Below are 987,722 nucleotides of genomic sequence, written 5' to 3' on the forward strand. Positions count from 1 at the left end.
CTTTTCTAAGCAATGCATTGTGTAAAAGATATTGAATTTTTAAAACACTAATATAGATTTTTGGACCCTTGATTTGTCATTAAAGGTTTTCTCCAAAATACATTGTTTTAATTGTCGTATGGTTAGGAGCTCTCATTTTTGCTCCAGAACAGGCTATAAAGGACAAAATGTGGGATGAGAAATCCTCTCCTCTTTGTGAAATGGGAGCACTGCTATGAACTCACTAGGGAAAAGAATACATGAAGGTTGAGGATGCAGAAACCATGCCCCTGGGAAGATTTCTGTGTAGCTCCAGGGGTTCACGCATCCCATTTTAAAGACCATTTACTTTAAAATACTCTGAGCGTACTGAGAATAAAAATACAGAGAATACAAAGAATACTGAGTATTCTCAGAGGACTGAGAGTTTTTCTTTGATTGAGGAAGGAAATAGCTGAATGAAATTATTGCACACTCAAAAGTAAATAAAGCAATTACATAAGCCTGTGTTTGGAAATCTCAGTGTCTATCAAAAAAGTTTGCTGGAATGCAAATGGCAACTGGATTGGTTTTAAAAATATATTTCACAGAACAGCTCTCAAGCAGAAGCAATGTGGGGATGTTATGAATATCAGGAAAGAGAAGTTTTGTTTTATTTTTCTTAAAAGAAAGGTTATAATCTTACAGGACAAGCCCCACGTGAGGTAAGCAATATCAGAGATATGCCTGAGTCTACTGCCAGTAACATGTGATAAGAAAAGGGGGGAGTTATTTTAGGTGTTATTATGTATGAAAAAAATGCATGGGGATCAATATTATAAAACCGAAAAAGAAAGGCAGGCCTCAGTGAGGAGACTCAAGTGAGAGTATAGCCCAGGGTACACATGCACAGAACCAACAGGAAAATGGACATGAAGAGATTTTCAGTATGTTAGGTAGAAAGGAGATTATGTCAAGTGATCCTGATAACTATGGTTGCCAAACTACAACTGTTTTAATTTTGTGGAAAGTCAGAAATGTCTCCGCATCTATATGCAGAGAGCAGGTACCATATACAAAGGTGAGCTTTCCCCCAAGGAAACTTCAAATAAGATGAATGTTGTGTCATTGTCTCAATTGGAGAGAGAATTAGAATAAAGGACATAGTTTTGGTCTTGGAGTTAATTATATTAATGTCATTTTATGACCTAATTTAAAACTTTCTTGTGATGAGAGGTAAACTGAACACTAGTGTCCCCCACCAGAAAATACAGAAAAAAACAAACAAACAAAGGAACAGCACTGGGTATGGTGGGGAAGCCCACCAAACTGCTCGTCTCTACCCCTGTTCAGACCAGCCATGTTCCCAACTGTCTACAAATCTAATTGCTAAGTGTAGTGAGAGACAGGAAAGTACTACTACTAGTACAAGTACTATTATAGCACTAATAATTATTTATAATTGGCTTAGACTAGTGGTTTCAAATTGTATTCCCTGAACCAGCAGTATCAGCACCATTTAGGAACTAGTTAAAAATGCAAATTCTTGGGTCCCATCTCAGAACAACTGAATTAGGAAAATTTGAGGGTGGGAGCCAGCAATTTGTATTTTAACAGGTTCCCCGGGTGAATGAATATATGGCATGCTAAAGTTTAAAAACTTTGGATTTAGCTGAAACATGATCCCTAACCGAAAATGCATAGTCATCAAATAAATACTTGAATTAGGTATTTATTAGAGCCAAGTACTATAAAACTAGGACTAATTTTCTAATTGGAAAAAAGAAATGGAGGGAGCAGATATTGGACAGGAAACCAACGATGATTTGGTCATATTCACCCTTTCCTTTGTATCTTTAAAAAATATGTTCCCATCCCCACTTTTAAAATAATATTATCGAAATGGGAGCATGCACTGAGAAATCCAGAAAAGTTGTAAATGGTGGTCACAGAACACATACATTAAAGTGGAAAATTGATACAGCATTGTTGTTAGTTATATCGTATTTGCTATAAAAAAAAAACTTGTATTGAAAATAATCATACAGGGGCGCCTGGGTGGCGCAGTCGGTTAAGCGTCCGACTTCAGCCAGGTCACAATCTCGCGGTCCGTGAGTTCGAGCCCCGCGTCAGGCTCTGGGCTGATGGCTCAGAGCCTGGAGCCTGTTTCTGATTCTGTGTCTCCCTCTCTCTCTGCCCCTCCCCCCGTTCATGCTCTGTCTCTCTCTGTCTCAAAAATAAATAAACGTTAAAAACAAAAAAAAAGAAAATAATCATACAAAGACATGGCTCTTTTTCTTGTGATGATTATGTTAAGCTAAAATATGCTAGAGATATTTCAAACAGAAGTGAGTTGATAAATTATCTGATCCTACCAGTAATTATTGAGCACCTGTTATATGCCTGACTCTATGGTATATACTATTTATGTTGCACGTATTGTTAAACCAGTTCAAAAGATCTGTTCAATGTACATGAGTAGGAGAGCAGTTTTATGGTGAGGGAATCTCTTAGGTCCAAAATTATTTGATTCTTTGGGCCCAAGGCTTCTTCTTTGAAGAGAGTTATTGCCTCATCATTGATTTATTATGAAACAAAACAACATTGATAATCTTAGTATGGAATGTTTTAATGTTGAGCACATGTACAGATAACGAATAATATTTTACTAATCTATAATCCCTTCCGTGGTTTCTGTCACCTTTTATGAACTACCAGGAGGGAGTCACTTGTGATAATGTTTCCAGGGTGAGAAACATTTTTAGAAGTTCAGATTTGCACTTCATTGACAATTTCCCTACAGAGATAGGAGGATCACAGTTATTTTCTTTAAAAGAGATGTAAGTTAAAGGAAAAAGGCAAATTTTAAAGCTTTCAGGACATCAAACAGAATAATCAAATATTTTATGAAATATATATCTTGATATGTCAGCCAATATGTGTTTTCAACAGAAGAAAAAAGTTGTAAAAATCCTCAAACAACAATGATTTTCATGCATGCAAATTTAAATGTTAACTTTGGGCTTATTTTAATTCTACTGAAATATTTAAACTAGTTTTATCATATTTCTTCTTATTTCCCAAGCTCTTTGACAAATAGTCTTAACACAAAAAGTGAGACATTTGCAAGTTGATGAATCATTATCAATTCATGAGGTATGAATATGCAGTGAAATTTACAACTAAAGGATATTAATAACTTGCAGTTTTGCAATTATTTGTTATATTTCTTGTACCCAGCAGGTAATAGTGCTTGGAACATTTTGGATTTGACATATATTAATATTAGAATTTACCAGAATTAAACTCAAAATTTCTGGATTAAGAGTTGGGTTAAAAATGTCATTTTTACTTATATGTTTCTCCCTCATGTAGTCTTATTCCCATGCTCGATTTTAAGAATTCGATGTTTTGATTCAATTTTTGTGTTTCTGTTAAATTATCTAATTATCTAATATTTTAAAAGTATAAGTCTTTCTAAAGTTTTAGCTAGCACACTTGAATAGCATACAATTATTCTATTTGCAAAAATGTAAGAAATCAGACTTGCAGAGGTATTAAATGGACTCTCTCTAGCCAAACCTCAGAGGCTACACTTGAGTGAAAATTTTGCTCCTGATTGTAGATGCTACATACATCAAAGTTACTCACTGTATATAGCAACTCCACTAAATGGGAGAGAATGTGTTATTTTATATCTTGCCAAAAAAAAGAAATGAAATCTGCAATTAAAGTTGTAAATTGACATTGATTATAAGACATCCTAATTTTAGAGACATTAAAATGTGTAAATAAGTTGGCTCTAAACTGATGAAATAAACTACATCATATATGTTTCCCTTCCTCTTGGCATTTTTATCAGAAGTAAGAAAGGCTCATGCAATTAAGAGTGCACTACTACTAGAAAGAATATTATGTTGCATGCAGCACGTGGGTAGCTCAGTTAGTTAAGTGTCAGACTCGATTTCAGCTCAGGTCATGATGTCACGGTTCATCAGTTTGAGCCCCAAATAACTCTGCACCATCAGTGCAGAGCCTGCTTGGGATTCTCTTTCTCCTTCTCTCCCTGCCCCTCCCCAGCTCGTGCACACACTCTCTCTCTGTGGCTCTCTCAAAATAAATAAAAAACAATACAAGAAAGAAAGCATATTATGTGTTTGGAAAATATTTTATTAGAACAATATCAAACTATACATTTCAGATTGTGAATTTAATTCATTACTTTATATCGTTAAAACCAATACTAACTATAAAAATGCTTTGTCAAAGAGAGTTATTTTAAGGTTCAGACCTGAAAACACCACAATAGCTCATCAACAACTTAGAATCTGGGACTAAATCAGAGGTCTAAATAAGGAAGGTCTTGATTAATGCTTATCAATGGCTCTCTATTGCCTACAGGAGGAAGTGCAAACCCTCAGCACGATCTACATGCAGGTTAGAGCCATGTACATACCTCCCCTATAACATCTCTCTGCTGCACTCGATATTGCGAGCATACACAATGACAACTAGTGTCCTCAACCTAGCTCATCTGTGGTTTCACGGATGCTCTTCCATTGTAGGCTCCATATAATATTCCTCCTCATTCTTCTCCTGTCCATGTGGCTCTTCCCCTCTAAAGAATTTCCTAACCTATTTATAAAAGAGTGTGCCTTTAGCCACTGCTGTTTCTAGCACTGCTGTTTCTACACTATAAGATTATAGTGTACGTCTTTCTGTCTGCCTATCAGTCTGTCAGTTCTTAAGGGTAGGATTATATCCTTCATCTCTGTTTCTCCCATAACCATCACAAGGAGATGTATAAAACTGACATTCAATGAAACTATTGAATCAATAATTATTTAATTAAATCAATCTACAGAAGCATTTATACTTCCATCAAACAGATTCAAGTTCCTTTTTGTCTTCATTGCTTTATTGTAAGAATGATGAAGCATGAGCATTCTTTCTTTTCTACTTGAGAAGGGACTTTAGTGATCCTTTTTTATATGAAGTGAGACCCTTACTTAGGACTTGATTTTGAAAAGAAAGTGAGATGCTTTGTTATTAAATTTTCTTTCTTTTATTTATATAGTATATATGGATGGTAAAGAAATAATTTTTTAGTGAGATTTTTAAGAGAAGGGACAGAAAGTTCTAAGAAATGTCTTAACAAATATAAACAAAAATAACTCCACAAGATTTCTCTTAGGTTGAATTGAAGTTCAGATTTTATTTTCTCCTCCCTTTTAAAAATAGAAATTCAGGGACCCCTGGGTGACTTAGTCAGTTAAGCCTCCGACTCTTGATTTCAGCTAAGGTCATGATCTCACACTTCGTGAGACTGAGCCCAGAGTCAGGCTCGGTGCTGCCAGCACGGACCCTGCTTGGGATTCTCTCCCTCCCTCTCTCTCTCCTCCTCCCTACCCACCTGCCCACCTCTATTTGTTAAAAAAAAAATAGAAATGCAGTTAACCCAGAAAGCCAGGTAGGACTCTCCATTCAATACAGATGTTACCTATTCACAAAACAACAACAAAACATGCTTGGCTTGATTGCTTTCCATTGGTGATTGCATTTCTTGTAACTAATGGTCCCAATCAAACATATATCCTCAATCATTGTATAAAAAACACCAACTGTTTATTCACACCAGCTCTCTTTTCTTACATTTTTTCCCTCCCACAAAGAGAATAAGACTTTGAAAATACTTTGACTTCCTTACTTCCCCATTAAGAGATGAAACTTTGGGAAGTACTTTATTTCTCTACTCCATTCCCATTCAGTAAGGTTTGCTGTGATTGTTTAGTACTTTCAGTGTCTTATAGAAGTTTGTTTCTTCTACTTTAAGAAACCACAACTAGAACTGATCATATATTTTTAGTTACCATATCCTAGCCATCACTCACCACCGCATTATTTTATCTTCCTCCCATTGAGATCAGTGATCCGATTCATGTATTATTTGCTAAGAGCTTTGCTTGAATACTAAATATGGGGATAACTATGAAGGCTTATATATTCTCCCAACATTACATTGCCATGTGAAAGCTGTCTTACCTAGGTAGAAGATTCTTGGGTTGAAGTCCATTTGTCTCAAGAAACTATATTATCTTGTAATACCTAAGGTCACTGATGAGAAATTATGTTCCTTTGTTTATAACTTCAGTCTTCTTTGTGGCAGACTATAAGATTTTTTTTTACCTTAGAGTTCAAAAATTTTTCCAAGATATAGCTAGGTCTGTGTTCCACCAATCTTGTCTGGAAGTCAGTGAACTATTTTAATTTGCAGACTCAAATATTTCTTCACACCAGGGAAATTTTCTTCTTTATTAGTTGAATTACTGTCTCTTTTCCATCTGTTTCTTTTTCTCCTTCTGAAACCTCTATTATTCATATCTTATGTCTTTTGTATCTGTTTTCTTTGCCTCTTTTCTTCCACTTCATGATTTTCGTCTCTTTATATTTTCGCTCTGTGTTTTGAGGTATTCTTCTATTTGATTTCCCAGACTACTAATTTAAATCTGAACAGTGATAATTTTTCCTGTTTATTCATTCTTTGAAATGTTTGTTTAGAAGCATATTCTCTTACTTCTAGTAAGTTATTATTTTGTGTTGTGTTGATTCTCCAGTGATAGGTAGATAGACAGATATATAGATATATACACAGATAGATGATAGACCCATAGATATGTAATAAATAGATATAAAAATATAAGTATAGATATAAATGTATGATGCCAGGGGTATAATATGCACTTATTTTCTGGATTTCCCCATAGCATTAAATATAGTTAAAAATATCTTTTTAATGATTGTTTGTTTTTATTAACTAACTCTTTAGTAAAGAGTACTAAAGTTTTGTTACCTATTAGGAATGTCCTGCTGTTTTGCTGTCATAATCTTGCAAGTTGTGCATATTCTAGAAATCAATATACATGACTTAGTATCTTAGAGTTTAGTAAGATATGGGTGATTTTTTCCTTTGTTTCATCATCTCCTTTATGAAAAATTTATTCAATAAATGCATATTACTTTATAATAGAAAAACTTAAAGGTTAATTTAAAAGCTTAAAAAACAAGTCTGTTTATGGAACAAATTTAGCTACTTCAATATTTACTTATTTCTCAACTCACTTCTGACCTGCCGCCCTTCTTCTTTGATTACTGTCCTCTATTATTTGTATACACTTATATGATCTCTTTAGAATGGAAATCTCTTCCAGGGGAAGGACGATTTTATTCATTTGCACAGATCTCACAGTGTTAAAACATTGCCTTGAAAAATTGCAGATAAACAAAAAAAAAAGGTGAATTAATAGACAAAAGTTATAAAAGATAAATGAATATCTGAAAAGTATTATTATAAGTTTCATTGTTAATACTGTGTTCAGTTTCTATGCAAATGTTTGTCATTCAACATAGGTGACATTCAATGCTTAGATATTTCTTTTAGCTGAGCATACAAGAAAAGTACATTCATACATGCATTTTTTTTTTACATTTCTCACTTGTTCATTCATTCAACAAACATTTATTTAGTGCTAATTATTTACCGGACACAGCTTAAGTTCTGTTCTTTTAAAATGAGAAATATTCCAAGGGCATTCTTGGTCTCCCTTCTGCACCTCACTGGCCTGGTCTCCACTAATGATTTCCACATCCCATTCTTCTCATCTAATCCATCTCTCAATTAGCAATTCTCCCACCAATTGTTGAAATACCATTCCATCATCTATTGCATGTGCAGATATAACAATTTTGTTGATCTAAAAAGGGGGAGGGTTCTTAACCTGCTACATATTATGCTTGACATTTATTAAGTTGGAAAAAAAATAAAAAATCTTACCCTTTACCCACTCTTGCCTTCGCCAACCTTTTAAAAAAGATTGATGCTTTTGGGTAATATTAAGTGTTGTGAAATCAGTAGAAAGTTTTGAAAAAAAAATCGTTTAGCATCAGAGTTAGAGGCTCTAATCAATTTGGGTGGACTTGATGAGTGTAAAAAATGGAAAACAGCCTAATTCCTGCCTTCAGTTGTGAGCTGCAATGATATTCTGGTGTGCAAACAAACTGAACAAATGCCACAGGGCTGTGAATTGCCTCGAGCATTATAGCAGTGATGCCATCTAATGAGAAGCAATTGTTGCCTTCAGATTATAGGAAAGCAAAAACACACAGATAACTATATTTTAATACTCAATAGTGTTTCACCATTTGCAAGTATATTGCTTTGTATCCTAGTTTTTGGTATTTTCCTGATTAAGAAACAATGAATCAGACCTATGGACAAAATTTCTCTCTAAGGCTGGCTATCAAGTCATCAGCTTAAACCTTGGTTTCTTAAAAGTGAAGGCAGGAAAAGTTTACATACGTAGTATTAAGCAATCAATAGGAATAAATTCTAATGATGACTCCTCTCTAAGGGCACTTATTGCTATATCTGCCTTTCTAGGACCAGCAGTCTAAAGGGAAATTCTATGTTGATTTCACCTACACAACTCTCATTTTTCTTGGATGCATTTGAAAAAAAAAATAAACAAAAGAAGGAAAGCCTCATATATAAAAACATAAAATAATTCTATGACAAAAACTATCTCCTTGCTATAGATTATCAATCATGTAGTTAACAACTCAAATTATGAAATACTACTAATCCTGTGCAGTGTAATACCAGAAGTGATATGTAATTATGTTTCACTAAAAAGTAAGTAAAATTCTTAACCAGGCTGAAGAAATTTTCTCTGATGGCTCAGTCTGGATTATCTGTTTGATTAGCTCAACATCTCATATTTTTCTAGAGCCAGTGGGTTCTTTTCTTGGAATGGCAGGTGGTGCATTGTATCAGTGCACTATATTATATATATTCTATATATAATTGAAAATAAGTCTTAGACTCTGGGTTGCTCAGAATGTACATTCTAAATGCTGTTATAACTCAATTTAAATATAATAAAGTCCTTTGCTTTCTTTTCACTTTGTAGAATGTTAACTGCCTTTTAGATTTAGGAATTGTGTCCTTGTGTACCACTGTGAGCCTCAGGTATGTCTCTCCTAAGTGTGTGTCTGTGGGCAATTACTTCCATGTTTCATTACCACCTGCTGAAGACGAAAAGTTCTAAAGCCCTTTGCTTTGTTATTCAGACTGAAATTTTTTCCAAATCAAACAGAAGTTATGATGATATTAATATAAATGTAACTCTATTAAATTATCTCCCTTTAACTCTGCATTTTCCCCCCACCCCCATTTCATATCCATGGCAGCATGTCTGGGCTAAGTTTCTTTGGTTTTCAAGTCACCAGAACCCACTAAAGTAGCTTTACAAAAAATAGGAAATGTAGGATAAAACTAAAGCTGTAGCTCAGGAACCTCAGGAAAAGTTTGAGTTGTCAGCCTCAGGGGGAGAGAGCTGAAAAGGCATCAGGAATTAAGGCACTTTCTCTGTAGTCCCTCTGGTTGTTTTTGTTCATTTTATCCCCCTCCTTCTCTCCCTCCTCCCTCACTGTTTAGGGCCACAGAGTCTTTCAGATCTGAATCCTTCTGAGTATCTTAAATTCCAGTCTCTCTCTGTGAAGTCTTTCTCTGCTCCTCTTTTATATGGGAAAAATATTTGCCCAACTGCTTTGCAGTTTGGAAGTTTCAGTTCAGAAGAGAGCCAAAATTGACTAGTATCTCTGAATTCCCAATTCAAAATTTTTGCTTGATCCAGGTGTCTAAATCAATTGCACATAGCTATGTCCAGGAAAATGAAGTCACTCCCAGCAATCACAGCTGCCAGGACCCCCACTGATAGCTTAGCAGACAATCTAAAAGGTCTGTATTACACCATCCAAAAACAAACCAAAATTTTTTTTTCACAATGTATCAAAAAATAAGCAGTCCTAGGTCGTAATGAAAAAAAAAAAAAGAAAAAGAAAAAGAAGAAAAAGAAATAGTTTCTAGAACAACTACAGTCAAAAATATTGATGCACATGTTTTCAGACACTGAATTTATATTAGGGCAAGTTTGTAGCTTCTTCAGGAAAAGTTCCCAACTAAGCAGCCTAAGGAAATAAAGGGCTAATATGTAAGCTTAGGAATCTTGCAGCTCCTCCCATAGAGAAATAGATGCAGAAGCAGTAGGAAAGCGGGCAATAGTGTCTTCTTTTCAAAGATGCTTTCACCATAGTTAGAGTATGACACATTTGATATATCAAGAGAGCCATATTTGCCAGTTTGAAGTCAAATGCTAGGTAGTATGACATGAATTAAGACTACTAGAAACCAGGACACCAATTATTAAGTTAGGTGGTAAGAATAAGAACAGTGCTGTGTTGAAAACTAGACTTTATCCAGGACTTTCATTTAGATATAGGATTGGCAATGCCAATTTACCTCAGCTATTACCCCCAGTTTACCTCAGAAAGGGAAAAGAGGTAAAGAAAAACAAGATCAGGATTATAAGGGCAGGAATGAGAATCCTGGGGACAATGACTAAAAGAGATAATTTTCCTTGTCAGGGAAAATGTTGACAGGGCAAGACTCTTGTCAGATATACTGATCACACAATTGTTAATTGTTTTTTTTCTCTAAAACAGTCAGAAAAAAAAGTAAGTTTTTCTTATCAAGGTTAATGCGACAACTGGTTTTGACATCAAAATGTTATAATCTCATACATAAAATGTTACCGATATTATTTCAGTTATTACCAACAGAAGACTGGGAGTGGCTAAATGTTTTCGTAATTTTCAGAATGGGTCAGTGATATATTAAAGATACGAAAATGGATTCTGTTTTATTATAATCTCCAGAAAAATTATAGGTGTATATATTTATTAAACAGTGGGTTGGTAAACACTTAGAAAATAGTGACGTTCTCATGGAACAAACTAAATTTAACCTCATGTTTCATAAGATTACTGAAAAAGAAGACAAGTGACATAACGTAATACATCTTGATCACAGCGCAATATTCCATAGCAGCATAACGTTCTTCAGATGAGTATGTCAGTCTTAAGTGTAAATGACAAAATCGAATTCTGGCTGATCAAACAACAAAAACAAAACCATTATAAAGTTTACCCTAAAAATAGCTGATTAGAAAGAAACCACTTGTTCCGAAAGGCTAAGCATAAATCACAATTATTGGGAGAGAGGAACAATCAGGCTTGAAAATCAGGTGTGAGGAAGCTTGCCTAAAGCCAAGGCACAGGTGTAGTCTTTGGAAGAAATCACTGTCACCAGCAGTACCTATCTGACCCCACTGATCATGTGATAGGGTCCCCAGCATTTTACTTTAGGAATGCAATTTCGTCTAGTAGCTAAGCATATGAGGTTGAAATGAGATAGCTCAGCCTTTCTGTCTCCTTGGTAGCTATGGAACCTTGAGCAAACATTGGTTTTCTTGTCTGGATCACATAAATAAAAATAGCTGACTAAGCTGATTGCTATATAAATAAACCAAACTGCTTAACATAGTACCTGACACAAAATAACTGTGGAGGAAGAGGAGGAATGTAGTTGTTAATTTACTCAATTTTGATCAGCAGAGTTGCATGGCTGGGGAACATTGATCTAATATATATTCCTAATCCTTAGAAAATAATAATTCCATTATGTATTGCACTTGTTAGGTAATAACAGAGTAATGTGTTCAGTTCTGTCTGTTATATTTTAGAAAGAATTTTGAAATATGATATTTACTATTTGACATTTGGAGGAATAGAATAAAATTGTATCTGTATAGTTCCATGCATGAGATAGGAATGAATAAATTGGAATTACAGGGAGATAGACTTCAGATCAATATAGGGAAAAACTCCCTAAAAATTAAGGAAATTTAGGTAATTTTTCATATCCAAAAAAGGACAGTGGCTTTCTCGGAAGTAATGAAGACCACAGACATCTTCAAGCAAAAGTTAAATGAGTATTTTTAACAATATTATGGAAGTTCTTACAGTTTATAGGATTTTAAAAGCCCCTAAGATCATTTCCCATGATGAGTGAATTGGTTTAAAAATATTCACCTACCCTTGTGAAACATATTATTCAGGTTCATTTTGAAAAGAATGCGGAGATTGTGCAGCAAATTACCAATAACCCACACACATACTTATACAATATGCAAAAATGTACTTTGTAACACATCAAATACCCTTTCTTTTACTTAGGAATTTCTATTAGTGCTGCAGGAAAAAGAACGACAAAATAAAGTTACCCTAAAAGTCTTTTTACTTTGGTGGCCAGCTTTGGAGTTTTTGTGTTAACAGGAGCTAAAGAAATTTTAGTAATATTTTACACGTAGAAAAAGATTGATGAATACTTAGTTGCCTCATAAAAACAGAAAATAATGTCAGAAATTGAATGAAAATGCTTGAAGCTTTCAAAAATTAGGAACAATTTATATAAGTTTCTATTCATACTAAATTTTACTATTCTCAAATAGCAGCATACCTTAAAGAATTTTTAAAAAGTGACTAATAAAGCGGGGGGCGGGGGGTGCACCTGGGTGGCTCAGTCGGTTAAGCATCTGACTTATTTCGGCTCAGGTCATGAACTCGCAGTGGGTGGGATGGAGCCTGCACTGGGCTCTGCATTTACAGTGTAAAGCCTGCTTGGGATTCTCTCCCTCTATTTCTTCCCCTCCCCTGCTTGTTCCCTCTCTCCCTCTGTCAAAATAAGTGAATTGAAACATTTTTTTTAATAAGATAAGACAAATCATTCTTCTCATATGGAAAATAATTCTGGTTTCAAAAAAGTGCTGTAAATACTGTTCCCTACTGAAAATATAGGCAAGCTATGGCTAATATGAAATTAGCACTCTAATGATTTTCAAACAATTTTCCTTTCTGTGGAGAAAGCACACATGAAGTTGTTTCAGTGTAGATGATGTCTCATTTTCTTCTAACAGATTTGTAAGGGAATGTGCTGAGATCTAAGAATATTTGACCTTTTTTAAAAATATAATTTATTGTCAAATTGGCTAACATACAGTGTATAAAGTGTGCTCTTGGTTTTTGAGGTGGATTCCCATGGTTCATCACTTACATATAACACCCAGTGCTCAAATTCTAGAAATAAACATATAAGATTTATTCTACCAACCTACTAATCCAGGAGAAGTTACTTATCTACAAACAGAATTACAGGAGTCCATAAAGAAAGTCATGCAGTAAAGAAAAAAACTAATGAAGTATGGAGTTTGTGTCTTCATTCTCTACTCAAAAACCCTGTGACCATAAATGATTTGTCCTTTCCTCCACCTTTTATCCCCCCAAAAACTATGGATAAGATACCTTCTGATCACACTATATCTCTACAAAGATGTGGGCATATTATGAATCACTATGCAAGAATGAGGGTACTATTTTTTATTGTAGCCCTAAAAATAAAGTCTCCGATGTACATATTGGTTTAGTGGAAAAATTTTCTGAAACTGCTTTCCATGTTAGGACTCAGACACTCAGAATTTTAGGCATACAAATAGTTTAAAGTAAAAAAAAAAAAAATCAAACTTGCCAAAGTTAAAGAAGACGGGTTAAATAGGTGATGGGGACTAAGGAATGCACTTGTTGTGATGAATACCTGACTTTGTATGGAAGTGTTGCATCACTGTATTGTACACCTGAAACCAATATTATGCTGTTGTGTTAACTAAACAAAAATTTTTTTTAAAAAGAAGATAAAAAGAAACCTAGCAGTAACTTTTCTGATGTTATTATGTTAGTACATCCAGCATATATTGAGAACATGAAAGAATAAGCATAAACATAAAAATAAGCATCTGACATTCATCAGAGGTATCACACTACTGTCCTTTATCTCGTTTATGTTCTTATCAATAACTATGTGTGGTAAATTATGAAAATAAATGAAGGAATTATTTTGATCCTATGATAGATTCCTCATATGCATTATTTCCTGCTCCTCAACCATCTTAAGGAATTGTACCATTATGTTCATTTTGGGGAGGAGGACACAGGTTTATAGTAGTCAGTAAAGAAAAGGAATGAGCTTTATTTCAGGCCTATGTTACTAGTTTTTTTTTTTTTCCTTACTCCAAGTTTTTTTCAAGATACTATGGTCTCTTCATATCCAGTATATGGATCCTCTTCTCATGACTATATAAAAACCACTGTGGAAAATATTATTTGCTTCTCTGGTCTTTTATGTTCCACGTCTTTCTATTCCTGAAGATACTCTTATTCAGCCTTGGATAAAGCTGCCTGTTTTCCATTCTTTTCCTGATTGCCCAACAGAAAATAGAATGATAAATTTTATTCTAAGACAATATCTACAGTCCCAAATGTTGAGACAGTGAATGTTTTAGTCCCAAAGACAGGTATTAATCGCTAAAAATGTCTATGGATGTGTCTGTCAGGACATTAAGGAAAATAAATTTAAAGAGTAAAGAAAGGGAATATAATCATACAACACGATTATGAGAAGAAAGCCAGAGATATAAAGAGGATATAGACAGTCTGCCTAAGAGAAAAGCAATTTTGGAATGTAGGCCAATAAAAGGGAGAGGAACAGAAAATAAAGAGAGGCATATAGCAAGTAAGTGCCATTAAAGCTTGTTTTAGTGCCATAAATAGCACCACAGATTGCCCTCTCTGTACTGGAATGCACTAAGGATTATATGCAAGGATAGCTGCTTTGTTGTATATTGTATTACATTCCCTAATTGGATTAGGGAGGCTTTTTCTGAACTTAACATGGTTATTATTGCTGTCATGTAACAATTCAAATTGTGTTTGTACGTGAGCTATACATCTATCTCCTTTTCTCTATCTATCTATATTTAAAATTGATATATTTAATTTGGAAATGGATTAATTTTTAACAGTTGCTTTGGCTTAAAGGTAAAAAAAATATTACTTATAAAAATAAGATACATGAGCAGGGAAACATTTTTTTGTTTGTTTTTTTAGAAATGTGACCTTTGTTCTATAATAAGCAAATATCACTGAGTCCAAGTTAAGTCAGTTTTCCTTCCATCATCACATAAGTTACAAAGACAACCAGAAGCATCTTTCTTTTCTATATTTGGTATCATCAAGATGCTCCAATTGACTGAATATATTATGTCAGCACCAAATCTTATTGGCAAGAGCTTTATCCGACAACCTCCACATTCCTCATCCAGCCATCTGTTTTTCTTGGTCCTTAGTCATAAGGAAAAACTTCTAATTTTTTGCAACACCCATATCAAGCTAACCTAATAACAGATTTCCATTGACTTCAGAGAACACTCAGCACTTGCATTCTTACCCATGGTGTGTGAAGAGAGATGTGAAATGATTCAGAGAGTTATGTAAATGGAATAGTGTTGCCATTGGGAGCAGACACAGATGCCTTCACTCTTTTACACTCTGGATACCATGAAATAAGGCTAAGCAGTCTCATGTATTGAAACACACTGCAAAATAAGTTATTTTTAGGAAAGGGTTGAAAGTGCAGGCTGGTTCTCAATGATGTACTCCAGTAAATATGTTTTCACATATCATCCATTTGATTTGATAGTAGACACATACTGCAAAATAAGTTTGCCCTTGTAAATCCATCAATCATTAAAATTATTACTGGCCTAGATATCCATGATGTAATTACACAGCATATTGGCCCTCATTCACACCTAATAGCTTCTTTCCGCTAAATCTTTCTAACATTTTCATTCTCTAAATATATCTTTAATTCTTATATATTCAGTGTTTATGAACCCAGGCTATACAACATGAATAATAAAGTCTCATACAGCTTTTATAATTATTTTAGGTTCATTCAGTCACCAGCCAATTAATGAAGACCTACTATGTCCTCTGGCTATGCTTAGTCTAAGATGTAGCCATGTCACTTAAGCAACTTCTAACCCCTTTAGGGATTATATATAGTGTGTCTATACGTTTTTCTGTTCAAATAAGCTAAGATGTCCTCTTCAACAATAGCAGTTGGTGTGTATCAATAAATAGTTTGTTTAGAAACTCAGGCACAATCCCTATGATAATGGTGAAAAGTATAAACTGGCCATGTGAATGGCTGTGTAAAAACATCTTCTTTTTAGCCAAACTTATGTTATTGTATTCTTGCTTGTCTACCATGAACTCTCTCCATATTTGAAGTAATTTGAAAATAGCAACCAAATCTATTCATCTTTACTTTCCTCTAGCATCTGATGCAGTGTGTGGCATATAGAACAACATATTCAATAAATGTATTTTCTTGGCTATGAAGGAGAGATATTAACTCAATTAAGCCTCTAAATGGCTGCTCCTTAATCATCCATAGTCTACACTAAATCAGTTTTGTGATTCTGTCATATTTCTATGTCATTACATTGTTCTGCATAGCAACAGCTTTCCTTTTGTTGTTTTTCCTCCTGAGTAGAAGCATTTGATCAAGAGATCTACAATTATAAACAAATATTTATCATCTTGACAAAGAACATTATTATTCCATTCAGACAACAACCTTTGTAACTGAGAGTTACAATAGAGATCTGCAGAAATAGTCCATGTAAGTTCCAGTCAGGGCATTTGTGGATTTATTGGAAATACTTTCAAAATGGCTCCAGTGGTATATGAGATAGTGATAATTGTTGGACAAAGCATTTATGGTTTTCTGCAGTCTCAACTACTTTAGAGAACTTAGTAATCATCCAAAGTTACTCCTTATGAATGATTACAGCTTTCTTTCAGGCATTCAGTGCAAGCCTCATTGATTCTCTTCATGATTTATTAAGCCAGGGCACTTTTGTGGTTAAGCGACAGAATTCAGATTTCACTGTAATATCTTTTGTAATGTTTTTTTTTTAACTTTATGGAAAAATGTGAAGATGTATATTGCCTAAATTAGGTATAGACTTATTCAAACAAATGTGACTTGTTTTCAAACAGTTTCAAAACTGCTCATAGTTAATGCTTACATCAGATATAGAATTATTTAACTTTAAAGTATGATTAAAATATTTATGCAAATGGATTGCCTATAATATATATTATTTTAACTGTGACTTGGTTGGAAAAAGAATGGTCCCATCAGTAATGACCAAGACCTGGGAAACAAGTGGTTAGAATATTCAGGAAGACCATGGAAAATAAGCATTTATCCTCTAAGAGGATACTGTTTAAGGAATTTGCTAGGAAATTGGCCTCACAGTGAGCTGAAAGCCAGTAGTGAAGACTCTAGCATGGAAAGGAGGAACAAGAAAGAATATATTTCTCTGGAAAAATAAAGGACAAGAGAATGAAGGATTTTGGTTCAACAGAGCTTTAATATTACCCAAAGGACTGATAAACAGTCCCGCTGTATGCTAATACAAAAGTGTTGCACAATTAAAAATGTACTGTAATGCAAAATCATGGTCATAGTCAATGAAAAGTCCTGTTCTTAGTCTTGGTTTGTAACATTCAAGTAAGATCAGAAGCCTGGCTGACTTGATCCTAAGAAAAATAAATAGTAGCCCAGAGATTTTTTTTAACCTACACTAGGGGCTAAGGACAGGCTGCCCCAAGATGGGCCACTTTGGCATGAAGAGAATATTGACTTAAAAAGCAATCAAACCCCCCCCAGATTCAGGAAAAGCTCTTTACCCCCATAACTGCTTAAAAGAATTTAGATAGAGGACCTGTTCCAAGAAGAGAGCTCTCACCATAGGTAAATACATTATGATATGAATTAGGTAGGATAGACAAGGAGGAACCTAGCAAGGCCTGTTTGATCAAAATCTTCTATGTCCCAATTTTTCTCAGTGGCCTAGCAAATATTTGTTTACCAAACATTTATTTCTTTTCATCTTCCTCTGTATTACATTTCTTCTCTTAGAAGTCCTAGAGCCCTGCCCTATTCGTTTTAGTTCAGAATGACATATATACTTCATGTTGCCTGATAGTTTTTGGAATTTCCATGTCTGTGTGGCTTCCCCATATGTATGAAATTAAATTTGATTTTCTCCTATTAATCTGTCTCATGTCAACTTGATTCTTATTCCACCTAGAAGGACCTTATAAAAGCAAAAAACTCTTGCTCCCCAACACCTACTCAAGAATTTAGATTCTATAGAAGATCTAAATTTACTTAACTAACTTAAATGACACCAACAGCAAGGGTCAGAGGGCTTCAGGAGCTGAAAGCCTGCCAGACTCTCCATGCATTTTATTTACTGCCTCCATGAAGATTATGAAAAGCTAAAGGGATTTAAAACAGAGGAGAAAAAGATTGTAAGACTTTAGTGGCATTCTTGCATTCCTTGTGTGGAAGTGTGCAAAAAAGAATATACCTTTAGTTTGCAATGTATTTTGTGAGTTTTAGTTTTTTGTTTTTTTAGAAACCATACAAAGGAATCATGAATTTTCTGGCCTTTCCAGCAAGATAGAGTGTTGGATAGGGGAGAGATTTATACTTGAAGTAGAATAATAATGGAAGTGGCATTTTCACTGTCTTGAAATTATCAAGGAAATGAACTCACTATCTGGAGGAAGGACCTGAAGGAAAGAGAGAGGGAGAGACAGAGAGTGACAGAGACCCTTGTGGACTCTTTCCTTCCCCTTTAAATACATATCACTATATACCTTGATTACTGTATCATTGTGGGCACTCCTTCATTTACTGTGATTTTTTTTCTTTTAAAGTGTCATTTTTTAGGGGCACCTGGATGGCTCAGTCGGTTAAGCGTTCAACTTCAGCTCAGGTCATGGTCTCACAGTCCGTGGATTCAATCCCCATTTCTGTGCTGACAGCTCAGAGCCTGGAGCCAGCTTCCCATTCTGTAGCTCCCTCTTTCTCTGCCCCTCCCCCACTCATGCTCTGTCTCTCAAAAATAAACGCTAAAAAATTTTTTTTGAATGTAATTTTTTAGAATGAAGGGAACAATAAAAAAGATAAAGTAGAAAATAATGCCTTGAAAAGAAGTATCAACACCTTTATTAATGAGATGACTCCGCTTTTCCTTCTTCATCTTTCCCCACCTCCCTTAACTGTTTAAACCTATAAGATAAATCCACGACTGCACATTGGTTTCCCCCCTCACCCAGGTATGAAGGAATCAGTGTGTGGTATGAACACATAATTCAGAAATAAGATTTCTGAATGAGATCACTGCTTCTATGAAAAGGTTAATGAAACTAGGGCCTGCTGTGAAGAGCACATTACTTTATTCACAATAGATGTAGGGATGCTTCATAATAAATTATAATTAGCCTTTTCATAATGCATTTCACAAATACCATTGATTTTGATAACTGGCTTCTTTGAGATACTCATTATGTTTCACACCTCAAAATATCTAAAACATATAAATAAACAGAATAAATCTGAATTGACCATCAGATCTAGCCTTTGTAAGAAACCATATGTAGAAACAGTAAGAGAAGAACCAGACTGGGAACTCCTGAAATTTTGGGGGAGTTTATAAACATTTTATACACTGATTAATTTGCTTGTCCTTCTTGCCAGCTGCCATGAGCTTTCTCTCTCCTCTGCAGTCAGAAAGGTGCAAATATAGTAGCCTTATTCTGGATGCAAAAAGATGAATCTAGGTCATTAAATAATTTATGCTGTTGGGGCAGATTTACACCCTTCTGAACTCTGTGGGAAGAAACTCAAATCACTGCTTAGGATTTTGACTTCAGTGTGTGACCCTTTAGCCAGTGTCTTAAACTGCATAAGTCTATTATATATTCTGTAAAAGAAGAATCAACAAAACCTATTTTGCTACTCTCATGGATGCTGCTGCAAATAACAAGGGTGTATGTAGTATAAGGGTGTAAATATGAAATTTTATAAAAATACAAGATAATGGGATTAATCTTGGCATTCCAAATCCCTTACTTCTCAATCATGGAGACCACTTGAGTCTATTCCTGAAATATTATGAGCATTCAGAGGATATGGGTTTCCCCTGCCATCCTAGAAAAGGATCTTAATTATAACAATAAGAATGAAATCTTTATTCATTCAATAATTATTTATTGAGTACCTACTATTAGGTACCAGGCATTGTATTAGTTGCTAAGTACAATGGTGAGTGAAATAGACATCATCATTACCCTATTAGAGATTATATCTAATGGTGATGCAAATAATTTTACAAAGATTTCACTTAAATGATCCCCTCATGAGAAATTAGTTTCCCTATGAAAAGCAATTGCATTTTTAATTTAGGCTTATGAACAACTCATAAAACCATAGGAAATTTAGAGTCATTCAATTCTGTTCTTTGGATTAGATCTTTGATGACAATATTTAGAATAGAAATCATAACACTATATATATATGTATATATGTATATATATGTAAGTATGTATATATATATGTATGTGTATGTGTATATATATATGTATATATATGTATACAATTTATTCTTTTTTGGAATTATTTGAATCTATATTTGGACAACATTTCACAGTTAACTTATTTCTACAGTCTACCAAGACAGATTTAAGGGGACAAAAAGACATCAAGACTGATTTATAGCTCATCAAAATCATCTCACTAGTAGAGATTCATCAAGATCAACTGAGTAATGGTCTGACCGAGTTAGTGAAAGTCAACGTAGTGCTGACATGGCACATCTTAAACTCAAGAATGATAGCTTTGAATTGGTGGCTAAGAGAATTGATACTACATTTGCCTTAACAAAACCTCAATTCACTAGACATTAAAGGAAAGAAAGCTATGGCAATGTCAGTTCTTCTGATTAGTGAAAAGCTAAGCAGAAAACTTCTAGCAGAAAATTTTCCATTTTCCCTTTTTATGTCAGTATATAAATGATTTAATCTTTCTTGACCCAGGTTCTTGTTTTGCTCCAAGTTCCTCAGTTTATCTCTGAAGGGTCATTGAAGAAGCCACTTTATATTAAAGGCAAAAATAATATTTAGGGGTATGTTATACTTTGTGAAAAATATAGTTGATAATTTTAAAACAAAATGTAGATGTGAGAGGTAACATGAATAGTGATTAAGCAAGTACTATGAGGCTTTTGAGTTCAGTCTAACTCCCTAAATTCTTAAATGTGTAATATTGGGCAATACTTAAGTTTCCTTATTGATAAAATTAGGATTATTGTATTACCTGCTTTATGAGGTTGGTATAAGTTTCAGGTAAATTAACATTTTAAAAGGACATTGTCTTAGGACAATGCCTGAATCATTTTAGCATATATAAGTGTTTATTAAATGAATAATACACACAGAGAAACAATTTTCTTAGGTGACTCATAAATGGGTTCTGAGGCTGAATGAAAACAAAACAAAACAAAAAAGGCTTTAAACATATTTTGAATAATAACACTGTCATTAGAATAAGTAACTCACCCCTCCAAAGGTGGCCACTTAGAGTAAAACATTAATTTGAATGTATAAATAGAAGCATACTTCTTAAAAGCTACTTGATTTCTCTTGAATTCCATCCTACATAATGGCCTAGATCTGTCCGCTAATCATATCAAAAATTTGTCGTTGTTGTTCAACTTCCTCTGGAACAGGAAGGGAGCTTTGAAATCTGATGACAAAAGTGAGATCCAGTACATTAGACACAATAAAGAATTCTCCTTTTTTCAAATTAACAAAATGTCATTTGCTTTGTACCTACAATCAAAAATGATTTATTAGGAATCAGAGCTGGAATTCATGAAAAATAAATGGAAATATAAGAAGACTAGAATTACTTAGCTCTTGTAGGGGGGTTTGGTTAATATTCCTCAGAAGGCTTTCTTGTTGAAAACAACATTGTATGTCACAACTCATATGAGTTAGAAAATAGTGGAACTTTTAGTGTCAAGTTGAAGAATTGCAATTTTGGAAGCTTAACTGTAATACTCAGTTCTGAAGAACTGGCAAATTTAGAAATATTTTGCATTTTAATTTCTTACGATATATTTTCCCACTGCCAAGAAGCAACAGGGAAAATAAAAATTTATTGTAATAATTGTCAGGGGGAGCAGAGAAGTGGTGTTAGAGACTTTATTATAAAATACAAGGTAATCAATTTTATTTTACTTTATTTTTATTTTATTTGACATATTAGTCTGTGGTTTTATCATTGTCAGAGCCACATTTAATTGGAGACTCAAAATGTAGAAATGATAGGTATACCTTATCATGTAAAGATATCAACACATGAAGACTATTTAGAATAGTAACAATACAGAGCTAGGAGGATTGAAACTGTTAGTGAATTTAATTATTGTCAGTTTGCTGAATGACCCACCTCCACCCTACAAATAAAAATCTCTGTGAGGCAAAGCTAATAAGGCTGACATATTCTCCCCCTCACTCCCTCTGCCCAAACCACTTGGATTTCATTGCTGTTTTTTTAATTTACCAAATATATATATATATATATATGTATATATATATATGTGTGTGTGTGTGTGTATATGTATATATTTGCATATATTTGTATGTATGTATGTATGTATGTGTATATACGTTGTAAGGAATTAGCTCACAGCTGTGGAGGTGCAAGTCAAAAAAATCTCCCAGGTAGACGAGCAGGCTGGAGACCCAGGGAAGAGTTTCAGTTTAAGTTCAAAGGAAATCTGCTGGCAGAATTCCTTCTTTCTGGGGAGGTCAGTCTTTGTTCTATTAAGGCTTTCAACTGATTGGCTGAGGTCAACCCACATCATAGGGGACAATATGTTTTACTCAAAGTCCACTGATTTAAATGTTACTCTCATCCAAAAAGATCTTCACAGATACATCTAGAGTAATGTTTGATCAAATATTGGGGCACCATTACCAGACCAAGTTGACATACAGTTAACCATTACATCAGTCATAGCCAACTCATGACCTTTGCTATGCTATTCCCCATAACCATAATATTCCTTCCCCAGCCATCTGTGTGACACCCTCCTCTCTCCTCTTCTGGTCTCCTCTATCCTCTACTTGCTCCATGGTGTTTATCAGTACTTCGCTGATGATACAGTCACTTTCATTTTGCTTTTTTGTACATTGGTTCTTGTATAGGACCCATATTCTCCTATTAAAATGAAACCAGAGTATTGTCTTTTGTTCACTGTTGTTGATTGCTCACATATTGGCACTCAAGCATTCCTTAAAAAATAATAATAATGAATGAACATGTGGACCGTATTGTCTCCACTTAACTCATTTATTACAGGAAAATACCTAATTGCTTCATTAAATAGAACAGTTGTATTTCATACAAATGTTGAGGGATAAATCAGGCAACTGTCTTCAGTCTACCACAATGTCACCCTGTGCCACTAGGTCCATGGTTTAAGCTATGCAAACAGTGTCTCCCAAGGTGAACCCTATTAGAAGCTCTATACTCCCCTGACAATTCTATGCTTTATCTCAAATACATTATATCAGTTAGAATTAGAGAAATTGGTTGCCAGGGTCACAACTTGAACTGGCTTAAGCAAAAGGAGGATCATACTGGCTCATATAAATGGAAAAGAACAAAAGTTATACTTGATTTAAAAATTACTAGAGCCAGGAACTCAGAAAACGTGGCTAAAATAAGCATTACACTCTGCAAATCTCAGCTCATTTTCTCATTCTGTCCTAAGTCAGTTGCTGCCTTTGTGGTGGCAGGGTGGCTCCAGGACCACATGCACACAGCTCATCTGGCAGAAGAGGAAAAAAACAAAAACAAAAACAACACCTCTTTTTTTTAGTCCATTCACAAAACACTTCAGGATTTGCTCTGACTGAAGTAATATGGATTATATGTCCATCTTGGAAACTATCTGTGTGTTTATGTAAGAGGTAATGCTCAACTGAGCCAGGCCTGCTTCACATTCTCTACTGGGGTTCAGCATCAAGCCAGCTGTACTGAAATGGCAATATCTCAGAATGAACAAGTAAATTTTTTAAAATAAACTTTCTATTTTAGAACAATTCTAGATTTTTTTTTTAATTTTTTTTTCAACATTTATTTATTTTAGGGACAGAGAGAGACAGAGCATGAACGGGGGAGGGGCAGAGAGAGAGAGGGAGACACAGAATCGGAAACAGGCTCCAGGCTCTGAGCCATCAGCCCAGAGCCCAATGCGGGGCTCGAACCCACGGACCGTGAGATCGTGACCTGGCTGAAGTCGGATGCTCAACCGACTGCGCCACCCAGGCGCCCCAGAACAATTCTAGATTTAAAGAAAAATTTCAAATAGTAGTAAAGAGACTTCCCATATATCCTGTACCCAGTTTCCCCTATTATTAACATCTTGTATTACTCTGGTACACTTGTTACAATTAATGTGCCAATATTGATACATGATTAACTAGGGTCCAGTTTTATCCAATGTTCGTAAATCCATTCCAGAATCCCATCCAAGATACTACGTTACATTTAGTCATCATGTCTCCTCAGGTTCCTCTTAACTGAGACATTTCCTCAGACTTTGTTTTTAAGCACCTTGACAGAATACTGGTAAGATGTTTCATAAAATATTTCTCAACTGGGATTTATCCCAGTTTATCTGATATTTTCTTGTGATTAGAATGGGGATATGGGTTACTGGGAGGAAGACTACAGAGGTGAATTGCCATTTCAATATATTATATCAAGGGTACATAATATCAACACAGCTTATGATTATTGATATTAACCTGATCACCCGGCTGAGATAGTGTTAGGTTTCTCCACTATAAAGTTATCATTCCTCCATTTCCATACTGTGCTCTTTGTTTTTTTTTTTGTTTTTTTTTTTTTATATATATGAAATTTATTGACAAATTGGTTTCCATACAACACCCAGTGCTCATCCCAAAAGGTGCCCTCCTCAATACCCATCACCCACCCTCCCCTCCCTCCCACCCCCCATCAACCCTCAGTTTGTTCTCAGTTTTTAACAGTCTCTTATGCTTTGGCTCTCTCCCACTCTAACCTCTTTTTTTTTTTTTTCCTTCCCCTCCCCCATGGGTTCCTGTTTAGTTTCTCAGGATCCACATAAGAGTGAAACCATGTGGTATCTGTCTTTCTCTGTATGGCTTATTTCACTTAGCATTACACTCTCTAGTTCCATCCACGTTGCTACAAAAGGCCATATTTCATTTTTTCTCATTGCCACATAGTACTCCATTGTGTATATATACCACAATTTCTTTATCCATTCATCAGTTGATGGACATTTAGGCTCTTTCCATAATTTGGCTATTGTTGAGAGTGCTGCTATAAACATTGGGGTACAAGTGCCCCTATGCATCAGTACTCCTGTATCCCTTGGATAAATTCCTAGCAGTGCTATTGCTGGGTCATAGGGTAGGTCTATTTTTAATTTTCTGAGGAACCTCCACACTGCTTTCCAGAGCGGCTGCACCAATTTGCATTCCCACCAACAGTGCAAAAGGGTTCCCGTTTCTCCACATCCTCTCCAGCATCTATAGTCTCCTGATTTGTTCATTTTGGCCACTCTGACTGGCGTGAGGTGATACCTGAGTGTGGTTTTGATTTGTATTTCCCTGATAAGGAGCGACGCTGAACATCTTTTCATGTGCCTGTTGGCCATCTGGATGTCTTCTTTAGAGAAGTGTCTATTCATGTTTTCTGCCCATTTCTTCACTGGGTTATTTGTTTTTCGGGTGTGGAGTTTGGTGAGCTCTTTATAGATTTTAGATACTAGCCCTTTGTCTGATATGTCATTTGCAAATATCTTTTCCCATTCCGTTGGTTGCCTTTTAGTTTTGTTGGTTGTTTCCTTTGCTGTGCAGAAGCTTTTTATCTTCATAAGGTCCCAGTAATTCACTTTTGCTTTTAATTCCCTTGCCTTTGGGGATGTGTCGAGTAAGAGATTGCTACGGCTGAGGTCAGAGAGGTCTTTTCCTGCTTTCTCCTCTAAGGTTTTGATGGTTTCCTGTCTCACATTTAGGTCCTTTATCCATTTTGAGTTTATTTTTGTAAATGGTGTGAGAAAGTGGTCTAGTTTCAACCTTCTGCATGTTGCTGTCCAGTTCTCCCAGCACCATTTGTTAAAGAGGCTGTCTTTTTTCCATTGGATGTTCTTTCCTGCTTTGTCAAAGATGAGTTGGCCATACGTTTGTGGGTCTAGTTCTGGGGTTTCTATTCTATTCCATTGGTCTATGTGTCTGTTTTTGTGCCAATACCATGCTGTCTTGATGATGACAGCTTTGTAGTAGAGGCTAAAGTCTGGGATTGTGATGCCTCCTGCTTTGGTCTTCTTCTTCAAAATTCCTTTGGCTATTCGGGGCCTTTTGTGGTTCCATATGAATTTTAGGATTGCTTGTTCTAATTTCGAGAAGAATGCTGGTGCAATTTTGATTGGGATTGCATTGAATGTGTAGATAGCTTTGGGTAGTATTGACATTTTGACAATATTTATTTTTCCAATCCATGAGCAGGGAATGTCTTTCCATTTCTTTAAATCTTCTTCAATTACCTTCATAAGCTTTCTATAGTTTTCAGCATACAGATCCTTTACATCTTTGGTTAGATTTATTCCTAGGTATTTTATGCTTCTTGGTGCAATTGTGAATGGGATCAGTTTCTTTATTTGTCTTTCTGTTGCTTCATTGTTAGTGTATAAGAATGCAACTGATTTCTGTACATTGATTTTGTATCCTGCAATTTTGCTGAATTCATGTATCAGTTCTAGCAGACTTTTGGTGGAGTCTATCGGATTTTCCATGTATAATATCATGTCATCTGCAAAAAGCGAAAGCTTGACTTCATCTTTGCCAATTTTGATGCCTTTGATTTCCTTTTGTTGTCTGATTGCTGATGCTAGAACTTCCAGCACTATGTTAAACAACAGCGGTGAGAGTGGGCATCCCTGTCGTGTTCCTGATCTCAGGGAAAAAGCTCTCAGTTTTTCCCCGTTGAGGATGATGTTAGCTGTGGGCTTTTCATAAATGGCTTTTATGATCTTTAAATATGTTCCTTCTATCCCGACTTTCTCAAGGGTTTTTATTAAGAAAGGGTGCTGGATTTTGTCAAAGGCCTTTTCTGCATCGATTGATAGGATCATATGGTTCTTCTCTTTTTTTTTGTTAATGTGATGTATCACGTTGATTGATTTGCGAATGTTGAACCAGCCCTGCATCCCAGGAATGAATCCCACTTGATCATGGTGAATAATTCTTTTTATATGCTGTTGAATTCGATTTGCTAGTATCTTATTGAGAATTTTGGCATCCATATTCATCAGGGATATTGGCCTGTAGTTCTCTTTTTTTACTGGGTCTCTGTCTGGTTTAGGAATCAAAGTAATACTGGCTTCATAGAAGGAGTCTGGAAGTTTTCCTTCCCTTTCTATTTCTTGGAATAGCTTGAGAAGGATAGGTATTATCTCTGCTTTAAATGTCTGGTAGAACTCCCCTGGGAAGCCATCTGGTCCTGGACTCTTATTTGTTGGGAGATTTTTGATAACCGATTCAATTTCTTCGCTGGTTATGGGTTTGTTCAAGCTTTCTATTTCCTCCTGATTGAGTTTTGAAAGAGTGTGGGTGTTCAGGAATTTGTCCATTTCTTCCAGGTTGTCCAATTTGTTGGCATATAATTTTTCATAGTATTCCCTGATAATTGTTTGTATCTCTGAGGGATTGGTTGTAATAATTCCATTTTCATTCATGATTTTATCTATTTGGGTCATCTCCCTTTTCTTTTTGAGAAGCCTGGCTAGAGGTTTGTCAATTTTGTTTATTTTTTCAAAAAACCAACTCTTGGTTTCGTTGATCTGCTCTACAGTTTTTTTAGATTCTATATTGTTTATTTCTGCTCTGATCTTTATTATTTCTCTTCTTCTGCTGGGTTTAGGCTGCCTTTGCTGTTCTGCTTCTATTTCCTTTAGGTGTGCTGTTAGATTTTGTATTTGGGATTTTTCTTGTTTCTTGAGATAGGCCTGGATTGCAATGTATTTTCCTCTCAGGACTGCCTTTGCTGCGTCCCAAAGCGTTTGGATTGTTGTATTTTCATTTTCGTTTGTTTCCATATATTTTTTGATTTCTTCTCTAATTGCCTGGTTGACCCACTCATTCGTTAGTAGGGTGTTCTTTAACCTCCATGCTTTTGGAGGTTTTCCAGACTTTTTCCTGTGGTTGATTTCAAGCTTCATAGCATTGTGGTCTGAAAGTATGCATGGTATAATTTCAATTCTTGTAAACTTATGAAGGGCTGTTTTGTGACCCAGTATATGATCTATCTTGGAGAATGTTCCATGTGCACTCGAGAAGAAAGTATATTCTGTTGCTTTGGGATGCAGAGTTCTAAATATATCTGTCAAGTCCATCTGATGCAATGTCTCATTCAGGGCCCTTGTTTCTTTATTGACCGTGTGTCTAGATGATCTATCCATTTCTGTAAGTGGGGTGTTAAAGTCCCCAGCAATTACCACATTCTTATCAATAAGGTTGCTTCTGTTTATGAGTAATTGTTTTATATATTTGGGGGCTCCGATATTCGGCGCATAGACATTTATAATTGTTAGCTCTTCCTGATGGATAGACCCTGTAACTATTATATAATGTCCTTCTTCATCTCTTGTTACAGCCTTTAATTTAAAGTCTAGTTTGTCTGATATAAGTATGGCTACTCCAGCTTTCTTTTGGCTTCCAGTAGCATGATAAATAGTTCTCCATCCCCTCACTCTGAATCTAAAGGTGTCCTCAGGTCTAAAATGAGTCTCTTGTAGACAGCAAATAGATGGGTCTTGTTTTTTTATCCATTCTGATACCCTGTGTCTTTTGGTTGGCGCATTTAATCCATTTACATTCAGTGTTATTATAGAAAGATACGGGTTTAGAGTCATTGTGATGTCTGTATGTTTTATGCTTGTAGTGATGTCTCTGGTACTTTGTCTCACAGGGTCCCCCTTAGGATCTCTTGTAGGGCTGGTTTAGTGGTGACAAATTCCTTCAGTTTTTGTTTGTTTGGGAAGACCTTTATCTCTCCTTCTATTCTAAATGACAGACTTGCTGGATAAAGGATTCTCGGCTGCATATTTTTGCTGTCTAGCACCCTGAAAATCTCGTGCCAATTCTTTCTGGCCTGCCAAGTTTCAAAAGAGAGATCAGTCACGAGTCTTATAGGTCTCCCTTTATATGTGAGGGCACGTTTACCCCTTGCTGCTTTCAGAATTTTCTCTTTATCCTTGTATTTTGCCAGTTTCACTATGATATGTCGTGCAGAAGATCGATTCAAGTTACGTCTGAAGGGAGTTCTCTGTGCCTCTTGGATTTCAATGTCTTTTTCCTTCCCCAGTTCAGGGAAGTTCTCAGCTATAATTTCTTCAAGTACCCCTTCAGCACCTTTCCCTCTCTCTTCCTCCTCTGGGATACCAATTATGCGTATATTATTTCTTTTTAGTGTATCACTTAGTTCTCTAATTTTCCCCTCATACTCCTGGATTTTTTTATCTCTCTTTTTCTCAGCTTCCTCTTTTTCCATAACTTTATCTTCTAGTTCACCTATTCTCTCCTCTGCCTCTTCCATCCGAGCCGTGGTGGTTTGCATTTTGTTTTGCATTTCCTTTAAAGCGTTTTTCAGCTCCTCGTGACTGTTCCTTAGTCCCTTGATCTCTGTAGCAAGAGATTCTCTGCTGTCCTGTATACTGTTTTCCAGCCCAGCGATTAATTTTATGACTATTATTCTAAATTCACTTTCTGTTATATTGTTTAAATCCTTTTTGATCAGCTCATTAGCTGTTGTTATTTCCTGGAGATTCTTCTGAGGGGAATTCTTCCGCTTGGTCATTTTGGATAGTCCCTGGTGTGGTGAGGACCTGCAGGGCACTTCCCCTGTGCTGTGGTGTATAACTGGAGTTATACACCTGTGCTGTGGTGTATAACTGGGCGGGGCCGCAGTCCGTCCTGATGTCTGCCCCCAGCCCACCGCTGGGGCCACAGTCAGACTGGTGTGTGCCTTCTCTTCCCCTCTCCTAGGGGCGGGATTCACTGTGGGGTGGCGTGGCCCGTCTGGGCTACTTGCACACTGCCAGGCTTGTGATGCTGGGGATCTGGCGTATTAGCTGGGGTGGGAAGGCAAGGTGCACGGCGGCGGGGGGGGGGGGGGGCAGGCTTAGCTCGCTTCTCCTTAGGTGATCCACTTCAGGAGGGGCCCTGTGGCAGCCGGAGGGAGTCAGATCCGCTGCCGGAGGTTTGGCTCCGCAGAAGCACAGAGTTGGGTGTTTGCGCGGAGCGAGCAATTTCCCTGGCCGGAACCGGTTCCCTTTGGGATTTTGGCTGGGGGATGGGCGGGGGAGATGGCGCTGGCGAGCGCCTTTGTTCCCCGCCAAACTGAGCTCTGTCGTCCGGGGGCTCCGCAGCTCACCCTCCCTTTGTCCTCCAGCCTTCCCGCTTCCCAAGCAGAGCTGTTAACTTATGACCTCCCAGACGCTAAGTCGCGCTTGCTGTCGGAACACAGTCCGTCAGGCCCCTCCGCTTTTGCAAGCCGGACTCGGGGGCTCTGCTTGGCTGGCGAGCCGCCCCTCCGCCCCGGCTCCCTCCCGCCAGTCCGTGGAGCGCGCACCGCCCCGCCGCCCTTCCTACCCTCTTCCGTGGGCCTCTCGTCGGCACTTGGGTCCGGTGACTCCGTTCTGCTAATCCTCTGGCGGTTTTCTGGGTTATTTAGGCAGGTGTAGGTGGAATCTAAGTGATCAGCAGGACGCGCGGTGAGCCCAGCGTCCTCCTACGCCGCCATCTTCCGATCGACCTCCATACTGTGCTCTTTGGAAGAAAGTCAACATGGTCAGCCCAGACTTTAGGAGTAGGAAGTTATGCTCTACCTTTTTGAAGGCAGTGTATCTGTACAAATTATTTGGTATTCTTCTGCATGGGATATTTGTCTATCCCTCCCTCCCCCCCATTCATTTATTTATTCAATTATTTATTCGTATCAGTATAAACTCATGGATATTTATTTTATACTTGGGCTATAGTCCAATGATACTTATTTATTTATTTTTTCAAATTCTTCCAGCTGTCCCCATCTAGAACTCTTTTCAGGGGCGCCTGGGTGGCTCTGTAGGTTAAGCGTCTGACTTTGGCTCAGGTCATGATCTTGCGGTTCATGGATTCGAGCCCCACGTCAGGCTCTGTGCTGACAGCTCAGAGCCTGGAGCCTGTTTCAGATTCTGTGTCTCCCTCCCTCTCTGACCTTCCCCCGTTCATGCTCTGTCTCAAAAATAAATAAACGTTAAAAAAAAAAAAAAGACTCTTTTCATTGGGTCCTATGTCCTTTTGTCGTAATTCCAACATTGTGTGATTTTTTTTTTTACTTTTAGTATTTTCTTATTTTATGACACTACCTAATGTTGTAGAAGTCGATTGCTAAGGACAGTCTGGGAGTAATGATCAGAGAAATGGTGAATTCATACATGCCCCCTAAAACTGAGTTGTTGTATCAGATCCTATATGTAATATTAGACTAAGAGAATTTTTATGAAATAAGTTCAGATTCTGTTCTATGATTACAATATTTTGTTTTTATTCCAGAAAATTCTGAGACTTTCAGCTTATATATGCCAGTGACTAGTACACAAAAATTGTTTAAGAAATGTCTTTACATAATTAACATTGAGAGTGACATTCTAGCTCACGTGCTAAAGTCCATATTGATTGGATTTCTTTCAGCTCACATATCCATATTTCAGTATTTCATGTAAATGTTAAAAAAAGCTTGATTTTTTAAACCAGTAGACAAAAAATTCTTTCCTATTCATCTTTGCATTTTCCTATACTTCAAAGTGCTCATTTTTTAGAAAATATTTTATTTCATCACAGATCCACAAATTATGCATTATCGCAATTAGATAGCAAAATGCCCATTTTATTGCATCAATGCTGATACTATTGTTTCAGTTCTGGATCTTAGACTGGAACCCAGTCTTCTGTTGTGTTTCTCCATCCAGTCATGCTCTGATTCCTACCAATGATTCAGGCTTTAATATGACTATTTATCCTGCCTTCAGTCCCTCAGTCTGAAGTCACTTTCTCTCATGAGCATATATTTACAGTTTCTGAGCCAAAGACTATTGTCTTTTAGAAAACTTCTATCACCTACAAACAAAATACTTTCCAGCATAGTGCTATTGGAATGCATTTTTTATGTATTAAAATTGTAATTATTGATTATTATAATTTCCTATTGGTTTCAGAAAGGTCTTAATATTATTTATTACTTTGAAGTCACTTGAAAGAGAAAACAAGGTGCATCTCTGGATTCCTGGCCAGCGGAGCTGTTTTCATAGAAATCTGTATGTTCTAAAAGGGGTGTTAAAAGTTCTGTATATAGTATTCCCACAACTACATGATTCTCCAGGGTTGTGTTTTCCCATATCAACAACCTGTGGGCTCATAGCCACATCACAAACTTCATCTCTGTGCCTTTTATTAAAAAAATTTTAATGTTTATTTTTGAGAGAGACAGACAGAAAATGAGCAGGGGAGGGGCCGAGAGAGAGGGAGACACAGAATCCGAAGCAGGCTCCAGGTTCTGAGCTGTCAGCCCAGAGCCTGACACGGGGTTCAAACTCATGAACCAAGAGATCATGAACTGAGTCGAAGTCGGACACTTAACCGACTGAACCACCCAGGCGCCCCATCATCTCTGTGCCTTTCCTGTTTTGTGTGTTTCTCTTTCTGAGTATCTTCACATGAATTCCTGGTTGATACTTTATATAGCACTTCATTCCCTGTTTGGGGGATCTGTTGACAACATCCCATGGATGACTGACCTTACGTGCTCATCATCTTTAGCCAACAGTAAAGATACTTCTGTTCCTTAAGGCCAGCTTCTTCAAAGAAGTTTACCAGGGTAAGGCAGTTAAAAAACAGCGATTAAAGAATAGTGTGTGTGTGTGTGTGTGTGTGTGTGTGTGTGTGTGTGTGATAATTTTGAACAAGATAGTTATCATATTATGAGATCAGAAAAAAAAATCTCCTATTTTCACTTAAAAATTGCCCCAACAGCACCAATTTTGGAGGTGGGGAGGGGATGGCTACACTTGCCACAGCCTTGAATAAAGGATCAGAAACAATCCCATGATTTCTGCCATCCCTGAAGGGTGCCTATAGGACACTGAATCTCACAAACACAATGTTAAGTAAGTATTTCCAGTTACAAAGCCCCATGTAGTAATCAAATCTTCACAATTTACTCTGGTGGATAGTCAACAACAGGGTGAGAGTAGTGGTTGACGAACTCATCAACACTGTTAGAAATATTCTCCCCAAATTCAGAAGCAACACAAAATAACACCTAAAATTAGAATGTGCAAACCTAAAAGTTAATAGACAACAATAATCTAATTTATAGAAATCTGAAGCAAGTGAAAAAATCGAAATACCAGTTGAATCATTTTATCATATCTTCCTCAACCAGCTTAAAACCCTTCAGTGAGTCTTTAGTATCAAAAGAATTATAGTCAGCTTGCATAGGAGGCTATAGAAGATTGGTGTGATTGGCTCTTAAATTCCTTCCTATCTTCACTTCTCACCAAACCTTCCTTGTATTGCTTTGTCTCATAGAACTGCTTGCTGTTCTCAAAACTCACCATGCTATTTCAAAGCTGTCATTTTCTCTCATGCTGTTTCCTCTACTTGGAAAGTATCACTTCTAATATAGCCATTAAAAATCTCCACTTATGATTGCTGCATATTTAGAAACTTCATTATCCCATTATGTTCTGTTTTTTTCATCTATTATGTTTTATTCATTGTTATATCCTAAGTGTCTAGCAAAGTGTATAGCACCTTCCAGACACAAAATAAATGCTTGTTGAATGGGTAATTGAATCCAATCCATAACTGAAAATAAAATAAACTAAGACCAAGCATATGAATATAGGAGATAATTATAATAAAATAAAAAATAAAATAAAATAAAATAATAAAATAAAATAAAATAAAATAAAATAAATAAAATAACAAAAGCAGTACAGCAAATGTAATACTCTGCATACTTAGCTACTGATACAAATATAACACTTGTATCCACAATAGGTTGAATGTTGTCCCTCAAAGCTGTATACCCACCTGAAACCTCAGCATATGACCTTATTTGCAGATGTGACTAAACTAAAATGAGATCATACTGGATTAGGTTGGACCCTAGATCCAATGTGCAGTGTCCTGTAGTAGGACAATGACAGCAAAATAGAGGGAAGAAGCCCATTTGAAGATGAAGGCAGAGATTGGAATGATGCAGCTGTAAGGCATGGAATGCCTCCAGAAAGTAGAAATAAGAAATTGAAGGATTCTTCCCTACAACTTTCAAAGGGAGTATGGACTAGCTAATATCTTGATTTTGGACTTATAGGCTCCAAGTGTGAGAGAATAAATTTCTGAGTTTTTTTAAGGTACCCAGTTTGTGGTAAATTTGTGTGGCATCCCTACTAAAACTAATAAAATACCTAATAAGTAATTTAAAGAAATGATTATATCTAATATAGATTTTCATTATTAAACTGAATTTTCTCACAGTTTTGTTCCTACTGGTATAAATAGCATTGCATGATAATTTCCTTGGAAATATGTACAGTTTAGTCCTCAACTCTCATCTGAACCCTGACTTATAAATTCCTTACAAGTGAGACATTTCAGTTCTTCTTCCTAAAAGCCATAATTCCTGAATCCTATGCCTAATCCCACCCATTCCTAATGCCTAGAGAGCCTTATATTTCTCAAATATCTTTATATTTCTTTCCATAGATCCTCAATCCATTCCCTCCTAGGACTCCCCCTCTGGAAAGTCTTTAAAGGCGCTATATGCTTTGTAATTTTTCTCTGAGGTAGCTTACTTTGCAAACTTATTTTTCCTTTCTAAACTTTCTTATTCCCTTTCCTTCCTCCCTTTCCTTCCTCCTTCCTTCCTGACATTGCAGTTAAAACAATTCTATTACCTTTTAACCAATAATACCATGCTGTTCTACACTTGAAAGCTAAAATGCCACCAATGGAAGAAGCAGAGAATAAGAAAAGAAAAAGAAAAAAAAGAGAAATGATTAGAAACTGAAAGTTTGATAAAAACTTTGCTGAAAATCACAAGTTTGAAGAGGCCTGCTCTCTTTATTATCAATGTGCTGTGACAAACACAAATGGCTAGAGTGGAAGTATTGGGGGGTATTGTTACTCTTCAAATATAAAGCTCAGAGAGGGCATGCGAGTGTGAGGAGGCACTCAGTGGAGGGCTTGAAAATTGCAGGACCAGACTTCAACTCTGCGAATGGCTGATTAGGATCCAGACCAATGTTCCTGCTTAGGACCTCTTAGAAGATAGGGAAACATAATAAAGATCATCAGACAAACATTAAAGAGTTAATAAGGAAGTGAAGAATTAGAAATCTGAAAACTGAGAGGCAAAAATCACAGAGATGAGCCTAGCATTTGAGGATGCTTAGGGCTGCATCTGGTACTTTGTAAGAAATTGCAGAGGTAGGTCTTTATTGTTACTAGTTCAAAGCTTGGAGCTGCCACCTTTTCTTAACCATGTACTTCCAAGTACATGGCTAGGCTATGGAAAACAAAAGGCTGAGTGGAGGTCCTTTCTATGCATGGAAATGGCAACATTTTTGCCTTGCAATCTAAAAGCTGTGTATAACCTCATAGAATAAAGACACACACGCGCACACACACACACACACACACACACACACACGAAAGTAGGAATAAACATCTGAAAAATAAAATACAGATTAATAGATTATGTTAAAATTCACTGTCTCATTATTAACTCAAGATACAGAAAGGCCAAATTATGTCTAGTGCTCTTACTTTGATGCAGGTACGAAAATGTGGAATATATTTCTATAAAACCACTCCTACCTAAATGTACTGAATGAATAAAAGAAATACTGTGAATGTATCTGTTGTTTTAGAGCAAACACACCCAAACATAGCACCAACCTCCACTCATACCAAATAAATATCCATTAAATAGAAAGTAAAATTACATTTTAATGTTTGCAATTATTTTATAAACCACCAAAAGATGGCATGGATATCATCAAATGCGTAGGCCAAGTAGTCTGGGCCCTTTCTCAGAGCCACTTTTGGGGCTCCAATTGGGGCCCTGTGATGACTTGATGACACTATTTCAAAAATGAACATGGACTCATCAGGAATCCAATTTGTTGAAGGTTAATAACATTTAGCACTAGCCTGCAGAGGCGTGTTAGCATAGGATTTAGAAAATGTGGATAATTTAGACACTGATGAAAGGGAAGCTAAAGAATGCCAAATTCAGGTGTTGCTTCTTCGATGAGCAATTTCTATTCAGAAAAGACTGTAAAGAGGCTCTGAGTATAGTTATTAGGAAAAGGATGAGACCCTGGAACCACCACACCTTCCTATACTGGGAAACTAGACATGGTACATTATTAACATTTTCACATTTTTGAAATGGGGTTTTTATCTATTTCCTGACATTCTATTGAAAATTGAAGTTTATGTCTTCAATTTTCTCTCCTGTATTATAAACAAAAGGGTACTTTGCACATGCAAAAGAGAAGTTGAAATGGGTAAGATTCAGTATTTGTATCTTAACATTGAAGAATTAGCAAGACAGAATACCCCCCGGGGAAACCTGTTGAGAGAATTTATATCATTCTAAGTTGTTCTAAATAAAATACAGGGGAATATATTTATTTCTATAACTACTCAGATTACTTAATTGCAATTATACAATGATACTGGAAAAAGACATACTAATGCTGTCCTGTATTATTAATGTTTGCAAATTGACGAAGAAAGAGATACAGAGTTTGACATAGTCACTCTCTTAAATTATTATTCAACACATTGACCAACCACTACCAAAATTTTGCTAAGCAAACGTTATTGAATATCTGTCTTAAAAAATGCTGAAATCAATAAGAAAGACAACGTTTATTTGACTTGTAGTCAGATTCTAATTCTACTTTCACTTTTTCTACAGGCTAAATAATTACAATTAACCACTGATTAATGATGTAGTTAATGAGAAATTAAAGCATTCTTCAATTTTCTCCCTAAATCGAAAGCAACACTTGGCTCAAATATATCTCATTGTTGACAGAGAAAGCAGAATAGTGAGCAAATATTTGTTTAAAGTTAAATTTTAACTTCAATCACTTTTTTTAGTACAAAAATATTTTTTAAGCTCTTAATATGTTTCCAGGAATATGAATATTTTAAAAATGCATTTCAATTTGTGTTTTTCTAAAAAAGAAAGTGATTAATTTTTTTGAATTATTCGAGATGTTATTTTTTTCCAAATAAAAATCCATTTTAATCAAAACAAAATCCTTGAAGAAACTGACACAATCTTTAAAATAACATATTTACCTTCTACTTTATTTTCTTACTTAAACAACTGATTTAGTTGCATTTTTGCTGAAAAAACATTTTAACTATTATAAAATTGAGGAAGAAAATGTGGGAGATTTTGAAGATCAAGTTTATCTATAAAAACCATTTTTATTATCACAAGAGGCTTTTGAGTGCTACCTCAATTACTTGGAGAAAGATCATGATCTTGAGAAAGCCTCTTCATTGTAACTTGTATTAACTTTGACTGAATTAACTGTTTTCCATGCAAATTAATTATCTAATTTCAGTGACAGGATTAGATGAATGAATAGCTTACAAAACCCATTCTTTAGCACCAAATTCTCTTGTCACTATTAATTCCACTATACCACCTATTTTAACAGAGATCCTATTCATTACGTGGGTTGGGAGAAGAGTTAAAAATAATGTGAGAGGAATAAATTGATCATGTTTTCTTTCCAGTTTCTTTGTTCCCTTTTGAGTTTTCACTACAAGGTGAACAAGGTTGAGGAATGGTGGTATACTTTTAATCTTACATATTTACATTTACTTTCCAATTTCAGTGGATTATCCAGCCCAAAGCTGCCTGGTTTTGATGTGGGAAAGATTCACATTTGACGTCCTTTCATATTCTGATGTCATCTTTATTTCCTATGGTTTATTATCTTATCAAGTGCCTGAGACCTTCATTCTGCTCTGTGACACCCCAGAATTCCCCATTATAACACCCAAGTAGCATTTCCTCTTAAGGTAGAGCTATGCTTTTTAAAAATTGCATACTTCGCCATTATTCTTACAGAAGATAAAATTTGGGTCCCAGAGATGTTAAACATCTTGGCAGAGATCACCCTAGAGGGAAACTTTTCATGGATTAGTAGATCCCATACTCTGTGTACTTTCTAGTCTTTTACATTCTGTTCTTTGATTAGAAAAAAAAGGACAGGTTAGAGAAATGCTTTTAGGAGATGATCCTACACACCTGTTCCGGGTGCCATTCCAAGTATAGATATGTGAATGGAAGCCCTGGAATTGTGCTGTTCATGGTGAGCAGTCATGCATGATGGCTCTGATGTTAATAACAACAAAAAAGATTTTATGGATTTCAAACAATAGTAATTAATGACTTAATGCAGAAGACTAGAAAGGAGACATTGAGAATGATTCTAAAACTTTAGTTCTGAAAGACAGTTTTAATTCTAATAACATAAAGGGACATGGGAAAAGTGACAACTGTGGAAAGGACAATTATGCGTTCATTCTTAGATTCTTTGGATTTGAAGTACACAGAATACCTGTAGCTAGAGGTATCCAAAATATAGTTGGAATTACGGTGCTGGGTCTTGAGAGAGAGAATCACTGAAGATTCAGATAATACCCACTGACAGAGAAGTAAAAATTGAAGTCATGATATTGCCTGGAAATATATTAGAGAAAATAGGAGAGGCTCAAGAATGGAACACTGAGAAAAAGATGGTTTGCTGTTCAGAGAAGTGAAAAGGCTGGACTGTAAAGCATTAAAAAATAAGACAGAATCAAAAACTTGGCAATGATACAGAAGTCAAGGCATGAAAGATCTTTAAAGTAGATGCAAAACCTCTATGAAATGATACCACAAAGAAATAGAGGATAAAATCAAAAAAAATAAATTCTGAAAAAGGAGCTCAATTGTGGAAATAATAAAATAAATAAAATAAAATAAAATAAAATAGATTAAAACTACACTGAAATGTGCATACAATCTGCTACACTCACTGATTTAGCTAAGGGATTTCTCTTTGCTATAGTCTCAAAATATACCACCCGTTAGCCTGTGCCTCAAACATCATGCAGATTAGATGTATCCATTTAATAAGGATGTTCAAGTTAGTTTGAGTTTGCCAAAATCTAGAAATCAAAAGATCTGTTATATCTAATACTATATAGTTCCAGAGTTGAAAATGACTTGGATTTGACAGGAGGCAGAGAGAAGGAAAGAAAGACACAGTTTCCTTTATTCACCCTCTTGCCCTTTCCTCAGTTATAGGGAAAGCTGAAAAGCAAAGATAATTAAAAAATGCTTTGTTTTTTCTCTTTAACACATCATTATAGAAAATACATAAAATTTATTTATCATATTTATTGCCTGTGTCACACGTTAAAATGTAAGCTTCCTGAGGTTAGGAGTTTTTGCTGTTTTGTATTTCCAAATCTTGAATTGTACCTGACACCAAGCATAAGTGTTAAATAAGTCTTTGTTCAAAAGTGAGGGTTTTTTTCTGTTTTGTTTTGTTTTGTTTTACTTGAACCTTCCAAAGGTCAAAGTCCTAGACATTTAAGGGTGGTTTATTTGATCAAATGTGATTTTTTATCTTATTCACTGTCTATAGAATTTAATCCCTACATAAGCCAGGGCACCATCATTTTGGACAACTGCTTATGTTCAAAATTTGTGTGTATACTCACCTAATATGATGATAGGCATCCATATGATGATGACAATAATTTGCCATCATATGTGTGGAGTGTGAAAGTTGAAACTTTCAACAAACAAAAGCTAAAGGCTAATTAGAAATATCAAAAAAGAAAAAAAAAGGAAAAAAGCTAGTATGAGATTTAACTTCTTTAAATACATGAAAATATGGCCCCAATACTTTTGAGATTTTAGTATTTTTGTGGCTTCACTAAGATTTTTGGTATTTGATGTATTCCATGAAGCCCAGAGTTATCCCATTATGGGCTATCCTCTTAAAACTGCATCTAAAATGTACAGATTTTTCACATAGAAATTGCATATTTTCTGTTTTCCATGAAACAAATCCATAGATTCTCTCAGATTTCAAAAAATAAAGTTAAGACCTCATTGATTAATGAGGATTTTTAAAAATCATGCTTTGTTTTTACTTATACTCAGTCATTTTCATTTATTTAACAAGCACGTATATGCTAGGAATACATGTTAGGTTCATGTTATGTGCTCCAAGTAGGCTCTTGAGATAAATATAAACAGCAAATAGATATAAACTATCCATGCCCCTTTAAGTAGAGTCTATTAATTAACATCTGTTAAGTGTTAAAAAGTTTCTAGTTTTGGACCAAATAGTGTTATAAGTGTTTTCATTATTTTTTTTCTATTTTACTTTACTAAATTCAAATCAAATAACCTTCCAATGAATTCAAAAATTTTTAGCACAGAGATAAAAGGTATTCAATTTCATGTTTTTGAAAATGTATTTAAAGAACATGAAAACATTCATTTCTTATTATGTGGCGTAATATCATAAACTATTGATAGTTCTCTTTTTACTTGTTAAAATATGCAGCATTTGATTCTGATATTTTAAGTGCTTTACACATTTATAAAAATAAAATAGTCAGCACTTAAGAGTTGTTATAATCTCCAACCTAATCCTGATTCAAATGTGTAAGTTTCTTTCTTGCAAATTAATAAGAAAAAGGCATAAAAATAAATTAATTTGAAATCTCTCTTACCCTCTTTGCCTATTCATAGGTCTTCTGTATACTTCTATGAGTGTGTTAGGAATGTTAGCTCTCTTCATACACTTAATGTGTTAGGCTTCTTATTCCTCTGTTTACAGAATATTAGTCTTGTGACATAAGACAATTTTACTCTTGTAGACAGTTTTAAATTTCATCATTGTTTTTCTGATGTATGAATAATCAGGTCAAAGATCTGTCTAAAGTCCTTATGAGATAATGGCTATGGTTTCAGATTTATTTTTTCTCCTTTCCACATTTCTTAATTTCACACAACATGATAGAGATAGGAGTAAATTGTGATTCCATTCCTGTTTTTCCTTTTTTTTTTTTTTTTTTTTTTTTTTTAAATAACTTTTCTACCTAGTTGGGTCCTACATGTCCCATGGTGATAGTGAGCAGTGAAACTCTGTTTTAATGGAAAGAAAGATCTTTATTTGGCTTTTTCAATGGACTCATGTAACTCTTTTTTTTTTTTTTCCATGATAATATTGAAGTAAGTGCTGGTCACTTTCATGTAGTTAAAACCAACGTTGAAACCTGCATTGCATTTATCACCGAATTTGTATTGTTCCGTTCTCACACCAAATCATTTAACTGGTAGACCTCCAGCTAAATGAGTTTCATTAAATGTATTTGTTATTTCAAATAACATTAAACTAACGGGTGGCTCAGTCAGTTGAGCGTCCGACTTCAGCCCAGGTCATAATCCCATGCTTCGTGGGTTTGAACCCCACATTGGGCTCTGTGCTGACAGCTCAGAGCCTGGAGCCTGCCTCAGTCTCTGTGTCTCCCTCTCTCTCTGCCCGCCCCCGCCCCACTCTGTCTCTTTGTCTCCCAAAATAAATAAACATTAAAAAAAATTATTTAAATACTGCCTTAATCTGCCTTGTAAGCACCAAGACTGCACTTTTCTGCACACATTTATCCTCTTCTTGCACTACGGGTGTACTTTAGCACATTGTAAATCCATTTATTGACTTCTTAACTAACATTTCATAGATCTTAATATTACATACTTTAAATCCCAGAATATTTTTATAATTGCTCTATATCATCAGGGTTCATTTAAGTTTATTCCCAAATTCAAATTATTTGCCTTTTTTTTTCCTTGCTTCATCTCCTACCCAAAGAAGAGTTCTTGTAGTTTCCTTTTGTGTTCGTGTACAGGTAGTGGATTCTTTACTCTTTGTATGCAAATGATTTTATATTTCCTTCATTTTTAAAAATATCCACAGTGGAGAAGTTAAGCTTGTCAGTTGTATCCTTTAGCGACTTGAGGATGTTATACCATCCTCTGGCCACTAATGTTATTCTTTTGAGGTTAATCTCTGGCTACTTTTAATATTTATGCTTTATTTTCTTCATCAGTTATGGGAAGTTCTCAGCGATTACCTCATGAAAAATCTCTCTGTGGCCCATTTTTTTCTCTTCTTTTTTTCTAAAATTTCAGATAAAGGGGATTAGACCTTCTCCTTGTATCCTCTTGCTCCTCTTCTTTACTTCTATATTTTGTCTTTCTTTGCTTCTTTCCAGCTCAGCTGTATTTAACTTGCTATTAAAATCATTCATTGTCTTCTTGGTTTTAGTTATTATATTTTTCAGTGCCATAATTTCCAGTTGATTCCTATTCATATATGCAGTATCACTATTTATAGTTTCCAGTTCCTTTCTCTAAATTTCAAATTCATTTTTATTTCCCTGAACACAGTGGGCATGTGTTACAATTTATATCTAACAATTCCCATAACCAGACTTTGTCTTCACCAACTTCTGTTCAATGTTGTTCTACTAATTCTAGTTTGTGTATTTTCATTCTGCGATTTGCTTTACTGTCTCTGATTGTTCCTTTATTTTTTTTAATATTTTATTTATTTTTAAGACAGAGAGAGACAGAGCATGAGTGGGCAGAGAGAGAGGGAGACACAGAATCTGAAACAGGCTCCAGGCTCCAAGCTGTCAGCACAGAGCCCGATGCGGGGCTTGAACTCACAAACTGTGAGATTATGACCTGAGCCGAAGTCGGACGCTCAACTGACTGAGCCACCCAGGCGCCCCTCTGATTGTTCCTTTAAACAATTACATTCAGAAATAATTTGAGTCCTAAGATGTTTCTATATTCATTCGAAGGTGACTTTTTTTTCTTTTGCCAGGCAGAAGCATGTGCTAGCCAACCAAACTCAGAGCAAGGGATGTTGCACTAGAGTAACTATCTTTAGCAATCACTTAATATTAACTTTCATCTTTCCAACTCAATGACTTTCCTGAGTGATAGATTTTTCTCTCATGTCTTCTCAGGACTGGCAGAATTTTTAAGTACAAAGGTGGTAGTGGTGTTTCAGTTCTTAGAGACGGTCCCTGCTCCTGGTGGTCACTGACTCTGATCCCTGTTGTCTGCTGCCTCTCACCTGTGTGGTAGGATTGAAAATGTCCCTAAGGAAGAAGTAGCTCATTCTGTCCCTGATTATTATAGGAGGACCTCAGCAGTGTATTAGGATGCTTTCAGGTCAAACTTATTAGGTGAATTTGGCAAGAGGTGCTCTGAATCACCTAGTTCACCCTTTACTGGAAATGGATTTCCTTCAAATGTTAGTTTTTCATAGACTTTATTCATATACACATATTTGGAATTTAACAATTTATAAATCTGTCTTGACATATTAAAAATATTAATAACCTCTGTGCTAACAATTCTACCCAGCAGTTTATTTTAAGGAGATACAACCCCTTTTCCCTTGCCCACCACTGATTCCCCCTCCACAATAAATTATGGGGTGGGAACACTTTATAAAAAAGGATACTGATTATAACATTTTTTAAACTCTAGGAAAAAATGGAAACACATCACATATTAAATAAAAGGACTAGATGTGATAATTATGATTTATCTCTAAAGTGAATTAGTATTTAGCAACTAAAAATAGTATTTGCTATAATCATGCTACCTAATATCAGTATATAAAATTTCATAGATCTTGTGATTAAAATTTTATAAATAGAAGAACCAGGACTATAAATCAAAACACTAAGAGACAAATCACCAGAAACCTGTACAGTTATTCTGAATGCTGATTTATATTTTCATTTATATTTTTATGTATTTTTCTATTTATAAAACCATGTGACTTTTAAAATCAGAAAAATATTATTCTAAGTCCCTCTGAAAGGAAATCTAGCAAAATATAATCAGCAATTTTATTTGAGTAATGGGAATTTCAGTAACCCCCTCCATCAAATTTCTTTGTATGTCATAAATTCTCCTAGATTGGTATGCATAACTCTTTAATGATCAAAATAAGATATAGTCTATTCTTAAACTAAATGTTTAAAAATATCAGAAAAATATCAGCCTTTATTCTTTACTGAAATTAATGTTGTATAAGCTTTTTTTTTTTACATTACATAAAGCTGTCCCTAAAATAAGTTTAAAATCTATTCAGAAGGATAAGGACAAGTAGTCAAGTTCTGCAAAAGATGTTCTAGGCAAATGGCTGTCTGTTAGTGTTTATAATAGTAGTTCACAAGGGAAATTAACATGAAATGGCAGAAATTTATTTTCAAGTTCCTTTTCTTTTTAAAAAACAATTTGGCTATAAAAAAATGCACTTCTGTTTAAGTAAGCAGTTTAAATAGGCCTAAAATAAAGAAAAAATTTACATGGCATTTTTCAGTCACTTCCTCAACATAAAACATAGAAGAAAGGACAGAAGTCTCTGAAGGCTTTACATTAGAAGTAAAATACTACCTGCTATTTTGAAAGCAAACGTTCTAGAGCATATATTTTGTGTAATAAATACCATAATATGAAAGAGTAATATTAATTGATTGCAAAAAGATACGGCCTTGTGGCCCACATCATGTGTTTTTTTCTTTTCCAGAATGGAATTTCTTCTTGCAAAGTATCCTTAAGTACTTTATCCCATTGTGGATGGTGAAAGAAAAAGGATTTCTAATTCTTCTCATTATTGTCCTGGTGTCCAAATCTGATGTCCTAATCAATCAACTCCCATTAATTCTAGCTTTGCTCCTTAGGCACTCTTGGCAATTACCCATGAAACTGTTTCTGATGCTTCAATTGCTGTTATGTAATATTCATCTTGCATAGTCTTTATAAAACTACAGATGTTAGGTTGTTTGCAATAGTCTTTAGTTACCAAAATAAAACAAACTGTATTACGCCTTGAATTGTTTCTTGAATGTTCTGCAGGTTAATTGTGACCTCAGTATGAGAAAATAAAGGCTAACTAATAACTAGGTTACTAGTTTGGAAAACAGAATGTGACTTTTTGCAAAATAATCTGGTAAAATTACTTACTACATTTTTACTTCATAAATCAATGACTTTCAAACACATGTTTGGTCACTCCTGATATTTATATAAACAAATCAATAAATATTTTTATATCCTAAATTTATCAAGATTTTTAAATCCCGTATTCCTCACAAAGTTTGCTGACCAAATGGACCTATGACAAAACTGAATATGAAAGTTTTAAGCACAAATGCCTTTTTTGATGATTTAATATATTTTATGAAATCAGTCTTTATTTATATCCTTTCATTTATTTGTACCTCATCTTGTCTGAAAGATTTTAAGATACATGTGTATATGTATGTAGCTGGATAAAAATACGAACAAAATTAATGAATAAGAAAAATAAGACAAAAGGAAATAACACAAGGAAAAGTGAGGTCGAATAAACATGGCTGTAATGTATGAAAAACTCACCAACGTGTTCTATGTATTTGTTGGCTGAAGAATACAAATTTGATCCCAAATTAATTAATTCATATGGGTTAAGTCCAGGAACTCAGAAGAAATAAGAAATATGATGAATAACATAATTCAGCAGGAAGAAACAAAGAATTGTTTAAAAGAAGTATCATTCTCTCTGGTACTAATATCAGAGAAAAATTACTTCTGTGAATTCTCAAGAAAAGGATGTCATGTTATCCAAACAATATTTTTTTAGCAACAAAGCATCTTGTTCATTGGCACTCTTTCCTATGAACAGATTTCTGGATGAATGAAAAAAAAAGACCACCATTCAATTCGGGACAAACAAGTAGATAAGGGGACTTGAGGGAGACCAAGTATATATGACTTGAGTGAGACCAAGTGTGTAGCTCTACTCTGATCTAGTTTACTTCATCTCCTCCAATATTCTTTTCTTTAAATAAAAGTTCTCTTTGCAGAGCCTTTCATTCATATTAAAGAACAGTGATTCCAAGATTTTAATCCTTGACTAGTAGCTATTTTATGTTTCATGTTAAGCAAAAAGCCATAGGCAGCATCAGTCAGTGGAGCTGACATACACATGGCACGTGCTTTTGAGGATAGGGCACCCTAGCAAGGATATACATAAAGAGAAGGCCACCGACCCCTGCCCACTGCACAGAAATGAAGGAATACTAATAGAATGGAAATGATGTCTCTTAGTAAGTAGTTATGAATACAGTCACATCAGGTTCTGTACCTTCCAGCTATGTAGGTGGCGCTCTGCTCTTTGCTAGCATATTGCCTGGCAGGATAGCATCTATAGAGATTTGATGGCACCTTCTCTAATTCACATAAAGTATCCCTAGAACTTAGCACTGGCCAAGGTAAGATGTTTTAATGGATTACTACAGGCAGTCCTTGCATGATTCTGAATGCATAAAATTCAGTAACAATGATTTAGTTAAGTAACCCCAGTCTCCCAATAAGACAGTTTAACTTTCAGTTATGGTATATGACTTGTGGGTAATTACATACAAGTACAAACTTCACTATTAGCTCTTCAGCCCACAGATCACTAAATAAATAATCTATGTGCACCATAATCAGTGACCAACTGTGCCACTTGCTTCAAAGTCTGTTGGTGATTGATTCCTGAGCATCTGTTAACAAGTCTGCATGCAAACAGGAAGGTATGTAATTATATTGATTTCTTGTCTCCCTGTGGTAAATCCAGATGATATTTTACAAAATGGATAATTGGAAGGAAAGACATGGTTAACAAAGATGAAAGTGCAGGAGAAAGGAGGGAAAGGAAGGAAGGAAGGAAGGAAGGAAGGAAGGAAGGAAGGAAGGAAAGGAAAGAGAAAAGAAAAAGAAAGAAAAGGGATAACATTGGAAGTTAAATTCGAATTAAATGTAAATAGAGTTACAGAAGAAATAGCTGAATGTAGGAATGTTGACACTGGCACCATTCAGAGGGTGAATTTGTTAACGTAAATGAGTAAAGCAGTGGTTATAGAAAGGATGAAGACATCTCAGGGGAAGTGATGCCAGCAAGAACTTCACATTAAAGGAACTCTCAGAGATATTTCATAGCATTGAAAGTACAAAGAGTAAAATGTTGAAAACGGATCCAAATTTTGAAAGGAATAAGATAATTCTGAGAGCACAGAAAAGATGTTCACTTCATATGGTAACATGAAGAGACAAAAGTGCTGCTCAAACTACTCATGATAAACTTTTTTATAAACAAATAAAACGTTATAATTTTCAAGGTCTCTAATGTTCTAGTTACAGTGTTTCATTAATTTTTCATATATCCAAACATTTGTAACCAATAATAAGACAATTTTTAGTGTTTGACAACAAATTTTAAAGCCCCCAACAATCCCATTGATTATTGAAATTGCTTTACACAGTTACAGCTTTCATAGTCATGTACATAGTCACACACTACTATGCAAAGAGAGGATTGCTTGTGTTCAATACTACAAGTATGCCAGTAAGCCAATAGGAAAGCATATAGTATTGGTAAAATACAAATGCATGTTATGTATGGAAAAGCATCTTTAAGTATTATAAGAAAGGCAGAGAAGATAGAAAGTGTATTCATTTTAACAATGTTGATAACTTCTTCAAAAATGACATAAAATTAAAACAACACACTTCAAATACATATGTATAACAATATATGGAATAAAAGTCTTAATAGCTAAGGATAAGGAATTCAAACCAAAAAAAAAAAAAAAAATTGACAAATGCCCAAAGAGATAATAGAATATCAGAGAAGAAAATAAGCTCTAGAAAAGAAGATTTGGTTGCAAGGAACAAAAATGCACTTAAGCTTGCACAAAGCAAAAGGAAGGAAGTAAAGAGCAAGAATTTCATTGAGTCTTCATGAGGATTAAAGCCTGGAGACAGAAAGCCAAGAATGCAGGCTATTTTGTTTTTCTTCTCAAGAATCCTCTAACGTTCTCTGTGTTTTTAAGCCACTCAAAATGTCCACCTCCAGTGAAACCTCATCACCTTTTCACTCAAGGGGCTACTACGTTGATTTTATTTTCTATTATTCAGACATCTATGTTCTCAGTTAGGATTCTTATCAACCATGAATTATTTGACTGGTCTCAGGGCAGGTTTAGTATCAGGAGATAGTTATGCAATTTGTCGGCTATTTACAGGGACTCTGAGCAGGGCAGATACACTTACTGACATGTGCAATTCAGTTAGTTAACAAAAAAAGGAAATTACAAAAACTAATGAACATTTGAAGATACTTAAAATTGCATTCAAAGACTCAATTGATAAAACAGTGTGACATCAGATTTTAAATGTTTTACCTGCTTATTCATATATAACAAAATATGAGTAGCCAGGAAAAAGCAGACAAGTAAGAGAGAAAAGTGACACACCTATGAGGCACTGCTCGAGAGAGTATAAACTTGTACAGTTGTTTCAGGGAGAAATATCTGGATTCCCAAAGACCTAATTTTGCTTTTAGAAATTTACTTCTAAGAAACAAGTATGGATTTGTGAAAAAGATTATATCCAGGGATGTTAACTTTTTTGTATTTATAATAAAGAATGAAATGAAGAAGTTCAATACTCAATAAGGAAGAATTACTAAGTAGTAATGTTTCCATACAATGACATGTCATTCACTCATTACAATTCATAAAAGTCCCCAAATCCACTTTTGTAGACATCAATGTTCATATGCAATAACAGGGAGAAAAGTGTAAGTTCTGTATTTACAGAATGTTGTGTAATTTAATTTGTAATGTTGTATGTATTTGGAAGAATCTGATAAAACTTTCATAAGACAAAAGAATAACTACAGATCAGTGCTTCTTAAACTATATGCAGTAAAAGGCCAGTGTTTTCTTTTTAATCCTAAATCACTGTAGACCAATTCTTGAAAATAATAATAATAATAAAATAAATCAATAGAAAAATGAAATAATATGACATGTAAAATGTAAGTGATATTTTTATTAGATTATGTTATATTGCTATACAAGGTTCTAAATGCTTTAAATTTCTGTACTTATCACAGATTGATGACAACCAATTTGCAGACCAACACAACTTGAATAGCACAACTTGAGTAGCAATGCAATTGACCTTTCTGCTGTCTCCTAAAAAGGGCGGGATTACTAACTGCAAAGCTTTTGGTTTGTTAAATGAGATGCAAGTTTATTATTTAAATGAGTAATTATTGTAACTAACATATATGGAAGACTTTCTATGTCAGGCACTATTTTCTATGCAAAAAAATGACTCAAACCTCAAAACAACAATGTAAGACAAGTAAAATTACTCCATTCACTTTACAGACACACTGAAGTTAAGTAATTTTACCAGGGACACACAACTAGTCAGTAGCAGACCTGAGATTTGAACTGAGGCAATGTGACTGTACTGCACACTTTCTAAAGCACTATCCTGACTACTCCCCCTCTGCCACCCATCTTTGCTGCCTCCCCATTCCCTCTTTACTCCCTCTACCCCCATACCACATTGCCTCTTTGCCAGAAGCTGAACTGCTTGGAACCATGGAATAGAGGTTGAGCACTAAATCTGGGCTATGGAAAGATGGAGGTCTTCTTTTGGCAGGAAAAAATTCACAGACACAACTTAAGAGGAGAATTAACAGTTTAAGTGAGATGTGTTCTTGGAACTCCTTTATCTATTCTAGCGGTTGCTGATAAATTTGTGTCCCCAGACCCCATAAAATATTGAGTATAATTGCATTTCTGAGAAAAATATAAAAGGGGCTGAGGTGTGTTTCAATGTTGCAGTTGCCACTATTTGCAAAAATTGTGCCATAGATAATGCACCAAAGTTAACTGTGTGAAAGTTTACATTTTTGTTTTAAATTAGGGACTTACTGTTTCACTTATTTATTTTTTTATGTATTTGTCTTTCTGGACCTGAGAAACAGAGAGTTATGTTAATTATATACCTAATTTTTTGACTTGCTTCAATCTGGGTGTCTCCTCTTTTGTTTTATTTTAATTTTGATTCTCTTTTGTCCCAATTCCCTACTCTCATTTCTCTACCCACCAAGAAAGGCAACCATTTTAACATGTTATAGACAGGTAGTTGGTAAGGTAAATAGATAGATTAGATAGATAGACTGATAGATAGATATATAGTAAAACAGCTATAGTATCACTATTTTTAAAATACATATTTTTATTTATATACATTCTTATAAAATACATATTTTTGTGCATTTTTAATTTTTTTCTCTCAGTACCATGTTTTTAAGGTGTACCTACATCACTACCTGTACATCTCGATCACTGTTTCTGAACATGCTACCACGTGCATTCAGAATGCATTTTAACTTCAAATACTATTTTCCCCTTGAGGCACTGAACCAAAAAACCCATAATCCACTCACATAAAATAAGTCAACAAAACAAAAAACCCTTTTTTGTAAAGTTAAACAAACAAAGCTCTTTTGTGGTCTTCAGCTTCATTATTTAACTGCTAAAATAAGAAATAAAAGTTAAGATTTATTAGTTCTGGCGAATTAAAACAATGTTCAGGTGGTTTTGCACTTTAGTACCTAGGTTTATAAAACATTATTTTTCTATATGCAAAGTTCTGGGAGGAAAAGACCCTTACATGTGTAATTTTAAGGATGTTTGTGGCATTTCTAGGGAGTTACTTAGAGACTTAAATATGCCAGTTATGACCTGTCTAAACATGCTTAGGATTCTGGGGCAAACAATATAAAAATAGATGTTATGAACTGACTCCATTTGACAATCAGGTCTCGGTGAGAAAAAATTGGATGATTAAATCCACCCTGTACATGTTTGATATGGAAATGAAAGAGCCATTAAATTAGTCAAAATTCAAAACAACTTAAAGGAATTTAATTTCACTTGAGTTTCATGTTCAACATGGTTTTTATAATAACTTTTAATAATAGTATGACAAATAATGTATGGCTAAGAATGCATTCTATGTTTTTGTTTTTGTTTTTGTTTTCTATTACAAAAAGAAACCTTTAGTGAAATTCACTGTGGATAAATTGAAAATAAGCAGTAATGTCAGGACTAGTTATTGAACCCACTACAGATGGTCCCTGGTTTATGATGCTTTGACTTAGGATTTTTTGATGATGGTGTGAAAGCTATATGCATTCAGTAGAGATCGTACTTCGAATTCTGAATTTTGATCTCTTCCCAGATGGTGATACCCATTCCAATGCTTTCTCATGTTGTCGAGCAGGGCAGCGAGCCACAGCTCCCAGTCAGCCACCAGATCATGAGGGTGAACAACCGATACAATTGCAGCCATTCTGTACCCAGAAAATCATTCTGTTTTTTACTTTCATTACAGTACTCGATAAACCATTTGAGAGAAGTAACATATTATTATAAAACAGACTTTGTGGTAGATGGTTTTTTCCAACTGTAGGCTAATGCAAGTTTTCTGAGCACATTTAAGGTAGGCTGGGCTAAGCTACGGTATTCAGTAAGTTAGGTGTAGTAAGTGCATTTTTGACTTACAATAGCATGAACTTATGAGGGTTTATCAGGATGTAATCCCATTATTGGTCAAGAAAAACCTGTAGACCATGAGTTCTTAAGAGGATAAAGATACTTGTCTTTGTCCACCTAGCATCTAGCACCTGGTCAGGCACACTGGGCATACCCAATGAGGTTTGATAATCAAAGAATAATTTAGCCTAGTTAGTAATATTTGTCCATTAGGTTTTTAGGTTTTACAAAGGAAGAAAAATGTACAGAACTTGGGGAAAAGAAAGTATGTGATCATTGGGGGTGTAATGTTTAGTGGTAGAGATAACATAAATCAACATACAGAGGTGGCTCACAGGTTTGCAGACCAGGAAATTTGAGGAATTTGGGTGGCAAGGTAATTTGTGCTAATCAATCATCTTAACTGAGTTTTCTCAAGTAAGGTTCCACATTTGAACAACAGAACGTAGGAAATGTTTTGAGTGACTGTTTTCTTGTTTCAGTGCATACCATTTAAATGCAGAAGTGAAAAGATAAAGTCATAACCTTCAGGGGATGCCTTAGGGCAACAGGACCTAAATCTCTCATGATACTCCAGTTGAGAAAGACCTGGAGACTGATATATATGTTTATTTGTGGATATATCTATATTTATCTATATATTTATGTCCATATCTATACAATTCACTATATACATATCTATATCTATCTACATCCTATATGTTTGTGTATCTCTAAAATGTATCCAGCTATCTATCTTTTTCTCTTGAGAGAAAGAGAGAGAAAGAGAAGCTATCTATTTATAATGAGAGATATGACCACTCAGTTTGTCACATACTGATCAGCATTTTCAATCGCTTCAGGCAGACCTTACATATAAAGGCTGATTATTATCAGAAAGATCGTTGTTGCAGTATAAAGTAATAGTACCATTGAGCCATAAGGACCTGATTTATATCTCTTCCAAGTAAGACAGACTTGCTGCAAAGACTCTGTGATTACTTGTGGCCCAGAGCACATTCCCTCTTCCCTGAGGCTTAGGCACACTGCCACTGTTTGTTTTTCTAACTGGCTGCCTTTTTACTGCTTTCCTGAAAACCTCTCTTCCAATTGAAGCGTCCTCTTTTTAGATATCTCTTGTATTAGTATGCTGAAAATGTGTTTGGTTTAACTTTCTAAGTCATATGGCTTGCATGTTTTAAAGAAGGGGAGCCCTTCCCAGAAGCTTAAAATATAAAATCTCTAATTGCATATCACATTTTAGATGTGATCTTTCCTGCTATATTTCAAGCATTTCATACATTTCTTACTTTGTTCTTGCTCTTCACAACTAAACACACAGTTGACAGGCTTAAGTCTAATGAACATGTATTTGGCTCAAAATATTCTCCACTTTCAATTCTCCTAATGAATTTCAACTTTCACCCCAAGTGTACCTAGGTTATAAAAGCTGTAGTCCTCATCATTAAAACCAATACTTTCATTTGCTGTTTTTAACTCATTCAATAAGATTTAAAAAATGCAAAAAAACAGTGTAGTTAAGTTTTTCCTTTTTTCTTTAAAGTTTATTTATTTATTTTGAGAGAGAAAGAGAGAGCAAGCAGTGCAGGAGAGAGAAAGAGGGAACCTCAAGCAGACCAGCACAGAGCCCGACATGGGGCTTGAACTCATGAACCCATGAGATCATGACCTGAGCAGAAATCAAGAGTCAGGCATTTGACTGACTGAGCCACCTAGGCACCCCTAAGTTTTTCCCATTTAAAATGTGTTTATTTAAATTCAAGTTAGTTAACATACAATGTAGTATTGGTTTCATGAGTAGAACCTAATGATTTATCACTTACCTATAACACCCAGTGCTCATCCCAACAAGTGCCCTCCTTAATGCCCATAACCCATTTACCCATTACCCCCACCCACCATCCCTCCAGCAACCCTCAGTTTGTTGTCTATATTTAAGAGTCTCTTATAGTTTGCCTCCCTCTCTGTTTAGGTATTTATTCAAAGGATATAAAAATGCTGATTCAAAGGGGTACATGTACCCAATGTTTATAGCAGCACTATCAATATTAGCCAAATTATGGAAAGAGCCCAAATATCCATCAACTGCTGAACGGAGAAGGAAGATGTGATATATGGGGCACCGGGGTGGCTTAGTTGGTTGAGCATCTGACTTCGACTCAGGTCATGATCTCACAGCTCGTGAGTCCAAGCCCCACATTGAGCTCTGTGCTGACAGCTCACAGCCTGGAGCCTGCTTTGGATTCTATGTCTCCCTCTCTCTCTGCCTCTCCCCTGCTTGCATTCTGTCTCTGTCTCTGTCTCTCTCTGTCTCAAAAATAAATAAACATTAAAAAGATGTGGCATATATACACACACACACACACACACACACACACACACACAATGGAAAATTACTTGGCAATCAAAAAGAATGAATCTTGCCATTTGCAACAATGTGGACGGAACTAGAGTGTATCACACTAAGCAAAATAAGTCAGTTAGAGAAAGACAAATTCACATGATTTCATTCGTGTGTGGAATTTAAGAAACAAAATAGATGAACATAGGAGAAGGGAAGGAAAAATAAGTTTTTAGAATTTTCTTGACCAGAATGGTCCATTATTCAAATTATGTAGAAAAGGAGAAGGACTGCTTTTGAAATGCAGTGAGCACCTGAAGGGCCAATTGCTTGCCCCCTCCTTTCCTTCAAGGAATGTTTGAAGCACAAATGTGATGCCATACTGTGAGGTTTCAAAACCACTGCAAGATAGGTGATGGATAGATGATAGATACACATATTTAGATAGAGGGATGAGATAGGTAGATGTCTGGTCTGTAGAGCAGTGTAAGAGTTTCCTTTCACTACTGTATCAAACTGCAACAAAGTGACTTAATAGAACTTTATCGTTTTTCAGTTCTGCAGGCTAGAAGTCCACATGGAACTCACAAAACTAAAATCAAGGTGACAGCAGGAATCTTTCTTTCTGGAGACATCAGGTTTTGAGTCCATTTCTTTGATCATTTGGGTCTTGGCACAATTCAAATTCTTGCAATTGTAATACTGAGATCCCAGTTTGCTTGCTGGCTGTCAACTGACAGCTGTCCCAGCTTCTAGATTCCACCTGGATTCCTTGGCTGGTGGCCCCTTCTTCCATCTTCAAATCCATCAGCTGTGGTCCAGTCCTGTCCATGCTAAAAATCTGTCATTCTTTCCTTTTCATCTTCTAACCCAGCCAGGATAGGTCTCCACTTTTAAAGATTCATGATATGATTGGACCAACTGAATAATACAAAATAATCCCCCATCTCAGGATAATGTCGAGGTCTGCATTCATAATCAAATCTTAAAACTATGTTTGCCATGGAAAAATAACAGATTCACAGGTGCCAGGGATTAGAGTGTGAACATCTTTGTGAAGCAAGGGTCACTATTCTACTTACCACCTATCGTGTTTGTGTAGTTATTTGCATTTGTTTCTAAAGTGGAGATCATGAGCAATAGGCAAGGCTATTATTATGAAATGTACTGATCATTTTGTACCTAAACAGCTTCTTTAGTCAGTTCTTATGTCTTGGATATTATTTTGACTTTGAAGCTTTGCACACCACAGTTTGGTTAATTATGCACTGCTTTTCTGTTAATTCCTACAGGAGAATCTCAGATCTCTATTTCCCATATTTTAACTGAATGTAAGTGTGGGGAACTCACAGTTATGTGATATAGCATCAGCATAACTGATTATAGGCTGTCAAGTTGGTCCATAACAGACTGTTATTCTTTCTGTCAGCAATTCATCCTTAAAACACACACTCACACACACATACATGCATACAGGAATACACACATGCGCACATATGCACACACACACACACACACACACACACACCATGGAGAGTTACTAAAATGATAGAATTGACCCAGAGCCAGGCTGACCACAGTTTTCAATACACTGATGGACCAAATTTTGTCATGCTTATCTGAATCTAATTGGAAATTCAGATCTCTATACAGTCATTTACGCTTAAGTTCTAAGCCATTGCATTTCATCTGTTATTTATGATCTCATTTAGATTTCAGAAAAATTCCAATACTTCATGACACATCTTAATTTATACTTTACCTTTACGACCTGGTTACTCTTTGAACCAAGAGCACAACATTTATTCATGTGCACAGAAGTTATGAACCACCAGCAAAGGTGAATGAATGCACTTCTACAATAAATACAGAGTCATTGGTTCAACCTTGGTTAGAAAGGTGATGAGAATCACACCACTTTTTCTGATAGGTTTCAGGCAGAATCTTGCCATGCGATTATGATTTTTGGCCTGCCACTTCCTAGCATGAGTAGCAGAGGAAGGCAGGATCCTGACAGCCATCCTGGGGTTCCTTTTGTTAGTTCTAGTCACTGGAGGCAGATGTGTGGATTCAGGAGACAGCTACAAAACCCAGCAGCAGAACACTGAACATACGTAATGTGCTAATAAGAGAGAAAATCTTAGTTTCTTTTTCTCTCACTTGGGACACTAAAGGGCAATAGGGCAGCTACCAGCAAAAAGTCCAGTGGCATAAATCTAGCAACACAGAAATCATTCAAAAGGTGAATTTTCACAAATGGTAAACACATGAGATGCTTTCGTTGCATTCTCTAGGGGTAAGCTATTTCTTAAAAGCCAATTCCCACTACGACTGGCACCTTTGGCATTTATGAAATACTCAGTGTTTTGCACTCACCTAAGGAATTTGCGTGTTCAGGAAACAATCACTGAAAGAATGCAAGTGTCCTGGTCAGCTGCTGCCAATCACCGTTTCTCACTCCACAGGGATTTATTCAATGGAGTATACAGCTTCGGGTCTCCCTTTAGGGAAGTTTCCTTGTCATTACCAGAATATGTCCAGGTAGATTCTTGACTGTCCTCTGAAATCCCAACAAACAATGTGGAAGGAAAAGAATAGCACATTTCTGAAAATGGAAAGTGTGCATAAATAATAGCATTATATGGGGTAAAGATCACAGAACTTATTGAATATAAAATATGAACACTACATGTGTTTGGAAATATCACCGTTGGGATTTTAATGAATCTCACAAATACAATGAATACATGTACATCACATGCACCATTGCCTTCAAAGAGGTTGATCCATTTCTGAACAACGAGAATGACAAAACAACTTCCCAGCCCCAAAGAGTCAAATTCAGGAACATTTTACCAAATCTCTTTCAGATTCATCTCAGACAATTGCATTCTAGGGATGATTAAATCAAAGTGTCATGATGCAAAGAGAAGTAATAACAAGCTCACTGGTAAACCTGTCAGACCTGAGGGAAGAATGAGATGATCTTCTTTGAAACTAAAAAATCTTTTTCACACATTATGGAGGCTACCATCGGCACAGGTTGAGAGTGAGGGAGTAATTATCAAAATTCAACCAGCTCTTCATTTCCATTCACTGGGCAAAAAGTATTTCTCACATTCTTAGGTGGGAAAGCACAATGATTTATTTTTTAAAGATTAGGTGATGAAAGAGGAATTATAAACAGTAGACACCATCAACACTTGGGTCAGTAGATTCTTTTTCTTCCTTTAAGACATGGGACCAAGCACTAGCTATAATACTGTTGAGACAGGAACCTGGGCATGACCATACAAATACTACTCAATTTTATGAGCAGCTGTTAGGCCTGAAATTTCTGTATCTTTGTATTTTTGAATAGACATAACTGCTTACTTTAGTGCACAACCATAGGAAAAAAATGAGACTCTCTTTACTTGTGAAAATGTATCCTGGCTTGTTTGTGAAACCCCAAACTATCCCATACTGAAATAGTTTTAGAAGATCCTTATATCTCTAGAAAATCTATTTGGCTTATAAAATTCAGATGAACCTTGAATACAAATTCTGTATATTTCCATTGCTTCCACAACCTTTTCTCTTCTTCCATTACATTATAGATTAAGAGGACATAGGGACGCCTGGGTGGCTCAGTCGGTTAAGCGGCCAACTTGGGCTCAGGTCATGATCTCACGATCCGTGAGTTCGAGCCCCACATCGGGCTCTGTGCTGACAGCTCAGAGCCTGGAGCCCATCTCAGATTCTGTATCTCCCTCTCTCTCTGCCCCTCCCCTGTTCATGCTCTGTCTCTCTCTGTCCCAAAAATAAATAAACGTTAAAAAAAAAAAAAAAGAGGACATAAGTATGTGTTGGAAGTAAACACTTTCAGCATAATATGTGTGAGCATTCCCTCACAAATAAATATTCCCCTGAAGAGCTAAACGGGGTAGAAAGGACAAGCAGAGTGCATTACACTTATTTAGTTTCATTGCATCATTTTATTTAGAGTCCTAAGATAATCCCCTGAGCATGGCTATAATTTCTTTTGGTCTTACATAGTGTACATTGGGCTACTTAGGTCATCTTGATCTCTATAAGGTATCCTAAACCACTGCCACCTCTTAATTAAACATAACTTTCTGGAGACCAGAGGTAAATAGAGAGTGAATTTATATAAATCAGACTGAAATCTGGGGGCATTCTAGATTTTTCCCTTTTCCTCATGCCCCATATTTAATTTGATAATAAAAATCTCTCTCAGATTGGCTCTGTCTGCTGTGTCTTTTAATGCCCTAGCTTTAGTTCAAGCTATCATTATTTCTCTCCAGGATTATGACAATAATCCACCGATCACTCTGCCTCCAGTCTTTCTCTATATTTATTTTGTTGTATACACTGATACTATAGTGATGTTTAAATCTTTTAATTGTGTGGCTAATTCCTTGCTTGTTCACAAAGATAGCAACTCTGTTAGTGGTATTAAATATCCCTTGGGCAAGCAACACCTGAGCACACAAACAGGAGTCAATTCACATACCCCGAGATACTGGGACATAGAGCCTTTACGGGAAAGAACTTGAACATGGACCCTGGTAGAAATCCATATCTATGCATACATGTCTGATGGAGAAGAAGAACATAGTAACCTGATTTTAGGAAGTACAAACTGAGGCCCTGAGAGAAAATCTCCAAGAAAATGGGGAGCTTAGGTGGCTCAGTAGGTTGAGCATCTGACTCTTGGTTTCAGCTCAGGTCATGATCTCACAGTTTGTAGGTTTGAGCCCCACGTCGGGCTCTACACTGACAGTGCAGAGCCTGTTTTGGATTCTCTCTCTCTCCCTTTCTCTCTACCTTCCCCTACTTGAGCACCCTCTTTTTCTCCCCCTCACAAATAAATAAATAAACTTAAAAAAGGAGAAAAAAAAGAAAAGAAAATATCCAAGAAATGAATGAAGTTATCAATGTAGACTACATCCAACAATAGGGACAAGAGTTGGCTAATAACTCTTAGCTATTTGTTGAGATGCATGCTGAAGCCAAGCCTGAGTCCACTAAATCTAGCTGAGTGCCCCACCCTCAAAGTATCTATGCAATCTGTAAGGATGAGTGCCATGTAGTAAAACCCTATATAATTATGTCAGTATGAATCTCAGAGTTTCTAAACCTAGGCACTTTTTTTTATTAGTCAAGCACTTAAAGAAATAAGCCTTTTCAAACTCCCAGTTTTATACTAAATGTTATGGGGATGTAATGTACAGCATGGTGAGTGAAGTTAATAATGCTGTATTGTATATTTGAAAGTTGCTAAAGCAGTTGATCTTAAAAGCTCTCATCATAAGACAGAAAATTATAAGTCTGAATGGTGATTGATATAGCCAGAGATAAATGCATGGGATCACTAGCAGACATATTAATGCCCTGGGATTTATAGGTAAAGAAAGACAAAACCAAAAATTCACAGTCACTTTGGAAACATGTTTATGTCAGCTTTGGCCATTTTTGAGGATTTCTGAAGACACAACAAAAAGGATGAGGTTCCGGTAGAAATTATTGAGATAGTGACCTGATCTTACATCAGTGAGAATTTTTATTAGTTAGGATGATTTGGCTGAAAGTGGTAAAAAAAACATTTTGGTAAGAGACAATATGGCTTAAACAGTGAAGGTATCTGTTATCTCATACCAGGAGTCTAGGAATAGTTTGGCTCTAAGATTATTAATTCAGTGGCTCAGCAATATCATCAAGGACACAGATTCTGTGAAACTTTCTGCTCCTCCAACTTCAGAATGTCACCTTGATCCTTTGGCTCACACCTTTTATGGGCAAAGCTGTTGCAGACATCACCTTGTCATCTAAAAGTAGAAAAAGTGCTTCTTTAAGATCAGGAAAATTTTTCTCATATATACCCAGTACATCCTTCACATCTCATTGGCTAGACTAGGTTATATGCTTACCTTAAATTACTTAGTAGCAAAGGGAATGAGAACATCAGGGTATACACATACAAATTTTGACTTTACCTGAAGGAAACTGGGCTCTCATTAGCCAGAGCGATAGGGCAGAAATTATGGTTAGGTAGGCACAAATAGTGTCTGCAAAATCTAGGAGTCACAAATCATTGTGGCACATTTGATGAACACTAGGTGTTATATGTAAGTGATGATCACTAAGTTCTACACCTGAAACCTATTTTACCCTATATGTTAACTAACTAGAATTTAAATAAAAACCTGACATAAAAAAAAGAAAGAAAAGAAGATGAGGCTACACCCTTAAAAAACAACAAAATAAACAAACAAAATACCAGATTTTCTCACTACTGATTGAATCTGCGTTGTCTATGAAACATCCAAACGAATTGTTCATTCAGGCAGAGTACAGAGGCATGGATGGACGCAGTAATGGTAGTTTCTTGTCAGACAGAGCATGGATTAAATCCCACTTTTCCCATGTACTAGCTGTGTAATTTGGACCAAATTACTTTAGTGTTTCTAATCTGAGATTCTTTATCTTTATAATGGCCAAGAGTATCACTGTTGAAAGAAGTCATTCAATTAAATAAGATAATGAACATAAAATGTTTAGAACAGTGCCTGAAACACAGTGTGTGATTATTAAAAGAGCTTTATTTACAGTCAAATTGAATTCCCTTTAATGGCCATGATTTTTTTTTAATCTCATAAATTACATATTTTTATTCAACTATGGCATAAAATGAAACCACATCTTGAATTTAATGGCCCTTAAAGCAAATCTACTGAAAGATGACCATCTCATGAGGTTTCTGTTGAAGAAATACCACCATGTGGGGCACATTTGTTAACATTTTTAGGACAGTGTTTTCATGGAGTCATACAATTCCTTGCCATCAATACCAGGTTTCTACTCAGAGTTCAGAAACATAACTTTCAGATTTTATAGTAACAGACAAGCCTGGCAGGAGATCAACAATACAATAATTTACTAAAAATTCTTAGATCATTCATTGGAATAAATCATATAGAATATATGAAGCCAGCATACTTCAGTTATACTTATCTTGTATAAGAGGGAGCTGACAACTTGAAGAACTTCAATTTGTATATGGATTCATGTCTTTTCAGTGAAAATATAGCCTGAGCTTAAGTAAGTCATCTAATGTAAGAAAAGGAACCTAATTAAATTTTAAAAAAGGAAAAAGAAAGGGAGTCACTTTAAGACAGTGTCGTTCTGGCAAGAATACTGGGTAGCCTCTGACATTCAATGTCTATAAGACCATGGATAAATCATGTACTAATTCTAAGCCTATTTTTTCTTTTTTAAATAAATGTTTTCAAATAATATCAAACAAGCAATTCCATAAAATATACTCTCTCTTACATAATCACAGTACAATTATAAAATGCAGTGTATTTTTAAATCTCAGACACTTTCATTTTCATCCCAAACATTTCTCTAGAAGTTTGATTTGGGTCAATTTTACTTCTACTCATTCTCTATTTAGCTTTTTAAACTTATAAAATATTGTTTTAATACCTTTTATGTGACCTTTGCTGCTAATTCAAATATCTTTGTCAGTCTTTGGTCAATTTTGCAAATTAACTTTTCATTTTGAAAGAATTGGACTCACAAGGAGTTGCAAAAAGAGTGCAGAAATTCCCCATGTACTTTCCTCTAACTTCTTCAATGATAATAACTTACATAAACACAGTACATTGTCAAAATAAGAGAACTGATGTTGGGACAATACTATTTAATTCAGTTACAAACCTTTATTGAAAAGTCTTCTGTTTTGCATGTACGTGCATGTGTGTGTGCGTGCGCGCGCTCACTGAGTAGGGACAATGGTTCTAAGAAAGTTTGTCACATTCATGTATTTGAGTAACAAAACCACATTCAGGATACAGACTGTTCCATTACCATACACAAACAAAACCTCCTTCATATTACCATCTTATTCCTTAAGAATAGAATACCATCTTATTCTAACTCCGATGTTTGGCACTCACTATTATGTTTTCCATCACTGTAACTTTGTCGCTTCAAACTTGTCATGGAAATGAAATTGGTTAGTGTAATTCTCTGAGGTTAGATACACACAAATTCACATATAATATGTGTATGTGTAAATATATATATATATATATATATTTATCTGTCTATATAGATATATTTCTGTGTCTGTCTACCATCTATATCTATACAGAGCCTATATTTTAAAACATCAAATCTTTCCAAATGACTTAGCTTAAGAATGGCATTATTCATACTTACAGGTTTGGAGAATATCATGATATTACTGCTTATTTATTTACATATTTATTATTCTAGATGGTTATTTACCCAGTGATATTTTTGTCTTGTTTTGTTCTAATTGTTGCCTAGTTTGGTTGCTTGGTTGGTTAGTTTTGGGAGAAGGCAATTGGAGTTTAACCTAAGGATAGCTTAAGTGCAGCAGTTTGGAGAAGCTCTCTTATTGTCCAAAAGATCAATTGTTAATTGTGTTTGCATAAGATATATCAAATATGAAAGAGGAGACTATTATTTTCATACACTATAGCAATAAAAAAGCCAAAATATTTTCTGTTTAACAGGAAACCCCCTGCTATCTGAATATTATTGAATGATTGACAGAAAGCTGATAAATTCTTTCACAGATATGATTTAGATGAACTAATATATTTCATAATTCACATAGTTTAAATACTTAACTATTAAACTATTATATTTGTAATAGTTTATATTTATAGCAGCCAAACATTTACAAACACCTTTAGGGGACTTAAATAGTTAAATTTTTGCATTTGAAAGAGTGGCAGTCGGCCTGTTAAATTTTTGGAGATTCTTTTTACTTGTAATTAACCATTAATAATTCTCAGAAGATCTGTAGCCAAGGTAACAAAGAATAGAAAATGAATAGTGTAATTATAAGAAACCTTGCCCTATCTGGCCCTGTTTACCACAGTATACTGTGTCCATTGTGCTTCTGTGGGCTCCAGAATATAAACATCCTTTGACCTTCTTTTCTTTATCTTGTTGAGAAATCTAATTTCAATAGAACATTTAAATTCTCTGAGAACAGTTTCACAAATATAGTTGTTAAGTTATGTTTCTACAACTCTGGTCAGTCAAATAATACATAATCCCTGACTTATTTCTCTGGACAGTCACTTTAAAGCAAAGATAAATGTAGAGTTGATATCAAGAGAGTTGAAACTATAAGAACATTTTTTTTGTGGTATTCCAAAGCTTCTACTGAATCTATTGTGTTGATAAGATTTATGTGATTCAGGAATATTTTTGTAATGTTTATTCAGAAGGTGTATGCAGATACTATTATTAATTCATTTTGAAGTGCAGTATACAAGTAACATAACAGTGTATTTAAATTGCTTCTATTATTACAGAATTATTTCTTAGAAAATAGACACATAACTGTAAGCACTTTTGCACTGTAGATTTTAACCTGTATGCCATTCTGCAATTCTAAGGGGAACTCTTGCCAAAGCAAATCTATTCGATCAACTATATATGACACAACAATATTGGGAAATGATAGCAGATTTGATTTTCTTTCCATGGTTATTTTCTTGCCACCTTGATCTACCCATTAACTTAGTGGCATCCATTGCCTGTTTAAATGGGGATTGGGAGGTGGGGGACACAAGTGAAAGCAAAGTAACCAACCAAGTTTCTTAGGACACTGTTTTAAATACTCATAGTTCATCGTATAGTCCTTTTAATTTGGTTTATCAAACTTTTTATTTATTTTTTTCCGAAAAAATGAGAACATGTGCAAGTGTGTGAGTGGGAGAGGGACAGAGGAAGAAGGAGAGAGAGAATCTTAAGCAGGTTCCAAGTCCAGCGCAGACCCCCACGTGGAGCTTGATCTCGTAACCGTCAAAATCAGTAGCCATTTGCTTAACCGCAGAGCCGCCCAAGCGCCCCAGTTTATCAAACTTTTTAATCTAGGCACTTGGCACAAAATAAAACCACGGCGAATCCTGGCTGACATGAGTTAATAATTAGTTGATCATACCATACAACAAATAAAAAGTGGAGGTTAATTCTATAGTAACCAAAGTCATCCTATAGTCTTAAATAAGGCACTTTTGAATTTGAATAGCCTGCCTGTTTGAAAAAAAAGTTTTGATATTTTAATACAGTTTTTTACTTTTGTTTTTTCTCCAAAAATCAAAGCACACAGTTAATACCATAAACAAACATGAAAAAATAGATGATACAATAAGAGTAATTACTTGTTACAAACTAAACAAAGATACATGGTTTGGAATGAAAAGAGAATTGTGAAAGGAAATGAGATAACTTTGAAGTCCACAAAGGAGGACCTGACCCTTCCCCACTGGTCTTCACTTCCCAAGCTAATGTCAGGAGTAGTTGACCAAAGACCAATACTTTGTGAGGAACTAATTGCAGAAGGACTGACATCTTACTTTCTTATACTGGAGCCTGTAAGGCGCAAGTTCCAAGAATGAATGTCAGAGGATGAACTGGCAGAAAGAGATCCCTACTGCCCCCAAACTTTCTTGTACCCAGAGAATCACAAGAATTTTAATGTTCCTCCACCTCCACCCCAAGAAGAGCACAGAGACATCTAAGGGCCATACACCTGAGGTGAGGAATGATCAGGAAGCCTAAATATTCACAATGGTAGAAGGCACAGGACCCAGAACTTGAACAGTGGAGGTAAAAGTCCATGATTAAAAATCAGGGATGCCTGGGTGGCTCAGCGGGTTGGGCGTCTGACTTCAGCTCAGGTCATGATCTCACGGTTCATAGGTTTGAGCCCCCATCAGGCTCTGTGCTGACAGCTTGGAGCCTGGAGCCTGTTTCCGATTCTGCCCCTCCCCTACTCACACTCCGTCTCTCTGTCTCTCTCAAAAATAAATAAACACTTTAAAAAATCAGTGGGAACTATACACCACAGTAGAAACCAAGAAGACCCTTGTTGATGCAAGGATGAGATATTTTTCCTCAATATGAGAATGATATGTGAGCTTTTGATTGATAGTTCACATTTTTCTCTCCAGATCTATTCGTTTCAGTGTTGCTTTGGACCTAGAGGCTTTCTCGTATAGACTCCCTCATTTGGGTAGGCTCTCTTGCCTTTTGGATTATGATTGGATTAGGACAATAAGAAGCACTGGCAAGAGATAAGAGAGAGAGAGGATAAATACATCAAGATATTGACTTATATTCTCCACCCACTCCCTCCATACCTTACCTCACTCCATCTGTTCCTAACAAGACAAATTTTGGCAGTTGACTGCCTCCTTCTCCATGATCTGTGACTGTTCATTTTCACCGGGTTCCAGGTATTTCCTCTCCTGTTGTTCCTTTAGGTATAGGGATAGTGACAACTTCCCCCTCTCTGAATCCCTGAGTGATTCATCATCTCTTATTGATGCCCCTTAACCTTACCCACATCTCTGTAAATATTCCCATATTCTCTTCCTTCACTCCTTTCAGTGTGCCATTTATTACCTGATCTTGAGTTTTTTTTTTTTTTTAATTTTTTTTTTCAACGTTTATTTATTTTGGGACAGAGAGAGACAGAGCATGAATGGGGGAGGGGCAGAGAGAGGGAGACACAGAATCGGAAACAGGCTCCAGGCTCTGAGCCATCAGCCCAGAGCCCGACGCGGGGCTCGAACTCACGGACCGCGAGATCGTGACCTGGCTAAAGTCGGACGCTTAACCGACTGCGCCACCCAGGCGCCCCTGATCTTGAGTTTAGACTACCATCTGGCAAGAATAGGAGGAAAGGTGGAGGTCGAAATTACTGAACTGATTAAATATTTATACAGAAAACAGTAGAAGCCATGAGTTAAGAATAAAATTATTTTTGGGGCGCCTGGGTGGCGCAGTCGGTTAAGCGTCTGACTTCAGCCAGGTCACGATCTCGCGGTCCGGGAGTTCGAGCCCCGCGTCAGGCTCTGGGCTGATGGCTCAGAGCCTGGAGCCTGTTTCCGATTCTGTGTCTCCCTCTCTCTCTGCCCCTCCCCCGTTCATGCTCTGTCTCTCTCTGTCCGAAAAATAAATAAACGTTGAAAAAAAAAATTTAAAAAAAAAAAAGAATAAAATTATTTTTAAAAGATAATTTTAAAATATTTTAAAATATTTAAAATATTTTAAAAGACTATTTTTAAAAGTCTCAAAATTGAACATTAGTCTCAAATAAAATAGTCAGTCACAGGTTAATTTTCTCGACTTCTCTATAACTTATTTGTGAAATCAATATTAGAGCATAACTGTATGTTTAGAGTCGTTTGTGATCCAGAAGTAGTACAGAGGCAATTGTTATTTTCACCTTGTACTAGTTTTAAATTTAAAGGCCATTAATTTACTAGAGTTTGTTCAACTGTGTAATTTACAAAGATTGAAAATTAAACCCACAGTGTCTTCAAACTCAATATTCTTGATATATGTTCTTCCTTTTCAAGGAGGTATATGAGTACACATACATGTATACATGTGTTTGATCTCTGTGTGTAGTGTGTTGAGCAAACCCTGAATAGGATAAACCCAAAGAAATCCATGACAAGACACACCATAATCTAACTTCTGAAAACTAAAAGACAAGAAAAAAAATCTTGAAAGCAACAGAGAGAAATGATGCATTGCTTATTTGAGAACACCAATTCGAATGACAGAGGATTTCTCATCCGAAACCATAAAGGCCAGAAAAAAGCGGCACAACATTTTTCAAATGCTGAACAAAAATAACTGCAAATTCTACATCTGATGAAAATATCCGTCAGGATAAAGTCATTTACAGATGAAGGAAAACTAAGAGGATTTTTCACTGGCAAATCTATCATTAAAAAATAGGTAAAGGAATATCTATAAACAGTATGGAAGTCATCATAGAAGAAGGTTTACTATTAAAGAAAAGAAGAAAAAAAACCCACTTTGGAATGGGTGAAAATAAGGCTGAATATACCAGACTATCCTTCTCATGAGTCTTACTACATATTTGATGATTAAAAGAAAATTTATATCATCTGATGTGGTGTTTAATATATGTAGAAAAAATAAGTCTATATATTGTACACGTAGGGAATTTAAAGGATTCTAAGGGGAAGTAAAATTTCTACACTTCACTTGCAGTGATAAAGCATCAATACCAGTAGACTCTAAGTCACATAATGTGTTAATATACACTTGAGTGACCACTAAGAAAATATGCAACTACACAACTATGTACTGAAAACATCAGAAATAAATCAAAACAAGCTTTTTTTTTCTTTTTCAGGGGTTAAAATACACCAAAAGGGTGACATAAAAGGAGGGGTATTTCAATGTTTCCCTGACAAGCAATGAATACAGAGTCTGAGATACCAACTAGGGAGCTGCCCATGAGTTTAGGGTTAGATTTGGGACCCACAGGGACAAATTAAAAATGAAAGAAACAGGAAGTTCCCCCCAGGAATCCCATGGGGTGATATACAGTCACTGTAAATTCAATTATGAAAAGTCAGCAAATAAAAAATGGTCACCCAAAAAAGTCAAAATACCAAGGTCAGCAGAAGTACAGAGTCAAACCAAATGAGATCGCAATGAAAGGAGGTCTGCAGAAAGTAGAGAGGTTGGAGGAGGGAAGGCTGGTTCATGACTTGCTGCTTGGGCTGACAATTGTGTGGTGCATTATGGTGAAGGCATCTGACTCATTTGAGGTACAGGGAGCAGGAAGTACAAGGTCCCAGGGGACACATACTAGCAATTAATGGGCTTCTATACCTTTTAGGAGATTTTCCTATAATGTCTTATTCAATCTTCTAAAAAAATTTTTTTTAATGTTTATTCATTATTTTTGAGAGAGAGAGAGGGAGAGAGAGCACGAGCAGGGGAGGGGCAGAGAGAGAGAGGAAGACATAGAATTTGAAGCAAGCTCCAGGCTGTAAGCTATCAGCACAGAGCCCGACACAGGGCTGGAACTCACAGACTATGAGATCATGACCTGAGCTAAAGTCGGACGTTTAACCAAACTGAGCCACCCAGGCACCCCTGTCTTCTTCAATCTTCTGTGTGACAAGAAATTTTAGCCTCATTTAACAAATGACACACCAAAGGCTAAGCAAGTGTAATAACTTGGATAAAATTATTTAGCCACATATGAGTAAACTAAGATACACATCGGGTCTATCTTTTATCTATGTGCCTTGTTTGTGGGCACATACTACAGCTGGTCTGAGCAAATGATCTGGGTTGGTAAGAATGGAATAATCTTTTCACCACATTTTCCCTCCAATATCATGTAGCATGCACTTGTTTAGTTCAAGGCTAAGAAATTGTTTTTTAAAACTTTTTATTTTATTTTAATTTTTAAAATTTTATTTTAGAGAGAGAGAGAGCATGTGCAAGTAGGGGACAGGGGCAGAGAAGGGGTGAGAAGGAGAATCTTAACCGGAGTCAGACATTGGACTCAATCCCACAACCCTGGGATCATGACCTAAGCTGAGATCAAGAGTTAGACACTCAACTGACACATCCAGGCACCCCTAAAACTTTTTCTTTATTATAAAAGAGAAAATTTCTTAAAATAAACAAAACAGGGCTTTGGGTGACTAAAATCACAAAGTTTTAAAATAAAAGTCAAGATGAAAAAAAGAAAAAGAAAGTTATACAATGGAATCTTTTTTTTTCTTTTTTGGTTAAAATATTAGTGTGTGTTGTTTGCCTTTATCATTTTTTACATAATGAATCTTATAGAAAAGTGATCCAACTTCACTCTCCATATTTACTCTTCTGAGGAATCAGTGTTGCCCAGCATTTAAAAATACAGGCTCAAAGTCAACTGACACAGATGAATCCAGAATCTGCTACTTCGTAACTATGCAAACTTGGGGTGATATTAACCTCTTTAAGGTTTAGTATGCTCATCTTTAAATTGGTGATAATCAGTGAGGTACTTATAGATTAAATCAATGATATGTATAAAATAATCCAGTATCCTCTTGGCAAAGTATGTTTTGAAAAGCTGTCAACTTTTTAATAAATATCTGCAAACAATGCTTACCTAAAAATATTGATAGAGGGGCGCCTGGGTGGCTCAGTGGATTAAGTATCCAACTTCAGCTCAGGTCAAGATCTCATGGTCCGTGAGTTCAAGCCCCATGTCAGGCTCTGTGCTGTCAATTCAGAGCTTGGAGCCTGCATCGGATTCTGTCTCCCTCTCTCTCTCTGCCACTCCCCCACTGGCATTCTGTCTCTCAAAAATGAATAAACGTTAAACCTTTAAAAAAAATATATTGATAGAAATAATGACAAGGTCAAAGTCTTGACACCTTTGGATATTTACCTCCATTTCTATGTACACTTTGAATCCAGAACAGAAGAACCAGTAAATGACTCATCATCATCTCTTGGAACCTTGGTAAAACAGTATAGCAGGAACAAAGAAAATGCAGGCCTGCTTTTGAAAGAGTAACTCAAAGTGTGTCCCCTACCTAAACTGAGTCAAACCTGCCATTGAACAAAGAGTAGCATATAGGAAATGAGCATATTATATGACCTTAAAAAAAAAATGTAGCAAAACATAAAATAGTCTGAAAAATACAGTAGAAATATAATGCTTACTCAGTATTAGGGAGATAAGGAAAAAGGATTACTTAGAAGGAAATGATTGCAAAGAAAAACAAGCAGCAGCTTTTCTCACAGCTGAAGACCATAGAATAAAAGACAAAAGCTAAGCCTCTTAGGTGGAATAGTATGAATTCCAACTGTGTACAGTGAAGGAGTTGACAGAAGACTCATTCTCAGAAGAAAATGTTTTAAAAATTAAGCACCTGAATCAATATGTCATTCTGGTTTAAAAGGAAAAAAAGTGGCATCTGGGAGTGGATTTTTTTTTTAATCAAATGTAAATATAAAAACAAGATCCTTTACAAGTTTATTTTAAGTGATCGATGTTACCATGAGTGATTACTGTAATTTTATTTTTGTAAGGCACACATCAATGAAAGAATTAACTCTCTGTTTCTGGTAGTTTTATCAACAATATGATTATTTTTATAGAATATTCTAAAACCATAGAAACATTTGCCATTGCAGGAAAATCCTATTCATTTCAAGTAACTTACTAAGTATTAACTCTATAATCAGGGCCTAATTTTATACCTCATTATATAATATATATTATGTATGTATGTAATATATGTGTATATATATGTATAGCTCATTATATATATATATATGTATGTATTTTTTTTGCCTGACATAAAATGATGTCAAACTTTCAAATATAAGTAAAAAAAAAAAGGAATTTCTATAAGACGTTCTGAAGTCAAATATAAAATGACTCGAATTGGGTCCTAGGTTGTTTCAGGAATTAGAATCCTGCCTTGAAAATTCATGAAGATGAGCTAGCAAAAGGAACATTGATGATCTCATTCTTTTTTTTTTTTTCAACGTTTTTTATTTATTTGTGGGACAGAGAGAGACAGAGCATGAACAGGGGAGGGGCAGAGAGAGAGGGAGACACAGAATCGGAAACAGGCTCCAGGCTCTGAGCCATCAGCCCAGAGCCCGACTCGGGGCTCGAACTCACGGACCGCAAGATCGTGACCTGGCTGAAGTCGGACGCTCAACCGACTGCGCCACACAGGCGCCCCGATGATCTCATTCTTAATCCCGCCTACTGCAAACCTCTCTCCCCAACAACTAAGTGACCATCTCCCACTATGCTATGTTCTATAACTGGAAAACATGAAAAAAACATGCCTAGTTCTCCAAGGCAGAGCAATAATAAGGCTAACACTAAATTTATAAGTTAATAAAACTTATTTAAGATTTTGGAGATGAGGTGGGAAGTTGGTGACAGCAGCCATAGCATGAAATAGAAAACAACCAAATAGTAGATTCTACCCGAAGAGTAATGCACTATGAACAGATAGAACCACATAGATGAACTCCAAATGCATGATGTCAAGTAAGATAAGCCAGACTCAAAATTTCCTATATTATAGGAAAACTCAATAGAGATAGAAAAGACAGAACTATAGGGACAGGAACAGATCAGTGGTTACCAGGGTGGGATAAAGGAATAGGCCATAAAGGGAAATGAAAATTTATGGAGTGAAGTGCCAGGCACATTGTGGTGATGTTTACTTGACTGTAGACATTCATCACAATCCATACAACTATACTGCTAAGGGGGTAGTTTGCTAAATTATACCTCAATAAACCTCACTTTACAAAACTGAATGTTGTGCTATCTTTTTTTTCCTATCCCTTACATACATCTTCAAAGGGCTTCTTAGAAGTCCTCTTTCCACATGGCCCCAGATTACTGATTGACTCTCAAACCAGAAATTCTGGCTCCCCTTACTCTCATTTCCCATTTCCAGGATCCCCAAACTCTTGTCTTCCTAATCCCTCCAAAATATCCAAATGAATCAATTTATTTAAAAAAAAAATCGCTAGCAGGCATTGACTTTTTGCCACTCATTGATTTGAACCAATTCATAATTTGTTTCTGTTTATAACCAAAGACATTTGAAGTGTTTCTTCTCTTTCTTTCTTTCTCTTTCTTTCTTTCTTTCCTTCTTTCTCTCTCTCTCTCTCTTTTTTTTTTTTTTTTACAAATACAAGAACCACCAATCTCAGCAGGGGATTTACTGTCCATCTTTGACATCTCAAAGGACCGTGGAAGCTTTACAGTTAGAGTTTTCCTCACCAGTCTCCTCAGTCCCAGATGTACTTTTTTTCAGATGTAAAAAAACAAAAGTCCTTTTTAACAAGGACTCTGCTGCCAATACCCACGTTTTCCTTCCCTGACCAGCACTTTCCAGAAAAATAAAGGATTGAGTGCTAGAAAACTCATCTCCTACTTGAATTTCTTTACAAAGTCATTTTTGATTGCCCAATCTCTTCAGTTACAATACTAGGCATATTTAATTGTTCAAAGGGCAAAAAGAACACACTGTATTAATTTATCCATTTATTTGCTCACTTACCTCCATAGATTACTGTTTAGATTTATTTTATATTTTATATTCAGAACTGATTCTATGTTAGAGGAAGAAAAATTAGTGTTAATCCAAAGAGATGAAAAATTTAAAAACTGCTTTGCATAGCTGCCTTTATAAGTATTAGATAGTAGTCTTCAGCTTATGGATACAAATGAGAGCGTACTAATATCCTCAGCCCTTCCTGACCCTAACTCAGCCAGTCTTGATGTGTCGTGCCTTTTGAGAGACAATTCTCCATGGTGCATGTCTTTGGAGCAAAAGGCCTTGACATCTATGCTGTCAAATTCTTATCAAGGATATTTGTATAGCAAAGGGAATTGGAGATAAAGATAGTGTCTCCTTCTAGGGCAGTTGCAAATTTGTTTCCTGATCAGGATAATCAAGATAATGTCTCCCTTCAGTTAAAAGGTTGGAAAGGTTGGCTAGGGGCCCCCTTGAAGAGATCAGGTTGCTAAGCCAGGAGTATTCAGCTGTGACATGAAGCCACCACCTTCACCTCCACACCTGGGCCACTTCAACCTGTGGGATTTAGGGAGCAAAGGGAAACGATGTGACCACAAAGATCATGATGACTGCTGTGGCAGGAGTAACCAAGCCTTTTGTTTTGGGCCAAGTCCCAGGTCTTCTGCAGCATTCATGAAATTGTAGCCACTTAACTTCTTAACTGAGAAGCAGTATCAGCTTTCAGACCTTTTAATGGTTCTTGATAATACTATACCCACCAATCAATTCAGTTCACATCTGTGTGACTTTCAGTAGGCTCACATCATCTGCAAACTACTGGGCCAAAAATATTACCCAAGCTACCTGCCTGCTGCTGTGCCAGGACTGCTGTCACAGCTACTTTCATGCAGCTACTCTTTTTGCTATCCTTTCCCAAGACATTCTCACCTTGATTTTTGAAGACTGCTACCCAAAACATTGATGTCATCACCTGTGAGTGCCCAGTTCAAGACTGTCTGAGATGCCCTACACACTGGTAGAGACATAACTTCTCTTTCCCTACATGGGCTCCTCTGTACATGTTTCACAGTAAGAGCAGTTTGCCGTGGAGCTGTTAAAGTTCGTTTGATTTTACAAATACATTGGCTTCTTTCTCCAGGATACATGCCCAGGGCTAGCTGTTAGCTAATCGAGGTGAGTGAATGAAGCCAACATTGTATAACCAGGATGACTCATCCTCTCCAACTCTCCAATCCCATTACTGAGTGAAGCCTAATTTGATGCACACTCTCTCCCTTGGCATAGATTCTTTACCAGAGTGCCTACAGTCATTGCTAAGTCACAGTAATTTGGATGCTATTATGGACTGAATTGTGTTCCCCCAATATTCATAAGTTGAAGCCCTAACCACTAATTTGACAGTATTTGGAGTGGAGATGAGGCCTCTAATGAGGTAATTAATAAATGAAGTCGTAAGAGTGGGGCCCTAATCCAATAGGACTGATGTTTTTAGACAAGAAGCACCAAAGAATCTCTCTCCCCTCCCCTCTCTCTCTCAGTCTCTCTGACTACATGCATGATTTATTTTTCCTCAGTGAAGGCAGTCTATAGATACTAGGTAAAATATGGAGGGAACTCCTTATGGCATATATCAAATGTCAGGGACCTTTTTTTCATTGTTATTGGTTTTCTTCTATGTAAGACACCAATGCAAAAAGAATAATTCCTAGAAATATTGAAGGGGTTATTTATCAAATGGTTGAGACAGTTTGTGTATGTACACCCAATACTCTTCCCTCTGGTAAGAGTTCTTCCCCTCCCACTTTGTATTGAGGAAGTACATTTCCCCCATTTCATGTGACTCTAGTGGAACTGCCCTCACATCCATTCCTTGCCCTTCTTGACTTCACAGGTCAAGACTTGCAGGCTGCATTTCCTAGGATTCACTGGCTTCCATTAATGGAAGATCAGGAGAGGCCAGAGTATATCTCCACTCCCCCTGCCTAAATACTCCAATAGCTCCCTTCTGCCCCATGGCTCCAGCTCCCACCAGAAAGGCCCAATGGATTGAAGTCTCTGTCAGACAGTATTGGCCTCTATACTCTAACATTGCCCTCCTCCCTTTGTCTCAACAGCCTACAGGTGGTAACGACTTCCTACTATTGCTGGTATCTGTTACCTCATCATTCTATCTGCATCCCCACGACCCATACAACCAATTCCTTAGATTAAATCCTCTCTGTTGTAATTTTTTTTTTAATTGAAGTCCAGTTGATGCACAGTGTTACATTAGTTTCAGGCCTACAAATGTGATTCAATAACTCTATACCTCATGCTATGCTCACTGCAAATGTAGTTAGCGTTTGTCACTATGTAACACTATCACAATACTATTAACTATATTTCTTATGTTGTACTTTTCATCTCATGACATATTCATTCTATAGATGGTAGCCTGTAATTTTAAAGTAGTTTTAAATTTTCTTATTATATCATAATTGGATTATTTATGTTTGTTTATTTTTTGTTTAATTATGCTCTGCTTTATTCCAAACAAGGCTTAAGACAGTTTTGGGGAAAGTGATGTGAGAAGATATCAGAATTTTGAAGTGGATTTTTTTTATAAATCTGGGAGGGAAGATATTCTAAAATAATTAGATAAAATAATGTCAAAAATAAGTGAAAATAATGCACAAAAGTGACCTATATATTGGCAGTAAATGACCCATAAATTTAGTTCTGTCATTGTAAAACAAAACATAGTTAAAAAATTTAAAGCCTGAGTGGCTCAGTCAGTTGGGCGGCTGACCAGCTCAGGTCTTGATCTTGTGGTTCCCGAGTTTGAACCCCCCATTGGGCTTGCTGCTGTCAAGGTCAAGTCAAGCCTGTTTCAGATCCTCTGTTTCCCCCCACCGCCCCACCGCCCTGTCTCTGCCCCTCCCCTACTCACTTTCTTCCTCTCTCAAAAAAAAAAAAAAAACACAAAGAAAAAAAACGAATAAAATATTTTTTAAAAGTTCAAAGGTAGGTGGAGAGGAAAAGTATCTATGGCTTATTTAATTACTAGGATCTGCTGTTATTTGCAACATCTGCTTAAGGTATACGAAAGTGTTTATCTTTTTTTAAATTTTATTTTCAAAAAATGAAAAAATGCAAGCATTACTGTGCCCTGTAGTATTGGTTGGTGTACTCAAACCCAACCATTCTTCAATATTCCTAGAGTTGATTCAGTCCAAGATCCTCCAGGATGCATCTTGGCCACTGCAGAGATTATAACCTTGTTAGTCAAGTTGGATTTTCACTCCTTCAGTGTAAAATCCCGCCAAGGTTGCTTCATATTTGTACTCCTAGTGGAGCTTCAGATTTTAATTGCACAGGAATGTTTATCCATTTTTTTCAAAGCAAAGAGAGGACTCAATAAAATTAGCCCTTATCCAGTGGTAAAAATATCCAGTGATAAAAAGTAACTCCATATTCAGTGTCTATCACATTTAAGCACAGCTATACCAGACTACTGGATCATCTTCACCCCCTTTACTTGTGAAGAGGCTTCCTCTTTGGGAGTTCATAAGTCTTTCCCTAACAGGGACCTCAGTCAAGGCAACTCTGGCTATCAAAATGTCCTAAAAGCATTGGATATTGTATGCATAACTTTTGTTGTTTTTCACTAATATATAATATTTCGTAGGGCCCATAATAACATCTTATTTATTCATTTTCCCTACATTATTTTCAACAAGGGCACTTCTGTGTACTATACAATAATTTCTTTAGAATATATACTTACAGCTTATTCCAGGGGCATGAGAAAACACATATCTAGGCTCATTAAGTACAGGCAGATTACTGTTCAAAATTGTTGCACCAACTTATGTTCCCATCATAATAATTTAAAAGATTTATAAAACTTCTCATTTACTCATACCTTTGTCAATGTTGTTTTTTTTTAATTTTTCTAGTTTTTACCTATTAAGAATGTAAAGAGATGTTTCATTAATGTTTGGCTTTCTCTGACTAATTGTGAGTTTGAGGGCATTATCATATTCTTTTAAGTCAATGGCAATTCTTTGTGAATCATCTGTTCATCTTCTTTACCAGACCTCCAATCAAGTTTACCTTTTCCCCTTGTTTACACAATACATATTTTCATTGTGTTCTATTCTAAGTATAAGATGATATCAGTTCCAATTTCTTCTCTTGCCCACGGGTATTCAGTAATTTTTTTCAATTCCAGTGAATGGCTTTTTAAACCTTTTTAAAGTTAATTATAAGCATACACACACATAAACCCACACACAAATTAAGTGTGTGTGTGTGTGCATTTAAAATTGACTTATTTGACCTCAGACATCCTACAAGATAAGGCTATTGAATATTCCTGCTTTAGAGATGAGGAAACTGAGGCATAGAGAAGTTAAATAACTTGCTCAGGGTATAAAGCCAGGAGGTGACAAAGTCAAGATTTGAGCCCAATGTTTGAATCTAGAGCTCAAGCTTTTCACTATGATATCCTAACACAAAGTATTGAACAAAATGCATAGAGTTTCTCAAAATGAAACTATGGTAAAACGATAAATAGGTTAACAATAGAGATGAAATGTGATTTCTGAGGGAAATAAAAATATCTTAGACATCTCAAATATAAAACATATAAGCATCCATTTCCAGACTTTTCACAGATACAAAATTAGAAGTTGTGTGAATTTTTTAATGAAAATAAGCACCCAGGTGTAATAGACACATTTAATAACCTATAATCAGAAGTCATGTTGACTATTTTTGTGAAGACAAATTTCCAGTAAAATACCCAACAAAGTTGCCATCTAAATGGTAATGCTAATAATTACATTCCGGGTTCACACTTCACTGAATGGCATAATTTATTTATTGCACATTTCCCCTGTGGTTAAAAGAAAATGCTTTTGTTCCTATGAGGGCTATTGATTATCGCTTTCAAAATCTTGCTTAATAACCAGTTTGAATGGAACAACTACCGTCATTTTTTATAGGGGATTTCTGAAGCAAAATATATTTTTTCTATTATGCAGCTATCTATCCTGGGAAGCAATGCATCTTCTAAGTAATACTGTCAGTTAAAAGCACACAATTCCCAGGGAAGAAGAAATAGAGTGTCATGAGTAACCGTGAAGTATTCTTTCATTGGTGGCTAGACTTCAGTACCTGTGATCCTCACCTAATCTGTCATCTCTGAGGTAAATAAATAAATTTAATGTAAAATTTTATTTGTTGTAGTTTAAAATCCTAAGTATAAAGACCAGAATACACTTGTCCTTGGCAAATGTCAAGAGATTTCAATTTATTTAGGTTCATCACTATGCAAATAAATGAAAAAAACTGCAAAAATATCATATGTAATGGATACAAATTTTATTATAAGATAAGAAGTGTAATTTTTTTATGTGAATCCAAGATAGCAACATATGAAAATCGAAAGTCAGAAGGTCACAAGCTGCAAGCATTAAACATAATCAAGAGTTGTCAACACAGAATTTGAAAGACAGCCTTGAAAAGATATCCAATCTCCTAAACAAATAAAAAAGTATTTACTAATTTCTCTAAAAAATGTTTAGCATGGCTCCTCTTTAGCACCCATGATTGTATGCTTGCTGAGGGAAAAAATTATTGGGTAGTTCATTTCACCATGCTTAAAGACCTTTCACTGAGCCAGCCCTCCATAAATAAGCCAGACTGAAAGAAAATATTCATAATAAATATATCTGACCAATAGTTTTTACACAGAATATGTGAAGAACTTTTACAAATCTATACCAATAAGAAAACAACCAAATAAAAAAATGGTGAAATTTATAAAGATACACTGTATAAAAGATTTACAAATGCCAGTAGACTCCACAGACATCTGGAAAATGCACATTTAGCCACAAAGATATGACATTTGTTAACCACTAAAATAGTTAGCATATAAAATACTGATACTACTAAATGCTTGCAAACATATGGAGTAACTGAGCATCCCATACATTGCTCATGGGAGTGTAAAATCATACTACTGCTTTAGAGACCTGTTTGAGAGCTTATTATAAATGTAAACATGTATCTACCCTATGTCTGAACAATTCAACTACCAGATTTTTATCAAAGAAAATATATATATATATATATATATATATATATATATGCTTACCAAAAGAAGATACAATAGTGTTATAGAGGCCTTCTGCATTATAGTAAGAAACATAAACAGCCCATATGTCCATCAGCAAGAGGAATGGATATATGTACTGAAGTATATTCACACAATGCAGGGTCAGGACTAGGGCGAGGCAAAGCAGGTATACACACACACACACACACACACACACACACACATATATATATACACACACACCTCATAGTGTGTGCACACTATGTACTATATAGTAATATATATTACATTCATGTATATTGAATTTTATTTATTACAATTTTAATTAAGTACCTTATTTATATTATAACATATATACAAACACACACATGACATACTTTTATCATTTCCAGGTACATATTTGTAAGGTCTAGTGCAAAATGGAAATGTGGGGATTCATTCAAAAAGCAAGGAAAACAGCGCCATTACTGTTCATCTTTGTGTTGCACAAAGCCAGTTTTAAATCCAAATAGCAACATTTAATGTATTTGTGGAATCACTGAAATTACATAGTTCATATTTCATGCATTTGTGTTTTGTTCTTACCAGAATGGTGGAAAGGTCACACACTAACTCAATTGGCTTTATTTTACTTCTTGATACAAGTATATGCAACCAATGCTCTCTAAATTCAGTTTATTGATTAATAAGGCACTGTTAAAAGGAAAAAAAAATTATGTATTGCCCAATCCTTTCAATTCTTTCCCATTCAGTGTCATCATTTTCATAAGTGGTTGGCTAATAGAAGGAAGTAACAAGACAAAAGATACGTTAGGATTCTTTAGTTGTCTGTATTTCTTAGAACACTATTACCTTCGTTCTGTAGTAAAAATAAATTCTAGTTTAAATGAAAGCATGGCCTCTCAAGGCTATTAGCACTCCCACTTGTTATAAGTTTAACATGCTTCCCTTACACTTAAAGTCTTCCCTTGTACTTTAAGTCTTAACTGAACTTCCATGCATTGTGATTCCTTCCACCAGAATTCTATGCCCATGGGACATCAAAAAAACTGTTTTAAATGGAGTGACAAGGAATAGCAGCAAACACACATCTAGTGCTTGTCTCCTCTCCTGATACATATGTTTCATTTTCCCACTGGGCTTCATTTACAAAACACAAGTTCAAAGATAAAATTTTGAAGAATTTCAATATCATGGCAGCAGAACATTAAAACAAAAACAGGTCCTTCTGAACTTGGGACCATTTGAAATTGTACAGGTCACATATGCAGGAAGCCAACCCTGATTACATAGGTAGATGAGAGATGATAGTTGATAGGTAGATAGATATATGATAGATAGGTAGGTAGATAGGTAGATAGATCAATTGACCCTAGGGAATCCCTCTTTAAAAAGGAAAAAAAAAAATCTCAGAGAAAAAAGTCATGTAGAAGTGTTCAAAATCTGGATACATTTTGAGACAAAGGAGTGTGGATATGGGCTTTACGAAAAAAAGAAATCAAAAGCTACTCAAAGTTTCTGGGCTGAAAAAAGAGAAAGCTGGAGTTACTATTTAATCAAATAGAGACAGACGGAGGTGGTTTGAGAGATGAGAGATATCGGAAGTTCAATTCTGAATATATTAAGTTTAAGTGCCTGTTATACACCCAAGTGTAAATGTCATTTAGGCAGTTGGATACGTGAGTATGGAGTGTAGAGAAGACAGTAGTTAGCACAGTGGTGGCATGATATTTAAATCCAGGAGAAGTGAGAAAGGCTGACGTAAGGAGTAAGTATAAATGGAGAAGAGAGAGGTGGAGGACTCAGCTTTGAAGCATTCCAGTATTTAGAAATCAAAGAAATGGCATGGGACTTACACTGGGAGCTTGAAATTAACTTTGGCAAATGACTTAATCTCTCCAAACTTGTTCACTCATCTGTAAAGTAAGGGTGTTGATACCTACTTCTTGAGATGGCTGGGAATGAAGATAAAAATAGTACTACCTAAACGGTCTGTGGAGTACCCAGCAAAACTACCTCCTTTTTCCAACTGGTAGGTCTCATTCCTCTGGTTTCCTTCTCTTCTTCATTCCCCATAGAACTAAAAAGAACAGAACAAAAGAAACAAAAACAAGAACCCTTAATCCTTTCATTTATTCACTGTTGGCTTCTTAATACTTTCAATTACTGGTCAATTGCTCAGGATAAGAAACATGTCTTACTCATTTTTATGACTTTACCATTGAACACACTGTAGAAATAAAAGACAAAAAATAAAAATTATTTGTTTTCAAAGAATGAATATACTCTTTTTTAAAATGTTTATTTATATTTGAGAGAGGGAGAGACAGAGAGACAGCATGAGTGGGGGAGGAGCAAAGAGAGAGGGAGACACAGAATCCGAAGCAGGCTCCAGGCTCTGAGCTGTCAGCACAGAGCCTGACATGGGGCTCGAACTCACAAGCCATGAGATCATGGCCTGAACCAAAGTCGGACACTTAACCGACTGTGCCACCCAAGCACCCCAACAATGAATATACTCTTAGCAAAGGAGGTCATTTGATTGCCCTAAAGAAGTCTTCACTATAGGTCCTACTCCTTCTCAGGACAATCAGGAATGTAACCTATAAATAATAATGTTTTACATTTCTCACAGTATGTTCGCTTTAACTTGATGAACTAAAGATGATCTGAGAATAATTTTTCATATTTTTTCCTCCCTCAGTTAAAGAAATAACCGTAAAATCTTTAAACATGATAACACTTACGGGAAATAAGTAACTCTCCCAACCTACTCTGAGATCTAACTTGAAAACTAAATGTTCTTTGACATTCTGTAGGATTTATGAAATGTCAAGATAGCCTCCACTTTGATTAGTTATTCATGACTTTGAAATGTTTCCATTTATCATTCATGTTCATGAAGTACCTCTCTCATTTTCAATGGAAAACAGAGCCTTCTACATCAGTGATAACTTATATAATTATGTTAAAGAGCTAGACGCTGAACCTAAAGGAAAAATGTTACATCTACCCCTGTTGAAAGCTGCAAATCTCTGATTTGGGTTGTATACCGCCAAGTCAAAAAGCCACATTGAATTTTGGCTTTATCTTTTTCTTTCTTGCATAGCTTTGTTCAGTGGCTAACAATTAAAAAACTATACAGAACTTTCTAGAAGCCTAAAGTTAAAAATTGACCCTAATGCTTCTTTTACTCAAGCAAATATCTTGTTGATTAAAAAGAGGTCAAATGCCTGTGACTTCTGGGAACACTGGTCATCCTCCAGGTAGTGTCAAGACACAAACAGGAAAAAATAAAACCATTCTGAATATATAAACCAGAAGGACTGAAATGCAAGCAATTGGCTACACAAATGATGAAATACTCCAAAACAACAACAATAACAACAACCAGGCGACAGGGAGTCCAGATATTCACAGTAAGAAGCCACCACATTTTCCACCACCAGACTTTAGGGACAAAGTGAGGAGGTGGTTTTACTAGGGTTCAGGGACAAACATTATTTGATAGAAGCTAGGGTATATCACACTGACTGGTCAGCACATTCTCTCTATATAAGGCAGTACTTCTCAAATTTCATGTGCATAAAACTTATATTGCTTAAAATGCAGACTCCTAGAACTCACGTCCAGAGATCATCATGATTCAGTAGAATCTGATTCAGTGGTATTAGGCATAGGAATATGTATTTTTATTAAATAATCTTGGTGATTCTAATATAAGTAGTCCATGAGCCACATTTGTAAATATATCGTTAAGGAGAAATGTTCACATGAGGTCCAACTGTAACAAAACTACTTGTTGAGAAAGAAGTATTGGGTGGAAGTGATGGAGTTAGAGATGTTCAGTAGGTATTAATTCATGCATCCATTAAAGCCTGGATCTTCCATCTCCTTGTCTTAGACCCCTTGCTAACCCCACTCCACCTATCTCAATTTAAACATTTGTATATAAAGGTATATACTAAGGGATTTCTTAGATCACAAGTAATAGAGATAACCTCAGATCACCTCAAAATTAGTATCAAGTGACTGGGGAGGATTAAAGCCAAGAAAAACATTTCAATGGCTGCACAGCTGCTATTGAAAATTGAAATTGCAAATCATTTTTTAGGACGTCATGTCTAACATCAGTGTGGTGATCTAATAGAAGATCTGGTGACCTAGTTTTTTAATCCTCTCATGTATAGGGGTCTGCACCTCATTTCCTTTGCCATTCTTAGGACTCAGCTTTTCCTATTACCTCCTTTCCATGGGTGTTTGTCTCTTTCTTTCCATGTCTGCATCTTCCTTAAATGATTTATTCACTGCTAACTCTTAATCTAAAGTTATTTACCTAACTTTATATTCAAAGCCTTGCAAAATGCTGTAATCCAGTAAATTAGGTAGCACCCTATATGGAGGCTATATTGAGCAGAGGTCTCAGATTTGTTTAGATTCTTTAGTAAGAATCACATTACATTCCTGCTTTGATTAAGACTGTGTGTCCCCATATTTCTTCATATAATATTAAAGGACAGTTGCTCATGCAATTTTAACAGATAACTACTGTATCATTTTCATTTTCATTTTTTTCAAAATTTCCTTTCAAAATTACAGATACTGTCAAACCCATGTGCTAACCAAACATTCAATACAGACAGTAAGTTAGCTGCTACTCAAAGCCTACAAATGAAGGTGATCTTACTATGTAATCTGTCTGCCTAGTCTATCATTGCAGATCATTCATTGTTCCAAGGATCTTCCTTTGTAAGAAGTTGTAACTGCTTCCCTAAAACTTTAATGAATGGATATCAATGATGTCTGAAAGATAAATAAAATACATAAAATTTATTCTTTCTCCAATAGAATAGCTACTCAAATATTTAAAAGCATTTATTGTGGTTCCCTTAAGGCTTTTTTTTTTCTTATCCCTAGACTAAAATCCTCCAGTTCCTTTCATCTTCCTTAATGTGTCAGAGATTCCAGACACCTCACTGTTCTGAACATATGCTAATTCACCAAACTCTGTTTTACATTGTGATGTACACTATTAGAGAAATTATTCCAAGTATAAACTCCATAGTAGATGGGATGAATAACTTTATCTAGAGATGAGATTTTGATTAACACAATTTAATACTATGTTATGATAATATTTTCAGTGACGTGATCAGAGTATTGAGGCATGCTGAGCTTATCATTATCAACAAAAACACAAGAATTTTCTATTCAAAGATGCTATATATCAATTTTTCCTGATCTTTATCCTATCTGTTAAAGACAGATACTAGCATTTTTTCCTTTTAAACTTCACAATATTGATTTGATTCTCTTACTGGTTTTTATAACAATAATTTGAAATATTGAGATCCTTAAATCTTACAACTGAAAAATGGTTTGGTTTTTTTTTTTTTTTTTTTTTTTTTTCAACGTTTATTTATTTTTTGGGACAGAGAGAGACAGAGCATGAACGGGGGAGGGGCAGAGAGAGAGGGAGACACAGCATCGGAAACAGGCTCCAGGCTCCGAGCCATCAGCCCAGAGCCTGACACGGGGCTCGAACTCACAGACTTGCGAGATCGTGACCTGGCTGAAGTCGGACGCTTAACCGACTGCGCCACCCAGGCGCCCCTAGTTTTATCTATAGTATCAAAAGAAAGCAGAATGGACAAGGTAATCTGTATAGTCCAGAGTTAACAGACCTTCACTATACAACAATTCTGTAATTCCCTAATTCTAAATCCCATCCATGTATACGCCGTCTGAATATTTGACAATAACAATTAGTGAGGGTTCCCAGTTATCAAGAGATTAAAATAGAAATAATATCGCCTCATCTGATGTTTACAGTATCTCTGATGCTAGTCTAATCCACAGCAGAAAATAGACAGAACTGATGGTTGGACAAAAAGCAGACCTGGAGGGGCGCCTGGGTGGCGCAGTCGGTTAAGCGTCCCACTTCAGCCAGGTCACGATCTCGCGGTCTGTGAGTTCGAGCCCCGCGTCGGGCTCTGGGCTGATGGCTCAGAGCCTGGAGCCTGTTTCCGATTCTGTGTCTCCCTCTCTGTCTGCCCCTCACCCGTTCATGCTCTGTCTCTCTCTGTCCCAAAAATAAATAAACATTGAAAAAAAAAAATTTAATAAAAAAAAAAAAAAAAAAAAAAGCAGACCTGGAAAGGGATGAAAGGATTACCAAGGGGCATGAGGAGTCTTTTATGATGATGGATATGTGTATTATCTTAACTGTGGTGATGGATTCATATGTGTATTCTCATGTCAGATTCCTCAAATTGTACTTATTTATATGGGCAGATCATTATATACCAGTAATACCTCCATACAGCTGTTAAAATAAGTTAAGAGACTCAAGACCTTTGTTTGTGTTGATTGTATCTATCAGTATTACTGAATAGGTCATGAAAACTGAAAAAAAATTAAAAATATTTGTTTATTCATTTAAAAACAATGATAATTTCACTATATGCTAACATAACATTTTTTATGAAAACAACTATTTTCCAAGATACAAAAAAAGTTAGTGAAAATAGAGATAGCATTTAACATTTTTTGCAACTCTCTTTTTACATCTGATAATAGAAGACAACTGGACTTGCCTATGTTTTGACTCTCAATCTATTACTAAATGTTGTATTGATCGAAAATACTGTCTCACACAGATGCATAATCAGAAACGAGAGGAGTATTTTAGTAGCCTTTTCGGATAACTGTGGATTTCTTTGATGGTACACCAAAACTCAACAAGTGGTAATTTCTTAAAGGTGAGTTGCGTTGTCAAATTTCAAATTTTATCAATAATTTTATAGTTCTGTTACTTTAAAATTTATTGGACTACATTGCATATTGAATAGATTTTACCCATGCATGAATGTGTGTCATATAGTATAAATTTGAAAATTATTGATTATTTGAGCTCTGCAGTTCTTTCCAAATTATGACCCATTTTGTTTTATAATATCAAAATGACAAATTCCAGTTTCATCTTGAAAACAGAGATTTCTTCTCAGCGTCACTATTGCTTTCTTTCTCTTTTTGGTGATAATTCAGATTCAGTAAGTTAAAAAAAGTAAGGTCATGCCCTTTATGAGTAAATGACCTAACTTACGGTATGGTTATCTATCCTTTCGTGGATAGAGATATTTCAGTATAAAATGTACACTCATAACATTCTAGCTGTGGGCCATGAGGCCTTCAAGGTATGATTTCCTGCATATATTTGCAACCTTTTCAAATCTGTATCTTATACTCAGTTTCCTGAATTCACCTTGCTTGTGCACATTTTATTGACTTCCCACATATATATGTATTATTCTGGAAAGCTCTTTATCCTTTTGACAAAAGAACTCTGTCTGCAAAGATGAGATTCTTAACCATTACTTGAGGTAAACCACCTTGACCATCCCGAACAAGATAGGGGTTCCTTTCATGTGCTGATATGCCAAGGATCCTATCACTTTCTTGGTCTTTTTATGAATTAAGGAAAGGCATTTCTTCCAGTGGAATACAGGCAGGCACAATATGGCTTGGCAACATCTTTCTAACAGGCATGTCTTCCTTTGATTAGACACAGCCTCCATGGACAGCTGGGAGGGAAAAATTGGCTTCGATTTTACCTACTGCTCAATGCTCCACCAGGAGCCACTGTAAGAGCACATATATAAAAATTTTTCTAGATGTTCTGACCCTTCATAGTGCCATTCATTTGAACAGTAAAAAGGCATGTCCCGGGGCGCCTGGGTGGCGCAGTCGGTTAAGCGTCCGACTTCAGCCAGGTCACGATCTCGCGGTCCGTGAGTTCGAGCCCCGCGTCGGGCTCTGGGCTGATGGCTCAGAGCCTGGAGCCTGTTTCCGATTCTGTGTCTCCCTCTCTGTCTGCCCCTCACCCGTTCATGCTCTGTCTCTCTCTGTCCCAAAAATAAATAAAAACGTCGAAAAAAAAAATTAAAAAATAAATAAATAAATAAATAAAAGGCATGTCCCAAGGTAAACTATAAGCACCTTAAGGGAGGAGTCTCTGCTTTATGTGTATCCCTAGGATGCAGCACAACATCTGACACATTACCAGTGCTCACCAAATAGGCATAGCATGAGGGAATATTTGGTAAAACATGTCAAGGTGGAAATCTATATCATAGAAGAAATGGCACTCGCCAGAGACTTCTCTTTGAGCTTTATGTCGTGATATGTATTTTCCCTCTACTGCTACATTCATCCCACCATCAATCTTCATAGGATAGATTAGTGTGGGAAGCTAACACACTAAAATATAATTATGTATGGAAAAATGTGGGGTTTTTTTCCTTTTCAAAATGAGAGTGTAAAGCATAAAAAACAGACAAGTAAGTATATATTAAAAGAGTATTTTGGCTACTGGCAGAAATAGAGGAAAACAGCAATTTTCAAAACTGTTCAGTTTCAAAACCAAATGAACAAGATTCAGAGGGAGTGGGAATGCCATAGGAAGAACAAGGACTATCCTTCACAATCGTGAGTAGAAATCCAGCCTGTCATTTTCTGGCCACATGAATTTAGGCAGATTGCTTAACCACTCTGATCCCAATTTGTCATTTGTAAAATAAATGTATATTTACCTCCATTGTAGAGTTGTTGTGAAGAGGCAAAAAAAAAACAAATAATGCATGTAAAAAAACCTAGGACACTACTTTGTATATTGTAGATAGTAAATATAGTAGTTGTTTATAATTATATATATATATATATATGTATTACTGAAAGTAAAAGACTCCAAGAAAAGAGAAAATAATTTTTATACATGAAGTATAAAAGATGGAGATCTTGCTTTTATTCATGTGTCATTTCTGTTTCAGAGATTTCTTCAAATTTGCAATTTCATATCAGTGACAAATGCATGAAAAAGGATACATTTTAAAATATTTAAATCACTATATATTATTAAAAAATACATAGTAGCACTTACTATTCCATAGGGCATTATATAGGACAAAAACATGACAAAGAACATTTGTAAAATTAGAGATTGTTTCACATAACATGAAATTTTAGGAGGCAGCTTAGAGCCGGAGAAGCTTAATATGCCAGGATTGATGTGGATCCTCTCTTCCCCACACTTCCTCTGCTTTGTGGCACTCATCTTCATGCTAGTGAATTCAGCACAGGCATAGCTTGTCTATTCCGAGGTAGTGGACAGGAAATTTAATTTTTAGTTTCCCAACATTTACAGTAAATGAGGACAAGTCAAAAGTGGATTAGATAGGTCTCTTAACTGAGACCAATTATGATGTAGGCTATAGCACCTAATCCAACCATATTTACATGTTTTCATATAAATTTTTGTGATTAAATTTAAATGAATTTACCAATATTCTACATTACACCTTCTGCTCACATTGCTTTTGTACCTTAACAGTGAAAAATGACAATTGTGAAAAATACATCCATTATGTCAACAAATAAGCCATTAGAATATTGTGGATTCAACAAATATTTGTCATAAGACTCTCATATATAGTTTGTTGAAATGGATACTAGCTTTATTTTGTTAGATCTAATAATTCAAAGATTTTAGTCTTCTTGAGTTATTTTAGTCATTTCAAAAAATTTATGGCAATTACAAAAGATTTTAGACTTAAACACATTAAATATTTTTTAAAAATCATATAAATGTTTGCTAACCAATTGTTAGCTTATGAGTAATAATACACAGATAATTTCTTTTGCTGTAACCATCAATGTCTGTAACAATATGACCGTTTTTCAAATAGTTGCAGATAAGAGTAGGCAATACATATATTGTGATAAGAAATTAGGTTACAATAGAATTTCATGCCACTAGGAATGGAGTAGATCACTAAATTTCTGAAAGAGTTGTCAGTAGATCAGAGAGCTTTATAAGTGGGTGGTCTTTTGTATTGACATCAAACACTTTGATAACAATTTACAATATTTATGTGTCTTGCATGTGCTTGTGAAAGTGATTTTTGATCACTGTCATATTTGTTGAAACTAATACACCCTGCATGTTGCAATTATAGGAGACAACCAGTTTTGAAATATGACATAACCTTACAAACCTTCAACAGTGTCATATCCTTTATTTAATCAGTTTTTTTCCTCTCTAATATCCTTAGTATTTGCCTGTTCTCATCACCCATTAATTTAATCCTTATTTTAGTAGAAATCATTATGAAAATATCATAATTACTTTCCCTTTTTTAATTTTAGGGGAAAACTAAACATTTCAAATAGTTTAATTTATCCAACAATTTCTTAAAAACATGTTACATTCACACAATTTCCCTTGTTTCTTTTTTCTTCCTTTTTCTTCTATGCTACATTTTGAGACTATCTTCTTTTAGTTGTTTATATTAATTTGTAAAATATTTATCCTATTTCTGAGCAATTGTATTCCAAGACAGAAAAAGAAACATAAAATTGTAGTTTTGTGTACATGTCAGGTGGTGACATTGGTGGGGGTCGTGGAATCAAAGGAAGTTGTGCAGAGAAGTGGAAGGGCAAAAAAAATGATGGGCTTATTGAGAAAGTATTATAACAGGTAAGTAATATCTAGAGATACAAGACTAACGGATTGACTAGTACATACTTTTTGAAAATTTATTGAAGTATAACTGATAAATAAAATTGTTAGATATTTAAAGTATATATCATGGTGATTTGATATACACACACATCGCAAAAGCATTCCTCACTTTTAGTTAATTAACATATCTGTCACCTCACATATTTTACTTATTTTTTTATTTGGGGACACTTAAGCTCTACTTTCTAACAAGATTTCAGTGATGCAATACACAAATGGAAAATTATTTATCCATGAGAAAGAAGTAAATACTGCTGCTTGTAACAGCAGGAATGGAACTTGGGGCAGTTATGCTAAGTGGAATAAACCAGACAAAGACAAATACTTCATGGTATCACTTTTACATGGAAATAAAAAACAAAAAACAAAAAACCCAAAATCCTGATTATAATTTTGAGAGAAAAAAAAATCACGGTCAACCCAAATATGTCACCAAATACACTCCCATTAACATGAAACATAAATTTGTGAGACTGATGACCCCACCACAGCCTCGCCCTCACGGTTAGTGTCAGGAGAACTTGTTTCTGGAAAGACAGCTTTTAACGTGAACGTTTCTTTTTGGCCTCTTCCCAAGAAAATGTTAGTACACTGTTGAACTCCATGTGCCCCTCTCTGATAGGCAAGCAAAGCCTGTTTTCCTCAAGATCTTCGGAAGAACTGGTGTGTTTTCATACCAGTGTGCTGCCACAGAGTCTTTCTTTACCCTTTAGGATTTTGTTTTTGTTGTCTGGTTTTAATTCAGAGTTCACTGTTGCCCCTTAATTCTTGCTGAGTGTGCCTAGGCCGTGGTGCTCCATCTGCACTGTAAAAATAAAACACCTTATTGCCACGTTAAGCGCATGTGCATGCCCTGAGTTTTCATCGTTCTTGGAATGGCACCTTTGCTGGGAGTGTGAGGCTCCTTCTTGACACCCCTTACATCTCAGGCATTCACAGGGCCAGTAGACTACAGAGCTCGGTTTTTTCAGCTTTAAGCACCCTAGGTTGTATTATGACTTTATTTTCCCTTAAATGATATTGACCATGTGATTCCATCAAGTTTATACTTTGCTTCTTGTTTTTGTTTTTTGCTGTATGTTGCAGCAAAAAAAAATTGTGAAGTTCTTTTTTTGTTTTTTTGTTTTCTTGGTGTAAAACTTTACCTCAGGGCTGGTGCAGCTAGAAAACTGTCTGGAAGGCTTGAAATGGTGTATTACTTATGGTGAAATTTGCCCGATTTCTTACAGGGGGTGTTTTTGTACAGTTGTTTTATACTTATACATCCATCACGTAAAGACACGAACTGGAACAAAAGTTGTATTTGTTTCATAAGCATCTTCCTGTAATCTATGATAAAGTTAAAATTAAATGTAAATATTGTTCTAACAATTACAAAAAAACAAAAAAAATAATATCTAATTATGTTTAAGACTACTTCATGGAGTCAACACATTGCACTTCACAAGTATGAGTACTTTACAAATTATCATAGAAAATATATTTCTAAATCGTTCCCAATAAATATGATGTGTTCAATTTATGTGACCTCTCTTGCGTGACTTCTCATATACAAGTCATTAAAATGCTAAATAAAAAATAATACATATTTTTTCAAAGCTTTCTCAAAGTTATAACAAATCACACTATATTTTTCTTCAAGATGTGCAATTTGAATGAGTTTGTTAATCTTTGAAAAATAACAGTAAGAAGAGGAAAATGCTCTTTCTAGTTATCTGTTTTTTTTTCAATTAATTAAAAATTGGTTACATCAAATGGAGGCTGGTTTCAAACTTATAGACTACAGAAGATATTAGCAAAAGAAGTCAGAAGAGCAATTAATTAATGGAAATATTTTAAGAAAACAAGTGTGTTTAAATTTCTTTAAAATATTAATAAATGTAATCTTGTCATTATTACCCTTATTTTATTTTTCTTTGTCTTTTAACAACTTTACTGAGATAATTCATATACCAAGAATTTGATGTATTAAAAGTGTATAACAAAGTAGCATTTAGTATATTCAAAGTTGTGTGATATATAGCACAATCTAATTTTAAAACACTTTTTTTTAACCCAAAAAGAAAATCAGTACCCATTAGTGGTAACTCCCTATTCAACAACTCTCCCCTTGGGCTCCAACCCACACACAAGAACATAGCCCTACCTTCTTTTCTATAGACTTGTCTATTCTGCAGTTGTGAAAGATATGGAATCATATAATTTCATTGTTTGTTGCCATATAAACGAAAGCTAATGTTTTCAAGGTTCAACAATACTGTTGCACAAACTAGTGCTTCATTTTTTTTAAGATAGATGAGTAATATTCCTTTGTGTGAATATACCATGTTTATTTTTATTTTTTTAATTTATTTTTTTGAAGTTTATTTATTTGACAGAGAGGTAGCACATGAAAGCAGAGGAGGGGCAGAGATAGAAAGGGAGAGAGAGAATCTCAAACAGGTTCCTTCCATGATGTCAATGCAGAGCCCAGCTCGGGGCTGTATCCCATGAACTGTTAGATAACCTGAATCAAGATCAAGAGTCAGACTCTTAAGCAACTGAGTCCCCTAGGGCTCAATTTGTTTTAAATCAGATTTGTCAGTTGATAGGCATTCAGGTTGCTACTACTTTTTGTTATTATGAATAATTTGGATATGGACATTTGTGTACAGTTTCTTGTTTGAACACCTGTTTTTAATTCTTTTGGGAATATATCCAGGAGTGGAATTGCTGAGTCATACACTAACTTTATGCTTAACATTTCAGCAAATTCCCAAACTGTTTTCCAAAGAGGCTGTAACATTTTAAAATACAGTCAGCAATGTATGAGTTTTCCTATTTCTCCACATTGCTTATCTATCTTATTTTAGCCATCTTAGTGTTGTGAATAGGTATCTTATTGTGGTTTTGATCTTATTCCCCTAGAACTAATGATGTTTGATATCTTTCACTAACTTATTCGCCATTTGTGTATGTTCTTTGGAGGAATATCTATTCAAATCTTTTGCTTATATTTAAAATTGAGACCTAGCACAATATTGCAAATAGTACATACTCAATAAATATACATAGAATAAATAGGAATGACTTTCCCTTTTATAATTATTTTTTGCGAATTAATGGATATTAAATTATAAGTGTTTAATAACACTTTTAATAACAGGTGGTATGAAAGTTCCATTAAATATTAAAATAAATATTATGGAATGATAGGACGATTATTCATTTTGAAAATCATATAGTGTGTAAAAACAAATGAATAAATAATGCTTGATAACATCCCAAATATGATGAGAAACACAAACCCTCAGAATCTTAACAAAACACAAGCAGAAAAAAAAAAAGAAAAAAATAACACATCTAGGCATATCATAATCAAACTACTGACCAAATACAAAGGTGAAGCCTTAAATCAGCAACGATTACTAATCTAAATAAAAGTAAGATGGGGGAAAAACATTTGGGCAAATAGAAAACATAGTATGTTTGTACATGTAAACCTGAATTTATCAGAATTGCATTGCATGTCAACAGTCTAAATACTCAATGAAAAACTGAGTATCAACCTAAATGAAAAAAAAAAAAAAACACATAAAACTAACTCAGTACTGTTTATAAGAGATAAATTAAAGACACAGGAAAATTGAATATAAAAAGATATAAACATATATTAAAACATTAGCCAAAAGTTGGGGCACCTGAGTGGCTCAGCTGGTTGGGCATCTGACTTTAGCTCAGGTCATGATCTCGGGTCTGTGAGTTTGAGCCCAGCACCGGGATCTCGGAGCCTGGAGCCTGGAGCCTGCTTCAGATTCTGTGTCCCCCTCTCTCTGCCCCTCCCCGGCTCACGCCTGTCTCTCTCTCTCTCTCTCTCTCTCTCTCTCTCTCGTGTCTCAAAAAAAAAGTTAGCCAAAAGTAAACTAATAGTTAATATCATACAAAGTACATTTTATTTTATTTTTTTTTTAACGTTTATTTTATTTTTGGGACAGAGAGAGACAGAGCATGAATGGGGGAGGGGCAGAGAGAGAGGGAGACACAGAATCGGAAACAGGCTCCAGGCTCTGAGCTGTCAGCACATGGCCCGACGCGGGGCTCGAACTCCTGGACCGCGAGATCGTGACCTGGCTGAAGTCGGACACTTAACCGACTGCGCCACCCAGGCGCCCCCAAAGTACATTTTAAGTCATCATCCAAGTAAATATTAAAGATCAAATTGACTTTATTCAATGATTCATGAATTGATCAGCATCCCATCCAGCAAATAGAAAGCTCAGTTGAACTGCCGGGAAGAAAAAGTTTTGAAAGGCAGGGAGGGAATGGAAAGAAGGAACTTGTTAGCAAAGAATGCACTGTTTTAGGCAAGGTTGCCCTCTTAAGGAGAAAGGATGGGGTCTATCACTAGGTTACCTTCTAGTGCTAACCAGGAAACTCCAGTCTGGTTAAAGGTCACATTCCTAGAGGGGTTAAAACTTCAGTGAGGTTAGGTATTAAGTCTTGGTTTGCTGCTGTGGGGCCTTTACATAAGTGATTACATCTGGGATTTTCTTTTTAACAATTATTAGGAAAAAAGTACATGCCACAATGAAAATAAATCTCAAGAAGATATAACATTCTGGGGTGCCTGGGTGGCGCAGTCGGTTAAGCGTCCGACTTCAGCCAGGTCACGATCTCGCGGTCTGTGAGTTCGAGCCCCGCGTCGGGCTCTGGGCTGATGGCTCGGAGCCTGGAGCCTGTTTCCAATTCTGTGTCTCCCTCTCTCTCTGCCCCTCCCCCGTTCATGCTCTGTCTCTCTCTGTCCCAAAAATAAATAAACGTTGAAAAAAAAAATTAAAAAAAAAAAATAAATAAAAAAAAAGAAGATATAACATTCTAAATTATTGCATATATAATCAGAGTCACAAAGTAAGAGACGAAATAACAAAACCACAAACATAGTGCAACAATTTATCAAACTTCTATTCAATGATAGAATAAAACCAAAAATCTCTAAGTATATAGAATATTTTAAAACTATGAATAATAGCCAGATCTAATGTGCATATGTATATACACATTTCATATATGTGTGTGTATATATATATATATATATATATATAATATCTCCAAAATATCCTCAGATTTAACATGTTCCCAAATTCCCAGTTAGTCTTTTTGGTTTTTTTTTTTTTGTTTGTTTGTGTGTTTAGTATCAACAAGTTGATTTGAAAATTCATATAGAATTAGGAAGGGCCACAAACAGGCAAAATAAAATCTGAAAAAGAAAGAAAAAATGTTGGACTTACACTATCACAAATCAAAAATATTGTATAAGAACTAAGAGACTTTAATAGGATTGATAAATAATAGACCAGTGGAATAGAACAGGGTCAAGAAAAACACCCACACATATATAGCTACAAAAATATGACTGTAATCCACTTAGGACAGGTGCACTATCCAAAATATAGTGCTGGGTTGATTGAATCTCCATATATAAAAAATCCCTTCTAGATGTATTATAAATTTTGCACTGAATTTTTTAAAATAAATAAACTGTGTTATTCATTAGAATAACCACTAGCCAAATGTGGTTATTTAAATTTTAATTAAAAATTCAGTTTAAGACTAGTAATAACTACATTTTAGGAGCTGGATATTCACATGTGGTTAGGAACTACTGTATTAGCACAGATCTAGAACATTTCTATCATCATGGAAAGCTCTGTTTGTTAGCTTGGTTCTAAAAGATAACATAAAATAATACCCTCATAACTTGGGATAACATAGAGCTCTCAAATGCAAATACAAAATGGTAACTATAAAGGCAATTACAATGATACCTTGAAAAGCCTTAAAATTAAGAACTTCTATTGATCAAAAGATGTCCTTAAGAGAGAGAAAAAGGGAATTCACCAAGCATGAGAAGATATTTTAAATGTATCTGACAATTAAGTTATATTTAAAGAGTATATATGTAAAGAATCCTATAAATCAATATGAAAAAGACAGTCAATCAAATGGAAAAATAAGAAAGACTTTAAAGGACACCTCTCAAAAAAATATCAAATGCCCAATCAACATAAAAATATTTCCATCATTAATCATCAGAGAAATTAAAGGATCCACTATTCTCTTTTTCTCTTCCTCTCTCTCTGTATCTCTCTCTTTCACACACACACACACACACACACCAGAATGAATACCAATTAAACGACTGACAGTACCAACTGTTGATGAGAGCAAAGAGTAATAGTAACTCTCATAGTCCGTTAGTAGGACATAAATTCATACTACTACTACAAAAAACTGAAAGTACTAAAGCTGAATATGTTTATTCTATGACCCAGTAGTTTGGGCTATATATATATATATATATATATATGGGGGGGCGGTATACACACATATACATACATATGTGTATATATACATATATATGTATTTCATATATATGTATACATATATAGATATTTCATATATATTTCACATATATATATTTCATATACATGTTTCATATACATGTTTCATATGCATATTTCATATATATATATGACCAATTGAAATGCTTACATATATGCACCAAAGGAAATATACTAAAATATTCATAGCAGGACTATTCATTACAGCCCCCAACCTAAAATGGGTCAAATGTCTGGTAATAGTAAAATAAATAAATGAAGTGTACTATAGTTGTACAATGAAAGGATAAGCATTAATGAGAATCAATGAACCACTGCTACATGTAACTAAATGGGTGAATTTTAACCAATATATGTTGAATGAAATGTGGAAACAAAAAACATACTATATAATTCTGTTATACAAATTTTTAAAACAGGCAAAGCTAATTTATGGTGTTAGAAGTCGAAGAAGTTAGTTCCCTTTCAACACTGTAATGACTAGGAAGAGTGGCACAAGGCGACCTTCTTTGTTCCAGTTATGTTTGGTCTTTAATTGTGTGTGTATGTGTATGTGGTTAAATGGAATTTATTTAGCTCTGTATTCATGGCTTGGTCAGTTTTCTGTATGTATATTATATTACAACTATTTGTTTTTAAAGCTACATTATGTGTTTGGCTGCTAGTTCCATGTAAAAAATGTTTTGTTTTGTTTTGTTTTGTTTTCTTCCAAGATTTCACTTAAATTCAAGTTAGTTAACATATAGTGTAGTATTTGTTTCAGGAGTAGAATTTAGTGATTCATCACTTACATATAACACCCAGTGCTCATCACAATAAGTGCCCTTCTTAATACCCATCATCCATCCCTGAACCCCATGTAGAAAATGTTTTACTAAAGAAGTTCCACTTGAAGTGAATCTTCAGAATCATACAGAACTAATTTATAACAAAGACCACCAAACTTCCCAATGATGTGACCTGTAGGAAATTAAGAAAGCCCTGTTGGTGGATTTTGGACATATGTTTTTTTTTTTTTTTCCAGTGATAACTAGTGACATAAATGTTCCTACACACCACTGTGACCAGATGGATAAATAGGTAAACAAAATATATACATCACAATACCATATTTATATCTATACGATATTTGACATATATAGGACATATCAATATACTATTGTGATATATATATAGGACATTATAGTTACATGTGGTATTATAAATATATATGACATTATATGTAATAATACTAATTTCATTGTATTAGGTACAGCAATATACACAAAAAATACTGGTGATTTTGAAGATTATCCAAGAGATTATTAAAAACCATTGTGTACTTTTAAAAAAATCAATTGTTTCAGGGGCGCCTGGGTGGCGCAGTCGGTTAAGTGTCCGACTTCAGCCAGGTCACGATCTCGTGGTCCGTGAGTTCGAGCCCCGCATCAGGCTCTGGGCTGATGGCTCGGAGCCTGGAGCCTGTTTCCGATTCTGTGTCTCCCTCTCTCTCTGCCCCTCGCCCGTTCGTGCTCTGTCTCTCTCTGTCCCAAAAATAAATAAACATTGAAAAAAAAAATTTAAAAAAAAAATCAATTGTTTTAATGAGCATTACAGTACAAAGTTTAATTTCTGAAAAAGCAAAAAGTTTATAATGACAAGTAAGTCTTTCTTCTACTTTTTCCTTCTAGACTCCCTCCTGGGAAGTAATTTCTGTGAATACTTTCTTATTTATTTTTCCATTTTTTGTATTTATTATTCCCTGTACGGTATTCTACACCTTACTTATTTCCCCCCCAAATGAGTAAATCTAGCAGTCAGTACATTTTGTACATACAGACCTGTTTCTTTCATTTTAATGGCTACATAAATTCCATTGCATTAATGTAACAAAATTGATTTAACTAGTCCTTTACTGACAGATATTTAGCTTTTCCCAAATCTTTTCTGCCTCTACTGAATTCAATGTATATTTTTATGCATTCATCATTTTACATGGGTGAATGTAGCTATAAGATGAATTCTTAAAAGTGAAATTGCTTAGTTAAGTGATATGTGGATTTTTAATTTTGATTGATATTGCTTCATAGTTGTCCATTAAGTGCAAGCAATTTACGTTCTCATCAGCCATATATGACTTTAAGCATTTGTGTTTTAGGAAAATAATTCCGTGTTAAGTTGGACCATGGGAAGGAACAGTGATATGTGGGATGCTAATTCAGAAGCTAATAGAGTAATAGTCTATGCAAGTAAGTAGTCAGGGCAAAGGCAATAAGAAGTGAAAGGAAGTAACAATTTCAAAAAGTATTGAAGTAGTTGAGTTAAGAGGATTGAAATAATGACACCGTTGAGTGCTCTATCCATAATGGCCTTAAGTATATCTTTTACTAAATCATCCAAACTGAAGTCCCAATAATTCAAGAGACATCCAGTCCATTACCACCTCAACCTTTGACTTGTCAGCCTTTCAGTTCATTTTGCCAGATTCTCACTTCATTAAAGTGCTACTAAAACGAATTCCTTTTTGTCAGATGTCTCCACTGTTCTCCATTAAGCCATTAATATGGGCTCTTCTCTCTCAAGACCTTTGATCTTAAAGGTTAGCAAACTTGAAGTTCAAGTATTTGGCCTTTATCATTAAAAGCCTGAAAAAAAGCTATTCTTAAACTGTCTCCATGTTTAACCTCCAAATTATATCAGGTCCAGCATTAACAACTCTATATTCCCTAGAGGAATGCTGTCCTCAGAATTTACATGTGGAGAAACATTTGAATTTCCTCTAGAGAAACTGAAGTTTATCACCGAGTACAAGCAGCAACTCTTGATTGTCTGTATAAATCCTTCACCATAGACCAACCAGTTTCCAAAATCCTTTTGAAATGCATGAGATACTCTTTCTTCCTGATTATAAGAATGCCATAATCCTTGTCACTCTTTCAAATGTCTTTAACCTATAAATTTGGAAGAAGGTAATGAAAGCTAAAACTATGATGCTGTTTATCCTATTGAAGAAAAGGAAGACTGATTCTGTGATTTTGTAAAACTTTTATTAAACGGTTTTGCTTAGGGGCGCCTGGGTGGCTTAGTCGGTTGAGTGTCTGCCTTTGGCTCAGGTCATGATCTCACAGTTTGTGGGTTTGAGCCCCGCGGCAGGCTCTGTGCTGACAGCTTGGAGCCTGGAGCCTGCTTCAGATTCTGTGTCTCCCTCTCTCTGCCCCTCCTCTGCTAGCACTCTGTCTCTCTCTCTCTCCCTCAAATAAACAAATAAATAAATATTTTAAAAAATTAAACGGTTTTGCTCGGACCTGTATTATATTTGAGAATCTCACTTTGGCATGATAGTGCCAAAGATAGTGGTCTTCCCACACTCCCTCTTCAGGTGTCATAACTAGCTGATTACAACATAAGAACAGTTTAGGGGATAGAAAAGGCAGTGTGATCCCTGGAAAGGCTTAACAAGTGCTGAGGTAGATCTTCTCCTGGTAGAGATGTCTGTGGAGATTGGGCGGACCAGCTATTTCGCTCCAGCTTAGATGGAAACTTCATGCTAGTATCTTTTGAAATCTGAAGCTGGCATATATAAAGTTGAGAGACCCGAGGAGCAAACAGATTAAAAAAGAAAACAAAAAAAACAAAAACTAAGCTAAACAAAAATCTGCTTTTGAAGCAGTCAGGATATTTTCTGCTTTCCAATTGTTAGAGACTTATATTCTACTTTCAGAGAGGCTGTTATATTGTCCCAGGAAAATCATGCACTGAAAATGTGCTTTATAATTTTGAAGATGTAAACCAGGGATGTGACTCCAAGGGATTCAATTGCTCTGTAAGAAAATGTAGAGGTTGGCTATGTTGCAAGTAGACTTGCATATCTGCAGATTATGCTTCCCTTAGAGGATTTTTTTTTTCCAAGTATGGATTTAGAATGTGCTGTCTCTGACAATTATAGCAAGTCTTTGGGGGAAATCCTTATGAAAACAATGGCCACAAGACATGAGCAATAGAGACCACAGAAGACTTAAAGACAGGAAAGCCCAATTAACTTGGGCTATATGTTGGAAATGAATTGGGCTAGGCTAAACAATGGACTATTGCACTGAACTGCTGATGCCCCACACTATAATTACTCAAGACAAATAATTTGAGAGGAAAGAGGCTGATGCACAACTGTTGTTTCCAATAAAATATTCTTTTGAAGGCATCCAGCTAGACTACACCTCTGTGGTTGGAGGTAAAATCTTCCTTAAAGAATGTGGAGGGGGCACCTGGGGGGTTCAGTCAGTTAAGGGTCCGGCTTCAGCTCAGGTTATGATCTCCAGGTTCGTGAGTTCGAGCCCTGCTTAAGCTCTGTGCTGACAGCTTGGAGCCTGGAGTTGGCTTTGGATTCTGTGTCTCCTTCTCTCTCTGGCCCTCTCCTACTCACTCTCTGTCTCTCTCTCTCTCTCTCTCAAAAATAAATAAACATTAAAAAAAAATTGAAGGATGTAGAAATGTTCATGATAACCACTGTGGGAAGAGGTGAAACTGGGAACAGAAATTCAACTTGGTAGATTTTAGATTAGAAAAAAATAAAAGACATTGTTTGTCCTACTCTGGGTAGTAGGATCATCATGCTCAAGAACATTCCTTTAAGTGTATGGGGAACAGAGGAATTGGGAAGGAAGGAAATTGGCCATCACCACAAAGATTCAGGCTAGAAGGTAAACAGAAGCCATTTTGTTAGGAAGGTCTTAACAGTAAGGATGGCTAGTTTAGGTCATACTTTGAGCTAACATATCTAATGGCAATTATGAATTACATGTAAGCTTTGTTTCTATTTTAACTTTCAGCATCTTCAGTGGAAGATTAAGGGAAAGTTCATACTCTTGCTTGAGATAAAGGACAAGAAAGAAAAAAAACACATTCAGAGACAACATACTTAATTGCTCATTCTGCATATGTTGGTCATACCTGCTATATACCAGAAACTATTCTGGATGCAGGGAATGAATTGGTGAGCAAAACAGTCTTGATGAATGAGACAATGTCTCTCATAATATTCAGATTCCAATGTGAAAAGATCAATAAAATATAGAATCATCAGTTTAAAAGTAAACACACAAGTAATATCAACAATTAAATATTAAATAAAACAATAAAATAAAAAAATAAACATTAATGTTCAGAATTATAGAATATGTACATATTCGATTATACCTATATGTGTATATATATATATATATGTATATATAGGTATAATCGAATATGTACATATTCTAGATTATGTACATTCTATATTCTATATTCTAATATATTCTATATTATGTATATTCTATATATATACATAATAGAATATGTATATATTCTATATACATATATATTTTTTTTTCCACTTCAAAAGTTGAAATCAACCTTCACAACAGGCCCTGATTTCTAATTGGGGATCTATGTTTCCCATGATCTATGACACCATGGTGCTGGGGTAAAACATGTGACCTACTTTAAGACAGTCAGTACATTCTATTCACTAAGATAATAGGATTGGGGATTGCCACTTACTCCAAGATGATTCAATAAAATTGAATCCCTGGAGTTTCCCAAGAATTTTAAGGCTAAGATATGAAGAAGGAAGCATACAATCCTTTGAGCTGTGAGAAGACTTTACATCAGGAAGAGGAAAAAATCTTAAGATAACTGCCATAGCATTAAAGGCTTGTATTATCTGAAAACAATGCTACATCAAGTTTTCTAATTGTGCAAGTCAGAAAATTCCTTCTATTGAAGCCAGGTTTTCCATGCTTATTCATTGTTACTTCCAACAGCTGCAAAAAATGATACCCCAAATTTGCCTATAGAATGGAGACTAGCTTATAGTTAACCATAATGCAGTGACTGGCAATGTTTGTTAAATGACCTGGAATTCTTATGGGAAAAAGAGATAGACAAAATCTTTAAATCAGATTAGAAGTATATAGAGTTTAAGATGATAATAATCTAACAATATCACATCTTTTATGCCACAATTGATGCTCAACTATTTTTATATTACCCAAATGTATGTGAAGTTTTTGTTCCAAGAAGCTTGGAACCCCTTGCAAGCAACTCATCAATTTTCCTCATAATATCTTTCTAAAGTATTCAGATTATAAGGAGCATTATTCATATTTTACATAAGGCAAGAGCAATTTAAAATTCGTACAATCTCATTTATCTAAAAATATGAAACTATTCACCCCGAATAGACTAAATATAGCTTGGCAGGGAGACACCTTGGTCCTGAGCTGCTTTAAAGTTCAAATCAAAGAGCAACTAAATGCTTAAGTCTTTAGGCACTTTTTTTTTAATTCTGCAGTGCTAAATCTGAGAAGGAAAAAACTTATGTGCTAACATATATTTATATTTATGTATTCTTGTTAACCTGTTTTCAAACCATATTATCATCCTGCTAAGATTTAATTAATTAACGGGGGCACCCGGGTGGCTCATTAAGTTGAGCATCCGACATTGATTCAGGTCATGGTCTCACAATTTGTGAGTTTGAGCCCTGCATCCAGCTGTCTGCTGTCAGCACAGAGCCCACTTTAGATCCTCTGTCCCCCTCTCTCTGCCTTTCCCTGAGTTTTGCTCTCTCAAAAGTAAATAAATATTTAAAAAAAGAAAATTAATGACATTTTCCATTAGAAAAAAAAGACAACATAATGTCATCAAATAGAACAAAGTTTTGAGATACTGTTTTAATAATGATATTAATAATAGGGAATTATAGATTTAATATTGATTTATTAAGTTTATCCACCCATTCCAGCTTAGTATTTCTTTGGAGTAATAATGCATACTTTGATATCAGTTTTCTGAGTCGGCAATAGTCTGTGAAAAGAAATTATCTATGTTAACCAGTTGAGACAATTCATCAATTAATGGATTGACAATCACCGCTCTGCTAAAAATGAGCAGATGATTACCAGGACTTCTCATGGTAATTTATGAGTGTTTGTCTCATTTTGTAATATTAAACACTGAACACACATTGGGATTACAGCTAGTAAATTTACACTAGGAACAGTATCATCATTGAATTAGTGTATCCTGGTTGTGTAGATTACCACTAAATCAGGTGCTATGGTTTAATGAGCTTAATTTTCAACTATTTCATGACTACTGTCCAAATAGTCAAGTAGTCCTTAAATATCTTTTAAACAAAAAAGAGAAATGGTATATTTTCCATAGACTATTCAAGAAACTAAACACACTTTCAAATTTACTTTTTATAAAATACCATTAAAATGAAGTAGTAATGAATTTTTGTAAAGGTAGATTCTTAATTTTACCAGAAAATGAATCAACTTTAACTCTTACATGCATTCTAGATTAATATATATTACTAGGAAATTCATTTTGGTATGCACATATATCACTTTAAGCTCCTAATTGAAATGTCCTGGCCACAAAGAGTCACCTTAGATACTGCAGGGTCATGACACAGAAAAGTTAAATACTATTTCCAGTAAATTTTTCCCCTGAAATTAATGAAGTCTCAATAATTAGAAGTTTTTGTGATTGGGTAAAAGTCATATTCAATTAAGAGTGGTTTTAATAGAAAGTGAAAGTTAGTATAACTGCTTTTAAAAAATTATGAGCTGATTTTAAAATTAAACATTTTCAAATCCACACCAGTTCCTTTCTGAAGTTGCCAAAAATGTTAAGGCAATGATTTATATAGTAGTTTCTTTGGCAAAGGTGTAAAATCTAATTTCTAAAGTTAGACAATGTAGAAAATTGACCAAATATTGAAAAGAGCACTATTACCTTAATCTGGATGACACTTAATTAGTGAATTATCTAAAAAATAAAATGTCACTGTCTTTCAATTAATGGCATTAATAGTGTTCATCCTCAAGCTCACTCAGGATTTTTAATTTGAATTTGTGTGTTAGCAGCACTAAGTAGTTGAACACACACAGTGAGTTTGTTAACACATAGTTCAATGGAAACATTCCTAAAGTTGACTTCATAAGGGCATTTCACCATTATGTGCCTAATTTATGCCGCATATGTGATATGCATAAGTCACACACATTTAACAAAGTAATTTTCATGACAGAGCGCCTTGTTGCATCTTTGACCATGAGGTATAGTGCTGAAATGAGAGTCAGGTTTGGGTAGGGATTTGAGGGAACTGTTATTTAGCAGATATAAAGTAAGGCTCAGGTATGGAATATGAATTCAAGGATGAAGTGGGGAATAAGGCAGTTTCAGTAAAATTGTTATAGTAGCCTGTAAAATTTAAGGAAAGTAAATTGATAGAATTTTAGAACAAAATTCATCAACTTTAAGCTCAGCTGAAGTTACATCATTGCACTCATCTCATTATTGAGAATTGATTCTTACGGAAAATATATAAAAATCATAAGGGATGGGAGATCAACTGTACAGGATGAAGGTGCTCTTTGCAGTGACAATATTTATATAGGCAGATGTTAGAAACCATCTAAAATTCCAGTATTGTGCAATCAGCCTGCTTATTTCAGATGCACCTACTTGATGAAATTTTTGCATTAATTTATGCATTTAGCAAGCATTTATTGGGTGCTTACTCTATTCAAGAAACTCCTAAGTATTGGAGATAGAGTGGGAAAAAAAATTGCTCATGATTCCTGGCTTGTTGAAATTAACTACTATCAATCATCATAAATTATAATATTCTTCAGTGTTGTACAAGTACATGGAACAATGATTATGAATTATTTAATTATTGACTTTTTAAATAAATTATTTACATAAAATTTTCAAATATAATGTATAGTATTCTCTTGTGTCCTTCGCCCAGCTGCCTTCAAGTATAATATTTTACATAACCAAAGTATAATTGTAAAAACCACAGATTTGAATAAAATACCCAGGAATAAATTTTACCAAAGAGGTGAAAGACCTATACCCTAAAAATTATAAGACAGTGATGTAAGAAACTGAAATAGACACAAATAAATGGAAAGATATTTAGTGTTCATGGATTGGAAGAATAAATATTATTAAAATATCCATACTATCCAAGCAATCTATAGTTTCAATGAAATCTTTATCAAAATTTCAACGGCATTTTTTGCAGAAATAGAACAAACAATCCTAAAATTTGTATGGAATCACAAAAATATCTGAATACCTAAAGCAATCTTATGAAAGAGAAACAAAGCTGGAGGCATCATGCGCCCTGATTTCAAACTATATTACAAAGCTGTAGTAATCAAAACAGTATGGTACTGGGATAAAAACAGACACATAAATCAGTGGAACAGAATAGACAGCCCAGAAATAAGTCCACACATATATTGTCAATTAACTTATAAAAAAGCAGCCAAAAATATATAATGAAGAAAGGACAGTCTCTTCAACACATAATTGGTTGGGAAAAATGGACAGCCACATGCAAAAGAATGAAACTGGACTGCTATCTTACACTATACACAAAAATTTATTCAAAATAAAAACTTGAATATACGACTTGAAACCATAAATCTCATAAAAAATAGGTGAAAATCTCTTTGACATCAGTCTTGACACTGATTTTTTTTTACCTGACAACCAAAAACAAAGTCAACAAATGCAAAATTCAACAAATGGGACTATAACAAACTAAAAAGCTTGTGCAGAGCAAAGGAAACCGTTAACAGAATGAAAAGGCAACCTACAGAATTGGAGAAAATATTGCAAATCATGTATCTGACAAAGGGTTAACATCCAAAATATATAAAAAGCTCATACAACTCTACAAAAATTAAACAATATCATTAAAAATGAGTAGAGATTCTGAATAGACATTTCTCCAAAGAAGACATAGAAATGGACAACAGGACATAAAAAAGTGCCCAGCATCACTAATCATCAGGGAAATGCAAATCAAAACCACAATGAGATATGACCTCATACCTGTTGGAATCTCTATTATCAAACACAAGAGATAACAAGTGCTGGCAAGGATGTGGAGAAAAGGGAGCTCTTGTGCAGTGTTGGTGGGAATGTAAATTGGTATGACCACTATGGAAGACAGTATGGGGGATCCACAAAAAAATTAAAATAGAAATATATTATCCAGCAATTCCACTTCTGGGTGTTTTTCTGAAGAAAATAAAAACACTAACTTGAAAAGATATATGCAGCCTCCCAGCTTATTGCAGCGTCGTTTACAATAGCTAAGAAATGAAAACAACCTAAGTGCCCATCAATGGATAAATGGATAAAGAAAATGGATATATGACATATATGATATATGCATGTATATATATACATATATATGTATGTATGTATATATGTATATATACATATATATGTATGTATATATGTATATATACATATATATGTATGTATATATGTATATATATTTATGTATATATCATAAATATAATATTCCTTTGTGTGTATACATAAACATACACCTCACAGTGGAATATTATTCAGACATAAGAAAGGATGAAATCTTGTCATTTGCAACAACATGGATGGATTTTGAGATCGTTATGTTAAATAGAGAAAGACAAATACCGTATGATCTCAAAGCCAACAAAACAGCAACTACAAAAAAGCTCATAGATGCAGAGAAGAGAATGGTGGTTCTCAGAGATGAGGGGTAGGGGAGGGGAGCAAAATGAGTAAAGGGTTCAAAAGGTACAAACTTCCAGGTATAAAATAAATAAGTCATGGAGACATAATATGTAGTGCAGCAACTACAGATAATGATATTGCATAGTTGAAGGTTGATAAAAGAATGGGCTTTAAAAATTCTCATCACACACCAAAAATTGTAACTTTGTATGGTGACACATGCTAACTAGATTGCGGTGATCACTTCCCAATACAGTATGTACAAATAGTGAATCATTATTCAATACACCTGAAACTAATACAATGCTATGTATCAATCATACCTCAATAAAAAAAAAACACAGGAAATTGACATTGGCATGACACTATTAACTAAACTACAGACCTTATTTAGATTTCTTTAGGTTTTATACTCATTGTGTGTGTGTGTGTGTGTGTGTGTGTGTAGCTCTATACAATTTTATCACGTTTAGATCCATAACCAACACAATCAGAATGCCACAGCATTCTCTCACTCCACACAAAATTCCTCTTGCTGTACTCCTAATGTCACATCTTCCCCACAACTTAACTCTTGACGATCACTGATCTGTTCCTCATCAATATAATTTTATGATTTTCAGAATATTATAGGAGTGGGGTCATGCAACATGTAACCTTTTGAAATTGGCTTTTCTTACTCAGCAACAAGTTGTTGCACATCCCAATACTTTTTTTTTTTATTGCTGAGTAGTATTCTCTTGTATGGATGCATCACAACTTGTGTATACTTTCCATCAGAAGAATATTTAATAATTGACATTTGACAATAATAAAGTGACATACAAGTTATGTGTATATGTTTCAAAATTATAAGATTACATGTGCTCCCTTAAAGCATCACTTTTTAGCAGGATGACTAGGCCCATTAGGTTATTAATAAATATGTTCTGGTTGAGTAGATATCCAGAAAAGAAAAATGGAAAAATTATATCAGTTCATTTCAAGAAATGATGTATAATGACTGTCGTCATAATTTTGTTTTTACAAAGCTCTATTTTGAAAGGAGCATGGGCCATGCAACCTAATAATTAAACTTCCAATTCTGTCTCTTTTTGTTTAAAATTTTTAATGTTTATTTATTTTTGAGGGAGATAAAGAGAGACAGAGTGCAAGCAGGGGAGGGGCAGAGAGAGAGTGAGACACAGAATCTGAAGCAGGCTCCAGGCTCTGAGTTGTCAGCACAGAGCCCGACACAGGGCTCGAACTCATAAGTCACAAGATCGTGACCTGAGCTGAAGTCAGAAGCTTAACCAACTCAGCCACCCAGGCACCCCCCTATCTCTTTTTAACTACAGTACCTTTAAAATTCTACTAATAATTTTATCCACACTGTAGCTTATATTATCCCATTTAATTATCACAATAAAAAATTCTATGAAGTATTATCTTTCCCATATCCCAGATAAGAAAACTGAGGCTTAGGAAACAATGAACTCATGCAAATTAATAAAAAAAAGAGAGAGAGAGAGACTAATTCCAACAGAAAAATTAAGAAAAAATTAACAAAATGCCTAATAACTATTTTAAATACTTAACTATCCTAGTAAGCAAATGCATACTTACTGAAAGATCAGTATTATTTTTTAAATATGAATTATCAAAGATTTTCTAAAAAGTGGCAAATATATAATACTTGTGATTTACTATTTATGGGATCAAAAGTTGGCACAAAGTTGCAGAGGACAAATGACTGCAAATGTTTTCACTAAGAGGATGGTAAATTTACTTCAAGTATTTTCTTAAAGAAATAATTATGTGTGTAGTCTGTGTGTATGCACACACATATATGCGCACACACACATACACACATATGTACTTGTTTACAGTTATTTATGCTAATAACAAAAAAGATGTTATTTACATATCTAGAAAAAGAATTATTATATAAAAATGAAATAATATTTAAAGAATTTGTAGATGTTTTTCATAGTAATCCCTATAATTTTTATATGTCTTAGGTTTTATATTATATTGTAATATTAATATATACAGTGATTGTATATTTTACAGTAAGGATATACATGTAAAAATATATAGACTTTACATTGTTAAGCCATTTTCTTAAAATTTTTTTAATGTTTATTTATTATTGAGAGACAGAGAGACACAGAGGGTGAGCAGGGAGGGTAAAGAGAAGGGGGAGACACAGAATCCGAAGGAGGCTCCAGGCTCTGAGCTGTCAGCACAGAGCCCAACGCGGGGCTCCAGCTCATGAGCTGCGAGATCATGACCTGAGCTGAAGTCGGTCACCTAACCAACTGAGCCACCCAGGTGCCCCTGTTAAGCCATTTTCTATGCTTAAAAATCACTTCTCACTTACGTCTTATTTGACTTTCACAATAACCATTTAAGAACGTCATTTTTGTTCCCATTTTCTTAATAGAATACTGAGACCCAAACTAATGAAGTGACTTACCAATATCTCACATATAACAAATGTCAAATTTAGTTCTAACAATCATGTTTTCTTTCTCACAGTGTAGTATTTTTTGTATTATATTATGCTGACAGTACATGAAAAATTACTGTTCATAGGTAATAAGTATATCTCACCGTATTTATGCACTTTAAAACTTACATTTGCATAAGCAGTAGTTTTAAGCACACAGGCTTGAAATGATTATAGCAGGTTTTTAAATTATTCAGTACTTGACAAATGCAAACTGTGACAAACACATTTCCTATCGAAAGAGAGATTGTCAAATAGCTAAACATTGAATGGAATACCACCATCGATATTTCCAATATTTGGTTGTTATAAAGGACATTGAATTTCCCTGTAATACAAGGATAGCCCAAGGGTGCTATATTTAAAACTATATAGGCATTTCTATGAAAATTCCAGCTTTTCAAGGGTTTATGCCAAAGCCATAAAAATTCTATTTGATAGAAAGGCAGAATTGAAAGTCTCTGTGGAGATTGTTTTCTTCCCTTTTCATATAAGATAAGCCTACCTGTTTGTTTTCTTCATGGAATCCAAACACTTTAGTAAAACATGAATATTGGATAGCTATTAAGCTCTTAATGTATACCAGCACTCTACCAATCTGAGAAAATGTGAGCTGGTTATTCTGTCTCAAGATTTGCCTATTCCAAATCTGTACTTATAAATCTAAAAAAGCTTTTTGTTAATGTTAATGGGCTTCAAACTCAGAATATTTTGAGACACTGCACCAAAACTTTATATTGAACAGAGAAATGAAATGTTAAGTTTTGCATGTTATTGAGAAAACTCTAAATGATGTATATTTTTATTTTTGGCAGGGTGACACAACTATCACCTGTCAGCTATCAACTAGAAGCATATGAATTTAAAACTTGCTTTTGTAATTCTTCTTCTATTACCCAATTAAATATGCCTTTATTGAGTCCTAGAATTCTTTGCTTTGAATCATGTTATTGCTGTAGGAGATAAAGATAATTATTGGAGATGGTTCTTTCCTCAAAGAGCTAACAACTTCATTAGGGAGATAAGATAAACCCAGGAAGGAGCGTGGTTCAAATACATTATTATAATCATTGTGAAACATTTGCTAAGAGCACAGATGAAAAATCTTGTGTGGTTGAATACAATTTAACCAACTATCGCCTCAGTTCTTAAGGACTTTGTGACTGAAAACAATATGATGCAACTATGTGGGTAAGGAGCGTTAGGAAATTGGTAGTGTTATCCATCAAACTGAGTCTGAGTTTTCTTAACTAAAAGGTGATAATTAAATATGATCAGTGTCTTTCAAACTTTAAAGGGACTGTTCTACCCCCATTAGTAGTCACAAAATCAGTTAAATGGATCACAGCCAGCACTGTTTTATATATTGAAATAGTATTAAATAGATAAATAGAAAATATCAAAGTGTATTACATAGGGTAAGTGTTGTTTTGTGACACTTTATTTATGTTGTGTGTGTGTATTTGTGTATATATAATCCACCATAAAATATGTTTCCATTTGTGGGTCATAATAAATAAAGTTTAGAATAAATGCACTAGTTTCATTCCATTTCTTAAAGTTTGTAGTTTTGTAAATTGTCTCTGATTTCATCAGGCTATAGCAACACTATATACCACATTAAGTATTAATCCCATTGTCTTTAAACTTTCATCAATTTAAGCAAGAAGTTCATCCCTTCTAAAATCCCTGTTTTCTCAATCTGTTACCGTAGAGAAGATAAAGTTTGCTGTTATTTTGCTTGGGTCATGACTTTTCTAGTGTAATTTTTTCTGCTCTGGCACTCTTTTCTAGGTGTTGAGCCATATCTATCCTGGGACTCATTGCCAGAGTTTGAAATCTCTGTAAGTGCTGTATTTCATGCACAGTATGATGTGGCCCCTGAAACTCCAAAGCTCATTCTTGGGGTCTCATAGTGCACTGCATGAACTGAATTCTTTCAACTTCTAGCTTAAGGCAGCATTTTTTATTTGTTTTGTGTTTTTAAACAGAAATCACATCTTGTCCAGCTGACTGGTAGGGCAACAAATGTTGTCCCATCATTTTCCTATTTTTTTCACTTCTCCCTCCTCTCCTGAAGTTCCAGAGAAATGTTCCATTTTCCTCCAAACAAAAGGGAACAGTCTCCAAATTCCATCCTTCTTGGATCTGCTATATATTTTAGGGATCCGGAGGTCAGCACATTATGTTTCTCAGGTCCTTTTGACATCTAGCTTTTTGGGGCATCCTTATCACTGGGAGCTCAAACAGGAAATCAGAAAGTGGGAGAAAGCTTCTTGCTTCTGGCACTTTTGATTTAGTAGATGTTGAAAATTGCTAGACACATAGAGAAGAGCTGTGATATTGGACTTAAGCAATCTGGCAAAGGCAGCTGCCTCTTCAGTGTCAGTCTTGGTCTAGTTGAAACTTTGGTAGGTAAGACAACTACAACAGGTTCTAGCTGAACAGCAGGCATAGCTTATGGACTCCAGCACAAGGACTTTTGTGTTTTTGATCTTTGAGTATCATACCTTTTTTAAAAAAAACTTCTCAATATAAAACTACCCTGTGTCTCTTTTATGTTTCATAACCTTCCAATGCTTGTATAATAAATGCTCCAGATTAAATTCTCTTCTGAATAACTGCAATCGATCTATATCCCTAACTGAATCCTGACTAATATAGTCTTATACATGTTAATTGTGTAATGTAACTGGTGATGGAGACATCACTGAACAACACTTCCCAGAAGAATCTGGGTTCCAGCTCTGGTTTAGTCTGTGACACAAGTAACAGCATTGAAGTAGTGAGCCTAGGCCTTGTGGGGCATCCACACATTTCCATCGGCCCATTGGGGAGCTTCTGACTACTACCAGAAAAGCGTCATGCCCCAGTTGGCTTCTGCTTCTCTGGTCACAGAATGAACATGCATGGAGCAGAACCATGCCAACACACGTGGACCTGTAGCATGAGGTTATGTCTTTGTGAACCCACAGGACTGTGAGCATGAGAGTAAAAGCTGTCATTTGCCAGTGAGATTTTGTAATTGATTGATATTTGCAGACAGTGCTGTTAATGCCATAGATTTCCACTATATATATATATATATATATATTTAATTTTTTTAGTGTTTACTTATTTTTGAGAGAGAGAGAGAGGCAGAGTGTGAGTGGGGGGAGGGCAGAAAGAGTGGGATACATGGAATCCAAAGCAGGCTCCAGGCTCCCAGCTGCCAGCACAGAGCCCAACGTGGGACTCTAACCCACAAGCTCTGAGATCATGACATGAGCCAAAATCAGACACTTAACAGATTGAACCACCCAGGCACCCCTCTACCATATTTTAGCTTGTCCTACCTTGTTGACTTCTATCTAATTGCTGACATAGATAATCCCTGCAATCAATATCTGTGTAACCCTGACCTGACCATTCTGACCTGTTATGACCTGCTGTATAACATCTGGTGGTTTCACATAAAGCCCTGAGAAAATGAAAATGTGATTAATTTTTCAGGACTTGAATAACACTAAAAACAACTAATGGCCTTAGCCAACATTTTTAAGGTAACATTTCTTTAAAAAAAAGATAATATACTGTGCCTAAACTAAAAATTTGTTATCCTTTATTTATTCACTCATTCATTTATAACTGCTTCAGGTATGGGTAATATGTCAGCAAACCAAATCAAAGTCCTTGTTGTCTTTCTAAAGGTAAAGACAGACTCCAAAATATGAACAAACAAATTTATAATATACTGCCATGAGCTGTTTTAGGTAGGGTGTCCTGTGAAGACATTTGGTCTTCTGACAACTATAAGTAAACACTGGTAGAGATTATGCCTGCTTTACTAGTGTGTGTGTGTGTGTGTGTGTGTGTGTGTGTGTGTATACATATATATATATATATGTATATATATATATACATATATATATATATAAATTGTGTACATAATTTTATTTATAAGACTAATCCAGAAAAGTCATAAGTTAGAACACACAAAAAACATACTTTTAATTTTTTTTCTCATATGGATCAGTTTCAAGGACATAGAAAAAGTTTTATTTATATATAGCTTCTCATAAAAAGCAGAGCATTTGAATTTCTTCTAGATTGAGTTTTGGATTTTAAAATAGTATAAATATTGTTTTTAGGGCAGTTTGATGGCTAAATAACTCCATAGGAATTCTAACACAGTATAGTTCATAAATATTGGATAAAGCTATTTGACATTCATAAAGTCTTTTCTCTGACACCCTTACATGCTGTTAGTATTAAATTCATAAAGGAAGCAATGAGATTTAAAAGCATTACTTGTTCAGACTATTTTCCAGTAAAAGTATGAATAGACGCCTTTGTATTTGGGTACCTCACAATAGAAGGAGAGGAGAAAATTCCGGTGACTTAATAACCACTATTTACTCTGAAGTGGTAGGAATCAAAGAAAATTTTCACCACCATAATGTTGTCCCAGGCACTGAACAAAGAAAACTACAAGATCTGCCCTTTGTCCTTCAAGAGATTACAGTCTGAGAACATTTATTTTTCCTTAAAGAAACTGATTTAAGTGACCTAGGGCAAAGCAGAAGTCACACATACAGTTCCCAGGCAGTTACTATGGGGATAAAACAGAAATGGGAGAGACAAGACTCATTTTATGTCAATGGAAATGCAAAGATTCTAAGGGTGGGAACAATTGATCTTTTCACCTGTGTTAAATACTCATAAGGCACAAAATAACTTACTTGATTCCTGTTCAAAATCTTTTCACTGCAGTTTACTTACCTTTGTTTCTCTGTTATTTTTTTTTCTCAACTATCAACTGCTAAAAGAAATCATAGGAAGCGAGACAAAAATATTTTTTTTTCTGTGAAAAATAGAGGCAAATAAAACACATTACTGCCAGTGTTGCGCAGAAGGCAACAAAGAGATAAGAATGTTCTCATAGTAGAGACAGGAATAAAAATATCAAGAAGACCTTTGACATTATCTTAATGCTGGCGTTAAGGTACATAAAGAAAACAGTGAGAATTAGAAGGCACTTGAAAAACTGAAAACTGAAATGAAGTGCAAGAGTGTCAAGACAGTGAGTTTTTTTAAAAATACTATATAATGTTTAATACACACACACAGAACATGCATTAAGAATCAACTCCTGATTCCATCAAGATAATAACTAGAACATTTAAAAATTTTTTTAATGTTTATTTATTTTTGAGAGACAGAGAGAGACAGAGCATGAGTGGGGAGGGGCAGAGAAAGAGTAAGAGAGACACAGAATCTGAAGCAGGCTCCAGGGTCTGGGCTGTGGGCATAGAGCCCAATGTGGGGATCAAACTCACAAGCCATGAGATCATGACCTGAGCTGAAGTCAGATGCTTAACCAACTGAGCCACCCAGGCACGCCAGAACATTTTATACCCAGGTGTTCCCTACTTGATTTTATGCCTATCCTGACTTTTTATCATAATTTATTGCATTATAAACTAGGTTTAACCACATATGCATGCGCCAAAACACTAAAAATATAACATCAGAATTCAAATGTTTTGATTTAAAAATGGTGGAAAAATAATCCTGAAAAATACACCATAGAGGATGAAGCATATTATCTATATATAATTGATAAAACATGAAAATAAAAGTGAAATGCAAAATCAGAAAAGAATATGAATAATCAGTGTGCAGAAGAGGAAAGTAAAATGACATATATATAAATATATTAATTCTCAGTTGTAATCATAGCAATTTAAATTTACAGAATAATTATTTTATTACTCATCAGATTAGGAAAAATGAAAAAATACTATTAACATGCTAATAATGCATTGAAAAGTTGTGAGGAAGTAGTGTTGTTTTCATTCCTGATGGGAGAGTGAAGCAGTAAAGCAAATTTGGAGAAGAATTTGGCAATATCTGCTAACACTGAAAACATACTTACACTGTGACTCAGCAATTCTAATTTTAAATATCTCAGAAAAAGCAAATTCACATATGCATATGGAGATGAACTAAAGTGCTTTATGAAGAACTGTTTCCCCAAATTAAAACCTAAAATAACTACAGTTCCCCAAATAGGAAAATAGTTAGGTCTAGTTTGTTCATTTGATGGAATAATATATAGCAGCTGTAAGGACTCAACTAGACATACATGAGTTAGCACAGACAAGCTGAAAACATATTTGAATGACAAAAGCAAATTGCAAAATGTGTACACTGTGGTATTGTTCATGTAAAACTAAAAACCTACACGAAAAATTTTATATGTTTTTTTCTAATGTATTTGAATGTATAAACAGTCTTTTAAGTTTCTGCTGGAAGGATACACCAAATTCCAGTAAGGAGGGAGAGAAAGAAGGATGGTGATCAAAAGAGATTTAAGCTTGGGGCACCTGGGTGGCTTAGTCAGTTAAGTGTCCAACTCTTGATTTTGGCTCAGGTCATGATCTCACAGTTTGTGAGTTTGAGCTCTGCACTGACAGTGTGGAGCCTGCTTGAGATTCTCTCTCTCTCTCTCTCTCTCTCTCTCTCTCTCTGTCTCTTTCACTCTCCCCTCCCCCCTCTCAAGATAAGTAAGTAAACTTAAAAAAAGAGATTAAAGCTTCAAATGGAATATTTATACACTCATATGAAGAGACTAATGCAATAATATGTTACTTGCATAATTAAAATTTTTTAAGCAAAAATGAAATTAAATAAGATAAAAGACGTACTTTCAGGGAAGTGGAAGTCTGAATAACACACTCAACCTGGACTCTAAATATAATACATATTATATCTCCGTGGAAATCGTAACATGAAACATTCAAATAATTGTTCTTCCTTTGAGTCTGTATTCACCTAGTACCTTACGGTTTTGATAATTATCTCAAAGCAAAGAATATACTTCACTTGACAATAAATTCCTTTGTTCACTGAGTTTTGGATGTCTACCATGCACTAGTCATTGTTCTGCATAACGGTCCATAACGGTCAACAAAATAAGCCACAATCCTTGCGCTGTGGAGTTTATTTAGTAGTGTTACATACAAACATGTTAGATGGCAGTAAATTATGTGGAGAAAAATAAAGCAAAGAGTAAGCCACAAAATTTGAGGAGGGATTAATTGGGAATGAGAGGTGGGCAATAGGATCATTAAGTTGCTGTAGGTTATCCTCAAGATTTTGAATCTCACTCTGTTAGAAAAAGTTGGTGAGTTTTAACCAAAGGAGATTTTATTAGGATCTGTCTTGGTGCTGTGTTAAGAATACACTAGCAGACAGCAAGGGGTGAAATAATAAGACTTTTTAGTAGGTTACTACAATAATCCAGGCAAGAGAAGATGGTGATCTGGACTGGTGTGGTAACAGGGAAATGGAAAGAAATGGCCAAATGGTAGATTAGTTTTGAATATAAAGTCTACAGGATTTGTTATAGGATGGTTGTAAAGGCTTACAGAATGAGGAAGTCAGAGACGAGTCCAAAGTTTTTGGTTTAAGTTATAAAAATCCAGTGACAATTAAGTTGGTGGTTCTGTAGAAGGAGCAAATTTGGATGGATAAAAAGGAGCTATGTTGAACATGATAAAACTGAGTTATACATATCTTAATATATGACTACTTCTCCTTGTAAATTAATAACAAAAAATCTGGTTATTATATCTTTGCTTCTGAGTGTGGTTGGTATCTCTTTCGCTGTAAGATTGCACAACTATCAATGCACAGGTATGATCATGAATGTAAATTATAATGAAGAGAAAAAGACTGGATTCTGAGGAGAATCTCTTGGCAGCCAGAAAGCCAGTCTACCATGTAACGTTTTCTAGAGGCACCTATGCTTCAGTATCTACCTGCTTTCAAACATCAAGACAATGACGAGGGAAAAACAAAACAAAATGTGTAACTGTGACTTGACACACCTAATCTACTATTTAGCTTGGAAGAGAAAGGGGGGTGGGCAGGGGAAGGCATGGACTGTACCTTTCAAAGATATTTATTTAGATGTACTAAGCAGGAAGAGGCAAGTAGCAAAAAAGGAACTGTGTGTTTGAACTTGGATTTGACTGTGGTTAACCACTTTTCACATACATCTCCCTAAGGGTTGAAGCACAAGGGAGTAGTTTAATCAAATTCTGTTGCCTTCAGTTTAATTTCCATTCACCCTAGAACACTTCTTTATCTTTTCCTGCTTCAAAAGCTTTAAGCAAAAAACAAGCTAGACAAAGTTTATTTTTCCAAGGAAGCTCATCTCAGATTGAAATGTAGTTAGCTATCACAGTTGCTACTGAGAATTTTGTTTTCTAGAGCTTTCACAGATCTTGCAAAAAAGAAAAAAAGGATAGGGAAGATGTAGATTTCACAAGTTGAGTTTATTCAGGGAATGTGAGTGTATTAGGGCAAATCAACAATTTGCTATTTTAGAGATAAGCATTAGGTTAATTTAACTTATGAAACGAGGGAAAACGAGCATACTGAAATTTTTACTTTGTTCCTTTTCAACCAGTGATACTTGAATACGCTCACTAGACTACTCTGTTTCATCAGTCACGACACACTGATATTCCCCCCACATGTTAACATCTTTAATGGATGTGTATTGAAATAAATAATGTCTCAAAGCAGCCATCACCCTGGCTGCAGCTTTGGCATCATTGCCATTAGCTGTGCATGGACAACCATCACAATACCAGAGGAAAAATTGCAGGAAGGTGGCAGTAGCTTGTATGAGAGTCCAGAGGTAATACAGAAAGTGTTTTTCGGAAACTCTTCGACACCATCAGAAAAGACACCGTTTAACAAAAATTCCTGACGTGGTTTTCTAAATTAAGCCAGATTTTCATAATGTGAAGTTGGCTCGGAGCCCATTACTAAAGAAGTTTAATTATTCTGTGTAAGATTTTAAGGAATGCTATCTCCTCAGTACCTTTGAAGATGATATTAATGGCTGAATTGAAAAATTTCTCAGAAAACTTGTAGTCTGTGTAAAGTTTTCAGAAACAATTTACTTTGAATGTTCTTTCTTTATATGAATGCATTAGATTGATAATAGATAAAACTCTTTGTCTACTTAAGTCTAAAAGAGCTCTTTCAGGTTAAAGTAAAAATATGAGTCTAAGTGACCATAACCATTAGTTATAGTTTAATTGACATTTTCTTTTTCAAGATAACAGTGCATCTTATTGCACTCAATGATACCTTAAAGTCAAGGAAATACAGTGATGGCTTTTTATGAGAAGTAAGATCAAGTTAGCTTTAGAAACTATGATATAGTAGGAAATCAAGAGGTCTAGTCATGACACTAACTTGCTGGAGACATAAGGTGGTAAATATAAAATTTTGCTTTATTTTACCAGTTACTATGGCAAAAATGGAAGCAATTGGTTAGGAAATAAAGGATCTCTTAAAAGTAATTGTGCCAATTCACTTAGAACCTCAAAAGTTTTTTTAATTTTTTTTTTGGCCTGGCTCCTTGTATACAAAACAGTAATCCACATGTCACATATTTATAGTAATCCTTTTACCAAAAATATGTCAGTGTAGCTCAATAACAGCTTCCAACTTATGTATCTATAAAAGCTCAAATATAGCATCAACTGTTAAGTTGGTGAAGTTACCTCTTCAGGGACCAGAACTTAGATGATCCTTTTAGAAAAAAAAAAATGTGTCCATTTGTTTCTTTGATGATAGAAAAATAAAAATTATTACAGTTAAATAGACACTGCATGTCAAGTTGTTTCTCTGACTACCACATGTAAAATAGCATCCTAGTCACTCTCTGTCACCTGCTTCTGCATTATTACATTAGCATTTTATATTATTACTGTATTTTTTATGGTCCTTCTCAAAAGTATAATCTCTAATAAGGGCAAAATACTGGTCAGGCTTCTTTACTGCTATGCCTTTGTCTCCTAGGAAGTGTCTGAAATACAGGAAGTTTTCAATAAATATTTGTGGAATGAAAGGAAATAGTAGATATTTGGAAAGATCTCTGAGCAAAATAACAAGTACTGTGAAAACACAATGTATCATTGAGAATGAGAATAAAGATAGAATGATCCTTAACCTGTATTCTCATAGACAGGTGTTCAACAGTTGTGTTTATTTGGGGGTGAGTCTGTGACACCAGGGAGAGGTGTTTTCAATCTAAAGGATAAGGCAAGGGTTAAGAAAATCAAACTTGATCTTTTCTTTATTCTCTGGTTTCCCTTGTTTCCCATCACATCCTGACATAGTTTAAGAGAAATTTTAATGTCATATGTTCTATGACATGGAACAATTTGGTGATGGCTTTAGAAGAATTTTGAAAGTAATTTTTATATCATACTTACTGAAACTTAAATTACTCTGTTTTCTTTTGAATTGCTATGGTTATATGTTTCTATTATAATCTCTCAGAGTTTTTTACTGCTTTACAGTTTTGCCTTTTGCTTAAATTTGGGTTATGTGTTTTAGTTATTAAATTATGAAAATTAGTAATCTATTTTCTAAAAAATTTAATTTGACCAAATTGCTGTTTAACTTTTTTATTTAGATTTAGATCTCTGTATCATCCATTTATGGAATAATTGTTAATAATTTTATATGTTTTTTGTGTTTTTAGTACACATTTGACCTTAAGCTAAATGATTTTGCAAAAATCGGTTAGTGAGTAAATAATATGCACATATGGAGATTTAGAGAAATTTAGTCTTTGAAGTTTGTTTTTCTTGTTTTTTTTTTTAATACAATAAATACTGGATATATTTCACTTGTGGATATGAACCTAATCACAGTTATAGAATTGATCACATTTTTAAATTGTCAACCAACTATTTCTCATAATTTTGTTCCTGATTGAACAATCTAATGCAGAGGAAACATTAAAGAAGGCCTAAGTTAATCTCTGGAATTTTCAAAATCTAGCATCATCTCAAGATCTAAGATCACTTCTTCTGAGATGAATATTAATAGTCTAAGCATCATCTAAATGATTTAACAAAAGTTAAATGCTCTCTTTCCTGTCTCTCTCTAGATCTAAACTATTCTGGCCATAATAATAATACTAACAACAACTAACATTTTTATGTCCTATTTGTTACTAAGCACTAGCGTGACTATGCATAATTAAAGCACTCAGTAGTCTACACATATTACCTCATTTAATCTCAAAACAAGCCCACAAAGTAGGTAATATTTTAGAGTCTAGGAAAGACAATATGGAGAGGTGAATTGTAAAAACCTGCAGTTCTTATCCTGTGTGTTTCTCCTTTACTTTTACACAGAACACTTTACTACTGACACTTCTTGTCACCAAATGTGTGTTTTTCCACACACCAAACAATTCTCCATGACACTCACTGGGTCTCCTACAATTTAATGTAGGTCTGACACTATGGATCTGGAGATAGCATAAGACCCATAAAACTGATCCCCACACTCTTCAGATGCCAATTGCAAGTAGTAGTTCCCAGTTCTGTCAGATTTGGCTACAAGTTAGATGTTCCTATGACCCCCCTCCTTGGGTTCAAATAATTTGCTAACACTGCTCACAAGAGATACTTCTAGTGTTCATATTATCATTTATTATATATCTTCTATTATCTCACAAGAGATAAAGAGACTCACCTCGTATTAAAGAGCTTTAAATACAGGTCGTTCAAATTCTAGTTCCCAGGTCTTGACATGGGAGTATAAAGAACTACTATGTAATAATTAATTGTCTTACATGATACAGCTTTGTCAGTTATAAAAAACTTTTTATTACGATGGAATGTGGCTGATAAAAACTAATAGTCCTAAGCCTCAAACATCTGACTTGAGAAGATTTAAACTGATCTAGAATTGAGAAAATACCAAGATATACTAGCTACTACAATAAACAGATCTCCAAGTTGAATAAGGAGACTGTCAATATATCTCCCTTTGTTATTCTAAGTAAAATAGCACATCGTATCTTTAATACAACATATTTTGGCTCAAAACTTTTAGTATAGGTGATTTCTTTGACCCAGATGGGTTGTTTTATAAATTACTATCCATCTGTCTTACAACCTTTCATACTAGCCAAACATATTTGAGTGTAAGTTTATTCAAAGAAGCTGCCGAACATATTCATATTTTTACCTTTATATTATAACATTTGCCTGTAATAAATACTAAGTAAATATTTTTGATAAATAAACAGCAGTATTAACATAAGTATCAGAAAAATAATTAATCAGAAAAAATAGAAGGCATATGTGCCTATAAAATATTCACTTAATAGCTCTGTAGTTGTCTTAAAACAAATTTGATATGTGTGGTAAACTGAATAATGGCCCCTCAAGGATGCCCTTGTCTTTAATTCCTGCAATCTGTAAATGTGTTTCCTTATAGTGAGACTGACGTAGATCCTATAGAGGGCAGCCTAGAAAGTAATGGAGTGGAGCAGAGGGAAACTAAAGAATAGGTATTGAAGGTCTTCATATTAATCTGCATGGAGACGCAGTCACCCATATCAAAGGAGATTACATGATTCTCAGAAAAAAGACACAAACACATTAAGAAGAGTAAGGCAGTGTTAAATATATGCAAGTCTCAGAAAGTGAGATGCCACTTATAAGAGTATTGAGTAGTAAGAACTTCCCTGCTTCCCTTTTCTCCATTCCGTCCACAGTCCACATATGTCTTCCTCCCCTCGGTGCTCCCTCAAGCATCAGAAACCACTTTTAGCCAGCTCAGGAAGGGAGGATGTGAAAGGGCCAGATGGTGAAGCTAGCCACACCCTCTTTCCTATTGTGTCTTTCTGCTGAAATAGATCTCAGCCAGGATGGTGGGAAAAGATCTTATGTAATTAAAGTCAGTTTCCATTGTTAAATAGAATTGGACTACTTTCTTAGTTGAGATGGTGTTGTTTTCATTCAAAGAAGCCAACAAACTATTTATATTGTATGGAAACATATTGAAACTGGCCAAAATCTCGGATTGATGATCTATCACCTATGGAATATATATGGAGATGGTGGAAGATGAATTTCTTTATGATTGTACAACATTAATCATCACTTATAAAATATTATGATTCATTTAATAAACAAGAGCTTGCTGATAAATCATTCAAGACACTTAAATTACTTACTTTTTGACATAGAATTTCAGAAATAGCAATATGAATAAGGTCAAGTAGTATACAATTCATCAATTCCATATTTTTATAATCCTTGTAAAAGAGCTTTCAAAATGTTCCCTTGAACATGAAGTCACTGATAATAGAGCTCCTGGTGATAATGGGACTGTGAATGCATTTCTGTGTTTAACCAAGAACCTTGTGTCAGAATGACCTTTGAATATTATGAATATTTATAATAGGAAATGTTATACTTCTTCATAAGTATAATTGAAAAGACTTCAGTTCTTTCCATCTGCAAATAAACACCATGTCGCTGTTAGCAGATTTATTAGTATTACTCAAGTGATGTTTTTTTTTTAATTTTTTTTTCAACGTTTTTTATTTATTTTTGGGACAGAGAGAGACAGAGCATGAACGGGGGAGGGGCAGAGAGAGAGGGAGACACAGAATCGGAAACAGGCTCCAGGCTCCGAGCCATCAGCCCAGAGCCTGACGCGGGGCTCGAACTCACGGACCGCGAGATCGTGACCTGGCTGAAGTCGGACGCTTAACCGACTGCGCCACCCAGGCGCCCCTCAAGTGATGTTTTTATAAGTGCCCCCCATGAGAACCCTCGACTGGGTACCAGCAACTCTGGATTCTTTTTGGCCCTGTTGCTAGCTTAACACATTACTCCAGAAATAGCATCTAACTTCTCCATCCTCTTGTTCCACATTAAGACAACAACAACAACAATAGCCACGACAACATTATAGCTACTTCAGAAAATGATTTTCAAGTACCAGGCATGTATATAAGACATGGTTTTCTCAGTATCTGCAACTGGGCTTTACCTTGTGCACAGTTGAGGCTTATTTGAAGATTTAAAATTGCCTAGAAATAAGCAATCAAAAATGAAGTTTAAAAAATTCCATTTACAATACCTTCAGAGAACAAAAATAAAAAATACATTTAGTGAGAAATGTGCATATTCTCTACATCTATGCAAAAATGCAAAAATTTACAGAGAAAAATTAGAGACGACCTCGGTAAGAGATTTACCCTGTTTATAGATTGGAAGTCTCAATGCTTTTCAATTATCCTCTATAGATTCAATGCTATTTCAGCCAAAAATCCCAACAGGCACCTTTTAGTAAAAATTGGCAAGGTGGAAGGTGCTCAAATAACTATTCATATGGGAAAAAAAACCAAACCCTGTCTTCTATGTCACATCATACATAAAACATAATTCAATAGGTAAATTCTTAGAGACAGAAAATAGGACAGTGGTTACCAAGGAAAAAGGAATGATGAGTTATTATTTAATGGGTATGGACTTTCCGTTTGGGGTGATGAAAAATTCTGGAGATGGTTAGTAGTGATTGCACAACAGTGTGAATGTAGTTAATGCCAATAAACTGTTCCCTTAAAAATGGTCACAGTGAATGATCCATTTTATGTTGTGTGTGTGTGTGTGTGTGTGTGTGTGTGTGTGTGTTTTAAAACCACAATTATAAAGAAAAAGTAATAGAATCTTTGAAAAGCAGTGTGGCCCTCATAGCAACCTCTGGTCCTAACTTATTTGTGGCTTAATAAGTAGAATGGGATGAAACCACTTTGCCTCACTCATAGGCTTTGGATAAAAGACCACATAAAATGATGCTTTAAGACTTGAAAGTATACATCATACTGGTGGGATTAAAAAAGGGCATGGCAGGTACATGTTGAAAATGTGTGCTTAGAACTCTGAGAAAATGAAATAACATAAATTCCATTAGACTGAAGTGTTAGACTCCCTTGAGATGCCATACCTGGCTTCATCCATGATATGTGCAGTTAATGTATGCCAATTATGCTTCAATAAAGCTCTGAAGAAAATAGTGCAGGGTGAATGATGGAAAGAAATGTAAAAGTTACAAATATTAAACTTGTAGCATAAAAGAGAAGAACATCTTTGTAATGTGGGGTAAACAAATATTTCTACAGACCACAGAACACAGAGTTCTAACAATAACAGAAAAGAATCAGTAAGACCAACAGTGAGAAAATAATGTCTGCTCATCAAAAGGGATCATTAAGAAAATGAAAAAAGTAAACCACAAACTTGGATATTTGTATTTACAATGCATATATATGATGAACAACTTGTTTCTAGAATATAGATTTTAAAAATTCCTAACTCAGTAATATAAAGACAAATACACAAAAAAATGGGCAAAAAGAATATCAAATTATAAACACATAAAAGGTGTTCAATGTTATTATTCATCATGGAAATGCAAGTAAAACCACATCAAGAAATCATTTAACTAGGGTCACCTGCATCCCTCAGTGGGTTAAGCGTCTGCCTCTTGATTTCTGCTCAGGTCATGATCTCACGGTTTGTGAGTTTGAGCCAGTGGCACAGGGCTCTGCGCTGGCAGAGTGAGCACACATTCTCTCCCTGTCAAAATAAATAAATAAACTTAAATAAAAAAAAAAATTACTTCACTAGAATGACAAAAACTAAAAAGAATGAGGATACCAAGTATCAGCAGGCATGTGGTACCACTGGAACTTCCGTATATTGCTGGAAAAAGGGAACTGGTACCATCACTTGAAAAATCTGTTTGGCATGGGACACCTTGGTGACTCAGTCAGTTAAGCGTCCCACTGATCTCTCCATTCCTGAGTTGAAGCCCCGAGTCAGGCTCTGTGCTGTGACAGCTCAGAGCCTGGAGCCTGCTTTGGATTCTGTGTGTGTTTCTCTCTCTTACCCTTTCCCACTCACACTCTATGTCTGTCTCTCTCTCAAAAATAAATAAACATCTTTAAAAATTTTTAAAGAAAAGAAAAACTATTTGGCAGTTCACTATAAAGTGTAGTGATCCAGCAAATTCACTCTTAAATATCTTCCCAAGAAAAATCAAAAGCTATGCTCCCCAAAATACTCATACAAGAATGCTTTATACAGTTTAATTTCTAATTCTAAAAATTGGAAACAAAGTAAAATATGAATGAACACTGTGGATATTTATATAGGGAACCCTGCTCAGAAATTTAAATAAAAGCACAATCAAGGCATGCAAGAGCATGAAGGAGTCTCACAGAAATCATGTTGGGGCAAAAAACAAAAAACAAAAAACAAACAAAAAACCACCCAGTTATTTAAAGTTCTATTTACATAGAGCTACAGACCAGGAAAAACTGGTAATAGAACTCAGATCAATGATGCCTGGCATGGGAAGAGATTGAATGGAGGGTGCATGAGAAAACATTCCTGTGGTGATGGAAATACTTTCAATGGTGGTGTGATTACCCAGGAGCATATACTTGTCAAAATTCATTGCATTAAACACTTAACATCTTTGCATTTTATTCATATTATACCTTGTGATGGTTAATTTTGTGTCAACATGGAGGGTATTTTGAGATGAGATTAACATTCAACTTGGTGAATTTTGAGTAAAGCTAATTGCTCTCCATAATGTGGGTAGGCCTCATTCAGTCAAGTGAAGGTCTGAATAGAACAAAAAGATTGCCCTCCCCAGCAAGAGAGAATTCTGCAGCTGACTATCCTCAGACTTACCTGCTGCATCACCTTTCCTGGGGCTCCAGACTGCTGGCCTATACAGTAGTTTTGGCCTTGTCAGCTTCCATAACCATGTAAGCCAGGTCTTTATAATAAATCTTCTGTACATACACATTCTATTGGTTTTGTTTCTCTGGTAAACACTAACTAATACATACCTCACATTCAGAAAACAGTATTGAGTAAATTCATTAAGAACAATATACTAGTTCTTCAAGGAAATCCTTCCAAGATTTCATCCCAAGATTCAGAGTACAAACTTCAGAGATAGATAAAAATACTGTGTTTTTGTTTTTGTTTTTGTTTTTGTTTTTGTTTTAATGAAACCTGAATGTTCCTACTATTAGGAAAATCAAATTTGAGATTTGATTCAGTCAATCCCATCAATTTCCTCAATCCAACTTCCTCCTTCTTGAAGGTTCTAAGTCACTATCATCCATGAAAACTATTTCTAAGATGCTATTTAAATTTGTCCCTAATCTTAGACCATAGTCCTATGGCTATACCACTGCCACAGGGTCTTACTGTTAGGTCTCAGCTGCAGTGCTTAGAGTTTAACAAGGCCCCTCCATCTTGGGAGAATCTAAATGTCACCCTGGAATCAATGATCCAAATGAGCACTTATTAGAACCTGAGGCCATTCTTTACCAAAGTTTGTTTTGTTTTTCACTTAATATTATATTGCAAGCCAGTTTCCAAAGCAATAAATACACACTAATACTGTGATGTTTAGAGGCTGCATTTAACCATCCCATATGGAGGACATTCCAGGTTGGTTCTAAAATATGACTACTATGACTAAGGGTTCTTGAACACCTGAGAGAGGCATTTTGTGCATTCCTCTGATTATTTTTTGAAGACTTGATTCTCAGAAATTGAAATTTCTGATTTAAAGAATATGTACATTTTTGAGATGCCTGTGTGCCTCAGTCAGTTAAGCGTCTGACTTTGGCTCAGGTCATGATCTCACAGTTTGTGTGTTCGAGCCCTGCACTGGGCTCTGTGCTGACAGCTCAAAGCCTGGAGCCTGCTTCAGATTCTGTGTCTCCTTCTCTCTCTGCCCCTCCCCCGTTCATGCTCTATCTCTCCCTCTCAAAAATAAACATTTAAAAAAACATGTTAAAGAATATGTACGTTTTTAAGGTTTAATATTCTTATTGTCAAGATACATGTTTATGCATGTAAGAATATATGAATATTTATTAACTCAGTGCATCACACACACTGATACACACGCATGCACACACATACCTGTATCTAGGCATTTTGCCCTGCTTCATTGATATATCCATTAACTTTTATAATAGTACTTCTTATTTGTTAAAATACATATTGTATTGGTCATTAAATTTTCACTTGCTATTCGCTTAGTAACCAAATGAAATAATTCACTGTAGTGTATAACATCTCAACTTTACATATCTATTGTAGTATAAGACAAAGCACTATTCATTATTTTTGCTTTCAAAAGTTATTTAATGTTTTAGTTTATTTTTTAAATGGTAAAATAATAAATGATTTTCTCTAACCACATTACAAAAATAATCACATTTGATGCAAGAAGAGAGTCATCTAGAGATTGGAATAAATATAGACAGAAAATGTTTTCTATAGAACTGGGATAAAACTAGATTCCAAGGATTTGCTCAACCCTATTATCATTCATCCAGTGCCTTACTGAGTATACAGAAACCTTTCAGTAAATATTTATTGATTGACTGAAAAACACATTCGAAGGCATTTGAAATGTGAACTATTTGTCCAAGCTGTATAAATAAAATTACACAAATAAAAAATTCCCCTTTATACTTTTATGAGACATGAGTTTGAATCAACAATTAATATGGGTTTATTGGCTAGTTGTAAAAATCTCAATTGTTTTATAGTATATACAACGAAGTAGAAGATGCAATGAGTCTCAAAGAGTTTGCAGTAAAATCAGATGTAATGTGCATTTAATCATTAGGAGGAAATTAAGGATTCTGAGAAGGAAGTTCATAAGGTCTGGAATCTCACAGGTTCCCCTAACAAAGGCTAAAGAATGATGGCCTTTCTCCTGAGGTCCATAACAGTAGGCAGGGAAAATGTCAGCACTGCAGAGAATCTCCCCTCCTATACTCAGGTCTCCTAAGGAGAGAGCTTTGATGACCTATTCCATAGAAGCTACTAGACTCCTAACGTCTATAATAGTTATTGTAGATGGGATCCTTTTTGAAAATATTGACTGGGTTAATATTTTTAATTAATGTGGGTGTGTGCATTTCCTACCTCCCCCACACCGCCTGCCTTTTAAGATTTTTTTTTGCTTTCTCCTCTTTTTAAAATTTCATTTCCAGATAGGAAACTTAGGTTCATGATAGAGGATATCAACATAAGTATTCATTTCTGTAGTCCACAGTTCTTAGCACTGCCCAGCTGTTAAGTTATCTATTTTCTACATATTTATTTTCCTTAAACATAGTAACACTAAAAGCACAGCATATGCTAACAAAAAAAATAAGGAATAACCTATGAAACATATTTAAGCTCACTGTGTGTTATGCTTGTAGATGTGATGCCAGGATCTTCATGGGAATATAGAGTTGGACCTTGAATAGGTTTGGCTTTCGGGGCTCAGGACACCTGAGAGAAAAAAACAGAACAGTGAACAACCTGATGAAAAAAGTCTATCAAGATTAAAACCTAAAATTTGATGCAACTTGGTGGTGTTGTTCTCAATGTGCATGTATCATATATCCTTAAAAATCTCCATAATATTTTATATTTGTTTAGAGAATTGAGTTCAAAATAAAATGCTTCATAACAGATATGTCAACTTGAGCCTTGCATTTCATATTTTATCCTGGGATACTTATGAATTCTCTGCTCCATTTAGTCTTCACTCCAATAACCTTAGAAGGTCCATTGAGATTCCAATTTTAGTGCCTGCTGGTTGATAGTTATACCTTTCAGAAACAAATACTTTTATTTTGAAATTACTTATGAAGGGGTTAAAGTAGTTCACCACAAGCAGAAAATAAACACATTTTTTCCTCATAAAATACCAAGAAAATGAAAATAAATAGATGGATTTATGGATGTATACCAAAACATCACTAAAGCTTAGTGGATTTTGTATACAAAGCCACCTTAATAATCAGTAGAGATCACTGCCAAATCCATCGACAATAACAATTGAAGTCAATAGTAAAGGCAGAATCATGCCTCCAACTCCATTGTATCCTAGCTCAGTTATCTAGCCCCAGCAGTCATGGTTCCAGATACTGAACCTTTTGTGTCACTATCATTCTCTTTCATTCTTCCTCTTTTATCTACAAATATTCTGTAGAAAATAAATTTATGTGACCCAGTTTTAACACTAGAGTTTCAGCATAAAAGTGAAATATTCTCTCCCTCCTTCTTTCTTAAACCAATTGAAAAAAGAAAAGGGGATACAGAGGAACACCTGAAGCTCAAGTGTCCTCAGTAACTTCTTTTTGGTTTTGATATGTGGTAGTGACTGAAAATGGCATAACCAGTGAATCTAGCCCCTATTTCCTCTTAGACTCAGGATGAATTGATCAGCAAGGTACATACTTCCCAGGAAGGCCTTGTGCACTAATAGATACTAATTTGCTGGTGCAAATAATTTCACAATAATTTAATTATTGTTATTAGTTGTGCATTGATAATTCTTTTTCTGAGCATTTCACAAAGAAGCTCCTGGGAGAATGGGAGGTACAGAGTATTTTGCAACTAATACTGGGTTGTAAAGTCTTAGTTGTAAGACTAAGTTAACCCTTTGAAAAACTGATATTCTAATCCAAGTAGATAATTCACAAGACTTAGTATTGATAGCAGCTCTTTCCATGATTTTCTTTTCCAGTCTACCCTTGCCTGTAAGCTCTCCTAAAGAATGCTCACCAATAGGAAGTGTGGTGATCATGATCAACTAATGAGAATTAACTTAATTGTGTTTTATCTATTAATAATGAGTGATGACTCAGCCACAGTTAGAGTGGCAACTGCTCTGGTGTTTTTCCCTCTCCAGTCATGATTGGCATGTTAATAACAGTACTAGTTCATAGTACTGGGGTCATTAAATGAATTGGTACATTATATTAGAGTAAACAGTCAATAGACATTAATAGTTTTACTCTTTTGCTTTTTGCTATGGCTGCCATTGCTGTGATTAGCAGTGTTGGACACCAGCCTACATGACTGCCTCACCCTTCTGCTCCCTCTCCAGGATCCCCTGTACTTCAGCCCATTGCAGCTATGAACTTGAAAGCATGTGGGATGCTTTCCTCAGGAAGGCTCAGACCTCACTTTACCATTTCGGTACCAGAGGTAAATAGGTCCTACCCTAAATTTCCTTCTACAGGAATCACAACTTTTAAAAAGATTTAACTGAAGGTCCATAGTTAACAAGGGAGTTGCAACCAGCAATTATTTACAACTGCTAATCCATGTAGTTTATTTCAAAGCTCACTGGCCCAAGATTACCCTCAAGTATTCCCTAACAGTGTAACACTCTAGCTGACAATTTGCTTACAAATGAGCAAAGTCAGTTTACCGCTCATCATCAGAAAACCCGTGGAGCAGTCTCTTCTAGGTTCAATTATTATGAGGCCCACAGAGAAAAACTCTCCCAACCAAGGCTCTTCAATTCTCTTTTTTTTTTTTTTTTTTTTTGTCCCATAATCTGCCTTTTCCTCTGAGTCCTTTACAATAAAAATTCTGATCTCCGCAATATAACAATACAGTTTAATGTAGTCTAATCTGTTCTAAGTATTCTAAAGACAAGAAACATTTCTACCATCTGTCTCTTTCTGCCTTCTCATCCAGTCAAAAAATAACAACAAAGTCAGCATACATAGAAAGTTCAGCCTCCATCAAATGTACACAATTTTATATTGCAAAGCTGAATATTTAGTTTCTTTATCTAAATCATCTGCATTTAGGTTAATGGACACTTTAGTTCCTCTATAGTACAATGGTTAGGTACATTATAATAGCACATTACAACATTTACAGATGCACTCATTAATTTTTTTTTCAAAAACTGCTTAATTGCCCATGATAATGCTTGGCACTGGTAAATAAAAACAAATAAGCAAATTTAAAAAAAATGAACCTGTTTTCTGAAACTAAAAATATGCTTTTAGAGAAAAAAGTAGTTAAAAACAGAATATTCTGATGGCTTGCTATGTTTTATGACAGACACAGGGAACAGCACAGAATAACAATAGATGACAGTATTGGTGGTGTGGTAGGCATCCTTTTGGTAACTGTGTTGTTTGTCCAGTGATGGTATGTTTTCTGGGTATGATCTTGTTTTTGAGGATATCATTGTCTCCATTATGTTTGAAAAGTGAAGAAGGTAGGTAAGTATTGATAATACTAGCCAAAAAAAATTTCACTACAACAAAACTGAAGTGGTAGTAATAAAAAGAATTAAATACGTAAAGAAAATGGCAAATTTGGCACATGAGTATGGGATGAACCTTTTGAAAATAGTACTGATTTCGAGCAGCATGTAGCAAAGTACACATCATGTGACCAATACTGTGCTTACACAATAGTCAATAATTAGCAAGAGTAGCCTTCTGGCCTCTCTGATCCTCTGTCTGCTGTGTTTCTCTAGAGTTTTACCCAACTTCTGCATTTCTGGATATATTTTTTATTTACCACATTTATTTTTCTTTTTTTTTTTAATTTTTTTTTTAATCCTTATTTATTTTTGAGAGAGAGAGACAGAGTGTGAGCAGGGGAGGGGCAGGGAGAGAGGAAGACACAGAAGCTAAAGCAGGCTCCAGGCTCTGAGCTGTCAGCACAGAGCCCGATGCAGGGCTTGAACTCACGGACTCTGAGATCATGACCTGAGCCGAAGTCGCACGCTCAACTGACTGAGCCACCCAGGCGCCCCTATTTACCACGTTAATTTTTCATTCCCACTAAACCCTAAGTTCTACAGGATCAGGGTTTATTCTTGTCTGAACAATCTTAAGCACTGTAAATAGTACCTTATAATAGCAGGGGCTCACCAAATATTTGTTAAATAAAGGAATATATAAGTAAAAGAGTGAGCAAAAGCACAGAAAAAAAGTCTGATCATTTCAACATGAATAATATTACATGAATTCTAAAAATAACTCACATCTGTGTTTTTTATTTTATTTATTTTTTTTAATGTTTATTTTTGAGACAGAGAGAGACAGAGCATGAACGGGGGAGGGTCAGAGAGAGAGGGAGACACAGAATCTGAAGCAGGCTCCAGGCTCTGAGCTGTCAGCACAGAGCCCCACACAGGGCTCGTACTCACGGACCACCGTGAGATCATGACCTGAGGGGAATTGGACCCTTTACTGACTGAGCCATGCAGGCGCCCCACATCTGTGTTTTTTAAAGCACTCTTAAGAAGACCCATTTAATCTTCCCTCTGCTTCCTTCTCATATAGAAGCCTGGTGCGATTTCTACATATAAGCAGTTTTGATTGATTTTTTTTATATTTTTTATTGAGGTATGAGAAAGTAATGTGAAAAAAACCTGAATGAATAATTAATGTGAGCAAATGTAGGTATTTTAAAAATACTCTCACTCATGATCAACATTCATCGGTCAACTCAGCGAATATTTATTGAGCATCTGTTATGTGTCAGGCTTTGAAAAAGAAAGACAATATTACTGACTTCATCATAACACTTGTAAACAAATAAACAAACAGAATCATTTCAGAAGGAGCTAATCCAATGAAAATTTAGGGTCAGGGAGACATTGGGATCTTGCTTTTGGTCAAGGCAAACAGGGAGATAACTGAAATGGAGACCAGAATGGAGAGATTACACACACTATGAGAAGACTAGAAAGAAAAGTTTTGTGGGCAGAGAGAACAGCAAGTCTTAAAGGTGAGCAAAATGAGCAGGTCTGCAGAATGGAATGAAGGTCAAGAGATGGCTTCAGATCACTGAGAAAAGAAGACTATGATATGAGTTGAAGTCAGAAAGGTATCCAGGACTAAACCATGTACTTCTGTGTTTATCATGGGAAGAGTTTCGCGTTCGTTTCTTGTGGACCTGTACGTCTCTGGAAGTTTTTCGTGTTTGTAACACAATTTGATTTGCTTTGTACTTTTAAAAATCTCCCAGATATGAATAGAAAAAGGCCTGCACTAGTGGGAAAAACTATTTTTATCACGAGTAGTTTTCTTTTTCCTATTAAACTTTCAGTGAGAAATTGTAATAAAAAGATAGTATATTGAATTACTATTCTACACGTACATCTTGCCTTTCATGCTTTTAAAAGTTAAAATTTTATTCATGGACATTGCAAGTACAGTTTTTTAAAAAATTTTTTCATTAATTTTTTTCTAAAATGCATCCATTTCTTCAAAACTAAACTAAGTTATTCAGGGTGTAGAGGGAAAAAATGACAGTTACTCCAGTCCAAGGATATCACTTTCTGTAGAAATCCTAAATATTGGTTTACTTCAGTCCTTTTCAGTGAAATTGCACATTAACCCTGGTTGATTGCAATGGATGAAAATCATCAATATTTCACTTCTTACTTCTTCTAAAAAAAAACCTAAAACCTGTTGGGCTAGAGTAAACTTAAAATTTAAACCATGATGTTGTATTAAATTCAGTTTTGGCAGTTAGTAGATATTGTTTATCCTACAACAACAAGCGTAACTAAAAGAATTGATCTTGTTGACATGGTTACCCTTGTATGGATAGAAATCGATATTAACAATATCATCTACCATTGCACATTCTGGCAAGGAAATTTTTACCATTCATAAAGTCAGGTTGAGCTCGTTTTCCATTGTAGTGTCACAGCCTACTTCTGATGGAAAACATTTTTATCTGCTTTTGGCCAAGTCATTTATCTTAGTGAGACAGCATGTGCAGCAGACAGAGCATCAGCAAGTAGGTTATAAGAAAACTGCCATCATTAATTATACTGAGGGCTGAAATTGGGGTCCCTCAGCTTCCAGTAGCCAACTCACAAAGAGGGTAATAAAACTTGTGATTCAAACATAATTAAGTGCAATATATTGTTAATGTCTTTTTAGTCACCCCTTTAAATGCAAGATCGACTCAAACTCTACGTGAAGCTGATTAGAATTCAACCAAATTTTGTGGTGTTTAGTGTGGATTTACTACTGGCATTGCATTTGAGCTTCCTGATAAGTTTCATGACAATCATTCATGTGTTATGGGTAACCGTAGCCAGAATCTACACAAACCAGTAAATTTTCAAGACAAAATTTCAGAGAAAAACCAAGTTTCCATTTAAAAGGATTTTTTCCTGTAAAGGTCATTTAAAATGCAATTATCCATTAGTACCATCATTTTGACAAATAGGACATAATTTCAGAACATCTAATTGAATAAATAAGATCATATGAAAACTTGCTGCACCATTGTCCCTGGTCAAAGATACACAAATCTTGCGGACCCATGTGACTATTAACATTAATTTAGCATTTGTGCATTTAGTTATTGATCCTTATTTTCTGTTGTAGAATTTTTAATTTCTAAATGCATTTCTGCATATGCTTTTTTGCCTTTAATGCAGTACATTTCTGACTGGACTCTGGTTAGTCTATTTGATGACTTCTACAGCATTTTGCTATGTTATCCTTTGTATTTACACTCATTCATCTCTTTAATATGTTCAGTCTGTTTAGCATTGAACTTTAATTTGGCTGATTATCTATTTTTCTTCTTTTGCACCAGCATGTCTATTAAAATTTACCAGAACATTCAAAAATCGGTTCATCCATTTTCATCTTTCTTAAATTGGAAAAAAAAAATGCCCTTATGCTATGAATTTCTTCCCCATGACCCATTCAGAGAATTTCCTAACTACATAAATCAGTGATCAAAAAGCACATACCTGTTACAAATGCTTCCCACACACATACTCCATTGGATTAAATTTAAAATATTTTGTAATATGTAAGTTTGCTTAAATTTAAGGTTAAAAAGGTGAAATTTATAAACCATTCAGACATGTATATGATTTATAGAAACACTATTTCTGTGTCACCTATCAGTATTCACATTTATAAGTGTATGTGTGTGTGTATGCATGTGTGTGTGTTGAGTGGTCAGTGGATCTGGGGGAATTTGTTGGGCTGGCATGATCATGTAAAAGTCATGTTTCACTGAGGAAAATAATGAAAAATGTTCTATGTATCTTTGGTTTCTATTTCTTTCCCTCATTTTGCCATTGACCTAAAAACACAGAGTAGTTTTGAGGTGGTAACATTGTTTACCAATTTTAGCAAAGGTGTTGATGTTTGTTTGCCTTTTTCTGTAAAGTGTACATACCAGTATGTAGAGATGCACAGTGACTTGAGCACATTGAACTCTTCTTCTGGCTGTGAGTAGTGTGTGTGTGTGTGTGTGTGTGTGTGTGTGCGCACTATTTAGGTTTCATACATAATTGAAAAGGCAAGCAGTACAGAAGCACTGGATAAATTGAAGTGCAAGACAGAGAATGAAGGAGGATACCTTTAAAGAGGCTTCTCCATTTTACGAATTCGCCTATATTTGACCTTGCTCATAAATCAAGCGATTATACAAGTTAGAAATAAATAGCATCATAAATGTCTTAAAATGTACTAATAACAAGTCCATGCAGGTTTTCAAGGGAGACAGTGGTGGTTTGGGAGCTTTTTTTTTTCTTTTTTGACATTTGAGGTCAGCATCAAGTACAACCATGTGTCCCCATAACAATTCTTTGGTGTCCTACTAAGTGACAGGATTCTGATAAGGGCAGCACCCAACTGACTCAGTGTAGCAGATATCATACTTTTGACTCACACACATGGCCTCTACTTTTACAATGCCATCTGCAGAGAAATAAATCATCATAAAGTTGACTGAGTGTGTCCTATATTCATCTGCTTGACTGTGTTTGATGTAACTGACTGATGATAATAAAAGAGAATTCGAGAAAAGAGGCATCAGTACTGTCAAGTGGGTGTCATCTGACCCACAACTTCCAAATGATGGTCAAGATATGGATGGCGTGAGAGGAAAGAAGCCATCCAAGGAGAACAGAAACAGTACAGAAAGAACATGACAGTGTGGCATCTGTGTCTATTCTGGGAGGGGGTTGCATGTGGAAAAAAAAAAGAGGAGGGATATTTTACACACTTGAAAGGTTAGCCTGATTGAAATATAGTTCAGTTGTTAACTAACAGGAAATAATTTTGAAACTGTAGATTCACTGAAGTTACTGGATACCATTATTTGGGTTTATTTTTCTATCACATTTGACATCTCAGCACAGTAGCACTTACAGCACCCTGAGGAAAAACTAAGTATCTTTAAGAAAGCGTTCTGTGTAGTCTGTGGCTTTCATGTTTTTTCCTCCTCTGCTTACCAGAACATGAACCTAATGGAGAGTCAGTATCTGGTCAGAGCAGGACACTCTATATATAGCAAAAACCTGAGGTGTTTTTAAAACACTGTATAAAGAGAAATAAAGAAAATGTAGAAAATAGCTGAACCCACATCTGCTAAGAAGGTTAAGTACATATTACTCTAAATATTTACACACCATGAGCTATAACATCCACACATTTTTTTATTAGTAAAGAACTAATGGAAATCATTGGCCAGAGTTTTTCTGATGGTCTGATTGGATGTGTTGCCTGCACATCTCGCTCTTGACTCACGATACTTATTATACCTTGTCATAGACTCTGGGGTCTGGAGTTCTGTCTTGTCCAGCAAGAAAGTGGGATGCAGGATTAAAAATGAGAGAGAGGCTGATGTCCGGGAGAAGACAAGTGCCCCAAGTAAGGTCCTTGTTCCATTTTTTATTAGGATCAGAAGGCTTACAAATGTGGTGATGTGTGTGCACATATAGACAATGAAATTGTGAACATTAACTCATGGGCATGAGGGAAAGGGGGTTTTGAAGATATGCAGTGTTACGGGTTTGGGTTGATACAAAACAGTTTACCTAAACTGGCCTACGGGACAAGAAAGACAGAACATGCTACCTCAGGGTCAACAAGGCACCTTTCTTTGGCTAATTCGTTCCATTTTGGGCAATTTCGCCCCTCAGCAGTCTTTAGCCCTATTTATCTGTTTACCTAATTTGGTCCTTCCTTGCTGTGAAAGCAGCTTTCTGCTACAGTACCAAGTTGGGGAGCACTTCCACCCTGAATACCTAATCTTGTTTACTTCATCTTGGGGGTTTTCATCCTGACATTCCCTATTCCTATACCTTTGTCCTAGACTGGGACCTTTGCCCCACTTTACCTAATCTTGTTTACCCAAACTCGGGCGTGTACAGCCTATGGGTTTCTAATTCCTTATGCCTTGTTAACCAATCGGTGCTGGCTCAGGGAATTCCTAAGCTTATTCCCCACACACCTCAAATAGTTCCTAACATTTGCTTGCTAATTCCTCCAATTGCTTTTGAAGTTTTAGTCCCTGATGTTCCAACTTGAGTGCTCTGGGTGTGTGATCTTGTCCTTTGGCTAGCAGCCTTCTGAAATGAGAGAAAGGATTTTTTTAAACTTCTCTTGGAGGATTTTGAGTAGAGTCAATCTAAACTGGGGGGGGGGGGAGCCTATATGCCACTTATCTATGCTCACGTGTTTATTTCTCACCTTTGAATTATCCCAGTGTTAGAATCTTGGATACTTTGACCTTTGTATTGCAGGTAGGTGCTCCAGGCACAGTATTCAGTCAGTGTAGGCTGGCAGAACATGCCACTGCAAAATACACCACTTTAGCCTGAGGATTATTTTGAGCTGAAGGCAATTGAGAAGGAGCAGAAACTAGAAAAGAACCCCGCCCCTCAAATACCCATTTGCCTAAAAGCAAGACATAAATTTACAGAGGCGTCCCTCCTCCCCTCTCTACCAGGAAGGACAAAAGTTAATCAGTGGAGACAACTTGAGATGCTATCAGCTTGGAGACAGCACCAGAGGAATCTTCAAAACAAGCTTTACTAACTAGCCTTGATCTACCATTAATTTCCCATATATTTGCCTTTCCACAATTTGCTGCCCCTAGAGACTCAAGGTTATTTTCCTTCATTTTGTCACTTTTCTAAAAATGTATGATTCCTTTGTTAAGATACCACATAAGCCCAGTTCTAACCAAATCCTTGAGTTACCTATCTCTGGGTACTCCCAAGTGTCACATGGACTTCTATACATATTAATAGACTTCGGTTTCTTTTTCTCTTGTTACTCTGTCTTTGGCCAGTCTAATTTATGAGAAAAGCTAAGATTGGTAGAGCAAGAGATTTTTTTCCTCCCCTACATCACTTAATTCCAAAATCCTGTGGATTTCTCAGCAAATCTTTATGGCTGTATCATTTTGTTCCGTGCCTAGACATAATGTCCCATAGAAGAATCTTGAGTGCCAGCTATGTAATGCTGAGAAAATCCTCTGTGCATTCAGCCTCACCATATGGTATAGCTCTGAAGATGGATAGCAGCAACAAACCTAGTGAGCCCCTGTGTAGGGAGTGAAATGGGAATGACAGATAGCATGACAAATAGAAGAAACAGTCAATTAATCAGTCAACTTTGATGCATGGTGCTCCTACAAGAGTCCATGCCAGGCATTAAAGGAGGGATGACGTAGGCCTTGCCTTAGAAGGTCTGATTTGGAGATCAAATATTTATTCCAATATTTCTAAACATTTACCTCTATATTCCAAAATTCCAATACTTATTAAATCATTAATTTTTAAGAGGAAATGGTGACATTAAAAAGAGTTAAGTATTAATATTTTTTGGAATCGTTAGTACTGACATGTTTAGGGGAAATTGTTTTTGGTAGGACTTCCATAACAAGATTTCACAAACAAACATGAAAGCCATTGCATGAAGTGGGAACCAATGTAGCAGAGAAGCTGAAGCCAGACTAAAGGTCTGAGTTAGTGAGGAGATTTCACTTAAGAGAAGCTTTCACCAAGGTAGAGCCTGAAGTAACAGAAAGACCATCTGTTCAGCAATCTTAAATGTAGTGATTACTCAGTATTAGGGCCACAATTCAATGGACAAAGAACAAAATGTGTCGGAAAAAAAGTTCAGCAATTAAAACAGCTTTAAAATCATGTTTCTTACTGATGGTCTGTTGACATTTTGCACATAATAAGTGTCCAAAGAATGACAGGGAATTATTGTCTGGGCAGAATAAAATATGTCACTTTAAAAGCTAAATTAAGGCTTTTATCTCCTGAATATGTTCTGACTTTGGAGATTTAGAATGATCAATTTCTATCACTGGTAGAGAGCCATACTCTGAATATTGAGTTTAAGATCTATCATTTGCTTGAGCTATATTATAGTAGTTTAATTTTTAAAACAACACTGCTGAAATAGTTTTCATACAGGAGCTAGATAATAGATTGTAGTACAGATTAGAAGAAAATGCGGTACATTTCTTCAGGGTACAAAGCAGGTGCGGTTATGTCTCTGCATGTGCATCTGATGCTTATGTATTTTAAATGTAAATTGTTTTCTTTTAAGAGAAAATACTATATTGAATATTGATGCAAAGGGATTATATATTTGTGTTTTATTTTCCTGAGTTGTAAAACTCATTTTCTACCTCTAATGAGAGTCCATGAAATATTCCACAATGTTTGCAACAAATCTGGCTTTCAGTGAAACAGATTTATATAAACTATAGCTGGGATTTTTCTGTATCTATAGGCAATTTCTTTCTTTGTAATATTTTATGCAGGCTTATTATAATTTTATCTATTTACGTGTTTAAGTATGTTTTGAGTAGTATGGAAAAAAAATCAAAATTGAAGTTGAACAAAGAATTCAAAATGAGTTATCAAGACAAAGAATTCTCAAATAACGAGTTTGGAAGTAAGATAAAATTCTCCTGAAAAGGCTTCACTATACAAAGCCTATATCTGAACAACTTCGAATTGTGACCTAGTAATCAAGACTTTTCTATAGCACTGCCCACAATTATCATCATTAAGAATAATATGAATGTTATATATAATAAACACTGAAAAGGTCTTATTTGAAACTAATGGCCAATGTAACATTTACATGAGCAGTTACGTGAACAACTTTGCAATAAAGAGGAAGCCCGGTAGTATAAGAACATGTTGATTTCAATCTCAATTTGAAGTTAAAGCACAAATTAGGACCACAGTGAGTGTCTGTAATTGCAGAGATGTGCTGTAGAATGGCGTGTGTTCTTTTTCTGAAGCTATTCCTGAAGAAGATAAATGAGGCATGATGGTGTATTTCTTCATTGGTTGGATTTTCAATATATCATTTGTAATGAACCTAAGGTGGCTTGAGATATGAAAGACTGATACATCTGAAAATGGAGATACCAAAATGGTCTCTCTATGCAATGATAAACAAAAGTAGTTGAATTCATCAGGATAGCATAACTATGAGAAATAGAAAGACCATATAATAATACTGTTGTAAAAGAGCTAGAACTCCACAAAAATCAAGTAAAAATGTGATAACTCAAAAGAGACTCTGAAAAACAAGATACCTGAATGCACATTCCTACCATCCTACCTTCTCAATCCCACTCATATCCTCAACTACTGCTCCTGAATGAAGCATTACTGAGTAGATTGTTAAGGTCTCAGACTGCTGGGTAGGGAGGCAATGAGGGTACAATTAAGTATAGTACTATATCAACTCTAAGTTAAGAACAGTTGCTCTAGTACTCTTACTCTAGTAAGGTTTTTTTTTTTTTAATGTTTTTTTTTTTTTTCAATGTTTATTTATTTTTGGGACAGAGAGAGACAGAGCATGAACGGGGGAGGGGCAGAGAGAGAGGGAGACACAGAATCGGAAACAGGCTCCAGGCTCTGAGCCATCAGCCCAGAGCCCGACGCGGGGCTCGAACTCACAGACCGCGAGATCGTGACCTGGCTGAAGTCGGACGCTTAACCGACTGCGCCACCCAGGCGGCCCTTAATGTTTTTATTTATATTTGAGAGGGTGGGAGGCAGAGTGCAAGCAGGGGCAGGGCAGAGAGAAAGGGAGACACAGAATCTGAGGTGGGCTCCAGGCTCTGAGATATCAGCACAGAGCTGGACACTGGGCTTGAATCCACGAACCATGAGATCATGACCTGAGCCAAAGTCCAACGCTTAACCGACTGAGATACCCAGGCACCCCCAAAGCTGTGCCAATTTGCTTCTATCCCTCTGTAATGCATCACACCTTTTCGCCTAATAAAATCATAAGCCTTTGCCCTTTTTGAGGCAGACCCTGTCCTGATAAGCTTACCACATGGGCTAGCCAAACGGAATGCACTGTTTCCACAGATAAGTAGTTCTTAAATAGAGAACACTCAGAAGTAGTTGAAGCAAAACTAACTCAGGCTGAAGTTTTTCCACACGAAAGCTTGAGGCCAGAATAACAGAATCCCTTCTCCCCAAACCCAACTGTAACCTGGAATCTGGGGAAAAAAAGAAAGAAAGAGAAAGAAAGAAAGAAAGAAAGAAAGAAAGAAAGAAAGAAAGAAAGAAGAAAGAGGAAGGAAGGAAGGAAGGAAGGAAGGAAGGAAGGAAGGAAGGAGAAAGAAAGAAAGAGAAAGAAAGAAAGAAAGAAAGAAAGAAAGAAAGAAAAGAAAAGAAAAGAAAAGAAAGAGACAGAGGAAGGAAGGAAGGAAGGAAGGAAGGAAGGAAGGAAGGAAGGAAGAACATGTACGCAGAAAGTTTACCTTCTTTTAGCCAGATGGATGTTTGGGGACTAAGTGTGGAGAGTCCTGGGATGCAAATTAAATACTGAGGTTCCTGGAGAAAGCTCCATCTGCACAAATCCATGAACTGCTGACAAGGGTGGCATCTGTACAAGTGTCTGTTCCTAGGAGCACCCTGGCATTGGGAGAAATGTTGGAACATTGTACCAGTAGACACACCTTAATCTGAGTTTGGGAGAATAACAGATTTTTCAATAAAAGGGACTATGGAGTAAGCATTTTTCATGGAACTTCAACAGAGGGCAAACATTGCCAGTTCTTACATCACCAACACCCAGCTGTGGATGCCACAGCACATCCTGGCACTTGTATCCCTCAAGTTATCACTATAATAGTGATGTAAGTTATAAGGGCTAAAAAAGCCAAGAGTAGGTGTGTGCTTAAGGAAATTTAGCACATAACAACAGTGAAAAAATTCCAAACAGGTAGATTCTTTTAGTGAATTTGAATTTGGATTTGAACTTTGAATCTAGCTTTGAAATTGAATCTCGAGGAAACCATGACAACTGTTTTTACAGAAACAAAAAGGGACCCTGAGATTAATTCATATCTTTAACAATAGGCTTTCAGGTACTAAAATATATAATTCTCAAATTTAAGAATTAGAAGAAATAAAGAAGTAGGTGGTGATTGTAAAGAATTAGATTAATACCCCATAATCTTGAAGTGGTAAAAATGCAAAGAAATTGACAAGGGATTTGTAATGCATACCCAGGAAATCTGCCATGTGAAAAATAGAAGTTGAAGAAAATGAAAGTGGTTGGGGAGAGACAATAACTGCTGAAATGGTAGGTAAGAATTTTCTGCACCTATGAACAGGTGTATGCTATATGTGTGTGCACTTGCTCTGGAAGAACTTCTGTATTCTAATTTTTTTTTTTAACTTAACAAGCTTCCTTGTTAACAAAAATAACAAGTTAATTGCAAAAGAAAACCAATTAGACCGGTGTTGAACTTCTCCTTTATAATATCAAAGGAAAGAAATATATGGAGTAACATCTACAGGGTACTAAAAAAATAATAATAAAGGATTGGAATCTACATCTATGCACAACTCAGAATCATTCACCTAATGGAAATGAAGCTTTTGCATTGATATGCAAAAATGCAAAACCATATTATCCTACCCATCAGAGGAAGTATTTAAATGGAATTAATACCAAACAACAAACTAATAGAACGGATTTCTTAGGTACCATGATGGAGGACTGTGAGGGAAGAAAGATCCTCCCAGGAAGAAAAGTGAGTTTTGTTATCCTTGTCCTGCAATATTTGTGCATGTTTTACATCAGGAGCATGTTCTCACTTTATGTACATTTGTACTGTCGCTATTGGAATTTTCTTTCACTATTTTAAAATGGGAATGTATGTCTGAGTTAAGTTTTATTATTAATCATAAATTTTAGAATAGTGAGAAACCATATTCATAATGATAAGAAGGCACACGTACTGAAGTTTCCGCTTTTACATATGGACCTTTAATTTGGGTGGATTTCAAATGATCTCTTTTGGAAATAGGGTGATTGTGTTTCAAATGTACATAAAATAGTTGAATTGAGTCCATCAGGCACAGGTTTTGAATTATGTATTTGTTGGAAAAGATTGTTTTGGGAATGCCAGAAATCAAATTGTGAACTATAGTGAGTACATTGTTTGGTCAGCTTATCTCCTTTCATTAGGGAGCAACCAAAGTCCTGCTCTATATAATTCTCTATTCAATTGTGTTCAGCCTGGTGTTATTCTATTTATGGATTTTTTTAGTACCTACTTATTTTATTATCAAGACTTTGAATGATCTTTCCTTTAAATTCATATCATATTGTTTCAATCTGCATATTTTTTTAAATTTTTTTTAACATTTTATTTATTTTTGAGACAGGGAGAGACAGAGCATGAACAGGGGAGGTTCAGAGAGAGGGAGACACAGAATCTGAAACAGGCTCCAGGCTCTGAGCTGTCAGCACAGAGCCCGACGCGGGGCTGGAACTCACGGACTGCGAGATCATGACCTGAGCCAAAGTCAGATGCTCAACCAACTGAGCCACCCAGGCGTCCCTTAATCTGCATATTTTTTTAAAAATTTCTTGGGGCGCCTGGGTGGCGCGGTCGGTTAAGCGTCCGACTTCAGCCAGGTCACGATCTCGCGGTCCGTGAGTTCGAGCCCCGCGTCGGGCTCTGGGCTGATGGCTCAGAGCCTGGAGCCTGTTTCCGATTCTGTGTCTCCCTCTCTTTCTGCCCCTCCCCCGTTCATGCTCTGTCTCTCTCTGTCCCAAAAATAAATAAACGTTGAAAAAAAAATTTTTTTTTAATTTCTTAAATGATCTAAAACACATTCCTACTATAATTTTATGCGGAGTGAATTTATCATGAGTGGCTAATCAATGTATGTATCTTTCTTAGTGCTATACTAAATATAATTTGGAACTTTAGTTTGTAGACATTTTGAGAAAGAAAATCTCGTTATTATTCATATTTGCGTTCTCTCCTTACTTTAATTGCTTATCTTAAACATACCCACCCCTTCACCCCGCCATTTCCCAAAGCAACAATCATAGTTCTGCTAGTCCAACTTGTTAGGCACAGTTTTGTCACCTCCAGGACCCAAACATGTTAGTCTTTCTTTTTTTCCACCCAGGTCCAGAGCTTTGTAGGTCTATAATGTCAGCCCTACTCACTGTTTCTTTTGTTTTATCTATTTCTTATCCACAGAAATATTTGTCATCTTTTATTTTTGATACCAGCTATGATTATTTTGTTTTCCTCTATTATTAATCTATTATTAATTTGGGGGTCTGTATTACATGGAAATCTTCTCTTGTTATGCCCAGAATTCGTGATCCCCAAAGACCACCAGGGAGCCGAGTCCAATGCAAAAGCAAAGAACCTTTATTTGAGCTAGCTCGAGCTCAATCCCCTACCTGCACTGACGCAGCGGTGAGATACCGGGGAGAGAGAGCGAGTTTCAAAAGCACAAAGGTTTTATTGGGGTCTAGGGGCAGTTGGTGAGGTAATGGCTGTGGCCTCAGCCGATTGGCTGGGGAAGTGTCGGAGTCCTGTTACGCAGGTCGCTGGGCGTGTTTTGATCCGGAAGTTTGAAAGGGTAAGCGGGAGGTTACTCAAGGGGAGGAGGCGTGGTCAAGGTGGAGGACAGAACAAGATGGAGTCACCAGCGTAGGTCCGCCCTTTCACTCTCTTTTATACAGATAGACACTTTATTTTATTCCTGTTAACAGATTCCTAATCCCAGTTCCCTCCCCCTGTAAGCATCTATTCTTTTGTTCATAATTTGTATTCTTCTCAAAGGACTATCCATGACTTATTTACATCACTGTGTATCTTTGAATAATATATAGCATATTTTGATGTGTTTTATGCTCGTAAATTGCATTATGCAATACATCTTGTTATGTGATCTATCTCAAGAAAATGTTATGATTCTGATTTTTACCGAACATTTTACTTTTGATATCTATCTCTGCTGATATAGGTAAATCTTGTTCTTTCCACCGTTATATAATATTCCTTTGTGTGCATATCACATATTTTCCTTAATTTCTTTTCCTTGACAACATTCTTAAATCTTTGTTCTGCAAAGCATGCTGAAGATGGACATCATCACACATTTATTTCCGTAAGTGTGGGAGTACTTCTGTAAGAGATAATAGGCATGATTTCCAGCTGGACAGGGAGAGCTGGATCTTTACCCCTGGGGATGCTTGGATGTCTGGTTTTTGACTTCCCCAAGGTAAGGGTAGTGGAATTTCTAATGTTTGTTTAGAGTTTGAAATCCCCCTGACAACATGCAAGATGAGCTTCTTTACTGATAGTTTGCAATTGAATGAGCCTCACTTAACTACTTAACAAGCCCCTGAGAGGTTTTGGAAGGAGCTCTCCCAAAGACAAATTCCTCATGCAGATTTTGGCAGTTCAGGTCTGGGAATCAGACTACTCCCACGGCACAGAGATTGGGCCCAGAAGGAGTTTCTACTGTGGATACCTCTGAGATCTCTGATGCTTGCTTGTATTCACTAAATAAAAGCCTCAAGTGGGTATATTTTTGGGTCTGGTTAGTTCAAATATCTGAACTGGGAAAAACAATACAGACCTATCCCCAGGAGTAAAATTGCTGAGTCATAGAGTATGCTTCTGTTAAATTTCAATCAATTGCAGAAAATTCTCCTTAATGACTGTGCTAGACCAAAATGTCCAGGACTTTCCACTTTTCTTCATTCTCACAAACTCTAGACGTCACCTGAAATTTTTTAATTTCTATCAACATGATTGATGTACAAAGGTATGTTAGCATGCCTTTAATGTACACTTCCCTGATTCCTAAGGTGTTCACATATCTCTTCGAAAGTATATTGAATGTTCAGGTTTTCCCTTTGTAAATTGCATATTTTAATCCCTTACCCATTTTTATTGTGTTTTCTGTCATTTTTCTTGAGGAATTCCTTAAATATCCTTGATATTAATCTTTATCTAATTTGCCACTTTTCTGTTAGCTAAATCTATTATAACTCTACTTCAATTCCCTCTTTTATAAAGTAGAAACCGTAATAGTACTTATAACTCTTTTTTTCCTCTAAAGATTAAACAAGATGATACATGTGAAACACTAGGACGACATTTGATACTTAGTGAGAATTCAGTGTATACTAGCTATCTCTTAAGCTTTTTCAAATTGAACTACTACTTTTGTTGGACCTAAATATGCACATAAACTTAGATTTAAATTGAATTTTAATCTATATTTATACTGAATGATTTCTTCTGTACTATATTTAATCCAGGATCAAAGTCTCAGGCTAGACACAGGAAGTTTAGAATATACGCAATAGTGACAGATGGAGAAGATATGGCTGGGAAATCTGAAGCCATTACGCTGTACTTGAACTCACATTAGCCTGGCACTCCAGTCTGTGTGGGAAGCTGACTCTGCCCTTAAAGCTGACCTGCCTTTCTTCAGCAAGCACCTGACCTGCTGATGATGGAGGGATTGCATATCTTCATCTGGGCACATTTTTATCCATTGAATCTGTATATTTGTATTTTCAAAACTGCAACACTTTCATCACCATTACTCTTGCCCCTAGTGTGTGATTTATCATCCAACATGTCAAAATATTTTGAAAAAGTTATCATGAAAGACGGAGTCTAAGTTGAATCTGATTTCTTTACTGGAGAAGAACAAACCTAGAAGGGAAAGAATAAAATACACTAGAAAGTCTTGATAGGGAATAGAATCACTCATAAAGTCATGAGGCAAAATGTATTTTCTAAAATGTATAATTGGCAAAGAGAGATAGATTTGAAAAACAATGGGTCAATTGGAATGTGCATGGAGTTTTCTCTTAGTAGAAACTTTTCCTTTTAGTTGCTAAACAAATTCTCTAAATATTGAAAATATTTCAGAAGTTCTCAGGAAATGATCATTAAAGTAAACTGCTAGTGTTTGATAAATTCCCACCCTAGTGTCCTTTCTTGGCTCTTTCAATCAATACCTCTGTTCTTGGCCAGATTTTTTACCAGCAACGAGTTCTGGGGAGCATATTATATTCATTTATCTAAATCAGATCAGTCTAAAATGCACACTGTCCTAAATTGTGTATGTTCAATCTAGATTGATAAAGATATTCCATCTCCTAAAAGTAGTTTCTGAAGTACTCTGTTAAGCAGATGAAAGATCACATGTAGGCACAGAGGAAAAGAATATGATGTGAGTTCCATTATCAGAGACCTCCACAGGCAAAGGAGAAAGGGAGTAGTTTCATGTGTGTATAGACTCTTCTCTGATGCCTGCTTTGACTTCCCTAAGCAAAATCATCATTACCTCTTCCCAATACCAGGGGGATATACTTTCAGAATACCATGAATAATTTAATTATAATTATGTTCTCTGGAGACCTAATAGATTACATGTAAATATGAAATAACTACTTTCCTTGGAAGCTTTTAGATCACCCATCTATTGGCCTTTATTACATTAATCAATAAATTTCAATTAACTAATCAAGTAGATTACAAAATATTATAGATTTAAGGATTGTGCATATGCTCAAACTTTCCAAACTGAGCTAACCCTCTTATGTAATTAAATGAGCAATATAGGTGTGCTCTGATGTTTGGATTATTAAGAAGCTCTTACTAGATAACACACTGTTCCATAAACCATATGCAAATACACTCAAGTCTTACAAACATAATGAGGAATGTTCTTTTTATTATATTGTTACAATTGTATCTTAATCAAGATGTAGAACCCAAGAAACAATAGTAATAGACACACTAGTCATATCTCATAAATCATGAATGGGACTCATTAAATAAGCAAAGACTTGGGTCAATTCTTAGGCTAAGAGGCAGAGTTGCAAAGAATAAGCTTTTCATAAAATCTTAGCTGAAAATAGAAGAATAATCTTTTGTGAGCTTAAAATGGTAAGGTGTGTGTGTGTGTGTGTACGCGCGCGTGCGTGTGTGTGTGCGTGTGAGTGTATGTGTGCGTTTCTCCAACCATTCCTACAATTCTTCATAATAGAAGCAATTTCCTATTTTAAAGAGTTGACTATGGGTGTATGCGATAATGAAGAAAGTAGATCTGATAAAGCATATTCCTCTTCCTAGTGCTTCCACAGCTAGAGTTTAATACCTGGTGGGTATTTTTTAATCTGATGGTTTCTCAAATGATATGTTTGCCTTATTGGTATTTTTCCTTTATTTTAATTAAAATTGCGTACCTTTGCCATGTTTTACTTATAAACTTTTGCAATGGTATGAAAATATTGACTAAAATAGTCTTTTCAGATCAGTGGCTAAAAACATGGTAGTATTTTAACATACTTTCCTATTTGAAAACCAAAAGTAGATCTTTGAATATAAGAGGAATTTAAATATTAGCTTTTAAAAAATAAACACATGTTATTTATATGGAATAACTTTTTCTTTATTGGTTAGTACCTTCTCATCCTAAAACCCCATGTTCATTTCCAAAAATGCTGAGTCTAAACTGTAAACAGATCCTCAAGCTCAAGTTTTAGAGTTTTGTTTTCTTTTACTTTTCTATTCCATTTCATATTTTTTGTTCCTGATTACAATTGATGATGCTTTAATATATTGAATTTATCAATGTAACTGGTTAATAGATTCTGGTAAAGAGACACAATGCAGAGGCAATAGAATTAATTAAATAATCTAACAACCTGAGTTCCAGAAACATTTAATTGCCTATGTAACAGGTAGTAGAGAAAGATAAACCTCATGCTCAAGAAACAAACACTCTAGAAAGGGAGGTAATCATGCCTACAAATAAAGTAAGAATTCAGCCTGTGCTAAGGACTATTAAAGAACAGTACAAAAAGTGCTACAAGAACAAAAATGAAGAGATATATTTTTATGAATAACAAAAGGAAAGGCTGTGAGACCAGAAGAGAAGAGGTAAAGGAGAATGAGAATAAATTAAATCAAGATTTACACTGTAGAAAAAGTGATAGGCGCAAGAGTGTGGGGAATAAGTTTAGGAATTCCCTGAGCCTGAACCGATGGTGAACAAGGCATAAAGAATTAGAAAGCCATAGGATCAACACATCCAAGTTTGGGTAAACAAGATTAGATAAGTAAGATTAGGTAAACAGGGCAAAGGCCCCCAGTATAGGACAAAGATATATATAGGGGATGAAAGCATCAAAAGTGAGGTAAACAAAACTAGGTATTCAGGGCAGAAAAGCTCCCCAGGGCAAAGTTGCCCAGAGTGGAGCTAACTAACAAAAGAAAGGTGCCTTGTTGATCCTGAGGTAGCATGTTCTGTCCTTCTTGTCCCCTAGGCAAGTTTAGGTAAACAGGTGGCCCTCATGTCTGCTGTAAACAACCATCTGCCTTGCACCAGGAATTGGCACCAGAACTTTGTTTTATATTGACCCAACCCCTAACACCACATATCTTCACCGCATATCTTCGAACCCTCTCCCTCATGCCAGTGAATTAATGTTCACGCTTTTATTGTCTCTTTATGCACGCCCATCACGCTTGTAAGCCTTCTGGTCCTAATAAAAACGGAGCAAGGACACTTATTCAGGGTTCTTGACTCCTCCTGGACATTAGTGTTTCTCGCATTTTCAATCCTGCATCTGCTCTCTTGCCAGACAAGAGAGAACTCTAGACCCAGAGTCTACAACAGATGGTGACCCCGACGTGATTGGACGCAAGAGGACTATAGGCTGATGTGGACTGAAATCCATGTGGCCAGTAGGAGGTGCGACACAAGGACTGTAGGGTGCTGCGGAAAGACTAAAGAGCTCCAAGAAAAATGCACTGGGTTACAGTCTCTTCCTGAAGAGGTAAGAGATAAAGCAAAACTATATTAGGATTCACTGCTGCAGAACTTTTGAGAGATTTATTATGGGAGACTCCCTGCCTTCATAACAGTAACAATACATTCGTAATTTACAATCATTGGAAAAGATGGCCTACACTATCCAAAATCAGAAAGCACTCCTTAAATTATTAATGATTACCCAGGAACACTGCCCTTGGTTCCCAAAACAAGGAACTTATGGTCTTGATATTTGGGAACAAGTAGGGGAAATATTTAAAGCTCAGCATTCTAAGGAGGCTAACATCCTCCCTGAGGTAATCCTCACTTGGTCCATTGTCCATACTGCCCTTCTCCTCTTGAGTTCAGACAATGTATATAAAGATTAAAATTACCCAAAGTAGAGGAAAAATCTGAGCTTTTTTATAGTCAGCCTGTGCCTTTGGTGCCTTTATAGCCAAGAGATTCTCCTCCTCCCTGAAAAAGTTGGGATAATATCGAGCCTCTAAAAACCTCACTGACCAGTTCCGATAAAGTCCTCATCCCAGTTCAAAAGTACATTAAGAAAGCCCATAAGGCTGGTAAATTCCAGCTGTTTCCCGTTGTCAGGCAAAATAGGCAATACATCCATGAAGTCCTGCTCTTTCCAATAGTAAAAGAATTGCAAAACTCAGTTCAGCTATTTGTCCCTCACATCCCTTTTAGAACTGGCATTTTAGAAAATATTTGTGGCACGTTTCTATGTGTGCCTGGGACTGAGGTTCTCCTATGAACATCCTTCTGACCTTGTTATGGAACCACGCTGGAACGCTGGTGGAAAAACCAAGCAGCACTCAGAGATCTTGGTGGAGTGGAGATTTATTTAACATCGGCGGGCTCAGAGGGAACCATTTCTCCAAAGATCTGAGCGCCGAATGCAAGTGGGAAAGGTAATTTATAGTTGCCCGCCTCCATATTTGTGTGGGAGTTTTCATGCGGGTGGCAAACAGGGCAAGAAGAACCCGGAAGAGGGGTTTCTAAGCCAGAGACCAGAGTTTGTTTTAGTCTCGTCAGCCATCTTATAGTGTAAAACTTTATTCATTCTCCCAACATTCCCCCCCTTGATACCATTTTAAAAATTTTTATTAGGCATCACTCTTTAGTTCTAGGGGTTGGTACCCTTGGAGGGTTAAGATACGTGCTGCAGTTTGGCGGACAACAGTGTTTTCAGTAAAACGTACCAGAGTATTTAGTATATAGGGGCCAATGGTCACAATTAAAATTATGGAAAGGAGGGGCCCTTCCAGGGCAGGGAGCCAGGATGCCCAGTCTGTGAGATCCCATTCTCTCCATTGACTGATATTTTCCTGTTGTCTACATTCAATTCTTTCCTTGAGTCCCTTAGTCTTAGTTGTAACTATCTCTAACTGGTTTATGAAATAGCAACATTCCTCCCCCAGAAAGATACAAGTCCTTCCTTTTTCTGAAGTGAGGAGGTCGAGGGCTCGCCTATTTTGGAGGGACACTGCTGCCAGGGAGTTTATTTGGCTTTGTAAGGTTACCAGGGAGTCTGCCATCTGTTCCATGTCCTAGTTTGTTGGTGCAGTCTCTATTAGCCCAACAGAAAGGATCAAGATCAGGGCTATGACACCAGTAAGGGGCAAGGGCTGGCAGAGTTGCATCCGAACCCCTGGGCTCAGCCCACATGTTGATTCCTCAAGCTTCAGTGATATGCAGGCCAGCCAGCTTCTGGGGTGTGGCTGGAGCAGGGCTGGAGATCTGAGGGGCCAGTGTCTTTTTGAGGGTCAGTTTAAGCAGATTGACTGGATCTGGATCACTTTGCCAGCTTGAGCGTTCCTTTGAATTGGTCTTCTTAACTCTGGAGTGATGGACCTGTGGGGTGATACCTGAAACTGAATCCTCTATTTGGTTGTATATCTGTAAAGTCCATCTCCAAGTCTTCGAAAGAGGTAGGTTTCTGGTAACCGTCAGATCAGGTTTAGGGAAGATATGATTTGCATGTTTAGAGATCCATCCTGTTTTCCAGTTGTTTAAATAATCATATGCCCATGGGGTCTTATTATTATCCCCATAGAATAACAAGCACAGAAGATTGCCTATACATGAAATACTGTGACAATTTTCTGAAGTTTACCTCAAGTTTAGTTTAGGCAAACAACAAACATTTAAAGGCAATCATAACTAGAATTTAACATCCAAAACGGTGCATTGTTGAAACATAGTTGCTCTCTCTAAACCCCCCCACCCCTTTCCAGAGATAGCCAAATTGAGACCAATGCATTTGTAGAACAAATCCAGTCTTAACAAATCTGGCTTAATTGTTTACATAAGCACAGCAAGAACAGTGATTGATCATGAGGATCCTTTAAAGTTTGCTTTGCTGAAACCTTTTATAAGGAATTTCCAGGTTGAACTTTTAGTAGCATCTCCAGGCCAAAAGCCAAGCCAAATACTTACCATCAGACAGGCCTGCAATACCTGTAGAATTGGACGGATTCCTCTTCATGAGGTCCCCAAGATATCCTGAGGTTCCTGCGCCTGCCAGGAAGTGACCTTCTTTACTCACCTGGTGAGGCTGCTGGGAACTCTGTAAGCAAGGCACCAGGCCAACATTTCCAAGAGGCTTTAGGGCTCCATGTTTTATAAAGCCAACCCTAGTTCCTTAAAGCTGTCTGGTCATATCTGAGTCTATGAATGTCATCATCAAATATGACATTCCAGTCAAAGCCTTGGTAAAATAACCAGTATTTCCAATGGTGACCTGTTACAAGATGAAGAGATTCTTATTGAACTTATGCAAACAATGGTAATTTCCATGAAAGAAAGAATACTCATTGGGAGTTTTTGAATTTCAGGGGAATTATGTAGAGAGAAAAGATAAATGCTTCAGTTTACAAATGAATACTTTATGAAATTTTTGTATATCATAGATATCTTAAGAGAAAGTTTCCTTTTTTTTTTGAAGCTTATGTTGTTTTATTTTTTATTTTTTTTCAATATATGAAATTTATTGTCAAATTGGTTTCCATACAACAGCCAGTGCTCATCCCAAAAGGTGCCCTCCTCAGTACCCATCACCCACCCTCTCCTCCCTCCCACCCCCCATCAACCCTCAGTTTGTTCTCAGTTTTCAACAGTCTCTTATGCTTTGGCTCTCTCCCACTCTAACCTCTTTTTTTTTTTTTTTCCTTCCCCTCCCCCATGGGTTTCTGTTAAGTTTCTCAGGATCCACATAAGAGTGAAAACATATGGTATCTGTCTTAAGAGAAAGTTTCTTTAATCTGGAAGAGGAAACATTAGAGAACCAGCAATATTTTCAACAAGAATCACAAAACTATAATCTTCCGCAGTTCATTTAATCCCATGTTGCTAATTCTTGTTCAATTTGAATGCAGCTTTTTAGTTCTGGAAATTCTTACCCATTTTAGTATTAATCTTAAAGATGTAGAATACCTGTATTTGTCCTCAAAGTCCTTTTTGTAAATCTCCTTGAAGAAGAAACATGTTTTGTGAGAGAATAAGAATGATTATAAATGACAAAATCTCAGAAATAGACATTGTTAAAGATCTGATGAGAGTTCATTATGATGCAATTGACAAAGAAATTTGGTTATTTCTGTGGCACATAACATTTCATGTAATCAGAATATTAGGTGATGACCTTATATCAAAACATTAAAACTTTAGGAATTGCATATATTTGGGCAGTTACAGCATTTACCTGTGCAATACAACCTAAGGTTTACCCTTGTATGACAGTGATTTTCCAAGTAACTTAGCATCCCAAATAAAAGGGCCTAATTGGTCAAGAAGACTTCATTTATCATTTAAATCCTGAGAAATTTGTTAAAACCCCAGGAAGTCATAAGTGCATCCTACATTACAGATCATTACAAATCTTAAAATTTTATTTATTCAACTAAAGTGGCAATAAAAGATCCCACAGGTGAATGTATAGCATTATATAGTTGTTATCAAAACCTAGCTCCTTAAACATTGAGAAGTTTTAACTAAGTAATCAAAGACCTGATAAAGATGAAACTTAAAACTTTGATTTTCCCAGAGGACAGACCTTTGCACTGTCTTATCAAGAGCAGATCAACAGTTCAAGAAAACTTTGTCATTTGAGCAGAGAGAAAAGCAGAATTTCAACCTTACACTAGTGTACCTTTAAAATTCCATTCATCTCAACCTTCTACAACTTTCTTTTTCTTTCAGATTTTGCCCCAAAGCCATTTCTTTTCAAATAACCAGTCTCATTTAGGACAAAATTATTTTCATCTACCCTCAACAAAATTGTATTTCCACTCCTTATATCTTTCTTATATACCTCCTATTTTCCTACATACAGGGTTTCTTTCCTTATTTTCATCAGTCTTAAGTACACTTAGCAGAATTTTAACTCTTAGGAAACCTTAGTCTCCAATTGAGGACTTAGTAACCAACTGAGAGGTGTTTACACCAGAATTTTTTTAGATGGTAAATTTATGAACCAATTAAGTACAAAACATGTTTTCCAATAGGTCCGAATAGCCTTAATTTCTCAGCAATAAGAAGTTAAAAACACAAACCTATGTTCAATAAGTTTGGAAAGTTTCAGGTTACCAAGGATCTTGAAAGTTATCTTAACAATTACCCATGAAAACTTTGAGACAGACAAAATTAACTATCATTAACAAATTGCAACAGAGATAACATGAGCTTATTTGACCTTTGCCGATAATTTAAAGACAGGTCCAATAAACTTAAATTAGTTTAAACATCGAATATGTTTCACCTGCATCCACCCAAAAGTCAATCAATTTTTCCCCATTGTCAATTTTCATTTGGGGCACCAGTGGAGATATCTGAAATGGGTGGTCCAAGGGGGTGTGCACTTTGCTTCTGGACTTGGAGGGTGGGAGGAAGAACCAATGGTGCCTGAGACACTGAAGATGGTATATGACCACACCCAAGTTGGTGCAGAAACATGAGGGGGACTGGAAGGCAGAAGCAGCAACTGCTTGGGAATATTCCTTAAAGTCCCTGTGGCAAGGTAGACTAACCACAGTTGGCTCCAATTATAGCTGTTAACCTGGGAAATGAGGGATAATCCCTCACATCTGTTAGCAGAGGAACAGGGAGAGAGAGTCAGTGTCCTGAGTCAGTGTCCTGAGAGTCAGTGCCCTTTTAGTCTGATTCTATCTTGGCTAGACTATTAGGGTCCCCTTCTCGAGGTTCCTCCTGATATCAGCTGGGTTTTGGGACTTTCCCTGGTTGGAACACTTATTCTTTTTAATGTCCTTTCTCCTTACAGTAGGTTCACTGACCCCTTGCTAAGGAGGTTCTGGGCCTCCCCCCTCTTGGTGGCTAGACCTTCCCTGTCCTTTTGTCGTGCCTCTGGAGCGAACAGAGTGTAAGCCTCACATAGTCTCGTATAATAATCCCTGAGAGGGGGGGATCCCCTTGCTGCTGGGCATATTTATGGCCTTCTCAGCCCCCTGTTCTGGTCCCCAGGAGGAGAGCCTCTTGATATCGGCACATGTGGACCAGCATCTGGAGAGCACCTGTGCCTGACCAAGGGAGCCTGTGCCTGGCCAAGTGTGCAATCTGGCCATTGGTCCTTGTGGGGGAGGGTTCTCTGGGCCTGGAAGGGGAGGAGAAATGGGCAGCATACGGGGGAGGAGTTTCAAGCTCAGGGGAGTGGGGAGGGAGCCTAATGAGTCATGAGGAGGTGGAACACTAGGGGAGCAGTGGGTTGCTTCTTTAGTCCCCTGGGTGAGTTTCCGGATAAAGTGGCTAAAACCTTTGCCTGGCTCTGCTTACTATGGATGAATCGCATCCAAGGCAGAGGATTTGGGGCAATTTCAAGCCAGGAGTCGATGCATGGGAATTGGTCAGTGTGACCTGGGTCTCTAGAGACAATATGCCAGATGCAGTGGACCACTGGGACATCCAAGGTTCCCCCAGAAGGCCCACACACACCAAAAGTGGGCCATTCCAAATCACATAGGGTCCCCAATGTGCCAGGGGCTATCCCAATTCCACAGCCTCCCAAAAACCCCCTCCTTGCTCCATCCCAACCCCACAATGCTCCCATGAGGCGAAGTCGCAAAGACAGACAGAGGGACAGGGGTGCCCCCTCCAATGAGTAGACCAGCAGATGCCTGACTGGCCATGTCCTGAAGGAACCCAGGCGACACTCAGCCACAGCGGTCTCAGCCCTGCAAGCCATGATCAGAAACCACTTGATGCCGCCACAGACCACACATCATTCATCATGGAATCGCAGATGGGCCCATTCAGACTCTGTGGACCCCTGGGGACCCCAAGGGCGCCCGCCCCTGGAGCCACAGAATTGAACTCAGCAGGCAAGCTAGACAGAGTTGCACATTCACATTCACATACACACCAGAGGTAATTACATTCCCTTCCATAGAATTCCTACCTGTGAGACTTCTGAAGTCTCAGGGAGTGATCAGGTCCCCCGTCCGCTCTTGCAAGTGGGCCTGATTAGATTGGGCCCCACTCTTACCGGTTCTGACATCAGGTCCAGGTCCTCACCTGCCAAGTCTCCTCGAGTCTGGCAGGAACGGTGGAGTGGGTCCAGCCTGAGGTGACTGAGTAGAAGACTGCTGAAATTCAGGCAGGGCACACCTTCTCCCTTGTGATCCCTCATTCCTTCACCGCCTCACCATTCTCCCAAACTGGTGGCAACAATGGGCCAGCGTGGTTGGGTTTCCCAGTCAGGGAACCAAATATGTTACAGAACCAGGCTGGAACGCTGGCAGAAAAACTAAGCGGCACCCGGAGATCTTGGTGGATCAGAGATTTATTTAACATCGGCAGGCTCAGAGGAGACCATTTCTCCAAAGATCTGAGCGCCAAATGCAAGCGGGAAGGGTAATTTATAGTTGTCCATCTTCATATTTGTGTATGTGTGTGTGTGTGGGGGGGTTCCGCGTGGCAAACAAAGCAAGAAAAACCCAGAAGAGGGGTTTCTAAGCCAGAGACCAGAGCTTGTTTTAGTCCCATCAGCCATCTTATGGTGTAAAACTTTATTCATTTTCCCAACAACCTCAGCCCAATATGCTTTCTGTGCCCAAGAGTTTCATAATGCTTGTGCAACTCATGATGTGCAAAACTTGGATGCTGCTATTCCAGTGTCTTTTGAACAACTATCTGGCACAGGGCAATATTCCCAACCAAGGCAGCAAACCCAGCTTCCAATCACTGTCAGTAAAATAATGCACTAAACTGGTGTGATGTATTTTATATAGCGCATCACTAATATAGGGGACTCTTAACTCTTTCTCTGACTGTTTCTCCCAATACACTCTGGTTACTTCAACATATGTGGGGGCTTCTCCCTCACTCATTTTCTGGGTTAATAACTATGATGATTACAGCCAATTGTCCCTGGCTAGTCTACCTCAGGATGAAGATTTTAAGAAATATTCCCAAGCAGCTGCTGAAACTCCTTTTGTTTTGGGGAACTTCCCTGTCTTCTCTGGCCCTGACATGGGCTGCCTAATTCCACTAGTGGAAAACAAAACAAAACAAAACAAAAACAAAAATCTGTATCTGCTCATCTATCTGAGTTGACATGCTTTAGGACTGTGAGAACTCTTCCTCTGCCTTCTGCGCCTTTATCTGCCTTGAGGCCTCTTGGTGACACCTCACCTTTTCTGCCTTCCCTTCCCCCTCCTCCTGTTTCTGCACCACCTGGGGTGCAGTCTGCACCTCTGGCTCTTCAACGCCTCAGGCAACATCAGCTCCTCCTCCCCACGCTGTCAAAAGGTAAAAACATCCCCTTAGACTTTCACCACCCACTTCAGATTTCCTCACTGGTTCCACGGGAAAACATTGACTGTGGTAAACTTTTAAGGGCACACAGATAAAATGTAATTAAGATAGACATGTTTTTTAAATTATCAAAATTGAATAATAAAACTATTCTACTCAGGTTTACTGAAGGTAAAATAAGCTCATGTTATCCCTGTTCCAATTTGTTAGCAAAAGGATGACTTAAAGTAATGCTTAACTTTGTCTGTCTCATAGTTTTCATGGGTAATTGTCAAAATAGCTTTCAGGGTCTTTGGTAACCTAAAACTTGAACATTTTGCTTAAATGATAAATTAAATTAAGTTCATTGGACATGTAGGCCTCTTCCAAATCAAATGGAATGCTGAAGCATTGCTTACTAAACATAGGTTTATGCTTCTGAATTCTATGGCAAAAAAACCTAGGGATACTTAAATCCATTAAAAAAAATGCTTTATCCTTAATGGATTCATAAGTCTGCCACCTAGAAACTTTCTGAGGTAACAGACAGTTCACAATTGGCTACTACTTTTCACTGGAGACTAAGCTTTCTAAGAGTTAAAATTCTGCTAAATGTAGCCAGTAAGGCTAATGGAAATAAGTAACTCTGTATACAAAAAAAAAAAGATAAATAAATAAGAGATATGTAAGAAAGATATAAAAAATGAGAATACATTTTTATTAAAGGAAATGAATAAATAAAGTTTTAACAAAAAGTGTAAAACAACAAGACAACACACCCTTTTAAGTTGTTTTACTCAAGCCTTGGTTGGAATTACCCATTCCTTATAATCCACAAGTCCAAGCAATTGTAAAATGAGCACATAATATGCTCAAAAACATGTTAAAAAAAAAAACAAAAAGGGGGAGATACCCCTGGCTGTCTGCACAACCTCGGCTCCTTCTTGATTGTGCTATGATTACTCTTAACTTTTAAAATATTATTCCTCAAGGACTAACTGCAACTGAGTGACATTCTTCAAAATCAGATAAAAAACCACCGAAGGGGGCCCACATGGACTGTGCCCACTAAACTTCTTACCTGGGGTCAAGGATATGCTTGTGTTCTTTCAGATTCTGGACCTCTGTGGATTCCCTCTTGGTTGGTGAAGCCATGGCATGATGGAGACACCCAGGATATCTTCCAATGAACCAGAACTTCCAGAGAATCGCTCTGATTGAGCAGCCACCACCCCCCTTTTTCCAGACGGAGGAAGCCTCTTCATTGACTCCTCATCCTGAAGCCAGTCTACAAACGCAGGTCTTTTCCCCTGATATAACATGGGGAAGCCTTAAACCACTGTCTAACCAGGCCAGCATCCTCTTACAGCACAATGATATTGCATATACCCCTAATTCGCATCTGATGGCCATGATCTCCATCATTAATTGGAATTTGATATATGTAACCCTGATTCTTCTCCTTGCCCTCATTTGTCCAGGTCAAGCTCAATATTCATATTGGGCTCATATCTTTAACCCACCTATATTTGATAGTTTAACACTCCTAGCCTGGGATATTCCTATTAGCAATAATGACAGAGTTAGTGGGAGGAGCCAATCTTAACCCACCCTTCCAAACTGAACAAGAGAATTGGCTTTATATGCCAAGATCTCAAAGATGGCTTACTTCAGCACTTCTTATGTGTGTTACCAAACTTAGCAATTTATCTGCTGGTCTCAAACTAAACATCGGCTGGCTTTTTGTGTCTACAGACCAAAGCCTCTACAAGGCCAGACAATTTTACCTTTTTCTCGGCCACAAGCTTTGATACACCTCAACAAAACAAAACAAAACAAAACAAACAAACAAAAAAAACCCCCATATATCTCACACTCCTAACGTTACAGTTTAGTCTCAAATATTCAAACAACCCCTGGAATAATATTCCTTGGACAACCTGTTATGGAGAGACTAGGCATAATATTCACTGGGACAATTGGGCTATTATTGACAAAGGTCCTGGAGGACATCTTGAAACAAAATAACATAGACCATATCCTTTGACCAGTCTAGTAGGGAGAATATTTTTTTTGGAAAGACGGAGACTTGTCTGGCCCTATAGTTTCTGCACATAAAGGGAAATTAAAGGACCTTGGCTTGTTAGTCTTTGGAAGGTAGGCCTTCCCTTCTGCACCAGTACTGTTAGCCATGGTGAAATTTATGTGAATCCACATATCAACATAACTTGGGGGAACTGTGGGGAATAAGCTTAGGAAATCCCTGAGCTTGCACTGATGGGTTAACAATAAAGAATTAGAAAGCAATAGGATGAACACACCCAAGTTTGGGTAAACAAGATTAGGTAAATAAGATTAGGTAAACAGGGCAAAGGCCCCCAGTATAGGACAAAGATATAGGAATAGAAAAGCCTCAGGATGAAAGCATCAAAAATTAGGTAAACAAGGTTAGGTATTCAGGGTGGAAACACCCCCCAACTTAGTAAAATAGCAGAAAGCTGCTTTCACAGGAAGGAAACCAAAATAGGTAAACAAGGCAACAGGACTTTAGACCAAAGCAGGGCGAAGTTGCCCAGAGTGGAGCTAATTAGCAAAAGAAAGATGCCTTGTTGACCCTGGGTAGCATGCTCTGTCTTTCTTTTCCCGTAGGCAAGTTTAGGTAAACAGAGGTGGGGCCTCATGTCTGCTGTAAACAGTCATCTGCCTTGCACCAGGACTTTGACACCAGGACTTTGTTTTGTATTGACCCAAACCCCTAACCTCATATCTTCAAACCCTGCTTTCTCTCACGCCCTTGAGTTAAAAGTCATGGTTTCATTGTCTCTTTGTGCAAGCCCATCAAGCTTGTAAGCCTTGTGATCCTAATAACAACGGAGCAAGGACCCTTATTCCGGGCTCTTGTCTCCTCCCAGACATTAGCCTCTCTTGCATTTTAAATCCTGCATCCACTCTCTTGCTGGACAAGAGAGAACTCCAGACCCAGAGTCTGTGACATAAGAGTAGTCAATGTAGAGGCTGTCAGCAGAGAAGGAAGTTTGTATTTTCCTAATTGGCAAATTATTAGAACTTTGCCTCTGAAGAGGTTCATTAATTCAGTAGAAGTAGAAGTAAGTCTTAAGGGTAGCTTGCAGTTAAAGAGGCAAATTAAAGCCACTACTACTCTGCTCTTTTCTTTGAGGTCAAGAGAAAACGTTTTAGTAAATGGAGAAGAAAATTTTCTCTTTAATAAAACAGGTAATAGCTATAATTCCAAACCAGAACTTATGAAGAATAGCTGCTGAATATAGTAATGTTTCAGACCTAAGAAGTCTCAGTGCAGAAAGTACACTCATAGCTCATGTAACCCTGGAAGGAGTTCTTCTGAGACAGGTGTCCAGTCCTATGGGACACAATAAAGATTATCTTATCAGAGCAATAATTCTGGACAACTGGATAGACTGAGGAGCAACCTCTAAACTCAATTGCACTCTAAATATTGGAAGGAAACATAAGAAGTTATAAGAAGTCACAGCCATTATGGTAGTGTGGAGGAAAGTGCAACAACAATTGGCTTTACACACAATAGAATTAGATAAATCATCTCACAACACAAAAATCTTTGTCTCCTGGTTCTGCACTCTAAGCCGCGCTGATTTATTTCTTCAACAATAACTAAAAGGATTGGACCGCACTGAGCAGATAAATCCCCTACACCTCCTGGCTACCTTAGTCATGCTTCTGAGTTACAGAACATGTTAAACTTTCTTGGAACATAATCAGTCAGTTAAATAAAATATCATGGGAAGAATTTAAAGTAGACAATAAAGTCTTACTGGAGTATAAAGGAAGGCCACAGAGTTAAGATGAAAACCTAGGTTGAAATTTGGAAAAGTTCAATCAAAAGAGAAAAGAAGAAAAGTAACTATATAAGGGAAAATACAGAGGTAGATGAGAACTGGGGTGTCAAATTCTCAGAGTCAGTTTAGCATAACTAGCGTAAAACAGCTGTGGAGAAAAAGGGCTAAAATGAAAATCCCAGGTAGACACAGACCAAATTATAAAAAACCCTTTGTAAATCATGACAGGCAGTGATAGTGGAAGTGGGATGGAAGGAATGAATACACAGTATTTGTTCAAAGTGAGGGCTTCATGCTTTCTGTAAAGCACCAATAGGATGATGATTCTGTGATTTTCATAAAGAGTCACACGGATAAAAGGAAATAATTCTTTCTGCATTTTTCTTCCTGGTGATGATTTTTGTTTTGTATTAGTGTCTTTTTATTTAAATTTTAGGGCCTCTTACTTAACTATCTGTTGGCATTAGAAAAACATTAACCTGGGGCACCTAGATGACTCAGTTGGTTAAGCATCCAACTTTGGCTCAGGTCATGATCTCGTGGTTAGTGAGTTTGAGCCCCTCATTGGACTATTTGCTGTTAGCACAGAACTTGCTTTGGATCCCTGTCCCCTTCTCTCTCTGCCCCTCCCTCGCTTGTGTGTGCGCACTCTCTCTCCAAAAATAAATAAGTAAATAAACATTTCACAAAGGAAAGAAAGAAAGAAAGAAAGAAAGAAAGAAAGAAAGAAAGACATTAACCCAGTATTACATCCATCCTGTGTCAGGGCAGTGAGTCCAAAAGTCCATTCTTGCAAGCATGATAAAGATACAGGGGTCTCATAAGGAGTGAATAATTACAAGAAATTATCTTTGTTCTGGGTCAGATAATTGAAAGTTAGAACTCAGACAATATATATACTCTCCTATTGAAAGTAGGTCCTCTGTAAACTGGATAAGAGACATAGCTACTCTACAAATTACTCCCTGGCTGGCTTGGATGCCACAACAAACATCCAGACCATAAAGCCCTCTCATCATGCAAAATACTTTGCAGAGGCTTTGATCAACACAGTGAAGGGTATGGAGATCTGACTTTTCAAAAGCTTCCTGTAATGAAGGGTCATGAGGGTGAATATTTTAAACAAATGTTCTGGAGAATACAATATGGAGTCAACAGGTAAGCAGTAAGTAGCTAACAGAACAGCATATAAGGGCCAGAGTTGAGAGATGAAGAATTTGTATGGGAGCAAGAATCGGAATTGTATATATGTTTATTTATTTGTTTGTTTGTTTATCCGTTACTAATTAAGCAGGGGGAGGAATTTATAATATATATTAAAATGCAATAGGCCACATATAGATTGAAAAATAAATAAGTAAATTCATTGATGCAGTGGATAAATTATTGTACAGTAAATACAGAAAGAAGTTAGAACCCAATGATGTAAACCAAAGGTACCACAAGGACAACTAAAGGTAGAGCAAAAAGTTGATTTTAGGGGTGCCTGGGTGGCACAGTCGGTTAAGCGTCCGACTTCAGCCAGGTCACGATCTCGCGGTCCGTGAGTTCGAGCCCCGCGTCGGGCTCTGGGCTGATGGCTCAGAGCCTGGAGCCTGCTTCCGATTCTGTGTCTCCCTCTCTCTCTGCCCCTCCCCCGTTCATGCTCTGTCTCTCTCTGTCTCTCAAAAAATGAATAAACGTTAAAAAAAATTGTTAAAAAAAAAGTTGATTTTAACATCTCTTGTACCCAAAGCAAAGAGTAGCACAATTCTGCAGAATTTTCCGAAAGCTAAGGCCTGAATATATTTTCTATGATTTCTCAATGCAGAATCATGTTTTGAGGTAGAATATATATAAAGTAAAATCCATGCTTCTGCTTTTTTTTAACCCCTCCCCAATTCACACCAAAGCAGAAAGTCAAGTTGGAGTTCTACAAGAGTGAAATTCATTAACAGCCCAAAGAAGTGGGGTTCAAGTGTGCATCTAATGATCCTGAAAAGTCACCAAGTGCCAGTTGATTTGACCATGTTCCTTTAAATGTGATATCTGAAGAGATCCATCCTTTCTCCAAGGGTATGTATGTGTGAGTGTGGTGGAGGATATACTTATCACCTCTATCCTGAGTTCTTACTTCTACAAATTTATTTATTTATTTATTTATTTATTTATTTATTTATAGAAGTGTAATGTGGACAAAAGACTTTTGGTTGGAATTTTAGTTGGAAAATGTTTACAGTGTAGGACAGTACCAGAAACAATCACCAGACTTTGTCTCTCTCACTGTTTTTCCTACTTACCCACCACTTTCCATCTATAAGAATCTTAACATAGATTCCATTTTAAAATGATAAACAAATTTTGCTTTCTGTCTGTTCCATCTCAACTTAGCTATATGAACTTTAAAGAATGAACTGTTTAAGAGTAAGTTTGAAATGTTTGTTTGACCTTTTTCCCTTGTGTTCAAAGTATTGAGGGGACAAAAAATTTTGCCTTCTTCTCTTAAAGATGCTAAATTATTTTCCAGTTACTAAATAGTTTTCCTGCCCATCCAGAGGGAAATGATAGGGTCCAGTTGAAAGACTTAGAGTATCTGTCCTTTAAAAAAATGGGTAGATCACTCCATATTTAAGGAATAAGGTATTATCATTCTCTTGTGTTGAATATTTACATGTATATGTATGTACTTAAATACATACAGTTATATATATAAACATATACACATGTTTATTTATTATATATACATTTATGCATGTAAATATATTTATCTGTATTTAAGGAATAAAGTATTCTTTGTGTTGAATATTTACATGTATATGTATGTACTTAAATACATATATTTATATATATAAACATATACACGTTTATTTATTATATATGCATTTGTGCATGTAAATATATTTATGTGTATATATTCATATATTTTAAATATTAAAATACTGTTTTAGTTTTAATTGTGAGATTAATATTAAATATTAAAATGTTAAAAATAATATTTTAAACTTTATTAAAAATTAAAATTAAATCAATAAGAGTTGGGAAAATCCTAAAATTAAATATAAACCAAAACAATAAACTGAACTGTATTTTAATAATATAATAAAACCACCCTGAATGGGATAAAGCTGGAACTAATCTAAATAACTTTCAGTACTATGTGCCTGGAGGCATTGATACCTGGTAGCAATAGGCTTATCTAGAGACCAGATTTGGGTTCTAAATTGTCCCCTCTAAAAAGAACCAAAGCTTCTTGGAGGAATGGCTGATTACAGTGCTGATGCTAGAAAAATCCAGGATTAGCCTGGAACATCTTGTGTTAAAAAGTAAGCAAATGTTCAAAAATAACATGATGGTGACATGTCAAAAAGACATAGGAACTAGGTTGAAAGCGCTCCCACTAGCTAATGTGGGACAATTGGAACACAAAAATTATCATTCCCAACAATGGGAAAAACTGACATCGTGTGCTTCCTAAAGAGATTCACTTAGAAAGTCATAATGTCATTAATGAAGCATTCTTGCCAAAAATTCAGAACATAGGTCAAATCATATGGAAATATCAGATAATCTTAAAATGAGGAATATTCTATAACATAACTATTTTGTGCACTTTAAAAATATAAGTTTTTTTTAACATTTATTTATTTCTTGTTGAGACAGAGAGAGAGAGAGCACACAGAGGATAGCAGAGAGAGAGGGAAACAGAGAATTGCAAGCAGGCTCTGCGCTGTCAGTGCAGAACCTGATGCAGGGCTCAGTCTCACGAACAATGATACCATAACCTGAGTCAAAATCAAGAGTCAGACACTTAACCAACTGAGCTGCTGAGGTGCTCCAGAAATATTAGTGTTTTAAATTACAAAAACAACCAACATGCATATGGAAAAATGTTTAACATCACTAATCATTAGAGAATGCACATTAAAATGGATGTTTCTGAGAATTTAGAAACAGAACTACCACATGATCCATCAAACCCATTCCTGGGTGTATAACCAAAAGAATTAAAAACAGGGTTTGAAGAGATATTTGCACACCATGTTTATAATAACATATTCGCAAAGATCAGAGTCAACATGGTGGAGAAGTAGCAGGACCCGAAGTTCTCTCGTCCCTCAAACACAGCAGCATTGAGGCCAGAAGACTTGGAATTCCAGGAATCTGGGTTATAGAGTGATAGAAACATCTCCAGGGGCCCATGGGGACAACGTGGTGGGCCATGGGTGTGTGACTGTGAATTGGAAGAGATAAAATAGGCAGCACAGGCATGGAGGGGAGGGATTCCTTTCTGTGGACAGAAAAAAAAAAAAAAAAAAAGAGAGAAAGAGAGGCTGCTGAAGCGTAGGATTGTATTTGGACAAGAGAAAAACCATGGACTGGAGAATGGAAAAAAATGGAAAAAGAATCAATTTCTAACTCATTCTGGGGTTGTGAGGCTTTCTCCAGACTGGGGCCTGCTATCCTGTTTGCACAACTAAGGAGGAGGGGGAGCCAGGCCCAGGGTCCCTAGTGAGCTCAGGGGCTTAGTGGAGATAGCAGTCCCCTCCCTTGGGTGATATGGGAAGAAAGCATATAGCCACTCCAAGGACAAAAGACCCTGTGGGCACTGGCCAGCCAGAGGCCCTTTGTCAGTGGGTATGGAGTGACACTACCTGGAACCAGGGCATGTGGAGCCAGATCCATAAGATATCAGGGTTTGGATCCCAACCAAGTGCCTGAGAGGCACGGGAGATTGTGGAGCAGAACAAACCGGCCTGTTTGTGCCTATGTGGCACTGTGAGGATGACCTGAACAGAATGGTTTGGGTACCTGGTCTGGGGAGGAGAGACTGGGGTGTTGCAATTTTTCTCTCAATCACCAACAAGGTGGGGCTTCAGGGAACAGACAACAGGCCCACAGTGAAGGCAGGACCCGCCTATACCAAAACACACCCCTCCATGCCTGGTACTGCATAGCCAACAGAGCAAGATTGACACTGACTGAACCAGACAGCCCCTCCTCCAGACCAGTACAGCCACTGGTTCCAAGGCAGCATCAGATATGAGTCCAGCATTTTTGCATTTTCAGACTTGATTTTTGATCTATTCTTATATATATGTATGTATGTATATATATGTGTATATATATGTATATGTATGTATATATATATATTTTTTTTTTCTTTCTTTCTTTCTTTCTTTCTTTCTTTCTTTCTTTCTTTCTTCTTTCTTTCTTTCTTCTTTTCTTCCTCTTATTTCTTCCTTTCTCTATTCTGGTTATTCTAGTTATTGGTTTATTTAAGCAGACATTTTTAATCTATTCTTTTTATACCTCTTCTGTATCTCCTTCTTTATTTTCCTCTCTTTCTCACTCTATGGATTAAGCCGTATAGTTTCTCAGATGCTCTGCCTGGTCTGATTTTTTCTTCTTTTCTTTTCCCCTGCCCCTGTCTTTTCTCTTTTTGTATGGGATAAGGCTTCTTCCAACACCACCCCCTTTTTAAAAATGTTTCCAAGGTTACTTCAATGAACAAATCAAAGCGCACCTGGCAGAAGGTCCAAACCACCACCATGAGTAGGGACATAAAGCAACTAGGGTCACAACAATAGAAAGCATGCAACAAACTCCAAAAATAGTCTTGAAGGCCAGGTCCTGGACAGGGTATGACCCCTTATTAGTATAGTAGTGCTCTCAGGTGCAAGACACATAACAAGTTATTAAAACATGTAAGGGACAGAAAACTAGCCAAAAATATGAAATGGAAGATTTCTCCTCAAAAGAAATTCCAGGAAGAAACAACAGCTAGAGTTTAGTTTTGCTCAAAACAAAAGTAAACAATATATCTGATCAAGATTTTAAGATAATAGTCATAAGATTAATAGCTGGGCTTGAATAAAGCATAGAAGACAGCAGAGAATCTATTGCTAAAAAGATCAAGGAACTAAGTAATAGGATGAATTAAGAAATGTTGTAAATGAGGTGCAAAATAAACTAGATGCAGTGACAGCAAGGATGGAGGAAGCAGAGGGGAGAATAAGTGAAATAGAACATAAAATTATGGAAAATGAAGCTGAGAAAAAGAGAAATTAGAAAAGACTAGACCATGAGGGGAGAGTTAGAGAACTAAGTGATTCAATGAAACGTAATAATACCCATATCATTGGACTTCCAGAAGAAGAGAGAGAGAAAGTGGAAGGTTTACTCAAACAAATCATAGCTGAGAACTTTCCTAATCTGGAGAAGGAAGCATACATCCAAATCCAGGAGGCACAGAGAACTCCCTTCAGATTCAACAAGAATAGGTCTTCACCATGGCATATTATAGTGAAACTGGCAAAATACAAAGATTAAGAGAGAATTCTGAAAGCAGCTAGGGAAAAAAGGGCCTTAACCTACAAGGATAGACACATAAGGGCAGTAGCAGACCTGTCCACTGAAACTTGGCAGGCCAGAAGGGAGTGGCAGGAAATAATCAATGTACTGAATAGGAAAAATATGCAACCAAGAATCTTTATCCAGCAAAGCTGTTATTCAGAGTAGAAGGAGAGATAAAGGCTTTCCCCGACAAACAAAAACTGAAGGAGTTCATGACCACTAAACCAGTCCTGCAAGAGATCTGGAGGGACACTCTGAATGGAATGCTGCAAAGACTACAAAGGACCAGAGACCATCACAACAAACATGAAACCTACAGATAACAGAATAACACTAAATCCATATCTTTCCATAATAATTCCGAATGTAAATGGATTAAGTGCCCCATTCAAAAGACATAGGGATTCAGAATGGATAAAACAAACAAACAAACAAAAAAACATAACCAAGATCCATCTATATGCTGTCTACAAGAGACTTGTTTTAGACCTGAGGACACCTTCAGATTGAAAGTGAGGGGACTGACAACCATCTATCATGCTACTAGAAGTCAAAAAACAAAAACAAAAACAAAAACAAAAAAAAAGCTGGAGCAGCCATACTTAGATAAGCTAGATTTTAAACTAAAGGCTGTAAAAAGAGATGAAAAAGGACAATATATCATAGTTACGGGGTCTATCCATCAAGAAGAGTTAACAATTGTAAATATTTAGGCACCCAAATTGGGATGGCCAAATGTATAAATCAATTAATCATAAACATAAGCAATTTTATTTATAAGAACATGGTAATTGCAGGGGACTTTAATACTCCACTTACAGTAATGGACAGATCATCTAGGCAGAAAATCAAAAGAAACAAAGGCCTTGTATGATACACTGGATCAGATGGACTTGACAGATATATTCAGAACTTTTCATCCAAAAGCAGCAGAATACACTTTCTTCTCGAGTGCACATGGAACATTCTCCAAGATAGATCACATGCTGGGTCACAAAACAGCCCTCAATCAATATAAAAGAATTGAGATTATATCATGCATATTTTCAGATCACAATGCTATTAAACTTGAAATCAGCCACACACAAAAATTTGGAAAGCCTCCAAATGCATGGAGGTTAAAGAACATACTACTAAAGAATGAATGGGTCAACCAGGCAATTAAAGAAGAAGTTAAAAAATACATGGAAGCAAATGAAAATGAAAACACAACAGTCCAAACACTTTGGGATGCAGCAAAGGCAGTCCTAAGAGGAAAATACATTTCAATCCATGCCTATCTCAAGAAACTAGAAAAATCCCAAATACAAAACTAGAAGCAGAACAGCAAAGAAACCCCAAGTCAGCAGAAGAGAAATAATAAAGATTAGAGTATAAATTAACAATATGGAATCAAACAAAAACAAAAACATAAACAGTGGAAATGTCAATGAATCTAAGAGCTGTTTTTTTTTAAATACACCAAATTGATAAACCCCTAGCCAGACTTCTCAAAAAGAAAATAGAGAGAACCCAAATAGATTAAATCACGAACGAAAAAGGAAAAATCACAACCAACACCACAGAAATAAAATTATTAGAGATTACTATGAAAAATTATATGCCAACAAACTGGACACTACCTGGAAGAAATGGGCAAGTTTCTAGACACACACACACTATAAAACTCAAATAGGAAGAAATAGAAAATTTGAACAGACCCATTGCCAGTGAAGAAATTGAATCAGTTATCAAAAATCTCCCAACAATTAAGAGTCTTTGGTCAGATGGCTTCCAGGGGAATTCTACCAGACATTTAAAGGATAGTTAACACCTATCCCTCTCAAGCTGTTCCAAAAAATAGAAATGGAAGGAAGCTTCTGGGCTCATTCTATGAAGCCTGCATTACCTTGATTCCCAAACCAGAAAAAGGCCCCACTAAAAAGGAATTACAGGCCAATATCCCTGATGAACATGGATGAAAACATTTTCAACAATATACTAGCAAATTAAATTCAACAGTATATTAAAAGAATTATTCACCATGATCAAATGGGATTCATTCCTGGGCTGCAGGGTTGGTTCAATATTTGTAAATCAATCAATGTGATACATCACATTAATAAAAGAAAGGATAAGAACCATATGATCCTATCAATAGATGCAGAAAAAGCATTTGACAAAATACAGCATGCTTTGTTAATAAAAACCCTCAAGAAAGTTGGGATAGAAGGAACATGCCTTAACATCATAAAAGCCATATATGAAAAAGCCCACAGCTAATATCATCCTCAATGAAGAAAAACTGACAGCTTTCCCCCTGAGATCAGGAACACGACAGGGATGTCCACTCTCACCACTATTTTTAACATAGTGTCAGAAGTCCTAGCCTTAGCAATCAGACAACAAAAGGAAATCAAAGGCATTCAAATTGGTAAAGAAGTTAAACTTTCACTTTTCACAGATGACATGATACTCTACATGAAAAACCCCAAGGACTCCACCAAAAAGCTACTAGAACTGATACATGAATTTAGCAAAGTCACAGGATATGAAATCAATGTACAGAAATTGGTTTGCATTTCTATACACCAATAACGAAACAACAGAAAGAGAAATCAAGAAATCAATCCCATTTACAGTTGCACAAAGAACCATAAAATACCCAGGAATAAACCTAACCAAAGATGTAAAAGATTTGTATGATGAAAACTATTGAAAACTTATGAAAGAAATTGAAGAAGACACGAAGAAATGGAAAAACATTCCATGCTCATGGATTGGAAGAACAAGTATTGTTAAAATGTCAATACTACCCAAAGCAATCTATATTCAATGCAATCCGACTCAAAGTTGCACTGGCATTCTTCCCAAAGCTAGAACAAATAATCCTAAAATTTGTATGGAACCACAGAAGACCCCAAATAGCCAAAGTAATGTTGAAGAAGAAAACCAAAGCAGAAAGAATCACAATCCCAGGCTTTAGCCTCTACTACAAAGCTGTAATCATCAAAACAGTATGGTATTGGCACAAATACAGATACATAGACCAATGGAATAGAATAGAGAACCCAGAATTGGACCCATAAATGCATGGCCAATTCATCTTTGACAAAGCATGAAAAAGTATCCAATGGAAAAAAGTCTCTTCAGCAAATGATGGTCGAAGAACTAGATAGTAACATGCAGAAGAATAGAACCAGACCACTTTCTTACACCACACACAAAAATAAACTCAAAATGGATGAAAGACCTAAATTTTGAGACAGTAAATCATCAAAACCCTAGAGGACAAAACAGGCAACCACCACTTTGACCTCAGCCACAGAAACTTCTTACTTGACATGTCTCCAAAGGCAAGGAAATTAAAAGCAAAAATAAATTATTGGGACCTCATCAAGATAAAAAGCTTCTGCACTGCAAAGGAAAGAATCAACAAAACTAAAAGGCAACCCACAGAATGAGAGAAGATACTTGCAAATGACTTATGAGATAAAGGGTTAGTATCCAAAATCTATAATTACCAAACTCAACACCCAAAAAACAAATAATCCAGTGAAGAAATGGGCAGAAGACATGAATAGACACTTTTCCAAAGAAGACATCCAGATGGCTAACAGATATGACAAGATGTTCAACATCACTCATAATCAGGGAAATATAAAATCAAAACCACACTGAGATCCCACCTCACACCAGTCAGAGTGGCTAAAATTAACAACTCAGGAAACAACAGATGTTGGCGAGAATGTGGAGAAATGGGAACCCTCTTGCACTTTGGTGGGAATTCAAACTGGTACAACCACTCTGGAAAACAGTGTGAAGTTTCCTCACAAAATTAAAAATAGAATTATGCTATGATCCAGTAATAGCAAGCACTATTAGGAATTCACCCATAGGTAAAGGGGTGCTGATCTATAGGGGCACATGTACCCCAATGTTTATAGCAGCACTTTCAACAGTAGCCAAATTAGGGAAACAGCCCAAATATCCATCAACTGATGAATGGATAAAGATGTGGTTTATATATACAATGGAATACTACTTGGCAATGAGTAAGAATTAAATCCTGCCATTTGCAACGACATGGATGGAACTGGAGGGTTTATGGGAAATGAAATAAGTCAGAGAAGGCAGTTATCATATGTTTTCACTCATAGGTGGAACTTGAGAAACTTAACAGAAGACCATGAGGGAAGGGAAAGGGAAAAAATAGTTTCAAACAGAGAGGGAGGCAAACCATAAGAGGCTCTTCAATAAGAGAACAAACAAGGTTGATGGGGGTGGGCAGGGGAGAGGGGAAATGGGTGATGGGCATTGAGGAGGGCATTTGTTGGGATGAGTGAGCACTATGTGTTGTATGCAAGTGATAAATCCTGGGAGTCTACCCCAGAACCCAGAGCACACTGTATACACTGTATGTTAGCTAACTTGACAATAAATTATATTAAAAAAAAAAAAGAGTAATGCACATGACAGACCGTGCTAAAATCTAGACTTATTGAATCTAAATTCCACTGGGACAGGGGCAATACTTTTTGTATTTCTTGAAAAAAAATGTTTTCAATGAATGGGCAATATATAACATACAATGGTTAAAATCTGGACATGTATCTTTCAAAACATATTTTGACAAATCAAACTACTTTTGTCATCATTAAAACTACATTCTTCACAAAAAAAATAATAATATATTCACAAAGTCAAAAGGTGGATACAACCCCATATCCATCAGTAGATGAATGGATAAACAAAATGTGATGTATACATACAATAGAATATTGTTCAGCCATAGAAAGAAAGGAAATTGTCCCATGTTACAACATAGATGGACCTTGTGGACATTATCCTGGGTAAAATAAGCCAGTCAAAAAAAAAGGATACTATATGATCCAACTTTTATGAGGTACCTAAAGTAGTCAGATTCATAACAGGAAGTAGAATAGTGGTGGTCAGGTGTTGGGGGAGGTGGAAAAGGGGAGTTGGTCAAGTAGTATGGAGTTTAAAGATTGCAAGATGAAAAAGTTTTGGAGAATTGTTCAACAACAATATGAATATGCTTAACACTGCTGAGCTCTACACTTAAAATTGATTAAGATGGTAAATTTTCTGTTATGTGTTTTCACCACACAAACACAAGTAAAAAATGAAAAAGAATAAAAGATACAAAGACAGGCTAAAAAACTGTTTCAGATTAAGGTAGACAAGGCAGTTAAATTCAATGCATAATCTTGGATTTGAGGCTGCATTAAAAAGAAGATATCTATAAAGGACACTATTATGCCAATTGGAAAAATTTGAATGAAGTTTTTTTTTATTAGCTAATACTATTATATTAATACGGGATATCCTGATATTGATAGCTATAGTGAGGTTATGTAAGTGAATATCCTCATTCTTTGGAAGCACACTTAGGAAGCTTTAGGAATAAGGGAATATGACATTTCAACTTAGTCTTAAATGGTTCAAGAAAGGACACACAGATGTGTCTTGAGGAGTATATGGCTATGTTTATGAGAGAAAAAAGCAAATATATCAAAATGCTAAAATTGGTAAGTCTTGGTGAAGAATATACATTTTTTTTTCTTTTTTTAGTGTTTATTTTTGAGAGAGAGACAGAGCATCATCAGGGGAGGGGCAGAGAGAGAGAGGGAGACACAGAATCCGAAACAGGATCCAGGCTCTGACCTGTCAGAACAGAGCCCAATGCAGAGCTTATACCTTTGAATAATGAGATCATTACCTGAGCCAAAGTCAGACACTCAACCAAGTAAGCCACCCAGCCACCCTCACATAAAATTCTTTGTAGTATTTTTGCAACTTTTCTACAGGAATGAAATTATTTCAAAATAAAAATGAAATCAATAAAATGTGATAAAGTGATAAATCTTCAAAGTTTTAAAATTAACATATTTCACATGTCAACAAAGCAAATAGACCTAATTAATTAGCTACATAGAATATCAAATAACTCAACTAGCAAGACTGTATATATGGATTGTGTGAAAACCCTTTGTATCTAGCTCAGATTCTTTTATCTGCTCATTACTTAAATACAGAGAAAAATATAATTTGTTAATTCCAGTTCTTAAGGTAAACAATCAGACATTTGGGCAAATTGACATCTGAACACACATAAAAGAGAACTATTAAAATTCCCCTGCCAGAACACCACATATAGATTGCCTTAAATATCTCTGTGAATTTAATAATGAGGGAGAAATTCTGATTTAGGGAAAAGTGAATGGGTTACAGGAATTTTAGTTTCTAAATGAATTTTAATCATCAACTGGCAAAATGATATTTGCTTATAATGAGCTCTTATATGTTTCTCAGAAAAACTGAAAATACTATGTACAGAGGATAGGAAACTCCCTGTCCATTACTGGAAAATTTTTCTAATAACCAGAATATATACCTCACAGGAAGGAGAGAAGAGCTTATTTAAATACAACCTAGTGATTTACTGGCACATTAATTTGTTTTGCTTTCCTTGCTACAGAAGCACAGGAAGAGGAGAAAGGGGGAGAAAGGAGGAGGGAGGAAGAAGAGGTGAGGAGAAGGAGGGAGGCAAGGGGAGAGACACTGGGGAGAGAAGGGGAGGAGGAATGAGAAAGGGGAGATAGGGGAAATAAAGACAAAGGGAAGGGGGAGAGAAGGAGAGAGTGAAGATAGGAAAAGGAGGAGGAGGGGGAAAAAGAAAGGGGAAGGGAAAGAGTGGAGAAAGAATTTTTTGTGTGTGTACTGTTCTTTATTTATATTTTTCTCTACCCATATAAAGAAGATTCTGCATTTCTTGGCTTCAGGATAGAAATTGCTTAGTGAGAACATCCTGACCTGACTTTTAAGAAAGCTCATGTTATATTGGTTCACCCTCAGAAGAGAGGAAAAGAGTGTTTGGGAGTGCAGGGTGATGGTATGGGGAAAAGAGAGAGGCAGAAGGGAAGAGACTCAAGGAAGCTAATAGGCTCATCTTAGAGTATTTTGTTGTGCTCAAAACATGTGGGAAAGGAGATTCCCAGTAATGACTCAAGACTAATTCTCCCTTTACAGAAGTGATAATTGAGATCCTAAAATGTTGTTTAATTTATATAATAGAATAATGAGGGATTTTCTATATACTGTAGGGAAGGAAATTTTAATTCTTCCTCAACCCTTCTGAGTTCTTAGGTGGTACCCCTATAATAAAATATTAACAAGAGGAAAAACAAGTTTATTATCATGAATGTCTCATGTATACATGGGAGATACCCAGGGAAAAATGGGTGACTCCCATTAGATTAGAAGGGGAGGGGAGATGTAGGCCTCTTAAGGGAGAGTAAATGCTTATTAGGAAAGATGAATGGGCCCTGAGAAGTATAGGTAAAAGATATGATAGTTAGTGACAAAGTTGGTCAGGGTGTGGACTTCTAGTCCCCTCTCCTATGATAAGAGTCAATCTTCCCTGGTTGAAGAAACTCCCAGGGAGGGGATTGATAACAACTGACTTCTTTTGGGGGATCTGTTTTCAGGCAGATAAGAGAGATCAGAGACAGCCTCTCCCCCATTTGCTGTTTTTTAAGTGCCTCCAGCTCAAGACAATCAATATACCACAGAGACATATTTTGTGGTGGCAATTTCTGAACACCTGCAGTCATATTTTTGGGTGACACATTCTGCTATCCTTCAACACCCAAGTTTGAGACTGCAGTTTATCAGTTCTTCCCCAACTGGTCCCTATGGTTGAGGTTTTTCTTCACTTCTACAGAACACTTGTATTAATAGTAGGACCTGAATTAGCTGCTGAGCAGCAGCTCTGTGTTCAATCTCATTACCCATTTCTACTAATGGAACATTTAACACCGGAGTGTCATAGTTGGGTGTGTAGCCTTGGATACTTGCAGACACAATTTGCTGCACTGAATTTAATTTGGTAAATAATACAGCAAGCACCCAGTGAAGTCTACTATTTGCCTGGCACTGGCTTAGCCATGGTGAATAAGCCCTGAAGAATAGGATAATAATCATCATTATATCCCCTTCATCTATTTTGATAGAAGAAACTGAACCTTTTCTGAAAAAAGTAACTAATTTAACATATTTATTTAGCTCCATTTTAAGGGCAAGGTGCTCAGGAAGGTATAATCAAGTCTTTTACCTTTTAGAGATTTATCATGTTGTAGGCAAGATGATATATATGGAAATTAATAGACAACTGAATTGATAACAACAGTTTATCCTGGCAGCGTGTTTCTTCTTCCTTTTTCCAAAAAAGAAGAAATAGAAGCTCAATCTCTTCTTTGTTTTCCTTCCAGAGCTGATCCTGCAGTGGGCCCTGTTTCCACCACTCCCTCCATGGCTTGATATTTCACAGTTCCTTTATAACTTTAGGGACTTATGTTAATATTATAAAGATTTTCCTCATCATTAATATCCCTGGCATATAATCGTGCCTGATGCAAAGAAAACACTTGATACTTTTTTTTTTAAGTGAATGAAGAATTAAAAACAAGATAACAGACCCATAAGGGAGTCACTTATGCTAAGCTCCACATCACCAAACTGAGACTTAATTATAGTTTTGGCTTTCCTAGAAATGACATCTTAAACCAGGAATCAGGAATTACCTGATTAACAGTAATTAGATAATGCACTTGAAAACCCCTGTCATGCCCTAAAGGAAAGTGACTTTGCCATAACCAATCTATCTTTTTTGTCTAATATAACATCTTTGTTCTCTCTTCCTTCTTTCTATGAAAATCTTTCATTTTGTATAGCTCCTAGGAGCGGCTTTCTATCTGCTAAATTGAGCGCTTCCCAATTTATGAAGTATTGAATAAAGCCAGTGAGATTAAATTTTGAATTTTTGCATTTTAGTAGAAGGTAACAAACTTTTAAAAAGAGATTTACAAAACATAAGAAATAAGATGTAGCTGGGGTGCCTGGGTAGCTCAGTGTATTGAGTATCCGACTTTGGCTCAGGTCATAATCTCAAGGCTGGTGAGTTCTATGCTCACCAGAGTCCTTGAACTCTGTGCTGACAGTGCAGAGCCTGCTTGGGATTCTTTCTCCTTTTGTCTCTGCCCCTCCCTTGCTTCTGCTCTCTCTCTCCCTTCCTCTTTCTCTCTCTCAAAAAAAAAAAAAAAAAAATAGATAAACATTAAAAAATAGAGATTTTATAGGGAGGCAAGAAAATTACTGGCAAAAGAGAAGATTGTTTCAGACAAGACCACCTTCGGGGCGCCTGGGTGGCGCAGTTGGTTAAGCGTCCGACTTCAGCCAGGTCATGATCTCGCGGTCCGTGAGTTCGAGCCCCGCGTCGGGCTCTGGGCTGATGGCTCAGGGCCTGGAGCCTGTTTCCGATTCTGTGTCTCCCTCTCTCTCTCTGCCCCTCCCCCGTTCATGCTCTGTCTCTCTGTCCCAAAGATAAATAAACGTTGAAAAAAAAAATTAAAAAAAAAAAAAAAAAAAAAAACCACCTTCCTTTATGGGGAAAGAAGATCTTATTATAGGGCAGATTAATATTTTGATGGGATGGTTTCTAACACTACTATCAAAAGACTTTAGAAGAAGCAATGTGAAAGTAAGTCCTGACCTATAAACCTGTAGCTCTATTTCTATTTCAATATCCATAGTCAGTAGTTAAAGGATTATGATTCTTTACCAAAAATGACACAGACTCCAGCCCAGGCTCACTTCCTGGATATTAAAACCGGTCAAATCTTCCAAAGTTCTTACATCCCAAGAAATAAACAAAATAGGAAAAAAAATGCAAATTTTGAGATACCCAGACTGGATTCAAAGGTTTACTCTTTCAACTAAATAGTGTAAGGATACAGTACTCACATTATAGGATTATTGTAAGGGTAGGAGAGATGAAATGAAATATATTTTATTTTCACTGTTCATTACTTGTATTAAATTCATTTCATGTGTTTTATCGTCCTCTTTTGGACACTGGAGGGCAATACTTTTTGATTAATTCAGAAAAAAAAGAATGTGTCATTTGCTGACTTATGTGTCTTGGTGTGCTGGCTTTCCACATGCATTGTTTTGTATTTTACTAATCTTGTGAGAAGGTAATTTGGTGTCCATTTGATAGATGGATACTGAGTTTCAGGGCGCATTAGGTAAATTGTCCTGAGTTATATAGTGAACACATGGCAGAGATGATTGAATCAAATAATGTTTTACCTGTTGTGTGTGGGTGCTCAAAAAGGCATCGACATACATACAAAAAGGCCCAGTCCCTATCTTTAGTATTCACGCTAAAACTCTTTACTCTTTGATTTTATGCCTAAAAGTATATTCACCCACTAGACCCAAGCTCAGGGATCAGCATGAAGAGATAACAGAGGTAGAACAATAGACAGACCATAGACTTAAAGGAAGAATTTGCATTTATGAAGATTTTGAGGCTAAATTTCCACTTTATCTTCAAACTCTCTTCCTTGATTGTTTTGTTAACTAAACTGAAAATCTAGAAGTTGTGTGTGTGTGTGTGTGTGTGTGTGTGTGTGTGTGTGTGTGTTTTAATGCACCTATTGGGCAATAAAGTATATTCTAGAATTGAGAACCTATTTTAAACTTGTGACTAAAAATGTTAATCTGTTAAATGTCAAACTCTGCCTTCAGACTAGAAACTCACAATGCATTTGATCACCGGGCGTGGCCTCAAAAGCCAAGTTTCCTTTATTTTGAGACTAGGGAAAGAATTTCTCTCCCGTCCTTATTAGTGTATTCCAGAGCCCAAACCAAGAAGAAATGTGAATTGTGGAATTTAGCTCCAGAGCAAACTCATTGGTATGACTTACACACCAACAAGGTTACTCTATTTACTCAGTAGGATCATTATAGGATATAGTTTTTTTGCCCAAAGTTCTAAGGAGTTGGAAGGCAAAGAAGTGTTTAGAGTTTAGTGTTTAGAGCGGCTTAGAGGACAAAGTCCTAAATAAGCCCCTCCTGTTTGAAAGAGAGAGCAAGAGCCACCTGTTGCTTAGGTGTTTGTCAGTGACTGGAGATTTACTATCAGTTTAGAAAAAGGGGGAGGAACTAAAGTTAGCTCACAAATTCCCCACAGGTTTTTGTCTATGCAGAAGTGCCCGGAGTTTCTCACCCTGAGTTCTGACCTGTAAATCTGCAAGGAAATCTTGAGAGTTTTTCTTTTTCCTTTTCTTTCTTTCTTTCTTTTTTTTTAAAGGAGGCAGGGAGCTGTGGATCCATCCCATCATCGGAATCCTAGCTGGTAAGCACAGAGACACAGATAATACACTCTACACAAATATATAGTCAGTGATTTTTTTCTAAAGGAAAGTTCTTTCTGCTAGAATCCTTGCTACACTGTGTTAGTGGTTTCTTCTGCCAGGCTCTTTCTTCTCTTTTTATTTCTCCAAATTATCTTTATAAAAATGAAACAGTCCCCTAATGCCCTCCCCTCCTTTAAAATTTTCGCTTAAATAAAGAGATCTTTACCAATGTAGTGAAAAAGAACTGTTGTCAATAGTACTGTGCAATTCATTTACTAAAAGATAATTACATTTGACTAATTAAAGTACTTCTGCAGTTACTTGAGTTGAAGTGGTAAGATTAGATAAAAATTCACATCTTTAAAGAAGCATGAAGTCCTCTGTTTTCTGGTAATTCTAGTTGTCTTGTGGTGCCATTAGTCATATTAAATATTTATTTGGGGAAGTGAAAACGTCTATTTCATGAGCAGGGTTTCTTCCCCTTTCATTTTATGAAATAATTTCCTAAGAATGGAGAGTTGGTACACTTTTTTTTTTTAATAGGTAAGAAAGTTTTGTTTTGTTTCTTTCCTGCTTTTCTTTTGAGAGGGGTGGGGTATTTGAGAGGGGTGGTATTTTTATTTTGAGAGGGGTGGTATTTTTTAGGTAATAGCATTGGAACAAATGCATTGATCTTATTAATGTGAAATTCAGCATGTAACTCATATAATCCTTGATATGAAACATGCAGTTGTGACAATGATGTCACTCATTTCTCAAACAATGATGTGTTTAAAGAACGTTGCTCTGTGCACATATGTTAAGTAATACTTTATTTCTTTCTCAATGAAACACTATGCACTTTCTTTATAATTTGCTTTGTCAGCTTCTAAACTTTGAACTCATGTGTTTAATTGGCTCATTTCAGGCATGAAACCTGAAGTTGTATAAAGATTAACCACTGAGTATTCAATGGTCATTTATTTAACTATTTAACCTTAGTCCCATGGGTGACTGGAGGATCCTGAATTCCATGATTCCTTAAAAGCAGTCCATTTTTTTTTATTTAAAAAATTTTTAAATGTTTTATTTATTCTTGAAAGCAGAGAGAGACAGAGCATGAGTGGGGAGGGGCAGAGAGAGACCCAGAATTGGAAGCAGGCTCCAGGCTCTGAGCTGTCAGCACAGAGCCCAACGCATGGCTCGAACCCACGGACTTTGAGATCATGACCTGAGCTAAAGTCAGACACCTAGCCGACTGAGCCACCGAGAATCCCCAAAACAATCATTTTTTATAAAAGTTTTAGCCTTAAAGTTGTAGCTGTCCAAATAAAATTGGCAAAATGCAATTTTCAAAATTTCAGAAGCTAAAGTGAGGGTAAAATGGCAATTTTCATCACAGGGTATTAATACTTAAGGATACCATGAGCACATCTTTTATCTCTTTATAAAGAAATTTACCTACTTAATTTCATTCACTCTTAATCATGATCTTCTGAAGAAAGTAGAACTTAAATTAGTTTTATATAGCATTGCAGAACAGAAAAGTTAGGTGACTTGCCCAAGACCAAATGCATAAACATCTCCACTTTCTTAATAACATTATTAAAAATGTGACATATACAATTGGGGGTTTTTAACTTGGATTGAATTTTTTTATTTCACAATAAGGGCATGTTAGTTTATTTGAAAATGATAAACCTACACAAGGCATAAAATTATGGCTTGTGAAGCACTAATTGTCTTAGATGGCAGGATGAGTGCAGAATGAAGCAGCAACTGTTATGAGTTAATAAACTGCTTCCTTGGAGTGAGGGCACTGTGGTATTGTGGGCACTGAGGACTGTATTAGCTTCTGGTGGTAGCTGTGCCTGTTGGCAGGGTGAGACCAGGTGTGTTCTCCCAGAAAGATTATTTTGCCAGCAGGTATCTCACTGTCAGTGCAGGTGGGGTTGTGACATTTGGGCTGTGACAGGCCCAGAAGAGGAACCAGCTGCTTTAACCTCTGCCTGGCTGGGACTGGACTGGAAGGACTGATTAAAAAGAGTAGATAGATTCATTGCCTGCAGTATTTTGCAGACTGAGTACAAAGCTGAAAAAAATAATGAAGGGGGGAAAAAAGAATGAGCAAAAGAAACATTTTTTAAAAGTCATAAAACAAGATGAAAGGAAAAATAAATTTAGAGGGCCAGGAATCCTGCTCTGTACATTCTACCTGCATGCCATCCCAAAGACCAGCACGACTGACTAAGTTCCTCAAGTGAAGTACAGTTCCAAACAGTGAACTAGAGAGTCCTCATACCTTTTTCTTTCTTTATTGATTCCAGAGTTTGGTCTGGAAATGGGAGAGTTATTCTGATCCCTCAGGATTGTTACAAGGATTAAATAAGAAACAAATATAAACTAGCTAATGAATGAATATGAATATCTTTTTTGTTTTAAACAAAGAAAGTTGGATTTTACTGGGAATATAATGGTAGCAAACTAATCTGTCAATTTATTTAGGTAACCCAGTTAGAGTTTACAGTCAACTCCAATGAACCATCAAAGCGTTGACTTACGGAACCTGGGTGGCTCAGTCGATTAAGCATCCGACTTCGGCTCAGGTCATGGTCTCACAGCTCGAGAGTTTGAACCCTGTGTGGGACTCTGTGCTGACAGCTCAGAGCCTGGAGCCTGCTTTAGATTCTGTGTCTCCCTCTCTCTCTGCCCCTCCCCCACTCATGCTCAGTCTCTCTGTCTCTCAAAAAATAAAAAAATAAAAAAAAATTTAAAATAAATAAAAATAAGAGTGCTCACTCTCCAAAGACATTCTTAAATGTAAGACAAGCTCTCTTGATTCTTAGTCTCATTGAAAATGTTTTTAGGGGCGCCTGGGTGGCGCAGTCGGTTAAGCGTCCGACTTCAGCCAGGTCACGATCTCGCGGTCCATGAGTTCCAGCCCCGCGTCGGGCTCTGGGCTGATGGCTCAGAGCCTGGAGCCTGTTTCCGGTTCTGTGTCTCCCTCTCTCTCTGCCCCTCCCCCGTTCATGCTCTGTCTCTCTGTGTCCCAAAAATAAATAAACGTTGAAAAAAAAAAAATTAAAAAAAAAAAAAAAAAGAAAATGTTTTTAATTTCCATGTGATTGTAATAAGAATGGTATCCTCTGTGAACAGTCATTAATCATGTGAAATAATTCAAGCTATTTTGTGCATCTTTGTTCAACTGTCATTTTAGGGGAACACTATCTAAAAGCCACTGCTCAGGAATGGAATGGATGCAAAGATGAGCAAGATTCAGGCCCCTAGGTAGAATACAGTTCAGTAGTGGAGACTAGCAACTCAATCAAGCCACTGTAAGTAATAGGTTTATAGTAAAGACACCCTTGATAGGCAGAAAGTAGCTCATGGGATTCTCAGAACAGCCAAGTAGTCAACACATAATTTGCTGCATGGAAGGATTCAGTGACTCTCCAGACTGGTTTTTCTTGGACCTTTCAGGAGACATAGCTATTCCATCACCTGCTGTTGCATAATTAAGTTGATTCTTACTTGCTGCTGAAATCACTTCATGCTTTAGCAACCAGTGTCTCTGTTTAACTTTGAAAAAATGAGTCACTCATGACAAGACTCCTACACCCAACCATTTTATCATTGCTTTCTATGGTTTTTTAAAGTTTTTGCTCCTGTTTCTAACTGAATAAATGACTGTATGTCATAGCTATGATTCCTGAAAGAATTTGATTCGATGCTCAGCTAAACACAATCATGAATGACTGTTTGGCAAAGGCATTCACAAGTCTCTTGCAGATCATTGATATAACAGGTGATTGTCTCAAGTGGGTCGTGTCCATTAGGGGTCTAATCAAGTGTGACCAAGCAGTTGATACTGTCAAGTGGTAGAGGCGCAGTCATCTCCATTCAAAAGGCAGGTTATTTCATCAGAAGGTAATAGGTAGGAACCCACGCAGAATCAAGTTGTAGGCACGGCAACTTGTTTAAGCTTTCCCAAACATATATGCATCTAAATAAATATAGTATCTGACAAGATGCATTATTTATCAATTAGGATGTGCTTCTAAGTGTTACAGGTATCCAGATGAGGAAAACTTACTTTTAGCTGAGGACTTATAGGATAAAACAAGTAACATTTGAGCTAGGGCTTTGAAGGTGACTAGGATGTGAATGTGTATAAAGGGAAATAGGACATTTTAGGCAAAGGGAATGACGTGAGAATGACATGAAAAATCACATAGAAAACTTCATGAAAAAGACAATAATTTAGTATGGTCACATACTGAAAGAACAATCAACACCAATGTTGAAATCATTGACTTTTGTACAAGCATGGATTGGAGCAATTGGTAATCATTATTGGCATCAAAGCTAAAAACATATTCAGATCAAGATCAGTATCTTTCTTTGAGAATATACAGAACAGCTTATCAAGGAGACCACTGGCAATTGACAAAAGAAGAGCTCAAATAAACAAGCAGAAGAATTTAAGTTTAGAGAATAAGAAGTATGCTTGTTTTACTGGTATTGTACAATATTCAGACATGCAACTGTTTATTGCCTAATACTGGATGTGTTGGTTGGGGTGGGAGAAGTAAGGGTGGTGAATTAAAGACAGATGATTGAATTGAGATTTGAGAGCTTCCTCTCTGTTAGTTTTAGTTAGTTCTTAGGATTTCTAGGCTTTAAGTATAGTCTATGAGTTGAAAAATATCAAGCTTCTATCTTGTGATCTAATTTTCTTCTAAGCTATAGAACGCAACATCCAATGGCCAGTTTGATATTTCTACCTCAAACTTTATGTGTCCTACATAGAACTTTGATTTTCCTTCTCAAAATTTTTCTTCCCCGGGTATTTCTTATTTCACCACTTCCAACATATTTGCCCAGATCCCACACCAGAGAAAATCTATTTGCTTTTCCTCCAAAATATATAATGAATTCACACTTTTCTCTATTTTTCTCTTTTTCACATTTAATCCACCATCACTTTTTCTCTGAACTACTAAAATAGCCTTAATTTGCTTCTCTTTTTCAACTCTTCTAATTCATCAGAGAGCAGAAAAAGTGATTTTTATTTCATGCAAAATTACATCATGTCATTTTCCTACTCAAGATTCTCTGACAATTTCCCATTAAACTTAGAAAAATACCCAAACTCCTTTCTAGCTTCAGAGTTCTTCATAATTAACTTCTGCCTCTGCCTCTGCCTCTTTTATCTCATAGTCTCTCCTTCTGACTACTTCCCTTAGTGCATTAGCTGAACAGGCCAAGACCATCTCCATCCACCACAGGATCTGTGTACTTGTTGTCATCTTCTCTGGTTCTTGGTCCTCACATATTTGACTCCATAAAATGTTCCACATATGCACATGTGTCCCTGCCTCAGAGAGATGCACTTACCTGACCCTCTCCCTGAGAAGCCATTCCATACCCCAGTGACTCTCTATCCCATTACTCTGTTCTGTTTACTCGTAGCTGTTGAAACGATCTCAAATTACATTTTTTAAAATTATTTTTTCATTGTCCACTAATTAATTACTTATACACCATCTTTTACACTGTTATTCTATCAGTGCTTGGAACTACATGGCTGGTATTCAACAAGTACTTTTTGGAAAGTAAATAAATGGAGGAATGTATACATGGAGCCACAAAAGTATAAAATGTAAATCAAGCTAGCCTGAGAAAATGTTTTTTCTCTAATACCATAGTTGCTCAATTTCAAAAAAAACTAAAACTTTGTGAAATATGAATAAATAAATACAAAGAAAACTTGGGTAAAGTTTAAGAATACGTAGTTAAATTTCCACTGTTATTTTTTCCCTTCCAGAAAATTGAGCTTTTTTTCCACAATTGTGTGAAATTTAAATGATGATTACATAGAGCAGGATATAGTTTCATAAAATACCACAGGGCCCTGTTTCATTCTAAGATGGAACATATAATTGTGAGAGGAAAGTTTCTCATTATGGCAGCATAAACAGCTCTTTGGTCTTCCTATGGCAAAAGTCAACATTTCTTAAGGTAAACTTACCTTTTTCATTCACAATAAAGACTTTGTTAAGATTTTATTGTATATATGTCCCTAATTTTAAAATTATGATCCAAGGGGCACCTGGGTGGCTCAGTCAGTTGAATGTCTGACTTCAGCTCAGGTCATGATCCTACAGTTTGTGAGTTTGAGCCCCATGTCGGGCACTGTGCTGACAACTCGGAGCCTGGAGCCTGCTTTGGGTTCTGTGTCTCCATCTTTCTCTGCCCTTCCCCCTTAACTCATGCTCTGTCTCTCTTTCTCTCACAAATAAGTAAATATTTTAAAAAGGTAAAACAAAAATTTTTTTAATGTCTATTTATTTATTTTGAGAGAGAAGGAGACAGAGTGTGTGCAGGGGAGGGACAGAGAGAGAGAAGGAGAGAGAGAATCCCAAACAGGCTCTGAGCTGCCAGCACAAAGCCCAATGCAGGGCTTAGTCTTACCAACCATGAGATCATGACCTGACTCCTAATCAAGAGTCCATTGCTTAACCGACTGAGCCACCTTGTTGCCCCACAAAAGCATCTTTACTGTTACCCCCAGTAAGACATCTAGAGGAAAAGGTGATAAAATTATGTATGTTTGAAAGCCACTAATTTGGACCATTATCCAGAAAATAAAAATGGAAAGAGCTAACATTTATTGAGAGCATACTCTGTCCTGACCACCTTTACCTAATTTATTCTTTTCAACATCCCTAAGTTATTATCATTTTCTTTATTTCATACATGAGAAAAACTCAAGCATGAGGTTTAATGCTATTTGGTTAATAAAGTTATTCTAAGGTTGGAAAAATAAGAATCTTATTTAAGACAAGATTCTTGGGATGCCTGGGTGGCTCAGATGGTTAAGTGACTGACTCTAGATTTCTGCTCAGGTCATGATCTCATGGTTTTGTGGTTTTATGAGTTTGAGCCCAGCATGGGGCTCTGCATGCTGACCATGCTTGGGACCTGCCTGGGATTCTCTCTCTCCCTCTCTGCCCCATCCCTGCTTACACTCTCTCTGTCTCAAAAGAAATACACTTAAAAGAAAAAAAAAAGACATGGGGTGCCTGGGTGGCTCAGTTGGTTAAGCATCTGATTTCGGCTCAGGTCATGATCTCATGGTTTGTGGGTTTGAGCCCCACATCGGGCTCTGTGCTGACAGTTCAGAGCCTGGAGCCTCCTTTGGATTCTGTGTCTCCCTCTCTCTATGCCTCTCCCCTGCTCATGCTCTGTCTCTCTCTCTCTCTCTCTCTCTCTCTCTCTCTCTCAAAAATAAATAAACATTAGGGGTGCCTGGGTGGCTCAGTCGGTTGAGCGTCCAACTTGGGCTCAGGTCATGATCTCACAGTTTGTGAGTTTGAGCCCCACGTTGGGCTCTGTGCTGACAGCTCAGAGCCTGGAGCCTGCTTCGGATTCTGTGTCTCCCCCTCTTTCTGCCCCTTCCCTGCTCATGCTCTGTCTCTTTCTCTGTCAAAAATAAATAAACATTAAAAAAATTAAAGTAAATAAATAAACATTAAAATTTTTTTAAAAAAGGGAAGACACAACATTCTTTACCTAAAAGGCTCATTTTCTACAGAAAAAAAATGATGGTGGCTAAATTATTTTTAATTATTTTTCTTCACTTTTAGAGAAACAACTTGTAATGGAGGCTTCACCTCTTGAGTTACCAGCTGACACACTTCAACGCATCGCATCTGAACTTAGATGTCACCTGACAGATGAGAGGGTTGCCCTCCACCTTGATAAGGAAGATAAGCTGAGGCACTTCAGAGAGTATTTTCATATCCCCAAAATGCAGGATCTACCTGCAGGTAAGAACACTGAAAAGAATTCTATTTTTCTTAATTAATTTATTAATTTATTTTTGCTACTACATGAGTTTGTCATAAACCTTTGAAATCGTTGTTCTCTTACATAATAGAGCCATTGTAATTATGTCTGAAAAACAGAAAGTTCCTGGTGCTACTAAATCAGCCTGTCAGCCAACCTTAGCCTCAGATTCTTTATGTTCCTTTTCTTCTTCTGAATAAAATACTTGCAGCGTTTTTATACTGTCATCTATTTCTCTGAACAATAGAGTGACTGATTGAAAATTATAGGCAGACGCATTTACTTGTTCTCTAAGCACTTAGAGCTCAAAACAATTTCTTTTCAATACAGTATTAGAATATCTCTTATTTGTGGCACCTAGTTAATGATAGCATGATATTTCTCTTAGAGGAAATGTTATTTTGTGATATGGGCATATTAAGAAGATATTATGTGAATAACCATCTTTGTATGCTGTGAGTAAAGATGGCATGTATAAGAATTACCAAAAATAAGGAAACAATCAGTGACTAAGAAATACATATTGCATTTTTTTTTTCTTTTAAATAATATGGTAAGCTGATTCTGTTCTTGGTTTGGGGATGTCCTATTTTAAAAAAAATAGGTAGCACAAGTATAAAAATATGAAATTTTTAAAATATTTGACTTTGCTCCATTTTACATCAATGAAAAAAGATTTGTCAAAATAAATATAGGTTTTATTTTCCTTTTCCTAGATGGTTTTTGAGACATTGTTAGAGAAAAGGGTCAAAATTATTTTTACTTAGCTGATGTTGCACTTAATGTTCAATGTTGTTCTAAAGACCATACCCCCAAAATAACACATGCACACATGCATGCACACACACACTCATGCACAAACATATGCACCAAGAAAAAGGAAGAAAGCAAGCAAGGAAGGCATGCAAGACATAAATATTGGAAAGACCTGTCTAAATCTCTCTAAATTATTCCTCTTTGGAACATAATTGTTCCTGAATCTCTGAGAGGATACTGGATAGTTCCATAAGATATATTGGTTTTTCAGAGATAAAAGACAAAGTTTTTATGACCTATCTATCAAAGTACCAAAATGACTTCCACATTTACGTTTGTATTTCCTCCAGAAACAAAAGCACTTGTGTCATGGACATCTTTGCTTATTTGATAATCAAAAATTGTTCCTTCCTTGTTTGAATTTGCAAATCTTGGAACAGTGTTTGAAATTTGTATAAACTCCTTGGCCATTTGCTTTTCTTAAAAAGTTGTAATTTTCTCTTCATGTATAAAGTTTGTTGCTTCTAGATATTTTATTTTTCAATTGATTTTAATTTTTTAGGTCTTAGTTATATTAACAACTTGTTCTAAGGAGTTTTAAATTAAAAATTTTTTTTAATGTTTATTTATTTTTGAAAGAGAGAGAGTGTGAGCGGTGTGGAGGGGGGTAAGGCAGAGAGAGAGGGAGACAGCGATCTGAGGCAGGCTCTCAGCTATCCACACAGAGCCCAATGAGGGGCTCCAACTCACGAACTATGACATCATGACCTGAGCTGAAGTTGGACGGTTAACTGACTAGGCCACCCAGGCACCCCTGTAAGGAATTTTAAATGAATTTGCCTAGTCCATGTAGTTGGACGATATAACCAGAAATGGATTCCAAATTTTGGGACTCCTTCTCCAGTTGTCTTGACTCAAAGCTATTACTTTTTCAAAGATTACTCTAAGGGAACCTGACTGGCTCAGTCAGTAGAGCATGGGACTTTTGATCTCAGGGTCATGAGCTCAACCTTCATGTTGGGCATAGAGCTTACTTAAAAAAGAAACTACTCTATTGAGTTGGAATTTATATACCATAGAATCCACTTTGTTTTATGCTCTGCAAGATACCCCCAGGATTTGCTTATCTTATAACTGAGAGTTGGTACCTTTTGACTATTTTTACCTATTTTGCCTACCCCACACCTGTCGCCTTTGGCAACCACCACCAATCTGTCTCTGTATCTATCAGTTCATTTATATTTATTTATTTATTTATTCATTCATTCATTCAATTCTTCATATCAGTGATATCATACAATATTTTCTTTCTTTGTCTGACTTATATCATTTAGTATTTTAAGTGCACAGTTTGGGGCACCTGGGTGGTTCAGTCGGTTAAGTGTCTGCCTTTGGCTCAGGTCATGATCTCATGGTCCATGGGTTCAAGTCCCACATCAGTCTCTATATGCTGACAGCTCAAAGCCTGGAGCCTGCTTCAGATTCTGTATCTCCCTCTCTCTCTCTGCCCCTCCTTTGCTTCTGTCTCTCTCTCTCATTCTCTCTCTCAAAAAGTAAATAAACATTAAAAAAATGTTTTTAAGTGCATCGTTCAATAGGTGCTTATAGTTTGATGATCATCACCACAACCTGAGTCTTTACTCCCTTTTTACATCCCCAGCTCCAAGTGGCCAGTAATCTACCAAACCTGTTACTATTTTGCTCTATATAGATCATTAAATCAGACAATGCCCTTGCAAGTAACTTGTGTTTGAGAGTAGTTTTACACAAAGAGTTGCTTAAAAATGATAAGGAAGACAATTTAGATGATACAGACTTTATTTAACACTTCCTGAAACTCACAATTTCCATTCCCTAGGGTCCAGGGAACTGCAAAATGGGGTGGGAGGCAGGAAGCTTTTATAGGACAAAGAATAAAGAACAAGGAAGAGAAAAATAGAAAATGTCTGATTTGGTGGGGCCACATAGTGAAACTTGTTTGGGGCAAGAAAGAATAAGGAAATAAGTATAGAGTCCAGAGTTGGCTTGGCATTAGGATTGGCTGACAGTATGTACTACCTTCCTGGTCAAGCAGAACATTAATAGGGACCAGGAAAGTCACCTAAGTTTCCATGCTGATGTATCATCCTGGGCAGAAGCAGCTCCGTCTTGGACCTAGAAAGTTATTTCAATGGTATTCCTATCACTGTTTCTTTCATCCTCAAATATTCCCCTCTTTCAATTTTATCATATGTTCAGGAAAGATGAGAAAATTGTCATTCAACTTTAATAAGTTAAATTGAATGCTCTCCAAACAAGATCTACCATTACTATGACTTTGTGATATTATCCTGTTAGATACAATTGGCATAGAAAACTGCCATGCTTGAGTTTGTCTCCAGGGGTTCCATGTAATATAATAGAGCCTCTTCAGTTCAACTATTGTTAGGCTCAGAAGTTAGTGACAAGTATGAGGTATCAGTGAATGAAATATGGGAAAGTATGCTTTTTATTTTATAGTAGCTAACATGTTAAATAAAGGTTTTCTCCAGCTATATTTATGACTATAGGATTCTAATGATTTATATATCTAATTTCTATAAGAAAAAAAGTAAGAATATTTCTTAGTTAAAAATTTGATTTCGTAGACTTTTTGAATTTCTCATTGCACTTGCATTATGCAATTTTGTGGACTTGTAATCTTTTTAAAAATTTTTTGTAAATGTTTGTTTATTTTTACCAGAGAGAGAGAGAGAGAATCAGAACATGAGCAGGGGAGGGGCAGAGAGAGAGGGAGACACAAAATCCTAAGCATGGTCCAGACTCTGAGCTGTCAGCACAGAGCCCAATGCAGGGCTCAAACTCACCAACCACAAGATCATGACCTGAGCGGAAACCAAGAGTCGATGCTTTACTGGCTGAGCCACCGAGGCACCCCATGGACCTACTTGTAATTTTGTCTTTCCTTTTGTATTAGACTAATTGTTCCCTGAAAGCAAGGGCTATGTTATTTCTCTTTGTATGAATGGGAGTCATCTAGGCAGACCCTAAGGTGGAGGTGGCCAGTGAGGTCTTATCCCTCAGAAAGAACAGCATTTGTAAACACACAAGCAAGAGAAAGCATAGTTGCTGAAGAATTAGAAAATTTGCGTGTGTGTGTGTGTGTGTGTGTGTGTGTGTGTTCGCATGTGGGTCTTTCTTTCTTTCTTTCTTTCTTTCTTTCTTTCTTTCTTTCTTTCTTTCTTTCTTTCTTTTTAACTGCCCAGTAATGTTTGAATTTCTGCTGAGTTTATTCATAGCTGTGGAAAATGTTTAAGCTTGGAACCACAAAATTGTATATTAATGTTACTAATATCATTTCATCAAGACTGCAGACTCATACTGAAGAAGGCAAAAGTAGAATTAAGGAAATGATGTAGAATATTTTTTCAGAAATCCAAAAGGAACTGTAAAAATCAAAGTAAATGCATTGGAGGTGAAAAAAGGGAAGAGATTCAAGAAATATTTTAAATACTGATTGAACAAACCTGAGTTAATTATTCAATGAATAAACTGTTAACTGGGAGAAATAACTCTGGTGTTAGATGCATTCACATTTGAGATTGTTATATCTTATTGAATTGATACATTATCATTATGTAATGTTCTACTTTATCCCTGGTAATTTCTTTACTCTGTAGTCTTCCTTGTCTGATATTAATATACTAATCTAGGTTCATTTTGATCAGTGTTTCCTTAGCATATCTTTTTCCACATATCATTGCAATTGAAAAATAGACTGTCTACTTATAGATAGAACAGAGTTGGGTCTCTTTTTAAATTCACTCTGGCAATGAATTTTCATTGGCATATTCAGACTCTTTATGTGTAATGTAATTATTGACAGGTGTAGATTTAGATCTACCATTTTATTATTTGTTTTGTGTCAATTTTCCTTTGTTTCTTTCCCCCTTTCTTGCCTTTGCTTTGATGATGTCTATATTTTTTTGGTATCACATTAAGTTACATATTAAGTTTTGTATTATATCTTTTTGTGTAGTTTTTGTTGGTTTGATTTACTGGTTGCTCTAGAGATTAAAAATATATAATATAAAATATACATTATACATAATATATTAATTAATAGTTATTAATGTATATTAAATATCTATTTAAACTCATTACTTGATTTAGAAACAATATTTTATCACTTCAAACAGGATGTAGAAAATTAAAATTATATAATTAGCTCTCTTTCTCATCTTTTTATGTCATAGTTGTTATATATATCTTACATCTACAAACTCTGAAAACCCAAACAGATACCGTTTTCATTTTTCCTTTTCAATGTGTATAACTGTATATCATGTATGTTTAAAAATATTAAAGAAGAGTCTTTTACATTTACCTAGATATCTACTACTTATGTTGCTCTTCCTTCATTCCTAACGTCCAAACTTCCCTCTAGTATTATTTCTTCTCACCCAAAAGAACTTCCCTTAGTATTTCTTTTAGACAGATCTACAGCCAAAGGTTTTTCTTCATTTTCCTTCCCCTGAAAATGTCTTTATTATGCCTCCATTTCCGAAGAATATTTTTGCCAGACATAGAATTCTGTGCTGACAATTATTTTCTTTCAGTCACTTCTTAAAAATTTCGGTCCATTGGTTTCTGTCCTCCACGTTATTTGATGAGAAATTGTCATCATTAGAATTATCGGTCCCCAATAGACATAGGACCGATGTCTGTGGTTGCTTTAAAGATTTTTCTTTGTCTTAAATTATCAGCGGTTTGATTATAGTGTGTCTGGGCATGCATTTATTTGCTATTTTTTTTTAATATATGAAATTTATTGTCAAATTCGTTTCCATACAACACCCAGTGCTCATCCCAAAAGATGCCCTCTTCAATACCCATCACCTACCCTCCCCTCCCTCCCACCCCCCATCAACCCTCGGTTTGTTCTCAGTTTTTAAGAGTCTCTTATTCTAACCTCTAACCTTTTTGGGGCATGCATTTATTTGAGTTTATCCTCCTTGGAGTTCACTGAGATTTTTAAGTATGCAAGTTTAAATTTTTGACCAATTTGAGGAATTTTTAACCATTATTTCTTAAAACATTTTTGCATCCCATTCTTCTTCCTTTTCTTCTGATATTCCAATAATACAAATATTATACCTTTTGGTATTGGCTTACATATTCTTGAGATTGTATTCATTTTCTTACAATTTCTTTTTTTCCCCCCTCTGATGTACAAATTGGATAATTTCTTTGATCTGTCTACAAGTTCAAGGACTCTTTCCTTTGTCATGTTCATTCTGCTCTCGAGTCCATTTTGGAATTTCTCAAAAATTTCGTTTATTGTATTTTGCAGTTCTAAAGTTTCAGTTGGTTTCTTTTTAAAATATTTTACTTCTCTGCTGAAACTTTTTATTTTTTTATATTCATTTCAAAAGTGCTTTCCCTTACATCTTGGAGTATAGTTATAATAGCTACCTTATGGTCTTTGTCTGATAATTCCAATATCTGTATTGTTTTGGGTTTGATGTCCATTGATTTTCTTTTCCATTAAGATATGTTGAGACGGTTCTGGTTCATCTTGTGTTGAGTAAGTTTATATTGTGTTCTAGACATTTTGGTCATACCCTATAAGTCTTTGTCATTTTAAATCCTATCAAGAATGTTGATATTGTTCATTTCCTTTGGTTTGCTTTAGCAAGCAATCTACTCAGATAAGTTGTTTGCAAGTTCCTACTCACCTTCTGTGTATGGTAGTTCCAATGGTAATTCAGTTTTCAAAGCCTTTGCAGTATTATTTGGATCTTTCCTGTATATATGACACTCAAACACCAATTTGGAATCTAGGTTCAATTCTCAAATTTTGTTGAATCACTTAGACTTAGATCCATTCAGGCACAGTACATGGGTGAGCTCAAAAGTTCATGTACAAAGGTATATGATCATTTTCTTAAGCTCTCTCTTTGCAATAGGCCTAACAATTTCTTGCTTCCCAGGGTCCATCTTCATTTTCCTCTGGCTAGAAAATGGGCATTTTAATTGATCCTTTTTGTTATGCATATGACTATGCTTGCTTCTGGGCACCAGAAGCAAGAGGACAGGGAGAAAACAAAACAACTAGAGTTATCCCACATTCTTAGAACCATCCTTCCTCTAGTTAGAGGGAAGGGTTTCCTTTCTCAGTGATTTGGGTTCCTGTGCAACTACTGTTATTATAACTGCTGCCACTGTCACAGAATTGACTAGTGGTTACTGTGGAAGAGAACAGAAATAAATGAAAGAAAAATGGAAAAGCCAATGTTATGCCCAGAATTCGTGATCCCCAAAGACCACCAGGGAGCCGAGTCTGATGCAAAAGCAAAAGAGCCTTTATTCTAGCTAGCTCGAGCTCAATCCCCTACCTGCACGGACGCAGAGGTGAGATACCAGGGAGAGAGCGAGTTTCAAAAGGACAAAGGTTTTATTGGGGCCTAGGGGCAGTTGGTGAGGTAATGGCTATGGCCTCAGCCGATTGGCTGGGGAAGGGTCTGAGTCCTGTTAGGCAGGTGGGGGGGGGGGGTTACTCAAGAGGAGGAGGTGTGGTCAAGGTGAAGGGCACAGAACAAGATGGAGTCGGCCGGCGTAGGCCCGCCCTTTCACCAACAAGATTTCTACCACTCTCACTCTCTCTGTCTCTCTGGCCCTTAGTGATTCTCTTTGTAACTCTTCAGAAATAGGGATAGTGGGCTTCTCTTGGAGTTCTTATAGTTCACACTCACTACAAAACTTGGAGTTTCTGGCTCTCTTTGAAAGCAAACCCTGAGAGATTCCTCAGAAGTAGAAAGAAAATGAGAAACTCAATGTCAATTTGGTGGCATTTCAAATTCTGGTTTTCTTCCCCAGTATACTTACTATCATTTATTTTTCAAACTCCTCAGATTCTAAAATGCTACTCAATGTATTTTACTTAAATTCAGTGTGTCAGGATGTACTTTCCCATGTCAAATTGTGTCTTAGATTTTTCTAAAATATAGAAGGCCAGAAGTATTTTTCTGTAGTACAAGAAAAAAAAACATATTAAATCTAAACTATACTTTGAGGAAAAAACATTTATTCTAAAACTTTTTTGAAGATTATGTTAGCAAACTAGTTTTTTTAATGTTTTTTTTTATTTTATTTTATTTTAGAAAGGCAGAGAATGAGTGGGGGAGGGGCAGAGAGAGAGAGGGAGATAACAGAATCTGAAGCAGGTTCCATGCTCCAAGCTGTCAGCACAGAGCCGGATGTGGGACTGGAACCCATGAACCATGAGATCATGACCTGAGCCGAAGTCCAAAGCTCAACAAACTGCGCCACCCAGGCACCCAGAGCAAGCTAGTTTTTCATTCTGATGACTGGTCCTTGGGAATTTTGAGATGCAGTACCCTAGGTGTCATGTAATAAGAGGGATCGGTCTTGGCCCCCCATTGGTTTTCATCTGGAGATTATTTGTTTTTTGATAAAGTTTTGATCTAGTTTCCTCAGAGGGACTATTTGTTTTTTGATAAAGTTTTGATCTAGTTCCTCAGAGGACTATCGTCTCAGAGACTTATAGACTTAAGCATCAATTTCAGTTCAGCAGTATTCCAAACTGTCAAGATTGGATTCAGTACTGCCAACAACTATAACAACCCGAACCCAGTCATATTAGTACCAGAAGTATTTAGACTGAGACAATTTTACAATTAGATAGTTCTTATCCAATAAATTCATATCCTCTGCTTACAATCTTATCGGTATTACCAGGGTTCCAAATAATCAAAACACGAATGAAACAAACACAGCTTGAATCCCTATGCTTTCCATTAATGATTATAATACAATCAGCAATAATTTCGTGTTCACTAATCTGCAAAAACATTGTATCTCTTTAAGGAGGGTCTTTAAAAATTGTTCTTTCTTTCCTTTTTTCTTTTCTTTTTCTTCCTGAATTTGAGAACAGAATTCCTTCTTTAAAATAAATAAAAACTTAGCTCAGATTTGTCAAATAAACAGTCATAGTAGGTTAAAGTTTTAGCCTAGGATTTCTAATCAGCACAGCACTGCAGTAATGCCCATAAACCTACCTATCTAATGTCCCTTTGCTGGGTAAAGGGTTTCATTTTTTTCATACACATATGGAGGAAACAAACTCTTAAATATAAAGTCTTTCAAAACAAATAAACAAATATATTTCTGGTGGGGGTTAACTTTCACAGAGATGTTTCTTTCTTTTTTTTCCCATTACTGCAGACAAAAAGAAAAATTTATGATGAAAATCTATCAGTCACAGGAGCCAACCCAGGAGTTCAAGAGAAAAGCATCAGTTAAAACTAGCTATATTTAAAAAGAGTGAAATTTATTATTTGAAAAATTTAGAGCAGAATATGTTACCAAACTAGTATTTTATTCCAATCAATAAGTATCTAATAATATTCTGATAATAAACATTAAAATTATACAGAATTAACTAAACAAAATTTGCAATGCTGAAAGGAAATATTTAGATTTACTTCACACACTGACACTCTCAGTTTATGTCGGTTTACGTGCATATAGTATCCCCTGGCATACATAACAAAGATACACACTGTCACCTTAGAAACAAAACCATTAACGCTTGACTTCCTTTTTATATAAAATTTACTTTAGAAAATATTCTTTACATAAACTAGTCATTTTTTAAATCTTTGGAATTTATTTCTGTTTTTCAGTTACTTCTAGGTTTCCTCTTTAATTTATAATAAGGAAAATATTAAAATTACTTTATAATTAACTAACCTTGCTTTAGAATGATTTCACATGTATTTTACTATAAGTGGACTAATAAAATTGTAAATTATAATAATGACATACTACATTAAGTTAAAAGTTAGGTATCTTCTGTGACCTGAAGAAATCAGTTAAACTTGGGAAAGTGGTGAAATCTCAGTTTTGGTTTTGTTTTGTTTTTAATATGGGGGCTAATGCCAGGACTTTTGAAATGTGGCCATATAATGAATTATTTGGAAAGATTTTAAAATAGTGTCTACCTCCAGGCCCCATACCGACCAATTAAATTGGAGTCTCTGTATCAAGCTTAGGCACTGTATTTTTGTAAAGTTCCTGATGTGATAAATTAGTACATAAATCCAAATAAAATATATAAAGATCATAAATGTCTAGTTTTATATTTGTCTTTTTAAAATTATCATTTCATGAATAGATTATCTTAACTAGTTTAAAAAGTATTATACCTATGTATATATGGTTGTAAGATAATAATACTTCATTTCTTTTTTTTTTTTTTCAACGTTTATTTATTTTTGGGACAGAGAGACACAGAGCATGAACGGGGGAGGGGCAGAGAGAGAGGGAGACACAGAATCGGAAACAGGCTCCAGGCTCCGAGCCATCAGCCCAGAGCCTGACGCGGGGCTCGAACTCACGGACCAGCGAGATGGTGACCTGGCTGAAGTCGGACGCTTAACCGACTGCGCCACCCAGGCGCCCCTATAATACTTCATTTCTTTTGAAGAGAACAGCTAATACTGTTATCCGACAGTATATTTGCAATTAGATCAATATTTGGCCAACTTTGATAACATTAACTGGATGCTCCAAACATACTGAGTATTTGTTGAAAGGCATTGCAATAGGAAATTCATTTATGAATTTCTCCTCTCCAATGCATCCCCCCTCTCTGACCTACCATAGCTACTGTTTCTCATAGTTGGTTACAAGCTAGTGAACAGGGGAGGGCCATGGTTGTACAGTACATATGTATGAAGGTGGGAGGTGGTTCTTCCCAAACTTAGGTCCTAATAGTCCTTCTCACATTGCTAGCTTTATTCTCCCTTTTCTCCAAGAATACAAACCATTATGGCAGTGCTGAGAGAAAGAGAGAGAGAGAGAGAGAGAGAGAAGAAAATGCATCTGTAATACCTACAAGTGTGAGACCTGTAGGAGATATCACACAGGGAGATGAATGCATCTTAAGTAAAACTTGTTTGAAGGGTAGTGGTGTGAGAAAAATAAAGTGAGTTTATAATTATTCTACAGAATCCAACTAGGAAAATAAGCTAGTTCCCAAGGTTCATTAGACTTAAGAGGAATGAGAGATCACTATGAGAAGGAGGATCTTTTATTTGGTGCAATTAAAAAGTCATTCTAGGGGGCGCCTGGGTGGCTTAGTCAGTTAAGTGTCCGACTTCAGCTCAGGCCATGATCTCACAGTCCGTGAGTTCAAGCCCCTCACCAAGCTCTGTGCTGACAGCTCCGAGCCTGGAGCCTGCTTCTGATTCTGTATCTCCCTCTCTTTGCCCCTCCCCTGCTCGCACTCTGTCTTTGTCTCTCTCTCTCTCTCTCTCAAAAATAAACAAACATTAAAATTTTTTTTTTAAAAAAAGTCATTCTTGGAGCACTTAGCTGGTTCAGTCAGTTAAGTGTCCAGCTTGTGATTTCGGCTCATGGTTCACGAGATTGGAATTCGCTCTCTCCCTCTCTCTCTGCCCCTCTTCTGCTTGTACTTTCTCTCTTTCTCTTTGTCTCTCTCTCTCTGTCTTTCTCTAAATAAGTAAATACATATTTTTTCCCTAAAAAAAGTCATCCTTATTAATATCCTACCAATGGTCTGGATTACTGTACTTATTTGAATACTTAGTTGAAATTTGAGCCATGGTACATCAATTAAAATATATAGCAAGGGATATAATTTGCAGTCTCACACTGGAGGTACAAAAATGGCATAGGTTTTCATTTTTGAAAATGGTATAGTTTTTCATTTTTCACTTTTTGAAAATGGAATCAAATTTGACACCTACAAGATTTGATGGAAAATCTTGGTTCCTTTAGTTGCGAATTTGCCTTCGCTCTTCCTAGGGGTCCAGAAATTTGTGGAGGCCTCTTGCTATCCCTAGGAACAGGTCTGTGGTGAACTGTCTTCATCCCCCTTGCCCCGCATCTATGGCCATTTGAGAGCAAGTGGTTTCACTGGCAGCAGCCTCTCCTTTCCATCAATCTGGGGACACCTGGGGACTAGACCAGGTTTCTTTCATGCCTGGGATCTTTAGTGGAGCCACTTGCAGAGGATACATTCCTTCCTTCTCTCAGTCTTATGGAAAGCAGTTTCACCAAGTTGGTTCACCTGCTTTTCCTTCAACCCTTGGAGGCCTTGTCCTTTTTCTGTTAGCACCCTATGCTGCTGTAGGGAAGGAAGAATGTCTTTTTTTTCCACCCTTTTAAGTTCGAGGCCAAAGCCCTGTAACAAAAGACAAATTAACACAATAAAAGCATACATTTTTTTTAATTACAAGTTTTACATGACAGAGGAGACTTCAACAGGAAATGCAGATCTGAAGAAGCAGTTAAACCTGAGTTTTTAATGCTAGGTTTGATGAAGACTGAAAGGTCATGGGGGAATGTGACAAGATAATGAAGGGTATGAGCTAAGAGTAGTAAACTGGGGGCACAGTAAGGCCTATTTCTTTCAATTCCTCTCAGTGTCTTGGAGATAAAGATATATAGGGAAGGCACCTCTCACAGGAGGGTTTTATGACCTCCTTAGGGGAAAGTCAGAAGGTCTTTCCATTTCTCAAATTCTCTCAGCTGAAAATATTTAGTATGCCCAGGTGCCATATTTTGGTGTAAAATGCGCAGTTTTGAATCCCATCACTGCCAAGAACACCAGTGTTTAATAACAAACATATTTAACATTTTTCTGGCACAAGAGAAGCCTAGGCCCCAAGGATTAAAGTTCTGCTTGTCTTTCATGTTGCACAGATCCAATGCGACTCAGGTGGAGAGTGGTAGGCAATCTATTCTCGTGGGTTTTTATAAAATATATTTCCTGGATATTCTATTCTGCCATATTACACAATGCCAATTGAATTCTCAAAGCCATTTGATGTGTTTTGAGACTTTTTAAACAACCAACTCAACAAAGATGGGGAAAGGAGATGGGGAAGCATACTTTTGTCTGACATGGGACAAGATAATTTCGTTTATAATTCTGTTTTTCTCTCACATTGAGCACACTAAACATGACTGTCTAGATATGAGCAGCCCACTATTTATTTGTGTGTAAAAGCATCAGCAATGAAAGAACAAGACAAGACAATGGGAACAGAGATATGCGTGATTGGCTACTCATGCTGGGTCATTGCTGAGGCCGACCTGCATGGAACACGTTGAGTCTTCAGACATGAATTGGTTTGCTAGTGAAACTGCATTTGTTGCAGTCAAAGGAGAGTTGTAAGATAGACAAATCACTAAAATTCTGATTTATTTGAATGAGACATAGATACAGAGAACAATCTTTGCATATGTATATATTAATATATGCATATAGATATATAGAGTGACAAAATGTATAAATCTAATATATCTACTTCAGATATGTAAGTACTCCTTTAATTTTTTTTTATTTGCCTTATCTACAACACCAGTTATTGAAGAGGGTGAGTACTTGCTTAGCCTCTGGTAAATTTCTAGTATGACTAGATGGGCTGATATACTTCCTATAAAAATTCTGCTTCTAACATTTTTTCTTTGCCTTCGTCCGTTTATGATCGGGTATAGTTGCTAATTTAGACTTCCTTGTGGCGCACAATAAATATGAGAGCTCTCAATAAAAGTCTATACGTTTAAATTATATTTTAAAATATAAATGTAAAAGAATAATTATTTTCCTGAGAATGTGATATTATCTTTGGGAAGAATTATAAGTTATTTATTATCCTTATTGGAGTTAATTACATTAATTATTTGTACTGGATTAACAGTGCCAAATGGAAGAAAGTTAATTAATTGAATACGCATTTTTTTCCATTTCTTTCTGTTTCAGTTGATTTATCTTTAGTGAATAAGGATGAAAATGCCATCTATTTCTTGGGCAATTCTCTTGGCCTGCAACCAAAAATGGTTAAAGCATATCTGGAAGAAGAACTAGATAAGTGGGCCAAAATGTAAGTATTATTTCAAAAGCTATCATTTGACATCTCACACAAGGACTTTATTTTTTTTTTCTACAAATTTTTATTTAAATTTCAGTTGGTTACCATGCAGTGTAATACGGGTTTCTGGTGTAGAATTTAGTGATTCATCACTTACATATATATAACACCCAGTGCTCATCACAAGTGCCCTCCTTAATCCCCATCACCTATTTAACCCACTCCCCTGTCCCCCTCCCCTCCAGTAACCGGCAGTTTGTTCTCTACAGTCAAGAGTTTGTTTCTTGGCTTGCCTCTTTTTTCCTCCCTACTATGTTTATCTATTTTATTTCTTTTTTTTAAGATTTTTTTTTATGGTTTATTTATTTTTGAGACAGAGAGAGACAGATCATGAACGGGGGAGGGTCAGAGAGAGAGAGGGAGACACAGAATCGAAACAGGCTCCAGGCTCTGAGCTGTCAGCACAGAGCCCGACGCGGGGCTTGAACTCACGAACCGCGAGATCATGACCTGAGCCGAAGTCAGACGCTTAACTGACTGAGCCACCCAGGCGCCCCTCTATTTTATTTCTTAAATTCTACATATGAGTGAAATCATATGGAATTCTTCTTTGACTGACTTACTTCGTTTAGCATAATATATTCAAGTTCCATCCACATTGTTGCAAATGACAAAAATTCCTCCTTTTTATAAACGAGTAGATTTCCATTGCATCTATATCCTCTTCATTATAGATGGACAGTTGGGTTGTTTCCATAATTTGGCTATCGTTGATAATGCTGCTATAAACATCAGGGTGCATGTATCTCTTCGAATTAGGAAGAACTTTAAAAATCACACTAGGTTATCTAATATTTAGGAATGTATACAATAGACTCCAGGAAGTTTAGGATACAGAGGGACCTTAGGAATCATGTCATTCAATACTCTTATTTTATTAATGACATAACTAAGGATCAGTAAATAAGGTCAGATGACAAGTTAGTGGCAGAGTCAAGAATAACACTTTTACAATATTAGAAAAAAGTCCCTCTCCCAAGTTGATATATCTAAATCATATGTAATCATTTTATTTTATTTTGTGACTAATTAAAGGAGTTAATATTTAGAATTCAATTCAGTATTTTCATGAGTCATTCCAGCTAAATTCTATCACACTGATTTTTATAAATAAGAAAGTAAAAATTATCGAGAGAGAGAAAATAGTGGAGCAGAAGGTACTGCTATCCCCAAACTGAGCGTGCTTACTAAGAAGATACTCTGGGCTTAGCTAAGTAGGTTTGCTCCAACCATGTGGGAATCTGAAATCATATCTGTTTTTTTTTTTTTTCCCCTCCATCTCTTCTGTTCTATTTTTACTCTTCTGCCTATGAAACCCTTCATACCTTCTGCTTCCCTGGATGCTTACCTTTCTTAATCTCAACCTTCTCAATCATGCAGATGATCTCTTCTCCCCAACTGCCCATTGCATTAATAATCACTGCTCTGGGATAAGTAGTTTAGAGGTATCTATTTTCATTGGCTTCATATTCTCAGCCATATTATAAATTCCTTTAGGGAAATAACTTAATCCTATGTGCTTCTTATCCTTCCTCAGTAGTTACTGATAAAGCTGAAACTAAAAATACTTTAAAAATACTTTTAGCTATAAAAAATGTAACATTCTTTTTACAGCTTATTTATTTAGTTTTGAGAGAGAGAGAGCACAAGTGGGGCAGGGACAGAGAAAGGGAGAGAGAGAGAATCCCAAATGGGCTCCACACTGTCAGTGCGGAGCTGATGCGGGGCTTGAACCCATGTACCATATCATGACCTGAGCTAAAGTTGGACACTTAACTAACTGAGCCACCCAGGAGCCCCCCAAAATTTAATATTATTTTTAAATTGTTTAATATTTACACTATTAAAAACAAGACCTGTGAAAAGGTGCTCAATATCACTCATTGTCAGGGAAATGCAAATTAAAACCACAGTGAGATATCACCTCTTACCTGTCAGAATGGCTTGAATAAAAACATAAGAAAAACAAGTGTTGGCAAGGATGTGGAGAAAAAGGACCCTTCACGCACTGCTAGTGGGAATGCAAACTGTTGCAGCCACTGTGGAAAACAGTGCAAGGGTTCCTCAAAAAATTTAAACTAGAATTACTGTATGATCCAGTAATTAATTCCACTATTGAATATTTGCCCAAACAAAACAAAAACACTAGTTTGAAAAGATGTGTGCATCCCTATGTTTATTGCAGCGTTGAGTACAATAGCCAAGATACGGAAGCAACTCATGTGTCCATCCATAGATAAATGGATAAAGATAAAGATGATGTTTTATATATATATATATATATATATATATATATATATATAGTCCATTTTTAATATTTTTCTTCATTTTAAAAAAAATTCAAGTATAAATAACATATGGAGTTCATTAGTTTCAGGTATACAATATAGTGATTCAACAATTCTATATTTTAGTCAGTGCTCATCACTATAAATGTGCTCTTAATCCTCCTCACGTATTTCAGTCATCCCCCCACCATCTCCCTCTGGTAACCATCAGTTTTTTTCTCTTTAGTTAAGAGTTTGGTTTTTTGGGTCTCTTTTATTTTCCTTTGTTCATTTGTTTCTTAAATTCCACAACTGATTGAAATTGTATGGTATTTGTCTTTCTCTGACTGACTTATTTTACTCAGCATTGTACTGTCTAGAGCCACCCACATTGTTGTAAAGGACAAGATTTCATTCTTTTTAGGATGATGAATCATCCTAAGCGATTCAGTGAATCGCTTTTTTGTTGAGTACTTTTGCGTGCCCATGAAAGAAACTTTTCCTGTTAATCTATCTCATATCAATCAAATCAATCAACCTGCAGGCCCTCAACCAAAAGGATGTAAACTAATAGAGGAAAAGTTTTCCTCCCAACAGAAACTTAGCTGGAAAAGTCCAGAGTAAAATTTTAAGCTAAACATTTAGGACCAAAGAAATAATGAACACTTTTGAGATCAAAGATGGGCAGTGAGATAGGATAGAACACGATTTTGATCATGGCCCTCAAACACCACTGACATCCACAGGGCAACAGGGACCCTGATGTTGACTGGGCCACCACAATTTAAAGCAAAAAGACTAGGACCACCTGGATGGCTCAGTCGCTTGAGCGTCTGACTCTTGGATTTGGCTCAAGTCATGATCTTGCAGTTTGTGGGTTTGAGCTCCACAACAGGCTCTGCACTGATAGCATGCAGCCTGCTTGGGCTTTTCTCTGCCCCTCCCCTGCTCCTTCTCTCTCTCTCACTCTCTCAAAATAAACAAAATAAAAAATAATAAAGCAAGAAGGCTAAATAAAACAAAACAAAGACAAAATAAAACAAACTAGCTACCTCATCTTTTACTCAGAAGTCTTTTTAAAATTTAGTTGACATTGCTTGAAGCATTAATAATGCACCTCCTTTCTGAATCATCTAATGAAAAATAGGTAGAAGGGCTTAAGAGTATGTAATTTTCCATTGTCACAAGGTAAAATATAAAATTTAAAATCAACAACAATAGAAGGGTGTTATGACATAAAGACACTTCCCTGGAATACAACTTTAAAGTCTTGAAAACAATCAACCAGTCTCCTAGTAAAGTACGGTAATCATAGCAGATGAACAGGACAGCAGGGCAGAATCTTTTTTAAATTCCTAAAGGATAAAAATGCACAGCCTTGCTGAACGAATATCCAGGGGGCAAGGACACTCTAAAGTTCAAATCCAATCTAATTCTCTGCTCTCTTTTATATTAGGGCCAAAAATGAATATTAACCATTTTTATTAACTATGACCCTCATTTTTTAAATACTAAACCCTGCTAGTGCAAAATGCTTCCAAATGTGGTGATATTTACTTTTCAATTTATGCATACAAGTTATGCAGATAAAGTTATACAGGCTTAATAAATTATGTAAGCCTCTATGATTTTTGCTTTGAGTTGTGAATTTATATTCTTAACCACTGAAATTAAGAACTTTGCAATGTTACGGGGTGCCTGGGTGGCTCAGTAGGTTAAGCGTCTGACTCTTGGTTTCAGCTCAGATAGTGATCTCTTGGGTTTGTGAGTTCGAGCCCCACATTGGGCTCTGTGCTGGCAGCACGGAACCTGTTTGGGATTCTCTCTCTCTACCTGTCTCTCTGCCCCTTATGCACTCACACTGTCTCTGTCTCTATCAAAATAAATAAATAAACTTAAAAAAAAAAAAGAACTTTGCAGTGTTATCTAATGCCTGTGGTACTAGCACAGGCAGTGTTAAAATAAACTTGAAACAGAGGCACTGTTACCAATATGAAGGACCAGTGGCATGAAACTGAAGAAAGAAGAAGACAGAGTTTCCATGAGAGCCAAATGTCTTGCTCAGAATTCTTATCTGATTTGGTTTCATTTTCCTGCATTTTTTTCCTGACTTTCAGGTTTGGCTTCCCTTCATATCTATTTTGAGATTCTAATAATCAGAATATATTTTTAAAATATTTCTAATCATTTTCAGGATGTTCTCCCTAAGTCTAGTGTTTCTTAGGCTGCTGTTTGTTCACATGCTTTTAATTTAAGTAATCTTCTTGCCACTATGGTGGGCTGTTGGTCTATTCACTTGTCTGGCTTCTGCTTGTGTTTTTGTACTAAATACCCCCACATATGTTTGGTTTGCCTCTAGGTCCAGGGCCTCCCATTATTGTGGTGAGTTTTTCTGATTATCTGTTTCTCTTCACCTTCTCCAACCCCACTTCAGCCCTACTTCTTAGCTGATAACCAAATCAGGCCAGTGCCTTCTTCTCTTCTTGACCAGTGGAAGACTTCAAGAAGGACTGAGTCAAAGAGAACTACACAGTTCCTAAATAATGCAAAGTGAAATTAGTTTCTTAACAGGAAAAAATATATTAAAAAATTATAATCTTAGCAGTAACTAAAAATTACAGTACTTAGCCTAAGTGAGATATTGCTCTGGGATATTGATACCAAGTCTGACTGGCCATTTATGACATATAAGGTAGGAAATGCCACTTGGCTTATGGCTATTATTGTCCGTATCTCTATCTTTTACATCCTATCACAGACTTAGTACCTACCTATCTACAAAATAAACCATCACTGGCGATAAGGCAGCCTGATTTTTATAATTCATAGGGCTACCATCTTTGATTAATTCTGCTAAAGGAAAGTCAAGAATAGAGGCACACTTAGAAATATTTTTGGACCAGGGTGCCTGGGTGGCTCAGTTGGTTAAGCGTCTGACTTCAGCTCAGGTCATGATCTTGCGGTCCGTGGGTTCAAGCCCCGCTTCGGTCTCTGTGCTGACAGCTCAGAACCTGGATCCTGTTTCAGATTCTGTGTCTCCCTCTTTCTCTGACCCTCCCCTGTTTGTGCTCTCTCTCTGTCTCAAAAATAAATAAATGTTAAAAAAATTTTTTTTAAAAAGAAATATTTTTGGACCTAACTGATTTCTTCTAAAATTTTAAGTTATTCAAGACAAAACAATGAAAATAATGCACTTACCTCTGTGGATTTTGTTTAACTTCTAATTATGGCTGCATGCGATTTTTAAAGTAGATTAATAACACTTTACTTGGGAGAATTATTTCTGCTTTGTGAAATGACAGCATTTAGATATTTTCAACATTCTGAAATAGAAAATTTTTATGATTATTTGTCTCATTTCACATATGATAATTTATTATCAGAAATGGGGCTATAACCATAAGAAACAGCATTAATATGCTTGAATACTGTGGATTGGCCAGAATTTTTTTAGAAATTTAAAATTACATATTTATGTATTATGGATTTACTAATGGCCCAGATTAAAGGAGAATAACATGGGTTAATAATCATAGTGGGAAAGTTTGGCTAGACGAAAAAGATATATCCATCCCAAAGAGCACACTGTAAGTTGAGAAATGTATATTAGGTCTCTAAGATATAATCACAATACTTTAGGTTTTTTTTCATTGTCATATCTACTAGGTATATGGTTTTCTTTCTTTTTCATAGGGGCAAAGACTTGACCCAGTTTGTGTCTTTATGGGGATTCTTCTAAGACCTGTGACATTTTAGGTCGACTTATTTAAGAAAATAGCCCACTGAATTTCACATTAGGAACAAACCGCCTAGCGTTCAGACAATGCCTGACTTGACATGGCAATGTGTACAGGGAGGGTGCTGGTGACACACGTGGGAGAGGCATGCTCCTGCCGACACTACAGTTTCATTCAATTCAAGTGTTTCTGTAAAAAAAAAAAAAAAAAAGTGTATTCTAGGAGAGAAAAATGCTCTCCCCCTACATTCAACAACTGATCTATAAAATAAACTGACAACACACAGATTAATAAGAAATAATAATTAATATTTATTAATTGTTAATATTATCATGAGAGCATGGCAGGAAAAAAAGTGAAAACCAAAAAAAAAAATCGGTGACATTTGAGAGCTTATATCATTTTAAGAGGGGAAGAGGAGGAAAATGTAGGCCACATAGAGGAGAATAAATTATTTTTAGGAAGGATGTAAAGCACTTAGAAGGATAGATGGGAGACCTGAGAGTTTGTGACAAAGTCATCTGGGTGTGGTGTTGACTTGTAGGCTCCTCTCTGGAAAAAGAGTCAAGCTTCCCTGGTTGATGAAATTCCTGGGGAAGGATTGATGATAGTTGAGTTCCCTTGGAGGACCTGTCTTTAGGCAGATGGGGGAGTTCAGAGGAATCTAGTCCCTACACCTGCTGTTCATCAGGTGCCTTCAGCTCAAGGTATTCTTTATGCCAAAGAGGCAAATTTTAGTGTGGCATAGTCTGCCAGCCTTTAGCATGAATAAGAAAGTACATGGAATTACATGTTACAAAGATTTTCCTGACATCTGTGTTGGCCAATCATTAATGTCTTATTTATTTACTCATGGGCGGGGCTGGGAGGAGCTTTAAAAATCTGGGCTAATTTTTACTTTGTAGGATGGTTAAAGCATGGTCCTATTTCAAAGAGGATCCACTATTAACTTCCTAATAGGCTTTTATGTCCTGAGATCTAATTTCGTGAGCAGATAGCACTCCATAGACATCTCAGAGAGCACCTCACTCAGGGGGAATGATTTATGCCTCAATGGGGAGTGAACTGTTTGCCACGCTCTTTTCCTTTCCAGCACTTGTAAAAGAACATTCCAACTGTGCTGCAAGTATTTTAGGCAGTTTTGAATGAGAGCAATACCATCGTTTTCTCTGATACATATGTTTAAACTTGCACTGTAATCTACATCAACTCTTTATAAAGACAGGCCACTTTAGTTGGAGTTTATTGGGGTAACAAATTCCTAAATACATTTCACTACCCCAGGCTAGTAGACTGACAAAATGAAGAAGCAGACTCTGTGTGTGATATTTTAAAGGGGGAGAGATGGCAAATGCATTGCAAGAAGAAACATACTCTTAAAGATTATTGCCACGGTGTCTACCAGAGTGAGAAGTAGGTGGCATAATATTCTGAGATATAAATTCTCTGAGGCAGAACATAGAATTTTACTACCTAAATGTAATAAGATGTATTGTGCTATCAGCAAGGCCACGGAGCTCTGTGTGATTAAAATAAAAAAGGATCCAAGTATCTGCCTTTAACTACCATTTAATGATAATGATTTTTGTCTTTAGCATTTATATTGGAAGTCAAGAGAGGCAAGCTGCAGGCTATGTATATAATATGAATAATAGCTAGCAATTGCCCTTCTCTTCCTCCTCAGTTCTTACAGTCTCTGTTTATCCTCAAAGAAAGTCCTCTTCCCTCATGTCAGTTTATACGGTAATCAAAATATTAGTTTAAAAACTGCATTGTAACCCACATGCCCAAGAAGGGAGTTGTAGCATTAGATTTACGTTAGGGAATAGTCAGAAAAAGGGTGTTACATGTTATTCCATTGCAAGCCTTTAAGGTACATATTGCCACCCATTTACTTTTGCTTTTACAGGCCTTATCAGCTTCTAATACATATAGTGTTATAACCAGTGGTGACCTGGAATTGGCTGTGACCAGGCAATGAAAACCAGTCATTAGATATTCAGGAATTTTGTGGATGCCAAGAAATGGACCACAGGGAATATTCACACCGTCAAATCAACAAAAGCTAAAAACAGGTGTCCTTTCCTCTTGTTATCTCCCTCCTCTCTCAGGGAGAAAAAAAAAATTCCCCATATCCTTCTGAATTCTTAGCTGAGACCCCTATAATAAAAGATCAGCAAGAGAAAAAAAACCCCACATTTATTAGCATGTATACCTTACGTACACATGGGAGACACTTGCGGGGGAAAAGAACTCCTCGCAATGACTTAGAATTCAGGCTTAAATCCTATCTTAATAGGGAAAGAGGAGGAGGATAAGAGGAGAGGCCACAGAGGAGAGAGTAAGTGATTTTCGGGAAAGATGAAAGAGCCCTTAGGAGAATAGATAAAAGATAGAATAGATTGTGACAAAGCCCAACTGGATGTGGTGTTGACTTCTAGTCCCCTTTCCTGTGACAAGAGTCAATCTTTTCTGGTTGATGAAACTCCCAGGGAGGGGATTGATGACAGCTGAATTCCTTTTGGGGATCTGTCTTCAGGCAGATAAGGGAGTTCAGGGAAAACCTCTCCCTGTATTGGCAGTTTTTGTTTGTTTGTTTGTTTTTTAAGCCTGCAGCTCAAGATAATCAATACACCACAGCGACATGTTTTGGGGGGACATATTCTGCCCCCTTCACCTCTGACAGCATGTTTACCACGTCACCACTGCCAGCTCACTGGATTTCAAGCATAGATCTGATATGCCCCGATTCGAGAGACCCCCCGAAAACAAACCACCAGAGTCCGGAGCCAAAGCCAAGCGGCAAGGGTCGTTTATTGCAGGTTCGAACCCGGTCCTCGCGCACTCGTCGCCGTGACGCAAGAGGCCCCGAGCAAGGATCTTACAGCTTCTTTTATAGACAGGCACAAACAAGTTAGGGATTTTTTTGAGGTTACAGAGTTGTTTTAGGCTGACATTTAAATTTGAACGCTCAGCAGAACTTGATTGGTTCCCGCCTTTATTTCAAACCATTCAGCAGAACTTGATTGGTTCCCGCCTTTATGTCAGACTACCACCGGGCACGCCCTGGCTGGTTTCGGGAACCGCGGGGGAAGGGAAAGATTTTTCTTTGCAGTTGTGAGTACACCTGGTAACTTTTCTCTTAGCCTCTCAGATCCAGGCACAGACCGCACTACACAAAACATACATGCCTTTCCTACAACTTTATGCAGTCTTTAGATTCCTAAAGAATTAAGGACAGTCTAATTCAGAGTTCCCTAAGGCACAAGTTTGAAACAGCACATGAAGTCACTCCCTACCTTGATTCTTTGTTTCAATTCCTTTCTGCGTATTTCAAAAGTATTTGCCTTCCTCATGTGATGGAAACTTCTTGAAAGTTAAAGTTCTCTTAGGCATTTTGTGTTTTGTCATTATGCCTAACGGGGATATTTACTTACTAGAAGAATAAAATTGAGCTATAATATGGTAGATGTAATTGGTAGAAAACAGGTCAAGATACAGTGTTTGCTTTGATTATTGCCAAGTTTATTTATCTACTTAAAATGTCATCATGAGTGTAGTCATGTTATATACACTCTTATTTAGTTTACAGATTGTAGCTGTATTTAAAAACTGAATTCGTAATCATTTTAATCTTTAGCCTCAAAAAATAGTAGCTATGTTTTAGCGTAGAAACTACTTACTATATGCTTACAGGTATACAAGTAGAATGTTCAAATAGTCTTGAAATTTTCAAATAAAGAAGAAAAGGAACATCTTAGATGCTAAAATAGAGAAAAAAATGGAATAGTACATGGGCAGTCTCAAGTACCCTCCAAGAAACTAATAATGTTTATATCCCTTTCCAATTTCAGGGGAGCCTATGGTCATGAAATAGGGAAACGTCCTTGGATTACAGGAGATGAGACTATTTTAGGCCTTATGAATGACATTGTAGGTAAGTACAAAATGGATTTTTCCCAAAAGAATCATAAAGGCATTACCATTTAGATATAAACCTAGATTATAAAGTAAAAATCTTATTGAAGAACATCCTGATTTTCTATTTTAACCCAATAACGTAAAGAGTGAGGATACCTTTGAGACCTGGTGGCTATAGAGAACATAACTGGGTTATTTAGTACAGAAGTAAAATAGTTTATTATTTTTTCTTGTGTATTTTAACAGTAACATTTACTCTCCAATAAAAAACACATGCATTGTATTTATTTGTAATTAAATAAATCTCATAAAAATCAACTTAAATTTTCTAATACTTCATTATACATGATAAAGTAAACACTAACCTTTACATGCTAAAATCCTAAAATGCCAAGCAGGGTTTGGCTTGTTTCAGTTTGATCCATGGTGATAAATTTCAAGTTAAGCTGAGAATTATTAGAAATAATACGGTTGATGCTGTTCTTTGGTTTATGTGTTTCCTAAAATGAGTTGTATGTACTCTAGGTAATATTCAAGGAAAGTTTTAGATGGTGAATATGTTAACATTTTGAAAAAGGTTATTTAATTGCGGGGGGGGGGTGGTGCCTGGGTGGGTCTGTCAGCTGAGCATCTGACTTTAGCTCAGGTCATCTCCTGATTCACAAGTTTGAGCCCCTCATCAGGCTCTGTGCTGACAGCTCAGAGCCTGGAGCCTGCTTCAGATTCTGTGTCTCCCTCTCTCTCTGCCCTTACCCTGTTCATGCTCTGTCTCTTTCTCTCTCAAAAATAAATAAAATTTTAAAAAATTTAAAAAATATTTAATTGGGTTAAATATTCAGCATTGCTTGAAATCTTGTATGATATTTACGGCATTGAACAAAAAATTAATGATATTTAAACAATTGGAGTGCTATTATTTGGAACTATTTGGAGGAAACCTCAAACTTCCATAATGCCTTTTCAAACCTCACTCCTCTACAGACAAGTATAAAAATATCTTTATTGCCTCATTCCAATTGTATCTTGGTCAGTGATCAGAAAACCAAAGCAATGTGAGCTGGGACAAAGTAGAATTAGAGTGAAGAAAGTAAGACTTACACCTGAAAGAATTATGGCAATTGGCACACCATGTAAACCTGAGGAATAGTTTGTTCAAAAAATAATTATTGAGCCTCTGCTGTGTGTGTGTCAGGATTTGTGATAGGCACTGAGGACAAATGGTGAGTAAGTAAAAGAGTGAGTAAGAATACTCAACACCCTTATCCCATGAGATATCCTCATGGGACTCCCATTAAAGGAATACCAAAAAAAAAAAAGTAAAATTAATATATATACATGATCTATACATAACACAAAGAAATACAAAACAAAACAAAACAAACATTGGGACTAGTGCTTCAAAACAGAAGTAATTTCCAGTTAAAGACAGAGGACTGAACATGCATTTAAGTGTTCTTTTTACTGAATTCTCACTAAACAACTTGTAATGAAATTAAAAAAATAATAATAATAAAGTGTAAACCCTGAAGAACAAATAGAATAGCAAAGGAGATTATAGCAACATTTTGGGAGTTGGATAGCAGGTGGACAAATGGTAACTGCTTTTGCAAAATGAAATTAAATTAACCAAATCTTAATCTCTCAATGACAAAAAATGGAAAGCCACCTGCTTTACACTGCAGAGCCTTCAAAAGTTTGGGAATTACAATAAGCATCTCTAAAAGTGTGAGTAAAATAGGATGAAAACAGAGAGATGTGTTGTAAGTCTGTTTAAAATTCAGTTAGAGTGCCAGCTCCCTTTGCACCCCCCCCCACCCCCGGGACTGCTGGGTGAGTCTCTGGCGAAGGGAAAAGCAGGTTCCAAAGGGAGGATATGTATACTATATTACTCTGCTCAGGCTGCCATAACAAAATACCATAGACTGGGTGGTTTAAACAACAGACATTTCCTCACAGTTCAAGACAGAGGCCAGAAGTCCAAGATCCAAGCATTGGTTTCTGGTTGGACTCTCTTCCTGGCTTGTGTGTGGCTGCCTTTTGTGTCCTCCTCAGTTGGCCTTTCCTCTGTGCACACTCATTGAGAAAGAGATCTCTGGTGTCTCTCTTCTTGTAGGGACATCAGTCCTGTTGGATTAAGACCTCACCTTTATGACTTCATTTAAACTTTATTACCTCCTTTAGGCCCTGTCTCCAAATACAGTCACACTGGAGGTTAAGGCCTGAACATAGGAATTTCAGCAGGACACAGTTTAGTCTATAACAAATTCCTTGGTGAAAACAAAAGAGTTAAATAAATGTTTACCTGCCTCTGTTCTAACTTAGCATCCAGTATCTATGCAGGAAACTACTAACGTCTTCTCTGTGATATTTGGGCAACCTAAAGATTCTGACATGAGTTTTCCCAATACAGTGGCTCAGTAGGGCCCATCACATGCACATGCACATGCACATGGGGTTTACAGCAAACCCCATCACATGCACAGTGGAAAAGAAACTCATGTGTGATGTAGCCCAAATTACCAGACTTCTAAGGAAAATCTATTTTTAGTTTTGTGTTAAATAGTGTTACATATTCATAAAGTTGAAAACAAATAGAAGGGTTGCAAGCAAAAGCAAGTGCTATTTCCTACTAGCCATTGTTGAGTAATCATTATACCATATACATTTCTGTTTTATGTGGTTATATTATAGGATCAGAATATTGACTTCTCATTTAAAATAACAGATTTAAGTACAAACTGAAAGGGATCCCTTCTATTCCTAACACATAGAAATGATAGGAAAAACATTAGATTTACAGACTTATAGCAGCACTAAAAAAAAAAAAAAATCAATAGAAATCTCTATAGACCAGAAATACCTCCGCTGCTCAACAAAGTAGCAGTTGGAAGCCTGGAAACACAGTTTGGAGGCAGCACAAGGAGACAGGCTGAGCGTGCAGGGCTTGAATCCAGACCTTTGCAAGGAGCCCTGGGGTGAATCTGCATAGCTCTCAATGCCTGAGGCTGGGACCCATGGGCAGAATATTGGTCAGCCAGGGCAGGTATGAAAACCTAACATCTCCTACCAGACCAATCAGGTCCTTGAGAACACAGAGCACTTGATCAGGTGTCAGCATTATCCAGAGGAGTGTATATTCTGATGGAGGAAAGTCCTTGATCATATTTAAGGATGTGTTAAATCGTTGTTCAATAATGCTTCCATATGGGTTCATTTTTTTTAGAAGCTAATTATATTCATTCAAATGTCTAACATAGAAATAAAAAAAAAACCTGAAGAAATCCTGGATTAATTTGACCTGAGCATATATGTTTTCTTTAGCTGTGGATTGTTTTTTTCTTTACGAGGTTTGCTTTCAGAACATAAACTGCATTCTAATCCTGTTGTTTTGTGCTTAATATTTATCATCCTCTAAAGACAAGTTAGGATATTTATATACAGGCCAGGCAAGTGGGAAGGTAATATTATTTTGTGAGATTTATTTATGAAGCCAATAAACCCTGCAAAAAGATTTCCTTTGACCATTTAAAAGTTTATAGGTCTGTTGAAACTTATTAAATATGCAAGTATTTTGTTGCCCAGCAAATGCATCACAGCAATCACTGAAATTTTAAACAAGCCACCTCTCATTATAATTACTAAGGAAAATGAAAAAAAAAAAAAAAGCCCACTAACTAGTCAGATTTATTTAGACAAGTAAAAGGATTGAATGTATTAAAAATTAAATATATATATTTATCAACTCTACTTTTATGGATTTTTCTGTGTCTTTGAAATACCATACAAAGTTATCACACATATGGGACAAACTTCTTTGTTTTTTGTGGTTTTGTCCTTAATGTTGTATTAACTGAGTTATAGACAGTTGATCCTAATGATATGGGTTGTAAAAGATAACAATTACTTCTTGAAATGAGCACAGTCACATTTGTAGACATGGAGCTCAAGAAACATTATGTATTTTGTTTATATATGATTGTTAGTATATATCATAAGTAACTATTATATATAGTATATATAATAAATGATTTACATAAGGTAGATAGTCTTATTGAAGTCTCAAGCCTCATATGACAAATACGTTGTAAAATTTCTTTTGAAATGTCAGTGAATGAAGGTGATCTTTAGTTTAATTGTGATTTTATTACATGTCTGTTTTGTTCTCTACAATTTGTGTTTTTCAGGAGAAATATTTCTACTATTTCTTATTGACCAAAGGAATATGAATTGACTGTGTCTACAAATGTGTATTATGATATTTTTTAAAACTTGGTACTTTTTTAAAAAAAGTTTTAGTCACTATTATCCTTCAATTTTCTTTACTTTTTTCAATTGTGTATATTAGAGAAATGGTTCTTTTTTTTTTTTTAATTTTTTTTTTCAACGTTTATTTATTTTTGGGACAGAGAGAGACAGAGCATGAACGGGGGAGGGGCAGAGAGAGAGGGAGACACAGAATCCGAAGCAGGCTCCAGGCTCTGAGCCATCAGCCCAGAGCCCGACGCGGGGCTCGAACTCACGGAGCGCGAGATCGTGACCTGGCTGAAGTCGGACGCTTAACCGACTGCGCCACCCAGGCGCCCCTAGAGAAATGGTTCTTAAGACAAGTTGAAAAATGAATAAGTTCACACTGTTTGTTTTATTAGGAATAGATCGTTTTAGAAAATGTTTTTACATATATTTGTATTTATCTTGTTTGTTGCAAATCCCACCCAGGTTCCCTTTTTGCCTGGATTCCTAGGAAATTCTGAGAAAATTTGACTGAATTGGAAGTAACAAAAACATTTAACAGTTTTTGTTTGTTCTCATCTGCATATATTGTACTCTAATGCTATTTTTTATGCTCCCTCACTTTGTAACCAAAGAAACCTCAAATCCTGGTTGGAAGTAGATGTTGTATAAATCATGAAATAATTAAAATAATTATATGGTAAGCACAGTAAAGAGCAGCGGAAGTCAAATTTATTTTTGCTAGTTGCCCAGCTACCTAAATGTGTCATGAGCAAACAGACAAGTTGTATAGTTGGGGCAATGATAGAATCTTCCAGGTTCTTAAAACCACAGCCTTTATTTCACCATAAAATTTCCCTAAAAGAAGTAGCAGGAGGGTAATAAAAATTATTACGTGTACAAATTGATAGAGTAGTTGGAGAGGAGGAGGAGACAATTAGCACCTATATTTTTTCATAGACATAGAAAAGAATTCCAATTTTAGATGAGCAGAAAAACTATTAATAAAACATTTTATATGGAGCCAACAATTTTGCAAAACATGGAGTAAATTCCCCTTATAATTAATGTCACATTATCAAGATGCTAGAAATAGAATTGCTGAAGAATATTATTAGTATTATTATTAAGCCTATTCTTCCCTGGGTGCATAAAAATCACAAAGGGCTAGATACATGCATTTCAGCTTATAAAAATGTTGTAATGTGGACATAAATTTGCTTTATGAAACTCATGGTTGACCCTCTGAGAAGCAATAATCCCTGGAAGCTGTCTCCAGTTACAAATCCTTAACCATGCACTAGCTACCTACAGAGGCGGCAGGAATTTACTACTTGAAACACAGAATGGAAAGTTCTGAGAGTTAGCCTAACTACAAACCTTATAAATAAGCAAATCCACAATAACATTTGCATCTGCTTAATAAATTATACAGAACATGGATGGCAGGTAGGAGATCCATCATGAATCCTCTTATTAAACACTAACCAGCTGGGGGCCCTATCATCTTCTCTTGGCAAAATATTTGAAATTAAACTAAAATTAGAAACATGCAGGGAAATGCTAGTAATGAACATCAGCCTCCTATATTTGACTTACAGGGAGTTGATAATGTATGTAGACAATGCTTCCCAATGTAATCTTGAAACTTTCTTTTTTTCTAAGAGTGATCTTCTAAAGTAAAGATTTTCAAATCTTGATAAGCTTTCAGGAAGTTTAAAAATGTTTTTACCCTGCAATGCGGATAGTTCTTGATGTGTCAACATTAATTCAAAAAAAGCTCTTAGGAAAAAGAAAAAGAACAAGGAAAACCATCTTGAAAGAATTTCAGTTTGTTTAATTTTTAAAATTTTCTTATGGCATGATGATGATACTGAAATATCTTAGAAGAACAACTGTTGGTTTCAGAAATGCAATTTTAATCAAAAGATAGGTCAAATAGGTAAATTTTCCTTTAAAAACATGCTTAAAAAAAAGTCTGATTTGTGGTCCTTTGATGTTAAGAACCCTTGATTCTTCAGTGCTTTTAGGTTATATTTGAAATAAACATTTCCATTAATGTTCTGAAACTTTAATATTTGCACCATCCTCACATATACCTGCATACATATGCACACACATTAAATAGACTGTCTCCTTCACAAAGTTCACTAGCAGGTGAGGAGATCTTTTTTGTGGAGTACTTGGTTGAATTTGGAGTGTTCTAAGATGAGATAATTTTTGTGCATCCTGACAGATAAATTATTCAAGACAGTGAGGGATTATTTACAAAGAATTGATCCAACCATTAGTATCATTGAAAGTGGGGGCTGGGGTGGGCTGGAAGCAGGGTCAAGTGTATGTCTACATTAATTGTGCCTAGCACAAACGGTTCATTACATTCTTTACAAAAAAAAAATTGGGTTATCCACAATGAACACTATATTGTTTAGAGGACTAAAATTTTCAAGAAATCTACAGTCATTTTAATCAGAGTGTAATTGTTAAGCAAAAATAGGATGTCTAAACTTCATCAGAAAGTCTCCCTCCCTTCCTGCCTCTTCTATTTCTTTGTTTTCATTTTGTGGTAACTAACTTATTGAATTCTTTTTTCTTCTCATTACATTCTTTCAGATGCTTCTGTATCTATGAAATCTCCTCTCTCTTTATATTACTTTTCCTTCCTTTTCTCCTTTCACTTTTCCTGCCAAAATATTTTTTGAAATAAATGGTTTTCAGAAATGATGCATGTAATTAGCTTCAGAGAATTAAAGATAATATCACGTTAGATATCTTAGATAATGTTTTGTTTTAGAAATAACAGTAAAAAATCATACCATAATGCAAAGAAACAAATATAGTAAAGCTGGCAGCATTTATCTTACATATTTCCAAAGGATTTTCATATTGTAGGAGAAGACATATGCCACTATATGCAACATAAGGTTATCATATTCATATCTATCTTGTATGTCTAGGACAAATTTTATTTAGTGCTAGGAATGTAGAATGAGATTGGTCTCACTGACTCTTGACTTCAGACGCTGTTCACCTTAAATGACCAGGGATATTTCTCTAACCAATTGTTTACCAACCTTGCACATCAAATGATCAAATGGAGAAATCTATCTGCTAAATGCAACATAAAGTTTTTCTTGACTAGATGACTGTGTTGAAATATAAATTTCTAAGTTATAAACTTATTTCTAGTGGCCTCTCCTCAAGTGAATTTATCCTAAAATCTATCTATAAATTAGATTAATTATTGTACTTATTGTCTCTTCTTTTAAAATGGAACTCTAACAGAAATATCTCTTTGGATATGAAATATGGGATTTGTATTGTACATGTTCTCTAACACCTGATACAGCTTTACAAACATTAAGGCACCCATTTTTGTCAGTGGTGGTTAAATAGATTTTTCCTATTCCACAGGTCTAATTGCTTTTAAGAGACATCATAAGAACTAAAAATAAGGAAGTATTATTATTGTTGTTGTATTACTCTGAGTTCTTCAGGATCCAATATATGTTTTGTCTCTAGGTCTATTTCTAGCACTCAAACCCTCCTTACTAAGAATGAGATCAGATTATGATTGTGTAGTGGATATATTAATTTTGCATGTGTTCTCCACCAGATGATACCTATCTATATTAATTATCTTGTATCTCGGTGTGTATGAATAAATCCCAGAGCTATTTAGGTCTTTGTATTTTGCTTCCTAGCTCTTTTGTCTTATAAACTACTATATGTCTCACTGCAATAACAGTGAATTATGTTTGGCAAACTAGCTGTCTTTATTAAAGGTGCGTTTTAATTGGACATTTGAAACAACCAGCTTTAAACCTGTGATTGGCCTTGATTTCTTTCGAGATACACTTACCACAAAAATGTACTCTGTGGGAATTTGGTAAACTACCTGATAATAGGATAAATCATTTTTAGTTTACAGGAAAAAGCAAATGCTTCATTATTTTGTTGCTATTATTTACTATATCAAAAAGTAAATATAATTTTAGCTAGCTATGTGCATGTGAGTCCAGATATCATTTGGCAAAATGAGTCAAGCGGGAAAACTTCCATTTCTTTGTGATGACACATCAAATATGTCCTTATCTCTAAAAGCATTAAGCATGAAGGAGCAAAGCCTTCCTACTTTGTTTTTCCAAGTAACTTTAGCATGAATACAAAAATCTAAATTATGATATGTTTACTCTGCAGGAGCCAATGAGAAAGAAATAGCCCTAATGAATGGTTTGACTGTTAATTTACATCTTCTACTGGTAAGTTTCCTTTCCCACCAATGTTTAGTATACACTCATTTGTAGAATCTGACATTTTTCTATCTTTAATTCATGAGCATCTGGTGGTTTACTTATTTAAAAATAAGTTGTGAGGTTATTTTCATTTTTACCAGGAAATGCTGGACTGTGATAGAAAGGCTTCTTCATAATCATGGGAGGGTTGACTCTTGCTAAGAGCTTTAAAATGATGAACAGTTCTTATCTCAGAACATAAGGAATAAAAGTCACAGTGGGTTAAAAGCAAAACTGCTTGCAAGCACACAAAACAATGATGTGCAAATGCCAGCAAACACTGAGGTTTTCAGAAAGAGTTTTCCAGTATGCTGGACGTTAGCAGGGTGGGATTATGGATCAGTTATGTTTTTGTATATTAATTTTGGAGGAGTAGGTTAAAAAAGAATTAAAAAAATAAACTAGCTTGGAGAAAAGGGATCTAATACCTTAAATGAGTTACTGTATTTAAAGTGTTTCATACTGCCTAAGTACTTAATAAATATGTATACCTTAAGATGTCAATATATTCTTGATTTGGAATATGGTGCCTATAGTAACTGCTTGATGCTTTGAAAAATATTTTCATTTTTAAGCAAGTTTTTGGAAACGTGTCTATGTAACCAAGGTGCACAATGACTATATTAATATTTTATTTTAATGAAATGAAGAAATGATTATGAAATATCCCCAGAGGGACATGTTCATGAATTATGTTAAACATGATGGTAAATAGCATAGTTTTAAGTCAGACGCCCTGGGGTTTGATTCTTAGCTAAGTAACTTAATGTCTGTTTGACCTTGGACAAGATTTTAGTGATTTCTAAATCTTCATTTTCTCCTTTGTGAAAATGAGAACAAGAGTACCTACCTTGCAGGTATACACGAGGGTGAAATGTGATATGTGAAAATTGCTTTAGCACTTGGCCAATGATGAACACTGAGTTAACAGCAGCAATCATTCCATTGCTATTGTTGTTATTGTTATCTTCTAGGAACTGTGGGGGGGAAAGAAAGGCCCCCTGAACAAATAAGCCACTTCTCCCTGGTGCCTCTAAAATGCCAAATGTCTCATGTCAGGCCTGAGGTACTTTTAGTTGGACCTAAAATAAAATCTTATAAAATCATAAAGCAGTGGAAATATTATGTACCAGAAACCAAATCAACAGCCTAAGATAAATCAATATAAATAAGATTTATATAGAACATGATATTTCAGCCTCATGATAGAGAAATCACCATTAAAAGCACTAGGAAGATAATTTATCAATTAAAATTTAAGTAAAGTTTGAGAATTTGTTTTTATCTGATTCACATTGTCTCCCAAATTTGCTTTTCCATTGATAAATGTAATGAACCAATACCTTTATATTTTTTGTAATTCATTGGAAATAAGGCTAATTGGCAGAGGTACCCTTGATAGACATGCAGACGTGTAATTAAGTAATGCTGGAGATGTGTAATTAAGTAATGTGGTATACAATGAACACAGGTATAAATTGTGCATTAATGCTTTTCTCAATAAATCCATTTCATTGCAGCTATCATTTTTTAAGCCTACACCAAAACGGTATAAGATTCTTTTGGAAGCCAAAGCCTTCCCTTCAGATCATGTAAGGATTCTTCAAATTATATTTATATTCTTTCTACTCTTCCTAGAGGAGCACACCATTTGCCTGTTTTGAATGTTTATTCACTAATCTCTTCCAAGTAATCTTACAATAAAAACATCTGTCAAGTGCTTTTGATTAGGCATTTTTAAAATATAGAATGTAGCTTTTTTTTTTCCTCCTGTTCAAGTAAAACATGTGTTAGGGGAGGAAAGGATTGAATAGGAACATTGATTTATTAGTCTTTTTGAAAACATTGAGTGAACTGCTGGTTTAAATCAAGTGCAGTTATAAATGTTTTATTAACTCTTGTTGCTGTTTTATTTTATGAAATCAAATCAATACATACCCCAGTGCTTAACCCTTCAGCTACATAGAATAAGGATATAAACTTTTATTTGTCGATAGCATGCTAGCATAATTATTGCTGCTTTATTATTGAAAAAAATATTTATTAAAGATTAAAAATTTTTTTTGTTGTTCATTAAATCTTGCTACTTTAAGAAATTTGATTGTTCCAGACAGAGACACAACTAAAAGTGTATTGCGTGTTTCAGATTTAGTGCTAGACAAATTTGATTTCTGTCTTTCTGTTATCACTGCTAACTATTCTAACCCACATCTTGTAATTTTAAGTCATTTAATCATATTAATAGCCATTACTTCACTAAAAAGGATGAAAACCCTAATATTGAGAAAAATTCAGGATCCCTGTAATTTCCTGTTCCCATTCATATCCTGTAGGCTCAGGGAAGGGAAATTTCTGATCTTCTTTCCTTTTATTAGTTACTCTTTTTAGGGTAAAGCCTTTCTTTTTAGGGTAAGTACTCTAGTTCAAACATAGCAAGTCCACAGTACTCACTTTTTATACTCTAGTTCAAACATAGCAAGTCCACAGTACTCACTCTGGTTATTTTGTAAGCTCCATTTTTGACTTGTTAGGTGACAAAACATCTTCTAAAAATCACTTGGAACACCCTAAAGTCTAGATGAAAAATGTAGTGCTTCAAGGAATGTTCATATTCCTGTGTATAAACTATATTAAGCAGTTCTTCTCTGATGTGTTCTGTTTAGTCACTTTTAACCTTGACCTTAAAGTTAATATAATAGTGTGCTTTTATTGTCATTTTATTATCTCTTTTTGGAGTTATTTTAATGTATTTCTGTGCATTGGACTTGATTTAATAAATCATTCTTCTTTTCCAGTATGCTGTTGAGTCACAGCTTCAACTACATGGACTTAACATTGAGAAGAGTATGCGGATTGTAAAGCCAAGAGAAGTATGAGAGAAAGATAAATAAATATTCATTATGCTTCTATTTGGGATTGATTTTTTTTCTTCAGTTTCCTCAAAAGTTTGTTATCTTCATTACTTTAATAGAACTTTCAAGAAAATATAAAAGACCTATACTTCTGTTACTGTTAGCTAATTTGGCTTACAATGGAGAATTAACTAAGAGGTGTATTTATTTTCATGTTTCAAGGGATAGTCATGTTACAAGCAAACTATTTTCCTTTGAATACCACTAGAGTCTCTCATATTCTTCAGTGAGATGGAAAGGATGGCAAATTACATATTTCATTTTCAGTTTCAAGCGCCATAGCTTATGGATGCCTTTAAAATGATATTGTTGAAATATCTCTTTTTACTCTAAGTATCAGATGTTGTCCTTTGTGCTTGACTCAAAGCAGGTGTAGAGAGGGATATGGTTTAGTGGAAAGGACTTGGGCTTTTCAGCCTGGCTAATACACTCCACAGAAATCCCAGACCCATCAACTTATCGGGCAAGGGACTTTGAGATAGTTACTTTATCTCTCTGCAATACCTTCATATTTAAACAGGTAACAAAGGAAATACCTAATCAGGTTTGACATATGTTTACGATCTAAAATACTGTGTACTTTACATTAATAGAGATGTATGTAAGGCTAAGTTGCACAGAATTTGACATATGAACCTTGTAGCTTGTGTAATTTGGCATCAAGAGATCTACACAGAATAAATTGTAGGTCTCACAAATGATGCTCCCAGGCTATTAAGCCAATGTTGAACAATTATTTCTTTCAATTCAGAATACTTTGAGAAATTAAAATCTACTCCATTTAGTTCTATTTGCCAACATGCAATAAATTAATGGAATGGAAAGTTCTCATACCTGTGACAGCATATCTATTTCATACCTCATATAAAAATTGCTAATTTCTACTAAAAATGAATATAGCCACTAATTTACCAGACGTTTTAATGTTAAGAGAGACAAGTGTTGTGGAACCTCATGAGTTAATCATAATCTTGGGAGCATTCTTTAGCATTACGAGATTAGAGAAATTCAACATCAGAGAGAACCACATTCTGCCATTAAAAAATATATTTCTTATTTGCTTTATACTGAATCCTCAAATATGTAGATTGTTAATATATAATACTTCTATTAATCTTCTTTTTGAAATTATGGTGGACAAATATATTAGATTCTTCCCAGAAAAAGGTTTTGGATTACCATGCTATTAATTTTACTTAGAATTTTTCTTACAATTACTGAAATCATTCTTTTTACATATAAAGTATACATCAGTTAACAATTTAGAGATTTCAGCATCGATACCATTTTTATAGATTTCAATTTTGTAAACAAGTTCCAAGCTTCTAGTAGAAATTAAAGTGTGTGCTGTATTTGTGATATATATGCCTAACATGGGACATAGTAATGGACAAATAGCAACAGTTACCAAAAATTAAAATAACTGAAGGAAAATTTATGAATACCTTAAGGAGTTTCCCTCAGATATTAATGGAGTTAATTATACTTTGACTTCAAAACTATGTCAGATTTAGCACAGTAGAAAATTCATAAAAACTTTATGAATGATTAAGAATGATTAGGACAAGTAGATACTTTGTATTTATTTAGCTGATTTCTTTTTGCTCAAGTTGTTTGCAAGACCAAATCTAAATTAATTAGCCATTTTCTCTAAGTAAGCAATAATTAGTCTTAGCTGGGGATAAGTAGGGAAAACTAACCTTGATAATATTGACTTTTATTGATATTTCCCTTCATTTTTGGATCTTGATCCTTAGATCAATGTGGAGGAGAGTTTCTCCTTAAAGTAACAGAAAATATTGATTAGGTTATATTCAGATGAAAGATCTATAAGGATTTTTTATCCTGGAAAAAATATTGTGATAGGTTGATAAATGAAATAATAATTTTCAAGAAATTTTCGCCATTTAATATTTCATGGACTTCTAGTACTTTCTGATACTTTACTGGATGGGAAGGAGGAGAAAACAATTCGTAGGTATGGAGATACTGAAGATTAATTGAAAAACTGAAGAAAAAACTCAAGTGAGTAGGGTTTTGCAAAGACTTTTTATAAACATTTTTTTTACTATTTTATTATCATTTCTTATAACAAAAACCATACCAAAATTGTGCTCTCTTGTCAGATTTTTGAAGACCATTAATCTGAAAAAAAATTGTCTTTGATTGTTCTTAGGTGGGAAAAGTTCAAGGTGAATTTTATTTTTTTTATGTTTATTTGTTTTGAGAAAGAGCCTGCATACTCACACATGTAGGAGAGGGAGAGGAGAGAGAATTTGAAGAATGCTCCACACTCAGTGCGAGCCTATCATGGGCTTGATCCCAGGACCATGAGATCATGACCTGAGCCAAAGTCAAGAGTCTGACGCTTAACTGATTGAGCCACCAGGTGCTCCATCAAAGTGAATTTTAGATTGGAAAATTTGAAGTGATAAATTTATTATTGTGGATTTGGTGTAATTTGTGTCTAACTTGACTTTAGGGGAAGAAACATTGAGAACAGAGGATATCCTTGAAGTAATTGAGAAGGAAGGAGACTCAATTGCAGTGATCCTGTTCAGTGGGGTACATTTTTACACTGGACAGCTCTTTAATATACCTGCCATCACAAAAGCTGGACAAGCAAAGGTAGCACATCATTTTCTCCTTCCCACATTGCCCAAAAAAATCACCTCTACTGAGAAGTATGCTAACTGCACATTGTAGTGAAATCTTTTTGTTTGCACCATGTAAAATTATTTCAACAGTTAAAAGCAAAACAAACAACACAGTAAGTCTTACATTAAAAAAAAAATCTGTAGTCTTTTGCTTGAGGCATCTCTTTTTAAACTCTTTTGTCACTCTATGGCCTCACCTTCCTTACTACCTTCTGTCTCCTAAAGTTTGCCTCTAATCCAGTAAGACAGGTGAGGTTTCTGCATTGCAGGTGATGTCATTTGTACTGAGTTATGCCACTCACCAGCACCAGACAGAATACTTCAGAAACTAACTGCATATGCCAGGATTGTCGAAAACACAACGCTACTACTTTGTCATGCTATAACTCATTCTAAGTATAACTCAGTTCTCACTTAACCCTAGGTGCTCAAAGAAAGGGAGTGCAGAATAAAAATTAACAGTCTTTTTTACACAGTGTACTTTTAAAAGCCACTTTGTTCTTAAGAATGTTGAGGAAATTATTATCCTGCCAATAACGAGAATTTTCCATACGTATTACTAAAATCACACTTAAATTGCTTACTATTTGAAACTGCATCTTTTTATATAAGTGTTTATAAAAAAGTGTTTTTAGTGTTTGTGCCTGAAAAGGAATCAGAGGATTCAATGTTCAACAGTTACAATTTGTATTTAAAATCCTTACATAACAGTTCTATGTGATTCAACGATGAATTATGCATTTAAAAAGGGGACAATCGAATTTTCTTCTGAACATTAACAAGTTATGGGATTAATATATGTGTGAGGTCTAGTTATATATTCAGTTATTGAAGCTAATGAATAGAACTAATGAAAGAAATTTAGCACCGTTATCCGCCGTCTTTAGGAATTTCCAACCACGGCTTCCAACCTGGTTTGATGGATAACTGTGAAGGTGGTGCATTACGAAAGATATAAAGATAATGTCTTCTTAATTTAGGCTTTAAATGTTAAACACCAAAATAAAGAGAGGTCAATAAAAAATTATATTTTCAGTGCTATGCGAGTAACCAGCAGTCCCTGATCCCCTTAGTGTACATGCATGTCTCATTAACCTTCATTGAAATGAGCAGGAAGATAGAGAAGAAAGACCACGGGCCTTGAATCAACAGTCTGAGCTTTAAACCTTAACTAGGTCATTTAATTGTTATATGATCTCAGGCAAATCACTTGACTTTTCTGAGCCTCTTTCACAAGTGTTAATTTGGGACAACAGGACCCACTTCATAAATCCAGTGTTGAGAGGAAGAATGTAAAGTATCCACTGTATTGCACACATTCCACTGTTTAGTAGGGAACCCTCGCACCTTCTACTGACCTCAACAAATACAAAGCTATGGAGGGTGGCTCAGATATCTATTTTCTTTATTTCCCATTTAAAAGCAAAATAAATTTGTTTGCCTAGGTGCCACAGGTAATTCTCATTCTTAACTACTTTGGTTGCTAAAACCGTTCTCTTGGTATTTTTTCAGGCTTTCTTTTACTTAAAAAGTATAATAAATGCCTGCCACATGAAATTCTCATTGAGCTTTCAGTCAAATGAAGGTAGAATGAGCAGTTCCATCTAAATGTAACTGCACAGAAGAGACAGAGACTATGCGAGTGAAATGGTGACAGAGTAGACTTCAATTATCCATTATCAAAATTATTCTAACACTCATTTATACCTCTTTCTTGCTAGACAATTTCCCACATTCCCAATGGATGTTGAGAAAAGTTATTTGAAATGTACACTTACATAGCTCTCTTGGGTGGTCTATGAAGATAAAACTGAAGACAAAGGCAGAGAGAAAATTAAAGGTGTCAGTCAAAAACGAGTTAGGAAATCCTGGGGAGAAAATGGCATAAAGAGTCACTGTGAGAAATGGCTAAATAAGATTTAAAAAAGAAGAAAGTTTCCAGAAATGAAGTATGGCAGAAACCAAAATGATCTTGGGATGGAACAATGAAAGTCAATAAGAATAGTTTTTATTTCAAAATCATGTGAAAGGAAAGTGGGGACAGGAATTGCACATATACCAAAATGAGCACACATCATAAATAAGTGGCTTGTTGAGTTATTCTGAACCCTTATAATCATCATCCACTTTAAGAAACTTCTAGAACATTTATGCCACTCAGAATTCTTAGTTGTGCCTTTTTTCCAAAGGTACCACCAAAGGTACCACTCCTGACTTGTAGCCATTTATATTAACTTTGTCCATCTATAAACATGTTAATATGTCCTCTTTTGTATCTGTCTTATTTGCTCACTATTATGTTTTCTGAAATTCACATCGTGTTGTATGTAACAGTAATTTTGTGGAGATTTTTGGTACCAGTAGTTTTGTTTTTCTTTTCATTTCAGTATATTGTTATAGTGTATGAAATAGATCACGATATTTTTGTTTTCCATTCCTTTTTTTAAAAAACTTTTTTTAATGTTTATTCATTTTGAAAGACCGAGAGAGAGCACAAACAGGGTTGGGATTGGAGAGAGAGGGGGACACAGAATCTGAAGCAGGCTCCAGGCTCCCAGCTGTCAGCACAGAGCCCAACACAGGGCTCTGACTCACAAACTGTGAGATCATGACCTGAGCCAAAGTCGGACCGCTTAACCAACTGAGCCACCCAGGCGCCCCTGTTTTCCATTCTAATCAAGACAGATATTTGCAGTTTATTTCTACTTGAGGGCTATTGCAATAAATGCTATACTGAACATTCTCGTATATTTTTTAGGTAATCATTCACACCGATTTCTGTTAAGTATATATACTTAGAATTGAAAATCTTGGAAATAAGGTATACATATGTTCCATCCTAATCAATAAAACCAACTTTCCAAAGGGTTGTATCAATTTGGTATATATGCCTATCAGTAGGTATGAGAGTGTCTGCTGCTTTATATCCTCACCAATAGCCAATCTGATTAGTTTGTAATGGTAATGCATTGTAGTGTTAATTTGCACTTCCCTGACTATTGATGAGGTTGGGATCTTTCAAATGTGTTTTTGCATGAGTACTGTCTTTTATGAAATACTTGTTCAAGTGTCTTGCCCAATTTTATATTTGGTTATGTCTTTTTTATTTGGTTGTAGGTGGTATAGAAATTGATTTTGAAGCATAGAAAAAACAAGATTTCTAGTGATCATCTAAAAATTAAAAATAATTAATGAATCAAAAGAACAGTTGATACTATAGTTTTGATTCATGTAACAAATTTCAGATGCTGAGGCTTTTCTTAAATGAGAAGGCCTGAGGTGGTGACAAGTGGGGCAGGCCAAGGAAAATTAAACATAGCATCAGGTTAGAGAATCACATTATAAGGGAAGGTCAGCATACAAAAATAGATCTTAATTTGAAGATACATTTTTATTTTTTCTTTGAAGCCATCTACTTTATTTCATATTATTGGCCAACCTGCTATTTTGGAGCTCTGCCTTACGTCTCTATTTCTAAATTTTCATATCTGTTACTTGTTTCTACTAATCATTTCTTCTTTTCTACACCCACTGAATGTAATTGTTCCCCATTGTCCTTTGAATTACTATCCCTAGAGATTTTAACCACTGCCAAGATTCCATTCTCACTGCCAAGTGAAACTACAGGGTACTCCCACACTCAAAAATGGTTATTTATGCTCATCTGTGTCTTAAACCTGGAAATCCTACATGCACTTTGAAGTCAGCATGCTCTAGTTTGTATTCCCCTAAAATGTCCCTACTATTTCATGCCACCACCCTTCTGGACCTTTACAGGCAACTCTAACATGCTCCTCTTCTGTGCCTTTTCAACCAATCACTTCTTAATTCCATCCTCTCAGGTTTGGTATTTTCTTTTTTTTCCAGTTTTTTTTTTTTTATGTTTATTTATTTCTGAGACAGAGAGAGACAGAGCATGAGTGGGAAAGGGGCAGAGAGAGAGGGAGACAGAATCAGAAGCAGGCTCCAGGCTCTGAGCTGTCAGCACAGAGCCCAACCCGGGGCTTGAACTCACACACTGTGAGATCATGACCTGAGCCAAAGTCGGTCGCTCAACCGACAGCCACCCAGATGCCCCTGGTTTTTCTTTAATATTCCTAAATCAATTATGAAGTTTTTAAACTTTAAGAAACAAAATGCCCGTGGGAAATTAGCCAAAAATTAGGAACTTCTTTTTCCCATCATTAAAGATTTGAATTAGAAGCCTTCTGGGATGCAGTAAGCAATTGAGTAACGTCTAAATGGCATCTCCGGGGCTCTCTTGTTTTTCTTCTTAGGCTTCTCACATCACGGTCACAAGACAGTTGTCCCAAATCCAGATATCACAATTCTATTTAAGGCAGAGAGAAGGAAGGAAGGAGAGCAGTGCAGCTTAATCTATCCCTTTCATCCAAAGTGCAAAATTATTCCCAGAAAAAGCTAGCAGATTTCTGCTTATGATTCATTGCCTTCTGAAGTGGTAGCTTCAAAAGAGCATGAGTAAAGAAATTTTTAACCTTTATGGTCTTATGGTAGAAAGAAGTTAAGGAAAAGGGGTTGGGAAAGAGTTTGAGTTACCAACCCACAGTATTTCCCATTTTGACCCTCATGGGGCATTTTTTTTTTAAACTTATTTCCTCTTTCCTCTTCCATCCCTTCCTAATTTTTCATTTTTTGCTTCCTTTCTTTTATTTCTTTCTTACTTTATTTTCTACCTCATTTCACAAAGCATTTGAAAATGATTCACAGGAAACTGATTAGGCAACTAATGAAATATAAAGAGAGAATAAAGGGAGAATCTCTGGATCATCTGGAGAAATGAATGGACTCCCCATAAATTGTAATTTCTTAATTTGGATTAGGATAAAAAAAAAGGTAACAAATAGAGGTTATTTTCAATGGAAATTCTTGGTATATTAGGTAGACTGGGTCTTGATAACAAATAAATAAAGCCACAAATGCTTTCACTGTGATAGATGTCCTTTTATTGTCATGCAGCGGCCAGGAATTCACTTTCTCTCATGAAGTGATCCAGGTTTCCAATGACTCAAGTTTGTGTCTGAAGTGGTAGCTTGAAAAGAGCATGAGTAAAGAAATTTTTAACTTTTATGGTCTTATAGTAGAGACTTGTATACCCTGGAGCCTCCGTCTGGATTCAGCCAAAGGAATGGTATAAAAGGATGTGAATGGAGCATACGAACTTCTTAAAAGCACTAGCCATGACAAAATTTATTTCCTCTTATATTACATTGGCTAGCACATGGACATTTCTGGGAAATGAGCTATATTTGTGCACTCAAGAATAAGAGCTATTAGTTTTGCCACACCTGGAACTGGGGTGTTTTGTCTTGCCGATGGAGTAGGATACTTATTCTGAGGTGCAGGGTAGCATTTGCATTAATAAAAAGTTTAGATAGTGGAGACAGAGTCAGACCTGGTCTTGCGTTTATGTCTCTCCCTTAGTTTATCATAGTTTGGCTGTCTTAATGAACTTACCAATGTCACTTCACTTCTCCATTAATAACTGGGGAAGGTAAGAGTGCCTGTTTCCCAAGATAATTAAACAAGTTACTATTCTCACAGCACTTAGTATTTAGTGCTTAGTAAGTACTCAAGTAAATGTTAGCAATTACCAATATGAGAAAAGTCATATTGGAATATCCAATCTACCAGAAAAAGAAATAATGGATCCTTAGACAGAAAGTGAAATATTCAGAATTTTAAACTAAAGACTCTTACTGGACACTTCCATACTGGAATACAAAACAGTAATCTAAACAACATGGCTAAAACTCAAGAGATTAGATTGAAATTTTATAAGGTTAGGTAATGGAATAATAGAAATTGTAATAATCGTATCCCTAAAAAAACTCAATGCTAACTGGTTATACTCCACCTTCTCTCTTCCATGCCATATAAAATGGCCTACAACATACTGGAACTCATGGTGCCGGGCAGACAGTGGGTGCCAATAAATATTTGTTCAATCAGTGAATGATTGATCCCCTTATTTATCACATTTTTACACTATATTTCACTATACTTCTATGCATTCTAGCATGTTAGTTTTCTTTTAGCCTACTGAAAATTGAAATGCAAATGATGGCTAAAAAAATCTAAATCTTGCAAACCTGCACTTTAATTTATTAGCTTCTACCTTGTCCTGTGTCACTTTCCACTGAGGATGAGTACAAACATCTCTTAGACCTAATCATAAGCTGCTTAAATTATTAATAATAATAATCACTAGTAGAGCCCAAACAATTTGAATAAAAAGGAATTAATTTTGGATCCAGAATAATGTAAGACAAAAGCCGGAATATAAGTGAAAACACCATTCCTAAAAAAAAGACATAGTCTAGCTTTAACATCACTTAGTAAAATCTGAAACATCTAAACAACACTCACATATAAATGATCACCTTATCAAACTATCCATTTATCTTTAAGGAAGGGCTAAATCCTTTTTTTTTTTTTTAACGTTTATTTTTGAGACAGAGAGAGACAGAGCATGAACGGGGGAGGGTCGAGAGAGAGGGAGACACAGAATCTGAAACAGGCTCCAGGCTCTGAGCGGTCAGCACAGAGCCCCACGAGGGGCTCGAACTCACGGACCGCGAGATCATGACCTGAGCCGAAGCTGGCCGCCCAACCGACTGAGCCACCCAGGCGCCCCAGGAAGGGCTAAATTCTTATTAAAAACAATTTTCAGGAGACAAATGATTGACCAAGCCTCAAAATTCTGCAGAAAGCTTGGCTGAGATGCTTCTATTATTAGAGATTGGGCATCAACTCTGTAAAGGACAATTATGATAGAATAATATCAACAATACTTGCATGGGATTTGAGCAATGGATCAGCTAGGAAAAATTAGTACCAAATATGTTTGTATATATAACTATAATATAAGTTGGCATGTTGTATGAATTTTTATGCATAAAAATTAACCTTTTCCAAAATGGTTTAATATTAGAATGTTGAATATTAATTAATCTTTACTAGAAATGGTAATGAATACAACTATTCTATTAAAGTCACTGTGAGCTAAGTCACTAATATGATCCTCATTAGTGCATAAGGAGAATCATGTCTTTATACTCTCTACAGTAGAATGACATGCATTTGGTTCTTGTATTCATTCTTTTTATCAGTAAATTTAGTAGTAACTTATAGTAATGGAGGTCCAAATAGAAACACCTAATTTAGCCTGGAGTGTCAAAGTGATGACCTTCTGGGAGAAGATGAGACCCGAGCCAATTCTAGAATTATGGATAGGAATTAACCAGGTAAAATCCCCTCCAGGTACCTAGCTTTGTGTCAGGGCCATTCCAGACAACTAAACAAAAAAAAAGAAAAAAGAAAAAAATTGATTAGATTGCCAGAAAGCATATACTTTAGTATAATTTGTACAAAAGATTGGACAGTTAGAAAGGGTATGATAAGAAAGGCATCTATAAGACAGACAAAGGTAAAGAAGGGCTTACTGAGCTTTATTATACATCTTGAGCTTCTCCCTGAAGACCCACAGAGAGCCACTGAAAGCTTCTAGACAGTAAAGAAACTAGAATTTGTTTTAATTTTAAAAAGAAATTTCCTGCCTACAGGAATCGGTAGGAATGCGATAACCATGGACAGAAGTTAAGAGGCAATTGCAGTTGCTTATACAAGAATTTGAAAAATCTCTATCATGATACAGTTCAACACGGGGGTACCAGATACCAGACTTATTTCATGCTACATGAAATATTTTTCAGATCTCTCATAGAAATCATTTTTATTTAACTTTATTCTCTCAGTCATGTTAAAAACAGGTTTTTATAAATATCAGAAATCAAGCGTCTGTACTGAGCTCCTGCTGTTTCACCCAGATTTGGTTCTATTCACAGAATCCAAGGATAAAAGAAAGACGATAGTGTAGATATACACATAGAAATAGAGAAAAGGGGAAAAAGGCCAGAGATGAGATGAAATGTCCCATTAACTAAACATCCATTACTTTGGGAATAATGAAGGATTATTCTACTTAGAAATACATAGTAAACTGTATCTGTAGTCTTAAATTCATCCAGGTTGGATCCTGCAAACAATAAGTCAAAATATATTGATGAGGATCAGGACCCAAGAATCTAAAAATTTTGAGTTCTTTCTAAGAAGTTTTCATCAGAGGTTTTAAGTTTTTCATTAGATGGATCGTGTGAGAAAGACAGATTAATTCTTAAAAAAAAAAAGAGGGGGTTTTGGATTCAAGACATTATTTTAGAATTACAGATCTGGGAAAAAGCAAACCTCCTCATTGCCAATCAGGATTGTTGCCTTTGTGGCCACTCCCATCAAAGCCATGGTAGATAACTATTTCTCTGGATCTAGCTTTATTCAAACATTTTGCCCCCTCCCCCCCCAACTCCAAATGAGATACTACACTTAGGGTTTTGTTTTTTCTTTTTTGTAGATGATATGCATTTTATAAAATACTTCAGTTGTCTAAAACCTAGGCTATTTTCTCCAATATCCCATTGTTCACACCACTTGATTAATCAAAGGAAGTAATGTAAGTCTTTGTTAAACTGGAAAATGGAAGTGTTTCAACATGAATATATACACTAGTTCTAATTTATTCACTGACCACTGTAAGAATGGAAAGGCAATTTTGTGCCTCACAGCAAGGCAAGTGCAATTTCAAAATACCTTTAAGCAGAAAAAGAAAAAAAAGTCCTCAACAAAATATGAGAGATTTCCCTTAATGTCCTCTTCACTGTTCCCTCCTTTAATCACTTAAATTATTTATGCAAACAAGATTAAAAATATCTAGCCTCAAGGCCCCTGGGTGGCTCAGTCGGTTGAGCATCGGACTTCAGCTCAGGTCATGATCTCGCAGTTTGTGGGTTTGAACCCTGATTCTGGCCCTGTGCTGGCAGCTCAGAGCCTGGAGCCTGCTTTGGATTATGTGTCTCCCTCTTTCTCTGCCCCACTCATGCTCACACTCTGTCTCTGTCTCTCTCAAGAGTAAATAAACATTAAAAAAAAAAAAAAGAATATCAAACCTCAGTTGAGTGAAGACAAAATGTTCATTTTCTTAGCAAATAATCTATCTTAAGTAAGGTGGTGAACAAAGAATATTACTATCATATCGTCCGTAAAAATAAGCTTCAAGGGAAGAAATTAAGGATGATATCTTCAAGAATTATCCTATGGACTCCTCTGAAATTTATCAAGTTCAGTATATAAGTAAATTTACATATATAAGTAAATCTAGTTGAGAAATTTGCCATGTAAATTGACATAGCAATCACTGGAAAATACCTTATGAAAAATCGTATTTTCATTTCACATCTAAATGGGGCTCTAATATAGGTATTATTACCTTGTGATGGATAAATTAAAGAGTTGCTTCAAATCCACTTTGTAACAGGATGGGTAGATAAAGAGAAAAGTAAATGTTAAAAGTCACCATGCCTTTGAAAAGACAACTGCCTGTGTTTGGGAATGCTGTGATTAGATCCATGTGTCTGATAGATCTATATATCTATTAGATGCCCTGCCTCATGTTTGTCCCACATGATGGCCACCACACTTCTGCCATTTGTGGAATAAAATCCAAATCACTTGAGCCTTTTATGATTTTGCATATACCTAAATTATCAATATCACATTTGCCTCTGTTCTCCTTCATGTAACTTTTTTCAGCTAAACCAAATGTTTCATAGGTTTCTTGCCCAGTTGTCGTACTTTCTGTTTCCATGCCTTTATTCTTAGCTTTTCCTCCACTTAGAATTCCCACATGTGAATTCTGTTCTTCCAGCTTAACCACTACTTGCTTTACAGGTTACAACCTGTCCTAAAGATTTGTGTTGTTTAGCCTTTATACATGCATTCATGGTGTATCTATTTTTTCAATGTTTATTTATTTTTGAGAGAGAGAGAAAGACAGACCATGAGTAGGGAAGGGGCAGAGAGAGAGGGAGACATAGAATCAGAAGCAAACTCCAACTTCTGAGCTGTCAGCACAGAGCCCTATGCGGGTCTTGAACCCATGAACTCTGAAGTCATGACCTGGGCTGAAGTCAGATACTTACCTAACTGAGCCACCCAGGTGTCCCACAAACATGGTATATTTAAAAAAAAAAAAATCATCACATGTTAACAATAAAAAGTCAAGAGGTTTTATATAAAAATTCCTAGTTTCAAATATCTCCTGAGAAATAAAAAGGTTGGCAATACTGGATCATCATTTGTGTAGAATAAGTGGGAAGGCTGGGTAATAGCTCTGCCCATTAAATGGGATTTGAGCTCTTCAGCACAACTCTTATCTGTAGCTATTGACCCTGGCACTGAAGCCATGACAGCTGGCATATGTATTTATGCTTATATTACAAGAAAGGGTAAAGTGAAATATTTCTTATAGGCCCAACTCATATACTTCTTGACTACCTCCTATAGAAAAATGAGTGTGCAATCCTTTACCTCCATCATCAAAATTTTCTTGCTTCCCTGTGTCAGGCTAGATCTGTCTTTATATTGTATTTTCATAGCATGATGGAAAATGTATTAGTGACCACCTTTTGCACTATCTTGTAATTATTTCTATGCTTATCTTAAGTCTCAAATTTAGGAAGCTTATGTCAGCAGAGTGTTCAATGACTGATTGAAAGTGGGCCCTATAAACTTCACAGACACATGCTAGTGCTTTGCACATAATCTCTTATCTTTCTTTAAATACATACCTGTTTGGCCAGTGGATGAATAAGTGTGTACACATCAGCAAGGGTGGGTCAAGCTAATTTTATGGATCACATGCTGTATAAAAAGCACAACTGTGCCCTCATTTAAGTAGAATCAGAAAATTTGGAAGAATTATTTATAATGGGCAACTATCCTAAAAATCAAAATATATTTTGTAAATTTTGAGCTCTTTTTCAAATTCTATTTCTATTCTTTGACACACTTAGGACATGCAGACTGCTCCATTAACTCATTAAATATTAAATGAACTAAATTAAGCTTGAAAAATTACCTTGAGCTATTTTTCTCATCTTGGGTGTCTGAAATAAATCAAACAAAGTATTTTGTGTGAGGTCCTTGCCAGCTGGAGAAAGACTCTAAAAGAGAACACTGCCACTCAATTTGTTTTATTTTTTTCCCTTCAGTTTTATACTTACTTCCAACAATATAGAGACAACAATCACTGCTTTTTTTCTGGTAAAAGAAATAGCAGAAATTTACTCTTGAAAGCACACTCTTTGTTAGAGTAAGACATTTTTACCTGCAAATTACACAACACTTAGGAGTCTCAAGATTTTTTTTTTTTTTTTTTTTTTTTTTGCCTTTTCTGTCTCCTAAATCCCTTTTTCTCTCCATAAGCTGTTGGCTCTGCCTCATACCTTCTTAACTGACACATTTCTCTTAAATTTCAGTAGCAAATTGACTCCATGCTCCCCACCTCTGACTACTCATCTATGGATTTGTCAGTGTCATCAATATGTACTTTAAGCAAGTCCAACTAAAAGGATTAATTTAAGTTTCTACAATAGCACTTTATACAAATGTGAATATTAATAGGCACTGTTGAGGAGGAAAATTTTCCTCTACCCTCAAAGATTGTTCTGGGTGGTCTAACAAGTTGACCTGAGACAGGTTAGCAGGAGAAAATAAAATTTGATTTTGTACATATGAGAACCCTATATACATAAGCGATTCAAAGATAGAAAAGTAAACTGAGGTATATATCCCATCCACAGCTAAGGAATTGGATAGAGGCCTGGAGTTCAATGGGGAGGTGGGCAATTCACCTGGCAACAGGAAGAACAGATGTTTGGTATTTAAATGTCTGAACTGCCACAGAGTTGGGCCATTCAGATAAAATTTATCTCTGCTAATAACTCTTATTCTGAGAAAAACTAATTTAGATTCTCTTAGGTAGTAACTAGGGTAAATATTTCTCTTAAGTTTGCAGAGTCTTGATTGCCTTCAGCTCAAAATATTCCACATGCCAAAGTGGCACGTTTTGGGGACACTTGCTCTAAACTCTTTCATAGTAGAATAAATGAAAAGAAATTGGAGAACATAATAAACTCAGGCTGGATGAAAGACTTTCAGAATAAAAATTGACTCTGAAATGAGATAGTAACAGAGATGATAGAGGCACCTTTTACAGAGATCTTTATTGAGTATTATAATTATTATTATTTTTAGCATTTGTGTATGCTTTTGAATCATAGGATTTGAATCCATTTTGGAAAATTAAGTGCTTCAAGACTATGGCAGAGGGGCACCTGAGTGGCTTAGTTGGTTAAGCATCCAACTCTTGATTTAGGCTCAGGTCATGATCTCACAGCTCATGAGTTTGAGTCCCATGTCAAGCTCTGCGCTGACACTGTGGAACCTGCTTGGAATTCTCTCTGTCTCTCTCTGTCTCTCTCTTTCTCTTTCTGTCTCTCTCTGTCTCTCTCAAAATAAATAAATAAACTTAAAAAAAATAAAAGACTATGGCAAGAAGACTTACTAGCTTTCATCTTCTTCCCCTTCATTCCTACCTTCCTCCAATACTATCCAATCACTCCCTAATTATGAACTTCTTTGGAGAATCCCAAGATCAGAGATAACTGGTTAACCTATTACTGTTAATCCACCATTTATTTTTACCATCTATATAGAGTTGACCAACATGCACACACACACACACACACACGAACTCACTCACATATACTATAACTTTTTCTTTTTTTGTTGTTCACTTTCCTCAAAGTTTGCCATCAGTTTTTCTTTTTAAGGTAATATTGTCCTATTTATAACACTGCAGTTCTTTGATTGTTTCCTATGATTTTTTACCAAACCAGGAATGATATTCACAATATTTAAAGACCTGATTGATATGGTGTGAAAGCTGTAGTTCCCCCCAACAGCCATGGAAATGTCACATTTTCATTACTAGTACTCTTTACTAGCCTTGAAGGGACTTATAGGCATCTGTAATTTACCCACCATGATGTTAGTGCCACTGCCTTGGGCATCCACTGGTGTTTGGACATGCACTATGGAGGGAACATGAAGAGACTGGTATGTATGAATGGCCACAAGCTAGCTGGAAAGCATCCCTGCAGTTATCTCCTAGGGATCATGGGACCTACCACTATGGGTGATTACTCAAGTGGATCAGGACAAACATTTCAAGTGTTTTATTACTTTAGCAATTATATGAGCATCCCAATGCATACCAGCTGACTATCAGCTCTGTGTATACCCACTAATATCTTGTATAATTACCTTTTCACACTAAAATCTGTGCTTATTGATTGTCTTAATAATTTATAGGGGTTTTTTTTTTGATGAAGACGAAACAAAATAGTTTTCAGTCTAAAGTCAATTTGTCTGAATCAAAAAACTTATCAGGAAAAAAAATTAAGTTGTACTATCACATATTTTACTTTAATAAATAGACAAATAATGAATCAAACTTGAGAGACAGTGAGCTACCCCTTCACCTGGAAATCTCAGAACAGCCCTTGTGCGTATTAGTCCACTGGTTAGAAAAAGTTCTTATGAGCTAGTGAAGATGGCAAGGAAAAAAACATAATATTCCTTGTTTTAGCGGAGGGATTTTGAATGTATTTTTAACTACTATTAATTGCCCAAGAAACTTCATTTTAAAAGATGTAGGTTCTGATTAAATTGCTGTGACATAAAATTGCCACAAGAACAAAGGGCTTCAAATAATATTGGTTTTTTTTTGTTTGTTTTTTTTTTTCAACGTTTTTTATTTATTTTTTTGGGACAGAGAGAGACAGAGCATGAACGGGGGAGGGGCAGAGAGAGAGGGAGACACAGAATCGGAAACAGGCTCCAGGCTCCGAGCCATCAGCCCAGAGCGGACGCGGGGCTCGAACTCACGGACCGCGAGATCGTGACCTGGCTGAAATCGGACGCTTAACCGACTGCGCCACCCAGGCGCCCCCAAATAATATTGTTTTAAAATTTAGTATCAGTTTAGAGAACATCTACTGACAATTGTATGACTTTTTATTCATTTATTTATTCAACAATTATTTAAGTTCATGCATATTGTGTAAAAGTAGAAGACAATATGATTGGAAATTTACTGCAAGAGAGCTATGCAAACAGGGCTGTCAGATGGATAGAAGAGAGAGTGTGGCAAAATAATCTTTCACAGAAGTTACCTTGTCATCAAAACCTGAGCTACCCATGCAAAGTGAGACTGAGAAAGGTTTTTGCAAATAGAGGGAGGTAGGTAAAGGGCACAGGATACGTGAAGACTGAACCAGATGACAAAGGTCTTTAAAAGCCATACCGAGCAAAGTGAGTTATATTCTGAAACCAATGGGGGTTCTTTGAAGTGACACAGGGAATCTTGCACTCAAAACTGTGATTTAGCAAGCTTAATGCATGTGGCTGTCAATATCAGTGTGAGCTCTTTGGATAATTTTATAGAAATCTGTTGAAAAATATTTTATTTTTATTTAAAAAATTGCATTAAGTAGGCACTCAAATGAGCAGTTTCTGTTTTCACCTATTCATATTGTTTTTCTACCTACTCTTAAGAGGTAAAATAATGAAAATATTAACTGGATGAGTATGGAGAGGGTTTGGAGAACTATGTGTTTTTTCTTTATTTTAAGATGCTGCCATCTAGTGAAACTTTTGAAAGATCACTTTTTGGTGGTCTCATTCAAGTTTGTATCTTTTGGCCCTTTCCTCAAAACAGTTACATGTTAATAATTTATGTTTCTGCCATCCATGGGGAAAGAATTGTACATACATTAAAACATATTGTAAGAGCCTCAAGTGATTTTTTAATGTGGTACCACAGATGTGACTACAGGGCTTTTAATAATGGGATATGGTAGGTGAAGTTTCATTGTTTCTTCATTGTGACATTCTTTATAAATAATTGATAATAAAATAAAAATGCTGCCTTTCCTGTTTCTTAAGTTTTCAAAGAAAAGTTGAGTTTTAAAAATATATATATAAAAAACTGAGTTGTAAATACTGTTTCACAAAAAAAGAAAAAAAAAACCTGGTTTTAATTAGAAATGTTGGCAAGAAAAAAGAGGATGTCAAGTTCAGACCTTTTTTTTTTTCTAAATTTAATTTCAATATTAAAATGTATCTTAAAATACAAACAAAAAATCTCTGTGTGTGTGTGTGTGTACTGAATTTAAACATTAGTCTGCAAACCCAGATTTTGACCATCTTTAAATCTTGATAGAGATTAATTGTGTTTCTTTTCTATCATTCTCTAAATTTATGACAGAATTGCCTTTTTTTTTTTCTGAGAGAAACAAAGTACAATCCATCCCCTCCCCCACAACAAACAAAACAAAACAAAATCAGATATATAATACTGGTAAAAAACTTTTTCTTCTATGAGATACCAGTTCTGGCCACTTTATAATGAGTTAAAGTTTCTAATTGACTCTTCAATATATTGAGTTTTTCTTTATGAACTAATTCTATATGTTAGGGGTCAGCAAATCTTTTCTTTAATGGGCAAGATAGTAATATTTGAGATTTGTGACCCATATGGTCTCTGTTTGAAACCACTCAATTCTGCTTGCAAAAGTAGTCATAGACAAAATTTAAACACTGAGGGGCGCCTGGGTGGCTCAGTTGATTAAGTATCTGACTTTGGCTCAAGTCACCATCTCATGTGAGTTTGAGCCTGTGTCGGGCTCTGTGCTCACAGGTCAGAACCTGGAGCCTACTTTGAATTCTGTGTCTCCTTCTCTCTCTGCTCCTCCCCAACTCGTGCTGTCTCTCTCAAAAATAAATAACATTTAAAATAATAAAAAAATAAATGAATAAACAAATGAAACTAATTGTGTTCAAATACAAGGTTACCTTCAAAAACAGGTCATAGTTTGCATCCCTCTGTTCAGGGTAAGTACCTGTAATAGCAGTTTGCGGTATTCTTTTTTTAAAAAAAATTAATTTATTTATTTTGAGAAAGAGAGAGACCAGAAGAGGGGCAGAAAGAAAGGGACAGAGAGCGTCCCAAGCAGGTTCTGCACTGTCAACAGGGAGCCAGACGCAGGACTCTCAATCTCATGAACTGTGGTATCATGACCTCAGCTGAAACCAAGAGTCAGACACTTAACCGACTGAGCCACCCAGGCTCCTGAACATAGTTATTTTTAAAAGGTGTTAGAAAAATCTAAAATTGGCCCCTCTGAAATTATTTACTGCAATAATTCTATAGATAGATGTGTTTCTTCAAAGTTGCAGGAAATCTAAAGTTTTGAAACATAATTATTATATGTACTTAGTAAGCTAAAATAGAAAAACTCACAGGTAAAACATTTTTGCAAAGTGAACTATTACCCCCATTTAATGATCAGGGATTTTTTTTTAAAATTCATGTTTATGTACAAAATTGTCTTAATGTGGAAAGAATCACTATATTCTCAAAGTAAAACTTTTAACATTTTGATTATAGGACAGTTAAAGGTTTTGATGTTAAGCCATTAAAATGAACTTATTGTTTGGGTACAGTCTGGGTAATATAATTCATTGCTTCAGATTTTCCTTCTGGGAACTCAGTAGAAACAGAGGGTTAGTTTCTAAACAGTGAATTCTGCTAGGCAGACATACAGAAACACTTGGACCATGTAAACAAGTAACAAGGCAAAGTCAAATAGTAAGAGGCTATTAGGGTCTCAAGTAAATGTATAGGGAGAACACAGTGTTTGAGTCATACTAAAAACAGCAATCATTTTTATTGGTCATCTTGTGTCAAACTGATCTAGGCATTACTTAGTCATAGAGATCCTGCCTAAGTCTCAACTGAACTCACTCATGCATCTCTTGGCCTACTAAGGAGAGGTGGGGAGAGTAGCTGATCCAAGCTGAGCTCAGGTGAGGAAGACTCTGAGCCAGCAGGTTGGCTAAGCAGGGTCCTTGTTACAGAGATGGCAGAGAACAAGAGGAAAACAAGCCTAATCTAATCACTCTAGTGCTTTGGACTCTCCTGTATTACAGTGATAACATTCCATTGGTCAAAATATGTAACTTGTCTAATCCCAGTGCAGAGAATTACATTCTGCCCACAGTGAGAAGAACTGAAAAATTACATGGCAAAGAAGATGGATACAAGGATGGACAAGAATGAAAGCCATTAAGGCAATTTATCATATCATATATATACTTGAATTAATTAAATTAAATGTGGGCATGATGTGGGATTCAGTGACAAACTGAAAACTACTATTAACTCCATCAGGTTAGAGGATATACTAAAGCAGAGGTTCTCAAACTTTAAAAATTTTTTAAATGTTTATTTTGAGAGAGAGAGAGCAAGCATGCAAGCGGAGGTGGAGGGGCAGAGAAAGAGGGAGACACAGAATCTGAAGCAGGCTCCAAGCTCCAAGCTGTTAGCACAGAGCCTGATGCAGAGCTTGAACTCACAAACCAGGAGATCGTGACCTGAGCTGAAATCAAGAGTCAGACACTCAATAGACTGAGCCACCCAGGTGCCTCTCAAACTTTTTTAGTAATGCACACCATTTTACACTCTAAAATCATTGAAGACCGCAAAGAGGTTTTGATATTGTGTTCCTATCTATATTTACTCTATTTAATTAAATACAATTATTCATTCATTTATTTTAGAGTAATAATAACAAATAGATTACATATATTTTTTTAATTTTTTAATTTGAGAGAGAGAGAGAGAAGAGGAAACTGAGAGGGGGATGAGGGGCAGAGGCAGAGAAGAGGGCGAGAGAGAGAGAGTGAATTCTAAGCATCTCTCCATGCTGAGCATGTATCCTGACATGGAACCTGATCTCACGACCCCTGGGATCATGACATGAGCCAAGTCAAGAGTTCAGTGCTCGATGGACTGAGCCCCCTGGTATCCCAAACACATTACATAATAACATAAATAATGCCGTTAGGGAAACAAACTATGTTTCTAAAAACAAAATAAGAATGTTGTACACTGGCAAATCTCTTTAATTTGGCTTAATAGAAGACAGCTAGTTTTTTATATCTGCTTCTGCATCAATCTCTTGCTTTTTTTCCTTCATGAAGCATAGTAAGAAAATCAGTCCTCATGCAGATAGTTGGAAAAGGCGAAGTATTTTAATAGTCTTTTCTCAGTTAGTTATGACTATTCTTTGATACTGTACCAGAATTTGACAAGTTGTGGTATGCAATGTGAAACCAAATTACTAACTTTCTCTGCTTTGTTACATTAAATCCATGTATGGTTTTGTACTTTGAAGAGGTCTTTATTCATGCTTGATATGTAATATCAAACATTGGTGTTTGAAAAATATTGGTTTCATATTTTCCAAACACCTACATATTTCATTATATTATTTTAAAAAGCATATGTTACTACTAAACTCGTTAGAAATATCTTAAATATTGGGAAGTGGTCATATTCATAGAAGTGGATACAAGTTTTCAAAATCCTAATTTCTCTTAGAAACTTTTTTTCATTGGCAGCAAATACTATGACTTGTTTTCCTTGATTTGACACTCATTTCATTCATTTCCAAAAGAATGTCTATCAAATGCCCAAGTATGAATTACTGGTTTTTGTCTCTCAGTTGCTTTCTCATTAAAAAAATGTTCTCTGTGGAGTAAAGGTGGCTAGTTCAGCTTGCAACTCAATAATTGCATAAGTGCATTACTTTGAGGTAACCCTCTTACTTCAGAATGTGGTCAAATGTTTTATGCATACTTCTCATGTTAAACCCTAAAAATATGAGAACTAAGGCATTGAGATTTAAAATAACTTTATCATTTTTACAGATGTCTCAAGGAGTTTTTTTAATGTTTATTTATTTATTTTGAGAGAGAGAGAGCATGAGCAGGGGAGAGGCAGAGAGAGAGAGGGAGAGCCCGACACGGGGCTCGATCTCAAGATTGAAAATCACAACCTGAGCCTCAAGAGTCAGACACTTTACCAACTAAGCCACCCAGGCATCCCTTTCAAGGAGATTTTTAAGCAAAATTATCTTCTTATTTCCCCCTGCAACTAAATGGTTTCAGCCTGCAGTGACTGCTAGTATAATCTGGTTGCCACTGACTTGATTGTGCTAACATGCCAGCAATTTTCCCATAAATGTTTTTAAAGTATCATTGCAAATGTCAAACACAGTGAAGAAGGCAAAATGTCTTCATATTTTGAAAACAATTTTGGACCTAGAAGGATCTTGGGAATGCCCAGTGTTTTGTGGTTTACATGTTGGAACCACTGTAGCAAAGGATAAACCATATTTATAGTACAGCCGTTTGTCAAAGATTTTTTAGAGATATTTGTACTTATATTTCTAATCATTAAGCAAATTCAAAAGTTGTTATATGTTCTTCCCCAGGGTTGTTTTGTTGGCTTTGATCTAGCACATGCAGTTGGAAATGTTGAACTCCGGCTTACATGACTGGGGGGTGATTTTGCCTGCTGGTGCTCCTACAAGGTACAAATTAGTTAATATGTTCATATCCTTTTATTACACATTGATTGTTATCTAATGAACAACTTGATTGGTGGCCAGTTTTAACTATTTGATTTACTTTCCTCCATTTCTTTTGTTACTGTTTTTTTCTGACTTTAGTTAATTATAAAAGTCATATGATAGAATAGTATAATAAATAATTAAAATTGGGTATTTCCATCCACTATAGAGTACTAATTCCTTAATTGCCTGGCTACTATAGAAAATCATGAGGTTTAGGAAAAAGCTCCACCCTTAGAACTTAATTCAAATGATTAGGTTCTTAGGTTTTGGTGATATGCTGTGTCATTTCTACATACATGAAGATAATTCTTATGGAATCAACTTGATATTGACAGGGATTATTTTAATGTAGGTGTTTTAAAATAGATGCTTTATTATTATGGAAATATTTTTGTAACAAAATAATTGAAATGAATAGGGTTTAAAATTAGATAGACTTCATTGGAACTGTTACCTATTTAGTTGATGCAAAATTTGGCCAAAAATGTAATAGGTATTTAGTCTCAATTAATAATGCTTATGTTTATTTTTTTTTCTTTGAGTTAGGTAATGTAAAATTATGTTTTATTATAAAAGCTCAAATAATCACATTTTGAGCTGGTCAAAGTTGGTTCAATAACAAAAAAGTCAAGTGATTTTATTGTTCATTTTTATCATATGCTCATACATTTTATATTTCTTTTCTATCCAGTATTTAAACTCAGGAGCGCGGAGGTCTTGCTGGTGCCTTTGTCCATGAAAAACATGCTCATACAATTAAACCTGCGTGAGTACATCTTCAGATTCTTCTCTGGTGATGAATAAATTAATTTGCATTAATGATATGCTAAATTTAAATGAGCTCTTTAAGGTGCTATCCAATAAGAATCTGGATTGATTATAATTATATTACCATTCTATTAACAATGATGCACTTTATTAGAAATAAATGCTTTTTGAAGAGTTCAGTTGGTTGAACATGAATCACAAAAGGGGAAGCTCAATGCTAAAAATGAGTCACTATAATCATGTAGAGCAGATGGTTTAATGCAAAGAGATGACTTATTTTTTTCAAAATTAGACTTCAGAAAATTTCAGATTCCTCACATTGATGAATAAATCAAAGGCAACCAGAGCTGTGCCTAATAGAGCCTTAAATGTGGTATGTTATTATTAAAATTACATCTACCTTTAAAGCTAGAAACATTATATGATGGTTTTTGTAAGGATTATCTTCTGTCCTAAAAGATTTTATAATCCATGAAAACTGAAGAAGCTGAACACTGAACAAACACAGACTGCATAAAAAGCAATACTTTTCTACTTATATAACTTTCTCATTTTTTAGAGCAAGTATAAATGCAAATGTGATACATTAACAAATTTATACATTTTTATTTGACTAGGGAACTTGTAAGTTTGTTTTTATCTGTATGGAGATAAAGAAATAATATTCTGAAAAAAACTCCTTTCAGAGTTTTGTATCAAAGTATGTGTGATGAGGAGACTGTCTAGACCCATAATAGGTAATATAATAATGTTTGATTAGTTTTCTGAATCCTCTCAGCCAGTAGCTGAGTGGTGTAATCTTACAAGAATTGAAGCTGAATTAGTAATAAACTTGGAGCACCTCACATTTCTGAGGTTCTATGCATATAAATCCAAGAAATTTAAGATGATTTTCTACAGTTCATTTAATCATGTCTAAAATTTCTTCAAGATTTTAAAGTTTTTAAAATTAAATAGAGCGTTTTCTTTAGACAGGTATTTTGTCAGGCAGATGTCTTCCCCAAATATATTGTCAGTCTATTAGATTTCTCCCCATGTCCCAAATTCTCTGAAAAGAATATAAAGCATTATTATGTTACAGGAATACTATGCATATTTAAATGGTCTCTTTTTCATTTTTAGCAAAACCCATTGATAGTGTTTTACCTAACATAATTGGTTTCCCTGTAGACAGTATATAAGATACTGCTTGCTTTTGTGTGGAGACTCACTACTCTGATCATTCCCCACTCTCCACTTATTTAAATTGTAATAGAGGATCTAGTGTATCATACCAATCCAAAGACAAGCTGGTGGGATGGTGAGGGATATGTTAAGTAATCTACACAAATTTTCAAGAATTTAAGCGTTAGCAGCTAAGCTCTGATCTTACAGCACATGTCTGTTTGCACTTGAAATTTCTTTTGTCACTATTTGTCCTTCATGGATGAGAAACAGGAGGGGGTGAAGCCGTCATAGGGTGCTCACATGCACTTCGTCTTGTAGAATCCCAACATCCTCTAGACCACTCTAATTGTTACATCTTTGGTTCCCAGGAGAAAGACTGTATAGACAGGCCAAATTCAAATTCCAGCATGATCACTCGCTGGTCCATAACCTAAAGAATGTTCCTTGACCTCTCAGTGTTCTAGCCTCTATATAAAGATAATATCAGCATCTACCTCATAAGCAATGATTCTGAGAATAAAATGGGATGGTGCATGTAAAGCACTAAGCACAACTGTGAAAGAATTACATGTTGTCTATACATCTAGGCTAATACTTTGTCGCTTCACTGTGAAGTTGTATGTCACCTCTTAGACTTCTGACTAGCAGAGATCATTTCTCTCAAATAGAAAACCTAACCTCAGAGGCTGTGGCTTGTAATTTGTTAGAACATGACACAGTTTTGTGTCTGTTACCAAGTTCGTTCAGCAGGCCTTTGAAAAGCTGTGTAAGTTTCCATTCCTTGAATGCTCTTTACATGGCCTTACATTCCTTACCGTCTGACTGGTTCCTCGCTAATTAATGAGTTGAATGAGATCTTTATTGATCTTCACTTCATACTTATAGGAGAGACCTGCTTTTAACATTTTGAAAATTATATGTTATTATCTCTTGTGGCATTTTAACCATCCGGCTTTGGTCTCCAAAGACTCAAATCAGGCTGACTCATGAAGCCCTCTTTACAGGAACCCTGTTTGTTGTTAAGCTTCTTTTCACATCATGTCAGAATGACTAATTCCAACGGTGCCAACTTCCACCCAATAGTGGAATGTAACAGCAGTTGATGTAGCAACGGTGGGAAGTAAACTCTGTTGCTTTTTTAAAGGGTGACATCTAGTGGCTAAGCGTGTTATTTCAAACAAGTAGTATACAAGTGATATTTTCTTTTATGTCATTTATTCTTTCTTAAGAATTTTAAAGTATATATATTTAAATGGTTTTTCTTGTACTATTTGACTGTATTATAATGTTATACTTGTGTAGTCAAAACCTTCAAAAAAAAAGTAAAACAGGATGAAGGTCAGAGTTAAATTAGGGGCATTCTAAGTGTGTGGTTGAACAGAATGCATAAAGGGTGGGAAAAAAGGGCATTATGGGAGTGACTGACCCACCTGGTGTGGACAGTGGATACCAGAATATGTAACCTGAATTCTAAAGTTTAATATTCAGTATATAACTTGAAATATATTTTATATGTTTCCATTAGCAACTGGTAAATTACATCTGTACCAAGAAGTTGCACTTCTTTTTTTTTTGTTTAAATAGGCATTTTGGCCATTTTTCAGAACATATGACCTAAGACTTTTTCCAAAACCTTTTGCCAATAAAGAGAAAGAGTACAGACTATCGTCAATCCACTGCATTAAGCATCATAACTCAAGCTGTTATTCTCAAGTAAAACTTGACCTTGTCCTAGTTTATCATCACCTTTTCTCATTCCAGTGTCATATTCTAAACTTTGTCTATAGCTAAGAATTATTCTAAATTAGAACTGGTTTTGAGTAAATGCATCTTGTTGTTTTTTTTTTTTCCTTCAAGGATGACTTCAACTCAGTCTATAAATTAATAATTATTGCTCTGAGATATAAAGGGAAATACTTTTAGCTATAAGAATTTGAAGATCAGAAATGCATCACTAAAAAAGGACTTAAATACATTGAATTTTTTTAAACTTTATAATGTTGACTTTTTTGGTACACTTTAGATCAGTAATTAACCTTTTGATTTTATGGGATTCAAAATATCTGAAGCTCATAAAATGATTCTTCTGTAGGAGGCCATAGACTGCAATTCAACACCCCCAGCCACACATACATACACATATATATGTGCATGTGTATATATACTTTTTTTTTTTTTTGAGAAAGAGACTCTAGCATGAAAACAGAACAAGCCTGGATCATATGAGCTCTTTTTTTTAAATGTGTTTTATTTATTTTGAGAGAGAGAGGAAGGAGAGAGAAAGATATGGGGAGGGCAGAGACAGAGGGAAAGAGAGAATCCTAAGCAGGCTCTGCACAGATGCTTAACTGACTAAGCCACCCAGGAGCCCCATATTAAGCTTCCTTCTGTCACTTGCTTTTTTACCCCATCCAGTAAGCCATTCATACTAGAAAATTGCTGTTCCTCACTTTCATAATAAAGCTTTATTATTTCCATAATAAAGGACATAAAGCTCCAAATGCTCCAATGTATTCGATTTATTGAAATGTTCATTTCCCTTAGGTTTTTTAAGTTTTTTTTGAGTGACCAGAATGAGACCTACTGATAATTTTGATGAAAATGCTAGAATTTCAAATCGTGTTAGCACATTCCCATAATCAGCTAGAAGTGTTGTGATGAAGCCTAGAAATAGAGATGACATTTTTAAGGCTTTTTAAAGGGATGAGTCATCTTCTTTATTATAATAAGTAATTTCCAGGTTAAGAAGAACCAGCTGAAGAGACTGGCCAACTTCAGTGCATGGTTAGGGCAAATTTTAGAACTCAGCAATGTAGGTTATATTATTTTTATTTGGGAAAATAAAAAAAAAAAGAAGACAAGCCAACAATATTCAGGAAAGTCTAAAAAAGGATAAAAGAAGGCATAAAGAAATTTAGCAAAACGACTCTAAGAAAAGTCATGCCATGCTTGGCCCAACTGTACAATTAATGTTATATGGGAAGACCATCTAATACACATTTGTTCCAGGGAATGCTGACTTGACACATGATTCTATATACTTCTCCAGGCAATGCTGGAGAATGCCATCATCTAAAACTTATCTATAATTTAAACCTGGTTTTAGTTTCTTAGTGATCCTTTTGGACTTAGGTATCGTATTCTTGTCTACTACCTGCATAAGTTCTCCTGGTTAAAGGCTAGAGAACGAGGAAGTGTAGGGGACACCAGCAAGGTGTGTAAATTCATAAAACTCCAGGTCCTTTGAATGCAGTAGGCCAATATCAATAGATTTCTCCGTTTTCAGAGAATCTTAAGTTGAAATGTGACCTCACTTCCTAGGTCATCTCATGTTTCTCATGTTCAGTATTTACTATTAACTTGGACGACTTCTCAGCCACAACTTTTGACTTCTCAGTTATATTAGATATCCTTCACCATCCCCTTTGTCATTGATGTTTCCCTCCCACAGCCCTAGGCTTCAGGGCGCCATTTTCTCTTGGTTCAGCTCCAGTTTATGTGATGACTCTTCTAAATTTTACAAAGTTTACTCTTTCACCTTTTCACTCTCAGTGCCTCAACTTTGGTCCCTGAGTCCAGAAATATCCACAGTCTTGGTTTCAATAATAGACATTTGTAGAGGATACCAATTGCATTTCTAGCTTTATCACTTGCTTAATTTTTAGCCCTTCTTTTAATCTGATTGTAAATTACAAGAGTTTCTGATTACCAAGGCATTATCCCAGTTCCCAAAGACACATAGTAATGTTAGAAAGCAAAGATTGCCATAATAGAAAATATTCCCTAATGGACTACTCACAAAATTAGCCTTTACTGAACACCCTTTCCCAATTAGTATTAGCATCTATCTCTACAACTTATAAAATGTCTTGGTCTCTTGTTGGTTATAAAATTTACAACTGTCAGGTAACACAATAAAAACATAATGAAAATGGATCGTAAAGTAAAATTTTTCAAGAGATTCAAGATTTCCTGATGCAAGTGATACTGAAGAATTGCTGAATCACAAAATTATGGGCAGTGAGAATCTGTCAGAGTTAGAACCAATAACAGATGAAGTAGAAGAAATTAGACACGGTACTTCAAAAGCAAATGACTTGAATATCAAGGATTGAAAGGAATGATGAATGCTTCAAAAATTTTTATAGAAATGATCATTTCTATGGTCATGCTGAAAAAGTTAAATGTAATATGAAAGAGATTGTATTTTTCTATCCCAACATTTTTTAAAATACACCAAAAAATCAACACTCGATTTATTATTTACTCCTTTTAATAATTAGCACATTATACTTCTAACTTGTTTTATCAAATTTTGTGTACATTTTTATATAATTTTAAACTTTACCTTTTAAAAGCATCTCAATCAATTTTAAAAACTTCCATTAATTACTATAAAAATATGGTTATTTCTTTAAAATGGATTTTTATTTTAAATGACCTTTTTCCCCGGTATTCCGTTGGTCATCAAATAATGAAGAATTCCATTACGTCCATATTTCTTTCTAATCTCAGGATGTAAAAAGAGTGAAACTTCCATTTATCTTACTTCAGCAGAAGTATCCTTTTTAAGGTACTCATCTTTGTCATGTAAAGAAAATGATCCTGGGACGCCTGGGTGTCTCAGTCGGTTAAGCATTCGACTTCGGCCCAGGTCATGATCTCATGGCTCCTGAGTTTAAGCCCAGGTCAGGCTCTGTTCTGACAGCTCAGAGCCTAGAGCCTGCTTCAGTTTCTGTGTCTCCCTATCTTCCTGCCCCTCCCCCACTCATGCTCTGTCTCTGTCTCTCTCTCAAAAATAAATAAACATTAAAAAATTTTATTAAAAAAAAAAAGAGGAGGAACGATCCTGAGTCAATTAAGAAGACATGAACAAATATAACCAATACATATTTTTGTACAAGTAACTTTCACAGATGAAAATAAATATAAGATACTGCCTATGATTTTAACTTATAATCCACTATAGAGATAATATTTTAATAACTGAATAGATGATTTAGATGACAGGTAACACAAGGTTAGAATATGTGTTTTATATGTTTTATATGTTTATATGTTTTTATGTTTTATAGTTGCTAAGTGAATTCTCAGACCTTGCCATAGGAGCTGTGGATAGATATCTTTAACTCAGGTGCTTTGGAAAAGCTTGGTGAGGAAATTTACAGTTACAAATCCTCTGCTGAATGGAATGCTACATTAACTAAGTGAATAATTTACTCTTTGTTACTTTGAGAGCTGAAATTGTTGCCTATGAGAAAGATTTCACTTGGTTAGTTTCACACATTTGAGAAAGTATAAAGAAGAAGAAAGAATTACTTAAATGACATTCTTAAAGGGATATGTCAAGTGATCATTTTCTTTTAATACTTTTCACTAGAATTTTTATGGAACCTGAGTTATTGACTTAACATTTAAAATTCTGCCTATTATCATGAAATTGCTCGTTATCCCTATTCTACAATATTTTAGGAATTATAAACACTGGTGAAATCAAGTTTGCTTCATGCTCACACTTAATTTCAGAGCCAAACTCATGGAGGGCATTAAACTTGTTCTAAGTTTAGTCCCTAAACCCTCACTGTAAGGAGCCCAAAAGATGGCACATTGATTGAAGAAAATCAATGGAATCATGACGTATAACCTATACCTATCTTCATTCGGAACCATGTTAGATCAGTAACTCTAAAAGGATCCCTTATCTTCTTGGCTTGAAATAATTTTAACTATGCATAATCATCTAGATGATTTTTTGTGTGTTGTGAATTTAAGCAGTAATCATAAAAATAACATTTGTACTCTGGGGTGTGATCACAATTAGAAATAAGTTCAGTAAATAATCTGATTTTTTCAACGCAGGAGATAAAGCAATCCTGGCTCTTAAAGGGAAGCCAAATAGTAATTATCAGTATAAAAAGATATATTAAAGCCATTGTTACTTGCAAATCACTACTCTCAGATAATGGTGACATAATCATTAATTCGGGAAAATTGTGGAGTCCTTTGAAATCTCAAATTTATTTTTTCTTCTAACGTTGCAGTTAAGTGTCTCTGAAGATATATGAGGTCAGTGAACCTTTCAGACACCAAAAGTAAAACTTGTCAAAGCGCTTCAGCTCTTGTTTTAATTACTTCAAGTTTTGCCCCTAAAGTGACCTTTGGAATCTGCAGGGTAGTTTTATATACATGTATATGAAGAACCAGTGCTGAAACTTTTACTTGTTAGTATTGAGAAAAATACATGTATGTATTTGGCTCCTTATGATGGCCAAACAGCCATGGTGCAGTGATACCTGTGTGTGGGCCACACACAGACCCACTGGATCCTGGTGCTTTCAAAAGACTGGGCTGGGCTAACTTCACCAACCACAAGAACATTTGGAATAAGATACATGTTCAGAACAAAGTCTGAACTCATGTGATCTGTTTTTCTTTTTTTTTTTTTCTTTGCATACTTGTTTTTACTCAACTACAAAGGAGAAGATTTGATTGGGTGGAAATGATCTTTTTTTCTCTAGTGTTGAGGTCTGCCTGGTCATGACTAGTTCATGTATAGATGTTTTGCTTTGGTTCCCATATCAATCTCTGCTCTAATCAGCTTTGGACAAGATTTTAGAAGATTTGGTAGAAGTCATAGAAATTTAGGCTGAAAATGGTCTTTTTTTTTTTTTTTTTAAGGGGCCTGTGATACTTGTGAGAAATCATCTTTACATGTTCAATATGATTGTTTTGAATATTGGTTATAAATTCATTCTACCTTTCTTGAGTACAAGGACATGTCTTGTGATATTTCTTTCTTTCATAATCTGCAGTGTCCCAAAAAAAATACTTTTTAAAAATTTTTGTTGTTGAATATATGGTTTTCTTTACTTCAGCATAATAGACAAACCATCTTCTAGCATATGAAAGCATTTCTACTTTGCAAGTTATTCTGAAGGGGCATGATTTGCAAATACTGTCAAATTAAATATGCATTTCCATATGCTTCTACAAAGGACCACATATATCCAGGAAAACTAGCTAGACAACTTAAAAAAATCCTTCATGAGTATTTTAATCAACATTGCAGCAAGTCCTTTAGAAAGTCCTAAATTCAGACATCTCTTTTTGTGCTTTTAACATCAATATTACCTCAAAGGATTATACATCAATTTCAAAATAATAATATAATTCAAGAAAGCATATATAGAAAATTTTTCAAAGGGTTTATTTGTTAACAAAGCTTTCACACCAGGAAATATTGACTTAGTTCTTTTAAGACACCATATTATTCTGAAACTTCAGGAAATAATTGTCATTAATCAAAAGTCATCATATCAGGAAGTGCTTTTTTATAACTACACTTGTCACACTGTCAGACTCCTGGACATACTGAACAAACCACCCCTTGAATAAGATTGAAGATGTAATTGGGGTGCCTGGGTGGCTCAGTTGGTTAAATGTCAGACTTCAGCTCAGGTCATGAACTCTCCGTTTATGGGTTCGTGCCCTGCGTCGGTCTCTGTGCTGACAGCTCAGAGCCTGGAGCCTGCATGGGATTCTGTGTCTCCCTCTCTGCTTCTGTTCCTCCCCCACTCACACTCGGTCTCTCTGTCTCTCTCAAAATAAATAAGCATTAAAAAATTTTTTTAAAAGAAGATTTGAAGATGTAGTGAATATGTAACAGAACCAGGTGGAGTACTCTAAACAATATTTATAGGTGAGTGAGCAAATGAGAGGAGGAAAAGGAGTGAGTTTCGTCATACCTTCTCACACTGTTTTCCAGAGCAGTGTTAAATTGGTAGACTTAGAATAGAGAAGAGCAATGGGAAGAGATGAATATATATGTATATGTATATATATATATATATATATATATATTTTTAGAAAATAAGATTTGATAGAGATTTTCTTTACTAACTAGGAGTGAGTTGGTAATATCTTACCTGTCCAGGGTCATGGAGATGTCAAGCCTTATCACTAGTCCTGCTTGGGGACTATTTGTTGGCATCACGGGATGAATGTACAATTTATAAGCTAATGCAACCTGTTTTGTCAGTTTTCAAGATTTTTTTTGTTTGTCATTGACACTTTTGAATCTTCTGCTGTCACTTAGCCATGATTTTACTTTTCCTGCAAATTTGCTGGTCTCCAACTGCCTAGAATTAGACTCTCCTTGCTTTTTCTCTTTTATTTTTTTTAACTTCTTATTATAGTTTATATCTACTGCTTTCCTTATCCTATACACTAACTAGTTCCACCTTCTTTATACACTGATATACTGTTATTTCTGGATTCCAATGTCTCCTTAAATGATAGCAATAGTGTTTCTGTTTCCAAGTCTCTCTTCTTAGTTTGCAAAGTGGTTTAGCAGAGTTAGTGGGATGCTGTGAGGAATGGCCTAAGAATGGGACTAGGAGTCTTAGGTACCCATGAGACCATGCCCAAATCCTACCAAACATATCTTCCCTGAGGGCAGAGTTCTAGTATGCTTTAAACCCTTCCTTATTTGCATTTGGTCTTTCAAACTGGATTGATTGGCTAGAAGAGACAGTCAGTGGAGGCTGGAAGAAAACACTTTGGCTAATGATAGATGAATAGAGCTTGGAACAACTAAAATGAAGAGCCCAAAAGTCTATAATTGTTCATGAAAAGAAGTTTAATATATTCACTGAACACTGTGGAAAACATTTGACTTCTAGTTGTGTAATGTCTGTGTAATACATTTGTAGTCATTGAATAAATATTTAGTGAGCATCATATACATATATATATTCCAGGCAGTTTTTTAAAGTGTTTGGATGTATGTACAAACAAAGCAAAAATCCCTGTCCTCAAAGAGTTTGCATTCAGCCAGAGAAGACAAACTATACATATAAGTAGCAAATTATATAATGCATTTGAAGTTGATCAGTCCTATGGACAATTGGAAAAGTAGGACAGGAAAAGGAGATATAAAAATACTGTATGGGATCCTTGGCAATGTGCAGTATTTTAAAAGACATTCAGAAAAGCCCACATTGAGAAAATAAGATGTGGATGAAGAAGTGAAGGAGACAGAGGGTGGGCCAAGCAGTTATCTGGTCAAGAAAATTCCAGGCAGAGGGAGTATCTAAATGTAAGACAGGAACGTGTCTTGAATATTTGAGGAATAGTTAGGAGGCTAGCCTGGCTGGAATAGAATGAGCCAACAGGAGATGAGTAGATGAAATTTAGAGAGCTAGAAAGGTCCATAACATGTAGACCCTTAGAAAACTATATAAAGACATGGCATCCATTCCCATTTTGCCAGAAATGCAACATGGCATAGCAATTTTCAAAATGATCCCTCTGGTGGCTTTGTTGGGAATAGACTATAGGAAGGTAAGGATGGTCTTCAGAAGACCTGCTGGGGAACCGTTAGAAAAAGCAGGCAAGAGGTGGTCACAATTGAAAGCAGAGGAGTAGCAGAGGAGGGTGATGAGAAATTGTAGGATTAGGGATCTATTATAAAAGATAGGTGGCAGCATTCTGAAAGAGGTCAAGACTAGAAACGTGGATTCCAGTTAAGGAATGTTTGCAATCATACAGAAGTGAGCTGCTCACTGTCTAAAATATGGTCACAGATAATAGGATGACAAAAACAGGATAGGGTTAAAAGTTATTAGAAATTGAATCAATAGGATAGGGAAAAGTTTGGATAGACAGGAAAGATTAATTTGATGTTTGGGCAAAAGAATGCTAAATCATTAATCGAATGTCACGTGGTTATTTCATTTATCAACTGAAAAATATTTCTTGATATCTATTATAGGCAAAGCAGTATGCAGGGCATAGGGGATACAGACGTGAATGAGCCCCATTGTCCCAATGTGAGCAGAGAAAGGAAAGAGGGAGGTTGGAGAAACCTTTGTTGAGGAGGTGATATTTGAGCTGACTGGAGAAATTCTCCTAACTGGTACTGAGGCTGGAGAGGAACAGGCAGTGGAGGGGTGTTCCAGGCAGGGTGTTTTTACACGCATCCCAGTCAGGGACCAGAATATTGAGGTCCTTGAATTCCAAGTAAGTAATTTTCATCTTTAGCTTAGAAACAGTGGGGAGCCATCGACTGTTTGATTACAAATTCAGGTCTCTTCACCTCTCCAGGTATGGTTTGCTCAGGAGAAAAATAAATAGTTAGGCCTGGGGGATTGCTAAGATTTCTTCCAGCTTTTAAACTCTGCTTGTAAGCAATAAAAATGAACCATCAGAATAAGGTGAACCACCTTTATGGGTAGTTGAGAAACTAAAACCAGCTTGATGGAAATCTGTGTGTCATCAACTATATTGATGGTTTTGGTGACCCTCTTCCCCTCTACTTGTTTGTAGTAGGTGAATGCAATCAAGCAGACTTAGGTTCAGACAAATTTGTAACAAACTTTACTATAACCTTCCCATCTTTTTCCTTTTCTCAAGTATAAAAGAGTACTATATGCATATTTCTGAAAGTTCATCTGCCAGAATTTTATTATGAAAATTAAGAATATATAAAAGCTATTTGAATGAATAAATTTCTCATTACTTTCTGAATAAAACAACCTTTGTGGAACTTTTTGATTCTGTGAAACATGATTATTTCATGAGGAATTTAAGTAATATACTTTTACTTGAGGTGGTTTATAGAGGATATAAGATGGCAGGCATTCAAACTTATCCCCAGTTGCTATTACAGATTTTTAAGAATAAATAATTATGCTGTACCCCAAATGTTCCACATTTTTTTGCAACGTTGTAACAATTTTTCTGATTCAACACATTTTTTGAAGCCATGAAAGAAGTAAGACAATTGTATTTAGTTCTCAGTTGTGACCTTAAGACAAAGAGAGAGAGAGGTCGGGAGGAGAGGGTGTGGTGTGGAGGGAAGAAAATGGGGGAGAGGATGAGGAAAAGGAAAAGAAACAAAAAACTTATTCTGGTGAGGTTCGTATTTCTAAACACAGATGAAAATTATTAAATGTATGGTAATAAATTGTCAAATTAAAGGACATTATGTAAACAATCTTTTATGCAAATATACTTTCTTAGAGCAGATTGTGATCTGATCTCTTTATTTGTTGAATTTTGCTCCAGCGATGAACTGCATTTTTAACACAGACTAATAAAACTGGGAAAAGTTGTTTTGTTTTGTCTTGTTTTGGTGTGATATGGGATAGGAGAGATAAGGGGTTTGCAGAACAAGTTAAATTAATTCAGTGCATGAAATATTCAGGGATTCATAGTAGAGATTCTGCCATTAAAGGCTTGCTAAGGGGATCAAGGAGAGTTTGGGTTTTTCATTTCATAGCTCTTAGCATCCAAAATCATATTCAGGGGATCCCTGGTGGCTTTCTCTTACTGAATCTGAATATCATGCCTCAAAGATGTCTTTGTAATAAGTGATACTTTCCATTTGATAATACTTACTTGAAACTCCTTTCAGGAAATTTATGATGTTCAAAGAACACAAAGCATATTAAAATCTTTACTTTTTATTATTTATCAGATCTCTTCCAACAACTTCTCTCAAAATTCTATTAATATCTTCATTCTAAGTGAATGAACTCCCTGCTTGAGTTTTAATTTTTGGTGGGAAAAGATTCAAATTTCTGGCCCAAGTGAGATGAAATTGCATCTTAATTGTTATTGTTCATATTCAGTTTGTAAAAATGATTTATGAGCTTGTTGTGATAGTAGCTACTTATAAACTAATTTAATGGTTTTTAACTTTTCTTCATTAGCTTTAGAATATTTGCTTTTAGAATTCATGCCAGGATTCCATTTAGATTACATTTCTTTTGTATTTTATTTTGTCTTTCCTATGCTCCAAGTGGTAGAGCCTTAAAATGAATTTACCTTTCCCTTAGGTTTTTTTGTGATGTATTTTGTGTTTTAATGAAAATTTTTTTTAAATGATCATTCTTTATTTGACTTTAAACAACCCCCATTCCATCTGTAAAGGCTTCAAGGTGTGATGTATGAGCAATATGAACATATGTTTATCCAAGTTTACTAAATTAGATGCTTCAGTCAGTGCCCTAGAAGAAGAGGAATTGATTACAGAGATTATAAAAGAACAGAGAAAGTAAAAAAAAGGTTTTCAAGGAAAAAATTGTATATTTCTGCCAGCTCAGAACTCTAAGTGCATTTTTAAGTAATCTGGGGAATATTACTTTTACAGAATCTTTGATTCATTTTTTTTAAAAATCTGCCTCAGGTGATTGTGCATTATGCTAGAGAAAGAGAGAGGGAGAGAGAGAGAGAGAGAGAGATGAGAGAGAGAGAGAGAGAGAGAGACCGGAGAGGTGAATGAGGGGGATGGGGCAGAGGATATGGGAAAGAAAGAGAATCACAAGCTGACTCCATGCCCAGTATGGAACCCAGCGCAGGGCTTGACTTGGGGCTCGATCTCAGGAATAAGATCAAGACTTGAGCCTAAATCAAGAGTTGGATGGTTAGCTGACTGTGCCACCCAGGCACCCTGTTTGTGACTATGCTTGATCATAATGGTCTATATCTACATTTAGGCTTCAACAAATAACACTTGTGTTATTGTAGACTATTGAGAGTCTCGGAACCTCAATTTTTTCATCTGTATAGTGAGCATAATAATAGCATCTAGGTTATAAGATTATTTTAAAGATATTGCTTAGAACTGTGGCTCATAGGGGCATCTGGGTGGCTCAGTCAATTGAGTGTCCAACTTCAGCTGGGGTCATGATCTCGCGGTTTGAGTTCAAGCCCCACACTGGGCTCGCTGCTGTCACCCTGTCAGCGCAGAGCCTGCTTCGGGTCTTCTGTCCCCCTCTCTCGGCCCCGCCCCTGCTTGCTTTGCCCTCCCCAAAATAAATAAATAAGTAAAAAAAAAAAAAAAAAAGAACCTTGGCTCATAATGAAAGCTCGATTAACATTTGTTTCTGTTGCTTCCAAAACTATTAAACAATTACATGAACCTAAATCAGGATAAACACATGCATCCCTAAATTAAACTTGTTGGACAGTTTTTACAAGACCTTTGCTAAATGGTTGAGGCATCAATCACCTGAGTTCATGTTGTTCAACTTGAAGATAATATGGGGAAAAGACTTTGTCTCTCTTACATATTATTTTACTAAATAGAATTCTTTTTTTCTTTATTATCTTATTTAAATTAACAATGTTTTATTCAAAACTTTAATCTGGTTAGTAGGGTAGAGTTATAGTAGCATAGGCTCTTATATTAAAAACATATTTATGTTGTTTTTCCTGAAAATATCCAGAATAACCTGAAAAATGTCAAACATTATAGAAGAGATCTTAGTACTTTTTTACTTCACAAAGAGTTACGGGTAAAAATAAATTTTAATAAGATAAAAATGTCATTTTCCTGTTATACAATCCCATTTAAATGATTAAATTTCTTTTTATCAAGTGAAAGTGTAGAGCAATTAATTTTAGACATTTGAATCATTTCCCTAAGAAATAACATTTAGAATGTCATTAAGATTGAAGATGGATACCCTCACCCCACCCAGCAATTAAAAGAACATGGTAATTACTAATGCTTTATATCAGAATGAAGATGCAAAGGGAAAAAAAAAAACATCATATGAACAATCAGTGACAGTGTGAAACAATTCACAACTACTGGACCCAGAACTTAGAAGCACGTACAACATGGAACGTCTCCTCCTGCCATTTTTTTTATGGCTATGTGGCATAAAACTAAGAGAGTTTGTATTTATGTTTTTTGAGTTGTTTTGATGAATATTTTCATCAAGTAATCACTTTGATAACTGAAATTGATCATGTTATCAATGTGATTACTGTCACATCCATATATCAGTCATTTTATGTAGATAATATTTATATTATCTTCCTGCTCTGGTGTACTCTTATCCCATTTACTACTACTTGTTGGGGAATGATGGTGTAAATAGCCTTTATGAAGAGCTCTATCCTTCTTCTGTTTCTCTTGTTCTACTTTCCTTCTCTTAATAACTTCAATATTCATATTGATGAAACTGAACTTAATCTTCAATTCTTTAGGTTTCAATATACTTGATATCTCACTTCTAATGGGATATGTCAATGGCTCTATCTTCCATAGGCGCTGTTCGTTTGTTTGTTTATTTATTTTTAATGTTTATTTTTGAGAGAGAGAGAGAGAGAGCAGGTGTACATGTGCGCACAAGCAGAGGAGGGGTGGAGAGAGAGGGGGACAGAGGGTCTGAAGTGGGCTCTGTGCTGACAGCAGAGAGATACAGAGCTCAAACTCACACTGGCCAAGCCACCCAGGCACCCCACTTAGCAGTTGTTTAATATCAAACATTTAGGCTCCAGTCCATTTGCCTTCTCTCAATTCTTCCCACCTCACTACATCCCCTGGATTCTTGCTTCTTGATGAAGACTCACAGGTCCACCCATTGTTATAAGGGAAGGGGTGACCCAAAGGCATGAATACCAAGAGGCAGGGATGGGGGGGTCACCTACCCACCCCTTTGTTGAATTAATATCTATTTAATTAGTTCCTGGCCCCAGCCTACCCAAGAGACTTTAAACCTGTGTGCAGGGACCATTTCTGTTCTAGCTCACTGTACTGTTTCTATCCATAGCTTCCAGCAAAGTGTCTCATTAACTACTTCTGAGGAATTGATGAATGAAATATGGAAAAAGTCTAATAAGCCTCAAAAAGAAAGGTAATTTAATTAGGAGCATAAGTGATAGAAATGAACTCACTAATAACAAGTGTCAACTTCAACTTATATTAAACTATTTTACTTTACCCATGTCTATTTTAGCTACTACTCTTCCACTCAGCTTCTAGGGATTGTGCATCTCAGCTTCTACTTGCTTATTGGTTTGTTAAGACAGTTGCTCTGAACCCTGATCTTCAACTTCCTTCTGATGATGCCATCTCAACCATAGCTTCTTACTTTGGGTCAGTGTTCCTGCTTATAAGTAGGATATGGGCTTACTTAGTTAGGTTCCTTTGGGTAATCACTCAGTCTCTTTAAGCCTTACTTTTCTCAAATCCAAAATGGTGGAAACAATACCTCCTGAGAGTGTTATTGTAAAGATTAAGTAAAATGACATGAAACTGTCTTGTCCATTTCCTAGCAAACGTGTTTTGGTTTTGCTCCTTTTCTCCTTAGCACTTTGCTTGTGAAAGATTTGCTCAGCCATGCCTTTTGAATAAGATTTCCTATTGGCATAAGAAGCAATAGTTTGATTAGCTAGACCACTCTTAAATGTACTGTGGGATTATATAACTTCCACCCAGGCACAATGTGGGTGTAGTGTCAGAAGATGATGACTGGCAAACAATTAGAATCTCCAATGGGGTCTGGGGGTTGGTTCCCTTCGTACTAAGCCCTTGGATAACAAAATACGATTTCTTCAGTAAACTAATGCAAAAGAGGCATGTTATCAAATAATGAGGTAGACCATTCAGAAACAATCAGAATACCATATTTGTACTTTCTCAGATATAAAGTTAAAGTACTTTTTATAGATTCAGTAAATAAAGCATAAAAAATGATGCCTTGACCTCAGTTATGGAATCAGTTCTCAATTTTTGTTTCTCTAGGAAGAACACATTTTTCCCTTCATGTAGTCACTTGTTTCTTTCACATTTAGGTTATGAACATGTCAGTACTTTCAAGCACACACTATTATTCGTCCTCTGATACCATGTTCGCACACTTGGTCTTTGATGTTTCTGTCAGATATTCCCAGCAACCATCATAACTCATGCTCTTGAATTTTTAATATCACTCCACCAACAGAAATGACAAATACCTAGTCTTTTAGCAAATACACAAGAATGAAAGAAAAGTTCCTAAGTAAGAAAAACATATTGAAATACTCTCCCAATTTTTATTTTGATCCTATTGAAAAGTAATGGAAAAAAAAACATGTTGCCATTATTTTCATGACCTCTCTCACAGACACTATATTTTCTTTAGATATTTTAAAATGAAAATGCCAAGAGGTAAATTTGGAATGTTTCTGTAGAAAGCATTATGTGCAATATATTATTTTTCAATATGTAACTACAGAAGAAATAATTCTCTTTAACAAACTGTAGTATTTTTCTTCTCTTTCATAAAATAAAAAATAATAGTCAATGCCTTTGTTCTAATGGCTGATAAATAGAGCTAATTCATGAGACTAGAACTCCTTTTCTAATCCCTCCTTTTTATTGAAATCTAATCCAAGCTTCAATGACAGTGAGTCCCCTCAGTATTTACCTCGGAAAGGATGGACTTTCAATAAATATACATCAAAATAAACATAAGGAAGGACTTCAAATAAACAACTACTTTGTATAGTGGTTTTGCTTTCCCACTCACTTTAACTCATTGATACAACCCAGTTATATGTTCCAATTAACTTAAGTTAGGTTCTGATTCTGATATTTAGTGTAAAAACATTTCAGAACTTTGATAAATATACTTTTAATTTATTATTAATTATAGTTATAAGGTATTTGATAATTTTTAAAGTTATATATGTAAATATCATCAGGTGATAAACTGTGGTGGGTAAATAATTTTATTTTTTAAATTTTTATCAACTGAGTTGATGCAGGAAATTCAGTTTTGTTTCTTCTAGTAAACTTAGTGCCCTTTGTGATATTTTTCAATAACTCTGGAGATTAAGTTCTGTCAGTTCAGACTTTTTTTCTTGTTCTCTTCTTAAGATGGCATCTGAGATTGTTGGGGTGGGTGATGTACAGAACACTCAGCTATAGTTAAGGGAGGAGCATCTGGCCCACCGCCATCTCTAGGAATCCACTAAAATGCACCTGACACCCCCTTGGTCAACTGTTCCTCTTACTGCTGCATCCTCCAAGCTCTCTGTGGAACCACCATGGTCCCATGCCCTTTATTCCAACCCTTTATTTTTTTTTTAATGTTTATTTATTTATTTTGAGAGATGGGGGCAGAGACAGAGGGAGTGAGATAATCCCAAACAGGTTCCACACTGTCAGCACGATGCAGGGCTCAATCCCACGAACCGTGAGATCATGCTCTGAGCCAAAATCAAGAGTCAGACACTCAACCGACTGAGCCACCCAGGCACCCCTGTCCCAACCCTTTAGATCCACTGGGGATGCTGAACCTCTCAGTCATTTCTATTCTCTTCTCTGGAGGCTCAGGAATTTCAGGATTCTCTCTTGGGTCTCTCAGGTTAGAATAATCTTTGTTGGATGTGTTATTATTGTTTCATTCTGATAATATTTTTACACTAAGACTATGGCACCAAGCTGCCGTGGAGGGATTCAATACAAACCCTCTGGATTGCCTTCAAGGGCTAAGGGAAGATGGTTTAGGCATTTTTTATCATCAGTTCCTCCCAAACATATCTGGAGTTCCCAGTGACGTCACAACCATATCAACACCCATCCCCTTGAACTTAACGAAGGGTAGGGAGTCCAGCAGGGCTCAGTATTAGGAATCTGAATCCAATCTTTCTCTTCCCTTTCTGAAGTTTCTCCTTCCTTAGCATGATAAAACTTTGTGAGTTAAGTTCATTTTGTCCTCTATTCTCTTTTTCAATTTTCTGTTTACAGTGTTAACTTTACATTAGGCTGTATGAGACACATGATGATTAGAATTCTAAAATGTGTATCTATTGCAAACCAGAAGCCGTGACTTTTAAAGACTACTGTCTTTGTTATAAATTTCAAAAAGCTCATTATGGAACTCAAAATCAAAAGAGTTTTGATACTATATACATCCTTTAGTGCTTTCCACTTAACAAGTAAACCCTGAAACATAAAATTTACTGATTCACCATGGAGAAGAAAGTTGTAGGTAACTGAAAATTATGGGACAAATTCTTAATTAATTTCTTCAGAGTTTTACCACTTCAAACATTTTTTTCCAAACAACAATGTATTGGTAGCTGTTCCTTAATCCATAAATTTTCCATGTTGGGAAAATTGGCAATTAATCTGTGATTGAAAATAACACTGGTAGTGGGAATAGAACCCAAACTGGACCATCAGTTTTTTAATCAGATTTAGTATTTTATTCTGGAAAAATCATCTGACAATACTGAAGCTGAATTAGTGTACACCTAGAATTTAGTAAACTTAATTTAAAAAAATCAGAATTCTTTTAAGATTAAATAGCATTAAAAAGACTGGACAAGGGAGGTGGAGGGAAATGGGCCCACATAGCCTATGTGTGTGTTAGAGGTGGAGGACACATCAGGGACATCATGAAAAATGCTCAATGAGCCAAACAGAATGAATTGGTGTGTAATGATTATTCACAGTGTCAATGTATGCAACTGAAAATCTCACCAGTTTTCAAATGCTAGAGATTTCATGACCAGTGGCTGGATAAAGAACAAACAGTAGCCTCCTAACATTCAAACTCTCTCATGTTCCCCAGAGGCAAAATGACATGCTAAATGTAAACTTAGATATTTGTTCATTTACTTACGTGTGGAATATTCCTTCCTCTTAGCTTTTTTCCCCACTATGGTTTTTTTTTTTTTATTTTGTTTTGTTTGTGGAGATGAAAACTGGCAATATGTAAGATTACTGAAGTATAATGATAGATTTTTGAGCACAGAAATGAGACCATTTAAAATATTTCCCTGCATATTTTTTGTTTTTTTGGGATGGACAAGAATATGTCATATAAAATTGGAAACTCAGATTTTACTAGCAGTGAATAGTGTCGTTTAGATGGAATGTCAACTTCAAACAATGAGAAATTCATGTATGGGCTCTTTGAATTAAACTCAGTGGCTTGAGCTGAATTTAGAGTAATGCCAAATAAATGGTTTTGTGAAAACTGAGGAATTGCCTTTCCTATTTTCTACATTAAAATATCCTGTACCTTTTGCTTTTTCCCTTCAGACTATGCCAAATTTATCATTTAGCTATCTATATGATATCAACTTATTCTGGAATATATTTTGCTCCCAAAGTTTACTCTGTTGAAATTTTTTGGCAAGTTAACTTTCAAAATAAAGCTTGCCCTAAGACCTTTAAAAGCAAAAGTGGGCATCTATGTGGATAAAGTATTAAGTACATTACTATCATGTAAAATTTCATAGTTAATGATTATTTCATTTGAAATGAGATGACATGGTCTTCACATCTGAGGCAAGACCTCAGATGCAACCATAATTAAAATTCTATTTTCTCATAGATACATCTTTCAATATGTGAGTATGTCATTTAGAAAAATATCTGCTTATATTTACTAGGATTATTAAATTCTTCCTTTTATACAATATAAGTTGAAAATTCTTCCTTTTATAACAATATAGGTTGAAAATTTTCTCAAATATTTCTGTTCCAAATTTTCTGGATTTTATAAATCATTTCCAGAAGTCTCAGGTATTTTGTTGCAGCTGTCTTTTGAATCATTTCTTAATGCTTTTTGAATTTTTTTAAACGTTTATTCATTTGTTGATAAAGACAGACTGAGCGTGAGCGGGGGGGGGGGGGGGCAGAGAGAGAAGGAGACAAAATACGAAGCAAGCTCCAGGCTCTGAACTGACAGCACAGAGCCCCATGCGGGACTCGAACTCACGGACATGAGATCATGACTTGAGCTGAAGTCGGATGCTTAACCGACTGAGCCACCCAGGCACCCCTAATGCTTTTTGAAGTAAATATCCATTATGATAAGCTTCAGAATCTCATGTGACCAGTTGTATCATAAAATTTATTTTCTCTCAGTTTATCCCACAGATGGAGTTAAAATTGTTATATGAACTCATATTTACATTAGATTTGAGAAACTTCTGCCTTGTATTCTAACCATTAAAAAATAACTTCTGCTAATTATATATTTTTTCAGTTTGGTTCTAGTTTAAATGAGCGATTTTAAAAGTTGAAAGAAAAGTAGGTTTTTAAAATGTTGTATAAGTTTCAGATAATACCTCTTCATTACATATTGGTTACATCTCAAATAGTTGATATAATTGTCATTTGGACAACATAGAGTTGTCTGCCTTGGGAAAGTCACTCAACTCCCCAAAAAATCTTGCCCTGTCTTAGCTCTGGTCTTTGCACGTGCGGCTCTGACCATGTGGAACAGTCTTTCCTTCCTCTTTTGCCAGAATATACTAATTCTGCTCAACTTCCTCTTCAGAGCCTCCCCTGACCATCCCCATACTGGTTCAGCTGCCTTATGCAATGCTTCACTGATTAACTGCTTATCACACATCACATCCCCCACATTACAAACATTCCTCTACAAACTGTAAGAGGCAAGGCCCTCATTTTATCAGCTTATGTGCCAGTTGGGGGCAAAAACAAAACTAAGCAAGTAATTATTTAGTACGTACAAAATATACTCAACATTCTGTTCTTCATCTTTTGTTTGTTTGTTTCATGTCTCTTATAATCTTCCCCTTTGCAGGACATGGAAGTCTTCCTCAACTACTTTTAATTTGACAATTATATGGCATTTTATTGTACAGGTTTCCCATGGTTTTAAAACCAACTTCCTATTGAAGGGATTTTAGGTTCTTTTCAATCTTAAACTATTACCAAAGAGGATGCAATGACTATTACATAATTCACTCCATAGTTGTACAGGTTCTGGTGGGTAAATTCCCAGAAGTGAATTTGTTAGGTCTAAGGGTATATGTATTTAAAACTTTGTAGCTGTTATTCAATTGTTTTCCAGAAGGGTGCATCAATTTACACTCCCACAATAATACATGAGTTACTCATCACCCATGTTAATACCAAGAGAATGTATAATCTAAGTTTTGAATTTTTGCCAATCTAAGAGGTGAACAGTGGTATCTCAGTGTAGTTTTTATTTACATTTTTCTTATCTTTAGTGAGTGGTGGAGAGGTGTTCTTCTTAACATTGAAGAGGCATTTTCCTTTTCTATATGATCAATTCACATCTTTTGGTCATTTTGGGGGGGTCATTTTTATATTATTGATCTCTAGATATTTTTATACTAGGAGGATTAACTAATCTCTTGTAACATGAGTTACAAATAAATATTTTTAAATAGATTGTTGTTTGATAGAACTTTCTCTTATGATTCATTAGTCTGTGGAGATGATGTTATGACTTTTTCTTTAGCATTATAAATATAGCAAATTTATATTAATTGACTTGTTAACACAGCACCACATTTTTTTTCATTCTGAAATTTTGTGATACAGTAATATTTTATAGAAATATTCTATATTTCTAGAAATACAGAATATTCTATATTTCAATGAAGTAGAAATACTTCATTGCTCTTTTTTTTAGTATGATTTATTTTTCTATATAGCATTAGAACCATCGTGGCATATACCCAATTAAAAAAAAATCGTCAGGGTGCCTGAGTCACCTCTGACTCTTGATTTTGGCTTAGGTCATGACCCCAAGGTCATGGCATTGAGCCCCACATGGAGCTCTGTATTGAGCTTGGAGCCTGTTTAAGATTCTCTCTCTCTCTGCCCCGCTCGCACTCTCTTTCTCTAAAACAAAAAAATAAACATGAAAATAAATCCTTCATATTTTTTGCTGGGATCATACTAAATTTGAACATTAATTTGAGGAGAATTAGTTTTTTTCTTCATGTTGAATATTATTCAAATATTTTTATTGTTGTTCAGGTTCAGGAGAGTTTTAAATTTTTCTTTATGTAGGTCTAGAACATTTCTTGGTAATAGATTTATTTGTTGTAATTTCATTTTTTAGATATTTATTTTTCATATTAACTTTTTGCCAGACTTCCATATTAAATAAGGTTTTTTGTCCATACCAGATACAAAATCGTAGAGTTTGAAAGGAGTGATAATTTACTTTCTCTTTTCCAATTTTTATAACTGAAAAATCTTAGTGTTAGTTGAAAGCATGTTTAGTGTTCTCCATTAAATGCAAGTTTGACTTTTAGTATTACAAAGATATTCTAATACGTATTATAATCATTGTAATACATATCTTCTTGTTACTATTTTGTTTCTTTAGATTTTCTTTCAATTAACTATAGTTGCAGAAGGTTGCAAATATCTCTACAGGGTCTATAGAGATGGTCCAATGATTGTCTTTTTAGCTTTATTACTATAATAAATTGCATATTATTAAATTTGCTAACATGAAGCCATTTTTGCATTCCTTAAATAAACTCTACTGTTCATAACATACTATTATTTTAATGTGCTATTTGAATCTCTATGATTTTAGTATTAAATATTCTTAAATCAGATTGGCTTCTGCTTTTATGTGTGCAGTTCTAATCTGGTTTGATATTAATGTTATATTTGTTCCCCCCCCAAAAGTGGAAATCTCTTTCATCCTCCCTTCCTTCCTTCCTTCCTTCCTTCCTTCCTTCCTTCCTTCTTCTTTCTTTCTTTTCTTTCTTTCTTTTTTTTTCTTTCTTTCTTTCTTTCTTTCTTTCTTTCTTTCTTGGTATTAATTTTGGTTTTTATGCTTTTGAATAGTTTAAATAATCTTAGAATTATCTACTCTGAGTAGTGTGGCAAAATTTCCTCATGAGATCACTTTCTCTTAGGAATTTTAGGTGTTTGAGATGTTTATTTCTTCTATTAAAATCTGTAGATTTAGATATTTTTTCTTTTCTGGAATTACTTTGGATAAATAAATTGTCTTGGAAAATTATCCATTTTAATATAGGTTTTAAAACTAATTTTAGCAATCTGTCTCTTATGATGCACTTACTTTTCCCACTTTGTGATTATTCCTTCCCATAATGTTTTTATAGCTACACTTGTCTTGTGTTTACTCAGTTCATTGATGTCTCGCACCCTCACCAAAATTGATCTTTTATTTATGTATCATTGTAACTTATGTTTTCTAACCATTAATTCCATATTTTATCTTTATTAATTTTACATTACAGCTTTATTTCAGTTTATTTTCTTGTTCTCTATGATTTTTTTAGTATTATTATTGACTTATTTGCTTCATTTAAAAATGTTTCTATTGATCTGAATTTGAAGCTATGAATTTTTCTCTATGCATTATTCTATCAATATCCAAAAGATATTGATCTATAGTGTTTTCATTATTTTTTAAAGAAATTCTACCATTTCAATTTGATCATAAAAATAACTTGAGATAAATTTTATTTTAATTTCCCAAGTAATTGAGTCTTCTGGTTTTTTGAATTTCTTATTAATTGCTATTTTTATTGGATTGTAACCAGAAGATATAGTCAGCAATATAACCACTTTGGAAATACTACATTTTGCGTAGTTAATTTTAGTCAATATTTTATAAGCACTTCTTAGAAAGCTATAATCTTTATTTCAGAGCAAAGCATTAAATATTTATAGATAAGATTTACCTCTTCATTGATATTTTGTTTACTTGGTCTGTCATAGACTCAAAGAGGTCAATAAAATGTTACTGAAACCACAAGATATTTCTATTTCTGTAATGTTGCTGTCCTGTTGTATGATGTCTAGAAATTCATAACTGTTTTGTCTTTATTGTGAATATTTTAATTCATAAGCATTATAAAATGTCCTTTTCCAAAACATTTAACTCTTTTGGTCTGAATTTCATCTTGTCTAATATAAAGATTGCATCCACCCTTGCTTCATTTGTGCATTTTCTATTTATACCTGTGCTCATCCTTTTACTCTATTTTTTTCTGAATCACTCATTTTAATTGATTCTCTTTGATTTATGGTACAATCTTTGTATGATACAATCTGATAACGTTGCCTTTCAGTACTTAAATCAAACCCATTGACTTTCATTGCCTTGATGGCTATGTCTAGTCTTAATTCAATGCCACTTAATGTCATATTTTCTGTTTCTAGATTTTTTTAATGTTTATTTATTTAAAGAGAGAGAGAGTGGAGGTGAAGAGGGGTGAAGAGAGAGGGAGAGAGAGAATCCCAAGCAGGCACCATGCTGTTAGCACAGAGCCCCATGCTGGGCATGAACTCATAAACCATGAAATTGACCTAAGCTGAAATCAAGAGTCAGATGCTTAACCAACTGAGCCATCCAAGCACCCCTGTTTCTAGATCTTTTTAGTCTTTCAACATGATATATGTTTTCCTTTTTGGTTCTTTATTTTTCAGCTAATACTTCTGATATTTCAGATTTTAATTTAAAATTCTAATCTTTCTTGTTTTCTTCTATTAGTTATCTTCCATGAACAATGAAAGATTTAGCAGATGTCCTTTTCCTTCTGCCCAAACACTCATCACCCCATGACTTAGTCAATTTTTACTTTCTTGGTGTTTAATGTGTGTTCTTAGATCTAATTATACTTCTATTACTTCATTTATCAAGTTTAAATATGGATGATCAGTGAAATTTATTTTCCCTCATTTTGCCAGTTGTCCATTTTCACATTGTCATATAGCATTCTCTTTCATTATGTTCTGTCACCTTCATCCCCACATTTGTTTAATCTTAGTCCTATAATTAAATACACTCAATAACCACCACATATCTTTTTGTCATAATGCCCTCAGGCATCTCTTGGCTGACTAAATTCACCTTCAGGTAGATTTTCATGAAGAATTCACGGGGAAAATATTAGCTGATCTCTTGCTTAATCAACGTCAGTAATCTTTATACAATTTGGCTTATCCACACATAATATTCATGCATTACATTTTCTTTCTATTTGGAGGATATTATATAGATATTTCTACATTATTTTCTTCATTGAAGTGTGGCATTTGATGAATTTGAAACAAATCTAATATTTTTTCCTTTATTCTGTCTTACCACTTTTGCCTGAAATCTCAGTATTTTTCTTCACCCCCCAAATTCAGTAACTAATAAAGTTTAAATAAAATTGACCAATCTTGAATAATTCTCCCCAATTCAATGTTGCATTTTTTCAGTATGGTTGATTCAATGCATTTTTTAATTTAATATAGTTGTCTTGAATTATAACTTTTTAAAAAGTTTTTTCTTTTTTTTATTGCTTTTTGTCTTCAGAAATTTACTTTGGTTATGATAGAGATCATTTGCTAATTACATTTATTACTTTCTTTCTTGGCTATTTCAAATTTTTCTTATTTTCTTTTTTGTTTTGTTCATTTTCTCTCACAGCTTTCCTCTGACACTTGCTGTCTTTTCCTTAGTTTCCTAACTTCCTTGCATTCTTTCCTTTTTTTTTTCAAAATTTCTTTTACATGTTTTTTTTTTTTTTGAATTTTTCTTGATTTCTGCAAGCTATGCCTCCTATTGTCAAGCTATATCAATCCTATTCTTGCATTTCTACTTGGTAGCTTTCCATCATATGGAAAATTTCCTCATTCAGTTTCTATTGTTTTATTAATTTACTCACTTGCTTTACATTTTCATCAGCTTTCTGGCAACCTTTTCCTGGTGCATGTTTTATATCTGTGGGTAGATTTTTCTCCTTTTACATTTTTCATGTAAAATCTTTGTGACAGTGCAATATGCAGTTCCTTTTCACACTGCTCATCAGTGAATGAGTTGAATTTTCCTGGGTCAGCAATCTGGGGAGATGACTAAACCGGAGGTTAGGTCAGGCGACAGGATAGCCTTTCAGGTATCTTCTTCTCTGACTACTTCCAACTATTAGAGCTCCTCTTGTTTCTTTATATATAAATGCTCTCTCTTCTTTTCTTTTTTAGTATAGCAGCTATTCTGAAAATAATCCTGCTCACCCCTGTACTTTACCTATGGTTTTACGAAGGGTGTAGCTTTTGAAATTAAAATAAGAAAACCTTGCCTCCACTTCAGAAAATAGGTTTTTACTGGAGTTTCCTCAGGTACTATATCACTTCGGCTTTCACTGCTCTGCCCTGATTCTTTTCTTTCATTGCTCCTACACAGCTTCTACCCATGTAAGCATTTTCAGGAAGAAAACCTGTGGTGTTCAGGTGAGGTGGGGAGAGGTGTTTGATAGGTTTTGAGAATGAATTATTTGAAATGAGAAAAGAAATATTATATATAAGGTTTGAAAGTTATGCTTGGGCTAATAGACTGTGAATTTTTCCCTTCAACTAAAGGGAAGCCATATGATATTTTTAAGTGGTAGGATAAAAGCATTAGTTATCTTACATAATTAATCTTTGTTGACTAATTCTACATAAGTATATGTTATATATACATAGAAAAATATATGTATGTATATACAAAATTATGTATATACATGATTTTTAAAATTAAAAAATTTTGAACTAATGAATATGGATTAAAATGATAATTATAGTTTTTCTCTGATGCAATAACAATACATGCTCTTTAGAAAATTCTGGAAAACAGAGGTACAAATAAATCAGAAATTAAAAAATTTAAAATTTTGACCAGAATTACAAATGAATGCATACGTTATATTTTTTTATTGTTGTTGTTTTTAATATATGATTATTCTAAAATTGGAGTAATATTCTAAATATTGTGATCTCCACTTTATTCTTTTTGCATACATATTCTTTTAAATAAGATCTTTATAATGGATTCAATAGTATTCCATTGTATGAAAGTAGTATAATTCATGTTATTAACTCTCTATTCTGAGATAGGTGTTTTGACCCTGTAAATAGTATTGTACTCATTGTACGAGCGCATAAATTTTAGCATACTTCAAGTAGTACGATCTAAATAGTACTTTTAATGGTTTGGAAAGAACAAAAGTCCTGGGACAGGAAATTCTACATATTTGTCCCATATATTCTCAAACTGTACTCTATAAAGGTTTTATTACTTACTATTCTCATGATTAGACAAACTACTAATTTCTTTTTCTTTGAATCCTTGGTGAAAATAGGATTCGTACTTTTTGACTGACTTGCCAGTTTGGTATATGGAGTTTGTAGAATATATGTAGAATAAAAAAAATTATTAATGTTTATTTACTTTTGAGAGAGAGGGACAGAGACAGAGAGCATGAGCATAAGCAGGGGAGGGGGCAGAGAGAAAGGGAGACAGAATCTGAAGCAGGCTTCAGGCTCCAGGCTCCAAGCTGTCAGTCAACACAGAGCCCGATGTAGGGCTTGAACTCATGAACAGGGAGATCATGACCTGAGCCTAAGTCAGATGCTTAACCAACTGAACCACCCAAGCATCCCTCATATGGTCTCATCTTAATGTTATTTCACATTTTAAAAATTATTACAGAGATTAAGGGTTTTTTCCCCCTGAATTTGTGGTACATTTGCATTTCTGCTTTTATAATGCCCTGTTCATGCTCTATGGTTGGGTAGCTTTGGGCGCATTGCCCTTTTCTGCCAAAAAACCAAAAACAAAAACAAAAAACTTGATGAAAACTCATACATGGCAAGTAGCAGCCTTTTCCACATCATTGGTTTGCCTTTTAATTTTATTTGTCATTTCAGTATAGAATTTTAAGTGTTTATAAACATATTGATATTTCCTTCTATATTTTCTTTTGTTTTTAAAGTCAAAAAGAAATTTTTCTTTTGAAAACTATAAAAATGTGGATATCTTTTATTCATCCTTGCATTTTTTTGAAATGTGACAATTATCACTTCTTTTATTTTATATTTATTTACTTATTTATTTATTTTTAAATATAATTTATTAAGTTAGCTAACATACAGTATATACAGTGTGCTCTTGGCTTAGGGAGTAGATTCCCATGATTCAATGCTTACATACGACACCCAGTGCTCATGCCAACAAGTGCCCTACTCAATGCCCATCACCCATTTTCTCCTCTCTCCCTGCCGCCAATCAACCCTTAGTTTTTTCTCTTATTTAAGAGTCTTTGATGGTTTGCCTTCCTCTCTGTTTGAACTTATTCTTTCCCCTTCCTTCCCCCATGGTCTTCTGTTAAGTTTCTCAAATTCCACATATGAGTGACAACATATGACATCTGTCTTTGACTGACTTATTTCACTTAGCATAATGCCCTCCAGTTCCATCCACATTGTTGCAAATGGCCAGACTTCATTTTTTTCTCATTGCCAGGTAACATTCCATTGTATATATAAACCACATCTTCTTTACCTATTCATCAGTTGATGGACATTTGGGCTCTTTCTATAATTTGGCTATTGTTGAAAGTGTTGCTATAAACATTGGGTCTTTTGTGGTTCCATTCAAATTTTAGGATTGTTTGTTCTAGTTCTGAGAAGAATGCTTGTGCAATTTTGATTGGGATTGCATTGAATGTGCAGATTGCTTTGGGTAGTATTGACATTTTAACAATGTTAGTTCTTCCAATCCATGAACATGGAATATTTTTCTATTTCTTTGTGCCTTCTTCAATTTCTTTCATGAGTTTTCTATAGTTTTCAGCATACAGATCTTTTACATCTTCAGTTAGATTTATTCCTAGGTATTTTATGGTTCTTGGTGCAATTGTAAATGGGATCGATTTCTTGATTTCTCTTTCTGTTGCTTCATTATTGGTGTATAGAACTACAAATGATTTCCGTACATTGATTTTTTTATCCAGCAACTTTGCTGAATTCATGTGTCAGTTCTAGCAGCTTTTTGGTGGAGTCTTTCAGGTTTTCCATTTAGAGCATCATGTCATCTGCGAAAAGTAAAGTTTGACTTCTTTGCCAATTTGGATGCTTTTATTTCATTTGTTGTCTGATTGCTGAGGCTAGGACTTCCAGCAATATGTTAAACAACAGTGGTAAGAGTGGACATCCCTGTCGTGTTCCTGATCTCAGGGGGCAAGCTCTCAGTTTTTCCCCATTGAGGATGATATTAGTTGTGGGCTTTTCATATATTGCTCTTATGATGTTTAAGCATGTTCCTTCTATCCTGACTTTCTTGAGGGTTTAATTAAGAAGGGATGCTGTATTTTGCCCAGTGCTTTTTTTGCATCTATTAACAGGATCATATGGCTCTTATCCTTTCTCCTAGTAATATGATGCATTGCACTGATTGATTCGCAAATATTGACCAGCTCTGCAGCCCAGGAATGAATCCCACTTGATCATGGTGAATAATTCTTTTAATATACAGTGGATTGCCTTATGCTAGTATCTTGTTGGGAATTTTTGCATCCATGTTCATCGGGGATATTGGCCTATAATTCTCCTTTTTAGTGGGATCTCTGTCTGGTTTGGGAACCAAAGTAATGCTGGCTTCATAGAATGAGTCTGGAAGTTGTCCTTCCATTTCTATTTTTTTAAACCGCTTGAGAAGGATAGGTATTAACTCTACTTTAAATGTCTGGTAGAATTCCCCTGGGAAGCCATCTGGTCCAGGACTCTTATTTGTTGGGAAATTTTTGATAATTGATTCAATTTCTTCACTGGTTATGGGTCTGTTCAAAATTTCTATGTCTTTCTGTTTGAGATTTGGTAGTGTGTGGGTGTCTAGGAATTTGTCTATTTCTTCCAGATTGTCCAGTTTGTTGGCATATAATTTTTCATAGTATTTTTAAATTTTTTTGTATTTCTGTGGTGTTGGTTGTGATCTCTCCTCTTTCATTCGTGATTTTATCTATTTGGGCTCTCTCTCTTTTCTTTTTGAGAAATCTGGCTAGGCGTTTATCAATTTTGTTTATTTTTTCAAAAAAAAAACAGCTCTTAGATTCATTGATCTGTCCTATTTTTTTTAGATTCTATATTATTTATTTCTGCTCTAATCTTTATTATATCTCTTCTTCTGCTGACTTTGGGCTTTCTTTGCTGTTCTGCTTCTAGTTCCTTTAGGTGTGTGGTTAGGTTTTGTTTTTGGGATTTTTCTTGTTTCTTGAGGTACGCCTGGATTACAGTGTATTTTCCTATTCAGACTGCCTTTGCTGCATCCCAAAGGGTTTGGACTGTCATGTTTTCATTTTCAGTTGCTTCCATATATTCTTCAATTTCTTCTTTAATTTCCTGGTTGACCCATTCATTCTTTAGTAGTATGTTATTTAACCTCCATGCATTTGGAGGCTTTCCAAATTTTTTTGTAGTTGATTTCAAAGTTTCATAGTGTTGTGATCTGAAAATATGCATGGTATGATCTCAATTCTTTTATATTTATTGAGGGCTTTTTTTTGACTCAATGTGTGATCTATCTTGGAGAATGTTCCATGTGCACTTGAGAAGAATGGGTGTTCTGCTGCTTTTGAATGAAAAGTTCTGAATATATCTGTCAAGTATTTCTGGTCCAGTGTATCATTCAGGGCCATTGTTTCTTCATTGATTTTCTGCCTAGATAATCTGTCCATTGTTGTAAGTGAAGTATTAAAATCCCTGAAATTACTGTATTCTTTTTTTTTTCAATATATGAAACTTATTGTCAAATTGGTTTCCATACAACACCCAGTGCTCATCCCAAAAGGTGCCCTCCTCAATACCCATCACCCATCCTCCCCTCCCTCCCACCCCCCATCAACCCTCAGTTTGTTCTCAGTTTTTAACAGTCTCTTATGCTTTGGCTCTCTCCCATTCTAACATCTTTTTGAAATTACTGTATTCTTATCAATAAGATTTGCTTATGTTTGTGATTACTTGATTTATATATTTGGGTATTTCAAGTTGGGGGGCCTAAACATTTATAATTGTTAGCTTTTCTTGATGGATAGACCCTGTAATTATGATATAATGCCCTTCTTCATCTCTTGTTATAGACTTTAGTTTAAAATCTAGTTTGTCTGATATAAGTATGGCTACTCCAGCTTTCTTTTGATTTCCAGTAGCATGATAGATGGTTCTCCATCCCCTCACTTTCAATCTGAAGGTGTCCTCAGGTCTAAAATGAGTCTCTTGTAAACTGCATATAGATGGATCATGTTTTTTTACCCATTCTGATACTGAATGTCTTTGGATTGGAGCATTTAGTCCATTTACATTCAGAGTTATTATTGAAAGATATGGATTTAGTGTCATTGTGTTATCTCTAGGTTTCATGCTTGTGGTGATGTCTCTGGTCCTTTGTAGTCCTTGCAGCATTCTACTCACAGAGTCCCTCTTAGGATCTCTTGTAGGGCTGGTTTAGTGCCCATGAACGCCTTCAGTTTTCATTTGTCTGGGAAAACTTATATCTTTTACTATTCTGAATGACACCCTTGCTGGTTAAAGGAATCTTGGTTGTACATCTTTTGTATTCAGCACATTGATTATTTCTTGCCACTCCCTTCTGGCCTACCAAGTTTCAGTAGACAGGTCTGCTACTACCCTTATGCATCTATCCTTGTAGGTTAAGGCTTGTTTGTCCCTAGCTGCTTTCAGAATTCTCTCTTAATCTTTGTATTTTGTCAGTTTCACTATGCTATGCCATGGTGAAGACCTATTCTTACTGAATATGAAGGCAGTTCTCTGTGCCTCCTGGATTTGGATGTCTGCTTCCTTCTCCAGATTAGGAATGTTCTCAGCTATAATTTATTCAAGGAAACCTTCTGCTCTTTTCTCTCTCTTATTCTTATGGAACTCCTATGATACAGATATTATTACATTTAACTGAATCACTTAGTTCTCTAATTCTCCCCGTGTGGTCCAGTATTTTCTTATCTCTCTTTCTCAGCTTCATCATTTTCCATAATTTTATCTTCTATTTCACCTATTCTCCTCTCTGCTTCCTCTATGCTTGCTGTAACTGGATCTAGTTTATTTTGCACCTCACTTACAACATTTCTTCATTCATCATGACTTATTTATTTGTTCCTTGATAGGAACAATTAAACATTGTAGTCTTATATTTCAAAATTTACTATATTCACTCACATATTTTCTGTAAACTTAAAAATATTTTGCCCAGTTCTAACAAAATGCCGTGGAATTTTTTATTTTGGCAGCATTAAAACTAAATATTTATTGGGGCACCTGTGGTTCAGTCAGTTAAGTGTCTGACTCAATCTAGGCTTAGGTCATGATCTCACCATTAATGAGACTGATCTCTACATCCGGCTCTGCATTGACAGTGAGGAGCCTGCTTGGGATTATCTCCCTCCCTCGCTCTCTACCCCTCCCCTGCTCACTTGCATGTGCTTGCAGCTTGCTCTTTTTCTCTCTCTCTGTCTCAAAATAAATAAACTTAAAAAAAAAAAACTAAAAATTTATTTAGGTAGAACAGATTATCAGAAATATTGAATTCATATTTCCCAAATTGTATACTTTTCTTTAAATTATTTTATAATTATTTTCCTCTACTATGCACACACAAATGCATGTATATGATTTTTCTAATTTCTTTATCTCACTAAAAAAAAAGCAGTCAATTTCCTTAGGAAATTATTCAAAAATTTTCAACAATTATATCGGTTATTTTTACACCATTTTTCTTTAGGGAGCTTGTTGTGAAAAATATATTATTGTATTAATTGTTTTTTTCTTTTTGAGCTTTTACTTTTGTTTCAAAATCTAAAAAAAATTTAAAAACTCAACATTTTTTGTTCATTTTATTTTAAACAATAAAATATCATTAAATATAGATTTTCAGATGGCTTAACTTTACAAAAATTATACAGTTATATGAATAAATTGATTTTATCCTTTTCTTGATAAGGTTATAAATATTAATTGCCTTATGATATCATATAACATATATATGCCTGTGTATTTGATGAATCACAACACAAATGACTTTCATATATAGGGCCCAGATTCCTATATTAATTGCAGTTATTTTTGTAGAGCAAAGTATCTAATGTTGTTATTTATGTTTTAGGTTAGTGGGATGGTTTGGCCATGAAATCAGCACCAGATTTAAGATGGATAACAGTAAGTGTATTCAGTTTCACTTCACAAGTCATTTTATTTTACCTTTATTTCAATTTTCATCTGTCTTTGTATGGCATGTAATATACATGCCTCATGGAGAGTGCACTTTGAAAATGCCACTGAGAATTCTTAAAATAAGAAATGACATTTCCAGAGTGTAAGACTAAGTGTTTGTAGATTTTAGCATCATTTCGAGTCTATCCCTCTGTAGGGAAGTAAGTGGAAATGAGCTGTAATGTATAGGATTCATATCTCATCAATATTGAGTACCCAGAACATCAGGAAGTGAGGGCAGGAAAGAATTTTTGGCTTGTAGTCAGGCCCAGAGAGACTTGGATGTCAATTCTACTTTGCTGCTTAATAATTTTGTGATGCTGCACAAATTATAACTTCTTGGGATTTTTTTGTTTTTTGTTTTATTTTCCTTCTTGCATATCTAATGTGAATAATAATATCCAATTCAGGGGTTGGTTTGAGGGTAAGACAAGTTCAAAGCTGTAAACCAAGCAGCACATAGCAGTGCTATTTAATAAATGTTCACTTTATGTCTCTCTTTTTCCAATTTTTCTTCCTTCTGTGGCTTTTGCCACACACGAAACAATGGCAGTTGAACCCCAGCAGGTAGAAATGGAATTTCAACACGTGCAGGGTTCTCCCAAACTGCCCTGCTTCTTTTTCCTGAGTGACTCCCATCTTCAATCATGTGGGATACAGAAAGCTTCATAAGTGTTTTGAGAGTCTTCAGTTCAACTTGATCCTTCAGACTACTACTAACCTGAGTTACTATTTTAAATATATTCATATTTGCAAAAACCAAGATGCACAAGATCAAGATGGGCTCTTCCAGTCAAATCAAGAAACCTGCATTTTATCTTGGCTGCTGGAATAGTTAGCTCTGTTATGCCTGTTGCCTACACTCTTTGTGTTGGCTTTTCTTATCTGTAAATGGGAGAATTGGACTAGATCGAAAGTGGGGAAAGTTTCTCTGTGAAGGGCCAGAGAGGAGACATTTTAAGTTTTGGGGGCTATACTGTCTCTGTGGCAAATGTTCAGTTCTGCCATTGTAGTGCTAAAGCAGTCATAGACATACATAAATGAATGAATGTGGCTACATGTTCCAATGAAACTTTATTTACAAAAACAAGTCAAGGGCCACATTTGGTCCTCAGTACATAGCTTGCTGAGCCCTGGATTAGATGCATCTCTAAAGATCTAGAATATTCTAATGCTCTTTTAGTCAGTTTTAGCTTTAATTTGATCTCCAATGAGCAGTCTTAACGCTATTGGACTTAACTTGCTACTATTCAATCTAATTGATTCTAATTAGGATAATACCTGCTATTAAATTACCTTTTAAATGTATCATACTTAGGCAGATCATTTTTTTAAAAGCCTTTTTATTATTATTATTTTTTCCCTAGGAGAAGCCACTTGACCTAATAATACTAGTGCTAGAAGTCACCTTCATAGGTCATTTAATTTATATTCCTGCCTTTGGATGACATTACAATTACAAACTATTAAAATTTTGATTTTTTTTCTCTCACTGATATGGTTTCATAGTAGAAAAGCAAAGCATGGGGCAGGTTAAGGAATGCTGGCTTGGGAGTGTGGAAGGACAGAGAATGAGGTACAGAAAATCTTCTTTAAGAGGTCATTTTTATATCTCTAAGGGCTCTAGTATTTGGTAGGCTGCTAAGAAAGTGGGGCAGGGGAGAGAGACATTGCAAGTGAAGGGGAACTATGCCAGTATTCTAGGTCCACAGAATTTCTCTTAAATATCTCAGAAATCTTAGAAATAAAAGTTTTTAAATCTTATTCTTCTCTCTACTATAGTGTCATAAAAAATCCATGAAGGACACTTTTCAAGGTACATTCTATAAAAATGACATGATGTTAATTTTTCAGAACTGCAATTAATCCCTGGGGTTAGTGGATTTCGAATTTCAAATCCTCCCATTTTGTTGGTCTGTTCCTTACATGCTAGTTTAGAGGTAAGTGAACTATGCTTTACCCTTCTCATATCTTCACCTTTTTCTTTACCTGTGACATGTTGTAGGACCTTCTCTGCTAAAGAGCAAGATTAATGTTCATTATGTATAAACAATGGTCAAAAGCTGGTATTCTCCTTTAGGACAATGACTCTGTGCTAATTGACATCTCTTATCTAGGTGTCCAGCCCCAGCACTGTGCTTGGCACATAATAAATGTTGTTGGCACTTAATAAATGTTAACTGGAACTGATTTGGGGATACATATTTTTAGTTCCTCTTAGAATTTGTGTGACCTTAAAGAAGTTGCTTAATCTTCTCTTGGTGTCTCTGTGACAAAATAAGCATGCAATATTTAGTTCTTGATTATTTCACTCATTCAACATTTACTTATTAGGAAAGTATTATGTGCCAGATATTGTTGTGATTACTGGAGACTCTGTTTCTTCTGGTTCTGTGAGTCAACGAACTCACCAAGTGCCATATGATAGAACTATAGGAAGACATACTTTAAGGAAAAAAATACAAATAATCAGAGTAAACCAAAGAATGAGAAAGGCTGTCTCATAAGTTAAATGGATTTCTTTTTTTTTTACTGGAGTGTCTATTCCATCATATTCTTGTATAATCTCTCTACTGTTAGTGGCTCAATATATATTTTTTAGTAAATGAATGTTTTTAGTTAAAATAACATTAGTTTCACCCTAAATAATAATATCCAAAGAATCAATTTGGTTTCCAATATTTATATCTACCTTTCCATCTATTTATATAGATATATAGATACCTACTTTGTCCTTTTATATCTATATTATATTCATATCCATATCAATATAGCTTAATTATTTGATATTAATTAATTTCAGAATGAGACTAACTTGGGACACCTGGGTGGTTCAGTTGATTAAGCATCTGACTTCGGCTCATCTGATCTCACAGCTGGTTCTTTTGAACCCCGTGTCGGCCTCTGGCTGACAGCTCAGTGCCTGGAGCCTGCTACGGATTCTGTGTCTCCCTCTCTCTGCCTCTCCCCTGCTTATGCTCTGTCTGTCTCTCTCTCTCTCTAAAAAATAAATAAAACATTTTAAAAAATTAAATAAAAAGAATGAGACTAAATTTATTTAAGGAAATATATATTGTAAATAATTATATCCTATATAATTAATAATAACATCAATACACATATTAAGTAAATATACTTATATACATACATTAAAGTAAAATATATTTTAGCTAAATGTGTTTTTTTTCTAACAGAGATTTTAAATCTATAGGTATTCAAAAAAGAATTTGACTTTTTAAATTTAAAGTCTTTTAAAATCATCTGGTTTTTGATATTTTATGAAATTCTATTGTGGAGTGTTCCAGGATGAATGACTAGATAAAGACTTCCAAAATCTCTAAACCTAAATTTTAGGATTCTGTGAACACATATAGCAGTTTCTCACTTTGGCCACTGGATGGCAATGTAAAGTACTTTTTTTTTTAATAGAACCTCACCACTGATAGTGGTAATCAACTCATTTCACTTCATCTCAATTTAAAGACCATCTACTCAATGTGGCCACTAGATGGAGCTTGTGTTGTTTTCACTTTTTGGCAAATTTTTTTTTTTTTTTTTTTTAACTGAAAATAGACCCAGTAACAAGATTTTTCAGCCAGTGGGAAAAAAAGTTTTTAAAAATTTTTGGGGGGTGAGGAGGGATAGAATCTGCTTAGCAAGTCAGATAATGGTATTTGAATTATTTTTATAATATCTATTCAGAGAAAACTTCTGTTAAACCTTTTAAAATGATACACAGTTTTTCTCACTTTGCAAGTTTGTCTCAGGGAGAAGGTGAGTTACCATAGGAAAAGCACCGAGGTGTACCTTAGGAAGAACTGGTACTTGACGTTTTGTCCTCTGATTTTCCTTACCTTTGCAAATGAGTTCTCAGCCAGATCTGGAAATTTTCTTTTAGACACTCTAACTTTGGTATGTTTTCGCAGTGGGTGGTGTCAAGTACTTACCCCTTCTGCCATGAAAAAGAAGTCACATTCTCAATTTTCCTGCCACTAGTCCCCTAGGCTAGGCTTGAATGATAAAAAGCTTGGAAGTATTTATCACCGTATTACGCTGTATTGTAGCCACCTAGACAAGGTTTTTATTTTCAGCTGGAATCTGAAGATTGATTGATTTTTTTTTCTTTAACATCTAAACAAATAACAAAAGGATCCCAAAGGCCACAAGTGTGGATATGTACTTCTCTTACCGCTTAAGTATTTTTCTGGAGCTTCTTAGAAATATCTTAAGTAAATGGTGCTTGGTGGCTCAGTTGGTTAAAGCGTCTGACTCTTGATTTCAGCTCAGGTCATGATCTCAGGTTGGTGGGATGGAGCCCAGTGCCAGGCTCTGCACTGTCAGCCTGGAGCCTGCTTGGGATTTTTTCTCTCCCTCTCTCTCTGCCCCTCCCCTGCTCATGCTCTCTCTGTTGCTCAAAATAAATAAATAAAAACTAAAAAAGAAAAAAGAAAGAAATACTGTACTTAAGCTATTCACTGCTAAGCCTACATTCTAACCAAAATTATCATTAGGTAAGCAAAAGTTGTGTTGAAGAAAGTGTTGAAATTCTTCCTCCCCATCATAAGTTGCAAAATTCTGAAATTACAAAACAATGCATGTCATTCTTCTTATTCTTTACCTAACTGTTAAAATGTTCTACTCCCTCGATGCCAAGTGGGTAAGCATCGGTGTGGCAATCATATTGCTACTGTGCTTAAGTTATTGCATTGAAAGAGATAGGTGATTGAAAAAGTTTGAATCAATGAGAGAAATATGCATGAATCACAGTGCCTGTCTTTGTTGTAGCTACTTCTCTTTCAAAAAATATTCTGCATAGTCAAATACCAATTAGAGGAGAGATTCTAAACTTAAGAATCAGTGTACATGGATGGATATGATCTCAGTTTTGCAACACAGTGATTTTTTACAAGTATTAATATGGTTTTGTTTATAATGACATGTGCCTCCAGTTGATTGATAACATGAAAAATAGCACCTTGTAATCAATTTCAAACTGTCCTTTGTTTATATTAGTGGCTCTTAATCATTTGTATTATATATTTATATGGTACAAATGCATATGATAAAATATGGTACAAATTTTACATATAAAAATATGTGGATCAATAGAAACTAAGGTAAGAACCAGGAGGCATACACTGTATCCCTCACTGAGGCACCAAGTATGACCTTAGACAGGTGACAACTTTCCCTTTACTATATATATATACTCTTGAGTTCATTTGTCTCATTTTTAAGATGAAGATGTTTAGACCAGAGTATTTCAGAAGTCTCCTCAATCTTTTCAATTGCTAGCTTGAAATTAAAAATACATCTATTTTATTTTGTAGGGTCATACTTGCATGCAATGATAAGTAGACAATTTTTAGAACATTTCAGTATATGAATTTATAATGAAGTAAATAGCTCCAAAATACAAAATTAGAGTGTTCAATTAAAATACACATCAAGTAGGGCACGTGGGTGGCTCAATCACTTAAGCGTTCAACTTTGGCTCAGGTCATGATCTCACATTTCATGAGTTTGAGCCCCACGTTGGGCTCTGTGCTGATAGCTCAGAGCCTGGAGCCTGTTTCAGATTCTGTGTCTCCCTATCTCTCCGCCCCTCCCTCCCTCATGTGCATACAGGTTCTCTCTCTCTCTCCCTCTCTCTCTCCCTCTCAAAAAATGAATAAACATTAAAAAAATTTTAAATACAAATCAAATAAGGAGAAATGTACTATGTGTTTCCTTAGAAAGTTATTAGGCAGCCAATTTTAAGAACTGAAGTGAAAAAAATGCAACAATTGAAAATGTCATGCTATACTTCTTTTTCCTGTTTAAACTTACCTAACTTATCTAGCTTTGTATTCTTTTTGCTCAGTAAGAAAAATAACCCGAGTAGTTGAAACTCTGCCAAGAATTGTTATAAGCTGAATATTTTTAACCTACAGTTTTCATTTTTTTATTTAAAAAAATCGTCCTTTCTCAATACTGAAAGCATAGAAATAATGAGAAGCTAAAAAGAAAAGAAGATATTTATTCTATTCTCCAGGTAACTCCTATTATCCCCTCTTAATATTTTTATGTGATGCCTCAAAAGAGACCTTTACACCCTCTGACAGGATTTTAAGAGTGCCTAACCATGCAGCTGCCCTTACTGTGGTTTAATGATGGAAAATGGTTTCATATTTTAAAGTTATTTCATTATCAAAGAGTAACAGTATGTCAAAATTGAAACTGTCATAAAAAAATTTAACTTTAATTTCTAGTTATCAGAGAAATCTGCAAGAACAAAATCTCCTTAAAAAAAAAAAACAACAATAAAGTTAAATAATATTCCCCCAAGTCTTACTAACCTATAAACACAAATGAAATATCATTAAAGGTAGTACTTCGCACATTGCTCTTACCTGTCTCTTATGGGGCTTATAGTAGAACCAGAAAGTTTTTCAGAATTATTTATAAATGAAATTTACCTTGAATTACTATTAATGTCCAAAGAGAAGATTGGAAAAATTCCTCTCCTATTCTTTTATTCCTATCCTGGCAACCAAACCACATGTGGGTGGTGCCTTGCCTGTCCCTGCTCCTGCCCTTTACGAGATTTGGTTCTAGACCCAGGCCCTCTTGATCCAAACAGGCTTCTGTCTTCTGAAGAATGTCTTCTGAAACAGACATCAAACGCTACTTGTAGCAAACTCTCTTCCATAGTCTGCAACATCTGGCTGCAGAGAGACAGATACCATTCCATCCTGTTTCTCTTCTTTTCCTTGGGTACTGTTACCATCAATACAACTCCCTTGGTCTCCTTCAGCCAAATCCATACCTTTCATGCAATATAGGTCATTTGCCCAAATGGTTTGAGTTCTATTAGAATGCCTGCTCACACATGCCACATGTATATACCAAAATAACTATTTTCACAAGCTTCATAAAGTCTAGATGTCACTGAGTGACCCTATCTTAGCTCTGTGGCATAACATGATACAGAAAAGGGATATTAAGTGACATGCCAGTGCATCACGCTCTGTTTGCAGTTCATTCAGTTCTTATATGTAGGATATATTTTTAAACTCTACTTGACCTTAAGAGATAAGCTAGAAAAGCGTGTCTGTTCTGACCTCTAATGTTCCAATACCAGTTATTGTGTGCACTTGTCACTCATCTTAATATAAGAAACTTCAGGCAGCAAATGGCAGTATTTTCACACCAGTGCTAGAGTTTAGCAGGGGGAAAAATGATGAAAGAAGGAAAGATAAAAAGGAAGAGAGAGGGAGGAAAAGAGAGACAGAAAGACACAGAGAGAGAGAGAAGCAAACCTAACTGCCTCAGTACTAACATATGTATTATCTAACAGAAAAAAAATGGTTTCATCATAATCAATTGGGACATGTTTTCACTAGTTTTTAGTGGTGAAAGCCCAAATAGATATGTTCATTGAATAACTATGGTTTCATGGTTTGTTTCCCTGACTGACAAAACTTAGCTTTATTATTTAACTGTTTGTTTGCTTACTGTTATGCTGGGGAGATTTAGGAATGAGTAAAAACAATTATAAATAATGTTGATAACACTTCCTTCCATATATACATGAGTGTTTAACTCTTACACTTTGGTGTGAACCAAAATACTTTGTATCAGAATAAAAAAAAAAGTCTTCTTGATTATGATTGTGTAAAATGGCTTTGGGGAAAAGGTTTGACTTTCATGATCTTTAAATGCATTTATTAAGGTATGTTTTACTTGTACTAATTATACTGAGCTAATGTAAAGTAACTGTATAGGAACACTATAGTACCTTACTTTTCCTTCTTCTTTAGCAAGTATTGTTTAAATGACATTTATACAGGTTTTCTGTCACGGAAACCTTTCCATTTGGCTTTTAACGGCCAAGCATTTAACAGAGGATATGTTTTTACAAAGGATAGTCTAAAACGGGATGTTTTTGGAAAGGTCAAAAGTGCGCATTTCCTTTTTTTTTTTTTTTTTTCAGTTAATTTTTGCTTCTTTGCAGATCAACAAGACACTGTTAATCTGATTGTTTCTCATTCTGTAGATCTTTAAGCAAGCGACTATGAAAGCATTGAGGAGAAAATCTGTTTTGCTAACTGGTTATCTGGAATACATGATCAAGCATTACTGTAACAAAGATAAAGCAGATACCAAGAGACCATTTGTGAACATAATTACTCCATCCTGCATAGAGGATCGTGGCTGCCAGCTAACACTAACCTTTTCTATACCAATAAAATATGTATTCCAAGAACTAGAAAAACGAGGAGTGGTTGTAAGTATATCTCTTGCTTTGCTACCAGGTTTTCTCTCTGGGTGGCACGTTGGGGTTCTTTGGTTAATTCACTGTTGCATGTTATTTCATGAGTCAGTTTGAGAGGATAGATTATGTGTCAGCTAAGCATGTGTCACTGTGTTAATTGAAGGGCATAGAGATCTGTCATTTCTGATAAAAGGGATAAAAGGGAAGAAACCACAAATTTTGGATGAGGAACCAGCCTTCCATAATTTATTCATTCTTTTTATTACAGTTTGAGCAGGAAAAAAAAAATGGTTTCATCATAATCAATCAGGACATGTTTTCCCTAGTTTTTAGTAGTGAAAGCCCAAATAATATATGTTTGTTGAATAACTAGAATTACAGAACATAATATGGTGGAAGAGGAGGAAAAAAATCAGTCTTATTTAGTTGTTTGATTGAGCCAAGTCATTTTCAAACCTGTCATTTTAGTAAGAAGAGAGCTGTAAACACATCTCAGGGATGTTAACATTGTATGAAATAATTTTTTTTTAAACGCTTGGACCTAAGTGGTCATTCTATTCTCTTGAAGAAAATAAATGTTAATAGGGTGATTTCAGGAAAAATGGTGGTTGTGTATCTATTTCCAGTAACCATGTAATTTAGGAATTGCTCCACTCATGTCGTCCTCTCTCTCTCTCTCTCTCTCTCTTTTTTTAAAAAAAGAGCATGAGTTGGGGCAGAGGGAGAGAGAGAATCTTAAGCAAGCTCCATGTTCAACATGGGGCCTAGCCTGATGCAGGGTTTGATACCATGACCCTGGGATCATGACCTGAGCTGAAATCAAGAGTCAGACACTCAACTGACTGAGAAACCCAGGTGTCCTGGTCCACAAACTCTTGAGGAGAGGTTATCTCAGATTCCAGAGGCACAAATCCATATGTTAGTGTTCCAAGTCAATTTCTACCATTTGTAAGCTGTGTGCTCCTAGAAAGTTTGCTCACATCTACTGGCTTGAGTTTTCTCATCTGGATTTTGGGTGCAAATTACTTGTCTCCAAAATTTGTTATGGGAATTAAATAGTCCAGCACAAATAAACAATTTATTGTATTGTCTAACCCATAGTGAGGGTTTCTTAAAGATTAATAATAGTGATCTTCAGGCTAGACCAAATTATCTGGGTCCATTTCATGACATTTCAGGGATACAGCCAATTCTTTACCTGTGAGATTAAGGATTAGAGGATTATGTAAAAATAATTGACTAAAACTCTCTAGGTGTCAAAGAGGTTATCATTCATTTCTTTTTTTCATTTTTATTTATGTATTTTTTATTTTAAAGAGAAAGTGAGAGAGAGCACAAGTTGGGGAGGGAGGCAGAGGGAGGGGGGGGTGGGAATTGAATGTTAAGCAGGGTCCATGCTCAGCAGGGAGCACAATGAGGGGCTCAATCCCAAAACCCTAGGATCGTGACCTGAGCCAAAATCAAGAGTCAGATGCTCAACTGACTGAGCCGCCTAGCACCCCATTTTATTTATCTACTTTTATTTTTAAGGTTCTCATTTATTCTTTTATTTTTTTTTATTTTTTAAGTTTTTTATTTATTTTGAGAGAGAGTGAGAGCACAAGGGGAAAGGGCAGAGAGGAGAAACAGAATCCTAAGAGCCTGCACAGAGCCCAATGTGGGGCTGGAACTCACGAACCGTGAGATCATGACCCAAGCCAAGATCAAGAGTAGGACACTTAGCCGACTGTGCCACCCAAGTGCCCCTAAAGTTCTCATTCATTTAAATGTGCTCAAGGGTTCCAGGCTCTTAGAGTCTCCCCACAGATAAATTGCATACATGACTTACTGGATGCTTCAAGAGGATGAATGCTGAAGGAATGCACTTTGGTGGATCCTCATGATTTTCACTCATATTTTAACTATTATTAAGAGGAGAGTTCAAATAACACAGAAACATTGTATTTTACTAAAATTAACAAAAGGCTTATATATCAAGTTTTAGGGAAATCGGCATGATTGCTTTATGCAGTTTTATCTTGAATGTAGATTTTCATTATGTGAAAAGTGCTAACATTCCTGTGGCTTTATTTTCTCCACCACAGTGTGACAAACGGGATCCAGATGGCCTCCGAGTGGCTCCAGTTCCTCTCTACAACTCTTTTCATGATGTTTATAAGTTCATCAATCTACTTGCTTCTGCACTTGACTCTGCAGAAACCAAAAATACCAGTGTTCTCTAGAACAACTTAAGTAGTACTAAGAGCTACTATATTTTATTATTTTTGTTCTCATTTTAATAATTGGAAATTTTTTCAAAACCAATTGCACATAACTGGCAATGAATCATTTAGTTTGCAGAAAGATCTGATATATTTTCTCTAAATGTCTGGGGTCTGAGGTATCCACATGTCTGTTCAATTTCTCCATGCATGGTGGATCAAAGTTTTCATTGGTCCAAGTATTATGTATACAGTCTTAGCTAGCTGTCACATTTCATGGTCAGTGAATGTTTTATGTTGATTTAATTTATAATTTGACTGACAACTTCATAATATATGTGCAATTTTTTGTGTCAATTTTAGAAATGTCGCTTTAGTTTTAATTTACCAAAGAGGTTCTTATAGTCACTGTAATTTCACAGTCTGATATATGTATGATTTTGCAGTATTCCATCCAACTCTAATCTAAAGAACAGAAAATACATTTTCTAGGGTAGTAGCTTTCAAATATTTTGACCACAGTCCACACTAAGAAATATGTTTAATATCAGATACCAGTATTTATATGTGTTTATGTCTTATTTTATTGATTCTAATATACAAACTTTTATCATATTTCAACATCTGTGAAAGAAGAATTTTTTTTCAATTTTCAATCAATGATTCTTACATTGCTACTGACCATTCTTTCATGTTACCATCCTTGACATTAGCACGCTTCTCACAATGAATAGATAGCATCTTAGATATGATATTTTTTAATGGTATATATACCAAAAGCAAAAGTTTCATAAATCAGTAGTGCTCTGCTATTTATTATTCATTTTATCTCATCACATCAAATTCTGGTTGAAACTCATTGAACCTATTTGCCCACCGACTCTTGGATCCTAATCCATTTTTCAAGGTTGTCCCTTTTTTTAATGTTATCACTATTGCTTTTTTGTTTGTTTGTTTGTTTTAATGGGAACCTCTCTTAATAGAAGGCTATTTTTTAAAGAGTTTATTTATTTTGAGAGAAAGAGATAGTGTGAGTGGAGGAGGGGCAGAGAGAGAGAGCAAGGGAGAGAATCCCAAGCAGGCTCCACACTGTCAGCTCAGCTCCTGATGTGGGGATCGATCTCCCAAACAAGGAGATCATGACCTGAGCCAAAATCAAGAGTCAGTACACTTAATGGACTAAGCCACCCAGGTCAACCCTCCACCCCCCATAGAAAATGTTACTCTGTCTCTGAAACAGTGAAATAAATCACCCCAAGATATTGGCAATTGAGAATTAGAATTAGCAAATGAGAGCTTCATCTCTCAACCTCTAACCCAAATCTATGGCCCTTTCTTTCCTCCAGGAAAACTACAGTTACACTCAGCCCTGTTGGACTTCCCTGGTTTTCAGTTGTTGATACTGCAACCACTACTCATGAATTGGCAAAACAGTCTACATTTATATACACGGGCAGCAGGAAAGAGTGACTGCAATGTAATCATTGTCCCTGATGAACAAATTTGAATGGAAATAACTTACACAACCGCTAGAGTTAAATAAAAAGATGCAGGACAGACACCAATGCCAGCAACTATTGATATTTATTGAATAGTCACCACGTACCATGTATTGTGCTAATCTAGTTATATATTATCTTGCTTATTTGAGTGGTTGCATAACTGCTTTAGCAAAGCTGCCGCCTCCAACTTTTGGCAAAACTCATCTTTGTGGATGGAAAAGTTCTCAAAACCCTAAAATTTGACTATATACAACTTCATGTAGGAGAAATCGTTTTGAAGCTCACAGATGTAAGCAAAACAGACATGGTTTCAGCTCTCAGGGAGCATGTAGCTTAGTGGGAGAAATGGGTAGTAAATATATAAACACCCAAATAAACATATGAGTACAAACTGTAAGTTTTATGAAAGAAAAACAGATGATACTGTAAGAAAAAATCTCAAGGGTATTAATTAGATGGTCAAGTAAGGGGAGGTATATGGTAGTGCTTATAACTTTAAATTCTAAAATATCAGGCTAATCACATTAAAATTGCATCAAGTTATACATACAAACCATTTAAAGCATACTCAGCACTATGTCATGCGGGTTAAGAAACAAAGCATTAGAAATTCCCTTTCTCCCTGCTTGCATTCCCATTTCTCCCCAAATCCAGACATAACCATCAAATCATATTTTGTGTTAACCATTTCCTTACTTCCATTGAAGTATTACACCTATGTATGCACCATAAAATATATATTAGCTGATTTTGCCCGTGTGTGAACTTCATGTAAATTTAATTGTGTTGTTTATATTCTGCCTCCTTTGCTCAGTGTCAGGTTTTTGAGATTTATCCATTTTCATCCATTTTCATTGCTGCTCAGTGTTCTCGTATATATTTGGGGTTATTAGTTTATTCTACTACTAGTGAACATTTGAATTCTTCCCAATATCTTTAATATTGCAACAATGCCGCTACTAACATTCTTGGTACACAGATTCAAAAGTTTGCCCAGGACATAATAACTGTGAAAACGTCAGGTCAAAGGACCCACACATGTTCAACTTCACTAAGAAGTAGCAAACTCTTTTCCAAACTAGTTGTACCAGTTTCCATTGCAACCAATAGGAAATGGGAGATCTCTTCTCTCAATCCTTGCCGATAGTAGCTGTTGATTGATTGTCTTTGTTACATATGCAGACTTACATAGCCAGGGTGATTACTAAAATAACAGAAAGAATGTTATTCAGTAGAACAGAATGAATGTTCTACTTCAACACAAGTAGAAGGAGAAACAGAATGAGGAGATACACATACACTGCTGTTTATGCTTCAGAAACCATCCTTAATCTATGGATTGAGACAAGACTAGAGTATTACCTGATTTTTACCCTTGCTCAGCCCTTTCCCTCCCCACATTCCCTCTTTCATAGTTTTTTTCTGATGAGCATTGTTTCAAAAAAAACATATTAATTCAAACATTGCTCTTTATTTCTAGGAAACCCAATTTAACAAAGCATTGCCTTCATCTAGTGCTAATAACCATAAGCCTTTTATAGTCCTATATTCAATGTCTGATAAATTTCAGTTCTGTTTCTGTTGTTTTTCACAAATAATACTTGTTTAATCGCTTCTTGGCCTTTTGGCTAAGATCAAGTGTAGTATCTGTTCTTATCAGTTTAACAAATAATACTTGTTTCCTTGTGTATATTGTGCTTGTTGACTTTAAACTACTCATTTATATTGACTCTTTTGGAATTCTTTGAGAACTGTGTTAAAAGTCTTTCCAAAGATATTCATTTTTGGTTCTGCCAATTTCTCAGGGTCATTTCTGACACCAAAACACTTAAAATTTTTGTTTTCAGGTTTTTCAGATCACATGGATAGTATGAAATTGGATGTATTAATCCTTTTGAGGGCCGATTTATAGTTACAAACTCTCTGAAGATACTAATTTTTCTTGCTGACCTTTTACATGTTGTTTGGTTGCCAGCATTTTAGAGGGCTCTTCCGTCAGTTTATTTATGTGGTCGGTTCTAAACTTGTTCAATGTCCCATTTAGTTATCAGCACTGAAGCTCAATCACTCTAGGATGTGGCAGACACTTTTAGGATGCAACACATACTTTTACTTTCTAGGTTTCTGCTTTTATTTTATTTTGAGGTTTTTAAATTTTCTTACTTTCATGCCATCTCATTTTAAAAGGCTTTTTTTTTTGCCATTGATTTTTATTTGTGTTTTCAATAATTTAATCCCCCACGATATGCTCTAAACTGTCATGAAATGTTTTATGACCAAAAAGGAAAAATATTATGCACTTTCTGTTTTCTCCATAGAAAGTGAATTGTGCTTCTTAATAACTCATGCACATTTATATAAATACAATTCTTTTACAGTGATGCCCTTGGGAGTTATTGTACTACATAGAACTGTTTGTGTAGCACTAAATTATACTTATTATACAAAACTGACTGTGGAAAAGGCTGGGTGTGAGGTCAACAACTAAATTTCAAATTAAAGAAGTAAACTTTTTCTACTGTTATTTTTTTCTCAGTAACTTCCTACTTACTGTTGTGTTCAAAATTATGTGAGTTTATATTCAAATTGTGCTATGCGTTTTTTCCATAAATTGAAATTGCTAGAGCATTGATTTTGAAGTAAATGGGTTTTTGCATCATCTAAAGAAGGAAACCTGCAAACACCCTGAAAGCATCATATTATAAAGCACAACATTGGAAATCACTGGATTAAGGCATCCTGTAATTATTTTTTTTTTTATGAAATTTATTGACAAATTGGTTTCCATACAACACCCAGTGCTCATCCCAAAAGGTGCCCTCCTCAATACCCATCACCCACCCTCCCCTCCCTCCCACCCCCCATCAACCCTCAGTTTGTTCTCAGTTTTTAACAGTCTCTTATGCTTTGGCTCTCTCCCACTCTAACCTCTTTTTTTTTTTTTTTCCTTCCCCTCCCCCATGGGTTCCTGTTAAGTTTCTCAGGATCCACATAAGAGTGAAACCATATGGTATCTGTCTTTCTCTGTATGGCTTATTTCACTTAGCATTACACTCTCCAGTTCCATCCACGTTGCTACAAAGGGCCATATTTCATTTTTTCTCATTGCCACGTAGTACTCCATTGTGTATATATACCACAATTTCTTTATCCATTCATCAGTTGATGGACATTTAGGCTCTTTCCATAATTTGGCTATTGTTGAGAGTGCTGCTATGAACATTGGGGTACAAGTGCCCCTATGCATCAGTACTCCTGTATCCCTTGGATAAATTCCTAGCAGTGCTATTGCTGGGTCATAGGGTAGGTCTATTTTTAATTTTCTGAGGAACCTCCACACTGCTTTCCAGAGCGGCTGCACCAATTTGCATTCCCACCAACAGTGCAAGAGGGTTCCCGTTTCTCCACATCCTCTCCAGCATCTATAGTCTCCTGATTTGTTCATTTTGGCCACTCTGACTGGCGTGAGGTGATACCTGAGTGTGGTTTTGATTTGTATTTCCCTGATAAGGAGCGACGCTGAACATCTTTTCATGTGCCTGTTGGCCATCTGGATGTCTTCTTTAGAGAAGTGTCTATTCATGTTTTCTGCCCATTTCTTCACTGGGTTATTTGTTTTTCGGGTGTGGAGTTTGGTGAGCTCTTTATAGATTTTAGATACTAGCCCTTTGTCCGATATGTCATTTGCAAATATCTTTTCCCATTCCGTTGGTTGCCTTTTAGTTTTGTTGGTTGTTTCCTTTGCTGTGCAGAAGCTTTTTATCTTCATAAGGTCCCAGTAATTCACTTTTGCTTTTAATTCCCTTGCCTTTGGGGATGTGTCGAGTAAGAGATTGCTACGGCTGAGGTCAGAGAGATCTTTTCCTGCTTTCTCCTCTAAGGTTTTGATGGTTTCCTGTCTCACATTTAGGTCCTTTATCCATTTTGAGTTTATTTTTGTAAATGGTGTGAGAAAGTGGTCTAGTTTCAACCTTCTGCATGTTGCTGTCCAGTTCTCCCAGCACCATTTGTTAAAGAGGCTGTCTTTTTTCCATTGGATGTTCTTTCCTGCTTTGTCAAAGATGAGTTGGCCATACGTTTGTGGGTCTAGTTCTGGGGTTTCTATTCTATTCCATTGGTCTGTGTGTCTGTTTTTGTGCCAATACCATGCTGTCTTGATGATTACAGCTTTGTAGTAGAGGCTAAAGTCTGGGATTGTGATGCCTCCTGCTTTGGTCTTCTTCTTCAAAATTCCTTTGGCTATTCGGGGTCTTTTGTGGTTCCATATGAATTTTAGGATTGCTTGTTCTAATTTCGAGAAGAATGCTGGTGCAATTTTGATTGGGATTGCATTGAATGTGTAGATAGCTTTGGGTAGTATTGACATTTTGACAATATTTATTTTTCCAATCCATGAGCAGGGAATGTCTTTCCATTTCTTTAAGTCTTCTTCAATTACCTTCATAAGCTTTCTATAGTTTTCAGCATACAGATCCTTTACATCTTTGGTTAGATTTATTCCTAGGTATTTATGCTTCTTGGTGCAATTGTGAATGGGATCAGTTTCTTTATTTGTCTTTCTGTTGCTTCATTGTTAGTGTATAAGAATGCAACTGATTTCTGGACATTGATTTTGTATCCTGCAACTTTGCTGAATTCATGTATCAGTTCTAGCAGACTTTTGGTGGAGTCTATCGGATTTTCCATGTATAATATCATGTCATCTGCAAAGAGCGAAAGCTTGACTTCATCTTTGCCAATTTTGATGCCTTTGATTTCCTTTTGTTGTCTGATTGCTGATGCTAGAACTTCCAGCACTATGTTAAACAACAGCGGTGAGAGTGGGCATCCCTGTCGTGTTCCTGATCTCAGGGAAAAAGCTCTCAGTTTTTCCCTGTTGAGGATGATGTTAGCTGTGGGCTTTTCATAAATGGCTTTTATGATCTTTAAGTATGTTCCTTCTATCCCGACTTTCTCAAGGGTTTTTATTAAGAAAGGGTGCTGGATTTTGTCAAAGGCCTTTTCTGCATCGATTGACAGGATCATATGGTTCTTCTCTTTTTTTTTGTTAATGTGGTGTATCACGTTGATTGATTTGCGAATGTTGAACCAGCCCTGCATCCCAGGGATGAATCCCACTTGATCATGGTGAATAATTCTTTTTATATGCTGTTGAATTCGATTTGCTAGTATCTTATTGAGAATTTTTGCATCCATATTCATCAGGGATATTGGCCTGTAGTTCTCTTTTTTTACTGGGTCTCTGTCTGGTTTAGGAATCAAAGTAATACTGGCTTCATAGAAGGAGTCTGGAAGTTTTCCTTCCCTTTCTATTTCTTGGAATAGCTTGAGAAGGATAGGTATTATCTCTGCTTTAAATGTCTGGTAGAACTCCCCTGGGAAGCCATCTGGTCCTGGACTCTTATTTGTTGGGAGATTTTTGATAACCGATTCAATTTCTTCGCTGGTTATGGGTCTGTTCAAGCTTTCTATTTCCTCCTGATTGAGTTTTGGAAGAGTGTGGGTGTTCAGGAATGTGTCCATTTCTTCCAGGTTGTCCAATTTGTTGGCATATAATTTTTCATAGTATTCCCTGATAATTGTTTGTATCTCTGAGGGATTGGTTGTAATCATTCCATTTTCATTCATGATTTTATCTATTTGGGTCATCTCCCTTTTCTTTTTGAGAAGCCTGGCTAGAGGTTTGTCAATTTTGTTTATTTTTTCAAAAACCAACTCTTGGTTTCGTTGATCTGCTCTACAGTTTTTTTAGATTCTATATTGTTTATTTCTGCTCTGATCTTTATTATTTCTCTTCTTCTGCTGGGTTTAGGCTGCCTTTGCTGTTCTGCTTCTATTTCCTTTAGGTGTGCTGTTAGATTTTGTATTTGGGATTTTTCTTGTTTCTTGAGATAGGCCTGGATTGCAATGTATTTTCCTCTCAGGACTGCCTTCGCTGCGTCCCAAAGCGTTTGGATTGTTGTATTTTCATTTTCGTTTGTTTCCATATATTTTTTGATTTCTTCTCTAATTGCCTGGTTGACCCACTCATTCGTTAGTAGGGTGTTCTTTAACCTCCACGCTTTTGGAGGTTTTCCAGACTTTTTCCTGTGGTTGATTTCAAGCTTCATAGCATTGTGGTCTGAAAGTATGCATGGTATAATTTCAATTCTTGTAAACTTATGAAGGGCTGTTTTGTGACCCAGTATATGATCTATCTTGGAGAATGTTCCATGTGCACTCGAGAAGGAAGTATATTCTGTTGCTTTGGGATGCAGAGTTCTAAATATATCTGTCAAGTCCATCTGATCCAATGTCTCATTCAGGGCCCTTGTTTCTTTATTGACTGTGTGTCTAGATGATCTATCCATTTCTGTAAGTGGGGTGTTAAAGTCCCCTGCAATTACCACATTCTTATCAATAAGGTTGCTTCTGTTTATGAGTAATTGTTTTATATACTTGGGGGCTCCGGTATTCGGCGCATAGACATTTATAATTGTTAGCTCTTCCTGATGGATAGACCCTGTAACTATTATATAATGTCCTTCTTCATCTCTTGTTACAGCCTTTAATTTAAAGTCTAGTTTGTCTGATATAAGTATGGCTACTCCAGCTTTCTTTTGGCTTCCAGTAGCATGATAAATAGTTCTCCATCCCCTCACTCTGAATCTAAAGGTGTCCTCAGGTCTAAAATGAGTCTCTTGTAGACAGCAAATAGATGGGTCTTGTTTTTTATCCATTCTGATACCCTATGTCTTTTGGTTGGCGCATTTAATCCATTTACATTCAGTGTTATTATAGAAAGATACGGGTTTAGAGTCATTGTGATGTCTGTATGTTTTATGCTTGTAGTGATGTCTCTGGTACTTTGTCTCACAGGGTCCCCCTTAGGATCTCTTGTAGGGCTGGTTTAGTGGTGACAAATTCCTTCAGTTTTTGTTTGTTTGGGAAGACCTTTATCTCTCCTTCTATTCTAAATGACAGACTTGCTGGATAAAGGATTCTCGGCTGCATATTTTTGCTGTCTAGCACCCTGAAAATCTCGTGCCAATTCTTTCTGGCCTGCCAAGTTTCAAAAGAGAGATCAGTCACGAGTCTTATAGGTCTCCCTTTATATGTGAGGGCACGTTTACCCCTTGCTGCTTTCAGAATTTTCTCTTTATCCTTGTATTTTGCCAGTTTCACTATGATATGTCGTGCAGAAGATCGATTCAAGTTACGTCTGAAGGGAGTTCTCTGTGCCTCTTGGATTTCAATGCCTTTTTCCTTCCCCAGTTCAGGGAAGTTCTCAGCTATTATTTCTTCAAGTACCCCTTCAGCACCTTTCCCTCTCTCTTCCTCCTCTGGAATACCAATTATGCGTATATTATTTCTTTTAGTGTATCACTTAGTTCTCTAATTTTCCCCTCATACTCCTGGATTTTTTATCTCTCTTTTTCTCAGCTTCCTCTTTTTCCATAACTTTATCTTCTAGTTCACCTATTCTCTCCTCTGCCTCTTCCATCCGAGCTGTGGTGGTTTGCATTTTGTTTTGCATTTCCTTTAAAGCGTTTTTCAGCTCCTCGTGACTGTTCCTTAGTCCCTTGATCTCTGTAGCAAGAGATTCTCTGCTGTCCTGTATACTGTTTTCCAGCCCAGCGATTAATTTTATGACTATTATTCTAAATTCACTTTCTGTTATATTATTTAAATCCTTTTTGATCAGCTCATTAGCTGTTGTTATTTCCTGGAGATTCTTCTGAGGGGAATTCTTCCGCTTGGTCATTTTGGATAGTCCCTGGTGTGGTGAGGACCTGCAGGCACTTCCCCTGTGCTGTGGTGTATAACTGGAGTTGGTGGGCGGGGCCGCAGTCCGACCTGATGTCTGCCCCCAGCCCACCGCTGGGGCCACAGTCAGACTGGTGTGTGCCTTCTCTTCCCCTCTCCTAGGGGTGGGATTCACTGTGGGGTGGCGTGGCCCGTCTGGGCTACTTGCACACTGCCAGGCTTGTGATGCTGGGGATCTGGCGTATTAGCTGGGGTGGGAAGGCAAGGTGCACGGCGGCGGGGGGGGGGGGGGCAGGCTTAGCTCGCTTCTCCTTAGGTGATCCACTTCAGGAGGGGCCCTGTGGCAGCCGGAGGGAGTCAGATCCGCTGCCGGAGGTTTGGCTCCGCAGAAGCACAGAGTTGGGTGTTTGCGCGGAGCGAGCAATTTCCCTGGCTGGAACCGGTTCCCTTTGGGATTTTGGCTGGGGGATGGGCGGGGGAGATGGCGCTGGCGAGCGCCTTTGTTCCCCGCCAAACTGAGCTCTGTCGTCCGGGGGCTCCGCAGCTCACCCTCCCTTTGTCCTCCAGCCTTCCCGCTTTCCGAGCAGAGCTGTTAACTTATGACCTCCCAGACACTAAGTCGCGCTTGCTGTCAGAACATAGTCTGTCAGGCCCCTCCGCTTTTGCAAGCCGGACTCGAGGGCTCTGCTTGGCTGGCGAGCCGCCCCTCCGCCCCGGCTCCCTCCCGCCAGTCCGTGGAGTGCGCACCGCCTCGCCGCCCTTCCTACCCTCTTCCATGGGCCTCTCCTCTGCACTTGGGTCCGGTGACTCCGTTCTGCTAATCCTCTGGCGGTTTTCTGGGTTATTTAGGCAGGTGTAGGTGGAATCTAAGTGATCAGCAGGACGCGCGGTGAGCCCAGCGTCCTCCTACGCCGCCATCTTCCTGCGCCTCCCGGCATCCTGTAATTAAACTGATGGTTTTGATGCTTATGTGGGTCATTAGCATCTGTATTCCGTGTTTTCAAATGTCAAATTGTTTCCTGCCCTCTAGTAGCATTGTATTTTAATCTCAGCAAGATGTATTTTCTTATTTTTTTTTTTAACATTTTAATTCATTTTTGAGAGACAGAGAGAGAACACTAGCGGAGTAAGGGCACAGACAGAGGGAGACACAGAATCTGATTCAGGCTCCAGGCTCTGAGCTGTCAGCACAGAGCCTGACATGGGGGCTAGAACTCATGAACCGCAATATTATGACCTGAGCTGAAGTTGGACGCTTAACCGACTGGGTCACCCAGGTGTACCAAGATGTATTTCAAAGGACAAAATAATAAAGAGGATTATTATGAACAAATTAATTTAAACATTTATGATGTGTTTTGATTTATTGCAATAATTTTCTTATTAATGCTCTTGTTTTCCAATTTTTGACTAATCAATATGACTCCTGAGTTCTTTTGATATTACCTTAATTGTTTTTTTGATATTTTTATGCTTTTGGTGTGCAAGATTCAGGCTTACCTTGTATATTTCCTACCTCAACCTTGACATCACTTATTTCTCTAAGAATATCCAGTTCCTTTGGAGGAAATGGTATTTAGTAGCCATAATCTTAACAGTTAGAGTGCTCATTATAGTCTAGTTAATCATAGTTTCCAGGATTTTCAGTTGACAGAGTTACATAGCTTTAAGAGAAATTATATCTTTATTTCATATTCATATTTTACATTCAATATAAGAAAAATATTTTTTATTTAACTTAAATTTATATTTTTATCTCTTAATGTAGAAAATTTTGGTTCTATAATATTAATTACTAGTGTTATCATATGTAATATATACTATAATTATCATATGTATATGTACATAGTCTTAGAATTAATAATAACAAATTATGAACATTATTAAAGCATTTTAAGTACTTTGAAGCTTTTTTTTTTAAAATATCTTAGCCTACATCTCACCAGGAATAGTAATTCAAATTCCTGTGTTTTAAATGTGTATTATTTTTTGAGACAGAGAGCATGAGCATGGGAGGGGCAGAAAGAAAGGAGGACAGAGAATCTGAAACGGGTTCCGTGCTGACCGCAGCAAGCCTGATGTTGGGCTCAAACTCACAAACCGCGAGGTCATGACCTGAGCTGAAGTCAGACATTCAATCAACTGAGCCACCCAGGTGCCCAACAAATTACTGTGTTTTAGAAACAATGTAATAACTTCTCTGTATATGGTTATAGCACCAATTGCGTTATATAGTTAGGTTCAGTACTTGGGAATTTTTTTTCCGTTTTCTTACATTTTCTTTAAATTTTAAAGTGTAGTTCAAAGTTGTGTAAAATACTTAGATAATTTAAACTTCAACTATTCAAAGCAAGATATACTCAGAAAGGCCTGGATTCTGTCCCTAGTCCTCTCACTTTACTCCCTCCCACTATCCATAGTATTTTTTCATGTTTTGATTTATCCTTCTATTACTTTGCATAGGCAATAGAAGTCATACTTATATGTAGAATCTAGGTAAATATATGTGTGTATTGCCTATACATAATATATGCCTATAATATGTACATATATTATGTATATGTGTATATAACTATATATGATAAATAAGTATAATAACCAAGTATAATATATAAATAATACCTATATATAATCTCTAGGTATATATACTATAATATTATAATTATAACACACACATTTCTTTCTTAGATAAAAGAAATATAGTAGCATAAATATGATCTAGTTTTGAAAAACATTTCTTTATAGAAAATTACAGTTAATACTTAAGAGGAATAATATAATCAGAAAATAATTATTTTCAACTCTTAATATAATAAGTGATTCAGTCAAAGATCAAACATTAAAGGAAAATTTAACGAAAAAATACGTAGTGGGGCATCAGATTGTCACCATTTGAATTCACTGATTAAAATTGGTACCACTATACTAGACTGTCACTGTATCCCAGGTGTGGTACAATGTGAAGCAGACAGCATCACTTACAAGTTTTCTCAGGGGTTTATAAGCCTGAATCCAATCAAACTTTTAGGGCTATTTTCAAGTCTATAAAAATTGTAGAGCATAGAGAAACAAGTTAAGTGATCCCACAAAGAAGCAAATATGGGGCTTTCCACCTGACAGCAAATTGGGTTTCCTCAATAAGTCAGTGGCATGAACTGGGGACAGGTGAAGGCGGACCGGTCTCTTAATTGTGAGACTAAAGTGACATAAGCAAATGTAACTTGTGGACTTTCTTTGGATCTTGACTCAGAGACCAACTACAAAAACACATTGCTGAGTGAATTGACAACATTTTAATTGGGAAAAGAATTTTTATTCAACTTGTTAGTTGTGATAACTGTACTTTGAGTGTAAGAAGATATTAATATTTCTAATTATATACCCAGTACATGAGAATAAAATGATAATACAAAGTCTGGAGTTTGCCTTGAAATTCCTCTGCCTCTCCTCCCCCCCTCCCCCCCCCAAAAAAATAGAACACTGACAAATAAGTTACCACAAACTTAGTGGCTTAAATCAATAACACATTCATTATCTTACAATTCTGTAGGTTACAGAACTATTTGGTTCACTGGACCAAAGTTGAGGTTTTGGCAGGTTTCCTTCCTGGATGCTCTCGGGGAATTTCCTTGCCTTTTTCAGCTCCTAGAAATTTCCCGTATTCCTTGGCTCTGGTCTCCTTCCTCCATCTTCAAAGCCAGCAGGGTTGCATCTTTCTGATACATTTTTTAATAGTCACACAGGTGCTGACTCTACTTTTCTGTCTCCCTCTTCTGTTTTCAAGGGCTTTACTCTTCTGTGTCTTCCACTTTCAAAGTTTTTTTGTTATCACAGTGGGCCCAACTGGATAATCCAGGATTATCCCTCTCTTACAGTCAATAGGTTATAATCTTAATTCCACCTGCATCATATTCTCCCTCTGCCATATAATTGAAATATTTCATATGTTCTGGGTATTAAGACCTGAACATTTTTGAGGATCATTATTCTTTGCACCACAGGAAGAAAGGATGGATGGAAAGAAGGAAGGAAGGAAAGAAGGAAGAGAAAAATGTATGACAAAATCTTGATAATTCTGAAGAATTTTAAGATTGTATCTATTTTGTTAATATTTGAATAATAAGAAGAAACAGTAAGTTGTGATGACTTAGGTAAGAATCCAGGACACCTGCCTCAAAATTCATGATTTTAATAGTCATGTATGTAATCTTTTCGACCCTTATTCTTATGATGGAAACAATCTCTTGTGTCTCCACATGTCAAAAAATTCATCCTTAATTTCCTCATGATGGATTTTGAAAGGAACTTTATATCTTACATCGCATTTGTATATGTCTTTTCTCTCTTCCTTAATATAACTTGGTTAATTTTTTTGTATGCCCCTCAGTACTTACCACTGTAGGCTGAACACATAATTAGACTTTTTTAAGGTGTCATTTAAAAATTTCATTTATTTATTTTTTTAATTTTGAGGGAGAGAGAGCATGAGTGAGGGAGCAGCAGAGAGATGGGGACAGAGGATCCAAAGTGGCTCTGCACTGACAGCACTGAGCCATATGCAGGGCTCTGACTCAGAAACCCTGAGATCATGACCTGAGCTCAAGTCTGACCCTCAACTGACTGAGTTGCCCTGCTGCCCCAGTTATTATTTATTTATTTTGAGATCGAGTGAGAGCGAGCATGGGCATGAGCTGGGGAGGGGCAGAGAGAGAGAGGGAGAGAGAATCCCAAGCAGGCTCCACACTCATCACGGGAGCTCCATGCAGGGACTCCATCTCACAACTACAAGATCACGACATGAGCCGATATCAACAGTTGGTCTCTTAATCAACAGAGCCACCCAGGCACCCCGACTTAGGATCTTGTAAGCAGATTAATTAATGAGAAATGTGCAATTATAACAAGTCAAATATGCTATTCCATCTTTACCTTGAGGCCGCCACTGGTTATGTCCAGTTTACTATCACATTGCATATCCTCCTTTGTCTTTAAAGGGCCTCAAAAGCCGTCCTCCATTGCCCCACCCAGAACCAAAGTTGAGAACGATTTCATTGTCATAAATCATATGAGAATAATACGTTAAAGCATGACTTCTCTCAGAAGACAAACTAACAATGAATTCCTGGGTCTCAGTTGAAATTTCAATTGCATGTAGTCACAATATTATTTTAGGTGAAAAGTAACTGCATTTTTTTGTGCCAATATTTACTAACAGAGGTCTTAATTTTCTCTTTCCCAGTATGTGGGAGCTTCACTTTATGCAGCTCTCCTTGCATTCTATTGTGTTAAAACAGCAAACTTGTCAAGAATGGAGACATTGCAGTGATTATAGCAGAGTCTATGGGAGACATTTTCTCTATGGGTTAAAGTAAGTAGTTGGATCAAAGTCAGGACATAGATGCTACAGCTGGTCTAGGAAAAAATGGCAATTAAGAGGAAAAAAAAAAAGAACAGAAAGAGAGAATCACAGACAGTCTTTTTTTAGGAGGCAACAACAGAACCAGACTGTTTGAAACTGGTAACTGACTCAAATGTCACATTTTTCACTGAATTCTAAATAATATTGCTATTTTTATAACTGTTACTTGGTTGTATTGATGGCCATATTAACTTATTTCATAACAAACTTGCTACATATATTTTTATACACTATATATATTTGTTATCTTTTTCTCATATCCTCTTCTCTCAACAATACTTAGATTAAAAAAAAGTATGTTAAGGTTAAAGAATATTTCTTTGAATGGCTTTCAGTTCACCCAAGCTGACGCATGCATTGTGATCAGCTATGCACTTCTGCTAGTACTTGTGTGATTACTTACATTAGAAAATCTTGTTCTTTAAAGATAAAATGTAAAAATATAAAAATAAGACAAGAAAACTGAATGTTTTCAAATACTTCCTCTGGGAAAGTTGAGTAAGTTACAATCATTTTATTCTTTTTTAATGTTTATCTATTTATTTTTGAGAGGGAGACATAGAAAGCAGGGGAAGGGCAGAGAGAGGAGATAGGGCAGAGTCCAACGTGGGGCTCGAACTCACAAACTGTAAGATCATGACCTGAGCCAAAACCAAGTCAGATGCTTAACCGACTGAGCCACCCAGGTGCCCTACAATCATTTTATAAGGAAACAAGATTACTGTACACAAATCTGTATTTCTGGGTAATATTACACATCTATCTCACTAAAAATAATAGTAAATGAATAAAAGTGGCATAAACATAGACCCCCTAAATGATAAGGGACAAGAGTGCATGAAAGTGTCAACACAGTTTTGAAGCTGGAAAGCAGAGGAAAACTGGCAGCAGAAACCTCAAATATGATTCCTTGTGTGACAGAGAGGGATATTAAAGAGTGGCAGTCTGACTCAGGTCAAGAACCATTGAAATGGTAGGAACTGGAGGTACCAGTTATTTTGGAAAGCCAGGTGCATGTGGGATGGGAAACGGGTCGTTGAAAGTCTGTAAAATTCTCAGTTGGACCCCGGATTACTTCCTCCAGCTTGTGCAGTCAGAATATTGGATCTTTCCTGCACCCACAAGGCAAAGTTTACTTCTAGAGAGGACAAGCTACTGTATTTCTGGGCTTAGGGACATGAGGACAGCTGAGGAGATGGATGAACCATTTAACTGAATATGGAGTGATTCAGTGAAATTTTGCATCCTAAATAGTAAAAGTCCCAATTCACTCCCCCTACTGGCTCCCAAGAAATCACACATGCACCCCAGATCATATCCTCCATCCCTCCAGCCCGCCTGAGGAATACGATTATAGATATCTCTCTGGGAAAACTGTCCAGTCCACTTGGTAAGAGCTACAAATCCTTATATCGGGTATCATTGTGGTACAATGTGCCCACCAATCAAAAAGTTCTGCCCCTACACAAAATGCTTGCACCTGGTTTTAGAGTTCCAGTTTTAAAAATGAATGAACACAAAGTAGCACCACACGTTCGACAATAACATTTAAAATGCAGGATAGAATCCAAAAGAACAAACAGAAAACAAATAATACAATGGAAAACAAAAAGAAAGGGGAAAAAGTGGGGAAAGTTATCGTTAATATCTTCCAAGAGAAAAGAAAAGCCATGCATGGAACAAGAAACCTATGTACTAATGAAGACAGAATGCAAGGAAAAGCTCTGGATCAGAAATTAAATATTCAAGGGAAATTTTGGAATAAAATTTTGAAGCATTATCTCAAAAGTAGAACAAACAACTTATACAATTGTAAGATTACAAAGGTCAACACCTAAGGATAGTTAAAAATGAGAGAACAGATAAAATAGAAAAGGGAAAATTATTTAAAAAAAAAAAGAAACTCTTCAAGAACTCATCCTAAAATAAAGATATACTTTCAGAATAAAGAGGCTCATGAGTGATAAACATAATAAATTAATTTTTTAGTGTAAATCACAGGGAGCCTGGGTGGCTCAGAGCATCCAACTCTTGGTTTCAGCTTAGGTCATGATCTCACAGCTAATGACATGGAGTGTCGTCAGCATAGAGCCTGCTTGGGATTCTCTCTCTCTCTCTCTCCTCTCTCTCTCCTCCCTTCCCCCATTTGCACTCCCTCTCTCTCTCAAATACATTAATAAACTTTTCGGAAATGTAAATCACATCATAAGAAAAAGTAAGGCATTGGGTATAATAAGATTCTAAAACTTTACAGAGAAAATTAAATTACACTAAAAATATCAATAATCATAACGATATAGGGAATTCTCATCACCAAATTTGGATGGTAGAGAACCTGAAGGATGCTTTTGAAATTCTGAAGAAAAAGTATTTGCACTTTCCGAGCCAAACCATCAATTAAATGTAAAGGTAGAATAAAAATATTTTCAGGTGGGCAAGGTCTTAGGATGTTTTCTTTCCATTTATATTTCTGAGTATTTACTGAAAAAGATTTGAGCCACAAAAAGGAGAAAAAAAATGGCAAGATCCCAAAATGAGCATGAAGAGAAGTCCCAGGACACAGCTGTCCATCAGCCATAAAGAGGAACCACATCAGACTAGAGCAAATGCTCAGAAGGTTCCACTCTGTGGGATGGATGCCTTCTCTCTCTCTCTCTCTCTCTTTCACTTTCCCTCACTCACTCCCCACCCCACACAGTGATGAAATACCTAATGCTTGTTATAGTTCACTATTCTGAGAAGAGTTTTAAATTCTGTCAGAACTAATTTAAAGATCCAAATTAGTATACAGACCCTACTGAGCAAATTTTTAAAAAGGCAATTATTAATAAAAATAAGGTGTACACTAAAAGAAACATCATCAGAATAAACAGTATAGACAATATCCCTCTATGTCTCAATGCGGTATTACGAAAAAATGCTATGTTCTCAATATGTTTGAACATATGTTCCTATCTTTATATATGCACAATACTAGCTGTAAATAATATTTATGCAATTATAAACATGCAAACAATGAGTATTGCTGTAATCTAAATCATGACTGTACCATATTTGGAAGATGAGTGAAGAGAAAGTAAGTTTTGTGTATATATGTTTGTGGGCATGGGAGAAAGAGATCTATAATAACTAAATCCTCAATGTCTGCAGTAGAAAAAAATAATGTTGCAAATATGAAGATACAGAAAATTAATCAATTCCTATTATTTAAAATATGGAGCTAAAAATAAGTAGAAACAGCTAAAATCATTGAGAGCCATCAGGTCTTCGTTCGCAGAAATTAAAGGTAGGTGTGGATGGGTCAGAAGACTACTGTTTTGGGCATGAAATTTGAAACATGCAAAGAGTATGCTGTAAGAGTGAGGTTCAGAGACTCTGAAATCAAGCTACAGGGTTCAAATATTGGCTCTATCCCTACCATTCACGTGATCCTGTGACTTAAATGCTCAGTGCTTTCATTTCTGCTCATAAAATCGATAATAATAGTTAATACTACCTCATAAGGTTGTCCTACAGATTAACTGATAAACACGTGAAATCACTTAAACAGTAGGTGGCACACATTACTAGTACTGGCAGTACTCTATAACTGTAACTACTGACATAAATTACTTTAATAAAATTACTTTAAAAAATGAATTACTTAAAAAATAAAATAAAGCATAATACATTGTGTGATACATAGAAAGCAGTCAAGAAAGAAGAATCATTATATTTAAAAGCTAAAGATTGATGAATAGTCATCAATGAAATAAAGTTGTCTTTAACTACGACAGTATGTTTCTTGTTATCTAATATCTAAACAAGAGCATTCCATTAATTATACTTAATCATGAAAGATTAATAGTGTCCATTGTAACCACCATGATATAAACATAATGCTTAAGATATGAAGTAAAATAGACTCCTAGAAATCAGAATCTCATTCACTGAAAGGAATGAACACAAGTAAAATTGATTTCAAACTGATAATTGATTGTCTGAAGACTAATTAATACTTAGACTAATATTCTTCTGTTCTGCTGAACATTAGCCCTCCATCTGCTTTTGATATGTTCACACGGCAGTAGGTACACTCTCTATGTTTGAACTTAATATTAAGAAAATCTTAAATTCTGAACACATTTTAACATGTCTCTACTGTTCAATATGCAGTGAATCCAAAGTTTTAACAAAACTGAGACTGAATTTCTTCCTCCCTAGAAGAGTATAAGGATACAGATTTTTTTAAAAAAATCAACTGTGTTTAAAGAGATGCCGTCACGTGGGGGGGAAAAACAGGTAATGTTTGGATTGTGGTGGTTTATTAATTGTAACATGCCGTAAACCATGCTTGTGTTTTTATTTATATTTTCGACATACAATATAAATAAGAGCACCTCCAGATATTCCTTTGGCAAGCACAAAAGCTGTTATTTGACAGATGATATAGACAATAATGTATGGCTCATAATTAGGGAGAAAGCTGTAACTTAAGAAGTTCTGATGGCATTCAAACAGTTTGTGTGTAACTAAACTAAGGCTGTTAGTGAATGGCAGCTTTTAAAACATTTTTTAACATGTGGACAAAAAATTGAATTTTTATTATTGTAAATGAAAAAGGAAGATTTCTGGAGAAGCTAGACAACATACTGTAATCCAGGCTGAGCAAGTCGAGGAAGAATGGTGTCATATAAATAGAAACCTGCTCTTCTCTCGATGTATTTAACATACATAATCTGAAAAAGAAGAGAGTTTCAGATGACAATGTACAACACCATACATCTAGTGCAGACATAGAAGTGTTTTTATTCTCAATATCAGAAACTCAAGAAAGAATCACAATGGGATATATTTATCTTTGCAAATCTAGGTATATCCTGGAAAATTTGAATTTTATGAGAAAAATTAAAGCCAGTGAGTTTGTGTAGATGTATGTGTTATGACTGAAAGAGGAGAATAAGTTATCCAAAGGACAAAGCTTAACCCAGTCATTGCCACCAGACATATGGACAATATTTTAAGACATTTCTAGTAAGGGCAGAGTTTGGATATAGGGAAACTATATAATAAGGAGACAATTATCTTCATAGACCTCTTTCATCCAACTCATTGTAGTTAGCTATTTGCTATGTACAGCTTAGAAAATATTTTAAATCATATACATAGTTTCTTTACAAGAGAGAAAGTGAATAAAGACAAATAATCCAAGAAACAAGGAAGGAAGAATGGATTAGTTGGACTAAGAAGGTAAATAACTGCTTTTTCCTTTGAAACATTTGCCATAAATAAAATTCAATTCATTTTATTTACATTTTTTAGGACTTTAGAAAAGAATCATTTCTTGTTTTTTTTCATGTTATTTGAGAGAAAGATGAGAGCGTGCAAATGAGGGGGCAGGGGTGGGGTGGGGCAGAGAGAGAGAGAGACAGAATCCCCAAGCAGGCTCCACAGCTGTCAGCACAGAAACCCAACCTGGGACTTGAACCCAAAAACCATAAGATCATGACCTGAGTTGAAACCCAAGGGTCAGCCGCCTAACTGACTGAGCCACCCAGGCACCCTGAAGAAGCATTTCTTAATATAGAATCCTCAGGGTTGGCCTCAGTTGGTTAAGCTTCTGTCTCTTGATCTCAGCTCAAGTCTTGATCTCAGGGTCATGAGTTCAGGCCCGTGTTGGGCTCCATGCTGGGTGTGAGCTTAGTTAAAAAAAAAAAAAAAGAATCCTGCATACTTTAAAAATATACTAAATATTTAGTGACTAGGCTGAGTCACCTATATAATGCAAAATATGTATAGAATGACACAAATAAAAATAGAGATAATACCAAATTCTGGTAAGAATGCAGAGAAAACTGGATCACCTATACATTTCTGGTTATGATGTAAAATGGTATATCGACTCTGCAAAATAGCTTAGCAGTTTCTTCTAAAACCAAAAATATGCTTATAATACAACCCAATAAAGGTACTTTGGGAATTTATACCAGAGAAATGAAAATCTACTTAATGCAAAAACATGTATACAAATATTCATAATATCTTTACTAAGATAAAAACTGTAACACTCAAATGTCTTTAAATGGATGAGTGGTTAAGCAAATTGTGGTACATTCATACCGTGCAATATTACTCTTAAATATATATATAAAAAAAACTAGTGATATTTGCAGCAACTTGGTGGACCTCAAGGGAATGAATTAGATTGAGTGAAAAAAAGTCTATCTTAAAAAGTTACATACTATAAGTTTCAATTTATATAACATTCTTAACATTCTTGAAATAACAAATGTATAGATATAGAGAACAGATTAGTGGCTGTCAGAGTTTAAAGACAATCTGTCTGGATTGTTGTGAGAGTCACGTGATGTCACATGTGATAAACTTGGATAGAACTGCACACACACACACACACACACACACACATGCACACAGAGGAGTATGCATATTACTAACTGGTGAAATGTGAATAAGCTCTGTGGATTGTATCACTGTCAGTTTTCTAGTTTATTACTGTACTGCAATTATGCAAAATTTCAGCATTGGAGGTAGGTGTATGAAACTTGCACCAGACCTTGCTTTTGCCTCTTGGCAATTCCTGTATTATTCCAAAATAAAAAGTTTTAGAAATACGGTAACAAACATTCAAAACTTATTACTTTCTATTCATTTTATTATTATCTATATTTTTGAGTTTATTTATGTCTATTATATGTGAATAGTAGAAATATTATGTAATAGATAGGTGTGTTTCTTTCCAATTCTTCATGCATAAATATTACATTAGTAGGTTGAAATCACCCATGGTGGCAGTATTGATACCATGGGAATTGGCAAACACTGCAAATCAGGCTTTGATTTTATTATATTTTTTCTGGACTTGACAAAATAATAATAATACAAATATAGTGTATCATATCTGTAGCTTCTACACTGTGAATATCAAAAAATTGAGGAATGTTCTTTCAAATATTCAAAAACTTTGATGTTTTAGCAAAACGACACACATCATTGAGGAATAGGTTCATTGTATCTTTGTTTTTCCCACTTTCAGTTTACACATTATTGTAAATAAATAATCAACTACATTCATACTTGAAGCATATTCAGGTTGCTGGCTGTTGAACATTTGTCAGCACATCATTGCTTAGAATGATCTCACCCCCTTCTATCCATACTTCACACTTACATTTCTATGTGAGCTGGATTCCACAGATGTCCACTGATGAACTATGCCACCTGGCATTTGGGATCTTGTGAAGTCTCTTCCCACACAGAAAAATGGCTTTGTCTTGAACTTGCTTTGGTCAATATGTAGCAAAAGTATCATGTAACCTCCAAAGTTTCATTTTAAGAGATCTTCAGCTTCCACTTTTGCCACTTTGAATGTTTCTCTTTGAAGCCAGCCACCATGCTGTATGAAAACTCAAGCAACCCTATGAAGAGTTCTACATGGAGGTGAACTGAGACCCAACCAATAGCTTAAACTGAGTTCTAGCATATAGCCAGCAGCAATTACCGGCCATAGAAGTAAGACCATTTTGGACTTTTACCCTGTCCCAGTACGTCAACTCATACCATATTGGGCAGAAGAATCATCCAGCCAACTCAGAGAGTTGTGAGAAATAATAAATTGTTGCTGTTTTAAACCACTAACTCTGAGGTACGTCATTACACAGTTATAGACAATTGAAACAATAATCGTTACCTAGAATTGAGGTGCTAATGTAACAAAAACTTAAAACATCTGGCATTGGCTTTAAGACCAGAAGTAAGCAAAGCCAGAAGGATTTTAAAAGACGCTTTTTAGGGGCGCCTGGGTGGCGCAGTCGGTTAGACGTCCGACTTCAGCCAGGTCACGATCTCGCGGTCCGTGAGTTCGAGCCCGCGTCGGGCTCTGGGCTGATGGCTCAGAGCCTGGAGCCTGTTTCCGATTCTGTGTCTCCCTCTCTCTCTGCCCCTCCCCCGTTCATGCTCTCTGTCTCTCTCTGTCCCAAAAAAATAAACGTTGAAAAAATAAAAAAAAAGACGCTTTTTAAAAACTTGTTTTTTTTAATGTTTATTTACTTTTTAGAGAGAGAGAGAGAGAGAGAAAGAACAGGGGGGGGGGGCAGAGAGAGAAAGGGGGGCACAGAATCCGAAGCAGTCTCCAGGCTCCAAGCTGTAAAAGACTCTTAATGGAAGCAGGAAAGATAGTTGAGTACATTGACACCAGAGGCTTGAAAAAAGTTAACCCGTGTTAGTTACAGGTAGAACATTTGGCAAAGTGGTTGCCATGAGGTAACATGAAAAGTAGAAAAAAATTAATTATCTATATTTAGCTGAGGTGTCTTGACAGAATGTTAGAAGTGTTAACAGTTTTGTTTTATTTTTTTGTTTTTTTATGTGCTAAGACCAGATATAGAGACATGGATTAAAGAAAGAATACTGTTCAATTTTCAGTCAGAATATAGGATATAGAACATTTTTAACCCAGGACTTCCAAGGTGGGGAAATGAAATTGTTTCTCAGTTACAGACTTCTCCATTTTGAAAAAAGATTCTCAAATTGAAATAAAACCTGGTGGTAAATATCAAATTTTTCCATTAAACATGATCTCAGGCTCAAGATCAGATGACAGCTATAGCTGTAAAACCTTTTGTTGAGATTTTGCAAACCTCTCAGCTAGACAAAATTGCTTCTAAGATCTTAACAGTGTTTTTCACAGCATTATAACTCTTAGCCCAATATGGAATGCAATCTCTCTGGGTGCTTTAAATAATGGAGTGGTTTATATGATTCCATTTACTGCAGTGGATTATAACTTGATACAAAAAAGAATCTACAATTTCTAAAAAACCATATCAATCAGACTTAAAAACCAAAACAAAGACAATTGAACGTGAAAATAGGTTCACTGTGTCCCCAAATGTTGTGTATAGTGTGCAGGTGGCTCATAAGACATCTCCCAATGATCCCTTTATACAATTTCCTCCTCTTGGGTATTGAGTAAACTTAGTGACTTGCTTTTAATGAGTAGATTATGGCAAAAGTGATCAGATGTCACTAGAAGACAAGATTGCAGAAAAACTCTGCTTCTGTTTTGCTTACCCCCTCTTGCTCTCTCTCTTGCTCAGTTCGGTGGAAGTTAGATGCTATGTCATTACATGCCCTAAGGAGAACCATGTGTCAGGGAGCTGAAAGATCTCTGTCCAAAAGCCAACAAAGAATGAAGACTTTCAGTCCAATGACTCATGAGGAATTGAAACAACCCTTGAGTGTGGTTGGAAGAGAATCCGCCCCTGTTTGAAACTTGAGGTAACTGCGGCCTCGGCATACACATTGATCACCATTGCGTAAGCTCCTTTGGTTCAGAGGATCCAGCTAAGCTGTTACTGAATTTCTAAGCCACAAATATTGTAAGATGATAAACATTTAGTTTCAAGCCACTAATTTTTTAGGTAATTTATAACACAGCCATAGATATACAAGCAGGAAGCAGGTTGAGAAAGCTACTCAGCTTCAAACAGGGTCTATTTCTCATGGAAAAGAAGTGAAGACTCAGAATGTGGAATCAAGAGAACAGAAAGTGAAGCCAAGAACTATAGATGACCACTTCATGGGAATAGAGTTGCACCCTAATATAGGACTGGTGGTTTATTGGTATGGACCAGTGATTGCCTCCATCATTTTCTCTCTCCCTTTTTGAATGAGCATATCTGCTGTGACTTTTCTGGACCTGGCTCACCATATTGTGTTGGGTATGTGGGATTGAATATGTGTCTCTTTTTTATTCACAGGTTTTTAAATGAAGAAGAGCCATATTTGAGGAGCCTCAACCAAACAAGGACATGATTTGGATAATGACACCCTGAATTTTAGCCTAAGGCCATGATGTAGTGAGTTAGAACTCTTATAAGTGAGTGTATTTTGCATTGGAAGAGAATTGTCTGTAATACCTAGTCTCAAGATGATATCCTGGGTCGCCCGGGTGGCTCAGTCGGTTGAGTGTCTGACTGCAGCTCAGGTTGTGATCTCAAGGTTCATGAGTTCAAGCCCCACATCAGGTTCTGTGCTGACAGCTCAGAGATGTTTGGAACCTGCTTTGGATTCTGTGTCTCCCTCCTTCTCTGCTCCTGCTCAGCTTGTGCTCTGCTTCTCTCTCTCAAAAATAAATAAACATAAAAAGATTTTTTTAAAGATGATATATCCTGATGTGGACGCCCTTGTGTGATCCATCTCCATATTAAATCTGGGCTTGGCCTAGACTTTCTTTAATCTATAAAATGCAGCAGAGATATCAGTCTGCATCTCTCAAGGTGGAGCCTTAAAAGATTATCAGCTCTACTTTTGCCATTTGGAATCCTTTTTGAATTAGACCAACATAGTCTAAGGAGGCCTAATCATGCATGTGGAACTGCCCAAGGCAACTAAGAATATAGCAATACCCACGGTTGAGCTCCTAGACAAAAGTCAGCATAAACCTGGCAAACATATGGGTGAGGCCATATTGAATCTTGTAATCAGTCTAGCGTCTTAGTCACCCCCCATGTGAAGTGGAAGAACCATTCAGTCAACCTACAGAATCATGGAAGTCATAAATTATTGTTTGAAGCCACTGAGTTTGGGATAGGGTATTATGTAGAAATAGACAACTGAAATACTTTTTTTTTTAAATGTTTATTTTTTGAGAGAGAGACAGAGTGTGAGCAGGGGAGGAGCAGAGAGAGAGGGAGACACAGAATCCGAAGCAGGCTCCAGGAACCAAGCTGTAAAAGTTTCTTAATGGAAGTAGGAAGGATAATGAGTGCGTTGACAGCAGAGGCTTGAAAAACGTTAACCCACGTTAGTTAGAGGTAGAACATTTGGCAAAGTGGTTGCCATGAGGAAACATGAAAAGTAGAAAAAAAATTAATTAATCTATATATTTAGCTAAGGTGTCTTGACAGAATGTTAAAAGTGTTAACAGTTTTGTTTTAACTTTTTTGTTTTTTCATGTAATAAGAATCAGATATAGAGACATGAAGAAAAGAAAAAATACTGTTCAATTTTCAGTCAGAATATAGGCAAAACATTTTTCATCCAGGACTTCTGGCGAGACACAGAATCCGAAGCAGGCTCCAGGCTCTGAGCTGTCAGCACAGAGCCCAATGTGGGGCTCGAACCCATGAGACATAAGATCATGACCTGAGCCGAAGTCGGATGCTTAACTAAGTGAGCCACCCAGGCATCCCTGCAAGTGAAATACTTCTAAAATACAAGCCTATAAATTAATTTTTACTTTAAAACTTCCTTCAGTAAATCTGTATTCAGAAAAATATCCAATTCCTTGACATGAAATTCAAAGCTCTTCTAGATATGGTTTTCTGCACATGAGCATTAACCCAACCCCAAACCCCTCTTTGCACTACATGTATCTAACACTATTCTTGTTTCCATGAAATGCTCTTTACCTTTGTTTCTTTTAGTTCATTTCAGTTAACATTCACAAATCAATAGAGACTTGACTTTGCCTACAAGATTCTATGACCTGCTAGTCAAGCTGAGTATCTTCCACAATGTATTTATACACTTGGGAATACCTTTATTGATGCTTTTATTACACTCTATTGTAATTTGATTCCTGTAACTACTGAATCATGGTTGATTCATCTTCATATCCTTAAAGTTTAACATGCTGCTTAATATATTACATGAATGAATTAATGATTTTAGGACTGATGACCAAACTCTGAGATATAGAGAACATTTGAAACACTTGAAATATTAAAATTCCACGAGTGAAAAAAAAGTCTTGTGTAACCAAGAATTACTTTTGGTGCTTTTTAATTATTTCAACTGAGTTCTTAGAGGTTAAAAATTTCAAGTATTTCTCTCACAGGTATAATGATAAATACTAGCTCAATAATGATTATAGTTAATTGTTTGCTTAATGTGTGCCAGACATTGTCTAAACATTTTGTATTTAATCCCTATTATAACCCTATGAGATAAATACTTTACTGTGGTCATATTATAAATAAAGCCGGGGAAGGACACCTGGGTGGCTCAGTTGGTTAAGAGCCCAGCTCTTGGGGTTAAGCATCTGACTTTGGCTCAGGTCATGATCTCACAGTCTGTGAGTTCAAGCCCCGCGTTGGGCTCTATGCTCACAGTTCAGAGCCTGGAGACTGCTTCAGATCCTGGGTCTCTCTCTCTCTCTCTCCCCCTCCCTCTCAAAAATAAAATAAACATTAAAAAATCAATAAGTAAATAAAAGAGTCCAACTCTTGGTTTTGGATCAGGTCATTATCTCACAGATTTGTGAATTCAAGACCCACATCAGGCTCTGTGCTGAGTGTCCTGCTTGGGATTCTCTGTCTCTCTCTCTGCCCCTCCCTACTCATGCTGTCTCTGTCTCTCTCAAAATAAATAAATAAACTTAAAAAAATTAAAAATAGTTTAAAATGTTTATTTATTTTTGAGAGAGAGAGAGAGACAAAGTGGGAGAGGGCAGAAAGAGGGAGACACAGAATTGAAGCAGGCTCCACGCTCTGAGCTGTTAGCACAGAACTCAATGCGGGACTTGAACTCATGAACCAAGAGATCATGATCTGAGCTGAAGTCAGACACTTAACTGACTGGTCCACTGAGGCACCCCCTGCCCCACAAAAAACAAAAACAAACACAAACAAACAACAAAAAACTTTAAATAAAGCAAAGGAGATTAAGTAATATGTCCAAGATCAAAAAGCTAGAAAATGGGAGAGTTGGGATCCAAAACTGTCAGTCTGGCTCTGGAGGTCACATATTTAACAAATGTCATCTCCTCTCTTGGAGCACACAGATAATTTAGTTTATTTTAATTATTTACCTTTCACAATGTGCATCGTAAACTCATAAAATACTAACTTTGTACATGCATCTTCTCAAATGTAAAATAAGATAAAATGCATCTTCTCAAATGTAACATAAGATAAAATGATGACTGAGCTCATTCACTTCTCAGAAAAATAAACAAAGAAGTGTTTTGTAAACTCCAGAGTTCTGTCATGAGGTCTTCTGTCACAGGTCAGTGATATCTGGTAGTTTATTTTCTGTCTTAAAGTCATCTTGCTACTTTCCTGCCTTCTATCTTTCAACTGTCATTTTCATACTATTTATTACAGCCCGAATTATACTAAGTTTTCCAGACAGTACCTCCCTAAAAGGAAAAGCAAATCTATTATTTAAGGGTATTTAACTACCTGAATACTGGATTTTGAATTATTGCACTTTAGTCTCTCATCTTTTATTTTACTTTAAAAAAAATTGTTTAAAATTTATTTTTTATTTTGAGGGGAGGAGGAGGGACAGAGAGAGAGAGAGAGAGAGAGAGAGAGAATCCCAAGTAGGCTCTGCATTGCCACCGAGGAGACCAGACGGACACGGGGCTCAAACTCACAAACACTGTGAGCCAACACCAAGAGTGGGACACTTAAGCGACTGAGCCACCCAGGCACACCTAGCTAGTCTTCTCATCTTAAAATTAGTTCTGCAGTTTCCTTAAAAGCATTAAAGGATAGCAACCAGAGCAGATGAAGGTGCAGGAGCCTGGTCACTGCACTTCAACCAAAGATTATCTGATTTCATCTGATTTGCATACTCAACCTTCAGGAATATTCACAGAGTCTCAGGGGAGATAGGCATAATGTAAACACAATGCAGATATTAAATGCGTTGGTAAGGGCTGGAAAGTGAAAGAACAGAGTGATAGAGGGAGACTGACCAGGGGAAAAGAAAGACCCATTGAGGTGATGACAGTTAAATGAGACCTGGAGGGTGAGAAAATAGGCAGCAGAGGGTCTGGGAAACAGTATTCTAAACAAAGGGAAGAGTCTGTGTGGTATAAAAGGGTTTCATGTGGAAATGAGCTTTGTCTTTAGAGAAAAGTATTAACAGACAAGATTTCCTACTTAAAAGTTCAAAAACGTTTTCTAAGTGTTCTAAGGTCCTTTCCAGTTTGAAAATGATAGAGTTTGATGAAACAAAAGAAGACATTAATGGGCAAGCATTGTTTTAAAACTTAGTTTTAGTGTTTCTCTAGATAGTTCAGTTAATATAAAACAGCCTATTGGCCAACATAGGTCTGAGGTGAGTTGTAATCAAATGATCAGAAACGTCTCTTTGATCTTTGAATGTTCCTTTTATTTAATCTGTTCTCATCCCAAAGGGAGAGAACTGTTTCTCCTTTTTGCCTTACATTGACCCTTCAACTAAAAGTCATGACAGCAGGGGCAGCGGATGTTGGCCTGTGGGCTGAATCGAGGCCAGCATCTCTTGTTGTTCATTCTGCAAACTAACAACGGTATTTATACTTCCAAATGGTTAAAGATAATATTTAATGACATTTGATAAATATATGAAAATCAAATTTCATTGCCAACTTGTTTTTGGGAACTCAGCCATGCTCACTTTTTCACATAGTATCTATGACTTCTTTCACACTGTAAGGTCAGAGCTGTATGGTTGTGACAGAGGCCTTATCATCTTCAAAGTCTAAAATATTTACTCTCTAGTCCTTTATGGGAAAAGTTTCACTGACCCCTGCATGAAAGCATTTGTTTACTGAGGCACCATCATTAACACACTCTTGCCACTAATCTGATTCTGTTGTATGCCCATGGCTTTGTTGTAAGAAGTCCTGCCTGTAAACGAGCTGCTCTTTCTACCTTTAATTTTCAGGAATAATATCCCATTAACACACCAGACTATCAAATAACTTTATTTCATAAAACAGTATGATTTTTTTGTTGTTGTTTAACTTTAATTCATTAGTAACCTCCTAAATTTTATTTTGGAATATTGAAAAAATTTTCTGAAATTATAATACAAAAAGTTAACATTAGGTGTCAGTATTTTACATATTATTTAGTAAGTGTGTGACAATGAAAAAAATGTATTGGATTATTACACAGAGGATTTTCACTAGAAAATTTTACCTCTTGTTCAAATGCTTTCTTTCTTTCTTTCTTTCTTTCTTTCTCTTCTTTCTTTCTTCTTTCTTTCTTTTCTTTCTCTTTCTTTCTTCTTCTTCTTTCTCTTCTTTCCCCCTTAATTGTTTTTTATGATGCCTGCAAACCAAAATTTTGAAACTCCTCATTTTTAGGTATCTGCTGCTACATTTTTGTCATATGTCTGTGTGTGGGAATAGATATTAGCATGGTCCTAACAAGTATCTTTTAAATGTCCTGTATGATAATCTGAATGAGATTTCAAAATAGAGACCATTTGGAGGCAGCATGGTTTTGCAGGGAAAATACCAGGGAAGCATTATAGGGAAGTGGAAAGGATACTAAGTTGAATTCCTACATTAACTTTATCATTGATAACATTGTGACTCTTATTCCTTAACCCTCTAATTTATAATATTGTAGGTAAGAAGAGTAAATCATCTAGTTTCTACTCTGCAGTGTTGCAGTGAAGATCAAACGCCTTAACACTTATCCAGAGGCCAATTGTCAAAGTGGCTGTCTCCATGGACAACCCACAAATGTTAATACTTCCCTGTCACCATCTCCTATGTTTCTCTTACCTTTAAATTATTTTGAGTAAATAGATTAATATATGAAAGAGACCTAGCACATGGCGTTCAAGAAATAGAAATTTTCTCATCTCTAAATCATTTAATCATGCAGTCTTATCACACTGTGTGTCTTGTGTGTGTCCACATGCCGTTTATTTGTGTTCAGATCACTAAGCTTCAAATAATTTCCCAAAGAATCAGAGATTAAATAAGATCAAATCTATTCCATAACTTCAAATATCTCTGAAAATGATTTAGTCTGAGTTCCTTTTAGTGCATCCATATCTCTATGCAACATATAAGCATAAAAGATTCCTAAAGATATCAAAACTATATTGAACCCTTATAAATCAGTAAGGGAAAAATCAATACTCAATAAATGGCAAAGAATGCCTAAATAATACACACACACACACACTATTACAATGATCAATAATATTTCATGTAATATTCAGCCCCAGTAATAAAGAATAAAGTAAAAATAAAAACATTAAATTTGATAACTAACTGCTAAAAAATGACCATATGTTTTTCCTTTACTTAAACAACTATAATAGATTAAAGATGGCTAAGAGTTCTTGGTTGCTATTCCAATTGAGAAGTGGAATTCTTTTCTTCTTGAATCTGAGCTGACTTTAGTGATTTGCTTTATGAATAAGGTGTGTACCTTTTGTGACTGTCACAGAAGTCTTGTTATTTATACTCATCCCTTGGAACACCCAGCTCAGGTCATGATCTCATGGCTTATGGGTTCAAGCCCTGCATTGGGCTCTGTGCTGACAGCTCAGAGCCTGGAGCCTGCTTCGGAATCTGTGTCTTCCTCTGTCTCTGCTCCTCCCCTGCTCACGCTCTGTTTCTCTCTCTCTCAAAAATAAATAAACATTAAAAAATTTTTCTTTACGATGAAAAATAAAGAATAGTGTAAATTGTGTGGGTGAGAAATGCAGCTTTCCATGCCACCAAATGAGTAGAGGGCCCCGGTGAGTATGACAAGGTTAACAAAAATTCCTATGCTTTTGTCAGATGCCTCTCAGGACACAAGCGTGTCTCACATTGCATAGAATTCTAGTGTTCAAAGATGAGATCTATTTTTTAATAATATTGTTTCCAAAGTACAAACTAGATGCTTTATCCAGAAATCAACCAAAACCCTGTTTTCCAATAATAGAGGAAAACTCACACTGGACTTATTTCAAGAGGATAGGTCTTCAAGTGTCCTTTGTAGTTTTGATTTGCTTGGGGTCACTGGAACCCTTAAATCGTATATCCCCACAACTTACAGAGGTAGAAACTCAGAACCAACACAGTCGAGCTCTAGATCCCTTATGTTCTCACTCTCTGCCTGTCACTTTTCCCTCCCTGTTCTCCACCGTGATAGTGTGAGGATCCCACAATTCTCAACTGCTATGCCATCCCTCTCGGTGGGAATTGCTTATGATTGTTAGCTGCTTCAGCAGCCTCGTAAATCTGCTTCTCTCCTGTCAGAAAACAGAATAGTACCTCAGAAGATGCTCTGGCTTCAGTCAACACACACTTATTTTAAATATGGGAGATGTAGCATTGAAAGCAGGATCTAGTCATTGATTGCAAGAAGTTCGTGAGCATCCTTTTCCATAGACTAACCTCCATCTCAACAGGGTGGTCCCACCTGTGGAGCACTCACTTTGTTCTCTTCCCAGATGTGTTTCCACTGTTCTCATGCTAACTTTGAAAAGGAACAATAACTGAAGATTTCTGCCATCCAAGATACTTGATATTAACCCAGTCCCAACCTCCTGCATCCTGTGGCGACAGGGAGATGCTGAGTACCAGGACCCCCCTGACCCTTAGTTCTCTGAGTCAAAGCCCCCTCAATCAGATAGCTTTGTTTTGTTTTGTGTTGTTTTGTGTTTCTGCTGCTACCCCAGCAAGTTTTGAAGCAAACGTAGGGCAGGAAATTAGGGGAAAGAGAGCAATCTCACCCTACCCACAAACTTTCATCCAATCTATTGATAGATTATTAATTAATGTAATTCATTCTTTGTATTAAACAAATACAATGCCTTATCCCTTACCACTCCTACCTGGCATTCTCACAGGACCAGTTTGTCTTCTTTAACTGCAAGATCACTTCCTCCTTAATATCTACATACTTTTTATATTTTGTGAGTAATAATATTGAAAATAAATTTGTTAAAAGCCATCTATTTCCTGGCCCTGAAATACCTATTCCTCCTTCAAGAGCAAGGCTAGACTAGAGTCACTGGGTTCTAAGGCCTCATTTTGGCCTGTGCACATTACCTAGCCTCTTTGGGGGACATGCTTGCCTATTATATCCCAGACATAACTCTTTCTACTAACTGTAGAATCAGTAGAATCAGGTACCCACCACATATTTTAATAATCTGTCAGCACCAGAAATGTGAGTCTTCTCAGATCTTTTGTAACCAGCCAGCCAAGGGAAAAAAAAATGATTACCTGATGTCAGCCACTATTCTCCAGTCTCTGCTCTGGCACTTACATGAGAACTGACATGAGTTCCTTCCCCAAACTGTCCTTCCTTCCTCCAAGCTGCTATCAGTTTCTGTAAGTGTTATTCACCACCTTCTCAATAAGCTTTTGTGTTCTTCAAGTTGATACTTAGGCTGGTGGTTTTTTGTTTTCTATTGCTGCTGTAACAAATCACTACAAATGTAGCAGTTTGAAACAACACTCACTTATTATCTTACAGTTCTGAAAGTTAGAAGTCCAATACAAGTCTCATTGGGCTCATACCAAGGTGTTGGTAAGGTTGTATTCATTTTTGGAGAATTTATTTATTTGCTTCTTCCACTTTCTAGAGGCTGGTTACATTCCTTGGCTCATGGACCCTTCTTCCATTGTCAAAGCCAAAAACTTTGCATCTCTCCAATCAATGCTCCAGATCTCTGACCATAGCCAGCCAAGGCTCACAGCTTTTAAAAAGCCATGTGATTGGGTGCACCTGGATATCTAGGATATCTAGGATATGTAGGATAATTTCTCCATCTTCAGGTTTTGACCTTAGTCACACCTGCAAAGTCCCTTTTTGCCATGGAAGGTAACATTTATAGGGATTAGGGCATGGACATTTTAGGGGGTCATTATGAACTGGAAGCAAAAGGTCAAGAAAGAAACCTTTACACATTTTGATGCAAAAAGTGTTTTTATTAAAGCAGGGTGACAGGACCAGTGGGCAGAAAGAACTGCATTAGGATTGTGAGGAGCAACTGATGATATACTTTTAGGTTGGTGGAATAGAAATAAAGGAAGTTTCCAGAAGGATTTTCATATGTAAAGGATTTACAGGATCCTGGAGGTCTGGCTATTGCCAAGCTAACATTGCTTTTTGCCTCTAGGAAAGCATCAACATTAAGGCAGTTGTAAGTTCCTTGAGGAATATCATACTCTGCCTGTCGCAGGTATTTATCAATGGGCCACAAATTGTAAGGAAATTTAATTTTATCACATTTCTTCTGCCTTTTGTCTCCTCACCAAATAGATTGTCTATCCTATTTGGTTTCTGATCATTCCCTTTTCTCTCCTCCTACTTTTACTTTGCTGCCTTGTTGAATTCTTGGTCCCTTTAACCCTGAAACACTTTGCCTCCATCTTCTACTACCTGTCAGTAATCAAAGACAGATTTTTCTTTGGAAGGTAGGCTTCCAGATCATTCTTCCACACTCTCTTTGAAGTTCATAGTTGCAGGAAGCAGACTCAAATGGGGATTTGTATAAAGGAGGTTTATTGGAAAATGCACTGGAGATAATATGTATCTGTGTGGAGGGGATGGTGAAGGAAGCAGGACTGCACTGATGAAAGGTGATGAACATTAATGAAGTCTCAACAAAGTTCCCCCAATCCTGAGAACTTTGTTCTCAGGATACATGGTGTATCCTGGCTGAGAAAGTCCTTCCGATTGCCCTCCAATTGAAATCTTTTATATGGGGCTCCAACAAGCTCTCCATGGATGCAAGAGGCTGGGGTGATGGCAGGGGCGTGGGGGCAGCAGGCATGACCTCATGGTAGGCAGTCCTCAACACTCCTGGCAATGTGTTTTGAGGAATTGGTTATTTTAGGGCTGGAGAGTAAGAAATGGGCATTGAAGTCAGTGAACAAAGGCAAAAGACTCAGTTGAAGAAAAGAAGATCAAAGTTTAGGGAACAAATGGAGATAGGATAGCCTAGTATTTCTTATACCAATCACTTCTACTTGCTGTTGTTTGTATATACAGGTCTATATGAGATGTCAGGCTTAACTATCAGAAGGAAACGGATAATGGTCTTATTCCTGCTACTTGCCACCTTAATCCCCCTTTTGCTGAATGGTTTCTTATCTTTTATCGTTAATCTAATGAGCCTGGGTACATATATGCCTATATTTTATGACAAGCCATCACAAGTCCACATTTAATGAAGAAATGTTATAAAATATAAATGAATCATGATATATATGTGCGAATATACCTATACAAATATATATTATATATACACACACATATTCAGAAATACGTGTAAATAACTAATCTTGCTTGTAAATGTGTGTTGTTTTTGGGATGGGTGGTCCTTGCAAGGTGGTTTTAGGGCTAACTAGAAGTCTGATCTGAATTTGTTTTTGTTGAAAAACAAAAGGAAAAGAAAAAAATCTCAGTTCTTTTGTAACTACTAGATCAGCTCACAGAATTTATTTTTGTATATATAAGTCCACAAAATTTAATAAGCTTAATAATTTTAAAGATTTATTAAGAAAAAAATTGTTCCTAACCTGGTCTGGGACAGACCTTTTAATTCACAACAGCCTTCTGGGAAAAATTAGCATTCCTGATAAACTGCTTAAGCGATTTTCAGATAAACTTTTAATGGTATTAAGACCTCTTCTGGGAAACCAGTTGTCATCCCACTCAGCTGAATGATAGCTAAGAGTTCAATGATCTTTCACTAGACATCTTTTTTTGTTGTTGTTCCTGTTTGCTTTTAGTCTAAAAAAAATTCTTACCAGTCTTTTGTATATGTGTGTGTGTGTGTGTGTGTGTGTGTGTGAGAGAGAGAGAGAGAGAGAGAGAGAGAGAGGGAGAAAGCTTAAAATTGTCCAATTTAGGATAATACAGCAATTTGGAAATAAAATTTGATCAGTGCATATAACTAAATTTTCTAGACAAAAACCTCTTTCAGATATAAGGTATTTTATTGGTATTTCATCAGATTTAGAAACAAGATTCTCTAAACATTTTTAAACTACAATTATGAATTTAACACTTAATTTTATTAATATTTGTCTGAAAATGTTTCCAACTACTTACATAACTATTGTAAAATTTAGTAAGTTAAATTTAAAAATAGAATAAACCTAAGCCTATTAATATTCTAATACATATATAACCTAGTTGAGTTTGCAAGTTAAGATTTCTAGTTGGAATTGATTTCATAATGACATGTTTTACACTGGAGTTACAAACCTCACCTATTATTCTAATATGCTAAATTATTCTAATATTCTATTATTATCATTATATTATACTATTATTATTATTATTCTAATATGCTAAATTCTGCAAAAAATTTCAGATATTTAAAATACCAAGTATGCATATTTGGTTTAACAACTAATATACTAATATGATAGATGTGATTCTATAAAATATTATAATATGTAATTCTAAATCTTTGCTGTTTTTTTTTTAATGCTATACATAGAGAAGCAATTATGACAGTCAACAAAATTTGGGGGATTATCTTCCCATGAAATTTTGGAATTGACTTTCACTTTTCTGGTTCTTAGAGACCAGAATATATTGACAAAGTAGCAATGGGTCTTTATCTGGGATTCTGATGGTCTTCCCAAGTGTATAAGTAGTATCCAAAGAACCCTCTTAAAATGGTAGACATTTGAACCATTTTCTTAGAATTGAGTCATATAATTAATTTTGAAATGAAACAAGAGTCTATAGTCCTCAATGAGGAATTAATTTAGATTAGATTTTGTATTTCTTTCAATAGAAATGGTGTCTCCATTCCAGGTCTGAAGACCCGTGAGCTTGAAAGATTTTCACATTATCTTAGTATTAAATAACGTTAGCAGATATGAAAATGATATCAATCATGTATTATTATTCAGTCATAAATTCCAAGGTCATCTATGAACACTGTCCTTTCTCCTAAGGTCTTGAGCCTCTCAGCTCTGAAAACAATGCCGTCAGGTCTTATTTTCCTCATTACAAAAATAATGATGCAGGCTGGCTGAGTCTGAGGGTCCAGAGCATGGTCCCACTGGATCATCCAAGAGGGTCTTGGCTTTGTGCAGGATAGAAATCAAACCTGAGCCTAGAGGAAGTGAGAGCAGAGTTAACTGAAGACAGAGAGCTAGTACAGATATAGACAGAGCTCTAGGAGACTTGAAAGGAAAGAAGAGTGAGTCTTGTCTTAGTTTGGGGTCCAGGGTTTTCATGGAGGATTGTGGTCTGTGCATGTGTCTGTCTTCTCAGGCATCCAGGAACACAGATGAGGGTTTAAGCATTCTCCATGAATCACATGCCCTGGAGTTGGGGTCTTGATAAGTCAGTGGTCTTGGAAACTGTTCACATCCACCGGTCCAGTCCCTCCTTAGATGTTATCTGTGGTGCTGGAAGACTCCAAAGAAATCATTGACTCCTTGACCTTTACAAGAAGGACATGTATCAGTTGTTCTATAAGGTGTGTATAAGGTGAAAGTGTAGGTCCTAGCAAGAATAGAAGCAGGAAAAGGAGCAAAAAGAGTAGTTTTTCATGGGGTCTCTGTAGTTTCTCTGTATCAATAATTATAATATTATCCAACTCACAGGTTTGTTGTGAATACTAAATTAGGTATTTGGAAACTTCTTTGTAACAGAATTAGTGTTCCTGTCTTTTTACCACAACTACTAACTACCCTTTAATGAGTTTTCACTATAGGTCAGATACAATAGGACAATAGGAGCTTTGAATTATCCATTTAAACCTCTAAACAATGCTAGGTTATAACCTATGGTTATGGCTATAGTTATGCTGCTCATATTGGTGAAACCAGAATTAAAGCCATATCTGACGGCCTACAAGGGCAGCTCTTTTAAGTTTTTTTAATGTTTATTTATTTTTGAGAGAGAGAGAGAGAGAGAGAGAGAGCACACAAGCAGGGAGGGGCAGAGAGAGACAGAGAGAGACAGAGAGAGAGAGAGAGAATCTGATGCAGGCCCCAGGTCTGAGCTGTCAGCACAGAGCTGGATGCGGGGCTCAAAATCATGGACCTTGAGATCATGACCAGAGACGAAATTGGAGACAACCAACTGAGCCACCCAGGCGCCTTCAAAGGGCAGCTCTTGCAGCTCTTTCAACCTCTGTTCTCTATGAGCACTGGCGTCTGAGGGTGCTAAGTGCTCTAGGAAACCAGGAAAGGATAATCAGTGTAAACCGGACCATCCAGACCTTGGTACACAGGCGGTCCACTATTTTACACCATTCTTTTTTCTTTTACCTCCACCAATGACCTTTCATTGCTGTTTTTCTCTTTCTTCTTTGCTGGAATTCCATTACTGAATATATATTAAGCTGTGCCAAGACAAGGAATATGTTTTCCATTGTTTGGAATTCCTTGGTGTCGTGCAGCATTACTCCATACATGTGGTAGGTACTATAAAATCAATTGTAGAATGCATGAAGCAAATAGTTAAAAAACAACAACAAAAGGAACACAGATGTATGTTATTTAGTATTGAACCCACAAGAGATACTTAACTGGGCAGGGGGAGGGGAAATGAACCCTCTAAAATGTATATTTTTAAATTTTTTTAAAGTTTTTTTTAAAATGTTTATTTTTGAGAGAGACAGAGTGCAAGTGGCGGAAGGTCAGAGACAGAAGGAGACATAGAATCCGAAGAAGGCTCCAGGCTCTGAGCTGTCAGAGCAGAGCTCAAGGAGGGTCTTGAACCCACAGGCTGTGAGACCATGACTTGAGCTGAAATCAGATACTTAACCAACTGTGCTACACAGTCACCCCAAAAATGTATACACTTTTTAGTTTTTCTCTACACTAGGCATTTACAAATACTTTATTTCTTTTAAGCCTTTCAACAACCCCCCAAGATAGGTTGTATTACTGCTATTACCATTGCTGTAGAGACACTAAAGAAATTAAGACACTTGTCGAAGGATAAAAATCAAGTAAGCATCAGGGCCAGACTTTGGGGCCTACTGTGTCTGATTACAGCAACAAAAGGAGAGAACTTTTCTTTTGATCATAAAGTGAGTACTGAAGCTGCTTATTGTTGAAAGTATTTCCTACTACAATGCTGGACATTCTTAGTAGAACACTTTTAACAAAGTTCCTGTGTTCTTCAACAAAAATTGATTTAAATGTAATACCCTTCAGACTGGGGTAGTTATTTGAGAAAATGAAAAAATATGCCAAATTGATCTCAGTACCTCCACCCACATCCCTCTTTTATGTACTCTTTACCCTCTAAGCTCCTAAAGGCTTTTTGTCACTGAGGGGGTCTTCAGAGCTGTCCTGTGACACCTTCCCTATCCTTCTTTAAAAGTTTACTGTGGAACTTGGCAGACATCTCATTCTCAACATGGTTGAAATTAAACTCCCTGTTTAACTGCCCCATATAAACCTTGTTCCCTGCTCTTCCTCCTATCCTACATCCTGTGATGCTTTAATAACTTTCATCATATCATGTGCCCATTAATCGTCATTTTGTTACCCCCCTTCCCCTGCTCAAGCGTCCCATGTATAATCAACACCAAATTTATTGACACTACTTCCTACCACCCTATATTTTGTTCTTTTTTTTTTTTTCCACTGTCAGGATCATAATTCAGTCATATCTTTTTTTCTTTTTTTTGTCTTGGATTAATGAAAATGGACCATTACATATTTCTCTGTTTTGGATCATAACGACCCTTTGAGTTCTCTAGTCTACAGACAAAATATCTTTTAACAAAATATGTTCTGGTTGGATCCCTTTTTTAACTGTCACTATTTCCGGAATCTGGGGACAGAATACATATATGGCTCTGATAACCTTTCAAGCGTCATATTTCTCCAAACTGCTCTTCAGTCAGAGGTAGCCAAGTTTTCTCTTGCTTTGTGATATTTGCAGTTCTCTGCTTAGAAGACATTTCTCATGCCTGATCCCCTGTCACATTCCATTCCTTCTTCAATTCTCCGTTAAGGCTTAACTTTAAATCGTTGCTAATCCTAAGGGTCACGTGAGCTATCTAAATATTCTCATGGCAAGGATGGCTTGGTGGCTTAGTCAGTTGATGTCGGCTCTTGGTTTTGCCTTTGGTCATGATCTCATGGTTCGGGGATTGAGCCTGGTGTCGGGCTCCATGCTGACAGCACAGAGCCTGCCTGGCATTCTCTCTCTCTCTCTCTCTCTCTCTCGCTCTCTCTCCGCCCCTCCCCTGCTTGTGTGCCTGTGCACACACATGCTCTTTCTCTAACTCAAATAAATGAATAAAACTTTAAAAAAATAACTTATAAAATTCTCTACTATTCTATCTCTACTATTCCTACTAGTGCAAAAGTAGTACTCTTTTTTCCCATGTGTTTCCATGGATGTTTCGTACATCTCTGTTTTTATCCCCATTGTATTGGTCCTCATGTACTAAGTATTGGACAGAGATCTAGGTAGCATAGGCATTCATGGAAAGCTAGTTTACCTGAAATATTAAACTTATTCACCATATTTTATTATATTTAATGTAAGAAACTTCAGGTAACTGACATACAAATTTTTATTTCTTTATATTTTAGAAATTATATATGTAAGGCAAAAATATAAGGCAAAAATAAATCATGCCAACTAAAAGTAGAATATAATGCTTGTATGAGTTTGAATAGCATAAGAACTTCATATTAATGGGGAAATGTTTTTAATAAATGTGTACTAAATTAATGGAAGGAAAGTTAATGAGAAACATATTGATATATATACTTATCTGACATAATGCTGAATATTTACTTCTAAGTCTTTTTACCATCGCAGCTCAGTATTCAGTTGGATGGATTAATGTAATTAATTTAAACAAATGGGACACTCAAATTTAGATTTAAAAAACCAAAATCTTGAAGATAAGATGACAGAAAAAGAGTCATACCAGAGTGAAGTTGGTACAAGGGAAGAAATGTAAAATGTAAATACTAAAAAGTTCATTTGTTTGATATTGTGGCATGTGTCTTTCACTGCATTTAACATCTTTCTTAAAAATCACAGTTACATAAAGTCATTGAATTTTATATTGACTGGGTTGGATACAATTATTAAAAACGTAAGTATTCTACGAGAATCTGGTGGGTAGCATAGATTTAGACACTGTTTGGACCAGTTAAGTATTAGGTGGTTTTTGTTTTGTTTTGTTTTGTTTTGTTTGCTTTTTGCTTTTGTTTGCTTTTGCTTTTATCATGCCCCAAACTTTCACTCAGTATTGGTGACACTTTTTATTTACATGCCCTGGAAACTCCACAAATGACTCAGTTATAGATCAGTAATTCATGCTTTTTTATTCTTCAATTTTATTACCTAAACTTACTCTTCTAAGCATCATTTTATGTTTCTAGTTAAATATAAGTGAAAATTGATTGGAGTATTTCTCAATGGAATTTTATCTTTATTTCATCATAATTGCTTCATATTTGAATAATGACAGATGAACTGCCTCATTCAATTGCAGTTTTAAGGCTTTGAAGTCACAATAACAGCACAGGATTTAAATCCTCAAGCCATTATTATAGCAGAAAAGACATTGGAGAAAATGAAAACTTATGGTGCTATAATTTGCTGGGGGGAAAAAAAGACTCCAGTGGTTAAAACATATTATTTCTTGGCCATTTCTAACCTAAGACATGATGACATAGGAGGTGAACTGGACAGTTACATTGTGGTCCCACCTTCCTAAATTACTTCTGGAGCAATATTTTATAACTATTGAGCCAAAATTCACATCAAGTACATGACACTACAATTATTTTGCTTCAGGATGAAGCATTATCTCAGTGGCATTTATAATTCTATTCAGCAACAATTCAGTATTTCACCAATAGAGATTTCATCAGATCTTTTTCTTTTTTCTCTGACATTTACATCAAGAGCTGAGTACTTGTTAATACTCCGAGGTATGCATTTCAAAGTTCTTTTTTTTTTTTTTTTTTTTCTTTTGTATTCAGCTTTAAGTAATGAATCAAACAATAGGCAAAGCCTAAAAGTACAAAACAGATCTTGCATTTAAAATTTCATTAACATGGCTAATGTATTTTGCAGTGGCTGATGTATACATACAACACTTTCATTTCTTGACTAAGAGACTATATTTCTACCAATGTGGCATCAAAAGTTTTTCAAGACCTCAATATACAGCGGCATGAGACACAAAGTAAACGGAATAAATGAAAACACGAAACACTAGCATAATTCAGAGCATATAAATAACACATAAAAGGAAAATTTATAAAGGATTATAATGGATAACATGAATGAGAAGACAGCTCCCATTTGAAATTATAGAAAGACACATTTTTACCAGGGATTTTCTGTAGCCATTCACCAAAGCATGTTGATAACCCTGATAAGTCAATAACTTTCTTTAAGAATGAAATTATATGACATACAATTAATTACATATTATAAAAATTGTATTTTGTATGAACACTAAGTTTGGGTGAAGTTGGAAAACCCAGTGATAACAGTTTCTAGTTTCATAGAAAGAACATCATTAGATATTTCTTCTTGAAAGGATCATTGAACACTATGAATGAAGCGCTGAGTCAAGCAAAACACCTGATATTTCCATGCTAGTGGAATCTGTTTAAATTCTAAAACCTTGTTTGTTTACATCCTGATGCTGTTCAATTATTCAGATGTCCTGTGCCATTTGGGCTGTAGGGGGAAAGTGAGACGGAGTGAGTGCTCAATTTATGTGCTCAGTCAATGTCTCCTTATGTTGTGTGGTATAGCAGAAATCACCAATGTCTTTTGGATCTTGAAGATGAATTTACAATTAAGAAAAAAGATTTCTATAACATACCATGACAAAACTTATATGCATATAAACTTAATTGATTAGTAGTTATTTTTAGAAATTTTGTTTTGCTTTGTTTCATCTGGTCCTGTCTGATTCTCTTTAATAGTTTTAGATTTCTGTCTGAGTTAAGGAGAGCTTTGTTTGGTGTATTTTATCTCTGAATTGAATTTGGTCAACTTCATCAAATTGACTGATTAATTGTAATTGTGGTCTCAATTTATTGTGATTCAAATCTCCATTTCCAACTTCTTTTTCTTGAGGTTCTTTCTCTAAAAGAGAAGGTCAAGCATTTAGAGAAGCTGGCAGCAATGGGTATGGGTCTAGGATGACGTTAAGAAGGAAGGCAAGAAGGCAAGAAGGAAGATGAAGAACTGTATGAAAATGTATGAAAGCATTTGCCTTTCTTTGCCCAAATGCACAAGGTGATATCTGGTACCTCAGATCTAGGAAAATGTTAAAAAGATACCTGTCTGTGTGATATGTTCACATCTTACTTTCTGCACCAAACTGGTAGGTTCTGGATACTCTCTCTCCCCTGTTTGATAATTGTAGTACTTGATGAGGGAGCATAAGGCCCACTGACACCCTGCAAACAACCTCCCCATCCCCCCCCCCATCAGGTGGGGTATGTGTCATATTCTTAGGCACTCCTGGCTGACCAAGAATAAAGGAAAGGAGAAAACAAATGGTTAACTGATAGAGATCACAGTCATGCAGGACATGAGTCTCAAAAAGTTTACAAATATCTTAGTAAATTGCAAGAAAAAAGTGAATCTTATCAATAGCCTAATCTCCAGAACCTATAGATTCAGTTTCCTGGAGCCCCAATATCACCCTCCCCTTCATAGTGATGTGAGGAACAAAGGCAAGAAAGAAATGGCAGGTAAAATTAAATATCCTTATAACCTGAAGTCCATTGACAAATACTTGAGGCAAATACAGATTGTAACATTTCTCCGGGAACCCCCAACTGTCCTAATGTTAATGCTTTACTAGAGGGAAAACACCTTAGCAAGGCCTCTGGAACCTTATGAATCCTCCTAAGCACATGAAACTCCTCCTGGAGGCCCCCCTTTTGCATTTACCTCCCCCAACTCCATAGTGTATAACCAGTCACTCTTCACAATCCTAGTGCAGCTCTTTCTACCCACGGGTCCTATTTCTGTGCTTTAATGGAATCACCTTTTTTTGCACTCAAAGACATCTCAAGAATTCTTTCTTGGTCATCGGCTCCAGAATTACACCACTCCAAAACCCCATCAGTGCACAGGCCTTTATATTTCTAATCCTTCCACTGAAATACCTCCCAGACCTCGGTGTTACAGCACCAAAATAATACTTTTTTCCTTATTCTCTCCTAGATCCACTCATAATGTTTGCAGAGCCCAGAGCAGGAGTATAAATAGAGATCTCCATATGTATATCTATCTATCTATCTATCTATCTATTACTAAATACTTAAAAGTTATAAATCAAATGATTAATAAACTATTAAATAATACCAAGTTCTATCATCCTACATTGATACATATTCCTTTATAGTGACCTGGAAAACCAGAATCAATGTTTGAATTTTTGTGCTCCTTGGAGACCACTCTGAAATGAGGGTACAGGGGTGCCAACCCCTGCCCTTGGTCTTCAATTTGAGCCAAGCTCTCTCTTCCTACTCTAGGCTCCACCCCTCAGCTTAGAGGGACCTCACTGGCATGCGTGTCTAGCTTCATCCAACTTTTCCCCCCAAATGGCCCTTCCTTAGGCCTGCCCAAGAGCTGGTGGTGCACATACCTGGCAGTGTGGCCCAACCTTGGAAAGATAGAAGCAGGGGAGACATTTTAATAAGACCTAGAAGAAGGGGCACCTGGGTGGCTCATTTGGTTAAGCATTAAACCCTTGATCTCAGCTCAGGTCATGATCTCACTGTTCATGAGTTCAAGCCCCAGGTTGGGCTCTGGCAGCGTGAAGCCTACTTGGGATTCTGCCCCTCCCTCACTCTCTAAATAAATAAATACATAAATAAACAAACAAACTTAAAGTGGGAGAGACAGAGAGAGAGAGTGAGAGAGAGAGAGAGCGAGAGAGAGAGAGAGCAAGAGAGGAGGCTAAGGACTGTTTGGACAGGAAGTTTCCAAATCTTCAGTATCCGTAGATGTCTAGATGTCCAGAGACAGGATTTCCAGTTGGGTACATGTAACTGGTCTGTGTATTCCTCACTCATGGAGAAGAGCATTCTGGAAGGGAGCCTGAGCACAGATCTTTAAACTGTAGGTCTCATCAAGTGGGACTCTTCTAGTCTCAATCGTATTTAGAGAAGAAGCAACCTAGGGTCATTCATATTAATATGTGAATGATGAATGACACTAATTCTTCAGTAGGATTGAAATGATTCCCTAACTTCTAAAATAAATGAGGTCGCCAACTTTTCATATTAAAGATCTACTTGTAATGTGGTTGTTTGAATTTTGTCAGATGGGTCAGCAAAAGCACACTTAGTTTACAATATAGTTGAAATTCTATTGAAAAGAAAATGAGAGACCACACTGGTTTTGCAACAGTAGTTAATTAAATTACATATAAAAAAAAAAACAAAGGAAAATAAACCCAGAAATCTTTAATTTCCTGTAATTCTTTATAAAATTTGAAATTTCCTAGTAATAATTTTTGATTATGACTATAGCTGCTAATACTCTGGGACCATTCAGATCAGACTCTCCTTAACTCAAGGGGCATTGAAATTCAAGAAGAGGGTTTGAAGAGCAAGGTGTTGACCCTATGTTGATCTGCAAGTTTGAATCTGGGGCATTGCCTTTGAGCATGGCTGATACCCAGCGAGTGTAACAAGGCTATATCTGCTATTTATGGGCAGTATCTACTACTGCCAGTAGTCACCTGGTCAATATGTATGCCTTACGACTATCTAAATATTTTTAATATCCTTGTTTGTTGGATCTCTTCATTGTCTCTGGGGCAATTTAAGAAGTAAATTACCTGAAACATAATCTCAAACAAGCTGTGTACCAGAAAATGAGACATATATTTTAAATATGGTAAACTATTGCAATAAATCAGAATCAGACAGAAAAAGAATGACGTTGGTCCTCCACTAGTCAACTTTTCAGTAGGAAGTGAGCTTGCATTCATCTTTTGGGGAGAGTGGGCTGAGGGCAAGCAGAGGCAACCCTGATTCAGGAGACAAGATGTGTTCTACATTTCCAGTAATTTTCTGCCCAAATCTCATCAGATTTGGCTGATGAAACTAACCCAGCCTAACTAGCTATAAAACTATGTAACTGAGATTTCTGAACTTACTATCTCTGTTGAGGAAACCCCAGGCAGCCACAAAACCCAGAATAGTCCCCATCTATGTTTAAGTTAAAGGGCACACGTTCCATGAGGTGGCACCACATCACTGATGAACCTGACAGTAATTTGGGTCTTGTGGGTAAATGGGTCTCTCAGGACTTTTAGCTGGCTGGATTGAGAGGATAGCCATTTTGTTAACCTCACAATAATACAGTTCTAGATTTTGTGTGATTTATTATTTTTTGGATCCCATTTATCTTGATTTAGAGGGAGAAGAGATGGAGACACCAGTCAATCAGTAAAGCCAAATAAGAAAGTTCTGCATGATAAGCGTTGGAAGTTACTCAGCAACTTTGACTTTGGACAGCAAGATGTCTACTAATGGTGAAGGATGCCTGTGTGTAATTCTACAGGAGGACTCAGTTATGTCTTCTCATATTGGAAGCATTTCCTGACATTTCCCTGCATAAACCAATGTCTCAAGGAGTATTTTCCTGAATTAAGTGGAATAATAAAAGGAGCTACAATCCATTCACCAGAATGATATTTGTTAACAAAAATAGTGCAATAAACCTTTGATAGCTCCCCTTTGATTTCAGAATAAAGGAAGAACATTTAGAATAACATGCTCTCAAACTAACCCCTGGCCTAATTGCAGGACTTACCTGTAGACCACTCATATTAATATGCTACTTCCTTTGATTCCTTGATATGTGCAGGTATCCTTGTGTGTCTATACACACACACACACACACACATAAGCTCTAGACACATACTACTATTTTTCATTAATTATGTGAGATTAACTTCACTATGTATAGGTAAATATAGAGTATCTTGCTAGATTTTTGTCTTACTAGATTTTGTGATCTGTACAGTAAAAAATAAAAACAATCATATTAGTTATTTTAAATTATCTTTGGCTCAATTCTGATTTTAGAGACAAGAAACAATGATTTATCCAATCACCATTTCCCTCTTCCTAAGAAGCAGAACACCAATTTTCTTTTTGGCTCACAATGTGCCCCGCTAAAAGCTTGCATTTATAAACCTTTTTTCTTCCCAGTAGTGGCCAATAAGATATAAGAAAATTGTTCATTTGTAACTTATGATTTGCTGACAATACTCTCCCTACTATGAACTAAAATGTAATAACTAGGTAACATTAGAAGAACTCGTTTATACTACTGATAGTTTCTTAAGTTTGTAATCTTTTTCGGAGTTCAACTCAACTTTTGAGTACTCTTAACATTAACTTATTAGAATGTTCACAAAACTTATAAGAATCTACCAGTGAGATTAAAAGGAATTGGAGTAAAAGAAGTAATCAAGTTATTTTTCAATATTTCCTTCATTTTGCTCTATGCATGGTCATGTCTTGTTAGATACTAAAAGGGTTTTAAATAAAGTTTGTTGAAGAGGGTAGGGGAACTTTCCTGAGAAGCCAAGGAGTCAACCTTCATTTTGATATTATCTACTTATATTTTATCAGGATATATACAGGGCAAATTTTTCTAAATATTTGTATAATCCAATATTTGAGGTTGAAAATGAATACAATCTTTCATCTAAAATAAAGTTACTCCTAATTTTTGGGAAATTGTTTTACTTGTAGGTTTTTAATTATTCTAATACTTTTAGTTTACCCAAGATTTATATGAACTTGAGGAGAAAAAATAATCTAATTTGAGTGAGGCACTTATTAATTCATCTTTTGTGTATTACTGATATATAGTTTATTTCATAATACTGCAGAATGTTTTTGAATATGTAAGACAATTAATATATATCTCAAGCATTATAATGTGCATTACTACATTCAATGGATAAGAATGTGCTGAGATAAAATCTCTTTTAAAAATGAAGATTTTCTATGTCCATGCCCAGAAACACTCTAATTCAGTAGGTCATTGGATGGACATTGACATTTTTTACAAAACACACACAAACTCCTAATCATTATGGTATAAAAGTTTTGACTAGATTGGGGAAAATAAGCAAACAAACAAGCACTTCCTTCAATTTTCTAGTTATCCAGTAAAGGTTTTCCAAAGAGTTAATCATAGGAAGTAGACAGTACTTTTTCCCAAGAGCAACAGAATACGTTTTGTTCATTGTGTGTAAGGATAAATAAATGTTTTCAATTTTAATAACTGAGCATATCTTGAGAGTGAAAATGTAACCTAGCTGAAGAGTCATTATAGGATTTTTTTCTTAACTGGAAACTTTTCCCCCCAGCTGTCTGCAGAAATAGATTATTTCTCCTAATTTCCTGATTTAGTTATAGTCATAGTGTACATAAAAACAGATTTGATTTTCTTGGAATCAAACATAAAATGAAAGCCAAGGCCTTATCACTGAAACAAGACAGCAGTTTTGCAGAGCTGTGTACATCCTTTGAACTCAGATGACATTGTCTCAGAGGAAAAGATGTTTGATGAGTTTTTTACACTTTAAAGCTCTTGCTAAGGAAAATGAGCTGGGGAATCTCTTTTGGTAGAATTGAAGGGAGGGGGGTGGATCATTTCGTCTTCAAAAGATGAGGGAAAAAGTGTCATTTTCTATTTCCCTTAAGTATCATTCTTTCAAATACTTGTGTGACAAGAGGTTCAACAGGCTTAGATTTGGGGTTTTAGTTTTCCAGAAATGCATGGAGGACTTAAATGGCCCTGCACATCAAAAGGAAGAGAGAGAGAGAAAAAATCCCCTAGAAAGTAGGAAATGGTGCAGCAAACTCTTAAAAAATAAAATATATTTCTTAAAATTGCTATGATGATTCAATATCCCACAATTTAAAAGGAAATTAACAGTTGAAACTCAAAACTAAATTAACTAACATTATGCACATCTAATGCAAGTTGTCAATGATAAACCAAGGGGAAAAAATGCTCTTTAGAGATGGAAACTTTTAAATGTATGGGTTCACTCAACACATCTATTATGTGCTACGTTCTGTACTAGATGTTGTGTTTATATAGAGAGAATAACTATATAGAGGATAATAAAGAACAATGAAAATAAGGTGATATAAAATAGAAATAGGGAAGGAAGAATAAAGTAATGAGAGAGTGAAGTAATAAACAGTGCAAGGAAGAAAAGTCAAAATTAGAAGGGTTGGATGTGTCTAGAACTGTGGAGTCTGAGATTCTATACTACTTACAACTTACTGTGCTGCCGTTTTGTAAATGGTAGCAGAAGACAAGAGATTCCTGGGTCAGAGACAAAGGACTTCTACTCACAGCACAGCAGATATTGTGAGTTTCATGTCTACATCAGTTTCCCTTGCTCCACAGGTCCCATGGAGGCAATGTGGAGATGGGCTCAAGTGTACACGGTGGGTTTATATTAAAGAGACCTTGAAATTAGAAAACCCCAATTATGTATAAGGGCAACCTACCCAACCAAACTTTGCTCCAAAGGGAGACAAATCTTCATTATTCTTTGCAATGAACAAAACTCCTCTCTGCTCCAGAAGATGACACTACATGTTCTAAGACTGTTTGCTATGCAAAATCCTTGAAAAGCTACTCCAGAACAAAGCCATTGATGCCTCTGGCTCAAAAAAGGCCAGAAACCAAAGACACCCATAGAGGATATAGAAAGTATAGCAGTTTCCACGAGCATTCCTGCAACATTTTGCCACCTTGTGTCTTAATAGGCATTTTCTTTTTTTCTCTTTTTTTTGAAAAAAAGATTAATTTTTAAGAGAGAGAGAGGGAGAGAGAGAATCCCAAGGAGGTTCCACACTATCAGCACAGAGCCTGATGCAGGGCTTGATCTCACAAATGACCTGAGCCAAAACCAAGAGTCAAATGCTTAACTGATGGAGCCAACCAGGCACCCCCTCTTTTTTTTGAGTTTACATATTTATTTTGAGAGAGAGAGCAAGCGCACCCATACAAGTGGGGGAGGGACAGGGAGAGGGAGAGAGAGAATCCCAAGCAGGCTCTGCACTTCAGCACAGAGCCCAATGCCTGGCTTGATCTCATGAACTATCAGATCATGACCTGAGACAAGATCAAGAGTCGGATGCTTAATGGACTGAGCCACCCAGGTGTTCCAGCAGGCCTTTCTTTAGACCAAAATATTATTGGCACAAATCATTCTTCCACATGATCTTTTTAAACTCTGCTCGGCTGAGTCATTCTTAAGCAAAGAAGGCAGACATATCTTGGCCACTTTATAAGACACAGGTTAATAAGATCCATGAAAACTTGTAAAGACATAGCTTTTGGGGGAAATTTTTAGGTATTTTCATCATACATGTTTCAAAAGTGATTTTAAATGATTCTAATTAATTATTTTTGTTTCTTCTTCTTGTTATTGTTTTAGAGGAAAATGTATCATTGTGGTGTTTTCCAAGTCTAGCAGGTTTAAGCTACTATTTATAGTTTTCTCCATGTCCTAATCATTCTCATTTCTTGTGGTGAACAAAAACAAGGCTCTTCAGCCTCATTATTATGTTCTTTCCAGAGTCTGTAACAATGCAGAATCTAACAGGATAGAAATGCTTCCATTATGTTTCAGCATGAATTGTAGTGGTGATTAATTACAATCTGAAATCTTGAAATAATAATCCATACTCTATTTCTGATAAGTTATGTAACTTTTTTTTGTTTTCTTTAATTTCATTCTAGTTAGGGAAATAATATTTTAAGTACAAACTTTGTATTGTTGCTTTGAGATTTGTTGCTTCATTCCACCAGTAGAGATTTGCTTCAGTGACATGTGATAGATTATTTAATAACCAATTCTCTGGAAACTAAAGCCCCAAGTTGTAGCACTTGCCAGTTTTCATGGTGTAAGTAATTCTGTCACAGACAAATGTTACTGAACATAGGATTGAGAAGATAACGTGCACATGTGGCTTTTGCAAGTTGGTTTGAGCCTGCTCCAGCTCATCACTTATTGGACCATTTCATCAATTGTTTATATTTTCTATCTATAATATGGCTCATTGGACAATAGGAGGCCATACTTTAATTTATAGTTGGCCAAATCAAAGGTATACACTGGTATGATGACAGCCATATAGTCACAGAGAGAATAATTATAGTCCTTTGCTATTGGTGAATGTGGGATTCTTTAGTTACCATATTTACCAGAATAGAGGGCACACCTCCATCAGCCAATACCTTCCTGCATGTACACACATGTTCACACTGATAACTCAGCAGCTGGTTTCTATAAAACTCAGCTCAGAAAAGTCTCAGTTTGTGAAAGTCATTCCTGAATCTGCCTTTCATCCCGGTCCACCATCTTCTATTCTATGTGTTCTTCAAATCTTTTTATCAAGTTAAGGAAATTCTCAGGTTTTATCCCTTTATATTTTGCTCTCCCCCATCTTCTCTATTCCCTTCCCCTGGAACTCCTTAAAGATGTATTCTAATCTTTGTGTCTCTTATTCATTCTTTCATCTTTTGCATCTTTTCAGCACTCTTGCCACCTTCTAGTTTTCTTGAATTCTATCTTCAAGTTTACTAATTCTTTCTTCACCTGTCATTGATTTTAATATTTCTTTTGAATTTTTAATATTACTATCTTTTTGTCTCAGTACCAAATTTTACTTGAGAAGAAGTAAGTGGAAAACCCCATTTTTTGACTAAGATAAGAGTTCAGAATAATTGGTATTTATTAGAACACAGTTGGCATAAAGTGTGATGTGTAGTTGTTAGACATTTTACGTGTGCATTACTTTTAGAAATTAAAAGAAAAAAATTTCATCTAGATACACATTTTCAGGCTATTTCAGTTTTAATGATATTAAATATAAGTGGCTGATATATTCTATAAGACATAATTTTTTCATAAGTGTAAAGAAGTAATCTTTGGTTTTTCGTTCATATCCACAGAAAGGAAATAATGCAAAGAAGAACAATAAAAATTACAACCCCACTAATTCACAGTATTGGTTATTGTTTAACTAGAAAAATAAACCGCCTTCTATCTGTGATGATGCAAATGATCCTTCTAAAACATTTCAAGAGTGACAAATTTATTTGAAGTAAATAATTTCTTAGGTTATGTTTTTCATTAAGACCTCAGAATATCCAATGCTTGGTAAAACATAATATCTAATATTTATATACAGAAAAGAATTATGTGAATGACAGAACCTTTGATTTATAATGATATGCTCAGATATTATCAAGAAAAAACATATAATGGTAAAATATTTCAGTTAGAAGGCATTACGGTACAGGAATTGTATTCTAATTCATGGCCCAATATAGGTATATTCATTATGGTGCAATTAGAATGGGGTCATCTACCTACTGCCAGAAAAATCTCTGGTAATCAAGAACATAAGTCCTTAATATGTATTTTAAAAATTTTGTATTTTATTCTCATAAAAATCTGACATTTTTTATGGACCTCTGGTGTTTTTTATGGACTCTACTTCTAATCTTTGTATACAGCTTCAATATGCTCATTTTGTAGATTATTTTCTCATCTCTGTAATTTCCAATTATGAAGACTGTGTTTATCCTGTTTTTTTTTAATGCTGACTTCTGCCTAAAAATTGATCATTTCTTCATATGCAGTGCCAGTTTCATTGTGAAAGCACCTTAGACAGTGAGTGAAAATGTTTGGATGCAGTTAGACTTCTTCTGGATTGAGGAAGTATTTGCTACATGGCAGTTTTGCATTTGCTTTTTCCAAGGCCACCTGGTTTTACTGGTCTAAAAGTAGTTTTACATGGATTTATAGACTTAGAATTCTCAGTACTGGAGAAGATATTATGCATCTGGATCCTCAATATGAATCAATTTTCAATTTCTCACAAAAGACTTTCTTTCCCCACATAGAACCCTAGTGTTGACAAGTTTTCTTGTTTTGTTTTGTTTTGTTTTTTTAATCTATTTTAGTGCCTCTTTTGTGGCAGTCATAACAATTCTACAGTGTTCTCTTTAGCAAGAATCAGTTCTAACTCTTGGCTTTGGAGTACCAAAGCCCAGTACCGTCTCTTCATTTCCTCAATGGGCATGAAAATCTCTGACTCAAAGGATTACATGCCTCCTCAATTTGCCATAGGAGCAGTCTTCAGTTTTACTCCTTTAGCTTTGGGCCCCGATGCAGCAAAACCAGCTCTTCTAAAGTTTTTTTTTTCACCTCATTTAATAGCAGCTACATTTTTCAGTAGTTTGGACTATAATCTCGATTTATCTGTGGTTGCTCAAGAGGAAACCCTGTTGGACCCACTTTCAAAGCACATCCAGAATTTGATGGTGAAATCTCCTTTATACCTGCTTCCACCACCTTGGTCTAATTCCCAATCATCTCTGCCTTGAATTATTGCAATAGCTTGATAATTGGTGTCCCTGGTTCTATTCCTACCTCCTTCAGTAAATTCTTCATATGATAGTGATCTTGTACACCTGTGAGACAAATTATCTTAATGTTTCGCTTTCTCCCTCAGATTTTCCAAAAGGGCAGGGGGACCCAAATAGTCTAGGCCTTTATTACTTCTCTGACATTATCCTCATACTCCTTCCTTTCTTGGTCCTCTGCAGTCACACTGATCTCCACACAGTGTGGAGAATGTTTTTAAACATTCTAGACATGATCCTCATCTAGAGTTTCTGTACTTCCTATTCCCTCTGTCTGGAATACCCACCTCCCACCCCTCAACCCACATGGCTCACTCCCTCAATTTCTTTAGGTCTTTCTTTACTTTCCTTCATATGATCCCTCTGCTTATAGACTTCAAATTTTACCTCCTCAACATTTCATGTGCCATTTCACCGCTTTTATATTTTTCTCCTTATCAGTGATTACTGTCTAATATATTCTATATTTCAATTATTTATCTTTTTTTCCCTAATAGTATGCCCAAAGCCTACCGTAGTGTGCTGTGCCTGACACGTAGTAAGTACTCATTAAGTGAATAGATGTTACCTCCAGATTAAATCACTCACTAGTGCTGGGCAGCTGCCTGAGGGTAGAGCACGACTCTCCTCAGTGAGGGAAGCTCACCCCTCTCTCATTCTAGTCTCAGGGAATCTAACTCATTCTCAGTCTGTCAAGCCTTTCCTCCCTTTGCTATTCCCCTCTCGTGTCCAGCTCACAACATCTGTTCAGAGGGTCTAGGAACTTTTGGTTTTCCCCGTGATACACAAACACACAAACACAATACAAGTAAGTGTTACCTGAACCACAAGAACTGAGGCCAAAATCAGTTAACTCGGTGTGATAAAGGAAAGAAGCGACTCTGTCAGGAATTTATCTGTACCATAGATTTACACCAGAATTGGTTTGCTGGAACATAATGCATACATATTCTATTTTCCTAACTTTTGCTAGATTCCTTGTCAGTATAGCTTCAGTGTAAATTCAACTAGCGATATATGAGAGTTCTTCTCTCCATAAATTCTCATCCAGATTTTTGCCATTTCAACAGAAGCTAACTTAACCTGTTTTTAGAGTGATCACTAGAGAGTTTGTGTATCTCTTGACATATTGGTCAGGTATTTTCATGAGTTATTTATTTAAATTATGTTCTTATTTCCAGTCAGTTTGCCTATTGTTTTCTTATTGATTTGCACAAATCTTTTGTCAATCTAGGTATTTTCCACTGGTTTGTTATTTTTCTGTTACTCTGTCAATAGTGTTTAATAATTAACAGAAATTCTTAATTATTGTACAGTCAAATCCATATATTTTTGCTCTTTTATTTTTAATTTAGGGATGCTGCTTAAGAAATTTCCTTGGGGCGCCTGGATGGCTCAGTCGGTTAAGCGCTGACTTCGGCTCAGGTCATATCTCACAGTTCGTGGGTTTGAGCCCTGCATCAGACACTGTGCTGACAGCCCGGAGCCTGGAGCCTGCTTCGGATTCTGTGTCTCCCTCTGTCTGCTTCTTCCCCCCTCGTGCTCTTTGTCTCTCAAAAATAAATAAACATTAAAAAAATTAAAAAAAAAGAAATTTCCTTTAGGGGTGCCTGGCTGGCTCAGTCAGGAAAGAATGCGACTCTTGGTCTCAGGGTCATGAGTTTGAACCCCACATTGGGTGTGGAGATTACTTAAATAAGTAAATAAATTAATTAAAAACAAAAAACAAAAAACAAAAAAAAAAAAGAAAGGAAAGTTCCTTTATTCCAAAAATATTTTCTGTCATTTTACTGTATCAGCATTGTGGTTTTACCTTTCAAATGTAGATTTTAACGCATCTAGGGTCCTCCTTTGCATGTGGTGAAAGGTAGGGGGCCTAACTCTATTTTTCTTGATTTAGAGATTATGCCTTGCCAACACCATCTACTAATCAATTTGTTCTTCATGTTTACCTTATGATGCTGTCTTTGTTATATATCAAGTTCTCAAATAAATTCAGTCTTTTCTGAACTGTTTCTGGGCTAGCACTGAAATGTTTTTTAATCCTATGGCTTGGGACTATGTCAATATCTGACAGGGGAGTCATCTTCTGTTTCAAAATGGACTTAGGTATTTCTAAACACTTATTTTTCTATGAAAATTTGGGGGAAAAAACAAAAACTGTTGTGTTCTTTAAAACATTAGCTGCAATAATAATTGGGATTTTACTGAATCTACTTGTTGATTGAATTAGGCAGATTGATGCATTTACATGGTTAGGATTCTTATCTATGAACATAATACATTTCCATTTATCCAGCCATTCTTTCAGTCTCTTCAACAATGATTTAAAATGCAGAGAGCTTTTTAGAGAAATCTGATTTTAGTGTGATTCGCAAGAATGATTTTTACCTGTTAAGTCTATTAATCCTGTCAGTGAAGAAGCAAAAAGAAATACCAGGGGTGAAACTTTTCCTCAGTATTATTCACTTTCAGTTGTGCTGCACAGCAAGTAGTTAGCAGATAACCTAGTAATTTAGAAGAAGGGCTATGGAGTCAGAGCTTCTAAATTTGAATCCTGGCTCTACTCCTTACTAATTGGGGCAGCAATTTAACCTTAGTTTCTTCGTTTAAAAAAAAAAAAAAGAGTATAATAACATTGCTGACTTCATAAAGTTGTTGTGAGGAGTAAATGATAGAAAAAAATGTAAAGTGCTTGATACCATTCTTGATCTATAGCAAGCAGTCAATAAATATTAGATTAGAAAGAGTGAACATGGTGGGGCGCCTGGGTGGCGCAGTCGGTTAAGCGTCCGACTTCAGCCAGGTCACGATCTCGCGGTCCGTGAGTTCGAGCCCCGCGTCAGGCTCTGGGCTGATGGCTCGGAGCCTGGAGCCTGTTTCCGATTCTGTGTCTCCCTCTCTCTCTGCCCCTCCCCCGTTCATGCTCTGTCTCTCTCTGTCCCAAAAATAAATAAACGTTGAAAAAAAAAAAAAAAAAAAAAAAAAAAAAAAAAAAAAAAAAAGAGTGAACATGGTAAGCCACAAATGTCAAAGTCCTAAATAGAACCTTAATCACAATCATAGTAAGTACGTCTCCTTCTAGAGATCAAAACCAAGTATATCACTGCCTAAGTTGTCGGCCTCCCATTTTATACCAAAAAAAAAAAAAAAAAAAGATGTTTTTGTCTCCATTTCATGTCTACTTGTTCTTAATCAAAACTACTACTGAGAATTGAACAAGTGAACCACGTAATGTTTCCCCTCACCACCTCCATTCTGCTGTGCTCACCATTGCCACCACCTTAAATACCTTGGACATGGTTCTGGAATTATTCCATGTTGTGCTGGACTTAGCACACTCTTTTTCAGTACATTCCTGGATGCTGAGTCACAAGATTAATTTGCTTTCACATGGGAGGGTCGAAAAGAGACCTTTCACGTCCTTCCCCAAGGCTACCTACAGCTCACATTATGTCATGATGATAACAGACCTGTTACTGTCCTTCCCCATCTCAGTAAAATGGGCCCATTACATTAATCATATAACATTAACTTGTGAAGACTTACCTCTCTTACAGGACACTTTGCAGATTTTGTTGGAACATCTATGAGGGACAGTGTAGGTAGTGAACCAACAGAAAATTCAAGGCATGGGCACTACCATAACATTTCTGGAAATCATTTGGGAATTATTCCTCCTTGGGATCAGAACTACAAGTTGCCTTTGCTGAGACAAAAATACTAGAGAAGTGGATTAAAACTTTGGGCAGGGCTACCCATGCTGAGCATGGAGCCTGTTTAAGACTTTCTGTCTCTGTGCCCCTCTCCCCTGCTCTCACAAACACTCTCTCTCTAAAAATAAAATAAAAAAAATAAAATAAATAAATAAAATAAAATAAAATAAAATATAAAAAGATTAACCCCATGACTTGAACAATGGGAAGTCAAGGAATGGGTGATCATGAATAAACCCTTGTGGAGTCAATATATATGGAAAGGCATTTGAGTTCACCTGCAAGAGCCTAAAGGAGCTGTGGGATCATAAGATACTAATAACCCCTGACAACCAAGAAGCTGATGTCCTAGTTTGAGCACAAGACCTAACAATTCAGTAGATAAAATAGATTGGACTTGTGGGAAGGCAACTGCTGAAGGAGTCTGGGACCACTTGACAGAGTTCCCAACTGGCTAAGGAGGCAAATCAATAATAATATTGGTCTCTGCCCTTAGAGTGAGGGTTCTAATATGTCTTGGTTTATATGGACACTGAATCTGAACTAACCCAAGCTTTCCCCTGTCGTGCAAACTGGGCTGGCACCATTAGGGAACTAGAGAAGCTGAGTACTACGTATGGATATCCTCATCAAATAAACAGTGATCAAGGTCATATTTTAATGGTCATGATATGCAATACTGGTCAAAACACCATGACATTGAATGGAAGTTTTATCCCCTATAACCAGCAAGCATCAGGGTTGATAGGAAAAATGAAATTTTAAAGCAATAGATTAAATTACTAACAAATAAAACTGCCTTGGCCAAGTGGACTAACATACTGTCCCAGATTTAATATATTTAAGTGATTAACCAGTAAGGCCTGTTGCCCCATATACCAGACTAGGGACCCCTGCTGAGACACTCAATCCTATAGGTATGGAAGTCACAGGAGACAGCTATCGCCCTGACCCTCACCATATATTAATGTATTATGTTGCTGAGAACGCTAAGCCCCATCACACCTGGAAAAGGCATTTTCTCTTGGAATTTACGATGGGACATCCTATTGGTATAGGTGAGTTACATCAAATCCCTGGGTGAAGGGTAACTACTTAATCTCCACCAAGATCCCATCATCCTGCTATAAGCCAGACCTAGAAAAATGCATTATACTTGAGTTGGAATATGCACCATTAAAGGAGGGGAGAAGATGGGGGTTGTGGTCTTGCATATCCAGCCTCCAGTCCATCTCATGCCTGACAGTGCTACATGCCCAGGCTAACATGTATGTTCTGTACAACAAGCTCAAATTCCTAAAGCTGCAGCCACATTAACAGCTAAGGATCAGGCCACAAGTATACTTTGTATAGAAGGGGACGACCTTCCCATACACATTCTTAGGAAATTTGTCTTTTCAACCTTGGATTCTCCTGCTCCTATGGAGTCTAGTTATGATATAGGCACCTGAAAGAAATACCTTTGTACAGTGGTCCCACTTACATGTCTGACAAAGGAATCAATCTAGCTGTTGGGTATGTGGGCAGCTGTCCCTCTCTGGTTTGTCAGGATTGCCATGGTGGGTATCACCATTCCAGGGAGAGGATTGAAAAGCCCTAAAGTGGAGCTCCAGAGTGGCTCAGTGGGTTAAGCATCTGACTCTTGGTTTCAGCCCAGGTCATGATCTCATGGTTCGTAGGTTCAAGCCCCATATCGGGCTCTGTGCTGACAGCGTGGAGCCTGCTTAGGATTCTCTCCTCCCCTCTCTATGCCCCTCCCCCAATGACTCTCTCTGCCTTTCTCTCTCTCAAAACAAGTAAACTTAAAAAGAAAAGAAAAGCCCTAATTAATACATGAAGGAAGAACAAACTAGAACTAGAACTGATCTTACCAATACTGATCCAAAAATCTTGCCTATGGCACACACTATCGATAATGTTGGGTGGGTATTCCTTTTTTGTTAATCCAACTGCAGGCAGCCCATCAAACGGCTGACCAAAAGGGCCCTGAAAATGCCACTATCAGAGCCGTGGGCGGCTGTGTTCTGATTGGGACAGGTGGGTGTAGCTCACCCTGGGTTACGGGCATTTGAACGCCAAGGAACTCTTATGCTGGGAACAGAAAAATCGCTCTAAATAAAACCAACCCAGACACACTAGGGATATGGGATAAAGATCATGAGAACAATATAGTCATTCTGTCATATCAGAGGATAGTGGCTGGTTTGGCACTGACTGATATGGCCTGATATGGTTCATCGGCTATCCCCAAATGAAACCCAGTGGTTATATGGCACAAACCTTTGGCCATGGCTTTCACCTGGGTGTTTGGGTCACTACACTCTGGGTTTTCCCTGGACAAAGGGGAGAATCCCCCCACAGTAACAAAAACTGCCAACTTTCCTCTCAAGGCACTTCTAGTTTTCCATTGGTACAATTACTTGGCCACCATTTGTCCCCTGCATGGGCCTATAGGAGGCTGTAGCACACATAGAAGCCCCTACTAAATTCACCCAACAAGCCTTAAATGATAGCCATCAAAAAAAACCTGTCTTTACTGAACCCTAAAATGTCTCCAATGAGAAAAGCTGTCCTCCCAAATGAGATGACCTGGAACATCATTACTGCCTCACAAGGAGGCATTTCTCCATTCTCCAAACAAAATGAGTGCTGATGTTATTAATTCACATGAAAATACAAACACACTCTGAACCCCAGCCTAGGGGACTTAAATCAAGGGTTTTAAAGCATGCAGCTCTCATTAAAAAAAAAATTGTTACTTATTTTTAAAAGCATCATCTTAATCTGTTTTTTCTCTGTATGTTTCTATATTGTTGCTGTGGTATCTGCCCCCTATGCGGCCACACAGCCTTGAGACTAGCCACCTCCCAGCTAATAAAACCTCTTGTTAACTCTCAGCACACATTATAAGGGGGGGCGGGCATGAAAGATGTTAAGAGACAGTCAGGAGAGAGATCGTCAGAGGAGGTCATCAAGAGGACTTGACCCCAGGTTGACCCAGGAACCACACCTGGGCAGTCAGGCTCCTCAGCCCCTCCTCTGTCCTTGAAATGTACATTCTGCCCACAGTTCCCACAGTGGGAATCTTTTTAAGGATGCAGCTTTGAAAGAGAATGCGTGGCTAAGGCTGCCTGGAGGGAATATGAGATGAACTCAGTTAAGGCCTCTAAATAAACTTTTAAGATTCTGGTGCGGAGATCTACTTGTCATGTGGCCTCCTAAGACCAGCTTCGCACGTGAGTTCCCTTGCTTATTAAACCTGCAACCTACCCATCTGGAGGGGCTCCCTCTCTCTTCCGTCTCTCCTTGGCCTCTCTGAATGGAAGCCAGTTTCAGATTTCACCGGGAAGCCGCCAGGTTTGTGAACCAGAACTTCACTTTTACCCTGGCAGATAGACGGTTTTTATTTGTGTGTTCTGGTATATCAAAAATAACCCGAATCTCAGAGAACTGAAGTGACTTGGCCAAGGTTAAACAAATAGCAGTGTCAGAATTGAGGCCTGAATTCTGATTTCCTCCCTTCCAATATCATGTTCTTTCCAGTTTTTCCTCAGTCTTAAGGAGAATATTGAGTACAAACTTCACGGCTCTAAACACTTAAAAAGGTGCATCCCAGAATGACAATTGATAGTAAGATCTAGAGTCAGTCTGAAATATAATTTTGAAAAGGAGGTCTTGGAGAAATTAGACCAATTTGTAGGGACATGCCATCCTTCACTTGGGCCACATGTAACAAATATGTGTGTGTGTGTGTGTGTGTGTGTATATATATATATATATATATATATATATTGATTGTCTTTATGTGTGCCAAACATTCCACACCACTGAGAGCTATTACACAGATTTCCAGGCTAATTGGTTTGTATGACAAGAGGTTGTGATTTAACTTTCTCATATATTTGGAAGGGGAGCTTTTCCCTTTGTGAGTATCCTGCAAATCTCACAAAACCAGCCAAGCCTGGACATCCAGGAACTTATTTTTTGAACTCCATGGTTCAATAAAGATGCCCATCCTATAGTTATTGTTGAGAGCCGCCCCCCCCCAAAAAAAAATATGTCTGAGATTGGTTGAAGTTTGACACAAATGAGCACATAGCAGCTTGCCAAAAATGACACCCTTTTTATCCTTTATTTTTCTTCTTAAATCAGGCCACACAAAAAATCATTCGGCTAGAGCAAAATCTCATCAGCAGATTTCAGAACTGCTTAGGAAACTGCCAGAGAGGACACACCAGTGTGTGAGCCACCACCAAAGCGAGTGTCACAGCACGTGCTAGATAAGCACGCTTCTTTCCTCCAGGTGGCACTGGGGCCCCGGGCTGTGTTCTCTGAAGTTCGTTAGCAACCTGTCCGAGACATTGTATTTAGTAACTGGACCACCTCTTTGTTGGTCCGTCCACGAGACGGAATTAGCAGCTCGTGAACTGGAAGTGGCTTCTCGGCTTCCCCGTCAATAAGCGGGGCCTCTTGGTGCTATGTGAATATACTCACGCCAACAGAGGATAGCAGAGACTTAGGTTTGAAGCTCTTGCTAGAAGGAGAGAAAGAGGAAGTTCCCTCCTTGCTTACCCTCCTGCTCCTCCCCCTGCTACATTTTTAACCACACATTTTCCCCATTAAACCAGAATTGATGAAACCTGTAGAAATGTAGTAGTGTTTGAAAATTGAAAAGCACATTGAAAAATAAAAATATTGTTGACTATACAAGGCAATTTCTTCAAATCGAGTAATGATGTGTATGTGGTTAACCGTCTCTACGCAGGAAGTGGTTTTATTTTAAAGTTTTTGTGCTCGCCCCAACCCCCCCGTTTTTTTTTTTTTTCTCCAGTACTGAAATTAAGCAGCATCCAACATCCTACTCTTATGACATGTGACTTTACTGTTTTCCGTTTTTGTTGAAAGAGTCATTAACAGTTGGAAGTTGATGGCAGTTTCAATAACAAGTGATCACCGAGAAAAGGTAAGCAAATTTTAACTTTACAGTGAATATGAAATTTAAACATGAAAATGTTTGGCGGTGTCCTACGCTCTGGTGTGAATATACAAATATTTCTATGAAAATGTGTTTTCACCTGTGATTAAAACATCTGTTTGTTTCCTTGGTGTAGAAAAGAATATTCTTTTTATATTTGCAACTGCCAAGTTCAAAAGTCCCTTAGAAGATATTACAATAGAATCATTTGCTAAGATTTTGTACTAAACTGTTAAAGACAGAGTAAGGTATACTTTTAGTTTGAAAGTGCTTTTAAAATTAACTACTAGAGAAAATAAGGGACTTTGCATCTTCAACTGATCGTTTTACAAAATATGTACTATTCAGGATCCAGATAAGGAAAGAGAAAAAGGCACTTTGTAACAATAAGAAATAACCTCTGAGTTGCAGCACGGAAGTTATCCAGTATGCAGTGTTGGGTTAAAGTTAACATTAGAAGCCTTTGCAAAGTTGTAGTTTATCAAATGTGTAGTTTTTTAAATAACTATTAAAAAAACAGGAAAGTTTTAAAATGCAAAACAAAGCTCTTTGTTATGACACTTGAATATTTTATATTATTTTCCTAAATTTTATTTAAGATATAGGGTGAAATGAGGGCAAGTTTCTATTTCACTAGCAAATTCTCTGTTTAAAAAAGAACCTTTATTGAAGGTTACTTTTGGGAAAAGGGGCAAATTAGGATATATTTTTGTTATTCATATAATTATGTAATTTTCTTTCTTTGAAGTTTTCCAAAATAATAACCTTAGAAATGAAAAGGATTTGTTAATCTTAAAGTGACAAGAACTTATCTTTTATACTAACTTCTTCCTTTTACAAAATGTCTTTGTGTTCTGTAACATATGTACAAAAATATAAAGTGCTGCTAATCTCAGAGACAAATACCTAAAATAAATCCGAGTGTCAATTTTTGAAAGAATTTTAATAAAAGCATGAGATATGATATACTCTTCCCTAATATTATTTTTATTGTGCTGTTGAATGGGGGAAGTGATGGCCCCACAACACCTATTTTTTGTGTGTTATTAAAAATGGTTACGCAGTTGATAAGTGGCAACAATTCTTTTCCTTTATTATCTTTTATTGAAAGACACATATAATGTTTTTGATATGGTCAATTTAGTAGGAAATTATTAGGCATATTAGTACACTCTATTGTAAGACCTCTTCAGTTGTCAATACTGAGGCTAGTTACTTGTTGACTATTAAAAGGATCACAGAAAAATGGAGATTAGGACTTGGTGTTCAATACATCTTTTATTGTTATAGTGAAAGGAAAAAGGGAGACCCTGGTAATATATATTGCTTTGATATTCTGATTAGCTTTTCAATTTGTTACATTTCCACACAATGGAAAGCATTATTTAAATCTGTCTTCAATATTGTGGTTCTGAACCTCTGCATCTACAAAAGCTGTGTAATTCAGATAGTTTTGGTTGATATGTTATTACTTTATTTCATTTTATTATAAAAGAACATCACATGAATAAATATATGTAGTACTTACATATTAGCAAGAGTGAATCCACAGAAGTGTTTGGCACTGAAAAAATGTCCACTGCAGTTTTTTAAACCATTTCATATTTATAAAAGCCAAATTCTTTGTAAGATGATTGTTTCTTGCAGAAACGGTCAAATTAAAATATAAGTATCTTATGAAGAATTTATAAAACTAAGAATGAAATAAATGCAGCTTAGTATGGAGTTATAAAGAGCAACAATTAGAGATGATAGACATAAACTAAGATACTCTCAGAATTATTTGTAAAAACAAGTAATGCATTATCTCTTGAATATACAAAATCTTAAATAGAGTCACTTAAAAATGAGGTACTATAGGTTACTATACCTTTATACATTTTAAGTGAATAAATAAACACATTTTGGTGAAATGAAACAACGCAGAGAATCTCATTTGGAGAGTAATTTCAAAACTGATTTATTAAAAGTATATCATGCTTTTCCACTTGGGGCCAGTATTCTGCAAAATTCAGAAAAGAGGCTTTTTTCTGTGGTATTTCCTCCTTTTATTCCCTTTCTATGCTTTGTTTTGGAGTAGCCTGATCTGTCCCTAATTTAGGGTCTCCCAGCCTTGGTACCTAGAAGGACAGACCACACTTGGCTCCTTCCATCCCATTCCCATTGTCCTTAAAACCTACTCATCTTCTTTCTTAGCACCTAGGGCATATGATAAAGATATCATGCTCCCAGGAGAGCTTTGTTTCTTTTTACTTCTTAGGCCTCCCCTACCCTGTCTGGTATAATTTTATTTACTTTTTCTTTAATATTTTTTAATGTTTGCTTATTTTTGAAAGGGATAGAGACACAGAGGGTGAACAGAGGAGGGGCAGAGGGAGAGGGAGACACAGAATCTGAAACAGGCTCCAGACTCTGAGCTGTCAGCACAGAGCCTGATGCAGGGCTTAAACTCATGAACGATGAGATCATGACCTGATCTAAAGCCAAACGCTTAACCGACTGAGCCACTCAGGTGCCCCTGGTATAATTTTAATAAGGTCTCTCAACAGATAGGATCCAAAGAACAGCTACATGTTGAGGACTTCAGTCAAGTGAAAAGAATTATACTGTAGCAAATAGTTGGGGGGGGGGGAATTTTGGCAGAAATGTATCCATTTCTATAATGTATTCCTATGCAAATATATACCATCTTGTAGTGGCTGAAAATTAATTTTACTATGTCTTAAGATTATTTTGATATCCCCATACACTTAGAAAATATTTAACATAATCAGTTATGTGTATTTTTTAAACCATTTAATACTCTGAATTTAAAGCTTTGGGTACCAGAAACATATTTTTTTTTGCACTGCACAATAAATATTATATAGCTAGACTTGAAAATATACTTATAAGTATTCTACATTTCAGGTTAGAGTTGGCAAAATGCCTTTGCTTTCAAATGATAGATTTGAATTAATATTAGCTTAGGCACCAGAGATAGGCATTGATTTGTAGAACTGAAAAATCCAAGGAAAGAGAAGTCAGGCATGGTGGGATCCAGGAGCTCACACAGCATAATTAAGATTGGTTTTTTTCTTTATTTCTTAGTTTTTTGTTTGCTTGTTTTTTGTTTTTCAATTTTTCCGCACTGTGCTATAAGCCCTCTCTGACAGAATCTTACAGAGTTGACAAGAAAGCTTTAGGTTTACATTTGACCTTTCAGACCCTGTTGCAGAAAATTGGCTTTCCCCTATCACCACAGTAAAGGTCTCAGATTGGGATCTGACTGGACTGAATTTTGCCACATGACCATAGTGGAGCTAATCATGGACTCTAAGACACAAACACCATAAGTGACTGGACTAGGTCACCGGCCTTCTTTTGCATTGAGGAGCCGCCTGACCCGGCAACACGTGTACTCTTAGCTGAATGGAGGGGTCTTCACACATAAAAACGAAAATGCTTTCCTCAGAAGAAAGGGTGACTCTACTACACAGCCACTTATGGTCACACTTAAAAATGCTGCTTATTCGAATTCTCCACACTTCATAATCAGACAGATATACAGTATCAGTTTAAAGATAGATCCGAATGAAGTGTTTCAATTAAACTGAATTTTAAAGTATTTTTCAAGAGGTACCTCATATATGAACACCTGTCTTGAACAGGTGAACACAATGTTTTTCTTCTAAAAGTCTATAATCTAGTGGGATCATTATGTTAACAGTTATAATACAAGTGAAATGTGTCAAGTACCATAAAAAAGATGTAAAGAATGTTCTATTAGGATTCAGAAATCCAGGAAACATTTGTTTCTGTAATGTGCCAGGAAATTAAGTAGAGAATTTCCAGTTGTGACATCATTTGATTATGTCCTATCAGAGAAATCAGGACAGTTTGGGAGGAAAGATTTGTAGTAGTTTTCAGAGAGAGTTAGGATTCAGAGTTTGAGGACAGGAAGGGAATGTACCCGGGCACAGAATGTAGAGGAAGAGTCTAGTTTTGTTTTTGTTTTTGTCTAGTTTTGTTAGCTACAAGTATAGTAGTAGGAGGTGAGGCCAGAAAGACAGTTTGAGATCCTGATAGGGTTGGCCTGCTGAGCAGATTATGACTAAGGGTTATAAAGAACAATAGTATCGTTAAGCAGGGAAATACATAAATTGAATGTCTACATTTTGCATGTAGATGGGCTGTCCAGCATCACGGTTTATTTACTTTTCCCATGTATCTCCCTGTTGGTGACATACTCTTCAGGGTAGTTTACAGAAATGGTTACAGTCTGTGAAGGTAGATATTCTTGTAACATCAGGGCTAGCTCCCCTCCCCAGGTGCCTTGAGGTTCTTATATGGGCTGTGGTTATAAAGATTGTTTTTTTTCTTTTTCAGTTTATGACAGCATTTTTGATTTTTGTTTTGTTTTGTTTGTTTTGAATTTAAGAAAAGATGATGGAGCAAGATGGTTCAAAACCAGAATAAAACCCAAATATAAAAATTTTAGAAAAAAAATCTTTATTATGTTCCCATTTCTATATACTGCTATTCACCTCTACTATAACCCAATAGGCAACCACTTTTCATAGTTATTTTTTTTAATTTTTCACAGTTTTTTAATGCAAAAAGCCTATATTCACATATGACTATATATAATGTACGTGCATATACTCTCATTTATTACATTAAGGGAAACATTATACATACACTTCCACTTTGCTTTTCTTTTAGTAATATCTTAGACGTGTTTCCATAGTAAAAATAAGAAACTGTTTCTCTTTCTCTCTCTCTCAATATTCTCTCAGTATTTATTAAGAGTCATGGGTGTCTTCAATTAGCTAAAAAAGGGATGACACATGAATGTTGAAATGAAGGGGAAGAGAAAAGGAATGGAAACAAAGGAAACAAAGGAAATATGTATATCCAGAAACCCAACAAGTTCTCAGAGGCTAAGACAGATGGGTGTAATCAGTAGCTCAAGTAGATAGATTAACCTGAAAAAGAAGGAAGAGCATTTTAATGAGTGTATATGCGGATGATGGGACATAAAAATGCAGTGATTAGAGGAAGTTGAGGAAATACATGCTTCATGGTTTCCATTTCCTCTGAAATTGTAGGAAAGCTCATCTGATGAGAGGAAATGTATACAGAATGCTAAAGAATAAGCAGAATATCTTATTTTAAAAATTAGCCTTGTGATTACACACAATATTATGGTAGGTTTTAAAACTGATTTTCTCTTTTGGTGGCCATCAGCCCACTTAGATTCAATTCCGTAAATAATTTTTAACTCTAAGTATGTTGTGTTGGGCAAGGAATTACTGGGGACACAAAGAATCAATATGCTATCTAGCCAATGAAAACTTTTTAGGTAGTTTAGTGTACAAACACAAGAATTTAAGTATAGATCTATGTGTATAAATGCAATACTATAGAAATATCAAAGGACATTTTATTGTCAGAGTCCCAGATGAAATTTGCCAAACCCAGTGGTCATTTACATGTCCTCATATTATTATTTTCTGAGATACCTGAGATGCAATTGAACATTCCTTCCCTCTTGAACCTCTCTCTTCATTTGACTTCTGGTATGTTTCATTCTTTCAGGTTTTCTACACCCTCACTGGATGCTCTTTTCTGTCTCGTTTGATAAATCTTCCTCATCATTCAGCTCTCTAAATATTGGAATGCCTTGCACTCAGTCTTCAGATTTCTACCTTTTTAGTCTTAGCTCTTGTCTTCTAAGTTTATTCCTCCCGGGTGAATTTCTTTTGGTACCATGAGTTTAAATATTATCTATATTTTAATTAGGTCTCAAAATCAAAATGTTTTTCTTAGCACTAAAACTACTAATGCAACTGGCTACTCATCATCTTAGCTTGAATGTCTCATAGAGGTTTCAAAATGAGGATGTTCAGAATTAACCTTTTAATTACTCCCTGCTTGCCCCCAACTCAACTTGCTTCTTCCCTATTTTCATCCATCTCAGTCAATGGCACCACCATTCATCTATCTGTTTGGGACAATAAACTAGAATTATTGTCAGTTATACTCTTTCCCACACATTTCCTACCCCAAACCACATTCAATTCAGCAATCAGCAGAGGCTATAAAATATTGATTTAGCTCCCATTATCTTGTTTACTTAACTTTTCTCAATAGTGACTCTTGAAAAGTTATATATATATATTTTCACACTAATTGTTCTTTATTTTTTGTGTTTTGGTTGGTATAATGACTTTTCCCCCCAAAAAGAAAAAAAAAAACTTCTAAAGGTGTACACTACAATGTGTGACATGTAGTAATATCACAATTTTAGATAAAACCACACTCATCAATTCACTTTCTGATTTCAAGTGAGAGAAAAACCATGCAAAACATATGGAGCAATTTTGATTTGCACATTGTGAATGAACTCAAGAAGGTTGAAGAGGTAGCAACTTCTAGAATGTTCCAGTCAGGTTTTTTTCCAGCCCAAAATATGTTTTTCTGTGCTGTAATTGATTGATTAAGTATCCTCTGGGCAAGAAAACCTTTTTTTTTTTTTTTTACATTTTATGTACAATTCATTTTTATCAAATTGTTGCTATTACTTACATAAACCATTTTTAAAATCTATTAGTATTTTTGTGTTTATAAATGTTGATCGTGTATCTTGGGCTTTTATTTAACAGCTTTTGTTTTAGCAGGAATTAATTAGACATTAAGCAAGGGATTAATGTGTGTTGAAATATCCCAAGTTCGGTCACCTCTTACCACTTCTACCACTGTTACTACAGAATCTTCTTGACTTATCTCCCTGCTTCTACTTTTCATACCATAGTCATTTTCCAAGAAATAGCCAAAGTGGCCTTCTTAAGACTTAAATCCTACAATTTTTCCCAGTAAAAGAATTCCAAATGACTTTCTATTATATTTCAAATTAATTCAAGCTCCTTTCATCACTTGCAAGGCCCTCTCTTTCTCATTACTTTGCTTTCATTTCTCTAAATAGCATTTTGGATATGGGGAATTATTCTTTTTTCGACTTGTTTAGTGGCTGGACTCCACCTAAATAATCATTTAAGCATATTGACCTTGTCTGTTAATTTGCTACTTGATATACAGAACCTAGAACAGCTGTCGGCATATAATAACCACTCAGTGAGTATTTGATTAGTAAAAGAATAAATGATACAAAAATTGACCCTGAACTGTAGAATCAGGAAAGGCTTTCTGTTTCTTTGAACTTCTGGGTCTGAAAAAATAGGATCAATTTAGGGGAAGAGAAGCTGAAACATATTTCAGACAAATGACACTTGATGGGTATGTTTTGAGTAACCTTGCAGTGGTGAAAGTTTGTATTGAAATCCTGGATTCATTATATACTGTAGTGCTTTTTGAAACTTAGAAGAAATAACTCACCATTTGAAAACATACTTCCATAAACAGATGGAAAGCACCAATCACTTCTAAGCATTTAAATTTTAAGCTATTTTAATAAAACTATGGTATTACAATTGAATAATTTTATGTCGATTTAAACTCATTTCTTAAAAACTTAGAGAACTTTTTGTTCTTGTCTTTACTGATGTATGACCAAACTTAGGGTCAAGCAAGGTATCTGTTGAAAAGAGCTCTGAAAGGTAGAATGCTCAGGAAATTGGATGCTGACTCAAGGGGAAATTTTGTTTCTGCTAATTTATTTTCTGCATTAGTTAATTTTATACTAGAATTTAAAAGGCTAGAATCTGAGCTATGGAACACTTATTCATCTTTCTTCTAAAGGCACTAGGAAACCAAATAACCTGAGTCTCCATATAATATCTATTCATACCAGGATGCTTGTCTTAAGAGATGTGGGAGATAGGAGGGAAAATGAGTGTTGATTACGCCAGTAGTGTCTCCACACTGCAGTAGGTACTCTGCTGTTACAAAATACAGACAATATTCTCTCATTCTTAAGATGCTTTCAATAACATGTGACATTCATCAATGTAAAATTAGAGTGGGATTGTTAATAGGAATCATGACTATGATTACAATATTATGTATAATGCATTATGTATCAGGTGTTGTACATATCTAATAGCATTTGATATCCCCAAAAATCATGTAAAGTTGGCATTCCCATTTTAAAGATAAGAAAGTTAAGGGTAAGTGCCCGAATTTATAGAGCTATTTGGTAGAGTGTGTTGTGATTTATAGGCACATCTGGGTTAAATCCATGACTAGGCAAAATCCCTGTTATTTTTACTATGCCATGCTGTGATTTCTAAGCCTAGTAAGTGTCAATAGTTAAACAATGCTGGGCTTCATTCAGGAGGCCCTAAAGTCTAAAAGGGTCTGAAAGGACCCCGCTTTGTTTGCTGTCTAGAACAATGCCATCTGTGGAAAACCTGTTTCTTGTTGGCTGCATACATAGCCTTCTGTAGAGATGTTATACAACATGTGAGGAAGAAAACATTTTCTGCCTTAGTTTCTGTCATACTACAGGTGCCTTTTTTAGTTCTTTTTTCCTTCTCCTATAGACCCTATGTTTCCCCTCAGCCTGTAAATCCCCCAAATTCTTTCCTAGACCATGCTGGCAGTTATGATAGCAACTAACCACAAATGGTTATTCAGTATTTGAAATGTACCTTGTCTAAATTGAATGAAAAATAACCAGATTTTGAAGACTTAGTACAAAAAAAAGATGTAAGGTATCTTGTTAATATTTTTACATTGATTACTATACTGAAATTATAAAATTTTAACATGTCGAGTTAAATAAAATATTATTAAAATTAATTTCACCCACTTCAGGGGCACCTGGGTGGCTCAATCGGTTAAGCAGCCAACTTCGGCTCAGGTCATGATCTCGCGGTCCGTGAGTTCGAGCCCCGCGTCGGGCTCTGTGCTGACAGCTCAGAGCCTGGAGCCTGTTTCAGATTCTGTGTCTCCCTCTCTTCATCCTCCCCGTTCATGCTCTGTGTCTCTCTGTCTCAAAAATAAATAAACGTTAAAAAATTTAAAAAAATAACATTAATTTCACCCACTTCATTTGTTTCATCTGATGTGGTTGCCAGAACATTTAAATTTTTTCTAGTTACCTGGCTTGAAAACAAACAAATAAATGAATAAATAAAATCCCTCAGATATGGTCCTTAAATTTCTATCTTTGCCCTTAGCCTTTCTCCCAATACTACTTCTCATTTTCTTTTTTTCTTTTTTTTAAAGAGGCTCCACGCCCAGCGTGGAGTCCAATGTGGAACTTGAACTCACAACCCTGAGATCAAGATGTCAGCTGAGATCAAGAGTCGGATGCTTAACTGACTGAGCCACTCAGGAACTCCCCATTTTTTTTATGTTCCTCATTTTTGATTATTACTTGATACTACCCCACGAAGCCCCAACAGTAGTTGAATGAAACTGAGTATGTCCCAAGTTAAGCCTATAATATGCCCCCAGAATCCTTCTCTTTCCTCCTGCTAATATTCAGGTCAGATGTCTTTATTCCTGAAACCATCTGAACAAATCAGCCTTGGAATCTCTATGCCCTCGTATACGCTTATTCCATACATCTAAATCAGGTTGCCATGTTTTAGGGCCACCATTTCCTTTCTTCACATTTCACTATTGTCATAGTTACTAATTGGGCCATCCACTAAAATCTGTCTAGACTATGGCCAAAGGGGCTTACTTGCTTTCATACTACTGTTTTTCTTACTCCTTTACTTTGCCTATTTCAGATTCACTTTGTGTCTTCAGGGTGATGGTTGAGTTCCAGTTAAGTAACACAAGTAAAGTATCTATTATCCATTATATTCTATTTAAAGTTTAAAAGTGGTTTTACATACATTATTTTATGTGATCATTCAGTAAGCATTCTATGAAAAGCTCCTGCTTTTGAAGTTTTTCAGGACATGTTAAGAACATAGTTTTGCTAAGTGTCTTCTGATTTCTTAGCCTGTTCTCTTAATATTTTATACTGTAAGGAATTACAAAAAAAAGTTCTGGAACAACATTTGATTAACTGATTGGATGTAGAGAAGGGAAGGAATACCCTAAAATGTGGAAGTTGGGCCTGTCTGAAATCTCTGGGCTCCACCACTGCTAGATATTGTATATAGTATTTGTGCAAGTTACTTAATCTCTTGAATCCTGAGTTCTCTCACCTACAAAGTGGGGAGTTTCCTCACAAGATGAAAAGAAAATGATGTACATAAAGAACTTTGCCTAGTTTGTGGCACATAGTAATTGCGTTTAAAAAGGTTAATGTAGTGTGAATTGTAGCAGTAGTAGTAACTTTTATCAGGTTGTCTAGACTCAAATGATGACCATATTTTTCCCTTCATTATGATATAAAAATCATGGTGGGATAATTTTGGTTTATTTCAATTCTAAGTATTATAATCAGATTATGAAACTCATCAAGAGAAATTTTCTTGCTATTAGTTTCATTTCCTCAATACAGTGTGTGTGGGAATATAGTATAGCCATGTGGGGCAGAAGAAAGGAGGCTCTTTTCTTATTTATTTACCAATTTGGTTAATATGAACATTTCCTTCAAGCAGCTTCAAGATGTGTCCTTACCAAAAATAACCTTCACTTTTTTGAAGAAATTAATGTCCATACAGAAAGCAATTTAAAAAGTAGTAGGCAACCATTGACTCTTGGACTTCAAGTTAAATTGAAGCAAAGAAAAGCTATGGAGACAAGGATGAGAGAAAAAAAGTACAATTCTCCTCACCAACTTTTATATCTAATTCTTCCTGGGGTGATTAGGTGGTGACATAAATGGTTCATAAAACAGGTATGCTGGGGTCCTAGCAAAATGATTCCAAAAGAAAAAAATAAGAAAGAAATTTGGTAGGTCCAGAGTGTAGGTACTGGTCAGTTAGAGAAATATTTAGAGTTTTATTTTGTTTTTTTCCCTGGGAAATCTGCTCAGGATTCTGTGTATGGAGGTTGAGTGAATATATCGATTTCAATCCTAATTTTGAGAGCAGTCAGTGTTAGGGCATCAGATTAATGAGACCAGGTGTGGCGGTAGGAGGTGACTGACCCAAGTTTCAGCTGGTGGGTGCTGTCCTTGAAGAACTGGCTGTATGCTACAGGACAGAGGACTTTACGTTAGAAGTCTGTCTCTAAGAAAGGGGATTAGCAAGTGGGCCATAGTTTCAGGGTGAGAAATCAGCTCGGAAGGAAGACTAGAGAATGGTCAGCACGGCAGATCGGTATAGGGAGTATGATTTGAGGCTGAGAAGGTGAGGAAGGTGAGACAACAGTGATTGCTCTGACTTCCTCTGACTGTGATGCATTGTATCCCAGGTACTCATGGCATCTTTTGATGTGGAGAACTAGGAAAGAAAAATAAGAATCAATGACATGGGGCACCTGGGTGGCTCAGTAAATTAAGTATTCTACTTGAGCTAAGTCATGATCTGGAAGTTTGTGAGTTTGAGCTCCACATCGGGGTGTGTGCTGTCAGCACAGAAGTGGTCAGAAGAGATATACAACTCAAATAGAGAACAGAAAACAATAGAAGTCAGGATATAATTATCTGCCAAAATATAATATCGAACAATAAAGGAGGTCAGAGCAGAGAGAGGGGGAAAGGGGAACTCGCTTAGCAATAGCAATGAGCGCAACACTGTATCTGACTTTTGGTAATTTGAGATCATGCAGAGAAAGTTACACAAATAAAGAAAAATAATCTTAATCTCTGATGAATCTCTTTCTAAACCAGTGGGTACAGACTCATCTCTTGGTTTTGTTCTCCATTTTCTAATCCTACCAGCTTGGGTTTAAAATCATAAAATATAGGAAATGATGTTGATTTCACATGCAGCAGAAACTGCTCTATCCATACATCAGAGGAGCAATCCTAATAGAGGTGACTGGCACCGTGGGTCATAGTCACAAATGCATCAGGCCGGTCAGTATTTTGATGCAAATAAAGTGGAAAGGGAGAGAGCCTCTGGATTAGAAAGAACTTGCCCTGTTTCCAGGATGTGGAAGCTGCACGCCCCCAGCTGACGGTTACCCCATCCTTAACCACTTGTCCATATCTTCTGATTTTTCAAGGGAAGACACACCGATCTGCACCTTTTTTTTTTTAATAAAAAATCCTCATTTTTCCATCGCAAACTGATTCAAACATTCTAAAACAATGTTCAGGCCCACAACATATGTCTGTGGTGTTGAATTTGGTTGGCAGTTCTGCCGATTTTCACACCTCTTCGTGATTTATAGCTGCTCCTAAGAAAGAGAGCAGAATGTCTATGATTAGAAACAACTGGAGTCCTCCATATACAAATAAATCCTAATAGGGGTACCTGGGTGGCTCAGTCAGTTGAGCGCCGACTTCAGCTCGGGTCATGATCTTGCGGTCTGTGAGTTCCAACCTCACGTCGGGGTCTGGGCGACAGCTCAGAGCCTGGAGCCTGCTTCAGATTCTGTGTCTCCTCTCTCTCTGCCCCTCCCCCCGCTCATGCTCTGTCTCTCTCTCTCTCTCTCTCTCTCTCTCTATCAAAAATAACTAACATTAAAAAAATTCAAAATAAATCCTAATAAAGGCTTAGAGACTCAGTAGCACATTCAATTATTCTATGAAAAAGCATCCATTTTGTATAGATTTTTTCACTGACGTCTTTGTTTTGTTTGTCTAACTTTCCAGGAGTGGGTCCGTTTTCCTAACTTGAAAAACTGACCTTGTTCTGTTGCTCATGTTCCTCAAAACATTTTTTAACCATTAAAAGATGTCCCCAAAAGGTTAACTTTTCTTAGTAATAGCAAATATAGTCATTCTTAATTTGCCTGGTATTTCAGAGTCACGTGAACAGCACATGACCAGCACACGTACACTTGTATGGATGCATTGCTGTAGGGGGAGATAAAAGATTTGTATACCTGGGTGGTGATAATAGTAACAAAAATTTAAACACATGCACGTACACGCATGTGAAATCCACGTTGTACTAGAGGGGAAATGTAGCATGGGTGTGGTTGTATAACCCATTTCATCATACATACTGTCTATAATAGATCAGCATCACTAAGTCTCAGAAATAGTTATGACAAAAATTAGTGTTCAATGAGTTTTTAAGCAAAATAGATAATCCTGATAGCCATTTTCAAACTTTAGATGTTTTATGCAGTCCCTTTTGACTTCAATGCAGCCAAGCCAAAATTCTATACGTTTCTTTGTGAGGAGCCCAAATTAAGATAGAAATTTGACTCTACTACTTGGAATTATAGTAGCACTCAGTTAACTGGAGCCTAATCACATAGACAGTGTATCTAACCATCTCCCCTACCTCCCACCTCCTAGAGTGAGGCCCCTGAATTCTACTTTGAGGAAAGAAAAGCAAAGCACAAGTTTTGCTTAAATGTGGGATCTATCCCTCAAAAACTCCTAGATGGAGGTTCTGCTAATGCAGCTGAAGCTTTTCAAGACATTAAGGCATCAAAACCGCCTTTTAGTTAATCAGCCTAGAAAAGAAAAAGATATACCACATACTTGGCATATTGAAGGATATTCAAAGGCAAGAATTGAAAAGCTCGGTCAAAAACTTTCAATTTAAAATAATGTGAACTAGTAAATATTTTTTTGCCATTTTGATATTTTTGGCTTCATGAAAGGAAGCCTCACTGCTCCAAATTTCAGATTAAATTTGAGTGAAAACAGCAATATATTGTGGAATTTGGTTGTTCTCACACCAAACATCCTTTGATATCTAAGAAGCAAGAGAATGTTTCCAAGTGTTTACGTTGATGTGTTTTACTCCCACTACCAAGTTCATGATATAAACATTAAAAAAAAAAAGTGTTCATGCTGAAACACTCACATAGACCCAGATTGCTTGGAGTATGATCCTGTTGAGTTTTTCCTTTATGTAAAAGAATTCATTTCACAGTACCTACCTACTTAGCTACTAGTCACTTCTCTTCTCATTTTTCCCAACTATGATTGATCCCACTTCCCCGACGACTAACATATTTCAAAGTGAAATGTAATCCCAGAAAGTGTTTAGAACAACAATGTTAACAAATATGAACTGAGCAGCAGTGGGATTAAAGATAGAAGGATACTATAGCAATTAATAATCATTTTAGAACAATGCAGATTTAAAATAAAGAAGAACTTTATGTAAGACTTGTTTCTCATCAACGTTCAGTGTGGCATCTTAATCAGCAGGGGCGAAGCCTCAATGTGTAGTTTCCCAGGCCTCCTCTTCAGTCTTGCTGAATGGGACTCTTCAGAATGTGCAGTGAAATATGTGTTGTTTATGACACTTCCTATACTGACTGGAGAATCATTGCTCTATAGCTTTTCTAACCCTACTAAAGCCATTTGTTCCTTTCAACTGAGGTTATTCTGACCTTAACTCCTAGAAGCAATCGTAGCTTAATGCACGTAATCTTTAGCTAATTCCAGTGGAATGGAGTTCTGTGAGTTCATATTAAATTATAACAAGTGATTATGGCTTTGGTTTGTACTTGTGATGCATACATCAGGTGCGTTTCCCCCTTATTTACAAGTCTCGGTCCTTCAACAAGTCATACCTTCCTCATTAGGCGTTTGCTTTGTCCTCAACACAACTTCTGCTGGTAACATGGTCATTCATTGCCTCATTCCTTTGCTAAGATTGAGGTCTCTCTACTGCCAGTGTCCCTTCTGGATAATTGAGTTGGGTGTGAAAAAATACCCAGTAATTGGAACTGTGACACTTAGTAACAAACCTCCTAATCCATAATGGTCTACAAATGTGAACTTCTGTGTATGCCCTGCTCAGATTATGAATGGTTGTTTTTCCCACCTGTTGGGTAAATCTTTCTATTCAACTTAGATCCCCAGGTGCCAATGTTTCCTGATGTATGTAAAAATTGGACACAGCTGCATCTCTCGTGAACATTTGTGGTTTGGAGCGCTCTCCAATAACTGTTTACTTCAGATGAAGAGCCAGATCCTGGTCTTTTCTTACCTCAATAAATCATGAGAGATGACCGGTCCTTCTAATTAAAAGATTTATATATATACGATATAATATCTATTATTATATCTTATAACCTTAATATATATCTTATAATCTTAATATATTTAATCTTATATAGATCTTAATATATCATTTTTTATTATATATATATATATATATATATAATCTTTACAGAAAGATACCCCTATCTCACATTAAACACAGAAATTATTTTCAGAAGGATCACAGCTCTAAAAATAAAAGTTGGAACAATATATTAAAAAAATTTTTTTAATCTTTATTTTGAGAGACAGAGACCTGGCACGAGTGGGGGAGGGACAGAGAGAGAGGGAGACACAGAATCCAAAGGAGGCTCCAGGCTCTGAGCTGTCAGCACAGAGCTCCACAAGGGCTCAAACTCATGAGCTGTGAGATCATGACCTGAGCTGAAGTCAGGATGCTCAGCTGACTGAGCCACCCGGGCGCCCTGGAACAATATATATTTTAGAAGATAATACAGTAATAGTCTTTGTGGCCTTGGTCAAGTAAGGATTTCCGAAGAGAACAAAAAAAATCACTAATCATAAAAGGAAATGAATGATAAATTGGATAATACTCAAATAAGAATATCTATTAATGAAAAAAATTATACTAAAAGAATAAAAAGTAACCCACAGGTGGGAAAAGATCATTATTGCAACATATGTATTGAAAAATGGCTTGTATCCAGAATACACAAATAACTCCTCCAAATCAGTAAGAAAAGGACAAAGAACCTAACGGAAGTTTTTCATAAGCACTTTACCGAAGAATATTATGTGCAATCAGCCACATAATAGACATTTGAGTGAAATAATCTCAGCAACAAAAAGTGCATACTCCCAGGTTTTCCATTTATATTAATTTAAAAAATAGGCAAAACTAAGACAGAATATGATTATTTTTGGTGGAGGTTGACAGATAGTGACTGCTTCAGGGTTTCTGGAGTGCTGATACTGTCAAGCGTGTGGTGTGGTTACATGAATGTGTTCAGTTTGTGGCAATTCATTGTACTTTATATACAAACATGGGCATACACACAAACTACCAAAATGCATTTTATGCACATATAATTGAGTGGAAAACTAATGTTTAAGTGCATTAAAGGAAATATACTGAAATATTTTAATAGTGTTGTCATTGTCACAACAATGTCCTATTTCAGACATGTCCCCTTGGCACTGAAATCCAATCCAATCAGTTCAGAGTTTGAAGACATGAGCATTAGGGAAAGACTAATCGGATACAATAACAAATTTGCTAAATAAAACAAATGTCAGCCATATTTGACTACTGTCAATTACTGACTCCTGCTAATTACTGTCAAACACTAATTATGCAATATGCAGCTTCCCCATATTTTAACCTGGGCAGGCCAAGATAGAGATAGAGGGATCCTGGTGTACTGCAATCAATGTGTGATTAGATTATTCGGCTTGATAAAAGGGCTTTGCAACTAAGTCACATCCATTAGGAAGCAAATGCTACGGAACATGAAATCCCAGGAAACAAGCAACCACAGGTTGAAATGTATTTTTTGCACTTGATACTCTTCCAACAAATATCAGAGAACCGGTCCTGTCCCAGAGAGTGTCTGCTTGTTTTGTCAGTGTTTCCTAATACTGTGGCTGCTGATGCTTTCTCCTTAAGTGACATTTCATCATCCAGTGCCCTAAGATAGTCACCTTGTTTTCCCTTAATTGATACTTGTATGCAAGAGGCGGAAATGGCTCAGCATTTCTTGCTAGATTAGGTCAAAGCTGACAGAGGAACAGGGAAGATTGCATTACTTATGCCCCTTATGGTTCTCCTGTGTATCTAAGGAGATTGTCATTTCATAAAATTTCTTAGTGCTGGCTAAACGTAATTACAATAGCACAGGCATTTTGTTCCTATTAGTTTGTCAATTTTTTTACTACTTACCTGATCACCGGAGGAAAATCCAAAAGCAGTTCTTCTGATCTTAACTTTATTTTCTCCTATGTCCTTAGTAAGATATAATTGTACCTTTTGATCTCTCTTCCTTAAGTGCTTCATTTTGCCCTTCCAGTGGTCCTTTAATTCTTTTCTCTTCATTCATTTAGTGAACTGAAGCATTACAATGTACCTGGAAGCTCAAAGTAAGTTCCTAAAGTTCTGGAGTATTTTTTTCCCAGATCACTTATCAGGTGCTCTTATCATAAGATCAGTGTTTACAAATAGATGCTATGATTTACTCTGATTTGAAGTTAATTAAGAAGCATCTTGAGAGAATGTTACTGTTCTTCTGTGGCTGGAGATCTATTCTTCTGGGAGGCTTTTTACCAAATCTTTGGGGAGGGGATTATGCCTTAAACGGATCATCAAAGTTTCCCAGGATCTATAAGACAAAACCCAAATGCTTTACTGGAAATGGCAAGATTCTCCCCATTCAGTCCTAATCATTTAACTTCCCACCTCCCATACTTTACTGTTTGTTGTGGATGTTCACTCCTGTTTTCCTTAAATCTTGTGATCTCAGCCTGTGCTGCCCTTGACATTCCTTCTCTGCCTGTTGGGTCTTATTTTTATACAACATCAAGGTCAAATGTCACCTTCGCCTTGAGATTGTCCTCAGTCCCATCCTCCATTGCACTCTTACCAGACTCCATGGTAGGCAAGCATGCTTATGTCTGCCCCCAGGTTCTCAACAATTTTTGTAGAAACTGTGGGACCTAGTAAGTTTATTTTTCAGGGCAAAAGCTCAAGGAATACTTGAAATGTAAAATGAGATGCTTTGCTCCCAATAAGATGGGGACTAAAAGGCTAAGGTCCCCAGGGGATGAGAGATGGCAACCCAGATACCACAATCTAAAAAAAGATTGAGGTTGCCTGTCACACAATTTTGTCTTGGACTTATTCTACTTAAAAACTATATTTTACTTGTCATTTTCACCATTTAGAATGCCCATGGGTAATGACAATAACTGTATTACAATTTATCCATGCAGATGACTTGCCAGACTTTGTCAGTAAATGCAGCATATCACCCTGATTCCCTGATTAGGTTAAGTTAAGTAAATGCAAAGCCTTATTATCACATTTCCTATATATAACACCTGCCCAGTCAAAGACAATGTTACCCGATGGGTGGCTATGGTCAAATTCCTTTACTATGATGTTCTTTTCTCATTATATTGACATTTTTGAAACTGAGTTTTATTGTACTCTCTCCGCTTATGGAAGTGGTCTGGGGAAATTAGACTTAATAGAGATGTAGAAGCCACAGGGAAAAAAAGAAAAGGAAAGTGAACTGGAAGGAAACTGAAATTAAAATGTTATTTTAGTAAATGGCTGCAGTGGTGGAGACGACAAACAATTGCAATGCAAGTTAATTACTGACCTGTCAGGAAAGTGTAGCACGAAGGTTGTGCCACACATTACTGGGGCTGCCATAGCCACAAGTCATTTCCACAGGGGAACAAACAGACCGTGCGCTACCACAGATCAACATAAGATCTTTCCAGGGGATAGAAATGAATTTCTCAGAGCAGTAACATTTGTCTGTGGAGTTTCTTTGAGCTCCTTAGCCCACACATTCTGGGAAAGGAATGGAGTCATATTGCCATAGAGGATTCCTGTTTGGGGGACCGTAGCTCTTGGTGGCTGGGGTGACCAGACAGCTCACTTGCCATGCACTGAAAAACCTAGGCTGACACCCATGGAATGGGGATTCCCTGGGGACTCTCAGGGCTTGCCTCTGAGACAGGTCTCCTCACAATATCTTCTATGGTGTCTCTGCCAGGGAAGAGAGTCCTTCTCTGTGGAGAATGACTGTAAGAACCTAAAGAAATTTGGAACTCAACGGAGACTTCCTCTATTGTCAAAACAAATGACCCTGCTAAGTTCTAAGACATCATTAAACATGGTCATTTAATTATAAGAAGAAAAAGGGTTATTCTGAAATGAAAATATGGTATTCTTCTTATTTTTAAAAATGCATATTATTCTCCAAGTATTGGCCTCAGAAGGTATGAAAAGCATTGCTTTTTTTTTCCTGCCCCAACTTGTCATGCAATAGTCATAGTTCAGTGGACCTTAGAAACATTGGCCAGAGGGAGTTATACATTTTTTTTTTAAATAAGGAATAGACTTTATCAAAGGCGTTTTCCAACTGGTAATGTTTTGCTAGGCTATGTACGCAGGCATTGACTAGTTTCTACATGTGTTTTCCACTTATATATTCAGTAAACATTTATTAAATCTCTATTGTTTTGTAAGGAAGCACAGGAACATTTATAAACATTTAAATTGAAAGATGTATATGATATATACCTAACATGGCTGTACTATGATCATATTACCTCTCTGATCTCAGACTTCCTTTGGAAATCTTGTTACCTTATTTTTCCACACATGGTTTCCAGTTGACTTGGGGGGTCTGTGACTAAAGCAACGATGTTTGGAGATGCAGGACATGAGTTCTGTCCTGGGTCTACTTTGAAACGAGCTGTGGCACCGTGGGGAAGACACTCAGTACACCTGAACTTCAATTTTCTCTGCTCTGCAGCACAGAGATGATATCATAGTGCCTACTCATTTTCTCCTAGCTCAAAATAAGTCTTAATACACTTTTATTTTTAATGCTGCTGATGGGAAAGAGATGTCAAAAACACACTTTCTAACTCAAAAGGGCAAGCTGCTGAGCCTTAGTGTAATTAACAGAGTGCAACAAATAATTGACAGAGCAGCTATGAAATTTATGATTAGATGAATTATCACATTCACTCCTATCTGGGTATTTGCAGTGTGAGTAGGAGAATCTGGCCCAGAATACCACTGAACCTAGTCTGTTGAGAAGAGCCAGTTTGTGTGGCTCTTACAAAGTGCATTCTCATCACAGTTTCCTGTTTTTAAAGCAATATTGAAAGTGGAACTAATGCAATATCACAAACTTTTCTTGCTCTTCACTTGGTACATACAAAATCAGGAAGTCTAGAGAAATTGTGAAGCCAGTCTTAAGTGATTCACATTTCAATTTCTAACTCAGGGATAGGATATTTATTTGGAGAGTTTTATGAAATCAATGGATATTTTAGACACATGCAAAATGAACTAATTCTTCAATATTTCATTAGTCATCTGCAGCCTCATGTAAGAATATAAATGCATAAGCCAAGAGTGTTCTCTCTAACAAATTTTGATAATAATGATGATTATAATAATCATAATGAGTAGATGATATGTTATAAGAAGAACAAGTGGAATACTGAATAAGCCTCTAGATCACATGAATCTTAATATAACTTATAGTTAACAAACTTTTTGATGCCACTAAGTTGAATGTAAGTCAGCATGGACAAATATTATTGATTTACAATCTACTCTATGAAATATAGAAAGTTGGGGGTCAATGAGGGAAGAAAACGAGGGTGGAACAAAAGAATAATTTCAACTCCTTGTGAGTGTTCCTGGAATAATACAGGAAGACTCACAAATTGGAGGTCTTCCTTGCCTTTCTGAGTAGCACATCATGAAATTGATATGTATGTTCCTGGAAACATACATATCATACACTCTCTGATTCTGGGAGCCATGTCATACTAGATCCTGGGGTGCAAGGGTTTCATTTGACATTAGGTTGGGCCGGTTTCAGGATGGAGTTTGTTCACTAGGAACTTGTTTCATAAACACTCAAAAATAAGAACACCATGGCAGGGCCATCACATCACATAACTCCAGCAGACCCTATTTGCCAGAATGCAATGCTAGTATCTTGTCCCAAGCCACAAATACTACCTCCCCCTAAATTCACTTAAGATCTTACGTGGAGTAGACTGGTCAAGGCTATTCTACTGCAAGATATTTCTCCCACATAGCTAGAAGAGTTTCCAGTTTGAGATTCAGACAAATGCCTCCCTGAGGTTAAGGGGAAGTCTGATCATCCATTTGTAGCATTATGTTAATTGGTTTAATTCTTTCCCTCCCATCTATGTCTTAGTGATTGACTGAAAGGACGGATGTTCACAGGAGATAGGTAAGGAAAAATAGATGGTGCAATTTCAGAACTGTTGACTCTGTGGTTGAGATGTGCCTAAGTAGGTGCCTCAGTGGGGGGCTTGGCGCCTAAACTACGAAAAGGATAATAGGATGTCTGGTAAGGGAACAGAAGAGTATTTGGATGTAGGCAAGGAGAAGATGAGAAGTTGGAAGGGGGTAAAGAAAAAGGGCTATGAAGTGAAATTCAAATACAACTTGAAAAATTTGGCTTAGAACAGCCTTATCCTCTTGTTAGGAGGGTCCTAACAGGATCAATGAAAATAAGTCATCTCTGACTTATTTTGTGCAACAGTGACAAGTGTCACAGTCATTAGCACAGCTGTCATTTCAGTCTATCAGATTTCCTTCCTCCTCTGTCCTCTCTCCTTCCTCTTGCACACCCCTGGGCCCTATGGGGGGTGGGGGTGGTGGTCCTGCTTACCTCTGCCTTGCACTCAATTAATCTATACAACACATTTGTGTATTATGCCAAGGAAAGCCCTCTTCCTTCATCACTCCCTCAGAGTGTCTTGAATACCAGCCCCTCGCTGCACCTGCTGGTTTAGAAGGGAGGGACTCTCAATCCTTCAGCCCCATGAGAGGCTAGCAAGATGACAGACTTAAGCACACTGAAGTTAACTGCCATTTTCTTCATGAAATCTATCATTTCCCTTTTCTTTGAACTTCTTTGGTAACTATGATTTTGCTTCATGGAATATTTCAATATTTACCTTATAACCTCACAGCTGTTTGCATACTTTTGCAGTTCTGAGTCCTTTGCCTGCAAGGCCTAACCTGCCCTGACTTAGCACCAGCACCAACTAGTCTCCTTTTGCAGACTTCCTCTCTCTCCACCTCCAAGTTCCACCCTGAGTTTGATGCCATTGCTCCTCTCCCAAACTGGGCACCACTCAATTTTTGTCATTTAATTATTGATTTGTTTCTCTATCACCTTCACCAATCTGTAAGGCCCTCGATGTTTAGTACATACATACATGCATACATACAGAGAATCTCCAGACTCTGATATAGTGCATGCCACTTGGGAGACTTTCCATAAATGTAAATGGATCATTTATTTTCTTCTGGTGGAAATCTTTAAGAGGAGGTTTTTGTGTCATTTTGTGTATTCTTCTCAGAGCGATGTAGTGTTCTGCAAAGTTAGAAACTATCAAATATTTGCAAATATGAGAACAGTTATGAAATAGTATCAAATGAATGCCATTGTAGAACACAAAATACTAGGGAAGCTGAATAAAGAGAAAAACTAGGGTGCCTTTGGTATCAACAAATTTTGTTGATGTGAGGCTGGGGTCAGATGGGAAAGGAGGTGTTAGCTAGAGGAGAGAAAGTGTGAAGAGAGAGAAATCACCTTAATACTATGGTAGAAGAGTTGTCAGCCCAATAGAAATGCCTGAAGAAGGAAGATTCTGAAAATGTTTTCTGCAGCCTGTCCACAAGAAAATAGGTGGGGAAGCCAGATAAGAGGCCTTTTAAGTAATCCAGGCTTTTGACAGTAACACATCAGTAGGCAAATAATGAGTTGACTGTGCAATCAATACAAGAATGCAAATGTTGATTTGACATTGAAATTTGTGCAGATTCTGAGGAAGCAACATGTTCTATAAATGGCACACGGCAAAGCTATGTAAATACAGTGGCTTCATGCTCTTGGTCATAAGATAGTGGCTTTAGCCTAAGTGAATTCCCTCACCATTATTACAAACATGCCATCCTTTGAGTCTGAATCTGAGTAACATCAAAGATCAAGGCTCAAATGCACTCAGAAGAGAACGCAGATTTTTTCTATAAGACTTATATGTTTAATCATGGATCCCCCTCAACCCATACCCAAATTCCTTAGGGATCAAGTCATAGCAGAGCATTTACATTGGTGGTTATCTGCCTAAAATTATTGAGCTCTGTAAAGATGTAGGGTCTTCCAGACTTTGAGTGCATCAGTATCAGAAGTAGGAAGGATCCTACAGAGCACAGCAATCCTCATGGCTGACCCTGTCCCCTCACTACCATTTTTTTTTTCCAGCGATGAAAAATATCTATAGACCTTTTCCCAGAGGTCTATAGATTTGTACAAGATCACAAAGGTGACCAGTAGAGACAGTGCTGCCACTAGAAGTCATCATGGCCCTTTTGATAAAACCAGTCCAATTACTGTTTATCCAAAGCCACCCTTAGAAACTCAGTCCTTAGATTTTCCTTCCTGCATTTATCCTACTTTATTCACTAAAACGTACCCTGTAAAATCCTGTGCTTTACTTTTAAATTTTCTTTAAATTTGAGTATAGTTGACACATAATGTTGCATTAGTTTCAGGAGTACAGTATAGTGATTTGACAAGTTTGTGTGTTATGCTATGATGACCACTATACCAACTGTCACGTACAAAGCTATTACAATATTATTGGCTCTATTCCTTATGTTGTGCCTCTTATTCCTGTGACTTATTCATTCCATAACTGGATGCCTGGATCTCCCACTTTCCTTTATCCATTTTTCCCAGGCCACCGCTATCATTCCCTCTGGCAACCATCAATTTGTTCTCTACATTTATAGCCCTGATTCCACCTTTTGTTGTTTAGCCATTTATTTGTGCTTTTTTTTTTTTTTTTTTTTTTAGATTCTATGTATGAGTAAAAACATGATATTTGTCTTTCTCAGTTTGACTTGTTTCACTTAGCATGATACCCTCTAGGTCCATCCATGTTGTTGCAAATGCCATGATCTCAGCCTTTTTGTGTCTGCATAATATTCCATTGCATATGTATACCACATCTTTCTTATCTATTCATCTATCAATGGACACTTAGGTTGGCTCCATATCTTGGCTATTATAAATAATGATACAGTAAATATTTGAATTAGTGTTTTTGTTTTCTTTGGGTAAATACCCAGTAGTGGAATTTTTGGATCATATGGTATTTCTATTTTTAAATTTTTGAGGAAATTCTGTACTGTTTATTACAGTGTCTGTACGAATGTACCTTCCTACCAACACTGAGTGGGGACAAGGGTTCCTTTTTCTCTACATCCTCACCAAGACTTACTACTTCTTATGTTTTTGACTTTAGCCATTCTAACAGATGTGAAGTGATATCTCATTGTGGCTTTGATTTCCATTTCCCTGATGATTAGTGATGTTGAGCATCTTTTCATGTGTCTGTTGGCCACCTATATGTCTTTTTTGGAAACAATGTTTATTTGGGTTCCGTGCCCAGTTTTTAATTGGATTGTTTGTGGGGTTTTTTGATGTTAAGTTGAATATGTTCTTTATACATTTTGGATGCTAACCCTTTATCAAGTATGTCATTTGCAAATATCTTCTCCCATTCAATGAGTTGTATTTTTGTTGTGTTGATGGTTTCTTTTTCTGTGCAAAACCTTTTTATTTTGATGTAGTTCCACTAGTTTGTTTTTGCTTTTGTTTCCCTTGCTTGAAGAGACATATCTAGGAAAATGTTGCTACAGTCGATGTCAAAGAAATTACTGCCTGTGTACTCTTCTAGGGTTCCATGGTTTCAGGTCTCACATATAGGTCTTTAATCTATTTTGAGTTTATTTTTGTCTATGATGTTAGAAAGTGGTACAATTTTATTCTTTTACATGGAGCTGTCCAATTTTCCCAGCACCATTTACTGAAGAAACTGTCCTTTCCCCATAGTATATTCTCACCTCCTTTGTCATAGATTAACTGACCATATAATTGTGGGTCTATTCCTAAGCTTTGTATCCTATTCTATTGATACATGTGTCTATTTTTGTGCCAGTATCATACTGTTTTGATTACTACAGCTTTGTAGTATATCTTAAAATCTGGAATTGTAATACCTCCAGATTTGGTTGGTTTGCCTAGTCAGGGTCTTTTGTAGTTCCATACAAATTTTAGTATTATTTATTCTAGAAAAACTCATGCTTCTCATAGTAGCATCCTCATAAATATCAAAGATTCATAGATTTGCTTTGTTATTTTGAAATAATTTCTGATTGGCTGTGAAAAATTAATAGCTTCAGTGATAAATAATACACAAAATAAAACCCAAACCCCATAATCTTGTACTGGGGTATATGGAGAATGCATTTACTTTTTAAAAAAAGTTACATATAGGGGCACCTGGGTGGCTCAGTTGGTTAAGCATCTCACTTCCACTCAGGTCATGATCTCACAGTTTGTGGGTTCAAGCCCCATGTTGGGCTCTGTGCTGAGAGCCCAGAGCCTGGAGCCTGCTTCAAATTCTGTGTCACCCTCTCTCTCTGCTCCTCCCCTGCTCTCACTCTGTCACTGTGTCTCTCAAAAATAAATAAACATTAAAAAAAAGTTGTATATAATACTCTATATCTTATTCTAGTTAGATGTAGAAGTAAGATTCCCCATGTATACATTAATGGCCAGATTTGATACATTTTAAAACCCTTCTCATCAAAGCATTTGTTATTATATTTCTACGGAATAGTGGAGATAAGGGTTTTTTAATTCAAATTTTTATTTCAAATCTTGTTGAAATAGCTTTTATTCTCAGCTAGATACATTTTTTATCACTCACATAGAAACATAAAAATGAAAGTATGAACAAAATAATTAAGAAATTTAATTTAATTAATTTAGTTAGAGTTTTTTTTAAGTTTATTTACTTTGAGCGGGGGAGGGGTAGAGAAACAGAGAGAGAGAAAGAGAGAGAGAGAGAGAGGAAGAGAGAATCCCAAGCAGGCTCTCTGCTGTCAGCACAGAGGCCGACATGGGACTCAGTCCCACGAACCGTGGGGTCATGACCTGAGACCAAATCGAAAGTCAGATGCTTAACTGACTGAGCCACCCAGGTGGCCTTTAAGGATTTTTTTAAATCAAAAAACATTTTTTTAATGTTTTATTTTATTTTTGAGAGAGAAACAGAGAGAGAGAGAGAGAGAGATGGATTGCAAGCAGGGGAGGGGCAGAGAGAGAGAGAGAGAGAGCGAGAGAGAGAGGGAGACACAGAATCTGAAGCAGGCTCCAGGCTCTGAGCTGTCAGCACAGAAACTGATGCAGGGCTCGAACTCACAAACCATGAGATCATGACCCGGGCTGAAGTCAGACGCTTAACCAACTGAAGTCGGAGCCACCCAGGCACACCTAGTTAAGGAATTTTTAAACCAACTTTCATGTAAACATCTTTATGAGGTATAACTGAAATACAGTAGTGAAAGTACTTAATACATACAATTTGATCATTTTTAATATATGCATACAATTGTTAAACCATCTCCACAATCAAGCTAGCAAACGTATCTATCATCCCCAAAAGTTTCTTTGTGTTCACTATAGTCCAGTTTTCCCTTCATCTCATCTTTAGTCAATCACTGATGAGCTTTCTTATTTAAATATTAGCTTGCATTTTCTAGAATATTATGTAAATGAAGTAATAAGTACTCCATAGATATATATATATATTTTTTAAATGTCCTGGCTTCTTTCACTCAGCTCAAAGAATTTGCAATTCATCCATGTGGTCCTATGCATCAGCAGTCCATTCTTTTTATTGTTGAATAATATTTCATAGTGTAGATTAACTAGAATTTGTCGATTCACCTGTATGAATCTTTTTTTTTCTTTTGGAATAAAATATAGGCCTTTTACTTTTTCTATCCATTGTTTTTGGGGAAAATTATTAGTTTCTCTGATCTTTATTTTTCTCTTCTAGAAAAATATGAGTTTAATGTTTATCTCATGGGAGTTTTGTGAGAATTGAATCACTGAGTGCATTGCCTGGCACATAGTAAATACTCTACAAATATTAACTTCCTTTCTAAGTTATCACTCAATTGCCTTATTGGTATCAATTGTAAGGTAACACTTTGCTCCTATTAAAATGTTTTCATCCTTTTCTAATCACTTTAGTGTTGACTTAGCTTGAACACTACCATGATGCTAGCTAGCCCCTTTGTCTCTGTCCAACAGATATAGGAGTACCAATACAGTTAGCTCCCTAAAATATAATCATTCTTTCGGATTATACTGGGTTCAGTAACTGATGACACTTGATTCTAATACTGGACACATGTGCCAGACTAGCTATGGGATGTCTATAGGTGAGACACAGAGACAATAATCAGGCTAGAAGGAGGTCTGTTTCTACAAGCTTAGAAGCTGTGTTTGCATTGCAAATCTTCTCTTTTAAATGAGATGATATGTTCATTTGAGGGGCTTGTGGACAGGGGAGATTGAAAAGGATTATGGATTTGAGGAAGCAACTAAAGCCCTCCTAGTCCACCCACTGATGTTGCCACAGTTCAGTTCTCTTCATTTTCTTTTCCAAATTATTGTTTCCTCACTGCCACTCCTTTACAATTTTCCTCCCTAATCACTTTAATCTTCCATTAAAGTAAATATAAATAAATAAATGGTTTTGATTTTCTCTTTCTTCATGTTCTTCATAAATACTATGTCCAACAGAGCTACTGAACAGCAGACACTGGCAGATGGCAGAGGACAAAGGAACTTTAATTTCCTTTCTTAGGTATTGTGAGTGGGGGTAGCGGCTAGGACTGAACACCATGCAAATAAGTCAAGGCCAACATATTAGTCAATGGGACCAGCTTAGTTTGCCCAAAGCTAATTCTAGTCACTTAAATATGACCTTATCCACATAGGTTTTTGTTCACCAAAAAAGGCTGCTGATATTAGCGTGTAGTGGTGGGATGGGGTGGGGTGGGTAAGAGATCAGTGATGTTGTGAATGAAAACAGCATATACATTAAAGATGTTCTGTTGGCAACATCATTTCTACATAAGGAAGACTGTATCATATTGCCATTAAGAGTTCCTTAATGGACTTAGGAACTACAGAAGTATGAGTGTGCTGCCCATGAACTTTTAAGTCCTCTGACATGCATAGTACTGTCCACATGCAGAGGCCCCAGTTGATAAAAACAATTAGAAACTAACTACCTTCTTCTTTACTATTCAGAGAGGTGGAAATTATTTGTTCCATTTCTGGACCTTAGTGATTAATAGGAATGTGCACTCCATCAAATTTTTCTTGGAAAAGATATATTTGGAATAATACAACACTTTTATATTTTATCAGGATAACGCTATAATATGCAGAAATCTACAAATTCTGATACCTCTGTGGATACCCTGAATTCCACCCGTCAAGGCACCGGAGCTGTGCAAATGAGGATCAAAAATGCCAACAGCCACCATGACAGGCTGAGCCAAAGTAAATCCATGATCCTCACCGATGTTGGGAAGGTCATTGAACCCGTAAGTCAAATACCCCAAAACCCCCATGTTTCCTGATACAGAATTCTGTTAAAAAAGCTAATTAGCTTTGTTTTATTTGTTTTCGTAATGTCTACGAGAAAACTGTTTTTGTAATGCATTTTATCTTGCCTACTTATAGTCATAATAATATCCCCAGTTGTGAGAGAAGAGCTGGGCTTAATCCAGAGTGATAAAGTGGATTTGGAGTAGACTGAAGAGCACCTTTGACTCATTTTAAGGGCCTCCACTATCATGCTTCAGTGTTATAAAAATAATGAGGTTATGCTAGCATGTGGTGTTTGTACTTCCAAATACAGTACATCACTTTGAAAAGCCAGAGGCTAAAATTAGCTAAGAATGAACTGGGGGCGGGGGGGGGAGGGAATCTTTAAAAAAAAAAAAAAAAGGAAAATCTCTTCTTTAAAATCTCCCAACAATATATAATATTGGAATTATGATTTGATTTGGAATGAGCCTAAATGATTGAAATGGTGTGGCGATTGAAGGTTTGGAGAGGAAGCCATTTTGTCTCGATAATGTGTCATTAGGAAGATTTGAAATAAAATAGTTAGAGATGAACTCTACTGCCAATTGTGTCCCTGCCCCTGCACGCATCCTGAGCCACTAAACACACTGATTGCGATGAGTCTCCTCTGGTTAATTTTCTTCCATAATGGTGGTAACTTGCAGCTGAGGCCATAGGATGTTACAAAATTATTTATGCAATGTTAGCCACTCTTTTGGACCCCAGATCTATTTTGTTTCTCACAGTGAGAGCAAGAGCGGGAAATAGGTTAGCTGGGGAAGGGCTGTGAGTCCCAGTCACTTTGCAGAAACATGTGAGCTATTAATTGAGTGTTCTGTTAATATCGTAGGGGCCTATGAAATATTCAGCGCCCTAACTGAGTTATTAAATGGGATAAACTTGCTAAGTGGCATGTTACTGATTATATTTATTCTCTGTTTTCACTCGAATTTCAAGTGCGAAATTAACCCACAACCATCTCAGGAGCCAGGATTTTAATCATTCTTTCTTCAGGTATTATAGACAAATTTAGTGTGAGGGAAGCCAGTGATTCTATTTTGGGAGTGGGAGATACATCCTGAGATAAGGTACCAAGAGATGCGGAGAGATGCGTTTCTCTTTATTGACTTTCTCATTTAAAAGGATTGTCTGCTGGGAGGCACAACGCTGCTGGTGTTTAAACCAGCTAAAATGTTCCTCAACTATGAACTTGAGACATGGTTAGAGTAAATTATTGGAATCTCTACAATGTATTGTCAGTAAGAACTGTACCTTTGAAAAAGTTTAAAAGTTAAGTATATTTAATGATGCCTAACATATTTTATTGGCTGTGTTTAACAAAAGGCACTATGCCACAGTTGTTTTTGACAAGCATGAAAACATCACAGCATGAGACTGCAAAAGGAATTATGGAGAGAAATTACAAGTGATCCATCTCTCAATGAATTATCCACCTCAATAGCCCGCAGAACTCAGCTACCAATTAACACCTACTTTATTACATGTTGGGATGTACTTAATAACTTTCATGTGTTTATGCACTATTACCTTGACTGATGCCTCTTGTACAATTAGGCATAATTGGCATATCAATATGCAAAAGTTAAAAGGATTAACCCTCTTAAAACTAATGAGCATTTCTGTATCCAGCTGCTAAATGAGACAAAATTAGCATTTTTCACTTTTGGGCAGGATTTTATCATGCAGTTTCTCATTGTTGATATTACCTTGTTACATAACTTTAGTTTGGGGGGTTATATGCTGGACTGCTAGAGAAGAGTTTTCCAAAGTTAAATTAGCTATAATTATCCCAGCTTTTGTTTCCGCATTCTTAGCCTGGGCAATATGTATTCCTCGATAAGGAACAAAAATAAAAGTTACTTTTGGTTATGTGTGCTCAGTGCATAATTATATAAAAGGGGTATTTTAGTGAGGATATGTCATTTCACCGAGAAAACTTGGCGCAGAGATACTGTATTGAAAGCTTGCCATGGCACTAATTTTCTTTCTGTCTCGGTTCTTTTCATCTCTTTTTTCCATGCACAATTTTCTGACTAGATACTGACAGAATGTAAAGTATTTTGGCATATTTATTCAAACAAGCCTGTTAAAGATATCTGCTGAAGCTAAACTAAGAACTTGATTTTTCAGAAGTTGGAGGTTGGGGTGAGGTCAAGGGGGGCAGATCTTGAACTTCGGAGAGGTGGGAGGAGATATATTCTAAAAACGTGTGCACATGTCACATTCAGCATGGTTTGTTGTAACAGAGACACATACGTTTAATCTGCACAGAAAAAAATTAGGACTACTTTAGAGTAGCCCTATGTATGTTATGCTCCCTGTTTCATATATATGGCACATCTATACTACATGTTCCCTGGCATAACAATTATGCAAATCTAATATGGACTTATTGGAGTATATAACACGAGAATCTGATGTTACATTCATAACGATTTAACTTATTACAGAAAGTGATGAAAAGATTCTAGGGTCAAATCAATTATATAATTTTGTCATTAATTCGTAAAATCCTCTTTTTTCATTGTGTTCAATTAAAAATATGTTTAATATGACTGTGAACTCAGAACACCACATAAAATTCTCCCATATACGTCATAAGAGCCTAGCTTCTTGGTATCCTAAGCAGAAGAACAGTGTGAAATGCCAATATAAACATTTATTTGACCTCGTGCTATGCAAACACAGGTGATTTACTTATTAAGTTAAAGTTTTCATTACCTAAGTGCTGCAGGGAAGCATTTCCATAAAACAGGCATTAATCCTCCATTAGTACTTCATTGGCGGTGTGCATCATTTTCTTTAAAGACCGAAGAATCATTTTTATGTAGTTGTTGGTAAGATCAGTGCCTTCAAGGTTTAAAGAGGCCACTCTGCTACCTGGGAAATGTTGAAGAGGTGGGAAGTTTGGACACGGGAGGACGTGGTTAGCAGAAAATTGCCTCTCTGTAAGAGAGATTGGAGACCTCCACTTGGTGGGAAAGGAACGCTCCTTGGTCTCAGTGATTTGTTGTCTCATTCTGATCACCGGAGTGAGACCTCTTAAAGGTGGACTGCTTATTTACTCGAATGTGCTAAACACAGAAGCAGACGGCTTAGTGAGCGTAAATGGGGGGCAAGTGAAGTGTGCCTCTTTAAGGGCTGAAAGGCTAATGTGCAATCCAGCAAATAGCTAATGCAAAAGGTTTAATGTGGCTTTGCTGTTATTTATAAGAGGGAAGCTCCAGCGTACTAGACAGTTTAGAATAGATATTAATGAAGAGTTTAAATAGCCCAAATCAAGAAAATTGCAGACATAGGATTTGCAGACAGGAGCAGTTTCGGCATTTAATGCTGGTGTCTTAAGCAGCAACATATATGAATATTCACCATTTCCATCCTGTAAACTCCACGGAAATGCAATACTTTATTCATGGCCATCATGGACAGGGAGATATCTTTTTATTAGTGCTAGGATGAGGACTTAAGTCGAGCCCTTCCTAAACGCTAACTCACAAGACTCCTTTTGCTTCCATTAACAGACTGTGCTTGTTCATTTTTCTTTTTTAATATATTATAAAGAAAAAGAGGAAACAATTTTCTTTTGTTTCTTACTTCTGTGATTATAGGATACTTGCCAAAGTTGTGGCTAGCCAAAAAGGCAGACATAAAAATTGCTACTAAAAATATAAGCCTTCTGTTTCGCAGAGTTTTTGAGAAATATTATGAGACTGTAGGACTTGTCCGTGTTTACTTCGAATCAAGCTTATAGTTAGGTTTGAGGCTTTGTTTGTATAAATTGTCCTGAAGTGGATTCTGATATTTAATTAAAATGACACTAAATCACATTGAATTGATAAGACTTGGCATCTCAAACAAAGGTAATTGCCCGTATTGGTTTTCTGCAAAAATAGCGCTGCTTGGAAAATGTGCAGCCAACACAGACTGTCAACTCCATTTATAGATCAATATGTGAAAACCATTGATCAGGCAGGCATGTATAACAGTAACACTTTGCATTTATTTGTTGTTTTTATACCACATTAAGGCTTACAGGATTATAGGCTTCCTAAATATTTTGACTTCCTCATAAATATATGATCTGTTGCATGTTAATTAAATGAGAGTCTGCAGCCATTTCTAAAATTGTTTTTAGTTTGATGATTTCCTTTTATTGCTGTGGATCGTATGATCTGAAAATGGATTAGTTTCCTTCTGTATAAAGATTATTAAAGCTTATTTTAATGTGTCCTATTTAGTGTAAGATGTGGCTGCCTTTTTGCTTTGAAAAATATAGATACAGACAATTATTTTCTCTTAGCGAGTGGCTGATCTTTTTTTATTAACTGAACATTCTCAGTGCTCAGGGTAGAATTATTTCCTGACATATTTTGCACACTCTGTAGATAACGGGTCTTCTTGATTTCTCCTGATAGAATTTTTTTTCTTTTCTTTTTATCTAGGCCTATAGTACAGGCATCTGATCAAACGTTACGTGGAAAATAAACTGATCATCTCAATTAAATTCTAGACACACACAAATATAATTTGAATTCTATTTTTCTCATTCGAGAACAAGCCTTATGAACTGTTCTTGTACACTGCATTCTGCAGTTAAATCTTTCTTATCTCATCAATGTAAGGACAGTGTTTTGTTCCTAATCTTTATTGGACTATTGTGGATGACATTTGTAAGCCATTTTGGTTTATAAGGGAAAGCTAGAGGACAGTGGAGTGAGACTCTCCATAGATCCAAGCCTCAGATATGACTACGCAATAATGTGTCTTCCACTGCAATTTTCTTTGCCATAGAGAGGTCAATTTTGTTGAGAAATCTTTTTATATCCTCTATATACATTAGGAGTGCTGCTTTCGAGACAATACTTGGCTTTGTATACAATATTAAAGCAGCAATAAAAGAAACAAGATTTCAGAAATAGAAAAAAAAAAATCATGAGATCCAAGGGTTACCTAAGGTAACTACTGTGCTGTACAACAGACTCAAAAGTTTATTAGCCAGAATTTTGACTTTTACATAATATGCTCTGGGGTGGGGTGGTGGAGAATCCAAAACCACCAGAGATTTCTTTCCTTGTCCTTGCTATCCCATGTCATCTCCTGAAGTGAGCATTTTTAACTCTCGTTTCCAGGCACAGACTGGACGTGCCAAAGGTTCAGAAAGTTTACAATGACAGTGTAGAGTCCGTGCTTCAAAGAATGAGCAGAAGCTCTTGAATTCACGTCCATGGCTGCCTCGTTTTCATTTTAACTTGAGCATAGCTAAATTTGTTTATAATCTCCTACTGATTGAACATGGCGCTGAATGTACATGAGATACATTTTTTTAAAAGTTAGTCCTCTGATTACTAATTTGAATCCAAAACTCTAACCTTGTTAGCATCTGGACTTATTTCCATAATAACAACCCCTTCAGAACCTACAAAGTAATGAATAATTGACAACAAATGAAATGTTTTGATAGTTGTCGGCACAAAGCATGTTTAATGTTTTGTGTTGCTTCCTAGCTAATTATGTAGATGACACATTTGTCAGACCTTGACTGCCATTAGAAACGTGTTTCCAGAGGGGAGAAAAACAGGCTATTCATAGAGTAATTAACTAGAATGCTCAATGACCTGTGAGAGATTCAAATCGCTGCCAGTTCAGACATTGTTTTGTTACAGAAGCAGAGGGGTAATTAAAATTCCAAATTACAGTCCTATGATGGAGCATTTGTTTGTTGACAGTATACTCTTACTCTAGTTTGTTAATTCTTTTTTAAATTGCTTCTAATCCATTTTATAGCTTTAGGAGTTCCGTCTTTGAATTTACTGACAACTAATATTATGGTAAATTGTACTTCAATGGAGTACTGCGGTGCCTCACAGTTTCAAGGGAGCACAAGGTGGGTGGGATAAAACAGCTCCTTCCCTAAACTGACGTATCAGGTGCTGTCAGTAGGAATGCCACTAACGTGGAACATCTTGTTAAATACTGCATTTCCATTTCTGCATTAGGGGTAATGTCCTAGCAGAAAATGCAGAGATAAACAGGAAGCAGTGATGAACACCTAAAAGAGAGAAAGAAACCTAATCTCTCAACACAAAATGATTGATTAAGGGGTTCTGTTACCGAGGAAGAGAGAGGAGCTGGGGCTGAGGATGATTTGGGGAAAGGTGTTGAGTTTAATGCAGGAGACACAACAGTCTGAGGAAAGCTCTCATAGATCACTCGAAAAGGAGAGCATATTTTACAAAAGTACCCTTCCATCTCAGCTCAATAACAAAGCTCAGGATAAGAGGTATTACCCGTGAATTTTTTTCAAGGAATTATTGGCATAGTTTACAAATCCAGAAGGCTAACATAGTCTAAAAGATTCAGCTCAAGTGAAATATTTATTTAGGTTGCTGAAAGTGAGAATATAGTTTTATTAAAAAGATCTGACAGAAGTCACATGGTGTTTGATGCAGGCGAGCTGACAGAGGCATCCAGTGAGCGTTGATTATCCCGAAGTCACTGTCAGCTAGGATTGATTTTCACTTTCTCCGTTTATGTAACGGTTCCTGTAATACAGCTGACCCCGAATCACGTTACCTTGTCATTTCTCTGCATGGATCAAGAAGAGATGAGCTGAAAATAGCTAGACACTGACCTTGAACTTGCCAGAAAAGTGAGAAGTGACAGTGGGGTTTTTCTGTAGTAGTTCATGTACAAAGATTAAGGCAAACTGTTCCTCTGTTGAGTTCACTGTAGCAGCACAAGGGGGCAGAGCAGTACTAGAGATTACAGGTAAAACAGCTTCTGCACCAGCATGGAAAGGCTCTGAAATACTAAGTTAGAGCCAGAGGTCTCATTTTTACATCTTAGTGTAGACATAAAGGAGAATTACTGATGAATCAAAATCTCGGGTCCCCTGATGTTCATAATCAGTAATCTGAAAGTGTACATTCTAATTAAAAAAAGGTTACCTAATACTCTGTGTGGCGGCAACTATGCTTTTCACTAAATTATTTGCAGCACCTCTTATTTAATTCATATTATACTCTTCACTCTTAAAATAACTTTAGTTATTATTGAAACTATAGTCAATATTCTCAGGAGAGTTTTATGGCAAATTCCTAAAGTGATATGTGTCATTTTAGGTATAAAGGAATCAGAAGATGGGAAACAGTCTTTTTATACTTATTAAGTATCAAAACCCCAAGATTAATATTGGACAGTGTTATATAGGAATGTGCAGCCACAAAGAGGTAACATGCAAACTGGAAAATGATGTTTGTCATGTGATTTACACTCATCTCTACTTTGTAAAATTTCCCATTTTATCATCTGCCTTGGTTTTCAAAAATGCTCTTTAATAGATCATCATTATAACCTTGGCTAATCTAAAACACCGTATGTTGGACATTGTCCTTTGCTTGCTAGCACTTAGTCAAGCTAAATCGTTGTTGCACTGATGCTGAATGTTTCTCATAAATGACACCCAGACAAACCGAGAACTGAAGCAGGTTGAGAAACAGAAGAAGAACAAACACTGACTTGATTATCTCCTAGGTTGTAAATGCCGTACGTAATGGCAAAATAGCATCTTTGCATGTGTGATGATGCCACAATAACATTGTAAACCTCCACAGCAACAAGATCCATTCTTGCATATAATGGATACTTTCTATATGTGTGTGTGTGTGTGTGTGTATGTGTGTATACACACACACACATATATATACACACATATACATCTATTATGCATATACATGTATATATACATCTCTCTATCTCTAAAGGTATAGATATACAGAGAGATGTATAAAATATTTATATATTTAAGCTTATTTTTGTATTCTGAAAAATAACTGCATGCATACATTTACAAGTTGAAATATCAAATTGCTTCAATACTCCTGTAAATTTATCTCAGGACACACTGACAATATGAAAATCTGAAATAAGTAGAATTCCAATATGTTTCAAGGATGGAATAAAGAGAACATTCTGTTGCCAAGAATGAGGTTGAAAATATTCAGAATACCTGTGTCATCACAGAAGTCTATAAAACCTCATTTTTTGCCTCGCAGAGAAGAAAATAGCCTTGTGTTTCAAGCATAAATTATCCAACTTGGAAAGTTTTGGTGTGTGTGTGTGTGTGCGTGCGCGCGTGTGTGTGTAGGAGTGGAGGTGGGAGAGAGGTATATGGTGGATTTACAGTTATGATTTGGGTATGTCTAAAACTGACATCTTTGAAGGCAATCCTGAAGCCCACTGCATTCCTTTGGAGTCCCTTGCATTCCTGCCTCCCGGAGTATGCAGAAGACCCCCTGTGTGCCTTCTCTCATGTGGTGGGACACCCATCCCTAAATGGTTCATTAGCTTCTGCTTCTGAGGTCAAGGCAGATATAAAGGTGTTGGCTGCTAAAATACTTCCCCCAGAGTTGCTTCCCCCACCCCCTTCAGTGTGTAAGGCTTCTAATAAGGGACTCCAGTCCCCGATGTGTTCAGATTAGGTTTATTGTTACCATCTGGTTAATTACCCTCTCAGGTTTGTGTTGAGAGGCATGAAAGTATTTTATCCAGCCTTTGAATCCCTGTGTTCCTAAAGAGATATGGGTAAAGTACATGTCAGTTTTCAAAGAGCATATTAAAAACTGATAAGCAGAACCATCTCCAAACAATACCATATAAGGAAAATGCATTACTTTTTACATGAATGCGTGTTACAAGTAATTAGCAAATGTATGGTGATGTGGCACCCTCTCCCAGCAATGATGCCTTCTTCTTTACATGTAATCTCATATGCTTCTCCTTTGAGGTGATGGATTTTTATGATTCCCATTCACTTCCAATGGACTGGCAATAGGTTTATTGGGGAAGAGATAGGGTTTGAGCTGTAACAGGATGTATGTTTGTCATTTGTCAAACCAGTTTAAGGATATACAAAAGTGAAAGAGAAATCATATACTAAAAAAGTGAGAATACATTCTTTGGGGAAAGGTGGGGAAAAAGACCCAGGAAATTCAGAGTTATTTTATTCTTTTTCCTCTTCCTGTTACTACTACTACTACTACTACTACTACATTCTACATTTTTTCCCTAGAGAAGCATCAGCATGTTGTTTCTAGTGGCCACTGTAGTTACTATGATATGGTACATTTTCCACATTCAAGTGCCTTTGATAACTAGAATTACACCGGCTAACCCTCTCAACCCAATTGTGTTCCAGTTATTTTAGATACCAGCATTTGGGTGAAAACAAAACAATAGCAGAAAATGAAACATAACCACATTCAAGTGTTTAAACATCAAATGGTCTGATTCTGAAAACCAAAGGGAAATAGATCAGATGGTTTTACTTCCTAAGTCAAACCAGAAACCAAATGATTTATCCCTTAGGAAGTGATTTCAATAACCGAACATTTCCCTCAAGATTCCAAGGTGATATTAGATTAAGAATGTGTTTGAAAGCATTCACAAATGGTAGTCTTGTTTTTGTGTGAGTGCCCTTCCACAATACCAAAGACATAAACAACCAGCAGACTGTGTTCTTTCTATTCCTTCATGAAGAAATCAGTGCTATTCTGGCCTCATGATTTCATCTTATTTCTGTGGAGGAAGAAGAATAGTGATGACGCTAACTTTCCTCCATGACTTTCAGTCACCTGACTTGCTTTCTTTCCCACAGGGTAAAAGGAAGCTGTAGTTTTAGTATTTCCAATGAGAAGGGACATGTGTCTCCTTGCATTGAATTGTCTTAGATCATATCATGTAGCACAAAGTGACCCAATATAGGAATACAGGAAAACAAAGTGACAGTTTTGTTTGCTCCAATATAAACACCATCGTCAAAACATAGGGGCAAATTCTGGAGGCCCACAGCCAGATTGAAGGAATTAAATAGCAAGAATGATATTCTGTGCTTAAATAAAATGTATTCAAGGCATAGTCTATAGTTAGCAGTGAAAAGATAACGAACAAATGAGCTTAGCTCAGGTTAGCCAAACTGACTGCAACTACTACTCTTTTTAAAATCCATGATAAAGTGAATTGGCTGATGCTTGATAATACATCACCCACTGTGGTCTTACCTATTGATCATAGCCTGACAATGGGTAACCTTTCATGGCAACTTCCTCTTTTACCATGAATTATTGACAGTGTTAATGCCAATAACACATGATCAAATAGACAGGAAAGAAGTTTACATTCCTGGATGTGCTATCCTTAACCTCCATGCTTTTAATATCATAGTTTTAAAAAAAAAGGAAAAAGGAAAAGAAAGAAGACATTTTCTTTCTTGTCTTGAAAATACCGATGAATTAGCTTTTACTTTCACACAGAATATTAGTGTGACATCCTTATAATTCTCATCTATAACACATTTTGGAGAATAAAGCCCAAATTTTAAGGGAATATTGTAATTGTCATTTTTACACCAGTGTCCTCTACCTTGTATAACAAAAATCCTAGGGATAATGTTGTGTCCTAAGGTCCCTGAATTAATAATTTCCTGCTCACTGAGTCGCCATCCTCCCAACCCTGCCTTTAAAAGTCCCTCAAGTAGGAAGTGAGCAAGCAGGTCAACTACTTTCATTCATTAATTCATTCATTCATTAGTCCTTTCCTTTATTCATCTGACAGCAATTTATTGGTACCTCCTATATGTCAGAGACTTCTTTGCATGCTGGGGATACAAAACAGAAAGAGTCTCCGTGTCTTGGAGGTTATATTCAAGTGAGATATGGTCTTTTCCTGGGTAACCTCGGCTCAGCCCACTGGCCTCCTCATTTTGTCCCCGCAGCACCACCTCACCCTTAACACTAGTGTCAGCATCATGCACCTTACATTTTGTCGCAAAGATTGTACACAGGATTTAAAACACGGCCTGTGACATTAGAGACCTTCATTATCACTTCCAGGGGATGTATTCCTGTGGATTGTAAATCTCAAATGAGATGTCTTTTAAAATTTTGATTTAATTTAAATTCCCACCTGATTCCCACTCCCACCTGATTCTAACCTACTTTACACTCTATTTTTGCACATGTTGACCGATTTGCTGTGTCTCATCTCCTTTGACATATATGAGTCATTAAGGTACTTTCTTTGGTAACAAGTCAAGGTGCAAGTATTTTTATCTGGTTAAATTGATAATACCTCTTTTATTTATTCTTTGTTCTTACTCCGCCTTCCATGTCTTAATGAATTTTAATGATAAACTTTTTATTGGAGTCAAAGTAATAATTCTTATGAATAAAAATTAAAATGTTAGTATGTTTACTTGACATCTATGACTGTTTATGCTTTCAACATGAAAATTGAACACATACCCAATTTAGGCTTTTATAGAACTTTCAAAATGTTCACCATGTTTTTGACTTTTAAAAAGATTTTATTGTGATCTTTGCTGTTGGGTTCTGGCTGAACATTTTCCTCCAAGTAGCCATGATGTGTGGAATTTTGTGGGGTTACTCATGGAAGGAATGATCTAATTTACAAACCTACTTAAGCAGTCCATCATTAGTTCTGTTCTTGTCTATGAGGAGTTTGCCATTATAGCTCTTAAAACTCATTGCCAGACATGACACGACTGTGTACTTGTACTAAAACAAAGGTTGATAATGCTAACCATGAAACAAAGATTGGAGAACATAGGCTCTGTTGAAATATGAATTATTTTTGAGGCTTGCTTCATTTGGAAGAAAGAAAGAGAAAGAAAGAAAGAAAGAAAGAAAGAAAGAAAGAAAGAAAGAAAAAGAGAGAAAGGGAGGGAAGGAAGGAAGGAAGGAAGGAAAGTAGGAAGAAATGCTTTGAAGAGTAATTTCTTCAAACTAGGGACAAATACAGTGACATCCATGTAGTGAAATGAACTCATCAGTTAACCAGCTTAAAGATTTAGCTTCCCTAAAACAAGATGATTCTTAGATATTTCTGATTATTTGCTCATTCACAAAATAGGCTCTATTAGACCTCACAATTCCTTATTTCTCATATGTAGTTTAAGTAGATAGCGGTCTTGCTATGAGAATGAGAAAGGAAACCCAAATTAAATTCTGGATGCCTTGAAGAGAACAGTTTTGCACCTTTTGACTATGACACTGAGCTTTTCTCCACTCATACTGCCCTTTCTATATCTGAGTTCCTCATCTCCTGCCTGACTGCTTAGCTAAAACCAGTCTCAGAAGATCCATGCTTTCCAAGGTCACCCACATGTCCCTAGAACTCTGATAGCTTCCTTTCACCTATGCTTCAAGGACCTGCTTAAGGACAATATTGACTTCATATATATTATTTACATTCTGTAGTAAGGCTATCGGGTTGAATGCAGGTGTTAACAAACAAGCAGCTGACCGAATTTTGCCCACAGGCAGTTTATTTTGTTTGGCTAGGATGATTTAAAAATTTTTGAATTTAAAAGCCTTTTGTTAGAGTTGTGTCTTCACTAATTTATGTTACCTGCTTGGGCCTGAATGCTTGCTTGGCATTTCAATTTGCAATCTTAAAGTTATTTCATTGATTGGCCTATTCAGGAGTGAGAGCATACTGAGGCAAGTCAGAAGATGACAATTGCTAGTTATAAATTTGGAAATTCAGAAGATGACAATTGTTAGTCATACATTTGGAAATGTAGTCCCTACCACATTTCACTGACAGTGTAAAAACATTCTGTTATATAGCTAAATATGAATTTTCTTATTCAGATTTTCTCATTTGGGTTTAATTTCAATTTTAGACACTTACATTATTATAAATTAACAAACATCTTGCTGCCTTTTATACAACACTAAAAAATAACTGTGATTATCTATGGAAATGGCGTTCTCTTGTCACCAAGTTATAAATATTCTGTTTATTCTGGGTTATCTATGATTTAACTTTTGTGGGTTTTGTTAAATAGTTCTGAAAACTTGATGAAAAGCTACTTTGTATTTAAGTGAAGCAGTGCACTTCTAAATCTTATAAAAAAAAAAGAATCATACCAGGACTTTAAAAATGAGAAATGATGCTATTTAACAGTTCACAATATTATGCAAAATTTAAATCAACTTAGATTTGACTAGTCATCTTATTACTTACCATTTACTTTACATTCCTACTAATTAAACTTAATTTGAAGGCTTTTAAACTTTGTTAGAATTTGTATTTCTTTTTCAGTGGACATGTGACATCCCATAAGAAATGAAACACACATAAAAATGAGTTCCACAGTCTCAACTCTGCTCCCTATAGCCAAACATTCTTTTTTCTGAAGCCTCCACTTTACCAACTCAGAAGCTGTGTGCGTTTATGGAGAGAGATTAGGTTCACATGAGGAAGGAAAAATACCTTTGAAAGAAAGATCAAAGAGCTCTCAGAGATCTCTAGATTTGCATGTTGCATCCTTAATTCGACCTAAAGACCTGTTTTATTTGGCCCACATAGTGTTTTTACCTTCTTTCTTTTTAATTGAGCTGAAATGTGAACATTGTGAACTTTTGCATAAAAATTTGTATATGTGACATCTCTCAAAAAATCAGAAATTCTGGCATTACTAGGCTGGTTTCCCAAAGGGCAGGCAATAACAGCAGAAAGTGAGTAGCTGTTGATGCATCTAGATGGGACAGGTGCCCCCTAGTTCGCAGTAGTTGAACTAGAATCCTCTCACTGGGCCATGTCACATAGCTGACATCTGAAGGGGCGATGCCAACTGCAGCATATGCACTCCAGCCTTCTTTACTTGCCCGCGAAGGACAAAAAGAAGCTGAGTTGTCATTCAGATAACTGTAAACTCATGTCTCCTTTGAGTGTAACTTTCCAAGTTGCCTCTTCGAGATGGGAATAAGGTTCTGAAATAGGAAGAAATGGGCTCTTTCATATATTCAGGTGGTTATTTACAGAAACAAAACTTTGGAAAACTTTATCCTTTGCTGATTTCCAGAGACACTAATTAGTGCCCCTGTGGCACACATATCTCCCACGACAAATCAAAGACTCTGTCATGGGGAAATGTGGCAAGTTTCTGTTCCTGAAGTGGCCCCTCCAGGTTCAATCAGAGCTGTCAGTGGCAAGCATCATAAAGAGGTTGTAATGCCCCCGTTGGTTAGTTATGAGTTTGGTCCATGTTCAGTATTTTGACCAGTAACATTTGACTCTAGCCAGGATTAGAATTATTTTTTAGGTAATGTAAGCCAGGCATGAATCATACTCTCAAGTAAATCTACACGATGGTTACCTTTGAAGTGCTTTGCCACCCTATGGCAGCAAATAGGAGTCTGATTGTGAACATGAAGTAATGCTGGGCACACCTCGAAGACTATCCTGACTCTGCCTCTTCCTGACTATGTTACTTTGGGAAAATTTATTTTTGGACATTCTTATACATATGTTCAAATGAAGAAAACAACACCAGTTACCTATAGAGTAACAAAGATGAAAGGAAATAACATATATAAAGTGCTAGGAATGATCCCTGGGCACAAAGGAAGTATTCAAAAATTGTAGAAAATCGCTGTTATATTTATGTTCCTCATTTGTATGAAGTCATTTTAGCAGGTCTGGTATTGTAGCTTTGGGCTACTCTGTGCCTCTCTGCCACTGGATCACCATCTTTCAGTAAACAAGCTCTCAGTACTCACCTGTATTCTGAACCATTTTGATTCAAGCTAGGGCTCTTCTTACTCAACCTATTCTTGATTTATTGCAGCTTCTGATTCTTAGGCAAATCTTCTCTGGTATCTGATACTGTTTGCATAATAATCCCTGCTGGGGCCCATCCTCAGCTATGACTCTAGTTAGCTCTTACATTACAATAATACCAATAGTACAAGTTACATTGCAATAATACCAATGTTTATCATTTGGGAGCATCTATTATGTAGTCGACACAGTGCTACATGCTGTAACAATGAAGATTGGATTAAACCTCATACCAACCAATAAATGATGAAACTGAGATGTGATTCCAAAAACACCAGATACCAAAGCACAACCTTTGGTCATTCTGAGGCACAGTCTGTATAGATCCTAAGCCCTGAAATCCTCCCCTGTTGTAGACCCCATATTGAGATTCTGGTATATTCAGCCTGGCCCAGAGAACAAGTGGGAATCAGATGTATATTCTCTTTTATGCCAATTAAAGTTCTACTCAGCTTTAAAAAGCCAATTAAGTCTCAATCTCCTACCCCATGTTTTATCCGGCTGGCCTTTCCCTCATCCAAAATCATATAGCAATTATTCATTTGATTAATTATGTAATTATTTATTATGCACAGCTTAGTGTATTTCTTTGTAATTTACTTTGAAAACTTACTAACCTTTATTACTATTGTTCAACTTTTTATATTTTTATATTGTATGTCCCCAATAAAGTGAAAAGTCCTTAAAATCAGACATTGCATCTAACCTCAAAAGAACCTGGTGGAAAATAAGCCATATAAGCCATATATGTATATATAGTTAAAATATTATGTGATTAATAGCATCTAATGATATATTTTCTAATTTCTGAGCAGAACATCTTTGAAGACACAGAAGGGGCAAAAACACAAGAGTAAGAAGTAAAATCTAGGGATATCAAAAGTATAAGAATAAAGGGATGGAATTGAGGGGAGGAAACCGTATTAGTCCATCTATGCTTTGTCTCAGGATCACCATTGCATCCATTAAGGATCAAAAAGATGGCTCATGTCTTCAACTGCCTGTCTTATAATGCAGAGATTATGGCATGTGTGCCAACCAAAAATTAAGCAAGAATTCCTCTCCTGCACAGCTGTTGTTTTCTGAAACGGCCAAAATTCTATTGCTCTTTATCCTTCTCCATCATATTAGAACCACACAGAAGTGAAAACTCCCAGAAAACTACACAGTAGGGATAGTAGGGGACTGGCTATAGGATAAGGCCTCCTGGGAATTACAGTAACCACAAGTATACTGTGAAAGATGGAGTTGGAGTTACCACCAGGAGCACCAGTAGAAGAGCAGTCTGGGCACTTAGTTTTATATACATAAATCTAATTAGTCCATTGCACCAGAGAATAAGACAAGGAAAGCTGGAGATGATCCCACCTGTATTTAGCAAAACCAATTAAGTAGTTGGTTGACTGAAAACCTGATGGAGAATGGTGGCTATCAAACTGCTCTCAAGCTGAATCTTACTCCAAGAAGAGAATTCAGCCACCCCTCTGGATAATGAATTCAGTTGAGAAATTGTCACGTGAACTTTTGTAACCAATGGAGATTGTATTTGGCCCCATGTAACAAAAAAGTGGACATATAAGTAAGTAAATGGGTACATAAATAATGGGCTTACTTTTTTGTGTAACAATAATCCAGAATGAGTAACTCCCCAACAGCTGTAGTGCTTGGCTAAACAAAGTATCAAAGACATGGGCTTCTTTTCCGTTTTCCTCACCATCTTTAGAATGTGGTTTATTTCCTATTGCTAATCTTCTCATGGCCAGCAGATGGCTGCTTTACCTTTAGCAATTCAACTGCATTCCAGGCAGGAAAGAAGACAAGCAAAGGGCAAAGTCCTGTGCAAGCTGAACCTACACTCTTTTAAATAGCTTTCATGGAAGGCCGATTCAGTGATTTCTACTTACATCTCATTTTTCAAAACTATATCACATTTGCTTCAAGGAAGACTGGGAAATGTAATTTTTAATCAGGATAGTTCACTGCTGCAAACACAATAATATCAGATAGAGATAGGGCTAGCTAGTAAGAGATCAGAGTTAAATGATAGAGTGGATTAAGAGTGAGGCCGGAGCGAGGACATTCCTTAGATCATATAGGGTTTTGCAGTCTATGATAAGGAGTTTAGATTTTATTACTTGATGCACAACTATAGGCCACCAAAGGATTCTAAGCAGATGAGTCTGGTAGAGAATAAGTTAGGAGAGGAAGGTGGAATAAGAAGGGAACACTATTAAGGAGTCCAAACTATTCTTGGCCCAATAAATCATGGTAGCTTGTGCTAGATAGATTGAGTAAAGATATATGGAAGGAAACAAATTAAAGAATATTTTGAGTATAAGACTGAAAAGGCTTACAGATGGATTGAACATAGGTGGCAAAGAAGTGGAAAGGCATCTGGGTGGAAGAAGACTTTCTTCCTGGATGGAGAGACTGGATTGATGATAGTGCCAGTCACTGAGATGGGAAGAACCAAGAATGGTATGGATTTTAAAAAGTGATCAGTTTTGGTCAAGTAGATTTGGTTGTGGAAAGTTTGAGATTTCAATGATGTATCAAAGTGTCAATGGGACAATCAATTATGTGAGTTTGGAGCTCAGGAAATAGGTATGCCCCAGAGATACAGAATTTTGATGCCAACTACCAGCAGGTGATATTTAATGCCACAGATATAGTCAAGATCCCATTAGGACAAAGTGTAGACATAAAAGAAGGCTCACTGCAGGGTAAGTCTGCAAAGAAGTTGAAGGAGTGACTAGAAAGGTGGGGATGAACCAAGGGATATCCATGAGTTTCAAGAAGAAAGTGGTGCCTGAGAACATTTAAATAAATATATATGTCACTTACGTGCCTATAGATTCAGTCTCTTCAAAAACAAAAACATTTCATAGGAATGGAAATTAGGCAAAACTGGTGGATCCAAATGTTGGTATTATGACCTAAAGATATAATAAAAACAAGCATGCTGTTTGTTTCATGTATAGGTATTTTACACATAATTTCTAGTCATATATGAATATGCATGCATTTATAAGTAATGTTTATCCACATGCATTTGAACAAAATCTAAGAAATAGTAGTTATCTTTATACGTTTTAAATGTTATCTTTCTGCTCCTGGTAAAGGAAAACTCAAAATTTATTTTGCACTTTTAACTTTCCCATAAAAGGTATCAGATTCTGGTTCAAGAGAAGCAAACTCTCATTACAACATCACAAGGAATAAGAAAAAGTCAAAATGTCTGGAAAATGATAACTGGCTTCAACATGCAAAATAAATGTTCAAAGATAGAATCAAAGGGCAAACATCAAGGTAAAGATAAAGAAATAAACTACATACAGATAACAAAGATAATCCACAAAACTAAGGGGAAAAAAGCTTTAATTTTATCTTGAGCAAATTGCGTAGATATATTTTTGAACTTTATTTTTCATTTACAGTTTGCCCCAGGATAAAATGATAAGCTCTATTAATCAGAAAAGGTTAATGGCATATTATTTCTGTGGTAGATTGGTAACAGTCTCAGAACCAAGTTGTTTGTAACTTCTATCCAAGTGTACTATTGTACCTCAGCAGCAAATCACATGAAAATGTCAACCGTATGTTTGATTTTACCCACTTAAAGAAAAAAAAAAAATCCCACAAGGAACATTATAAGATAATGGAATGTGTAAAATTAATCGTTTTTCAAGGGGTCTTTTCCAGTTTTATTTTCCTTGGTTGAATTCCTTTCTCAATTTGGCCCTCAAGATATGCATTCTGTTATTGGAAGATGTGTTTGTGGTGACTGTACTGGAGCCCACTTTGAGTCAACTCACATTTATCAAACAATTCCCTCTCACCCAGATATTCCCAGTGTAGCCACTACCAGCGAGTCTTCTTTATTTGTACTCTCCATTTGTACCTGGTGGATTCTGTATTATATTAATTCATAAAACCAACTCTGCCAGACTCCCTACGGTTACAATATTAAGGCTGTAACTGAAGCGCTATCTCTCATATTGATCTTCAACCAGAAGTTCTTTGTCCCGAAGCTTTTGTTTCACATTAAGACACTAATGATCATCTCCAGCAAATGAGAAGCTTTAATAGTCACAAAAAGCTGAATGAAAAGACTTTGATCATCACCTTTGAAAGTGCTGTATTCCAACATCTTCCCCGTCCATAACTAGCAAACAGTAACAGAGCTTGTTTTCTTTTTAAAGTAAACAAAATGCTTTAAAGAGACTTAATTTTTTTTTGTAAAAATTATCTCCTTTTTTGTTTGTTTTTGTCAAGTAGTTTTAGCCTTACACACTCTATTTGTTTTCTAGGTCATACAAAGACTGTTTTCCTGTGGGTTATTTTTAGTATTCTGATTTTTAACAATTTAAAAGTCTTTCTATAAGAACTGAAGTGTTATAAATTCAGCTGAAATTATAGAAAGTAGGAAGCATTTTAGAGTGCCTATTTGATTTATCTGTTAAAAGAATTGGTACAGATTAATCAGTGTAGGCTCCCCCATGTCTGGAGGGACAGAGAAACTACTTGACGGTTCTTTCATATTCACATCTCCTCCTGGAGAAAGTAGAATAATGATTCTATAATGAATCCCCTATATAAACACAATGTATCCTAAATATTAACGATATTTTTGTAATTGATCAAAAGGGAAAAAAATCTCTTTAGGTATTAATTAGACATATTAACGTTATTCACTCCACTGCTAAAAAAGTAACAACACTATGGAGACTTTTCATATCCAAGTTTTAAATCAACTTCATATTGTAGACTATTCATTTTCCCTGGGAACCGGCAGATGCACAATTTGAAAATGGACACTCTATAGTGGTAGACTTATGCATATACAGAAAGAAAACCAGAGAGGGTTAAAAAACATCGAGACTGAATTTTTATGGGTCATTAGCTCTTTAATGCATCTCAAGGGCTCCTAAACCAATGAACTGAGAGCCTTGGGAAACCTCTAGTCTGACCTGAGTGGAAGAAATAAGGAAGAGCGCAAGTATTACCAGTGCTCAACGCTATTAAAATATTCACAGAAGACTAATTTGAAAACATATTAACCACATAGTAAGTTAAGGCCTATCACAGATCAAAAGCTAAGTTTTGGGACAGGAAACAATTGGCGGAAGTAATTGGCAGATATTCAGGGAGGAAAGACTGGAAGAAAGAAGGCTAGGACGGAAAATGACCTGATAGCCATTTAAGGCCTGTGGTTGGCAAAGATCCTTATGATAATGATCTGCTTGCATTGGTGTTTCTTCCCTGAGGAGACAGATGCCTGAAAAACAGAAACTCTGATGTCTCCATGGATGCGGAGCAAGCTTCTGCATAGACAGGCAGAATAAAAACTTTCCCCAACACAGTTTCTTACAACTACAGATCTTGGGGGTGAATAATGCTCTTTAAAGTCATCTTCACAAGCCCCTACAACTCTCTTGCTCTTAAGGCTTCTTCCTTGAACTTAGAAATTAGTGTAATATTTTCAGCGAACTTTTCTAACTACCGTAAAACCTTGGTTTACGAGCATAATTCATTATGGAAGCATGCTTGTAATTCAAACACTCGTGTACCAAGGCAAATTTCAAGAACCGTTGGCTCCGTTGTGATCATGTGATAGCCTCACATACTACTCATATTAAGACATCAGTCGTTTATTAAGTTAAAATGTATTAGAAGTGTTTGCTCATCTTGAGGAACACTCAAAGAACAAGTTACTTACAATCCAAGGTTTTACTGTACTGTAAACGCCCAGTATTCCCAGGGCTATAAGTGGGCTATAACTGATCATCTTGAAAACCCAACCAAATGCTAGATGTAGTTTCAAAGGAAAAAGAAAGAGTCAAATTCCATCATAGAATCAGAAAAGATAACAATTGGAACAATAACAATAATAAAATTGAATAATATATATACCTTAAAGAAATTGATATTTTTTGATGCATTAAAAATAAAATATATATTACTGTATAAAGAAAACTTTTTAAATGTTGAGAAATTTCAAGGCAATCACTGCACTGTCAAACTTGCACAGTTAGGCTTCTATACTCTTGAAAGGTTCTCCCACATCACCAACTGACCATGTGAGAAAGAGAGATAACTTTATTCCCTTAAGCAAAATACTTCAGGATGATTTTGTCACACAGTTACAAGGATCCACAAAGATTATTTTGATGGAAAATGTTATGTAGGTAATGATATGGGAAAATTTTCTGTAATTCACCTATACAATAATACATTTTCTCCTCAAAGTTTTGGTTGTAATTTTCACAAACAATTAAGAAAATTACTCAATAAGAAAACAGATCGAATGCTTTGTTAATTTAGGAAATCCATTCACATTATTAAAAATGAGGTGGAATTAATGTTTACATGCAGGATGCAAGCTATTAATAAATTAATCATTATATATCCAAACCAAGTCTGGGGTTTGGGCAGCTGGTTAAAATTATTAGATGATAGCAGAGAAATCTCCTTTCTCCTGTCTTCTCTATCACTTAATATTAGATAGTGAAAAGCAGCTAACAAATAGGAAAATCTATATAAAAATCATCTTGTGCTGGTCATTAGTTCCAATCTGAACTAATTTAACTACAAAAGAAAAAAAGGGTTGGCTCCCACAGCATGTATAAGTTATGTGTGGTTGCATAACAGACCCTCCCCAAATGTTTATTTAGTTCACAACTCTTTACTTTGGGCAGAACTCAACAGGGAAACCTCATCTCATTGACTGGGGCAGCTCTGCTCAGACCTGGAGGATTTACCTCCAAGATGGCTTACTCACATAACTGGAAAGCCAATGCTGTATCTCTTGGAAGCCCAACTGGAGCTGAGGGTTAAGAGTGGGAGACTCTATTTTATGTCCTTCTACATGGGCCTTCTATGACTTCATTCAGTGTCTTCGTGGCATAGTGCTGGATTCAAAGACCTAGTATCTCAAGAAGACTAGATAGAGGTTGTATGACCTTTTATGTACTGGTTTTAGAAGTCACATGCTGTCACTTTTGTGGTAGTTATAGGCTTGCTAAATTTAACAGAAGGGAATATAGATTCTTAATGGGAAGGGTGTCAATGTCCTGTTGTAAGAAGAACATGTGGAATAGTAGATCTCGTGGACACCCGAGAGAACAAAATTTGCCACATAATTGACATTTAGAAGTGTTCTGTCTTCTGCCTCTGCCAAATTACTGGTTTCTTTTCCTGCGCTACACCTAGTCTTACTCAATAAAGTGGGTAAGATGAGAGTTGGCAGTTCATATGCTTAGAGTGGTCTACTGTAGAAGAAAAAGTTCTTCCCATGAGTTTGAGACAGAAAAATTCTAGGTAAAGAATAATTGACTTTGTTTGGTAATGAAGCTGTTCTTAGACGAATGATCAAGTTGGGTGACAGATAAGGACTTAAAAGACAAGGTTATGATTTGGACAGTACCCATCAAGATCATTTCATTGAATTAGGAATGGCTGTCCTCTCTCTGATCAAAGAGGGATTATATTCAGGACACACAACATAAAGAATATCTGCTATAAAATTTGATAAAATAAAAGGACTTTTGCATTTTCTACCTTTTATTTTCTACTGTACGTTCATTTGTTCATTTATGCATTTGTGCGTGTAGATTTGATAGGCAAAGTTCTCCATCAGTGGTTCTCAAAGGGTCATCTAGGGATCCTTGGGGGTTCCTTGTCTTTCAGGGGGTACCAGAAGTCAAAACCATTTCCATAATATTTCTAAAATATTATTTGTTTTTTTAACTCTTATTCTTACATGAATATATAGTGAAGTCTTCTAGAGGCTACATGACATGTGATATCACAATAGGTTAAACAAAGAAGCAGATGTGATATTCATGCTCTCTTCTATTAAACCAGACATTAAAGACATTTGCAAAAATATAAAGTAATGCCTCTCATGTCACTACATTTTTCTCTGTTTTAGAAACTAGTTATTTTAATAAATACATATTATTTATGTTACTAAGCAATGGATTTATTATTGTTGTGTTCTTAGCCAGTACCCTACACTATCCTTAGGACTTCTTACAACTATCTTCACTTTCTCCCATGGGCATGAATCTGTTGATGGTGGATGCTAGGTATGGTTTCTGTGATTGTCTCTATTGCTGTAGAAAGGATTTCCTTTGAGGAGTAGGGAAGAAGAGACAAAGATAACATCAACTGAGCTAGGCATCAGTGCTTTATGTACATAGTCTCATTTAATCTGTGTGCCTGTACTGTGGATTTTAGTAACATGGTAACTAACTTAAGGTTACAGAGCAATGATGTGGCCTTGAATAAGGATGCACATGTGTGAATGATGCTGTCATTCAGAAGTGTTTCCTGCCTTTTAAACTATTTGAGGTTTATCTTTATTTATAGTCAACTAGGTGTGTGCAATGGATTCATCAGCTTTAGTTTAATCTCACCAGTATATCCTTTTTATTAGATTTGGCATTACCAGTTGCCTTTCCTGATATTCCCCATATTATCTTCACATGCTTTTATCTTAATCATTTTTTAAGGACAAGACAAGCCCAGACAGTTATTCAGGACTGAAAACAAGGATACCTCCTTTCTCCTGGCCTTTTTTCCTTTCAGTCTGAAAAATATGTTGTAGCCATGGTATTATTCAGCATTATTTTTCATTCCTAATCTGAGACTGCTGGTTTATAATTTATTTATTTTGACAATGACTTTAGAGTGTCCAGAGGCTGATACCAAAATCCTAGAAGTAGGCTCTTGGGCTTACTTGAAATGGAAAATATCTTCTGATACCATGTGAGGGTGCATGTAGTTATGTAGGATACCCAGCGAAATGATCACCATTCCCTAGTGCAGTGGTTACAAAATTTGGCTGATCACAAGAATCACTTGGGGAGCTTTTTAAAAATACAGATTCTTTAACTTTTTTTGTTTGTTTATTTTTGAGAGAGAGAGATAGACAGAGACAGAGTGTGAGTTGGGAAGGGGCAAAGAGAGAGGGAGACACAAAATCTGAAGCAGGATCCAGGCTTCGAGCTGTCAGGGCAGAGCCCAATGTGGAGCTTGAACTCATGAACCATGAGCTTATGACCCAAGCTGAAGTCAGACACTTAACTGACTGAGCCACCCGGGCACCCCAGATTCTTGATTGAACCCAATGATGATCTTCTGAATAAAAATCTGGCTTCTACTGTTCATTGGGTACCAAATATAAGCTAAAGTAACAACAACGACTACAAACATAACAATAATTAAAACTAAGAGTGACCTTTTTTGCCCAGCCTCTGTTTTGAAACTCAGCCTATGAAACCAATAGCCCAACACCATGCAATGTAAGCTTGTATTAAGAAGATTGAGATGTCCACCCTCTATTCTGTCTGTAAAGCTCCAGATCCCTCTATATCTTAGAAAATCTAGACGTCGTTCATCTAGGTCTTGGAAAATGTGTACTTTTTAAATACTTTCTCTAATAAACATTTCCCTATGCAGGGTGTGTGTATGTGTGTGTGTGTGTGTGTGTGTGTGTGTGTGTGTGTCTGTGTGTGTCTGTCTGTGTGTGTGAGGGAGAGAGAGAGAGAGAGAGAGAGAGAGAGAGAGAGATATTGAGAGAAGAGAATTTCAAGTTATTGCAGAACCAACATGATGTCTTCCACATGGCTTCATAAACTTTGTAGGGGTTTCCTTTCTGTCTTGCTGCCATTCACTAGAAAAATCAATTTCTACTGGGGTGAAAATTAATACATTTTCAGGTACTTGTTCTGATAAGACAAGTGTTTAAGAGTAAAAGAAACTCAAAGACATTTTTTTCTAATTTTTAATTTGAATTTTTTATTTTAGAGAGAGAGCATGAGCAAGGGAGAGGGCAGAGGTAGAGAGAGAGAGAGAGAGAGAGAGAGAGAGAGAGAGAGAAAGAGAATTTTAAGCAGGCTCCACACTCAGGGTGGGGCCTGGTGTGGGGCTTGATCCTACCACCCTGGGATCATGATCTGAGCCAAAATAAAGAGTCACATGCTCAATGGACTGAGCCACCCAGGCACCTCCAAAGACGTTTTAAGCAACCGTGTTTACCAGCTGGTTCAAACACTTGACAAGAACAAGGTCACAAAGGATTTGGGTGAGATGGTATTCTGTGCTAAGAGATCTGTCCATAGATAGAAGGGCCTCCACTAGGTTCTAGGGATCCTAGGAATATAATCTAGTCCCAGGAAAGAGAATGAGCAAGATCTCAGGGGAGGCAGCCATACAGAAACCAAGTGTGGTTCTGAGATGGCACTCTCCCTTATAGGGGAGGATCAGGGTAGCAAAGACTACCTGTCATAGATGGGTAATCAATCATAGATTAAGTCAACACTAGAGGCACGTATGGAACACAGGGAAGGGTCACAAGAGGTCTCAGGTTTAGATCCAACACTTAGGTCTAAGAGCAGAGATTTAGGGTGGTTGCTCCCCAACTCTGAGTCTCAAGACAGTGGGACTGACATATACTTGCTCCTGTGTGGCTGGCTCTAGAGATGAATAAGTTTGTTAGAAGAGCTGGTCTTCAGAATCTAGGATCAACAAATGTAAGATAAAGTCAGTAGACCTATTGGGTATTGTCAGATACTGTAATTCATTCATAAGGAATGAATTATTTATTCATAACCAGTGATTAATTACTATCAGCTTAAAGGGGTCCATGTTACTGGAATTACAAAGATTTAAGTTCTTTTTCCGGGTTAAACCATGTTTCCTCTGTGTAAAGGGAACAATGATCAATGAGGAAATGGAAATGACTTCAGTGGGCACCATCAAGGACTACTATTTTTGTTTGTACTGATAATAAACATATCTTTGAAAAAAAAATCAAGTATATTAAGTATCTAAAAAGGACCAGATAAGAAATAGGAGCACACGAATGGGAGATAAGTGTAAAGCAACTGAAAGGGTCACTCATTTCCAGTGTGACTGTGGGAATAGGACTCTCTAAAACATTTTGTAGATTTCTCTGTTTTAGATTGTATTCCCCCCTTTTCAAAGCTAAAGATAAAATGCTGTCATGGTACAAGTTTGTTTACTTGAAGCAAAATTTACCAAAAGAAAAAGACACTGTCCTTAAATTGAAGTGTAAAGTTGGAATCACATAAAAAGGAGGTCTTTTATAAATCCTCAAGTTGGCACGGCAGGGTAAGAGACAGGAATGTAAGATGAGGCAAACCAGAAGTTTCTCTGCTATGACTGTCCTTGCTCTTCAGCGCTCTTTCTTTTCTTTGACTAGTAGCCCATGGCAGTGGACTGAACTAGGGAGGTCAGCGTTCCAGCAGTGCAGTGTCATAAAGGACAGAAACATGTAACCCAAAATGACATGGCCGCTGATGCAGCTTGTTGCTCTCGTTGCTTGTATTTTGAAGTATATCATGTGAGCTGAGTTGCAAAGAATAGCATTCGACAGGGTGAAGGGTTGTATACACTCAAGAGAAGGCAAGATGTTTGGTGAGGAAAACATCTGAAGGACAAGTGCCTTTAGCATCAACTGAAAGTCTATCTGTATAAATATGACCTCAAAATATTGGACAGCACCGCGTGGCCAATAAAGGGATAGCAAACTGGACAAACTTACTTAGCTATGTAGCTTACTTGAATATTCTCTCTGGTGACTTTGGATTGAATAAAGCAGGACTGTTTTCTTGATCCAAAGACCCATCCATTCATCACCCTGACATTCTGGGATTCAATAGTCCAATGGAAAAAGAGGCAGATCCTGCTGTCTGTGGCCTCGAGGAAACATTGTGCATTGGTATAGGATCAGATGACTAACTAGCTAGTATGTAGTTACTTAAAATCTTTGTGCCTCAGTTTAGTAATCAATGATACCTGTTCAAGAGGTTGATTTTGTAGATCAAATGATATTTTGGATGTAAGTAAAAAAGAAATATATTTATTATAATAGTAATTCTACCTGGTCTACGTAGGACTCAACACAATGGTTTGCTTATGGAAATCACCCCAGAGAGGGGTGCCTGGGTGGCTCAATTGGTTGGGTGCCTGACTTCAGCTCAGGTCATGATCTCATGGTTTGTGGGTTCGAGCCCCGCATAGGGCTCTGTGCTGACAGCTCAGAGCCTGGAGCCTGCTTCAGATTCTGTGTCTCCTCTCTCTGCCCCTCACCTGCTCTCTCTCTCTCAAAAATGAATAAACATTAAAAAAAATCACTCCAGAGATACTCGTTTAAACTGTAGCTTGATTTCCTTATCTTTCAAGTGGATATAACCGTTTCCTTCATATTGCATAATACTACTCTTTTTAAAATTTGTTTATTTTGAGAGAGAGAGAGAGAGAGAGAGAGAACAGGAGAGGGGCAGAAAGAGAGGGAGACAGAGAATTCTAAGAAGGATCTGCATTGTCGAGTACAGAGCCTGAGGCAGGACTTGATCTCACAAACCATGAGATCTTGACCTGAGCTGAAGTTAAGAGTCACACGCTTAACCAACCAAGCCACTGAGGCACCCCTGTGAAATGGGATGATATATATGAAACTGTTTTGAGACATAAAGTGGAACGTTTTTATTGATACTTTAATACTCAACAACATCTCTCTCATGCCTACTAGATACCAAGCATTGTGCTGTTTTGTGGGGTTACTAACCTGAGCTCCATATAGTCTCTACCTTAAAATAAAAACACTTTCTTCTCTTCTTATTACTTTATCCTTATTGGAACTTTCTTTGCTCCATTGTTTTTTAACTACTAAGGCAGATTGAAGCTTAAAAAGCTTCAATGTACTCATTGTACTTTGAGTACAATGCTCAAAGTATTGTACTTTGAGCTCATGTACTTTGAACTTTTTTGGGTATTTTTCATTGCTTTAAACTTTTGGTTCTTTCTTTAATCAAGGAAAAGGATGGGAGCAGGTCATAATTACATGGAAGGCGTTTTTTCAAAATACACTCTCCTTTAGATTATGTAATATCTTCTAGGAGTGCTGCCAGAGCCTGTAATCACTGCAAATTAGCAGTTGTCACTTATAGGTGTGTTTCTTCAGCTATGTTTGGAGTTCCAGAAAGAATTGAGATTCTTTCTTGAAAATACCCTTGTTTTATGATTTGGATGAATTTTGCCTTCTTCCCCGTGCACTGCAACCCTCCATTACCAATTGCTATTGTAGGAAATCTATTTAGCCTTTATTAGTATCATAAGGGTTTTATAAATCATGAAGCAGAAATTTTAAGTGATATTTCATTATGTTAGAAGAAAATGTATTCTCTCCCCAAATTAGAAGAAATGTATGAAATCTATATTTAAAAAAATTTCCAACTCCAAATTCATTCGCTTCACCAACACTTTCCAATCCCCACCTTATTCCTTTTCTTCTTTCAACAGAGACTCCTAAATTAATGTCCCCTAGGTCCCTGCAATGTGTCTAATAGCTCACAACCAAACTCCTATAAAGGATATTTAATTTTTTTTAATGTTTATTTATTTTTGAGAGAGAGAGGGAGAGGAAAGGACAGAGAGAGAGAAGGAGACAGAATCTCAAGCAGGCTCTGGGCCCTGAGCTGTCAGCACAGAGCCCGGCGGGGCTTGAACTCAGGAACTGCGAGATCATGACCTGAGCTGAAGTTGTACACTCAACCGACTGAGCCACCCAGGCACTCCATAGGATATTTAATAAATACTTTTTACATTCCTTCAGGAAATTTGTCATTAAGTTTCTATAGAGCTTGAGGCCAAAATTTCAAAAATAACTCTCAACTTTTCTTTTTCTTGTTTCTTGACTTGGGTGTGTCTTTCACTGTGGCTAGATGAGGAAAATCAAATCAGCAGTAATGCCACAAATTACCAGAGAAACTTGAGAATATGAATTACGAACAAAAACATATTTTCTTTGTTTAATGATTAAAACTTAGCAATTCCTATTTAAATCGTCTCTATTTCTAAGGAGCAAGAATTTGCCTTTTGCTCTATGAAAAATCTTATTTGAACAATTATTAAGTTAAAGTGTTCTGTTTTAAAGTTTATCTATATATAGTTTTCATTTTAAGAGTTATATTACAAAATTTGTGTGTATTGTAAAATTTTCCTTTTAGCATATGACCTAAATCATCAATTCCTAGGTTTATTTTGCACCTGTTTTATTCATGATGATTTACATTTCTTATTTCTCATTTTTGAACTGCCACTGATTTCAGATCCCTGTCCCCAAATCAATATAATGACCATTCTATGTCCCTTTATCTTCAAACCATTCCCACTTGGTCCTATATTTTATTAGCCTTCACATTTCCCTTAAAATATCTCCCAAATGAACCACAGAGGACTCTCCTCTAAATGCTCAGGATCACAGTTTGGGAACTATTACTCTATGTGACTGATTTCTCCCCAAACAAACACTTTGATCATTTAAAAATGATGGCCCTTGCCGAGAGCACTAATGAGCTAACTTGTACATTGTGGTGTGTACACAATGGAGGATAAAAAATGGGCTCGGAATTAGACTCTCTCTTTATTCATCCAAGGGGAGCATTACTGAGAGAGTTATTTTTTAAAAATTAATACAATTTTGGCAGCTTCCCTTGATTTGAAAATGAAAAGGTTTTGAGTAGGTGGCTAGTGAAAGGGGCTTTCTCTTTTTCTTTGCAGATTTCTATAAAAGGCACAAACATGAAAAGCTTTCTGTGGACGTCACAGAATCAGGGAGATGATTTCCCAATTCCTTCCACTTAATGTCCAGAAAGATAAACATCTGGTTAAATGATAGCACAAATGTTTCTTTCTAACATGGTACTAAGTGCACACCTAAGCATTTTATTCCTTGGTTATTGGTTTGGGAAGACTCATTTGTCTGCATAAAATGTTTTCACAGGACAAGAGGAAGCCAAGCTAGAGGGAATAGGAGAGGGGCTAGGGTCCCCATTTCCTCTTGCCTTCTCCTTTGACCCTGATTGTTTCACTGCCCTTAGTGAGTGCATAAGAGGGTAAATTGTCAACTGGAAACCCTAGAAGGCTCAAAGGGTGATGCCTTTACTTTTAAAGGACTTATGTTAGCATGCAAAATTCAGGAGTTCTTTTGATAATAACACTTAACTTTTACGGAGCATTTACTATGTACCAGGTGCTCTTATAAGCATGTTAGCAGCATTAGCCCATTGAATCATCCCCTGACTCCATGAGGTACAAGATATAGTCTGCATTTTGTAGATGAAGAAACTTAGATGCAGAAAGTTTAAATGACTTGCCCTAATTCACACAGTTCAGTGGTGAACACAGGGCTTGAATCCACCGGTTATTACCATTGTGATTCTGTAACAATTATTCCCTGCTGAATCAGACTTATAACTGCTTTTGTATTTAACTTGCGTTTAGGATCTGATAGGCAAGTGGGACTTCTTTGTGGTGTAGATTGATTGCTGAGGGTCCTGGTTGAGCATTTATCCAATTAGGTGTAATTGCCTGCTCCCTTTCTCTCTCTCTCTCTCTCTCTCTCTCTCTCTCTCTCTCTCAAGACTATTTGAAGAAAATTTTACTTATTTTTTTATTAATATTTTTATGTTTGTTTATTTTTGAGAGTGAGAGAAACAGAATGCGAACAGGGAAGGGGCAGAGAGAGAGGGAGACAGAATCCGAAGCAGGCTTCAGCCTCCAAGCTGTCAACGCAGCTCAACCCCACAGACCACGACCCATGGTCTCAACGCAGCTCAACCCCACAGACCCAACCCCATGTCAACGCATGGGCTCAAACCAACAGACCACGATATCAAGACCTGAGCCAAAGTCAAACACTCAACCAACTGAGCCACCCAGCAGCCCTAAGAAAATTTTAATTTAAGACATTAGTCTACAAAACTTGTCACTAAACATAGCATTCTTTTGGCTTCTCTTTTACTCATTAATCTCACTTCGTAGAGGCAACCACCTTCAACAGTTTTGGTTTTTTTGTTATGGTTATTGATTCTTTTTTATATTAACTTTCATATTTTTCGACACTATATATATACTGATTTTTCCTGATTTATCTATTTTAGGTATTATGCATTGATTTTCTGTTATGATAGTTTAATATTAGCTCTCTTACACTCTAACTTCCCTTCCTTCAATTTTTTCCATTATAGCTCTATCACATTTTTTTTCAATTGCTAGTTTTCATTATTGTGTTTTTCTAAATATGTGCAGTTGAACCAAGAATTATTGTATAACCATCATTCCTTTGGATTCAACTTTCCTTTGTGGAGTTAATGATTGCCTTCATTTAATTTACTTGTATTTTGTCACATCTATAGCTAATTTTCCCAAAGATGCCAGCAATATGTCAAACTCTTATCAATCTTTTTCTAAACACTGAAACATAAAATAATATTGCCCCTTTTTACTTTTCTTTTCTTTTCTTAAATCTTCTTTCCATTTATTTCCATCTTCTTGCTTCAATTTGGGCTGAAGTCTCTGCTGGCCCGACACACATCTGTGAACACACAACTTCTCATTTTGTCTCTTTGTTCCTGTGTATATACATCTTATTTTTGAAGGCTTGTTTCCCTTGGTCAAATCCTTCACTTTGCTAAAGTATTTTCCTCAGTAGTTTCCCAAAAAGAATGTGGTGGAAACAAATGTTCTGAGTCTTTCCATATCTGGAGATGTTCTTACTCAATTCTGTTGATTGATAGTTTAACAGGCTACCTGATTCTGGGTTGATAATATTTTCTCCTTAAGTTTTGAAAGCATACTTCTAGACTCCAGTCAGTTTTAGAAAATTCCATCACCATTGTGATTCCCATCCTTTTCCATGGGATCTGTGATCTTTCTCTCATTCTTTCTACTTCTATAAAGTTGCATGAGCTACTTCTTAATTTATTACACTAGATACTTAGTAGGCTCTTTCAATCAAAAAGCTCATATCATAAAATTCTGGGACATTCTCTTGTACTTTATTTTAAAAGTTCTTACCATGCATTTATTTTTTTTTTCCTTTTTGGATTTTTCCATATGGCAGATGTTGGACATCCTAGATTATTTTCTTATTTCTTCTTTTTCATAATTCATCTCTGTTTTTAACACTATTTCCTGACACATTTATCATCTGTATCCTCCAAAAATTATGTTAAGTATACTCATTTATATTTTTAAATTTTCCAGTGCCTTTCTTTATTATTATTACTGTTTTTATGAATCCTATATATTTTCTTATCTCTTGAGGATATTACAATAATACTAAAAAAATTTTTTTGGTATTATTTCTGTTTATTTTGAGTTCCTTTTTATGTGTGCTTATTTTGATATTTCTCTTCCATTTTGGGACTTTAATCAAAAACTTTAAATCAGAGGTTATTTTATTCACCACTTAGAAAATGCTGTTTACATATATGGTGCTCAATAAAGAAGTATATAATATAGTAATTATAACTTATTATATATAATATAATTGTATAGTATTATATAATATACTCTATATGATACAATTATTATTTGTAAATACAGTATATAAATATTGTGTTTTATATCAGATAGTAATTAATTTCTTGTGACCCATGACTGCATATACATATTTTAAAGAGAGGCACGAAAATGCTCTGTGTATGCTTGGAGTTGAGGTGCTGGGCTTGTTGACTGCCAAGCTTCTCTGTAGAATATGTAGAATGCACACAAAGAGGCTTTTCACTGAGGATATTCAAGTTTCAGGATCTGAAGGACTTTGAAGCCATTTGCTCTTCCAGAGAAGATTCCTCAAGTCTTCTAGATGAAGGGATACATTTTTTTTCTCTGGCATTTCTGGGACAATGGTTGACCATGGGAGCTGAGGGTCCCATTGCTTAGTAGGTAAACTTTAATCCCCTTGTTCACAGTCACTCAGTCCTGTCTGCCCTCTGTAATGACCCTGACTCAAGACTCTGGAAGATTCTTGGTTCAAAGTCTGTCTGATGCAGCTCTGGAACAGCCATGCAATGAACAAGTGAGCCTTAGAGTCCAACTTTCCTGGGTGGTGGCTGTTGTAGGCAATCTTTACTTTGTCTTTCAGGTTACCTGGTGCTTCTGAGTGATGAGCCTCTTGGAGGTTCTGTGGGGAGAGAGAGGGCTGTGAAAATTTTGTCATTAACACCCATCTTCCAAGCTGCAAACACTGAGGTTGCAGCTTCTTTCGTTTTACAAAGTAATTACCTTTTCATATACATTTTATCTTCCAAAACCTTTTTGAGATCTGTCATCCACTTTTGCTCACACTCTCGTGTTCCATACATAAATTTTTATTCTTTTACTCTGATTTTAGTAAATAGGGGAGATCAGGTATGTGACCAATCTACCACTTGCAACTAGAAATGCATTCTAAAATCTTTATGGTGTGGTATGGTATGGTATCTAGAACAGAAAGGCATTTTCCAGTTCCAGGATTCACCAAATACAAATCTGTAGCACTATTTTTGAGTGGATATTGTGGTAAATTTTATGTCTTTAGTCTATTCATCTTCCTCATTTCTAAAACATTGCTATTATTATTTCGTCTCAGCTAATGTTTAAGATGACTATAAAGATTCCTTCTATGAAATATGATGAAAATAGAAAATAGGAACTTAGGTGTAAAATAACTGAGGGAAAGTATGATAAACATTATTGCATACTTTAATCTGCAAGCAGTGCAGTGTGATGGTCAGGCAACCAGCATTTGTTGAGTATCCACTTTGAGGGCCAGTAGCTTCAGCATTTAAAAGATTTGGAGTCAGAATGTATGAGGTTTTGAGTCGCATGACTCTAGTTTAACCAACAGCCTCTGATTCTTACTAACTTATAGTCTTTTCTCACTGTTCTTGGATTTATTGTCTATGCAGCGAGGGCAATAATCATAACTACTTCATAGCATGGATAGCACACCACTAGTTATAGAAACAAACTATTTGATTCCCATCTTTACTACTAAATGGCTGATCTCAGTGAAGCTCAACCTCTTTCAAAACTGGATTTAGGTACGTATGTTTTAGTCTTTGAGCCAATGAGAGAGTGGGATTTTGATTATATAATGAGACTTTAGACTTAGAGGAGATGCTGTAATAGGATGACACTCTTTGGAATCATGGGAGGATATGATATGTTTTGCTTGTGGGAGGGACATGATTTACTGAGGGCTAGAGGTGGGATTGTGGGAGGCAAATTCTAAAATTACACCAAGTCTTTCACCTCCTGGAGGGCATGCCCAATGAAACCCCTTCTCCTTGAGTGTTTAAAGGTTTTTCTAACAAAATATTTTCAAAATATCCTAACTGGAAATGATTGGGATTTCTTAAAGTAAAGAGACAAATCATTTTAAAAGAGTTCTAGAATCATTGAAGATTTTATTTTTTATTTTAGACATATAAATAGAGAGCATAAGTGTGTGTGTGTGTGTGTGTGTGTGTGTGTGTGTGTGTGTGAGAGAGAGAGAGAGAGTGAGAGAGAGAGAGAGAGAGAGAGAGAGAGAATCTTAAGCAGGCTCCACACTCCACACTCAACCAACTGAGCCACTCAGGTACCCTAGAATCGTTGAAGATTTATGAATATATCGGCTTAATATTAATTGCCTACTTACTAGAATATATTTGTTAGAAGGACTACTGGAAAAGGAATGATACAATTGATACAGGGGAATTTATAACGATGAAGACTTACCATGTGGCCGAATCTGTATATGTATTAATGTTTTCATTCCTAATGTAATCCTATAAGGAATAAGTACTATGCTATGCCATATTTTACATTTGAGGGAATACAGGTGTCAAGAGATAAAGTGATAGCAGAACACAGAATTGTTCAGAATAATAATCTACATGATTATGTAATGCTATTTAAAAGCAGAAATATATCTATCTACCTATATCCACACTTATCTATATCTATATATAACTTATCAGTTTTTCCCTCTAGAAGAGGAACTTGAGCCCCAAGTATCATATATACTACAAAGATCAATGAGCTATCATCCACCAGTATTGGTTATTTCAACTGTCGACTAATGAAGGGATCATTTTGAAAATTTGAACTTATTTCAGTAAGAAAAGACAGCAAATCTCCTATGAGAAATTATAAGAGTTTATCTGGAAAATATCACTGACTTTTGAAGAGAATGATGAATATGTTTCCAATGAGATACTTTAAAGAAGACATTATAGGCTATTGAAAGTTTTGGTTAATGGAATGAAATAATAGGTCACATGTATAAAGAGGTTCAATATAAAGTTTGGAATGACCAATCCTGTAATATACATTCCTCACTATGCTAAATTCGGTGGATTTAAAGATGAGTAAAACATAATTCTTACCCTCAAGATTCCTTAGAGAGGACATCTGCTTTTCTTCATTTTCAATAAATTGGTAGTATGTAATTCTTACTGTTTTACCCTCAAGGCATGATAAATCATGAGGAAAATGATTTGCTCTGGGAACACTGACAATCACAGCCTAGTAATATGATTGAGGAGTTTTAGGTGATTATACCTATTGTCTATTTTTACCAGAAACTCCCCCACATAATTCCAAGCTGAGTTTCACATAAATATTATTTTTCCAAGTATTCCAACTTACTCTTCTTTGTTTAGTTCTTTTTAAAGTATATACATCTAAGCAAGTGGTGCTAACTTGAAGGTCAATGAGGAAAACAGGATGAGGGATTTGTCTTTTATGAAAATGTGCTGCCTTTGAGAATTTTTTGATGCAAAAAAATGGCAGATTTTCTCTTATAAACCGTATGTTCTTGCATTTCTGATATCTGGAATCAGTAGCTTGCCAGAAACATTCTCGCTCAAAAGCCAGACTAACCCATGAAGGTGTCCAAAGAAGTCTGTTCTGATTACTGAAGATGTTGAACTAGTCTTGACTTCAAACGCTAGATATTTCCACACTTTAGTGGTATATGACAGCTCTATTCATTCCACAATGTCAAATTCTTTGGTTTTGGCCATTGGGTATTTATGCATTTCTGGCTAGGGAAGCAGAGAAGCCTAATTTGATTCTGGAGCCAAAAGTTTTTAGGCCCTGTTCCTTTGGAACTTGGACTGGAGGATTTTGGCACTGTATAAAGACTAGGACAGAGCAAGTAGTCACACATAACTAACTCACTCAACAGAGCACATTCAGGGAGAAAGATCATGCCTACACATTGGATAACCATTCTCCAAGGCAGACTGACAACACCCTGAATTCAATCACCCTTAAATAAACACACAAGGAAAGCGTGGCTTGAACATACCTTCGGGCACTGCTCTCCAATGCCGCCTGATTGGTTTGAGTGCCGTAGGCCAGGATGCAGATGTAGCCATTACTGTTGTTCTTACTTATGTCTGTCTGCTGTCTGCTAACAAGCATTCATATGCTTTGGATCATTAAAGTCACAACCTCCTATGCCAATCTATTCCTCTCTATGGGTTTGCTGTAGATTGGAAAGAGAGATGCTATTTTTGTTTCTTTTTCTTTCCATTAGGACCTCCGGTCAGGGTTATTTCTGAGGTCTGAGTATCATAGCTTGCACCCTTGCCCCTCCCCCCCGCCCCAGCATATAAATCGTGTTCCCGTTAGGCTTGTTCTTTTTGCGTGATTTATTTCATTTACTGTTGTATGTGCCTTTTCAGTACAAGGCAAGTAATTTGTGCTGGGGCTGTGACAGGCAAAAAGTGCTCTAACTTAAACTATTTACTGGTGCCATTGCTATCTGTGAGAGGTCTGCTGCACTTACACCCATGCTAAATTTCTTCTGACAGACTCCAGGTGGTCGGGATTTTCACAATCCAACCCATTTCAGTGTTAGAACTTGTCATCTGGGGCTCTGTGGATCCTTTCCTCTCTTTCATCTTACTAGTGGTGGCAGGTTGGGTACGTTTGCACATCTACCTGAGGACGGCTATGAGTGTTCACAGGTACAATCAAAGGTGGAAAAACACGAGTTTCCCTTTCAGAGAAGGCACAGAGGACAGATATTGTAGAGACAGAAAGAAAAAAATTGTCACTTGTAGTATTATGCAGGCTGCCCATCTAAACCCATCATTGCCTGGCATCTACACACTAAGGGCAAGGATCCAGCCAACTTGTGAGTGGGCACCATGCCATTTGAGCAGATGGGCACGGAAGTCGGCAGCCAGTAGACCATGTATGTGCATCAACGGTGGGTGTTGAGGGCACGATTCCCAGAGGAGAATGTCCTAACAGCTGTCTGGCCTGAGCCAACATACTTACGACCAAGGAAAAGTGCCATCCTTCAATCCTGCTGAGTTGGATTAACCTTCAGAACTAAATCTGCTTTTTCGGCAGCAGAAGGTGAGTTTGGGGTCTCTGAAAACCTCAAAGAATACATAAAGAAAGGAAACTGGAAAGATACAATTAATAGATATTGCCTGAAGCTGCCGAGAGTCTTCATGTGCATATTTTAGATATTTGACCAAAAACCTGTTAAATCTTGAAAGAATGGTACAGCTATGAAAAGCTTTGCCTCCCGCAATGCTTGTAGAAGTGACCTTTACACACAGGCAGAGCATTTTCAGTGAGTTAGTACATGTCCAAGCTTTACATTAAGAAATAATGATGTATGAGGAAAGGTGTCAGCAGACTATAGAAATCTCAGTATGAGTAAATATCTTTGTCACACTTTACTTTTCATGGATCAAACGACATATTATGGATTACTTTCCAAATGATAGAACCTCTTCTTTAGTGATTGAACATATACCTGAAAAAGTATGGCGTAAACTCAATATTTCAACTTAAGCACTTTAGGTCAATGAAAGAGACTTTATATTTGAGACTGAAAATAAAACTTGATTCTAATTTGTTCAGAGTTTTTGGACCATTAAACATTATAAAATTAGGTATATGTTGTTTCTGTCCAACATAGTCAAATGGTGATTTGTTTATAATTTGGCTAAACTAGGTAGTCCATTTTAACAATCTGGGGCCTCAATAATTGTTTGTGTAACATTTTCCTTTGTTTTGAGGTGTTTATGAGATAGTTTTCTTGGTATTGTTTTCTGCTGTCTTGAATCTTTTTATTTCAAAGATAACATGACTTGCAGTTGTGGAGAGAATGTCAGTTTGGCCCAGGTATTCTATTATTTTTGTTTTTTATCAATGGAGTAATAGCTCTGTTATGAAGAATAAAGGAGGTTTTAAGTAAGCTATATTATGTGCTAACAATAGTAATTTTATAGCTGTGGCTCTAACGAAGTATGCAATGCCTTACATTTAATACCAATGATAGTATTATGAGTAGAATAAAATGTTTATGTGTCTATTTTAGCACATAGTTTGCCCTATCAATTTGGAATTCATGCCTAAATACGAATGAACCTACAGAGAAAAAAGTAAACTAAAAACTAAAAAGACAACACATAAATGTACTCTGCAGGAAAAAAATGTAGGAAATTGTATTATTCAGGTATAGCTGTGTTTCTGGCTCTGGCACTTTTTATTTCAAGAGCATGTTTTAAAAGCCTAAAATACTAGTGTGTCCAAGGTCCGTGTGAATGACACTTCTCAATCTGAAAAAAATTCTTGGAGAGAAACATTCTATTGAAAGCGTGAAAAAAGGAATGAGAGAACTAAAGGAAACAGTATTTAGCAACAAATAAGGCTGTGTGCACTTTATATAACTACTTTTTATTTCAACAGGAAGGTGTAAGGTAGTTTGATTTTCTTCTTGGAGGAACATGTGTTTGGGACTAAATAAATCAAGGGAGAAATATTAAGAAGTTAAATCATTCCAGCAGGTGCTTCTCTTTGGCTATCTGGGAGATAATAAAGTGTGGTTGAAGCTGAACTTAACTCACCTAGACCTGGCCCAGGATTGAAAGGCTGGTGAACACCACAGATGGCCCAGATGCTGACCAAAGAATAGTCAACAAACTGAAAAAATAAAAAACGAACAACAAACCTGAAAAACTTTAATATGTCCTCCAGAGTGTTTTTGAATCTTTCCCTTTTATTTCCTGCAGGGAAATAAAGAGTGTCAGATTTCTGACTGACAAGATAGAGCAAAAGAGGCTTATGGAAGAGACAAACAAACAAAAAGGGGAGCATTTGCTTATGAGTGCCCACTATGAGAATTGAATGATATCACGGGCAGAGGGAGGAGGCGATCTTAAATGTGAAGTAATATACATGTGGTACATTAAAAAGGAACAAGACAGAAGAAATTGGTTTCTCTATGGTTAATGTCATTACTTCCTATTAAGAATATGAAAAATACATATAGTTAGTGGATGAGTAATTATGATTTTACATGTGTGAACTGGCATGTCTCCACCAACGGGCAAAATTAGAAGATTAAATGCATGATAGGATAATATCTTCATATATTATCTTTTTTTTCCATCCAAAGCAGTTATCTCCCACATACACATGATTTAAAAAATGCAGCCATCATTTAGGTTGATGTTTATTATATTGTAACAACTAAATGAACTTTTCTTAATTTCTGGTTGTAACAGCTTAAAACAAAAAGAATTTGGCCAAACAAATGAAGATTTGAACATAAGAATTGGGATATATTGAAGGAGTTGGGGGGAGCTTTTGAGAAACTGTGAAGATAACAACTACACTTGACCACAAATTTATTTCTGTTTTTAAATCCAAGTATCCAGGGAGGTTGCTAATGGGTGGTATGCCTCAGAAAATGTACGTGTCTGGGAAAATGCTGGAGCAAACTAATGCTTTTATTCAAGCGATTTTTATTTCAACTCTAAGCCACAAGATATAAACGTTCATCAAAAATGGTAATCTATTTAAAATCAGAGCTATGTGGAATGTTTCATGTTTATGTATAACTTTCATAGGAGACCTTCCTATACCAGGAAAATAATATGCCCAAATTCTGTTATTTTTACTTCATACCAAGTACTAGTCCCACCCATCAGTTTCATATTCTTTAAATAGATTAGAATGAAGAAGAAATGGAAGGGAAAAAAAGAAGACACTTCCAAAAAATGACTTTTTAATTTTTCTTTTTGGTGGAAAACGTATCTAGAAAACTTAATTATGATGTATATAGTAAGAACAAAAAGGAATTTAAAGAAAACTATGCATTGCACACCCTCAGTACTACATTCTTCCACTTTGTTTTGCACAATTATGAAGCTAACATACCTGAGAAGGGGCCAAGAAGGAGTGGGGAGACTAGTAGGTGGAAACAAAGAAGGAGAAACTCATCTGATCTAAAAGTAGTTCAGTGATATATTCATCTGATATGGGGTCCCAAAAATCCATGTCAGAAGTCATTTGTATTTCAAGATTTTTTTTCCCAATGGTAGCTACAAATCATCCCTATTTACTGAGCATTATAAATCAATAGGAAGATGGCATCATTGCAGAAAGATAAGGCCTCACTTTTTCTTCTCTTCAGAGGAGGGACTGCCAACAACTCAGGTATTTATTGGTAAAGCTCAGTTGTTTAAGATGCAGAATACCGTGACAGAAAATAGTTAAGACATATGGAGTCCACTCTGAAACAAACTGTGAAGTAACATTCTTTTAAAGTTTATTTGTTTACTTTTGAGAGACACAGAGACAGAGAGAAAGAGAGAGAGAGAGAGAGAGAGAGAGAGAGAGAGAACATAAGTGGGGGAGGGGCAGAGATAGACACAGAATCTGAAACAGGCTCCAGCCTCTGAGCTGTCAGCACAGAGCCTGACATGGGGCTCAAATTCACCTGAGCTGAAGTTGGATATTTAACCCACGGAGCCTCCCAGGAGCCCCTGAAGTAACATTCTCAGTACATAGGCCAGATATACTTTAAATGGTTAAGGTTTCTTTTTACAAAATACTGGAAATAAATTGAAAAGTAGCAATTCATAAAATTCTCAAATGGGAATTGGAAAATAATATTGAAACCAACATTTCATAATGTAAGAGTGTAAAAACTAGTAAAAAAAATCAGGCTGTGGGAGTTGGAAAATAGTATTGAAACCAACATTTCATAATGCAAGAGTGTAAAAACTAGGAAAAAAAATCAGGCTGTGGACACTTAGATAAATATGTGGTAGACATACATATATGTCCACTTATGTTTAGAGGAAGGATCTATATACTATTTCAGAACATTTGGAAACAAGAAAGAACAAACATACATAAAAGCCATATTTTAAGCCTTCCTCAGAAGAAATGCTTCTGTAACTCACAGAGAAAATAATGTATTAAAGTATCAAGCTACTGATATTATTATTGCTCTTCAAGTTTTCCAAATTTAATGGTTACTTAGGAATTCCCACAGGGATGCCTGGGTGGCTCAGGTGGTTAAGTGTCTGACTTCAGCTCAGGCCATGATCTCATGGTCCTGTGACTTTGAGCCCCACATCGGGCTCTGTGCTGACAGCTCAGGTTCTGATTCTGTCTCTCTTTCTCTTTCTCTCTCTCTCTCTCTGCCCCTTTCCCCCTCATGCTCTGTCTCTCTCCGTCTCTGAAAAATGAATAAACCCTAAAAAAAAGAAAAATTAAAAGAATTCCTGCAAAAGTAAGAAGGATCTAAGATTGAAAAATGGAGCCCACCATTGCTAATACTCTGAAATGTTTCCAGAAGTAATTCACAGAGCAAAACATAGGTTTTTGGTATCAGATACATTTAAAAAGTCCTGAAGTTCATGAGAAAAAATTAGGACTGTCCAAAATGAAGTACTCTTTTTTGCAATACTAGCATTAGCTGTATTTCATAACATCGACAAACAAGTATGTTTTGAGCATCTACTATTAGAAACTACTAGGTACTAAACAAGAAATGTTTACTGGCTAAATGAATGGTTAATAAGAACATCTGATGTCCTAGGCAGAAATGTTTTTCAAGAAAGTGTCCTGTAAAAATTAGCAAAATTTTCAGATACTAATAATAAGCTATTGATAGATAAACATGTACAAATCTATAAGATTTTCTGTTATTTTATACTACATATGGCTTAGGAGAGCCTTTGTTTCCTTCAAACTTACCTCATAAAGTTTTGATTGACCTCAAGTGTTCTTTAAATTATTATTTCAATTAAGTAAATTACATAACAACAGCTGTCTTAGAATATCTTAACTTTTTGTCATATCTGTGTATAACAACTAGGCAGGTTTGGATCCAGATTTCCTAAATCATAAGTCTCAGTCAGAGTAATCTGATTTGGGATGATAACACATTTCTGTGCCTAATGCTTAACCGAGAAGAGCATTAAAGCAAAAGACAGGTGATGAAAGTTCTCTTTTTCCTCTGCATCTCCATAACTTGGTTGAACATGATAGATTGGCTAGCTTATTGATTTAGGAATGATAAGCAATATTACTTTCCCTAAAGGAAAATTAAGATGATTCATACCAGATTTGAAACTTGATTCTAGCTTCCTGTGTAAACATGTACAAATTTGTAAGTTTGACTCAAATTTGTACCTTGGAAATATCCCCTTATGCATGCAGGAAATCTCAACTTTGTAGTTCCCCAAGAATGTAATGACTGCCTTTATGCGTATACATTATATCCCTGGCAAAGCAATAAAGTACAATATTTAAAGGCTTAGATACTGGTTAAACAACACCCTTGCCTTTGACTAGCTCTGGATTTTTAAAGTTACTGAAACTGTCTGTGTCTGCGTTTCTACATTTATGAAAAAGGAGTGACAATTAAGTATGTTAATTTATGTAAAATACTTAGAACAGTGCCTGACAAATAATAAGCACTGAATACATGTTTACAGACAATAATACTGTACCATTTTTCAATTCGAGTTCTTGTCTATACCATGGACCCAACAGTTCCCTTCAAGGGTGAACTAAAGATGTGCTCAGTAACTGGTCATTTCTGTTCTGAATTCTCATTAAAACTTCTTTCCCAAATTTCAGTCATTCACTTACTACGTTTGTAGGTTTTTTTTTTCCATGTTCATGTTGCATACTACATATTACTTGTTTAACTGTATCATTTATACTCTATTTTAATGGAAAATATATTCATACCAGTTAAATGTCTTTATGTGATAGGTTTTTCTGCTAAACCTTAAGACTGTGTAAATGATAACTAAAATTAAAACATTCATCAGCTAAAATCATCTCTTGTGCCTCTCGCAATACATACACGACACATCTTAAAGCATTGTCTTATAGGAAAACTTTCTATAGCAACTGGAAGAGAATATGGAGAGGATGATGGGCCAGTACACCCATCAAAATCTAGTAGTGGTAGGACAAAGGAAGGCATGGGTTAGCCATAGAAGAAATGGTAAGGCTGATATAAGAGAATGCCCAGTGCTTATTCATCAGTATTGTAGAGACATTTGCTTGATACTACTTTCTCTAACATTTAAAGCTTGAGATGTTTTATATGCAAAGAGAATGATTTTTAGCCGAAGACAGGACTAAAGACTGGAAATCCAACAGGTTTCGAAGAAATGGAACAACAACAACAAAAATCCCAGAACTCTTCCACCATTGTAAATTGAATGTAAGACATATAAAATTTTCAGTGAAGGTAATAAATCTTAATATAATGACTAAGAGTTAAGAGAAGTAAGTTCCAAATGTATAGCAGTATAAAATAAGTGCCTGGTTCCTTAAAAAAGCTTAAATACCAAATTTATATGAATATCATATATAATAATATGTAATATAATGTATAACATATACTATATAATATACACTAAATAATGTGTATAATTATACTATATACTATATAATATATATTCATTTCAAAATGAATTTAGATCAACTATCGTGGTTTTATTTAGGGTAATGCTAGCAGCTGTAAAATTCTCTGAAATACACAATGGCTCCAAGAAATAGAAGTTTATTTCTCACTACATTGCAGTTAGAATTCTACAGGAGCTCTCTTGCTACAGCTTTTCTCTAAGTATAAAATTATTCCAAAATAACAAGTTTATTAACTAATACAAAATGAGTTTCCTGGCCTATGTTTGGCTTTTCTCCACATGGTGATTCAGTCTTCGTCCATCTTGCACCTTCATCGTCCTGCAGGGCCTCTCTCCATGTTTACTCCCAGCCAGCATATGAAGAAAGAAGGAACACAGAGGGAAAGCACTCACTGCTTAGTAGCCTTCAACTGAGAGAGCTTCGCATTGTTTCTGCTCACATCCCATTGGTCCGAATTAGTTTTGTGGCCACTCCTAACTGCAAGGCAGGCTGAGAAATGCAGTCTAGGTATGTGCCCTAGAAAAAGGACAGAATTTTGGTGAGGAAGCATCAGGGTTTGTCACAGTCCTCCCTCCCCTTCACCGTATATCAATTCACATCTGCCTTCCAATATCTTTCCGCCTCCCCAAAGAAGACAACCAAAACTCTAATGCAGTTGCCACATCAAACTCCAATATCAGCATAGCTGGTGATAAACATAACTCTCTCCATCAGGTCAATTTTTCTCCAGGGGGTTAAGGGTTTAGAACTTGAAAAATAAGTTCTTTGTTCTGTTTTTCCCATCACATCCAACAGGCAATGGTGGAGCAAGAACTCCATAACAGGAAACAAGCAAACAAAAGACTCTCATTTGTAAAGGAAATAAATGGTAAACAGCCAACAGTCACTTGAAGGAATGATCATTAAAGCCTGCTGGGCAGGCCCTGTGAGACCCTTGCCCTGGCCGCAGAGTCAGTTCCTGGCTCTCCTGGCTCTCCTTTCTGGGATAATTCCCAATGTCCATTGTTCTCCAAGGTTTCTGGCGCTGCTCTCCACAAGGCTCTTCCTTCTCTGCTATCCCCCACTGGCCGCATCTAAAGTGAGCTTTGAAGAGAATGGTTTCCTTGGAGGTTGTACTGCCTTCATAATGCAGTTTTGTGGGGCAAACATGGGGATCAAGGGTTGTATGGAGTCACAGGTTTTTTTAGGTCAGGCTTCTGTTTTCTTTGGTAATACAATTCTCTCAAAATCTTAACAGACATTGATTTAATTCCTTCAGTCAGTTACATGTGCCAGTAACCAGATTCAAAGACACCCAAAGTTCTTTTCTAGGCACTTGGCAGACCCACTTTATTTCTTTAATACCTCACACTCATCCCCCAGTCTCTCTCTTTCTCTTTCTCTCTCATTCTTTCTTTTCCTACTTCCCTGTCCTGTCCCCCTTTCCCTACCCTCCTCTCTCTTGTTCATGTAAAATACTGGAAAATTCCTATCTAGTAAAATAGTATTATTAATTATAGCTTCTGTTGAAGTTATAAAACAATACAGGATTTCATTATAAATTCCTTCTTTTTCTCTTTTTGTTTTATTATAGAATCTGCCTTTGATGCTTTGGTAGAAACAACAATAAGGCATTTTTAAAATGCTGTTCCTAAAACACTTAGCTATTTATTATTGTGTGTTTAAATACATCTGTAGAAGAAGACATGAAAATTAATAGAACATTGGCTCCGAAAAAGCTGAGCTCATATAATAAACACAAAGTGTTTCAATATTAAATATTTTGTTCCAGTTACTATTACAGCATTGCAACTCACCCTGAAATATAGAGGTATAAAACACTGATTTTTTTTTTTATGCTGACAGAACTTGGTCAAAAATTCAGATAAGACATATCGGGAACAGCCTATTTTACTACACAGTGTTTGAGGCTTCTACTAGGTCTTGAAACATGGTGGTGGTGGGGGGTGACTCAATAGCTGGCAGAGGGAAACATCAGAAAATACTATATTCCTATGACTGGCGGTTGGTAGCTCAAACTTCAGCTAGCCTCTTAGCCAGAAAACCTTAAGCCTCTCCTTGTGCTTTCTCTGTGTGAGATGATTTGTGCTTCATCACAACATGGTGAATATTTTCCAAATGAGAGGGTTCTAAAAGAACATGACATTATTATGCTCTAATATTTTAAATCATGTAGTGTCACTTACTTCTGCCATACTTTTTTAATTGAAACAGCCATAAAGCTCTTCCCAGTTTCAAAATGAAAGAACATAGACCCACCACTTGCGAGGAAGGGTATCAAGGTTACATGGTAAAAAGAGTATGTGGAACAGGAGATATTGTTGCAGCCAGCCGTCTTTGAGTACACATTTAATTCAAATTAGTTAACGTCCAAAACATTTACTTTTCGTTTTATATCTACTTTGACTTCTTGAATGAATCTGAATATGGTTATGTATCTCTGTACTTTTACTAAAATATGCTCTTTTAAATCATTTAAAGCTTGTTTTGAGAAAAATAATATAATAATATCTAACGTCAATATTTTTGCAGATATCCCGACACAGGAGGAATCATTCACAACATGTCTTGAAAGATGTCATTCCTCCATTGGAACAATTGGTAAGTGATGATTTCCCTGCAATACTGTATTATTTATCTACTGCTGCAGAATAAATGATTCCCAGCTCACCAACTTGAAACCGTACACATTATTATCTCCTGTTTATGTGGGTGAGGAATCTGGGTGTGGCTTAGCAGAGTCCTTTAGTTCAGAGTCTTTCAAAAGATTGCAATCACACGTTAAGTCAGAATTGGGGGTCACATCTGAAGGTTTGACTGGGGAAGCCATTGGCTTTCCTGTTCATGCACATGGCTGTTGGCAGGGTTCAGCTCCTTCAGGGATGTGGTCCAGGGGCTGCTCTTAGTTTCTTGCCACATAGACTTTGCCAGTATGGCAGCTTCCTTCTTCAAAGCATGCAAACTGAGAAGGCAAGGGATTCTGTTAGCAAGATAGAAGGCAAAATCTCTTGTAACCTAGTCATGGTAGTGATATCCTGTCAACTTTTCCATATTCTCTTGGTCAGAATTAAGTCACTAAATCCAGTCCACACTCAAGGAGAAAGGACTACACTGGGCTGTGAATAACAGGAAGCAGAGATTATTTGGGGCTTACTGAAAATTTTGGCAATTTTTTTAAGAAAAAAATTAATCCCTTACCAGCAGATTATAAATCTGTGAAAGCAGGAATTTTTTGTTTCCATTTTTTTTTATTGTTGTATCCTAATGACTAGAAGAATGCCCGAAACATTGTAAGTAAAATGAATGAAGTTCATTTTTTGGGCTTTCTCATCCTCAGCACCAAAAATGTTTATTTATCTAGCTCAGTTCTCTTATGTTCTTTAATTTTGCATGTTCTAGATCTCCCATCTCCACTGTATTACTTTCTTTGCCTTAGAATAAAAATTCCTTACAAGAATTGCCTACCTCTATTGTTGTCAATTTCTCTCCTCCTTTATCTGTTGAACCAACTCAATTTAGGCTTCTTAAAAAAATTTTTTTTAATGTTTATTTATTTATTGATTGATTTTTGAGAGACAGGAGACAGACAGACAGAGTGCAAGCAGGGGGAGGGGCATAGAAAGAGGGAAGCACAGAATCTGAAGCAGGCTCCAGGCTCTGAGCTGTCAGCATGGAGCCTGATGCAGGGCTTGTACCCCCGAGGAGCAAGATCATGATGTGAGCCCAAGTCGGATGCTCTACTGACTGAGCCACCCAGGCGCCCCTTTTTAGGCTTTTATCCCAACCACCAATCTCCTGTCAAGGTCATCAATTTTGTCCATAGTACTAAATCCATTGGTAAAGTCTCATTTCTTTCATTAGATCTGAGAATTTAACCCATCTGATGTCTCTTTGAAGTATTTTCCTTATATAAGTACCAGTAAACTACTTTCTCACGGGTCTCCAATTAATTAAATAGGCATCCATTTTCCATTTCCTTTGCTGGTTCATCTTCGTCTTAGAGCTCAACCTAACTTCTTTTTCTTTATATTTCTTCCCTACAGTGTATCATTCAGTGCTATGGTTTTATGTACTGTGTTACACTAACCACTTCTCCAGCATGGACCACTGCTCTAAACTCTAGTACTATATATTGTGGCATATTCATTTATATATCGGACATACATCTCAAACTTAACATATCCTAACCTGATCCTGATGTTCTCCCAAACTTGCTACTTTCAATCTGCTCCATTTTACTAGATGGAGTAAACTAACTCCATTCTTCCAGGTTCTTCAGTCAAAACTTTTAAAGTCATCTTTGTCTCCTTTGTTTTTCTCATGAAATAAACTTAAACGTCTGTTAGGCTGTTTGCTCTACCTTCAGAATATATCCAGAATCAGCTCTCTTCTCACTATGTCATCTCTCACCTGATTGAACGCAATCGGCTCCAACTAACATGCCACTTCTACCCCTGCTTTCTACGTTTTATTTTCAACATAACAGCCAGAGTGATCTTGTTAAAATGTAAGTTAGGTGATGCCACTGCTTACTTCAAATTCCTTCTGGCCTCCAGCATCTTCCAGGGAAAACACCAAAAATCATCCTGGGTTCACCAGATTCTACAGGTGTCAGCTATGGCTCTGGCCTCACCTTTCTCCTTCTTCTCCTCGTTCATTCTGCTCCAGCCAAGCCGACCTCCTTACTTCTCTCACAGGACCCTTATACCAGCTCTTTCCTCTGCCTGGTACAAAATCATTTATTTTGGGCCCAGAAACTTGCAAGGCTTATTCTTCATTTGCTTGGAATCTCTATTCAAATATCATCTTTTAAGATGGGTCTTTCCAGGGAATGTGGGTGGCTCAGTTGGTTAAGCATCTGACTCTAGATTTCAGCTCAAGTAATGATCTCACAGGTTTGTGAGTTTCAGCCCCTCATCAGGCTCTGCACTGGCAGCATGGAGCCCACTTGAGATCCTTTCTGTCTCTTTCTCTGCCCCTCCCTGGTGCTCTCTCACACTCTCTCTCTCTCAACATAAATAAGTAAACTTAAAAAAAGATGGATCTTTCATAATATTCCTTAAAAACAAATAAACAAACAAGAAAATCCACTATTTCCATCACACTTTTTTCTCTTACCCTAAATTATTTTCTCCATAGAACTTGCTACCATGTGGCATATTATACAATTTCTTTTTATTTGTTTGCTACCTCATTGAAATGTTCTGTGAGAGCAGAGGTATTGTCTCCTATGTCCATAACGCCATTTCCATGATTGTAGCACTTGCTAGAACATGCTAAGAACTCAGTAAATGTGTGTTAAATTAATCCGCAAATGAAGCTGTTAATGGCTTTTGTTTTTACTTTCAAGTTTATAATACACAGATCTATACTTTTTTCTTTTCATTATCTCATTCTATATATTTTTTTGTTTATTTGTTTTATTTTAAGAGAGAAAGAGTGAGTGGGGAAGGGGAAGAGAGCGAGGGGAACAGAAGATGCAAAGTGGGCTCCACACTGAAAGCAGCAAGCCTGATTCGAGGCTTGAACTCATGAGCCATGAGATCATCACCTGAGCTGAAGTTGGATGCTCAACTAACTGAGCCATCCAGGCGTGCCTCTTATCCTCTATCTTAAAGTGTTAACTAGTCATTTATTCTACTGTGTCTCCTTGTCATCTCAGAAGTGAAATCTCCCAGATTGAACCCATCAGGACCTTCTTCCAAAACTGGTTTCCCTTTCTATCAAGCCTATCGTTATGAGTAGCAAACATGCATCCAGGCTTAGAAGAAATTTTCTTGGATCCTCTTTTTTTGTCTATGGCCCATCAAATAAGTCACCATTTTCCAAACCAGTTTCTCTGCAATGTGTGTGGTACCCACATTTTTCTTTATGGTTACACACACACATCCTTGCCCAGGCCTTCAATTCTTCTGATCTCACCGCCCCTCCACCAACCCTCCCATGTACTCTACTGTGCCCCTTCTAATGATCCTGTGTAGCAATTCTACACCAATCTTCTTTAAACAGTACCTTCATTACTTCATTTTCCTTGTCCAGGCATTTAAGAGCTTCCTATTTTCTATAACATCAAGTCTATAGACTTCTCTCATGATCTCTGATTTATCTTATTTATTATCTGTTCTCAAATAACATACCCTCAGGCTAGGAGTGGTAACATGATTAAGACAGGGCTCTTACCCTGAAGGAGCTTGGATTTTCTGTGACAATTATTTCCTTTATCTCAGCACTCTTCTGTGTTGTTCACCCCTAGTTCATGGGTAATAGACTTGCTCCACAGCTAGATTGTAAATGCTTTGAAGTTAGGGGTCATGACTTGTATTTTCTTTATTATATCATACATACCTTTACATTGCTTTTGAGACTAGGGTTTGTTCAGAAAAGACGTGTCTGTCAATTGATTTAATACTAAGATATTAAAGTTGTGTTAAAATTATATTATTGATTCAGATGTTAACAAATATATGTATGTTTGTTGTTTATAGAGAAAGACGATTTTTTCAATTTAATTAGATGTAACAATAACTTGTTTTCAAAATTAATTACTTGGGTCTCAACTTAGCATTTTCTCTGTGAAGTATTTCTCTGATTCCTCAAATTTGAATCAGGTTAATCCTTTATTGTGTGTCCCTAGTAGCTTGACCTTGCCTCTATCTCTAAATTGCCTCTTTCAATAATCATACTAAAGTTGCCTGTTGCCTTTTCTCTCCCTCTTATTGAACTGTAAGCTATTTGAAGGGAAGGCTATGTCTCACTCACTGTTTTATTAGGATTTCATATAAGGCCTGGCAAAGTGTAGTTGTCTAGTGAAATGGAAAGCAATTGTATTTATTTTCCATAAATTTGTATTATGGAACAAACAAAGTACATATAAATAATTAAAAGAGATGAATATTTGGGGTGCCTGGGTGGCTCAGGGGGTTAAGTGCCCGACTCTTGACTTTAGCTCAGGTCATGATCTCACGGTTTGTGAGTTTGAACCCTGCATTGGGCTCTATGCTGACAGAGTGGATCCTGCTTGGGATTCTCTTTCCCTCTCTCTCTGTCCCTCCCCTGCTCATGCATGCTCTCTCCTCTTTCTTTCAAAATCAATTAATTAATTAATTAAAAAAAAGAGCTGTGTATTTGCGATATAGCAAATGCAAATGTTTTCTCTGAAGTATTTGATGAAACATGGCAGAAGTTGGGCTGAAAATGGAGCTATGTGAGTGTGTGTTTAATATCAATATAGACATGCAATTAGATATGTGATCATATATGTGCAAATATATACATAATTATATTTGATCAATGCCTTAAGGTGTCTTAAAATTTTTCCATAAAATATATATTAATTGTGAATTTTAAAAAGTTGAATTATGATTATTCAAATTGAATCAATAATAACATATTTGTGCTATGCCTATATTTCAGACACATTAGACTATTCAGAATTAGTTTTGTCAACTTACTTTCCTAACATTAAGATTAGTTGGTTGGTTCACTGGTCTATATTTGGCTGTCTTGACTCTGAAATAGTTTTGTCAATTTAGTTTCCTAACATTAAGATTATTTGTTGGTTTACTGGTGTATAGTTGGCTGTCTTGACTCTGAATCTTCAGTTGTTCAAGAATAAATGAAACTGATTTTGAATATCCCAAATGATGGATAGTATCTTAATAGATAGTACATATATGTGCTTAATATTCTATTCTAGGTCAGACGACTTTGGAAAGGTGGCATTGGGAAGCATGGCTAAATAGAAGGAATGAAACCACAATTTTTTAAGCTCTTTGGTTTTCAATCTCTCTCAATCCTTCTCTCTCTCTCTGTCTGTGTTACACACACACACACACACACACACACACACACAACTAACTCTATAAACACTTTTGGAACTGTCAGCCAATTTACTACCTATTCCTGACATCAGTTTCCCGAGATTCTGTCTGAGTTCTGCTCATCTTACTCTGTCTTGTGAACACAGGTTATATTCAACTTTTATCAATCAATCTCCATTTAAATTAAATTACTTATTTAATGTTATTTTAAAGGCAGAAATGCTTCTTTTCCCCACATCTCTTGCTTATGAATAACCCCATTATGATGGGCAATGACAAAATAATCACCAATTTCCTCAAACAACACATTTGGACCAACTTTTAACTATCCATTAGGATTCATGCCAAGATTTCAGTTATCTTCCAGAACCTCTAAAGTTCTCTTTCTATCTGACTAACTTAACTTTATATTATTTTTACCTGGACACACTTATTTTTCCCCATAAACCTTGTATGTTCCTCATTTCCATCTCCACTACACTCCTTCCTTCCTACTATTGCTTCTGGAGTCAGCTAGAGGCTCTCACAGTACTTTCTCTTAGCAGTACCAACCAGGATGAACTACTATATAATAATATACATTACTATGCAATAATATACATTAAAACATTTTAGAAAATAATACAGTTCTTTAAGTTGGTGCTGTTATTATTTTTACCAAATGGATTTTTTCAGCTTATTTATGTCTAACATTTTTTGCTGTACAAATCTCATCGTTTTTATTTCTTATATTCAGGACTCCCCTGAACATTTTCTAGAAATCATGAGAAGCCTTGGCTTTAAGTATAACTGGCAAAGGTATCTCATTAGATCCACACTCTTGGAGAAAAATGATTCACTTTACAAAAGTGGAATCTGCCATGGTGGGTCCACCAATAGACACTATCACCCTCTGGTAGCCATGCCTCACCTCTCAGTGTTCCCTTTAATGAAGTAGATTATGATCAACAGGGTTAAACAGAAGCATAATGCATTTGTTTTGAATATTGGCAAAAATACATTTCTGGTTGGAGTCTAAAATCTCTAAAACTACCCAGTTCACTGACAGGTGACGTCATTCATGCCACATGTTATACAAATCCATATGCTGTCAATGCAAGAAACCTACATTATTTTCTGAGAATCCGTATGGTGGCTTAACAAGTGCTGTAATGCAGCAAAGATTTTAAACATGAAATGTCAAATATACTAATAGGCATTTGTTTCTTGATCTTGTATATTCCCTGTTTTAACTGTTCATGATATCTAATTATTTTCAGGGCATTTTTCCTTTTTCCCTTAGAAAATTGCTTGACAAAAATAACCATGTTTATAACATGCTAAATTTTTATCATCTTTATTTTTATCAAAAGAGTATGAGACAGTGTATGGATAACCCTGCAGGAGTCAAAAGCCTGTGGCAGGTTTTAGAGAATCATCTGCTGCCTCCTGAGCTGGGAGGATTTGTAGGATGGAACTCAGGAAGTTGCCATGGCTTGGGGGCAAAGCAGGCTTTTGCAGATAAACCTTAAGTCTCAGATTCTACCTTTTGGAGCCAGATATCATTTTGTGGATTAATTAATACTTGTGAGGGCTTTGAGGATGAAAAACATTGTAAGCATACAGTGTTTTCTTATTTTAAAACAAAAGACAGCCACTTTGGGGGAATAATTCTATTGATCAGACTGTGCTTTCTTTAAATTGCAAAAAATTTCCAAAAGCTCTCTAGGCTTTCAAAATATTACTTCAGTAAGATAAAATTAGGTTTTCTGAAATAACATCCTCCCAGATCTTCAAGTTAGTAGTGTGTTGATAATATGTGATATAATTTAATAACTCTAATAGAAACCATCCCCTGGTTGTCATTGTTTTATGTGCCCTTCCTTTTCTCCGATGGAAATGTCTATTAATTCCTGGATTTGTTGAGGCCGTCCCTGCGCTAGGTGCCGTGCTAAGTTTGGGGTAAGTAATCATATGCTAAGTATTCATGTCCTTTACTCAAGGAGCCTGAAATCCAGGAATGGAGAGAAGTATTAAACAAGTAAAGGAAGGCATCATTCTTTAAATACAAATTACAAAACATACCATGGAGGAAGAAAAATAAGCTTCTATGAGAGGGGGCTAACCTACCCTGGATTAAGTAGTCATAAAAGCACTCTTTGAAAGGGGCATTTAAATTGAGATTGCAGGATACATAGAGTTTGTCAAGCAAAGAACTTGAAGAAGGTTGTGAATAGGAGAAACAGCAAGTGTGAAGGTCTGGAGGTCAGAACAAAGTTAAGCCCCTTTGAAAAACTACAAGAACACCACACTGACTAGAATATGGTGAACAAGGGAAATGGGTCAGGGGGTGTAGGGAAAGGGAGGCAGTGCTCAGATGAAGAGGGGCCTTCAGGTGACGTTAAGGGGATTAGAAGCCATGAAAACACAGAAACAGGTTACGATAACACCTCCTATCCACATTTGAATTTCATTTAACTCTAGCGTAAAGAAAAGAACACACACAACAACAACAATAACAAAGGCTATTAACATTGAGCAATGCTTTTTTCCTTACTGCCTAGACCAAATTAGGTTATAACAAAACAATTGAATTATGCTAATAAATTGCCCAGACAGGAACCTGGAAGACCATTCCTTTATGAATTCCAATGACAGGGAAAGAAAGAACAACATATTTAAATCAAGGACACAAAGAAGTCGAATTTATGGAAGAAGAAAGAAACTGAAGATGAGGAAAGAGAGGTGGGATACAGGAAAAGCCTCCAGAAGACTGAAGAAAATTCTTGAGACACAAAGAACTACCCTCATCAGTCCGATTCCCCAACAGAACCTGGGCCTTTTTGGTGGAGGCAAAATGAAACACACTGGTTAAAAGATGAAAGGCTCAGGAAGAAGCCACGGAGTTCTTAAACATCCAATAGCAGTTTTTTCAAGATGACATTTTGATGAGTTAGGGGTAAATAAATCAGAGACATGTGGGTAAAATTTCCCTTGAAATACACAGGGGTTTAAAATGATGGGGAAAAGCATTTGGCAAAACAGAATATGTGCTTTGCCAAACCCAGCATTTAAAAACCAGTTCAAGACATTCAGCAGAACCCCAAAGCCTAACCCCGAGAAAGTGAGATGGGCAGGATGTCCATGAAAGCATTGCACAACATGTATACTAATGGGTGTAAATAAGTGCAATGAGCAACCATGCCTAACTCGGAGGCCTGAAATCAAGACAGCCTCTCTGAGAGTGCTTACTTGCTCTTTGCAGACACCTCTTGTGTATGACAGAGAATAATTTTTCTTTGCTTTTCTTCTGTTCCCCTTTTCATGTCATCACTGTGTCCAACTTGAATTTTGGTTTACCACTCTTTACAAGTATGCACACAGTCAATTATGTATTTACATGAGGCCAAAACACCATATTTCTTTCTTGATCTATATGTAAAGTACTTCTAAAATTAAGCATTTTTTTTTAATTAGTGCTTTATATGATATACAGATAAGCTGGATTTTTAAGGTGATTTTTTTTCTCTGCTTTTGTTTCCATTCTTTTTTTTAAATTTTTCTTTTTTTTTTGAGAGAAAGCATAAGAGTGGAGGAGAGGGGCAGAAAGAGAGAGAGAGGGAGAGAGAAAGAATCTTAAGAAGGGTCCACGGTCAGTGCGGAGCCCAACATGGGGTTCTATCCCATCACCCTGGGATCATGACCTTAGCCAAAATTCAAGAGTTGGACACTTAACCATTGAGCTGCCCAGGCATCCCTCGTTTCCATTCTTAATGGATTGTGTCACCTGCAAGTCCATAAACATGGTCAGCTGATCTGATATTGCAATAAATCCAGAGCCAGTATAGAAATAATTGGAGACTGAGAAGAAAAATGTAAGCAATGAGTCCCATAGAAGAAAATGGTCACAAGATGTGACCTGAAGACCATGTCACAAGAAGGAAAGCCAATGGAGATATATAGGATACGTATATATAGCATGGTGATTATAGTTAATAATATTGTAGTATATAGTGGAAATTTGCTAACAGAGTAGATCTCAGGTGCTCTCACCACAAACAAGTTTAAAGAAGGTAACTATGTGAGGAGATGGGTATGTTAATTAGCTTGACTATAGTAATAATCATTTTGGTATACATATCATCATGTTGTACACCTTAAGTAAATACAATTTTTACTTTAAAAATAAAAAAAATTAGTCAAAAAATAAAACCAATGGAAAGAACAACGAAGTATATTTATGTGGGTAGAGGACAAGTAAAGAAGAGATTTCATAAAGAAAGAGAAGCAGTATTGGGGGGGTAAAATGATATAACCGGATGTGTGCTTTTTAATACAAATCATCTAAACAAAATTATCAGCAAAGTACTGTGATCTCTAAAAAGTTCAGGGAAAAATATAGCAGTTTCCTTACTACTAAATAGGAAAATACTTAAATGCTAAATCTGTTTGAAAGCTATGGTGGCCCAGGGTTGTGGTTATAAAGAGATATGCTGAGTTATCATAGAGGAAGATCGGTCAGTCATACAGAAAGTTCCACAGGGTGGCACTACTTTAGAAGGCTCAGTCCAGTTCAGGGCAGGGGGCCCGCCTCAGCTTTGTGGATCTAGAAAAACTTTATTTATCAATGATCATGATGCCTTGGGACTAGCTCACAGTAACCAAATTTGTAAGAAGCTCATGTATAAACAATAACTCTGATTTGTAAATTTATAATGGTAGACACACTAATATTGACTGTTTAAGTCACCAATGTTGTACCTCAGAGGATCTCAGAAGCTGAATTAGGAGTCAGAGGTTGCCAGTGAACACAGAATCATAACAAAGAGTAAAAGAACAATAACTTAAAAACATCAACAGAGCAAATTATTGTAAGGCATAAGGGCTGTGTGATTCTGGTGTTAAAAGTCACAATCCTTTCTCATCAAAATCTGGAGAAAGTCTTTAGATTCAGTTCATTTCTATTCATAAAGATGCATTTTCACAGAATTCTTGTGGTGGACTGTTGTAGATGAAAACCTATTCTTTTCAAGTCTACTTCTTTTATCTGAGAACAACATGAAGTCTTCACATAATAAATTGCGATGTCTGTACTTATGGTTACAGGCTGGTCTTTCTTCCACGATTGTTACCATTAATCAAAGGTTGTCTTCTGCTCTCCTGCCTTGTCTATAGCCTCCAACTTAGGTTGATAAACAGGTGCTATCTGGGTATCCCACAGCCATTCATTCTTCTCATCTGTATCTCAGCACAGTTGTGTCTGCTGAGTACTTCTTCAATTCTAGCAGACTGGCTGGCATCCAATCCGGACAAATTGCTGATCTTCCCTGCCATTTAACATTAAAAAATAGGGTGTCGAAGGGACATTGGACAAATTGCTTAAGAAGCCAGATTCAGCATCTAAAGATTGGTTGACATTTCTTAAGTATACAGAGTTTAGGGAGTAGTTTTACTTCAAGGGAATTTCAGGTTGGCCTGGAACTTGCCACATAATATCCTAAACTTAGATATAAAACTTTACAGAATTTTGTAAATTACTAGAGATAAGACCATCCGAGCCTAAGATGACCAGCATACTCAACTGTAATTGAAAGATTAACATCCCTTCATTCCATGGGATTAACACAGAGTAGGAATAAATACTTAAAATAATGAATATGATACTATATGTACATCCACAGACAAAATACATAGCAATCTTCTGCTTGTCCTAATACTTCTTTCAGCTCCTATGATCCTTCCGGAATAACTGATTTCTAATGCCTGAAATACGGTGGGGTATTTCAAAGTATCATGACAAGAAATAATGAAGAGTGAAGTGTTGCTTGCAGCATTGGACTTACAATAATGCAGTGTTTTCTGTGTAGGAAGACTGGTTGGAATGTTCTGTTCCAGGGCAGAAGCTGGCTTGAGTTGCTGAGATGACTAGATGGGGTGTGGTAGCCATTCTGCAAAAGAGAGGAACACGAGTGTTTTTGAATGTGAGCTCACAAGCATATAAGCTTTGATAAGATTAAGAGTGTCCTATTAATCTTTGCAGTCTCATTGTGAGCACAGCAGATGATATTAAAGGGGAAGAGGATGTTACTAATTGAAAATATATTGAAAGGATGAATGAGTGTACATGAAGTATCGAAGCGGTAATTGAGAAGAATGGACACCTGATCCCAGAAATGGGAATGTGTACATGATGATTGTACATGTATATAACCACGTGTAAATACATGTAGATATGTAAACATACATATGGCAGTAGTAAGTGTAGTAAGAGTATGTAGTAGGATGATTATTAGCTACCTCTAATGACCTGAAAGGCAGCCTGGACTTTGGGAGATGATATAGGAGAAGAAAACTAATTTGCTCTTCACCCCTCTTCTTTCCTTTTTCCTGGGCCTCTGTGTGGTCATGCCTGGAAACTCTATTGCCTTGACTCAAGATCATGGGAACTGGCTCAGCCTGTTTGATGGCAATGATGTTACACTGATAGAGCCCTGACATGAGAAATCCAGTCCCTGGTCTTAATCTCCGTATTCTGAAAAAGTCCAGCAGTGTCTGGAGAAACATTTCTTATGTGTTCAGGGAGAGAGAATTTTAAAGTCTGTGTCTCAAGCTGGCTTGTGTTTGCTTCTTTCTGAAAGAGTTATTAGGTTTTTTTTTTTTCATTTTGAATTTCCCTTCCCTTTTTAAAGAAATGATCATCAACAATACATTCTGGGCACTAAACCTCCACCCACTGGTCTTTTGGTAAATTTTTTGGCAGGGAAAAGGCAATATTCTTAGTTGAGAATGCATGCATCAATTTTTATGATGGTTTGAGAGGTTTTGTAGCTTTTTGACAGATAAATTCAGACTTTTGTAACTACTTTATTTTCATCAGAAGAAAGCTTTAATAAAACAGTAAATTTTGTCTGTGCTTACACAACAAAATTTCTCAATATACATTACTAAAGAAAGGGCTGTCTCAGTGATGCTAATTGCTACTGAGAACATCCTTCTTCCAAACACTTGTAAAAATCAGTAATGCCCAGAGTTAAACACTGAACTTATTACATGGGCTTTAGGGGGTAGACAAAATTTTCTGGCACCACAAAAAAAGGGACAGTATACGTGGAATAAAAGGTGGGAAAAACAAACAAATAATTGCATCCAAGTACAAAAAAGACACCACTGAGCATCACGATTCTGAAAATTATCCAAGAGACCTCCACAGACTCTTTTAGACTGTAGAGAACATGCTGAAGTAGAAGAAATTTTCTGGAAATGTAGATATGTGGAAAAAACTTTGCTATGAATCATTATTAGTATCTTCATCATTGTTATTAAAGTGCATTCATCAAATATATTTTTAAAGGCAAGTACTGTGCTATGTATTAGGAATATCATAATGAACAATTAGGAGAAAAGATCTCACCTACATCAGAGTGAGTCTTGTAAATACCAATTCACGAACTGGTGAAATTTTAGTGGTTTGGGACAATTCATTTATCCCCAAGTATCCCTTCCTTTCACCTGACGTATGCAGATGGATGTTTTTGGCTTTTTCACTATTCTATAAAGATTTAAAAAACACATTAGAATAGTCACTCATGCATCCACTAGTTTGTTTAAACAATATTTATAATTGTAATTATTGGTGTCAGCAAGCACTGTAGGTGCTGGGAATCCAGGAGTGAAAGGCAGAGTCACAGCACAGGTGCAGGTACCACCACATACAGTAGTCCCCATAGTTCACAGTTTCGTTTTCCACGGTTCCAGTTACCCATGGTCCATAGAATCCAGAAGTAGGGTATCCTCCTTCAGACATACATACCATTAGAAGGTCAATAGTAGCCCAACGCTATGTCACAGTGCCCACATCATTCATCTCATTTCATCTCATCATGTAGGCATTTTGTCATCTCACCTCATCACAAGAAGGATGAGTACAGTTCAATAGGATGTTTTGAGAGATAGACTACGTTCGTATAACTTTTATTACGGTATATTGGTATAATAATTATTTTATTTTATTATTAGCTGTTGTTAATTTTATTATGCCTAATTTATAAGTTCAACCTTATCTCAGATATGGATGTATAGGAAAGAACATAGTATATATACAGTTCGGTGTGATCCATGATTTCAGGCATCTACTGGGAGTCTTGGTGTATATCCCCTGCAGCTCGGGGGGACCTCTGTAAATGGACAACTACACTATGACCCAATAAGTGCTGTTATAGTGATAATGGCAGAATGAAAATGGGGATTCAGGGCAGGGACACCTAAAAGAGATTACAGAGGAATCTTGGAAGGATCCTATAACAATACACAGATAAATTGAATTTTAAAGTAGATTTAATGCATTTAGGAGTTTATGAGATGGAGACATGGTGGGGTGCAGCACTACAGTCAGGGGGAAAGGGTGGAACTGAGGGAATGTGGTCCTTTGATGTTAGGCAGGTGTCTTCTAGAAGCTTCTAGCATATAGTGTGGGGGAGAAGGTTGTTGTCAATTCATCTAGTGTGAAAAGATGGAACACAGGATAAGGACTTGAGATAAGGGTGTGTGGGACTGACAGAGGAACAAGGCAATGAGGTGCTCAGAAATTAAAATGCCTACTATAGACTTTGCTGGGAGTTAACACATCGCAATTAGCATTGTACATTTATTTACCCTAGAACTCCACAAAAACCTCTATGAAGTTATAACAAATTGTTGAAACTCCTTTAAGAAACTTGCAGCTGTATTAACAATGAAAGCCAATAAGTACAAACGGGAAAGGAAGCAAACCCACATTATGGAAGAAGATAATGAAATAGTGCTACTATAGTGTGTCTTAGTGACCAAAGGAAATGCATGAAATATCACTGTTTTAAATGCCCTTTCATAGTTCAACTGGCTCTGTTACTTGGTTCCACTGAATTCTTTTCACTTCCTGGCCTCAGCAGATACATGAGGTCGTGAGGATTAGGTGTGGAAAGGACCTTTTCTAAGGATGATCATTAAATTAAGAAAAGCATTAAATTTGTTTTTGTTTTACCATTTTTAATCAACTTTGTAGCAAGGGACTTCAATGCCCTGAAAGAAAAGTGAGTAAAGGTGTATTGCCATCTAATAAATCATTCACATTATTCTTTGTAATCTTTCTTTTGGATATTTAACAGCTTGTAATGACTATGATCTTGCAGGCACTTCCCATAAGCTATATATGCATTATTAATGAAGTTCTATGACTGGAAACTTCCATCACTGCAATGACTGTTGGAGAGCATAGGTTCACTCAAAATAATAATGCATAGGAGTTTGACACAGTTTTAATATATGCTTTCTTTTTGCAGATGGTTGAAAAAGAAGGTTATCTTCAAAAAGCTAAAATTGCAGATGGAGGAAAGAAACTAAGGTAATAAAGGTTACTTAATTCACTTTTACATAACTGTGATAGTTCCCCATCTCCTCAACTTGTGTCACTGCTGTTGTTTAGAAAGGAAGGCCCTATGGTACAATACCAGGATATTCCCCTCTGCTATCACTGATAAACACTATTATTTTAATGTAATTACAGTTTTCTAATAAAGCACTACCTTCAATATCATTGCACATAATATTAAATGAAGTGCTCTTGTCCTTCTGGAACTTGAAAATTTCTTTTTCTTTTAAGTTTATTTATTTATTTTGAGAGCAGGCAGGGGCAGGGAGAGAGAGACGCGGGGCTTGATCTCATGAATCGGAAGCTCATGACCTGAGCCAAAATCAAGAGTTGGACACTTAACCGACTGAGCCGCCCAGGCACCCCTGGATCTTGAATCTTAAAAAAAAACGCAAATAAATAAGATAATGAGTCTTGATTTTGGGTTTAACAGATGAAGGGATGAGTGTACTCTTTTTGCAGTATACAAAAATCTCCCTACAATATGTCGGGAGCATAATTTTTGAAGAATGGAGGATTTGAAGTACATTTACTACTCAGATAAAATTCATTTGAGAAAGATAAAAAGGAAAATAAAATCACCTGCCAAATAAAAAGTTGAATGTTGCCACATTTGGAGGTGAAATGAACACAGAGTAAGGTGAGAGAAATTAGAAAAAGGAAATAAGAATTTCCCATGCAATAACAACAAAAGCCTTGAAGGAAAAAATAAGGTTGATAGGTAGAGAAAGATGCTAGACATTCTCTGTGTGTGGGATACTTAGAAATAATCATTTCCATTTTAGAATTTTTCCTATTTCTCATATAGGTGCTGTTACATACTTAGCTTTGTGCTAGGTGATATGCAAGCTACAAAGATATGTAGAAGGCGCTCAAATTGGGAGACAAAGCATTTACTTATGACTATATTATTAAACCATAAAGGATGAATGTACTAATTAGCTACACAATGGGACATTTGTTAATTGTATCATGCAATTCATTACTAGGACGGCATTCTGGCCAACATTAGACCATGAAGTATGCTTTTTTTGCTGCCTGTAATGGAGTATGTATATGTTTATTTAAAAGGAGTAAAACTGTAGAAAATAATCATCCGTAATTCTACTACTGCTTAAAATAGCTATTTCAATTTTAAAGAACAGGCTCTTTTTTTTTTTATTATATTGTGTTTTATTCTCAGTAAAGAGGGCCTTGAACCCTCTTTTACACTGTTTCTCTGCAGTAACCCTGCAGCCACATCCCCTTGAAGAGTCCAGGAGAAACATGAATAGGAGACAGAGTCAAATGCAAGGCTCAAGGCTGCTTTAAGACACTGGACTTGTCCCCACCTCAGTGGATAATCTGGCTTAGGGAGTTGTATTGTCAAAGGGTGACAGGAGGAGTTTTTGGCTTTGACTGATTAATCCTTGTGTCCTCCTTTTCCTTGGACCTCACTCCCGGTGACACCAGCTCATGGGAGTGGTGCTGAGGGCAGCAATGGCTCTTTCCAAGGTGAATAATCAAGACCCTTTCTTACCTTACCAGTTACGTGCGCACAAAGCCCAAAGGAAGGACAGAAAAGGACCCAAGGCCTCGTCTAAGTTATCACTTTAGCTTTCACTGGGGCTTGGTAGGGGAGAGGAGGTGAGAGCTTTCCCTCAAGCTCTCACGCATGGAAAAGGAGGAGATACCAATGAAAGGAATTCCAGAAAATAAAGATGATGTCCCACCAGAATGGTTTCATAGTGTTTTTGCCCATAAACTGTCCTGATAAAATTTTTTTCTTATAAGATGGTGTCAAGAAAATGCAGAGGGGCAGAATAAGGCCCTTTCCCTAACCAATTCCCGTGAATACATTTTTTTAGTCAGTTTCAATCAGTGTACATATCATTTTATATTCGTTTTGTTTTGTTACTTTAATCAGTTTGCAAATCATTTTTGTGTTCTAGTTTAAATTCATATAAACATTAGCTTGTGCTCTGTTTTATTGTTGTTTCAACCAGTTTGCATACAATTATGCATTCTTTCAGCTTTTTTCATTTAAAGTTATATACATTTCAGTTTCTTTCTTTTTTTTTTAGCATCAGGTGCACCAAACTGAGTTGATTTTACTCTTCAGTGTGTGGCCTTTTATTATCATCATTCTGGGCAAGACCCCTAACTGGTTTTATTTTATTTTCAGCCTCCAATCCTCACTTCAGTCCCCTGTAGAATGTATGTTCATCAAATCCACTCTCTATATATTTATGTGGTTATATGTGTGGCATTCTAGCAAATAGTGTGTAGTTGTGTGTATGTGAATGTGCTCTAAGTTTCATAAGCCCTTTTGTGTTTTAAACTTCGTTCTGTTTCTTATTACATTTCTTCAGTGTTAGTGTCTGGACATGAATCTATATCTATATATTTAAAATGAGTTCATTTCTTCCAACTGCTGCCCATTTTGTCATTGTGTAAATACACCAAATTTAACTTAACCTCCCAGGAGTGGACACCTAAATTGTCCCTAACTCCTTCCATCTCAAACAACATTGCAATAAACCACACATATATGTCCCCTTATGAACCTGTTAGCCATTCTCTCTGGGGCCTGTACCCAGGAGTGAAGGATTGCTTGGTGGTAAGATACACACATCTATAAATCCATTGAATGCTACTGCCAGACTCCTCCCTGAATGAGTGCACAAGTTCACACTCCTTCTTCAAAGCAGAAGGGAACCTGCCCTGTATCATCTCATCACACAGCATTATATAACTCAGTTTTGCAAGTTGATGGCAATAGAATGTTACTACATTTATTTTTATTCCTCTCATTGGCATTTTAGTTGAGCATCACTTCATCTATTTTGAGTTAGTCATGTTCTGCCTTCTGAGAATTGCCTATGTTTCAACTTTGATGATTTTCTATTGACCTACTTACTTTGTTTTTGAAAGAACTCCTAATATGCTCCAGGTAGTAATACCTTGTCAACTTTAGACTTTGCAAATATCTCCTCCAAGTCTCTCACGGTCTATTTACTGTGCTGATCAAAGTCCTCAATGACCAAAAATCTTTAACTTTGATCCATATTGTTCCATAATTTTACTCTTGATTGTTTGTGGGGTTTGTTTTAGTCTTTTATTATACATGTTTTACCAGTTGAATTCTGTAGATATGGTCACCATGTTTAATAACATATACCAGGTTGATGGCACTATAATATACCATACCATTCCTACACCTTTCTTTATTTGAATTTTAAGTTGATTCCAGTCTTATACTAAAATAGCTATAATTGGAGTAAAACTCCTATTGTTTGTCAATGTTTCTTTTATTTTTTAGGAGAAATGCTAACCCTGGAATACTTTGATTAAATCACATAACTTTTTTTTTTAATGTTACATATTGTCATATTGTTTGCTCAAAGTGTTGATATGTTTAATTGGCAACAAAATGGTCAGCTTAATCATAACCTTGAAAATTGTGTAGTTTTCATCCCATTGAAAATTTAGTAACTATTAAATAGTATACCATAGTTGCTATAGTTTGTATTTCTAATATAAATGTCTTTTTTTATTGACGTTTCCCCACTTATTAAAATGCTTTATATTTTGTTATACAGTTTAATTAATTAATAAGCAGTATTGCTAAACACATACTCTGTCCAGTACTTGGATAAATGCTCCACCAGTAATATTGAAATAATGCTGTGAGATAGGCTGTGTTACTATTTTACTTTCACTTGTACAAATGGAGAAAATTGGTCGCTGGTATTAGCCTCTCCTTCCTCCCAAATCTTATTGTATGTGTAGTAAGTATCAGATTTTAGCCCTGTCCTCTGAAGTAGGTTAGTGTTTTCTCTCTTGCTCGAAACTATTTGGAGCCAGGGAATAAGAACTGTCCGTTTAGTTCATACCATCAACAGTGCTAAGGGCTTCAATTATCACTTAGCAAACATTATTTTATTACTCTCTATAAAGTTTTCTACTCACAAATCCATGATAAGTCATCTACATCATGCATTGTATTTTTATTTTCCCTCTTTCCCCTCCTTTTCCTTTTTGTTTAGGTTCCCTCTTTCATATATTTTCTCTTTTTCTCTAGGAAGAGTTTAACCACTCTCTGACTATGAATAAAAGTGGGTAACAGAAAGGAGAACTCATTGACTATATCTGACATTCATAAAGGGCCGTAAATTTAGCTTATCCTGAAATGGGGTGCCATAAATTACCATGTGATACACAGGCAAGATTGAAAGTTGAATACATGTAGCATTCAGCTTTCATTTTTTTAATTGTTTACACTGAAAATGCGGTTTGTTTTTCTGGTGATGTTTAAGAATTTCTTCATTTTGGGACTTCCATCTCTGAAAGGAAGTATCCCAGGCCTCTCTGCAGCTCTGGGAAACCCTAGTGAAAAGCTCCTTTCAATACTTCCATGTACAGAAGGCACCTGACAGAATGGACACTACCTCTCCATCTACACCTGTCACTGTCACTTCATGCCTGCACTGTCAGCAGCATCTCACTTGTGCTCTGTACATCTTATCGCATGTAGCTGGTCCCTGTTCTGCTTTTGAGACCTTTGTTTTTGTTTTGTTCCCTCTCTTTTTTTTTCTTGAACAATTGTTTCTCAGAAGAGACTTTAGAACATGATGCTAAAGTACCCTGCTAATGTGAACTTATTTGTTCTTTACCACTTTCTGCTCAGGATCCCCATAAATTCTTCCAGGCTGAATTGTCTTTTTCTCTTTTCAAGTTCAGTAGTGAGGACTGGAGGGAAGATTTGGATAGTACAGAATACAGAAGTTAATTTGTAAAAGTTTTCTTTAGTTTTAAAATTTCCACTCTATGCTGTAATTTCTAACATCTGATAACTCTTCGAATATATCAAGATTTCACATTTCTTGTAATACTGACAGAGATGTGTGTGTTTATACGTCTGTGTTTCTTTGGCCCGCTTTTAACAGTGGCGATGTACAAGAACTTAGACTATGAGAGAGAAGAAATAATTTCCTAACCTACCAGTTTGAGAATGAGTAGGAACATTTAACAGTGACCAAAGGATTTTACGGACGGTCAGGGATACTGGCATAAATCACTTTCATTCCTGCCACTGTGGGGAATCATGTCAAATCCAGTGGGACCAAGTCAGATAAAAAGGCATGTGGCCCAAAGAGAGTCTGAAATTGATGAAGCTATCTCATGTATATTTTCCTCTGACTTTTGGTTGGCCATCTGTCATTACCTAAAGGAGGCATAGGAGAAGTGAGTGTAAGATATAAAACAAATGCATGTGTTAAACCTGAGCTCAGGCTAACAAAGTCTTACAATGGTAATAAATATTTTAAGCACTATCCAGCCTTCTTCAGATAAGCAGTTACAAAGTTGCTGTTATTATGTGCTGCCACCTGGTGTCCATTTTGTAGAATGCAAAGAGTTTTCCCCCGCGCTGATGCCTGTGCTGTTTTTGGGTTTTGGGGGATTTCACCGCCAGCTCTGCCCTGCCTCTGCCTCACGTCCTTTCACAACTGAGGATTTGTTCTAGGAAAATTTTGTAAAGTGTCTCACTTGTATAAAATGTCGCACCAATTACATACATGTAAATAATTGTCATTCAAATTTAGTTCTTCCTCCTTTTAATTGTGGTAAGCACCACTCCCCACCTTTGGCATGATTTGTGCTTTTGCCAAAAGAAAATAAACATAAATACTTGCATTTCTTGAGTCACAATCTGTCTCCTGCACTGAATCACTAGTATCCATATCAGTCCCTCCCCTGATTGTTCTCCATACGTTTGTGGGGAGACTGTCCACCTATTCCTAGGACCTTTGACTTACTGAGGTTGAGTATTTCCTGAGCTCTGTGTCTTCCTTAACCTGAAGTCCATATCTAATAGGTTGGGTTTTTGTTTTTTTGTTTTTTGTTTTGTACCTCTGTGTGGAGAAATAGAAAAGAATGCCCTTCCAGTTAAGATGGTGAAATCATGAGGCACTAATTGGCTCCCAACAATGGATAAATTTACCTGCTAGCCATCATGGGAAGGTAGGGAATAAAGGACCCGCAACATCCCAGGTCAGGCTAAGAAGTGGCCTCACTCCAGAGAGAAATACATTTAAGTACTTGTTTGACAAAAGTTCTTTTCCTTCCTTTCTCAGAGCCTATTATAAGGCTCTCCACAGACATGCTCAGAATGACTAATGGAGAGTTGCATGACACCTGCTCTAGAGACCACTAGACAGCACAGTGAATGGGGCCTTCAAGGTCTGAGACACCTGGCTCGAATCCCATATTTATGACTTCTATACCTTTGGGTGAGATGCAGACTCACTAATCTTCAGTGTCCTCATCTGCAATATGGGGGTATCACCCACCTCCCAGTGCCATGTGGAGGCTTTGTTTCCATGTTTATTGCCTGTCTCCCCCTGAGACCTCCCCTTGAGGTGTCTCTTATTTGCCTTTATGTGTTCAAAGTTTATTTATTTATTTTGAAAGAGAGAGAGAGAGAGAGAGTGCGCAAGCAGGGGTGGGGCAGAGAGAGAGGGAGAGAGAACATTTCATAACAGCTCACAGCTGTCAGTGCAGAGCCTGATGTGGGGCTTAAACCCACGAGCTATGAGATCATGATCTGAGCTGCAATCAAGAGTCAGACGTTCAATCGACAGAGCCAACACAGGCACCCCTGTGGCCTTTATATATTCAGTTCTTGGAATTGTGACAGTTGTGTGGTGGATGTTCAATAGAACTAGTGACTGACCTTGTGATTTAATTACTCAACACATACAACAAAATACCAGGTGTGATACCTAGCACAGAGCGGGGACAATGCATGCATAATAATAGCTCACCTTATCGACACACCTCTGCAAGTCAGAAAGACCTCTAGGGAAAATTCAAGTATTTCCAGTAGAATTATAAATTAGAAAAAAAATATATAGTAAACCAGAATCTTTAAATAGTTATTATTGTTGTTTCTTTAATGCTAGGAAAGACATATCAAAACACTAGGAAACTAAGGAACAGAGAAGAGAAATACAGGAGGGTGGTGCTTTTGTAGACCTTGTTAGTGAATAACAGCACACATTGAGCAGGAAAAATCTAGATGTGTGACCTTCCTGAAATTTGAGAGTCCATATATATTCTTTTGCTCAAAAACCTTTAATAAACACCTACCAAATGTCGGATAATGTGCGCAGAAGTAGAAAAGCTGTAAGAGGTTAGGGATGATGTCTTGTCTCTCTGGAGGAGATGGGGGAGTAGAAGGACTTTCTCTCCATTTTGAAAACTGTTTCATCCTTAAAGGGTCTATTTTAAAAGTCTCATCAGACACTGAAAGACTCAACCTGTTCTGGCTAAGCCCTCAAAGTTTGCAGGAGTAACTCGCTTCCTGAGTTGTCTGTCAATACACTGAACAATAGAACCTATAAGCATTTGATTGCATAGAGAAAGCATTAAAAGTTCAAGCCAGGGCAAAAGTTTGCCACTTGACTCTTTTCACGACTCTCTCCAGAGCTGACAATGCCGTCCAAGTGGCTCCTGTGTTACAGTCATGAGGTGAGAAAGCTCTTCAGCTGATATTCTGAGAATTACGGGCAGCAGAGGCCAAAGCTACCAGATGGTGTATGGACCAGATATTGTAAGGAAAATGGTCAAGTCCCCAGAGTACCTCATTCATAGAGTCAGGTTCCAACTTAAGTCAGAGGTTAAAAGGTGTGCCCCTTATGTGAATTGTCAGCCACTCCTAGACTGGAGGCTTTGACTCACTTCCTGTTTTTTGGTCTTCACAGAGTACAGATGAGTCTGCTCATCACAGACCAGAATAATTCCCCAGCAGAAAAGATACAGATGCCACTGTTAGGTGCCCTGCTTCCAGCTTCTTTTGAGGAGTTGAATGGTCCATCCTTTAAACCAATGCAACTTCTAAGGGAAGGAGAGAGTTTGGAAGTGGCAGGTCTGTGCTCTGTCCTTCCAATTAGGGTCAGGTAAAGTAGTTCATGAGGGAGCCTACATGGCTCCTACTTTGTCACAGGCTATGCACACTAGGTGTCACAATGTGAGCATTTCAAACAAAACCGTGGTGAAATCTGACATTGACAATCTTCTTAACCAAGTTAGTAATGCTTAATCCTTAAAAAAAAGACAGCATAAATTAGTGAATAGATTACAGGCTTCAAATCAGAGAAACTGGGTTTGACTCTAAATCTAAGTGGCCTTAAGTGAGTTACCTAAACTCTCTGAACCTCATTCTCTATATTAATAAATGGACATATTAGTATCTTCATTATCTTTTTTGTGAAACTCAACCTCTACTAGGCAATCAAACTTTAGTAGGTACTCAAAATAATTTATGCTAATTTTTATTTTAAAGAGATACTGGAAAAAAACTGAAATGATATGGGGGCATCTAAAAGGTTGACAACAGCATTTCTTCTTCCTTTTGAAATAAAGTTAAGCAAATTGAAACAATCTTCACTTTTCTTCTAATACCATAGACACATTGTAATTTATAAATTCAAAACGAAAGTGTCAGGGCAATTCATAGCACCAAGGTTCCAAGACCTGCCGTTCTTACCCTTCCAGACTTGTTCATCAGATTCACCGACCAAGGAACATTTCATAACAGTTCAAAGTTCTAACAGAGAACCGTGAGATAATTGAATTTCATGCAACTTCATTTCTAACCAGTTCCAGTTCTGAGTTTAAGGAAGGGAAGAGTAATGCCAACACATTCTGTAAACGATCAACATCTGAAACAGATTCAAATCAGAACCATTTATCCAGGGCTTGCTATAGACTGGAAACAAATAAGGTATAGTATCTCCCTGCCATGAGATGAAAAATATAGTGGGAAATATAACAGGCAGGTTAAATATGGGTTCCATCAGTCTGAGGGTGTTCCATATTCCCTGATCACATACTGTCAAAATAAGGGGTAGAGATAAAAGATGCCCGGTGTAGGCCAGCAGTCCTTCCAATGTTTTTCTTTTCTCTTTATGGGGTCATCTAATATTATGACCTGCATAGAGACAAGGCTATGGCTGCCCCACTCCATTTTGCTGCTACTGGAACCCAAAAGGAGAAGTGGGTTTTAGGGGAAAAGAGGGGAAAAGTCTTTGTGGCTTTCTGTGTGTGTGTGTGTGTGTGTGTGTGTGTGTCCCCACCTTTTTCATTGTTTGGTTGAAATGGTAGACCCATTTGAAGACAAGTGGGTCCAAGAACATAAATGTTCATATTTTCATGTTAGAAAATACATATTGTTTGTTTTGTTTCTGTTTATCATTTTTTTTTCTTTTTTCTTTTTTTTAACACAATGGTGTATGGTTAGGAAAGTTTAGGCATGTAAGAGCAATCTAACCTTGGTGTAAATATTAACTTTACTGAATTCAAAGCTGTCCTTTCAAATCAAACCCCTAAATTCTAAGAAGCAAGTGGAAATAAATTACACAAAGATCGTGAATGGTCATTTTAAACATATTTTTGTGTAGGTTTCTATTGACTTGAATAAAGTCTCTCTATAAACTTACTTTCTACCACTTTCATAAAACAAATTCAGTTCTTTTGAAATGAGTGTTAGAGCAAACTGCAGCAATTGATAGAACAGATAGAAACTTAGGTATATTAACCTCCTTCATATTTTACTATCTAAAAAAGGTCATTCTTCATGACACAAATGCACACATATAATTACTGAAGTAATACATGTTCAGTGCAGGATGTTTGATAAACACCAAGAAATACAAAGGAAAATCAAAAGCAGTGATTTTACCACCTGATTTAATTATTGTTATTTCCAGCTTTTCCTCCCTGTGCATAAGTTCAGCAAATATGTAGGTGGTGACTCCTCTGTTCAAGGCACTGTGCTGGCCACTTGGGGATACTTCCATAAGCATGAAATACTTTCTATCATTTTGAGGCTTTTTTTAGAATGGTGGGAATGGAGGTGAAATATACAAAAATTATTTTTTATCATAAGTGCTGTGTGAGGAAGTAATGGAATGCATTTTAGGATGTAATATTTTAACTTCTGATGAATGAGAATCATCAGAAGAGGCTCAGAGGAGGGAATACAGTCTTAGGCAAATACACAGTGTGGTGTTATAAACTATATATTGTATTATGATCTTTGTTAAAACCTTCCCATATCAGTATTCTTTTACAGCATAGGATTCATTTTCCATTATAAGAATCTATTATATGCAATTTATGCAACTAATCTTTTTAAATATATTTTAGGTGCAGAATTAAGAAATAATGGGGCACACTTCATTCTTGTGCACACAGCCTTACCCACTTATGAGATGACTTCTTTAGTATAAACTTAAATTCATAGGAATGGACTTGTTTAGTCAAAAGACAAACACATTTCAAAAGATTTAAAAAAAACAAACGTATTGCCGGGGTGCCTGGGTGGCTCAATCAGTTAAGCCTCCCACTCGATTTCAGCTCAGGTCATGATCTCACAGTTCTTGGGTTTGAGCTCTGCCTTGGGCTTGGTGCTGACAGTGTGGAGCCTGCTTGGGCTCCCTCTCTCTCTGTCCCTTGCCCCACTCTCTCTCTCTCTCTTTCTCAAAATAAATAAACTTAAATAAAACATATTGCCAAATTCACTCCAGAAAAATATGCTTGTGTGCCCTCCCATCAGAATTGTATGGGAGAATCCATTTCTCCACACTCTCAGTAACCCTTGGTGTTATTTCTTGCCAAATTGATTGTCAAGGAAGGAAAAAGCATTTCACTCTTTTTATTTGCATTTCTTTGATTTCCAGTGAGATTCAACATTAAAAGAATATTTTGAAGTAGGTAGTGACACATTAGCTGGTTAGTTTTTCAGATTCTGAAATATACTGAAGCAATGAGGAGAAGTAACAATAAAGGCAGGGGTTCTGATTTCTGTTTTTACCCTGCTATTTTTAGCTTGCTGTGGAAACAAAGACTGTGAAGGGGGACATGGATACACAAATATTGGAGTTTTAGTACTTGAAAAAGAATTTGGGAGGAAATTCAAATTGAAAAATGTTTACTATAAATGCCATGATTTTTAAAAATTACAGAAGGTCCTTATTATTACCCAAATTCCGTACCACCTATAGATTTTAATAAAGAAAAGACTTTTATGAAGACTAATTAAAAATACAGTCTCTACTCATTTCAAATGTTGCTTATGTAATATCTATGAAGGATTTCCTCAAATGATAATGCTTTTTTATCCTTTTTTATTTTCCTAAGGAAAAACTGGTCTACTTCCTGGATCGTTCTTTCTAGTCGAAAAATTGAATTTTACAAAGAATCTAAGCAGCAGGCTCTGGCTAACATGGTAGGTAGCTCTCTGTTTCTGCTATTATCATCTTCACCGAAATGTTATTGAATTAAAAGTTTGGTTTCATCAGAAATCACACTAGAGCCTCCAAGCTCCCAACAACTGAAAGCAGATGGAGGAAATGACTCAATAAACTTTTAATCAGATGAAGGGAAAATAGAACTTAGTGTCTGTTTTATTAAGTGGTGCATTTGGAGAATAATCACAAAATGAGATGGATGGTGAACAGCTATCTAGTAATGTGAAGGTAACACTTTAAATTAAGGTGCCATTTATAAATGCTTTATTCTTATTTATGAAATGATCACTAAATGCAGCTACTTGCTCAAATAATGTATTATAAAGTATGTTATAAAATGCATTAGTAATAAATGCTTAACGGATGAGACTATGGGAAGCTGTTTTAAAGAATATTATAAGACGTAAATCCTATTAAACCATGTATGTGCATCTTTAATACATGAATTTAAGTTGTTATCTAGCATGCTGTAAAGTGCTTCATACATTAATAAATAATAGTAAACTGTTTATAAATGGCACCTTAATATAGGGTGTTACCAATGAGGAAACACTCTAAGTTAACAAAGTGATTTTTTATCTTAGTCTAACTGCGACATTCACTATATCCAGCTAACCTTTCTGAATATTTCTGACTCCATCTAATGGAGCTAATACAATTTCTGTAACCCATAGTTATTACAAAGTGAAATTTGTAGGGTTTCTTTATTGTACCTGGAGGAGGGCCTCCCATATGCCCACGGCAATTCGATGGTGACAGTGAGTAGGAGCAATTCTGAGTGAGTCACTGGGGCAATTCAAGCTCACAACCTTGCTGCCCACACACCAGAGCTGCCATGTGATACGGGAGACGGTGGGCAAGCAGCATGTCTCACAGCCTCCCGATTAGGAAGGACGCCGGGCAGGAACAAACCTGCCATACCCCATCGGCCTGATGGGTGGCAGAGAGAGGGGTCGCCTGGCAGGAGTCAACCGCAATAAACTAATTTGTATTTGGCAGGTAATAAAACGCTGGAAAGTTCTTTGCTTTCCAGCCACTAGTCTTGTTTGCTATGTAATCCTCTTTAAATAGGAAATAGAAAATCATTTGCTAGGAGATGTTTGTTTGTTTTTAAATAGAAGAGCAAAAGGTAGCATTTGGCTTGTCCCTGATAATCACAATAGACTTTATCCCCAAGTGGCCTGCTGGTTTTGGAGTCTTGGTGCGGTCCAATCTGTAAACTAATTATAAATAAATTAAAAATGTATCTCGGTCGTTTGTGTTTTTAATTTAAACTGTCTCAGAAATTTGTTCTAGGCTTTTGTTTTGTTTTTATTTGGGGCCTACAGTAAGGTTGAGATAATCTTTTTAAGAAAAATAAAGTACCCCTAAAGGCCAGGCACAAAACACCTCCTATCCACTCACAGGGACTTTGTCTTCCCTTTGAATGAGTTCTAAGGGGGGAGTCAGGAAGGGAGGAAAGTCACTTGTCTGGCAGGTTGAGCTGCCGAGATGATCTTCGTCCTGCTGGGTGAGAAGAATTCCACCTGAGCCGGAGTTTATGTGAATGTTCTGGGATGACGGGAGAGATTAGATTAGATTCCACATTAAAGCTTTGGTTTATTTTTATCTTATATTTTAATCTCCTTGTACCAGTACCAGGAAATATAATTATCAGCTACTTAATTTTATACAGGTGAAAGAAAACTTTTCAAGTCAGCTCGCTAATCGCTAATCGATTGCATGCCTCCAGTTCAACCTTCAGAGTTGTAAACTGACAATAGATTTTACTTTTAGAAGACGTTCGTTAACGTTTTTTGGCAGCCCCTATTTATTACTTCTGGCCCCATTTTCAATGCTCTTATGGTTTCTCCCAGGCACTCGTCTTCAAAGTGAATTCAGGGCAGGAACTAACTGTGTTTTGTGGTAACGGGGAAGAGAATTACAGATTCATGTTTGTACTGCATGAATTGTCGTGCTAGTCAACTTCTTGGATACATTTCTAACCAAGTATTAAAGGCCTAGTGGGATAGCCCACATTTACCAATTCCAGTCTCAGAGAAACGATATGATGATTGCCAGGCCTTGATTAAAGATGCTGTGGTTTCATTTTGAAAGAGATTTACGCTCAAATTTCTGAATTTTCCTTGCACCCCCTTACACATGTCCTGGTATTGTTCATTGTGCTTCTGGGAAAAAGTCTGTCCTTTCCTCCAAGGGGTCAGTAGAAACAGACTGAGTGAGTGCAGAATGTGGTTTAAGAGAGTAAATGGCATTTTAATCTTTATAGGAATGATCTTTGAATGTTAATGCAGTGGTAAGACAAAGCAGCAAAGTAGCTAGGAGCAGGGCTTTGAAGTTCAACCACAGCGGACTTCATTCCAGTCTTGCTGCTTAGGAGCTGACAAAATCATTCGACTTCTTTGTACTTCAGAGTCCTCATCTGTAAAATGGGGATAGTGATATCTGCCAACAGAATTAAAAGGGAATGGAATTACTTAACAAAAGAAAAGATTAATAGTAGCTATCAATTAATTATTATTGTCTAATATAGTATACTCTATTAAAATATATATATTCTATAGTACATAATACAGGACATAATATAATTTTACCATATTTTTACATCGTATGGATTTTGTGCTTGAACTGATACGGACATGTATAGAAGAGAAAATAATGACATTAACTCAAGGACCATCAGCATGTACAGTCTCCAAAAAAGGAACTATGTATCCCTAGGCGGTGTAAATGGTGTGTCTGATCACTGATAATTCTGAAAGAGAAGCCATTCCTCCATTTGGGGCTCTAGGTGTTACCTCTTGCATGACCATATATATTTTCCTGGGGCCCTCGCCTTCCTCCAGTGGCTCTTTCCCTGTGACTTTCACATTTAATACAGCGTGTCATAAAGCATGCCTGATCCCACAGTCCATGTTTGACTATCTTTCTTGCTGAGGTTCTTTCAGTCTATAACTAGCTCAGATTTGTATCAAAAGCAGCCTTTTCCTGGAAATAGACACAGAATCATTTCACTGGTGTGTGTAAATTAGAGATTCATAGGTTCTGGGTCCTCAGTGACCTGTTCAAGGAAAAAGAGGACTGACTTATTCTGTTTTGTTTGTTTGTTTTTAATAAGGACATTAAAGAGTAATCTAGTGCTTAACTACCACTGTCACTTTCTAGTAGAAAGGGCATCAAAAAATGTCCCAATCCCAAATCGAGGGAAGACAAAACCTCAGAATGAAATACAGTCTTTACCAAAATGGGAAACTACCCTTCTTCTATGTCTATATACACTGTGTCTGTTTTGTTCACTTCATCTCTGACCAGAGAAAGTTTGGTCAAGACTGGCCAGCCCTCCTGTGAGCCAGAGCATTTGAAAACAACTGGTGTCCCTACATCTGGATTTCCTGAATTATGAAGAAGAGGATGATGCTCATATTCTCATAGATTTTTTTTATATATATTCTGCTTTGTAACTTACCTTATATTTGTTAACTATTGTCATTGGAAAATACTACAGGAACCACTTTTAGCGGAATGTATAACATATATATGTGCATATTTTAAAAGTTAATCAAACTCCTGCATAACCTTCACTCAAATGAAGACATGGACTCTTTCTGCCCTCCAGAAGCCCCACCCCCTGCCATTTATCTCTATATCATCCAACCTCTTCCCTTCCTACAGAGTTAAACTGCATTTTAGCTATTATTAAATACTTTTTCATTCTTTCCCCACCTGTACCAGCTGTATATATAGCCCTTAAGAAATGTGGTTTACTTTGTCTGGTTTTGAATTTACATAAATGGAATCACAGTATATGCCTTTTTTGTTTCTTGCCTTTTTCTCTAAATATGTCATGCTTTTTCTTTCTTTTTTTATTTTTATTTTTTATTTTTTTGCACTGATCAGAGTGATGTACTTTGCACTTTGTTTCTGTTTTGCTAGTGGCTTGCCTAGGATTGCATCATTGATACCTAGCAAAGACTAAAGCTAATCAAATCCCTTATCGTCTTCCAAAATATTACCTTAGTATATTTTTATTTATTTATTTTTTAACGTTTATTTATTTTTGAGAGAGAGAGAGACAGAGGGAGAGAAAGACAGATCATGAACATGGGAGGGACAGAGAGAGGGAGACAAAGAATTGCAGGCAGGCTCCATGCAGTCAGAGCAGAGCCCCACAGGGGGCTTGAACCATGAACTGTTGAGATCCTGACTTGAGCTCAAGGTGGGGCTCAAACTCATGAATGGTGAGATCATGACCTGAGCCAAAATCAAGAGTTGGATGATTAATAGACTGAGCCAACCAGGTGCCCCTAGCTTAGAATATTTTAACACACCTATCCTTTTCTCAACACATATGCTATTGTTGTCTGGTATTTTAATTCTTTATTTTGTTTTGTTTTGTTTTTTTAACACCACCAGATATTATTATTTTTATAGAGTCAATGTTGGTTTATATTTGACCAATATTTGCCATGTTCCTTGCCATTTACTTCTTCCTTCATCTTCCACCTTCCTTCTAGGATAACCCTATATTCTGAGAAATCCCTGTAGAAAGGGTCTTGTAATAACAACCTTTCGCAGTGTTTGCTTGTTTCAAATGTTCCTATTTCTCCCTCATTCTGGTAATATATATATTCTCTCTGGATATAGAGTTTTGATTTGGTAGTTATTTTCTTTTAGCACATAAAGTTGTTATTCCAACCTTTTCTGTCATCTATTATTGTGATCAAGAAGTTACCTTAGTCTAATTGCAGTTATCTGGCTACTCATGATATTTTTATTATTACCTTTGTTTTTCCACAGTTTTATTCTTCCTGTATGGATTGTTGAGCCTCTTGAAGTTGTTTTTAAGTATCATTAATATATTTTAGAAAATTATCAGCTATTATTTTCAAGTGAAGCTTTTTAAAAATATTTTCTCTTATATTTTTCTATGCCTCTAGTTAAACCTACATTTAGAGGCTTCCTACTCTATTTTCCACATTTTACATTCTATTTTTAATCTTTTTGTCTTTCTGAACTGCATTTCAAACCACTTCCTTTGATTTATTTTCTGATTCTTTAATCCAATCACCTTTTTTTGATAAACATCTTTATTTCAATTATTATAATTTTTATTTCTAGAGAAAGCTTTTTTGTTTACTATGTCATTTGTTATAGTTGTCATCTGCAGATATTTTTCAGGCTCCCTTTTATTTTGTTAAAATTATTATTATTTTTTTTTTTTAAATTTTTTTTTCAATGTTTATTTATTTTTGGGACAGAGAGAGACAGAGCATGAACGGGGGAGGGGCAGAGTGAGAGGGAGACACAGAATCGGAAACAGGCTCCAGGCTCCGAGCCATCAGCCCGGAGCCTGACGCGGGGCTCGAACTCACGGACCGCGAGATCGTGACCTGGCTGAAGTCGGACGCTCAACCGACTGCGCCACCCAGGCGCCCCTATTTTGTTAAAATTAAAAGGCATGGTTGTTTTATATGTCTTGTGATTTAACATCTGAAGTCTGCATCAGTCTGTTTCTGCTGCTTCTCATTCCGTTGCTGTTTCCTTGTGTGTCTGGTTATTTTTGACTGTGTGCTAATCATTTAGTCCTGGGATAAATGTGTCCTGCTCCAGAATATTTTGCATTTTTCTCAAAGGGTCTGGGACACTCCCAGTGATTGATTAGCTCAATCTAAGTTAACAGGTTAAAACTCAAAATTTGTACACATAATAGGAGAGTTACAACTATGCTACTTCTCGGGGACAGAATTATTTTTCATTCTTCCTTTTTTTTTTTTTTTTAATTCTGTCACATTGCTCATCTACAAAGACAGTTTTCTTTATAATCCCTTAAGTTGGAGAAAGGGAACAAATTTAATATTGTTTCTCCTTTATTCTTTCATAAGACTGCAGGCAGCACCTTTTCCATTATTCTGTGGAGTCAATTGACCAAAGTTCAGGTGTACAGTATAAGCAAATGCCCTCAGGCAAAGAGCAGTTATGTTGATCTGATGTTCAGCTTTCCTCTCTGCGTTCAGATTCCCATTTTCCAAAAATAATTACCCTAGCAGTTTACCACTATCTTATCAACCTTTCAATTTTTTAAAGGTGATTTTAAACAGAAATATTTTATCCAGCATTTTTCATTGTTTTCAGTGGAAAGTTGATCTAAGTAGCTTAGTTTCTCATTTACAATCTACCTCACTTTCACTTAAATATGCATTTGGTTAATCAAGTTTGTGCTATTTATATAAGCCTGGTAGGAAAAGACTTCATAAGAATATGTATTGAAATCCTACAATGAACAGCTTGCTCATTAGGGCTACATATAAGGCATAGAGATATAATCAAGATATAGTCTTTGCTTTATAGCTTCTTTGCCAAAAAATAGGGTGAGATGAAATAAGAAACATAAAAGAGTTTTTCTGAGATTTAAAGGAGGGAGAGCTCACATCTGTGAAAGATTTGAATTGGGCCTTGAAGGATGGTTATAATTTCAATATGTGGAAATTTGTGGGCAGGGAATTCCAGGGAATTAAAAAATATGAACGATGACATGAAACTGAGAATCGGCAAGGTCTGTGTGCTAAAAAGAGAAATGAGATTTTGGTTTTCTTGTTTGTTTGTTTTGTTGTTTTTATTTTTGTTGGAAAAAAAGGATTAAAAACCATACCAAGGGCTGGGGATTTGCTACAGGGGCACATCTCTAAGAAGGTGTGTCAGTGTTTTCCAGATACCTTCACCCTAGAATAACAGATCTTTTAATAAACACATACTGAACAGAAGTATGATCCAAGTGTTATGTGTCTTAAAAGGACAAGGTCTATCATGGAAAAAGGCAAGAGAAGAAGTTCATTCTTCTAGGATCATAGCTTCATCCCATTTAGTCCAAGAGAAAAAAAATTGCCTCAAAAGACATCTTTATTATTTGCTTTACCTGTTTAAAGAAGTCCCAAAGAAACAAGAACTGTCAGTTTGATTTATCCTCTGAGGACTGGACTCACACCCCTTGCATGTTTCAGGTACACTTATCTATTTTAGAGTCACTGAAGTATTTCAATCAGTTCCAGCACTTCAAGTACAATTTGCCACCTAAGTACCTGCTGTGCTTTGTGATTGTAGAGCTTCTGCTTGATATGGACTGGAACATGACTCTAGCCATGGAATGTGACAAATACATATTCCTGGCTAAATATACATATATATATGATAGACTGCCTCATGAGGAAAAAAAGCTTTCTAATATAGAGCACAAATTCATTTTTTTATTCTACAAAGAATTGACAACTCCTAACAGGTATCACACAACGTGTTTTTAAACCCTGGAGATATCAGATGAGTAATACATGATCGCTGCACTTAAGGTGCTTATAGTCTGATAGAGGAGACAGAAATTGTATGTAGGTTTATTACAATAAAACATAACTAAAGTGATAAAAATATTTAAAAAACATGGTGGGGAACCATAGGTCTAGCTATAGATAATCCTTGCTCAGGGAAATGCTTCTTCCAAGTAATGCTCAGCCTATATATCTCTCCACCGTTCATTCTACAAAATCACTGAGAATCCTTGATATTTAAGCCACTATGCTAGGTATTATGAAACATACAAAAATGAATCAGAATCAAATCTTTCCCTTGAGGATCTAGAAACAAATAGAAAGTATGCCCATAAATCGAGTAATTGTAGTGAAAAAATGGACATGGATAGTTGCTCAAAAATGGCATGAATAGAGGCATGAGTTAATTTTATAGTAGCTCAGAAAAGAGAGATTGCTTCCAACTGGAAAAGATTCTAAATATATCTGTCAAGGAAGTGAGAGTTGGGCATGTTTTTGAAGGATGAATAGGATTTCAAGGCAAAAGGGGGTGAAAAGGACATTTTCTGTAGAAATAAGGGAGTAACCAATGATAAAATATAGGAAATTAATTCCTTTACTGATTATACAGATATGTGTTGATCTTTCGTCTTGCCCTGTGCACTGCATGCTAGTCATTGTTCTTGAAAATGATTCCTGGAGGTTCCCTGAGGCCTAGGGTAGACGTGCCTTAGACCAGACTATTTTGTGTTTCTTCTATGAGTTTCCAGGATGCACCACCAGTGGAAGAATTGCCTCAAAATAAGTTGAGGAACAGCACTGTGGAACAGCAGCACTGTTTCATTAGAAAGTCCATGTAGAACCAACTCATGAAAGATCTTGAACAGGACTGTGAAAAGAGATAATTTCATTCTGTAAGCACTCTGGAGCCCTTTGTAACCAATACTAACTGTCCTTATATTAAGACAGATTCAGAGTTTTCACAGATAGGCTTAAGGAATTAAGATATAGTTTTTTCTGCTTTAAATTTTTTTAATGTTTATTTATTTATTTTGGGGGTGGGCGGGTAGTGGTAGAGACAGAGGGAGAGAGAGAATCCCAAGTAGGTTCCACTCTCAGCATGGAGCCGGACACAGGGCTTGATCCCAGGACCATGAGATCATGACCTGAGCTGAAATCAAGAGCTGAATGCTTAACCAACTAAGCCACGCAGGTGCCCCTATTATTTTTCTACTTTTAACACAAAGAAGATAGGACTTATTAAATTATCTGAGAGACACGTTCTAAAACTCTGGTGCAATAGATGAGAGCCATAAGGCCTGTGCTTTTACTGACAAAGAAAATGGCAAAATGGCTAAGTTGTCATCGGTGGGGCCCAATGCATTTATTTAGTGAATCACAGGACATCTTCTCACTTAGAAAACACTTTAAAACCTCATATGTCTTGAACTTTTAATGATAATCTCTAAAGAAGTCCTAGTGTAAAGAAAGCAAGTAGGGCAATTCATCTAAGGAAAACTACGTATATCCTTCCCAAGAACATGGGTGTATCAGCACAGCAGTGAGCACCAGTAGAAAACCTGGACTTATTTTCCTGTGACTCCAGAATATATGTTGGTGTCATACCTACTAAAATAAACACACTGTGGAAAGTTTGTTTCTGATTTAAGAAATTTCTCCTGTCTCCACATCCATCAAAATTTAGACCAAGTGGACCTTACTCTCATCAGTCAGCTGTTTCTGTTATATTTATCACACAATGCTCACAAATCCTAGTTAACATAAACCTAGTCTGACATAAATTCAGAAGCATTATGAACATCTTAGGCCATATTTCTCCCCTAAAACTGTATGGTTTCAAAGCCACTATGTTCAATATGGAGCCTACATGTTGGTTGCACAGGTAACTTTTAAAATTTTTTTTCTCTATACACTGTACTGATAACTTTTATTTAGAGGCAAACATTGGCATATTTCACTTTTAATGACAGAAAACTTTTCCAAGGCACTTAGTAAACTATTAACTTTTTAAAACCACCCATTCAGCCATAACCTTGAAAGCAAAAAAAGAGCATTATAAAAGGCCTCATTAAAATAATTTGTTTACTTTTTTTAATATTGTTTACTTCCAATGCAAATAATGAACACAAGCATTAATTAAATAATGCAATACATCTAATGCTCATTCACTGTAGTATGGCTTTAATAACAAAATGGACTTATTTATTGGAGTAAAATGGTGTGATTTAGCAAAAAGATGAAAATAGTTCCAATCAGAAAGCTATTCATGAATTATTGAGTATTCTGTACAAAATGAATATGGAATTATTTTATCTTTGTGAAGTGAGCGTTGAGCCCTTATTCAGTCCCCTGCTCAAAAAGATCATAAACATTGGAGGGACAAACAATAGATCTACCAAACTTGGCCTAACGAATGCATTTTAAGTTTCTGTTTAATATTTTAATTCTCAGAATTACAGTGCTCTGGCAAAGATAGCATGGTTATTATTGGGGCAATTTGTAGTACAGCCACAGACTGCACTATCAAATGGCCTCATCATACCTTTAAAAATTAGAACAAAAATAATAGTCTGAAATCTGGAGGATGATGGGTGGAGATGGAGAGAAAGAAAGAAAAAGAAAGAAATTGAATTCTAGTGTTTTATTAGCATAAACACTATAAGGAAAAAAATGAAATCAAGTGATCGATATTACTATAAATGAAGCCATGTTCTCTGGTTATAATTCTCTCAAGATTTAGCCATTAACCACAATAAATTCTGTATCTTACATAATTTTTAATAACCACAAAAATCTATGAAATTGATAGGATGCTTTATAAATGGATAATAGCTTACTATCCAATAAACCTCACCTTAGGCTCTCTCAGAAAACTATTTTAATTATGAAGTTTGACTCTCTGTGGTTTATCATTTTGGTCAATGCAATACATCTGATTTAGAGTTTGCATTTCTCCAACATAAAATGGACTTGTAGTCCACAGTGCACTTTGAAATAAACTGAATATATATATTTAGTCTTTCTTAACAGTTCACTACTGAGTTGAAATGCTCTGGGAAGCAGTATACTATATCACGTAGAATAAGACCACCTGGACTGGGAATCCCAGGTTCACATTTTATTTGTTACCATAATCCTTGGATATTTCAACTGTAGTATGAGGTTAACAAGAGTCCTTATCTCATACAGTTATTGTGAGATTATGTGAGAAAAGTGATACAACTTGCTGGGCACATAGCAATGATAAATATTAATTATATTTATTATTATTGTTGTTATTATTACTATATGGAGGAATCGAGTATAGCAGTTAAGAGAAGAGTCTTCCGAACCTGATAGAATAGGATTCAGATGCCCTAATTGTCACTTAAAGGCAGTGTATTTACAATCCTCATCTTAATTTTTGTTAATATCAAGACTTCAGTTAGGGAAACACTTCCTGCTATCCAAATCCAATCTAAAATCTCTGCAGAACCTCATTTCTTACTCCTAAACAGGAAACAGTCTGAAACAGGTATTCTGGTCAGCTTTCTGCTACATGGTGCCTCCCTCATTTTCTGTTTTTGCCAACTCTTAGTGGCAGATGAGGGAAAGGTAGAGAGAATATGAGAAGGTCCCCATGCTTCTTAAAGCCGTAAGCCCAGAAGTGCCTCACATCAGTCTTGCTCACATCCCAGTGATGAGAGTGGGTAATGTGGCCACATGTTGGTGCAAAGGGGGCTGGAAATAAAACGGTGTTTCTGGCTGGTAAGCTGCTTCTCTGTGACAACTCAAGACTCCAGCACACATTCTGGTGTAGCACTATCCCTCTCTGCCACAAGGACCAATGATCTTAGCCCTTATTCTATAGGGAAGAAAGTGCAAATTAAGTGTCCAAACTTTATTTGGGAGGCGTGAATCCAGGGCATAGGTGGTGTGGCAAAAAAGGAAACGAGGCAGGAAATGATGGGGAAGAGTAGAGGAGCTGTGTCACCCAATGGCTGCTACTCTCCTGTGAACCTCAAACAGACTCAGAGAATCACTGGGCAGCTGTACCACTTGACTTAGAAAGAAGCTGCTGTTAGGTAGGCTCTCTGGAGAAAGCACGACACAGCGCATGGGAGGAAAGATGGGAGCTAGGAGAAGGAATTTATCTGCTATGTTTCATTCCATTTCCTGCTTCCCCAAGTTCACCACCCATAGTCTTCAATACCTGCATCATATGAACCCTGGCTGTACCCTGGGATGGCTTCTCAGAATGCCAGGTCCTATACTCTATAAAGTGGCATTTTATCTAAATTTGGAAGTGGATGAGGAGCCAAAAGCCTGTCGCACTCTGGAAGCCAGGAGGGAGGGCCTCCCATTCCAAGATGACTGGTCACCCTCAGGAAGTGGGACCAAATGGGTTCAAACGTTGCTAGTCATATGCAGAGACAGCTAAGGTAGACTGACTGGATGAGGGTCTGGATAAGGGCTCTGAGGGAGCATCTGAGGCACCACAAATGTGCCCCAGCTAGTCACCTTGCAGAAGCAAATAGTTTTTTATATAATGTAAATGTAACACAGTATCAGCATACAACAAAGGTAGTCTAAACAGAGACTATTGTATTTACTCTGGCAAGATTTTGATTTAGAATTAAATGCAATATCTGCTCATTTCTTGAAAAAGAGAGAATACTCTCTCCTCAAAAAACAAACAAAACAAACACATAGCATTCTAGCGCCCAAAGTCACCCACAAAGGTTGCTTTTCTGAAAATCTGGTTTGATTTGGTCTTGTATATACTGAGAAATTTCACTGTAGAAACAATTTCAGTTATTATTAACATCATTTATATTCATATACATAAAACTCACATCTTACAATCAAAGTATTGTCTTCTATGTTGACAGCAGCCATACTTTAGACATTAATAAGATCAGGTATCCATTCAGCACTCTTTCCTAAATCATTTTGTCCAAATGAGAATTTATAAGTGAGTTTTATCCTCCTCCATGAATGATTTTCCAGAATCAAAACCAGTTATGTGATAAAACTTAATTCCTCTAAACAGATTTTGTGTTTCATGTTTCAAACTGATAAGGACAATCTGAGTCTATATTCTAGAATAGCAATTAATCCAAAATAAAAAATGGTAGCTAATAACCTATTTCATAAAATCTGAGCTTTGCCTTTTTTTTGTAACCTCATCTAGTAATAAGGATGGGATAATCAGAGGTCCAGTGATTTGTTGCTTACACACATGCCCAGTCTTCCTCATGGAAAGTGCCATCAAGCAAAAGAGCATCTGGCCTTTGATATTTTCTTAATGTGCATTAAAAGGCCCCAAATTTCCCATAAAAAGTGGAAAATTTAATCCCAAAGGTTTAATCTAAGAGAGAAAGACAGGGAGAATAACCTGTCAGCTCTTACTAGGGAATAGTAAAGTTGGGCTAAAAGAATAATAAAAATCAGAAGTGGACGAGACCCAGGATCAATTTTTAATGATTTCACATTGCCCCAACAAAGAGGCTTTTATATTTTATTGTCCAGAAGCAGTAACTTTTAAATAATTCTCTTTAAATATTTTAAAATCAGTCATTTATATTTTAAGTTTACCCCAGAAGAGATATGATAAGTACACTCTTAAATTTAAATCTAAATTTAGTTAATTTTTAAAAAGTATATTTTTATAATGATGTACAATATGATCCATTGGCATCATGTAGTTCATTAACAGACTTTTTCTTGTGTTTTATAGCTGTAGAATCAGAAATATGTTTTCTATTAAAGGATTCTTTAATTTCAGCCTTCTTGAATAAAATCTTGATTGTCTTCCAAGTAAATTCGACAACTTTTCTGAAAAACTTATTCTGATGTTTAACAATGTTTAAATACTGAAAATGTTTCCTGCTAATAAAGCTTAGGCCCTAGCATTGTTCTTCAAGCCTAGGTCTTTCTGCTTTAGCTTTGTAAAAATGGACTACTGGGCACGATCATTTTTATATAGTCCTCTATCAACCGGTCTTAGTTTTGTCTTCTTGAAGCTGATATATTTATTTACTTAAATTTTACTCGAGTCACTTTAACTTCTGAATTGACCCCTAATTCTATCATTTGCTTTGATTGTGCCATAATGTCTTTTTCTATTAAAGGTCGATATGAATGGGAATACTGTGCTTTGATTTTGTAAACTATTAGCTTATACTTTGTAAACTACCTCATTTTGTAATGCAGTATCCTGAGATATATTATTTATTTTTATTTATTAATGCTTTGAAAGGAATCTGGAAAATGTTCACCATAATTCTCAATTGGATAACAAAGAATGGTAACAAAGTATGTTTTAGAATAGGAGAAATAATGGGAGTGACAGACTGGGCTTGCAGAGCTGAAGGGGGAGCTCATGGAGATTATTTTGGAGTTACATCATCAAAATGAGCAGGAGTGGAACAAATGGCAGACAAGGAGAGTGGATTGAAGGGAGAGAAATGTGTTCCAGATGAAAGGGTGCAATACAATGTATAGAGTTGTGAAAGCAGGGTGCATATTGGAACTGCCATGGATTTAGCATAGCTGGTTATAGAAGAATGGGGGAATGCATGGAACTCAAAAGGATGGTTGGAAAATGATGAAAAGGAGCCTGTATACCCTACTGAGGGATTTGTACATTATCCTACAGATAATACATTTCCCAGGGAAAAAAACATGGTGAAATTTGTGTTTTAGAAAAGAAAAAAAAATAGTCAAAATGTAGAAAATGAAATGAAATGGTTTTGTTTGGTCCCAGAGGAAACACTGAGAGAATTCACATGAAAGAAAATACGAGCTCAGATGAGGCTGTGGTCATGAGATGGCAGAAGAGGGAGCTAGTTCTGGAATTCAGGCTCTCTACTGTTTGGTTGTAAGTGGTAAAGGAAAGGGGAGAATTAAGAAAGTAGGGAAGGTGTAGTGGATAAAAGGATGATTAACCAAGACAAGCAGTAGAGAAAAGAGAGGAAATCTGAGAAGACAATGATTTCACTGTCTGTGCTACATTCTAGTGGTAAGTCAGTTAGAAAATGCAGTTCTGGTACATAAGAGGGAGCTGGAGGCCAGAGGAAAAACTGAGGAGTCAACATGTCATAAGTTGGTGGATCAGACCAGAGGCAAGACCAAAACCCACTGGAAGCATGTAAAGTATAGGCAATAATGAAGGCCTAGAACAGTAAACCAGATATTAGTGACACTTAAGAGGTGGGAAGAGGAAGAGAAGTCAGTGAAAGAAACAGAAGGTAAAGAGCTCACCAAACTCCACACCCGAAAAACAAATAACCCAGTGAAGAAATGGGCAGAAAACATGAATAGACACTTCTCTAAAGAAGACATCCAGATGGCCAACAGGCACATGAAAAGATGTTCAGCGTCGCTCCTTATCAGGGAAATACAAATCAAAACCACACTCAGGTATCACCTCACGCCAGTCAGAGTGGCCAAAATGAACAAATCAGGAGACTATAGATGCTGGAGAGGATGTGGAGAAACGGGAACCCTCTTGCACTGTTGGTGGGAATGCAAATTGGTGCAGCCGCTCTGGAAAGCAGTGTGGAGGTTCCTCAGAAAATTAAAAATAGACCTACCCTATGACCCAGCAATAGCACTGCTAGGAATTTATCCAAGGGATACAGGAGTACTGATGCATAGGGGCACTTGTACCCCAATGTTCATAGCAGCACTCTCAACAATAGCCAAATTATGGAAAGAGCCTAAATGTCCATCAACTGATGAATGGATAAAGAAATTGTGGTATATATACACAATGGAGTACTATGTGGCAATGAGAAAAAATGAAATATGGCCCTTTGTAGCAACGTGGATGGAACTGGAGAGTGTAATGCTAAGTGAAATAAGCCATACAGAGAAAGACAGATACCATATGGTTTCACTCTTATGTGGATCCTGAGAAACTTAACAGGAACCCATGGGGGAGGGGAAGGAAAAAAAAAAAAAAGAGGTTAGAGTGGGAGAGAGCCAAAGCATAAGAGACTGTTAAAAACTGAGAACAAACTGAGGGTTGATGGGGGGTGGGAGGGAGGGGAGGGTGGGTGATGGGTATTGAGGAGGGCACCTTTTGGGATGAGCACTGGGTGTTGTATGGAAACCAATTTGTCAATAAATTTCATAAAAAAAAAAAAAAAAAGAAACAGAAGGAAGAATATAAAACGTGAAATAAAGATTTAGAGTGAAAATGTCTCCATAGCCAAGGGACAGAGGTTTTTAAGGAAAAGGAGCTGAATCTAACAGTACAGAGTTCAAATAGAATGTTGATGAGAGAGAAGGCATCAGATTGTTTTTGTTGACCTGCATGGTTAAAATGTTTTAGATTAGTTAAGGAAAGGAGTAGAAGACTGCAGTGGGTTCAGAAGAGAATGGAACGTGAGCAAGCAGAGAATGTGACTGTAGAAAGCTCAAGAATCCTGGCAACAATGGAAAGGAAATAGGTGGGATTGAGAACTAGCAAGGTTATGGGGTTGATGCTTATATATGTTTATATGTATTTTTAGACAGAAGTGATTTGTGTGTGGCTATGGGTAAAGATAAATCTACTTGAGAGAGGGAGATAAATGTAGAAGGGAGACGACTCAGAAAATGAGGAACAGCATTGGATGAAATTAGGAACAGAGAGGAAAAGCCCTGGGCTGAAGAATAAGCGTCTCTTCCTCTAAGGCAGAAAAGGACATGCTTTGTGAGTGGTTCATGCACTGTCTGGAAATGACAGGCCAAGAGATTTTGATGCTCATAGATACCACTGTCATGACAGGCATGGGAGTTCATTAGACAGGTGGACCAGAATCACAGGCTCAGATCCAGATTTCCAGGAGCCAGAACAGAATATGGGAACTGATAACACTGACAAGGAAGAGATAGGAAATGTTACTTCTTATTTTTGGATCTAGAAACAGTGTCATGTGACCTGGTAGGAGGAAAGGCTAGGTATGGAAGGGAGGTAATGTACTGTGTTGTGATCAAGAACTTGGGACTTGGAGGACAGAGGACAGTGAATTCCTATCTCCTCTCAGGCACTTATTAAGTGTGTGAACTTATGTAAGGCACTTAACCACTTCCTGCTTGAGTTTCTTCACATGTAAATAGAAGGCAATGGTAATAACTGCACAAGACTATTATAAGGAATAAATGAGAAACTGATACAAAGCTTTCAGAGGGTACAATATACAGGAATTAAAGTTTATGTTTGTGTGTTTGTTCATTTTGATTACACAGACTAGGAAAGTGGGAAGAATTGTGAATGTTCTAGCTCAAGGGCTGTACGATCTCTGAGAATTAGGAGAATGCCACTTGATGGACCACTGGAAAGGGGTGAAGCTTTGGGAGAGTGGTGTTGTGAGGTAGAATAGAAAGTGACCAGGAGCACATAAAAAGTTCACTAAGTGTTGATGACATTGGTCTTGGCAATGATTTCATGGTTATGTTAAGTGTCCTTATATATACATGTATAAGTGTACATGTATATGTGTGTGTGTGTGTGTGTGTGTATATATATATATATATATATATATATATATATTCGCTAAGTGGAGTTAAAAGCCCAGCTGTAGAAAGTGGCCATTATTTGTAATATTAGTACATTGAGTAGTCAAAAGTTATTTCTCCAGAATTAGATTAGAGGATATGAGGAAATTGCTAGAAGGAAAAGTGTATGAGAGAGTGGAGTGTGGGAGTGGATCATTGCATGGAGGAGAGCAAGACAGCAAGAGATGGGGGGGGTGGACACAGAAGTGACTGCTGAGTTGGGAACATAGGCCTGTTTGTGAGAGGAAGGGAAACCAGGAAGAGCTGGAAGGATGCACAAAATGTCTGCTGATTCCAGTCATGTCAAAAACAAACATAACAGGGTTGGAGTAATGAAAACCCAGAACGTGGGGTTTGTTAGATGAAGAGCAGAATGAAGACTGCTGAAATGGAGAGGAGTTGAAGCAGTGGGCTCGTGAAGAATGCAAGAGATGGGGTGGGTAAGGGCAAGTTGAAGGCCAGGGTCCTGGGAGGTGACTAAATGATTGGGAGAGTTTGGATTGAGATAAAGCCAAGCCAGTGTCCAAGCCGTGGGATTTAGTGTATGATGCTGATGAGGACAGGTAGAGGTGGCAGACCTGCCTGGCGAGAACTCTGGGAAAGCTTAGAATGCTTTTTCCCCATAGAGAGAAAGTCTACAGAAAATTATGTAGAGTCTAAGGCTGGCATGGGATTCTTAAAGGAGGATTCAATATCTTCCTTATCTCTGGAGTCCCAGAGTCCAACACAGTGGCTATCACATTGACATACAATAAGCATGCAGTTATTGTCTATCGTAGGATTCTGTGAAATACTAGGTTCAATCTACATGAGTCCATTAAGCTGTTTTCACTTTTCCAGATCCAAGCAAAGACTCCTTAACTATTAAACCAAATATAAATCTTAATTGTTATAACATGGGGAATTTTTAGATGCCCAAACCTTCCTTCCAAAGCACAAAAGCTAGTTGCATTCTTGTATTTTCCTTTCATTTATGAATTCAGCAAATATTCATTGAACGACAATTCTGTGCCAGGCACTGTTCCATACATCGGGAAAAATAGTGGAAGAAAAGGCAAACCAGGCCCCAGCTCAAGGAGCTTAATTTTAGTGGAAGAAAAACAGACAGCATATAAAAATATAAATGTTAATTTCAGTTAGGAAGAAGGCTGTGTTGAAAATTAAAACAAGTAGTGAGATAGAGAATAAGCTAGAACACAGCTCTCTTTTATGTAAGACAGTCAGAGAAGGCCTCTGACAAGGTGACATTTATCTGGGACCTGATGGATAAGAAGGAGTCAGCCATGTGAAGATTGGGAGGTATTCCAGGTAAACAGGTGGTGTAAAGGCCCAATGGGAAGATCAAGTTTAACAGAGAAGGACAGAAACAAGATCAATTATGTCCACACTAGAATCTAATAAGAATGTCATATATTTTCCCAAAAAGTTACATGTTTTAACATGAATGTGATCACAGTGTAATTTCAATTTTCAAGGACTACATAGTGGTTAGGAGCAGACTCTGGAGTGACGCTGTCCTCATTTAATCCTGCTCTTCCTTTTCTACCTGTGTTACCTTGGAAAAGTATACCTCAATATTCTAGTATATTACTACCTGTAACATGGTGATAATAATGGTACCTACCTCATACAGTTGTTATAAGAATTAAGTGAATTGATAGTTGTAAAACATTGGGACCTAAAAAATGCTTTTTCCTTAAAATAATTCCATCTTTTTTCTGTGACTATATTATATGAGAAAGATAATCTCTTTTGTTACATATCCTTAAAAGTTATTTCTGTTGATTCTGAGTATCCCATAATCATTCTAAGTATCTCATACTCAATTGAGTATCTGATACTCAATTCTGAGTATCCCTGTAGAAGAAGCCGGTTGTTTTAATTTTTCTACATCATAAATCACACGACAATGAACATTGTTATCATGCCACGATAGTGATCACCTGGGTGGCAGATTATGGGTGAACCTGTAAAATTCTTTCACCGACTGAAGCATCTATCTGTAAGAGGCATCCACATCTGGATTGGCTTCTCATGAGATTACTACCAAATAACAGAGAAAAGTTATGCTATCAATTGCTGCCTTGCAGCTGAATTTATCCTGAAAATCATGCTTGGCTTGTACAATATTTCCCCTTCAAAAGTTCTATAGAGTTGCCAAGAAAAAAAATCTCACAATTTACTATGAACACCCCTGCTCCCATATTACTGGCTCTTCTGAAAAATAGTCTATTTCTATTAAACTGATAGAAGTGGACACACTGGCTATGAGGCAACAATTGTGAACAGATTTCTTGTAGCATCTTTGCCATTCTTCCATAATTTCATGTTTTGTTTTTTTTTAAATTTTTTTTTTCAACGTTTATTTATTTTTGGGACAGAGAGAGACAGAGCATGAACGGGGGAGGGGCAGAGAGAGAGGGAGACACAGAATCGGAAACAGGCTCCAAGCTCTGAGCAGTCAGCACAGAGCCCGACGCGGGGCTCAAACTCACGGACCGCGAGATCGTGACCTGGCTGAAGTCGGACGCCTAACCGACTGCGCCACCCAGGCGCCCCAATAATTTCATGTTTTAAAGTAAAGTTCGTACTGTTAAAATATTCTCTAAAAATATTATAAGCCTTCTATACTAAACTTTTAAACTATTCTATGGAAAATTGTTTGAGAAAAGTACTGAGTTTATAGAGAAAACTAGAGTAACTCAGAGCATCTGAAAATAGTTGGGGTCTTTGAAATGTGGCATTACTTTCTTTAAAAATAATAAAGAAATTTTCCAAACAAGTAAGCTTTTGTTTAATATATTGAATTCTGCAAATTTAAAGTTAATAATAAATATGATACACTTAATTCAAATTAAAATATGCAGAGGCAAATGTAGACGATATCCCTGTTAATTGATTGTTATCAATTACTGAAGCTTTTAGGTAACCTCCACATTGTATTATGCAAAAGGAAGCATATGCTATGATCTATTTGGTCTAAATTAAGTTTATTAAATACAAATATCCATCTACTAACATGTATAGTCTTAAAAGTGTGAAGAATGAGCCTCTAAAAGGCACACAGTTGGCACCTACTAAATATTTATTAATTTGGGTTTTTATTCAGCTTTACGGAGATATATAAATGACAACATTATGTAAGTTTAAGGTGTACTTACTGAGTGATGGCTTGATATATGTATATATTATGGAATGATTACCACATTGAGGTTAGTTTACACATCTGTTATGTCACATAGTTAGCTGTGTGTGTGTGTGTGTGTGTGTGTGTGGAGAACATTTAAAATCTCCTCTCTTAACAACTGTCAATTATACAGTATAGTGTTAACTTATCGTAGTGTGCAATTGAGAACTTATTCATCTTATAATTAAAAGTTTGTACCACCTTTAACCAACCATTTCCCCATTTCCTCAGCCCCTGGTAACCACTCTCTGTTTCTAGGAGTTTTACTTTTTTAGATTCTACATATAAGTGAGATCATGTAGTATCTGTCTTCTTCTCTCTGACTTACTTCACTTAGCTTAACACCCTTAAGGTTCATCCATGTTGTCACATAGAGCAATATTTCCTTCCTTATTATGGCTGAATAGTTTTTCCATTGTGGATCGATATTTATATCTGTATCTATATCTGCATCCACATGTCATTTTCTTCATCCATTCATCTGTCAACAGACTCTTAGGTTGTTGCCATGTCTTGGCTGTTGCAAATAATGCGGCAATGATCATGACTGGGTAGATGTCTCTTTGAAACTTAAAAAAAAAAAAAAAGAAAGGCTTTATATTGTAAATATGTATAGCTGATAACCCAGTAAACTTTTATTTTTCCTGACATGCATCACCAATGATGTATGCTTTTTATTCTTATGTCAATTTTGTTTATAGAAAACTGGGCACAAACCAGAAAGTGTGGATTTGTGTGGAGCACATATTGAATGGGCCAAGGAAAAATCAAGCAGAAAGAATGTCTTTCAGGTAAGAATGTTGCATTTATTAAATTTATTCCTATTCCTTCTAAATCTGAGCTCTCGATATGATACTTCCTTGTTGTGATGTTTTTATGTGCATGAACTAGTTGTTTGAAGGTCATTATGAAAAACTGATTTCTCTTCCTTCTTGAATTTTAGTTTGTTTTGTTGCTTTTCCCTGGTTACTGGTTGCTCTCTAAACAGAAAATATATAGTATGCGTTGATTAATTCACCCAAAGTCATTGACTGTTGCATTGTATTTGATAGTTGTTTGGGGTTTGAGCCTAGAGTGTTTGACTTAAATAGATATAGAACTTTCAGACATACACAAAATAACATTCACTAATTATGACAAACTTTTTGCACTCGTTTCCATTCCTGCTTATAGTTATAAATTACATTTACCAGTGTAATTTAGAGGGATGGAAAGAGTTGAATAACTATAGAAATTGGATATTTTTGTATTGCATAATTTAATTTTTTGGGAAAAAAATAACTATGATTAATAATTTCAATCATGTTCCTTTGAATGAAAAGAACCTGATGAGATTCTTGAAAGAAAGGAAATGAGAAAACTTAATATTTCATATATGATGTTACTAAAATCCCTTTGGCAATTAATAACTTTAAATTATGGAGGTTGATCTTTTTCTATATTTATATGAGATTTAACTTTTATATTTCCAAAGTAACTAATAATTTTCTAGGTATATTTAGAATTGATATCATTTAGTAGCCATGGAACTTGATTATTATAATTACTAGATTAAATGTCTTCTAAGGCCATTTTGGCTCTTGAAGAAAGGTCGGTTCTGTTTTTAAATGTATCACTGAAGTTAGTATAGTGGGTCGTATACAAGCGTAGATAGGTGACATATCCTAGCTGAACTCTCAGGGGAGATAGAAACTGATCTCTGATTCTGCATTTCCTGGATGCTAATCCAGGTCTACCGAATAAACTGGACCCATGTTAACATTTCTAGAATAAATTATTTTGCATTCTACTTTTAGTCTATTCAGGCATTCATTTTTCATATGCTAGAGATTATTTCTTTGTACCAAAAGAGAGAAAGAAGAAACAAGAAAGAAAACTAAACCTACTTGCCTAGAAATCAAAGGACTAAAGCCAAAAGTGATTAAAGTGTGGATTTACAGAATCAAGGAAGAAAAATAAATTTTGGTTTGAAGTGAGGAATTGCAAATCAGTGATATAGTTTGTCTCCCAAATTTCTTACTCTTTTTGTTATTATGCGATAAATAAAAAATTAGAGGTTATATTTCTAGCTTCTATGATAACCTAAATGATCAGTATGAGTAGTTCTGAACCAGGTTGGGTGAGTTAAGTGGTGTAGTTTTATTATGTATTATGAGTTTAGCATCCTAGTCTCCATGTCATAAACTAAAGACATTAAAATTTGACATTGACATAATTCTTGGACAATAAAAATTCTTGGAGTTGGTCTAAGGTAGCCTTTTAACTTCCTTCTGTTAATCTTCTGAGAAGTTAAGTAAGATCACAAAAGAGGAGAGTCAGGCATGTACAATGTATATAAGACTTCCAATATAGAAGAAAAAATATTTATGCATAATTTTACATAACTTTGTACATAATATACATAGATATATATTTAAACCACTGTATTGATGATATGTATGATGATGTGTATTAATGACATGACATCAACCTTTCCTGAATATGACTGACTGCCTGTTGATAGAATTTGTCCTTGTTTTTCATATTTCTGAATGTAGGTACTTCCAGAGATATTTTAAAAAATTCTCACTTTTGGTAGCTTTTTGGTGAAAATATTGCCAGCTACTTTTGTTTGTAAGGTACCTGAGCAGTTTCTGGGGCTCCAGGGTTCCTTTTTCCAGCTTACCTCTTTTTGTCTTGTATCTTTGTAGTTTAGAGAAACAAGAGTTGATTATAAAGATGCTGTGAATAACAAAGCTAAAGAAAGATTCCAGTTTCATTTCTTGCTTCATTCTTTTTCGGGTGAATCATGTGGTTTTCTTATCATGCTGATATCTTTTCATCACCCAAACACATGAGTTTAGGAAAATTTACTAATACATATCCATAGATACAGACTATGAGGGCAAACCCTTTGAGAGGAACAATATAAATAGGTTTTATAGTTCTGTTGATGAAAAAGCATAGGGAAGGATTTGCCAGAGAGCTAAATCTAGATGACTAGCATCAATATTTGATTAGATACATTAGCTGGTCTAACTCTCAAATGATCAGAATAAACATGATTATATCTCAAAAACATGGTATTAAGGCATTGTTGGGTGTTTGAGTGTGTGTGTACAAGGGTTTCATTACCTACAGAATAATGAAGTGTTTCTTCCTGACTAAAGCAGACCATCACAGCTTCGGCTGATGTGCTACATCAGAAATAGCTTTAGAATTCCAAGTTTGAATTAAGCTTGGTGTCCAATCTCAGTGTATGAATTATAGATTACAGATAGCGAATGACTATTGAGATTTTTGGTTCAAGAAAAATCAAAGAAGAGCAAAATTAGAAATAATTTAAAATTTGAAAACTGTCTTTAAAAAGTTGATGGATTAGCAATTATATGCCGCATAATTACACCGTCTGTAGAGAAGTTGAACTTAACATGAATAGGAAAACAAATAAAAAAAATTATGTGCCTGAAAGACTCAAAAGCCCACATGTGTGATGCGAAAAAAAAAAAAAAAAAGGATTTAATTTGTCTCCTTAGTTTATATATGCCCTTCGGACATTTAAGTTGTTCATTTTCTTTTTGTATTATAAACCAAATTTCCTTCATAGCCAAAGTCTTATTAAACTAGATTCAGTCTTATGTGATTGGTACATGGTGATATAACAATGACAATATTAATTATGTACTAAGGTTTGGTGTCCAAGGACTCTCAGTAAATCTGAATGATGCTCACTGACTGAGTTCAAGAACATCTGCCTATTTTATGATAGAATAGTCTTTGGCCTAATTGGTACTTCTTAGCAGTAATGACATATTTAAAAAAATCATTAGCAGCTTCTATATTGAAGTACATATAGATAAGTCATTGTGTGTGTTTCAAGTGTATAAATGTGATATCATGTGTTTGTGTCTCTGTATATACCCGTGTACTCTAGCTCAGCCTTAGGAAATAGAATGACCATTTCTGTACATGTGCACACAAACACACAAAGTCATGTTGTACTTATAAAAGGTCATACAAATTCTAAGTCATATTAGTAAATGTTCATTGCTGCTAACTTTTGTTTAATTCTGCATTTAACATAATTTTCAAGGACCATCACAAGTTTGGTAGAGCTTGAGAAAACATTTAGCAACTGAGTGATTTGTAATGAACTGTGGTCCAAGTTTTCTTAGTTAACTAAAGAGCAGCACTGGGTCTTATCAGGGAAAGAGTGAATAAAAAGATTTATGTTCAAATCACATGTTTTAAACATTCCTGCTAAGTGCTAGTTTGCTCTTTGGTGTTTAGCCTGAAATTTAAAGCACTAAGGATTAAAAGGATTACAACATAATCTTAAATAATCCTAAATGTCATTTACAGAGAGATAGTTGTAATAACTAAATAAAACCATGTTAAAAGATGGCAATGTTGTCAGGCAGCATCCCTAACACACGCAGTGCTCTGTCACCTTCTTCTCTCTCCTCACCGATAATACCCTGCGTGTACAAAGCGTTTCGATGAAAGTTCAACTGAGTAAATGGCTGCAAGGTAACTTAAAACAATAAGTAATTTTTTAAGCTATTAATATCTTCTTGTTTCAAAGTTCAAGGTGAAGAAAATTTTTCACTTAGATTTCCTTCCTTCCTTTGACTATTGGGCTGTCTCTGACTTGAAAATTTTTGAAAGTCAAGGGAAGGAATTCATGGCACCGCTATCAAATAGGTAGATGTGCTATCTCTAAAACTTTGACCACCTGCAAGAGCTACCCCCTTATTAAATATACGATGGTCCCAAGCACTGTAATTAATTCCAGGCCGTTTAGATTAACACATACATATTCTTTGCTCTTATCATGTAAATTAGGTTTGTCTCCTCATAGAAAATACAAAGAAAGAGACTATATAGCACACTGCTTTATATTTATTAAACCAGAGGACTGGACTCCTTTCCACCCTTTCAATGGTTATTGCTAAGGCTAGATTCACATTCTTTTAAATTTTTTTTTTTCAACGTTTATTTATTTTTGGGACAGAGAGAGACAGAGCATGAACAGGGGAGGGGCAGAGAGAGAAGGAGACACAGAATCGGAAACAGGCTCCAGGCTCTGAGCCATCAGCCCAGAGCCTGACGCGGGGCTCGAACTCACAGACCGCGGGATCGTGACCTGGCTGAAGTCGGACGCTTAACCGACTGCGCCACCCAGGCGCCCCTTTTTTTTAAATTTTTTTTTCAACGTTTATTTATTTTTGGGACAGAGAGAGACAGAGCATGAACAGGGGAGGGGCAGAGAGAGAAGGAGACACAGAATCGGAAACAGTACATTCTTTTAGTTATTAAAAAAGAATTCATTGTCAAAAAAAATTTAAGAAATAGTGTCCACAATATAGGCTCTGTACTCCAAGATGATTTCCAGAGTGTAGACTCTTTTTTTCTTCTGTAAATAGGGGCAAAGAATAAGAAAGATACTCTCTGTTTCCTTGGTCCTTTTCATGACAACATACATGACAGTAGATGATTATTTATTTAAAATAATGAAATCATTTATCCTCTAAACGTTTACTGTTTTTCACAGCCAGACAGTGACTAGGCCTTAGTTTTTCTGAGTTTCTTTTAAAATAAAACTTAAAAAATATTTTTACTCATGAACATGCAGCAGACTCTTTTATAGATTACATGCTTTAAATAAGATAATTCTACTATTAATGAACTATGCCTGATTAGAACTATATCAATTGCCTGCTTGAAGGGCAGAAAAAAAAAATTCAGTGACACAACAAGATGAAAGTCTGTTTTCTTTCTCCAGCACCAATTTAGAACCTCAACAAAAATCATGGCTGAATTTCCTGGATTTGAGATTCTTTTTTAAATATGTAAATATATCTCAGGGGAACAGGTTCTGTCCCTAAAAAGTAAAGTAAATCTCAGAATAGATTTATCATTACTCGTATTACCTTTTCTGACTTTGGTCGGGGTCTTCTGGCTATAATGTATATTAAACATATTCATGTAATATTTTCCATGGATATGCTTTACATTTAAACATAATTTGATTGCTCTTCCTGATCTGAATATGTCTTAGCTTAAAATGTTTAAGTACTACTTAAGTTTATTAATGCGAAGATAATTTAATAACATCTTGGAAAATGTCATTTTAAGCCAAAAGAAAAACTACTGGTATTTTGCTTTTATCCATTTCCTTCTGTTAAAAGTGGTGGTTTAAAATAAATCTGAGCTTTTACCAGTTTTCTCTTTCATTTTTCAATGCTTGTAGTTAGACTAAATGCAAAAGGATGATTCTTCTACATTCGTATATGCATTAGATTTCGAGTAAAGCTGGTTTCACTTTAGAGAATTACTCACAGTATCTTAAAAGGCATGGCATTAAAAATAAACCAGAGTAAGAGCAGCATTAATGTCTAATACAGTTGTTTTTTTTGCTTTCTAGCTTGTCCCAATCATTTTATCTACCTATTAGATATTCATCCATCATTCAGAAGGTGCAGCAGAGAGAGCACGAGAGTCTGGGGACGTGTGTTCCAGTTTGGGCTATGTCAGTTGTAACTTTATGTAAAACCCAGGGCAGGATCCCTCCTCCAACTTATAGTTTTTTACACCAAGGCAATAAGAGATAACAGTCCTTTCCTCACCTGCCTCCCATCTGTGTAGATGTTAAAATGAGGCAGTCTGGCGAGTGCCTGGGTGGCCCAGTCAGTTAAGCATCTGACTTCAGCTCAGGTCATGATCTTGTGGTTTTTGTGGGTTCAAGCCCCGTGTTGGGCTCTGTGCTGACAGCTCAGAGCCTGGAACCTGCTTCAGATTCTGTGTCTCCCTCTCTCTCTGCCCCTACCCTGTTCTCTCTCTCTCTCTCTCTCTCTCTCTTTCTCAAAAGTAAACATTAAAAAATGAAACAATCTGTATTTGAAGGTGATTCCAAAAGACCAATTTTAATGTAAATACAGCCAGGTATTATGCATCTGTTAACCATGTCGTCTCACAAAGCTTTGAGGGAAATTCCAGATGTGGATTTTGGAAGAATCTGGGTAGGAGAGACCAATATCTGTAAAATACAATTCAAGATTTGTGTTCCTCTTCTATTCTCTGTACTGCCTTGTGAACTTAACCAAAAGACTAAGATTTAATTCCTTGGGTAAAAATCTTTTTATTTATTTTGCAGCTAAGGATATGTGTCCTCAAACCTTATGGAAATAATTTTGAATATTCTATTCTTATAAATAGTGTAATTAATGTAATATCCAACCAACATTAGTTAATTAATTAATGTCTTATCCCAGTAAATACTTTAAGAAAAGCATTTTGCCTTGAAAGGCTCTACCAAGCCATTGGCAGCAACTTGAAAAGGGGATCTGGGGTCCAGTAACTGTGCCTAAAAATGAAAGAGAGGCAATGGTAACTCCCTTTATTCCCCTATTGAGATATCAGGACCATACTTATTTTCTTATTCAAGGGAAAGAGATGTGATTATTTTACTGATTTTGCCTTTATTTTTGCCAGTGGGATTGCACAGAAGAATTTTGATGAATGGAGTGATATAATTTTATAATTGAGGCTTTGATTTAGGAATATTAATGTCAGGGGTGTATGAGATTTACAACAAAGGAAAGAGCCTGGGGGAAGGAAATAAAATTGAATCTTAAGAATATAAGGTGAGACTTAAGAATGTTTTGTGAGCCTGACTAATAAAAGGAGAAACAGAAACTGGTTGATGCGTGGAAAATACACCATCAGTAAAGAACATGCCTCTTAGTTCAGGCCATGTGACTTGGGGACCGCTGTCCTTTTGAAGGTTCAATTTTTGAGGACTAAAGCTCTTGTAAAATAAAGTCTCAAGTATAGAATTAAGATACTGATAAACTGAATGTATTATTAGAGGAAACAATACCAAGTGTATGTTGTCTGATGACTCCATGAAGCTTAGTGGCCTATGGGGGAATGTGCTCCTTTTCACAGCTTCTTTTTTCTACTCACTACTAAAGGACATAATGTGATCTTGTTGTAGTCATTTTTTTTTTTTTTTTGAACTACAATCAGAGCAGAACGCAACAGGATGACAGTAAAGATTCACAACAACCATATCAGTAGACGTTAGTACCAAATTAGCCAAGGGAACCAAGATTTTAAGATTCCAAAATAAAATAAATCAAAATTTAAAGAAAAAAATGAAAATATCAACTTGGTTTCCTGTGCTTCTGACATTTTAGTGGAAGGATGGATGCATGTGGCCTAATGAGCTTAGATCACTGGTTAGCTCCCTTCACATTGTCTTCTGGAGCTTCTGGCTCTGTTTGCTCAAAGATAAGAGCTGTGCATTTGGAATAAATTCTGGATTTTAATTGGACACCGGTCTAACTTCAACATGCTGCTCTTCATTTAGTGACATGATGTAAGTCCCCTCTTTTCATGGAACATACTCTGCTCCTTGAAGTTTTGATAGGATCAGTGTGATGGTCACTATGCCATGCATACGTTGACAGTGCAGTTCCCTACGTTCACAGAACCAAAGTGAGGCTAACTGAGCTAAATAGGATTGAACCTCGGACTTCAAACCATATGTATGAGCCTCAGCAAAAGCAGGAACAGCCAGGGACTTCATGAGATCGAAATAGATTGACCAAGTGTTATGGTTTTTCTATTTGTGACTTTCATCTTGTAGAGTCCAGAAGATATTACATGGATACTGTCAAGATAACATTCAAACCACTGGATCTCTTTTTCATGTATGTTTCAAAACTCTGATATTTTTAAGAGGAAGCAGCCATGTTTATTTCATGCGGAGTATGATTTTTTTTAATAGCAAACAGGCTTCTTCCAGAAAAAGGAACGATTTAATCCCTAAAGCTGGTACATAATAGATGGGGCCAGTAAATGGTATCACATTTTACAGCTTGTCCATAAGGATGACACAAGGTAAAATAAAATTGAGTGCTTTTGGATAGCGTAGGATCACTGGCAGATAAATAGCCAATGCCATTCAGTTTTTAGAAACATAAGGTAACGAGGCTGGATCTGAAGGCAAGAGAAAAAATGTATATATTCACAGTGTTTATATGCACAAGCCACTGAGCAGGAGAAAAATCTGGGCAGTGGTGAGCAGACCTCTCAAACCTCAGAGCAATGTTTAAGGGAGTATAAGAAAATAACAAAGCAAGCATCCATAAACAAAGGTTTGAAATGAACACAAGGGGGGAAAAAAGCAAAAAACTAAGTCTAAGATGAAAGGAAAATGCCAGCACTCATACAGAATTGGAGAGGCCACTTGTAGAATCTATGCATAGAATCTCTCAATATATGAGTTAAATGTGTTACTAAAAATTTGGTGGAAAATAAATATTCAAAAGCAAAAACATAAAGCACTGCAGAAGAGTGAAAGATTCTTGGTATTTGAAGGAGAGAGGAGGCTGCTCTAAATTTTATCTTAACAAAACAGGATGTTGAGAGATGACCTAAGTGAAAGAATGAAATAAAATGCCTGATGTTGGGGAGAAATCAGGAAGGGAGCTGTTTGAACTGTTGGCAGATAACAGATCAGATAATGACCAAGAAAGGAACATTCACATTGAGGGTTTAGATGATTTCTGTTTTAGAAGAGCACTATTAGATTCTTGGCTTTAGTCCCACCAATTTGCCTAACATTTTATTTCCAGCACTGGGGAAATTCTACCAGTCTGACTTCCTTGGTGAACGTGTGCAAACCCAAAACTTAAGTGGCAAAATTAACAAATTGCTGCCAACTGCTGCAAAAGGGAAAGAAATGCTGATATGCTTGTGGAGGGGTGTGTGTGTGTGGGGGGGGGGGGGGTTGTTGCCCTGGACCTTGATAGTTTTTGTGTTTCTTTTTTTAACTTGAATTTAAGCAATGCTTCATTTTTTAAAATTCGAACACCCATGATCAAGTAGAAGACAAGCTTCTGATATTTGAGATCTGTGGTAGATTTGAAATCAGTTCGTAGAAAGGGAGGTTATGAACACACTCCTTTGATGAGTAGGATGTACCAATGAGGGTGGCAGGAAATTATGTGAAACCCTTCTCTTTTGACAGCTACACTGGAACATTTACAACCACAGATGTTATTTGTCCATCAGAAAGGAAAATATTTGTTTCAAGCCACAGGCATTTTCTACCACAATATCAAAATGAAATTCAACAGCGCTTTAATGTTTCATGAGTAAGAAAATAAATATTTTGGGGGGCCCAAATACTAGAAAGCAAATAGTCCCCAGAAAATATAACCAGTGACATAAAAAAATGGCTGACTTCATTATGAACGAATCTGTCCTTTCACTAAAGTAAGGATTGTTCTATTATTAACATAGGAAATCTTAGATGGACTGTGCATAATGCTGCATTATTCATAAAAGCATTGCTGCCATCTGGTGGCTAGTTGGCATTTCAGCACTGACTTCGCTGGTTTGATTTTGGCTGGGTGCTTTGGCAAGGTATTCAAAGGAGGGCTTTCTTTATGTGGTAAAATATAAACATGAAATCCCCTGGCCCTAAATATCATTCATCTGACGGCAGTCCTTGTTCTCTGTCCTGTCATCGAATGAAGGATTCAGGGGGAGGTAATCTTTTGTCCTGAACAAGCATATTAGTATATGGTTTATTTAAGGAATTTACTCTTGGCTATTACTGACTGATTAATTTCATAGATACTCATTTCTGTTAGCAAATAAATATGTAGTCAAATATTAGAAAGATTTATTAAATCTAAAGATACACTGTATTTATGAAATAAGAATATACCTGAGATACTATAAATCCCTTATCAGGATCCCAGCATGAATTTTTTTTGTTACTATTCACTGAGTTTGATTTTGGAAATAACACAATTTACAATTTCAAAAGAGATAAATGTATAAGACTTCACAAAACTCAAGCTTTCTTCCCAGTCATTCAATTGTTATATTAAAGAAGTCTGCATAATTGTTAATGACTTAAGAAACTTATGAATTCATTCTCTTTCTTCATTGATTTACAAATTAAATGACAAATATTATTCAGCTAAAGTGCATATTTTATTTAAAATAAGAGTTAAAATGTAATTTAAGAAATTTTGATGATTCTCAAGCATCAGTGCATTAACACATTTTTAATCAGAAGCGATAAGTTTATCTTTGCAATTTTAGTATATATTTTAAGTTTTTAATAACTGTAGAATGTCTCTTTTTACATAGTGAAAATCCTGATCCTTAAGGTGGATATTCATACAGATCACAGGTCTTTGAAGAGTATAGGAGATAATGAGTTAAAATTGCCCTAAGAGGAAAGTTGAAGTTTAATCCTGGATATACTCAGGGATGATATTTAATAGTTAATATTCAGTTTCTAGTGAATATTTGCCTATATTATTAAGCCCTTTATGATTTAGTAAAAGTCAGATGACAAAGAGGCATTGCACTAAATTTAGAGAGAATTATAATAATGAATGAATATTACTCTGTGCAGGATAACTTGTAAATGCCTATTTTTAACATTAGACTGTGGATTTTATTTTTTCTCAATTAAGATTTTCACTGGGAATGCATACTCAGTATTACCCTTGTTACTAGCTTCTTTTGCCACTTCAAACGTTTCCTTCTTCACAACATTTCATTTGACTCATGGAAGAACATTGCTCATCTTTCCTGGGAAGATTGCTGAATTCCTCACCCTTACTCTGTCTATTCAGGAAGAGGATGTAAAAAAGACAACAGCAACAACAACAGTAACACCTTAAATCAATAATGATTGTGCCCCTGTCTCTTTCATCTATCAGTATAAAATCTCAAATGGATTATTCTTCTAACGGAATTGGATACAGCCCTATGGTGGTTTCTGATGGCTCCATACTAGAGATAGTAGCTTTGGTCAGGATGCCCCAGGTTGTATTCATAAATTGCTAATGTTTGTTTCAATAACATTTCTTTTTGGCGGCTTTTACAGCTACTTAACACTAAATTCCCATCTAATTAGGAGGATCATTCATATACTGCAATGAATGATGTCACCTTAAATCCTTTAGTATGTAATTGCTAAATGTTATATTTTATAGCTGGGCATTTGATGGTGTATTTGTTTATGCTAAATTTTATGACAGTGACAGCTGTATCTCAGTGGAGGAATGATCCTTTCCTTTCAGAGGAAGCTAGTTTTGAATTCTCTTCAAGCAAATAGTATTGCCATATATGCCCTCAGGCTAGACTGGGTTCCCCATCAAAGCAAAGTTTGAGACTAGGAATTGTGCAACTAGTTTACTTAGAAGGTAATCCCAGAAAGTAAGAATTTAGTTTAGTAAGAGTAAAACGAAGAAGGGAGAAAAGACAATACAGGACCATTATGGAGTTGGTCACAGAGTGGCCAGGATGCTTGTCAGTAGTTTTCGCCCAAGGATTGATAGGACGAAGCATTTGTCCATCAGCTTTTCTCCTCTTTGGTTATGATTGCCTCTAGGATAGGATACTGTCTTTAAATCTTCTGGACTTTTAGGCTGCACATGTATGGGTGTTCCCAGAAAGCTCCTTCAGGTGTCCCACTGCATAGACTCAGAATATCCATGGCAGAAAGTGCAAGATAAGTAGTGATGCTTGAGGGACGATGCAGTCAGTACACAGGGATTTGGGCCCACACAGAATTGTTTACACCAGTTGCAGCTGGAGTCACAGTAAAGGCAAAAAGATGTAAAGCAGGACACAAGAAGTATCTGATACAATCCTCCTTGCAATACTCAAAATGACTTGTACCTCACATTAAGTCTAATCCATTGTTGAGTCTTTAAGATGGTGGCTGAGATCCATCACTACAAGAAAGCTGATAAAAAAAAAAAAGTTTTAGTGGCTAACGTTACATTCTTCCACTGTAGCAGTGTCTGAGGCCATATTTGATATTCATCTTCCACCTTCTCTGCCACTCATTCTAGATTTTTCTCACTATCAGTCAGGCCTGTAACTAGTCTGTTGTGTTTGCCTCATGCAGTAAATAAGACCTTCATACCGGACAGACCCGAATCCTTAATTTTTTGACATGGCCAGGCTCTGTTCACTGAACTTGAAAGTTCACTGCTCTCATGAGGCATGGAAACACCTAGAGACAAATCAGTGAATCTTCTGAGTTCCTGAATCATTTCTCCTGACCCCATTGTGCAGAAGCTACCTGACCTTCTCATTTTAATTAGGGCCAATTATCCCTGAATGTAGTAGCTATTTGTTTGCTTGCTGGTCAACATCTTTAGTATCCATAGTTACCAAGCAGTGGCCATAGCTTTAAGTTGAGTGATACCGTTACTAGTCCCCGTTAAAGGCAAATCTATTTCCCATTCCCAAAACAACAATTTTTAATTCAGCAAAAGTTGAAAAACTTAGAAGCATAGATACTACAAGTGGGTTATCAACAGAAGCAACTCCTCCTTCTACCTCTTGGTCCTTAGATCCATATATTCTAGTTTTGGGGACACTGTAACATGTTTCAGATATTAATTCAGTGTATATACTATAGTTGGAATATAACACCCCAATCAAACAGGGTCTTTTCCCCAAGCTGCTATCATAACTGGAGTCATTCCATTATTCTGTTAGGTTGATTACTTCTATTAATGTGTTATTTACTAAGAACAGTGGATCCCAGGATCGTGTGTCCAGCATTGTACTTCCTTTACTTCCTTGGTTTGAGAAAATGTTGTGAATGATCTTCTGTTGCAGAATTGGGCTTTCTTATGGGGTGGGGGCAGACAGAGGCATCAAAGGCAAAGAAGGCAAACCCATATCCAGAGCTGATATCAATTCCAGTGAGAATGAATCACTGTTCCCCTGAGGATGGAAAGGGTGTGTTATAGTCAGTTTGCCATTAGGCACCTGGCTGGTCTCCTCGAAGGGTTCAGTGCCTACCTCTGTTGTGAGAAGACTAAGCAATCAGCAGCAGTTACATCAGAGAGTACATCAGAGAGTTAAATCAGAGAGTTACATCAGTCTTGGTGAGAGGGAGACATTCTGTTGGGTGCCTGCATGGTCTCCATCCCTGCCACCATGGCCACTCCACTCATGAGCCTACTTTGCAAGTTCTGAGTGGCTAAAGCAGAGGCTAGAGGACTTTGACTGATTAAACAATCTGGTATCCTGCCTTACTCTCTGGTAAACATTAAAACGTTAAGATGAAACAAACATTTGCATGCTCTTTGCTCACTCCCATGAGTCTGATGACATTTGCCAGGCTTAGTTGTCTCCAGTCTTCCAGGCTGTCTCCTTCTAGTCCTCTAACTTACCAGCAAAACCATTCTCCACTTTCTTTTTCTAGAAATCAGTCTATATCCTTATCTCAGGCTACCCTACTCTCTACAACCAAAGTTTATTGCTTCTATCTCTTCCTGAGGATTTATCCTCCTGTTCTATAGGGTGACTGACCTGAGGGTAGGCCTATGGTATAACTACAGTCCATTTTTTGGTGCTCATCAGTGTATTAAATTGAGCCATTCATGAATCGGGCTTCAGTTTTTAATTTTTCATCAGCTGGCTTCCAAGAAACCTCCATGAGGCTATAGGTGAAAGCTTCAGGAGAGGCCCTGGCAAAACAGTGATAGATAAAATGGGAGTTTCAGCCATATATTCATGTAACTTGCTTAGGCACTCTGGACCTGCTTAGACCAAATTCTGAAAATACAGCATGTCTATCCATGGGTTGTTGCCCCAAAGTACATTTATGTGGATTTGGCAATACCCAGCTCATCATAGTCACTTGATGTACTGTCATAAGTCACCCAATAATAGGCCAGGAGCTACTTCTCAATGGTGATGATTTGTTTACTACAGGAGGTGAAGTCTTCAGAACCCAGGAGTCTTTGCTATGAGGCTCACATTTTACTCTGCCACAAACTCCACAACAAATTATACCCTAATTCATCATTAGATTTTCTGTCATAAGGACCTGAGTCAAGGAGCTTGCATCATAGCCTGGACTTGCTGAAGGCACTGATAAGTTATGGATGACTACCCTGCTGTATGAAAAGATATCCAGAAATATGCCTACTGCCCAACATATTGACTTACCTTGGTAATGTGGATCCAGGACTTGTGGTTGTATTTCTATATGAGAATATCTAAGTGCAACCCAGATTCCTGATTATAAGCAAATAAATACTTGTTTTAAGCCACTAAATTTTGGACTAGTTTGTTACAGAACAACAGCTAATTGATACAAGTAATATATCTACAAATAGAATTCAATAGCTTGATTTTTATGAAAAATGATGATGTAGTTGAAAGTAAATTTCAACCGTATACAAGGCCTTTTAAAAGATTATGGAACCACAGTTCATGATGTCAGTTTCTAGTAATCAATTACCAAGCAATGGTTCCTTACAAGGTTGTAGAGCAAATCTAGGTAGTGGCATTTCATCTGGTCATGTGCCTTTTCTGTTACACAGTTTGTTTATAGAAATAGATGCCTAACAAAGTTAACTTCCAGGAAAGATGCCAGGTTACACAGAACCATACCAGAGTCTTAGAATCACTTTGGGCTTTCACCCAAAGTTTTTGCAACATTAGGTGGAGGCAACATAATTTGGCTTGAAAAGTTACAAGGGAAAAAATGACAGCAAATGCTCATGGAACAGCATGTTCAGAGTCTTCAAGATAGTATCTTTCTTGGCTTCTTAAAAATCAGAGAGTTTGTATGCCCATGCTATTTTTTTAACATAGTCTGGACCACCAGGATCCAGGGCTGTCACAGGTCATTGTTAGATCAGCAACTATAGAGGTTCTAACCCAAAAATTGAGATGCAAGACATAAGAGCAGATAAAGCTACAGTTGGGAAATCTAAATATAGCCAAAAAGTTTTGGCACTTCAAGACTTTCTGTGAGAAAGAAAAGAAATTTGATTTCTGTGCTGCTGATGGAAAAGCTCACAAATGACCTAAGAAAACTATACATGACTATTTTCACTGCAAATAATGTTTTTTTTATTTGTTCCTAAAAGTTGAAAATGGCCCTCCATGTTAAAAACCATTAGTTCAGAAAAACGTGAAGACCACATTGCTTTGGGTTTTGGAATAAAATTTTCTAGCAATTTCTTTAATCTTGAAAAATTTCCACATAAAAAGTGCCATTATTATTTCTGAGAACTTTCAGAAGATGTTTATTTGTGTAAGGTAAATGTGCAATTTCCATACCTGCCTCCATCAATATAATTTTTAGTTTTTCTCTTCCCAAAATATGTTAATAAGAGAGTTTAATTCATTGATTTCTTCCTGGAGTTTTTTTTTTTCCTAACATAATTAAACCCAAAGATAAACATAGTGTATTCATATTAAAGCTGCATGATACTGTGACTATTCTGTCTTGGATTAAAATTTTATTTGAATTATCTAATTAAATTAAAATTTAAAATTTTAACAAAGTTTATTATTTCCAAATCTGTGTTAAGTTAACTTCAGGAACAGAAACTGATGAAAAACAGGAGATAAAATTATTCAGTTACATCAAAGCCGAGGTTTTAAATGGTACTTTTTTCATAGATATTTTAAAAGTTGTGTGTGCAGTTATTATTTTTTCACAGTATTGAGTAGAACTCCAGAATCTTGGAAAAAGTCAGTTTTCAAAAATGTCTAATTTATGTTTAAGAAATTGAATAACACTCAACTATTTCCCATTTATTCCTATTATGGCCCTTGTTTCACAGTTTGTTTTATTTTATTTTGGTTTTTTTTTCACAGTTTATTTTAAATCAATTTTCCCACCCCATATAAAATGCCATTTTGATAGCACATGTTACTTTATCTTCTAAAGCCAAGCGAAATTATTTTTTCCAGTGTAATACAAATCAAATCCTGAAAATGTCTTTGATTGGAGAAAGTAGTGGAGATATTTTTCAAATTCAAAATCTAAGAAAGGAAGTAATATTTGGATTATGCAGTAATCCAAGTAATATGGATTACTTGCTATTGGTGAATCCTACTAACTTTTCTGAAACACAAAACAGGGCAAACTAAAAGTAGTCAATAGTTGCCACTGTAAGGAAGCAGATTGCTTTTACAAAAGACATGGTTTGGAAATGATATACATCTATGATTCCTAATTCATGTTTATTACTTATTTTGTTCACTTAGTGTATGAATGTGTTAAGCTTACTTATTAAAGGGGAAATATTTCTGAGACAGTAATAATTTTCTACTTCAATGAATCCAATCTGAAACAGAAGTGGAGAAACATTAGAGGGACCATTTACATTATTTTATGTAGGGTTTCCACTGTATGGACAAAATCCTTATACTTAATGTTTTTCATGGACTTTGATCAGTATTCACTCGTATTTCCAAACAAATAAAAGAGATATAATAATGTAATGAAGAAAATTTTAACAAAATAATACAAAGGACCCAATGTCATCAGGGTTTTGCTTTACTATAATTCAACTGATGTTTCCTCTATCAGCAAAGATAGGGTAAGGTCACTCTTTAGGAACAAACTTCTGTTGTTCAGCCCTATGCTGTCTTCACTCTGAGTTCCATATTGATGGAACAGCCCCTCTCTGAAATAGATAGGACAGACTGCATGCTAGCCTTTAAATCTCCTACCTCGCATATATCATGTCTGTCTTCATTTCATGAGACTAAGGGAGTCAGAGAGTCAGCATAGCACAGGTGTAGAACCTTCCCATACACAGGGCCGCTGCAGGGAGAGGCCTGGGCAAAAAGGGTAACTAGTAATAGGTCCTACCACAATCCCTGCCCAACTAGACACTCGAGTCACCTGAGAAAACCTGCTTAATCTAAACAAAAGCTGGTTGTTGTTATTTAAATGGAGTAAAATTGCATCAAGCCATTCCAGAGATAAAAGCACATGTACCATACTTCATTGTGTACTTGTAATTGATGGTAACATAATGACTCATGTAAAAAAAAAACAAACAAAAAAAAACATTCAGCTCCTTTAATAAACACTGTTGAGTGTGAAACTAGAGTTCAAGCGATTCTATAACATTTGTCAAACTGCATACCAATTCATACCTATTTTAAAATTAGTTGTAAAGTGTTGAGAATTTAGAAAATTTCCATCAATAATTATTTAAGCCTGTTAGATGCCTGAGTGATGAGAGCTAGAGATCAAAGTTCAAGGTGAAATGCTTTCTGAGGATGACAAAAACAAAGCGAGGGTTAGAAAATATTTGCGTTTAGTAACTGAACTATTAATAGGTTTATTCCTTTTTACAATGGTAAGTGAATATGCCTGACATCATCAAATAAGTGTGTGTTCTAGTCGTAGAAATTTATATACCATCTTTTAAGATACAAACTACTTATATATTGTGCCTGATATAGTTGCACTGTCAGGAAACAGTCTGTTTAGAGAATATACTGTAGAGTGCTTTTGTTGAAATAACAGTTATTTTCTGGAATACACATATTTGGCATAGGAAGTTATGATTGTTTTTCTATCAAGTTTTATGAATGATATCCTTTTGGGGTATATACTGGAGATAATATTGGATGGGATGGAAGAAGAAATGAGGGCTGTTAATACAAATTGTTCAATAGCAAAAAGAACACATTTTGCTGGGGAAAAAAGCCATCTATATTTTCAGAATGAGGCATAAACCTCATTTTTAATGCTCTAGATTTGTTACAACAAGTAAAAACTACTTTAATTTTAGCAAAAGTACCAACTAATGTCAGTGAAAAATGATTGCAATTCAACTCTATGTATGTAGCCATCATGGCAAAGTAATTTTACAGGGTGTAGTTTTTTTTTTTTTCTTTGAAAGCATCAGTTTTAAGTCCCATTTTTCTAATGTAGAGCATATTGGTATAAAGCAAACAAACAAAAAGGCCCTCAAACAAAAGTCCCAGTAAACCAAGTTGCAATTAGCTGCCACTCCTGGGAAATATTCTAGTATATGTTGCTGGCACTTGAAAAATTTACACCTTCAGAGGAAAGGCAGGAAAATTCTGTCAAACAATTAAACTGATTGGAATTCCCAAGAATGTAAAGAAAAACAAAATGAGTCCTGTGTTAGCAAAGAAAGGCAAATAGTTGTGTACACGGCTGTGAATTGGAACAGAAAAAGTAAAAGAGTTTTTGCATCTTGTACAAAGCAGTATTTTTTTCTTTAAAACAAATGCAATGCAAGTCAGTTAAAACTTTAGTGCTGATATATATGTGTGTATATACACACATATATATGTATATATGTATATCACAATCTAGATTTGAAAATGTGATTAAGTGACCTCTACATAAACAATAGAATGGCACACTTGGTTTTAATATTTTTGGATGAGTGAGACAGTTGTTAAATCCATGTAAATGCACATCTGACTACCAAGATGGTTAGGTAAAATGTGGGTAGGTTATCATCAAGTAATGTAGGAGGTACCAAGAAAAGAACAAATATTTGGATTAAGCGTGAAGTAGAGGGTTGGCTGGATGGCTCAGTGGTTAAGTGTAAGACTCTTGGTTTTGGCTGAGGTCATGATTCCCTCTTCCTGAGTCCCAGCTCCCCATCGGGCTCTGTGCTGACAATGTGGTGCCTGCTTGGGATTCTCTGTCTCTTTCTCTGCCCCTCCCCTGCTCTTGCTCTCCCTCTCTCTCTATCAAAAATAAAATAAATAAAAATTTAAAATAAAAAAACAGTGAAATAGAAAAAATTAGCATTTAAAGACTAAATTAGGACCAACTCTGGTATTGATAGAAAGAAAATTTCTCTGGTGCAATGAAAAGGGTTGACCCTGCTGCATGCTGTCTTTCCCAAGTGAATACATTTCAAAGTGTTATGAAAGTTTTTAGAACATCTTAGATTCTCAAGGAAATAAAATGAGCTTTTTTGTTTAGAAGGCTATGTGTTTAGTTGATTTCTTTAGAGAAGAGAAATTACTATGCTTGATATGTTTCCTATGCCAAATATTCCTATGCTAACATTAACATTTTCTTTTTTTTTTAGTTTATTTATTTATTTTGAGAGAGAGAGATAGAGTGCAAGTGGGACAGGGGCAGAGAGAGAGGGAGACAAAGAATCCCAAGCAGGCTTAACACTGTCAGTGCAGAGCCGGACTTGGGCTGGAACTCACGAAGCATGAGATCATGACCTGAGCTGAAATCAAGAGTCTGAAGCTTAAATGACTAAGTCACCCAGGTGTCCCCCGTGCTAACATTTTCAAATATGTGTTTATTATGTTGACATGCTCTAATTTATATAGAAATTATAGGAGGTGATGGATACATTTACGATGTTGATTGTAATAATGGTTTTAACAGTTGTATACTTATCTCCAAACACATGAAGTTGTGCATATTAAGTACCTACATCTTTTTGTATGTCGAAAAGAAAAGAATGAATGAATCATAACTGCTTTGGAAGTATCAGGACTTAGTAGATGTATAACATCCCATACAGTTAACAACCACATGGTTATTATTTTTTAAAGACATTATAAACACATTAAAGTACTGCTTCTCAAACTTTCCATTAATAGATCTATAAAGAGATAAAATCAGACAGCAGAGATAAAGGTACAGATTTAGGGATCTTCAGGATTTAGATGGTATTTAGCACAGGAGGTCGAACTTTTGCCATCAAAGCTGTCATCGTCATCACATATAAAAGAAGTGAGTCTAACCACAAGTCATGATCTTACAATCAACCTGCTCATCCAGTTCTTAAATTTCACCGTCACTGTGATTTTGTTCCAATTTGTTAGAGCTCCTTCACTGCTGATGGTTGACATTCTTGAGCTTTGAATTAATATCTGCGCCTTCCTTACTAATAAGGTAAAGCATGAATTCCCATTCACTCAAGAGTGTGACCATTTTTCTATGAAGATAAATAACGAAATAACCCAGGATTCAGAAACTCTGATTTGGTTCAGTATACACCTTCCAGTTGAAATAAGTGTTCCAAGTCATTTCCTATAAATTATAAATTTGGTTTAAAGATTGTTTTTTACGTCAAGAAATTTAGAAAATATTTATCATTATTACTACCTCATTGATCACAGTGAGAAAACCAAAAAGAAAAGAATTGAAACCAAATTATTCTCCGTGAATGACATAGTGATTGAAAGTATGTTTGGAGTACAGGCTAGCCATCCTACCGATATGCCTGTTATATTCATATATGTACAAAAGTCCCATTATATGCAAATGTCAATAATTAAAAAAAAATTTTCATAATGAAGTGCAAACATTTTGTTAATAAATTATGAGCACTTCTCTAAAGAAATATCAATCTTTGTTACATATTCTTTACCACCTGCAAAACTTTGTTTGACTTTCACTTTGATCTAGATGTTACTACTCCGAAGTTTTCAACCTTGTGTGGACATTTCTGTTTTGCTTTGGATATGATTTCCTTTACACTCAGGCTTTAAAGTAAAATCTTTATCTACCCTGAGATCACTTTTCATCTGTATTGCCTATTTTTTAAAGGATTTCAATATTTTTAAACATTTAGCTATTTGATCCATTGGTACTATTTAATTTAGTTATAGTTTATGTTGGTGCATAGTATGAAGTGACCCAAGTAGTGAAACATGCAATAATACCCTTTTGTGACTAATGCAACATTCTCTATTGTTTTATGATGCTTATCTTTAATCATATATTAATTTCTTTTGTTAATAAGTGTATTTAATATATCAATTCAACTTCTTTGACATTGCACCCAATATTATTTTTTTTTCGCTATTACAACCACGTAACGTATTATAGTTACTGGAAGATGAAATCTCTTGGTTAACTTTTCTTTATCAAAGTTATCTTAATATTGCTCTATTGTCTAGGTTGTTAGTATAGTGTGAAAACAATCTGAATTTGTTCTTTGTTAGTAACCTGTTTTACCTCCCTGTTTACATCTTTATTCTAGAAGTTTTTAATAATCTTACTAATTTTTCCACTGCTTTGGTAGTCACATTCAAAATACTTTCATGCATGTTCAGAAGAGTTTGAGTTCAAAAAGGTTAGTTTTTTGTTAATTTCATGTGACTGACGCTCACATCAAGTTGTATTTTTTCATCTTCAGTACCTCTACCTTTCTATGAAATTGCCCCTCCCTATCTCTTTGTCATATGTATCATTTTTATCTCAAACTTTCCCCTTTATGTAATTCCTCTGTATTAAAACTTGCAGTTTTTCTCTCCATTGTTGATACAACTTTTTGCATGTAAGGTCTGATCTTTTCTGCCTCTAATAAAGATTTTTATTCTGGTACCATGCTTAGAGTCTTCCTGCCTCGTTTTCTTCCTGTAGGCAGCCATCTGAACGTCTCACTCTATGCAAACAGTCTTTAAAATATTTACCTTCCTTTCCTGACCATATACATTTCAACTTTTCTCTCACTGAGAGGGTAACACAGGTACATTTCTATGCGTTATAGTTTCTATAACGATTTTTCCCACAGATATTAAGCATTTTTCCCTGTTTCCAGTTTGTGGACTCTCTTTATAGCACCCATGTTTTTATATCTTATTCTTACAGTGTTTTTACACTTTCAATTCCACTCGTGTTTTCTTACAGTGTATTCTTACAGTATATTCTTACACTGTGTTTTTACAGTGTTTTTACACTTTCAATCTCACCTTAAAGCGGAGGGAAAAAAATCAATGTCGGTTGTCCTTGTCTATGTCCTAGATAATCATAAGGAGATGGGTTTGTTTGTGAGAATTTCACAAATAGTTTTTGGTTCTTCTTTTCCCTGAAAGTGGGCATGAATCTATAATTCTCTAGAAGAATAGACCATTTCATGGGTTCTTTTTACTCTGTAGTCATTGTTGATTTTACTCATCAAATAAAATCTCTCCTCTTCCTTGTGCTACATCTATTGCCTCCCTAGCAACTGATGATGGCAGGAGGAGGAGAGGGGGTGGGAGAAGGGTGTGAAAAGTCCTCGTGGCCCCAGGAAACAGGTCCCTTGCAGTAGGCACAAGTCTGACGATCACAAGATTTTGCGATGAACATTGTGGGCCAAACCGTATTAGGGAAGAAGAGTTGGCAGGGATTTTCTTAATATCTACCCTTTTTCTTTCTGTATTATTCTGCTTAAAAGATGCAGCCATGTGGGGCACTTGGGTAGCTCATTCGGCTGAGCATCTGACTCCTGATTTCAGCTCCGGTCATGATCTCATGGTTCGTGAGACTGAGCCCCTCATGGGGCTCTGCACTGGCAGCGTAGAGCTTGCTTGGGATTTTCCCTCTCCTTCTCTCTCTACCCCCCTCTCTGACTCATGTGAGCATGCACTCTTTCTCTCTCTCTCTCTCAATAAATAAATAAACTAAAAAAGAAAGGTGCAGCCATTCATTCACTGCTAATCTCAATCCAGATGAACTGTAAAGTATTTAAAGATAATTGCTCCCAATTACTGAGAGATCACTGATTGGTATCCTCAATTTCCAATGTTACTAAGATTTGATCTCTTCTGTATTTTCATGAGTGTTTCAGTGGCAAAGTATTAATTGAATATATACTAAGTTACCTGATCAATCCAGATTCTTGCTTTTAATAGGCTGCTTTTTAAAAAATTTAATTTAGCCATATCAAATGGAATTTCTTTTTGTTTTGGGCATTGTGATTTTAAAGTTTGACAATGGAAAGATAATGTCATTTGTTTTTATGTCGTTTGTTCAAGTATTTAGTCCTAATTTTGAGCTGGGTATCATTTCATTGTTCTTGTGAGTTATAATGAATTTTTCAATTTGAAGATTTGTTTAAAGAAATTATTTATACTGCTTTGTCTACGCAATGACTCTCTTTCTCTTTTGTAGAGTTATTTTAAAATGTTTCCACTTAAAATATTGGTCTGATATCTTTGTCTTTAGGTTACTGACTTCCAGAAATGAAAGTAATTAGGTTGGGATACACTAAAGTAAAATAAATGATAAAATAGATGAAAATAAGGCAACAAATTCTAAATAGAATATAATACATATTTCTGAATAATCTGATGATGGCATTTTGTAGTAATTGCTACTAACTAGTGCAAAAGTTTTGCCATAACTTCGATTCTTAATAATAAATATATAAAAGAGACACTTACTAAGTAGATGAGATATATTACAAATAAAATCATGATGCATATCCTTAAGCAGCAAATTATATGACATTTTAAAAAAATATTAAATATTTCAAAATACAGGTTAATAATTTTTTAGTTTTATGAATTTTCTCTTCTCATCTTAGTTATTTTTATTATTAATTTTTGATTCATTTTAAATTCTATTCATCCCCAAACATTTCACTTCCATATTTTTATTCCTATAAAATTTTATCCAGTTAATAATTTCCTCTTTTATTTATTGCTCATTTAGTTCCTGGTAATTCCAAGGAACCCCCAAAAAAGTCTGGCTCATTATAGGAGTTTGAATTTTTCAATGAGTAAATATATTTTGTACTTTTTTTCTGGAATTCTAACAACTCTTACATTGTTATTGAGAAAGAACCTTTAATATAAACAACCTTTCCAGAAAAGTAGTTTTTTCAGCTTAGTCACTATACATTTTTATCATGGTTTCTGTTTAACTTTTCATCTCAGACTGGTGTAAAGTGTTCTGTGCATCCTTTGTTACCTATGTCAGTTAGATGAACACTTTTATCTCATTAAGTACTCGGCTGTTCAAAAATAGATAAATTCTATAACATGCAACTTTGCAGCCTCCATGAGCTGTGGCAAACACACCTCTGCACTCCTTCTTATCTGTAACTAAGGGAGCTATCTAAGCTCTGGCTGTCTTCAAAGTCCAGAATTTTAGGCATACAAAGCTGTCTTTAATAACTAGTTTGTTTTCACAGAGAAAAAAATCCAAAGTACTACATTAATTTTCATTGTTGCATTAGAACTAGCTTTTCTCTGGTCTTCTCATCTGTACTTCATTAAGTCACATTCTGTGGTATAATGTTGCAAGTTTGGAAATGCAGACACAGTTCAAGAAATTGATTCTATTTGTTCTTTCTGTTCAATAGACCTTTGATCTGAAATGTTCAATGGTGCCTGGCTGTTCCACGCAAGCCACTTTCAAACCATTGTTCGCATTGTAATAGCCTTGTTATCAGGTTGTATGAATTAATTCCATCACATTAGGAGGAGGAAGTTATCCTCGCACAGCACAGTCTAATAACTGTCTCGTGTTACTGGCCAATTGATTGGGTAACAAGACGACATACCACATTTATAATTCAGTTGTTTTGCAAGGTGGTCTTAATTTCAGAATTTCATAATGGCAATAATAAATTTTGATTTCCCCAGGATACCTTGCCTAACTGGCTTTGGGAACCTAACAATGTATAACTGAAAAATGTCACAATGAAACAGGCCACCACTCTTGGTAATTCCTGAATCAAGAAGAAAACACTGAGGGAACTCTTTTGCACAATGAAATAACCACCCACAAACAAAAGCAGAAACCACCCACACACTAAAAGGCTGAATCTCTGGTGCAGGGAGTGGGAGAGGAATACTTAGAAGAAATATCAGACTTCTTTAGGCAGCTACTATCAAACCTCAGGCAAAGAAGAGTTACTGACTTGAACTGCTGAGGCAGGGAGGAGATCCCAGGGCCCCCCAGGCTCACCACACCATCACTGAACTACTGACACAAAGGGCAAGGGAATGCAATAGCATGTTATGTTGACGTCTATGTCATGGATTGTTGGCCTTGGCAATGGTGAGATACAGTTAGACAATTAATTCGAAAACAGTAATTTAGAAACTGTTCAAATCGACGTAAAACAAAATAATTGTTTGATAGGCAGAATTCATTTCTCTGCTTGATTAGGCTTGTATATGTGAAAACAGGCCCATTTATTAATTTACTTACTTACTTCAGAAAATCCAGTGAGCAAATTTTCCCTAAGTGTCTAGCTCTTCAGGTTATCAACTTGAGAGATGACCTGTCGGTTCCCTGTTTCACTGCATAAGGCATCTCCAGGTCTACTCCTTGGACTCAGCAGCCCTCTTACTTACCAACATGCTGTGTCCATACTCTTGGTGGTAATGTGTGACTTCCTTAAAATGATGGCTGAAGCCCTCTCACACCACTGTTGGTTTGCTTATTTGTTTGATTGCTCAGTTGCTGAACCATGTCCCTTCCTGTCATGCCACCACATTGCCTTTCTTCCGGTTCAACTCCTAGGCATCCTTTACAGTAAATTCTCACGGCTAGCCTGGACTTTGCCCACCTCTAAACTTCTGTGCTGCATATGACCTTATGAGGGTGGTGTGGAAATTAAATGAGATAACGTAGGCAGAAGGGCTCCCACAGCATAAGCATTCGATGAGCATTAGCTCTACTTACGAAGACCATTTATTCAGCCCGCCATTACTAATCACATCATTACCCTTTACTGAACGTTACCTTGAGGGCTCAGCATTCTAAGTACCTGCTGGATACTTCACATGTATCATTTCTACTCCTCACAGTCAACCCACCAAGTCTGTAGGTTGGTCTGTTTTCTAGTTAATGATGAGAAAAGGAATTTACCAGAGGGTGAGTTAACTTGTCCGATTTTATGCAGCTCTTAGGGCAAAGCGAGGTTTAAACGCCTCTTGCACCCACACCACTAAACTTGTTTAATCCTGCCTCTGCAGTGATGGCTTTGCTGTCTTTCCACATTGTTAGTATTATTAATCCTGTTTGTTAGACACTTTTTGCTTACCACCTGGCATTTTTATGCATATTTTGTTTATTATTATTATTATTTATTTTTGAGGCAGAGAGAGACAGAACGTGAGCATGGGAGGGGCAGAGCGAGGGAGACACAGAATCTGAAGCAGGCTCCCGGCTCCGAGCTGTCAGCACAGAGCCCGACGTGGGGCTAAAACTCATGAAATGTGAGATCATGACCTGAGCTGAAGTTGGACACCCAACTGACTGAGCCACCCAGGCGCCCCGATGCATATTTTCATAGGCTTATGCATCCTCTCTCTGACGACACTTTATACCTTTGGAAAGCAGGGTCCACAGCTACTACTATTCTTTCCTTCCTTCTTTCTTTCCAATTTCTTTCAGTGCCTGACATGATGTGGTGCATAGTGATGCTCTCAGATCATTTTTATTCTTTGCTTAGTATAATTTTGTATCTTATTGAAACATTGGCTCTGCATTAGGCATACGTTAGAAATGAGCAAAAACTGGGAGAGTGGTTAGAAATTCCATCACTGGAGGCTAAGCCACACCACCTTATCATTCTCCTACTCACTTGGATACCACATATTTCTTAGACTTCTTTGTAGTTTGTTTGTTTGTGTTGGTTTTGTTGTTATTGTGGCTTGTGTTTTGATCCTGGGCTTTATTGAAATACTGTCTTATAGCCTTCTGAACTTTCTTTGCTTTTTCCCGTCTAGTACTCCCAGGAAACATAAAGGGGGAAATGAATTCATTCTTACCATTCGCTTTTCAAATAACAAGAAATGAAGTAGTTTACTTTTCATTTGTTGCACACTCTTCAATAAGAAAAAATGAGCAGTTTCATTATGTATCATTTGTTGCGTATTTGTTTAGTGTAACTGGCAGACAAGGCTTGTTTACTTTTTGAAAAATGAGTATAGGTGGATAGATTCAGGAATTCACACCAGGACTCAGAATGTACCTTTCTTGTCTTAGAATTATGTATGTTCTTGCCACATGGATAGACTGTCTTCCTGAGTATATGGACAGGTAGAATTTTTGAATCTTAAGCTATTAGCCACCTTTGTGCACCTATCTCAGAGAACTTTCAAGGAGCAAAACAATAAGACAGCTCCATAGACAATACTGTCCTGCTTTGTTCTTAAATTGATCTGTTCATAGGCACACTTTGAAATTGGTCATACATAACCTGCATGGTGTATTGTGGACACAGCATTCATTTTCATCAACTAGGTAATTTTTGGATTATTCTCCAGATCTGGGGTAAAATGGGCCATGGTTTCCTCAAGCTCTCTGCCTCTGCATCCCAGCTTTTTCATTCCATTCTCACCAGCTTCTGTAGGGGCTTTTCCTGCCCAGTATGTTGCATGTGGTTTATTTAGGGAAAAGTACACAGAACATTTTTCTACCCTGTGAGGAAACTTGTGTGGATACTCTGTGCATTTCTGGCCTCTCTCAAACCTTGTGCTCACCATCTTAATATTTTCACACTAGGGATAGCAGCTAGTCTGAGACTTCATCTGAAATAATGACATAAAAATAACTGAAAACGATGTGTTCCAGTTTGTATTAGTGGCAACTCATCTAGGTAGAAACCCTCACATTCCTAAACTAAATGATATAGAAATTGTAACTTATGTAGAAAGTAAGTACCAAAATAAAAAAAAATCCAGGGGTGGCAAATTCAATAACTCACTGAGGGCACAGTCCTTGAAAACACAGTCATTCCTTCTTCATGTCCTGACATCCACTTTGTGTACTTTTCTGACTCATGCCCTTGAAGACCTGGCAAAGTTCAGCAGAGTATGAGACTTGCATCTCTTGAAGGTCAAAGAAAACTCTCCCAGATGGTCTGCAGCAGCCTCTGGGTGTGTCACTGGACAGAAGAAGCTAAATGGCCGCCCTTGCACAGTGACATGAAAGAGAGATGGGTGTATTATGTCTGCCAGGGAGACTGACAGGGACTGACAGCCCCCGCGACTGGGGTTCCACAGGCAAAAGAAGAAGAAAGTGAATTTTGACTAGGTAACAGAGTGCCTGTTAAATTAGTCCCCTCTTTTGGACTCTGTCCCTGGACATTATCTGTTCTCCTATGTGTTTCATACCCGAATGTCTAATTACCTGGTCCAAAGGCAGATGTCCTACTGTTCACTAATGTAAAGTTCCATAGTCCCTCAAATATTTCTATTCTGATACTCACAACATACATTCAACTGTTTAAAAATGCTAAATTGACTACTACAGCAATTTGAAAATATAAGAAATCTTCTTATTTATAGTTTAATAAAAATAACCTCTAGCCTCTTGGCTCAGAAGCCACTGCTAAGTTCACAATCACATTTTGAGATATTTTGTTCTTTGTACCTAGTACTGCAAAGAGTTTTTGGCCAGACTACATGTAAGATGGATTAAAAGAAGGCAGATTTAATATACATTGTAGGTGCTCTTTTTACTCAAATAGCGGAGAATTTAGAGCCCACTTATTTAAGTGCAAATGCAGCCTCCTACCTCAGTCACTTAATCAGGGCACTTTAATTTCTACAACTGCTAAATTCAGATAATAATACCTGCCCCCTATCTACCTCTCTGGGAAGCTGGGAGGATTAATTAGATAAAGTATTTAAAGCTCCTCAGAGAGAAGTGGCATATGTAAAAGATGTTATTATTTCTAGGGAAGAATGAAGCAGTGTCTCTTTTATGGACAGTCCATACTTTGAGAATTTTTTCCTCTTATTCATTCAGCTGAAGTGCCAATTTGGTGGATTTTAATTCATCATATGAGACCCTTCTCGTTCTCAAGTAGTTGCACTTAAAGAAAAGATTTTCAAGTATTGCCTTCAATGACAGGAACTGCCTGTGATTGTTGAGTTTCTCTGAATATTTTAGAGCATTGCCTTGCAAGTTAATATATATGCTGGAATCTGGTGACCCATGCAAAAAACAAGCCATGAGTGCAGTGAAGACTGTGACCTGGGCCAGTCTTTGAGGTCACCCTCAGTCCTGATTTCCTCCACGAAGTGCTTGCTCGCAATGACAGTTCTCACTGACTTTCCTTCCCTGGGAGCTTCTATGGCCATAAGTGCCTTCACTCCTCAGTGTAGAACTGGTTCTCAAACCCAGGGCATCTGAGTTCCTACTGAGTCCTGTTTCTAATACATCAGATTGTGCACAGGTTATTTAGCTTTGTACAGGAAGAGAGAAATCCCTCCCACCCATTTACAATAGAAATGGGCCAAGTCAGATCAGAAAGAAGACAAATTGAGAGCATAATCTTTATTCATTCTCATATAAACCTTGTGAAATAGTTTACATTTAAATATCTTTTTTAAGCAATAAGTTTTCCTATTTAGGTCGCAGAACCCTGTCTCTCATTTTCTTCTAGAACTCTCGCTTTGAGATTTACACTTAGAAGTTTTCGACTTTTTTTTCACTTCTCCTCCTTTTTACAGAAGTGTAGCTATGCCTGGTCTTTGCATTGTTGTAGTGGGCATTGAACACCTGTGTTAGCGCCTACAAAATTCAGTTAGCAAGTCCTTGTGTGTCTTAACGACTGCAGCTGTGGCTTACTGTTGACCAATCTGCATCCTGTCCGGGGCATAGAAGAGATGGAGTTGGCCTACTTCCCCACAGAAGGTTGTGAAGCAAGAGCTTCACTGAGTCTACTACAGAGCTTGGGAAGTGTCTGCTGCTTGGGACTTCGATGTGGGCTTTCCCAAAACACTTTAGACCAACGTTTGATAACCTTGAATCATCGCTCTGCCTAGAAATAAATTCAACCTACAATCCTTCACAAATCAAAAGATTTCCTTCAAAGCAAAGGGGTACCTCCAGAATCTTATCTGAAGCTTTTTTTCTCATATTTATAGGCTCTTTTGGAAAAAAAAAACTTTACATTTTTTAATTTTCCTCATATTTCTAGTTCTAAACAAAAGAAGAGAAGAATTGGGTGTCAGGTTTTACTCAGCAACTAACAACAAACTTGCTTCAGCAGCCGGCCTTCATGAACTGGGCAGCTCAGTAGGAGAAGAAGCGAGAGAGGATGTGGGGGGCATGCTGCCGGTAGGGGAAAGCCTATGTTCTTTCACGTTGCCAGAAGCGCGGACTGGAAAAGAAAATCAAGGGTCAAGTCAGGTCTAGGGCCACTTATCACATGGAGAAACAATAGAGGGAATGAGTGACAAAGAAACAAGAGAGGATGAAAAGAATAAAGAATGCTTTTAAGAACTGGTGACCCCACCCATTCACCTAAGTCCCGTTTTGGACCCTCACCCTTCTGATCAGAGACTCCTCCATCGTTGGTAAAGCTAGTAATGAAAGTGCCTGAAGATGAAGCTGGTGCAGGAGAAAGCAAAAATGTGTCTTTCCCTGTGGTGTTAAAATGACCGGCCCTGGTGATGCCAGCTTCATTTACCACCAAACACTGTGGGTCTGTAATATCTTCTTGGGAAGCATTGACAGCCAAGAGGGATGCCAAAACTAACCTCAAAAGCTAAGTTTTAAGCATTTGATCAAAGATTTACTGAGTGGTTTTGAGAAGGTTTTGAAATTCAAATATAACCTTTGTATCTACCTCCTTTATCAGAATTGGACAATTTGAAAGAAGGTATCCACATTTTAGTTTTCGATATAAGGAGATGGCAAGGGTAAAAAGAGCACACTGTTGTTGTTGTTGTTGTTGTTGTTGGAAGAAAGAACATTAGATATATTTGCGATAAAATGGTAGTAGAGTTAATTTATATTGTACTACTATACATGAAATTCTACGGGCTTTAATTATGTCTATTGATTTAACCTTTGGAACATCCCTGAGTCAATAGTATGCCCATTTTCTAGATGAAGAAAAGTAAGTCTCAGAGAGTTCAGGTCACTTGCTAAGGTCATATAATTATTAAGTAGTAAAAGCCAAGCTTAGAACTAGGGCACTCCCTCTATGGAGTTCTTCTTGTTGACCACTCAGCTACACATATAATGAAGAGAATTTTAAACGTAGAAAATATTAAGTTCTCATTTGAGATCTTTAAAATACATAAAATATATACATAGGAAGAATAATAATCACAAGGTATCATTAAGCTATGTTAATATAAAAAGATCTAGAACTGAAATAACATCTTTTCTATGGAAAGTCCTAACAGCAAGTCAAGATAAAGACTATTAAATATAATACATACAACAGGACAATATTTCATCTGAATATTAGATGTAATATATACCAGGGCAATATTTCATCTGCTGTTAGGATTTCTTGACAATTAAGAGTATTTGCTTAAAAATAGAGACCTGTTTTGGTGAGGCTTTGAGACCATTCATGTAGAAGCCACAGCTGAATGGAAGTGAACTTAAACAAGTGAGGGCACTCCCAATCATGGCGCCTCCATAGGAAATGTGGACCCACAGGAAAACAGGCCTGGAAACCCATTTTTTTGAACACTCTAATGAAGCTGCAGATTCAGAGAGACCAACTATTAAGGACAGTGCTTCATTAGATGATGAAATGGCCTGCAGTCACCCCCTGGACAAATGTACTTTATTAAATGTACTTTTGCTTCAAGCACCACAATTTTCCCTAACACTTAGTGATGGACTCCAAATTTTCTAGTTTCTATTTTTAAAACTCCTCATATTGAGATAAAGAAAAGAGAAAAGCTTCCTACTTTATTCTTTTTTTAATGCTTTTTGATAGATGAACTACGTGCAAGTGTTACCTAGCCAAAAATATTTTTAAAGTTGTCTGTGGATCCAGTATTCATAAGCGTATGTAACTCCTTCACTCTCAGACTAAATGGAATTGTGAGAGACGCAGTCTCGTAAGGTTACCGTCGACTGCATGAAAGACTTCTTTCTTTTAGTAGTTCTTAGTTTGAGCAACTTCTCTTAGAGTTCTCTCTTAAAAACTGTGTTCCTAGTCCTTTCGTATTTGTAAATAAGTTTTTGAATTCATGAATCATATTATTTATGGTATATGTAAATTTTGATTTCCCAAAGAAAAGTTGATAGACTTTCAATCTCTTTATATAGAAGAACCTCTATATTATTCTTTAATAATATTTATTTGAATAATTATTTTAATAATAATAAGGTAACAATAGAAATCCCATTTACAAGGCATGTATCTGTCATTATTCCCCATCATTATCAGGTAAATATTAATCCCCTGTCTTTATGAGAAAACTAGGATTCAGAGAGGTTAAATAACCTGCCAGATTTCACATTGCTAATAAATAGCAGAACCAAAATTCAGACCCAGATCTGTCTTTAAAGCCCGGGGCTCTCTTTACCCTGCAAACCAGTTAGAAGTTTGGCCTTGGCTTGACACGTGATTCAGTGCTTCCTCCTGCTGATCTCCCCTGGTATTACACTGTAGCCAAACCTTCAATACAATCCAGTGAAAACAATCAGTTCTTGTTGGGAGCAAGTCATTTTGGAGTATTGATTCTAAATTTGTCATTGTTTTCCATGAAAGCTAAGCATGGAGTATAAATTGCCACTCACCACATAAAGTTGATGACTTTCTATGCCCAAATGATTTGACAGTTTGTGATTTCACCCCCCAGGAGATATTTTGCTAACATTTTTCAAGGCAAAATATTCAATCCCTGTCCAAAATGATCAAATTTTGCCCTGAAGCAAACTTGTAAATTTTTGCAAGGACTTGTGAAACTTCACAAGGCAAGAGATCAATAATTTCACACTGTTCTGTTCTCACCGCTTTCCTCAACGTACATTATTTGTCTGGAACTGCCAAAGAGACAAAGTAAAAAATTTAAGGGACGAGCAAGGAACTCCCTCACCATCATCTGTAAAGTGCTACATTTAAGATAAAGGTGATCAATCTGTAGTCAAATATTTAGCGAAAGGCTGTTTAGATATTAAAAAGATAATTTTACCACAAAAATGCAAAATATGTATCTTTATTCTTGTAATACCTAATTGTATATAGTCACATACTCAAAAATATTTTTGGTTTTCTGCCCATTGAGTTCGACACTCATTTGTCTTTGATGCGAATAAGGGTTTCGGCAAAGCACCTGATTGGACTTTGCACTGTTGTTATACCCAGACATTTTGTTCCTACCTGTAGTAATATTAAGCTTTTAATTATTCACCATTCACTTTATGCATACCTCTCTCTTTTTCCCACAATAAAAAACACCATAAATTTGAGCCAATAATAAGATTTTATCACTCTTTCCTTTCAAACTTTCTGTCTCCTTGTCTAGGTTCTTTTTCTCTGCCTGCATCATAATTGTGAATATTTCCCCATGTTTAGCTATTGCTCTTTCATTCTTCTTGTCATCTAATTTCACCTTCTTTAGCTCTGCCTTTCCATGAATGATTCCAAAAATCTCTATCACCAATCCTTTCCTCTCACGGAAGCGCTAGTCATTTATTTCCAAGTGTTCACTGAACATTTCTGCTTTGAAGATTCACCCCTTCTTCCAAAAAAACATGCTGAATCCCCCACCTCACTCCCAACCACCTCCTTCTCCTGACTCTCTTTTTATTGTCAAGAATAGAGATAGGTTTCCAATCACTCGTACTTGGAACCTCAGACCAGGGCACAAGGATGGCAACGACTAGATATGTTGAGCCAGAGCCAGGAGTTAATTTATAGGGTTAGAGTAGGCCAGGCTCAGCATCTTCCACTGGGAGCCTTTGCCCTTTGTAACTCAGTGCCACCTAATGGTCACCATATAGAAAAGCAGGCCTGTTTTTCCAGATCCTCTTTTTTTTTCCTCCCAAGGGAAAACATGAGTCCTGGTTTAGTAGTGAAACCTATCAAGTATGTTTAGATGTTGCTAGCTGTTGAACTAAATGTAACCCTGTAGAACTGTAGAAGCTACAGGAAGGTTGTAGGTGAGTGCTGCCAACTTTTGGCCATTATGCAGACACTGAGCTAAAAGACAATTGGAAAAAAAATAGAAATAAATGAAAGGCAACTGGGAGATGACCTTGGGCTGTGTGGTAGAGTGCTCTAGAAAAATGGGTGAAACTGACTTAATCAGTAGATAACAGACATTGAACCCAAACCCATAAACCTAAAATTTAAAAAAATCACACCTTCTAAAGCATTGAGCACATGATACAAGTTGCCAGGAATTACGAAAGGTGATGCTGATTCTTCAAAAATAAGATTCAGATTATATTTTTTTCCTTCAGGTTTCTTCTAGGCAAGACACATTTTCAGCCTAGGACTTACAGATTTCAGCAACTATGCAGTCCACATGTCTCTAATTCTTACTTTGTTCTTTTAATTTTTTAGAAATAATGTACATTGGAGCTCAACAGAATCATTGGTAATAAACTTTTGGAAATAAATCTTATAGGCTTCTCATGTTATGCTTTTGGAGACTGATTCAAAATATATAGTATACTGATGTCATAAAGCAATCTGTGATAAGATCTCTTAAGATATCAAGAGGACATGTGCACATGAAACTAAACATGTATAAATTCATCCAGGGGTTACTTACAAAAAAATTAAACATCTGATTCAATACTTCTACACTTGGGGGTTTTACTTGTAAACCCAATACTGATTGAGAAAATTAAATAACTGTGGAAACTTAATTAATTCAATATATTTTTCAGTATACCATAGGGTATTTTTTAAACATAAAGGAAATGAGAAGTATAAGCATACAAAAACCTGGTGAAGATTATATAGTTAAACACTCAAACTACCAGTGCAAAATCCACGTTAACTATAAATTAGCTAAGTGGCTGAATAAATAATACCAACTTACATTTTGTTGTGAGTCCTTTAGAAATAGCATTTTTCCTTCAAATAACTTCTTTACCTACATCAGGTGGCAAGTTGGATTGATTAGGAATATCTTAAGGATGAAAATGGAAAATACATTGAGTGAAATACTATGGCATAGGGGCTTTTTTCAGAGTTGTCACTGATCTGTATGCATCAACTTTTAAAATTAGAAAACATCTATTATCTTGTGAGATGATGCACATTTTTTTAAATTGAGAAACTAAATTTCCAAGTTAATGTAGTATCAGTTTATTGTACTTCAGATTTCCAAAGCACAAGCATTTCAGAACACTGAAAGACTATATTTAGAGTGAGATCTACATATTCCATACAGATGGAATAAGTCCATGAATATATGTTGGTATCATCCTCGCCAGTCCTAATAAAACTCTATCTTTAGTGTGTTTGAACAAGACTTAAGTTATACATGAAAACTGAAACATCAAACCATTATATATACCCTTTAAGTGTAGATAAAATAATTTTACATCCATACAATATTTTTAAATGTTGACTTTAGCAAAAACTTAAAAATCCCCTGAAATTTGAAATGAAAATTCATGATGCACAAAATTATGAAAGAAAAAAATGTCTTCTCCAAATATCCCATAACTTTTTTGAACAAAATCTCAGTGTTGTGATTTAATCTTCCTCATTTACATTTGCCAAGTGTATATGAGTTTTCAAAGTGTTTTCACATGCAATACAACATTTAGCCTGCACAGTGGCCTTCAAGAAAAGTGGTGTTATTATACGTTTAATGATCAGATAAGAGTCTAATAGATATGAATAAACATCTTCTTCATCACACATCTAGAAAAAAAAATGGAAGAATTAAAGCCTTAAGCCCCTGGTTTTCTGAATCCCCACCCAGAGGTTTTTTTCTTTTTTGTTCTTTGTTTCTTCCCATTAGATCATCATCAGCTGTACCATCTTCTGTTCGGATCTCTATTTCTGCCATTTATTTTATATACATATACAGGAGAGGGTAATGTAAATGTGATAATGTAGAGTTTTTGTGCTTCTCTTTTTAATTTGACGCTTGCTGTATTCCCAGCTTTGTCTGAGCGTAGCAGCTAGAATGTGAGATTCTATTGATATCAGCGTGTGTATGCATGTTAGTATGCACATATATATGTGTACATGTTATGAATTCCTATAGAAGTAAGTTTATTGCTTCCTTTTATTTCCTCTGGAAGAAAGATTGCAAGTTGTTAGGGAGTCTGCTTTGACTTCAATGGAAAATGTGCCCCAGAAGACATTGGAAGAGATCAGTCTCAATCTAATTATCTGGCTTGTAGTTACTTATGACAAGTTCTTTCTTCTTTTCTCAGAATCCATCTTGTCTGCTTGATTTCATTGTATATTTGAAATCATACTTTAGGACGTCAGCTTGGTATCCTGAAAAGCTCTGATATCACAGATGTGTCTTTGAATGCTCACTTCCAAAACAAAGAGGAAAATGGGATGGGCTTTTATGGCCTCTGATCAAGTTTAAAGAATTGTCTGAGACTCCTGTCTTCATGTCTCTCCAGGGGAGACTAAACCTTAGATTTGGAGACTGACTTTTGTGCCAAGAGAAGAATGCTTAGCGTCCATTTCTAATCTTTCAAACTTTGGAAGACCATATCAAGGTCATTGGTTGAAAGATTATCTCCTCAAGTCCCTGGCATTCCCTGGAAATTCTAGAACCCATAGACCCTTATACACACTGTGTGAATGCTTTTTGCACTGATGAGAAGCACAAAGATCCAAGCTCAGTGTAAGCACATGTGGGGGAAAGCTCCACACGATTCAATAGTCCATGAATGTGACTTGGATGGTGATGGACGGTGTCATAGGTCACAGAAGAGTACCACTCATTGGTGTGCACATTCAGTTAAGTTTCCTGTGCATCCCACACCTCCTACTGCAGACCAACCATTTTTTCTTTGGAGTCACGTATACAATATGCAGAATGGTTCTGCAAGAAAAATCCATGGCAACAGCACATACAGAGCTTGTTAGTTTTATTTGAAAAAATAAGCTTACCTATTTTTCAGTTTTAACTTTTTAAAAAGATATGTTTCTTTAGATTTACGTGATTCAAACTTGAAAAAAAGAATGCTGCACATTTTTTTTTAAAAAACAATAGCTTATCTTGGGCTTTATGAATAACCTAAAGGCTATTTACTCTTCCCTTTAGAAACCTTAGAGGCCCTACAAGAAATGTTAAGAGGGGCTCTGTGAGTGGAAAACAAAGCCATAAGTAAGAGTAAGAAAAATAGGAAGCACAAAGTAAAAGGATATAAAAGATGATACCAAATATGTGAAACGTGGAGGGGAGAGGAGTAAAGAATGAGTTCAAAAATAAGCGACCGTCAGCTTAATATAGACTGCTATATGCAGGAAGAAGATGTTATATATGAACCGAATGGCAACCACAAATCAAAAAAACGATAATAGATATGCAAAAAACAAAAAGTAAGGAACTTAAGTATATCACAAACGAAAACCAAACCGTGAAAGAGAAGAAAGGATAAGAGGAAAACTACAAAAACAACCACAAAACAAGTAACAAAATGGTGATAAATACATACCTATGAGTAACTTGAATGTAAATGGACTAAATGCTACAGTCAAGGGACACCTGGCTGGCTCACTCAATGGAGCGTGCCTCGGGGTTGTGGGTTTGAGCCCCACACTGGGTGTGGAGATTACTTAAAAGAAAATAAACGCCCCAATCAAAAGGCATAGGGGGACAGAGTGTATTAAAATAACACACAAAACACACACACACAAAAACCAAACCCATCTATACTCTGCCTACAAGAGACTCATTTCAGACCGAAAGCCACCTGCAGATTGAAAGTGAGGGATGGAGAGGTATTTAGCATGCAAGTAAGTAGCTGTCAAAGGAAAGCTGGAGTAGCAACACTTATATCAGACAAAATAGACTTTAAAGCAGTCTGTAAAAAATTAGAAACCTTGGAGGTATTTTTCTATACCATGTACGTTTTTGTCCACAAGAATATTTTCTTCTCATTCTCTTACATACCTGGGACATTTTTTTCCCTCCACAGACACCTTAGAGGACTGTTTAAGACCCTAACCATTTCATCTACTCTTAGCCTCACCTGAAGGGCAAAACCCCTAAGATCTTGACACAAATGCTGATAAATACATGGGATTATTAAAGGTGCCATCTCAGCAGAAGAGGTTGGCTTCCGCCTTTGTTCTCAAGGGAATACATATTTCACCCAGTGGCAAGACACCCAACTGCTGCTACAATCAGAAATCTTTGAAATGTCTTTAAGCTAATCATCTTTGAACATAAGCCTTTGTTGTTGAATCAGGGACCTTGTAGATGCAAGGCACAGGAACCTTTTTTTTTTTTTTTTATCTTGGGTTTTTTTCTTTACCTTGCACAAAACAGCATCAAGCCTGTCACTACTAACAGCAAGGTTCACTGATCTGTCAACATTCACCCCTGATGAAGACAGTGAGAGAAATCCGTAGCTCCGGAGAGTTCCGGAGAGAACCAAACAGAGTGTTTGCAAAAGAGCATTTTTATATGTTTTCTTGTGACAGCACTAGTTTAACAGAAAATAGTTGGAGTGTGCCAAAAAAGGGGGAAAAAATGAAAGACAGTAGTAGTAAGTTAGGCTAGCATGACATGATGGATCTGGGCTATGACAAACCGAATTGGAAAAAAGCTTCCCTGGGGACCAACTATACCAGGTTTGCTGAATTGTATTTCTTGATTTCTTACTGTGCAACAGTGCTTTTTACTGTTAGATTGACTAGGCTTCAGAATATTTTTAAAATTGTACAAATCAAAATCCATGTAGCTTAAAAATGAAGGATGTAAAAGGTTTAGGAGTTTGATGTATTGAAAGGCATTCTGTATTCCCTCATGTGAGTATTAAATATACACTTTGTCTGTTTGATGAATTTTAAATCTTTGTGGAAGGCAGTACACACGATAGCAGTTTACAGGGCTGAAAACCCTGGTTGGAAAGAAGGTCCTGTTTTGCAGAGATTCAAAGCTTCTTTCCTGTTCTCCCACCCAGATGTGCCCAGAAATTACAACATGCAGCCTCTGTAGGTTTTCATTTGTTCAAGACGTTTATATAAAGGGCAAGTAAAAAAAAACCTGAAATCTGAGCCCCTATTAAACAAAAGTGTGATGCCTTATTCCTATTACTATTCCTTTTAATTCTTACGTGGTAGCTTTCATATACCCTAGACAAGGTGATTTCTTAAAATTGCTCCTATCATAAGCTTTGAACAAATACTTAAATGAGTGGGCTGTATTAAATGTCCACATGATTCTCAGTATTTTAACTACAAATAATTAATTATAATATACAATTTGGGTCAGATTTTCAAGAAGTTTTACAACCAATTTGGATGATTCATGTAATTGTCAGAGTGCAAAGTGATCAATATTAAGTAGCAGCCAAGCTCAAAGCAGACAGCAAACTATTCAACGGCTAGGGCAATACAATTCCATGATGCTTCCCTGCAACTCTTCACGTCAGGAAGAAGGCATAGAGTGGGTGGTTGGTGAAAGTGAGTTTTGGTTGAGATTGAGTAAAATAATAAAAGATGAAAGCATTGAGAAATGAAAGCTACATGGCAAGATGTAAGTTCAGAAAATATTCAAGTAATGGGGTATCTGGGTGGCCCGACCTTCGGCTCAGGTCATGATCTCACAGTTTGTGAGTTCGAGCCCCGCATCGGGCTCTGGGCTGACAGCTCAGAACCTGGAGCCTGCTTTGGATTCTGTGTCTCCCTCTTTCTCTGCCCCTCTCCTGCTCATGCTCTCTCTCTCTCAAAAATAAATAAACGTTAAAATAATTTTGGAAAAAAAGAAAATATTCAAGTAGGAACCAGACTAAAATGCTATGGCTGGCAAAATAAGGGAATAAAATGATGTGGTTTAAATATTGAAGGAAAACAGGGTAATTTCAAAACTAGAGTTTGCTCATCCCATCTGAGAAAAAAGGAGCTGCTTTTCAAATCATTGCTATGCAGGAATATGGAGCAAAATTGCCAAATCTTTTTTTTTTTCCAGAGGAAATCAGAAATCTAGATTTTTACACGAACTCTCTTGAGTTTTAAATATTAGCAAATAATTTTTAAACTTTTACACAATAATATATGGATCAAATAAAATACACATGAGATTTCTGTTGTAACCCATATAATTTCAGTATGTGACCTCTTTACTAATATAAAGAGGCAGCTTCAATCATGGGTAGACATGTAGAAAGTCTTTGAGTTTGATAATGTGGCACTATTCTGATAAAATTCAGAGTTTTAGCTGTAGCTGGCTCTAGGGGGTAAGACTGAAGAAATAAAAGTGGTTTGGAAGTCAAGGAAACAAGAGGTTATTAGAGAGGTAGTTAACAATAACTGGAATGGTGACAGGTAACAAAGCAGAGAAGAGTAGCATCAGTTAGGTGTTGATATCATCAAGGAATATGAAAGATTGGTCTGAGAGGCTTTGAATGACAGAGAGAAGAAATCAATCAGGGTGTTATGAACTTACAAATGAGATTATCAGTCTGGGGAAAAGCACTACTATTCTGTGAGCTCAAAGTAGCACTGAGCAGATCACAAGTGAATGCCCAAAGTGTAGGCAAAAAAAGTAGAGAGTTATTAACAACAGCAACAGAGAAAGCCTAAGTGATTTTGACTGGGTTTGATAGTTTGTATCAAAAATGTACCAATATGGGGAGCCTGAGTGGCTCAGTTGGTTCAGCTGACTTTGGCTCAGGTCATGATCTCCTGGTTGTGGGTTTGAGTCCCCGGTTGGGCTGTGTGCTGAAAACTCAGAGCCTGGAGCCTGCTTTGGATTCTGTGTCTCCCTCTCTCTCTGCCCCTCCCCTGCTTGTGCTCTCTCTCTCTCTCTCTCTCTCTCAAATAAATAAATGCTAAAAATTTTTTTAAATGTATCAATTCAATTGGTTAACTGAATTCAATTCTTTCCCAAAAGTATACTAAAGACTTACAATTTGTAAAGTATCAGATTAAATATTTTGGGGAGGTACAGGTGACAATAGTGAATATGAAGAAGTGTAAGACACTCTGTCCTTAAGATGTTTAAATCTGTATAGAAAGCAACATGCACGCACACACACACACACACACACACACACACATAAACACAGTCACAGACCCCTATGTGTTTTGTTTTATTATGTTAAGTACTATGACAGAAAAGCAAATCAGTTTTGCATGGTAGTTTAAAATCAAGTGGTTGTTTTTAAAGAATACACACACACACACACACACACACACACACACACACATATATATATAGGACCCATTTTATCATATATAAATTGGAGTTAACTGTTAACCAATAGGAAAAATATATACATGTTATATATACGTATATATACATATATATATACATACATATATATATATACACACACACATACGTATATATATTTCATAGAGATTTATTATGGGGAATTGGCTTATGTGATTGTGGAGGCTGAGAAGTCCCAAGATCTACTACCTGCAAGCGTGAGACTCAGAAAAGCCAATGGTAAAATTCAGCCCTACTCCAAAAGCCTGAGAATCCAGGAGCTGATGGTGTAATTCCAGTCCCAGGTCAGAAGAGGAACTGAGACGTCCCAACTCAATCAATGAGGCAGGAAAAAGGGGGTGAATTCCTCCTTCTTCCATCTTTTGTTCTATAAATACCCTTGAGAGATTAGAGGATACCCATTCACATTGAGGAGGACAATCTACTTTACAGAGTCTACCAATTCAAATGCTAATCTCATCAGGAAACACCTTCACAGATACACCCAGAAATAATGTTTAATCTGAGCACCCCAAAGCCAATCAAACTGACACATAAAATTAACCATCACACTATGTAATGATGTTTTCCCCTAATTCTGAAAGACTCCAGTGCATTTTTACCTGGTGGGGTCCCTTCATTGTGACCCGGTAGGGTCACAACAGCAAGCCACAGGGAGTGCTCTGGAAGATGTCCCGCAATCTGATTAAGATTCTCTGTTCTTCCCTTCTCACCTCTTTTGTGAAGATCTGGTTCCGGTTAGCACTCAGGAAATGGGCAGTGAATTAAAAGTTTTAATTAGGATGGATTGATCTGATTCAAATTGACTCAGTTTGAACCTTTGCCCTGTGTATCTACCCATTTTATCATCGCCCTTCTTGGATAGGTACCAAAGCCCTCTTCCCTGTCCGTGTCAAGACTGGGGCAGAGACTATCACTAACTAAAGAGTAAATTCTTGGTAAAAGACTCCAATATCTTTAGGAGATGTACCTGGATACTGGACAAGTTTCTGGTTAGCTAGAAATTAGTTTAGATAAATAGAGCATGTTTTAAAATTTTAGAATAAAAGTATTTTTGAGACTGGGAAGTTTCAGACCACTTTTGGAAAGCTGCAACTACTTCTCAAAGGAATGTCCATTTCTCAGTGGCGTTAATGGACAGCTGTAGCCAAAAGTCCCCAAATTAATAACAGTAAGTGTAAATAATATTTGGCTTTTCTGTCCTGTAAGCACATCTGTTGTTATTTTGGAACACAATTGCTTGGATTTTGCAATGACTTACCAATTTCATCAGACATTTGAGGTAACATTAGTTTCTAATCCATAACTTAGAATATTATAAAAGGAGAAAGTTAAGAAATTCTAATGGTCTCTATATAAGTATAGTTGCTCGGGTTTTTTTAAGTTAAATTACTCATGAATGCATTTTTTCAATATGTAATGCAAGAAGATGCCAATACTACTCAATTATTTTGATCCATTTATACCTCAAACTGAGGAAATAATAGGGATGCCATCCCTACTGTTCATAGATTGGTATCCTCTTTGGTTTGGTTTTATTTATGTGTAATATGCATAGTTCAAAACTTGTTAGTAGCAACGCTAATAATGTCATTTATATACTTCACCTTGTCCATTTAAAATGGATAGTTCTATTTATAGAGTAACAGCCTGTAAAATTGAATTAAAAAAATTTAATAGAAAAAGCAGTCCTTTTAAAAATTATTACAATAGAAAGAACTGTAATTTTTTTTTCATAAATTACTCCCAAAGCAAGTTTTTAAAAAAATCTTTTTTTAGTTCCAAAACTTTAAAATAGTCTTATTGATTTTTTAAAATAATTATTTATGTAAAATAATTTATGGCAGAGTTTTCAGTATTTGAAATATATATTCTTATAATAGGAATTTTACAAGACCATTAATTTTAGCAGCGCTAGGAAACACAGCTATAATTTAGGAGCTGTTGTTGATTGTTTCTAGAAATAGATATTGACCCCATTAGTTTTAAGTGATAACATTACTAAGCCAAGTATTAATCCAATTGTATTAGAATTAGTGATTTTAATCGGTGTTTTTATTCAAACCCTTCCTTTAGCCTTTAGATTTCATTTAGCTTATCATACATAAATATAAACGTAAAATTTAAATAAATTATCTTAGAATTCTCATTTTTAAAGTCATTACAAAATTAATGCCTGTGGAAGCTCCAGTGCCTGAAGTGTTTTGTTTTTTATAGTCACTTTGGTATGCATTTGGCTCTGGTGGTATTGATGCCATCCTCTCGGACATCGTTTCATTAATCAAGAGGGCACCCAAGGTCCAGAGAAGGCTCGTGGCCCAATAATCAATCACAGAGTCATTTATTCATCAAGTAACATTCTCAAGGAGAGGAAATAATCATCATCAACAGCAATAAAACAACAAAAGCAACTAACATTTATTGGGTCCTCAATATGTGCCAAGTATGGTTCCAAACTCAACATGTATTAAGATATTTAGTCCTCACAACAAATGAAATGGTTTGGAAAATTCTTTTATGAAGTTTCTTAGCTGGATATACTACTGTAAGATGTTTACATATACGGCGTGTGTATCTCCATTTATATTCTTCTCTTGAGACCCATAGATGTTGTGGGGGAGGAGGATGCTTGATGAAGGCTACCCTCAAACAAATCTATTCTGTACCAACAAGAGTGTGATTTGTATTCATTTTGGCAGAGGTTAGATTAACACTGATTTCAGAGTTTTACACCATCTCAGAGCATCAAAGATGTCAGGCTTTGTTAATGATGCATAATCCCACAAGTACTTGATGAAAGGCAGGGACTGAAAGTGCCTCAGATATGGGTCTTAAGGCTGGGTGTTCTGGGAGGAAACTAAAAGTGATATATGTGTTGTAAATGTTAAGTGTTAAAATGATAGTGTGTGATGGACTGTCCATATTCGAATTCAGTTTTAGGTATTATTTGATGACAGACACTTAACACACACACAGGAAAAATCTTTCTTTCTTTGCCTATTCAGTTGTAAAAATTGTGTACTTAAAAGCAGAGACAACAGCAAAATCAAGGATATTTATTTGGATCACAGTAGTATAAAACCATTTAAGTGCATTTGACAAAAATTCATTAAAGCTCTGGGAATTTAACTCAATGGTAAACTGGCCTTGCTCAACTCTTTACTTAAAACTCCTTTGGTGTTTGTCATGATGACAAATGATCATTTCCCCCTAAACCTTCCTTTCCTTCAAACCTGAATCTTAATAAGCACCTTTCAAGAGCCTAAGACAGACTCTGCTGCAGCTCACTTACTTTGGAACCCAGAGCATTTCAGTTTATGGATATGTCAAGAAGCACTGGTGAGCTATTATGCACACTTAACACAATTTTCTCAGAATGTAAGTACCAAGTAAGCAGGAAAATGTTACCACATGTATTTACTTGGTGCTTTCTGAAACTTTGATACTTTACGAGTTAACAATTAATTTTTGGTAAGATGGGTAGGCTTCTCTCCAATTTACTGATGGGCAACATATTAGTTAGGATAACACTAGCTACTGGAAAAAATAAACCCAAAACCAGATAATGGACCAAACAGAATAGAATTTCACTGCCCACTCTTGTAAAGCCCAGCTTGGGCATTGGTGATTGCAGGCTGCTTTCCTGCAGGCAGTACATCGAGACTCCTAGGAAATTCCCAACAGATGGACCCAGTGTCTTTAACACATGGCTTCTGAGGTCACTGCATGCATCTGCATCAAGTCAGTGAAAGGAGAATGAAGTAGAGGAAGGGCATACTTGCACTGGAAGTGACACATGTCACCTCTGCTTATATGTCATTGGCCAGAATGGGGCTCACCATTTGAAAACAAGGGGAGAGGGCTGGCAAGTATAGTCTCTGGGAGAAGCCACTTCCCAGCCATAAATGTCTACCATGGAAGGGAGAACACATATTTGGTGTGGTCATCGTCGTCTGCCAAAGGCAGTCCAGAAATAACAGTGAATATCCCAAAGACTCCTGGGCTGGTGCACTGATCAGTGACTGAGGAATCAGCTCCCCCAGCATCCAGCCTAAGGCTCTGGGCTATAGGTCACTGGTCTGTAGTCAGGTGGACTTGTGCTACAAACAAGTGACCTCTACTCAGAGAGAAACCAGAGAGGAATGTAATTGAATACGAAGCTAATAAGAAGCAATTTAATCATAACAAAATAATAGCCCTCATGTATTTAGCACTCACTGTATTTCCGGTATTATTGTAAGCAGTTTATATATGTTAGTTTAATTAGTACTCAGAGTGATGCTAAAGGCAACTATTTTTATTAAGTCCATTTTACAGTTGGGGAAACTGAGGCATGGGGGAGTCAGTAAATTCCCCAGAGCCATATGGTTAACATCAATTAGAATCGGATTTAAATCTAGACGGTCTAATTCCATTAGACTATCCTATCTCCCATGAAAGAAAGAGAAATGTCATGTGAAAAGAAAGAAGAAAATTGGGAGGAACAGTTTTCTTCCTGAAAGAAACTTCCTCTAATTAGACTTGGCTTAGGCTACACAGTTTATAATTGTGTGCAATCCGTCCCAGCCTGCAGACTCCTGTTCTTCTTCCTACCTTGTCCATATCGTGAGGGCTCAGCAGAGGGCAGAATTTTTTAAATTGCCTCTAATCTCAAGGAATTTAGATTCTTTTGAGAAGAAAAGAGATTTCTAAAACTGATAGGAAAGGACAGTCATGATGAAAGGGCAAATAAAAGGCAAGCAGTAAGATTTCCAGGAAGGGAGGGATCACTACATATGAATTGTCAAGAAAGTGTTCATGAAGGATGTGAGACTTTAGCTGGTCCTTTTATGAATAGAGAAGAAGTACAGAGGGTTTCAAAGGAGGACGATGCCGGGAACAAAGATTCGGGTGGATAAAGACAGTATTTGTAGCAGCATTGCTGTAATGGAAGGCAATTTTGGGAATTAGTGAGAGTTATATCTTTATCCATTTTCACTTTAGAACTTATTTCTGCATATATTTTTAATTCAATGTAACCATCTGGTGAGGCCTGGCACTCTACGATTTGTTGCAGTAGTAATGTTTATCTGAGGAGCTACGTATGTAGGCACAGGAAAATGAATACTGGGTTCTGGGAACAAAGACTGGGGAGGGATTTCCAAACAAATGCCACCCTCTACTCATTTCAACAAGTGTGAGAGTTAAGGAATGTGCTTTACTGTCGTTACATTTCTGGGGCCCCCCCGAGCTTGTTACAGAGAAATTAACCAAGTTCTCCGTATTCAGGCTGTCCTGCTTCTAAGTACCTCTAGAGTAACTGACCGTTCTCCTGTATCTACATCACTTCTCATCTATGCTTTTTCATGCAGAGAACACTTCATCCCTCTTTCCAATCAGGGGATGAGCCCCTGGGTGACATCGAGTGAGTTCTGAATTCTCTGAGGAGCCACCTCTGACTATTACCGTTCTTCTTTGTCAATCACAAAGCACTTCCAGTGACATCATTGCTGTTTTTAGTATTATGTTGTTGCTGTAGGCAGCATGAAATTGACAAGGAATGGCACAGAGAAGAGCTGAAAGGGCACTTCTGCTTTTTTGATGCATCTGACACCTGTAGTTACAAGAAAGAAAACAGCTTTCATAAGCATATTGCTGGGTGATGTGGAAGGTGAATGATTATTTAGAAGTAGCTTTTCAATGCAATAGCACAATAGCATCTAAACTGCTTCTGTGCACTTTTACCCTCACAGTATCTCCCTAAGCAGAAGCAATCTGGTCAGATAGTTTCCTAGAAGTCTCTGGATCAGGAGTTAGGCTTCAGTGAAAACCCATTCTAAACCTCAGAACCTCTTGGCCTGTGAGACAAGGATCTCACTTGTTCTGATTGTCATACAACACACCTTCTGTTTTAGCTTATATGCTTGTTTGCATTTCTTCTATTTGAGTAATTATATTACAGCCAGAAAAACTAGCATCCAATGTGAAAATGAAAGAAACACATACCCTTATTTCTTTGGGGGACTCTCTCCTAAGAGTGAGCACATACATCTGCCTAAATTCAAACTGTTATTATTATTGTAGTAATGATAGCAGTTCTAATCAGGAAGTCATAGCAAATGAGGGGACTTAAACCCACATAAGGTCAGTTATACTGGTAACCGAGGCAGTTGTAACACTAAGTGGGCAGATTACAAAATTGAGAAGTGATTGATTGTACTTGCTAATGATCACAAATTTGGACACCATCGATAGTGCCTTGAACCTGAGCAGTCATACTGAGTCTACAGCATTACAGCATTCACTGGTTGACTCTAAATCTTTACCTTCTCTTAGCAGCCTACAGTGCAGATGTTGTCCTGATTACTCTGCTTGGTGGCTTTCATGACACTGTCATCCTGATCTTTCTTCAGTTGCCTGATCATGATTTCTATCTTGTTCTTTTTTACCCTCTCTGTGTGGAAGAGCATTTATGTCTTTAGCAGCAACTCAGAACATTTTCAGGCACCACCGTTGACTTGTCTCTCTTACCAGTACATCCTTCTATTTCAGGCTCATTATGATGAATGCATGAAACATGATGAGAAAAGCCATCAGCCATCTTACTTACAAGCACTGTAGGAAAAGAAAAAGAAAATTCTCTGTGTAACTGTTTGCATGTCTCCTAAACCATGGGAACTAAGAAAAAATATTATTATTGAAATAGATTTCTACATCCCAGTCTAGGCCAAATAGCACAGAACCTCAGTATTTCATATATATACAGTTAAGTAAAAATAACAAGCAAACAACGTTTTGTGTCAATTACTAGGCTATATGCTTTGCGTATTGTATCTCATTTACTTCTAGTGACGAACTTACTGCACAATTGTGATCTCCCCTTTACAAATGAGAAAATTGAGGCATAGAAAAGTTAATTAAACATCCTAAGTCACACAACTAGTAATGGCACAGGAATTTTTATTCTTTCCCACAGGAGACCTGGATTTTGGATCGATTTCACTTTGTGTTGTCTGACATACAGTACACCTTGTTTGTACCTTTTGCTTTGGCCATTCTTCTACATTCTTCTATCAGTTTGTAGATTTACCCTTTTTAAAAAATCTTTATTTATTTATTTATGAGAGAGGAGAGCACAAGCAGGTAGGGGCAGAGAGAGAGAGAGGGAGATACAGAATCCAAAGCAGGCTTCAGGCTCTAAGCTGTCAGCCCAGAGCCTGTCACAGGGCTCGATCCCACAAATCGTGAGATCGTGACCTGAGCTGAAGTCGGACGCTTAACCAACTAAGCCACCAAGGCACCCCATAGATTTACCATTTTAATTCTTAAATTATATTTCACTGGGTTATTAAGTAGCATTCTCTTTAGTGGGAATCTCTAATATTCCCTGGCACATATTTAGTTATCAATTGATTACATATATAATATATATATATATATATATATATATATATATATATATATTCTCTATCACTTCTTTATCACTCTGTTTCTCTGTCACTTCTGGCTCTAGATCACATCCTGTCATCAGATATCTCATCCACATATGTATTACTATGCTCATATGTATTTCCATAGGGAAGAATTAGTAAAAAGGCACTGTTAGGATTCTACTTCAAATGGATGTAATCCCTAGTTAGCATCTTCACATACTGAAACTCTTTATTATCCTTTTAGCACACTATGGTATTGACAGTACTTTGGTTTACCTTATCATTATAACATCATTTCTGAGAATTTCCACTTGTGTCATTGCAAAGTGATTATGGCAGCTTCACTAAGCCTTATTCATGTGAACAGAAAATTAGTGCCATAAAGAAAATGTCTAATAATTATTTTCCAAAACATATTGGTGCTTTCAAACTTAAACTCATTACACTGATTGGAACCTCACATCAGAAAATACACGAGTGTTCTTATTAATAAGTCAGTCTCATACAACTTTTAGGTAATATTTCGTCAGAAAATGTATTAGTAAAATCCATATACATGACCTTAGTCTCATCACATGTATGGCAGTAGTGTGTATGAATCTCAGTTCTTGGAATTATCAAAATAATTATATAGTAAATTAAGTTATCAAAATAATTCAAAAAGTAAATGGGATACCGGATTCTGTGCTAGTTGTTTTACATTCATTATCTTATTTAAACATGTACAACCTCCTCATAAAAACTTGGTCCCCATTTTACAGATGTGGTAATTGAATGTCAAGGATGTTAAGGAGCTTTCTCAGAGTCACACAATTAGTGTGTGGCAAGAAACTTCTTGCAATACACTTCTATAGATTCTGAAATTTTTATTCTTTTAACTCTGCCACACTGCTATGTTAATTCACATTTCTAGCCTGCGTCCTCCTTCCATTGTTTTTTAAATCACAAAAACAAGAAAGAGGACAGCTGAAGATGATTCTGATATAATAAGTAAGTACTAAGTTTTCTGAAGTTCTATATCAAGATCTAAAAATTAATATAGAAATTATTAAATTTTGTCTTAAATATATCCATTATAAGAAATATTTCACCACTCTGAAAATTTTGTTAGGGTAGCTATGTTTTCACAGTGACTGAGATTTTCCTCTTCAAGCATCAAAAGGTAGTAGCCAACATTTTGAATAGAAATCCTCTAAGTATTTATCACATTTTCCCATGGCTTATATGTATACAATTTGGCATAATGCTTTCTTGATGACCTTTTATTATACACATATATTATTTTTTGTATGTTACTACAAAATGACTGTTGATACTTACTAAAATGTAGAAGATTATTGAATCCTGCATTGAATTTTTCTTAGATTTTTATAGAGTTTCACCTCTTAGTCTTGTCTTACCCTGGTGTTTTTAATAAGGTAATTCTGTGACATTTCCTATCCTCTTTCTATTTTGCTAGAAGTTGAGAAACTTAATTTCTTAGAATGGTGTTTAAAATCAGCATTAAGAGGTCTTGAATGAGGATGTGAAGATTTATGTGTACAAAATATAGGTGTTTTCCATGAACAGGTAACTCAGATGGTGAGGTTAAAAAAAAAAAAGCTATTTTATATTGACTTAAGACAATGTTACAGTGAATTTGTAGATTATGTAACATACATATATATATATATATATATATGTATATATATACATACAAATGGAGATAGGATCAATATATTAGATAGACAGTTGGAAAGACAGATGGATACACAGACAGATGAGAGTGCTCTTAAAAGGTTTTAAATGGGGGCGCCTGGGTGGCGCAGTCGGTTAAGCGTCCGACTTCAGCCAGGTCACGATCTCGCGGTCCGTGAGTTCGAGCCCCGCGTCGGGCTCTGGGCTGATGGCTCGGAGCCTGGAGCCTGTTTCCGATTCTGTGTCTCCCTCTCTCTCTGCCCCTCCCCCGTTCCGTTCATGCTCTGTCTCTCTCTGTCCCAAAAATAAATAAACGTTGAAAAAAAAAAAATTAAAAAAAAAAAAAAAGGTTTTAAATGGTAAATATGATCCCTCTTGGTTAATCCAATCAAGTATTGACCAAAGTGATTACATATGAAAAGTCAAGAACTTCAGTTTCTGAAGTATTACTGTGCTTAATTCTAGACTTGGTTATTTACCATAGACATGACCTTGAATGGATTCTACTCTTGCTGTCCTCAGTTTCTTCACCTGCCAAATAGACCTAATAACCTCTTCTACACAGGCATGTTGAAACCATCACCAGAGATAACCAGCATCAAGTTCTTGTTGAGTACATTGCTGGTGTTCCATATCCATTAATCTCTTTCTCGGTTCTTCTGTGTGATTCTACACTTAAAATGTCACCACCACCATGATCAGTACTACTGACCTTGCCCTACAAGACATTGCTAAAGAGGACCTTTAATGAAACTGACTTTCAGATTTTACTTTTTCCCCCCAAGTTAAATTTTTTTGTTAAGTTTTCACATTAAAAAAACTATAGCAAGGTATAAATAATACTTCTTGCTCTGACTAAAAATAATTCTGACACTTTATATTCTTTTTGAAAATTTCAGTCCAATGTGGTGTGAAATTCTGGGCTGAAAATCTGCATTTCTGGTGAAAATACTTATTTAACTTAGTGGCACAGATAATATGGAAGGTGGGAAAGAATTCTATTTTATGATTTTATGACAAAAATTGCTTGGAAGAAGGAGATCAGGCATTCTATAGTTTGCAGATGACTAAATTCTCCCAGGTAGTGAAATACCAACCCTTTCCCTATTGATAGCTGAACTAACATATTATATATGCATATCTATTCCTTTCATTTGAATTCGAGAATAATCGTCCTGCCCTTTCACAAAAATGACCCTTTTATCAAAGAGAAAATACTCATCTGAATAAATCATGAGCTTGGCCACATATAAACTCTTATGATTTTATAATCTAACCCTTACTTCGTAATCGGTAAGGATAAACGTAATGGCTTATATCCTTGAGGATAAATATAATAAAACTGCTCCTTTGTAAATAAGTACAAAATGACAAGTTAAATATGCACATTCAGGATTCTGGGATCACTTTCTCATTTCTAGCTTATCCATTTAACTTTTAAAAGCAATTTGGGCTAAAGTTATGGTTGGTCTTAAAGCAATGCTCACTGAGATTTATGGATACGTCAGAATCATTATTTAAGTCTTATTTGAATGATATGAAATTGCTATTTTTGTGGGTCAAAGATATTGAAATGTTGGCCCTTCCACACCCTTAAGAGACATAGTATCTTAAAAATAAAATTGAGTATAATAATGAAGAGATTTTAAAATCCATATTGTTTAGATATATCAAACGTAAGACACAACCAACCTTCTTTTTACAATGTTTTAATTGTCATGGACTCTTAGAAGAAAACAAATCTTTAATGTGAAGCAAGTAGTAGAATATCAGTGTTTTAGGGAAAAATGGTCCTTCTATACAAATGGAATTTGAGCAACTGTTATAAACAAATTAAGGGTAATTTAAAATATATAAATATCATTTAGTGCCAAAAGTATGCCAGTCAAATAAATCTAGTTGATACTATATGCTTTAAGATATTTTCTAAATAAGTGCATTGTGTATCTTATAAATAATTTATTTCATTATAAAAACAGTTTGTGGAATACATCTAGATTGAATTTTTAACCAAGTTTCTTTTTTTTTGAAAAAAAAAATACTTTTGCAAACACCTGTTCCCCATCTCTACATTAAAAACTATTGGAACAATCTCAGTGATGTTACTGGGCATACTGTGAATTTCTTATATAGAGACATGTCACTTTTATTCAAACAAAAATCCTACATTAAGGTAAGAAAATACCTTAAGATACTGACAAAAATGCAAGAAAGACATGGAAAATATTTCTAAGATTGAAAGGCATAGTCATTACCACAGAGCTCAAATAGTAGCAATAGAGAGGAGCAAGTACATGTATAGAGAAAAGGAATACAGTAAAGTGTTCAGATCATGAGGTTTAGAATGAGGTAGATCTGTGTTAGAATCTTGAGTCTGCCAAGATTGGCTATTTGATGATGGGAACATTATTTAACCCATATAGATCATCAATTACATCATCTGATAAATAGGGCTGATAATAATACATAACCATACATCTCGTGATTATGGGGATCAAAATTCAAAATATGTGTAAATTTCCTTGCACAGTGCCTAGCACCTACAAAACACTCAAAAATATTAGTCCTTATTAGTATTATTTAGGGGAGAGCATTTAGGACAAATGGGACCGATCTGGAGATAATCATGTGTGCTGGAGTAAGATGGACTCCAGGTCCTGACCTCAGGCTTCTATCGAATTCAGACACCACTTCAGGAGGAGCAAGGATTTATTTTCCTGAATGCCAGTAACCTCAGATGGTCTCTTTCCTCTCACTCTCCCCACCCCTTTTGGCAATATACCACCAACTTGTTGATCCTTCTTAATAGTTGTTTATTGCTGTGTAGCAAATTACCACACACTTTGCCACTTAAAACAGCATGCATTGGGGTGCCTGGGTGGCTCAGTCACGTAAGCGTTGGACTCTTGATTTTGGCTCAGGCCATCATCTCATAGTTCATGGGATCGAGCCCCGCATCAGGCTCCATGCTGACGGTGTGGAGGCTGCTTGGGATTCTCTCTCCCCTTCTCTCTCTACCCTTCCCCTGTTTGCATGTGCACGTATGCTCTCTCTCTGTCTTTCTCAAAGTAAATAAAATAAACTTTAAACAACAGCGACACACATTTATTATCTCATGGTTTCCACGTGGCAGGACTCTGGGCACAGACTAGATGAGTTTTCTGCTCAGGGTCTCACATGGCTGCTGTTGAGGTGTTCTAGTGTGGTGTCTACAGGGCTGAGATCTTATCTGAGGCTCACTGGCAGGTGGCAGAATTCAATCACTTGTGATTGTACACTGAGGCCCTGAGTTCCTAGATAATTCATAACATGGATGTTTGCTTCTTCAAGATCAGCAGGAGAATATCTTTCTTTCTTCCAGTCATTTCTTTCAGAGAAGTACCAATCATCTTTTCAAGGTTATACTTGATTAGGTCAGGCCCACCCAGGATAATTAACCTTTTGATGAACTCAAAGTCAATGGATTTGTGACCTTAATTACATCTGCCAAATCCCTTCCACTTTGTCCTATAAAAAAACCTAACCAGAAAGTGAAATCCCATTGTGGTCATAGATCTTGCCCACTACTTAAGAGAAGAATTATACTGGGCCTTCATACCAGGGGGCTGGGATCTTGGGACCATATTAGAATTCTGACCATTCTACCTATAAGATATCTCAACTAAATAAAGGACCTTAAATTTGGCACATTATGGGTAATATTTAAATGGTAAGGCTCAGTGAGGGTAGCAATATATGATCAAGATGCAATTAAAGTATAGTTGGTTAATACATTTCAATCAGGACCTCCTGTTTCATATCACAAACTAAGTGAAGAGGGGAGGAAGCCAGCCTGGAAGTAGCTGGGGAATATTTTCAGGGTAAAAGGAGAAAGAGAAAGAAAAACATTTCCTCTCAGCCAAAGGCAAATTTCTAATACTTAATGCAAATTTGTTTTGAGTCTGTCCAGTTTACCTTCTCATGACTTGGGGCAGAGAGAGAGTGAGCACAGTGGGGTCTTGAACAGGCAGAACTATATCACATAATTGTGAATTTCCTCATTTTTCATGATATAATTCTTGTGGTATAATTAGTCCCAATTCAATGAGACATCACTGCATTTATTTATGGATTCTAATATTTATTGAAAAGCCTGAATCAGTTTTAGTTTTTCACGAGCATGGGACTAGATGTACAGTCTTATACCTTTCTTGGTAAAAACAGTGTAAGTCACAACCTCTTTCCTCAAACTCGTACACTTAAGTAGCAATTGAGGAAAGGCAATATGTAAACTTAAAACCGTGATGAGGATTTTTTTTAAATATATTTTCAAGACTTCAGATGATACTATGTTGTTAGGTCTATGATATATCTGTAAGAAGGGGAAAAGTTGAGAAAGAACCAGAATGGGGATGAAATGAATTATTATTCAATAGATTCAATAAAAATAGCCATACCAGAAATTGAATTAAATCATACTTAAATTTCTATCTTAGAATTTGATTTCATGCTCTATTAAAATTTTTCTGTTTTTTTTTAAGCATTAAGTGGACTGACAGCACAAGTGAAAACAGGCAAGGGTTTTACAGTCATGCGGTTCTAGAATGGGATTCTAGGTCTGCCACTAGCTCACTGGATAACAGGCAAGCTACTGACTCTCTAGGCCTCCAGCTGTTCCCCAGTGAAAAGAGAATTATATCCAGTTTGCAGAATTGGCTTAATGATAAGAAAGAGAACATATGCACACACGAAATACACAACATGGTGCCCAGTGCATAGAAGAGCTATGGTAAGTATTAGAATCGCAAGTCTTTGTACTGCCACTGACATGCTAGGTGGTTTTAAGTAAGAATATGATAGAAAGGCATCACTGATAACCTGTCATGAAATTCAAGAGAATGCAATAGCTGCAAAATCATTGAGCAAATCATGGGAGAAGAAGGTACATGTTAATTATTCAGTTTTAAAACCATTTGTAATATTATTATCCCAAGACGATATTAAGTAAGCTTTCTAGGAAAATGGAGACAGTATCTATTTACCTAAATTATTCATTCATACATTCTGACATTAAAAAAAAATGATAGTAAATCAGGGCAATGGAAAGGATAAAGAAACGGACATGTTAACATAAAAACTAGTATTTTTGCTGCTAGTGAAATGCATATTTGATTCTGACTTTCCTGGTAGCCAGGACAAATCAGGAGGAAAATAATAACTTTTAAGAAGAGAAAACTTTTTCTTGACTTAAATTCTGAAAATATTTTTTCATGCTCTTCTTTATATATGTTAGAGCATTGCCATGGGAATTTTCACTTTTGTAGTTTTTTATTGTTTCCTTAGTAAAAAAAAATGAGAAAAAAATGAAAGTATAATATTAAAATATGACCCAGGGAAGATTTGTTCAGCTAGCTATATCTAATACAAATATTCCTGTTAAATCACCTTTTTTCTTTCATGCCTAACATCTGTTTCTTAAAATTTAAGAGTAAATATTCTATTTGAAACAGTCAAAGCAACCTGGAATTTTAGCTAGTATATGGGAAAACACATACATAATGCAAATCAATGGATTTATTTAATACAAATATATGGCTACCATTCCTAATTGTTGACTCTGCGAGAGCAGAGGATTCAATGTACAAAAGATTTGCCTGGGATCTCAGAGTCAAGAAAACTCAGTTCAAACCTAGCCTTGCCAAGGTGAATATAGGCAAATCATTTTACCTACCAGGACAATTATTCACCAATTTTTTTTTTAATTTTTTTTTCAACGTTTATTTATTTTTGGGACAGAGAGAGACAGAGCATGAACGGGGGAGGGGCAGAGAGAGAGGGAGACAGAATCAGAAACAGGCTCCAGGCTCTGAGCCATCAGCCCAGGGCCTGACGCGGGGCTCGAACTCACGGACCGCGAGATCGTGACCTGGCTGAAGTCGGACGCTTAACCGACTGCGCCACCCAGGCGCCCCATCACCAATTTTTAAGTAAAGAAATTGGACTAGACAAGCTCCAATTTGTTCTAGAACTATGACCACCAAACGATGTGGCCCAGAGTATGCACTCCATAAATAAGTGGGAAAAAGGAATCCTATGACTCTATGACAATAGTGACCTGATTTAACCAGTCTGGTGGCTAGAGAGAGTTGATGTAAATACTTTGTATTTCTCAATGAAAAGAAGGCAGGTAGTAATAATAAAAACTCTAGGTATATGTCAGGATTTCTCAACCTAGTCTGATGCTGCTATGGAAAGGATAATTCTTTGTTATGAGAGGTGGTCTGTGCACTGTAGGATATTTGGCAACATCCTGGTTTCTACCCACTAGATACCAGTAGTGCTGCTCCCTGAGTTGTGACAACTAAAAATCTCTGGAAATATTTAGACCCCATTTGAGAAAAACTGGTATATATAAACTGTTTGTGTGTGTGTGTATGTGTGTGTGTGTGTGTGTGCGTGTGTGTGTGTGTAGATAGCTTTTTCTATTGCATATTTACTTTTATTGTACCTTAAATACATGAGATCAATTATTTTCAATTATTAATTTTATGTTCTCCCATGGCATACTAGATAATTAACACAATTAGCCCAATGGTCACTTCTTATTTTGCATATAGCTTGACTGGAGTCTAAAAGATTCAAGTGTTTTCCAATACAGCTAATGTACCTCATTGCATTGCTTATGGTTTTTGATAAAATCATGCAAACACAAGCAGTCTGATGTTATTTTTTTGTTTACAGTATTACTGTGTTGTTTTGGTTAACAGAATGAAAAACAGCACTGTAATACTACAAGTAAAAATGTTTTATTCTTAGTTTGTTTCATCAATAAAAGCTGACATTTTTGCAAGAAAGATGTTATACTATTGAAATTAACTCTTAGTCAATTGTAAATAATTGTATTATATCGGTATGTTATCATGAAGATTAGAAATCATTTCCTACAGAATCATGTTTTTGCTTCCTCAGCACTGTTTCAATTGAAAGGAATTTGAATGAAGTGCATCTCATTACTAACATAAAGTAGATGGAGCTTGAATAATTTTTATATTTATTTTCCATGGATGGCTATTACATTTCTTATCCTATCTATCCAAATTTTATAAAATAAATTGTTTTAATCCATTCTTTGGAGAGGAGCAATGAATTTATTTTTGCAAAAGCTATGCATCTGAATATATTGTAATATGCATAAAGCTCCGTTAACACAGTTATTTATATAAAAAGTGTAGCTGCCTTACCTTTTATTTAATTTACATACTTTATTTACTTTCTGACAGGTTCTTCTCCTTGCATTTTTATTTACATACCAAAAATGTCTTCAGATAAGTCAACTAAAACTTTAATGTACTGTATAATTTAAAACTCCATAAAATGTTTTATGTATTGCATAGTTTTATACGAATTTTTAGGCTGATGATATAGAATTTTGGAAATATCTCATCAACTATTCCTATACAAAACATCATATTTCTTACATATGATGGGAAATAGAGTATTGTCTTTTGTCTGAGATCATGTTTAGCAAGAATTGTAAAATTTGTGCTCAGTCTATTTGTTTCATACAGGGGAAAAATCTCTGGCTGTATTTAAGGATTGTTATTTTTTTCCTTAAATTATTATCATGGACTTCATGTAGTAAGGGCATCTCATCTCACATCCTTAGAGAATTTGGTACCTTTGCTCTAAGCTATACAAAAGATCATTATTCTTTCATTCAAATATTGGAAACAATGTTTCCATTATGTGTTTCATAAACTGTAACAGAGATCACTCACCAGTGAGGTAATAAGGCCGTAGTGTGGCAACATAAAGAAGTCCAGTTTTAGAAATATAAACTTAACCTTCATCCCTCCCTTTTTTGTATTTAGCTTTTGTAAGCATGGTTTGTATTTGCATAACCCACCATTCATATTCTTGTGAGTTCATGATATAAATAATTTGAAAAATTTCATTCAGTTCCCCCAAATTATTCTAGTCATTATGGATGATTCATGAGAGGATTAATCTCTTGGATGTGACATAAAACTAGAGAGGAAAGACACTACCTATCATATCATTTGCAGTTAAGAACATGCTGCATATCTTTAAGCCTTAGTTAAAGTGCTTATAGTAATTGGGTGTGCATGCCTTAGCTCCGTTAAAACCCAAACAGCAATATGGGAGAGTGTGGTTTGTTTTTTAAATGTGCAAGGAAGGAAAATTAGTGAAATCTGTTTAAGTCACAAAACTGCCTCATTCAGGACCCAATTCAGCAGCATGGAAAAAGTAACTCAAGTTAACTGTACTCTTAGCATATGTCTAAGCTCACAAATTTCAATTCACTTTGAATTCCTTTCTTTTCCCGTGGATCTGCCTACAAAGAAAAGAAATACAAAGATGGCAAACTGGTTCAATAGTTCATTAGCTCTAGATTGTCTCAAGATTTTCAGGATGAAAATATGTCCAGTTACAGACCCAAGTTCTTTATGTGTTGCAATGGTGATACTCATAAAGAACTGCTTTCATTTTACTATGGGTCTTTCCTCTTTTCCTCCACTCCACCCTCTACTACCACCACAGGCATACTCCATACATGCACATGGAATTAAGGGTATGATGTATTTAGATTTTATCCATGCAAAGAGAATTTGGCGGAAGAAATAAAACTAAGCTAATGAACAATCGATCTAGGTATTATACAGAGACTGTGGTTTAGTGACCTAAATTGCACCATAATCTTTAAAAGATTACAGTATTTGGGTAGAAAAAAATGATCTCTGTTTCTATAATGGCATCTCTGTATAAGAGGATATTATTGGATATAAGCTGCATGGTTTCAGCACATACTTTTCTCTATCTTTCAGCAATTCAGAGTAGTTCTCAGATACATCTGAGAAGTAGCACTGAGGATTTAGTCTTCATTTATAACCAAACAGTCTCGAATAACATTTTCTTCCAATTTTTGTTTTAAAGGTCTAACATTTGATCGTATGTTTTCTTTAGTTAACTTTCTATATTATATGGCAATCTCTGCGGTTATTTTTTTCAAAGATAAAAAAGAAAAAAAAAAGCATGCTCAAAATGTAGAAGTTATTTTTGCAGTAACGTATGTCATGATTTTTAAACATTCAGGCCTTTAAACTTTTTTTATAGTGTATGTTCTTGCCAATCCCAGCACAGTTCTACAAAGTAAAATATTTGGCAGTGAATTCATATTAACAGATGGAACAAGAAATTAACACGTTTTTGCTTCGCTAATTCACAGTTCTTTTAATACGCTAATTCTAAATCACCTGTTCTGACTTTGACAGGCTACAGACACCTGTTTGGGGTAATATTCCACAGCTAATTATTACACGAGAAATTCAGTTTCCAACAAAAGGGTTTCTGTGTGAAATTGTCATAGTTAAAAAATTAAGTAATACTGAACACATAGAAATGTATTTCAGATGTCGTGATTTAAATACCGTTAATCTGCAACTTCTCTTTCACTAAAGAATGATCTATGAAAACCAAAGACTGTCCTCTTAGTGTTTGAATTCTGTCTGTCACACTTTACACCATGGTTGCACTGATCAAGTCAGAATTTCTTCCCAGTTGCAGTGATTTACTGTATTACTGTATTTTAAATGGCAGGAAAAGAGTATAGAATTTTCAAGTGGCTGGAAAAATTCCTAACTGTATGTTAAAAATGACTCAGGAGAGTTAAAAAAAATACTGTCAAGATGAAAGAGAAAAAAAAAAAAAAAGAAAACCTTAGCCTGGGTGGCATCATATGGAAGGCAGACAATAAATAAATAGGAAGTTCACTGAACTGTGGAGTTTGAAGTATGACCGACTCACATGAGGCACCAAGAGGACCACTGACTTGTTTGCTAAAAGAAAAGCAAGGTCATGATGCCAAGAAGTTTATGGATATAAAAACCAAATGCCCCACCCCCACCCCACTTCTTCTATTTCAGCCTCTTAACAAACTACTAATTTCCACTAAGTTCTGATTTTCTTTATCTCCCCATACCGGTCTCTGTTATTCCAACAAGGTTATTTCCCCTCTGTCACCTTTGCGATTTCCTTTCGCAGTGACTTTTTCACTTCAGTTTCCCCACAAAACCTTCTACGGGGAATGTGGAGGCAAAGACTGTTATGTGTGGGAGGGTAGGTTGGTGGAATAAGAAGCAAAAATCAGAAACGTAAGGTTTTCCGATGTTTGTAACATAACGACAGATGCTGAGGTAGAGTCTATCTTTAGGTTTGCCAAAGGTTCCATTTTGTGTGTCTGTTTTTCGATTCTCTCTAATTGCTGTTCAGCTTTGTATGTGGCTTTGCTAATGTGTCTTCCTTAGCCACGTTAGGGATGCAGAGAACTTGTCGTTTCTTTAATTAACCTTTATGTCTTAGAACCCAGATAGTAGAGTTCATCAAGCAGGCGCTCTTGGAAGTTTTAAGATTCATGCTGGTGTATTCTGCTTTTGAAAAGTTATTGTATGAAGGGTATTTTTAAAATGCCTTTTTATTTTGTAAGACTTCAGGTGGATGAGGAGAAAGCTTGTTTTTCACATTCAGCCTCCCTGTAATTTTGTTGTTTTTCTCCCAATTGCTGCTCCAGAAAGCACATGGTCTTTCTCTAAAACCATGCTTTATGACATTGCTATTTGCAGAAATTTAACTGGCAGCCCACCCCAGGAAGATAAAATCCCGTTTCATCCAAGTTTGATTCCCCTCCTACACCCACACCTGAAACCATATTTCTGCCAGAGCCTACATTCTGCTAAGGAGGAAACCAATCTTTTATAATACTTTAACATACGTGAATTTTATTTTATTTTTAATTAAAAAATTGCATTTCTCATCCAAAAATGCTAGATGACATTTAAAACTAGGAAAGAGTTTCCAAATAACTCACCTTTACAATTAACTCTTATCAGAACTACACAGTTATTTCACTGCACCGGGTATAAGCAAATGGCTATGACGTAGTTGTGAAGTTGAAAGGCCTCCGTCACCACTCAAGTTCTTGGCTAAGTTCAGAAGCACATTATCCTACGGGGATTTGCTCAGGGCTCAAAGTTTGAAAAAGAGTGACTGGTACACAATTGGAATGAAATCAACTTTTATTTTCAGTTAATAAGATGGCTCAGGAATACACTAAATATCCTGGTCTTTAAGAGAGTAAAAAAAAAAAAAAGACTCTAGGAAGCTTGTTCAGAAATCTCTGGTTTCCCTGAAAATAGTTTTAGATATACACTTGCTACCTCTAAAACCACTATGAATTAGGTCTAGATTATAATACAAAATATTCAAGATGTAACGGTTAAAGGAAAATGACCTTGAGCAAGTATATTTGAGATTTATATTTAATGTGAAAGTTTTTTAAGTTTATTTATTTATTTTGAGAAAGAGATAGCACAAATGGGGGAGGGGCAGAGAGAGAGAGAAAGAGAGAGAGAGAGAGAGAGAGAGAGAGAGAGAGAGAGAATCCCTAGCAGGCTCCACGCTGCCAGGCAGAGCCCTACCAGGAGCTTCAACTCATTAAACAGGGAGGTCATGACCTGAGCCGAAACCAAAAGTCCAATGCTTAACTGACTGAGCCACCCAAGCACTCCTTCAATGTGAAGTTCTTCAACAAATTGTTCAAGATGATGAATGACATTACAGTGCAGTTCCAGTCATCTGTCTTCAGTTAAAACACTTTGATAAATCGGTTAATTAATAAGAAAAACTAATATCACTGATCTTCCTACTTTAATATATTCCTTACAGATAGTGTCTGAAAAAGTTATGTCATTTTTCCAGGGAAAAATGCATATGTAGATATTTTTATTTGTATGTAAGTATATATGTACACATACATGTACATATATACACGTATATACACATACATGTTAGAAAGCCTGTTCAGTCCTTCAAAGAAGATTGCAGATTACAACTGATTAAACAGTTACCATGGCAACAATTATATTTCACTTAGTCACTTTTCTAAGCAAGTAAATGTTCAACATATCAGATTTATTTAACAGGGAAGGATTTGTTTTACGTAACTAGCAGGTAACATTAATTAATAATCACCATTTATACCCTTTTACATATTTTAAATGGTTATCTCCACATATAACTCAAAGTGCGGTATTTACCATGTTATTTATATAATATATTTTAAAAAGAATTAAGTAACTTTCATTTAGAAAATTTAATTCTCTTAATACAATTTACCCTAAGCCAATTTTGTTAATTTGTCATCTATTGTAAAAGCATGATATTATTATAATAATGATAGGTTACCATTTATTGAGCACCTAATAAATACCAAACACTCAATAAATTATTGCTAATCCTAGGTTTATTGTTCCATTTCACAGGGTAGGTAGTGGGATCCAAGGAGACTAATAACTTCTCCTTTAGTCTCAGTGCAGTGGACAAGATAAAATCCCAACCTGGGACTCAGTAATTGCAAACCCCATTCTTTTTTCCTTGTGAGTTGTTGATGATCCGTGTTTGAGTAGCTGGATATGTAGAATTCAGGTTTAGAAGTAGACATTACCAAAAACCAAAAAAAGCACTTAGATCGTGATACAGTCAAATGAACTATCTGTATAAGAAGTCAAGGGGTGCCTGGGTGGCTCAGTCCGTTAAGTGACCGACTTCAGCTCAGATCATGATGTCTCAGTTCGTGAGTTCAAGCCCACGTCGGGCTCTGTGCTGACAGCTCAGAGCCTGGAGCCTGCTTCAGATTCTGTGTCTCCCTCTCTCTGTACCTCCCCTGCTCATTCTCTGTCTCTCTCTGTCTCTCAAAAAATAAATGTTAAAAAAAAAATAAAGAACTCAAAACTAATATGCACAAAGTACCCAGTGAACAAATTGCTTCACTTTAGTGATTGACAGGTATGTTTGTTTATCATTAGAAGTATTTTTTTTTAATTTTTAAATGTTTATTTGTTTTTTGAAAGAGAGAGACAGAGACAGAGAGTGAGGTGGGGAGGGGCAGAGAGAGAGGGAGACACAGAATCCGAAGTAGGTTCCAGGCTCTGAGCTGTCATGACAGCACAGACCCCCATGTGGGGCTTGAACCTAAGGGCTGCTAGATCATGACCAGAGCTGAAGTCAGATGCTTAACCAACTGAGCCACCCAGACATCCCTATCGTTAGAAATATTAATGTCTAATAGGATGTGAGTCAAATATCTTATATTTTAAAAATTCAACTTTCATGTTGTTTACAAATTATTCATTAACATTGCCTCAAGCTTCAAGGAGTTTACAATTTAGTAAATAATAAAGTTTACGACTTGAATTTTTTAACTTTAAAATGTTTCTTTGTGTTTCTACATAGTAGTATATTTTTATCAGCAAAATTTCCTTAGATATGTTGTTACTTTAAAGACTATTCTTTTAATTTTTATCCTAAAATATCTTTGGCATCTATATTAAAATGCTCTGCCTAATTATAACCCATGACCGGATTGTAATATTCCCAGGCCAAAGACCATATCTGACTTATTTATCAACAGTTTTCTAGTCTTTTCACAGTCATAGATACACAGTGAAAGTTTAATAACTCAGTGTTAAATGATTGCAGGAGTGCATGGATGGATGGATGGATGGATGGATGGATGTGAATTCTGGCAGATAACTATGTGGCAATGAAAGTGAGTGTATATGAGTGTTTGTATATGAGTGTTCTTGAGGAGAAAAATAATACTCATATACAAACACAAACACTGATAATCCAAAGAGGAAAACTGAAGATTTCAATGACTTCATTTAGGAAACCATTATTGAATATCAGGCATTGAGTTAAACTTGAGGCTATGATGATGAGGAACAATTAATAGTGGCTGGTCACATGGGGTTTACTTTCCAAGAGGGGAGGTACAAATAATAAATGAACATAGTAAATAAGATAATTGCTTTATTTGATTATTGTTATAAAGCTAAACAAAAAATCTGCAAGATGGCACCAAACTCACTCGGGTGATCACTTTAGACAGCATAGACAGGGAAAGCTCGGGAGGAGATCTCTGATTGGGACTCAGCAGCAGTGTGAAGAAGGAAGAAAAGAACATTCTCCTGAGCATGGAGAATTCCTGATTGCCAGCAGCGAGGGTGAAGAAAAAGGAGTTATGCATCCTTTAAGGAAGTCAGTAGCTGCCCATCATGACACATTCTTTGCCTTCCTTGCTTAAATATACATGTGGCTCTTAAACACAGCCAAATGTAAGAATTTCTGGGGTAATACCAGAAAAACTTTCCAGGTGCTTCTGTACAGGACAAAAAAACAACAGCAACAATACTATTATCTTGTGGTTTCTACTGGGTAAAAACGACAGTTACAGGAAAACACCAACAACCATTATAGAAATAATAACACCAGTGAGAACACCACTAAATGTACTCTTTCCAACAATCTTAACCAAGAAAATAACCAGAATCATGTTATATATACCCAAATCACTTTAATCCCCCTCAGAAATAAATATATATTAAATATTCATTTGTATGCATCAAAAATTCTTCAACTCAGATTGATCCAAATAGGGTATCATTTAAGGAAAATTATAACCATAAGTCTCCCCCCCCCCCCACGAACAGTTCAATCAACCAATTAAGTAGTCATCTACTAAATGTGGTCCTCAGACAGGTAGCATCATCAACATCTCCCAGGGTTTTTCAGAAATGCAGAATTCCAAACCACTCCAGACCTACTGAATCAGATTCTGCATTCTGACAACTTCTCGGGTGATTTGAATACACAATAAAGTTTGAGAACTTCTTGAGCACTAATTTATGTGCCCAACCCCATGCTAGGTACTAGAGTACATAGAAACAATACAAAATTACCAGGGTTTAACTTTTTTCAGCAAGATCTCAATGGTTATAACTGGAAAAAAGCAAAAAAAAAAAAAAAAAAGAAAAAAGAAATCTAATAGTTTTTGGAGACTTTAATTTGAATTTGCATGTGAGTCACAGTTCTAAGTCTGGCTACTAACTCTGATCCATAACATGAGATTCTCTGATCAGTTTGTTTCCAAATATGCAAACTCACGTAAGGGTAACATAATACAACCCATCAGCCCTCAATATATAGCCAGAATCCCACCATTATTTTGAGCCTAGAGCCTAGATTATAGTAAATAGCTTCCTAATTGGTTTCTTGCTTCCGTATTTGCCCCTATTATAGTTTATGTTCCAATAAGTTGTTAAACTCAGTGACTTTTCACTTTTTTTTAAACAAATATTTTTATTTTTTTAAGTAAACTCTGCCCCCAATGTAGGGCTCAAGCTCACAACCCTGAGATCAAGAGTTGCATGTTCTACCAACTGAACCAGCCAGACATCACAAAAACTCAGTGACTTTTTAAAGACCTTAGGCTTGGGGCACCTGGGTGACTCAGTTGGTTGAGCATCTGACTTCGGCTCAGGTCATGAGCTTCCCATTTGTGAGTTCAAGCCCCGTACCAGGCTCTGTGCTGACAGCTTGGAGCCTGGACCCTGCTTCAGATTCTGTGTCCCCCTCTCTCTCCACCCCACCCCTCCTTGTGCTCTGTCTCTCTCTGTCTTTCAAAAATGAAACATAAAAAGGTTTTTTAAAGACCTCTCCCCTCTCAAATTGATCTTACATAATTACAGTATATGTACTCTATATGTACTTATGATCTTACAGTATATGGACTTATGGTGTCCGCTCAAATGGTAATGCTTTGAATACCTTTTTCTTGGACACTTCATTTAATCTAGATGTTTCATCCACCTCTCTCTCTTTTTCTCTCATTCTCTCTCCAGCTGTATCTTGCACTTTTCTTTATGGTTGTCATCACTTTCTCTAAGCACTTTGTAACATTTTATTAACTACTTTATTGTTCATGTTCACACCGTAATATAAAATCCAGAAGTCAGGGATTTTGTTTTTCGTGTCCACCAGTGTTCAGATGAATGCCATATAAATAATAGAGGCAGAATAAAGAGTTCTTGAGTGAATGTTGAATGAAATCAGTATTCTAGGATGTTGATAGTTGTGGTTATATCATTATCAGAAATATTGAGCACCTAACATATGTCACTGTGGTAGATTATAAAGAATGACATATCAAACATGATATGCCTACTGGAGACATACAATACAGCCGAGTTATAAATAAATGAATAAAAGTGAGGCATATAGTACACAAAAGAAATTCTTCAAGGAGTTAAATCCTGAAATTCTTCAGGAATTAAAAGGTGAGTCCAGTGGCAGGAAATTGAAGAAAGAAGACCATTTTGGTAAGTAAATAATCTGGTAATGGCATTTTCAGAAGCATAAGTGGCAAGCTTTAGGGTTGAAATAGATGAAGCATTATTCATGAACTGTAAAAGTACCTCTGAAACCCATAGTTACAAAGATAATCAGTGACCAGTTTATGGTAGCTTCACCACCTAAACTAAGGTATTTGTATTTTATTCTGTGGACTTATTTTATTTTTTGAGAAAATAGTCATGTATTCAGAAGGATGGTTTAGGAGGATTCATGCATTTGGAGGATGAACTGGGCTGGGAAGAGGCTGCACAGAGAGACAGCTGGCTAGGGGATTCCAAATCATACATGGAAAGTAGCAGAGGTTAAGGAGTGACATTAGGAATGATAAGGTATTAAAGTTAGTCAAGGATATATTAATTGTTAGAAGAGCACACAACAAGGAAAAATACTATATAAGTAATTGCTATCATCATCATCTTCATCACTGTTACCACACATAAAACCATCACAAACCTTTCCCCCAATCAGAACGACAAGGACACTAACATAAGCTGTGTAGAAAACAATTCCTCCAGAGATAAGGATATCATTTTCTGGTGATATAAAACGCAAATCAGTGGGCTGACTTTTAAAGTGACAGTTCTGGCAATTAGAAATATGAAAATGGGAGTTCATTTTCATCTTCTCAGAAAAAGCCATAACCTCACTTCCAGATAAAGGGCTTTTTTTCCCACCCCCAAAGAGTCAACACAAAAGATGAGTTTTTCTTCTATTGCAAAGTGCCTTTTGTTTGTTTGTTAGATGGGAAACCCTTTATACATTCTTCATTGTTTCCTCTTTATAAACAACAGTTTTCTTTACCAAAACTGAGCATATTAAAATTGACCTGAAAGAATGATGAGTGTTAAATGAAAAAATATAAGCTAAGACTCTATCTTCATGCTGGGATAGGACCTTAATAAATATTTGTTGTCCTCTCTTCCCCGCCCGCACCTTGTATGGTATCTTGACAATGTTAATTCTCAATAATTGCTTATCAAATAAATGAACATTACTAAATTTGCATTAAGCATTGAATTTTTTTTTAATTTTTTTTCAACGTTTATTTATTTTTGGGACAGAGAGAGACAGAGCATGAACGGGGGAGGGGCAGAGAGAGAGGGAGACACAGAATCGGAAACAGGCTCCAGGCTCCGAGCCGTCAGCCCAGAGCCCGACGCGGGGCTCGAACTCACGGGCCGCGAGATCGTGACCTGGCTGAAGTCGGACGCTTAACCGACTGCGCCACCCAGGCGCCCCAGCATTGAACTTTTAAGCCATTGACCAATACACATGCAAATGCCCAGATGCAATGTCTTCATACGAATATCTTCTAGTGTTGAACCTCAGTGGTGAACTTGACATTTTTTCTTAGTCTCTCTAATCCACAAATTTCCTTTCTGTGTACTTGGGAAAAAGTTATTTTCTTTTCCCCACAATATTCAAGTTAATACAATGTCCTCAAAGCTTTATCTCTGGCCCACAATTTATTTACTATGATATGTCTTTTGATTCTTTTATATTGATTGCTCTATTTCCTTTTTTGTTGTTGTTGTTGTCCCTCTTATGCCCTTCTTAGGCAACATGACAGTTTTTCTTTACTGGGTCCCACTTTTATTTTATCAAATGCTGTTAATTTGTATTTTAAAAATTTATTTATAAAAGTATAAATTCTTGGCCCCATATTCTATTACCTTAAACCATTTACTCTCTGCTATATATACATCTTTCCTACTTTTTCTACAAAACTCTTTTCCGACCTACTCTATAAAAATATTCCTATCTCTGCAGTTTGTTGTCCAAGTTATTATATTCCTAACTGGATTAGAAAACTCATCTTTATGGGGCCTTTTATGTGTTCTGTGCACTTATGGTTTTCTGTAAACAAAAATAATAAATAACAGGTGGGTAGCTAAATATATAACTCACTGGGAATCAAGCATTTCAAGAGGAGGAAAGGGCTATGTCAGAAACAATCTACATAGATTACACTGAGTCCAGTAGAAACATAAATGATGCTCAGCCATCACTTTTAATAGACTAAAACCTGTTATTTTATAGTCATTAAAAAGTAAACATTTTTACTTATCTTCCAAATTTTTTTAGAAATGTATCGTAATAAGTATTATAACTATGCTTTTTGTAGCACCAAACGTGAAATCTCTCTTCTGTCTCATCATTACTCCCCTTCTTGGTAGACAGATGAAACCAATGAAGGATGATTAAAACTGTGTAGGTCATTACCAAAACGTAGAAGTTTCTAATGTAAAATAAATAATCTGCTTAGGGTTCCTAACTGTAATGATCCCCTCTTCCCATATCCTCCCTCCTACCAGACAAAGGAGGGACCAAGTGGCGGTGGGCTGGAGCTGACTGCAGAACTGATCATGTCCATCTCAGTTCCACATCTCCTGGTGTCACGTTGTTAGCTTGCAGTGGCCTGTGATGGGAGTGTGCACACTATGGAAATCGGACTTTTCCCGAGATCCTATGGTAGACATTCATTAGCACAGTCCTGGGGCAGGGCCTGGAAATCTGTGGCAAAAATATGTTGGAAATGGGGCACCTGGGTGGCTGAGTCAGTTAAGAGTCTGACTTTGGCTCAGGTCATGATCTCACGGTCCGTGGGTTTAAGCCCCACATTGGACTCTGTTCTGACAGCTCAGAGCCTGGAGCCTGCTTCAGATTCTCTCTCTCTCTCTCTCTCTCTCTGTTCCTCCCGTGCGCTCTCTCTCTCTCTCTCTCTCTCTCTCTCTCTCTCTCTCTCAAAAATAAAATAAAGCATTAAAAATTTTTTAAAAAATATGCTGGAAGTTACTTCACTTCAAGCTTAGAGGGTAATCCCTGAGAAGGAGCAGTAATAGGGAAGGCAGACCCTGGAATCTGACCAGGCGGAGCAGAATTCAGGGATTAATCAAGAAGATGCTATTCTGGGAGAAAAAATCAGAACAGAGTTAAAGGTGAGACTAGGCAGGGAAATCTGGGGAAATTCTCTGAGCAGAAAAATGGGGAGGTGCACATTCTTTTGTATCTGACAGTTGCAGTCTCTTAAGGGAATGAAGGGGGTGGGGATGGTGGGGTTGGGCTTAAAGGCTCTAAGGTGAATGGGCTGCAGCTTTAAACAAAAAGGGATTTTTTTTTAGGGTTATAATAAGAGGAAGCAAGGCTCTGGACAAGTAACAGATGTACCTGGTGAGACTGGCTTGCTGTACCTCAGTGCAGCCCTATCTTCTGGCACAAAGCCTTTGCACGGGGCCCAACAGCCTTGGCTCCCTTCAGGACAAAGCCACAGCCACAGCCCTAGGTAGGAAGGGACAGCCCTGGGTTCCCGGAATGCCTCGTTCCGGCTCTAGAGGCCCACTAACTTTTTCCTGGAGAAGGACGAGGTCTCAGAAGGAAGATTTTGTGTACTCAGAGAAGAGGAAAGAGGCTTCAGAGCACCCAAACCAGAATGCTCAAGTTTATACAAAATGTATAAACACATGCTCATGTCAAGTGCCTCAGTCCAACATTAATTCATGGGAAGGATAGAGCTCTTTAGGTTGTGAGTGACACAAGCTCAACTCAAACTTGTGTGAGCAGAAAAAGGAATGGGCTGATTTGCCTCTCCCCTCTTTTGTTGCCCATTGGAATTGTTTCTAAACAGATTTTTTCTCTCATAGAGTGTTCACAGTGATGTGTGCATCTGCATCCAGGTAATCAACCCAGGAGAGATTGCCTATTGCCCAAGACTTTGGGCAAAAAGTCCTCAGGGGGGTTCTCATTGGCTTGGCTGTGGTCATGTGCCCTTCCCTGAACCAACAACCATGGGCAGAGAAATGAAATTTTCTCCTGACCAGGAGTTGGTGCCCATGTATGGATAAAGGGTAAGACCCCATGAGCTGAGGGGGAAAGTTGTTTTCCCCAAACGAAGAGGTATACAGACTAGATGTAGAGGCACATCCATTACAGTTGTCTTCTTATTAGAGTTGCAGGGAACTTAGTGATAGCTTCTGAGAGTAGATAAAAGCTTAATTATAATCACTCTATCTAGGACATTGCTTCCTCTCTTGCTACTGTTTTATAAGCTCATTTTCCTTTTTCCCAAACTCTATACCTTCTAAAATTTCTCTCTCCTGCATGTATGCCCTACTCCTTATTTCTCCGTTCTTGGTGTAGTTCCAGACAGGCTGCTCAACTCCTCTGTGCCATTCGCGCCCTCCTCTCGGCTTCCAGATCTGTACCAGGGTTGGGCTTTTTTGGTAGCTGGTCCCCTATGCAATTTGTTTCCATCAGACTGGCTGAAGTACTTAGGAGAGGCCATGTTGCTTCTGCCAAGAAAATCCATTGTTTAAGTGAGAAGGGGCTGCTTTAAGCAGACAGAATTATTATGCATTTTTATTCATAACTTTGAAATTTTAATCAAAGACTAGGTTATATACTCTAACTTTCTATAGCCCACATTCGATAACTTGTAAAATGAATAGTCCATATATGATAGAATAGTGATTATTTAATCTGAAAATGCAATTATGGACTTTGCACTAAATATAGGAATACAGCATAATAACACCATAATATAATAGGAACGTTATTCTTAGTAAATAATAGTAAATAATTACAAAATTAAACAGCTTCATTTAGTTAGAATTTTGAGGACCAAATAAGTTTTGCAACTTCCCATTTTAAACTATAAAGTTGCCTGATGAAAAAAGGGCAGCACTACCACGGACAGAATGACCCAAAACCTGGACTAATTATTGCTGTCACTGAAGGGTGTGTTTCCTTTCTGCTGGAGCTTCCTGATACTTGTGTGTGGCACTGGCATAGAGGAGGAGGAATTCATCTGTGAAATGTTTGTTCTGATAACTGGAAGAATGACCACGGTGCAGATTTCATGTTATTATAAGTATGAAACGTGTTTCTGTATGCAACAATATAAAAATAATTCCTTATCTTTTAATGTTCATACCTCTAGTCATTAGCCAACTTGTTGTCTATCTTAGATTAATGAATATCAGCTAACTTTGGAAATAGTATTTGCTGCTATAAAGGTAAAAGACTTTGCTCATTGCCCCTCCCCTGGCTGTACTTCCCGGTTTGTCGGGGATTCTCTTTGGTCGATGCCTGTTTTCCCAGTGTAAGTTTAAATGTACCTCCTTGCACTCCATAAAGTGCTTCAGTTCAGAGAATGTAAATAAGCTAAGTTTATGGTACATATGAGAATTATTTTTGTTTTGAAATGATGGAATGCTTGCCAAAAACAGTGGAATTGGGTAATGAATGGGGTTATAAAAATAGCTTTCTTCAGAAATCTTTAACATTTGATGAAGCTAGAGATGTACATCGCCCTGAGATGGCTGAGAGAGGGTTTATGAATATACGAATCGACTGGTACTTGATGATCACTTTTACTCAGCATGCAAAACTGCAAACATCTTAGACAGGAATGAAATGTCCACCAGTGTAAGGAAATTTATCTTAAGATTGGAAATCAGTCTTATCTCAGAAATGATTTTCTGTTTTATTTTCTAATTAGAAAAATTCTAGACACACAGACAATGGGCCATATATCAATAAATTGCAGATCTTTAAGGCTTCCTGAAAATGCTTTATCATTTCCATTGGAAAAAGTATATGAAGAGACAGAAGCACAGAGGAGAAGCCAAAGCCATGTGCTATGTCACCGGAGCTATCGGGGGTTCAAATCTCAGCTCTACCAGTTATTAGTTCAGACTATGTCTCTTTGATTTTAAATTGCGTTATTAACGTACTGTGTCTGCATAGAAACACACACACACATAACATTACAGGGAAAACACAGATTAGCACGTGGTCATTTCTTTCCTTAGTTATAACATTCACTCAGGTTAATGTTTGTCTGTCTTGTAGTTTGTTTTCCTAGCATATTTCTTCTTTGTTGGAATTACAATGCAATCTGTGTGGACTGGGGAAATGCTCTATGGCTTTCTTTCAGTGTTTACATACTTAATTCCTGAGGTGAAATACCTGCTAAAATGATTCATGTTTGCCTTTGATGGACAACCACCAATGTAGGAAGTCTAAGATATTCTCCATGGCAGAAATACTTATTACTTTGCAACCTAATACTTATTTGTGTTGCCTTTTAGTGAGGAAGTGCAGGGAGGGTAAAACTGAATCTGTTAGTGCAGGTTTAAACATTCACTGATACTTTTTTTTCCTGTATTGTATAAGCTTAGCTGGGCAAAATCTATACATTGGTTTTGAAGCCATATTCTTATGTTCAGTGTGAATGCTGGTCCATTGTGTAAATATGAATTTTTAAGCAAAGTAGCATTTCATCAAACTAACAGGGCACTTGATTTTCTTTCATCCATATAAAAACAATTAGGAAAAAATGCCACTTATCTTAAATAGTATTTGTCAGATTTTCTTCATCAAACTTGGTAAATATAGATCTCTTGACATTTTGATGAATTTTCATCGCTCTGTGGTAAACCTAAGTGACTAGGCTGTGGCCCGTGAACAGCTTTTGTTTCTATGTGACATTAAAATGTATTTTTTTAAAAACATGATTATAATGAATATTCAAAATTAGATTCATTCTCCAGCATATGCACAATAGGTCAGAAGTCGTGGCTGGAGAAGAACACTTACTAGTCAATCTCGAGGTCTTATTATTTCTTATGAATCTCATCTTTTTACATGGTTCAGAGATATAACTATCAAAGAGGAAAGACAGCTAAATATATGCCAGTTTCAGATTACCTAGACACTTTGAAAATTCATTTCACATGTGGTTAAGTTAAAAGTTGGTGTATCTCCCTCGCTGTATATTGTCTTGACTCAAAATTTCTTGGACCGTATGTTCAAAACAGCTTGAAAAAGACATTATAAATGAAGAATAATCAGTTACCATAGTTCAGAGCATTTTCTTCAAATGCTCTTCAATTTCTGGTTCCAGCAGAATTTTATTTACTCAAATATAAATCTTTTTTTTTAATACTCCAGAGCCTCATCCTCAACAGAACACCTCATTTTAGTACAATTGTTTTTATATTCTGTCACAGGGTGATGATGATAAATGGAAAATGATTAAGTATATTGTTTGTCAGTTTTCTTCTTTCACAATTCAATAAATATTCCCAGAGTCCTCCCTTGTCACCTTACTTGTAATGATTACCAAGTGGAAGATATGCTTTAAAGTCAAGGACGAAATCTAGTTTTTATTTTGGTTGTTCTTCTTTGCCAAAAATATAAAATATGAATTCAAACTTTGGATGCCTACAAACCAAGTTAATTACTGAGATATATTAAATCTTTTATTTGGGGACCTTGAGCTATCGAATACTTACATGAGTAAAAAAACACTTTGAGCTTTTAATTCAGTGGGAGGTGTATCTGTAATTCATTGAGGGGCATATTCATAATGTAATTCTTTTATGTTGGCTGTACTTTTAAGGTTTAAATCACTGGTTTCCACATGTGGTGCACTTATTCAATGAAAAGTTATTATATTTACTAGTTATTAAACACCAACAACAATAACTAACAAGAATGATGACAAACCAAAAAAAGGAAAATAAAAGCAAATTCTTTTCCTAAATATTACCCACACTGGCTTTTGTGTTCCCTGAAATCCTCCCCCCACCCCCTGTTTTTTTTACTTTTGTGGTATTATATTATAAAATTTCTCAGTTGAAAAACTAATTTTATTACTTGTCTGTTTACTTCTAAACTTCCTTGTTCAGAATAGTCTTAAAGTCACACATTTATTGTATCAAATACAATAAGGCAATAAATTACAGATATTTAACCAAGAAGAGAATATCACTGTGGAACTTATGATTTGCATGACCTACATTTTTATGGCATTTTATGGCTTTCAGAGTCCTTTTCTCATTTACTATTTTTCTTACTATATTCTTTCTATGATCGTGCAATTCAAAAACAATCCAAAAATGTGATTTCTTACTTGTTGATTAACACTAATGAAGTAAGCATTTTTGCTGTTCCTACAAGAGAGAAAGTGGTGTTTCAGAGACTTCAGATAACTTACCCAAAGACAAAGCTACTCAACGACACATCTGGAACCCCATCTTGTCTGCCTGCCTCTACTGTGTGCTACGAAGAATGGTGAATAGCTTTATAAGCTGAAGCTCTGATTCCTGTGCACTCAGCCAAACCTTTGTATCTTTCAGGCTGCAGCCTACTCCTCTTCTTTAATGGGACCCCTCCAACAATTAAACCTATTTCAAGTGATCAGTTTTCTGAGTTATTGTATTTGCCCTCAATTTGACATGTAATCATAGATTATTTTCCAATATTATTTATTTATGAATGTATACATTCCTGACTTCTCTCTCGTATGGTATTTAAGTAAGAGCAACTTATTAATGTATGACACACACTTGTTAGCTCTAAAATTGCCCTTGATTTCTGCATGATACAACCTTTCCCTCACCAATGTTTAAGCAATAACTTTAGTATGATTGGTAAGGTATGGTAGATGAATTCTAAGAGGGCTCCCAAGATCTCCACCCTCCGGTCTTACACCCATGGCTAGGTTACATTATATGGTAAAGATAATGGTGTTTTACTCCCTTGATCTGGTTATGTTTTATGGAAATGGTGAACAGATTTTTCAGGAGTACTTAAGATCTCAGACCAGTTGACTTTAATACAAAAGGAGATAATCACGAGTGGGCCTTATTTAATTAGGTGAGCCCTTTGAAAGAGGTTCTAGAGGTGGGTGAGAATCTAATGGCCTTGTAGAAGCAAACAGCTGTGTTTTGAATTGTGTATGGGAGAGGAATGGTCTCTAGGAAGTAGGGGCCTTAGCTCTATAACTGTCAGGAAGTGAATTCTGCTAACAACCACATGAGCTTGAAAGAGAACCCCTGAGTCTCAGAAGGGATAGCAATCTTACCTGACACCTTGATTACAACCTGTGCTATCCTGAATAGAGGACTCAACTAAGCTGTGCCTGAACTCCTGACCCATGGAAACTGTGAATTAAGAAATGTATTTTGTTTTGAGCTGCTAAGTTGAGACGATTTGTCACATTGTCATAGAAAACCAATACATAATGCTATGTCTAATATTAAATAAAACTTGTTAATTTATACAGAAGTTATATAGATGCATATATATCCATATATATCTATATATATCTCATACATATCATTTATGTACACACATACACACACACACAACACATGCCTAGCTCAGCAGCAACATCTTTACCTTAGAGTTTTAATTGCAAAACTTTCACCAAAGTTGTGGAACGACTCTAAAAAAGTTATGAGAAAACGTATTTTAAAGGAAATTGCCTGGTGATTAAGAATAATTTCAGGGAAAAAAAAAACAAAGTTGACATTAAACTTAAAAGATTAGTGTCTGTCGAAAGTAAAAGAGAAGAATTTAAGTAAAAACTGGCCTAGAAGATCTATAGAGTATAAATAATGTAGTGTAATGTTAATATTTCAATGCCCCTGCTTGAGGATGTTTATAAATATATCTTTCTACCATGCTACCATTTTTCCATCAAATTTTAATGTATAAAATAAATTTGCATAATAGAAATAAAATTCTCAAGTATAACTGTATAAGACAAATATATGACATATCCATAGTCAGAAATGTGTTAAATTTAGAAGTATTTCATAAGTAGCTATGTGTGATTCCTAAGTTCCTGTCACTTTACAGTTGAATAAAGTGTATTTGGTAGGTTTTCGGGGACATTGTGTAAGGGCAAAGAAACCTAGTGAGTGAATCACTAGCCTTCAGAGTTTTGTAGTAGCATATGCACAATATTACTACACTCTTTATGCAATTTCTACATATTACCCAAATGGAATTATGATTTTTTCCTAATTCAATTTGTCTTCAAGGTTTTATTTCTCCATCAATGATATATTGGAAAACTCCTCTAGGCAATAAATACACCCAGGATGAGTTGTAATTTTCCATTTCTAAAGTAATATGTTTGGTAACTGTCATTGTCCCCAGATCAATTTGGGTGTCCACAGGGAAAGTATTTATTTGCACATTAAACATAAGAAGCCTACATTATATACATACTCTTTTTATTTTTCCTTATGAGGACGTTCAAGTAGCTACTGCTAAACTAATGTCACTTTCTCCCTAGAGAATATCATTTCTTTGGTTTGAGTTGTAAGTTGATGTCCTCATTCTGCCCTTAATTAGAGATGGGTCTTTTGAGTTCCTCATACATTCATTTCCTTCAGCTCCACAGGAGAGAAATTATGATTGCAGTAGAGGTCGCTAGGAGGAGCAGATCCATATGAAAGAGCTTTGCCAACTACAAACCCATTCACAAACCAGAGCTGTCTGTCTGTGACATGGTTTAGTACATCGCAACGAACATATATTCTCCCCATGGAATCTATAGTTTAGCAATATATTTTTCATTATGTTCTATTACTGGTCATTGTACACTGATTGACTTGAAGATCCCTTGGTGAAGCCTCCTTGCTTCTCCTCTTCCCAAACTTTCGGTTTTGTAAAATACCATACCTTCCTCAGACCACTAGGGGACCAAGGACCTATTTATTTCTATGCCGGTACTTAACTATATTTTTTTGTCTCTGCGGCTAGCTTGTTGACTCTTCGGAGCAGGAACAGTGTCTTGTGTGTTATTTATTTTGTCAAAATCCTGCAGAACACATGATGCGTAGTAATCACTCAATAAAAAGGTTTTGATTTCCCTTTGATAATGCTATTATGAACAAATGAATAAATAATAAAATTTTTAACAGTCAGATCTAAGCAGGGCCTATGTAGAGATGTCTCCCCTCACAGTCATTGAGCTAAACTTTCTGAGAGGCCTGTTGTTGATACTAAAACAATAACAATACAAATACCTTCAAGAACTCCATGAGCAAAGAGTGTGAAATGAGTAGCCAGTACAGAAAGGCTAAGATTGTCTCTTGTTGTAAAAAGAGAGACAACTGGATATTTTGGCAGTAGGGGAAGAGTTAATACCATTTCTTAAATCTGACCTTAGGTTTTAATTGTGATTCTAATGTTAATCATTATTAGGCATAAGCCTCACACCTCATAAATTTATTCAGTCTGTTTCCACTATCCAGAACCGTGTTAAATAAAGAACAGTTTCACAAAGCATACATTTCTAGAGTCCTTTCTGCACTTTTCTCCAATTATGTTTCTTGTCGTACAAGCTACCTTTCATGAGCTGTCTGTCATGAAGCTCGAAATATAATAATGCAGATGTTTAAGTCAGTAAATGACCCATCTCTCTTTTCAGTCAACCTGATGTACAAATAAAATTGTACCCCCCCTCCGATTTATATCATGCTTAGATCACAATATCAATTCAAACAACGAAATGGATGTTCTAGGAACTAGGAGTACAAATACATTATTTCTTCTTGCTTAAATAAGGGAGCTAATAATAATGTGACATTGTTGCCTACCCACTAACAGCAGCCTGGAATAAATAGAAAAAAAAGTCTTCATCTGGTTGTCTTGATGGTGAGATATAACTGGCTTTCATAAGGCTAGAGGTACAAATGTCCTCATATTTTAAAAATGTATGATAAGATTTGTATCTTTTGTATATTTCAGTTGAGGTATTTTGTGTTTTGTATTGTATCCAATAGGCCTATTCAGAAATGAAGAGTATGGGAGGAAAAGGTGAACATCACTTCATAACAAGGCATTGAGATAAACTTTCCAAAATTATGAACTCTTCCAAATGCATATGACCTTTTTATTCGTTGCTTTTTCTATTCAAATACCAAAGTGCTTCAAGTGGCTTTGATGACATACTTAGGAATTCAGGCAAGCACTCACCTTTGGCTTTCAGAGGTTGTGCAGACTGCTTTTATTAGTTTGGCTGGAAACGAAGGGCCAGGAGTGTGTTGCAGATATATCATAACACCTTAAAACAATTTCCTACATTGTCCTTAGCTACTTTGCCCAAACTTGCTGGAATTCTCCACCCAAACTTCAGGCAATGATAAGAATAAGTGTCAAATATTATTAGTTCTGGAGTATAACTACTAATTTTGGTTTCGAATGCACAGTACATATAAAAACCTTGGAACATTTCCAGTTATCTTCACTATCATTTAGTCCTTTAAACCCAGAACAGACATTTAAAAATGAAAAAAAAGAAAAAAAAAAGAAAAAAGTATACCATTATATTGAGGCGGCAGACGCAAGTTAGCATTATCAGAAGATGAATACTTGTAGCCTTCACTGGCAACCTGAGCAGATATAGTCTGTGTAATTAGATAAGGGAGCAGTTTAAAAAATAAAATTACAACATCTTGGGCAATCCTTTGTGAATAATGAAGTAAGCAGGAGAGAGATGAGAAAAAGTCCAAACGTGATTAGCGGTTGCTCTTCATGAGAAATTTTCTCCACCTCTAATTTGACTTTTCTGAAAAGCTTTAATGAATACTTTCCTCGGTGATACTGTTTGTTGTTTTAAATATCATCATGGACTCTTTGCAATGTTATTACCAGATGAAGACGACACATTGGCGAACTTTATAAAATACCAAGCGGCTCTTGGCATGATATGTCTATGTTAGCTTATTTAAACCAGTCTTGGTCTCTTTTGCATGAACGTTAAGGTTATCACAATTCCAAAAAGAAACTGAAATTTTCAGAGACTTGCTTTGTGAAGAAAAAGACTTTGAAGGGAGAGGAAATATTAGGACATGGAGCAAAGTGACAGACAAGGTAGTTTAACTTGTTGGTGTGTTTGCTGAAACTCAAAAGTAAATATACTGGAGCTGAAAGTGTTCCATTTTTATCCGCCTGCCGCGGGAATGGCTGTGTTACTTCAGGGCTCCTACTTCAATAATTGATCAGGGTTTGTATAGCACCGGCTAAGAGCAAAAATAAGAGTGTTGCTTTGAACAAACTGCTGCAATGTTATAGCATTAGGCACAGAAACAAGATTCGGGAAATATAGATATAGAAGAAACAGGAAAAAGATGGATACATTGGGTGGTAAAGACTGCTTCAGGCTAGAAAGTAATGAGAATTTTTCCGTGGAGAGTTTTGACCTGCGATTCAAAAATTGTTTCTTGTCTTAATAAATCCTAAAAGTGTAATCTACTTGCAAAAGGGAAAGAACAAAGGCACCAAAAATTTTTTGATAACACTTGTTAAGGTTGATAAGTTGGGTTTCAAATGTGTGAAGAAAAATGTGTGACAGTTCGTTTTAAGGTGACGATCTAAGTGTTCAGATACTTCTGTCTTTTGCTACTTATCAGGCAGTAGCCCAGTTGTGACTTCCACTGGTATGTTTGCAGTGGAGGCTATACCAAAGTGGGATGAGCCTGATTCATCTCGAAAATGTATTTCTATTTATTGGTAAATTGACAGCCACAGATCTCTATCATCTTTCTCAAGCTTGTAAAAACAAGATTTTTTTTTTTTGGTCTGGCTCTAATTTGTTTTGCATTGAAAATAAGAAACACCAATTCTTTCAGAAAAAAAAAATTAACAGTTTTCCAAAGGTGATAGTTATTATACATTTTCTTCTTTTTTTCTAATTTGAATCTCATCTGTCTCACGGAGGTATCAAGTTAGATGCCAACGGCTGCATACATGTGTGTCCATTCGACCAAAATTGGCATTTGTCTTATAAGCTAATTATGACTTTTCATTTTGGCCTTCTTGATTGTGTGTGCACACGCACACGAACAAATCAACTTTAAGACTGGAAAGCATTAGGTGGTGAGCTCTAAATTTAAATGAACATTTACAACATTAACTACCGTAACTGCTGCTGTGGTGCAGCAACAGTGAAAAGCAACGCTAGCAAGATTGCTAAAGTTTAATCATTGTGTAGAAGAGAAACTATGATGTTAAGAATAACGTGATTTTTTCCATTAACATCTATTACAAAGAAGTTATTTATTTGTTTTATGCCTAATTAATTACCATGGAGAAAAAGAAAATTGAGCAGTTATGTATTTCATACCAAAATTTTTTTTTAATTTTTTTAACGTTTATTTATTTTTGAGACAGAGAGAGACAGAGCATGAACGGGGGAGGGTCAGAGAGAGAGGGAAACACAGAATCGGAAGCAGGCTCCAGGCTCTGAGCTGTCAGCCCAGAGCCCGACGCGGGGCTCAAACTCACGGACCGCGAGATCATGAGCTGAGCCAAAGTCGGCCGCTTAACCGACTGAGCCACCCAGGCGCCCCATATTTCATACCAAAATTAAGCAAAAAAAAAAGCATATCAAATAATGTGTTCTCAATTACATAGACCCTTCAAGGTAAAAATGATGTCCCAAATAATGGCTTCAGACTTCTATTTTGTATGTACACATACCACTGTAATTAAAAGGCAAGCACTGGGTTCAGAATTTTATGATCAAGATTAGCTTTTTCCACATTAAGTTCATAAAGCTTCACAAACAAATGAGTTTGAGATGTTGAGCTAAATAAAGATAAAAAGATGTCTTTACTAAAGAATTTCTCAGGGTCTTTAAAATGCTAGTGCACCCTGCAAACCTCCATGCAGGGCCAGGAATGCAGTGTTCCCAAACATATCTCATCATGAACATTTTTGTTCACAATCTCCAGGGACTAGTGAGTCTTGGAACATACTTTGAGAAATACTGATCTTGACCTATACCAGCACCAACTCTGATTAGCTGTGCAATGAGAAAATCACTTTCCTTAGTTCTTTGGCTTTATAAATTAAAAAAAAAAAGTTTCTAGAATTTCCAGTATGTTTCACAAGAATTGAAAATATTCTTAAAAATTGTTGTAATAAAATACTATTTAAAAAGAAAATGAGAAAAAACTGTTGGATGCTGAGTCAGAGTGGTTGACTAAACTCGCTAACTAGCTAAAACCCTTTATTTGGGCAATGGTCTTCCTGTATGCATGATTTTGCTCAGAATTCAGCAAATTCCTATATAGCATACACTTTAGGGAATCTCACAATGAGTTGAAATCGTAAATATTAAATGTTTAAATGCCAAGGAGCTGTTCACAAAGTGATTTGAACTTTTCTTCTATTCATTCAGTGTACATGTATTATGCCAAGCAGTTACCTAGGATGTGGGAACACAAAACTGAAAAATGCAGAATCTGTATTTAAGGAAATACATAAGCAGGGAAGACAGACAAAAAAATAAATAAGATTGCTTCAGTATGTTAAGGCCTATGGTGTGAGGGAAACCACAGAGTCCTATAGGGTGCATGTGGTAGGGGTTTGGGTAAATATTCAGACTGGGAAAAACAGATAGTACCATTTGAGCTGGTTCAAGACGGAATTGAAGGAATTATTCAGGCAGAGAAAATACATTCCAAGAAGACAGGATGGCAAGTACACAGGCATGGGAAAAATTGTGGTATGGTTCATGATCCAAATATAAAGTTCAAGGGGAGGGGAAGGAAGCCGTAATGGCAAGTGAAAATGTTATGGCAAGAGCCAATGTAATGGCAAGAGCTTTTAAATGTTCTGCCATGGGCTTGGATGTTTTCCTCTGGGCATTGGAAGAACCACTGAAAGACCTACATACATGAGAGGTGAGATAGATGATAGACAGCCAGAAACAGAGGATACTTGTTTTTGTCTCATATGTATTAATGTGTAAGATCATGACTGTACATTGGGAATAGAGTTTAGGGGCTTGACGAATTATATCAGCTAACAAAGTTTACCAAGGACAAGTTGTCCTTGCTATGACATCTAAAAACAAATACAGTAAAACCTTGCATTGTGAGCATAATTTGTTGCAGAAACACACTTGTGATCTAAAGCACTTGTATATCAAAGCGAATTTCAAGAACCATTGGCTTAGTTGTGATCATGTGACATTCGGCATCACATACTACTTGTATTGCAAGACATCGCTCATTTATCAAGTTAAAGTTTATGAGAAATGTTTGCTTGCCTTGCAAAACACTGGCAGAACAAGTTACTTGTAATCCAAGGTTTTACTGTACTTTATTATTACGTAGTTGTAGTCTATATCACTGATTTTCAAATGATTTTTATCCTTTGCTCATGGTTTCTGCAATAAAGAGAACACAATGAAGAGGGAATGGTTTGGGGTGCCTGGGTGGCTCAGTGGCTTAAGCATCTGGCTCTTGATATTGGCTCAGGTTGTGATCTCATGGTCATGAGATCCTGCCCCATGTCAGGTTCTATGCTAAGGGTGGAGCCTGCTTGGGATTCTGTCTCTGCCTCTCTCTCTTTCTGCTCCTCCCCCTCCCCCACTCATTCTCTCTCTCTCAAAATAAATGAATATACTTAAAATAAAAAAGAGGGAATGGTTTTGCATGATTCCTGGGGATATTGGTATGAGAAGCACCAGGGAACAACCCAACTGAGCCTCTGGAAAAATCCATGGAACATAGTGAGACAGAGATTGAAAACCACTCTGCTAAGTATTGAATAATCTCATACGGACCAAACATGCTGACTTATTTTATATTCATTTATTTTTATTAAAAATTTTTTAATGTTTATTTTTGAAAGAGAGAGACAGAGCACAAGCGGGGTAGAGAGAGAGGGAGACACAGAATTTGAAGCATGCTTCAGGTCCCTAGCTGTCATCACAGAGCCCGATGTGGGGCTTGAACTCACGAGCCATGAGATCATGACCTGAGTCTAACTCCAGCGATCAACAGACTGAGCCACCCAGGCGCCCCTGACTTATTTTAAATTTAACAAAGGCTCTTTGATTTTTAAAATTCTTTCAACTTTTGGTTTTCTTTCTTCATTTGATAATTATTGAGCACATAGTACTTGCCAGGCCGTGGGCTAGACACGAGGAGAATAATGGTGAACATAGATAACATGCCTATGTCCAAGAAGTTTATAGATTGCAAATCATTCCTTAAATGGGTATGAAGGTACCACTCAGCAAAGTGTTATGAGAGAGACTTCCAGGGCACCATGCATGACTATGCAAGTGGTCGATCTGGTGAGCAAGGCCAGAGGACGCTTCCCTTGAAAGTCTTCATTTATGTGAGATGGACAGACGGTAGAACTAGGTGGTGAAGGAGAGGAACACCAGGCTGAGTGAAGAATGTGAACAGGAGTGCTATGAGGACAGTGAGCATGATATACATCTGAGGAGCTGTCTACTGGCTGGTCTAGCTGGTAGGGGTCATGGGGCAGGGATACTTGTGGTAGGATGGGAAGTTAGGGAGGTAAGAGGAAGTGGTCAGATTTTGGAGAGTTTCATAGGCTGAGTTAAAGATGTAACATTCATCCAAAGAGCAATGGGAAGCCACAGAATGATTGAAGGCACTGTAGCACAACTTGTTTTTTGAGGCAACATGTGGTGTTGTTACTCTAGGCTATATGTGGTGACTATGTCAAATTTTGCATTACGTGAAGGATTCAGAGATTTTTGCCTACACAGGTTTCTGATTGCCATCGATCTAAGATTTGGGGATTTTTAGGAATTTAACCTAATGTAAGCAACCCCTTCTGGAGTTCTCTTTTAGATTTTCATATTTTCTGTATCACAAGATTTATTTTCAAAATAACTCCAGGTCAGTGAAATGACTGGCAAAATATCAAACACTTTTTAAAAAGAATGGAAGGTGTGTTGCTTATATGATAGCAAAATTGTACCCAAATCCTGGAAGGTTGAAAGCCATTGACCTATGATAATTAACTTGAAGAGAAAAACACAGTGTTAAATTAATTGCTCAGCTGGAAATTATTTAGTAATTCTCTGACTTTTAAATCCCATGGGCTTTCTTCCTGCTATAATATTGTTAGACATCTTAAAATCATCTTAAGATGCAGGTTGTGAAAGGTATTATTTTCCTTCTCTTCTAGTTTGCAGTGCTCCTTTATGTGTCTAATAATAGTAATAATAATAATGATAATAATAATAAATATTGCTTGAGTGCTCAATATATGGTGAATATTAAATCTTAGCATTTTATATGATCACAATTACTTCCATAAAGTAAGGATATTTTTAGCAGAGGCTTTAGAAGAGGTGACTTACCCAAGCCTGTACCAGGTAGTGAGTGGCTGAGCGGAGTTTAACCCAAAAAACCGTAGAGCCCATTGATTAATTACAACAAGGTTATGCCTTGAAAGTCACTAAAAATAAAGGTAGAGTTGTACACTTCAGGATACTCAATAAATTTCTAATATGTGGGGAGAAGAAAAGGACTAGTATCATCAATTCATGGTTAATGTGGGTGGCATTCAGTGGCCTTTGGTATTCTTAGGAAGATTATTGACAAAGAGAAAAATAATAGATCACAGCGATTAAAATTTGTTAATGCCAGCCTATTTGACATTGAAATACTGTGAGTAGAAGCATCCAGAATCTTCCCAACCTATCAAATTTGTACCCTAAAATGTGGTTACTTGGCAGGGAGTAGGGGATAAAAGAAGTCTTTGTAAAAAGAATCTATTGACAAATTGTTAACTAATAGAAGTAGAGTTTTAGAGTAATGATTTTATGTATTCCATTAAGGGCCTTCTTGCTAACCCAGTTGACCCCTTTGAGACAAATAAACAAAAATGCAAACCTCACACTACGGTAAGACTTTTGACTTAGGCTTCTCCCAAGGAAAAGAAAGTGCACAAATTTGTGCACGAATGCCAGTGAGTCAAGCTGCCTGGTTCAAATTCTGCTTTAGTTACTCACTTACAAGCTAGTCAAACTTTCTTAATCTAAATTTACCTATAAAACTAGAATAATAATGCTTCCCCCACTGTGTTGTTGATAAAAACGCTGGGTTTCCTGGGATTCGAAGTCTGTGTTCTTTCACTATGTCATGCTCGATAATAGAATACAAAAAATGAGGTGATAAGAAAGCAATGGATATGAGGTAATGTGCCCTCGATTAGGGATAACCATTTTTTCATACATGTTAATTGAATGCTCATTATAGTCAGACTAGGGTCTATTGGATATGCTCCTTAAATGTCACACTAACTTGTAATATTTAAATGAAGACTAGGAAAGGGATCATTGCTATTGCTGACGTTGCTGTTGCGTGGGAATATGAAGTACTGAAAAAGATCATGGAACTAGGAATATTAGTGACCTCAGGTACAGGCCTACCCTTCCCAGGTGGGTGCCTTTGATCACGTCCCTTTACTTCTGGCCCTTTATCTCTAAAGGGAAGGACTAAATGACATGCTAGGCCAGATATTATTCATAAACTTGTGGTTGGGCTTACAAAATTTTGATAGATACAGGAGCTAAGCAAAGGGATGTAATGAGATACCAAGATGAACTACAGAAAGAGTAAGTGACACTGCTTATCAGTGACATGAAGCAAACCTACAAGAGATCAGAAGCACTCTGGCTGTGCACAGATTGGGTTCCCTTCCAGATAATCCTGAATGCCTAGAAAGGAGTCTAGAATTACTCCATTAGGCAACAGGGTCACCAAACCAAGGAAGGTCCGAAATATCTCTGTCATGTCATAAGACATGAGACCCAGATCTAGAATCTTTCTGTTTAAATTAGATTCCATCTCGCTTTTCTTTGGTGTCTATGGACTTACCTACTGAGGATCTGTTGCTAAGATTCTCAAGTTACACTGTTATGTGTGTTCACATAAAATACCATAATATACTTTAAAATGTAGCCAGCAATTGTCTTCAGCATCATGACTCTAATTTGCATTTGGATTATTTAAGCTATCTTGTGTCTCAACATGTGAAACTCCCTCTGTAAAGTATTTTGGGCATTCTCACACAGAGCTTTCACGTGGTCCATGAATCAACAGGGATCTTCGTTCAGTTGAACCACTTTTCCTTTCTTGATTTCTAAATGCCTCAGAATGACATACCCCCAAGTTAGCATTCCATCCTTCTTTTTGAAAACTACAATCAGTATAAGACGCACTCTTCTTAAATGTGTAAACAATATACATATAACAGAGACAAGAAATATGGGTCTTTAGTTTCTTGTCTTTGAAGAGGAAAGAGCATTTTGTTGCTGGGGCAGATACCTGCCAGACTGGGCTTTCCACACTTTTCTGATTGAAATAAGGGTAAAGTTGCAGAACCACAGAGAAACCAAGACAGATTGGAAACCACAACAGATTGGAAACCACTCATGAGAGTGACCAAGAATAAACCAGCAAAGCAAGAGGAGAAAAGCTAAAGGAAAGGAGGCATGCAAGTGCCGAGTATTAAGAGAGAGTTTTGAGCAGTTCTGATGGAGAGAGTAGGGTGATTTTGAGGTATGCTCCACTCTGTGAGATATTGGAAGAGAGTTTGGAAAGAGATTTTTAAGGTTGTGTGTGTGTGTGTGTGTGTGTGTGTGTGTGTGTGTGTGTTCTTAGTATAAATTGTCCTCTATTGCAGATTACATTATCCACCACCACCACCACCCCAATTTTTACTGGTGGCCTTTTTTCTTTTTTTTAATTTTTTTTTTCAACGTTTATTTATTTTGGGGACAGAGAGAGACAGAGCATGAACGGGGGAGGGGCAGAGAGAGAGGGAGACACAGAATCAGAAACAGGCTCCAGGCTCCGAGCCATCAGCCCAGAGCCTGACGCGGGGCTCGAACTCACGGACCGCGAGATCGTGACCTGGCTGAAGTCGGACGCTTAACCGACTGCGCCACCCAGGCGCCCCTTCTTTTTTTTAATTTTAAAAAAATTACTTAATTTTTTTAATGTTTATTTATTTTTGAGAGAGAGAGAGAGAGAGAGAGAGAGAGCGCGCATGATCAAGAGAGGAGCAGAGAGAGAGAGAGAGGGAGACACAGAATCAGAAGCAGGCTCCAGGCTCTGAGCTGTCAGCAAACAGCCCAAAGTGGGGCTCGAACTCATGAACCGTGTGATTATGACCTGAGGCAAAGCCAGATGCCCAATTGACTGAGCCACCCAGGTGCCCCAGAAATCAGTACTTTTTATGGAGGCAGGAGAATGCTGAGGTAGAGCAGCATGCAACAGCATTGTTCAAGCTGACCATAAACCATGTATCTGACAACCTGTAAGTTGGAGAACTCACTTCATGGTGGCATGAAGATCAGAGGTGCATGGCATGTGGACACTCATTCTTCTAAAGGAAGGCAATGCTGGTGGGAATGATCGGCTACTCTACTCATACCATAAGCATCTAGTTCTACTGGCCAGTGTGGAGGATGAGGGAGCATCATGAAGAAGAGAACTATTGAAAAAATATTTTTTTTTGTCTATTTTTCTGACACTTGACGGTGCTAAAAAGAAAAGTTAAAATAAAAACTATAAATATAAAAAAAACATTGAAACTGATCTCTAGTAAGAAATCAGAATACTGTGGGGTGCCTGGGTGGCTCAGATGGTTAAGGGTCCGACTTCGGCTCGGGTCATGATCTCCCAGTCTGTGAGTTCAAGCCCCACATCGGGCTCTGTGCTGACAGCTTAGAGCCTGGAGCTGCTTCGGATTTTGTGTCTCCCTCTCTCTCTGCCCCTCCCCAACTCATACTCTGTCTGTCTGTCTGTCTCTCTCTCTCTCAAAAATAAATGTTAAGAAAATTTAAAAAAAAGAAATCAGAATACTGAAAATTTCAAACTGTGTCAATTTACTAATGTAAAATAGCTTTATGTTGTCATGCTTTGGGCTGCATCTATTCTTGCATTAAATTTAATTTTGTCCATTGACAAATTGTTCTCCATAAAAATAGGGAAGTTCTCTCTTGTTTGTGGGCACAGGAGTCTACTGGTCCTGCCTTTGTGATTCTGTAATATTGTCCTTTGTTGTGTTTACTTACCTTTCTAACTTCCCTTCTTGGGGGAATTTACTGAGAGGAGGAGCTAAGTCATATTTTTATTTCATCTTTGTTATCTTAGAAAAAGCCCTACATAGTAGTCAGCCATTAAAAGTCTCAAGAATCACTTTTAAAAGACACTATTGAATTTACATTATTTCCTACAGTCTATATATATATATTTTTTCCTACAGTCTCTCTCTCTATATATAAATATATATATATGTGTATACATATATATATATTTAATGTTTATTCATTTTTGAGAGAGAGAGAGAGCATGAGCAGGGGAGGGGCAGAGAGAGAGGGAGACACAGAATCAGAAGCAGGTTCCAGGCTCTGAGCTGTCAGTGCAGAGCCCCATGTGGGGTTTGAACCCACGAACTGCCAGATCATGACCTGAGTCACCCAGATGCCTCCAAAATTATTTTTAAAAATTAAATTCCATCTATGTGATAATTTTACAGATAAGCCTAATAAACTCTTAATAAGTCTCTGGCACGGGCAACAATTGATGAGGCTCTCCCCAGGATAAATGATTCCCTCAAACATACTAAAACATTTTTTGGAAACTAGTTTGAAATTCCATATGATCAATTTGTTTAGCTTCACCCTCAGATCCCTAATGGCCTCTTCTTTTCCTTCTCAGTCATGACCCTGCTTAGTCTGAAGCAACAAGTGCATATGAAAGGACTAGAAAAAGGAATCCCTCTGCGTCAAATGCTATCTTACCAAAATAATCCTATTTTTCCCTTGTACGTAAGCTTCTAAAACTTCCAACTTATACTTTGCGCTATTGCTAAATAACAATGCACAGAATATCTCACCCCGATTTCCAATCAAAACCATATAAATCATTGTTTCTCCCTTTTGCTTGTTTAATAAATTCAGTGGATCCAAATTGCCATGATCACAGTAACAAGAAGCGTTATTAAAATTATGGAAAATTTAGAATTTAACAAATTCCTGGTTATCCTTCATTCTCGCCAATCCTACTTCATAAGTGTCTTAAAGTGTAAATTGCTTCCAATCTGGTGTCTTGAAAAACATTATTTTGAACTTAAAAAATAGTTTCATCATTAAAAGTAAACATAAATCCAATTTTATATTTGGCCTATCCCAAATTCTTCACAATGCACATACATGTGTTATGGCAGAATTGGAGACAGCTCTGAATTTATGTTTCCCAGTTCCACAAGACTCATTGTGACATATATGTGCATTTAAGAGCAGAATCTTACCCATTGTACATAACAATAGTATAGACAATTGTGATGATTTGGAGATTTGTGAAAATTGCAAGCTATATCCCAAGTATCAACAGATACTCTCTGGACTTTTCATGGAAATCATGGGTATTGCAGGTGTTTTGTGGGAAAAAAAAACTGCCCATGAGGAAAGTTTGTATGTCAAGAAATACAGGACAGGATAGTCTTTGGAAGCAAATAGTACTCATTTAGCAGTATAATATTTCATCAGAAAAAGAAGTGCCTGGAACTGGAAAGATGATTTATTTTTTATGCTATTAATAAAGCCTTAATAAAGGGATTTTTAATGTGAATATGCCATGATCATTCTCCCTTGTATGGCGATAGAGTAATTTGCCTACTTAGAGGGCATTCTTCCAGACACATGATGATTCTTCAGTGTTATTGTATAAGTAATTGCATTTTAAAGGCTATAAGCCTCACAGGGTCTATGTCTAGTACTAAAGTTCCAAGAGGCAGAAATAAATCATAGCATTCCACCCATTGCTCTGACAACCTTCAAGTTTGCCTAGAATTATTTCTGCCTAAGTCTCAGACTCCATCTATTCACTTAGTCCTATGTGCCACAAACTATGTTGGGTTCTGGATGAGGCAAAAAGGTGAGAAAGCCTTTGAAGAATAAACTTGAAACTATTGGGTATCACGCTGTGAAAATATGATTAGTACATATGCTGACTCAAAATCTCTCCTTTGGTGAACCATCCCTTTGCCACAATACCAAAATTAGTAATTGCCTCCCTCCAATACCACACATCTACTTTGCCTTAATCTTTATTAGAATAAGTTAGAACTTAGCACTGTTGAAACAAAAAATAATATGGAATATAGTGCTGTAAAATATATAATATAGTTATATACTATATAAATTATTTCTTATTTATTTTCTATGTTTATAACTTGAAGGTAAGTTCCACGAGATTAGAACATTTTATCTATTTTGTTCAGTGTTATATATATCCCCAATGTGTAGCACATTATGGAAGCTTGATAAGTAGTTCATGAGTGAATAAAGATAGAATGATTGGTAGTATGATAGACTTTATAGTGATATGGAAGCACAGGTGGAAGCTAGCTTTGGTTAAAATTTATACAGGTTAAATTATATGTGATCTGGGTTTTGATGGATGAGTAGGAGTTCACCTTGCAGACAGGGAAGTGGAGAGAAGCTAATTCAGGAAGAGAGAATAATACCTATGCAGTGTGAAGATGTGTGTTGACAAAGAACTATCAATTCTGGGATAGAGGATAAAGTTAAAGTTCACAGACATTGAAGGGGAATTTAGCACAGAGTGGAGTAGAAAACAGAACACAGAAACACAGAACACAGAAAACAGGTAGAAATTGGGCTATTAAGAATCATTTATATTATAGTCGGAAATCGGAATTTCATTTAAAACATTTTTTTTACATTTATTTATTTTTGAGAAACAGAGTGAGACAAAGCGTGAGCAGGGGAGAGGCAGAGAGAGAAGGAGACACAGAATCCGAAGCAGGCTTCAGGCTCTTAGCTGTCAGCACAGAGCCTGACGTGGGGCTCAAACCCACAAACAAATCATGACCTGAGCCGAGGTCGGACACGCAACCCACTGAGCCACCCAGGCGCCCCTGGAATTTCATTTTTTTAAATTTTTTTTTAACGTTTATTTATTTTTGAGACAGAGAGAGACAGAGCATGAACGGGGGAGGGTCAGAGAGAGGGAGACACAGAATCTGAAACAGGCTCCAGGCTCTGAGCTGTCAGCACAGAGCCCGATGCGGGGCTTGAACTCACGGACCGCGAGATCATGACCTGAGCCGAAGTCGGCCGCTTAACCGACTGAGCCACCCAGGCGCCCCTGGAATTTCATTTTTAAGGCAATGAATAATCTTTGCAGGATTTTCTGCAGGAAAAGATCAGATTTGCCCTTGAAAGATCACCCTGTTGGCAGCATGGAGAGAGGATAGGTACTCAATATTTGTTGAGTTACTGAATGATTTCTCAACATTACTTTAGACCTTTCAATTTGGTGATTCCTCAAGCTCTACTATAAATATCGACAGATTGAGAAAATAAATAACTCTGAATGATGGAGCAGTTCTAATGAGGAAAACAAGATTGCACCTACTTTTTCAGAACATTAAAAAGGGGGAAGGTTCCCTAAGCCTTTCACTGGTTCCTCAACTTTACCTATCTTTACGCCAATCTTGGTTATTCCTGTTAATAATCTCTTTTCTCTGAAAATCATTAACTGTTTTAAACAGAAGCTTTCTCCTTAAAAACAAAAACAACTTTTTGACTTTTTGCTGTGTGCCAAAATTGATTTGCTACAAATCAAGTTTAGCTATGTACTTCTTATTCATTATAGAAAGTAGTTAATGAAAATTTAAATATCAATGCTCCCAACCACAGATAAAAACAAACTTATGTAGAAAACAGATTGCCAGGCAGGCTTTGAGGAGTTTCTGATGTGCACACATTCAGAATGATTACTCATTTGAAATACCTTCCAATAATATACCTCTCATTCTCTCACCTGTCCTGGTACTATGGGAATGGGATCTTAAATGAAAAATAATTTTCTCAGATGGTTCTTGGAAAACAGTTTGCATCTTTAGCCCTGAGTAAAGAAGTAATATAGATAATTTGCTATTTCTTCTTTCAACGCCTAATATGGTTAATATCTTTATCAAGAATAAAAAGTATATATAGGTAGTCTCAATTGCTGTTTGTATCCAAACGCTAACAGATATTTTTTTAGGTTATATGGACTGATTTATTTTTTTAAAGTTCTTTTGAGCTAAGCCTTTAATTATGAAATTGGTTATTCAAGAAAAAAATTAGGTAGCAAAGTACTACAGCAAATATTAAGGAAGTGCTAAACTAATTTTCCTTAATTAAATAAAATTTCTCTGGCTAGATTATATAAGCCAGCAGTAATACCATGTGAAACTTTTCATTTGTTATGAACAAAATAGCATTTCATGGAAAACTTGACATAAAATGTTTAGAAACTTATCCTAGGTTAGTGGATCCTGACCATTCCAAGGAGAAGTTGAGAATGCCACCCAGGCCATGGCCTGTAAAGGACTTTGTATATGTCACATTTATTCATCTTACACATTTTTTACTGAGTGTCTCATAGGTATCAAGCAGATGGGAATAGGGGCGCCTGGGTGGCTCAGTCGGTAAAGCGTCCGACTTTGGCTCAGGTCATGATCTCACGGTTCATGAGTTGGAGGCCCGCGTCGAGCTCTGTGCTGACATCTCGGAACCTGGAGCCTGCTTCAGATTCTGTGTCTCCCTGTGTCTCTCTGCCCCTTCCCTGCTCATGCTCTGTCTCTATCTCTCAAAAACAAATAAACAATAAAAAAAAAGTTTAAAAAGCAGATAGGAATGAAGAAGATCAGTAAGATCCCTCTGTGACAGAGCTCACACTTCAGTGAAAAGGGGAGAAAGACAATGAACAAATAAACAAGTAAATGACAAGAAATATCAAGTGGTCATAGGGCTTTGATGAAAATAAAACTAAGGAGGAAGGATGCAGGGGTCCTCTGCAGAGCTATTACGTGGTCAGGAAAGCCTTGCTGAGAAGATAAGACTCCTCCCTCGTTTTCTTAGAAGGCTTCTCTCACTTCAACGGTAATTCAACAGCAACAAACCACACCAGCGGCTCAGTGGTTTGGGTTGATCATTTACCAATTTTTTTTTTCTACCTTATGCTGTTAGCAGTTGAAAGTTACCTGGCTTTAGAAGCAAGTACGTTTGCTTTCAATCTGATTTCCTGTTGATGGGATTTAAAACTACCTCAAAAAATGGAAATTGTACTTTCAATAGTTAAAATTAGCTTACGGGTGTAGAGCATGTGAAATTAGAGAAGAGCTACAATTAGCCTAAGCCAGTTCAAGCTTCCCCACATGGTTTTGCTAATACCCTTCAAATTCTGACTTCTGCCATTCTAGCCATATGTCTCTTTAAGCAGATACACTCCGTAGTGCCAACGTGTGTCAAGGACATCGCTAGGTTACCAAAATCATTTTTATGTGCAACTTTTTGCAATATTCCAAAGTACTCTTCCACCTGAACCCCACCCCAACCCCTAAAATATAATTTTAATAACACACATTAAAATGTCACGCTGATAATAAACCCGGAGATATATTACAGGGAATCTGTCTGCATTTTTTTAACGCCTTTTGGCACTAACATAATGGCGTAAGCACATGGACTCACACACATTGCCTGGAATCTTTTTTTTTTTTTTTTTTTTTTTTGCAGGTTTTGGGTACAAAGTAGTGTAAAAATTCATAATGATGTTATTCAGTGCATAAATGTCAATTTAAGATAGAGCTAGGAGGGTAGGAATATAAATTTGTATTTGAGAGATGTACTAACAGAGTAGAAGTGTACATATATGTGATGTGGCTTTTTGGTTTCTGATCACAGCTTTATCATCATATTATCCTGTGTTGCTGCTGGGGAAAGCAACAAACAGTGGCTTCTGCCATCTCAGTGAACAGAGATCTCTGGAAATTGCACCTGTTCATTATATGAGAAAGCCTTCTGTGGGCAGAGAGGAGGAATTCAGTTTTATTCTCAAACTGTTGCCTAATTCTTATAACTTGTGCATATTTTTTTTGAGTCATGATTGTACAATCTGCTACCCATTTGGGGATAAAAACATTATTGAAATTGAGCATACTAACTTTAACCAAGCTGCATTTTTTTTGTGAATCGGGTTGTAAAGTTGATTGCCACAGAAGAGCCATGTCCTGTAAAAATTAGCATGCACGCGCACACACTCACACACACACACACGTATTCTCTCACAGACACACCAGGGAGGGCATCATTTAACACTTGGAAGCTCATTACTCTTCTAAAATAAAGAGTTAAATTTTTTTCCTACTGCTCTTCCCATCTTTGAAACACCATGAGTCACGGTGTTTCCCATTTAACAAACACCACGGATTCTTTATTGTCTGTGAGGCTTCCATGTACTGCAATAAATTTGAATTAGATACGTTATGTCCCAATTGACAGTAGTGATTAAGCCAAAAATAAGTGCATTCTCCTTTAAATGTTAGCTGCAGCATCAAGTAACGTTCCCTACATTATGCTATACTGAAACAAGTCAGTCTGCACCGACCAAAATGTTGATGGATATACAGCAGATCAAAAAGAGGAGAGTCATTTTGAAGTGCTTGCTATCTGTCTGAGACGATAGGTTTCTGAATTTGTACCTCTTTGCAAAAGAGACTTCACATTATTTTGTCAGTTTGTTTCAATTTGAGAGGTGTTGAAAATTGGTATTCATTTTTTTGATATAACCCTTAAATTGTACAATTTAAGAAAACTGACTGAAAGAGATAAATTAAATGGGTAGAAATATTTTCAAATCAAAGACCAACTGACATATATAAAAATGATGTATGTTTCTTACATGGTCCACAGGGAGAATTCTGCAGGCTTGCTATGATCTCTACAATTTGCTTCAGGGCAAACTAGATTCTGGGATATTCTATTATCCCTTTGGTCTGTTTATCATGGAAACTGATGTACAAATCGAGAGTTCTTTTTGGTCTCTTTCTTTATATATGGTTGGAACTGGTAAGAATTCACTTATCTCATGTCCTCACCTTCGGTAAAGTGCTACAGGAGAGTTCAGTGACCAGTAATCAATTATTATTGAGAAGCAATCAATTGCTAATTTCCATAATTATGCACATCTAAACACTATGAACAAGAAAGAGAAACAAAGCTGCACTCCAAGCATTGCCTTGTTAGCAGTATTTTGTTAACACAGGCTCTAAAAAAAGCTGCCGCAGCTGGTACCACAAATGTGTTTCCAGTATTCAGGCCATCAACGTGATTCGTCGCTAAATGTATAGAATCAGCTTCTTGCTAAAAACTACAATTACAGGTGATATACAGATTGAAATCACAGGGCTGGTTTGTCGAAGAAAATTGTCCTAATGATGGGTTTTCGGATGGGGAATGCAGCTCTTTTCTTTCTCTGTGATGGGTTGTGAAGGCAGCTGCACCTGCCTCTATGCTGTATTCTGCCGCACTTAATGATATCTGATGATATCATTAGGCAAAGTGTTCATAAACAGATGTTGAGCCTGTGCCTAAATGCTGTCAGATGAGCGGTTGCTGGCCTGAAACAGTATTATTTATATAGAACATTTACGTTTGTTATGTTAATAACCCCACTATTAGCTCTCTGGATGTTACGTTAGGAATGTAAATGTAGTTAATATGAATAACAACCTCTTTACTCTTTGTGCTGCAGTTGAGTATAACTTTTAGGCTTTGGGAGAGAAACAAAGATACCCCCACGAGTCCTTTGACTTCATTTTGGGGGGGGCACCTTTCGAAATCTTGATCAGAAGATAGATGGTAAATTTCACAGGACAGATGTTCAATATTAGGATTTGGTTTTCCTAATAGTTAATAATGTCAAGAGATTCTGATATCTGTGGGTTTTCTTGTGTGAGCCCAATCTGTGACCCTAATACTTTAGACTGGTTATTTTGGACACCAAATTGACAAGTATCCATTTCAATGAGAAAGACCTACACAAACTGTTGGATATGGACCCATTTTGTTTCAGCTCCTTTTCTGACACTACCACTTTTCTTTCCCACACAACATGTTGGGATGCTAAAGTTATGTGCCATAGTCATTTTGTTCATATTTGTGTTGATGATTTAGGCATTACCTTGATGTCATAGTTGCAGTGCCTAAAAATGTCACAATTACTCTGTGTATGTGTGTTTAAGCCAAAGTTGAATTTTATATCTCATAGTTAATTCATGCAGAGTAACTTATGTAAATTCTGACAGTCATCAAATGTGCACTACTTCTACAAAATTCTGTTCTACTGTGGTAGCCATATTATTTTGTGGAAGTGCCTTTGTCATTTTTTTTTATGACGTTTTAACTCTTTCAGGAATTTTCAATACTGAAAAATTGCGCTCACCTATTTTCAACACCAGAAAAATTGTTACTTTGAATTTTTAATGAAGAAAATAATAGTGTTAATCTGGTGCTTCATTATAACCATAATTAGAGGTTAGAGTGATTTTTGAAGTGTCATTCTCATCTCAATTAATGCTTATGAAATCATTCATATTGCTACAACTGGTAAAGATGTCCCTGTGTGTTTGTTTGGTCTGTATGTGTGTACCATGTACTAGAGGTATGTGTTTACATATGTAACTTCCTTCATTTCATCTTATACCTGAAGATAATCTGAATTATCTGTGATTTTAAATAATAATAATGCAGTCTGAGAGATGGTAGTGTTTCCTATGCCTTTTACTGTCATTAGAGTTGTGGTATTCTGGAAAAAGCCAGAAATTCCCAATTTATTTTATTTTATTTTATTTTATTTTATTTTATTTTATTTATTTATTTATTTTTTTTTATTTTAGAGACAGTGTGTGCAAGTGGGGGAGAGGGGTCTGGGGGAGAGAGAGCAGGTGCTACACTAGGCGGGTGCAGGGGGGTGGTGAGGGTGTGTGTGAGGGGGGTAGTGATATGACCTGAGCCTAAATCAAGAGTCAGTCATTCAACCCACTGAGCCACCCAGGCGCCCCTCCAAATTCTTTTTAAATGGAGATTTAATATCATCTTCCAAATACTGAAACGGGAAAAGTAAATTAAATCAGAGGATATTCTGTTCCATATAATGTGCTTCTTAACTATGATGTTTACATGGATATTTAAAAAAATCTATATAACTTCTAAAATTAGAATGCTTAGAAGATAACTTTTCTTAAAATGTGGCTTCAGGTAGTAAAACTCTAAAGAACTTTGCCTATAAGAAAAATTTGGGTTCGGAAAGGAATGAAATAACTCTGAACATATTCCGTACAACACGTGCAAAAATATCTTTTATAGGGAGAAATTAAAGCAGGAAGTAGGAAGCTTCAACCACTATGGCATTGTACTTTGATTTGCTTCACACTGCTGGAAGTTGTTCAGAAGAAACTTGAGGATTGCCTTTTCATTTGTTCATCTGGTCAACATTTAGGAAAGCTGGCCAATGAAAATGTTCATTCTGAACTCCTCAGAAATTTAGATCGATCTGAGTGAGAGGATAAAAGGAACTGCTGAAAGCATCAACTATTGTTGAAACAAGATCAATTCATCAAAGTCTATTTAAGAGGCATGGAAGCCTACTGCTGTCTCCAAGAAGTCTTCATTTCCTGTCTTCTCTTCAGTAGCAGTAATTCTGCCCAGTTTCTTAGGATGAATGCATGTCCCTTAATGATATATATTAATAGTATACGTTAATTTCTCTTCGTTCTTAAAGATGGTAAATGATGTAGTCATCTAGCTTGTAATTTTCCAAAGTATTTCAGTTTCTTATGTTGAAATTGGGTGATGGCCACTTTCTAAAAGTATCTCTTCTGCTGCCAATTGGTGCATTCTACCTTTTTTTAAAAAAAGTGTTTTCATTTATTTAGAGAACTAGACTTTTATGAAAACCTCTTGAGGCATAATAAATATCATTTGTCCTGGTCTGATGACATGATTTCCCTCAATGGGAGGATTATTATTTTTCCTGTGTCCCACAGTAAACTCCAAAGTTCAGGTAGAAGGCAATGAATGAATCTGGATCAAGCAATGCGAATTCTCACCTTGGCTTAACAAATCACTGTTTGTGTGTGTTTGAGCACATGTATTACCTTTCTAGGGCTCAGTTTTTCTGTTGTAATATATTTATGCCATCTTATTCTCTGCTTCTTGGAAGGATATCCATATATTAAGATTGGTAGAAAAAGAGTATGAGTCCTATTTCAACTGAAACTCAGGGGCAGTTAATATTGTTATATTAAAATGTATAAGCCATTTTGAACAAACACATTAAAATAAACACTTATTACAGAGTGTCTCCTTGTGATGATAGCAATAATAATTTGTCATTAGTTATATTAGTTTTTTATTAGCTTTCAAATTATTGTTTATGTCCCCACAAAATGGAGAGGGGGCATACAAAAATATATTTTGCCAACACAAATAATGCAGATTTGTTTATTGTCAGAATATCTACCTCCCTCCTCCATAAATGAAAGTCACTTAAAAGAAACCTGCCTGTTCATGTTCATAATTAGCTTAATTTTTCGCATGTTTTTATACAACATATCTTTGATTTACTGATATGGCATCTTGTGTCTCCTAATAGGTATTCTCACTTGAACAACCAAAGACTTTTGTCACTTGCCTGAGCTTAAAGTCTGTGATAGTTAGGACATTTCACGTAGAACTTCACACTTTAATGAATGTAAGAAAAATGTTTGCCTTTTAAAAGTAAAGCTAGTACCCTCAAAAATAGGTCATAACTGGTTTTATATTAAAGACAAGTTAGAATCACTTAGGAGATGGTAATTCATTCAATATTTTATTATATCATTTATTTTTCTAATTTATGAAACTATTTACTTTGTAATTAGATGGGCCTCAAGGAGCAAATAGAAAATATAAAACATTTAGTCAACTGTCACTGCTCTCTTTATGTATTTTCCTGGGCTTTATTAAAATGTCCGTTATGTGATAGTATGTATTTAAGGCCTATCTGAAAGTATGTGGTTTATATTGTGCCCAGAATGTCATCAGGGGCCTGTGAGAGGAAATTTGGAGACATCAGGTCAGTAGACACGCCGCAGTCATTAAAGTTAACAGTTTAAGAATGGATAAAGTATGCAGAGGCTACTTTTGCCAGTAAAAAATGTAAAAAGTATGTGCATTAGTATGAATTCCTACTTGCTATTTAGCATACGAGAAGCCTATTGGTCTGTTTTACAGTTTTGTGTTGGTGCCTTCATCTAAAATGGCCATAAGCAATCAACTAATAAGAAAACTATTTTAAAGGACCGTTATTATACAGGTTTCTGATAGGGCACATCCTTCTGTTGGGTCCTTTAGTATCATCAGGGAATTGTCCAGCAAAGAACTGCTACTTCAGAGCTGATTTTCACCTAGAAAGAGGGAGAGTGAAGAGGAGGAAAAGTGGAGAAGGACAAAGCAAGACTAGTGAACTTCTGACTATAACATTATTAACCAAATTTTGCCTTCATTAAGCAAAATTCTTTACTGGACAAAGTATGTTTACCATGATGAACAGAACTTTACCCAGGTGGGCAAAATCACCAGTTATTGGGGTCCATTTCTTCTAAAAGGAAAGGCTTTTTAACTTGGGGTGGGGGTACATGATGACTGTGACAGTGGCCTGAATTTGGGCAATTATAATTACTGTCACTTGCAATTAAGCAGCCAACTTGTGGTGGGAGGATTAATGTCAGAAGATTCCCCATTTTTCAATCCTGTGTCTACATCGATAAGATTGAACTTATTGCTAATTGGCATTTAGAAGATGAACTACTCTTGGTGCCCTGGAATTCATGGCATGGAATTAGGAATATGATATCTCTATCATAGATGAAAGAGAATGGCATTTATTCCTGAAAGTATCATAGAGTCTAATTATGATATTGCTATGTATAAAATAGCCAAATATATGAATCATCAGAGGAGTGCTTATAGGACCGATTCATCACTTATAGTGTATGTTTATTCACAAGACCTGGATCTCTTAGAATGTATTACCTTCGATAAAATTGTTAGAAACTTACATCATTCATCAAGAATTAAGACAAAGCTTCACCCAGAATGTCCCTACCTTCCAACCATCATTATAACAATACTTTGTGGCTTTGATTCATATTTAATGCACAGTTTTAAAAGTTTTACCCCCATTGCCTTTGGCATAGAATATCTTAACATATTTAATGACTTTCAGGTTTTTATGGTACATTTTCCAAAGAGATTTATAGTTTGGGAAAATTTATACAAATAGCTTTCTTTTTTGTTTTTTATTTTTCTTAATGTTCGTTTATTTTTGAGAGAGAGACAGACAGAGCATGAGCAGGGGAGGGGCAGAGAGAGGGAGACACAGAATCCGAAGCAGGCTCCAGGCTCTGAGCTGTTAGCACAGAGCCTGACATGGGGTTCAAATCCACAAACCGCAAGATCATGACCTGAGCTGAAGTCCAATGCCCAACCGACTGAACCACCCAGGAGCCCCATACAAAGAGCTTTCTTTATGTACTATCACCATAAAGAAATCAATAGATATCCTCAAGAAATTACTACTAGAAAATTATATTTTTAGGTTTTAATAGACCTTTACTAGATTTGCCTTATCCTACCTTCTACAGGCATTGAAATAAAACAATAATCTTTAAAATGTGGTTCTCTTCAAAACACCTAAATATTTGAGGTTTAATTTCAATCATTCATTATTAGCATTATTTTTTAGAGTAGTATTTTCTAAAATGTGGCTTGTGGTCTCCCTGATGCTTTATGGAAGAATTATCCATGGCCAAATAAGTTAGAGAAAGTTTGTGTACATTACTACCCTCACAGAGAGTCACAATACAAATTAATATTAAAAAAAGAATGTAAGATGTTCAGCATAAAAACATTTTCTTCCCTAACTCACTTTTTAAAAAATTATATAAGTATAGAATAATCCCTTTTCTCTTTGGATTATATACTGCAGAACCCAATTCACTCTGCAAAACATTTTTTCAAGACTTGCTTTTCTTCTTTATGAAAGGGATAGGCAGATTACTTACACATATATAATCTGAGTCATGTCAAAATTTCTAATTTCTTCCACAGTCTATGAATCTGCTAATTGAATACTAAAATATGTTACCCAGTAACATATCTTCCTTAAAGAGTGGACAGACGGTCTTTGAAATTTCCATGACATCATAATTAATATCAACACCATTATGTTCAAATTTTACTTCTAAGTACTCTCAATTTTCAAATTTAGGGTTTCTCATACTGTTGAAATGACACAAAATATTGAATCAGAACTAAACTTCATAAAATAATTTAAAGAAATATTCTTTTTCAGAAAAGGACTAGCTCTGCTAATGCCTTTTAGAAAATTAGAAGGTTCCAGAGCAAGAAATGATTGGCATTAAGGTAAGGCCGAGATGATGCCAGGCCTTTAAGAGAAACTTGTTGAGATACAGTTTCCCTGCTTTTGCAGCAAACTGGGAGAGTGCACCAGTGTACCGATACCCTGTTGATTAATAGGTTAGTCTCTACACCCTATAGTTAGGCTGCATAGTGTATGGTGTAAAGGTGATTTTGCATTTCTCGGACTTTTCTAGTTTTTGAGAATCTCAAATCCAGTTACATAAATGAAGAACCTGAGTAGGAATCATGACATGACAGAGATATCTAGAAATACTGCCTATGAGTCTTCAACTCGAAACTGATAAGCAAAAGCTTCTTTGCATTCCAGGGATCTAAAATTATGAAATGGGTGCAGCCCAATGTCAATATACTTGTTGATTGGTTGAAAACTAAGGAAATATAGCTGAAAAACTGTTCCAGAACACACTGAACTTATTCTGAGGTGTCTTAGTAATTGCTTCGTATTGCTAAACATTTCCTTAGAATGTCAATAATTGTTTTTCAGTTCGGGAATGTCAATAACCAACTCACTGAAATCTGGTGTCCCAAAGTTGTAGTGATGGAACAAGCATTTAAGGCTCTAAATGGTGCTCTCCACAGTGTGACTCTATGGGCTTTGGGATCATTTTTCTGAAAATAAAAGCCCTTTGTTTGCATTGACTTCAGTAAAACCTAAATGGCCCCCTGAACTACTTCCCCCTACATGTATTCCTAACAGGAACGACAATTATCCCACAGTTGTAGATTAAAACAAATGCCTATCATGTCCAAGTGTCTTCTCACTTTCAGAGGAAACTGGTGAGCTCTGAGGTACAGTATAGGAGGTAGGGTTTTGAGACTGCAGCTCGTCCTTCCAAAGAGCTGCGCTTACCTCGGTCGGAGTGAACATGTAGAAATCTGTGACACAATGATAGTGGCGCTATTTGTGCAAACAAGTGTCTCCTTGAAAGCAAAGAAGCACGTTGCTTGAAAGGATCTCTTAGAACCTTGAAATAAAAGTATGGCTGCCTAAGGACACACTCATACCCACAGTAGTATTTCAGCACTGCTGGCTTAGCTAACAAACAAAATATGGTTCAAATGGCTTAACAATCCTAGAAACGGAAGGCATCCGTTTAATGAGGTCTCCTCTGCTTGAAATTAAAGTAGAAGGAGTTTTACGGAGAACAGTATTCAATAACAAAATATTAAATGATAAACACAGATTGCTTAAAATCAGACGGGCCATTTTAAGAAAAGCATTTTAGCTCATCATGATATGTAGCACCTTATTTAAATTAGGAGGTGTTAATTCGTAGCTTGAATAATATATTAATATAATATGTAAAGTGAATGGCATTGTTAATCACAGTCGCGCCTGGAACGACTTTGCTTCTGTGCACTGAATGTTAATTTTGCAAAACATTAATTTCAAAGATTTTGCAGCAGTGCTTTTGTAATTAAATATTAATGTCACATGTTATTGCAGTAGCATGTTTATGAAAGCCGGCAACACTTCAAGTCAACTCATTTGTTTTTATATTTATTCTTGTACATCTGCAATCCCTTCCATTTCACAATTTCAAAGTGAAGGCCATTTTGAATAGTCAATATGTGAACATTTTTCATTGTAAGCGTTTTTTAACATCCAACAGGGTAAATATTTAATGTTGTGTTTTTAGCTGGTATAATTTTTCAGAAAATTGGCTATAACTTTTAACAACTCAAAGGTACCTAAACTGTCTCCAGTTTTGGCTTAAGTGATCTGAAAATAAAGTAGCAATAAATGTGATGAAGCTGTGTAAAAATATTTAAGAATTAGAAGGCATTATATGAAAGTTTTGAAATTAGAACTGCAATTCTGTGCACGGGATATCTCAGTGGTTACTTATGCTCATTGTGGCACATATTATCTCAAGAAAATTTAAAGGTTAGAATTCACCTTTGGTTAACTGTGTTCAAGTTCCATAGCTAGATATAGACGAGAAAAATCTCACTTTGCAATGATGTACTTCACCCTATTACATGGATTTGAAGTTATATATTTGCTTTAAAAGGCAATCCATTTTATGCTTCAGCATACTCCAAGAATACATAATACATGTGTCATTATATTGGTTTGCCCATGACTATTTTGACCAAAGCGCTGCATCTGGGATCTTGCTCATGATACTCCCAATCTGCTAATTGCATTAAGCCTAAAAATGAAGTCTTTTCCATTTTTGAACCTTGACAACAAGAATGACATTCAAGGAATTATACTTTGAAGCTATTATTTTTTCCGCTTAGTAAAGACATCTTTTAGACTCAGATCCCTTAGATACATTTTTTTTTGAATTATGGAATGAGTTACCCAAGTACAAAAAAAAAAAAAAAAAAGGAAAAATCAAGATGCATAATGTTTGGTCATGGGCACATTTAACAGTTAAAAATTATATCTGCACCTGATGTTGCATGTTAACAGCTAATGCCATTTGACAGTGATGAAATTAAAGGATGAAGAAGAGATACAAACTACATTTTACAAGCATGATGGGTCTCCAACAATGCCATTTAAATATTATTTGTCACTATTTAAGATGAACCTTTCCCCTTTAAGCTATGCCATTACGCTCATTTGTCCTGTCACCGCTGACAGGCTATATGACTCACACACAAAAACGGTCATTAGGTACCGCATCTTCATCTAATTTAAAAAAAAAAAAAAAAAAGAAGGAAAGAAAGAAAGAAAGAAAGCATTCTGATGCCTCTAAAAGCCTGTAATTATTTTCATCCGAAGAGATAGTGTTGCTTGGAAGGTAATTTAATAACCTTTTGCATGTACCTGGGGAATGCCTCTCCAGGGGACCAAGGTGCCGACATGCCATTCAGTCGTCAAAACATGACCTTTAATGGTTGCTTGGAGAGAAGTTAGCATGGAATGTTGTACACAGTGCAATGCTAATTCTGCTTTCTAATATATGCAAAATTTAGTTCTTGAGCAATGATCTTTGTAAGATGAATTAATATAGGTACTGCTCCAGGAAACAAAAGAAATTGCAATGTGAAAGCCTCCCTCCACCCATGATCTTTTGTACTTCAGTTTGAAGTAGCTAACAACTTGCACAATTTGTATAAAAAATGGTGCGAAACACTCCAGAAGTTGTTTGCTTCTTTTCCCCCTTTAGGTTGGTTGATGAATTCCATTCTATATACTATGGAAATGTAAAATAGGATTAAAGGGATTTCTTTGTTAAGTTTATTTCCCAAAATAAGGCATTGGCCCCAACTCCCTGAAAAGGGAAAAGAAAAGCTTACCTCTAATACACCCTCTCTGTTTTACAACACAATCTATGTGGCTTGCTGAAATTACTAATGCAGCTACTGAGTTAATTAAAATAAAGAAATCCTTCATGGATTTTCCTGTTAAAATATGATATTTTGAACACTTGCGTATACAAAAAGATGTGCGGGCTGTTTCCTGTGGCAACCAGGTTCAGAAACTCCTTATTTTGGTAGTCTGATATTAGATCCCTCCTTAGTTAGAAATGCTGGAATTTCAACTCCTACCCCTGACATGCCATCCGTCAATTTATTAGCACGCTGCTGCAGTAAGCCACTGAACAGGCTATATCAATTCGTTTAGTTTTTTTCTTTAAAATGTCTGTAATCCTCAGCTCTGCTCTCTCAACCGGTCAGCATTAAAGATTTATGTTGCACTTTTTTTCATTGCCACACCTGAATATGGATTACTTAAATGGGCTGTAAATAATTCATATCTGGGAATAAGTTTCCATTACTGACCAATGTTGTAATTTAATATACTGTATTATGGGTTATACAATTTTAGATTGTTTTCTGTGTGCATTCAGCAGTCAGGCAGACAACAGTTTAAGTAAAAAGGGTGAGATGTTTGTTCAGCTTATTTTCATGTTCACTCTGTGAGCTCAAATCAGCAACAGGGCTAAAGGAAGCAGAAAGCTACTTTCAACTGCGTGTTTTTCTGCTATTTATGGAAATCTTTTTTTTTTTAAAGCACTTGACCTGAAACAAATACAAAAATGAGTAATAGCATATCATTGATAAATTCCAGAAAGAAATAAAATGTGTTAATGTAGGTGCCTAGAAATACTTAGTTCTTGAGAACTGGAAAATAATCTTGATTCTTGAACCCAAAGGTTAACTTTCCTGTTCAATGCTTGATTATTCTATGCATAAAATGCCCATAATAAAATTATAATTTATTTGACAGTTAAGTTTGAGTGAGGCTATTGGATCAAATGTGCAAAATGTTCAAGTACAAGCTATCTTTAAAACATAGGCCAGTGTTTATTCTTAAAAGAGCTTTAAACAATTTAAGATTAAGTTGAGTATAGTAAAAATTAATAATAGATTAATACACGAAAATCTATGAAGACACATAAGATAATGATTTAAAAAGGAATAATTTAAAAAGATGAATTAAAAAGTCGAATCAGAAAAGAAGGCCAGCATAAACTAGGGAAAAACATGCTGTGAATAAAGTCTGTTAGATCTTGAAATAGGAGAACTGCTAAATAATGCATAGTTTTATTTTTCTATAATTTGCATAAACCTTAAGAGAGTATTTATTTGTGTAAAACTTGATGTATCGAGTAAGGCGAAGGAAAAAATGGCATTCATTTTGTTTTCATTTTGGTATTTAGGAAAAATATTCTGTTGCATATGGACTACTTAGACCTAATCATCTGACTGAATGTGATGTGTGTCTTGAGCCAGGGTGGAAAGGGGCTGGCTGGAGAACAGTGCCCTGGTCTTGCTGCAGGCGATGCAGGTTGGCCCATGCTCTGCTGGGGAGCAGATGGTGAGCCAATGCTTGTAGTCACACTTACCTTCCTTGCTAAATCCATAATCCCTCACTGGACACGGAGCCAAGGCAGGCTTTGGAGGCAGAAAGGAGGTTACAATCTGGACTTGGGTAGTGACTGCCAGAACTGAGAAAACAGCTCAGAAATTTCAAATGCTTAACAAGTTATCTGTCTTGTCCCTCAGCCAGTGCAGCATTTTTAAAAGTAATTAAGACATGATTGAAAATGTGTATGCCATCTAAATACAAAAATCTTCAAAAATCATCAAAACCAATAATGAAAAGCCACATTTAATATGACATGATGCAAAAATACATTTAAAGGGAATTATATTTTTGTGATCGAAAGGAAGTATACAAAGTAAAAAACAGGAAAGAGGAAGCGTTTGTTTTATAGAAAAAGGCTTCCTCCCACCCCTTAAAAACCTGGACCTTATAGAAGGAAAATATTTCGTGCATGAGGCATATTTATAGGATATATGAAATATTTTCCTTCTATAAGAACATACATAGCTATGCAACATCTATATCTATATTAACATATGCTCCTCTGTAAGTTATTCTATCAGAATATTAAATGATTAGAGCTAATTTTTTCTAAATATAATGTAATACTTATGCATGTATATGTATGTTTTTATATGTGTGAGTGGGGTTCATCATCAACACAGACATTATGACTCAGAAAGACAAAATAAAAATATTGAGTGGGTAGCCAAATTCTAATCATTTATAATAAAAGGGATAGTAAGTACCATCTGTTTAATGTAAAAAAAAAAAACCTGATAAAATGTATACATATCTAGTAAATTGATAGCATGGAGTAATTCATATAAAACAAAACATATATAAGATATCAACTTATTCCACTCGTGTGAGATTGACTTACACATGTACTATCTACATAATAATCTGATGTAAGAATAAGCAAAATCTTTTGATTGTGCTGGTGCTATACCACAAATATTTTTTTAAAAAACGTTTTTCAGTCTACTTAGTGCGTATAATAAAATCCCTTAGTTGTCTCCACTGAATTTTCATGGTCCTCATTCTCTTAAGCTACACTCTTCCCTTGCAGATCATTCTTACATACACTTGCATTGAAGTCCATTAACTTGAGCAAATGTCCTATAGCCTTTCATTAGTCCATTGCACCACCAACATTCCCCAAGTTGACAGAATGGTATCAACACTCTGCTCATATGTCTGAATAACTTGAACACTCCACTTTGGGATGAATCTTTCCATTATTCTCTTCTGCTTCCCCTCTTTCGAAAAGTATTTACTTTTTTATTTACACTTAGGAAACATCTTAATTTCTTCTCTTTATGAGTCTCCTTGGAATTCATTTCTTACCAGTGCCCTTGATCCCTCAACATGTCCTTTCCCAGTAATACTGTTCTTCAAAAATTGATGTGAAGAAATGCATTTTATTTTATTTTTTAAATTTATTTATTTTGAGAGAGAGAGTGAGAGAGAGTGAGGGAGTGTGGAGGAGGAGAAGAGAGAAGGGGAGAGAGAAAATCCTAAGCAAGCTGCAGAGCTCGACCCAAGGCTTGAACCCCAGAACCGTGCTGACGTGAGCTAAAATCGAGTCGGATGCTCAACTGACTGAGCTACCCAGGTGCCCCAAGAAACACATTTTAAGAAGTGTAGAAACATCTTTTTCTACCTCACCCTAGAAATTAAGAAATGTGTCTCGATATGCAATACGTGCAGGTCAGTATTTATAAAAGTATACGCAAGGGCAAAAATCTTCAATGTTAATACATTGCTAAATATTATATAAAGTTTTTATCCATATAAATTTTCATCTTAGTCTACATTGGAAAAGTAAGCTCCCAAATATATAATTGATATTTATAGTAAACAAATCTTTCATGGTTTTAATAGGAAAATTTTACTGTAAAATGGCATCATAAAATAGTTTACTCCTAAACCTGAAATGAAGACAGATCTTATGATATTTACATCCATCTAGTTTTTTTTTTCTTTTTTTTTTTGAGGGAGGGATAATTTCATAGGCTTTCAAACAGACCTGGAGGAGACTGAGTTAATGTGATTTCTGTTTTCAGATGAGAAGGAAAAAATCTCAAAACAAAACAAAACTTTAAAGGTCCCTTTTAACAATGCAAGTTTCGTATGAAATCAAATTTCTGTTAATATCAAAAGATTAATCTAGACCATGTGGGCCTCGACAATTTAAAAATCAAATCAACAAAAAAAGATGGAAGACATTTTACTAAGAACTGAAGACAACACAAAGAAGTTTTACATCTCTGGACCCCAATTTCTTCATCCATACAACTATAGTATTTGCCTGGTGATTTCTAGCGTATTGATCACCTACGCAACATTCTGTGACTATGTGAAACTGGAGAGACAAACTGAAGAGGTAAATAACGGAGTTAAGTGCCAATGAGTAGCACAATACAGGTGATGTCTCTGGGCAATACATGATTAATTACCAAGTAAGTGGTTCAGGCAAAACTTGACACCAGTTAACAGGATGAACATTTATATGGGTTCTTAATGTTTTATGTTTTAAATCTTCCATTGCATAATTTTGATACCTAATTTGAAACATATTTTGGCCAAATTAAATTGAGACGTTAACAATGGGAAATGTTTCAAATATAATCCTCCAAGCAAAATTTTGTAACATTCACCATGTCTCAGGACAAAGCCATGAGAAATACCCATTGCTATGTATCATGCATAGGTCCCATGTTTGGCGGGGGAACTAAGGTCCCAGAATTGAGCAAAAAGAAGGACTGTATCTGTAGACACTAGGGAGTAAGTAAAAAGCAGAAGTGAGCTACACAAGCAAAAACTGTGCTGCAGATTGAATTAAAAATCCATTTTATCAATGTCCTTCAAGGTGGCGTCTGATCTCTAGTTAAGTCTTTAGCATTTTGATATGTTACCTATTAAGCTGCAGAGAGGCATATGCCAATTCTTATGTGGTATATAAAGCCTCCAAATAATTATTATATTTTCCATCAACATTATCACAAACATTATTAATTAAGAGAGACCTCTGTATTTCCTTAAAAGGAAATAGTGCTTTTATGGCAAATGACCTATTATAGAATTGGAAATGACTACATTGTCAGAAGTTGTGTCTCTTGGACGAAGCATAAAGCAGAGATCTTGATGTTAATGGTCATGGAAGATTCTGTGTTACCATCTGTCAGGAATTACTTACCAGTTTTTTGCTGACCAAGTTCCAAGTTAAGGGGCTTCATTTATTGGCTCAAACTTATCCTTTATCTTAATTATAAATAGTGCCTATCTTTACTATTTAAGATCTGTTATAAACTATAGGGACTTTGATGGATTTAAGTAAGATTTTAGAAATGTCTACTTCCTTTTCCTTAGTTCAGGTAGGTCATCATTTCTTGATTGAATTTCTAACAGTTTCCTCTACGATTGCATAATTGATCTTATTCATTGCTATGGCTTGAAATTATTATCTACATGCTACCTACACTCAAATCTCTACAACCAGTCTTGACCATAGATTTCCAGACCTATACATCCAACTGCCTCTCTGTTGTCTCCATTTGGATGTTTTATACGTATCCTAAACAAGATTAAACAAGAATACATGTTTTCCTCTCCATGCAAATCTGTTTATCTCTTGGTATTTACCATCATGATAAACACACCCTCAAACCACTTGGTGGTTCGAGGTAAAAATCTAGGATTCATTCTTGACTCCTATCTAAACCCAACCCAATCAAATCATCAGTCCGACCGCTTGGACCTACATCAAAGCATCCTGGATGCATCTACCTTTTTCTATCTTCATTAAAACATTCTGGGTCCAGGTCACCATCATCACTGTCTGCAATACTATAATAATCTTCTAGTTTGTCCCATACTTCTGTTCTAAGCCTCTTATCATCCATTCTTCAATAGCAGCCAGAGTGATCTTTTAAATGTGTAAATGAGGGGCGCCTGGGTGGCGCAGTCGGTTAAGCGTCCGACTTCAGCCAGGTCACGATCTCGCGGTCCGTGAGTTCGAGCCCCGCGTCGGGCTCTGGGCTGATGGCTCAGAGCCTGGAGCCTGTTTCTGATTCTGTGTCTCCCTCTCTCTCTGCCCCTCCCCCGTTCATGCTCTGTCTCTCTCTGTCCCCAAAATAAATAAACGTTGAAAAAAAAAATTTAAAAAAATAAATGTGTAAATGAAGTCATGCTATTTACCTGGTCAAAGCTTTCCAATAATTTTTATTGTACTTAGAATAAAATGTCAATATCTAATTCCTGTTTTAGTACACCCCACATGATTCCTTCTAAATATTCTGTCCCATCTCAACCCATCCCCTCTCTTCTCACTTTGCTCCAGCCACACTGTTCTTTCATTTTCTCGGACATGTTAACTTCCTTTTTCCTACCAGGTACGCCCCTACTGTTTCCTCTGATTAGAACATTCTTGTTCTTGATCTTTGTTTAGTTTTCTCCTTTCTGTCACTCAAATTTCATCTGTTTGCCAAGGGTTGCCATTTCTAAAAGTAGCCACTTAGTCCTTTGCTATCACATTGTACTATTTTAATACTCTGAATAACACCTACCATCATATATTTCCATTTGTTTGTCTGTTAATCAGTCTCATTTGTCTGTCTTCTTCAAACTCACCAAAATGCCAACTTTGTCGCAAAATGGAACTTGCCTGTCTTGTTCATTGCAGTGCCTTCAGCATATAGAACTAGGTCCCAAACAGTAGAAACTCAGGATATTCTGGCTAGGTGAATGAAATAGCAATCACAAAGGAAATACATGTGAATGAGTAAAATCTAAACCATTATGAATCTAAGGATTGCTAGTAATTAATGAACAGTGGAAGAATAACTATGAATTTTGTCTTAAATTTTAGAGCAATTAGTGATATACATAAGCAAGCATTAACAAAATATATGGGTTGCTAGAGTAGAGAAGGACCTTACAAAGTATCTGATATTGTCCTATGGAGTGCTGATGAAGTAAAATCTCCTCTTGCAGTTTTTTCTTCCAAGAAGAAAAAGCCAGAGAAGTAGAAGTCAAAAGGAAATAATAGCAGAAATGAGAAAATGTACAGTAGCCCATTATATACACTAACAGACTTCTGAATAATGCTCTCTCTAATCTTAGAAATTTTAATGAATAGGTCTTCGTTAACATTAGCTTATGGTAAGATTACTTGGTTTATTTTACACATAGATCTACCTTAATCTTATGCTATTAAGGACAATTCTTTTTTTTTCCTTCCTTGAACATTTACTTGGAAATTATTTTGTCTTCTCACAGAAATTGTTTAGGGATCATTTGAGAAGGGGAAATCCAACATTTCACGATTTATTCATTCATTCATTCATTCATTCATTCATTCATTCAAGAAATACTAAGTACTTTCTGAAAAACCTGAAGTCTAATAAAAGATATAAAACATGAGCATAATGTTTGAAATATGTCCAAGGCAATTACATGTTACATATTATAGGTACCAAGTAAATGCTGAAACTTTAGATGAGGAGGATATTATGCCTCAATGAAGACTCAATTAAGGGTCATGAATTACAATATCAAGAAGTATACATAGAAATTTGCCATGTTCAAACAGTGAAGAAGAAAGAAGAAGATGAAGAAGGAGGAGGAAGAGGAGGGAGAAGAGAGGGAAGGGGTACAAAGAAGAAGGGGAAAAGGGAGAAAGGAAAGAAGGAAAGGAAGGAGAGAAAAAACAAGAGAAGAAAGAAAGAAAGAAAGAAAGAAAGAAAGAAAGAAAAGAAAAAGAAAAAAGAAAAGAAGGAAAAGAGAAAAAAGAAAAGAAAAGAAAAAATACAGGGAGAGAGAGACAAAAGATAGAAATGAAAGAGAGAGAGAAAGAGAGGGAGGGAGGGTGAAAGGGAGGGAGGAAAGAAAAGAAAGAAAGAAAGAGAAAGAAAGAAAGAAAGAAAGAAAGAAAGAAAGAGAAAGGAAGTCAGAGAGAGAAAGAAAGAGCAAAGGCATTTCAAGCAGAAATAACAATGTAAGCAAGCTATTAAAAAGGAGATCATGAGATATGGGACCTAGTTTAAAAAACGAGTTTCATTCCGATGAGGCACTGGGAGCAGACAGGGGAGTTGGAAGTATGATGGCATTGTGGTCTTTGGCTTTTCTATCACAGAGGGTGTGGCATGTCAGAATAAGGAGATGAAATGCAGTTCTAAAATTCTCTGTAGTATGAAAGACAACTGATCATCTAATTTTTATTTATTAATTCTATAAATTTTCTTTTAAAGTTTATTTATTTATTTTGAGAGAGAAAGGGAGAAAACATGAGAAGGGGAGGGGGCAGAAAAGAGAAGAAGAGAGAGAATTCCAAGCAGGCTCCACACTGAGTGTGGAGTGGGGCTCCATCCCACAACCCCAGGGCCATGACCTAAGCCGAAATCAAGAGCCAGATGCTCAACTGACCGAGCCACCCAGGCATCCCTGCTGATCATCTAATTTTTGTTAAAACCCTATGATACCTAACTCTTGTCTTTTGTCTTATCTTATGACTATTTCTGTCTCCATCTTTAGCTTCTGTTCCACCCCATCCCCCAGGGGTAATGTCAATAAGATGCCAGCCAGAGCTCCTGTTGGGACAGAGTGAGTGCTCAGCCAAAGCTTTCCCAAAGGAATTCCAAATATTTGTCCCACAATTCTGTTAGTTTAGGTCTTGGAGAAGTTTGACAGATTAAAAAATTTCAGGTTGAAATACCTAGATTCTTTTTTTTTTTTTTTTAAATTGAATGAGATGTTTTTTTTTTTTTTTTTTATTTTTTTTTTATGAAATTTATTGACAAATTGGTTTCCATACAACACCCAGTGCTCATCCCAAAAGGTGCCCTCCTCAATACCCATCACCCACCCTCCCCTCCCTCCCACCCCCCATCAACCCTCAGTTTGTTCTCAGTTTTTAATAGTCTCTTATGCTTTGGCTCTCTCCCACTCTAACCTCTTTTTTTTTTTTTTTTTTCCTTCCCCTCCCCCATGGGTTCCTGTTAAGTTTCTCAGGATCCACATAAGAGTGAAACCATATGGTATCTGTCTTTCTCTGTATGGCTTATTTCACTTAGCATCACACTCTCCAGTTCCATCCACGTTGCTACAAAGGGCCATATTTCATTTTTTCTCATTGCCACATAGTATTCCATTGTGTATATAAACCACAATTTCTTTATCCATTCATCAGTTGATGGACATTTAGGCTCTTTCCATAATTTGGCTATTGTTGAGAGTGCTGCTATGAACATTGGGGTACAAGTGCCCCTATGCATCAGTACTCCTGTATCCCTTGGGTAAATTCCTAGCAGTGCTATTGCTGGGTCATAGGGTAGGTCTATTTTTAATTTTCTGAGGAACCTCCACACTGCTTTCCAGAGCGGCTGCACCAATTTGCATTCCCACCAACAGTGCAAGAGGGTTCCCGTTTCTCCACATCCTCTCCAGCATCTATAGTCTCCTGATTTGTTCATTTTGGCCACTCTGACTGGCGTGAGGTGATATCTCAGTGTGGTTTTGATTTGTGAAATACCTAGATTCTTGATTCAACTTTCTTCTGCTTTCGTTCTGGTTGGTAGTTTCTGCACGGAAAATGCTGATACCCCGGTCTGGAGATTGCCACAACTGTCAGACATGATGTGCATTTTAAGCGCTCCAGGATTATGTGTCATGGTCTGCACCCAACCTTCCTATTATTCCTGATCTCTAATCCTTACTTTTTGTGTAATTGTTAGCCAACTAGCCAAGACAATCTAGCTTGTCTTATGAGAAAAATCCTACCTACCTTGTAAAAAACTTACTCTGTGGAGTCACAATCACAACAATGTTTTGGCTTTAATGGACAAATGTGCTAAGGATCAATGGTGGAAGGTGTATAAAACACCAGGCACATACTAGAAATTTAATAGATTTAGCTCCCTTACCACCTCCTGTTTTGATTTCTTGACGTCTCTTCTGGAAAGTTCCTTATTCCACATTTCCATCTGTCTAACTTTGACCTACCTTTGACCTATACAGACTCACTTTATTCTAAAACTTTAAAAAAGGCTAATTGAAAAGGTTTATTGTCCAAACCTCTGTTTTCCAGATTTCCTAGGCATTTTATCTGAACCTCTTTCATGGTGGTTTTACTCTCTATCTTTGCTTAGATATATCAGCACAGATATATGTTCTCTCCCTTATGTGTTAAATTCCAGTTCAAATTTCATATCCTCATGGCATCTAACGTGGTATTTTTTCAAGAAATAGATCCTGTGTACATATATGTTGAATCAGTTTTTTTAATAATTCTTTTTTTGTGAAACTACTGAAAAATAATTTACATTGTGGAAAATCTGTAAAATTATGTATAGAACTTGGCTTAATAAAGTAAATACTTTGCTACGTCAAATAGATAGAACATTAATAAGATAAAGCTTTCTTAGTTTCTGGTTAACATGTTTATATCATTCAAACTACCTGAAAATCTATTATCATTTTATAACTATTTAAGAATATATATGAGATGAGGGGTGCCTGAGAGCGTCTGACTTTGGCTCAGGTCATGGTCTCACGGTTTGTGAGTTCGAACCCCGCATTGGGGGCATATCGGGCTCTGTGCTGACAGCTCAGAGCCTGGAGCCTGCTTCGGATTCTGTGTCTCCCTCTCTCGCTGCCCCTCCCTGATTTGTGCTCTGTCTGTCTCTAAAACATAAATAAACATTTTTTAAAAATTAAAAAAAAGAATATATATGAGATGAAATTTGGATATCAGTTCCTTTTCTATGTAATAGAAATCAAGACCACAAATCCATGCTTGTTTGATAGAGGTCTCACAAAGAAAATAACCTTTTACCTTAAGGTCATAGTTGTCGTGTTGATAATAAATTTAAAATACCCCCAAATTAAGCAGTTCAGGATCATGTTGTCATTTTTTGTGTGAATTTTCTTTGAAGAATTTATTTATATAATCCTTGTCTTTTAGTTGTTACTTAAGTATTCTTCAAACAGTCATATGGAAATTGAATTCAAATAAACTTAAAAGCAGCATTTAAAATTTGAAGAAAAAACCTCTAGTGGAAAAAATACAAGTTATAGAATTATTTATTCCTCCTAATTTTAAAATAAAATATATGAAGCATGGCCTAGATACTTCTCTGCCTTCTGCAACTTCTTTTAACCCTACTCTTCTGGCCTTGTGTTTATGGCAATTTTTCTTAAAGATATTTGTTAAAGTGTCATTTATGTTTGTCACATGCTGGCAGGTCCGTGGCACTCGCCATCAGCTCTGAAATGCTTCTTGTAGGCAATGTGCAGCAGTAATATTGTTGAGTTTTACCTATTGTTTTTAAATAGGATGAAATGTGGAAGAAAAATAACCACACTTCCATTGATTAGACATTCCATAGCAATCTTAATTTCCTTCAACATTTCTTTCCCATCTCTTGGGAAATGTGTGCCGGTGTTTGCCATGTGAGCTTCTCCACTGTTTGTGGACACTGAGGCAGAAAAAGAATTAATTTTGTTTTATCAACTCCTCTACCTTTGCTGTCAATAAATTATCTTTTCCATCTCTTTAAGGGTCTGACCTCTTGCCTTTCCTACAGTTGAAAAATGCCATTTTATTTATCTTTATCATGGTTACAATTTTCCTTTTATTTGCCACCTTTCCTTTCTTATCATTTTGTTCCCCTTTCACTTCATTTTATAATCTTCCACATCCTGTTTTGAATCTCATACAACTTACTCAGTATATTGCTATTCCTTATTCTTGATTATTTTTGTATTTTCTTGTTCATACTAATTGGCTCCATTTTTATATCCAGTATATTTATTACTAAGTGGCATTCATTGCCTTTGGGCATACGCTAATTTATCTTTCAGGACTTTCCATTTTCTCTCCGGGTCTTTTCTTTATATATTTCTTTTTGCAACCTCCATTTCACTTCACTTTTCTCATACATGTTGGTGTATTATTTTTGTTGCCTTTTTAATATGCCTTTGTATCTGTAATTCATGCTTCATGTATTATTAGGAGGGTATATAAAATAAACCACTGTATGTTTGTCACAAACAACATTACTTCAGATTGTCTAAAAATAGATTTAGATTCACTGTGCTGCAATTTGTCAGCCGCCTTCTTTACAGCCATATTATAGGGTTTATGTAAATGAATGATTGGAAGCTAATTTGGGAAATTAAAAGGACTATAGGTATTCTAATTTATGTACCTTAGAAGTCAGAAAAGGGGAGTTTATTGTAAAGTGAATAAACAAAATTTATCTCAGGAGAGATATGTTTAGTCCTTTTGAGATATTTAACTGAGAAAAGAGTGATAACCTTTTGAAGTATTTAACTGATAAGAAATATATATATATATATGTATATCTTCTACACATATATATCTTTTATACATCTTTTATATATCATATATATACAATCTGCACATTTTTATGCCTTTATTCACAAAATAAGGTAATACTTAAAACCAGATATACTTTCTTTAGGAAAATATTTGAAAATCATGAAATTTAATGAGACAAATAAAAATGTACTAAATTGCAGCGCAGTGCAATAAGTAGAAATATGCTTAGCATGTATTGGAAGAAGAGAGATAGTGTCTCAGAAAACTTCCTAGAATCTTCCACATCTTGTGGAATAAATGACATTTCAGCTGAGTATCAAAGATTCATACACACATTGCCACTGGGAGATGAAGGGAAGGGAGTGTTTGGAGACATTCCATACTATAATTGAAAGATAGGCTTCAACAGGAAGAGTGGCAGGAAATGAAATAAAAAAAAATATGTGTGTGTTTTATTAAGAACTTTAGATTGTCCTCTGATTCAGTGGGACTCATTAGAAATTTTAAGCAGAGAAGTGGCATAATCAGATTTGATTTCGGAAGGAGAACTCTAATGTGGGTAAAGAAACTATAGGCTTGTAGGCTCTGGGCTGATGGCTCAGAGCCTGGAGCCTGTTTCCGATTCTGTGTCTCCCTCTCTCTCTGCCCCTCCCCCATTCATGCTCTGTCTCTCTCTGTCCCAAAAATAAATAAACATTGAAAAAAAAATTTAAAAAAAAAAAAAAAGAAACTATAGGCTTGGAAGTACCATAACCACTTTGGTGATGGTGATAAAAATGTGATAAAATAATAATACTGATGAGAGACAAACTAAGGCGGAAACTAAAGGAATAGTCAGAAAATATGTGACCCATTTAAGGGTTCAATTAAGAGAACTTGGGAATGCTTGAGCATAGGTGCAGGAGAAAGTAAGGGAGACGCATTTTTCAGTAGATTTCAGGACCACCCACTCAATTTAAATTAGGAAAATAAAAGCTTTGAAATGGTTGTCCATTAATTCCAGTTTCATCCACATAGATGTCCAAGGTCCACTGACTATTTCCTTCACAGCTACCTTATAACAGTAGTTAATTATGATTAACAATTGACTGACTTAAATATATAGTCAGTGGGAAAAATAAAAATAGCTAAATATTGGATTAATACTTTATTGAATAAATGAATAGTGACACATCCAGACTTCCTGACATGCAGCAAGGGAGTCCAAAAAAACAATAAAAAATATTGCACAGACATTCATGCAAAATGAACACTGATGGTAGTAAATTCTAAAAATGGCAGAATTTGGTTCTAAATCAAATGCAATTTCCACATTTGCATACTATGTTAGAAAGCATCTTATAACTATGTTCATAGTATATTGTTCAGCTCATTTCCATAATCTAATTCAGTGATACTTATGTTCTTCAAATAGTATTCACTGATCATATTTTATCTCTTCTTTATTTTAAATTGTGGTTCTGTGAACTATAGACCACATCAGGGAAAGATTGTAAATATCATAAATATTATGCCAATTTCCTTAAAATGGCAAATTATGTAAAATTTATTTTCTACTTTTTCTTAGAAGAACCTAAAGCAGAGAAACCTTGGATCTTAAAGGTGGATTTTAATGCCTTCTAATTATAAGCATAAATTTTTAAAAATCCTTACATTTATTAAAAAATAATTATTTTGAGAAAGTAATCACGTAATTTACAGCTTTTGATTTTAAACAGATTTAAGTTTGGTCAAGTTTCTCATCCAAACTTGCTGAAATTCTAATATAATTGCTGGCTGAATTTGCAGTAAGCAATGCAGGTATTTGTTCCATAGATAAAATGCATTATTTATTCATGCTGTAAATTTATTTACATTACATTTATTACCAGTAAAATGATGATTGTGAGACTATACTGAGACCATAATGGGGGCAAAATCCTCTACCAGGCATTTTACAAAGATTATTTTTTGTAATTCAACAACCTTTTAGAGAAAGAAGGCTTTTATTATTATTGTTATTATTACTGTTGTTGTTGGAAACTTTTATTCCTTTATTTCCCAGAAATGTAATGTCAGAGAGGTTATGTAATTTGCCCAATATTTCTCTGCTTGCAAATGTAAATCCTGGATTGGAATCCATATCAATATGTCTTCTAAAGCTCACGCTCATTTCCACTGGGCAATGCTGTCATAATGTGATAGGAGCACTCTCATTTTAGAAGGAGTTATAGGAAAATAGGGAGAAGGTGTTAAACAAAAGAGTCCTCGTTTGGTGCAGAAGAACTACATTATTTTATGCACCAAAAATGTGAACCGTATGAACATTAAGGAATAGTAACATGAACCTTGAACAACAAACAGAACTGGTGCAAAGATACCAATTTCCTCAGAAATATTTAGCTTATGTTTTTCTCTGTAATACCAAAGCTAAAAAGATTAAATTTCATTAATTAATTATGATTCTTATATATTTATACATTGCTTTTTCATTTTTGCAGCTCACTTCAATTAGCCTGTTGTGTCATAAACCATACTTCTTATACTGCACACACCTATAGCTTTTTAAGTTATTTGATTTCGGGTTACCTAGATGGCTCAGTATGTTGAGCATCCAACTCTTGATTTCAGCTCAGGTCATGGTCCTGGGGTCATGGGATTGAGTCCTGCGTCGGCTGCTTAGGATTCTCTCTCTCTCTCTTAAAAAAAGTAAATACAATTAGTTGATTTAGTTGTGATGTCTTGTGAAATGCTCTAAGAAATTTAGTGTGGCATATAGGTATTTATGAAAAAAATTACATAATTAAAAGAAAAATCTTCTTTTTTGTTTATAAAATTAACTTTATATTTCTTTAACAATTATGTAGTTGGAATTCTTAATTCTTAAACAGCATTTATCAAATGGAGGTGGGTCTGTTCTACTCATGTCCATGCTTCTTAGGTACCCACAGCAACTTCACATTCCTCTCCCCAGTGACATTGTGTAATATTTGAAGCAAGTGCTGTATTTTCTTTCATTTATTATTCTCTCTTTCGTGGCATCCTATCAACCCATGAGAAAAGTGTAATACTTAGCTTTTCCATGTTTCAAATGATGATGCAAGACAAGAGGCCGTATTTCCTTAATCATTACTTTTTTCTCCTTTGAATATCTTGGCTCAAAGTGACTATCAGAAGGGTGCCTGTGTGGCTCAATCAGTTAAATGTCAGACTTTGGCTCAGGTCATGATCTCGCGGTTCATGGCTTTGAGCCCCACATCAGGCCCTATACTGACAGCTCAGAGCCGGGAGCCTGCTTCAGATTCTGTCTCCCTCTCTCTCTCTGCCCCTCCCCCACTCATACTGTGTGTGTGTGTGTGTGTGTGTGTGTGTGTGTGTGTGTGTGTCTCAAAAATAAACATTAAAAAATTTTAAAAAATTGACTCTCAGAATATTTGCATAATATCTCTGCTTAACTCGTGAGAGTAGGTTGTTGGTGGGGGGAGGAAATTGTTTTCATTTATTTGCTGTTTGTTGGTGGTGGTGTTTTGGCACTATAGAAACCTATTTGGTCTGCTTTTGACGAAGACTGTGGTTAGATGTAGAAAGTAATTTAAAAAAATCACTGATCGTATAATTTTATGAAAAACATAACAAATAAAGATTACTCGGTGAGAACCTTTTCTCCAACAATGAAGAAAGAGTGTTGTATATTGATTTAGTGATCTCTAGAGTGTCTATATAAGATTCCAAGCTGGCATAATCACCCCCCACCCCACGCACCCAACACCAACACACACAGTCACATGGATACAATAGAAATTAATATATTCAGCATAGACACATATAGATTTCGTTTGGCTTGGTAGCTGTTTAGGCACTGAGCCAAACATTCCATTTTTCTGTTCTGTTTTTGTTTTTTCAAAGCTAGCTTAAAACCAGTATAAAGACCAGTGAAGGCTCAACCTGAATGTTAGAATTTTGACTAGTAGGTCTATGAGAGATAGGGCTTCAAATTCCTGTTCTGAGAAATTTCTACTTGATTGGAACATGGTATTTTAACAAATGTCCACTCTGTCAGCCATTCTATTGTATTTCTGATGATCTACTCTTTTTTTTTCTTTTTTTGAGGGAGAATCTCAAGCAGGCTCTATGTTGTCAGCATGGAGCCTGTCATGGGGCTCTAGCTCATGAACTGTGAGATCATGACCTGAGCTGAAATCAAGAAGTTGGATGCTTAACCAACTGAGCTACCTGGGTGGCCCAGTCTGGTGATCTGATCTTAAGCAATCATTTATCTGTGTACTGCTCGTGCTAAAGGCTTCAATGAAAGCTTCCAATTTGTGCACCCCATTACCATGAATGTATTCAAAAGTGACCTGATGGTTTATCTCTTAACCCCAACAATTAATTTTATTCCTTTGATTTTCACAAAAATATCATCAGTTGTTCAAGAAAAGTATTCTGTTTCACCAATACAACTCCAGGTTTTAGTTGACTAATGTATATGCATGTGTATGTGTGTATAGATTTGAATTTCAAAAATGTATAGACAAATTAAGATGAACAGAGGAAATAGGGAAGACACCACATTACTTTGGGTTTTCTGGTAAATTTTTATATAAACTTCAAATCACATATTGTAAATGGACCTGGAAGTTTTTAGTGCTTGTCAATGTTTAGAAAAATCTTTCCTTACTACTTTTGTTACACAGTTTTATTAAGAATTTGATTAATGATATGAATATTTGCTTCAGAAAAAAATGCACATAAATGATTTCACATTGTAGGATTCCTGAAGCTCATTTGTGGCCTCCTTAGAGTCTTTGATTCCAACATCATATCAGTCAGCATTTATTAAACTCCTACCATTTTTAAGAGAGTTTGAAAGGTTTAGTGTACAGAAATAAATGATATGGCCTCAGTATTAAGTAAGGAATACTCTACTGAGGCAGGGGCACCTGGGTGGCTCAGTCAGTGAGGACTCTTGATTTCTGCTCAGATTGTGATCTCATGGTAGGTCTTGAGATCGATCCTGAGTTGGGCTCAGCTCTGAGCCTGAGTAGGGCTCAGTGCTGAGCATGGAGCGTGCTTAAGATTCTCTTTTCCTCTCTCTCTGCCCCTCCCTGTTGCCTTGCACTCTTTATCTATAAATAAATACATACATACATACTCTACTGAGGGAGATACACACTTGAGCAAATAATCGTACTAAAAAATGTAGATAGAAAAATAATACACACGCAGTACCTACTTATATGCCAGATAATTTTATAAGTTCTTTTATATACTTACTAATTTAATCCTCAAGACTTATTAATAAGGTACTGCTATTATCTCATTTTATAGGTGAGGAAATTGAGACAGAATGGTAATAAAATTTCCTTAAGACAACACAAATCCTAAGTGGCAGAACCAGGATTCAAAACCAAGTACTGTGTTTCAAGCATCCATGCACTTAACTATTATATTTGCTGCCTCTCATAAAAATATAACACAAATGTATACAGTGACATAAGATGGCAATCAATTTTGTTGGTAGTCGAGGAAAAGTCTCAGGAAAGCACAATGAATTTGAGTTTGGCATTGAAGAAGGAAGAAAGGAGATATAGAGTACCTAGGTTGGGATGTTTTCTTCTTAAAGAAAAATATGATTTACCATGCTACTTTAATGTTAATAAAGTTCTAGGTCTCCTGATGAAAGAGTAAAACATAATAATAATTGAGTTACTCATGAGCGAGAAATGCCAAATAGATGAAATGTTCTTTAGTTGTAGCAAAGCTGAAAAACCGTTTTACTGAGGTTAAACTGTTATTAGAATCATGGTTAGCTCTTAAAAATAGTCCCATAACAATAAATCCCAAATGTTGTATATCTATGAGGTAAAATTATCCTGTTAATCACATATAGCTGGGTTTGTAATTGTGTTACTTCTCAAACAGTTGGCAAAGGGCACTGCAAATTAAGTTGTTGAAATCCATCATAATGGGTGAAATAAAAGCCAGTGGGTAAGAAAGAACATATTTCCTAAAAGGGAACATACTGCTCATTTCTTACTTTTAAAAAATGGGTTATAAAAATATTGCAGGTGGATTATGGGATGTTGTTATGGAATGCGACATGTTACGTTGTAGTGCCACGATTTGCCATCATTAGTAGATGCCTACTTTCGCCACCTCCCACCCCCCCTCCTTCCCCTCTGTGCCCCACCCTGCCTGATCCACTGCTGAGTTGATCCATTCTCTGATTCTGTTTCCGGCTGCAACAGTGACTCTTACACACCGCTACTAGAGAATCCATCTTGTGGCCATAGCAGCTACCTATTGAAAGTGTTGTTCTCCCCTACCAGACTAATGACCTCTCTAGGACAAGTATAATGCCTTCTCCATTTGCATAATCTCAGAATTTAACACTGTTAATAAGTGTTTGCCAAAAGATTTGATCAATAAGAGGGAGGAAAAAAAATGAACAGATGAAGGCCATCACAACTTCGCTATGAAAAGCCATCACTCAGGGATCCAAATTTATAAAATAAAGCAATGAACAAAGAACAGCTTAGACAGAAAGGAAATTTGGCTGGATGTGTGGATCATAGATGTAGACCCTACAGTGTATTCTAAATAATTTTCTGTCAAGTATTGATATATGCCATAATTTATATTTTCTAAAAGCCAAATGCTTATATAACTTTAGGACTACTGTTCAGCATGGTTACACTAAAATGTGTATATTACTACTAATTGTACTACTAGCATCATGCGAGAATGAAAACTCTCTACCTATTGGTGTTTGCAAATGTCACTGGCCTCTCTTCCCCTCTTCACCTCCCATCCTGCCCTGCCTCCCTAGAGTCCTATTAAATATAAGTTTCCCAAGTACTTTCTTGTGACTTTTTATGGTCTGAAAGTAAGTAATTTGATTGGTGATGAAAATTCAGAACAACATAGCCCAAATACCCTGGGAATCAGAATTCTGCCAAGCACTTAGGAACTAAGAAAAATATACTCTTTTGCACATGTGGAATGTTGAGGGGAAAATGTGCAGCTCACTCAGTGTTAGAACAACGGTGCAAGAGTATCCGGTGGTGACATGCATAAAGACATGACCTCGCTGGAGCTCTAGTGACTTAGACATGAAACTTTAGACTGCCCTGTGAAAGTTGAAGATGCTGTTTCTTTAGGAAAGAATGGAAATTGTATAGGTTTTAGGTAAAGACAGCAAACCCAGTGATAACACTGCCATGGTTAAGTGTTCCCACTGAAAACTTCTATCAACACTCTGACTCTAAGGAGTTCATTCTGGAAGCCAAGAACAGTGAAATGCCAACTAAGAACCCAACTTCTCCAAACACTCATTAAATGGATTTTATTTTTCTTGTTGATGAGTGCTTGGAGCTAGGAGTGCTTCGGTAAAGAGCAGACCCTGCTTTAAAGAAAATCTGTTGGCAAATAACAACAACAAGTTCACAGTTTTAAATTTATTACGCAAAGGGAAAAACAAACACATATCCAGTATGGCCTATAGTGCATATGCACTCCCTCTCCTCTCTGACATATTCGACCTCCACATTTTCCATTGGGAACAATCAGGGTGGATGTTTAAAATTGTGACTGTTAGGTACTACACGACTCTTAACATTACAGATATATTCCATTATGCAACCCTTCAGAATGCTAAAATTTGAGAGATAGACTAAAGCATTTTGAAGATGAATTTAAGTTTGGGGACAGAAAAGTGAACAGCGTTCCATTCACTCTGAGCTAATCAGGAACATCAGTTAACCAAAATTCCTCATTACCAGAGCAGTCTATATAAATCTGTAAATTTGAGTTTTACTTCATTTGGATTGTTTGTAACCTGTCAATGATGTTAATTCCTGAACAGTGTTCAAGTCTATCAGTCATCATTGATAGAATTCACTCATTGAGGCTTATCCCATCTGGCATGTCTGAGGTTTGTGTGGAAAACAAAACTTCTAAAATCATGATCCTGACCATGAGAAGGGCTTTCTAGTCCATGGGCTAAGGGCATTCATTTTCACTAATTTCAAGTATATATGTAGTAAGACTTAGAACACATAGAATAAAATTTAGGAAATAACAGGTACCATGGAGGCTAATACTCAGCATTAGAAAAATCTGATCTTTACTATATTACAAATACAATGTTAAAGAGGTTTGAGTTGGGGTTTTACATTAATTTTAAAGCAAAAAATATATAGAACATGTGACTTTGTAACAGAGCTTTTCCAATCATGGTTTTAGTACATTTATACCTCAGCCTTCTCAGTGCATTTCACAAAGACTAATTCCTTGAATAATGCTTACAAGTAAGCTTTTAAATATATAGTTTAAATCTCTCTGGTAAATTCTCCCTTCATGACAAACATACCAAAATATTATCTCCAGTTAAACATTAATGATTAATTTAATATATTCAATATATCATAATATTTAATGAAATAGCTTTGGAAATAGCCTTTGGAGATAAATGCAGAAAGGAAAACAAACAAACAAACAAACAAATGCTGCGTACTAAGATTTATCAGAATATTGAAGGTTCCCTGAACCATGGGTTTGGATGTGTGTCTCTGGGAGATACATTTCAATTCAGCAAATCAGGTGATCTGATAATATTGACTAATATGATTAACACGTGTGAAAATGAAATCATAAATTCCAATTTCTGAGATCTTTTAGAAATAATTTCTGGGTGATTAGAAGTTCAAAGCCACTCTTGAGTCTGGAGGTATTAAACAGTTTATTCAACAGATATTAAAGTATTTCTAAAACTTTAAGAAATAAAGATACTTTCTATAAATCTGGTTTGGTATTAAGGCTAATGTTATGTATCCATGTTACCTCTTGACATATTGAGGTCAATTCCCAGTTATCTATCCCAAATGGTAATACAGTGTATCAAACTCATTACCCTTCCTGTTCTGAATTCTCTTTCTGATAACAGGGGTGATATATAAAAGAACCATAGTCACCCGTAGTGCCTTAGAGAAAAGGATATATTCAAAATCAATAAAAACCTCAAATCCCTCAGAAGTATTGTTTTAGCTCCTTTTTTCAACATCATCCTATACACCATCGTTTACCAGTCCTGCTAAAAGTAGAAACATTGATTAATGTGTTTTATCTTCTTCTCCCTCCACTGCCACCCTCCAGCAGAGATTCTAGAGAGAGAAGAAATACCCTAGTGTCAGTTTGTTTGAGGGAAATGGAGAAGTCAAGGACTTGAATTATCTTCACAAACTGGATTATCAATCTCTGAAGTACTGGAAGTTGACTGTACAGGAGAAATAGAGCAGATAAATGATAAATGTTACAGTTTATAAGTTGAATAATTCAAAACAGTGCAGAGGATAGGCACACTATATTTGATAATACACGTAATGAATCTTGGAATTGCGGCATTGTTGATTTTTGTTTGTTTTTTAGTAAGATGGAGATTTCAAAAATTTCCAAATTAGAGCAACCACAATGACTTGTTTTTGGAAATTTTAATTTCTCAATAGATGTAGATTAGAAGCAGAGAAGACTGGGGTGCCTGGTGGCTCAGTCAATTAAGCATCTGACTTCGGCTCAGGTCATGAGTTCGGGGTTCTTGAGTTCGATGTTCTTGAGTTCGAGCCCCATGTCGGGCTCTGTGCTGACAGCTCAGAGCCTGGAGCCTGCTTCAGAATCTGTGTCTCCCTCTTGTTCTGCCCCTCCCCAGCTCTCTCTCTCTCTCATAAGTAAACAAATATTTTTTAAAAATTAAAAAAAAACGCAGTGTAGTCTCATGTGCATACAGGTCTCTGATGCACATAACAAAAGTACACATAGGACTGAGGGTTGAGAACTCGGTCTGTGCACCATGCCATTAGTAAATCCCCCTCTAAGCACACATTTTGCTTGTTGGTATTGATCACCGCTATAGTTGAAGTCATAGTGAAATGGTTCACACTGATCATTAACAAGGCCATTGCCAGACACTGTATAAATAGTTGGTCCAGTGTGGCCTTGCTTACAAAATTCTCTTTTTAGTTTCCTGGAAAACTTTCTGAATTTCTAATTTTTCTCATTGTTTTTGTCTCTACAAAGATATACTTTAGAGAGGAGTAAACAATGAAAAACTGTTATAAAAATTACATTCAAAATCAAGAAGTCCAAATGACAAGATGTGCCTCCTTAGAGTAGATACGTGCACTTCAAAACACAAGTAGGAAGAGAATGGTTACGTTTTCATTCAAAGAACGGAGCGAAGCCAATACAGATAGGTACATTTTAAAGAGGTTCTTATTCCACATCTATTAAACAGATATTTATGGTGCCAAGAACTGGATGCTTATTTGCAATGCTCAAAAATAAGCAGTGGAATAGAGCAAAAAGAACGAAATTGCCCGTTTTTCTAAGTACCTACTCTATGCACGATATTATACTAGGTACTTTACAAAGAAAACAGTGAAAGAAGGAATGAAGATAAATACAGCAGACCTCTGATTATATCTTTAGAGCAGATCTAATCTAATTGGAGAATTGAATATGCATGTGATAGTGTAAGCAAAACAGATTAAGTAGATTAATAAGGAGTACTAATATATTATAATGATATGTTAGTACTCTGCTTCTTATTAGTCTCCTGCTTAATCTGCTCTGTTTAAAGTAACAACGTGGTATAGTGGAAAGAATGTTACTTTGTGTTTTCCATTTCTGGCTCTGTTACAAACATGTAGACTGACCATGGGCCAATAGCTTAATAGCTACCATTGATGTGATTGCCTGGGTGCTTCGCGTGCAGTATTTGGTTCAGTCCTCACATCTACCCTGTGATGTGCCTATCTTTCTGCCAGTACACATGACTATAAGTCTAGTTTTCAGAGATGGCCTTGTTTTATCCCCTACTTATTGTGTCCCTTTTTTACCCTCAAGAGTGTCCTTGTTTGGATGATATAAATTGTCTCTATGTGATGAGAAATGTGATTGTCACAATTGAGCAAGCAGTGAAGACAGATTTGATCCAAGGCTGTTGATGGCCCATACACACAACTATGTGTTTTCCCTAGTGAAAGCGCTAGTGAAGAAGCACTTCTTTTACTGCTTCTTTGTGTATAAATAAAATTAAGTCGTTAAAGTTAATGATCTCCAGGATTCCTTCCATCTCTACATTCTAAGACTCTAACTTACAAAGAGACAAATATGTGGGCTCAAGACCCTGGGATGAAAACTTTATACCAGGGCTAGCAAACAGAATTGGAAAATACTGAAGGAAAGAAGAGGAGATAGAATGGAAATTTTAACACATTACTTAATTCATAATAGAAGGATAGCTCTGAATGCTTAAAAAGCCAGCCTCTCCTAGAAATTTTCATGGCTCACAGATATCCCTTGGCACAAATTAAGGGGAGCTGTATCTTTCCATACCTCCTTTGTTAAGAGCATGAAATGATGTGTCCTTATTTGGTCTATATTTTGAAAGAAAAGCACTTGAATATTGTTGCAGGTAGTTTGCATTTACCTAAATCCTAGTTCACAATATAGTGAGATCTTCTTTCAAGTTCTTTATTTTACAGAGCATGATATTGCCTACAGAGAATTGTTTGGCTCTCCTGTGATTTTAAGGTGCACTTCAGATTTATATTCTCCCAGATGATTATATTTTCCTGCTGATGCATTCCTGCCAGCTTTGACTTCTCATGTTCCTTTCTTTACCCTCATCTTATTGGATGCTCGCCATCAATATTAAATTGTCTTAATCCCAATTTTTCCACCTATTGCTGCTTTTGCAGTTGGCGCTGGCTCTTACACCCCTTGAAAGGTACTTGTGTGGCAAAAGATTGAAAAACAAATTGGCAGTTGCTGTCAGGGTTAATGTAGAAAAATAAATCTCTTATATTGCCAGTTTGGATTTACTTTTCATTTTTAATGGCCCCAACAGATGTTGGAGGAAACCTCCACTTCCTGCACACTTCCATTTTTACAGCTGGTGCTGCTTGACTGGTTCTTGACTTTGGGGGAGCAGTTCCTGGGTGTTTACACAGTGATTTACAGACACCCTCGCACGGTAGACTCTGACCATCCTCGAGCTTCCTTTCATACTTTTTCCTGAAACTGACTGACGTCACTATCACCCCACTCCTCACCAGGTTTCTCCATGCCAGTGTTTCCTAGCAATTGATTCTTTTCTCATTGTGCATGCAGCATTTTGAAATGTTTGGACTGTTAGGTAACAAAACAAAACAAAACAAAAACATAAAAAGGAAGAGAAAGAGGATATTTTCTACTTGGTAAATTTGGCAGTGTGTCCTTTTTGGTACCTTTCTTGGTACCTTTTCCTTACTTTTTTAAAAGTACTTATGACAAGTTTCATTTGGATGCTTCACTTCTTTAGGACTGACTTTCTGCTCTCGCTCTCTTATGCTAGAGAGGGAGAGGAGCGGCGTGGAAGGAGGGGAATGAAGGACAGGGCGGCCGCCAGGCAAGGTGCTCCCTCCCTTCCCTTCCTCCCCGTCCCCTCCCCTCCCCTCCCTCCCCCCCTCCCTCCCTCCCCTCCTCTCCTCTCCTCTTTCCTCCTCTTCTCTCCCCTCCCCTCCCCTCCCCTTCCCTTCTCTCCCCTCCTTTCCCCTCACCTTACCTCACCTCACCTCCTCTCTTCTCTTTTTCCTTTACTTTTCTCTTTCCTCTTCTTTTCTTTTCTTTTTTTTTTTTTTTTAGAGACTAGCTTCGGTAGCACTGGTTTCACTATCCGCATTAGTTTTCCAGGGCTACTGAAACAAAGCACCGCAAACTGGTGGCTTAACAACAGCAACTTCAAACAAACAAACAAATAAATAAATAAGCGAACAGCAACTTAATGACTCACAGTTCTGGAGGCTAGACATTTGAAACAAGGTGTCAGTAGGGCCATGGTGCCTTTGAAACCTGAAGGAATCCTTTGCCTCTTCTAGTTTCTGGTGGATTGCTAACAGTCTCTGACATTCTTTGACTCACAGCTCCATAACTCAAAGCTCTGCCTTCATTGTCACGTGACAATCTCCCTGTGTGTCTTCACATAGTGTTTTCTCTTTGTAGCTGTCTCAGCGTCCAAATTTCCACTTTTGATAAGGATATCGGTCATATTGGATCAGGACCCACCTTAATGACCTCATTTTAACTCAATTGCATTTATAAAGGCTCTTTTCCCAAATAAGGTCACATTCTGAGGTACTGGGATTACAATTTCAACGTACCTTATTTGAGGGGGACCTAATTCAATTCAACACCAACCAAGAGCAGAATTCTCCTCACACTTGTTTACAAAGGAAACATTGACATCTTTCAGTAATTGAAAGGAGCCTGGGAGGCTGCAAGTCCCATTCATGGCTGCTGTCTTATCTGTGACTTCTGTGTGCTGCACACTTACTCTCTAGGTTTGAGAGTTTCCATAGAAAAGACAGAGTCAGATGCAAGTCACTGACCAAAAAACATTTGCTTAAGTCTCCAGGTCTGAGAATAACCTTTATCAGTAGCTTTCTAATATACTATGTAAAATTTGTTCGGTAAACATCCTAAATTGAGAAAAGAAAAACTAAGCTTTCTGGCATTGTGAGAAAGAATATTATCGAGTATCAGTAACACCAGCTATGGTTTTGTTTTCCTTCCCAAATAGTATTACTTAGACTTATACCAAGGTTGCAGATGATACCAAAGAAACTTATCAACCCACAATTTACTGCCTTGTTCCAGTAATCAATGAAATTATTTTAAACATTTTTAATGATGTGAAGGAGAGAAAAAAGAACACATTTAAAATAGATACAGCCATTTTGAGCCAGAACTATCAGAATATTTGCCTAACCAGGCCTCAAAGTTTTCTTCTGATGATAATTTATGATTGTCATTGTCACCTCTATTAAGTTTTAAAATTTATTCTTATGGGAAGATTGAAGAAAATAAAAGATTTTACTCAAGTAGATATCATGTCTCATTTAAATAACAGTAATATGGCAATGTTTTGTGTGAATGCATCTTTAATAAAAATTATGGATAGCTATCAGTAAAGTCTCCTTGAGGTTAGTAGTAAAATGAAAATGTTTTAATGCCAAAAAAGAATTATATTTGGAAATCCTTTATTGCTAATAACGTAGCTGTAACCTTATGGCAGACCCAAACTATCTCTTGTAGAAGTGCTCTTTAAAAAGTAATTATGCCAAATTTGAAAAGTATACAAAATAATTTGTCACGTATTCTATATTGAGCCAAATCCTTGCAGTTCTAAAGCAATTCCCCAGTGTGTTGATTTGATTTAAAGAACAACAACAAAAAAAAGTTGATTCAGGAAACTGTAGGAAAAAAAATGGTTAAGCCAGTTGTTCAGATAAAACCAGCAATTATGTGTCTAAATTATTTTGCCTCCCAATTCATTTGCTTTGACATCACACAGGCCTAGTCTTATTCACATATGGTAGCTGGTTCCAGACCACAAGGGTATTGCACGCTGAGTTACTAAACAAGTTACAGTGGGCAAATCTGATGAAATCGGGAATCTAGGGGCAGGATTTACAAGACTGTGTCTTAGAGTGAATGATGACGTCTTTATAGCAGCTTTAAAGAAAGGAAAAGGTATGGAGTGGAAACTAAAGCTCACGGCCCCCTGCCTACTCTTCTGAGGCCACCCTGGAAAGTTCTTGCTGTCCCCGTAAGACAAGAGAAAGGTCATCATTAGGCTTCCTGAGGTAATTCAACCTCGCAGATGACTATGCTTCCACTTGGAAATAGTTTCACAGTATGTAAGTGAAAAATACTCTACGGATTTTATTTTAGAATTTTATTTTAAAAATTTCAGGACATTTAAACACACAGGTTTTGATTTTTTTTCTCTTCGTTGATTTTTTTTCATGGAGTTGATGGAGATAAAAAGATCAGCCTGGCAGCTTGCTGGCATGGATCTGGAGTGTTTAGGGTTTGTTTTGCCTTTTTGCAAGATTGGTCCACAAGAACTTTAAAAGGAGAAAAAGACGATGCAAATTAAATACGTTAGAAACGTATGTCCCATCTGTTTTTATTTCATTTTTAGAATAAGGTTTTCATACCTTCTTTTATTTTTATATTCTATGATACCACACTATAATGTTGGCCACCTCAGAGACAAACTAAATTAGCTATCCTGACCATATGGAAAGGAAAAGCTTTACCAGCTAAGGAAACAAATTTAACTCAGGCAAAAAGGCCTATGTGTTTTAGAGTTAAAAAAAAATGCTGCTAACTACATAGTAGGGGAATATAACCCACCTGCATAAGTAAAATTTGAAAAAGAGTTTGGGTATTCCAAAATAGCTGCCTCTTTTCCTGGCGTCATTCAGGAATCACCCGTATTTGAAGCATATTTCTGTTGTATGCTATCATCTGGATTTATTTGTAAGTAAACATAATGAAAGGCATGAAGGCCCCTTGAAAGGTCGCCTACTCTTTCACTCTGCCTCCCCACAGACTTAAACTTTACCTGTCTGGCTATATACCTTATGCCATTATTTTAAAATAGCTTCAAAACACTTCAAAGAAGAAAACTTCCCCCCTAATGTCCATTCCACAGAAAATTGAATAGGAAGACATGGCTTTATAGAGAAAGAGATTTTATTTCATTCTACAAATGCCAATAGTGTAAAGCGTTTGATAGAAACACTAGGCTACCATTTTATTTTACCTGGAGAGGAGCTTCTCATACTTCTCTATGTAAAATCGATGGTTGCTTCAGAAATCTCCCAGTCTTAGGTTTTTATATAAACCACAGTGAGGGAACAGAGCTCACAGAGGTCAGGCATGTGTTTTCTAACCACACAGAGTAGAGGAGTTCTGCCCAGTCCCGGCCACTTCAGACTGACACGGGCAGTTATTTCCAATGATTGAGGACATCAGGTTTTATGCACAACCTATGAAGACAAGATAAACACATTGGTAGAGACGATTCAGCTAAAAAGAGGGTCAACCAAAGTGTGTGTCACCTGACTGTAACTCCGCACGGCCGAGCTCAAGCCACTCAACTTTTAGAGTACTGAAGTTACAATTCACTTTATTTCATCCAAATAATAGCTAAACTTGTAAGTGAAGGCATATGTTTTGAGAGTTTTTCTATGGACATTGAAATGCCTTTTTTCTGTACACTCCTACTGGCAGGCATTTCACCAAAATGCACACTGATTACTAAAATTACCTGAATGTATTCAAGATGTGTCTTGGCATTTTTTTCTGTACTAAAGGAGGTGGAATTACAGTAATAGTTCCATTTCTCAAATCATGGGACACTCAGTGTAACCATTATCTAGGCTGCAAGATAACTTTCTGACTCTCAGACACCAAACTCATAGTTTTGAAGTGTCCTTATATTTCTCCTCAATAAAAGTCACTAATTTGCACCAGATTAATAGACTGATTAATCAAGTAAAGTAATTTTGGTGTAGAAGATGTTTAGGTACACATTGATTTAGCTTTTTTAGGTTTTCTCCAATTAATGCTTGTATTAAGGGTAGGTTTCCCGAGGAGACAGAACTGTAAGCACCAGACTGAGACCATCTTAGGCTCAGCAGCCATCTTTGACAGTGGAACATAGTGTTAATGCTCTGAACTCCATAAATAAATACTTCCTTTCTATTGTTTCTTGGGACTTCTTAATGTTCATATTCAACTCTAATCATTGTCATGGTGTAGTTTATGGCCAAGCATAAAAAATGAATGGTTTCCTTACAACATACATGATGCAATTCACATTATCGATGAAGGGAGGAAATGCAGATGAATTCCTCTCGAGGTGTATTACAAGCTGAAACCACTCAGCCACCAACACAGAGTTGATAGATCATCTGAGTATTGTCAGATGGGATATTATTAAGTAGACAAAAAAATGGCCATGGGTTTTTCCCAGGAAGAATTGTTAGAAAGCTAAACAGATATGGCTGACTGTGCTATGTGTATTTACTCCGATTGAGGAAAACAAGCTGTACCTCAAAAAGTTTTGTTTAACTTAGAGTGTGTTCTGCAGTTGAAGAATGAATTTTTTCAAAACCTGTTGAAAGAAAGAGAAGAAAGTGCAATTGTCTTGTATTAGAAGAAAGAGAAAATCGGGGCACCTAGGTGGCTCAGTTGGCTAGGCGTCCGACTTCAGCTCAGGTCATGATCTCACAGTTTATGAGTTCGAGCCCTGTGTCGGGCTCTGGGCTGACAGCTTGAAGCCTGGAGCCTGCTTCGGATTCTGTGTGTGTCTCTCTCTGTCTCTCCCCCGCTCATGCTTCGTCTCTCTCAAAAGTAAATAAACTTAAAAAAAAAAAAAAAAAAAAGGAAGAAAAGAAATCGATGTCTACTGAAGAGCCATGTTCAAGAAATTCTCTTATAAATAAGTAGTTAGACTTTTCTCCGGATTACACAAAAATGAAGCATGTAGAAGGAATACACTGGGGTTGGTCCTTTGTAATATTTTTTTTTCCACGTGTCTAAAAAGGGCAATCAGCAAACAAACAAAAATATTCTGGAAAGACATCTCATGCAAGCATTGTCTTTGCTCAAAATGGCCAAGTCAGCTTATAATTTTACACGGAGTGTATCTGGTCCAGAGCACAAGTTCATACATAACAACCTCACAACTCTGCCATATAATATTTAATCGGAAATAATGGCAAAACATTAATCAATAGGAAAAACAATATGAAAAATACATAAAAATTACACATTTTTGTAATAGCAGAGTTTCACTGATTTAACTAAAGGAATTTAGGAACATCTATAGATTTTGAATGAACATAATGTTTTTAATGTTTTTATTTATTTTTGAGACAGAGAGAGAGAGAGACCACAAGTGGGAGAGGGACAGGGAGAGAGGAGACACAGAATCTGAAGCAGGGTCCATGTTCTGAGCTGTCAGCCCAGAGTCCAACACGGGGCTGGAACCCACCAACTGTGAGATCATAACATGAGCTAAAATTGGACACTTAACTGACTGAGCCACCCAGGAGCTCCTATACAGTTATTTAGAGGATTAAAAATGAGGTGGGTGTGTACATGTATGAAAGTGTCAAGCACTGTGCACGACACATCATGACTACTCAAAGCTAATGGGAGTCAGGTCCAGAATCCTGGGTTGTTCTAACCACACCTCTGCAAAGAAAGGCAAAAAAAAAAAAAAAAAAAAAAAAAAAGCGGTTTAAAACTCTTAAGCAGAAGCTTTTTATCTTGATGAGGTACCAATAGTTCATTTTTGCTTTTATTTCCCTTACCTCTGGAAACATGTTAAGTAAGAATTTGGATAAAGGAGATGTGGTATACATATATAATAGAATACTACTTGGCAATGAAAAAGAATGAAATCTTGCCATTTACAGCAACATAGATGGGGCTAGAGTGTGTTATGCTAAGTGAAATAAATCAGTCAGAGAAAGAAAGATAACATATGAGATCATGACCTGAGCCAAAGAAGTCGCTTAACTGACTGAGCCACCCAGGCACCCCGAATGAACATAATTTTTACCTCAATGTTCTTAACAACCATTAATAGGTACCAGGAGGTTTTGAACAATTAAACAGGATATGAGAGTCTCAGTTAGGAATCTCCTTCACATTTGTCAGAAGATCTTATCTTTGATGAGTTTATACTTAAAAAGAATAGTGATTAGATTGAAATAATATTGATAATGTAAATATCAGTTACTGAGCACTGATTATGGGCCAGATCCTATTCAATGCTCTTCATATTTATTAATTCACAGAATTTATAAGATAAGTTTATGTTTTATCATTGATGTTTTACAGATGAAACTAACACACAGAACTCGCCTAAGCTCATATAGCTCATGTATACTACTAATTACTACGTGTGAAGCAGGTGCTGTGCTAGGCCATGGGGATGTAAAAAAGAATAGAGTGCAGTATAAAATGTTTTCAAAATAGGAAAAATAAAACACCCTATTAATACTTACCGTGAAAGTGAGGGGGCAATGTTGAATCCCTAACTGCCACCCAATTTCTTTGCCTTATCATGGGGTGTGAGAATATATACATCGTCAAGTGGGATGTTATTAAGTAGACAAAAAAAATGGCCATGGATTTTTCTAAGAATGAGAAAATATACATACACATATGCACACAGTAATAAATAGATATTCAGAAGATGTCTTAGGAGAGCCTAGGTGGCTCAGTCTGTTGAGTGACTCTCTCTTGATTTCAGCTCAGGCTGTGATCTCACAGTTGTGAGATGGAGTCACGAGTTGGGCTCAGTGCTGGGTGTGGAGCCTGCTTAGGATTCTCTCTCTCCCTCTCTCTCTGCCTCTCGTCCGGCTCATGCTCTCTCTCTCAAAATAAATAAATAAACAAAAAAAAGGGTCTCAAACAGCCTCACTTAAATGCCTCAAAGATTAGCTTCCTCCCCCCCCCTTTTTTTTTCTAAAATGTACTGATATCAACACTAAACTAAAGTCTTGTGGCTAATATTCCACTTTCTGGTGGAATGTCTAAACTATTTTGTGCCTCACAGTTGAGTGGGGTGCTTAGAGAAGAAATCTTTTACATATATCTGTCTTTCTCTGACTTATTTCACTTAGCATAATACCCAAGGGGGGAAAAAAAAGAAAAGAAATCTTTGCATTTTTCCTCAGAACTATTTACATCATTCTCATGTATAGAAACACATGACTTAATTCAATAGTAATACATGGTTTAATTCAATATTACATGAGCTGATGACGTAAGAATGTTCAAAGAGAGGAAGCTATTGTTGGTATGAAAACCAAAGGTAAATGCCTTGGAAAGAGTTGCTAAATGAGTTGCTAAAAGAAATTGCTCTAGATTAGGTATGGGCAAGACAACTGTAAAAAGTTGAAAAAAAAACTTAAGAAAACAGAAGGATTCTGCATTTCGTTTATTTTGCGCGTATCACACAATTTGCACTTTACTTCAAAGAGACGAAAGATAGAAATTCTACGTGTATTATAGATAGAATTATGGAAGAGATCTAACAAACTTTGGCCCTCATATGAAGAAAAGCTTTGGCCCTATATAAAATATGTATTTGTTTTTAATTTAATTAATAGATTTAGGTAGGTAATATGTGTGTATAATTCTGTAATAATTCCTCACTTAACTTTTCAAATTCCTCATTTAAGTATTGGTCTAAATTGCTACAGAGAAGAGTATTTTTATGATGATCAGATCTAAATTTGATACTTATTTTGCTAATTTGTAATTTAGTTCTTTGTTGAATGCAGATTAAGAACAATCCGATTTTTCATAAAGGCCTTTTGGATTTTTTAAGGTGTAATTTGATTATGTTATAATGAAATAAAGACATCTGTGTGAATATTTTTAAACCTCTATTTTATTGCATGTCAAATGAAGAATTCACTTTTTTTTTTTTTTTGGTAAGATTTGGTAAACCAGTAGTTTAGAGTTCTTTCGCCTAAGTAGTCCTGTAAAAGTACCTAAGTAGGGGTGCCTGCTGGTTCAGCCGGTTGAGCGGCAGACTCTTGATTGTGGCTCAGGTCATGATCTCATGTTTGTGAGTTCGAGCCCCATGTCAGGCTCCACGCTGACAGTGCAGATCCTGCTTGGGATTCTCTCTCTCTGTCTCTCTCTCTTTCTCTCTGCCCCTCCCCTGCTCATGCACATTCTCCTTCTCTCTCTCTCTCAAGAATAAACAAATAAAAATTTTAAAAAGTATCTAAGTAGATTGAGGTATTTTCCCATATGCCTCACTCATTTCAGTTTTTAAAAGGAACATCTTGAAATTTGTATTTTCTTGCTTTTATTTTTAAAGGCATTACTTGTTTTTACAAATTGTGTTAGTATGTGTTTTTGAAACACAAAAATGGCATGATTCTGTATCTGGTGCATTTACTAATAAGCCCAGTTCTGCACCAGATGGGCAGGTGAAAATGTGATTATGAGGTGTGTGGAGATAGTCCCATTTCTGTAATACATGCCTCTCCAGGTTACTTGTACGTCTGTTATGTTCATGAATTCACTTTATGGTTATCCTTAGAGGTACTTAAAGAGGCAATCTTATACCACAAAAGGTCTAGAAGAGGAAAAGTTCTCTCCTTTAACATAATTACTATAAATGGTTCTTCTTGTTTCATAACAATCAAATAGAAAGAAGTTAGCATTTTTCCCTGGCGGATTTAGAAGTTTGATGCTGAAATACAGGGTTGTTATGTGTAGACCAAAATTGGGTAAGTTTGCTATTTAGTAAGTAGATGCAAATTGAGTCATAGGCTGTACCTTGCTGCATCATTTTGGGGGGAATAACACATGGGGCAGACAAAGCGAAACCCCATCCAGGTGGTTGAATTCCCTACATATTCATTTGGGTTGAAACTTTCAAATGTCAGGTGCCTGGAGAGCTCATTTAATGAAAGGGTTATCTCTGCCAACCAGTTAGTAGTTGATTTTTTTTTTCACCAGAAGTTGTGAAATATTATTTATGTATGTAGAAGACAGGGGCTTCCTGCCGTTGTTGTTTACTTGTAGGTTTGGGCAAGTTTCCTCCTTTCCAGAAAGCAAGTTTTCTATAAAAGCAACTTTGCAACAGCCTCACTCCTTTTGTTTGGTACCCCAGGCAAAGAGCTTTTCGTGGCATTGAAATCATTTTCATTTAAAAACAGGGAGCTCAGATGAACCAGTTCTTTATTGAAAATACAAAAAAAAAAAAAAAAGAGGCAGTAAGGTATCCTTGGTTAACTTTTTAGTTATTTAAAAGTAGCTTGTTGAAGATTGAATATTTCTATGTTTCACTAGAGCCTTTAAATATAAAAGAGATATGAGACTATATCTGACACCATCAGGCATATTATATTAAAATTTATGAACAACTTCATCAAAAACCACTTTCCCTCTCCTGCATAGAGACAGATTTGTTCTGACATAAACGTTACATGGCTGGTTGCAGCCTCAGATTAATGCGAAGACCCTGGCGATTCCTTTTAGACGTTATTTTATGAAATAATACCTGTCAGCTGCTGCCTGATCCTAGAAAAGGGGGCAGGTTTTCCAGGTCATCTTGCCATCTGTCAGCTAAAGCTCATCTGTCCCTCCACATTACCACCTGATCTGTGCTAACAGGCCTCACAGGGAGGCCTGCTTCATTGGCCCAGTGGGAACCCGGGAAAGAGACTGTGTGAGGACATCACCTGTGATGCTGAGATTTAATTATCGCTGAAGTGATGAAGATGTGCACGCAGATTGAAATGCTTTTGAATAAATTCATGGAGCAGGATACGCTGTGCCCCTCTCTCTGCTTCCCCCTCCCTTCACTTCTCCCTCTTTACCCCCAGCCCTCAGCCTAGTGTGCTCAGTAGTTCCAACAAAAGCTTTCCAATTCACCCTTAAATAGATATTTGCAAGTACCGCCTTGTAAACACACACACACACACACACACACACACACGCACCCGCACACACACACAAATGCACACACCTACTCGTGCACAGGCACAGGGGCACACATATGCAAACACACTACATATGCCCCCTGAAGTATCACCCCACAATGAAAGAACAAACCATGTAGCCGGGAGAAAATTTGCCTCAGCCTTTTTACAGCAAAACTTGATTATATTCTGCCAAAGTTCCTTGTTATCAAATTTTAAAGCCGTATTGATTGTTGCTGGCTTGAAAATCAGATTTCATTGTGGGGCCAGCCTTTTACCTACGGTTTTACTCAGTCTGTGGTAACACCAGTGCAGAGTTACCTGGGGTCTCCTGCAGAGAGTTAATGCGAGGGTTCACAGTGGAGGTGGAAGTGTGGTAGAACACAAAAGGTAGAGAAGGGCATAGAAAGCCCCAGAAGCCCCTGGGACTGTGGGCTCCCTCATGCTCTCTGAATCAATACCCTGCACAAAAGTTATTACAGGTCCAAGCCTTTTTGCCTTCAAAGCTGCTTAGGCAGTATGTGGCATTAATTCCCTCCTGTACAAAAATGTAGTTGATAATCACCTGGCTGAGGAAAGGATTTAGGGCTAGAACAGCAGATTTTCTCACAGATTACAGAATAAAACCTAGTTTCTTGGGATAAATCAAGATAATTAACTGTAGTGAAATATGTTACTCTTGTTGATTCATGCCCATGTGATACCTTTGTTAGACGCCACCACAGAGAAACAGTTATGCCATTATGTGAGGCAAGATCTGATTTCTACCCTGTTCTAAAACATGCTCTGCTGCACAATACAAGTTTTTATTTTCTTGGTTTTGGGGAACCTGCCTTCAGTCTGGAGGCCAATCATTAAGCAAGCACTTAACTCAATTGACTCCTAATTATAAAATTACAAAAGAAAATGATCCACTACAACCAGTCCCCTCTCTTGCCACCTTGTGAGCACACTCGCATGGCCCTGATCCACTCTTGACCACATGGTTGTCAGAGGTTACAGAATTTCCTTCCCACCATTACTGCAAGGAGGATACCCCTCTCTCTGAGAAGGAAGATTGGGAACAGCCCAAGAAGACCCAAGGGTTTTCCAGCACAACAGTAACCTGAAATTGTATATTTTCTTTTTCTTTTTTAAGGGAAATCATGAGCAAACATTGCTTTAATTCACATTTCAAAAATAATTACTACAGATTCAAGACATTTATCATGTTGTCATTGGAACCTGGGAAAGGTTATTCTTGTGGTACTTCAGGTCGCAAACAAGAATGTATTATTACAAACTAACACACAGGCTATCCAAGAGATTCCTGGGGGGGAAATAAAGGTCCATTGGCTTCAAAAAAAAAGGTGACAGGAATGAATTAGGTAACAAGGGCCCACAGGAACTTATCAGGCTCTGAGTGGTCAGTTTCCAAAGTAACTCCTATCCATTACATTATGTAGCTCTTGTGAGAATATACAAGGAAAGTACCGACGGTCACTATTATATTTTTCCAAATACTAACTACTTTTATTCTCTGGGATGGTATGGATTTTTACGTAGTTTTCCTTTTCCAGTAATTCCAAAGAAAAGTTAAAGATGAACAAATGCAGAGTATAAATATGAAAATTTTAGAGCGGAAATATTATCTTGCCAAGTCTTTTGCCCCTTGGTCCACATCTTCAACATTCTTCATTTTCAAAATATATATTGAAATTATATTTTCTGAAAGAATTATCTTAAACCTTGTCAACCAATGTATTACTGATAGGTTTAAAACATTAAAATCCTGTTGAGTGTTCCATCCCACCAATATTATGTGAACATAGTGCAATTTAAGTCATGAGTGTATCCCCACAATATATATCCTTTAGCTCACAGTAACCCTTGCACATATACTCTACTTATAGAAGACGAATGGGATTTATTTTGGATAGTTTGGGATGAATGTGGTTGTTTCAGCAGCTTGAGGTAATGCTATGAAATCAGCAAGTAGAGTAGAGATGGATGAGGTTTTAGAGAAACATAAATAGAAAACTAATGAACATACTGAGAGTTTCTTGTTGTTTTGGCTTTCGGGGGTATAGGAAAAATTCTGTACAGCATGTGTAGCTCCTTGACATGATTTCGACCTCTGAGTGACCGGTCTAGTTTTCAACAAAAGTCATCATTTGAGAATTGTCAGTATTCAGTGAGAAAATGTCATATTCTTAAGCTAACTCATTGAAGATGCATGTCCCAAGATAGAAATCTTGACAGATAAATGTGCTTAAAATCTCATAGTCATACTTAAAAATATAGGGAATGTGTTAAATATATATATATTTGAGAGGAATATGAAAAAAAGGATTTTTTTTCAGATACATCTTAGCTTTTTTCTCCCTTTTATACCAAATAAATTATAACATTTATATAATTACTTCCAAAAAGATTATTCAATATATGTTTCATTCTAAAGGTCTCTGTTCCTGTTTTCAGTTTTGGAGTTCTGAAATTAAAAAAAAAAAAAAAAGTTAAGCCTAAAGAGGCCAAAAGATATGGACAGCCAAAGTTAGCCTCTGTTCTGCTTTATCTAGATTATAAGATTTAGATTATTGTAAATCTTATAGTCCAGGTACTGACATTTTCAATATTGCATGATATGTACTAAGAGCTAGGAACTATATCACCAATAGTGATTCATCCACTAGGCAGACATCATTATTAATATTACTGAGAAGAATGCAATCTATCCATAATTTATCTTTTGAGAAAACTCTCCAGATAATTTACAAGAAATCTTATGTTATTACTTAATTGTTACTTAAGAAATGCAAAGTGAAGTTTGGGGGAAGGCCATTAATAAGGGAAGTATCTTTCCCAGGACTGTCTTTCTGGTTGGAATGTAATTGAAACAAAGAAACACTTCAAATTGCTGTTACCGTAAAGCCAGTGTGACTATAGGAAGAACAATCCACTGAATATGTCCATGGAGCAAACGTTATTTTTCAGTAATCTTTGTCAGCATTGGCATTCTTATGTGTCAGAAGGTGAGACTCACCAGGGTCACGTCAAACCTGCTTCTGTGGTTTAGGACACAGCAAAAATGAACAAATGTTTCTCTAAAAATTCCACCTTTTCTGAAACGAGGCTATTAATTGTTGATGCATATATGCAGTGATCACTAAATAAGCATACAGTACATACTATGACAACTTAATTAGTGCTTTTCAAATGGACTTCTTTGCTCATCCAATGTGACAAACACTTAACAACTTCCCTACAACTTTAAGCTACAACCTCATTAACATTCTGTATAAACTTGTAGATTCTTCAAGATGAAAGTAGCCATAAATATACTAGTCTGTAAAGCTTGGAGAGATGTCCAAGGTGACAGCCAAGAGTAGAACACAAGTGACTGTCTTCCTTGTTGGCAACTTGGAGAAAACATTAAGACTCTAAAACACAAATCCTACACTGCAGTTGAGAGTTCTGGAAAACTAATGAAGACCATGGCCAGAATACCTGTGAAATACACAGTGTAACATGGCTCCTGAGGGACATCTACAAAATATTATAGCTGCCTTATATACTCCACAAGTCACCAACTTCAGATGCACTGCCTTCTATCTACTGAAAATAGTAGGAAGGAAAATGTGAAAGGGATTCCCAGGTAATGGCAGCCATGTCTCGGGAGCAGACATTTTTTTTTTTTTATCCTAGTTAAGGACTTCTGAAGTACAAAGAATCGTCTCCTATGCTTTAATATGAAGTTTGTGTCACATTTTGAAATGCTTGTTATTTTGAAATGGGGCTCATGAAATCTCAGATCCTGTGGTAAAATGTATTTTTAAGCAAGAAGGAAATGAGACAGCTTATTGGTCAGAAGGTTTTTCTTGCCACAAATTGTGATGAGAAGATATAAGATTCTGAGACTCCATCCCAGATCATATCTTCAAGAAAAGATAGAGTGTGAAAGTGGTCAAAAATACCATTTAGGTAAGGTAGAGGGAATAAGTCAGGGAAGGATTGAGAGAAAAGAGAGAAAGATTGCTATGCCTTGCCTGAAAGACACTGTCTGGGTCCCCTACTAACTACCACAGTTTAATAACAAAATCAAACATGAATCAGATGAACTCAAAGCACCTAGAGTAAAAAACTCCAGGAGACACAAGCACTTAGTTCATATTGCATTAATTGATATTGTAGAACTATTGGTGTTTATCACTTCACCATAGACGTTGTCAGCCTGAGTGAATTTTACTCCTCTAAAATTTCATCATAAATCAAAGATTCTTCACTAAGGGTCTCATCAAAGGGGAGGTGAAATAATGCATATATAGTTTCCAATTTGCTGAGTCTTTTTTACTCAGCTATTTTTGAGGACAACAGAAACAAAAACCCTAAACATTTATATTATCATTACTTTCTGAACGTACAGTTCAGAAAATTCTTCCTTTTTAACAAACTAAAAACATTATAAATAATGTCATCAGAGTATCATACACCAAATCATAGGATGTTCTCTGGGCCATGACTTCATTTTCAATAACATACCGAGGAATGTTACTGATGGTCCGCTTGAATCAGGAATACAGAATCAAGAATACGGAATCACCTGTTATTGGTTTACATAAGCAGGAAGTCCCCCACTGACATGTTTCCTAGTGACTAGAGTAACATATAATTTAGTGATGTTATGACAGACCAAGTAAAGCATCTGATCCAGTCAAAAGGAGCCAATTGTATTTGGAGTACCCTCCATGTAGAAATTCTAAATAAAATGTGACTCAGGTCTCTTTTTTTTTTTTTTTTTTAAATCAAAGCTGGCATTGCTAGCCAGCTTCCTGAATGATTTCATGAGCTTTTTCTAAGAAAATAAAAGTGTCCAAGAGCACAACCCTTCTATTGGGGTATTTGTTGTTCCGCCAAATGTGCATCAAAAGCCAAGTGGTTATTGCATATTTGGGGAGAAGATGAACCATCCCCACATCTCAAATCCCATGAGTAGCCTGAACTGCTTTACCAATTGTGATTATACTAGTTTTTCTCATGGATAGAACTTCTTTGAAATTTGTAAAGAATATCTATTTGAATTATACCATAATTTTACATATTTAACGACAGAGATGATGGGACATAGTAAGACTTCACAACACACCCAAAGTTAGAGATGGCAGGGGAGATGGGAGAATCACGGAAATGTCTTTGACATTCCCTTGAAGATGGTGTTCTGGTCCTCCATGATACTTTCTAACATTCCAGAGCTGCAAAGAGTAGCCACAGACTACCTTTTTTCTAACTTAAGTACAACCCATAGATAGAAGAAGGTAGATAATAGACTTTTGGCAAGAGAGTATAGCTGGGGGTCATATACAACAAAACTCTAAACATAGTATGGGCAATTATTCTATCTCAGTGAATGTGATGTGAACATTGCTGACATGTGGACAATAATGTTGAATAAGAGTGATGGCAAAGACAAATATGGACAATACTAATAAGCAAGAATGATAAATGTATGTTTTCAACTGTAGTATGTATGATGAATGTGTGAACAGTACTTAGGTTTCTGGTCATTTTTCTTGGGTGAGACATTTTTAATATATTTTTTAATTGCTATTAAAACTTGCTAAACTCCACACGTACTCAACAGAAGATAAAATTGATATATTAGGGATACCTCTATGAAAGTAAGTAACATCTTAAAGATACAAGGATCTTATAACTTTATTGACTATTGGCTAAAAATAAAGAAAAAATACAATATGACCCTCAAACTTTTGACTCGCAGTCTCCACTTTTTTTTTCTTCTTTTTCATGGATAGTGAGTTATGGCAAAATTTACAACACTACAAATCCTTACACTTCAAGCAAAACTGGCCTCTACAATGTATTAGATGTGGTATGGTGCTGGGTGCCACAAACTTCCACTAATTTGAAATTTCCCTAACATATGTCTACCTCACAATGCTTTATGTTCGTTTGGAATAATTATTCCTTTGTAATTATTTAGAATGTGTAAAGATGGATTCATATCTTCAATGAATTGGTAATAAACATTCTCAAAAAGAGGATAGTGCTAAACTATTTTTTCTGATTAGTTAGATGAAAGCTGAGTGTAAACCGTCATCATTAATTCTTTTCTGCCTTCAAATGTCTGCTTTCCACCTTGAATGGCGATTTCTTAAATAACCTGCCTTTAAAAAGTTTCAAGTTGTATGGAAAGTCCCATATGTATGAGTCATCTTTACTTTATCCTTCCCCGTTGTAGAGATTAGAGCAAGAATCAGATTTCATATTTCTTAGCCTGAGCTGTTAGACGCCACTGTGGACTCCAGAGGTGCTTGTTATGGTGACACTGTTTTACGGTTTATGCAAAGTTAATGCACCTCTCACTTATAGGTTAAATGTCCTTCACCAAAACACTGTAAGAGAATGAGCTTTCCTAGGATTTTATTGTCTCTACCATTGCTTAAAATAAGCTGCCTAGCTGGGGTTTGGGAAGCTTTTAGTTCTGAGCTTTTGTAGTTGCTAACTCGGCTGGTCGTAAATGCATCCAACCTGTATTTCCATCTGCAGCGTTGTTGATTTTCTCCAGAAAACACTGAGGCACACTCAGTTCATAGGCACAGATGATTGGGTTAAGAGCTTCCTCCAAGCATAATGCTGTATATGATTGAATGTAAACGGCCAATTCTGATCATCACCCACACAGTGGAATGGAAATAAGAGTTGCCGAATGATCCTGAATTTTCTGGTTCATAAACAAATAGAAAATAGCGAACCTAATATATTGAGTTTTATGTGCAGTTTGGCCATGAGACAAACTTTTTTCCCTTGTGATGTTTAATGAGAAGCATCCCTCTCATTGCACTTCCATTTTCAATTTAAACTTCCCTATCTCAGATAATCAATTGCTTACAATAAATAGAAAAATCCTTAAATTTTTTGAAATGGTTTCTGGCATCTCATTACACAGGATTTTTGACCTGGCTAGACAGATAATGTTAACACAGCTTCAATAGTAAACAAGTCTGAACATGTGTGCGCTTGACTTTTATTAAACTCCTACTGAAGAAACAGATTAATTGGAGGCTGATTCACTGGTGAACAGGCGTTAAAGACAGAAGGACCTTCTCACATTTTGTTCTGTTATCCAGGCTTATGCCACATCTCAGGTTGGCAAGGAGATCCCAACTGCAGTGTTTTGAAATATAACTGAAAGAAATGGTAGAATAACAGGTGCAAAAAAAAATGCAAACCACTTATAAAATGTTGATCTGATTCCTTCCTTTTTTTCTTGCCAAATGGCCACCTGACACTTTATGGACTCAGGTACTGCCCAGATAGCATTTCACATAATAATGTTATGTGGAGACTGACTATGGAGGCTTGCAGTGGTAGTAATTATTCCTTATTCCACTACTACATTTTTCTTCCTTTTAGAAAAATTGTTTGGAAGGCATGGGTACAAGCTGTGGGGAAACCATTTCGGATAGTCTCAAAAAACATTGAGGCTCAAGAAAATGCCCTTCTTGGAAGCTTTGCTTCTATCTATAAAAGCTGGAATTTGATCCTCTGATGTTTCCTTTGCTATTTAATGGTTGATATCCTATAAGATAAGCAAGGCAGAAAAATAGATGGATGGATGGGTAGATGGATGGATAGATAGATGGACAGATATATAGATAGATATATAGATAAAAATAAAGGAACTAGAAATTAAGTTGCTGGTGGGTTGAGGAACAAGGTCTCATATAATGTATTTGTGGAATATTATAGTTTACAGGGTTTTCCCATGTATTATCTCATTTATAATATCTCTGTGAAATAGGTGTCATCAGATTTTTATAGCTGGGAAAATTGCTTCTTAAAAAAGTTAAGAAGTAACACAGAGTAAGTTGGGCAACCAGAACTCCAACCCAGACCATATGACTCTGGGTCTGTCTGAGGCTTTTCTAGGAATGTGCCCCCCTGGAAAGCCCCTTAATCTTTCTGTGTCTAAATCTTTTCTTCTGTCAAACAAGGACCTTGTTGAAAAGATGCTCCGTAAGTTCCCTTCCAGTTTTAAGATGGGATTTCGAGATTTGATTGTAAGCCATTAGAATGATAGAAATAAGGGAAAGATAGTCAACATCTAGCTGTTGCAGCTTGACTCTAGGTAAGTGTGACCTGTTCAGATGACCCTCAAGGTCACCTGAGGCACACATTCCAGTCTAGTTCATACCCCTTGGGGATTCTGTTAGCTGGTTTCTTCTTGACAAGGCTCATTAGCATCATTTTCCTCTGTGTAAATACTTCTACATAAATGTTGTGTAAGGATTTCAGTGCTACGTGTTTAAAGTCCCAAGTGTTAGAAATTAAACATTACTATGGAAATTTGGATAGGTTACATATTTCATCACATTTTAAGGAGTTTAAGGGTCAGTAAAAGGGAAGAAAACCGTCAATTGGTTTAAAATGAAGGATGGGAAATTAAGGTGGTGGTTTTCTAGGTGTTTGTACCTCAATTTATTCTATTTGTAAATAGGACAAAATCTATTTATTTTAGAAAGGCAGAGAGGAATGATTAGTTATTTACTTGTTTATCTAGACCCTGTATCTTTCCAACAAAGTTTTGAGACAGACCATATCATTATATTCTCAATGTCAGTTAAGTGCCCTGAGACCACCTGGTGGATATTAGCTATCACATATTCAAGCGCCATGTACATCATTATATCAATTCACTTTAAACTAAGATACGCATTCATGCAGCTGGAATGGACTCACAGTATAAAAATATAAATACTAAGTGAATCTTTTATTCTTAGTAAATACCTTTAAAAATGTTATGATTGAGTATACATTCTGTCTGTCTATTTTTTATGGTTGCTCAGCCCTTCTTATCTTGGTTCTATCCTGGATAATAAATGGTTAATGTGAAATTCAATAGAGAGACATGTGGGAAAGTCTCCATTACTAACTTCCAGGGGAGTCAGGTAGAGTTTTCTATGAGTGTTTTGCAACAGCTGATTGGAGACTTTCTGATTTTTGACTACATTTCAATTCCAGTGTAAAATGAAAGTCCAAGAACTAAGTGAACTTTTTCATTTCTCAACATTCCAAGCCTGGTAAAACTGTTCCGCTTGCTAAATGATGTTATAAATATTGAGATTAGTTTCTTCTAAAATTACCAGTGCCAGGTGCATCCCATTTCTCATGTCATATAATATTCTGTAACCAGTGTTCACAGTTTAAAGGAAGGTTTAATGAATGTGTAGACAAAAAAAAAAAAAAAAAAAAAAAAAAAAAAAAGAAAGAAGAAGCAAATAGTAAAGGCATTTAAATGTGACAACTATGTCTGTACAACCTCAATGGGAGATGATGAAAAGAAAGATGGGTTTTTCTTTGGTTTGCTTAGATGGAGTAAAGTAGGTGGGGGTAGGGATTATGGTTCCAAAATAGCTATTGTCTCCATCACAAATAGATATAAAAGTTTAAATATATAAATCAATTACAAAACCAATGTTATTGTGCTTTGTTAGTTGCACTTCCCATGCATAAAATCTCAGCACTCAAGATGTCCCCATAAAATCTTTCACTAAACCTTTGTTTTAAAGTATTCGAAAGGACATCATTCCATGTGGGAATATTACATACAGCCACTGATTCAACAGTAACTGAGAACTTATGTACAAAACATTCTTTACATATTGACAAATATTTCTAAAAAATGAATTGGTATTTTTTGTTGTTGAGTGTTTCATGAATGACCTTTACCTCTGTAGACATATGCAGTTTTCAGTTTTTTGGGTGAGACTTTCAAAATATTTTTTTAGAGTGTTCAATGTTAGCAGTGACATTTTTACAGTGATTTCAGAGCCGTGTAGTTTAGAATATTCTATTTGCTTTATTTCTAATTACTTATACCACCCTCATTTTAAATACTGTGCAGATGTAATTGACAGTGATGATATACAATATGTATGAAATAAGCTTTTCTCTATCGGTGGTGTGTGTCATGCAAGACTCCATTGCAATATTTACAGTTAAACTAAACTTTTTAGAAGGAGCAAAATTGCATTTGTTTTGCAGATTTGCTCATCATTAAATGTGAAACATTTCACATTTGTCTTTTTGAGTAATTGGCTTTTTAAAATGATAAGGTGCTCTGAACACTTGTTATGTGGATAGGTCTGACGTTGTATCCCAGAAATCCATATGCCATACAGACAGAACAGAAGAAAGATATTCACAAGCATGTCACAGATTGGACTAAAGCAAGCCAAAAACCCAAGTGCCATGGCATTAACAATAGCACCAGATTTACTGTCACGATCACAATCTGTGCTGCATCACAGACAGAAGGAGAACTTTTGATAGGTAACACCTCAGTGTTTTTTTAATCTTTTTGGCAAATTATCATTTATCATTATATTTTTGCCTGCCATATAATATTATTACAATGACACAAAAAAACCCCACACAGGATAAGTTTAATAGGCCCCAACAAAAGGACTGACTTATTAGCCAGGCCATGTAGGATTAAAGAGAGAGAGAGAGAGAGGAGAGAGAGAGAGATTTTGTGGTTTTATTACAGATCAAACTAAAGTTGGAAAAATAGAAAACAGCTAAGGTACTAGTGAGGATTTTAGCTTTTTGAGTTCACAAAAGGAAATGGCTTATTAATGACAGGGAAAACAAAAGATTTACCCCTCTTGAGAACTTGAAAATTCTGATGTTTCCAAAATATGTGGTTTCCCAGGATAAAAACTCAGAGCTAATTTTATTTTCCAAATTGGAAGGGGGGTGGGTGGTGATATTTTGAGATGTAAAGTTGTCCGATCCTTTCTGGTCTGTGTGCATTTCCCCATGATGCAGACACGAAGGGATCACAATTCACAGGATGCCCCAATAGGCACTAAAAAAAGATTTACAAAATCACAGCTTGCAGCACAACCTCATGTTGGGCTGATTGAAGGAAAAAGTCTAGAAACACTGCACAAAGCTTCCTGGCATCAAGGAGAGAAACATCAGTCAATTGTTTTTCTCAGTTGAAGGCCTCTCTGGGACCTCACTGAAAAGAATGTTCCCACCTATCTTTTAGCTCTCTGTCTACCTGGCTAAGGGACACTTCTGGAGAATAGCCTCACTGGGTATTACTTTCCAATAGCAGAATATATCCAAAAGTTCTCCAGTTTTGTTAGCATAATTAAAAATATTAAATCTAGCTTGTCAAGAATATAAAAAGAGTCTTAAGCAAAACCTAAACAAAATTAATTAGTAAGATACTAAGCTATTTAGCTATAGCTATGTGGGAATGAAAGGATATCAAACCATAAATTAATTGAAATTGTGTTGGCTGAAATAAAGTTTGATAACTGAAGTAAATGTGGTATATTATAAAAGAAGTAAATAAATAAGTTTCTATCCTTTTCAAACCATGTTCTCATCAAAATTATGATAATTTCTTAGCCTTGAAGCTCAAGAAAGTGTTTGATTTCTAGTCTTGTGTTGATTTGGAGACCTGGGAACACTATTTTCTCTTAGCATTCCACCTGCCAATGTCAGTCTTCCTTAGAGTCTTAAAGATTATTTATTCCTGTTCACATGCCTCACTTTCTTGGGACTTAATATATTTCTTTTAATTTTCAAACTCTGTCAACTCAATTTTAACTTATTGATCATTACCCCAGAGACAGTCAAAGTATGGTGAGGGTTGCAAAGAAGTCCATAATAGTTACTGATTAAAAAAAAAAAAAAAAAAAAAAAAAAAAAAAAAAAATATATAAATATATATATATATATATATATATATATATATATATATTGTGCCTAGGAAGCAAACAAGAAAGAAGAAAACCACCTAACATAAAATACAACAAATTGCTTAAATTGTTTTTAAAATTTTGTACTCCATAATAATGGTGAAGTTGTGCTCTGAAATGAAAGAAATGTATGAGTGAGATACCAAAATAGACCAGAAAAGGAAAAGTCTTCCTCAGAGGAAGAGGCAGGGAGATAGGGAGAGAGACAGTGAGAGGGAGAGAGGGAGAGAGCAAGGAAGGTAGAGAAAGAGAGGCAGCGGAAAAGGGAGGAAATTCAGATACCATTTTTATCAAGTTTTAGACAATAAGTTATATTGTAAAAAACTCTCATTTCTTTTTATTGTTGCATTTTTTTCTACATATATGTAAAGCTGGTATGAATGAGACTTAAACTTTTCACCAGAGATCTAAAACAACAATATAGACAAGATACTCATTTGGGAGCAGCACAGTGAGGCTTATATGTATGATAGTGGAAAGGTTTTTTTTCAAAAAAGAAAAAGACAGAGGAACCTTATTACTCAAAGTTTATCTAAGTGAAAGTATATTGAAATTTCTCCAATTTAAGTAGAGAATTCTTAAAGGTTATTTCTTAAAGGTTTTGTTATTTTCTTAAAGGTTTTGGACTCGGTAAGATATTAAAGAGGTAATGAAAGAAAGTAGGGTCTAGAGTCAATGTGACGGCAAGCCTTGACATAAGTAACTAGCATGGAATAGACTGATGATTCTGAACATTCAAGAATGAAGGAAATATTGTAAATGATCATATATTGGGAACTAAGGAAATGGAGAAAATAAAAATGATAAAAACACAAATTGATAAAGTAGCACTGGTAGAATTACGAAAATTCAGAAGATAAAACATTTTAAAGAAGTTTTCATTGAAGAAATAAAATTTGATAGAGACCCTGAAATATGTATAAGACTATGGATGAATCCATTGACAAAAAGACATAGAAATCAAATTACAAAGTAAAAATTTTGATGGGTGTCACTTAAGGTAATATAATAGAAAAACTATATTATGTTTAGGAATATGTTTATCTCCTAAAGCATGGTGTACTTGTAATTTTTAAAATGTCTAATATTTCATACATAGCTTCCACTAGATTTGTATAAGTTTATTAATGTTTCATTTAAACTGTCTTTTTTTAGCTAAAATACAACATAAAGAATGAAGTGATGATTGATTTATTTGCTAGTGAGCAAACACTTAGGAGTTTCTACCATGTAGGCACAAGTGAGGGCTAGTTCTTAGCAAAGTTCTAGCACAAAGCAACAAAGCAGGCAAAGCCTCATTGGGCAACAGCCTTAATGGATATTGGTGAATTGAATTGAGTTTACAAAATGAGAAAAAGTAAACAAGGAGACTCCTGGTTTGCTCTTAAAATTAATGAAAATTATTACTTAGTGGTAAGAAATTAACACCTGGTGCTCTTACGTATTAAGCTTTTGGTTCTTAAGTTCTCTTCAGTTCTCAAGAGATAGATCTGTTGGGATACACTGTGTAAAGTTTCTCAGTTTCCCAAAGGTCACCTGAGGTGAAACTCATGCTATCAAAACATATTTCTATTGCAACACAATTTGTATATAGATTTTTATCTCTTTGTAATGACTCATAAGTATGAAGATAATTTCTAGGAAGTTAAGGTAAATTTTAGAAAAATGTCTCTAATAAAATAATAAAAACAAATCATTTAAATGAATTTTATACTAGTTTGTGATGGGAGAATTCATTTTAGGCATTTAATAAATTTGATGACAAAAGGTAGACTTCCCTAGAGCAAAACAAACAGGTGCCTATAAGCAAGGTCTTTTTGGTCTCTGTTTGTTTTGCATTGTGGTCTTTATCAAGTTTTGTTTATTATTTTGTGTTTTTTATTTCCACTTGTATGAGAATACCTTATTCTTGCAACTATCCCTATAAAATTAACACTTGCTTTATTAACTTAAGCAGAATTGACTTCTTTTATGTAAAATGAGAAATGTGTGTACTTCCTCCCACTTTGTCATAAACTATCTATAGATTTGACATTTTTATATTGCCAGGTTTACAATATTTATATTTTGTTCTGTCAGTCTAATTTTCAGAGTGTTTTAGCCTAATTAAGCTGTGTCTCATTTTATACACCTTTCTCATTTGAAGATATATTTTGGGGGGACGCATAGATGGCTCAGTCAGTTAAGCATCCAACTCCTGATTGCGGCTCATGTCTTGATCTCAAAGTTTGTGAGTTCAAGCCCCCCCCACCCCCCATCCCCCGTAAGGGCTTGGAATTCTCTCTCTTCTTCTTTCCCCCTCCATCTCCCCCCCGTGCGTGCTTTCTCTCAAAAATAAATGCACAAACATATAAAAAAAGGAAAAATTTTTTTGAACTCTTTTTTTTCACATGGTTGTTTTTGAGGAGAGAGAGTGGGGGAGGGGCAGAGCGAGAAGGAGACACGGAATTTGAAGCAGTGTCCAGGCTCTGATCTTTCGGCACAGAGCCTGATGCAGGGCTTGGGCCCACAAACTGTGAGATCATGACCTGAGCTGAAGTCAGATGCTTAACCGAGTGAGCCACCCAGGTGCCCCTGAACTCTTTAGATTGGTTGCTCTGGGTTGTTTGGAACTCTATGTTATTTATTTCACTTAGCATAATCCTCTCAAGTTTCATACATGTTGTCACAAATGGCAGGATTTCCTTCTTTTTAATGGCTGAACAATATTCCATTGTATATGTATACCATATTTTCTTTCTCCATTCATCCACTGATAGACACTTGTTCCATGTTTCATCTGTTGTGAATAATGCTGCAATAACATGGGAGTGAAGATAGTGATTTTATTTCCTTCATAAATATACCTAGAAGTAGGATTGCTGAACCATATGGTAGCTCTACTTTTAAAATGTAAAAACCATGCCTTTAAACCATGGTGTCTTATAATGAGAAATTAAAAGAAAACAAAATAGCTGAAAAGAATATCTCCCTTTGAAAGTAATAACATCTAAACAAACAGAAAACACTCTTCTGAAAATATTTGGGTTAAAAGAGACATTAAAACTAGAATTACAAACTTTAGAAATGAACATTAGATTACAAAACCTCTAAAAGTGTGATCAAAATGCTAAATGATAATCACATTGATTAACTGAGGCACATGTATTTATATTTATAGAAGACAATACATATGAGAAAACAACAGGAGATGTTGTATACTCATCATTGGTGCACCTGAAAAAGGGAAATTTAAATAAAATGGAATAGAAATAGTGAAAGATGTGACAGATGAAAATTTTATTGAGATGGAAACCTGAATTTATGAGTGGATAACAGGAAAGTGTTCCAAGAAATGTTGTTATAGAATTTAAATACTAAGAGACATCTTTGCTGAATTACCACACTTTATGGATAAAAATTACTGTCGACCTTCAGAAATATGAATTTGCTAGTTAGAGCAAACAGCAGGCTAGCTTCAGACTTTTCCATATTGACATTCATATTCTGAAAATAGTGGACAAAGCCTAAGAGTTTTTGTAAAAATGAAAGTGTTACACATATACCCGATCAAGTTTATGTTTGCATACAAAAGCACTAAAATACTTAGCATGCTTTCCCTCTTGCAAGAAAGAAAGAAGGAGAAGGAGAAGGAGAAGGAGAAGGAGAAGGAGAAGGAGAAGGAGAAGGAGAAGGAAAAGAAAGGAAAAAGAAAAGAAGAGAAGAGAAGAGAAGAAAAGAAAAGAAAACTTGGGATAGTCTTCATGTAGATATAGGATTTTGTTGCTTTGATGGGAATATGGCAGGAAAGTTGAATTAATGGTTGTATTTTACCATCTTTATTAAATCTCCTCAATAGTACATCCAATAACTTTGATCTCATTATTTGTTTGCAGTTCATGTGTTTTCTTCAGCATATCATTATACCTGTTCTACTCTTTGCTACTTTATTATGGTTTAATTTCTCCAATGATTTTCATTTTAATACTCAATTCTTCTATTCAACTTTGAAAACTATCATTTGATATTTTTGCTAAATCAACTTTTCTTTGATCATCTATGCTTATTTTTATGTCCTTGTTTCAGTAGGTCTAAGTTCCCATATTTTTTCCCTGATAGGGTAGAGTATTATTTATGACATTTTCTTCTGTTCCCTGAAATAATTTTTCTTCTGATGTGAACTTTTCAAATCTGACTTCTATTTATTTTTAATCTCTTGATCCCCACTCTTTCTTTGAGGGAATGAGAACAACAGTGCCATGGCTGTGCACTAGTCCCACATGGCAAGCTCTCTGCTTATTAATCTTCTTAGTATAGAATTGGCTGTATTCAAACCCAAAGTATTTAATCTGAAGAAAGCTTCAGAATTCTTCTTTGACAGTCTTAATCTCCCTCTCTCTCTCTCTGACTGTTTCTCCCTCCTCCCTTATTTTCAGTCTACATATGGAATTTGTGTACTTTCGTGTTTCTAGAGTTTTCTGCTATTCCTTCCTTATTCAGAACTCTGGAAAGACTGGTAAATTGTTTTTAGCTTTAGGCTACAGGTATCTAAGCCTGCAGCTATTTTGAGACCATATTATCTCTTAGAAATTATTTAATCCTATCTAAAAGCTGAGATTGGATTAAGGATTGTCCAGCACTTAATTTCTCAAAACTCCTTTTTCCTTTAATTATGCTAATTAATCCTCAAACATTTCTGCCAAAAATAAGTTCAAATGAATTAAAAATTCCACAGACATTGCATATGCTTTTTAAATACATCAACATTATGTATGTGTTTGAGTCTTTACTTTATAGATTACAAAAAGGACAAGAAGTGATCTGTTTAAATACAGATGGTATTTGCGGCATTTGATTAGAATTTATATATAAGTATAAAACAGTCATGTTAATTTTTACAAGTTGAAAACAGAAGACTTGATCATTATAATAATGACATAATATTTTAGTCCTGAAAAGGAAAAAAGGTTCATGCCATTTGGGAAGGTATTGTGCTGGCTTAAATTAATTCCCTTCATTATTTTGAGATTTTTGTTTAGTTAGGACTATGGAAAAAAGAGGAAGATATATATATTCCTTTCCTTTGAATCTTGTTTTGAAGTATGTATCTTACATGTATTACATATAATATAATATATTCTGATAATAACATTGTTTAATTATGCGGGTCTGATATAAAAGTCTCTGACACTTTCATTTTTTTCAGAATAAAGCGAAAGATGTATTACCTGGTTACCAAACCCATTAAGGTGCTACCACCTTCTAGAAATTGCTTACTGTAAAGCAACTTAAGCTCAGAGAATAGCTCGCCTATGTAAAGCATGTTCTTCAAAGATACAAGTCTAACACATTGACACATATATCACACACCCACACCTACCAATGGAAAAACAACAACAACAACAACAACCTCATTAAATTTAATGAGGCAAATGGTGCTATTTTTGATGGGACACTAATGAGAGAATCTTTTTTTGTTAGCCAAATAGAATCTTACTAATTTATGTCAGAAACAGAAGTGGAGACACAGTCATATTAGAAGCGTTAATTTCACAAGGGAATATCTCCAATGGTCCTTTAACTGGGCTTACCCACTCATTTAATCAAACTTGTTGAGCTTCACGTTAATGTTACATGCTTTAAGAACATTCTTATATCACAGTATAAGCTCCTTGAAGACAAGAATTATGGTTATTCATCTAGATATCCCTTATTTTATATATCCCCTGTGGACATTATAGGAGCACTGTTTCTTATCCTAGTCTAGATCAAGAAATTCACTTGATTTCACTTCTATAGTTTTTACATTTAAAAAACAAGTGAAGTTGAGATAATAGTTTTTTAAAACCCAACTAAAAGTCATTCCGAAACTAGTATTGGCATGCAATATTTTAGAAAGTAATATATAAAACCTGGAAATTGGTAATATTTTAATGTATTATAAAAATTTGCCACTTAAAGTCATGGTAAATTCTCTTATAAAATGAAATATTCTTGGGAAACCAGTTGGTTAAGAGTTCAACTCTTTTATTTTTTAATTTTTTTAAAGTTTATTTATTTTTGAGAGAGGGATAGAGCATGAGCAGGGGAGGGGCAGAGAGAGAGAGGGAGACACAGAATCCAAAGTAGGCTCCAGGCTCTGAGCTGTCAGCACAGAGCCTGATGCAGAGCTCCAACTCATAGACCGTGAGATCATGACCTGAGCCGAAGTTGGACACTTAACTGACTGAGCCACCCAGGTGCCCCTAGAGTTCAACTCTTGTTATGGGCTTGGGTCATGTTCTCATAGTCATGAGGTAGAGTCCTGTGTGAGATTGAGCTCCACACTGAGCGTGGAGCCTGCTTGGATTCTGTCTCTCCCTCTCTCTCTGCCCCTTCCCCCTTGTGTGTGTGCTCTCTCTCTCTCTCTGAAAATAAACAAATAAACATTAAAAATAAAATGGAATATTCTTTGTAACATGAAAAATCTTCTACTTTATAATTTATTTTGGTAAGTCTGAAGATACATCTGATATTTCATCAGCTACTGATGTGGAAACATGCAGATAGTAAAAAGTTCATCTTTGGGACTAATGTAAAAATGTATTCATGGATCAACAGAAGTCTGTATGATTGTCTATTACATTACATCCTCTTCTATGTCAACATTTTCTAATATTCTGGATAGAATACTAAGACTCTAATCTGGAGGAAGAAACAAGAGAAATGTGTGATTATTCATTCAACAAATATTTAATTGAGCATCTTCTTTGTGCCAAGCAGTGGTATGCAGGTATGTGACCAGTATTTGGATAGCCACTGGGATATAGCAATTAACAAACAGAAAAGAAGTTCGCTGTCATAGAGTTTATACTGTAGTTTGGTGTGGCTGAAAATAGGCAAAACAATAAGATAAAGCAAAATATATAGTATAATGATGTCGCTATGGCAATTAGAAGATTAAAGCAAAGAGCAAAAATTAGAAATTTAAATAAGATGGCCAGAGAAGGCCTTAGAAAGGTGACATTTGAATAAAATCTGAAGGAAGTAAGGGTTAATTAAGGTTAGGGTTAGGTTTTGTTGATGACAATGATTTATATGATCATGCTACCTTTAATCACAGTGATAATGAAAATGTGAATACAGTAGGAAAGGCTGTATTATTTAGAGAACTTTAAAAATTACATATTTTAAAGGCCGTGGCCTGATTTATATTTTAAGGACCATAGCCTTTAGTTCTGTGTTTATTAAACTTAAGACAATGCTTGTCTAAATACAAGTATTTAATCATTAACTAGCTGTGTGAGGATGATAAATTAGTTCATTTCTTTTTTGTGAAAACAAAAAACCCAGATTTCACATCACTATATACGAACATTGTCTCTCTATTAGTTATCACATAGGTTATGACTTGTATATGTGTTTCTCTTCTACTATTCTACAGATTTATTGAATATAAGGAAATTGTGTATTCATCCTTTGATTTTTTGCATAAAGGCAGAGTCATGCATGGTGCTTGTATGTTATAACTGCTGAATAAATTGATTAATTCATTCAATAGATATTTATCGAGGTACTATTTTAAGAACTGGAGATACACTGGTAACTAAGACAGAAAAAAAAATCCTCACTCCTGGAGCAGTAGAGAATAGTCAATATCCAAATACCAAAAGTAAAAATGTCAGGGGATCCTGGGTGGCTCAGTCGGTTAAGCTTCTGATTTGATTTCAGCTCAGGTCATGATCTCTTAGTTTGTGAGTTTGAGTCCCATATCAGGCTCTGCACTGACTGTGTGGAGCCTGCTTGGGATTCTCTCTCTCTGTCTCTCTCTCAAAATAAATAAATAAATAAATAAATAAATAAATGAATAAATAAATACTTTTTTAAAAAGTGAAATTGTCAATTAAAATATATTATGAGAAACGATAGTAAGAGGAGCTAGAAAATGAAAGACAGTAGTAAGAGGGTGTACTCCTTCGGAAAAGGGTGATCAAAGAAGACCTCTCTGAGGCAGTGATATCGAAGCAGAACTGTGAATGAAGGGACCCATCTGAGTAAAGAGCAATTCTGGAATATGGAACCAAAGGTCTAAGGCTCCATGGCAACAACCAGAAGGTCAATGCAGTGGAATCAGAGCAACGGGGTAAAGTGTGAAAGGAGAGGTGTCAACACGATAAGCGATGTTCACAACATACAAATTTTGGAGATAGAGAGTTTTAATTTTAACCATTAGGGTGTTTTGAGCCGAGAAGTGACTTGGCTCTTCTAACATGTTTTTGATGATTGTCCTGTCAGCTGTGTAACAAAATTGTAGAGGGGGCCATTTAGGAGGCTCTTGTCATGTAGAGGAGAGGTAGTTCCTGTCTTGGTCTAGAATAGTGGAAACAGATCCATAGAGATGAAATAGAAATGGATTAAATATGATTGCACAAAAGGAAATTCTTTGAAAAGATTTTGTTGGACTTTTCAAGCATATTATTTCAAGCAACTACATTGATATAAAAATGATGATATTTGAGGGGCCCCAGGGTGGCTCGGTTGGTTAAGCGTCCAACTTCTGCTCAGGTCATGATCTCATGGCTCATGAGTTGTCATGTTCTGTCTCTCTCTCTCTCTCTCTCTCAAGAATAAATAAACATTAAGAAATTTTTTTAAAAAATTGATATTTGAATTTTATTGCCGAGATGTTTGGAAGATTCTAGTAAAAATTCCAGATGTTGAAGCAAAATATTAATTAGAATTAACTTCAAGTAATGGCTAATAAGGATGTGTACTATCTTTTCATACGTTTCTTTTGGGAACTAATTTTTCTACTAATATTAACTGGTGATTCATTATTTCTCCTTTAAATTAATACCACTTTTTTCTGGTTGTTTCTAAATATTTTTTTTCTTGCTCTTTAGATTTCAACTGTTTCATTGTTATATAATATGGATGGTTTTCTTTGTATTTATCCGGCTCTGGATTTGCAGTAATTCTTGACTCTGTGGATTGTTGTGTTTAAGCAGTTTGGGAAAATTCTGTCATTAGCTTCAAATGTAGTTTTTCCCATTCTCTCTCTCCTCTCTTTCTGGGACTCCAATTACATATCTCATAGACCTTTTCTTGTATCTTATGGTCTCCTCGGTTTTTTCCATTCTTCTGTTTTCTGTGCTTCAGTCTGCCTATTCTGACCTAATTTCAGTTTCTTTTTCTCTTTATATTGAATCTGCTGGAAATCTATCTTAATTTAAGTTATTATATTTTAGTTTTCAAATTCATTTCATTCTATCGATCATATACAGTTCTCTGCCAAAACTTTCAATCTCATTATTTTTTGATTATGATATACGATGTTTGACAACTGGAATATCTAGATTGATTATAAATCTATTTTATCATTTTTTCTATTTGTTATCAATCATTTATCTATTGCAAACCTATCTTTTAAATTTTTTTTTATTGTTTACTTATTTTTGAGAGAGAGAGACAGTATGCCAGCAGGGGAGGGGCAGAGAGAGAGGGAGAAACAGAATCTGAAGCAGGCTCCAGGCTCTGAGCTGTCAGCACAGAGCTCCACGCGGAACTCAAACTCAGGAGCAGTGAGATCATGACCTGAGCCGAAGTCAGACCCTTAACTGACTGAGCCACCCAGGTGCTCTGCAAACCTATCTTTTTAAATTAACTGCAGAACATTGTGTATGAACAATTATAGAGATAATTTAAAAATCTAGATGATGATATTTTTTTCCAGAGGGAGTTTGTTTTTTAAATTTATGGCAGGTGCTTTAGACTAGAAGCAGATCAACTTTATCCAAGCAGAGGGGAAGCTAGTTCAATACTAGGTTTCTGCTTTTGTAAGGGCTGGGGAATTTCTGGCTCATTTAATGTGCTTGGGACACAGTGCTTCAGGGTTCCAACTGAAATGCACAGGGCTTCTCCACCTTGGTACAATCTAAACTTCAGCTCTGTTCCTCAAGCTCTGTGAAACCACCACCAAACTCTGAGGAACTTCTCAGCTTATCATCCATTGCTTTTACGTGAGGGACATCTGAAGGGAAGCGAGAGCAAAGTCTGCACTCACTTCTCTGTGGGCTTCCATTCTCTTATAAACCAAAAGTCTTGGTTTATAAGTTTTCTGTGCCTTATTGGTTGTGCACTTTCTTCAAAGAGTATTATGTGTGTGTGGTAACTGTGAGTGTATGTGTGTGAGTCTTTGGCACAGATTGATCTGAAACCAATCAGCCATTGCCTGAAACTTTTTGTTTAATGACAAAAATAATGGTAGAATACAAAGTAGTTTTTAAAGAAATATTTATCATCTTCATGCATTTATTTAGAAATTTAAAAAATATAAACAATTTAACAATTTAAAAGATTAAAGTTATAAAAAATCAAAATAACCCCAAATAAAATATAAATAAGGACCTTATTAAAGATAGTAGCAGAAAATGATGATGAAGTGAACCACAAATGAAGCAGATTTTTGTCAATAAAATTAAGAGCTGCAATCCTAAAAAGAAACAACGATAAATTTATAAAAATGGCAATTATCACTAAGAAGAGAGAAAAGACATTATGCTAGAAATAAGAAAATGACTACAAAAAATAAATGACTTTTAGATAAATTTACATAAAACTTGGGTTAATAACTCAGAAATTTAGATGAAATGGATTAGTTTTTAGGAAAATTTAAATCTACAAAGTTCATTCAAGGAATAGAAACACTGAATAGAAATTTATCATAGAAGAATTTTTTTTAAATAATAAAATATCTATACCTGGAAAAGCATCAATAACAAACACTTTTTATGGGCATATTTCACCAAACTCAAAAACAAGCAATCACCATATCACATAAACTGTTTCTCAGAAAGATGGAAAGCTTCCCAATTTATTTTCTGAGGCTGGCATAACCTAAAGACAAAATCAAACAGGGATAGCTCCAAAAAGAAAACTAACTGTAAGCCAGTCATAATGATGAATAAGATGATAAAATTTCTAAATATAATATTAGCAATCAAATATTATTAACCAAATGAAATACTTATCCCAAGCGTAAATATCTCCAACACGAGAAAATCTGTTTTTTTTTTACATTTTTACTATAATTCGCTAAAGGAGAAAAACCATAAGGTCATCTTACTCAATGTTTAAAAAAAGACTCTTGATAAAATTCAGTACCTGCTGAAAACAAAAGTATGCCAGCAATAGATATAAAAATTTTTAGAAGTAAAAAAAACCCTCTGACAAATATGAACATATAAAATTAAAAACCTTGGGGTGCTTGGGTGGTTCAGTCAGTTAAGCATCTGACTCTTGATTTCGGCTCAGGTCATGATCTCATGGTTGTGAGATCAAGCCTTGTGTTGGGCTGCTGGGCATGGAGCCTGCTTAAGATTCTCTCTCTCCTTCTTCTCTCTCCCTCTGCCTTGTCCCGCTCCCACTCATCCTCTCTCTCTCTCTTCCCCCTGCCTCTTAAAAACTTGTATATGACTAAAGACACTACGAATAAAGTTTTAAAAGATGGCAGATGAAAACAATATATTTGCAAGAAAGACAAATAAAGAGAGAACACCTTCAAATGATTAAGAAAAGGAGAAACATGACAAGAAACATGCCAATCTGAGAAAAAAAATGTAAAATAGAAATTAATTAAAAATGCCTAATAAGCTTATGGGGAAAAATGTTTGCTAACCCTAAGAGTCATAGAATTGTAGCTTTTGGTGGAACACTATTTTCACTCATCAGATTGATAAATATTTAAAAGGTCAATAATGTCCAGTTTTGAAAGGATGTTGGGGGAAACATTCGTATTCATTATTACTATAATTGCAGTTTTGGAGTAAAATCTGGCAGAATTGATTAAAATTAATTGTCTATAATCTTTGATCCCTGCTTTTCCACTTTTAAGAATCTAGCATACACTTGTACTTGTGTAAATAGATGTGTGTCCAAATGATTGGTTGTAGCATTGGTTTTTTAATGGAGAACAAGTGTATTAAGTATCTATAGGTAGGAAGCAAACAAATTAAGGTATATTGGGAATGGTATGCTGAGAAAACTGGGCAGGGGATAGAAAGAGTGGTATGGTAATGTGGGAATCAGTATTTATCTGTTGGGACCATGTAAAGAAATGTCAGTGATTGAGGGCACCTAGGAAGTGGTTAGGGTGGAAGAAGAATTTGGTTCAAAAAGGAAGCATTTTCCTTTCAGCTCCTGGGTCTGAGTACCGCGGTGAGAGAAGAAGCAGCGAGGAAGTCTGTAGCACATGACTGCTCTGAGGACATGCAGTTATTTGTGCACAAGTGGCACTTACACTACTCATGAAGAGCCCCTACCCCAAGGTCTTTCCGATGACAGTAATAATTTAGGAAAAAATATGTTCGGGAATAGCATAACTTAGTTTTCAGAAATCAGCTCAGTGTTCTTCCCTGCCACGATTGACATTTGACGGGTTTTTAAAAATCAAACTGATTTTGAAAATCTCTTATGGCCCAGGGAATAAGAAGAGCCAGTTTATTGTGTAACTACATTTAGATCTTCTGTAGACTCCAGTGGAAGACCTTTGGGTGGGACACGCCAGCTGTGGCTACATTGCAAGGAACACTTCACCTTTCCCTTTTGGGTGGACTGGATTTAAGTGAACAATTTCAACAAATATCAGTACTTAACACTGTAATAAAACAAAAATTTAAGTTAAGAAAATGTTGTTCAGGAGGATAGCAAAGAAGACTGAGAAGGAGTTACAAAATTAGGAAAAAGCCAGGAAAGGAGACTGTTCCTGATAGAGGGTTAATGTGTCTATAACTGCTGAGGTAGCAGATATAAGGGAGATCATTCTAATGGGGTCAGAATAATTTCCTGTAAGGCAAATATTTTTAAGAAGAACATCATTACACTCAATAACTTAATTCATTTTGCTCTGGATCCCCCATTTCTTTGGAGTGGGGGTTTGAAAGGAAACAACAAAAACAAAAACACACTTGTCTATTTCATTTAGCTCACTCTCGATAGATGTGACCTCTTCAGGAGTCTAGACTGCCCAGCTCTCTTTTCCAAGATGATATCTAAGGGAAATGAGATGCTTACTTAGCCTCATGGTGAATAAGAGAAGCGTTTCTAGTTTCCTTGTCTTTCATATATGCATTTAATAAATACTTATTAAGTGCTTTATTCAAGGTCCTGGGGACACTGTAGTGAACCCAGCAGCAAAAGTGCCTGCCCACACGGAATTTACATTCTAGGGGGAGTCATTGCTGGTCTCTGTTGTGGTTGGTCTGATCTGGACTGTGCCTTTCTCTTCTTTGTCCTCTGTTGTTGTATTAAACCTGCATGTTTTTGTTACTGTTCTTGTCCATTTATTTGCTTCACTTTGTTTTCTGTGGCGTCATGTTGCCACCACTACCAAAATTTGTGATTTCTACCATTTGCTTGAGCTCTGAGGTCGTTTTTCTTCAGCCTCCTTGTTGTGAGCTCAGATTGGAGTTTTCATGATATCTGTGTCAGCCCTCAGGGGCATCTGTAACCCCCTGGGATACAGGGAGTCCCCTCCAAGCTACACACAGGCTATGGGAATGAGGAGACATTTTCAGGCCTAGTCACAAGCACTGTCCCTCCCCTTGCTGCTCTACCTACCACTTCTCCCTCCAACCTCCAACTGCCATGCACTGGAAGCCTAGCACCAGACTAGGCGTTTTCTTCCACATATTCTCTCACCTCTAACCCCTTTTGGGAGTCCAGACCATCATTTCCTTCTCAGGAACCTTGAGAGGCATCATCACTCCAACTGTGATTTTGCAAGATCTCCATGGTTTCATTGTCGTTTGCTTGTTTAAAGTTTCTGCTGTAGTGGTACTTTTCTTTTGAAAAGTTAGGGTAAGCAGTACCCTAAGTGTAAGAGTGTCAGAGTGTGGTGCTTGTGTGAGCAGAAGGAACAGAGCCCCGGGCTTCAGAGTCTTAAGTCAGATTTCCCTATACTGTCCTGCACAGGAGTTAATTCCTGCAGCCCAGAGGATGATGATCATTAATTCTGTCATAGCCCCCAACAGTATTTTATAATCTGTTATAAACTCCATCATCATGATGATCATAGATGTAGACTGTGGAGGTGTGTCACACATTTTTGTGCATATGGATACACAAAATTTCCCCTTTCTCCTCCCATTTATTTGAAATGCATTTATCTTCTTTTGCAAAATAAGCTTGGAACATTTAGGGGAGGGAGGAGACAGTGATGGTTCTAGAGATGCTTTGTTCTTTACTATTTATACTACAATAATTGTTAATACCCATTGCCAGGCACTTCATCATGGGATTTTCATGGATTACATTTAATTATCACCATAATCCTCTGAAGTAGTTACTCTTTTTATCCCCATTTAACAGGAGACACTGAAGCTCAGTGTGGTGAAGTGGCTTAGATAGGACATGAGTTTGTGAAAAGCAGACTCAAATCCAACCACAAAATGTTGCCTGGGGAGCCCACATATCTGAATTTGAGCTATACTGACTCAAGTCATACAGTCTCTTTTACATTCTGCATTTGTGCTTGAAGTCATAGGCTCTTATTTTGTTAGATATTATCAAGATACAAGGAAATTAAAACAATCATACTCCTCATTTTTGAAAATGGGATAGTATATATCCAAATGATGAAATATTGCATGGCTATTAAAAAGGTTGTGTAAGAGTTTATAGTAACTTGGGAAATAGATTTTTGGAGAGAGGTAAAGACTTGGTCCAAAATTAGATGAACATTTTTGCAGCTGCTGATGGGGAGGGGTTTTATCTACCCTGATTAAGAATAGGAAACTCAGATCAATAGACATGGTACATGTTGGGTGTTAATAATTCTATTATTTCTTATCAGAAAATGAGCATGGCCCTGGATTATTTCTGCTAGTTAGCTTAGAGTTATTTACAGGGGCTATGTCCTGTGGGAAATGTTTGCCATGGGCCAGACAATGAGTAGAACAAGGGAATGAATGGCCTGGGGCTGGAGGTCATCAGCAGAGAGATTGTTGGCTTTACGCTAAATGCTGAAACACAAAAATATTCCCCATCTGCTTGTTCCGAGCATTGCCCCTCTTTGGAAACACAGTTCTCTTTTGCTTTAAAATACATGCTACCTCAAGTTTCTCTCCATTCTTCTATCAAAATTCTGTTTCTAATACCTATGACTGTGTGTATCTATATGACTAAAGCTTTAAAAATATACTAAGAGATATAAGCAAAACTTTAAAATAGGGAGACATACTTTGTTTCTGAAGAGGAAGTCTTACTAGTTGCAAATCTTTAATCCTTTCCAAATTAATATACAATACTATCAAAATCCTAATGGGATATTTTAAGGAAGAGAAAAAAAACATTTAAAGTTTATTTAAAAGATTTAGAGTTCAGAATAGTTTAACAAAATCATAAAAGGAATGACAGGGGAAATATGCCCCATGAGATACAGGAAAAACCTAAAATAAGAATAATTAAAGGTTCAAATAGTGTAAGTCAAGAGAAAAATCGCAGAGAGAGAGCCCACAACAAGACTATGGCATCTCTATGATAACTGGAGAATCACGAAATGGTAGGGCGAGAAAAGATTAATTAATAAATGGTGCTAAAGAATACATTATTTGAAAAAAAATTAAAAATAGAAGATTCTCATATACCCATTAAACTAAACACACTTAAGAAGTATATGAATATTTTAAGGAATCAAAACAAATAGTGAAAAAAATGAGTCAAAATCTGATATCTGGATAGGTAGAAATTTCTAAGAATTAAAATATTAATTGGAAAAAATCACAAAAGAACAATTCTAAATTTTACCACGTAAAAATTAAAAATAACACTTTTATGTATAAATAATTTCATTAGAAGTACCTATCAAAATAAATTTAGAAAAATACATGTACCAATTATGATCAAGTTTAAATTTTATACTCTTTAAATAAATTTTTAAAATCCTATAATTGAAAAATGTAAAAGAATACCAGCAACAAATTCTAAGAAAAAAATTACTAGATATATGTAAAATATTATGTCACTTAGGATAAAATATGATTTGAAATGACCTCATTCCTAAATTTTAGTGAGGTAAGAAAGGTTAGAAGCTTTTTTTTTTTTTTAATGTTTATTTTTGAGAGGGAGACAGACAGAGAGACAGAGAGATAGGGAGGGGCAGAGAGAGAGGGAGACAGAATCCGAAGCAGCTCCTGGCTCCGAGCTGTCAGAAAAGAGCCCAACACAGAGCTGAAACCCACAAACCATGAGATCATGACCTGAGCCTAAGTTGGATGCTTAACCGACTGAGCCACCCAGGACCCCCTAGAACAATCTTTCTAAAAAGTAATTAGAAATGCATTTTAGTCGCCTTCTAAAATTGTATTTGTGATATAATAATTCTCTGTAAGAATCTCTTCTAAGAAAAACAAATAATAAATTTTAACGAAATATTTAAAAATACAAGCAAGATACGATATTGCATATTTAATTTGACCTATATATGGCTAATATAATATAATATAATACAAACACAATATAAGATGTATATATCATATGCATTCAAAAATCTAGAAGGAAGTACAGTCTGAGTAGTGTGAGTACAGATAGGTTTTAAGTTTAATTTTGCATATTTCTGATTTTGCTTATTTTTAAAGTGTTCATAAACTGTATTTATAATTAGAAATAATTTGTTTTAATACATGTTTCAATATACATATTTTACCAATATTGGAACAAATAACTATACGAAAAGATGATCCCTCCACTTAATTGTTTAAAAGGCTTCATCTAAAGGAACAACCTGATCATTGAATTTCCAATCTGCTACAGCAAGTTTAAGGAATTAGTTTGTCATCCAAAGAGGCTTCTTAATGCTCCTAGAATCACACTACATGACAACTGACAATATTGCCAAAATAAGTTTTAAGGTCGGGTCAGCATGTGGATACTGAAGTCTCACCTATGGGTAATGCAGTTCATCAGTATGTAAAAAAATTACCCAAGTTTTTCAAATGCAGTGGCAGTTTTAGAATATAGTCATGATAATGAGTTTTTATCACAGAGACTGAATTTATTCAGTTTTTGAGTCTGAGAATTTTGGGAAAGAATGTCATAAGAGAGAGGCTGGAAAAGAGAAAAAAAGAGAAGAGTGTGATCTCAGAACAGCAATAACTCTGAACTGTAGTCGTCTCGAAGATGGCATAGAAGATTCAGGATAGCTGGGGGAAATTTTATTGAAAATCTGAGGTATACCAGCTTCATTTTGTCAGCCTTCTGCCATCATATTGTCTGGGTTACATTATAAGAACACTGTATTCCACACAGAGCATACATCTCTGGTAATTTTGATGCATAAATGATGAGTAAATTTTGCTATATTTAGTTATCACAGCAGTGAGTGTTCTCTGAAGGCAGACCTTGATGCAGTCCAAGCCTTTGCCATAAGTTACCAATAAGTCTTTGGAGTCTACTTTCAAACCACACCGTCATGAGCCCTTTGAGAACTTTGACTTTCCATGATTTTCTTCAAGATAGCATATCAGGTATCTGTCTGACATCATGGGAGCATAAGGGCATCTGTTGATGGCAAGGAGAAGACCATGGAGTCATAGTCCCTGATAATGTTTATTCCACATCTGTGATTTGTGTCCTACAAGGCTCTTGGGAATTAAACCACATGTGCTGTATTTGCATTAATGGGAACTTGAGAAGGAGAGGCCATAACACTATTAAAATGTTTAGCTTTCCCTCTCCCATCACACAGACACATGCTAATAACTACTCCCAGACTTTATATCATGGTGCTGCAGGATGCAACACGGAGTGCACTCATTGTTTCAATACATGGGACTTAAAAACAAATAGCTGCCATCTCTGCCTCTGATAGTTTGCCAGGCTTTTAACTTCTTTGGTTTACCCTGTTTGGATCATGGTGAGGTATCTCAAATGTATTCCAAACTTCACATTACCCCAAAGTCTTTGTTTCTTCTTTTCTAAAGAAACTCTTGCTTTAAGGTATATTTAGAAAAGCCAGGGTCTAAGCCAAATTCCAAAGAACCACATCCTAATTCTACTTTCATGGCAGGAAATGACTTATCAGAGAAGAATTCCCGACACAGGGTTACTGATCATTCAGGCCTAATTGCTAAAATTGTGGCAAATATTCTGGAGTCTTTCCATAGGTTTAAGTATTCAACTGTTAATTATATGGAGACATTTTGAAGCATCTTATAAACCAGGAGAGAGAGAGAGAGAGAGAGACAGAGAGAGAGAGACAGAGAGAGAGAGAGAGAGAGACAGAGAGAGAGAGAGAAAAGCCAAAGAGCAGAGCTTTTGGAGATGAAGATTATTTCATCTTTTATTACTCCCTAGGCCAGTGTTTTTCAAATTGCATTCAAGACCCTTTAGTGGGTCAAGAAATCAATTTAGTGAGCTGGGACCAGTATTTTTTTTCAATAAATCAGTTAAAATACGTTTAGACAAGAATAGAAATACATACAGTAGTACATATACCTATAGTAAGGGGAATTATTTCATAACTTCTGTTTCACCTTATGATATATACATATATATACACACAAACATACACACATATACACACACTCATAGTATATGCATTGAATATTTTACATAGTATAGTAAATGAATGGATACATAGATGATAGATGATACATAGATAGATAGATAGATAGATAGATAGATAGATAGATAGATAGAATTGTGTGTGTCTGAGAAAGAGAGGCAGAGAGAGAGAGTTGGATAAGAAGTATGAGTTGGCAATGTAAAATATATTTCTTACCATGGATCTTGGCCAAAAAAGTTTGAAAGTCATCATCAGACTATACCTCCTGGGCAGTGTCTTCTTTAACTTTGAAATAAATTCTCTTAATGTCTCCCTCATCTGCTTCCAGGTAAATTCACAAGCTACATATAAACTTAACCAAATTAAAACTCAAACATTTTTAGAAAACTTTATGGATGAAATTCAGGAAGATGTGACTCTAATACCATGAACCATTAGTCATCCGTAGCAAATTATAAGCCAGATACTGGTTGTAAAGATGGGAAAATGTTAGCCTAATGTCCTGCTCCTCAGGATCCTAGAGGATGATAAACCACACAATAGTTCTTAGTGAGCCTCAAAAATTAGGGGAGCTACTCACTGAATTGATGATCTTTAGATATCAATTATTCAGGGATTAGGATTAGTTCCTGGGATCAGGAAAAATCCAGTTAATGGCAATAGAACCATCTTTATGAAGCAGGCAGAAAACTATAGATGAGACAGGTGCTAGGGAAAAGCCAAACTGATAGTATCGGAAAGAAATGTGTCTGCTGGACAGAATACAGAAGCAAAAGCTAAGATGGCAGAATACAGTCCAGTCTGTTAGAGTTAGAGTGTGAGTTCCAACCTGAAATAACAAGAATATTTCACAGGCCAATTTGATAATCAATGAATACACTGAAATGGCTCATTTTCAGATACTCATATGACCATCTGCCTTGCACGCAAGTATGGATTACTGTTTGGTTACGTGTCTAGTAATTTAGGTAGATGAGGCAGATGGAAGGTGGAGTTAAAGAAGGGGGGGCAGGCAGAAAGAATCAGAAAGATGCTCAGCAGAGCCCCAGTCCCTGAAAGGGATACTGGCAAAAGGACTCCTGCCAGCTGAGAGGGTCTGGTGCACCATATAAGCCACCCGACTAGGGAATCAGAAGCCAAGAAACAGGATAAGGATACACTTACATAACTGAGCTTCAGCGAAGACTGGCTATTGAGAACTGGGTGTATTCTTAATTATCAGCGCTTGAGATAATGTCAAGTTATCTTGAGGGGAGACAAAGACCTGAATCCAAATACAAGCATCTCAAAAGCTAGTATCTAAAATCAAAGGTAGAGAAGCAAGCAGTTTGCATTGTGTAGAAAGGAGAGCAAAAAGGCTGAGAACCAGAAAGAGCCTAGAAAACCCAGGAGACCATGGAAGAGGCACTCTACATCAGACAGAAGTGGTGTATCATCTTTTCAGAAGAGTTGCATTGGCACAGCCTTGGAAGACAGAGCCATGCTGACAGTTAGGGAAGTTGTAATACACATACAGCTTTAAGAGAATGCCTCTGCTTGTCTGACACTATGCTTGGCTTTACTGATAGATCTGCTCAGGGACCTAGCACGGCTTTCCTCTTGCCTAACATACCAAATCAAACATGTTTCTAAATTTTATGGTCTGTTATCTGAATACCACAACTCTACAGTATTAACCTATGTCAACTGAGCTTTCATTCATTCCACGACCCTCTATTAAGGGCCTGTGGTAATCCAGATGCTCCGCTAAGCTAAACTCGGGGAGTTTAAAGTGTAGCAAACATCAGACAAGACATTTGGTAAGTTCAAAAATGAGATAAACACCAGGATGGAGTAGGTACGGACTACCAGAAGGACACTCCTTTTGTTGACCTACCGAGGTTAGAAAAGCCTTTCCTGAATAGGTGATGTTTGGATAGTTTCCTGAAGGATGAGAATAAGTTTGTAAAAATCCAGAGAACTCAATGAATCAAATAATAATAACCACAATATTTTAAAAAAACTATGTACCAAATACTATGCTAATTTCTGTTCCTCATTTATATTTCATATGGACTATACAATGGTCCTATGTGGTATTATTATTTTTATTATGTTATAGGTGAGGATATTGAAATACAGTGCTTACAAATAGCTTGCTCCAGGTTATGAGGTTAGTAAGTAGAGGACTTGAAGAGAAAAGGTTGGAGACAGAGAGAGAAGTCACTAAGTGCTTGGTGATCCATATTAAAAAATTTAGGTTTTATCTTGAGGGCATTAGGAATCCAGTCAGTGACTTTTAAATGACATGTGATAGGTGTGGGTTTGGATAGATCATCTACCTGTAGTCAGAACAGCAAGTAACTTTCAAATTGCACTTGGAGCTCTGCAAACAGATTCTGGGGTCCTATTCCTAGGGTCTGATTCTTTAGGTCCCAGTGAGCAGGAGAATCTATATTTACAAAGATCTCCGAGGACAAAATCAAGAATTCATAAAGTGGATATAGAGAATGGCTTGTAAAAAACACAAACTAGCAGTAGAGAGATCAAACCAGGGATAATGGTGGCTTAAGTTAAAATAGATACCAAGAAAGATGTCTAAACTAGAAATATAAATTAAGGATTTACCAATTTGTAACTCTGGTTAAAACAAAATGGAGTTGGTAATGTCACTCAGGAGTGTGTCCGCAGGTGAGAAAGCTTAGGAGAGAATGCTGATAGACACATCTATTTAAGGATGAGTGAATGGAGGGACATTCACTGGCTGGCTCAGTTGTTAAGTGTCTGACTTCAGCTCAGGTCATGATCTCACAGTTTGTGGGTTCGAGCCCCACATGAGGCTCTGTGCTGACAGCCCAGAGCCTGAAGCCTCCTTTGGGTTCTGTGTCTCCCTCTCTCTGTCTGCCTTTCCTCCACTTGTGCTCTGTCTCTCAAAAATAAATCAATATTAAAAAAATTAAAAAGGGGCACCTGGATGGCTCAGTCAGTTAAGCGTCCTACTTTGTCTCAGGTCATGATCTCTCAGTCTGTGGGTTCAAGTCCCAAGTTGGGCTCTATGTGGACAGCTCAGAGCCTGGAGCCTGCTTCGAATTCTGTGTCTCCTCCTCTCTCTGCCCCTCCCATGCTCGGGCTGTGTCTCTCTCTGTCTCTCAATAATAAATAAATGTTTAAAAATTTTTAAAAAAAGGATGAATGAAGGGAAAAGCACCCACACAGAGGACTTAAAAACAGACTGAATGTCCTCTAGAGATTCTATATTCTTTCCTGCCTCTGAGTAATTATACAACCTTCTCCTATTACCTGTGTTATTCTCTTCCCCTTCCTTTTCTTCTACTAAGTCTCATTTGTTCTTGTAAGAACCTTCTCCAACTTTCTTCCCTGAGGGCTCCAGTTTACTTTGAGAGAATCTGGTTTCTTCCATTAAAACGAGTCCATATGCCCCATCTTGAACCATGATTAATTATTGTCTCTCATTGTTTTGCCGTATTAGTCTTATATGTCACACTAGATTATAAGCTTCTTATAAGAACAAGGGTTACTGCTAGCTTATTTTGGAATACCTCACAGTTTCTAGAATTTGACACTAGTAGTTCACTAGGCTCCTGAAGATCAATGGCTGTTGAATTGCTCCTCACTGTTGTGTATGATAAATAGTGATCCCTATGTCCCAATGTACATTAAGTAGACCTATTGTCCTGGCATAATTATTAATAATACCTCTTTTGCTTTCAGACTTATCACATTTTAGACAATAAATTATGTAATCACTCTATACAGTCCTTAATAATGCAACCAACATTTTCTTAAAGTTCAACATTTTTAAATGGTACTATTTTTAACACAAATATCCTTTTTGGGGGGAGAGTAAGGAGTGTTAAGTGTTTTTGCACACATTTGGCATGGAGTAATGTGTATGTCATTCCAAATGTCAAAAGTCTCCATTATTAAATATGTGTCCTGTTGCTCAACTGACAGATGTCATTGTCTACCATATAATCACAAGTGGTTTATTTTTTTTAATGTTTATTTATTTTTTGAGAGAGAGACAGCATGAGCCAGGGAGGGGCAGAGAGAGAAGGAGACACAGAATACAAAGCAGGCTCCAGGCTTTGAGCTGTCAGCACAGAGCCCTACGCAGGGCTTGAACTCACGAAGCGTGAGATCATGACCTGAGCTGAAGTCGGACACTTAACCGACTGAGCCACCCAGGCACCCCTTTCATGTTTGTTTAAAGATAATATTTTTGAATAGATAGTTAGGGATTTTCTCCAGTGGGGAGAATCATCACTTCTGCACATTTTCAGAAAAAAAATTTTTTTTTCAAAATTTACTTAAGCCTAGAATTCATGGGAAATGAGAAATTTCTCCTCATTTGTGAACTTCCTAATTACACATATGCTTAGTGTATCATCCTTAATGAAGGATGATGCTCTTTTATGGAGGGCAAAGTCTAGACTCTCAAGTACTTGGTTAAATACAATTTGAAAATTTTCATAAACTAGAAGTAAGGCTTTATTATAGTATTAACTTCTTGAATTAGGAGATTTGGATTCCAGACAAAAAGTTACTGGTTGATCCCCAAATCTTCATCTAATATTTGTTATTCTTCCCAAACTATGTGGTGAGAAGGAAATAGATACCATTCTTTCTTGTGATCTATACATTCTCCAAGGGCAATACTTAGTTCTCTCATTTCCCAGGTCAAAGTGGTGTTAATCCTGTGAAAATAATTCATCTGTGCCCTGGCTAATCTGCATCTACTAGAACAGCACAGAGGCACTCTGTTTATGTCTGACAAGGTAGTTATAAATCACACTTCTTCAGATCATAAATACACATTTATCTTTAGAATATATCACCAACTGAGTCATTTTGATGTAAATATTGCACCTCTTAAATATAATGATGATAATAGAGGCTGTGAATCCACAGATTTGCATGAGTGCTCCCTTTTCAATAACTGAAAATATTTAAATCGCGGAAGCTTTAACATCCTATGGGGAGTGGCAGACAGATGTGTCAATAGAGTGAGACCTACAGAAGTTACGACTGTTTTCTCGGAGTAATGAGTAAGGCAGACTCCCTGGCTTCTGCCAGGGAATTATGGTGCTTTTTCTAGTGGGTACATTTGGGTTATGCTGTGACTGGAAGCTCGGAATTGACAGACTCCAGGACAGTCTTCGGCTCCTTCACTCCTTCAGTGCTGTCATCATGTAGAAAGGGCCCTATGGCCAATGGTTGTAAACAATACCAAGTGATCAGTAGTCTGTACATTTTCGCCTGTGGAAATCATCTTGCTTTCTGGTTCTGGTAAAGAGATGACCGTTGGACAGGAGGCCCCCCCAAATTATGAGGAACCCGCCTTGTGGTGGTATTGTCATCCCCTGGTGTCTGGAAATGGTCTCGGTTGGTTGTACTTTTACTTGAGGATTAAAGCACAGATTTCAATATGTACGTTCTGTTCTCTGAATGTAAAAATTACAAAATACACCTACATTCACTTCTAACTGTCAGTATTGTAATTCAGCAGATTTCTGTTTTTCACTGAAACCTGGAGTTGAATTGTCTTAAGCCGGAAGGCATTCAAGCTGCTGTTTTTCACTCAGCTATATTTCTCTATAAGCATCTAATTGTTTCAAAAAGTGATGTACAGTATGCAAAAACCTGAATCTAATGCAAATAAGTCTGTACAGCACTAAAGTTAACAGGTGTTCTCATTAATGTAAGTAGACATGGAACAATTCTTGAATGTTTTATAAACACTCATAATCATGGCCAAATATGTTACAATAGCATAGAGATACATCCTGCAACATCTTTTATTCTTGTTGTGCAATCTCAGCACTTATTAATGGAAAACGTGTGAGTAATAAACTAGTGGTGACATTATCCATTTTTGCATAAGTCACTGTATCTTTAATTAGCTAATATTTCTAAAAAAAATGGCCACCTGTCCTCCCACAGTTTGCTTGTTTATTGATGTTAATAGTGTTTTAGTAAACTTAGTGGCTGCAATGTTGATTGACAAGCATAAGCCCCTGTGCATCATTGAGATTCTCTAAAGACTTGACCCATGAACCTAAGAATTACCTCTTGAAAATCTTAAACCTGTGTCCAGTTTCTCACATTGTCAACTCTCAGAAAGGTTCATACACAGGGTGAGATTCTTAGTTGATTTAGTAGATTATCCCTGCAAGTCACATGGTGGCTTTGGAATATAATCAAGAACATTCTATTCTAGTGATACACCTGGGAATATAGACCCAGTCGTGGTGCTTCCTGACTCCTCCAAATTTAATCCTATTGTTTGAAGTCTAGGACTTATTGACTGATGGGAAAATAGAGTCTCAGATTGCTGTTTTCAATCTTCAAAATGGATTTCCTACCCTACTCTGATAAAAGTGGCATTAGTCAATGCCACAATAAACTACTTACATTGCCTAAAAGAATGCAATGGTCTTGCAACCTCCAAAATTTTATTGCAATGGAGGCCTTCCACGAAGATGGTGCTGAAGACGAAGAAGGAATCCCCTGCTCTTCCCAAAGCTGAAGCCAAAGCAAAAGCTTGGAAGGTCAGAAAAACAGTTTGCTGTCCACAGAGATGTCCACAGTCACAAAAGAAAGAAGATCCACATGTCACCTACCTTACAATGGCCCAAGACACTGCATCTCTGAAGGCAGCCTAAATATCCTTGGAAGAGCATCTCCATGAGAAACAAACTTGACCACTGTGCTATCATCAAGTTCCCCTCGACTACTGAGTCAACCATGAAGAAAATAGAAGACAACAGCACACTTGGGTTCAGTGTGGATGTCAAGGTCAATAAGCATCAGATCAAACAGGGTATGAAGAAGACCATTGACATGGACAAGGTTAACAACTTAATCAGGCCTGATGGAGAGAAGAAGTCCTATGTTCAATTGACTACTGACTATGATGTTTTGGATGTTGCCAAAAAATTTAGGATTATCTAAACTGACTCCAGCTGGCTAAATTTAAATATGAATTTTTTCACTGTAAAATTTTTTATTAAAAAATATACTGTGGCATATAAAATATTAGCATGTAATGGATTCACTGAAATGTATATGGTAGATAATGTTCATTTATTTATTATTTATTTAATGCCCCTTAGGTGTGAGTTGTGCAGCCACCCACTGGGTAGACCATTGCCCTTGGCTTCAGAGTAAATATAGTGTAGTACAGGGTAATCACAGAGAAATCCACAGAGAATTGCAATGCAGACCAGTATGTTTTATAATAAAGTTGGATCAGGACATCATAGGAACATTTAGGAGGGGTATCTATTTCAGAAAACACTTTTCTATAAAGGTGACATCTAAATTGATCTGAATGAGATGATGGAGGAAGCCAGAGAGGTCTGGGCAATGGAAACAATCTGCTCTAAGGGAAGAAATGAAAATTACTATAGGACAGCTTGGGAACAACAAAAAAATTTCAACATGGCTGGATCATAGAGATGCAGAGGGAAATATAGAGCTGGGGCCTGCAGTGTAGGTAGGTGGAAGAGCACACAGGGTCTGGCAGGCTGAACTAAAGTTTGTATTGCAGTGTAGCAGCTGTGGGGAATCTTAGAACAATGTCAGGCAGAGGAATAGGATGATCAGATTCGAATTTCAGAAAGATCACTATGGCTGCAATATGGAATATGGACTGGAAAGGAAAATGTGGATGAGATGATGGGGAAACCAAAAGATATTATTATTAAATCCATGTGGGAGATTATAGTAGTATAGATATTTATATGTATAAAAATTTTCATAACATGATATTTTCATTATAATATAAACACATATATAATGTTAATCCATGGGTCAAAAAATATAGAAGGATAGAGAGTAATTCAGTATACCTCAGGGAAAGGGAGATTTAATGTTTATACTTCTGTGTTTATTAATTTTTTTTTAAATTTGGCATTATATAAATAACAGAAATAATAAAAATCATTCCAATTTGAAAATAGTGGGAGCTGCAGATTTCCAAATGTCATGTGACTAAATGAGTAATTTTGCACAGCGAACATAGCTCAAATTAAAGGCCAGTCTGTAGTTGGCAGTGACTGAGTGAGTGGTGGGGACCAGAAAACATGAGTCCTAGGATGATTAGTCTATCTACAGGCAACTACTCCCCCCAAATTTAGAAATTAGCGTTAACAGCAGCAAAACTCTAAGCTGATATCTTTATACACCAAGTGCTTCGATTAGTCACTTTTTCAGTCGTTTTTCATATGAGCACCACAGGCAAAAGTTTGGGTGTAGCTGACTGCAAAACTGTGGAAACTGCTAAACTATCTACTAATTACTTGGATAGTATTCTTTCATGAATATTGAGAAGACTTTTTCTCAGTACTTAAAATATTTTCCGACAGATAAAAGAATGCACATGAGTTTTTGTTAAACATTTGGTTGAAATAGACTTGGGGTTTGGGTATTTCATTAACAAATAGAAAGGTAGAGTGGACAAGTGATACGGATGTGAATGTTCACTATAGGGCCAATTTTATTTTGTAGAACAAATCTGTGTTGTAAGAATGCATGAACCAAATTATTTGGGTGTCAAAGGTACAACTCAATTTCAATTAAAAAGCACTGTTTCTTGAAAGGTTGGCCTTAAACCTTAGATTTCAGAATGCACTTGAGATCTGTTGTGTATGTAGCCCAACATTTGTTTACTTTCCATTAAACAAGAAATTGCTTACATGGGCAGGTTATTTTGATATGATGACACCACTGAGGGTTTCAATAAATGTACATGCAAATCAATCAGCCCCAAACACATTGAAAACATATCCAATAAACATCTGGAAACTAATGAACGCACATTTGTTAGCACAGGGGGGAGTTGTGGAAATTCAGGATCCATTGGTGGCTAGCCTTATTTAGTAGCATGTGGATTTAAGAATATTTCACAGAGTCAGAAGAAAGAGGGTAATTATAACATAAGGTTCAACATCTTTAGATATGTAGAACATTTTCCGTTGCTTAAAACAAATATTCCCTAAGAAAGTATAAAACATTTTTCTGACTTGCAAAGTTTTTGCAGTCTATCATTTAAATTACTTAAATAAAGGGAGCTTTACTGCTCCCCAAAGCTAAGAATATAACACCCTCCATGCATATTAGCTTGATCTTCTTGACAGACCAGAAAAGTGTTTGTGTGTGCCAATTAAAACAAAAATGGATCCCTAGTGGCTTGTTCTTCACACAACTTCTGAAGACTGCTATCATTGTTTGCTAGGGTAACCCTGGATAAGGCTGCCATCCAAAGTAAACAAACTTTTCAAAACTTTCATGACAGATGGGGGTTACAAATGCATTTTAATAAGAGAGTTGCCAAAGCAACTTTTTTTTCCTTATAATCAGCATATATTTACTTAACATCTAGCAACATTGGGAACACAAAGCAGATACTTTCTCACAAAATGTTTTAACAAGTAATATTTTGGGAAAGACAAATTGAAGACCTTTTACTTCTAACTGATATTTTACCCATAGTTTTATGTTAACTTTGCTCAACATGTTAAGAAAAATGTTAGGAGTTACTCACACCAGACTGTAATTTGAGATAGACATGCAGCTTGATAATGTAATTTCATCGTTGGTCATAAACACCTTTGAGACTAAGTAATTTGACTATTAGTACAACCATGACAACCTTTAATTGATCAGCTATATCAAATGGATATGTGTGAAGTGTGATGTAAGATGAAAAAATTGTGAGTCTCAGGGATCTTTTTAAGCATTATTTCCTCAACTTTAGGTCTTGAGCTCTTGCTATAATGTTGCCAAAATGTATACCTATATTTTATGCACTTAGAATTCAATGAAGATAGAGCCAAAATTAATTTCAAAAAATAATTGTATTCACTTCAAATGAATTTAGTATATTTTGACATAAATTTTTATATATACTTCATTTAATTAAAATCTAATGACTTCATCATGATCCCAAAGTGTCTCCAAATACAATAGCAATTAAATCCCATTCCTTCTAAATGGGTTATCCAGTTATTTGTAGAATCACTGTAGCCATATCATTCAACATTTTTTAGGGCCCTTCGGATATTTGGAATATGCTATTATATGTTTCTTACATACAGTTTCAGCTTTATTAAGATGTAATAAATTCTTCTTTGGCTGATAGTTAAAGACTGATCCTAAGCAAAATATGAATGATACTTCATGCATATGTAGGATTCAGTCCTTTCTAGAATTTGAAGACATTTTTTTTTGGGGGGGATGCCCTAATCTTGTTTTAGATATATATTTTTTCATAGCAAGATTGTGGTTGTTTGTGAGGGGGGGAAAAAAGAAGAAAACATCTGAATAAGGATACTGGGTGATCTTTTTATTTTATTATTATTTATTTATTTATTCGTTTATTTATTTTTACATTTAAACAAAGACTTTTATTAAGACCCAGGGTTTGTTGAACATATCCATTTTACACCACATAATATCATTAGTATCTTTTTTTATGAATATAATTTATTGTCAAATTAGCTTACATACAACACCCTGTGCTCATCTCAGCAAGTGTCCTCCTCAATGCTCATCACCCGTCTCCCTCTCCCCCACCCCATTACCCACCCTTAGTTTGTTCTTTGTATTTAATAGTCTCTTGTGATTTACCTTCCTCCCTCTCTGTTTGTATCTATTTTTTTCCCCCTACCCTTCTCCCATGGTCTGATCTTTTTAAAATTAGGCTATCTTTAACATAACAAGGAAGACACAAGCAACTTTTTTGTAAGGTCTACATTCCAGATTTTACAACTTAAACCAAACCATCATAGTCCTTTTCCCATATGCACAGAGTCCTTGACTGTGTAAGACTGTTTGCTGAGGACTAGTGAACTAGAAATCAAGATCTTTGTAATCTCTTAATTCTATCTTTTAAAATGATGCCAATTTGATAGAATGGCATTCTCATTTTCCTCATTTGCTTCATTTTCTTCATTTGCAAAATTACTTTATGATAGTGGAGGGAAACTGCATTTGAAGAATGTTTATTATGTGCTTTGAGATCATTAAAGCTGATATTACTTTGCATACCAAGTGGTAGTATTCGTATCCTTAATGTACTAAAGTTCTGATACAATCAACCTTTAAAGAATAACATATCATGACCAACAGTTTATGTATAATTCCATGATGTAAATGTGTCTGCAGTAATTACTCCCTCCTCTGAAATCTTGACATGATCATTGTCTGTGCCACTCACATTGGGGCTTAGTATAAGCCATTTTCTATTGTTATTTATCTTTATATGCATATGTCCTATTTATGCAAACAGATTGTGAGCTCTTGAGGATGGTGGGGGGGGGGTGGGGGGGGCCTGTGTGTCCCTAGCCTCTAGCAATGTGCCTTGCACTTAATGGATACTCAATCAGTCCTTGATGACTAGCGGGATATTCAGTCAGAAACACCTCATCTCAGTCTCCTGAACAAAGAATTATTTGCGGAATTAATTCTACAAGAGGATAGGTGCTACGATCAAAGAAGGGAACAGATATCACTCATTATCTCTTGCACTTTTGATAGTCTCTCAACATATATTTGACGTCAACTGGAATGAAAGTATCCAACAAGAGTTAGCCATCAAATATGTTTTACTGGTAAGGTATCTATCCATAGCATAAAGTTGTACATTGATCACTATCATAAATACTTGATTATTATTTTAAAAAGGCTGGCGATAACTAAATTAAAATGTCCACAGTGTTTACTCCTTGGAGTCATGAATAGTTTTAATTTGTTCTTTTGTTATCTTTATTTTTTTCCAAATTCTTCACAATAAATTCAATTATTCTTAGAATTAGGAAAAAATATGAAATTCTAAAAAGTTTTTGTTTCTATTCTGGTAAACCAAATTATGGAAATTTTTAACAGCAAAAATGCCATTCCACATATTATTTTTCACTTTCGTTAAAATCTAACACAGGCAAGACTACATGCCGGACTGTATATTGACAAGGGTGATACTTAAATAAACACAAACACTACTCATTAAAACTCCTCAAGGATTTTTAAATTAGCATAACAATACTCCATGCATTAATTAAAGCCTGAACAACACATTTCTTCTCTCCACATTGCTTATTGGTGGAGTTGGGGAGCCAGGAGTTACCTGCTTCCATCTTCAGAGGAACCACAAGGTCACAGACTTAGGTTCTTAAAGAATGTGTCTGTTCTTCACGTTGCCTGGTGGATACACTCCTACGATTTCCTAGGCATCCATGTGTCACCAGCAAGAATTCAGACAGATCCTTATCCAATATGAAAACTTTGGGGCAAATTTCCCCAGACAGGTAATGAAAGGTATCTGTTGTTGACAACAATAGCACATTTCATTAAGACTGCTTGGTGGCAGGATATATCCCTTTAAAATACAACTTGGTGGCAAGGAAGCGGTTCAAGAGACATTTGTCCAAAGTAGGCTTCAATGCAAAATGGAGACCAGCCACTCTTGCCTTAACCCATTGTGTTTTCTGTAGGTTCTTTCTTCATCCACCTCACACCAACATCTGTCACTTGGGCGAAACTTGATATAGAAAAACGCATTAGCATGGCTTCATCTAAAATCTTTTATGTCTGCTATTAGTTTTACATCACTTTACATTGCCATCAGGAATTGCTCAATCAAAAGGTTTAGTCGAAGTTCACAGTCTTTACTGATGTGTTTTTTCCCCCCAAGAGTGTTGAAAATTCAATTGTTCAAACTGAAAATATGATTCAGCAAACCATTTATCAGAAAACCTTAAAGAGGTCATGGAAAAATGTGGATTGAGAAACCTGAATTAAATGGGCATGAGCAGTCAAAGACTTTGAAAATGCTTTCCTGTGAATGGCTGGGATGGAGCAGAACAAAGTCAATTACTGACAGTAATTAAGAAGTGGATGCGTTTAAACTGTAGAGAGCAGTAGCAGACTTCTCCAGACTGCCTAGTAACTGGAAAGATTAGTGGGAAGACAGAGGAAAGAATGTGAACTGTATCTTTCTGATAGTAGATTTTGAATGAATTGCATTCGTGTAGTTCTCTGATCCAGCTTCCTCAAATGAATTCATAAATCACTGAGTATGTACGATTAATGCAGTAATATATTTGGATAAAGAAACTTTTAAAATACACTTTGTTTTTGGTTGTGTTGGCAGTAAAAGATCCCCTTTGCATTGCATAGCATGCACCAAAAATGCAAATGTACTGGCGAAGTACTTACATTTTATCACTGTTTGAATTTACTAGACTGAGAACTGAACTGTGTTAGCTCTTTCCTAAACCCTCAGAATATAGTAAATCTAATTATGTTTGTTTCTTGTACTTTGAAATGTTTCTTTTTACAATTTTAATAATGGTTTATTTATAATGGCAGAAAAAATATATTAGATTGCATGTTGTGTTTGGGCTAATTCATATTTCTTTGTGTATGTTACCAAATTGTGATGTTATATACTACATTCATAATCAAAATATTTAAAGTTAGATTAGAATGAAGGTAGAGGTCAAGGACATTACTAGTTTTCTTGGGTTAGTCACAAGTGACCTTATATTTTTAGATTAGTATTTCTGTGGCAACACTGTATAAAGTAAATATTTGGAGCTTTATGTAAGTGAAGAACATTGCTTGGGTGTTCAGATAATTAGGCAAATATCAGCTTAGCTGTCTTGTAATAGATACATAAAACAGAGGACTATTTAGGGGATATTCTGAGCCTTTTGAAGTCTTACATGCATTTCACTTAAAAAAAAAAAAAAAGAGTGATTGGCCCTGGTAGTCTGTCAAATTCTAGACAATAAAATTCCTCTTATTTTCTAATCTTTCACTTCTCATAATCGCATATACTTGGATAGTCCTCTCCTTACAGTTGTGAAACGTCGCAATCAAGAATGGTTGCACTGCAACACTGAGTGATGTTGCGTCTCTATACAGTTTTTCTAAAAATAAATGACAAGTGAATATATATGTATGTGTGTAATCGAAGATTTCTTTAAAACTCTAGGACCATTGTCATTAAATGTTGTCATAAGAATCATTGAGACCTTCAGAGTGAGCTATTTTGGGTAATAATTGTCACTTTCATGATAGAATTATAGAGACATCCTGAAGCATGATTTGCGATTTTCTGAACCTGTGCCACATTTCAATGTTCACCTCCTATTCAGAGCAAGTGAGGCTGAGAAGAGGTGACTAGCTCCTGATTGAGTATTTTGAAGTGTCAGTCCTCTTAAACCTCTGAAGCCTTGCTTGATGTGTGACAGTAGTCAGGAAGTGTTCATCTTCCTGTTGAAACAAAAAGTCAATACAAAGGGAAAATCTTCGCAGTTCAGATTGATGGCCTAATACAAAAAGCGTGTCCACACCCACTCTAATCAAATTCGTCTCTAAGTAGCCTTTTATGTGTGAAATCAAGAGCATTGCTCTGTTTCTATAGGGTCACATTCTTCTCTCACAATTCTGGGGAGGAAAAAATTCACTGTAATGAAAAACGTATAGTTACATGTTAAATATTGCCAACTGCTTAATCGCCCTGAGAGTCTGGAATGGGGATGTTCATTTGATAAATACGCTCCATGAGAGGTTCAAATATGTAAATAAAGTTTTATTCTAATATACTCCTTTTGTGGAGAAATTGGTGCTTTATTACTTTCCTATAGGTCTTTATGATAGGAAAATAGAAATAGCCAAATGTTATTCATTTGCATGACCTTTTGGAAAAGTCTGCATTAGTCTCTTTGGTAAATAATCTGTTTTACAGCCCTCCATAAAAGGAAATCAAATATAGAGATACTATTAGATTTGAAAAAGACAAACAGGAAAGAGCCAAAAGTGCAGAATGAATTCTGACACACCCGGGTGCATTTTTCTGAGGTTCTGACTTAAGTGGATACTGTCTGCATTATTCTGAACTTCCTGGCTTGCTTCTCCTTAAGTTGGAGTAATTCAGCTTTAGTCCTACTCTGAGTTAATCGTTCTATTATTAAAACAATAATGTATTTGTTATGACATGAAAAAACAGTTTATAGAGAGCAGTTCAAAATGATCCCAGTCTCCCAGTTCCCAGAAAGACAATTACTGGAATACAAGAAAATATTTTGGTGTATTGAAGTGTGTTTTTTAAACAGCATGTGTGTGTGTGTGTGTGTGTGTGTGTGTATCCATTTTTTAATGTAAGAGATCTATTTTATATGATTTGCTTACCTGTCGATTTTTTTTTTCAGATCACAACAGTATCAGGAAATGAGTTCCTTCTACAGTCAGATATTGACTTCATCATATTGGATTGGTTCCACGCTATCAAAAATGCAATTGACAGATTGGTATGTATTTGTTTTGGCTGTTACCTTTATTAATTAAAATGTTGTCACTTAAATTGTGCTGCTTAGGCATGTAACACACACACATTTCAATGGATCCTACAGATCAAGAGATATTAAGTTATTTTAAGTTTAAATAGAGTCCACTAAAAACCGTTTCCACAGACATGATTTGTGGAGCTAAATGTCATTTGATTTCTCTTTCAAAAACACAGTGCATTCATTTTTTCCCCCAAATAACATGGATATTCATTTATTAGAGGCTGTAAAAAGCACACAAGCACTTAATGACTACTGAATTTTCATATTTTCAGTTCATGCAGTCTGTAATACATATTCTTGAAAATAAATACCAACGTATTTAAGCTCATACTCACTGTTCAAACACCAGTAAATAATAATCCTTTGTACTGATTTTCATTGTTCTTCCAGCTAAGCCAGATTGTTCTTCTCATGAAAATTATGAATCTAAAACTTCATGAAATTACCCTAAATCATACATTCAGAGAATCAGATTATTGAAAACTACCATTTTATACTGATTCTAGACCAAACATCTAATTTTAGGACACTAATATTTGCAAAATCTTAGAAAGAAATATTCTTGAGAGCTTTTAATAAGGTATACAATAAGAAAATATAGCATTTTCTGTGTGGTTTTATTGCTATTTAATTGCAGTCATCCTTTATTTCATTTTGGGGTTAAAACTTAAAAAAATAACAAATTGACTTTTCTCCATCATCAATATGTTAATATTATCATCATCCCCTTATCCAGGCATGCTTGAGTGCCCACACCCACATTCACCCACCCACAGACAGAGTGTGTTGTCATTAAGAGTGGACTCTGGAGTCAAACTGCCTGAGTTTGAATCCTGGTTCTATCCTTTACTAGCTGTGTGGCCTTAGGCAAATTACTTATCTCTTTTGGCTTCAGTTTCCTTGTCTGGAAAGTAAGGGTAATAATAATACCTACCTCATAGGATTACTGTGATGATTAATTGAGTTAATACATGTGGAATACTTGGGGTGATGCACAGCACTTAGTAAGTTTTATATATATATATATATATATATATATATATATATATATATAGCTATGATTAAAGGCCTTATCCCAACGTAATTATCTTAGTTCAATCTTCCCTTTAAATCTAACATCAAAATAGATCTGTAAATTGTTTGGTGAATCCTTTCTTCCTTGTGAAATTATTCAAGTCTAATTGTTTGTTATTTCCAGCCAAAGGATACAAGTGGTTCATCAAGAAACCTGGAATTATTCAAAATCCAGAGATCCTCCAGTACTGAATTACTAAGTCACTACGATAATGATATAAAAGAACAGAAACCAGAGCACAGAAAATCTTTAAGTAAGTATTTTTTTTTACTTGTTGATTTTAACTTTGTCTAAATGCAATGCTTATGAAATATAAATGCATTGAAATAAGATTTGAGCCAAACTCATACTACTCATGGAAGATTCGCAGCCATTTCCTGGCCAGGGAATCATGCACTGGAGGGCAGTCTGGGTGCTTTGCTAGCGTCATTGTTGGTAATGCCTTTTGAGAAAATAATTGCTCCAAGGTCATGGTCTCTGCTTACAGCAAACCTCTGAATCTCTGAGTAATAGCCAGGGCATTCGGATTGGTGATTGATTTTGAAAGTGGGAAATGTCAAGCATCTCTAAACCTTGGTATGCTGACTATTTGATTTCCATACATTAAAAAATGTGTGAGTGACCACCACAGTTGGCTCAACTTAAACCAACAGGCTATGCAACTTTCCACACCTTCAGACCACCAAAAAGTTTTAGAAATGTGGGTTGTGAATTATATGTTCTGCACGGTCATATCTAGTTCTAATATTCTGAAACAAATGAATTTGGAGTAAAAAGGTCCAATCTCACCATATAGCGAACTTGAGTAGATCTCTCAAACTTGTCCAACCTGTTTCCTCCTCAATAAAAGGGGATTATGAGAAGGTGTCACACATATCTCACAGTTGGTTTGAGTTTCGGCCTCCTGAAAGGTATCTCTGAAATCAAAGCAGGTGTCTCCGAAATCAAAGAAAACCCATTTCCCCAATTCTCAAAAATTATAGTACTTTTCCTGGATCAGCTATCTAGGTACCCTCGATCTTCTGAATCGCGATTTTTTCTGCCATCTCCCTCTGATCTAAGATCAGTATAGTTACATACTACCTCTTTGAATTAAAGAGAATTCCATAGATAGAGAAGGGCTTTTAACAGAATATCTACACATGAACATGAGTACATATGCTAAATGACTCTATGTGTATATGCATATATTTGTGTGCATCAGGAAGACTATATATATATATATATATATATACACACATACACATATATATACACATATATATGTATGTATATATAAACATAGATGCACTCACACGCATATGACAAGGAAGAGAAAAGCCATTTGTATATAGCATATCTTCCAGAGCTAAGTTATTCTAGATCTTAAGAATCTAGAAATAGCATGACAACTTTGAGTAGAAGCACCGTTTCAAAATTAAGTCATTATTCAAAAACTCATACCACAATACAACAACTGCTAGAAACATATTTAGCTAGCCAGTTGTGTTAAGTAGGAGTTTAAAATGATCGATGTTGATGTCTTAAACTGTATGGTGCTTGCAAATTAAGTTATTTGCCATTTAAAAATATTTTTCCGTAACGTGGGGCAGTTTGGAGTTATCTCATTTTGAATGTTTCCCTTTAGTTCCTGGTCATTGTTCCCCTTTACTTAATATGGGATCAAATTTAAGGTAAGATTTTAGAATTAGAATTCAACTGTGAGAATGTTAATGTCATGTGAATATGTGAGCATGTTACTGTTAATTATATGAACATTTTGTTGTATATATAATAGGATGTATGAGGCAATTATTAGTAGAGATTTGGAGGATACCCTTACATGCTTCTAAAGCCTAAAGCTTGGGAGAAAATAAAGTTTTGTAAAGGTGTTTCAGAAACATTGAGGCAAATAGATTCTGTGTTCAGCACAATGTTTGAAATGTTTTAGGGGAAAAAAAAGTTCCTACAGATAAAATCCCAGCTACTCCTCTTTAGTATTTATTTTTGATTGAGAAAGACAATTATTTGTCTATTTGGGGCTTAAATTCAATCCTGCCTAGAGACAAGGGAAGAAGCATATGATTTATTCTACTCATTTAAAAATGTACCTAATTCTCTAGTGACCTCTTATTCACTCTTCCCTTTGCAGTTAAAAAATAATGACAGGTAGCAAATATTGAACCCTTACTTTTCACCAGGAATTGTTCTAAGTTCATATCTATGTTACTCACTTAGTCCTCCCACTAACCTAGCAAATCAGGTACTACTACTAACACGATTTTATGGATGAGGACACTGAGGTGCAGCAAATTAAGGCAGTTTGTACAAAGACAAGTTACAGAGACAAGTTTCAAATCCATTCAGGTTAATATTAGAGCCTCTGCTTTTAACCATTATACTATGGTGAAGTGAACAAATAAAAGGTAAATTTAGTTTGTATCAACTTTGGACTTGGATGGATATATTACATTAAAAATGAGATCCATAGAAATCATTAAACTTAATAGGGACCCAAAAACATATTAGCAAAAGAATTAAACCCAGATGTCTTTGGGGTTTGATCTATTAAAATAAAAGGGTCATTTAATCTTTAATGCTAGCCCTAATTTTAGAAAATGCTTCACTTCTATATTTTGATGGATATTTATAGTTGTAAGCCCTTTTTAAGGCTAGTATATATTTTTGCAACGTAGAATACAGTTAATATCCATCTATTATTTTAAATCAAGTTCATTCACTATTTATGTATTGATTTTCATTTGAAAGGCAAAATGATTGACTTACCCACACAATATCAAATTAGACTATGCACTTGAAATAGTGATTGGCATATTTTATAGTTGCTGTTTTTTTTAATATTTTTTCAAGTAAGAAATATACTGTGTGAAACCCCTCTGATCTAAGTCCTAGATTTGAACACCCAAACTCAGTTTTTTAAAACATGCATTCAGTTTTATGTTACCCTCTTGAGATTAAATAATTATGTGGAATTAGAGATTCACAGTATCTCCTTTCTTATTAGTAGTCTAAGCACAAACTTTATTGTCAGTTTGCTGCCTTTGGCTTCCTGTGCCCTTGACGTTCCCATGAGTTTTGTCGCCAAGATTGTAGACAGATAAAGCCAGAATTACTTTTTTAAAGGCATGTGAACATCATTAGCAGCTAACAGGTGGTCATTTCATTGTCCAGTTTCTCTGTGTAACATGGGAAAAATTATGTACTCTCAATAAGCAAATTGTGAAAGTTAAGTGCTTAAATATACTTTCCTTTTAAAAATATGATTCTAACCTGCCAACACTATTAAGGAATAATCAGATATTTTAAGATATCAGTTGAGTTGAACAGACAAGAAGCCAGAAAATTCAATGTAAGGGCCAAATCACTGTGGGAAATTCAGGACACCAGCATTGGATGAGAGTGGGAGAGCAGCTCTCCAGGGAGGGCTGTTAATGGAAGTGGAGAGTCAATCAAAGAAAATGCTAGCACATTTTTCCAAGGAAAGAGAAGCATCTTCCACTGATGGCAGAGGAAAGGCTCAAATATAAATCCTGCATCAGATAACCTTGGAGAGGTTTCTTAATTTTCTGAGCTTTACTTTGCAGGTCTATAAAAATGGGTCTAATACCCATTGTATGTCTTTGCAGGATAGTGTGATTATCTGAAAGTAGATATGTAAATACTTAGCCCACAGCAGATATTCAATGAGTAGGAACTCTTATTATCATCCTGTGTCCCCAAAGCAGATGGTACCAAAATAGGGCATGAACCAGGGGTAGTGTCTAATGGAAGACTGGAGCAGGACATATATACTCTTCCTCCTCTCCTCAAGTATAGAGAAAATAGGGGGAAAAAAACAGAATTGGATATGGGACTCATAGCTGCAAAAACCTAAATATGAGCAGCTGGTCTTTCTCCTGGCGACTCCCCCGGTGAAAATGGCAGCCAGCGTGTCCTTGGGAGCAGCTCACCAGGAAATAGTAGAAGGGAGCCAAGAGATGCTCTTCATTCTTTTATGCCCAGAACTTCATGAAGAAGTTCCAGGTGATGGAAAGGATTCAACATCAAACCATTTCACTATTCCTTTAGACACAGCTTTAGTTTATTCATTCACTCATATATTCATTCTTCGTCGTTAACAGATATACCTAAAGGTATACAACTAAAATTCTTGACTTCACTCATCTGCACTTTCAATTTTTTTAATATAAGTTTTGTATTTGGGTTTTGCCTTAGAAGTAATATACCTCATGCTAATCAAGTACTAAACTATAAAATTCATGTGTGGAGAACTTGGATAATTTTTATATAATATTGACACTTTTAGCATTATAAATATGCACCCCAAAATGAACATGAGTTAGAAGAATAAAATCAAAAAGTAAAAGAACTGAGGAAAGACTGGGTGGCTCAGTCAGTTAAGCATCAGTTAAAACTCTTAATTTCAGCTTAGGTCATGATCTCACAGTTTATGGGTTCAAGCTCTGCATCAGGATTTGTGCTGACAGTGCAGAGCCTGTTTGGGTTTCTCTCTCCCACCGCAGCCTCCCCCCCCCCCCGCCGTCCCTCTCCAGTTCACGTGCTCTCTCTCTCTCTCTTTCTGTCTCCCAAAATAAATAAACATTTTAAAAAGTAAGAGAACTGAAAAAAATGAGTCTTTTATTATTATTATTATTATTATTATTAATTATCGGTATTTTGCAGATGAATTTTCTTTTAGCTGTCTTTTGATTAAATTTTCATAAAAAACACATGTATAAATTTCTGAGTGAAATCCTAAAAGTATTTAGATATCGATTTCCCAATTCGCTTGCCCCTTAGTAATGTGCATAGGAGGGGTGTGTGTACAAGGCTACAGGAATAAAATTAGGAGTGGAAAATTTGGAATGAAATATTCATACAATGTAGAAAATGAAAATACTTGTGAACCTTTAATAATATCTTTGTTTAAAATTTTGTCTGCAAAGTAATCATGATCATGCCAAGTGAAAACAAGTCTGATAGAGAAGACAGTTATTTTTTGTGCTAATCTAAATAATTATAACACTGGCCATCCACAACAGTAAGTAGACTATGTTCTCAAAATCCAATTGTAAACTGGTTGCTTAGATCTCAACACATTTTCATAAGGAAACCACGTACTAGCCACAAAAGCACACTTAAACCTTATGTAATCATTTAGAATGTTGTTTTTAGGGAACAGCTTGTTCTGAGTTTGCTGTACCTCTGGCCCTAGGAGCTAAGACTTTCCAGTAGCATTGCTTTCCATCTGGTTTCTCTTTTTTCTCCTCCTCTACTCCTGTACCAACTCCACCAAAGCAATTAGAATTATCAAAATGGTTTTGGCTAAGAGGCTCCTGGACCCTGAAAATCCTCACTGGTGTCAAGGAGGGAGGGAAAGTAGAAGCCAGAAAAAATAGTGGGAAAGAGAGAGAATGAAGGACTGGGAAGATTTTGCAACATGGGAAGGGAAGTGAGTCCTCAGCAAGTATACATGTTCTTTCTAAGAAATGTGTGTAATGACAGATTAAGTCTGTCATTGTCCCAAATGTTAACAGTTGATGAATCTAGGTGATATCTATCAGAGTGATCATGGTGCTCTTGTTTTCTGTATGTTTGAAAAGTTTCACAAACTAAAAATGATTCACACACACATATACACACACATACAGCGTTACCCATGTTCATAAGTCAATAAAAGAATATACATATGTTCTAATTCTGGCTTGAAAATTTCCAAAGATCAAATTTTCTGAATATGAGTTACATTATGACCTCTTAAAAAAATAAATAAATAAAAACATTGATAGCTCATTGTTTTCCTATTTTTTTCCCCAAAAGCCATATATATTTTTTGTTGTGACCATTGTGGCCTTTCTGGTAACTGTGTAATTAAAGAAATTTGTAAGATGTTGGTTATCCCAAATGGAAAAGTCATCCCAGTTTCTTGGATAAATATGTAATTAACAATTGTTTAAAACACATATTGTGAAGTCTGTTCTGGAGACCCATATAAATACATATTTATTTATTTATTTATTTATTTTTTTAATTTTTTTTTCAACGTTTATTTATTTTTGGGACAGAGAGAGACAGAGCATGAACGGGGGAGGGGCAGAGAGAGAGGGAGACACAGAATCGGAAACAGGCTCCAGGCTCCGAGCCATCAGCCCAGAGCCCGACGCGGGGCTCGAACTCACGGAGCGCGAGATCGTGACCTGGCTGAAGTCGGACGCTTAACCGACTGCGCCACCCAGGCGCCCCTAAATACATATTTTAAAGTTTCTTCTTAAGTATTTTTTTATAAAACAGCCTAATCTTGCCAATGCATGAAAATAATAAGATGAATAAGCCATCTGCTAAGAAAATGAAAACAATATTAAAATTACACAAATAAATATCTCGCTCTGAAGAAACAAAAAAATCTCTTACCTGGAAACAACAACAAAGTCATATTTATGTAGAATATTATGGGTTATTGTGTTGTCAGAGGGACAAAGGTTTTTGATTTGGGCAGGATGGTCAATCATCTGATTCTTGGTTTTTCTCCCTAGAATCAATATTGCCACCCTGGCACCAGTTTCAGTCAATATCCACCTGAGATTGAACTAAAGTGTGAAAGTAAAAATTATTTTGTTTTACTATAGCCGTAAGACAGACAATATCAGAGGAACAGTGAGTGTCAATTCTTTTCTTAATTGTTTTCCACAGGCTAAGGGAGGTCTTTCTTTATTTCAAAATATTTCTGTTACTAAAGCAAAAATGAAAAATTTTAAATGAACATTTATGTTGCCAAAGCTGGAGGATTTAAACATTATGAGGGAAAGAAAACAGTAAAGATTAGACACACACTTGATAATCAGGGATCCAAATTACTTTGTCACAATGGTATTATTCACAAAGGTTGCAGGGCTTCACTGAGGCACTGTGTGACTACAACAGTTGTTCCGACACGTGTTCGCAAGATGGCTAGCAGCAATCCCAGCTTTCCTGGGACCCATAGATTACAGTTTCTTCAAAACATTCAGTTCTCCATGAATCATTTGATAAGAGAGGACCTAGTTATAAGCTGAGCAAAGAATATTCTGATTAATCTCTTCTTTCCCATGGAAGGGGTTGATCTTGCCCTCTGACCTGTGGGTATCCATTGTCATGCATCTCATAACATCAACTACTCTGAGAGTCTATCTAACCCTATCAGCACTCAGGCACTAGATCACCCCATCTCTTCCCGACCCTGGCAGTAACTCTGTGACCATTTTTCCCCTTAGATGAACTGCATTTAATCAATTTCTGATTTCATTAGGTCAAATGGCATCTTTCTTTCAATAATAGGCCAAATCCAAAGGGCTCTTTGGTCTAACTCTTCAGCAATATTTCCTTAGCATTAATACACTACTGTGATTGTAAACAATATAAAAAGTGCTCTTTGATCTCCTCTGAAAGTTTCTCTCTGTTTATTCTATGACTCCAGAATGAGTATATATTAACATTTCCTTGTAAAGTTAAACATATATTTGTTCACTATTGTTATATCAAGTTTAAAGTATCCTAGCTAAACATGATATTCAGTGCATTCTTACAGTGAATCCCTGTGCAGACAAAAATATTCTTTTGAAGGCACACCGTCGCCTCTTTTTGTATACAGAATTTATTTGGTCTACTCCTTTTTGTTTCTGGAGTATAGGAGCAATGATAATTTTCTTCAAAATCCTAAAAGAAAGTAATTCCCTTTTAATGCATTTATTTGGATGTCCCAAACATGCCTAATTGTATGCTCAGGGGGAAAAAAAGCTATATAACCTGAAATTTTCCTGAAAAACAAGTTTATCTCTTATTACTCATCATAAAACCCATATCCATGCAAGAAAAATCAGGTATTGCTTTCACCCAAAAGTATGAGATGTATCCAAAAATACCATTCATTTTTATCCAAATTAAATAAAGTGCTATCTATAACATTAGCTTCCTTCAAGAACTGTCTCATAGATGGCTTGGGAAAGGTAAATCAATCTGCTAATTCATCTTTCTTTGATTATTTACATAGAACCTGAGGCCAAGTACTCTTGCTACTCAATTTCCCTAATATAAATAAATATTTTTTGTAGACAAAATTAATTCACCTAAAAAGGGAGAGCCAGATAGGTGATGCAATGGCCAAATAGAAAATGTAAGGACTGGGATTGTGCCATTAGAGATGATGTCCTCCAAAATCGAAGTCAAAGGTTAAGAACATTTTCTAATCAAATTACTGCATTGAAATGGCTCAAGTCAAAGTGTCCCAATAGAAAGCTCTTCACGACCTGAGAGCACTTCTTCATTTTTTCCCCACTACCTACTGACCCATGATTTGTGCTCCAGAGAAACAGTGCTTAGACTCCCTGATGCACACTACTCCAGGTGACTCTCACCTTTGAGTCAAGGTCTTCCTTTGCTAAATTAACATTCTTTAACCTTCTCCAGAAAACTTTCCAGATCTCTGTGATAAACTAGGTGATCTTCCTTGGTTTTCTTATAATATTCAGTCCATATCTCTATCACTGCGATTACCAAAGTGTGTTACAATAGTAAGCTAATTACGAATGTCTGTTTGTCTACCCACTAGACTGCCTGACTCTGAAAAGAACTCTAATTTACCTTTATATATGCAACTAGCAGAGTGGCTTGATGACATTTGAGAGTATTCAAAATCGACAGTGTTAAATTAGTTAATCGATGACTGAGGCTATTTAAATAACCATTATCAACATACTTCTCTTTTTCTGTTAAAAATGATCGTGAAATTTCTGAAACTTGTTTAGGAACAATAATAGGTTATTCCTCTACCCTGACTACTTTCACTGGTTTCATATTTTAAGGTCACTATTTATATGTCCCTCTCAGTTTTCTCTTAGAACTTCAAATCTCAAAGCAATGGTATGTTTTATGCAGGTCACATGTACTGGGCCTAACAAAATCATGTACAAATAAGTGCATTATTCTGTAGTAAAGATAATAATGACGAAGACCTTGCAAGAGGGGAAAGGAGAAATTTTAATCCCTTTGCTTAAAGTTACTGTCCTCTCAATATCTTTCTATCATGCATTTCTAGCCTCCTATTTGATTTGAGAGAACAACTCTCATTCATACTTACTCTTTAGGCTCTTCTGTGGGGTCTGACTTAGAATTTGCAAGGCTGTATTGAAAGCAAGAAGAAAGGAGGAACTTTTTAGTGTACCAGAAGAAGAGTAATAATAGTTTGGGGTGGCTCAGTCGGTTGAGCATCTGACTCTTGGTTTGGGCTCAGGTCATGATTCCAGGGTCGTGGGATGGAGCCCCGCACTGGACATGAAATCTGCTTAAGATTGTCTTTCTCCCAGGGTGCCTGGGTGGCTCAGTCAGTTAAGCATCCGACTCTTGATTTCAGCTCAGGTCATGATCTCACAGTTCATGAGTCAGAGCCCTGCACTGGGCTCTGTGCTGACAGTGTGGAGCCTGCTTGGGATTCTCTCTCTCCTGTCTCTCTCTGCCCCTACCGCACTTGCTCTATCTCTCAAAATAAATTAAAAAACTTAAAGAAAAAAGTTAAAAATAAAAATAAAATTCTCTTTCTCCCTCTCCCTCGTCCCCTTCCCTGCTTCCCATCCCCTTCCCTCTCTCTAAAAAAAAAAAAAAAAAAGAAAGAAAGAAAGAAAGAAAAAAAAGAAAAGAGTAATAGTAGTTTGTATAATTTTTGGTTATTGATAATTTTAGAAGTCTCTGAGAAAAATTTTCTTTAAGGTCAGCTTATTTGTAAAAATCTGGCTAAATACAAAAGTTTATGAAAGTGTTACATGCACCTTGTTCAAAAGGTCGTATGGCTGTTGTGTCAGAAATTTGGGTTTAATAGTTACAAAATTTGAATACAATTCTTACCTCTAGGGTATACTACCTATAAGATTTGGACAAGTTTCTTAAATTTCCTGAAAATGACTTTCCAGATAAATATATGGGTGCTTTTTACATAAATATAGACGAGTACAGATATATAAATGTGTATATGATTTGTATATGATCTAATACATGTATTAGATCTAACAATAATATATATACTGAATCTAAAATACATCCAAGAATTTTGTAGATCTATATTGTAATACAAATATTAGTACAATGATTTCCAAATGAGTATACTCTGAGTAAAATTTATGTACTATCCATCCATCAGTTCCTCTCTTTAGAAATATAGCAAGAAAGCTGGGGCACCTGGGTGGCTCAGTCAGTAAGTGACTGACTTCGGCTCAGGTCATGATCTTGTGGTTTGTGGGTTCGAGCCCCGCGTCGGGCTCTGTGCTGACATCTCAGAGCCTGGAGCCTGCTTCAGATTCTGTGTCTCCCTCTCTCTCTATTCCTCTCCCACTCACATTCTGTCTCTCTCTCAAAAACAAACAAACATTAAAGAAAATAAAAAAAAAAAAAGGAATACAGCAAGAATGCACTTTGCCATTGACTTAGTTGGCAAACTCAGATTAAACAAATGCATAATTTACCAAATGGTTAATCTTGTAATATCTTCATCATTCTGTTGATTCGTGGTATCGTATACACTTTTACCTTAGTTTCCTTAAGGGGTTTTGAATATTATGTGTAATAAACGCTCAGTTTTGCCATTCCCGAATGTGTAAGCCTGTTATGGTATTCTGTAGAGATTAAACTTCACCAAGTGTCTGTTGCCTTTTCCATTCTTATATAAAATGGTAAGATGGTGCAATACAAGGATTTTTGACAAAGAGTTACGTAATTTCACTTCAAAGCAAGGAAATATTTTGTTTACTATACACACACACACACACACATACACACATATTAGAATTGAGCCAAATATGATAACATATCTGCTGATAAAGAGACGACTTTTTTTGACCAGAGTAAAAATATCAAAAGCACATGAGCGTAGGGCTACTTATAAGGAGTAAACTGAAAGATGCTACAAGTCTGGTCTCACCAAAACACACTCCATCAACAGGCTGGCAAGCATGCCTAGATGATCACCATGTCTGCTCTATCTGAATTAAGGGATTTTGATATCTAAGACAGGCAGTTCTATCTGAGCAAGGCTTCAGCCATTTGCTGAAGCCAGGAACTTTCCATTCCATTAGACTGCAAGTGCCTGAGGATATAGCCATGACCTTCATACGATTACTCCTCCTCACCCCATTACCTAGAACAGAATCTCAAACATAGTGATGCTCCGTATTAAATGTCTCAGTGAGTGAGTGAATAAATGACTGAGTAAATAAGATGAAGAGAAGAAACCAATTGCAAACTTTATGTATAAGAACGAGGGGAAAGTTTGAGATGTGAGGCACTGACCACTGTTTTTTAAATTAATTAATTTATTTTTGGGAAAGAGAGAGAGACAGAGACAGAGACAGAGGGAGACAGAATATCTGAAGTGGGCTCTACACTGACAGCTGAGAGCTGGACGTGGGGCTCAAAACCATGAACCATGAGATCATGACCTAAGCCCGTCAGGCACTTTACCGACTGAGCCAGTCAGACACCCCAGCACTGACCTCTTGATAGGTGTTTGAGTTTGGTTTCTCAAGAAGCAGTTCTTGAGACAAGGACATTATTGTAGGTAATAGTTTGGGAAATTGATCCCTGGAGGAGATGGGGGGAAGAGAGCTAGGGAAGGGAAGGCAGCCAATAAAGGGAAATAAAAGGTACATGGAGTTTAATACTGCAGTGAAACTTTTTAGATTGAGAAGGGAGGAATGGCAGAGAACACATAAAATTGATACATATTAGATAGGAAAGAAAGAACTACAGAGTACAACATGTTGGAGAACCGCAATGGATTAGTGAGTCTAGAGAGCACAAAACGTTAGAGCAATGAGTGGAGACTAGGTTGGAAATGAACAGGGAACACTGGCAGAGGGTCTTGCATGAACTTCTAGGAAATTTAGATTTTATACTGTAAGCAATGGGAGCTTAGTGACTGACTTTTCTGAAGGCAGGAGACATGAACAGATCGGATATGCAAAGTAGTAATTTTTGGTGGAAATGTGGGGAAAGGCAAAGAGAAAGATAGCACAAAAAAGAGTGAAAGATAAGAGATAAAGAGATAAATTAGGAAACTGTTACAGTGGGTCAAGCCACAATGCAGGCTGAAACTAACAAATGGGAATGGAGAAGGGAAAAGCTTCCAGAATTTTCTGAGGGGATATTGATAGGTTTTCTTGACATGTATTGGAAGGATTCTTGGCAGTTTCCAAATACCCACTGCTTCTGTGGTTTTTGAAAAACATCAGGATGCCTAGAAGTTCAACAGAATTTGCTTCCAATATCTCATTCTTTCAGAATCCTACTAGATGTTTGCTACTTAAAATATGGTCTGTGGACCAGCAGCAACAACACCGTCTGGGAGCTTATTAGGAGATGCAGAATCATAAGCCCCACCTGAAACCTACTGAACAGAATCTGCATTTAAACAGTTGATTCATATGCACATTAAAGTTTAAGAAGCACACTACCCATATGACCAAAAAAAAAAAAAAAAAAAAATTTCCCTAAGTACATTTTTGAGGGTCCAGAACCAGAGACTGGTCTTTGAAACTTTGATAAGAATTATTCATACATAGAAGAGCTATCTAGTCTATCTTTGTGTAAAATAACCCTGCTTATGATTGTCATAGTGGCCATGATGATTTTAGATGGCGAATATTTATTTAATCTCATCAACCCCTTTCAAATGGTGACTACAGACTGAGACAGAACCAATACTTACCCTTTCCTTGTGACTTCTGTCCATGCCACACCTAAGTCATGAACTAAATCAACAGCTGTAGCCAAGCAAAACAACAATAACAAAAATGAAGCCAAGAAGAAACTACCCTCACTAAAACAAACAGCCAAGAAAGCAAAGCTCCAAACAATTCCCTGGATGTAATCCATGAATTCCCTGGATATGCTGATGTACAAAGTCCATCCACAATGCTATTTACTCTTTATTTTTCTATTTGACTCTTTTCCTGGGAACATGTAGTCTCATCTATAGCCTTCTTTTTGTTACTTCTCTTCTCCAAATGCAAGAACAATAGTATTTTACTGTTTGAATGCCTTTTATTTTTATGTTGTTCTTGGGTACTTAAATGAACTTCCCATCGGTCTTTCAAGTTAGATGTCATAATTCTGAATGAGCCGGGGCTCAGCTGTTTCACTCCTATAGTAAACCTACCTATTGTGCCTGCCAAAATAATCAAGGCCTGCCAACTGCACCTTAGTGAAATTGGTAGGAAACGTTGCAAAGAAAACAAAAGTAGGCTGGCTATTTGGTTATCGAAAACTAAAGGACAGATTCAAAATAAAGTCTGATTCATCGTTCTAGGAGTATGAGATTTTACTCTCTGGGAAGAGCTCACAAAGACTGTCTCTGCAACAAAAGCATCTTTACCTCATGCCCGTCTCTATCTGTTCTAAGAAATGAAAACTGAGGTGGGCAAATGATCATCCTTTTCTACGTAAGAATCTGCCTCAGATATTTGCCACTAAATGTTCAGTCTTAAAAAATTATTGGAGGGGCGCCTGGGTGGCGCAGTCGGTTAAGCGTCCGGCTTCAGCCAGGTCACGATCTCGCGGTCCGTGAGTTCGAGCCCCGCGTCGGGCTCTGGGCTGATGGCTCAGAGCCTGGAGCCTGTTTCCGATTCTGTGTCTCCCTCTCTCTCTGCCCCTCCCCCGTTCAGCTCTGTCTCTCTCTGTCCCAAAAATAAATAAACGTTGAAAAAAAAAATTAAAAAAAAAAATTATTGGAGAGTAATGAAACAGATTGAAAGAGTTTCCTCAAAATTTTAGTATTGCCTGGATCCACTTCACCTATTTAGCTTTATTACTCTAGGACATCTTAAATAAGAATAATTAATCTTCTTTTTTTTCCTAGTCAGTACCTGGGTTTGTTATTGAGGTTCTACGCTTTCTTTTTAAACTGGGCATAACTGATTCCACAGAAGGGGTTGGCTGAGAATCCACAGAATTTTTGCTTAACTCATTTTTATTGAACAAAATCCAGAATTTTAGTCAAGAAGTGTTAGCCATTAATCACATGTGAGTGGGATCATTAAAATTTCCTTTACCTTCCAGAACAGCGGGTCATTATAGAATCATAAGGAGTGAGCTCACTTAATAATCTTTACAATTACATGAAAGCAATCATTTTCATAAGTCTTAGAAGAAGCTTTTAACTATTACTTGAGGAGCATATTGGAATACTAGAATGTATTATGTTGTGTTATTATAGATGTGACTTGTGAATTGAAAAAAAATGTTCTCTGACTCAAGGTTCTTAGGAGCTATCCTTTCCAGCTTGAATAGTTATGTTTAACACAGTTTGTGATTATGTTTAATACACAGCAAGGAGAGACCTTATTGCTGCAATATAAATTCTAGTATCATTTCTTAATTATTACATGCTTAAGTTTATAGAAAATTGAGGAAAAATGCAATATTTTCTACTGCAGTTAAGAACAACAATGGGTGACAATTTAAGGTGAGTCAGTTAAGGAGAAAAACTAAAATGAATCCCTCCTCTAAATTATGATCGCCTTTCTCTTTCCTTTTCTTGTAACCACTTCTCATCTTTGACTTTGAAACCCAACAGTTTAAACTTGGTTCTTATTTCAGTGGGCTAATCCCCTTTCATAAATCATGCTCAAGAGCTGAAATAATTTGCACATCATTTAAAGAGTATTTGCTTTGAAATATTCACCTCAAGCCCTTTTGTATATCCTTTCTCTCTAAAGATTTGTAGTATTTGTTTTGTTCTCTGAGGTATAAAAGACCTGGATAAACTTTATTCCTGTTGTTTCAAGATTAGTTAACGAAAATGCATATTAATTCAGCAGGGATGGGAACAAACCTCAGTAAAGATGATCATACATATGCCTCTCGGGAATAGCAAAGTACAAAATGTCAGTCTTCAAATCTCCTTGGACTTGCTCAAAAGAGCATTGAGGGATTTAAATTTCCAGAATATGTCTACAAATGTATTTTCTTTGTTGTAGAGAACAGGAGCTATCCTGATTATTTTTCCCCAGAAAATTGATTTAATTTGTATTTGAACAAAAATTAAGCTGTCTACAAAGTGGCTCTTCAAGAATGTAGAGAAAAGCTGCCACAGAAAAGGTAAATTTAACATTAAAAAATGATATACCCGATATGCCACTAGATTTTTAACTTATTTAGTTTCAGACCTCCAATCCCCAAGTAAAATTTAACAGGAGCCAATTTTTTCCCGTAAAATCAAGTGGAATTGAAAGGACCCCATAAAATCAGAAGTAAACATATTTAGGTGAAGTTCAATGACACCTTTACATGTATGCACTCCAATTTAACAGTTTGTTGGTAGACTCAGAAAAAAATGCTGATTTCTCCAAATGGTATATCGGTTTTCTATGTTAAAATGTGCCCTGTTCTTTTCTTCAACAGAAAATGACCATAAACTTTGGCACTTAAGTGCTTATCCGGAAATGACTAAGTAGATTCGGGAGTAATAAATCACTCATATGGATCCAGCCACCCACAGTCTTGTTCCACTTCTCTTCTTTACAAGTGTAGCAATAGACATTTCCACAGTCCTCAGGGTGCCAAACTTTGCACCATTAGGAAAATCTGCAAGTGGCTTGATTTATCTTCCTCACTCAGTTAGCTAAGACCCAGCTAAGTAAAAATCAGCAGGAATAAACTTGACTTGTTAAACTTTTTTAATAGGGAGATGCAACAATTAGAACTTTCCTCCTTTGCCACTTCAATTTACTTTGGATGTGAAGCCCCTTGTGAAAAATATTCAGATGAGATCTCAAATTCTAGGTGCATGGCTGGATGATGCTGACTCTGAGTTTTCATTATACACAGAGGATTGTCTGCTGTTTGCAATTAATCCAGACACAATCCTCCTGGTACTTTGGGAGGAATGTGGAAGAAATAGCCATTTTATAAGTTGTAAACTCCTAAATTACCCTAAATTAGAGGCACTATTAATCGGACACTTAGATATAGATAGGATCTGCTTATTGTGTAGGCTCATCTTCCCCTGATGGAGAAATCAATTAAATATTTAGGATGTGGAATACCTTCCAGGTTGGATAATGCATTTCATTTAGATTATGGCCTTCCAATCCGAAACATTAAAGGGGATCTTAACGGATGGAAGCACATTACTGTCTCTTGGATTGGGCGCATTAACACTTTAAAAATGAATGTGCTTCCTAGGATTTCCTATTTGTTCCACCAGCTGCCTGTCGATGCGCCAGATAAACAGTTTAAGGATAAGTATGTAAAAGATGCATGTGCAACGTTCTGTGTGCTGAGGTGCACCCTTGTAGGAAAAATCCCCAACTGTGGCCCCTTTCGATGGCTTTTCTCAATGCCCTAGCAAACTCAGATGATAGGGCTCATTTGATCACGGGAGAGTGGGAGGGAGAGCCAAAAAGGAGATGCACGTACTCCTCTCACAAAGGTTCTGTGGATTTCTAATCTTGTATCATTCCTTCCTATAACTTAATTAATGACTAGTGTTCATTATAAGAAAATATTTGGACGATGTGGTAACATTTGAAATAAACATAAGCTTTCCCATTATACAAATATTTGGCATGAAGATAATCATTTGATTCTCATTCAAGGGCCATTACTTAGGGGCCAGATTTATGAACAGTATTGTAAGAACAAAGCTCTCGTGTCTCCCATGCCACAGAAGCATGGCATAGAAAGAGCTGGTGTTTTGTCGGAGTGCTTACCAGGCTGCAGGCTGTGTTCTAAGCAGCGTGCATGTTCTCTCACTTAACCCTGTCAATAACCCTATGAGGTACAGAGGTATTATTATCAGCCTCTTTGTGTCTGTTGGGTAAATGAGGCACTGACAGGTTAATCATTGTGCTCAAGGTTTCACAGCTAAGAATTGGCAGAATTGGGAGTTCAAAACTGAGCATTTTGACACCACAGCTTGGAGTCATAACCATTGTTCTGTGAGACCCTATGTTCTAGAGTGAGGGTGAAGGTTTCAGCTACTTGCTAGCTCAAAAAACTTTGAGCCTGTCACTTAACCTCACTTATATTCTGTTTTATAATCTTGAAAATGTCAATAATAATAGTACCTACCTCACAGAGTTGTTTGGAAGCATAAATTAGATCATGTATATGATGTTTATAGCACATGTGAGCACAATGTGAGCACTCAGTAAGTGTTAATAATAACATTAGTACAAGTATTTTATTTTCTGCCATATTATTTTGAAGAGTCCTCCTAATTTGGAAAAGGATACTTTAGAGATAGATGATTGAAATCTTTGAAGATGAACATATTTATAAAAATTCCTTGGGATTTAGGGAGAGCAAATAGTATATCGAATGACTTATAGAAGACAGTAATCTTCCTCAACTGAGTCAGATGTTTGTCTTCTTTTGTTTCCATTTATAAAAGTCTTGATTACAATTGACCTAAATATATCAGATTAGGTTACTTAGTGAAAACAAATTTATCCAATCATAAAAGAGATAATGAGGATAGGGTCCATTTCTTTGTTTCTAGAGACAGACTCCTCATGCCAAATCTGATTCAACACATGCTTTAGTGTGTTTGCCTTGCTTCAGAAGAGAGCAGAAAACTCAGCTAACTGGTATAATTACATAACTTGGATAGTCATATTGAGAGGGTTCAATGTTGGCACTAGAATATGGAATTATAAAGTTCAATGGAGTTGCAGGAATTTAACTGAAAAGAAATTACTTATTAGCATTTTGACATGGAATAAACTAAAAAAGGAATAAATTGATCCTTTCAAAGTTGGGTGGAAAGAATGTTCCAGAAGCCTTCCTTTGTAATCACTGTCATTGAGAAGCCCTGAGGCCTCTTATTTGTTAGTAATTGATACCTAGACTTCAGGCTCAAATACTAAATAAAACTGCTATTTTAAGGGCTTGTCAAGAAAGTTGGGAATTAGTTGAAGTTCTTTTTTCCACTCAGTCTTCTACTAGTTTTTCACTACCGGGTCAAGTTTATTATAAATCAGGAGTGAATCAATCATATGAAGATACTTTTACCTTTTAAATATGTTTGGAAGAGTAATGGGGTAAAATCAGAATCTAATACTCAAACAACCAGGGATGTGCTTTTTTTGACTAGGAAAACAGCTTGATCAGCCACCACTCTATATTGGTTTGTTTGTTTATTTAGTTGGAGATCCTAACAGTGGAGCTAAGCTCCTCATCTACTCTTAAGCTTTGCTTGTCTTCCACTGAACACATAGAAAGAAAAGGACTCACATAGCTTGAGAATAAAAGAAAGGGATGTAGGTCCAAACAGATTGGCCTGTCAACTCGGAAGACCAACAAAGAGACAAGTTATTTAGAACAAGACTCCTCCAAGTGTTTGTGTTACGTTCTTAATGTAGACGGATTAATAATTTGTCTGTATTATATGTTCATAATATAGCTGGAATAACTCAGATCAGAATGATCTATATCTGGATCAAAGACAAAACGGGCTCTAAAAAGCTAGGATCTATATTTGCGGTCCAAGCAAAGATGACCTAAAATCTAAAAAGCTAGAGAAGTGGGAGAAAGCAGTCAGTTCACACATTCACATCACAGGTGTTTATTGAGAAGTTGCCTTGTGTGTGCACTGTTTGAAGCACTGAAGTTAAAGAGGTTCCAAATGTTATCAATTCTACATTGATGAAGAGTGTTTATGGTCACATTTTAAGTATGTATTTCCTATTCTCTACCAAGAAGATTTAATTTAAAGATGAATTTACACATGAAATATTATTAAAATATACCTGCTTGATTTTATCAACAAAATGAATACAATGGTGACTAGTAAGATATGCTTTTGACAAAATATTTTTCTCACACTTATATTTATATCTCACATTGTATTTATCAGAAATTTTTCATTCATATTAAAGACAATCTTCCATCTATAGAGTAGGTTAAATAGTGCCATGGGCCGTGGTCCACCAAGAGTTAAGGGGATTTAATAAGTGAAAATGCCCAAGCTTGAGGTCCTGGTGTGTTTTTTATCCTCTATGTTCTAGAAGATGAAATAATTTCCCAGTTGGCCCTAAGAATGAAGATCTGTTACTTTTCAGTAATAAAAATAGTGTTAAATTACCTAGAGCCCTGCACGGGCCACCTGTAGATCCAGATGGGGGTAGCTCACCTGGTTACTCAGCTACAGTTTAGTAAGGAAAAGTGTTGATGCTGGAGCCAAATGGCCTTGGTGTAACTCATGGCCTGGCCAGTACCATCTGTGTGACTCGGGTAACGTTTTCTCACAGATTTGCAGTGAGGACTAAATCACTTCTTCCCTGAAAGTGCTTAGAATAGTGTCTAGATTACAGTATGTGATCTTGAAATGTTAGTTATTCATAGTAAAGATGTCTATTAGACCAAATAAACCTAACAGTCCATATGACTTACTTAATTTTAAAAACAAAATGGTAAAAATATAAACCACAGAGTGACAAATCAATTGGGGGTTGGAGAAAAATTTAGAATAATTATAAATGCAGTAATAATTTTGAATTTTCCGTTGTTTTATGTATTAAAATGAAATATTTTAGGTAATGATATGAAGTAAACAAAGATATAAAGTAATATGGCTAAATTCATTTCCAAAAAGCTAAAGCATCTTCTTCCTACAGGGGAAATTTTTTTAATCAACCTTTGCATGTTAACATCAATGTTAATTTAAAAAGTATAAATTTCAGAAGTGTCATGTGCTGTTCTAAGCACATAGCATGTATTTTCTTATTTCTCATCTTTCAAACACCCTATATATTAAGAATAATTTTATATTCATTCACAGAGGAAGAAAAACAAATACTTTAGCTTAGCATCCCAGAATATAACTGAAGCAGCCTAAAACAAAACACATGTTGCATCTTTTAAGCTTTGTATGATTTTTTTTCAGTTTCTCTTGCCTTTCTTTAAGTTTTACTTGTTAATATGTATAAATAATTATATTGGTAAGTGATTGTTGTACATGTGTTTTGAAAGGTAAAAAGATCTTTATACAGATATAAATACATGTGTATATGTATATAGTATATAAAAATAAATTTTAAGGGCCATATTGACAGATGGAAAAAGCACAGATGTCAAGGAAAGTTGATTTAGAAAGTAATATATGATAATAAAAATTAAACTCTAGCATTTATTGAATTAACAGATGGTGAGTTGAAAAGTAAAAACAAAATCTTAGAACGTAATATAATTTTTAAAATTAGTGAGATTATATTATGAACTTATTATGAAGTTTGTTATCTTCTAATTATATTTTTTAAACACTAATTTTTAAGTTCCCAAATAAGTCACTACTTTCATGTAACAATTCCTGCTTAGAAATAGGCATGTGTACAAATATTTAGTATTAAAATATGAAATTAACCTTAAATAAATATTCATAAGTTATAGTTGAGGTAAAAACATATTTTACATATATGTATTGTTGATTAATAACTATGTATCAAATTTTGTACCCCAAGTACAGACACTACATATTTTTAATTATCCCACATGATATTTATTATAATCAATCACATAAAGCCACAAAGAGATTTCTTCTAAATCCCAAATGCAGAAATGATAAAGAAATGTGATCTGAATGTATAAATGTATAATAATTGTAATAAAATGTATAACAATTGAAATTCATAACAAGATACTAAACAAAATGCCCCAAGTCACTTGTTAATTAAAATAACATTTCCTTCAATTGCTTTGGTCTTGAGGAAGAGTCCAATAAATATCAAATTTAATAGTATGCAACCAAAGATATATTAAGAGGCAAATGCATAGCATTAAGTATTTTTAATATTAAAAAGGAAGTAAAATGAGTTTGTTTTTAACTCAAGACAAATTTTAAAAATGACTAAATATAACAAGAGAAACCTGAAGTTAGAAGTGATAAAATTAAGAAAAAGAATTGATTAGAAAACAAGAAAAAAAAATCATTATTGAACTGAAGGGCAGTTCTTTGGAAAATAACCTTATTAAAAATGAAATAAAAAATAACTTAAAAATATAATTAAAAAGAACATGAAGCACAACTAACTAAAATTTAAAATGTGAAGCTATTACAAAAGAAGTTAAATTTCAAGACAGTATACAAAATTTTATTAGGATAGATGGGAAACCAATGAAATAGGTTATTTTGGAAAAATTAACTAAAGTAACTAAGGAAAAGGTAGAATATCTAAGTATTCTCCTTCAAAATCTGCTTCAAAAATGTTGCAAGTCTAAAAGTTTACTGATGAGTGATATCAATTTCCTAAAGAATAATTTTCATGCCATTCCAAAGGACACAAATAATTAATGAGAAAAATCTTAAAATACACATATAATCAAGGAACTAAAAAATTTAAGCAATAGAGAGCATGCCACCACCACTATAGCCATAACAGCCAAGAACAGCAAGAGTCTACACGGAAATGACTAAATATGACCAGAGCGTCAACCTTGATTTTCCAGTAAGTTTCTCAAAGGACTCTGTCTGCTCTGGAGACCTGCACACAAACTCTTTAAGCACTACCAGCAATGTGTTCAGAAAACAATATTCCTATTGAAAGAGTGGTGATCATAGGCCATGGGAAAGAATACTCTGAAAGTTCTTTAGGCCCTTAACAGTGGAAAATGGACTTCTTATATCTGTTAAGAACTCTGAATTTTGTCAACTAAAATCATTAAGATAGATATCAGTTTAACAAGTAGCTAAAGAGAAAGGAAGTTTATTCCTTTCTTCCTAATGTTTTCCTCTCCATTGTAGATGAACCATTACTCATTGCTTTGAGGTCAAGACTCAATTGCTTTGGCATCTCACAGCAACTAAATATGACAACACAGAACACTTTTGTGGAATGATGGTTACCATACTTGGTCTGTGATCTGTTTGAGATAATGTATGTAAATAATGGTGACTGGTCAAGACGGTTATGGACACCTGAACTCTCGCTGGCTAGTATACCATACTAATTTTTTTAATGGAAATAATTAACTAGATTTTCTTTAGCCACAGGGAATTAATGCTCTGAAAATCATTCTAGCAACATTATTGCAATGTATTGGCACATAGTTTTATATATTTTTACCGTTGCTAGTATCTTGGGTTAGCCAAGAGGGAGACAACTTTTCATAGCCTGTGTCCTGCCATAACAAGGGATATCAGATTAAGACTTAAAGACTTCAAGAAGGTTATGGTGAATGCTGTCTCGGTTACAGTGGAGTACAAGAAGTAGGACGACTTGAGTAGCCATAGAAGAAGAGCCACGGTGCAAAGATTTGCTTTTGCCAGTATCCAATCCAAGTCAAAGTGTCAAGGCACTTGCATATGATTAAAATGTCAAAATGATGCCTCTAGTTAAATGGGAAATAGAAGAATGCTTTACTTGCCTTGTTTCTGCATCCTGCCCTGTAACATCTTGAATTGTAAAGATGGAATAAGTCATAGTATTCCAAATCTATCATTTAAAAACAAAAACAAAATTAAAAAGAGGGAAACATCACATTTTTTCATGTATCTTGTCATCAAATATTACACTTCCTTGCATGAGAAATATGCAGATATGAAAGCATATGCATGTGTGTTCAGGTTTATATATAACTATTCTATCTTTATTGTATATATAAGCTTTCTGTGAAGCAATTTGGAAATGAGCACTGAGAGCCTTAAAAATTTGTGCTCTCCAAACTAAATTTCAGTTCTAGAAATCTGTTCAAAGGAAATAATAACAACAATCTAAAAGTCTGAGTTAAAGTGCTGTTGAGCTCAGTGAAAAAAATTAAATAATCCAACTCCCAACAGTGGGCACTTGTTAAATAAGTCCTAGTGCATTCATATGATGGTATGATGTAGTCATGAACATTTTTGTTTTCAAAGAATAATCACAGAATTATTGTGCATAATGTAATGTGAAGTGCAGGGGGAAAAAAAACGGGCTACATAACTTGTTTGGTAGGACGTATGAAAGCAGCGGGACACCTGGGTGGCTCGTCAGTTAAGCCTCCAACTCTTGATTTCAGCTCAGGTCATGATCTCACAGTTGTGGGATCCAGCCCTGAATGAGCTCCACACTGGGTGTGGAGCCTGCTTGAGATTCTCTTTCTCCCTCTCCCTCTGCCCGTCCATTGCTTTCAGGCACACTTGCTTGCTCATGCACGCATGGGTGCGCTCTCTCTCTCTCTCTCTCTCTGTCTCTCTCTCTCTCTTAAAAAAAAGAGAGGAGAGAGAGAGAAAAGGAAAGTATGAAAGCAGGAGCCTGGTCTGTTTGTTCACAGATATATTCCTGCACAAAGTAAGGGCTCGGTAAATATCTGTTAAACATGTGAATGAATATAGGATATAAAGTAAAAATAGACCAAAGTAGCAATAGCAACAGTGGTTACCTCTAAGTAATAACATTACCTTTGGTTTATTTTATTGTTGTATTTTATGTTCTTTCTGTATCTTCTACATTTTTCACAATAAATCCATGTTTGTTTCTAAATTCAGAAAAATGTAAAAATAAGGCATTATTACAAAGGATGGACATTATTTAAAGGGAATATACCTTAAAAGTGCCTGCTATGCTGTGCTTATGAGTATTTGGCTCTTCTCTGCTCAGATTTGAAACTCTTAGGTCTGTTCACCTCGGTTTTCTCCCTCAAATTTTACCTGCTTGGTCATGTGACTACTATGACAGTACATGTAACAGTAAAAACACTGGCTTGCAAGTAACTTATTCTGTAAGTGTTCCACAAGACAAACAAACATTTCTAACAAATTTTAGCTTGATAAATGAGCAACATCTTGCAATATGGGTGGTATGTGATGCCAAATGTCACATGATCACAACTGAGCCAGTGGTTCTTGAAATTCACTTTGATATACAAGTGAATATATATACATATATACATATACATATATATACATATATACATGTACATATATACATATATATCTAGATACATACATAATGATTAAAATACATACTCCTAGTTTTATTAATTTTACTTTATTCTCTCCATACATGAAGGCATGAATGACATATGTCTCAAAACAATGTAAATCTAGACACCGAAAATATAATTTTTCATCAAAAAGCTACAATGTAAATGGTTAGAACACAAAGTACTTGAATACTGTTAAATAATAATCTTTATTGTATACTAACCAGACCTTAGAAATGAAGCAAAAATTGTGATCTATTGTTTGATATGGCAATTGCATTAGGGTCATTATTCTCTTTACTATCATTTTTTTTCTCTCAGTTGTATTTCATCCAAAAAGTGATGCAGTTTTCTGGGAAGATCTTACCTAAATTTTGATCCTTTCTAAGTAACATATATGTGTAATTCCTCCTCTAATTGACAAAAATGAAATGAGAGAAGAGGAGAAAGATGAAATATTGCCATTTTGGAGGACATTTATGAAAGGAACCCAGAGCACAGATGGCCTCAGGTGATTATCTGATTTGTGCCATGATTCAGGGAAAGGGGACTATACTGCAGGGGCAGAAGGGTTGGCAACTCCTGGAGTATGTCCGCCATCTTTGACAGAGGGGAACAGACACACAAAGCATAGTTAAAACACTTAACATCAGCCCTGGGATAGAAGCCCCTTCTTCCATGAAAGTTTCCCTTTAATCTGAAGAAAGACATTAGCTCTTTCTTCTGATTTCAAAATACCTTAGTGAGTCTAGAAGACTCAAGCCCACTTTTACATTAAAATCCTTGAGCATTTAGTTCTAAGTTGTCTTGTAAGAGTACTCTTTCACTTTGGCACACCGGTAGGTCAATGAATTGTGGTGTAAGATCTTCATTTCCCTGAATTTAGAGGAAACCCCAGGGAATACAGATATGTAGCATTCCCTCATTTGGGCTAAATGATATAAGGGCTAACATGAATTTATTTTTGCTACCATTAGAGAAATGTGTTCTTTCTACCATTATTAAAAAGAAGCAAACTAAAGTGATGGACTGTTTCTACAAATGTAAGAAATTCACTGGGAAAAATTTTAAATTGACAAAAAGTTATTTTTAATGTCCCCTTTCTTCAGCATGACCTAGAGTAACTTTATCTGTAAAGAAAAGTACAATATATGTTTAAAAAAAAGATGCTAATTAATTCTGCTTCTGAAATTGCCTGTAAATATAATTCCCCTTTGGGGTGCCAACATAGTACATCGAACAAATGGGCATTTATACTGGCTCCGATAGGACTAGAAGTTCACCATTAAAAACGGACTGTGTGCAGGTAGGTGCACATGAAATGTAAATATGGTTGTGGTAAAGCGCATAATATAAATTGTGTTGAGGAGTTGACTCATCATCTCCATTCTGCCAAGGATTTTTGTTGCTTGCTTGCATGTTTTTTGTTTGGTTGGTTTATTATTTTATTTTATTTTATTTTATTTTATTTTATTTATTTTGGTTTTCTGTTTTGCTTGGTAGTGGAAGTTTTCCTTTGTAAAAATGACAGCTTAAAGTTTTTAACTTTGGAAAAATACTTGGAAAGCTTAAAAGCCTGCAAAGAAGAAATAGCTCCTGTTAAATCTCCTGCATAGACAATGATACAAAAACCCACATCTTCACTGAAAGTTAGATATACTTCACATTCCCACAGTCTAGTCCAGTCCATCCATCCAACCATTTATGCAATATGTTAGACACCGTATGCACTGGAGATATAGTTGTGAACAAAAGAGAGTAGCTTACTTTCTTTAAAAATGTCCACATGTAAGAGAAAGTGGACCCTAAAATCACAGTCATGTGCACTGAAGGTTGCAAGGTAACTGAGATTATACCTAACCAACTTTCTACTTTTATAAAAGGCAAAAGTTAGACCAAAAAGGTACTGTGTAAGTTAGAGTTCAATCAGAGAAGCAGAACAGAACCACTACTAGTAGGAAGGATGGGCAGAGTGGCGGACAGATGCACAGACAGCCAGCTAGAGAGAGATAACAAGGAATGATTGTGGGGCTGGCTCAGCAAGTCTGAAATCCATAGGGCAGGCCGTCAGGGGAAATCAGGTCCAGACTGGAGTTCCTCAAGCAGGAGCTATTTGGAATCTCTGACCTCAAAGAAGGCATCAACCCTCTTTTAAAGAGCTCACTTCTGATTAACTTAAAGTCTACTGATTAGAGACTTTAATTTCCTCTGCAAAATCCCTTCATGGCAGCACCTAGATTAGGGTGTGATTGAATAACTAGGGCCTGTAGTTCAGCCTAGTGAGGTTGACACATTAAAAAGCCATCACAGGCACATTCATTTCCACAGTGTCACATAGCTGTCAAGTGGCTGGGAAAAATTAGAATGAGCTCCCTTGCTCTGCATTTCATTCCGTGATGGGTAGACCTGGCAGAAACTCACACACTTCCCTGTCCTGTTCATGAAGACATCTCCCTTCCACAGCGCAATTCTACGTTCACCTACATGTCTCACGCTTTTTCCAAAAAACAAGATTATAAAGTGACTTATGGTTCTTGGAATGCCTATAAACGTAATTATATTTTAATCAAAACCACTTATTTAGCTTTGATTTGGTGAGACTGATGACAGTCAAGGCCAGCCTAGCTGGAACTTCTAGTCTTGGAAGTGAAGGCTATTTTCCTATCAGAAAAGGTTGAATAACCTCTTTAAATTTATTAAATTGATGTTAGAGGAATCAAGGTCAGTGATAATTTCTTTAATTATATTTACTTTAATGGTGGACTAGTAAGTTAGATATAATTTGATAGAAATAAAGAATAGACTGAAATTATAATAATTTTTGTAGAAAATGGAGTTTAAAATTTTTGTAAACAGAACAAATTGTGTTAGTGATGGAGGACATACAACAACATAACCTAAAATGAATTTTTATTAATATAGCAAACATATTATGGCAAACATAAAAAGCAAAAATAAATAACTTAATTCTCTATATATTTGTATAAGTTTAGAAAGCTATGCTAAGTCTTGCCAGACAAGGTATTTATATTTCTAAATGTAAATAACAGAAATTTATATGACAATTTCTAGGCAAGACAACTTCCGTTACGGTGGAAATGATATAATCAAGGCTAGTTTTGCTTCCTTACTGGCTAATTATCAAAACATCTCAAGAAGTGTGTTTTGGAGGACTATGGCATTTCTAGAGATTTCTATCATAGGCTGCACCCTCATAGTGTTTCATAATTTTTTTCGCCTTTACAATAGGTAGTCGTCATGTCAAAATCCTATTGATTGTCTTTAGATTTCCACATCAACTTAAAACCTTTTATTGGATAATTTTCTTTCTAAGGAAATCCTTTTCATTTCCTATAAAGCATTGATGTCCTTTTCACAATCAAGTATTTATTATAACAAGTTTTACTTTTTCAAACATTTTAAAAACCTTTCTTTTCAGATAGGTCTTTAGGTTAATGAACATGTTTTACCTTCAAAATGTTGAGATGGACAGCCTTTCTCCCACCATTAACTCAAAATGGTTCTCCTGGATCCCTCTTTAACCCACTGCTATATTCTTTCCTTTTCCCCAATTTCTTTTCTCCTTGACAATTTTCTATTTTTGTTCTTCAGCAGCTTTCCATTGACATTCTTAAGTATGCCTTCATGAGCACTAGCCAAAAGATCCAAGATGAAACAGGAGAGAGAGAGGAAGGAGGAAAGAAGGAATAGCGGGTTGTAACTGTCAGTCTTGAGCTGGTTTTCGCAACTGCCTCTCATTTCCAGGGCTGGATCAAAATCCCACAGTATTTTTACCAAGGTGACTAAATCAGAGAAAAGCAAGGGTCTTGGTAATAAGAAGCCTACAGTCCTAGAATCATAAGTAATTGTTAGAGTCTTTACTCTGAGATATTATGAATAATAATAGTCACTGATGTCTTTCCTCTTCATTGTGTTGATATCTGCATTTTTAGGGTGTGACTGACACAGTATTTTAAAAATCCTCATTTACACTTTTTTTTTAGCAGAAAGCTATGCTGATATGTTACGTATAAAAACGCATAAAATGTTTGAAAATGTAATTACCTTTTTAGACGCTAAGCAAGTGAGAAAAAGTATAAATATGTTTTTCTTTCCATCACTACTTTTTGACATCTCAGCACAAAAAAGTTAAGTAATGGCCACCTTTTGTTATATTAGCAACAGTGACATTTTTAATTAGCTTCACTATCTCCATTTGTGCTTAAGTATGACAACTTTCAGAAGCCCAAACTCACATCAACTCTCCAGTTCCTTCTGCGAAGAAGATAGAAAATCCTTCACATGCCTTGAATGCTTGGTGTCTCTCTTTAGGGCTCTATTTAACAGACACCCATGTTTGCCAGTCAACAGTCCAGTTCCTTGAACGGCATTGACAACATAGAAACTGAATTCTCTCTTTATTTCTCCTCATTCCAAAAATGGGTTTTGTTGTGTTGCTACCTGTGTAGTTTGCATTTGTCACACCGGCTCTGGCTGGGCAGGTGGGGAATTGCTTGGGATCTTAGCAAATATCCCCAGGATGATAAAGTTATTTCAGAGAGGAAATTTTATTTTGATTGGCTATTGTATTTTCAGTCTGTCATGGTTCCCTACTTCCATATAGGAGGACAAATTATTTGGGCCAAACAATACAGTGCAGTTTGGAAACAATTGGCTTTTATGGGCACAATCTTATTCTTTACATATCCATTTTTTTAAAATTGTGAAAATCAAGCCAACTTTTTTTTTCAAAACAATGCAGTTTCTCAAGACTCATGGAAAAGACAGATTGAATTGAATTTTTTTTTCAATTTCAGCTTTTGAGGGAAAAGAGTTAGTTGTATAAATCCAGCATATATATTTGTCCAAGTATTCCTACATTGTGTTTTGAGTATTAGTGGAAGGGAGTATTTTACGTGATGGGTTTTGTCTTCTGGTGTAGTTCTTCAAGTTCCTGACTCTTAGTCCTATACTCATAAATCAAGCATATTCAGGCACAAAGCAGGTAATTGAGGGGAGCCATTTGCTGGGTAATTCCATCCTGTCTTTCTTGCACACATTTGCAAATGTAAGTGATTTGCATCTGTGCAGACACCCTTGAGGGGCTTGTCTACCCTCACGTCATTTTTAGACATCCAAGAAGTTTCTTTGTAAAGCTCTCATTCTGTGCTGCCAGATGGTTGATGCCACCCCACAACACCATATTTTGAGCAAGGAGAACCAGTTTAGCAGGTAGATGAAACAACACCCATTACAATTATTGTCACATCTCCCGATTCGGTAATGGCAAAATGTACTTCTCATCACATGTTCATTCCAAACGCAAAAATGAGTAAAATTGATACGGTTTTCCTTTTACACTAAGAATTGGGCACAGCTGCTCCCTTACAAACGTTAAAAGAAGAAAATACAAGATAATAACATCTTTAATTTGTCATGTTTCTCAGCATCTCTTAGAAAAATAGCTTCGTGATACATGTCTCCGTGGCCTGAAAACACCTACGTTTGCTACACTTTAAGCACCGCTTTCCTTCGTATTACAATATGAGAGAGGAGAGATTTCTAACACACATAAAGACTTGGGGATCCAAGGAAGAGAGGATCTGAAAACTTGAAATAATGCCTCATCATACTGTTCAATTCCATGATTTCTTTTGCAGTCTTTTGTTTGATCATTATTCTATACCATTCATTTACCCTGCTTGGAAAAAAAAAAAAGGTTAAAAATAGCTACATGGATGGAAAATACCAAGTAAAGATAAACATTTTAAATACTTGCTAGACTTTCAACTATTTGCTCTTTCCCATGAGATTAAGATGAGTTGATCAGATAGGTAACAGTAGTTAGCTTTGGACTATACATTGTTCAGAGATTTATATACACCATAAATTAATATATAACAAAATAGGCATTTCTTACTAGATCAAAAAAAACTTTAAAATAAACCCAAATGTCCAAAACTATTGTTTTTCTCCATCAAAAAGATTGGTTAGAAACTTCCTGGAGAAAACCTTCACGTCACATCATAGACATAATACATAATTCAAGTTATTAACTTTTTCATTTAGGCTTACAGATCTTATAGATGCAACTATTTTAAAAGAAGAACAAGATTTTCATAGAAAAATATGAATTATATAGTAGTTATATTGAGTCTTTATTGCTAATGCACAAGGGGTTCAGAACCATAATGACGATATTGGGCACTTAAGTCATTAGGCTGTCATATTACAGCAAAATTATTTGTACTATATAATCAGTTTCCTTTTTTATATTACACAGATCTAAGCTTAGTTCATCTATCTTTGCCATTACAGTACTACTTTGTTGTTGTAAATACCTATTTTTTAAAGATGATTTGAGTATGTTCATTGTAGTTCAAGTTCATGTTTATTAGACCTTTGCTTCCTTAAAGCTGGGAAATATGATCGAGGGAAGTTTGCAATCTGCTTCACAGTGTCTTGTTTGATTATGTATTGCTTCACAGTGTCAATTGCTATATAGTTTATATCTTAAGTACATATATGCACACTAAAAATTTCAAGGGAAATGGGAGCCAGTTTTCTTTCTCTTTTTTCTTTTTTTTTCCTAGCAATATTTCTATCCCACTCATCATATTTAGGACATGATCCTGTTCTTAAAATTAAAATGGAATTCTGTTGGTATTCAACTTTTTAAAGGACTTTTAAAGGTGAACATTTTTAAATGATACCTGATGATTATTTTCAATAAGAACAAAATCATTTGGGGGAAAAATAAAGTTGAACCTAAAAGCTTCAGCTGAAAATTAAGGTGAATATGGCTTTGGTTTTGATAACTGGTTCTGGGGTTTCATAAACCTATTAGAAATGGATGTTTTTTTTATTATTCAACTAGCCAAACTGCTTTCTCAGAATTGCTTTGTTTGTATTCAATGTCATGATGGATTGGTTTATTATTAAATTCTAGGGTTTGTGGCACAATATAGCTCACTTGGCCCATAGAATGATATGGGTTCCGGTGTGTGTGTGTGTGTGTGTGTGTGTGTGTGTGTGTGTGTGTGTTTGATGTAAAAGTTGGGAGACATATGCACTTCTGAGTTTGAATAATTTTTGGCTGAGACTATGTGAATTGATTCCCATACTGGGAAATGGCATACAAGTAAAATCAGTAGTCTATTCAAATCATTGTGCAGTCAAGTCAGCTAAATATATGGCAATTAAGAGCAAAACCAAACCTCAAACTGAACAAAACCAATTTCTTCTGTAGTTAAGTATACACTACGTCTGAATGTGTGTGTCTCCAACTTTTCTCCCCAGACCAAAAGCATGATTTGGGGAATATGTTGTAAACCAGACGGTGCCTACACAGAATTTCCTATATTAAAACAGGTCATCTGAAACTGACCCTTTGTGAGGATTTAAATTTTATATTTTTCCATGAGTTTTCAAAAATAAAATTATGTTTACTAGGACGTTTAAGTAAATATTTCCACTTTGAAACTATTATAACCGTCCTGAGCACAGATTATAAACTTCAAACACCTAGCCCCTGAGGACCTATAGCTAAATCATTCACACCTTCCAGATATATTTTGGGGTTTGGCTGTAAAACTGGTTGGGGAGAAAACTAGCATGTTTCACAGGCAGCCTACTACAAAATAGGCATCCTAAAATTCAGAAGTCTAATTATTGCAGATAAAAGAAGAGGATTTAACTCATTTGACCTATTCTATCAACTTGAGATACAGTGAGTCGTCTTGATTTTTTCCTAATTGTCATCTGTAATGAATCGCTCTGCACCCCCATACAAATTGTCCGACTGAGATGCTGACATGAATCCAGGTGAAGAAAGAACTGAAAATACAACTCACATCAGAAAAAGTCTCTTGTTTTGGTGGCTCTGATTTCTGTCACGGGCACATGGCTTTGCAGGTGAAAGCTACCTCTTCTGACACATCCCTGCCTGCTATTGTGGTGAGGTCATCTCTCAGACAGGCCACCGTACAACTGCAGCAACGCCCCACGCATGCGCTCCAGGGAGTTCTCTCTGTACTGATACATGTCCGTGTTCAGACATGACACCCAGAGGCTTGCTCAAGAACTGCACTGTCCAGTGTGGTCATCACTAGCCACGTGTGGTGACTGAGCGTTCAAAATATTACAGTCTGAATTGAGATGCACTGCCTCTAGGTGTGACAGACACACCAGATTTCAAAGACTTGGCACAAGAAAAAGAATTTAAAATATCTCGTTAATAATTTTGAGATTGATTGCAGCGAGAAATGATAATACTTTAGACTGGATTAAATAAAATATATTATTAAAATTAATGTCTGCTCTTTCTTTTTTGATGTGATTACTAGAATATTTATAATTCCCTATGTGGATGGTGCTGGTTTAGGGGTCTGTGATCTCAGCCACATGCTAGGCCAGAATCAGCTTCTCCAGGAACTTCAGCACCTGCCCCTCAACCAATCTCTCTCTTTCTCCCTCTCTCTCTGTTTTAAAGAGAGAGGGAGCACCTGGGTGGCTCAGTCGGTTGAGCATCCAACTCTTGGTTTTGGCTCAGGTCATGTTCTTGCAGTTTATGAGTTTGAGACCCTCATCAAGCTCCACGCTGACAGTGCAGATCCTGCTTGGGATTCTCCCTCTCCCTCTCTCTCTCTCTCTCTCTGCCCCTTCCTAGCTTGTTCTCTCTCTCTTTCTCTTGAGCAGGGGAGGGGCAGAGAGAGAGGGAGAGAGAGAAAATCTCAAGCAGGCTCCAGACTGTCATCATGGAGCCCGACTTGGGGTTGTATCTGATACCACAAATCCTGAAATCATGACCTGAGTCGAAATCAAGAGTCAGATGCTTAACTGACTGAGCCACCCAGGCATCCCTCTCCTTCTCTCTCTTAAATTGCTACAGAGGGTTGAGTTTATCATCCTCATCATTCTTGTCATTCTTATTATTGTTAGCTAAGCAAGTTTTCCAGTTTTATATATTTTTTTTCCTTCATCTCTCATTCACCTTCCTCCAAATAAGTACCCTCTAGAATAATATTACTATAACTTTGGGTGTATAAGTATCCTTAGAAGGTATTTAATGTATTTTGCATATGGGTTCTCTTTTTCATATTTAAATAAGATAGGAGGGATAACAACATTATTTCACATTCATATCTATGAATAAATGAATAAGAAAAGAATATCACAACTTTTTCTAGATGTCCAAGGTTTAAAGAAAAGGGCCTGGAACCAGGGTCTGTTTCTCTTATCAAATATGTTGTGGATGTAAACTCAGACTGTTGTTTAATGATAGTGACAATTACAATTTTCCTTCTTAATAGAATTTCATGTGAAAATTTACTTTCCTGGAACATAGGGTTTTATCCACATATGTTAAAAATATTGAAAATAAAAGAATCAGGGATTTTATTTTTCTATGAAAAGACTTCAGAGTAGTCTTGTATTCAACAAATGTATACTGAGTCCTTATCATTTGCCCAGCAAGGTTTTAGGTACTGAGAATAGAGTCTCTGAAAAATAAATACAGTATGACAACATACAGGCAAAAATTCTGTTTTTATGGTGCTAATATTCTAGTGGGGGAAATAGAGATGCCAAAAAAGGAAGTAAAATATATATTTAAAAACTTTAAAAAAATGGAAAGGAGATTGGGAACACCTAAGCGGGGGAAAGCTTGTGATTTTGAACAGAGAGGGGGGACCTGTGAGTGATGATACTTGGGGGAAGAACTGGGGAAGTGAGGAAGGTGGCTATGTAAATATCTAAAGAAAGAATGCTTAGGTCAGAGGAAGCAGCATGTGCAAAGGCCCTTAGCTAGGATGTGCTCAAGAAAGAGTAAGGAGGCCAATGTCTCTAAAGTAGAATTTGTGAGTGACAATGAGTACAACCAATCATTTCCATCTGGTGGTATGGTGTGGAAGCTTACATTCATACATTCCAAGTTTTCTTTTACTCTATTGGTCAGAGCTAATCTTGCTTGAAAGTAGTGGATATGACCCTATGATCTGCATCAGCAAAGCAAAGGGTCTTCTTCCTACTAACCTAATCCCTCACCCCTGTCCCCACCATGCACACTCCTAATTCAGCTCCTCATATATTTAGATTTTCTCCAGGACTGACATTCTATCTGTAATTAATCAAGTGTTAAGGGTCTTTAAATTTTTCTTAATATATAAAAGATGTTTTAGTTGTGATCATTAACAGACACATTTGTGTGCCCTGAGTCTGCATGGCCTGGGATGCACTTCTGACACAATTCTGATAACAATTTTTATATAAGGTAATGTTGCTGCCGTATTTATCAAAGCAAACTTTCTGCCGATTCTATTAGGTTAGACACAAGATTTCAATCTTAAGGTAATGTATAAAATTAAAGATTTTTATTATTGTTATTTATAAAATTATTATTATTATTAGCAAAAATGGTAGTGGCACATACATTCACCTAGAAGGATTTATATTGCCAGCACATTTATTTCCATCAAAGCTGTAATTAATAAACACTCATGCAGTTAGAAAATTTGGTATACAATGTGTGAAGTGTAAGAAAATGTACTCTGTCTCAACAAACAATTTCTAAGGCTCTTCCTATACCATATGGACTTAGCTCTTTACTGATAGCTAATATAAGCTTCACATAATTTTTATATACATAGTCCAAATTTCATCAAGTGTCCATATCTACATTCTATTAAGACATACCATTGTGTCTTGTGATTTTTATTTTATTTTATTTTATTTTTAAAGTTTATTTTGAGAGAGAGCGAGTGCATAAGCAGGGGAGGGGCAGAGAGAGAGAGAGAGTGAGACAGAATCCCAAGCAGGCTCTCAACTGTCAGCACAGAGCCTGACACGGGGCTCCATCTCACAAACCTTGAGATCGTGACCTGAGCCAAAATCAAGAGTCGGATGCTTAACTGACTGAGCCACCCAGGTGCCCTGATATTATGATTTTTAACTGTTAGTTCCCAAAGCCCACAGATCATCTCCATTTGACTCACTTTTATAGAGTCCAGTGTAACCAGTAACTTATGTTAATGATGTTAAGGATGATGAAGATGGGGAAGAAAGGGAGGAAAAGTATAAGGATACTAATCTACTTGTGTACATACAAAGCACTGTGATCTTTTACATCATAATATTTAATCCTTCTAACATGGCAGTTGAGATATTTGTATTCCTATTACACAGATGAGGAAACTGAGATTCAGGGCCATGAAGTCACACACTTTCTTAATGGTGGATCTGTGAATTTGAGATCAGATCTCTTAACAGAAAATTCTGTGTGCTTTCTACCATGCATTTTGCTCAGACACTACCCAATTTTTAAACATCTTTTTTGCTGACGGCCGACTGTGTATCAGGTTTGAGGAGAGTATAGGGAGCACCATTAAATTCCAAACTGAACTATGAAGATCTGCCTTGCCCTCCCCCCTTCTTGACTTCATCTCGTGTCTCAATGACAGTTTATTTCATGTGGCCACAAAATTGGCAAAATAAATATTTTTGCCAAAATGTTATGTGACCCAGAGCACATAATTCTCAGTTGGCCATTCCCTCACAATGGAAGAATTAAGTTCAATTTTCCTTAGCAAGGGCTCTGTCCCCCTCTGATTTCTTAGCTATTACATAAGCCAGCACCTGTTTGTGTTGTCAGGAATGTTTTCAGACTAAAATCCACAGGTGTTTTTTTTTTTTTTTTTCATTTTTTTTTCTCTTGTGCTATTAAGTGAAAATAGCTAAACTTGCTTTCTGATGACTAATTTAAGGGAATACTTCCTGGTGGAAATTTCCTAAATGAACTGCTTGACAAAACAGGGAGGGAGTCAGATCCTGCTAGAATATTCCTCTTTTACTCTTGGTTCTGCTTTGACAGTTTGAAGGATTAAGGGATAACAATGACAGTAGTTCTTATTATTACTCAAGTCTTACCATGTCTTTCTCACCATTCACAGTGTCCCTGTTGGAATAGATTCTGATGACTACATCTGTTGTGTTATTTAAAGTAGATCTTTAAGTCAAAATGAGGATGTGTGCGCGTCGCCTCATTTTGAGTTTGCTTAATGTTTCCAACCGTATTTTAGAAATAAATCCCAAATGCTTTTTTTGCTAAGTGCACTTTCCTTTCAATTTTAAACCTATGTGTATTTTAAAGGTCATTTAATCCACTCATTTCCAGTTCCTCTGGCCTTAAATCATCACTGTGTTATTTTATGTAAGAGGTACTTAATGTCTCAAGAAGCTTTCGGAGACCTTTAAAACCCAAAGACATTTTTTTCCAAGACCAGAAGTTCTACTTTGTCTAGAGTAAACATGTTTGAAGAAAACCAAGATCTTAGCCTGTTCAATAGTCCAAAAGTTTGAATTTCAGAGGAGTTGGAACTCAGTGAAATACGTTTTCCCATCTGTAGCTCAATCTTCTTTCTCCCCTCCTAATTTAGGCCGAAACACATGGAGAGGATATCCAGCAAAGCACTCTCCTCAGTGACATCTGTGTCAGGAGGAGCGTCCTGGCAATTGGCAACAGGATCCTCTCCCCCCCAGGGAAAGGCAAGGCTCAAGACCCCAAATCATAATAATCTATTACAGATTTCAGGTTACCAAAAGTTAAAGGAAAGGATAATAGCAAAATGCTTAGCATTGCTACATGTCAAGGGAAAGGCTACTGTAATTTCCCTTTGGGGGTTAATATTTTTCATATTATTATGCATGAGTATGCATACAAATTTAAATATATTTCCATATCCTATTAAAAATTCTCTAATTCTAAATATGTAGAATGAAACAGTTAAATGACTTCATTGAGATTCGGATATAAAATTCCTGGCCACTGGAAGAATCAGGCCAGTAGTGGGCGCCTAGAGCAACAAATGGCCTCCTCTGGAGCAATCTTCTGGATTTATGGATAGTTTTTCTAATAAAATTAAATCTGGGATTAGAGAGACATAAGGATGTGCTGACAAAAAACCACAAATGGTGGTTGAGAAATTAGAATTGAATCTTTACCTTTCTGCTTCTTAACTGTGTAGCCTTAAGCAAGTGGCTTAAACAATTTGGGTGTCTTTTTCTTCATCTCAGGAGTTAGGACCATTTACCGTGTGTTCCCTCAAATCCACTCCAGAGTTAATATTTCAAGTTTTTGTGACTCTAGCATGAACTGTGCCCAAGAAGGGGGTTATCTGATGGTCAAAAACAAGAAAAAGCTTGGCAATTGGATTACAATGAACTCATTAAAAAAATACATATTTGAGATAATAACTGGTTTTTGACAGAAGGTAAATCTCCCATTACTATTTTTTTTTTTAGTGGAAAAAAGGGTTAATCTGAAGATGAGGCTGGAAAGCATAAAGCAGTGTCATTTGACAAACACACAGTGACCACCGTGTCAGTACAGGACCCCAGATAGGTTCAAAACGGACAACAAATAAAGCAGCCTGTATCCTGACCACATCAAGTGTCACAATGATATCTGCCTTTATGGGCCTTTTCCTATTTTTCCCCTCCTTTAGAAATGTATGTTATGAATTATGATTATTGCAATGGAGCCAAGTATTCACCGGGCTCCAGCTAGATCTTTGTTTAGCGAGCTTAAGCTCACTGCCAGCTGCAAACTGCAGCTGTCTGTCAGCATTTGTGAGGACAAACTGCTCCACTATCCCTGAACACTTAGCCATAGACTACATACTGTGTCCCCAGATCTGCTCAGCATACCCTGTGCATTTTCAATACGCTCTTGTGGGGGAGGGTTTCGGTGGTTCGCACGCACATTTTAGAGAAATAGCTAGAAGCTTATGTCAAAATGATTCCTCTAATAGAGGGTTCTGTCCCACTAAAACTATGTTGTGAGGGACTAACTGACTGGCCTGACATTTCCTGGTCTTTCTCTGACAAAAGCATGGGAGGCTGCCACTCTGACAAGCAATCGTTCTTCAGGACATTGTGACCCCTGCAAAGAATGCCAAGGGAATGGACCCAAGACCGGAGCTTGTCTCAGAGAGAGGGAATGTGGGAGTGAGAAGGCCACGGGCAAGGGGCAAAGCCAGAGGAAGGGCATGACCGAGGGTGCTGAGTGCAGCCATTCTCCTGGGCCATAGCATGGAGCAGGAGGCAAGACTCAAAGGGATCTTTATCTTGGGATAAACCGTAATCTAGAACTTTCAAGTAAACTTGGAACTCTGTTCCTTAATAAGGGGCTTTAAAGAATGACATATTTTGCTCATGTAGCATTTACCACCCTTCTAAGCAAAAAAAAAAAAAAAAAGTTTACTTATTTTGAGAGAGACAGAGACAGAGACAGCGTGAGTGGGGGAGGGGCAGAAAGAGGGAGGGAGAGAATCCTGAGCAGGCCCCGAACTGCCAGTGCAGAGCCCAACAGAGGGCTTGAACTCACAGAACCAAGATCACGACCTGAACCAAAACCAAGACTGGAGAGTTAACTGACTGAGCCACCCAGGTGCCCCCCACCATTTTTTTTTTTTTTTTTTTTTAGTTTCCAGCTACACTTAGGCAGCACCATACTACACTTAATTCAGCATTTGAGGAGTTAACCAAAATCTCGCCTGTTTTTTCATCAGAGGGACTCATGTGAGTTGTAAGGATCATTTTTTACAAGGGTGGCAATTTTAGGAATAACCTGAGAATTATGCTAAGAATTTAGGATTACCCTGATTTCCCCAGGCATTTACATACAGTAAACTGTGAGCTTCTTAAGAAGTAAAAACTAGAACTAAAGTTCCTTTGGGCCCAGCAACGCTCTTAGGACATTGCAGGAAGCATGAGATATGATCAGTCAGTCCTTGTGGAAGGTATGTTTTTAGTTTTTTTTTAATAAAAATAATTTCAAATAAAAAAATAAATCTGGAACTCTTCCCACTCATGGGGTATTATGAGAACTGCTCTTTGTTATGTAAAAGCATTATGTTAGTAAGAAATATGCCCTCTTGGGAAGAAAGGAACAATGCAAATTCAAATTAATAATAAAACTGTACAATACATAGCATATGGCCAAAGTCAGCCTGAATCACTCACTGGAGAAAACATTCTAAAGTTTGGGAAAAGTCACAACCCTGGGTGTGTGTGTGTGTGTGTGTGTGTGTGTGTGTGTGTGTGGTGCTGTGTGTTTGTGGGCAGGGTAGCAGTGACCCAACATAAACACTTTCTTTCCCACATTTAAACATACACGCAATACTTAAAATAGTTTCATTCAGGGGTAGAAACCATGAGAGTCACAGGATCATTAAACAATAGCAAAGCTCTGTTAGTCCGTGATCTTTCCATATTCAGGAAGATTGTAAAATAAAAACAAGACTCTACAAGGGATCAATATTTTCCAGAGAAATAGCATCTTACAGTACAAGACTATTTGGATTGCTAAGTGCCTTCACTTCTCTCTGTGTTATAGTTTGCTGCTTCCTTCATTGAGAAACCTTTTTGCTAGATGTGTTACATACGATGAGCTTGGGTGTTATAATAAACAGAGAGGAAGGCTCAATAATGTATTTCAGTTAGGAAGAAGCACTTGAAAGAAATTGGTTTTGCTATACACATGATGTGAGCCAATCAATAGTGGTTTAGTCTGACAAGCACTGTCAATATCCATTGTCACAGTTCAGAAAGTCTTTAATGGATAGTTCTTCAAAACCCAATGATTTCAACACATGTTCCAAGTCTTGAAATACACTCTACCTGGCAGAAATTAATCACAGATAAACTCTTGGGGTTGTATACAAGTACATTTTTTTAACTGAGAGCCAAGTAGCAGTCAAAAATTGTATCTATATTATTTTTAATTTTATGTAAATTAACATATATATTGAATTTATGCAACAGCTAAGGTTATAATCTAATAATACCTGATACATAGTAAATGCTCAGTAAATGTTGAAAAACGTGAGAAGCACTGGGGTGGAGGATGAGGAGGGTATTGTTCTGTTCACTTACTGATTATTACAGTCATGATTGCAATATAAGACATAGATAATAATCTCATAATTCACAATAGTTAGTGTTTATTAGATGCTTATGATACACTAGATATTGCACTGGGTGTTTTGCGTATATTGGGGCATTTAATTTACACAACAGTCCTTGGTGTGGATATTATCAGCCCCATTTAACAGATAGGAAAAAAGAGACACAAAGAACTTACACTTCTTGAATAAGATTTTACTTCTGTTAAGGGATAGAGTTGAGATTCAAATTAAAAATCCAACACCTGTAATCTTCAAAGTAAGAGAATGAATGCACATTTTTTTTTGAAAGAAGCAGCATTAGCCGTTGGAAGGAGGCCATAGATTAGTGGTTCTTATCTGCTTTCCCTCCTAAATGCTGATCCTGAAGCTTTACTCCTATGTACCAACCCAGAATTAAACAGGCAGACTCTGGTTGGGCACAGAGAAGAATGAAACTTCCTGACTTGGATGAGGGAAGTGCTAAGGAGTTTATAGATGAGAGTGCATGTGCCCATACTATTGCGGGCTAGATGTATGTCTGTCTGTCTTTGAAAAAGATTAAGTGATGACAGGAGTCAAGGACTGAAAAACTGAGAGATCTGGCTGGGTTGCTAGCCCTTTTACTTAACAGGGGTTCCGATCCCCACCCTGCATCTCTACTTCCATATTCATTCTTGTCTGGCTACATACAGCCACCTGGAGCATGGTGAGTGACTCACGGTGGTTATGGCTCTGTGCAACCCAGATGCCATCATCAGCTGTTCCGATGGGCAATCCAGAGAGTATTCAGCCATCAGCTCTGTTGCTGTCCTGTGATTCACTAATCTCACCTAAGGCAACTCATTTTCCCTCTTAGGTCTACAGTGATGTGCACCACCTAGAATCATCTCAGCCAGCAGTTTCAGCACATCAGATAAAACCTTAGGTTGGAAGTACTGGAAGTACTTGACTATCATGGGAGGCTATTGCCATCTCTCTAAGTCCTTAGAACTTTGACAGTATTACCAAGCAGATGGAGAGGCAGGCAGCGGGGCAGGGTAGAAGTTCCCATGGGCCCGAAATCAGGCAGCCCTGCACTTGACTTTGGCTCTGGCACTTATTTGCTATATGACTTAACCTCTCCGAACCTCAGATTCCTAACCTGTAGAATGGGCAACAATAAGAGAACCCACCACATTGAATGGTTATAAGGACTAAACGAGATGTAACATACCTACTGCAGTTTCTTGGCACATTGTAAGTACTCTAAGAAAATGAGTCATTATTAATAATATAAGTGGTATTAGGGTGATCAAATTGCCCAGTTAAAGTGGAAATTGAGAATGCTTTAAAAGAATCAATACTATATATATTACAATATTTAGGGGCTCCTGGGTGGCTCAGTCGGTTGAGCGTCTGACTTCAGCTCAGGTCATGATCTCGCAGTTTGTGAGTTCAAGCCCCGTGTCGGGCTCTGTGCTGATGTCTCAGAGCCTGGAGCCTGCTTCAGATTCTGTGTCTCCTCCTCTCTCTGCCCCTCCCATGCTCATGCTCTGTCTCTCTCTGTCTCTCAATAATAAATACACGTTAAAAAATTACATATTACAATATTTAGATTGAAGAAAAGTTAAATATGTATTTATTTATATATCTTATAAAATTATAAATTACATATATCTTATACATATATATGAATTTAACTTTTTTTTACAATCTAAATAAATACTTCACCCCACCACTTCCTCTTGAATATTGATTATTTAGCTTAAGACTTCTCTTAAACTGCCTATGTCTATAATATATATTTTTATGTCCTCCTTCAAATTTTTGTGTTTGAAAAATTCAGGATACATTGCAGCATATTCTTGATCACCCATAAGGCCCGGAGGTTAGAGATTTAAAAAAAAAAAAAGCTTCGAAGTTGTCATTTATTACTCCCCTCTGTACCCTCTGAGAATACATTTTCACAAGGGTAAAAACAAATATGCACACACAATATGTAGTGGTAGCTCTCTCTATTTATGTCTATCTGGAGGGCAGATTTAAATACCACCCACCCAGTTAAAATACTGCTAAGCACGGTCTAGTATCTGAGTCAGTATATAAAATCAGCATTGAAATTGTCCAGTATTCAGGGTGCCTGGGTGGCTCAATAGGTTGAGCATCAGACTCTTGATTTTGGCTCAGGTCATTATCCCAGGGTGGTATCAGTCAAGCCCCCTGTTGGGCTCCATACTGAGAATGGAGCCTGCTTAAGATTCTCTCTCTCTCTCTCTCTCTCTCTCTCTCTCTCTCTCTCTCTCTCTTTCTTCCCTTGTGTCTCTTCCTTTCTCTCCCTTGTGCATGCTCTCTCTCTTTCAAATTAAAAAAAAAAAAAAAGAAAGAAAAGAAATTGTCCTGTACACTTAAATATGAATATCATTTCATTCTCCAGCTAGGCTTCCCCCCCCCACATAAATCCCAAGTATTATTTCTTAGAATCTTGCCATGCTGTTACCTCTGTGGTGGAATCGTCATGCCTGAAAACTCATTGTGTTGTTTTTTTTTTATTTTTGTTCTCTGATGTTCATATTCATCTATAAGGCTCTTCTCATTTGATTTGGCTGTGGCCTGTTTTCTGTCACCAGGAGAGAACCCATTCCTATATTTAATATATAATATTTTCTCATGGAAAGCATATTTTTACTTCATAGCGCCCTTTGTCTGGATTATTGCCCTGTGCCATTTTTTCTTTTTTTAGTAATTTCGCTTTCAAAATCAGCTACTGCCTTAGCTCAGTAACCACTTACTTGATATACAAATTTATCAAAGTTTTGAACAGCTCTCAAGTAACAAAGTTTTACTGACACTGTATCAAGTCATAAAAGATGTCTGGATGATCTGAATCTTTACACCTTAAACTGCATCTGATTCCATTTAAAGAAAAAAATGTATCATTTGTCTTTATACACACGATAGGTTTTTGCTATTTACATATATTTTCTCTTTCTTCTTTCCTTTTTTTTTCTGAATATGTAGTATTTCCATAACCTGTGAAACAAATATCTTTTTCAACTCTGGTTCACAAAAAGAAACCAGATAGGCTTACAACTGAAAGCAAATTACATCTGTGATAATATTACTCAATATTTGCACAACAGAACTGAAGTTAGCATCATCATCATTATCATCATCATCATCATCAACAAAGTTATTCATTAAGTAATTCAAAGCTATACTAAATGCTATAGAGTTTAAACAAAACATCCAGACTCAAACTATAGGAATACATTATCGACCTAGACATGTCAGATATATTACCAGCAAAATAAAAATATTAGGCCTATACATGAAAGGCAATGAAGATTTACATCATAGACAGATGAATGCATTAGAAGTAGAACACATGGATACATCTATTACTGAGAAAAGCAGTCGTGGAATTTCCATATGGCTGAATGACAGGGATATGACAGTTAACTGCCAGTTCTTTATCAACACTGAAAATGTAAAAATATGGTTAGATTTGACCATTTAAACTAGACAATTTAGTCTAAAAGTAAACGATTTTCACTGTATGAATTTTTACTTCTCTTTAAAAGGGTAGATAGCATAAATACGAATCATTGGTAGATATTGTCCACATACCCTTCTTTTTTGAACTGATCATTTATTTTGTATTTCTACAATATCTACGTGGGAAGTAGGTGGTTAAAACAAAGCACTGCTGTTAAAATGTTCTGCATTCCCTCTTCCAGTTATTTCCAGATTTAATCGTGATTTGTGTTTCAAGCAAGTCACCTGAAGTTTCATAATTTAGCTTCTCAGGCTACAAGTTGGGGATTGAAAATATGACTTCTATTTACACTGAGCATGTGAAAAAAAGAGAGCTATTAAATGACCAACAGTATATATATTAAGCCCAAACTTACCCCTTCTTCCCACTCTGACACAGGGAGTTACGTGCAAAGTTTTGCAAGCTCTAAAAGCGTGTGCTGGAGAGCAAAGCAGTATATACTACAGCCTCATGAAAGGAATCAGGCAGGAGGCTGAAAGAAATTTTAAAAACTTGATTTTTCTTTTCAATCAACTTTGGGTAAGGCATTCTTATTTCAGTAATTTAATAAGTGGTACAACAGGGCAATTCCTAATACAAGAAGTCGGATTGGAAAATATGAGTGGAGACAATTCAGTACTTTGTTATGTAATCCATGTGATGGTTGGAGAAGTGTTTTGGAATCTCGTGGGGTTAAGAGCCTGATATAACCTTATTTTGCCATTTCTTTCTTGATCTCCCTCCCTGGACACTTCAGAGTGGTAAAATGATCTTCACTGCCACCAGCTTTGCCCTGAACATCCTCCCAGACTCAAAGTGTCAGGAGGTCTCAGATGCTAACACAACTATCTACACCTGATGTCGATCTCTATGTAAAAGCTAACCAAGTGACAAGAAGCCTAGAAAGTTGTTTGTAATAGCATTTCCTTTAGCAACATTTCTGAAATGTTAGCTCTCCAGTATTTCCAAATAAAAAAAATAATAACAGCATGTGAGTGTAACATGGGAATACCATGAAAACAGCAGTTTGGCAGGAAAGGGGGATATTTCAAAATAAGATCCCCAGAAAGAAAAGTTCTGGCAGATGCACAATTCTGGATCATATTATCTAAAACACTGGATTCCGGAAAAATTTGAGGGTTTTCTTTTGTGGTTCTTATCCCTTAATAGAATGGTAGCGAATGTTCATCATCCAAACCGGGTTGATTCCTCCTCCCATTACTAAAGTTGAAAAAATAAATATACAAAGGGCACTCATTACAATCAGCTTTTTCATCTCTAGGGTGGTTTTAACACCATTAATGCTATGTTGGGTATAAAACTTAAAAAGCCCTCAGTCCTTGGGGGGAGCGTCGCATACGTATACAGAAGTTGAATCACTATGTTGTACACCTTAACGTAATGTAAGATTGTGTGTCAACTGCACTCAAATAAATAATAATAATAATAATAATAATAATAATAAAATCCCTCGATTCTAACTATTCTTTGGTGTGAGCAGCTTTAACAGCAATTAAATCTCTCAGTGGGTTAAGAGTGGTGCTCAAAGCTAATGCCTTTGGCCTGCGTGTTGAGACTTAAATTGTATATTGTTATTGAAAATTCTTAGGCTTTCAAAAATATTCCTTTTGGGCTTGAAAGAAAAGATCACCCATCAATGGAAAAAAGAGGAACGTATAAAGGAAATAAAAGTAAATTCTAAAATACCTGGAAAGCGAATCCCATTCAGGTTAACTTTTTGTGGAGATGAAAATATGTAGAATTAAGAGCAATTCCTCTGTAAATGAGATTAAATGCTTTAGAATTTAAACTCATATCTCTTTAGTCTCTTTTCATTTTTGAATAAAAAGTTTAAATGGGAATGGAAAAAAAATGCTCATTGGCTTAACATAAATCTTTAAATTGCAGTAAAGTTCACCCTCAAAAAGTAGTTGAATCTCTGAGGAAAAAGAAAAGGCTGAATTCTATTTTTCATAAATGATGGATTATTGTACCACACTGTGTATTTTCCAGTAAAGTGTCCTTTTATTTGCACTGTGTGATTACAAGTTTCTAAAAGTATGTGTGGGGTCACTTGGGTGCTGTGGGAAAATGGAAGGAACACTGTTCTGTTAAAATCAGTAGTGAAATCAGAAGCAAACTATGTCCTGATTATCATAGGCATGTGTTTAAATTTTGCCTTCCTTAATTGGTGATGTTGTATTTACTTAAAATGAACAATTTGGCAAGTTTTTCTCCCTTGACAACAGAAAAGCGTAAACTGTTTTATAAGTTTGGCTGTTGAAATCAGATTTGTAAACCACAATATTCAAAGACTTTTACTGCTGTTTACAGGGACCCCATGATGGACTTGGCTTTATAACCATGTGCTTTTTACATTTTTAGTTCGTATTTATAGCGCTTTCAAGTTATTTGCTTAATAAAAAGTATGCTGTATATTATAGTCATCTATTGACTTTAACTTCTGCATTACTCTTCCTAGAACAAAATGAGTGGAATGAATGATAGCAAAGGCCTTGTAATTTGACTTGTCATCTGAGGATGATTATTTATGGCATCAGGAAATGGAAGTGGACGCTGTAGTCTGTCTCTAGGAAAGTCATTAGAGGCAACTTTGGAGAGTTTGGCTGTGTTAAAACCAGTGTGATCACACCCAAGACTGCTACTTTCTCAGTGTTTGTGAGAAGGAAACAAGATAAAGCATTTAAAAATATTATTTCATGTTCTTTGAAAAAACAATACACCTTACATATACATGTATGAGCCAGATTTACATGGCTTTTCACATGTAGAGCCAGATGGTGGGATTAAAAACAAAACAAAACAAACAAAAAAAAGAAAACAATATACATGTTTTACAGTTTATATGTGAAATATTTTGCATATATTTCATAGACATTTAATATATATTTTATATATAATATTACAAATGCAAATATATTAAATATATAAATATATATTCACATAATTATTTAAATGTTTGCATTAAATGTTTCTATATAGTAGAATATGCATTTATTCATATATATCTGTTTAAATATATATTTATATATATCATATATAAATATATAAAACACACAAAATATAAAATGTATAAATACATTTTATGTTTTTATATAATATATAATATATTTTAAATATTTTTATACTTTGTATATTTAAAACTACATATAACATAAACATATTATATATGTAAAATTAAGAATAGTATCACCAGAGTACCTAAAGGATTCTGAAAGATATAACTCACTATATAAACATTTTCATAATCTTGCCTTTATACTCTATATACTTTCTAATCACATCATTTTAACTAGTTCTAAAAAGGCAGATAAAAATGCCTCCTTTGATTCTGTATTTCTTGGCATTCTGTCATGGAAGGTGACAAGATTTTGAGGAGAGACTAGAAATAGAAAATATTACCTTTGATAACCTGTGAAAATTTGGATGGATTATGCCCTATTACTTCAAAGGCAGACTTGAGACCAAAACTACCCTGAGAAAGATTTTTTTTCTGAAGGACGTTAAGTGTTTCTTCAGCCTCTGATACTAGAACCCAGACCATGGGGTTTTGAGACAGTTGTCAGTTGAAGCAGCATGTCTGACTGGTGGTCACTGCAGTGACTTGACCCAGATAAAAACTGATAAGATATCATGTAAAGATAGTATATTAAGATGCCCAGAATGACTTCCAATCATGCAATTTTGAGTTGGTTAATGCCTGATACTTATGGCCCTATAAAAACAATTATTGTTTATGTGGGTTCTAATGGCAATTGCTGTTTTTCCAAAATCATCTGAGGTCAATTCCTCCTCTAAGATCCCTTAGTCTCTTGTACTTCACACCATGCCATATGAGAATTACATAGGCCATATGCATTTTCATTCACAGCAGTTAATTCCAGCCCTGCCATGTATGTACTAGGTGGTCAGTTTGTGTTTGTTTATTTTTTCATCACCTAGCAGAATACCAGGTAAAAATCTTATGAGACTTGTCCCATATCCAAACTTGACCTTGGACAAGTTACTTAACCTTTTTGCCTTAGCTTCCTTGTCTCTAAATGGGTAGAATCATTTTACATACTTCAAAAGTTCATTGTGAGAGTTGAGTCAACAAATATTCAGTGAACATTTACATTTACATGCTGAACAATGTTTGAGGTATTGGAGACCCATTAGTGAACAACATTTACAAAAGTAGATAAAATCTCTGCCCACGTGGACCTTACATTGCAGTAACATTAAGTTAAATCATGTTATATGCTTAGGAAAGTATCAAGCATGTAGTAAGGTCTCAATACATTTTGGATATATTATTATTAACCCAATTGAATGATTGATTTATTCTAAAATATGATTTGAAAGGACAAGAGCCTCTATGTACCTAATAAAGTATCCCAAGTCCTTCCATTACGTCAACAATTGGGTTAAGACAATGAAGGGCCCAGTTAAGTTCTATTACCTTAAAGAGAAAATGAATCAGTCATTAATAATAAGATACCTTGAATGTACTTAGACTCTATGCTTAATGAAGGTCCAGAACTTAAGTGTTATGCTCATCATGAAGTTCACAGCCTTTTAGCACAGAGCCTGATGATCAGTAAACATTCAGCTAATATTTGTCTAGGAATGAATTTGATGCACACCTAACTTTGAAGATAGAGCTTAGAATAGGAAGCTGAGGATAGGGGATCAATGAAGACACTGAAGAAGGCTGAGACAAATTTGTTTCAGAATTTTACCTAGAACTGGTGGTAATTTCACATTAATAACAAAAATAAGAAATATTTCCTTCAGAAAAAGAAATCACTTTGAGTCAACATAAAAAAGAAGATTGACAAAATTATTTGGGCAGGCAGGACCATTTATTTTTTTTTATTTTTTTTTCTTAAATTTTTTTTCAACGTTTATTTATTTTTGGGACAGAGAGAGACAGAGCATGAACAGGGGAGGGGCAGAGAGAGAGGGAGACACAGAATCGGAAACAGGCTCCAGGCTCTGAGCCATCAGCCCAGAGCCCGACGCGGGGCTCGAACTCACGGACCGCCAGATCGTGACCTGGCTGAAGTCGGACGCTTAACCGACTGCGCCACCCAGGCGCCCCAGGCAGGACCATTTAAAACACCTGAATTACCTACAAGCAGTATATAATCATAATCGATTGAAATGAACAATTTGAAGAGTTTTCCCTTTAATGTAGATGAATTTTTCTTTGACTATAATTCTGTGTATAGATACAAATAGGTGGAATTATGCAGATAAAGGTCATCATATTAAATATAAGGAAATGAAAGTGAAAATAAATTGTGAGTATATAGAACTAACCACATTCTCATTGCACATTCAGGTGGCAACACAGCTAATATTTTCATACAGCCAAGTTTTTACTCGTATGCAGTGTCTAAACAGAAGGGCTTGAGCTATTAATTCCAGTAGTTCCGTAACTACTGCTTTCTATTCATATTTGAATAAAGTAATAATCATAAAGGAGAAATTTACTGAAAGCTTTTTTTTTTATTTCTAGTGTTCAGACTGCATCATAGTGCTTCCGATACAAGCGACAAAAACCGAGTTAAAAGCAGATTAAAGAAGTTTATCACCCGAAGACCTTCTCTGAAAACTCTGCAAGAAAAGGGACTTATTAAAGGTATAGGCCTTTTTATGCTTTTACTGTAACAGTGATAAGTGAATATGCCTCTGTGTCCATGGCTATTCAGCTCTAAAGAAATATTAGGATATTTTATTCTTTTTAGGTTGTTTATTGAATGCTCTGCCTAACAGAGGGATAAAAAACAATTGTCCACAAAACTAGTCCTGAGAAAATAAAGGTTGCAGCACAGAACCATTGAAAACAATACTTAGTTTTGCCCTCAGCAGAGGTGGGCTCTGCACCAAGGGGCAGAGAGAAGAAAATCCTAGCAGCTCATCAGAATGAACCCATGTCATCATGGGCCTGGACAATCCAGGTGCACACCTACAGTCCCAGAATGTTTAATACCAGCAGCTCTTTTCACCCTTAGATGTGTCCTGATTTGGATAATAAGTTATCTGATCACCCTAATTATAGTCTGAAGTGAGCGCTAGGAAGAAAAGTCCAAGACAAACCGATGTCATGAAAATCTATGGATTTGGAGGCTGGAGAACTAAAAGCTCAGTCTAAACTGAGATAAGTAGGTACTTTTGCAAATATATCGAAAGTAAAGAACAAAATATTCTAGACCATCCTAGCCACCACAATAGAAAAATGTAGAGTCTGGCATTTGACTAATTAGAATTCAAACCGGGGTTCTACCACTCACTGATATTGACATTGAACAAGTCATGACCTCTCTGATCATCAGATACCTCATCTGTTAAATGGGGATACTTGTACCCATCACTGAGCAGGCATGGAGAAATAAATGAGATAATCCATGTAAAGCATTTAATAGAGTTTCTGGAATTAAGTGTTCATAAATGTTCCTGTTATTAATGCTATTATTATTCACTACTGTTGTTATTATTGTCACGGTGCCAAGAGAGATGAAAAAGGATGGGTGGATACATAGAACCAGTGATGTAATAGATAGGGTATCCTAGCAGCCCATCAGAATAAACCCATGTCACCATGTGCTTGGACGGTCCAGGTGCACACCTATAGTCCTATAACTGGATATCACTTACAAATTACACAGTAAAATGTATTATTTTCCTAGCGAGACAACATATGCATTAAGGCCATTATTTTCCCTGCTTTTCCAATTTCCTAGCTGATGGATGGATAGATTTTAAAAATTGACTGTAAGGAGAAATTTGAAAATGAACTAAAATAAACTCTGAGAACAAAATTAAAAGATGGATCTTCATGGGCGCCAAAAGGTGATTTAATTACACAATCATTTCTTAAGAACAGGGCAAAACAGATCTCAATATTTTCAGCAATAGTTAACATGAGAATTACTGAAATGGGTTGTAATAACTGTCTGTCCTATCAATTTCAGTCCATTTTTAAACAGGGGAACTTATCACAAGACGCATATGGCATTTTGAACCAATTGTAGACGGTAAAATTTTATGAAGCAAGAGTGGAAAATTCTTTGATTGTACCCATTTGGGGGTTGAACTAGCACCTACTCTAAGCCAGGCTTACCTCAGACTTATACTCTGAAGATATCCTTTTCAGGGCCACTTACAGTATTGGGTCCTCTACAGATTCAACTTCATATAATAATATATCAGTACCTTCACTTGTATCTTAGAATGCACCCCACAGATTATAATTTTCTTTGAGAGGATTCAGTTGGAGATTGCCTACCACTTTGAAGAAAATAGAAAACCAAATCAGTAGACCAAACAATCCCAATTTGGACATAAAGTGCAAATTTTCCTGACTGTGGCAAAACAAAAAGGGTTTTAATTCAGGGGCATGGTCTGGCCTCCATCAAAATGCTAAAGAATTAACAACTACCGTGCTCTAGCATTGGTCTCAGAAAGCGGCAGAACTGGATGCCTAATGCAGTTTTCATACTGATGTAATGGAACCACTGAACACACTCCGATGGGTACATTTCCTATCCTAGAGCTCCATTAAATTTCCACCATAGCTGACCAATGAGTCAGTATTCATTAGTAGGGCTATGGAAAATCTATGTGAAATTCTGATTTGATAAGCTTCCATTGTTGTCTTCAGTGGAATTTTCTTCCAAATACAGATCAAGTTATGCAAATATAATCACTTCTTGGGCTTGTTTCAGTTTTAACTGTGAATTTTTTAAAGCGCTTACTGAGATTTTTTTTTTTCTTTTCACTAAGTGAAAAGCATTAAACCAATTTTTAAAAATACGGGCCCAGTCAAATTTAGTACTTTAAGTCTATTTTCTTAGCATATTAAAGACAAAGACTTAGAGAAAGCAATGAAATCAGTGTTTTTGATCAGTTATGAAAAATTACATAAAATAAATGAATGATTAATGGTTAAATGACTCCACGTAACTCTTTCAAGGAGAAGTAGTATTCAGAAAGAGAGATTATGGCCTTTAAAATTGTTCTCTGTGTATCTGCCCACAAGAATATGCATCAAATTCTTTCAACAGTCTAATCTTCTAGGTCTGGAATAAAGTCCTTCACAACAAGGTTCAGGAAAACTGTGTGATAGTTTGGATCTTAAAAGTGAGCTTCCTGACACTTGGGAGGGACTTTGCAGGGCCACAGCCACTTTTCAAAGTGTTTTTACTCCTTTGTGTAATGTTTCCAACAGGCTGAAAGGCCTGAGCTTTGAATGCAGCCAGCCTTTATTGAGCACCCAGGGTGGAGCAGGAAAGGCTATGCCTTCTTAACTGTCTAATGCCTAGCAGATCAACATCCCCAAAGCACTTTCTGTGAAAAGAGAATTGTCTCAATATCACACAGTCTGAACTCAGTCACAAACTCTTCCTTCAATATCTATTTTTTGGGACTCATGGAGACCTGGCCAAAATGTGCTTTCGTTGGCTAGAAGCTAGATCTGGAAACAGTCCCCTGATGGGGCAGCATTTTCTAATTTCTTTAGTATCACTAATGAGAAGGGTACATTAGAATGTCAAAAAGAGCTGGCAGATAATTATGGATGATGACTCAATGGAAAGAAATCTTAATAGCTCAGATGCGTATAGCAGTCACTATACCACTGCTGTGGCAGCTTCTGAAAAGCCTTCAGTTTCTCCAAGTGCTTTCACATTTGCCAGGAAAATGGCAAGTACCTTTTAAATGTGTGAGTTTATTGCATTGAATGTCTTATCAGAAATAAAACTCAAATAAGTTTAATATGTAAATTATAGGCAAGAGGGTACATTTTAGGGTGGTATGTATGTTTGTAACGTATTTTCTACTTGGTTTTGAAACTGAAGTAAGAGCTCTTCAGTGTCAGCCAAACTACCTTATATAATCTTTCAAATAACAACACTGACATCCAAGAACAGAAAACACTTGCCAGTGCAATTTCTAGAAAGGATAACAATTGTTTGTTTTGGGGGGAGCAACTAGTATTTCCTTATATCAAAATGATAGAATTAGAGAGGATTGTATGTTTAGAAAGTAGTTTCTTTCATCTTCATGTGGATAAAACCATAATGGATGGTATTAGTAGAAACTGAAAGTAATATTGTACTACCTTATTTTGTAATCACTACATTATAAAGGAAACAACCTGTTTACAGATTAAATAGTATGCCTCCAGGATTTATGATGAAAAGCAGTGCTCCCCTGCTTCATCTCGGTTTTGCTCCTTATGAGGCACTACTTGGCACTGTTTCTATCCATTGTTCTCCTGGTGGTTGACTCCATAGCTTATGTTATTGTTATCTGGAATACAGGTTAGTTAGATTTTGTCAATATCTTCCTTATCTTTCATGACATAATGTCTTGATTTATCAAGCTTAGATGTCATCTCAGGTTTCTTTTACAAAAAGACTGAATTCAACTCAATTAAACCAGACCTCATCCACCTGGCCCTTTTCCCCCTCAAATACTCATGGTCAAATACAACAGGTGTGTGTCTCTCCAATAGCCTTCTCTGTAACATCCAATATACTTAAATGTCTACTTAGTGTTCCAGTAACCACAGAAACCTGAGACTTAGTGCTACTGTTGACAAGACAAGAAGTTTAGTGCCTTTTCCCCACTCTCATCTCCTCTGTCTTTGCTACTGTGATTCTTACTTCTATATCATAAAAACTCATTATTTCACTGCTTTCTATAATTATGACTCATTTGTAGATTGATTCTGAAAGTTAAAAACCAAAAACATCATTCATACTATTACGATTATGTAAGGTTGTTTCCTGTAACTCCAAGGACTAGACTTCATTCTCTGTTCTTACAATATCATGACCTCTGTGATTCTCAAATAATCCTCCTTGATCATAGTGAAAAAGATTATCTTTTCTTTTACATTTGGAGGTTGCATTAGTACATTTACACTGTTTCACAATCACAGCCAAGTCCTCCATGTTTTTCCTCATATTTTGATCTAAATGTGAAGAAAATCAGGTACCTGCATTTACTTTATATTGATCATGTGAATATTATGGAATCGCTGACCAAGTCATGTGCCAGATAGGATTAACATGTCCTTGAGTTCAATGTGATCACTTAATGGACCACACAAATTATAATGTGCTTATTTTTTTTAAGTTTTTATTTTTATTTCAGTCAACATACAGTGTTACATTAGTTTCAGGTGTACAATATGGTAATTCAGCCCTTCCGTACATCACCCTATCCTCATCATAAGTGCACTCCTTAATCCCCATCACACATTTAACCCATTCCCCCATCCACCTCTCCTCTGGTAACTACTAGTCTGTCCTCTATGGTTAAGAGTCTATCTCTTGGTTTGTCTCTCTTTCTCTGTTTTTTTATAATCTTCTTATTTTTTAAGCTCATGCTTCATCATTTGCTTACAATCATGCTATATTTTAGTCTGATACATTTTTTAAATGTTTATGTATTTTTGAGAGAGAGAGATTGAGAGAGAGTCAGCAAGTGGAGAAAGAAGCAGAGAGAGAGAGAAAGGGAGACACAGAATCCAGAGCAGGCTCCAGACTCTGAGCTGTCAGCACAGAGCCAGATGTGGGGCTCAAACTCATGAACCACAAGATGATCATGACCTGAGCTGAAGTCGGATGCTAAATCGACTGAGCCACCCAGGCACCCCTAGTTTGATACATTAAAAAAATGTTTATTTATTTTGAGATAGAGAAAGAGAGCATAACTGGTGGAGGGGGAGAGAGAAAGAATGTGAAGCAGACTTCACACTGTCATCGCAGAGCTCCATGCATAGCTCCATCTCACCAACAGTGAGATCATGACCTGAGCCGAAATCAAGAGTTGGATGCTTAACACTGAGCCACCCAGGCCCCCTTAGTTTGATACCTTTTCGATTGTGCATTTCTTGTACAGATTCCTCCCCCCTCCTCCACCACAGAGCTTTTTTCTTGCCTCTGGGCCTTTATGTCATCAAGGACTTTAATCTTCTCAGTTAAACAGTCTGTGTTCAACTCCCTAGACTCCCTAGAGTCCCTAGAATGTGACTCCCTGTTTTTGTTTTTGTTTTTTTCCCAGAATATGTTCTCAACTCCTTCTATCACCTCACCACACTTGGATTGATTGTTTTCCAGGCTTTGCCTGGAATCAGCCCGTGATTCTCTTTTGCTGAACTTCTGAATTGTATTCACTGCCTTCTGAATCCATACCTTCTCTTTCTTGCTTTAATTCCTTCTATTACTATGTAACAGCCTCCAGTAACTCATTTAGAAAACATGAGACCTTGATTGTCTAAAAATATCTTCAGTATGCCCGCACTTGATCAATAGTGTAGTTGGGCATAAAATTCCATTGCTTCTAGAATACAGAGTTGTAGTTTCCATTCTTACCCCTGTTACTTTGAATATTTTTTTCTTTCAGAATCATTGGTTTTTTGTCTTTATTTTGAGATTCTGTAATCAAGATAATGTATATGGTTGGCAGAATTTAAAAACATTTACTCTGCTTAGCACTCAAAGAATTAAGATTCTCTTCAGCTCTGAATTTTTTTCTCTCTATTACTATGTTGATAAGTCAGTCCCTCCCATCAGTTTTCTCTGGTTCTTCTTCTAGGATCCTTATGATGTGAGCATTTAGATCACCGGGATTTATTTTTCCCATATTCTGAAAGAATTCTCAATTTTATCCCTTTGTCCTTATTGATTTAACTTTAGCAATTATATTTTCAATTTGTTAGAGTCTTTCTTATTCTCCATTCTTTTTCTTTTCTTTTCTTTTCTTTTTTTTTTTTTGAATATCCCACCTTTACTCTCGTACCTAATAATGAGGATGGCCTGTGGCAGTTAGCACTCAATAAATATTAATTAATTGAATAAGTGAGAAAATAGAAAATAGAGGATACTTTTCTTTTTTTTTTTTTTAATTTTTTTTTTCAACGTTTATTTATTTTTGGGACAGAGAGAGACAGAGCATGAACGGGGGAGGGGCAGAGAGAGAGGGAGATACAGAATCGGAAACAAGCTCCAGGCTCTGAGCCATCAGCCCAGAGCCCGACGCGGGGCTCGAACCCACGGACCGCGAGATCGTGACCTGGCTGAAGCCGGACGCTTAACCGACTGCGCCACCCAGGCGCCCCTAGAGGATACTTTTCTAACTTATCCAAGGATATAAATTAAAATGTGTTGTTGTCATTTGGACTTTTTAAAAATTTTTTATTTTAAAATGTTGTCTCATGTTCTTTAAATTATCAGTTTTACATGGATATATTTCACTCATTCTACTTTTATCGCATTAGTGACTTAGCTCAAATGTCTGGTGGGCAAAGGATGTTCATTCTTATTACTAAATGAGGCTCCATAGACTAGCTAAAATTCTATGTACATGGTTAGAGCTTGTTAATGATAACAGTTTTGCTATAGGGTAATGTGTAGGGACTGTCACATTTGTGTCAAACATGAAATATTTCCAAAAGTTCCAGAATGCCTTATATACTCTTGATAAACTTAATCAACCAAGATTTTTTATTATGATAGAAAAATTTCCACTCCATTTTACAATTCAGAAAATTGAGTTTATTCGAAAGTACAGCAGCTTTAGGTTTGTAGCTGGATTCTGCTTTTTGCCAGCTAGATAACTTAATATTTGGTTACTGACTCTTTCACCTATGAAATTTACATCATAAAATTTAAATGAAATATGGAAGAACTTCACACCGTGCCCAGCTTATCTTAATTACTTAGCAACTTTCTTCCTTCCATCTTTCTGTCCTTCTTTTCATCTTTCTTTTCTTCCCTTTTGGCCCTCTTCTTTTTCTTTATTACTTAGGTTGATGGAGCAAATTATGGTCAATATGGCCTTGGGAAACCATTTTCTCAGGTATTCCTTTAAAATTTGGGAAATCAATCCTGGCAATTGACAAGGAAAGGCAGTAGTAACTTGCTTACTTCAAGGGAAGAGTGTAGATAATTTATGGTTGGCTCATATTTATCTTTTTTGTAATTTTCATCATGATACTCTTTATACATAAATGGCCATGAGCTCATTTTCTTTTCTAGCTACACCAACTTATACAGTGTCATCTAATTGCTGGAACATTTAAGTAATTACCCACACAGGCACAACTAATTGTTTAAGGTTTCTGTCACATGAGAAAATAATGTCTTTGAAATTATAGTACTTTAATAAAATATGTCAATTATATTGAGAAGTAAAGAAAGATTTGCCATTCACATTTCAGATTCAAGCTATAAGCGCTAAAATTTCAACAGTAATCTTTATGAATAGCAAAATCATTGAGTTAAAAGGAAACTATTTTAAAAATAATTTGTTAGAACTGATGTATGACAGAGTAACCTACCTGTCACATTGTTAATTTAAGCAAAACATTTATGAGCAACACCACAGTATACCTTTGGGTAGAGACATGCTCCAATTCTGCCACTTTATCAGTGTTAGTCTGAGAATAATTGTATTTGAATTTATATACCAGGGCACAGGTCTATCATTTTGGGCCTGAAATACTCTCACAACTTCCACAATATGCACTAATGTGCTTAAAAATATCTTGTAAATCTTCTTTTCTTTAAACTTCTTTATGGTTCATAATTGAACTATGATCCTTACGTGTGAGCTATGTCATGATTTAATATTAACCAAAATTAATAGCCAACCTTAAGCTTCTTTATCTTGGCCTACAAGCTTCCTGGTTCCTTTGCATTTATAGTTCCCAGGCAGTTTCTGTTATTTAAAGGCTCTTGGGAGCAAATGTGTTGGTAATAGAGTAGCACATAGCTAGCTTTTGTTCAATAATAAAATGCAGGTCACCATGAGAGATGGCAAATGTTGAGAAAAAAGTGCACCTGGGTAACAGGTTAAGCCCATGTCTTTTAAAAGCCTGTTATTCAGAGAGGAAATGATCCCAGTCTTAGGAGATATTAAAAGCAGAATAACTTGGGAGCAACAAGAGAAAAATGAGGTCCAGAAATGGGAGTGAATTAGGTAAGGGGAAAAAGAATGAGCCAGAATAATAAGTTGGTTAGTCTGTGGTTCAAGAACTTCCTTTCTCATGGAGAGAGACCTTTTACACAGGTAATAGAGTATAACATTTGAGATGATGACTTATATATACCTGATTTTTAATATCCACAAAATGGTTTTACCAAAAATGTTCTGGTATAACCTACTATATTTTATGTGTTTGTATATAATAATAATTATAATAATTCTCTTTTTCCCTTTCTTTAAATTACATTTCTTTCCCTTTGAGTCAAACCTTCAAAATCTTTCCCATTTTTTAAGTAAAAGAAAATGCCAGATAGTATCAGGCTTCAGCCCTAAAACGGACTGGATGTCTAATAATAGCCATGCTAAGTGCTGGGAATATAAGATGAATTTGACCCATTTGATTCAAAACCAGCATTTTGTTTTTAGCCAATGGTCTCTAAACCCATATTAATTCTTGCCATGGCAGTAGATGCTGGTTTTATTTATTCTAGCGACTATCGATCCTTAAAAGATGGCCCAGAGTTTTGGCATACCCTATGGGTTCAGTCTAATCCTGGGGCCAGGATGAAATATTGTCTTTAAGCCTTCCATTTTGAAGACTGACGAGTTTCCATAAAATAAGAAGAAATAGAGCATGAGCACGAATAATGGTACAGTAACAAATACACACAGGTTTTCTTTCATGAGGTGGATCTATACCATGCTTTACACATACTCTGTGCTCTAACTCAAATGTGTGTGTGTGTGTGTGTGTGTGTGTGTGTGTATAGATTGTAAAAAAAGATACAAAATCTCACTTCCGCCCCTGACATTGCACCAGCCAAAATTTCTATGCTCTTGGAAGCATAGCCTCAACTAGTTGCACACGGCCAAAGTCAAGCTGATGTGATATTTCCTTCTTGTGCCAGGAGGCTGCTGCCCTCTGGAGAGGTGGTGCATGACCATTCGGTCCTCTGATCACATCCTAAATCTTCCCTCCATGAAACCACCTAAAGAGAAGAAAAAGATGCAGGGCATCTGTGTTCATAAGAATTCCCCTTTCTTAAAGGTTAGCATTTATTATTGATACCCTGCTGTTCTCCAGCAGGTGTTCTCATACCACAAAGTTCCCTCATGACTCCTAAACCCAGCTTCCCAGGCAGGGGAAGATTCTTCAGCTTAGTTCTTGTTAGCTTTACAGAGCCTCCATAGACCCTACAAACTGTATCCAAAGCCAATGCTGGCTAGTCACTTTCCCCTTTGTAGTTTTTATAATTCTCCTGCTCACACAAAGTACTAGCTGGTGATTTCATTTTGTGGTGAGGTTGATAATTGAGGGAGAAGAAAACAGAATTTCTTTCTGACCTAAAGATTGATAATTTGAACAAACGTGTGAATAAATGCTTCCCAGGCAGGGAGATGAATTGAATTTTCCATGGTGCTTGAGAAAGGAGGTCCCACTCTTCACTCATGGTACAATGGGGATTTGAGTCCACATTATGTGTGCATTGAATGTGTCTCTAAGGATAGAATCTATCAGAGCTCTCACAACCAGTATCTCCTTATCGGGGTCCACATTCAGCAGATGTGTGGACTGTTACAAGTACAGGAAATATTCATATCAACAACTCACTTTGACATATCCTAAGATTAAGATAGTGCCCTTTTATTTCCTTTAGTATCACTGACAGTTGGGCCTGCAAATCTTTCCTCTCAAATTCATGTCTATTATAAATCAACAATATTCTACAAATTCCCAAGAGAAAGAAAAAAATGTATCATGTTATTGGGGGGATGGTAAATTTTGTTCAATATAGAACTTTCACTCTTGACTTGTTACCCTACCTGATTAGCAACATTAAAATGTAACCATCCTCTGTAAAATTCAGTCATCAGAAAAATAACCCAGTGTTGCAAAAGTGCTATTCCAGCATTTTCTATTTTTCGTTATGGGAAGGAGACAAGAGACCATATCAGAATTTGGATAATTGTAATTGGTGGTCTGTCAGTGTTAGTCAAATTGCAATATGGAGAGGTATGTCTCCCAACTTTTCTTTGAAATTGACTGTATTGCTGTAAGTGTGTTTTATCAAAGCATTTTCTGGGGCAACAGATCTGAAAACATAAACTTTATGTAGCATTGTTCCTCCTTAGATATTTCCCTTTAATATGTCCTTTCTTTTTGAAGATAAAATAAAAGTACATAAAAGAGTTCTGGGAATAGGCAGCTATATGTCATAAACACCCTTCACTCCCCCTCGCCCAAGGCCCCCAGCCCCAGAAATTTGGAAATGATTTGATCGAAGTGATGACTGCCTTGATCTTGTTTGAATACTCCTTCTTCATTGTCTTCCTCTCTCTATGGGAGGCAACAATCCTGTCATGGAGTCACTTGTGGGAGAGAAAGAGGTATTTCAAGCAACCATATTTTCCAAACACAAAATTGAGACACATGGCCTGACAATGACATAATATTTGAAGTAGGGACTGTGTGCAAAGATCCAGAACATATGGTTGAAAGGGTTTTCTTATAAAAAGCAACTATTAAGACACTCTCTAGATTCTTATTCACAAAAGCCACATTCTTCAGCCCTCTTTATTCTCATTTAGAAATATTACCCACAAATCAGAAGACCGACCCGTTTTCCTTCAAACATGTTGCTTTGCCAGTACGAGGAACTCCCTGTTGACTGGAAAGTTAAATGCACAGCCATCAAGGAAGCAATGCAAACCAGACTGCCAAACATATTATGAATATGTTGCTTTTCTTTAAAATGCTGGTTGGTTTTTCATACTGGAGTATTGACTAACTGTCTGTGTTTGATGTATGGTTTACCAGCCTGATGTCGACTTATGGTTAGAGCTTAACTTGTTAGTTCTGCTTTTGCAGCCAATTCAGAATAACTACAGATGCCTCGAGATATGAAAATTGACTGCTCAAATGGACTCAGTGTGGGAGTTTCATTGGTTTTAAATTGATAACAGCTGAAAGAGTGAATGATTATAGTGTACATGGGCATAGGACACAGCTCTTTCATAGGAGCTCTTGTGAACACACTCCCTTAGTGTGGGAATTTTTTCTTTCTTTTTATATCACAGTTATTTCTGAGCAACCTTGGGTTAAATTTTAAAATTGCACAGGCATATGCAGAAGCCTTCCGAAGAAATAATTCCTGAGAAACAGATAAATTTTGATGACGTGGGTTGCTATTCTGGAGGGAACATTTAAAGTTAAGTAGCATTCCATAAGGTGGTAATTGTGTCTATTTCCCAGGCATCTGAGTTAAATAAGCTGTAGAGGAAGCGTAAACTGTCATAATAGAAGGGTTGGAGTGTTGTGTACATCTCATTCTTCAACTCACACAAACTGAAGCTCCAAAGTGCCTTATCACAGATAAGTCAAACAAAGCCTCTTCTTTGCTTTCTTATTCTCCTGGGAGCAGTTATTATTGTTTTCATTATTCAAAAAGATGATCTGAACACTTTCTTCTCACACAGGAGAAAAAAAAAAGAAAAAGAACACAAAAGAGAAATGAGGAAACTTTTCTCCCCTCCTCCAATCAGCAACACTTATATAAAAAGGTTTTATGAAAATGCACTTTCACGATTTAATAGTAGCTTAGGGGAAAAGCCCAGTAAAGAAAAGAATTCAGAGAAACTTCAAGAAGTTTGTAAGAAAGAAATATCTGTTTATACATGCCTTCTTCAACTCATATTTTTCCAAGAGTTCAGTGTCCTTACTATTTAACACTAGGACCTAACTCCATTTCATTTTCAATTGTTTTGAGCATTTTACCTTTGATATCCCATTAAAAATGTTAGAGCCATTTCATATAGCTAACTGATAGAAAACATCAATCTATAATAAGATTAAGTTGGGGCTTGTTGAAGATACATAAAACCACATATTATGTACCTATTTCACGTATTTATTTTTAAAAGGAAAAAAAAAACTGAAACATTGTGCCCAGTTAGCCTATCCCAAACATGTGACAAATACCTAATTGCTAATGAATTGACATAAATAGTGACATAAAGTGTCACATAAAGTGACAAAATTGCTAATAACAATTTGTGGAATAAGAATTTTATTTCACAATAACACTGACGATGCGTACATTCAGCCGTGCAAGACAATCAAAATACAAAAGATGCCCTGATAGATAGTAAAATAAAATGCAAAGGATGCCCTCATAGATAGTAAAACAAAATAAATCACACATATATATATATGGGGAATTTTTATAAGAAAGTGTGTTATATGTTTATTGCTCAAATTTTGCCCCAGATTATAAGCTGTGTACTTAATCTAAATTACTAAATCTTAAAATTACCCAATTTGGTGCCTTTCTGAGTTACATATGGCCATTGAATCATGCTTCGTGTTGTGACGGAGAACTTGTGTGGCCAGCCATCTAAGAGGCTGCTACAAGGACTGACATTTTCATATTCCAGTTCTGTTAGAAATGTAAGAGCAAAAGAGAGAAATTTTCATGCTCTTTCAACACTTGTTGAGCTCCAATTTTTTAATGATTTTCTTATCTACCCATATTAGACAGGAGGGAGATTTTAGAGGAGATGTCATCCAAGTTAAACACATGTGAGGGTCATTAACTTGAATATATCACTCCTAACTTGTCCCTTTGAACTTGGAACTCAGACTCATAGGAGGAAAGGCAAAGATGGAGGCGGAAAAGGGCTGGCCTCAGTTAACCTCGCAGTGAAGGAATCTATCATGCGACGAGAGGCTGAAAACTAAGAAAGCAGATGGGCTGAAAATGATATCTTGAGGATATCTTTATATCTTGAGATTCCAAAAATCTAGATTTCAGAAAGGCTGTCCCTCCCCCGGACTTTATCATCATTTGTACTGCCTCATACATTTCATTTCCCAAACAGTAAAATACTGTGTTTACCTCTTTTGTGATTTCACATTTCAGATTCAGTGGGGCCTTGAGCATGTGACAATTTCAATCTTAAAAAAATTAATTAGCATAGGAGAACATTCAATATTATGTAAAGAATTTGACAGGACCTCACTTAATGTTTTTAGAAGCAATTAATATGTCAAAAAAGGAAGTGAGAGCCTGTTTTGGCTATAAATATGTTTACATAATTACCGGTTGGAGAAGTCAAACATTTTAGGGAGAAAAAAAGCAAGGTTAGGCCCTCTTTTCATCAAAACCAGAATTCCCGATGATGTCAGATATCTCAAATCCCCTATCATAAGTTTCCTTTATTCATGTACACACTTGCGTGCATGACCTTTAACCAGAAAGATCACGTATTTATAGTATGAATGAATCATCTTGAAGAAAAGGAATATTGATTAGAAATACACTGTTAATCACACACAAGGAGAGGCAATCACATCTGTGTCTGAAGTTATGTTCAACTCAAGAGGCCTCAGGAATATGGAAGGTATTTCAGTAGTGGCTATGCAGTAGAGGAATATAAGTATTCCAAATGTGACAGTTCAGCGCCACATAGTAGGCACTACGTTAGTAGACATGCCTGTCTCATACTATAGCATGGAGGACGGAATAGGAAGCAGAAGCCCTGGCCAGGGATCTGTGGCTTCAGAAAGGACTGATGAGTAGGAGGTGGATAGTAGGGAAAACAGGGACCACAATCCTCGTCCAGTACCGAAAGTGGGGGCATAAATATCCTATCCAAAGAAAGTTGGGGATATGGGACACTCATTGTATCTGAGGAATTTTGGAGATGGTGTTAAGTACTTTCGAGGAAAGTTTTAGTGGGAAGCACTTCCCTGTGATAACCCAAAGCCATCTGTTCCTACAATTAGTTAGCATAGTATGAACACTACCAAAAGCCCAAAGGAAACTTTTGTCTCCCAGATGCAATTCTCTCAGTCAAGAGTCTGAGAGGCTGGCACGGATACGTGTATTGAGCGTCACTCTCACGTACTGAGCTGGATCATAGACACTCATCTGAGATCTGCTAGAAGGAGTCTGTGCTAATCGATTTGGCATACCATCTGGAGACTAGAAGTGGTCAAAGCAACCTCTGCTAGAGAAGGTTCCCAGCCTGTTGCCCCCATTATCACCAGCCTAGAATCCTAGACTCCAGGAATATCTAATAAGAAATGCAGCTCATTCTTGGGAAAAAGAGATACTTGAGCACAAAACTGTACTTAGTTTTATATATGTCTAAATATATAAAGAATGCTTGAAATAATGAAGTATATGAAAGAGCATTTTCTTCATTGGGTGTGGATACATATGGTGTGAAGTGGTGGTGACAAGCTCTTTGCCACTATTTGAAAGAGCTATATGTATTGTTTTACTCAGGGAAACAATGTATTGCAGTCATTAAACCATAAAGATCGCTGAATTTTGAAGTAGATTTGAAGTCTAGTCTTGGCTCTGCTATTACTTGCTTGGAGGGTTTGGACAAGGTAATGAAATTTTCTGTCCGAATACTCTCCGGATAATATCTCCTATGACTACCGATACTACACAAAGAGCAATTAGCATAGCGTATTGCTACTCTACTCCTAATTCTACTCTTTGTATGGTATGGCATATTGTGAGCACTTCTTCTCCTGATTGTAGAGCAGGTATTCTGAAAATTGCGAAACAGACAAATTAGGGTGAGAGTTTTGTGGCATTACATTAATAAAGCCAACTTTTTGAGCATTCTCTGTGCCTCACATTGTGCTTGTAGCTTGACATGCACTATCCAGTAACAAGGATGAAGAACAACTATGCTGATTTTTAAAAAATTTTTTAATGTTTATTTTTGAGAGAGAGAGAAAGAGAGAGAGAGAGAGAGAGAGAGAGAGAGAGAACGTGAGCAGGTGAGGGGCAGAGAGACGAGAGACACAGAATCTGAAGCAGGCTCCAGGCTCTGAACTGTCAGCACAGAGCCTGACGTGGGGCTCAAACCCACAAACTGTGAGATCATGACCTGAACGAAATTGTACGCTTAACCAACTGAGCCACCCAGGTGAACCTATGCTGATATTTCGTCATGCTTTGATTATTATTTATATCACCTACTCGCATATTCTTTAAATCACAATGTCCTAAGAGGATACAAAGATATGTAAAGAAGAGTTTCCCAAGAAATGAGTAAGGGAGATAAAGGCACAACAAAATATGGCATAATATATCAAGTGTCGAATGCTTTAGGGACAGTCAGGTCATGGATTTGGGGAAATTACAAATGGGAAAAGCGTGAGAAAGATTAATGTTTCATTTATTCTGTGGTCTTTAAACTGAGTCTTAGAGTATTTGGACATGTGGAGAGCTGGGTGAGACATTCAAGTGCACAATTGTAGGAAAGCATTGGAATGGTGGCTTGTATGAAATGCAGCGGGTTGGATGAGAAGCATCTGTGGCAGGTATTTTGTGCATCTGTGGCAGGTATTTTGTGCAAGGAGTCTGTATTTTGTAGGAAACTTTATTATTTACTTAGTAGCCATTATTCATTTTTATTTATTTGGCATACATTTATTGAGGACCTATCATGTGGAAAACAATGGGCTGATACTGGGCCCAGAAAGATGTGTAAGATGTGATTCCTTCCTTCAAAGTTAAACACTCTAGAAGCACCTGGATGGCTCAGTCAGTTAAGCGACCGACTCTTGATTTTGGCTCACATCATGATCTCGAGATTTGTGAGATCGAGCCCTGTGTCAAGTGCAGAGCCTGCTTGGGATTCTCTCTCTCCCTCTCTCCCTGCCCCTCTCCCACTCATGCTCTCTCTCTCAAAACAAATAAACATTAAAAAAAAAACACCAAAGTTAGACACTCTAGCACTGCTAAGAAAGAAATATTCTACATCAAAAAAAGTATTTCTATACGCTGCAAATTTGTCCCCACTTTAGAAGATCAATGAATGGATATATTATGACATTAATGGTTTTCATCTAATTTCACTTAATTCCTATATAACCACATTGGGTCACGCCCCAGCAGCCTGCGGATATGAATGAAATAACACAGATATTAAAGCACAAATATCATAACTCGTGACTCCCACCTGTATAACCATAGCAACTTGGGCTTTATCTCTCTCCAAGGTCTCCTTGGCTATTTCTGGAAGCACCTAGAGTATATTGCATTTGACACCCCGTTACCTTACAAACTATCCAAGGAAGGCACCTCACCACAGCCATGCAGCCAGTATCTTCTGAGAGATGGCAGCCTCACTGCTTCAGTATCGTCCAAGAGCTGGCAAATCTACAAAACCTTCTACATGTCAAACAGTAGTCCTAACCTTCTGGTTCCCATGCATTTTTAGATTCACTCTGTCTCCAGAGCAAATGAGGAGACTGCTCTTCTCGGCCACCTGTGAGTTTTCCCTGATGTTTTGGGACCTGAAGCAACAGCTCTTGGGCTAAAATCTTACAAAGTGAGAAAATGGCTTCTTTCCATTCCGTGTGAGGTCCTTTCCTCAATAGAAGTCACATCTACTCCCCAGGACTTAGCTGGGATACATGCAAAGTTGTGTCATCTCTCAGAACTCCCAATGACCCCCACAAAGTCAAAATTTCTCTTAAGTCACTGTCTTTTGGTACCTACTAATATCGATACTTTAATTTGGTCATCTGGGTTTTGCCAATTCAGTAGGCAGACTGAGATACTCCATTCCACCTTTATGGACACTCCTTCCCTGCAGAGGAAGGTCCAGCTAGCCGGAAAAGTAATATAAATAAAGAGTATGCAACAAACCCAGAAAATGTGCAGTCTACAAAGTGAATCACAATGAGATACCTGTTTTTTCAAATCTGTGGACAGCTTCAGGACAGGATTAGGTGTTTTAGAAGTGTTATTGCATAGTCACTTTCTAAAGTAAGGGCTGAAAAAAAAACAATAAAGTAAGGGCTAAAAAGGAGAAACACACTGTATTTGACTGGAAGCCCAAAAGAGACAAAATGTTTCGGAAACATGTGCATCATGGCCTACTAATTTAGGCTCATAACCCCTTCTCTCCAATTACATTCCTGGAAATGTTTTTCAATTTCTTTGCATAGAATAACCAGAGGACCACAGTGTTCAGAGCAGTCCACGGGGAACAGGCAGACTTGCACAGAACTTACACCACACCTCCACGGAGCTAGCCAACATTGCCACAGAACCACATGATTCCCTGGCTCTTAATATGGTTTATTATAAAATCCTTTACCTGCCTCAAAGCACTTTTCATCAAAGCTGCTTTTAAGCTGAGGCTGAGGACCAAAGAATGCCTTTAACAGAATCCTGAAATAGCTTTTAACCCGAGGCTGAGAAGAGAAAGTGCTTTTAACCTAAAGTGCTTTCCTCTTAGGTACTTGAGCGTGTACCTAGCACTCAGCATTAGTAGCTGTGAGAACACCCTTAAGACCCAAATGAAAGAGACTCCATTATAGATATTCAAACCTGTTATATTAATACATTACAAGTAATATTTGAAATCATTAAGCAGTTTTACTCCAACTAAATTTGAATCTTTTCTTATTGAACTATGCATTCATGCAAATAAATTGAAGTCTTACCACCTGGGATTCTAACAAATCTACGCTGATATTAGGAAAAGTACAGTGTTCTTCCTACATTTGACTTTAATTCACAGTGAGTCAAAATTGCCACACCTTCTCTACCATAAAAGAATCTTTCAACTTGTACCAGTCACTGAATGATATTTCCAGCTTCAGTCCATATTTGTTGGGCTGAAAGGTAAATTAAATCCTTTAAAATAAATTCAATCAATTATCTGACTAAATTTTAAGTATCAAATTTTCTCCCCAGACTTGCCACTCAAACAGAAATAAATGTACTGATTTCAGAATACACATGATCCCTGACTTACAATGGTTCAACTTAAGAGGGGTCTGGATGGCTCAGTCGGTTGAGCATCTGACTGTAGCTCAGGTCATGATCTCGCGGTCCGTGAGTTCGAGCCCCGCATGAGGCTCTGTGCTGGCAGCTCAGAGCCTGGAGCCTGTTTCGGATTCTGTCTCCCTCTCTCTCTGCCTCTCGCCCTCTCATGCTGTCTCTCTCTCTCTCTCTCTGTCAAAAATAAATAAACAGGGGCGCCTGGGTGGCGCAGTCGGTTAAGCGTCCGACTTCAGCCAGGTCACGATCTCGCGGTCCGTGAGTTCGAGCCCCGCGTCGGGCTCTGGGCTGATGGCTCAGAGCCTGGAGCCTGTTTCCGATTCTGTGTCTCCCTCTCTCTCTGCCCCTCCCCCGTTCATGCTCTGTCTCTCTCTGTCCCAAAAATAAAATAAAAACGTTGAAAAAAAAATTAAAAAAAATAAATAAATAAACATTAAAAAAAAAAACCTTAAAAACCCACAATGGTTCAACTTAAGATTTTCAACTTTCTGACGGTGCAGAAGTGATATACATTCAGTAGAGCTTGTGCTTCAAATTTTGAACTGTGATTTTTTTTTTCCCCTTGGGCTAGTGATAATGGGCTACAAGGTCCTCATAATACTGGGCAGTGGCAGAGAGCCACAGCTCACAGGGAGCCGCGGGATTATGAAGGCCAAGAGCACATACACTTACAACCATTCTGCACCCATACAACCATTCTGCTTTTTCACTTTCATTACCATATATGATCAAACACATGAGACATTCAACACTTTATTATATAATAGGCTTGGTGTTGAGTGATTTTGCCCAACTCGAAGCTAATGTAAGCGTTCTGAGCATGGTTAAGGTAGGCTGAGCTAAGCAAAGATGCTCAGTAGGTTAGAAGTGTAAATGCATTTTCATTTTATGATATTTTCAGCTTATAATGGGTTTATCATGACATAGTCCCATGGTAAGTTGAGGAAGATATGAATAAAGTCCCTACTAGATGAAGTAAGTAGACAATCTAATTGATAAAAGTTTTAAGTTCAGAATAATTACAATAAGTTATGTGATTGAGCAATTGAATTTCATGGACAGTTTCTTATTTTAAGAATATAAACTGTGCATAAATATGGGAAAAGGTGGCAAAACTTGATGTCTTTGAATTTTACCCCCTTCTTCTTTTGCTAGTCCCCTCTGTAATTCCAATGAAATGAAGATAGGCAAATGAAAATCAGAAAATACCATCAATTCAAAATGTAAATAATCAGTCATTGCTATACAAAATTTAGTCATGTTAATCTTCCAAATTGCACTAAAGCAGACCAAACCGAAATATATTTCCCTCCAACTCAACTGACCATGGCACAGTTTTTAGATGGAAAACATATTCTTTTGCATACATTGTTTTTTCTTATTCATTCATTCTTTCATTTATGTACTCATTTGGCAACCAGAAGAGAATGTAATAGAATGCAATAGAAATACAAAGGGAAGAAATTATATTTATCTTGTTCTGTGTATATAGTTTTCTTCACCTTGAATATTTTTTCCAGCTTCCTTCACCTAGTAAACATATTCATTTTTACTCTTCCAGCTCAAAGTTACCAACTCCATGAAGCCATTCCTGTCTTCCTCATTCTGAATTAATCCTTTCCTCTCTTTATCCTCAAACTATAATTTCATTATTTGATTATTTTAATGTCTTTCAGCTGGACTGTGAGTTACAGCTGGTTGACTAACGACCATCTTACTCAATTTTACTTCCAGGGTAGTTGTGGCCTGGAAAAAAAAGTAGAAATGAAAGAAACAGGACACAGAATCTTTCGGTGACTTTACAATTACTGTTTGTTTACAATTTCATGCTCCTTCCGGTGGAAACTCTTCTGTCCATGGGTGCTTCTTTGATAAGCCTGCTCCTCTCACCAGCCTCTCGCAACATTGGGCTATCCTATGTTAGGTTCTTAGACTTCTCTTCTTTCTGCATTCTTCTTCTCAGACTACAGGGTGTTATTCAAATATTCCAGGGCTGGAATATTCCAGTCCTGTGGCTTTAAGATCTCTCCATAAATTTTCTAAACTTAAACTTCAGCTTGATGCTCCAGACTCTCAAGATTCTATCCTTGCATGTTCAAATGTCTATTTGTCATGTCCTGGGATGTCTGGTTAACATCTCACATTTATCTAGAACAGCCCTTGATTCCTTGGTTCTGGCATGTTGTCCATCTCAGAAAGTACCACTACCATTTGCCAGCTGGAGTCACCCTCACTTCTAGTCTCCTGCTTTGATCAGCAAATCTCAACTTAAAATATGTTCTAAAGTCAACTGCATTTAGTCACTCCCATTGTTACCAGCCTTCTCTAAGCACCATTGTCTCTCCCTGGAATATATCACCAACCCCCTAAGTAGCCTCTGCTTCTTTTCTTGACCCTTTTTAATATAGTATCCACACAGCAAATGAAGGATCATTTAAAAACATAAGTCATTTCATGTCACCCCTATGCTCAATAATTGCCAACTGCTTAGAATAAAACCATACTTAAAATATCTGATGACCTTCCTGTGACCTACTGGGTTCTACCTGCTTTGGCCCCCGGGCTACCTTTTCAGTTTCATCTGCAACCATACTTCCTGTTTGTAACCTCACTCTAGGCACATAGGCTTTCATGCTGCTCCCCTACTGCACCCTGCTTACTCCATAGCCTTATACATTTGCTGCTCTTCTGAAGGCTCTCCTCACGTATTGGCATGTTCACACCTTCACTTCTTTTGACCTTTGCTCAATGCCACTGCCTCAGAAATGTCATTGCTGACAGTGCCTCCTTGTAGCTCTCTATCTCCCTGCCTTACTTTATTTTCCCATAGCACCTATCACCATTCAATACTATCATGCATGTATTATATATTAATGTATTTATATATACATTAATAATATATATTCATGTGCTTAGAGTAGACAAATATTGAAAACTCACTGCTCATTGTTCCATTTGAGTTAATAAACTCCTTGTTGAAGATACAAAGTTCTTCCTGGCTGGTGAACTCACCAAAATGCCCATTGCATTACTTGGACCAAAACTGAGTTGAGACTTATTTCCGTGAGAGTTTAGGAGCTTATAAGAAGAGGCGAAAGGCTACTTCTTAGAAGCATTGTTTGGGGCTGAATATGAAGTCATGCAAGATGGGGACTACTGGAAGGCTGAAAATGGAAGAAAGAGAAAAAAAAAATAGAAGCAGCTGGAGAAGAGCTCCACCATTCTATTTGGATGACAGTGGGCCTGTCCGTGAACTTCACCTTTGAGCTGCTTTTGTCAAAGGATGCTATTCCTGCATCCAACTGTCCAACTTTGATTGGAGGCTGCAGACAAGCCTACCCTTGTTTGGGGATATCTTCTCTATAGTCTGGGCAAATCTCTTGAGGCCAGTCTTTTCAGAGTAGACATTGTCATTATTATGTTAGCTTAATGAGCTGCACAAGGATGAATAAACATGTGGGGGAAAACTATACACAAAAGTGTATATATTTAGAATTTCTATTTATTTAGAATTCCAAACTACTTAAAAGTTAAAAAAGTATGCTTTTTTTCCCTGTATTTGTCTCTTATGAGAAAATAAATCACAAGTAAACAAGGCAATGAGAGAAATTTACTTCCCTTCCAGTGTATAAGAGAGATTCAACAGAGAATCTGCCTAATTTTTGTTATCTGTGTATCAAAAAACAGGAGCTTATATTTTTAATCAAAGCCCCGAGGCATTGGAAAATAACACAGTACCTTCTAAAGCATTTAATATAGATCAAATTTGGTAGTGTTTTAGCATTAAACATATTTTTCAACATCTTAGTTCAAAGAGATAAGCCATCTGTAAATTATAGTACTTACTCAAATCACCCATTTCTCCAAAAATTATCAGTAAAGTTGTGGTAGAGTTATATGATGGGGCTCACATGGCAAGTATTTTAAAGGAGAAGAAGGAAAAGTAATAAGGTTGAAAGTGGAGAAAATATAAAAACATAAAAGTAGAAACAGGATTCTTTGATAAGTAATCTGAAAGTTTTGGTCTAGAAACCTACTCTCAAAAAGAAAACCAAATGTTACTTGTAGTTTAAAATCAAAGGATGAATTCAGTTAAATTGCTGAAACTACCCATGTTGAGAATATTACTTTTGCCCTTCAGTATCCACTGCCCCTCCAGTATAGCAGCCTAGCAGCCAATTGGGAAATGAGGTTCCCATGTGTGTAGCATTCATGGGGTGGGGTGAGGAATATTCCAAGTGCATCCTACCTACTATGGAAGCCACTAGGACTATGTTTTTTTTTTCTTATCCTAACCCCATTTTTTAACATAATCTCAACAAATTGGGTATCCTCTCTAAGAACTTCCCACCTTGAGCAATTGATAAATATAGGTCATTATGCCCATGTTGGGGAAGGGGGGAGGATGCTCATGTAAACAGCATCCTGACCCAGCCCTCAGGATTGCTGTATTTCCTGTTTCTTATTTCATGAATCTCCTGTGGACCTTGGGTTTGAAACCTCTCCAAGACTCATTCTCCAACCTCCAGTAATTTCTTTAAGTAATTAATAAGTTACTTTGAGTTCCTAGTAAATTTTTTTAGTTTCCTCCCACTCTCATTCCTCAATATCATTTGAATAAATTCTTTGCTTAAGAGAGCCTCGGTGGGTTTTTTAAATTGCAGCCAAAACCCTTAACAAATATACCTCACAACCAAAATAGTTGTCTGATTTGAGGGAAGGGGGGGTCTAAGCCGTTCAGTCTGTTACTGTTTTCTGTTCCCCTCTATGTTCTTCATGTATGTGTAGTTTTAGGTGCTTTGTTTTTCCTTTTTAAAATTTACTAGACTAGCTGCAACAGCCCTGTGTCCTGAAAGCAGAATAATCATTTTGAAAAGCATGTGGAGACTGTCTCCCTGGGTAAATGATGATAACACCGTCACATTATTTGAACATTTAACTGCCTCTATTGAGTAGTTTTCCTCATAGTTTTGATTCATTTGGAATCTAACTGACAGAGATCCCATTACTGGGTGTTCTTTCCATAATTTGTCAAAAAATATATAGCAGAGATGAGGCAGAATGAAGCTAATTTGTAATCTGGAAGACTTAACCTGGTTATGCTGACGAACTAACTGAATCGGTCAAAAGTTTGAGAGCTTAAAGATTGAAAACCACCATTCCCTAGTTAAACTCTAATTCATTATGTAAACAACATGATTTATAAGTGCAGTCATGTGGAAGGTCTATTTGTTTTTCTCACCAAAAGATGCTTTCAAGGAAAAATTGCTGAAAATGGATTTTCTCCAACCAATGTGTTGCCTGCCACCCCAGGTATAAGTGCTGAAGCAGTAGAAGGAAGGCATAATGATCACACCAGCCAAGGCCATAGGCATTTGTGGAGCATTCCAAAAATATTGGCATCCCTTAGCAAGAGGTGTTTCCTAAATACAAAAAGTTGTTAAGAGAGGAAGAAAGGATTGCTAGTGAGCCCATAGATGGGAATGTAGGTAGGTAGTCGGGACCTCGGGGTTCTGTAATGTACCCTTTTTGGGAATACCATAAAGAAGGGGAAAACAGAAAGAAGCCTTAATGTTATGCCAGGACAACAGGCATGGAAGTTTAGGAGACAAAGCTAGTTCATTAATGTTTACCAAGAAAACAGAATACTCTCTCTCTCCCTTCCCCTTTCCTTTTACCATTTTAAGATGTAGTTCAAACACATTCCTGTAATTCAATGGTCCTCCTTGGTGTATCAATCTCTGGACTGTATCAAATTTACAGATGGGTGGAGAGCCTACAACAGCCCTTAAATTTGGCATTGACATTTTAGCTAAATCTCTATGATTTATTTTCTTTAGGTAACACTTTTTACTTTGCAATGTCATTTTATGTGCATCATCATCTCCTCTAAGTTATATGATCTATCATTTCATGTTGAAGGCTAATGTTGTGGTCAAGATTCTTTTTACTCTAATTGGTAGAAACTTGTCCAAACTGCAAAAGTAAGAATGGAATTTATTGAACTACTTAATTGAAAAGTCCAAGGGATAGCTTCAGGCATGATTGGATCTAGGAGCACAAATGCTATCAAATCTTTATTTTCTCCCTTATTCAGCTTCTTTCCACTCTGCTGGCTTAATTCTCTAGTATGTCTTCCCAGAAGGTGGCAACACAACTTCTGGAAGCTCAGACTCATGTCCCAGTAGTTTATCAACTCCTGTAGAAAGAAGGCTTCTTTCTCCCAGTAGCAATAGAAAAAGCCTTAGGATTTGCTCTACCAGATCCATTTGGGCCATGTGTTCATGTCTGAACCAATTGCTATGGTCAGGGAGATGAAATGCATGTTCATCCCTGGAGCTAGAGGTGGTGGAGTCAGCACCACTTAAGCCAAGTGGTAACTAATATGAGAAAGGGATCATACCCAAAGGAAAACCAGAGTGATCTTACCAGAGAATAAGAGAATAGTTCCGGCACCTATAAAACCAATAGACATCCACGATACTGTTCCTAACCAGTGCCATCTGTAACAGTGGATTTCATTGATCTATTTAGCCGAGACTGACCCTTTGTATTGTGAGTGTAAGCCCTCTCCTGAAACCTTGTGGCCAATGCTATGTTCATGTTCTAGTTAAGTTTATTTGATTTCAGTAAGCAGAAGTTTACTCAAAAGTATTCAAACAAAATGGGAGTTATTGTCAAAACCAAGGTTACGTCATGGCACCCCATGGAAAGGATATATGATCTCTGGAGTTAGGCAACAGAAAGTGAGAAGCTAAGGTGTGTCTGCTTCATTTGCCTCTCTCTGCGAATTAGTTCCTGGACCCACTAACCTATTGCACATGTCCATCTCCCCAAATAGCTGCCCCTGGCACCCCGTGTCTAAATCTAGGCAGTCTTACTATTCAAATCCCTGGAACTCGCTACCTCAGTCTGTAGTATTCCACTTCTAATTCCACTCCTTCTTTTGAAGGAGAATCTCACTGGCATGGCTTGGGTTCTATGACAACCTTTCATTTAAGCAGCTTTACCATAGATGCTAAGTTCTTCTATTCCAAAGACATATCTTCTTGGATGAGTATAGCCATTTGAAAGAGAGGCTAGAGTTAAGACAATTTTTGGCTTTTCTGGTAACTAGTAAAAGCAAACATCTCCCTTCTGTCTAATTCAGTTCATCATATCTAGGCTCTTTTCTCACCAGGACACTATCAGCAATCAGGAGGGACAGTTTTTCAGTCAGGGGTTGCCTGCACTTGCTGGGACCACCCAGCAAGTGGCGGTGATGCACCTCCCCCACCTCCCACTTTCGAACAATTCAAAGTAGCCAGTAGCGCACCTCATCCCCTACAGCACACCATGGCAATCAAAACACCCTGGAGTTGAAATTTTCTCTTATCCACCCTAGCTCAAAATCCTTCCCAGGTCCCATCTTCCCTAATAATTAATGAATTGCCAGCACTACGCTGACAGCAGAAGTCCATTTGCTGTTTTCACTTCCTCGCCTTCTCTTCAAACCTTGTCTGCAACCATCTGCTTTTCAACTCCCTTCTTCTACTAAAGCCATTTCTCTCATGGTCACCAGTAGCCTCTGAATTGCCAAAATCCAATGAGAACTTTTCACTTTTGTCTCCCATCATTATTCTTCTACATCTGAAATGCTTATCCCAACTCCTGAATACCAGTCTCTCTATTCTTCTCCAAACCCTCGGGGTTCTGCATGTCAGTCTCCTTTAATCAAGTAAGAAACTTGGAAATCCTCTCTCTCTCTCTCTGGTGAGTTGGCTCACCTGCATCCAGTTAACAAATCCTACAAAAATCACCCCTTGGCTTCATTTTCTTCGGTCAGTTCTTACCTTTCGTCTTTCCTTAGAGCCTGATGTGTTGTTACTATGGACATAAGACACAATATTTGGGGGCCTCTGTTTCCTCTCCCATAAAATAAGGTTAATAGTATCTACCACCAAAGGGTTGACAACTAGTGTAAAGATTTAATAAGGTTAGAATGTATAAAGTGCTTTGAACCATGCCTGGCTTAGTGTATGTGTACGACAAAGCCTCACTGTTATTACTACACATCCTTGCAATGGCACCAATCACATGATATTGAAAATGTTTGTGAGCACTGTCCACCACCACCACCCCAGACTGTAGGAGATTGTGCTTCAGGCATCACTGCACAGTGATGGAGCTGGAGCACAGTGCCTGGCCTATAGTGGGCATGTGATAAACAGTCACCAAGTGGATGAATCAGATTTTGTATTCTTCACAATATCCAGCAAATGACAGGTGCTCATGAAATAGTCACTGATTTGAATTTGATAGAATGGAATTGATCTGGAGAGAATACAGAGTAAACAGTGCCATAACATTAGGTAAAGTATAATGAGTTAATTTAAGGGGAGGGGCGTCTGGGTGGCTCAGTCGGTTAAGCATTAGACTTTGGATCAGGTCATGATCTCACAGTCCGTGAGTTCGAGCCCCGCGTCGGGCTCTGTGCTGACAGCTGGGAGCCTGGAGCCTGCTTCAGATTCTGTATGTCTGTCTCTCTGCCCTTCCCCTGTGCTCCCTCTCTCTCAAAAATAAAAAAAAAAAAACCTTTTTTTTTAAAAATTAAGGTGAGAGAAATGAGAAATTTCCTTTGAGACTCCTCCTTAAGGTGCAATCTAAACTGATGCATAATTCCACATTCCTAACAAATTCAGAATTTTTCCCCTATTTATTTGCTCCTCCATTTCAATTTCCATGTCCTGTCAATTCTCTTTGCTTTCATTCTCATAGCATAGCTTAAGTTACCAACAACCTGGACTCCTGGTATCATCTTTATCAGTAAGCTATTGCTGCATAACAAAGAAACACAAAATCTCAGTGACAAACAACCAGAAGCATTTATTTTTGATATGTCTGTGGGTCAATTAGCCTGGGGCAAACTTGACTGGATAGCTCTACCCTAAGCTGCAGGTCTGACTAGACTTATCTCCCAACTGAACATTGGCCACAAATCTGTGCTTTATGTATTAATTCTGAAGCCAGACTGAAAGGGCAACAGCTACCCAGGGAAGCTTTTGTCTTGGCAATAGCAGAAAAACAGGCAGGTGAGTAGAAATGTGTAATGCCTCTTAAGGCCTCCATCTGGAACTGACACATAGTCATTTTTACTCACCCTGCATTGTCCAAAGCAAGTCTATAGCCAAGCCCAACATCAGTGAAACGGGACAAGTCAGTATTGTCCACTCTAGTGAGTTTTACCACACAGTCACATGGCAAAAGGGGTGAACGTATAAATCTAATTCAGAGAAGAGAAGAATTGTGAACAATGATTAAATTCACCACACTTCTATCCTCATTCTGGTCTTCATAACACCTTCCTAGGCTATCACATTAGCCTCTTAGCTGATCTCCTTGTGTTCAGTCTTCTTCACAACAAGTGCCTCCATTTGGTCATGAATGTTTTGGCTGTAGGGGATAGAATCCCCAGTTTAAAATGACTTATATTACGTCACATAATAAGAAGTCTAGAAAAAATGTTCTAGGTTTAGAACATCAACAATGTCATTGAAGTCTCAGGTTTTTTGTAACCTTTTTAAAAATCCTGTTAGCCTTTGTCTACAGCTTGTTGCCTCGTGGTGATAAGATTGCTTCAGTGGCTCCAAGCATCACATGATTGCACAGTGATGTTCAAAGCAGGAACGAAAAAAAGAAAAAGTGCCTTAATACACCCCTCTCCTTTTATCTGACAAAAAAAAAAAAATCTCTGTAGTTTCCCAAGTCATTTCCCCTTACATTTTGCTGATCAGAGCTCTCTAACCACCAAGAGTTGCAAGGAAGGCAGAAGCCAATAGGGAACATTTTCAGGCTCTGTCTTATGAATCGATCTAAAAACAAGAAAGAAGTTGGTGAAAGAATAGTGTATGTATAAGAAATCATTGGTATCTGCACAAGTCAAATAATTTAACCTACCTGACTTAATATTTAAGACTTCATAACACCATATACATCTTCTTTTAAAGCTTAATACATCAAAATTTCTCTAAGAGTGAATATTTCCCTCAGCACATCTCATTCTTCCTGTCATTGTTCCCATCACTGATGTGTTTGTATACCTTTCTTCCATCTTCCCTCAATGGCCTTTTATCCCCACTCTTACCTCTTCAAGTAAGTCTTCCTTTTACTTAAGGATTAAGTTCTTCTCTGGTAAGTCTTTCATGGGCACTGAGGTTGCCCTGATGTCCCGCCACATGCTCAATAAATATTTGTGAAATAGATTTGAGTCATAATTTCCATTAGAGGGTTTTGGATTTTGTAGCAATTCTTCTTGACTGTGATCTCTAACCAACTTAAATTATTCCATGGGAAGTTTTGGGTTATTTTTCTTAAATAGTATTTTATGTCATTTTGTCTTATGGTAGTAGCTCACTGTTTTTGAACAAACCTTTGTTATTGACCGAGTATTCAAAGCAAATACCCATGATTATTTCCAACTTGTCTACACTATGTTGATACTTTTGGGCGTATCATGTTTCTGTCTCTTGGATGAAAATTGTGCATTTTCATATTGAAATATATTATATTGTCACTTTAGACGTAGTTACTTCCCTCCTTGCTGGGTTGTTCTTAATTTAAGCCATCACCTTTTCTAAGTAATGGGTGAAAATCATGCCTTCCATGAAGTCTCACCACATTTCATTTTGACTACCCCTTTGTAATATTTCACTTACCATTCTGTTATGCTGTGTTTTATTTTTCTCCCCACTTCTACTACAAAGATTTTTTTAAATGTATCAACGACCTCCACTGCTGATTAAGACAATGTCTTGCAGTCCATCATTTAATAAATGTTTGTTGAACTTCTAGTATATGCGAAACGTTGTCTAGTCACTAGGGACCCAGTAAGAAAGGAAATAGATGTAATCTAGGCATGCCTGGGTGGCTCAGTTGGTAAAATGTCCAACTCTTGATTTCATGATTTCACAGTTGTGAGATAGAGCCCTCTTGGGGCTCCATGCTGGGTGAGATTCTCTCTCTCCCTATCCCTTTGCCCCTCCCCACTTATGCATGTGCCAAAAGAAAGAAAGAAAGAAAGAAAGAAAGAAAGAAAGAAAGAAAAGAAATAAATAAATAGGTATAGTCTTTACTTTTCTGGGTTTTGCATTCTAAGTAGGAGAAACAACTAACCCATAAACACATCAATCTAATATGCCAGGTAAGTGCTCTAAGAGGTAAGTGCTCTAAGGAAAGTAAAACAGGGAAGTATCATGGCAAGATCCTATTGCAGTGAGGCAGTGAAAAAAAAAAAAAGTGGGTAGGAAAGGCTACAAAAAAACCCTAATGCAATGGAGTTTCATGCAGAGGTCATAGTAAGTACAAAGTCCCTGAGGCAGAACTTTGCTTGGCATGGACAAACATCAGCAATGTGGACAGAGTGGCTGCAGGCAAGTGATGAGGGAGAGAGAGGAGAAAGGACACAAATGAAATCAATTAATGGGTGGGAGGGCAGGTCACGTATTGGCTTGGAAGCTGCAGTAGGGAATTGGAGTTCATTTTGAGCAAGGTGGGAAGCCCTTGAACCTACTAAATATTTGTTTCGTTACGAGTAATAATCATCTATACTGTTTTAAAAAAAAAACCTAGAAATGGATGGTGGTGATGATTACATGAGAATGTACGTGTGCTTAATGCCACTGAACTGTACATGTAAAAATGGTTATGGGGGGAATTTTACATTATGTATATTTTACTACAATAAAAAATATCTATGAGCGAATTCTGTGGCCAGAATCTGAGCTGAGCACTGGTGACTATATAAACTCATAGGTGATGTAAACACTCAGAATCTGCTTTGAGAAAATACATCCCGTATATTATAAATGTAAATACACGATGCAAGGTAGTATAAATCGTGCTCCAAATGAGAAGACTAGGCTAGGGTTTCAGAGTGTGTTCTCAGAAGCATCAGTCTGGAGAGATGGCCTTTGAAACAAAAGGAGCTTACTCAAATAAGTTGGGGAAATAGCGCATCCTCCAGCCCCCTGTGGAGATTCCCAGGGCACGTTGGCATATCACAGGCTGCAAATACACATGAAAGAAACTTGTTTAACTTTGTTTAATCCAACATTGCTAAACCATTTTGATCACAGGCTTCCCCCCCCCCCCGCCCCTAAATTGCCTATTAACATCCGGAAGAAATGGTATTCCAAAGAACCTATGTCAAAGGAAACACAAAGCTGAGATAGGAAGAAAAGAATTTGTGGAGAAAGTGTGGTCGGAGTTGAGCTAGAAAGGAAAGGGGATACTTAGATTAGAGAAGAGGAAGTGCATTCAAGGCAGGAGAGATGTTAAGAAATTCACTTCAAAGTAAATCTCCTGGAACTTGCGTCTTCAAATATCATTGACCCACAGAACGAATCTTTCAAAATGCTGATAAAATTATAATTTTGGTGATCATTGATAAATTTCTTCTAAAACAGTCAAGACACCAAATCATTAAGATTAATTATTTTGTAGAAGTTTTCTTAATTCTTTGTCATTATTTTATAAACAACAAAGTTATGCCCAGAGAGACTATAACTTACTCTGTCATCCCTGCCTAATCGATGGCAGAGTGTTAGTTTTCTTTCTCTGGGGCCAGTCTTGTTCCATGAAGGAGGGAGTTACGGTCTTTGTATCTCTGCAATAGACCCTTTGGAATTAAAGCAAAAAATCGATTCCTATGCAAGACACAGATTTCAGCATGCAGTGGGTATGGAAACAGAATCAAATTAAAGAACAACGCAATCTTGGATTTTAATGAAGCTCATCTTTGTTTCTTTTGCAGATCAAATTTTTGGCTCTCATCTGCACACAGTGTGTGAACGTGAAAATTCCACAGTTCCACGGTTTGTAAAGCAATGCATTGAAGCTGTCGAAAAAAGAGGTGGGTAACTGAATATGTAGTAATTTCCCCCATTAGCGTACCCTCTAAACAACCAATGCTCAAGTTAACAGCGCCACTTGATTTGTCTGGGAAGCCATGCAATTAAAACTTGACTTTTGTTAATCGGTTAAGAGGATCAAGTTTCTTATTAACTTCAGTTTGTTTTTACAATAGGGACATCAGTAATTCCCACTAATGTTCTCTTTTTTTAATATTTTGTCTGTCTGACATGTTGTTGATTCAATTGCTAACTTCTTGTTTTCCAGCCAGTGATAAAACATTCATAAAATATCAGCACTCACAGTGTTAGAACCCTCCTAACATTCATGCTGGTAGATGTTGTGCCAGAACAATTTTTGGTAAGCCCCCAACATTACCCAAGTGAAGCAAATAGCATTCCTACTTGCAAACAGTGATATCCCATCTTCTGTGTGTTTCTGTTCAATATAGAATATGGCTAACCGGTTTTCCTGGAACAATTAACAGATGCACCTCCAGTGTTAAGATGACCTTTGGTTCCTCTATTTCAACATTCTGTTTTTCATCTGAAATTATTTCATCTTACCAAAGGGAACAAAACAAAACCCAATTGACTCATCATTTCTATGCTGGTCTATCTGTGGGGTGTTTTTCCTTCAGACTATGACTTCATTCATTCAAGGTCATTTTCCCTGGAAGATACATACAGTAGATGCAGAATCTCAAAAAAATATATTGTATAAAAATGTGAAGCTTCATCACCATCTGTTACAAGTTTACAACATATTCCCAGGATCTAGGGGGATATATATCATGTAAAAGATAGAGGTGTTTTCAGAAAAAGAAATGGTGAACCTATTCCCATTTTCAGCTCCCAGTCTCTTAAAACAATAGAACCAAGGGGAAAAAATCTTTACCAAGTTATCTACTAGGAAAAAGCCATTTTAATTCTCTCAGTGTTACCTGGCTTTATTATAGAGGCATAATAAAAATGGTCTGCAATTTCCAACTCCTGGAAATTCATACTTTAATTATACTGTAAGGACAGCCTTGGGATCCTATTATTCCCATATCAGTAGGGAATGAGAGAATAACAAGAAGGGGACGAGTGGGTAGGGAAGGTAGATAAAGAGAGTGGCTTTGGGGGAAAGCGTATCAACACATCAGAGAGAAGAGCTGAGAGCTCACAGAGAGTAGAAAACAGTAAAAGCAGAATGAACACAAGGAGAGGTATCTGTGAGGAATGGAGTCAATTGGAGTTTAGAGAGAAATGTGTTTTTATTGCATGTTGCAATCTCATTTAATTTTATAAGTTCATAATTTAGGAATAAATATTATTTAATAAGTACTTAAAGCCAAAATGGATCACTGAGAATGTTATAATGTTATTATTGCCAATAGCTAAATTATCATTATTTTCAGGAGATCTTCATCCACTTATAAATACTCAAGGCTGACAGTGTGAGCACTATTATATTAGAGCAAATATCCAAATAGGACTTTGGGGGGAGCTATACTTAAAAAGACATGTGCACATATAAAAAAAAGGGGGGGGCTCTGTACCTCTTTGTATATGTACATACCCTAGGCAAAATGAAAACTGCTAGATATAGTCCTGTGGTATGCAGATACCATAATATTGTAGTGTTGAAAATATCTATAAATAGAAACTATATCTTCTGTTCATAGCATTTGTTGGTGATTTTTAATAAAATAAGAATGTTTTTGCTGACAGCAGCAATCATATCTAGCATTATATTTCATTGTCCCAATGTTTACTCTTAAAATGAATTTGTCGACCCAGCACTAAACAGGCACTAATCACACATATGATTATTAAAATAAATCCTAAGCATTTTAATGAAACTCAACGACTTTACAATTCCACAAAGCAACTGATAATTCAAAGCACTTTGGCAGCATCAGCTTAAAGGAACTCTATGGAAATGTTCAATAAAAACTCAGAGGCACAAGATAAACCTCTCACATCATTGCAAGATTTACAAATGTGTACTTTTGATTATATTTTTCTATGATCATTTTGTTGGATTAATATTCTTACATTTATACGCCAATTCTATTTACTCAAAGTGTTGTTTTTACTAAATTCTGGCAGAGAGCACCTTAGGACAGAAATAATTTATGTGAATCTAAGTCCAATGTTTATGCAGGCTTCTGATGACATTTTATGCTGGGGTTGGTATTAGGAAGTAGCATATAAAGGTGCCAAGTCTCTCGGCACGGCTGGGACTCAGCATATCTAGAGCCCTCCTTCTAATGGCCAGATCCTCTTCCAGCCAAGATACTCAACTGCAGAGTCATGGGAAATGCTCATGGACCAGTTATGGGAAAGGCACATTTAATGAAAATTGTGTGTCTACTTTCACACTCTGGGGGAAATGTCCTCAAAAAAACCCATCATAGCATACATGGGCTATAATAAAATGATGTGTTTCCTTTCTCTCTTTTTCTCTTAAGATTTTTGCCCCTGCTTTTACAAAAAAACCTCATCCTTAAATTGTAGCTATATTTTTAAATGTTTATTTATTTTGAGAGAAACAGAGAAAGAGAGAGAGAGAGAGCAAGGAGGTGCAGAGGGAGAGAGAGAGAGAGAGAGAGAGAGAGAGAGAGAGAGAGAGAGAATTCCAAGCAGGCTCCATGCTCAGACAGAGCCAGACGTGGGGCTTGATCCCGTGACCATGAGATCATGACCTGAGCTGAAACCAAGAGTTAGATGCTTAACTGACTGAGCCACTCAGGCACCCCAATAGCTCTCCTTTTCTAAATGCTCTTACATGCTTGATTTTGAATAAACAGTATCAGGGAGGCAGAGCTCACCATTGATTGACTGACTGACTGATTGATTGATTGATTGATTCATTCATTCATTCATTCAGTTATTTGTCTCACTTGCTTGCAATTGACAGAACCGAATTGCTCATGCTCCCATTGTGTCCACAGGGAAATTCTGTGCAGTGCTTGGCACAGATGCTTTCTTTAATCAACCCTGGTAAAGTGATATTAGTCACATTTTAAATTTTGCATACCTAGAAGAAAATCTATTAGTGAGCCAAATGTAAACCAATTTAGCGAATAACTTATTTAGTGTGCTTCCTTATCTTGATTTGGTTTCCTTTATTCCTCTAAACCACCAGGCCATTCTCCCCCTCACCAACTATTATAACCAGATTAAAGTTATTTCTGTGGTTTCTGACATTGTCTGCTCAGCCTAGAGAACATACACAAAACTTGGAGGGAACTTGTAAAGGAGCATGTTAGCCTTTAAAGCTCCTCCAAGTCGTTCATTCACACTTGTGTCGCCTTTACAGTTGTAGACCATGTACTAGGAAACCTTGGTTTGCGAACATAATTCATTCCAGAAACAGGCTTGTAATCCAAAGCACTCATATATCAAAGCAAATTTCAAGAACCATTGGCTCAGTTGTGATCATGTGACATTCGGAGTCACATACTACTTGTATTGCAAGACATCGCTCATTTATCCAGTGAAAATGTATTAGAAATGTTTGCTCGTCTTGCGGAACACTCGCAGAATAAGTTACTCACAATCCAAGGTTTTACTGTATATGAGTATCATAAGTATCCAAAGACAAACTCAGTTTATATTTCTTCTTCCAAAACAGTTTCTGTGAAAATATTGAATCATTGTTCAGCTAATGCTCAACACATATGATAAGGTGACCCAAAGCATGAGATCATCTGATACTTTTCTTTGAGGTCTGGGGGAACAAGCATGCAGAGGGAGGCATTGGACATACAGGTTGTATGTAGATCTAAGCAGCGAGAAGTCTATTTTTGCACTGCTTTATAGAAATTTTGTGTTGTTTAGGATGACCCCAAAATGTACAGAGATTGCTTACTTACAAGTAGGGTTATACCTGTATCTCTCGGAAGACAAGTGCTTAGGAGATGTGACTTAAACAATGTAGTCTAAACTGGTGTAATTGGTATTAAGACCATGACCTATCATTCTTTTTAAGTAAAGTATGTAACTAGCAGACTGCTAAGTGCATTACTGGGAAAGAACCCCACACAGTACCTGACACATTGTAGGCATTCAGTAAATGTTGTTTGAATGATGTAACAAATATCAAGTGTTTATTGTATTCCAGCAACAAGTAGCTATTTACTGCCTACCCCTGTGTCATCTTCCATGCTGCCAGTTGAGCATACAGAGGAGATATACTTTAAGCAAAAAGACCTGAGTACCAAACTATGGTGAGTGTTATGAAAGAAAAGAACAGATACTAGAAGAGAAAAATAAGCATTACAATATTCTTTTAAGGTAAGGGGACTTTGTCTGCTTAAAAATCGCATAATAGGGAGTGGGGATAAAGGGGAGATATTGGTGAAAGGGCACAAAATTGCAGTTATCTGGGATGAATGAATCTAGATATCTAATGGACAGGCATGATGACTACAGTTAACAACGGATTGGATACTGGAAATATGCTAAGACAGAAGATTGCAGGCATTCTCATCACACACACACAAATTAGTAGATATGGGAGGAGAGGATATGTTAACTTAGTTTGACTGTAGTAATCGTATCAAATCATCAGGTACACCTTAAATATATCCAATGTATTAAATGTATTATTAAATACTAATTAATATTAAATATGTTTAAATGACACAATAAACCCTGAATAACAAACACATATTTGTCTGGCTTTAGCCTTCCGCTAAGAGCAGAAGTTTAATTTCACCTTATTTCCCAGGTTATTTTCTTGATGTGTCATGGCAATGCAATATAAGGAGTCACTTCATGTGACCTACCCGAAAGACATGCCTCAATGCTAAGCCGGTGCTTTTTGCACCCGACAATACCAAACTTTACCAAAGACTTCTTTGTATATAATAATGGATAATGGAAAGGCATATTTCTCTTGGAAATATATTTTTATATGTCCAATGTATTTTTGTTTGTAAGGGAATAGGACTGTTGGACTAATTATCCAAATTAATTCTGTTTGGACAGGCATTCATCCTTTGGAATATGGTTTAACAACACATTCTTCCTCCATAAGTCTCACTTCTAATCACTATGCCCTCAAACTATTTAACAGCATTGAAATGACACTTACAGATCTGTTGCAAACAATGTGAATGCCCTTAACACAACTGAACTATACATTTAAAAATGGCTAAGATGGTAAACTTTATATTATATGTGGTATTTTAACCACTATTAGAAATAAACGATACCAGGTCTTTCAAATTGGACGATTCCAGCTATATGCTACTTTGCAGAATGTCTCAGCAGAAGCTAATCAACAAGTTTGTCCTCTTTTTGCTGGAGCACAAAATACTATGACAAGAATGATACACAAAGTTAAATTTTTGACTTGGTGCCTAAAAGCCACCCTGGGATCCATAACCTTGCTTTAAAGATTTAAGAAAGACCTTTAGTCTACTTCTGAGAAGGTCCTTAGCCTCAAAAACTTTATCTCTCAACTTGACTTCTTAGCAGCTGTTATATTTTTTTTGCTGTCGTTTGTTTGACAGGATCCAGTTATAGGTTCCGATGTCTGTTTAAAGAAACAAGGAGGCTGTTGGCTTTAAAATTCCCTCATTGCTTGTGTGATCAGCATTTTCCCAGGCTTTTCTACATAGTTTGCCAAGCAAAGGGACTGACCTTTTGTAGCAAACACTTTTTCATTTCAAAATGCTCACTTTGATTTTTGTCCCATTTTATGCTCATTCCAAACTGTTTACAACCCACTAAAAATGACTGTGAATTATATGTTTGTGTAATGGATTCCTTTTGTGGTCGGAGTGGAATGTTTACTTTGAACAATTAGTTATCTTTGGGTAGATTATAGCAACTTGGAAAAAGAATAGCTAAAATTATTATTATACCTTAACTATTTCTTTTTGGTAATTCCTGTGCTATTACATGAAGTTTGAGAGAAGGTCACATTAACAAGCCATTGGCATTATAAATGAAATATATTTTTCCAATGTGGGAATATTTGGACATATTTGTTAATATTATAAGAAGACATAGCTAGATACCTACTCAGGGATATCCTCTTCTGAGTCATAAAAATTCAGAACATGGAATATATATATAGATACATGGACATTTACTATATATATGTTGCATTTGCATATTAGGTAAGCCATGCACCTATTGTATTTATTCGACAGATAACAGACATGATTGTAGTATCACTATTATGCTAAGACATACCAAGCATTATAATTGTTATCATAGTTTTTCTGATACTCGAATCAGCGCACCAGTCTGCCTCTTGAGATCCTAGCAAGTGTTCGCTTGCAAAATAAAACTTAACATAGTCTTTTCCCAATGCCTGAGAATCCAGGCCCCTAAAGTACAGATCAAATTGCCTTCACTAGACAAGCTCTGCTCCCAGTTCTGCTAATTTTGTACTGTTCATTCTTTCCCACTTTGGGATAATCTATTATAGTTGGATCCAGGCACGCACGAAAGGCTGATACTTCCATGAGGAATGTGCAATTTGTACTGTTTAGTTTGTGACGAGATTCTTGAAAACTTTTATGATTCTATCTTGTTCCAGAGAGACTTCTGCTTGCTCGTTTTATAAGCAGTGAGTGAAAAAAAAGAATAACAAAAACAAAACAAACTGATAAAAATTACATGCTCAAAAAAAAAAAAAATCAAGAGTTTAAGATAAGCACTTTTCTTTTTCCCCAGAGAATATTTGTGGACTGAAGAAAAATGTTTCTGAGGGCACTGACCTATGTGTTGGTCGGTTGTTTTTTTTTTTTTTTTTTAAGTGCTTGCTTTTCATGCCTAAAGTTAGGCATCCACATGCAATTACAAAAGAGCTGATCCCCCAAAAAAGCTCCATGAAAGTTTGCAGGAAATTTTCCTTAGGTTTCACTTCTAAGTTGAAATTAAGTCCAGTTTCATGTTTTTGTGTTTTGTGTTTTGCTTTGTTTTGTTTTGTTTTAGTGCAACCCAAAGACAGCCACCTTCCTGACAGCTATAGTGTTGTGCTAGGTCCAAGTTGGAATTGGCTCTTTAGGGTAGTCATGCTGGGGCCTCTGTGTCTGTAAGAAAGCCACATTCAGGGCTAGAGGGGAAGACAAAATCAAAAGAGAGTAAACAGGAAACAGGCAGCAAGAGTACAAAAGAGAAACTGGAAAAGACAACCGAAAGAAATCAGAGATGACAAGGTGGAAAGAAAAAAGCTGCATTTTGCAATTAAGAAAACAAATGTGGATAAAAGGGCAATCTTGTGAGGTCTAGTAATGAAGAGAAGACAGTTATTGAAGCAATTACCAAGTCTACCATAGTTACCTGATACCTGCTTTTCTGTTCCAGAGAAATTTATTCCCACTCAAGAAAATGCTTGTTAAGTTAAATCTTGCTGTGAATGGCAAGCTTACACGGAATGTTCACAAATTCTGTGTGTACACATGGTTAGGAATTAATTCACCGTACTGATTAGTGACATTTAGTGGAGTTTATCTACATCTAGCAATATATCTGTAGACTTGCTATAGACTTATAGCAAGACTATAGACTTATAATAAGTCTAAGCAATAGTCTTATTATCAAAAAGAGAGCCTAAACATAACAGAAGTTAATGGAGGAATAAGTGTGCAGTTCAATAACCAGAAAGGGTATCTAATGTATCCAGCAATGTGGCTCTGGTCAAATCAGTCAGTGGATATTCCCACACTTTTGCATCCAGAATGCATGAGAATAAATAATGTCTCTTCCCAGATAAAGCCTGAGTCTAATTTCCAACCTCCCCTCCCACATCCACCCCCATGCTAAAGTTTGGGTTCTTACCATACTTTTCCCTTCGAGTCAGTTGGAAGGAAATAGAGCCAAACGTAATACCCTAGGAAATTAGTCTCTTATTGTGTGAATGGAGGATTTAAATAATGCAACACCTCCTCATGTCGAGATGTAATACTCTAAAATATCCTATAGCGGTGTCATTTATAGGATGAGAGTTCTGGGTCTGGGAGTTTTTCTATTATAAGCCCCCATATTCAGAAGTTAATAGTTCAACCATAAAAATAATCTTGGCTGAAAGTTGGCAGGATGTTTTAGCCTGGAAGCAAATGTTTACAAAATTTGAAAAAAAAATCACATGCATTTGGAAAGCTTTCAGGTTTTCAATAAAAAGGCGCAAAAAAAAAAAAAAAAAAAAAAAAGGCAGACAGAGATTTTCAAATATTTGTTGCCCTGGGATTCAAACATGGATTTGTAGTTTTTAAATAGAATTTTTAAAAATTCTTGTTGCATAATGTGAAACAACTGATTAAAAAAATAAATTATCAAAACTCTCACGGCGTGCGCCACTTCATTTTGTGAGACGATCTGTTGTTTATTGGTTGAACAAGAATCTATACATTCTATTTTTTACAAACATTTCCCTACAGCTTAAAAAAATTATGATAATTAAGAAATCTTAAATTAATTCCGGAAGCTATGAATGAGACCAAAATGCTATATTATACTCTTTTATGGGTTTCCTAATAAATAATGTTCCTTTTAAAATGTCTAGAAAAGAATTTCCTTTTCCAAGGAATTTTCACACTTTCAAATGAAGTGTGTCCAACTTAAGCATTAATCATTGATCTACATATTTAGTGAAAAAGGCATGTGGATTTCAGAAGTAGTTGTATGGGTCTATATAATTGAACTGGCATATTTTCCTCTTTGAGTATTTTGGAGTAATTTACCCATCCCCTGAAAAGATTCATGTCTTAGAGATTCTTCTAAATTCTGTGAAAAGTTATCTAAAAGTCTAATAGGCTGTGGAATTACAAGTGTTTTTCTTGGGTTCAAGTAATCTTTTCCTTACCAGTTTTATACCTTTTTGCAGAATTTTATACTTTTCAAGCCACCTCCTACTTTCAGTTCAGAGAAAAGTTGGGGGGGGGGGGGGCAAGACACTTTGAGAGGACAACTGTGCAAAACCAAAATGACTCTAAAATGATACTGCTGGAAGAGTTCTTGAGCTTATAGTAGACTGTAGACAAGATGTAAAATCACAGAGTTTTTAAGGAAATAAGAATGTCCTGAGATTTAGAGTGAAAGCATAACCTATAGAAGAAAAAATATTTAAAATATTACCTTCAGTGCATTGTCTGCTACTTGAGACAGAGAGTGTGGATTTATTTTTAACTCTTCACAGTGCCTGACACATAATTGGTTCTCAATAAATGATGAATGAATGGATTAATTATCTTCAACATTGCTTAAATCTTTATGGAAAGTTGCACAGCATTGCTTCACCTGCCTGTGGTTGAAACTTAGATGATCAATGAACAACAGTGGTTGATTGAAGGCAGCTGTATGATTTGCATGGCTTCCAAATCTGCTTCTTAAACATGTAAACGATTCTGATAGTAGTATATTATGTTGTTCTAAATGATATTCTTCTCCATATGTACCCAACTATGCTAAACATTTGAAGGTATGTTTCCTTAAAGATTTTATGCTCATCAGTTTTGGGATACTCCATTTAAGTGCACCATGCAGGAGCTAATGGAATACCCATTTTATACTCATTTTCATCAGAGGAAGTCATATACCACTAGGGATTGTTTCAACACCAATAACCTGCTATTTTTAATCAAGTACTTGAATGGCAACTATGATTTTTAAGTGACATGCTTAAATATAGTTAGGAGTAGGCTTGGGTCTCATAACCCACACAGAGAGTGGAGCATCACATCGCCACGTCTTTTCCTTTATTTTGTTTTCTTTTCCTTTAATTCAGACTTTGAATAACCTGCCGGTGCTGTTCTGTGTTAGTTTACTTCCCTGTGAACATCTAGTCTTCTTGATTCAGTATTTATTTTCTATGTAAATCTCAAGAAATTTTTATTCTGATGATATTTTTTTGAGTTGAAAGAGTCTGTTAAAGAATTTGAAATAAGATATATATGGTCAACTACAAACAATTATCAATTTGAGGCTAATGAAGACAGGATACAAATACTCTAAATTCTGACGTTATTTTGCTATTGGATATTGATTTTATTTTCTACAAATTTACTTCACAGCAGAAAAGTTAAACTCTGCTGACACTATTGAAAGCTCTCCAAAGACATTGAATATACCAGCACCATTAAAATAGGACTATTATCATTCTTGTTTTAAAAATAATGCTCTTCTTGTTATGTTTTGCATTTTTTGACCAGTTGGGCTAACTTAACTCTTTAGTCTTCCTACAGGGCAGCAGAACACCTAGCAGACAGTATTGTAATCACTGTAGTAAGGTTCCTTTCCTTTTGCCTTAAAGGTAGGCAGTTGGCATGTTTTTGAAATTACATGGCATAATGTTAGAGTCCGTGTACTTAGCCCAGAGCTTGACAGTTTAAGAAATGTGCATTTTCCTCTGGGTTTAATTCTTGACTCTGTTATTTCTACATCCATTCTTTCTGTGTGATCTCAATGATACCAAAGCCTTCAATGGTTTCTTCAATGACTTCAAAATCCTTATTTGAGAATGACTTCTCAAGCTACGTTTTACTCTCAGATCTGAGGTCAAAGAGCAACCCTTCTTGAATTTTCCTCTGGTATCGCAAATTCAACTTTTCCAAACAGCATTTATCACTTTACCTAACAAGCCTATTCTTCCCTTATTCCTTAAGTCAGTCAATAACATCATGGCCTATTTCCCTAAAAAGAAACATGTTGGACATTTTAGATTGTTCTCTCTACTTTCATAGAGCATCATTCACCAAGTCCCTCATTTCTTACTATCTCTTGAATCTGATTCTTCCTTTTACCTGTCATGGCCTTGATTAGAACTCATAATTTCCTTTGAAATATCCTAATTAATATCACTGCCTTTGTTCTATTTTCTTCCCAGGCCACCCTTCTCAATGATGACATTATTCCTCTTAAACACAAACAGAATTGTATTATTCCTTCTTAGGACATCCCTTTAATGGTTTCTTTGCCTCATATGGATAAACAAAATTTCATACTAATTATTCCAAAAGCATATTCCCTCTGTCCACTGTCCAGCTTCATATCCTTACAAGCTGCTTCCTATGCTCCAGGAATATCAACTACAACAAGTTTTCCAAAGGTGGATACTTTGTCCATGTGCTGTTCCTTCTCTCTAAGATCTCTCCCCGTACCTATCCACCTGCCACATTCACATTCATCCTCTTGTGCATAGGCACGAGTGTCCCCTTCAAGGAATAGTCTCTGATTTATATCCTCAGCCACCCCTCCATGGTCTCTTGAACATTATTAGGATTTCTCTCCACAGTGTTCCAATGACAGCTTTGCTCTCCCTAACATAGGCTTTATTGCATGGGGATGTAATGGCTGGTTTCATTCCCTGTATCTCCATCTAGAATATAAGTCCTTGAGTCTAGGGATTGTGGCTGGCTCATCTCTGTCTCCTCAGTGCTTAACATACCAAAGCTGGCTTATAGTAGGGGCTCAATTCATGATGTATGATTAAATGGTTGAATAGATAGATACTATCCAAAATTATTTTTCATCCATCAATGCATCCTTAGTGAATCCCATATACTGAAGATGCACTGAACTGATAGAAGAGATTGGGATTAAATGTCTCTTGAAACATAATATGAAGTCATATTATCTAGAAAGTAGAGAAAATACCTTAAAACTGAAAGTTCTTTGTTTGCATGATGGATCTTATGTATCTATACCCATAGCAATGTCTATATCCATATCTATGTGATATACCATATTAGTAATAGTCTATAATAGGATAAAACAGAAATAGAGCCAATAACTGGTGTTCAGGAAAGGTTTCAGACAAAACAGACTTTTTCATCTTTCATAGGGAGAAACTAGTCTCTCAACAAATAGTGTTAAATTATTTCATGAACCTGAGGGATTCAACTAACTACAGCCAAACTTGATGCTTTTGAGATCTATCAGTATCATAAGAATAGGACTATTAACTTTCTGGTTCTTTTATATATAACCCTCTGGGCATTGTGCCTACTTCCCTATGAGTTTGTGTATAATTTTCCCCATTATCACCCCCTAGGTCTCTTTCACGATTACCACTTTCCAGGCATCTACCATTCACTGAATAGCCATGTTTGTGACGATCTTTTCCCAAATGTATTAGCTTGCATTATTTAAGGCTAAGTCTTTTTTATTATTTCCTGCTCATATTTCTAAACTCCTTAAGTCCATTTGTATGATTCTTTTGTCTTCACAGATGTCCACAGTTCCTCCCAATTTAGTATCATCAGCAAATTTAATTAATGCTCTGTTTACCTCTCTTTCTAATGAAACCAGTCCCTTGTTTCATTTCATCATACAAAGTAAAAATATATTGGCAATAAAACAGTCCGAAGAAATGTTCCCTCACGGTAGGAGGGGAAGTTAAGGATACAGCAAAGAGCCGTGTGGTGAGGAATGGGCAGGGCAGCGGGGTGGTGAGCTAGTTTGCTATTGCCCTAAAGCAAAACCTTTTTCACAGCAACCACATTTGGCAGATTGCCTGGGTTGGTGCTGGTGTGTGTGTGTGTGTGTGTGTGTGTGTGTGTGTGTGTATTCTGGAAGGTAACTATATTACCCTAACCCAGGACCTTTTACTAAAGAAATATTGGCACATGAAAAGCATATTTAAAATTGTAACTACAAACACATATGCAAGCTAGTAACATTTAGTCCATAGGGTAGCTACAAATCTAGCTATGGATACCTACATCTGGATATATACAAGCTCACAACCATTTTCACTGGACTTTGTCTAAGGTTCAATACTGTCTAAATTTTTTTTATATATATATGAAATTTATTGACAAATTGGTTTCCATACAACACCCAGTGCTCATCCTAAAAGGTGCCCTCCTCAATACCCATCACCCACCCTCCCCTCCCTCCCACCGCCCATCAACCTTCAGTTTATTCTCAGTTTTTAACAGTCTCTTATGCTTTGGCTCTCTCCCACTCTAACCTCTTTTTTTTTTTTTTTTCCTTCCCCTCCCCCATGGGTTCCTGTTAAGTTTCTCAGGATCCACATTTTTTTATCTCAGTTTTTAACTTGATAAATGGTTTAAATCCAAATTATCCACTGGGATTAAATCAAATTCCTTATAAATGCTAGATTTCTAGAGTAAAGTAAGAGAATTTTGGTTTAGTTGTAACCAATAGACTAATGTCAGAAAAAGAAATATTTTAACCTCTAGAATTTATACGCTAAAAAGGTGAGCTTAATCAGAGAAATAGGCTTTACTTGTTAACTTTAAGGTGAGCAAGTTCACATTCAAAGAATTATACCATAGTCTTTGAAGATGTGGTCATACAGAAGTCGGCTGATTTATGTAAGGAAAAAAGGTGACATTTGTTAAGCATGCACTATGTGCCACACATAATGCTAATACTTTCCAACATGAGTCAATACTATAGATTTAAAACCTATATTAATTACTACCTGATGTTCTATAGACTACTCCAAACTCCAGTAAAATCTCATAAATATTTGCCATGTTGCATATGAAGAGTCAATCCTTGAAATATGGATCAATTAGTATAAATCTATTGACTCTAAGGGAAAAAAATTCAGGTTTATGCTCTGATTAGGACAGACAGATGGCCAACCGACATCTCTATTGGTATATATAGAAGACAATGCATGCTCTCAGTGTTGAAATGAAGCCTCATATATACTCTACATACACCGCAAGGTCACCAAGATGTCATCACCAAGGGATGATGTTAGCGAAATAGTGACTGGGGATGTTGAGTAGTCACAGCCTTGTATTGTTTTTCTAGTGAGAAAAATCTGATGCATAATGCATTCTTATGCGAGAATTTTCTCAGATGCCAGGACTTTACAGGCATAACTTCCATAAGCTTTAATGGGAGTTTCCTGCCAGCACCTGTTACAGTTATAGAGTTCTTACTTTTCACACATAATCCAAGACTGGCTTTGGAACACTGACTTGGAAAAACTAATATAGTAAAATCTTCTTACAATGTTTCCTCACATATAATGTTCATCTTTTAATTCTTGGTCTGATATATGTACGTCCATGTTTTCCTTTCAAATTCTTTTCCCACCAGAAAGGCTTTTTTTCACAAGCTTGTCATGGATAGAAGCAGATAATTTTTTTTTTCTGGGCAACCTTCTGGAAAAGATACGTAAGGGGGAAATCTATTAGGATAGAAATTAAACTAATGTTAGAAATCAACTTTTTAACTGAAATTAGTTCTAGAGACACTGTAGATTCCTGAGGAGCCAGCAGAAACAATTAGAGTGCCATGTGCAAAAAGCAATCGCCAGGGATCCAAAACAAGGGTCACAAGTCACAATAATATAGTCTGGCCATATTTTCCCATGTCTTTACAGAATAAAATATAGGAGCCTTTAATATTTTTTAAAAAATATTGCATCTAGGAGTGCCTGGATGGCTTAGTCAGTAAAGTGTCTGGCTCTTGACTTCAGCTCAGGTCATGATCTCACAGTTCGTGAGTTCAAGCCCCACATCAGGCTCTGTGCTGACAGCGTGGAGCCTGCTTGCTATTCTCTCTCTCTCTCTCTCTCTCTCTCTCTCCTTCTCTCTTTGCCTTCCCCTGCTTGTCTGCTCTGATTCTCACTCTCTCTTAAAATAAATAAATAAACTTAAAATGATTTAAAATAATACTGCCGCTAACGCTGTGACTTTATCAGCTCAGTAATATTTTATATAAAAGAGAAAGAGTTAAAAAGAATTCTTAAGTTATATGTAGGGGATGAATCACTGGATTCTACTCCTGAAGTCATTATTGCACTATATGCTAATTAACTTGGATGTAAATTTAAAAAAAATGTAAATGCTTAAAATTTCCTATTTTAAAAATTAACTCCCACAAATTGCATTACCAAAACAAAGGAAAACAAATAGTGTATCTGTTTAACTAAAATTGTTGGAGATTGCACAGAAATACTATTTTATGAACAATAACCTCCCTTGTTTGAAGTCTCCTCTTATCTGCTATTTGTAACACATACGGCATATAAGAATGAAAACAAAACTTTATACTCAAGGCCCTGAATCATTTATTGTCATCATCCTGTTTGACAGCATGGTGGGCAGGGGAAACGGTTTTTATTTGTTAAACATTGTCAAATGCTGAATTTGTGTTCCATATTTATACCAGTATATTATAACTAATGTTGGTAGGTTGGGTTAAAGTTGGAAGGAGTCTGAAATCCTGAAACCATAAAAAGACAATTACAAACCTGTTAGTGAAAGTTCTCACAGGGACAAAACATGGGTCTGAACAAAGACAACTCCAGGACAGAGTAAGATGTATTTGGGGTCGTCATTTGCTCCCTTCCTTCTTTTTTCTTTGCTAAATGGTTACATTACTGCACAGTGTCCCCTTGAACACTGGGTCTGACCTGCAACACCTTCCTGCTGGCAAACCTGGCTCAGGGATATCATTTATACCTTAGCTTGAAGTTTCAGACACCCTTAAAACACCTTTGAGTGTTAGCTTGAGTTACAGTTGTTTTAAAAGGTAACAACAATTGAACGCTAAATGTCTTTGTCTCCTATTAGAGGTTTTCCAAGCACCAGTGAAGAAAGGGTTTTATTCTGTCTTGTTGTGCTTCATAAGGGAAAGGAGACAGTCATACTGACACCTCTAAAAGCATGCTCTGTTCCCAAGCTTACTTTCCTCCTCTTTTCTAAGGGTTTTGCTTGCAGCGTACTTGGCTCTAGTTTGGGGCAAAATAAGGTCATTGTTTTCTTTTGATATTCAGTCAATGAATTCATAGAAATGCATACATTTCTTGGTGTAATAGTCTTTATAAAGGCTTGTTTGAACACTTGAAAGTAGATTGGGAATCTAGGACCTCATGAGGCTGCCATTGTTCAGGGGTATTTGTCTCTTGCTGATGAGCCTTAGTCTGAGTTACTTGGGGAGACTTAAGGCCACTACAGGGATGAAAGGTTTCAGATGGAGCCAGTGGTCGATAACACAGCTCCATACACAGTGCAGGTGCAGAAGTATGACACAGCAGGAGAAGTCTCCAAGACTATGTTCCATGCAGGTGCTTTGCAAACAGGAGAAAGGGGTGGTGTTAGAGAGCTCATGACTTCAAGGATGAACAATGTGTCTCTTCATAGAATTTCAATCTGTAGGGCAAAGCCCTATATGGCTTTATATAATCTTGTCTTGGAACTTCAGTTTAAAGTATTAGACTCATCTTAATGAAAAAAAAATCATTGTAGAAGTTGTCTCTAAGGAGGACAATTTGTTACACTTTTCACGTGATGGAAAATTATTATGATGATAAGAATAAATTATGTTTAAGGATAAAATATGTTTAGACAAGCTGAAAACTACACCTTTCCTCACCCAAGTCTTTAAGCACAGTGAGAATACTTCCATTTCCTCAAATCCTTGTGTATCTGAAAATAGAAAATCCAAGAAGGGTAAGCATTTAGATAATGGCAACTACCCATTTGGATTAGCTTGAAACCAGTATAGGACACTCACTTCCTCCTTCTGTTTCTTTCCCATTATGTATTACACATGCCATCTCCTCCTGTCCCACACATTACACAAGCGAAGTCTTATTGGACTTCCTGTTCTTTCAGCTGAATTCTGCTTTCAGGACAAGATCTAATAGATTGATCTACACTAAAGTGCACATGCTTAGTGAGCTCTGATGTGAAATCTTTCCATGGGAGTTAAAGACAAAGGAATAAAATTCCAATTGCACAATTTTACACATAAGCAAAATTATGTACAAGGAATACTTTAAGACAGAGGGTACATGGTCCAGATATTATGGAGCTATAGCACTAACATTGTTCTGAGGCAATCTTCTGAAAAGATGCCTTAAATATAGCCTCTGTAATTCATGTTAAGACTAAACTTGGGGACCGATGACATAAAGTCCAGGTCTTCAAATCGATAATCTTACACTTCTGACTTCTGCAGCACCTCAAGAGTCAGCTATAATGAATGTCATGGATTTTCTAAAATTCTTAAAATTCAAAACTTGCCAGCCATTAGGGGAAATGGGGAAATTGAGACACTATTTAAATTTTATACAATGGAAGACATGAGATGTATTTGTAACTCGGTTTCTTAACCACTTAGAAAATTATCTATATGAGACGGACACTCAACTAATGAACATCAACATGTGTAACACATCTTAGTTTAGTATGCCTTCTTCCTGTGACAATGGACCAGAAAGAAATGGTAGACGCTAAATATGTATGTGCACTGACAAATATTTCAATAAGACTTTTTATGTAGACCTATGTGACAAAATTCTCCAGAAGCAGAAAGCCTGGTTTGTATTATACTAGTGCTAGGTGAGTTTAAATAAAAAAACAATTTGTATTGGAATGTCTTTTTTTTAAGTCAACAAGTAATGTTTTGAGTAGCTGGAGTGTGTGCAATTCTTTACTAGATGGTTAACAGCCTTCCAGTGGTAAAGAATGAAGCTGAGGATAGGTCTCTCCTCCAGCACTAAAAGAGAGCTTGCCTTACCTTTCTTCTTATGGTGTGATAATAGAAATTTAAAAAGCCAACCTCAATACTAAATTTGGGCCCTTAGCTATGCATTTCTTTCTGTACAAGTCCTACAGTCATGAATGACAATGATATAAATTGTCCAGGGATAGTTAGAGCTTACAATTATGTTTATGTCTTTTCAGCTGTATTCCAGAAACCTTCTATTTGTATTTCCAAACCTGGGTGTGATTTGTCCAATAATAGAATAGTTTGTAAAATAATTACATTTTGAGATTTCTATTGTGTCTCATAAAAATTTGGAATCTGATATCATGGGTCTTAAAACATGTTTTAGATAAATTAGAGATACACAATAGAGCATTCAAAGATACTCAGTAGTTTTGTCTTTCAATCTTTTTCAAATGAGCCTATAAGAACATAAACCCATATCACATAAAAGAAATGTAATTGATGGCATGATATTATGGTAATTAAATAAATATCATTATTGTTTTTATTATGATAATATACATATTCCTATATATGTATATGTGTATACATATGCATACATATAAAATAGTAGGAAATAGATAAAATAATAAACAAAACCAGAATCATTTTTATAATCCTACTGCACACAGATTAATTACTATTAATACTGTATACATAAAACACATATTGCTTAACTGTTTCAGGATATAATGTGAAACTGAATATATATATATCAGAATGATGTTTCCTTCTAAAGGTAGCTATAGAGCCAATACCAACTGAGTGTGTTGTTCAGATATGCAACAGCATATGTGAAAATATTAGGGACTTGAGGTGTTATTGGTACTAACTCATCAGTCTGTGTGTAGGATTCACTGTGAGTGCCTCAGAACAATGTTAGTGCTATAGCTCCATAATATCTGGACCATGTACCCTCTGTTCTTTGTTGTAACCCCTTGCCTAACACACTTTTGCAATATAATAAGTGCTTAATCAATATGTGTTAGGTTTGGGGAAGCTGAAGTTCACCAAGTCAAGGCCTCTCCATCCAGAATGTATTGGAATGTTTCTGTCCTTCTATGTAATCCCAACTTAGCACAGGTCTATTTGCCAAATAGGGAGGATTATGCACCAGTCCCATCTTTCTATTTAGCAGAAGTATTAACGATACCCACATGATAGTCTCTCCTGTATTATCAAAAAGAAAATAATAATCTTCTTTATATTTCCTGAGAAAAGGAACTTTAATCTTATCAGTCTCATCCACTGTCATGGCCAGGAGCATCTTCTTTAATTAGGAAAGAGTCGGGTGATCCCGACCTTGTCACCAGAACTTCTCAAAAGTTTGCCTGTGATCTAAATAAGACTTGACTGATGGTAGATATACCCAAACAGGTTTATAGTATATTTTGCCTTTGTGTCTGGAATTCTGCTTCCTTAACCCACTTTAGAAGCAGCAGCCAGAGGGGCTCTCCCTCACCTGAATGCTTAGCAGAAGCTAGCCATCAAAACCTTCCAGGAAGTGGCTGGCTAAAGGGTCCAAATTAGAGGCACCCTCCACAAAGAAGATCAAAAGTAACGCTCCACCAACACAGAGACACTGAGAAATGGTTGAATGTGTTCTAAATTAAACTGCCCTGGTGGTGAGCACAGATCTGCCAAAATCTTTCAATTAATCACTTTTACCTTCAGGGCAGAGTTAGGCTGAGAGTATTTCAATAGGTTTTTATTGAAACAGGGTTATTTCAGATATTAAACTATGTTGCACAAAGTAAAAATAATGTTATTTTTAAGTTGCTACCCTTGTTAAATAAAAGTTGGCAAGCATTCTTGGGGTCTGTATTGTGTCTGTGTATTTGTGTATGTGTGTGGCTTTTTTCTGTGCCGTAAGCCTCATTGATTTAAAAAAGTGAACAGCAGTGAATTAGGTGGTAAACATATTCATACAATCATTTTCATTAATAATATGTTATAAATAATAGAAGAAAGGTTTTAAGAGTATAATTCTGTGCAACACAATTGAGATATTTTTTTTTTCCTACATCTTCAGCAGTAAGTTAATTAGAATCACCTGCATTTCCTTGGGTGGACACCAAATGGATTGCAAACAAAAACAGATTAAAATAGCTGCTGGAGCTCATGGCATACAGATGACAAGATTCACAAAAAGGACAACGAGGCACTGAAAATGTTCGCTTTTCAAACAATTTTAGAGGAAATTTAGCTCTTGCAACTTCTCGGTAAAAGCTGCTTGTAAGTGTTTTGCTGAAAGACTAGAACAGCTTTGTTTCTGATCCCTTGATGAGTGAGAGAAATGTTTAAGAAAGATCACTTTACAGAGAGATTCAGGCTGAAATGCGATGACTGTGATTCAAGCCAAGCCAAAAATTACAGTTCAGAATGAAAGGGGAGGGACGCGGTTTGGGAATCCATTTTCCCACATTCCTGAATCTCAATCATCCCAGCCAATGTTTAAAAAAAAAAGTCCAATGGAAAACAATGAGGTCACTTTGTTTAGATGTTTTAAAAAATAGGGGTGGGGGATTGAAAAGAATGACAGCAAATATATGAATTTTAAATCAATATCTATTTCAAGTATAATGGGATTAAAGGCCAGACTTTATGTAACTACCATGACTTCATCACAAAAGGAGTCACTTTTCAGTGTTTTCTTCTTGTTTGTGTTGGTGAGCCTTTTATTGCATGCCTTTCACTTATGAAAGAGTTTGTTGCTAAAGTGTACATGTGCATAGTCTACAGATTATTCTTTTCTAAGCGCCAAACTTTCCTTAGGAGTGGCAACTTCAGGAAGCTGGGTTTCTTTCATTAAGCCTGCTACTCCTCTCCTGCTATGGTGGTCCCCCACTGCTATTTGGAACTCAGGTTATGCTATGTGAATTTGCTTGCAAACTACCAGATGATAATGGTTGACCAAATTAGACTGTTCATTCTTATGACTCCTAGTTATTTTAATTTTTTTTAATGTTGATGTATTTTTGAGAGAGACAGAGACAGAGTGTGAGCGAGGCAGAGGTAGAGATAGAGGGAGACACAGAATCTGAAGCAGGTTCCAGGCTCCGAGCTGTCAGCACAGAGCCCAACGTGGGGCTCAAACCCACCAACTGCAAAATCATGACCTGAGCCAAAATCAGATGCTCAACCCAGCCACCCAGGCGCCCCATTCCTACTTATTTTAAAGAAACACTCTGAGCAAGTCACAATACCAAAATATATACATATATATATATATATATATATATATATATATATATTATCAAATCAAGATTTTAGGTTTCCTAGTGAAGTTTCACAGGCAAATTCAAGGTCTCTCTGAGATCCTTCTTACCAAGATGCTTTCAGAGTGATTCTAAGATTTATATAATTCTATAACTCATATTTGTGTCTACCATCCTTCAAGTTTCATATTATTAAGCTCAAGTTCTTAGCTGAGTTTAGGCAGATATGTAAGAGTCAATATGTAAGAAGTGTAAGAAATGAGGAACCATACAGGGGATGCCATCCTTAGACTATCATTTCATTTTACTCAGGTATTAAGCAGGGTATACAAATCACTTCTACCTGTATCACACTGGCCATGTTGTAACTTTTTTCCCTTTGGTTTTTATCCTTATTGGCCTATCAACTAGTAATCTGTACATTTAAAAAAACATGATTTTAGGGGCGCCTGGGTGGTTCAGTCAGTTGAGCATCTGACTTTGGCTCAGGTCATGATCTCACAGCTCTGTGAGTTCAAGCCCCACATCAGACTCTGTGCTGACGGCTCGGAGCCTGGAGCCTGCTTTGGATTTTGTGCCTCCCTCTCTCTCTGCCTCTAACCCACTCGCATTCTGTCTCTGTCTCTCTCAAAAATAAATAGACATTAAAAAAATCTTTTATTAAAAAATAAAATAAATAATAAAATAAAATAAAAAGCATGATTTTAAAGGCAATTGGCCCAGTAGTAAGTCTAAATGGAATACGAGTTGAGTGAAATGTGTAGAGATTATATACAAAAATAAGCCTAATGCATTAAAAAAAAATGATAGGAATTGGTAACCAGGATCTAGCCCTCAGTACTGATGTGAGTTTTCACAGGACTTTTTATATACTACTATCTACTTTTTTGGACTATAATGGCATAGGTAAGCACCTCTAATTATGAGACATTTAGTAAAATATTATGATCAGAACTAAGTATAAATGTAAGGGGAACATTCTTATAGCGAACAAAGACAGTGCACATTGAGGAGGGACAGCTTTTGTGTTTCTGGTAACTCAGTGTGCTTCTCCTGTGTCCAATGTCCAACTTAAAAAGAACCGGAGAGATGGGAGGCTCATTCAATAAGTACCTTTGTTAGTGACCTCTTTTTACTCTAACATTTCTTTAAAAATTCTTGCAACAAATACTTTTTTCATAGACTAAAAGCAGAAAAATTCTCTTTTCCATATGAATCTAATATGAAATATCTTATAGATGAAAAACTCATTTCATTCAGACATACATAAGTCATTGAAAAAAGACTATTACCCAAATCAAGCAAACAAACATAGTGAAGGAAAATTGAAGATGATGTATAGAATTGCCAAATCACTATGTGGTACCCAGAAACTAATATAACATTTTATGTCAACTCTACTTCAATAATCAAAACTAAAACTAATTGAAGGTGTATATTTTGTTATGATATTAAAAAGAAAAACTTACTGTGACAATTGTCTTATAAGATTTTATAGCATAGATACAAGGAAGGTAGGATAAAATATCCAAATTAGATGAAAATGGAGAAGAAAGGGCTCATGAAACAAATGGAAGGAAAAAATGAAACAATCTCACTAATAAAAGGAACATTTGAGAAATCATAACTGATACCAGAACTTTTGTAAATACCAAAAACGGACAAGACTGAGAAAAATAAAAGGAAATGAGGGGTATACTTATCCTTAAAACTGTATTAACATATTTTCCCAATGTTAGAATTGGAGGCACATGAGTATTTTAAATATGCATAATGTAATCCCATGCCATTTATATACCATTTGCCCATAGACAAAATTATTATACAGCAGTATCTTCACAGTCTAATGAAACTTTTGTTTTTAGCATTAAAATGTCTATCTTTATGAAAAACAACAGAGGGCCCCATTCAAGGTGGCATACTGAAAAAACATGTCTGATTCTCCCTCCTCAAAAACCCCCAATGAAATAATAGAAAAGATATTTTGAAAAAGAAAAAAAAATATATAATAATGGTGCTGAAAACAGAAAAGGTGCCATAAGCCAGCCAGAAATAGAAATTCCAGGAAGACAGAAAGCAGATGGGATCAAATAAGTGGAGAAATTGGAGCAGAAGAAACACCATTCCCAGACATAATAATTAGGCACAGTTCTTTCCAGGGATGTCCTAGAGAATATCCAAACTTGGAGTTAACAAACAAAAAGAGGATAATAAATAAAGTGACTTGCTAAATATCAGATCTAATATCTGGGAGACCTGGGCCCCTCCCTTGGACCAAGGAATCACCTGCAGCAGCTGCTTCAGCCTGAGAACAAATTCTAGAAGGACAGAGGAGAAGATGCTGGCATCTGAGAAAGAAGGCAGTGGATAATAAGGTAACTCAGATCTTCTCTATATAAGAGAGTTAGAGAGCTTTGGCCAGGAGCAAAACAGTTAAAGTATTCCATATCCAAAATCAAGTCCTCCCTCTTTTGGTAATTGAAGAGCTGCTAGTCTATTATCTGCTCACCATGGCCACCATATATTCCGATTAATTTTCTCTTTCAGTCATGAGGATAATCTGATATTTGAACATCCATCTTAAAGTAGCTCTAGATAGAAAAGAGACAGTAGAGGGAAGGACATATCAAGAAAAAATAAAAGAAGCTGTTCTGATTGAAAGGGCCTAGATGTAGGCACATCTGAGTATTTTACTTCCACAAGTTTAAAGCAAAAGTCTTTAAAAACAAATCCTTAAAGAAAAAGCAACTGATCTATAAGGCATTAATGATCAATTTAATAAAAGACTTAACAGCAGAGATGCTACAAGATAATGAAATATTATTTTTTAAAGTTAGAAAAGTAAAAGATTATGACGCCCAAATATTTAAATCAACAATTAATTAGGAAACAGTCATTGAAATGGAAGAAATATGAAAATTTACTAATCACATACTTTTATGAAAAGAGAACTCTTAAACCCAAAAGAGAATAACAGTGGAACACAAGAGAGGACCAGTAGTTGACTATGATCTTGAGCTGCACTGTCCAATATGGTACTTACAAAGTTACATTATTTAAAATTAAGTACAAGCTAAGATAAAAGCAGAGAAGGAGGCAAAACATAAGAGGCTTAAATGCAGAGAACAAACTGAGAGTTGCTAGAGGGGAGAGGGTGGGGCAGTGGGTTAAATGGGTGACATGCATTAAGGAGGACACTTGTTGGGATGAGCACTGGGTGATATATGTAAGTGACGAATTACTGTGTTCTACTCCTAAAGCCTACACTGTATGTTAACTAATTTGAATTTAAATTAAAAATAAATAAATAAATAACAATAAATAAATAAATAAATAAATAAATAGATAAATAAATTTTAAAAAATTAAATTAAATTAAGTAGAATAGATATTTGGTTGCATTGACCACATTTCAAGCTCTCAGTAGTCAGCCAAATGTGGCCAGTGGCAACTGGCTTGAACAGGTAATATATAGAATATTTCCATCATCACTGAAACTCCTTTTGGGCAGTGCTTAATTTGAGGAAATGAAGGAACCTACAAAAGAAGAGAACACATCAGACTTTGACTTTTGGAAGAGCTCCTTTATGAAGCAAAATTTTAATGTTGAACCCAATCACCCTCCTTTTTTTAATAGTAGCGGTTAATATTAAACATAAATAAGTCACAAAGTATTTATAAAGAATAAACTAAACTTAGAGAAAGTCAGCAGTAACACAAAGGATAAAACCAGAACTATGAGGGAGGTAAGGAAAAGAAAGAGGAAACACACGAAGTTTCTTATTTTTCTGTAGCTCAGAGGTAATTTGATTTAAGAATCAACTATTTCCCAAGGTAATCATTCTTGAAGGATGGGCATCTCACAAGAAGTTATTAATAGTTAAATAAAGCCAGCACAAAGCTGTGGCATCAATACCAGCCACTGAGACAGAGCAAAAATCAAACTTAGAGTTTGAGATTATAACCTATAACCTCAGTCTTTGAAATTAAAGTATGAGAACAGATAAGCTGGCGATAGAAGGTTGGAGACACTCAATTTAGAGGAGGAGGAATAGGTCTGAATGGCACATACACTTCCCCTCATATTCAGCTCTGAACTCAAGCAAGACCTTCAGAAGGACCAAGAAAGAAATGGGCAGCTCTCTTCGGGGGGCAGTCTGGGTGTTCCTGTGCTCATTGCTTTTTGCCAGAGGGAAAAGCCAGAAGACCAAAGAATTGTGAGAATGATTCTTCTTGTGGTAGCTCTGGACTCCTAGGAATTAGGAAGTGCCATAAATCTCGGGAGAGGGGCTGTTTGTGCAAAATTCCCAGCCCACATTTCAGACTCCAGGGGTTCAGATGCATTTTGTTATGTTCCAGAAAAACAAGCAAGCTTTTGGGCCACACCTCTCAACCAGGCTCAAATTCTACATCTTCGTGGTTTGTCCATCATTCAAGCTACCAAGAATGCTACCTAATCCACAGTTTGCAACTATTTTTAACAGGCTCATCTGCATTGTTAAAAACTGCCTGTATTTTGGCAGATAAACCAGTCAACTCTGGAAACAGTGCTGGTCTCTTAGATTTCTTTTTGGAAAGTGTCTAAGATTTATAGTGGGAATTACTCATGACAGCTGCATTCTTTCCACTGGGTTTAGACCACCATTTGGTCTAATAACTCCTAATTGTGTGTCTATCCTAGTCTAAGCTTCCTAAGAGAAGGTGGGAGGTGGAGGAGAGAGACTTCTTAAAATTTCCTACAGCAATACCCAGTCATCTCTGTCAATGGTAAACACTGTTTTGAAACCTAAGAAGGTCAGTTGAAGATGAACAAATAAATGATATTTCAGCAAACATGGATTTCTTCAGAGAGTTTTTCATAACTGCCATTATTGCCAGTCTGATAAAAAAATAAATAAAATACAATGACTCAGCTTCACCATGTTTCCACAGTATTTTTATGATAACAAGCAAAGTTCTTGTCAGCATTCAGTCATAGCATTTTCTTGAAAGAAGTACCTTTGAAAGTGATTTTTCTCCAAACTTCACCAAAGCGCAGCATGGGTACCTTGAAGACATTGCTCATTTCAAAATCATACGAGGTCTAATTATATTTCCAAAATAAGTAGTTTCCAATCCAGCAAGGATAATGTGGTCATGAAAAGGATGTCCAAATCCACCAATTTACATTGGTTTGGTTTGGCATAACTTTCAAAGTTCTTGGAGCAAAAAGAGGATGGCACGTGAATCACTGCAATTTGGGTAATATTCCCAGGACTTTGGGTTTGCCACTCTGTGAGGCATTCAGAGGGAAACTAATCAACTTCAAGACTGTACCTATGTAATTTATAACTGCTAAAATTCACTGATATGTTCCAGATTATTTTGCAAAATGTAATACCCTCCTTTTTAATATGTACTTTGTCATTTTCACTCTATTTATGTAATTTAAAAAGTATGATAGCAGGGGAGCATGAGCCATTTGAAGCAGGAGCCACTAATGTCAGAGACTGTTATCCTTCACAAGATATATGGTGTTGATATCTCTGACTCTAAAGGGCTTGGAAGTTGTGTCAAGTTAGATTCAAATTGCATCTAATATGTTTTGCTTTACTCCCTCTTACTTTCTGGTTTCTATCTTAAGCCACAAAGCAGTTTCTCTGCTATGACTTAGTTCTCCAACCACAGTGGTGGCACTGGTCTGAGTTATACTCCCTGTCTCCATCCTCAGCCCTCCCTCCTTTTATCCCAAAAGAAAATTGGGTTATTAATTTAGGATGAGGCTGCTTTGTTTAAACAGTATAGTGTTTTCCAATTGCCCAAGCATAATGTATCCAACCCATACTGCTCTTTCAAATGTTTTTGATTACTGAACTCAAAAAAAAAAAAAAGTATAAGAAAAAAACTTCTACTAAAATATGAACACCAAGGGAAGGTACTTCTTATGTTGTAACTTTAAATTTCTAGAAAAGGAAAAGAAAGTTTTGGATATTGGGGAACTTCAGTCATTGAAATTCAGTTATAACCCTAGACAACACGTGCATTTACAATAGCGTATAAAATAATTAGAAAAGAAGTAGAAATGTGCTTCATTTTATACCTTGAATAAAGACATATGCATATTAAAGTAAGACTTACATAAGGTTCTTATTTGAATTAAAAGTTTGTGCATTCAAGCAATACCGACCTCTGATTAAGGTCCAAAACAAAAATTAATTTAAAAAAGAAATATATAGTAAATTTTCTCATTTTTATTGTAATAGATGTTAAGTGACATTTCACCATGAATCATCATTTTAGGTAGAGCTAATAGGACTGATTCTTTAAAAAGCATGTGAAGTTTTCTCTCTTGGGGAATGTACATCTGCATGTTGCCTCAATGTTTCTATTTTCCAAAATATTCTTTTTCTCAAATTCTTTTAGAGAAACTGATCACTCATGGGCAAATACTAGACCGCTTTCATTTGGTGAAATTTTGTCTGCTTGTGGTGGCCAGCAAGACAGCATTATTCACCATTCATGGTTTTCAATGACCTTTATCTAGTTCCCAAATCCAAAACTACTACCAAAGGCCCTTAACTTGCCCCCAGCGACATTTTCCTACAGACAATATGGAACCACTGAAGGTGATTTTAAAGAAGAATTCCAAAATATTTTCCCCAATGGCTACATGTTCAGAAAAAATTAAATATACCCCGAGAGGGAATACTTTAAAGGACACATTGCTTGAATGTGTAAGTTGTAATCTTTTTTAAATCTATCATATTCTTTAAGATTTTATAGGTTAAATTTAAATACTAAACAACCATCTAATGAAAAAGCAAGAAAAGTAATGGTTAATAAATTATGAAGTTCTGAGTATATATGTATAAACCGAAGACCAATATGGTCAAATACTAACACTAGGAATTAAATATTAGAAAACTTTTAATTAACATTATGGTCACATTTCAGTTGTCAAATGCACATTGTACTTAAAAGCAAACAAACTAGAGTAACTTTTGATTAATGGAGCTATTTTGTGCACCAGAAAGAAATAATATATGTGATTTTGATCAATGGAGGGGTCTTAAACATTCATACATACTAATAGATGTCCAACTTCATAATTCTCAGGAAGGGACACAGATTCAAGAATTTATTATTAGGTTATTCTAGAATTACAACACTTAAACCAATTAATACATTTGCTAACAGCTATTTCATTTTATTGATATTACTCCAAATTGCTCTATAGTTGATTACATGCAAGGGCAAACATCGTGAAAATGAATAGGTGGGCAGAGAGGATTTGTAGGGGAGTGAAAATACTCTGTACGATACTATAATGATGGATATATGTCATTATCCGTATTCCAACCCACAGAATATACAAGACCAGAATGAATCATAGTGCAATGATAAACACTGATTATGATGTATCAGTGAAGGCTCCTCAGTGGTAACAAATGTAGCATTCTAGTGGAGGTTGCTGATAATTGGGGAAGCTATGGGTCTATGAAGAACTGGAACCATATGGGAAATCTCTGTACCTTACCTTCAATTTTGCTATAAACTTGAAACTGCTCTAGAAAAATAAAGCCTTCAGAGGTACTGGGGTGGCTCAGTTGGTTAAGCATATGACTCTTGGTTTTGGCTCAGGTCATGATCTCACAGTTCGTGAGTTTAAACCCTACATTGGGCTCTGCACTGATAGTGAGGAACCCACTTGGAATTCTCTCTCTGCCCCTCCTGCGCGCTGCCTTTCTCTCAAAATAAATAAATAAAATAAAACTTAAAAAAATAAAATCTTAAAAGTAGTGAATAATGGTTTTGAATTATACCATCAGTACCAGCATTGCAGGGCTCATGGGTGGTTCAGTGGGTTAGGCGTCCAACTTCAGCTCAGGTCATGATCTCCCGGTTTGTAAGTTCAAGCACCACGTCAGGCTCTGTGCTGACAGCTCGGAGCCTGGAGCCTGCTACAGATTCTGGGTCTCCCTCTCTCTCTGACCCTCTCCCACTCTTGCTCTGTCTCTCTCTCTCTTACTCTCAAAAATAAATTTTAAAATGTTAAAAAAATTTTTTTAAAATACCAGTGTTGGAAGTTATGTTATTCTATCTTAAACTACTGATGAAATATTATGCATAATGGCAGAAATGCTCCTACTATAAAAGAGATTATTTCATGTCAGTAAAGAGCTTTACAAAGCCCTTATTTATGTTATGACAGTAATTTCTACCAATTTATTTAATACTTATGATTGTGAATTACAGTATTTAATCATGGTGCTATGCCATTTCCCTAGAGAAATAGGGAGATGGGTGGTAACCTCATCCCTGGCCTCTCTGAGAGCCTGGACACATCACTAAATATACATTCTTGACATTAAAGTTATGTTATCAATATTCCTTAAGGAGTGTAATAGTGTTTTGGTAAGTGTTTCTCTTTCTATTTTCCTGTTTCCTCATTTTTCGATAACTTGGTCGTGGAAATAACTAGATGCCATAAATAGATGTGTGGAAAACAAGTGGTTGATTATCCAAATCCACGGCCAGGATAAGTTATTTTGAATTATAGACGACCAGTTTTAAAACAATCTGAAACTAATTTCACCATTTTGCCGAAAAATTTTTCTTTATTTTCCCTACATAACAGAACACTCCCTTTACCTATAATACACTAGAGATTATCAGGCTAATGATACATCTGGAATCGGATTTTCATTCTGTAGTTTCAAATAATCAGACCAATGCACCTTACCTTATAGCGATTATAAGAAAAAGAGAATGGAATGGGATAGGATAGGATAGGATAGGATAGGATTAATAGAATGGAATGGAATAGAATAGAATAGAATAGACTGGAGGGAGGGAAGGAGAAAGAGGAAGGGAGACTTCACAAATGCCTTGGGTTATTTTCTGTTCAAAAAAGAGCAATAATGTATATGTAAAGGTTCTTCTCCTGTCCACCACTAGTTTAATTCGTGCCTTTTCCTGGGGAATGAACCTTAACTACAGTGTCAAATCCAATGCTACCTATTGGTCTTCTATGATTCAACTAGACTTAAATTTGTTGATGATTAACTATGACTGAATTTTATGATTAGTTTGTTGAAATTAAACTATTAAGATTGCTTGGTGTAGAACAGAAATTTGTTTTCTCTCTGAGGAAGGGATATTTCGTGTTGATTTACTATTTCCTTCCTTCTCACATTTATTTTTTTTTCTTTTATCCTTTCAGTTCTTTTATGGACAAATATAAAACATGCCCTTTTATTTTCAGGTCTAGATGTTGATGGAATATACCGAGTTAGTGGCAATCTAGCGACAATACAGAAGTTAAGATTTATTGTCAACCAAGGTAAGTGATTTCTTCACTTCATTTTTCTCAGTAGTTTCATCTCTAATGATATTTCAGACTCTCTGCTGTATGTATTATGAATCTATAATGATAAACACTTTGAAGAGAACAAGAGAAAGTTGAGTAAGCAATTGTCACCAGAGAAATAAAAGATAGCCCGCTTACTTGGAGATTAATAGACAGAAAAACCAAATAACAGTTTATGTGAAATGAATAATTAGTGGAAAATGGCAAACTAAAAATTAAAAAAAAAGAATAATAAAAGGGTAAAATAAAGAAAAATAACCTAGCTTTGAAAAATGCTACTGGCATATAATAAACACTTAATCCATGTGGATAAGTACTTGAATAAATGAATGATGGGAACATCAAAGTCAAAATCATAGACGTTAGAAAAATATGTAATAGGTAAGTAAAAGAATTAAAAATTAGGAAATAGATGTATCATCAAAGAATTACAAATGGAAACAATAATGAGATACTACCAAACGCCTATCAGGATGGCCAAAGGCTAAAATGCTGGTAACACCAAGTGCTGACAAGAGTGTGGAATCCCCATTCATTGCTAGTTGAAATGCAAAATGATACAGATACTTGGAAAGGCAGTTTGGTAGGCTCTTAGGAAAATGTATTTATACCATACTATCCAGCAATCGTGCTCCTTGGTATTGACCCAAAAGAGTTCATAACTTGTGTTCACACAAAAGCCTGTGCACAAATATTTCCAACAGCTTTAGTCATAATTGATAAAACTTGAAAGCAGCCAAGATGTCCATAAATAGGTGAATGGGTAAACAAACTATGGTACATTCATATAATGGAATACTTTTTGGTGATAAGATGAAATGAGCTATCAAGTCATGAAAAGACTTGGAGGACCTTTAAATGCATATTGCTAAGTGAAACAAGCCATTTTGCAAAGGCAGTCTACTGTACTACCCCAACTATATGACATTCTGGAAAAGGCGAAACTGTGGAGACCATAAAAGATCAGTGATAGCAAAGGATGTAGACAGAGGGAGGGATGACTCATTGAACACAGGGGAGTTTTCGGGCCATGAAACAATTGTGTCTGATATTATAATGGCAGATACATGTCAGTATATATTTGTCAAATCTATATAATATGCAACACTAAGAGTGAATCTTAATCTATAGACTGTACTTAATAATAATGTATCAATATTGGTTCATCAATTGTAACAGATGTACCACACTAATGCAAATGTTAATAATAAGGGAATTGTGTGTTGGGGTGGAGGTTAGAGGGGTATATGGGAATTCTATATATCCCACTCAGATTTTCTGTAAACCTGAAACTTCTTTTAGAAAAAGCTATGAATTCTAAAAAATAAAAATAAAAATAGGAAATGTTACAGGAAACAAGCAGACCCAAACATCGTAAGTTGGTTAAGAACAGAAAAACTGGTCAAAAAATCTCTATACATCTTAAAAGTTAGGATTTGAATCATCTTTGTCTCTTCCCCCATTAACCAATAGTAGCCCTAGGGTGTGCATAAAGGGAGGTCTTAATTAATGTATGTTGAATAATGTTTGTGTATATGTGTGTGTTGCAAATAGGAGAAGTATTAATACAGAGAAGCATTAAATCCTCCAACAGTGTAATTTGGGTTGAACCGCCCTTTTAAGAGTTGAATGCAATAGTTCTGGCCAGTGGACACATGATTCTTATTTCTGAGAATCTTTGTAACTGAGAATCTCCTCAGCTCTGTTTGCTCACTAATGTGAACCTTTGTGTTTCACAATTACTCTCCTTCGGGGGGGGGGGAGGGTAAAAAACCCCAAAAACAGAACTAAGCTTTACCTCATTTATTAATAGTGGCCCCATTGGACTGAACCAGAATGCCCCCTCTGTGAGTAAAAATTGGATAAAAAAGCCCTAGCCTCATTTTCGTTCCTGCTTATAACCAGCTAAAATCATTCTTTTAATATATTTCATACTGAAGCCATATCCTGATTGGGATTCTAGACAGCTGGGCAACACATTTCTTCTACAAAGAAGAAATCTCAAAACAGAAGCCATGCTAGAAACAAACACTAGTTGCATTTCCTGCCTTTTAAAAAAATTATGCTCAGCAGTTTGAAAAGGCAAAAAAAAATCTGCAATGAAAATATGAAATCTGTCCATCTCATCTTTTGCAATCCAGACTTCAGCGTCCTCTGAGGCTGTGTAGCTGCTCATGTTTCCATGAGAGTTGACAATGTAAAGCTGGACAGAGGCCTGAGTTGGTATCTGGTAGCACAGAATTGTCAGTAAACTGTCTCCCTGGTTTATAGCACTGTCACAATGCAGCATGCTCAACACAAATTATGCTACATTAGGACCTTTGATACTGGCGATTTCATCCAAGTTGTGTTGTGGAGGTTTTTGAATTAGATGATAAAAGAATGCATATACCGGTCTGCCTCAAAATTTTGTTAATCAGATTATCCTTTGAATGAAATCTCTGGAGTGACCCCATAACTTTGGTGCTAACGTCAGATCTTCCCATCTATATGCACACTGATCTCTGACAGCAGAGCTGACTTAGAAGAGAATCAGTGCTGGGTACAAAGAGGCTGACTATGTACATTGTAGCCTCCTTTCTGTGTGTGTGTGTGTGTGTGTGTGTGTGTGTGTGTGCGCGCGCGCGCGTGTGTGTGTGTGTGTGAGAGAGAGAGAGAGCAAGGAAATAAAGTGGCAATGAGTGATAGATAATTCCATGCAAAGCATAAATCGGTATGTGAAAGCAATGCATTCTTTTGTATTCAAAGATGGAACATACATGATTTTGCCATAGTCTCATTGTATTAACACCTTTTATTTCCTCCATGTTCACATTCCACAATGTTTCTTATTTAGATGGTTCTAAATATACATTTTAAAAAATGAACAAGTCCTACCCACCATTAGGCTAGACAAATGAAAACTGATTTGGGGGATTTTCAAGAACAGTTCAATTGCAATTTATGTATTTCACTAACTTTCGTGAATGCTATAATCATCAGCAATTCTAAATACACCAGTTGAATGATTCAATTTGTTTTGGTTTTCTGTTTGACTCACTAAATCAGTAGGAATTGGATACCCTCATTATACTTCCAGATCAGATGGCATACAAGTTAAATTCAAAGTGATCGCTTTTGAAAAGCATGTTCTAATTATAACTAGTAATGTTGATAATAATAATAATTATTATTATTATTATAAAAGTAGCTAACATATTTTCATAATTTATTATATGCCAGGCACTGTAGTAAAGTGCTTTACTTATACCATTTAACTTAGTCCTTTCTACCATCCCACAGAATAGGAATTATTATTGTTCCCATTTTAAAGGTGAGGAAACTGAGGTTCAGAGACGTCAAATAATATCCTAAGGTCATAGTTCAAGTAAGTGAAGGAGGTGGGACTAGATCCCTGGTCCCTATGACTCGGAGCCTATGCTGAATACCTCTACTGCCATTGAGCATTTCACATTCATTAATTGTTGGTTATCTTCTTATAAAAGCGGATATCAGTCTTCATGCTACACGTCCTTGTTACTGACTTTCTGTTTACACCTGCTTTCCAGTATTTGTAAGTGACAGGTACTGCCATAGGACTTTGACTAAAATAGTTCAAGAAAGAAGGGTGCCTGGGTGATTCACTCAGTTGAGACTCTGACTCTTAATTCCGGCTTAGGTCACAATCTTGTAGTTCATGGGATCAAGCCCCGTCCAGGGCTCTGCACTGAAAACGAGGGGCCTGCTTGAGATTCTCTCTCTCTCTCAATCTCTCTCTCTCTCTTTCTCTCTCTGCGCCTCCCCCGCTTCTGCCGTCTGTCTCTCTCTCTTTCTCTTTCTCTCTCTGTGCCTCCCCCGCTTGTTCTCTCTCTCTCTCTCTCTCTCTCTCTCTCTCAAAATAAACAAATAAACATTAAAAAAAATAAATAGTTCAAGAAAGAAAAATGTCTAGGAAATTGCTGAACATCACAGTTATGAAGAAGCCTGGCATTGCCATTCTCTGTAGGGCTTTACATATCTGTGTTTGGACCAAGAAGCTACTTTAATCCAATATTCTGATGTTGCCTTCAGCAGTCATTGAGAACTCTCAATTTACTGGGCCATCGGTGCATGAATAAGCAGTGCTCTGCCTCGTTTGTTGTATTTGGTGACAGCTTTCAATGACATTTTGCTGATGCAACTCTTACACTCTATGAGAGCATCCCCCAAAGAAAACTGGTCCATGACCTTAGATGTCAGCCTGTCACCAGCCTGTGACACTGTGTTGATTCTTCAGAATGATCTATAACCTGATGGTTTTCTTACATGGGGGTACTTTTGCAAAGGACCGACTTCAGCATTAAGAATGCTGCATAACTGACTTGAGAACTTTTGAAAGTGGGTCTTGGAAATCTCACTTGGTTGCATCCCCTCCTCCTGACATCAACATTCTGGTTTAAGCCGCCCATCTAGGCTGATTTCCCAAACTCCAAATTCAGCTCAGACGCTCTTTGGTACTACTTAGATATTCTCTTTCACTCTCTAAAAAAAGGGACAAGAAAGACTGGCATCCTTTTTGGAAAATATTGACTATGAAGCTTCCCAAGCCCATGAGCCAATGGGAGAACCACGAAGCACTGGGGGAAGAACTGAGTGGGAATTTTCCAGACTGGTGTTTCTTAGTACCCAGTAACAAATATTCTCTCTAACCATTTCTTTGAACTGGAGGAAGTTGCTTCCCACCAGGATTTTAGACATGTTTTCCATATATAGGAAAAAAATTTAAAGGAAGAATCTTAGGGACACCCTCCTTCACTTTTTCACACCCAGAGGAACAAAATATATAAATGCCATAAATCTACGTGGCCAAGAATCTTAATTGGGTGTGTGGGTGTGTGTATGTGTGTGTGTGTGCATATGATTGTGCGTGTGTGTTGTTTCAAATGGGAGACAGGTTTTTTTTTTCCCATTAATTTACAGTCTTGCACTTTGCATATCTTTATTCACCCAGATCTTATTGGCATAATAATCCAAATTAAACATTGGCTTAAAGAGATGAATTTGCTTATTTTGAACATGCTAAGAATAAGCTCCATTGAAAATAAACTATTAGAGAAACAATTTCATGTTACCAACTATATCTAAACTACTTTTATATAGATGTGTACCACAATGCCAAGCAAAGCATTAAGTTTAGAGCTACCCCGTGCTTTTCATATTATTTGCAGCATCAAAAATTGAATAAAAGAGGAAACAGAGAAAGGAAGTGAACAATTGGCAGTTCTGTTCTTATAAAATAGCCCTTGTATCAAGTCCATTCACTTTTCTAGTAAGTGCGTTTAGATTGCCCTCTTATTATTTTTAAAACGAGGTATTTCCTTAAGCCTGCTTCGCTCTGACTGCCAACCACAGCAGCAACAAAACAAACTGTTACTTGCTTTATCCCATTCTGTAGGGTGGTTTTTCGGTAAGTCAAATCATTGATGTTGCACCTTTCTGGCCTCCATGTGACAAGATTATCTTTTAACAATGATTTATTTTTCCTATTAAAGCTGAAAAGATCGCTTGATCATAAAAGGGCTAGTCCCTAACATCGTTCAGGGCTTTGGAAACTTTCTTAGACCTCATTTTTCAGCTACATTGAAGACTGGGAGCTCAAAGACCGTTGATGACGAAGCTTGTATTGCTTTCTAGCTGCTTAAAAAATGTACTGTCATTAGTAAATAATGCTGAACAGAAGTAAAAACAGTAAGCTCTTCCCATTCTTGTATATTTATATAGTCTTTAGTCTTTACACAATATTATGTTTTAAAAGATGTTATTTTTAAGTAATCTCTACACCCAGTGTGAGGCTTGAACTCACAATTGCAAATCAAGAGTCACATGCTCTCCCAACTGAGTTAGGCACCCTAGTTTTTACACAATATTCTAATAACAACTTTATGAATACTTCTAGTATCTAAAATACACAAATTCTGGCTACTTATTTTAAAGCAAAATTATATCATCCATTTATAATGAGTTATATTTTATTATTTATTACCTGCCAAGCAATAACGAGCTGACCTAATGCTGTGGTGAGATAGAGGCAGAGACCAGCCAGTGGACAGAGAGCACCCGGTGAACATCAGTGGAACTGCTGCCTCTTGCTTCTGAGCTATTTGTTAGTCTAATGGAAACAGTTTTAACCCCTTTGAATCTCAAACTCTTCACTTACAAAATGGGAATAATAAGGAAAACGCAAGGGCTTTAAAAGCTCTGAATCAGCCAAGTGTCATTTAGTGCTAACTTTAAGATGTTAGATGAAATCAGATCACTGCAACTTAGTTTTCTTAGGACAGTCATGATACTAAATATTAATAATCAAGTATGGTTTGGGACTTCCACCTGATTGGATTTTCTTTGATGACATTAAGATTCTTTTTCTAGGAAGAAATATCAAGTAGGGAACAGCTTTGGAGACTCCCTGCCATCCAATGATTTGTCTCACTAGCCAGATTCATAGGACTTTTGGGTTCCTTGACACAAAAGAGAAATTTAGTTTTATTTTATCAATAAGCTCTGGGAATCACCAGATTCCAAAAGCATAGCTTCAGATTCGTGGGAGAGGTGAGTGAAGTCTACCAAAATTTCAGTTCTTAATTCTAATTATGGTTTTGCCACGTAGATTTGGCAATTGACGCCAGAAATTAAATCAGTCAGAGGTATGTAACTACCAATATCCGAGGATATTTACAAAAATCGGTCATCATAAATCATCATCATCATCACCAACAGAATTAAGTAGTAAAAATTAAAAACCAGTGGGGAAACACACCAAGCTTACTTCTGCTCTTAACTATACTTGATATCACTGGTTGCTGACAGTGACTGTATTTCAGAATTGTATTAGTTTTCTACTGCTGCATAACAATATTAATACCAACTTAGCTGCTTATAGCAGCACACATTTATTATCTCTCAGTTTGTGTGGGTCAGAAGTCTGGGCATGGATTAGCTGAATCCCCATAAAGTTACTCTCAAGACGTTGGCCAGGGATGGGTCCTCACCCTGGAGGCTCAACTGGGGACAGGTGTACTTTCCAAACTCACATGATTATTAGGATTTAGTTCCTTGTGGTTTGTTGGAATTAAGACCTCAACATTACTGGCTGTTGACCAAAGGCCTTGTGGACCTCTCCATAGGCCATCACACAGCATGGCAGCTTGTTTCATTGAAGCAGCAAAGGAGAGGCTAGTAGCTAAAGCAAAAGTTATAATCCTATGTAACATAATCATGAAGGCTATATATATCCCATCACCTTTGGTGCCTTCTGATAGAATCAAGTCACAGTTCCTATCCATACCCTAGGGGAGGGGATTACACAAGACATAAACACAAGGATCAGGGGATAATTGAGGGTCATATAAAGTTTTTCTACCCCAAGAATCAAGTAGGGAGCTTTGAAAAATAAAGATTTGGGAACCCAGTCATAAAAACTCTGGTATAAAAAGTCTGGGATTGAAGCTATAGGTATTTTCTTTTAAAAGAAAACCTCCCTAGGTAAGTCAAGTGCATCGCCGTGTTTGGGAACCCCTGCACAACATCCAGCTCATTTTATTCTGGTTATCTAGTGGAGACGAGACCCACAAGCCATAAAATGTACAAGGTTTATATTTGAGTAAGGCAGAAATAGACTGTGAACTCTTTTTGTTAACATAATTTCTAATGATGAGAGGTTTTCTTTTTGATTACTGATTGATTTAATGATGTTCACTAGCTTTTATGAACTCTGAGTTACAATTTAGAGTATAACTAAAAAATGCCACAGATGTCACATGTATGTTAGTAATATGATTTAAATTACTGATCTGTTTTTTACAACTACAACTGTTTTCCAATGTTGTAGATTCTAGAATAAATAAAAAAGGAAAGATGTTTTCCCTAAGGATTTGCTTTAAAAATGAAAGAGTAAATAATATTTAAAAATGTAACTAAATGATGCCAATGCTAGCATTTAATTGAGAATCTACTGTATGGTGGGTATGGAAAATTAGACTTAGCTGTCATCCTCATAAAAGTTTGCAAGGTAGATAAACTTTATTTTCCACATGATTTACACAAGAAAATTGTAATTCAGAAAGATTAAGTAACTTTTCTAAGACCACAATATTGATATGTTTTGAAGCCAGACAGTGAATCCATTTTAAACTTACTCCAACGAATGTATCGCCGAGTCCTGGATTCAATTTACCATGGTGGAGGGGGCAGAGAGACATGTTCTTCTTTTTAACATCAAAGAATCCAAACCACTTGTTCTCATTATAATACTATACTTTCTTGGTGTCCTGTCTGTGGAACTCTTTTATAAGAGAAGACTTCATTTAAAGGATCCTTTTAATAAATAACTCCTAACTGCCTCTAACTTCATCAGGAGTATAGGAAGTTCGATTCATCACTGTCTCCCCAATATAGCAAAGTGCCTAATACTGTATGGGGGCTAAATAGACACCTGTTCCTATAAAATAAAATAAGAGAATGATGAACTTCTAATACAAACCGACTCTATGTCAATATATGTTGATACCTTGTGTTACGTATTCTTGGGTGTTCCATTCATTGTGTTCCATTTCTTGGGTGTCTCAGTAAAGAAAACTCAAGTTATGTTAGATTTTCTCCCAGACTGTTATAAACAAGCATTTAATTTTAGACTGGATAAAAGCATCATGGAACAGAAATGAAGAGTTTAGAAACCTGTATCCCCTTCTCCTACCTTCATATAACAAAGTTTGAGGAGATATGACTTACCCTTCCTTCACAAAGTATGTTGTTAGCAATTGGGCAAGTCAGGAATGATATTGGTAGCTGTGGTATAACTTGGCTTGCCAGCTTAGCTCTCCAAAATGTTGGGAATGAGCAGGTAGACAGAAAATCCGTATTGGATAATAGCAATGAAATGATCGCTCTTGTTAACGCCATGCTCTGAATTTTGAATTTTGAAAAAATGCTTTTGTTTTTGTTTTCACACAGGAAGTCCCTGTTGCTGGTAATTTCAGCTTCTGTGACTCACATATATTTATCTAGCACCTCTTTTCCAAGTTCTCTGTGTAGTTTAGAAGCATTTTCTAACAAAAGTGTGCTTTAGGAAAAAAAAAGTATTCTTATCACCTCAAAGCTGCTTCTCAAAAAGGAAAAGTAACAGGTGCAAGGCCAAGAAGGAACTTTTTCAGGTTTCCATGCAAATTCTGAAGATAAGTGTCCAAAATGTACAAATGTGGGGTTTTGAAGCAATGCTCAAATGAAAATCAGAATGACTTAGAGACACGTAGATTTCAAAACACATTCTCATTTATGCTCTCACATTCGTGGGCCCACTGGAGGGAGTAGCAGGTATCCCGTCAGCTTTCCTCTTTTCTGAGGGTCCCAAGCACATCAGGATCAATATGAAACTGAGAGGTCAACTCCGTAAAATATGATTTTAGTTTTTACATCATCCTTCCATTGACAGACACTTACAGAGCTCTTATTATGTGCCAGGCAGGCAACATGCAGGATTCTGGGACTTCAGCAGCAAACACAACACATGGACACAGAGCCTGTATTTCCATGGCTATTCTAATCCAATAGCCAAAAAGTCTGGTGATTTATTCAGTGTAAATTGGCAAGAAATACTAGGATCTGCAGGCTTCACAGATTCTTTTCTTCCCAGCTCTCTGATATCACCATGTACCTCTCTTTTGCCTCATTATCTTCTAACCACCCTGGTTTCCTTCCTCAGATACATCAAGCTGATATCCTTACTAAGACCTTGGCTTTTGCTCCTACCTACCTGATATGTGCTTCCTTCAGACCCTGACAAGGCTTTCTTTTTGACACTCAAGTCACCTCGTCAGTGAGACTGACACATCTGAAACACGTGCCTCTACCCTACCCACCCAGTCACTTGCCACTTCAGTGTCTTGTTTTATTTTCTTCAGAACATGTACTATCTGGAACTGCCTTGCTTCTTTGTCTGTTGCTTCAGTGCCTCCCTCCCTCCTCTCTACTGCACCTCTATGTGAGTAAGACCTTGCTTGGTTTTGGTCACCTAAGTATCCTCAGCTCTCATTGTACCTGGAACATAATGGTCTTTAGATAAATATTTATCGAATCTGAATGGATTCAATAAGAGAATGATTAATGAATAATGGTGGATGATCAGTGATGGTTAGAAGAAAATCTTTAGAATTTGAGAGTTTCAATGAACAGTCCGATGAAACGTCTACTTGTCCTCACCTCCCACCTCTACTTGAAGTCACGATCTGACTGTCCAACACGGACCACACAGGAGAGGCTTGGCGAAAAGAGGAGGCAGCTGTGAAGCTGGAAGACCTGAGCCAGCCTGACAACCTGGTTCATTAGGCCAAGAAAGATGGTCTGAGGGAACAATGGATGACTCCCAAACCCCAGTGGTACTAAGACCGTGTTAACAGGACTGTCACCTGCTTATGTGAATTTCCAGTCTGATCCCTCTCAGTGCCACTGCTTGTTGCCAAAGCTCTTCCAGCTCCATATCAGTCTGCCTAAGGGCACCTCAAGCTCAGATTGTGAGTGACTGCCCTGCTCTTGCTGTGACTCAAATAGAGTAACACAAACTGCAAAGTATATGAGAAGAATTAAGAAAGGAGCAAAATTCATTTGAAGAATAAAATACAGCTTTAGGTTGCTGAAGGAAAACTTTAAGTAGGGATTTAGTAATTCAGCATTATTTGCTAAAAACTTACCATGAGCCAGGCTCCCTTCTAGGTACTGAGGAGAATTTGAGGGGATCAGGCTGTGGTGGAGTGTAATTTTAGTGCAATGAGATTGCTAATAAGCAAACACATGCGATGCTTATAAGTCATGTCAAGAATCAGGATAGTGAGGGGTGCCTGGGTGGCTCAGTCGATTAAGCATCCGACTTCAGCTCAGGTCATGATCCTCTGGTTTGTGGGTACGAGCCCTGTGTTGGGCTCTGTGCTGACAGATCAGAGCCTGGACCGGCTTCAGATTCTGTGTCTCCCCCTCTCTCTGCCCCTTTCCTGCTCACACTCTGTGCCTCTCTGTCTCTCAATAATAAATAAACGTTTAAAAAAAAAAGAATCAAGATAGTGATGCAATAGAGAATAACTGGTGAAGATAAGAGGGAAGGTCGTTAGATTGGATGGTCTGGAAAGATCTCTTTGAAAAGGAGCCATCTGAGTGGAAACCTGATCTGATCGGAAGGAGAGAAGCATGCAAAGATGTGAGGGAAAGCAGAGCAGGCAGAGGGAAACTAGTGCCAGGGAACTAGGGCTTGTGTGAAATCAGGGCACAGAGGTCAGAGAAATGGGCAAAGCCAGTCCGGTGAGGCCCTTGTAAATGAAGATGAGAAGTTTTGCCTTTCATTCTAAGTCACTGTGGTGTAGGAGGGATAGTAATCAGGAAATGATCTGATATTATTTATGTGTTTGTCTTTAATCATTCTGGCTGCTATGAGAAGAATAAATTTCAGAGGGCAAGAGTAGAAGCAGGAAAACAGTTAGGAGGTTGTTACAATAGTTCAGTGAAGATATAATGGTAAATGATTTCTGTGAGGTAAACTGCATATCCCAATCTGTCTCATTTTCCGTGCGCCTCTTTGAGCCATTCTTTTTTAGGCAGTAAGGGGCAATGAGAACACTGGCTCAGGAGTTAGAAACCCAAGGTCAGTTTCCGTATGACCTCTTACTAGCTGTGATGTCCTGCCCAAGTCATTACTCTCCCCAGGGCAATTTTCTTATCTTTAAAGGAAGATAGTCCATTCTCTTGAAATGAGGCGATCAACATGACACAATGACTACATTGCACTGGAAAATGCTACACCACATAGAAATGGAAGTTCTATTGAACTATGTCCCTGAGACCCATCCTAATGGAGACAACCATCGTAATCAAATGATATGTACAGGTTTTTTTAAGTAAAGAATATTTGATAAAGGACTAATCTTATATGTTCCTTGGATTATTTATTTTTTTTTTATTTTTTTTTATATGAAATTTATTGACAAATTGGTTTCCATTCAACACCCAGTGCTCATCCCAAAAGGTGCCCTACTCAATACCCATCACCCACCCTCCCCTCCCTCCCACCCCCCATCAACCCTCAGTTTGTTCTCAGTTTTTAACAGTCTCTTATGCTTTGGCTCTCTCCCACTCTAACCTCTTTTTTTTTTTTTTCCTTCCCCTCCCCCATGGGTTCCTGTTAAGTTTCTCAGGATCCACATAAGAGTGAAACCATATGGTATCTGTCTTTCTCTGTATGGCTTATTTCACTTAGCATCACACTCTCCAGTTCCATCCACGTTGCTACAAAAGGCCATATTTCATTTTTTCTCATTGCCACGTAGTATTCCATTGTGTATATAAACCACAATTTCTTTATCCATTCATCAGTTGATGGACATTTAGGCTCTTTCCATAATTTGGCTATTGTTGAGAGTGCTGCTATGAACATTGGGGTACAAGTGCCCCTATGCATCAGTACTCCTGTATCCCTTGGGTAAATTCCTAGCAGTGCTATTGCTGGGTCATAGGGTAGGTCTATTTTTAATTTTCTGAGGAACCTCCACACTGCTTTCCAGAGCGGCTGCACCAATTTGCATTCCCACCAACAGTGCAAGAGGGTTCCCGTTTCTCCACATCCTCTCCAGCATCTATAGTCTCCTGATTTGTTCATTTTGACCACTCTGACTGGCGTGAGGTGATACCTGAGTGTGGTTTTGATTTGTATTTCCCTGATAAGGAGCGACGCTGAACATCTTTTCATGTGCCTGTTGGCCATCTGGATGTCTTCTTTAGAGAAGTGTCTATTCATGTTTTCTGCCCATTTCTTCACTGGGTTATTTGTTTTTCGGGTGTGGAGTTTGGTGAGCTCTTTATAGATTTTAGATACTAGCCCTTTGTCCGACATGTCATTTGCAAATATCTTTTCCCATTCCGTTGGTTGCCTTTTAGTTTTGTTGGTTGTTTCCTTTGCTGTGCAGAAGCTTTTTATCTTCATAAGGTCCCAGTAATTCACTTTTGCTTTTAATTCCCTTGCCTTTGGGGATGTGTCGAGGAAGAGATTGCTACGGCTGAGGTCAGAGAGGTCTTTTCCTGCTTTCTCCTCTAAGGTTTTGATGGTTTCCTGTCTCACATTTAGGTCCTTTATCCATTTTGAGTTTATTTTTGTAAATGGTGTGAGAAAGTGGTCTAGTTTCAACCTTCTGCATGTTGCTGTCCAGTTCTCCCAGCACCATTTGTTAAAGAGGCTGTCTTTTTTCCATTGGATGTTCTTTCCTGCTTTGTCAAAGATGAGTTGGCCATACGTTTGTGGGTCTAGTTCTGGGGTTTCTATTCTATTCCATTGGTCTGTGTGTCTGTTTTTGTGCCAATACCATGCTGTCTTGATGATGACAGCTTTGTAGTAGAGGCTAAAGTCTGGGATTGTGATGCCTCCTGCTTTGGTCTTCTTCTTCAAAATTCCTTTGGCTATTCGGGGCCTTTTGTGGTTCCATATGAATTTTAGGATTGCTTGTTCTAGTTTCGAGAAGAATGCTGGTGCAATTTTGATTGGGATTGCATTGAATGTGTAGATAGCTTTGGGTAGTATTGACATTTTGACAATATTTATTTTTCCAATCCATGAGCAGGGAATGTCTTTCCATTTCTTTAAATCTTCTTCAATTACCTTCATAAGCTTTCTATAGTTTTCAGCATACAGATCCTTTACATCTTTGGTTAGATTTATTCCTAGGTATTTTATGCTTCTTGGTGCAATTGTGAATGGGATCAGTTTCTTTATTTGTCTTTCTGTTGCTTCGTTGTTAGTGTATAAGAATGCAACTGATTTCTGTACATTGATTTTGTATCCTGCAACTTTGCTGAATTCATGTATCAGTTCTAGCAGACTTTTGGTGGAGTCTATCGGATTTTCCATGTATAATATCATGTCATCTGCAAAAAGCGAAAGCTTGACTTCATCTTTGCCAATTTTGATGCCTTTGATTTCCTTTTGTTGTCTGATTGCTGATGCTAGAACTTCCAGCACTATGTTAAACAACAACGGTGAGAGTGGGCATCCCTGTCGTGTTCCTGATCTCAGGGAAAAAGCTCTCAGTTTTTCCCCGTTGAGGATGATGTTAGCTGTGGGCTTTTCATAAATGGCTTTTATGATCTTTAAGTATGTTCCTTCTATCCCGACTTTCTCAAGGGTTTTTATTAAGAAAGGGTGCTGGATTTTGTCAAAGGCCTTTTCTGCATCGATTGACAGGATCATATGGTTCTTCTCTTTTTTTTTGTTAATGTGATGTATCACGTTGATTGATTTGCGAATGTTGAACCAGCCCTGCATCCCAGGAATGAATCCCACTTGATCATGGTGAATAATTCTTTTTATATGCTGTTGAATTCGATTTGCTAGTATCTTATTGAGAATTTTTGCATCCATATTCATCAGGGATATTGGCCTGTAGTTCTCTTTTTTTACTGGGTCTCTGTCTGGTTTAGGAATCAAAGTAATACTGTCTTCATAGAATGAGTCTGGAAGTTTTCCTTCCCTTTCTATTTCTTGGAATAGCTTGAGAAGGATAGGTATTATCTCTGCTTTAAACGTCTGGTAGAACTCCCCTGGGAAGCCATCTGGTCCTGGACTCTTATTTGTTGGGAGATTTTTGATAACCGATTCAATTTCTTCGCTGGTTATGGGTCTGTTCAAGCTTTCTATTTCCTCCTGATTGAGTTTTGGAAGAGTGTGGGTGTTCAGGAATTTGTCCATTTCTTCCAGGTTGTCCAATTTGTTGGCATATAATTTTTCATAGTATTCCCTGATAATTGTTTGTATCTCTGAGGGATTGGTTGTAATCATTCCATTTTCCTTCATGATTTTATCTATTTGGGTCATCTCCCTTTTCTTTTTGAGAAGCCTGGCTAGAGGTTTGTCAATTTTGTTTATTTTTTCAAAAAACCTCCTTGGATTATTTAAATATCACTCACATTTTCCCTGGATTACCCCAATTTAGAGGAATTCCTTTCAAATACTATGCTTGTACTTTCGACTACTCAGTGCACAATAATCACATTATTATTACTATATAATTGATATATATTATTATTACATAATTATCATGAATATTATTATATATGTGTGTCATATAACATTAAATTAGGTACATAGCGTATCTTCTCAACACACTGGACACTGCTAAAAAGCAGAGCTCATATTTTTTAAGACCTTCTGTCCTACATTACCTCAAAGAGTATCATACACCCAATAGTCTCTACACGTTTTAATTAATTTATTGATTAGGTCCAAGGTTGAGCCATTTCCTTCAAAAAGGTGAGGCATTTTCTACATGCTAGACATGAGTCTCAAAAGGACTAGTTTACTAGGCATTGCTGAACTCTGTTTCCAAAACATTGGCAAGAATGCGTAAATGCATAATATGTTAAGACTAGGTACTGGTCATTTTTATTATCTTTTTTTCTAAATTGTTTCCTCATTTCCTACAATTAACACATAATTACTTTTGAAAAGACATTTGTTTTAGAGAACTAGGTGAATCTTCTTTAAGAGAAGGACATGCCAAGAGAAGGTTCAGTTCTCCAAAGCACTTTTAAGTGCTGACTCCCTAGATCTTTATAAGAAAGCTATCCACTTCATAGAAGAACACAAGTCCCTATGAGTTTAAATGAATAGCTGAAAGTTGCATTTGTTCATTCAGCGTATCTTTCAAGAAGGCACTATGTGTCTCGTGGTAATCTAGAAACAAGCTGGAACCAAAGCCTAGCTATACTCTTTCAACAATTGTTCTCCATCTTGGGGACACTCAGGGTGAGCAGGGTATCCAATAGTCTGCTCAACATAATGTCTGTAAGATTCTAAAGGGCCCACTGGAATCATTTTGTTTAAATAGCAGTCTTTCTTGCTGTTTCACCATCTCGTGTTTGACGTTTCTCCAGATTGTTTGTCTTTTTGTGGCCTCCTCTCTCCCTGCTACATTTTTCCTTAGTGAGTGCGCTGCTGTCCCTTCTTATTAATCTGTTCCTTCCATGTTCTGACAGCCATCAAGTATTCCCTTACCTGTCTTTGCTCTTTCTTTGAACTCTGTTGGGTTTCACTGTCCTATCAACCAGCGGGACTGGAGTAAGTATGTACATAATTATTTCATTGGTTTCAATGGAAGGAACAGCATATTTGTCTTTCTGAGTGAGAGGTACACCATTGCTGGTTTTGCTGATTGGGAAACAACACAAATCACATGATTCCTGAAATAAATCTCAATAGGAATTAGCTTCTTTCCTACTCTCTTCACATAGCATGTTATATCTGTGGTTTAATACTGATTTTCATCTATTTTGCACTGTATCTCACTCCCTTTCCCAACGGTTAAGTGCTGGAAGGTGAAATGTACTTCACAGTTGCCTCTGGATTCGCCATCACATCCACTGTGTGCCAAGTGCCTTATAGGCCCTGTTATTTCAGCCAGGAGAAATGTGTGCCTTGGCAGCAGCATTATATGTTTTGCCCTCAGAGATCTAGGTGACTTGAAACTGGGTTCAGTTATCAATCAAAGAGTGCTTCTGGAGCTTCTCAGGTCACTCTGTCCTTACACCTGACACCTTCAAGATGTTGAGTCTTAACGAACCCACTTTCTCCATACTCAGACCCCCCCTCTCCCTCTCCCTTTTCCCTTGCCTTCCACTGGACTTTATCGCCCCCATCTACCTAGGGTCTTCTCTCAAGATGGCACTCTGTTAATCTGAGTATATTAGATCATGCTCTCTTCTCATCCTGGGAAGTATAATGTAAGGGGCCTTCTATAATCAGAACAGTAGTGAGGATATCAAGTTTTTATATAAGACATTTCAAAAAGTAATGTTGACCCAGCTCAAATCACACCATTTGTCTAACTATAAAACTAGCCTTTGCCTGAAATTTTCTTTTTATGACTCAAGAAAATGTTGTATCTTTCATATGTTTATTCTCACTTCTGAATTAATGTAGCCTTCATGAATGCTAAAGCCAGGTATCTGCCCTCATTACTAATCTGATTTCCTAGGAATTCCTCCTAGTTAAAAATTTTTGGAAGATACAAAACACAAAAGGCCATATAAAGAACCACTAAAAGACTTGAAAAGCGAAGTATACTAGCTAGATAAATTCAAATCTCCAAATTACAAAAATGGAAATCCAAAAATGGAAAACATACTTCTAGATATCTTTATCTGTTTCTCAATTTATACCATCTTGTGTGTTTATAGAAGAATAATATTCAGGTACTATTCACTTCACTAGAATATGAAAAGAAAATGCTAACTACAGTGCAGCTTCCTGACTCAAAAGTCTGTAACTGGTATTAATGAACTTCTAAAATGCTAATTTTCTTGCTTACCCCAACAGAAAGACGCCTTAAAGCAAAATCTCTCATTTCTTATCTGCTAAAAGCAATGTGTTTGCATCCCTTACAAAATAAAATGGTTGAAATAGGGTTTTTGAATGGTTTAAAGTTTCAAGGACTTGTTCACAGTTATTCTTATAAAGAAAAGAAATTTGTAAAATCACATGTCTTAATGGTCCCTTTGCTAGAAAATGGAAAAATTCCCAAATATGTTCCACTGTAGGAAAATCAAAAATAACATGCAAACTACAAATATGTTGGCCAATTGAGAATATTTATTAACTAAATAATTTAATAATAAAGAAAATGCCTACTTGATTAATTGTTGCTGAGTAAAAATTACAATAAAACTGTCTTGATCAGTGCTTTGCAGAAGCGCCATTACTGTCTGTGCAGTTGTTTAACAAGGATTTAATTGGAAAGATAAGTGAATGCACATTTAAAAGTATTGTTAATTTGCTTTATAATCACCCCATCCTTCACAGTATTGACAGCACAAGGCACAAACCCCTTTCTGTTTTACAAGTATTATTTTCCATATGTGCACAATAAATTCTGAAGCAGTAATTGGAAATTTTATGGGTTCCAACATACCTAGTATAGTGGGTTTAGAGGTGCACTCTCCTTTATCAGAGGTAACCCAGTTCTAGTTGTTGGAAACAAGTGACAGATCTGATTTGTATATTTCCCCTACTCACTGCAGATCATAATCATATTTCGTCCACTTCTAGAAAAAGTTGCATCTTTTGTATTTTATGTCTTATAAAAGGAGGATTGAAAGGAGAAAAAAAAAGAAGTCTGGATTGCTGTCAATCTGTGACTGTGTTATTTTCTTTGAAAATGCACATGAACAGTGGAGGTTCTAGTGAAGGATGGTGCCTAGACTATACAGCAATACCAAAACACCTTTTTCTGAACATTTGTTAAACCTGAACCCATAAAAGGGTACAAGAAAAGAGGCAAAGAACATCTTTGATGCACCATCTCTCCTTCTGTAGCCACACATACATGCACACAGACACTCCCCTCACCTCATACACCCCTCAGAGTTTGGAATCATCTGGTCAAAGATTCAATCAGTATTGTTTTCAGAACAGAGTGAGTGTAATGCCCCAGATCCCTGAGAAACGGGAGGCCTGATGACCAGGATTCCAACGCCTAAACCCAGAGAGCTTCTTTAATACAGAGAGTCTAAAACTGCTCTTGAAGCAAGGCATTTGCTTAGTCTTGCACATGAGGAGAGACTGGAAAGACAGTGTTCAAGTGCATCATTTATTTGCTGATTCAGAAGGAGCCATCATGCCCAGGTTTCATTTCAAAAAAGAAAAAAAGAGGGAAAATATGAGGCTCATCTTGAAAATGGCTGTGAACTATAATTGAACCTATTTCAAAGGCAAGAACTGTTCCAATTGTCTGTTATCTCTCTGCTGTTAAAGGCTGCCCACCTGATTGTGAGGAGAGGAGAGAGTCCCCAGAGTGGCTCACATGAGTTACATCAAAACCCTGAAAAGATACAGGGAGCATGCTTAATGTCCCCCTCGTCCGTCCATGCCCCTATCTTTCTAGAATTGGAAGAAATATCTTTAATTTCGGTTAACTGCAGATTTTTTGTTTGTTTCTGTAGACAGCAAACACTTCAATTATGAAAGCTTAGAAATTCTTCGGAAGAAAATGTTCATTAGAATCTTTTTTCATCATAAACCCCTTCGCCCTCTTGATAAAACATGTTGCCTCATATATTAACATGGGAAAATTAGTTTTATCTTTAATTTGGTTATGCCTCTCAGTCTATCTTTAATTTGGTTCTACCTCTAAGTGTCTAAACCTTTCACATTTACATTGGCTTTTTATGCGTGTAGAGTAAAATAGATACATATTGAGTTTCATATGTCTAGAGATTTTTCCAATAAATGCTAATAGTCAACCATTAATAACAACTCAGTAGTCATGTGGCAACGTTTTTATTCTTTCCTGTATCTATCTATCTAATATATATAATATATATGAAAAAAATAAAAAATAATCTTTAAAATCTTTAAAGTGTGTACCTGTGTGTCCGTGTTCTGTGTGTGTGTGTGTGTGTGTGTGTGTGTATTCTTCCATTGAGTTTCACTTTCCCTATATTCACTTTCCCTATATATATATATATATATATATGTACCTGTGTGTTGTGAAAATCATACCCAGCACACATACAGACACACTGTAAGGATTATTTTTACTTCTTTTTCAAATTTCTCCATCAGAGGCATGAATTTTAAAACCATTTGTTTCGGGTGAAAGTGTCTTTGGGACCAAGACCTTTACGTGCCCCACTTCAACTAGACAGAGCTGAGACTGGCGCAGTAACGAAATGTCCAGCTGTCCTTTAATTAACTGAAATGAGGAAAATGCGATGTTTTGATGAGAGAACCAGGATTCTGTGCAGGATAATGGGAAGACTATATGTTTCTGTGCCTTCCTGCATATGACGGAGCCATGGGGTGCAGGAAAGAGAGGAGGCTTTTTTATGCTCCAGTAGGGGGAGCTTTGTTTTCCCCACTGTACAAACAGCATGGTGCATGTGTTTAAATACGCCATCCTAAAATGCAGACTTTTCATTTTCATTTTGCAAGTGGGAAATTTCACTATGTGATGGGCACATTACTCTTCTTAGCGACACATTTTGTGCAAACTCATTTGGGAAAGAATAGGAAATTTAGAATACTGCCTTCATATTTCTTCTGGAAATGTTAGCCTGAATCCATTATTTCCAAACCTGATGAGGATTACAGTTCATTTGTATTTCACAGCAACCCATATTGTATTCTGTTTTGTGAAGTAAATAAGAGATGATACTGTTCTAATAGTGCCTGTGTTTTGTTTTCCATATGAATAGTCTTATTCTGGGGGCAAGGGGGAAGGAAAAGGAAGCAGGGACTAGAGTACTTGATTTAGCCTTCTCTAGATGGAATGTGTTATTTTGACAAAGAAGTGCCCTGAATTATTTTATAAATAATCTAAACTGGAGGAGGTGGAACATAAACTCACTTAGGTCACTGAGTACATCCATATTCAAATGACAGTATAAAAAGCACTGCTCAGTAACACCCAAATCTATATCTCTTATTTAACTATGTTTAAAATACTCACGGACAAACCTGATTTGATGGCAGTGTAGGTGGATGCTTATGTGCTGATGAAGGAAATTCTTTACATATAAAATAATTTCCCACCATCACTTCAGTATGTCCGAAATGCCACAATTAGAAAATCAATTTATCTGGCCGGAAAACTTATCTGGAAATTTATCAGGAAATTTATCTGGCAGGAAAGGCAAATCATTTCACCTCTTATACTAAATATGGTTGATTGTTAGTAGCTGGTTAGATAGTTGCGTCAAGACGGACACTGAAACATTGTTTTCAATAAGGGAGAGCGAGTTCTGTCATCCATTAGTGATGTATGGCATAGGCATTGTTGGGGGGAAAAGAAAAAGCTTCAATAGGCACATGCCACGTACTTTCTGTTTCTGGATTATGGTACGAGATAAATAAAATCTGACTATTAGAATGTAAGTATCATAGGAGGCTTACACATTAAGGAAATATGAGCACAAATCTGTTTGTCAGGAAGACTAACATACAACCTAGCTTACCTCCAAGGGATACAGCAAAGAACAGGAAGTTTTGAAAGAGTCAGACAGAAGAGAAGCATATATTCTAAGGAATGAGGAACTCAGAAGGACTCTTAGGAAGTTCAAGAGAAAAAGCTTTGACTCTGACAATGAGTTAGATTTTAAAAAGCCACATTTTGCTTAACCCTTTTACCAAGACTAGCTCTGTTTTATCCACAAGTTGAATCTTCCCTCGGTGTAAGGAATGACTAGACTATTTTAGTTGACTCTTGTTAATTATGTGAACCATATATAATTGAGTTGATTCCCATTGGAATGACAAGAAGCCTAAAATAATCTTCTCCAAAAGAGATGTTAATGACTTCAGCTGATGACCATGAACACCACCTTTCTGTCCATCAAGGTATTGTCTCACTGTGCATAGAACTACATTGAGAGAAAAGCAAATCGCCTTAAATAGAGAAAAACTAAAATGATACATCTAACCACAGTCTTGCCACTTTACTTTCACTTAGTTTGGGCTCAGATTGATGAGATTTATTTTTATTAAGACAAATTTTGAAAAAAAATAGATGAAACCCACCATCTGCACCAAATCTCAAAATTCAAGTTAGTTGTCTCTTGTCTTTTAATATGCTCTCAGCCCATTCCTTATATCGGCCAAAATATAATCCCCTTCATCACAGATTATAATGAGAGGTTTACTTTATTTGGTCTTTTGATATATGAGAAAGCAGAGGCTGAAAAAGTCAGCACCATTAAGGAAACAACATAGTAAGTTAAAAGTACAGGTGAATCAGATAGAACTCTTGATTTCAAAGGACAGAAAGCCAATCTAAATTGTCTTTAGGGGCGCCTGGGTGGCGCAGTTGGCTAAGCGTCCGACTTCAGCCAGGTCATGATCTCGCGGTCCGTGAGTTCGAGCCCCGCGTCGGGCTCTGGGCTGATGGCTCAGAGCCTGGAGCCTGTTTCCGATTCTGTGTCTCCCTCTCTCTCTGCCCCTCCCCTGTTCATGCTCTGTCTCTCTCTGTCCCAAAAATAAATAAACGTTGAAAAAAAAATTTTTTTAATTGTCTTTAATTTTTTTTTCATGTAAATCTGGAAAATTCAAGAAGCAGCCAATATTTAAGCTTCTCTAAATTCTGGGACATAAACAACCTCAGTTTCTCTTGAGCTGTCAGTTCTGTTCTGCTGCATGTTAGCTTCATTCTTAGTCTCCACATGGTGTAAAATGACTGCAGTATCTCTGGGTCAACATGGTCCCTGCTTCTAGTTCATCAGGAATCTCTTTTCCAACAGGCTTGGCTCCTAATGACCAAAATTCAGTCATTACCAATATCCCTGAATTAACCACTATAGTGAAGACATTATGATGAGCCGGTTGGCTGAGATGAAGGTCACATGCTCCATATTGGAGATGTAGGTAGAGTCCCATCCAGGGCACACAAATGGAGAGAGGAAGGAGAACGCTCCCCTAAGAAAACTTGGCATGCTGTGTCCAGAAATAAGATGCTCTCTACAACGATTAAATGAACTTTTACAGTTAAGACAACGAATGCCATGTCATGAAGATTGGTGTGTGGGAGAGATGCCAGGCATCACTCAAGCAGTGTTCTTACTTTCAAGCAGTCCTCAAACATGCTCACAACTCTCTAGGTGAATTCATTTCATAGGGTTTGGGGGCTTTTTTTAAACAAGCAATAATTGGTTTGGGAGATGATGTACATAAACTTTGCTGTAATTGATAGGTTCAGGAAAGGGGTAATTGCTTCCCAATTAAGTTGGTTAGCTTGCTCAGACACAAGCATGGGCCCTCACATGTGCTCAGCATTCTATTAATATATAATCTTTGAAATGTTTTAGAAGCAAAACCCACATGCTTTCAAGGTATTTTAAGCTACCAACACTGAAAAGAAAAGAAAAGAAAAGAAAAACTATCCTTTAAGCCAAGCACACGATGGTCTACAAGCATCCACGGACCAAGATATATAAAATTACAACATAGATGATGAAATATAAGATATTTAACCTTGGACAAGCAGGGTAAATACTGGAAAGGTCAGAACAATGATGCAGAACTATGTACCTGGGAACCAGTTTAAGACATGATAACAAATGCGGTTTAGCAAAGGGTCTGACGCAGTGGTGTTGAGATCTTTGTTGCCTCTTCAGTGATTCTCCAGACATAGAGGAAGGTGCTTTTTGGCTGATTTTTTTTTTTTTTTGGATATTGTTAGTGGCATCTGTGCAGGAGAAAATGCCTCGATACAAAAAGAGAAAACTGTTTTTGTTGTATCAGAAACACATGACAAAGCATTCAAATATAATGCAAATAACTGCAAACTGACGCATCCAGCAGTTTAAAGATTGAATAAATAATTTAGCTTTTACACATGGGCAACCCTTGCTAAAAAAAACGTGATTCAGAACCCTCCTGTTCAAATCTGTTTTATTTTGTTAATAGATGAGCTAATATGATAGGCATTTAATTGTATAATGTATTATTAGCCATATTCTTTGGCATACCATTAACTTTAAATAGTATTAATATTTAACATTTCATAATACACACTACAAAGTTCTTATTTTTTCCAGCCGAACAGAAAATGTGCATTGATAGTAAATCTCTTTAAAGTGGGTTTTAAGATGCTCAGTATGCAAAACCTGTTCCATTTATACTGTTTGATCAAAAATACTCAAAATGCCACAGCATAATAAGGCAAATGCTGTAATATGACAATGATGCCAAAAGTGTATTATGATTTTGTATTCAAATACAATGTATTGCATAATTAGGCATAATTATATAATTTGAATATTTAAGAGAGCATTTAAAATGTGATAGGAGGCATCTAAGTACATGGACTTCTCAGGGATGGTTAAATCAGAGTGTGTAAAGTTGCAATTAATATTTGCCACTGAATGGGAAACTAATTCAAACACAAGTTTGCTAGAAGAGGACCTGTAGCTGGCTCAAATCATAAACACTAACTGTCTTGGTAAATCTGAATCTGTTTGAATCTGACCTACAATGTTTTTTCCTTGAGAAAATACTGACGGTATTTAGCTATTTGAGTTTGGATCCATTACTTCTAGTCTCTGTGTGGATCAGTTTGATGTGTATTCCATGGATGTAGATTACGCCCTTAATTCAGATCAGCATTCTCAGAAATGTATGCTTGTGATCATGAGGGAAACTGAACCAGAAAGAATAAATGAAGTAACGCAGAACCACCCCCATTTCCAGAAGGAATGTTCAAAGGATATGCTACCATAAGAAGTGTATCAGCCAGATTATTTGCCAAGAGCAGCCAGTGTCAGAGGCAGCTTTTTAAATAGAGGATGAAGCTTGATTTCTTGTTAATAAATATTTTGGAGGGTGTAATTTTAAGTGAGCAAAGACTGGGGTGCCAGGATATGGCTCCGTGGGTTAAGCATCCCACTTTGGCTCAGGTCATGATCTCACCATTCATGAATTTGAGTGCCACGTTGGGCTCTGTGCTGCCAGCTCAGACCCTGGATCCTGCTTCGGATTCTGTGTCTCCCTCTCTCTCTGCCCCTCCCCAGCTCGTGCTCTCTCCCTCTCAAAAATAAATACACATTAAAAATATAAATTAAGTGAGCAAAAATTAAGATTTTGAGCTTTTCCCTGACATGCCCACCCAGAATTTCTCCCTCCATTTATTTGTTTTATTAAGAAAGAACATGGGGAGTTCACAAAAAGCTTTTTATTTTCAACCTTGCTTAAATTTTTAATGATCTGAAAATAGGACAAACAAACTAAGTTTATAGCATATTCTAAAATTAGAGGAGAAACTCACAATTTTTTTTCTATTTCATTTTCATTTAGTAGTGACTTAATGGGGGGGGGCAAAGATAGATCAATAAAAAATTGTCTCAATTCAAAATATTCAACATGTCAATTCTTTCAGAGATTTGTGCCATTGCAATTAAATAGAAAATGAAAAGACAAAATTTAACTAAAGATTTCCTGTTATCTGTTAGTACCAAAGCCAGATAAATTTCTCCAGAGTTCGTCACTTTCTCCAGAAGCTGACCACATCCAATTATTTTCAACCCACGCCCAAAATGAATCTTATGCTCTTGGGAGTGAATATTATTGCTACAATCAGAAAATGGTATGTTTACTTTCACCTCTATGACGTGCAGGTGCCAACAGCTTCCATGTTCTGGGTCTTTTGTTTTCATGCAATTTCCTGGCTTAACCCTTTTTTCAAAACTCAACTCAAGTTCCAAATTCCTTTGATGAATTCAGTTTATTTCCTTACTCTTTCTATTACATTGTTATGTGTATGTGACAATATTAATGCCTTAAAATACATTGCTCTGGCTTTGAATTTCTCATATCACTACATATATATTGGTACATAATCCTAAATACAATATTTATTTTTCTGTTTACACTAATTCATGCGCTTATGCCACATCTCCCCAAACAAAAGCATCTAGATCCTTAGCGATAGGATTTTATTTTATTCCATACTTTCTACCCTCAACGTGCCCAGAAAAGAGCTTGTGACATAATGGATGCTTTATAATGATGAGATAATGATAACTAATGTTTATTGACTATTTACTATGTGCTAGGTACTTACCCAGATATGTTTTAAAAGAGTCTGTGTTTTCAAGCACAGTTGATGAACGAATTGGCCCCATGAAAAGCCAAAAGTTGCAGGAGCCAAGCCACATGTATCGCCATATACCATAAAGGCTGGACAACCTGGAAATCTTCCGTAGCTTCAGCTTACAAAGAACTGCGCTCATGGTGTCAAACCAGCAACTTGCTGTGCTTGCTAGAGCATAGCTGTGCACCACTGCGCACCTCCTCGCCCCATCCTGGAATTCACGTCCAGCTCACAGCCCCACAAACACCTGCGAATCTCTGCTCATCCTCCAAATGTCATCAAGCTAAATGTCAAAATCAAGTTAAAACATCATCATCTCTCTGAAACTGTCCTTAAATCCCTCAGACAGAGGTAACCTCTCCCTTCCTCCTTTGGTATCCCTCCATTTCATCCATGCTTTAATCATAGCACTTGTACCGTGCAGTCATTTACTCATTTATCTGCCTGTCTCTACCTTCTCACTCGAAAAGCCCGAATTCCATAAGGGCAAGTACCCCATCTCGCCTTTGCCTCTGCCCCCTGACACAAGGCCCAGTGCAGAAGTGGTGTGAGGAATTGGGTCTTGCAGGAGTTACTGCAAAGAGAAAGGATGCAGTTTGTACATGAAATGAGCTGCCCCAACCTCGGAAAGAGCACATTTTGGCCCCCAGGCATCTTCCCCAAGTTCACATTCTCAGAATCTTTGGAAAAGCACAACTTTCATCTTCAAAGACAATTCCTTAAAACTTTCTTCGGATTGGAGTTACTTTCCCAGTCCCTTCATTGATGGGGAGGGGATTGGAAGATATAAGAGCCAGGCCATTTCTTTCTGGAAAGACAGTAGTTAAGTGGTTAGGTTAGATTATGTATCTAAAGACTCTGGAAAGTGCTAACTGCCGTTTAGCATTCCTTCATTTTAAGTGTTTATGATGCAGGGGAGTCCTTGTTCCTACATGCTGAGCAGTCCCATTTGAGTCTAATAGTGGACTTGATATAAGACGTGCGTGTCTCTTACATTATAAGGCTTTCTATTTCAAACTCCTGTACCTTACATCTCTGTGTTTGACAGCTGGTGTCCTGCAAGGCGATGGCCAGTAAGAGGCATGATTGCACTAAATTGGAAGCATGAGGCAAAGGGGTGTGTTTTTATTAGGGGGGCTGGGAAGGAAATTTGAGGGTAGTGGGTTAGAAGAAATCATCCACAGATGCTGATCTTGGTCCATTAGTGGATGGGATTTTTGAATTGTGGTAATTCCTGTTTCTGTGACAGTTCATCAAAAATTGAGGGCACCACGTTTGAAAATTACCCATGGTTTCATTTCCAAACTAGATGCAGACTTTGTGCCTTTGATTATTAGAATTATTCAACTCACTCAGTGGGGCAATGAGGAGGGGCACTAGTAAATACTCCCCCAACGGATAGTCTGCAAGAGATTCATTACAGAAGCACAAGGCGGCAGAGCAAACTGCATCACTTTTTAACAAGTGCTATCTAAACACACAGCAGCAACTGATGAGTGAGCCAAAGTGACAATTTGGAAATTCATTTCTCTCCTTCAGAAACGACTATGTCGGCGAGTGGGGCAGTCAAACTGAAAGATGTGGAGACACACTTCTTTCTGCTTTTATGAATCTGTAGATGAATTGTGGAAGGCAACAAATGTCCATGGGTCCCTCTCTTCTCCCCCAAAGTTCTTTCTTAAAAATAATATAAAATGTATCTTGTACCTACTTGCCAACGACTAAGGTAAGGATAATAAATACTTCAAAAACTTTCCACAGGTAACACCAATTTGATAACTCCTTTCACAAAGGTGGCTTCCCTTTTATTCCACCAAACGCAGGAAGTCCCAGCTTTCTCTTCAGAGTTAGAAGAAGACTCAGGTGGAAGATGTACGGGAAGGGAGAGGAGATGGGTGCATTTTGGCCATATCTCCTACAAGAACCCTTTCTTTGCTGGTCTCCAGTAGACCTTTGCCACACTCCTGATGTTGCTGAAGGGCACATGAGTGCCATTGTAAAGAGACAGGACTTAAACTGTAAGAGGGATTTCAAGAGAAGCAGGCTAGTGATCCACATAGGGGCATGTCAAAGATTATTTAAGTAACCAGTAATGTAAACATCATGCTACTAACACTGAACAGTTTATCACATAAATATAATTGTCTTCTTTTAGAAGAATAATAAAAGCTGAATCCATATGTTACTTATTATTTAAAATTGTTTCTGCAAGATGTATTAGTCCCATAGAAGAAGCAAATTCTTCCACCAGAGGAGGACAACAGCAGTTTTATTATATTACATTGTCATTTGTTTAATTTGTTTGTTCCCAGTAGTAGTTTCACAGATTTTTATGAACTGTTACTTTTATAGAAAGTCAAGTTGGTCATGATGGATGGTACTTGCATTCATTTGAAAAAAAAAAGGGGGGGGGTCAGAAAGGTAGATGGCATGGATTTACTTAACAGAATCTGTTTAAATCAATGTTTCTGAATTCTTAGATAAATTGAAAATTAATGTAGGGAGTTAAGTTCTGTTAGGGATATTTCTAAGATTTTGCTGAGTTTACTTAAACATGGAGACCAAATGAAAACTTAGACTGAAAGACCTCCTTGAGCAAAGATAAACTAGAAATTTTTATATTTAGAAATATTCTGAATAAAAGAGTTGTCCAAGGGTTTTTTTTTTCTTTTTTTGAACTGGTAACCACAAAATACTAATTTTATTTACTTATAGTTAAATGTCTATCACTAATTTTAGGCATTTTATTGGTTAAGGAAACTAGTTCCTCCTATCATTCCTCACAATTTCAACTAAATTTATTTCTTACTTATATTACGTGAGACTTTTCTAGGTACAACTGAAATTTTAAAAACTAAAATATAATTGGTATTCTCCATTCATGGATAGATTAAATAAATGCAGTCTGAAAAAATATCACCCAAGAGTCACCGTTACCATTTTTTGAACTGCTAAATGTGTATTCTATTGGAGTCAGATATTTGGGAAAGAGTGTCACGAGAGCAAATGTCCAAAAGCATTTGAATAAAGCAGTCCCGAGAGGGCTGATGCAATAGATTACAAGTCCTCTAGATATCAAGTATGTGAACATTCACAATCAAATTCATTTGCCTCAAAGTGGTAGACTTAAAACTCTCAAAGAGAATAGCAACACTATGTAAACATAATCTGGATCATTAGAGTTAAAATTCTGACAACATAATTATGTAGCATATATCTACCAAAGCCGAATGAAGTCAAGCCATAATTCAGCAAAATAATTTTTATGCATGTAAATAATTTAAGTCATGCATCTTTTCTTCTTAGTTGCAAGATTCTAAATCTAAATACCTGGATCATTCTGAAAATGAGACATGATGAGATCAGTAACTACTGGCAGATGAAATCTGTCATTTTATATAGTCCCAAATAGTATATATTTGGCTTCAGAATATCTTGCAAATATATTTGCATTTACATTTTACTTTTTGCTTTGAAAACAATTTTACATGTCCTAAGCATATTGATAAAGGCACAGAAAGATGGATCAGGAATGTACTGTTAAGAAGTCATCCTGAGATTTAAAATGTTCTAAGTGTAGACAATTGCAAGATAAATCCTATAGAATGTTCATAGTTCCATAAATGACTAAAACTCAAAGAAGGCAGAGATCTCCTTAGCTCCATGACTTTTCTCTATCCTTGTACCTTGACTAAATGGATGATGATAAAAGCACCTCAGCCCTGATCTTAAGTAGGTGTGTTGCTGTGAAAAGAATGTTAAATGTAAAATACCTGGGGTACCTGGTGGCTCAGTTGGTTAAGTGTCTGACTCTTGCTTTTTGCTCAGGTTATGATCTCACAGTTGGTGAGATCCAGCCCTACATCAGGCTCTGCGCTGACAGCCTGGAGCCTGCTTGGGATTTCTCTCTCCATCTTTCTGTATCCCTCCCCTATTTGCACTCTTTCTCTCTCTCTCTCTTTCTCTCAAAGTAAAAAAATAAACATTTAAAAATAATAAATAAAATGAAATAAAATATTAAGTAACTGTTACAAAAACAAAAAATAGACAAAAAAAATTGTCTCTTGGTCATTCCATAAATACATATTGAAATACATACATGAGTAAATATGTTAAAATTTAATAACTAGCAATCTAGATGGCCCCTTCTATATATATATTGATGTAACAGACAGATAAAAATATGATTCTGCCATAGTGGTTATTCCTTAGTAAAAATTTTATGTTTAGTTTTATATGAATTTTAGGAAGGAAAAGAAATTGAAATGAGCTGGAAAGAATGGTTAAACTTCCAATCAATGTTAATTTGCCTCAAGAAATACCAGTTCTTAAAAAATAACCTTAAGAAGAATGTTAAGAATCTGAAGTCAATAAAGTTATTTCTACTTTTGACCAAATATTTTGTTCTTTACTTATGAGGAAATTAATGCAAGCATTCTTCCTTCAAGATGATCTTCCAATTTATTTCAGATTTTATTATCCTTGAGGTTAGCATTTATATTTGTAATCATTATCCCCAATGTTGAGAGTTTGTTCTGTGCAAAGGAGAAAGTGCTCACACCTAGTCATTTTACCAAGTTGTCTCCATGTTCAAGTGCTCTGTTTTAGTTTTCTGTTCATTATATTTCATCTTCCAGTTCCATTTCCAAGAAAGGGTCATGAGTAGGCTACCCTTGCGTTTCTGACTGAATATCTCTGATTTTTGCATACCTTTTCATCTGGCACTGAGTGCTACTAAGAAGTGTCCTGACCACAAAATCCTTTTGCCTTCTTTCAGTATGATTCCTGTGCTGCCTTAAAAACCATACGGCTTTTTCTTTATCCTTAAATTTCAGTAGCTCCACTAGGATATGTTAGATCAATTATTCTACACCAATTTTTACTGGGAGTAAGGATATCTTTTCAGCAAGCAAATTTAAATCGTTCTCTATTTCCAAAATTTTTTTTCTATTTCATCTTTGTTTTTTCCTTCTGTTCCACTTGCTCTTTAATCTTCTTTAAGAGCCTTGTTTTCTGTACTATAATCAGCTTTATTATTCATAGGTACATTTATGTCTTTAATCTTTTCATTTTGTATAATTTCTTCTAGTTTGTGTATCACTCTTTTCAATTATATATATAATATATATATTTCCTGAACTGTCAACTTGCTTTGAATATTTATAGCTCTTTTTAAAAACTCTCTGATGTACGATGTGTAAATAATTTTTTGAAACTATAGATAACTGTCTGAACTCTCCTGAATTCTTGAGTAATTCCTCTTGTGATTTATATCCTTCTTCCCTTTTACTCTTATCTAATCAATGATCCCTAGTACTTCTGGAATCCCTACTTACCTTTTCCTGACTACTACCAATCCTTGAATAGGGCCATTCTATGTATCTATCACCTCTATCTATCATCTATCTATCTATCTATCTATCTATCTATCATCTACCTACCTACCTACCTACCTATCCATCTCTGTCTCTATCTCTATCAGCAACACAGCTCTATGTGTTGGAATCTAGCAATTTCTGTCTCCTCTCCCTCCTTCATTCAGTTTCCTCTTTGAAACTCTTGCTACGCTGGATGACTGGGGAATAAACAATAAGATGGTTTTGCCTTTAATGTCACCTTCCGTGACTTTCTGTGCAGTGAAATTTCTGGTATATTTTCCTACTCCCAGGATGCAACCATTCTCATGGCCTGATACTCTAATCAAATAATCAGACATCACTGTCAAGACTAAGACCCTTTTGGGGCGCCTGGGTGGCTCAGTCGGTTAAGCGTCCGACTTCGGCTCAGGTCACGATCTCACGGTCCGTGAGTTCGAGCCCCGCATCAGGCTCTGGGCTGATGGCTCAGAGCCTGGAGCCTGCTTCCGATTCTGTGTCTCCCTCTCTCTCTGCCCCTCCCCTGTTCATGCTCTGTCTCTCTCTGTCTCAAAAATAAATAAACGTTAAAAAAAAATTAAAAAAAAAAAAGACTAAGACCCTTTTAAGGAAATCTCTTTCCTCTTCTACGTCTGAAGTTTGTGTTGGCTCAGATTCTCTCCTCATATTGGTGCAGACTCCACTGTATTTCACAGTACACTGTATTTCACAGTACACATGACTGTTTATGGTTTGAGGCTATGGCTATTTTTGTTTTATTGACCACTGAGGGTTTTTGCTTCTTGTATTGTTGTGGCTCCCTGTTTTTCAGTCTTTATTGGTTTTGGTGTCTTTTCAAGATACTCAATTCAGATGTTTTTCAAAGGAAATAATCTAGGACCTGAGCTCCTCTAGACTTCTGAAATTTGTGTCATTTTGTTTTGATCTTACTTCAAATATTCCTGAAAAAAACTCCTACTTTCTTTTTTTTTTAATGTTTACTTATTTATTTTGAGAGAGAGAGAGCATGAGCATGAATGGGGAAGGGACAGAGAAAGAGGGAGAGAGAGAATCCCAAACAAGCTCCATGCTGTCAGCTCAAAGCCTGACTTGAGGCTTTGACTCACAAACCATGAGATCATGACCTGAGCCAAAATCAAGAGTTGGATGCTTAACCAATTGAGCCACCCAGGTGCTCCCAAACTCTTCCTTTCTAATAAATCAATTGAAGAACCTCAAATATACTACATACAGCCCCTCACTTACAATTTTTTGACTGTACAATGGTCTGAAAGCAATATGCACTTAGTAGAAATCTTTGAATTTTGTTCTTTTCCCAGGCTAGCAATCTGCTGTACGATGTTCTCTCTTGATGTAGAGCAGGAGCAAGCCACCACCCCCAGTCAGCTATGTGATCACGAGGGTAAACAAGCAATACATGTACAATCATTCTGCGTCCACACAATAATGCTGTTTTTTTCACTTTCAGTACAGTATTCAATAAGTTACATGAGATATTGAGCACATTATTATAAAATAGGCTGTGTGTTTAATGATTTTGCCTGACTGTAGACTGATGAAACTATTCTGAACATGTTTAAGTTAGGCTAGGCTAAGCTGTGATGTTTGTTAAGTTAGGTGTATTAAATGGGTTAACCCATCATAAGGTGAGGAAGGTTTTTACTCTTTCTCAATTTCTGCTTGCTTTAGTTGACGTTATCCTTCCCAAAATGAAAGATAAAAACCTCCCTTTCTTTTATCTTCCCTTTTATAACAGTCTCTGGAATAACAGCCCCTCCACCAGTACTGAATGGAGACATATGAACACCCCTAATGGGCTAATAATCTTATTAAAGTCAAACTTATTATTTGACCTCTAGAGCAAGCCAACAATTTGTCACTTTATTAAACTGACATAAATATTTATTAAACATGTTTTTAGAGACACACTCAACTATGGGGTAAGAAAAGAGCAAAATAGAAGCCTCCTGTTGTCAGCACTTCCACTTGCAAACCCCATTCAACAAATCAAAAGCCTTTCTCTCAACTGTACTCACCCTCCTTGGAAGACCACTGAACAATATCTTGTTTTTCCTCAAGCATTACCACATATGATTTTAGCTCCTCTCCTCCCTCCCAAACAGCTTATGAAAGAACCATATGAAATTCTCCTCCTAAGACAAGTTCTAGTTATATAAATTCGCCCTGTTCATTATATTGTAAGTGATGTTTTGGAGTCCCTTTTACACAGATGTTCTGAAGTACCAATAATACCCACGGGCCAGTCTCTTGCATTTGGCCTTCTGCACTTTATCACATTCTAGAGCAGCCATCTCAATTGCTCTAAGTACTTGTGTTTTCAAATAATTTACCTTTTCCTAAATATTTGGAGAAAAATCAAGATTTCCATAAAAAAGTCACACTCCATTGCACTCCAGTTTGTTTTATGAGAAGAAGAGAAAGATAGAGATTTTTAGCTGGTTAGATTAGGCACCCCATCAGAAACTTTCTCACAAAGAAACATCACCTATACTGTGTTGAGCAATAAATGATTCTGGAACCTGTTCTTTTCTGCCCAGTTTAATTCATCTGCTTCCTGGCTTAGACAAGTTCTCTATGTTTTTAAATTTACATTCATGTTTGTCCTCCTAACCATCTGTCATCTTCTATGGCCTTTTCTACCTACTTTCTGATTCAAGACACTGAAGTCAAGACTTTAAAAAGGCCTTAAATTATGGGGTGCCTGGGTGACTCATTTGAGCATCTGACTTCGGCTCTGGTCACGATCTTACAGTTCATGAGTTTGAGCCCCACATCGAGCTCTGTGCTGACAGGTCAGAGCCTGGAGCCTGCTTTGGATTCTGTGTCCCCCCCTCTCTCTGCCCCTCCCCTGCTCATGCTGTGTCTCTCTCTCTCAAAAATAAATAGACATTAAAGAATCTTTTAAAAAGAAAAAGGCCTTAATGGGGGTGCCTGGGTGGCTCAGTCAGTTAAGCATCCAATTCGATTTCGACTGAGGTCATGAACTCATGGTTCATGAGCACATGCATATTCTCTCTCTCTCAAAATAAATAAAAAAACATTTTTTAGAAAATAAACAATAATAATTAATTAATTAATAGCCCTTAATTGTCCCTCCTGCTGAGTCCTCTTTATTTCACCTATGGAACTAGACAAGTTCACCTTTGGGCCCTTTCCTCTACCCACTCCTTCCTCAGAGAGCTTTCAGTTCAACTGTCACTTGCAATCAAATTATTCTCAAACCTGCATTTCCATCTTTCAACATATCATTAGAAGTGTGATTTTCATTGCCTGCAAATATATCTCCACTTAAGTGGTCACTAGTCACTGGAATAATAGAGAAGCTTAATCTCTGTTCCAAGACAATCACTTCTGTGCACACTCCACTGGCTACAAAAGTGGACTGCTTTGGGGCACCTGGGTGGCTCAGTTGGTTAAGCATCTGACTTCGGCTCAGGTCATCATCTCCCAGTATGTGAGTTTGAGCCCCGCATTGGGCTCTGTGCTGCTGACAGCTCGGAGCCTGGAGTCTGCTTTGGATTCTGTGTGTCCCTCTCTCTCTGACCCGTCCTCCACTCATGCTCTGTCTCTCTCTCTCTCTCTCTCTCTCTCAAAAATAAATAAACATTTAAAAAAATTTTTAAGTATACTGCTTTTACTGTCCTAAATGACAAGTTTGAGTCATTTCCAATATTTGCTTTGTGACTCTCAACCACTATAGTTTTAACATTTCTTGATAATTTATTATATACCAGGAATGCCATGTATTATATACCAGGAAGGAATGCCATGATATGTTTTACAAATATTACTTTATTTAATAATCACAGAACACAAAGTGTTAGACATTATTACTTCAGTTGTGCTGATAAGGAAACCAAAGTTTAGTGAGGATAATTTGTGCTAGGGCCACAGCTTGTGTGTGTCAGAGTCAAGATTGAGACCTGGGACTGATTGAATCTAAAGCCAATGTGCTCTTAGACACTATGTGCATCATTGCCTTAAATTCTCTCTTTAGGTCTAGGGTGCGTTTCTTAAATCTTCAGTCTGTGTCTTTTCATCCTTTCAACAAACATAAATTGAATGTTTATTGTGTCCCAGGCATAAGGCAACGCAATATAAAGATGAGTGAGATGTGGTTGGTCTTTGTCCAGAGGACTTTGGGAGCCAGTGAAAAACAGAGGTACTAAAGTTCTGGGAGAGGGTTTTGTTTTTGTTTTTTTTCTGAGTTGGTGAGTATTGTTGCTGCTATTTCAAATGTAAATTCTTGGTAGTTAGTACATATATCTTTTCTCTCCCTTGATTTAGTACCTATTGGAGATGATAATCTCATTTGAAGAATATAAGTTTTCATTTTGTAATTATGTTCTACTCAGGAGCTATTTGTTCATAAAAATTCGGCATCCAATCCAGGGCTTTGTTCTCCTAATGATGACTTATCTGAGGTTGGGATATCATGTATATTCAGGAGCTGGAAAAAAAACTTTTTTGTTGAAGTTTTATTTATTTTGAGACACAGAGTGCGAGTAGGGAGGGACAGAGAGAGAGAATCCGAAGCAGGCTCTACTCTGTCAGCACAGAGCCCAATGTGGGGCTTGAACCCACAAACCGTGAGATCATGACCTGAGTTGAAATCAAGAGTCACAGGCTTAACTGACAGAGCCACCCAGGCTCCCACGGAAAAAAAAAAAAAAAAAAAACTCTTATAAACTTCCAAAAGTAACTATTGGGCGTACCACATTCACTTCATAATTACTGTATTAATTGTATTTGCTATAAATATTTCCTACCAACTTCTATTCCATCCAGAGGATCCTCCCTGCCTGCCCCGCAGCCCCACTGTCAATCCAGTTGACTTTGCTTTCCAGTTTTCAATAAAGTTTCCAAAATACATTAATTAACCCCCAAAATTAGACTGTGACAATCAGCACATTTAATTTCTAGGCACAAAATAATACGTGCTTTAAAATGTAAGTTCTGGAATCCCAGTGCTTTGGATAAATTTGAGCCTTGCTGTGTAAAAGTGGCACAGCTTTGAATAGATTAAAACATCTCAGGACTCTGCTTCTTCCAAACTGTAAAATGAAGTTAATAATACTTCCTACTTCAAGAAGTTCAGACATAAAAGGCAAATAAGATAAGTATTATTATTATTTTTTTATTATTCTGCAATTGTTGCCGGTATAAAATTTCTTATAACCATTTTGGAAAGGATTTGTGTTTGAAGAAACTTTCTTTTAAAAAAAAATTTTTTTTTCAACTTTTTTTTTTTTTATTTATTTTTGGGACAGAGAGAGACAGAGCATGAACAGGGGAGGGGCAGAGAGAGAGGGAGACACAGAATCGGAAACAGGCTCCAGGCTCTGAGCCATCAGCCCAGAGCCCGACGCGGGGCTCGAACTCACGGACCGCGAGAATGTGACCTGGCTGAAGTCGGACGCTTTAACCGACTGCGCCACCCAGGCGCCCCTGAAGAAACTTTCTTTTACCACTTTACTTTGCCCCAATTAAATCAGCACAGTCCTTTTGTCCGTTTCAAATGTTATTTATTATAGTCAGTATTTCCTGGTGATATGCTTGTTCTGAATGATAGTCAAATACCATTCAATAATTTCCTCCTCTAATTTTTTTTCTAAAGTGAACCCTAGTATGTCCTAGTATAGTATATTAAAGGGTTTTTTAAATAAATAATTCATTTTTTAAAAATATACTCTGATATAACCAGGTGAACTCTCTTATTTTTCCAGATATTTGTTACTCAGTGTGTGTTTAACTTCACAACTTAGTAAGAAATTACAGTATCATTTTGGAAAATCTCCAGTCAAACTCTGATCTTTGCCTATGATGTATCTGGTTTTATTTAACTGAAATGGGGGAATTGAATACTTTTAGATTTTTCTGCTATTCTTAGTTGACTATTTGACTTTCGTTGTGTCATTCTGTAAGAAACCTTGACAAGTTAAATTTATCCACACAGAAACCTGTAGTTAGGAGACCTGTGAGACGGCTGTAATTTCCTTCCCATTAGTTTCAATGAATTCCATGCACGTGAGAGTGAACCCGGAGCGTGGGGTCTGGAGCCCTGCGCTTCCCGTTGTGCAGGTATACTGAGGAGAGATATAGTCCAGGTCTCCATACATTGTTCCTCTGCTGCACATTACCCTTAATCCTCCTTTGAGCAAATACAGACCAGAGCAGCTATGCCAAGAATTGGAGACTTAACTCTTTGAATACAATAGGCATATAGACACGTAGCTTACTCTTTGCACAAAATCTGTGAAATGGTTAATGTATAAATGTGAGTGTCTATTGTAGCCAATGTGAACCAGAAGAATTGAGCCATAGCCAGCATTTATTTAAGCATCATTTTTGCCATCTGGATTCTTTTGTGGGGAAAGAAGTATTTGAGGGGAATTGCCTTTGGTCACAAAGGTGATCTGACTTTCCTCCCTGCTTAAATGTTAATCATCCTTAAGGCGCCATTGTTCAAAGTTCCATGAAGAGGCTTTTTTTTTTTTTTTTCCACTGTTGCTCAAGACTTTAGGTAGCATGGAGATCTTAAAGAGGATGTGGGAAATAGATCAAACATTTCTGAGGAAAAAGTACATTGCCCTCTATATGTACAAATCAAGGGTACAATTCAACCCAGGTAAAAAAGTCATGCAACCAGTCACTCAGGGAAGGCCCATTCGCCTCTACTCATGGGACACTTTTTTAAATCACAAGCCATAGGACACAACAAGTTATTTGGAGTTTAGTGACCAAATTCAAAATCTTATTGGCCACATATGATCAGGTGTTTTAGGTCCTGTGTCAATCCATTCCTCAGCATTGAAGCAGAAAACAAAATTATGACCACAGCCTAGAAATCATACTTTCTACTCTCCTTTGACCTATAAAAAATAGAACAATTCAAAGGCAATGGTGAGCTTCTATCACACAAATGTTTGGAAGATTAAAACTTGAGAATATTGGCATTCACGTCTGGGAATTACAAATTCCATTCTGATGTGAGAAGAAAAAGCTCTTACATTAGTATGGCTTAATTTATTTTATTGCTGTGTTAAAGAATTCAGAACCAGTAGTTATTTTATGATTATTGTAAGATCAGGTAATTTTTATCTCATGTGAGAGCTTTTTAATAATACTGTATTAATTAAATCTCTTATCTGAATAAAGGGCTTAAAAGGTGTAATGGGCAATGAGGCAAAGTTTGTAGGATCCCCAGCCACAGAAAATATTATTTTCAGGTATACTGAGATAAAATTATTTATTTGAGTACTTACTCCTGGAACATTTTTAAAAAATACCCACAACTAAAGCACTTTAATACCAACAATAAAGTAATAGATCAACAGATGCAAAATCATATAATTCATACACAATATTTTTGAGCTATTTACATACACACGAAAAGAATGATTAGAATGGAAATGAAAATTACTGGTATATAATTCCAAATATTCACCCCTAATAGTCTTAATTAGAAATTGATATCTTATTTAACTCTTGAGCAGGAATGTGTGGTGTTTAAAAATTAATAGGAAATTATGAAGTCAGAAGGTAAATGTTAAGAGAGATATGTGTGTGTGTGTGTGTGTGTGTGCATGTGTGTGCGTGTGTGGATATATTAATCTCATCATTAAAAGGAGGAAAAAAGAGCCTTTAAAGTTTCCATTATCCATTATGTCAGGTAGCAAATATCTTCTCAATGTAACTCCAGACATTAAATCTGTCGAGAGGAATGCTGTAAAATAAATGTCTGGGATACCTTCATAAACAAAAATCTTATTTCCATAATTCATACAGCTGGCTGGCATTTATTGGCACGTCAGGTGCAATGGGGACATTTCAGGAACATTAACATGTACAGCATCATTTGTCAACAAAGCAACAATGTAAGCAAATCGTTCAGAACTCATACAGATTTACAGCTTTCTCTGCCAGCTGCTAATTACGGTGTGCTCGGCCTATTTGGTATGGTCTTTTTATTGGAAAATGACAAAGGGGTTATAGTATCCCAGTTTGGAATATAGATGTGGCTTTTAGTAATAATATGAGTGTAATATGACCATGTAGCTTGGAGTTGTGATCCAGTTTTGCTGGTCTTATAATTGATCAGCTTTGATTGATGAAGGACAAAGAGAAATTCACAGCCTATTTCATTTCTGATGTAACCTCTAAAACAAAGGAAAAATAGGAAAAAAAATCAAAAACCATATCATAGCAGTTCTTGATGTTTTTCCCTATGGAACATGACATATAATATTTACCTCTCAAAGGAAAGGTGTTATGTTGATTGCTGATGGAACAAATGTTATAGGAACCTATACATTTCACTTTCTATGTTGTGCTTTGAGCAATCAGGAATCCCTTCCATAAATATGCTTAAATAATGTTAAGGTTATGACATAAGGTGACAAATGTCAGCAGCGTCAAAGTTAACATCTATAATCACCCCCTGTGCAAGTTGTTCAGTTTTAGGAAAAGACACAACTGTGCAAGCAAATGATGGAGTGTCAAGACTACCTTCCAATTCCCTGGATTGTGTCAAGATATATTATAATCCATAAAATGAATAGTGGTGTGCCTTCATGCCCGTGATGTAAATCTGTATTTAGAGATATAAATGCCTTCTATTCAACCAAAATATAAAAAGTTAAATTGGTAAATACTTGTTCAAACATTATTTAGATTTATCCCATCCCCAACCTTATTAAAACCCATTAAATTCCAGAGTGAACAGATTTGACATTCAGCAAATCAATTGCTGTCAGAGCAGCTGACTTGACCAGATATTAAAATATTTTAAGGTTTGCTGGCACCAGGTCTTCAGAGAAGAAATGTACTGAAGCATTCCTAAAGCTGGTAATGTCAGGCCAGCAATGGTTGACTGGATTCACTGTGTGTTATTACTAAAGAAGTGTCTTCTCATATTATGAATAAAGATTCTAACTCCAAACAATAGTTTATAGGTAAATGGAGTCCCTCCATTTTACATAATCCTCCAGTGGAATCCCTTACAGTCTTCCCTTACACATTTGTCACTCTACATATTAATGGTTGGTCTCTACCTCTTCCACTAGAACAGGGCTCCTAAAGCCAGAAAATATGCTGTGTTCATTTTTGCAGCCTTAATGCCTACCACTGCCTAAAACATAGTAGATGCCAAATGAAAGCTAGTAGCATGGGGCAACTGGGTGGCTCAGTCGATTGAGGTCTCCGGCTCAGGTCATGATCTCACGGTTTGTGAATTCGAGCCCCACATCAGGCTCTGTGCTGATAGCCTGGACTGCTTCGGATTCTGTGTCTCCCTCTCTCTCTGCCCCTCCCCTGTCTCTCTGTCTCTCTCTGTCTCTCAGAAATAAACAAATGTTAAAAAAAAACATTTAAAGCTAGTAGCATGAATGACTGTGTGCACTAATATTGGAGCAGCCCTTGATAAGACTGTGATGAAGATGAAATTTGCTTCAACATTCTGACCACCAGTCCTTCCTTGGTAATACCTTCTCCTAAATCCTCTAGGATGTATTTTTCCCATACATTCTAGTCTCTTTTTCTAAAACCCACTCTCAGGAAAGTATCTGTCACTCACAAGGGACACCAGGGTGGCTCTAGCAGTTAAGCATCTGACTCTTGGTCTCAGTTCAGGTCAGGATCTCATGGTTTGTGGGATGGAGCCTTGTGCTGGGCTCTGCCAGGAGCCTGCTTGGGATTCTCTCCCTTCATCTCTCTCTGCTCCTCCCTCTGCTCAGGCTCTCTCTCTCAAAATAAATAAATAAACTTAAAGAAAAAGTATCTGACACTCACAAATATTAAGATATAAAGACTCATTGAAAATATTGTCTTTTCCAGGGGAATTCATATTTTTTTTATTTTTAATTTTTAAAATATTTTATTCATTTTTGAAAGAGTGAGACAGAGCACAACAGGGGAGGGGCAGAGAGAGAGAGAGAGAGACAGACAGAATCTGAAGCCGGCCGCAGGCTCTGAGCTGTCAGCACAGAGCATGATGTGGGGCTCGAACCCATGAACTGTGTGATCATGACCTGGGCTGAAGTCAGATGCTTAACTGACTGAACAACCCAGGCACCCTGAGGAATTCATATTTTAACCAAGATTTATCTCTTCAACAAAGATTGAGTCTTAATTTGAAGATTTTAGGCATTACTTTTTATGTACAGAAAGATATTTAAGGTGAGGGTAACATTTTGGTTTTCTATAATAGAGAGACATCTCAGTTTTTGCCTAAGGCTGCTTTGTGCCAAAGTAGGAGGTGGTATTGACTTTACTCTCCAGGATTATGTGACACCCAGATTGTACCAGGACTTAAAGTGCAGTCCGTACAATGGAAATGTGGGTTTGCCAAAGAAAAATACTATAGTCTAATTCCCAATTCACATTAAAATGAAATGTTCAAGTTGAGTCAATATGAATAGAAGCATCCAGGTTGCTACATCTGAGCAGAGACTTTTCCACCTGTCATTTCCTGTGTGAAGCAAAACTTTCTACTGAAAGTAGAAACAAACAAGAGGTTTTTTTTTTTATCTTTTACAGTTAAAATAATGCTAAAACTTTCAAATCACATCATAACAGCCCTAAAGAAATGGGGTTGAGGGAATCAGATTATTTGGAAGAGAAGCACAACAATTATTTGAATAAAACCCACTATTTCTAAAATACCCAGATGCCTAAAGTGATTAGTTTTGAAAATAAATTACTTGCACATAAACTAGCATTTGTGTTAACACTTACTCAAAACTGTTATTTTCATTTAGAATCATTAAACCAGGGCTTTAGAATATTCTGTATCATCCTTCCAAATAATTTAGGTTGCACTAATTATGGTTCATATATACCTGAGATGATATGGGTTGTTTACCTGTTATGTAAAAGTCTTCAGAGAAAATATATCCAAATATCTAGGAACATTTTTAAGCATTGTTAATAAATTTTAGAGATATCTGTTTGTCCTCACAAAAGTGGTGTTCTAACTATAAAACCTTCATAACTAATCATTAACTCAGATCCTCTAAGGAATTTGACTAACAACCATTTATTATCCTTAATAATACTTAAGGATGCTATTTGAAATAATCTCAAAGTTGACTATAATTTTATTCCTCACTAATTTAAACAGACTTCTCCTTTTTTATCCTCTCCCCCAACTCCTCCCTCCAACCACCACCTTCTCCCCACAGTGATACACATCTTTGAAACATATTGAAACATAAATGTATGATATGGAGAAGAATTTTTGAGAATTAATTTACGATTCAGAAAACATGGCAGAATCCATAGCTTCTCTTACTATATTATCACTGTTAGTTAATTTGCTTAAATACAAAACATAATAACAAAGAGATAAAAATATAAAATTAATATTCTTTTCTAAGATTTATGTTAAAATTATAATTTATGGTATATTTTGTATATAACACATATAAGCCTTAAAATTTGTTTAATATTTATTTTTTGAGAAAGAGAGAGACAGAGTGCGAGCGGGGGAGGGGCAGAGAGAGAGGGAGACACAGAATCCAAAGCAGACTCCAGGCTCTGAGCTGTCAGCACAGAGCCTAACATGGGGCTTGAACTCACAAACTGTGAGATTATGCCCTAAGCTGAAATCAAATGCTTAACTGACCCAGCCACCCAGGCGCCCTAAGCCTATATATAGATCTTAATACAGACACAGATGCAGGTAGAAAGTATACCTTTAATCCAGTCTATGAGGAAATGCCCTGGTATGGCGTTTCTAGAAGACAGCAGGAAGAAACCACCAAGTCTAGTGTTCCTCAAAATACTAGTCACCAGGTTGACTGGAGGGAGCATTTAATCAGCCCAATAAATAATGGCCTCCTCTCATTCCCTTCTCAAATCTAATTTAACAGAGAGAGACCTTGTAATCAAAAAGTAAATATTTAACTTAAAAAATGGCAGAGAAAGGTGAAGCATTTGATAAGTAGCAATTTCTTACATGAGAATATAACATTCAAACTAACGATGTGCTTCCAGTTTTTAAATTTTTTTTTTTCAACGTTTATTTATTTTTGGGACAGAGAGAGACAGAGCATGAACGGGGGAGGGGCAGAGAGAGAGGGAGACACAGAATCGGAAACAGGCTCCAGGCTCTGAGCCATCAGCCCAGAGCCCGATGCGGGGCTCGAACTCACAGACCGCGAGATCGTGACCTGGCTGAAGTCGGACGCTTAACCGACTGCGCCACCCAGGCGCCCCTAGTTTTTAAAGATCTGTAGCAAAAACAAAACAAAACAAAAACCTCCCACTCTCAAGCAAACAAATCAATAGAATCTGAAGAAAAGATATTGTAAGGATGTATTTGAGAAAAAAAAATGTTGAATTATCCCAGAAAGAATGCCTGAAATGCAAGAAAACGTTAGCAAACAATATCTAAACTTGTGGGCAAATTAGAAGAAACTATATGAAACAGAAAGAAATTTGTGGAGTGTAAAAATCTAGATGCAGAGAAAATCTTGCTCAAAAACAGTGCATAAAGTGAGTAGCAGAGCACACAAAGTCAAAGACTTTCAAGGTCTTCATTAATTCTGGAAGGATGTAAATAGTTTTGATTGCATTAAGTGAAATACACGCATTAAAATTTCTAGGACACTGTGTTCTGTTACATGGCCACCATTAGCTGCAAAGTGGCTACGGGGAAAGAGAGTAGGAGATAGGTTGGATCAGCTGTTCAATCTTCCCTGTCTCCTTTATCACTCTCTGCTTCTTCTCCACAGCAATGAGCACTCCACCTTTTTAAAAAGTTTTATTTTGGTTTTGTTGAGGATAGAAAAAATACACCCAGCCTGTGGGAGATAGAAATCCTAAAAAATATAAGGCAGGTAGAGGTGTATTTCTCAATGTTAAAAAGTGAACTTGAGAGTCTTAAAGGAAAGAGATCTATGCACTTCCTTTAAAACAAAACAGCAACACCAAACAGAAACAAGCAATGTATTCTGGAAGAAATGTTAGCTATTAAGAAAAATATGTGTTTGTCTATTCACAGAATGCCAAACATCTAGATGCTTCCACTTGGAAGAACAGCAACAAATCATTTTAATTAACATGGATATTTGAATAGTGGTGTTGCTACCCATAGATGATAGTCTATGTAATTTTTCTACCAGCAGAGAACAGTGCACTTTGAGAAACAGGTGCATACCTGTAAGTTCCTATTAATGCACATTTCTTTCAAAAATAAATTTGAGCATGAGTCATTTGAATGTTTCATAGTAAGGAGGAAAACAATGATTTGTCATAACAAAAATACAACTTAAAAATTGTCAATCAGAAATAAATAAGAAATGATAAAGAAATGAAGACATCACTACCTAAAGCAGAAACATATACATTAGAGACCAGAAGATATTTTCCACCTCAAATCAAATATCTGATAATTTCAGACAGAATTCATTACAGAGTTTCAACCTAACCTATGTTAGGCCCTTTCCATTGCTACTGGTGGACATGGATCATTTTTTCTCTGACTTTTTTTTTCAATTTTTCTATTTTTTATCATGGGTATCTGCCTCAATGAGTTTTAAATGGCTAAACTGTTTGCTTGGAATTCAGGTGTTTTTCTTAGCAGATTATTTCAAGCTGAAGCTGGTCCTCTCACATACTGTTGAATTCCAAATGTCCCCCTAAAACATAACCATGAAAGTAATTTCTTTCCTATCCTCATCAACACTTCAGATAGTTAATAGCTGCAGGCACATGTTATAAAAGAAGTTGCTGAAGAAGGGAACTTGAAGTGAATTTGGCATAGAGTCATGGATGGTACTAAACACATGGATGAAGTTATTTACTTAAGATTTTTCTTGTCGGCCTGATTTGGCTATATTTTCAAAATTGACACATACTATGCTGTAGACTTCTATTTTCACTAGCTGAGAAACAGAATGATTGCAGACTTTTGCATGTTATGCATTTTTAAATATCACCAAGTTAAACTTAGATTTTGATTCCGTGCCCAGGACCAAGTGGAAAAATCTCCATCTTCAATAGTTCCTATTATCTTTTAGTCACAGGGCCACGTACTGTATTTCTTCCATGAGTAAAACTCCCACTTGGAATTCCAAGCATTGCATAACCAGAGGAGTATTCATATTATATGTTACTCAGTAGACTTTCGTATCCGTAATAGTCATTTTATCGGCATGATATTCTTTTTAGCAGTTAAAACTCTTAAAACCATATTTCAGAATGGAGCCAACATTTAATTCATCCAAAAAATATTTATTAAACACCAACTTCTACCACTAGTATCACAATCATGACTACCGTTTTACATAGTTCTTCACTACTTCAAATTGCTTTTAGAAACCTCATTTAACTACTGTGTGAAATTGCCCACTGTCTTGAAGGAGCTTAGAGTCCTATAAAGTAGATCGAACCAATTGCTAGAAAAACTACCTTTAAAGTCCTTGTGTACGGTTAGTTAAATGGTACCAACTCAGTATTTTAGATGCTTCTGGTGAATTGACAAGTGATCTTGGGTAAAAGATTCACCTGCACAAATGTACATTTCTTTTTTCATTGTATTATGTGTTTTCTTTATTCCAAAATGTTAGCTTTTCGAGAGTTAAGGAAATATGGCTAAAATATTATTTTTAAAAATGTCACCTATATGAATAACACACCTTGAAACATGTAATATTAAAAAGATGACCTATTTCAGAAGCAAGTTACCTATGCCATAAGGTGAATTTGGCCCATGGGCCGTGGTTTACCCACCCCTATACTAACACAGTAGTTCTGAAAGTTTGGCTGGAGAATGTTAATGGTTGTAGAAGTTCCTAGATTAGTCTTCACAGCTTTGAATAATAGAATTACTGAGCTTAAAGGAACCTCAGCAACTTATTTGACTTGTTCTCCAAACTCAATTCAGTTTCTCTTCGTACCTTTGATATTTATTTTACAATGTGGTGGTCTCTATATTTGTTTTGATTTCATGAGTTATAATGTTTTGTTGACCGCCTGTATGAGTGTCACCTCAAGAGTTTTACTTTTCTTAATTTAGGAGAGCTTCTTGCCAGAGGAAGTTAGGAGAAGACATGATAAGAAGTAAAAGGCAGTAGAATAAATTTTAGAACTGAATGCTGTTTTCTCCGATACAGTTAGTATTCATGAACTTTAAAAATTCACATCAGTCAGAAATCAAGCAAGTGTCACTAGTTTCAAGCACGAGAGGGAGGAGGCTGCCTGACCACAGGCTTGACCACTTCAAACCTGAGCTCTGTGATTATTCTGTTAAAGAAAGTTGGAGACTCAATTTCCCTCAGTAACCATTTGTCTTTCATATCCCAATCATGAGAATATAATTGAAAATTTTTACTTCATCTGATGTTGAAAATTTTTTTATGATGCAGGATGTAAAGTTTTCCATCCTAATTCTTAAAAGCCTTATCTCAAACAGCATTCTTTTAAGTGTGTCTCACTTAAAATATGAAAACTATTATATAGCTTAACTTGGATTTTTTTATTTTCTATATCCACTTAATTGCTTGTGATTTTGGGGGGGAATGACTTGTTAATCTTACCCCGGTCCTATTTGTGTGCCTTCACTTAACAATGAACATTGACTACTGGACATTCACCTTACCCTTCTATAAGTTATATTTTTCAGGGTTTTTTTTTCGTATAATGTAAAACAGTAAGGCATTCATTAATCATTATTAAATCCATTCTTCTCTTCTTTTTTATTGAATTCAAAAGGCAAATCAGCTAGTCTTTTTTTTTTTTGGCATGCATCAGCAAAAGTATGTTATTATGAGGTATTCTAAAATAATATATCTTCATAAAACAATATAGGTGGAGGTTTAAAGAAAAATAAGGAAAGAAATTGGAACCATCTGGATATACAAAGTAGAGAAAAGTTCTTGCTAATGGTTGTCAAGTACACATTACAAAAGTAACATTGCATGGTTTGCTAACAGGACGGGAAAACAATGCTATCAAAAATTTTAAAAGAATACAGTTTTGGAGTGTTCCAATTGAACAAATAAAAATATTCATTAAATCTATATTTAGAAGGAGAGTGGAGATTCACACTTCTTAGGCCAGTAAGGATTAAACATATCTCAGGGAAGCTCTGCCTGGCTCGGGGAATGGAAATACAACTGTGTTCCGGAGACGATGGGGAGGGGCAGATTTTTTATTTTTTATTTTTTGGCAGAGATGAGTGGGGAAAGCACCCTTTATTGATTTGCTTCTCGATCAGCCTGATGAATGGGGAAACGTAGAGATTCCATGAAAGGAAAAATATGAATACTTCTTTAGATAAGAGGAGAAATAGAATGGAAAGAAGCAAGGAAGAAAGGAAAGGAGGGAGGAAGGAAGGAAGGAAGGAAGGTCACAAGATAGAAGCTAAACTCCCTCACAATGCAAATGTTAATTACAAGAAGCAATGTTATTGGAAAGTCATTTCAAAATATATTACTTAAATATTAATACACAAATTATAAATTGAATTTAGGAAGGTTGTCCATCCAATGTAAGCATTTTTCCAACATTCCTTCTACTTGTTTTTATTACCAAGCAATCACCTGGGCAGGGTGTATGTCTCTTCTGAAATGAGATTAGTAAAGGTGGTCTAATCAATTATTTTTAAGCCAAACCAAATAGGCATTCCCTAATTTTGCCTATTTAGCATTATGTTGGCCGGCTTGATAGAATACGTATTTTAAAAGGTATATCAATCTCAAATTTTATATATATATATATATATATATATGTATATATATGTGTGTGTGTGTATGTGTGTGTGTATATATATATATAAAATATTTTTACCTTGAAGTCAATTGAAAACAGAATATTCCTTATTGATTTTGCCTCCCCGGCTGCCGTATGTAGTCAATGGCACTCACACGGATGTAAATAGAATGAATCAACTCCTTGCTGGCCCTGGGCCTCCTTGAGTCATGTGAAGTAGGTTTCTGATTCCTTTATGTTCAGGCACAGCCAGGGAGACAAGAGTGCTACTGTCTTCTGCTGGTACACAGAGTTACCTCAGGCTATGCAGGAAAAATGCTTTTTTCTTATTTTTAGACCTGAATCAGTCTCTGCCACTAAATGTATTCTTGTGAATACAGATAGCACTTTGTTGTCGTGCTCATGGGAAGGCGATGGGGTAACCTGTTTGCACGCAGCTGCAGGCCACCTGTAGAGAAAGTCAAATTAGGGAGAGACCCCACTGTTTTTCGCATTAATGCTTTTTGTATTGTTGTTTGACTTTTCCCCCTCTGTCTATGTATCTTTTTCAACTAGGGAGATCGGGAGCACATTTTAAGGCCTTCTGTCCCTTTAAGGCATCTAATGATTGAAAGGACTCTAGGATTTGAAAGGCTGTAAAAACTCCCCAGTTACCAATGAATGATGGCAATACAAAGAATCTTAAAGCTGTTGAAGTTGAAGTAGTCTTCTTACAGATTTAGTTTGTTTGGTAAACTTCCAGCAGCAACTCTTGCAAGGTACTGTTCCAATATTCCCACCTATCTGTGCTGCTTTTCTCCTTGTAAAGATTTATCATGTTCTCCATGGAAAAGTAGTCATCCATATTAGCAGTCAAGTTTACTGCAGATAAGAAAGAAAAACAAATTCTGAAAGAAAAAGAATAAATTCCTCTTCTTCGTTTCTTCATTTACCCATTTGAAGTTTTGAAAAAGAAGCCCATAAATGAAATATCTACATTAGCCATAAATATTAAAGGAGGGAAATGCACAAATAAAACTTGTTTCTGGAAAGCTTGATTTTGGCTGAATATCAAAACCCATTTCCTGACAGTGAGATCCATTAGACTACAAATAATCTCTCAAAGTAGTGGTTACATTGCTTATGAGATTTGACATTCAAGGTTAGACCGAAGACAGCCACAGATAGACTCATATGCACCATTGTATTCCAGCAGTTAGAAGGACCAACTCTTCTGAGCCTCGTTGTTTCTCATTTTTGTTCCTTTAGCTGAACATTCAGATTGGGATGCAGGATTGGAATTTTCCAAGATCCTCCATCATAGATCCTCCCAAGAAAACTGGGTGGGATTGTGTGGGCAGGGGCAGTTACGACCGTGCACCTACACTGTTCTTCAGACATCTGAAGCGGAAGAGTTGTCACAGTTATCATTTAGAGCCTTCTCTGCTCAGCTTTCCAATGTTTATCAGGCTCCTTACACTATCGCAGTTAAACATCATGCAGTTACAAAATTCAAAATTTTAATCATTAGCATTTTGGCAATATGAATGTATTTATGCAAAATGCCCTGTCAGAGAAAGTATTGCATCTAGGTAGCAACTTAGATGTTCCCTAACCAATTCGTCTAGATGAGGCTCCAGAACGTGACCCCGATGACCATGATTTGATTCATTAGGTTATATGCTCCTACTAAAATTAAGTGATATGTAATCGAATTTGTTGCAACTACACAGTGACATTCAGACAACTTTAATTCTGAAATATGTGGCATGCATCCTGAAAGCTTTTTCTCTATGCTTTCTTCTAAATGTTCTACTCTCTTGAGCATCTCCATTCTGGTGAGGAAAATTTGGAGTAATGATAATGCCTATAGAGTGCAATATTTTTGCACTTTTGTAGATTGTTTCTAGGTCTATTTTCCTTAATAAATGCTCATAACAACCCAGCAACTAAAACTAAGAGATTAAGGAACAGAGCCACAATTTGAAGTAAGAGTTCTGACCTGGCCCCTTCCTGTTCTTTCCATCTTTGTTCCATAGCTGAACTCTCACATGAAAAACATTTTTTTTTCCATTTGGCCTTCTCTTCCACCGGGACTGGCATATAATTTGCAATTTTCAGCTATACACCCAGGTAAAAAGTATTCCTGAGGGAAGAATATAAAACTTACCTGGCTACACAGAAACAAGGCACTTTAAGAAATGTTGAGGTCCTTGGAACTCAGGGCTGGAAATAGAACAGTTCTCAGGGAAAAAAAAAAACATAAATGATCCTGAAATAACAGCTATGCCATCATATATGGCTATGAAGCAGATTCAGGGCATTTAATGTAAAGACACTTTTGTCTTCCAGGATAAGGAGATAAAACTGATGGACCTCAGGGAGATAACTGACACATACCTTAAAACCAGTCATCAGTATCTTTCAAACTACTTGTGTTTGAATTTGAAATGATGTTACCATGTTTATCCTGGGATGCTTTCTTTATAGTTCAACCCAAATATGGTTTAACAATTCAAATAGAAAGAAAACAGCAGCAATGATGCTATAATGGTGCAATAAAAAAAGTGTTAGACTCAGACTTGGGTCAAATCCTGGCTTTCCTATTTACAATGTTTGTGTAGGTATTTCACTGAACTTCCATTTGCTGTCTTCTAAACTGCAGGGAATGCCAACTAATAACTTTTTTTCCAGATTGTTGTGATTACTAAATGAGATACTGAATGTGAGTGTTTTATCTGTGATGCACAATATAAACATAATTTTTATTATATTTTGCTTCAACTGGCTTAGTAAAAATCATTTCTAAATTATCAATATAATTACCTCTTTAAACCCTAAGTTGATCTTTGTGTGCTGCTGAGATTAGCCCATATCAGAGTAATTAACAGTGAAATAGAAAGGTATTTAGAATTTGCAACAGTCCTTGAACCACTGTGTACAGACAGCCTCTACTTTTTGTGAGCTTGTACATAAGACATCCACATCCAAACCTAAAGTCTACTTTGTAAAAACATTTTCAATGCCTGAAATCCCATATGGTTTTGATGTAAGTAAAAGGTGTACATTTCCCTCAGGGTCAAGTCTAAAAATTGGACCACTGCCGGCTCTGACCACATGTGTAAGGATTGGAAGGACCTATGATCTCACCTGCCTCATTCATTTGCCATTAGTTACTCCACTTGCTTCTTTTGAACAGGTGTGATCCTGGCCAAACATAGTGGATGAGAAGGTTAAATAATAGTAAAAAAGTTATTACAGATGAGAATACTCAGTTATACGAGTTTTGACATAATGCAGCAGAATTATCACTATATACGTAATGCAAATATAAGCCATCAATGTGGAGGAGTCCCAGAAATTACTTTCTTCTCCCCATTGAAATGTGAGTCATTTTTAGTTTTAATTTTTGCAACATTTGTAAAATGGTTTTCTTACACATCATAAGCAATTACTACAGACAACTTTCAATCACACTGCTAACTGGGGATGAGAGTTAGCACCAAAATTCTACGATGTTTTTAAAAATTCCACTGTTTTCAAAATTCTACTATGAAGGTTAGAGTCTGAGAAGACAATTCAAAGAAACACTGGAGGGTCTTAGCAGAAACCTCCAGATTTTACTTCTTTCACTGGTATTTTTCCTAATACTTGTCTTTGATCTTGGACTATCTGCCAGAGAAACTTTGCTTCCTAGACAGATATTCTGGTTATTTTAGAACCCAGAGGTGTCTCATAATTTTTGCAAACATCTATGCATTATCAGGAGCCCTGTGAATTACGCCATTTGAAAAGCAGTTATCTATTTTTTTTCTGATTGCTTTTTCATTTTAATTACTCCCATTTCCTGTCTTGACCTTAATGTTTCAGAGAAAGGAAGGCATCCCACAAAAGAAAGAAAGAGTGATCTTTCATTCGTGAACTACAAAGCTTCATAGGTCCTAATTTGGCCAGTGCTTTTGCTGCAAAGCCTTGGAATGCTGTTTTGCAATTTCAAAAGTGATCACATTCGGCTTCCCAGAATTTTTTATGCATGGAGGATGCCACAGGAACAAGGACAGCCTTGTTAACAAGTTGCAATCTCTCAAAAACAAGATAGGATTCGGATATAAATCATCATTTCAACTCACAAAGCTATGTTCTCCACCCCACTAAAGGACTTCATTTACATCTAAAATGGTTAATACTGATCTCCACTAGAACTCCTAAGTGGAGGAATGCAGCTGCCATGTGCTTAGTGACTCTGGGGTTAGGGAAGAATGACATCACCAAATTTAAGCATATTATCATGCTGACATAGAGGCACCTTGTTTTCTCTTCTGTGGATAGAGCAAGGATTGTGTTCTGTGTCTTGTTTTTTTCCTCCCAAAGAATACCTTTTCCCCCCAACTTAGCAGCTGCAATATGAAGGGTTGAAAATGTCACTTCAGCTAATGATGAATGATGCTTGACCTCTGGACGGGTTACTGTGAATTTTATGCAATGCTAAATTAATATGAAAGATCCCAACTCAAAGGACTTTGGCTGTTATGAATTGCTTCGAGGATAGATTTGTGTAAAGCAGTCTGTAGCTTTAGGGTTTTTTGTTGTTGTGTCCTTGGCCATAGTGGGTGGGTTGTGGGGGGCGGGGAGGCTCCTGCTCTATAAGCAAGGTAAAAGAGTGTGCAAACACTTTAATGTTTTCTCCTGTGAGATTAATATCTTTTCATACTGGAAATATTGTCAGTAAGCAGAACCAGTTTGTGAAAAAAAAAAACATTCTCAAAAGGGCAACTGGCCCACATGTCTTTGTTGTTTTTATTTGAATATAATTAATTATGTAAAGCAATAGTTAGTGGAAGATTAACAATTAGTAGATTCTGTCAAGTAGTCACACAGAAATTACTAACTAATTGAACGACTGGTCCTCTATTGTGTCAGAAAGCAATGCTGAGTGTCATCCTTTTTATCTTTTTACTTTGTTGTTTTCACAGATCCCCTTTTTCTAAGATGTATGTTTCACAGCAGACTAATAAATAAATAACCCTGGTTGTAATTTCATAACATGCAAAAGGGTTTGAAATAAAAACACCTGTTTTAATTAGCATTATGGTTTGTTCACTTTAAAAAAAGTGATAATCCTGATGCAGTTAGCTGACATTTTTAAAGCTTTGAATTTCCATCTGTATCTTATATTATGATGTTTCAGGATTGTCATGAGTTAATTATGTTAACTTGGGAAGCATTGCTTGCATTTAGAATGAAAAAACTTCAGCTTGAATAGACAGAAAAGCAGATGCTATCTTTCTTGTCAATTGCTTTGTTGTGGGCTGCCTTGCAACTTTCATGTATTTCTGGATCTAAAGGGAAGTGTAAATCTCTATTTATTTTAAGTTTAACATAAACTACACAATTTCAGTATTCTTCTGTTTTGGCTGTACGTGTCTTGTGTATCTTTACATGTGTAGCTTTCCTGCCCCCAAATCCCCAAATCCACAAATCATCTCTTCTTTAATTCTTAATTTGTTTTGTGGTGCCTGGGCATTATGGAGATTAGAGCATAATAAAATGTAAGAATAGGACAATTCTACATGGCTTGATCCTCTCTCCAGTTAATTTTTCTACCACCTTTTGCTTTTGTACATCAACCTTTTAAATGGTACAAAAACACATGTAGCATCTGGGCACAACAAGGCATGTTAAGGATGGAGTAGGCACTCTAAGTAGGAATTTCCATGCTTTTGTGAGTTTAATGTTCCTTTAACATAGAGAGCAGCTGTGTTTATGTCAATAATTATACATTGAAATAAATGCATGTACATGTGTTTCTTTATGGGATTAAGGATGTTAGGGATGTCCTTACACAAAAGATTTTTGTCCCCACCCATAAAGTTTCTACAAAATTCACAACCAAGTTACACTATTTTGAGATTCTGAAATATTTCTCTGGGCAATTGGACTTCTAGGTTTCAGCTGACAGACGATTAGATTGAATTGATATGCTTGTTATTTTCTCCTGTCACCCTTGCCCCCCGCCACACACACACACACACATCTGTTCTCCACTCTTCACTGGGTACCCTGTTCAGTACCCAGGATCTGACCTGTATACCTTACGTCTCCAAGGTCCCCTTGCCGAAAGGCTTCCAACTGGATTGGGCCAATAGGAGGTATCTGCAAGAGAGCAGAAGGCGGAGAGACACAATGCAAGAATGCCATGATTGTTAATGCTTAATCCGCAAATTAGTGTCATAGGCAATAAACACTCAGCTTTCAAAGCAGAGTGAGATCAAGGAAAAGTGGATAGCTCTAGGCAGGATTTCTGGAGATGTGAAGGCTTCCTTTGGGCTTTAAAGAATTGGTAGGATGGGGTAGGAGGAAAGAGCCGGCATTATAGTTGGTCAAGAATGAGCAAGAACCAAAGTAGAGAGGCTATAGTGTACAATTCTTTCTTGAGAATAACAAGTACACCAGTTTAACAGAAGCAGATGATCTGGGTCTTAGTGAAGTGGAAAGTTAAGATTAAATGGCAGGTTGTGCCATTTAGAGTCCTTGAATGAATGGGAATAAGAAATTTTACTCTTTAAAATACATGACAAAGGTGTGTTCAGTATATAAATACAATCTGCATGTGGTACGTATTGTGGAGGTTTATTCAAATGCCTTATCACACATTCAAATTAAGGTATGGCTGTTCTGTCACTAAAAATAACTCTGTTCATTAGAGCAAATGTAACCTAGATTTTCAGAAAATAATGTTCCTAAAACCATTTTATATCTTTAACCAATACTTATCATTTAATATTGTCTTCCTAAATATTTTACACTAAGATGGAAAGTTATAAATCTGACAGTTTATACTTGACTAACCAAGTTTCTAATCTGATTGCCTGCTATCAACTTGTCGTTTACATAGATACAACTACTGAACCTGGAAAACATCTATCACTCTATGTGTTTCATTCCTTTTGACTTTATTTTTTTTTTATTTTTTTTTTCAACGTTTATTTATTTTTGGGACAGAGAGAGACAGAGCATGAACGGGGGAGGGGCAGAGAGAGAGGGAGACACAGAATCGGAAACAGGCTCCAGGCTCCGAGCCATCAGCCCAGAGCCCGACGCGGGGCTCGAACTCACGGACCGCGAGATCGTGACCTGGCTGAAGTCGGACGCTTAACCGACTGCGCCACCCAGGCGCCCCTCCTCTTGACTTTAGATGTCACCATTGTTATTAATCAGTAACACACCAAAGAGCATTGGGTTTGCGTTGATAGGTGTTCTTCAGCAGAAATGACCTGAATCACAAATTGTGACTTGTTCGGTGTACTTAAAACTCCCGCAACTCTCAGGGCACCTGGGTGGCTCAGTAGGTTTTAAGTGTCCGACTTCGGCTCAGGTCATGATCTCACAGTTCCTGAGTTTGAGCCCCGCATAAGGCTCTGTGCTGTCAGCCCAAAGCCTGGAGCCTGCTCTTGATTCTGTGTCTCCCTCTCTTTCTGCTCTTCCCCTGGTTTGTTCTGTCTCCGTCTGTCAAAAATAAATAAACATTAAAAAAAAAATGAAAACAAAAAAACTAGTGCAACTCTCTACAGATGAAACTGCAGTGGAATTTGCCTTGCCAAACACACTGATTTGTGTAGATGCTGATCATTAGAGATAAACTATTAACGCAGGAATCCATGTTGGTTGGATATTTCTTTTATGTCATGGTCTGGAGCTGTTTGTTTATAAACCTTATGTAAAAATAATTATATTCTCACTTCCAGGACATAAATTTGAATGGCACTCTTCTCTTATTGCTCTTTCTATTCCTACATGATCATTTTCCTCCCTTATTATTTTAGGGTAGTCTTACAAAATAGTTTGTGAGTAAAGCAACCGTTAGAATCACCTGTGGCACTAACTTTCTGTATGAACTTGAGCAAGTTACATACATTCTCTGGTCCTTACATCTTTACATGTTAGGTGTGGATAGACTACTTTGCTTGGTTCCTATGGAAGCTAAATAAGATCACATGTTTAAATTACCTGTCACAGTAACTGGTACATGATAGGTGTTAGGTTCATGGCTTTTGGCATCACTGTTGTTATTATTCAACTTTTATTTCTACCTGTTAATCCTCAAATCAACCTAGCCAATCTTCATCCCCCTTTACTAAGCTACATATCCAAATATTCAAATGTCCAATGGAAATTGCCATATGAAAATGTCAATAGCATACCCAAACCTGGCATCTTCTTTCTAAGAACAAATGGAATGAATAAAAAAATCCTAGCTACTCTTTCTCATGTGTTCAATATAAGACAACTACATTGACACATCAACATCCTTTTAGCCAAAAACAAGAGTTGTACTTGATTCTTTTTTCCTTTTGCCACCACTACTTTTACTAAATTTTAAGGTCTCACGTAGCCTCTTTGCATTTCTACAAACGCTACTTTGTTCTGGCCTTTGTGATGCCTTGGACTATTACAGTAGTTTTGTAACCATTTTGCATCTTCTCACCTTCTCACCTCTCAAATGCGTCATTATATTCCCAACTGACTTATTTCCATAAACTACAGTCTGAATGATATATTTCTGCATTCAGACTTTTAGTAGCTGTCTCTTGTCTAAAGGAGAACATTTAAACCTTGAATTTCTTAGCATGGCAGTCAAGGCATTCCACCAACTTCCAAGCCAGGTTCTCACATTTCATAACCCACCTTTGCACTACCTGTAAAGACGCCATTTGCCAATAATCCAACCTTTATCCATATCATCTCTCTTTGCTAAAATAGTGGCTCTCAGATGTTACCATGCCTCAGAATCACCTGGAAGACTTGTTAAATTGCAGATGGCCATCTGTACCCCAGAGATTCTGATGCAGTAGGTTTGGGGTATAATGTAATAATTTGCATTTCTAATAATGTCCTATGTGATACCAAAATGGCTGGTCCTGGGAACACATTTATAGAACGTTCACCTACAACATGCTTTTTCGCTCACCTCGGTCATCAAAATTCTTTGATCCCTTTACTGTCATAGTTAGAGAATTTTCCCCTGTCACCCCAGTCAGAATGAAGCAGTCCATACTCTGTGCTGGCAGTGACTAAGGTTTCAGGCTTAGAGCCCAATGGACTGGACTCTAGCTAAAAACCTGAGTGAACTTGGACAAATTGCTTGATCCCTGTACCTCCATTTCCCTGTCAGTAAAATTGAACTAATAACAATACCTATAGCATATGTTGTTGTGACGATCAAATGAGTTAATACATGCAAAGCACTTATAATACTCCCAGAGAAGTGCTCAATTATATTATCTAGTAATTTATATCTTTAATCTAACATTCCACTTAGCCATGTAATAATGTTTGAGGTTTGCAGACCTGAGTCTTTTTCAGACTTTTTCAAGTTCCCTGAAAAAGAGACCACATCTTTATGAATCCAAGAACCTAGCCTTGGTCTTAGCACTTTACAGAAATTCAGTATAAAATAATTTTTAATTAAATCGAAATTGAGAAAAGTTTGCAAAGGGATCTTAACTAAGTAAAACTCATCTAAACAATAAACAAGCCATCCATTTCTTTTTCCCTCATCATAAAGATGAATAAAAATGAGGTCAATTATTAATAATACATTGAAAGTAGGTTTGCTTTCTCCTTTGAATTTTCTAAACTCTATAATTAAAATGACTTCAAATTGAAAGATTGTAAAGAAGAAATTAATCTTATTGGTAAGTAAAAAAGAAAATCCCATGGTTGATGATAGATATGACCTGTTAGCATTGGTTACACTTTTATACTTTCTTTTCCTACAATCAGCGTGTGGAAACCAGCATAATCCAATTAATTGTAATTCCCTTTTGTAGAGTCCGTAAAGTAGTGCATGATATTGAAACACCATTGAAGTCTTATCTCTGGTCAGATAATCCAAACGGATTCTCATTTCCAACTACCAGCAGGTTTTTATAAACTTCAGGAAAATAGAATATTTTGACTTTCTTGAACCTATGAGAAATAATTGGTTTCTGAACTTTAATCCTTTGTACATGCCTAACCATCGTTTTTCTAGACTTCTTTTTTTACTATGTAATGGTTTCATCAATACACCTGAGTGTCTCTCTCTTATTTCCTGACTTCCTTGAAATGTTTTTTCCATGGTGAATATGCAATATTTTAGCACAGCAGAGCCCCTCAACCGAGCTCCTTGCTCATGGTGCCTCTTGGACATGCCACCTCTCATCCATATACTCACTCTGATCCATCCTACTCACTCCTGCTGGAGCACCTTTCTAGAATGTCACTGTCTTGTTTGTGATCCAGCCGATTTCAGCCATAAGGTCCTCATGCTGTGGCCTGTACCTTCCTTTCCATTCTCAGCACTCTGAGATGTGGAACCTATACATCTGTGCTCCCCAGCAACTTAAAGATCCACAAATGCATTGTGTTCCTCAGTCCTTAGCATGACTGTTACTTCTCATGTTCTTTGTATACATCTTCCCATCCTCTTCCACATCCTCCTGTACCTCACCACTGTCCACATGGCTGCTCAGAAACTAATTGTTATGTGAAGCCTCAGCTGGGAAACCTCTCTTGATCACATTCCAAAGGAAGCTAGATACTCATCTTCTATGTTCCCATAGCTGTCTACACTAAGCTGTGTAGTAACATTTTCCACATTCTATTATGTTTTTTTTTTCCCTATATACTGCAAGAGCTTCAAGCTTAGAGACCAGGTCTTCAGTATGTATTGTTTCACCCCGGCAATTACAACATGCCTGGCACAAAGTTGGAGTTCAATAAATATTTGATAAATGAATAAACGAGTGACTGAACGACCTATTTATAATTTCCGTGTTGGCTAAGTGTCTTAAGAGATTAAAATGAACAAAGAGAACACAAAAATTATGCTGTACCTGTGTGTGTATGCACACAGACTGTTATCAGCATTATTATTGTAGTATGAAATAACCTCTACTATCAGAGGAGGTTAAAATTGGACAGGCAACACCAGTATGTCCATAAATAGTAAAACCGCATGAGGCACTAGGCTAAACACTGGGGATAAAAAAGATTAATAAGAATGAACTTGTTTGGAGGAGGGACACCCGAGAAACATTTTGGTTAGTCAGTAGAGTTGAATTATGTAGGGTGTGCCCAGGAGTGACAGGATGACCAGGGAGGATTAGAAACATAGTAAGCAGGATCTGAAATGAAGCTGAATGTAGGCCAGAGTAAAGATTAGCAACATAGATATCTGGGTAACATCAGGAAACATAGGCAGAGACCCAGGAGTTAGTGCCACAGATTGGTTTAGTGTTAGACTGAAAGAGAAACAAGGAGAAGAGTAGCTGGTCACAGAAGCCAGGATCTTCTCATATACATCAGTCCACCTTCCTCCACTGACTTTGGCGTGCACTTTCACGAGAGAAGTGCATGGTGAGGTTATCCCAAGTACATCTCTGCTCTGCTTGCTGAGAGAGAAGAGGTTCCGAGGGACCAGAACCTCCTGGGCTGCTTGGAAATGTGTCTCAGTACTAACAGTTCACCTGAGACTATAGCAAATGATGTCTTCCTAAGTTTCTACAACAGGAACTGTAGAAAACCCTCAGACCTGGGAGGGTTACATGGCTATCGTCATTATCATCATGATCTTTATTAAAGAGGTACTTATTAAACAACTAATTGAGCATTTCTTTGTACTGATGAAGCAAATATAAAATTAAAAAGGGTAGCTTCTTCCCTAAAGACAGCACAATCCTAGCAGTGATGTTAAGGAGAACTTATGAATTGCCAGGACTTCAAAAGTTTTTACACCATTTCTCAAACATCTTGCAATTCTCATTCTGTCCTTAGAATTGTCTTTCCTCTCATACTTCTTGCATTTGTCACATTGGCATCTAGTAGGTGTCTCATAAATTATTTTAATGAATTAATATGTTAAATAATTTGATCAATATTTCCTTTGTACTACTAATTGCTGAAATTTACATAAGTGGTAGAATTCCATTCGTTCCGTTATTTTTAGAATGCTCGTTTTTGTTGTGTTGGTTTTTTTTTTTTGGTTTGGTTGTTTCTATTAATGTCTTATTTCATCAGAAAACAGTTATTGTTATTGGAGCTTATTTTACTATTTGTAGTTATTAATGTTATACGTTTATTAAAATCAATTGCTTACCAGTTATTGTCATTTAAATATTTAAGCTTTTCACTTCATTAACCAAGATTTTTGTGTGTATTTTTAGTCTTAGTCTCTATACCTCTACTCATTTTATTGTTCATTTAGTATTTTTTTCCACTATTCAGTTAAAGGCACAATTTATCTATGGACATCTGAGAAGAGTGACAGGCAGTAATGAATATATGCTCTTAGTGAACCACAGTCTCTAAAATTTTGTGATGGTAACATAAATTGGTGCACGAGCTATGAGGGCAATTTGGCGAGGCCTATGAATATTTTAGATATACAAACAATTTTTGATCTAGAAACTCCAGGTCTACGAATTTGTTCTGTTCACCCAGGTACATACTTAAAGTTAGATATAAATGATCTAAGAACAAGATTCCTTACACTAGCTCTATGCAAAATCTCTGACAATTGAAAACTCATTAAGTAAATTACTGTACATCCATAAAAGTAAATATATAGCTTTAAAAAGTAGAAGAAGGAAGTCCTGATTTTGAATAACTTCTATGATATATTGTCAAGTGAAAAGAATCAAGATGTCGAACGGTGCATAGATTGTATTGCTGTGTGTATTTTAAGTGGTGGTAGAGGGTAATATTGCTTGAGTATAGAAAATGGCTTTGAAAGGATACATAGGAAATTGATAATATGGGTTTTCTCTGGGGATGTAAACTGACTAGCTAGGGATAAACTAGGAAGAGACTTTTGCAGTATATATTTTTAACTTTAAATTGTGTGAATACATTATCCATTTCAAAATAAAATAAATAAATTTTAAATAACAATAAGCACCGCACTCTTCATATTAAACAATGTAGGTTTTCAAGTAGCATGTTATTAAGTGTTTTGACAATTTTTATCAGCTAGTTTTTATAGCTTCTTTGTAATAAAAACAGCCCACATCGTGAATTATTTATATGAATGATGATTCTCAAAAGTTATGTTAGAAAGTGACACAATGGTGATTTTCTGTTCCATATCTTTGAAAGCTGGAGACCCCTGGAGTCAGACAGGCAGACTCTCTTTTGAGGTGGGAAAAAAAAATCTCTAAAACTTCTCATTCACAAAAAACCCCAAAATAACCAGTTATTGATAATAGATTCCTGAAAGACTCCATCTCATTATTCTGGACTTAAAATATTACACAAATACAGAATTAAGAAGAGAGTGTTATTTGGTGGTTTCAAAAAGAAATGGATGCATGGAGATCTACCTATTCTGTCTAACATTATGCAAGGAGTCATAAAACTTACACGTCTCCCAACTCTGATTTCATGTCCCTTTGGAGAACTCTGGCAGTTCTTATGCTACGAAATAGAAAATTTACTTAACTACTCCCATGAATCAATTAAGCAAGATAATTTAGTGGAAAAATTTATCCTCAATAATTGCCCAAAAAATCTCTTTCTTTTGGTTATCTTTATTGATATCTTATCTAGGAATAAAATGATTTCAGTGAATGAGAGTAGCACTGTCTTAATCTACCAATTTTGTTTACCTTTTATTTCTATTTTCCTGACGGAATCTTTCCAGATGGAAGACTTCTAACCTAGCAACAAACCGGGTCCTTCCTGCTAAATGATACCATCTCTAATCCCACAAACACCAACAATGCAGTAAAGGGAATAATAAACGCTAGAAATTATATTAGATTCTGGAATCATTTGCCAAAGTCTGGTTGACAAAGAAGAAAATGTCCAAATAAATTTTCTAATAATGCTATAACAAGCCTGTACTAAATCTTTTACATATATCACTTCACTTAATTCTCACACAAAATGAGGAGGGAGAGATTACAGTTCTCATTAGACAAGTGAGGAAGCCAGCGCTTTAAATAATGTCTAGGTATGTGCATATACCTACAATGGAAATGTTATCTGTATATGGGCATTAATAGGATTTAGTTATATTTATTTCCTAGATATCATTATGAGATATGTTTTGATCTGACCTTCTGCTTGATATTTACAAATGTAATATAACTTAGAGGGAACAAATAGCAATGGTGCTGAAATTTAGAGCCGATAACGAAGGAAACTCAAAAATGACTTTGCTGAAATTTAATCCTACGGATTCTCTCCCCTTTGGAGGATGTAATGTATGAAATCATCCATGGAATTCAAACAAATTCAGAATCTGTTTGGAGAAGACGGTCAAATAAAATGAACCATTGTGTATGGTGTCTGCAGAGCACAAAAAGCCTTTGACTGAATGGAAATAAGAGCAGTGTTGGAAGCTCTGAGAATGAAAGGAATTAAAGAAATATATATTGGTTGCCATGAAATATATTCTCTTTTTAAATGTATGATCCTAACAAATAAAGTCAATTCAGTTTTGCCGGTGGTAGTGTTGTTGTTAGACTCTGAAGAGGGTCATCTCTCCTCAGGTGCCCGGACAAAAACCATCTAAAAGCCCGGAGAGAAGCATAATGTCAATAACATCATTTTATAAGGTGGCATTATACATGGGAGTTATGATGATGGGAAGAAGTTTTATGTTATGCCATTATAAATTAAAAATGCACAAAGCAATGACACATTTGTTATACTTTCCATCTGTGGTGCCTGCTTCACAAGTTTCAGTTGTACCTATTTATTATGTTATTATTTACATTCAAATGAAATCTGAGGAAAAATAAAAATAAGGCATTCTCATTCCTGACCCAGTTCCTGTGCTGGATATAGTAGAGGGTGGCTCTGCTTCCTTCAAAGAGAGTAATGAAGGATATTTCATATTAGCCTGTGACATTATTTGCATGCCTTGGGCTTCCTAAGTGTTTTGCAAAGAAATATACACAACATGAAATACGTAGAGAGCAAGCCAACATGGAATGCCAAAACATTCCATTAGGTGTTAAGAAATAAAAGTTTTTGTTTGTTTGTTTGGGGGTTTTGTTTTTGTTTTTGTTTTTTGTTTTCTTTTTAGTTTCAGTATCTTAGAGAGTTTCTGGTTATTTCCTTGGTTCTTCTCTCTTTCCTACTAAGGAGACCACACAAAACTATATTTTGTACACCATGTGGCAAAACCACACATTCTGCACACAGATCCAACCATCTTCTCTTACAGTAAAGTCACCATTTTCCAATGTAGGCCTCCTCATAGCTTCCAGGGAGTTACTATGATAAATTTTAAGGAATAAATGTCTTGAGATGTGGAATGTGAAGTTTCATATTTAAAACCACTTTCCTCCTTCTTTGATAGGTACCACAGCCATAGAAAGTTGATTTAGCTTGCATTGAGAGCATTTTAAATGTTCCCTAGTATTTTGTATCTGAGGCTATAACAGCAATGAAATATTTGTACTTTAGAAGAAGTAGCTAGAAAAAAGAATTAGTAAGAAAATGGCAATAGTAATTTTATTCTTTGTCTAGGGGCACCAAGATAGAGAGTATCCTGCATGTGTTTATAAAGCAAATCATTTGAAATAGTTGGGTGGAATCTAAGTAGGCAAGCTATTCTCCAATTGGTTCCAGCTTCAAACCTTTTCTCTGAATCTAGATAATTATTTTTATTCAGCTAGAATAACCTAAACAGCTATCTCTATTGTCTACCATATTTCATAAGTGTGGTATAGTCTGCGTGTTAAGAAGATGTTTAGATGTGATCCAGGAACATAACATCTTTCTCTATGCAAACCTTTGGCCATGATATTCATTTCTTTAGGACTGCAATGACAACGTACCACAGACTGGGAATTGGGTGAGACTAAACAACAGAAATCTATTTTCTCATAGTTAGGAAGGCAAGAAGTCCAGGATCAAGGTGTTGGCAGAGTTGCTTTCCTTTGAAGCCTCTCTCCCTGGTTTGTAGACAGCCGTCTTCTTCCTATTTCTTCACATGGTCTTCCCTTAGTACATGTCTGTGTCCTAATCTCTTTGTAGGAGGACAGCACTCATATTGGGTTAAGGCCCACCCATATGACCTCAGTTTACCTTAATAACCTCTTTAAAGGCCCATCTTCAAATACAGCCATATTCTACGATACTGGGGGTTAGGACTTCCATGTATGAATTGGAGATGACACAATTCAGCCCATTACAGACATACTGCACATTTCTTGGGTGATATATTTATTCTTTGAGTTTGTTCTTGCTTGTCTGCAAGGTCAATAGAGTCTGATGCTAGGGAACAGGTATCAGATGTGAAATGTCTAGAACTTAGTCTATATCCACTTAAATAATATTTCAGAGCACCTGGTAAAATACTCTCCTTTGAGGAATATAAAACAACCTCAACAGCGATTGCTTTGAAAAACACATAATATGGCTCTAGTATGTAGTGTCTATTCCATCTATGTTTATTTAATAAAAATCAAGTAAACATACAAACTAACTGGCCAACTGGTCAAGTTTTCTAAAATAATGTCATCACCAAAGTCTCATGTTATACCCAAGATGCTGTAGGAAGGAGCTGGAGTGAGTACAGCATGGAAGGATGCTACTTTTGACACAGGGTTTACATCGTTGTGTTTGAGAATTTGGAAACTCTCTAATCTACTGGAAATCAAACTGAACTGTTACTTTAAGGGGCTAACACAACAGGAAAGGTTGAGCTATTCGAATGATTCCACCAACTTCCTTTTGATCCACTGCTTTAAGTGCTAAACTAAAAATCAGCTATATCCTTATAGATAAACAGTGTGTCTTATCCACTTTAATAACTAATCTTCCAGTTTGATTTTATGGCCAAACGTATTATTATTTTCAGATCGGTAGTCCCTCTGGCATCTCTTTCATTCGTGCTGTGACTTTCATGTACCCAGCAGGCCTTTCAGATAAGGTTTCCAAATGGTCATCTGCTCTGGAAGCAGATACCACATCCTTTATGAGAGTTTCACAATGTAATAGGTTCTTGTCATTATATTAATGAAATCAGAGCTCTTCTCACCATATCCTGGGAAAGTTGGGGTGTCTTTCCTCTTTTTTGTTACAACAGTAAAATAAAGTTGGAAAGAAGCTTTAAAAGTGCCATGGAAAAAAATAACAAGATAAAAATGCACTTGTTCTTCAATATACAAAGAAGTACGTCTTTACTTTTATGTCACTAGTCACTTCTGGATCATTCAAGTTTTCTGCGGTCACGTTTTAATCAACACTGGGTTAACATGGTAAGTTTAGTTGAAATCACACCAGGCAATGCAAATTCCGGTTATACCAGTCTATACAGCAATATATAAGAGGGAAGAGGTAATTAAACTATTAAACATGCCTTTTTTCCTGGGAAATTACCAAGACCTGCTGTAGCTATCAAAGGCCCATCTTTTAATTCTCCATTTTAAGACAGATTATTCCTAATAGTTACTATTTTTTTCTTTCAAATATAAATAGCTTAATATAGATGTGTTTACTTAAAATAAATAAAATACACAAAAGACTCTTCAAGAAAGGACATTTCAAGATGGCCTCATTTAGTTACAATGTTAAGATATATTTGTTGTGTTCTAATAAAAGTCACATAGTATTTGGACTCCAGAGCTTGACCTATCTTCAATTCTGTTTAAATGCTTTAAGACAAAAGAATGAATTTAAGAAAGCCCGATTAGAGAAATCAGGAGAAATCAACACAATTATCAGAGGAAGGATTGTGAGATATCGTGACGAAGCCAGACTTCTTTCCAGTACTGGACTCCAGGAGGTCAAATTTCTGTTGATCTCATGTGACAAACTGCATCATGCTGAGGTACATCGCCTAAAACGACAGGATGGTTATGCTCTTTGCTCAGTATTTCCATTGCCTTAGGCCCTTATATATTTTGCCCTTTTGGCCTTTATTCCACCTTTCATGTCATAGTAGCATCTTGGATGTCTTTGTTTCCTTGTGCTTTCCAAATGTTTTTCAGATATGTTTTCTCATCTGATAACAACAACTACTACCCTTCTATCTTCATTTCACAATCAAGTAAACAGATATATGGCACATCAGTGGTAAACCCAGGCCTGGTGTTTCGTATAATCTCTTTCCCACTCTGTCATATTTCCTCTTCATCACATCATCACGTGACCGTTTGCTCCATCCCCTGCCCCTTTCCTAATGCAGTTTCTTTTTATTGCCAATTTGCTTTATATCTGTTTATAGAAGAATCTGTTCCTCCTCTAAATGAGTAATTACTGAAGATCAGAGTCAGTTTACAGGTAAAAGCATAGCCTCAAGTAAGACATTTAGGGATAAAATGTAAAAGTCACTATCTTGAAGTAATAGTCAATCCACTACCACTTGCAATTACCATTTATTTGCCTTTTCCCTTTTAACTTCTGCCAGCCAAGATTAAGTCTGAACATAGTGGTTTTGTGGGGTGGGGGAGGGTGCCGGCTCCTTATTCTGGATTCATCATTTGTGAGCAATGGAAAAGTTGCTTAATCTCCCCATGTATCATTTTCCCTGTCTGTAAAATGGAGGAGGTGATAACAATAACATGGACTTCACTGTCTTACTGAGACCGTTACGTTAGATAATGAGTCTAAAGTGCATAGCATAGTCCCTCATAGAGTGGAAGCACTACATAATTGTTGGTTATTGTTTTTGTTGTAAAACACCCGGGAATGTGGTCATGTGAACTTTGTTCCGGAAGAGGTTTTGATTTCATCCATAATAATTACCAGTTCTTCAGGTCTTATGAAAGAAATCTCAGTATGTATCTAGTTTTCTAGCTCTCTGCTCACCTAAGGGAACCTTCATAAATCTATATTTATTGAGCAATTCTATAGATTCTTACAGCTCCATTATACTGGAGTGTATCTCAACGGAGCATGACTTTGCCATATCTGGAGACAGTTGGCCATATCTGGGGGTGTTTCATCACCACCACTGGGAAGCGCTACCAGTCTCCACTGGGTTAGGGCCCGAGATGCTCCTAAACATCCTAGCATGCACAGCAGAGCCCCCACGAAAAATTATCTAGTGCCAAATGTTAATAATGCTTTACTGTTGACAAGCCTTGCTCTATTGAACAAAGGGAGAAGCGTAAGCACTTCTAACACTTCTGTGCACTTCTGTGGCACTGCTAACAGATTAGTTAGAAAATGTCTATCAAATAATACAACTGTGTTTATAATGATACCTGTTAACACCAAGATATGATTATGATTGGTTCATCTTGAGAACTGGTTGGATTCATGAGAAGACATAGAAATATGAACATAACTGCTTGTTTAGATAAATCTCATTGGCCTTGAAAAATATACCTTAAAGTCCTCTGGTTTACAAGTAATCTTAAACTTTGCTGGCTATGAAAATTTGATATAAAAAAATAGAGATTATATCTCAAAAGATTTTTCCAGCTCCTTGTCATATTGTTTATTTAAGCTACTTATGGAGGGCTACAAATTGTTTTGTTTTGCTTTGTTTTAATGAACACTACATACTAAAAATGCTGGTTTAAGTAGTACAAGTCGATATCGATATTATACGTTATTTCAAGTGGATATAATCAAATGGTATTTATTGATTGGCAAAGTTTCTTTGTTGTGTATATTGAAATATTCCATTTTTGCAGTGACTTCAATTAACTGATGTTTATTTGGAGGTCATAAATACTAATGGTCAAGTAATTATTTGTTATTGTTGTTTTCTTGCTCAAGATAAAATCATTCTCTTTTTCACCTGCTGAGTACTTTCCTTTGGCAATCTCGAACCCGTGTACCAGGCTGGCATTTTGTCTTGGACTTTTCCGATAAATTTTTGGTAAAGATAGTTGTGTGTGAGAGAGCACTTGTGTGTGTGTGTGTGTGTGTGTGTGTGTGTGTGTGGTGTGTTTGGGTTTCCACTTAAAGTTCAGTGCCAAAGCTACAGTACTTATACATTTTCTAAATGTGTTTTAAGCAATAAGTTGTACAACATTTTTAGAACATGTGTTAAGCTATTTCTCTAAGAATGAAGCTCTTAACAAAACATAAGCACTCTGCATGAGATCTTAGCAGCAAAGTGCTTAAAAGATAAAGTAAGAATTGGTACCATGGGAAGAACACCAGCTGTAGAGCGCACAGGTCCATTATGAGAAGTATGGTAGTGGGTAGGGAGAAAATGATTTAATCAGGAGTAAAACCAATTTTATTATAAGGGCACGCAGGGGGTGTGGCACCATAGTGAGAGGGACATTTCAAAATATCTGACAGATTTCAACAATGTGAAAACCCCGTTCTTTAAAGTGACAGTAAACCCCATCAGGTCTCCCTTTTTGATGCTATTGTTAACAGTTGACTGTTTAAAGCTGGCCTGCTAAGATGCTGTCGGCCTATTTCAATAGTATGTAGCCAAATAAAAGACTAATTGTTGAAATACAATCAATCAAAAATGATTGCAGGGCAGAAAGAAGGTCTCCTCTGCTGATTTTGTTGTGGATCATATTATTGTGTTATGATTGAGGTAAGCATGAAGACTGAAAGAGAAGAAGAAAATAGCCCATCTGAAATAAACAGATCCACCTTCTCTCCTTCTCTTTGCAAACATCCTATTGAACAGGAACTCCACTTACCAGCCCTGGAAATAATAGTCCATTTAGAAAAAGAGATCTGATAAAGATTACAGCTAAGATTTTAAAAGGACGTGAACACTATTGGCAAAACAGCCCATGCGGAGATTCCCTATGGTGACAATTCTCAGCTTTTCTCACATTTTTGGTGCAAATTCTCCTCTGCTTCATAAAACTGACACAGAGGGGGCATGTGAACCTGAGCCCAAGACATTGGTAAAGAAACAAAAATCCAGTTGACCAAATGCCTGTTAAGTTCTGGCCAGGAGACTAGGCTGCTCAGTTAACCTCAGGCTGTTAAAAATGATTAGCTTTAGTTTTTGTTCCACCTAGAATTCAAAAGCGCTTTGATGTCGCATGTTTACAAAGACAAATACTACCGATCAGCAGCAATGCTTGCATGCTTTGCTTCCTTTCAGTTGTATGTAAAGATGTTGCTTTCAGATCCTGCTACCTTCACTTCTTGGGTGAGAATGATTCCAGACTTTCATTCTGAGGGTGAACAAGAAGAAAATAGTTGTCCAGCGTCTCTTTATTTCTTCTAAAAACTTCATTTTGGCAGTTACATCCTTTAATATTTAAATCCCTCAACTCACTCCAGCTTCCCAAGCAAACATTTCTGTTGTTTGTAGGCGGAGTGGGTAAGCACTTGTGGTTTGTCTTTAGTGCGTTATCATTTTTGACAGCTTTGCATAGCCTCCGTAGGCCAACAGGGGTCTGTCTAATATTGTTGCTGGGCACATTTTCCTCGCTGAGATGAAAACTAAAAAAAAAAAAAAAAAAAAAAAAAAAAAGATATTTTTGAAGCAGTAAGAAGGAATTAATATCCTTTCTCACTCAGTATTCTATTCCTTGCTGACTTTATATTCAGCAAAAAAGGGAAAAAAGTGTTACCCATTATTCCCTTGTACATAGCAAGGCTAACACATGTAAAGCAATAACTCATTTTCTATTGCCGTGTTTAGCATATGTCTCCTGTTGGCTCAGCAAGGCCTTTAGGCCGGTCCCTTGAGCCGGCCATCATTGGCAACTCTTAGCCCCTCGGCCTCAAAACCAAATAGCTTTGAATCATGTTGAGCTGTGATGCTAATTTTCATACTGATGCATTATGGGAATAAATGTATCTGACATACTGTGTCAATGGCACTGTCTCTTTGTGTCTCTTGTTTTTTTGTTAGCTGCATTCCTACAGATGGTATTCCATTGAAAATGTTCCCTTCCTACGGAAAAGGGGAAAAAAAAACCACGCACAGCACCAAACCTCTAGGTGCAGAAGGCTGTTAACGGTTGCTGATGATAGTAGGCAAACATTAACATAATAATTAGTGTCTTGTAATTGTTTCATTAAAACCAGTTGTTCCATTTCTCCTCGTGTTTTCCCAGAAGAGAAGCTGAATTTGGACGACAGCCAGTGGGAGGACATCCACGTTGTCACCGGAGCACTGAAGATGTTTTTCCGGGAGCTGCCTGAGCCGCTCTTCCCTTACAGCTTCTTTGAGCGGTTTGTGGAAGCGATCAGTAAGTAACCTCACAGACAGGAGCGCTTGGTGGAGTAACCTGGCAGCATGGAATTATTAAGTAAACAAGTAAGAATGACAATGATAGCAATCATGGAGATGGTAATATCCCTGGTGCTCCACATGATTCATTTTAGTTTTGTGTTTTTGATGCCTGGCCCTGCAATATTCTCTGAGATGTTTTCGTTTGAGTTCTGGTTTTGCTTTGTTGTTAGCGAATAGGGTAACCTATTTAGAGTGGCCAGTTTTCAACTAAACAACCTCAAATGAAAATAGCTTCTCACGGAATCTGTTTTAGAGGGATCACCTTTGGCATTCCCAGTCCCTGCCTTGAGAGTTTCAGAATTGGCAATGAGTTTGCATACAAAAGCGTCTTGAAAAAGAATTTAAGTGGCTTTCATTACATTTCGTTAAAGAGGTGTTAGTTAAATCATCAACTGAGGCATCACCTTCTCAAGGCTCCCTCACCCTTCACCCAGCAATACTAGTAAATACTCCGCTACAATTTGCTTATGAGCAGTGTAAGAAGATTCAATTAAGTAATGGCAGGTTTCTTCTGTTAAACTGGTGACTTTGTAGGAGGTTGAATTATGTCACATACAAACCAATAGTCATTGTACACTCCTCGAAGCTTCCTTTTCTATTGTTTTTGCATTTGTAACACACACACTTAAGTATAAGAGAGTGAATGAATGAATGAATGAATGAAAATCTTTCCAAATGCAAGGAAACTTTTGCTATTGATGCTTGGAGAAGCAACTACCAGTACATCTAATTTAATATCTTAGGGTACACTTACTATAATTGTGACAGCTTGGAAAAAGTTTCCTGGCTAGCAAGCTGATTCAAGGAGGAAAAAGAAAGAAAGAAGAAAGAAAGGTAAAATTAAAAAGCTTGCAAGCCTGGCAGGAGTTTAATTAAAGTCCAAGAGAAAAATCTCCAAGAAAAAAAAATGTTCTGCTTAGGAGGTCTGATATTGGATGATTGTGTGTACAGTATTTCCATTAGTGGGAGTGGGGGATTGGGGGCCCCATGTTGGAGAACAGCCCCTCAAAATGCCCTTTTATTCTGTTTCCCTCTCCACTAGTCTTCATACTTGTTTAAAGCTCCAGAACAATGATATCAAGAGGAATGCAACAGAATTTATTTTCCCAAGATCTTTCTCTTGCTGTCTGCTCACAATTTTGTTGTTGTGATTGTTGCTGTTGTTGAATACAGTAGCAGTGTCTTAACTATGGGTTTTGAGGGGAGGCTGCAGCTCTTATCCCTTGTCATGGTTCTTTCTGCTTCTCAAGAAGAACAATATTTTATGGTTCCCAGGTTCAACTTCTTTTTAAAAGGAGGAATAAAGAAAATAACTAAATAAGCATGCATTTCCATAACAGCTTATTCTGATATACTGGCTTGGAACATGGCGAGCATGAAAGATTAGTATTAACACAATATTAGCACAGTGTTCTTATAGGAAATTGGGGAACTTGCATTGGGGTACCTCTTTCTGATTATGTATATTTAAAGAAGTCATACAAATTTCACGTCATGGTCTCCAGACTTTTAGGTGAGGGTTATGTTATTTGTAAGCATACCTGCACCTATGCTGATATGAGGGTTGTGATATAGATACCCATCATTTAAGCTTCCTTTAGTCCACCTGATTCTAAAGATACAAGGCAAGCCATTCTCCTACCTAAGAGATAGGGGAAGCAGGCCCTTAGAACCCATGTGACGGCATGTCTTTTGGATTTACACAAAGAATAAGACCATCTCTGCACTATCCTGGACTCAACGCCCACTCAACAGAATTTCAGAAACACTGGCATAGTCGGAATGGAACAAGGCAGAGTTGAAGTGGTATCATGCTGTTGTGACTGATGGCTATTGCAAGGATTTTTGCCAACACCTATAAAATGGATTATGCCAAGAACCAACGAGATGGTGCTTAAGAAAGTCCTTAAAAAATGTAAGGTCCTAGACAAATGCTAACAGTATTTCTTTGGTCGAACTTTGTCTGAGAATGCAATATGGAAACAAGGAAGGAGTTTTGCTTTCACTTGATCTTACGACGGAGGTAGTTTTTCTATCATTGTTTAAGGCAAGAAGAATCAACCTCAGCGACCTTGTTTTGCCTAACTCAAAATAGTACTTATTATTTCTTACTGCGTAAAATGGAAGGACTAACCAACCGGATAGCACGGTGGAGAAATATGTAACAATGCTGGAAGAAACATGCTTACTAAGCTATGTGTTTTTGTCAGAATCTTGCAGTCAGTTTTGGTGTTATAAACTCAACTAAACTCCTTGGTAGTTCATATTTAAATATCCTTAAGCAATGGGAGAATGGCCACATACTTTTTGACAGTGGTAAAACTACACCAGAGTAGGTATTTTTACCCCACTGCATGCCAGTTGAGTTTAAAAAAAAATCTTTCAAAACTATAAAGACTCATATCCAGTCCCAGAGAGGTGATGGGTTTTATCATAGGTCTCACTGCCTCCCATAAAATCTATACAGTGAGAAGCTCAGGAGACCTGCCTCTGAGTTCTTGGCCTTTTCATGAAAAGAAACCAACCAGGTAAAGGAAATTCATGGGAAAGATGTCCGTAGATGCTGGCTCTGGGGCTCTTGGCCATCAGATCTTTGCCCCTCCCTTTGTGCTCTATAATGTAGGAGGGTTGACCCCAGCCAGCTACATTGCCCAGGTGCTCTTGAGGGCTGGCCTCCTACTGCTGTAGCCAGTGTAAGCCCTGACATTAGATAGCAGAGGGGCAGGGAAGGAAAAGGCCAGCTAGTGTGTCAGGTTATCCTCCACCCCTTCTCCCTTGCCCACCCACCTGTCTCAGATAGTTCTTTACCTGAAGGTCCATCTTTTCCATGGCTTCAGCTTTGACTGGAGAGGCCCACTGTGGTTCCAGCTTCCATCTTGCGGTGGGAACCCTCCTGTCTTTTTCCTATCCAGCCTGGTAGTAGCTTCCTGCAGCAGCTAGTTTCCTGGTTACTTTTCTTTCCTTGTTTGGCTCTCAACTTCCTCATCATATGGGTAACCAGTTCCCTGCATCGAACTAATTCCCTCTGTTTGTGTAAATACTTGAAGTGGTTCCTACTCTTTGGTTAGACACTAGCAAAACACCATGCCAGTCAATGTTACAGTTCATGTACCTATAACATTATTTCCCTTTTCTTTTTCACTAACCCCAATGCTAGTTTGTGAAGGCTTAACATTTTTATTTGGGAGAAATTGGGAGATCTGTTTTCCTTTCATGACAGAGTTAAAAAGTGAATAGACCAAAAGAATTCCACTTTCAACTGGAATGCTTCGCCCTCTGAGGAGGAAATGTTATTTCATGTACGGGCAATTAATGACCACTTGTGCTATTTGAATTACTGTTAATTCTCATTATGTGTTTGAAAGTCACCATTACATATTCTGAGAAAAAAGAACAGAAGGCATTTACTTTTTTAAATAGTTTCTTTTTGGGCCAGACACAAACATTAATATGATAAGAACCTGTAATTGCCATAGTGATCCCCTGTCTGATAACACTCATTGAGGTAACAAAAACACCAGAGATTGTTTGATATTTCAGAATCCAAGTACTGCAGTCATTGATCTGAAATTCTATATTTGAGGTCAGTGCAACTGGGTCACCTGCAGGTTATTTCGTGGGGATTTAACCCACTGACTGCAAGGACTTAATTCCCTGGAAGTGACTTGTGCTGAAAGCGGTATTAGTACTGTGAAAGTGAACTCAAGACAAAAACACAGCTATCGAGTTTTATGATCGGTGATGCAATCTTGTAGCTAAAGTCCTACGGGGGTCTGGACATCTCTAGTACATCTAAATCCTAGGAAATGTCCGAAGCTTACCTCTATTTCTATCTTTTTCATTCTGATAACTCCACACAACCAAAGAATAGAAACAAACAGTCGTTTCTGATTTAATGTCTGCATTTTTCCCAAGTCCCTGGGATAGGGAAAGAGAAGAGAAAAACTTGTTGGCATTTTTTACAGTTATCTCATTTAATCCTCAAAATAACAAAGCAGGAGATATTGGAGAAGTAGAAAGATCATGTGGAAAATAATTTCTAGTTCATAAAGTTACTGTGAGAATTAACTAGGATAACATTTTCCTTAGTCTGTATTAGGTACTCAGTAAGTGATTTCAAAGAAATAAATTCTTCAGAAGAGTAAAGCAAGTCATAAAATATTTTTCCAGTTCACATGGCTCAAAAGATTAGATTTAGCATTCAACTCCAGACTCTAAAACATAAATACTTTCCACCATCATACATTGCCTTTGGGGGACTATTTAGAAGAAATCTTACTCAAAGGATAACTAACTAGCCGTTGCCAAAAATCTGTCTATTACATCTTCCTATATAAGACCTATATATTCTACGTAAGACCACAACCAATTTTTTCTTTCTTTTTTAAAACCAAAGTTAGAATTAAGTTTAATGATCAGAAATTTTGATAGTGGAGTTTTAGGTTAGAAGTAAGGTAGAACTTTCCAAGGATGAGCAATGTTTCAGTATTTACTACTCAACATTAAAAGCATCCATGCTTTAATGCTATCCTCTCTGAATACATTTTTAACCCTTTATTATTTTTATGACCAGTTGCTCACCCATTCCCTTTTGACTTTTATTTAGCTCTACGCAGTGTTTATTTTCATCTTTCATGTGAGTAACTATTTCAAGCTTGAGTTTTATTAGTATTCCTTTTTGCAGTTTTTCCCTTGTATCAAATTATAACATGCAACAAGCCAAGACCACTTCAGGGTGCTTCGCCAGGGATTTCTCTCTGCTTTCTGAGTTAAGACCACTGTTTTCCAGAGAACATGGGTATTAGTTTCCTACTACCATAACATATTATCTCAAACTCAGTGGCCTAAAGTAACAGTGGCTTATTATCTTACAGTTCTGTAGGACAGAAGTCTGACACTGTTCTCACTAGGCCAAAAGCAAAGTGTCAACAGGTCTGCATTCTTTTCTGGAAGCTTTAGCGGAAATCCATCTACTTGCCTCTTCCAACACCTAAAGGCTGCCCACATGCCTTGGCTAGTGGTGTCGGCCTCCACCTTCACAGGCACCAATCGCATTACATCATATCACTCTGACCTCTTCCGTAGCCACATCCCCCTCTGACTCTCTTCTGCCTCCCTCTTTGACCTTTGAGGACCCTCGTGATTACATTGGGCCCACCTGAATAATCCAGACTAACTCCTCCATCTCACGGGCCCTATCTTAATCACATCTGCAAGATCTCTTTTACTGTGTCTGGTAACATATTCACAGGCTCTGGGAATTGAGGTCTGGACATTTTTATGGAGCCATATCTTCACTTACTACATACTTTCCACCCCTCTTAGCTTACGTGAAGATAGCACCATGCTTTCCTTCCATGCGGCAAAGGCTCTTAGTCTATCCATTTCCATCTGCCTTCTCTCAAATCCAAATGATCGCCAGAGTTGAGATGACAGTGAAACTATTGATTGATTAGTAGATGAGAGGGAAGTAAAGAGAAATTGCCTCATGAATTTACTTACAAGCTGTATTATTTCCTATTTGTGAGGGATAGGCTTAGGGATTTGCCTTCAGCCTGGGTCAAAGATCTTTTATTCAAGGACTATCTGATAATTTCATTTGGGGCACCTTCACCTCAGCTCTTAGGTGCTCTCATTAGAACACGTGAGTTTGCATTTGTTGGTTTGCTGTATTCTGAGTTTCCAAAGTTCCCTTTGTGTACAAAAATAATTACTTTTCCTTCTACCCCTAAGCAAAGCAATGCTCTGTATATTTACATGGAATTCAATCGATGCTAATTACGTAATCAAAATGACCTTATGGTTCTAATAGCAATGTCTTTGTCATCTTTTCCAGTTTTCCAAAGCAAATATTTTGTGTGTGTATACATGTATACTACTTATTTTTAATATGTAGTATTTATATATTATTATATATAAAATGTTTATTATATATCATGTTTTTTATGTATATGCCTATGCACACATAGGTATATATGTGTATAACCCTTAGAGATTAGGCAAGTCAGTGATAAACTGAAACAGTAATGATGTTCCATATAAGTCTTCAGTTTAAAAGCTGTTGTCACACATGCACTTAAAGGCAATATATTTTTTAATGCTCAGCTTTTGTAAACACCGATTAAGCAGTAGAACAAATTGTGAGAAATAGTATTCATAAGACTGACTGAACACCATTAAAATGCAAAGTTTTGGTCACCAAAGGTAGAGTATATCCCATGCAAGTCCTAAAATACAACTCATAGTCTTGTGTTTCTGTCAGTCACATTATCCTCATATAAAAATGATTTAAATTAAAGGCATTGCCCCGTGGCAGAAAGTATCTATTGCATGTTCGAATGTTATTTTTCCCCCTGTGGCCATCATGCCATTTTACCTTCAAGTATGCCTTCAATAAGTAATTGGGAGGGTGGGTGGGGGAAGCCAGTCAAGTATATTTGCAAATATTTTCTTTACTCTTGACTTTATCTTGCCCTTTGGTCAAACTATTTCTGATGCATCATCAACTCCGTGATGACACTCTTTGGGAGAAAAGAAACAAAGCTTGCAAGGCACTTGACTACAAACAGTTGCTAAACATTGAATGCATGATAGTGACAAATTGCCTTAAAACCGTAGGAAGCAAAAAGCAGGCTTTAAAGGGTCACCCTAAAGAAACCAGAGCTATAAAATAATGGAGTATAAAAATATCCTCTACAGCACCATTTCAAGGAAATTTGAAATTAAAATAAAGGTAGATGTTACAAGTACTTCCATTCCACTAACATTTCCACTGCAAGCTAACATTCTCACAGACTTGATGGGGGCTTTTGTTGCGGTTGCTTTTTAATCCTTGTGTGTGTGTGTGTGTGTGTGTGTGTGTGTGTCTATGTGTGTGTTCTAGCAAACTGGAAGTTTTATGGCTAATGCCTAGCCTGTCTCTTAACTCATTCTAATTATATTCATAATTAAATTGTAAAAAAATAGTTGACTAGAGCCAAATGGCTTGCACAGGTGTCTTTTTGTAGGAATGGTTTAGTGCTAGATAATAAACAACTGGACCTCCATCTACTTAATTTGGCTTAATGAAAAGTCTTTATAAGTAAAACTAGAAGGTGATTCAGAACTCAGATTGGGCCCTGACTCTGAAATTAATTGAGTGGTAAGATATCAGCTCCATTAGGAAATGTGGTGCTTGCCTTTTTGCTTTGCCTTAAAACTTTCCTTTTACTTGCACTCCTTTCTTCCATATCCTTAAGAGGTCACTTGCAAAGCAATAAACTTTTCAAACTGAGCAATCAGCCAGTCGGCCTTCATGAGTCAGCTTCCTGAGCATCCCTGCTCCAACTGGATAGACGTGCTTTTAAAAAATATATAGCAAAAGGCAGAATTTCTCCTCGATATCTTAGTGGGAAACCGTTACCTTGAGCCATTCCTCTAATGGTAGATAGAAGTGACTGGTTTTCATTGCCTGTTATCAGGTTCACTGCATCAATAGATGTTAATGAAAATGAGAGTTTGTGGCCTTTTATTCTACACTGAGGCTCCTGCCTCATTTCACATTCTTGGGTTGACACCACATTGTGATCACCACTGAGACGTCTTCTGAAAATTTGCCTGCCCACCCACCGCCAACTCTGGTTCCGGCCACATCTCCAGGAGGAGAATGTCTGCTCCTAATTGCCCGGCAAGTTTTCTTTTTTTTCTCTCACCCAATACGGCATCGTTCTAGTAATGGAAGCTAAATAATGCGACTGCCTCACCATTTCATTTTGAAGAACAGCCAGGTTCTTTGCAAGATCTTCAAATCCCTACATGATCTAGTCGCCCACAAATTCTTAAGACTTCATTATTCACTCTTCTTGCCTTGCCAGTCTCATTGAAGCCCACTGGTGTCCTGGCTCATCTTTGAACAGCCCCAGTGCATTGAGGGTCTTCGCCCAATTCCTTTACCGCTGGCACATCTGCAGATTGCCACTCCTGTTGACTTCTCAGTGAGGTCTACTCCCATCAACTAAGCTCAAATTTTTACCTGCATGACATACCACCACCTTTATTCCAATGCTGTCTCCACTATTTACTACCTGTTAAGATTTTGAGCAAGTTCTTGACCTCCACACCTCAATTTCCACATCTATAAAATGGATGTAAAAATAGTACCTCTCTTGTGGGGATTGTAAGAATTTAATGGAATGCTAACCATAGCAAAGCACTTACTTACAGATTTCCTGGCGTGTGGTATTCAGTGAATGTTAGCTAGTATTATTAAATTAGAGTACAATCAGTCTAGACCACACTCTCAAATGACCTTTCTGTCCATGCCCACATCTTTCCACGCCTCCAGGAAAGCTGTCTTAAGTGACACATATGACCATCTTGATTATGCCTTAGTATTTGTTTCCAGACTTCCTGACCGTACCAAACATGTTGAAGATAATATTACAAGATATTCTCTTGCTTCACAATCCAGGGACTTCCACTTTCTTTATCTCATGGCACTTGTCATTTGTCCCACCAACCATTTCTAGGCCCAACCTCACTTGATTCATCCAAAGTCTGTCACTTGGTTATGGGACACACAGCCTAATCATAACCCAGAGACCAGCCTGCTTCTCCAACTTGACAGTGCCTTGTTTCTATTAAATATTAGTGTTAGTAATCTGTGACACTCACAGTGGCACCAGAAGAGACAGCTACAAAGTAAAGTCATCTCCCAGGTGGAAAATTAGCTGTCTGGTAGTGTACCCTATGTTTCAGCCTATGAAAATGATACACCCATTGGTAGGTGAGGAGTTTAGGGTGTGGCAGGGGAATCTATACACCAGCTTGTGCAAATATTTCTAACATTGTAGATCTTTCTCACAATCAAAAACATTTAAAAAGTTATCAACTAAATCATATCAAGCAAGAAGTCATCCCTCCCCATACGCATGGGCACACACATGTCGTCCAGACCTGAAATACTTTATTTTTATTTTTCAGCTCTCACGCTTCATGATATTCTAGATTTTAAAATGAAAAACTTTTATAACTATTGTTATTATTATCATTTTATTGTTACAACTCTCTTAAGAGAAGTTTCATATTGACCTCCTGTGAGGTATTTTCAAAACCTGCTATGGAATGAGACCTGATGCCTACCCTGTTTTCTCTTAACTGAATCGCACACATGTTACATGCTCTTATTTGCTCAAGCCCCTGAACTTTAGTCCTCTACCTCTCTATCCATAAAACAATTGTTTGCAAATAACACTCAGGACAATCGTGGGCTCCCTGAGATGTGGCCTTTTTCACCTGGTTCACTCCATATTGTTGTGGAGCGTTCAACTGTAGACATGATGGCTGCTGGAGTACTGTAACTGCCTGGCGAAGTTCTGCTCAGGTTGGAACTGCAGAATCACCACACTGAGAACTGCCACATGGTTTGGAGAATGGAATTTTCCCCTAGTGAATGACTTCTGTATTTTCTACCTACACTTTGGGAAACAGACACATGGAGAGTGGGTATGCTTTTATAGAAAACAAATAGCTGTGCTGGGTTTAAAAGCAAAAGTAATATGCTTGGAAGAAAAGGCAAAAATATGTTTTTAAAAGTCTCCATGAACTATAGAGGCATCTGGGTGGCTCAGTCCTTTAAGCGTCCGACTTTGGCTCAGGTCATGATCTCACAGCTCGTGGGTTCGAGCCCTGCACTGAGCTCTGTGATGACTCCTCAGAGCCTGGAGCCTGTTTCAGATTCTGTGTCTCCCTCTCTTTCTGTCCCTCCCCTGCTGGCTTGCTCTCTCTCTCTCTCTCTCAAAAATAAGTAAAAACATTAATTTTTTTTAAATCCATGAACTATAAAAAAAATTCTATCAGATAATCATGAGAGTTTCTTCCTCTTGTTGACTTTTAGTTTTCCATTTAAATGTGCAGCCCCCCGTCGCCATTTTATTTCATGCAACATCTTTATTTTTCATAAAATTGGAAATTCTAAAAGGTCAAATGCCTAACACCCTGAGTCCATGATTATTGTTTAACCAGTCAGCTCTTGGCCCCTTTCTCTTTTCTTCTCACTTTGAGTGTTTAGCTGGTGAAAAGTGGACTCTCTGGGATCTCAAATCCATTCCTCTGCCAAGTAAGGGGTGAGCAGACCTAATTATTGCCATCTGTCCTGCTGGTGGAGGGTTGATACTGTCTTACCAATAGACAAAATCAATGGTTCGGGGAACTCTTCCTGCAAGTCCATATCTAAGCACAATGTAAGACAGTTCTTTGACACCTTTTGTGTATTATCCTCTGAATATCTACTTGGCACCTAAGAAGGAACTATTACCTCATTCAAACTTTTCTTTTGGAAATTTCTATTTCTTTGTGCTCCATTTTAAAAATGTTTTAGGGGAAAAAATGGAATGATCCTGAGCAAATACTGGACACAGAAACACCTCAAAACCCTATCTGTTATGCTTGAATTTGTAATGTTCAGTGCTTCTGAGAGCTGGATTGCTGAACGAATATGGAGCTGTGTTAGCTGAGCAGAAGATTCAAAGTCCTCCACAAAGGGGAAAGACAGTACAGCTAGAGCTTAACTAGAAAACACATCGGTCAATGTCAGAATCCAAATAGCGTCTGAGAAAGATGCTGATAGTCCCTTAGTATTTGAGAAGACCTAAAACATAAGCTGCAACCTCTATTCAGTGTTCACCTCCCTTTCTCTGTTCTTTCAATAATTCTCACAAAGTAATGTTTCCAGATCCTTCATCACTAAGATTATGTTCCTCCAAGCATGCCCCTGTAAAGTTTGAAAATTTTCTTAGTCAGCTTAGGCTGCCATAACAAAATACCACAGACCGAGTAGCTTAAACAACAGAAACGTATTTCTCACAGTAACGGAGGCTGGAAATCTAAGCTCAGGGAGCCAGCATCCCGTTCTGTGAAAGCCCTCTTTGTGGCTTGCAGAGAGCTGTCTTCTCACTGTGTCCTCACATGGTGGACAGAGAGAGCAAGCTCTGGTCTCTTCTGTCTCTTCCTCTTCTTATAAAGATACTAATTCCATCATAGAGCCCCACCTTCGTGACCTCATCTAAACCTAATTACCTCCCAAAGGCCCTACCTCCAAATACCATCACATTGGGAGTTAGGGCTTCCATATATGAATTTCGGGGGGACAAACACATTCAGCCCATCACATAAATCAGACTTCAGTGGAATATTTTAAGCATACAACTTTATCAGTACAGGACCAACTTCCCTCCCTTATTCTGGCAATACTTTTCTATTACTGCAACACAAAATTTAATTAGCTCTTTATTCATGTTATTTAATTATATTATTGGAATCTGAAATTAAATTTGAAGTCCCAGGTGTCACTTTTACCCATTTCTCTGTCATATTAAGTGTGGGCAGTTTTAAACTTGCATGCAGAAACCTGCATGCAGCCCTGTACCACTGTTCTCTTCTCCTTGTGACTGTGGCAGGAGTGTTTAGCCTTAAGTTTTAGCTTTTGAATCTTCACTTATCTCACCTGAGCCACCTAACAACTGGAACTGGGACCCACCCAAGTGTTTAGCTACAAATGCTTCAGTCTTACCATTATGACATTTGCAGATCTGACCAGTCTGTGCACATCCAAGTTCACGAATACATGTCAGGACTTTGTAGCACAGTCTGGAAGGCCATTTGGAACAAATGGAGCAATTAGAGAAAATTCACACCATTTTGGGAAGGACTGCAAACACCGTGAGGATGGGAAGAATTGTAGAGAGGGGCATTCCAAATTTACAAAGTGGAATTCTTTAGACTTTTGGACAATTTTTAGAATTAATTTGAATCACAAAAATGGTAAACTCCTAAAGTCATGTTGATATATAGATAAACCGTCATTGTTTATTGGAAGAAGGATTTTTCTCCCAACCATATGGTTTAAAACAAAAGCAACAAAAATTTTTATGGTTTTCTGTATCCATGGCAACATTACAGGTACTCAATTCTTGTGCCTGGGTCACTGGGAAAATTAAAAAAAAATTAATGTTTATTTATATTTGAGACATAGAAACAGACAGAGTGTGAACAAGAGAGGGGCAGAGAGAGAGAGGGAGACACAGAAACCAAAGCAAGCTCCAGGCTCTGAGCTGTCAGTGCAGAGCCCGACGCAGGGCTTGAACCCACAAACCGTGAGATCGTGTCCTGAGCCGAAGTCAGGCACTTAACCGATTGAGCCACCCAGGAGCCCCAAAAGACTTTAAATATAAAATTAAACACCATTTAAATTCAAACACACCTAACAAATGGAAGGAAAAAAATGCTTAACGTGTGTGAAGGAACAAGGCACTATGTCCTTACTACTTTTTCTAGCAAGTGAATTAAGAAATAATATCATAAAATTTTTCGTAACTTTCTTTTTTTTTTCATTTTTGATGGTTACCCTGATTTTTTTTTTAATCAGACAGAGAGAGACAGAGCATGAGCAGGGAAGGGGCAGAGAGAGAGGGAGACACAGAATCGGAAGCAGGCTCCAGTCTCTGAGACATCAGCACAGAGCCCGATGCGGGGCTCGAACTCACAGACTGTGAGATCATGACCTGAGCTGAAGTCAAACGCTTAACCGACTGAGCCACCCAGGCGCCCCAAAATTTTTCATAACTTTCATCTTAGGTGTTATTTAATTGAAAGGTAGGACCACAAGAAAACATTGCTCTGCCTCTCATGTCATGTGCTGGAAATGTGTTTTCATGGACTCTATAAACTAAATTCATTATTTCAACCCATTGTGTTCATAATGGAAAAAGCCCAACTATAGTTAAAAATTGATACTGTGTCTACTCACACTCAATGATATTCTTCTTCTTAAAAAAATGTTTAAGGGGGGCCTGGGTGGCTGAGTGTCCAGCTTCGACTCAGGTCATGATCTCACAGTTCCTGAGTTCGGGTTCTTGAGTTTGAGCCCCATGTTGGGCTCTGTACTGACAACACGGAGCCTGGAGCCTGCTTTCGATTCTGTGTCTCCCTCTCTCTCTGCCTGTCCCTTTCTTGCGTGTTCTCTCTCTCTCAAAAAATAAGTAAACATTAAAAAACTGTTTAACATCTTTGTTGAAACAGAGAAAACATACAAAAAGGTACACAGATCATGGCAGTATCATTAATTGGGAAATTCTTTTTATAAAAGTGATTTTCCAGGTTTGCATGTTTGTAAGTCTTTTCTCTGATGCTTAATTGTGAATTAGCTCCGTTGAATTTTTAAATATGAAACTGAATAAAGCTGTCTCATATCTAGGTACAGAAGAATACAGTATTGTTTTCCATCCTTTAGTCTGACCTAAGTATCTCTGGTGTAGGAGCTATGTCTTACTCATCTCTGTAGCACCAGCACCACGTGAATATAAAAACATAAGGTGCTTCGTGTGGTTGTTTCGTACAATTCTGCCTTTAACAACCCATAGTAATTAGTAGCAGTTTACTGCTAAAGGGGGCTGGAAGGATTGTTGGTGAGTAGGTGAATAAGACAGGTGGAAACTGCTTAATTTCACCCATTTTGCTGGTGGTAAATTTAAGAATTAACTGCTTCCAATTCTTGAAATATTCTTATCTGTCTTTTAAGCTGTTGTGCAGCTACCTTCAGAAAAATATGCCGACTCTTGTCTGCACGTTTTCTATATGTCAAAGTACTATTACTATATAATTTACAGAGAATTCATCTTGGTGGTTAAAAAGTTTGTGAGACAAGAAGGGGAAAATTAGATGAGCAATAAAGTATCTTGATAAGCCTAGTGAACTTTTGCGGTCTTCAAAGGGTTACCTGAACTCCTGCTCACACAACTTGCCAGACTTAAATGCAGAGCAATGGTGGAGAGAACAGTGAAACTGTACTATAAAAATAAATTACTGTCATGAATATTAAGCAACAAGAATATAATAAACATGACTGTTTGCATGATTCTGATTTATTGGTACTGATATGCGTATAAATTATGACACTAAGTGTTTATTCTAGTTGTTTTAGAATATGGGCCAAACAAAGCTGGGTGGACACTTCCTGCAGACCTTTCCATCTGCCACCAAATTCCTAATTCTCTGCTCCTGTTGCTGTGTTTCTTATGTCGGTGGCATCAGGACCATGTGTGAGCAGCCATTCCCTTTAGTTTACTTTGCAGACTGAAGTAAATTGCCTTTCCAGGATCTGGTATTACAACTGCCATCATGAAGTTTCCGTTCTCTCGCAGTGGAACAACTCCAGCTGCAAAGCGTCCTGAAGACCATTCCTACTTGCTCTGTTAAACAGTGCTCACATTTGACACGAGAGGGTTCATTACTATATTTATAAATCTTTTGGCACCAGATTTGGGATTTCCCAATGCTAAGCAGCACTGCATTTTGCATACTTGCTTAGCAGTGGGTGTTCTGGATCACCAGTGCAGAGACAGTGGGGCAGGGGGAGGGAGGGAGAGAGAGAGAGAGAGACTGCATATCCCTGTAAAATCTGGAGGTACCTCAACTGCCATCAGATAACTACACAAGAAGCACAATGTTGGTCTTGCTGCTATTCACAAGTAGAAGTTATTAAGATTTGCCATCAGTTTTAATTGGCACCATTTGGAACCAGATATTTGTTAAACAGATGGCCAGAATAAGGTATCGCACAAGAAAATAGCATTCTCTTGCCTCAGGTTTTTAGCTTTTACGCTACACCTCATCAAAGTTTACTTCCAAGATTATTTTAGAGTCGTCTTTTCTCTAACATTGGGACAACCTACAAGGAAGATAGACATTTAATAACCTTAACAAAAGACTCAATGTCCACGCAGTGAACTATGCTGTATGGGTATAAGTTGACGATCCCAAGAAGGAACTACTGATATAAAAACACCTGGCTATAGATGAAAGGCCTGTTAAAGTTCATGGTGAGGCAAGAATTGTTGGCTACTGAGAATTGGAACCCCCACAACATTCTTGGGGGACATTTTAGCTCGTTATATGTCAAAAGGCTTAAAAATGTGCACACCTTTGTATTGGCTATCACACATCTAGAAATTTACCTTAGGGAATTTCCACAGATATGCACAAGAATGTGTACCAACTCGCTTTCCAAAATCTTATTTATAATAGTTAAAGATGTAAAACTAACATATGTCTAAACTTAGGGAAGGTTAAATTATAGCACATTTATGTAATGAAATATTATACAGTTTTAAATTGTGTTGTAAGAAACATTACTTCTCCAAGTAAAATGCCAATGAATATTAAAATAGAACATAAGTGTGTATATTGTGGACCTATTTTTAAATATGTATGTAAATATTTATAAGGAGACAAAAGACTAAAAGTATTTCAAAATATTAACAGACATTATCTCTGAATGCTTACACAGCCTTTGGGTTTTGTACTCTTTTGCTTTACTTGTCTTTAAGTTTCTGTACCAAGGGTAAGTGCATTTGTAATGATAAAAAAGAAAAACAGAACAAAACAAACGTGTAAGAAAAGGGTGAACTGACAGTATTATAAGAGATCTCAGAATCAGTTACCCTAGGGGATCTCAAATGTGGTTTCAACCCAAATCACCTTCATGGAAATAGATTCCCAGACCCGCTCATAGATTTTAATTCGGTGTGCTTGGGATGGAGTTCAGAAATCTTTATGAAAACACAATCCTCGGGTGATTCTGATGTGTGGCAGATTTGAGAACCACCGAATTCAGTCCTTTCTCCTCCACAAAAGCCAAATAAGGGGAGAGTAAGGACTTCCTTCTCATAGGATGCTGACATTAGAGTATTTTACCCCAAGCCAAGAAGTGCATTCCTTGAGGCGGATACTGAAGAGGGAAGAGGTAAACTGCCTGGAGAGGAGTATGCAACCGTGAGTGAGCTAGTGGCACAGTAAGTGGTGAAGACAGTGCCCTACGGAAGGGAAAGCTATAAGCGTGGCGGTCAGAATGACTTCTCTAAAGAGTCGTTCAGTGTATGCAGAGTTTGAAGAGCCAGACTGAGATAGAAAATTAGCAACAGTTCTAACACTTAGATCAGGGTGCTGTTTTGAGGCGAGTGAGGAATCTGAGTGGAATACAGAAAGCATTTTGAGATCACAGTAGAAAATATAGGAGGGACATCCAGTTAAGCCAGCATTGTAAATCCCACGAAGGCTGCAGCCTGCCACTGTCCTACTTCATCCTGCATCCTGCTTCACACAGTACCTTTGTCAGAGACACTACTCAGTAAATAGTTGGCCAATAAATTAACTAATTGCAGAGAATTCAATACTACAGACGTTTTAAATTTTAATCTACAGCAATGAAAACCCCTTTAGGCATTTTTTAGGAAAGCAGTGAAAAAACAGAAAATTATGTTTTAGAGACTTTTTTTTTTGGTGATTATTGGCAGGACGCATTGAAGAGAAAGGATTGGCAGCAGAAAACCCTGTTGTCGTATCCTGGTATTACACTCAGCTACCAATCAAGTATGACCTTAGGCAAGTGTCCTAACCACTTGGGGAACCAGTTTTATCTCTCTGTAAAGTGATTAAATGATACTGTATCAAAATTCTGAAATTAACATCTATGGGTATGCACAAGGCTTATGACCCACTGCCCAAAGGTTGGTCAAATTTGTGTGTATTTTTATCTGTGTATTTTCTGGAGCAAGATTCTCAGAAGATTTTCAAAAAATCCCCTAAAAAGTCATAGAATAAGTGCTGCTCCAAGTACGGTCTGCAGGCTAGTGGCAGCAGACTCACCTGGGATCTTATTAAACATAAACATTCTGAAGCCCCATTCCTGACTTTCAGAATAACAGCCTCTAGGGATGGAGCCCAGGAATGCGTTTTTATAAGCCCTCCAATTTATTCATTTGTATGCACAAGTCTAAGAAGCATCTAGTAGCTGGATGAGTTCTAAGTTGCTCACTGACTTAAGAATCTTTGACTATTTGTTTTAAAAGAGGTGGGGCGAGGAGAGAAAGCATATATAAGAAAGATTACCAAAAGTAAAGAAATAAGTCACAAAGATTTAATGACAGCTTCGATAAACAGTCATGGTCAGGTTTGGACCTAAATAAACAACAGGGTAAAAATGTATTTGACAGAAATAGAGACGTGATGATGAGCTGCTTTGTGTACAGTAGAAGGCTAGGCCAAACACAACGCATCAATGAACTGATTTTTCATCCTGGTATTGTTCTTGTAGACATAGGATAAAGGCGGTTCAAGACACCTTTGTGCTTCGAGAAATTATTCCAGAATCACTCAAATGAATACGGCTACGGAAACACTGAATAGCTGATCAGAAGTTAAGAGTGATGAGAACGGAAATTTTGGCAAAATTGAAGATACCATGATATATATCGATTGTGTGTGTGTGTGTGTGTGTGTGTGTGTGTGTGTGTAGGAAAAAAAAGTAAAGCCTAAAATTGAGATTCCTGCATGTGAAAAGAGTAATAAAATTTGATGAATATGTATAACACCAAATTCCTATTCATAGATGAGATTGTTTTAAATTTTCAACAGAGCATTGAGAAATGACCTAAAATTGTTAATTGGACCAGCAAAATTGAACCTTGGCTAAATTTGACATAAGCTTTCTAGTTCTACATGCCAAAAGGTATCTTTAAAGTAAATGAAACCAACTCTTGATTCAAGAAAGAGAAAAGATATGCAGATTGAAAAGAACTTGTAACTCTGAGTCTACACTATCATTAAGTGTACTTAGATTTGTACCATATAATTATTATGATTGTAGCAATTAATCAATCAACTGATTAACATGTAGGGTCAGCAGGATCCAGTGATCTTATCTTGAAGCTTGAATTAATTAATTATACTTTCTTCAACATTATTATTTTCTATTTGTGTACCCAGTTTGTGTAACTTCCTCCTATTGACAAAATGTGGTTTAGTCTGTCTACTTATCACAGCAGGTATGGGCACTCACTGAGGTACTTTTGATGATATAAAGTCAGAATTATAAGGAAACTGAAATATTTTCAGTATGTCCTCAAGTAATCGCTTTGTTGTTTTTCCTCGTCAAATGTTTTATATAAATTATACAAATTAGTAAGATTATTTTGGATGATTTTTAACATAAGACCAAAGGGCTTTTGTCTGTCAGAGCAAGTCAAATTCAACTCCACTACTGAATATCAGATAATAATTATATTATTCAGACAATTCAGCTTACCTTGCCAGAAATACCCAAGCCCTCACCTTGCAAACGCATTTTGTAAAAATATTTTTAGACATATTTTCAAATATATTATTTTGCCAATTTTTTTGTGAAATGCTTAAAGCTGTTACTATTCCCATTTGTTAGATTGGGAAACAAACTAAAACACGTTTGAAGTGGCTTGTCCGGCTTGCTAAGAAAAGTACTGGAATAGAACGACGTTTTCACCAAATATGTATGAAATGACTTCTTGAGCAGGCGCCATACTAAAAGTTAGAGATAGTAGGATGAACAGGACATGGTGCCATTTTCCTGGCAGTCACGTCCAGCAGGTGAAACAGGCATGTGGGGAGGCATTTGCAAATGTAACACCATAACACAGATACAAAAGGCTGTGAGAGCGTGGAGATATTCTCTGATACTCTCTACCGCTACTTAAGGGGTTACAAGATAACAATCTTGATGGAGTTGCTCCAAATGAAAGGAGGTGGAATGCTGAAGCAATCAATATATTGTGATATGAGACCTGTTGCATATGTTAAAGCTGGCTGCTTTTTTTTTTTTTTTTTTTTTTTTTTTTTTTTTTTTTTTTTTTTACTAGAAGCCACTTATTAGCAGGGTCTATCTCAGTTGGAGGCTCTGCCTTTTTGCTTACAGACTGTCTGACGCCTTTATAAAGTGGGCCACTGCATTGTTGATTACTGTTCACCAGGGTGGTCCGTGAGCCGCCGTTTTCTGCCATCCCACAGTGAGACAGCATCTTCTGAAGTTCTGGTCTCATATGTCCTTAGAGAATGGTTTGTGTTTCCTAGGAAGCTTAAGTCTGGATGATTTACATGTACCATTTTAAACTCCTGTTGTGTAATGCCTGGACGAAGATTTATATGTGCTGAAAAGAGTTTTTCAGGTCTGTGTATGGCATTAAGTTAGGTATTATATCGTCTACTGTCACTTATCCACATGGCTGGAGAAGCAGTGCTCATGTGATACACAGTAACGAGGATCTGAAAATCCCCCATTCTACCACAGCATAACGCCGCCGTGCACAAAGGTTCTCTGGCTACTTGGCTACATTCTCATAATCAAATGATTAAGTGTGTTGTCAACCCAAATTAGATGTGTTTAACTTTGACTCGCAAAGAAAAAAGAGAGAGGCGATTGAGATAAGATGTGAAATGGTCATTTTCCTTTTGCCCGATTTGAGTTCGTTTCCTCCCTTTTACTCTTTTGCCTTTTTCCAAGTGAAACAGCACATTTCCCGGATGTGAGATTTTGTCAAGTGATCACACAAAAAAATTCCAAAAACAATCTCCATGTGCTGATGAAAAATGAACATTAAAACCTACTCTTATAAGTATTAAAAGAAAAATGAGAGGCAAAAATCCATAGAAATGTGACTGTCAAGCTACACTGACTCACAGCAGAAGAGTCCGAATATGATATTGCTAATATACTACATGTGGTGGATGTGTGGGTGAGGCTATGAGTGTGTGTGAGATGTATCATTGCCATAGTGTAAAAGAGTTGAATTGGCTTCCACTTGACTAGATGAGAGCTCTTAGTTCTTATTTTGAAAGCAATCAATTGAGCATGGTTAATTAGGATATCACCAAGTAGTTAAGAAAAAAAAAAAAGCAAAGCACTTATTAGAAAGTATATTTTGAATCAGCTCACATTAAAGTACTGATCAAATGATTATGGAAAGGATTCACTAAAACTGTGGTTGTGAGGTGCTTTCTGCACAAACACATTTTTCTTCAATTACAACAAATTATTATAGTTATTTTATGTGGTGCTACAGTGCTGCCTTTATGGGAATCATTGAGTTATAAACAAAGAATACATTCCAGTACTCCAAGCAATAATTGTAAGAGGATGAGCCAAAAAGATCTCATTTGGGGAAAAAAATTATCTTTAATTCTGCTCTTATTCTGTCCATCAGAGCTCTTTCCACTCAATTTAAAAATATACAGCATTTTTCATGTGATGTTCAATTACAGTAAAAATTCAAAATAACTAGCAATATTAACTAGCCAACTCAGGTTTATATTGTACCATTTTATTCAAGGTATGCCTTTCACTCGAGTGTCTCAGTGTCCCAAATAAATTAACTTTTCTCATTAATAGGGAAAATGAGAACGGATTCCATATTTTCACACACATGCCCTTTTCATTATATTCTGATGGTGTATAACACTCTTTTCAAAATAGTTCCAGAAATCTAGCAGCCCAAGAGGGCTGAGTATTAATCCTCAGAATATCAATCCACTCTGAGGACTGATACTCCACCACCCAGACTGTTCCCCACATATACTAATAGGCTCAGTGGGAGTCTTCTTAACCTTGGGCAAGGTTGAACATTTACATGATTTGAGGCTTACAAACAAAATACAAAGGCAAAATCCATATTCTATCCTAATGTTTTGGGTATTGTTACTTGAGTAACAATGACTTCTTGTTACTCAGTTTCTATCTCTGAGCTGCAGCCCTCTCTCATGCATTAATTATTTGTGAGCAGAGCATCCTATTGTGTGCTTGAATACAGGAAAACACAACTGTTAAAATTTTACAGTATTGTCCTCCTTGCTCAAGTGCAGTGTTGGGCAAGTTCTAAGTGTTAGTAGCCCACTGAGGGTAACTCAGACTTCAACATATTTTTATCTGCCTGCAAAAGACTAAGAGTTTGAAGACAAATCTCCTGGGTGCGTTTATGTCAAGGGTAAGAACCATTTGTTCTTCTTCTCATGTCTGAATCTAAGAGAGTAGGACTGGATTGTTCACATCCACATGGTGACATGGGCATGAGGAGTCTGCTTACTCACATCAACCAGTCTTTGGGATAGTTTTTCCTTTCCCCCTTTGTTATAAAAATACTTCAAACCCCCTGCAAATAAGTGAGAATCTAGGTAAGAATCTGGATAGTCAAAAATAGTAGCTTTACATCTTCACGTGAAAATAATTGCCTTGTATCCAACATTATAGCAGAGGTTCCCACCGTGAGCTGTAATCAAATACAACATTTTCTACAATTTCCACCCCAATCATGGTTTTCCAAAGAAAAACCTTTGCATGTAAAATGTGTTGCTAGCACGTTTCTCTACCTTTATTTCTAATCTGTATTTTTACTCTTTTTTTGCCATTATGTGAGTGAATAGTAGGGCAATCTTTGCAATTCAATTATGTAAGAGAAGGCCACGTCTGTACGAACATTAGGAGACACAGAAAAGACACCAACCCGGCTCACTGGAGTCACTGAATATCAACCCCACAGTGCAAATCACACATTTGGTCCCACACCAAGTGACTTACAAGCAAGTCAAGGGATTTCTCTGACCTTACCTTACACCTCTAGTCAGTGTACTCACTGTGCTTTGGTGTAGTCAAGGCAAGAAAGTGCAAAGTGTTTCCTGATAAATGCTGCAATTTCTTTTTCAAATATTATATAAAAGCAAAACCTTTCTTGAATAACAAGCTTAGTTCTCTTCTGTTTCATTCATTCTCCTCCTCCTCCTCCTCCTCCCCCTCCTCCTCCTCCCCCTCCTCCTCCTCCCCCCTCCTTCTCCTCCTTCTTCTTCCTCTTCTTCTTCATCATCATCTGTGTAACCAGTTAAGTAACCAGCATGTGGTTCTGTACTCTAATTGGTATTTGTTGAAGAAGCAAGAGGCTAAAATTCAGATATCTTGTTCATTTCAAAACAGTTGTCAAATTCTCCTTTGGACTGGAAAAGAAAACTTTGAAGAAATTGACATCTCAGTCACTGGTTAGGAAGTAAATACGGAAGTGCAAAATGGCATTTTTAAACAAAACTGCTTTCCTGACCATGACTGAATTTTCACATTGTCAGCACTTCCATTATAAACATTTTTTTTTTAGTTGAGAGTTTATAACGCAAATGTAAAGATTTGCTATGGGCTAAATCTCAACCCAAGAGCAAATGTTTATACCAATTTTGAAAACAATCAGCTTGCCCATTTGTAGTTATGCATGTGTTCATCATCTGTTATTGCTTGTCCAATGCTCTCCAACTTCTGGGAGAAAAAGCAGACATCTGGAGAGAAGAAACAATGTTTGCTCTCCAGCAGATGTAGTCTGTTTTCCACAGTCATTGAATAAGGAAGGTATCGAATAAACATGTGCCCTTTAATATAAGGAAATGAAAATGACAAAATTCTGCATGCATACCAATACTGTTGAAATACAAAATTGGGCAGCCTAAGAATTGGTCACTTTGGGTCACTAGAACTCAGGGTTATACCCATTTTACAGATGGAAGGAACAGGGAAACTACCATGAATCATAGCAGTGAAATGCCCTCTCCTATAAAGCACATCATACTTCAGGGATTGTCAGAATAAATCAACAATAATCACTTTCGTCAAAACTACTTTTTTTACTAAGATTAATAAATATTTTCCAAGATAGTAAGTTATTGCTTAACTTCCAGTTTCACAATTTGGGCTTTTTTCCTCTCTTTTTAAATTCATTCAGTAACCTAAATATTCAATTAGTACCTTGTGGGGGGGGGGTCAGACTAATTTATACCTGGAGGAGCACTGAAAATGATATGATAAAGTTTTAGTGGGTCCTTTTTGTCACCTACATTGGATGGCACTATGGTTAACAGAGGGCAGGTATGGTTTACCAAGAACAGAGCAGGTTCATAGGTGATTTAAGTTCTAGTTTAGACACAGATTAGCTTCAGCACATCAAATAAATCATTTGTCCTCTCAGATTTCATATGTGAGGTTATTGAACAAAGTAATCTCTAACCACCTCTTCCTGCTTTCAAGTTCTACAGTTTTGTGGTGCTGTAGTTTACAGTACCCTCCTCAGATGTGTGCAGTTCCATGGTGAATCAATTCAAGGTTTTTGTCTGACTTTCCCATAGTCTTGTATACTGTACTTAATAAGCATTGTCTAGGTCAAAAGCATAGCCAAAAAAAGGAAACGGGAAAGCACCTTTGCCTGTTTCAAAGAAGGTTAAAATTTTAGGTACCTAGGTGACTCAGTCGGTTAAGCGTTCAACTTCAGTTCAGATCATGCTCTCATGATTCTTGAGTTTGAGGCCTGCATCATACTCTGTGCTGACATCTCAGAGCCTGGAGCCTGCTTTAGATTCTGTGCCTCTCTCTCTCTCTGTTCCTCCCCTACTCATGCACTGTCTCTCTCTCTCTCTCTCTCTCTCTCTCTCTCTCTCAAAAATAAATAAAAAAAAATTTTTAATTAAAAAAAAGGTTAAAATTAAAGATCTTTTTATGTAGCAAATCCTGATTGCCAATGCAATTGATTTGGTGTTATGAGGATTTCTATAGTACTGGGAACAAAATTAAATTCTTGCCTTAATTTGTCGTATCTATATGCTAGAGTTGATGTACCCTCCTATAACGTAAGTTTTGAAATCTAGTTAGTTATTATTTTATGACAAAAACCCTTAAAATTATTATCTTCAGGAGAGCCTGGGTGGCTGGCTCAGTCTGTTAAGCATCTGACTTCAGCTCGGGTCATGATCTCACAGTTTGTGAGTTTGAGCCCCGTGTCAGGCCCTATGCTGGCAGCTCAGAGCCTAGACCCTGCTTCGGATTCTGTGTCTCCCCCTCTCTCTGCCCCTCCACCACTCATGCTGTCTCTCTCTCTCTCTCAAGAATAAATAAACATTTAAAAAGTTGAAACAAATATTATCTTCAAAATTAACTCCGGAAGTATGACTACATAGTACTTATCTCAGGGCTCATTTTCATCTAAATCAGCACATTCCCATATGTTGTCCATATGAAATGTAGAGATACATTTCCATGGTGGCCTGGAGGAGCCTTGGAGGAAAACCCTATATCTCAATGCTCTAAGTAGTTTTTTAATACACAAAACCATCAATTACTTATGCCTTGTCATCAACAGAAAAAGTCAAATGCAATGGATTCACTGCAATATAGGTTTCCTGGTTTTACCCAGAGGAAGACAAGGGGATGTTTATAGCTGGTTGCTGCTGTATGTTCTTTATTAAAGCTATAGTAGTTAAAAGTAAAAGCGCTCAGTATTAGAGCAATTCATATGGATTTTTCCAGCTGTAGTAAGGTATAATTTGGTATACGAATTTAGTATACAATTTGGTAAGTTGGACAAAATTTGACATACATATACAGTGTCATATCACTGTATCATTACCACAATCAGAATCATGTGATTTTATTCACATTTTATCCCCAAATGTTTCCTCATGCCCTTTTATAATTCCCTCCCTCCACCCATGGTGCTCTACCCCCAGAACAAATCATTTGCATTCCATCATTATAGATTAATTTGCATTTCCTGGAGCACCATCTAAGTAGAATTATACAATAGGTACCCTTCTTGTCTGCTTCATTTCACGCAATTACTTTAAAATTTATCAAAGTTGTGTGGTGCCTGGGTGGCTCAGTCAGTTAAGCGTCCGACTTCGGCTCAAGTCATGATCTCGGGGTCCATGAGCTCAAACTCCGCATTGGGCTCTGTGCTGACAGCTCAGAGCCTGGAGCCTGTTTCGGATTCTGTGTCTCCCTCTCTCTCTTACCCTCCCCCATTCATGCTCTGTCTCTCTCTGTCTCAAAAATAAATAAATATTAAAAAAAAATTTTTTTTTAATTATCAAAGTTGTGTGTATTGAGGATTTATTCCTTCTTATTGCTGAGTAGTATTCTACTATATGGTTATGTCACAGTTGGCTTATTAATTTACCATTGATGATATTTGGATTGTCCAGTTTTTGGTTATCACAAAGAAAGCTGCTATGAATATCTGTGTATAAGCCTTTGTATGGACATATTGCTTTCATTTCTCTTGTATAAATACTGAGGACTAGAATGGCTAGTTCAGATGGTAGATGTATATCTATTTAACTTTATATGTAACTGCCAAACTGAATTTCAGAATAGCAATACCATTTTTTATTCTCACCAGCAGTATATGAGAGTTGCAATTTCTCCACATTCTTATCAACAGTTGAGGAGGTCAGTCTTTTAACCATCCTAATAGGTTTGGAGAAGTATCTTACTCTGGTTTTTATTTCCTTCTCCCTTAATTGCATGCCAACAAAGTTGGGCATCTTTACATGTACTTATTGGCCATTGTTTTGTCTTCTTTGGTGAATTGTATGTTCAAATGTTTTGCTCATTTTTTATTATTTGTTTATTTTATCAAAAGAGTTTTGAGGCTTGTTCATATATTCTGGATACAAGCCTTGTCTCAGATATATGCTTTGGAAATATTTAATCTTGATGAAATTCAATCTATAATTTTGTTTCATTTATGGATGTTTTTAGTGTCATATCTAAGAAATCTTTGCCTTACCTCAATTCACAAAGATTTTTTCCGGTGATTCCTTCAGAAGCTCTATGGTTTTAGATTCTGCATTAGATCTATGATCCATTTTGAATTCGTATTTGTATAAAGTTGAGAAGTATAAATCTAAATCCACTCCTTTTCACATGCAGATATCCATTCTTTCAGAAATCTTTGTTGAAAACTATTCTTTTCCTCTCAGTTTCCTTTTCATCTTTGTCAAAAGTTTGTTGTTCACGTAACTGTAGGTTTATTTGGGGACTATTCACTTTGATTCATTAATCTACTTATCTAACTCATTGCCAGTACTACACTTCCTTTAGCACTGTAAATTTATATTAAGGTCAAGTAATGTTAGTCTTCTAACTTTGTTCCTTTCAAACTTGTTTTTGCTATTCTAATTTAAGGGCCAGCACTTTTTTGTTGTTGTTGTTGTCGTTCTTTAAAGTGACAGAATAACAGTTTCTTTTGTAAGAATTCTGAATACGGTCTCTTTTGTAAGTATTCAACTCTGCCATTGCAGTGAAAAAATAGTCATAGGCAATATTTAAATAAACAGAAATGACTGTGTTTCAAAAAAAACTTTCTTTACAAAAGCAGGCAGTGGGCTGGAAGTGCACTGCAGATCAAAGTTTCCTGGCCCTTGATATGGGTTCTTTGCATTTCCACATGAATTTTAGAATCATCTTGTCAACTTATACCCATCACCCATCCAAAAAAAAAGGCCTGCTGAGCTTTTGATTGGCTTTGAATTGAACCTGTAGATAAATTTGGGAAGAACTGACATTTTAACAATATGGAGTCTTCTAACCAACATGCAGATTATATCTCATTGTTTATTCAAATCTTCTGTAATTTCTCTCAGCAATGTTTTACAATTTCCATTTTACATATTGTATACATCATTTGTCATATTTATCCTTGAGAATTTAATACTTGTCATTGTTATTATAAATTGTATTTTGTATTTCAATTTCTGATTATTCATTGCTTCTGTACAGGAATATGACTGATATTGTGTTTTGTTTTTATATTCTGGAACACAGTGATACTAATTTATTGGTTCCGAGAGTTTTTTGGCACTTCGCTGACATTTCTACACACATGATTATCTCATCTTTGAATTAAAACAATATAACTCCTATTTCTTACTGGATGCATTTTATTTCTTCTTCTTGCCTCATTGTGCTGGCTAAAACAATATTAAATAGAGATAATGAGCAGAGACATCTTTGTCTTTTTGCTTTCTTCAGGTGGAAATCATTTACTCTTTCACCATCAAGTGTGATGCCAGCTATATGTTTTTGCTTCTGTTGTATCCATAGTTTCCTAAGAGTATTTGTCAGAGTAGATGTTGAATTTTGTCAAAAGTTTGTCTGAATCTACTGAGATGGTCATATAGTTTTCTTTTTTAGTTTATTAATACAATTAATTACATTGATATATTTTTCAGAAGTCCAGCCAAACCTGCATTCCTAGGCCAAATCCTACTTCTTGATGATCTATTACCTTTTTATATAGTATTGTCTTCTATTTCCTAAACTTTTGTTTGAATTGACTTTGCATCTACATTCATAAAAGATATAATTCTTTAAGTTTTTCCCCCTTTGTAATATATTTGCATGGTTTTGTTTTTTGCTATCAAGATAATGCTCACCCTAGTAGAAGGAACTGAAACCTGTTCCCTTAGCTTCAATTTTGTGAGAAAGTTTTGACTCAAAATTCAACTTCTTTCCTAGATACAGGACTATTCGGGTTATCTTAATTTTTCCTGAGTGACTGTTGGTAGATGTGATCTATTAAGGAATTTCTCTATTTCATCTAATTTGTTGAGTATATTGGAATACATTTTCCATGGTTTATTATTGTTCTTTGATTGTCTATAGAATCTATAGTCCTATCACCTCTTTCATTCCTGTTTAGTAATAAGTGTTTTCCATGATGTTTTCAAAATCATTCTAAGGGACAAAGGAAGGATGCCTCAAAGGGAATACAAATATTTAGGAAACTGATTAGAATTTGAGAAATGTGAAATAAAAGAGGTAAGACATAGGACATCCTCAGGGAGTAATAATTTTCCCCCAGACTGGGTTAGCATCCCCTAACCCTAATCCTTTCCTTCATTCATGATATTTACATTAATTTTGCTTATATAGTTAGGGGCAAGTGGTTGTTTAACATCTGTTTTTTTCACTTCCATAGCAGTAGAACAGAGCACAGTACCTGGCACATGGTAGGTGCTCAAAAATTACGTTTTGAACGTGTTATGAATGAATTAACATAGTCACTTACCATATTCAGAAAGGTTTTCTATCATTTACCATGGAATCCGGCTTTTGTCCTTAGGGCACTCCAAAAACCACTGAAGATTTTAAACAAGTGCATCATACACTGAGATTTGCAGGGTGACATGTGTATTTATGGCATGGAAGATAGTGGACAAAGGAATACTGGGAATGGGGAGACAGTTAAGGAACCATTGGTTATTTAAGGAGTATTTAGGGAGTAGAAACTTCAGAATTTGTTTGAATACTTACAGCATAGAATGAAGGGAAATTATATGTAAAGAATGAGAGAAAAAAGGAAGCAGAACATATTCTCAGAATTATAGTTTGGGTAATTTGTTAGATATGTGCCATTAAGTAACACTGAAAATAATGGAGTAAGAGAAGCCTTTACACATTTCAAAAAGGTGCCCATTTGTTACCTATATAAATCATCACTTTGATTCCTTTTCCTTGAAGTCATTCTCAATGAGGTTGCCATAGCTTACTTAAAAAGAAATGAGAGGGGCGCCTGGGTGGCGCAGTCGGTTAAGCGTCCGACTTCAGCCAGGTCACGATCTCACGGTCCGTGAGTTCGAGCCCCGCGTCGGGCTCTGGGCTGATGGCTCAGAGCCTGGAGCCTGTTTCTGATTCTGTGTCTCCCTCTCTCTCTGCCCCTCCCCCGTTCATGCTCTGTCTCTCTCTGTCCCAAAAATAAATAAACGTGGAAAAAAAAATTTAAAAAAAAAAAAAGAAATGAGAAAAGCATAATATACATACACATTTTGTTATCCATATACCACTGATTCAGCCAAAATAGGTACAATAGATTCACATAAGCAACTTCCCAATAAGTGAAACACCCCTTACGTATAAAATATTTTTATGTTAGTCCTTTTGATAAAAATTATTCTAAAATGTATCACATACTTCCCCCAAAGTATTTTAAAATCTCTCTCTCTCTCTCTCTCTCTCTCTGTCACTATTTTTTGGCTGTCCACTCTAGAAATAAGTATTGTAAGCACATTCATTTTTTTTTTCATAAATACATGAAGACTCAAGAAGTTAAGATGACAAGTTAAAACTGTCAACCTCAAGATCTGAACCCAGGTGTTTTTATTATAAATCTCTTTTCTTCCCACCTTACTTGTTACCGCCATCTATATTTTGATTTTATCCAATGATGCTCTAATTAATTAACTGTTCTGAAAAACTCATGGTTAAGGTAGTAACATATTTCCCCATGACAGCATTTTGAGGAAAAAGTAAAATACGATGTTATGAAAAGAGGATGAACCTTGGAATCAGGCCAACTGGGTTCAGATGTGGGCCTTGCTACATGCTGTGAAACATTGTCAATGTTCTCAGCTTTAAAATGGGTATGCTACTCAGATAATAAGGTTATTGTAAATGTTATTGTAAGCATTGATAGCATACCGTGTACTTTCTGTCCTGAAGCCTCACATTGTGAAGTGTTCGTTTCCCTTTCATCAAATGTTGATTTCAGGAGCAAGGTTTTAGCTTTTACATATCACTGCCTTACCATGCTATGTAACTGCCTGGTGGTGTGAAAGACTTTCCAAACTTTTAAGAAAAACATCATAGCTTACTATCCAGCTTGGAAGAAGTAAGTACATAGACTGAAAATATGAACTCGTTTCTTCCTGCTTATATAAATCAGCAGTTTCATTCTCTTTCCCTGCAGTCATTCTCATTGAGGATGCCCAGCTTGACAGGTGAAGCAGGAAAAACTTTGAGAAGGAAAAAGCAAAGCAACTCAGCATTCAGTGTGGCTATTTTCTGAATTTATTGTAACAACTGGCGAGTATCATTTGGTTTTCTTCTAGGACCAAAGACCATTAACTTCTATGCAATATGTGGTTTTTCACTCACTGCAGGTCTGCTTTAAGCATGTTCTAATTCTGAACTGATTAAGTGCAGCTTGATTTCTGGTTGGCAGTTGTTTATAAGTTATAATAGTTTTCTTAGTTATTGTGTGGAATCCACAATGATGCTTACCTTGCATATACAAGATGATGTCTTTGTCTGCAGAAGTCATCTTTGACCACAATACCCACAGGTCTAGGGTAGAAAGACACCACAAATGGCTGTAAGTGTCAACATAAATAACTATCAATAAATATTATGGAATATAGCAAAAGCATTTGGCTTTTATCTTGCTAACCTACCAGAGATAACTGTATGACTTACTGTCACAAGGGATGCTCCCAGTTTGGCTATATACAGCATTTATAAAGTGCCCATCACCATGCTATCTAAACACTTGGACAATCTAATTAGGCTAGTCCAATTACTTGTGTAGAAGTAGAAAAGGTGCCCTTCCTTATATTCCACTCCACTGGAACCAATTTGATTGTGTTTGTAAAAGCAAGAAAAGCCTTCTGTGAGAATAGCTTTTCTAGGCCTCTTGTTCCAAGATTAAAAGCCTGTCTGGGTAAAGAAATGACTGTTTCCTATTCCTGAAGGTGATAATGTTCAGAATCAACCTACTCTCCAGTGGTAGAAAACACCACAGCCCAGAGATCTTGATTGAGAACATTCTACTCCCTTTTCTTTTGAACTTCACTCTGGGGGCAGGTAACTGAAAAGTACTTTCTAAAAGCAGTTCACCTGAAGGTGAATTCTTTCCAAAGACCTCCTAGGTGGGAAAGTAGTGTTCTCTCCTGGCCTATGGAGTCAGAGTCCTTCTGCTTCTCTCGAGGAGATTTAACTGGGTCAGACCTGAGTTCAGCCTTGACAACGAAAGCCTCCTCTCAGACTTTTATTTCTGACAGACAAGGAGAACTTAGGACATATTCACCAGTGTGTGTGTATGTGTGTGTGTGTGTCAGGGGGGATATTATCTATGAGCATAATCACTGGTAAACATTTTTAGAATTTAAAGTCAATCAAAGATTGTTAAAAGTAGTGTCTGTGCCCTGAAGTAAACTGTGAATAGCATGCTTGTATAGAAACATAGCATGTTCCTAATACATACCTCAAGATAAAGAGCAGTTATCCATTTATACTGCCATGACTTCTCTCTGAAATTTATCACTAATTCAGGTTGAAGGGAATCAAATTTATCTGATATTTTATTTTATTACATTTCTTATAACTAGGTAACAATCAAGTCAATCTGGCCTGTGAAGTTTCAAAGTATAATTTAAAATTTCCTAGAATTAACATTTACCTTGAAAAATGGGTAGACTATGATTTTGCTCTTTGGTCATCCCATTCATATTGTGCATATTATGTGGCTTGTTGCTCCGTTCAGTTTTTTAACGGTCTTACTTTCTCTTTGTCATCTTTAACTATGATCATAGAGTCTCTACATGTGTCTCATTGATTTCTTATCATTATTGTGGCATGGGATATAATCATGAGTCTTAAGCTGATTTTCTTTCAGTGCCTCAACTCTTCTGATTTCGTTCTTTTCAGTTTGGCACTTCTCTTTTATATCCATTCTTAGTTGTAAGACTTTTCTTCTCTCTTTAAATATACATTTTTGGGGCACCTGGGCGGCTCAGTTGGTTAAGTGTCCGATTCCGGTTCAGGTCATAATCTCACAGTTCTTGAGTTCGAGCCCTGTGTCCATCTCTGTGCTGACAGTGTAGTGTCTGGAGCCTGCTTCAGATTCTGTGTCTCCCTCTCTGTCTGCCCCTCCCCTGGTCTCTCTCTCTCTCTCTCTCTCTCTCAAAAATAAATAAGCATTAAAAAATTTAAATATACATTTTTGAGGAAACATCTGAGTTCATGGAACATATCCCTGTGCGGTCACATCAGTGCCTTTAGCTAACTGCTCCTTTTCTTTCTCACCAGAATCATTTGCAATTGTCTTCTCATAATTTCCTTTTTTAGATTGTCCTATTCCTCTTGTGCTACCTTCCTATGTAGAAATTCTCACCAGAGGGTCTTTTTTAAAACATATTTATTTATTTTGAGAGAGAGATAGAATAGGCATGCATGTTAGTGAGAGAGTGGCAGAGGGAGCAGGAGAGAGAGAGAATCTTAAGTAGACTCCACACTCAATGTGGAGCCCGACTCGGGGCTTGATCCCACGACTGTGAGATCGTGACCTGAGCAGAAATCAAGAGTCAGACGCTTAACTGACTTAGCCACCCAGGCACCCCTGAGGGATCTCAAACAATTTTTCCCTCTGGCCACTAAAACAATGCATATAATTATTGAACACCTACTTCATGACAGGAATTCTATGTGTGTTATCTCATAACCTATCTTTTAAGGTAGGTTAATTGTCTTCATTGTACCAGTTTAAGACTAGAGTTCCGAGAAGACAAGAATAGGCAGTAATGGACAAAGCAGGGTGGAATTTCAGGTCTATTTGGCTCAAAAGTCTGTACTCTCTACTATTCTAATTATTCTCTACTGTAAATTACTGAGTAACTTAAATATTCCTATATCACTATCAAATACTCTGTCAGCTGGATTGTATTTGGCTGGATCAACAGAAAATCATCTCAAAGCAATGAGGAAATGTACTGGCTCAAGTCACTAGAAAGGGTTACTTGAGATAGAGTGAATTAAAGGATTTGTTGATACAGGGATTCAAAGATGGAATCACGGACCCAGGCCCATTCTAAAGCTTTTCTGCCATGCACAGAGCTGGCTTCATCCTAATGCTCCTTGCTCTCATTGTGCAGGATGACCACCAGTAACCACACAAACCATGTCCTTCCTCTGTTATGTCTGGTGAGAAGTAGAGGAGCACATTTGCCAGAAATCTGAGCAACAATTTCCTTTCACCTAATTTATTTGATTTTTTAATCACATACCTATTTCTTAATATAGCCAGGAAATTGCATCGACTTGGATTAAGCAAGGTTGAATGCCAGATCAAGCCTGGGATCTGCAAATGATGAGTCATATAATAGATCCCTGAACAATAGAATTCTGTTTCAAAGAAGGAGCATTGGATGGACTTCAGATAGGCAGTCAGTGGTATCTTCAGTCCAACTCACCGACTCAACACTCACGTGACAGCCTCTGTTACCTTCGAAACTCTCATACCTGTTTGAAACCACTCACTCCTCTCTGAAGTCACATAGAGCAACTGTAGCTGGTTCCAGGAATCTGAGATTTGTGCTAAAATCTCTTTTGCCGGTATAATGTGACTTCGCTAAGTAACAGATAGCTATCTGCCACCAAAGCATTTACTATGCAAGAGTAAGGAAAGAAGGGCTAACTCCAACCAATGTTTCTATTTATAAAAGTAAACAATGGAAAGCACATGGTGGTTCTTGGTCCAGAGGATGTGTGGTATTCTGTGGAGCAGGAAGAGTGTGAGTTCCATGCCCTGGCTGTGGGGTGACTGGGAGTCAACCAGCCTGGCATCTCCTGATTCTACTTTCTGGAAAACATCTCACTTAACTTTGTCTTACATGGTCACAACTGAGAAAGGTATGGTGAAGGACAGCCTTTATCAGCATCTTCACCCCCAGAGACCCAGGGAAATCTTAAGGAGTTGCTGTCCTTCCAGTCAGGTGTAGGTTTATTTGGTAATAAATCTCTCAAAAGTTAACACTTCTGGTTTATTCGTTGTTGTTGTCGTTTTGTCATTTGTATCAGCTTTCAATAATTCTAGAGATCTTTTATGATCATATGCTGGAAATTTCAGTCTCTCAGCAATAAGCTTCTGTATTGTGCCCATTCCTCTGGTGCTCGGTGCTCTATTTAATTGATGCTATCTTCCTCTTAGAACAGTCCTCAAGAGAAAGTGAAGGAGTAAATGGGCATTCTTCTTTTTTATTTTATTTTATTTTATTTTATTTTATTTTATTTTATTTATTTTTAATATAATTTATTAGCAAGTTGGCTAACATACAATGTGTACAGTGTGCTCTTGGTTTTGGGGATAGATTCCCATGATTCATTGCATGCATATAACACCCAGTGATCATCCCAACAAGTGCCCTCCTCAATGCCCATCACCTTAAATGGGTATTCTTCTTATGGAAGGACATTAGAAATAGTCAACACAAACCAACATGGTCTGTGCCTGTGGTTCCAAAATATAACAGATTGGAGTCTAACCAAATTTTTTGCCGCCATGTGACAAGAATAATTGCAAACTTCACAACCTGGAATGGTGGGGCCCTCAGTGCCTCCTTGCTAACTACTATATTCAAACTTTCTTCTGTGTAAAACCTGTTACTTAACATTCACTTGATCCTGTTTTCAAAATTATACCTAGTACTTTCACCCTCCTTCCTCTACATTGTATAATTCTCTAACTCTTAAATGTCTCTTCCAACCTGTAATTCAATCTACAGAATTCTAGGAGAGCCAATGGGGATATCAATTCTGTTTACGAAAATAGATGATTTTCCTATTATTACTTTCAACCAAGTTTCAAAGTTACATATTTCTGGACAGCATCTTAGGAACCAGGAAAGAGATCTTTACCCTGAGAAGTTAAAGCATGGTTTGTGGTTTCACAGAGACAAGAACTGACATCTGAAAAAAGAGAGGACTTTATAAAAAATTATAAGAATAAGAATCGGCCTTAAAACATACAGCTTACGAATTACAAGGGGAAGATCTCAGGAAATCAATCGTTTACAGATAGATCTGCATGAATTCCAGTGAACTGTACGTGTGATGCACCCCCACTGGAGTTACTTGTATTTTAGTACAAGAATGTTAAATTACAAAAGTCAGCACTACATGGTCACAGATAGAAAATGATAGAAGCCTACTGTATGTTTCCTTGAAAGAAATCTCCTAGTCCCTGACCTCTTATCTAGGAGTACTTGTGATGAACAGCCAATAGCATAGGGATGTGTCCAAATTTTATTTCGTCCCACATTGTATTCATTTTGTATTGCTGCCACAAAAAGTTATCATAAACTTAATCACTTGTTTTCTTACAGTTCTGTAGCTTGCTTAGAAGTCCAACAAGGTCTCAATGGGTTAAAATCAAGGTCCTGGAGGGTCTGTGTTCCCTTCTGAATACTCCAGGGAAGAATTCATTTTCTGGCCTTTCCCAGCTTCTGAAAGCCTACATTCCTTGGCTCATGGCTCCCTACCTCTATCTTCAGAACCAGCAAAACATAGCAATGTTACGTCTCTCAGAATATTTCTCCATACTCACCATTTCCCTCTGACCACACACAACCAGGAAATCTCTGTTTTTAAGAAACAGTGTGATTAGATAGGCCCCGCCCAGGTAATCCAGGATAATCTCCTCATCACAAGGTCGTTAATTGAATCCTGTCTGCGAAGTCTTTTTTGCTGTGAAGATAACATACGCATAGGTTCCTTGGGTTAGAACATAGGCATCTTTCAAGGTCCCTTATTCTGCCTACCCCACATGTCAAATAGGATATCACATTGCTTAAATGATAAATACTTGAAATCCTGCATTGTCCTTGCAGAAATTAATGAAATAACAAATGTGTCATCAATGTCAGCTATGAATAGAGAAGTAGGAGGAGATAAGGAGAGGTACAAGCATGCAAAAGAAAGACACTACCCACTTAAGGACTCTGTATTTTATCATGAAAATACAATTATCAATAATAACTACTTTGAAAGTACGTGCACAACAGAGGCATGCTGATTAAATCTTCAAGACAATGCAATTTATCATAATTTGGAATAAATCATAATAAAGGTTCAGAAAAGAAAAAAAACAGTGACGAGAAGCAAAAACGGTTTTAGGCGTGCTTTGTAGATTGAGTGATATTGGAATGGAGAATAGTTAACACTGTTAAACCTATATGCAGGCTAACTTTCAAATCTCATAGGATGGAAAATACTGTGGAAATATTCATCTGAATCTTGACAATATGTTGATGTGACATTCCCATCGCCTCCTAAAAGGTTTCCTCACTGTCTTGATTCTATTTTCTTTTTATTTTCAATCATTGTATTGTGTTTAGCATACAGAGCAAAATTTGGCGACAGCTTTGCGTTCTGAATGACTAATGAATTGTTCATCTGTGTGTACGATCTCCCTGGTGCAAACTCTGTGTGAGTCTCTATTCCTCCCTATTCAAAGATGACATCGTTGATTGTGGTGATATTACCCATGTATGCAGATCCAGCTGAAAAGACAAATGAGAGACTAGCATTCCTTTCTAAAACCCCATGCCCTTAAACTAGGTCCTTTGTTTGCAGGCGCAATCTGCTGTTTGACAAGTCTGTATTCTGACTCTTCCTGTTTGTGCAGCCTACATGGCCATCTAACTCTGAATAAGTCACCCTGTTCCTTTTTCTGCTGTTGATCTGTCAGTTATTTTTGTCTTAGAGAAGCCCAGAGATCTGATGCACTTGTGGTTCAAGTCACCGTTATTCCAATTCTTTGAAGAACAATTCCAACTTTCAATTTGAAGCCGAATACATAGACAATTCCTTAAATTCTAGGATACAGGCCACAGAGGGCCACAGAATCATTCCAGTTTACAACACAAAATTTGATTCCAGTAGCACTTCCTAAAGAGGAAGGAGAAGAGAATAATTAAATTCATACAGGAATAAGCTATAATTTCCCATATAGTTTTCTCTCCTCTATGAAACAATCAGAATTTTAATTGTTTTTGGATATTGGAATCAACAGCTAAGTTTAAAACATAAATTTCTAATAAGCCCCAGATCCCTGAGTTTAGACCTTAAAATTTAAATTATAACTAACATTTATTGAGCATTTATTATGTGCCAAGTACTAATCTAAGCATACTGTTAATTTAAGTGTTGCAGCAATCCTAGAATAGGTACCATCATCATCTCTAGTTTACAGAATAGAAAAAAATTTGAAGTATAGGAAAAGTTTTCTTAGTTTACTCAGTGGAGGGACCGGCATTCAAACCTAGACAATGTGGTGCCAAAGCCAGCTTCTTTAGCCATTAAACTGCACTGCCTCTCCCATGTCTCCTGTCTTAGAGCATAGTTGGATATAACTCTGTTACCTATACCAGGGTGGAGCCCCGTGAGAGAAACCCAGACTAATGCCCAGAACAGTGTCTGGAATACACGAGGTTGAATGACTGATCAAACTAAACTTAATATGTAATGGGTCAAAATTTGAAGATAGACACAGTGTAGGTACCATTTGGAAATCCAAATAGTAGTGAGAAGAGCAACCATGACTTGTTGAACACCAGCCAGATACCAAAACTGTGCTAAAGGCTTTGTATAAAGTCAATGTAACTTACACAATGCAATGAGGCACCTGTCGTTCTCCCTATTTAAAAAATAAGGAAACTAACACTTAGGAAATGTATGTAATTAGTTCAAGGTCTTGTCCGAGGTCAGACCACTAGTACTTTCCAGACCTGAGATTGAAATCCAGGTCTCTCTGGTTTCATGATCCGAAGACTTAACCTCTTCTGCACTAACAGGCTTTAGTCCAGCAGGCCTTTATGTCTCCATCAGGAGACATATATCACATGAAGCCATAAGAGTAAATCTAAGTTTAAGTTATATTTTATAATTCACACAAACAACTGACAGCAAGAGGACGACAGGGCTCCAGTCACTAGAAGGACCCAGAATATATCTGATCTCGTGACCAGCATGAAGATTCAGGCAAAAAAGGACCAAGTGGAAGTCCAATGTATCACACCGAAATTAAACTTCGGTCGGGACAAGAGGCAAAGGTGACATGCCATTTAGGTCGCACATATGGATGTAGGCTAGCGTGTCTTAAATGCTCACTTTAAGGTCAGGGCAGACCTTGGACACCAGGGAGGAACTGAGCCCACTGGTGGCAGTTAAGCATTCCATGATCAATGGAAGAGACTTGAGAACTCGGAATAAGGCTCTGCCTAAAAAGGCCCTTCTTGTTTCTTAAGGTTCTTAGAGCAAACGCTGCCTCTGCCTTCCACCTCATTACAGCTTTCTTTATTTACATCGCCTACTTTTTTTCCCTCTCGTCGTGCAAAGACCTCACCTCTTTCTCTGTGTTTCTAGCGCTACTGTATTCTTGGTATCAACATGTTTTCTGTGTAATATGTTTAATACCTTCTATTGGAAGATGACAAAACCTGGGTTTGAAAATTAGTGAGACTGATGGCTCCCATCAGTTTGAGTTTGCTTTCTCTGTCACACCACCTACCAGACCAGCAGAAAGGCAGTGCGAAGGACACAAAATCAAGGATACACATGAGGGTGGCTTCTGCCTGCCCCTGCCTATTCCATAGACCAGCACACTCCAGATTTCATAGTTTTAACAGTCTGCACACAGCGAGGGTTCCAACAGGTCAATGGAGACCAGAACCCTTTGTGGGCCTCCTGCTATTTGCACTGTTTGGTTGTTGGTGGTGATCACATCACCTTTCAAGTTCATCTTACAACCATATTTCTTTCTGGGCCACAATTACATCTCCCATCTTATATCTTCAAACATATTCCCTGTCCTATCAATGAAATCTAAATAAATTGATTTATGTATTTCAAACTATTTGTATTATTTTAAAATAATTATTTTGCACATTGTAGGTGTCTAAAGATGAACATATATATTATCTCCATTTAACCAGCAGATAAATTGACCTGACTCACTAAAAAGAATGGGTTAACTGGAGTAAAACATCAGGTCTAGGCCAAAGGAAACCATTGGCAGAAATAACCAGAAAAGAACTCTCAGGAATACTCATTTGTTCTGGCTTTAACTACACTGCCTCCTTTCTACAACTAAATTTTCTTTGAGAACGGTGTGTTAATGGCATGCCTACTGAGAGAACGATGTGTCAGAAAGCTAAATAAAATAGTTTATGTTACCAGTTGAACAATATTTGAACGTTTCTATGAGCAATGTTCATACAATATAATGCAATGAAGACACAGCTTTAGGTTTTGCTGTGAAGGGTCCTTTTGTGAAACTACTATTTTGGTTCAGTCATTCAAAAGTTAAGGCTTTATGAACTAGTTTCCTCATAGCAGTGGGGGATTTGCTTCCAGATATACACGTGTGGTGCTCCGAATATTTCTACTTGAGTGGCTACTGGAAGGAGTAGCTCCTTGGAATGTGTCATTTTGAACACAGTGGCTACTCTAAGGAGTAGCTCCTTGGAATGTGGATCTTTTTGACATATCAGAGCAGTTGGCTGCAATGCATCATTCCTGATTTAGAAGATAATTTTGCCTTTAATGACAAAAGTAAAGGATTATTGATTTGACCAAGAACTTCATATTTATGGATATTTTTTTAAAAAATTTAATGTTTACTTATTTCTGAGAGAGAGACAGAGAGACAGCACAAGCAGGGGAGGGGCAGAGGCAGAAGGAAACACAAAATCTGAAGCAGGGTCCAGGCTCTGAGCTGTCAGCACAGGGCCCAACACAGGGCTTGAACCCACATAGTGTGAGATCATGACCTGAGCTGAAGTCAGACGCTTAACTGACTGAGCCACCCAGGTGCCCCCATTTTATGTATATCTTAAATAAGATTATACTAGAGGGGGTCCTAGCAAAATTTGGGGGTATTTAAACAAATGACAAATTTACAGGTGTCCCATTAAAATAGTGATGACAAAAAAAATAATAATAAAGTCAAGTAGTTTGCTTCAGTAATGATCTATGGTCAGCCATTATTATTATACAGCCATGCCTTCGGTTTGTTTAGCTGGGGGTAGATCTGTGAAATCAGGTTGTCTGTCATTTATTCTTATTTCTATATAATCTTTAAAGACTTAACGATGCAGTATATTCAATTGCCTTCTAAGACTTTATTTGGAATGCTTTGATTTTCTTTAGGTATTTGCTTAAATATAGGTAGAATATTTATATAGGTAAATTCAGACTAGTTGTTTAGTGTGAATTCAGGCTGACATTCTGCTCTTATACCACCAACTGAAGAAGAGAATTATCATTACTGAGCTATTCAGGTCCCCATGATAGAGACTTTCTAAAAAGTTTTAAATATACCACAGACAAATAGTGTGTACTTCATGATATGAAAAGCCCGTTAATAATTTTTATTAATATAACAGTAGTTAAAACCTAGGCCATGCCATGTCTGCTCTAATAAAGATAGTATTTTACATAAATAAAGGGAGATGCAGAGCATATTTGGAACGGATTAGATTTTCATTTCAGAAGAGGTATAAGAAATGATAGAGTAATTTGGGCCAAGAAGAACTGAAAAGTTCAGATATAGTATTCAATAGACTTGCTTGACATTGACTTTAGTGCAAACTGGTATTTTTGTGTCAAAAATCAAAGTGAAGCTAAAAAACACTTTATTTAATAAAAAGGGTATGAACCTCAACTTAGCCCCACTGATTCAGGAAATGAAGGAAATGCTGAGCCAATAAGGCAGAATACTTTTTTTATGAGATTGGGTGTTCTTCCACTTGCCACAGTACCCTTTAATGTTCCAGTGTGAGAATAAGTTCAATTAATATCTACATTCATTTGCTTTGCCTACAGTAGAAATATCCAAGGGCAGTGGTAAAACACATAATTTAGAGTTGGTTTAAGCTCTAAGTTGAACACACACATATCAAGAAGTTATTTTGCATTCCTACTTTTTCTTTGATTCCTGAAACTTTGAGCTATTCCATAATGGAATAACTGCTAATGAATTTTCCCTCCCATTCTAGACAACTGTACAATTTGACAAAATCTAAGAGGCCTTAAGATATTGAAAAATAAAAGAAGGGAATTGCGCGAAATGAACCTCATGATTGCTCTGGCTTTGTATTTGGATACACATTGATGTTGCTGCATAGGGAAATGGAGACCAAAAAGAATAGTAGTGTTGTTCCGCTGAAGAGGCAGAAGCCAAAATTCAGGACTGCTAAATTGGCTGGAATTTATGGAGGCTGGTTTGAGAAAAGGAGCCTTGAAAAGGGGGCTTCCAGAAGTTTATCTGTCGATTCACTGTATGTGTGTGCCTAAGAGCCGTGCTACGTGTGCAAAAAATCCCCATGAGGTCTAACAGAGATACCCTGGTTCAGGGTCGAAACTGAAGCAAGATAACAGAAGTCTTACGATACTGAGAAACACTGGAGTTTCAGTTTCCAGAGTACAGAAATCTCTCTGAGCAATTTTAAATTTTAAGTGACACCTCAGAAAGCCTGCAACTATCTAATAAGACCTAGAATTGTGTTCAAAAGTGAAACAGGCTTACCCTAACATATAAATAACAAAGCCTCACAAGACCAAAAGTATCTGACAAGAATTTAGTTACTTTTCATAAAAACTTAAACTCATTAAAGAAAGACAACATAATCCAGATTGCCTACAATATATCATCATCCATAGTGATACAATGGAGATTGCTAGAGATGTAAAGAAGCAAAAGATATGGCCCACAATCAAGAAAAAAGCAGACAACAGAAACAGAAGTTAAGATGACCATGACAGTAAAATTAGCAAACAAGGATTTTAAACTAGCTATTATAAATATATTCAAAGACTTAAGGAAAACATATCCTTATTGAGTCAACAGATTGAAAACCTCAGCATAGAAATGTAGAAAAAAAAAAGAGAGAGAAGGAAAGGAAAGGAAAAGAAAAGAAAGGACCTAATAGAAGTTCTAGAACTGAAAAGTCAGCATCTGAAGTAAAAACATTTTTACTAAATGCACTTATCAATAGAAAGATATTTACAATATAAAGCATTAGTGAACTTGAAGACAGATAATAGATATTATCTATTATAGATATTCTATCTATTTTACATATATATTTGGGGGAAATGACCTAAATATCCCAAATTTGACGAAAACTTCAACTTATAAATCTAGAAACTTCAGCAAATATTAAGCAGAAAATATATGAAAGAAAAGCAAAAACCCTAAACAACAAATTTAAACTCACAACCAGGGGCGCCTCGGTGGTTCAGTTGGTTAAGCCTTTGACTTTGGCTCAGGTCATGATCTCACAATTTGTGAGTTTGAGCCCTGCATCGGGCTCTGTGCTGACAGCTCAGGACCTGGAGCCAGCTTCGGATTCTCTGTCTCTTTCTCTCTCTCTTTGCTCTCCCCAGTTTGCACTCTCTCTCTCTCTCAAAAATAAACATTTTTTTAAATAATAATAAATAACAAACTTAAAACCAAAGATGGAAATAAAAAAAATTTAAGTTTACATAGAAATTAAAATATAATTTATGCATATATGGAAACTTTGTGAATTGTGACTAATTTCTCACTAAAAACTAAGGTAAAGCATCTTTAAACTGCTTTTAAAAAATCAGTTCAGTATCTTGCGATTTTTATTCAAAATTGATCAAAATTTCCTAGCCAGTATTATAGTAAAAAAAAAAAAAAAAGAAGCTTGGAACAATAACTCACAAATGACATTATTATTTGCATAGAAAATGCTAAGGAATCTATTAAAAAAACTATTATTACTGGAAATAATAAGCAAATTTATAAAAAAAAAATCATATGATCAAGATCAGTAGGGGCGCCTGGGTGGCTCAGGCAGTTAAGCATCCGACTTCTTCTTAGGTCATGATCTCATGGTTCGTGAGTTCAAGCCCCACATCAGGCTCTGTGCAGACAGCTCAGAACCTGGAGCATTCTTTGGAGCATCCCTCTCTCTGCTCCTCCCCCACTTGCACTTTTGTCTCTCTCTCTCTCTCTCTCTCTCTCTCTCAAAAATAAATGAACATTTAAAAAAAAAGATAAGTAAAGAAAAAACAATTAAATATGTGTATGCAAGCAAGCAACAAACAGTTATAAATTGAAATTTTAAGGATTTAAATTAAAAAATATTCAAAAATTCCAAAACATTGTTGAGAGAAATTTGAAAGACCTAAATGAATAGTGGAATATATACCATGCTCATGGATTAGAATATCCAATATAGGTAAGAAGTCAATTCTACTCAGAGTGCCTGGGTGGCTCAGTCAATTAAGCTTCCAACTTCAGCTCAGGGCATGTCTCATGGTCTGTGAGTTCGAGCCCCACGTTGGACTCATGCTGAGAGCTCAGAGCCTGGAAACTGCTTCAGATTCTGTGTTTTCCTATTTCTGTCCACCTCCCCTGCTCACTCTCTCTCTCTCTCTCTCTCAAAAATAAATAAACATTAAAAAATAAAATAAAGCCTATTAAAAAAAAGAAGTCAAATCTACTCAAATCGATCTACATATTCAACACAATCAAATTTTCAACATTTTTGTAGGCATTGATATGGTGATTCTAAAATTAATATGGAAATGAAAACAGCATAGAACAGTCAACATAATCTTGAAAAGAAGAAAAAAAATCCATGGGAAAGAAGGAAAGAAAGTATTTTCAACAAATAGAACTAGAGCGGTTGATTAGGAAATGAAAAATAAACAAAACCTTTGGTTCCTACCTCACGTCCACAAAATTAATTTGAGATTGATCATAGACTTAAAGGTAACATCCAAGTCTACTTAGCTACATATTGTAGAATACCTTCAAGACCTGGGAAGTAGGCAAAGATGTTTTTATTTTATTTTTTTAAGTAATCTCTACCAAACGTGGGCTTGAACCCATAACCTTGTGATCAATAGTTGGCATTCATCCCATCATCCCAGGCAGGTGCTCCTTGGCAAAGATTTTTTTAGACAAGACAGAAATTAATAACCTTAAAAGAAAAATTTGTACTGAACTTTATAAAAGTCACCATTAAGAAAACAAAAAGCAAGCCACAAATTGGGGGGGGGGGAATGCTCATAACACATATATCTGACAAAGGCCTTATGTATATAAATGCAGGATATACAAATATCTTACAAATCAAGAAGACAACAAACAACCCTATAAAAAAATGGACAGAATATTTGAACAGATCTTCACAAAAGAAGATATACAAATGGTCGATAAACATCCAAAAACATGAAAGGTATATTGACATTAACAGTCAGGTCATCGAAGAAATGCAAATTAAAACCACAATGGAATACAACTTTAACCAATCAGAATGGCTAAGATTTGAAAGGCTAATAATCCTAAATATTGGTAAATATAGCAACTAGAATTCTTGCACATTACTGAGGAGAACATAAAATGATATAATAATTTTTGAAAAATGTTAGGCATTCTTAAAAATTGAACATATTCCTACCTATGACTCAAAAATTGTACTACTTATGTACCCAACAGCAATAATCAACAAAAAAACTTGTACAAGAATCCAAAAATTTTTTTACTATAGCCAAAACTTTAAAATGACTCACACGTTCATCAAAAGGAGACTCTGTCAATAGATCACATAATGAAATACTATTAAGCATGTAAAAAGAACTACACACACAAGAAAATGAATCTTAAAAATTTCCTTGAGAAAAAGAGTTCAGACAGAAAAGCGTATATACCTACATGATTCCATTTACATGAAGTTCAAGAACAAGCCAAATTAATCTATTATGACTGACTCTATTATAATCAGAATAATGGTTGCATATGAGGGAGTAGAAGATTGACTGGAAAGATAGAAGTTTCGATGGTGAGAAAATGTGCTATACATTGTTCTAATTCAATTAAGTTGTTGGTTACGTGAGTGCATACATTTGTCAAAGTTAATCAGATTGTACATTTAAGATTTGCGCATTTAACTGTATGAATTTTACCTCAATTTTACTTCCACTAAAAAACATGGTTCCAGGAGTTATCTGTTTCGTTGTTTCATTAATCCTTATGGTTCCAGTGATTTTAAAGTTAACTCAGGGCGCCTGGGTGGCTCAGTCGGTTAAACATCCGACTCCAGCTCAGGTCATGATTTCTTGGTTCGTGGGTTTGAGCCCTGTGTCAGCTTCTGTGCTGACAGCTTGGAGCCTAGAGCTTGTTTCAGATTCTGTGTCTCCCTCTCTCACTGCCCCTCTCCTTCTCAAGATCTGTCTGTCTTTCAAAAATAAATAAACATTAAAATTTTTTTAAAAAGATGTTTAAAAAATAAAATAAAATAAAAATAAAGTTAACTCAGAGCCGCTGAAAGCGGTGGAGACCCAGTCTACCAGCTAGACAAAATTCTTCTTTTTTAAGACTTTTTAAATTTTTATTTAAAGCTTATTATTTTGAGAGACAGCACAGGTAGGGGAGGGACAGAGAGAGAGAGAGGGAGAGAGAGAGAATCCCAAGCAGGCTCTGTGCTGCTGAGAAATTAGCAGCTGACTGAGTAATTAGGCAAAACTCATAAAGCAATAAAATGAAATAGGAAATTTAACCTGATGAGCCTGTCTAGAGATTTCTGTATTGTGAACATGAAATTTTGAAACACATGGTTGGTGTACTCGGTAACTAAATCATAAGTTTGGACTCCAGAATCAGTGGGTAAATCAGGGAACGCATACTGCTGTATTTATCTTTAGACGCTGCAGTAGGGAATGAAGCAAAACTCCTTGATTATTGGAATCCTTAGCTCCACTTCCATGCAGCCTTTCTGGATTCTCTCAGCTACATTTTTCTTCTTCAAATCCCCATAGAAATTTATACTATTTCTTTACTGTGCTTTGCATTTAATTTTGTCCATGTTATATCACTCCTCCTAGTTGATATGTCCTTAAGACTAAAAATCATTATCTCTGTCACTCATAGTACTTAGAACATTATTTAATTTAAACCAGGTGCTTGGTAAAGTTTTTAAGTATTTGATGGGTTGAATTTTATTGGACAAGATGAAATAATGTTTGCAGGTAATAGAGTCACAGATCAGGCGATATTAATAGGGATTCAAAGAATTGAATTCATTTGTGCATAACAAAGTTATTGAGGACTTACCCTGTGAAGAAACAGAGATGAGAAACTTAAAAACCAAAGATGAACAAGGTGTAGTTTCTGCATGCAAAGTTCTACTACGCCATCAGAGAAAAGACAATATGTATGACTCATGTGCAATGAAAAGGGAAAAGTTGTGTGAAAAAAGAGAGGACGATATTAATTCTTTTGAAAATTCAAAAGGAGAAGAATATGGTTGCCTCTATTTTGACTCTCCTTTAAGAGAGCCTTGCTATCCACTACATCAAATTTAACTCATGTTCAGTGTATGCATGCTGGTAAAACCATAATAAATATTAGTAAGAAGTCCTAGGGATTCTCTAGTCAATAAAGAGTCAAGAAAAAAAATACCTTTTATAGAGGAGAACATTCAGTGTTCCTTCTAGAAATCAAGTGTGAATGAATGTGATGCCAAAATTTGCTTGTTCCTTTCTTCCTAATGACAAAGACCACTAGTCTATGACAAGCCCTGATTTTTAATTGCATTTTTGTCCATTACTAGATAGATGACTTGGTCATTCACTTTACTCCTCTGAAAAACATAGCCTTTACATCCATGAAAATGGGAGGATAGGACAGAATGGATTCCAGGGTCTATCCCAACTCTAAAAATGTCACAATTCTTCTATGTTCTGTGGCCTTATGATTCTAATTATATTTGATAAGATCTTTTATGTGATTTTGGTGATTGAAATGAGGTTGTCAGGTTTCCCAAACTTCATTGATCTATATGCTAATTTCATTGATGATATTTTCAGTAATATTTTTCTGAAAACCAAATGACTTTTATACTTAAATATATTTAGCTTTATCCTAAGTAATACTGTCCATAAAAGCATACATTTTAAGTGTTACGCTTTCTTAATACTCTTTAAAATAAATACATAAAGATTAAATTTGTCTCTTATACCCCCAATAATATGTGTATTCTACTTTAAGAAATACTACTTTACTGTATTAAGACTTATCCAATGTCTTTGCCAGTTGACAGTCAGTTATAAATGTTATCAGAATAGGTCAACCTATATGCAGCAGTATCTATAAAGACTAAAAAAAATATATAGTGCACTCAATCAGAATCTTCTAAATCCTGAGATTCAACTCTTAAGTGGGTATGTGCATTACCTGGAAAACAATTTGCAAAATAGATTTTTAAAGTTCAGAATAAATTGGAGAAAAGGCTACATTACATGTGAACCTTAATAAATACTTAATAACCCATAAGACAAATAGCCATGAATTACTAGAATGATTTCAAGCACAGTGCTTCTGCATAGAGCCAACCTGCTCTCTTCTTTTTGCTCATTAGAAAACAGGAGTTATAATATTGCAAAGTTTATTAGCTCTGTTGATTTGTGTATTTTATAAAATAAGACATTTGAATAATATGGAACCAGAACCATTAGGAAAATCTATTTCCTTTCTCTTCTTTCTCTTCTCTATCTAGTCTCCCCTGCCCAAGATAGCTGTAAAATGTCTTTCGTGTAGAGAGGGAAAAACATGAAGATTCCTTTAACTCTGTCCTCTTTTATGGAGGTTGTTTATTTCTTGAATGAGGGGTGTGTGTGTGTGTGTGTGTGTGTGTGTGTGCAAGCTTAGGTCCTCAGGTGGAACCGTGGTTCCTGTGCTTTCGTCCTCGAAGCTGTTTTTCTGGAAGGGAATGGAGGCAGCTGTGTTTACAGCTCAAGTCTTGGCATACATTTACCAGAATCTATTATTCATATCATTCAGTATCAGGGAGAGATCTCAGGCCACCTGTCTATCTGACAAATTCACCCTTTTGTGAGCTTTCTGTTCATAGCAAATTATGTTCACATTGATGAATTGAGTTTTTATGAGCATTGCTAACTAACATTCTCACAGAAGGCCAGGGGCAAGAGCCTGCAAGTGTTGCTGGTCCACAAGTAAATGATAAAAAAAGAAAAAAGAAAAAAAATGGTAGTGTTTAAGGACAATTTGCCATGGAGGGATAGTTAAATCATTTGGCAATGCCTTAATATTTATAATTCCAAGACTTTCCATAAATTATTGTAAATACTTTGCTTATAACAAACAAAAACAGAGAAAAAAAATCCACACATTATTTTTCTCTGTAACATACAATATTTTAAAAAAATGATACCACATTTTGACAGGTAACCATTGACCAGGGCAAACCATGGGGTTGTTGAAGTATGCCCAGCATTAATAAATCCCGCAATTTTATACTATAATGTGGAAAACTTGCAGCAATTATGGCTTAAATTCCAGATTCGTATTTCCATAGATACAAAATGGATTTTTTTTAATCTCTAGAAATCCTATACTGGTTATAAAGCTAAGCCATGTGGCATGAGTTAAATAAATGAGAGCAATCTTTCACAAAAGGCTAACAGAAATCCTTCTAAATGGTGGGTGGGGATATACCCCATGTTCATGATAGAAATGAAGATTTCCTTCAGTTTACATACAGAATTGGTTCTTCTCTCAGGCTTCTGAGAAAAGTCGCCTGCATTTATTCTGACTCTTGTTCTGCATTTCATTTAAAGCTGCTGAAAAAGAGGAGAGAATTTCACAAGAAAGACACATTCTAGTTTTACTGTACCCACATTTCAAAGCTCTAATTCAGAACCTACTTAAAATGATAAACCTGCTTAGGTGGGCGATCTACTAGTCCATATGTATTTAAATAAAAAAGCAGCAAAACAAATTTTACGGGATAGTGAGTGAAGAATATCGTCAATAAAAATCCATCTTCTCAGTTCACTCCAGAACTATGACCCTGTCATCCCCAAAGCCAGATTATTACCTTTGATAAAGTACAATCTTATTCTCTTAAGTCTTAGTAAAAGTCAGTGGAAAAATTTTAAGCTCTTCACGGTAGCCTGCCAAAATGTGTCAGACACATCACCTTTCAATGCAAAGACACCATAGCACAAAGAACACTTGGCATTATCCCTCGAAAATGCACACCTTTCGGAGGAGCAAATGGGAAGTGTAGTCTGTTAAACACCATATGTGAGGGAGCCGCACCAGTCTTATTTTTCCTTCCAAATGCTACAAGCTGCTATCTGGATGTGGTGTGTGTGACTCTGGGACAAAATTGTTGACAGCCAAGTGTCTACCTGGTCCCAATGTCAGTAAGCCTGTTGACCACTTGGGTATACTGCTCAGTATGATACTATGCTTTTGTATCTCTGAGAAATAGATTGCCTAGGCCTTTATGTTAATTCAGTAGCATATGTGAAAGTTACAAACTTACCAGTGGCTGCCATTGACCTCAGAATTATGGGTAAAATAGGGGACTGGGTTTGCCATCCTGATAGTATGAAGAGATTCAGAGGCAGGCAATTGAAAAAAAAAATGTCCTTTTCCTTCTGTTCTAAATATATTACAGATAGATGTTTACATCTTATTAAAAATAAATTTTGAGAGAGTCGTGGCAACAAACTGCTGCAATCACAGGTTTGATTGGAATTCTCTGTGGTAAGCATGGTGCCCATTCATCCCGGATTCTCGGTAACAGTTCAGTTTTCACACAGCCCATCCTTTCATCAAACTATGTTTCTATTTTATTTCAGAAGATATGATAAATGCAGCTTTAAGGCAACAGAGCAAATTTACCTGCAATAATTTCTCACTGTAAGATAATGGAAATTAACACAGGAGATAGAGACTGAGGGTTTTCGCCCATAAGCAACCAGTTTGAGATAAAGTGTGCATTCTTTGGTGGCAAAGGCACGGCAGGCAGCATTCTGCAGCTCGGTGCCATATTCATAGTGTCAAGCTAAAGGACCACCATTTTGCTCCCTGGAACTGCTACTGCATTTCAAGCATTGCTAGAAGGCTGGAAGTTGGCTGCAGCTGGGAGAGCATTGTTCTTTTTTTAACCCATGCGATAGGTATCTTCAACAGTGTCAAACAAATTTGTAGAGCTGGTGATTAGTTGCCCAAAGAGCATAATGTATGCATTATTAATTAAAGAAGGTAAGTTTGGCTAATTGTCATTTCTATACAGTAGCAGTGCACTAAGATACATTTTAACAATCTATAAATAATTGATAATTTTTTTTCTTTCATCTTCCTTCCTAGTTTGCATAAAACTAATGACTTGGTAAATGTTACTCACTTCAAAATATTCCACCGCTTCTATGAAAATTAAACTAACACTGTAACCTTAGCAAATAAGAAGATTTTTTTTCTTTTATTGCAGGTTAAAAAAAGATAGGAAATATAACACTTGTAACAAAAATGCGATTCTGTGAAATCCAAATGAGAATCATAAATAATATAAAATCGGCATTAAGAGTGCGACTTTAATAAACAGGATTGACTTTTAAAATATGAAGATGCATAGATGTATGATCACATATATATTCCTGTAACCCCAAAGTCTCGCTTGTTCAGCTTTCAAGAGCCTAAAACTACTGCCCAAAGATTTGCTCCAGGATATTGCCCATGCCCGGCGGTGGTGTTTGTAATACCTACTAATAGCTACGTGAATGATCTTTTAAATCTGGTTGGCAGAGGACACAACATTTTTCTCAAATGAGATGTTTGCGTGTAGTTTCTGTATGCTCTGTTGATTTGACTATAACACCTAGCTGGTTCCTTGTAGCAAGAGATTTACTGCAGCAAAAGTACCTACTCCTCCTTCTTTTAAGGAGCTCTCTGTTATTTTTACAAATCCGCAATCTGTCAGTCTTGTGTAATAGCATAAGAGCTTACTCTCTAATTTTCAATGCAACTGAATACATTCTCGGAGTTATTGATGGCACTATAATTTTACGTTTATTTTGTTTGGAATACATTGTGGTTAAAGAAAAGATTTTTTAAGAAGACCCACAAACTAAAGTATTGCCTAAGTGACATATTGTTATTTAAGCCTTCGTTGAGTCTTACATATGCTTCATTATGATAAAAAACAGGTTGTAAGGACTGATTCTGTGACCTTTTTTTCTCATTTTAACCCTACTGATATGTCACCCATGGCAACCTTAAACTGATTTTAATAGAGTCGATCCTATTATTCATTTAAATTGAGGTGCAAGAGCACTTAGACCAGGAAAATTTGCATTCAGCAAATGGGGATTTGATGAGCAAAAATGATAAGATATATGTTGTATAACATGGCCTATTTTGCTAGCAAATAAACAGCTCTTGAAATTGATAAACTTCAGAATATTTTATCCTCAAATGTTTATACATAAATGATTAAAATGCATTAGCAATTCTGCTTTTGAAAAAAAAACATATTGGGAAAACAACACAGTTGTGTTGCTTAAATTTGTAATTAACAAATTTATTACTAATTCTGTTCAGTTCTTTAATATGCTGCATTCCTGAAGAAGAACATTAATACACAATGGCAGAAAGAAGCTAATTTTAAGACTTTGGAGAAATGAATGTCTTTTAATGCTGTGTGTTTCTCTTATCTACATGCCACATTATTGTAATAAGTACATTCAGGAATAATTTCTTTTCAAATATTTTTACAAATCTTGCTCTTATTTGCATGCAAGTAAGTTGTCAGCTTAAATCTTTGAAATGCAAAATATATCTCATTTCTATATTTCATCAAGGAGCCTTTCATGTTTAATAAATTACAACTTAGATCCTCCAAGACTTTGTTTTTCATTAACTAAAAGCAAAAGGATACATTTAAAATCTTAATCACAACCTGCAAGGGTATTTGCATGTTGCTGATATTTGTCTTGATGGGACTTTTAATATTTGCAAACTAATCAGGATAGCAAGGTTATACCAATAATTTCTGAAGACAAAAAACTTTCTGCATTATTTTCCTTATTATAGTCAGAGAACTTAAAAAAAAAAAAACTTTCAGTGCCTCAGCCCCAATAGTCTTTTTTTTTTTTTTGCACATACTCTTCTCCTAAAGATTTTAATTGGAGAAATGGCCACATCTCAGAAGCACTATCGAAAAACATGTAGAAGAATGTCACATCTGAGTTCGGGCTAGTCTTTTATTAGTGCTCGATCAGCATGTATTGGACAGAATTGTTAGCAACACAAAACAAGCAAGGTAAACCACCCAGCACTGCCACCCGAATAACATAACCACCTCATGATTCTACATAGATGTGTGGGGACAGGAGAAACCAGAGATCTTCACTCTTTTAACTCTAAGTTAGACAGGAGGTAAGGGTGTTTCTGATTTTTCAGTTTTAGTTGTTATTTTTATTTTGTCCAAACATCCTAGCTGATCTTGCAGAAAGTCTTGTGGACACTGGAATAAGATGGATCATCTCATCTCCACAAAGGCAAAAAAAATCTTGACAGCACTATATCCTTGGTGGGGGTGTGGGGGGCGGGGGGACTCCCATGGGCCACAGCAATACAATGTCACAGAAGAGGCAAACTTCTGCTGAACTTGCTACCCTGAGACCTTCGGTTAATCTTTTGCTCTAGAATGGAAGATCAAAAATCCCGAGCAGTTTAAAAAATATGCAGCTAATGTCATGCAGTTAAACTGATGTAGCATGCATGTTGTTTTGCAAGCTAACAGGTTAAATATGGCTTTGCTTTAAGATTCCCATCAAATTTCGTTTTTATAGAGAAATCTCTGAAAGCAGAAGGGGTTGAGGGAGGGTGAGGTAAAAAGAAATAAATCATTGTAGTCTCAGGAACAGTAATCCTTGTTGAGGATTTTGGCTGATTGATATAAATAACATCGTCCCCGCCATCTGTCCGAAGAGGGACCTTTCCAGTCAGTGTTAAGCTGCAACGGCAGAATAATTAATGAATGGTGTCCTTTGTGCTGGTAATAAAGACAAGACAAATTATGTTATAATCCAACTGCTGCTCATTTGTCACAGCCAAATAAAATGTCAAATAAAAGTGAGGGGGGCACTGTGTTTGTTTAATGGACTGCAAGCTACCTGTTTCTATTGTTGACAGACAACCAGAGTGTAAGTTCTCTATGTTGCAGGAAAGAAAAACCTACAAACGGAATTCGCATTTCCTGGAGGGTGGGGGTGGGAATGTAGGGAGACCATGGGGGAGGACTGACAGATAAACATTGAAGTAAGTTTTAATTAGAGAGCTATAATACTACCCGCTCCTCTGAGTAAGTTGGTGGCGATTAGAGTGCAAAGCGTTGCCTGGAAAGTCCAAGTTCAAAACACAGACAAGCTATTTGCAAATCTGTAAGAATTTGGTAGGGCTCTCATCTTGCATTTTCAGGATAGACACATTCATCCAGTTGCTAGGAAAGCCAAATAATGAAAACATAGCTGGGATTTAGCAAGTTCCACTGGGAATTACCTATGATAGAGGGCAGGGCTGCACTTCCTCAGAACATGCTCCTGCTGTAAAAATTCACAAACCTGGCATTCATACAGGCATCTGTCGCTTGCTCTAATGCCAGTTCATAGTATACATACAAACATCTGCTTCCGTGCACAAAGGGATACAGAGCGCTTGACAGGTCTGTGTTAGCAGGGTTCGCAATGCCAGTTCTTTATGCAAAAACCCTAATGCTTCCCGTCAAGCCATTAGAAGTGATACAATCAGCCCAGGCCCCATTAAGCCATCAGTGTCCACCTGTGATAAAGATGGCCATTTGTTTTCTTAAAGCCCACTTAATGTCTGCTTAACTCAATTTGTCAGGAAATGTAGAACAATTTCCTCACAGCCTGAAATTTGGTAGTGGTTCAAAGTCAAAAGGCCAGGTCTAGTCCTATTCAAATGATATAATAAACAGTCTTCAAATCGAAATCTCCCTTGAGGAGCTGATGTTTACTTTTTTTGAAAAAAAAATACGTTAGCTGGGGAAGAATATCATTTGCATCCTTTATTATTATTTTCTTTTTTATTTCTAAAATCCTAGAATATGTCTACCAGTGAAAAGGCCCACTACTTGCTTATATGAGAAAATAACTTTACTCTTTTTTTTAAAATTCAGCCAAAAACTTGTTTTAAAAGAACAGAACGGCCTTGGCAAAACACTAGTCCCTTACTAGAGCAATCACTTCCAACCTCTTTAAGGAATGTCATTGTAATGTGTGTACATTTACTTTTTAGTCTAATTTTGTTTAAAACATTCTCCATATTCTTACATTTCTAGCTATTTGTTGGAGATTGCCTTTTTATTTCCCTTAAACTAAATGATTGCTTTTGAAAATACTTCATTTTGAAGTGATATGAATCAAATATGGGCGGACATTGCACCCATCTCAACTCACTTCAAGTCACATGGCCAATTACACCTGCATAAATATGTCTGGTCAGCTGCAGGACAGAAAGGAATCAGAAGACATTTCTAAGATTAACCATCAGGGGGCCCTCTTAAATATTACAGATACACTGGCTTCCTACCCATTGCAGATTAGTGGTCCTTACAAACTGAACACTAATTTTGAATAAAATTTAAACCAAAAAAATTTAATTTTTATTTGCCCAGCAACTTACACATTCTGAATATTTGACTTTTGGTTATTTGTGTTTCTACTTGTAAGAATTAGGCCCTGACTATTGAGGCTAACTATGAACAATAATTTGTCACTATGCATGTAAAGTGACCTAAAGAAGTGAGTCAATTCAATCAACCAGATATTAACTGGGAATCTAATATGTACAGAAAAACTGGGACAGAAGTAAAGTTTAAGGATATAAATTAGCTGGAGACTTCCTCATTCTTTGATTTTATAAGCAGAGAAAGCCTTTGAATATAGTTTCCAAAAGAGACGAGAAATGGGTGTGGCTTAAAGGGATAGGTGTATTTCAGCACAAAATGAATATCAGCTTATTTTTTAACTTCAAAATACTACCATGAAATCTCATCCTTGAACTAGTGCTATGTTTATAAGTTTTAGTTTCCACTCTTCAGAAGTTCAGTCCAATAAGCAATATAATACTCTAAGAAAAGATTTGTTTGAGGAAGAAACAGAAATTAGAACATGGAACTAAAATATATTTACATACAAGGCCCTGTGGGATCAGCTGCCTTTCTTCAGGTTGCAAATATATAGTACTGTGCACTGTGGCACTTTCTATCTTCTGTGTTCTCCCTGCAGTCACCCTTAGCCCAATATTTTCAGCCATGAGAAGAAAGTGTCAAATTTTGACTTTGCTTTCTTGATTCTGGAATATATTCACGAAACAAGAAAGTAACTGCAACAGAAATACCTAGAAGAAAGTCTAGTACGTTATTTTCCTAGAAATGGTTTCATCTGTGAAAATAGCATGTTTTCCTGTGTCATAGAGCAACTGAAGGTTATCATGTATACCGAACGTGGAGAATTATCTTTATTATCAAGATAGCACATACTCATTACAGGAAATTTGGAAAACGAATTTTAAAAATGAAAGAAAATCATCCATACTGCTCTTCAAAGAGAACTTCTGGTTAATATTTTGGTATGTTTTCTACTAGGCTTTTCAATAAACTATTTAGTAAAGACACATAATTATGTGGTATCTAAGCAATTATACAAGCTTATTTTAAATTGTCTCTTGTAACAGATTATAAAAGTAATAAATATTTATTGAGGCTAACTTGAACAGAAAAGTAAAAAGAAGAAAATTAAAAATCACTCTAAATTTCATCACCATATTCTGGGGATATTTCTTTCTGACCTGTTTGCTTGACATTTTTTCCCTAGCCTACTTAGATTCTTTAAAAAAAAAAAAGTATGTCACGTAGGAAAATTCATATACAATCCCTATTACTACTTGATTTGTCAGTCTTTATCACTTCAACTGTCCCCAGACTCAGTTTTTTCAACACAATTATTATAGATACAAAACATGTTTACCAAAGAGTCTTAGCAATGGGAGTAAACATTCTGCTGTTCTCTGAGGCTTTGATTATTAAAAGGGGAAGAGAGGTCTTGTTTAGTAACTCTCCAGTGCGATGTTCCAATAAGGGTGTTTGCTAGCAAATGCCAGGACTGACTAGCACCAGTCACCATTTCAAATGGTCATCATATGTCCCCAGAGCTTTCACCTGAACTGTGAAGAGAAGACCACTCTTGGTCTGAGAATGAAACAGAAGCCAAAGAGAAATAATCCAATAGTGCCTTCTGAGTTTTGGGTCCAAACTAAATAGATACTTAGTTTTGTTTATAATGTCTCTATTTTTGAGTTACAAATTTTGATTCATCACTTGGTACGCTTACATAAACCTTCCAGTAAACTTTTCAAGAAAACAGTGCTATTATAAATCTCTGCATGAATGAGAATGTCTTTCTGTTGTTTTAACATGCAAAAGATAACACGAGAGTTTTGGGGCCACGATTTTCATCCTATAAACAGTAGATACTGCTTTGTTTTACTTTAGAATTTAGGGAAATAAGTCTTAGGAAAGTCTGAGGAAGCTTACTTTGTCTTCTTTTTGTTCGAATACTTGTAGGATTATCCTTGATCTTTATCACTTCAAAGCTTTGCCAAAATACGTCTAGGTAGCGTCTTTACTCAGTCGAGTTTTCTTAGAATCCGGCCATCATTTTAAATATTCAGATAGTGTTGTTGTTGTTGTTGTTGTTGTTGTTGTTTATTCTCAGAATTTTGCTTTAATTTTGCCTTGATTATGGTATAGCTTTCAAATGTTCTGGTTTCTCCCTAAAGGATACTTACAAATCATAGTCTCTCAATTCTCTGACTTCCAACATGTCTTTTTCCTATCATTTTTTTCATTTCCACATTCTGGGGAAGCTTCTCTAGTTTGGCACCCATATCACTGAATGGAATTTTTGGCGGTTGAAAAAAAAGTACTTTGCATTCTTAGTTTTCCCACTGTCTTTCTCCTCACTATCTCCTTGCCCTCTTATCCTATCCACCCTATTCATCTTTCCATCTTACCCTACTCTCTCCTTATGGAGGCCTGCTGCTCCTTTTCATTCGAATCTTTGATGTTTCAAATTCTATTGAAGGTGCTAAATAGTTTCCTATTTGTCTCACGGTCATTGTGAAAGTTCTGCGCTTCTGAGCATTGTTCTCTTATCTGAAATGAGTGTTTTTAAAAGTCATGCACTGTGGTAAATTTTGTTGTGTTTAGTCATCTCAAAAGGTGAAAATGTAACCAAACACACATATTGCCTTTTACCCGCTGCCTCATTTTGAGTCAAATCCTTGTCTTGGAGCTATGCCCAAATGACAAATTGATAACCATAGCTCTTATATGAATTCTTACCTAGCATATTTAGTATCTTATGGCCCCACCACCTTGATATCGAAGATCCTCTCCCACTATATTCCTTAACTCACTCAACTCTCAAAGATGAAATACATAAATAAAACATTAGAATTCGAAGAATTTATTCCTAACAGAATTTTTACCAGTCTCCATCCCTCCTACATTTTACATATGGGATGACAGTGTCTGTTGTAATCTGTGCCATGATCAGAGCATCCTTCCTGCCTTCCACTCTCAGACTCCTCAGTTATTTTATGAAAACCACTATCTCCAAATTATTACAGGTGAAAAAGGAGTCCTGGTCTATAGTTAGAATGGGAGAGGACTGGTGAGAAAGGAAATAGAGAAAACAGTCACACTACTCAACGGGATTAGCTCTGTAGAAAGGAGAGTGCTGCCCAGTGTTTCAGGTTGGCATAGACCTTGAAACTGATTTTGAGACCAGACAGTTGAAGAAAGAGAAGGACATATCTGTTTTCAGAAAGTCAAGCTCTCTGGTTCAATAGCTCCATAGCTCAGGTGGTCCCACCACCTGGCATTTTCCAATTAAATTCAATCTGTCTTCAAGGAAATTATCCTTAGTTCCTTGACACCATGTTGATTGGCAGCTCCTGTTTATTTTAGGAACTCTAGTCTGTTTTCTTTGTGTTCAAGCAGAGTTAGTGACAGGTTCCAAGAGGTGGTTAGGTGTTGCCAACCAGATGCCACTTTAAACCAAAAGTCAAGATTTGCATCACCTCTTTTTACAGGATATCACATTGAAAGTTTGCATTCAAATTCTCCTTTGGAGTGTGACCTCTGCCTATGACTTCTCCTTTACATTTGCGTCTTTACCTGGAAATGGAAACAGGCCTCAGAGGAGGATATTTATTTTTAGTCCTGCCATTTGCAAGGCCCTTTGAACTTCTAAGAAGATGCTTAGAATGACAAATGTAAATCAATCATGTATCGTCATGATAGATTTCAAAGTATTATTTTTCCATCTGGGGAATTTTTCTTTTCATTATCTAAATTACACCTTGGTTCTTCATAAAGAGAATTTTGGACTTTACACTATAGGAAAAAAAAAGTTGCTATTGGCTTGAATTTCTGGTAAGGTGGTGTGCGAATGGCCTCAAGTTATACATTTGCAGAGGAAATATCATCCAGATGCTCAAGTCAGCCTTTTCTTGGCAGACAACTAAGAACCACACCGAAACGGAGTTTAAAATCTTTAACAAAGGAATTTCACAATCTCTTACCTTTGGAATGGACATTAATTAAAAGAAACAGTCATATCCCCTGTGATCAGAGTTTAACTACTATTAATCAGAGTTCACCACACAATTAACACTTTGAACTGATTAGCAAATGGAAATCATAGCAAGAAATTTTGAGGTTAGGTTAGTGACTGGATGTATTCTCTTACCCAAATCGCTGTACCTCATCTTTTCAAAGGCAAAAAAATTAAGCACTCACTCCAGTCATAACGAACTGGGCAGATTTTGTTTTTGGTGAGGTGTTTGCTGTTACATATTGCACATAATGTATGGCACTGTTAGGAGGAAAAAATTGGAGTCAAAGTGGCTGGAAAGTTAGGTCTGCTCTGTAGCACTGTGAGATTGTTGACATCTGCCGAGGTTGGAGCGCTCAGTAAGCAGGAAATGGGGTGTCACTCTGAGTGGTAGTTTACCATTATCCTGGCATCCTAATGAAGTGTCTGCAGTGCACAGAGCTTCTGGATGGCATCTTAACGCACGGCTAAGCAAAAGCACTTCTCTCCCTGTCACTGTCATCCATCTGCCTGCACCCTACTGTAGCCAATGGGATGGAACCATGCTACAATGTGCTATAAGCCATTTAGAGTTGCACATTGCATAATCAGTCCCATCAAATATGTAAAAAATGGCTATTATTGGTTATTTTCCTCAAACTCTGGCACCTGGAGTTTGATACATTAAAGTTAAACTTTCCGAGGGCTGTTTATGCTATTAATTCCACTTTCCCTCTACTGTCTAAATGGGAATGAGTCTTAAGTCCTCATTGTCTTAAGTCCTGTTAATGGATTGAAAGAGTTGTATGAATATTCATTAAAAACTTCACTGTGCATCACACTTGGTGAATTCATCAATTTACAATATAATGGAATGGTCATTTTCTTTGAGATAACCATTTTTAAGAAAAGGACAAAGAATAAATCAAGTCAAATCACAGATTGGTTGTTTTCGTCTTAGAGCACATTATTTAGTTTGCAGTGATTGTCTGAGGTCTTTCAATAGATTTCGTTAAAGGCACAGTGTATTTCACCAAGCACGTTTATGTTTTTAAGCTAGTTTTGTCAATACCGATGATTAATTTTGTTGCTCTAACATTACCTCCGATGAAATTCAAATGCAGTGGAAGGGAGGATGTCTGTTATTAGGTGTCATAAGTAGAGTAGGGTGTGTGTAATCCTCCGGAAACTTCTAGATTGACCGTGTCTGGTCCTCCAGAGCAGCTGGGCTCTCATGGCAAGAATTGGAGTGGTAAGATGGCCACAAAGTTGAGAAGGAGCTTTCTGCAATAGGCAGGGGCAAAAGGAATCTGCCAAATTGGGGGTGGAGGGCGTGGGGGTGGGGTTAGACAAACAAGAGGGCACCACATAATTCGGTTGCATCAGGAATTTTTCGCAGACATTAAAACTATGGTAAACATACCAGCGGGGAGGCTTGCACTGCGGCACAGTGGGAAGCTGAAAGCGTCTGCCCGCGCTGTGCCTGGCTCGAACCACTGCTAGAAGTCTCCGACATTCATTAGCACTCAACGATTCACCCAGTTCCCCAGAAAAGGAGAAAAATCCAAGCAGCAAAGCCCCTGGCTAATTATTGGAAGCACTCCCAGGTTGCAGTATTTGGCGGGGGGGGGGGGGGGGGGGGGGGGGGGGGGGGGGGGGGGGGGGAGGCAATAATGGCAGGAAAATGTTAAACTAGAACAAAAGAGTCATTCTGAAATAGAAGAATAAAAAAGCTTGTTTGTTTGTTTGTTTGTTTGCTTGAAATCAGTGTAGCCTTTTTCTGATTGGTAAGGCAGTGTGTTGGTATACTGGACCACTGCTTTCCAATGAAATCTTAGAAGACTGAACCAAAGTGTGCGCAACTCATCTTAAGCAGTAAAAGGACACGTTAATTTCACAAATGACCTCCTCCAACCACCCCCTCCTGCGCCACACCCAAATTTATGCAAGCATGTCTGGCAGGTTCCTGAAACAGAAACTGTTTCCTTTGGAAGAAATGCAGAATAATATAAAAATTAATGTGTAACCAAATGTAACAAGGGCAGCAAACGAATGCACTTCAGTGCAAAATATTGCACATCAGGTTAAAGTTTCTATCACACCCCTTAAGGAATGGAGTTATTTGAGGGGGGGGAATATATATATATATATATATATATATATATATACATATATATTGGTTTTATCAAAGGGAGAGTGGTCTGCTATTGATGCCCATAAACATTTAAAATGGTAATTTTTTTAATGGAATGATAGGTGTTTATTTTTTGCTAAATTCAGCCTTGGGAATCTGGTTTCTTCATTCATATCCCCCCAGCTGCTGTCAGCATTACAGCACATCGGCTTTCCTTCATGTGCGAATATTTCTCCAGAACTCATTTGCAAAAGAGCCGAAGCAATATTAAAACACCACATCCAAGCCTCTTTTAAACACACAAAGAAATGGGAAAACACATCAGAACTAGACCATTGAGAAAATCCTCCTTTCAAATTTACTGTTTGCTTCACATGCTAGTATAAAATATCCCACAAAGTCCCGTTTGTGATCCATTTGAAACAATCTTGATTTGCTTAAATTGTCACATTCTTCTTGCACATTTCTTCCTAAATGCAAAAATGGCAAGGAGTTCTCCTCCCTCTTCATTATAAAAGTGCAGAATTTCTGGCTTGTTTATTCCTAATGGAACACTTGAGAAAGAGGAAAATATATAAATATCTCTTTCAGAAGATTAGTTGTCTCAATCTTTTTAAAAGAGAGGATTTGTTCATTTCTTCCCCATGGTAAACAACTTGGGCTCTTCACTGCAATTTTCCATTGTCAAATTAATGCATTTCACTTCAATGACTTGGTCTCATGGTTCTAAAACATGGTACCTTTTAATATCCTCATTTCTTCTATATAATATGTTAACTTAAATGATTAGGACATAGATAAGGATAGAACCCAAGCATCTTTTTAAACAAATTTGTTGGCGGAAACTTCTACCCCATTGTAACGTGCTAAAACAAAATCTGAGAAGACTCACAATCTGGCAAAATAAAAGTATTATTTTCTCCCCCTGAGAACACATTTCCAAGCTAAGGATTTCAGGCAAGAGATGGCATTAGTGTTTTGAGGGTTTCAAATCAAGCATCGGAAATTTTGTTTGATCTACTGGTAAATACTCTATTGGCAAGGTCAGGAACAGAAAAAGTCTGCCCACCAAGACAGAAAGGAGAATAAGCATTTGAAACAACAACAACAACAACAACAACAACAACAACAGCAGCAAAAGTAGACCGTTTATCAACGTCAATTTCTAAAAGTACTGGCCAGTCCCTTCCCAGAATGTGAAGGAAAGTCCCCTAACTATAATAAAAGTATCTCCATATGTTCACCTACTGTCTACATAGTTCTTCAAAAATTATATTAAGGGTATTAATGAAAAAAATGGCTAATATTTTCAAGAAACTATAAAGAGAGAGAGAGAGATGGAGAGGAAAGCAAGCTGTGGCAAAAAACCTGGGCTCAGCAGCTTTCTGGGGGAAATGGTGAAATGTGACTATGTGATTTATAATGAGAAAAGGTATCTACAACATACAATTTTCTACCTAGCTGCAAATAATAATTCATAGTGATGTCCCTTCCAGATAAAAGACCTTTGCTATGTAGGACCCATGTGGTAAAATGATCATGATAAATGTCAGACCAGTGCAGGTAACGGCTTTACAAACCATTAAGATTAGCTGGCTCTTTTTTCCGATGATAACAGTAACCATGCTGTGACTCTATGTGGTAATAATATCTCAGTCCTGATAAATGCCAGAGCCAGGCAGAGGTGTTTATCATTCCCAGTTCAGAAATGCTGACTAAAGTTACCACATGTTGCCTGTTTTTCTTCTTTTACAATAAGTCTCACAATTAAAAAATAAAGCTGAATCATAAAATTATTTTATTCCCCCTTTCTTAAAGGATTGTGATGCTTGTGCTATTAACTCTCCTCTGTTCTCAGTGTCACTGTGTGGCCATGTCAAATGGATTGGCTGGAAAAACAGTTCACCTACCAAGCACTAACTCCTCTTCAGAGGTCTTTTGCTCAAAATGAATAGTTACGGATAAGTTTAATATGCTTTTTTTAAAGAAATTTACGTTTAACCTAAAAAATGGGGAAAATATTTTTTTAGTTCACATTTTTCTTAATTGTGTGACAAGTCCTAGTTGTTTTTAAGTGAGATTTTTAAATCCCCTAGAAATAGTTTAATTCACCTACCAGTGGAAAGAGGTAGACACATATTAAAAACTTCAAATCTAGAAAAGTATTTGTAAGATTTCTACCCTCATGAAAATGTACAAAGATAATGCTTAATATAAATAGCTACTTGAATAACTTGAAAAGAATTACTGGTTTATGATTAGAAAGATGTCAAATGACTCAAAACGGTAACTCGTGTGTGTGTGTGTGTGTGTGTGTGTGTGTGTGTGTGTGTATGTTTTAAGCTTGTAAAAGCAGATATGCTTGAATAAGTATAGTTTAAAGAAAATTCTCACAGGAGAACTGAATTTCAAAGAAATAAACTAGCGAGCTTTATTTTCTCAGCACAGACTATCGCCTGAGGATGAATTAGTATCATTTGTAAGTTACAGAAATATACTTGGCCACCATGACACCTCCAAAATTACTTTGAAAACAAGAAATTCTAGGGAGGACAATACAATCACACTTTTTCCTGTAAAGTTCGCTACTGGGGTGTCAGCCATTGCTTTCCTCTTCAATTCACACAAAGAGGAGTGTTGCTGCAAAATTCAGGAAGTGGTGTTTGAGAGACAGGTTTAGGTTGGTGAATTTTAGGAAACGCTTCATCCTACAACTAGTTGCACCAAAGCAATAATACCCTTTATTAAAAGTTACTACTGGGGTGCCTGGGTGGCTCAGTTGGTTAAGCCTCTAACTTCAGCTCAGGTCATGATCTCCCGGTTCATGGGTTTGAGCCCCCCATCAGGCTCTGTGCTGACAGCTCAGAGCCTGGAGCCTGCTTTGGATTCTGTGTCTCCCTCTCTCTCTGCCCCTTCCCCGCTCGCTCTCTCTCTCTCTCTCTCTCTCAAAAAATAAATGAACACTAAATTTTTTTAAGGTACTATTAAAACTTGAATACTTTTTCCAAATTTGCCCTCAATGTAAGGTCAATGCACCTGATGTGCCTAGAATAACATGGGTATAGTCACATGAAAAAGTAAAGGTGATTTAATTACTTGCCTGAATGTATTTGGGGGAATGTATAAAGAAGTTAAGAATAATAATTCTAAGTCCTTCCGAAAATAATTAAATAAAATTTTACATTTGTTGATTTAGTGTTAGGTACATATCTCAATTATTTTGATTTTTTTGGTATGAGGAGCTAACACTTCAGAAACAATATGAGTTTAACAATCAATTTAGAGGGCCCCTTCAGTCAGAAGAAACATGTAAACTTCACTGATCCTGACATTATGATATGTCTTAAATTTAAATATCTCTAATGTCATATTGTGTATTACATCTGCCCCCCAGGGTTGTCAAATGACAGAAGACAAGAATCAACTTTGTATCTGCCACAGGTTTGCACATAGCACTTAATTAATATTTTTTTCTTCAACCATGTACACATGTCTATGTTTAACACTCTAAAAAAATTTACTTAAGAACTAGGTTTTTTTTCTTTCAACTTTCTAATTAACTTCTTTAATTTTCTAATTCTTCATTACCAGAGAATAAGAGTAGAGAGGGAGAGAGATCAAGGTTGCACTTAACAAGGTTAGGTTTGCTCCTAAAGGCCAGCCTCCTCCTGCACAATAACCAGAAATGGCCTCTGGAAATGATACTAAAGTAGCCACCATGCTGAAGCTTTCCTCGCAGGTTAAGGAATCCATGGACTTATGGCAATCAGTTAGCCATAGTATTTTCATTACTGACATTTATTAGCTATGGAGAGTTATTTCATCTTTAAAATTATTCCTTAAAGCCTTCTTTATTCAAAAATCAGACAAAATATTAACATCTCTTGGAAGGAGAAACTAGGCATACAAGTGTGCCAGGGCGGTGATCCATTCTAATTCTCAGGCAATCCGCACGAGAGAGAGACAGAGGTCTTACCTGAGGCCAGTATTCAGTTCCTGGTGCATCTTTCGTGCCCTGCAAGTTACATACCTCCGTTCTCAAGTTGAACTGTTCTGACATAGATTATCATCACCCAAAGTCAAACTTACCAGGTATCTGCAGGCATTGAGAATGTGCCTTCCTTTTAATTAAATACAAAACAAGGCTTTTCTGGTTCAGAGGGAGATGGCTAGTGGGGTGGTTAGAATCTTAAAAAAATTGCAATTGCCAACCACAGGTTAGCCTGAAGCCATGGTTATTCCTAGTTTATGATATAATGACACTTCTATTTATGATACAATGTATCTACTTATGAATTATGACCAAACACTCTTTGATAATGGGCATGATTCTGAGGACTTACAAAGATATCACATATTATAGGCTGTTCCTGTTTTTAGGAAAGGGTACTAAAGATTAATATTTATGGCTTTGTATGATTTTGGAAACAGCCTTGAACTATGAGCAATCATGTGCCAACCCTGAGAGAGAGGATGATTCAAAAGAAAGATTTTCATTGGAAGAAGACTTACATTTAATAAGCACTCATTATCTGTGCATTGATGTGCACCGAAATGTTTAATTCTACAAACAGTCCTATGGGGTATGGGCTTTTTGGGGTTTTGAAGAATGGGAAGCATCAAAAATTCAAACAACATATCATATGTTTCCCCAAATCATATAGCAGAATAAAATTCTCACCGAGTTCTTTCAGACTTCTTCATGGTATATGGCTTCTGTTATTTTGCAACATGAATTTGAAGTATATGTTTATTTGAATCCATCTGTGAGTCCTGGATTTGCCCTCACATGCTTCTCCCTAAAGTAAATGTAAGTTACTTAAAGAAATTTATCAGGCAATTATCATGACTTGGATGATTCCTCAGCATCTACCTCAAGTTTTATAATTAAAAGGCATGTCCTCAGAGATTTGTATTCAGTTGTAGGGTACAGTAACACATAAAATATTATCTGATGATACTCATTCTTCCTATAAGCCAGGGCAGTCTCTAAACTCTGAAATGGTCATGATACAAAAAATTATGAATTGAATAGAAACTCAATTGCTTTCTTGCAAATATGGCCCTAATGTATAAGAGACTACCATCTTTCTCTTACAGGATGCATTATACATTCCAGAATAACTTTAAGGAGCAGAACAGCTGTGATAATAGCTGACCTTTTTAAAACAAAGGGGTGCAGTTGTCCTTTAAGAGTTACAGATAAATAGAATGAGTAGTACTACCAATATATTGGCTGCTGAGAGAATCTGGTCTTTTCTTCCTCTGGGTGAACACACATAACAAAGAAGACTTAATTTTGGAAAATGATTTAACATGTGGCTATAAATAACTTAAGAATAATAAATGCATGGATGATAAGGCCAGAAAAGTGTCCAGAGGTCACCAGGTCCAGGGTTCTGCACTGCACAGAACTCTTTCAATCATTGTATAACTTTATCTTATCTCTTTGCAGAAAAGGCATTTGGTTTTAAATGTCCTTGTTTTAGTAGCAACATTTCATGCAGATAAATGTAAATGTAACTCTCATAAACTATATTTTTAAAAAATGTGTCCTCAAAACCATGAATCAGGGCAAAACTATAAAGCCACATCCTTATCATAACATTAAAGTCTATTTCACATCACGTAGAAGCTGTTACTTCTCTAAGTAGCCTGGAGTTGTTTTTCAAGAAGTTCATTTACAACAGAGTTTCATGTAGTTTGAGAATATGGGGCCAGGTGGGTGAGGGATAGGCATTAGGAAGAAATCGTTTCCTATTTTACTATTTTAACACGGACATGTAAGTTATACGTATTTTTACATAGACATTTCTTGCCACCCAACAGTGGCAACAATGAAGCACTACAGAAAGGTTTTGTGTGCAGTTAGAGAGGAGGTTACGTTCACAGCTTAGAGACTGGTGAGGCAGTTGGGATATGGTTAGAGAACTAAAACAGAGGTAGTATAAAGCATAGAGTAAATACAAAAATAAGTCATACGGGAATGAGGTTAGGGGCAAATGTGAGGGAAAAGGTGGAGAATTATGGAGTTGCTTGTTACTGGAAAGATTTTGCAGAAGTCTCACAATTTACCTAAGAGATTCTCTAATTCTCCATAAAGAAGAAGTTCTCCCCTTTCCCTTAGGTCATAATGTAAAAAAAAAGTCAGAGGTATCTCAAAGTCTTCTCAAAACTCTCAATACTTCACAATAACGAGAAACCATATGCTGAAGGAGGAATATTAATAGAAAACGCTATGTTTCAGTGCTCACTGAATCAAATGAAGACGGGTGACACATCTTTAGTAAGCTGTATATGAATCTTAGCTCGTTAACCAGTCCTGTATTATGTATGTGGATTCCAATTCCTTATATGACACATCAATAAACCAGATCTGAAAAGATGTCACTTCAATTTTAATGTATCCAATTGTATTTTTAGATGTTCCTCCACTTAGAAGTATTTGCGTTATTTCCTGATTCTACAAGCTATGAAAGAGTGGGTGTGGTATTGATTTGAAGGGGAAACCACTGCTTTCCTATAACCTTTTCAAAGATTTTGTTCTGCTTTTGTTGTAAGGAAAGCAAATTTCTCTTCCTTAGTAATACTCCAGTTCTCTCTGAACCATTGTTCACTTCCCCCTCCAGTACTTAAATATAACATAGCCACACAATGCGTGAACCACTATGCAATTGTGCAATTTCTCAAGTATGTGTGAACATAGAGAAAGAGAGAGAAAATATTCCTATGAAGTAGCCTTCGTGTAGAATGCTTCTTATAGGCAGATATGGGAACCACCGTATACTTTTATAAGGATTCTTAAATGTAACTGAATTTCTCACCGATCCGATCATCAGTCCCTGTTGATCACAAAGTATCTAGTGTGCTGTGAAATGTCAGGCTACCATGGCAATTGTATTGTCACCAACGGGCAGCAACTCAGTTCGAGTACTGGCAACTGCACTTTGGATGACCACTACAACCAGGTAGAATGCTTACTGCTGAAAATAAGACATGAACCAGACACAGCATGGGCCTCAAAAAAGGGGTGAATATTTGTGGGTGAATAAAGGGGTGAGAAAGGGGTGAATATTTGTGGAGTATGTACTTTTTACTAGTCATTATGCTAGGTACATTGCATACTATCTTGTTTAATCCATAAAACTAGCCTTTTAGATATTATTCAAAGAAAGTGAGAAACTTGTCCAAGACCACACAGATAATAAAAAGCCGTTGCAGAATTCAAACCAAGGTCAGTGTATTCTAATCCATGTTCAGGTTTTTCATTTGTTCGATAATTCTGTCTTCATTCATTTAACCCTCTATGTGCCAGTATAAAATCTGTCCAGCTTTATAGGAAAATTCCCAGCTTAATGGGAGAACTTAAAAGGCATTCAATCCATGGAAACACCATGTGGAATGTTGTATAAATAGAAATGTCCTAAGTGCAAAGGAACACACAAGAGAGAGAACTGACTCTGTCTCGGGCAGTTCATAGTTCTTCTACCTGATGGTTAAACAAGCTTATTAAAGTTTTAATTCCGGCTCAAGCACCATGGCAGTGACCTTGAAAATGTAAATATTTCTGATTAAGCAACCCCCAACGTTTCTTAAACCTGAGTCATATGTTCCCTGTAAAGCTGAGGTTTGCTGTTAGATGTAGCCATTTTAGGCCACCGTCCACCTAATCGTCTGTCAAACTTAACTTATGACTGCTCCTTCTGTCCCCAATGTCAACTGGTCGCTTTTTTGGAGACTGTGATGCTGACCTGATTATTATGATGGCGAGAGATCTCAGTGAAATTGGAAATTTCCTCTCCTCTTCCTTCCTCTCCTCTCCCAATATCATCTTTATTGCTTGAACCAAGTAGTTCACCAGGTCCTCAGGTAAATGATACCTACTAGCATCATACCAACTATGTAGAATGTGTCCACCTCGTGAATATGTAAATGCGCGTATAAGTATTTGTAGATGTATGTATATATATGTATTTAGATGTGAATTATATATAATCATTGGTGTGTGGTATCAGCTTCAGATGACTAAATACAAAGTATCCAAGTATCCCTAAGAGCTCTGTCCTGGACATACTACACAAATTTCACTCTCCTCTTTATTGAGCTGTTTTACTTATTTTTTCTGAGTTAGTTATATCCCACAGCCTACAGCTGGTCCTATGTAGCATCACATTGTCTTACCATCATTGAGCAACAAGGGGGCTTTCTACCCTTTCGGCAGAAAGATTGTATCTGCTGTATTCCATGATGTTGCAACTGGCTTTTCTTTTTCTTTCTCTCTCCTTTTTTTATTTTTGTAATTTCTCTCTCTCTCTCTTCCCCTTTGTCTCTTTCATTTGCAGTTGTTTAATCCATATTATGTTGGAACTCTTCTAAGAATAACTGCAATTTTGAAAGCTCTAACTGTGGGAGGCATTATTTATAGGCCTTTGTGGTTTTGGGAGGAAGAAGAAAAGTTTCCAAGCAGAGTTCTACTAGGAGGATTGCCCCCCACTCCACTGTTGCCAAATACCATCTTTTGCAGGATATTTTCCTATAATTCCTTATTAAAAGCTTCTTTTGCAACAGTGTACTTAAAAAAAAAGAAAAACCTGCCAGCTTCTGAACTAACTCTTTCTTACCCTACTCTGTAAAGTTTATATACCTCATAACAGGTGATAATGAATTGGGCTTTTAGAAGCACTTTGTATTAGGAATTGTGTTTGGCTTTAGTATCAGAGACTCATCTTCAAAGCCTTTGGTCCAATCTGGCTGATTTTCTTACGTTAAAGAAACCCAGAGACTGTACAGGACTGATTTGACTCCTTCACAGATTCAGAGAAACTTCTTCCAGCTGAGTGGAGTCAATTCTCAAGGTCATTTGATGGTACAACCATTCCATTTACATTTTGAGGAGCAGAAAGGTAAAAAGGCTAAAAAGCTAAGTCAGCTCCTGGCACATGGCCTCTCCAGAAGTTCTATCTATCACTTTGACTGAAGTCTCATTGGCCTGATGTGGTCACATGTTCACTCCAGCTGCCAAGGAGGTTGGAAAAGGAACTCTTTTAGTAGAGTATACAGCCATCCCCTCAACAATGGATTGTCTTGCCAAGAAGAAGAGAATAAGTATTGGGTGGATGTGTGCCTTACATATTATTCTTCTATATCGTCTTTTCCAACAGTGACCTCTTAAGGATCACCAGGAGCTCTGTAAGTTAGAGACAGAATATAGAAAGTAAAGGTACCTAAGTCAATTTGCATAAAGTATTTAAGTTGAATAAGTAATCACAGTTCAAAGTCCTGGTTAAAATTATGGTAAGATGAATTCCCTAGATGCTAAGCAAGTCAATTCTTATTATGCCATCCATGCCCTTGAAGGAAAAGAGAAACAAAATGAAAGAAAGCAATCTAGGCGGTATGTAGTTTTAAACAACCTACTATTTTTTTGAAAATATATGTGACTAGGTATTATGCCTTCAATTTTTAGTGTTTGCATTTTTTAATTTTATAGCAAAAAAATCTCTTAGGGAGAAAAGATAACATAGAAGAAATTTTAAAAAATCATTTACCCTTCCACAAAATCAAGTGAACAATAAAATATTGGTAATTTAATCACATTTTCTGTCCTCATCTGTTCATTTCCTATTGCTGCTATAACAAGTTATCACAACTCAGTGGCTTCAGACAACACAAACATATTATCTTACACTCATGAAGGTCAGAAGTCTGAAATCTGTCTCGCTGGGAAAAATCGAGGTGTTGGCACACCTGTGCTTCTTCTGGGGACTCTCTTTCCTTGACTTTTACAGTTATTAGAGGCTCTCTTCGCTCCTTAGCCCATGGCTTTTCATCAAATAGCCACTTATTTTTCTGTTTCCATTGATACATCATCTTTTTTCTCTGACTCTGATCCTCCTGCTTTTCTCTTAACCACCTTTGTGATTTTACTGGACCTACCCAGATCATTCCGAAATAACCTCCCCATCTCAGAGTCCCTAATTGAATCACATTGGCAAAGTCCCTTTTGTCATAGAAGGCAACATATTCACAGGTTTCAGAGATGAGGGCATGAACATCTTTGGAGAGCCGTTATTCACCGTACTGTGTCTTATAAAACAATAAAGAATTTATAAAACTGATTCAATAACTGATCTTAACAAGAAGACTATGTCAAAGCTATGCTGTTGCTGCTTGGTATTACTATGATCTACATCACAGTCAAACTAAAAAAAACCTTCATGATAAGGACGTTGAATACACCTATTCTCTTTGGTTGCTGATTAGGACTTTATGTTGCTACATCTTACTCCAAAGTTCTCCTAAGAAAATTCCCTCATGCACCTATAAAATCTCTTTTTTTTTTTCTAACCTTCCTTTTATTTATTTATTTTTCAGAAAAGCAAGACTACAACACAAGAATTGAAACTATAAAGTCTCTTGTGCAAAAACTCCCTCCACCAAATCGTGACACCATGAAAATTCTCTTTGGACATCTAACTAAGTAAGTTGTAAGGGGTTCTGATTGGGTCATCGTATTCTCATTTCTTATATAGCAGTATTGAATTTCACATCTCTCAGACAGGATTTTCCAAATGTATCTATCTCAAATTTTCCCCTTAGCAAGTGTAAATCTTCCTGAAGAAGTTGGAGAATGTACTAAAGGTAGGAAGGAGAACCTATAAAAGGAACTTTTAAAATAATTGATTTTTCCTGGTCTTTTCAGCAAGTAGATACTTGCTCATCTATTGTCATAACCTTAACCACAGCCATAGGATGGACTGTCTTCATTGTCTAGTGTAACGGGAAGAGCATGAAATAATTCAGAACTGAGTGCAAAACAAAACTTCATCATGTAGCAAGTGCTATGACCACTAATAAGTTACTTACACTGTCTGAAATTCAGTTTCCTCATTTGTAAAACATTGATTCATATTGGTAAGGTGCCATCCATGTAAAAAGTTAAGAGAAGAGTATTGAAGGCAAAAAAAAAAAAAGCAAGTGTAAATACCCAGCGACCCACAGAGCTTGATGTATTTGAAAAGCAGGAACCAAGCCAAAATAGTCAGAGCTTAATGAACTAGAAGGATGGTGGTAGGAGTTAAGGTCCTAGCCATTAGATCAACTGGTATCAGATCACATAGGTTCTTGTGGGCCTCAGTGAGAGATTTGGATTGTATTCTAAATGCAATGAAAAACTGGGGCATCTGCGTGGCTCGGCCTGTTGAGCGTCCAACTCTTGATTTCAGATCAGATCATGATCCCAGGGTCACGTGATCAAGCCCCATGTTGGGCTTCGTGCTGAGCGTGGAGTCTGCTTAGGATTCTCTCTCTCTCTCCCTCTGCCCCTCCCCCCAGCTCATGCTCTCTCTCTCTCTCTCTCTGTCTTTCACCTCTCTCTCTAAAAAATTAATAATAATAAAATAAATAAATACAATGAAAAAAAAACATAAGGAGTGCTAAATTGAGGGAATATAAAAGATCACTCTGGCTGCCATGTGGAGAATGGATTTGTAAAATGGAAGCAAGGAGACCTGTACGGAGGCAACCATGGAGTCCAGGCAAGAGGTAATGATGGCTTATGTGGAGTCCTTAAAGAGATATATTGGTGATAGGTCAGGATGGATCTGCTGCTGGTCAGAATACAGCTGGAAAAAGAAAGGAGAAAGCAAGTGTGCCTCCTAGGATTTGGGCTTAGGCACATGAAGAAATGGTAATACTACACAGAGCAAACTAGAAAGCTCCATTTTGGACATGTTAAGTTTGATATGACTGGTACTCATTTGCTCTCTTTTAACACCTTCTTCAGATAAGACAGAGTACAATACAAGTGATGAGGTTTTACCTTTTGCCATACACATATAGTAATGTTGAAGCCTGATAGAGTGTCAAATAGATTGGACTGTTTTGCTTTTGTGAGATTAAATCTCCTTAATCATCCATTCCTTGGGTTGAGTCATTCCTACAGATTATTCAACCAATCCATTACATGCTTTTTACTTGTAAATTTAATACATATAATTGCACACACACAAAATTTAAGCAACAGTGGTGCATAGAGATTAAGAGGTAAAATTTGCCTACTGGTTACTCTTAGCCTGCTGAGCAGAAGTAACCAACATTTTTGTATATATGCTTCCAGACCTGTGTTTAAGCACGTGCAAACATGTGTATATGGTTGTTATTGTGTTAAAGTTAATCATTTTGCACATATTGTTATGCAATATTTTGCAACTCATGGACAGCCTTCCATTTCATTAAACACACTTAAGTGATTCTCTCTAATGATGACATTGACATAGTATTCCATAGTGTGGATAGTCCATAACTTGCTTAATCAGTTACTGCATTAGGGAACATGCTTTAATCTAACTCATCATATTAGTTTCTTTTCTATTTTACCCCGGAGGAGAACTTGTGTCAAAGTTCAGACTTTCCCTTATTGCCAGAATGTCCTCTCTTATCACCTCCACATAATGGCTCCAATGGGAAACCCATGTGGTTTAGTGAAAGGACCTTGGGTTTTAAGGAAATAGAAAAAGCGAGAGAGTCAAATCCTCATTTTATACCTTACTCCTCTTATGATCTCACGCACATAAAATCGGATTAAATAATATTGGCCATACCTTGTGGTTATGAGAATTAAATAAGATAATGCATATAGAATGCCTGGCACAAGGTAAGCATTCCTCAAATGTAAATTCTTTTCCCGTAGGACCCAGACACACCATGAAAAGGGTTTCAGGTTACAAGTAAATACTGGAGTGCTTATCCCAGTAACTTTAACTGGACAAAGTCATAAATCATACCCATACTGCTATGTAATACCTAGTCTTGGAGATCTTGAGAAATATCCATTACTCAGTCTCAATTATTCCTTTTTTCCCCAACTGAACGAACAGCTATAAAATGAAGAAATGTAGAGTTAGCTAAATCCTCCTTTGAAAAAAACAAAACAGATGAAAATCCTTCCAATTAAAAATCTCAGAAGGATGAGAATCCTCCACCTTTATGCCACACTATCCCAGGAATAACAATTAATGCCTGATCATGTTTCTTTTTTTTTTTTTTTTAATTTTTTTTTCAACGTTTATTTATTTTTGGGACAGAGAGAGACAGAGCATGAATGGGGGAGGGGCAGAGAGAGAGGGAGACACAGAATCGGAAACAGGCTCCAGGCTCCGAGCCATCAGCGCAGAGCCTGATGCGGGGCTCGAACTCACGGACCGCGAGATCGTGACCTGGCTGAAGTCGGACGCTTAACCAACTGCGCCACCCAGGCGCCCCTGATCATGTTTCTTATACCTAAATTAATTTCCCAATTCTGTTAGAACTTTCACTCAGTTCAGCAGAGATAGAAATAGATGTTTTAAACCAAGATTTAAGATCATATTATTATATCACCTTTGCAGCATTCACATATGATTTTTTTTATTATAAACGGAAAGAAAAGCGTTATTTGCTAGGTTGCCAACCTTTCTTGAATGGTGTGACCATATTCCACCCTGCACTGATTTTAAAACTGGGTTTAATTATGCACAAGTGTGTGCACATGATTATATCTTATTAATCATTTTTTGCTAAGTTTTTGATAAACAGCCAATTGTGGCATGTCATCAAAGCCTGAGAAGACTAAATAGGAAGATTGTTTAACAGGAATTTAAAAATATTCATGTTTGAAAGAATCATTAGAATGTTTTCCTTAGCCTTGATGCATTTGGTAGTTCTTCAGAAAATCTACCATCAACACTTGTGTGTAGTGTTTATTTCAAATTGTTGCAAATATATATATTTTGAAGTTTGTTTAGTGAGGGTCAGGGAATGTAATGAAGTGCCAAAAATTCCACTTGACCTACGTACTCTATAGCCAACAGAATAGAACTCCAATTTTGCACCGCACTGAATTAAACATTCCCTTGAAAGAGAAACTACAAACTGAGAAAGCTTAATACGGCACAATTGGACTACAGGGTTGGTCCCAGTCCTGTCCTCAAAAGCCAGAAGTTTTAAATGGTTGTGAATGCATTAGGCAGAAGATTACACAACAGCTGCGTAGGCTGAATAGTCTCAGAGTCCAGAGTCCTCATTCTTGATCAAACTCAAGGTCAAGTTCTGTGCTTCTGCTGTGATAACATAAGACCAGAAATTCAGAATAAGCTATCATCTCAAAATGCCATCAACCAGAAACCTTTATTAATAGCCACTTTCACAAATTGACATTACAGTAATAAGTACCATAAGGTCCTGTAGTACCTTCTGAATCATCACATAAATGGCAAGTTCTATCTCTATAAAATATGTGTCAAATGCATTTTCCTTTAGCCTGCTTCTTTGGAAAGGCAGGGAGGCAAAGTGAAGATGAAGTTAATGAGGAAGGAGGACCTACAAAGATAAGGTTTAGTTGCTGATGGGTAGTAGAACCAGGCAAAGGGGCTATATAAGCCATAGAGAACCACTGAAACTTTATCTATGGGACAATTGCATGATGTGCTCAATATTTATGAAAGTAGTCAGACAACAGAGTGTAAGGCAAACAAGATTGAAGGAGAAAAGACCCAGGAGGCCACCTGGGAGTTGTGTTTGGATTAGAGTGATGAACATCAAATGGAAAGAAATGGCTTAAACCTTGAGACTTTTCAAAGCAAAATTCCACACAATTTTTATTTCTGTCATTTCTTTATCCCCATATCCAGTCAGCCATGGAGATAAGTCTGAGGTTTCAACGCCGGGTGATTGTGACAGTAATAATAATAATAATAATAAAAGGCAAAAGGAGACACTGGTTAGAAGGAAACAAACTTTTTTCTATTTTGCAAAGGTAGAGAAAGAGGAAGATGAGATCATTGGAAACTAATTAAACAGGATGAATCCCATTTTGTTGAGTGTATATTAGATCAAGCCCTTTATATGCTGCCAGTTAGGATGTACCAACCAGCATGATTGGAAAGTCATATATGTCATATATTTCCAGAATGAAAATCTTTCAATTCTTCATGTCTTTTGAGCCAGTCATATTAAGTAATGGGGGAGGCAGTTTATGCAGGCAAAATGGTTTATAGTCGTACTTGCGCTGGTAGAAACTTGGAAGCACCCTAAGTGTTCAGTGATAGGGGAAGGTATATAGAACATGACACATCGTATCAGCTTAGTAAAATGTAGTTCATGACTGATTGATTTTTTTTTATTTGGAGACCTGTTATGTTTAAGTCAGGGATACAATATCTTATATACTCAAAGAGAGTGTAACCATAGATATATGGAAAATGTGTGCATCTGGAAAAAACTGCAAAAATTTTTGTTGAAATGTTAATATTTCATTCTTAGAGTCATTAAATTATGGGAGTTTTTTTTCGGCCATGTGTTGCTTTTTCTCTCCTAACAATGGTATAGAAGGTGACACTGAGGTTAAGAAAACAGGTGAAGTAGGGAACCAGGGTGGCTCAGTCAGTTAAGTGTCCGACTTTGGCTCAGGTCATGATCTCACGATTTGTGAGTTTGAGCCCCACATTGGGCTCTGTGCTGACAGCTCAGAGCCTGGAGCCTGCTTTGGATTCTGTGTCTGCCCCCCCCCCTTTCTCTGTCCCTCCCCTGCTCGGATTCTGTCTCTCTCTCTCTCTCTCAAAAATAAATAAATAAACAATAAAAAAGAGTTTCATGCAGTAGCTATCACTTATTATGTACCTATCATTTATAACTTATTATTCTAGACAAATATTATACATAAATATATATATTATTTTTATAGTGAGAGAAATAGAAGATAATTTTTAATGAAATAAATATAGGAAGAACTGCAGAAGCTGGGTTGCCAAATTTCCTGGCTTTCAGAAAATTCTTTATCTCAACACAAAATCTTTTTCCAGAACCTACATCCCTCCCTGGTCTGACTCAGCCACTTTCCCCTAGTCCCATTGAGGCTGATTTTACCTGTTTGACAAACCATATGATACCCGACCCGCCAGTCCCTTGTGAACTGTTCAGCCAAACTCTACTCTGTCCGTGACTCTCCATCAACCTCATCTGCGTCTTGCTCCGTGTTCTTAGGAACACATCAAAGTGGGCACTTGCTAAGATCATCTACTCTACCTTAACTCTGAGGCAGGTATGATGAGGCTGGAGATAGACAGTTTTTCCCATGCTTCTTGTCCAGAGCCGCCCCTGTTACAGCAGTTTCCTCAAGATGGATCTCTTGCCTTGTAATCTTACTTAGCAGAATGATTCCCACAGTGAGAATTTTCTGCCAGACAGAACACCACACTGGCTTTATGGGTGCTGGTAAGTGAGATATTTTGAAGCTGGTAGGGCCTTATCCTGTGCCTCAAACACCCTGTGTAAATAAACATTCCTAGAATCCTACCAACTACATATCTACCTGATATCTAGCACTGATCTTTTGAAGTTCTGGAATTCCTATTGCCATTACTACGAGTAAGGTGTTCTAGCTATTACTGAAGTCTTTTCCCACCTTGTTTTTATTTCCAGGATAAAAATAATACATGATGCTTAGAGAAAATAAATACAAAAGTATGTCTACCTACCAAGCTAAATTGAACTCGCCAGCCAGATTAGCTTTGTGGCATGAATTTTGGAAGCCAAAACAATCTCAAATTTTTGAGTGGGGGAACATATGATAAAACACTTAATTCCCCTGTAGTATACATTGTTCAGAGAAACTCAAAATATCTTAGAAATGGGTGGCTTTTAGAGATGACTAATGAAATCATGTCATTCACTGAGTTTCAAAAATAGCTTTGGAAGAATATATTTGCTGCAGGCTTTAGATGCAAGTAAACATTTTTATAGGAGACTTGCACTTTGTAAAATAGGTTGAAAAGAAAACTAAAAAATCTTCCCTTTTGCATCGACTCTAAGAAAATCGCCCAGCTGTTCATAGAATTCCAAGGTGAAGGAATGATATGGCTGAATAGACAAATCTCATGGAAGCATGCCAGTTGAATGCCTCATTGAAAGGCGAAACTGTTGAGCTGTGGCTATTTTCTGAGAGTAAACTGATATTTAAAGCTTCTCTGTGGTCTTCATGGGTGTTAAATAAAATATTCTACAAAAGCATGTCAGAGGCAACTCAAATGATGATGGCCTAGAAATACAAGAGTTGTATGAGGATACAATGGTAAGGAAATAATTCATCCACCGTGACTTTAAAATGGCATTGTGAGCATTTCTGATATTTTGGTAGAAACAATGAGACTTGCCTAAAGAATGAACTTGAAAGCCCATGATCTCTTGCCCTTCTCTCTGGTCTTTAAGAGCAATGGCTGGTGAAGCTCTCTGCCTCCCGTCAGGCCTCTGAGTGCTCAGCTCTGGTGTGCTTTGGATCAGGCTATGTTTTTCTGTGCTGTCTCTGGCACTCCCCCCTTTTTCTGTACACTTTGGTTGCTCACCCAACCATAATACCTGATAGCCAATGACTTGCAGGCCATGGGTATTTTTACTGGAAAATGAGGAACCTGTACAAATTGTTATTTTCTTTTTTCTCTCTTTTTTCTTTCCCTTTTTTTTTTTTTTTCATTTTCCTGAGGGACAAGGGCTGCAAGTCGTTTGAAATAAGCCAGAAGCCTAATAGCTCCTTTGCTTGTGTATTTGAAATGGCACCCTAATCACTTTGAAGAGCTAATGTACTTCCTATGGGCCCGAAATTTCTCAACTGGACTCCTGTGGCAGAATTTGGCCTGGTAGTTAAGAAAATTAATTACTCTGATCGTGAGGATGAAGCAATAGTTCCCAACTCCCTGTAGTAATCATTAAAATGTCATCTACTTAGGAGACATCTTGGCACAGGATTTATAAGGTTTGTGTGCTGGGGACTAAGGTTCAATGATCCTTCCAGTGGTGGATCCTTGTTTTGGAGGAAGGCTTTGGGAGATAAGGTTTTTAAGACAGGAGGGAAATTATTACTTTAAATCTTTTATTTTAACATTTGAATGGTGACGTTACCCATTGAATAATAGGAAACAAAACAAAACGTAAAATGACTACTGTCCATCTACCACTGTCTTCCCTGTTGTTAGTGGTGGTCCACCCCATGGGGGTATTTTCTCATAAGAGGTAAATTTTGTAAGTTGCCCCATCCTTCTCCACTATGAATCTTGGCCTTTTAACTAATGGAAAGAACCAGGGATTTGGAATCAGAAGACATAGGCTCAAGTCCCAACCTCACCCCTTAGAAGCTGTACATTAAAGAAAACCTTTTAATATCTCTAACCCTCCCTTTTGGTCATATGTGAAATAGGTCAAATAAATTCACACTTATTAAAATGTTTATCAACTGTGAAATCCTGTCTATTCCTTTATGTCTTAAATGAGTGCCCTCTGTATCCCGGGCACTGGACTGGATCACAGGTTGGCAAAGTATGGCCCACCCTCAAGCTACATACAGCCTGTTGCCTGTTTTTGTCAATAAAGTTTTATTGGAACATACACACACCTATATGTTTGTGTATTGTCAAAGGCTGCTTTCATGCTACAGTGGCAAGAGTTAATAGTTGTGACAAGTTGCACAAAGCCAAAAACATTTACACTTTGACCCTTCACAGAGAAAGTTTGCTGACCCCCTAAACTCAATACTAGGGGAATACATAGGACTCTTACCCTCACTTGTCCTGTAGTCTCCTGGGGTAGATAAATTGGTAAACAATTGCAATAAATATGGTGCAATACTGCAAGACACTGTGAGAGCACCAACCAGGAGCTGGAACTTAGCCTAGAGACACCAAAGAATGCCTCCCAGAGGAGATGGCACAGGCTATCTTAAAGATGTCAGTTTGGCAGCCAGCAGGCCTACTACAAGCACAGAGAACTGTGGACAAAGACGTGTGGTGTTGGAGACCTATGGTATGGCGAAGAAATAGTGAATCCTCTGACGTGATTGGAGGATTAGGAAGCGTAAAAGAAGTAGCAGAACATAAGCCCAAGATGTAGTGAACTAGAGCTAAGTTGCGAAGAACCTTTCACAGGCTTTCTTACGAAATTCGAAATTCATTTTGTAGACATGAGGTAAATCGTGGAAGGGTCAGAAGCAGGGAGATAAGGTCATGCGATTTCTATTTATAAAGATCACAGTCTTTAAGATAGTCTGTAGGAGGGCAAACTGGAGATAGTGAAACCAGTTAAGAGCCTGGGGCGAGGGTCCAAGATAGAGACCCCAAACTAAAGAGATGCTGGGGGAGGGGACAGGTAACAGGGGTGGATACAAGAGGCACAGAGAGGGTCGATTCAATAGGACATGCCCACCAAATGTATGCAAGAGGTAAGGAAGAAGGATTTCAGGATGGCACCCAGGTTTTGAACTAGCTGAGGGGTGATACCCTCAACTCACTAAAGGAAAAGACTAAAATTAGAGGCATGAAAGAAGTTGAAAATTGGGGGCTGTGATGTAATTGGTCATTCTTTATACTTCATTAGTGAATTCCATTCAAGGATAAGCAACATCTGCTGGGAATGCAGGAAAGGTGATTGGGATCTAGATACGAATTTGGGAGTCATCATTTTAAAGGCGGCAATGGGGGTATGGTCACGAATACTGGCAAAGGACAGTATGGAGCCAAAAGGGAGCTGAGGAGAGATTCTCAGGGGTGTCTAACATTGAAAGAGTGGTCAGAGGAAGACACTGGGAAAAGGATCTGAGAATGGCATGCCTGGTGATAGAAAACTTGGCAAGCACAGAGGTATTATATTTTGTGGCTCCAATTGTTACTCCTCCATAGGAAGCCTAGTAAATTCTCGTGGTAACAGAACATTAGGCAGAATTTCTGGTAATGACTAGCTATTGTTCTAATCCTTATTCTCTGGTTCCTGAGAAATCATCGGAATACATATAATAACCTAGCAGGAAAAAACTGTTATTCTATAGCATAATCAGGTCCTGAAAATATCGATGAAGATGGAAATTGTAAAGAACTGAACTCTGCCGTTGGCTCATAGTTTCCAGGAATTTGTGTCACTTTGATTCCTGTTATATCCCCAAAGCTTAGTACAGAGTCCCACATATCATAGATACTCAGTCATTTTCGTTGAACAAATGGAATCACATGACTTCATTGAGTGAGAAAATAATAATCGAATAGCTAGTAATGGTTCCAGTTAAGATCAAGTGGAATCTTGGAACTTTGATATGTAGTTCAGACTCCAACCAGAGAATATTTCATTTTGAGGGGATTGGTTAGCAAGCGGTTCCTCTCAAGTTTCTGTCTCCTCACCTGATATTTATCTTTTCATCATCATGAAGAGAAAAGCAGCTCTAATTGCAAAAGAAGCAATATTAATATTAAGGTTTCATGTTAAGAGGCCCTGAGTACAATGAATGAGTAGTAAAAGAGGCTTCCCCTACTGAGGGAGCCTTGGTCAGGGACTCTGTGACCACCCGTCAGTACTAGAGCCTGTTAGATCAATCACTGCACTCCAGGGTGAGATGCCAGGGTTTCTGATTTCTTAATTGTCTGGTATTTGTAACAGATCTTGGAATAGAAAAACTTCGTTTCACATCTTCTGTCATTATTCCCACTGCTAAACTAAAGGCTATCATTGCTATTGCTTATCAACATAATCATCCAGTCCATCGTTGGTTCTAGATTCAGTACTTACTTCCTAACCACTTTGAATTATTTAGCATTAGGTGAAACAAACAAACAAAAATTATTTTGATTACAAAAGCTTGTCTTCTGTTATTAAGTGTATAAAAATTTGATTCCCCTATTTAATGGAGCAGAGACATAGCAAACTTCAAAGTAGAAGGGGGAAAAAATCAACCAGACCTCAAGTCACCTGATTTCCAGTCCACTAGACCACACTCTGCCTTCTTGCCAATACCAATACTCGATTATGTTTCCAGGGAAGAAGGAACGGTAAAACAAAAAGTGAGAAAGACCAGCCAACTATGATAGAGGCACAGGCCTATCACTTGAATCCCCCCCCCCTTTTTAATTGAACACCAGCTATAATCTCAGCTCTTTAAATAAAATTACCTAACTAATTAGTAAATTGACATATTTATATAGGGGGTTTTCTGGGGATCTGTTCTCTCTCTCTCTCTCTCTCTCCCCCTCAATCTCACTCCCTTCCTCCCTCCCTCCTCCTTTTCTCCCTCCTCCCTCCCTCTAACACATTGCTTTCCACCCAAAAAGCACCAGGGAAAGTTTTATTTCTGGGATTCTTTCTAAAAACAAGCTTCAATTCCACATTCATTAATGCTGTGCGTGCGCGCGCGCGTGTGTGTGTATATGCACACTTAGAGAAAAGCACGTTTTTTTAAAAGGCAGTGATGGTTCTGCCTTTTACCACCTTCTTTCTCCTCTTTAAATGGAAAGCACTGAACCCAGATGCCCAACCACGGAAGATATTCTTCCAGAAGCAGCATCTGGCTTCCTGGCAAGCCCTTCAGGCGAGTTGTTTGGGGAGCTTTGCAGTTGTCTCTCGGTCTGTCACGTGTAGCAGATACCATGGCCTCTCTGGCTGGCATGTCCAGGCAGCTGCCAATTCCTTTCAGTTCACCTTTAATTCTGAGAACTAGTTTCCTCATTTTCATTTCTTACTGGGCTTATTTTTCTCCCCACTGCCCGTAAGACTTCTAGGACAAGAGGGGCCCCTGGGTGGCTCAGTCGGTTAAGCGTCCGACTTCAGCTCAGGTCATGATCTCATGTCTCGTGGGTTCGAGCCCCACATTGGGCTCTGTGCTGACACTCAGAGCCTGGAGGCTGCTTTGGATTCTGTGTCTTCCTTTTTCTCTGCCCCTCCCCTGCTTGCACTCTGTCTCTTTCTGTCTTTCGAAAATAATGAATAAACGTTAAAAAAATTAAAAAAAAAAAAAAAGAGTTTTCGGACAAGATTGTTTTCTCGTTGCTGTCTGCCTGTCAACTTCCTTTGCTGGCCTCTGTCTTTTGAACCAGAATGAAATCCTCAGACACTTAGTCCTACATTAAAATAGGTTACTTTAAATAATATTTCTTAGCCATTTCTTGTCAGCATAGCTCCTTGTAAACTGTGGGGTTGTTCCCTGAAAAGAAAAGCAAACATTCCATCGGAGTAATTTATTCTGGTCTGTACACAAGACATGAAAGTGTTCTTGACATTTGTGTATTATTTAGTTAAATCATATTGGCTCCCACATCCTTGCCACACCACGAACAAAAGAGCAACACAGGACTGGAAAAGATGAGGCAACACAGCAGCATTTACAAACAGCACCTGCTTCCGGATACTACATTTTTTAAAGTAGGTTCGTTTTTGTTTTTTTTTTTTACCTGTTAATATGTATATATATATTTTTTACTTGTGAAGAATTCTGTAGGGTTTTTTATGGATAATTGTTGAGAACACAGAGTCCGATGGTAGCCCACGCACGAGGAAGCCGTGACAAGGTGCTGACAAGTCCGGCAGCAGTACCCAGAATGCAGAGGAGAAAGCAGAAATTAGAGCTGCAGGGTGACATCCAGGAATAGTTAACACGGGATAGCTGTACGTTCCCATGTTCTTGGGTTTTTTTTTCCTCATGCAAGGAAAAGTGCAGATTATATATGAGATTTCTGATCTCGAGACTGTATTGTCTGGGCTGAGAGAAGAGTGGACTTAAGAGTGGACAGGAAGAAATCTCAGCCATTAATAACAATTGGTCTGTGGCCAGTGACAGACCCGACACACACTTGACTTTGAAGAGATACACAACGGAAATCATGGGCTTAACTGAAATGAGAGCGTCTGGGGAACAAGGACATGAATTGAGGGGCTGTCTGGATCAAGACATTGGGAAAATCTCCTTTGAGATCACCTACATGACAGTATAGCTCAAATTTAAGATTAGAATTCTTAAGTCTGTTTTATCTCTGCCTCAATGACATTTTTCGGTCTGTAATTTTTCCTCAGGTTAACTTGCTAATGTGTACAAAGGAAGTTGAATATACATGTGGAATTCAGAAACTTTATACCAAATGTTGCCCTTTGTGTAGAGATTACTGTGTCTCACTTCCAGTAATTTCTCCTCTTCTGTATCATATTCACATTCTTCTTAACCAGGCTATTTTCTCTTCCATTGTCCCCTTTCTTTTTTCTGACTTTTCTCCCTACATCATCATCGTCCTCACTCTGAGAACTCTCTTCATCCTCGAGCACTGGCTGCCTACCATCAACCTCTCATTTATGCAGAACACAAATACACATCGAGTGACTATCATGATAGACGCTGAGCTGGAAATGAACACAATTTTACCAGGATAACAATCAGCCCCTAAGAGCAGGGGAACCTTGTTCAGTTGTGATGTTTCACTTCTGCTCCACGAAGTCCACTCCCCTCAGCTGACTCTCACTCCCAACTTTCTGACGCCAGCCCCTCCTCCTCTTAGGAGATTTGCAAACCAGCCTTTCTTTACAGGGATCCTGTGAGTGTATTGATTGAGGAGACCTCTGTCCTTTTCTGTCTTATTTTCAAAGAGATAAGTAGAATACTTTGGGCCAGAGCCACAGCAAGCAGTAGGCAAGTCATAGGTGCTGGCACTTTGGCACTAAAAACGCTTACTTTTCCCTGCTGTCCATGAACTGACAATCAACATACACCTCTTAATAAATATTTTCCTTTCATCCATTTGGTTCACTCATTCATTCTTTTCACTCATTAATTAATTCTTTTATTTCCCATAGTGTTTGGGATGAGAAAAGATAAAAGAAATTACCTCTGCTCTACAGGAATTTTTATCTAATTAATTTGTGTCTCTGTGCTTGGACATCAAAACAAATTTTCTCACATAGTGAAAAGATATGCAAAGTAATGTTTTACCTAATCTGATTTTTTTTCCCATTTGAACACTTTTTTTTTTTTTTTTTTGCCATCATTTCACATCCCAGAAAATTTCTTCTCTTAAAAACAACTCTTCTCCAATTAAAGCACAACTCTGTCCTCTTGGCTTTCTGCTCCCTCATCTTTTCCCACTTCTTTTTCACTTCCAGCTGCCATTCCAGGGTCATAAGTGCCTCCCTGGTACTGACCTTTGAGTCATCAGAAGGGGATTCCATTCATGCTCCCAGAGCCATATTTAGAGATGGAGATCCCCCAGAGAGATAGTGAGGTATTTTATGGGTGGTTTACATGTCCCACTATATTTTTCTAACCATCAAGAAAGGAGAAATAAAATGCATGCCCTGTTCTCTCTGGCCTCACTCTCTAGTCATATCGCACTGAAAATAACCAATTCCTAGAGTGCCAAGCTCTTAAAGTCATTCATACTTCCCTGGCAATGACAGGAATTTACCCTTCATCTTGGCAGAGGAAGGCCTATTTTATTCACCCCTCATCACATTCTTGCTATTCTCTGCCCGAGTTTCCCCTCCAACACCCTACAATAGGCTAGGTAGGCCTAGAAGCAAGCGGCTACATAGGGAAATGAAAGAAATGTTCCTTGTCACATCCTAGTTATTTCTGATCCCAAAGTACTTCAATCCAAGAAATGGTAATATAGAAGAAAACAGGCATGCAGTTGTGTGTGAGATCCTGGGAGGAGGAGATAGCAGGGGCGGGGAGGAGATGGCCAGAGAGACGTTTTGTTCATCACGAACGCAGCCACCTGAAAAACACCAGCTAATTAGCAGTCTGTAGCCACACAACACAGCAGTTTAGTACAAGAAGTGAACAATACTTTACCTAATTGAAACTACAGTGCAGACTTAGGTAGACTGCATGCAATTACACAGATTGGAAGTCAGCCAGGACACTGAGGTTAACAATCCCTTCTCTCACAAAAAGCACCACGGGAACTCTAATGACCACAAGTGGTAAGGGCCGTTATCCTGCATCCCATCCAAAAGGCCTCACCTCTCACAGCCCAGACTCCATCAGAAGTGCTTTATGGTGTCAACTAATTGGCTGGGGAAAAGGGTGCCCTCTGTGGGCGCAGGTGCACCTTTCCCAGGAGACACGCTTACGAGTACTAGTGTGGAGGGGGCTTCAAATGAGAAGGGACATTTGGGTGGGTCACGTGGTAGACAGTGGGTGTTGTGAAGACTTCTCAGCCTGCTAGTTCAGCGGCCAGCACTACTACGGCCTAAGCATTCCAGAAAGTTCTAGGCCAGGATTTCTTAAACTTGAATGTGCTTACACATCAGGTCACCTGGAGATCTTGTTAAAAACGTAGATTCTGATTCAGGGGTTCTCAGACAGGACCTGAGATTCTGCATAGAGAACAAGCTCCCAGATGCTGCTGGTCTCTAGGAACCACAATTTCGGAAGGCAGTTCTTACAGGGAAGAGGGAAGAGTTCTTCCTGAACCAAGAGAGCAGAGGCTGGACAAAGAGAAAGAGGACTTTAAAACGAGTTTAACACCCTGAATAATCAAGTTGGCTTTCATTTGCCCTAGGAACTAAAGAACAGAAACATAGGGAGTCCAAAATGGTAAAGAATCCAATCCACTCCTAAAATCTACTCATAAAATGTCTTTTGCTCTTGGGAGACCGCAGGAGGGACGGCGTCCGGTTCCTGAACATGTTTCATGAGTGAGACACCTACTCTGAACAGTGATGGGATTTTACCCTCACTGGTTAGTGCTGTAGCAGCAACACACCGGCCAGCAGCAGCCTGTGATGACCTCCCAAGAACCAAAACTGTCTTTCAAGATGAATTAAGAGAAGACAAGATAGCAGAATGCAGACCTTCAAAGCTTGACCAATGGACGGTGAAGGGAGTGATAATCTTCCTTCAAAGCTTTGTAAAATAGAATCAGAGTTGCTGCAGAACATCAAAGAATGGGCCATTTTTAAGCTTATATTATGCAAACTTAATTTATTGCTGCGTGCTACAGAGGCTTTCATGCTAAAACCCGCATGTACCATTAAAGATTTAATTGTTAGTTGGATTAATGATTATATTCTTTATCTAGTTATTTCCTAAGTGCTTCTTATACTGATATCTACGTATTTTGTGACTTCTTGATGACAGAATTCACTTTAGATGTATGGGAAGGAACACACACACACACGCTCGCATACACACACTTAAAAAGCAAGACCCAATTAATCCCTGGTGAAAGGAGCATGAGTTCCTACATTTAGACATGCTGTAAACATGCTGTAAACTAGATAAGGCTGGGGTTTAAATATACATTTATCCTAATATATAGCTCATCAGTATAGCTGCAAAATGCTATTACTTGCCAAAGATATATAAATTTAGGGTATCATTCAAAATATATCATTTGAAATGCTCCACTGTCTAAAGCCAGCAGGGTAAAGTACATATACAAAAAGGAGAAGAATGTAAGTATCCATCAAGGAATCATCAGGATGTATGGAGTGTCTACTGTGTGCTCCACACCACACTGGGGAGATCTGGGTAGATAAAAGAAGTATAAAGTAAGAAATGTAAAGTTCTGACAGGGGACAAAGCACTTAAGAAGAGAGAGTAAAGAAGAATTAACTGTTAAGGAGTAGGTACAGACAGAAATAGACTACAAGAGTTGAGAAGTCTCCAGTGAAAAGTGGACACTGAGTTAGGCTTTAATGCACAGGTGGAATTTTGGAAATACCAGAATGGTCCATGGGCCGGCTTGAGAAAGGCCAAAGGAAGCCAGGATGTGGCCGTGAGCAGCCTGTGCCAACCGTGACAGGGAGCAAAGGAGGCTGAGACCCAAGTGCAGGGAGGAGCCAGGTTATGAGTGGTGCCTGCAGAAAAGCTGGAATTTCATGTCTCAGATTCTACCGGGAACCAAGGCAGGTTATTGAGCAGGTGAAGAACTTTTGTTTCAAGTGTCTCAATTTATTAAGCAGTCATATGAAAATGATTTGGGGATGGAAGGGCTGAAGAAGGGGGCTGGAGCAAAGCGGGTTAAACTGAGCCATTATCTTGCCATGACCAGAAAGCAATTATTCCCCATGTTGGCTATGGAGCTCTGTGGGAAGAGGGTTATTCCTAGACAGACTTTCAAGGAAGTCAAGAGTTCTTGCTGATTGGTTTGAGATGATGGATGGATGACTGGGAAGAATTGAAGTCAATGCCAAGGTGTCCAATTAGTAGACTAAAGAGAATGGAGATGTCACTGGTGGAAACTGGGTCAACTTTGGTGGAGCACCACCTAGGTGCCAGGCACTCTTCTAGGAACTGACAATTCATCAGTAAGTTTATGCATTTAAGTTTAATCACCTTTGCTCACATGGAGTTTATGCAATACATATAAGCATAATAAATAAGGAAATACTACATATATTAGACAGTGGTGCCTGCTAAGGAACTCAAGAAAATGGGGCAGGGGAGGAGGATCAAGAGCGGTGAGGGGGGTTTGCAGTAATAATTAAGGTCCCTTGGAGAGAAGGTGATGTTTGAGAAAAGATGGGGTGTTAGTGAAGTAGATACTTGGAGTCAAAGCATTCCAGGCAGAGAGGACACCTAACATTTGGTGTCTTCAGGAACCGAGGGAGGGAGGGGAAAGGAGGAGAAGGGAGCCACATCATTGACAAGGCCCTTATGAGGCACTGGTCTTTTGCTCCAAGTGAAAAGAAAGGGAGAGCCAGTTGTAGACTTGGGAACAGGAATGGCATGAACTGACTTCTGTTTTAAAAGAATCAGGAGGTGCCTGGCTGACTGAGTCAATAGAACATGCAACTCTTGATGTCAAGGTTGTAAGTTGAAGCCCCAGGTAGAGTGTAGAGATTACTTAAAACAAACATCAACAAAAAAAAAACCCAGTAAAATCTTTAAAAGAATCAGTATGCTGGGGTGCCTGGGTGGCTCAGTCAGTTAAGCATCCGACTTCAGCTCAGGTCCTGATTCGCAGCCCCGCAGCCTGATTTCGAGCCCCGCATCCAGCTCTGTAATAACAGCTCAAAGCCTGGAGCCTGTTTCAGATTCTGTCTCCCTCTCTCTCTCTCTGCCCCTCCCCTACTCATGCTCTGTCTCTCTCTGCCCTCAAAAACAATGAATAAATGTTAAAAATTTTAAAAAAATAATAATTGGTATGCTGAGAATATATCCTAAGAAAATTGGAAAACTATTTAAATTATCCAGTTATCAGTCTAATTGGAAAGAGTTATTTGTGGGGGGAAGTGTTTCAGGCATTTGCCTCTGATGGGTTGAGAGAATCTGAAGAACTGAGTTCCAGCCCCGGCTTGGGTGTGAGCTTCTTGAATAACTTTAGGCCTGTCACTTCACTACTTTGCCATTGTTTTGTCGTCTTCATCATGGGAGTAATGCTTAACTTTATCTACTTTGTGTGTGCGTGTGTGTGTGCGTGTGTGTGTGTGTGTGTGTGTAATCGAATGAGATAATACAAACTGAAAGCCAAGCCTATATACTATATCAGAGTTTAATAGGTTTGGAAATCCAAGCAGCGTGTCCAGCCCAGACACTTGATCTATCTTGCACTAGATCCAAGAGAGAGAGTGGAAAGAGCACTGGATTCAGAACCAGAAAACCTAAGTCTTTGTCTTGAGTTGATGATGCTTCCCTTAATAGTGTCATTTGGATAACACACCTTCTCAGAGCATCTGTTTCCTCTTCTGTGTTGAAGGAGGCAATGATACCTATACCTCAAAGGACTTCATTCAGAGTTACCTATAAATAAGCCCGCTATAAACTATACAGCACCAAAGACATGAAGTCACCCTTCCCCCAAGCATAGACAGCTCTATGTAGTCAATCCTTTCCTCATCCTTGGGTAACTTTAATTCTTTGAAGGCAGGAATCATTTCTTCTTGGACTTGGTAGTGCCCTGAGTAACTAGCACAGGCTAGTGCAACAGGAGGTATTTAACAAATCATTTTAGCAGGTGGGTAAGTGAAGTTATGATATTAAAGGAGATGCAGATTTGGGAATCAACTTTTTAGGGTTAAGATTCCAAATCATGGAAGTGGGTGCACTCCCCAAAAGAGTTTAGAGCCTAAAGAGAGAATATGGTAGGAAACACACCACTTTAGGCTCAAACGCAACAAGAATCACTAGCCATGAAAGGGAAGCAAAGTAGAAAGTAAGCAAATAATTCAGAATAATCTACCTCACACCTGTCAGAGTGGCTAAAATGAACAGATCAGGAAAGTACAGATGCTGGCAAGGATGTGGAGAAACGGGAACCCTCTTGCACTATAGGTGGGAGTGCAAACTGGTGCAGCCTCTCTGGAAAACAGTGTGGAGGTTCCTCAAAAAATTAAAAATAGATCTACCCTGTGACCCAGCAATAGCACTGCTAGGAATTGACCCAAGGGATACAGGAGTGCTGATGCATAGGGGCACTTGTACCCCAATGTTTATAGCAGCACTTTCAACAATATGGAAAGAGCCTAAATGTCCATCAACTGATGAATGGATAAAGAAGATGTAGTTTATATATACAATGAAACACTACTTGGCAATGAGAAAGAATGAAATCATGCCATTTGCAGCAACATGGATGGAACTGGAGGGTATTATGCTGAGTGAAATAAGTCAGTCAGAGAAGGACAGATACCATATGTTTTCACTCATATGTGGATCTTGAGAAACTTCACAGAAGACCATGGGGGGGAGGGGAAGGGGGAAAAAGTTACAAACACAGAGAGAGGGAGGCAAACCATAAGAGACCCTTAGATACAGAGAACAAACTGAGGGTGGATGAGGGCGTGGGGGAGAGGGGAAAATGGGTGATGGGAATTGAGGAGGGCACCTGTTGGGATGAGCACTGGGTGTTGTATGTAAGTCAATTTGACAATAAATTATAGTTTTAAAAAAGAATAATCAGCTTATGACACTTTGGAATTCACCTGGGAACACCACCATGCCAAGACAAAACTTGGCCTGTGGAGGAGACACCATATTCAAAACCAATCTGGAGGAAATTGACACAGTACTTTTTTATTCATTGTGATCTTAATATTTATTTTAGTCATTATCACAATTTGAGGATTATAACTCAGTCCTAGGAATAGTGGCCTCTAGGCAATAAAGAGTTAAGACCAGAAAGTTCACTCCCTGTGCCCTTATTTTAATCCCTCCTTCCCTGCGGTACCACGAAATGAATAATGCCCTAGACATTGTTTTTGCAATGCTAATATTTGAACAGTAAAAGATACCTTAAGACCTTCATCAAGATTTTTTAAGGCCTCATTTAATGTCAGTGTCAAGGTTCTGTGAGGAATAATTAATATAACAAAACAAGGTCTATGTGCCCATCGATTGCCAGGGGATTTATGCAGGTAACTCATTAATGCTGCAGGGGGTTCTGCATGTAAATCCCAAAGCCTCGATAGGGAAATGGGACCCAATGATTTTTCCCCCTATAAAAAACACAAACAATGACAAGTATAAAAGCAGATAACCTGAATATCTATACAAATGGCTGTATGGCTTGTAAAAGTTTTCCATTTACATCCTGTCACCTCTTCTTTTCACATGTATAAAAGATGGGACAATTATTTCAACAAACCTACCCATATAAATCAACGCAGTTTTGCTGTGGGAAGACTGGGTGTTTAAGGCATTTAATATTTCAGCATTGCCAGATTATCACCCGGATCCATTTCGTTTTGTGGTCAAGAGCATGATTAGCACTGTGACAGGATATTGGCCATTTTCATATGAAGATCTGCAAATCCTAGTAAACAAATACCAGTTGGAAAAATTAAGAACAAGTCTGTGGACTGGAATGCACCCTACTTGTAATGGGAACAAAAAGCTGGCAATCAAATCTAAAGAAAAAGCTAAATCACAGCAGAATGACCTACTTTAAGGCATTTGCCAAAGAGGCAGTGTTTTTAGACAGCTCTTCTGAAGTAGCGTCTTTCTGTCTATGCCATCTGCAGATTTATTATTGCCTGAAAAAAACAACCAAAAAAAAAAAAAAGCTCTATTTGAATGATACTGAGAGCCTGTCTATAGGAAAGATTCCAGTATTGTGGGCACCACACCCACACCTACTGATGTGGTCCAAGGTTTTGCTTTAGAGGCACCTAATTAAGAAACCCTGACTCATTTACATGGAGACGTTTGATCTAAATTACACTCCAAACCGCACCAAATTGGGAGCATCTGTGAATGTGAAATGTTTGTTCCCTGTGACGGCTAGAACAGGGCCAGCTCTGGACGGCACATGTTCAAGTGACGAAAAATATTTCACATGTAACGTACTTCTGAGACCCACTTTTCCACTAATAATTCATAGTGATCCTAACCAGTATCTGTACTTCCACAATTATTTCAGGCTGTGAAAAATTATGTCACTTTTTTTTTTTTTTTTTTTTTTTTTTTGCTGCAGCTAGAAAGAGGTAAAAGACCACCTACTTTGTTGTCATTGATAAAAGGCCTTCCGTGCAGCCAATAGCAAAGAGGCAAAGCTGCATGGTGCCAGGGCTAGTCATTATATATATCTCTTAACTGGGGACCCAGAAATGTAGAGCGACAATCTAAAGGGATAAATCACAAGAATGGCCACTCTCATCACCACCTTGACTCTGCAGGTCTCCCACTTGCCTTGCTGGTTCTTAGCATAGCTTTGCTTTCCAACTCCTTCAAAGCTGTATTTGTGTCCAGAATGCACCGCCCATGAGCATGAGGAGGTTGACAAATTAAAATTCACGTTATCTTCAATTAGAAGGCATTCTACCTCATTTCCATCAGGTAAAATGTCTAAGAAAGTATAATTTTAAAAAAATGACTGCCATTGGATACTGTGAACAGGACTCAGCCCATAATCCTCACGAAAGACTGCTGTATTTCCAGGACAAATAAACAGTGTGTTATAGGTACAGTCAACCCTGCATGCTGTCACCTGATGTCCACTTTACCTCATTAGGCCATATATCACCTTTGTTTCAGAGGAGTCCAAGGAGAAAGAAAGAAACTTTGGAAAACAATTCCAGATTTTTTTGTCTAAGAAGGATATTAACGCATTGATCTGATGTAGTGTTTTTTTGCAGTAGCTAGAATGAGATTTGAATATATTAATATTTTCAGCAGCAGATCCCAGGGAGCCCAGTTAATAACTTATGCATGGATACATAGATATACTTCAGACAGAGGTAAGGTTTTCAGCTCTCGTGTTGGTAATACTTAGAGAGATCGAATGAAAGGGGCTGTTCTCCCTGAGTCTTTGTTGTGGGCATGCATTGTGACAGTATGGAGCCAGAGTTCTTCTGGTTGTCTACGCAGCCTGGATTCAATAAACTGTTATATATGCATATTATGACAATGTGGTCAAGGAAACCAGATTTTTTTACTTCTACCTTCAAGTGCCTATGTAGCCTAAATCTGGTGCTTATTTTTCCTGTCCCCCATTCAATATGTTAACATATTCATAATTTAATGCAGGTTATGCTCTTTTATAATTAAAGTTATGGACTTGGTTGGAAAAGCATTCAGACTATACTGTATGAAAAATATTTTTTTTCTATATTGTGCTGTGTGGCTCAGGGTGAACCCTAAATCTGGATGATCCCAGACTATATTAGCTTGCTAGGGTTGCTATAACAAAATCCCACAGACTGGGTGACTTAAACAACAGAAATTTATTTTCTCACACTTCTGGAGTCTAAAAGTCCAAGAGCACAGTGTCAGCAGATTGGTTTCTCCTGAGACCTCTCTTCTTGGTTTGCAGATGGCTGTCATCTCACTGTGTCCTCACACGGTCTTTCCTCTGTGAGCACACAGTCCTGGTGTTTTTTGTCCCAATTTCTTCTTCTTATAAAGACGTCAGTCATACTGGATAAGGGCCCATCCTAACGGTCTCATTTTAACTTAATCACCAAAGACCTTACCTCCAAATGGAGTCAGTCACATTCTGAGGTCCTGGGGGTTAAGATTTCAACAGATGATTTTGAGGGTCAAGGGCACATAATACAGCCCCTAACAGAGACCAAAGCTATTTTCATATCCATGTGGCTGACATGTCCCATGCCAAATGTGTTTTTATTTGAGACCAAAACTGAAAGTTAATACTTTTAAATCTGTGGTATTTTTCCAGTATGATTATCAGTTACTTTCTCCATCAATACGAAGCCAAGACGACTTTCTAAGGTTTAGGGGAACAAGCAGCAACATCACTCTTCTCATACCTTCTTGCTAGATTGGAAGGAAGCAGTTACTGAGTACAGTAAGTGTTACCACAGTGCCGGCTGGAGCTCCACCCCGCCTTCAGGGACCCTGGTTTAGAGGCATAAGTGCCTCACTCTCCATTACTGCCGCCCTCCATTAGGAGCAGATAATGCGAGAGATATCACTTTCACAATAAAACAGTGCACTTACACCACACCTTTCAACTCAGCATTTCCAAATGCTTTAAAAATCATTATTATTTTTATTATTTATTTGTGGAATCCCAGCAGTCTACTCAGCACTGGGAAGTAGAGTCAAAGCCACAGAGCTATGGTCTCAACTTTGCAGGCTTAAATGACGCTCAAGTCCCCCCTCGATGTGCCAGTAAAAAGAATCTGAAGGTGGATGTCTGTATGTGCATGCTTACTTTGAAAAAAAGGGGAAAAGAAACCTGTCTGAGTTATCCTGCTACTTGACTAGCAGAAGAAATTTAGAAAAGAACCATTCTATGGTGTTGTTCTGATAAACCAACAGCAAAACCAAGAACAAAACAAGAAAACAAATACATAGTTTTGGACCTAAATTCAGAAAATGGAAATGAATTGCCCTAATCAAGGACAACTACAATAACACTTTAAAGGGGTTATTAAGCAATGCAGGAAGTGGAGATCAGTCATGCCCTGCATATTGTTCAATGGTCATTATTTCCTGGGTCAAATCTGCTTGACATTCAATTTAACACAGACTTTCATCAGGTCAAAAAGCCCTGGAGAAACTTTCACTGGCCACCTACATCTTCCAATACGGTTGTTGCCTGATCCCCCTCGTTTTTGGTTTCTGACGTTTTATCGTCATTGCATATTCTGCCTTCTACTGAAAGAACGCCACTGCTTTCCACGACTTTCAACTTGGTGAATATGAGTTGTCCATTCCTATAATGCTAGAACCCAGTCCGGGGTCTGACACATAGTGGGTGCTCGATAAATATTTGTGAGATGAGCCATAAGTTTTCACGGTATGCTTCATAGCAGTCTAAAAGTGCCTTTGACACATCCTGCTCTCTCCATGAAGTTATAAACTCAGACAGATGGCAACGAAGCAAAGATGGTCCAGATGCAGATTAAAAATGTAATGGAATAATGATTTCGATTGCTTTAAATCAAAGTGACCAAATGCATTTGTAGAAAGTATATGTTGAAAGTTATCTTGACTAGTCTTGAATTTAGCCAGTTAAGGTTTTCTGGAAGAAGTATGAGTTCAGGAGCTTTTGTGATGATGGGAGGGAGAAATCACAAACTGAGAGGGGTTGTAAAGCATGGGAGTGGGACCATGGAGGATCACTGAAGGGAAAATTAGAGATCAGTAATTGGACTTAATAGATCAGAGGCGGCAGGAGAGTCAGGGAGGTAGATTACTTGGGGTGTTCTAATGAAAAGTAAGAAAGCTTCTTTATACAAAGCTACTTTAAGGATATTGTTAGAAACATAGGAACATCATTAGCAGTATGTCAGAGGAGGAAATAACAAAGTAGAAAATCAGGAAATAAGAGCTGTCGGAATGCAGCCAAAGTGAGTAGGATGTTTCTTGGGTCTCCTGTGCTTCCAGCTGCTCACCACCCTGGGCAGTTCTGTGTTATCCCCAGAACTGGGAGCTTAGGTAGGGTCTAGACACACAATATAATCATAGGTTCTTCTGGGGGCACCTGTGTGGCTCAGTGTGTTAGGCTTCCGACTTCGCCTTAGGTCATGATCTCATGGTTTGTGAGTTCGAGCCCTGCACTGGGTTCGGAACTGACAGCTCAGAGCCTGGAGCCTGCTTCAGATTCTGTGTCTCCCTCTCTCTGCCCCTCTGCCCCTTTGCAGCTTGCACTCTGTCTCTCAAGCACAAATAAATGGTTCTTCTCAGTCCACACAGAGAGTAAGTCACAAAAGGGCGTTTCCTGTGTGAGAGAAAAATAGGCAATATTTCTTTGTCTTTCACCATCTCAAATTGGTAATGCAGAAAGACTATATATATCCTTGCATATTGGGCTGTTCTGAGCCTTCAATATCCTGAGCCCCTCAGCGGAAGGATGCTGCAAAGCAGAGAAGAATACGGGTGTCTTCTGAAAATGAATGAAGTATGCCACTGAGAAGCTGCTGGTCTCATCTCGAAACCCACCAAGGAACAGCAGCACAGCTAGAGACAGAGTTCAGAAGTCAAAAGTGCCTGACTACCTGAAATTAAAGGAACAACAACAACCAAAAAATCACATTGCAAGGCCTGGCTCAAGCTGCTTTATTGTATTTCATATTTAGATTTCACATGTTTATATTGCAAAGTGTGATGTCTCTTTAAAAATGTAACTGTTGAGTTTAAAATCAGGAAGTAGTAAAGTGGCTTCACAGGGAGCCGCATATGGGAGGTTTTTGTTTTTAGGGGTGGGGGAAGGAGTTGGTTTTGTTTTCAGTTCTGTGGAATTTCAGTCCAATCAACACCTAGGCCACTCCTTTAAAAAAAAAAAAAAAGGAAGAAGAAGAAGAAAGATTTTTTTTCTTTTTCTTTTTTCTTTTCTTTCTTCTTTTGTTTTTCTTTTCTTTCTTTCTTTTTTTTTTTTTAAATATGACTCACTGTGTAGAGACTTCCTTGCAGACATCTGGGAGTTTAACCAAAGACATCCAAAAAGCAAGTAGAGGTGCAGCAGCAACAGTGAGCATCTAACCTTTATTCTCATTTTCAATAGGGAAATGCTTTATAGGTTTTCAAGAAATCAGTTCCAGAAGGGAAACTGTCCAATCCCCTCAAAAGATGAGCAAACCTGGGACTTTCCCAGGTCATCTGGCCAGTTTGCAGGTCCTATAACAGAGTTTTACTATAGTGATGGGGGAAAAAAATGGAAATAAGCTACCGCGAAGGCACTTGAGCTCCAACTGGCTAGTTATTCTGGGTAGTTAAATGCAGTTAGGATTCTTGGATTTGCAGTTTCCAATGGAGGTAATGTCTTTCAATAAAACTGTCAGTACTTCCTCACTGTCTTAGCTTTACCTGGAATCCTAGCCATGCTTCCATGCTGGACATGTCACTCCACCAGACAAATAAGTTTCCTCATCAACTCCACTGTACTGCCCACATCTGCTGTGCTGCTTGGCTCATACTCTTGTGCTCCTATCCAGGTTCCTCTCTATGCTGACTGCCCATCCCAGGTTCTATCACTTCTTCAAAGAATCGGATTCAATGCCCAGGTCTTTTAAGATTTGCTTGATTAGATCTGGCCCTACCTGAAGAGGTCTTTCCCTGCTCTAAACTCCTAGCCCTTCTTATGAACAGCCATATGGGTGACTGGGACACTTACATACAGTAGAGTGAATGCAGTAGGCCAAAGGCTATCCTTGTGCTTTTTTAATTCTTCCAGAATGCCTAGCATGAATAGACACAATTGAACACTAACCATGTGTCCCATACTTTGCTGGATATTTAAAATACATTATCTCAATTTAAGAACCATGTAAAATAGGCATTACTCTCAGTTGATGTAGCCAAAATCTAGCATCCAGAGGAACCACGTTCTTTTTTTCCTAGGTCACCCACCTAAAAAGTAGTGGGGTCAGTATTAGAATGCAGGTCTGTCTGAACCCAAAGATCTGATGCCTAACTTCTATGCAAAACTGCCTCCCTCCTGATTAACTGGCACATAAAAGTCACTGTATTTTGTGACTTTCATGAGTAGATGAATGAATGAGTAAATTAATATGGGACCTGTTCTCTACACCAGTCTCCCTTGCAAAAGTGACAATAATAAGAAATTCTGAATCGTAGTGCCTCTGAACAGATGTGGTCACATAAAAAAGTACAAGGAAAGCAGAAATGTTTTCAGAGGTTAGCAGTAAATTTGATCACTGGTAGCCTACCTGGAAGTGATATGACTCACAGGGAATGAAGCAAGGCTCCAGTCAAACTTGACAAGCATTTGCAACTTGAGAGCATACACCTTAGATACTTTTCTAACCTTACCCCTTATTTTCCCTCTGCTCTTGTTTTCTTACTCATTTTAAATGTATTTTCACTTTTTTATATTGAATGCATGTTTCATATACAGTAAATGCTTTTATTTGATACAGTGGGAACATAAATCAGTTTAATACATAATAAAATTAATTAAGAAAATAAAATCGGTGCTCAAATTTACAGAACAAGTTCAGAAATGTTTACTGAGAGGATAGAAGTGGGTGGCTCATGGCCTCACGTATCATTTCAGCCATGCATGAGACTATAATTATGAAGTTGTACTTCAGGGAAGATCTGAAATGTGTGGAGTTCCAGGAGGTGTAAAGATGCAACCTGTCAGGATTAAAATCAGAAGTTTAGAGGCTAATGAAAGAGAGATGGGATTTTCATAGAATAAAAAAAAAATCCCAGTAAGCAGTACAAATATCTGAGTTTTAAAATGAATTTATCTTCAAATACCCTAAGATGTGCAAACTAATATTTTAAAACACAGAGATGGGGGCTGACTAAGACTGAAAGATATGGTTTTCTTGAAGTTTCTTCACGAACTAATATCAAGACAGTAAAGAGAAGCTTATTTTATCACTTATTCTGAGGCCACCAGGTGGCATTTCTATTGCCATCAATAACCTTCAGCTGGGTTCTTTGATGGTAACAGAGGCTAGGAACCACTGGTCTACTCCAGTCACATCATGTGAATACCTCAGTTAATTAAGAAAGCCCTTGTTCAGATTTCTCCAGTTGTGGTAAGCAGCAGTGACATCAAGGCAACTCTCAGTTCATGAGAACCAACTTGATTCAGTGAATGAGCCATGGAAAGGGAGTCAGTTAGGAAGAGGGAGAGAGTACTTCTCACCAAATTGTCATTGCCCTCTGCTTTGTCAGTGGGTATTATTGTCTATGACAAATTCTCAAGGGCCTCCAAAGAATCAGAGTCAAGCCCTCTCTAAGAGTGTTGAAAGGATGGGTATCTGATTGGTTTTAACTGCAGGCATGTGTGTGACCAAATAAAGCAGATCCCTGAAGAGTCTTTTTCCAGATGTATATATGACTTTTATACTTTATCTGAGCCCATTTTGGAGAGTGAAGGCCCTTCAAAAGTAATATAATCCGGATGGATTGAGGGTCTGTTACTCAAGAACCTATATTTCAATTTCTAGTCACATCAATGAACTGTACCTTCAGTTAGTTACTGATTTCAGTTCTAAGAGAAAAATTAAAACTGCCCAAACTTTATTTTTCAGAAAACACTGGCAAGTTTAACAAACTGTATCTCCAACTTGTCTGTTATAAGACAAGCTACGATAAATTTTCAGTCAGAAACTATCTTTAGATTTATTCAGAGACTAGAAGAATTCATTTCCATTTTTTCATTTGCTCAGTCTATGGAGTTATGAAGCAAGAATTTTCATTCCCCTTTGTTGAAGTGTCCTATCTATGAAGACACAGGTTCTATATCCTGGGAAGTCTTTAAACTTTTTAAGTCATCATAGAAGTCCAAACTATAATTATAATATCTATATTTTTCTTTAAAAAACAGCCTGATCTAAATGTATTCTTACAAAAAAAATTAAATACAACCTAACAAAGCCTACAAATTCAAATATATCTTTATTCCAAATTTAAGTTGTTTTATGTTGGCCTGCCCTCATTCCCATTGTTAACATTTGATTCATAGGCTTCATCTTTTCATGAAGCGTCCAGCCTAACTGGTCTAGGATGTGAGGGCAACACTCACCTGGCACATCTAAAGATGTGTGTGAACCCTAACTTCCCCTTCAAACAATCAAGGTCCTTGTCTCATCACAGATAGCCGGGGGCAACAGCAAAGGGTAAAGGAGACCCATCAACAATGTCCAGTTTCAATGTGTTCTCCTAATTTACTTTGTGACCTTCTGGGTGCAGCCACACCCCTGGCTCTCAGAAGACGGAGCCTAAGGGGGAAATGGCAGTGGGTACCAATTCCGATGTCCTGTTGTTCTGTGGTCTCAATTAAGGGCTAATTAATTACCACTGGCACCTTTGGCATTGCTTGTCAAATTGCATTTAGAAGTATCTTTTCAGCATTTAAATATCAGTAGTCCAAAATCCACAGCTAAAAGTCCCATGTGTTACTATAGCCTTTGTCTTCTTTTTCAAAACTATGTTTTAAAATTCAGCAAATATATCTATAACCACTGCAGGTAGCTTTCAAATACAACAAACAGAATTGGTATTGTCAATTTTGATTAATAGTACTTCATTAATAAGCATCCTGTTATTCAGTCTCCACCTGCACTTGCTGATGTTGCCTGGAATCAATTAACTCATATAATTTGATTTATTTTACAAAGACATTTTGGGATGTGCTGTGCTGATGATAAAGGTCCTATTTTAGCAGCTCTTGATCACAAGCTAGATTGTACCTGAATGGATTTCTGTTTCTGCATGGATATGTATACGTGAGTGTGTGTTTTCCAAGTGAGTAGGAAGAAAATACTGCTTGAAGAAGTCTTAAATTAAATAAATCATTTTATTTTTTTTAATGTGTATTTGAGAGAGAATGACACAGAACATGAGCGGGGGGGGGGGGCTGGAGGCGTGCAGAGAGGGGGGGAACACAGAATCTGAAGCAGGCTCCAGGCTCTGAGCTGTCAGCACAGAGCCCGATACAGGACTCAAACTCACAAGCAGAGAGATCATGACCTGAGCCAAAGTCAGACGCCTGACCAACTGAACCACCCAGGAGTCCTAAGAATTCATTTTAAAACATTGTGGGGGGTATTCCTCCTCAACATTCTGACTTTATCTATACAGCCCTAAAAAATACAGATTCTGAAATGCTAGGTTTTCTATTCTTCAAGCCATCTTACTTACAGGTTAGTGAGTCTTCTTTTAAGTTGAAGAGCAAAATGTGTTACTAAGCACCAAAGTTAAAACACCAGCTAGGGCTAAGATATTAGAGCCAGATATTAGAAAGATATTAGATTCAGCTTTATGTATAATTATGTTTTGTTTTGCTTTCTTTTAGATGTCATTTCTTTTTCTCCCCTAAATATTTATAAGCCATGGTTTCTGGATTGATCCATTTGATCCCAATCATATGCATTATGAAAACATTTCTTAGATTTCTATAGATACTTGAGAAATGCTAAGTCTGGTGCAAAGACAAAAGTCCAACTCAAACTGTCCAGGCAGAAAAGAGAATTCATTGGGTTACTTAATGGAAACTTATGATTAGAGGTGACTTTGGGGATGACTAGATCCAAGTGCCCAAAAGGTATTGCCAGGAATTTGCCTCTTGCCGTCTCTAAACTGCTCATCTCTTGGTTCACGTCATTTTCACTTAAAATGCTTCCTGCTGGCAGCAAGACGGTAGAAGCAGGATTGTATCGTACAGTTTAGCATCCTCAGGGACAAGTAAGCTTCTCGTTTGTTGTGGGAATAGAAAATTCCCAGGAATAGCTCTCCTTGGCCTGGCTCAGATCCCTTGTTTATTCCATATTTGTTCCTAATCCATTCACTGTGGCAGAGGAATGCAGGGACCTCATGAGTCAGACATGGGCTACAAGCCCATCCCTCGAGCCAAGGACTAGGTCAACTCCACTCAAAACATAGAGGCTGGGACTGCCATAGAGACGGTTTCCCCCAAAGATGGTATTACCAAAAAGAAAACAAAAATGATGAGTAGAAGGTGGGGGGGAGGGTGGGAATCTACTGTCCACAACAGTAAATTATAGCTACCATCTCTTATTTTCCCAACATCATTATCCTATATCTTATCTTAATGTGTCAATCAATAGGAGAAGTAAATGAAGACTAAGTTATATTAAGGGACACTGTGTCTATAAATAAGGAATCTCTCATTCTCATTTTCTAGAAAACTGACACCAAGCTCTATCAAGCAGAACTTCAGTAATATCCCTCCATGCATGCCCTCCTTCATCCATGTAACACTAATGAGTCCCTAACGTCAGATAAGCACTGAACTAGGCACCGGGGCTACAAAAATAAATAAGGCAGATCCTTAAAGCCTCTATAGGTGGAGGTAATACAGTATAGTAATAAGAGAGAAGGCTTTTGAGTTAAATAGAGCTAGGTTCCAGTCCCCGCTCTTTTACTTATTAGTCGTGTGAATGTGGACAAAGTTCTCATTCATTCTGTGTTTCAATTTGCATATCTAAAAATTGGTGTACTATAAGAATTAAATGGACAATGTATATGATCTGCTCAGCATAAGACCAAGCACATAAGGTAATTGTTCAATAATTAATGGTTATCACTATGCATATCAAATAAGATAATGCAAACAAATCTCTTTACACAGTGCTTGGCACATACTGAGTGCTCAGGAAATGGTAGTGAGAAACTATGATCATATGAAATAGAATGAGGGACTAAACCTAAGAGAAAGCAAAATTTAAAAATCCAAGATAGGGTCACCTGGCTGGCTCAGAGAGTGGAGCATGCAACTCTTGATCTCCAGGTTGTCAGTTTGAGCCTCACATTGCGTGTAGAGATTACTTCAAAATAAAAAAAAATCTTCAAAACAAAAGACCCAAGAAAAATTTATGATGATAAATTTGGGAAATACCTTGCGAGTTCTCTCAGACCTACCCCCATCTTCAGAGAAAACCCTTCAAAATTTTGTATAGAGTCAAATTTATCTTCTCTTCAAAGAAAGTGCTCCCCAAAGCAACTCTCTTCTTTCTTTCTCTATTTCATCAGTTTACATATTATTTAATTAAATTGCATAATTACAAAAATAAATACGACTGGCATAAACTTGTTCGAGACTCTCTCCTGGGACTTCCCTCTAGTGGGAACAGATGTGCACAGTGGAGAGTCATTAACTAGCCACAAAGATTCAGTGTATTGTGGCCTTGGGTCAGGGTATTTTGCAGAGGAAACAGAGAGGTGGCTAAGTACAAGTCAGCCAAGAAAGCTTCTGTGGTATTTCACCCATCTTCTTCATCCTCTTTATCTTCTTGTGTGCCCCTAGTTCTTGAAAATTTATCTCATATTTGGCATATTTACTTGCATTTTTTAAACATTCTTCCATAGCTGATATACTTAAAACTTTAAAACCAGAATGTTAAACATGCCTCCTGTAGTCACAACTATGTATTGGGCAAAATAAGACAATGTGAATAGAAAATGGTGGGACATGAAAGATGAATACATGGTGCTGCCCTAAATCCATTTCTAACTGTAGTCTTAAATAATAGACTATATGTTCATTTCTAACCATGAAAACATAGAAACCGATCTCACACATTGAAATGACACTATCAGTTGGGTAGAACCTAAAAGAAGATCAGAATATGCTTTCCACATGCACCGTCCAAATGCAAAAAATTAAGGAATTATTCTTCCCATTCTTCATGATGATCTCATGAAGATTTCTGGAACTTATTTGTTACTGTCTTGCAAGACTCAAAATCAGAGTGCCACAAAAATGGAAAGTATTGGCAGCATATATATTTTAAAATTTGGGATTTGGGGGGATTAATGAGTCTGTTAAATTTTAGGTAGTAGCCATTAAAGGCTGAAATCTAATGAAGTTCTTATGTGTAATCAGGTACTTCTGAGAAGAGTATGAGTAGTAGCTCGGTCTGTGCCTCAGAAAGTTTAAATTTTATGATCAAAGAGAAAATAAATTATCATGTATTAGTATTTTTTTTAATTTAAATTCAAGTTAGTTAACACAGTGTAGTCTTGGCTTCAGAAGTAAAACCTAGTGATTCATCTCTTACATATGACACCCAGTGCTCATCCCCAAAAATGCCCTCCTTAATGTCCATCACCCATTCTACCCATCCTCCCCACCCACCTCCCCTACAGCAATCCTGTTTATTCTCTATATTTAAGAGTCTCTTATAGGTTGCCTCCCTCCCTGTTTTCACCTTATTTTTTCTTCCCTTCCCCTATGTTCATCTGTTGTGTTTCTCAAATTCCACAGATGAATGAAATCATATGATATCTGTCTTTCTCTGACTTGTTTCGCTTAGCATAATCCCTCTAATTCCATCCATGTAGTTGCAAGTAGCAAGATTTCATTCTTTTTCATCACCAAGTAGTATTCCATTGTGTGTGTGTGTGTGTGTGTGTGTGTGTATGTGTGTGTGTGTGTGTGTGTGTGTGTGTGTGTATACCACGTCTTCTTTATCCATTCACCAGTCGATGGACATTTGGGCTCTTTCCATAATTTGGCTACTGTTGATGGTGCTGCTATAAACATTGGGGTACATGTGCCCCTTTAAGTCAGCATTTATTATGTTATTGTATATTCTGGATACTTATCGTATTTGGATAAATACCTAGTGGTGCAATTGCTGGGTTGTAGGGTAGTTCTATTTTTAATTTGTTGAAGAACCTGCATACTGTTTTCCAGCATGACAGCACCAGTTCGCATTCCCACCAACAGTGCAAAATGGTTCCCCTTTCTCCATATCCTCACCAACATCTGTTGTTTCCAGAGTTGTTAATTTTAGACATTCTGACAGGTGTGCAGTGGTATCTCATGGTGGTTTTGGTTTATATTTCCCTGATGATTGTCTGTGAAGTATTAAAGAGTCCTAAGCAATAAAAACATATTCCATCCCCACTGCATGTTCAAAGATTTGGATTTTTCTCAAGTAATCACTGGCCACCCAGCAGACACCAGTACTATATAGGATGGCTTGCTGGTTAAAGGTGATTTGAACCAGTTCAGTTACTTAGATTTGTACAATCTCCAGGTCTCTATCAGAACATCATGGAGATTGACTGATTTCACCATTTATGTGAGATACATCTTCTGTAGTCACTATAATTTCAAATATTTTGGTGTAAATAGCAATTTAAAGTTTAGGGTAACCTGGGTGGCTCAGTTGGCTAAGTGTCTAACTCTTGGTTTTGGCTCAGGTCATGATCTCATTGTTCACGAGTTCGAGTCCTGACTGGGACTCTGTGCTGACAGCACTGAGCCTGCTTGGGATTCTCTCTCCCTCTCTCTCTCTGCCCCTCCCCCGCTTTCTCTCTCTCTCTCTCTCTCTCTCTCTCTCTCTCTCTCTCTCTCAAAATAAGTAAACAAACACCAAACATTAAAAAAAAACAATTTAAAGTTTAATAATTCCCTTTGGTGAGACAAAGATTTATGAGCCAAGGCAGCGTGTTTAGTTTGTTTTTCTTAATCCATGAATTGAAATAGTTATACAATCCAAATTGTATCCTCTGCTCTGTAAAGAACTTGTATTAACAGCCATTTGCACAGACTGGAGCATCCTTCTTAACACTGAGTTTAGGTGCCAAGAAGGGCACTGTGTTTGGTCCCATTCTTTGGTTCAAGCCTCCACCCCTGGTCCAAACAGCCATAATGAAATATGGCCAGGTGTACCCACTGGGAGGAAAAAGAATATTCTTGTGAGTGCTCATGGAGAGCATTAAATGGGGGGAACTGGAAAGAGAGGCTGGAACCAAGTTATGAACAAACTAGTATGTCTTAGTAAGGAACTGTGATTTTGCCTAACAGGCAGTAGAAAGTCACTAATGTTTTTCCAGCTGAGAAGACGGACCCACATAATGAGATTAAAAGAACCCAGCTGCAGGCCAACTCTGTCTTGGAAGCCTCTGTGACCTGTGTTTGGGGACAGACAAAGATAGCCATTCAAGAGAGAAGAAAAAGACAGCCTTAACAAAAGGAGCTGGCAAAAACTAGGTGACATAATTGAGCTCCCCAGCAATCCACCTGGGGTTCAGAGCTGGATTCTGGTTCCTCAAGGGGAAATGAAAGGCAGAACCAAAGGTCAAAACCACAGGCAGAAGTGTCATTTGGGAAAACTGGACACATACAGCTCAGTCTTGCTGCTTGCTAGAATCAGTCATTCCTGGCAGGATCCATAGGCTCTTCTGAAGAAACTTGGGTATAGCTGAGGCAGACAAGAAATGGCACTGAGAATCCTTAGGAAATATCCTTTGTCAGCTTCCATCATCATTCCTATCAAATTTAAAATAAAATGTGCTCAAACCTCCAATCCTTATAAAACGAGAAACCCAGTGTCTCTCAGCTTATCAGAGAAGACTTACCTTTCATCTAGTTTTTTCTGGCCTGACTTCCTGCTTCAGCTGAACTCACAATTCATGCATGTCTTACCACTTGCCAGTGGTCCTTGTCCTTGACAATTCCTTTGCTTTTCTTTCCAAATCTCACTCCAGGAAGTAGCACTTGGTAGACGTTTACTTAAGATTCATGGCGGATGGAAAGATTACATCACACCCAGCCTAGCAGATTATTTAAAATGTAAACTTAAATGATAAGCATTCCCCCTTACTAAAATGCACCTTGATCGTCCTCTCCACACCCTCCACTAAAAAATGTTCATGGGTTGCCTTTCCCATTTGGCCTCCAACTTCTTACCGTGTCATCTGCCCCAACACTCTTCTTTCCCATGCCTTTTTGCATACAACCTTCATAAATGCATTTCGTGTTTTATACAGAGAATTTGGTTATCTTCTTCTGACTGTGTTCTCCTCTAAGGATTTTCTTCCCACAAACAACATTGTCCACCAAAATGTTTTGTAAGTAAGAAAGAAAAAAGATGCTTTTCCTCCCTTAGTAGGAATTCTCTGCCAGCGATTAAAGTATTTTTTCCTAGTACACGTGAGTCCACAAATTGAGCATAATTATATCTTTTTAACTTAGGTATGGATTAATATAAACAATCAGACCTGCAAACAGTCTTCTGGGCTACCCTTGTATTGTACTGACCCTTCTGGCCATCACTGTCTGACTGCCTGTTAGGAACAACAGTCACGTCAGAATCTACCTCTTGACAATTTATAGATTCAGTGCTATTTAGACAGGTAGAGAGGTAATCTCACCAGCGAGGCAATTCCCTTGGGCCATTATACATGCAAGGTATTTCCTCAATTGAAAAATGCTATTGGAGGATTACACCAAGAACTCCAGTAAAGAAATTCCTGAAATTGCAGTGTTGAAACTAGTAAAAGGGCTCTACGAAAGGTAATATTCTCACCAGGCTGTTGAAACCATTTGCAAAATTTACATCTTGAGACAGTGTCGGACGGTGGTGATAACAAGTGCAGTGTCAATGGCTCTCCAGGTCTGTCAATTTATCTCTGTTCCAGGTAAAGCAGGGCCAGTTTACTGTCTTATTGCAAAATAAATGTGGGCCCCAAACTGTCAGTAGCACAGCGTGAGCTATTTACTGCCTAGAAGAGAATGAAATCCTCTTGGGGAAAAAACAAGCACCAGGTCTATTCAGTTTCCAGTTTGAGGACCATATTTATGTGCTTGAGGGTTGATTTAAACTGCCTCTTGTTTGTCAAAGACTAAAGCTGCCCTACCCATTTTGGGGGAAATATTGAACTTGCTGATAATTGACAGTAAACAAACAAAATAGGCGACGATCTAGCAGCTATATTCGATGTACTGAATTGTGTGGAACTACATCCACACCCAGTCACTCACCCCCCTCCCCCAATCACTCATCCCCCTCCCCGATATCTGTATCACCCCAAGTCACTGGAGCAAACAATGACTTCTGTGTAAGAGAGCAAAACAACATACCTACCCTGAGCAGTAGTGGTCCCTTGGCACACAAGGTGAAAATGTCACCTTGGCAGGTGACAGACACTTGGGCCTTGGCTAGGGAATTGGTGAACAATATTAATAAAGACTAATTAGATAGCTTTTGTTGAAATGTTTCCAAAGTGACGAACAAAATAAAGCCGACCTAAAGAAAATATTTAAAAATTTCCCACTGAGCATGCTCAGAGAGAGCATTTTAACTTCTCTTATTTTTAAAATGCTCAACCATTTTCTTCAAAAACTTGGCTTGATCTTCCTGATTCAGTGATAACTGAAGTCATGCCAACTTTGATGTTTTTAGCTTCAGCTGTTTTAGAGCTATATGTGATCCCCCCAAAAGGTTGGAATGATTTTTTTTTTCTGAGTGAAGAAGAAAGCATATGTTTTAACCCTCATGTGCCTTTTTTGAAAAGGATGAATTAACATCTTATAATATTTTACCTTTGGGCTTAAAATAAAAAGTTGAGTTTGAAAGTCAAGGAGACATTTTTCAGAAATTAAAATAGAGACACAGGCCTTCAGGATTGTCTATGGATTTTGTCTGTTTTACCAAGTACCTTCGGTGACTCACATGTCTGCTGGGATTGTTTGTAACCCGGCAGCAGAGACAAGGCAGTTTGGAGTCTTGAGCAAGATGGACCACACACAAACCTAATTTCGAGACATCAAAAAAACATAACACTAATATGCAGAAACACTGGAGCATCTTGAATACATTTTTTTCCTAACTAGATAAATGACAAAAAGAATAGGGAGTAAAAACGAATTTAAAAAGCTTTCATCCACCTGACAGTCTAATTTTCCCTTCTAATTTATAGAAACAGGAAGGGAGGAATAAACAATGAAAGGTTAGAGACTGAGTGGTACCAAATATAACTACTCCATTGACTGAGAAAGTACTTAGAGGGGAAGGTTGTCAAGGTGGACCCTTGTGAGGACCATGTCTACATTTTTTTCTACTATCGACCATGCCGAAGCTTCATAACATCTCCTTCAGGATTGGTTGGCCATTGGCTCTTTTTAGGACACACAGAGATGGTAAGAAAGGAAATCTGGGTAATTATGGCTGGTAAAATCCTTAGCTAGAAAGGCAGACAACAATCCCAGTAATGCAGGAGGCAGGGGTGTGTCAAATGGCTCCCAGCAAACCCTGTGTTTAGTGCAAAACTTACACAAGAAATAGCTTCTAACCTCGGGTGGAAGAACATCCCCAGGTTACTTCAAAGGAAAACATTGGATGTTATCGGTGCTTCCAGATCAGACCCAGGTCATTTCTGCAGGTGACTTTGCAATGCCAGGTCTAGCAGTATGAAGTTAAATTTCACTAAATCGTAACTCCCACTATATTCTGGTTATGTACCCGAAACTCTGGAAGAACAACAAAAGGAAAGAATTGGTAAAGAAATGACAAATGTCTCACTCTCTTATAATGTCAGAAGAACTATGGGCAGAAAAATTGAAACCAGAATGAAAAAAAAAGGTTTGAAAGGAAATTGACTCTGTGTTTACAAAAGGATTCCAATTCTGGGTGAACTGTCCAACTCAACCAGTTGCTTCGGAGAAACATGATTAAAGTGATGACTGAGGTGTTTTGTGTCCTAGCCTCAGTTTCCTTTATTCCCCTCTGAGTCCAGTAACAGCCAATCAGAAGAGAACCTGGCCTGGAGGCTTGTCAGTGATAATAATTGAAAACATCTGTCCATGTAGCAAGTGTGGGAAGCCAACGCAGTTCCCTGACAGAGGGAGTTCTCAGACAGCAAAGCCATAACCACGACTGTGCTCATATTCTCCTTCACAGACTTTTCTCACTGCCAGCTGTCTTTATTCTCCTGCCAGGAAAGCAAGGGGCCTGGGGCTCTTACCCAGGCTGGGGTTAAGTGAGCTGGGACTAGGGAAAGGAGGGGGACAGTCTGGCTCAGAGCTCTGGGTACGGAGACAAGGGCTATCTGATTGGGAAGTAAAGAGACCCAGGACTGAGGGAAGAGAATAGCAAACAGAAAAACCAATGAGGTGTGAGGACAGAGAGACAAGATTAGAACAGGTTAGATTCTGCAATCCAAATGACCTGGGTTTAAATCTTGGCACAACCATTTCTTTGTGACACTGGACAACCTGCCTAAGCCTCAAGCTTCCCATCTTTAAATGGAGGTAATAATGGCACCTATCTCAAAAAACTCTCGTCAGAAAAATAAGTAAGGGTGTTCCTTCCGATGGTGACATATCGGCTTAGAGAGTCATCGTGTTGTTCCTGTAAATATTGCTCATCTCCTGGCCACGGGCTTTTAAAAACTACTTTACCAACCTGTACTGCCTAGCTGCTTATGATCTCTGTACGGACTCTTTTCTTGTAGCCCCTGAAGCCATGTTGTGGGCTGCACTGGCTTCTGTCTGATCTAGCTACCTTCCCCTCTCTCCTAATGTCCAATGCCTCCCTCCCCTCTCCCAGTAGTCTGTCGGATCCTGCAGCTTGGTGCTGAACCTATCAAACGAATATCTGGTCCAACGAATGCCAATAAAACATTATTTCAGCCAACTGAAGAGAAAATTCCAGATTGTAGGTTAGAGAAAATTTAAAACAAGGGGAAGTTGGAGCAAGAAGAAGAAAGAAAATAAAGTTCTTAGTAGGAAGATGTAGATGTTTTCCTTGCCTACAGGAGAAAAAGAAAACAACTTCATTGAGAATATAATAAATCAATAGGTTTATAAAGAAAAAAATACAGAAAAGATTATAAAGGATAACATTTAAAAATACCAAATTATCCAGATCATTTCTTTGTTTAAGAGACTCTGTACATAAATTAACCATCTCTGGAAACTACATTAACAGTCACATCACCACAATTGTATTTATAACTAACTCGCAGCTATTTGATGCATGATATTCACTTGGAAGCTAGAAAGAATAAATCCAGCTTGCAAAAAAGCAGAACTTACTTTAAGTGTGGGGCTTAGGTCCTGAGAAAATCTTGCTCAACACATGGGTGGCAAGAAATAATACAAAGGGAGAAACTTGGGGAGGCCGACTTTGTATCATTAGCTAAGAACAGTTATGTATTGTATATGTATCCAACATAAACACTTGGCTAAGGATGTTATTCTACTGACAGTGTTTGCCTTTCCTTATGGTCATCAGCTGGTGACTACTGCTACTTGGCTGGGAAGTGCTTCATCCATAAAGAAAAGCACCATAAGTAATAATGAATGTGAGTTTGTGTTCATTGCAAAGCAAGAATTCAGATTCAACAAGAGACTTTTTTATCCAATTGAAATGAATCAAAGTGTTTAACCTAATTGGGCTTCTATAAATCAGGAGTGTTGTCATATCAGTAATCCTTCCAGATAAGGCATTTCAATGAGGCGCCATGCAAGAGTACAATGTATAAACACGAAATAAATAGAATCCATTGACCCTTCTATTCAGCAGCCTTGTATATCTTCCCTCTTTCTATTAGCGCTATTTAATAAAATTACCACTTAACAACTGACATTAGTGGATTTTTTTAACCATTGAGGGACTATATTTTTTTCCTTTCTATGACTCTCTTCAATTTATGCATACAACCACAGAAAGGCTTGATCTTTTGATGATTATAAGGTCAAGAGGATACGGCAGGGGAAAGGGGTAATGTGCATCCATTGGGATCTCGGTTTTAAAAATCCATATTATGAATATTTGTACAATTGGTTTTTTTAATGAAGTAGGTACGTATGTGTTAATCTGAAAGGATCACACAAGCATCTCTCTTTTATGTGTATTTCTTTACGTCCGTTTCAAATAGTTAGCTTTGAAAATTAATTCCAATACATTTCTAAATTCACCATTTGTCTACTTCAACACCTCTACAGCTATAATTCCCCCCCCTTTTTTTACTCACTTAAGGGTAACTGGGTTCAAATCCCCCCAGCTTGCCTCTCAAGTGCCCAGATCTTTTCTCATCCAGGAATACCTTGCATTACTTCTATAGATGTATCTGATTTCCTTTTGAAATTACTTTTCCTCTGAATGGCGCATTCCTGGCACGTATGCTACCATTTTCCATCCAAATCCCATGTAGACATTATTGGTTGGTCATATCCCCCTTTTTCACTGCAGCTTTAACTTCAGGGTCCTTTCCTGCAGAGCAGACAGCTAGCATCAGCCAGGTAAAGCAAACCTGTGTATCATCCTCTGCCAGAGTGGGTCTCTTGGTCCACTGCCACCATTCTTTCATAGGTGTTATGAAAACAAAAATGCAGACTACAGACACACCCTTATGCTTCCAAGAGAACAGGAGGCTTGTGTCTGTTTCCTTAAAAACCCCAGTGTCTGCCTTTTTGTTTCATTCTTTAATAAATAAACGTGTACTTTATGAGGATATACACACACAGTATATAAGATAAAAAGTTAGCATAAATATATACATTAAAGTATACACACACACACACACACACACACATATATATATATGTAAGATATTACTACAAACCCCTAACATTTCAGGGTCCCCTTATTTTGCAACTGATGACTATACTTGTCATGTGTTTCCAAGCTTGTCAACTTTCCTTACAAATTATTTCAAAAAACTTTTTTTCCCGTTTATTCATTTTTGAGAGACATAGAGAGACAGAGCATGAGCCGGGAAGGGGCAGAGAGAGGGAGACACAGAATCTTCAGCAGGCTCCAGACTCCGTGCTGTCAGCACAGAGCCTGACGGGAGGCTGGAACTCACAAACTGCGAGATCATGACCTGAGCTGAAGTCGGATGCTCAACTGACTGAGCCACCCAGGCGCCCCTCTTACAAATTATTTCAAACTTGAGGAAGAAAACAGGGTTTCGACTTTTTTTTTTTAAGTATTAAATTGCTCAACAATAGCATTTAGAGCAGAAGGCAATTAGAAATCATCCAGCCCAACCAGGTACATTTCCAAATGAGGAAGCTGAGACTGAGGAAAGCTACGTGAATCCCTGAACTCCTGCACGCAGTGAAATGTAGAGCCAGGGGAGAAAGGCAGCTTTTCCGTTTCTTGGTACGAGTTGATCTTCCATCCAGGCAGTAAAACTGATGTGCACTAGTGAGACTAAAGCTGCCTCATGGAATCACCTTTTTCTCCAGGTGTCTGTGGTAATCTGGGTGTGTAAGCCTCCCAGATCACTACACAAGTGTATAGGTCAGTGAAACGGATTCTTTCTCACTTGGGTGATGTAGACATTATTATCTGTCAGGAAGCAAGACTTTCCAACACAAACCTCATAACTCCTGCATTCTATTTTTGACACCTTAACCCAAAGTAATTTCACACTACCTCATAAAACCTTTGAAAATGGCGCATCGGAGGATGATGTTTTGCACTTACTGAATTCCCTTTTCCGAAAAAATACGTTGATGTGCTATATTAGATTGTTGAATTTCCAAATTATCTTCTCTTGTCATTCTCTGTAACTTTTTTCCAAAGAAAGGAGAAAGGGAAGGAGGAATGATGTGGAAAGAGACCCAATATCTTTGCCGATGAAGTTGGCTTTCCTTCTTGGACCTCAGAGACAACAGCTAAGGAGAGTACTGTGGGCAGGCAGCTTTGTTCTGACTGTAAGAAAACTACGGGGAAGTTCCTGATTTCTGGTTAGTTTTGCTCGCATTCTTTTGGAGCAGAAAGGCATCCAGATGAGGAAAAATTTAACCTTTCAGTCCCCTGTAAAGTAAAAACAATTGTAATGGCAAGAAGGTATTTTCTACTTCCTACTGCAAACAAAAACAGAAGTAAAGCTGAAGGTGACACACCATCTAAAGTCAAAGATTTTGCAATCTAATTGAGGGAAATAAAGCATATGTGCATGAAATAACTTAGAGATAAAAATAAAACATGTCAACAACAATGTAATACAATCTGAATGTTTAAATGCCAAGAAAGCAAATAACGAAGTGATAGGAATATAATTCTTAAGTCTCCCTAGTAGAAACAGGCTTAAATATGGTTTTGGATATGGTGAATGACACAGGATGCAAAGAAATTCAAATGTGTGTGGCCATAAGGATAGATGAGAGGGGAAGTTGACCTCCGAATCCTGAGTGTGTGCAATCTGCTGTCATTATCTTTTTTCTTTTTTTTTCACTTTTTTAAAATTAATATATTTTATTTTTCAGAACAGATTTAGGTTTATAGAAAACTGAGCAGCAACCAGAGACTTCCCATGTACTTCTCCCCACACACAGACACAGAGTCTCCCCTGTTGTTAACATCTTGCATTAGTGTGGTACATTTGTTGAAACTGATGAGCCAATATGAATATATTATTATTAACTAAAGTCTGTAGTTTACATTAAGTTTCACTCTTAATGTTGTATATTATGTAGGTTTGACTAATGTATAATGACATGTAGCTACCACTGTAATATCACATCGAATGGCTTCACCGCCCCCAAAATCCTCTGTGCTCTGCCTATGCATCCCTCCCCCATTGCTAACTCCTGACAACTACTGATCTTTTACTATCTCGAGAGTTTTGCCTTTTCCAGAATGTCAGATACCCGGAATAATACAGGATGCAGCCTTTTCACACTGGCCTCTTTCACTTAGTCATAGGATTCCTTCACATCTTTTCATGGTTTGATAGCTCTTTCCTTTTTACTGTTTTTACTGCTGAGTCATATTGCAGTGTGTGAATGTCCCATCGTTGGCTTATCCAGTCACCCGCTGAAGGACATTTATGATCTTCTTAAATTTAAAAACCAATTTTTTTTATTTTTTTAAAATTTTTTTTAACGTTTATTTATTTTTGAGACAGAGAGAGACAGAGCATGAATGGGGGAGGGGCAGAGAGAGAGGGAGACACAGAATCGGAAATAGGCTCCAGGCTCTGAGCCATTAGCCCAGAGCCCGACGCGGGGCTCGAACCCACAGACCGCGAGATCGTGACCTGAGCTGAAGTCGGACGCTTAACCGACTGAGCCACCCAGGCGCCCCTAAAAACCAAATTTTTTTAAACTTTTAACTTAGCTTTTTTAACCAGTGACCTGCTCAGATAGGAAACATGGTTCTCAGAACACATTCTTTTCACCTTGGAGACTTCTTTGTTTAGGGGAGGAGGTTATATAATTTGGGGAAACATAAAACGAGACCATTATTTCTGTCCTTAAACTTGAGTCATGGGACACCTCATCTTCTTGCTTCCATTCTTTGGTGAGGTGACAGCAATAAATTTTAGAATATACAACCAAAAAATGAGAATTAGAAAATAAAGTTCTGAATTTTTTTGTCAACGTTTTTTTTTTTTTTTTTTTTTTTTTTATTTATTTTTGGGACAGAGAGAGACAGAGCATGAACGGGGGAGGGGCAGAGAGAGAGGGAGACACAGAATCGGAAACAGGCTCCAGGCTCCGAGCCATCAGCCCAGAGCCTGACGCGGGGCTCGAACTCACGGACCGCGAGATCGTGACCTGGCTGAAGTCGGACGCTTAACCGACTGCGCCACCCAGGCGCCCCTAAAGTTCTGAATTTTTAAACAAACCTGGTCATTGTCAAACATTTATTGGGGGTTGTGTCTTTACCTTTGCTCTAAAACTACACTGATATGTTGTTTTTATAATGAATCAGAATATAAGTCCAGATTTGAAGGTATGGCTTTTTCTCTCCTCTTTAGTTACAGTGTTAACTAGGCCCCAAAAGCAATTCTATGACTTTTGCAAAAGTGACATCCTAAGCTGTTTTTGATTCTCTAAGTTGAAGCAGACGTCACCTGACACACCAGTGTCTTTCTTTTTAACATCAAATAACATTGATAACCTAATTACTCATAATAATAATAATAATAATAATAATAATAATAAAGGCTGCCCTGCCATTTGAAGGGAGTTTACAGTGAAAACCATTTACTTGGCTCCATGACTACGGATACACATTGATTTTAAGACAGCATAGGGAGGCTTTGCCAGAAAAATTTAAAAGTTCAAGTAGAAAAAATAATCACAATATCTTTCAGTCATTTGCTGCTTATATTTGTGTTCTTAAAATGCACAACTAAATGCTCTCTGCATACAGATATCACTTGGTAGGTGGGGTGTATCTTATTACTGGATTATTTTCCAGTACATTGGGCATAGTTAAGGTAAAGTGTATTAACTTTCTCTCAAAATAAAGATGAAAACAGAGTTGTAGCGGCTGTGAATGCTTCAGCCATTGTCAGGAAGTTAAGAACTGACAGGAGGTCCAAATAATCAACTCTGCCTGGTGCATATACTGTAGCTTTCCCCTGGGATATCTGGTCTAATCCTACAATGTATCTGACTGGCATGAATGTAGAATTACTTTCAATAAAGATTTTATTTCAAGCTTGGATGATTTCCCCAAAAACATCTTGTCACTAAGGCAAAGTATATCATAGAATATCTGATTTTTTTCCCCCTACAAGTCAGCTTTTGTGGGGGAAAAATACACATTTCAACTCAAGTACTCAACTCAGGTCAATTCACTGTAAAAAATCACATATTAACATATCTAGACTGATTAAAGATTTGCCATGTTAAAGAAATCAGGGAACTGTCGGCGGAAGCTTACCCTAAGTCTGCAAATGAAAAGAATAAGTAACACATTTGCTCATCTACAATTTGCACTCTCCCTGCAGTAGCCTCCAATCGAAGAGAAGGCAGGACAGATGATTCCGCAAGCTAACACCCGGCTTCTAGAATATTTGTCTTTTTGCAAGTAAGGAACATTTAAAGGTCACATCTTCCAATAAGTATGAGGTTGTTTCCAGGCTATATGAGAAATATGAATGGCTCGGTCATGATCACACTAAAATGATCTGCATTTCTCTATTTATCTTTTCTGTGTCTTAATGCTATTCTCTTCCTTCGTGATGCCAAATTAAGTCAGTGTGTTCAAGATAGGGGAACAGGACAGTTGCAGTACGTTACTCTGCTTTGACTTCACCGAAATGTTTCATTTTACGTGTGCTTACATTATTTCAGCCTTGGTGTCACTTTTGTGGATTTATGCTCAGTTCATATAATCTTAAAAATATCTTATGTTACCTATAGAGTTTCAGTCACTAAAAGTACACAAATCACATGGTTTAGTTCTAATGGCATAGGAGTAATTATTTTAATATTTAATAACCATAGTATATTTATACAATGCTTTAAGTTCAAAATCCCTCTTATCTCTATTATTATATTTTATGACTAGCACATAATATTGTGATAAGATATATGTACAAGAATGAAAACTAAGTATGAATGATAGCAGATAAAACTCAAGAGAGGCATAGAAAGGTCCAGATTTGAGTCTCAACTTTTTGACTTAATTGGCTGTATGAGCTTTAGACAGGTCGTTTAGCCAAAAGTCTTTAAACCCTGCTGCACACCCGATTTGCCTGTGACACTTCTTAGAAACTCAGAGACCTAAGTCTCAACCCTGGAAACTAAATCAGGATCACTGCAATTGCTTTGCTTTTTCAAAACTCTAGCCAGAGTGGAAAACCAGTGAGTCCTAATCTCCTTCTCCTTGTTTATAAACTAACAACTGACAGAAGTAAATGTAATCACATGTAATAAAAATTAACATTTCCATAATCTACAAAATAGAAGGTACTATACACAAGGCATGATGGCTTTATCCCAAGTCTGTCTGTTTGTTCCCCTACAACATTACTACAATATTATTGACTATCAACACTATGCTGTACTTTTTTCTTATTTTAACTAGAATTTTGTAGGTTTTATCCCAGTTTTGTTGATGATGAAACATAAATTTGGAGTGGAAGGGAATGATTCATGAACACAGAGCTAGTCAGAACTTGACTCTGAACTAGATTTTAGGTCTCCTTTTTCAGAAGCAGTTCTCTTTCTTTCTAGAATTTCTCTGATTCCCCAGAGCTCATGACTAAAATCACAGATTGGATTTGACATGGTGATGGTTATCTATGAACACCAATGGAAAGAGTGGAACAAGATGGGGAGGAAAGAAAAGTCAAGCTATGATGTGGCCCAACAAAGCCTGGCCAACCCACAGGAGTTCTGGAGCATCGATGGCCCCTCAGAGTTGTCAACAGATGGACCAAAACATCTTGGCCTTTTTGCCCTCACTGTGATCAGTCATTGGGCCAAGGGCTGTCTCTAAGGGTCTCCTGGGGTGAGGCTGTCTTCAGTTGAGGCAAATTACGGAGGAGCTGACCACTGAAGCTCACTGCTGACTAACTCCTGCAGCTGGAACAATAGTCCCTCCTTGAAGAGACACCTGGGCAGCACATCCTATGTTTACCACAGTCCACCCTTTGAACTGTTTAAATCTCTTCCTAATGTATGCTTGGGAGGCAGTTCCCCAGGACTCCAGCAGGCCTTGCTTCCTGAGGGAACCTTTGAAGAGGCAGCTTTAGTGGGATGACCCAAGACCTACAGCGGAAGCTGGGTCCAAGCCCATGACTGACACTCATTGTCTCCCTTCTCCACTGTCCCTTCTAGTTCCCCTCCCCTTCAGTTATCACCTCTGCCAGTCATGGTGGCTGCTCACTGCAGCAACTCAAGCCTTCATCCTTGAGGGGCCGAAGCTCTGATCACCATGTATTCTCAAGCATTGTTGCCCTATCCCTTAACCATCTCTGTCACAACTGAGTGACAAAGAACTTGAAGATTTTATGTGGATCATTTGGATGTGACACACATTCCCATTGTATAACAGCAACTCATTCTCCTCCACTTGATCGGGGTTACTGACTTCTGCCTAGAAGGTCACTCTTCTGGCCTGCTGGCCCCTGGTCAGGAAGCCCCAAGTGCTCAGGAGCAGCGGTAGCCTGTAGAACAATGACTACATACATCATTCTAATACAATGACATAAGCTGAATAGCGTCCTTCTTGGTCCCCATTGACTTTGTTCTTGGGGATCCCATATTCTATTAACTGTCTCCATAATTTACTGTGAGTCAGGTCCCCTTGGCTGCCTCTAGGCCCTGCTGCTTATTATTGTAACTGTATCTACCTGGCTTTTAGCAATTAAGTCCTACCACCTGGCCTCTATTATTTCAGCATTTTATCATCCCCATTGTTATCCAAAAGCCTAGTTCTGTAATGGACACTCCTACAGCCAACCCTGATTTACAAGGTAAAGCCTTATAATTGCAAACAATGTTCTTGTAGAGTATCCATGGTGCTTAGGAATAGCCCTTCAATCTCATTGATCTTGCATTTACTATGCACAAACTCCCGCCATTATTTTTTAATGTCTAACATGTTATATTAACTACTAGTGTTTCCTTCATGGATGTAACATCCCAATTCACCACCAGGGAGAGTTTATAACTGGATGGCTACCCTGTGCCAAGACGCAACTGCACTTGGCTGCTATCACGACAGATTCTTCATTGCCAGCCAGGCAGCAAGTGACCCAGCTCCAAATCCTATCTTTGCCGGCTTTCTTGAACCACTTTTAGAACCAATAATCACAGTTTGTTCTCTACAGGGAGGCCCTGAAACAGAGTTCAACATGCAGGGTGTTCACTAGGGATTGACCTCTGGAAGAGAGAGGGTGAGAATAGGATTGGGCAGAAGGAGTTCAATCAAGATGTGGACCCAACCAAATTTCAGTCAACCCCACAGGGAGCCCATTGATGCTATCCCACAGTGAGAGGAAATGGCCACATTTATATCTGTAGTGGGTCAGTCAATGCCCTTGGGCAAGGTGGCTCACTGCAGTTGAAGTAAACCTTGAAGAAGACAACTAAGGTCATCATTTCCTACCGCTAGGCAGGGAATCTGAGTGGCCTATTTCTGCATCCAAAGCAGCCACCATCATTGTCAAATTGGTAAATTTAGGAATGGTCCATAAGCAGCTTGGAAACTAGAAGACTCTTTTATAAAGCCCAGTATAGGGCTTCTTCGTGGTCCCTAAAAAAATGATACATTTCATCCAGCTCATAGAACTTATTATTAACAGGTGATTACGAATGGGTGAGCTGAACAATAGAATGATGAGTTAGTCCGACATCCATATGTACAAGGACATATGCAGAAACTGGCACATTTTATTTCTCTACCACAGTACAGATTATAAATTTATATATGTAAAAGCAAAATAAATAGTTTCTGTCCTTGAGCCAAACATTATACACATTTTGAAAGGGTTTGCATTTTTGCAGATACATCAAGCATTTTACCTAAAATGGAATTTGGTGGTCAGATTTTAGATGGTGTCATTATCTTTAACTTCAACCATCCATAATATAAACCAGATAAAAATTACATTCTATTCTAAGTCCCTTTCTCCAATTTTGTTCAAACTGGATACATGTTGGAAATTCATTGTCAATAGTACATATGAAGGAAAGGCATGCTGTACAATTATAGGCCCCTAACAAGCTTTCCAGAAATAATCACTCCTTTGTCTCTGCTGCCTTTATGTTCTCATCATCAGCGAGTAAGAATGAAACTCCGGTGTGCAGGAAATGTAAATATTGTGCCATAATCAAAACTAATTTCCCTTTCAAGGTCCATTGTTCTAAATGATTTAGTTGACTCGGAGTGTCTTCTAGACATTTTCCTGGTTCATTTCTAGTTCTGGAGGGCTATGTAAAGCCTAAGCATTTGTTGGGGCCAGGGAGAGCATCCATTTATACAATATTTCAATAAATATTTATTGAGCATCTAGTACTATGAGTCAAATACTAATCTTGGTCTAGAGATACAGCACTAAACAAAAACAGATGAAATCCTGGTGCTTAAGATGTTTACATTCTACTGGAAAAGATAATAAAACAGATCAGCAGGGTAGAAACTTGTCTGGCTCTTACCACCTGTCCTAGCTTATCTTCATTCTCTTCTGATTTTCTATCATCATCTCCAACTGCCAGTCCCAGATCTGGGTTTTAGACAGAATTCAGGCAGAACTCTGTGTGGCTATTTTATGTCACCTTTACCTGGATATACCCTGAAATATTTACTATCTATTTCCGATATACTGAACATGAGGAACTCTGGAATCCTGCTTTATACTTGGGTTTTCCCTAAGAAGAATCTGGGTCTGTCTGATCTCAGAATCCTCAAGCTTTCTAACAGTGTGTATTTTCCAGGAAGGGGAGGGGGGTGCCCAGGACTGGCCCACTTCTGTAGGACTTCACCAAAGTCTCAGCTCTCTTCCCCCACAACTCTCCTTCTCTCAGTCCAGAGAATCTCTCTCTTATCTGGTAGCAGGGTAGCCTGGTTCTTCATCTCCTTTCCAACCTGCTGGTTCGGCCATTGTGGCAACTCTGGGTCCTTAGGCACTTAGGCTTTTATAACTGAAAGCTACAGTCCTCGAAATTCACATGCCCTCTCTTGCAAACCTCCAAGGCATGTTCTCTGCTTTTCTGCTGCATCACCCCTTCACTGAGCTCAAAATGCTGCTGACTGAATCTTGGGGAAATGTAAGGAATACAAGGAAGGGTGGGAAAGAAACCTTAGTTATTATATATTATCCCACCTCGTCTCAAATGAGGACTGTCCATTCTTTCGTTTTAATCTGGGAGCCCAAACCACATTTTAAATGTCATTCAACTTGCCGTCTAATAGAAGAATCTTGACTATCCCTGAACACCTCCTGATGGGGAACTCATGGCCTTTTTATGTCCAGAATATTTAATAACCTTGACAAATGCTCACAGTATTCTTCCAGTACACATATGGAAACATCAAGACCAAACGTTAATAGCAGTGATGTCTACGTCATAGAAATATGACAGATTTTAATTTTCTATTTCGACTTGTCTGCGTTTTCCTAAATTTTCTGTAATAAGTATGAATCTTTTGAAGCAGCCTAGGCTGTTTCCACAGCTCGAATTCTGCATGTGGAGGTGAAGTCAGTCTCTGAGCTAATTCCAGGAACTGGATTTATAAGAGGAAAGAAGACTTTTTCTCCCATATCATGGCTTTCTGCACTCAGTCATCAGGACTTCTCTAACTGTTCTCTTTTCCAAATCCCACACCTTCCGCCCCCGCACCCCATTGCTGAGAAGCGTATCCCTGTGCAGGGCACGTTCACTTCATGTTCTCTGGTTGTGCAGTGTCTCTCCTAAAGTCAAGTCACCGTAAAGGAAAAAGTGCCTGAAACTTATTTTTTCCCTCAGAAAGTAAAATTAAGCATGGATGATTGAATGATGATATCCGAATTGCGACTCATTCTCTTTCAGCTATTCTGGGATCTTTTAAACAAGGAAACAATTTTCAAAAAAAAAAAAAACTACTGAAGATTTGATATCAATGCCCTTAGTGGGAAGTAAAATAGCTATTCTCACCGATGTGAAAAGAAAAGCTAGAAGGTTGATGAATTCTGACTTTGCATATTGATAGTATTCCTTTTAGTTTTATCTAACATCACAAGGCAAATATTTAAGTTCTGTATTTTCCACTACTCTTTTATAATTAAGTTCTTTATTTGGTTGGCCTAATTAATGCTGATCCATGCACAATCCCCAATATTCTGTATAAAAATTTTTCTATGATATACTAGCCTTTTTTAACTGCTCTATTGAACAAATTCAGGTAGAGAATAATGATGGGCTTACTATGTTTTCCTTTCTAAAGATAATCCTAATGTATAATATATTTCCTAACCTTTCATCCTAAATCAATGTCTTCTGAGGATGGGGATATGATCAGTAGCTACAGGTATATCCGCAGTGCTCAGGGGCATAAAAATTAAGACTTCTTTACTGTTGTGGATGGCTAAAACCATTTGAAAACTTGAGAGAAACACCTAAGGGAAACCATACCTGAAATTCTCCATCTACTTTGCCAATAGTGTATTTCCATTCACAATGAGAAATGAATGCTTTCAAGAGTTTAAAACACTGTGTGAATCTGGAGAAAAAGATAATGCAGATTAATTCGTTTTTCTTCTACCTAAAAACATCCTTCTCAATTCTGTAAATATATCCTTGGATGTGAATTAGCTGATTTAAAATATCAAAATTTATCACCCAAGACTTCTTGTTGACTCTAACTCCCCCCCAGGCCTCAGGCCTCACCGTTAAGAAACCCCTTGATTTCAAACTTAAAATCGTTGAATCTCAATTATTTGTGGAAAGACTATCCATATCCCAGAGTAATAAAAATCTGCATCTTAATCTAGGATCTTCTACCTCCTGCATGGCTTTGGCCAAATTATTCAACCTTTATCAGGCTCATTCATCTGAAAATTTTATTTTATATCTGAAAAAAAAATATGGAGGATATCCCTAAAATATAATAGTTTAGAATATACAGAGATCATCAGCAAAGTAAAATATGCCAGCTATGTGTGTCTGTGACTATAGAAAGCTGCCATCAAAATATAACATCACAAATCAATGGAGAATGGGCAATTCATGCAACCCAATGTTATTGGGGGAATTAGCTAGCTTTTACAAAAAATAAATTTAGATTACCATCATATTTCACACACTAAAATATATTTAAGATGAATTAGAGGGTATGTTGAAAAATAAAATTATTTAAAAACTAGAAGAAAACATTTATGATATTTATCTGATGTCTTTAAATTGGTGAATTTTGTAATAACAATGGCAAATATAAATAAAGAAAAGAACAGAATAATTGGGAGAATATAAATACAACAAAAATAATGAAATACTATGCTTCCTACTACATAAAAAACTTACAAATCTATAAATTCAAGAATGTTCATTATGACATTGTCTGTAATAGCAAAGAATTAGAAGCAACCTAAAAGCCAAGCAGCAGGGGAATGGCTAAGTAAATTAAGGTATTTCCATACTATGAAATGTAACCACTTTTAAAAAGGATGAGGCATTTTTATATATACTGACTTGGAAAGATGCCCACGATATATAGTCAAGGGGAGAGGGAAGAAATTGTAGCATATTATATATTTTTTATTTTATTGTTTTTTAACAAGAAATAGATAGATAGATAGATAGATAGATAGAAGGAAGGAGCACCCATCTGTTAAATTATAGTTATCATTAAGGAGTTTGACGAGGAAACAGGAGGTATTTACTTTTTTATTCTAGATACTCCTGATTAGGACATTTTTTTCCAAAGTCTATGCATTAGTTTTGTCATACAAGGTAAATAAAATGGATCAAACTAGCAAGCAAACAAAATTACATGCTCTCAATAAGAAAGGGAGGAGTAGATATGAATAGCTAGTCACAGAAGAAGATATCCACCTCAGGGTTGGGTTTTTTTTTTTTTTCTTTAACTTTGCACACATTTCCTACATTCAAAGAATGACAGACCATTGAAAAATGCCTATCAATTGGCAACTATTTTAAAAAGAATAACACCAGATGATAATGATGTTAATAGGACTAGCAGGCTCTCCCACACGTTTTCGTATTTTAAGAAAAGAAGAGCCGTAACTGAACGATCTAGTGTGAGTTCTCAAACTGCAACCCAGGAGGAGCAGTATCATCGTCTGCAAACTTGGAGGGAATGCAGATTCTCAAGTTTGCCCACGTGGTGAATCAGAAATCTGCAGGTGGAGCTCAGCCATCTGTGTTTTCACATGGCTTCCAATTAATCTCATGAATGGTCAAGTTTGAGAACCATTGATCTAGTCGCTACAATTCTGGTATTTTACTGTAAGTCAGAGTTTCTCAACAGCAGCACTATTGACATTGGGGCTGGATAATTTTTGTGACCAAAGGCTGTCCTGTGCATTGTGGGACGTTTAGCAGCATCCTTTGCCTGTACCCACAAACTGCCAGTTGCAACTCCCCTCCCAGTGATGACAATCAAAAATGTCTCCAATATTGCCAAATGTCTCCTGGGGTAGGGGTGGGGTCCAAAATTGCCCCTGGTTGGGAACAACTGCCTAAAGAAATACCCCAAAGTGTGGAGGAGGAATACATGGAAAGATGTTTTTATATATCAATTTCACTTATACTAAGAAGTCATAAGGTATACTAAGAAGTCATAAGGACAGCCATTCTGTCCCATATAAGGTAATGAGGAAATAATATGTATTACATATGTAAGACATGAGAATTGCTCACGATCAAAGTGAAAAATGCTGTATACAAATTATATAGAAAGTATTTTCTCAAATACAAATGAAGATAATTTATTTACACTTCATATCACCTAAATATTGGCAGTGTCATTTTCCTGCTCAAAACCCAAGAATGGATTCCCACATTCTTGGAATTAGATCCTGAACTTTTATCAAGGCCTGCAAGACCCCCCACGGCATCTCCTACCTCCTTTGCCTCACTCTCGAGTCTTTAGCCATACTATCCCCTTCTCTATTTCTAGAACCACCAAGCACAACCTCACCACAGGGGCTTTGTACCTACTCTTCTCTTCCTGGGATTCTCCCTTTCCTGGTCCGTGCAACTAACCGAGTCTCTGCTCAAATGTCCCTTCCCTCAAGAGGGCTCCCTGGGTACCTGGTCTGTTACAGGTAGCATTTCCCACTACACTCGCTCAGTAGAATTATCTGAGGGCTACATTATCTGCAGGCAGGCAGACCCCACCCATACTAAGTAAACAAGAATGTCTAGAGATGGACTCCGGATGACTAGGATTTTTTTAAAAGGTTCCCAGGATCAATGGAAGAACTACTACTTTTCAGTTTTTCTTGTACTTCAGTGCCTAAAATCACATCGTATATTGATTGGTATAGTATGTTGTCTGGTTCTCTCATTAGATTATAGGCTTCATGTGGACTGTGGGCAGGGTCTGTTTTACTCATTGTACTATCTCTGACATCCGAAACAGTATCCAACACCTAATAGGCACTCAATAGATTTTTATGAATCAATAATAGTTACATTGAGTTACTCTTCATGGTTACTGGTGGGCTTTTTTCTTTATTATACTTTTTTAAAATTTTCAAATTCTAACCTAAAGTTACTTTAAATTAGAAAAAAAAACAAATTACAGAGTATTTTTAAATCTGCCTTCAGAAATTGTGATATATTTGAAGCCCAGTGATTAGCACATAATAGATATTCAACAAATAGTAATTACTGTTAGTGTTCCTTTTTGATATCAATTATATAAGGGCTTTGGCTATAATATCCATTTGATCTATGGTGGTGTTACCTTATAGAATATATATTCCTCTAGAGATAAGTCATTTTGAAGTCCATGGGGTATTCTTTTTTTTTTTTTTACTTTATCAGGTCCTCTTATCTTATTAGATATTCTGAATATTTCTTTAAAGATGCTTTATACTCTCCCTATAATGTCCAATCAATAAGGGTATGAAACAAGTAAATAATTGAAAATGTTTCAATCTTCTGCATTGAAGTCAGTATAAAAAAGTTATTTAATAAATGCAAAGAACAAAAGTAAGTGTCAAAAAATAGCCATGATTCCCACTTAGAAGAATAGTTGTTAACTTGCTTTGGAAAATAATAATAATACAATACTTAAATACAAAATTGAGCACTTTATGATTAGTTTAAACAAATTGATTTATAACATATTAAAAAGAGCTGAATTACTGGGGGCACCTAGGTGGCTCAGTTGGTTAAGTGTCTGAATTCGGCTCATGTCATGATCTTACAGTTCACCAGTTTGAGCCCCACATCGGGCTCTGTGCTGACAGCTCAGAGCCCGGAGCCTGCTTCAGATTCTGTGTCTCCCTCTCTCTCGGCTCCTCCCCCACTCACCTTCTGTCTCTCTCTCTCTCTCTCTCTCTCTCAAAAATAAACATTAAAAAAAATTTTTTAATTTTTTTTTTTCAACGTTTATTTATTTTTGGGACAGAGAGAGACAGAGCATGAACGGGGGAGGGGCAGAGAGAGAGGGAGACACAGAATCGGAAACAGGTTCCAGGCTCTGAGCCATCAGCCCAGAGCCCGATGCGGGGCTCGAACTCCCGGACCGCGAGATCGTGACCTGGCTGAAGTCGGACGCTTAACCGACTGCGCCACCCAGGCGCCCCTAAAAAAATTTTTTAATAACCGAATTACCAGTGAATGACCACCTCAACACACATTGGTGTTAAATGCAAAAAACATTTGTGAAATTTCTTCTGCTTTTGCAATATTTGAAAATTTTTCTAACATACTGCCATAACTGTAGGGGAGAAAGTTGAAATCCTGCTTAGTCCCCAATCTTATTAGAAGGAAGGGAGGAAGGAAGGAAGGAAGGAAGGAAGGGAGAGAGAGGGGGCGGAGAGAAAGAGAAAGAAAGAAAGAAAGAAAGGGAGAGAGAGACAAAAAGAAGGAAAGCAAGAGAGCAAGAAAGAAAAATAAAAGAAAAAAGGAAAGAAAGAAAGAAAGAAAGAAAGAAAGAAAGAAAGAAAGAAAAGAAAAGAAAAGAAAAGAAAAGAAGGAAGGAAGGAAGGAAGCCAATGTAAGCAGCAGCATAGTTTGTGCAAATTGAGGGTAGCAAGCTATGGTTAGCAAGGATCCCCCGAAAATAGTTGTAGCACATAGGAAACAGAAGTCAAACATTGAAAATGTATTCTATTTTAAACAGCTTCTCTTTCCTTAAGTGGTCAAAGTCAGAGGTAACACTTCACATACAGTGGATAAGCTATATTTTGTGAGGTAGGTCTGACCTGATGGCAAGAGAACATTTACCACCGCAATTTCCCCATTCAAGTTAAGCCATCCTAAAGTTGTGTGTGTTGGAAAATAACAGCATTCCGGAGATAGGGAAGGGAAGACTTGTAGTCCACCTCCAATAACTTGAGAGTTGTCCTGCAGGCAATTATGTGCCTTTCAACTTCCTTTGCAAGTCACTATGGTAACAGTAAAGCACAGAGTTAAAAGAAAGGTTGCATCTGTATATTTGTTTGCAACTGGACTATTATTAAAAGCGTTGGTCTTAATTCAGCATTAATTTTGAGTTTTATAGTAAAGCTCTCCTTCAGTTTGAGTCATTTGGTAGTGATTTAAAGCAACTAAGAAATTTCTTTGGGTTAGCAATTCAGCTCACTTTTGGAAAAAAGTTACCCAGCATAAGGCTGCAAGGATTTTTTTGTCTGGGGTCCAACATCTGTAGCACTGGATCATAGATTATTTCTAAAATAATCTTAAATTGATGGATCATTGCTCCTTCCATTTGGACCCGACAAAAAGCAGCTCTGGCATTTCCTCTCCTTTTTATGCCATAAACTGCATATCATTTTTTCAGCTCTTGCCAGAAAAATGAATTCTTACCCATTTCAAGATTTTATAAACTTGAATTTTATTTAACAGTATTAGAATTGCTTTTACAGTGAATGTATATCAAGTGATATTTCATGAACAAATTTTAAAAAATCATAATTATTTTTGTCAGGCTATTTTAAACTAAGCAGTATTAATAAATAGTCATTTTCAAAAGAGTGCAGTTTCGGGTCTTTTTAGTCAAGCATTCACAGTCACTAAACTTTGAGCTTTTCACGTCGCTTAGAATCTTTGCTGTACGCATTTCTGGGAATAAATTAATGGTGAGTAAACAACCATGCAGAGGAATTCCCAAATATTGTTATAAGATCTGAATGTTTTTGTGCCTCTTTACCCATCCATCAGTTCACTGTACATTAATCTTTCAACCATGTCTTTGCTCTCACCTTTCTCATTCCAATGTGTTCTTTTGCCTTTTAGTCTTTGTTTTGCCATAGAAGGGAGGTTTCTTTCATTTCTTCGCTGAAAACAGGTTAAATTGTAGCTCAAAATTTACAACACTGTCATGGCATTTAAAGCCTAATGAAATCTAAGCCCTGCCAGCAGGGTGGAACTTTCCAGAAATGACCACACTCTGACCTCTTTGACTTAGCTGCTACAGAGTTCCAAAGCCAGGTGGCATAGGAGGGTAAAATCCATTACACTTTCAAACCTACACAGTAGGCCTTTAGCAAAACTAGCTAGAGCAGCATTTCCTAATCCATGCTCCTCAGGAAAGCCAATCTATGACATCTAAGTCAGTTAAGGAAGACACGAGTCAAAGAGGAGCAGCGGTATTTTTTTCTGCAGGACTTTTCAGAGCCTTTATTATGCTATTGTGTATCATGAATTTGCAAGAAGTAAAAGTGGCATACAATTTTCTCCAAAACTTATCTTACTTTGGCATGCTATTTTTGCAAATCATATCACAGAAAGGGGGTTTTTCAGAACTCACGTTGTGAAAGGTATCATCAGACTCATAGTAAAAACCTACATGGTTTCTGAGTCAGATCTTCCCTTCCAAATCTATGACTCAACTGCATTTTAAGCTACTGGAAGTATAACTTAACTGTTTTTGAGAGTTTTCTGCCTTTGGTACTAGACTAGAGTTTTTTTTCTGTGGATGGCTTTTCTTTCTTTCAGTAGCCTATGTTTCTCCTGTGCGTGTGTTTACTACTTGAAGTCTTTAGATTTAATGGCACTTGCAGTATACAGCTGGTCCCCACAGTGGGAGTGGAAATTTGAAATTCATTGATTTGAGGTAAAAAACAGAACAAAACAAACAAACAAAAAAACCCTGAGATTTAAATAATTTTCAAGCTATACTTTGAAAGTCTGGTCGATTCCCTATGTGGTCCTAAATCAACCACTTAACTATTTAACAGTTTATTGAGGTAGAGAATAGGTAAGTTCACATTTGAATAAGGAAGCTTATAATGACCTTAATACATTTTCCAACAGATCCCCAGTTTTGGGGACTTCTTTGCTAGAAATGTCTACTCGCTATTAGAAAGGAATCTAATCCAATTTAAACATTGATGTGAGAATGTATTTGCCTAGCTACATGAATCATATAATTTGGTAGATGGTGACTTCTACCCCAAAATGGTCTTCATTATCAGTATCTTTTCTCACTGAAAACTTGTTTGATTTCTCAACACACCAGCTACTGGTTGGTTGACATTCAGAAAAACAATTGCCAATGAAATACACATAAACACACACACACACACACACACACACACACACAAGCACACATTCAGTAACACTGCATAAGAAAAATGGCATGTATTCTATTTAATACACATCCACATTATCTTATTAACTTTCTTCCTTAACTACATTCGATTTTTCTAAAAGTTACTCCAAGTAACTTAATTTTCCAAAATTAGGAGAGAACTCCAAGCTGTTAAGGAAATTTAACCTGCAATAACGCAGCTGTAACAAGAAAACAAAACTATGCGTAGTTTAGTAAAATCTACTGATAACAAGATTATTTTAAAGCTAAAGCACTCATACGTTAAAGCTGGTTCTATTAATATCAAGTAGAAAGTGTGCAGAGAAATGGACAGAAAGGATACAAGTTTGAGATGGAATGAATGCTCCACATTTACACATGCATAAAAGCACAAAATGAACATTTGTCCCCAAGAAATTTATGAAACTGATGCATTGGCAGAAATCCCTTACAGGAGTCCTCTTGCATAACCCACTGGCTAAGATAGAGAAATCTTTCCTTGAGGTGGGTTCTGACATGCAGTGCTAGCCTCCTACTCTCCACCCTATTTAAACTCAGTCTTGGTTTCCTCCTCTAGATTTGGCCCTACTCTAGATTCAAAGACCAGGCCTTTGGCTGAGCAGGAAAAATAGGAAGAACTCTGGAAAAATTGATAACTAGTCTAGCCCCATTTCATCCTTCTTTCTCTCCCCTCATGGCCCCTGTCCTACATGCTATAACTTTCTGGTATGCCCTGGAAAGCTGAGTCACACACACCCCCCCACACACCCAAGTTCCTCCAGATACTACAGGCCTCTTCCAGGGTACTCTTGCACCCTCCTGAGAGCCCTGACTGCCCTCTCCAATAGTGGGCTCTTGAACTCCCTTGATTTCTAGCCTCACCTTTTGGAAGTCTGATGCAGTTCTGTCTCCCAACTATCCCAAATTTCACTTTGCCTCTACCTATTAAAATTATAGCTATTATTGAATAGGAACATATACCTTCAATCCTTAATCTTCACATCATCCCTTTCCCCTTCTAGTCTCCCTGGACTCCAGTCCTAATTTTCTTCTGCCCTGTTGGTCACGATGCCTTATATCAGTGGTTTGCCTTCACACTTTCAATACTTTGTTGCTTCTTTTCTACCTTCTCTGTGCCCTGTTACCTCTGAGCCCTGTTCTCTGCTAGAAAAATCTTATCAACTTAGATCTGTGCCAGCTATGGATAAAGTCGTTAAGGCAACTTTTGCCTAATAGGTACTCACTGGATTAGATATGTTTCTATATTTGCTTTTAATGAGTTTTTTTTTAATTGTGAGAGAGTCAATGAAGGAGTATCACAAAAAAGGTGTTACTTTAAAATCAAAAGAGAAAAGTCTGTTTTTCCCTTACGGTAAATATTATTAATGACTTTTATAATAAGAGGCTCTGGGAAAGGCTCAAGAGAGATCTTAAACTGAAGTTTAATAATAGGTATATTAAAATGAAGCAAAGGCTCATTCACTCCATTTGTCCCCACTCCAGGTTAGAAGAATGTTTAAATCATTTCACAGACTTTGGTAAATGCAGTTAGAAAGTGGTAGAGTTTCTTATATTCCAAAGGAAACTTTAAACTTGAAGTCTCTGATAACTCAGTGACACTCTAAAATATGAGAACACTTTCCAGAATGTAGCCAAGTCAACACTGCTCACAGGTATAAATGCTCTCCATTGAAAGCAGGAAAAAAAAGTGAAAATGGGAGGCAGGATATCTTTAATATTCAGTCGAAATTTGAGAGTTATTTTGCCCACAATAAATCTACTAGAATCAGGCTGTCAATCACAATTCCACAGTGGGGAATACAAATCCAGGCCCTTTATGGAAGGATCTTATAATGTTATGGAAGATGGCAGAATGAAAAACTGGCCCAGTATTTAAGAATAGGAGTCATAACACATACCATGATGATGCTTCCAAAGGCATTGGAACCAAACTGCCTGGGTTTGAACCTCAGCTTTGTATGCCATCAGGCACTTCACCTCTCTCAGCCTCAGTCTTTACATGTGTAAAATGGGCTTAATAATAGAGGTGCCTCATGGAATTATTATGAGTATTAAATGAGATGATAATATAATTATTTAGAACAACACTTCATTTTTTCATGTTGAGCAAGTCAAGGGCATTTTCTTGGCCATGCACTTGTGCTGTGGGGACTCATAAAGTAATGGTGTGGGTCCTTCTCAGTTTCATTCAGGAGAGAGAAAGCATGGTTTCTTGGTCACAGAACTGGTACTTCAGCAATCTGAGTTTATGAAGAGATAAATAAAGCAAATCTGCCTGCCTCCTCTTATATACGACCAAACAAAGGATCCTCTCCAGTCCAGCATTCCAGTGTTCTACAGTGGGCCCTGAGATGGAGACCCGACTGCCGTGCGATAAAGACCCTTTGCCTCACTTTCTTCTCAACACTCATATTTCCCTTGGGTCGGGAGGTCTGGTAGAGTGCAGAGTTTAGTATTTCTCAGCACCCTATCCTTCCATATGCTATCCCTATTTCCTTAACGTCACTAAAACCTCACCCTTTCTAACTTTAATATAAAATGAAGTAGGCTCCAATGGTAAGAATAAGCATCATTGTTTAAAAGTCTCAATATATCGGATGGGGCTTTATTTTCCTTTTAAGAGTCCTGTGTTGAAGCAGGCAAGGCATAACCATTAATAAAAACCACATCCTAATGTTTCATAGGTATTCCAGCTCCCCATACAGTCCTCACACAAGCAAACATTTCTTTGATTCCAGTGGGACTCTTTTCTTGTGCAAATGCTACAGGACTCTGTATTTTATTGAAGTGTGAGCTAAATTGGATGGCCAAAAAGATAGACACTTAGAATTGTGCCATACACCTAAATGTCTCAGAACCTACCTTCTCTACAAAACATATTCCAGTTAGCATTTGTCAGGAATGCTGTTCTTACTCCAATCACTAAAAACTTATTATTATTTTTTTGGTTTATGTCTACTTTCTTTTTTTTTAATTTTTTTTTAATTTTTTTTTTCAACGTTTATTTATTTTTGGGACAGAGAGAGACAGAGCATGAATGGGGGAGGGGCAGAGAGAGAGGGAGACACAGAATCGGAAACAGGCTCCAGGCTCTGAGACATCAGCCCAGAGCCCGACGCGGGGCTCGAACTCACGGACCGCGAGATCGTGACCTGGCTGAAGTCAGACGCTTAACCGACTGCGCCACCCAGGCGCCCCGATTTATGTCTACTTTCCATCACCAACTATGCGTATATTGTTCTTATTTATTGTGCTTGGATTCTTACATAGGCACATCTCACCTGTTTCCTCCATTGACTGTAAACTTTTCAAAAAAAAATTTTAATATTTATTTAGTTTTGAGAGACAGACAGACAGAGAGACAGGCAGACAGAGAGACAGAATGTGAACAGGGGAGGGGCAGAGAGACAGGGAGACACAGAATCGGAAGTAGGCTCCAGGCTCTGAGCTGTCAGCACAGAGCCGACATGGGGCTCGAATTCACAAACCACCAGATCATGACTTGAGCTGAAGTCAGATGCTTAACCCTCTGAGCTACCCAGCTACCCCTGACTATAAACATTTTGAAGGCTGAATCTTGTAAACTTCCCACCGTAATTTTTGCTGTTTATTTATCCATTCATTCCACATTTATTGAACACTCACAATGTCTAGGTACTATGGGGATAAAAAGTTATGGGGCGCCTCGGTGGCTCAGTCGGTTGAGCGTCCGACTTCGGCTCAGGTCATGATCTCATGGCTCGTGAGTTCGAGACCCGTGTCGGGCTCTGTGCTCACAGCTCAGAGCCTAGAGCCTGCTTCATACTCTGGGTCTCCCTCTCTCTCTCTCTGCCCCTCCCCTTCTCATGCTGTCTCTGTCTCTCAAAAATAAATAAACGTTTAAAAAAATTTTTAAAAAAAGTACCAGGCAATGAATCCTTCTCCCCAAAGTCATAGGTCCTATCTTCATAATAAAGCATAAAGAGTAAAAGACTAAAGAATGTTACGGTAGTTGCCATTTTTGTAGAACTAGAAAAATGTTTTGTCTGTGTTTCATTCCCCACCAAAGCCAGTCACTGCCCTTTCTTTCTTTAAATTGAAATTTTGAAAAGAAAAAGAATTCAAGAACACAGAATTTTAGAAATCAAAAGTAGCCACAATTTCACTTCAAACTCAGGGCATCTTCTCTCTTTCCCTTCCCCCTCCAGGATAGTGGCCAAAGCCTCCAAGAACCTCATGTCCACACAAAGCCTGGGGATTGTATTTGGACCCACCCTTCTGAGAGCTGAAGGTGAAATGGGGAACATGGCGGTACATATGGTATACCAAAACCAGATAGCTGAGCTCATGCTGAGTGAGTACAATAAGATCTTCGGCTCAGAGGAAGACTGACAGACAAGACAAGTTACTGAATATGTTCACATCTGTCTCGATGCCTAATATTTTTACATTTCTGTAAACATATTTCTGAAATATTTTTTGCCTTTCAAGCGACAGATGCCTCATTTTGTGAAAACTTAGTGATAATTTTGTGTTTAAGTTCCAAACATTTGAATAAAATAGTTGACAATATTTGCCTATATGTGTTCTACATTAACCCCTTCATTCCTGTTCCTTCTAGCACTTTGAGGCCTTCATTATACATGCTCCACACTGTTAAATAATGTGCAGAGCACAACACATATCCAAACAGCAGTTTTAAAGCTGCTCCCAGGCATTGGGTGTGTAAGTGGGTTGAGTGAGTGTTGTCAATATGGGTATATGTGCACACAGGTGAGACTTCTCACTACCCTGGCTGCCTCAAGCATGTTCCCATACTCCTACTTGTACATGAGTAATACCAACAGAGAAAAGAAGTCAGAAATTAATCATTTTTAAATGAACAAAGGAGATCAGGTTCTCCACTAAAACAGGTATATTTCATCTTTCAGAAACATTTCTGCATGTGCAAATATAAAATACAGCCCAGTTATCCTCAATGTTAGATGGTGAAATGTACAAATACAACAAGTTGAATGGCAATGTTTTTGAAGAAAAATGACATTTCAAAACATTTGCCATTGGAGATTACACACACACACACACACACACACACACTATTTGCAGTCCCATAAACATATTGTCTTATAAATGAAAAGCAAAACTAAGGCCCTGGAATTTTGATCTTTGTATTATACAGGAATTTCATGACCACTCATTTTTAATGTTATCATCCATTTTGAATCTTCATCAAACTGTATATCTTCCTTTGCCCTGGCTATGTCATTTTATGTAGAATTTTTATTACGCTTCTGAGGATGCTTTATTGGTGAATTACATTAAATCCATCTAGAAACAACTTTTTAAAAAGGCTTTTTTTTTCATATGCCTGAAGGATTACTTGACTAGACTTGGATTGCTTTATCCATTTGATGGTTAGTTTCAGTTGTCATGGATAAACAAAAGAATAACTGTCTAGAATATATCAAACATTGTTTTATTTTGAAAAGTATGTTCTAGCTGAACACATCTCATATCCAGTTTTGTGAAAGTATTCTGCCAATAAAAATGTAGACTTTTGTTTGACAGCTTTTTAATCAAATTCAAAAGGAATAAATAAAACTAATCCAGTGCAATAAAGAGTAAGCCTAGTTATCGATTTGTTCATGAAATGAAAAATAAAGCATGTAAATAAAATGTGTGAAGTATGGATTCAAAAACAAACACACTTAGAGTAATGAGCTCAGAAGCATAGGCTGTCGGCATCGATGGGGTATATGGCACAGGGGGAGAGTCTGGTCAAGAGAAAGCCGGATGTGCACACAGCTCCAGCATCCACAGAGCTGCCTGAGAAAGAAGTTACCTTGCTCCTCTTTGAATGTCTTCATCTTGGCCATGGCGCCACTAAGTCAGCTCATGGCCAAGAACAGAGAAGCAACCACAATAAAGGCTGAAGAGTGGTTTCATCAACTGGGATGTATACACATACCACAAAGCCAAGGCAAGTCACGTGAGGCAGAATCCCATGACCTGAAGTCACTGGTAACAGTATGATAAACTTGCCAGCCTTAAGCTCTTATATGTAAAGTTGTACTTAAGCCTTTCAGAAAAACATGGAAACATGGAACAAGAGTTTCTGGCATTCTATTTCAAGTCTTCCTCATTTCCATGACATTCCATATTCTGAATTACATCTTCTCCAAGATTTTAATTACTTCTCTTCTTGAATGGGGAAGAGTGGGTTGAGTAGTTCCAGCATTGAAATCCTATCCCTTCCTGTGTCCGTCTTTAAAGTTACTCTGGGAGCATCAGCCAGAAAGAAGCAGCACTAACAGCCAAAGAGAAGTGGCATTACCTGCTTTGAGCAGGGACTCGTAGCCCCTCGTCTCTGCTACTTTCCAGATTTATAATCTTCGAAAGCACCAGCTTCTTGATTTTCAATCGGATGGGATTTAGCCTGATTCAAACCCCAGCTGTGTCCTGTCCCTGCCTGCTAAGGGCATTTAATCAAAGACTGTATTTCCTCTCTGGAATAAGACCATTCCACAGTACTGAGCCAAAGCACCCATGAGAGGATCTGATTTGTACACACTAACGGCATGCAAAGGGTTATACCAAAAGCTCATTAGATTCCAGAACATCCCAAAGACAGTAATGATGATCATATCAACTATTCCAAGTTAAAATTTTTTTTCTTAATGTTAATTTATTTTTGAGAGAGAGAGAGCGTGAGTGGGGAAGGGGCAGAGAGAGGGCGAGACACAGAATCTGAAGCAGACTCCAGGCTCTGAGCTGTCAGCACAGAGCCCGATACAGGGCTCGAACTCACAAACTGTGAGATCATGACCTGAGCTGAAGTCTGACGCTCAACCGACTGAGCCACTCAGGTGCTTCATCAACTATTCCAAATTTAAAAGCCAAGACGGTAGTTATACTAGGTTGACCCACCAAAGAGTTAGATTTTATAAAACTGATCAATATTCTTTGTCAAGAAAACATTAAAAAAATGAACACTCTTAATGACATAAGCACTCTGAGCCAGGTGCAAGTCTAGGCAGTTGCGATGCAAATATAGAATAAGGCAAATTCCTACCCTCTGTAAATTCCAGAGTCCAGTAAGAGAGAAAACTCATCTAAAGGTTAATCTAAGATCAGGGACCTCAGCCATCTTAATAACCATGTAGCCCCAGGGGTCATCACCTATACATAGAGATGCTAAATAAGTATTTTTGAATGAATGGACAAGCAGAAGCCAGTAACAGAGATATTAACAAAGTTCAGTGGTTGACAAAGATCTAAATAACAAATTGCACCTGGGAAGAGTCAAGTAAACCTTCACTGGGAAGGTAACTTAATCTAATCTTGACCGGTGAATAAGATTAACCCAAGAAAAATGTAGAAAACATACTAGGAAGCAGAAATGGCATGAACAGGGTTCTAAAAGACTCACTATCTCCAAGGAAATGAGAGAAGCTCAGTGAACAGAGGATGAAGTGCATGCCTAGCAAATTTGCAAGATGGAGCTGGAGAAAGATGCTGGGGTCAGATATAGAACATGGTAAAATACGTATACTGTAGGCAGAAGAGATCCAGTGGGAGCTGTAAAATAAGAAAGCCATAGAAAACTTTATTTCAAAAAAAAAAAAAAAAAAGAAAGAAAGAAAAGAATCTCTAGGGGGACCTGGGTGGCTCAGTCGGTTGAGTATCTGACTTTGGCTCAGATCATGATCTCACAGTTCCTGAGTTCGAGCCCCGCATCAAGCTCTCTGTGGTCAGCACAGAGCCTGCTTGGGACCCTCTCTGTCTCTGCACACCCACCCCACTCATGCGCTCTCAAATAAATAAATAAATATGAAAAAATAAAACGATGTCTGAATTCACCCGTGGACAGAAGAAACAAACTACCTTGAGGACACTGGCATTTTCTCCTGTGTGTATGTATGTGTGTGTACACTTTGTAGCATTTTCTATCAGGCAATGATAATCTTGTATCTTTAGGAGCATTTCTCTATTATGATGACTAAATATTTTAACAAATTATAATCTATAACTTAGCCTATAGAGTGGAAACCCAAGTCCAAACCAGTCTCCGTGGAAAAGCAAGCCAGTTGGTACATCCCATTGCCACATGGATTTACCCACCCAGGACAAGGATGATTGCCCCTCTTCCATACTCACACAAAACACTTTGTGGAGACGGTATTTATTTCATCCTATATGTTGAGAATGTGACTTTACATAGCGTGTGCCACAGGACAGGATCACCATGCCACAGCTAGTAATTGAAAGCCATATGATAGTTCTCCCTATCCAATTAGAAAACAAAGGATCCAATTAAGAAAAATTAGAAAAGCTGTTAAAAAGGAACAATCACTTGCCAATGCTGCTGTCCTTACAGTTTAACACAGCTAGAAATTGACCTGTACTTCTCTTTTCCACATTTATTTTTGTGAATTATAAGTTAATCACCCTGTCAATTCCTAATTAAAAGACCCTGCAAAGATTTTCATCCAAAAGGACTGTCACTAAGAGTTCTGGGTCACATTGCTCTGTTGTCAAAAATAAGAAAGAAAACCAAAACAATATCAACACTCTCCTTGGGAAACTAAAATCTTAATACCAAAAAACAAAGACTTTCTTCAGACATAATAATCACATACTATTTCTTCCATTAAAGTGTTTCATCTTATCTGTAGAAAATAGATGGATTTTTTTTTTTCTTTTTCTTTACGCCAAGAGTTGCAAACTCAGATGTTACTAGGGCCAGGCGGGTAATATAAGTGCGTAAAGAGCACGCTTAAGGCATTATGAAGTGATAGCAGCTGGGGAAAAGTCAAGACAACCCCTGGCCAGAAGGGTCGGCTTCTCAAGCCGACATTGCCTACGTGGGAATGTGGGCACAATGTTGCCAGACCTTCAGATCTTTCATGACAAGCCAGAAATTCAGGAACTTCTGTGAAACCTGATTTTTAAGGGCACCTCATAAAACACATCTGAGCAGACTTAGCCTGAGGTTCTCCATTTTTGCAAACTCAGTGTTAAGCCTTCCGATGTTGCAAAGCCTGCTCCCCAGAAAAATGGTAGTGCATGAAGCAAATGGCGGAGATAAGTGAATGAGCCAAAGCAATGGGTAAGAGAAGAAAATGAAAAGCGAGAGAGAGGAAAATGAGCAGAATAAACACTTAGGAGAACTCACTTTTTAGGTCCTGGCCAAATTATTTACTCTCTCTGGGTCTCACTTTTCCAATCTATAAAATGGAACACTTGCCATATCTTGCCTCTTCGGACACACTAATGGAATCATGAGATGGAGATGAAAACAGGTAATATAGCATGAAACTCTAAGTTGTTCCTAATGGATATGCATGATAGATCTCCAGCTTATTGACAGTGTTATGAACTACAAAAGACAATGAGAAGATCGGGATCAGACTCTAAAAAAAGCCTTGAATGCCATACCAAGAGGCAGTATACTAAGTCTATAGTTGCTTTTTGAGACCTGAAGATTGGTTAGCAGGGAAGTGACTACCAGTCCTGTAAAGATTCTCCTGGCCCTTGATGGGGACAGTTTGAAGCAGGGAGAAATTATAGACACCATTGCCAGACCGAAAATTATCGCAGTAGTACTACTAAGGCAGGTCTGAGTTCAGACAATGGCAGCAGATATGGTCATCAATATTATGGAGCATCCGACTGAACTTCTGAGTTTCCCTACCATCTCTTAATTATGGCAGGTAAGTGCAAATCACTTGTTACTATGCAGCACCATTTCCAGCTGAATTATAGGGTAGGGGCTGATTCTGGTGTTCTGACAATGATTTGTCATTTGACAGTAACTACCCGAAGACATTTTGACCAAGTCGTACCCAAGTCACATAAGTATATGTGCTACCAACTTCTGCTTCCGGTGTAAATCCTGATGATCAAAGGGTCATTTCTATCTCACCTGGCTCTGATTTCTCCCTCCTTTCTTTTGGAGCAATATTGTTCCTCAGGCCACCCCAGGGACCACAAAGAGAAATTAGTTCTGCAGAAACTAATTTTGATTAACTAACATTTATTGAATGCTTGCTATGTGCAAGGAACTGCACTTTACATATATATTGTTTTATTTAATCTTCACAGCTCTATGGAGGGCGGTACTATTATTATCCCTGATTTATACTTGAGGAAACTGAGGGGAAAAATAATGGAGTTACCCAACTTCATGCAGTTAGTAAGTGTCAGGTTAGTATTTGAATCTAAATAATATGGCCCCAGAGGCCCCCGCCTTCACTGTTCTACCATATGCTGACTCCGTTAAGAAAAGGAACTGAAGAAAAGAAGCACATAAACACCCCAAATATTTATACTCTTTATGCAGGTACATGGTCACTCTCTTGTTACAACACACGAGGAGGCTTTTGTTTTCATACTAATTTTCGTAGAAGAACAAGAGGGATATTATGAATTTCCCCAAAGAAATGCAGAGTACCTTTGTTGTTACGGTGAAATCTCATTCATGTTATTTCTATCATACCTTTAATATTTACATATCATTTCATCTTCCTACGTGCCTTATGGACATTGTACTGACCATTTTACTGCATGGTACAGGGGACAGCATGGACACCTCTTTGCCCACATCTCTAAAAGTACCGGTGTAGGTGCCTCTACTCTATGTTACATCATCTTGTCCTGCCTTGGGTCATATTTGTCAATGTCCTTTTATCCTTGATCACCTCATATGCCTAATATTGTACTGAAATTAAATCTGGCCCTTTAGAGGTCCTGTGCAATATGAAAAAAAAAAGTCTCCGACAATCTTTTTCTTAACTATAATTAAAAAAGAGTCAGGCATTAAGACACACTGTGCCTCTTGCTGCTGGAGAGTGATCCTGAATCATCCAAATGATGAGAATACAGTGAACATCTTGTACAAAAAGATGACACTTTTCTTTAGTGGTGTTGTCATAATGAAAATGTCTAGCTGCCTTGGTGAGAGATCTGGCAGAAGAATACACACACACACATACACACACACACACACACACACCTTATAGATTTATCCAGCTGAGTTTTGCTCTCTTATACATGAAGCATGTAGGGTCCATGAAATTCTTAAGCAATCATCTGGATTCTATAGAACATGCCTCATTCAATCAGGAAAGCAGTGAGGGAGAGGGGTGACACTAGCCTATAGTTTCTGCTCAGTCTACACTTGGATGAGTGAACCAAGACAAACACCCAGAACATAAGCCACGTTAAATACAAATATGATCCACCATCGAGTTTCCTATCAACTAGCCAAGGCAAATTAAATGTAGTCTCAGATAACTGGGGTTTGTACCGATCCCTAGTCCCACCTTTAAAAGGTCATCAAACAGATACCCCTTCAACAACCTCTCTTGAGGTCTAAGTCCTCAAGAAATACTATCCTACAGCTCAGCATCAGGGAGGCAGTGAAATTCACTAACCTAGCTCTTGCAAGCCCAACAGCAAATTCTGACGACCTGGCTTCAGATCTGGAAAGTCCAAGCATCTGTAACACCCAGCAGCATCTCCCACTCACCTTCCCTGCACAGTCGAATGTAAGGTTTATGTGTTAGATAAATGCTATAGAGCATAGGCTTTCTGACCAGTATACGAAAATCTCAAAAGCCAAGAAATCTGGCAAATACAAAGCATTGGCCTGAAAAATCCTCACTTTCCTCTGGCACCATTTAAGCTGACAGGTTTACTTGAGACACACACACACACACACTCACATTTTAAGAGCAGGACTTGTGCTAACCATTCTCACATCACTAGCAAAATGTGTTCTAAGTCCATATTGTGAAGCATACTTGAGGACGTGTGGATTTTTCCACATCATTTGGTGACATTTTACACAGTTTAATTTCTGCTCTTTATTGCTAGACCCTACCTTTTTTTCCCTTGCAAACATTCCACCAATGGGATTTCCTTCAGCATTTTAACCCTGGGCTCAGATTCTTTCCTCTCCTTCAGCATCTATCTGCATTGCCGCTGCACAATTTTGCCATGATGTATCAAATTGGAGCCTCCCTGATTGAAAGGAAGGGGACAGAGGTGTTCAGCTGCTGCAGAGAGAAACAGGGTCAATGGAGTAGGGGCCAGCCTATGGCTACGAAGGGAAGGCTCAGAACTCCCGCAAGAGGTCAGCATGGAAGGCTCTAGGGAAACATGGTCCCGCTCAGGATGTCCCCTTCCTCGGTCTCCTCAGAAGTCCAGGTGAAAAGCAGCTTTTAAGTTGGAAGGGGTGAAGGATACAATTGAAGCCAAAATTGGTTCGGGCTCACCATTTTTCTAGCTATCAGTTCTGAGGTCACAGTCACTAAAACTGGAAACTTAAAAATGACTTCAAAAAGGCAAACGCTAACTAGATTTCACACTGGATTTCATTTTACTTGGCATTACAGAAAGAATGCAGGTATTAAATAGACTGTTTCCTGTATACAATAAGGTTAATTAGTAGTGAGGGATGGAAAATCGGTGTAGACATAACTCTTTTCGACAGGTATCAAAAATAATCCCCAGATCCCTACAGACCCCAGCTGCATTGAAAGAGAAGCAATATAAAAGATTCTTTAAGCACAAAATTTTCAAACATTCTCCAGGTGTCCCCAGCACCAGTGACACGGGCTCCGAGCCCCCTGCCCCGTGCACAGGCTGGCTCCACTCGCCCTCCCTGTGCTCTAACTTAAGGCTCAGCCACTCACGCTGAATTTCGAGGTGCCCTATAAAGGCTATCCAGATAGAGAGGCTGGGATTGCAAACGCAGAGACAGGAGAACAAAAAGAATATATTGCGGCCTGAATGGGACTTCCCTAAGCTCCTTATCAATAAGGTTAATAAGGGTCTATGCAATTTACTGATCACTAAGATGGAACAGCCCTCCTTACACTCCTCATCTCCACGTCGGCACTGGCTTTTAACGCTTTTCACAGCCAATCACATAAAAGCCCCTTTGCCCGCACCCCAGAGAATAAACTCCAGCTCCCCATCCTGGCCTCTATAAAATCTGTGGTCTGTTATTACACTTCTACCTGCCCTAGTTAAGCAGATTAACAGTTATTTCCTAGAATTTGATCTATGAGGCTCCTTGTAATTGAAGCTGGATTACTCAGATATTTCTAAAAAGAAAAAAAAGTATTTCTGAAAAACACATTCCTTTTTTCTCTTGGTTTAATGTTGTTATCCTCAATCGTATGCATAATATAAAAAAAAAAATTCCAAACTTCTATCTCCTCTATAAAATACATGTCATATCAAAAAGGTGACAAGAGGGGGGAAAAGTAATTAGTGAGTTCACAGAGTTCAGTAGAAAAGTTAAAATGGAGTAACACATTACTTTTTATGTTAAGATTTCACAAGACAAATCTTGCCTGTGTTTTAATTGCATGTGACCCTGGCAGTGCTACTCTGAAATGAAGTGCCGTAAAATTAAAGATGACAGGCGCTCAAAACAAGTCTTGTGATCTTGATTAGACTACAAAGACCACACTCTCTCTCTGCTGCAACTCAGATATCATGGACTGTTTTATTTGGGGAATTGCTTCATTAATGCCTTCTTTGACTAGACATGTTTATTATTAAAAAAAATACTGAATATGGTGATATCTTGCATAACTAAATAATTCCAAAAAAGCAAGTTATTAATGAGAAGTGTTTAAATAACCCGAAGACCTAATATATATATATATATATATATATATATATACACACACATGCATGTGTGTATATGAATGTGGGTATATGTAGATGTATATGTGCATATTATATATCCATCTTTGATATGTATATTACCTATTCTAGCATAGGAATCTCTGTTATAGCTTGAGAAGCAAAGCAATCAATCTGTCATATTTCCTTATAGCCATATTAAGTTTCTCAGGCCACCAGAATGTATGGAACTATGCATTACCCTATAAAAACTATTTCTGAGAAACACTCCTTGAAATGTTAAACTTTCCAAGCATAGTCCAAGAAGAGAACTGGATATGACTTAATTTTTCAAATTTGTTGCCAAATCATTCTCCCCTGCACACCCCAAGGCCAGCTTGTATTAAGCTCTGTCTCCCCTGCACATCCCGGCAAGGCCAGCTAAAAGGCCTGCTTGAGTCCCTTCAGCACTCTGGGTCAGGTCTCCCTTTTCACCCTGGGTAGATCAGATTATCATTCATCTATAAAGTCACCTGCATTTGAAAATTTTTTAATGTTTGTTTATTTTGAGAGAGAGAGAGATTGTGAGCAGGAGAGGAGCAGAGAAAGAGAGAGAGAGAGAGAGGGAGAGAGAGAGAGAGAGAGACAGAATCCCAAGCAAGCTCCATGCTCAGCACAGAGCCCAGCATGGGGCTTTATCTCACGACCACAAGATCACAACGTGGGCTGATACCAAGAGTCAGATGCTTAACAGACTGAGCCACCCAGGTGCCCCTACATTCCAAATTTCTATGATTCTGTTATTTTGTCCCATTTTAAGAGCATTATTTTCAATTCATATATTTCTCTTTTGGAAGCAAAAGGATTTGTACTGGTTATATGGATGTTACTATCAGCAGGGATGTATGGATTCAAACTCGAATCAAAGCTGGGGATCTGGTTTCTAGAGTTCACTTTTTTTATTGAGTAACTGTGATTCCAGGAAAGTCTCTATACACATCTGTTTCCATTTCCTTAAATTTAAAATACGTATAGCAATTTCTCCCCTACCTAACATGGCTATTGAGAAAATAAAATACGATCACAGATATAAAACCTCTTTGAAAAGTATAAGACATAAAGCTTCCTAATCAGCAGTATTTTTAGTACAATTATCCTATCAATGGTCTTCAGTATATACAAGAGGCTTTTTCATTTATAAGCCAAATGGTCCTTTAACCTAAAATACTGTATCTTCAAACAGCCTACATATCTGCCTTCAAAATGAAATCTGTTTCTCTGCAGAGTTTCTCAACACTGTTGAAAATCCTCAGGTGTGGAATGTGTTGCATCTCTCACAGGAGAGACTTTATTCGGCAGAAGAACCCAGGAGCATGAACATTAGAAAGCGTTTATTAGAATCTAATTGAGCACAGGATTGAAAAATTGTTACGCTAAGAGTTATATCTACTTGCCATCTCTTAATCTCTCTCTGCCTGTGTTTGTCTGTGTGCCTCTCTCTCCTTGTCTTTTTCTATCTCTGTGCTTCTTCTCTGTCTCTCTTTATTTCTGGGCCGCACACTCATACCCAGTGCCAGAATTTTAACCTAGGACTTATGGTTTCGTGGACCCCTGGGCTTTGGCAGATATGTGAACTCTTGGAGTTGTTGGTGAATTTTTCTGGAATTGAAGTCTAGAGTGCTCATCACATTCTCAAGGAGGTCTGCAATTGGGAATTACTGCTCTAGATTCACTTCTCAGCTTATTAGCACTACTGTCCTATGTCTGAATTAAACCTCAGATGGGTCACGTTCAACTGAATCCCTAGCTCTACCAGCCCCTGAGGAGTCTTCATGGCTTTCTGTCTGAATGCCTGACAGGGCAAGCTGGTCCAAGGAGTGAAATATAGATCCAACAAAATCAATTAGTACGCATCAAAAAATGATGATTCCATCCTTCAAGGACCTCCCTTTTAAAATTGATGCAAATAGTAATTAGGGGCACCCATGAAATTAAGATACTTTGCTTGTTATTCAATGGAGGATGTTTAGTCTTTTAAGAATAAATCCAATAGTCATATAAACAGTCTATTCTCACAATGCTCACATTTAAACTGTGCCAGACACATGCCCTGTGCCTGCATGGTACTTCTACACCATTAGCTGCCACAAATCAAAGGAAATGTCATTGCTTTTAATAGGATTACATAGAACCCAGTAACACGCAGGAAGACTAGCTTTAGACTGAGTAACTGGCCAGTAATTTGGATGTTTAACTAAATGATTGGCTGCCAAATTGACAGGTCATCCACACTGAACTAGCCACTATTCCATGAATTTTCATGACCAGGATCACAATGGTTCATTTGCATGTGTGAAATTCTGCTGTGAAGCTGGCTTTTGAACTGGCTAGCTCAGCCAAAGGTGTGTTTCACACCGCCATGCATTAGTGCCCTAGAAATACCATCACATGAGGGTAGGATAGATCTCCCCAAACCCTTCCATTTAAATGCAGTCTGTAACTAAGCAGGCCAATCAATGAAAATGATAATGACTGGAATGTAAAGAATACAGAGGGAAGCTGGGATGTTACAAAACTAACATTAGCACCAAAAATAAACATTTGGATGAGCAGAGAGAAGTTTAAAGTCTTTAGATCTCAAAAAAAAAAAAAGTTTTGGATTTGCATGGGACTATTACTAACAGTAACTTCTCACACAGTGGACATTCGGGGAATACCAAGGTCTCATTGACAGGATTTTTAGCAAACAGCTGTAAACCACCGATTACGTACAATACAATGCGACAGACATGAGGACAACAAACACAAGCCCCATGAGACAAAGCCTTTCACTTAAGGGATTTAAGATCTAGTCATAGATGCAAAGACATGAGGCAAAAAAAATAGATAAATCATAATAAACATGTGCCAATTATCCTGCAACAGGACTGTGATATAGAAGTGATGTAATGATTATTTCAAAGATGAGGAAATGCAAGCTTTAAAGAGGTTTTATCATTGCCCAAAAGAATACAGCTAGGAGGTAGTTTCGAACCAGGTATGTCCATGTTTAGACAAATACTCTTAGTTCCTTCATATTAAAAAGATAAGAATTCTAAAACATAGTTACTTCATCAAGTAATAGAAAATAATACAATATAAATATATATAGATATAAGAGATATATATAGATAATATATATAATAGAAAGTAATACAATATAAATATATAGTAATATCAAATTGAATAATTAAACAAGGGAAATTTATATGATGAGATATTATGGAGACTTTTGAAATCTATTGTATATGAGTACTATTGACAAGAGAAATTTTGCTAAGAGAAAAAATAGGTAATGAAATCACAGGTACAGAATAATGCCATTATTGTTATATATACTGTAATATGCATACACACAACAGAATATCCATGATGGTTCTCCTTGGGTGTGAGATTATCGGTAATTAATTTTCTTGCATTATGCCTGGCATATCCCCAAGTTTTTTCTTTGAGCATTTGTCACTTTCATAATTAGAAAAGCCTCAAATATAATTTTAAATATGTTTCTGGTGGTAATATAAGACTTTACATGGTCACTGACACAAAAAATAAGATCCAAGGAACTTCAAATGGCCCATGTTAAACAAGGGCCTGAAGAAATCAGAAGAGACTCCAAAATACCCATGGCTCATGAGGGAAAGTCAGGTCAAGAAGAAAGGGGTCAGGTCAAGAGTGTAACATGAGTAAAATCCAATCTTTCCCATAGAAAGATGCACTGGGGGGATCAGACCTGTTTGGCTACAATGGAGAATTACAACGAATGAGGGGCCAGAGGGATAGTTGACTTTACATCCTTTATGGATTATCTTTTTAAACGTGGAACTAAGTAAAACTTAGATGCCCTTATGTGACAACATTTCTAGGACACAAAACCATAGACACCAGACGTGTCCTTTGGCTTAGACACCTGGTTCACTAGCCAACTTCACAGTGGAATTTCACACATGAGAAAATAGGTAAGGGCCAAATTTTGGAAGCCCTGAAATGCCAAGCAAGCAAGTTGGACTTTATCCTGTGGGCAGTGGGGAACCTCTGAAGTTTTAAGCAGGGGGGGGAATGGAGCAAAAACATTTTAGTAAAATTAATCTGACAGCACTGGGGAGTGAGTTGGATGGGAAACAATTACATGTGTCTTTTCATATGCTTCTTTATGTTTTTCTGTAACTATCCTTTCTTCAATTAGGATTATCAACTCCTTGAGAAGAAAAACCATGTCATATTTCTTTGCAGATCTGCTGTTTCTGTGCAGTAGAGGAAGTATTAAACAGTAACAAGCACCAGCTTTGGATTCAGAGTCCTCTGTGGGGCCCTCAGCTCCTTGAAGGAGTCATATGATCTTCCTAAGCCTCAGTGTGCTCACCTGTAAAATGGGGGCAGTAATACCCACTCAGAGGACTGCGAATGAGGATTGAGTGAGATTATGAGATTGTGTGTGCAAAGCCCCTAGAATGGAAGTGTGCACTAATTGGTAACCATTGTTTCAGCAATCACTATCACTCCAGAAAAGCTAACAAGACAAGTTTGTCGGTGAAGGCGATGATGCTGATGTTTGATTTTGACTCTCTAAGTTAGACACTGACTGGAAGAGTGTGTCTTTACTAACTTCAAAGCCAATCATTCTAAAGACAAGTTTAGTCCTTAGATTCCAAGGGCAACGACTGGGGCCCACTGAACCTAATACATATGGAGCCCAGCAGGACACGTGTTTGTAAGCCAAAATAAGTCTTGAGCAAGTTAAAAAGAGATAGCTGGACAGTATGGACTTCCTAGAACAATAAGTGGTATCTGTGAAAAGAATGGCCACATCCCCATCCACAAGAATGAAAAATGATGTCTGGCAGCATTGATATCATCCAAAGAAACCTTCCCACTGAATTTCTGCTAACCGATACTATCACAAGGTAACCTTACTTCACAGTGTCCCTTACAGGTAGAGCTGGCAGATACCTTCTGGGCTTAGATAAAATGCCCTGAACTCGGAGAGATAACAGATTCTAGGTCTTGGACAGAAAATGCACCAGATAAGTCTGTAGCAGCCTGTTGTTCCAAAAGACAAGAAAGCCACGAAAGACTAATGTGATCATATCAAAAAGACGTGACAGCCAATTTGAAGAGACTCCCACTGACCTGAGACAGTAATATAAAGCCCCAAATTTATCATAATTGCAATGGATTGAAAGGTATCAAATATACTTTTTAAAATCTAGGCAATAATACTAGCAAAAACAAAACAAAACAAAACTTCCTTGCTTACCAAAAAAACCCAAAAACCAAAAAACAAAAAAACACCCTCATAAAACAAAGCAAGATTCTGAAAATTCATGTATAAAGAAAATAAGAGTATTTATATGAATATATATATATGTGTAATACATACTCATCTGACACTCAACATGAATAGTATTTTGGCAGAAGCAAATAGTTGATGAAGAAAAATTTTTACAGAAGAATTCCCACTAAAAAATGCAGAAAGAAAATTTTATACATACTCAAAAGTAAATGAAGCAGTATAATAAAGCTCCAAGTATTCATTTCCTAGTTGTAACAAGTACCAACATTTTTCTAAGCTTATTTCATCTATCTGCCACTTACTTTCCTTGAATATTTTAAAGTGAATCCCAGACATCATCTCATTTCAACTGCAAGTAAAAAATCAAAAAAAGAAAGATACCTGAAACCTACTGTTATGCTGTTCATAACATCTAGAAATTACACTAAAGGTAAAATAAAACTCTATCAGATAAAAATAGCTTTTCACTATTTATCCCACCCAACCATCCAGTCAACTCATAGAATACGTAAAAGTATAAAAGATATATCTGTTTTTGTGAGCCAGGCTACTCATGACCCCTGCTGTCAAAAGGGATTTGGTACCTAAAGAAGCAATAGAGGCAACCAGAAATTATTCTAATGGACCAAAGTTAACAGGACCAAGTACATTCTAACTTAATAGAGAGGAGCCTTACTTACCTTTATAAGTAAATCTGGGGTCTGAGGATATATCTGTAACCCCATCATGAGGTAACCCTCAGATATATCAATGAAGAAATAAAAAAGAAGGGTCACGAAGGAGAAATAATGTCAGAAATTTCCCTTCATGTGACCTAATCTCTCCTTTTCCCCTTAGATGAGTTATTTAAAACTTCTACAAGTAAATCCACTTTCCCAGGTGAGCACAAAGTGACTTCTAGAACTGCCCTCTATATCCATGAAATTGACTTTCTCTTATCTGTTAAATTCTTCAAAATCCCAAGGAAGTTTTTGAAAAAGCCTGTGGTGTTATGGTTGCTCTGATTATCACTGTTATTCTGGCCAATACATGTATGTTTTAAAGCCTGCCCATTGATATTCCAATGAATTGAACAAAATGATGTCTCAGCAGTAAATGAGAGAAAACATGCATCTAAATATGTTAATATAAATTCTTATTTTTCCATTGATCCAAGTTCATAATTTTTTCAACTTAAAAAATGTTTCTCTTATAATTTCAATATCATGACTACAACTTAAAAGAATCCTTTCTTGTCTATTTTTATTTATCTCTAAATTATGTTCTTTATCTGCCTTCATTACAGAAACATCTATTCCCAATCAGCACTGAAAGACAAAATACTATCTACATACTTCCAGAAAAAGCAATTTGACACATTTCTCAGTAGCCTGACAGTATCCAACCTGATGGTCTGAATACCAGAATTAGAACACAGAGAGAAAAGGCAGCAATATATCTGCTTTGAGACACATAGAAAGATCATTTCCCCTAAAACATTTTCCTTATTTTTATGGCACTATGCCTGAAATTCACACACAGTCACCATGTGGGGTAAATGAAGAAGACCTTTTGAAATACAAATGGATTACTTATTACAGTTAGTAGTGTATTGGGCATTTTACATCAATTAACACAGTGGCCCAGATTTGCTTTTCTGACCAAGAAGCAACAAAGCTGATTCATCTTTAACAGAATGTCAGTTCGGTGAGAGATACTGGTGGTGGTACCTAGGAGGATACTGGAGGCTAGGTTCTGGTACTCCAGACCAACATAGGAAACCCAGTGTTGTGGCAGATGAGTGAGTTAAGGGGCAGGGCTCCACGTGGGTGAAGGGTATCAAAACGTATACCACTCACTCAACAAATTTATGGCAGAAACACTGCTCTAAACATTTGCGGGGAGAAAAAATGAAATAGATGGTGAGAAACATAAATCTTGACTACTTCACAAAGCTGATCCTTGATAAGTTCTTCATATTACTTATTTGAACTTCATATTTTCTCCACTTTCACTGGATATCTTTTGCCAAACTCTCTTAAGACACACTCTCACACAGACACACACACACACACACACACACACACACACACAACTACACCTACATGTGTGTGTGTAAATAAAATAAAATTTTGATTCTGTTTTTACCCTATTTTTCATCCATGAAATTCCAGTTTGTAGCAGGGGTGCTTGGTACTAAATAACATGACTACAGGTCTCAGTTGAAACTCGGTTAAGTTTGAACATATCTCTCATGAAAGGTATAGATCAGTGTCCAAATATATTAGTAAAAGGAAGGCAGCTTTTAAATTCAGAGCAAAGTCTGCACTGAAAAATCTAGAAGTTAAAGAGACATTTTGTGGTCAAAGAGCCATAGGCAAAGTTGTAGAATAGAAAAGCCACAAGCTTTGGGTCAAATAAACTTGGCTTTGACTTGCACCTCTGTCATCTACTGGCTGTGAGGCGTGGCATGAGTCACCCCAAAGTCATAGTCTTCTCACCTGTAAAGCAGGGGTGATAATATCCACTTTGAAGAGTTGCTATGAATCTTGGTGAGATAGTGCACAGAGTTCCTAATATGTAGTAAGTCCTCAGTAAATGACATTTGTTGGTTTTGCCCCTCTTGTGTCAAGAGGGAGAAAAAAAACCCAACCCTGGAAGAACAGAGGAGAAATATTTGCGTTAGTGCACAGATGTTTTCTCTCCTGTTTTCACATTCTGTACCACTTCAGTCTGACCCAAAAATACAAACGCCAGGCAGAAGGGAGCCCACCCACGAATCATAAAGATAGATGCCAAATTGGATTAGTTAACCCCTGATTTAAATATAAGGACATTATATTTTATGAATCAAATCCTTAAGTTTCCCTCAGACCACAGGTATATAAAGCCCTTAACTAAGTTTTTTTAATGTTTAAAGTACAGCAATTATAAAGAAAAATATAATAAACATGCATCAACCCACCCAACTGCAGAATGTTAGCACTTTGTCAAATTTGCTTCAGACTTTTTAAATCAAAGAAATGAAACTTTGCAGATAAAACTGAAGTCTCCTTTGTTCCCTGCTTGAATCCCATTTTCTTCCCATCTCAGAAGTAACCGTTATAATGAATATTGCATGGCTCCTTCTAGAAAGTCCATGTCTTCTACTTTTACCACATAAGTTCCATACATAAACAATATATGCATTATGTAGTTTTGCATTTTATACATAGATACTCTATGTATGATTCTGAAACTTACTTTTTCACTTTCATTTTGTTTTTAAGATCTGGGCATGCTGGTACATATAGATGTAGTTCACTCATATTAAATGCTGTAAAGTAATTAATTTTTAAAAACAAGAGAATTCTGCTTAAAAGAAGGAAAAATTAAACCCAATACTTTTCACCAGGCTCCTCAGGCCATGCAATAACCATTTCAGAATTATTCTTGTTCTCTGACTTTTTGTAGGCATGTCTCATCTTACCTGTGAGTGCCTCAGGGGCATTACTAATTATGATTCATTAGTTCATTCAACCTATATTTATTTCAAGTCTTGCATGGGAAAGGCACTATTTTAAGTAATGAGGATACAGAATAAATTAACTCAGATTTTAAAGAGACCCCCCCCCCAACACACACACACCACCCAGTCAAGTAGCTAATAGTCTACTGGAAGAGATGGACAACATACAGTCAAATAAATAAACAAAATAATCTCGGCTTGTGATAACTTCTCTCAGAAGTGAAGACAATATGTGAGGGTAAGAGGAATGGTGAGGAGATATCTACTTTTAGATTGGGTGGTCAAAGAAGGCTCTTCTGAGGAATGGTTCCAGTTGAATGGAAATCTTAGGAACAAATGAGAAGGAGGCAAAATGTGATGAGACCAAGGATAAGCATTCCATGCAAAGGCAACAGAAAGTGCATAAGCCAGCCCACTCACCTGTTTATGACACAGAAAAGGCAGCAATACTGTGGGAATGTAGTGAAAAAAGGAAAAAAAAAACCCTTATTTAATGATGCCATAGAGAAAGGATAAAGTTTTGTGGGGAATTGTAAGGCAGGTTTTAGTCTAAGTGATACTCCAGCCTAGGATCATTGTAATCAAGGCAGCTACATGATCGATATGGAGGTTTAACTGATCATTGCAGCTTCTGGACAGAGAATAGACTAGAAGAATGTAAGAATGGAAACCCTGAGACCGATCAGAGCACTCTCCCAGTAGAGCAAACAAGAAATAATGATGGTGTGGACAAAGACAGTTGTAGTGGGGCTGAAAAAAAAAAAAAAAAGAGAGATTTGAAATACCTCCTGGAGATATCATCAGAAAGACACATTGGTGAATTGACTCTAGAGGATGAAGAAGAGGGAGGAGTCGAAGAGGATTCCTAGATCTAAGATGCTGGATGTCGGTGCCATTTATTGAAATGAGGGAGAAAGAAAATAGCTTAGTCAAGGGAAACAGTAGATGACTAGATGCCAGTACCCATCCAAGGGGATATCTTGAGTAGTCAATAAGCATTTGGACCTCGTGGGTGAGGTTAATATCTGGGTTATAAATATTAGTTTGTAGGTATTATTTAAAGCCATGGAACTAGATGAGGTCACTTAGCTAGAGCAGAATGATGAAGATAAAATGGCCCAGAGTAATCCTGGGAGGTTCCAACATTCAGAAAAGGAATAAGAGAGAAGGAGGCATTGGAAAAATAAAAGGGGGGGGGGGCTGAAAAAGAATAACCAAAAAGATAAGCAGAAACCCTGGGAAATATTTTATCAAGGAAATTAAAGAAGGATGTGGTTCATGAAAAGATATGTTTTTTAAATGTTTATTTATTTGGAGGGGGAGGGGCAGAGAGAGAGGGAGACAGAGAGTCCCAAGCAGCCTCCACGCTATCAGAGCAGACCCTGTCATGGGGCTCGAACCCACGAACTGTGAGATCATGACCTGAGCTGAAATCAAGAGTCAGACACTCAACCAACTGAGCCACCCAGGTGCACTTTATGACAAAGATATTTTTAATGGAGTAGAGAGGATGAGATCCAACAAAGAGCTCAAAGAGTGAACAGGAGGTGAAGACCTTGACAAATAGAATGTCAAGTAGATGATTTTTAGAGAAATTTTCCTGTAAAGGTAGAAGATGCATGAAGGACAAGGGACTGTGTGCTTATTAGAGGTTTTTATTAATGTGAAAAGGGAAATTGGTGATGCAGGGGGAGAACAACTGCAGAAGTTAAGTCCTTAGGAAGGCAGCAGGAGAGAGTATATGTCTATATATATATACACACACATATATACACACACACATATGTGTGTATATGTGTTCATACATATAAGTGTTTGTGTGTGTGTGTGTGTAAAAGCATTATATATTTTTTTCTTCCATGTTCCCAAGAAGGAAGACAGATGGATATACAAAAGTTGGGATTGCATGTTGAGTGGTGGGAGCATAAGGAAGTCTATTTCTAATTGCTTCCATTTTTTTCAGTGGCCATTATACAAGGTCATCAATTAGGAATT

General features: G+C 36.6%; 2 protein-coding genes, 3 long non-coding RNA genes and 1 pseudogene across 6 annotated transcripts; all 6 read left to right on the top strand.

Annotated features, from left to right (window-relative positions):
- The first annotated feature begins 177,280 nt into the window (after nt 1–177,280).
- On the top strand, nt 177,281–287,856 carry KYNU (kynureninase). The gene is given in 15 exon segments (XM_030326644.1): nt 177,281–177,485; nt 185,115–185,297; nt 198,869–198,989; nt 208,896–208,978; nt 217,393–217,454; nt 219,008–219,079; nt 220,283–220,358; nt 222,882–223,027; nt 242,373–242,471; nt 243,205–243,222; nt 243,224–243,279; nt 276,935–276,987; nt 278,896–278,981; nt 285,080–285,310; nt 287,383–287,856. Coding segments are annotated over 14 exon segments (1,410 nt in total). The 5' UTR covers nt 177,281–177,485; nt 185,115–185,128; the 3' UTR covers nt 287,521–287,856.
- A 2,753-nt stretch (nt 287,857–290,609) lies between these two features.
- LOC115522695 lies at nt 290,610–290,722 on the top strand (annotated as a pseudogene).
- Nucleotides 290,723–311,262: 20,540 nt separating this feature from the next.
- Nucleotides 311,263–333,765, top strand: LOC115521761. The gene is made up of 3 exons (XR_004344013.1): nt 311,263–311,442; nt 311,925–312,043; nt 333,271–333,765. It is a non-coding gene; the product is annotated as an uncharacterized LOC115521761 (long non-coding RNA).
- A 14,933-nt stretch (nt 333,766–348,698) lies between these two features.
- On the top strand, nt 348,699–968,608 carry ARHGAP15 (Rho GTPase activating protein 15). Of its 2 annotated transcripts, XM_030327811.1 has the most exons (14): nt 348,701–349,013; nt 377,052–377,230; nt 423,012–423,080; nt 437,596–437,657; nt 448,869–448,956; nt 469,711–469,800; nt 653,906–654,004; nt 655,242–655,371; nt 704,017–704,139; nt 735,108–735,206; nt 765,102–765,179; nt 834,909–835,043; nt 905,320–905,425; nt 967,479–968,608. In XM_030327811.1, exons 2-14 carry the CDS (start codon nt 377,066–377,068, stop codon nt 967,660–967,662), a joined length of 1,428 nt encoding a protein of 475 aa, XP_030183671.1. In that variant the 5' UTR covers nt 348,701–349,013; nt 377,052–377,065; the 3' UTR covers nt 967,663–968,608. The 2 variants fall into 2 exon arrangements, with proteins under 2 accessions (XP_030183672.1, XP_030183671.1); XM_030327812.1 differs by lacking the exons at nt 905,320–905,425; nt 967,479–968,608 and adding an exon at nt 852,216–852,241 and having other exon boundaries at nt 348,699–349,013.
- LOC115522173 lies at nt 461,794–466,565 on the top strand. Its single transcript, XR_003971268.1, has 2 exons — nt 461,794–463,526; nt 464,442–466,565. It is a non-coding gene; the product is annotated as an uncharacterized LOC115522173 (long non-coding RNA).
- On the top strand, nt 519,152–520,751 carry LOC115522174. Its single transcript, XR_003971269.1, has 2 exons — nt 519,152–519,848; nt 520,097–520,751. It is a non-coding gene; the product is annotated as an uncharacterized LOC115522174 (long non-coding RNA).
- Nucleotides 968,609–987,722: the final 19,114 nt, after the last annotated feature.

Source organism: Lynx canadensis, chromosome C1 (assembly GCF_007474595.2).
Source record: "Lynx canadensis isolate LIC74 chromosome C1, mLynCan4.pri.v2, whole genome shotgun sequence".
NCBI lineage: Eukaryota > Metazoa > Chordata > Mammalia > Carnivora > Felidae > Lynx > Lynx canadensis.

Excerpts from the sequence above, each read along its gene's own strand:
- ARHGAP15 (XM_030327811.1), top strand. The coding sequence starts at position 377,066 with ATGCAGAAATCTACAAATTCTGATACCTCTGTGGATACCCTGAATTCC. Across the intron at positions 423,081-437,595 it reads TTCCTCCATTGGAACAATTG|ATGGTTGAAAAAGAAGGTTA; the intron begins GTAAGTGATGAT and ends TTCTTTTTGCAG. Across the intron at positions 735,207-765,101 it reads TGAAGCTGTCGAAAAAAGAG|GTCTAGATGTTGATGGAATA; the intron begins GTGGGTAACTGA and ends TTTTATTTTCAG.